The sequence below is a fragment of the Bos grunniens genome, chromosome X, assembly GCF_055505025.1.
Source record: "Bos grunniens cultivar Pamir isolate PY7600 chromosome X, Bosgru_T2T1.0, whole genome shotgun sequence".
Classification (NCBI taxonomy): Eukaryota; Metazoa; Chordata; class Mammalia; order Artiodactyla; family Bovidae; genus Bos; species Bos grunniens.
The window spans coordinates 82980327-84116470 of NC_141194.1; the positions used below are offsets into that span (position 1 = coordinate 82980327).

A 1136144-nucleotide genomic window follows, 5' to 3' on the forward strand; every position below is an offset into this window, starting at 1 on the left:
TCTTATATACAGAAAAAATGCTAAAGAATACACAAAACAGCCATCAGGGTCAATGGATGAATTTGACAAGTTGCATGTTATACAATATCAATATGCAGAATCATTCACATTTCTATAGATTAGAATGAGTAATGCAAAAATAAAATTAAGAAAACAATTTAATTTTCAACAGCATCAAAAAGATTAAAATACATTGAAATAAATTTAATCAAAGTATAAGATTTACACACCAAAAACTACAAAATACTGCTGAAGGGAACCAAAAAAAAAAAAAAAAAAAAAAACTCAATGAAAAGAAAAACACCATGTGTCATAGATTGGAAGATAATATTATTAAGATGGAAATACTCCCCAAAGTGATTTACAGATTCAATATAATCAATTATCAAAATCCTAAAGGCCTTTTTCTAAGAAATGGAAATACTAGCCCATTTTGAAAAAATGGAAATGAAATTTATATGGAATTGGTGGACCCTGAATAGCCAAATTAATCATGAAAAAGAACAATGTTAGAAGCCTCATACTTTGCTATATGAAAACTAAATACAAAGCTACCGTAATCAAAAAATGTGATACTGGCACATAGATAAATTATACCAGTGGAATAGAATTGAGGGTCCAGAAATAAAACCATACCTCTAGGGCAAATTGATTTTTGACAGGGTGCCAAGACCATCCCATGGAGAAAGAACAGTCTCTTCAACAAATGGTGCTGGATCAACTAGATATTCATATGCAAAAAATGAAATTGGACCCGTATCTCACATAATAAACAAAAATTAACTCAAAATAAATCAAAGACCTAAACATAGAGCTAAAACCATAAATTGTCTAGAAGATACTATGGGGGCAATCTTCATGACCTTAAACTATGTGATTGATAGTTTCTTAAATACGACACCTAAAACACAAGCAACAACACAAAAATAGATAAACCAGACTCAGTCAAAATTAAAACATTTTGTATATCAGAGAATACTACCAAGAAAGTAAAAAGACAAACTATGGAATGAGATAAAATATTTGCAAATCATATATTTCATAAGGGTCTAGTATCTAGAATATGTAAAGAAACCTTACAACTCAACAAATAACAGGAAACTGACTCAATTTAAAAATGGCTGAAGGATAAGTAGGCATTTCTCCAAAAAAGACATACATTACATTAATTAAGATATATACATTGGCTGACAAGCACATACAAAGATGTTCATCATCACTAATCATTATGGAAACTCAAATAAAAATCTAAATAAAATACTACTTCACACCCACTAGGATGCCTGTAATAAAAAAAAAAAAAAAAGAACAAGTGTTGACAAGGATGTAGAGAAATTGGAACCTTTGTACACTATTGGTAGGAATGTAAAATGGTGCAACCACTGTGGAAAACAATTTAGTTGTTTCTCAAACAGTTAAACATAGAATTACCATATGACCCAGCAATTCCACTCCTAGATATGTATGTACCAAAAATAATTGAATACAGGTATCCAAACAAATATCTGTACATGAAAGTTCAGAGCAGCATTACTGAAAATAGTCAAAAGGTAGAAACAACTAAATGTCCATCACTTGATGAATAGATAAAACAAAATGTAGTTGATATGGACTGAATTTTGTATCCCTCCTAAATTCATCCCCAATTTAATGGCAGAAAATTTAAGATGGTCAATTTTATGTTATATGTGTCACCCCAATACAAGAAAGTAGAAGGGAAAAGAAAGGAAATTAGCAATTGTTTGAGCTACTGCCACATGTTAGGCTCTGTGCTAAGGCTAAGCTTATGTATTATTCAATTAAAGCCACTAAACAACAACATGGGTCATTATCGCTATTTCATAGATCAGCAAACCAAGGTCCATGTAACAAATTTTCATAACTAATACTACATGGAGCTGTAATTCAAACTCAGGTCTGACTCCAAAGTCTACACTCTGTAGCATAACCCATTCTCCAAGAAGCTTGCATAGCTAGCCCCTCATTATTCTATCCATAAGGACCTGTGTCACTGATCAAAAATAAAGCACAGTTCACAAGACATTCCTTCACACCAACAAACCCTCTAGAGAAAAAATACTCAAATTAAAATTTTATTTTTATACAAAGCCCTCCCTGAAATTGAGGCTTCCCTGATGGCTCAGACAGTAAAGAATCTGCCTGCAATGCAGGAGACCTGGGTTTGATCCCTGAGCTGGGAAGATCCCCTGAAGGAGGGCATGGCAACCCACTCCAGCATTCTTGCCTGGGAAATCCCACAGACAGAGGAGCCTGTTGGGCTACAGTCCATGGGGTCGCAAAGAGTCAGACACAACTTAGCGACTAAGCGCACTCCCCTGAAAAAAAAAAAAAAAAAAAAAAGGCCATTCTTGAATAGGCAGGAAAAACAAACAGCATTCATAGATTCACAAGGCCTGATCTGTAAGTGGGGTGATTTGGTGGGCTTAGTAAGTCTTTATCACAAAGAAATACCTGCCTCCTCATGCTTGAACTCTCTTTACTAAGGAGATAAGAGTCTTTGGTTCACAACTGGAAAAACAGGCTGAAGACAGAACTATTCCTGGGAGAGAAAACACACTGGTATTTGGATTAGGGAAGATCACATCACTTCACAAGGGCAGATTTTAATAAACTGAGGATGGAGCAGACAGAATAAAAACTAAACCTACCCTTCCTAAGACCACACAGTCAGTCACAGACTTGTCTCTGTCGCTATCATGGAATCTCAAGCGAGGCCCTTCTCACTAGCCCAATGTTTTCTAATCTGTGATTCTGAAATTGCCCTTAATAAATTTGCCCAGGGTCAGTCCCCTTTGTATTCTTATTAGTGGTAAGCACAGCAAAGTCCTTAACTAATCCATGATGTGATTAGTTATTTTATTAAGATTAATTGCTATTTAAGACCTTATGCCTTGATTACAGGGATCCTTTTGCTACATAAAAATCTAAACATACTTTTGAAATGTGAAACATGTTTTCAGTTACTGAGAGCCACTCACAGTCCCAATTCATACAAACTTTTATTTAAATGAGTAATTAGTCTTGACAAGAGAATCAAAATTTATGAATACACAAAGTTTGAATATACTGATGGTTGGTCCCTGCACTGGACTTGACAAGTGGCATGTTACTCTATATGTATGCATGGTGCTGGGTTAGGAGTTATTCAAAGTGACGCTGATGTAAGTCTGGCTCACTGGTAACTTATTTTCAAGGCAGGCGCTTACTCAGCTGTTTTTTGAAGGAATATTCCACACTTCCTCCTGCATTTTCTTTTGCAATATCCCTGATTTAGACTCCACAATTCACATCAGCATTGTTTGACTTCCTGAGGCAGAGATACTGCTGAGTGTTAAAACCCACAATCACACCAAGACATTTTTTCAACACTCCACTGTATTTTAAGAAACATCTCTTCTTCCTTTCCATTTCCATTGTTGAGTATTTCTCTAACATGCTAGTGACTAGAAGTCCTTTCCTTCGTTCTGTGAATGAAAACTGTGGCCTGCCAAATCAGCAAACAAAGAATGCTGAGGCCATTAAGCCATCAGCCACTACCACAGCCCCAAAGGTTAGCCCCGAGGTAACTTAGGATGGAGCCAAAGGAGGCCGGGTGGGGAGGGTAGGGGTGGGGGGGTGTGCTCAGGATAGGGAGGGGGCGCTCAGGATGGGAAGGAACAGGATACTGGCCCTAAATAGCTAAGGTGCATATCAAAAGAATGATTTCAATGAACCCAGAGTCATGTATCTTCCCAAATATAGAAAAGCCGCTAAATTCATTAACTAGAGATATTTGGTTTTCTGAAATTAACAGTGGCAATATTTTGATGTTCCAACTACCTGGTCTTTGTTACAAACACCCCCATATATCCTGGCTCCTCCCTTACCTCTTTGGAGCACTTCCTCAGGGCTATCTGAGAGGTTGCCTTCCAGCCTTAAGCCCTCAGAAAGTCTGCCAAATAAAACATAATTCTAAACTTTTAGGTTCTGCATTTTTTTTTTCAGTCAACAGGAAATAATAACCTGCCTTCAAACTGCTCAATTTGCTAAAGCCTTTGTGATGTGGTCATGTCAATGCTGAACACACTGTTATAGTTTGAGTGTCTTAAATAGGTAAGTCACAAAAAAAATTCAACAGAGAATTATGGTAATTAGCAAGACAAAGAGCAATCTCCCTAAGGCAGAGACTTAAAGAATAAGTCTTTGTTTGGGGACAAAAGTGAAATAAGAGGTAGAAGGTCAGGTTGGATTCAATTCTGAAACTACCTTTCCATGAAAATCTGTAACCCTTTCCCTTAGGGGATGAAATAGTCAACAGTTTCTAAGAGTATTGAAAGCTGGGATTAGGCTTTATAGATCTTTACTATAATCAACACCCTACTCTTAGAGAGTAGGGCTTCCCAGGTAACACTAGTGGTCAAGAATCTGCCTGCCAATGCAGATGTGAGAGATCTGGGCTCAATCCCTGGGTCAGGAAGATCCCCTGGATAAGGGAATGGCAACCCACTCCAGTATTCTTGCCTGGAAAATCCCATGGACAGAGGTGCCTAGAGGGCTACAGTCCATAGGGTCACAAAGAGTCAGACACAACTGAAGCAGCTTAGCACGCACACTCACAGTGAGTGCTCAACAAAAGTTAGATGGTGATGGGGAGGTAGAAATGCTTATAAGAATGAATTCAATCATTTGTCAAAATCTGTTAATTCATGAAGACTCCTTTTCCCATTGTTTCCTCACAAAATATTTCATATTTTTTGAGATTCCATTTGTTCCATACAAGATCTGGACAAGCCCATGTGGATAAAATGAAGGCAAAATCCAATCTTTCAAATGGGATACTACATTAAATGGCAGTGGTTCACCATAGGGAGGATGATTTTGCATAGGGGATATTTAGCAAAGTCTGGCATTTTGGGTTATCACAAGATAGTGAAACTGAGCAGGATGCTGTGGAGCCCTCCCAGGTACAAATCCTTCCTTTGAACACCACCTCCCCTGCCATCCCCCCACCCATACCGCTACACCCTCAGTTTCTTGTTTGGAAAAACAGTCTTCATTCAGCCTTGGAGAACTTCCTGATTTCCACAGGGCAGATTCAAACAGTTGCTAACCAGGGAAGGATGCAGAAACAAAGGAGGAACTATCAAGAAACTATAGCATAGCCTTGGAGCAGGCTCCTGGTTTCTCCTGAAGGAATATGTAACTATATCTTTGAGTTCTTCTGCAGTAAACAAGGTCCACACCCAGGTGCAGGAAGGTAACTTCAGGCACCTTTTTTCTGCTCCAAACCAGGATACTGCGTTTGTTTGACCTCACTGTGCAATGGGCACATGACCTTGAGATCTGTATCATGGGGTATTACTGGCATTTGGTGAATAGAGGCCAGGGATACTGTTAAACATCAGACAATGCACAGGGCAGCCTCCCACAATAAGGAATCATCTGGCTCAAAATGTCAATAGTGCCCAGATTGAAAAATTCAGCTTAATCGGAAGAACAAAATGCCTTTACTCTGTAGGTTTCTTGTATCAGTCTCTCTGTGCCTATTACACTCCACTTCAGTCTACATATCCCACTTACTACTCTCGTCAAGGCTATAAGAAGAGCAGAGAAGAGAGAGGGCCCTTGAATATTTCTGTCTCAATGCACTTTAACAGTCTGGATGGTGCTTGGATAGGCCCAGCCATGTGAATAAAGGTTGCCTAGAAGCCAGATAGATCTGGGCTTAAATTATCCACAGTCACTTCCATTTTTTGCTTTGAACCACTCTTGCAGATGTGGCCTCTGGTTGCAATCTACCCTGGGAGAGTTCAAATAAATATATATTTTCAAGCCACAAAGTAGAAAACCTGAATTTCTCCATATCCCCAGAGAAGATGAGTTCCCCCAGCCCCCAAGTCTAACACGCAACCTAGATAAGCTTAGGCTCCTACCCAGGTCAGCTTCTTAATTGCACTAGGAGACCCATTAGCAGGTTTGTCCTGGTATAGTAACGCCTGACTTTTGCATGGTGCTTTTAACTTTGGAAAGGGTTTTCCTTTGTATATCCTCAAGCTCTTAAAGAGGTTAACAGGGTAGGGCAGGAACAGGTAGAAAAAAAATGAGTCTTATCTACCATGTACTGGGAAAGCCCCCAAATTCAACACCACCCAGAATCCCCCTATGTTAAAGATGATTGCACTGTATATATAGGGCCTTTGAAGGAGACAGCTCACAAGAATGGAACTTTCTTTCCTTCTCCCTGGACACTGCTCCTTATTGTACCCTAGGCTTGAAGTAGAAGCCTCAACTGAATAGTAGTTTGGTCTGAGAAAGGAAGATGCCCCAAAGTCTTGTTCAGAGCCTCATTTCCTCCTTGCTTCCTGACAAAGGAAGGATCAGCTTAATCACAAAATAGACCTCTTTTGTTTGGAAGGCTGTATATTCTAGGTGGCTGGCCACAGCAAAAATGCCTTTGAATGGGAGAAAAGCAGCAGAGTTCCAGAATTGAGTGATTTAAAAAAAAAAAAATCTACATCATAGGCCAATCTTCAGAAACACTTGAAGTTGTTGAAAGAGTATGTAAAGGGTGGCTCCACCCCACATCCTTACCTTCCCCCTTCCTATTCACAGGAACACAAACTCTTCATCCCCCAAAGCAATACATTTATCTATTGCCTCACTCCCACACAAAAGCTTAATATTCTCCAGAATACTGGGCCACCTGGAGGCTAAGGGAACCGATGACAATGTAAAAACTTGTCTTGCTCTGTGCCCCAAGGGACTTTCTCTGGGTAACCTAGGAGAGTTGCTAGGGCTCCCTCTCAACGTAAATATGCCAGTTCACCAGCACAGCAATGGGAACATTCAGCCATTTAGGCAAGGCAGACTGTTCTTTCTGGAGCTCTACTCAAGCTTGCAGTGTGTGCTTAGGGGTTTAAGGCGACAGCGAAAAGCACAGGGGAGCTTTCTCTGAGATCTAGGTTGTTCAGGAAATGGACAGGGAAAGGGGTTTCAGGTATCAGCCCAGCGACTGGAAAGGCAGAACCCAGGCACCCACCTTTCTGGAGAGAGGTAGAGAGGGAGATAAAAGACAAAGCCGAGCTGTGGGGTTGTGCGGGCCAAACCAGGAGATGCTGCCAGCTAGCGGACCTAAGCGCCCGCAGGTTACAGGTGTAAGTCTCAGGCTTGTGGTGGGGGCAGGGCCATTTCTGCCCTTTCAGGAAGATCCAAGAGGGCCGCTAGTCTTTCTGGGCACCAGAGTGGTAGGGGTGGAAAGGTGTCTCACATGACCCAAAAGTGCAAAGATCAAAGAGTGGTCCGAGTGTCCAGTAACACCCTCCCCTCCACACACATACACACACAGAGAAACCGCTGCCACCACTAAGCAACTTAACTCTCTCATGCTACAATACCACTAACCATCCCCTCTCCCCTTCAACCTAGGTTGGCGCTGGGAAGACCGACTCTAACCTATGGGTGAGAGGGGCAAGGGTGTGAGAACTGGGCTGTGCTGCCAGGCTGCCTGCACTGGGTTACACTAGACCCGTCAGGGATAGAAGACCCCCAGGTCAGCTCCTGGCCACTCAGGGTCCTCCTCTCCACCGGTGCTCGCCCGCGTTCTCCCTCGCTCACCTCCCCTTCCTCCGGTATGACCCGTGGCTGCCCGCGCAGCCCCGCCACCGCCTGCCGGTTCAGAGCCCAGGTTGAGCGGGGTAGGGGTTGGGGGTCAGTCCAAAGAAGGGGCACTCAGGACAAGGGGGCAAAGAGAGACTCTGCCAGTCAGGCGCTCTGAGGTGCTCCAGTCCAGTTCCCTCTACCCGAAACCACCACGCTCAGCCACCCAGACTCTGCCACCACCCAGGGGAGGGGGAGGCCCGGCGAAGAGCAAACGAAGGAAACAGAAAATTCCGTACCGAGGGGGGAGAGATGAGACGGTGGGACAGGGCAGCGCCGGGGCTGCCTTGGGGTTTCGGCTGCGGCTTCCTTCCACCCCTGGCTACCGAGTTGCAGAGAAGCAGGAGCTGCTGCCCCTGCAGGCTGCCCCATCCTCCCTCTCCCTCCTTCCCTTCCCCCTGCCCGCTTCCCCCGCCCCGCCCCGCCCGCCCCTGCCTTGAGCTCAGACTGTGTGAGGCTCCAGGTCCGGACTGGGGGAGGTGAGAGGTGCTTTCACCGACAGCGGCAGTCTCCCCCACCCCACCCCACACCCCCGCCCCCAATCGCGACTGGTTCTTCCAGCTTGCAGCCACCCAAAGGAGAGGAAAAAGAGAAAAGAAGCAGAGGAAAGCCAGGAGCAGATAGAAGGGAAAAGGAAGAGCTCAGGGTTGGACATTTTTGGAGCTGGGGTGGGGAGGAGAACAGGAGCGCGCCTCCTCGATTTTACCTCCCCACCCCTCTTTGCTTCTCTCTCTCCCCCTTCGTTGTATAGCATTTTTCAGAAGCGGCAGCAGAAGGGGACAGAAACCTCTATCTGGTCTAGAAAGATTCGGAAGGGTGACCGGGGTTCCCGCCAGCCACTACCTAGCAGCTGGCGCAGGAGTATGCGTTTGTGCATGTCAGAGTGCGAATGCTGGTCTCTGTCTCTCCCTATGTCTTCTCTGTCTCCTTCATACTCCCGCGTCAGCTACCTCTGTCAGTTTCCCGTGTCAGTTTCTTCCCGTGCTCTTACTGTGCGGTAATGCGTGAAAGGGGTGCGTGTGTTTGAAGGCACCCAGGTTGGGTCAGCGAGCCGGGAGAAGCGAGCGGGGACAAGGCAGGGGCACGGGTAGAGCAAAGAGTTTCGGGGAGGCTGACGAAGGCTAAAGGTGAGCAGAGATGGCCAGCCACTGGGAAGTTTGGGAATGACTAAAAAGCGAAGGGAGAAACCACGCTAGGAGCGGGCACTTACGCGCCTCGACACACCCCGCCCCTTTCCCTGTGCTCATCCGCCCACCCGCCAGGCAGCCTCGAGGCCGGGCTGGGCTGTCCCAGGCGGCTGCTGTTGGCGCGCCGTGGGAGAACCGGTAAAGGTAGCCGCACCGAGCTCCTTGGCTTCCAGACTCCAGACAACGCGGATCTGAACAAACCACTTGGCCTGGGGTAAGTCAACAGGCAGCCCAGAGCCTTATGGCTTTGCTGCCGGAGCGCTGCCAAAAGGCAGCGAGGTGCGGGATTGAATGAAGGTGCAGGGATGCTGAGGGCTGGGAGGTGCTAGCTGGCTGTGGGCTGGGGTGGTGGGGGGCAGAGCGAAGCCAGCAACAGATTGTTTTCGGACACAGGGAGAAAGATATGGTGGGACTCTAGAGGTGTTAGGACAAGGTGGCTCTTGGCAGTGACCAAAAACGTTGTTTTTATTTGGGATGTTCCTCTAAATCAGCTTGTCTCTACCCCGGACAGTGATCTGAGATCAGTATCGACCCGAGAGACAGGAATGGAATAAAGACACTGGCCCTTTTGCCAAAAACCACTTTAAGATGTGGAAAGCCAGGGGTGAGCTCATGAGGGCTCAGGAATCAGAGCCCCCATTCACCTTCTTTCCGTTTTGTATCCATCAAACTTACTTACGAAATGGCCAGATTCATTTTCCTGGCTCCTTAAAGGAATCAGGAAATGCAAATGGGGAGACATCAGTCAGATCTCTGCTCAAAGTAGACACCCCTCCCCCCAAACACACACTGACTTGGACAAACAGTCATGATGGTCCCCCTCTCCAACACACACAAACGTACTGAGCTGTATTCACAGATCCTGATCTTTCTCCATGGTCTCTAAGAATGAAACTGGGAGAAGGGCTTTCTCCCCTTTGCCAACCTAGGGTCTTCTGGCCATAACCAAGTATGTGGTTGGTGATGGCTACCAAGGTTATTACTCCCTTGTAAAAAACCTGGAGCTAGGAAACCAGTTGGGAAGACAGGATCACTGAACTTTACCTGAGTTTATCATATGAGTACAAGAGACAGGCTGATCAATAATGCTCTCCTTAAAGACTGTGTGTGTCAGCCCTGGCTTCAAATGAGAAGTATTTACTCCACTGACATGGCACCCAGATCCACTTGTCTATTTCTATACATTTATTTTCATGGCATTTAGCAAATATGTAAAGTTTACATATTAGAATTTGTCCTTGTCTATTGTCAGTCTCAGGGTTTGTTTTGTTTTTGTTTTGTTTGGTTTTTTTTTTTTTTTGGTGTTTTACAGATGTTGGTGTTTGGTATTATATCATGTTTCCTTTCCTATAGACTCTTAAAAAGCTGTGATATAAATGATGTTAAATGGTACCTTTCACCCAGTCTTTAACATTTGCTTATTCTAAGTCAAAGACATGGAAATGCATTCACACAGTACCAAGTTGGTCTCAAAGCAAATGTTTAGCCTAGGATAAAGAAAACCCACAAGGTTTCTCTATTTGCAAGGTTGAAGGAAAATCTGAATGCCACATGAAATCTGTTTGGTTCCTGGAAGATGCTGTTTTCACGAAGTTTTGGCATAGATAGATAAATAGATAGATAGAGTGTGTGTGGCGCTGCTTTCATAAAGTTGTAATACATATGGTATGTGTGTATTTTTTCAAGGACTCAGATCAACCCCATACAATCTGGGCTCTGTGCTGCTGTAGCCGAGGGGGGAGTATTTGAATTTGTGCTTCCAAAGCACCCAGGCTCTTCTGTTAAACTTTCTATTTATTATTATGTTACCGGAATACAATGAATTGCCTCTTTCCAACTCAGCAAATGAGAGAAACAGATTTTGCATTAAGTGGAACTGTTTATGTTGCATCAGGCAATTTGTTCTAATGCTCACTGCTGAGAGAGAGAACAGAACAAGGATTACTCAAGTAGGATCTGAAAAGGTGCCCATTCTGTTACTTTTTTAGGCCATCATAAGCAAATATCTTCTTAGGTTAAAATTACACTTTCCCATAAATAGCAAAGACCAGGTTGCAGACAGGTAGAAAAGAATCAGCAGCTTCCTACTAGGAAAAGAGCTGAAAGTGTCAACAGGGATGACACCGAAGGTGTGGGTCTTTCTTGGTTGAAAATCTGGCTGCTGCAGTGGATCCTGATCCATGGTTCCTCAGGGCATAAGGAGGTGGAAAGCGCGGGGATCCAGAATCAGGCAGTCTTCAGCTGTGTTGACAGACATTCACCTGGCTATAGTGTATACGCCAATATAGAGACCTGGACCAGATAACATTTGCCACTTCTACCAGCATTGAGAACTATATTCCTACAATTCTATTCTTTCTAGAATTAACAACCAGAACCAGAATGACACACAGAACCACAATGCTTAGAGAAGGTCAGGCCAGAAAATGACAGATGCAGTGGGGATGAAGAGGAAAAGGATACGACAGAACCCAAAGATGTTTTGAAACACGGAAAGAAAACCATCCAGATGTTTGCTTTCTTTTGCTTTGGTGGGGGATGGGATTAGTCCAAAAAACTGCTTAGGAAGTAAAGCACCCTAACATTGCCTAGCCTGTGGTTTACCTTGTAAACACTGTGTAAAACAGAATTACATAGAACCCGAGAACGGGAGCCCTGGAGTAAATTTACACTTTTACCGTCTCATTCCACTCCTTAGCATTTTAAATTCCAATCTATGAGCCATTCAGGTGCTTAATTATTGAATGGATAATTTCAAACATATCATGCTATTGCCCTCCAGTCTGCTTCCAAATATTTTACGTTGTCTTTGACCATGGCTCCATCACTGAAACAGAGGGACCAAAACATTTCTATCTGCTTTACTTCTGCCAAGGCTTCTTGTTTTCAGCTAAGTACATAAAACCATTCAGAAGCTTTCTGGGAGCTGGTGGGAAATATGAGGGACAGGACCTTTCTCCCCAAAGTGCCCTGTGCCTTGAGATGCCACCAACCTAATCTGCCCTGGTTAGTTTCCAGGTTTTTAGGGAGGGATGTGACAAAGTTTGCAGCCTGCAGACAGAAATGATGCCTAATCCTAGGCCGAAGCTGTAGCTAATCAGCCCCAGACCAAGGCTAAGCTGAGGCTAGCCACTGAGTCCAGAAATTAGTGGCTGAGATTTCCATAGTATCATCCTTTCTAAACTCTCATAGCAGTCCTTCTGCTGACGGGTCTCTCAAACCCTTTGTCCAGTGAGACCAGCCAACCCCTCCCAATAGCAAGGGATGAATCCTAAATGACTCAGCTATGATTTCATAAACACACATGTACACCATACTTACTTGAGCAAAAATAGATGATTTCAAAAACTAATGATAATAAAAGCTGGTGGGGCAAAGCAAAAATTGTAGTTCACTTGGTCAGGGAACTTTGCAAGCTCCCTAGGTTTGGTTGTCCATCATTCACTGTGGAGTTGATGCTAGTAGCCCATGAAATCGCCCCAGCTTTTTGCCTTAGCAAAGGCAAAGAGCGAGCTGATGGTGGGAAATAAACAGTGATCTTGGCAGGGTCCAATCCCCTCATTTCTCCTATAAAGAATTTGAGGCCCAGAGAGTAGAAATGACTTCCCCAAATCAGAGAACTAGCTAGTGACACAACCAAAACCAGAACTCAGGACTGCCTGCTAGTATTGAATATATTTCCTAAAGCCCTTTGGAGATCTTTCCAAAAAAATTAAGAGGTAACAAAGGCCAGGTTTACCAGGATCACAGCCCTCTACTTCCATGCCGTGTCTATACCTAAAAGTTTATTGCCATATCTTTGTGCCTTGCCTTCTCACCCACTATCTGCCCCCAACACACACACACACACAGACACACACACACACACACACACACACACAACTTGCTGGCTAAGAAAACGTGACATATGCCTACAGCCAGTATATTCATGTGGAGGGCAGAATTAAACATGATAAAGATTTAGTTGCTCACACTTATCTGATTGACCTGGCTCACACCACCAATAGCAAGGCATCTAGAATACCCAGTCTCTGCTACTCCCTACTAGTTTTGAGGAATGGAAGCTGGTGGAATCTGGTAACTATGGTTTAGACTTTGTACACTCAGAATCAGTACCCATTAATGTGCATGCATACACAAACACACATACACACACGCTTTCTGAAAAATCAAAACAAAGGAAATAGAAAAGACAAGACTGATTTTTTATAGTAGAGTATGAGAAGAAGGAAGGTTTGCAGGGAGGGTGTTGTTTCCTTCCTCCATTCTTTAGCCCTGATGCCTGATTTTCATGATTCCCAACCTAGTTTCTTTTAGGATTAGAGAAAATACATCGATAAAACATGTCTATTACAGCCCAGAAGGAAGATATGAAGAATTTCCACATTATAATATCACAAGGATAGGAAAAAGAGGTTAGAATAGAGTAGGCTAAGGCCTTGCTACTTCACGTGTGGTTCTCACACCAGTAGTGGCATCACCCCCGGTGGATGTTTATAAATACAGAATCTCAGACCCTTCCTCAGACCTACCAAATTAGAATCTGACATTTAAGAATATCCCCCAGTGATTTTTTGGTATGCTAAAGTTTGAGAGGCTAGAGCTTATCCCCAAAAGCATTAGAACGTCATTTGAAAATAAACAATTACCTATAATTTTTATATATATATATATATATAAAATTTCCCCAGGTCCACTTCTCTTTGTATTCAGTATAAAAGCCTTAAGTGTGGGCAAAAGAGTTGATTGAAAGGAAATCAGGCCATAGGATTGTACTGTTTACCTGGGTTTGGAGACTCACACAAACCTGAGTTCAAATTCTGGCCCTACCCCTCGGCCTCTGGGGTAGGAGCCCTGAGTCCAGGATGCTGGACTGCCAGAAAATTCCCAGGCCCATGAATATTAATCAGCATGCACTCTCCTAGAGGTATCTTTCTGGACACCAAGACCTGGCTCCACCTAACTGCTTCCAGGCTCCAGTGATAGACACCTCATACCAAACAACCAGCAAGACAGGAACACAGCCCCATTTATCGACAGGCTGTCTAAAGTCATACTAAGCTCACAGACACCTCATGACAGACTACCTGTTGTGACCCTGCCCATCAGAGGGAAAAGACTCAGCTCCACCCACCAGAGCACAGGCACCAGTCTCTCCCACCAGGAAGCCTACACAAGCCCCTGGACCAACCTCAGCCACCACAGGGCAGACAACAGAAGCAAGAGGGACTATGATCCTGTAGCCTGCATAAACACAATAGGTTAGAAAAATGAGATGACAGAGAAATATGTTGCAGATGAAGGAGCAAGATAAAAACCTACAAGACCAAATAAATGAAGAGGAAAGAGGCAATCTACCTGAAAAAAGAGCTCAGAATAATGATAATAAAGATTATCCAAGATCTCAGAAATAGAATAGAGGCACAGATTGAGATGATACAAGAAATGTTTAACAAGGACCTAGAATAACTAGAGCAAACAATCAGTGATGAACAACAGAATAACTGAAATGAAAAATACATTAGGAGGATTCAATAGCAGAATAACTGAGGCAGAAGAACAGATAAGTGAGCTGGAAGATAGAATGGTAGAAATAACTGTAGCAGAACAGAATAAAGAAAAAAGAATGAAAAGAAATGAGGAAAGTCTCAGAGACCTCTGGGACAACATTAAATACACCAACATTCAAATTATAGGGGTCCCAGAAGAAGAAGAAAAAGAGTCTGAGAAAATATTTGAAATGATTATAGTCAAAAACTTCCCTGACATGGGAAAGGAAATAGTCAATCAAGTCCAGGAAGTGCAGAGTCCCATACAGGATAAGCCCAAGGAGAAACATGTTGAGACACATTAATAAAACTAACAAAAATTAAATACACAGAAAAAGTATTAAAAGCAGCAAGGGAAAAGTAACAAATAACATAATATACAAGAGAATCCCGATGAAGTTATCAGCTGACTTTTCAGTAGAAATTCTGCAGGCCAGAAGGGAGTGGCTGGACATATTTAAAGTGATGAAAGGGAAAAACCTACAACCAAGAATACTCACCCAGTGAGGTTCTCATTTATATTTGACAGAGAAATCAAAAGCCTTATGAACAAGCAAAAGTTAAACCAAACCAGCTTTACAACAAATGCTGTAGGAATTCCTTAGACGGGCAACACAAAAGAAGGAAAAGACCTACAAAAACATATCCAAAATAAATAAGAAAATGGTAAAAGGAACATACATATTGATAGTTACCTTAAATATAATGGATTATGTGCTCCAACCAAAAGGCACAGATTGGCTGATTGGATACAAAAACAAAACCCATGTATATACTGTCTACAAGAGACCCACTTCAGACTTGGGGACACATACAGACTGAAGATGAGGGAATAGAAAAAAAATATTCCAAGAAAATAGAAATCAAAAGAAAGTTGGAACATCAATACTCATATCAGACAAAATGTTCTCTAAAATAAAGACTATCACAAGAAACAAGGAAGGATACTACATAATGATCAAGGGATCAACCCAAGAAGAATAAACAAATGTAAACATTTACACACCAGACATAGGAGCACCTCGATACATAAGGTAAGTGCTAAAAGCCATCAGTGGGCTTCCCTGATTGCTCAGTTAATAAAGAATCTGCCTGCAGTGCAGGAGACCCCGGTTCAATTCTTGGGTTGGGAAGATCCCCTGGAGAAGGGGTAGGCTACCCACTCCAGTATTCTTGGGTTTCCCTTGTGGCTCAGCTGGTAAAGAATCTTCCTGCAATGCGGGAGACCTGGGTTCGATCCCTGGGTTGGGAACATCTCCTGCAGAAGGGAAAGGCTACCCACTCCAGTATTTTGGCCTGGAGAATTCCATGAACTGTTTAGTCCATGGGGTCACAAAGAGTTGGACACGACTGAGCGACTTTCACTTCACTTCACTTCAAAAGCCATCAATGGGGAAATTGACAATAACACCATAATACTTGGGGACTTTAACATTTCACTTGGACCAATGGATAGTTCATCCAGACGGGAAATTAATAAATAAACACAGCCTTAAATGACACATTAGACCAGATAGACTTAACTGATATTTATAGGACATTTCATCCAAAAGCAGAAGAATACACCTTCTTCTCAAGTGCACAAGGAATATTTCCTAGGTTGATCACATCTTGGGTCACAAATCAAGCCTTGGTAAATTTAAGAAAATTAAAATCACGTCAAGAATCTTTTCTAACCACAATCTGTGAGGTTAGAGATCAATTACAGGAAAAAAAAAACATAAAAAAACACAAACACATGGAAGCTAAACAATATGCTACTAAATAACCAAGAGATCACTGAAGAAATCAGAGGAACTTTTAAAAATAACTAAAAGCAAATGACAACAAAACCACGATGACCCAAAACCTATGGGACACAGTAAAAGCAGTTCTAAGAGGGATGTTTATAGCAATACAGTGTTACCTCAGGAAACAAGAAAAATCTCAAATATTAACAACCTAATCTTACAACTAATGCAACTAGACAAAAAACAAACGTAACCCAAAATTAATAGAAGGAAAGAAATCATAAAGATCAGAGCAGAAGTGAACAAAATTTTTATGAAGAAAATAATAGCAAAGATCAGTGAAACTAAAAGCTGGATCTTTGAGAAGATAAAATTGATAAACCTTTAGCCACTATAAGACACTGGTGTACTGTGAATAATCAATACATTGAAGATATAATATTATTATAATCAATAATATTTGGCCAATAATTTTAGTTTACTAGAAAATTAGCTATTTGATGTTATGCCTTGAGGCATGTTGGAGAAGGCAATGGCAACCCACTCCAGTACTCTTGCCTGGAAAATCCCATGGACGGAGGACCCTGGTAGGCTTCAGTCCATGGGGTCGCGAAGAGTCAGACACGACTGTGCGACTTCACTTTTTCTTTTCACTTTCATGCATTGGAGAAGGAAATGGCAACCCACTCCAGTGTTCCTGCCTGGAAAATCCCAGGGATGGCAGAGCCTGGTGGGCTGCCATCTATGGGGTCGCACAGAGTCGGACACGACTGAAGTGACTTAGCTTGAGGCGTGTAACATCTATTTCTAATTGGTGCAAGTCATGTTGGGCTTTCCATGGATAGAACACCGAGAAATACATGCAAAGTAAAATATATTTGAGGCTTCGAAACAAATATTATTCAGAAAGAATTACAGTTGAATTACTCTGAATCACTTCATAGAGTAAGGCTGAAATCAGAAGTAGCTTTATTTTATATGGTATATCTCAAAATTAGGAAGTTAGAAAGTTAGTAAGACTCTCTATGCATTTTTTGTGCATATATGCAACAGGCAAACATATGTACACACAGAAAGAAAAACACACACACACCCTTCAATGGAGCAACTGTGAAAAAAATCAAGGCTGAAATAGCATTCTAGGGGCAGAACTAAATATTACAAGACTTCTGGCCTGATGATAATCTATAAGATGGGTGAATAATACCTCTTACCTCATAGGAAGGATGTGAGATGATATGAGTAAAAGAAAGGATGCAAGTAAACACATAGCAGAAAACTCAAATTTTTAAAATCTAAGACTACAAAAGAGATGAAAATATTATACTTAAATCTTGAGCTAAATTGCAATTATTTTCCTCCAGCCAGTAATGACTTGATGCTAGATAAGAAATAATTTACCGTATCAACACACATCTTACAATGGTCAGCTCAACGATAACAGTTGAGGCCTAGACAGTGCTTATTTATGTGCCGAGCATTTCATATGTAGTATCTCATTTAAACTTCCACAACTTGATGAAAAGGTACATTATTATGCTTATTTTACAGATAAAATTAAAGCTCAAAGAAATTAATTAAATTGCTTATTTTATGATTTGCCGACATAGGTAAATACTATACCTATCACTATTTCACAGGTGAAAAAAATAAGCAACTTCTGTCTCCTCCCAGCCCATGGTGCTCGCTACCTCCTCAACTTTTGCACCTGTAAAATATATAGGTAGAGTACCTATGGATTTCAGTAATTCTATAAGTTACAATAAGTTTTATAAATTCCAATAAAATCACTGAGCACTTGATTCATCTAAAAACTTATTGGTGGCTACATAGCTTAATGGCAAAGACAAAAAGACAGATACCACAACTTCTGGGCCCCAGTCCTTTGGTTTAAGGTTTGAGACATCCAGTTCCTATTGGATCTGAGGTTGCCCAACATTCATTGATTTTCAAGAGGATCAGATTAATATGGCATCAATAATCTTATAACATAAAATATAAATCATTAATTTCTAAGATTTCTGTGATTACCCTAAATTAACAATAGCCGTTGATATAAATTACTGAAAATCTTTGTATGAGTTCTCTATTGTGGCTATAACAACCATAAATTGAACAGTTTAAAACAACACAAATTTATTATTGTTATTGCTCTATAGGTCAGAAGTCTGACATAGGGATCAGTGGGCTAATATCAAAGTGTCAGTAGGACTGCATTCTCTACTGGACGTTCTAGGAGAGAATCTGTCTCCTTACTTATTCAGGTTGTTGGCATAATTCACTTCCTTGCAGTTGTAGGACTGAAGTCCTTTTTTTTTTTTTTTTTTGCTGTCAATTCAATGCCATTCCTAGTTTCTACAGGCCCCCACATTCTTTGGTCTGTGACCCCATACCTCCAATTTCAAAGCCAATCAGGGTAGGTTGAGCCCCTCTCACAATTTGAATTTCCCCTGCCTCTTCTTCCATTGCATCTTTGTTTGCCTTCCTCTTCTGTTTTTAAGAACCCACATGATCACATTGGGCCTACGTGGATCATCCAGGATAATCTCCCAATTTTAAGATTTCATCTGAATTAGCAACCTTAGCTCCATCTGAAAAATCCCTTTTGCCATGTAACCTAACACACTGACATGTTCTGGGGGTGTGCTGACATATTTACAGGGCCATTGCTTACTCCTTGGAAGGAAAGATGACCAACCTAGATAGCATATTCAAAAGCAGAGACATTACTTTGCCAACAAAGGTCCGTGTAGTCAAGGCTATGGTTTTTTCAGTGGTCATGTATGGATGTGAGAATTGGACTGTGAAGAAAGCTGAGCGCCAAAGAATTGATGCTTTTGAACTGTGGTGTTGGAGAAGACTCTTGAGAGTCCCATGGACTGCAAGGAGATCCAACCAGTCCATTCTAAAGGAGATCAGTCCTGGGTGTTCTTTGAAAGGAATGATGCTAAAGCTGAAACTCCAGTACTTTGGCCACCTGATCCGAAGAGTTGACTCGTTGGAAAAGACTCTGATGCTGGGAGGGATTGGGAGCAGGAGGAAAAGGGGACTACAGAGGATGAGATGGCTGGATGGCATCACCGACTCGATGGACTGAGTTTGAGTGAACTCCGGGAATTGGTGATGGACAGGGAGGCCTGGCATGCTGTGATGGACAGGGAGGCCTGGCGTGCTGTGATTCATGGGGTTGCAAAGAGTCAGACATAACTGAGCGACTGAACTGAACTGAACTATGTTGCCTACCATAATCTCTTATGTGTGGAGTGCTACAAATACATTATCTGAAATAACCTCAATCTCTAAATGATAGGTATTAATATCACTGCCCCCATTTCACAAATGAGGAAATAGGATCAGGCAAGTTAACTTGTATGCCTGATATTGTACAGCTAGTAAATGGTGGAGGCAGGATGGGACACAGGTCTCTTCCTCCAAATCTCATTTTCCCCTTGGCTTGCATTATAATGCCTCCTCATTATTAGAAAACTCTTTTGATTGTTATTTTTGTTTTCCTTGTTTGTTATTTTTGTGTGTGTTTCCTCTTTTTTATTTACATTTTTGAATAGGTGACTTATGCCCATTGTTTGAAAATCAAAATGTATAAAAAGGTATTCAGTCCAAAGCCTTGCTTCCACTGTTTCCCAGCTGCTTGGTTACCACCACCCCTGCCCCATTTTATTTTTTTCCCCTCAAGAACTTCTGAATGAAAATACAAGAAACTATGAATTGATGTGTGGATTTTTACATCATAACAAAATCTCTCAAGCTACAGCTCAAATTCATTTTGTCCTTTTGCTGCATTCTTAGTACAACTCCACTTTGGAAGAACTAACATCTGTATTAAGGGACAAATCTTTGGGCTGATCAATTATGCAAGTAACTGGTGACTACACCCACTTTCTAAAATGTTTTTATAGCACCCATTGACCCCATGGTGCTCACCTGAATACTCTATACATCATACGACTCAAACGTCTCAATATTCTTACATATCACACCCATTTTATCTGAACATTCCAGAATCCTAGAATTCCAGGAAGCACAAACACAAGAGGGGACGGGTAGGGAGAGCGGGAGGGAGAGAAATATCCACAGTGCACATGGCGGGGGGAGGGGGGACAATAAAAATTCATGAAATATAGTTCTAATTATCCCATAGAGTAACAAGGTGATCATATTTTAGTATCACTAACCCCAATATCTTATTTGTAAAAAACCTTTTCAGAATTGACACAACTTTCCATCTAACTTGCAAAAAAACCTGGAACTCTTGCATAATTGTAAACATTGAAACAGACTACCATATAGTTGGGTAGCCTGTAATATGTCAACAGGCAGAGAACAAAAGATGACAAGCTTGTTTTAAACAAAGAATTGAGTAAAACTGATAACAAAATCAATACACCACAGTTAATTATTTCTGTTATCCCTGCCATGGACTTTGTAACTTAAGAACTGCTTATTCTCAGCATATCAGTTGCATGCAGTATATATACTTGCCTTCTCATAGCACAAAACAGAACATCTTCTTTGTTTGTTTGTTTCCATCTTTTAACCCAGTGTTTTCAATATTTGAGCAATGATTCATTAATGTACTGTGAAATCAGTTTAGTAGTTCACCACCATTTTTAAATGAAACATTAAAAAAGAAAAATGTGAATCACATGTAGTAAGAGTAAACATTGTTTCATGAAACTTTTATTCAGTAGTGTATGTGTATGAGTCTGAGTGTGAGAGTGTGGTGAATGTATGTGTGTTTGTGTGCATGTGCACATATTTGTGTGTATGTTGGATTCATTGTAAATTTTTTTTTTTGCTGTGGGTTATTGTCAAAAAGTTTGATAAATATTGCTTTGAATTATTGGAAGCACTGACCAGATGTTATAAATAATCATAAATAAATGAATCTGCCTAAATATAAAAGGGCTTACCAGATGGCTCAGTGGTAAAGAATCCGTCTGCCTTGCCTGGAGAATCCCATGGACAGAGGAGCCTGGCAGGCTACAGTCCATGGGGTTGCAAAGAGAGACGACTTATTGATGAAACAACAACAAAAATACATTAAAACCTTGGTCTTCCTGAACTATTAGGGAATTCTATGATATCCTTTGGCATTGTGGTACCTAATCTGTGGCAATGCCCAGAAGGCAGTAAGTATCCAAAGAAAAACTTAAAAATCCAATAAAAATGGAAATGTGTTCTCTCTGTGACACAAGAACATCTGGGGATTTATGACATCTGGATTTGGAACTGACCTTCCCAGTTGTCACTTCCATTGCCATCTCTTGGGTACAGTGGCTCAGGGGCCTTGGCCAGTGCTGAACATTGCCTGAAAGTCTGTGACTTAAATAAAATAAAGAGTCAGTTTTTGCTGTAGACTGTGCTGTTATTTTCACACAATGGTCATCCCTAGAAACTTTTCCTAGATTGGTAACATTTCGTCTAATAAATACCAAGCTATGAAGAAAGATTTATAGGAAGGTGTGTGTAGTAGGTATGTGTGTGCTCAGTCATTCAGTCATCTCCAACTCTTTGTGACTCTTTAGACTGTAAGTCCATGGGATTTTTCAGGCAAGAATCCTCGAGTGGGTTGCCATTTCCTCCTCCAGGTGATCTTCCCAACCCAGGGACTGAACTAGTGTCTGAGTCTCCTGCTTTGGCAGGTGGATTCTTTACCACTGAGCAACCTGGGAAGCCCCTGTAGGAAGGTATGTTTGCGGATAAATCAAGGAAAGAACTGATGAAGTGGTGTAGGATTGCAGCAAAGGAGATTTTCACATTTTCATAGGATAATTATACCAGAGAAGAGAAAAATGAGAGGGCTCATGGGGAGGAAAGAAAAAGGAGCATGTTAAGTACTAATTAAACAATCTAATTTTCTTAGTGTTACCTGAGCCCCTACTGTCAATCATTTGACAGATATTCACTGAGTGCAGACTAGGTGGAAGGCCCTGTGGGGCACCAAAGTGCAGGCCCATCCCTTCCCTCCAGTAGCTCACAAGATGATCAAGAGTGAATTGGATAAAGTAAAACTGTTGTATGGCTCAGTAGGACACTGTGATTTAATCCATTCATGGAAATGTATGCAGGTCCATCTAAGAGAGAGAGCTGGAAAATTAGGTTGTGGTAAAACTGTAAAGGAGTACGTCAAGGCTGTATATTGTCACCCTGCTTATTCAACTTATGTGCAAAGTACATCATGAGAAACACTGGGCTGGAAGAAGCACAAGCTGGAATCAAGACTGCCGGGAGAAATATCAATAACCTCAGATATGCAGATGACACCACCCTTATGGCAGAAAATAAAGAGGAACTAAAAAGCCTCTTGATAAAAGTGAAAGAGGAGAGTGAAAAAGTTGGCTTAAAGCTCAACATTCAGAAAATGAAGATCATGGCATCTGGTCCCATCACTTCATGGGAAATAGGTGGGGAAACAGTGGAAACAGTGTCAGACTTTATTTTTGGGGGCTCCAAAATCACTGCAGATGGTGACTGCAGCCATGAAATTAAAAGATGCTTACTCTTTGGAAGGAAAGTTATGACCAACCTAGATAGCATATTCAAACGCAGAGACATTACTTTGCCAACAAAGGTCCGTCTAGTCAAGGCTATGGTTTTTCCAGTGGTCACGTATGGATGTGAGAGTTGGACTGTGAAGAAAGCTGACTGCCGAAGAATTGATGCTTTTGAACTGTGGTGTTGGAGAAGACTCTTGGGAGTCCCTTGGACTGCAAGGAGATCCAATCAGTCCATCCTAAAGGAAATCAGTCCTTGGTGTTCATTGGAAGAACTGATGCTAAAGCTGAAACTCCAATACTTTGGCCACCTCATGCGAAGAGTTGACTCATTGGAAAAGACCCTGATGCTGGGAGGGATTGAGGGCAGGAGGAGAAGGGGACAACAGAGGATGAGATGGCTGGATGGCATCACCGACTCGATGGACATGAGTTTGAGTGAACTCCAGGAGTTGGTGATGGACAGAGAGGCCTGGCATGCTGTGATTCATGGGGTCGCAAAGAGTCGGACACGACTGAGCAACTGAACTGTACTGAACTGAAAACTGTGAAGGGCTTTGTATATTAGGATATGGTTTAATCCATTCATGGAAATCTATGCATACCCATCTAAGAGAGAGAGCTGGGAAGTTAGGTTGTGGTAAAATTGTGAAGGGCTTTATATGTTAGGATGTGGCTAGATTTAATTTAATGTATGAAACAGAGATAGCAATGGATTGTTAGATAAATAATGATAGCAATGTCTGGGATGATTATCCTGGAAATGGTATGTAGGATACCAAGGACTGATGGAGCAGCAAGTAATGGCAGGTGTACCAGTTAGGAAGCAGTTACAGAAATCTAGGTATTAGGAGTAAATGGCACCGTGGTTAAGTATGAAATGTGAGTCCAAATCCATTTTGGTGTGATTCTAGCTCTGCCACACTGAATCTTAGTTTTCTTATCTATGAAAAGAGGTTACTAAGAAGACCTACCTTATAGGAATGATATAAGGATAAATGAGTTAATACATATAAAGCACTTAGCCCAGTATCTGGCCATAACAAGCACCAATCCACATTTAACAGCTATAATTTTTATTATTATTGTTACTATAGTAGTGGGGCAGGAAAGGATGGGGTATAAGAGACACCATAAATGAACAGTGGATATATTATGGTAAATCCCTATGTATGTATGATGAAGGTAGTCAAAGATGACTTCAAGTTTTGTGTAACAGAATAATGATGCCATAAGGAAATATGAAGGTGGGGTGAGATGGGAGGATAATGAGTTGAGATTTTGATAGGTTTGAAGTCAGGCAAGACATCCTCATGAAAATGTCCACCAAGAAATTTAGATGTAGGAATGGAGCTCAGCAAAGAGGTTAGGAAACGAAATGAAAATTTGGGAAGTCATAGATATACATATAAAAGTTTTATCTCTAAAAAATAGATTGAAAATCTCTAAGGAAGAAACTCAGAAGGCAGGGGTGGGGAGATAAAGTAGAACCTTGTGTTCCATGTTAATTGTTAATAGGGAGAGGAGCCAGAGAAAGAGTGATGGAAGGCATAAGGAGAACTGTGCAAGGCATAGTGGAGAACTCAGAGGAAGAACATTCTATGCCTTGTGTACTTAAGATGCAATAATCCCATTGAAACAATATGACTTTGAGACTTGTGACAGAGAACATTATAAAGTATGGAATACGTAATACTGATATTCAGTTTAAAAACATACAGTCCTTGGTTCCAAAATATGCCTTATTTTATTGAATAGAGAGGTTAAGAAAGTGTCATGGGTGTTTTAACCCTTGAATGATAGATGCCAATTGAAGATATAGGGGGGATGCATTTCAGATGAGAGGAATCATGTGATCAAAGGTGAGGAGTTAGAAATGGGCACACTGAGTTTAAGGGAGAGAGAGGAGATCCATCTGACAGGAGCGAAGGGAAGGAGATTAGGAAAGGGAAGAGAGGGAAAATTTTTTCACATCAACCATGTAGTGAATCTCCAGTCCCAACTGAGGAGAGATTTATTTCATCTTCACTTTAAAGCTGGATGTTTCATGTCATTTCTTTTTTTCTAACATGAAACTGGACTTTCAGTTTTCTCAGTTCAATGAGTGAACAGTGTCACTGTTAACAAGAAGGAATGGTGGGGGCAAAAGAGCAGGTATGGGTAAGGGGATACAAGAGTGGGAGAGAGATGATGAATTAGGTGTGGGACATGCTGAGGTCAAGGTGCCAGTGGACAGCCAAGTACAGATGTTAAATAGGCCAATATGTGGGTCTGGGACTCAAAATAGAAGTCTGAGCTGGAGAGAAAGATTAGGAAATGAACATCCCATCATAGTAACACAATAATAACAATGGTGATGACAACTATTTTATTAAAAATACATGACATTAAAGACATGATTGGGGGAGTTTTCCAAATAGTAAATCATGTAACCATCACAACAACCCTGTAAGTTCACACAAGTAGTATCTATTGGAGATAGGATTTAAACCTAGGCAAGCAAAACTCCAAAGCCCATGTGCTGAGCTACTACATTAACAAACAAGTGTAAACAAAGAAAGAAGTCAACTCCTGATCCTTGGAAATGCCAAACATTTAAGAGGTAAATGGGAGAAGGGAAGCTTTGAGCAGAGGCTAAGGCAGAAGGAAAACTGGAAGTAAGTGCGGCCTTCAAAATCATGGGGAGAGAACAAAAGAAAGTGTGTATCATCAGCCTGGAGAGCTGTAGCCATTGGATTAGACAGTTTGAGGAGCCTTGAATAATGTGACAGCTAGAGTCAAGGTCAGCAAACCACGACCATGGGACAAATATGGCCCACCACTTGTTTATATATATGGACTGCAAGCTAAAAATGATTTTCATATTTTTAAATGCCTGGGGAGAAAAGTCAAAAGAAGACTATTTTGACAAGCAAAATTATATGAAACTCATTTTCAGTGTCTATAAATCAAGTTTTATTGCAATGCAGTCGCTCTTATTCATTTATATATCCTCTGTCACTGCTTTCAGACCACAATGGCAGAGCTGAGCAGTAACATCAGAGACTGTATGGCATGCAGAGCTGAAAATTTTTATTATCCAGGCCTTTACAGAACAAGTTTGTGCACCCCTGAGTTAAAGAAAGGGCTCTAATGTCAAATCACTTCTGTTCAAATCCTAACTCTACCACTCACTAGGCTGTGTGACTTTGAACAAGTTACTAGAAAGCTCTAACTGGCACTGTCTGTAAAATGGAGATTATGATAATACTCACCTCATAGGGTTGTTGTGAGGATCGAATAAAACAACTTGTACAAAGTACCTAACACAGTGCCTGGTTCATATTAAGAACTTAATGTGAGCTGCTGTTAATGCACTGATGTAGAAATGAGTCATGGAGACAGAAGCCAAACTGTCACAGGTGGCAAAAGGAATAGGAGATGAAGACTAAACAGGTGGAAGCTATCCTTTTGAGAATTTTCACAGCAGAGTTGAAAATGGGGAAGGAAGTAGCTTGAGGGGGGTATTCTTATTTTTGATGGAGAGACGCAAACACATTCGAGGGCTGATAAGGGGAGAATTGGGTGAAGAAGACTGAGCATATGGGAGAAGAGAACTGGAACAACACACTGCAGAGGTAGGAGGTGGAGGATTGAGAGCAGAGGTGGGGAGGCTAGCCTTAGAAAGGAGTGGAAACAGCTCAAAACAGAAAATAAAGTTGGATACAAATAGAAGATTTGCCATGGAGTGGAGGAAGTTCATATCTCAAAGACCCTTCTTTCTGTGAGGCAGGAGAGAAGATCTTCTGTAGTGAGGCAGGGGTCAGAGGGACAGGCTGGATCCCTGACACTGGGACTTTCAAAAGGGAGTAGAGCAGACTTCCGCTGGTGGTCCAGTGGCTAGGACTTCACACTCCCAATGCAGGGGGCCTGAGTTCAATCCCTGGTCAGAGAACTAGATCCCACATGCTGCAAACAAAGATCCTACGTACTGCAACTAAGACCTGGCACTGCCAAATTAATTTATTATTTTAAAAGGAAGTCTACCTAAGAGAAGGAAATGCCTACCCACTCCAGTATTCTTGCCTGGAGAATTCCATGGACAGAGGAGCCTGGCAGGCTATAGTTCACAGAGTTGCAAAGAGTCAGACACAACTGAGCAACTAACAGGGTTCCCTGCTGGCTCGGGGGTAAAAGAATCCGTCTGCAATTCAGGAGACATGGAAGACATGGGTTCAATCCCTGGGTTGGGAAGATCCCCTGGAGAAGTAGATGGCAACCCACTCCAGTAATCTTGCCAGGAAATCCAATGGACAGAGGAGTCTGGCGGGCTACAGTTCATGGGATCGCAAAGAGTTGGACACGACTTGGCAAATGAGCACAACACAGACCCAAGAGATACAAAAGGGAGGTATATGTGGAATGGTCCTGGGGGCTTGGCCGAGCTTGGCAAATAACTTGGCGGCACCAATCTGCATAGTCATGTAACTTTCTCTAGAGGTACTCAAAAGCCTGGGAGAAGATACCTAGGAAAGAGAAAGTTGAGTTGGGTCAAGACCTGCAGATGGGTTGAAAGACTTGGCAAATGCAACACCCCCACTGGCAACCACTTGATCCCATACCAGCCTGTGCTTAGAACCACTGTCTTGTAAGCAGGCCCCGCAGCTCATTCATTTTTATCCTCCCTGGTGTGGCATCAAAACTGCATGATGGCACAGCTTCCCCAGACATTTCTAGATTTCTTCCCCTGAGAGCTCTTTTCAATGTGATAACAGACAGACGATAGGCTGGAAACTCAGAGAAGGAACGAAGACTGTGACTTTTATGGAGAGAGAGTGATCCATGAGCCCAGCTAGCGCCAAAGCTGGCTTGAGTATTATGGGACTCCATGAGCCCAGCAATAAAATCCCTTTCGATTTGCAAGAGGCAAGATGCAAGCTTTATGATGTCCTGATATAGATCAAAATAGAATGCTACAACAGGTAGTATGTTAGGTTTTGTTCCCTCAAGACGCCAGAGGTAAAGTGACAGAGCTAACAGGCCAACTCCCATCTGGACAAACTGAAGACAGAGTGGGAGTTGGGGAATGGGACATGTGTCTTTAGTTGCTGGAGAGGCAGGGAACAATAGTTTGGCCAGGAGTCAAGGTAGCAAGGAAGAAATGGAACAATATGTGCTCCCAAACAGGTGCCCACTAGGCCCCCTGGAGACAGGCACTCAGCTGATGCTACAGCAGGGTAGTTCTGAAGACTCTGTACCACAGTGCCTTCACAGAGCTTGAGCCTGGAGAAAGTAGGTCTCCTGAAGCCATGTCCCCACCCCACCTTGACCTTCTGGCCTGGGGCCCAAACAAGTGTATTCCCCTTAGAGGCTGCCAGGTGCATCAGTGGGTCTGATAAAATGATGGAGAGGACCAGCTTGCCTTCAGACAGCACCGCACATTCCCAAAGTGCTTTCTCATCAATCCTTTTAAGCAGACTAGTACAGTGTCAAGAGCGCCACTCCAGGAGTCAGGAGTCCTGGATTTAAGTGCTAGCTCTGCCACTTACCAGGACTGTGGCCTTAAGGAAGACACTTAACCTCTCTGAATCTCAGCTTCCAGCATTTCTAAAATGAAGATGATAATTACAGTGCTGTTCTTAGAGTTGTTGTGAGGACTAAGCAACAGTACTTAGCACAGAGCCTGACTTGTGACAAGCATTCATTAGCTGCTTTCTTCCTCCTCCTCTCCTTCCTCTTCCTTATCTCCTTCTTCATCATCATCGTCCTCATTACCATTTAATATAAAGATCTTGAAGTGAGTCTTGCAACAGAATTAAGTCTGCATCTTGGCTCTGTACTTATTGGTCTGAGACCTTGGGCAAGTCACTTGGCTCCCTGAGCCTCCTTCTTCATCCTCAGTTTAAAGCAGATTTGCTGATGAAAACAAGATACCATGTGTGTGAAGTGTACAGTACTAGTTAGATGCTCATTTTGTATTTAAAAGTGCATCAACCTGCCTTTACACACAAGAAAAGGGACCTGAGAGGTAAAGGGATCTACCCAATGAAGCAAGGGCCAACCAGGGAGGAGAACCCAAGAACCTCTCTGCTCCCAACCCAGGACTCTTCTCACTCATGCTCTCCAGCAGCAGGTGGTTCTCTACCCAGAATAGAGGGTCCCATCTGGTCCCAGCAGTGGAGACTCTGCTGATGTGCATGCTTTCCTGCTGCTTACCAGCCCGAAAGGGAGCAGCATGGACCATGTCCCTTTCAGGCAGAATTAGGTCAGAAGCAAGAAGCTCACAGACTTCTCTGAGCTCCTGAAGTCACTGAACAGTATTTGCAACTAGAGAGCTACCGGTCTCTTTATACTCAAAATGCTGCCCTTTCCCTACTCCCAGCCGACCTTGGCGTCTGAACCTCCAGCAGGTAAGCACTGTTCCTTTAAGCCTCAGTCCTTAGTCAAAGGATGAACTCCCCAGGACCTGCATACAAGGCCTGCTACCAAGGATTAGTCATCAGCTCAGTAGTAGGATCAGATTCTTCAGCTCTTTTACTCTCTGGGAGGGGAAAGGAGAGAGATTTAAAGTATAGGACACTGCTCAGGCCTCCTGTACAGCCAGAGAATAGTGGAAACAGCAGAGAAGACATTATAAATAGAGGGAGGGATGTAAAACCAGTAGACTGAAAAGGCAGCTCATCTGTACCCTCTCTGGGGATGGAAGGACAGGAAGGACTGAAGAGACATCCGTAGAAGGTTAAAAGGAGTATGGACTTGAATGCAAAGGTCAGGGTTCCCATGCTGTGAGCAAATTTTGTAACCTCTCTAAGCTTCAATTTTTTCACCTATAAAACAAGGTGATAATATCATCTACCTCATCAGATTATTTTGAGTAAGAAGAAATAATTTGTGTGAACCTGCTTATAAATCCCTGCCCAGATATAAGGGATTATTAGGACTCTAACACCAAAGGCACTTTGTGAACTTCCCAAGGGAGGCTCAGGGGTACAGTGACCTTGACAGCTTATGACCAGGTGAGATGCACATGGCATCCCCCCAGCCTCATCTAATGTTAAGCAGAGCATATCATGCACCTGTCATGCTTCATCTCTCAGTCCGCCTCCCTCCCCATCTCTGGGGGAGTTTCCCAGCTCTCCCCAGGACCAACAGTAGGGCTTAAGAGCTCTGATCCCAGAGCAGAGGAGGTGGGCAGTAAGCAGAGGGAAAGATACTTAGGACTATATTTCTTTCCAGCCACAACCTCCAGACAGACAAAACACCCCTGGCACAAGCTGGGGAGGCAGAAACAATTAGGATGACCTCTCAGGGACATGGCTCTGGAGTCATTAAAGCAGTGACATAATTGGCCTGCCAGATCTGAGACGGCAGACACACATTCCAGCAATATGGCAAAACAGTTGTCTCAGGAAATAAATAAAGCAATATATAAATAATTACTGAAGCTATTAGCTATTTTCTTTCTCTGCCTTTCCCATCCCTGACACTACTGGGATCAGAGGCCCCACAAGGGCAGCAATCAGAGGAAGAGATGGCAGTGGAAGGAATGGCTGGGCCCAGGGACCCCATATGGCCAGAGGTTGTTGAAGGCCCTGCAGAAATGTGTGCCTGCAAGTCCCAAGGGGCCCCACAGTCTTCCCTGAGAGTAGAGCAGACAGGGAGGGGCTAAGAGCAACCCCCAGGGAGGGACAGAAGAGAGATGAGACTGGTGAAAGGACAGAGAATACCTAAGGCCCACTTGTCAGGGCTTATGACTCGGCCCCAGAGACGTGACTGGCCCCGAGCAAGGCTGAGCTTCCGGGTATTTGAAGTGGGGAATGAGAGAGAATGTGGCAGGAGGCTGGGCTGTGCATTCCACCCTGCATGGGCATTCCCCTGCACTCCCATACCTTCCTCTTTCCTTTTCCCAAATAAGCCCTGCACCAAAAGTGACAGAAATGAAGAAGGTCATTATACAGAGGTAGAATCACAGTTGGTAAAAAGGGAACAGGGCAGTCACAGTAGCCCTCAAACCAGGCCATTTTAACTTCTTTGTACTCTCCATTAGATTGTGTTCATTTTATTAAACCCTTGCTATATGCCCAATACTGCTATACAAATAGTAACTCCTATAATCTTCATTACAGCCATATAATTTATGGATTATAATAATTCCCATGTTACAGATGATAAAATCAAGACATAGGAACATTAGATAAATTGCCTAAAGCAACACAGCTAGTAAATGGTGAAATCAGGACTTGAACCCAGGACTATGCTCTTGACCCCCATATCATGCTTCCTGATAGTTGAAATTCAAACTGTATACCTGCTATGTTTTATTGAAATTCTACAGTTGTTTGTGGGCATCCTCCACCAGTCTAAGCATTGCTGGTGGGCTCCATGAATGCCAGCACCAGGCCTTGGTGGGTCACTGCCAAATTCCCAGGGCCTAATGTAGGGACTCAATGATTGAATGAAGCTATTCATGAATTAAAGATTCAGTAAGTATTTGCTGAAAATCAACTAAGTACCGAACACTATGCAGATGTTTAGGATGGTGGAGAGATGGATAAGACCCATCTCCTTACCCTCAAGCTTGTTTTATTTGTGGAAAAAACAAATAATTACAATACTTTTGAGACAGGAGCTATTTTCAATGTATGGACAGAATTAGAGACAACTCTGAGACAAGGGAAGCACAGTCCTGCTTCTGTGCTTCTGTGCTCCCCTCTGTGCTACCAAGAGGGGAGGTAACATTCGAGCTGTGACTTGAAGAAGTAGGTATTCACAAGCAGAGAACAGGTGTCAGGTGGAAGCATCTCAGGCAAAGAGAAAAGCACGAGGGAAGTCAGAGGTATGCTGGGGACAGGTAGTCTGGTGAGGGTGGAGTCCAGGTTATAGGAGTGGGAAAAGAAGAAGATGCCTTTGGAGAGGTAGGTAGGGGCCTACTGTTCAATTCAAACTTGGTCCTGTAACCCAAGGAAAATCATCAGCAAACTCTTAAGCAGGGGAAAGATATGATCGGATTTGTGTTCAGAAAATCTCAGCATAATTGAGTGAATGACAGAGGAGAGCATGAAGTTAGGGAGATCACGCAATAGGCAGTTACAATAGTCCAATAGAATGATGGCAGCATCCCAAATTCAGACAACAACTATAGGAAAAGAGAAAAGTCAATGGAGGTGAGAGATGTTTTTGAAGCTGTATTGATAGCGCTTGGTGATGGGATGTGGGAGAATGAAGGCAAAGGGGAATTCAAGGATGCCTCCCCACAGATGTAGAGAACAAACATATGGATACCAAGAGGGGATGGAGGGAGGTGGGATGGATTGGGAAACTGAGATTGGCATTTATACATTACTATAGAGAAGGCATGGAGAAGGCAATGGCACCCCACTCCAGCACTCTTGCCTGGAAAATCCCATGGACGGAGGAGCCTGGTGGGCTCCTAAGAGTCAGACAAGACTCAGTGACTTCACTTTCACTTTTCACTTTCATGCATTGGAGAAGGAAATGGCAACCCACTCCAGTGTTCTTGCCTGGAGAATCCCAGGGACGGGGGAGCCTCGTGGGCTGGCGTCTATGGGGTCGCACAGAGTCGGACACGACTGAAGCGACTTAGCAGCAGCAGCAGCAGCATAGAGAAGGCAATGGCACCCCACTCCAGTACTCTTGCCTGGAAAACCCCATGGACGGAGGAGTCTGGTGGGCTGCAGTCCATGGAGTCGCTACGAGTCAGACACGACTAAGCGACTTCATGCACTGGAGGAGGAAGTGGCAACCCACCCCAGTATTCTTGCCTGGAGAATCCCAGGGATGGTGGAACCTGGTGGGCTGCCGCCTATGGGGTTGCACAGAGTTGGAGACAACTGAAGCGACTTAGCAGCAACAGCATGTATAAAATATAGGTAACTAATAAGAACCTACTGTATGGCACAGGGAATTCTACTCAAGGCTCTGTGGTGACCTAAATGAGAAGGAAATCCAGAGAAGGGATATATGTATGGTTGATTCATTTTGCTGTACAGCAGAAACTGACACAGCAGTATAAAGCAACTATACTCCAATTAAAAAAACATGTGAAATGTCATGTATGAAACGAGGTGCCAGTCCAGGTTCAGTGCACGATGCTGGATGCTTGGGGCTGGTGCGCTGGGACGGCCCAGGGGGATGGTATGGGGAGGGGGGAGGGAGGAGGGTTCAGGATGGGGAGCACGTGTATACCTGAAATAAAAAATTTAAAAAAAAAATTAAAAAAAAAAAAAAAAAAGTGACTCCCACTTTCCTGGCCTGGAAAACTAGATAGATGGCATTGCCAAAGACAAATATAAAGTATGTGTGGTAGATTAAGATGGGAATGATGATGAATTTGCTATTAGATCTGTTGTGTTTGAGGTAAGTGTAGAGGGATTACATACCAGTGGTGATGCCCAGTGGGCAGTTTGACACATAAGCTCAGGAGAGGGAGGTAGAGAGAGATTAGATTTGCTATCACTGTACAAATCAGTCATGGTAACTATGCGGGACTGATCTTTTTTAAAATGACCCAGACCATGACTTGATCCATTCTATGTTGAAAAGACAACTCTCCAGGTCTTCAGATAAAAAGAGATGGCTTGCTTTTCTATGACCCCACTACCTAAACTTTTCCCATAGAACATTTCTAGATGATTAAGGAAAATCAGTCACTGATACAGACAAGGCAGAGGGTTGGCTCTCATTCTGAGTGCATTGAACCTGAGACCCTGGGTGCTTCCTTCCCATTTTCAAAGCTAGCTGTCTGAGGTGTGTGGGCTGCAACAGTGAACAGCAGCTCCATGGTCTCTACATTACAGAAGGGCCTTCATCTCTCTTCTACTTGTTTCCCCTCCCACCCCCACCTGATGACTCATTGACTAGAGGCCCAGAGCAAAGCTTGGCAATAGCCTTTTCTCTTCTGAGAAAAGTAAAGTAGAAGAAAGAGAAAGGGCATGGATGCTAAATTTCTTGGTGCCTTTGAGTGAGCAATTTATCCTCTCTGTTGCTTAGGAAATAATGCTATTTTGCTGATCTACCTCACCAGAAAGCTTTGAGAATCAAATGAACCAAGGAGTCAGAAAATGCCTTTTAAAATATATGGTAGGTGAAATATATCATAATTTCAAGCACCAAGTTCCTTGGACTGTACTTTTCAATCTATCATTGTTACGATCAAGAGTGATACTCTACTCAGCCTCCATTTACTTTCCTATATATGATAGAAGTGACCATAGAACTTTGTTATTTTGGAATGTTTGTATGTTTGGGGTGGGATGGGGAATATGTTGGCTTGTAGACAAACTCAATTTTTATAAATGGCTTTGGCATAAGTAAGCATTTAAAATGCTAAGTGTATTTTTATACACTACCTGACATTATTCTTTTAATCTTTCATACATCTTCCTCCAGTATCTCTGTTGCTACAAGAAATTCATTCAAGCATGCACTACTGAACCCAAACCCCTTTAAGGAAAGGAGAAAAAAACAAAAACAACCTTCTTGTGCCTCTGTGCTTGCTCTGTAGGCAGAAGGCTCCTTTACTTAAATTAATAAAATAAAAATGAAGGCATCATTAGTTTTGTAGGACTGGTGCTTTCAACTTCATTTAAAAAAAAAAGCAGCAAGTTTCAATCCCTGAGATGTTTATAGCTCTCAGAAGCCAAAATTGAGCATGAAGACATGTGCTCATATGAAGGAGAGACAGTGCTACACAGGTGAGAAAGGAGGAAGACATACCAATGAATAAGTCAGTCAGCCCCTAAATGGATTACCCATAAAAGGTAAGCCTGGACAAAACCCACAGACTTGCAATCTGAATGAAATATCTTGAGAAGTGTATCAGGACACAGTGAAATTAATGTCACGGTTTGGGTTGGTCCTGCATACAGTTCAGAGTTCAAATATGCCAGTCTAGAACCTCTAGGTCTCTTCAAGTCCCAAGATACAACAAAATGAAATGGACTTTAACAGCCTGAGGCTTGTCCTTTCACAAACTAGTTTAAGACAGCAGTAAACAGCTTCTTAACAGAGAAAGCATTTCTGGTGATGCCTCCATTCTTCAGCCTCATGGACTAAAAACCTGAGTCATCTTACCTTCCACCTTTCCTCTGCCCCACATAATAAAATCGAGTCACTAAACCCTGTTTATCTTCTATGTGTTGTTACTACATACCTTACTGTACTTTTCCACTGTGTTCGCCTAGGTACAGCCCTTATCACTTCCTGTCCAGACCACTGCAGTCGCCTCCTGGCTGGTCCAACTGCCTCCAGTTTCTCCCTGTCAATCCATCCTGCAAACTGTCACCAGATTCATTCTTTCTCAACATTATCCTTTGCTCAAAACTTCCAGTGGTTCCCCACTACCTACAGGATAAAGCTCAAATTCCTTTCCCATGCCTCCTAGGCCTTCCCTTATCTGGACCTAACCACATTTCCACTGTTATTATCTCCTTCCATAAACCCTTCACTCTAGAAAAACTGCTACTTGCTGTGTCCCCTGGCACAATCTATTATGCTTCCCCCATATTTGCCTAAGCATGCATGCTCAGTCGCTAAGTCGTGTCCAACTCTTTGCAACCCCTTGGACTGTAGCTCGTGAGGTTCCTCTGTCCATAAGATTTTCCAGGCAAGAATACTGGAGTGGATTGCCATTTCTTCCTGTAGGGGATCTTCCCGACCCAGGGATAGAACCCATGTCTTCTGCGTCTCCTACATCAGTAGACAGATTCTTTAGCACTGAGCCACCTGGGAAACCCCCACATTTGTCTGTAACATGTATTGAATCAAGAATATAGTTCCTCCTCTTAATGACTTCTGTAAATGTACCCACCCTTCGAGATTTAGCTCAAATTCTATGTCACCCAGGACTTACCTGGTGATCCAGTGGTTAAGCCTCAGTGCAGGGAGTACAGGTTCAATCCCTGGTCAGGGAACAAGGATCTCACATGCCAAGAGGTATAGCAAAAAAAAAAATAATAATAATAATAATACTTCACCCAAGAAATCTATATTGCATGTCTAGTATGTACCAGACATTTTAAAGCCTTTGCTAGCCTGCCTAGTCTTTGATGATTGCTCCCTCCTCTGAGTTTATAGGGTAATGTTTAAATTTCAAAATTGCCCTTCTAAATAATCCCTTTATGTTACTATAAGCCATAGTTTTCTGTCTATACATTTTCTCTTCCTAAGCAGATTAAGCTCCTTGAGAGCAGGGACTTGGTTCTATATTTCTTTCTATCCACCCCTCATTCCACACCCTGCAGATAACACACTGCCTTGTACATGATAGGAAGGCAATAAATATTTTTTCAATTATTTTTATAACGGCATATTTACAATCAGAAATCTTATTACTCTGGGAGAGAGTTACTGTCAGGCAGCATTGAAGCAGTCTAAATGAAGCAGGGCAAAAGTAAAATCAGTTATCTTGGGCACAATACAATTGAATTCCAAATCTAGAAGGCAAATATATCTTGCTGATTAAATGGAATAGCCTGGAGATACAAAGAAGGCCCATATCACATAGGAGAAAGAGAAAGATGACTGTAATGTAGAAAGGAAAATCAAACCATTATATCATTGGGATAAACAGTTCCTGGTTTTAGTCAGGAGAACTAATGCAAAACTGCCATTAACTTCTAGTTAGGAGTTAGTTTTAGGCTTCCTTACAGATTGTGAATTAGTATAAAGAAAGAGCAAAAAGATGAGCCAGCACAAGAACTTGCTTTTGAACTTTTTCCCTTACTTGCTCTTTCCCTCCTTCTTCTGCTATTTCTTACCTGCTGGGGTCCCAACCACTCCTGGAGGCTGTGCAAGTACACACATGCATACACACACACACACACTCACATATTCAGGTTTTGAACATTAGGAGCATGTCAGTATGTGAGTGTGTGTGAGAGCGAGAGAGAGAGAGAGCATACCATTTATTAGGCTTCCCAAGTGGCACAGTGGTTAAGAATCTGCCTGCCAATGCAGTAGACTCAAGAGATGCAGGTTTGATCCCTGGGTTGGGAAGATCCCCCGGAGGAGGGCATGGCAAACCACTCCAGTATTCTTGCCTGGGGAATTCCATGGACAGAGGAGCCTGACGAACTGCCATCCATGGAATCACAAAGAGTCAGACATGACTGAGCATGTATACTTTGATAAAGGTTCCTGCTTCCTGGCCTCCTTGATAAAGATTAAGTCCTAACCCCACACCAAATGCCAGAGACTTGGGAGCTTGCTTCCTGACCCACTCTGCCTTACTCAGTTTTGCCTCTTCTGCTTCAGCTCTGATTTCAGGCCCCACATTCATCTCAGATCTGAAGACTAACATCGTCCTCAGTTTTCCCCCCTCAGCACTCCTCCTCAAACATGCCTTTCCCTTCTCTCAACTTGTGCCTGGCCTCCCACTGAAACCAGCCTGCTCTAATACCCAGGGACAAGCCCCAGGTATTCCTTTGGGGCTTGCACACCATGAGGAGTCTGACAAATTTAAGCACCAGTTTTCCGTAGGAAATGAAGATACCATCTGTCAAGTATTTTCCTTGTTTTTCCACCTACCCTGTAGCCTTCAGTATAGATTTAATCAAAATTGAACTTGGCCATACTAGAGTCCAAGAAATCCTATGGGTGCGTAATTAATAAAACAGTCATAGAGCAGCTTTGATGGCTTACAAGCTGAATCAGACACAAATCAGGATGGAGTCAACCCAGGAAGTGCTCTCCTCACCAATGAAAGGAGATTTCTAAAAAAAAAAAGTAGAATATTAAAGTCTGGGAAATGGTCAATTGCTAGAGAGTCCAGGGAAAATCAAGATTAAGTCATGAGGCATCTTCATCTGAGCCCACAAAGAAAGAAAACCAAGAAAGACAGGTTTTTATCTTCCCCACTTCACAGGGGAATCATAGAGGCATGAGTATAGAGAGAAAGAAAATTGCAGCTAACAAACTCACTCTTTCTTGGGAAGCCTTTCAAAATAGGCACTGTCACTGATTCCCAACCATTTTTTTATCCCTACACCACTCATACAAACAACATCCTCCAGTCAGCAACATATCTCATTTCACAGCATAATTTACTGTAGGAGCTTCCCTTGGGAAGTTCTAGTATGTTTACGGGCAACCCCGGTGGAGAACCACTGAGCTAACCTAGGTTGATCAATTCAACTAAACCCAGGAATCAGAAAGCATCAATATCTTTGACACAGGGCCTCAGATAAGGTTCTTTATTTCAAATATATTAATGTCCAAGTAATTTATTCTGCTAAATATATTACACTGATAGGAACACTCTCAGTGTATCAGCATTGGAAAATATTAGATCTTAAATCCTTCAGAAGACATATTACTAGTATTATTCACAACCTCGCTTGAATTTCTAAAAGTAATATCTTTTATTCCCTTCTGCTTCCAATGCTGAATGCTTGTATATGGCTCTGGGTGGACACCCCTCCCTATGCAGTATGTAATTTCATCACTCTGAAGTAGTGTGGCAGGGGTTGTAAATTTAAATGTCTTGGGGCCAGAGGGAGATAACATAAATGTGTGGAGTGGTTAGATACAAGACAGTTGGGAGTAGTGAGAACCATGGTGATCAGGAAACGATGTGCTCAACCAAAGGACTTAAATTCAAAACTTCTGAAAACCACACACTGGCCAAACATAGGTCTCTAAGTTTTGGACTTAACTTTTGGGCACTTCATTTTCTGCCCCTAGTTAGGACTAGAAGGGAAATGGGATGGATTTGATGAGTCCATAGTGTCTGTCAGATAGAACATTTGGTCATATTGTAAATCAACCAGAACTACTTAAGGATCAGATTCTAAATGAGGTTCAGTAAAAATCAACTTTTAATACCACTTTCATTATTCTATCCTCTGCAACAAAACTTTTGCACACTTCTCCTTTGACTGAAATATCTCCATAATGTTTCTTTCATTTACCATCTGCATTGCCCCTAGCTATTCTCTGGGAGAGCTACTCTGGTATTTTAGAGAGTATAGAGCTGATGCCCTAGCTTGGCCCTGTTCTGAGATCAACATGGGTGAAAACTCCAAGAAACAGACACTTCAGGCTTAGTTCCTGAGGTAGGGATGGACATGGAGTTTCAGAGTTAGCAGAAAAGCACTGTCTTGGTTTCAGGCTCTCTTTTTCTCACCTTCTTAACCTTCCTTCCTTTCAACTGCAGCATGAGATCATTCAGAAGCTTAGCTACCTTGTCCACTGAGTGAATGCTCTGAACTACAGTCTTGAAATGAGGTTTACATCACTAATTTGCACAGTTTTAGAAATGGAATCGCATCATGTGTCAGAGACTGTAACAACTAAAATAATAGTATACAATGAGAAGCTTTTCTGCCCATGGCAGTTGCAGAGATGTTTTAGATGTAAAGTTTCTTAGAGGGCAGGGCTTCCCTGGTGGCTCAGTGGTAAAGAATCCACCTGCCAATGCAGGAGATATGGGTTTGATCCCTGGTCCAGGAAGATACCACATGCTGCAGGGCAACTAAACCCATGCACCACAACTATTTAGCCAGTGCTCTCGAGCCCGGGAGTCGCAACTACTGAAGCCCACGTGCCCTACAATCTATGCTGCACAACAAGAGAAGCCACCAAAATGAGAAGCTGGTGCACTGCAGCTAGAGAGTAGGCCCTGCTCACAGCAACTGTAGGAAAGCCCACTCCACAACGAAGACCCAGCACAGTCAAAAATAAATTAAAAAAATTTTTTAAGCTTCTTAGAGGGCAGAGATCATTCCAGGTGTTGTGCATGGACTAGTACCAATTACACTTTAGTAATGCTAAAAACAAAAATAACTGCCCGAAAACATAATGGGTTTGTGAGATGGTGGAATCCATGAGTAGTGATGCAAGGTATGGTTGGCAAGTTGGGGTTCTCATTTCACCATAGTTCAGTTCAGTTCAGTCGCTCAGTCGTGTCCGACTCTTTGCGACCCCATGAATCGCAGCACGCCAGGCCTCCCTGTCCATCACCAACTCCTGGAGTTGGAATCCCATAAACAGCAGTGACACTAGTCAAGATTCAGTATTATTGTTGCAAGCAGAATCCAATGTGCGTTTTGAGCAGGGAATTGGCAGGATGGAGAGAGTCTGATGAAGATTATTTTGGTAAACCTACCCCTTGTGTTTGAGAGGCAGGATGTACACTGGTTAAAGCTCAGGGGTTCTATCTAGAGTCAGACTCTCTGCAGTCTAATCCCAACTCCAAAGCTATCTGTGAGGCAGTTTGCTTAATTTCCCTGTGCCTAGTTCCTTCACCTATAAAATTAGGGTGGTAATAATACTATCTACCCTACAGTGTTGCTGTGGGGATTAAACATGAAGCACATAGAATATGTGATGAATACTCAAATTGATTAGCTATTATTAATATGCTGCTGCTACTGCTAAGTCAACTCTGTGCGACCCCATAGAGGGCAGCCTACCAGGCCCCCCCCATCCCTGGGATTCTCCAGGCAAGAACACTGGAGGGGGTTGCCATTTCCTTCTCCAATGGATGAAAGTGAAAAGTGAAAGTGAAGTCGCTCAGTGTCCGACTCTTAGTGACCTCATGGACTGCAGCCCATCAGGCTCCTCTATCCAGGGGATTTTCCAGGCAACTTTCCCTTAAAAGTCAGTAGGAATTGAAATCAGTGCTCACTATTTAAAGGTTTAAAGAGATCTTAAACAGATCATGTCTGCTGTCTAGATCTTAGTTGGCTCATTTGTAAAATGAGGTGGTGGGACTATAGCATAGCTTTTTCAAGCATTTTTTGATAGCACAATTTTTATTCAAGATCAGTTGGTGCTTCTTTTTACCTAAATCTTGGTCTAAAGGAATGATATTCGACATATGCCATAGGTCCTCTTAGTCCTCAAGACTAAGAGTGGTCCTTTCCACGCTGTCTTATCCCCTAACTCCTTGAGACCAGAACAGCAGAATCAAAGGCTCTTGCCCCTAGCTCATCTGCTCATACCAGCTGCTGGAGGACAATAGAGATCATTCTTTAGCAGTGAAAGTTACAGCAAGCATCTGAAGGCAACGTGTTGTTTATCGGTGGTTTCATTTTGTTCCCTATCAAATCTAACACTTGTCAGTGGAATTACCCAGACCAGCTAGTCAGTAAAAGGACAGGTTATTGCTTTGGCTTGCTTTCCATCCTGGCCTGTTCTCATGCTGAATGGCAGAGTAAAACTATACTAAGAAGTCTAGCCTAAGAGATCAACTCTAATCTGGGAGTGGAAACTCCAATATTATTCCTTTTCTACTGAGCTGGGGCTCTGGAGGAGTCACTTCACTTCTTTGAAACTGAAGAAAATAGAATTTGCAATCACTGCCCCTGCTTCTCACAAAAGCATTGCATGGGAACCAGAAACAAGAGAGGCCAGGGGCTAGAGAAATGGCAAGCAGGGATTGCCATTAGGTGATGGCCTCTTTTCATTACCATCTTTAAAGCAAAGTATTTCTCCAATTTTGGACCAGTGTTTATCTGGAGTGCTTGTTAAAGTATTAGATTTCTATGGCTACTCAAACCCACTGGAGTTGAATCTGTGGTGGTGGGGCCCAGGAATTTGAATTTTAATAAGCTCTCCAAGTGATTTAATTAAATGAAACATGCTTAAAAACCACTAGTCTAATCAATCACTAGATCCCTGAATCCAACTTGAAAAGTTGATTAGCTATTTGGGATCTCAGTCATGGACAAGTTAGTTATTGACCACAAATGGCATTAATTGTTGCAGAAGGAAAATTGAGTTTCTGGCAACGTGGTTAGGCATATAGGAATATGGAACCAATAGAAGATGTGGAACTCTTAGATATTTCTGTTTTTCAAATAATGTGTCTAGGTTTGCTAGTTCAGGGAAAAGCTTGAACTAAATGAATCCTGAATTACCTGAAGAGAGGCTCATGTTTCTGTCTCCAGGAATAATAATAAAAGGGTAAGTGAAAAAAAAAAATCCTCTTATTGTGCTCTGTACATTTGAGCTCCTTGAACCCAAATGAACTTATTTTACAACTAAGGAAACTGAGGCTTAGAGACTGGAAGTCATCTGTCCAAGATTTCATAACTAGTTAATTGGTTATAAGTATTAAATGTCACTGACGGTCAGATCAAACTTACTTCGTTTGTTTGCCTATCTGCTCACATTTACCTCCCCTTCCCCAATTTTGAGAAGAAAACACCATTTCTCCCACTATAGTTTTCAACTCCAATTAGGATTTATTGCTTGTGTGCTGAAACAGAAACTCTTCTGAGAATTTGCACAGAGCATCTAAAGGAAATCTAACGATGTTTTGTGACTAAAAGTGAAAAAGTTAAAAAAAAAAACACTGTTCACAGATCTTTAGCTACTCTGACCAAGCTTCCAAACTGTTGAAGCTGGACCTTTGGTTTCACAGCTATCTACTGGAGCAGGCAGGAAAGAAGGATTTTTAAATAAATTACAAGATACATGAGTAAATATGGTGTTCACTTAAGCATATAGTTATATGAAGGATAATCAAACAATTGTGGTTGCCACTCCAGTTGGCTGTAAATGCTGTCTGTACTGCAATCCCATGTTAGAGATGCCTGCTAGACACTGGCAAGAGAATGACCATAGGATGACCATGCAGTTAATGGTAAAAATGGCCCCTCTCTAAAAACAAAGCTACAGTGAACATATGCCTTCAACTCTCTCAGGAAAATGAGCCAAAATCAGCCAGTAAAATGTAGTTGCACAGGCTGCCTGGCAGGGAATTTTCATACATCGATAAGCAGCAAAATGCATTGAACATACGGTGCTATGGCTGGAAAGGACCTTCTAGATCATCTACCTCAAATCCTTTCATTTTATAACTGAAGAAACTGAGGCTCAGAGAAGGAAAGTCATTAAACCAGGGGCACACAGCTAGATCAATGGTTATAGACACTCATTAAATCAAATTCATTTGTGGGAAAGCAAGTTTAGTGAGATGTCAGAATTAAAGACCAGTTCTTAAAATGCATTTCTCTTAAGAATTCTATAAAGTTTATAGAATAAATAAGCAAATATAGTAATATGTAGACCAGTAGTTCATAGCTCTAGCTGGTCAGCAGAATCACTTGGGGGGGCTCTTGGGCATATATCCAGAGAAAACCCTAATTCAAAAAGATACATGCATCCCAATGTTCATAGTAGCACTACTTATAATAGCCAAGACATGGAAGCAACCTAAATGTCCATGGATAAGGAAGATGTGGTGGATATATTCAATGGAATATTACCCAGCCATTAAAAAGAATGAAATAATGCAATTTGCACCAACATCATTCTCAGTGAAGTCAGACAGAGAAATACAAATATCACATGATATCACTTATACATGGAATCTAGAAAAATGATACAAATGAACGTATTTACAAAACAGAAACAGACTCACAGACATAGGAAACAAACTTATGGTTACCAAAGGGGAAAGGCTGGGATGGGATAAATTAGTGGTTTGGAATTAGCAAACACAAATTACTATATATGATATAAATAAACAAAAAGGTCCTACTAATAGCATAGGAAACTATATTCAATATCTTGTAATAAACTATAATGAAAAAGAATATGAAAATATATATGCATGTATACACACATATATTTATATATTTATATATCTCTGAATCACATTGCTGGGTACCAGGAGCTATCACAATACTGTTAAATCAACTGTATACCAATAAAAAATAAAAATAAAAGGTTCACTTGGGGAGGGCTTTTTAAGTGAATCTGCCACTTACAGCATATTCTCATACGGGGCCACTGCATACAGTTGTGCAGGTTATAATTGCACAAGAGTGCCAACCAATGGGAGTGAGTGTGGGGGTCAACTTGAGATAGTGCATAGTCTTACCAAGCTATGAACCCTGGTGTGGGGCTACTTCTGCTGGGAAGAAGGTGTGCCTTTTTCTAAAATTGATACAAAGGCACAAAATGGATTAGCTCAGCCCCATCTCCGTGGCTTCCACGTTTCACAGGTATCACTACTACTCCCTGCTCTACCCCCACTAGACCCCAATATTCTTTGAACCCTCTCCCAATCCTAAAATAGGCTCAATTTGGTGATTCTCTCTTCTCTGTCTCTGGGCAGAAAAACCTTTCAATGGGTAGTATCCTTTCCCCTTCCTCCCCACTGAAACTATGTAGTTGCTTAATGCAGTGGTTTTCAAGTTTTACTTATAATTAAATGTGCTATGCTACTAATACATTGCATGTCTTATAAAACAAACACAAAAGAAATTTGAAAGTGTACAGAATTCACTGTATTTTAAAATAATGAATAAATATGCTCCAAAATCCCTTTGCTTTCACTAAAAAGAGTAAAATCATGTCTTTAGAGAGAACAAATGATTTAATAAACTTTATTAAATTTTAGTTTGATTCTTCATTCTAAAGCAATCTGAAGTTCCAATTCTAAGTTCATTAATTTCAATTCTCGGTATTAATGGCTGTCATAGATATTTCACAAAGACCTTTGGCAAATGTTGGGGGGCCACTTTTTATCAGTTTATTAATTAGATACTGTTTTGATTTGGTGATCTGACTGACAACAAGCTTATTCTAGGAACAGAACCTTCTAGGAGCAGAATGGCATTAGTGCTGCCATTTTCGTATTGGGTGTACAGTATGTTTCTCCTCAATCCCTGGTTTATTTGCAGGAAAAAAACTTAAACTATTTTCTCTTTGTGTGTTATGTTAATTAAAACTAGAAAATACAATCTGTAATTCCGCATAAGTAGACACACACGAACTCCAATACGTTTCAATAATGTGAAGAATAAGTGAAGCAATGAGGATGATATCAACCTCTTCTTGTTCTGTAATTTCCATCCTGCCCTTCAGATTCTTCCCTTATTTATCATGGCCTGTGATTTGCTGAGTTCCTCTAATTTCCTTCTGAAATCTAGTCCTATGGTCTCTTCATATCCTTTCTCATACTGACTACAAGGGAGGTCACAGCAATTGGGAGAGAGATATGGACCATGGAGGGCTTTTCAGGGGAAGCTAAAGCTGCACCTTGAATAATAGGCAGAATTTTAAAGGAGATGGAGAGAAAAGGTATCCCAGGAAGAGGCAACAATATTAGAACTGTCAAAAGAGTGATGGTTATGTTCATAGACTTGGGAGACAAACAGGTTTTGGATTTTTATCCCTAATTCTGGCCATGATCCTCATTCCTCTCACAAGTCACCATTGACTCCCTATGCTGACCTCTCTTGTACTCACCCCTTGAATCATAACCTTTGGGGATGTCACCTGGGCATCTGTATTTTTCAAGCTAGGTTTGAGACTCACCAAAGCAAACTATGATCATGATCATATGATATTTTTACCCACATCCTGTCACTCCCTATTGCAATATTCATAGTAGCTCTCTATTGCCTCCCAAATTAAATCCATGTGCCTTAATCCAGTCTCTAGCACCCTTACCTTCCCCACCTCATCTTGGTGTACTAAGACATCGTCTTAAGCCTTTCAACCCAAACACACCTCCCATTATCATCATTTAATGTGACATCCCTCTCCCTTGATGATTCATTCCCCATCACTCTCTTCAAGGCCGAGGTCAAGAGACATTGCCTCCAGGAGGCATTCCTCATATTCTTCTAACCCACCCTGCTTATTTTATAGTACCACATCACCTCTAGCTATTGTAATTTCTTTGTACCACAGTTAAACTTCATCAATTTTAGATCAGTTGAGCATCCCAATGAATGACAAAAAAGATCACATTTGAAGAATGTGGAATTTGTAATACTTTCCTTCCAAGGGGTAAGCATCTTTTAATTTCATGGCTGCAATCACCATCTGCAGTGATTTTGGAGCCCAAAAAAATAGTCTGACACTGTTTCCACTGTTTCCCCATCTATTTCCCATGAAGTGATGGGACCAGATGCCATGATCTTCGTTTTCTGAATGTTGAGCTTTAAGCCAAGTTTTTCACTCTCCTCTTTCACTTTCATCAAGAAGCTTTTATTTCCTCTTCACTTTCTGCCATAAGGGTGGTGTCATCTGCATTATCTGAGGTTATTGATATTTCTCCCAGCAGTCTTGATTCCAGCTTGTGCTTCTTCCAGCCCAGCGTTTATCATGATGTACTCTGCAGGGAAGTGAAATAAGCAGGGCGACAATATACAGCCTTGACGTACTCCTTTTCCTATTTGGAACCAGTCTGTTGTTCCATGTCCAGTTCTAACTCTTGCTTCCTGATCTGCATATAGGTTTCTCAAGAGGCAGGTCAGGTGGTCTGGTATTCCCATCTCTTTCAGAATTTTCCACAGTTGATTGTGAGCCACACAGTCAAAGGCTTTGGCATAGTCAATAAAGCAGAAATAGATGTTTTTCTGGAACTCTCTTGCTTTTTCGATGATCCAGCAGATGTTGGCAATTTGATCTCTGGTTCCTCTGCCTTTTCTAAAACCAGGTTGAACATCTGGAAGTTCACAGTTCACGTATTGCTGAAGCCTGGCTTGGAGAATTTTGAGCATTACTCTACTAGCGTGTGAGATGAGTGCAATTGTGCGGTAATACTTTCATATATATGCTCAAATGATTTTTGACAAGGTTGTCAAGACCAGTGGGGAAAGGACAGTCTTTCGACAAGTGGCACTGAGAAAACTCAATATCAACATGCAAAAATTGAAACTGAAACCTTACCTTATGCTGTATATAAAAATTAACTCAAAATGGATCAAAGATCTAAGTATATATAAGAGTTAAAACTATAAAACTCTTAGAAAACTTTACGACATTGGATTTAGCCATAATTCCTTAAATATGACACCAAGAGCACAAGCAACAAAAGTAGAAAGAGATAATCAACCAACAGTGAAAAGGCAACCTACAGAATGGGAGAGAATATTTGCAAGTTATATATCTGATAATGGATTAATATGTAAGATGTTATGGAAAAACCCAAACTTTTTGGCCATCTCAATATACTGAATAAATATAAAACTCCTATAATTCAATGATAAAAATAAGCAATCCTATTAAAATTTGGGCAAAAGACTTGAACAGACATTTCTCTAAAAAGAAACAAATGACCAATAAGCACATTCAAAGATGCACAACATAATTAATTATCAGAGAAATATTCATCAAAACCACCATGAGTTACCACCTCACACCCATTAGGGTGGCTATTATCAAATAAATATGTATATACATAACAAGTATTGGAAAGGATGTGGTGAAACTAGAATCCTTGTAAAATGTTGGTGGGAATATAAAATGGTGCAGTCACTGTGGAAAACAATATGTAGGTTCCTCAAAAAATTAAAAATAGAATTAATATATGACCCAGAAAGTACACTTCTGGGTATATTCCCCCAAAAATTAAAAACAGGGTACTGAAGATATTTGTTCATCCATGTTCATAGCAACATTACTCATAATAGCTAAAAGGTGGAAACACCCAAATGTCCATCAACAGATAAATATGTAATGAAAATAAGATATATACACACAATGGAATATTACTCAGCCTTAAAAAAGGAAACTAACAGATACTACAACATTGAAAAACCATGAAGACAATTATGCTAAGTGAAATGAGCCAGATACAAAAAGGACAAATATGGTATGAGTCCACTTGTAAGACATTACTACAGTAGTAAAATTTGTGGAGACAATAAAATGGTGGGATTGCCATGGGCTGGGGGAGAGAAAAATGGGAAGTTGTTTGATGAGTATAGAGTTTTTGTACAAGATGTAAAGAGTTTTGGAGATTGGTTGAACAACAAGATTGATGTACTTAACATTACTGAAGTGAAAGTGAAAGTTGCTCAGGTGTGTCTGACTCTTTGCAATCCCATGAACTATACAGTCCATGCAATTCTCCAGGCCAGAATACTGGAGTGGGTAGCCTTTCCCTTCTCTAGGGGATCTTCCCAACCCAGGGATCGAACCCAGGTCTCCCATATTGCAGGCGGATTCTTTACCAGCTGAGCCACAAGGGAAGCCCAACTATGCACCTAAAAAGTTTGATGTGGAAAATTTTATGTTACATGTATTTTGCCACAGTTTTTTAAAAAATGCTTCCCTGGCCAAGATCAGATGGAGCAATGCAAAGGCATACTTTCTCATGAGTGTTCAGTTTCTGTGACTATTTCTATCGACTCTGGAGCAGATGAACATTGTTTTGGAAAATACCTCTAATCCTTGCTCCCATGTAACTGAGGCAGAAGGTGGAAGGGAAAGCAGTGGATGTTGAGTTGACAAGACACACTGTATCAGACAGAGTCTCAGCAGGAAATAGAATTCACCCCAGACATTCAAAGAAATTCTAATAAAGAGAGTGGCTAAGATGATGGGGAAGCACCCAGAGACTAGCAACACCAGGACGCCACTGTCACCCCTAAAGGTGAAGGAATAAGAGGTGGAAATATTAAGGACTGGAAACTTGAAGGGGGAGCTGCCTGGCAGTCATGGCACTGAGAAAATGGCACCAGAGAGGAAGCAGAGAAGGAATATCCTGAGTTGTATTTCCTCTCATCCTTAAGTATTCTGCAGCAACCTCTCATTGGCTGATCCCAACTGAAAACCAGCCAGCAAAGGACCAAGGTTATATATTCCTTTGGAGTTATTCTCTGTACGCACAGACCAGGGATATAAGGTCTATGGATATAGGGTCTATGTGTTGGAGTGGCAAACTGAACAAGCAGCCTACTTGGATTCTCGTCCTAGGCCTCTGACTAACCGTGGGATCTTAGGCAAGTCAGTTCACCTATTCAGATTTCTGACCCACTTATAAATCTGTACATTGTAACCCCTGTCCTGTTTCCCTAACGGGGGGCTCTATGAAACTCAAATAACAAATGACAAAGTCTTTTTTACCCTACAAAGTGCTGTTAAACATGAAAAAATAATGTTTCTTCCACTCTTTCTTTAACCCTTTTCTTCTCTACCTGGCAACATCAGAAAGCAATATGGTATAGTAGGAAAAAGTAAACTGGTAGGTGGGATACATGTTGGTCTCAAGCAAATGACTTTTCCTCTCTGGTTTCAGTTTTTACATGTACAAATATCTGAACTAGATGTTCTTATCAATGCTCCTTCTAATTCCAGAGATTTTTCTGTAAGATGTACAATACACCTGCACGGTCCTTCTTTTCCCTCTGCCTCAATTCACACACATACATTTGCTCAGAAACAGTAATTCATTTTTGCTTTCATCAAACCAATATTTCCATCCATGAGAGTGGAAGCCAGGGCATTAATTATTATTTTGTTTCTTTTACATCATATCATAATGGGAGACCACTTATCCCTGGGATAATCAGTTAAGGCAATAGTCCCTGGCATGTATTCATCCAGAATGTTAACAAGTGTTACAAGGGTTGGAAAAAAGTCAAAGTTGTCTGGAAAATGCTGGGATAAACAAAGATAAACAGGCACTTTTACTACAGGACTTCTCATAGCCTTTCATGTTTGAACATATGTTATGAGTTTTTGAGTATTCTAGTAGTAAAGTATGTGGCATTTCCCTTTTTCTTTCATTAAAAAAACACCCCACAACCATTGTGCCCACAGCATCTCAAGTTCTTTGGAATGATCTGAAGCTAAGTCATATATCCAGACAGCCTCTCTGCACATTTATGCCTCAGCCTCCAATAATGCCATAGTCACAATCAAAACTATATTTTAGCCCATAACATATGCTCTCTCAATTCCTACTCTGGTGACGCCTGCAGTTGGTGGTGCTTCCAGACAGATTTTTGCAAGGTTTGGGGGCATCGAAAGGCACAATTTCTCTTTGTTTTGTTTTTTCAAGATATATACATTATTTATTCTTTTTTCTTTATTGAAGTATAGTTGATTTATGGTATTTTTTTGCAAGTATACAACATAATGATTGAATATTCTTATAGATTACACACCATGCAAAAAAAAAGGCATAATTTCTAACCCAACACAGAAAAAGCACTCCAGAATGACATTAATACAAGGCAGTCACTTGGTACTTGGCACTATTTAGGCAAGAATAAATACGGCTGCTGTATGTACGCTAATAATAGCAATTCACATTCAAAAAGCAGCTTACATGCACCATGCCATTTCTAAACAACTCAGGTAGGTATGACCATCTCCATTTTACAAATGAAAGACAGCAAGATGATGTCTATCTTCCAAAGTTACTGAGCAGAGCTAGGACTCAAAAGCAAGTTCACCTCCAGAGCTTGTTTTAATGCCTCAAGGCTGGAGGCAAAAAAGACTCCCTCAGCTTAGTAATGACCCAAACTCATCAGGTACTTGGTGCTAAGCATTCCACTGCCTGTACAGGAGGCAGGGGTGTTGGTATCCCGCTCTCTGATTAATCTTCAAAGATGGAATGATAAGAAGAGTGTCCTTAAAAGAGGTTTTACTTTATTGTAAAAGTTAACTATGTTCATTACAGAAAGGTCAGAAGTTTAAAATTAGCAAAAAGAAGGAAAAAGTCAAAATACTACTAATAAATACCGATAACTTGTTTTACAGTCACTAAGTCGTGTCCTACTCTTTGCGATCCCATGGATTGTAGCCCACCAGGCTCCTCCGTCCATGGAATTTCCCAGGCAAGAATACTGGACTGGTTTGCCATTCCTTCTCCAGGAGATCTTCCTGACCCAGGGGTCGAACCCATGTCTCTTGTGTCTCCTGTGTTGGCAAGCAGGTTCTTGACTGTCTTAGCCATAAGGAAAGGCAGGAAAGTGAAGGGATGCCCTAGCTTGCATTCTTTTATTTATTTTATTTTATTTTTTGTTTTTGTTTTTGGCCATACCAAGGAGCTTGCAGGATACTAGTTCCCCGAGGGATTGACCTGGGATAGAATCTGGGTCCCAGCCTTGAAAGTGCTGAGTCCTAACCACTGGAGCTCCAGAGAATTCCCCTAGCTTGCACTTGTTTTTTAAATTCTTGACGATCAGGAAAAATGGACCAATGATAATATAAGTACATTCTGGTTAGGATAGGGGAGCCAAAAAATGGAAAGAGAGACATAGACACAGTTGGTCCATCCAACTTGGTTCTACAGAAGTAAACTCTAAATGGGAGAGATGCCCAGGTTCTACACAGTTCTCATTATTCTACCTTATATCTCTAAATTGCCTGCATCTTTTCCCTTTTCTAGGCAGGACAGCAATGACTTCTTTGGGTACCTGAAATGTGCCCCCAAGGATTTGCAGTTTTTTGCTAATATGATATATAAAATAGAGTCACCTTGACTTTGTATTTATCTGGCTTACGTAAGCCACAACCTTTTACTGCAGTGCAACAGAAATGCCAGATCCATTTTGTCTAGGCACATAAACAAACACTCTGATTCTAAATAATAGATGGGGGACCCTGGTGACTGTGAGGGCATGATCACCTGCAGGGGGTAGGGAATTAAGCTACTGATACAAGCCCTGATATGTAGAGAAATACCAGGTTCTGGCTCAGTCTTCTTCCCAGGAGAACTGCTCATTGCAGTAAGAGCTTTGCAAAGAGCTCCAAAACTTTTGCTTCTCCTGACTGTATACCAACGAAGCCATCCAGAGAAGGGGTCTGATGAGCTCCCTATCCCATCAAATCCCATAGCCTTGAACAAACTATTTTTTTTTAACTTTTTATCTTGTATTGGGATATAGCTGATTAACAGGTTTCCCTGGTAGTTCAGCTGGTAAAGAATCTGCCTACAATGCAGGACGCCGGTTCAATTCCAGGGTCAGGAAGATACTCTGGAGAAGACAATGGTTCAGTGCAGTTCAGTTCAGTAGCTCAGTCGTGTCCAATTCTTTGCGACCCCGTGAATCGCAGCATGCCAGGCCTCCCTGTCCATCACCAACTCCTGGAGCTCACTCAGACTCACGTCCATCGAGTCAGTGATGCCATCCGGCCATCTCATCCTCTATCGTCCCCTTCTCCTCCTGCCCTCAATCCCTCCCAGCATCAGAGTCTTTTCCAATGAGTCAACTCATCGCAAGAGGTGGCCAAAGTACTGGAGTTTCCAAAGAAACCCCAGGGCTGATCTCCTTCAGAATGGACTGGTTGGATCTCCTTGCAGTCCAAGGGACTCTCAAGAGTCTTCTCCAACACCACAGTTCAAAAGCATCAATTCTTCGGCACTCAGCCTTCTTCACAGTCCAACTCTCACATCCATACATGACCACTGGAAAAACCATAGCCTTGACTAGACGGACCTTTGTTGGCAAAGTAATGTCTCTGCTTTTGAATATGCTATCTAGGTTGGTCATAACTTTCCTTTCAAGGAGTAACCGTCTTTTAATTTCATGGCTGCAGTCACCATCTCCAGTAATTTTGGAGCCCCCAAAAATAAAGTCTGACACTGTTTCCACTGTTTCCCCATCTATTTCCCATGAAGTGATGGGACCAGATGCCATGATCTTCGTTTTCTGAATGTTGAGCTTTAAGCCAACTTTTTTACTCTCCACTTTCACTTTCATCAAGAGGCTTTTTAGTTCCTCTTCACTTTCTGCCATAAGGGTGGTGTCATCTGCATATCTGAGGTTATTGATATTTCTCCCGGCAATCTTGATTCCAGCTTGTGCTTCTTCCAGCCCAGCGTTTATCATAATGTACTCTGCAGGGAAGTTAAATAAACAGGGTGACAATATACAGCCTTGACGTACTCCTTTTCCTATTTGGAACCAGTCTGTTGTTCCATGTCCAGTTCTAACTCTTGCATCCTGACCTGCATACAGGTTTCTCAAGAGGCAGGTCAGATGGTCTGGTATTCCCATCTCTTTCAGAATTTTCCACAGTTGATTGTGATCCACACAGTCAAAGGCTTTGGCATAGTCAATAAAGCAGAAGTAGATGTTTTTCTGGAACTCTCTTGCTTTTTCAATGATCCAGTGGAGGTTGGCAATTTGATCTTTGGTTCCTCTGCCTTTTCTAAAACCAGGTTGAACATCTGGAAGTTCACAGTTCACGTATTGCTGAAGCCTGACTTGGAGAATTTTGAGCATTACTCTACTAGCGTGTGAGATGAGTGCAATTGGGCGGTAGTTTGAGCATTCTTTGGCATTGCCTTTCTTTGGGATTGGAATGAAAACTGACCTTTTCCAGTCCTGTGGCCACTGCGAGTTTTCCAAATTTGCTGGCATTTTGAGTGCAGCACTTTCACAGCATCATCTTTCAGGATTTGAAAGAGCTCAACTGGAATTCCATCACCTCCACTAGCTTTGTTCATAGTGATGCTTTCTAAGGTCCACTTGACTTCACATTCCAGGATGTCTGGCTCTAGATGAGTGATCACACCATTGTGATTATCTTGGTCATGAAGATCTTTTTTGTACAGTTCTTCTGTGTATTCCTGCCACCTCTTCTTAATATCTACTGCTTCTGTTAGGTCCGTACCATTTCTATCCTTTCTCGAGCCCATCTTTGCATGAAATGTTCACTTAGTATCTCTAATTTTCTTGAAGAGATCTCTAGTCTTTCCCATTCTGTTGTTTTCTTCTATTTCTTTGCATTGATCGTTGAGGAAGGCTTTCTTATCTCTTCTTGCTTTTCTTTGGCACTCTGCATTCAGATGCTTATATCTTTCCTTTTCTCCTTTGCTTTTCACTTCTCTTCTTTTCACAGCTATTTGTAAGCCCTCCTCAGACAGCCATTTTGCTTTTTTGCATTTCTTTTCCATGGGGATGATCTTGATCCCTCTCTCCTGTATAATGTCATGAACCTCCATCCATAGTTCAGCAGGCACTCTATCAGATCTAGTCCCTTAAATCTATTTCTCACTTCCACTATATAATCATAAGGGATATGATTTAGATCATACCTGAATGGTCTAGTGGTTTTCCCTACTTTCTTCAATTTCAGTCTAAATTTGGAAATAAGGAGTTCATGATCTGAGCGACAGTCAGCTCCTGGTCTTGTTTTTGTTGACTGTATAGAGCTTCTCCATCTTTGGCTGCAAAGAATATAATCAGTCTGATTTTGGTGTTGACCATCTGGTGATGTCCATGTGTAGAGTCTTCTCTTGTGTTCTTGGAAGAGGGTGTTTGCTATGACCAGTGCATTTTCTTGGCAAAACTCTATTAGTCTTTGCCCTGCTTCATTCTGTATTCCAAGGCCAAATTTGCCTGTTACTCCAGGTGTTTCTTGACTTCCTACTTTTACATTCAAGTCCCCTATAATGAAAAGGACATCTTTTTTGGGTATTAGTTCTAAAAGGTCTTGTAGGTCTTCATAGACTATGGGAAAGTAAGTGTTCTCATACTCTGCTAGTATTAGCAAACTTTTCTTAAGGTAATTCATCAATACAAATGAAAATCTTTACATATAATTTAACATTTACAGTTCTAGGTATTTATCCTAAGGAAAAAACTAAATACATACAAAAGGTTTAGGTACAGCATGTTCGTCATAGTATCACTTCATGAAAGTGAAAAACTGAAAATTTCAAATGTCAAAAAAAAGTTGATAAGTTAAATAAATGACAGGATATCTATAGAAATACTAGTGTATTTATTAATCATATACTAGAAATGACATTTAATAAGCTTTTGGAAGTGACATCTTTTTTGGGTGTTAGTTCTAAAAGGTCTTGTAAGTCTTCATAGAACCGTTCAGCTTCTTCAGCGTTACTGGTTGGGGCATACACTTGGATTAGTGTGATATTGAATGGTTTGCCTTGGAAACGAACAGAGATCATTCTGTCGTTTTTGAGATTGCATCCAAGTATTGCATTTCAGACTCTTTTGTTGACCATAATGGCTACTCCATTTCTTCTAAGGGATTCCTGCCCGCAGTAGTAGATACAATGGTCATCTGAGTTAATTCACCCATTCCAGTCCATTTTAGTTTGCTGATTCCTAGAATGTTGATGCTCACTCTTGCCATCTCCTGTTTGACCACTTCCAATTTGCCTTGATTCATGGACCTAACATTCCAGGTTCCTATGCAATGTTGCTCTTTACAGCATCAGACCTTGCTTCTTTCACCAGTCACATCCGCAACTATGTATTGTTTTTGCTTTGGCTCCATCCCTTCATTATTTCTGGAGTTATTTCTCCACTGATCTCCAGTAGCATATTGGGCCCCTACTGACCTGGGGAGTTGCTCTTTCAGTAACCTATCATTCTGCTTTTTCATACTGTTCATGGGGTTCTCAAGGTAAGAATACTGAAGTGGTTCACCCTTCTCCAGTGGACCACATTCTGTCAGACCTCTCCACCATGACCCGCCCATCTTGGGTCCCCCACGGGCAAGGCTTAGTTTCATTGAGTTAGACAAGGCTGTGGTCCTAGTGTGATTAATTGACTAGTTTTCTGTGATTATGGTTTCAGTGTGTCTGCCCGCTGATGCCCTCTTGCAACACCTACCATCTTACTTGGGTTTCTCTTACCTTAGTCGTGGGGTATCTCTTCACGGCCGCTCCAGCAAAGTGCAGCCGCTGCTCCTTACCTTGGACAAGGGGTATCTCCTTACCACCCCCCTCCTGACCTTGACCTCCTCCCCACATCCAAGGAGCGGTGGCTGCACGGGTGCAGGAGGGCCTAGAGGAGCTATTCCATGTTCAAGGGAATGGGTACCCACTCCAGTAATCGTGGGCTTCCCTGATGGCTCAGATGGTAAAGAATCCACCTACAATATGGGATACCTAGGTTCAGTCCCTGGGTTGGGAAGATTCCCCTGGAGGAGGGTATGGCAATCCACTCCAGTATTCTTGCCTGGAGAATCCCCATGGACAGAGGAGCCTGGCATGCTACAGTCCATGGGGTCACAAAGAGTCAGACACGACTGAGCGACTAAGCACAGCACATAGCTGATTAACAACGTTGTGATAGTTTCCAGTGAAAAGCAAAGGGATTCAGCCATACATATACCTGTATCCATTCTCCCCCAAACCCCAGTACCATCCAGGCTGCCACAAAACACTGAGCAGAGTTGCATGTACTATACAGTAGGTCCTTGTTAGTTGTCTATTTTAAATATAGCAGAGTATACATGACCATCCCAAACTCCCTAACTATCCCTTTCCCTCCAGCAACCATAAGCTCGTTCTTGGAGTCTGCAAGTCTGTTTCTGTTTTGTAAGTAAGTTCATTTATATAATTTCTTTCTGGATTCCACATATAAGGGATGTCATATGATATTTCTCCTTCTCTGACTCACTTCAGTTAGTTTTAAAATTCCTCTCTTCTAATCCAGAAGAAATCATTTGAAAAACAGAATGAGTTAGGCTGCTACTAGTTTTCTCTCTCTCTCGAGCAGTTTTCAACCTCAGCACTCTTGATGTCTTAGGTTAGAAAAATATTTGCTGTGGGGCTGTCCTGTACATTGTAAGATGTTTAGCACATCCCTGGCCTCCACCCACTAGATGCCAATAGATTCCCTCACCCAAACTGTGACAACCAAAAATATTTTGAGATATCACCAATAGTCCCTGAGTGGGGGGAGGCTGTGAAAAATCACCTCCTATTGAGAACCACCACCCTAGAAATAAGAGCACTTAGATATCTTGGACATTAACTCTTAGGAGACCACACAGACTTTATTTTTCAAGATTAATGGATTGGATCAGCATAAAAATAGAGGACATCACTCCATAATTTGAACAGTTAACTCTTTTCTACCTGTATTTTCTCAGAGGCCTCCACTGAATTTAAACAACCCAACATCATTGGAGTAATATTTTTATTCACTAAAGTTTACCTGAGGGTTAACATTTAGGGGACCCAAAATCAAATTATGATGACTATGCCTTACAAATGTATGGTATTTTATTATTTTCCACATCTGTCACCTTATTCGACTTCAGTTAATTGTTCATTGGTTGTTTTCTATGAACCAGGAACTCTTAATCTTCTTGCCACCTGTATTAGTTTATTGTAGCAGCTATAACAACTTACCCCTTACTTGGTGATTTAAAACAACATAAAATTTATCCTGAGTTTTGGAAACCAAAAGTCTGAAAGGAACTTCACTTGGCTGAAATCAAACTGTTGACAGGATTACACTTCCCCTAGAGGGGGTGTATTTGGAGAAGGCAATGGCAACCCACTCCAGTACTCTTGCCTGGAAAATCCCATGGATGGAGGAGGCTGGTAGGCTGCAGTCCATGGGGTCGCTGAGGGTCAGACAGGACTGAGCAACTTCACTTTCACTTTTCACTTTTCACTTTCATGCATTGGAGAAGGAAATGGCAACTCACTCCAGTGTTCTTGCCTGGAGAATCCCAGGGACCGGGGAGCCTGGTGGGCTGCCGTCTCTGGGGTCGCAGAGAGTCGGACACGACTGAAGTGACTTAGCAGCAGCAGCAGAGGGCGTGTATTAAAAAGCAGAGACATTATTTTGTCAACAAAGGTCCATCTAGTCAAGGCTATGGTTTTCCAGTGGTCATGTATGGATATGAGGGTTGGACTATAAAGAAAGCTGAGCACCGAAGAATTGATACTTTTGAACTATTGTGTTGGAGAAGACTCTTGAGAGTCCCTTGGACTGCAAGGAGATCCAACCAGTCCATCCTAAAGGAGATCGGTCCCGGGTGTTCATTGGAAGGACTGTTGTTGAAGCTGAAACTCCAATACTTTGGCCACCTGATGCGAAGAGCTGACTCATTTGAAAAGACCCTGATGCTGGGAAAGATTGAGGGCAGGAGGAGAAGGGGATGACAGAGGATGAGATGGTTGGATGGCATCATCGACTCGATGTACATGGGTTTGGATGAATTCCGGGAGTTGGTGATGGACAGGGAGGCCTGGTGTGCTGTAGTTTACGGGGTTGCAGATAGTTGGACACGACTGAGCGACTGAACTGAACTTAGAAGGCATAAGGGAGAATCTTCTATCCCTTGACTGTTGCAGCTTCTCTGCCTCTATGGTCACATTACCTCTTCTTTTTCTCTTTGTCATTAAATCTCTTTCTTCCTCTTATAAGGATATGTATGATTACATTTAGGGCCAACCAAATAATCCAGGATAATTTCCTTATCTTAAAATCCATAATTAGATCATATCTGATTATTTTTGTTGTTTTTTTTTTGTTGTTGTTGTTTGGTTTTTGGCTATAAAGGTAACTTTCACAGGTTCCAGAGATTAGAATATGGGTATATTGGGGGAAGGGCTATTATCAACCTACCACACCACCCCTGTGAAGCAGGTAAAGATGATTATTTCCATTTTATAGATGATGAAAATACTGGCATAAAGAAGTTAAATCCCTTATAACAGGTTCCATGATGAGAGATGGGGCATGGCAGGGCTGGGGCAAGAATCCAGATCTCCAAACTCCTCTTCTTAATTAACTGCGGCCTGGAAGAATATATATCTATTTCCCCTTCCTCCAGAAAACGTAAGATACTGTGGAGCTTGGATAATCATGAGGAGTTAGGTGTAGTTTCTAGGTTCGGGAGGAGTCTGGAAAAATCTCATATCATGCTGAAGTGTTTGGGGGTCAGGAAACATATAGAATCTCCCAAGATATTGGGAACAGCACAAGGGAAACACAAGGAGACTTAACCCAGCATGAGAAAGCAACCTGTATCTTTTTAATATTCATTGAACCCATGACAACATTCTGTTTCACCTGCTATTCAGCATTTCACACAAGCAGCACTGAGTAGGCATATGCTATATACAATTTTGTTTTATTTTATTTAACTTTACAATATTGTATTGGTTTGGCCATATATCAAAATGAATCTGCCACAGGTATACAATTTTATAAAACTTTCTCACACAATAGTCTGCAACTGGATTCTTACAACACCTCTGTACAGAAGGGCATTATCATCATTTCATTTTACAGATGAGGAAACTGAAGTTTGAGAAATGATTTTCTCAAGCTGAATACAATATAAGCCTTCATGCTCTTATCATAATTGCCTCTTCTAAATATTATCTCACTTGAAAATTATATATCCAGACGTCTTATAAGTTATGACCCATAAAGACTGAGATATCGATATAGGTGGCCAGTGTCACTTCACATGTAGTTATGTAGTTTAACCCTCAAGAGACTCAAATATCCTTCAGGCACTTTTCATGTAATTCAGATACATGAACAACAGGTGGCAGTAAGTCCCTGGGGTAAGTGATTTGAATGATCAAATTTAAACTGGTAGGTATGCTTACCTTAGACTACAACAAAAATTGTGGATTTCTAAGACTTTATATTTTAGAAAGAATATTGCACTTTACTGGTCTTATTTTAAGTAATATGTTTTAGGTGTACTTAAAAATCAGAAACACTAAATCATTTGAAGAAAATGAAAAAATATATATATATATATATGTAATTTCTTGTCTTTTGAAACAATATCTGTCATCAACTACATTTTAACTAAAGCTTTGTTTTACTCTCAGACATGATTAGAATTTTCTATTTTACTTCACTCTAAATTTTTATTTTTAGATCAAATTTCCTTCTTGACTAGTACACGGCTTCAGGATTTCTCTTTGCCTTACCAACAAAAGAGCTACGGGCTCTGTTTCTCAGGTGGAAACAGCTTTTATTCTTCCCCAGTTTCTTTTTTTTTTTCTTTTTTACAATATTGTATTGGTTTTGCCATATATCAACATGAATCCTCCACAGGTATACACGTGTTCCCCATCCTGAACCCTCCTCCCGCCTCCAGTATCGTTCATCGAACCTGGACTAGCGACTCATTTCATACATGATATTATACATGTTTCAATGCCATTCTCCCAAATCATCCCACCCTCTCCCTCTCCCATAGAGTCCAAAAGACTGTTATATACATTAGTGTCTCTTTTGCTGTCTCGTATACAGGGTTATTGTTACCATCTTTCTAAATTCCATATATATGTGTTAGTATACTGTATTGGTGTTTTTCTTTCTGGCTTACTTCACTCTGTATAATAGGCTCCAGTTTCATCCATCTCATTAGAATTGATTCAAATGTGTTCTTTTTAACGGCTGAGTAATACTCCATTGTGTATATGTACCACAGCTTTCTTATCCATTTGTCTGCTGTTGGACATCTAGGTTGCTTCCATGTCCTGGCTATTATAAACAGTGCTGTGATGAACATTGGGGTACATGTGTCTCTTGCAATTCTGGTTTCCTCAGTGTGTATGCCCAGCAGTCGGATTGCTGGGTCATATGGCAGCTCTATTTCCAGTTTTTTAAGGAATCTCCACACTGTTCTCCATAGTGGCTGTACTAGTTTGCATTCCCACCAACAGTGTAAGATGGTTCCCTTTTCTCCACACCCTCTCCAGCATTTATTGCTTGTAGACTTTTGGATTGCAGCCATTCTGACTGGTGTGAAATGGTACCTCACAGTGGTTTTAATTTGCATTTGTCTGATGATGAGTGATGTTGAGCATCTTTTCATGTGTTTGTTAGCCATCTGTATGTCTTATTTTGAGAACTGTCTATTTAGTTCTTTGGCCCAGTTTTTGATTCGGTCATTTATTTTTCTGGAATTGAGCTGCAGGGGTTGCTTGTATATTTTTGAGATTAGTTGTTTGTCAGTTGCTTCATTTGCTACTATTTTCTCCCATTCTGAAGGCTGTCTTTTTGCCTTGCTTATAGTTTCCTTTGTTGTGCACAAGCTTTTAAGTTTAATTAGGTCCCATTTGTTTATTTTTGATTTTATTTCCAATATTCTGGGAGGGGGGTCATAAAAGATCCTGCTGTGATGTATGTTAGAGAGTGTTTTGCCTATGTTCTCCTCTAGGAGTTTTATATTTTCTGGTCTTACGTTTAGATCTTTAATCCATTTTGAGTTTATTTTTGTGTATGGTGTTAGAAACCATTCTAGTTTCATTCTTTTACAAGTGGTTGACCAGTTTTCCCAGCACCACTTGTTAAAGAGATTGTCTTTAATCCATTGTATATTCTTGCCTCCTTTGTCAAAGATAAGGTGTCCATATGTGCGTGGATTTATCTCTGGGCTTTCTATTTTGTTCCATTGATCTATATTTCTATCTTTGTGCCAGTACCATACTGTCTTGATGACTGTGGCTTTGCAGTAGATCCTGAAGTCAGGCAGGTTGATTCCTTCAGTTCCATTCTTCTTTCTCAAGATTGCTTTGGCTATTCGAGGTTTTTTGTATTTCCAAACAAATTGTGAAATTATTTGTTCTAGTTCTGTGAAGAATACCGTTGGTAGCTTGATAGGAATTGCATTGAATCTATAAATTGCTTTGTGTAGTATACTCATTTGCACTATACTGATTTTTCCAATTCATGAACATGGTATATTTCTCCATCTATTAGTGTCCTCTTTGATTTCTTTCACCAGTGTTTATAGTTTTCTATATATAGAAAGATATAGGTAGATATATTCCTAAGTATTTTATTATTTTCATTGCAATGGTGAATGGAATTGTTTCCTTAATTTCTCTATTTTCTCATTATTAGTGTATAGGAATGCAAGGGATTTCTGTGTGTTGATTTTATATCCTGCAACTTTACTATATTCATTGATTAGTTCTAGTAATTTTCTGGTGGAATCTTTAGGGTTTTCCACGTAGAGGATCATGTCATCTGCAAACAGTGAGTTTTACTTCTTCTTTTCCAATTTGGATTCTTTTATTTATTTATTTAATTTTGCTCTGATTGCCGTGGCCAAAACTTCCAGAACTATTTGAATAGTAATGGTGAAAGTGGGCACCCTTGTCTTCTTCCTGACTTTAGAGGAAATGCTTTCAATTTTTCACCATTGAGGATAATGTTTGCTGTGGGTTTGTCATATATAGCTTTTATTATGTTGAGGTATGTTCCTTCTATTCCTGCTTTCTGGAGAGTTTTTATCATAAATGGATGTTGAATTTTGTCAAAGGCTTTCTCTGCATCTATTGAGATAATCATATGGTTTTTATTTTTCAATTTGTTAATGTGATGTATTACATTGATTGATTTGCAGATATTGAAGAATCCTTGCATCCCTGGGATAAAGCCCACTTGGTCATGGTGTATGATCTTTTTAATGTGTTGTTGGATTCTGATCGCTAGAATTTTGTTAAGGATTTTTGCATCTATATTCATCAATGATACTGGCCTGTAGTTTTCTTTTTTTGTGGCATCTTTGTCAGGTTTTGGAATTAGGGTGATGGTGGCCTCATAGAATGCGTTTGGAAGTTTACCTTCCTCTGCAATTTTCTGGAAGAGTTTGAGTAGGATAGGTGTTAGCTCTTCTCTCAATTTTTGGTAGAATTCAGCCGTGAAGTCATCTGGACCTGGGCTTTTCTTTGCTGGAAGATTTCTGATTACAGGTGGAATTTCCATGCTTGTGATGGGTCTGTTAAGATTTTCTATTTCTTCCTGGTCCAGTTTTGGAAAGTTGTACTTTTCTAAGAATTTGTCCATTTCTTCCACGTTGTCCATTTTACTGGCATATAATTGCTGATAGTAGTCTCTTATGATCCTTTGTATTTCTGTGTTGCCTTTTGTGATGTCTCCATTTTCATTTCTAATTTTATTGATTTGATTTTTCTCCCTTTGTTTCTTAATGAGTCTGGCTAATGGTTTGTCAATTTTATTTATGCTTTCAAAGAACCAGGTTTTGTCTTTGTTGATTTTTGCTATGGTCTCTTTTGTTTCTTTTGCATTTATTTCTGCCCTAATTTTTAAGATTTCTTTCCTTCTACTAACCCTGGGGTTCTTCATTTCTTCCTTTTCTAGTTGCTTTAGGTGTAGAGTTAGGTTATTTATTTGACTTTTTTCTTGTTTCTTGAGGTATGCCTGTATTGCTATGAACTCTCCCCTTAGGACTGCTTTTACAGTGTCCCACAGGTTTTGGGTTGTTGTGTTTTCATTTTCATATGTTTCTATGCATATTTTGATTTTTTGGTTTCTTCTGTGATTTGTTGGTTATTCAGCAGCGTGTTGTTGAGCCTCCATATGTTGGAATTTTTAATAGTTTTTCTCCTGTAATTGAGATCTAATCTTACTGCTTTGTGGTCAGAAAAGATGCTGGGAATGATTTCAATTTTTTTGAATTTGCCAAGGCTAGATTTATGGCCCAGGATGTGATCTATCCTGGAGAAGGTTCCGTGTGCGCTTGAGAAAAAGGTGAAATTCATTGTTTTGGGGTGAAATGTCCTATAGATATCAATTAGGTATAACTGGTCTATTGTATCATTTAAAGTTTGTGTTTCCTTGTTAATTTTCTGTTTAGTTGATCTTTCCATAGGTGTGAGTGGGGTATGAAAGTCTCCCACTATTATTGTGTTATTGTTAATTTCCCCTTTCATACTTGTTAACATTTGTCTTACATATTGTGGTGATCCTATGTTGGGTGCATATATATTTATAATTGTTATATCGTCTTCTTGGATTGATCCTTTGATCATTATGTAGTGACCTTCTTTGTCTCTTTTCACAGCCTTCGTTTTAAAGTCTATTTTATCTGATATGAGTATTGCTACTCCTGCTTTCTTTTGGTCTCTATTTGCGTGGAAAATCTTTTTCCAGCTCTTCACTATCAGTCTGTATGTGTCCCCTGTTTTGAGGTGGATCTCTTGTAGACAACATATATAGGGGTCTTGTTTTTGTATCCATTCAGCCAGTCTTTGTCTTTTGGTTGGGGCATTCAACCCATTTATGTTTATGGTAATTATTGATAAGTATGATCCAGTTGCCATTTACTTTATTGTTTTGGGTTCGAGTTTATACACCCTTTTTGTGTTTCCTGTCTACAGAATATCCTTTAGTATTTGTTGGAGAGCTGGTTTGGTGGTGCTGAATTCTCTCAGCTTTTGCTTGTCTGTAAAGCTTTTGATTTCTCCTTCATATTTGAATGCTATCCTTGCTGTGTACAGTAATCTGGGCTGTAGGTTATTTTCTTTCATCACTTTAAATATGTCCTGCCATTCCCTCCTGGCCTGAAGAGTTTCTATTGAAAGATCAGCTGTTATCCATATGGGAATTCCCTTGTGTGATATTTGTTGTTTTTCCCTTGCTGCTTTTAATATTTGTTCTTTGTGTTTGATCTTTGTTAATTTGATTAATATGTGTCTTGGGGTGTTTCACTTTGGGTTTATCCTGTTTTGGACTCTCTGGGTTTCTTGGACTTGAGTGATTATTTCCTTTCCCATTTTAAGGTTTCTGTATTCTGGCAGTTTGTGGAGTTCTCTTTATTGTGGAGTTTCCTTGCTGTGGGTGGGGTTGTACGGGTGGCTTGTCAAGGTTTCTTGGTTAGGGAAGCTTGTGTCAGTGTTCTGGTGTGTGGAGCTGGATTTCTTCTCTCTGGAGTGCAATGAAGTGTCCAGTAATGAGTTATGAGATGTCTGGTTTTGTAGTAACTTTGGGCAGCCTGTATATTGGAGTTCAGGGCTGTGTTCCTGTGTTGCTGGGGATTTTGCATGGTATGTCTTATTCTGGAACTTGTTGGCCCTTGTGTGGTGCTTGGTTTCAGTGTCAGTATGGAGGCGTTTGATAAGCTCCTGTCAATTAATGTTCCCTGGAGTCAGGAGTTCCCTGGAGTCAGGGTTTGGACTTAAGCCTCCTGCTTCCGGTTTTCAGTCTTATTTTTACAGTAGCCTCAAAACTTCTCCTTCTATAAAACACCATTGACAAAACATCTAGGTTAAAGATGAAAAGTTTCTCTACAGTGAGGGACACCCAGAGAGGTTCACAGAGTTACATGGAGAAGAGAAGAGGAAGGAGGGAGTTAGAGGTGACCCAAATGAGATGAGGTGGAATCAATAGAGGAGAGAGCAGGCTAGCCAGTAATCACTTCCTTATGTGCACTCCACAACTGGACCACTCAGAGATGTTCACGGAGTTATACAGAGAAGAGAAGAGGGAGGAAGGAGACAGAGGTGGCCAGGAGGATAAAAGAGGGTAATGAAAAAGAGAGAGACAGATCCAGCCAGTAATCAGTTCCCTAAGTGTTCTCCACTGTCTGGAACACACAGAAATTCACAGAGTTGGGTAGAGCAGAGAGGGGTTAGGGAGGAGACACAGGCGACCTGGTGGAGAAAAAGCAGAGTCTAAAGGGGGAGAGAGCAGTCAAGCCAGTAATCTCGCTCCCAAGTAAACATGGGTACTGAATATTGGGTTCTTAAAGGTACAAAATTGATAACAAATACCAAAAAGCAAAAATTAAAAATCTAGAGTAGAGTTTGGAATTTCAAAAATACAGTGTTAAAGAAAAGAAGAAAAAAAAAAGAGGAAAAAAAAGTCACAAAAATTATAATATATATATATATATATATGAAGTTTGCTTTTAAAAAAATAGGGTCTTTTTTTTTGCAAAGTAATAGGTTATAAAAGTGAAAATTAAAGGAGTAATAGAGGACTTAAATTAAAAAAAAAAGAAAGAAAGAATGATCATAAAAATAGTAAAAATATATCCAGGACTTTCTCTGGTGGTGTTGTGGGTATTGTGGGGTCAGTTCATTTTTGGCTAGTTCCTTGGTCTGGCTTATATTTCTCAAGATCTATAGGCCCCTTCCTATGTAGTCGGTACTAATGACAGGGTTTTAATCTATTGCACCTGTCGCTTTCAAGGCGGTTCCCTCTCTTTTAGCTTCTTCTGTTTGCTCATCTCTTCAGTGTCTGATTTCTGCCCTGACACAAAGGGGGCAGTGGTGGGCACTTTATTTTTTTTTAGGCTCACTTGTTCAGTCACGCTGTGGGGAGGGAGGGACACTGCAAACAAATAACACTGGCATGTGTTCGCAGTGCCTCAGCCACACTGGGCCTGCCCCCGCTGATGGCATGTGTACCTTCCCTGCCCACACTGCTCAGGCTCTAGGTTGCTCTGCCGGGAACCATCCGAGGCTGGCCCTGGGCTGCATGCACCTCCCAGGTCTAAACCGCTCAGGTTCAGGCACTCGGGTAGTCCTCAGGGGCGCAGACTTGGTTGGGCCTGCGTTTTTTGCCCTTCCCAGGTCCCAGCAGTTCAGGTGATGAGGTGTTTGGTGAGCGCAGCCGCTGCGAGTTATCGCCTCCCCATTGCTCGGTTTTCTGTGTGTACAACTGGCGCACCTTCTCAGGCGGATGTTGACGATCCAGAACCCCAAGAAGTCTTAGTTAGCAAAGAAGCCTGCTTACAGTTTTGTAGATAATGTCTCTCTGGGGCTGTGATTGCCCCCTTCCGGCTCTGGCTGCCTGTCCCCGGAGGGGGATGGTCTGCAGCCAGCTACCTCTGTTCAGTCCTTTGTTCTGCACGGGCCTGGCGGTGTCTTAGGTTAGGGCTGGCTTTTTGCATGGTAGTTATCCCACAGTCTGGTTTGCTAGCCCAAGTTAGTTCACTCAGATAGCACTCGGGGCATTCAGGCCAGATCCTTACTCTAAGCAATGCAGCCTGAGCCTCCCTGCCCAGCCCCCGCTTGCTAGTGGCGGGTGCAGGCGTCTGCGCTCCTTCTCCACTGGGGGAGCCACCATTGGGCTCATAATCTGTGGATTTTAATTGTTTATTTATTTTTCCTCCCTGTTATGTTGCCCTCTGTGCTTCCAAGGCTCGGCACAAACTTGGCAGTGAGAGTATTTCCTGGTGTTTGGAAACTTCTCTCTTTTTAAGACTCCCTTCCCGGGATGGAGCTCCATCCTTCCCTCTTTTGTCTCTTTTTTTGTCTTTTATATTTTTTCCTACCTCCTTTCGAAGACAATGGGCTGCATTTCTGGGTGCCTGATGTCCTCTGCCGGCTTTCAGAAGTTGTTCTGTGGAATTTACTCGGCATTTAAATGTTCTTTTGATGAATTTGTAGGGAAGAAAGTGGTCTCCCCGTCCTATTCCTCTGCCATCTTAGCTCCTCCCTCCTCTTCCCCAGTTTCTAAGATTTCGGGGAAATAACTTTTTGAATAAGAAAAAAGCAGGCAAGACAGTTTCTCCTATCTCTATCTTTTGTGGTTCTTCTCAGCAGAAAAATGCTGTTTCAAGTGGGGAAGAGAGTGAAAGGAAAAGTATTCTTGCCTCTTGCAGCAACTGAGCACAGCCCAGAAATAATATCAAAGTACTCAGGTCCAATGTGGCACCTTCTAGTTTTCCTTTGAATGTTCAATGCCATTTATCTTTCCTCCCCATGGATCATGTATTTGATGGCTGTCACATCATTTGGGAAACTTGATTGCAGCACTCATTTCATGGGCACCAGTAAGAAGGCTTATACCAAAGTCCTGCAGAAGATAATTTTGAGGTAAGATATGGACTTTCACATCTACAGTGAGTATCTGTTGGCTTCATCATAGGCTGCACATAGAGAATTATTTTCTAATCATTAACATTCTGGTTTCCCCATGCTGCTTCTCCTGAGTGGATTGAGACACGCAAATTAAGTTTAGTTTATTTGATTACATAAACTGTCCATAAAGTGAAAAGTGAAACAAAAAAGTATTTTCCAAATTGGTCAGGTTGCCTAAGAATGTTGAGAACTAAAGAGTCAAGCTATAAAATATATTCTCGCAATGAGAGCCGTGTTCATAAAACATGTTGATTTCTTTCCCTCTACAGAGCTATATGCAATATAACCTGTAAAAAAATAGATCAGAGATTTCTGTCATTTTCAAGGCACTGGTCCAGAAACCAGCAAACAGAACTTCAGCAAGAGATCTTAAATCTGCTTTACCAGCTGAGGCACTTGGTTATAAATGAAAAATTAAAGGAGATAGCATCTTCAAGGTCACCAAAGAGGCTGCTCTGCCTCTTATCCCAGGGGTTGTAGGTAGGATATAGTGGTTTAAAGAGCATGTAGTTCATAGCTTTACTGCCAGGGTTCAAATTCCAGGTCTGCAATTTAATCGCTCTGTGACCTTGAGCAAGTTATGTCAGCTGTCTGAACTTCAGTCTTAAATGGAGCTAAATAACAGTATTTAGCTCATAAAGAAGATAAAATGAATCAACATATTTAAAACACATATCATGGTATCTGACACAGTATTCTATAGATGTTATGATTATAACTATTTCCATTTTTTTCAGCCATATAACTTTTTGTCATCAGTTTCATAAGTATTAACAGGTAGCTAGAATTATAATGCTTACAATTATTAAGAATTTAAAAACTTTTATTTATACAAAATACATTCACTTATGCATGCATGCATGTGTGCTCAGTCGTGTCCAACTCTTTGCAGCCCTATGGACTGTTGCCCACAAGGCTCCTCTGTCCATGAGACTTTCCAGGCAAGAATACTGGAGTGGGTTGCCATTTCCTGTTTCAGGGGATCTTCCTGACACAGGGATCGAACCCAGGTCTCTTACGTCTCCTGCATTGGTAAGCAGACTCTTTACCACTGAGCCACCTGAGAAGCCCACATTCACTTATACTCTTGTACCAAATGTAGCAGATTCTATTATGCCTACGCTTTACTTTTACAACTTCAGAGCGCTCTGCCCCAAGTCCCCACTGTCAGCACACACATTTCTTTCACTGAGGATTTTCTCTGGATACTGAACCCCACTTTGCCAACCTGTGTTGTCAGGTTGGATATGCTGAGGTATTAACCGCCCTCCATCATAGACAGACAAGAGTTGGTGTTGTCTCACCCCCGAGGTGGGGTCACTCTGAAACTGATGTCTTACACTGTCTCCCAGACTTCCCCCTCAAGGCTAAAGCCCCAATCATCCACTGTGGTAGCTATTTTGATAAGGCTACCTTTAATCCCTTCTGTTTCACCATCCCATTCTTCTAATCTCAAACTACTTACACATGACTCTTCCTTAAGCTTGGGAAGCCCAAACTAAGTTCTCATAAATCTTTGAGATAGGTAAAAGTAGACATCATAATTTTGCATAAGTAAACTGAGTTCTGCCTCATGTAGGTATTTAATAGAAGAGAAGGGCCTGCAACCCAAGTCTCTTGTTACCACATATATATATTTTTTCTGCTACCAGAGTATATATCATAGCTTTTTCCAGCAGCACACAGACTACTAATGTCAGTAATTCCCCATTTCCTCCTCCACAGTGCATGTTAGTTGATCTCCCAAAAGTATGTCTGGACAAGGCAAGAAAGGGTCACATTCCAACTGACTGATATCATTGAGCTTTACCATGTTTTACATGAATATTTATCAGTTTGTTCTTTAAGTGTATGATCTTAACTAGCCATTTACCTAATGAAAACAGAATTATCTGTCAGAGTCTGGAAATGAATTGTTCTCGTTCAAAGAGTCTAGCTAATGAAGTTGTGAATTAGCTGAAACTGATTTTTTTTAAAGTAACATTTAGCACAGTTGTTATACCGAATGCAAAGTAAACTTCCTTTGATGATTTTATGGGAAACTGGGGAGCCAAAGTTCCCTCAGGATCATGTGTGTCCATATCAATATGTATCAATTCTCATTACACTGGAAGACATACAAAAGAGATGGGTGCTGATGGTTCCTTAGTCGATGCAAATAAGGATTTATTTAAGCGATGTGCCATCTTTTCTGGGCTGTCTCTCTGTCCTGTATCTTCTACCCAAAAGGGAAGTACTCTGTAACCCTGGACGCCATAACTGAGGTTAGTTAGACTGAGCATCTGCTAGATGTAGAGCACCAGAAGGTTCTGTACATTGGGGTCACTTATTTGGAGAGCCTTCTTAATTAATGGCCATCTAGTCCCCCATGAAGGACTGCAATTATGAGCAGTGTACGAACAGGTACATAAGTGACAATCTTGCCTGTTCTTGCCTTGCCTCCAAGATACTCAGTACTCAGGTGAATGCCAAGGTCACATTGGGCTATTTTTATTTTTCATAAAAAATGATTTGGGTCTAGAGGTTGGGATGAAATAAATCACTGATTGAATTAAGTGGCAGACACAGGACTTACTAACATCTGAGTGCTCTTTACCAATGATTCAGCACAGATCTGTTGTTTTCATTGCCCCTGTTTTTTCCAGTTGCTTTTAGACTCTACCTGACGGTAATAGAGGCTCCCCACAGCTTCTGGATAGATGAAAGAACTGAACAAGCCCCTTGGCTTTGTCAAAATGATCTGCACATGTCTTTTTCACTGCAAATATAAGTGAAAACTCCTATCACCGTTATTCCTTAAGAGAATAATAAAAGGAGTGTTCTTCATCCAAGCTCCCAAAGAGGATTTGCCGAGTTAGAAATCATCTCTGTTGCAATGTTCAAACCCATGGATATGATCAAATCAGAAGTTTCTCTTTTCATGTAAAAGTAAAAATAAATTATAAAAGGGACTCTACCCTGACCCTTACTATCTGCCTTAACTCCTTCATCTGCAGGACCCACGGGTGAAAACCTTCAGAGTCCTGGGCATTAGGTATAAGGTGTTCATGAGATTAGACACTGAGGTTGCAAGTAAGAGGTACAACCCAATGGTATGCTTAAATTATGGACCTCAGCTATGGCTTTAACATATTTCTCTGAAAGGTGCAATAACAGGGATACCTTTTACAACAGTGGAGTGCAACAGGAAGCACACTGTCAACTACCTCCTGGCTTTGAAGTAACTTGAATGTTACTGGAGATAGTGACCCTTCACCTTTCCCAACCTCACCTTACAACCTCAGCAACATCACTTACCTATAACATTAGCTAAGAGCCAGGAGCAAGGCAAAGAGGTTATCTTAGCACCATATCCATGCATTTTAATATGTGTTTCCCTCAAGCTGCACCTAGATAGGATTTGATTTGGCATCTGTACACCTCTATTTTTTGTATTATTCTAACCAAGTTTGGATATTTCCAATCCTACCAAAGATTAGGAATATTGGGTCAAATGTTAGACAGTGGATGTTAAAACAATGACAAGAAAATACTTACAGCAAGGGAAAAGAGAGGAAAAAAAAATAGGAAAAGCTGACAAAATAATTCTGTGCAGTCTGGGAACATTTAGTGTTGGAGCAAATATTCTTATAATCTGTAATAGGCCCTGAGGGCATCACTGGATACAGCACAGTGAGAATATAAAAATCATAGTATGGACCCCGAGTCATCGAGAAAAGATGGAATTATATTCAATATATTCTGCTTCAGGAGGCAAGGAAGCATGCAATACGTGTTAGAAAGTGTTTTATCCTAAATTATTAAATTAAAAATCATTAAAATGTAAAGGGGTAAATTTGAACTCCAGAAAACACTGCTACCCAGAAGATTTCTCCTTTAAGAGCTCCCTGCATTGTTGTAGTTTCACTCTACATCATTCTGACCTCATCTTTTACAGCCTTGGTCATCTCTTGGTGAAAGAAGATGATGATTTTGCATCTTATGCTTCTTTTTGCAGTGGAAAAATACATGTTCCTAGTTTTGCCAAGTTTTTCAACTCTTGGAAGGAAAGGGGGATCTTTTATTCTTAATTGCATATTTTATATGCTTCTAAGGGGTCATAAAGTGTCCTCATTCTTATACTAGCAGTGAATTTCCAGTAAAAAACAAAATGGTTCAAATACAAATGCCCCACGTCCAAAGTAAAAATAAATAATAATAACCCACAATACATCTTTGCAGTGGACTGGTCATCCAATTAGATTGCAAGGTAATTAGTGTGATTTCTCATCTATATACTCAGTACTTAGTTTCCATTTCACCTGCAGCAACTGCAGCTTTGACAACTTATTTGACAGGTCCACCACCTACATTTTCTGAGAATGCCAGAGAAACGTAAACTACCTATGTTTGTAAGGTATAGTTCAGAGATTTTTGAAAAGGTTAAGAATAATGGACCCAGAGCAGAGAGAGAAAATTGAGATGAAGAGAAAATTGTATGGCTGAGTTATAAGAGCTACTGTAAAGACTGGAAAAGTGCCTCTAATTGAGGGCAATGCTTCAGGAAAAAAATTAGGGGGGGGAATGATAAGGTCAAGATGACAAAAGAAAATTGACATGAATTTCTAAATAAGTAAAAAGGTCAGATTCTAGAGGAAGGGCCAGCCAGATACAACAAATCTGATTTTTGTTTGTTTGTTTTTTTTTACTCTGCCTTTGGTGACAGAGGTGGATCTGGGTCTTTAGTATTAATGGGTTCAGATAGGAAACTTAGATGAACTGCAGAAGGTAATACTGCAGACTGAGAGAAGAGGACCAATGAGGTAGACCTAGATACCAGAGTGAATCGTGAACTTCCAGATGTTCAAGCTGGTTTTAGAAAAGGCAGAGAAACCAGAGATCAAATTGCCAACATCCGCTGAATCATGGAAAAGGCAAGAGAATTCCAGAAAAACATCTATTTCTGTTTATTGACTATGCCAAAACCTTTGACTGTGTGGATCACAATCAACTGTGGAATATTCTGAAAGAGATGGGAATACCAGACCACCTGACCTGCCTCTTGAGAAACCTATATGCAGCTCAGGAAGCAAGAATTAGAACTGGACATGGAACAACAGACTGGTTCCAAATAGGAAAAGGAGTACGTCAAGGCTGTATATTGTCACCCTGCTTATTTAACTTATATGCAGAGTACATCATGAGAAACGCTGGGCTGGAAGAAACACAAGCTGGAATCAAGATTGCCAGGAGAAATATCAATAACCTCAGATATGCAGATGACACCACCCTTATGGCAGAAAGTGAAGAGGAACTAAAAAGCCTCTTGATGAGAGTGAAAGAGGAGAATAAAAAAGTTGGCTTAAAGCTCAATATTCAGAAAACGAAGATCATGGCATCTGGTCCCATCACTTCATGGGAAATAGATGGGGAAACAGTGTCAGACTTTTATTTTGCGGGGGCTCCAAAATCACTGGAGATGGTGATTGCAGCCATAAAATTAAAAGACGCTTATTCCTTGGAAAGAAAGTTATGACCAACCTAGATAGCATATTCAGAAGCAGAGACATTACTTTGCCAACAAAGGTCCGTCTATTCAAGGCTATGGTTTTTCCACTGGTCATGTATGGATGTGAGAGTTGGACTGTGAAGAAAGCTGAGCACTGAAGAATTGATGCCTTTGAACTGTGGTGTTGGAAAAGACTCTTGAGAGTCCGTTGGACTGCAAGGAGATCCAACCAGTGCATTCTAAAGGAGATCATGGAGAAGGAAATGGCAACCCACTCCAGTATCCTTGCCTGGAAAATCCCATGGACGGAGGAGTCTGGTGGGCTACAGTCCATGGGGTCATAAGAATCAGACACAACTGAGTATATGAGCATGTTAGGTGAGGACCCCTAAACTTCCCTCTCTCATTACTGGGTGGGTGTTTGCCTGTTTCTGCACATTTCAGCATGAACCTGGCACAAGAGCGATTGCTTCAGACTGAGAGTGCACATCTGCTCATCCACAGGTGTGTGGGAGCCTGGGGCTTCTTGTAGGGGGGTGGGGGAGTGATGCTCTTGGTTATGGGAGTTGGACTCCTTTGGTGCTGCCTTGAGCCAAGGATAGTTAGGGAGGGGAAGTGCAGCATCAAATTAAGGGTGTGGTGGCTGGCTAATAGCTTTCTTATAGATCAGTAATCAATTAGAATTAAAAACCGAGAAACAAAAAGAAGAAAAAATAATAATAACATTAAAAACCTAGAACGATTTACATTAGCACCAAGAAAGAAGAAAGGAAACACAATATTTAGGTATAAATCTAACAAAATATGTACAAGATCTCTGTGAGGGAAAACTACAAAGCTCTAGGTCAATACGTACAATGGAACATTATTTAGCCTTTAAAGAAAAAATTCTGAAACGTGCTACAATGTAAGTGAATCTTGAAGACACTAAGCTACGTGAAATAATCCCGGGGCAAAGGACAAATTCTGTAGGATTCCATGTACATGATATACCAAGAGTAGTCAGATTCACAGAGACAGAAGGTTATTGCCAAGGATGGGAAGGAGGGAATGGAAAGTTATTGTCTAATGGGTTGTGAGTTCCAGTTTGAGAAGTTGAAATTCTGGACATGAATGATGGTGTTGGTACAACAACGGGTATGTCTGTAAGGCTACTGAACTGTATATTTTAAAATATTAAATTTCATATTATGTATATTTTCTCACAATAAAAAAAAGGACCAAAAAAATAAATAAATAAAGGAGATCAGTCCTGGGTGTTCTTTGGAAGGAATGACGCTAAAGCTGAAACTCCAGTACTTTGGCCCCCTCATGCGAAGAGTTGACTCATTGGAAAAGACTCTGATGCTGGGAGGGATTGGGGGCAGGAGGAGAAGGAGACGACAGAGGATGAGATGGCTAGATGGCATCACTGACTTGATGGACGTGAGTCTGAGTGAACTCTGGGAGTTGGTGATGGACAGGGAGGCCTGGCATGCTGCAATTCATGGGGTCACAATGAGTCGGACATGACTGAGCGACTAAACTGAACTGAGATACCAGAGGTATTATCTAGCATGGTGGGAATCTTTTCCCACCGTCCATCAACAATCAAGTGTCCATGAGTATTCTCTAGGCCTAAGTCTATGCATTAAGTCCTATGTGAAGAAAACATATAGAGATCAGGGTTCTTTTTAAGGGTCTTTGGAGAGAAGGGTCACAAACCAAGCCTACAGCCCAGTTAAAACTTTTTTGGTGAGAGTGGTATCAGCAACGTGTCAGAGTAGGCAGCTCCAAACTCCCATCGCTTCTCAGAAACATTGAAAACAAGCAGAAACAGTCAGAATCAACTTTGTCAGAAATCTGAAAAACAGTCAAAGATAGATTTCTTCCAAAATAGTTGGAAGAAATGAAGAAAGGGTTGACTCAAGAAAAAAATCAACTTCCACATGGTAGGAAAGCTATGAGGCACTTTTACCTGCCCTTGCTCCACCTCCCTCCCTAGCTCAGCAGTGGTTTTGAAGACAGCAACTTCCATTCCTTGTGTGATATCCTAATCCTTGGTTCAGAAGGAGCAGAGCAGATCTTATCTGAGACTTACTGTGTTTGTTCTAAACTGTCTGTGGGCTTCCTGAAAGGACTGAAGCAAAACATTCATTTCAGAAATCACCCAGGGCAGTAAAATGGTGGACTTTGCTCAAAAACATTGTAAGTCAAATGAAAAATATGCACCTACCTGGGGCAAAAGATTGTGGTTGTGGCAAAAAGTAGACTGCCTAAATCCTGAAAAGATATTTTGGGAGAGAGAGGTTTTTGGAAAATAGGAATTCAAAAGCACCCATGTATACTAGGGCATTTAGAAAGCCATATACATTCCCAGGGCAGGACATAAATTTAGAAAAGACCTCAGAAGACCCTAAGCTTTCACCTCTGGCTGATCTCTGAGCTCAGTGTAAGCAGGGAAGTGAAGGCTAAACCAGAGTTATTAACAGTGCAGCTAAGTTTTGAAACAGTGTTCCAGCATAGAAACAATTTGCAAAGCCTGGTAAAGATAGATTTTTTACTTTTTAAAATTTTAGGTGAGTGTGTATATTCTGGAGTTCAACAAAATCTGTCAAAACATTAGTTGAACACTAACTGAAGGAACAGAGACTTCACTGAACACATGCAACAAGGAATACAGTTTTTGCAAAAATAGTTGGAAGAGTCATTAAACAAATGGACAACTACAGCCTTCCAGAGTCAAAAAGCAAATCCTGGAGAAGGGGAATAATTTGAATTTGAGATGTAACATTAAAATATTCAATGTCCAATTTTCAACAAAAAGTCACAAGGCACACAAAGAAATAGGAAAGTATGGCCCACTCACAGGAGAAAAGAAGTAGGCACAAACCACCTCTGAAGGAATCTGTTGTTAAGAGAGAAATTCACAGTTCCAAACTCCTACATTTCAAAAAAGAAAAACTCTCTAATCAACAACATAACTTTATACCTTAAAGAACTAGAAAAATAACAGCAAAGCAAATACCTATCTGGCAGGGAAAAGGAAATAATAATGATTAGAGATAAACAAAATAAAGAACAGAAAAAAATAGTCAAAGAACCCAAAAGTTGGTTCTTTGAAAAGAACAATATTAACAAAACTTTAGGTGGATTAACAAAGAAAAAATGAGAAATGCAAAGAACTAAAATCAGAAATAAAAATGGTGACTTACTACAAACCTTACAGAAATAAAAAGGATTATCAAAGAATGCCATGAGCAACTATATCACAGCTAATATTAATAAGGATTCATTTTGATATTTGGCAAAACTAATACAATTATGTAAAGTTTAAAAATAAAATTAAAAAAAGATGAGCTGGATGAAATGAACAAATTTCTAGAATTGTGCAGATTACCAAAACTGATTGAAGAAAAAATAGGAATTCTGAACAGTAAATACATTGAATTTCTAATAAAACAAGACAAAGCAAAGTAACTCAGCAAAGAAAAATTCAGGACCTGATAGCTTTGCTGGTGAACTCTGCCAAGCATTTAGAAAGTAATTAACACTAATTCAAACTTCTCAAAAAAATAGGAGAGAAAACCTAACTCATTGTATGAGGCTAGTATTACTTTGATAAAGACACCACAAGAAAACTACATAACAATATATTGTATGAATATACATTCACAAATCCTCAACAAAATACTAGCCAACTGAATACAGCAACATATTAAAAGGATTATATACCATGACCAGATGGGATTTATCCCAGGAATGCTAAAATAGTTCAACATGAGAAAATCCAACAGTGTAAAACATAACAGTAAAAGAAAGAAGAACCACATCATTTCAATTGATGTAGAAAAAGCTAACTGGAGAAGGCAATGGCAACCCACTCCAGTACTCTTGCCTGGAAAATCCCATGGACAGAGGAGCCTGGTAGGCTGCAGTCCATGGGGTCGCTAAGAGTCAGACACGACTGAGCAACTTCACTTTCACTTTTCACTTTCATGCATTGGAGAAGGAAATGGCAACCCAATCCATTGTTCTTGCCTATAGAATGCCAGGGACAGTGGAGCCTGGTGGGCTGAGGTCTATGGGGTTGCACAGAGTCAGACACGACTGAAGTGACTTAGCAGCAGCAGCAGCAGAAAAAGCTAATATTGAAATTAAGTAAAATCTCAGGGTGCAAAAATCAACATACAAACATCAGTTGTGTTTCTGTATACTGACAATGAAGAATCCAAAAAGGAAACTGTTAAATTTCATTTACCATATTGGTCAAAATAAGAAAATATCCAAGAATAAATTTAATCAAGGAAGTGAAAGACATATATACTAAAAACTTTTTTAAATGCTGAAAGAAATTAAAAGAAACTTCAATAAATTGGAAGATAGTCTATACATGCTGTGTATATGGTTTACTAGATTTAATATTGTTAAGATGTCAGTGCTGCCTTAAAGACACACAGATTCAATGCAATCTTGATCAGAATTCCAACCACCTTTTTTTTTTTTGCAGAAATGGAAAAGCCACTTCTGAAGTTCATGTGGATTTTCTAGGGGTGCTAAATAGCCAAAACAATCTTGAAAAGGAAGAACAAAGAAGACTCACACTTATGATTTCAAAACTTCCTACAAAGCTACAGTAAATGATATAGCATGTTACTGGCCTAAGAACTAACATATAAATCAATGGGCCTGAATTAAGAGTCCAGAATGAATCATGTAGACTTTTGATCAAGATAGAATAACAGGAGGATGCTGGATTCACCTCCCTCATGAACACATGAAAATTACAACTATGTGTAGAGTGACTCTCACTGAAACAGACCTGGCTACTAGCAGTATGCTGCTGCTGCTGCTAAGTCACTTCAGTCGTGTCCAACTCTGTGCGACCCCATAGACGGTAGCCCACCAGGCTCCGCCGTCCCTGGATTCTCCAGGCAAGAACACTGGAGTGGGTTGCCATTTCCTTCTCCAATGCATGAAAGTGAAAAGTGAAAGTGAAGTTACTCAGTTGTGTCTGACTCTTCACAACCCCATGGACTGCAGCCTACCAGGCTCCTCTGTCCATTGGATTTTCCAGGCAAGAGTACTGGAGTGGGTTGCCATTGCCTTCTCCAACTAGCTGTATGGCTTTTCTAAAATCAATGTTGTGAAGAAATATCCACATGGAGCCTGGTAGGAAGCAGTGATCTGGTCGGGGCCCACAACCCTTGTAGGAGACCAAGAAAAGGAAAGGGATTAGACTCTACAGACTCAAGAATCCTCCCTGCAGAATGAGAGATTCAATCCATATATTGGGAATCCCAGTTCTGGAGTCCAACATTGGGAAGACAAATCCCTTAACAGGTTTAAAAATGAATGGGGCTTCTAATGTGCATGGTCACTTCAGTTGTGTATGACTCTTTGTGACCCCATGGACCGCAGGCCACCAGGCTCCTCTATCCTTGGGATTTCCCAGGCAAGAATACCTGATTGAGTTTCCATGCCTTTCTCCATGAGATCTTCCCAACTTAGGTACCATATCTATGTCTCCTGAATTGCAGGCAATTTCTTTACCACTGAGTGGGGCTTCTTGCTGCTGCTGCTGCTGCTAAGTCGCTTTAGTCATGTCCGACTCTGTGTGATCCCACAGACAGCAGCCAACCAGGCTCCCCTGTCCTTGGGATTCTCCAGGCAAGAACACTGGAGGGTGTTGCCATTTCCTTCTCCAATGCGTGAAAGTGAAGTTGCTCAGTAGTGTCCAACTCTTCGCGACCCCATGGACTGCAGCCTACCAGGCTCCTCTGTCCATGGGATTTTCCAGGCAAGAGTACTGGAGTGGGGTGCCATTGCCTTCTCCGGAGTGGGGCTTCTTAAATGACTGCATAAAACTGAAACTCCACTCTTGAGTATACACACAACTTTCACACTCCAAGTCATAGCACAGAGGCTACAATAGATTGAAAACTGTCTGGCATTCTGCTCAGTTTGCCAGGACTACCCCAGCACACCAACAGCCTTCACCAGGCTCCTGTTCCAATTCCTCTTCCTCTGACATTTCTCCCCAAAAAGGAGAGTTGTTGTCAATCAGAGTGTGAACACTTGGAGGGTATAGAGGCAGGTGAGACCCTAGCCTTGCCTCTATCCAAGGTGGAGGCAGCAATTGCCAACACCTGCATCAGTGCACACACTTGGATGAAGCAAAACTAGCTCCAGGGTGAAGACTGCTATCTCCAGAGCACAAGTCACTGCAAACACTCGGGAGATGGAGCAAAATCAGCTCAATAGTATGGTACCAATGCCTCTGGCCCTGACCCAGCCTCTAACCAAAGCATGCATACCATGGAAGAAAAGTGAAACCACCACACAGAAATGCAGCTCCAAGCCCTCAGGCCCCAGCCATGCTCCTAATTTGAAGACTTCCCTCTCACCCTGCATAAACCCAACTCCATAAAGACTTCTGCTCCAGTTGCTCAGGCCCAGACAGCCATTGAGCATAGAATTTATAGCTTGTACTTGGCCTATCTCACACCAAGGCGCTGGCTGCCAGCATACTTGGGGGAAAAACACAGCCTGTGCTCACTTCAGATCCATCTCTCCCACCAAAGCCACTGGGTACATGCAGACTGCATAGGGATGCTTCCACACAGTGACACACCTCTAAGACCAGGATAGGTAACTATTTCACCTGAATTCATGAAAAGAAAGTTAAACAAAATAAGACAGAGGAATATGCCTCAAATAAAATAAGAAAACCATAATAAAACAGAGATAAATATTTGACTAGATAAAGAATTCAAAAGAAATAGTAATAAGGATGTTATAATAGATGGACACAGTGAGAATTTTAACACAGAACTAGAAAATATAAAAAAGAATCAGTCAGAGCTGAAGAACACAATAAATGAAAAGAAAAATACATCAGAGGGAATTAACAGAAGATTAGATGATACAGAATAAAACGTGATCTGAAGCATGCTGCTGCTGCTGCTGCTAAGTCACTTCAGTCGTGTCCGACTCTGTGCGACCCCATAGACGGCAGCCCACCAGGCTCCACTGTCCCTGGGATTCTCCAGGCAAGAACACTGGAGTGGTTTGCCATTTCCTTCTCCAATGCATGAAAGTGAAAAGTGAAAGTGAAGTCGCTCGGTCGTGTCTGACTCTTAGCGACCCCATGGACTGCAGCCTACCAGGCTCCTCCATCCATGGGATTTTCCAGGCAAGAGTACTGGAGTGGGGTGCCATTGCCTTCTCCAGATCTGAAGCATAGAATAGTGTAAATCAGAGGGGCAAAAAGAAAAATTTTGAAACAATGAGAATAGTTTAAAGGAGTACTTAGACAACATTAAGTGTACCAATGTTTGCATTATAGGGATCCCAGAAAGAGAAGAGTGAAACGGGCAGAAAATATATTTGATGAAATGATGGCTAAAATTTTCTTGAACCAGATACCTAGGTATAGGAAACACAGTGAGTCTTAAAGAAGATGAACCCAAAGAGACATTAATTAATATGGCAAAAGTTAAAGAAATAATTCTGAAGGCAGCAGGAGAAAAACAAAGACTCACATATAAAGGAACCCCCTCTGGGGGGGAGGGCAGGCAATTAGGCTATCAGATGACTGTTCGGTAGAAACTTTGCAGGCTACAACATCATGACATATTTAAAGCACTGAAAGGAAAAAAAAAAACTATAAGCTGCTCTACAGAGCAAAGTTATCATTCAGAATTAAAGGAAATATAAAGATACAAAACCTTACCTTAAAGTAATGTTTCAGGCTTTTCTCAAGTGAAAAAGAAGTAAAAATAAGTAGGAAAGGGAAAATTCTACTGTGAAAGGTAAATACACAGTAAGGACTGAGGACCAACCACTTAAATAAGCCAGTAATAAAATTAAAATATAAAAATTATAAAAGCAACTACACCTACAATAAACAATGAAGAGCTAAACGTGAAGATGTAAAATATACATCAAAAATACAAAATATGCAGAGGGGAGTAAAAAAATTGTACATCTTTTAAAATGTGTTTGAACTTCAATGACCATTTTAAAACAAGTAGATATAGTTATAGGACAACATATGAACCCCATGGTAACTACAAATCAAAAACATATGATAGATACACAAAAACTAAAAAATAAGGAACACAAGCATACTACAAAAGAAAATTATCAAGCCACAAGGGAAGAAACAAAAAAAAAAAAAAAAGAAGAAATGAGCAGACAACTACTCAACCAACCAGGAAACATCTTACAGAAAAACTCAAATTAACTTTTTGCCCAACCCAATACATACTTATCAATAATTATTTAAAAGTCAATGGACTAAATGCTCCAATCAAAAGACATAGGATGGCTGATGGGATTAAAAAACAAGAATCATCTATATGCTATCTATAAGAGACATCACTTAAAGACACACACAGACTGAAAGTGAGGATATGGCAAAATATATTTCATATGAATGGAAATGTAAAGAAAGCTGGGTCAGTAATACTCACATCAAAGGGGACTTGAAACAAAATCTTTAATAACAGACATAGAAGGGCATTATATAGTGATAAAGGGATCAATGTCAGAAGATATATTTGTTAAAATATATGCACCTAATATAGAAGCACCTAAGATATAAGGCCGGAGAAGGCAATGGCACCCCACTCAAGTACTCTTGCCTGGAAAATCCCATGGGCAGAGGAGCCTGGTTGGCTGCAGTCCGTGGGGTCGCAAAGAGTCGGACACAACCGAGCGACTTCACTTTCACTTTTCACTTTCATGCATTGGAGAAGGAAATGGCAACCCACTCCAGTGTTCTTGCCTGGAGAATCCCAGGGACGGGGGAGCCTGGTGGGCTACCGTCTATGGGGATGCACAGAGTCGGACACGACTGAAGTGACTTAGCAGCAGCAGCAGCAGCAGCAGCAAGATACAAGGCAAGTGTTAACCTGGGTGTTCCTTGGAAGGAATGATGCTAAAGCTGAAACTCCAGTACTTTGGCCACCTCATGTGAAGAGTTGACTCATTGAAAAAGACTCTGATGCTGGGAGGGATTGGGGGCAGGAGGAAAAGGGGACAACAGAGGATAAGATGGCTGAATGGCATCACCAACTCGATGGATGTGAGTTTGAGTGAACTCTGGGAGATAGTGATGGACAGGGAGGCCTGGCGTGCTGCTATTCATGGGGTCACAAAGAGTCAGACATGACTAAGCGACTGAACTGAACTGAACTGAACAGATATAAAGGGGAACTTGACAATAATACAGTAATAGTAGGATGCTTTAATACCCCCACTTATATCAATGGAGAAATAATCCAGAGAAAAATTAATAAGAAAATAGTGTCTTTAAATGACATATTAGACTAGTTGCACTTAATAGGTATCTACAGGACATTTCATTCAAAAATCATGGGATATATATTCTTTCAAGTGCACAAGGAATGTTCTCCAGGAAAGAACACATGCTAGGCCACAAAACAAGTCTCAAGAAATTTAAGAGGATAGAAATTACAACAAGCATCTTTTCCAACCCTAACAATATAAAACTAGACAATTTTTTGTTGTTGTGTGTGCTCAGTCATGTTTTGTGACAGTTGACTCTTTGTAACTCCATGGACTATAGCCCACCAGGCTCCTCTGTCCATGGAATTTTCCAGAGAATACTGGACTGAGTTGCCATTTCAGGAAGAAAACTGAGGAAAACACAAATATGTGGACACTAAACAACATGCTACCCAAAAAAGTGGATAAAAGAAGAAATCAAAGAGGAAATCAGAAAATACCTGAGACAAATAAAAATGAAAACAGAACTTTCAAAAAAAAAAATCAATGGGATGCCACAAAAACCAGTTCTAACAGGGTCATTTATATTTATGCCAGACCTTCCTTAAGGAGAAAAATATCAAATAAACAACATTACCTACCCACTGAATGAATTAGAAAAAAGAATTTTAAAAGCCCAAAGTCATCGAAAGAAAGGACATAATAAAGATCAGAGAGGAAATAAATAAAAGAGAGACCAAATAAATGTTAAAGATCAGTGAAACCAAGAGCTAAGTTTTTGAAAAGATAAATAAGATTGGTAAGCCTTTAGCCAGGCTGATTAAGAAGAAAAGAGAGAGGCCCCAAATAAGATAAGAGATGAAAGAAGTGAGATAAAGTTGATGCTACAGAAATACCAAAAATTCATGAGAATACTATGAATAGTTATATACCAAGAAATTGAACAACCTATAAGAAATGAATAAATTCCTAGAAACATAGAGTCCACCAAGACTGAGTCACAAAGAAATAGACATTCTGAACAAACCAATTGCTAGTAATGAAATTGAACCAGTAATCAAAAAAAAAAAAAAAAAAAAACAGACAAAAGTCTAGGATTGGTTGTCTTCACAGGGGATTTCTACCAAACCTAAAAAGAAGAGTCAATACCTATTCTTCTCAAACTATTCCAAAAACTGAAGAGGAGGAAACACTCCAAAATTCATTCTATGAGGCCACCATTATCCTGATAAGCCAGACAAAGAGGCTACAAAAAATGAAATTACAGGCCAAAATTTTTGATAAATTGTAAAAATCTTTAACAAAATATTAGTAAATCAAATTCATCAATATATAAAAAAGGATCATACACCATGATCAAATTGGACTTATTCCAGAGATACCAGGATGTTTCAATGTCAACAAATCAGTGTAACAACCCACATAAACAAAAGGAAGGATAAAAAATACATGATATTCTCAATAGATGCAGGAAAAGCATTTGACAAAATTCACTACCCATTCATGAAAAAAACTTTAAACAGTAGGTATAAGTGGAACATATCTCAACAGAATAAAGGCCATTTGTGACAAAGCACAACTAACATCATACCCAAGGGTGAAAAGCTGAAAGCATTTCCTGTAAAATTAAGAACAAGGATGCCTATTCTCACCATTTCTATTTTACAGAGTATTGGAAGTCCTGTGCTGTGCTATGCTAAGTCACTTCAGTTGTGTCCAGCAGGTTATTGGAAATCCTAGTCCTAGCAATCAGACACAGAGAAAGCAATGGCACCGCACTCCAGTACTCTTTCCTGGAAAATCCCATGGACACAGGAGCCTGGAGGGTGGCAGTCCATGGGGTCGCTGAGGGTCAGACACGACTGAGCAACTTCACTTTCACTTTTCACTTTCATGCATTGGAGAAGGAAATGGCAACCCACTCCAGTGTTCTTGCATGGAGAATCCCAGGGACGGGGGAGCCAGGTGGGCTGCCATCTATGGGGTCGCACAGAGTCGGACATGACTGAAGTGACTTAGCAGCAGCAGAAGCAATCAAACAAGAAATAAAAGATAAAAAATATCTTAATTAGAGGGGGAAAGTAAAAGTGTCACTATTTGCAGATGACATGATACTAATAGTATCTAAATAAACCATTAGAATAAATGAATTCAGTAATGTTGCAGGATACAAGGTTATGCAGAAATCTGCTGCTTTCTATACACTAATATTTAACTATCAGAAAGAGAATGAAAGTAAAGAGTCCAATTTGCAGTCCTGTCAAAAAGAATAAAATACTTTGGAATTAACTGATGAGGTGAAAGACCTATACTTCAAAAACTAAAAGATACTGATGAAGCAAATGGAAGATGATCCATAATAAATGGAGAGATATCCCACATTCATTGATTGGAAGAATTAATATTGTTAATACTATTCAAAGACTGAAGCAACTTAGCAGCAGCAGCAGCAATATACAAAGTTAATGTAATCCCTATCAAAGTATCCATAACATTTTTCACAGAAACAGAACAAATAATCCTAAAATTTGTATGAAATCACTGAAGACTGAGAGTAGCCAAAGCAATCTTGAGGGAAAAAAAAAAAAAAAAAGAACAAAGCTGGAGACATCATGCGCCCTGACTTCAAACTATACTACAAAGCTTCAGTAATCAAAACAGTGTAGAACTGGCACAGAAACTGACACATAGGTCAAGGAAACAAAATACAGAGCCTAGAAATAACCCCCTTACATATTATCAATTAATCTGTGACAAAAGTACAAGAATATACAGTTGGGAAAAAGACAGTCTCTTCAAAATGTGTGTTGAGACACATGGACAGCTATATGCAATAAAAGGAAATCAGGACATTTTCTCATACCATATACAAAAATAAACTCAAAATACATCAAAGACCTATATGTTCATGAAAACATAGTCAATACACTGTTTGACTTAAATCTTATCAATATTTTTTGAATGTATTGCCTCAGGTAAGGGAAACTGAAGCAAAAATAAATAAATGGGACCTAATTTAGACTTAAAAGCTTTGCACAGTGAAGAAAATGATCAACAAAATAAAAGACAACCTAGTGAACAAGAGAAGCTATTTCCCAATGATATCTGATAAGGGGTTAATAGCCAAAATTATAGAGAGTACATATAAATCTATCAATAAAGACAAACAACCCAATTAAAAACTGGACAAAAGACCTGAATAGACTTTTTTTTTTCCTAAGAAGATATATGGATAGCCAACAGGCACATGAAATGATGCTCAACATCACTGATCATCAGGGAAAGGCAAATGAAAACCATGATGAGATATTACCTCACAACTTTCAGAATGGCTGTTATCAAAAATGGCACTTCCTTGGTGGCTCAGATGGTAAAGAGTACTCCTGCGGTGCAGGAGACCCGGATTTGATCCCTGGGTTGGGAAGATCACCTGGAGAAGGAAATGGCAACCCACTCCAGTATTCTTGCCTGTAAAATCCCATGGATGGAGGAGCATGGCAGGCTATAGTCCATGGGGTCGCAAAGAGTAGGACAAGACAGAGCAACTTCACTTGATTATCAAAAATAAAATATAATAAATATTAGTGAGCAAGTAGAGAAAGAGGAACATTAGTTCACTGTTGGTGGGAACATAAATTGGTACAGCCACTGTAGAAAAGAGTATAGAGGTTTCTCAAGAAATTAAAAATAAAACTATGATATGACCCAGCAATTCCACTCCTGGGTGTGTATCTGAACAAAATGAAAACTCTAATTTGAAAAGATATGCAACTCAATGTTCATAGCATAATTATTTATAATAGCTAAGATATGGCAGCAACCTAAGTATCTATCAATAGGTGAATGAATAAAGAAAATGTGACTGACATATAATACATTCATTTATACCTACACATATACACACAATGGAACATTATTCAGCCATAAATAATGAAACTCTGCCATTTCCGACATGTATGTACATTTCACACACAGTAAGTTAGAGAATGACAAATACTGTGTTTCACTTACATGTGAAATCTAAAAAATAAAACGAATGAATATAACAAAACAGAAACAGATTCATAGATACAGAGAATAAACTAGTGGTTTCCAGTGGAGAGAGTGGCAAGAAGAGGGTGGTAGGGGAAGGGGATTATGAGGTGCAAACTAATAAATATAAATAAGATACAAAGATGTCATGTACAGCACAAGGACTACATCTAATATTATATAATAGCTTTAAATAGAATATAATCTATGAAAATATTGAACTACTGCGTTGGACACCTGAAACTAATAACATTGTAAATCAACTATACTTCAATAAAAATGCAAGAATGCAAATTAAAAGAATATTGTACTACTTCATGGATATTTACTTGTTTATTTTTTGGCTGTGCTGAGTCTTCCTTCATTGTTGCACAGGCTTTTCTCCAGTTGCAGTGAGTGGGATCTACTCTCTAATTGTGGTGTGCGGGTTTCTCATTGTGGTGGCTTCTCTTGTTGCAGACCATGGGCTCTAGGGCAAGAGGGATATGCTGCTTCTGTAGTTGCAGCATATCCATAGGGCTTCCCAGGTGGCACTAGTGGTAAAGAGCCCATCTGCCAATTCAGATTAGGTGTAAAAGATGTGGGTTCATTCCCTGGGTCAGGAAGCTCTCCTGGAGAAGGCAATGGCAACCCACTCCAGTATTCTTGCCTGGAAAATCCTAAGGACAAAGGAGCCTGGCACCCTACATCTAATATTATATAATAGCCCAAAGGGTCACCAAGAGCCAGACACAACTGAGCAACTAAGCACACACACAGTGAGAACAAACTAGTGGTTACCAGTGGAAAAGATTCCATATGCTGTGAGGCAACTAAGTTCATTTGCCAGAACTACTGAAGCCCACATGCTATAAGTACTGAAGCCCACGTGCCTGGAGCCTGTGCTCTGCAACAAGAGAAGCCACCGTGATGAGAAGCCTTCACACCATAACAAAGAGTAGCCCTTACTCACCACAATAAGAGAAAGCCTGCACACAGCAATGAAGACCCAGCACAGCTAAAAAGAAATTTAAGAAAAATTAAAAAGAGCTTAAATTATAAAAATTCATATATAATATCAGTAGATCTTCATGACCTTGATTTTCAAATGATTTCATGGATATGATACAAACATATAAGCAACAAAAGAAAAATATGGATAAATTAAATTTCATTAAAATTAAAGACTTGTTGTCAAAGGTCATTATTTTAAAAATTGACAAGATAACCCACAAAATTAGAGAAAGTATTTGCAAATCATACATCAAATAAGGATTTGTATCCAGAATATATAAAGAACTATTTCAAGTCAACAACAGAAACATAAAAATCCAATTAAAAATGAGCAAAGGACTTGAATATATACATTTCTCCAAAGAAGATAAACAAATATACAACAAGCATATGAAAAGATACTTAACATTAAGTCATTAGAGAAATGAAATTCAAAATCACAATAAAGGACTTCACAGCCACTAGAATATCTCATAATATAAAAAGGAGAATCACAAGTGTTGGCAAACATGGAGAAACTGGAACTCTTGTATATTGCTGATGAGAATGTAAAATGGTTCAGCTGTTAGTTTGGTGGTTTGTTAAGAGAATCGAATGCAATAGACACCTACATTCCATTCTTACGTATATACCTAAAATAATTGAAAACAGGTCCCAAAGCAAGTATATGTATACCCCTGTTCATGACAGTACTATTTACAACAGTCAGAAGGTGTTAACAGTCCAAATGTCCATCAACAGATTTTATGAATAAAGAAATCATGTGATATACATACATTGGAATATCACTTGTCCATAGAAAAGCAATGAAGTACTATTAATAATAAAATACTATAGTATGGATGAACCTTGAAAACAGTATGCTAGTGAAAGAAGCCAGGCAAATTAAGGTCCCATATTTTATGATTCTATTTGTATGAAATATTCAGAATACATAATCCACTGAAACAGAATGCATATTGCTGTTTTCCAGGGGCTGAGGTGGGGGTGCAAATGAGAAATTGCTTCATGGATTAGGGGTTTTATTCTGTAGTGATGGAAAGTTTCAGAAGTAGGTAGAACTGTTAGTTGTCCAACCTTGAGGATGTGTTAAATGCCACTGAATTACTGACTTTAAAATAATTGATTTTATGTTATGAGAATTTTACCTCAAAAAAAATTTTTAACTTTGCTGGTGCCCAGTACACGTTTTAAATGTTAATCTTCTAAATATTTTACCTCTATTAACATAATTGAGAATAAACAAGCTTCAAACTGAAAAGAAAATTAGCCAATTAGCAGGTGCAGAAATTGGAAACAGGAGGTTAGAGGAAATGCTCGAAGTTAGAATGACAATAAAAACACTGTCCAACTTTCGTAGCCAAGATGACATTCCCAATTGCCTGTCCTTGACTTGACTAGGAATAGGAGAGATATATCTAGACCTTTCATTCAAGACAAGGGGAAGAAATAGGAAATAATCCTTCCAATCCATGTCTCAGGGAGATATGCTTTCTGCACTTTTTTCTTTCCAAAAAGAAGATGGCAGATAGCGTTATTTCTGTGTGTGTATACATGAGCACTCAGTCGTATCTGACTTTTTGCAACCCCATGGACTGTAGCCTACCAGGTTCCGCTGTCCATGGAATTTCCCAGGCAAGAATTCTGGAGTGGGTTGCCATTTCCTTCTCCAGGGGTCTTCCCAACCCAGGGATCGAACACATGTCTCTTGCATCTCTTTCATTAGCATGCAGGTTCTTTACCAGTTGAGCCACCAGGGAAGCATTCATTCTACAGTAGGGAAATCTTCAGATACAGGGAGCCAGGCCTGAAAGATAATTGAGCAAGACCAATTTCTCAGCTTGCCTAGATACTTGTAGAAGGTGATAACTGTGTTTTAAATGACGTTTGAGTATTATAGTAGAATAGACCTTGAATCTTAAACTACACCTGAGTTCAAATTCCAACTCTGTCCCTTAATAGTCCTGTGACTGCATGTTATTTACTCAGCCATTTCAAACCTCAGTTTTCCCTTCTCTTAAATGTGAAAGATTTTTGTGAAGATAAAGTGAGATAGATACAAAATCTACTTGTGCTGGCACACCATGGTAGTTATTCTTCTTCAGTCAAATTACAGATGACTTCTCCCTCCCACTTGACTCCCCTCCAAAAATAAGTAGAGCTGGTTGATGAAGAAGGATAATAACCCCCAAAACTTCAATTACAAAAAATACCAAAACAGTTATACCAAGTGATGAAGGCAAGTATCCAAAGCATTGCTTTTTAACCTGGTAAAACAACCTGAATGAGGAAGGATAAAAGCAGATTCCTCGAGGAAAGGTCAGCAGTGTGACAGAAAGAGGATGCTGAACAATTTCATCCTAGAATCCTTGCCTTTTCTATTGTCTCCATAAGAAACCAAAGGTATCCACATCCCATGAGCAAGAAGGAAGCTCAGCTAATGGATGAATGACAATGAAAGAAGAGTAATCGCTTTCTTATCCATGTCAGGAGGCTCTAGGATTTAGAATGCTATAGTGACTAACAAGAATGTGGGTATAGATCCATACAGATGTTGATTCAATTCCAGCATCTCCTACTCACTAGCTATGGACCTTAGGCAAGTCACTTTCCTTCTCTGAGACTTGGAATTCTCATTTATAATGAATAATATTTACCTTGTAGGGTTGTTAACATGTATTATGCAAGATAAAACATGTAAAGTGCTTGCACTATGCCAAGCACATGGTCAATAACCCATAAATGTTCATCCCGTCCCTCTTCCTATCACATAAAAGTGTACCTTATTTCACAGAGACTCCTCTTAAAGATGAAGCTGTCATAAAAATAAATCATTATCTCTACCTTTCTTTTCATTCAAATTACCACTTAAGGGTCCCTTACATCATGTTACATTCAGTTCAGTTCAGTTGCTCACTTGTGTCTGACTCTTTGTGACCCCATGAATCGCAGCACGCCAGGCCTCCCTGTCCATCATGTTACATAGGTTGCTATCAATTTGGTTCAATTTAAAAGTTGAAAAACAAGAGGCTTTTGTCAGTGGAAAACACAACAAATTAAAAGTTAGAAGCATTGAGTTTAGCCCTAGCTTTTCTGCTAACCAGCACACCATCTTTCTGCGCCTGTTTCCATATGAGTAGTGTGGGCTCAAGTTTCCCTTCCAGTTTTAAATTCACATGAAATTAATCACTAAAGCTGCAGTACAAGTCACAGCCTTTGCTAGTAAGAAGAGTCATGGCCATGTGGCTATTTGAGAGATTTCAAGAGGTCAGCTAGCTTGTTTAATGTTAGAATGACTTAAGCCCAGCACCTAGGATGGAGATCCTATATAATTCCTTGCTGACATTTTCTAAGGTTTTTTCTCTGTGAAAGTAAGCCTCTGTGATTTTATATGCATAGAATAAATAGAGTATGCAAATAACATGGGTATATAATAGTCATATGTTGATGTAATGAATCAACTTAGATTCAGAGATATGATGATGAATTCTTTGGTATGGAGTATTTTTAAGTAATCATAAAATTGGACATAAAAAAGAGAATTTTGTTATTTGGTTTGAAATATCAACACAGTCTACTTTCAGGGCTGAGGGCATTTTCTCCTATTTTCAAAGCTACTTACTTAAGCTTTGATCCCTGTACTTTGAAAGATGAAACATAACAGGACTTACAAAACTTCACAAATATGTATGTGTGTGGCACATGTCTCTGGAGAAGGAAATGGCAACCCACTCCAGTATTCTTGCCTAGAGAATCCTGTGGACAGAGGAGCCTGGTGGGCTGCTGTCCATAGGGTCGCACAGAGTCAGACACGACTGAGGCGACTTAGCATGCATGTATGCATGCATGCATTGGAGGAGGAAATGGCAACCCACTCCAGTATTCTTGCCTGGAGAATCCCAGGGACAGAGGAGCCTGGTGGGCTGCCGTCTATGGGGTCACACAGAATCGAACACAACTGAAGCAACTTAGCAGCAGCAGCAGCGGCACATGTACACATATACACTCCTCTTCTCCCAAAGGAGATAAGACTTATTTCTCAAATTATTAATAAGTCAGTTAGATGTGATTTCAAGGAGACTTGAACTGTCTTTACCTAATAAATCAAGCCATCTACCAATACTACCATGGGTAGAGCTTCTAAGAGGCCAAAACTTAGGGAACGTTATTTAAACGGCAAATTCAAAGTCTCCAGGCTAAGGACAGGATGTGGTAACTTGGTGAGTCCGTCTCCCTAGTCCAATAAAGAAGCAAAAACTTCTTCATACTTTGAACAGAAAACTCAATGCCTCCAGGGGCACTCATGTTCCTCCTGGCCTACGTGTCTTAATGTAGCACCTTCTCTCCACAGACAATATGAAATCTAGAGACCCAGTGTCATATGTGATCACTGCCCTCAAGGTGCTTGAAATCCAGCCAACACTCCACATGTACACACAGAAGCACAGACTACAGAGGCTGAAAAGGTTCTTTTCCAATCCAATGTTTTTCACACTCTTTCATAGATCTTTCAAGGGCTTCATAGAAGGGCCTTAAACTGACATTAAGAAGGGCCCTAGGGAAATGTTTTTTGTTTTTTTTTGCACAGCCTTATTTTTTTTGAAACTCCCTTCTTCATATTTTGTATTTTTTTTTATTTATTTACTTTCGTTGGAGGATAATTACAGTATTATGATGGTTTTTGCCATATCGCAGTATAAATCGGCCATAGGTATACACATGTCCCCTCCCTCCTGAAACCCCTCCTACCTTCTTCTCCACCCCATCCCTCCAGGTTGTCACAGAGCACCAACCTTGGGTGTCCTGATTTACACATCAAACTCCCACTGGCTATCTGTTTTACATATGGTAATGTATATGTTTTAATGTTATTCTCGCAAATCACCCTACCCTCACCTTCTCCCATTGAGTCCAAAAGTGTGTTCTTTCTAGTGGCATCTTCTTTGCTGCCCTGTGCATAGGATCCTTGGTACCATTTTTCTAGATTCCGTGCTATGCTATGCTATGCTAAGTCACTTCAGTCGTGTCCAACTCTGTGTGACCCCATAGACGGAAGCCACCAGGCTCCCCTGTCCCTGGGATTCTCCAGGCAAGAACACTGGAGTGGGTCTAGATTCCATATACATGCATTAATATATGGTATTTGTCTTTCTCTTTCTGACTTATTTCACTCTGTATAATAGGCTCTGCTCCTGCTGCTGCTAAGTCGCTTCAGTCGTGTCCGACTCTGTGCGACCCCAGAGACCACAGCCCACCAGGCTCCCCCACCCCTGGGACTCTGCAGGCAAGAACACTGGAGTGGGTTGCCATTTCCTTCTCCAATGCATGAAAGTGAAAAATGAAAGTGAAGTCACTCAGTCATGTACAACTGTTAGCGACCCCATTGACTGCAGCCTACCAGGCTCCTCCATTCATGGGATTTTCTAGGCAAGAGTACTGGAGTGGGGTGCCATTGCCTTCTCCATAATAGGCTCTATGTTCATCCAAATATTGGAGTTAGGGGTTTCATAACTAAAAAAAAGACTGAAAACCACACCTCAGATCCAAATTTTTCATTTCAAAGATGAAGAAATGGAGGTTTGGATATGTCCAGCAATCCATCCAAAGTTTTGCTCCAAATGTTTCGCCAAGTCACAAAGTGTTGATGAGAGGAGAATACATTTTGCCTTGTGGTATTACTGCTGCTGCCAAATGCCAGACAAGAGCTGAAGACAATTGATATGGGTGGGTGCAATCACCAGGACTGCTTCCTAGGGGAGGTTGGACTTAAACTGGGTTATGGCCTGTGGGGAAGGTTTCATGGGTTGGAAGGAGGAGGGTATCCTGGCAGAGGTACAGTCTGAGTAGAGGTTCAGGGACATGGATGCATCAAGAATGTTTTCTCAGGCACTCCTTGTGGATCTATATCTCCTACCCACAAAACTTTACTCCTATTCTGACAAAATCTTTTCCTATTGACCCTTTCATAGTGGTGTCAGCACTGGAGGATTCAGCTTTGATATGAGCCCTGATGAGCTTTAGTTTCAACAGTTGGCATGATCAGCTAACTCTTGGCTTTTATATCCAACAGCAAGCTTGGAAATAACATATCCAAATCTTATCCTATATACTGATATGCCATAATTTACAGGGCTTTTTGATTATGTGTGGCTAAACTTTTTTTTCATTATATCTTGTATCCATTTCCTGCCGATAATTTTGTTGGGTTTTCATGATCACAGAAACCATTCTTCCCCGGAGATACTGTATCTCTATTTTTACTTAAAGGACACAAAGAAAGCAAGGAGTTCATGTTGCCTTTGGTATAATTAGCATCAGAGAAGATTATAATAAATTGTTCTGTTACAAGTAAAAAAAATGTTGGGAGTTGATATTGTTGCTCATTAACAATGATTAAGTTGCTTGACATTTTATGGCATAACCGTAGCCATAGGTATGAGGTGAGCATTCATTACAACTACCTATGGCTAACACAAAAGTAGCCATCACAGCAGGTATAGGGTGTATGTTCATTACAACAGTTTATCTCACTATAAAATGGGAGTAATACAGGGGAGATGACTCACTGAAAGTCATGCTGCAAATAAATCATTGAATCAGGATTACAACTTCAGTCTCTTAATTCTTAATAAGGCGTCCTTTCTCCCAAGTCACCATAATTTGAAATATTTTCTCAAGTATAATAAGACTGCTTGAAATTTGCCTCCATCTTTTCTCTTGCTCTTCATGGAATAGCCAGTTTGGAAGGGCAGGTGTATTAGTCAGGTTCTCCACAGGGAAAAGACCATAAGATAATAGGGTGGGGTATGTATGTCTAGAGAGAAAGGGAGAGAAAGCAAGAGAGACAAACAGACAGACTGATTATGAGGGACTGGCTCACATAATTATAGAAGCTGACAAATTCCCAGACCTGCAGGGTGAGTCAGCAAGCTGGAAACCTAGGAGAGCCCCCAATCTAAGTCCAAAGGCCTGAGAACCAGAAGAGCCAATGATATAAGTTCTGGTCCAAAAACTGGGCAGTCTTAAGACACAAGAAGAGCCAGTGTTTCTGTTTAAGTCTAAAGACCTATGTCCAGCTCAGGTAGTTGGGCAGGGGGCAGTTCACTCTTACTCAGGGATGGGTCAGCCTTTTTATTCTGTTCAGGCATTCAACTGATTGGATGAGGGCCACTCACATTACGGAGGGTGATCTTCTTTACTCAGCTTACCAAATCAAATGTTTATCTCATTCAAAAATACTCTTACAGACACATTCAGAATAATATTTGATCAAATATCTGGGCATCCATGATCCAGTCAAGTTGATACAAAATTAGCCATCACAGCAGGGATGGGGTAAACTTTTACCTCTTTGTCAGGAACAAGAAAACTTGGGGATTCATCCATTTTCTCTCTTTCTGCTCAGAGATAGATCAGCACCTCCAAGAAAGTAGGGCTTATTTTTAAAAATTTCTAGACTGAATGAAGTTTCCAAAACTAGAGTTCCTATGGAAGAGATTTCTATAGAGAAATCTATAAAGAGACTGAGGAAACCATGTCCCTGGCTCTATAAATAGAGGAAAGATTACTAGTTGAACCTGCCCTCACCCCCTTGGCAAATTGTCTTTTATTTGGACTGGTCCTACCTTGCATTTTCCCCTCTGTTGGAGCTTAGGCAGGGTTTGGAGCATCAAGGGATATCAGGCAAAGGAGCCATGCACTATAGGAAAACATGGAACTATAGCTGTAGGTAAAGGTAGATTACAGAACCAAAATATAGGAACACATCAAGAAAATTGTCCAGTTCCAGGAAGTTTTAAGGAAATTGAAAGTCAGAAGAAAATAACAGATTGGAGTCAGGAGAGTAATCAGTAGAAGACTCCAGAAGCTAGATGGCAAGGCAAGTTCAAGGAAAGAGTCAGAATAGTAGAGGAACCGAAAGAAACCAAACAGCTTCTGTCTAACAGGAAACATTTTAGACTTTTTCACAGGATCCTAGGACCTCCTTGCCAGGATCTGGCTGTTCTAATACCAATACTGCTGCATGTCACAGAATCAGGATCTTTGTCAGAAGGATCTGCCAAGGATTGCGAGAGACCCACCAGAGGCTGGAGGTTAGGAACAGATTTCAGTGGCAGGTAGGAGAACTGCAAAGACAAAGCCAAGAAGAAAGGAGACAGTAAAGAATTTTAAAGTATCTAAGTCCTGTTTGTAACTAATCTTTCTCAACCCCCAAGGATGGGTTTCATGGAGGACTTCACTGTGCCAAAATCAGGCTAGACAACTGGTAGAAAATGCTAGTCATGCTGCTGGTAAATTTCATATTTAATGTTGCTCCAGTGAAATATTTACTTGCAGTAAATCCCATGGCAATACACTTTCTTTCCCTGAAGATTTGAGGCAAGTTAGAAAGCCTTACCAACCTAATTTTCTTTTTTGTGATTATAATTTCAAGACTACTATAAACTCTTTCTCATCCCCATGCCTTTTCTAGATTCCACACCCCTACTCCATGACAGTTACAATACAAAACAATATATGGGTATTGGTTACAATGTCCTATCTTGAATGATAAATGAGAGCGTACTTATTCCATCCATTCAACACATATATTGAGTTCTAAATATGTGCCAGATATTTCTCTAGGCACTAGCGATATGGCAATGAGAAAACCTCACAAAAATCCCCTCTCTCTCATAAAGTTTGTATTCTTGGGAACTTCCTAATGTGCTGGCTAGAGGACATATTAACTAGGACTTTTGATCTTTCCTCATACACCCATGAAAAAAAATCAGCTTTTCACTGTAACCAGCTCTTTCTTCTCTGCCTGTACTTTAAGAGTTTAATGGAGTATCTGAGTCCTAGGAAAGTATTCCTATTCACCATCAAATATGACAGAGGATTGGGATAAATGTAAATGTGAGTGTGGCTTAGAACATCTGATTCTTACAGTATAAACAGTATCTTCCCTATCTCCTTGAACTTCTATCTACTCCAAAATGTACTCGCTGTTGTTGTTTAGTTGCTAAGTCGTGTCTGACTCTTTGCGACCCCATGGACTGGACTGTAGCCCACCAGTCTCCTCTGTCCATGGGATTCTTCAGGCGAGAATAGTGGAGCGGGTTGCCATTTCCTTCTCCAGGGGACCTACCTGATGCAGGGATCAAACCTGCATCTCTGGCATTGGCAGGCAGATTCTTTCCTGACACCTAAGCCCTATTTATCAAGCTCTCCAGCTGCTTAAATCCACACCCCTTAGGGCCATCAGAGAAGGCAATGGCAACCCACTCCAGTACTCTTGCCTGGCAAATCCTACCAACCGAGGAGCCTGGTAGGCTGCAGTCCATGGGGTCTCTGAGGGTCAGACACGACTGAGCGACTTCACTTTTTACTGTGAAAGTACTGTTTACTTTCATGCATTGGAGAAGGAAATGGCAACCCACTCCAGTGTTCTTGCCTGGAGAATCCCAGGGATGGGGTAGCCTGGTGGGCTGCTGTCTTTGGGGTCGCACAGAGTCGGACACAACTAAAGCGACTTAGCAGCAGCAGTAGGACCATCGTTCAGATTCTCTGCGTATTTATTGTGTAGCTATTAAAAGTTCCAGGCATGCTCACATAATTATTTCACTTATTCCCCACAATAACCCTGTGGGAGATGCAGAATAGGCATTCCTAACCTTCCTAGACTTCAGTTTTCTCAGCAAGATGTGTCAGTGAGCTAGTAAGTAGTTCTTTAAAATAAGAAAATTATTCTTTTGACTCCATGGTCCTTGTCTCCCAGTGTCCTTATGGGGGACTCTTTGTTAATCATCCTATATGCATGAAAAATGGTCACAAGCATAGCATATATAGTAGCCTTAGTGCTTGGAGCATGCTGAATGCACTAAGTCACTTCAGTCGTGTCTGACTATTTGTGACACTATGGACCATAGCCCTCTAGGCACCTCTGTCCATGGGATTCTCAAGGCAAGAATACTGGAGTGGGTTGCCATGCCCTCCTACAGGGGATCTTCCTGAACCAGGGATTGAACCTGCATCTCTTATGTCTCCTGCATTGGTAGGTGAGTGCTTTAATATTAGTGCCACCTGGGAAGCCTTGGAGCAGGTATATTCAATGATCTTGACTTTTCAGTAGCTCTTATTCTCTTTATATTCCATATTTGCAAGGAGACACCAAGAGGGGACAGGAGGATTGTGGTGGAATGAAAGATTCATTCACTAGCATATGACTGAGACTCTGCACTTCTATCTCTACTCAGTTTGGGATTGGGAAATCTGAGGTCTGGGCAGTTTCACAATAGAGATTATTATAAAATTATTAATTAAAAAAGATTAATGTAAAATTCATTCATATCTGTGTGAATGGAGAAATTTATGAATATTCTACTTTACCATTGGTTGGTGGAGAAAAGCTTTCCATTTTGATTTGGCTATAAGTTATTAATTAGATAGAACCACCTATACTGATCACCTGGAGGTTTTTCAGTGTTGTTTTTCCTTTTCTTCTTGTCTTTTCCCTGCTTTTCACATTTACTATCTGGGTTGGCACAGTGGACACCATTTAATAGTGCAAATCCAAAGGATTTTTTTGAGCATCAAGTCAGTTCTCAATTACATGCAAGGATGGGGCAGGCAGGCAGAAGAAAAAGGGAGAGGTGACAGATAATTCCCCATAGACCAGTAGAATCAATACTTTCTTTCTACCCTAACTCCTACTAGTCCCTTCCTTAAAGCTTCAAACAAAAAGAAAGTAAACTGATTTTCTGCCAGTTCCTTCTATCCTCTTATGACCCTGTGGTATAGGTGGTAATAAGGAGGATAAAGACCCCAAAGGCTGGAAGCCAATGGAAGTCATCATGCAAGTAACCCAAAACATCAGGCAGCTAGATACATATCCCCAGGAGAGTTGAGAATTGACTGCTATTATGAGTGGGAAAAGTCAGTTTCAGTCAGGTTATTGATTATTTTGCAGTAGAAAAATTATCCTCAGTGCCTGAACCCCTGGAAATATGAACTATGAGAAGAAAACATTTTCAATAAATAACATAAGCTGATTTGACAGGGACCTGAATCTGGTTCCAGCCAAAATCCAAAAGTAAGAAATGAAGGAGGCAGCTGTACCTTTAAATTTGGATCGTGGCCAACGGCAGGCCCCAGAGACTCAATTTTTATTTTTTTCTGCCTCTGCAAAAAATACTTGCTCATCTCATCACATTGATAGTGTACTGTCAGCACTGGAGGAACAAAGTGTATGGGTGTATTTTTAAAATTGGGGCCTAAGAATGTCACTCAGGTGATGTTCCTTTGAATTTCCAGGGCGTTACATTCCCTCTGTGTTCTTCATCAGATCCTTTGGCTGGGGGCCAGGGTATTTGGGGGAGGACTGAACAGAGGACTTTTCAGGCTCAAAGGTCAAGACCTTTTTGTCAAGACCAAAGCTGTCAAGATTTCTGACCATCAATGGCCCAGAGCTTCTGAATCCCTCCCCTTGGAATTCCCGGGCAGGTCCAGTGTTTAGGACTCTGAGCTTCCACTGCAGGGGGCCCTGGCCCGGGAACTAAGATCCCACAAGCCGCATGGTGTGGCCAAAAAAAGAGAGAAAGAAATTCCTCCCCTTAAAGTCTGTTCTCAAATAATTCCATCAGTGTACTTTGTCATGAGTGGGAAATAGAGAGTCACTTCTTTGCCCAAGTTCCTCATCTCTTAAACAATCAGTTTAAAGAAGAATATACATCTGAAAATCAGGAAATGTAACACAATTCATAACTAACAATCAGTACATTCATTGTTAGATATGAATGAGAGCAGAACTTCATTGTTAAATACAAACCAAGCCTATTTATCTAAAACCCAAATAAAACAAATGTTATTAGGCTGTAAGGTGTTTCAGAATACAGGTAGTCTTGGGAAAAGTGAACAAGTTAGTTTGGATGAGAGGTTTCAGTCTTACCAGACTTCAAATGTTCCACCTGCCGGCCCTTCAATGGTCAACAGATTCTGCAGAAGGAACATGAGGTGGCTGCAAGACTACTCCCAGAAGGCTTCCACTCTCTGGGCCTCTGTATCCTCAATGGTAAAACTGGAGGGTTATTGTCAATTATCTTCAACATGCCTTGCAATGCTGACTTTTCCTTACTTCAGGGTCCCTTCCACAGGTCGTGTGTCCACTTCCTAAGTAGGCCTTCTCCAGCTCCAATGGTATTGGCTTCTTCTGTAGACTCAAAAGTTTGTACTCCTAATTTTATTCTCACTGAAACAGTGGAGGAGCTGGTCTGAGGTCTTGTGGTCAGCCCGATTCTAAAATGAGCTTCCAGAATTCCCAGTCACTGGTTCATACCCACCTTTTCTCAGTTATTCAATGAAACACTCACCTAAATACTGCTGTAAAGGTATTTGCGAAGTAATTAATTCCCAAATCAGCTGACCCTAACAGAGGATGATTATCTGGATGGTACTGACTAAATCGCATGAGCCCTTTAAAAGTACAGAGTTGTTTGTTTGTTTTTCTGGCTAATAAGAAAAAATTCAGGGAGATATGCTCCAGCTGGCTTAGAAGAAAGCAAACGTTCATCTTGTGAACTGCCTTTAGGAGCCACATGGCAAGGAATTATGGGTAGCTCTAGAAACTGAGAGCAGTCTCCAGCCAGCAACAGCTAGAAGAACCAAATTCTCTAACAAACCTGAATGAAATTAGAAGAGGCCCTGAGCTCCAGTGAGAAAAGCAGCTCTGACTGAATACCTTTATTTCAGGGCAGTGAAACCCAGAGCAGAGAACCCAGGCATGCTGTGCCCAGGCTTCTGACCCACAAAATTGTGACATAATAAATTTATGGGCTTCTCAGGTGGCACAGTGGTAAAGAATCCACCTGACAACGCAGAAGATGTGGGTTTGATCCCTGGATCAGGAAGATCCCCTGGAAAAGGAAATGGGAAGCCAGTCCAGTATTCTTGCCTGGAAAATCCCATGGACAGAGGAGCCTGGTGGGCTACAGTCCATGGGGTTGCAGAGAGTCAGACACAACTGAGCAACTGAGCATGCACAAACACAGTAAATTTATGTTATTTTAAGCCATTAAGTTTATAATAAGTTTTAATACGGCAGTGCAATGCTAATATAAGTCCTTTTAGCCACATGGTCTTGGCTCCTGTTGACCTCTCCAGTTACTTTTTTTTTTTGCTTTAAATTTCCCTTAGCTTGTGAATTATTTCTTCTTCACATCAGTTTCTCTGAACAGACATGAGAAGGATTTACAGATAATAAATCTGTAAGTAGAGCAACATTACATCACTTAGCCACAGCTACAACTCCCTGTCATTAGTGAAATTAAAGACATGAAGTCCAGTAATGTGAATTAAATACCTAGTCACCAGGGGAATGGAAAAATAAATCTTAAGTTGATTCCATGCATCTAGCCAGGGTTCAGTGCACATGCAGATACAAGATCAATTCCTTCATTTGGTTATTTAGAAATATTTAAGGAGCATGCCTCTGTGACAGGCAGCAGGGGTACCATGATAAGCAAAACAGACAAGGCGTCTGCCCTCATGGACCTGACGGTTCAGGGTAGGGTGGTCCAACAGAAGTATAATGTGAGCCACATTTGTCATCTTAAATTTTCTAGTATCCACCTTTAGAAAAGCAAATAAGCCAATGTAATGAATTTCAATATATTTTATTTGTCCCAGTGTATCCAAAATAAGATTTCAACATGTAATCAATATACAGAATTATTAATGGCTTGTATTTTACACTTACAGTATCTCATTTCAGACTAGCCACATTTCAAGTGCTCAGTAAGCACATGTGGCTCATGGGTACTGTGCTGGGCAGCACATCTATTTGATACTACAATGCCCTGTAATAATTTGTTAGACTATGGAAATGTGAAGGCAAAGTATTGAACTTGGATTGGGAAAGAGGGAAAACAAGGGAGACTTAATAATGTCAATCAGGTGAACAGTGGGTACAAGATATCCAGGATGAGAGAATAGCATAAGGAAAGAGTTGGCAGTGAGAAAAGGATGAGTATGCTCAAAGACCAGAGGGAGAAAAGTGGACCATTCCCAGAGAACTGCAAGTATTTCAGACACTTTTGGAGTGTGGGTGAGGAAGAAGAAACGTCCAATGCCCCCTCCCCACCATGGAATTAGATTCAGTATCTACTGATCCATTCTGTCAGCTCTGCCTCTTCCTACGTAGGGTCACTCTTAAGCAAATCCTGCCCAATCCTTTCTCTGCTTGGAATCACTACTTTCTAAACTTTTCCCAAGAGCATATTACACTTCAGACTCTGTTAACTAGTCAGCTTGATTTGGCCATAGTGTTAATAGCAATCACCCAAAAGAAGCTATCCTGGGTCAAGGGGCAAAATGGTGATTTTACAGCACCCCAGACATTTAGGCCATGTTGTCAACTACTGTGGAATTCTCTGCTTGCCCCAGAAATCTCTCTTTGCTTCTATAAAATTCATGACCATGATAACAACAGCTGATATGTGTTAAGTCCTTATAATGTGCCAAGCTAAGTGTTCTTATATGAATTGTTTCTTAGCTCTCAAAACAACTCTCTATATTAGACTCTTTGGGTTATAACCCTTGCTTACTGGTAAGAACTGAGGCTCAGAGTTATGAAATTATTTGTTCAAGGTAATACAGCTAATAGAATATACAGGTGGGATTTAAATCCAAGGAGTCTGAATTTGGATGGTCAACAAGCTGTAATACAAACTTCACCACCCTCTCCCCACCCCGACCCACACACATACACTGACACACGTGCACACACAGCAAAAGCTTAGCCCTGAGAAGTCTTGGGTTGGCCAAAAAGGTTCATTCGGATGTTTCCATAAGCTGTTATGGAAAAACCCAAACGAACTTTTTGGCCAACCCAGTACATGGTTTGGTTGGACCAAGCCCCTAAGAAGGTGAACAGAATGGTCATTCTGAGGAAAAGGACCTGAGAGGATGGCGAGGATTCTGCTTCTTGTGTTACTGGGATGTGGAGCCAGGAAGAGGAAAGGTATTAGGACTGACCTGCCAACCCTGACTTCTGACCACCCCTAGCCAGGCCAGCAGTTATGCCAGTTCATCCCCACTCTGATCTGTTCAAGAGAAAAATCAGTAAGAAAGACTCAATGTCTAATAAAGTTGTTATCGTTAGGGGACACACACACACTCTCCAACCTCCCAGAGGGGCTTCTCCGCAAAGCATAATGTAATTGGTGTCTTGAGGCTGCTGGACTAATTTATTGCCTCTGTTCTTGCCTTTGATCCAGGAGAGAAGAGGGAGTGGATGGCAATGCAGGAGCCACGTTGCCAGTTATTCTGAGCCAACAGAATGACTAAACCAATTCCCTCCCAACCTCATCCCTAGCTAGCTACCCCTCCCTCCATCTTTGTGGCAAATAATTAAGCTTGCAAGCACTGGGCAGTGTTAGCTAAAGCTGACTGTGACATTCAAAAACAACCCCAAACACTCTTCTTTCTGGTATGCTGCCCTGAATTAGGTATGACTTATGATTTGTTTTGTTCTGCCTTTCTTATTGCCTGTGATCTCTAATTTACCTTTGTGCTTTATCAGTGAACCTGTTTCTCTTTAAATGATAGAAGACAGTTCTAACCACAGCAGGTGGAGGTAGAGGCAGAGATGCCCGAGTCCTACAGAGGCTGAATCTAGATAAACAACCTAATAATTTAACTCTTTCCTCAGCTGCTGGCTGCCTCCCATTACCCAGGAGAACATGCGCTTAGTTCCCTTAATGGCATCCCTTTGTCTTTCACTTATCTTTCCAAACGAACACTTGGTAACTCTCATGTCACTCTGCAACACAGCTGTGTGAGAGTGCAAACCCTTACAGTGCTGGAAAATTATCATGGAAATTGAGGGTAAAAAAAAACCTCACACATCTCAACTGCCTTGTTGTTGTTTAGTCACTAAGTCGTGTCCGACTCTTGAGACCTATGGACTGCAGCCCTCCAGGCTCCTCTGTCCATGGGATTTCCCAGGCATGAATACTGGAGTGGGTTGCCATTTCCTTCTCCAGGGGATCTTCCCAACCCAGGGATCGAACCCACATCTCCTGCGTTGACAAGCAGATTCTTTACCACCAAGCCACCTGGGAAGCCCAACTGTCTTATAAGAGGTATTAGATGAAGAGAACTGTGTCCCTTCCCTCAACTGCAGCATCCACACCACCTAGGAACTTATTAGAAATCCAGATTCCCAGGCTTCACCCCAATGTTACAGAATCAGAAACTCTCAGAGTGAGGCCTGAAGTCTGTGTGACTCAAGTGATTCTAATACCCATTGTTGTTTCAGGACCATGGCTTTTCTGAATCCCTTCTGAAACTCTGCTTTAAAAGGCAAGAAAGTGGAGTAAAGGGAAAAGGGGCTTTGGTTTTAACACCGGTTCAGAGCCTTGGATACACTTTAGAATCATCTGGAGAGCTTCCTTGATGGCTCAGACAGTAGAGAATCTGCCTGCAATGCAGGAGGCCTGGGTTCAATCCCTAGGTTGGGAAGATTCCCCTGGAGAAGGGAATGGCAACCCACTCCAGTATTCTTCCCTGGATAATCCTATAGACAGATGAGCCTGGTGGGAGCTCTAAAAGTATTTATGCCTGGGCCTTGCATGCAGAGGTTGGAATTCAGTCTGATATGGGGCCCAGGCACTGTGTTTTAAAAGTTACCCACTAATGTGCAACCAGGGCCAAGAACCACCATTTATAGAAATATATGGCAGGCTGTCATCTAGAGGACTTTCCCTTTTCAGTTATCTCCTGGTCAACACCCTGGTTTGGAGCAGAGGGATGCCAGGATGGCTCTTGTGTAATAGGGAAGTATTACTAGTTTGTAAGCAAGGAAGCTAGCATAAATTGAGTGTTGCTATGACCAAGCTCTACAATAGATATTAGGCCCACACAGCCTGAACAGGTAAATATCCTGGGAGCAACCACTAGGGAACCTCCAATGGGAGAAGTTAAGATAAAGAGATGATTAGTTCACAGAACCAGACAGAGAAGGTGCTGCTCGTAATCCTTCAAGGAATAAATGAACAAAAGAAGTGGGAGGATTCAAGCTTGTATTTGGATTGGGTTAGGCACATCCTTGTGGTGTTGGAGAAGACTCTTAAGAGTCCCTTGGACAGCAAGAAGATCAAACCAGTCAATCCTAAAGGAAATCAACACTCAATATTCATTGGAAGGACTGATGCTGAAGTTGAGGCTCCAAAACTTTGGCCACCTGATATGAAGAGCCGACTCGTTGGAAAAGACCCTGATGCTGAGAAAAATTAAGGCCATGAGGAGAAGGGGGTGACAGAGAATGAGGTGGTTGGATAGCATCACTGAATCAATGGACATGAATTTGAGCAGACTCTGGGAGATGGTGAAGAATAGGGAAGCCTGATATGCTCCAGTCCATGGGTCTCAAAGAGTAGGACACAACTGTGCGACTGAACAACAACAAGGTACTTCCCAGCTCAGATGCAGCTTAAATGACCCCATGTTTCTTCCACAGTGCTCTGAGAAACCATAAGGGCAGATATGATTTGGAAGTTGTTTCTGCACATTCACAATGATGGAGAAAACTGATGTATTATGTCCAAAACCATTGTCACCTAAAACTTGGAGATGACTCTGGCAACCTTCAGGAGGAATGAAGTCAAGTGTTAGAGACATAGAAACAAAATCTTCTGTAGCCTCTCTATAGTGATCAATTTCAAATACCCAGTAAATAACTACTTCTAATAGTACTAATACACTACTAATACTACTACCACTACCACCACTGGGCTTCCCTGATAGCTCAGTTGGTAAAGAATACCCCTGCAATGCAGGAGACCCCAGTTCAATTCCTGGATCGAGAAGATCTGCTGGAGACAGGATAGGCTACCCATTCCAGTATTCTTGCACTTCCCTGGTGGCTCAGCTGGTACAGAATCCACCTGCAATGCGAGACACCTGGGTTCAATCCCTGGTTTGGGAAGATCGCCTGGAGAAGTAAGGCTTCCCACTTCAGTATTCTGGCCTGGAGAATTCCATGGACTATATAGTCCATGGGGTCACAAAGAGTCGGACATTGCTGAGCAACTTTCACTTTCAGTACCACGACTGCTACTATGCTGCTAAGTCGCTTCAGTCATGTCCGACTCTGTGCGACCCCATAGACAGCAGCCCACCAGGCTCCCCCGTCCCTGGGATTCTCCAGGCAAGAACACTGGAATGGGTTGCCATTTCCTTCTCCAATGCATGAGAGTGAAAAGTGAAAGTGAAGTCGCTCAGTCATGTCCAACTCCTAGCGACCCCATGGACTGCAGCCCACCAGGCTCCTCTGTTCATGGGATTTGCCAGGCAAAAGTACTGGAGTGGGGTGCCATTGCCTTCTCTGAGGAGGTAGTTTACTCATTAATGTATGGCAGGCAACCACCAGATTAAACATTGTCCTGACCCATTTATTGTTTTCCATTTTCTGAGTAGTGCACAGGGATCTCTGGCAGGAAGCTGTTTGGAGTAGCTGGGAGACCTTCTGTGCAAATGCCTGGGAAGCTGCTGTGCTCATTAGGCATGCAGGGCTGGGTAAACTCATCAATGGCCCTTAAACATTAGAAGACCCTTAAACATAACAAAGACTCAAGGAAAACAGATCATCAGGAAGAAAGGAAAATAGTGAAGGGAGCTAGGGCCATGGGAAGAGGCTGGCCTGGATGCGAATCCAGCTCCATAACAGCTGTGTCAGCTTAGGCCATTTACCATCTCTGAGACACTGACTTATCTGGGACAAGAAGATTAACACTGGCTTCTTAAGGTTGTTCTCTGTATTAAATAGGACAATGGACTATGTAAACCACCCGGTTTTGAACCCAGCACAATCTTAAGTCCTCAATCAATGATAGAGGATATTGTTATCCTGAATTACCTTTGCATGTGAAAGTCAAGGGAGTTGTGAGATCCTGGCTGCTGCTGCTGCTGCTGCTAATTCACATCAGTCATGTCTGACTCTGTGCGACCCCATAGATGGCAGCCCACCAGGCTCTCCCGTCCCTGGGATTCTCCAGGCAAGAACACTGGGTGGGTCGCCATTTCCTTCTCCAATGCATGAAAGTAAAAAGTGAAAGTGAAGTCGCTCAGTCTTGTCCGACCCTCAGCGACCCCAAGGACTGCAGCCTTCCAGGCTCCTCCATCCATGGGATTTTCCACGCAAGAGTACTGGAGTGGGGTGCCATTAATTTGCAGGGCAGCCTGAAAATTAAACAAACCAATAAAAAAAAATGGGTCTGACAAGTTCCCACTACATACAGAGCTCTGTATAGCACTGTTGATGTTGTTTAGTTGCTAAGTCATGTCTGGCTCTTTGGCAACCCCAAGGACTTTGGCACCAGGCTCCTCTGTCCATGGGATTTCCCAGGCAAGAATATTGAGTGGGTAACCATTTCCTCCTCCAGGGGATCTTCCAGACCCAGGGATCAAACTGGTGTCTCCTGCATTGGCAGGCAGACTCTTTACCACTTAGCCACCTGGGAAGCCCTCAGGATATAGGATAGGACATAGTGAGGCATAACCAAGAAATGGCAGATGGAATCATACAAAATTGCAACATTTGACCATTTTACCAATAAACTTACCAAAGTTATATGATTCAACCTAATATATAAACCTGTGGTCATTTCATGGAAAGTCTGAAACTGTGGAGAAAAGATTGATTTGCACAGGAAAACAATAGCAATCCCCAAATATTTAAACAAGTCCTCAATTGGATATAATGTAAAATGTGCATCATGGGGAGGCAGAGTTGGTAGCCCTAGAGGTGGCCAATGAGCTCTTTTTTTATTTTTTAATATAAATTTATTTATTTTAATTGGAGGTTAATTACTTTACAATATTGTATTGATTTTGCCATACATCAACATGAATCCACCAGAGGTATACACGTGTTCCCAATCCTGAACCCCCCTCCCTCCTCCCTCCCCATACCATCCCTCTGGGTCGTCCCAGAGCACCAGCCCCAAGCATCCAGTATCATGCATCGAACCTGGACTGGCGATTGGCTGATTGATCTACTGAGATCCCCACACTTTGCTTTTTCAAAATACCACCCACATGGCCACTCACTCTCTTCCCACCCACTCTCTTCCTTCCAGCCCAATCAGGGATAAGAGGCCAGTGGTGCACTCACACTCATCCCCCATTGGAGGAGCCTGGTGTGCTGAAGTCTGGATCCAGGAGCTCCCCTGTTCCAGGTGAAGGAGCTCAGCTCAGCTAAAGTGAGGCTAACATGGGGAGCAGTCTTTACTCCTTGAGAGTCCAAGAGCCTCCAACCAACAGGAACAGGCTGTTTCACAGAGCCAATCTCTGCTTAGAAGAGGCAGCAGAAGCAGATGACTCCTTCCAAGTCATCACAATCATCTTGATGCCTGTGACCCTTTCACTATAAAAACATACGCATATCCCACAGAGCCCTGCCACTTCCACCTTCCTGGAGTGGCTGCTGGGTTTCACACCCACTAGATAGATAGATTCTGACTTGTTCAGACACCAGCAGTTTCAGTCCCTTGATCCTGGAAGCCAAGGGGATTGTTGCTGTTGTTTTTTAGCTGCTAATTAGTTTCCAACTTTTGTGACCCCATGGACTACAGATCACTAGGCTTCTCTGTCCATGGAATTCTCCAGGCAAGAATACTGGAGTGGGTTGCTATTTCCTTCTCGAGGGTATCTTCCTGACCCAGGGATCAAACCTGCATCTCCTGCATTGGCAGGCAAGTTCTTTACTACTGAACGACCAAGGACACCCATCAAGGGGATTAAGGGCTGCTAAATCAAAGGAGAAATGGTAATCACTTTCCCAGGTGGAGGTTTCCCAAAGGCAGCTCAGCTGATAGAATCAGTCATAAATTTCCTCACACTGCATCCTTAGGTGGAGCCTCTCACCCTTGTCAGATTAGGGAGGGGGCACCTTCCTGCTATTGAGGACTAAGGCCACTCCATTTTCAGCCTGGACACTAGTCATGCTCTTCCCTGAAGGAAGTGGGCTGCTGGTTGGCCCTCTCCCAGGCAGGAAGGTTAGCTGCCAGGCATCTCTGGTTCCACATTTATTTCACAAACATTTCTATAACACTCACCATGTGGCAGGCACTGTTCTAGGCACTATATACACAGTGACTCAACTATTATTCTCATAACAACCCTGTGCAATCAGTATAGTTATTAAACCCATCTTACAGATGAGGATCCTGAGGCACAGAAAGATGCTGTAATCCACCCAAGGTCAAAGAGCTGGTAACTGAAAGAGCTAAGATTCAATCAGGCAGTCTGGCTCCAGAGCCTGTTCTCTGAACAACTAGAATACCATGCCTCTTAAAGTGAGGCCTTTCTCAGGGGTAAACTGGGGGCAGAGGGAAGGTCAGAGGTCTTAGCAGTCCAGCTACTTGCATTAAGGCTTGAACTGGGGGCCACTGAAGACATCAGGCTTCCCAGGGGCACTAGTGGTAAGGAACCCACCTGCCAATTCAGGAGATGCAGGAGACCTGGGTTTGATCCCTGGGTCAGGAAGATCCCCTGGAGGAGGGCACAGCAACCCACTCCAGTATTCTTGTCTGGAGAATCCCATGGACAGAGGAGCCTGGCGGGCTACAGTCCATGGGGTTGCAAAGAGTTGGACACAACTGAAGCGACTTAACACACAGGCACACAAAATCATCTGCTCTAAAATGTGTCCCCCTTGCCCTGCTGAGTCAGAGTTCACACTCTGCTCCCTCTTCTCAGGCATCCAAGGCCCTTCTTGAGTTGTGACTAAAACTTGGTAGGAGTCATACAGTCATTATGGGTCATGAACACCCTGGCCCAAAGCATGTCATCATAGTCATAGCGGAGTCCTGAGAGTTGAGCTTCCTAAACATGCAAATTGTGAAGATGAGGAAGGGAATTGAGGAAATATCTGTGGCTGCCAGAGTTGCCCAGAAGAGACAGACCTGAGAATGGCCATAAGGAAGATCCTAAGGAGCCAGGGATTTCATGTGAAAATACTGCCACTTGGGAGGCAAGGCCCCACAAGGACAAACAGACTACATTGAAGACAGCTGTTACCTCCTCCCTGGTTTGGGCCCCAATCTGACTTTTTTTTTTTTCTTTGCATTTAAATTGGAGGTTAATTGCTTTGCAATGTTGTGTTGGTTTCTGCTGTACAACAGCATGAATCAGCTATAAGTAAACATATAACCCCTCTCCCTTGAACCTCCCTCCCACCTCTCTGGGTTGTCACAGAGCACCAAGCTGAGCTGTCTGTGCTATACAGCAGGTTCCCACTAGCTATCTATTTTACACATAGTAGTGTATATATGTCAATGCTACTCTCCCAATTTGTCTCATCCTCTCCTTCCCCAGCTGCTAAACTGACTTCTTAAATGAACCCAAGTCAAAGGTGATGGGCAGCAGCAGGGTCCTCTTCTGAAAGAGCAGGGGCTCGAACATTAATGAATAAGGGCCCTGGTGAGTGGGTGTCCAGACTGAAAGTTGCCCCCATTGTGACTGTGATACCAGTCAGTGAAGTCTGTCCCCAGCTCACCCACCTTGTGGCATCATTTAAGAGGACAAAGTGAGAGCAAAGCATCCACATTGGAAGGCACAAGAAAACCCTTTAATAGTCTGAATGAGCCAAGGTTATTGACTATGGCAGTAACAGGCAGGTGCCCTGGGAAGGCTAACAACTCAGACTCAGCTTGTGGTGACTGCACAACACACACACCCTAACTGCTCAGCTTCTGTCATCATTAACATGAAGATGACTCTCCCCTTCATCAAATATCTCATTTGTGCCAGATACTGTTATAGGTGTTTTACATGTATGAACTCATTTAATCTTTCAGTAACTTTATTAAGTAGTTATTATTTTAAAGAAGAAAACTGAGGCTCCAAGAAGTTAATGACTGGTTAAAGATCACATAGCTACTAAGTGGAAAATGGAGACTCTATCCCCAAAGCTACCCTCTCTGTATCTAAAATACCATCGGATCCATGCAAAAGGAGGTGACTTCTGCATGAGTCTCCATCCATCTTTACTCTCACTTGAAATTATGCAGAAAGGATTCTGAGTTCCAAGGACCTGGAAGACTGGGGATCAGGGAGGAGGTAGGCCACTGCCACTCACATCATCCACCAATGCAGCCATCTCCTCAACCTGTATCCAACCCAGGTTCTCCTCATCAGGGTAACTTATAAAGGAACACATGTTTGATGGGTCCACCTTGGGTGGAGTAGAGGGCCTATGTTCTTTGTAGGGTGCTATTTGCTGGAGATTTCATGAGACAGGCAGGGAATCAGTAGTAAGACATGAAGTGGCTATTTGATAAAAGTCTTCTCCCCTTAGATCTGAATACTAACCAGATGGTTAAGCCAAGTGAAGTGGACTCCTCCATTCTGGTTCTTTAAAGTGCTCCTTCTGATCAAGAAATAGATTTGCTAGGCTTCACTGGGACTAAAACCTCTCCCATTTCTGTGGATCCAAACTGTCCTTTGGTCAGAGTGACTTGATTGGAGAGCAAGGTTACCTTCCATGGAGCCATTCAAAGGCTTCCATCTTGGACAAGGATTACCTAGAGTGCCTCTGGGTCCTAAGGGGCAGAGAAGGGGGAACAGGGTCAAGGAAGTGCTGACAATACAGGAGATGCTATACATAAATGTCATGAATCTGTTGCACTGCCTCATCCCCTCGTACCTGGAGTGAGCTTCAGGATTCACACAGACTCTTAGGCATGGAAGCTGGGAGGTTCTGCTGTGTAACCTCTAATTCTAACCCACATAGGAACTCCCTTTCTAGTCCCAAGAAACAGCAGTCCCCAACCTTTTTGGTGCCAGGAACCAGTTTCATGGAAAACAATTTTTCCATGGACCGGGATGGGGAGGGGGGATGGGGTTTCCTGATAATTCAAGCACATTATGTGTATTGTGTACTTTGGGTGTGTATTAGTCACTCAGCCATGTCTGACTCTTTGCAACCCAATTTGACTGTAGCCCTCCAGGCTCCTCTATCCATGGAATTTTCCAAGCAAGATTACTGGAGTGGGTTACCATTTCCTCCTCCAGGGTATCTTCCCAGCCCAGGGATCAAACCTGGGTCTCCTGCATTAAACTCAATATGCCAGCAAATTTTGAAAACTCGGCAGTGGCCACAGGACTGGAAAAGGTCAGTTTTCATGCCAATCCCAAAACAGCAATGTCAAAGAATATTCAAACTACCACACAATTGTATTCATATCACATGCTAGCAAAGTAATGCTCAAAATTCTCCAAGCCAAGCTTCAACAGTACATGAACTGTGAACTTCCAGAGTTTCAAGCTGGATTTAGAAAGGGCAGAGGAATCAGAGATCAAATTGCCAACATCTGCTGGATCATCGAAAAAGCAAGAGAGTTCCAGAAAAACATCTACTTCTGCTTTATTGACCATGCCAAAGCCTTTGACTGTGTGGATCACAACAAACTGTGGAAAATTCTTAAAGAGATGGTAATACTAGACCACCTTACCCTCCTCCTGAGAAACCTGTATGCAAGTCAGGAAGCTACAATTAGAACTGTACATGGAACAACAGTTTCCAAATTGGGAAAGAAGCACATCAAGGCTGTATATTGTCACCCTGCTTATTTAAATTATATGCAGAGCACATCACGCAAAATGCGACTGGATGAAGTACAAGCTGGAATCAAGATTGCCGGGAAAAATATCAGTAACCTCAGATATACAGATGACACCACCCTTATGGCAGAAAGTGAAGAAGAATAAAGACCCTCCTGATGAAAGTGAAAGAGGAGAGTGAAAAAGCTGGATTAAATTCAACATTCAGAAAACCAAGATCATGGCATCTGGTCCCATCACTTCATGGCAAATAGATGGGGAAACGATGGGAACAGTGATAGACTTTATTTTGGGGGGCTCCAAAATCACTGCAGATGGTGACTGCAGCCATGAAATTAAAAGACACTTGGTCCTTGGAAGAAAAGCTATGACCAACCTAGACAGCATAGTAAAAAGCAGAAACATTACTTTGCCAACAAAGGTCCATCTAGTGAAAGCTATGGTTTTTCCAGTAGTCATATATAGATGTGAGAGTTGGACTATAAAGAAAGCTGAGCACCAAAGAATTGATGCTTTTGAACTGTGGTGTTGGAGAAGACTCTTGAGAGTCCCTTGGACTGCAAGGAGATCCAACCAGTCAATCATAAAGGAAATCAGCTCTGAATGTTCATTGGAAGGACTGATGCTCAAGCTGAAACTCCAATACTTTCTTTGCCACCTGATGCAAAGAACTGACTCACTGGAAAAGAGCCTGATGCTGGGAAAGATTGAAGCCAGGAGGAGAAGGGAATACAGAGGATGAGATGGTTGGATGTCCACTGACTCAATGGACATGAGCTTGAGCAAGCTCTGGCAGTTGGTGATAGACAGGGAAGCCTGGCATGCTGCAGTCTATGGGGTTGCAAAGAGTCAGACATGACTGAGCGACTGAACTGAACTGAACTGATGGGAGGTGAAAGAGAGAGGACCACTCGTGGAATTGTGTTGCTTCTCCTTGCCAATGAGACTTGCACTCATCCTTTTCTTTCTAGGTGCACCACCGCCACCTCAGCCCCCTCTGCTATGCACTACCATCTTGATTATCTTCCTATCTCCAGGGCTGGTTTCCTGAGCATGCTATTTGTGCATTTTCACCTGGACTCATACTAGCTTTAACACTCTGCTGTCACTGACTTAAAAGTTATAATAAATTTTGAACAAAGGATCCTGCACTTTCATTTTGCAGTTGGCCCACAAATTATATGGGGCTTCCCAGGTGGCTCAGTAGTAAATAATCCACCTGCCAGTGAAGAAGATGCAGGAAACTTGGGTTTGATCCCTGAGTCAAGAAGATGCCCTGGAGTAGGAAATGGCACCCCACTCCAGTATGCTTGCCTGGAAAATTCCATGGACAGTGGAACCTGGCAGACTGCAGTCCATGGGGTCGCAGAAAGTTGGACATGACTGAGTGACTGAGCACCCATACATGCACAAATTATGCAGCCATTCCTGCCTGTCTCTCCCCCATCAAAATGCATCTTACACATGACATTCATTGTCAGAACTTTTTTTTGCTAATATCAATAATAATGCCTCGTCTGTCCATGAAATTCTCCAGGCAAGAATACTGGAGTGGGTTGCCATTCCCTTCTCCAGGGAATCTTCCCAACCCAGGAATCAAACCTAAATCTCCTGCATTGCAGGCAGATTCTTTACCATCTGAGCCACCAGGGAAGCCCCAATAATGCTTTAATGTCTCTAATGACTTTCCAGTGCTTCTATATCAGATCCAAACTCCTCTGCCTGACCTTCTGTTATCTGGCCTCCATTTAACCTTCTGTATATCTCACACAGATTCCACCCATTCCAGAATTGGGGATGGTTTTGCTATTAACTCACTATAGCAGAATGGTTAACAGCTCACATTTAGGAGTCACATAGACCTGGCTTAGTAACCTGGTTCCATACTTACTGGCTGTATGACTTTGGGCAAATGTCTTAACCTCTCTGAACCTCAGCATCCTCATCTATAAAGAGGAAATACCAACAGTGCCTGTCTCATAAGGTTAGAGTAAGAATTAAATGAGATAATGGAAACAAATCTCTAAGCACAGTGCCAGGCCCCTAATAAAAACTCTCAGTCAACACTAGCTACTAATATTATTGTTTGTTGTTGTCATTACTACAGAGCTGAGTGGTTCTAAAAGTCACCATGCCGCAAAAACCACTACAATATTGTAAAGTAATTAGCCTCCAGTTAAAATAAATAAGTAAATTAAAAAAAAATAAAAATAAAAGTCATCATGCCTTTGTTCCAGTCTACTCAGCCATATTGCTGGCTGGATTTCAAGTATCTCACAGTAACCTGCTATGTTCTTATTCCCTCTTATGTACACTTCAGCTACCCTCCTCTGGATATGCTGCTGTTGTTTAGTTACTAAGTTGCGCTTGACTCTTTTGTGACCCCATGGACTGTAACCCACCAAGCTACTCTGTCTGTAGGATTTCCCAGGCAAGAATACTGGAATGGGTTGCCATTTCCTTCTCCAGGGGGTCTTCCTGACCCAGGAATTGAACCCGAATCTCCTGCATTAGCAGGTGACTTATTTACCACTGAGCCACCAGGGAAGCCGCCTCTGGATATAGATCATCATCATTTGCATGCTGTTGAGTCACTAAACTCTGATGCTACATTTTCTCATCTGTAATATAAGGATCTCATAATATTTTGCAGGGTTATCACAAAGAATAAAATAAAATGATGTATGTAAATCATAAACTTGGTATATATTAGGTATTTAAGAAACAGTACCTAGTACAGATGCACATTCAAGCTTTACTATTAGTATCTGGTGAGATCTTGCCCAGTTATCCCCTCTGCCACCTACCCCAAGGCAGCCTCTGGATTCTAACAACCTTATAATGGAGGGTTTCTGGGGAAACCCTCTATTTTATGCACTGCAGTCAGAATAATTTTTTTAAAGGGAATGACTTTCTCCTTTTTAATTCCAAGAGTATATATGGAAATATAGTGAAAGAGGTAGTGAAGGACAGGGGAGCATGGCATGCTGCAGTCTATGTATTGGGTTGCAAAGAGCTGGACATGACTTAGCAACTGAACAACAAAGCCAATGCACCTCCACTGAGAAACACCTCTATGGAACCCTCCAGATTCATCTCCCAATTCTCCCTTGCAGTCTAGACTCCAGCCACCCTGGCTTCGTTTTTATTCCTCCACAGCACTTCGGGTCTGATATTCTTTCTATTGGAATACAATTTTTTTTCCTGTCTTATTCATGCCCACTGACCCTTCAAATCTCAGTTTAAGCTCTATTTCTTCATGAGGCCTTCATCAACTCTCTGCTATCGTTTACATTTCCTTAGAACTGTGTTCCTTTCCTTCAGAATATTTATCTTGGTCTATAATTATATACTGATTGATGTAATTATTTAATTAATGTCTGCCTCACCCATGAGATCAGAAGCTCCAAGAAAGCAGGCCTCACATCTGGTTTTGCTCACTATTATATAGCCAGCACCTTGCCCAGTGCTTGCTGCACTAGTAGTGGGCACCCACACACTCTCTGAAATGAATGCCCACATCATTAGTCTGTAGTCTTACTTAAGTCCCAAGGGAGAAGGAATAGCTATCAACATCCTCTGTTTACAGGGCTCTTAGAATGACTGACTCCCACTGAACTCTTCCCCCCACTCCCCACATTGGTGTATAATTTATATTTTAACACAAAAAGCTTTATAAAAGTTGCAAGAAGAGGGGAAAAGAACCTTATTTTCCTGACCCTTTTGCGTATAAATTGCCACGCCAATGCTCACTACTCATGAATTATTTGCATTTCCTGCAAACCAGGACATCGCTCTACATAATCACAATACAACCAACAAATCAGGAAATGAACATCTGAACATCGGTACCAACTAAACGCTTAAAGCTCCCAATCAAGTTTTGCCAACTGCCCTATTAATGTCCTTTCGAGAAAAAGTATTCAGTTCAGAATCATGAGTTGCATTTAGTTGTTATGCCTCTTTAGTTCCTTGCAGTTAGCAATGGTTCCTCAGTCTTGCCTTCATTTCAATGACCTTGATCTATTTGAAGGTTGTAGACCAGTTATTTTGTATCCTACTGAACTCTTTGTGGTGAAGGAGGAAGTGGAAATAGTAGAAACGTTCTTTAATTACTCTGCTTGCATTCAAGCTGATTAGCATGGAGTCACAATGGTTCTGTTTCCAATTTCTTTCTGCTTCCAAAATGCTATACATAGATACTCTGACTGACTGCTGGATCCCAAATCTTATTATATTAAAACAAATGAAGGAGTGTTTAAAGCATGCTGTCTATTCACGTATATAAGACATATCATGTACCTGTCCAACTTGGGGAAAATTTGAAAAACACCATGACAAGAGTCTAAGAGTCTTGAAACATGGTACTGCAAGTGGTGGAGCCACATACACCTCAACTCTCTAATGACATCTGCATTGAACATCAAAACCACAGGAGGCTTCACATAAGAGTGGCTTGGATTGGTTAGTTTGTCCTTTTAGTTCCACAATCTAGGCAATCAGAAAGAGCAGGAGGTATATATGGGTGAAAAATTGGAAAGGAGCTGCTGAGAAGAGCAGAGACACACTCTGTAGGCACTAGGCTCAAGGAACAGTGGTGCCATTCAGAGGAGAAACTGGGGACACAAGCTGCACTCGTGTCCCACCAAGAGGGTCTCACCCGGATAGTCTTGCCGGATGCAGGGGAAGCTGCGTCTGTGTTATGGGATGTCTGCTACTCAAGGACATTTCCTAGACATCCAGTAAGTAGCATCCAGGTGAGGTTAGGTTTAGAAGACAGTGGCCCCGGGCTTCCCTGGTGGCTGAGTTGTAAAGAACATGCCTGCAGGTTCAGGAAACACAGGTTCAATCCCTGATCCAGGAGGATCCTACATGCCTCCAAGTAACTAAGCCCATGTGCCACAACTACCGAGCCCATGCTCTAGAGCCCATGAGCCTGAAGTACTGAAGCCTGCATGCCCTAGAGCCCATGCCCCACGAGAGGCCACTGCAATAAGAAGCCATGCACCACTAGAGAGTAGCATCCACTCGCCACAGCTAGAGAAAAGCCCACACAGCAACAAAGACCCAGCACAGTCAAAATTAAACAAATAAAATTCAAAAAAGAACTTTCTCTAGAAAACAATGGACCTACTTGCTTTCCCCTTCCTCACACCCAGTCCTGAGTTCTGGGCAACTGCCTTGCCTCTCCTCCCTGGTAATTATAAATTGGGTCAAAAGCAAAGAAGGTGAAGACTGCCCTGAATTGTTCAGTCTGGCAGCTTAGCTCTTCTTCCTGACTGTTAGCCACTGTGTGCAAAACCTCAGGAAGCGGCTCAGAGAGTCCTGGTTGACTTGTGCTTGGTAAAAGCAAAGAGCTTCCCCCACCCCACCCAAAGCTCATTGTGACTCATTTGCTTTAACATAGATGGGAAGACCAGAGTCTTCCTAATATTTGAATTGTTTCTTCTCCAGAGTAGAAACTCATAGTCCTAAGCCAAGATTTATGAATCAAACATTTTATTTGGAGTTTCAACAAACTTAAATAATCCCAAGCTTCAATAACCTTGTCAATAGCTTTTAGGTTTGTAAAAAATTTTCCTACCATTTGCCCACTATAAATATGTCATCAATTTTGTAAAATAGAGTTGTCATTAATTATTTTCCAAGGTTTTACCTCCAAAGGAAAAAAGTCAGAATAGAGAAGGCATTCTTATTTTAAAAGTTAATTGTTGCTCTATGTAATTAATGTTATATAAATGTCTACTTGTCTCTTCCCTTGCCCCCATCCTCCTCTGCCAAAAAAAAAAAATACGTTTTTCCAGAAAATACTGTTAAAAGTTTGAGTCTTTTGAAAGATGTTATTTTATAAAAATAATGGAACAGACTCTTCAGAATGATTTTTAAATGCAACCAAAGGGAGCTGACCCTCAGTACTTATGGCCTCAGGATGGCAAGGTTTTAACTAGGCTCACAGTACAGAGGAGTGATTCCATAGTAGGACCCTTGCCCTTCCAAATTTTCATCCTCAAGGACTTTTGTTAATATCTCCCCCCATGAACCCTATATTTTCCTATAATTTGCCTATCAAACTGATTTTATCAAGGAAAAATTATTTATTTTTTCCACTCTCCAGTAATCAAAGCCAAATATAGCTGGCCCTGGAATGAGGTTTATATAGAATATAAGCTGTTCCTTAGAGTAAGAAAACTTTAGTGAAGGACATTACTTTCGAAAGACCATTGATCCATTCATTCAGCAAATATTTATTGAAGAACCAAAATAATCCAGGCACTGGTGGTGCAGCAGTGAACAAACCTGCCCAAGTACCTGCCCTATTAGAGATGCCATTTTGGAGAGGTAAGACAGACAGTCACTAATCAACAAATACTCAGTAGGTCAGGTGATGAAAAGTGCTATGGAGAAAACTAAATCAGAGTAAGGTGGCTAGGGCGTAGTAGGGATTGGGGAGCTGTTTTACATAGGATGATCAGACATGTTGTCTCCAGTAGCAATATTTAAGCAGAGGGCTAAAGGAAGTGAGGAAGTGACCTAAGGGCATATCTGGGGAGAAAAGCATTCCTGGCAGAATAAAAAGCAAGTGTGGAGATGCTGAGGCAGGAGTATGTGCCTGGTGTGTTACAGAAATTCTGTTCTGTTCCAGTGTGGCTGGAATGCAACAAACCAAAGGGAAAATACTAAAAGATGAGATCAGAGCGGTAGGTAAGAACAGATCAGGTAAACATTTTGCCCTCTGCTGTGAATGAGCTGGGAGTCCTGGGAGGGTTTTGAGTAGAGGAGCAGTGTAATCTTATGTATGTTTAAAAAGGATCATTCATAGTGCTGTTCAAAGACAAGACTCTAGGCAGGGAGAAGGAAGCAGGTTTTCAGAGGAAAAAGGAAAAAAATAGTAAGGCCAGTTAGAACACTGTTGTGATCATTCAGCTGAAAGGAGATGGAGGATATTGACCAGATGGTAGTGAAGGCAGTAAAAACTGGTCAAATTGTAGCTCTATTCTGAAAGTAGAACTGATAGATTGAATATGAGGTTCAAAAGAGAGAAAGGAATTAAAGATTCCTTTATTTATAAATAGATTTCATGTATTCAACAAATATTTCCTGAGCACCTTCTATGTACCAGGTGCTAGTTTGTGTGCTTGAGACAGGGCAGTGAGCAAAGCAAACAAAAATCCCCATCTTCATGGAGGCTGCTTTCTAATGGATAACAACAGCTAACAATAATGAGCACTTCCTAGTTTCTAAGCTCTTTGCTTTCTTAATTCATTGAATCCTCACCACAACCCTATAAGTTATGTTTGTATGGTATTATCTCCATTCTGCAGATGAGGAAACTAAGTCAAAGAGAGGATAATTAAGTTCTTTGAAGTCTCACAGCTGATAAGTAGCAAAGCTATATTTCAAACTCAGGAAATTCTGCTTAGGAATCTGAGTTCAAACTGCCCCACTCCACTGCCTTTCTGTTGTTGTTTAGTGGCTAAGTTGTGTCCAACTCTTTTGCAACCCCACTGACTATAGCCTGCCAGGTGCCTCTGTCTATGGGATTTTCTAGGCAAGAATACTGGAGTGGGTTGCCATTTCCTTCTCCAGGGGATCCTCCTTACCCAGGGATAAAACCCACATCTCCTACATTGGCAAGCGAGCTCTTTACCACTGAGCCACCAGGGAAGCGCAGTCCTGTGATTATTTGTTGCCACTGTTGTTGTTTAGCTACTTCAGTTGTGTCTGACTCTTTGTGACCCTATGAACTATAGCCCACCAGGATCCTCTGTCCATGGAATTTCCCAGGCAAGAAAGCCAGAAGTGGAGGGCCCACTTTTTACCGGGCCAGTATTTCAACACCAAGAGTCAAAGCTGGACCACATGTATGCAAAGCCAGAATCCTAACTGCTAGGTAACTCAAAGTTGGGGTCCTAAAAACCTACAAAATTGCTCTTTTCATTTACTTGATAAAGGAGATTGGCCCTGGGTGTTCATTGGAAGGACTGATGCTAAAGCTGAAACTCCAATACTTTGGCCACCTCATGCAAAGAGTTGACTCATTGGAAAAGACCCTGATGCTGGGAGGGATTGGGGGCAGGAGGAGAAGGGGACAACAGAGGATGAGATGGCTGGATGGCATCACTGACTCACTCGATGGACATGAGTCTGAATGAACTCCGGGAGTTGGTGATGGACAGGGAGGCCTGGCGTGCTGCGATTCATGGGGTCTCAAAGAGTCAGACATGACTGACTGAACTGAACTGAACTGAACATAAATTGGCAGCCTGGTGCTATGGACGGAATTGTGTCCCCCCTGCCCAAATTCATATATTGAAATTGTAACTCCCATATGATGATGATTGGAGATTAGGCCTGTAGGGGGCGATTAGGGTTAGATGAGCTTATGAAGGTGGAGCCTTCATGACAGGACTATACTTATGTGTGCATGCTCAGTTGTGTCCAACTTTTTGTCACCCTATGGACTGTAGCCCGACAGGCTCCTCTATCCATGGGATTTTCCAGGCAAGAATACTGGAGTGGGTAACCATTGCCTTGTCCAGGGGATCTTCCCGACCCAGCATGAAAGTTAAAGTAAAAGTGTTAGTTGCTCAGTTGTGTCCGATTCCTTGTGACCCCATGTACTGTAGCCTGCCAGGCTCCTCTGTCCATGGAATTCTCCAGGCAAGAATACAGGAGTGCTATTCCCTTCTCCAGAGGATCTTCCTGATCCACGGATAGAACCTGCGTCTCTTGTGTGTCCTGCATTGACGGGTGGATTCTTTAGCACTGCACCACCTGGGAAACCCCGTGATAGGACTAGTGTCCTTATAAGAGAAGGTACCACAGAGTCTGCTTCCTCTCTCCATCATGTGAGGACCCGGTGAGAAGGTGGCCACCTAGGAAACCAGGGAGAGGGTCCTCACCAGGAACCGAATGAGCCAGCAGCTTGATCTTGGACTTCCAGCCTCCAGAAATGTGAAAGAATAAAGGTCTGTTGTTTAGGCCTCCCAGTCTATGGTATTTTGTTACAGCAACCCAAGCTGACTAATGCACCCAGGCACAGCAAGACTTGGGGGCAGTGGGTAGTCTCTAAAATGTCCTACATTGTTTGACCCAAAATATTGTGTCATAGAACCATGTAAGTGTTAGCTCTAATTACCGGGTAGAATGGTTAAGTGGAATTCAAAAGGGCAGAAATCATGAGGACCGCTGAGAATCTGCGACACTGCAGGCACATCAGGAGTGCTTTGGTTAGTGAAATTGCCTAGGATTCCTCTCTGGAAATCTCCCATCTATATGGTGGCAAAAAATGTGGTGGAATAAAAGTGAAAAAGAACCCTGAGATTTGGAGATATAATGATGAACTTGCTCACATTTTGTTAAATGCTTTGCTTACTATATTGTAGGCTCTGTGCCACGTGCTAAAAATGTATTACCTAATCTAATCTTCACAACAACCTTAAGGAAGAAAACATTAGTATCTCCATGTACGAAACTGAGATTCAGGAAGCTGCAGTTACTCACTTGGGCTCTCCCAGCTAAGCAGTAAGGGTGGGACTCAAACCCCCCATCTGTTTGACTACAAAGCCCACACTGTTCCTCAGTAGGGTGAACTCATCCTGCACTCCCCAGGAAGCCCTGCCCACACCCTCCCCTTACTATTACTTGCATCAACTCTCCTACTTACATCAGGACGTCTTTGTATACAAAGACGTACATACTTTTGTATACAAAGTATACGTTTGTATACAAAGACTGTATATACTTTTGGTACAATCTCATTCAAACACGTGTCCCATTTCTTCCTTTCAATTTATTAGCTCAGTGAGGTTGGGGGTGTGGGGTCTGATTTTCTTACCTTTTTACTTCCCAGTGGATTCCCTGGTGGCTCAGGCGGTAAAGAATCTGCTTGCAATGCGGGAGACATGAGTTTAATCCCTGGGTCAGGAAGATCCCCTGGAGAAGGGAATGGCAACCCAGTTTCAGTTATGCAGTGCATGCAAGTTGCTTCTGTCGTGTCTGCCTCTGTGACCCTATCAACTGTAGCCCACAGGCTCCTCTGTCTATGGGATTTCCCAGGCAAGAGTGAGTTGCCGTTCCTTTTTCCAGGGGATCGTCCCGATTCAGAGATTAAAGCAGTCTCTTGCATCTCTTGCATTGGCAGGCAGGTTCTTTACCACTAGTGCCACCTGGGAAGCCCCATCAATTATGTGGATCTGCCCACAAATGATGATTTAATAAAAGTAGCTGATTGAGTGCTTTTGGAATCTGCCAGTGATTTTGTATGTTCTCACCCAAGATTAATATCACATTTACAGGTAAAATAATTGTTGTCATTTCTTTAAGGCTTAACTACTGCTCAATACTGTACTAAATGTTTCCCATGCATTATCTCATTTAATCATGAAAATATGAATTAAGTGCTCTCATTACAATCTGTATTTTTAGATGGGAAACTGTGACTCAGAAGTCATTCAGCTAATAAATGACAAAACCACAGGTCTCTCCAACTCCAAAGTCAATTTTATTAACCATAGGGGTTAAGGTGAAAATTATACCTTATGAGTATTTGTCTCAATGAGTGAATGCAATGTTTTAAAATTTAAATCGTTATTTTCAACAGTTTCATTGAAGTATAATTAAAATATAGTAAATGCCACATATTTAAAGTGTAAAACTTTATAGTTTTGACATAAATGTACACTTGTAAAACCATCACCACAATCAAGATAATGAACATATCCATCACCCCCTAAAGTTTTCATGCCCTTTTGTAAGCCCTCATTCCAACTTCTATCTGCCCCCACCCCATCCTCAAGCATAACTTATGTTTTGAATGTTCAAGGTAGTAACTTAGGGAAGGCTCTCCTTGCCCAATGATCATACTATCTCTGCCCCTAATATCCTAGGTTCATTTGATTACTGTGAGAATTTGCTGAGCTGTGACTTGGGATTCTTCATGCTCAACTTCAACTTCAAGCTGACATCCAGGGTGACTAAACTAAGAAGACTGATGATAAATTCTCTGAGTTATAAAGCTAATCTAAGATACCAGCTGTACTGATTGATTTCTGCTTTTTTAGACACAAAAGATGCAGATTATTCATCACATAGACTGAAATTATAACTATACTTTTGGGCTTCTGTGTATTAAGAAAAATAAGTTTGGCATTTATAAGCTTTTGAAAAATCTGTAATTTACCCAGTAGAGATATTCCCAGGCTATGACAAAGGTAGCAGAGCCAGTCAGCAGCTAAATTCACTTTTTAATAAAACCTACCCAACCTATTTATTTGATGAATGAATCTAGAAGTGATAGATTGCCACCAAGTTCTTAGAAAATGATACATAGGAACCCTAAAGGGCTTTTCTTTATCAATTTGATTTATCTATCAGCTTTGCTCATTTGCTCATGTGTGTCTTCCACCCACACATTAACCTAACATTCTCACTCTAAACGGGGAGAAGAAACTAAGAGTGATGAAAGATTATGTGAACATCTTATGTGGGCCCTAATAGACCACTGCCTTTGGCCACCATCACCCATCCATCTAATTCCCAGCCTTATTTATGAAATGGGATGATGAAGAAAGAAGATTAATATTGTTTAAATGGCGAGATAATTCAAAACATTGGAACATAAGGATTATCTATATGGTATAGCTATTATGCCATAGTAGTTCAGGGAAGAGAGGTCAAGGTATACTGGTGTGGCCAGGAAAGGCTTTCTGAAGGAATAACTGGGCTTAGGCCCAGAGGAGAAGGAAGAAGTATTCCAAATGCATCATGACTACTACTTTAGAGGCAGGAATGAATGTAGCAAATTCAGGGGGAAAGAGAGCATCCTCAGTGTTCAGGATTGAAGGTATCTAACAGCCCTGCATTGCTGACCTAGAAGAGATAGAGACACAGGAGGAAAGAGACAGACAACTAGTGAGGGTGAGAGAGTAGTTGGCAATTAGTTCTTTTTACCACAGTAAATGGCAATCAGATGTCTGGGTCTTTTAATTTCAGACAAGGCCTTGTCTACTCGTCAAAGATAAAGAAATTCAGCTTAATCAGCTCCTATTAGCAGCAACAGTTCGTGTAAAGGAAAAAGTAAGCAAGGGAAGAAAGTTCTGCGGGGAAGACATGTTCTCTTGATTTTCCTGTCAAAAGAAGGATTCCATGGCAGAAGTATCCAAAACAATTTGACCTCTCTGTAGCAGGACATCTGGTAATCAAGCACTTCTGATCCTCAACTCCTACATTAAACACAGGACAGGGTTTCTGTAGGAGTTCAGAAAGCAATGAATCATTCAAGAGAGCTGAGTCCATCTTCACTTGTTTTCATAGATACTCAGTGTTGGAATAGGAGAAGAAAATGGCAACCCACTCCAGTATTCTTGCCTGGAGAATCCTGTGGACAGAGGAGCCTGGTGGGCTGCCATCTATGGGGTTGCGCAGTCGGACATGACTGAAGTGACTTAGCATGCATGCATGTGTTGGAGAAGGAAATGGCAACCCACTCCAGTGTTCTTGCCTGGAGAATACCAGAAATGGAGGAGCCTGGTGGGCTGCCATCCATGGGGTCTCACAGAGTCGGACACAACTGAAGCGACTTAGCAGCAGGAGCAGCAGCAGTGTTGGAATAGATCTTAAAGGTGGTCTGCTCTGATCTCCCAGGGGAAAAGTTAGCCAAAGTGAGGCCCTGGACGTCATGTTGTTCATCCCCTGTCTCAGAGCCATTTAAACATAAACCACTTATCCCAGAGAAAAGTCTGAAGCCCCCTCCCAAAAGAATATTGAGAGTGTTGTGACCTTCCACTACTGAATTCCTCCTTTTGTCTTAGAATTGTAGATTTTAGAGCTCAAATGGATCTTAGGGACTACTGAATCTAACCCTCTCCATTTAACAAAAAAGAATATATATTTTTTTATTTCAGAAAGCTATTTGCCAAACATAAAAAATAGAAATTAAAATTGTTTTAAATTTAGAACAGAACATTGCATATAAAGCTGATGGCCTCTGCTCAATCTAGGACACCTCCATGTGCCCTTCTTTTCCCCTCGGAGGAAAGAACTATTATCAGTTTGCTGATTTTCCTTTCAGACCATTTTTGATACTTCTACATACATAAAAACATGTAGTATTATTTTTGTGTGTTTTAACTTTTTTAAAAGGTATCACAAAGTTTGCATCTGCTTTCTTCATTCAGCCTTGTTTTGAGATCTATATCATTTCTCTTAACTGCAGTTCAATATTACAGTGTGGGACAGTACCTCATGTTCTTTTTCTAATTCCCTCCTGATGAACATTTAAAAGTCTTTGAGAACTGAGAGTCAGAGAAGTTACAGGATTGTCCCAAGGTATGTTTTGGACAACTGGAACCAGAAACAATGTCTTAGGTGAGGGGCAGATGAATTTCTCAATAGTTGGCTGTCCAGGCTCATTAATGAAAGTCTTAGTTTGGGTAGTTTTATTGCTGTATATTCAAGTTAACCAACATTTTCTTCATCTAATCTCTTCTTTTTCACCATGTATCTCATACAGTGTAGTACTCACCAAAGATACTGTATTTCTCATCTCTAGTAGAAGTTCAATTTGCTTTTCTTTTATATCTTCAATGTCTATGCTTAACCTGCATCTTAAAATAGCTTTATTGAGATATAATTCTATATGATATGCATACAAATCACTCACTTATTCAATTCACTGTTTTTTTAATATGTTCACAAATACATGCAACCATCACTACAGTAAATTTTAGAACATTTTCTTCACCTCAAAAATAATCATCAGCCAAGTCCCCCATCTCTCTCAGCCCTGCTGCTGCTGCTGCCAAGTCGCTTCAGTTGTGTCCGACTCTGTGCGACCCCATAGATGGCAGCCCACCAGGCTCCCCCGTCCCTGGGATTCTCCAAGCAAGAACACTGGAGTGGGTTGCCATTTCTTTCTCCAGTGCATAAAAGTGAGAAGTGAAAGTGAAGTCTCTCAGTCGTGTCTGACTCTTAGCAACCCCATGGACTGCGGCCCACCAGGGTCCTCAGTCCATGGGATTTTCCAGGCAAGAGTACTGGAGTGGGGTGCCATTGCCTTCTTTGCTCTCAGCCCTAAGCAACCATGAATCTCCTTTCTGCCTCTATGGATTTACCTCTTCTGAACATGCCATTAAAATGGAGTTCTATATTATGTTGTATTTTCTGACTGAGTTATTTTACTTGGCATAATGTCTTCAAGGTTAATCCATGTTATTGAAAGTATAAGCATGTCATTCATTTTATGGTTAAATAATATTTTATAGTATGGATATAACCATATTTTGTTTATATACTCATTAGTTGATGGACAAGTGGGTGGTTTCCACATTTCAGCTGTGAATAATGCTGTTATGAACATTCATGTACAAGTTTTTGTGTGAACATATGTTTTCATTTTTCTTGACCTAGGAGTAAAATTGCTAGGTCATATGATAACTCTATTTTTAACCATCTGAGGACCTGTCATTACTTTCCAAAGTGGCTGCTCCATTTTACATGCCCAACAGCAGTGTATGAAGATTCTGATTTTTCTGCAGCCTCATCAACACCTGTTATTATCTTTACTTTTTTTTTAAATTTTATTTTATTTTTAAACTTTACAATATTGTATTAGTTTTGCCAAATATCGAAATGAATCCACCACAGGTATACCTGTGTTCCCCATCCTGAACCCCCCTCCCTCCTCCCTCCCCATATCCTCCCTCTGGGTCATCCCAGTGCACCAGCCCCAAGCATCCAGTATCGTGCATCGAACCTGGACTGGCAACTCGTTTCATATATGATATTATACATGTTTCAATGCCATTCTCCCAAATCTTCCCACCCTCTCCCTCTCCCACAGAGTCCATAAGACTGATCTATACATCAGTGTCTCTTTTGCTGTCTCATACACAGGGTTATTGTTACCATCTTTCTAAATTCCATAAATATGCATTAGTATACTGTATTGGTGTTTTTCTTTCTGGCTTACTTCACTCTGTATAATAGGTTCCAGTTTCATCCATCTCATTAGAACTGATTCAAATGTATTCTTTTTAATGGCTGAGTAACACTCCATTGTGTATATGTACCACAGCTTTCTTACCCATTCATCTGCTGATGGACATCTAGGTTTCTTCCATGTCCTGGCTATTATAAACAGTGCTGTGATGAACATTGGGGTACACGTGTCTCTTTCCCTTCTGGTTTCCTCAGTGTGTATGCCCAGCAGTGGGATTGCTGGATCATAAGGCAGTTCTATTTCCAGTTTTTTAAGGAATCTCCACACTGTTCTCCATAGTGGCTGTACTAGTTTGCATTCCCACCAACAGTGTAAGAGAGTTCCCTTTTCTCCACACCCTCTCCAGCATTTATTGCTTGTAGACTTTTGGATCGCAGCCATTCTGACTGGCGTGAAATGGTACCTCATAGTGGTTTTGATTTGCATTTCTCTGATAATGAGTGATGTTGAGCATCTTTTCATGTGTTTGTTAGCAATCTGTATGTCTTCTTTGGAGAAATGTCTATTTAGTTCTTTGGCCCATTTTTTGATTGGGTCATTTATTTTTCTGGGGTTGAGCTGTAGGAGTTGCTTGTATATTTTTGAGATTAGTTGTTTGTCAGTTGCTTCATTTGCTATTATTTTCTCCCATTCTGAAGGCTGCCTTTTCACCTTGCTAATAGTTTCCTTTGTTGTGCAGAAGCTTTTAAGTTTAATTAGGTCCCATTTGTTTATTTTTGCTTTTATTTCCAATATTCTGTGAGGTGGGTCATCTTTACTTTTTGATTGTAGCTAACATAGTGGGAGGGAAGTGGTATTTCATTGTTGTTTAGACTTGCATTACCTGATGACTAATGATGTTGAAGATCTATTCATGTACTTATTGGCCATTTGTATATTCTTTTTGAAGAAATGTCTGTTTAAGTCTTTTGCCCATTCTTTAAATAGATTATTTGTCTTTTTATTAGTGAGTTTTATGTTCTATATATTTTAGGTACAAATCCCTTATCAGATATATGATTTGCAAATATATTTCCCCATTTTGCGGGCTATCTTTTCACTTTCTTGGTAGAAACTTTTGAAGTATAGACATTTTCAACTTTCGCAAAGTCTAATTTATCTATTTTTCCTGCTGTTGCTTGTTCTGCAATCCTTTGCCAAATTCAAGGCTGTGTAGATTTACCCCTATTTTTTATTCTATGAGTTTTATGGTTTAGCACTTACATTTAGGTCTTTGATTCATTTTGAGTTTTTTTTTTAATTTTTTTTCTGTTGTCCCAGATTCATTTATAAAAAGACTATTCTATCCATATTGAATGGTCTTGACATCCCTGTTAAAAAATAACTTGCCAGAGACACATGGTTTATTTCTGGACTTCCAAATCTATTCTGTTGATTTATATGTCCATCCTTTTGGCAGTGCCACACTGTTCTAATCATTGTTTCCTGGTAATAAGTTTTGAAATAAAGAACAGTGAGTCCTCAGACTTGGTTCTTCTTTTTCAAGATGTTTTTGAGTATTCTAGGTCTCTTGCAATTGCACATAAACTTTAGGATGAGTTCATCAGTTTTTATGAAGAGCCAACTGGGATTGGATAGGCATTGCATTGAAGCTGTTGTTCAATTTGGGAAGCATTAGCGTCTTAATATTAAGTTTTCTTATCTATGAACATGGGATATATTTCCTTTTATGTAGATATTTAATTTCTTTCAGAGACTTTTTTAGTTCACTTTTCCACATGTTTTATGTTCTTTCTGTTCTCCATACTGGATAATTTCAATTGATCTAGGATCAAGTTCACTGATTCTTCTTTGGTCAGGTCAAAATCTGCCAAGCCCCTCTAGTGAACTCATTTTAATTACTATACTTTTCAACTTCAAATTTTCTGTTTTTTTTTTTTTTTTAATTTATATCTCTTTCTATATTGTTTGGTAAGATGGTCTTATCTTACTTTTCTTTAATTCTTTAGACATGGTTTCCTTTCATTTATTTAACATATTTATAATAGCCAACTTAAGTCTTTGTCTAGGAGTCCAGTTATGGGATTTCCTTTGGGCCATTTTCTATTGATTTTTTTTCCTGTATATGTGTTATACTGCCCTGTTCTTGTGTGTGTCTAGAAATTTTTGTTGAAAACAGGACATTTCAAATAATATTTTGTGGCAGCTGTGAAAATTATATTACTCTCCTATCCAGTGTTTGATGTTGTTGCTATTTGTTGTTGTTTTTGTTGCTGCTATTTATTTAGCGAATTTCCCATACTAATTCTGTAAAGTTTGTATTCTATGTTGTATGTGGCCACCGAAGTTGATGCTCAGTTAGCTTAGTGCTACTAATTATCCCGGCTTTTGCCATAGAGCTCTGTGTGTGTTGGGGAAAGCCTTCAATGCCATGGGAGGCAGTTAACAATTATGCCTTAAACTTTACTTCCTGATTGTGCAGAGCCTCAAGGTCAGTCTTATGTGAGAGATTAGATTTTTCTCAGGTCTTTTCTGTGCATACCCACAACATTGAATATGTGCATCACCTTTTAGATTCTGAGGAAATTTTCAGAGATCTTCAAAGACCCCTATGGATATCTCATTTCCTATATTTTACTTTTACTTTTTGAACAGTCATTTGTTTGCCCTAACTAACTCAGGGAACTATCATGTTAAATCATGCTAATTCACTTCAGTTATGTTCAACTCTTTGTGACTCTATGGACCATAGCCCGCCAGGCTCCTCTGTTCATAGGCTTCTCCAGGCAAGAATACTGGAGTGAGTGGGTTGCCATACCCTCCTCCAGGAGATATTCCCAATCCAGGGATTGAACCTGCATCTCTTAGGTCTCCTGCATTGGCAGGCTCGTTCTTTACCACTAACACCACCTAGGAAGTCTAAGGAACTATGCTGCTGCTGCTGCTGCTAAGTCACTTCAGTCATGTCCGACTCTGTGCGACCCCATAGACGGCAGCCCATCAGGCTCCACCGTCCCTGGGATTCTCCAGGCAAGAACACTGGAGCGGGTTGCCATTTCCTTCTCTGATGCATGAAAGTGAAAAGTGAAAGTGAAGTTGCTCAGTCGTGTCCGACTCTTAGCGACCGCATGGACTGCAGCCTACCAGGCTTCTCCGTCCATGGGATTTTCCAGGCAAGAGTATTGGAGTGGGGTGCCATTGCCTTCTCCACTAAGGAACTATAGTGTTAAACAATTGCAGCTGATTTTTGGACAGTCTGGGGATAGGACTTTCTTCACAGAGAAAGCTCTGAAGTAAAGTCAGATAAAGACAAACCCTAAGGATGGAGGTTTCTAGAGATATGCCAGGTAGATCAAATAGTGACAAATCTGTAGGGATGGGCATTTGGTGAATTCAAAATCCATTCTGTCATCTATAAATGACTATTAGACTGCTGACTTTTCCAGTCACTGTGGTTCTGAGGTTGCAGGTTTTCAAGGCTACCATAAATCTGGAATCAAGATTGCTGAGAGAAATATCAATAAGCTCAGACATGCAGATGATACTACCCTTATGGCAGGAAGTGAAGAAGAACTAAAGAGCCTCTTGATGAAAGTGAAATAAGAAAGTGAAAAAGTTGGGTTAAAACTCAACATTCAGAAAACTAAGATCATGGCATCCGGTCCCATCACTTCATGGCAAATAGATGGGAAAACAGTGGAAACAGCAGTTGACTTTATTTTGGGGGGCTCCAAAATCACTGTGGGTGGTAATTGCAGCCATGAAAATAAAAGACACTTACTCCTTGGAAGAAAAACTATGATAAACCTAGACAGCATATTAAAAAAGCAGAGACATTACTTTGCCAACAAAGATCCATACAATCAAGGCTATAATTTCTTCAGTAGTCATGTATGGATGTGAGAGTTGGACTATAAAGGCAGCTGAGTGCCAAAGAATTGATGCTTTTGAACTGTGGTGTTGGAGAAGACTCTTGAGAGTCCCTTGGCCTGCAAGGAGATCCAACCAGTCCATCCTAAAGGCGATCAGTCCTGGGTGTTCATTGGAAGGACTGATGTTGAAGCTGAAACTCCAATACTTTGGCCACCTGATGCGAAGAGCTGACTCATTTGAAAAGACCCTAATGCTGGGAAAGATTGAGGGCAGGAGGAGAAGGGGATGACAGGGGATGAGATGGTTGGATGACATCACTGACTCAATGGACATGGTTGGATGACATCACTGACTCAATGGACATGGGTTTGGGTAGACTCCAGGAGTTGATGATGGACAGGGAGGCCTGGTGTGCTGCAGTTCATGGGGTCACAAAGAGTCAGATACGACTGAGTGACTGAATTGAACTGATAAATCTGGAAAGTGGGCAATGGAACTAGAGCAAGTAAAATGCTCTCTGGTCCTGTCAAGATTTAGCTGTTTTTCTGGAATAAATGCTCCTCAAATTATTGCAAGCCTTGTATCAATTTCCAGAGGTCTTGAAAATGTCAGTTTTAACATGTTTTGCCAGTGTTTTCATTGATTTTATGGAGAATCATATTTTCAGAGGTTCTTATATTATCATGCAGAAGTCCTTCTCCCATGCTAGATATTGCCATGCTGCTGCTGCTGCTGCTAAGTCGCCTCAGTCGTGTCCAACTCTATGTGACCCCATAGATGGCAGACCACCAGGCTCCGCCATCCCTGGGACTCTCCAGGCAAGAACACTGGAGTGGGTTGCCATTTCCTTCTCCAATGCATGAAAGTGAAAAGTGAAAGTGAAGTTGCCCAGTCGCGTCTGACTCTCCGCAACCCCATGGACTGCAGCCCACGAGGCTCCTCCGTCCATGGGATTTTCCAGGCAAGAGTACTGGAGTGGGGTGCCACTGCCTTCTCCAAGATATTGCCATACTCCTATAAATATTCTTCAGCTTTGTTAGGGACACAGGTAGGATACTTGGAGATAGAATAATCCTTTCCAGTCTTACTTTTACAATTTGTTATATGGTTCCAGAGACTTGTTTAGTCTAGGGCTAATTATTTCTCGCTACCAAGGTAAAACCTTTCTCCCCAGTGCCCCATAATATATGAAGGTTTCCAGTCTGGCTAGTATCAGTAGAATATACTCCCCTTTCTGTGTGAACACCAGTTAATGTTCTCTCAACCTTTCAGGTGATTCTTTCTCTGGCATTGAATTGTCTTCTTATATACATGTACTGATCTGTGTTCCCCTTAATACCTGTGGAGAACCCTATGCATATATTTGGAGTTATCTCTCTCTCTGGAACTCTCTCTCTTGCTCAATACTCTATCCTGTTATCACTAGCTGCCTTGCTTTCCCTGTACTCTGAGCTCTATCTCCTCATCACAGGGAGTCTACCAGACTCTGCCTCAGTTTCCTTTCCCTATTATATGGCTTGCAAACTCTCTGAAGGCAGTAATCTCAGACAGTCATAGAATTCTCCTCACTTATTTCCTATCCTCAGAGATAATTGTCCTTCATTGGCTAGCATCCAGAGTCCTGAAAACCATTGTGTCATACGTTTTGTCTTATCTTTTGGTTGTTTCAAGTGCGAGGTCAAATTCAGTCTCTGTTATTCCATTTTGGCCAGAAGCAAATGTCCCTATATAACATACTTTTATGTTTAATCTGCATTATTAACATTTTCTTCATCATTTTGTTTTTTTCCAGTTTTTTGAATATAATTGGCTCTCTGTCATTTAAGTTTAGACAGTCAGCAAAATAATAAATCTATCATTGATGTATAACATTTTGCCAATTTGTGTGATGGTGTAAATATTCTCTCTATGGTCAATTTTAAGCTACTAACATGTGTAACATTTCTACCATAGAGATTAAATAAGTACAAATATCCTCAAGAGTATAGATTACAGTAAAATGTATTAAAATAATTACAAAGTGATGAGTTTTAAGTATTACTTTTTAAAACATAATTTAAGTGTAAGTTGATATAAGTTAACTTTTAATAATAGCTATATTTTAAAATCAGCTTTAAAAATTCCTGGTAATTTAACAACCTGCTCTAGTGTGATAATATGAGCCATCTGAAGCACACTACTGCCTCTCTCTCTGGAGATTAGAATCACTGTGAAAGTATCACTATAAAGCAGTGTTGTGCAAGGAGTAGAAGTCATCTACATACGGACAGGTATACAGGCTCCCTGCTCACAAAGGGTGTTAAGCCACCCTAACAAATACATAAAACAAACCTTTTCCTCTCAAGAGTAAAAACAGCTATCCTCAAAATTATATCATTAAGAATTCATTAGTGTGGATTTTGAAGTCTTTTCAATTTCTAAGAATCCTCTTTTAAAATGGCGAAGTATTTCCTGTGAGTGATAATATATTAAGCCTTTTAATCAGCTAACACCTTTATGAATGTCAGGCAGCTAAGTGAGAAAAAGGTGCAGTGTCATAGGCCCATAGGCTCCGTGCTTGGCACAGATAATAGGGGGTAGATTTGGGAGAGAAGTGGCTCCTCTTCCCTGGTGGCTCAGAGGTTAAAACGTCTGCCTGCAATGTGGGAGACCTGGGTTCGATCCCTGGGTCGGGAAGATCCCCTGGAGAAGGAAATAGCAACCCACTCCAGTATTCTTGCCTGGAGAATCCCATGGACAGAGGAGCCTGGTGGGCTACAGTCCACGGGGTCGCAAAGAGTAGGACATGACTGAGTGACTTCACTTTCACCTGGGAGGGAAATAAAAAAGGGAAAGTATAAATATGCCCCTCAAAAAACTGCCTTTTTCAGTCTTTCAGAAGGTCAGTTCTAGTGTATTTGCATGTGGGACTACATAAAAGACTAATCAATGACTTCTATCTCAGACTGACTACCTACTGACAAGGAACACTATAAGAGCTGCCAACCATTCTGTATTGCCCATTTGCTTGAGACCATTCTTGTACTGTGGAAAAATGAAAACAAAACCATCTATAAACTTCAAAGGTTTAAAATACCTTTACAAAATAAATTAAAATACCCTTATTATAGTAGCCAGGCCATAATATAAAAAACTAGGAATGCTGAGCAATTCATGTAAGAAAAGGATAACTATTAGGAGAAACCAGAGAAAACTGAGGAAGAAAAATTTACTATCAAACACCAGGTTTGTCTTGAAATTTTCATTTTTTTGGAGTTGAAAATAATCTTCTTGCTCAGGATGAAGAAAACAAAATGATTATGATTGATGTACACTAGCCCACTAATATGTAGAATATATGCAATTTTTAAACACTTTTCAGGAAAAAGAGTACTAAGAGCAGACAATCAATCAAGATGGCAGAGTAAGAGGATATGGAGCTTGAATGTGTAAAAAATACATCTACATGTGGAACATTCCCACTGAAAACTAACTGGGACCTGCATAAACACTTCTGAACAACCAAGGCTGTAAGAAACGACCCACATGTAACTTGGTAAGAAGGAAAGAAGAGTGATAGGGTAGGGACCTGTGCCCAGGGTAGAGGACTCAGAGGAAGAGAATTCATGGGAAGAGATCCACCATGGGAAGTGAGCAGTGAAAGCCACAGATTGGGTGTTCCAGTCCTGGGATCCTGCATAAGAACAAGCCCCTTTGACTGGTTGGAGGACCTTGGGGACTAACAGGAGGGCTGCATGAACCCTAGATTCTGCTTCTGAGGGGTGTATGCACTGACTTGACCATGAGGCAAAGCCAAGAGGGTTGAGAGGGGATTGCTCTTAGTGGCTGCTAGGTTTCCCACAACTACCTCAGCACACATCCCAGCCTGAGCCAAGTGAACACTACAGCTCCTCTTACTCCATGTCAATGTGGTACTGGATCTAGGGCAGCCATAACTAGGGAGAAAATTAGGTCGTGGACACAGAGGTAACCCAGTCTCAAAGGAGAGCCTGGGTGGAACTGTGGTAGCCATTGCTGGCCATTATTCAAGCAGCACATCGGAAGGAACCCAGAACTCTGATGGTGGCCCTCCACCCAGCTCACACCCTGATATTCACCAAGAGTCCATGCGGGCCCCACCTGATCCACTGTGTGGCTTCACAGCAGAACCGAAGCAGCAAAGGCTGAGGGCAGTGAACAGCCATAAGGAACAAAGGGACTTGAACCTGAGTCTGCATCTGAGCAGCACAAGGGGGAAAAATGGGGGGTGCCTGCATAGGCAGTGCATCAGAGATGGCTTGGATCTCTGTCTATAGCCAACATGAGATAAGAACCTGCACAGGCACCCCATGTTTCAGCTCGGATCTTTGTCTGTAGCCATTATGAGCCAAGAACCTCACACAGGCACCCCATGCTTCAGCACTCCTCCCTTCTAGGGCAAAGGTCCTAGTGCTAGGAGAGGGGAAACCACACACTTAAATGGAACAGAGAAAGCTCAGGCCCAACCCTCAGGGCTTCTGTTCTAGCAACTTGGTATCAGATCCTGCACCCACCCCCAATGGGCAGGAACAAGCACTGAGCAGAGAAGTCCCACTTCACACCCACCTCCAGCTCTAGGCCCTCCATCTCCAGCCACATCCATTACCAAAATGATAGTGGCCAGGGCATGCTGAGGAAAGATGTGACTTACATCCACATCAAATCCAGCTCTCCCACCAAAGGCATTGGGCACACACAGCCTGTATAGAGAAGGTCCCACATAAGAACACCACTTCAGGACTACAATAGGTTTTACCTAAATTCAAAGAGGCAGACACAATGAAGCAAAATGAAAAGACAGAAGAACTGCTCTTCATTGAAAGAGCAAGAGAAACCCCCTGAAAATATAAATAATGAAACAGAAACAAATAATTTACCTGATTAAAAAATTCAAAGCATTGGTAATATGAATGTTAACTAAATTAGGAAAAAGAATAGATGTACACCCTGAGAATTTTAACAAGAAACTAGAAAATATAAAAAAGATCCAATCAGAAATGAAGGACTCAGTAACTAAAAGAAAAAACACACTAGAAGGAATGAAGAGCAGAATAAGTGATATAGAAGAAGGCTTAAGTGATCTGGAAGACAGAATGTTGGAAATCACCCAATCAGAACAGCAAAAAAGAAAAACAAATCTTTAAAAAGTGAAAACAGTTTAAGAAATCTCTGGGAAAAAATTTGAGAATACCAACATTCACATTATAGGGATCCCAAAGGAGAAGAGAGAGAGAGGCAGGGATTAAGATGTATTTGAGGAAATTATGGCTGAAAACTCCCCAAACTTGAAGAAGGAAACAGATATCCAGGTACAGGAATGACAAGAGAGTTGCAAATAAGATGAACCCAAACAAACAAAGCATAATTAAAATGGCAAAATAAAGAGACTATTCTAAAGACAGCAGGAGAAAAACAGTCATATGGAAGGACATCCCCTTGAGGTTATGCAGCTAATTTCTCTGCAGAAGCTTTGCAGGCCAGAAGGAAATGGCACAATATATTTAAAGTATTGAAAGGGAAAAACCAGCAACTTAGGGATCGACTCAGCATGATTATAATTTAGAATTGAAAGAGAGATAAAGGACTTCTCAGACAAGCAAAACCTAAATTAATCAATAATATTAACCTACCCTAAAAGAAATGCTAGAGTCTTTACTACATGGGGAAAAAGGCTATAAAAAGAAGTAAGAGACTATCAGATCAGATCAGATCAGTCGCTCAGTCGTGTCCGACTGTTTGTGACCCCATGAATCGCAGCACGCCAGGCCTCCCTGTCTATCACCAACTCCCGGAGTTCACTCAGACTCATATCCATCGAGTCAGTGATGCCATCAAGCCATCTCATCCTCTGTCGTCCCCTTCTCCTCTTGCTCCCAGTCCCTCCCAGCATCAGAGTCTTTTCCAATGAGTCAACTCTTCACATGAGGTGGCCAAAGTACCGGAGTTTCAGCTTTAGCATCATTCCTTCCAAAGAAATCCCAGGGCTGACCTCCTTCAGAATGGACTGGTTGGATCTCCTTGCAGTCCAAGGGACTCTCAAGAGTCTTCTCCAACACCACAGTTCATTTCGATATATGGCAAAACCAACACAATATTGTAAAGTTAAAAAAACAAAACAAAACAAAAAACAAAAAACATCAATTCTTCAGCACTCAGCCTTCTTCACAGTCCAACTCTCACATCCATACATGACCACAGGAAAAACCATAGCCTTGACTAGATGGACCCTTGTTGGCAAAATAATGTCTCTGCTTTTGAATATGCTAATCTAGGTTGGTCATAATTTTCCTTCCAAGGAGTAAGCGTCTTTTAATTTCATGGCTGCAGTCACCATCTGTAGTGATTTTGGAGCCCAGAAAAATAAAGTCTGACACTGTTTCCCCATCTATTTCCCATGAAGTGATGGGACCGGATGCCATGATCTTCATTTTCTGAATGTTTAGCTTTAAGCCAACTTTTTCACTCTCCACTTTCACTTCCATCAAGAGGCTTTTTAGTTCCTCTTCACTTTCTGCCATAAGGGTGGTGTCATCTGCATATCTGAGGTTATTGATATTTCTCCTGGCAATCATGATTCCAGCTTGTGTTTTGTAAGAGACTACAGAAAAGGAAAAATCCCACTCATAAAAATAAAGGCTGAGGATCAACTAAAATATGGTAGTACAAAGATTAAAGGAAAAAGTATAAAGCATCTATAACTACAATAAAGAGCAAAGGAATAAACATGGAGATGTAAAATGTGATACCAAAACCTGACTGAATCGCTGAGGCTCTAGAAGACAACATAGACAGAACACATTTGACATAAATTTAGCAATATTTTTTTGTATCTGTCACCTAAGGCAAAAGAAATAAAATAAAAACTAAACAAATAGGATCTAATTAAACTTAAAAAGATTTTGCACAGGAAAAAATACCATCAACAAAATGAAAACACAACCTATGGAATGGAAGAAAATATTCACAAATGAAATGACCAATAAGGGATTAATATCCAAAATATAGAAACAGCTCATACAATTCAACATTAAGAAATAAACAACCCAATTTAAAAATGGGCAGAAAACCTGAATAGACATTTTTCCAGAGAATACATACAATATGGCCAACATGCACATGAAAAGATGTTCAACATCACTATTAATCAGAGAAATGCAAATTAAACTCACAGTGAGATACCACCTCACACCTGTCAGAATGGCAATCAAAAAAATATCACAAATAACAAATGTGAGGATGTGGAGAATACAAAACAAAATACACTGTTTGTAGGAATGTAAAGTGGGGTTGCCAATGTGAAAACGGTATTGAATGCCTAAAGAAACTAAAAATAGAACTACCATATTATCTAGTAATTCCATTCCTGGGTATATCCAAAGAAAACAAAAACATTAACTCAAAAGGATATATGTTCCCTAGTGTTCACAGCAGCACTATTTATAAGATCAAGACATAGAAGCAACCCAACTACCCATCAATAGATGAATGGATAAAGAAGATGTGTTATATATACATGAAAGTGACAGTGAAAATCACTCAGTTGTGTCCAACTCTTTACAACCCCATGAACTATAGAGTCCATGGAATTCTCCAGCCCAGAATACTGGAGTGGGTAGCCTTTACCTTCTCCAGAGGATCTTCCCAACCCAGGAATTGAACCAGGGTCTCCTGCACTGCAGGTGGATTCTTTACCAACTGAGCTATCAGGGAAGCCCACTATAGATAGATAGATAGATATAACAATTGAATATTACTCAGCCATAAAAATAATGAAAATGTGCCATTTGCAGCAACATGGATGGACCTAGAGAATATTATGCTCAGTGAAGTAAGACTGAGAAAGACATATACTGTATGCTATCACTTATATGTGGAATCTAAAAAATAAAAAATAAACAAATGTATATAGGAAACAGACTCACAGGTATAGAAAACAAACTAGAGGTTACTATCAGAGAAAGGGAAAGGAAGAGGAGCAAGCAAGGATATGTGATTAAGAGATACACTGCTATGTATAAGATAGATGAGCAACAAGGTTTTGTACAGCACAAGGTATCATCATTCTGTAATAATAACTTAATGGAGTATAATCTATAAAAATACTGAATCACTATGCTCTATAACTGAAACTAATAAAATATTGTAATGCAACTATACTTTAATTTTTTATAAAGAGTGCTAAAATCAAAGATCCAGCGCTTCTCACTATAAATCAACAATTCCTGTACAGAGATATTAGGCTCATTTACCAAGAAACTCTTGCAAATTCCCAGTCAGCTACATGGAGTTTCAAGGGACAGACAGTACTAACTCTGTCCCATAAAAAAAAAAAAAATGCATCATTCCCCCAAGTCACCCAATACAGCCTCCTCACTTCCTCCTATCCCCACACCTAGGGCAACCTCTCGGTGCCTACCATGAGTGGAGTTTAATATTAGATGTATCATTGCAGAAAGAAATATGAAGAATCGGCCTATCTTCATCTACACAGCTATTGGAATGTGAATATCTTTTTCAGACTTTTTGATTTTCCAAGGTAAGAAGAAAGCTAAAATGGATGCCTTAGGCAGCTCAGGCTGCCATAACAAAATATGACAGAGTGGGTGACTTAAATAACAGATACTTATTTCTCACAACCTGGAGGCTGAGAAGCCCAAGATCAAGGGGTTGGTGAATTGGGTGCCTGGAAAGAGCATTATTTTTGTCTTACAGGTGGTACCTTCTCACTCTGTCCTCACAGTCTCCTCCCTGACAGTGGGGAGAACAAGTCAACTCCCTGATGTTTCTTCTTATAAAGGCATTAATCCTATTAGGGGCCCACCCTCATGACCCCACTTAGCCTGAATTACTTCCTTACTCCAAATGCAATCACCTTAGGGGACACGGCTTCAACATATGAATTTGGGCAAACATAATTCAGTCCATAGCAAAGAGGAAGGTTTCTATCACTTCAGTTCAGTTCAGTTCAGTTCAGTTGCCCAGTTGTGTCCTACTCTTTGCAACCCCATGAACTGCAACACACCAGGCCTCCCTGTCCATCACCAACTCCCAAAGTCTACCCAAACTCATGTCCATTGAGTCGGAAATGCCATCCAACCATCTCATCCTCTGTCATCCCCTTCTCCTCCTGCCCTCAATCTTTCCCAGCATCAGGGTCTTTTCAAATGAGTCAGCTCTTTGCATCAGGTGGCCAAAGTATTGGAGTTTCAGCTTCAACATCAGTCCTTCCAATGAACACCCAGGACTGATCTCCTTTAGGATGGAATGTTTGGATCTCCTTGCAGGCCAAGGGACTCTCAAGAGTCTTCTCCAACACCACAGTTCAAAAGCATCAGTTCTTCGGCACTCAGCTTTCTTTATAGACCAACTCTCACATCCATACATAACTACTGAAAAAATCATAGCCATGACTAGACGGATCTTTGTTGACAAACTAATGTCTCTGCTTTTTAATATGCTGTCTAGCTTTGTCAGAGTTTTTCTTCCAAGGAGTAAGTGTCTTTTAATTTCATGGCTACAATCACCATCTGCAGTGATTTTGGAGCCCCCAAAAATAAAGTCAGCCACTGTTCACTGTTTTCCCATTTATTTGCTGTGAAATGATAGGACCAGATGCCATGGTCTTAGCTTTCTGAATATTGAGCATTAAGCCAACTTTCTCACTCTCCTCTTTCACCTTCATCAAGAGGCTCTTTAGTTCCTCACTTTCTGCCATAAGGGTGGTGTCATCTGCATATCTGAGGTTACTGATATTTCTCCCAGCCATCCTGATTCCAGCTTGTGCTTCTTCCAGCCCAGTGTTTCTCATGATGTACTCTGCATATAAGTTAGATAAGCAGGGTGACAATATACAAACTTGACGTACTCCTTTTCCTATTTAGAACCAGTCTGTTGTTCCATGTCCAGTTCTAACTGCTGCTTCCTGACCTGTATACAGGTTTCTCAAGAGGCAGGTAAGGTGGTCAGGTCAGGTGGTCTGGTATTCCCATCTCTTTCAGAATTTTCCACAGTTGATTGTGATCCACACATTCAAAGGCTTTGGCATAGTCAATAAAGCAGAAATAAATGTTTTCCTGGAACTCTCTTGCTTTTTCCATGATCCAGGAGATGTTGGCAATTTGATCTCTGGTTCCTCTGCCTTTTCTAAAACAAGCTTGAACATCTGGAAGTTCACGGTTCATGTATTGCTGAAGCCTGGCTTGGAGAATTTTGAGCATTACTTTACTAGCATTTGAGATGAGTGCAATTCTGCAGTAGTTTGAGCATTCTTTGGCATTGCTTTTCTTTGGGACTGGAATGAAAACTGACCTTTTCCAGTCCTGTGGCCACTGCTGAGTTTTCCAAGTGTGCTGGCATATTGGGTGCAGCACTTTCACAGCATCATCTTTCAGGATTTGAAAGAGCTCAACTGGAATTCCATCACCTCCACTAGCTTTGTTCATAGTGATGCTTTCTAAGGCCCACTTGACTTCACATTCCAGGATGTCTGGCTCTAGGTGAGTGATCACACCATCGTGATTATCTGGGTCATGAAGATCTTTTTTATACAGTTCTTCTGTGTATTCTTGCCACCTTTTCTTAATATCTTCTGCTTCTGTCAGGTCTATACCATTTCTGTCCTTTATTGAGCCCATCTTTGCATGAAATGTTCCCTTGGTATTTCTAATTTTCTTGAAGAGATCTCTAGTCTTCCCCATTCTGTTGTTTTCCTCTATTTCTTTGCATTGATTGCTGAAGAAGGCTTTCTTATCTCTTAAAAGGATTATAAAATAAAATTAATAAAATTAAAAAAAAGAAAGTCAAAACAAAACAAAAAAAAGTATTATAAACATGGTCCAACTTGATAAAGGCCCAAGGACAGAATCCTTCTTGGAGCTCGGCTGAGACACGGTAGTTCTGTTCTCAACAATAACATTAAGTACGGCCCTGGGATGGGTGCAGAGGTAAAATTCACATGAAGTGTCTTCCTTTGATCAATGTATTTCATACAGTATTCCTTCACTTCTCCATTTATACTGAATGGACCAAGAAGTGGGAAAAGCATGGAACATGGTGTCAGAAGACTTGTATTATAATCCTGACTGCTATTTACTAACCCTTGGGTTTTAGAGCAAATTATTAATTTCTGTGATGTGGGAAAATAACCATCTAGATGAAAAGGTAAATGATAACACTTCTGTGAAATAGGCAAAAGTAAGTGAAAGAACTGAATGAGATAATGTATGTAAAAATACTTTGTAATCATAAAGCCTTAGATATCAGCGACCATTAAACTAACTGATGTAGAGATGTATTTCATCTGAGAGAGATAATGGCCAAGAGGGACCTTTTTAATCAGGATACTAGTATTAGACGAAATTGGAGATAAATAAAAGTCCCACAAGGCACAGTAAGTTGTAAATGTAACTTACAAAACTGCTTACTATAAGAAGTAGGACAGCATGACTAGTTACATAAATAACATTGAAAAATATTCTGATCAACTGATATTCATCACAGTATGGTTCCACAAATCACAGATGTTCTTTAGCTTGCACCAAGGTGTTCTGCTACCAAAATCAATCTGCAGTAGTCATTTATTGATTTCTGGGAACAATTTAATCCATGGGAGAATTTTCTCTGTGGCAGGTTTTTCAGCTACAAATTCCCCTTAAATCCTTTAGTGACTGCCAGCAGAGAGCAACACAAATAAACCTGCAGCAAAGGAACACCAAGGAAAAGCATATCACATGTCATCAATGGCTTACCTTTATCCATTTGTGGTCACAGACAGGTCTGCATTTAAACTGCTAGCAAAAATTCCCTGTAGTCATATGATGGTATAAAACACACTGTCTCAATCCTACCTATAAGAACCACTTTCCCACTAGGGAGAGAGGTGGGGGGAAAGGGCAGGAGATGCAAGACAGGGCAATGGTAACCTGAGGCAGTCTTAGAGGCAGAAAATTCTGAAAAGAAGCCAGAGTTGGCAGCCAAAAAGAACACCGCTCACATTAGCATTTAATCCAGAGAGTGAGCTGTGGATAGGATGGGTAGCTGGGAAAACAGACGGCATGAGAGAACAGGGCTTGAGTTGAGTAAGGAGATGAAAGATTTGCTGAGCAGAGCCTTTGAATGTGTTAGTATGTCTCTCTATTACATGTTGCCCATAGCATCTTGAGGGAATGAATACAAATACTTTAAAAAGATTAAATTTATGGGAATATTTTATAGGGTTCACAGAGAGCATCTTGATTTCCAGGTGATCTGCTATCCAGATCTGAGAAGCACTAAGGTTAAGTTGTAAATGACAGAGCCATGCTGCTGCTGCTGCTGCTGATAAGTCGCGTCAGTCGTGTCCGACTCTGTGCGACCCCATAGATGGCAGCCCACCAGGCTCCCATCCCTGGGATTCTCCAGGCAAGAATACTGGAGTGGGCTGCCATTTCCTTATCCAATGCATGAAAGTGAAAAGCGAAAGTGAAATCGCTCAGTCATGTCCGACCCTCAGCAACCCCATGGACTGTAGCCTACCAGGTTCCTCCGTCCATGGGATTCTCTAGGCAAGAGTACTGGAATGGGGTGCCATTGCCTTCTCCTTGACAGAGCCATAGGGGATCATTAATAGGCAATAGACATACTCTGGTGATACACTCTCATACTCACACTCTTAATTCTTGGAAGGGGCACAATGGAGGTAAACCCTCTTCTAACAACACACTCTTTGGAATCTCTGTTAGAGGAAGAATCTCAGGCTGTTTCCCCTTATGATAGAAGTCACGAGGACTCGTTAAGATAGTGCTGATAAGTATGACTGCTATTTCTGGGACTCGGAAGGCTGTAGGCATGCACCTCAGAAAACCAGAGCAAACACATCTTTGGGTTCTATTCTAGTCTACCTTATTCGTACAGACTATTATATTGGACTTACCCCAGTGTCAAAGGGAAAGATGATTTAATCTGGATTATTCAGTTTATTTCATCTATAAAAATAACCCAAACCAGTAACTTTCTCAAACTTCCTTTCTTTTTTAAAAAAATTAATTTACTTATTTTAATTGGAGGCTAATTACTTTACAATATTGTAGTGGTTTTTGCTATACATCGACATGAATGAGCCTCAGGCGCACATGTGTTCCCCATCCAGAATCCCTCTCCCACCTCCCTCCCCATCCCAACCCCAGGGTCATCCCAGTGCACCAACCCTGAGCACCCTGTCTCATGCATCGAACCTGGACCAGTGATCCATCAAACTTCCTTTCTTTTAGCCTGAATCATCCTCCTGTCCTTTCTTTATTGAGTAAACACATTGCTAACTAATAAATGAGTCCCTCACTTGATGCTGTATCTAACCCAGTGGTCTCTAAGTATCATAGATGTTGCTAATATATATGTACACATTAATTGTTTTAATACATAGAGTTAATTTAAGAGCTGACATTGATCTTAGCAATCACCTTTTTTGTTTTACTCATTTCACAGAAAAGGAAATAGACACAGAGACGAGTAAATGTGACTTGTTCAAGTTCATACTTCAAATTGGTGAAAGAGCTGAGGTTAGAATCCAGGTCTCCTAACTCCTAGGACACTATTCTTTACACTGCACCATTTTACACATAGAGGAATGTACCATTATTTCCAGTAAGTCCCTGATAGCTTTTATTTTTTGTTTTGAAACTGAACTCCTGTAACATTTCAAGTTGTCATCTTGTATGTTGGCATAAGCAGGGAGGTGGAGAACTAATCAAATTTGCGGGAAATAGATCGTTGTACAAGAGTAAAACCCTCTCAGTAACAACAAGGGTAATTTGATTTTCTGGATCCCAATATGCAAAAGGAGAAAGTTACAAAACAGTCACACTGAAGGAGATTGCTTTGTAAGGGGATACTCAGCAGAACTTCTTGAGTACATTTAAGCCTTTAATATTATTACTTGTCAGAACCCTCTGGGGCAGAGAAAATTAAAATGTTAAGAGCCCGTGGCAGATGAAGATGAAGGAAAAAAATAAGCATCTTTGAAGTTAAGACTTTGACTATGCCAAAGACTTTGACTGTGTGAATCACAATAAACTGTGGAAAATTCTGAAAGAAGAATACCAGACCACCTGACCTACCTCTTGAGAAATCTATATGCAGGTCAGGAAGCAACAGTTAGAACTGGAAATGGAACAACAGACTGGTTCCAAATAGGAAAAGGAGTACGTCAAGGCTGTATATTGTTACCCTCGTTATTTCTATGCAGAGTACATCATGAGAAATGCTGGGCTGGAAGAAGCACAAGCTGGAATCAAGATTGCCAGGAGAAATATCAACAACCTGAGATATGCAGATGACATCACCCTTATGGCAGAAAGTGAAGAAGAACTAAAAAACCTCTTGATGAAAGTGAAAGTGGAGAGTGAAAAAGTTGGCTTAAAGCTCAACATTCAGAAAGCTAAGATCATGGCATCTGGTCCCATCACTTCATGGGAAATAGATGTGGAAACAGTGTCAGACTTTATTTTGGGGGGCTCCAAAATCACTGCAGATGGTGACTGCAGCCATGAAATTAAAAGACGCTTATTCCTTGGAAGGAAAGTTATGACCAACCTAGATAGGGTATTCAAAAGCAGAGACATTACTTTGCCAACAAAGGTCCCTCTAGTCAAGGCTATGGTTTTTCCAGTGGTCATGTATGGATGTGATAATTGGACCATAAAGAAAGCTGAGCACTGAAGAATTGATGCTTTTGAACTGTGGTGTTGGAGAAGACTCTTGAGAGTCCCTTGGACTGCAAGGAGATCCAACCAGTCCATTCTGAAGGAGATCAGCCCTGGGATTTCTTTGGAAGGAATGATGCTAAAGCTGAAACTCCAGTACTTTGGCCACCTTATGCGAAGAGTTGACTCATTTGAAAAGACTCTGATGCTGGGAGGGATTGGGGACAGGAGGAGAAGGGGACGACAGAGGATGAGATGGCTGGATGGCATCACTGACTCAATGGATGTGAGTCTGAGTGAACTCTGGGAGTTGGTGATGGGCAGGGAGGGCTGGCGTGCTGCGATTCACGGGGTCACAGAGTCGGACACGACTGAGCAACTGAACTGAACTGAACTGAACTGAGAAATCCACTGATAAAAAATCAATGAAACAATTTTAGAAAGTTCAGCAGTATGTATCTTTAAAAATGCTCCTGGGTTTTGACCCAGTAATTTCACTTATGAGAAGCTGAACAAATAACCTTGAATGTGTGTATATATATATATATATATATGTGTGTGTGTGTGTGTATGTATATATATATATATATATATATATATATATGCTGTGCTGTGCTTAGTCACTTAGTCATGTCCAACTCTTTGTGACCCCATGGCTATAGCCCACCAGGCTCCTCTGTCCATGGGGATTCTCCAGGAAAGAGTACTGGAGTAGGTTGCCATGCCCTCCTCTGGGGGATCTTCCCAACCCGGAGATCGAACCCAGGTCTCCCTCATTGCAAGCAGACTCTTTACTGTCTGAGCCACCAGGGAAGCCAAAGAATACTGGAGTGGATAGCCTATCCCTTCTCCAGGAAATCTTCCTGACCCAGGAATCAAACCAGGGTCTCCTGCATTTCAGGCAGATTCTTTACCAGCTAAACTACCAGGGAAGACTATATATATATATATATATATATATATATATATATATATATCAGTTCAGTTCAGTCGCTCAGTTGTGTCTGATTCTTTGTGACCCCATGAATCACAGCATGCCAGGCCTCCCTGTCCATCACCAACTCCCGGAGTTTACTCAAACTCATGTCCATCAAGTCGGTGATGCCATCCAGCCATCTCATCCTCTGTCATCCACTTCTCCTCCTGCCCCCAATCCCTCCCAGCATCAGGGTCTTTTCCAATGAGTCAACTCTTCGCATGAGGTGGCCAAAGTATTGGAGTTTCAGCTTTAGCATCAGTCCTTCCAAAGAAACCCCAGGGCTGATCTCCTTTAGGATAGACTGATCTCCTTGCAGTCCAAGGGACTCTCAAGAGTCTTCTCTAACACCACAATTCAAAATCATCAATTCTTCGGCACTCAGCTTTCTTCACAGTCCAACTCTCACATCCATACATGACCACTGGAAAAACCATAGCCTTGACTAGACGGATCTTTGTTGGCAAAGTAATGTCTCTGCTTTTGAATATGCTATCTAGGTTGGTCATAACTTTCCTTCCAAGGAGTAAGCGTCTTAATTTCATGGCTGCAATCACCATCTGCAGTGATTTTGGAGCCCCCCAAAATAAAGTCTGACACTGTTTCCACTGTTTCCCGATGTACTTCCCATGAAGTGATGGGACCAGATGCCATGATCTTAGCTTTCTGAATGTTGAGCTTTAAGCCAACTTTTTCACTCTCCTCTTTCACTTTCATCAAGACGCTTTTTAGTTCCTCTTCACTTTCTGCCATAAGGGTGATGTCATCTGCATATCTCAGGTTGTTGATATTTCTCCTGGCAATCTTGATTCCAGCTTGTGCTTCTTCCAGCCCAGCATTTCTCATGATGTACTCTGCATAGAAATAACGAGGGTAACAATATACAGCCTTGACGTACTCCTTTTCCTATTTGGAACCAGTCTGTTGTTCCATTTCCAGTTCTAACTGTTGCTTCCTGACCTGCATATAGATTTCTCAAGAGGTAGGTCAGGTGGTCTGGTATTCTTCTTTCAGAATTTTCCACAGTTTATTGTGATTCACACAGTCAAAGTCTTTGGCATAGTCAATAAAGCAGAAATAGATATTTTTTCTGGAACTCTCTTGCTTTTTCCATGATCCAGCAGATGTTGGCAATTTGATCTCTGGTTCCTCTGCCTTTTCTAAAACCAGGTTGAACATCTGGAAGTTCACAGTTCATGTATTGCTGAAGCCTGGCTTGGAGAATTTTGAACATTACTTTACTAGTGTGTGAGATGAGTGCAATTGTGCGGTAGTTTGAGCATTCTTTGGCATTGCCTTTCTTTGGGATTGGAATGAAAACTGACCTTTTCCAGTCCTGTGGCCACTGCTGAGTTTTCCATATTTGCTGGCATATTGGGTGCAGCACTTTCACAGCATCATCTTTCAGAATTTGAAATAGCTCAACTGGAATTCCATCACCTCCACTAGCTTTATTCGTAGTGATGCTTTATATATATATATATACACACACACACCAAAAAAACATATATAATATATATATCACAACTTTATTTTTAATAGTAGAGATAAATGGAAGAAAGCCTAAATATTCCCAAACTGGAGATTGTGGTGTACCTGATTTGATCTAATAAAATATTATGTAGCTATTTAACTAGATATTTTAACATATGATGGCATGAAACATATTGTGTCAGTGTCACCTAGCAGAAGCACTGCCCCACCAGGGAAATTGGTGGTCGGAAGGGCAGATTTAAAATCATGTGAATGTATGGCAAAAACCACCACAATATTGTAAAGTAATTAGCCTATGATTAAAATTAAAAAAAATATAAATAAAAGGAAGAAAGTTTAAAAATGGTGTTATTACAAATAATGATATGTAGAAAATTCTTGCAAAATATTAACTGAAGAAAACTGCATAGAAAATATATATAAAAGATAAACTCATTTCAAATGCATGAAGGTAAAAGATGAAATTTTTCATTCTTTTTAAGCCACATTGTTTGATTTTTTATGAGAATTCATGATTTGCTCGTTCAAGTAATATTTTTTGCAATTTTTATTTTAAAATAATTTCAGACACATAGAAAAGCTGTACGAACAGTACAATGAGCTCCTGTGTACTCTTCACCCAGATTCCCTAATTGTTAGCATAAAAAACTTCTTTAAAAGTCCCTCTGTCCCATTTAAAGAGGCTTTGTTGAATAAGTTCCTATTTGAACGTTGTCACTTTGGATTCTACAGTGAAAGGGAAACAGCAAGGGGACAAACACTCATTTCTGATAGCCTATGGGATCTAGAATGAAAACCAACCCCAAGACTAATAATCAGATGCAAGACTTTTGACCAGTTACACTGCGTATAATTTGCTATAATCAGTGTCATCCCATTCTGCCTTTCCCTGACTACTTCAAGGAACATCAGGCAGACAATGTGATAATGAGTGTTGAACAGATTTAAACTCTCTCATGCTGCTGAGTGACTTGAGAAAGACAAATGTATTTTTTTCACTCGTGTCTTCACTCTAGAGAAAATGAAAAGCATTGATTTAATCCAGCTGCCAGTGGTTCTACATAACTTGCCTGGACTTCAAAGAAAAGTGAAAAAGAGTTGAAGACCTTACAAAAATAAAAACACCATGTGTCCATAGCCATGAAAATGCATTATGCACATGAAAGTACCCATATTTTAACACAGATACTGTATATTTCTACCCTGAATTTGGAAGAATTCTCCAAATTACAGTTTAGAGGTGGAAGAGATATTTGGGTTATCCAGCACTGTCCAGTAGAACTTTTTGTAATGATTAAAATATTTTGTATCTGTGCTGTCCAGTAAGGTAGTCATGAGTCATCTGTGGTTATTAATTGCTTGAAATGTACCTGATGCAACTGCAGAACTGAATTTTGTTTTATTTCATTTTAATTCATCTAAATTGAAAGAGCCACATGTGGCTAGTGGTTACTATACTGGACAGTGGAGATATAGACCCTTTATCACTCTAAGCAGTTCCCCTGATCTTTTCGCACTCTCCCTGATAATCACATCCACTCCTAACAGCTCCAGTTACCACTTATAATGATGGCACTCAATCTTGGCTGCATATTACATTCACCTGGGGAACTGTTTTTAAATATCAGTGTGCATGTGGGGAGAGGTGGGAGGTACTGTGACCAAGCATGAGTGGTTTTGAAAAGCTCTACAAGTGACTCTAATGTGCAGCCAAGTGTCGAGAACCTTCAGTCAATATGCTAATGACTTCTAATTCTGTATCACTAGATCTCAATGCTGCGCTCCACATGCTGACTGGATCTTTCCTTCCAGACATCTGGAGAAATAAAAATAAAAAAGACACACACCTCAAATACCAACATATCAAAATGGGACATTGTTATCTCCATTGCCCTTACCCTAATCCTTCAAACTATAATTACTTGACTTCTGTCATTTTGCTGTTTTCTATATGTCTTTTATATATACATATATATATATACACACATTTATATATATATATATACACACATATATATACTGTTCACCAGTTCATTCATTACACCCTTCTTTTGTCTGATTTTTTTTTTGTAGTGTATAATTTTTATTTACTTTTCATTTCTCATTCTATATATGCTTTTAGTTATTTTCTTAGTGGTTACCCTGAGGATTACAACTAACATCTTCAGTTTATAGCAAGCTAGTTTGAATTAATAACTTAGCTTCAATAGTCTAAAAAATTCTTTTCCTATGCAGCTCCATCCTTCCTTCTCTATGTTGTTATTATCACAACTTACATGTCTATATATTGTATGCCCACTAACATAGAATTATAATTTTTGTTCTATGCATTTGTATTCTAAATCATATAGACAAAAACTTACAAACCAAAAGTACAATAATTGTGGCTTTTATATTTAGCTATATAGCTACCTTCACCCTTGTTCTTTATTTCTTCTTATGACTTTGAATTACTATCTAGCCTAAAGGACTCCCTTTAGGATTTCTTATAAGCTAGGTTTACTGGTAATGAACTTGCTTAGTTTTTGTTTATCTGGGAATGTTTTAAGTTTACCTTAATTTTTAAAGGGTAGTTTTGCAGAATATCAAATTTTGATTGAGATGGGTTTTATTTCTTTCAGCACTTCAAATGTATCAACCCATTGCCTCCTGGCCTCCATGGTTTCTGAAGAGAAACTGGCTGTTAATTTTTGTTGAGGATTCCTTGTCTGTGACAAGTTGCTTTTCTGCTTTCCTGATTTCCTCTTCATCTTTGTCTTTTGACAGTTTGATTATGTGTCTCAGTATGGAATCTCTTTGAGTTTAGCCTTCTTGGAGTTTGTTCACCTTCTTGGATATGCAGATTCATGTATTTCCTCAAATTTTTTTGGCCATTATTTCCTCAGATATACTTTCCACCATTTTCTCTTTCCTCTCCTTCTAGGACTACCAATATGCATCTTTTGGTACACTTGTTAGTGTCTCAAATACTTCTGATGCCCTATTCATTCCTCTTCATTCTTTTTTATTTTCTATCCCTTAGATTAGATAATTTATTTTTTTATTATTTTTATTTTTTTCATTGACTTTGTCTTTTATTTTTTTTTATTTTTTAACTTTACAATATTGTATTGGTTTTGCCATATATCAATATGAATCTGCCACAGGTATACATGTGTTCCCCGTCCCCATTCTTTTTTTTGATTTAGTTTTTCATTTTTTTTACTGAAGGATAGTTGACTTACAATGTTGTATTAGTTTTCATATTCTTAACCATTATGATTTATTACAGGATATTGAATATGGCTCCCTGTGCTACAGTAGGACCTTGTTGTTCATCTATTTTATTTATAGTGGTGTGTATCTGCTAATCCCAAACTCCTAATTTATCCCTCTCCCATCACCTTTCCCCTTTGGTAACCATAACTTTCTTTTCTATGACTGTGAGACAGACTAGATAAATCCAATGTATATATCTTCCGTCTCACCAGTTCTTTCTTCTACCCTCTCAAATCTGCTGTTTCACGTTTGGCTAACATTGCTAGGGAGGCTAACTCCGAGCCTGAGAAAATTCCAAGGCGGGGGGGTTTAAAAAAGGCAATCAGTCCTCTGTGATGATTTCTCTTTTTCATGAAGAAATTTAGTATCTATGTATTGACCAGTCAAAACATATAATCACAGTTCTTTGAGAACAAAATTCACATTTCCCCCCTCCCAGCACCAGCAAGCTGCACTAACTAACAATATGAGGCACAGTCCCCATGTCTCCAAGCTAGGAAGTGGGGGATTGTAAGCAGTTCAGTAAAAATTCCACAAAACTCTCTTACCAAAATTTAATAGCTTATTTCTTCATTAAGCACTATTTTGATTAGTGTAAGTTTTTATTAGAGTCCAGAGTTCAGAAAAGGTTGATTTGAACTGATGGGTGTTGCTAGGTTAAATCACTGCATTAGTGCAGAGATGGGTTTTTGAAGTTCCCTACTCTGCCAATATTTATAATGTCCTTTTTTTTAAATAAAAAATTTTGTGAAATTTTAATACATTTATTGTTTCATTTAACTTTAATTTCCCAGGTCTATATAAAACTCAAAAGACATACTTTTTGTAATTTACATCTTAATTTGTAAGAAGTTATATTTTTATTAGGTTATTTCTATTCAGCAACATAGTGTGCTTCCCTGTTCTGCCTTATTTTTTTCCCATCAGTAACTTCTCTTACATTGAATCCTGTTCCTTTCTAGGTAAATTTATTCCTGGATGTCTTCAGATGTTATCACTATTCTGCATTGAATTTTTCCTTTATCATTTCTGAGTGATGATGATTACTGATATAAATTTTTAAAGCTATTGATATTTGTATTTTTTTCTTACATTCTGTCACCTTACCAAAGTTTCTTGAAAGCTTTTTAACGGATTTTTGAAAAGTTTCTTGGATGTTCTATTATACCATTATATACCTATAAAGGTCATTTGTTAAATATTTGTAATATTTTCACATCCTTCTCTTATTACATTAGTCAAAACCTTAAAATTGAATAATAGAGCTGATAACAGCATTCTTGATTTTAATGGCAATGGGTCCAGTATTTCACAATTTATTATGATATTTATTATTGATTTGAGGTAAATAGTTTTTTTGTGTATATAGGTAGTTTACTTCTGTTCCAATTTTACTTCATTCTTTAAATAAATAGGTTCTGAGTTAATATCAATTTTTTCATCTATTGATATAATCATGTTTTCTTTCCTTTAAGTGGTTGACAGTTACTATTTCTATTGAAAATTTTCTCATATTGAACCCTGCTTGCTCTTAGGATAAGTTCCACTTGGTCATAATGTTATTCTTCAAATTTACTTCTGGTTTTCATTTGCTAATATTTTATTTAGAGTTTTTTAGAATGATTTTCATGGTTGAAATTGGTCTCTCTCTATATATATATATACATATACATATATATATATAACTATATATATATATAGTTTTCACTTCGGAGTAGCATTATCAGGTTTTGGCATTAAGATTATGCTAGCTTTGTAGAGTGAATTCAGGAGTGTTCTTCCTTGATCTATAATCTGAAAATGATTTTAATATCAAGATAATATCTGCATTTTTTAAGTTTTGTTGATATACACAAATGTGAAACCATTTGAACCAAGTGACTTTTAACTGGTAGACCTTTCAAACTATTTTAATTTCCTCTATGATTATTAAGCTGCTCAAGTTTTCTATTTGTTTGTGGTTTAATTTTTGTAATTTTCCCCAAAATGCTATCACTTAGGATGTCTTCAGCTTCTTGTAAAAGAGAAGCATGCCTAAAAGTGGGTTAACAAAAAGTGAGTTTTCATCTCACACAACTAGAAGTCTAGAGGTTGAGCAGCTTCCAGATTAATTAATTCAATGGCTCAGAGACATCATAAAGGACCCAATTTATGCCATCCTCAGCATGGAAGCTGAGTCTTTTAGGCTGCCTTTCTTCATAATCTCAAAAATGGCTACCAAAGTTTGGTGTCATATGCAAATGACATCATTCAGAGGCAAAAAGGGGAAATATTTCTTATTTTTACATCTCTTTTTAAGAACAAAGAAACTTTTCCTAGAAGCCCTCTAGCACATCTCATTGGGCAGAACTGTACCAATGCTCAAATCTAGGTCAATCAAAGAAATGGAATTACCAATATTTACTTGAAAAGAAAGTGAAGTCGTTCAGTCGTGTCCGACTCTTTGTGACCCTGTGGACTGTAGCCTACCAGGCTACTCCATCCATGGGATTTTCCAAGCAAGAATACTGGAATGGTTTGCCATTTCCTTCTCCAGGAGATCTTCCTGACCCAGGGATCGAACCCAGGTCTACCCACATTGTAGGCAGACGCTTTACCATCTGAGCCACCTTAGACTAATTAAGACCCTTTCCTTGAGGTAAAAAGGAGGGCTTCTTGCTTAAGCACTTGGCCACATGCAGGGAAGGTGGTTAAACACACAAGAAAAAAGCATAGCTCTTCTCACAGAGCATCCCTACATCTCTACCCCTACCACTATTTCATGTAGTAATTTAATACATATCTATTGAGAGCCTACTATGTGCCAGGTTGTGGATATAGAGTAGTAAACATGACAGATAAAGTTTGCTATTATGGAGTTTACAATAAATTTGGGGGAGCTAGGTGTTAAAATACTAAACAAAAATATAAGCATTTCAAGTAGTAATAAATTCTTTAAGAAAAGCAAGTCTGGATAATGAGATAGAGGGTGACACAAAGGAGCATCTCCACTGGAAATGTGTTCTTTGGAGACTTACTGAAGAGATGACATTTGATCTGATGTCCATCATAAGAAGAAAACTGATGAACTAGTAGAATAGGATTATAGGCAGTGAACCACATGTGATAAGGTCCCAAGGTGGTCACATGCTTGAGAAGTTAGAATAGGAAGAGTGCTAATGTTCTCTAAAATACCACTGTGATTTACATACTCACACCTGAGCACCTGCTGTGTCCCTTATCTAGAATGACCATCCCTACATTGCTAACAAACTCTTCAGTTCAGTTCAGTCACTCAGTAATGTCCAACTCTTTGCAGCCCCATGAACTGTAGCACACCAGGACTCCCGGTCCATCACCGACTCCCGAAGCCTACCCAAACTCATGTCCATTGAGTCAGTGATGCCATCCAACCATCTCATCCTCTGTCATCCCCTTCTCCTCCTGCCCTCAATCTTTCCCAGCATCAGGGTCTTTTCAAATGAGTCAGCTCTTCCCATCAGGTGGCCAAAGTATTGGAGTTTCAGCTTCAACATCAGTCTTTTCAATGAACACCCAGGACTGATCTCCTTTAGGATGGACTGGTTGGATCTCCTTGCAGTCCAAGGGACTCTCAAGAGTCTTTTCTAACACCACAGTTCAAAAGCATCAATTCTTCAGCACTCAGCTTTCTTTATAGTCCAATTCTCACATCCATACATGACTACTGGAAAAACCATAGCCTTGACTAGACAGATGTTTGTTGAAAAAGTAATGCCTCTGCTTTTTAATATGCTGTCTAGGTTTGTCATAGCTTTTATTCCAAGGAGTAAGTAAGTAAGTAAGTTCAGTCTCTCAGTTGTGTCCGACTCTTTGAGACCCCATGAATTGCAGCATGCCAGGCATCCCTGTCTACCACCAACTCCCAGAGTTCACGCAAACACATCCATCCAGTCAGTGATGCCATCCAGCCATCTCATCCTCTGTCATCCCCTTTTCCTCCTGCCCCCAATCCCTCCCAGCATCAGGGTCTTTTCCAATGAGTCAACTCTTCACATGAGGTGGCCAAAATATTGGAGTTTCAGCTTTAGCATCATTCCTTCCAAAGAACACCCAGGGCTGATCTCCTTCAGAATGGACTGGTTGGATCTCCTTGCAGTCCAAGGGACTCTCAAGAGTCTTCTCCAACGCCACAGTTCAAAAGCATCAATTCTTCGGTGCTCAGCTTTCTTCACAGTCCAACTCTCACATCCAAACATGACCACTGGAAAAACCATAGCCTTGACTAAACAGACCTTTGTTGGCAAAGTAATGTCTCTGCTTTTCAATATGCTATCTAGGTTGGTCATAACTTTCCTTCCGAGGAGTAAGTGTCTTTTAATTTCATGGCTGCAGTCACCATCTGCAGTGATTTTGGAGCCCCCAAAAATAAAGTCTGACACTGTTTCCACTGTTTCTCCACCTATTTCCCATGAAGTGATGGGACCAGATCCCATGATCTTTATTTTCTGAATGTTGAGCGTCTTTTAATTTCATGGCTGCAATCACCATCTGCAGTGATTTTGGAGCCCCCCAAAATAAAGCCAGCCACTGTTTCCCCATTTATTTGCCATGAAATGACAGGACCGGATGCCATGACCTTCGTTTTCTGAATGTTGAGCTTTAAGCCAACTTTTTCACTCTCCTCTTTCACTTTCATCAAGAGGCTCTTTAGTTCCTCTTCACTTTCTGCCATAAGGGTGGTTTCATCTGCATATCTGAGGTTACTGATATTTCTCCTGGCAATCTTGATTCCAGCTTGTGCTTCTTCCAGCCCAGCATTTCTCATGATGTACTCTGCATATAAGTTAAATAAGCAGGGTGACAATATACAGCCTTGACGTACTCCTTTTCCTATTTGGAACCAGTCTGTTGTTCCATGTCCAGTTCTAACTGCTGCTTCCTGACCTGCGTACAGGTTTCTCAAGAGGCAGGTCAGGTGGTCTGGTATTCCTATCTCTTTCAGAATTTTCCACAGTTGATTGTGGTCCACACAGTCAAAGGCTTTGGCATAGTCAATAAAGCAGAAATAGATGTTTTCCTGGAACTCTCTTGCTTTTTCCATGATTCAGCAGATGCTGGCAATTTGATCTCTGGTTCCTCTACCTTTTCTAAAACCAGCTTGAACATCTGGAAGTTCATGGTTCATGTATTGTTGAAGCCTGGCTTGGAGAATTTTGAGCATTACTTTACTAGCATGTGAGATGTGTGCAATTGTGCGGTAATTTGAGCATTCTTTGGCATTGCCTTTCTTTGAGATTGGAATGAAAACTGACCTTTTCCAGTCCTGTGGCCACTGTTGAGTTTTCCAAATTTGCTGACATATTAAGTACAGTACTTTCACAGCATCATCCTTTAGGATTTGAAATAGCTCAACTGGAATTCCATCACCTCCACTAGCTTTGTTCGTGGTAATGCTTCCTAAGCCCCACTTGACTTCACATTCCAGGATGTCTGGCTCTAGGTAAATGATCACACCATCGTGATAAGACATAGTTCAAATATTGCTTTCTTTTCAATTATCTCCCCAAGTAGAGTTAAACACTTCCTCCTTTGTGTCCCTATTATATATTAGACTCTATCAGACTGTAGTACATTTAACTTACTTTAATTTTTTTCTCTGTCTCTGGACCTGGAAATGTTTGAAGGCAAGAGATATGTCATTTATACATGTATCTTTGTATTCCCTACTGCCAAATGCCCTAGCTATGACAAATACTAGGTGCATAACAAGTACTGAATTGCAGCACTATGCCTAGCACTATTATAGGCATTATGGAGCTTACAAAGGAATCTACTTTCATTGAAGTAGTTTAAAATGTAGACTCTAAAGTCAGAGCTTGACTCTTACCCCATTCCCATCACTGTGTGTGAACTGAAGCAAATTACTTAACCTCTTTGTGCCTCAGGTTCCTTATCTGGGATGAGAGAGATGCTAATCATAACTGTCTGAAAGTAAAGAATAATTTAAATAATGTATGTGAAGCATTTAGCATATACAGTATCTGGCACATAAGTGCTTAATGTTAATTTATTACTATTTATATATCAAGGAAATTTTGGATCGGTATGATTTATACAAATGAAAAGCATAATATACCACTATGCAGGATGGTCTAAAGTACCTTTTGAAATGAGACATTATGGTGTCTTGACCCTAGCAAAGCATTGCTGAATGAGAAATGAAGAAAAAATAGCCACGGTGTAACTTGTGCTGGCCTGACCATTCTAGAGAATGTGTTCACTTCTGAACAACATACTTTAAGAAAAGTAAAGTATAGAATAACTAGAAGCAGACCACTAGGATGCTCATAATTCTAGAGAAGGGGAGACTCCTGGGGCAGAGAGAGACATGAGAAATGAAATCAAATACATGAAGGATTGTCATGCAGAACAAAAGACAGATTTGCCTGATACTGCTCTAGAGAGCAGAACTGGGGCCATGGAATAGAAGCTGGAAGCAGGTGATTTTGGATAGACATAGAGATCCCCTTGCTGAATATCAGCACTCTCCATAAAGGTGAGAAAGGGGTGAGGTTTTCATCAGTGGAGGTGCTCATTAACTGAACAATCACTTAAAAAGTATATTGTCAGGGTGTTTTTTTTTTTTTTTTTCACTGAGCAAGGGGTTATTCTAGATGACTTTTGAGGTCTCTTGTAGGAGGCATAATACCTGGACTTTTCTGGAAAAGATTAGTGTCAGTCGGTTCAGTTGCTGAGTCATGTCCGACTCTTTGCAACCCAGTGAATTGCAGCACACCAGGCCTCCCTGTCCATCACCAGCTCCCGGACTTCATTCAAACACATCCATTGAGTCGGTGATGCCATCCAGCCATCTCATCCTCTGTCATCCCCTTCTCCTCTTGCCCCTAATCCCTCCCAGCATCAGAGTCTTTTCTAATGAGTCAACTCTTCACATGAGGTGGCCAAAGTACTGGAGTTTCAGCTTTAGCATCATTCCTTCCAAAGAACACCCAGGGCTGATCTCCTTCAGAATGGACTGGTTGGATCTCCTTGCAGTCCAAGGGACTCTCAAGAGTCTTCTCCAACGCCACAGTTCAAAAGCATCAATTCTTCGGTGCTCAGCTTTCTTCACAGTCCAACTCTCACATCCATACATGACTACTGGTAAAACCATAGCCTTGACTAGACAGACCTACGGCAAAGTAATGCCTCTGCTTTTGAATATGCTGTCTAGGTTGGTCATAACTTTCCTTCCAAAGAGTAAGCGTCTTTTAATTTCATGGCTGCAATCACCATCTGCAGTGATTTTGGAGCCCCCAAAAATGAAGTCTGACACTGTTTCCACTGTTTCCACATCGATTTCCCATGAAGTGATGGGACCAGATCCCATGATCTTCATTTTCTGAATGTTGAGCTTTAAGCCAACTTTTTCACTCTCCTCTTTCACTTTCATCAAGAGGCTTTTTAGTTCCTCTTCACTTTCTGCCATAAGGGTGGTTTCATCTGCATATCTGAGGTTATTGATATTTCTCCTGGCAATCTTGATTCCAGCTTGTGTTTCTCCAGCCCAGCGTTTCTCATGATGTACTCTGCATATAAGTTAAATAAGCAGGGTGACAATATACAGCCTTGACGTACTCCTTTTCCTATTTGGAACCAGTCTGTTGTTCCATGTCCAGTTCTAACTCTTGCTTCCTGACCTGCATACGAGTTTCTCAAGAGGTAGGTCAGGTGGTCTGGTATTCCCATCTCTTTCAGAATTTTCCACAGTTTATTGTGATCCACACAGTCAAAAGCTTTGGCATAGTCAATAAAGCAGAAATAGATGTTTTTCTGGAACTCTCTTGCTTTTTCAATGATCCAGCGGATGTTAGCAATTTGATCTCTGGTTCCTCTGCCTTTTCTAAAACCAGCTTGAACATCAGGAAGTTCACGGTTCACATATTGCTGAAGCCTGGCTTGGAGAATTTTGAGCATTACTTTACTAGCGTGTGAGATGAGTGCAATTGTGCAGTAGTTTGAGCATTCTTTGGCATTGCTTTTCTTTGGGATTGGAATGAAAACTGACCTTTTCCAGTCCTGTGGCCACTGCTGAGTTTTCCAAATTTGCTGGCATATTGAGTGCAGCTTTTTCACAGCATAATCTTTCAGGATTTGAAAGAGCTCAACTGGAATTCCATCACCTCCACTAGCTTTGTTCATAGTGATGCTTTCTAAGGCCCACTTGACTTCACATTCCAGGATGTCTGGCTCTAGGTGAGTGATCATACCATCGTGATTATCTTGGTCATGAAGATCTTTTTTGTACAGTTCTTCTGTGTATTCTTGCCATCTCTTCTTAATATCTTCTGCTTCTGTTAGGTCCATACCATTTCTGTCCTTTATTGAGCCCATCTTTGCATGAAATGTTCCCTTTGTATCTCTAATTTTCTTGAAGAGATCTCTAGTCTTACCCATTCTGTTGTTTCCCTCTATTTCTTTACATTGATCGCTGAAGAAGGCTTTCTTGTCTCCTCTTGGTATTCTTTGCTGTTCTTCTTGCTATTCTCCACTGATCTCCAGTAGCATATTGGGCACCTACCGACCTGGGGAGTTCCTCTTTCAGTATCCTATCATTTTGACTTTTCATACTGTTCATGGGGTTCTCAAGGCAAGAATACTGAAGTGGTTTGCCATTCCTTTCTCCAGTGGACCACATTCTGTCAGACCTCTCCACCATGACCAAGGCCACCTGTCTTGGGTGGCCCCACGGGCATGGCTTAGTTTCATTGAGTTAGACAAGGCTGTGGTCCTAGTGTGATTAGATTGACTAGTTTTCTGTGATTATGGTTTCAGTGTGTCTGCCCTCTGATGCCCTCTTGCAACACCTACCATCTTACTTGGCTTTCTCTTACCTTTGACATGGGGTGTCTCTTCACAGTGCTCCAGCAAAGCACAGCTACTGCTCCTTACCTTGGACAATGGGTATCTCCTCACCACCGCCCCTCTTGACCTTGAATGTGGAGTGGCTCCTCTAGGCCCTCTTGTGCCCGAGCAGCCACCACTCCTTGGATGTGGGGTTGCTCCTTTAAGATTAGTGTAACTACATTAAAATTAGGAAGTTCTCTAAGTGGTTCTCTTAAAGGAGTCAAAATGCTCTCAAAATCAACATGCACACACACACACACACACACACACACGTATGTACATACACATGTACACACACACACAAGCTTCCTCTCACTAGCCCACCTCCGTGGCTATGTACATGAAGTTGCCATTCTAGTCACTCATTGGATTGGACATTCAAGATTCTTGTTCAAATGCAGTTTTTCTCTAGATGAGGTCTGGCTTTAAGCCACTCAGCTGTTACAATCAGCTTCTATCACAGTGCCTGGTACTTATTCATTGAATGTATTTATTATCTGCCATTTACCCTTGAGATTGTATAAGTTTATCAAATTAAATCTACTTTCCTTAAAGGACTCTGAAGAGATGGACAACTAGACAGATAAGGAGAAGGGTAAGAAGTCACAAGGATTTCACCATTCAAGCTCAATCCTCATGGCACAGAGTACAAGCCACACACAGATACTGTGTCCCTCCAAAGGCACTAAATTTTAGTGAGATGGGAAGCTTTCGTCCTCACAAAGGCCTGAGCTGGGCAATGATCTGGGCTGGGATTTGGTGAGACCACTTTGTGTCCTGCCCTTCTGCCCAGCCCATTGATTTAGCTCTTTAAATTGCATCATTTGAACCCACAGATGTCACAGATTCCATTAGACAAACTCCTCTGGCTAGCAGAACCAGAAAGAGGGAACATGATAAGCACCTGAGAGCCTGATTGACCATTCTTAATCTTCATTGCTTGGGAGACTACAGTGGGAGTTCACTTGTAGAATAGGATGAAGTGCTGGCTGGTTTTATTTCATTCAATTAAGGATACATCTCAAAACCAGTGCCTAATAATGGGAATATGAACCTCACTTCCTGGCTTAGGTTAGTGGCAGATGAGTACAATCTGCCAAGCATAACTATAACAGTAAAGGGTTATGTAAAAGAACCTTCCCTATAACCCATCCTAAAGATATGCCAGAAATTCCATCATTAGTTACTTATTCCCAGAAAAATGGCAGAGTAGGACTAACAGCAAGCATATGGAGAAAGAATTGATTTCAGAGCTTAGAGTGAGGATGAGGCTAAAAGCTGTCAATGAGGGTCAAATGGCACCAGCTTTGGGGACTGGCAGAGGGCAGGGAACTAGGAAAGTCATTAGACATATTATAAGCTTGCAGGTGGACACTTAACATGTTGTTCAGTTGCTAAGTCATGTCCAACTTTGTGACCCCATGGACTGCCACACACCAGGTTCCTCTGTTCTCTGCTATCTCCTGGAGTTTGCTCAAACTCATGTCAATTGAGTCAGTGATGCCATCCAACCATCTCAACCTCTGCCACCCCCTTCTCCTCTTGCCCTCAATCTTTCCCAGCATCAGGGTCTTTTCCAATGAGTCAGCTCTTCCCATCAGGTGGCCAAAGTATTGGCGCTTCAGCTTCAGCATCAGTCCTTCCAATGAATACTCAGGGATGATTTCCTTTAGGATTGACTGGTTTAATCTCCTTGCTGTTCAAGGGACTCTCAAGAAGCTTCTTCAGCACTACAATTCAAAAGCATCAATTTTTCAGACTATATGGGGAACCCATTTTATATCCTGGGTAGTATAGAGGTGGGCATGGATACATAAAAGAGACATCCAGGCCTCTCCTTTCCCCTCCATCATATCTTCCATGTCCTTCTAAATATACATCTCGTTACTTCCAAGGCCACAGCAACTTTCTTAATCAAGGAATTCACCTTAAAGTGTTATTGGCTATTGGCCATGTAATTTATTGTCCCTTCCAGGGGTAGTTTTTAGGAATATAGTTCCTTAAAGTGAAGGAATCACTCTCATAGTATTTCTCAGGCAACCTCTGGAGGAGAGGTTTTTTTCTCTACAGGGGAATACCACAAAGCTTCTCATAGCTCAGCCCACTGGAAATGCAATAGACCAGATTAATTTCAAATGCAAGAGATGAAAAGTAACACTAGACTCTGAACTGACTATAGATCATCCAATTATACTTACTTCAAGTTGCAAATTGACCATGATTGTACTGTCCTCTCTCTTTACTATTATAACTCACACATCTGGCATAGAGTGAGAGTTCAGTGAATGTACTTCTTGTTGCTTTCATTACTATTACTACTAGAAGCAGTAGTAGTATTAATGCTGCCCCAGTACCTGGCACAGTGCCCAGGACATATGAATTATCCCCAAAGTGGAATAATTTATCACTCTGGCTCCTGGCATAGTGCCTGGCACTCAACAGGGCTTTGATTGAGTTAGTTCCCTGTGTTTTCACTTTTCCCTGGGACACATTTGTCTTCAGTTTCCCTTATAGCTTGTCTTGCTAACATGGACACGGACCTTCCTGTAGCAGTAATACTTAGCCCAGAACCACTAGTGACACCATCTGAAAAGACATCTAGCCTTTCCTTTCATAGTAGTCTCTTAAGGGGCTTTCCTGGTGGCTCAGATGGTAGAATACACCTGCAATGCAGGAGACCTGGGTTTGGTCCCTGGGTTGGGAAGATTCCCTGGAGGAGGGCATGGCAACCCACTCTAGTATTCTTACCTAGAGAATCCCCATGGACAGAGGAGCCTGGTGGGCTACAGTCCATGGGATCGCAAAGAGTCAAGCACAACTGAGGGACTAAGCACATCATAGCACAGCCTCTTAAGTGGCAAATGGGCAGCAAGTGGATTTTCTGTTTTTTTTAGTTTGTGTGTGTGTGTGTGTGTAATTTTTTTTTTTAGTATAATTGCTTTACAATGTTGTATTAGCTTCTGCTGTACACTGAAGTGAATTAGCTATATGTACACATATATTCCCTCACTCTTGGACCCCCCCATCCCACCTGCCCCCTCATCCCACCCCTCTAGGTCATCAAAGAGCACCAAGCTGAGCTCCCTGTGCTATACAATAGCTTCCCACTAGCTATCTATTTTACACATGGTAGTGTATATATGTCAAGTGTTTAAGATCATTTTTAATATAGTGAAACAAGATTTGAGCTGCTGCCTTATAATTTGTTTACCTCTAATCCCTGTATTCTATTATAGTCTTAAAAATATGCCCCCAAAACTATCTTAACTAGACTATGATCAAGCCCACCACATTTGTTCTTGTGATACCTGAACTACCCTCACATTTTCACACTATATTAATTCTTCAAGGACTGGATAACAGCTATCTTCTCCATGAAACCTCTGACACTTCCAGCCTCACAGAGCCCTTTCTGAAAACCCCAAGCATCAAATCAGTACCACAAAATCTAGTACTCATTTGTGACTGTGCTGACCCCATCAGCTAGATTGTATTTGTTCATTAAACATCCATTTGTTGAGCACTCATCATGTTCCAGACCCTGTGTAAGTGCTAGGAAGGCAGGAATCAAGGTCAGATCAGATCAGTTGCTCAGTCGTGTCCGACTCTTTACGACCCCATGAATTGCAGCATGCCAGGCCTCCCTGTCCATCACCAACTCCCGGAGTTCACTCAGACTCACGTCCATCGAGTCAGTGATGCCATCCAGCCATCTCATCCTCTGTCGTCCCCTTTTCCTCCTGCCCCCAATCCACCCCAGCATCAGAGTCTTTTCCAATGAGTCAACTCTTCACATGAGGTGGCCAAAGTACTGGAGTTTCAGCTTCAACATCATTCCTTCCAAAGAAATCCCAGGGCTGATCTCCTTCAGAATGGACTGGTTGGATCTCCTTGCAGTCCAAGGGACTCTCAAGAGTCTTCTCCAACACCACAGTTCAGAAGCATCAATTCTTTGGCGCTCAGCCTTCTTCACAGTCCAACTCTCACATCCATACATGACCACAGGAAAAACCTTAGCCTTGACTAGACAGATCTTTGTTGGCAAAGTAATGTCTCTGCTTTTGAATATGCTATCTAGGTTGGTCATAACTTTCCTTCCAAGGAGTAAGCGTCTTTTAATTTCATGGCTGCAGTCACCATCTGTAGTGATTTTGGAGCCCAGAAAAATAAAGTCTGACACTGTTTCCACTTTTTCCCCATCTATTTCCCATGAAGTGGTGGAACCAGATGCCATGATCTTCGTTTTCTGAATGTTGAGCTTTAAGCCAATTTTTTCACTCTCCACTTTCACTTTCATCAAGAGGCTTTTTAGTTCCTCTTCACCTTCTGCCATAAAGGTGGTGTCATCTGCATATCTGAGGTTATTGATATTTCTCCCGGAAATCTTGATTCCAGTTTGTGTTTCTTCCAGTCCAGCGTTTCTCATGATGTACTCTGCATATAAGTTAAATAAACAGGGTGACAATATACAGCCTCGACGAACTCCTTTTCCTATTTGGAACCAGTCTGTTGTTCCATGTCCAGTTCTAACTCTTGCTTCCTGACCTGCATACGAGTTTCTCAAGAGGCAGAACAGGTGGTCTGGTATTCCCATCTCTTTCAGAATTTTCCACAGTTTACTGTGATCCACACAGTCAAAGACTTTGGCATAGTCAATAAAGCAGAAGTAGATGTTTTCCTGGAACTCTCTTGCTTTTTCCATGATCCAGCGGATGTTGGCAATTTGATCTCTGGTTCCTCTGCCTTTTCTAAAACCAGGTTGAACATCAGGAAGTTCACGGTTCACATATTGCTGAAGCCTGGCTTGGAGATTTTTGAGCATTACTTTACTAGCATGTGAGATGAGTGCAATTGTGTGGTAGTTTGAGTATTCTTTGGCATTGCCTTTCTTTGGGATTGGAATGAAAACTGACCTTTTCCAGTCCTGTGGCCACTGCTGAATTTTCCAAATTTGCTGGCATATTGGGTGCAGCTCTTTCACAGCATCATCTTTCAGGATTTGAAATAGCTCAACTGGAATTCCATCACCTCCACTAGCTTTGTTCATAGTGATTCTTTCTAAGGCCCACTTGACTTCACATTCCAGGATGTCTGGCTCTAGGTCAGTGATCACACCATCGTGATTATCTGGTATCCCTACACAAACAGCAGGAAGACAAAGATGCAGTTGAATGATGTAGAACAAATGTGATCTGAGTGCCAGGGGGGAGCCCAAAGGGAGATTCTGAGGGTATCGGGAAGGCTTCACAGAGAAGGGTGGGACTTATTAGCAAGGTGCTGAAGTAGAGAGGGGTTTGTTAAATAGAGAAAGTAGGATGGAGTTATGTGCAAACACATGATCATGAAAGGGTAACTCAGAGAACATGGCTCAGTATGGCTAGAATTTGGGGTGAGAAGGAGAGAGATGAGAGAATATCATGGAAGGTTTACTCATTCATTCATCACACTTATATCCAGCATCCAGGGTATGCCAGGAACTGGGCTTGGATGAATGCTAGAAAATCAGGACAGATGCAACCTCTGCACTTGAGCTTTAAAGCAAATTGGACTGAACAGATGATTACTCAGGAAGACAAAGACATATGTCTGTGTTACTAGAAATTTTGATTAACATCAAGAAAGAAGAGAAAAGGCTATGGCTACAATGGAGAGAAGAATATGAAGGAACTACTTTATAGAGAGCAGTTGATGAGGGCATCTCTGAAGAGGTGACATTTAGTTGAGGCTTGAAAAATGAAAAGTTGGAGGACAGTGTTCCAGGAGATGATCGAAGGTCTTGAGGTAGGAGAATACTTGGCATGTTGGAAGACTCAAAAGAAGCTTTACAGGGCTAAACAACAGTGGATGAAGGTGAGAGTGCTTTCAAATGACATTAGATAGGTAAACAAACACAAGCCAAGACCTAGTAAGTAGATCTCGGAAAGGAGTGTTGATTTCATCACAAAAGCAGCGGGATACAAACCAAGGAGAGTGAAATAGGATCAGCTTTGTGTTTCACAGGATAACTTGGGGGTAGTGTGGAAGACAATCTGAAAGGGGAGAGAAGGGAGTTGGAATGACTCATTGTAAGTGTGTGGAATGGTCCAAGTGGGAGATGATGAAGACAGGGACCTTTTTCTTTCTTCTGTTTCAAAGGTGACTAGTACAGTGCTAGGCATGCTGAAGGCTTCCACTGTGTTCATGTTGATTAATTAAAAAATGTAAACTGAATTGGGCTGTTGAGTCTCTTTTCAGGAGCTCTCACTGTCTCTTCTTTCTCCTCCCTTTTTCTTTATAATGGAGACAGGGAGGCAGGGAGGTGTTCTACAATTAGCATTATTAAAGTAATTTGCTGTTTAGTGACAAATGCTTCCTCTAAATGCCACTTTCCTTTAGTCATTGCTGAGTTACTTGAAAGTAGCACAAGAAAATATCAGTGCTTCTCAAAACAGCCAAGCAGCAGTCTGCTCTCCTGAGATTTGGATGCAGAGAGAAATTTGTCATCTGGGCCTGTTCAGGGCAAGAGGCAACACTAACCTTCAAACGCTAACTTCCCAGAAGATCACAAGTGCATGAATTGCAAATGCCACTTGGTATAATATATGCCGCTCACTCTGCCAAAGCAGAGATGTAATTACCTGGAAGAGTAAGGCAAATGTTTGTGGAAGCCACATGTCTTCATCATCTCTTATATCCAGAAGATGAGACAAGAGGCCCTTTATCACATTTCCATTTCTTTTTGCTGGCAAAACAGTTCAGTAGTGAAAGACACTTAAATAACATCATCCAACCTCAGCCTCCAGAGAGTCCTGGAGGTCCCAGGGATGGTAGGGAAAGGGGAGTCAGTCACCTCATGGGTCTGAGCCTCATCTGCCCTGGGGAGGATAAGCATTCCCATCTCATAGGGCTAGTACAAGGAGTCAATGAGAAATGTGTACGAATTCAATCTGTAAACTACAAGGCAGAGCTCTATATTGTGATTCATTCTATGCAATTAAAGGCAAAGACTATCTTTTATTCTTGGTCTCCCAGAGAAAGTTAAACATATTGTAGGAATGCATTAATAGGTTTTGCTTTGAAATCACTTCTATTACAATCTGGCTTTAGATATAGTGCATGTAAAACAGACCAGTCACTTCTCAGAATTGAATCAGATAGATTCTCATATATGTCAACTGCTTGGTTTAGGTGGTGGAGGAAAAACATCAGGAGGGGCTAGAGGCGATACATGACTGTAGTGTGTTGGAGTCAGTACCCTCTTCCCCAGTGAGCAGCAGTCAGAAGAAGGCTTCAGTTAGCATTCCAACAGGATTTCAATCCAGGATCTGCATCCAGGGCAGCTGCAAATGTAATCCTACAAATTAGCAGAGGCCCACGGTCCAAAGAAAAGTAGCCAAAAATGAGGTCCAACTTTGCATCAGCAATCAGAAGTATTATCATGAGTATTTCCAGACAGCAGAAGGGAAGGAAAAAACTAACTTGTGCCATGTCTCAGGAGGTTTGCTCTTTACCAGTTACTGTGATCAGTCATTATCTCATTTAACTCTCACAATAGCTTTATGAGATAGGAATTAGTCTTTAGCATGGGGCCTGGTGCTGTTAATGTTATTAATATTGATAAGCTTTACAGGGCTCCCCTAGTGGCTCAGATGGTAAAGAGTCTGCCTGCAATGCAGAAGACCCAGTTCAATCCCTGGGTCAGGAAGATCCCCTGGAGGAGGGCATGGCAGCCCACTCCAGTATTCTTGCCTGGGAAATCCCATGGATTTCCCACCAGGCTACAGTCTGTGGGGTCGCAAAGAGTTGGACATAACTGAGTGACTTACACAAACAAGCTTAATAATAAGAAACTGAAGCACAGTGAGCTTGAGTAACTTCTTTAAGGTCACAGACCTGGTAAAGCTAGAGATTGAACCCAGGTCTTTCTGACCCAAAAGCCCAGGATCTTTCTTCTATATACTCCTTTGCAAGAGGAGAAAGATTGTAGCTTTAAAACAGCTAAGGATTTTTCAAGTCCCTAGCAAGGCTGCCTCCATAACTGACCACTTTAGAGCTGCAGGTATCTAACAACATCTTTGATCTCCCTCTATCTCCTCATTTAGGTTTCAAAATTGCTATGAACCATGGCCCAACTGTACTACAAAAAGGTCAACTACTCACCATACAGAGACCGCATTCCCCTGCAGATTGTGAGGGCAGAGACAGAGCTCTCTGCTGAGGAGAAGGCCTTCCTCAATGCTGTGGAGAAGGGGGACTACGCCACTGTGAAGCAGGCCCTCCAGGAGGCCGAGATCTACTACAATGTCAACATCAACTGCATGGACCCACTGGGCCGGAGCGCCCTGCTAATTGCCATTGAGAATGAGAACTTGGAGATCATGGAGCTCCTGCTGAACCACAGTGTGTATGTTGGCGATGCACTGCTCTATGCCATCCGCAAGGAAGTGGTGGGTGCTGTGGAGCTTCTGCTCAGCTACAGGCGGCCCAGTGGAGAGAAGCAGGTAAGAATTCCCTACAGCTGGGGAAATAACCAGGGACAAGACAGCATCACAGGGTCAGAAGCCATGAAACTCAGGAAGGTTAGGTAGGCTGGAGTTGAGAAGCCCTATAATGGCAACCCTCTCCTCTCCAAAATAGTGCCAGTGGTCTCACGTGGGATCGTAGAGCCACCCTGCATGGCCCATACTGAGTTTTACTCATTTGCTTTTTCCTTATTAGTATTTGCTGACATATATTCAATACTCGGGCTTCCCAGATAGCATAGTGGTAAAGAATCTGCCTGCCAGTGCAGGAGATGCAAAATAAATGGGTTCAATCCCTGGGTGGGGAAGATCCCCTGGAGGAGGAAATGGCAACCCACTCCAGTATTCATGCCTGGGAAATCCCATGAACAGAGGAGCCTAGTGGGCTACAGTCCTTGGGGTCACAAAGAGTAGGACAGGACTGAGCAACTGAGCATCCACACAACCTAAAATTGTGCTCTCCATTTCCAGCTCTTTCTATGCTCCCTACCTCCTGCTCTATATCTTCATTTCCTTCCTCTACTCAAAGGTTACATTTGAGAGCAGGAGAGATGAAACACAGACCTGAGTTTTCTCCTCACCTGCTCTTTCCTGAAGGACAGGAGGCCTTTAAACTTGAGTGCTGTGGCACAGATGCAGATGGATCCAGGAATTACACATATCTCTCAGTCTCACTCATGTGACTACATTCCACCCCTAGATGTTTGGAGTTTTGCCTCTGCGATTCTCTTATCTTCTGAGGAACCAAAATTTAATACTTTGGAGTTACCTTTGAGTCCTTCCTCGCCCTTGTCTTCATGTTCAATCCCCAAGCCCTGTTGAGTTCTTCCTTCCCAATATCTTTTATGTGCTTTTTTTCCTCTCTAACCCATCTCCTACCACTCTGCCTCAGGTTCTCATCATCTCTCTCCTAGATGAGTAATTCCCCAAGTGTGCTTCCTGGACCATCAGCATTAGCATCACCAGGGGAACTTGTTAGAAAACACAAATGTGAAAGCCTCCAGATCAGACTGGATCTGGATCAGACTGGATCAGACACTCTGGGGATGGGGCCCAGCAAGCCCTCCAGGTGACTGTGATGCTGCTCATGTTTGAGAATCCCTATACTAGACTAGCATGAAAGCTTCTATCTGGACTCCTATCTGGACTCTCTTTCTTTCTCTCAAACTGTCCTCAGCAATGACATGGTTTATTCTTCCCCAAATAACATAACAATCCTCTCATTCCTTTTCATCCTTTCAGTGACTCCAACGGCTCTTCACTAGAAGAGAAGCCAACCCATAAAGCCTAGCACTCAGTACCCTTCATTAATGATTTTTCTAGTCTTGTTTCCCTCTAGGCCCTTTTAAATGCCACAAGTCAGGAAGGTCTCCACTGTCTCTCTTCTTTCAGAGCATAGTAGGGTACGTAGTGGGCTTCCCAGGTGGCACAGTAGTAAAGAACCCATCTGCCAATGCAGAAGACTGGGGTTCAATCCCTGGGTCGGGAAGATCCCCCGGAGGAGGAAATGGCAACCCACTTCAGTATTCTTGCCTGAATAATCCCATGGATGGAGGAGTCTGGCAGGCTACAATCCATGCAGTTGCAGAGAGCTGGATATGATTTAGCACATATGTTCATAGAGGCATGTAGCAAAGAGAATACAGTCATCAACATGGAATACCACAATACACTAAAAAGTACAAACAGCACAAACCGAAACCCAACTCGAAAAGTGCTTACAAAATACTGATAATGGAAACACTCAACATCAAATCTTATGGGACATGACCAAAGCTGAGTTTAAAGGGAAGTCATAGCTTTAATACTTGCCTAGTTAAACAAAAAGGAATGAAAATAAGCTAACTGATAACTCGAAGACCAGGAATTGGAATTGACAGAGCAGAAAACAAGATGCTAGATTAAAAGTTCCTTGGGTAAAGAGCCTGAATCAACATTTAATACGGTGCCAAGAGAGAAGGGGCCTTATCTCTCTTCTCCACTGCTATATCCCGGCACTGGGAGAGTACCTGCAATATCAAAGGCACTCAATAAATATTTATTTTATGAATGAATCACACGCAACTGCACTGTGCTAAGCATCTCACACCATTTAATCCTCCCAGCTACTCTGGGAGGCAGGCACTATTCTGATTGTCCCCATGATACCGATGAGACAAATTGAGCCATAGGATGGTATAAATGTCAGAGCCAGCATTCAAACCCAGGCTGCCTGGCCCCTAAACCCACCCTCTTAAGCACTAGGCTACACTGCTCCCCTGGCTGTCCGAGGTAAGTCTGAGAACTCCCAGCACAGGAGTTTTGAGACAGGGTACGTCAGTGGAGGGGGAGAAGGAAACGGCAATGCACTCCAGTATTCTTTCCTTGAGAATCCTATGGACAGAGGAGTCCATGGGGTCACAAACAGTCAGACAGACTAAGTGACTAACACACACACACACACACACACATCAGTGGAGGATGGATAACCTCTCTGGAAAGGACAGGTCTATAGGATTTGGATATACAGCAAAGCAGACCACTCCCAGTCCACATCACCATCCCCATCACAACGGATTTGTTCTGGGCCCCTTTTCTCTAGAGCCCTGCTAAGTGTCTGGGTGATTTAATGTGCTAATCTGAACTAAGGCTTACCCAGCTACTCCCCTCCATGATGATCCTGCCCACCTCTGAGATGATGTAGCCATTGACTCTACCCTTCACTTGACACCAAGCACATAGTACATATATAAGGTCAGCCTTACTTCAAGCACATGTACTATGACGCCAAGCACATAGTAAGTATGTAAGGTCAGCCTTACTTGTGGAAAGAAGCTAGCCTTACTAGACTTCATAATTAGATGGTTTCTTAAATGGGAGGCATAATCTAATTATGCCCCTTTGTTTTCATGTATCCGCCATCTGCACCTGACCCAGTGCCTAGTATATAATGGGTGACAGATAAATACTGATGAGCAAGAAGGGCTTATGTGTATCTCTTGGAAAAGCACATAGCTAGCTGCTTGAACAAGACATCCTGGACTTTCAAATTCAATCCCATTTAGCATCATAACTGTTTTGAAAGAGTGCAGAACACAGAAGAGTTTCCAAAGAGGGCACTACCAATAGCAGCCCTATTTCTGAGTTTGGAAAGTAGGCCAAATCCTAACTTGATGGGCTCCCCCTCGTCCTGGTGGCTCAGATAGTAAAGAATCCACCTGCCAGTGCAGGAGCCCTGGGTTCGATCCTTGGATTGAGAAGATCCCCTGCAGAAGGGAATGGCAACCCTCTCCAGTATTCTTGCCTGAAGTTTTCGATAGACAGAGGAGCCTGGTGGGCTACAGTCCATAGGGTCACAGAGAGTCAGACATGACTGAGAGATTAACACTTCCACTTGCCCTTTTCCCATCTGTCCCCATTGCTCTAGAAACCCTGAGGAAGAAAGGCACCTGGCAAACTCATTCTAAAGTACTGGGTTGGCCAAAAAGTTCATTAGTTTTAAGTTAAAATATATATTTTCCTTTTCAAGAAATTTATTGAACAATGTATTCCTTGAGCAAAAAAACTTTTTGGCCAACACAATATAATTTAAGGCATGATCTTCCCCTTCATAAAAGCAGTGCTTAACTCACAGAAATGAAGCACTCCTGGTGGAATGTCAGGGATATGAAACATGGGTGAAGCTATTTGGGACAGGCTGTTTTTCACCAGGGTTCTTCCAGACTCACTGAGAATATAAGACCTTCTTTGTCCACACTCGAATATCATACCATATATATAAATCCAGAAAGCCATCAGCTCCCTCTCCAGGTCTCTTGAGCAGCTTTCTCTTCTCACACAACCCCTGCGAGCAGTTGGTGCTAAATTGCATTTTTCTTCCATTGCTCTGACAATTGCTGTGATAAGTCATATACAGTATCTATAACAACAGGCTGCCACGGTGCTGGAGCCCTGCCTTTCTGAGAGACAGAAACAAGATTTGTTTACCTGGGAGCAGTCAGGGGTGTGAGCAAACACAGGACTCCTAAAGGGCCTCAGGTCCAGCTGGGCAGGTGACTCTCAGGAAGGCACTTCTCCTCTACACAGAATCCAAACACCTGACCCTTTTCACAGAGGCCCTCCCCTAGCTCACTAAAGGACTGGGAACAGCTGAGCTCCCTCAGTCTTGGCTGGATAAACTAGTGCCCTCTATAGATTTACTGACAAAGAAGTTTGCCTTCAGGCTGGCAACCAGACACCCTTTGCTCGACCCTGGCCCCAGACCATCATGCTCTTCTTCCTCTTCTAGCCTATCAAAAACTGCTCTCAAATATAGACCAGAGGCTGGCTGTAAATGGCTGATACTGGCTTCAAGTATTGGCACTCACATGGACACCTGCATCTTTAATAGGGACCAAATCTTAAAGTTAAAATGGTAATGCTCTATCAGATAGAATTTCCTGAAGCAGACAATAAGTAGAAGACTGTGTGTGTGTGTGTGTGTGTGTGTGTGTTATTCTGTGGTCTTCTTGCTACTCTAGAAAACCAACCCTCTTGGCAGCATCCACTCCCTAACCACTACAGCCTATTCCCTTAGGGATAGATGTTGGCCACCTGGGGGACTTGGGATTCCTTGGGGGTGAACACTCTGAAATAATTCTCATTGTTTTCTGCAGTCTCTCAAAAATGTTTATACAGAAGGTTTAATACAACCTATTTCTTGTCCATCAAACCTGCTCCCTTTACCCAGTGAATCTTGGAACTGACAGGGTAGCATGATCAGCAGGGGAAGCAAATCCAGTTTCAGTCCCAAGAGGAGCCTTGAATCAGTCTATGGTTAAAACTGGCTCAAAGATCAAGCTTTGTGCTTATGGAAAACTCGTCAAAATGAAGACGCCTAAACCCTGTTGCATAACTACAGAATCAGAATCTTGGGGGTTTGGGCCTGGAATCAGCATTTTTATACTTTTTAGTTTGTATTGGGGTGTAGTTGATTAGCGGAGAGGCAATGGCACCCCACTCCAGTACTCTTGCCTGGAAAATCCCATGGATGGAGGAGCCTGGTAGGCTCCAGTCCATGGGGTCGCTAAGAGTTGGGCACGACTGAGTGACTTCACCTTCACTTTTCACTTTCATGCATTGGAGAAGGAAATGGCAACCCACTCCAATATTCTTGCCTGGAGAATCCCAGGGACAGAGGAGCCTAGTGGGCTGCCCTCTATGGGGTCGCACAGAGTCGGACACGACTGAGACGACTTAGCAGCAGCAGTAGCAGCAGCAGCATAATTGATTAGCAAACAATATTGTTATAGTTTCAAGTGAACAGCAAAGGGACTTGGCCATACATATACATGTATCCTTTCTCCCCCAAACTCCCCTCCCATCCAGGTTGCCACATAACATTGAGCAAAGTTCCCTGTGCTATACAGTAGGTCCTTGTTGGTTATCCATTTTAAATATAGCAGTGTGTACATGTTCATCCCAAACTCCCTAACTATCCCCTCCCTCAATCCTTCCCCAACCCCCAGCAACCATATGTTCATTGTGTAAGTCTGTGAGTTTCTTTCTGTTTTGTAAGTAAGAAATGATACAAATGGAACCAGCATTTTAATAAGCCCACTCCCACCCCTATCCAGGAAAGAGGTCTATGTGCCTCCCTGGATTTGTTCCCTACAGCTGTCATAACTAATTACTACTAACTGGGTGGCTTAAAGTCAAAGTGTTCTCTCACAGTTCAAGAGGCCAGAAGTCCAAAATGCAGGTGTTGGCAGACTTGGTTTCTTCTGGAGGCTCCAAGAAAGAATCTGTCCCATGCCTTGGTTTGTAGCTGCATCACTCCAATCTCTGCCTCCATCATTACATGCAGTTCTCCTCAGTGTCCTTCTTCTGTGTGTCTGTGTCCAGACCCCCTCCTGTCTTCTTGATAGAGACACCAGTCATTCGATTAAGGGCCCACCATAATTCAGAACTCGGAGAAGGCAATGGCACCCCACTCCAGTACTCTTGCTTGGAAAATCCCATGGATGGAGGAGCCTAGTACGCTGCAGTCCATGGGGTCGCTAAGAGTCAGACACAACTGAGTGACTTCCCTTTCACTTTTCACTTTCATGCATTGGAGAAGGAAATGGCAACCCACTCCAGTGTTCTTGCCTGGAGAATCCCAGGGACGGGGGAGCCTGGTGGGCTGCCGTCTCTGGGGTCGCACAGAGTCAGACACGACTGAAGTGACTTAGCAGCTGTATCAGCAGCATAATCCAGAACTACCTCATTGTAACTTGATTACATCTGCAAAGACCCTTTTTTCCATAGAAGGTCACATTCACAGGTGCCAGGTATTAAGACTTGAACATATCTTTTGAGGGGGATACAATCCAACCCACTACACTTTCAATGAGAAATATTAGTCTAGACAAGTGTTTTTCAAACATTTTCAGTCCCTGAAGAGCAAGCATAACTAGAAAACCACTGCTCTAGAAGACAGAATGACAGATTCTATTCCTGAGTTTGAGATGTTAGCCAGCTTTTGGCTAACAGACTTACTGACCTTGGGCAAGTCCTAAGGTCTTTTCCAAGTGTCCAGTTATGGAATCATCCTATAGCTCGATTTCCTCATCTATAAAATGAAGCTAACAATATCTATGCCTACTTAATATAGGGGCCTGTTGTGAGGAAAAAATAAGATAAAGATATATTAAAGTTTTTATTAAAGAAAACAATCACATTAACTGTTGAGTCAAGAGGGACAAATATACAGGAATAGAACTAACTAAAGAAGCAAAAGACCTAAAAAAAAGATATATTAAAGTTTTTTGAAACAAAATTTCATGCTAGATAGAGTTCAGTGACTATTATTTCCAGCTTCACTCCATCAGTTTGACTTAGCCTGTGATGCTGTGTGGAGAGACCAGCTGGTAAGTGGCATTCACCACTAGGCACTGCCAGTACTACAGTGAAAGGGAGAGGCTGGTGAGTGAGCTGGCCCAGCTCACAGATTACCTCCTTCTCCCTGGCCTTGATGACAGTAGTCTCCCTTCTGCTGCAATGACCTCACAGTCATCACTCCTCATTCACTGGAGTCTATGGGTTTGAGCAACAGAGAGGTAGAGCTGCTGTCCTCTGCCTCAACAGCCCACCCAAGTCATTTTCTTTCTTGGTCACTCGCATCAATGCAGGCAGGTGGAAAGAGGCCAAGCCAACCTTCTCCCCATGGCCCACCCCTCTGGGCTCTGCCATAATTACTCATTTGTCTGTGGCAGATGGCTTCAAATTAAAATTGGTCTCAAAGATGAGTTAGCGAGATTAAGTCTCAACAACACAATAAGTTGTTTGTGTTGAGACTGTAGAAAATCAGCAACAAAGCACTCGCTTCTCCCTTCCCCTATCTGATCCTTGGTCCCACGGAGAGATCGCAGAGCATAGAAGGGACACTGAGGGCCTGGGAAAAGGTGATTGATGCATAGAGAGGGGTCCTACAGTTTCTAACCTATAAATCACAAACACTCGATATGAGGGAAGAAAGGAAAGGAGAGAATGGCAAAAGTCACCCTGCTATTTACAGGCAGCTTGGAATGGTAGAAGGATCAGAAGCTTTGGAGTCTTAGTTGTTTTAGTAGGTGTGCTTCCTTGGATAAGTCACTTAATATCACCAAATCTGTTTCTTCATCTGTAAGTGGGAATGATGATGGAGCCTACTTCATAGAGTTCTGCTGCTGCTGCTGCTGCTAAGTCACTTCAGTCATGTCCTACTCTATTCGACCCCATAGACAGCAGCCCACCAGGCTCCCCCATCCCTGGGATTCTCCAGGCAAGAACACTGGAGTGGGTTGCCATTTCCTTCTCCAATCATAGAGTTCTAATGAAAACTAAATGAAATAATCCATGTATATTACTTAGAACAATGTTTGACATAGTGAATACTCAATATATGGGCAGTTGTACTATTCCTGTTCCTACTAGTTGAAACTATGCTGATGTTTTCTACTGCCATTTACTCATTTTTAATATTTATTTTGCTGCTCCATGTCTTAGTTGCAGCATGCAGCATCTTTAGTTGCGGCATACAAACTCTTAGTTGCAGCATGTGTGATCTAGTTCCTTGACTAGGGATCTTACCCAAGCCCCCTGCATTTGGAGTGTAGAGTCTCAGCCACTGGATCACCAGGGAAGTGCCTCATTTATTCATTTTTAAATATATATAAAACACATACTAGCACACAGTGGCTAAGAGTTCAGACTTCAAGACCTTAGGAAAGTTGTTTGTCCTAATTGAGCATGTTTCCTTATCTGTGTAATGAGGTTAATATTACCTACCTAATCAGTTGTTTGGAGAAGGCAGTGGCACCCCACTCCAGTACTCTTGCCTGGAAAATCCAATGGATGGAGGAGCCTGGTGGGCTGCAGTCCATGGGGTCGCTAAGAGTCGGACACGACTGAGCGACTTCACTTTCACTTTTCACTTTCATGCATTGGAGAAGGAAATGGCAACCTACTCCAGTGTTCTTGCCTGGAGAATCCCAGGGACGGGGGAGCCTGGTGGGCTGCTGTCTATGGGGTTGCACAGAGTCGGACATGACTGAAGTGACTTAGCAGCAGCATCAGTTGTTGTAAGATTTAAATGAGAATTATTTTTTAACATCTGATATACTTTGTGGCACATAGCATTCAATAATGATACTCATCTCATTAGAATTAATACAAAATATTATTAACCCCTTGGTACCTGAATTGCCCAATATAACAGTAGGTATTTATCACTATAATAATCTGAATTAAAGCTTTAATTCTATGAGTCTCATTCCAAGGTCAAAGAGCTAGGCCAGAAACCTGGGTTGTGTCAATCAAGTCAAGAAAATAAATCAGCCACTTCATTGGAAGAAAATGTCAGGATGACCACATGGCAGCATATTAACCAAACTGATGAAGTGAATTCTCTCCTCTCCTGTTATCTGTGCTGACTTTCTGTAGACATAGTCTACTTCACTCACAGAGTAGGATCATAGAGTTTAGAGGTCATTTGGTCTAAAGCGATGTGCCCAGGGTCCCTCAGCTGAGCCAAAACTGGCACAAAAGCTTCCTGTCTCCCAAGCCACTATTTCTACTCCCCTATGCTACCACCAAGGAATCATCAGAAGCAGTAACATTTACAACAAAGCTGAAAATCACCAAAACAGTTACACATAGTGTCTATCTAAAACAACTCATTCATGACAGAATTCCAGCAAGTGATTCATTCTCTTTAGTTCGATTCAAGTTTCTAAGTATGTCTGAGTACTAATCATATGCCTCACGATAAAACTGAAAGATACAGTGAGTGCCCTCAAGAAATGGATAGTCTCATGGGGAGGAAAGATCTGCACAGGCTGTCCAACCCATCCACCCCTCCCAGTGGGCCTGGCCTCCTGTGTTCCAAGGGACACAAAAGACTTAAGCTAGTGATGTTTGCCTTTCAGAAAGAAAAGTGTAATTAAATTTGGTCCCAAGTAAGCCAAGGGAGCTAGCTGCATAATACTTCACAAGGAAGAACTCTGAAAGTATCTCAAGAGCAAGTCACTAAATAAAAACACATGAGGTTTTTTTAGCCATGACTAACACCCCCTGTCCCACCCCTTTCAGGGTTCCCACCAACTCAGGGCTTCGTTCTGTAGCCTCAAGCTCATGGTTGTATGTGGCCCACATACACATGTCTAATTAGGGACTTTCCTGTTCTCCTCTGTCCCTGGGCTGTGTCTCACACATGTATAATATTATCCCCCATCTCCTCCTTCATATCACATGCACAGTTATCTAGAGGACAGTCATCTTCTGTCTCCTTTTCACCCCAGGTTCCTCACTGTTATTCATTTTTTTCAACCTATGGTTCTTGTCGCAAACTCAGTTCAAGTGTGAAATATCAGCACAAAACTAAAACTCAGCACTATCCTCCCAGCTGTCCTATCCCAGAGCACCAAACATTGCCTTGTACTGATTCCTCTCCATACGCCAACAACAAACATGGCACAGAAATAGAACGGGGCAAGGAAATGTGTGTTACATTATCTAAAATGTGTGATATGGATGATATGGAAGGCCAATCTGGTTACAAGTAGACAAAGAGGTTTCAGGGGAGGAGCACTTCAGAAAGAAATAGGTTTTAAGCTGGAAAGGAATAAGGAAGGAGATGGGATACTTGTCAGAAAGAAGTGAATGAGCAATGACATGGGTAGTGGGAATGATGTTGGCCAGTTCACAGTAGGTTCTGGAGTGAATGGCTGGTGATAAAAGCCATGCCTGGGTCCCTCGTTACCCTCATGGGATTAACCTCATGGGGGAAGGCCCCAGATACCTCACTCAGAGTCAGGACACTTGGCCAGGTGGGTCTTCAGTCTTGTTGGACACAGTAGTTCTTGAGTCCCTCTTCTCATCTACCCTCCTTCTTTATCCTCTGATCCTAGCTGTAGTTAAGGAGAATGAGTCTATGGCCACCCAGGGGCCTTTTGGACAGAGTTGCACCTCAACAAATATTTGTGAGAAGCTGGACATATTGATCTTTGGCCCTCTTCTTTTATCTTCTTCCTAAAATGGCACTCTCTCCCTCCTCTCTTCCACCCACTCCCTGTACTTGCAGGTCCAATGTCTGTCCCACTTTAATCTCTTAGCTTAACAACTCTCTTGGTTTCCAGGATAGCATGACTACCTGATTCTCCCTCCCTCTCTGACCACTGTCATTCAGTCTCTTTTACAAATCCTTATCTTTTTATCCCTTTGATATTGATGCTGTCCATAGTTCTGTGACTTTTCCCTTTCTAGCCCATTATCTATTAGGAAACCTGTAATTTATTTTCCAAATTTCAGAATACATTTTAAATGTACCACAAACATTTAAATCCCCTATGTCAAATAATAAAAGTAAAAATACAAATTTAGCACTTAGTATGTGCCAGGCATGAATCTAAGTACATAACCTACATTAACTTATTCAATAAAACCATCCTGTGATACAGGATAATACTATTATCCATTCTTACAAATGGGGATATCAAGGCATAAAGAGCTTAAATGATTTTCCCAAGTTCATACAGCTAGTAAGTGCAAACCCAGGTTTAAACCTAAGCAGTCTGGCAGCAGAGCCTGTGTTCTTAATCCTTGACCACCCTCATTTTGCCCTCCAAATCCTCTTCCTCATTCAGTGAATCCTTTTTCAGGTGATGGAACCTTTTACCCTTCCATTTATCCATTCAATTATCTAGATTTGAAACGTGCAAATGTCTTCATCTTCATTCTCTCCTTCAGCCATCCACACACAGTTGGTTATGAAGTCCCTTTGAACAACTTATTTGAAGTGAGGAGGCAAACATATAAACAATGAGTCAAAGTACTGGGTTGGACAGAAAGTTCTTTCAGGTTTTTCTGAAAGATGTTACGGGAAACCTGAATGAACTTTTTGGCCAATGCAACATCATGCTGTGAGAGAGCAGAAAGTGCTGTATATGTGGGAATAGAGGTATCTAATCACCTCACTCAAATGACCACACTTGCTCTTTATTTACTGTAGAATAAAGTTCAAAATACAGGCACAGGGTTGATAGCTTAAGAAAAGAGGGCTGGTTAATGACCCCCTCACACCATGCCGAATTGTCACTGATAAATTGAGCCCTAGGCTAGGAAGGATAGTGAAGCCACCAGACAAAACGGGATGAGGAAAATGGTTATTTGTATCAGCAGAAAGCCTCTGGAGTCAGAAGAAGAGTTACCTCACTGATTCAGGTGACTCATCCCAGATTCAGGGACCTAGCAATAAATGCATACTTCGTGACCTCTGGCAGGTTTAAGTGACCCCAGTCTAGCAGTTGGTCTCTATTCTAAGAAGTATGTCAGCCCTCTGAAGTCCTTGGTAGATAGAAGGTAATTAGCACATGATTACCAGGACCTTGGATGAGGGAAATTTTCCTGGTTCCCCTCGCTATCAAGTGAATTGTTATTACCTGTCCATGAGTAAAGGAGGGCTGTGAGCCAGATGAGAAAAAAGCATTGAAAGAACCTTCCAAAAAAGTCAGGTCAGAGAGGGAGAAGAAGTTGGTCCCACTTTCACCTGTTCCCCAAGAAAAGAAAGAAAAAAGAAAAGAAAATTATGTTATGACCCATAATAAACACCTCTGAAGCTGGAGAGTGTAATTTCTAAGTCCCCTTCTGATCTTCAAGGACAACCTGGAGTGATTTGATGTTTGTAACTCTGTCAGCTCCATTTTCCATAATGGAATAGTGGATAGAATTTGGGGGCTAAAAATGACCTCTCCTGATCTTCCAATCCATCCTGTTGTCATCAAATAGGCAGATTGTTGTCTCCCTTCCTCCCAGTGGGCCTGCACGGGGAAGGCTTCTAACCCAGCTGAGACAGCTGGTGTTTAAGGCATTTTGGGCTTTGTCTACCCAACCAAAATGAATATTTGTCATCTTTACTTTCTCTGCTCCCTTCTTTCTTAACTCTCTGAGGTAACAAATTATTCTAGTACCAAGATCCAAGGTCATCAGCACCCTTTTCCATATCCATTTGTTTAGTTTGGAGTTTTTTCTATAAAAGTAATAATAATGTAAGAATTCAGTTCAGTTCAGTCGCTCAGTTGTATCCGACTCTTTGCAACCCCATGAACCGCAGCACACCAGGCCTCCCTGTCCATCACCAACTCCCGGAGTTCACCCAAACCCATGTCCATTGAGTGGGTGATGCCATACAACCATCTCATCCTCTGTCGTCCCCTTCTCCTCCTGTGCTCAATCTTTCCCAGCAAGAGGGTCTTTTCAAATGAGTCAGCTCTTTGCATCAGGTGGCCAAAGTATTGGAGTTTCAGCTTCAACATCAGTCTTTCCAATGAATATCCAGGACTGATCTCCTTTAGGATGGACTGGTTGGATCTCCTTGCAGTCCAAGGGACTCTCAAGAGTCTTCTCCAACACCACAGTTCAAAAGCTTCAATTCTTCGGTGCTCAGTTTTCTTTATAGTCCAACTCTCACATCCATACATGACCACTGGAAAAATCATAGCCTTGACTAGATGGACCTTTGTTGACAAAGTAATGTCTCTGCTTTTCAATATGCTGTCTAGGTTGGTCATAACTTTCCTTCAAAGGAGTAAACGTCTGTTAATTTCATGGCTGCAATCACCATCTGCAGTGATTTGATTAGAACAGTATAAAAGCATGTGAAGGAAAACATCCTATTTCCCACTCTCACAAGTCCACTATGAATGATATAGCCGTGTCCTCCTAGGTATCTGCATATTAAGCAGAAACAAATATACACAAATACACACAGACTTCTCTTCACAAATGTTGTGCAATTGGTTTCTTTTTCCTTAACAATACATTGTGACATCTTTTCCTATGAGGATATTTATCTTTATTGTATTCTTTTAATGACAACATTATATCATACGGGCTTCTCTGGTGGCTCAGACTTCCCTGGTGGCTCAGACAGTAAAGCATCTGCCTACAATGCAGGAGACCTGGGTTCAATCCCTGGGTTGGGAAGATCTCCTGGAGAAGGAAATGGCAACCCACTCCAGTATTCTTGCCTGAAAAATCCTATGGACCGAGGAACCTGGTAGGCTACAGTCCATGGGGTGGCAAAGAGTTGGACACGACTGAGCAACTTCACTTCACTTCTCTGGTGCTTCAGCTGGTAAAGAATCCTCCTGCAATGCAGGAGACCTGGGTTCAATGCCTGGGATAGGAAGGTCCCCTAGAGAAGGGAAAGGCTACCCACTCCAGTATTCTGGCCTGGAGAATTCCATGGACTGTATAGTCCATGGGGTCACAAAGAGTCAGACATGACTGAGTGACTTTCACTTTCAATACAAATTTGCCTTATTGGGAACTCCTGGGTGGCTCAGTGGTTAGGGCTTGATTCTTTCACTACTGAGGGTGAAGGTTCAACCCCTGGTTGGGGACCTAAGGTCTTACAAGCCATGTGACTGACCAAAAAAAAAGTACCTTATTTATTTAAACAGTCTTCTCTTAATGAACATTTAAATTGTTTCAAGGGTATTTAGGTTTTGGTTTTTACTTTTCTAAACAATGCTGTGATGAATATCCTTCTGTCTGTTCTGTTTGAACACTTGAGTGATATCTGTAAATTCATAGTAATAAGATTTTAGAATCATGGAGTATGTACATTATTTAATTTTGATACACATTGCCAAACTGTTCTTCTACCAACATCATGTGAAAGTGCTTGGTTTGCACATCCTTACAATCACAGACTGCAAAAAAAATCAAAGATTTTAAAAAATCTTTGCCAATCTGACAGGTAAAAGCTACTATCTCATTACTGTTTTACTTTGGAATTTCTTTTTCATGTAAGTGGTGTTTTACATCCTTTCATATGATAAGAAATTTGTATTCTGTGAATCAACTGTTAATTTTTTTTAGCCCATTCTTCTACTAGAGTCATCTTTTTCTTACTGTCTGTATCTAAACTCATTGTATATTAAGGTCATTAGCAATTTATTCATTCTTCAAAAATGTTCACCTTGATTTATTAAAAAGCAATCTACCCTGAGTTTTACAGCAACTCTGGAGCAAAGAGCAGAGCTCGTTTCTACTCTCAATTTAACTTTTCTGCATAAAAGTATAGGTTTGTTTTAAGTGATGCTTTAAATGTCTTAGTGTCTGTCTCTGATGTAAGAGAGCTTGTATTAAAGGTTATTTATGCTTCATCACTTTTATTCATAAGTTTCCAGGTTAGTGCTTAAGTATCTTTGTTCAAAGGAAGGAAAGTCTGTATGGCTGTTTTAGCTAGAGTTTGACAATTTGGAGGCACAGAAAAGAATGAGACAGGCCTACACTTTATGTACCAGAGAAGTCGAAAGGTGACAGAAACAGGAAGAGAGGTTGGTCTTTAGCAGAGGAGTGAGTTCTATTATCGAGACAATGGCAAAAATCCATAAAATTCATTCTTTGCCCTGACTTTTTTGGCAGCAAAGTTGTTACCTCAGAAATTACGGCAAGTATCAAATTATACGGCAAATCATTTTCCTAGATTTCCTTAGTAGGAAGGAAACATAAAAAAGGGAGGAAATGTGACAAGTCTATCTATATATACTCATTCTGATCCAAACTCTCCAATTGTCTACACTGATCTGATACATAGGATATTTTCCAAACACTTAACTTTGTTTGACGCTGTGCTAACATAAGCCCCTAGATTGAGAATGTGTTTGGGACACTGAGAGAGTCGTCTAAGACCAGTGTCAAGTAGGATGATCAGGCAGCCCTGACTGATATGCTGGAAAGATTCTTGATAATGCAGAGGCTTTTAGTGTCTTCTTGTCTAGCAACCAATAAAATGGCATTTAGCCTTGGAATAGAATAGCCTTAACAAGCTCAAAGAGGATAAGCCTTCTCTTATCAATTGCCTATTTAGGTTATTTTTTCCCACTTTGATTTGAGAAGGGCTAATCATTTGGAGAATTCACAAAAAGGATAAATCAAGCTTTCCTCTGTTTGAAGTAGGTGAACTGCAATTAGAGACTCATAATGTTTAAAGGAAGCTCAAAGAATAGAGGAAATCGTGATATGTCCATGAGAAGAGACTTCAAGCCTTGAATCCTTCCAGACCACCCTAGAATATGACCACCTCCCCCCACCACCACTTCCCCCTAGTCAAAGCCACAGTTACCTCTTACCTAGATGATTGTAGCTGCCTTCTAATTGATCTCTCATATAATGTAGTATTCTAACAGCCAGTCATTCTTTTAAAACCTAAGATCATGGCATCTGGTCCCATCACTGCATGGCAAATAGATGGGGAAACAATGGAAACAGTGAAAGACGTTATTTTGGGGGTCTCCAAAATCACTGCAGATGGTGACTGCTATGACAAAACTAGACATCACGTTAAAAAGCAGAGACATTACTTTACCAACAAAGGTCTGTCTAGTCAAAGCTTTGGTTTTTCCAGTATGTATGAGAGTTAGAGAGTTGAACTGTAAAGAAAGCTGAGCGCCGAAGAATTGATGCTTTTGAACTGTGGTGCTGGAGAAGACTCTTGAGAGTCCCTTGGACTGCAAGGAGATCCAACCAGCCCATCATAAAGGAAATCAGTCCTGAATATTCATTGGAAGGACTGATGCTGAAGCTGAAACTCCAATACTTTGGCCACCTGATGTGAAGAACTGACTCATTTGAAAAGGCCCTGATGCTTGGAAAGATTGAAGGCAGGAGGAGAAGGGGATGACAGAGGATGAGACAGTTAGATGGCATCACCGATACAATGGACATGAGTTTGAGTAGGCTCCAGGAGTTGGTGATGAACAAGGAAGCCTGGTGTGCTGTGGTCTGTGGGGAGCAAAGAGTCAGACACGACTGAGTGACTGAACTGGACTGAACAGCCAGAGTCACTCTTTTAAAACCTAAATCACACCATGTCATTCTGCCCAAAGCCCTCCAAAACCCCTTTCCAAAGCCTTCAAGGCCCTGTATGATCTAGGCTCCTGTGCTTTCCCCTCATCTACCACTCTCACTTCACTCGATTGCTCCAGCCACACTCACCTTTTACAGGAATGATCTAGCCTCACAATGCTACCTTATCAGGCAGGTCTTCCTTGATGACTCTGTATAAAAATAGTTCCTCCCCATTGTTCCCTATCTCTTGCTGAGTGTCAAGATTCTTCATAGCACTGAGCACTTTCTGACATATATGTTTGTTGTCTGGGTCACCTCTTCAGAGGACTTTGCCTATTTTATTCATTTTTGAATCCTCACAACAGCTTTTGGAATGCAGCAGGTACCCTGTAATTTTTTAATTGAGATATGATTGATTTATAATAGTGATTTAGTTTCAGGTATACAAAACAGTGATTTGCTATTTGTATGCATTGTGAAATGATCACCACAGTTAGTCTAGTTAACATCCATCACCACACATAATTATATGCAATTGTTTTTCTATCCTGTGATGAAATATTTAAGATCTACTCTAACAAATTTCAAATATTCAACAGAATATTATCTTTGTGACCCTATGGACTGTAGCCTGAATCCACCAGGCTTCTCTGTCCATGGGATTCTCCCAGCAAGAATTCTGGAGTGGGTTGCTATGCCGGCCTCTGGGGGAATCTTCCTGATCCAAGGATCAAACCTGCATCTTCTGTGTCTTCTGCATTGGCAGGTGGTTCTTTACCACTAGTACTACCTGGAAAACCCCAATTTATCCATCACCACACATAATTACATACAACTGATTTTCTTTCTTGTGATGAAAATTTTAAGACTACTCTCTTAACAGCTTTCAAATATTTAACACAATATTATTAACAATATTATTAACATGATTATATAATAATCATGTTGTACATTCCATCCCCAGGACTTATTTATTTTATACCTGGAAGTTTGTACCCTTTGACCTTCTTCACTTTTTCCCCTTATTCCCCTACTCCTACCTCTGGCATATCCACCAATCCAGTCTCTGTATTAGGAAGTTGAACTTTGTTTTTTTTTTTTTTTCCAAATTCCACATGTAAGTGACATCACACAGTATTTACTTTTTCTGTCTGACTTATTTCATTTAGCATAATGTCCTCAAGGTCCAACCATGCTGTCACATGAATAAGTGAAATTCATAGAATGTCAAACCTGAAAAGACTGTCTACTCCATTTCCTCCCAATTTATAGATGGGGACAGTGAGACTCACAAAGGGGAAGTGATTTGTCCAAGCTCAATGGAGGGACTTTTACAACAGAGCCAACTTCTGGCTTTCAATTGTCACTTCTACTATTAACACATTAAAATTTAGTTCTTCTGTCTTGAAAGCCACACAGAGTGAATTTTGTGACAACCCATGGTCACCCATTCTGAACTGTTTTCCTTACATCTAACCTAAATCTTGCATGTTATAGACTAAATAATTACCTCTACTTCAGCTCTTAGTAGAGAGGAAAGACAGTCTAAAGATTTACAAACCTTCTTTCAGTCAAATATTTTCTACTTTAAGGAGCTGATATTTGCTCTAAACAAAAACCCAGGCCAAGGTTTCTGATTCAAGGTGCCCCAAAAGACTTCCATCACCCCCATGAAAGAAGTCTCTCTTTTTAGATGACAGGGATCTAGAGATTCAAGGTAGGAAGGTCACATGAGTGTCTAAGTGACAATATTTTTGACTCCAGATTAGTGCACCATAGACAGGAAAGCATTAAAATGTCTTCTATAAATGAAACACATGTGTCTAAAAACCAAACCTATTTAGTTTGTAACTAACACCCTCCGACTATTATTATGTGGTCATAATTCACAGCTTTCACTAGCCAAATAGCCTTCCCTTGGACTTCTCAGGAGGTACACAGTGGTGATCACTGATTTGTCCTTGGTGTCATTATTTTTCTGCCTTCCCTATTGGGAACCTGATTTCTTTCCTCCAGTGTTAAAGTTCCCATCATTTTATATAATAAGAGACTGCTGATTTCTAAATTAGCTGGTTCCCACTGGTAAACCAGTAATTCCAACAAGGTGGGCTTGCATATTCTGCTGTCAGTGCTAAGCTTTTCTGGGTAATAGCTTGTCAGATTAGAACAAGAAGTATTCTCTGGATCCTGGAACTTACTTGAGAGATAATACCATAGGTCTTGTTTAGGAGGAGATACTTAAATGAGCTAAGCTGTCTTTAACTGGAGATCATTATTTGGTCATTTCCACTACTTTGTATTTAAACTACCTAGGCGGAAGCCTGAATAAATTCAACTAAACAGTTCAGGTGGTAGCCTTGGTCTTTCAAGGCATTTCTATCCCCCGTGGTCTTCAGGATCAGAGATCTGGTAACCAGACAGAAAACGATGGTGTAATGAGAACACTGAGCTAACCCTCTCAATCCTGAGCTACTTCTTTAAAACCAGGTTGAAATATGTCTTGAAAGACCCTTGAGCCTACCAACATAAGCTGGCCAGATGAGTGAGGAGCCACCTTGTAACTAGAGGGAATGAACTGTAAGATAGTAAATCATTTTTTAAACAGACCAAGCAGCTTTATTGTGCTCCCCAAGTGATACTAGTGGTAAAGAACCTGCTGCCAATGTAGGAGACACAGGAGACGTGGGTTCAATCTCTGGGTCAGGAAGATCCCCCAGAGGAGGAAATGGAAATCCACTGCAATATTCTTGCCTGGAGAATCCCATGGACAGAGGAGCCTGGTGGGCTATAGTCCATAGTGTCACAAAGAGTCAGACATGACTGAAGCGACTTAGCAGGCATCAAGTGACTTTATTAGAAAAAAAAAAAAAAAAACAGTATCACAAAGGATTTAAGAGTTAAAATTGGCACCCTTCTTCTTGCCCAAAGTGGATACAACATTCATGAAGTGACAGTTGTCCTACATCTGCCACTTAACTCAGCCATCAGTGTCTCCTCCTCCTCTCACTATCCCTCCTTTTCATACTTTCTGGCCGCTTTGAGAGTCTGTACTCCCAGCAAATAGGAATATACAGTACAATGGGCTTTACCTCCAAGCATGTGGCCAGCTACTTCCAGAGTGGTCAAGGTCTCCACCCCACACTGGCCAAGAGTCTCCTCCATAGGCATGCCTGCCGGGAGCACTGCTTGATTTTCCAAGGTGTTGCCCTCCAGTGAGCCTCCACAAGCTTTGATCTGAGTAACTGTCTCCTGGCCAGTCCACTCTAGAGCATGTAGCTCCTGGACATGGACAGAGAACTGTATATTGGTTACTGAAACCTCTGCAGCCACCACTACTGCTGCCACAAAGATGGAGTCATAAATAGGAAGGAGTACATCTTTACAGCTTGCTGTGAGCCACGCCACTACCTAGGAAAGCATTCTTAATAAAGAATTCCATACTAGAGAGAGCAGCTCAAAGGTGTTGAGGAACATTCGATGGGAAAGAAGGAAATGTGGCCACCCAGTTTCAAAACCACATCTCAGCAGTGGAGAGAAATAAAATGGCCTATTACCACATGGCATGTCTGAGCAGAGGTAGAGTGGCCATTGGGCAGGAATGTTGCAAAGGAGGCTTAACATCTATTATAAGCTGGACTATCATCTCAAGGGCTCTTCCAATCCTGTGATTTTGCAATGTGTATATCAGGTGTAGGGCATGATATGATGAGAAAAGTCTGAGAGCAGAGTTCTCATGTTGACTTCATCCCTCAACTGTGATGTAGTGTGTTATAGTGTTAATTGCTCAGTCATATCTGACTCTGCGACCCTGTGGACTGTAGCCTGCCAGGCTCCTCTGTCCATGGAATTCTCCAGCCAGAATAGAGGAGTGGTTTGCCACTCCCTTCTCCAGGGGATCTTCCTGACCCAGGGATCAAACCCAGGTCTTTTGCATTGCAGGCAGATTCTTTGCCATCTGAGCCACCAGGGAAGCCCCAACTGTTATGTGGCCTTAGGCAAATTACTCAACTTCTTCATAGTTTAACCTCTTACCATTGAAAAGCAAAAGGATAATGCTAAATAATCTCACAGGGATGCTCTAAAGAAACGAAAAGTATTTTTAAATTATTAAAAAACTACATTACAAAACCACATTAAATAGGTATGGTGTCTGACCCTAAATGCTTTAGCAGACAGGCAAGAATACAAAGCCCCAGTATATATAAAAACCACAGCGGAGTTCACTGATAACTCCACAGGGAGTGATCCCAATGATGCATTTCTAGGAAAAAAAAAAAAAACCCTCTGGAGTTCTGGTGGATATCTGTTTGGCTGTGGTCCACTTAATCATAGAATCCTCAGGATTAAAGGCAACACAGTGGCAATCTAGTCATTCTTTTGTTACTGCAACCAATCCAAGGCATAGTAACCGCTAGGCTCCAAAAGAGTTAAACATCCCTATGTTAATTTGATGGAACAGAACCATGGCAAGGTCTGAAAGAAGTCCCAACACAATTCTGTGCAAGTGTCAGTTGCCCCAAATTCTCAAATATGTGTCTGGGGCCTCCAGGGAGTCTCGAGTTTACGAACAAATGGTGTTATGAGACCACAGATAAAGGAGAGTTTGCTGGAAGCTAAGCCTCCTCCTTGCATACCTGATCACTTTTGCTGCTCTTTTCTGAAAGGAGACAAACAATCCTCTAGGTCTATGGAGCCCTCCAAGAGCTGGGTCCTGTTTCCTCCCAACTGGAAATTGGGGGTAGAATCAGCAAGCATCTGTGAACCTCGAACACTACCACTCTTGCAACTTTTCATCACTCTAAGATTCTCATTCCCTGTTGACTGAATATGAAAGAGAACATTTAGCAGTAGCAAATTTAGTTTGGAACACTGTCCTTTCTAAGGCTTCCTTTCCATTAGCCCTGGCCTGCATTCCTGAAAAAGTGCTACAGAGTAAAAGACTTCATTGAAGCACTAAGGTAATCCGGTTATGTGTGTCTTTCAAAGAGTGGGAAATGTTTGGCAAATGTTTGAAAGGTCATCCTTCCGTGGAAAATATCTTTGACTTTCCAAGTTTCATATTTGGGGCATGTTTGACTTCAGGAAAATAAGGACAAGACAGCTGATGTTTTCCTAATTCAGCAGTGAGCAGCATACAGCTCACTCTTCTCGAGGGAAGATAACAGCCCACACTCAGCCTGTGCGCATACTTGGGAGAAAGAGAGGCAAGAGGCAGTAGCAGTAGGATTAGAAACCCAAAGTAGGGACTTCCCTGGCAATCCAGTGGTTAAGACTCCCCTTTCCAATGCAGGGCTTGCAGGTTCAGTCCCTGGTCAGAGAACTAATATTCTACATGCCAAGTGGCTAAAACACCAAAACCTAAAACAAGCAATATTATAACGAATTCAATAAAGACTTTAAAAATCATCCACATCAAAAAAATCTTTTAAAAAAGGAACTCAAAGTAGCTCTCCCTTTTCCCATTTCCAGCTGGAGGCAACCAGGCTCCTGCTCCTTCTTTTTAACACTTGGTCTGTTCTGATAAGAACAAAAGGCATTCCACTTGAGAATACACAATTGACAATGCAGCTCCCAGTTCAAAGCAAAACAATTCAAAGAAATGTCTGAAAGAGGGAGAAATTATGGTGGGGGGTGGCATTTTTCTTAAGTTTTTTCCTCTCAAAATGTAATAGAGGGAAACTATACAAGTAAACGCACTACGTTGTATGGGCATTAATCTTTGCTCATCAAAGACTGTATTTGGAAAACACTTCCTTGCAATTGATGATGTTCACATGCTAGATATAGGTTCAATCACAAAATGATCTAAGCTACTTTTCCTGTCAATTGAAAGTCATGTATTTTTTTAAAAGATGCCCCATTTATTATAATGACCCGGGAACTTATTCCTGGCCATTGAATACTGAAAAATCAACTGCTCGTTATGAAGTGTGCTATTAAGGTGCCTGTTTTTCTGCTAAAGAAGAAAGACTTCTTAGTGAGATGTCTGTGCTAGTTGATCTTAAGCTTCTTGGCACTGTCTGGTCTCAAGTTTCTTTTTCTCAAAGGCTTCCCAACTCTAGTCAAGCCCTTTTGCAGAGCAAGAGGCTCCTTGTTGCATGGGTGTCTCTTAGAGAAACCACTCAGAAATTCCAAGTAGAGAGTTCAAGAAGAAAGAACCTAAACACAAAGTCCCTGCAAGGTGCCTCTAGCAGTGTCAACCAATAAAATATGTTTCCTGCCATGATTGGTCATGGTAGATGTCTCATATTTGCCCAAAACGTCCATAACTCATAGAGTTTGCATTCTGATGATAACCAAGGGAACTGTCTTACTTCCATGAGGTGCATGTGCCTTGACTCCTTTTTAGTGGGATTGAAAATAACCTAATAATAGCACCATACCATGGAAAGGTCATCTCCATGATGACCTGCCCAGTTTCCTGCCACTGTAGCCATTCAGTACAGCCACCCCCAGATGAAGACCCTTCATTCTCATGGGGTGACTCTTCTAGTACTGGCTCTGGGACTAATCCTGTTCCTAGTCACAGGGACTCTCAGAACTGGAGGCCAGCAGCTCAGCACTTCAGTATCCAGTCAGCCAAGCTGCTGGTCCCCTCTGAGTCTTGCATTTTGGTAGTTATGCCTAAACCCCTGCCTTGCTGCCTTGTATCCAAGCCTCTGCTTTACATTCTAGTGTAATGGTTCTAAATTTTGCACCCCAGGGGAATCATTTGGAAATGTCTAGAGATGTTTTTGGTTGTCACACCTCTGGAAGGGAGTGCTATCTGTATTAAGCAGGTAGAGATCAGAAATAATGTTAAACACCCTACAATGAACAGGATAGTCCCCCACAACAACAACAATAACAACAAAAAATCAGCTGGGCCAAAATATCAAGAGTGCCAAGGTTGAGATAGCCTAGACTAATTCCAGCAACTTGAGTCCCTGTCTTGTATCCTGCCCAGCATCCCTATTCAGTTTGCTAGACCTCTACCAACCACCTGCTTTCTAGACCTCTGTACATCCATCTTCTCCAGATACTGTGTTCTACCCACATATTAAGAAACTTCTCTCTTATCCACTAGCAGCATATCTTAGCTGATTCTGATGCCAGAAAGCCATAATTCCACCTGACCACTTGAGTCCATACCACATGCTTGTTAATAAACCCAAGATCTGGATCCAAAGTGCTTGGATAAAAGTCCTGGCTCCTCCATTTGGTAGTGGCGTAGCCTTAGACAAGTTACTTTACCTTTCTGAGCCTCAGTTTTCTTATCTATAAGATACAAACAGTGGCATTTCCTACCTCATACATGAGATTCTTATTGTTATTCAGTCACTGGACTCTTTGCAACCCCATGGACTGCAGCACACCAGGCCTCCCTGTCCCTCACCATCTCCCAAAGTTTGCCCAAGTTCATGTTCATTGCATTGGTGATGCCATCCAGTCATCTCATCCTCTGGTGCCCACTTCTCTTTCTACCCTCAACCTTTTCCAGCATCAGGGACTTTTCTAATCAGTCATCTATGTGCATCAGATGACCAACTTGATGTTTCTCCTACCTATGTTGACCAACTTGATGACCATATTGGAACTTTAGCTTCAGTGCCAATCATTCCAGTGAATATTCAGGGTTGATCTCCCTTAAGATTGACTGGTTTGATCTTGCTATCCAACGGACTTTGAGGAGTCTTCTCCAGCACCACAGTTCAGAGGCATCAATTCTTTAGCGTTCTGCCTTCTTTACAGTCCAGCTCTCACAACCATACTTGACCACTAGGAAGACCATAGCATTGACTATGTGGGCCTTTGTTGGTAATGTCTCTGCTTTTCAACACACTGTCTAGGTTTATTATCACTTTCCTGCCAAGAAGCAATCATCTTCTGATTTCATAGCTGCAGTCACCATCTGCAGTGAATTTGGAGCCCAAGCAGAGGAAATCTGTCACTACTTCCACTCTTTCCCCTTCTATTTGCCATGCAGTAATGGGGCCAGATGCCATGATCTTAGTTTTTTTTTTTTTTTTAATATTTAGTCTTAAAGCAATTGTTTCACTCTCCTCCTTCACCCTCATCAAGAGGCTCTTTAGTTCCTCTTTACTTTCTGCCATTAGAGTGGTATTATCCATATATCTGATGTTGTTGATGTTTCTCCTGCCTATCTTGATTCACTTCAGTTCAGTTCAGTTCAGTTGCTCAGTCGTGTCCGACTCTTTGCAACCCCATGGACCGCAGAACACCAGGATTCCTTGTTCATCACCAACTCCTGGAGCCTACTCAAACTCATGTCCATTGTGTTGGTGATACAATCCACTATCTCATCCTCTGTCGTCCCCTTCTCCTCCTGCCTTCAATCTTTCCAAGCATCAGGATCTTTTCAAATGAGTCAGTTCTTCACATCAGGTGGCCAAAGTATTGGAGTTTCAGCTTCAGCATCAGTCCTTCCAATGAATATTCAGGACTGATTTCCTTTAGGACTGACTGGTTTAATCTCCTTGCAGTCCAAGGACTCTTTTCCAAAACCACAGTTCAAAAGTGTCAGTTCTTTGGCACTCAGCTTTCTTTACAGTCCAATTCTCACATCCATACATGACTACTGGAAAATCTATAGCTTTGACTACACATACCTTTGTTGGCAAAGTAACGTCTCTGCTTTTTAATACGCTGTCTAGGTTTGTCACAGCTTTTCTTCCAAGGAGCAAGCATCTTTTAATTTCATGGCTACAGTCACCATCTGCAGTGATCTCGGAGCCCCCCCAAAATAAAGTCTCTCACTGTTTCCATTGTTTCTCCATCTATTTGCCATGAAGTGACAGGACTGGATGCCATGATCTTAGTTTTTTGAATGTTGAATTTTAATCCAACTTTTTCATTCTCCTCTTTCACTTTCATCAAGACGCTCTTCAGTTCCCCTTCACTTTCTACCATAAGGGTGGTGTCATCTGCATATCTGAGGTTATTGATATTTCTCCTGGCAATCTTGATTCCAGCTTGTAATTCATCCAGCACAGCATTTCACATGATGTACTCTGCATGTAAGCTAAATAAGCAGGGTGATAATATACAGGCAGATGTACTCTTTTCCCAATTTAGAACCAGTCCATGTCCAGTTCAAAATGTTGCTTTTTGACCTGCGTACAGATTTCTCAGGAGGCAGGTTAGGCAGTCTGGTATTTCCATCTCTTTAAGAATTTTCCAGTTTGTTGTGATCTACACAGTCAAAGTCTTTGGTATAATCAATAAAGCAGAAGTAGATGATTTTCTGGAATTATCTTGATTTTTCTATGATCCAACAGATGTTGGTCTTGGCCTTTTCTAAAACCAGCTTGAACATCTGGAAGTTCTTGGTTCATGTACTGTTGAAGCCTCAGTTGGAGAATTTTGAGCATTACTTTGCTAGCATACGAAATGAGTCCAATTGTGCCATAGATTGAACATTCTTTGGCATTGCTCTTCTTTGGGATTGGAATGAAAACTGACATTTTCCAGTCCTGTGGCCACTGCTTGAGTTTTCCAAATTTGCTGGCATACTGAGTACAGCACTTTCACAGCATCATCTTTTGTGATTTGAAATAGCTCAGCTGGAATCCCATCACCTCCATTAGCTGTGTTCATAGTAATACTTCCTAAGGCCCACTTGACTTCGCACTCCAGGATGTCTGGCTCTAGATGAGTGATCACATCATCGTGATTATCTGGGTCATGAAGATCTTTTTTGTATAGTTCTTCTGAGTATTCTTGCCACTGCTTCTTAATCTCTTCTGCTTCTGTTAGGTCCATAACATTTCTGTCCTTTATTGTGCCCATCTTTGCATGAAATGTTCCCTTGGTATCTCTAATTTTCTTGAAGTGATCTCTAGTCTTTCTCATTCTATTCTTTTCCTCTATTTCTTTGCATTGATCACTGGGGAAGCCTTTCTTATCTCTCCTTGCTATTCTTTGGAACTCTGTATTCAAATGGGTATATCTTTCCTTTTCTCCTTAACCTTTAGCTTCTCTTCTTTTCTCAACTATTTGTAAGGCCTCCTCAGACAACCCTTTTGCCTTTTTGAATTTCTTTTTCTTGGGTGTTGTCTTCATCACTGCCTCCTGTACAATGTCACAAACCTCCATCCATAGTTCTTCAGGCACAGTATCAGATCTAATCCCTTGAATCTGTCACTTCTACTGTATAATTGTAAGGGATTTGATTTAGGCCATACCTGAATGGTCTAGTGGTTTTCCCTACTTTCTTCAATTTAAGTCTGAATTTGGCAATAAGGAGTTCATGATTTGAGCCAGTCTGCTCTGGGTCTTATTTTTCTGACTGTATAGAGATTCTCCATCTTTGGCTGCAAGAAATATAATCAATTTGATGTTGGTGTTGACCATCTGGTGATGTCCAAGTGTAGAGTCTTCTCTTTTGTTGTTAGAAGAGGGTGTTTGCTATGACCAGTGTGTTCTCTTGGCAAAACTCTGTTAGCCTTTGCCCTGCTTCATTTTGTACTCCAAGGCCAAAGTTGCCTGTTATTCCAGGTATCTCTTGACTTCCTCCTTTTGCATTCCAGTCCCCTATGATGAAAAGGACGTCTTTTTTGGTGTTAGTTCTAGAAGGTCTTGTAGGTTTTCATAGAACCATTCAACTTCAGCTTCTTCAGCATTAGTGGTTGGGGCATAGACTTGGATTACTGTGATATTGAATGGTTTTCCTTGGAAACGAACAGAGATCATTCTGTAGTTTTTGAGATTGCATCCAAGTACTGCATTTCAGACTCTTGTTGACCATGATGGCTACTCCATTTCTTCTAAGGGATTCCTGCCCACAGTAGTAGATATAATGGTCATCTGAGTTAAATTCACCCATTTCAGTCCATTTTAGTTTGCTGATTCCTAGAATGTCGACGTTCACTCTTGCCATCTCCTGTTTGACCACTTCCAATTTCCCTTGATTCATGGACCTAACATCCCAGGTTCCTATGCAATAATGTTCTTTACAGTATCAGACCTTGCTTCTATCACCAGTCACATCCACAGCTGGGTATTGTTTTTGCTTTGGCTCCATCCCTTCATTCTTTTTGGAGTTATTTCTCCACTCTTTTCCAGTAGCATATTGGGCACCTACTGACCTGAGGAGTTCATCTTTCAGTGTCCTATCTTTTTGCCTTTTCATACTATTCATGGGGTTCTCAAGGCAAGAATACTGAAGTGGTTTGTCATTCCCTTCTCCATTGGACCACGTTTTGTCAGAACTCTCCACCATGAGCCAACCGTTGTGCGTGGCCCTACATGGCATGGCTCATAGTTTCATTGAATTAGACAAAGCTGTGGTCCATGTGGTCAGTTTTATTAGTTTTCTGATTGTGACTTTCATTCTGTCCACCCTCTGATGGATAAGGATAAGAGGCTTATGGAAGCTTCCTGATGGGAAAGACTGACTGTGGGGGAACCTGGTCTTGTTCTGATGGGAAGGGACATGATCAGTAAATCTTTAATCCAACTTTTTGTTGATGGGTGGGGCTGTGTTCCCTTCCTGTTGTTTTACCTGAGACCAAACTATGGTGGAGGTAATGAAGATAATGGCGACCTCCTTCAAAAGGTCCCAAGCATGCACTGTTGCACTCAGTGCCCCCAACCCTGCAGCAGACCACTGCCTACCCACACCTCATCCAGAGACTCCTAGAAACTCACAGGCAAGTCTGAGTCAGTCTCCTGTGGGATTTCTGTTCCTTTCTCCTAGGTCCTGGTGTGCACAAGATTTTGTTTGTTCCCTCCAAGAGTCTGCTTCCCCAGTCCTGTGTAAGTTCTGTAATGAAATCCCACTGGGCTCCAAAGTCAAATTCTCTGGACGTTCTCAGTCCCTTTTCCAGATCCCCAGGTTGGGAAATCTGTTGTGGGTCCTAGAACTTTCTTAACAGTGCAAGAATTTATTTGGTATAATTGTTCTGCAGTTTATGGGTTGTCTGCTTGGCGGCTCTATGGTGGGATTGATGGTGACCTCTTCCAAGAGCCCTTATGCCACACCCAAGTCTGCAGCACCCAGAGCCCCTGCCCCTTCGGTAGGCCACTGCTGACTCATAGCTCTGAAGGAAACACTCAAACACTCAAAGGCAGGTCTGGCTCAGTCTTTGTCGGGTATCTGGGTCCTGGTGCACACAAGGTTTTGTTTGAGCCCTCCGAGCTTCTCTGGCAAGTATGGGGTTTGATTCTAATCCAGTTTCACCCTTCCTACTGTCTTGCTGGGGCTTCTCCTTTGCCCTTGGACGTGGGGTATCTTTTTTTGGTGAGATCAAACATTCTCTTGTCAGAGGCAAGTTGCAATTTTGGAGTTCTCGCAGGAGAAGTTGAGCACACATCCTTCTACTCTGCCATCTTGAGACATATCTTGATTCCAGCTTGTAACTCATCCAGCCCAGCATTTCTCATGGACTCAGCATATAGGTTAAGCAAACAAGGTGACAGCAGACAGCTCTGTCATATTCCTTTCTCAATCTTGAACCAATGAGTTATTCCGTACAGGGTTCTAACTCTTGCCAAAATCAAATTGATTACATTCTTTGTAGCCAAAGATGGAGAAGCTGTATATGGTCAGCAAAAACAGTATCTGCAGCTGCCTGTGGCTCAGATCATCAGCTTCTCATAGCAAAAATCAGGCTTAAAGTAAAGAAAACCAAGAAAAACACTAGGCCAGACAGATATGACAAATCAAATCCTGTATGAATTTGCATCAGAGGTAACAAATAGATTCAAGGGACTAGATCTAGATAACAGTGTTCTTGAAGAACTATGGACAGAGGTCTGTAATACTTTACAGGAGGCAGTAAATAAAACCATCCCAAAGAAAAAGAAAAGCAAGAAGTCAAAGTGGTTATCTGAGGAGGCTTTACAAATAGAAGAAGAATGAAGAGAATTGAAAAGCAAGGGAGAGAGGGAAAATACATCCAATTAAATGCAGAGGTTCAGAGAATATCTGGAAGAAACAAGAAGGCCTTCTTCAATGAACACTGTTTAATAATAGAAGAAGACAACAAAAGGGGGAAGACTAGAGATCTCTTTGGGAAAATTGGAAACATCAAGGGAACATTCTGCCCAAAGATGGGCACAATGAAGTATAAAAATGGTAGAAACCTAGCAGACGTGTAAGAGATTAAGAAGAGATGGAAAGAAAACAAGAGATAATACATGTCAAATGCTTGGCAAAGTTCCTAGCACGTTTTAAATTATTTGGCAAATGTTAACTATTACCCACTGCTAAAGCATCTCTAGAGACTTCAGTGGGGCTCTCTTGTACAGTGATTATCAACCTCCTAGAGCAGCACTATCCAACAGTACTTTCTGCCATGATGGAAATGTTTTCTATCTATACCATCCAATAAGGTGGCCATCATATGGCTAGGGAGTAGTTGAAATGTAGACACACAGAGTGACTAAGGAATTGAATTTTTAAATATAATTTAACTTTAATCATAAAATAAATTTTAAAAATAAAATAAATGTTTAAAACAAATAACCAAATGGGGAATTTCCTGGTGATCTAGTGGCTGATTCTATGCTCCCAATGCAGGGGCCCTGGGTTTGATCCCTAGGCAGGGAACTAGATCCCACATGCCACAATTAAGAGTTCACATGCAGCAATGAAAAGATCCTGCATGCTGCAACCAAGACTTGGCAAAGCCAAATGAACAAATGAATAGTTTTAATAAATAAATACAAATGAAATAATCAAATATGGTTATTAGTTCTCATAATACAGAATTCTAGACCTGCTCAAAATTAATACTTCACCAAAAATTCAGTATCAATACATTCTCCTGGGGAAAGGAAGGGCATTCCTACTCCTTCCCTTCCCGAGGTTGAGAATCATTGTCCTAGTGGGTCAGTGTACTGATGGGATTGTGTCACAATTCTCAGGTAGAAGACAAGCCTAAGACAGGCACGACTAACTCTAGCTACTTCTGTCTCTCCTTGCTCCAGTCTACCCACTGCCAAACAAGCCTCATACCCCCAGGGGACATTTGGCAATGTCTGGAGATATTTTTGGTTGTGAAAACTGTGGAAAGGGAGAGCCTATAGGTGCTGCTAAACATGATACAGTGCACAGGTTAGCACCCCACAGTAAAGAATTATCTGGCCCCAAAAGTTGAGAAACTCTGCCCTGGAAGGATTCTTAAACAATCTTAGACAAGGAAGCATCTGTCCTGCTCTTTGTTGTTCAGTCACTCAGTCATGTCCGACTCTTTGTGACCCCATGGACTACAGCATGCCAGGCTTCCCTGTCCTTCACTATCTCCTAGAGTTTGCTCAAACTCATGTTCATTGAGTTGGTGATGCCATCCAACCACCTCATCCTCTGCCACCCCCTTACAAGCCTTCAAATGCAGAGGGTCTCTAACCTCCCTGAATAATTCAGTACAATTTTTACACTACCCCCAGTTTACTCCCTTTAAATCATCTGGAAGGAAACAGTTCCTTTCCAAATTTGGGATCGAATTTTTTAAGACAACAACTTTTCAATCTGGAAAAAAAAATGCAAAGAAGAGAAATCTCTAAGATGATGCAGGCTCCATAGAAGGAGAACTAGCTCTAGTTCACCAATGGCTAGGATATCTGCAAGAAGAGTCTTTGAAACTGCCCAAGTTTTAAGATGAATGATAGGTTATGATTTCCACAGACTGTAATAAAGTAGCTGACCTCATTACCCCCAAAAGATGGTACAGTGTAAAAACTAAAGGCATTCTTAAAAGGATTTAAATTTAGGTGTGTATACAGCTTCCAAAATCATAAGGACTATTTAGAAGAGCCAGAAATATTAGGACCATGCTTCTTCGAAGTCGATAGCATAGAAGAAACTCATGTTCTCCCCCAGCCACACTTCCTGAGCCTCAGAGACAGAAATATGGGCTATGAGGCCCACAGGCCAGAGCCAGTCACTGGGCTAGAGCTTATATTTTATATTTCAGGGCCCCTAAAATTTCTCCGTGCTGCAATTTAGGTACATTTTCTCATGTGTTGTCTTCAGGAGAAAAGTTGAAAATCCAATTTGGTCGTTCCAGAAAGCCAAACTGGAAAATCCAGATCATAAAACAATTTTCCTTCTCCTAACTCTGAGCTTGGGAAAACTCTAAAGAGCCTACATAATGATCCCCTACTTTTCACTGCCCTTTGTCTGACTATTCACCAAGTGCCCCTATGTAGCAGCAATCAGCAGGACCAGACATGCAAAATTCAGGCCTGGAGGAGAAGGGATCAACAGAGGATGAGATGGTTGGATGGCATCACCAACTCAATGGATATGAATTTGAGCAAGTTCCAGGAGTTGGTGATGGACAGAGAGGCCTGGCATGCTACAGTCCATGGGGTCACAAAGAGTCAGACACGACTGAGTGACTGAACTGAACTGAACTGATAGATGATTTAGCCCTATCTGGAAATTTGGAAAATGGAAGATAGTTGATGACGTTATACAGTTTCCTTTGCTGAAAAGATCAAGGATACTCATGTAAAGAAAAATTAACTTCCTCCCTCCTCAGGGACTATGCTCACAGTTTAAATAGCTGTTGAGTAGTAGTAGTCTACTTCTGGAGGCTGGTGCCAGCCACTTGGCTTGCCAAGGGTATGGATAACTGAGAGAAGCAGGAAGGTGAGGCTCAATAACTGCTTTATGAATATGACCCAATCTCCACCCTCAAGCCTCATTCTACAGTCATGTAACCCTTCAGTCTGACACTTGCATATGAGCTGAGCAACTTTAAAGCAAAACAACATTTGGCATGTGTATGGAGCATGACATGAAAATGATGATCAGCAAAGGGAATACTTGACATTGTTTAATTCTGGTTCTAGATTTCTGGTCTGGTTTTCTTTATACCTTTTTAAAAGGTCTCTCACTTACTACTAGCTGACGTTACGTCATTTTCTTTATTCAGGCTTATGTCACTCAGCTTTTGAGAATAATGGTGATAATTACCCTTTTCTAACTTTCCTTTAACACTCTGAGAACCAACTGAGCTTAATTTTTGTCACTCAAGCTCTTCTAGACCTAAACTGAGACTCATGGTAATACCTATCAATTTTCAATTTATGGCAATGAACATAGTTTTCAATTGAAAAATATGAACTTTCAATGGACTATGGCTATGAGCTACTTAAAACAGAGTTTCTCAATTCCTCTTTTTACATGAAAGATCCTCTTTTTGTTCCTTCTGATTTTGTGTTGCTGGAAAATGTGCTCCTAGCAAGATTGTTACCCACTAGAAAAAATATACAATAATAAGACTTCATTTTTATTGAATCCCACAATAGATTTGATGTCAGTCTGGTCACCCTAGCCCGCACATGGTCCTGTGCCCTGGTTGGATCACAAGGTTTCTGCATGTGGGTTCTTAGCCCTTTCCATAAATCTTTATTGAACTCCCCCTAGTCATGTGATGAACAATGACATGGAAAACTGCAAACCAGCTTGCAGCATCCTCTTTCCAGTAAAGCCATCTACAAGAGAAATTTAACTTAAAAATTACATGATGACCTATACAAAAAAAAAAAAAGAATCAAGAACAATAGCTTTCTTAAAATGTTTTCTATTTCAAGTTCCACCAGGGGGCTACCTGCAAAGCTAACTACACTCAAACTGGCACATTGGGGCTCCATTCCTCTGTGTAGCCCTATAGACACAAGGGCCAGAACTTTAATTCTGACATTTTTCCACCCCCATAATAACCCATATCCTCATGTATAAGTATAACTGATTCACTTTGCTGTAGAGCAGAAACTAACACAACATTGTAAAGCAACTAAACCCAAATCCCCTGGAGGAGGGCATGGAAACTCACTCCAGTATTCTTGCCTGGAGAATCCCATGGACAGAGGAGCCTGGCAGGCTACAGTCCATAGGGTCACAAAGAGTTGGACACAACTGAAGTGACCTAGCACATACACAAGGTAGAACATTAGTTGACGAGTTTAATCAATATCCAATGAAACCTGCAATTTTATGTGTCTGAATATGCAGTGTTGGGATTGTAGATTTCTTTATTGATGTAATAAATAGTTGGTGTTTTGCTGGTTGGAGGTCAAGTAGTATAATAGTTAACAATACAGGCTTTGGAGCCAAACTGCCTGTGTTCAAGTTCTGGTCACCCTTCTTCCTAGATATGTGACCTTGGACAAGGTACTTAGCTTATCCAAGGCTGAGTTTCCTCAGGTGTAAAATGAGGATAATTCCTGACCCAGGGATGGAACCTGCCTCATGTCTCTTGCATTGGCAGGCGGGTTCTTTACCACTAGTGCCACCTGGGAACCCCACAGCATAGAGCCATGGTGAGGACTAAATGAGATACTACAGCATGGTGCCTAGCATATGGAAGTACTGAGTAACCAATAGCCATTAGAATTTATCTAAATTAAAAAAAAAAAAAAAAGAATTTATCTAAATTTAGCCATTTAGAATAATCAGGCTAATGCTGGCCATTGTTATATACATTATTTATTTTTTACATATAAATATTGACTTTCTAAAAAACATCAGTTGCATTCTGTGATATTGTACCCAAATAAGTTTTGTCCATTTTAGCCTTCCAATCTATATACACTTTGGCCTTGAAATCAGCTGAGATGATCCAGCAAATTCCGATTATAATGGTTCTGTTTTTAGCACAGTCTGGGAAACAAATTGTTTCCCATCTGATGCCAATGGCTGCTCCAAAGTAGCCCATGCATCACCATTACTTAGCTAACTGACCTTGTAGGTACAGCAGAGTGGGCAGCTGGTAATGTGACGTGATTAGATGCTAGTGTTCTTCATTTCTGAGTTCTGCAGGGAAATGAAATTCATTTTCAACAGTCTCTTGGACTGAAAAAGACTGAACATTGATTTTTAACTGGCATATTAGGGTGAGGAGAAGGAGACCTAGCAGGTGGAAGAGAGGTATTGCAGTTTCACTAAATCCTGGCACAGATGGGAGATTCATTTCCAACATGATGCTATCAGGCCAGCAGTATGAGGAAGTGCCAATTTGAGAGGTTCAGCCTATGACCAGACAGCATTGTGGGTATGAATGAGGTGGCTCCTGATAAGGGTCTGCCCATTAATTACAAATGGGGGGTTTAATTTCAGAAGCCTATGATAAACTCCAGCAAGGGCTCGTGCTTAAAGCTGGTAACAATAGGAATCAGAAATTCCAATTAGCAGATTGTGTCCAGTGATGAGGTTAATGGAAATGAACGTATCATTTGGATCCCTTGAGAACAATAACCTTGCAAAAGTCCTAGCCAGTCCTGGGAGTGGGTAAAGTAGAGCATCAGCTGTTCCTCTGTTGTGTCCTCTGGCAATGGAATTTAGCTGGAAATATAAAGAAGCTGGCTTTTTCTCAGTGTGCACTCTACTGCAAGTGTTTTGTGTGATGAGCTCTGAGCCAAGTGACTCTGTCTCATGCTCATTAATCCAGAAGGGTCCTAGACTGTAACACCAGCTTCTCAACCGGACGACCTAGGGCAAATCCAGGAGCAAACTCATTAGGGCCTGAAGGTAAAGCCCCAGGGAGATGCAGGCAATGTAACTGCTTTAGTGGCCATGCCCTAAGCCCACATCATTACAAATTTTAAAAATTCAATCCAGTCAGTTCATGTACCAGGTTTCATTAGAAATACAGTTGTAGATAATATGAACCAAATCTAATTTATTGGTGTGTTAATTTCCTTCTTCTTTCTCCCCCCACCCCTGCCCTTCTTCACTTTGTTAAAAAAAAAAAAAAAACATGATTTTTAATGGGAAGCTTAAGATCATTCAGTATAATTTTGGAGTTCAAAGCGAAGGCAAAACTTGATAAGAATAAAATTCAATTTTCCACCTAACCTCAATCTGAACACAAAATGGCTGTTAAAGGATAATTTAAAAATAAAAAAAGTTAAATCATGATCCTCATACAAATGTAAAGGTAACACAAGTGAACACATGTCTAAGATTTTATTTAACTCATTAATTAGTGAGGAAACCAGGAAGTCAGAAGTCTGCAAACTATGCCCTGCAAGATAAATCCAGCCTGTCAACTGTTTTGTGAGTTAATTTTATGGAGTACAGCCACACCCATTAATTTGCATATTGCCTTTGGTTGCTCTCTTACTACAGTGGCAGAGTTGTAAGGTCCACAGACCCCAATGTATTTACTATCTGGTTTTTTACTGGAAAAGTTTGCTAACCCCGGATATAAGCCATTGGGAATGCTGAAAGAAATTTATGAACAGATGCAAACAAATTTGCATATAGATGTACAGGTCAGTTACATTTTGCCAGGCAGAAATTATTTTCATTAAAATTTGCAGAATTGTAAAATAAGTCAAAAACAACACAGATAATCCAGAAAATATAGTAGACCTGGGCTATTAGGTCAGTTATATAAACAGAAACTCAAGACTAGGGATTTAGGGAGAAATCTTGTTTTATGAACAGGTAGAGAAGAAGTTGGAAATCAGAAACTATCCAAAAAGGGAAAGTACCCTAGTGCAGAGCCTTAAAGATTGGCAATTGGAATGGAGGAGGCCGAGGTTGGTTACTTGGAAACTTTCTTAGGCCTGGTTGCTCTGGAAACTGGGGCAGGGCTGAAACTTGGGGAAGACCAATGGGTCCAGGTGTAAATGAGCCAAGGTGGGCAGAGGTTAACCCCCACACTCTTGGTTTCAACTACTGTTATAGGCTGAAAACTGTCACATCTGCATTTTCAGCCCTGACCTTTTTCCTTCAACATTCATGCTAGAGTTATACAATTCCCTGAAACTCTCCCAATAAGTATTTCATACTCAACATGTCTAAAATTGAACTTTCCTTAAACCTTAAACCTGTCTTTCCTCCTGTATTCACTATCTCCAATGGTGACATCACGATTCAATCAGGCATGCAGTGCTGAACCTGACATCCTTTATTTCTGCTCCCTGCAGTATTACCTGATACATCCAATGAATGTCTTAAAATCTCTTCTATCTCTGGAATCACTGTCTAGTTTAAGATCTTGCCATCTTTTCACCTGGTCTGTGGATATCTTTTAACTAGTCTTATCTTTCTGAAACTTATCCAATGATTTGCTGGAGCTGGCTTATACCAGCTGGTAAGGATTGGTTGTGTGCATCTCTCCCAACTATCTTCCAGGATGTCATATTGGTAGCTTGAAATTGGCCACAGTGGGAGTATTTGCACCACAAAAACTGGCAAACACTATAAATCAAGATTTTTTAAAGTGGAAAGCTACTTGTTAAATATTTATCAGCACACATACCTCTGCCAATTCCCCACAATTTAGCCAAACTGATCTTTGTAAAACACTTGTTCAACCATGCTACTTTCCTGATTAAAACTCTTCAATGGCTCCCTATGGTCAATAGATCATATTAAGTTCCTTCTCATAGCATATGAGGCCTTTTATTATCCGGCCCTGGTCTAAATGTCTAGCATTCTCTCCCATCCCTCCTTAGTCTCACAACTTCTCTGCTAGCTTAAAGGTCACACACTGGCTCACTCTGGCCTAAATTGCCTCATACATGTATTTTGTTTGGCCTGCACACTATCTTTAACTTTTTTGAGCCAACATTGAAGACTGTAGGAAAAGCTACCTCCAGATCCACATTTCTACTTCTCTTGAAAAATTACAACACCAGCCCTTCATTCATGCATATGGGAGCAAGGAATGGAGAGGCAGATGCCCCCTTTGAGAGGGCACGTGCTCCACAGCTCACCCGTTTCTACCATTCACTCACGCAAATTATGCATCTGCACCCTCACTTAGCTCTTAATTCTGTTACCTGTTATCTCTTTGGCCCTTGTTGCAGACCATATTACAAAGTCCTGATTATTATCAGAAACCTCTGATCCTAATTATAGACTCTCTCTTTACATGGTTGTCCTGGTGATAATCCATGGTACCTGCACAGTCTAGAGAGGGATGAGTAGCAGAATGAGAAGATGCAGAGCGGGGAAGAGGAGTAGAAATCTGTAGTCTTTGGATCAGAGGCTCCATCTTAGAGTAATAGCATTGTAAAAATGACAAGCAGGGATTGTCCTAGGTGTTTGTAACCTCAGGGTATTCATATAGAAAGTCATAGACTCATCCATATAGAGCCTATCTACTTATCTTCCTTAGAGTCTTAAAATGTCTTCCTTCTTAGCTGAACATAGAAAGAAAAGACCCAAGGACACTAGCTCACATTGATTCCAATTGTGGGAGCCAGGCTTGTAAACAAAAGTCGGCTTCTTAATTTGAGAATAGGACACTGAGTTTCCTTTTAGCTGAGTGCCTGCTGTATGTCTAATACTGTTCTAGATGCTATGGGGAAAACAAGAGCAGACTAAGACAGCTCTGCCTTTGGAGACCTCACAACCTTATTGAGGAACCAAAAAATACATATAGGAAATATAGACAAATATAAGCCCACTTCAGAAGAGTGCTATCTTGGATGTAACCTAGTGCCCACAACATCTGGGTGGTCAATGAGGGATGGGATCAAGTTAAGGGGAAGATCTATGGAAGAAGTCAGGGCTTACAATGGCCCTTCACTGGCAGAGAAGTGGGGATCCACACAGGGGATCCCTCAAGGATATACATACAGAGAGCAACGAATGAGGTGGGTGTGGCAATCTGGGAATGATAGGGCTGACTGGAGGAGAAAAGGCAATCTTGGTAGGAGGACATGGTTAGCCACTGAAGACCAGTTCCTTTTGAAAAACTTTACTCTCTGTTGTTTTGTACCCAGAAAGACAAATGGATAATCAGAGGCTCCTTGTTGAGCACCCAGTCAACGACAATGGATTCAGATGGCTCTGGAAAGCATGTCATACTCTAGGCATAGCAACCTTTCAGCTCCATGACACAAATGGGGCTAAGCATTATCCACAAGTACCATTCTGTGTCTTGGACACGTGTGTCAGCATTGACATAGAGGAGAAGGGAAAAGAGTTAGAAAAGAAAGAGCAAGGAAGTGGGTAGAGGGAGTGAACAGGAAGAACATCGTGAGAAGGAATAGACTCATACCTCCAGTCTAACCCAGGGAATTCTGTGCTGCCAGTCATCTTCCCTCCACCCCCCATCTCTAGCCTTGAGATCATGACAGAGATTAAGAAATGCCCCTGTGCACCAAGGAGGGACAGATTCTGGGTCTGAGCTCCTTTCTTCCCAGGCAGTCTATGATACATGGCTCACTTGTCATCTGGCCCAATTCTAGGCTTTATGCCAGTTGTTGTGTTTACGTTCATTACTAGGCCCACTCAGACCTACTTCTGCCTTAGCCTGCAGGCTTATGTTAATTTCTGAGATTATTCTTTCCTGTGTCCAATTTACTTTATGAGTCAGTTGCTCACTTCCTGCTATCTTGTTGGTAGCTGCTCCCTCTAAATGTTTAACAATGTTTACTTGCTGCTCCATCCAAGCAATTGATGACCAATGTGCAGCCACTTCTCTACTATTCAAAGGCTGATGCAACCACCCCATGAAGGAAACAGATTCCTGGCAAACTTCTCCACCATTTTTCTCCCACTCCCAGGTTTCTGGCCATTGCCCTGTTTGGGAAAGCCTCATCCAAGGTGGGAAGGAGGCAAAGATGATGAAAATTACAACTCATCCTTTTGTCAGTTTGCCAGCAACCATGGGTTTCCAAAATTATTTTTAAGAGTCAAAAGAAACTAGCAATTAAAATAGTATTTGTCTATTCTATGAGAATCTCCATTATCCACATTCTTTTGTTCTCCGCAGTTAAACTGAATATTTGGAGCTTTGCTTTTTTAAAAAAAATGTATTCAGATCAATATTTTACAGTCTCCTGGAATTTTATCCATGCTTTGCATCCTCAGAACCTCCACCCCTCCATGAAATGTTCTCAGACTATTCCAGTCCTCCTCATGATCTAGATCCAGATTCTACAACACTGAGACTCTTCTGTTGGGTGTAGCATATCCCAAAAGGCACATTTTCAAGTTGAAAGATTCTTTTTTTAATTCATTGATTTGGATCTGTACACTCACCCAGAAGTATATGATCATGAATACCCAAAGAACCCCATGCCTTTCACCTATAGCTGCTATTTACACCAAGCCTCACATAATGGACATACCAATTTTATCAGATCTCTTTTTGCTATTGGTAACTCATCCTTCAGATGGTAAAGAATCTGCCTGCAATGTAGGAGGCCCAGGTTCAATCCCTGGGTTAGGAAAATGCCCTGGAGAAGGGAATGGCAACCCACTCCAGTATTCTTGCCTGAAAAATTCCATGGACAGAGGAGCCTGGAGGGCTACAGTCCATGGGGTAGCAAAGAATCAGACACGACTGAGCGGCTTTCACTTTCATCCCATCCCTCCAGCCTAGAGGTCCTCATTTACAGAGTAATTCTCCCTGATAATAACAGATTCTCTCTATTTTGCTGGGGTCTACAGGAAGCTGGAGGATTACTGTCTGGCCTTGGTCTTTGTCCACTCAAGTTACAAAGTCAGGGTCACAATTTGGGAATGTCTTCTCTTCAGCCCCCAGGGCTTGATTTAGTGACATAATCTTTAAGATCACTGGTTATCTTTAACCTTTCAAACAAATATTTCTGCAGTCTCTACTGCTCATTTGGAATGAACACATACTCCTACTTACCAATATATGTAAGTCTGATCTACCTAACCAAGTTCCAAGAAAAATGTCCTTCACTTCTCTGTGCATGCATGTGCCGGGGTCCAGCCCCGGTGGATCCAGGGAATTCGAAGCAGGGACGGCGTCGGTGAACTGGATACAATAGCTTTAATTAAATATTAATCAGAGATATAAAGAGTAATAGAATAAGGATAGCTCAGCAGGAATATTCAGTGGAGAAAAGAGGCTGAATAACTTGGTTTACGTGGAAAGCTAATAAAATTCCAAGGCAAGAAATTTACGTCACCTACGTAGGCCACAGGTGTCCTCCCATTCTCCTGAAGGAGAGGAGACACTAAGGCCTCCCTGGTCAGATCTTAGAAGCCCAGGCATAATTAGTAAGCTTGATGAGCCTCCACGCTCCAGATGGGAATTCAGCCAGAAGGTGAGAGAAAGAACGACATGGGGAGACCAAGTTTCAGTGAACAAGGCCCGCACTTTATTTTCTAAAGTAGTTTTTATACCTTAAGTTGTGCATAGAGTATAATTGGGGAAGGGGTAGAGTCAGCAGTAAGCCAGGCTTTCTTCCTGCAAACTTATCATATGCAAAATTTAGGTGATTTACATCATCTTCTGGCCAAGAGGCCTGTTAACATTTTATGACCCTTTCTTCAGAAAACGTATTTTTCTCTAAAGGTGATTATTCTAAAGTCAGGCACCACCCTCCGAAAGCATTAGATAAAGTTGTATTCCTATAGGGCAAAGGTGTGGTGGGCTATAACAAGAAAAAGAATTAACTCAAGGGTCCAAGGTTACAAACATTAAAGCTACTACTTACATTTATATACACTAATTATATTAATCAATACACTGCCAGGGACACAGTAGGTAAGGGATATGGAAATTTAGCAGCAAACATTGGCCCAACAAGTGAAAAACCCTTCACCAATACAATTTCTAATCAATCTTTTACCTGTTCAAAGAAATCTGTATTTAGACAGTTTAGAACATCTCAATACCTCTCACGGCTGGGAGGCTGTGAACAATCACATGTGGCCGGAAGAACCTGTTCAGGCAGGCTAGAGGACTTCCAAAGGAGTTTGTAGGTTGAAACACTCTTGTCACACCCAGGAACTTTATCAACTGGAGCTGTAAGTTAACTTTTTCAGAGAGAGGTGGTGGGGGACAGCCTCCTATAAAGTCAGAGGTGTAGGTGAGAGCACAAAGCAGTAAAGTAGGCAGACTCTGGTTTTGGGGGTAGGTGCTCGAGGATTTCCAGGGGGACTCCTGAGGCTCGGTCCCACCTTTGCATATGCTGGGCCTCCTTCCTCATGACCTTTGCCACGGGCAGAGTTCCTCACGATGGCTCCCGGCATGCATGTGTATGCTAAATCACATCAGTCATGTCAGACTCTTTGTGACTCCATGGACTGTAGCCCACCAGGCTCCTCTGTCCATGAGATTCTCCAGGCAAGAATATTGGAGTGTGTTGCCATGCCCTCCTCCATGGGATCTTCCCAACCCAGGAATCGAACCCACGTCTCTTACATCTCCTGCACTGGCAGGTGGCTTCTTTACCACTAGTGCCACCTGGGAAGCCCCACATCTCTCATTGTGCCTAAGACAGAACTGGCATATTTTAAGAGCCATATTGTCTGAGGTTGAATCCTGGCTCTGCATGTAAAGCTGAATAACCTTCTTTAAACTCTGTGTGCCTCAAATTCTTCATTTGGGGAGAATATTTACCTTATAAGGTCGTTGTGGGGGTTAAATGAGTAAATATATCCAAAGTATGCCTGGCATGTGTGTGTGTGTTAGTCACTCAGTTGTGTCCAACTCTTTGTGATGCTATGGACTGTAGCCCGCCAAGCTCATCTGTCTGTAGAATTCTATAGACAAGAATACTGGAGTGGGTTGCCATTCCCTTCTCCTGGGGATCTTCTAGCCCAGGGATCAAACCCAGGTCTCCTGCATTACAGGCAGATTCTTTACCATCTGAGCCACCAGGTAAGGATTTTACAACTAGCTATTATAAGAAGAACTGTCCGAAAAACTGGTGACCCCAGTTCCTGAATCATTAACATTTGATGGGCTCTGTGCTCCAAGCCTTAATCTTATGCTATTATGTTTGTTTGTTTGTTTTCATTTTCATGTACCTAGGTCCCCACTCTTATGATGGACACTCAGTTCTCTGAGTTCACACCGGACATTACTCCCATCATGCTGGCTGCCCACACCAACAACTACGAGATCATCAAACTGCTCGTCCAAAAACGGGTCACTATTCCCCGGCCCCACCAGATCCGCTGCAACTGTGTGGAGTGTGTGTCCAGTTCAGAGGTAGACAGCCTGCGCCACTCCCGCTCCCGACTGAACATCTATAAAGCCCTGGCAAGTCCCTCACTCATCGCCTTATCAAGTGAGGATCCCATCCTAACTGCCTTCCGCCTGGGCTGGGAGCTCAAGGAGCTTAGCAAGGTGGAGAATGAGTTCAAGGCTGAGTACGAGGAGCTCTCCCAGCAGTGCAAGCTCTTTGCCAAAGACCTGCTGGACCAGGCTCGGAGCTCCCGGGAACTGGAGATCATCCTCAACCATCGAGATGACCACAGTGAAGAGCTTGACCCTCAAAAGTACCATGATCTAGCCAAGCTGAAGGTGGCCATCAAATATCACCAGAAAGAGGTAAGCTGAGCTCTTCTCTGCTTTTGGAGAAGCTTAAGTCCTCCAGAGTTCAGAGTGGCAGAGCAAGAATAAGCATTGTCCTATAGCTTTGCTCTCCACCAAACAAACAGTTAGACAGGCTTCAAAAACAATGAGGTCCATATTTATCCAAGACACATACAACCTCTGAGTATTTTCTTTATGGACAGATAATTAGGGGAAAATCTGATTCTATGATGGGAAAGCATTCATTCATTCAACAAAAGCTTATTCAGCACTGTTTTAGGGGTTCAGGATACATAAAACAAGCACAACCCTACCTTCATGGAACTTACAAGCTAGCAGTAGACAGTACATAAATGATCATGTTGGTGAATATATAATTACAAACTAACATAAGGGCTCTGAGGAAGAACTTCTGAGAACACACAGAAAGGACCCTACCCTATATACTGGGACCAGGGCAACAGTCATCACAGAGGGCTCACTGTCTGCCTGCTGGTAGTTGTTAACAGAACTAAGTCCTTGGCAGCCCTTTGGCAAGAAAACTGAGATCCACATTTGAAAGATGGAGTCACACTCAGGGTGTGTGGTTCTACAAAAGGCTGAGTACCATCTTTGATGGTGTGACTTCCAAACTGTTAGGGTTGACCTCTTTGAGGTAGGTCAGGTCAAGCAGATCACATCAAGAGAGGCTTTACTTTCCAGCTTGGCCACATTCACAGTCAAGCCAGTGCAGTTCTTTGCCATCTTATCAAACAATTTGGGGAAGACTTCTAGCAGGCTTCATTTAGCTCTTTAAGGAGGAAGCATGGTAGAAAGAGCAGCGACTGTGTAACCAGAACAGCCGGGGATGGAGTGGCCTTCAGCTCTATGACCTGAAGAAACTCTTTCAAATTTGAGGACATTAGTTTTCTCATAAAATGGATGTGACAATTGTTCCTCCATTTCACAGGGCTGTTATGAAAATAAATCTACTTTAATGTCCAGTTCTCTCTCTCTTCCAGTGGTTCCTGGAGTCAGATTCAATTGGGTTGAACCAAGAAGTGCTTATCTGAAGGGCAGTGAGTAGAGCCATCCCTTCATGGGTCCAGGCTCTGAGGCAAATTACATGTGTGCTCACTTGGTCCTTCTCTCAGACAAGAAAAAAAGACACTCTCCCTCTGAAATGAGGCAGACATGAGTACCAGGGTGATCTTGAAGGGTACAAGATATGACAAAAGAGCAACATGGGAGATTGAAAGGGCTTCACTGGGTGGGACAGTAAATGGATAGACCCACCCCTGAGTCTCCTTATCCTGTTTTTGCAATTACTTGCTTTAAGTTATTTAATTAAGCCTGAAGTGACTCAACCTCACTTTTCTCTTCTGAAAAATAGGATAATAGATTACTTACCTCCTTAGAGAAATATAAAGTTTAAGTAAAATAAGACAGCTAATGTACTCATGCATAGTACAAAATTCAGTATATATTAGGTATTCAATAAATATTATTATTAATTTTCATTGTTACACACTGTGTACCCATGGTATATGATCTGATTCTATGTACTAAAATTGTAGGTAATAGATATAGTAATGGTCATCCTCTCCCTTACCCCTCCCTCTCATTGCCCTACTATTGATATGTAATAGCAGTTGTCTGCTGTAAGATCAAATTGACTTTTCTTCACTTTTATATATGTATTTCCATTAATGATGTACATTATGGTTTCAGTGTAGTTTTCACTTTACATAAATTGTTATAATACTTTAAGAAGAAAAACCACAAGTACTTTTAGAGTATGAATTGCTTCCAGATGGCAAAATGGATGGATAGTGGGAATAGAAGTGTTAAAACAAGATATTACAGAATATACCTAAAGTTTGCACTCCTTACCTCACTAGATAGCAGATAAACTTCATAATTTTAGGCCCTCATACGCCTGAAAATTGACAAAGCATTTTCAGTTTCATTAAAATATTTTATCAATTTTGTATTAGTAGATCATCTTCCAACTATTTTATCACTTGATCCATTCTGCTCATATAACTATCTTCATTTTCCAATTTTAGTTACTGCTCCATTTGGAAACCACTGTGATGACTTCCTCATTCTCCTGGGGATCTTCTTAGCATATGCCCATGGTATCACCCTTGGGTTCTACATTCACTGTCCTCCAGTCCTTATTAACCTTCTTATCATTTTTTCCCTTATATTTTAGCCCTTTCTCTTTTCTAAAACTTTGTCCCCTATATCCCTTATTTCATAATTTCTCTTATTACTATTAAATTATTACAGAATACCTCCATGTTTCTATACATTCATATGATATATTTCTCAACTATCCTTATACCAACCTGAATATGGCAAAAGGTAACATTTCTTTTTGCTCTCTCAGTTAAGCATCAGAGACCCCAAAATTGGTCTCAGGATCTACTTGCTATGTACATTAAAGTAGAAAGTATCATTTGTTTACTTGTGGTAAAATATTCATAACATGAAATTTACCACTTTAACCAATTTTTAAGTTTACAGTTCAGTGACATTAAGTAGATTCAGGTTCTTGTGCAATCATGACCATTACAAGTCATTTTTTGAAGATGGAAAACTTTAGAGGTGTTTACTTTTTCTTTCAATAGTGAGCCCATGCAGAGTTTCATATTTTGCAGACCACATTAGTTTTCATCCATAACACTGGCAAAGTAGCATCTTTTAGCTATTAAAATTATGGATATTCAGCAGTAATACAAAGGTAATCCAAAAAGCACTGTATTTTTGCAAAGATAAACAATTTTAGGTCTGGTGATACTCTCTCATCATTGTGAATCAAATCAGTGAGAACTTTGGAATTTGATAGACTGAACTATATCAGTCAGAGCACATCAAACCCCAATTCCAGGTTTGTGGCAAATAAAGCAAGGATAGTGAGTGACTCTCAACTTCAATGTCAATGATATCATGAAAAATATACCCTCATAGAGTCATATAAACTCAAATATGGCCCAAAATTTAGTCCCATGGCCAGAGACTTCAGAATTTAGAATTTATATATTTAGCTCCACATTTTCAAAGGTAAGTTATCTTAACAATGATCATAGGTAAGTTTTACTTTAGTTTCTTTTCAAAGTTACAAAAGCAGGGTAAGCTTGAGAATTCAGATATATCTTAAGGTTTACACTCTAAAGACACTATCTTAAGGTTTGCACTCTAAAGACACTGCTTCCAGAATGTAAAACATGATTTATACTCATCAAAATCTAGAAACCTCTTCTGAGTTGTGATTTCCACTAAACAACTCTATAATCCTTCCCAATCTGTGAAATAAAGTTTCTTTTTTTTTTCTTAATCTGCAGTTCCATTGAGCCTCAAGTGAGTATAGTCTCTAATTGTTTTCTATTCAAATCCAATGTCTAGTTTAAGACTGTATACTCTCACCTTGAACAAATCAGCAATGACTTTATTTCTGGGGTGTTTTTATAATTTCAAGTTTAGTGTGTTTGGAAGGAACACAGACCTGGTGAGCTAGTAATAATTCAGGTGTCAGTGAGCACTTCATTCTTAAAAGCTCTTGATCTAAGGAAGATGGAGAAGGCAATGGCAACCCACTCCAGTACTTTTGCCTGGAAAATCCGTGGACAGAGGAGTCTGGTAGACTGCAGTCCATGGGGTCACGAGGAGTTGGACACGACTGAGCGACTTCACTTTCACTTTCCACTTTCATGCGTTGGAGAAGGAAATGGCAACTCACTCCAGTGTTCTTGCCTGGAGAATCCCAGGGATGGCAGAGCCTGGTGGGCTGCCGTCTATGGGTCTCACAGAGTCGGACACAACTGAAGAGACTTAGCAGCAGCAGCAGCAGCAGTCATTACAAAAGTGAAACATACAGTGCTTAGGCCACAAGCATAAAAAAGTCATTGTCTTGATAATTTATCACATTATACAATACACTTGATCACCAATTTTCATCATACAAATTCTCCTTATGCAGAATGTGATAGACATAAATAAATGAATATAAACTTTACCCTTCTATTATATCTATAGCAAATGAATTCAGCTTTTCTAGGTTGTATAAAATTCCTCAAATTCCTTAGAGGCATATATTTATATATGCTTACTCATCAAGAAGAAAAATACATTCATATCTAAGTGAGTCACCCTCCAGGGTCTGATGGGACACATTCAATTTGAGAGTTGCATTTTGCAAGCCCCTAAACAAATGGACATTTTTTTAAAGGCCAGTTTTTCCAGATGACCTTGAGGCTCTGAAGAAGGCTAGACAAGAATTATCTCCCAGGACCAGAATTGTTCAAAGGAGAAACAACCTCTAGATGGGAATGGGACAACTGAGCTAAAAGAGAAATTTTGTCTTCTTTTCCATACTTGATTCCATGCTTGATTCCAGTTGGACCATGGGGAGTCTATCTTTAAGAACAGGTAGGTCACTTCTCAGTCTCTATACTCAAGAGTAGGAAAAAGCAGATCTACCACTTCTCCACTTTATAGTGTCATGCCTGCTGACACATTGTTCAGTCTTCTTTCAAAGCATGCTGTGATTCCAAGAGGGCAGAAATTCCCAGTATTAATGGAAATTTTCTCAACACGTGTATGTACTATAAGGTAGTAGTATCAGAGACTCATACACCAGGAAAAAGTACCCAAAGATAAGCCTGCTCACATCAAAACTTTCAAACAGAAAATATGTCTCTATGTCTCTTAAACCTGGAGCCAAAAAGCTTTATTCAAAAAAAAAAATTTTTTTTCCTCTATAAAATGAGCTGCAACACAACTGATTTTCCAAAACTGGAAGTTAGGAGTTGCCAACAGTAAAAATTGAGAAGATAATGGTTTTAAGAAAGGCCAGTTTCCCCAAGTTTAACTAAGAATAAAACTATTTAAAAATGATTAGTATTACCAGAATTTATCATCTAGAGACATGTGTATTCATGTGTTTTAAACAACACCTTTTGTTAATGGCATCTTTGATTAAAGGAATCTGAAACACTGAAGTTGTTTTTCCTGTGACTGCCTGATCTACTTTATATGAATACTTGTGTTAAACTAAAAATACTTCTGGAGAAGCTTTCAGCATTTTACTAGGGTCATTAAGATGGAACTGTGACAAGGGGTAAAGAGTTTAATGGTTTTCCTTACCTTGCTAAAATGCAGTTTCATTCCTCAGGGGTATAAATGGAGATCACCTTCAAAGACTACTACCCTCAAGAGATTTGACCCTTGAGACCAACAGTTGTATCTGTCAATACAAATAACTCTCAAGTAGTGTCAGGAACTAGAGGTTTTTTTTCTTTTTGGACAATTTTGTTGGTTGGTTGGTTGGTTGGTTTGTGAGCTAAGGGTTATACTGTTAGGAGAAAAACAAGTTTTAAATGTGATCTGAAGGGATGTGCTTTCTTAGTCACTCAGTCATGTCCGACTCTTTGTGACCCTATGGACTGTAGCCTGCCAGGCTCCTCTGTCCATGGCGATTCTCCAGGCAAGAATACTGGAGTGGGTTGCCATGCCCTCCTCCAGGGCACCTGGAGGGATAGGAGCCTTGAGAAAATAAGAAGTATACCCTAGAGAAAATGGCTAAATATCTCTAGTGTGTTAAGATATGATTGTCCATACAAGAATACAATAGCCAGCTTTGATGTAAAAAATGAATCTAGTTGGATAGTAGTGGGTTAAAAATGCACAGAGTTACATAACTCCCTTGGGAACAAAATCTTAGCCTTAAATGGCACATAATTCACTATTTCTTGAAAGGCTGCTTTTTCATTGTTGTTTTTTTTTTCTCCCTCATTACTATTCCTAGCAGCACTGAGTAGACTCCCAAGAAGAATTTAATTTGGTGAAGAAAATGCTAAAAATAATGAAACAAAAACTTATTCCAACTATAAGTGTATTTACTGATATCCAGTGAAATGAGATGCAGAAGGCAATGGCACCCCACTCCAGTACTCTTGCCTGGAAAGTCCCGTGGATGGAGGAGCCTGGTAGGCTGCAGTCCATGGGGTCGCTAAGAGTCGGGCATGACTGAGAGACTTCACTTTCACTTTTCACTTTCATGCATTGGAGAAGGAAATAGCAACCCACTCCAGTACTCTTGCCTGGAGAATCCCAGGGATAGGGGAGCCTGGTGGGCTGACGTCTATGGGGTCACACAGTCGGACATGACTGAAGCGACTTAGCTGCAGCAGCAATGAAATGAGAAAGCTCTAATCTCTTTGAAAATGAATGTAAAACTACTGGATAATATTTACGTGTCACATAGACTTGTAGGTATTTTCATATTGACATTTTGTAACTCTTCCTAAAAAGTCCTGATTTCATACACTCTTTCCCATTGTCAGATATATCAACCAAAAGCTTTGAAAAATGTATCATTTTATGTGTTCCTTATCATCATTGAAAGTAGGCAGAAAAGTTATTACAACTATCATTTCACAAACAAGAATGGAGTATATTTCAGAGATTTGTTGAGGACTATCTATCTGACAAAGCCACCATAAACAGCTGCATGCATGCTAAGCTGCTTCAGTTGTGTCCAACTCTGCAACACTATGAACTGTACCCCACCAGGCTCCTCTGTCCATGTGATTCTCCAGGCAAAACTGCTGAAGCAGGTTGCAATTTCCTTCTCCAGGGAATCTTCCTGACCTAGGGACTGAACCTGTATCTCTCGTGTCTCCTGCATTTCCATGCAGGTTCTTTACCACTAGCACCACCTGGAAAGCCCAAAGAGCTGCATAACTGTTGACAACTTGTTACTTTAATTCTCTCTCCTGAAAATATCTTCCCTAGTAGTTCTTATTCTTAAGTATGTTCTTAGTTCTTACTCTTATTTCTTATCACTATTAACTTTAATTCTAATTCTGCCCCATAAGAGCAAACATACTTAATACAACAATCCATTGCTTGGAGCAGGGTTGAAAACAAAGTGAGTCGCTCAGTTATGTCCAACTCTTTGTGACCCCATGGAGCCTGCCAGGTTCCTCTGTTCATGGAATTCTCCAGACTAGAATACTGGAGTGGGTAGCCATTGCCTCCCTCCAAGGGATCTTCCCAACACAGGGATTCAACTCAGGTCTCTCATATTGCGTGCTGATTCTTTACCATCTTGAGCCACCAGGGAAGCCCACACCTTAACACATACAATCACACAATCAAAGCAAACATTGCAATGTATTTTTATCTAATCTTGAGGTGCCATTGTGGTATAATCTTTCCAGGTGACTCATGTAGCCAGGAGGCTAGACAGTTCCACACATTACAAGGTTGTAGCAGCTCCTTGTTTGACACTTAAGGACCATGTTTGACTATTGTTTTATAGGGTGGTTCAAGCTTTATCTTGTTTCAATGTCTGGAGTAGTCTCATAGATTTCGCTTGATATATTTTGATGACTTGCCTGAGTAAGTATGCTTGATTTTGTTCTTTCATTACAACTAACAATTTTAACAGGCTCACACTAATCTGCTGTGGAATCATCATAAAGTTCATATTCCAAAGTTCTACTTGGAAGAATAGCTACCCTTCAGTATTGATCATACTTGAGGAGCACCAGATCTTTCCATTTATAGTTAAATTGCTCACCAAATAAAATTCATAGCAGATTGATGGTCTCTCCTTGGATATGTTTTCTGATCTTGTGCAAGTATTCATGCCTTGAGATTTACTGTGACACAAAATTATAGCCCAATTTCCTAAAGTCCAAATTTCTAGTGGAGAGTGTATATCTTCCCTGACTGTTTCTAAGTCTTTAATTAAAGCATAGATTCTATCTTTTAACTTCTATTCAATTCCTCTGTTATTCTTCTTCTTGGTTCCTACATATATATTTCAACTCTTATCACTAATTTTTCCTTATAAAACTGCTCTTATTGGAATGGTGGGGATAAATGATTACTTCTTGCTTTCCCACTGTTCTATTTAGGTTACTGTGGCAGAGTTCCATTGTATTGCATCTATTATTTACCATGTTGGACACAGTGTATAGAGTCACTTACCCTGGGCAAGTAAGGCTCAGTTTGTCTAGTTATTGCAACAGGAAAGCCCCTCAGTCTGCTGTCTGATATGGTTTGTAATTATCCACAGTAGTTGCTTGTAATATAACTTTTATTTCTCCTCTTTGTGTCTTTTATCACCCCTCTAAGTCTCCTGGATCCTCATTTATTCTATAAATCTTTCCACATAGCAGTCTACTGTGAAACTTTCTCATATTGTTATATTTCATTAGCTCCCTAGTTCTTCTGATTTTCAAAATAGACTCTAAAAAAATACAACAAGCTTGTGGATATTTAAAAAAAACTAAGTGAACTCACAAATATAGAATGGTTACCAGTGGGGAGACAGGGGGAAGGAGGGGCAAGATAGGGGCAGAGGAGTAAGATGTACAAACTATTAGGTATAAGATAAGCTACAAGCGTATATTGTACAACATGAGGAATATAGCCAATATTTTATAATAACTATAAGATGGTGTGTGTGTGTGTGTGTTCAGTCACTCAGTCATATCCAACTCTTTACGACCCCATGAACTGTAGCCCACCAGGCTCCTTTTTCCATGGAATTTCCCAGGCAAGAATACTGGAGCAGGTTGCCATTTCTTACTCTAAAGGATCTTCCTGACCCAGGGATCAAACCCAGGTCTCCTGCACTGGCAGGCAGGTTCTTTACCATGGCACTACCTAGGATACCATAAATGGAGTATAACTTTTAAAAATTGGGAATCACTATACTGTATAAGTACAAGCTGGAATTAAGATTGCTGGGAGAAATATCAATAACCTCAGATATGCAGATGACACCACCCTTATGGCAGAAAGTGAAGAGGAACTAAAAAGCCTCTTGATGAAAATGAAAGAGGAGAGTGAAAAAGTTGGCTTAAAGCTCAACATTCAGAAAATGAAGATCATGGCATCTGGTCCCATCACTTCATGGGAAATAGATGGGAAAACAGTGGAAACAGTGTCAGAGTTTATTTTTTGGGGGCTCCAAAATCACTGCAGATGGTGATTGCAGCCATGAAATTAAAAGACGCTTACTCCTTGGAAGGAAAGTTATGACCAACCTTGATAGCATATTCAAAAGCAGAGACATTACTTTGCCAACAGAAGTCCATCTAGTAAAGGCTATGGTTTTTCCTGTGGTCATGTATGGATGTGAGAGTTGGACTGTGAAGAAGGCTGAGTGCCGAAGAATTGATGCTTTTGAACTGTGGTGTTGGAGAAGACTCTGAGAGTTCCTTGGACTGCAAGGAGATCCAACCAGTCCATTCTGAAGGAGATCAGTCCTGGGTGTTCTTTGGAAGGAATGATGCTAAAGCTGAAACTCCAGTACTTTGGCCACCTCATGCAAAGAGTTGACTCATTGGAAAAGACTCTGATGCTGGGAGGGATTGGGGGCAGGAGGAGAAGGGGACGACAGAGGATGAGATGGCTGGATGGCATCACTGAGAACTCGATGGACGTGCGTTTGAGTGAACTCCGGAAGTTGGTGATGGACAGGGAGGCCTGGCATGCTGCAATTCATGGGTTCGCAAAGATTTGGACATGACTGAGTGACTGAACTGAACTGAAGTGTACATTTTGTTTCAGTTTCTTATTGCTCCCATTTCTCAGTAAAGATTTCCATGTCAAAGTTGTAGCAGTTTCCCTTATAATAAGTCTATCAGCTATTCATTATAAATGCAGTTATATCCAAGAAAGTATACTTTATCTGCTTCTACTTACGGACCATCATCTCTAAGCCTATGCCATAAGCATTTGACTTTTCCATAGGTGAACACTCCTCTTTAGGCCTTTATCCAGCCCTTTTAGTACTAGTACTTCTCTCTCGTTATTTGGTGTAACTTGACATTTCCATTTGAGGAACAATGTTACAGAGTAGTTGTGATATGGGTCAGCATTTGAGGGAACAGTCAGTACTGCATTGGAACTTCTTGGCCTCAGCTTTTTCAAAGGTGTCTTCCTGGCGAGAGTTATCTGTAAACTTTTCTGAAGTTTTATTCTCTGTTAGATAGCTGTTTTCTCAGACTTTTTTCTCCCAGGCTGGTATAGCATCCTTTAGCTAACACTTTCTTTCTGAATGGCCTAGTAAGTAGTTATATTTTTTCAAGTAAAAGTGCCACAATACTGGGCTTCCCTGATAGCTCAGTTGGTAAAGAATCCACCTGCAATGTAGGAGACCCTGGCTCGATCCCTGGGTTGGGAAGATCCGCTGGAGAGGGGATAGACTACCCACTCCAGTATTCTTGGGCTTCCCTTGTGGCTCAGCTGGTAAAGAATCCCCCTGCAATGCAGATGACCTGGGTTCAATCCCTGAGTTGGGAAGAACCCCTAAAGAAGGGAACAGCTACCCACTCCAGTATTCTGACCTGGAGAATTCCATGGACTGGGGTCGCAAAGAGTCGGACACAACTGAGCGACTTTACTCACTCATTGTCTTGTTAGCATGAATATATTCACTATAATGCCACCCTGGGGAATATTCCCCTTTTAGTTTCCATTCATTGTAGAAACTGGGTCCCAAGATGTGAGACAGTTCATCAGGTCTTCACTCTATTGTTAGATAAGGGGTTTCTTTTCTTTGTTGTTTTTTGCTCCTATTATCGGGAACCCAAGCAAGAGAACAAGAACAGGTAAAGACAGAGCCACATGCTAAAGTCAGAGCTTTTTACACAAATACGACCACCCTCTGCCAGAAGTAAATAAAATATTAATTTGTTCTATAAAAGATTAGTAATCAAACTGCAGAACTAGAAAAACTTTTATTGCTAACATTCAGAAAACTCTGAATATATTTAAAACAAAGAAATGAATAGTTCTCACATGTTGGTGGGGGTACATGAGGTCTTAGCCATTTCTCAACTCCTTGTTAACACTATCGAGTTGTTTTTCATATAATTCACCTATTTCTAACAGAGCTTGATCTACATCAAAGAGTAGGTCTTCATCTTCTCTTGGTGTCAGTATTGATTCTAAGTCTAGGAGATCAGCAAGGTCTGGTAGTGGAGCTTCCTCAGAAAGAAAAGCATCTACTTCTGGTTCTTCTGCTCCATCATTTTGCTCAATACAAGGAACTGGTTCTTGTGTAATAAACTGTAAAAGCTCTTCAGCTATTCGTATTAATTGGGCTATACAGTCAATAAGTCCATCAATAAGTACAGTGGCTGGTGTAGACGCCATGCCTCTCTGCATTCTTCAGTAAATAAAATATTACTAGAAGCTATAGTAAATGGGTTCTTGGTGACAATGTATCCTGTGAGGCTGGCAGTGGTTGGTTTGGTTGAGAAATGAGGCTGTTGATATGATTACAATGATGATCAAGTACAGAATGAGGCCAGTGGTCCTACAGTACTTTCTGATAAAGTTGGTGAACCTCCTGCAAAATTTATGTATGGTATTCTTGTCTGTATCGGTAGTGAACTGCTATTATAATGACAATCAGACAGATTGTCACAGCCAAGAGAAAACAGCAAAGCAGATCTAATAATAGAAAAGAGAAATATAAAGTTAGTATCCTTGAGTTTTTATCCATCATACAGGTTCTGGCTATAGGATAAGGTTGAAAGGGTGCCACTAGCTATTGTTCCTCCTTTTTGGATGGCTCTGCTACTCATAGTTCCCTTTCTACCTCTCATGGTTGTTACCGCTTCTTATGGGATATGAGAACAAAGTGAGCATAGGCAGTCTATCTATCTTTCTTGAACATCTCTATTGAGAAAGATACATATACTAAGCTTTTTAATTAATTGTGTTTTTATTAGTACTTTTTCTCTTATTGCCATTTATATCTGGTGCTGCTAAATTCCTTCTGTGTTTTTAATAATCCATTCATTAAAGTTTTTGATTGCCCCTGTAGTCTGGGGAATTTATGGCAAATTGAAGTCCCACATTCTCTTTTTCCAATTTTTGTATAACTTCTGTTATAAGATTTGTTCTTTGGTCATTTCCTATCACTGCCACTATTCCATATCTAGCTGTTATTTCTCCCAAATTTACCTAAAGCCAAGGTCATACTATTCTCATCTGTGTATCTTGTATACTCTACAAACCCTATTCCTAAGTTTATTTATACTTCTTCAAGGTAATATTCTTTGTTTAGAAATCTAGAGAACAGCCCAATATAATCTACAGTATATAATAAGGTAAGGTAAGGTAAGTGATAATCTACATATCACATTTGTCCTACTCTTTGTGACCCCATGGACTGTAGTCTGCCAGGCTCTTCTGTCCATGGAATATCCCAGGCCAGAATACTGGAGTGGGTAGCCATTCCCTTCTCCAGGGGATCTTCCCAATCCATGGCTCGAACCCAGGTCTCCTGCACTGCGGGCGGATTCTCTGCCATCTGAGCCACCAGGGAAGCCCTTACCAACCTCTGCTCCCCTTAAAAATGAGTTTGTTGAGGATGCAAGTTTTTAGTAATTTGACATAGTTCATATTGCTTACTCATTTGTTTGATTCACAGGGTTTTTTTACACTCTTTCTCTTCTACCTACTTAGAATGTTCATGTCCACATGCCCTGAGGTTTCACATGCCCAATCTGCAACTTTAAATTGAACTGACAAGGGGCCTGATTTGAGATTTGGAGTTCCCAAGACTAGAATTAGCTTTTTTTTTTTTCTTTTTTTTTTTTTTTTAGGGGGGAGGTGCAGTCAGATTGTCTCCTCTCTTATTCTAAGTAGATTATTCTGTCTTTCCATTCTGACGAGCTTGCACATGTCCTACATGAATTGATAAATTCTTTTCATTGATTTATTTTCATATCTCCCTTCACCAGATTGTTTTTCCTGCAGTAGAACAGTCTGTAATTTTCTATTAGAATATGTATCTCCAGTCCACAGCTGATCAGTATAGCTATGTACTTTTGGTCAGTTGTTTTCTTGGGCATATATACATATTAAATTTCTAGCCATCAGTCCTGCAAATTGGGCTGGTTTCCTCTCTCCAGCCTCAGTCAAGTTATTTTTCTAGTGGAGAATATTAGAAAGCAGCCATCCATGTCACTCTTTTACGATACTACCAAATCTGTCTTTGCCCTGTTACTAGCAGTTCTGACCACAGTGGAGCCCAGCAAGCCTCAGGCTTTACCCCAGCTACTTGAACTTCTAAGGCCTTCCTTTATTGAAGTAAAGCAAGTCATCAGCCAGATGGTCTGTGAATTTCACATGGAGCTTGCTGGTTTCCACAGTGCATGGTATGACCTACTCAAGTATATAGTATCTTCACCTAGCGTAAGTCCTATCAGAACCACACATTTTTTTAATCTAAAATCCTGATAGTAGCTATAGGGTTTTCCCTGATGATGACAGTCCTCACTGTGATACCCAGAAGACACGATTTTGGTTGGAGGCAACTTTCCATCTGAAGTAGGGGAGAATGGGTATTAGACATATGGCAGTTTAACTCACAAGAAATCTCTGCTTTGTGAAAGGAAATAATGGGAAAAATAATAAAAGGAATTTGGTATTAGTGTAAAGCATGAATCAGGTCATGAGAAGAAAGATACAAAAATAAAGTGTATTAAATACTACTAGACAGCCCCATCACATTTTTCAAAGGAAGCAATAACCTACTATGGTGCCCATAGCCCAAGGGCACAAGAGGGTAACAGGAACGTACTCACACAAAACCTATTTAATGTCTGGCTTCCTTTTCACCCAGTTTCTTTTCTCAGCTTCTTTACCTCCCCCTAGGACTCTTTTTAAATTAATGCTCTTAGCCAACACACCTCATTTAATCACCTATGTGTTTCATTCTATTTCATTCTCTCTGTATCGTCATCTTTCACTATTCCTTCACATCTTTTCTTCCATATCTCTTGAAACTGGTCAAAATTTAGAAACAAATTATAGTCAATTTATCAAATAGGTATTGTATTTATAGAGTTTTTTATGACACAATCTATATAAAAAGCAGAGAGGTAGAACATTTCATATGTTGCTATTTTATAAAGACAAATGAAAAGTGAAAGTGTCAGTCACTCAGTCATGTCTGACTCTGTGACCCCATGGGCTGTAGCCCACCACCCTCCTCTATCTATGGGATTCTCCAGGAGAATACTGGAGTGGGTTGCCCTGCCCTCCTCCAGGGGATCTTCATGACCCAGGGATCGAACCTACCTCTCTTACGTCTCCTGCACTGGCAGGCGGGTTCTTTACCACTAGCAGCACCTGGGAAGCCCCCTCCAGAAGAATACTGGAGTGAGTTGCCATTTCCTTCTCCAGGGGATCTTTTGAACCTAGGGATTGAATATGGCTCTCCCACATTTCAGGCAGACCCTACCAACTGAGCCACCAGGGAAGCCCTTTTATAAACTATCTGGGATTCTCCAGGCCAGAATACTGGAGTGGGTAGCCGTTCCTTTCTCCAGGGTATCTTCCCAACCCAGGGATCAAACCCGGGTCTCCCACATTGCAGGCTGGTTCTTTACCAACTAAGCCACCAGGGAAGCCCAAGAATACTGGAGTAGGTAGCCTATCCCTTCTCCAGTGGATCTTCCTGACCCAGGAATCAAACTGGGATCTGCATTGCAGGCAGATTCTTTACCAGCTGAGCTACCAGGGAAGCCCAAAGACAAATGAAGTTACCTATTATTTATGTAACCCTTGATTTATTTTTTCTATCTCATGGTTACCTTTGATGGGAAAAAATTTTGTGACCTAGCCATAACCCTGTTGACCACTATGTTAGCTAATTCACAATTTCTATATTCAAAGCATCTTGGAACCTAGGAGGTGGGGATGTGGGGAGGACAGGGAGGGTGTCGAGAAATTGCCAAATACTGCAGTGCTAAGAATAGTAACAACATGCTGCTGCTGTGTCGCTTCAGTCGTGTCCAACTCTGTGCGACCCCATAGACGGCAGCCCACCAGGCCTCCCGTCCCTGGGATTCTCCAGGCAAGAACACTGGAGTGGGTTGCCATTTCCTTCTCCAATGCATGAAAGTGAAAAGTGAAAGTGAAGTCGCTCAGTTGTGTCCGACTCTAGCGACCCCATGAACTGCAGCCTACCAGGCTCCTCCGTCCATGGGATTCTCTAGGCAAAAGTACTGGAGTGGGGTGCCATTGCCTTCTCCGAGTAACAGCATAGCATCAGCTTATTCCAGTTATGAAAATTTCTAAAGCAACCCCTGACCCTAAGGTGCTTGCCTAACAGTGTATTTTGGGTAGTTTGCACCTAGTCCCAACTCTTCATAAGGACCATCTTATCAGCTGTTACTTCTGCCTAGAATCCCATTCCCTTAGAAAAAAAATGGCTTCTTGTCATTCTGGTCTCAGCTTAAATATCATCTCTAATTTCTGACCCACCAACCTGAAAAATAGTCTTAACCATCCCTTTCTCATTATGCATACAGCACATTTTTATATTCCAGTGCCTATAATCATTTCATATTTTCTTGCTTATTCATTTCTTTTTCTGTTTTTCACCCCTTCCCACATTTAGACTAAAATGGAGTTCCATGAAATTAGGAAGTTTGACTCTTCTGTTTTCTGCAAATAGAAAGAGTGCCTGCCACATAGGTAACCAGTAAGTGTTGTTAAAGAAAGGAAGGGAAGAAGGGAAGGAGGGACAAAATTTAACTCTTTCATTTAGTAAATATTATCAAGTTTCAAATATGTATGAACAGCAGGGGTACAAAGATAAACCAATTCATCAAAACACACGGTTAATAAAATGAGCAAACAATGCACAGAATGAGAGAAAATATTCACAAAACATATATCTGACAAAGAACTTGTAACCATGACATATAAAGACATATAAAGAGCTTCAATGACACAAAAATAAAGAGAAATCTTAAAAATTAGGGCAGAAATAAATGCAAAAGAAACAAAAGAGACCATAGCAAAACTCAACAAAGCCAAAAGCTGGTTCTTTGAAAGGATAAATAAAACTGACAAACCATTAGCCAGACTCATCCACAAACAAAGGGAGAAAAATCAAATCAATAAAATTAGAAATGAAAATGGAGAGATCACAACAGACAACACACAAATACAAAGGATCATAAGAGACTACTATCAGCAATTATATGCCAATAAAATGGACAACTTGGAAGAAATGGACAAATTCTTTAAAAAGTACAACTTTCCAAAACTGAACCAGGGAGAAATAGAAAATCTTAACAGACCCATCACAAGCATGGAAATTGAAACTGTAATCAGAAATCTTCCAGCAAACAAAAGTTAAGGACTAGATGCCTTCACAGCTGAATTCTACCAAAAGTTTAGAGAAGAGCTAACACCTACCCTACTCAAACTCTTCCAGAAAATTGCAGAGGAAGGTAAACTTCCAAATGCATTCTATGAGCCCACCATCGCCCTAATACCAAAACCTGAAAAAGATGCCACAAAAAAAGAAAACTACATGCCAATATCATTGATGAACATAGATGCAAAAATCCTTAACAAAATTCTAGCAAACAGAATCCAACAACATATTAAAAAGATCATACATCATAACCAAGTGGGCTATATCCCAGGGATGCAAGGATTCTTCAATATCTGGGAATCAATCAATGTAATACACTTCATTAACAAATAGAAAAATAAATACCATATAATTATCTCAGTAGATGCAGAGAAAGCCTTTGACAAAATTCAACATCCATTTATGATAAAAAACTCTCCAGAAAGCAGGAATAGAAGGAATATACCTCAACATAATAAAAGCTATATATGACAAACCCACAGCAAACATTATCCTCAATGGTGAAAATTTGAAAGCATTTCCCTTAAAGTCAGGAACAAGACAAGGGTGCCCACTCTCACATTCAGCATTCAACATAGTTTTGTAAGTTTGGGCCACAGCAATCAGAGCAGAAAAAGAAATAAAAGGAATCGAAATTGGAAAAGAAGAAGTAAAACTCTCACTGTTTGCAGATGACATGATCCTCTACATAGAAAACCCTAAAGACTCCACCAGAAAATTACTAGAGCTAATCAATGAATATAGGAAAGTCACAGGATATAAATAACACACAGAAATCCCTTGCACTCCTATACACTAATAATGAGAAAATAGAAAGAGAAATTAAGGAAACAATCCCATTCACCATTGCAACGAAAAGAATAAAATACTTAGGAATATATCTACCTAAAGAAACAACAGACCTATATTTAGAAAACTATAAAATACTGGTGAAAGAAATCAAAGAGGACACATATAGAGAAATATACCATGTTCATGGATTGGAAGAATCAATATAGTGAAAATGAGTATACTACCCAAAGCTATCTATAGATTCAATGCAATCCCTATCAAGCTACCAATGGTATTTTTCACAGAACTAGATCAAATAATTTCACAATTTGTATGGAAATACAAAAAACCTTGAATAGCCAAAACAATCTTGAGAAAGAAGAATGGAACTGGAGGAATCAACCTGCCTGACTTCAGGCTCTACTACAAAGCCACAGTCATCAAGACAGTATGGTACTGACACAAAGACAGAAATATAGATCAACGGAACAAAATAGAAAGCCCAGAGATAAATCCACGCACCTATGGACACCTTATCTTTGACAAAGGAGGCAGGAATATAAAATGGAGAAAAGACAATCTCTTTAACAAGTGGTGCTGGGAAAACTGGTCATGTACTTGTAAAAAAAAAAAAAATGAAACTAGAACACTTTCTAACACCATACACAAAAATAAACTCAAAATGGATTAAAGAACTAAATGTAAGGCCAGAAACTATAAAACTCCTAGAGGAAGACATTGGCAAAACACTCTGACATAAATCACAGCAGGATCCTCTATGACCCACCTCCCAGAATATTGGCAATAAAAGCAAAAATAAACATTTGGGACCTAATTAAAATTAAAAGCTTTTGCACAACAAAGGAGACTATAAGCAAGGTGAAAAGACAGCCTTCAGAATGGGAGAAAATAATAGCAAATGAAGCAACTGACAAAGAATTAATCTCAAAAATATACAAGCAACTCCTACAGCTCAATTCCAGAAAAATAAAGGACCCAATCAAAAAATGGGCCAAAAAATTAAAGACATTTCTCCAAAGAAGACATACAGATGGCTAACAAACACATGAAAAGATGTTCAACATCATTCATTATCAGAGAAATGCAAATCAAAACCACAATGAGGTACCACTTCACACCAGTCAGAATGGCTGCTATGCAAATGTCTTCAAGAAATAAATGGCGGAGAGGGGGTGGAGAAAAGGGAAACCTCTTACACTGTTGGTGGGAATGCAAACTAGTACAGCCACTATGGGGAACAGTGTGGAGATTACGTAAAAAACTGGAAATAGAACTGCCATACGACCCAGCAATCCCACTGCTGGGCATACACACCGAAGTAACCAGAATTGAAAGAGACACGTGTTCCCCAATATTCATCGCAACACTGTTTATAATAGCAACCTAGATGTCCATCAGGAGACAAATGGATAAGAAAGCAGTGGTGTATATACACAATGGAGTATTACTCAGCCATTAAAAAGAATACATTTGAATCAGTTCTAATGAGGTGGGTGAAACTGGAACCTATTATACAGAGTGAAGTAAGCCAGAAAGAGAAACACCAATACAGTATACTAACACATATATATGGAATTTAGAAAGATGGTGACAATAACCCTGTATGCGAGACAGCAAAAGAGACCCAGATGTATAGAACAGTCTTTTGGACTCTGTGGGAGGGGGCGAGAGTGGGATGGTTTGGGAGAATCGCATTGAAACATGTATATTATCATATGTGAAACGGATCGCCAGTCCAGGTTCGATGCATGATACAGGATGCTTGGGGCTGGTGCACTGGGATGACCCAGAGGAATGGGATGGGGAAGGAGGAAGGAGGGAGGTTCAGGATGGGGAACACAAGTATACCCATGGTAGATGCATGTCAATATATGGTAAAACCAATACAATACTGTAAAGTAATTAGCCTCCAATTAAAATAGATAAATTTATATTTTATAAAAAATAAAAAATGGGCAAAAGAGTTTAACCAACATTTCACAAAGGAAGAAAAATAAACAGCTAATAAGCACAAGAAAATATATTCCATATCTTAGTCATCAGGAAAATGCAAATTAACATCACAATGAAATATCACAACACACTCACTAGACAAGCTAAAATCAAAGACTGATAACACCAAATGTTGACAGAGATATAGAGCAACCAGAATTCTCACCCACTGCTTGTGGGAATGTGAAAGGATACAACCTTTTTGAAAACATCTTGCAGTTTCTTATAAAACTAGGCCAGCACCTATCCAATCCCAGCAATTCCACTCTGAGGTATTTACCCAAGAGAAATGAAAGTTCACAAAAAGACTTTTTATAAGAATGGTTATAGCAGCTTTATGCATGGTAACCAAAAATGTGGAAAGAACCCAGATGTCAATCAAAAGGAGAATGAATCAACTGTGATTTATTCATATAACGTGATACTAATCAGCAATAAAAGGAAAGCCACTGCTGCTAAGGATAAAAACATGGAGGGATATCAAAAACATCATACTTTATGAAAGAAGCCAGACCCAAAAAATATATATTGTATGATTCTATTCATATGCAATTCTAGAAAATGCAAAATGATCTACAGTGGAAAAATAAAAATAGCAATTGCATCTGGGGAATGGAAAATGACTGGAAGAAGCTAAAGAGAACTGAGGTGATGGATTATATAAGGTTATGCATTTTTCAAAACTCACTAAATGGTACTCTGAATATTTGTACATGCCACTATATGTAAATTTTACTTGCCCCTAAAAAGTAATCAAGCATAATTCCCAATCTCAAAAACTATATATCAGATGAGATGGCATGCCCATAAATATTCTAATAAATGTTAACATTTATTAAAGACTTATTACACTTTAAGTACTTTTTTTCCTATTAGTACATTTAATCCTCTCAACAACCCTGTGAAGTTACAGATGGAAAAACTGAGGAACACAGAAATCAAGTAACTTGCCCACAGTCACATGGTAAGTAAAGTTACAGAATTGGAAGTCAGCCCATGTCTGATTCCTAAAGTCTTATGCCAGAGAGTACAAATTCAGGTGCCTACAGGAGGAAAATACACCTTATTCTGACATCTTTTCGATGTCAGATCCAGCACTGACATCTCATTCTAAGCAGGAATAGAACTCAGAGAGAATGTTATCTCATTTCCCATCCCTGGAAGCTGGCTGAATTTCAAGTTGACTGTGAGTACCAAGGCAGAAGGATGGAGAGAGCCACATCAGTCCGCAGCAATCCCCGTTATCTGTGACAGGAACGCTGTGTCCATTTTATTAATACCTGCCCTTCCACTGACCTACTTAATTGGCCCCCTCATGAACTACTCACCTGCGATTCAGCCAAGATGGGTGAGAGGGTCAAGGTTATGCCAACCAAATGTTCACTGGACTTTCAAGTGGGATGTGAACGCTCTTGCCACAACTAAAAACAATGACAACAACAACAAAAGATAAACTGAAAAATTAATAAGTTTTAAAAATATCTGCAATCTATAGAAACAAGAACAAGATGAACTAAAATTTCAGAGGTAAAGAGTCCTTCCCTTTAAGTGAGCGATAATCACGGACTTTTTCTTCACTGAGACATTTGCTAATTCCGTGCACAAGTCAAAGAAGAGGCTTGGCACCAAGGCAGAGAGATTCTACTGAGGAAAATGAGAAATCTGCATAAATCTAGAGGCTATCATACTGAATTGGAAATTTGAGAAGCCCGAAGTACTGGGCTGATCTTTACCTCAGGTTAGCTGAGCATGGCGGCCATCGCACGTGGAAGTACAACCTTCCAAGTCTCGCGGTATTTGAAGGCAAATTATCGCGAGAAGGGAGGAGCCTGCCACAGACAACTCTGCTGGTCACTGTCTCAAATGTGACGTAGATTTTGAAGTTACGAGGGCATGAGGAGGCTCATTTGAGTTAATAAGCTCAAAACCATCCCCAGAAGGCACTTTAGACAAAGTGATTCTAAAATGTATAAGGATATATATAAGGGCTTGAAGTGAAGTGAAGTTGCTCAGTTGTGTCTGATTCTTTGCGACCCTATCAACTGTAGCTTACCAAGCTTCTCCATCCATGGGATTTTCCAGGCAAGAGTACCAGAGTGGGTTGCCATTTCCCGCTCCAGGGGATCTTCCCAACCCAGGGATCGAACCCAGGTCTCCCACACTGCAGGCAGACACTTTACTCTCTGAGCCAGCAGGTAAGCCATAAAGGGTTTAATATAACCAAAACATCTTAAAGCAGAACAAAATTGGTGGACATATACTACATATACCATCAGATACTAAGGTTAGCTAGCTATGCAGCTCCGGGCAAGAATACTGGAGTGGGTTGCCATTTCCTTCTCCAGGGGATCTTTCCGACCCAGAGATCAAACTCAGGTCTCCCGCATTGTAGGCAGACGCTTTACTGTCTGAACTACCAGGAAAGCCCAGTTATTTGACAGCATGATATTAATACAAGAACAAACAAATAAATCAGTGTAACATGACTGTTACCTCACACTGGATATACAACTACTAACAATAATTTGAAACAGTCCTGAGTGTTCATTGGAAGGACTGATGCTGAAGCTGAAACTCCAATACTTTGGCCACCTCATGCGAAGAGTTGACTCATTGGAAAAGACCCTGATCCTGGGAGGGATTGGGGGCAGGAGGAGAAGGGGATGATAGAGGATGAGATGGCTGAATGGCATCACCTACTCAATGGGCATGAGTTTGGGTAAACTCTGGGAGTTGGTGATGGACAGGGAGGCCTGGCATGTTGCAGTTCATGGGGTCACAAAGAGTCGGACACAACTGAGCAACTGAACTGAACTGAATAGACCTAAATATGAAAGGTAAAACAGTAAATCTTCTAGATCAAACCATTGACAAATATCTTCATGATCTTCAGTAAAGATTTCTTACTCTACACAAAAATAGTTAACTAGGAAAGAAGATTAATAAATGGATTTCATTAAAATTAAGACATCCCAGGTGGCACTAGTGGTAAAGAACCCACCTGCCAATGCAGGAGACATAAGAGACATGGGTTAGATCCCTGGGTCGGGAAGATCCCCTGGAGAAGAAAATGGCAACCCACTCCAGTATTCTTGCCTGGAGAATCCTATGGACAGAGAAGCCTGGCAGGTTACAGTCCAGTCCATGGGGTCACAAAGAGTCAGATGCAATTGAAGCGACTTATGTATAGAACAGTCTTTTGGACTCTGTGGGAGAGGGAGAGGGTGGGATGATTTGGAAGAATTGCATTGAGACATGTAAAATATCATATAAGAAATGAATCACCAGTCCAGGTTCGATGCAGGATACAGGATGCTTGGGGCTGGTGCACTGGGATGACCCAGAGGGATGGTATGGGGAGGGAGGTGGGAGGAGGGTTCAGGATTGGGAACACGTGTACACCCAAGGCAGATTCATGTCAATGTATGGCAAAACCAATACAATATTGTAAAGTAATTAGCCTCCAATTAAAATAAATAAATTAAAAAATAATAATAAAAAAAAATTCTGGTCAGACTGACAACAAAAGAGAGAAGACATAGGTTCTCATTATCAGGAAAGAAAGGATATATTAATAGACCTCAGACATTAAATAGATAATAATGTTGTGAACCACTCTAAGCATATAAATTTGATAACATAGTTGAAACAGACTAATTATTTAAAAACCACAAGTTACCAAGCTTGCTGAAGATGAAGAAGATAATCTGAATACTCCTAAGGCTATTTTAAAAACTGACTTTATAGTTAAGAAAAAGAAAACTCCAAAAACGATACATCAAGGTCCAGACAGTCTCATTGGTGAACTCTATCAAATTTTGAGAGAGGAAAAAAATGATCAGTTGTGCACAATCTCTATCAGAAAATAAAGATTAAAAAACTTGTCCCAAAGGACTGTTCTATACATCTGTGACTCTGTGGGAGATGGCGAGAGCAGGATGATATGGGAGAATGGCATTGAAACATGTAAATTATCACATGTGAAATGAATCGCCAGTCCAGGTTCAATGTATGATACAGGGTGCTCAGGGCTGGTGCACTGGGATGACCCAGAGGGATGGGATGGAGAGGGAGGTGGGAGGGGGGTTCAGGATGGGGAACACATGTACACCCATGGCAGATTCATGTCAATGTATGGCAAAACCAATACAATATTGTAAAGTAAAATAAATAAATAAATAAAATTGAAAAAAAAAAAAAAGAAAGTGAAAGTCACTCAGTCGTGTCCGACCCTTTGTGACCCATTTATCAAAAGACAATTTAAGAGGGTGAAAAGGCCAACCACAGACTGGGAGAGACTATTCACAAAACATATATTTAACAAGGGACTTGTATCAAGTATATACATTTATTTTAAACTTCTTCAAATCAATAGAAAAAAAAAGACAACACAATTTTTTAAAATGTTAAAAATGGAACAAAGAATTGAGTGGCACTTCACAGATGAGAACTTTTAAATGAACTTCAAGCATATTAATAGATTTTCATCATTATTGGTTATTCAGAAAATGCAAATTAAACTGACAGCCAAGACATCCCCACCAGAATAGCTAAAATTGAACAACAACAACAAAAAAAAAAAACTGACAATATCAAGCATTGAGAAGAACATGGAGCAACTAGAACTCTCATACATTGTTGGTGAAAATGTTAACTTGTACAACTTCCTTGGAACTGTTGGGCAGTATCTACTAAAACTAAACATACCTCTCTTGAACAACCTTGTCATTCTACTCCTAAATATATAAAATAAAAGATTACTACTGTCCACAAAAATACATGAACAAGAAAGTTGAAAGAAGCCAGATGCCTTAAAGTACATACCATATAATTCTATTTACATGAAATTTAAGAACAGGCAAATGAATCTGTAGAATAAAAGTGAATATAGTGGTTACCTCTGAGTGGGGGTGGGCTTTTGACTGGGAAGAAATGTGAGGAAGCCTTCTACAATGCTGGAAATGTTCTGCTGATATAATTACATGTTTTTTCTTTAAAAGCATTCAGCTGTACAAAATAATTGATGCACTTCACCTTATATATGCTATGTTTTACAAAATTATTATTTTAAATCTAGCATTTCCTTCCTATAAAATCAGTAAAGACAGCAAGACAGTGATGAGAGTCTTGCCAGGATTCAGAGAGCCAGTCATCATAGCCAATAGAAATGGAATGAAGGGGCTCCCCAAGTGGCTCAGTGGCGAAGAATCCGACTGCCAATGCAGGGGACACAGGTTTGACTGGGAAGATCCCACATACCAACTAGGCCTGAGTGCCACAACTACTGAGCCTGGGTTCTAGAGCCTGGGAACCACAACTACCGAGACCATGCGCTGCAACTATATCCATGTACGCTAGAGCTTTCGCTCCATAAGAGAAGTCACCACAATGAAAAACTGGCGCGCTGCAACTAGAGATTAGCCCCTGTTCACCACAATTAGAGAAAAGCCTCCATAGCAATTAAGACCCAGCACAGCCCCAAATAATGAATAAATAAATAAATAAGAAATGGAATTAAGTCTAAAAGTACAGAGAAGGATCCTTGGCCTACCTCATGGCAGGGCTAAGTAAAGCAAGAGACCTAAGTAAAGCAAGAGCTGGATGGAATTGCAGATTGACAGAAGATGAAATAACCTATATCTTACAAAAAGCTCAGAAAGACAGCTGGGACAGGCCATGATGTCCATCTGATAATGAAAATCTTTAACCCCATAGACTTTATTAATCTCATTCTTGTGATATTTTTGTCAGCATAGCTAGTCAAAAGCCACCATTTTTCCTTTAGCTGATACTTCTACCCTGCTATTTTGTGATACTCATAGCTGGCAAACTGGCAGTAAGCGTCTAACACTAGGATGGAAAAGGAGCATAGGCATCCAAGTCCTCTGGGTCTGTGTTTATAGTCATTAAATTTCTCTGCATCAGGCAAGGTCAATTAGTTCACATCCAGCAGGAACAGAGACAGCTATGTGGGAGAGATTAAAACATGCCTTTATAGGGACTTCCCTGGCAGTCCAGTGGTTGAGACTCCATGCTTCCAATTCAGGGGATGCAAGTTCAATCCCTGGTCGGGGAGCTAAAATCCCAGATGCCATGTGGCCCAGTCTCCCCAAAAATGTTCCTTTGGGGAGTATAGGTGCCAGTTTCCTATTTACAAACAGTAAATGTTCTAATAAAGCTCCCTTTTCTACTGCTGCAGTGCCAGCAGTAGAATTTGGATACATGCATTTAACATAGTTTTTTTTTAATAACACCCCCATACACTACCTCTAGAGCTTCCATGATAGTGCAGTTGGTAAAGAATCTGCCTGCAATGCAGGAGACCCTGGTTCAATTCCTGGGTTGGTAAGATCCACTGGAGAAATGATAGGCTACACACTCCAGTATTCTTGGGCTTCCCCGGTGGCTCAGCTGGTAAAAATCTGCCTGCAATGTGGGAGACCTGGTTTTGATCCCTGGGTTGGGAAGAGCCGCTGGAGAAGGGAAAGCCTACCCACTCTAGTATTCTGACCTGAAGAATTCCATGGATTGTATAGTCCTGCTGCTGCTGCTAAGTCACTTCAGTCATGTCCAACTCTGTGCGACCCCATAGACGGCAGCCCACCAGGCTTCCCCATCCCTGGGATTCTCCAGGCAAGAACACTCGAGTCGGTTGCCATTTCCTTCTCCAATTGTATAGTCCATGGGGTCGCAAAGAGTTGGACACGACTGAGCAACTTTCACTTTCACACTACTTGTCATTGCCCTCCCCACCCCTGAGGAAACGTCAAGACGTCCTCATTCCCAAAGGGCAAATTTTAAAATTTTGACATAGCAGGAGCTCTCTGAGGGGTTACAATGAAGAAAGCAATAGGATCTGCCCTTCAAACTTTTTTTTAAAGAAAAAATAAAGCTACAAACCTTTAATTTAAAAAAACCTGTGTGCAATAAGGCATTTGCCTGTTATAGGATCTGACATTTAAAATCCCCATGAACCATCTTTAATTCATCTAGAAAGAAAGGAAAGAATTGTGTGGCTGAAGAGCTTAAACATGGTACCTTCTTCAAAATATATGAAAATTTCAAAACAGAAACTGAAAAAATGGAGGGTAGGAAATGTCCTTAAGGTCAATTTAAATCAAATTCTACTGAATTTCTTTCTTCCTCCTCCAAATTTGTTCACTGCTGCAGAGAGAATCACAGATTCTTGCTTACCTTTCAAAAAACAACTTTGTCAGTGGAGAAAAACAACCACTTTTGAAAATATATATCTCTTGGTTATTTTCCCAGACAAATAGTTTCCTCAGAACACTCTTCAAACATGAGGGAAGAAACCCCATCTTGACTTGGTGGAACCCTTCAGAGGCTTGTCCCTGAATTCTAACTGTTATGAGAAGCCCAAAGGTACCCAGAGAGCCTGAAAAGAGCTGTAATACTTCTGGAGAGATTCTTGGCTTTTAAATATTACCAGTGCAAATGATGAGGTCTAAAATAAGAGAAATAAAAAGAGAACTTGGAGGTAATAGGATAAGAGATTTTATTCCAAATATTCCCTCAGCTTTCTGAGTGGGAAAAAGGAAAAATATTTTTGTTTGTGTATTTTATTTGAGAGAGACAGTAAAATGGTGTGAGTGGTTGTAATAGTAGGATCTGTGTCAAACAAATCTATATTTGAATTACAACTTTTTCACACACTAACTAGAAGTCTGCCAAACTACTCTGCCTGTTTCCTCATCTGTAAAATGAAGATAATAACAGTTGTGAGAATTACATGTTAACGCATACAATGAGTTTAGAATGATGCCTAGTATATAGAAAAGCTCTTAATAAATGCTAGCTAATATAATTGTTCTGGAGAAAATTCAGGGATCCAGGAAGCAGTGTGTGGTGCATCCTGGGTACTGACTAGTGATCCTGGAAGGTAGTAGGGGAGACACCTGAAGACATTACAAAAACTGGAAGGGAGAACCTGAGATACATTTCATCTCATGGTTAGAACCAACATGATTTTGGACTGGAATAAAGATGTCAGGGACCACACTTCTAAAGAATACATGTTCACCAATGTTCACTGCAACATTGTTTATGATAGCCAGGACTTGGAAGAAACCTAGATGTCCATCAACAGATGAATGGATAAAGAAGTTGTGGTACATATATACTATGGAATGTTACTCTGTTACAGCCATAAAAAAGGAATGAATTTGGATCAGTTGTAGTGAGGTGAATGAACCTAGAGCCTATTATACAGAATGAAGTCAGAAAGAGAAAAACAAATATTATATATTAATGCATACATATATGGAATCTAGAAAAATAGTACTGATGAACCTATTTACAGGGAAGAAATGGAGACACGGACTTAGAGAATGGACTTGTGGACACAGTGAGGAAAAGAGAAGGCAGGACTAATTGAGAAAGTAGCACTGACATATACACTATCATGTGTAAAATAGGTAACTAGCAGGAAGCTGCTGTATAACACAGGGAGCCCAGTCTAGTGCTCTCTGATGACCTAGAAGGATGGGCTGGGAGTGGGGAGAGAGGCTCAAGAGGGAGTTGTTGTTCAGTCACTAAGTCACATCCAACTCTTTGTGACCCCATAGACTGTGGCACTCCAGGCTTCCCTGTCCTTCACTGTCTCCTAGGGTTTGCTCAAATTCATTTCATTGAGTCAGTGATGCCATCCAACCATTTCATCCTCTTTCGCCCCCTTATCCTCCTGCCCTCAATCGTTCCCAGTATCAGGGTCTTTTCCAATGAGTTGGCTCTTCGCATCAGGTGGCAAAGTATTTGAGCTTCAGCATCAGTCCTTCCAATGAATATTCGGTGTTGATTTCCTTTAGGATTGACTGATTTGTTCTCCTTGCTGTTCAAGGGACTTTTAAGAGTCTTCTCCAGCACCACAGTTCAAACGCATCAATTCTTCAGGGCTCTTCTGATGGCTCATGGTAGAGAATCTGCCTGCAATGCAGGAAACCTGGGTTCAATCCCTGGAGAATCCCATGGACAAAGGAGCCTGGCAGGCTACAGTCCATGGGGTTACAAAGAGTCAGACATGACTGAGCAACTAATACTTTCTTTTGAGGGGGCTTCCCAGGTGGCACTAGTGGTAAAGAATCCACCTGGCAGTGTAGGAGCTGTGGATTTAATCCATGGTCAGGAAGATCCCCTGGAGTAGGAAATGTCAACCCACTCCAGTATTCTTGCCTGGAAATTTCCATGGACAGAGGAGCCTGGCAGGTTACAGTCCATGGGACTGTAAAGACTGTGCAGGAGAGAGGGGATATATATATATATATATATATATATATATATATATATATAAAATGACTGATTTGAATTGTACTGCAGAAGCCAACACAACATTGTAAAAACATTATCCTCCAATTAAATGAAAGATGGCAGGAGTTGGACTGTCTTGTGACTCTAGTTCACACATAACCCTTTCAGAAGACCTAAGACCAGTCATGTAGGGAATCCTTGAGTATTAGTGCATCTTCCTGGCCTAATTCACTCTTGCATTTGAAGGCCTTGCTCAGTATGGCAGGTGAAAAATGACTGCACTTTGGGCTGCCCATTGGTTATTCCTCCAACACATTATAAGGTGCATGGAGAATGCCCTCCACTTGGTATTATGGCAATGAATCTTTCAAGATTTAAAGCATTAACTAGCTGTTCCTTGGAAATATCTCCCATTGACCCTTGAATAACCCAGAGGTGGGGGGGGACGTGGCTCCAAAATTACTGCAGATGGTGACTGCAGCCATGAAATTAAAAGATGCTCGCTCCTTGGAAGAAAACCTATGACAAACCTAGACAGCATATTAAAAAGCAGAGTTATTACTTTACCGATAAAGGTCCATCTAGTCAAAGCTATGGTTTTTCCAGTAGTCATGTATGGATGTAAGAGTTGGACCATAAAGAAAGCTGAGTGCTGAAGAACTGATGCTTTTGAACTGTGGTGTTGGAGAAAACTTTTTTTTAATATAAATTTACTTATTTTAATTGGAGGCTAATTACTTAACAGTATTGTATTGGTTTTGCCATACATCAACATGAATCTGCCATGGGTATACACATATTCCCCATCCTGAACCCCCCTCCCACCTCCCTCCCCAGACCATCCCTCTGGGTCATCCCAGTGCACCAGCCCCAAGCATCCTGTATCCTTCATCAAACCTGGACTGGCGATTCGTTTCATATATGATATTATACATGTTTCAATGCCATTCTCCCAAATCATCCCACCTTCTCCCTCTCCCACAGAGTCCAACAGACTGTTGCTATACATCTGTGTCTCTTTTGCTGTCTCGCATACAGGGTTATCATTACCATCTTTCTAAATTCCATATATATGTGTTATACTATTTAGTGTTTTTCTTTCTGGCTTACTTCACTCTGTATAATAGGCTCCAGTTTCATCCACCTCATTAGAACTGATGCAAATGTATTCTTTTTAATGGCTGAGTAATACTCCATTGCATATATGTACCACGGCTTTCTTATCCATTCATCTGCTAATGGTCATCTAGGTTGCTTCCATGTCCTGGCTATTATAAACAGTGCTGTGATGAACACTGGGGTACACGTGTCTCTTTCAATTCTGGTTTCCTCGGTGTGTATGCCCAGTAGTGGGATTGCTGGGTCATAAGGCAGCTCTATTTCCAGTTTTTTAAAGAATCTCCACATTGTTCTCCATAGTGGCTGTACTAGTTTGCATTCCCACCAACAGTGTAAGAGGGTTCCCTTTTCTCAACACCCTCTCCACCATTTATTGCTTGTAGACACTCGGATAGCAGCCATCCTGACTGGTGTGAAATGGTACCTCATTGTGGTTTTGATTTGCATTTCTCTGATAATGAGTGATGTTGAGCATCTTTTCACGTGTTTGTTAGCCATCTGTATGTCTTCTTTGGAGAAATGTCTGTTTAGTTCTTTGGCCCATTTTTTGATTGGGTCGTTTATTTTTCTGGAATTGAGCTGTAGGAGTTGCTTGTATATTTTTTAGATTAGTTCTTTGTCAGTTGCTTCATTTGCTATTATTTTCTCTCATTCTGAAGGCTATCTTTTCACCTTGCTTATAGTTTCTTTTGTTGTGCAGACGCTTTTAATTTTAATTAGGTCCCATTTGTTTATTTTTGCTTTTATTGCCAATATTCTGGGAGGTGGGTCACAGAGGATCCTGCTGTGATTTATGTCGGAGAGTGTTTTTCCTATGTTCTCCTCCAGGAGTTTTATAGTTTCTGGTCTTACATTTAGATCTTTAATACATTTTGAGTCTATTTTTGTGTATGGTGTTAGAAAGTGTTCTAGTTTCATTCTTTTACAAGTGGTTGGCCAGTTTTCGCAGCACCACTTGTTAAAGAGATTGTCTTTTCTCCATTGTATATTCTTGCCTCCTTTGTCAAAGATAAGGTGTCCATAGGTGTGTGGATTTATCTCTGGGTTTTCTATTTTGTTCCATTGATCTATATTTCTGTCTTTGTGCCAGTACCATACTGTCTTGATGACTGTGGCTTTGTAGTAGAGCCTGAAGTCAGGTAGGTTGATTCCTTCAGTTCCATTCTTCTTTCTCAAGATTGCTTTGGCTATTCGAGGTTTTTTGTATTTCCATACAAATTGTGAAATGATTTGATCTATCTCTGTGAAAAATACCATTGGTAGCTTGATAGGGATTGCATTGAATCTATAGATAGCTTTGGGTAGTATACTCATTTTCACTATATTGACTCTTCCAATCCATGAACATGGTATATTTCTCCATCTATTGGTGTCCTCTTTGATTTCTTTCACCAGTGTTTTATAGTTTTCTATATATAGGTCTTTAGTTTCTTTAGGTAGATATATTCCTAAGTACTTTTTTCTTTTTGTTGCAATGGTGAATGGAATTGTTTCCTTAATTTCTCTTTCTATTTTCTCATTATTAGTGTATAGGAATGCAAGGGATTTCTGTGTGCTGATTTTATATCCTGCAACTTTACTATATTCATTGATTAGCTCTAGTAATTTTCTGGTGGAGTCTTTAGGGTTTTCTATGTAGAGGATTATGTCATCTGCAAACAGTGAGAGTTTTATTTCTTTTCCAATTTGGATTCTTTTATTTCTTTTTTTGCTCTGATTGCTGTGGCCCAAACTTCCAATACTATGTTGAATAGTAGTGGTGAAAGTAGGCACCCTTGTCCTGTTCCTGACTTTAGGGGAAATGCTTTCAATTTTTCACCATTGAGGATGTTTGCTGTGGGTTTGTCATATATAGCTTTTATTATGTTGAGGTATGTTCCTTCTATTCCTGCTTTCTGGAGAGTTTTTATCATAAATGGATGTTGAATTTTGTCAAAGGCTTTCTCTGCATCTATTGAGATAATCATATGGCTTTTATATTTCAATTTGTTAATGCAGTGTATTACATTGATTTGCGGATATTGAAGAATCCTTGCATCCCTGGGATAAAGCCCACTTGGTCATCGTGTATGATCTTTTTAATGTGTTGTTGGATTCTGATTGCTAGAATTTTGTTAAGGATTTTTACATCTTGTTCATCAATGTTATTGGCATGTAGTTTTCTTTTTTGTGGCATCGTTTGCAGGTTTTGGTATTAGGGTAATGGTGGTCTCATAGAATGAGTTCGGAAGTTTATCTTCCTCTGCAGTTTTCTGGAAGAGTTTGAGTAGGATAGGTGTTAGCTCTTCTATAAATGTTTGGTAGAATTCAGCTGTGAAGCCGTCTGGACCTGGGCTTTTGTTTGCTGGAAGATTTCTGATTACAGTTTCAATTTCCATGCTTGTGATGGGTCTGTTAAGATTTTCTATTTCTCCATGGTTCAGTTTGGAAAGTTGTACTTTTCTAAGAATTTGTACATTTCTTCCAAGTTGTCCATTTAATTGGCATATAATTGCTGATAGTAGTCTCTTATGATCCTTTGTATTTGTGTGTTGTCTGTTGTGATCTCTCCAATTTCATTTCTAATTTTATTGATTTGATTTTTCTCCCTTTGTTTCTTGATGAGTCTGGCTAATGGTTTGTTAATTTTATTTATCCTTTCAAAGAACCAGCTTTTGGCTTTGTTGATTTTTGCTGTGGTCTCTTTTGTTTCTTTTGCATTTATTTCTGCCCTAATTTTTAAAATTTATTTCCTTCTACTAACCCTGGGGTTCTTCATTTCTTCCTTTTCTAGTTGCTTTAGGTGTAGAGTTAGGTTATTTATTTGACTTTTTTCTTGTTTCTTGATGTATTCCTGTATTGCTATGAACCTTCCCCTTAGCACTGCTTTTACAGTGTCCCACAGGTTTTGGATTGTTGTGTTTTCATTTTCATTCATTTCTATGCATATTTTGATTCCTTTTTTGATTTTTTTCTGTGATTTGTTGGTTATTCAGCAGCATATTGTTCAGCCTCCATATGTTGTAATTTTTAATAGTTTTTCTCCTGTAATTGAGATCTAATCTTACTGCTTTGTGGTCAGAAAAGATGCTGGGAATCATTTCAATTTTTTTTAATTTACCAAGGCTAGTTTTATGGCCCAGGATGTGATCTATCCAGGAGAATGGAGAAGACTCTTGAGAGTCCCTTGGACTGCAAAAATATCAAACCAGTCAATCCTAAAGGAAATCAGTCGTGAATATTCACTGGAAGAAATGATGCTGAAGCTGAAGCTCCAATGCTTTGGCCATCTGATGCAAAGAACTCTTTGGAAAAACCCTGATGCTGGGAAATATTGAGTGCAGAAAGACAAAGGGATGACAGAGGATGAGATGGTTTGATGGTATCACTGACTCAATGGACATGAGTTTGAGGAATCTCTGGGAGTTAGTGATGGACAGGGAAGCCTGGCGTGTTGCAGTCCATGGGGTCACAAAGAGTCAAACACAACTGAGCAATGGAACTGAACTGAATCCACTTATAACTTAGAGTAGGCCCTCCACATCCATGACTCCTCCATATATGCCATTTCAACCAACCACAGACCATGTAGTTCTGTAGTATTTACTATTGAAAAAAATCTGCGTGTACGTGGACTGTGTTCAAACCCACCTTGTGTTGAAGGGTCAACAGTACCAGGAAAGTAATTGGCATGATCATGAAGGCCATTACTCTCTGACCAGAATGGCTTCACCTGAAGCAACCCAGATCTTTCTATGTGAATCATTTTGGTAAGAAAGGAAGCATCATACAAATATCATTGTACACTTTGTGCCCAGATGTAGAAGTGAGCTTCAAGAATACCACTCAGAAATTTGACAAGAACCATACAGAGTGCCAGTAGTGGCTTCCTCTCTGTTTTTGTGGCAAATGCCAGCTTGCCAGGAGAGACCCAATTCCTTTATTTTACCACCTGGAAAGATCAGAAGTCATAGAGCTCTTCCTCTGCCTGCAAATGTACTTACTGCTTATCCACCAAAGGAAAATTGCTTCTGTTTTTAATGGTTTCAGAATAAGATTCCATAACCTCCCTTGGTAACTCATTCTAGTGTTTTATAGTTTCCTCCTTCTGCTAATTGTATCCTCAAGTACCTTCACATACATTAACTTACTTAATCCTATAACAATCCTGCTCAGCAAGGATTATCCCTATTTTACAACTGAGGAAGTGAAAACCCAAACAAGATAAGGGATGTGCTTAGATTACCTACTTGGTTAGTAGCAGAGCAAGAGTAAGAACATGATTCTTCAGCCAGAGGTTCCCAGCATCTGGAATCTAATGCCTGATGATCTGAGGTGGAGCTGATATAATAATAATAGAAGTAAAGTACACAGTAAATGTAATGCAACTGAATAATCCCAAAACCATTCGCTCTGCCCCCTGGTCCAAGGAAAAATTGTCTTCCATGAAACCAGTCTCTGGTGCCAAAAAGGTTGAAGACTACTGCTTCAAGCCTCTGTGCATTCCCTTACACTGTGGTCTGCCTAGTGATGCTCTGAAAGTTAAAATATTAGTCACTTAGTCGAGTCCAGCTCTCTGTAATCCCATGGACTATAAGCCCAGCAGGCTCCTCCGTCCATGGAATTCTCCAAGCAAAATGAGGAGATCCAAATAACCAGTAGAATAAGAAGCAGTAGTAAGATGTCAACAAGAACACAATACAGCTGTACTGAGTGGCTCACCAAGTGGATCATAGGCCACAGGCCCCCTTAAGGATAACCATTTCATTGTCCTCCTCCCTATATACTATTGTTCTCAAGGTTAGAAGGTTCTGATAAAAAGAAAAGATACCAAATACTTCAGTGAACATTCAAATCACCTAAGACCATACACTGATCTATGAAAATTAAAAATAAGACAAGAGTACTTGGTCTCCTGTTTTCAGACTTCTCCATTTTTAACCTCTGACATAGACATAATCAGAATAAATTGGAGAAAGTGAGAGAAAAAAATCTGTCCTGACATCCTAAAAAGGAAAATGCTTTGCCCTTGGCCATAAATTTGCTTCCTTTCCCTTTGAAGAGTTCATTCCTTTACCTCTCAAGGTTCATAAAGAAGCCAACAGTTAACATTTTAAGCATAGGTAAAGAATGAATTCCAGAATTCCCTGGTGGTCCAGTGGTTAAGAGTCTGCCTGAAAAAAAAAAAAAAGTCTGTCTTCCAATGCTGGGGACACAGTTTGATCCCTGGTCCAGGAAGATTCCACATGCTGTGGAGCAACTAAGCCCATGCACCACAACTACTGAAGGCCAGGCTCTAGAGCCTGTGCTCCAAAGCAAGAGAAGCCACCACAATGAGAAGCCCATCCACTGCAACTGGAGACTAGCCCTGACTCCCTGCAACGCAACTAGAGAAGGCCTATACACAGCAGTGAAGGCATGGCACAGCCAAAAATAAACAATTTTTTTAAAAGAATGAATCCCATCTCCTATATGCTTGGCACTTAGAAAAGCACACTAAGGCTTTTTTTCTTATTTTTATTTTTTGTTTCTGCCTGGAATGTTCTTTACTCAGATATCTGAATGGCTAAATCCCTCCCCAATTTCAAACCCTTCCTTATATCTTGACTTTTCATTGAGAGCTACACTTAAGTGTTAGTCACTCAGTTGTGTCCAACTCTTTGCAACCCCATGGACTATAGCCCAACAGGCTCTTCTGTCCATGGAATTCTCCAGGCAAGAATACTAGAGTGTGTTGCCATTCCCTTCTCTAGGGAATCTTCCCAACCCAGCGATCAAACCTGGGTCTCTTGCATTGCAGGTTGGTTCTTTTTTTTTTATTAATTTATTTAAATTGGAGGCTAATTACTTTATAGTACTGTGGTGGTTTTTTCCATATATCCACATGAATCAGCCATGGGTGTACATATGTCCCACCATCCTGAACCCCCCCTCCCACAGCCCTCCCCATCCCATCCCTCTGGGCTGTCCCAGAGCACCAGCTTTGGGTGCCCTGCTTCATGCATTGAATTTGCACTGGTCATCTATTTTACATATGGTAATACACATGTTTTAATGTTATTCTCTCATATCATCCCACTCTTGCCTTCTCCCACAGAATCCAAAAGTCTGTTCTTTACATCTGTGTCTCTTTTGCTGTCTTGCATATAAGGTCATCATTACTGTCTTTCTAATTCCATATATATACATGCATATACGGTATTGGTGTTCTCTTTCTGGCTCACTTCACTGTGTATAATAGGCTCTGGTTTCACCCACCTCATCAGAACTGACTCAAATGTGCTCTTTTTTATAGCTGAGTAATATTCCATTGTGTATACGTACCACAACTTCCTTATCCATTCACCTGCTGATGGACATCTAGGTTGCTTCCATGTCCTAGCTATTGTAAACATTGCTGCAATGAACATTGGGGTACATGCATCTCTTTCATTTCCAGTTTTCAGGTTGATTCTTTACCACCTAAGCCACCAGGGAAGCCCAGAGCTACTCTTATCACCCTCTTAAAAACTGAACCTCCCCCTCCCAACCTGGCACTCCTAGTACTTTCTTATTCTGCTCTACTTTTTAAAATTTTCTTAGAACTTATCACCTTCTTTATGTATTAGATGATTTACTTATTTATTATGATGATTATTTATTTTATGGCTCTCCTCTCTAGAAAGTAAGCTCCATGAAGACAGTGATCTCTGTTTAGTTCAAGTGTAAGAACAGTGTCTCAGATGTAGTAAGTAATAAATTCCTATTGAATGAATAACAACACTAATAATTTCTTACATTTTTTGCTCATTACATTTTTACAGTGCTTTATATTAATACTTAAATGTTTTCACATTTTATCTCATCTGATATTCACAATTACCACATAACCTGGGTAGTGCAACCCAGAGTTCATTATCTCCATTCTACATTTAGGAAAATTGACATCTTAAAAGGCAAAAAGATCTACCCAAAGTCACACAGCAGGAATGTGGTAGAACCAGGAGCCTAGTTCTATGTATTCTTGCTAGAGTGTCCAACATTATACTGCAAAGCCCACAGTCCTTGAGGAAAGACCTTCCAGATTTTTTTGTTAGGACAGAGACATGCTTTGCCTATCCCATTAACCCAGTGCCTTGAAGCTGAATGTGTTGCACCCACTCATGGGAATACAAACACGTGAAGTTATCTAAAGACCTGGGTTTATGTGGGGAACAGCCATGTGAATGTCAGAGAAAATGATTCCATTCCCAAATGGTGCTCTCCAAGAAAGCAAGCAACATTTGACTAGACCAGCTGCTCAGTGGAATAAATCATTTGTTTCTTCCTAACCAGCTCTGCCTTCCTCCTGCATTACACATTAAACCAAGCAGTTCTCCAAAGCAGCTTATCAGCACAAAGGGGGAAATCACAGTCTAAAAGGCATCTGCTACAAAAAGTGCCTCCTAGTGGCCTCTTCTGCCATGCCACCACCTAAGCTGCTGACTGCCCATGGCAAAAGCTCTCCCCCATTGCTGTTGCCATGCAAGATGTGTGCAGGCTGTCTCTTTAAATGCACCACTGAAGAGGAAGCTGGTGTTTATTTGGCAGGAGAGGAACAGGATAGTTCATGCTTGGCATACTGCTACTGTTGGCATCCAATCCAGAGGCTGCTACATTCTGCAGGGGCGGCAACTATTTTGTCCTTGGGATAACATAGTGGAAGATACAGCTATATTTACATACAGGCTTTTTAACAGAGATGCCTGTCACCCTTGGTAAGCTCACAGGAGGCAACAGAAATGGCACAGCCAGGAAAAGGCAAGCCAAATCCTCAGTGTCTTCTGGCAGCTGAATACACAGTATCAGAGAGGGAGGCCTGGTCATTATGACAGGGATGTATGTATCCTGTAACCCTCCCAAGAATTACTAAGGAGCTCAATTTTGTCTTCCGTGCCGTTTTCCTTTGATCACAGCAAATTAAGAGTCTGAGGCTTGACCCTACAACCAAGTCAGCTATACTACCTCAACAAACATCCCCTAACAAAACAGCGACCATGAACTTACAAACCTCAGGCTGAAAACAGAAGCATTCATGCAAATACAGTCTACCTAATGCTTGATGGATGTCAGATAATACATGGACACAAGCATTACTGAAACGTGAAAGCAAACAACCTCAACCACACAGATTGGTACTGAAGTATTTGACACTGAGAAAGTAGAAGGATGCAGGAAAGCGGTTATTTTTAAGGGGAAAAATATAAGATTTGGAGACAGAGAAATCTGGCTTCAGGTCTACAAGTTTTCTTACCTTGAGCAGTTCACTTAAGCTCACTGCAACTCACTTTTCTGATCTGCAAATAGATTAATGATAATTTCTTAAGCAAGCATTACTTTTCTGATTTAGACAATGTTTAATTATGGGGAGATGCTTATTTACATACAAAAATAAGAGTATGGCTTCTGGATTCAAACACAGATATAAACTCTACCTCTGATACTTACTAACCCTAGGGCATTGAGGAAGGTGCTTATTCTCTCTAAACCTGAGTTTATTCATCTGTATATTGGGGATGATCCTGACTGACACTTATCTCAAATACATACTATAATAATCAAATCAAATACTGTTGAAATAGTGTTTTATAAACTATAAACTCCAAGGTAAAAACTTTTCCTTTAAAAGGCATTAACTACAGTGACCAACTAATCTGGGTTGCCAGGGGACAAGGGATTTTCTAAGGCCCAGCACTTTCAGTACCAAATATGGAAAATGTGGGGCAAATTTTAAAGAAGTGTTTACCCTAGTCTCAATTGCCCGTAACAAAGTCAGGGCCCTAAATAGGCTTTAACAAGGAACGCTATGCCTTAACTAGATTTAGGCTCTGACTTAGCCTCACCTAACACTCTAACTAGGTATTAAGTAGGACTAAGTACTAGCTAGGCCTTAATTATACTCTGACTAGGACATAACTAAGTTTAGCTCCCTATGGGACTAGTTAAGTAGGGCTAGAGAATCCCATGGAGGAAAGAGCCTGGTAGGCTACTGTCCACGGGGTTGCAAAGAGTCAGACACGACTGAGCTACTTCACACAAATAGACTTTTAAAGCTGTGCTTTAAATGAGACTCTGACTAGGTCTTCTGTAGACTAAGATCCTGGCTAGATCTTAAATAGACTCTAAATAGATGTTAAGTAGGCTTAGTCCCTGACTAAGTTAAATGGGCTGTGACTAACTAAGCTTACACTTAACTGGACTTTAACTTGACTGGATAAACCTTAAGTAGAATGAATAAGCCTTCAGTAGGATTAGGCCCTGGCTATAGCTTAACATGGAGAAGGCAATGGCACCCCACTCCAGTACTCTTGCCTGGAAAATCCCATGGATGGAAGAGCCTGGTTGGCTGTAGTCCATGGGGTTGCAAAGAGTCAGACACAACTGATCGACTTCACTTTCACTTTTCACTTTCATGCATTGGAGAAGGAAATGGCAACCCACTCCAGTGTTCTTGCCTGGAGAATCCCAGGGACTGGAGAGCCTGGTGGGCTGCCATCTATGGGATCACACAGAGTCGGACATGACTGAAGCAACTTAGCAGCAGCAGCAGCAGCATAGCTTAACAAGACTAGGCTAAACCTTAACTCAGCTCTGACTAGGCTCTAATAAGCTTAGGCCCTGGATTCTATCCCCACTAGTTTCTGACTAAACCTTAAGTAGATTTAGGCCCTAACTGGGTTCTGACTACACATATACTAGGTTTGGGCCATGGCTAGTTCTTAACATACTCTGAGGTGATCTTAACCATGTTGGTTAGCTTAACTGGGCTTAAGGCCTAGCTATATCTTAATAAGACTGGCTAAGCCCTAACTCAGCTCTGACGGGGCTTTAAAATGATTAGGCTCCAGATTCTACCTCAGCAGTTTCTGACTAAAATTTTGGTAGATTTAGGTCCTAACTAGCTCTAACTAAACATAAGCTAAGTTTGTGCCATGGATAGGCATTAACATACTCTGAGGAGATTTTTAAACATGTTGGCTAATTTTAAACTTGTCTTAGGCCCTGGCTATACATGGACCACAGCCTTGTCTAACTCAGTGAAACTGTGAGCCATGCTGTGTAGGGCCACCCAAGATGGATAGGTCATGGTGGAGACTTCTGACAAAATGTGGTCTACTAGAGAAGGGAATGGCAAACCACTTCAGTATTCCTGCCTTGAGAACCCCATGAACAGTATGAAAAGGCAAAATGATAAGATACTGAAAGAGAAACTCCCCAGGTCAGTAGGTGCCCAATATGCTACTGGAGATCAGTGGAGAAATAACTCCAGAAAGAATGAAGAGATGGAGCCAAAGCAAAAACAATACCCAGCTGTGGATGTGACTGGTGATAGAAGCAAGGTCCGATGCTGTAAAGAGCAACATTGCATAGGAACCTGGAATGTCAGGTCCGTGAATCAAGGCAAATTGGAAGTGGTCAAACAAGAGATGGCAAGAGTGAACGTGGACATTCCAGGAATCAGCAAACTAAAATACACTGGAATGGGAGAATTTAACTCAGATGACCATTATATCTACTACTGCAGACAGGAATCCCTCAGAAGAAATGGAGTAGCCATCATGGCCGACAAAAGAGTCCTAAATGCAGTACTTGGATGCAATCTCAAAAATGACAGAATGATCTCTGTTCGTTTCCAAGGAAAACCATTCAATATCACAGTAGTCCAAGTCTATGCCCCAACCAGTAACGCTGAAGAAGCTGAAGTTGAATGGTTCTATGAAGACCTACAAGACCTTTTAGAACTAACACCCAAGAAAGATGTCCTTTTCATTATAGGGGACTGGAATGCAAAAGTAGAAGTCAAGAAACACCTGAAGTAACAGGCAACTTTGGCCTTGGAATACGGAATGAAGCAGGGCAAAGACTAATAGAGTTTTGACAAGAAAATGCACTGGTCATAGCAAGCACCCTTTTCCAACAACACAAGAGAAGACTCTACATATGGACATCACCAGATGGTCAACACCGAAATCAGATTGATTATATTCTTTGCAGCCAAAGATGGACAAGCTCTATACAGTCAACAAAAACAAGACCAGGAGCTGACTGTGGCTCAGATCATGAACTCCTTCTTGCCAAATTCAGACTTAAATAGAAGAAAGTAGGGAAAACCACTAGACCATTCCGGTATGACCTAAATCAAATCCCTTATGATTATACAGTGGAAGTGAGAAATAGATTTAAGGGCCTAGATCTGATAGATAGAGTGCCTGATGAACTATGGACGGAGGTTTGTGACATTGTACAGGAGACAGGGATCAAGACCATCCCCATGGAAAAGAAATGCAAAAAAACAAAGTGGCTGCCTGGGGAGGACTTACAAATAGCTGTTAAAAGAAGAGAAGTTAAAAGCAAAGGAGAGAAGGAAAGATATAAGCATCTGAATGCAGAGTTACAAAGAATAGCAAGAAGAGATAAGAAAACCTTCCTCAGCGATCAATGCAAAGAAATAGAGGAAAACAACAGAATGGGAAAGACTACAGATATCTTCAAGAAAATTAGAGATACCAAGGGAATATTTCATGCCAAGATGGGCTCAATAAAGAACAGAAATGGTATGGACCTAACAGAAGCAGAAGATATTAAGAAGAGATGGCAACAATACACAGAAGAACTGTACAAAAAAAGATCTTCACAACCCAGATAATCACGATGGTGTGAGACATCCTGGAATGTGAAGTCAAATGGGCCTTAGAAAGCATCACTATGAACAAAGCTAGTGGAGGTGATGGAATTCCAGTTGAGCTATTTCAAATCCTGAAAGATGATGCTGTGAATGTGCTGCACTCAGTATGCCAGCAAATTTGGAAAACTCAGCAGTGGCCACAGGACTGGAAAAGGTCAGTTTTCATTCCAATGCTGAAGAAAGGCAATGACAAAAAATGCTCTAACTACCACACAATTGCACTCATCTCACATGCTAGTAAAGTAATGCTCAAAATTCTCCAAGCCAAGGTTCAGCAATACGTAAACCGTGAACTTCCAGATGTTCAACCTGGTTTTAGAAAAGGCAGTGGAACCAGAGATCAAATTGCCAACATCCACTGGATCATCGAAAACGCAAGAGAGTTCCAGAAAACATCTATTTCTGCTTTATTGACTATGCCAAAGACTTTGACTGTATGGATCACAATAAACCATGGAAAATTCTGAAAGAGATGGGAATACCAGACCACCTGACCTGCCTCTTGAGAAATCTGTATGCAGGTCAGGAAGCAAGAGTTAGAACTGGACATGGAACAACAGACTGGTTCCAAATAGGAAAAGGAGTACGTCAAGGCTGTATCTTATCACCCTGATTATTTAACTTATATGCAGAGTACATCATGAGAAACGCTGGACTGGAAGAAGCACAAGCTGGAATCAAGATTGCGAGGAGAAATATCAATGACCTTAGATATGCAGATGACACCACACTTATGGCAGAAAGTGAAGAGGAACTCAAAAGCCTCTTGATGAAAGTGAAAGTGGAGAGTGAAAAAGTTGGCTTAAAGCTCAACATTCAGAAAACGAAGATCATGGCATCCGGTCCCACCACTTCATGGGAAATAGATGGGGAAACAGTGGAAACAGTGTCAGACTTTATTTTGGGGGGCTCCAAAATCACTGGAGATGGTGACTGCAGCCATGAAATTAAAAGACACTTACTGCTTGAAAGGAAAGTTATGACCAACCTAGATAGCATATTGAAAAGCAGAGACATTACTTTGCCAACAAAGGTCCGTCTAGTCAAGGCTATGGTTTTTCCAGTGGTCATGTATGGATGCGAGAGTTGGACTGTGAAGAAAGCTGAGTGCTAAAGAATTGATGCTTTTGAACTGTGGTGCTGGAGAAGACTCTTGAGAGTCCCTTGGACTGCAAGGAGATCCAACCAGTCCTTTCTAAAGGAGATCAGCCCTGGGTGTTCTTTGGAAGGAATGATGCTAAAGCTGAAACTCCAGTACTTTGGCCACCTCATGCGAAGAGTTGACTCATTGGAAAAGACTCTGATGCTGGGATGGATTGGAGGCAGGAGCAGAAGGGGACGACAGAGGATGAGATGGCTGGATGGCATCACTGACTCGATGGACATGAGTCTGAGTGAACTCTGGGAGTTGGTGATGGACAGGGAGGCCTGGCGTGCTGCGATTCATGGGGTCACAAAGAGTCGGACAAGACTGAGTGACTGAACTAACTAACTAGGCCTGATCAGAGTTATCTAGCTAGTCCTGATTAGGGTTATCTAGATTTTAACTGGGCATCTAGAACATAAGTAGACTCTGGATGCATCTTAACTGGGCTTAGTAGCCCTTGACTGGAATGACTAAGCCTTAACTAGGCTTTGAATCTGTCTACACACTGCTGCTGCTACTGCTGCTGCTGCTAAGTTACCTCAGTTGTGTCTGCCTCTGTGCAACCCCATAGATGGCAGCCCACAAGGCACCCCCGTCCCTGGGATTCTCCAGGCAAGAACAATGGAGTGGGTTGCCATTTCCTTCTCCAATGCATGAAAGTGAAAAGTGAAAGTGAAGTTGCTCAGTCGTCCCCTACTTTTAGCGACCCCATGGACTGCAGGCCACCAGGCTCCTCCATCCATGGGATTTTCCAGGCAAGAATACTGGAGTGGGTTGCCATTTCCTTCTCCAGTCTACACACTATTTAGGTCTAACAGGGCCAAGGCCACGGCTAGAACTTGACTGAGCTTAATCCCCAGCTAGGCCTTATCTAGCCTGAGATCCTGGGTAGACCCTGTCCTTGCCATAACTGTTATTTAGGGGTTGGCTAAATCTCAGTTACTCTTTACTAAGAGTAACCTCAATCATATGCTCCTTTCAGCCTTCACCTCCCTTAGTTTGCATCTTCTGTTATGTCACTTGTCCTGTAGTTTCAGGCTTCCCTTTGAGTCATCAAAAGAATATATACATAACCCCACTTACCCCTACTACAACAGGAAATAGACTATTCTTCTAGCTTCATTGCAACCAGAGGTATTTACAGTGTAACACAGGAAGCAATCACTGAATTTTCACCCCACAAGAAACCAGGGGATATTCTTTTAGGTAACATGCCACCCAAAAGTACATTTCCTTTTCACTCAGTCAAAATGGTTTATATAACTCCTTCCAGGACACCTATATCTTGTAACAAGTTTTCAGAAGATAGTGTTACCAAATACAGGAGCTGAGTCCACAGCTCTTGCTTATAATGTGTAACTGGCAGTTAAGAAAAGAGAGATCTGACATTACAGTTGCAGTAAAGGAAGTTAAGCTTCACAAGACTGAACTCTGATCATTTCTAGGCACTGCAAACTCTCTGCAGTTAGCTTATCAGGGGTACTGTGAAGAAGTAGCCAGTTTGATATATACTGGCTTGGACTATTAAAGGATACTGAAGTCCTTAGCTGATGATGAGAACAGGATGATGAGTGCAGCTCAGAGCATGAGCCATAAAGTCCTATCTAATGGTTTCATCAATACCCTAGCAACAGGAGACAAGTAAATGGTTCCAAAACCGTGATATATTATTTGGTTTGGGAGTATATATTTGTATAATTCAATTTTTAGTAAAATACTTTTGATTCCTTCTTCATTGGGAGGTCATTCCAGCTCAACTAATCATTTTTGTCATCTTTATCAGGTTCTAAGTTAAACTTAAATAGGCCTGTATAGTTTTAATGGGCTTCCCTCGTGGCTCAGTGGTAAAGAATCTGCCTGCCAGTGCCTGCCAATACAGGAGAAGAGGGTTTGATCCCTGGGCTGGGAAGATCCCCTGGAGGAGGAAATGGCAACCCATTCCAGTATTCTTGCCTGGAAAATTCCATGAACAGAGGAGCCTGGCAGCCTACAGTCCATGGGGTCACAAAGAGTTGAACATGACTGAGCGACTGAGCACACATAGTCTTGTTAATCCCTTCAGTATAGGGTGACTCAGTATCAGCCCTGAATGAACCAACTGAAATGTGTAGGTACAATCCAGAGTAAAGCAGGTAACTAGCCCTGCTCAATGGATAGTGCCTGAACAGGATCTATTCCTGCAGGATATAAACATTCCTTACATCAGGCTGTGTGCAGCAGCATGGCAATGGGGCTGATCTGGGCTCCAGGACTAGGGAGTTTATGTATTCATTCATTCATCCCACAAATTTCATTTATCACATACTATGTGCCAGATGTGGTCCTAGGTACTGGAAATATGACAGCAAGCACAAATAATCATAGCCCTTGCCCCATGGAATTTTCATTCCACACACACACACACACACACACACAAAACAAGAGAGGGTCTGCACAATCATGAACTGAAGCATGGGTTACAACAATCTATACCCTATGGAGATCACAGGGCAAAGTCAAATATGATGGACAAAGCTCAAAAGGACAGAACAGCTTAGGAAGTAGGGGGAAAGACCTAAGAAAATGACCATGATATCAGAAAAAATAGCAACAACAAATGAGTTATTATCCTCACTTTATGGAAATAGAGACTTGATGAAGATCACCTGGCTAGTAAGTGGTAGAGATAGGATTTCAACATAGAACTAAATGACTCCAGAAACCACTATGGTTTCCAGAACTACTACACTATAGAACTGATTCCTGGCCCTAAAAATTCTCAGGAAATGAAGCAAAGAGCTTTAAGCATTCTCAGATTCCTTTACTAAAACCACTTATCACCAGCTCAGTCCTTATTTCTCAGTTCTGCCTACTTCTCAACAATGCTCTAATAATTAAAAACAAATCAGCAAAAAAAAAAAACAAAAACAAAAACAGAGCAGGCATATGGTTTTATTTTTTATATATAAATTTATTTATTTTAATTGGAGGTTAATTACTTTACAATATTGTATTGGTTTTGCCATACGTCAACATGAATCTGCCACGGGTGTACACGTGTTTCCTATCCTGAACCACCCTCCCACCTCCCTCCCCATACCATCCTTCTGGGTCATCACAGTGCACCAGCCCCAAGCATCCTCTATCCTGCATCGAACCTGGACTGGTGATTCATTTCATATTTGATATTATACATGTTTCAATGCCATTCTCCCAAATCATCCCACCCTCTCCCTCTCCCACAGAGTCCAACAGACTGTTTCTATACATCTGTGTCTCTTTTGCTGTCTCGCATACAGGGTTATCGTTACCATCTTTCTAAATTCCATATATATGCATTAGTATACTGTATTGGTGTTTTCTTTCTGGCTTACTTCACTCGGTATAATAGGCTCCAGTTTCATCCACCTCATTAGAATTGATTCAAACGTATTCTTTTTAATGGCTGAGTAATACTCCGTTGTGTATATGTACCACTGCTTTCTTACCCATTCGTCTCCTGATGGACATCTAGGTTCCTTCCATGTCCTGGCTATTATAAATAGTGCTGTGATGAACATTGGGGTACACGTGTCTCTTTCAATTCTGGTTTCCTTGGTGTGTATGCCCAGCAGTGGGATTGCTGGGTCATAAGGCAGCTCTATTTCCAGTTTTTTAAGGAATCTCCACACTGTTCTCCATAGTGGCTTTACTAGTCTGCATTCCCACCAAAAGTGTAAGAGGGTTCCCTTTTCTCAACACCCTCTGCAACATTTATTGCTTGTAGACACTCGGATAGCAGCCATTCTGACTGGTGTGAAATGGCACCTCATTGTGGTTTTGATTTGCATTTCTCTGATAATGAGTGATGTTGAGCATCTTTTCATGTGTTTGTTAACCACCTGTATGTCTTCTTTGAAGAAATGTATGTTTAGGTCTTTGGCCCATTTTTTGATTGGGTCGTTTATTTTTCTGGAATTGAGCTGTAGGAGTTGCTTGTATATTTTTTAGATTAGTTCTTTGTCAGTTGCTTCATTTGCTATTATTTTCTCCCATTCTGAAGGCTGTCTTTTCACCTTGCTTATAGTTTCCTTTGTTGTGCAGACGCTTTTAATTTTAATTAGGTCCCATTTGTTTATTTTTGCTTTTATTGCCAATATTCTGGGAGGTGGGTCACAGAGGATCCTGCTGTGATTTATGTCGGAGAGTGTTTTTCCTATGTTCTCCTCCAGGAGTTTTATAGTTTCTGGTCTTACATTTAGATCTTTAATACATTTTGAGTCTATTTTTGTGTATGGTGTTAGAAAGTGTTCTAGTTTCATTCTTTTACAAGTGGTTGACAAGTTTTCGCAGCACCACTTATTAAAGAGATTGTCTTTTCTCCATTGTATATTCTTGCCTCCTTTGTCAAAGATAGGGTGTCCATAGGTGCGTGGATTTATCTCTGGGCTTTCTATTTTGTTCCATTGATCTATATTTCTGTCTTTGTGTCAGTACCATACTGTCTTGATGACTGTGGCTTTGTAGTAGAGCCTGAAGTCAGGCAGGTTGATTCCTCCAGTTCCATTCTTCTTTGTCAAGATTGCTTTGGCTATTCGAGGGTTTTTGTATTTCCATACAAAGTGTGAAATTATTTGTTCTAGCTTTATGAAAAATACCGTTGGTAGCTTGATAGGGATTGCATTGAATGTATAGATTGCTTTGGGTTGTATACTCATTTTCACTATGTTGATTCTTCCGATCCATGAACATGGTATATTTCTCCATCTATTAGTGTCCTCTTTGATTTCTTTCACCAGTATTTTATAGTTTTCTATATATAGGTCTCTAGTTTCTTTAGGTAGATATATTCCTAAGTATTTTATTCTTTTCGTTGCAGTGGTGAATGGGATTGTTTCCTTAATTTCTCTTTCTATTTTCTCATTTTAGTGTATAGGAATGCAAGGGATTTCTGTGTGTTGGTTTTATATCCTGCAAATTTACTATACTCATTGATTAGCTCTAGTAATTTTCTGGTGGAGTCTTTAGAGTTTTCTATGTAGAGGATTATGTCATCTGCAAACAGTGAGTGTTTTACTTCTTCTTTTCCAATTTTGATTCCTTTTCTTTCTTTTTCTGCTCTGATTGCTGTGGCCCAAACTTCCAATACTATGTTGAATAGTAGTGGTGAAAGTGGGCACCCTTGTCTTGTTCCTGACTTTAGGGGAAATGCTTTCAATTTTTCACCATTGAGGATAATGTTTGCTGTGGGTTTGTCATATATAGCTTTTATTATGTTGAGGTATGTTCCTTCTATTCCTGCTTTCTGGAGAGTTTTTATCATAAATGGATGTTGAATTTTGTCAAAGGCTTTCTCTGCATCTATTGAGATCATCATATGGCTTATTTTTTCAATTTGTTAATGTGGTGTATTACATTGATTGATTTGTGGATATTAAAGAATCCTTGCATCCCTGGGATAAAGCCCATTTGGTCATGCTGTATGATTTTTTAAATGTGTTGTTGGATTCTGATTGCTAGAATTTTGTTAAGGATTTTTGCATCTATGTTCAACAGTGATATTGGCCTGTAGTTTTCTTTTTGTGTGGCATCTTCGTCAGGTTTTGGTATTAGGGTGATGGTGGCCTCATATAATGAGCTTGGAAGTTTACCTTCCTCTGCAGTTTTCTGGAAGAGTTTGAGTAGGATAGGTGTTAGCTCGTCTATAAATGTTTGGTAGAATTCAACTGTGAAGCTGTCTGGACCTGGGCTTTTGTTTGCTGGAAGATTTCTGATTACAGTTTCAATTTCCATGCTTCTGATGGGTCTGTTAAGATTTTCTATTTCTTCCTGGTTCAGTTTTGGAAACTTGTACTTTTCTAAGAATTTGTCCATTTCTTCCATGTTGTCCATTTTATTGGCATATAATTGCCGATAGTAGTCTCTTATGATCCTTTGTATTTCTGTGTTGTCTGTTGTGATCTCTCCAATTTCATTTCTAATTTTATTGATTTGATTTTTCTCCCTTTGTTTCTTGATGAGTCTGGCTAATGGTTTGTCAATTTTATTTATCCTTTCAAAGAACCAGCTTTTAGCTTTGTTGATTTTTGCTATGGTCTCTTTTGTTTCTTTTGCATTTATTTCTGCCCTAGTTTTGAAGATTTCTTTCCTTCTACTAACCCTGGGGTTCTTCATTTTTTCCTTTTCTAGTTGCTTTAGGTATAGAGTTAGGTTATTTGACTTTTTTCTTGTTTCTTGATATATGTCTGTATTGCTATGAACCTTCCCCTTAGCACTGCTTTTACAGTGTCCCACAGGTTTTGGGTTGTTTTGTTTTCACTTTCATTCGTTTCTATGCATATTTTGATTTCTTTTTTTATTTTTTCTGTGATTTGTTGGTTATTCCACAGCATGCTGTTCAGCCTCCATATGTTGTAATTTTTAATAGTTTTTCTCCTGTAATTGAGATCTAATCTTACTGCTTTGTGGTCAGAAAAAATGTTGGGAATGATTTCAGTTTTTTTGAATTTGCCAAGGCTAGATTTATGGCCCAGGATGTGATATATCCTAGAGAAGGTTCCGTGTGCACTTGAGAAAAAGGTGAAATTCATTGTTTTGGGGTGAAATGTCCTATAGATATCAGTTAGGTCTAATTGGTCTATTGTATCATTTAAATTTTGTGTTTCTTGTTAATTTTCTGTTTAGTTGATCTTTCCATAGGTGTGAGTGGGGTATTAAAGTCTCCCACTATTATTGCATTATTGTTAATTTCCCCTTTCATACGTATTAGCATTTTTCTTACATATTGTGGTGCACCTATGTTGGGTGCATATATATTTATAATTGTTATGTCTTATTCTTGGATTGATCCTTTGATCATGATGTAGTGCCCTTCTTTGTCTCTTTTCACAGCCTTTGTTTTAAAGTCTATTTTATCTGATATGAGTATTGCTACTCCTGCTTTCTTTTGGTCTCTATTTACGTGGAATATCTTTTTCCAGCCCTTCACTTTCAGTCTGTATGTTTCCCCTGTTTTGAGGTGGGTCTCTTGTAGACAACATATATAGGGGTCTTGTTTTTGTATCCATTCAGCAAAAGCCAAAGTCTTTGTCTTTTGGTTGGGGCATTCAACCCATTTACATTTAAGGTAATTATTGATAAGTATGATCCTATTGCCATTTACTTTATTGTTTGGGGTTCGAGTTTATACACCCTTTTTGTGTTTCCTGTCTAGAGAAGATCCTTTAGCATTTGTTCTTGAGCTGGTTTGGTGGTGCTGAATTCTCTCAGCTTTTGCTTGTCTATAAAGATTTTGATTTCTCCTTCATATTTGAATGTGATCCTTGCTGTGTACAGTAATCTGGGCTGTAGGTTATTTTCTTTAATCACTTTAAGTATGTCTTGCCATTCCCTCCTGGCCTGAAGAGTTTCTATTGAAAGATCAGCTGTTATCCTTATGGGAATCCCCTTGTGTGTTTTTGGTTGTTTTTCCCTTGCTGCTTTTAATATTTGTTCTTTGTGTTTGATCTTTGTTGATTTGATTAATATGTGTCTTGGGGTGTTTCACCTTGGGTTTATCCTGTTTGGGACTTTCTGGGTTTCTTGGACTTGGGTGATTATTTTCTTCCCCGTTTTAGGGAAGTTTTCAACTATTATCTCCTCAAGTATTTTCTCATGGTCTTTCTTTTTGTCTTCTTCTTCAGGGACTCCTATGATTCAAATTTTGGGGCATTTAACATTGTCCTGGAGGTCTCTGAGATTGTCCTCATTTCTTTTCATTCATTTTTCTTTTTCCCTCTCTTATTCATTTATTTCTACCATTATATCTTCTAATTCACTAATCCTATCTTCTTCCCCTTTATTCTACTATTTGTTCCCTCCAGAGTGTTTTTTTAATCCCATTTATTGCATTATTTATTATATATTGACTCTTTTTTATTTCTTCTAGGTCCTTGTTAAACCTTTCTTGCATCTTCTCAATCCTTGTCTCCAGGCTATTTATCTGTGATTCCATTTTGATTTCAAGATTTTGGATCATTTTCACTATCATTATTCAGAATTCTTTATCAGGTAGATTCCCTATCCCTTCCTCTTTGGTTTGGTTTGGTAGGCATTTATCCTGTTCCTTTACCTGCTGTGTATTCTTGTGTGTCTTTATCTTTTTTATATTGCTGTGTCTGGGGTGGGCTTTCTGTATTCTGGCAGTTTGTGGAGTTCTCTTTATTGTGGAGTTTCCTCGCTGTGGGTGGGGTTGTATGTGTGGCTTGTCAAGGTTTCCTGGTTAGGGAAGCTTGTGTCCCTGTTCTGGTGGGTGGGGCTGAATTTCTTCTCTCTGGAGTGCAATGAAGTGTCCAGTACTGAGTTATGAGATGTCAATGGGTTTGAAGTAACTTTGGGCAGCCTGTATATTGAAGCTCAGGGCTGTGTTCCTGTGTTGCTGTAGAATTTGTGTGGTATGTCTTGCTCTGGAACTTGTTGGCCCTTGGGTGGTGCTTGGTTTCAGTGTAGGTATGGAGGCATTTGATGAGCTCCTGTCAATTAATGTTCCCTGGAGTCAGGACTTCTCTGGTTTTCTTAGGATTTGGACTTAAGCCTCCTGCTTCTGGTTTTCAGTCTTATTTTTACAGTAGCCTCAAGACTTCTCCATCTATATAGCACCGTTGATAAAACATCTAGGTTAAAGATGAAAAGTTTCTCCACAGTGAGGGACACCCAGAGAGGTTCACAGAGTTACATGGAGAAGAGAAGAGGGAGGAGGGAGTTAGAAGTGACCCGAATCAGATGGGGTGGAATCAAAAGAGGAGAGAGCAAGCTAGCCAGTAATCACTTCCTTATGTGCACTCCACAGTCTGGACCGCTCAGAGATGTTCATGGAGTTATACAGATAAGAGAAGAGGGAGGAAGGAGACAGTGGTGGCCAGGAGGATAAAGGGGGAAATCAAAGGGAGAGAGACAGATCCAGCCAGTAATCAGTTCCCTAAGTGTTCTCCACCATCAAGAACACACAAAGAGATTCACAGAGTTGGGTAGAGAAGAGAAGGGGGAGAGAGGAGATAGAGGCAACCTGGTGGAAAAAAGGAGAGTCCAAAGGGGGAGAGAGCAGTCAAGTGAGTAATCTCGCTCCCAAGTAAAAATGGGTCCTGAAGATTGTGTTCTTAAAGGTACAAAATTGATAACAAATACCAAAAAGCAAAGATTAAAAACCTAGAGTAGAGGTTGGATTTTCAAAACTACAATATTAAAGAAAAGAAAAGAAAAAAAAAGTCACAAAACTTATAAAGGTTTGCTTTAAAAAATAGGGTCTCTCTTTTTTTGCAAAATAATAGTAGGTTATAAAAAATGAAAATTAAAGGAGTAATAGAGGACTTAAATTTTTTTTTAATTAAAAAAAAAGAATGATAGTAAAAATATATCTAGGACTTTCTCTGGTGTTGTTGTGGGCAGTGTGGGGTCAGTTCATTTTCAGATAGTTCCTTGGTCTGGCTTATATTTCTCAAGATCTATAGACCCCTTCCTATGTAGTCTGCAGTAACTACTGGGTTTTAATCTATTGCACCTGTCACTTCCAAGGGGGTTCCCTCCGTTTCAGCTTCTTCTGTTTGCTGGTGTCTTCAGTGTCTGGTTTCCGCCCTGACACAAGGGGGCGGTGGTGGACACTTTTTTAGGCTCACTTGTAAAGTTGCACTGTGGGGAGGGAGGGACACTGCAAACAAATAACACTGGCATGTGCTCACAGTGTCTCAGCCACATTGGGCCTGCCCTCGCTCACAGCGCGGGTGCCCTCCCTGTCCACACAGCTCAGGTTCTAGGTTGCTCTGCCGGGAACCATCCAAGGCCAGCCCTGGGCTGCATGCACCTGCCAGGTCTAAGCCGCTCAGGATTCAGGCACTAGGGTAGTCCTCAGAGGTGCAAACTCGGTTGGGCCTGCGTTTTGTGCCCTTCCCAGGTCCGAGTAGCTCAGGCGATGAAGTGTTTGGTAAGTGTGGTTGCTGCAACTTATCGCCTCCCACATCCCTGCTGCTCGGTTTTCTGGGTGTACAACCAGCACACCTTCTCAGGCGGATGTTGACCATCCAGAACCCCAAGAAGTCTTAGCAAAGAAGCCTGCTTGCAGTTTGGTAGATAATGCCTCTCAGGGGTTGCGATTGCCCCCTTCTGGCTATGGCTGCCTGTCACGGGAGGGGGATGGTCTGCAGCTGGCTAGCTATGTTCAGTCCTTTGTTCTGTGAGTGGGCCTGGCAGTGTCTTAGGTTAGGGCTTTTCGCGTGGTAGCTATCCCACAGTCTGGTTTGCTAGCCCAAGTTAGTTCCCTCAGATTGCCCTCAGGGCATTCAGGCCCAGTCCTTACTCTAAGCAATGCAGCCCGCGCCTCCCTGCCCAGTCCCCGCTTGCTAGTGGTGGGTGCAGGCATCTGCACTGCTTCTCCGCTGGGGGAGTTACTGTTGGGCACGTAATCTGTGGGTTTTAATTATTTATTTATTTTTCCTCCCGGTTATGTTGCCCTCTGTGGTTCCAAGGCTTGCCACAGACTCAGCGGTGAGAGTGTTTCCTGGTGTTTGAAAACTTCTCTCTTTTTAAGACTCCCTTCCTGGGATGGAGCTCCGTCCCTACCTCTTTTGTCTCTTTTTGTCTTTTATATTTTTCCCACCTCCTTTCGAAGACAATGGGCTGCTTTTCTGGGTGCCTGATGTCCTCTGCCGGCATTCAGAAGTTGTTTTGTGGAATTTACTCAGCGTTTAAATGTTCTTTTGATGAATTTGTGGGGGAGAAAGTGGTCTCCCTGGCCTATTCCTCCACCATCTTAGAACCGCCTCCAGGCACATGGTTTTAAAAATCTGGTGACAGCCTCCATAAATTTGGCATGGACAATGGCTGAAAAGAAAGAAATGGTTATAATTGTACAAAACCTCTGGGCTATGACCAATTTTGTGGGAAACCAAAAAAAGGCTACTTCATCATCATTATTTTACAGTAAACTATTGAGAGGGGGTGAAAATAACCAAGAGTATTTTATGACTTATCCAATGTAACAAAACTGTGAGGATTTATAGTAATCCCTGTGGTTGTAAGGAATGCTAATGCTTAATAGTCCATATTCTGCCAAAAAAACAGTGAATTCTTGCGTGTAAATACACTGTCTATATCAAGCAAAAGTAAAAATTAGTCTCTTGGAATCAAGAGACTAGCCCCATCCCTCTGATTAGTCACCTTGATCCAATGATGGGAGGGAGTTCATTGTACAGGGCTATCCAGGGGAAGTCTAGTTGAGAATAGGAAGAACACCTGCTTCAAGCCCAAGGAACTCCCAAAGTTGTTCAGGACTACCACCATCACTCGGTTAAATCTTGGAAAATGCCAGTTGATCCTGCATCTCTTTTCATACTCCTCAAGGTGTCTCAGAAGCAACTCAGTAATGCTACAGAAAACTTCTTTTTGTGGTAGTTGGATTCTCTAGCTGAGTTTCCTGGTCAAAGTGTATATATTCTTTGGTCTCAAATCTCCCTGGAACATCCCACAGGGATGCAACATATTCCCCATTTGAAGCCTGCTGGCAGGCTAAGTATAGCTAATGACCTCCAGTGTCCATTAGGAAAGAAAATAGCTCCATTGTTTGTCAGTACCACAGGATTCAGAAATTCAATATCATACAATTCATGAAAGACTGCCTTTTCTAGTTCTTTAATTATTTTGCAGAATGAGAGGTGTCTTATCTTCTGAACTAGAAAGAATGTGGTAGATAGAAAAAAACACTTCCTTCCAGGATAAGGAGAAAAAAATGTGTTTTCCAGCTTCTCCTTCTGCTTCTTACCCCTATCATCACCACCACCACCATATGCCACCATAAGCAAGTCATTTATATTTTCTGATCTTCAATTCTTCCTTCTATAAAATGGAATAGATTACCCACTTGAAAATAAATGGAGAGAAAGTAGATTAGGTAAGTGAATCATATCAGCATAGTGGATAACAGCAAAGGCTTTGGAGTTATACAGATCAGGGTTTGAGTCACAGCTCTGTCTCTTTGTTGCTGTAAGCCCTCAGCATGTCATTTAACTGCACTGAGCCTCACATTTTTTCTGTATAAAGAGAGTGTTGTGCTGTGCTTAGTTGTTCAGTCGTATCCGACTCTTTGTGACCCCATGGACTGTAGCCCACCAGGCTCCTCTGTCCATGGGATTCTCCGGGCAAGAATACTAGAGTGGGTTGCCATGCCCTCCTCCTGGGGATCTTCCCAACCTAGGGATCAAACCCAGGTCTCCTGCATTGCAGGCAGATTCTTAACTGTCTGAGCCACCAGAGAATCCCAAAAAATAGAGTGGATACTAATAATACCTATTTCACAGGCTGTTGTGGAGCCAAATTCCAAAACTACTTGGAAGATGCTTAGTTCAATAAATAAACATGACCATTGTACAACCTCACTCCTTTTATTCTCATCACTTTTGATATGTTAAGACTATCAGGCACTTGAATAAAATGTACTGACTGGTTTTTTGAACTTGCCCATAGGACAGTAGGGAGATTCATAGGGTACTGCCAAGGAACCTCAGAAGCCTGGAACAGGGTGATAGAACAGGGTAAGATATTAGTGTTTTTTGTTTGTTTGTTTGTTTGTTTTTTAATCTTCACCCCCAGTCGAGCTCAACCTATATCTAGTCATTCTTTTGAACTGTAACAAAGAAGTGTCTTCCTGGAACCACTGGCCCCATTGGGATGATACACAAAAGTGTCAGGGAGACACTTTGGGTTTAGCCTAAATAATGAAACCCAAGGACTCCTGCGTTTTCTGCTCTGCTGGGGCACTGAAACCTTCTGTACCTTTATTTTATATATTTCTGCTTTCTCTGATTTCCCCAACCTCTGGCCAATCTCTCAGGAACCTATGAGCAAAGTTATAATATATTTGAAACATACTTTGAAAAAGAAAATATTATAAGTACTAGTTAGACTTTGTGAACAAATTAATAAATGCTTCCCTTAACAGTTGCAGAAACATTACAAACCACTGCTGTAATTAGATCTCTCTCCAACTTGGCTTTGATATTCAGGATCATAACAGAAGTATGTTGGCAGCATTTCAGTACTTTGTGTTTTAGTGCAAATACCGAGCCATTCATTCACTTCAGGAAAAAGACAGATAAAAGAATGAGTTTAAACATCTCAGAACTGAAAGCAAGTAACTAAGGAAGATTATCTGTCCCTATCTGGAGGCTGTGAATTGGACACCAATACATCTCAATGGGAGATGGCTTTGGATTGTCCCTGCTGAAGTACAAGGGAAAAAATGTGCTAGGCCCAACTCACCTAGAGCAATGGGTTTCGACTGAGTCAGTTTCCCCCTCAGGGGACATTTGTCACTATCTGGAAATACTTTTGGTTGTCACAACTTTGGGAAGCAGGAAGGGAGGTGCCACTGGCAATTAGTAGGTATAAACAAGGATACCCCTAAACATCCTACAATGCACAGGACATACCCAAAATGTAAATAGTATTGAGATTGAGAAAATTTGCCCTAGAGAATCTTTCTATCCTTCCTATCCTAACAACTAGCAAATACTCTTGAAAGCCTTTCTTGGCACTGTGGGAGATATAAACCATGGTCTCTGCCCTAAGGAAGCTTAGACTCACATAGGGAGACCAACCAAGTATACTGAAGCTACCAGAAACTAAAGAAGTATATCATATAGCTATTTTTTTTTTCCCAGCATAGTATGGACGAGACCCTGGGTGCTATAGGAACTTTCAGGAGGAGAACAGGAGGCATGGCAATCACTCAGGAAAATGTAAAAGAGTTGGATCTTGAGTTGGTATTCAGTGGAGAAAATTACTCATTGTTAGGTAAAAGATGAATCTATGCTCACTACCCATACTTCCTTTCTTCCCATTCTCTACTTAATCAGCATCTTGTAAACTAATTTCAAGACTTCACAAACTGGAGGACACCACACAAAATGGTCTCTTGTAGGTGACCAATGGCATGTTAATCTGTGAATCACTAGAGCTCAATATTCTTTAGCTCCCACCTTTTTAAAATTTAATTGTCTTCCTCCTTGACTTTTACACAATCATCTTGTTCCCTTTAGATCTCTTTATTTCTCTAGCTAACCTCAACAGGTTGGAGGGCCTCAACCTCCATCCTGCTCTCTTTCTCCTCACTCACTTTTCTGCCTTAATTATTTTATTCATTCATTTATCTCCACAAGGGTATAGATATACTTCCACAAGGATCTGAGGTAGTTGCAATCTCATGCTATGACTCTCTGCTATAATCTCATGCATGACTGTGTGCTAAGTCACTTCAGTTGTGTATGACTTTGTGCAATCCTAGGGACGGTAGCATGCCAGGCTCCTCTATCCATGGGATTCTCCAGGAAACAGTACTGGAATGAGTTTGCCGTGCCCTACTCCAGGGGATCTTCCTGACCCAGGGGTCGAATTCACATCTCTCACATCTTCTGTGTGGCAGGCAGGTTCTTTACCACTAGCACCACCTGGGAAGCCCCTCATACTATGTATTTTTCCTTAATTCTCATACCCACTGCTATGGTTTTACCCATCATCTCAACATCAGCAATTTTCCAAGCTACACTTCTGATTCTGACATCCTTTTGACATACCATTCCTCCATCCTCAACCACCTGCTGGCCACTGTCCACAGACTCCTCAAATCCAGCATGTCCTAAGTTTAGGGTAACTAACTTGTCCTGGTTTTTCTGGAACTTTCCCAGTGTTAGAACTGAAATTCCCATGTCCTGAGAATGGCCTCAGTTAGCTGACCAATCAGGACATATCTGAAATGAATTCATCACTACCCGTCCCAAACCCAGTCCTCCTCCTGACCTCCTAATTTCCCTACACCATTTACTAGCAGAGTATTCTCAACCCCTCTTTACCTCCCACCCTGATGTGCTAAATATTGGTTACTAAATATTGCCAGTTCTATCTTCAAAATATCTCTATCATTATAACTTCTTTTCAGCTCCACTGCTTGAATTCAGGCCCTTATAACATCTCATCTGGGAAGTTACAATAGACTCCTAGCCAGTCCCCAGCCTCCATCCCACTCTCATCCCCTTTGTCAATTCACCTTCCATTCAGCCAAGATGGATCATTCTGAAACATGTATCTGATCATCTCATCAACATGGAAGTCTTGTAGTCCGAACCCCAAGAACAGTATTAAACCTAGGCTCCCAGGTATTCAGGCATGACAACTACACAGTGAAAGACCTTAGACGTGTTGCCATGACTCACTAAAATGCACCAAGTAGTAGTATGAGCTTAAGTGAAAGGGAAAAGCAAAACAAAACAAAACCAACCACCATATTCTTGAGAAGCCAGCAATTTTGAATCTGTCCATTACCGTTTTGCATCTTCTCTTTTTTTTTTTTTTTCAGAGAAGTATATGACAACCACAGTTATAGTAAGTATAGCCAGGGAATTTCAGGTAGTATAGATCAGTCATGGCCTTGATATTAATCTGAAATAGAACCAATTGGAAGTCACACTGTGCAGAAACTAAAATAGTCTGAGAGGTAATACCCTTGCTCCCTTAGGCTAAGTCATAACTTGCCTGTGGCCCAACTTTCAAATGACCCCCAATGTTAGAGGCACAGGCTTTCCAGACTGGTGAGAAAAAGAATTTGCTTGACTGATGTTTATATCAGTGTCAGGAAACATATATCCCATTTGAATAATGGTGGTGGTGGCGGGAACCAAATTTAGACTATGAGAAGTGCAAACTGCCAGATGAAGAAAAAGCCTAATGTGTTCCCCAGAGGGGAAAGAGAGCTCATCCCTCCCTCCCTCAATAAAACTTAATGGTCCTCTGTCTCCTCTCTGACACTTGTAAGTGGTAAAGGAACTCACCAAGGTAAAGGAACTCACCTTGGGAGTGAGAAGTTGATTTTCACAAGGGCATTAGAAAAAGATGACTATCAAAAAAAAAAAAAAAAAGGCAGTGCCATAACCCATCGGTTTGCCTCTCTAATATAGGCATTTCTATCACATTGTAGGTAACCTCCTCATCCATCTAGTTAAGTCAGAGATGTAGCCAGCCCACAGAAGAAGGCTCCCCCAGTTAGGTTCCCGACTTTCTTTTTTTGTTTCTATTTGTTTTGTTTTGGCCACATTCATTTTTCTAGTTTTTCTGTCACTTTAAGGGGATGTTGCAACATTCACCTGTTTCATTTATCTCCCAAAGACCTTGCTTCCGAAATTCATTCTGCCTTCTCTATTAGGGACCTTCCTAATCAGGTGCATGCGTGCATGCACGTGCACGTGCGCACACACACACACACATACACCATGAACAAATATATGTCCCTTCATTGTTTAATAGCAGTAACACCAAACTTTTCAACCAGGCAGATGTAAGCCAAGGTCTCTGCCCTATGGGAGTTTAGAGTCTAATCAGGGAGACCAACAAGCACAATTGAGAAAAGGAAGATCGGATAATCATTTTTTGTCTATAACTGCTACAGGAACTTGGAGAATGAGGAGGTCAGCAAACACTGGAATCTTTAAGAAAACTTAAAAAAAAAGAAGGGGCATGACAGAACAATTTAGGCCATGGAAACAAACTCATCAAACTACACTCATGGATCTGTACAGTTAAAATAGTTGCCTCCTTATTGTAAATTTTACCTCTATAACATTGATTTTTAAAGTAAAAAAAAAAAAAAGAAAACATCAAAATTTCAAAGAATGGAATTATAGTTCATTCAGGTGTAACAGAGGGAGAGGGATTTTGAAGACAGAAGGAAAAAAGTCACAGCATTGAGATTTGCTTTCTCTCTCTCTCTCACACACACCCACATATACCCACCCCTCATATTTGTCATATAATATGGTTCAGGCTTATTTAGGCTTAAAGCATTAAACAACTTGTTCCAGAGTAAATCCTCTGGTATCAGTTCCCCTCTAGGCCAAAACCACTGTGTTCATGGCCCTGCTGATCCCTGCACCTGTTCCTCCAGCTGTAAACTTCAGTCTTTTCTCCAGCACTCTAAAGCCATTGAAAATAAGCAAGAATAAGACACTAAGACTATTCGGTATTTAAGTGAACACTAACTATGTGCCAGGCACAGAGCTAACTTTTATCTGTCAGTGGTCATCAATACTCCAAATAATCCAGCTATCACTTTTTTTTTTTTACAGTAGTTTTTATTTATTTTTCAAGAAATTATAAGTATATTCTGATAAGTAAAATTCCAGGCTCCACCTTTACTGTGCCCATTATTATTCCCAGCTATAAAATGGCAATAATTGAGCATTTATTTTATTTTTTAAATTTTTTCCCAAAAACTTTTAATTTATGATGGAAGATACACTGTAGTTTTCACCTTTCAGTGACATCTCAGGACCGTTATTTGAAATTGTACCTTTTTTTCTTGTTCTGTGATACTAAGTGTTGGATTTTATATACGCTAAAGAGGAGAGTGAAAAAGTTGGCTTAAAGTTCAACATTCAGAAAACGAAGATCATGGCATCTGGTCTCATCACTTCATGGCAAATAGATGGGGAAACAGTGGAAACAGTGGCAGACTTTATTTTTTGGGGCTCCAAAATCACTGCAGATGGTGATTGCAGCCATGAAATTAAAAGATCCTTCCTCCTTGGAAGGAAAGTTATGACCAACCTAGATAGCATATTCAAAAGCAGAGACATTACTTTGCCAACAAAGGTCTGTCTAGTCAAGGCTATGGTTTTTCCAGTGGTCATGTATGGATGTGAGAGTTGGACTGTGAAGAAAGCTGAGCGCCAAAGAATTGATGCTTTTGAACTGTGGTGTTGGAGAAGACTCTTAAGAGTCCCTTGGACTGCAAGGAGATCCAACCAGTCCATCCTAAAGGAGATCAGTCCTGGGTGTTCATTGGAAGGACTGATGCTAAAGCTCAAACTCCAATACTTTGGCCACCTCATGCAAAGAGTTGACTCATTGGAAAAGACTCTGATGCTGGGAGGGATTGGGGGCAGGAGGAGAATGGGATGACAGAGGATGAGATGGCTGGATGGCATCACCGACTCGATGGGACATGAGTTTGAGTGAACTCTGGGAGTTGGTGATGGACAGGGAGGCCTGGCGTGCTGTGATTCATGGGTCCCAAAGAGTCGGACTGAGCAACTGAACTGAACTCCAGCTATCACTTTTTTAAGAGTTGACTATGTGCAAGGCATCTAGACACTGTGCTAAGGACTTTTCACGTGAAGTATCTCATTTAATCCTCCAACAGTCCTAGGAGACAGGCAATATTATTATTTGCATTTACAGACAAGGAAACTGAGAATTAAAAGGACTTGTTCAAGGGCACACTGTGAATAAATGGCCAAGCCAGAGTTTGACCTGAGCTCTGACTCCAAAGTCTACATACCAGAAACTGTGTCATATGATGGTTAGAGCTGCAGGTCAGCAAGCTTTTTCTGTAAAAGACCAGATAGCAAATCTTTTAGGCATCATAGGTCATAGGTCTCTGATGTAAGTACTTAACTCTACAAATGTAAAAAATGAGTGTGGCTATATTGCAATAAATTATAATTTATGCAAACAGGAACTAGGCTACATTTGGCTCCCAGGTTGTAGTTTGATGATCACTGGGGTCAGAGCATCAGTGGTGTATACAGACCTGGGCTCAAGACTGGGGTTCAAGAGACTAAAGTCAAGTTAGTCTCAGAACATTCAGAGGAATTGATCATGGAAGCAGTGCTGATGTGTGCCAACTGTCTAGCCAAAGACTGTGTCAGGTAACATACAGAATTACTTCAAGACTGTCCATCTGAGAAGTCGCAGTTCTCCATCTCATAATAGCAATAACCATAATGTTGAAAATAGCCTCTCTGTGTCTTAGATTCTTCATCCTTCGCATAGTAATAGTACATCCCTCTGGAGAAGGCAATGGCACCCCACTCCAGTACTCTTGCCTGGAAAATCCCATGGATGGAGGAGCCTGGTAGGCTCCAGTCCATGGGGTCGCTAAGAGTCAGGCACAACTGAGCGACTTCAATTTCACTTTTCACTTTCATTCATTGGAGAAGGAAATGGCAACCCACTCCAGTGTTCTTGCCTGGAGAATCCCAGGGACGGCGGAGCCTGGTGGGCTGCTGTCTATGGGGTCGCACAGAGTCAGACATGACTGACGTGACTTAGCAGCAGCAGCATACAGTCATCATGAGGATTAAGGATTAAAGGAATGAACAGGTGAAAGTAACCCCATAGTCGAGTAACTCAACAGTAAGTCATTATTTAAAGCCCACAACAAGGCTGGCCCCTAGAAGGAAATAAATTAGGAAAGGCATCGCTCTCTTTAAAATCAAACCACCAAGGTCCAATAGTCTTGATACTCAACAGCAACAATTACTCCCTCAGGACGCCAGCTAATTCTGTTCTCCTTTCAGTTACACAAACCCTTGTTCTTTTTTGAGTCTACATTCCTGTTTTAGTCATTAGTGAGAGAGTCTCCTGGTTTCAAGAGAGGACAGGAATATGAGTCATTATCTATGGAGTTTTTCCTTCAGGAATGAGGTTCTGGCTCCTGGACTCATGTCTCTCCAAGTACCTGACACAGGGGATGGCACAGAGTAAGTGCTCAGTAAATGTTGCTGGTCTGATTGGCTTTGGAGTGGTCCTGCCTGGAAGCAGGAGGAAAGTGACTTCTTAAAAAAAGAAAACTAAGTTATTTCTCTTTCTCTGGCAGTGATAACATGTCTCATGCCAGTTGTTTTTAATATTTATTTTATTTCTTTATTTGACTGTACTGGGTCTTAGTTGCTACATGTGGGATCTAGTTCCCTGACCAGAGCTCTAACCCAGGCCCCCTGCATGGGGAGCACTGTGTTAGCCACTGGACCACCAGCAAAGTCTGGAAAGTGACTTCTTAAAAGCCATCAGAGCACTGTGGGTTCATGTTTTCTTTGCCCATAAGCAAGAGGGAGTAACACGGAGACAGAGACCATGCTCCTGAATAATCACATAGTGAAAGCCACTCAGATAAAGTTTTTTTTTTTCTTTGAGCCAAAAACACATTCATGGAATCTTCTGTCTTGGCTGTAAAGAACCCCCTGAGATACTGTAGCTTGTCAGCCAGCTTTGCAAAAGCCATCCTTGCAATCCTGACTTGCCAATCTTTCTCAATGAAAAAAATTCTCTCCTTTATCTACCAAGTTGTCGCTCGTCCTCTAAAATGTGTCTTGCATAATAATACAGTTTTCATTCTGGAATTTGTTACAGCTATTTATAGGCTCTGACTATACAATGAGGACTGTACTGACTCCAACTGGATGTATTTCTCCAATGCACTATTTCTCCCCACCTCCCCATCCTTCATCCTGCTACTGCTGCCATCAGTCTCCTTTTCTGAATTCCAAGTCAGTAACTGGTATGTCAGAACACACTCTCAGAATATTCAGAGGAGTTGATCATGGAAACAGTGCTGATGTGTGCCAACTGTCTAGCCAAAGACTGTGCCAGGTCACATACAGAGTCACTTCAAGACTGTCCATCCAAGAAGTCACAGTTCTCCATCTCATAATAATAGCAATAGCCATAATGTTGAAAATAGCTAACATTTATTGAACGCTGCCTCATCTAATTCTCATAATGGTTTAGTGCAGCTCTGCTGATATTTTTATTCCTTGAGGCATTTTCCTCCCAGCCTCTTGATTTAAACCAGTAGGATCACAACTTCCAGTTGACCTAACCACACCCTGTCTGACTTTTTTTTTTTTTTTTTTTTACTGGAGTACAGTTGATTTTTGTGGGCTTCCCAGGTGGCGCTAGTGGTAAAGAACCCACCTGCCAATGCAAGAGACTTAAGAGACACGGATGCAATCCCTGGATTGGAAAGATTCCCTGGAGAAGGGCATGTCAACCCACTCCAGTATTCTTGCCTGGAAAATCCCATGGACTGAGGAGCCTGGTGGGCTACAGTTCATAGGGTTGCACAGAGTCAGACACGACTGAAGCAACTTAGCATGGCAGGGCACATAGTTGATTTACAGGTTTTCCTGATGGCTCAGTGGTTTAAAAAAAATCCGCCTGCCAATGCAGGAGGCACAGGTTCGATTCCTGGGTCAGGAAGATCACTTGGAAAAAGAAATGGCAACCCATTTCCATATTCTTGCCTAGGAAATCCCATGGACAGAGGAGCCTGGGGGGCTACAGACCATGGGGTTGCAAAGAGACACAGCTTAGCAACTAAACAACAACAACAATAAATAGTTGATTTACAGTGTTATGTCACTTTCTGTGGTACAGCAAAGTGGATCAGCTGTATATATACATATATTCACTCTTTTTTAGATTCTTTTCCCATTGAGGTCATTATAGAATATTGAGTAGACTTCCCTGCGCTATACAATACTGTCTGACTTTTTTGTTTTTTTTGGATTTCCAGGCTCCATTCATCAATTGTCCTGACATGCTAGGTCACTTGTTCCCTTTCAGGTGAGCCTTTACCCAATGCAGGCTCCCCTTCTAGAACTTTCAGGTAGGAAGTGAGCACCCATCACCCTCTGCTGCCATCTCATGGCTAGAACAAGCCATTGCATTGGATTTAATTCCACAGCACTAGATGTTTTCCAGGAGAAGGCAATGGCACCCCACTCCAGTACTCTTGCCTGGAAAATCCCATGGGTGGAGGAGCCTGGTAGGCTGCAGTCCATGGGGTCACTAAGAATCGGACACGACTGAGTGACTTCACTTTCACTTTTCACTTTCATGCACTGGAGAAGGAAATGGCAACCCACTCCAGTGTTCTTGCCTAGAGAATCCCAGGGATGGGGGAGCCTGGTGGGCTGCCATCTATGGGGTTGCACAGAGTTGGACACGACTGAAGCGACTTAGCAGTAGCAGAATGTTTCCTGGAGAAGGCAATGGCAACCCACTCCAGTACTCTTGCCTGGGAAATCCCATGGACGGAGGAGCCTGGTGGGCTGCAGTCCATGGGGTCGTGAAGAGTCGGACAAGACTAAGCGACTTCACTTTCACTTTTCACTTTCATTCACTGGAGAAGGAAATGGCAACCCACTCCAGTGTTCTTGCCTGGAAAATCCCAGGGACGGTGGAGCCTAATGGGCTTCCATCTTAGGGTCGCACAGAGTCCTACACGACTGACCTGACTTAGCAGCAGCAGCAGCAGTTTTCAGAGCCCATTAACTCCAACACAGGAGAATTATAACATCTGCCAGGGAATCCCATTTAGCTTTCTGACTACTGGGTATACTTGCAAATGGAAAATGATACATTTTTAAAATACATGTTCTAAAACAGAGTTTTCAGCATCTAGTTCACTTTTCTTGATTTAGTTCAAATCAGTGAAGCTGAGCGATAGTTTGAAATTAGAGGTATGACTGCCAGTTGACTTATTTTGTGTCTGCTCCTGTGCTGCCGTCACTATTGGTTGCCCATCTCAGGAACAGGAACCAGCCAGCTGAGTCCCAAATGTCTCAGTAATCCTTGGGTAAACATACATCTTTTGTCAGAAAAAAAAATTCACCAAGGATTAGTGATCTGAGCAAATAGCAAATAGCAAATTGTGTTAGACAAAGACTACATGTAAAATATAGGTGCTATTTCCCACCATAATCTGGGCCTAAACTTCTTGCCAAAACCTATTTCTTCGTCTCAAATTTCTGCTGCAGTGGTAAAAAGCAGAACTGTTTAATGAAAGCACGACTCAGCAAGCTCCTGCCATGGTGAGAGAAGGAAGGGGTTCTGAGCGTTTCTCCCTCTTTGGGAAAGCTTGCATTGCCACCAGTTTCCTTTCTGAGCATTTTTCTCCTCAACAGAGCCCATCTTGATTGACAACTACAAAACAAACCAACAAAACTTGTTCTGTCTCAGATCATTTCTGCTGGCTTTTTAAATATACTTTTATACACAACTAGACTATTTTCTGAAGAACTGACATCTGAGGCAATGAAAGTTTGGCCTATTCCAATTGCAGCCATTCACTGAGGGAGCAGAAGAAGATTCTCAAAGGTTAGTAGACTTTTTCAAACTACCAAGAAAGGCCTTTTCATCTCAGATCCTGCCACAGCCAGGATTTTTCTTCCCAAGCCTCACCTTCTCCCCTGGGTTGAGGGTGGGGACAGCTACTCATTCTCACCCTTCAGATTTCCTTTCCTCCAAATGAACTAAAGGAAGAAGTGTTTGCAGCTGTCAGTCTCCTAGCTTGAAGTCAGCTGATCTCCTTTAGGAAACACAAAGATAACTCACTGCCAATTACTTAAGAGAACAATAAGCCTGTACCGCCTTCTGAACCTCTGAATGTGAAGCATATGTCAAGGTGACCTTCCTTCTAGTCTCACCTATTGCATTTTTGTACACACCCAACAATTTAAAATCATCTGCAAATAACCAATCAGGGAACTCCACATGGTATTGACTTGTTTGATCCTGATCTAATTTTTTCTTACTGACAGCCTCCATGGCAGGGAACAGGCTAGATGATGGGAGTTAAGAAAGACTTTTGTAGTCCGACCACTGCCTGTTCCTAATGGAGCCACTAAAAGCTCAGTGCTACTAGCTTTTTTTCTCTGCCTCATAGCCTGGCTTACTTCTCAAGAGCCCATCTGTCCCCCTCAACACACACCCCACAGCCTCTGCTCCTACCAGGGGACTTTCCCTCATTTTCCATTACCTCTGCAGAATGGGGCCTCAATCAATAACCAGGGAAGTCTGTCCCTAGCTCTTTACTCTTAAATAAAGACTAGCTACAGTTTTTTGACACACAGCAGGCACTGAGATGTTAATTTCTGTTATTACTATTTAACCTCTCTGAGTCTCAGTTTTCTAACCTGTAAAATGGGTGTAAATATGATACCAACCTCCTGGATTTACTCAAAACATAGAAAATGCTTTTAAAAAGTATCCAAAACATAGGAAGGTCTGTATACATCTAATCTGTGACCGTTATGACTACTACTAGAAAAATGCCTTGAAAGCACACAGAATATGAAATGAAAAGAGAAACATACGTGAGCAGGTGTGTGTGTGGGTATGTTTGGGAGTACTTCGGGGGGAAAGAGTTCTGTTTGGGTTATGCATTTGAGATGCCCACTGGGCAGTCGAACATTTAGGTCTGAAGTTTAGCAGGGTGGCAGGGAGGAAATTTTCTCACCTTAACAAATAAGAGTAAATGCCTGTAAAGCCCCTGAGATGTGAAATGTTACACAACATACCCAATTGTTGTGAAATGTTACACAACATACCCAAATGTTACATACACATACCCAATTGTTCCTCCCCTTTATAGGGTGAGTCAAGGGTTCTACATGTAAGTGGTATAACTGTAACATGAAGTGGGCTTCAAGAGATACCACAAGGAAGAAGCAAGGTGGTCTGAGCTCAGGAAGGAGGTATCGCCTCTGGCTGAGGCAATCAGGGAAGGCTTCCAAAAGGAGGTGAGGTTTAATCATTTTAATCATGATTTAATTATTCTCTGCAGTCTTCCCTTATGAATCTAAGTGCCTGCTGATTTGTCCCATCTCTAAATGCCCTAGGTGCCTCATTACAAAGTAGTGAGCTTTTCCTAACACTAATTGGATCCAATTTGAATGACTAGACTTTATGCTGACCTTTATTTTTATAAAATGATGGTAATGGGAGATCAAAAAGGCATAGGTTTTTCTTGTTGTTGTTGTTTTTGTATTTTCATGTCCTTACTTGGCAAAACGTTCTCTGGATTTGGAGGGGGAGTAACCTTCACTGGTCTGTTGAGAGTCAGCCATCTGGGAACCTGCCACTTTTACCATCTGTAGTGCTTGTGAAGGCATCTAAACATAAACCTTTTTGTCCCATTACTTGTTTCATGTGACTTTGACTGGCCTCTCAATGAGATCCTGCAGGCAGAATCACTGTCACTGTCTCTTGTTGGGACCCTCTCCCCACATGCGCCATGAAGAACTGGCACAGCAGGGTACAGAGCTACTTGTTGAAATGCCTGAACTGAATCATGTGGACCTTGCATCCCCTTGGCTATGAGCAAGTCAGATTCTGCTCTGCCTTGGGTTCAGCTTGGGAATCAGGTGTTAAAGTCACGTGGTTTTGACAGCTGTAGGAATAAAAGTCACTGATAATAGACTAGTGAGGAACTAGGGAGATAATTCTCACTGAATGAAGTCAGTTTTCATCTGCTGAGGTGAAATCAAAGCGGTTTTGCTAGATGTTTGGGGGAGAAGTGAGATCTTTCCAGTAGAATCTGACAATATTGTTCTCAAGGATTATTCTTTGGAGAGGCAAAGAGCCCTTTCCTGGGAGCATTGGAGAAATGAAGCATTTCAGAAGGAAAAAAAAAAAAAAAAACTGTAGTGAAGTCCCTAGAAGATTTAAGAAGAAAAGATTTAGACAGGTTGAAAATATGAGTCCAGTACAATTTGTACTGGGGTTAAACCAGGAAGCTGAGACCTTCACTGTCTCCCCCATGTCCTTATTTATATGTGACTCTTTCTGCCTCTCATAGATGCCACTTAGGAGCCCAGACTCAGAGAGCACCCCATCATTTCTAGTGTTTGCTGGCAGGTAGGCCCCTTATATTAATAGCTAGATAACTGACTAATATGAAGTACTCACTTTAAACTGTTAAGGGTAGTTAGTTGTTTTCTATATTACCACTTCCTACAAACATGAATATAACTTCAAGGCCTCAACCCAAAGTAATAAATGATGTGGGCATTTCAATCACTGTGGCAAGGCCAATAGATAAGATACTGGAAAATTCAGCTTTCTGCAGGTCTCAAATCATACCATCCAGAGATTGACAGAGTACAGTTATTAGTCTACGGTCAGCCAAGCTAGGGCTCCAGTCCTGGCTCTACTATTAGCAGGAATGTGAGCTTGGGCTTAGTCTCATCATCTTAAAGTGAGTATGATACTGATAATCTGCCTTTAGGGTTGCTGTGAAATGATCCATGTGAAATCTGGTAGAGTGTCTGGCATACTATAAGAGCTCATTGTGATGGTGGTGGTGGTAGTGTAGCCACTCAGTCAAGTCCAACTCTTTGTGTCTCTGTGGACTATAACCCACCAGGTTTCTCTGTCCATGGGATTCTCCAGCCAAGAATAGTGGAGTGGGTTGTCATGCCCACTCCAGGGGATCTTCCCAGCCCAGGGATCAAACCCACATCTCCTGCTAGGCAGGCAGATTCTTTACCACTGAGCAACCTGGGAAACCCAGAAAAAACTCATTATATGGTAGCTAATCTGACTATGTTAAGAATAGTTCCTAGTTGCAACTCCTAAGAGATTTGACTTACCTACCAGATTTCACCCCCTACATACACTAAGGAAAGAAGACTTTGGAAAAAGAGTGTTCCACCAAGATTCTAAACCACTCATTCAACAAGTATTTATTCAGTGTTTACCTTGTACCTGGCACTTAACAAAATATTGTTAACATAATGGAGACTAAGACATGCTCCCAGGCCTTGAGCAACACCCAGTCTTCTGACTTTTAAGAAGTTACTATACTGCTAAAACTTGTTTCTTTGAAGCCCCCTAAGGAGGGCATTAGAAAAGGACTCTATCATTTGGACTAACTCACACACAAATACTACATCACTTTCCATGAAAATTTAAAAATTCAAGAGGGAAGGCACTTTTAGAATGGTGGTGTTAGGGACTTCTGAAAATCCACTCTAAAAAAATAAGACATTGGAAAACTTTTCAAATTCAACTTCTTTACCACTCTTGAATTTAACCAAAGGCTTGCAACAGAGGAACATTTATTCAAGAAAAACAGCTGAATCTCAGTAAGAACAGCAAGTTTGTGATAGTTTAGCTTGCCCTCTTCCTATCTACCCAGCTCCACAGTAACCTTGAAAACCAAAAGTTTTGAAATTCTAGTAACTGTGAAAAGGAGCAGTTTGGCAGCCAATGGACAGGAAAAGGACTAAGTTTCGAGCTCTTCAAAAAGATCCATTCCCAGAGAATTGTCATTATATGACCTATCTGGTAAATCTCTAGAAAAGCTCCATTTACGGGGTTTATCTTTGTGTCATCTGACTCAAGACCAATAGACCTTTCCCTAGGGGCACTTTTTGAAAAAAATAAGCAGCAATTATTTAATAGCATGGCTGCCTGAGGTAATGGCTAACAGTTGAGGCAAACAATAGGCTTAACAAAAAGCAATCTGATTCCAGCAATTAAAAAAAAAGGATTATACACCATTATAACTGGAATGCAAGAGTGGGTCAACATAACAATCAATCAATATAATACACTATAGTATTAGAAAGAAGGGGAAAAAAAAAACATGACCACCTGAATTGACACAGAAAAGTACTTAACAAAATCCAACACCCTATTATCATTAAAAAAAAAAAAAACTCAGAAAACTGTAGAACTTCCTCAATCTGATGAAGGCCAGGTATGAAAAACTTACAGCTAATCATCCACTCAATGGACATGAATTTCAGCAAACTCCAGGAGATAGTGGAGGACAGAGGAGCCTGGCATCCTACAGTCCATGGGGTCGCAGAGTTGGACATGACTTAGCCACTGAAAAATATCACACTTAATGAAAACTGACTGAAAACTTTCCCCCTAAAATCAGGAACAAGACAAGGATGTCCACTCTCACCATTTGTATTCATCACTGTACTGGAGTTTCTAGCCATACCAATTAGATAATAAAAGAAATAAAAAGCATTTAGTTTGTGAAGGAAGAAGTAAACCATTTTATTCGCTGACGCCATGTTCTTGAATATAGAAAATCATAAGGAATCAACAAAAAAAGCTCTTAGGGCTAATAAATATGTTCAGCAAGTTTGCAGGATACAAGATAAATACACAAAAGCAGTTGTTTCTACACACCTGCAATGAACAACCCAAAAATGAAATTAAGGGGGAAAATTCCATTTATACTAGCATCAAAAAGAATAAAATACTAAAGAATGAGTTTAGCAAAAGAAGTGTAAGAGTTATACAGCAAAAACTATAAAAGACTTGTTAACTGAAAAAAAAAAAAAAGACTACACAACCTAAAAGTTGAAATTATGTTTTATTTGGCAGATTTTCTGAGGACTTAAGCCAGGGCCACAGCCTCTCAGATAGCTCTGAGAAACTGCTCTGAAGAGATAAGGGAGAAACCAGGATATATAGGAGCTTTTGCAATGAAAACAAAGTAGTCAGAACTTCAAAAGATTACTGTTAAAGAAAACCAGATATCTCAAGTTAAAGAATTGAGCACTTTTCTAAGTTATGGGAAGATGCAAGAATCTGGGCTCACTGAAATTATTCTTTTGATATACACCTCAGCTACCTGAGACCAGTATCCAGCTCTTTTCCATCTTGAATCCCCATCAGGGTACACAGTTGGAGGAAACTGTAATGGCTGATGGACTGGCAGCCAGCAGAGTCCTTTAGTCTCCATCCTGAATTCCCTCAGGGCTGACCATCAGGGGTGGCTGTAGTGGTTTAATGGCTGTAACATCTTTTGTTTACTGATATGGCAGGCAATATTTGTTTTCACTGACACACTGTTGAAAAAGGCTAAAGAAGACCTGAACAAATGGAAAGACATTAAAAGCTCATGAATTGGAAAACTTAATGTTGTTATGATGGCAAAACTTCCCAAATTGTTCTATAGGTTCAAGGCAATCCCTATTAAAAACCCAGGTTCCTTTTTTGTGTGTAAATTGACAAGAAGATCATAAAATTCATGTGAAATGCAATGGAGAGGCAGTGTAATCAAAACAATTTTGAAAAAGAACAATGAATTTAGAAGACTCATGCTTCTCAATTTCAAAACTTACTACCAAGCTACTGTTATCAAGACAGTTGGGTACTGGCATAAGGATAAATATCAATAAATGGAATAGAATTAAGAATCTAAAACAAATCCTTATATTTATGGTTAGTTGATTTTCAACAAGGGTACCAAAATGATTTAATGGCAGTTCTATTTCCAGTTTTTTAAGGAATCTCCACACTGTTCTCCATAGTGGCTGTACTAGTTTGCATTCCCACCAACAGTGTAAGAGGGTTCCCTTTTCTCCACACCCTCTCCAGCATTTCTTATTTGTAGACTTTTGGATCGCAGCCATTCTGACTGGTGTGAAATGGTACCTCATAGTGGTTTTGATTTGCATTTCTCTGATAATGAGTGATGTTGAGCATCTTTTCATGTGTTTGTTAGCCATCTGTATGTCTTCTTTGGAGAAATGCCTTATGATCCAGCAATCCCACTGCTGGGCATACACACCGAGGAAACCAGAAGGGAAAGAGACATGTGTACCCCAGTGTTCATCGCAGCACTGTTTATAATAGCCAGGACATGGAAGCAACCTAGATGTCCATCAGCAGATGAATGGATAAGAAAGCTGTGGTACATATACACAATGGAGTATTACTCAGCCATTAAAAAGAATACATTTGAATCAGTTCTAATGAGGTGGATGAAACTGGAGCCTATTATACAGAGTGAAGTAAGCCAGAAGGAAAAACATAAATACAGTATACTAACGCATATATATGGAATTTAGAAAGATGGTAACAATAACCCTGTGTACGAGACAGCAAAAGAGACACTGATGTATAGAACAGTCTTATGGACTCTGAGGGAGAGGGAGAGGGTAGGAAGATTTTGGAGAATGACATTGAAACATGTACAATATCATGTAAGAAACGAGTTGCTAGTCCAGGTTCAATGCACGATACTGGATGCTTGGGGCTAGTGCACTGGGAAGACCCAGAGGGATGGTATGGGGAGGGAGGAGGGAGGAGGGTTCAGGATGGGGAACACATGTATACCTGTGGCGGATTCATTTTGATATTTGGCAAAACTAATACAATTATGTAAAATTTAAAAATAAAATAAAATTTAAAAAAATGATTTAATGGGAAAACAGTAGTCTTTTCAAAAAATGGGGTTGATCTCGGGTGGCCTTGCCCTGTAGTGGCTTGAAATAAAATTTTGGTTGCCTGGCTAGAGGTGTGTGAGGCAGTGAGAGTGCTAAATTCTAGACCCTAGACCACAGGGACAAGGCTTTGGCCTGTCAGCTGTGTAGAAATGAATTTCCACAAAGAGATGGAAAATAGTGAAACAAGTGTATATTAGGAGAAAGACTTTGTGCAGATAGACACGTGGGTAGGCTCAGAGAGTTGCACTCTAGGGGTAATTGGAATCACTTATATGGGGATTTCTTTTGGCCAATGGTCTTTCATTGCCTGGGTCTGAGTCCACAGTTTATCTCAGGGTCCTCCTCTGTGTGCATGTCATCTCTTAGCCAAGATGGATTTTAGTGAAGAGGCCTATGGGTAGGTTGATTTCACTTGACATTACTGTGAGGTGCAGCTCCCTCCCTTTTTGACCCCCTGAGGAGCCTTTCTTTGCATATGTAGTTGGGAAGGTCTCTCTGACCCCAAGACTAGGAAATATTTGGTCTCTTTATCTCTTATCTGGGCAGGACTCAGCTCCTCTCTGCGCCTGGTCTTTTTCTCTGTCTTGGAGTATCTGTCCAGAGGGGACAGACTCCAGCAGTTCATCCTAGGGCCCATCTATCTGCTGCCTCAAGAAAAGTGAATATCCTTATGCAAATAAATGAAGTTGGACCCTTTCCTCCCACAATATGCAAAACTTAATTTGAAATGGATCAAAGAACTAAGTATAAGAGCTAAAGTGATCAAATTCATAGACAGACCCATGAAAGTAAATCTTTGTGGTCTTGGACTGAGTGATGCTTTCTTAGATATGGTTGCAACAGCACAAGGAACTAGAAGATATAAAATGGACTTCATCAAAACTAAAAACTACTGCTCTAGGCTCTGTACATTTTGGCCTTCAGTGTACTCAAACACAACACATACACACTGTGGTTTTATTGCAATCTCTCTTTCTGAGGCATTCTCAAAATCAACTAGAGATTTATTAAATAACCTGTCAAACTGGAACTTCAATATACAAGCAGGAATTAGAACTTTGCCTTCAAAGCTCATAGACCTGTTTGGATTAGATACTACATGGTGGCTTAAGACAAGTTTGCTTTATAACATTCTAATTGTAATTTGTTCTGCCAGAGTCCACACCACCCTATACTACTCTTGTCAGATACAAAAATAGAAAATAAAAACCTGTCCAACTTTAAAATTATCATCTTCAGCCAAAGTGAAAATCAGAGCAGATGCATTGAAAATAACGATTGGACAGTCATCAGGCAGTTCAGTAGCTCAGTCATGTCCAACTCTTTGTGACCCCATGGACTGCAGCACAACAGGCCTCCCTGTCCATCACCAACTCCCAGAGCTTGCTCAAACTCATGTCCATCAAGTCAGTGGTACTATCCAACCATCTCATCCTCTGTCATCCCCTTCTCCTCCTGCCTTCAATCTTTCCCAGCATCAGGGTCTTTTCCAATGAGTCAGTTCTTTGCATTAGGTGGGCAAAGTATTGGAGTTTCAGTTTCAGCATCAGTCCTTCCAATGAATATTCAGGACTTATTTCCTTTGGGATTGACTGGTTTGATTGGAATTGACTGTAGTCCAAGGGACTCTCACTTGTCTTCTCCAACACCTCTGTTCAAAAGCATCAGTTCTTTGGCACTCAGCTTTCTTTATGGTCCAACTCTCACATGCATTCATGACTACTGGAAAAACCATAGCTTTGATTAGATGGACCATTATTGGCAAAGTAACATCTCTGCTTTTTAATATGCTGTCTAGTTTGGTCATAGCTTTTCTTCCAAGGAGCAAGCATCTTTTAATTTCATGGCTGTAGTCACCATCTGCAGTGATTTTGGAGCCCAAGAAAATAAAGTCTGTCACTGTTTTCATTGTTTCCCCATCTATTTGCCATGAAGTGATGGGACCAGGTGCCATGATCTTAGTTTTTTGTATGTTGAGTTTTAAGCCAACTTTTACACTCTCCTCTTTCACTTTCATCAAGAGGCTCTTTAGGTCTTCTTCACTTTATGCCATAAGGGTGATGTAATCTGCATATCTGAGGTTATTAATATTTCTCCCAGCAATCTTGATTCCAGCTTGTGCTTCCTCCAGTCTAGCATATCACATGATGTATTCTGCATATAAGTTAAATAAGCAGCGTGACATACTCCTTTCCCAATTTGGAACCAGTCTGTTGTTCCGTGTCCGGTTCTAAGTGTTGCTTCTTGACCTGCATACAGATTTCTCAGGAGGCAGATAAGGTGGTCTGGTATTCCCACACCTTTAAGAATTTTCCAAAGTTTGTTGTGATCCACACAGTCAAAGGCTTTGGAGTAGTCAATAAAGCAGAAGTAGGTATTTTCTGGAACTTTCTTGCTTTTTCTATGATCCAACGGATGTTGGCAATTTGATCTCTGGTTCCTCTGCTGTTTCTAAATCCAGCTTGAACATCTGGAAGTTCATGGTTCATGTACTGTTGAAGCCTGTCGTATGTCCATATGAAGTAGACAGTTATGTCCACATGAAGTGGACGGTTATATCCACTTTTTAAAGAAGCTTCACATCTGTATTCTTGCTTTGCTCCTGCTCAGTCACTTCAGTCATGTCCAACTCTTTGTGACTCTATGGACTCTAGCCCTGCCAGGCTCCTCTGTCCATGGGATTTCCCAGGCAAGAATACTAGAGTGGGTTGCCATTCCCTTCTCCAGGGGATCTTCCGGACCCCAAGGATCGAACCTGCATGTCCTGTGTCTCCTGCATTGCAGGCGGATTCCTTACTGCTGAAGCCTTTCCAGAGAGCACAGTGGTAAAGAATCTGCCTGACAACACCTGACAATGCAAGAGATGCGGGTTCAATCCCTGGATCCAGAATATCCCCTGCAGAAGGAAATGGGAACCAACTCCAATATTCTTGTCTATGAAATCCCACGGATAGAGGAACCTGGCGTGCTACAGTTGATGAGGTCCCAAAAGAGTCAGACATGACTTAGCGATTAAACAACACCACCAAATTTTTGCTTTAGGAAAGAGCTATTTATTGGGTCAGAGTTCTTGGGATGCACAAGAGAAAGAAGTCCTAGGAGATCATAAAGACTATGGAGAAGTGGTCCAAATGTCTGGTATGGCAGCATCAGGGGGCAGTACTATAGAATAGCAAACTACAAATTGCTACCTGTTTTGTGAATAAAGTTTTATTGCCACACAGCTAAACCTATTCATTTACATATTATCTATTGCTGGGCTTGTGCTGAACCAGCTAAGTTGAGTCTTTGCAAAAGGGATGATGTGGTCTGCAAAGTTGCAAATACTTACTGTCTGGCCCTTTACAGAAAAAGTTTGCTGACCCTTGTGTAACATCAGTACTTCAGTCTGGATATCTCCATCTAGATGTCCCACAGACAAATCTAACTCAGCAGGTATAAAAATGCATGCATAAACTTGTTCCAGCTTCAGTGTTCCCACTCTTAGCACTACTGCCTACCAATTCACCCACAGAAGAAGCCTCTCTCCCTTTTGCCCTCTCACCCTATATATTATTGGAGAAGGTGATGGCACCCCACTCCAGTACTCTTGCCTGGAAAATCCCATGGACTGAGAAGCCTGGTAGGCTGCAGTCCATGGGGTAGCTAGGAGTCGGACATGACTGGGCAACTTCACTTTCACTTTTCACTTTCATGGATTGGAGAAGGAAATGGCAACCCACTCCAGTGTTCTTGCCTGGAGAATCCCAGGGACGGGGGAACCTGGTGGGCTGCCGTCTTTGGGGTCGAACAGAGTTGGACACAACTGAAGTGACTTAGCAGTAGCCTTAGCAGCCTGTATATTATTTCACATCTCATCCATCACCACATCCTGCCAATTCCACCTCTTCACTATATTTTGAACCTGAGCACATCTCTTCATTTCTACTGCCATTAACTTAGTCTGAGTCATGATCATTTTGTACAAGATTAACAATGGCTTTCTAACTTGTCTTCCTGCCCCTAGTTTGTTTTTTCTTCTGGAGGTATAAATAAGATTTATTGATTAATTGATACTGTGGAAATATCAAATTGTATAGTAATCTCTAAGAACAGTATTTGGGGGCAATATTGACAGTGAGGAAATTGTAAATAGAGGAGGGTGACATAATCTTATTTTGATTCATTACATTTCATTTGTTGGTAAGTCATTTGTAGTAAAAATATCATTCATCTCCAAGCTCTTTGAGAATGGAGAACACATCTAATTCATCTTTGCATCACCACAGGTAGTTACCAAAAGGCATGACATAGACCAGGCATTATAATTATTAAATAAATACAATAAAACAAATTATACAGATGAATATTTTTTACCTTAAGTGAAAATCTCCTTCAATTTTATTTTGCCAGAGCAAAACTATTCCAACAATTTAATAAACAGGCTTTCCCATTGCTTTTTTCCCTAGGGTTATATTTATATCCTTCTTTATTTCTGCATATTGACATATAACAATGTTCACCTTATTTTTACTGACTGATTGGTATTCATTTGAATGTATTTCTCATTGTTGATTATTTAGTTTTATTTTTCCAATTTTCCTACCCCTAACTTTGCCTACCTTCTGCCCCCGAGCCATTTTCTACTCAATAACCAGAAGGATCTTTCTAATGTCTAAACCCGATTCTGGCACATGCATGATGATATATGCAGCCAAGATTTAATGAGCCCTTACTATGTGCTAGACATAGTTCTAAGTGTTTCCTGTGTAGTAACTGATCTTAATCCTTACACGAATCCTCTATTGCTGATGTTGTTATTAACTCCATTCTTTAGGTGAATACTTTTAAGAACAGAGAAAACCAATGTAATCTAGCTCAAGTGTCTATAGTTTAAACTACTCTACTGTTCTACACACACACACACACACCCTATCATTCATGGCTTCCCATTGCTCTTAAAATAAGTCATACTATTTATAATGGTTGAAGACTATCATTTTGATCTGTAACCCTTGCCTACCTCTCCAGCCTCATCTCTTGCCATCCAGAGCCTTGCAGTTAAGCAGCAGCCTCCCCAGACTCCCTGTACCAGTCATGCTCATTTTCACCTCTATGCCTTCAGTCATATTATCCCCTCCACTTTAGTTGTTTACTCCCTTCCCCTCTCCTCCCCTACACACAGCCAGCTTCTACAAATCCTTTAATGCTCCATTCCGGTATTGCCTCCTCCAGGAAGCCTTTGCTGAGCAGATTTGCACTTCCTCTGTGTTCCCATTATGCCCTGTTTTCCATCCATTTATATGCCCTTACTGTACTGTTTCATAACTATCTTTTTATATATCTGTCTCCCTCACCAGACTGTGTGTTCCCAGTGGTTTTTCCATTGCACTCAAATATTTTGTTTTACCCTTCTATTTTTTTTGTACCTTTTTCTAGAACCTTTTCATCCCAGGCTTTGGCACAGGCTATAATGCCAAGAAGAGTAGAAAGGGACTGTATAGGATTTTGTCATTTTGTGTGTGATTGTGTGAAAAGGAGATGTGAGGATATAAGGGGGATCATGAACATCTTTTGAGAAAATGAGACCTCATGATAAAAAGACTTTAGAGGTTGTGTTTTTTTTTTTTTGTCATTTTGCAATAGTAAACTGCTTTAGGGTGGGCTAGACCCAAAAATGGAGAATGGCTCAAAGACAATATAATTATCTCAGTCATGTAACTGTCCAAGATAGATATTCTTGATCAGCAAGATAGTTCTCCTCCACGTGGTCATCGAAGGACAAAGGCTAACAGAAGCCCCTGGACCACCCTGAGTTAGCAGATCCCAGTCAGCAAGAAGGGGAGAGAACATAGGGGACTTCCATAGGTCAGGCCTTGTGATGCCAATCATCATTTCTCCTCACATTCCATTACTGAGAACTTGGTCATGTAACCATGCCTCACCAGGGGAGACTGGGAAATGTAGTCCCCCCTGTGCTTAAGGAAGGGGAGAATGGTTTTGGTGGGAAGCTAGAGACCTTCACAGATATACTAACAATAAAATTGGCCTAGTTTACCTTGAGTGTCAGATAAATGATGGAAGAATTTTATTTCCTTTGTACCAGAAAACTATATGGTACAGCTCCATTTAACCTTTCCCATGGGAAGCTGCAGCAATCAGATAGAGGCAATATTTAAAACGATTGCTGACAGTTGAGCTCCCTGTTGAATTGCTTACTAGGAAGTAGCAGCCAGAGGGTGACTTGCAATGCTGATGATCTCTTAACTATTAATAACTGACATGTTGTAGATTGCCTCTAAGTAAAATCCCAGCTGAGTTAGGTACCATCTTATAATATTGGCCCCCAAATATATTTTCCTCCTTTGCATGTCTGGACTAGAGAAGGTGTTAAATGGCAAAGTAGCAACATGATTCTTTGCTAGCCAAGAGGTGCTCAGAAGCAAAAGGAGGGGAAAAAAAAATCAAAAAGGGAACTCATTTCCATTCCAAACCATAGCCACAGGCATGAGCTTATTCGCTGCCAGTTTGTGTTTGCCCGAAGTACACACTTGTTGATGATCTCATGCAAGCTGGGGGAATAAGCAAAAGTGAATCCACTTGAAATGAAACATCCCCATGATTCTCTGCAAAGAGGCAGGTACATTCCCAGGAGAGCTTTGTAGAACAATTGCCCAGGTTCTACTCCCCAGAGGAGGCTCATTTAGTCAGTCTGGGGTGTGACTTGGGAATGAGGAAATTTTTTTCATGTTCCCTGGATGATTCTGATACTGAGCCAAGTTTGAGGCAGCATCTCTCTAATATGATGAAAGTGGGGAGTAGGGGGCACATATGCCAAAGCACAGACCAGAGCGATTTTGTTTAATGTAGGAAACAAATCATTAACCCTAACTCTCCTAGCTTGACATGTAGAGTTGGCTCTGAGATTAGACCCACCTGTGGGACCCTGGAAATCAGGCCTCCTCTGGGAGTGGGCCATAAGCTGGCTGTAAACTAGGAGAGCGATTATGAAGGTAGACTTCCTCCCAGCCGTCCCAGATGCCTGACTTGTTCTCTTCTTTTCCCAGTTTGTGGCCCAGCCCAATTGCCAACAGTTGCTTGCCACTCTGTGGTACGACGGCTTCCCTGGATGGCGGCGGAAACACTGGGTCGTCAAGCTTCTGACGTGCATGACCATTGGGTTCCTGTTTCCCATGCTGTCTATTGCTTATCTCATCTCACCCAGGAGCAACCTTGGGCTGTTCATCAAGAAACCCTTCATCAAGTTTATCTGCCACACAGCGTCATATCTGACCTTCCTCTTCATGCTTCTCCTGGCTTCTCAGCACATCGTCAGGACAGACCTCCATGTACAAGGACCTCCCCCGACTGTTGTGGAGTGGATGATACTGCCTTGGGTTCTCGGTGAGTCACAGGGACCAGAAGCTATGGCCAGACTGCCTGCTGGTCTTGTCTAAAGAAACTACTGGAATCAGCAGTTGGACTGGCCCTGAAATAAGGCACCTTTCCTCTGTGTGGTGGGATAGTTGTTGGGAATCTCAGAAATGTGGTTCCTTCCCCCCCTGGGCCTGGGTCACTTGCTGTCACAGGGTTTGCCATGAGATTGGCAGTGTACCCAGGGCTTGTTTCAACTAACCTAACTTTGTCAATGACAAGGAAGTTGTCTGTCAGTGGGTTTAGAGGGAAAGCCAAGTGTTAGTCAGGACAGGCTCAGGTAGGCTGGGCAGGGCAAGTGCTGAACAGTCTATTTGATGCCTTCTTTCCCATCACTGAAGTTGAGGGGATGCCACCAAAATCTGCTGCTTTCCTATGACTATGCTAAATGATCCCTGTACTTATTATCCAGGGTCCACATCCTATTTGGATACTGATTTCACAACCAGGAGGGAAACCTAGGAAATTCACACAATTCATGGTAAAAAAGCAGCCTTAACCAGAAGTCTCCAGGCATAATTACATTGCATTGGACCCTCCAGTGCATCACCACCCTCCAGGTCCTTGATACTTAAACTGAGGTCCCCAAACCAGCAATGTTAGCATCAACGTGTTAGACATACAGATTTGCGAGTCTCACTTAGGGTCTGTGAAATCAGAATCTACATAATCCCCATGTAATTCGCATGTATTTTAAAGCAGGGGTCCCCAACCTATAGGATCTAATGCCTGATGATCTGAGATGGAACTGATGTAACAAATAATAGAAATCAAGTACACAATAAATGTAATGCACTTGAATCATCCCAAAACCATCTCTCACCCCACCCCACTGCCATCCTGGTCTGTGGAAAAATTGTCTTCCACAAAACTGGTCCCTGTTGCCAAAAAGTTTGGGGACCGCTGTTTTAAAGTCTGAGATGAAGCCAGAAAGAAAAACACCAATACAGTATACTAACACATATATATGGAATTTAGAAAGATGGTAACGATAACCCTGTATGCGAGACAGCAAAAGAGACACAGATGTATAGAACAGTCTTTTGGACTCTGTGGGAGAGGGAGACGGTGAGATGATTTGGGAGAATGGCATTGAAACATGTATAATATCATATAAGAAACGAATCGACAGTCCAGGTTCGAAGCAGGATACAGGATGCTTGGGGCTGGTGCACTGGGATGACCCAGAGGGATGGTATGGGGAGGGAGGTGGGAGGGGGGTTCAGGATTGGGAACACGTATACATCTGTGGCGGATTCATGTTGATGTATGGCAAAACCAATACAGTATTGTAAAGGAATTCAATTCAGTTCAGTTTAGTTCAGTTCAGTCACTCAGTCCTGTCCAACTCTTTGCAACGCCATGAATCACAGCATACCAGGTTTCCCTGTCCATCACCAACTCCTGGAGTTCACTCAGGCTCACCTCCATCGAGTCAGTGATGCCATCCAGCCATCTCATCCTCTGTCGTCCCCTTCTCCTCCTGCCCCCAATCCCTCCCAGCATCAGAGTCTTCTCCATTAGTCTCCAATTAAATAAATTTAAATTAAAAATAAGTAAATAAAAAAATAAAGTTGAGACGTACTAACTTAGACCACAGTCACTCCTTTTACTGCTTTCAACATACCAAAGCTAAAGAAACATCTATTAATATGTCATCAGGCAGAATTCCATGAAACCCACACACAATGAGAGGAGAGAAGAGAAAGGAGGATTTTAAATGATTCTGATACCCATTGCCTAGCTTCAGCCCCAACATCCAGTGCTTTGGACCATGGCCTCCTTGCATACCTCAAAACTCATTGACAAATTTTCCCTATAAGACATCTGTAGTGGAAAATAAGGACTATGTGGGATAATACTGATACTTAGTTCAGTTCAGTCGCTCAGTCATGTCCGACTCTTTGCAACCCCATGAATTGCAGCACGCCAGGCCTCCCTGTCCATCACCAACTCAGAGTTCACTCAAACTCACATCCATCGAGTCGGTGATGCTATCCAGCCATCTCATCCTCTGTTGTCCCCTTCTCCTCCTGCCCCCAATCCCTCTCAGCATCAGAGTCTTTTCCAATGAGTCACCTCTTCTCATGAGGTGGCCAAAGTATTGGAGTTTCAGCTTCAGCATCAGTCCTTCCAAAGAACACCCAGGGCTGATCTCCTTGAGAAAGGACTGGTTGGATCTCCTTGCAGTCCAAGAGACTCTCAAGAGTCTTCTCCAACACCACAGCTCAAAAGCATGAATTCTTCGGCACTCAGCTTTCTTCACAGTCCAACTCTCACATCCATACGTGACCACTGGAAAAACCATAGCCTTGACTAGATGGACCTTTGTTGGCAAAGTAATGTCTCTGCTTTTGAATATGCTATCAAGGTTGGTCATAACTTTCCTTCCAAGGAGTAAGCATCTTTTAATTTCATGGCTACAATCACCATCTGCAGTGATTTTGGAGCCCCAAAAAATAAAGTCAGCCACTGTTTCCACTGTTTCCCCACCTATTTCCCATGAAGTGATGGGATCAGATGCCATGATTTTAGTTTTCTGAATGTTGAGCTTTAAGCCAACTTATTCACTCTCCTCTTTCACTTTCATCAAGAGGCTTTTTAGTTCCTCTTCACTTTCTGCCATAAGGGTGGTGTCATCTGCATATCTGAGATTATTAATATTTCTCCCAGCAATCTTGATTCCAGCTTGTGTTTCTTCCAGTCCAGCGTTTCTCATGATGTACTCTGCGTATAAGTTAAATAAGCAGGGTGACAATATACAGCCTTGATGTACTTCTTTTCCTATTTGGAACCAGTCTATTGTTCCATGTCCAGTTCTAACTGGACCTGCATATAGGTTTCTCAAGAGGCAGGACAGGTAGTCTGGTATTCCCATATCTTTCAGAATTTTCCACAGTTTATTGTGATCCACACAGTCAAAGGCGTTGGCATAGTCAATAAAGCAGAAATAGATGTTTTTCTGGAACTCTCTTCCTTTTTCCATGATCCAGCAGATGTTGGCAATTTGATCTCTTGTTCCTCTGCCTTTTCTAAAACCAGCTTGAACATCAGAAAGTTCAAGGTTCACATATTGCTGAAGCCTGGCTTGGAGAATTTTGAGCATTACTTTACTAGCATGTGAGATGAGTGCAATTGTGCGGTAGTTTGAGCCTTCTTTGGCATCACCTTTCTTTGGGACTGGAAGGAAAACTGACCTTTTCCAGTCCTGTGGCCACTGCTGAGTTTTCCAAAGTTGCTGGCATACTGAGTGCAGCACTTTCATGGCATCATCTTTCAGGATTTGAAATAGCTCAACTAGAATTCCATCACCTCCACTAGCTTTGTTCATAGTGATGCTTTCTAAGGCCCACTTGACTTCACATTCCAGGATGTCCAGCTCTAGGTAAGTGATCACACCATCGTGATTATCTTGGTCATGAAGATCTTTTTTGTACAGTTCTTCTGTGTATTCTTGCCACCTTTTCTTAATATCTTCTGCTTCTGTTAGGTCCATACCATTTCTGTCCTTTATTGAGCCTATCTTTGCATGAAATGTTCCCTTGGTATCTCTAATTTTCTTGAAGAGATCTCTAGTCTTTCCCATTCTGTTGTTTTCCTCTATTTCTTTGCATTGATTGCTGAGGAAGGCTTTCTTATCTCTCCTTGCGATTCTTTGGAACTCTGCATTCACATGCGTATATCTTTCCTTTTCTCCTTTGCTTTCACTTCTCTTCTTTTCACAGCTATTTGTAAGGCCTCCCCAGACAGCCATTTTGCTTTTTTGCATTTCTTTTCCACGGAGATGGTCTTGATCCCTGTCTCCAATACAATGTCAAGAACCTCCGTCCATAGTTCATCAGGCACTCTATCAGATCTAGTCCCTTAAATCTGTTTCTCACTTCCACTGTATTGGTCCACTGGAGAAGGGAATGGCAAACCACTTCAGTATTCTTGCCTAGAGAACCCCATGAACAGTATGAAAAGGCAAAATGATAGGATACTGAAAGAGCAACTCCCCAGGTCGGTAGGTGCCCAATATGCTACTGGAGATCAGAGGAGAAATAACTCCAAAAAGAATGAAGGGATGGAGCCAAAGCAAAAACAATACCCAGTTGTGGATGTGACTGGTGATAGAAGCAAGGTCCGATGCTGTAAAGAGCATTACTGCATAGGAACCTGGAATGTTAGGTCCATGAATCAAGGCAAATTGGAAGTGGTCAAACAAGAGATGGCAAGAGTGAACATCAACATTCTAGGAATCAGCGAACTAAAATGGACTGAAATGGGTGAATTTAACTCAGATGACCATTATTTCTACTACTGTGGGCAGGAATCCCTTAGAAGAAATGGAGTAGCCATCATGGTCAACAAGAGTCTGAAATGCAGTACTTAGATGCAATCTCAAAAATGATAGAATGATCTCTGTTCATTTCCAAGGCAAACCATTCAATATCACAGTAATCCAAGTCTATGCCCCAACCAGTAACGCTAAAGAAACTGAAGTTGAACGGTTCTATGAAGACCTACAAGACCTTCTAGAACTAACACCCAAGAAAGATGTCCTTTTCATTATAGGGGACTGGAATGCAAAAGTAGAAGTCAATAAACACCTGGAGTAACAGGCAACTTTGGCCATGGAATACAGAATGAAGCAGGGCAAAGGCTAATAGAGTTTTGCCAACAGAACACACTGGTCATAGCAAACACCATCTTCCAACAACATAAGAGAAGAGTCTACACATAGATATCACCAAATGGTCAACACCGAAATCAGATTGATTATATTCTTTGCAGCCAAAGATGAACAAGCTCTATACAGTCAACAAAAACAAGACCAGGAGCTGACTGTGGCTCAGATCATGAACTCCTTCTTGCCAAATTCAGACTTAAATTGAAGAAAGTAGGGAAAACCACTAGACCATTCATGTATGATCTAAGTCCAATCCCTTATGATACTTAATTAATTCATTGAGTAAATAACCCCCACTCTAAAATGGGAAGAGCATAGAGTCAGACACCCTAAATTGCAGTAACTATAGTAACAATGTAAAAGTGAGTAGCATCCAGAAAACTATAACATACAGGCGTCTTTAGGTAAAGTCTATCCAGTTTGGCAAGTTCAAGACAGAGTGGTGAGATAGCAAAGAAAGAAGAAAGTTACTACCACTCCTAGGGGCTCCACTGACTCCCAATTCATTCATTGATTTCCTCTTTCTTCATTTGGGGGATCCTGCTCAGAGGTTAAAGCATCTGCCTGCAATGCGGGAGACCTGGGTTCGATTCCTGGGTTGGGAAGATCCCCTGGAGAAGGAAATGGCAACCCACTCCAGTATTCTTGCCTGGAGAATCCCATGGACGGAGGAGCCTGGTGGGCTACAGTCCATGGGGTCGCAAAAAGTCAGACACGACTGAGCGACTTCAATTTCACTTTCACTTTCACTGTGATGACTAGTCTGATGCTGTGAAGCAATAAACCTTTTGCCTCCATTTTTCAGGTTTCATTTGGGGGGAGATAAAGGAAATGTGGGATGGTGGATTTACTGAATACATCCATGACTGGTGGAACCTGATGGATTTTGCAATGAACTCACTCTACCTGGCAACTATTTCCTTGAAGATTGTAGCCTATGTCAAGGTAACTTGGAATATTTGCTGTTTTTCTTAATCATTTGTTTACAGTAAGCTTTAGCTATGGGAGCACAAAGAGTTTAGGGGGCAAGTGTTAAGACTGTCAATCCATATGGAAAGGTACCATAAAATAGACATTTTTTCAGTGGCTTGTAAGCAGTGTCCACCTAACCAGACAGTGGAGAATGGAGCAATTTGCAAATGAATTCTTAGCTTCTTCAACTCTGACAGTAAAAGGTCTGCAGCTGCCCACCCACTCAGTCAGTGTTTACATTCTCTCTACAGTATCCTGGCCAAGAAGATAGCCCACTGATGTTTGCATGAGGCAGAGACAAGACATTCACTCAATTTCCAAAAGCCTCTCTCAACTCTTGTCACTTCATTAAAAAGTGCTGCTTTATATTTTTCTAATATTATTCTTCCTGTGACACATCCATTAGTAATCCTTCCTCATCATGGGGTCAAACAGAACAAAGATGTTCCTTCTCCATAAAGTGCTTCAGATATGAACTCATCTCTCCCTAGCCTGCTGAGCTGTCTCTTCTCAAAGCCAAATATTCACACTTCCCTCAAGTGTTCTTCGTAGGATTGGTAGTAGAACCCTAGAAACTTCACTGTGTGAGACATAGATTTTTAATAGTCTTTGCCTCCTGCATCACTTCTATCACCAGGATGATCGTTCAAGCTGCTATGAATCCACCTTTTTGAGTATCACCCATTCTATGTCTCTACCAATCCAGATAACACATATACACACACACACACACACACACCCCACTTTGATGTTTATTCCTACATAATGTACAGCCTGCATTATCCTGAGAAATAGCTTCATGTCCAGCACCTCACGCTGGATAGTCACAGGCTCTGAGTTCAGATTTGATGCTCATTAGATACTGGAATGGCTGCACTGTCTCTACCGTGAAGTGAACTTCTCCAGCATGAGGAAAAGCTGACAACTCCATCTCCAAGACTGTCTAGTCAGTCATGCTTTTTGGCGTGAAATCCCACATGAAGGAGTTTTAGAATGGGAATATGGCTGTCCCCCAAATCGCCAACAACTTAGTTTATTTTTACATCTCTAATATGCATATTGCATAAATTTTAAGACCTTGGGAGTTAGTTACATGGAGCGTGAATATTGAATGCAGTCCTAAAACATTTTTGAAAGAAGCTTAAGAGTATGCTTATACTTTGTGGTGATCGTTCAACACATACTTACAACTTCCTTACAAGAAAAAGCTGGTAAGGAAAATGTTTGAATCTCTGGTTAATGTGCCTGGATGAAATCCATGTCATTCTGGCACTCAGCTGACTAAGTAACACTGTTTGCCAAAAAAAATTCTTCCTTTGGAAGTGGTATTTATACACTGGAGGGACAATACATTATCAATCTAGAAACTGGTGAGTTCTGCTTAAACAGGAAAGTGTAGAATAAATGATCAAATGATTAACCCTTGGGGATATGAAATTGTGTCAACAGATGCCCAACATTAGTTAATCACGTACCCTGTCCACCTTCACTGGCAAGCCTTCCAAGGACTAGACACTTCCTCACCATAGAGTGTAAGGATAAATCAGCTCACTAAGCTGAGTAAATGCACCGCACTGGCAAATACTTAACTCAAAAAAAGGTATTTGCCAAGAAGTCGGAGCCCTTCACAACAAAGAAGAATTTACAAATAGGAGATGCCACATGCAGACTGGATTTACAATGAGCAATTGTCAGTGAGCAGTTGGGTTCACTTGTGCAGGCAGGCACATCAGTCTGAAATGAACTCCACCAAGTAGGCTGAGCCAACTTCTATGAAGTAAAGACATAGGGCTGGTCCCAGGCCCTTTTAAAAATTTCAGATCATCATTGCACTGAGGCAGTATGACACACTGTGACAGAAACTGGCCTTGAGAAGATCCTTTATTAGAGTGAAAAAGTAGTCAACGATATGTATATATACACTTATATATACACTCTACCTCACGTGGGCTACAACACCAAGAGGCAAAAGGCACATACCAAAGTACTCAAAAGGAACAAACATATCTAATATTAGCCCTCAGTGCCCCCAAGATAACACTAAAAATGGAGAGTAATTGTCTTTTTGTCTTCTAGGATAGCACCACCTAGATTTATCCCAGCACTCCCTTACTCCATATGTACAGACTAAACTGAACTTTGATACCCATTGAGTTGTGACCCTTTCTCCAGCCAATGCTTGGATGAAGACACACCTCCCTATCTTTATTACTATTGGGTTCCCATGTTTGGCCAACCCTTTTCATATTCTGCTTTTGAGTTCACACCCTTTTAACAGGCATAGAGGCCAATTTTCAAGCAGCATTCTATCTCTGAGAATATAAGAAAAATCATTTGTCTCCCAGTATCACTCTCTGAAGAGTCAGGGAACCCAAAGGTAATCCCTGCTCTGATATTTATGAGCTGGATTACCACAGGCCACCCTTCTACCTCTAGGAGCTTCAGACACTGCCTCTGAAAAATAAGATGGAACTAGATCAATGGGTTTCAACCTTTTAATTTTTTCCCATGGAACCACATCTTAAAGTTAAAACTTATGCAGAATTTCAATGTACTAAGGAGCTCAAAGGAATGAGTTTGGATTGAGAAATGACTCTTCCTAGCCTCCTCTCTGGTTTCCACAGTGACCACCAGATGCTTCTATTGAACCCTCAGGCTTGAAGGAACACAGTTTGATTTGAAAACCACTTGTGCTCAGTCAGGCCTCAGCAAACTGGGCTGCCGGCCAAGCTGGGGCCACTGTTTGTTTACATATTGTCTGTTATTATAGTTCTAGAAGGGACTTCCCTGGTACTTAGTCGCTCAGTTGTGTCTGACTCTTTTGTGACCCCATGGACTATAGCCTGCCAGGTTCCTCTGTCCATGGGATTTCCCAGGCAAGAATCCCAGAGTGGGTTGCCATTTCCTTCTCCAGGGGATCTTCCCAACCCAGGGATCAAACCTGGGTCTCCTGCATTTCAGGTGGATTCTTTACCCTCTGAGCCACCAGTCCACTGGCTAAGATTCCATGCTCCCAACACAGGGGGCCATGGTTTGATTCCTGAGCTGGGAACTAGATCTCATGTGCTATAACTAAGACCTGGCACAGCAAAATAAATAAATATATAGTTCTAGAAGAAAAAAGTTGAGTAGTTGCCACAGTAACCATATAGCCCACAAAGCCAAAAATATATACTATCTGGCCCTTGACACAAAAAGTTTGCTGACCTCTATGCTAAATGAGCTCCAAGTTTACTCTCTGCTATCATATTCTATAGTATTTTTTTCTAAAAACACATACACAAAGCATAGATTTTCCATGAGAATCATCTTTCACACTTGTGACTGTTCTGCAATCCAAACTCATGGACAGTAGACTTCCCTGTGGTTATGGGTGTGACTGTGGAGTGAGAAAACCCTAAATGGTGAGCTATGCATGTTCCAGTTGATAATCCCTAGTTTTAAAATGTAGGTCTGTTTTGTTGTCAACAAAGAATCTGCATCATTCACATAGAACTCCAAATAAGTAAAGGCCTATCTAATAAATGCACTGTGATATCAACTATTATAGAAGTAACATTTCATAGAAAGAGTGCTATACTGAGTGTTTAGAGGCCTGAGTTTTAGTCCTGGCTCCGCTACCAAGTTGCTGTGTGACCTTAAGCAGCTCCCTCTGCCTCTCTGGATTTCAGTTCCTCCACTTGTAAAACAGGCATAACAATGTCCACCTCTCACAACTATGCAGCAAATATTTCCTTTGGAAACAAAAATGGAGAGAGACAAGATTTGGCCAAAAGTGTATAAAACCAATTGGCCATCTCAAGTCTATTTGAAATAGAAGCACACATGTGGCAAGTTTCCTCCAAACTCCTCTGACAGTGGGGAATATTGGATACACACAAATGATTTTAATAACACCAGTTTCCTCAGTTGTTGGAAGTGAGGCACATTTTAGAAATGCTAACAATATAATTTGGCCCCCGAAGCAACATTTTCTCAGGAAACTTGTTTACATTTAGTCCTGAGAAATTGTGATGTTTAGATGAGCGTTCAAAGCAATACGCTTCAGATTGTATTCAAGGCAAATCTACTTCTGTCTTGGGGAAGGTAAAAAGCAATTTCTTGTATTTCCATAACATCTCTCCTTATGGAGTACACAGACTTTCACATATGGGTACATAATCAGACATGTGCAGTGGGTAGGAGTAGATATTATCCTCATTTTCTGGTGAAATGAGAGAAAGAGGGGCAGTTTTAAGTGACAAAGGCTAAACTGGAGCTCAGTCTCACAACGACGCCAACTCTCCATAAGGTGACTTCCAATGTTCTAGGAGCTGAAAGCTCAGGAAAGACTGGAACATGGGCAGCCAACCCCAGAAATCCTGGCTCCTCCTCCTCGTTCAACCCCCTGGTCCATCGTTTGTGCTAAAGGAACATTCCAACTTGTAAGACTATCAAAGCAACAATAAAATACATCCATACACCACTTGGTGAGCAGCACTAAATTCATTGCCTTGGAGGCTGACATGCCATTTGTAATCACATGGGAGAAAAGACTATCAGCAGAAAACTCTGAGTAATGACCTTCTAAGGATGCTCAATCAGCCCCAAACTGCAATCAGCAGGGAAGTCAAGGTGAACACTGCACACTGAGGAGGCTGAACCTACCCCATGTCCTTCAGTAACTGCAAGCTGTGCGTGGTGCTCAGCACAAAACAGGGACTTGGGCAGCAAAGCTGGTTTGCAATTTCATTAGAAAACAGAGTACTTTGGCCCCACAACCTTGGGCACACCTGTGGCTCTGTTCTAGGGCACTCCCCAACAATCTGGTCAACTCACACTTCGAAAATGTCTGTTAATAAACCATAGATTGTTACTCCAGATGATTGCTCTGAAATTCATGTTTCTACATCTATGCGCTGAGTATATATTTGGATAGGAGTGGAAGGAAGAGTGTTATTAGCATTATGTATTGATTGGGTGGGGGGAAAAAAGACCAGTAGTGCCAGTCACAGGGGCCTGTTGTATAAATGAATGCTTGATGCTTACTTTGATGTTTTTATTTGGGTGCAGAAGGGAGGAAAGAGGGGAAAGTTTTCTAAATGCTCGCTGTACCTCTCATGTTTTGCACTTGTTATTTCTTTCAGTATAATGGTTCCCGTCCAAGGGAAGAATGGGAAATGTGGCACCCGACTCTGATTGCAGAAGCTCTCTTTGCGATATCCAACATTTTAAGTTCGTTGCGTCTCATATCCCTGTTCACAGCCAACTCCCACTTAGGGCCTCTGCAGATCTCTTTGGGGCGCATGTTGCTCGATATCCTCAAATTCCTCTTTATCTACTGCCTGGTACTGCTGGCTTTTGCCAATGGATTGAACCAGCTTTACTTTTATTATGAGACCAGAGCAATCGATGAGCCCAACAACTGCAAGGGGATCAGATGCGAGAAACAGAACAATGCCTTCTCCACGTAAGACTCCCCCCTCTCCTCTTCTGCCTTTTGTCTGCTTTCTCTTTCTTTGCCCTATTTTCAGTCCATATCTTTGCCACTGTCCCTTGACAGTGCACGCAGAGCTCACTTATTGATCACTCTAGGAGACTAGGAGAGGAAGTAGAGTTAGGTGAGGGAGGAAAGAGACAAACACACATGGGCTCCCAGGAACTCATCTAAAGAGTAACTTCCGAATTATTTTGGTCATATCTCATATTTTTAAAGGAATTCATGAAAATAAAAGTGTTAGTCACTTAGTTGGGTCTGACTCTTTGTGACCCCCATGAACTGTAGCCCGCCAGGCTCCTCTGTCTGTGGAATTCTCTAGGCAAGAATACTGGAATGGGCTGCCATGTCCTCTGCAGGAGATCTGGCTGGGGCTTCCGCACTGCAGGCAGATTCTTTGGCATCTCAGTCACCAGGGAAGCCCCGAGAAAGGAAGGTTGTAAAGGAAGGTTATGGGAAGGGAGTAAATAATCCCTCACTCAAAAAAGCACCGCTAACCAAGGAAATGAAAGAGCAAGGCTATACCTCTCAACAAGTAATTACTGAAGCTAATGTAACTGTTCTGAATCAAGAACAAAGAAAAAGGAAGGGTGCAAAATTACCTGAATGTATCTTGTGATACTGTGATTTACAATAAGAAATACGTATTTGTTCTTTGTCCCCATTTCTGGAACAGAACTTCTAACACCCTTGGTATTTCCTAAGTGATGAGAACCACAAAGGTGTCTTTGGTTGTGTTAACAAAGTGACTTTTGGACCTCACCTAGGATGGGGGCCGGTTATCCCCATATGATTAGAGGGTTGGAACTTTGAATCTCACCCCTCAACCTTCCTTTCAGGGAGGGTAGAAGGACTGGAAATTGATTTCAATCACCAATGGCTAAGTACAGGAGTTGCAGATTAGATCCCTGGGTTGGAAAGATCCCTTAGAGGAGAGCATGGCAACCTACTCCTGCATTCTTGCCTGGAGGTCACAGAATCCTGGCAAGTTACAGTCCATAGGGTCACAAAGATTCAGACATGACTGAAGTGACTTAGCATGCATGCACACACCGATGGCTAATGATATAATCAATTGTGACTGTGTAATGGGGGCTTCCCAGGTGGCACTAGTGGTAAAGAAGCTACCTGCTAATACAGGAGATGTAAGAGATGTGGGTTCAATCGCTGGGTTGTAAAGATCCCCTGGAGGAGGGCATGACAACAATATTCTTGCCTGAAGAATCCCATGGACAGATGAGCCTGGCGGGCTATGATCCATGGGGTCACAAAGAGTCGGACACAACTGAAGCAACTTCACACAACTGTGTAATGAACCCTCCATAAAAACCAAAAGGACAGGGTTCAGAGAGCCTCCAGGTTGGTGAGTATGTGGAAATTTGGGGAGTGTGGGTGATCAGAGAACTCAGGGAAGCCTGGCCCCCATACCTTGCCCTATGCATATTCTATGTGGCTGTTTCTGAGTTGTATCTTTTTATAATAGACCAGTAATCTAGTCATTTCAATGTTTCTCTGAGTTTTGTCAGGCACTCTAGCAAATTAATCAAACCCAAGGAAAGGATTGTGGGGAGCTCTACCTAGAGCCAGCCGGTCAGAAGAATGAGGGACATCTGGGAAAACTGGAAGGGGAGCAGTCTTGTGGGACTGGGCTCTTAATCCATGGAATCTGATGTTATTCCCCAGGAGTGTCATAACTGAATGAGCTGGCTTGTAGGACACCCAACTGGTGTCGAAGAATTGGTAGTATGAGGGAAAAATATCTCCTCATTCCCACAGATGGGAAGTGAGATGGGAATTGAGTTAAGAACCCCTTAGGTGGTGTCAGAGAAACGGGATTTGCTCAAACAGCCCTGGCTCATGGAAACATGGGGTTTGGGGAGAGAAAATATTAGTAACTAAAAGGGCAGGTGGATGGTGAATTTTTAATTCCTAGATGGAGAGGAGACAGGCAAAGAGTAAGATGAGAGTCAGCTCAACTTCTGGGGTTACTTTAAGGTTTCAGATGTACCAAGGCACCAAGCAGTGATTGGAAATATCTCCTATTCCCACTCGGGACCCAGAAGACTGTCCACCAGTCCACTGCCTCCAATATGGAACCCCTGTGCCTTTTCTTTATAAACTCAACACCTGCTTCTCTAGGACCTTTAAGCCTCCAGAATGGCTTTTATTTTCTGACAAATCACTGTTAGGGGAAGCAGACAAGAGAAAGAAAATAAGCATATGTCAGGAAACGTGTTAGTTTCTAGGAGCAGTCCTGTGCTTACGCCAGACTCAGCGTCCTACACCTTGTCTCTCTCTAGCCCCTGTTCTGGAGAGTGCCAGTCATCTGGTAATCATAGTCATGACCCCAAGGTCAGGAGGGATTCCTAGTTATTAAGTTAAGATACAATTTTCCTCCTTAACTCTATAAACTAGAGCAGATCAATGGACTCAGACATTCTAGAAATGTGTTAAATAACAGAGGCCAAGGGGAGAAAAAGGTTTCTGCTTGGCCCCAAGTTGTACCAATAGAGAAAGGGAAAAAACAATGCTATGTAGCCAACGCTTATTATTGATCTCTAGCAACATTTCCTAAAATGAATGACAAATAACCATTCACATTCATGGGGATTGAATAGACATGAAAGCAAGATTTCTGATTACATGAGGTTTGGAAATGCTAGGAAAAATTTAAGTGAAAAGAGAAAGTGTTGGTTGCTCATTTGTGTTGATTCTTTGTGATCCCATGGACTGTAGCCCACCAGGCTCCTCTGTCCATGGAATTCCCCAGGCAAGAATACTAGAGTGGGTTGCCATTCCCTTCTCCAGGGCATCTTCCCAACCCAGGGATCAAACCCAGGTCTCCCACATTGCAGGCAGATTTTTTTACCTTCTGAGCCACCAGGGAAGCCCCTAGGACAAACTTAAGAAGGGCTTAAGCCACTGCAGGGCTTCTCAGAGACTTTCCATTGTGAATCTACAGTAAAGAGAGGGATTTTCCCAAATCTATTTACCAACATGCTGTTCCAGTGAACGAAGTCTGGAAAATTTTGGCTTGTCCTGTCACCCATTTTCCAGCACCCATCCCCTCCACTAGGCCACACTCCCTGCTTCTCCTCCCAGAACTCAGGGCAAAATCTTGGATGGGGAAACCAGACTTATGTGAAAGGAAAAAAGAAGCCAAAATGGGATGACAAACAGATAGTGCCATTTTGGTGAAGCCAACCAAGAGTGGACAAAGGCAACTGATCACCTCTATAGTGCCTCTTGACTAGGAACTGCTTCCTCTCCTGCATTACTCTAGAGATACAACTCACATCACCCTGTTTTCAATACAAAGAACACTTTTATAGTGGCTTGAGCACCAGAAGATGGTATCTGTTCCCATCAAAGCTTTCAACAGAATTGCACACGTGAATGCAAGGCACATTCCAGGAGGCTAGGTCCCTGCCAATCACCCTCTCATAGGAACTCTGCTGAGGAAGTTTATGAAATGTCTCCTTACAAGTCAGTAGTGATTATTAACACCCCTGTTGCCAACTGAGATTTTGCTCCCATCACTTGCCCAGCAGGGATGATTGACAAGAATGGACACCTGTCATACACAAAATTATATCTTGGGTGTCAGGCATGAAGAAGCATTGTCATGCTGGGACCAAAGCAGCAGTAATGTTACCTCAACTTCTCTTCTAGGTGTTGGTTTTTTTCCTCCACAGAGCTCTGACTTCTGTTTTCCTTTAAATGCCTCAACTCAGGCATTTATAATAACTGCTAAAATATATGCTTCTTAGACTGTCAGAAAGACTCCATTTTTAGAGAAGGGGAAAAGGGAGCCTGTGAACAGACCTGATGTAAACTATGGCATCTGCTTGTTGTTACCCTTTTCCTTCTGATTCTCTAGAGATGTTATTGTTATTCTTTGGCTTAAAAAAGAAAAGGACTTTCCTGGGTGCACAATTTAGGGGGACCTGGTTGTCCTTGGTGACAACTGCCTGACAGTACAGTTGGTGGTTTGAGTTCAGTATTGAATACTGGGGGTACTTGGCCTTCATCCACTGTTGAGAGCAATTGGGAAGGTACCCTCTGAGGGCATGGGACTTGGGAGAGAAACAGGGCAGAAGTGGCAAGAAGCTGACTTGGTGGTCCTCTTGTCCTTGTGAGGTCCTGGCCCTCAACTCTGGATGCCTCATGAACACACCTGGCTGTTCCACACTGTTCCACAGGCCTCTCAAACACAACGTTCACAAATAAATTCCTTAGCTCTATGTCCTCACACCAAACCCATCTCCCTTTTAACTCCTCATCTCATTAAAGGATACTAGATAGACTCCTAGGAGTCATCTAGGACTCTTCCTGTCTCTCTCAAGCAACACATCCTGTCTCACACTCAGCTTTGTCTACTTCCTAAATATCTCTTCAATCCATTCTCTGTATAGACATACACACACACACACACACACACACACACATACACACACACACACAAAATACTGTCTTCTTTCAGGCCTACATCATCTCTCCCCCAAACTGCTACACAGTTAATTGGTCTCCCTGCCTCTAGTCTTATGTCCCCTCAAACAATTTCCCACCTGCTACACAGAAGTCTCTAAGTGCCAGCCTTATCTCGTTACCCTCTGGTCTCTTGCCCGCCTGGTATCAGTATCCTCTCCAGTGTAAAATTCACCTCTTTCCTATAGTGCACAGGGCCCTGGAATCCCACCTCTCCAGCCTTTCATTCCTCTCCTCCATAGTCAACATCTTGCTCTTCCCAACTTCAGGAGAGCATCTTAGTTCTACAGTCCTGTGTACTTCACACACCATCCTCTTTGCCTGGAATGTCCATCCCTGCCTGGCCAGCCTGGACAACTCTCCCTGCCCCTTCAAGTGTCTGTCAAAGCCTGACCTGCTCTTTTAAACCTGTTCTTACCCATTTCGACCCCACTCTCAGTTACATGCTCCTTCTGTGTTTCTCATGGCATTCTAAGGACATCTCCATTTTAAAAGGTAACTTATAATAATAAAGGTAATAGTAATATAATAATTTTTCCAGTGGTCATGTATGGATGTGAGAGTTGGACTATAAAGAAAGCTGAGCATCAAAGAACAAAGATGCTTTTGAACTGTGGTGTTGGAGAAGACTCTTGAGAGTCCCTTGGACTGCAAAGAGATCCAACCAGTCCATCCTAAAGGAGATCAGTCCTGGGTGTTCATTGGAAGAACTGATGTTGAAGCTGAGACTCCAATACTTTGGCCACCTGATGTGAAGAGCTGACTCATTTGAAAAGACCCTGATGCTTGGAAAGATGAGGGCAGAAGGAGAAGGGGACAACAGAGGATGAGATGGTTGGATGGCATCACTGACTCGATGGACATGGGTTTGGGTGGACTCTGGGAGTTGGTGATGGACAGGGAGGCCTGGCGTGCTGCAGTTCATGGGGTCGCAAAGAGTCAGACACAACTGAGCGACTGAACTGAACTGAATAATAATAATGTAATAAATACTATATTTTAGTTGTTTGTTGCCTCTCTCACCCACCAGACTGAGACTCCCACTTTACAGGTCTTTCTCCTACCACAGAGGGGCCTAAGACATGAAGGAGTTCAACATGCCCATTGAACAACTGAGTGAAAGAATGAATTCTACTAGCAACCCTATCTTTAATTCTAGAAGATTCACTTTTCCTTCTGCCCTCCCTCGCATGGCTGAAGTATCTGGCCAGTTCTGTCACTCTGCTGATCCACTTTGAACTTGCTGTCAGTGACAACCCTTGGCCTTTCTCCTCCCTTCTCATCCTGTACGTGGGCACTTGGCCAGAGAACAAACCTCTATATTGATCCCTATTAAACTTCATCTTGTTAGTTCTAGCCCCTTGCTCCAAGCCATTGAAATCTTTCTGAATCTTATTTATGTCATCCAATTAGTTATTCTTCCCAATCTTGTGTCTTCTGAAGATCTAAGAAGCTTGCCACCTATTCTCATCCAAAGCATTGATAAAACTGTCATTCAGGCTTGTATTTTCTGGGTAGAATACTGGGTGGCTCTTAAAATTACATTTATGAAATGTGTGGTTTTTAAAGACATAAAAATTATGTCCACTATGATTGCAACTAACATAGTTGTAACTAGATGTGAAAATGAATGATAATCTATGAAGACAATAAAGAAACATGAAACAACAAGGTTGTATTTAGGTGGAAGGTTGTTACTGAATGCTGTGTCCAGGCACTATTACAAAATGAGCTTGATATGAATTAATTCATTTAATCCTCACAATCCTCATAGTGCTGTGAGGTAGGCACTACTATGATTATCCATTTTACAGATCAAGAAATTAGGGTACAAGGAAGTTAATCAGACTGTGCCCAGTCATACAGGTCGCAGTGGTGGAATCAGAACTTTAATCCAGGCATATAAGTTCCAGGTTGTGCTTTTATCCAAGGGTGTGGGTGTAAGACTGAGTTTGTAAAGTTATGTAAAATTAGTTGTATAAAGTTGCAATAATCATGGATACATGTAAAGCTAAAGAGGCCAGAGCCATTACCTAGCAGGTCACTTAGGACCCCCATGCAGATCATCATCATTCATTTGTAGCTGTTCCTACTTAATCATTGGTGATTTCTTTACCCAAATTCAGCGCATATATTCCCTTCTTATTTATTTGGATGCAAACTCAGTCCCCATCAAAGGCTCTTTTGTGGTTGTTGTTCCGATAAGGTTTTAAAGGTCCTTATTGAGTATCTTCAAATTTTCTCCTAAATTCAATTCATAACCTTTCTACTGTTATCACAAGATGGCGTGCCACTCATTCATCCTTTCCTTACTTATGTGCTTCTATAATCTTTTACAGATTTACCTAACATTTATTCAGCAACTCCTACCTGCCAGGCAATGATAATACTGAGTAAATGGCATCCTTATCATCCAGAAGCATATAGTCTAACAGAGAACACAAATAAACAATTAGAATAGCTACATTTTTAATGCTTTTGCTATGCCAAGCACTGTGCCAAGTGCATTACATGCAGAACCTTACATGATAGAAAAAGGTGGTTAAATGTTTTGACTCCAGAGTCAAAAGAGCTGGGTACAAATACTACCTCTGCCACTTTCTGCCCGTGTGACCACTTTGTGCATCAATTTCTTATCTGAAAAAAAAAAAAAGAATAAATAGTAGCTACTTCATAGAATTATTTTGAGAATCAAATATTACAATGCATGAGAAGCCTTTAGCACAGTGCCTGGCACACAGAGCACAATAAATGTTAGCAGTTAGTACTTATCTTACCACTGGCCATTTTAGAGATGAGGAAACTTGAAATTTAAAGAAGCCATGTGACTTTACCAAATTTTATAGTTAATATGTTTGTCATGTGCCTTTACCAAATTTTATAGTTAACATGTTTGTTTAGTGGCTAAGTTGTGTCCAACTCTTTTGCAACCCCCATGGACTGTAGCCCAGCAGGCTCCTCTGTCCGTGGGAGTTTCCAGGCAAGAATACTGGAGGGGGTTGCTATTTCCTTCTTCAGGGAATCTTCCCAACCTAGGGATTGAAGCCCACATCTTCTGTATGGATAGGTGGGTTTTTACCACTGAGTCACCAGGGAAGCCCAATTAATACATACAGAAGTTTTAAAGTTTGCTCTTAGCCACTCCCCCCTCCTGTCTCTACAGTATGATATGTGTGTCTATGTAGTAAGGCTAGGCTGCTATGGGAGAACAAAAGAGGAGCATCTGACCCTACCTTGTAGGAAAGGAATCAGGGGAGGCCTCTAGAAGAGCTGGGGCTTTAGCTGAGGCTGGCAGGTCAAACAAGAGTTGGGTAGAGAAGAAGACAGGACGGAAGTGGAGGCTACAGGTTGGGAGCATGGTGGGAGCATTCCAACCAGAGTCAGAAACTTGTCAAAGGCAGGTTGAAATAAGAAATTGCCAAGTCCAGTGAACTGCAAAATGGGTAGGGATGACCAAAAGATGACTACGCCTTTGCTCCCTGTGGGTTATCAGCACAACTTGGCACTGCTTTTTCCCAAGGAGCCGTTCTTTTCCAATACATCCTCCACTTCTTCACTGGTCAGAGTGAAATGCAGAGGGGTCAATCTTTACACTCCTTCTACCTTTAGAAAGATGAACTCATCTCAAAGATGAGACTTTCAGCAACTGTCATGAGGACCATAGTTCTTATCTATTCTACCAAGTCTCTCTTTGCTTCATGATCTATTAATATTTATGGATGGCTCCCAACATACACAAATCCCGTCTTAACTAGCTGGTAGGGATTTGTTTTGAAAGCAGTTAATACCAAGTCTTCTTGAATCTCTGTATCTTCACTTTGTGCCCCTTGTTGAGTCAGTAAGTTCTGTATACTAGTTGACTCTCTGCTAAATGAAAATGGACTCACTGTTTTCCCTGTTAAAATAGTATTCCTTTGGCATTTAGGATTCTGGGGTTTGATCAACAAGTCTTTCCATCCCTGTGATGATTGTGTTATGGACCTGACCACCACATAATGATCCCCTAGGTCATGAATTCAATTGAGTCTAGAAGCCATGGAGCTTCCTATAGATAGATCTCTAACTGGAATGTTCTTTTCTACCCCAAATGTCAATCACCCATTTCACCTGGGCATGCCTTTCAATAAGACATATTTTCCTGATGGCCAGATTGTATCATGACATTTTGTGCCCCATGTCAAGGGCATTTTCACTAACAACCACCAAAACCTGAGGAACAATCTTGTCCCCTTTCCTTATCTGTTATACAATCATACCTCTAGGGTCTCCCTGACTAGGATATCACCACAGTTTAGGATAGATTTTAAATGCCTGTACTTTCACTTTTAGGAATCTTTGTATAAGTCATTGGAATGGCTAGTAGTAAACTTTCCACTTAAGCATTAACCATTACAATTTTAATTGTTATGGGGCTTGGGGGTGGAGGAGAGTAACATCATCCATTCTGGAGAAGCAACCAATGAATTAAGACTTTGCCAGCATATTGATGACATATTTGCCCTGCTTGTGGCCTTGTTGTCAGTCATGCAATCAACAAACACTTTGTGAATGCTTTCTATATTCAAGGACACTCGACTTCCAGAGATTCTGGTTCTTCGGTGTCATTCCTATTTGCTGCAGCTGTTCCTGTTTTTCTAAGCCCTATATTCCTTGGCTTTTGTTATCCAGTTGCTAGGCTAGCTTCTTATGCCATTTCTGGCCTCCTGCCTGCCCTGACTTCTAATGGACACTGCTAGGTCCTAGATAGGCTTTCATAGCAGAACCAGATTCCTGCACCCCACATCTTTTCCATTTCTGACACTCTGTCTGGCTATGTGATACATTGTATTGCCTGGCCCTGACTCCTGAAAATTCAGATCCTGTAATAGGTCTGACTTGCCATATTCTTATTCTTGTTCTCTGGCCCCTGAAGTCCAGACTCTCATCTTACTGTTGATTTTTAAATGTTTCACCATCTGGCACTTACTTTCATCAAACAAAAAAAAGATTTCTTCCTTCTTGGCTAGCTCTCAAGTAATATGATGCTGAAAGGATAGTGGGAGCTATCCACTATGATTAGAAAAGAGCCATTTAACAGATGGCAAAGGGCCACATGCATGTCCCAAAGGAGGTCACCTGAGAATCAGGCCAGTGCAGAGCACAAGCTTCATCAAAATGAACTAACCCTCGCTGTGAAACCCTTGCCTACTGAACATGCAATTATCAACAGGTTTGGAGTCTTCTAAACCTTAATCTAGTTATAACAGTAGTTGTATTATTAATATGTCTTCAATCATGTATTCAACAAATATAGTGCTGCAGAGTCGTGTTTGACTCTTTGCAATCCCATGGACTGTAGCTTGCCAGGCTCCTCTGTCCGTGGGATTTTCTCAGCAAGAATACTGGAGTGGATTGCCATGCCCTACTCTAGGGGATCTTCTTGACCCAGGGATTAAACCCACATCTCTTACATCCCCTGCATTGGCAGACAGGTTCCTTATCAATAGCACCACATGGGAAGCCTATTATATGCCAGGTACATAGTAGCTGTATGCCTGTCTCTTTTCTCATAGAGCTTACTTTCTAGTGGAGATGAATAGAAAATCAACATAGAAACAGAATTTACTTAATAATATAATTTTAGAGAGTTTTAAATACTACCAAAAACCTGAAACAAGACAACAGGGTAGAGAGTAACTGGTGGGCCTACTTTAGGTAGAGTGACACCGGGGAATCTGTCTAAGGAAGTGATGATTGAGCTGAGACCTCAGTGATGACAAAGAGACAACCATGCAGAGATGGGGGGTGAGCACTCCCAGACAGAGGAAATCTTTAAGACATTGCCCACGTATAACCCCCAAATGAACCCAAGAACCTGTCTCTAAGCTGCTCAAAATACACTGGGCTATAAAAACAACACATTTTGAGCCTTTCAAGAATTGAAAAGTTACATTCATCCTCAAAGTCGTATTTCTTGACTTCTCTGCCTCTTTCGTGTACTGGAGAAATGATTGGTTAGTGCCCGCCTGGGAGCTGGCTACTTTGTATTGCTATATGCACAAATTTCTGAATATGATGCAAAAGAAAATGTGGACCCCCAAAACATATCCTTGCAAAAGTTACATATTAATATTTGGATGTGGAGACTATGAGAAGAAACCGTAATTTATGAAGCTATCCAATATAGAATAATGCAGTGGTTTGGGGAGGTCAGAAGTACCTGGATTTGAATTATGGCTCAGCACTTATAGCTTGGTCAAATTATTCAATCTCTGAACCTCTCTTTCCTCAGCAGTAACAATATCAGTCTTATAGGAATCATAATGTTAATATATGTAAAATGTCTAGTTGCTTTTATGGTTCTTCCCTGGTGGATCAGATGGTAAAGAATCCGCCTGCAATGCAGGAGACCCCAGTTTGATCCCTGGGTCAGGAAGATCCCCTGGAGAATAGAATGGCTACACATTCCAGTATTCTTGCCTGAAGAATTCCATGGACAGAGGAGCTTGGCAGGCTACAGTCCATGGGTTGCAAAGAGTCAGATACAACTGAGCGACTAACACAACAGAAATGCTTTTATAGTAAATTCTCAGTAATTGTTAGCTAATATATCATTAAAAACAATGCATATAAATTTTTATTCAAGAATCCTTAAGCTACTCTACTGAGCTTAGCACCATTCTGGGCCCTGTGGGAACCACAAAAGAAGTATCAGAAATGGTTTAAGTTGCTCATGTTCACTTAGCTGACAAGTGTCAGAGCTGTTTTTAACCCAGGAAAGTCTAACCCAAGTACCATATTCTTAGCCATTGCACTCCTGCCTCTATGTAATTAGAAAGGTGGTAAGTCACATGGTCTGAAGATAAAGGAGAAAGTTTGGTGGAGGAAGTAGTGCTTGAAATAAGTCTTGGAAAATTAAAGGTTCTGTGTAGATTGAGAAGAAGGAGATGATATTCCAGGTGGAAGGGCAAGGCATAAGACATAGAAGTGGGAGCAAACAGACTTGGGTGGATTGTGGTGGAGAAGAGACCAAAATACGTGAGACCATCAGTCTACCTGCTGGGATGCAACCTCCTTATTAATTAACTAATTAAGCACGTTTTTGCTTTTTTCTTGCTCCTCCTCGAGAACTAACCTTCTCTTTGATCTCTTTTAGGCTCTTTGAAACCCTTCAGTCCCTCTTCTGGTCTGTATTCGGCCTTTTAAATCTCTATGTCACCAATGTGAAAGCCAGACATGAGTTCACAGAGTTTGTGGGAGCGACCATGTTTGGGACATACAATGTCATCTCCCTGGTAGTGCTGCTGAACATGCTGATCGCCATGATGAACAACTCCTACCAACTTATTGCTGTAAGTCACTTTGCTCTACAAGGCGACGGGTAGGTGGGTGGGTACCTTGGTTTCAGGAGTGGTCACAGTGGGCTGGAGCCCATTGGAAACTCAAGGAAAGAGTCCATCTGCCTTAGTTATTTTACACTAGCTTTTCTAGTTATTAGATTGAATTATTTATTTCTAAGGCAACTCAGTTTGGATTGTTAGTCCTTTGAATCTTAGTAATGTAGAAGATTACTAAGTGAAAACTCTTTACACTAGTAAAACTCTAGTGAATAAGAGTTTCTGGTTACCTGTTAAAACTATGTTTAAATCTCTGAATCCATTTTCTTGCCTTGGTAAGAAAAGCTCAGGAGGTATGAGCAGTTTGGCTATAACATGTCCCCTCACTAATCTCTAGGGTTGATTGAACTGATCCATTTCTCAGGCAGGAGGGAGGGCCTTATCTTCATCTTCACTGTAGACATCTTTCTCCCAAAACTGAACAGTCTATTTATTGCCAAGGACAACTTTCTCAGAGGGTGGTATTTTTTTTTTTTTATCAAAAATATATGAGTGACTACAGTCCACTGTAAGATACTCTGAAATAGAGTTCTATGGCTGAATCTTTTTTTGACCATCATATTATCATTTGGATCAGTAGTGTTTATTACTCTAAACTAAAAATGGTGAAGGTATAGGATATGGGATCAGTGCAAGCCCTGTCTTGGTTTTTGATGTCAAAATAAATATCTAACTTTAGCTTATTTTCTTATGATTTCCAAAAATGCGAGTGTTAGCAAAGAAATTGTGGCTACTTGAGGTCCTGTTTAGTTAGATATCAATGAATTTGGATGTTCAGTTGTATACATAAATACCACATTTTCTTTATTCATCCACATATTAATGGATGATAAAGAATATACCTGCCAGTACAGGAGATGTGGGTTTGATCCCCATGGTCAGGAAGCCCCCCTGGAGAAGGAAATGGCAACCCACTCCAGTCTTCTTGCCTGGGAAATCCCATGGACAGAGGAGCTTGGTGGGCTACAGTCCATGGGGTCGCAAAAGAGTCAGATATGACTTAGCAACTAAATAACAACATCAATGGACACTTAGGTTGTTTCCATATCTTAGCTATAGTGAATAATGTTGCAGTGAACATGGAGGTGCAGATATTCCTTCAAGATAGTGATTTCATTTCCTTCAGATAAATACACAGAAGTGAAATTTCCAGATCATATGGTACTTCTACTTCTAACTTTTTGAGGAAACTCCATGCTGTTTTCCATAGTGGCTATAACAATGTACATTCCCATCAACTGAACACCAGGGTTCCATTTTCTCCATTCCCTCACCACTACTTGTTATTTGTATTTTTATAATAGCCATCCTAACTGTTATGAGGTGATATCTCACTGTTGGTCTTGATTTATATTTCCCTGATGAAGAATGATGTTGAGCAACTTTGTATGTACCTGTTGGCCATTTGCATGTCTGACTCAATGGTCTTTAATATCCTTGCCAGCTCTGATATTCTATGAGTCTGAGTGTCTATAGATGAACAGCTCTCAAGGTCCTTTCTAGCTTGAAATTCTCTCCATCTGTTGCTTTTGAAACGAAATAGTTTGTTTTCTCTCTCTCTCCCCTCCAAACCCAACTAGACCAACAACTCTGAAACACTCTATGCTCACTCCTAACCTGTCTCTATAAGGGAGAAAGGCATATAGAATCTCAAGGGTTTATTTTTCCACCACTATGCCTAATATCCAAACCCCCTACCCCTACCAAAGATGGCAATATTTGTGCTGAGGCATTTGTCATTTTCTCCCTGGGCATCTTGCAGCTGATTGCTCCTAATGGCAGAGAAAAAGGGAGATATTTTCTTGTCACCTAATGCAGGGCTGTGATGTTTTCCACTGAGTTTGGTGACATTTTGCTAGGATGGGTAGAAATCTTCAACTTCAGCTCTCTTGTCAGCAGCTGCTGGTAGTAAGTTGTGTTTCAATGCCGCCTACTGCTGCACCTGGAGAAAATGCCTCAGCTTGAGAGAAAGCTGGGGGTGGGGCTTGCAGGGAGATGTCCTTAATAGGGTCTATACCATCTCACACATCTAAAGTCATAGTGAACCATCCTGAATACTACCTGCTGCTTTGAGATCCTCTGTAAATGTGTCTTTACCATTTGGAACTGGCTCCAATGGGATCTGATTCCAAAGATATCTGGTTCTGTTTACATGGTAAAGACTAGCAAGTAGATTTGATTCCACTTGCCACATCTCTACTTCAGCCATGAATGCAGTCTTTAGAAAGGCCTAGACATGGGGGGAAGGTTTACAAGAAAGGAAGCCACTGAAGACAAATCTCTCCTACTTCAAAAGGTGGCACAGGGCTTTCCTGGTTGTCCAGCAGTTAAGAATCCACCTACCAATACAGGGGACATGGGTTCAATCCCTGATTTGGGAAGATCCCACATGCCGCGAGGCAACTAAGCCCATGCACCACAATTACTGAGCTTATGCCCTAGAGCTGGTGAGTCACAACTACTGAAGCCCATGAACCCTAGAGCCCATGCTCCACAAGAGAAGCCACTGCAATAAGTCCGTACACTGCAACGAAGAGTAGCCCCCACTTGCCACAACTAGAGAAAGAAGTCTGCTTGCAGCAATGAAGACTCAGCACAGCCAAAAAAAAAAAAAAACAAGGAAGCATAGGCTGACTTAGTCTAAGTAGACACTCAGTTGTTGACACAGATTCACTGTCAATCCGTGACATATGAGCACCACAGCACACCACAGCTGTGCTCTGTGGTCTCAGCCAACATCAGCAAGTGAAGCTGGCCATGTTGTATATTATTATTACTAGTGTTGTTTGCAGTCAGCAGTGATTTACTTTCCTCTCTTTATTCTTCTCTCTCCTTGAGCCGCTCGTTTTCCTCTGTGACACTTCCTTCAACACACCCACCTTGTCACTGCTGTGCCTGATATGTATACTCACGATTCCATCAAGTGAAGCTGTCCTTGATAACTTTTTCATCAAATTCACCCATATAAAAATATTAGGTGGGAGAAACAGACCAGTCCCACCAAAGTCATTTAACTTAGGCCCTCTTCCTACCACAACTCACCCACAGGGGTCATATCTGTTGCCTGAGATGGGTCCTCACAAAACATGAGGCTCATGATGTGCTGTGACCAAGCTTCGCTTGGCAAGTTAATAAGAAGCCTGGGTTTCTTTGGCTGCTGTGAAGTGTGCAGGCTAATGGTGAGAGCAAGTCCACAGCACTTGCCTCACTGAGCCACATCTCCTGGGGAGAGGCCGTACACATGGGATTGGTTATCTGCCTTGGAGTGGCAGTGCTTGGAGGCTTAGATGATGGATGAACTCTCCCACTGCATAAGACAGCCATGCAAATGGAGACATTCATCAGAAAAAAACAAAAAAAACACAAAAAAACAGAAAAACAAATGTGGTGGCACAGAAACAGCAGGTAAGGGTGGAAGGGGCCACTGCACACCATGGAAGTATGCAAAGGCAGGCAGTGTCCCCACCTTCCCCTGATCATCTGAGACCAACCTCAGACTCTGAGCTCAGAAAAGAAGGCAGGACTTCACACACTATGTAGCAGATAAACAACTGTTAGGCACGGATATGCTATCCCCACTTGTAAAAAGATTAAAGAATTTTCATACCAGTTGGTAAATAGCTACAGCTCCGGCTATTGTCTCTAGGATGCCTCCAGGCCACTCAACAATCCTGCAAGTAAAGGGTAACACCTGGAGCAGCAGGTATTCTCCACATCCCTGCTCCGGGGCTATTGTTGGCATATATTCTGATTGGTTAGTTTCTCAAACAGCTGATTATTGTGGGGGGGCACAAGGCTAAAATGCCGCCTCAAGATTTCCCACCCTAATCATTAGGACCATGACTATGATGAGATAGCACACCTGTGATTACATTGCATTACATGGCAAAAGGGGTTTTGCAGATATAATTAAGGTTACCACACAGGAAGAGTATCCAGGTGGGCCTAATCTAATCTCATGAGTCTTTTAAATGCAAAAAAGAATGTCAGAGGTTTGAAGTACATGGAGGATTTGGTGTGTCATTGCTGGCTTGAAGATGGAGGGAACCATGTAGTAAAAAATATGGGTGGTGTTTAGGAGATGAGTATGGCCCCCACTTGACAGCCTGCATGGACAAGGGGATCACAGTCCTCATACCACAAGGAAATAAATTCTGCCAACAACATAAACGAACTTGAGACAGATTCGTCTCCAGAGTCTCCAGATAACAGCTGAGCTATGCTGACACCTTGATTTCAGCCTTGGGAAGGCCAATGTGACGGGAGTGGAGTACATAAAGGGGAGACAAGTTGGAGATGAAGTCATGGAGGTGAAGGATAGATCAAGTAGGGCCTGATAAACCTTTGTGAAGACTTTGGATTCTTCTCTGAGTGAAATGGGGAGCTGTGGGAGGGTTTTAAACAGAGGAGGTACATGATGGGAGTTGGACCATAAAGAAGGCTGAGCGCCAAAGAACTGCTGCTTTTGAATTGTGGTGCTGGAGAAGATGCTTGAAACTCCCTTGGACTGCAAGGAGACCAAACCAATCAATCCTAAAGGAAATCAGTCCTGAAAATTCATTGGAAGGACTGATTCTGAGGCTCCAGTGCTTTGGCCACCTGACATGAAGAGCTGACTCATTGGAAAAGACCCTGATGCTGGGAAAGATTGAGGACAGGAGGAGAAGTGGGCAACACAGGATGAGATGGTTGGATAGCATCACCAACTCAATGAACATGAATTTGAGCAAGCTCTGAGAGATAGTGAAGGACAAGGAAACCTGGCATCCTGCAGTCTATGGGGTCACAAAGAGTCAGACACAACTTAGTGACTGAACAACAACATTGTGATCTAACTGGCATTTTAATGAGATTGCTGTGGCTGATTGAGAAGAGATGGAATGGTACAGGGACAGAGACAAATTATGAGACCATTGCATTGGCCACATAAGAGCTATTGGTGGCTTAGACAAGGGTGGTCATGATGGACACAAGAAATGACACTCCATCAACATAACTGTGTACTCTTAGTATCCAAGAACTGTTAATAAAACCAAATAAAACAGCAACACTGCCAGCCAAGTCACCTAAGGGATGGTATATCCTCTTCCCAGGTGAAGAAGCTGCTCAATTCAAGTTGTAGAAATTTTGTAACATTGGAGTTAAATTTTTATAACTGTCTGTTCCCTTTGAGATGCCCTCAAGCAATCTAGATACCAATTTTTCTCCTTGCTGCTTAGACTTTTTGCTGTTGCTAAACTATTGTCTGGAATCTTATCAGAAATTGCTACATTTAATTAACAAGAAAACATTCAGAATGGCAGAGGACATTTTCACAGTACCTCACCACCACCCAAACCTATGAAAACCTGCTGATCATCCCATTTCGGTCAACAATCTACATCTGCTGGAAGGTTCTGAAAAATCCACAAAGGCTACATGCTATAAATGATGTAAAGACATAGTAAATGCCTTTGCTGCTACTGCTGCTGCTGCTGCTGCTTTTGGGGAGCTTTAAATCCAGAGGGAAAAGTCTGACGAGTTAAATAACAATAGTGCTATTACCCTGAGCATATAATAGTAGTGATTGCAGAGAGCATAGACTCAGGAGTAGTCTGCCTGCCTGGATTTGAAACCTGGACTCTTGCCACTTAGTGTAGTTGGGGTAACTGAACTTCTTTCTGCCTCATTTGACTCCTCTGTAAAATGGGGGTGCATAATTAGGCTTTTCATCTGCTGCTTACCCTCAGATCCACTCCCTGTTCATTTCCTGCGTTGGTCTGTATCAGGGAACTACATTTCCCATAGTCCTTTGCCATTTGCTTCTGTGTGGGATTGACCAACCGGAAGGAAGGAAGAAGACAGAAGCTAGGATATTTCTTCCCCATGTCCAACCCACTTTTTGTGGCACTTCCAGCAGCAGCTGTGTTTCCTACAGGGCTCACCTCTGGTAGCTCCAGCTACCACCAGGCATCCCCCTCTCCTTGGCTCCAGCTTCTGCAAGGCAGCCCCATCTTGGCTCTAGTTCCCACCAGATAGACCCAGTCTCCAAGCTCTGGAAACACCACTCACCATGTCTTCATGCTGTCCCTCTAACTCCAGGGATAAGAGGGGCTTCCTGTTGTTGCTAATCGTGAGTTGCCTCAGTGCATCCTGTTTGGTTCTCGACTCTTCCATCCCCTGTGACTAATCTGTATTAAATCTCCTATGTTTGAAAGGCTTAAAGTGATTTCTGTTTTTCTGGCTACCTCCCAACCAGTACCTATTTGATTGGGTTGTTGTGAGGCTGATTTAGGAAGAACACACTGAGTTGAGCATTGGAGGTCAAATTTGGAAAGACAGAATAGTGGGGACAGCTTTTTGATCTCAATCCCTGAGGGCTTCCCTTGTGGCTCAGCTGGTAAAGAATTCATCTGCAATGTGGGAGACCTGGGTTCAATCCCTGGGTTAGGAAGGTCCCCTGGAGAAGGGAAAGGCTAGCCACTCCAGTATTCTGGCCTGGAGAATTCCATGGACTCTATAGTCTATGGGGTTGCAAAATGTCAGACACAACTGAGTGGCTTTCACTTCATACTGGCAGAGTAATAGCTGGCATGTTCTGTGTGTGCTAAGTCGCTTCAGTGTCTGGCACTGTGTCTGACCCTTTGCAACCCTATGGATTGTAGCTCACCAGGCTCCTCTGTCCATGGGATTCTCCAGGCAAGAACACTGGAGCAGGTTGCCATGTCCTCCTCCAGGGGATCTTCCTGACCCAGGGATCGAACCCGCATCTCTTACATCCCCTGCTTTGGCAGGCAGATTCTTTGCCACTAGCGCAACCTGGGAAGCTCAATAGCAGGCATACCAGCAAGGATTGGCTTGGTGTTGACTGGAGGGTGGGGGCAGTGCTGTAAAGAGTGTAGAAGCTTGCCTCCTTTCTACCTCTCATCCTTATTCCCCATGAAAATATCTTCAAATGGGAAGGAAGTCCTCCCTGTGCCAACAGGGACTATGTTCCCTCAAGGAGTGGAAGCATGTTGACAAGTCATGTCTCTAGAAGCTGGATGACAAAGTTTAGAGCCTGCCTTTAGAAAAATAGTTTTTAAAGATGAGGTCTGCTTTTGTGGCTTCCCACGTCCCCATGCTGAGTCCTCATGTTGCTGTCTACTTGGCTTAGCACAGCACTTGGGGTTAACTGCCTTACCTCACCTGGACAAGCCCGTGGCCTGGCCTCCACCTCTAGTCTCAAGCTGAAGTCTTTCTCATTTCCCTAAGGCTTAGAGAAATCAGAAATAAGAATACAGTGAGTATCTGGTATAGATACAAGCCTTTATTAAATCCCAGGCACTTTCTATTTAATATCATACAGCACTTCCCTGGTGGCTCAGTGGTAAAGAACCCGCCTGCCAATGCAGGAGATGTGGGTTCAATCCCTAGATCGGGAAGATCCCATAAAGGAAATGGCAACCCTTTCCAGTACTCTTGCCTGGGAAATTCCATGGACAGAGGAGCCTAGGAGGCTATAGTCCATGGGGTGGCAAGTGAAGACTTTAGCAACTAAACAACAACAATCATTATAACTACTATCAGTAAAACTACTGGGGACTTGCCTGGTGGTTCAATGGTTGTGAATCTGCCTTGCAATGCGGGGGATGCTGGTTTGATTCCTGTTGGGAAACTAAGATCACACATGCCACGGGGCAACTAGGCCCACACACCACAACTAGAGAGAAGTGTGCTGCAACTAAGATTCCAGGCAGCCAAATAAATAAATATTTTTTAAATAAATAAATAATAAAACTACCACTTATTGAGCACTTATAATGTGCCAGACACTATACAAAGCACTTTTCATGTATATTTTCTCATTAAATCCCTACAACTACCTGAGGAAGGTACTATTATTGATTCAATTTTATAGGTGAGGAACAGAGGCACAAAGCTAAAGTGACTGGCCCAAGGGCACACCCTTCATAAGAGCACCAGCAGGTCTGTCTGATCCAAAGTGATAATGACACCACACACCTCCTTTCCTGCATGAACCCAAGCCCCCAGGCCCTGGTGCACACCCTCCACTCTATCCCACCCAATGTCAGACTCCCCCCAGCTTTGCCTCTCCACTTGGTTCACTGACTCACTGATACTCCCATGGGTTCTAACCAGAGGGATCTTCTATGGAGTATTCTTTGGTTCCAGAGACTAAGTGACTTATTCTGTTTTCCTGAGGTCAAATCCCGTAACCACCAACTCCCCAACACACACACACACGCACACACTTTCTTTTCCCTATTTTTTTTTTTTGCCCACCAGACTTCAAACTTCTGGTTTCTTGTTAGTTCTGTCCCTAATATCCCCAGCCTCCCCAAACAATCACACAACCCACCTAAAATCATCACACCCACAGAGGGTAAAAAGTTCAGAGCTACTAAGCTTATTTGCATGACAAGAACTCCTCATTCAACTTACACATGCTGCCTTGGGATCTCTCAGCCCTTTTCCTTCTCAAACAGTTTTTGGATACTTTAAATTCTCTTGAAACTATATCCACAGCAGTAAATAGACTGACTATCCACACTCCAGCTGCAGTTGGGGAGAGAGGAGCATTCTCTTGGCACATGCTGCTGCTGCTGCTGCTGCTGCTGCTTAGTCGCTTCAGTCGTGTCCAACTCTTCGCGACCCCATGGACTGCAGCCTACCAGGCTCCTCCGTCCATGGGATTTTCCAGGCATGAGTACTGGAGTGGGGTGCCATTGCCTTCTCCGGGGAAATGCTGCAGGGATCACCAAAGGCTGACTTTTCAGACTGCTAGCCCTGCCTGGGCCTGGCCCTCCCTCTGGTAGTCTAACACAGAAATGGATTCCTCTGTCATTCTGCATCCATGCCCTTGCATGGTTTTGTCTGAGAGCCCATATCTGCTGGTGATGAGAGTGCTTTGCTTCAAAACACTGAGCCTTCAATGCCACCTGCTGCCTGGTAATGATTTTGGTGACTGACAAAGATTCAAGTGGGAATGGGAAGTGGACAAATGAGGGAAGTGAGTTTCCTTATCCTGTGCTAAAGGTCAACCCAACAGGGCAGATGCCTGAGCTCCTTCTCTGCATCCCAGACTCACTTGTACTGGATGTTCATCAGGAACATCAGTAAGTAGCATGGAGACTCCATCTTGGGTAACTCAAACAGACGATCAACTATGTGAGTGATGGAAAGGGCCTAATGCCCAAAAAATACCTCTTCCCTCATGCCAGCTGGTGCTTTTACTCTTTCATCCATTCACTTAACAATAAATATCTCCTGGATGGATAAATTAATGAATTTAACAAATGCTTATTGAGAGACTACTATATATCCTATGCTGGGGATACAGTGGGTAATGGGAGCAAGAAAGATGTGGTCTCTGTTCTCATGGAGTTGATAGTCATAGAACTACAGTTTCAATTTCCACTATTTGCATTTCATTTCTTTACCTTATGACTGCACCTTTTTTGAGTCATGAATTGTTTTGATAATCCTATGAAGCAAATATGCATGTGTGCATGTGCTAGGGTCACTTCAGTCATGACCAACTCTTTGCAATTCCATGGACTTTAGCCCACCAGGCTTCTCTGTCCATGGGATTATCCAGGTAAGAACACTGAAGTGGGTTTCCATGCCCTCCTCCAGGGGATCTTCCCAACTGAAGAATAGAACCTGCGTCTCTTATATCTCCTGCATTGGCAGGCAGGTTCTTTACCACTAGTGATACCTGGGAAGCCCGTGCACGCATACAGTTTAGCATAAAATCTCAGAGGATTCAGAGACATCCTCCCATTGTTCTTAAATGCCTCACTTTGGGACCTTGTCCCCACTTAAAATGCAAATAGGTTTTAAGCTGTTAGCAGGTGACTTATGACTCCTTGTGAGTTCAATCCCTTACTAAGATCAAGTTTTCATGGTGAATCAAGCAAGTGAGAGAAGTGTACCTGAAGAAGGGGGGACAACAATAAGAGAAAGAGATTAGAAGCACTGAAGGAAAATGTCACCATCATCACAATTCGCAAAGGATCAGATCTTTTTAACAATCCCCAACATTCAGAAAACTAAGATCATGGTATCTGGTCCCATCACTTCATGGGAAATAGATGGGGAAACAGTGGAAACAGTGTCAGACTTTATTTTTGGGGGCTCCAAAATCACTGCAGATGGTGATTGCAGCCATGAAATTAAAAGACACTCCTTGGAAGGAAAGTTATGACCAACCTAGATGGCATATTCAAAAGCAGAGACATTGCTTTGTCAACAAAGGTCCATCTAGTCAAGGCTATGCTTTTTCCAGTAGTCATGTGTGGATGTGAGAGTTGGACTATAAAGAAAGCTGAGTGCCGAAGAATTGATGCTTTTGAACTGTGGTGTTGGAGGAGACTCTTGAGAGTCCCTTGGACTGCAAGGAGATCCAACCAGTCCATCCTAAAGGAGATCAGTCCTGGCTGTTCATTGGAAGGACTGATGTTGAAGCTGAAACTCCAGTACTTTGGCCACCTGATGCGAAGAGCTGGCTCATTGGAAAAGACCCTGATGTTGGGAAAGATTGAAGGCAGGAGGAGAAGGGAATGACAGAGGATGAGATGGTTAGATGGCACCACCGACTCAATGGACATGGGTTTGGGTGAACTCCGGGAGTTGGTGATGGACAGGGAGGCCTGGCGTGCTGCGGTTCATGGGGTCGCAAACAGTCGTACACGACTGAGCAACTGAACTGACTGACTGAAGTCAAAGGTGCTTTCAACCTCTACATAAAGTAACAACTACTGATGGACAATCTGGAGAGAAGCAGAGAAGACCTGGACTTCCTATGGATTGGCCTCTGAATGTGCTCTTCATAGGCTACAAATAATTTTGGTGGAAATTTCAAATGCCCATGGCCCACAGGCCATGGTTGACAAATGTGTACTTGGCTTCTGCCTTTAGTCTTGTCCTGAGCATCAAGAATCAGTTGACTAGAAAGCTATCTGATACAAATGTTCTTTAATTTCTGAGCAACTTAAGGTTTAGAAACTAAATGTGAGAGCTGACTAATATTAAGAAGCTTAATATTAATATTAAGAAGTTCTCTCCCTTGCTGTGGTCACTGGAGCCCTACATGTAGGTCGGCTCAGCATGGAGACAGCCTGGGCCAGGAGGTGGCCTGTAGCTACAACACAGAAGCCAAAATACCCCAGAAGGAGCCTCAGAAGTTATGACCTACTGCAATACTCTGCTTCTTACTTGCAATCTGACAGCAAAATTACATTATCTTAGCTGTCAAGGTATACCCGACTTTATTTAAAAGAGGATAATAGAAATGATCTAAGAGTAAAAAATTGGTGTGAGAGGTAACTGTATTTCTCCCCCTCTTATTTTCCATTCTTCCATCATGGGAGTTTGATTTTCCTCTGTTCTCTTTCTCAATTTTCCCTGTATGTTTGAATTTTTAGAAGTACCTGTGTGTATAAAGTTTTAAGATAATCAAAAAGGCTTGATGAGAAACAGAATTATCTCAAAGCTTCTCTTAATAAATGTGGCATGTCAGGAATCACCCAGAGTGAAAGAAAAGAAAGTATGATAGGCCTTCTCATTCATTAAAAAATCAGCACCAATTACTAAAGAAGGCTTGGATAGCTGGAACCAGAATCCTCTCACTGACTTCATCAAAGTTCCCATTGGCCTAGGCCTCCAGATTTTTGCAGGCACAGAGAAGTTTGCATTGCCCAGTGAATCCTCAAGGAAGTTATTCCATAGTGTGTTTCTCTTAATACTAATGCAGAGACACTTAATACTCCAGTCCCTCCATCCTTAACCAGGATACACTGTATGACATATAGTGAATAAGTGAAAGTGTTGTTTGCTCAGTCGTGTCCGACTCTTTGCAGCCCCATGGGTCACAAAGAGTCAGACACGACTGAGTGACTAAACAATAGCAACAACAACAAAGAGCCAGAAGATGTGGATTCTAGAGCTGCTTTGTGTGGTGTGTGTGGTCAGTCATACAGTTGTGCTGTTCCTTCTGACCTTGCATAGACCAGGGCATTCTGTTCCCAACTTTGTTCTTCATGCTATTCCTCAATCATAATGTATGCATCCTATGTTCTACTCCAATGAGGCTTACCTTCCTCATATCCTCATATAACAATGGAGAGTACTAGTGTCTACTGGGAGAGCATTACATTTTTTTAATTTATTGAATTAGCCAAAAAGTTTGTACAGGTTTTCCATAACATCATTTGGAAAAACCTACACAAAATTTTTAGCCAACCCAGTATATCATCCAGGCTTCCCTGGTGGCTTGACAATAAAGAATCTGGCTGTGATGCGGAAGACCTGGGTTCCATCCCTGGGTTGGGAAGATCTCTTGGAGGAAGTTATGGCAACCCACTCTAGTATTCTTGCCTGGAGAATCCCATGGACAGAGGAGTCTGGCGGGCTACAGTCCATGGGGTCACAAAGAGTCGGACACAACTGAGGAACTAAGAACACACAGAATATATCATCTAATCTCCCTGAGACTTTTTTTCTTCTCCTCACACCCCTCAGCCCACCTTGTGGTAAGAGAGTGAGGACAAGAAGAAGAGAAAAACAGAAACTATTCAGATGACTACAGACAAGTTAGTGAGGGATTGAAGAAGCTGTGTGCTCCTGCTAGTTGATTTCCTGAGAAATTGTGAATTAAAAACTGCCCAAACTTCATTCTGACTCAGAAAATAGATGATTTGAAGGCAACAGAGTAAGTCAGAGGTGGATTATGGAGGAGGGAATTCTGGGGATCCAGTGCCCTCATTTTATTTGCCACTTTTCCTTCAGCATACCTTGGACTTAGAGAGGAAAAGATAAATAAGCTCCATTATTTATGACCTGTGTTGTTTTTATGAGCATGCTTGTGTTCCATATACTAAGTGGTCTCTGAAGAAAAGCCAGTCTGCTTGTGAGGACCTTGCAGAACCATTCTAGAAGATGGAAAGCAGATCTTTTTGGGTCTCAGGGACCTAACACACTGGATCAATTTGCAGTTGTCTTTTGTTCTGCCACTTTTATTGTCCTTAGTATGAGACAGTCTGCTACCTTCTCATAAGAAAGACAACAAACAGGGACCTTGAGGGTGTTAAACTGTGTGAAATAAATCAGAGAAAGACAAATATTGTATGATCTCAATGATATGTAGAATCTTAAAAAAAAAAAAAAAACTCATAGAAAAAGAGACTCAATTTGTGGTTACCAGAGGCAGGGGGTGTGGAGGTGGGGAAATTGGATGAAGGTGGTCCAAAGATACAAACTTCCAGTTATAAGATAAACAAGTCCTGGGGATGTTATGTACAACATGACGACTGTAATTAACACCACTGTATGGCATATTTGACAACTGCTAAGAGAGTAGATCCTAAAAAGTTCTCATCACAAGGATAAAACCTTTTTTTCCTTTTTTGTATCTATATGAGATGATAGATGTTCACTGAACTTACTGTGGTAACCACTTCACAATATATGTAAGTCACATCACTATGCTGTACTCCTTAAACTTATGCAGTGCTTTATGCCAATTACATCTCAGTAAAATTGAAAGGAAAAGTAATACATTCTGCAGAGAATGTTAAATAAACATGATCAACACATACACCCCTGCCAAAGAAAGACCAGAGTGCCAAGCCTGAGTAAGCACCAAATATCCATTTTCTCCCTGGCCCCATCCCCACCCATTCATTAGTTGAAAGGGCATCTCTTTGACTGAATAATGCACACATTAAGAAACCCTGGGGATATATGTATACATATAGCTGATTCACTTTGCTATACAGAAGAAACTAATAAAACATTGTAAAGCAACTATACTCCAATAAGAAAAAAGCCTGGGGAGACTGCTGCATGAGTGCTCAGTCACTTCAGTCGTGTCCAACCCTTTGCAACCTCATGGACCATAGCCCACCAGGCTCCTCTGTCTATGGGATTCTCCAGGCAAGAATACTGGAGTGGTTTGCCATGACCTCCTCCAGGAGATCTTCCCAACCCAGGGATTGAGTATGCATCTCCTGTGTCTCCTGCATTGGCATGCAGGCTCTTTACCACTAGCACCACCTGGGAAGCCCATATCAGTTATTAATTCTGACTTTTCCCCTCCTTCCTTCCCATGTCTTCTCTCCATAGTAGCTGGATAAGTCAGTTTTTTTTTCATATTGTTGAACAGCAAGATAGCATTATCTTTGGAGGTGCACAAATTATACCTACTACCCACTGTCCCATCGACAGAGGGACAAAAGGCAGTGGCCATGGGAAGTCAGGGACATGTAGGAAGGTGGGAGAGCTGCTGTTCTGCTGCTTTGGCTTGCTGAATACACCTGGATAAGCAAGCAGAATCCAAAAATTAGTGTTTCTGAAAAGATGTTCAAGAATCACTTGTGTCAAAACCACCCAAAGAAGCTTGTGAAACAATGAAGATTCTAGAAGTGCCCCCCTCCCATCCCCACAGTTCAGTTCAGTCACTCAGTCATGTCTGACTCTGCGACCCCATGGACTGCAGCACGCCAGGCTTTCCTGTCCATCACCAACTCCCAGAGCTTGCCCAAACTCATGTCCATTGAGTTGGTGATGCCATCAAACCATCTCATCCTCTGTCATCCCTTTCTCCTCCTGTCTTCAATCTTTTCCAGCATCAGGGTCTTTTCCAATGAGTCAGTTCTTTGCATCAGACGGCCAAAGTATTGGAGTTTCAGCTTCAGCATTAGTCCTTCCAAAGAAATCCCAGGGCTGATCTCCTTCAGAATGGACTGGTTGGATCTCCTTGCAGTCCAAGGGACTCTCAAGAGTCTTCTCCAGCACCACAGTTCAAAAGCATCAATTCTTCTGCGCTCAGCTTTCTTTATAGTCCAACTCTCACATCCATACATGACTACTGAAAAAAACATAGCTTTTACTAGACAAACCTTTGTTGGCAAACTAATGTCTCTGCTTTTTAATATACTGTCTAGGTTTGTCATAGCTTTTCTTCCAAGGAGTACGAGTCTTTTAATTTCATGGCTGCAGCCACTATCTGCAGTGATTTTGGAGCCCCCCAAAATAAAGTCTCTATCCATTTTTTCAAGTCTGAAGTGAGACCCAGGCATCTGCATTATGACACACCAGGCAAGTCTAATAAGGCCTTGACGTTTGAGAACCTCTGATGTAAACAAATCTTAAGTAGTTCCCTGGACATCATTGGCCATGCTCAACCTCTCTACTCTTCCTGATTTTTCTTAATGTTGCCTCTTTCTGGAAAGTTCTTAACCTCCATCTCTGCATGGAGAAATCCTGCCAATCTCTCAAGGCCCAGCTCAAATACAAGCTCTTTGTTCGCTCCTTCCCTGCTTCCTGGTCCCCAGCTGCACACAGCTGGGGATTGCTCGTGAAGCAACAAGACAGGGGACTGGTTGGTATCAGTAATGGAATGTGAGGGGAGTTGGGAGCATGAGGATGAGAGAGATGGATGGAGTTAGTGCCTGGGTTGTGAGCTTTGCCCTGGTGTTTAGCACTGAAATTTGTGTACTCAAGCTTTGGTTGTTTCAGGGACTGGAAACTTGCATAACCAGTAAAAAAGTAACACTCATGAAGTCCTTGAGAGGTCAGAGCAGCAGTTTCCCCCACCTAGCAACATAATCCAGAGAAGGCACTGGCAACCCACTCCAGTACTCTTGCCTGGAAAATCCCATGGATGGAGAAGCCTGGTAGGCTGCAGTCCATGAGGTCTCTAAGAGTCAGACACAACTAAGCGATTTCACTTTCACTTTTCACTTTCATGCATTGGAGAAGGAAATGGCAACCCACTCCAGTGTTCTTGCCTGGAGAATCCCAGGGACGGGAGAGCCTGGTGGGCTGCCGTCTATGGGGTTGCACAGAGTTGGACATGACTGAAGCAACTTAGCAGCAGCAGCAACATAATTGTTGGAGGAATTAGTGGCTGTTTAATCCCTGGGAATGGAAGTGGGTGAGGGGGCAGACCTAATGGCTGCTCAATGGACAACTGCCAGGTGTTCAGTGGGAAGGAAGACCTGTTTGTAACACCCATTGAGGGGGCTCTTGCAGTCTGGGGATATTGGGGGGCATCAGTACTAGGGTACAGGGAGTGCTGGAGGCAATGGATGGGTAAGGAGCAGAAGTGGAGGGGAGAGCTCTCTGTTTGGCCTCGATGTTTTGCACCTGAGTTTGTGTGCTTGGCTTGAAGTTACCATAAAGGCTCTAAACTACACAAACCAGCATCAAAGTCATTCCTGGCAGGCCTCAAAATGATTAAAATTGGCTCCCCTCTAGACCATTGCACATGCACACAAAGTTGGAGGTAGTGCCTGGTGGAGGATGGTGATACTCACTGAGGGCTACTGTCTCTACTTCAGTGCCTCCGAGAGATTGTGGCAGGTATGGCCCCTTCCATATTTTGAAGATTCCTGTGTATTTTTTAAATGAATGAAGACTAAAATGGAGTTACAAAAATGATGACATATTTCAAATGCTTACATTCTTTAAAAATTGCCCTAAGGCAAACCCACAATACAATGTATGATGTCTGCTGAGGTCCAGAAATCTGCATTTTTAACAAATGCTCCATATGATACTGATGCACACCAACATTTGAGAAGTATGCTCTGAATTTTACCAGAAGAAAGCAGTCTAAAGTGAGGAAGACTTCCCTTGAAATGCCAGGGAAATGAATTGTCCCACCTTGACAATTGTGCATTTCATGGCAATTTGTATTGCCATGGGGCCCAAGACTCCTGGAAGTAGTTGTTCTCCTTAAAGGCTTTGATTAGTTCTGCTCTGCGATGTCTGTGCCTGCCACTCTCCCTTTGCATTATGTTGTAAAGCTTTCCAGTCTTCTAGGGCAAGATGGTTACTGGCAGGAGAGCTGAGAGGGTGCCTAAGAATTTATCAAAAACTGGTAAGAAATCGGTTTTGTAGTTTGATTGCAAGAAAAATAACCTTGTACTTAGATTTGTTGAGAAATGTGAAAATGAACAGACACATTCCTTTGACATAGCTGCGGCCATGTGTTCCAAATCTGAGCAAGTCAACAATGTTTGAGAGTATGATCTATATCACACTGGCAGTGAGAAAGGAGCTAAGCAGAAGTCCTCACCTGGTTGCTCTATAGAAGCTGATGATATCAAAGACAATGAAAGCCAGACACATGATTAGAACACATGTGTAAGGATGTGTATCACTACAATCACATTATGGTAGCACAAAAGTCCTGAAAATTTTGGAAATTTGGAAGAGGAAGGACCACAGCCTATGATTGTGTAGGTTTTTGTCTTATACAAAAGCACCCAGCAAGGGGATGATCTTGGAGAATATTGAAAAGTCATAGTTGGGTAGAGACAGTATGGCAAAGTATGGGAAAGGGTATCATCACCAAACATTGAACAATTTAAAAAGTCTGTCTGATTTGTCTATCACCTAAGGTAAAAGGCCAGCTTATATAAGGTGAATGAAAATCTCTTGGGCATCATACATTTAGAGAGATTTAGACAAATATGACTACAAAGACCATGTCTGTCATCAGGCAATTCAAAGCAGATCAAGGGTTGAAAATAAATTTCCACATGCCAAATTATAATGTTGTCCATATTGTTCACTGCTAAAATCCCAGTTCCTCACAACTAGCAGGCAGTCAATATATACTGGTTGAATGAATGAATATCTGGATGAATAAGTACCTTACTCATTACTTTACAGCTCACACTGTATAACCAATCCTCCCAGGTGGTCTGCTATGTCCCAGTCTTCATGATTCAGGTGCTACCTCTGTATTCTAATTGTGTTCAGTGTGGTATTCACACCACCATTAGAGGACAGTCATCTTGCTATACCCAGCATCCATCAGAATATCTGGAATATAGTAGTTGTTCAAGAAAAGAATATAAAAAAATGAATGATGGGAATGTAAATTGGTACAGCCACTATGGAAACTGGAAACTATGGAAACCAGAAACTAAAAAGAGAGCTACCATATGACCCTGCAATCCCACTCCTGGGCATATATTGGAAACAATGAAAGCTCTAATTTGAAAAGATACATGCACCCCAATGTTCACTGAAGCACTATTTACAATAGCCAAGACATGGGAGCAACCTAAATGTCCATTGACAGAGGAGTGGATAAAGAAGATGTGGTATATACATATAATGGAATATTACTCAGTTGTAAAAAAAAAAAGAATGAAATAATGTCATTGGCAGCAACATGGATGGACTTAGAGATTATCATATTAAGTGAAGTAAGCCACAAAAAGACAAATATTATATATAATTTATATGTGGAATCTAAAAATAGTGCAAATGGACTTATTTACAAAACAGAAACAGACTCATGGACATAGGAAACAAACATGCTTACCAAAGGGGATGGGAGGGGAGCGGTAAATTAGGAGTATGGGATTAACATATACAAACTACTATATAAAAAATAGATTACAAGGACCTACTGTATAGTTCAGGGAACTATACTCAATATCTGGTAAGAAACTATAGTGGAAAATATATATATTCTTATGTATGTATACATATATATTATATATACACATAACCAAATCACTTTGCTGTATACCCAAAAAATAATATTGTAAATCAATAATAGTTTATTTTTTGTGTAAATCAATAATACTTTAATAAAAATAAAACATTAATTTAAAAAATGAATGAATAGGTATACAATGAATTTATATGTGATAAATGAGTGGGAAAAGACCAATGAGAGGACAATTTGCAATAACTTCTCTGCCAAATTATTACATAGTAAATCCCAATGTGAGGTCACCTGAGCACAAGGGGAATGGAATGGTATCAACTGGGGTCCTTGAGATGTTTTTAAAATATTTAGAAAAAAAAAATTTAGAAAAAATTATATCCTCACCTGATTGGAGTAGGTACAATGAGTGGGCACCAGAAAGATTCTTAAGCTAAAATAAAAATGCCTGTGGTTTACAACTCGGCCCATTGCTTGTTTCTATTCTTTGTTGAAATCATTAGATATTTAGAAAACTATTTTTTAAAAGACATAACTGCTTTTGGTTAAAACACATACAAACAAAAAGCTAGCCCACAAAGGGATTTTAAAAAATTAAAAGTAGTAAAGCCATTGCCTAAATACCAGGACATTCATCTCAATTTATTAGAAAATAGCCAAATACCTATAGGAGCTATATCATCATTCTCCCTTTTCAAATGTGTCTAGAGATGACAAGAACCTAGAGACCCTGTGTTTAAAAATGTGACTCACTTCATTTTACAAAGAGCTTATTGAATACCTGCTGTATTTTAAGAGCTACAGAAATATTCCACAGATAAAAGACTGCCTATTCTGGGCTATCAAAGGGTAAAATGAAAATTCAAAGTTTGTTTCTGGTATTATAGGCTCAGAAATGTGGAATAAGGAATGAATACTTATATAGTTCTTACTACATACCAGGCAGTAGCCTAGGCATTTCATACTGACTTCTGTAGCAACTGGGCTTCCCTTGTGGCTCAGCTGGTAAAGAATCTGCCTCCAATACGGGAGACCTGGGTTTGATCCCTGGGTTGGGAAGATCCCCTGGAGAAGGGAAAGGCTACCCACTCCAGTATTCTGGCCTGGAGAATTCCATGGACTCTATAGTCCATGGGGCTGTAAAGAGTTGGACATGACTGGGTGACTTTCACTTCACTTTTTCTACAGTAATTCAATGTGGTAGGGACTTTTACCCTACAGATTATAGTCATTCAGTTTCTCAATTTCTGGGAAGTAATACTGTGGCAGCTTCTGAGATGTCCCCCCAATGATACCCACTTCCTGTTATTTGAGTCCATATTCAACTTTTTTGCTTGAGTATGAGATGGACCTATGGACTCTTAACAAATAGATTATGGCAAAAGTGATGTCATTTCAGAGATTAAGTTATTAAAAAAAACCATGGCCTTTCTCTCACACACCCTCTGGGGGAAGCCTGCTGTCATTTTATAAGCTGGTATGGAGAGGCCCACTCTGGAAAGAACTGAGAGAGATCTCTGGCCAATAGCCAGCAAAAGACTAAGGTTTTCAGTCCAGCATCCCACAAGGAACTGAATCCTGTCAACAACCATACAACCAGCTTGAAAGAAAATCCCCCTCAGTTCTCCAGCCAACAACTGGATTATACCATTGTACGGGATCTTGAGCCAGAGGCAAACAACTTGCCACACCCAGATTCCTGACCCACAGAAACTTTACAATAATAAATATTTGTTGTTTCAAGCCACTAAATTTGGAGACTTTACTAAGACTTATCAAATAATTATTAAATGTACCAGTTACTGTGTTACATAGAGGCACTTTGCTTAACTCAATTATTATAAACAAAGTTCTTGAAATGGAAAATAGAAATGTTATTAACTTTAATACAGCTTAACCATTCTTGGAGAAGGCACTGGCAACCCACTCCAGTACTCTTGCCTGGAAAATCCCATGGACGGAGGAGCCTGGTAATCTGCAGTCCATGGGGTCGCTAAGAGTCGGACACAACTGAGCGACTTCACTTTCACTTTTCACTTTCATGCATTGGAGAAGGAAATGGCAACCCACTCCAGTGTTCTTGCCTGGAGAATCCCAGGGACGGAGGAGCCTGGTAGGCTACTGTCTATGGGATCACACAGAGTTGGACATGACTGAAGCGACTTAGCAGCAGCAGCAGCACCCGTTTCTTTATGAAATGCTTTCTTCTCATATGTTTTACATATAATTTTACCAAAATTTTCGAGCTTCAGATTCAGCAATTCATTGAAAAAAAATCTGTCAGAGAGCCTAACTAGCAAAGCCAGTCTCATTTCCAAATCAATTTGCTAAATCATATTTCTTTTGTCTCAAAAAGGATGACTTCATTTTTCAACTCAATAAATATATCAGTACTTAACCCTGTGATGATCATTTTACTTGTAAATCCTAATACCAGAATAGACAAATTAAAAGATAGATAGCTTGAGCATGCAGGATTGTTATAAGTTTGTTATCTGGATGAAATAAAGTGAGTTCAATAATTTTTTTAGCACTTTTTGTTTTGCTTTTACAGAACTCTGAGTGAATTTTTTTTGTCTTTAATAATAGTTGGGGAATGGAGAGTTGAGGTGGTTAAAATTGTTATCATTTATTCCATCCACTATGCTGCTGTGCTGTGCTTAGTCGCTCAACTGTGTCTGACTCCTTGTGACTCCATGGACTGTAACCCAGCAGGCTCCTCTGTCCATGGGGATTCTCCAGGCAAGAATACTGGTGTGGGTAGCCTATATCCCTTCTCCAGGGGATCTTCCCGACTCAGGAATTGAACCGGGGTCTCCTGCATTGCAGGCAGATTCCTTACCAGCTGAGCTACCAGGGAAGCCCTGCCATCCACTATAAATTATCTCAAAACCCCAGAATCAGACTGTTTCTCATGCCAAATTTTATCCTTAATTCTTAAATAAGCAAAATATATGAATCAACATTTCTCCAAATAAGATATACAGATTGCTGATGAGCACATGATAACATGCTCAACATCACTCAGCATTAAGACAACATAAATCAAAACCAGAATGAGATACCACTTCACACCCACTAGCATGTCTATGATAAAAAAAACACGGACTGTGGCGAGCTTTGGTGAGGATGTAGAAAAATCAGAACTCATACATTGATAGTGGGAATGTAAAATGGTATAACCACTTTAATAAATAGTATGACAATTTCTCATAAAGTTAAACATAGAGTTACTGTATAACTGAACAATTCCATTCCTAGGTATGTCCCCAAGAGAATTAAAAAAAAAAAAAAAACATATCTACACAAAGACTTGGACATAAATATTCACAGTAACATAATTCATTAATATTAACAGCAAAGTGGAAACAACTCAAACAACCATCAGCTGATGAAGAAATAAACAAAGACATAGTATGTCCATACAATGAAATGTAGTATTATTCAGCCATAGGAAGGAATGAAGTATTGATAGTTGCTACAACATGGATGGGGGGTTTCCCAGGTGGCATAGTGGTAAAGAATCCACCTGCCAATGCAGGAGATGCAAGAGACATGGGTTTTATCTCTAGGTCAGGAAGATCCCCTGGAGGACAGAATGCCAACCCACTCCAGTATTCTTGTCTGGAAAATCCCATGAACAGAGGAGTCTGGTGGGCTACAGTCCATGGAGTCACAAAGAGTCAGACATAACTGAGCAACTGAGCACGCACAACATGGGTGAACCTTGAAAACATGCTAAGTGAAAGAATCTACACACAAAGGACTAATATTATATAATCCATTGGTATGAAATGTTCAAAATAGACAAATCCATGGAAACTAATGTAGATTATGGGCTGATAGGGGCTTTGGGGAGGGGACCAAGTGCTGGGAATTGACTGCTAATGGATACAGGGGATTTTCAGGAGTGATGAAAATCTTCTAGAATAGATAGTGGTGATGGTTGCTCAACTCTGTAAATCTATTAAAAACTACTGAATTGTACAGTTTAAAAGATGAGGAGAGCAGCATTGCTATCTGTGAAATCTAAGAAATCACTGCTTAACATAAAGTCATGAAAATTATTCCTGTTTTCTTCTCAGTTTATTTTTTGGTAACAGCTTCATTGGGATAATCCAGATACCATAAAAATCATTTTTGCAAGTGTACAATTCACATTGCCTAAGGGTACAAACTTGCAACTAGTAGCAAGTCCTGGAGATATAATGCACAATATAGTGACTAGGGACAATAATATCATACTGTAATCATCAAAATTGCTAAGACACTAGATCTTAATTATTCCAGCCACCAAAAAACAATAATTATGTAATGCAATAGAGCTACAATGGCAATCATATCACCATGTATAAGTGTATCAAATTAACAATGTTGTACACCTTAATGTTATATGTCAAATATATTTACATTTTTTTTAAAGATTAGAACAGCAAAAGCATGTATATCAAAAGAAAAAACACACAAATTGGGCTACATGAAAACAAAATATATGCAATTACCATAGAAATAAATTATATTATAATAGCTATCAAAATATTTTTCAAACATGGTAATATATGTGCTTCTTTATTAACTCATGAAATAAAATTTAGCAGTGGGTTTAACAAGTACCTTAAGTTTAATCTAGGGTTTTGTTTCCCTTTTGAACTGGTTGCTCACTTAACCCAAAGCCATTTATTCCCTCCTAGAGAACGTAGAAGTATCTCTGATTTATCCATTAAGAGCTGGTTTGCACTGTTCAGATACAGACAATGGGCATCTCATAAATCAACAGAATCCTCTATCCTCTACTTCAGTAGTTCTGAACCATTTAGGGGAGGGCATACTTCTTTGAGAATATGATGAAAGCTCAGAAAAATTTAAAAACCCCAATATTTTATATACAATTTTAATAGATTCACTGAGTCCATTACCTTCATTCATAGAACCAGGTTTACAAATCTCTATTCTGTTTGATGTCATTTTTGATCTGCTAATCCTTTAATATCATAGCTAAGCACTACTACCTTGGAGAGCAAAGTGAAAACCTTCATGGAATATCTAAAAGACCAAGGAGCAATTCTAGTTATCACTGACAGACTGAATGTTCACTCAAAAACCACCCTAAGACAAACAGTGTAAGACATAGGTCTCCTTTTAAAGATTTCATGTGCTAATAAAAAAGACTTTTCTCTCCTTTACACTGTACACTTTTGACAATGGAGACTATATTGTATAACCATCTTATTTGGCATTAAGTTAAAAGTTTGTGGATATAAGTCACAAGTTAATGTGGCCTCTGAAACAAAGCTCTTACCACTGTATATATATATATGATAGGGCCCAAGGACATTTTAAAAGATATTTGGAAGTAAATTGCCAATATCACATTTCACTGCAAATACTGTCATATATATTTAACTATATTATCACAATACCATACCTCACTAGAGAAATATAACACAGATACACTATAATTACTAATTTGGGGGTCCATATTTAAATTTCCCTTATTGTCTCAAACATGTCATTTACAGATGATAAACTACAAGAACATTGAAGATGTGTCACTATGCAAACACAGAGCCACAAGGAAAATGTAATAAACTTATTGATTCAAGGCAGTTAATGAAATCCCTGTGCAATCATTATCTAATTACTAGGCTAAATGAACAGAGACTTCAATGACTGCCCATGACAAAGAATACAGATTTTACAGAATCAGTCAAGGAAAGTCATGTAAAACAATAAAAACGAAAGAAGGGGATCAGATTTCCAGAGTTATCATATTAAATTGCTTAAAATGTCTAGTTTCAGAAAAATTTACAAAACATACACACTCACACACACACATACACACACACACACACACACACAGAAGGTATGGTTTATACACAGGAAAAAAGATGTCATAGAAATTGTCCTTGAGGAAGCCCAAATGTTGGTTTCATTAAAGACTGAACTAGCTATTTTAAATATCTTCAAATAACTAAAGGAAACCATCTAAATAATTAAAGAAAAGTTATGAAAACAGTGTCTCATCAAATAGAGAATATTAATAAAGTGATAGAAATTGTTTTCACAAGGATCAGATTGAATTTCTGGATTTGAAAAGTGTTGTAGCAGAATTAAAAATTCACTAGATGGGCTCAACAGCAGATTTCAGCTGGCAGGAAGAATTAGCAAATTTGAAGATAATTCAATTACCATTGTCTAGGAGAAGGCAATGGCACCCCACTCCAGTACTCTTGCCTGGAAAATCCCATGGACGGAGGAGCCTGGAAGGCTGCAGTCCATGGGGTCACTGAGGGTCGGACACGACTGAGCGACTTCACTTTCACTTTTCACTTTCATGCATTGGAGAAGGAAATGGCAACCCATTCCAGTGTCCTTGCCTGAAGAATCCCAGGGACAGGGGAGCCTGGTGGGCTGCCGTCTATGGGGTCGCAGAGAGTCAGACACGACTAAAGTGACTTAGCAGCAGCAGCAGACTGACGATCAGAAAGTAAAACAGAATGAATAAAAACAGATCTTCAGAGAATTTAATGGTGAGACACATGTGTATGGCCAACATACACATAATGGGAGTCCCAGAAAAAGAAGAGAGAAAATAAAAAAAGAACTGGAAGGATATTTAAAGAAATAATGATTAAATACTTCTCAAAAATAGTTACACATCCACAAACTCAAATATTTCCTAGTAAGATAAACACACATAAAAAGCCTTGTCTTAGTCAAACTCTCAAAGACCAAGAAAAAAATCTTGAAAGGAGGAAAAGATAGCTGATTTCCATCCAAAACAATGGGATCTAGAAGTCAGCACAATGACATATATAAAATGGTTAAAGCAAAAGACTGCCAACCAAGAATTCTATATTCAGCAAATATATCCTTAAATGAAGGAAAAATAAAGACATTTCTCAAGTACACAAGGACTGAGAGAATTAATGGCCAGAAGGCACATCCTATAAGAAATGCTAAAGAGAATTCTTCAGGCTGAAATGAAAGAACACTAGACAATACAAAAAAAAAAAAAAAAACCCACAAAGAAGTAAAGAGCACCAAAAAATGGTAATTAAAGGTAATTGTATAGATAAATACAATACAAATCTTATTGGTGGGGGGGACTTTTTTCCTAGCTACTTTGAAAGATAACTGCATAATTCAAAAGAACAAAAAAGACATGCAACATACAGAAAATGGGAAAATGGCAGATGTAAATACTACTTTATCAGTAATTACTATAAATGTAACTAGATTAAGAAAACCAGTTAGTAGGCAAAGATTGCCAGACTTTTAAGAAACACACATGATCCAACTATATTCTGTCTAGAAGTGATACACTTTAGATTCAAAGATACAAGTAGATTGTAAGTAAAAGATGAAAGATTTTTTGGCCGCACCATGTGGCATGTGGGATCTTAATTCCTTGACCATGCTACCTGCATTGGACTGCAGTCTTAACCACTGCCCACCAGGGAAGCCCAACTGTAAGTAAAAGACTAGGAAAAGATAGATGGTGCAAACAGTAACCAAAAGAGAGCTAGCTAAGTGGCTATACTAATTATCAGACAAAAGAGAATTTAAGATAAAATTTGTTATTAGAGAAAACAAAGGACATTTTTTATGATTAAGGAATGTATTTATCATGAAGATTTAACAATTATAAATGCATTTCCACCTATCTACAGAGCTGAAGAATATATGAAGCAAAAACTGACAGAACTGAAGGGAGAAATAGAAATTCAATAATAACCATTGGAGCATTTATTACCCCACTTTCAGTAACAAACAGAAGTAGACAAATGATCAAAAAGGAAATAGAATACTTGAACAATGCTATAAACCAACTAGACCTAATGGACACCTATCTATACAACATACCATACAACAATAGCAGAATATATGTTCTTCTGAACTGCACATGGAACATTCTCCAGGACAGATTATATGTTAGTCCATAAAATGTCTACTTTTTTAAAGGACTGAAATAATAAAAAAAATTTGTTCTGCAAACATTAGATATCAGTAACATAATAAAATTTGGGATATTCACATATCAATGGATAGTAGAGAAGATACTGCAAAATAACTACTGGTTCAAAGAGGAAATCACAAAGGAAATTAGAAGATACTTTGAGATGAGTTAAAGGGAGAGTACGGTATATCCTAAATATCCCCAGAAAGAAATCTATAATTTTTAAAAGCTTATATTAAAAAGTAAATATTTCAAATCAATAACTTAAATTTCCACCTTTATGAAACTAGAAAAATACAGTAAACTAAACCCAAAGCAAGCGGAAAGAAAAAAACATAGCAAATTGTTTATTAGTAAAATATTTATAGATTTAGCCCTCCCATAACTTTGAGTTACAACTCATTTTGAGTTAATTTTTGTATACGGTGTGAAGTAAGGATCAAGATTCTTTATTTTTTCCTTCTGGAAGTCCAACTATTCCAAGGTAATTTGTTGAAAACATTATTCTTTCCAAGTTGAATTGCTTTGACACCTTTCTTAAAAGTCAACTGCATATATGCCTGTAATTATGCATATGCACACATTTATTTTTGGACTTTCTTATTTTGTTCCGTTGATCTTCAATGCCAATTTGTTCTTTTACAAAATTAACTACATCTTTTAGTTACATCTTTTACATCTTTTGTATTTATATATAAACTTGAAAGCAGTTTGTCAGTTTCTTCAAAAATGCCAACTGAGATTTGACTGAAAGTGTATTGAATCTATAATCAATTTGGAAAGAATTGCCTTCCTAACTATATCCAGTCTTTCAATTCATGAATATGCCATTTCTTTACATTTATTTAAGTCTTCTTTAATTTATGTCAGTAATCTTTCACAGTTTCCAATGTTAAAAAACACACATATTTTTGTCACATTTATTCTTAAGGATTTTATATTTTAAATGATACTTTTTAAAATTAATATTTTATTGTTCATTGCCAGTATATAGTTTATTTAATTCTATTCTATTTAATCAGTTTTATTACTGATTTGTATCTGGTTCTGTTTAATAGATTTTTCTTCATTATGTATCATATTTTCCTGTTTCTTGGCATTTGTGATAAATTTGTATTGGATGTCAGACATTATGAATTTTACCTTGTTGGACGCTGGATATTTTTGTATTGTTTTAAATATTCTTGAGCTTTATTCTGGAAATAGTTTGATCTCTGAGGCTTGCTTTTAAGCCTTGTTAGGCAGGACTAAATACACCATTAGTCTAGGGAAGTTCTGTACAATAAAAATTTTATGCAAGTCACAAATATGTGCCACATAGGTTACATTTTATAGTAGCCACATTAAAATATAGTGAAAAGAAATTGGTAAAATTAATTTTAATTATATATAAATACATTACATTTATAATGTATTCTATTGATACCCAAACCAGGAAAAAAGTACAGAAAATTAAAAAAAAAAACAACCTGTAGACCAATATCCTTTATGAACATAGACAGGGAAATCCTCAACAGAGCATTAACATATTTGAATCCAGCAATATATAAAAAGAACATACCATAACCACATAGAATTTACTCCAGAAATGAAAAGTAATTCATCATATTCATAGTCTAAAAAAGAAAAATCCTATGGTCATATCAATTTATATGACCAGAAAAGGTGTTTGACAGACTTCTACTCTGATGATTTTTTTTTTAATGTCTTAGCAAAACTGGAATAGAATGCAATGTGCACAACCTGAACCACAAAACCTATAGCTAACTAAGTGGTGAAAGAAGACTTTCTAAGATCAGTAACAAGGTATATCTGCTTTAAATACTTCTATTCCACTTTGAACTAGAGATCCTAGGTAGTGCAATAAGGAAAAGCATTGAAGATGTACAGATTGGAAAAGAAGAAATAAAACTGTCTTGTGATTCTGTATAAAGTAAACCCTAAATAATCTATTTTTAAAATTTCATAGAATAAAAACATGAATTTAACAAGGCCACAAAATACAAAGTCAATACATAAAAATCAACCATATACTAGCAATGAACAATGGGAAACTGAAATTTTAAAAGACAGTACTATTGTAAACTGTTGTTAGTAAAATGAAATAGGCATAAGCTTTCATTTTAGGCAAAAGGTTAACAAAACATGTATAGATAGGACTTACACATTGAAAACTACAAAACATGGATGAAAGAAACAACATACGATGTTCATGGATTGGAAGACTCAGCAGAATATACTTTCACTCAGCGTAAGATTTTCAAGGTTCATCCATGTTGCAGTATATGTCAAGACTGGATAATAATGATAGTATACCACATTTTGTTTATCCTTTTATTTGTGGATGGACATTTAGGTTGTTTCTACTCTTTAGCTATTATGCAAAGTGCTGCTGAACATTTGTGTACACGTTTTTGTGTAGAATGTGCTTTCGTTTCTCTTGGGTATGTAGCTAGGAATGAAATTGCTGGATTGTATGTTAACTCTATGTTTAACTATTTGAGGAATTACCATATGGTTTTCCAAAGTAGCTGCACCATTTCACGTTGCCACCAGCAGTGTGTGAGGGGTGCAAATTCTCCAGATTCTAACCTACACTAGCTATTCTTTTATGAAAAATTGTTGTAGCTACCCTAGTGGGTTTAAAGTCATATCTCATTGCGGTTTCAATTTGAATACTCCTAATGACCAACAATGTTGGTCATTTGTGTCTTTCTGCAAATGTCTATTCAAGTGCTTTCCTCTTTTTAAAATTGATTTGTCTTTTTATTATTGAATCGTTATCATTCTTTATATAGTCTGGGTACAATTCCCTTATCAGATATATGATATTTCATTCAGTCAGTTCAGTTCAGTCGCTCAGTCGTGTCCGACTCTTTGCGACCCCATGAATCGCAGCACGCCAGGCCTCCCTGTCCATCACCAACTCCCAGAGTTCACTCAGACTCACATCCATCGAGTCAGTGATGCTATCCAGCCATCTCATCCTCTGTCGTCCCCTTCTCCTCCTGCCCCCAATCCTTCCCAGCATCAGAGTCTTTTCCAATGAGTCACCTCTTCGCATGAGGTGGCCAAAGTACTGGAGTTTCAGCTTTAGCATCATTCCTTCCAAAGAAATCCCGGGGCTGATCTCCTTCAGAATGGACTGGTTGGATCTCCTTGCAGTCCAAGGGACTCTCAAGAGTCTTCTCCAACACCACAGTTCAAAAGCATCAATTCTTCGGCGCTCAGCCTTCTTCACAATCCAACTCTCACACCCATACATGACCACAGGAAAAACCATAGCCTTGACTAGATGAACCTTTGTTGGCAAAGTAATGTCTCTGCTTTTGAATATGCTATCTAGGTTGTTCATAACTTTCCTTCCAAGGAGTAAGCGTCTTTTAATTTCATGGCTGCAGTCACCATCTGCAGTGATTTTGGAGCCCAGAAAAATAAAGTCTGACACTGTTTCCACTGTTTCCCCATCTATTTCCCATGAAGTGATGCAACTGGATGCCATGCTCTTCGTTTTCTGAACATTAAGCTTTAAGCCAACTTTTTCACTCTCCACTTTCACTTTCATCAAGAGGCTTTTTAGTTCCTCTTCACTTTCTCCCATAAGGGTGGTGTCATCTGCATATCTGAGGTTATTGATATTTCTCCTGGCAATCTTGATTCCAGCTTGTGTTTCTTCCAGTAATGATATTTCATTACTTTAGCCTGTGGGTTTTCATTTTCTTTATGGTGTCCTTGACATACAGTTTTTAACTTTGACCCAGTCCAATTTACCTATTTTGTTCTCTTGTTCCTTAGCTTTTGGTGTCTTCTCTAAGAAACCATTGTTTTATCCAGGGTTATAAATATTTACTCAATTTTCTTCTTAAAGATTTATACTTTTTATCTATTAAATTTAGTTCTGTGATTCATTTTAAGTTGAATGTTGTACGTGGTGTGAGGTAGGAATCCAACTTTATTCTTTTGAATGTGAATAGCGAGTAGTCCCAGTATGCACAACTGATTGACAAAGGTGCAAAAGCAATTCAATGGAAGAACAATAGCCTTTTTAGCAAATGGCAAATGAACACTAACAGGCAAAAACAAAACAAGAAAAAAAACCCTCAATGTAAACTTCACCCCTTAAGCAAAAATGAACTCAAAATTGATCATAGAACAAAACGTAAATGTTGCAACTAGAAAACATGTAGAGGAAAACACTAGAGGGTAAGGTCAGTGTAAATTGAATTTTTATAGCTACTGACATATTTCCCTCTGTAGAAGCAAGTAGAACTTTTAGAATGAGTCATGGGTGCATTTTATACTTTCCCATTCCCCATCTTTGAACTTGTCTTTCACAGGATCATGCTGATATTGAGTGGAAGTTTGCAAGGACGAAGCTCTGGATGAGTTACTTTGATGAAGGTGGCACCTTGCCACCTCCTTTCAACATTATCCCCAGCCCCAAGTCATTTCTATACCTTGGCAACTGGTTCAACAACACCTTCTGCCCTAAAAGAGACCCTGATGGTAGACGAAGAAGGCACAACTTGAGAAGCTTCACAGTAAGGCCTTTAAAAATTGTCTCTTTGTAAAAACAACTGTTTTCTCCTTTCTCTCCTTTGTGACATTCCCTATCTCGAACATCATAAAACTACTCCAACCTACAGATGCTTTGGGGGTTTGTCAAGCAGCAGCTCCTGTGTCATGTTCCAGTCCTAATATTTAGAAATATATTTGAGTGGATGGCCTGCTGGGACACTGCTGATATAAGCTCTCTGTCCATTTTCAATGACAGGAACGCCATGCTGACAGCCTGATACAGAACCAACATTACCAGGTAAAGCTTCTTTATATGAACTAAGCACAGTAGTTCTTGGTCAGTTGTCTGACCTTAGATAAGTCACTTACCCTCCCTGAGCCTCAGTTTCTTCATCTGTAAAATAGGGATGATAAAACTTAACTCAAAGTGTAGTTGTGAGAATTGAGTGGTGAGTACGTTTGTATTTGTGTGTGCATGTGTGTCCTGGCAGTGCCTGACATATTGCATTAAGTGGTGGCTATCATCATCATTGTTACTAACACAAAGTTGAGTGACTATGTGTATACCATTCCCAGGAGGCTAAGTTAAAAGAGGCCATCCCTGTAAAGGAAAAGAACATACTGACTTTAATAAAAAATATCTTGACTATGTAATTATTGGACATCGAAATCAGCAGATTTTGTGACACTGAAGAATGACTTTCTCAACTTTATAAGAGGAAAAAAAACTCTCATCTTACTAGGAGGGTTAAAGTTTAATCCAGCCTGAAAGGAAAGGATACTGACTGTGACCATTCAAGGATTACTCTACTCTGATTATTCTATTAATGTGAATCATGTTTACCTTATGCCTGGGTAGAAAAATTTTCTTTTGGGTGAATTTGATCTCACTGGCCAACTCTGCCACCAAATTTATTTGGACACACAGTAATTCTTCATTTAGCCAGTGGAATTAACTGGGGATTTTGTAGAAAATGGTTGGATCCTGTGAGAATTTTCCAATGCAAAGACAGTCTAGGCATATTTTTTTCTTGTATATGTTCCTTATTGTACTAAGAGTCCAAGAAGGAAACTGAATGCCTTTTCATGTTTTTGTTTAAATTCCAGGAAGTTATCAGGAATTTAGTCAAAAGATATGTGGCAGCTATGATAAGAAATTCCAAAACAAATGAGGGACTAACAGAAGAAAATTTTAAGGTAATTTGGTCATAAAGTGGTTTAATTTCTCATTTCACATTTCTTAAGCATCATTTAATCTTCACAGTATTTGAAGTTTCTGGTGATGGAATTTCAACTGCCTATAATACAGTAAAATCAGTTACAGTTCTTCCAATAGATGAAGAGATTTTACCAATGTTTGTCACACCACCACAGTTATGAATAATAAAAATACACAGTCTTTTAATAGTCTGAGTGTTTCTCAGTGTGGGAATTGAATGCTTTAAATGATATGGCAAGGATGTGTGAGATTTAAAGGTCTTCTTTACTTAAAATATATAATAAAGACAAAAAAAATCTATTATTAAAACTTAACATTTATGATATCCTACCATTACACATTTTTGCTTGTCACACTGGAATGCTATTGGCATCTAGTGAGTAGAGACCAGGGTTGTTGCTAAAAATCCTACAATGCACAGGACAGATCCCTTTAACAAAGAATTGCCACACTCAACATGTCAATTGGTTGGGAAACCCTATCCTAGAACACATATACATTTTCTAAGGAATACATGAAGGCTGTTATCCTAATCTAGACATAACTCACCAGTTGAGGGCCTGCTACATGCCAAACACTCTGCCAGGTAGTTGGAGCACAGTGATGAGCAAGATATAAACAGCCCCTACTCTCTCATGGAGTGACACACAATAATAATACAGGGTGATGAATGACGGAGTATTCTAACAAGAGCAACACAAGGTACTGTGGAGACACAGAAATGAGGGGACACCCAGCTGGGACTTGGGGATTTGAGGTAGGCTTTTCAGAGGAAGCCATGTTCAAGCTGAGGTCTAAAGGAGGAGCTAGTTGGATAGAAGAGTGTTCCAGAGAGAACAGCACATGCAGAGACTCAGAGGCAAGAGAGAATATGTTCATACAGGTGGACAGTGGCAAGCCTGGGGAAAGAGTAGAAAGATATGAAACAGGAGAGATGAACACATACCAGGCCTTGAAAAACCTTGTAGTCTGTGGTATGGCATTTTTCCTTTTTCATAAGGTCAGTGACAAGTTACTAAAAAGTGTTAAGCAAAAGAATTAAATCATCAGATGTAAGCTTTTCAAAGATGGTTTTTAAAAGAGCAATCTAGTATCTAGGCAGCCAGTGAGAGATAGAAGACATTTCACAGGGACTTGGATAAACAGGGTCCCCTGTCCCAAAATGGGGCTTCCCAGGTGGCTCAATGGTAAAGAATTGGCCTGCAATGTAGGAGATGTGGGTTTGATCCCTGGGTTGGGAAGATCCTCTGGAGGAGGAAATGGCAACCAACTCCAGTATTCTTGCCTGGGAAATCCCATGGACAGAGGAACCTGGCCGGTTACAGGCCATGAGATCACAGAGTCAGATACAACTGAGCGACTGAGCACTAGTCTCATCACCTGACATTCCACTTCCCTAGTTTTATTCCTGAGTCCTAAAGCTTTTCCTCTTCTGTATCTTTCTCTATGCAGATGTCGATGAGAGCCAATACACTACTCTAATACTGTCATTGTTGGTTAACATTTCAGTCTGTTGGTGTACTCCTGATAGGGAGGTTCTGAAATCAACTTTACCAATTGCACATTTTTTTCCAATGGCCAGCCCTGCCCACAGATTTGTTACTATGTTTTTCTTGTGGTGGAATAATGTGAGATGTTTCTGGTAGTTCGTATACCTTGTGATTTGCTATGAGACAAAAACCTGGAACATTCCGAAGCTTCTTAACATAACGTGTCTTCTCTCTTGCCCTAGGAATTAAAGCAGGATATCTCCAGCTTTCGATATGAAGTGCTTGACCTCTTGGGAAACAGGAAGCACCAAAGGAGAAGCTTTTCCACTAGCAGCACTGAACTCTCTCAGAGGGATGATACCAATGATGGCAGTGGTGGGGCTCGGGCCAAATCCAAGAGTGTCTCTTTCAATGTAGGCTGCAAGAAAAAAGCCTGCCATGGGCCACCTCTCATCAGGACTATGCCAAGAGTCGGTGGTGCCCAAGGCAAGTCAAAAGCTGAGTCATCAAGCAAACGATCCTTCATGGGTCCCTCTCTCAAGAAACTGGGTCTCCTATTCTCCAAGTTTAATGGTCATATGTCCGAACCCAGTTCAGAGCCGATGTACACAATCTCTGATGGAATTGTTCAGCCACACTATATGTGGCAGGACATCAGATATTCTCAGATGGAGAAAGGGAAAGCAGAGGCCTGTTCTCAAAGTGAAATTAACCTCAGTGAGGTAGAATTAGGTGAAGCCCGGGGCACTGCTCAGAGCACTGAATGCCCTCTAGCCTGTTCCAGCTCTCTTCACTGTGTATCCAGCATCTGTTCCTCAAATTCTAAACTTTTAGACTCCTCAGAGGATGTATTTGAAACGTGGGGAGAGGCTTGTGATCTGCTCATGCACAAATGGGGTGATGGACAGGAAGAACAAGTTACAACTCGGCTCTAAGTCAAGCCGTTATCACATGTCCTGGAACTCAGAAAATTTCTCATTTCTTTGCTCTCAGAGGTGACATAGAATATGATTCCCTCACTGCTCCCCCACTAGACAGGAGAGTGAAACTCCTATTGCTTTCACCATCTTTTATAGCTACATTCATTTTTTTGTTCTTGTTATTAGTATTACTATTATTTGCCTTTTTATACCTATAAAACACTAAGTCCATTTCATAACCAACTGAAGGGGTATTTGCCCCTAATCAGCAGAGGTGCAGTCAGGTGCTTAACCCTTTGGCTTTGCTTTTCTTACCCTTGCTTCCTTGAAGCTCCAGGTGCCACTTCGCTACTGTCGCTGCCGCACAGATTCCTGACCTTCCTTGGGATCTCACACCATTTCCCCACAGGGCTGAGGGCTGTGCTCAGCAGTCCCCACCAGCTATCAGATGAGGCAAACTCACCTGCCTATGTTTGTTGCCCTTCAGTGCTCCACGCTGCCCATTCTGGTTCAATGAACAGCATCAAAGGGAGACTGAATAGACTCCAAAGAATTGTCAGCTTGTGGTTTCTAGGTATAACTGGCTTTCGTATTTTTGTTTTTAAACACTACAACTTCTCCTTACTGTGGGGGCTGTTGAGTTTTTTGTTTCTTAAAGACTTGTGAGTTTCCTAATGTATGCCAGTGACTATTTACCCCCATAGTATATGTCATATCTAATAAGTTAGTGAATTCCTTTCCTGTGTTTGTGTATTTCAGTTAGCTTACTACATCTTAAAATTTGACAGTATCAAGATTAGTATTTAGGATGTGGACTCTTTTTAAAAACTTTTCCTGCACTCTAGCCAATAGTCACTACATCTCATACATTGGTATGAAAAAATAATTAGCTGGCATATTTATAGGGTTCTATCTACTGTTGATAGTTTTAATCATTATTGCTATCAAAAGTATTTCTAAGATAAAAATCTGGATTTGAAAATATTTTATCAGAAAAATGACATCTTGCTGAGGTGTCAGAATCTGAAAACAATTTCATTTTAATTAATTGCTCTCTGATAAAACAAGAACAACAAAACAATTTTAGGTCTAGATAACTTGATTCAAGTTGCAGTTTTACTGCTCAGAGGAAACAGTGGAATTGCATGTGTAAACTGATGTTAAATATATAACATAACAACCCTAGTGAATTCATGGAACTACAAACATGATCCAAATTCTACTGTCTTTAAAGAAAACTGCATTATACACCAAAACAAATTATTTTCCACAGCTTAAGAGTACCTCATCAGAAAACATAGGTTAAGGTTATAAAATGAAGCCCATAATGTGTGTGGTCATAATGTTAGACCTGGTAACCGGTGACTGATTACCTGCTAAACAAGGGTGGTTCTTACCAACATTAGCACAAAGGTATCCCCAACTTACACTCTTAACACATGACCTAAAATAGCTCAAGGTCTGAGTCCTGGTGATTAAATTAACACATAGCTCAAAAACATAAGAAACTTAATTAGTTGTCACCCTGTTCTTGCAAAGGCCAACAGTAATAGGAAACCATCTAAATTTATGTGTATACTTTCTGGCAAAATTTAGTGAAATTCTCAGTGCAAATATGCCGCCAAAATGGTTTTTGACAGTGTAGTTTCTGTTATTTGAATTGATTCCCATTCCAGCCCTAGCTTCAGTGATTGACAAAATATTCTACAGGAAAAAGACACAAACTGGGGATAAAGGGGAAACAAGAGGAGGTATTGAAGAACAAAGTTCAGATCCAGGAAAAAGTGACCAAGAGAACAAGCTGCATCAAGGTCCATTTGGCAAGAGATTATCACAAAATAATTCCTTGATCATACCTGAAGTGATCATTTACTCAAACCTGCTTCTCTAAGTGGGACTATTCTAAGTGGCCCTGACATCAGTAACAGGTTACCTTCCAGAAGGAAGTTTTCTAAAGTTACATATTCAACTTTCCCAGTTTCCAAATTCACTTTGAATAATAAATATAACCTAGGCTACATTTCTTTTCATATTGATGGCACCAGAAACCGATGGCCCTATTTCATCTCTCTTACAAATGCATGTACTTATGATAACCTAGGCTTAATTGTTCCAGCAGTTACTTTATCAGTTTGTCAGAAAATAAGGATAGCCAGGGATAGAGCCATGGTCCAAAATACAGTCTTCTCTATGTGCCAAAGAGAGAATATGTATAAGTCATAATAGCAATCTCTACTACTGAAAGAAACCAGTGTCATATTTCATTCCTTTTCAGATCGTCTCAGGGTTATTGTCTTTATGACGTGAGCTTAAGATTTCACCAGCTATGCTCAGGCCTAGCTGTGTTGGGGATTGAAGCCAGTTAGCGGTTAAAGCTAATCAGTTATTGCCCTAACGTCTATGATGGTGACACCAACATTTTTAATAACTCTAATTCCAGTAGAAAGTAGGAAAGGAAAGAGACTTGTGTTAACTCTGTATCAGCTACTATCAAGAAAGACATTCCAAATCAAATGTTTAACTATGTTCTCTGACCCCAGAGAAGGTATAAGTCAACTTGAGAGTAAATTTATAAACATAAAAGTTAGAAGTAAAAGAACCTTAGTGGGGATCCACTCAATTCTTATTTTACAAATAGAAAGAAAAATGAGGCTCAGAAAATGATAATGACTTGCTCAAGGTCAGAAAGCCAGTCAACAAAGCCAGCTCTTCTAGATCATAGAAACAAGACATTTACTATTAAGCATATATATACAAAAGAGATGTGGAAATGGATTGGCCACTGTACCTTTTTGTTCATTCGCCCAAAATGCCATGAACTCCATAATTTAAGACTGACATATTTATATGTAAAGTTAAAAATGTACTCCAAAGTCAGATATAATAATAAATGATTCAAGAATCACTTTTTGTCTAAATATACTACGGTTCACCTCCACAACAGGTGAACTTCTTATCATTTATGGACACCTATATTTGTTTGATTCCATCATAATTATATTAACTTCTCCTTCATAATAACCCACTCCAGTACTCTTGCCTGGAAAATCCCATGGATGGAGGATCCTGTTAGGCTACAGTCCATGGGGTGGCAAAGAGTCGGACATGACTGAGCAACTTCACTTCACTTCATAATTAGTAAGGGTAAAATTGTTTACAAAGAAAATATCTGATGTATATTCAAAAATGGCCATTGTTGAAGTAGGTCCTCCACTTACAGCTTTAAATCCAGTAGAGTATAAAGAAAAAGGAATGATTCCAAATTCAAAGTCATTACTTTTGGAAGATGTCAAATTTTATAGGGATATAAATCTCCAAGTTATGCTCCTGTCCACTTATATAGGCATACTGGAAAATTTTCTGATTCTTTTTGCCTCTCATAGTCATTTTTCATTCCACTCTGACCTAATTTAGGGCATTTCAGCTAAGTTCAAAACATCTAAACATTTGTCTGCATTTGATTAAAGACACAAACACACACACACATACACACACACACCAAACCGCCCCGCCCCATGGCCTCTACCTTCTGAATGACTTAAAATGAGTTGATAGCTTAGCTAGGAAATATAAATAACCATTTGACATTCATATTGCCTTGTGCTGAGACTGAAGGGTTGTTTTAACTAACAGTTTAAGTGGCCCAGATCTTGGTTTGTTCAACCATTAGGAAAAAGTACTTGAAGTGAGTCAGGCATTCTTTCCTATTTAAAAAGTACACAAGAAAAATTGATCATATTATTTTGGTAATCACATTTCAAAACAGTGTTAGTAAACAGATTGTTTGTATACACACAGCTAATATAAGCTGATGTAGTTATCTGAATCACTTAAATAACCTTCCCATATATACTTGTCAGCTCCCTTCAACCCCAAACCCTGTGGCTTTGCCTCAAATCTGTGTAGATTCTTTCTTTGACATGCTTTATCTAGATAACTGTTCCAAATACACAATTTGTTGGTGTAGAACTAGTCATTGGGAATCGAGTACCCCAATTCAGTGTGAGCGTTACTTTAGTACAGAGAAATGCTATTTCTACTCTATTTCCAAAGACCCTTCCCATCGCTTTTTCCAACAGATGTGGGTCGTGGCTTGCACTTTTTGGGGATGTTTGTAAAAGTGAGAACCTTATCTGTGTGCGCATGTACACACACACACATGCAATGAAACTTAATAGCATTTGATTGCTCTGGCTTGGCCCTTCATCCCTTTTGGTAATTACTAAATCATTTTGAAGGGAGGGAGACAGGAATAGGCTCAATGGAAAGAAACTGCCTGAGATGTGATGAGGAATTGCTAAAATGAACCGCCAAGGCAGCATCCACTGTAGTACAGCTGTTCAAACAGCGCTCAGGACTTGGTGTTTCCAGTTTGAAGGAAAACCAAAGCTTGTCAGTCAGAAGAGAGAACTTACCTATAAAAAAACAAATATATATATTTTTTGTGAATTAAAGTCTGCATAATTCAGATTTACTGTATACTTGCGATATTACTATTCATATGTTGATATGTGGCCTAGGATTTTCATCTATATACTGCATGGTGGTCTAGAGAAGGGGCTGATAGGTGGTTTTGAGAGCTTTAAGAAATTGAATGTTTATTAAGAAATAAAGGAGTTAATTGCTGGAATGATACAGGCAGCTGGCCAGGGTGCTCTAGCATTTTTAAACTCTAGAGTGGATTTGTATCTTATACTTGTTAGTTTATTGGATCTGAGTTGTGGTCTTTTTCTAAAGATATACCATGAGTGTTTGTGGTACTTGAGAGACATGTACATATTAAGAATTATTAATGTTTAAATATAAAATCAAGTGGAATGCCCTTATGCCAAAAGCTCATCTGATGTGCAAACTGTGAAAGTTCTGTAGCAACTTCTCCTTATTATCCAAATGAAAGGCAATTTCCATAGTAACAAAAAGAGCCTGCAAATTTTGGTCATTGTAATCAACCTTCATCAGTCCATCACTATAGCACACATTTGCCCTAACCTCATCCCTCACCCTCAAAAAAAAAAAAAAAAAAAAAGCCTCCTGACAACTCCAAATGACTTGACAGAACCAAAACAAACTAAAAGAAGAAGAAAGGCCTGCAGTGTGAATGCCATTTTCAGCAATGTGCAGGGCATTTTTCTCTTTGACTTTGTCTATGAGCAAGTTCCAGAGCCACCTAACACCCCAGGAGCTGCACTTCAACACAGGCATACACACGAGACATCACCCTTGGAGGCAGTGTGACTTTTATTTTAGCCTGTGATAACCAACCATTTGCAAGTACACTTAAGCTAGGTTTGGCCATTTTGTCTTGTCCCACAATGTTCAATATATCCCACAATACTCATTGGGACTCATCACCTTCTAACCTAGTAACCCTCTTGACAAATCTCTGGTCTTATACAACCCTTAAAACTGACCCTTGGGTGACAAGACAAAAAGGAGGCTTTGGGCTTTTATGGGGAGTGCTTGAGGTACTTGGTGTGGTAAAGAGATAATCGGAAAAGCTTTCAAAGTAAGGACTAGATAGATAAGCACTTTAAAATGTAGTGCTGAATCATCACACCGTCAAACTTTTTCAATAACCAAACTGAGGTGGCACTCCTTGATTTTTAAAATATGTAGTTTCTGGATTAAAATATTAACATCATCATTTTCTCCCTTAACACAACCCGAAGCACAATAGTATATGCAAACTATCTCTGAAAAAACTGCAAATCTTTTTTCAAAGGTTGAGTTATATATATATTGAGATTGAATTTCAGATCACAGCACATTCTCACCTTGTGATCACTGTATTCCTAAATTCAACACATCAGACTCATAGTAAGGTTACATTTTAAATTGTACAATATCACTGTCTTTTATAAATATGTACATATGACCAATTACTGAAAGGAATGATTTTCCCACATTTTATCTAAGAAATGAAATTAATTTACCAAAACTCTACAGAAAAGAGAAATAAAAGGTAAAAGTGGGAGAGGGTAGTATGGAAGAAAGCTAGATTCTATATCTGATGTCATAGTTTGAAAGTGAAAGTTGCTCAGTCGTGTCTGACTCTTTGAGACCCCATGGACTATACAGCCTATGGAATTCTCCAGGCCAGAATACTGGAGTGGGTAGCCTTTCCCTTCTCCAGGGGATCTTCCTAATCCAGGGATTGAACCCAGGTCTCCCACATTGCAGGTGGGTTCTTTACCAGCTGAGTCACAAGGGAAGCCCAACAATAATGGAGTGGGTAGCCCATCCCTTCTCCAGCGGATCTTCCCAACCCAGGTATTGAACCGGGTCTCCTGCACTGCAGGTGAATTCTTTACCAACTGAGCTATCAGGGAAGCCCCTATCATAGTTTGGCCTCATAATTTAGGATAAACATATAAAGTGAGATTATAAAATGAGACTGGTATTTTCATAAACATGGCAATTAATATGCCCAAATTAATGTTGTTCTTCAAAATTCTTCAAAGTAGCCACCTTAAGGTGTACCCATATTCGAATACTGACATTACTCAAACCATCATGGACTCCTGCTTTGGGGAGGATGTTCAAAATACACAATACAATCTCTGAATACCCTCAATGGTAGAAAATCATAATCTTATAAAATTAAATTCCAAGAAACAGTCAAAACTAATTTTAGATTCATACTTGATAAAAATTTGGACAATTGGGGTTAGTTCTTTTTCTGGTAAAAAATAATTTTCAACTGCTGTCACACAATATGCACTTTAATAGGCACAATTATAAAACAAGTTTCTTGTGGGGTTTGTGAAGTAACCTGAAACTGTTCTTTGGAATCTCGTTTTTTCCTTATCAGCTCTGAGGAATAATTTGTGTACAACTACCTGCATCCATTTAAAGTGTACAATTCAGTTGAGTTTCACAGTTGTGTATATCCCTAGAATCATCACCACCAAAATGAAGATGCAAAAATTTCCATCAGGCCCAAAAGAAGCCTTGTTCCTCTTTCAAGTCTGCAATCTAGTTTCAAACATGCTTGGAACAGTGCCAGCCTTACTGGAATAAGTTTATAGCTTCCCAAGGAGGAAACATTAAAGAACACCATGTTTAGATATAGAACCATCATTGATTTGAGAACAACCTTAATGACTTAGCTCTTGAAATATTTGTATTTAAACAGTAAAACACATTCCAATTTCCAATGGCTTATGTTGTAAATAAACTCAGAATTGGCTTCCCAAACTTTGTTTGATCCATAAGAAATCATATTTTATAATACACAGGCTCTGACAGCTAGGCTGTTAGCAGGAAGAAAGAGCAGTAAAGAAAAGCCCTAGCTGCCCCAGAAAATTGAGGGGAGGGTTTTGGATTCAGAGGTGCTCTAGTAACAGAAATAGGGGGCAGTGCTAAAGGGAAGATGGCAACAGCTAGCTGAAATTTCAGGTCATTTGAAAATCACATGTTAACACTTGGTATTTCCTATATAAAATATAGTCATATTATTTGAAGTACAGGTTCATCCAATTTTGGTCTCATCTTGCAGGACTTCCTTTTACAATATGTATTAAGCAATCGGTTTAAATAACCAAAGCAATGTAGCCTGTGGTCCAATAAGCAGAGTGGTAACTGTGCTTTGTATATACTTGGGCAGGAGAAGCAGTCAGAATCCTTGAGTGTCTAGTAGGATTCACTGAAACCAATCACACTAAAATGAAGGTTGTGTGAACTCAAGAGGAAACCTTGAAACCCAAGGGGTTAATACATTAGTCTGTAGTTTTCTTAATGTTAAAGAAAATCCAATAAATTATTAACCTAAAAACTTTTAACTGTTCAAATTACTCTTCTAGCATAGCAAAAGTAAACCCGTACGTTCTCTAGTGAAAACATTTTAATTTGTCTGTTTCTTATAACATAAATGCATACCAGTGGTAGGATTCAAGAAAATATCACTATTTAAACTCCTCACAGGATTCAAGATTTCTCAAAAACAGGTTGAAACTGAGGATGAAGAATTTCTTCCTATTCAAAACAACGAATGTAGTTTGGAGCCAACATTTGAGGAAGATAAAGAATACTTTTAGTAAACACAGGCAGTGTTTAATTAACTTTCTTAGCCTAGTTGGAGGCCCCAATTACACATCACACCACACAGAAAATGTATGCATCAAACTTCAGGTTAAAATTGTATCTCCTGAGCTTAATCATGAAAAGGGAAAATTCTAAATGTTTGTGTAAATGGCATTTTGGCTTTACAGACTATTTTAAAAGCTAAAAACTTGAGAAAACTATTACTTTTATTTAAATATTTTCTGTAGGAAGCGCAAAGCTGTCATCCTTAAATGTGTTAAAACGTATCTTGTACAATAAAAAGATTTTGTGTGTTTTTAGCTTCAGTATAAACAAAAATAAAGCATTTACTTTTTCCTCTGAAATGTATGGCTGCTGAGATTTAAGGTGTTCTTTTCCTCCCTTTTGCAACATAATCATTTCTAGCCACCTATTGTTAATAAACATTTGTGAACAACGATGGATTTTACACTATAATTTAACCAGAATACACACTTAAGGGAGACCTCCACCATCCAATATATTTTTAAAAAGTAGATGATTAAGAATAAACATAACTCTAACTTTTATACTTCCCATTAAATAAAGCTGTGTTAAATATTTAGAAAACTGCAAGCATTCATAAACAACTTTGAGATGATGAATGAAGGGACCAGTACAGCTACAACTTACAATACTGACAAAACTGAGTATCCAAAGAATGATACATGTTGTAGAGAGCTATTTCAACCTGTGGATCAGTGAGAAGAATCATAAACTGGGGTTAGGCTGGTCATTAATAAGCTAGTATAATCTGAGTACATTTGGGTAATATTTTCTGAAACTATCAGTTGACATTTCTTTTCAAGTTTTTTTTTTTTTTTCTGTAGTCATGTACTCTTTAGCAATTAGCTTTCCCCTAATTAATTCAGATTCCTAAAAATTTGTCTTTTATTTTACATAATTAACTTTTAGGCCATCAGAGCATTGGTTAGGATATCAGACCAGCTTAACGTTCAAATAATTCATTCCAAGTGCTGGCCTAATTATTCTAAGTGTAACTGGGTATAGAACATTTATACATTGGTTAGATAAGACAATTAAAAAAGCAGTAATATATCTAGAAAAGATGTGCAACCACTATATGCAAACTCCAACAACTCAATAACAAAAACACAATTTGAACAATTTCAAAAAGAAATATATATGCCAAGTGAAGAAGCAGATGGAAAAGTGTTAAATTACAGGGAAACGCAAATTAAAACCACGAGATAACACTTACTACCAAACCCATCAGAATGGCTAAAATCACAAAGACCAATACCACCAAATGTTGATGAGGATGAAAAACAACTAGAATTCTCATATGTTGCTGATGAGACAACAAAACGGTACAACCATTTCAGGAAAATTTCCTGCATTTCTGTACTAGTCATATACATAACTTATGATCCAGTAATTCCAGGAAACATTAAAACAAATGCTCACAAGATGACTTGTACAAAAATGTTCATAGCAACTTCATTCATATCTAAAACCTGGAAATGGCCCAGGTATCCACCAACAGGAGAATGAATAAATAAACAATGGCTTTTGTGTACAATGAAATGCTGCTCAGCAATAAAAAGAATTATATACATACACCATGGATGAATTCCAAATACCTATGCTAAACAAGTCTTACACAAAGGAGTGAATGCTCTGATTCATTTACTTACACTTTGAAAAACAAACTATGATAGGAGAAAAATCAGAAGAAACAGTGGTTGCCTAGGGGACTGGGACGGGGGAAGCAGTGATTGACTGGGAAGGAGCATGAGAGAATTTTCTGGAGTGATGAAAATATTATCTTGATAAAGGCCTGGATTTCACGGATGTGTTATTTGTAAAAAGTTCATTGTATCAAACACTTTAAGATTTGTGCATTTCATCACATGTAAACTTTTTTTTTTTTCTGAAAAGAACCTTAAAAAAAATGAACCTTTAACACATACTAAACTGTAGTTAACAATATGTATGCTTAAATGTTTAGTGGGGAAATGTATTTAAGTCTGCAATTTTCTTTATAATCATCAAAAAATAGGATTTATAGATGGGTATGTAAAAAAGTAAGTGTAGTAAGATGTTAATTATATAATCTAGGTGGTGAATATATAGATGTACACTGCACAATTATTTCAACTTTTCTGTCTAAAATTTTCAATAATAAAATGCTGGAAAAAATAAGCAGCAATTCAAGAAAAGAACTAGGTTAATAAAAGCCAAAACTACACCATGCTTCAAAAAATTCAAAACAATTAGGAGGAAGAAAACTTCTTGAATAATTGAAGCTATTTGAGCAAAGTTAAAAGAGAGAAAGAAAACTAGAATTTCAACTGCTGATGCAACCAAAACAGCTGAATAGAAGTTTGTTTTTTTTGTAGGGTTATACATGTAGTAGAACTTTTATTGTGGTAAGAACACATACCATGATATTTCCCTCATAGTATTTTTAAGTGTACAATACAGTTTTGTCATCCATAGGCAAATGTTGTAGAGCGGATCTCTGGAACTTCTCTTGTGTTACTGAAATTTACCAAGAAAAAAAATTGTTACTTGGATCTGGTTAATACACTAGCAAGGACATAAAACAGTTTAAGTCAAGAAATTTAATACCTTAGTATTATGGTAGAATTTTTTTCTGTGATTCTGCAAATTATTTAATAACCTATATTAAATTTCTTAGAAAGAGCCATAATATCTGCAAGAAAATGTTTACTAGTTGATTAGGAAAAGGGGCTGAACACCCATATAAAATCTATTATTAATAGTTGGCATGAGAAAAAGAAATGCAAAAAGGCAAAATGGTTGTCTGAGGAAGCCTTACAAATAGCAGAGAAAAGAGAAGCTAAAGGCAAAGGAGAAAAGGAAACATATACCCATTTGAATGCAGAGTTCCAAAGAATAGCAAGGAGAAATAAGAAAGCCTTCCTCAGTGATCAATGCAAAAAAAATAGAGGAAAACAACAGAATGGGAAAGACTAGAGACCTCTTCAAGAAAATTAGAGATACCAAGGGAACATTTCATGCAAAGATGGGATCAATAAAGGACAGAAATGGTATGGACCTAACAGAAGCAGAAGATATTAAGAGGAGGAGGCAAGAATACACAGAACTATACAAAAAAGACCTTCACAACTCAAATAACCACGATGGTGTGATCACTCACCTAGAGCCAGACATCCTGGAATGGGAAGTCAAGTGGGCCTTAGGAAGCATCACTACGAGCAAAGTTAGTGGAGGTGATGGAATTCCAGTTGAGCTATTTCAAATCCTAAAAGATGATGCTGTGAAAGTGCTGCACTCAATATGCCAGCAAATTTGGAAAACTCAGCAGTGGCCACAGGACTGGAAAAGGTGTTTACATTCCAAGCCCAAAGAAAGGCAATGCCAAAGAATGCTCAAACTACTGCACAATTGCACTCATCTCACACGCTAGCGAAGTAATGCTCAAAATTCTCCAAACCAGGCTTCAACACTATGTGAACAGTGAACTTCCAGATGTTCAAGCTGGATTTAGAAAAGGCAGAGGAACCAGAAATCAAATTGCCAACATCCGTTGGATCACTGAAAAAGCAAGAGAGTTCCAGAGAAACATCTACTTCTACTTTATTGACTACACCAAAGCCTTTGACTGTGTGGATCACAACAAACTGTGGAAAATTCTTAAAGAGATGGGAATACCAGACTACCTTATCTGCTCCTGAGAAATCTGTATGCAGGTCAAGAAGTAACAGTTAGAACTAGACACAGAACAATAGACTGGTTCCAAATTGGGAAAGGAGTATGTCAGAGCTGTATACTGTCACCCTGCTTAACTTATATGCAGAATACATCACGCAAAATGTTGGGTTGGATGAAGCACAAGCTGGAATCAAGACTGCCAGGAGAAATATCAATAATCTCATATATGCAGATGACACCACCCTTACAGCAGAAAGCAAAGAAGAACTAAAGAGCCTCTTGATGAAAGTGAAAGAGAAGAATGAAAAAGTTCACTTAAAACTCAACATTCAAAAAACTAAGATCATGGCATCTGATCCCATCACTTCATGGCCAATAGACCAGGAAACAATGATAGACTTTATTTTGGGGGGCTCCAAAATCACTGCAGATGGTGACTACAGCCATGAAATTAAAAGATGCTGGCTCCTTGGAAGAGAAACAGTGACAAACCTAGACAGTATATTAAAAAGCAGAGACATTATTTTACCAATAAAGGTCCATCTAGTCAAAGCTATGGTTTTTCCAGTAGTCATATATGGATGTGAGAGTTGGGACTATAAAGAAAGCTGAGCACTGAAGAATTGATGCTTTTGAACTGTGGTGCTAGAGAAGACTCTTGAGAGTCCCTTGGACTTCTAGATCAAACCAGTCAATCCTAAATGAAATTAACTCTGAATATTCATTGGAAGGGCTGATTCTGAAGCTGAAATTCCAATACTTTGGCCATCTGATGCAAAGAACTGACTCATTGGAAAAGATCCTGATGCTGTGAAAGATTGAGGGCAGGAGAAGGGGACAACAGAGGGTGAGATGGTTGGATGGGATCACTGACTTGATGGACATAAGTTGAGCAAGTTCCGGGAGTTGGTGATGGACAGGGAAGCTTGGCATGCTGCAGTTCATGGAGTTGCAGAGAGTCGGACATGACTGAGTGACTCAACTACTATGACAGCATGTCTAAAATCTTATGTTTCTTTTCAGGATTCAAGGCAAAATATTTAAAAATTTGAACTTTGACTAACTGTATAATCATTCTCTCTCTAGATGGTCAGTTTCCAAGGCAGTTTTTCTTCAACTAGTATGAAAGTTTTCAAACACAAAAGTAGAGAGAATAGAACAATGAACTCAAGTTTCAATATTTATAAATGTGCAGCTTACCTTTCATCTTTAAACACCATTCCCCAGATTATTTTGATGTGATACCCAAAATACTCTAAAGCAGTTCTACTGCTTTATGCTTTTACAGGTCTTATAGCTTTTTTAGATACTCTAAAGCAGTTTTAGTCACATGTAGGTAGTTACCTAATCTCAGGTCCATCCTTTCCCAAAGCTTTATCTCCCCATATTCAGACATCCTACACATCCCTGAAAATCCCTTTGATAACTGAGGCAGAAGAGAAGACAAGTGTTCTAAATGAAGTTGCTCAAACTGAAATTTAACATTCTAGGTAAGATGGGTGAAACAAGAGGTTGCCTTTTGCTGTATGAGTTCTCCTGAATTCTCATTATAAATGGAAATATAAATGGCTTCAAAGAGGTTTCCTGTAAAATGGACTAAGTCTGCCCCAGATTTAGAAAAATCTAGGTTAAGTTCACCCTCCTCCAATGGACCATTTCATTATTCATGGAGATTTATGTCTGAATTAAGTTCTGAATATATGCTGTTTGCATAAAAATCATAATGTATGCTTATACCTTTATTTCCAAAGCTAATTAAAAGGTTATGCCTTGTTTTAGGCTCTAAGGAAACAAAAGATGTTTTAAATTCAGAAATCTTGAATTTCAACAGCAAAACAGAATCAATCTTTTCATCTGCTCTTAATCAAGGCAGAAACCCACAATTAGTTTTAAGAATAAATATACACTGCATAAAAATTAATTCTAATGGTTTTTCCTCACTATGGAAATGAAACAGCTTTCTACTTCTGGTGTAAATCAAATTTATCTCAGGAAAAGGGTCAAAGTAAAGGGTCCAGAACAAACCACAGTGCCTTTATATCCTCCTTACCCTAATAATTCTAAATGGATGAAATCTGGGTATAACAGCCGATAAAAGAAAGGATGCCTTTTGTAACATTAATCATAACTAAAGAGCCGATATATAAAAAGTCTACCACAGTAGTAGACTTATGTTGTATATACTTATGAGTATACAACTTATGTTGTATATACTTATGTATACTATATATATTATATATACACTATATATAATACATTATATATATATACTCTATATAATATATACACTTATATACACTATATGCTTATAATATATGTTGATCAAACATACATCTTTTATTGTTGTTCAGTTGCTCAGTCATGTCCAAATCTTTACAACCCCATGGACTGCAGCACTCCAGGCTTCCCTGTCCTTCATTGTCTCTCAGAGCATTCTCAAACTCATGTCCATTGAGTCAATGATGCCATCCAACCATCTCATCCTTTGTTGCCCCCTTCTCCTGCCTTCAATCTTTCCCAGTATCAGGGTCTCTTCCAATGAGTCAGTTCTTCACATCAGGTGGCCAAAGTATTGGAGTTTCAGCTTCAGCATCAGTCCTTCCAATGAATATTCAGGGTTGATTTCCTGTAGGATTGACTGGTTTGATCTAGCAGTCCAAGGGATTCTCAAGAGTCTTCTCCAGCACCACAGTTTGTAAACATCAATTCTTCAGTGCTCAGTCTTCTTTATGGTCCAACTCACACATGGTCCAACTCATACATGACTACTAGAAAAACCATAGCTTTGACTATACACCTTTGTTGGCAAAATGATTTCTCTGCTTTTTAATACGTTGTCTTGGTTTATCACTGCTTTTCTTCCAAGGAGCCAGTATCTTTTAATTTCATGGCTGCAGTCACTGGACCCAGTGATTTTGGAGCCCAAGAAAATAAAGTCTGTCACTGTTTCCATTGTTTCCCCATCTATTTGCCATAAAGTGATGGGACCGGATGACATGATCTGAGTGTTTTGAATGTTGAGTTTTAAGCCAGCTTTTCACTCTCCTCTTTCACCTTCATTTAGAGCCTCTTCACTTTCTGCTACCAGGGTTGTGTCATCCACATATTAGAGGTTATAGGTATTTCTCCTACCAATCTTGATTCCAGCTTGTGCTTTATCCAGCCTGGTATTTCGCACGTAAACTGCATAAAAGTTAAATAAGCAGGGTGACAATATACAGTCTTGATGTACTCCTTTCCCGATTCTGAATCAGTCTATATAGCCTTGATATACTCCTTTCCCAATTTTGAGCCAGTATGTTGTTCCATATTCAGTTCTAACTTTTGCTTCTTGACCTGCATATAGGCTTCTCAGGAAGCAGGTAAGGTGGTCTGGTATTCCTGTCTCTTGGAGAATTTTTTTTACAATTTGTTGTAATCCACACAGTTAAAAGTTTTAGCATACTCAACGAAGCAGATGTTTTTCTAGAATTCTCGTTTTTTTCTATGATCCAACGAATGTTGGCGATTTGATCTCTGGTTCCTCTGCCTTTTCTAAATCCAGTTTGTACATCAGGAAGTTCTCAGTTTACACACTACTGAAGCCTAGCTTGAAGGATTTTTGAGCATAAGTTTACTAGTCTGTGAAATGAACACAATTGTACGGTAGTCTGGACATTCTTTGGCATTGCCCTTCTTTAGGACTGGAATGAAAACTGACCTTTTCCAGTCCTGTAGTCACTGCTGAGTTTTCCAATTTTGCTGGCATACTGAGTGCAGCCCTTTAATGGCATCATCTTTTAGGATTTGAAATAGCTCAGCAGGAATTCCATCACCTCCACTAACTTTGCTTGTAATAATGCTTCCTAAGGCCCACTTGACTTCACATTCCAGGATGTCTGGCTCTAGTGAATGGTCACACCATCGTGGTTTTCCAGGTTAAGATCTTTTCTGTACAGTTCTTCTGTGTATTCTTGCTACCTCTTCTTAATCTCTTCTGCTTCTGTTAGGTCTATATTAGCTTCTGTCCTTTGTTGTGCCCATCTTTGTATGAAACGCTCCCTTAGTATCTCTGATTTTCTTGAGGAGATCTCTAATCTTTCCCATTCTATTGTTTTCCTCTATTTCTTTGCATTGTTTACTTAAGCAGGCTTTCTTTTCTTTCCTTGCTATTCTTTGAAACTCTGCATTCAGATGTGTATACCTTTCCCTTTAGTTTCTTTTCTCAGCTATTTATAAGACCTCTTCAGACAACCATTTTGCCTTTTTGCATTTCTTTCTCTCAGGGATGGTTTGTTCTTTGCCTCCTGTAAAATGTTATGAACCTCTATCCATAGTTCTTCAGGTACTCTATCAGATCTAATCCCTTGAATCTATTTGTCACTTCCACTGTATAATTGTAAGGGATTTGATTGAGGTCATAACCTGAATGGCCTAGTGGTTTCACCTACTTTCTTCAATTTAAGTCTGAATTTTGCAATAAGGAGCTGATGATATGAGCCACAGTCAGCTCTAGATCTTGTTTTTGATGACTGTATGGAGCTTCTCCATCTCCAGCTGCAAAGAATATCAATCCGATTTCAGTATTGACCATTTGGTGATACCCAGGTGTAGAGTTGTCTCTTGTGTTGTTGGAAGGGGTTGTTTACTATGACCAAGTTCTCTTGGCAAAACCGTTAGCCTTTGCCCTGCCTCATTCTGTGCTCCAAGTCCTAGGTTTGGAGTTTTTATTATTATTATTATTACTATTATCAGAAAGACCTCTTCCTTTTTACCTGAAAGCTGCCTTCAAAACCCACTGCTGATTTCTGCAGCAGTACAGGTTACCTTCATTTCCCTGGTGGCTCAGATGGTAAAGAATCTGCCTGCAATGCATTACACTCAGGTTCAATCCCTGGGTCAGGAAGATTCCCTGGAAGGAAATGGCTACCCACTCCAGTATTCTTGCCTGGAGAATCCCATGGACAGGGAAGCCACATGAGCTACAGTCCATGGGGTCGCAAAGAGTGAGTGACTTTCACTTCACAGGTTACCTTCACTGTTCAAACTCCCAAAACAGTATAGGAGGGTCAGGGCACACTCTTTGATTATCTCTTAGGGAAGTCTGAATGTAAAGCATAAACAAGTGGACTATACTTGTATGACTTATAAACAGAGCATACATACCACTGATTTCAATTGTGATAAAAACACGTTGATCTTGGGTTTCTAAGTTAATAACAAGTATTTCATTAAATTGCATTAAATTAGTAGTGGAAATGAAGGCAAGGCAACAATCTACAAGTTTAAAATATAAACAAATTAACTGGAAGCCTAAGCCAACATATTTATCTCAAAGCTACATAATTTCCAGACCCACATTCTCAAGATACACTACAACCTTCTAAAACACTGCTTAGAATCTAATTAGTGAACCATTGACAGTTATAGATATAGGAAAATCACTTGCTATGAGTTATATACATTTCAGAAATGCTGCATATTTGAAAAACACTGGAGAGGGGTTGTTCTAGATTTGAAGCTTGACTATAATAAACATTTACTTAAAATAATCTGTAGGCTGCACAAATTGTGAACCCAGGAGGTTAGTAGAGAAAAGCTGACCAGGCACTACTGTCCATCTTTCTTTATTAAAGTTGTCAGATGCCAACTTGTAGAGCAAGAATTTCTAAAGATGAAGGATGGAAAACCAAAACACTACCAGTTCCATGTCTATTATGAAGCAGAAGCTTTAACTAGTACACTGATTGATTTGACACTATTATCAATTATCTCAAGAACAGTATATTGAAGATAGGATATCCTCTTTGAAATGGATTCCATTCTAGTTTTTTCAACTGTTCAAGCCCTGAGTCTCAAATGGTTATTTTTCCCTGGGGTTTGCCTTAAGGTGGAAAAGAACAGAATGATTCACAAGCATAAATAACTTTTAAAGGAGGAAATATTAATAAGTTTTGTGGCAACAAAATAGACGTTTGTAGGTGAGACAGAGCAGAGCATTGTGATGAATTACGTCTCAGAAAACTAATGAATACAGAAAATTTTGTGGTCTTTGGGTAGGTTAAAGGGAGAAGGCAGAAAAGAAAGGCTGATAAAATAAGTCTCAGAGAAAGCTAAAGATAAGGTAGGCCTGGGCAGATATGAGGTAAATCTAAACAACTTAAAGATTCAACAGGGGTGGTCCTAAGACGGTGGAGGAAAAGGATAGGGAGACCACTTTCTCCCCCACAAATTCATCAAAAGATCATTTGAATGCCGGGCAAATTCCACAAAACAACTTCTGAATGCTAGCAGAGGACACCAGTCACCCAGAAAGGCAGTGCATTCTCTTCCAAAGAAGGTAGGACAAAATATAAAAGACAAAAATAGAGACAAAAGAGTTAGGGATGGAGACCTGTCCCAGGGAGGGAGTCATGAAGGAGGAGAAGTTTCCAAACACCAGGAAACCCTCTCACCGGCAGGTATGTGGGGAGTTTTGGAATCTCAGAGGGTAACATAACCAGAATGGAAAAAAAAAAAAAAATACAGAATATGTGCCTAACTGCAACTCCCAGTGGAGAAGTAGCCCAAATGCTCATGTCCACCAGCAGCAAGCAGGGGCTGAACAGGGAGGCACAGGTTGCATGCTTATGGTAAAGACTGGGCCTCAATGCCCTGAGGACAATCTGAGGGAGCTAACATGAGAGAGCAACCCAAACTCTGGGTTAATCAGAGAGAGGAAAAAAAAAGGAGAGAGAAAACATTCCCGCAAAAAGCTCTAACCTAAGGCACACCCTGGTCTGCTCACAGAACAAAGGATTGAGTGAATACCAGAGGACAGCTAGCCAGCTGCAGACAGGCCCATTCCCCTGTGAGAGGCGGAGAGGCAGGTGGGCAACAGCCAGAGGCAGAAGGCAAAGGGCAATCTTGGCCCCAGAGACAGATCCTCCACCAAACTGTGAGCAGATTCCCAGTTGCTAACCAAGTCTTCCTTGGATCCTGGACGGTTGACATCCACCAGGAGGGTCAAGGCTTGAGATCAGCTCCCCAGAGGAGACACATGGCACACCTGAGACAGTGCTCTCATTGCACACCCAGGAAACCGAGCAGCTGGGACCTGGGAGGTGATAAGACACACCACACACCTGGGACAGCACACTTGCCAAGCACCTGGTGCCTGAGCTGCTTGGACCTGGGAAGTGCACAAAACGCAGGCCCAACCAAGTCTGTGCCTTTGTGCAGTACCTGAGAACCTGAACCTGAGTTTTAAACCTGGGAAGTGGGACAACGTCAAATGCCACAACATTTGAATCACAGCAGAAGAAGAGAAAAAGAAAGGCCATGAGAAAATACTTGAGAGATAATAGTTGAAAACTTCCCTAAAATGGGGAAGGAAATAGTCACCCAAGTCCAAGAACCCCAGAGAGTCCCAAACACGATAAACCCAAGGCAAAACACTCCAAGACACATACTAATCAAATTAACAAAGTTCAAAAACAAAGAGCAAATATTAAAAGCAGCAAGGGAAAGGCAACAAATAACACACAAGGGGATTCCCATAAGGATAACAGCTGATCTTTCAAAAGAAACTCTTCAGGTCAGAAGGGAATGGCAGGACATACTTAAAGTGATGAAAGAGAAAAATCTACAACCCAGACTACTATATCTAGCAAGATCTCATTCAAATATGAAGGAGAAATCAAAAGCTTTATAGACAAGCAAAAGCTGAGAGAATTCACCATCACCAAACCAGCTCTTCAACAAATGCTAAAGGATCTTCTCTAGACAGGAAACACAAAAAAGGTGTATAAACTCAAACCCAATACAACAAAGTAAATGGAAACGGGATCATACTTATCAATAATTACCTTAAATGTAAATGGGTTGAATGCCCCAACCAAAAGACAAAGACTGGCTGAATGGATACAAAGACAAAACCCCTATATATGCTGTCTACAAGAGACCCACCTCAAAACAAGGGACACATACAGACTGAAAGTGAAGGGCTGGAAAAAGATATTTTACACAAATGGAGACCAAAAGAAAGCAGGAGTAGCAATACTCATATCAGATAAAACAGACTTTGAAATAAAGGTCATGAAAAGAGACAAAGGACACTACATAATGATCAAAGGATCAATCCAAGAAGAAGACATAATTATAAATATATATTTACCCAACATAGGAGCACCGCAATATGTAAGACAAATGCTAACAAGTATGAAAAGGGAAATAAACAGTAACACAGTAATAGTGGAAGACTATAATACCCTATTCACACCTATGGATAGATCAACTAAACAGAAAATTTGCAAGGAAACACAAACTTTAAATGATACAATGGAGCAGTTAGACCTAATTGATATCTATAGGACATTTCACCCAAAACAATGAATTTCACCTTTTTCTCAAGCGCACACGGAACCTTCTCCAGGACAGTTCACATTCTGGGCCATAAATCTAGCCTTGGTAAATTCAAAATAATTGAAATCATTCCAAGCATCTTTGCTGATAATGTGGTAAGATTAGATGTCAACTACAGGAAAAAACCTGTTAAAAATACAAACATATGGAGGCTAAACAACACACTTCTGAAAGCCAACAAATCACAGAAAAAAATCAAAAAAGAAATCAAAATATGCATAGAAATGAATGAAATTGAAAACACAACCCAAAACCTATGGGATTCAGTAAAAGCAGTGCTAAGGGGAAGGTTCATATCAATACAAGATTACCTCAAGAAACAAGAGAAAAATCAAATAAAAAACATAACTCTACACCTAGAGGAAAAAAAAAAGTAGAACCCCAGGGTTAGTAGAAGGAAAGAAATAAAAAAAATTAGGGCAGAAATAAATGAAAAAGAAAAAACACAGCAAAAATCAACAAAGCTAAAAGCTGGTTCTTTGAGAAGATAGATAAAATAGACAAATCATTAGACAGACTCATCAAGAAAAAAAGGGAGAAGAATCAAATCAACAAAATTAGAAATGAAAATGGAGAAATCACAACAGACAACACGCAAATACAAAGGATCATAAGAGACTACTATCAGCAACTATATACCAATAAAATGCACAACTTGGAAGAAATGGACAAATTCTTAGAAAAGTATAACTTTCCAAAACTGAACCAGGAAGAAATAGAAAATCTTAACAGACCCATCACAAGCACAGAAATCAAAACTGTAATCAGAAATTGTCCAGCAAACAAAAGCCCTGGACCAGACAGCTTCACAACTGAATTCTACCAAAAATTTTGAGAACAGCTAACACCTATCTTACTCAAACTCTTCCAGAAAATTGCAGAGGAAGGTAAACTTTCAAACTCATTCTAGGAGGCTACCATCACCCTAATACCAAAACCTGACAAAGATGCCACAAAAAAAGAAAACTGCAAGCCAATATCACTGATGAACATAGATGCAAAAATCCTTAACAAAATTCTAGCAATAAGAATCCAACAACACATTAAAATGATCATACATCATGACGAAGTGGGCTTTATCCCAGGGATGCAAGGATTCTTCAATATCTGCAAATCAATCAATGTAATATACCACATTAACAAATTGAAAAATAAGAGCCATATGATTACCTCAATAGATGCAGAGAAAGCCTTTGACAAAATTCAACATCCGTTTATGATAAAAACTCTCCAGAAAGCAGGAATAGAAGGAACATACCTCAACATAATAAAAGCTATATATGACAAACCCACAGCAAACATTATCCTCAATGGTGAAAAATTGAAAGCATTTCTCCTAAAGTCAGGAACAGGACAAGGGTGTCCACTTTCACCACTAATATTCAACATAGTTTTGGAAGTTTTGGCCACAGCAATCAGAGCAGAAAAAGAAATAAAAGGAATCGAAATTGGAAAAGAAGAAGTAAAACTCTCACTGTTTGTAGATGACATGATCCTCTACATAGAAAACCCTAAAGACTCCACCAGAAAATTACTAGAGCTAATCAATGAATATAGTAAAGTTGCAGGATATAAAATCAACACACAGAAATCCCTTGCATTCCTATACACTAATAATGAGAAAATAGAGAAATTAAGGAAACAATTCCATTCACCATTGCAACGAAAAGAATAAAATACTTAGGAATATATCTACCTAAAGAAACAAAAGACCTATATATAGAAAACTATAAAATACCGGTGAAAGAAATCAAAGAGGACACTAATAGATGGGAAAAAATACCGTGTTCATGGATTGGAAGAATCAATATAGTGTAAATGAGTATACTACCCAAAGCAATCTGTAGATTCAATGCAATCCCTAACAAGCTACCAACGGTATTTTTCACAGAGCTAGAACAAATAATTTCACAATTTGTATGGAAATACAAAAACCCTCAAATAGCCAAAGCAATCTTGAGAAAGAAGAATGGAACTGGAGGAATCAACCTGCCTGACTTCAGACTATACTACAAAGCTACAGTCATCAGGACAGTATGGTACTGGCACAAAGACAGAAATATAGATAAATGGAACAAAATAGAAAGCCCAGAGACAAATCCATTCACCTATGGACACCTTATCTTTGACAAAGGAGGCAAGACTATACAAAGGAGAAAAGGCAATCTCTTTAACAAGTGGTTCTGGGAAAACTGGTCAACCACTTGTAAAAGAATGAAACTAGATCACTTTATAACACCATACACAAAAATAAACTCAAAATGGATTAAAGATCTAAACGTAAGACCAGAAACTATAAAACTCCTAGAGGAAAAAATAGGAAAAACACTGTCTGACATAAATCACAGCAGGATCCTCTATGGCCCACCTCCCAAAGTAATGGAAATAAAAGCAAAAATAAACAAGTGGGACCTAATTAAACTTAAAAGCTTTTGCACAACAAAGGAAACTATAAGCAAGGTGAAAAGACAGCCTTCAGAATGAGAGAAAATAATAGCAAATGAAGCAAATGACGAAGAGTTAATCTCAAAAATATACAAGCAGCTCATGCAGCTCAATTCCAGAAAAATAAACGACCCAATCAAAAAATGGGCCAAAGAACTAAACAGACATTTCTCCAAAGAAGACATACAGATGGCTAACAAACACATGAAAAGATGCTCAACATCACTCATTATCAGAGAAATGCAAATCAAAACCACAATGAGGTACCATCTCACACTGGTCAGAATGGCTGCGATCCAAAAGTCTACAAACAATAAATGGTGGAGAGGGTGCAGAGAAAAGGGAACCCTCTTACACTGTTGGTGGGAATGCAAACTAGTACACCCACTATGGAGAACAGTGTGGAGATTCCTTTAAAAACTGGAAATAGAACTGCCATATGACCCAGCAATCCCACTGCTGGGCATACACACTGAGGAAACCAGAACTGAAAAAGACACATGTACCCCAATGTTCATTGCAGCACTGTTCACAATAGCCAGGACATGGAAGCAACCTAGATGTCCATTGGCAGATAAATGGATAATAAATCTGTGGTACATATACACAGTGGAATATTACTCAGCTATTAAAAAGAATGCATTTGAATCAGTTCTAATGAGGTTGATGAAACTGGAGCCTATTTTACAGAGTGAAGTATGCCAGAAAGAAAAACACTGATACAGTATATTAACGCATATATATGGAATTTAGAAAGATGGTAACCATGACCCTATATGCAAGACAGCAAAAGAGACACAGATGTAAAGAACAGACTTTTGGACTCTGTGGGAGAAGGCTAGGGTGGGATGATTTGAGAGAATAGCATTGAAACATGTATATTGCCATGTGTGAAACAGATCGCAAGTCCAGGTTCAATGCATGAGACAGAGTGCTCAGGGCCAGTGTACTGGGATGACTCTGAGGGATGGGATGGGAGGGAGTTGAGAGGGGGGTTCAGGATGGGGAACACATGTACACCCATGGCTGATTCATGTCAATGTATGGCAAAAACCACTACAGTATTGTAAAGTAATTAGCCTCCAATTAAAATAAAGTAATTAATTTAAGAAAAAGATTCAACAACTAGTTGAAGAACATGGCAATGAGAAAGTAAATCTAGATTAAAATTCCATGAGGGAATTAGTATATTTTAAAAAGGAAAAACAGAAACACAACTTAAAGGAACATTCTCAAGAGAAAAGAACTAGATATAGTAGTATGCATTGCAATATCTTGAGATTAAATAACATTTCAATTGACCCTGCCAGTTCATGCTATAAATTCATGTTTTTTGCCAACCAAAATAGCAGGGGAAAACATATGGACACAATGAAATATCTGGTACTCTTTGCTGCCATGAAAATGCAAAAGAAAAAAAACATCTCAGTCATTTTAGCAATTTTAAATGCTGATTTTTATTTACTGCTAATGTGCAAAGGACATCAATACTGTGCAGTAAAACAATTACATAAATCCAATATTAAACAATAGTATATGGGATAAATCTAAAGCAGAGCACCATGTGCCTTCAAAACTGGTTAATATCATAGAATGCAACTCAGGTCAGACGATTCTTAAGAAACCTGAAGAGCTCTCTCTTTTAATATTATTTAGTTACCGAGAAGCAAATGCTCTTGGTTTTGCTTCCTTTTCTAGAAAAAAGTAGAAGGCTTTCCAAATTTGTATTGTTTAATATGATGTGTGACATGTGAACCCAGGAAACAGTTCGTATGATTTATTCCTTTTATCAGTTGGTACAATCAGCTAATATAAAGCTGACAAGCTGGCTGACAAGAAAATAGCTGAATACAAGGAAATGTGCTCAAATATGGGGCTAGTTGTACATTCATCTCAATTTCGTTATTTACAACCCAAAGAAATACTCCTTTATTTTAAAGTACTATTTTAAATCAAAAGATAAAATAATCTTAAAGACAGATATAATAGTAACCACTCTAACCACCCTAAATCACTTAAACACTAACATAAAACACTTTTTAAAGCCAAAATAGCAAGAAAGATGGCAGTGCAATAATACTTCATACTGCTGAATCTTACATATTCTGAGGTACATAATGAGAAGCTGAGGGAGGGGCAGCAATATAGCCAAGTGGCCCAGGATTCATAGCACCATGAATTTGCGGAGAACCACCATACGCTGCACCAACTGGATGCCAGGGAGCAACATAGGGATAATCTGGCACAACAGGAAGGCAGGAATCAAAACCTGGCAAAGGTGGCTGCCCATACGGATCTGACATCACTGGATAATAGACTGCTCCATGAGGGACAGATGCAGGGTCAGCATTTGGAAAAGTACCTGAAACAAAGAAAGTACACTTCATATACAAAGATTCACTAAACATCAACATAAATAGATGTTCTTGAGGTAAAAATGAAATTAACTAATTAAATTAATTAATTAATTAGCATTAACTCTAAGAAAAGATCCTAGAATTGTAGGAGAAACACTTTGGATATGAACATTACTGACTAAAACAGACTACTAAAATATAAAAATTTTCTAATTAAAATTAAACATATATGTATATAAAATATATCAAATGTACTCTACCTAGAGACAGCTACCTTTCTGGGATGAGTTAGGTATCAACAGACAAAATACACAAAGAAACATTCTCTAGAGTCATTTTTGTCAATTAAGTTCTTAAAAGAGTTGGTCAGAATTATCAAATATTTTTCCCGTATGACACATATCACCCAAATAGCCATTTTGTATTATTTTAGCAATTAAAAATTCAAGTGTTTTTACAGTTTTGTCTATACTTGAAGGTAAAATTCTGAAAAGCATTCCAAAAATTTAAGAGTCATCCTTTGAATGTCATTAATATGCTGCTGCTGCTACTGCTAAGTCGCTTCAGTTGTGTCCAACTCTGTGCAACCCCGTAGACGGCAGCCCACCATACTTCCCCATCCCTGGGATTCCCCAGGCAAGAACACTGGAGTGGGTTGCCATTTCCTTCTCCAATGCATGAAAGTGAAAAGTGAAAGTGATGCCACTCAGTCGTGCCGACTCTTAGCGACCCCATGGACTGCAGCCTACCAGGCTCCTCTGTCCATGGATTTTCCAGGCAAGAGTACTGGAGTGGGGTGCCATTGCCTTCTCCGCATTAACATGATAGCATCATTTTAATTTTATAGCACTTCCACTGCATCAGTTTTAGTGGAAATAAACAGATGCTGTTCTGCCATTATAGTGACTATATAAATGTTTTTTTTTAATGGATTCCTTTATTACTTGGGATAACTTAACTTTGTTTTGTGAAATTAAGACAGGCACTGTCTCATGTTTACTACAATAAAAATAGCTCTATAAAAGGTAAGTGGAACAAAAAGGCAATAAAAATTGATATTTTAATTTGTATTAGCATGGAGCACATCATACCACCACATGAGGGATGAGATTTTATAGTCCTAATATTCTAAACTATAATATGCCTTCAGAAAAGGGAGGAGAGAAAGAAAATTCACATTCCTCACACACAACAGGATCAGTATACTTATACATATAAGGTCTCATTTAGTTCTTATAACAAGTCTGGAAAGTCATAAAATATATTATTTCCCATTTTATATAAAATCAGACTTAGGGAGGTTAGGTAACTTAGCAGAAATCACATCCATCAAGTAGCAGTTGCTGGAATGGAAAGCAGATTTGGTTCGGTTAGTATACATTGTTCTACCTCCTGCTGATTCTAAGATGGGCAGTCCAAAGATCCTAGTCTAAACCCTTCAAAATGCCTCCTGATCCATATTATACTATAAACTGACAAAAAAAGCAGCATCCTTATGGTCTGGCACAGAGGTCTCAAACTCTTTGGTCTCAGGATCCCCTTACATTCTTAAAAATTGAGGATCTCAAATAGCTTTTGCTTATGTGGGTTATATTTATCAATATTTATCCCATTAGGAATTAAACTAAGTTAAATATGTTATTTCACATAAAAATAAACCCACTATGTTAAACTCATTTTTCATAAAAATCTGTATTATTCGCCCCCCCTCCAAAAAAAAATTGTGAAACCAGTGGCAGTGTTTTACACTTGTGCAATCTCTAATGTATGGCTTAATAGAAGACAGATGGATTCTCATATCTGCTTCTGTATTTTATCTATTATGATATATCCACTTCAGTATTCTTGCCTGGAGAATCCCATGGACAGAGGAGCCTGGTGGGCTATAGTCCATAGGGCCGCAAAAAGCTGGACATGACTGAAGCGACTTAACACACATACACATTATGATATATTTAGTTGAAATACATGAAGAAAATCTGGCCTCATACAGATATGTAGCTGGAAAAGAGAGAAGTCTTAATTAGCCTTTTCAGATAACTGTAGATATTCTTTGATGCTACACCAAGACTAGGTAAGTGGTGATTTCTGAGACGTCAATCGCAATGTGGACTTTTCATACTTTGTTAACATTAAAATCCATCATTTTTTCTTGCAGACATCTTTTACAAAATCATGCACAGGTAAGATTATACATGGTAATTGTGAAAATACTATTTCACTAAGTTATACAGATCTCCCACATGTTCATACATTTCATTATACAATGTAAAAAACTATCATAAATAGTCCATCACCTATTTTATTAAAAGAAATAATTATGTACTAGAAGCTGTCAAGCTCATGGTTATTAGATAAAAATTAGAATTCTGGATAACTTATATTTGAAAGTTGGAATTTCTATCTTTGACAAAAGAACATACTATCCATTTCCCTTATTGAAGTGACAGGCTTAGCTGTTCATTTGAGAAAATTTCTGCCAGATCCCCAGTCTGAACAACCACAGTTTGTCTATCTTTCTGTCAAGTAAAAATAGCGTTCCATGAAAGTCAGCTAGTTTAGCTCGAAACTCAAGCTCACAAATCCTTTTCTTTTAAAGTCAATTATCATACTTAGATATGCAGAGAGCTTTCTGAATACTTCCTATTTTGTCATATACAATATTAAATACAATTTTTCAAAGATTAAAAATTTATTAAAATAAGAACATCTTTGATCAAACACAAAATAAATAAAGCTGGTATTTTTATATCAAGCATGTGTGAAGATGCTGATTACTAGCACAGTTTGGTGCCCCTGCTTTGATTTGTGCTTAGGTGCCAGCTATTCTACCCACACTGATTTTTGCACTCTTAATACAAACCTAACACAGCAAAAGAGACAAAATCCATGTATTACAATGAATACTTTTAGCCTCATGGATCCCTTGAAAGAGCCCCAAGGGACCCCAAGAGGTTCATGTACCATGCTTTAAAAAATGCTGGTGTAGGATGAATGGATAACAAAGTCGTGGTACATATTACTCAGCCTTAAAAAGGAATAAATTTGAGTCAGTTGTGAGGTGGATGAACCTAGAGCCTCTTATGCACAGTGAAGAAAGTCAGAAAGAGAAAAACAAATATAGTATATTAACGCATATATACGGAGTCTAAAAAATAGTACTGATGAACCTCTTCACACAGAAGAAATGCAGATGTAGACGTAGAGAACAGACAGGTGGACACAGTGGGAGGAAGGAGAGGGTAGGACAAATTGAGAAAGTAGCATTGACATATACACACTATCATGTGTAAAATAGCTAGCTAGTGGGAAGCTGCTGTATAACAGAGGGAGCTCAGCCTGGTGTTCGGTTGATGACCCAGAGGGGTGAAATGGAGTGGGGAAGGCTCAAGAGGGAGAAGACATGTACATAAAATTATGACTGATCCACAGTGATGTATGGCAGAGACCACCACAACACTGTAAAGCAATTATCCTCCAATTAAAAATATATGAGGGTGGTTTAGTCACTAAGTCGTGTCCGACTCTTGCAACCCCATGGACTATAGCCCACCAGGCTCCTCTGTCCATGGGCTTCTCCAGGCAAGACTATTGGAGTGGGTTGCCATTTACTTCTCAAAAAAAAAAAATATATATATATATATGCAAAATTTAAAAAATAAAGCTACTGATTAAATGAACCGAATTTAGGAAAAGGTTTAAACTGATCTTCCTATTTCTACACTTCTATTGCAATACACAGTTACATAGTTACGTAAAATAAATTAAAGAAATGTTGGTCTAGTATAACATCTGAAGGCTGTTATTGTTATAAACAATAAAATTCAATTGTCTTTCTTGTAGAAAATTTCTCACTACATGCTTACCATTTGCTGATACTTCTGCCTGTGTGCCATCTTGTCTCTCCACCTCACTGTATAACTGAGGAATGGTTTGATCTACTAGAGGTGGTGGCTCAGTATAGACTGGATAATTCTCTGCATGAAGCTGCTGCTGTTGCATCTGTGGCACATAGACCATGGAGTGCCAGAAGCTGTGGTGGTAGCACTTGGGCAAGAAAGTAAAAAAAAAAAAAAAAAAAACAACTTTACTATTTCTTTTCTTAAAGTAGCACCATTGTTCACTGAGAAAAAAAAAAAAAAGCTAGGCCATGATTTTCAGGTGAGATAACAATGACTTTTGAAATAAATGACATGATATTTAGAAAATCTATTCTCCATAGCAACTTTAACATCTTTCGCAGCCTCTGTATTTCATATTTGGACCAGGAATTCTTTAAGGAAAGCACTCTAAGGAAATTAGAGATATACACAATGGTTTGTATACAAAGATATTTGTTATAGCATTATTTTTAAAGGCAAAAAAGTTAGCAGCCTAAATATTAAACAATAAGAAACTAGAGGGCATTATGATACAGCCATGATGTCATACAATACAGGCAATAAAACAATCATGGCATCAAATAAAAAAAAAAGTGTTCATATTGTTTAACTTAAAAAGTTTATAAAATACATAGCCTAGTCCATATTTTATGAAATAAGCCATAAGGAAATATATCAAAGTGTACATTGATTACACAAGTGATTTGTTTTCTTTACACATTAGTATTTTCCATATGCTCCATAATGAATGCTATTACTTTTAATATGAGAAAATATTAAAATATCTATTCTACATAAGAATCTGCTTGCCATGCAGGAGATGTGGGTTCAATCTCTGTGTCAGGAAGATCCCCTGGAGAAGGAAATGGCACCCCACTCCAGAATTCTTGCCTGGGAAATCCCATGGGCAGAGGAGCCTGGCAGGCTACAGTCCATGGGGTCCCAAAAGAATAGGACATGGCTTAGTGACTAAAGAACAACAACAAAATGTAGGAGACTATACTGTACAACACAGGGAACTGCATTTAGGAAATACAGTTTCAAGGACAAAAATCCACTCCATTACCCTTAAATTATAAATGTGTGCCAATCGGGGAAGATAGTTCCCTGGAAATGATATGTTCAAGGTTTTAGGAAAATCAATGTCTTAGAAAATACAAACTAATCTGAGTATTATCCAGGAGAGTATCTAATTTAGTATATCATCAGCCAAATTTTAAGATGCATCATTCTTTTTCAGAAAATATGCCATTTTATCTTATCAGAAATGTATTTCAAGGGGAAATGATCCCTGAAAGAATAAAGTAAAAGAGCTCTTACCTGATATCAGAAATACCTTTCAGTGATATTAAGATATTTGTCAATATTCCCTTTCTACAACTCAGGGAAGTGGTAAAAATCAGTGGCAAGTATCTATGAACATGAGTGCTTTAAAAATAATACAGCTCTTTAAATGTCTTTGACTTAGTCTAATTACTTTTCACATAAAATACAGAAATAGCCACAAAAATGTTTTAAGTAAATAGGATAATCCATTTGAGACAGAAAAACATAGTGAACCATTAGCATATGATGTTAAACATGGAAGCCAATATGTGCTAAAGTTGTATTGCATAGAGACCCCATTCACAACAATTTAACAACTATTTTATAAGAGAAGCTGAGGCACTAGGAGGTTAAAGTACAAAATTGGCCTGGGTCACCTTCAGAGATATAAAGACAGAAATAAACCTTTTAGGTCACTCAAAGTATTCTCGGGTTTTAAGGTTCAAGAGTCTGCTTAGCAAAACAGCTTACATTTTTAAGATAGCTTTTTTTAAATCAAAGCAATTTTAATAGGACTCTTACCTGTAATCCCAGATTGAAATAGTACTGCAAAACTTTTGTATCTAAAATTAAATATTTAAATTTTAGTGACTAGATGACATAAAAAATTAAAACTTACCACTTAAAGAGCTCTTCTCTTCGACTATTTAATGTATATACAACAAATGTAGTCTTCCCACATCAACACTACCCTCAATCCTACCTTATAGTAAATGACCATTTACCTACCACTAAGATCATGTTCTAACTGAAAGTTTAATCAAGAAATACATATTTTAATTCTACTCTTAATATTAGGCAGATGTTACAGGAATACTACTATGCAAACACTTAGAAAGAATGTAATAAAGGCATTTTCTCGCTTGTCTCAAGACTAGAATTTTATTTTAATACAAATCTACTACAAAAGCAATCATACTCGTCTTTGGAGCTAAGACACAGTACAAATTAATGATCTATGAATGCCAGGATCAGTAATGTCCACTAAGATAACCAGCACTGTTTAAAACAATCTACCTTGTTTTTATTTAACATGAAAAATATACCACCACTAGAACTCCAAAAAGAGGAGGCAATGAGCAGGGTAACTCAAATTATACCCTAAGGTGATAAAATTTCTCCAGACATAGAACTGTATACCTGTGATGGATTCATTTTGATATTTGGCAAAACTAATACAATTATGTAAAGTTTAAAAATAAAATAAATTTTAAAAAAATTAAAAAAAACTAGATGTATGAGAGAAGAGGGAATAGCCTTAGCATTTCAATTATAGCTCTAAATGCATTTTTACTGATTGACCTGGAATTCACATATATTCTTATCAATATAACAAGTTTTACTAACAAACTCTCAGAAAGCCCCTCCTTCTTAAGTTGGAGACTCCCAATACATACAAATGTATTTACTGCCTCTTTAAAAGAATGAGCTTTTATTCTGACTATTATGTGGGAGTACAGTATAAAAGCCTAATGCTCAAGCTGAAGAATATGAAAAGATAATAGCAGGAAGTAAACCCACAAATGTCATGGGATTCCACCTCTTGGTATTCACATATATTCACACAAAATCTGCATGCAAAATACACACCAGTATTATTCACAATAGCAAAAATGTAGTAACAACCCAAATGTCCATCAACTAATAGATAATAAAGTGTATCTATATATAATGGACTGTTACTCAGCTGAAAAAAGAAAGAAATAATGATATATGTTACAACATGGATGAACCTTGAAAACACTATGCCAAGTGAAAGAAGTCAGCCTACAAAAGACCACATATTATATGACTCCAGAATAGGCAGAACTGTATGTCTAGAATAGGCAAATCTAGAGATGGAAAGCAGAACAGTAGTTGCCAGGACCAGAGAGAATGAAGACTAACTGCTAATTGGTATAGGGTTTCTTTTGGGGTTATGAAAATGTTCTGGAATTAGACAGTGGTGATGGCTGAACAAATCTGTGAATATACTAATCATTGGAAAAGACTCTGATGCTGGGAGGGATTGGGGGCAAGAGGAGAAGGGGATGACAGAGGATGAGATGGCTGGATGGCATCACTGACTCGATGGATGTGAGTCTCAGTGAACTCCGGGAGTTGGTGATGGACAGGGAGGCCTGGCGTGCTGCAATTCATGGGGTTGCAAAGAGACGGACACGACTGAGCGACTGATCTGATCTGATCTGATATATACTTTACATGGATGACTCGTATGGTGTATGAATTATATCTCAAGCTGTCAAAAAATGGCAGGCAAGGGCTATAAGAACTGAAAAACATCACTTTGAAATGTAATTGGGGTGGGATCATGAAAATGATAGGATTTAAATAGGAAGTTAGATGGAAGAGTGGGGGTCGGGAGAACATTCCTAGGTACCTGCCCAAGGGAAATGAAAACACATGTTCACAAAGACTTTTACAAGCATATTCATAGCAGCTTTATCCATAACAGACCCAAATTAGAAATAGTCCAGGTGTCCCTCAACAGGAGAATGGACAAACTATGGAATACCTATACAATGAAATACTTACTCAGCAATACAAACAGACTACTGATATATGAAGCAACATGGAACAATCTCAAAAACACTGCATTGAGTTTAAGAAGCCATTCATAAAGAGTACATATTGTATGATTATATTCATCTGAAATTTTAAAACAGGTAAAATTACGGAAGAAAAATATCAGAATAGTGATTATCTCTAAGGGGAAGTAGAAAGAGGGGTGGGGAACGACTGGGAAGGGGAATGAGTGAACTTTGTGGGATAATGATGTTCTATACCTTGATAGGTATTTGGGTTATACAAGTGCACATACTCATTTGTCAAAACTCAGCAAGTGTACACATAAGTTTTGCTCATTTCATTATAAGTAGACATCACACCAAAAGAAAAATAGATCCAAACTCTAGTAAATGATACGTATGCTGAAGTTTTTATGGGGAAGAATGATGTCTACAACTTACTTTGAAATCCATCTTTGAAAAGATGGATTAATTGATGGACAGAGAGATGGATGGAGGAAAAAACAGAAACACATAGTAATGCAAGTATAGTTAAATGTTTACAAAGGAATATAGGTGGTAGATATATGAATATTTATTTTAAAATTCAAATTTATGTTTAAACATTTTCATAATAAAATGTTGGAAAATGCAATAATCAGCATTATGTACTGAGAAGATCTTGGGCAAGGGTAGGTAGGTGAAAGGAGAGGAGTAAAGGGATCAGAGTTTAGATCCTGGGTGAATTAGGTGGAAATGATACATTACTAACAAAATAGAAAACCAAGGAGAAGAGTCAATGTTTTACACACATAAAGAGAAGAAAGAAGGGAGATAAAGATGAATTTTATTACAGACAGACTGAATCTGAAATAAAGAAAGCCAAATGAAACTGTCTAGCAAGTAAGTAGAGGCCAAGGCCAGACAGATTTAGAAATCATCTACACAAAGTTGATATCAACTTTTAAGGAAGAGAAAAAGAACAGAATGAAGTTGAAGATCTTGAAGACTACCTTAGGGGCTGAAAAAACAAAATAAAACAGAGAAGCAGTTAAAAGAATCAATGGAAAGTTACAACAAAAAAGAAAAGAAAGTATAAATAAGCTACAAACAACTTTCAATTACAATTCTCTTTTGAGATACACTGAGGGGTAACAACAAACTTCCATTGGAAAGCTATCCTTAGTTTAATTAAGGAAATTCAAGGCAGACCAGACCTCCCCAGCAACTCCTCTCCCAAAAACCTTTTCCAATTCCTCAAAATTCAGTTGGAATCCTAAATATCAATAATGCAACAATTTCATGTACTTGTGGTGGGCATTAAATAAATGGAGAAAATTTTGTTATCAACTCCTACTTTTCAAGAAAAATAGTTGAGAACAGATACCCAGCTGCAAATCTTCTTTAGGGCAGACATGTAGCTACCTTAGAAAAGCAGCATGAGTCAGCTCAATCATCCTCTTCTTGATGATGCAAAAGATATTCTCAGCTTTCAGTTGCTCCTTTCCTTAGTCATTTCCCCAGCATTGCTCTCAGTTTCCTTTTGGTCCCCTCACCCTACCCTCATTGGTCAACCAAAGAGAGATATGCTCTAAAATTAAAAAGAGAAAAACAGACCTAAATAACCCCCACCTAAGTGTCAAAACCTACTTACCTTGAGGCAGATCACTGCCACTTGGATCACAGGAATAAGGTGGAGGTGGCAGTGCTAAGTTTGAAGCCTCTCCTACCTCAAGAGGAGAAGGAGGAGTTGGTGGTGGTAACGGAGGAGGTGGAGGTGGTAGAGGACCAGCAGCAGCAGGAATAGGAGCAGAGAGGTATGGATACGATGGTGAAGCAATCACTACAAAAGAAACAAACGAAGTAGTGATACCACAACTGTAATACCTTATAAGCAGTAGCTCATCTATTTCTTTTGTGTTCTCAATTCCAACAAGCAACTCTCTTAAGTCTTATAGTTTGACTTAAAAACAAAAACTCAGAAGGTAAACTGTCCATATTCTTTTAGACATGCCAACTGAAAATGAGTTCAACATAAGTTATTTTGAGTTAAGGAAATTACTTGACATTAAAAGGAAAAATGAAAACTGGAAGCTACAAGGTTTGACTACTAGGATTTTGAACAAGTACATAAATATTATTAAGGCAAAAATTTCACTTAGCTTAATACAAAGTTAAGGATGTTCTCAGCCATCTGCAAAATCACAAGATGTAGACACTAATAGGCAAGACTAAATTGCACAGATTACAAATTTAAGCAATCCTTGAAGATTTCTACTTGGTAGTATTAGAGGAATATAGAGAACTCTAAATCATAACAGTTCCATTTGTGATGACCTACAGAATATAAAACAGGCTATATGAAACCACCTTATTTTCTTTAATTTTCTGTAACTGTTACTATAGTTTAAAAACAAGATTCATTTAGGAGTTTCACAGTTTTTGACATAAGACATTTAAATACAATTTTGTTTAAATATCAATACATTCCCCTATGATAAAGGAAACAATGAAGCTCCAACTAGTAAAAATAAATATCTCCATATATACATACTGTGTTAGATAAATCTGTGAAATTTATTGAAAGATTATTGATACAACCTTTCAAGTTTAATTGAACATCTTAGCTGACTTAGAAATTCAAGTACTAAATTTTATCACTGTGTTGCTGCCACTGCTAAGTCACTTCAGTTATGTCTGACTCTGTGCAACCCCAAAGATGGCAGCCCACCAGGCTCCGCCGTCCCTGGGATTCTCCAGGCAAGAACACTGGAGTGGGTTGCCATTTCCTTCTCCAATGCATGAAAGTGAAGTTGCTCAGTCGTGTCCAGCTCTTCGCGACCCCATGGACTGCAGCCTACCAGGCTCCTCCGTCCATGGGATATTCCAGGCAAGAGTACTGGAGTGGGGTGCCATTGCCTTCTCCGTAACACTATGTTACCTGTATTATAATTTTAACCCTCCGAACTATAGAAAGTTTAGGCTCAGTAGTCAATAAAGGTTTAAATTCAGAGTTTTAGAACACTTAATTTAGTATAAGTGTTGTCCACATAAGCTGAAATTGTTACTCTGGTAATTTAGCAGAAGGAATTTAAGGCCAAGTATCAGAAGTAATCCCTGTAGGACCTTCTAGAACTAACACCAAAAACAGATGTCCTTTTCATCACAGGAGATTGCAATACAAAAGTAGGAAGTCAAGAGATACCTGCTGTTAACAGGCAAGTTTGGCCTTGGAGTACAAAATGAAGCAGGGCAAAGGCTAACACAGTTTTGTCAAGAGAACACACTGGTCATAGGAAACAACCTTTTCTAACAACACAAGAGATGACTCTACACATGGACATCACCAAATGGTCAATACCAAAATCAGACTGATTATATTCTTTGCAGTTGAAAATGGAGAAGCTCTACATAGTCAGCAAAAATAAGACTTGGAACTGACTGTGGCTCAGATCATGAACTGCTTGTTGAAAAATTCAGGATTAAACTGAAGAAAGGAAAACCACTAGGCCATTCAAATAAGACCTAAATCAAGTCCCTTATATGATTATACAGTGGAGGTGATGAATAGATTCAAGGGATTAGATCTGGTAGACAAGAGTGCCCAAAGAATTATGAATGGAGGCTACATTGCACAGGAGGCAGTGACAAAAACCATCCCAAAGAAAAAAGAAATGGAAGAAAGGAAAATGGCTGTCTGAGGAGGCTTTACAAATAGCTGAGGAAAGAAGAGAAGCAAAAAGCAAGGGAGAAAGGGAAAGATATATCCAACTGAATGCAGAGTTCCATAGTATAGCAAGAAGAGATAAGAAGGCCTTCTTAAATGAACAATGCAAAATAGTAGATGAAAACAACAAAATAGGAAAGACTGAGATCTCTTCAAGAAAACTGGAGATATCATAGGAATATTTCATGCAAGGATGGGCACGATAAAAGACATAAACAGCTTCCTGACAGAAACAGGACCTAACAGAAGCATAAGAGATTAAGAAGAGGTGGCAAGAATACACAGAAGAGCTATACAAAAAAAGGTCTTAAGGATTTGGATGACCACGATGGTGTAATCACTCACCTAGAGCCAGATATCCTGCAGTGTGAAGTCAAGTGGGCCTTAGGAAGCATTACTACAAACAAAGTTAGTGGAGGTGATGGAATTCCACCTGAGCTATTTCAAATCCTAAAAGATGATGCTGTGAAAGTGCTACACTCAATATGCCAGCAAATTTGAAAAACTCAGCAGTGGCCATAGGACTGGAAAAGGTCAGTTTTCATTCCAATCCCAAAGAAAGGCAATGCCAAAGAATGTTCAAACCATAGAACAACTGTGTTCATTTCACATGCTAGCAAGGTTATGCTCAAAATCCTTCAAGTTAGGCTTCAGCAGTATGTGAAGCGAGATGTGTAAATTGGGTTTCAGAGAGGCAGGAGAACCAGAGATCAAATTGCCAACATTCACTGGATAATGGAGAAAGTAACAGAATTCCAGAAAAACATCTACTTCTGCTTCACTGACTACACTAAATCCTTGAAGGTGTGAATCACAACTGTGGAAAATACTTAGAGATGGGAATACCAGACCACCTTATCTGTCTCCTGAGAAACCTGTATGTGGGTCAAGAAGCAATAGTCAGAACCTTCCATGAACAGTGGACTGGTTCAAACTTGGGAAAGGAGAAAGACAAGGCTGTATACTGTCACCTTGTTTATATAACTTATATGTGGAGTACACCAAGTGCAACGCCGGCTTGGATGAATTACAATCAGGGATCAAGATTACTGGGAGAAATATCAAGAACCTCAGATATGCAGATGAGTCAGTGAGTGAAGTCAGTCAGTCATGTCTGACTCTGCGACCGCATGGACTGTAGCCCACCAGGCTCCTCCATCCATGGGATTTTCCAGGCAAGAGTAGTGGAGTGGGTTGCCATTTCCTTCTCCAGGGGATCTTCCCAACCCAGGAATCGAACCAGGTCTCCCACATTACAGGCAGACACTTTACCGTCTGAGCCACCGGGGAAGCTTAAAGGGCCTCTAGGGAAGGGTTAAAGAGGAGAGTGAAAAAGCTGGCTTAAAACTCAACGTTCAAAACACTAAGACCAAGGCATTCATTCCCATCATTTCATGGCAAATAGATGGGGAAACAATGGAAACGGTGAGAGATCTTTCTTTGACTCCAAAATCACCATGAACAGTGAGTACAGCCATGAAATTAAAAGACGCTTGTTCTTTGGGAGAAAAGCTATTAACAAATATAGACAGTATATTAAAAAAGCAGAGACGTCACTTTGCCAACAAAGGTTCATTTGGTCAAACCTGTGGTTTTTCCAGTACTCATGTACAGACATTAACAGTTGAACGATAAAGAAGGCTGAGCACCAAAGAATTGATGCTTTTGAATTGTGGTGTTGGAGAAGACTCCCAGAGTCCCTTGGACAGCAAGGAGATCAAACCAGTCAATCCTAAAGGAAATCAACCCTGAATATTCATTGGAAGGACTGAGGCTGAAGCTGAAGCTCCAGTTCTTTTACCACCTGATGCGAAGAGCCAACTCACTGGAAAAGTCCCTGATGCAGGGAAAGACAGAAGGCAAAAGGAAAGGAGGGTGGCAGAGGATAAGATGGTTAGATAGCATCACTGACTCAATGGACATGAATTAGAGCAAACTCTGGGAGATAGTGAAGGACAGGGAAGCCTGGTGTGCTGCAGTCCATAGGGTCACAAAGATTTTGACAGGACCTAGCGACTTAACAACAACAATATAATCTTTATATAGCTACAGGCCAACAGTAAAAGGAAATGTAAGTCTTAGGGTGATTAAAACTTGATAACTAACTCTTCTGAGGGCAATGAAACTGTTCTCTCTTGGTTTTGGTGGTGGTTGTACAATGTATTGTTAAAACTCATAGAACAGGGCACCAAAAATGAATTTTACTGTATCTAAATTAAACAGTACATTAAAAAAATTTGTTCAAATAACTTTTGATTTTGGAGTTTTGTCATGCATGTAGAAATCTCCACTTTTACAGTTTTAGAAGAGGAATTTAATTCTTAGAACATCTCCAAATGCTCCAAGGATTTTATGGATTTGTTTTCTATAAAATAATGGCTTCAACAAAGCCTCACTCATTTCTTCTAGATTAGCACTCAAATAACACCGTATTTTTTTTTCAAGAAAAGCAACTGAAATGAGTTCAATTAGCTAAAAAAAGTAGAAGTGATTATGATTACAAGGTAAAAACCAACTACTAGACATAAAAAGTAGCTAAATAAGTTATCATGGGCCTGAGAGAATCAAGGACAGAAGAAATTCGGTGGTTACTTTGTCTGAACTCACCTTTATTCTAAAATGCATATTATAATATACTCCATAAGAAAGAACTTTTAAAACTTTCAGTTGCTCTAGAGATGCATGAGCATCTCATCCACAGATTTAATGGGGCTCCAAAGAGGCTTAACAGGTATAGTTCAAAGAAGGGACCCAGAAAAATGGAAGCAAACTTCTCTAAAATGTGAATGAAAACCAATGAAATGCATTCAGAAAGTTTATTTACTTGTCCATGCAGATGCAGGCTGCTTCAGGACATTTCAGAAGAGAACATGAAGATTTGGATTCTCTAGAGATCAATGAATGGGCAGGGCCAGGACCAAAGTGCAGTGAGGTGTAAAATTTAAAGGGCCACCAAATTAAAATAAAAAAAAAATCCATGATGAATAAAATATCAAAATTCTAAAAGACAGGATCCAAGCTTGCACTTGCATGACCCCAAGAGTGACTGCCTCACTCACCTCATCCTAAGTCTGGCCGAGAGTTCTTGTCTTTTAAAAAATTTTTGATACTTTGTGTATCATGGATTCTTTTTTTACGCTAATCTTTTTTCATATAGTGCATTCAAGTGTTATTTATCTTGATCCCTATGTGTTTTTTTTTTTAATACTCCCTTAAATTTTGCACCCAAAGCAAGTGAGTCACTAGTTCTGGCCCTGGCAAAAGACTTGGAAACAGTTACCAAAAAAATCAGTTAACAGGATTTAATGCCTATGAAGACACTCATAATAAAAGCAATCATAGCATCTAGTTACCTGGCAGGTAAGAAGTGACTTAAAGGAACATGGGATGGGGCTGCCAGACAGACACATGTGAAGAACAAGGGAAACATGAATTTTATCTGGAGGACTGACAGGAATGATAAAGAACAACTAAAAAGCACTCATTACCTATTAGAGTTATAGCTGAGGTTCACAAGAGACACAACAAAAAGTAAAACGAAGGCAGCATACATTTTTAGAAATGTAAAGTGAAGAGGAACTAAAAAGCCTCTTGATGAAAGTGAAAGAGAAGAGTGAAAAAGTTGGCTTAAAGCTCAACATTCAGAAAACGAAGATCATGGCATCTGGGCCCATCACTATAGGAAATAGATGGGGAAACAGTGGAAAACAGTGTCAGACTTTATTTTTTTGGGCTCCAAAATCACTGCAGATGGGGATTGCAGCCATGAAATTAAAAGACGCTTACTCCTTGGAAGGAAAGTTATGACCTAGATAGCATATTGAAAAGTGGAGACATTACTTTGCCAACAAAGGTCCGTCTAGTCAAGGCTATGGTTTTTCCTGTGGTCATGTATGGATGTGAGAGTTGGACTGTGAAGAAAGCTGAGCGTCCAAGAATTGATGCTTTTGAACTGTGGTGTTGGAAAAGACTCTTGAGAGTCCCTTGGACTGCAAGGAGATCCAACCAGTCCATTCTAAAAGAGATCAGTCCTGGGTGTTCTTTGGAATGAATGATGCTAAAGCTGAAACTCCAGTACTTTGGCTACCTCATACGAAGAGTTGACTCATTGGAAAAGACTGATGCTGGGAGGGATTGGGGGCAAGAGGAGAAGGGGACGACAGAGGATGAGATGGCTGGATGGCATAACTGACTCGATGGACATGAGTTTGAGTGAACTCCCTGAGTTGGTGATGGACAGGGAGGCCTTGTGTGCTGTGATTCATGGGGTTGCAAAGAGTCGGACATGACTGAGCAACTGAACTGACTGACTGACAGACAAAAAACACAAATCTGGAATTTACAGAATAGTTTTCAATCATTCTACACAAATGGGGTATTACAATGTTTGATTCACATATTGCTTGTTTTTTAAGCTCAGACATCTACTAGAAGCAGATAGCCAACACTTTCCCTTACTATTATTAGCATGCATGCCTGCTAAGTTGCTTCATTTGTGTTTGACTCTGTGTGATGCCACGGACTGTAGCTTGCCAGGCTCCTCCGTCTATGGGATTCTCCAAGCAAGAACACTGGAGTGGGTTGCCATGCCCTTCTCCAGGGGATCTTCCTGACCCAGGGATCGAACCTGCAAGCTCTTAAGCCTCTTGCATTGGCAGGCAGGTTCTTTACCACTAGAGCCACCTGAGAAGCCCAACAATTATTAGCACAAAGTAATAAAGCCACTGTCTACATTAACACTTCCAATGGAAAATTTCTGAGATCATTAATGAACATATATACACACACACACACACACACATATATATAGAATGTTTTGTTCCAGGCACTGGCTAAGCACACAATTTTTACATTATAAATAAAACAGATACAGAAAACAAATCCAACAAATTCGTTCCAAGCGGACACTATCCAGATTAAGAAAGAAAAGTTTGCCAGCCATTTCAGAAACATTCCATACACTCCATCACAATCACCAGTCTTGAGTGCTGTATGCTAAGTTGCTTCAGTCATGTCCAATCCTTTGCAACCCTATGGACTGTAGCCTGCCAGGCTCCTCTGACCATGGGATTCTCCAGGCAGGAATACTGGAGGGGGTTGCCATGTTCTCCTTCAGGTTATCTTCCCCACCCAGGGATCAAACTCTTGTTTCTGCCATCTCCTGCATTGGCAGGCAGGTTCTTTACCACTAGCGCCAGCTGGGAAGCCACTACCACTCTCCTACCCAACTATAATCAATCATTATCCTGGCTTTCATAGTAATCACTTTGTATTTTTAAGCATTTTGTCACCCAAATATGCATCCCTAAGGAAGTTTTTAAAAATTGAGATCCTGAATATCTTTCAATCTTTTGGTCCTTTTTCCATCCCTGTCATTTCAACTTTTCTTTCAAGGAACCCTTGACTTGTTGAGTTTCCCAGTCTAGATTGTGCTGATTACATACTCACTGTGCATTTCAACATGTTCTTGTCTTTCCCGTAAATAGGCAACTAGATCCAGAAGACTAGATCAGACTCAAGATTGATTCCTTTAATAGTCTATAGGTAACATCTCACTATCTTTGCAGTCTTAACAAAAATTGCTGTTTAATGTGCATCCATTCAGTCAGTAAGGACTGCAAGATGAGCATATTCTGCCACTTCTTTTTTTTTTTTTACTGATCAGAATACTAATATATAGAAATACTTCCCCTCATCTACTACTTGGTAATCCCAGTAGGAAAGTTCATATAAGAAAGGTAGGATAAATACTTGATTCTTTCACTATACTGTCCAGTTTTCAGGAAAGCAAAATTATTTCATATCTTCTTGAGAACCAATTTTTTCAGTTATATATACATATTTCAGATTATTTTCTATTATATGTTATTACAAGATATTGAATAGAGTTCCCTGTGCTATACAGTAAATCCTTGGTTTTTTCCATCTATTTTATGTATAGTTATTTGTATCTGTTAATCACAAGGGAATCAATTTCTAAAATATCATCAGGAACTTTTAAATATATTTGATATGTCCCAACCTATTACAATGATCATTATTCAAGCTCAAACTGTTGCATCTCTGGCCAGTGAGAACCTCTCTAAGATGGCTCGAGTTCTTTTGACATGATCCCAGTACTCTTTGGTAGCCTCCTTGCCATCTAGCATGACAAGATGATCCAGGCTCATCTTGAACATTTCCTGCCCAAACCTGGAACCAGAAATTTCTCCACATAGCTATTTGCTTTGAAGTGAGAAATGGTATTTCAGTGTCACAAACTGAATGCTAAAGATACTCGTGGTTTCTAGGCCTTTTCAGTAGACAGAGCTAGGAAATAAATTTAAAGCTAAAATACTTCAAGTTCATATTGATATTTCCAATTCAAATGTGATATAATACCATAAAAGTTTTTCCTTAGCCTTTTTAGTATATATCTGTATTAACTTTCTTCCATACTGAGACCTGGTGTGCAAGGACACAGGGGATAAAATTGGAATATCCCATATTCATGTATTGTAGCTGACATTATAGTCTCTGAATAATAAGTATAGATTGCTATACAAAACCTGATGTGTTTATTGAAAGCATTAAAAAAAGCTTGGCATATTGTCTCTCAATTCTGCTGTTTTTAAAAATAGCTATACTATATCTACATTGTTCAAACATAAGGCTTTTACATAGTGTATCATCAACCTCTCAGCCTTTATTTTGTGTAAATACATATTTAATATTCACAATCAAGTCTTATGTTGATGTCTCTGTTTTGGTGGTCTAAAAGTCAAAATTCATTCTTCAATACTTTGTCCATCCAATACAACTTTCCTTGACAGAAATATTCTGTATCTGCACTGTCCAATACAGTGCACTAGCCACATGTGGCTTTGAGCACTTGGTATGTGGTTAGTGTGACTGAGCAACAGAAGATTTATTTTACTTAATAGTAATTATTAAAGTGTCCTATGTGGCTAGTGATTACCTTGCTTGAAAGCGTATCTTTAGTAGATTTTTCAAGAAGTACTCATGAGAACAATATTATCTGAATTCTTATATATTACCCTTTAAGCCTGAAAATGTTTGGTTGGATATAAAATCTTTGGTTCACGTATCCTTTCATTAAATGTCACTCCATTTTCTTCTAGCTGAAGCACTGCTGTCAAAGTTGGATGATTATCATTTTATTTCCTTTATACTCCATAGGCTCTTTTATCTAGATAAACAAAGCACTTTCTTTAAGTCCAGTTGTTTTACTAGAATATGCTGGTGTTGGTTGTTCTGCCTCAGTATTCTCAGTTATGCTGAGTGCTGTTTCAGTATGTGTTTCTGAAGTTTTTTTAAGTCAGGAAAATTTTCTGAATTGTAAATTTTAGTACTCTTTTCCCTTACGTTGGTTTTCTTCTTCAGAACTTCTATCAGTGCTGGATATCCTTTGCCTAACTTCAATATGTCACTTTTGAGTCTTTCTCTTCATTGTTTTTTCATTTTAGATTTACCCCCTTTTACATCTTTCTCTTAAAGCATTATCTATTGTATATACTCGGTCATGTTTTTTGTAGTTTAGTCTTCACTACCAAAATGACTTTCTTCCATTTCTAATACTTTTCTGAGTTCTTTCACCTCCTCTGAATTTTTCTAATCCTGATTTATTATGTTTTAATATTTTGTATTATTTTATTAATGTCTTTATCTCATTTTGAAAAAGTTCTGTTTAGTGTACACATTTATGACATGCTTTTTACTGTCTACAGGGATATCATCATTTTCCCTTAAAACACCTCTGTATATGTTTATGTAGGGCTTTCCTTTCATTAATTTTTATGTGAAATTATTTTTCACAGACTCTGGAAGGAGATGGAATACAAGAAAGCTCTTCTAACTTCATATGGCTCTCAACTGCTTTTTATATAGCGCTTAAAATATGACTACTTTCTAGTATTCCTTGGCTCTGTTCTTCACAACTTCAGTCTGGACCTGCTCTTTTCCCTATCCTCATCAGTTCTGATTCTACTCCCAGGAGTTTCTCCCCAGTGAGGAATACTATCCCAAAAGGTAGTCCTGCCAAGGTCAGTTTTGAGAGTTCTTAGCGGCCAAACTGTTCCAAAGCCCTTCAGTCCCTTTACTGTGTACCCAAAGCACTCACCGAGTATTGGAGAGGTCAAATCCCTTCCCAGTCTTAGCTGCTCCTTCCAAATTGGCTGCCCCACTTTTCAGTGAATTCTTATTAGCTCTTTCAGGGTTCTTCTGTTCTCAGGTTCATCAGACAACATCCCCAGTGCTTCCGTCTTCTTGCTCCCATATAGACCCTGACAGCCTGCAGGTCTCGTGCTTGGTGGTTTGTCCCCTACCTGCTTAAATTTTAAGGCTCATGGGCAGACCTCGTCACCTAGTTTTGTTGTTAAGCATTGTCCAATGGGTTCTGATTTTGCTATTTCCATTTTTATTTGGTGACACAGACTGAAAAGCTATGCTATGGTTGCCAGCACTTTCCCAGAATTTTGAGAATTTTAAACTATATTAACTCAATGAAATTTTGACAACTTCATAAACTGGTACTATGAGTACCTCCAAGTTTACAGGTAAGAAAGATTCAATAACTTCTCTAAAGTTACATAGCTGGTAAGTTGCAAAACCAAGATTCTAACCTAGATCTCTTAAGTTCTAGAGCCAAACTTTTCATTCTGTAAGAGTGTGAAACACCTCTAGCTTAATTTTAGCATAATAAAACTTAACTCAAAATTTGAAAAACTAGTACAAGTCCTCTAAATTTTCAATGGGGTAGCAAAATGATAGCTATGAAATTATATCAAAGTCAAATTTACAAGAAAAAAAATTCAAACCCTCTCAAATCTCATGGATTCAACTATAGAACATACATTATTAGTAGGTTAAACAAACTTAATACTGGAGATTCAAGTAATTTTATCCAATCACTAGAATTGCTGTATGTGCATGTCCATGAATAGAAAAAGAGGTTTCCAAAGTAAGCAACCACTAATAACCTACCTGGCCTGCCTTGTGTAGGTGGAGATACAAATAGAGGCTGTATAGCATTCTGTGAGGAAACTGAAGTGGTACTACTAGCTTGATTAGCGGCTGCACAGTTAGGTAAGACTGGAGCTGGAACATTATTGGCACAGGAAGCTGCAACTGCTGCAGAATTTACCATCACCTGTAAGTGTGGAAGAAATTTTAGAACTCTAAGTTTGGTTTCTCAAATAATATTAGTCTCTTATCTGATCCTAAATTTCAGGAAATAGTATTCTGATAACACCAAGAAGTCAATCTTCATGTAAACCTAATATAGGAAGGTTATTTCTTTTAGAAGATCCCAGATTACTTTGAGAGCTTTACATTTTTAATATTTTTCTGGAAAGGTAATACATTATTATTATTCAAAAACCAAGTATAAACGTGTATATACAATGAAAAATTTCCCTCCAACCCTTGTCTTCTATCTGCTTAGCTCCTCTCTTAACAAACAAGTAACCTCTGGGTTTCTTGAATATTATCCAGAAATTTACACTGCATTTTTAACATGCATATATATTTCCCCATACAAAAACTTAAAAAAAGTGTTCTTTCCTTTTTTAAAAAAAACTTCATAAGACTGCAATTTGCTTTTCTGATTAGGCCACAGCACCCAATACAGGGCTGTGCACAGAGAGATGTTCAATAAATGATAATAGCTTCTTCTTCATGAATACCATCCTTACTTGCAGTCTCCATTTTCTTATTACCCATTGCAATGTGTTTGCTACCCTCTCTGGTTCTCAGAAATTATATTCAAAGTCACAGTGATTTCCATGACAACAAGTGATAGTAGACTCTTTTTAGTCCTTATGTTGCTTGACTGCTTGGCAGCAACTGACACAACTATTCATTGAAATATTTTCTTCCTGGACTTCCATAATACATTCTCCTGCTTTCCTCCGTCCTTGGCTATTCCTTCTCTACCCATTTTTTAAATGGTGATACACAGGCTCTGTTCTAGAAGTTCTTCTCAATCTCTTCCTTTTCCCAGGATGATCATACTAACTCCTATGGTTTCAGCTACCTTTTTGATGCCAGCTCCCCATTCTATAGGAAAGCTTTACATTTTAATTTTCAGGAAATGACACGGACTTGACAGGTAACTGACGTTAACTTATTCATTATATAAGAGGTTCAGAGTAGACAGACTATGAATAGCTTAGTGTCAGCACGTAGAAAAGTGTCTGGAACAGTAGATGATCAATAAATTTGTTAATAAATTTACTAAATACTGTGCCAGGTACCAGGAAGTACAAGAATACTTAAAATATGAATATAAGCAGCTTCTTTGAAGTATGATGAAGGGAAAAGAGAACAAAAAGAAAAAATTCATTTTCCCCTGCTCAGGCCACTTCAACTAACTGCAAAGTAAAAAAAGATTACCTTCTGGGGGTAGTTGTACGAGGTAACTGTGTCCTGAGGAGGCATAGAACATGGTCTTCTAGCCTGAAGAGACTTTAATGAATACACAAATACAAATATGGGGAAATCAAGAAATTAAACAATACACCAATAAAAGATCTGCTTTGTTTTAATATCTCCTAAAATTAAGTGAAACTGATCTGTCCTAAAAGTATTCAGATTTGGAAGTGACTACTATGATAATACTCCAAAAGGCATCACTCTAGTGCCTGACTAAGGTGACTGTTCTATTAGGTTGGTGCAGATGTAACTGCGGTTTCAGGCTGTGAATTTTAAATCATTGTAAGTACGCTCAAACACATCTTTATTAATAAAAATAGGAACCATTACAATCAACACATTTTTGCCAATGAGAAATAAGCCTGCTTATTCTTTTAGTGTAAAAACCTGTGCTTTGGGATTTGACAAACTCTGGAAAACACTTTCTGCATCCTACTGGTTGTGGAAGTGTTTTCCCTGCAAAATGTCAATATGCTTGAAGAAGTGGTAGTCAGTCAGCAAGAGGTCAGGTGAGTATGGGAGATGAGGTAAAGCTTCATAGCCCAATTCATTCAACTTTTTAAGTGCTGGTTGTGCAACATGTGGTTGGGCGCTGTCATGGAGAATGCAGCCTTTTCTGTTGACTGATGCCAGCTGCAGGCACTGCAGTTTGCAGTGTATCTCATTGATTTTCTGAGCATACTTCTCAGATGTAATGGTTTTGCAGGGATTCATAAAATTATAGTGTGTCAGACTGGCAGCAGACCACCAAACAGTGACCATGACCTTTTCTTGGTGCAAGTTTGGCTTTGGGGAGTGCTTTGGAGTTTCTTATTGTTCCAACCACTGAGCTGGTCATCGCCAGTTGTATAAAATCCACTTTTCATTACATATCACAATCCAATCAAGAAATGGTTTGCTGTTGTTGGACAGAGTAAGAGAAGATGATACTTCCAATGATTTTTTTTTAAATTTCAGATCAGCTCACAAAGCACCCACTTATCAAGCTTTTTCACCTTTCCAATTTGCTTCAAATGCCAAATGACCACAGAATGGTTGACATGGAGTTCTTCAGCAGCTTCTTGGATTGTTTTAAGAGGATCAGCTTCAATGATTGCTCTCAATTGGTTCTTGTCAACTTCCGATGGCCAGCCACTATACTCCTCATCTTGAAGGCTCCCAACTACTTTGCAAAACTTGTTGAACCACCACTGCACTGTATGCTCCTTAGCAGTTCCTGGGTCAAATTCATTGTTGTTGCAAGTTGTCTCTGCTGCTTTACAATCCATTTTGAACTCGAATAAGAAAATCACTCAAATTTACTTTTTGTCTAACATCATTTCCACAGTCTAAAATGAAAAATAAACTGTACATAACAAGTCATTAGCAAAAAAAAAAACCTGAGAAATGCACATTAAAATAATGTATAACACAACCACATTTATTTAAGAATGTATTCCAGTACAAAGGCAAATTTCAACAACACAAAAACCGCAATTACTTTTGCACTAACCTAATATTTCCTACTGTAGAAATCTTGATCATATCCAAGTCTAGTCGCAATGCAGATACTAAAATGTAATGGAGGACTGTAATTTAAACACTTTCTTAGTGTCTTCTCTTGCCATAAAAACCTCAAAATCACTAGCACCAGGAACAGTGTTGCTAAAAGAAAGATGTCCATCTAAAGATACAGCTAGGAACAAGGGTGGATAACTGGTCAGATGCATCCTACAAGCAGGATGTAGTATAACCCAAACATCATTCTCCTTTGGTTCAAGACCTTGTCCTTGTGAAAGCAAAAATGATTTTAAAGCACTCAGGATTATGCATGACAGATTGTCATGACAGGAAAATAAACTAGCAGCAGAAACTGGTACTCATAGTAAGAACACAGAAGAAATCAGGGGAAGTAATTAGAGAAACCAAGAGGAACCACAAAGTGACAAAGACAAGCACAACTTAATGTCAACCTAAAGAGTGAACATTTCAAAAGTTTGGTTTCAAGTACAGCACAAAGTGAAAGTGTTAGTAACTCAGTTATGTCCAATTCTTTGCCACCCCATAGACTGTAGCCGGCCAGGCTCCCCTAATCCTCAGAATTCTCCAGGCAAGAATACTGAATGGGCTGCCATTCCTTTCTCCAGGGGATCTTCCCGACCCAGGGATCAAACTCTGGTCTCAGGAAGCCCCAAGTGCAAACCAAATACCTGCCAAAAAGTGAACTCAGCCCTGGCTCAGAAGGCCCAGTGTGAATTCCAAACAATTCTAGAGAAGGATTTAGGTGAGACTTAGGCGTGAAAGTAAGAAAAATAAATGCTGTGGTTAGAAGAAGAGTCTGTGCCTGGAAATCTTTAAGTCCTGCAGAGGTCCTCTCCTCTCAGAATGCTGTGGAAAAATTACTTAGAAACTTGGTGACTGGGGCTTGGGAGCAGAACACATCATGAAGAGATTGAAATCTACTGGGGATGTATGATAAAGTAAGTTCAGAACAAAAAGGAAGATGTAACAAATGAAATTAAAGAGACAAAAAGAAAATGTCTACTGTCATTCCTGAAGGTGAGATTTTTCACTTGCCTTTTCAACTTGGGTGGCTATTTCAAGAAATGGTATAAAAAGCATGTGATACTGAGAATAGTAATGACAGAGGGAAGGGAAAAACTATTTCTCTAGCAGGGACAAAGGAAGGGAAGGAGAAATAATGGGAAGAGAATTATATATTACAGTTTTCTTTACCTTCCTAAGATGTACTGCCTAAACAGTAAAAACAAAAATTAAGTACATGAAGCTATCAAAGTTTAAATTAATCACAGAGAACAGAAGGTAGTCATTCAACTTCTTCACAGATATTCCAATTCTCCTCCTAGGTACATGGGTATGTTGCTCTTCCTGGCCTCATCTAGTTAGGTATGGCCTTGTGGTTTGGACAATGACATATGAGCAGAAATATTGATACCCAGTGTTTAATTTCCTTATCTTCAGCTCTGCAAGATGACTATGAAAGTACATGGTCCATCAGCTTGGGTTCTTGACTGACTCTGATGAACAAAAGCCTGCTACCAACATGCACTGGACCTATAAAATTAGCAAGAACAACTGTGTTAAGCTGCTGAGATTTGGGGGGAGTGCTGCCACAGCATAACTTAGCTTGACCAAAACAGTAACTGGTAACTAAAATTAGGGTGCTGCTGTAACAGAAACTTGACTTAGAGAAGATTATGAACTTGTAGCTCTTAAGGGAGGAGGTTTAGGAAACAGAACATTAATTTTGTGTTTTGATTACTGCTGGCAGATTTTAGCAAGGTATTTTAAAATGTGTAAGGAAAAGTAGTTTGTAGGCAGGAATGAAAGGGAATAGAATCCTTGAATACTGGGACTTTTAGGGTTTGAAGAGGTAACTGCTTCAAATCAAAACTGTACAAGATAAAATTGATAAATATTTTGAACAACAAAGAGAAGTTAAAAGCTGGCCTTGAAGCAAGACTCAAATCTAAAATATGACTGCACTAAGGTATCTCAAACCAGGAGTACAATTAAGGATATAACATCCAGTTAGTCCTTGCACTTGGACAAAATGGCTCATGGGAAAAGTATTCAAAGGTTATGACTCTTCTATCAGTGATTGATAAGCTCAAGGTATTTGCACTCAAGTAGAGAAACAGGGATAAGAATGTGAAGGAATGTGTGTCTTCGTCACTCAGCTGTGTCTGACTCTTTGTGACCCATGTACTGTAGTCCATCAGGTTCCTCTGTCCATGGGATTTTCCAGGCAAGAATACTGGAGTGGGTTGCCATTTCCTCCTCTAGGGGAATCTTCCCAACCCAGCGTAGAACCTGTGTCTCCTGCATTGTAGGTGTATTCTTTACCCACTGAGTCATGAAAGGAATAAGAATTCAAAGAATTATAGCAAATCTAATGTCAGTATGGCTACTGGCACATGAAACTAACAGGAAGGAATCAGAGAAGCTGTACAATAAATCAATCACACAGCCAAAGAAACCATGAGCAGAACTAAAACTATCCAATTGAGATTAAAAGCCAGCCTTGGGCTCTCAATTTCCTATGAGTAAGAAGCAGTGTGAGGAAGCTGCTCAGCTGTCAACAAGGATTATTCTCCAATGCCTACTTCAAACATGGCCAAGGAAGGGCTGTGGCATAATCAAGAGCCCCAGTAAAGAATTAACCAGGGAGCTTTTCCAGGCAACAGTCCCAATGCCCAGGATGGGGGCCCTCAAAATGTCTGTCCAGCATGATGTCAGAAATGCTACAGGCCAGTAACTGTTTCTCCCATTCTCCCTGGATCCGATGGGAATTTCAATTGCAAGTTTTTAGTCCCTGCTATACCATTGTAAATTGGGTATGTAGGGGGTAAATAACTTTGTATCTTTGGTTTTAGGCCTCCAGATCAAGAGGAACCACATCTGGACCCAATACAAAGAGTACTACACATTTTTCAGAAACCTTGGGCTCTGAGTTTAATCACACTGAAGGAGATTTTAAGGTTGCCTCCTTTGAGGTGGAAGGAAGTAATTGGTCTGTGTGAGGGAGTTTCGTTAAATGTTGTAATCCTTAGTGCTATTAAAATATTTCCAAGTTTTTGACTTCCAGGCACAGAGAAGTTAAGAGTCTCAAGGGAAATATGCTCAGTCCAATTTAAAGAAATGGAAAAGTAATACGTGTCACCTCCACATGGAAGCTGTAAGAGCCAGTGCACCATTCACTACCTTTTGTTTCTTGTCTTACCAATCATGAATGGAGCTTCCATCAGCCTAAGCCCCTAAGCAGAGCCCTCCTGAGCCCTCCACTACGCAAGTAGCAGAAATAAACTTTTGCTAAATTAAGTACCTGAGATTAATGACCCATGACAAAATCCTCTAAAAAAATCACTGCCAATGTTCAAATTTCCTCTTGTATCAACACATATTAGGAACATCTAGGATAATTTCTAGAAAAATGTGATCTTAGATGAGCTAATTTCTGGGTCTCAATTTCTTCATCTACAAAATCAGAATGATACCCTAATACCTCATAGGACTATTCTGACTTAAACACATTTAAGTGCATAGCTCCTAGAACAGTGCTCTAGTACACAGGAGCTATATGTGTTTGAGATTATAATTAAATACCTACCAAGTTTGCAGTAGATTCAGCTGTGCTATAAACACCTGAAGTGTCATAGTCTGGTTCTAGAAGATATAACCAAAGTACAATAATGAGCATTATTTTATAGTTTGAAATTTTATAAATAATGAATATCAGATCTCACTGACCTGAAGGATAAATATAATCTTCATGATATCCCCCTAGGAAAAAAAGACAGAAAAAGTGCATTTATGTAGAGCTTTTTGCTCAGCAGTATCCGATGGCCAGCACTTGCTTTTTCTCAAGTTTTATGGGTACATGTTCAAAACTAAAATGTACACATTCTTGAAACAAGTGATTTAAAGCTTTCATACTAGTCAACAGATATTAGTCAGACTGGCTATAAACAGCACAAATTTCTCCTTTGAAAGTTCCCTTGGTTCTTAAGAGTTCAGGCAGACGTGAAAAACCCAACTCTGTCCAATTCTGGCAGTAGATTATGGTGATTAACTTCACTGGCTCTGGAGTTAGGACTGTCTAGATTTGAATCTTGAATAACTGTATCACTTTAGGCAGGTTATTTAATTTCTGTGTCTTCATTTCTTCATTGTAAAACAGGGATAATAGTACCTAGCTCATAGTGGGGTGAAAAGAACATAGTATGATGCTCGACATATAGGAAATGGTGATTATAAAGTAATGTGACTAAAATAACCAATAGGTTGCTTAGGTGAACGTTAAAGGAATATGTCATACCTCATCTGTTTTTCAGCCTGATACAGGTATATAATACCTTGAAAATCAGTTTGTTGTCAGAAGATTGCTTAGAGGACTGAAGTACTTTTCTGTAAGACTGCTATATCATTGAAATTCAGAGAAAATCAACCTTCAGTTGGACTGCTTTCCACCAAATAAAACCACAAAGGTCAAAAGTGGATTTGATTCTTAAACATGTCACTTATCAAATACATATGCAGGCAGCTCCTCCAGAAAACAGGATTTAAGGTGAGAAAAAATACTTGGTTACTCTAAATATGCCACTATAGGTGAACAGTACATCTGAAGGTACCCACCACGCTAAAAGAAATAGACAAAGGGTCATCCTGAGTAAAAGAGCCAGGAATACGCATACATAAGCACAGGCATACATATGCATGTACAAATTCTTCAAAGATCATTCTTGGGCTAGATATGTTGTCATTAAATTCTTTAAAATATCTATTTTCTTCATCATAAATAGCAGCAAGAAGAATATAACAAGAAAAGACGCTGACCAGTAAGTCAAATCATTCAGAACACCTCATACCTCCTTAATCCACCCAATTCCTCCAGAAGTGTTTCAGTAGGCATATATCATTTTACAGAAAAAGTTAATAAAAAAAGCACATTTCACAATGCAAGGCACTCCTAACAACTATTAACAGTGTGAGTCAGATAAAACCAAGTTCAAAACTGATCTCTGCCAGTCACAAAGGACCACATATTGCATGAATCCTTTTATATGAAATATCCAGAACAGGCAAATCCATTAAGACAGAAAGCAGACTGATGGCTACCTATGACTGGTGGCAGGGAAGGGGATGCTGGGGGGATAATGGGGACTGACCACTAATAGGTAAAAGTGTTAGTCGCTCGGTCGTGTCTGACTCTTTATGACTCCCTAGGCTGTGGCCTCTCAGGCTCCTCTGTCCATGGAATTCTCCAGGCAAGAATACTGGAGTGGGTTTCCAGTCCCTTCTCCAGGGGATCTTCCCAACCCAAGAACTGAACCCAGGTCTCCTGCATCACAGGCAGATCCTCTACTGTTTGAGCCACTAGTGAAGTGAAAGTCATTCAGTCATGTCCGACACTTTGGACCCCATGGACTATACAGTCCATGGAATTCTCCAGGTCAAAATACTGGAGTGGGTAGCCTTTCCTTTCTCCAAGGGATCTTTCCAACCCAGGGATCGAACCCAGGTCTCCTGCACTGTAGGTGGATTCTTTAACAGTTGAGCCACTAGGGAAGGCCACTAATGGGTACAGGGTTTCTTTTTCTAAAATTGATTGTGATGATGTATGCAACTTCATGTCAGAGAAGGCAATGGCAACCCACTCCAGTACTCTTGCCTGGAAAATCCCATGGATGGAGGAGCCTGGTGGGCTGCAGTCCATGGGGTCGCTAGGAGTCGGACACGACTGAGCGACTTCACTTTCACTTTTCACTTTCATGCATTGGAGAAGGAAATGGCAACCCACTCCAGTGTTCTTGGGAGCCTGGTAGGCTGCCATCTCTGGGGTTGCACAGAGTCGGACACGACTGAAGCGACTTAGCAGTAGCAGCATGCAACTTCATGACTATACTAAAAGCCACCATTTACACTTTAAACACTGAATTGTACATGTTAGGTAAAGTGTACAAATGTGTAAGTTACATCTAAGTAAAGCTGTTATAAGTAATTAAATCTCTGCCATTTACCAAGTATCTGATTTTGGCTATGTCATTTTCCCTCTGAATCTCAGTTTCCTCATATATAAAACAAAGATACACATTCCTCAGAGGGACAAAGTATTATATTAAATTTTAAATATAATTGCTTAGTACAGTATATGGCCATTAGAACTCAATGAATAGTAATGTTTATAGATCAAATATATTTCTTCAGGAAAAGAAATTATTTCATAGCAGTCTTGTAAAATAACAATCACAGGAAAATCTAAAGTAATTATACAAATGGTATGGACAACATGAACAGTTGCTTACTAACAAAGAATAGATATTTCCAATACTGAAATCTCACCAAATCAAAACTCACTGAAGACCTATCAGAGAACTGAACATTTTAACAATGTAGTGGCTTTACAGAAATAGAAGTCTGTCTTTCTGAAAAATATCAAGACATCTTCAAAATCTAGCAAGCTCTGATAACAAGAACTGATAACTTTCAAAATGAGCTGCCAGAACGGAGGGGGACCCTTTCCAAACCAAAACTTTAGCCCTGTTGTGCTCATACCACAAGAATCATCTTTTTAAAAAAATACTGAACTGTAACTGACTCACCACTGTCACTCTGGCCATCACCCTCCTCTGAATTCAAAGGCTGTTTGCCTGAGCTATGTCCTCGCCTTGCAACACAGTATCTCGAAGAAGCAGGAACCATTGTAGAGGGCCCTCCATGATTCTGTACCAAAGAGATACACACAAACACAATGTCCCTATATAGTCAGAGAAAAAGCTACAAATATTTTAAATGTACTTGAGAATCAAAAATATGTGAGGAAGTAATGATCAAGAAAACAGAAAAATTTAGCCCATACTTATATAGGCAAGTCCACCTCTACGCCTCTTCTGTAAGGACAGCTTTAAAAATTCCCCTAATTTTTAAAAGCTCTAAGATGAAAACTCATGTTTTCCAGGAAGGGCTTTATTTGGTAATTTGCAAAGTAGCTAAAATTTATCCACATTACCTTTACTTAAAAAAAATAAAAGAGAAAAAAATAAATAGCTTTGTGAGTAAAACTTTGAACTACTTACAGGTAAAGCTGGATAAGCAGTTTCATCCCCTTCTTCAACTTCATAAAAAGTAATGGTTTCTTCCAAGCCCCTGGGCATTTCTGGAGCAAAGCTAAACTGGCACTCCTTATTCATACAATGCATCTGGCGGTGACTACGTCTAAAGGAACTTAAGTTTGCAGAATGAGAAGGGGATAAAAAGATAAAATATGATACTAACTTGTTTCTAAATTTCTAAATACTAGTTCAAACGCCTCTATGTTGACACTTTAAAAATATTAGTCCATATATTTATTGCATAGCAATAAAGTCAGACTCACTCATTTTCTCTAACCTTCCACATTTAAAGTTCACTTACCGAGATCTATAGAAGTTGTCATAGCTCTGGCAGCACCTTTTACCCGGACCAGGGTAAAAACCGACTTTAGGGCCTGTCATGTTGTGCCTGTTTATAAAGCGAGAAGAATCCCTAAGAATAACGGGGGAAAAAACAGAACTCTTATTTACTAGTGCTTGAGCAGTCAGTCTTTGTAGTTAAATAGAATTAACATATCTGTCTAAAAACAATCAAATAGAAAGAGCTTTGCTTTCCTCACTACTGGCATTAGGCCTATCCATTGTTTTTAATTGAAGTATAGCTGATTTACAATGTTGTATTAATTCCTGCTGTAAAGTGATTCAGTTATATATATATATATATACACACACATACATTCTTTTTTCCTATTCTTTTCCATTACAGATCGGCCTATTCATTATTGATAGATTCAGTGCCATATACATGGCACTCTCAGCCTGATGGCATTCTATCTTCTAGCAACTGCTTCATATTCTCCTAGACTGTGAGAATACGAGTCTTCCATAAGTTTGCCAAGAATTTAAGTATACATCGTTTCCATTCTCTATGTCCCTTCAGGTAGAGATTATAAGAGAAATCTAAACTATTAAGATATTTCTAAGTTCTACCGTAATTCTGCCCAGGAATTATTTCCAATGTCTAAACAGAGACGTACATTATCTTCAAAGTTAGTTAAGACCTACCTGGGCATCCCATATCCCCGACCTTGTCTCTGAGATGAATGTTGAGGATGAAAATGTTCATTAGACATAACATTGCCAGCTGTCTGTGAGTAGTGCATTGGAGGGCCATGCCCATAATGCATACTGTGCTGAAGCCTGGGTGGGAGAAGGGGTTCTGCCCTGCTGTAAGCCATAGTCATATAAACCTCTTTCCCTCTAACTTTCTTGAACATCTTCTTCCGTTGCTTCATGTCCATCTCTGACATAGCTTTCAAGAAAACAAAGCAGTAAGCAATAAGCTTCATAACCAAAGCAAAAGGTCCAAGGTATCCCACAAATGTCTAGAACACTCAGATGTTTTTCTAGGAAATCCATATGAATACAGGGGAAGAAATTTCTGTATTTTCAAAGGATGTACTAGAAAAAAAAAAAAAAGGATGTACTAGGTGTTCCTTTTGGAAGGGCAAAACGAACAAGTAACTTCTGTATTGATGGACATCTCAGCACTATCTTTAGTACAGGCAACTTTTGTCATCGAAACAGTTAGTCATTCCATTTCCTATGTTACTATTATCTAAGAAATTATGCCTATTAATATCTCTGGTTGCTTCCATGAGATGCTTTCCTAGTTCTTTGAGAAATCTTTTCAGGTTTTAGAGCTTAAAGTCCACCCCAGCTTAAGCTAAACAAAGTCACCTACACAGTAGTTCTCACCTAGGGACGGTTTTGCCCCTTTCCTCCTTGTGGCACATTTGGCAATGTCTGGAGACATTTTTGGTTGTCATAACTTGGAGAAGAATGCTGCTGGCATATAGTGAGTTGAGGTCAGGGATGCTGCCAAGCATCCTACAATGCATAGGACAGCTCCCTGCAACAAAGTATTATCCATCCCAAAACTTCAGTAGTGTCAAAGGAGGAACTTTAAACCAGGATAAGACTTGAGTTACAGCTTTAAAAATAAGTGCAATTTAGATAAGTACAAGAAGAGGAAAATAATAAAACTTTCAGTATACAAACCTATTTCTGGGATATAGCCCCCAGAAATTTTCTGGTAACTTCTTCCTTTCCTACTGGGCATAGCATTCCAGGCAGGAACAGGTGTCACTTGGGTAACTGGTTTTAAGTCAACTAGTGGAACAACATGCCTTAAAGGTAGAGATAACAACATGAAGCCACTGCAAAACAGTCAATTCTCATTTTATACACATCCCTCCTGCTTCATTTTCAAGTGTTTTCTACTTAAACCTGTAACCCCTAGCCTCCTTATTGAAGTTTTCTTTGTACATTAGAAAACTAAGAGCAGTTTGTATAAATTCATAGCTGTTTATAGCACATATCACATTAAGTAGGAAAGACTGTGGTAGACTAGTTTACAAATAATTGTTGCCTCTCCTTGGAGAAGGATTATATTTTCTCACCCCACTGACTTTAGGCTTAATTATGTAACGTATTTTGGCCAGTAAAATGTGAGCATATGCTTTAAAAGTCAGCACATGGTTTGTCATGTTTTCATTTTCCACCTGCCTGTGATCATGGCAGTATATGTCTGGATAGAGCCCTTGTCAACCTGGGCCCCTTTGTTGACCTACTATAAACATGCTAAATGAGAAAGAAATGAACTCTAAGTTTGCTGAGAGTCTGGTTGTTAGGGCAGCACAGCCTAGTTTAATGGTTCTCAAAGTGTACCAACAGCATTAGTATCACCTGGAAACTTTTTACAAGTTCAAAGTCTTGGACCCCATCACAAACTTACTAAATCAAACTTTGGGGACAGAGCTCATCAATCTGAATTTTAACAAACTCTCCATGTAATTCTGGGGTATGTTAAAGTTTGAGAACGAATGGACTAGCCTAATTTGATATTGGCAGAGGCTCAGTTAGCAAACTAGCTTTCAAATTAGTATAAATTTATATCAGAATTTTGTTGTTCTTAATATTTCTAATAAGTTGGCTATTACCTAGGATTTCAAAACTTATGCATAGACTTACTGAAATTTCATACTTCATCACATGCTTTTACAATTCAAAATAAGTCATCTTAGGCCAGTACCAGATATAACTTTGTTCTCTTACTAGCATCCTGGTAATTCTCAATTTAAGACTATAAAAAGGCATCAAGAGCCAAAGATTTTAGTTAATTCAACAAATTATTATATTCTTACTTTTCTGCCAGCTCTTCAATGAAGACTGTTACTGAACTGTTTTCATTTCCAACTTCCTGAATATGAGCATTATAATATCTTCCACCTGATTCCAAGCGAACCTGAAAGAGGGGAAGAGACAGTAAGAACACATCTAGTCTTGAGTCTATCAGCAGATCTGGCTTTTGCTAAGCAAAAATACTACTTCTCCTGAAATGGAGTTCAGTATCTACTTATTAAAGCAGCTGATAATAAACACTGCCAGTCCAGTTCAATGGAGGCAGCACAAGCTGAAAAAGCTTTACACTTCACATATAATCACAAGTTTGTAATTAAAACCTAACATAAACATTAATTAGTTTTGTTAATCACATATTAATGACTAAAACCACAATCTCAGAAAAGCAAATTACTGATTCTTTAAAGAAGAAACTAACCTGACATTTGTCTCCCAAATAGTACTGTCTCCCAGCATACTCCATATAATCAGATTTTTGAAGTTCTATTAAAAGAAAATGAAGATTCAAGCTCAACTGAACTGGTTCCTTTCCTGTTTTACAACAGTTCATTTTCTAATTTGTTTTTACCACAGTGTTTTTGACAATGCTACCAACCCCTATAATCTAAAATCTGTAGGGAAAATGTCCTGAAGCAGGGTTCCCCAACCTCCGGGATCTAATGCCTGATGATCTGAGGTGGAGCTGATGTAATAATAAAAATAAAGTGCACAATACATGTAACATGCTTGAACCATCCCAAAACCATTCCCCTCCCGGTCCATGGAAAAACTGTCTTCCATGAAATCAGTCCCTAGTGACAAAAAGGTGGGGGACCACTGTCCTGAAAGGTCTCTCCATCACTCTTAACAGGTTATTACTGTGGTTAATTTAAGGAGATTTGCCAGAATAGTTCTGTGCTATAAGACACAAATAAGTGGAAACTTAGAGGTTGTAATCTTAGAATTAGTCATACACCAATAAGGTTCAATTTGAAAGTAACACTTCAATTTTTTTTAAGAAAATAAAAAAAAAAAAGAAAAAGAAAGACTATGCAGCTGCTTCAAAGCAATACAGTTTTCCCCTGAACAACATGGGTTTGAACTGCAGGGATCCACTCATATGTAGATTTTTTTCAATAGTACTACAAATACTGAGGTTGGTTGAATCTGAGGATGTGGAACTGTGGATACAGAGGAATTGGGAATACTGAGGGCAGATTACAAATTATATCTGGATTTTCAACCACTTGGAGGATCAGTGACCCTAACCTTCATGTTGTTCAAGGGTCAACTGTATTTTTAGCCATTTATTGTGTTCTACAAGGTATTAATCTCATTCTAGATTATTAACCATACCTAGGCTCACCACCAAGGTCCAAGGAGTTGAATACGAAACATTAAAGGCTACACTGATGGCAGAACTTTAAGACGTAATTTGATCAACTTAGTTATAAGGAGAGAGAAACAATTACCTATGTCAAGGGTTGGCAAATTTTCTCTGTAAAAAGCTAGATGATAAATATTTTAAAGAATGTAGGCCATACAGACTCTGTTGCAACTATTTAAATCTGTCATAAAACCTTATGGTCACTGAGAATTGAATATAATTTTCATGTGTCACAACATATTGTTCTTTTAATTTTTCCCTGCCACTTAAAAATAGAAAACCATTCTTAGTTCATGGACCATAAAAAAACAGGTAGCAGATTGGATTTGACTCACATGTCACAGTTTGCTAACACTTGACCTAGTCATCTATCATCCATCTTAACACATTAAACTTAAGTGGAACTTATATCCACTTACAATTCTGGTACTCTTAAAGTTATCTAAAGACAGAGTCTTTGCAAAGTTGAAGTCCCTGATGAACATCACACTCTAAAAGATCCCTCACCAATTCTATCCCTATTTGCTTCCTCCTTTGGACTTAAATCATGTATTGAGTAGGCTAAAAGTACCATATAAACATATAAACGTGTTTTTCATAACCATGGTTTGAAAACATCTCTTATTTAAAAACAATTTGCAAAATTGTTCTCCTAGATCTGCCAGGATTCAAAAATATCCTGTTATTTCATTACCTTTTCTGCTGTCCAACCAAACATCAAATTCTACATTACGATAGATTTCTGGATCCAGGGCTTTGAGCACCTTATAGGGGAAGAGCATCTTTGATGGATTTTCTGGAGACTAAAACAAAAATAATCATGCTACAACTCACCATCCTTAAGTCTTCCTTCTATGAAGAAGGAAGAAATAAGGTTCTTTTCCTTTTTATAAAACTATGTACATATAGGCCTTTCCTTCTTTATTAAAAGAAATTAAATCCACGATAACTTTTACTGTGTATTTTAAAAAGCAGGAGTCTAAATAAGTAATATGCAGAAATCTAAAAGGTTATAGATGACAGAAGGGAAATGTTTTCTAAAGCATCCAATAACTCAGGACATATATTAACCAATGCAACACAGACAAGAATTAAAGATTCAGTCAGGGCTATTCAACAAGTCTCATCTTGATATACACACAGAGGTGCAAGTGTTTCTGTACCCTAAAGTCAACTGGACAAATCTGAAAACTACTTCGTTTTGATCAAAATCTGTTACAATTTCCAAAGAATTAGCTTTTTCTTCTGCTTTCCTAGAATGTCATGGTATTCCATACTGTTTCCAAATTACCAGTACTTGAGGGCATACACAAAGATTGTTTTAGTAATATTTGCCCTATTTAACTAGTCTCAAACTGAAGGTCTGCTTGATTTTAGACCTATACAGATGGTAAAATTCCCCTTGCTTCTCTAACTAGGATTACTGTCTATTTTTTTTTTTTTGAGTAAAACAGGAATAAACATTATTCTCTTTAATGACAAAAAGAAACCTTAGCAACAGAAGATTGACTGCAAACCAAATATCCACTAGGTTTCTAATATTACTTTAACTTGAAAACAACAGCTTCTGAAATTTCTGAAGTGTTCAGAGTAAGCTTTGGAAAAAAATTACAACTCCATAAGAATAAAAATTAAGAGAACATTAAGCACACATTTTACATTTTCAGATCAAGACTTCCACAAAGGAAAACATCAGCTCCTCCCCCACCCTATATAACTAAAATGGACCATCTGACCTTTACTAGTTTAACTTATAATATTGCAAACCAAGATTATGAAAATTATTTGCCCTAGAAGATCTCAAACCTTTGTTTCGTCTGTTCCTTGATTGTACCCCTCTGGTATATTTTCAACATTGCAGCAGGCACCCCACTCTTCAGTCCTAATTGAAAAGATTTAGAACAAAGAGCTTTATATAAATGCAGTAGCTAAGCAGTCTTAAGTTTAATGACTATACCACCACCTAGTGGTAAAGTAGTTCAATTCTAAAAATGAGGCAAATATTTTTTTCATCCCAACATCCCAACATTATGCTTCTTTTTCTTAAAGTACGTGCTACTTACACCTTCTGTATTTCACCCCTCCTGTGGGGAAAAAATCTTAAGATGGTCCCTATGGTCCCCACCTACTGGTGTTCACATGCTTGTACGATTCCCCTCTAAGCCTGCATCTAACCAATAGACAGGATGTATAACATTATATACATGATGTATAGTATTCTTGCCTTGAGAACCCCATGAAGAGTATGAAAAGGCAAAAAGATAGGTCACTGAAACATGAACTCCTCAGATCAGTTGGTGCCCAATATGCTACTTGAGATGAGCGGAGAAATAACTGCAGAAAGAATGAAGAGACAGAACCAAAGCAAAAACAACACCCAGCTGTGGATGTGACTGGTGATAGAAGCAAAGTCCAATGCTGTAAAGAGCAATATTGCATAGGAACCTGGAATGTTAGGTCCATGAATCAAGGCAAATTGGAAGCAGTCAAACACAGGAGATGGCAAGATGTGAACGTCGACATTTTAGGAATCAGCGAACTACAATGGACTGGAATGGGTGAATTTAACTCAGATGACCATTATATCTACTACTGCGGGCAGGAATCCCTCAGAAGAAATGGAGTAGCCATCATGGTCAACAAAAGAATCCCACGTGTTTTTGGATGTAATCTCAAAAACAACAGAATGATCTCTGTTCATTTAAAAGGCAAACCATTCAATATCATGGTTATCCAAGCCTACGCCCCAACCACTAACACTAAAGAAGCTGAAGTTGAACAGTTCTATGAAGACCTACAAGACCTTTTAGAACTAACACCCAAAAAAGATGTCCTTTTCATTATAGGGGACTGAAATGCAAAAGTAGGAAGTCAAGAAACCTGGAGTAACAGGCAAATTTGGCCTTAGAGTACAGAATGAAGCAGGGCAAAGGCTAATAGAATTTTGCCAAGGGAACACACTGGTCATAGCAAACACCCTCTTCCAACAACACAAGAGAAGACTCTACACATGGACATCACCAGATGGTCAACAGCGAAATCAGATTGGTTATATTCTTTGCAGCCAAAGATGGAGAAGCTCTACACGGTCAGCAAAAACAAGACCAGGAGCTGACTGTGGCTTAGATCATGAACTCCTTATTGTCAAATTCAGACTTAAATTGAAGAAAGTAGGGAAACCCACTAGACCACTCAGGTATAACCTAAATCAAATCCCTTATGATTATACAGTGAAAGTGAGAAATAGATTTAAGGGAATAGATCTGATAGAGTGCCTAATGAATTATGGACAGAGGTGTGTGACACTGTATTGCAGACAGGGATAAAGACCATCCCCATGGAAAAGAAATGCAAAAAAAAAAAAAAAAAAACAAAATGGATGTCTGAGGAGGCCTTACAAATAGCTATGAAGAGAAGAGAAGTGAAAAGCAAAGGAGAAAAGGAAAGATATAAGCATATGAATGCAGAGTTCCAAAGAATAGCAAGGAGAGATAAGAAAGCCTTCCTCAGCGATCAGTGTGAAGAAACAGAGAATAACAATAGAATGGGAAAGACTAGAGATCTCTTCAAGAAAATTAGAGATACCAAGGGAACATTTCATGCAAAGATAGGCTCAATAAAGGACAGAAATGGTATGGACCTAACAGAAGCGGAAGATATTAAGAAGAGGTGGCAAGAATACACAGAAGAACTGTACAAAAAAGATCTTCATGACCAAGACAATCACGATGGTGTGATCACTCAACTAGAGCCAGACATCCTGGAATGTGAAGTCAAGTGAGCCTTAGGAAACAACACTACAAAGCTAGTGGAGGTAACTGAATTCCAGTTGAGCTATTTCAAATCCTAAAAGATGATGCTGTGCAAGTGCTGCATTCAATACACCAGCAAATTTGGAAAACTCAGCAGTGGCCACAGGACACGAAAAGGTCAGTTTTCATTTCAATCCCGAAGAAGGGCAATGCCAAAGAATGTTCAAACTACCACACAATTGCATTCATCTCACATGCTAGCAAAGTAATGATCAAAATTCTCCAAGCCAGGCTTCAATAGTACATAAAATGTGAACTTTCAGAGGCTCAACTTGGACTTAGAAAAGGCAGAGGAACCAGAGTTCAAATTGCCAACATCTGTTGGATCATAGAAAAAGCAAGAGAATTCCAGGAAAACATCTATTTCTGCTTTATTGATTACACCAAAGCCTTTGATTGTGTAGACCACAACAAACTGTGGAAAATTCTTAAAGAGATGAGAATACCAGACCACCTGACCTGCCTCCTGAGAAATCTGTATGCAGGTCAGGAAGCAACAGTTAGAACTGGACATCGAACAACAGACTGGTTCCAAATAGGAAAAGGAGTACGTCAAGGCTGTATATTGTCACCCTGCTTATTTAACTTATATGCAGAGTACATCATGAGAAACACTGGGTTGGATGAAGCACAAGCTGGAATCAAGACTGCCAGGAGAAATATCAATAACATCAGATATGCAGATGACACCACCCTTATGGCAGAAAGTGAAGAAGAACTAAAGAGCCTCTTGATGAAAGTGAAAGAGGAGAGTGAAAAGGCTGGCTTAAAACGCAACATTCAGAAAACTAATATGGCATCTGGTCCCATCACTTCTTGGCAAATAGATGGGGAAAAAGTGGCTGACTTTATTTTGGGGGGCTCCAAAATCACTACAGATGGTGACTGCAGCCTTGAAATCAAAAGATGCTTACTCCTTGGAAGGAAAGTTATGACCAACCTAGAGAGCATATTAAAAAGCAGAGACATTACTTTGCCAACAAAGGTCCATCTAGTCAAAGCTATGGTTTTTGCAATAGTCACGTATGGATGTGAGAGTTGGACTATAAAGAAAGCTGACTGCCGAAGAATTGATGCATTTGAACTGTGATGTTGTGGAAGACTCTTCAGAGTCCCTTGGACTGCAAGGAGATCCAACCACTCCATCATAAAGGAAATCATTCCTGAATGATTGGAAGGACTGATGCTGAAGCTGATACTCCAATACTTTGGCCACCTGATGCAAAGAGCTGACTCCTTTGAAGACCCTGATGCTGGGAAAGATTGAAGGTGGGAGGAGAAGGGGACGACAGAGGATGAGATGGTTGGATGGTATCACCAACTCCATGGACATGAGTTTGGGTAAATTCCGTTAGTTGGTGATGGACAGCGAGGCCTGGCATGCTGCAGTCCATGGGGTTGCAAAGAGTTGGACACGACTGAGTGACTGAATTGAACTGAACTGATATCATTACACTGAATAACAATGTAGTGCCTGTCTTGCTGATCTCTCTCTCTTTTGCTGACTATAAGGAATCAGCCATGTTCACCAACCCCATGCCACAATGAGCTGAGGGTTATCTCTGGTTGTCAACAAAAAGCTGATGTTTTTAGTCCTAGAGCTGCATGGAATTGAATACCACCAAGAACCACCTGGATTTTTCCCCAAAGCTCCAGATGATAACTCAATCTTGATCAAAACCCTCAGTACATTCTTGTGACATCCTAAGCAGAAGACCCAGCTAAGCTGTGCCCAGATTCCTAACCCACATAAGAGCTTAAAACAACATTCTTATCTCATAGTTTAAGTCTGTGGAAATATTGTTATGTAGCAGAAAATAACTAATACACCTTGCCTTCCTACTACTTTAAGTTTCTGTAGGCCTCGGGTGTTTTTTTTAAATTGGAGGATAATCGCTTTACAATGTTGTGGCGGTCTCTGCCATACACCAATGTGAATCAGTCATAATTTTATATATATATATGTGTATGTGTGTGTGTGTGTATATATATATATATATACACACCCTCCCTCTTGAACCTCCTTCCCTCCCCCCATTCCACCCCTCTACATCATCACAGAGCACCAGATTGGGCTCCCTGTGTTATACAGCAGCTTCCTGCTAGTTATCTATTTTACGCATTGGTAGCTTATGTATGTCAATGCTACTTTCTCGATTTGTCTGCCCTCTCCTTCCCCGCTGTGTCCACCAGTCTGTTCCCTAAAACTAAGCCTCAAGTTCTTAGGATGAATAATCAGTAAAGCATGAAGCAACTTCTACCCTGATATAAATGGTTGCCACCCCCCACACCCCTAATACAGTCATCTCTTGGTATCCATGGGAGATTGGGTCCAGGACCGCAGGCAGGTACCAAATTCAAGATTCTCAAGTCCCTCAAGCCTTTTATATCCACAGGCTCCACATCTGGATTGGGAGTGCTGACTGTAAGTTTGTTTGTTTAAAAAAAAACCTCTTTATCCAAAAAAAGAAAAAACCAAGCATTATACATTCAAGAAATAGAACTGCAAGATAACAAAAAGGTTACATCTGACAAGCATGAAACCTATCTGAATTCCAGACAGAAGAATCAGGAAGAAATATAAGATGACAGCTACTTCATGATCTCAAAGTTTTTGACTTAATCTGTTCAACACAGCTGCTTCCTAAGAGGTCACACAATGTACACTTCTAGTGAGTACCAAAGGCAGACACTCAAAAGTGCCTAAAACTCCCCTTTAGCCTGAGAGATTCTTTTCTGGTAGCTGGATGTATGTGTCAAGTAACCACTATGAACCTCAGTTACCATCTACAAATCGATGTACTGATTTAGAACTAGTTGTTCCCCACCCTCAAGTGTGGTCATGGCCTACCTGTATAGAATATTTGGGTATACTTGCTTAAAAAGTAGATTCCTGGCCCTATTCTGACCTTCAATTTTAAAAAGAGGCCCCAAAATGTGCCTTTCTAAACAACCGCCCTAAGTAATTTGTATATAAGTTTGAGAATCATGGGATTAGACAGTTCTAAAGTTTCTTCTAGCAACTAAAAAATTGATTCTGGGGGTCAGACTCAAGATGTGTCAGGAGGGAAAAATTCCCCCCCACCCCACCCCTCTTGAGTTCTTTTGGATGGACTAAAAATTGACACAAGACAGATTAACAGGAGAACAGGAATAAAGAATGATTCTGACTTGGATCAAACACCCAAAGCCTGAGTGTTTCACAATGCAATGTATCTTTTGGTAAAATGTCTCTTCTCCCATTAAAAAAATGTATATCCCTGTACATAAGAGCATACATATATACATACATGTGTGTGTACATGAAGTTGGCCCCTTCATTTCAGCAGGTTCCACATTCTCAGATTCAAACAACTGCAGATGGAACTGGTTGAACCTGTGGATGCAGAGCCAATGGATATGGAGAGGGCCGACTGCACATACTACACTTTATTTAAGGGACTTGAGCATTGAGCGTTTTGGTGTTTGCAGGGGTCCTGGCACCAATCCCCTGCAAATGTTGAGAGATGACTGTATAGAAATAGTCTAAATCACAAGCCTGCCAGGTCCCTTCCAATTTCAAATGATGCACAGAAACAAGATGATCCTATAGCTGACATCCCTTTTCCCTTTGTTACCTATCTTGAATTGAACTCTTGTAGTCAATATGGACATCCTCATTGCCAGTCACAGCATTGTTCCTGTTCTTCTTGGAACCACTTCGAAACAACTCAACTGCAGTCTTCAACTCTTCTTCATCCACAACAAACACATCTTTATAGAGAATTTCATACAATACAGCTAAAGGAAAAACAAATAATCAAGACTCCAGTTGTCAAATAAGAGTTTTTCATAACAAAGTGAAAATAGCTATAATCCAGTATACAAATTCAACAGGCACCAACAAAGTTTTAGAAGAGCTATTTATGGTAGACCCCCCAATTTGAAGATTGGCAACAAACCATCTGAAAGCACACCCAAACATTTATAAAGCCTTCACATACCTTGACAAACAGCTGCACTTGACTGAAATTGCTTTGAGTACACTGAATCATAATGACCATTACTTGAATAGCAGAGTAGAATCTGAAAAAAAACACACAGCAAGTAAAGTTAATGTTAGACATCTTACAACCCTGAAATATTTGAAGCTGCTAATCAGAAATCAAAAATTAAATATATTTGCTTTTTAAAAAAAGTAACTTTCAGATTCCACATGTGATATCATACAGTATTTGTCTTTCTCTATTTGACTCACTTCACTTAGCATATATGTCAATTAAATCTCAATAGAGCTGGGAAAAAAGCAACTTTTAAAATCTAAATACAGATAAATGAAACCTGTATGCCATTAAAACATTTTCTGGACAGTGACCTTTATTTTTTTACTTTTATTTTTTAATAAGTGAAAAGAATCTGAAAAATAAATATACATATATATATATATATTATATATATATATATATATATATATATATAACTGAATCACCCCACTGCACACCTGAAACTAGCACAATACAGTAAACCAACCATGTCCATAAAAAAAATATTTTCCAAAGTGGTTATGCAATTTATACTCATACTAGCAGTATACTAGAGTTTAAGTTACTCCAGATACTTGACACAATTTTCCATCCTTTTATTCTTTTTTAACTGTTTTGAAGTTGTTTTTGTAATTTTTTGTTCCTTCTGTTCTCTTCCCTTATGAGCCAATGACTTCCTCTAATCTTAACATTTGGATTGTTTTCTCTATTATGTGAGTGTATCTATTATAGATTTCTGGTTTACAGTTAGCATTAAATTTATATACGGCAATCTCTCTACATATACGTGATGATTTTAAACTGCTGATCTCTTAATTCCAGATGCATCTTATCAACTGCATTTTTACCCTTCTCCCCTCACTACTGTTTTGACATCATATTTTACATCTATTTTGTGTATCCCTTAACTGATTATGGATATAGATATTTCACTACTTTGTCTTTTAACCTTCTTACCATCTTTGTATGTGGTTGATTTCCAAAAAGATGTGGTTTATACACACACACACATCCCCCAGCACATTACTCAGACAAAAAAAAAGAATGAAACAATAGCATTTGCAGCAGCATGAATGGATCTAGAGATAATCGTGCTAAGGGAGGTAAGACAGTTACTTTTAAATGTCAAGAGCACCTCAATACATAAGGCAAATACTAATAGTCGTAGAAGGGGAAATACAGCAACACAATAGTGGGGAATTGTAACACGCCACTTACACCAATGGACAAACCATGCAGTCAGAAAATAAATAAGGAAACACAAGCTTTAAATGGCACAACAAACCAGTCGGACTTAACTGACATTTACAGGACATTCTACCCAAAAGTGGCAAGACACACTTTCTTCTCAAGTGCATACAGAACACTCTCCAGGAGAGATCACATCTTCATCCACAAATCAAGTGTTGGTAAATTTAAGAAAACTGAAATCATATCAAGCATCTCTTTTAACCACAATGCTGAGATTAGAAATCAGTAAGAAAAATAAACTGCAAAAAAAAAAAAAAAAAACCACTACTAAGGTAACACTCTCAGCCTCAATAACATTCCTGATAATATACCACACAAGTCCTGATTTATAAATTTGCAAAAGATGGGAACTTTTACAAATTGAGTGAATATAACAGAAATCCTAACAGAAGTCAAAAGATATAGCTTAACTTCTAAAAATGGAGAAAACAGGACAAATACACCAAAATCCCAAACTTAAGACTATAGGGGAAGAATTTCAATTTATTCAAAATGTTGTTCACTGTATTTTATAGCAGTGTACCAATATGCTATATAGGAGCAATACTACTAAACCTTCTCTTAAATGCAAATACTGCCTGGGGTGGGTGAAACTTTGCAACTTAAATTTTTTGTGTTTTACTTTAGCTTGATATGCCCTCTCAGAACTTTGAAATGGATTATATTGATAGAGTTGTGATTTCAAAAAAAAAAAAAGACTAGGGAAGAATAATAGACCTGGGGTCAGAGAACTGGTTTACTGGGAGAAATTAGCCAGGGTAGTGTAGGAAAGTAGAAAAGAAGAGTGTTTACGATAATTTTCTACTAAGGAAACTTGGTGACACTATCCTCTTATAGATCACAGAGAATTCTCTTTGTTACCTCAGGTTGGTGATGCCAGAAGTGGCTTCAAAATGAAATAGACTTGATCACTTGGGATTACATCCCTTACACAAGATTAGAGGTTTTTGAACAAAAATTCAAAAAGGTCTTAGACAGATTTATATAAACAGATTCCATCATATGGATCCAGGGAGCATTTTTACTGAAATAATTTGGTTAGTAAGCCTGGCCTTTAAATTGTTTGAAAAAATTAGAGATTGAAGGAATCAGCTAACAAATTAACTCTTGCTTCTATGCCTTTGCATATAGTGTTTCCTCTGAATAGACTGCCCTTCATACTTGTTAGATTCATTTTTTGGATATTTCACTTAAATATCACAACTACCATGAAACTTTCTGTACTCCCTCAAGCACAGTGAAGGGCTTTTTCTTCTATGCTCCTTGCAAATATTTCTATTATAAAATATATCACTGCACTGTATCATTTACATGTCTGTCTTCATAAGAAAAGGGCAAGGATTCTGCTTTATTAATTTTGGTATCCCCAAAGCCCAGTCAATTGCCTGGTACACTATAGGGGCTTAATGTTTACTGAACAAATTGGCAGTACTACTGGTAAAATAGTATTTTAAATACTATTGATGAAAAAAAAAAAAAAAGGGAAGTACTTGACTTTGCAGGTGGTGCTAGTGGTAAAGAATCTGCCTGCCAGTGCAGGAGACATAAAAAACACGAGTTCAATCCCGGGTCAGGAAGATCCCCTGGAGAAGGAAATGGCAACCCACTCCAGTATTCTTGCCTAGAGAATCCCATGGAGAGGACCCTGGCGGGCTACAGTCCATGGGGTCACAAAGAGTCGGACACAACTGAAGCGACTTAGCACACATTGGTAAAATAATTAACATGTTCCACTTTATACTTACAATTGAAGTTATCTCTTGCATCCTATTCAGTCTTTTTTATTCTTAATGCCACTTGCCTAGTTCAGGTCTTCTATCTAGACTAATGTAATATTCTAACAGTTCTACCACTGTCTAGTCTTTTCTTACTATCAAAATGCTGCCTGAATTTTGCTCTATGGTATGAAACAGACAAGACTCAAGTACTGTGTAATCTGTATTCACTAATAAAATCATGTGGATAGAAGGGTGTTCTTAAAAACTCTTTGGAAGAAAAGCTGTATGCTGAAAAACAACTTGTTTACCTGCTGAGAGTTCTCAACCAACACAACAACCTCCTACTATTTTTCCAGGCACTTTACTAGACAGTAGTTTAGCACAATGTCCCTATACTTAAGAAACTTTCAGACTAATAAGAAAAACAGACATGAAAACATATATAAGGTGATAAACACTATAATTACCTGGGTGATGCTAGGGGAACAAAAAGGGAGGAAATAACTCCAGGGGAGTCGGTAAGGTTTCAAAGAAACTGACATTTTAGATACATAGGAAATCATGAAAGCTGGACACTCTGGCCTCACAATATACTAAGGCTGAAGGACAATGAAGCTGGAGAGAAGGTTTGGGACCCTGGCAAAAAGTGAAGAGGAACTAAAGAGCCTCTTGATGAAGGTGAAAGAGGAAAGTGAAAAAGCTGGCTTAAAATTCAACATTCAAAAAACTAAGATCATGGCATCTGTTCCCATCACTTCATGGCAAATAGATGGGAAAACAGTGGAAACAGTGACAGACTTTTTTCTTGGGCTCCAAAATCACTGAAGATGGTGACTGCAGCCTTGAAGTTAAAAGATGCTTGCTCCTTGGAAGAAAAGCTATGACAAACCTAAACAGCATATTAAAAAGCAGAGACTTACTTTACTGACAAATGTCTGCAGTCAAAACTATGGGTTTTCCAGTAGTCATGTACGGATGTGAGAATTGGACCATAAAGAAAGCTGAGCACTGAAGAATTGATGCTTTTGAACTGTGGTGTTGGAGAAGACTCTTGAGAGTCCCTTGGACTGCAAGGAGATCTATCCAGTCCATCCTAAAGGAGATCAGTCCTGAATATTCAGTGGAGGGACTGATGCTAAAGCTGAAGCTCCAATACCTGATGAAAAGAGCTGACTCACTGGAAAAGACTGATGCTGGAAAAGATTGATGGTAGGACAAGGGGAAGACAGAGGAGGAGACAGTTGGGATGGCATCACTGACTCAATGGATATGAGTTTGAGCAAGCTCCAGGAGATGGTGAAAGACAGGGAAGCCTGGCGTGCTGCAGTCCATGGGGTCACAAAGAGTCTGAAACAACTGAGCGACTGAACAACAATAAGGGCACTGAATGTCTTGCTTCAGAGTTTGATCCTATCTTCTAATCAATGAATAGTCAATCAGGGTTTTGGGTGGGTTTTTTCCTACTACAGAGGGGTGACAGGATCAGGTTGTTCAGAAAGATAGCTAACAATACTAAGGCTAACAGGAGATGAAAAGGCTTGCTTGTAAAAAAGCTTGGCTTTTAGACTGTGCTTATTTTTCATTAATTGGTTTAAAAAAGGATGATTTGTTGATAGCAAACTGGTAGTATCATTCAATTTTTTATTTTAGTAAACACTCACTTATCTTCTTACCTTGTCTTCATAGCCATTATCTGTGACAGAAGTTGGAGGCTTGCCAGGATAGCGATAAAGAATGAAATCCCGACTACATGTGTAGAAAACAAAGATGGATGAGAAGAGACAATTTAGTATACACAAGAAATAGTTATAGGAACAAATAGTTGTGCTTTTAAACTGCCTACTTTGTTCATATAAAATAACTCAAATGCTTAAGAGGTTAAATTTTAATTCAGCATAGCTAGCTAACTGTCCCCGGAGAAGGCAATGGCACCCCACTCCAGTACTCTTGCCTGGAAAATCCCATGGGCGGAGGAGCCTGGTAGGCTGCCGTCCATGGGGTCGCTATGAGTCGGACATGACTGAGGGACTTCACTTTCACTTTTCACTTTCATGCATCGGAGAAGGAAATGGCAACCTACTCCAGTGTTCTTGCCTGGAGAATCCCAGGGACGGGGGAGCCTGGTGGCCTGCCGTCTACGGGGTCGCACAGAGTCGGACACGACTGAAGCGACTTAGCAGCAGCTAACTGTCCCTAAAGTCCTATGCATTTTAAAAATGCATTTTAATTTGAGGAAAGGAGGAGTAAAGAAGATAAACTTCCCACTGTATGAATATCTGTAAGTTTTGGAGGCTATTTATTTAAAGTAGGGGTTGGCAAAATTTTCTTGGTAAATGAAAAATTTTCTTGGTAAATGACCAGATAACAAATATATGGCTTTTGCAGGCTATATGATTTACTTAACTTTGACTTTCTAGCCTGAAAGCAGCCATAGACAATGTATAAACAAATGTACATGATTATGTTCCAATAATGCTTTATTTATGGACACTGAAATTTGACTTTTACATAATTTTCATATGCCATGAAATGTTATTCTTCTTTTGATTTTTTTAAACCATTTAAAAAATTTTATAAAGCATTCTTAGCTAGAGCCATACAAAAACAAAAAGAAGGCCAATTTAAAAACTGGTTCCCTATTTAAAAGCATCATCTGATTAGCTACCTGCTCAATACCTCTTCTGTATTACTTCTTGCTGGATTTAGTGAAGGATAAGCAGACTGCAAAACACTACCTTTGAACAAGTTCCCATACAAGACAGTTCTGACTCTATCAAGGTATGTTCCATCTCACATCCTAAGAATGAAGAAGTCATCCACAGATCCAACTCCTTAAATGAACAAGATTCCCTACAACCCACATTTTATAGCTATTTTCAAAAGCCTATGCTTTCAGAAATGCTACTTTGCAGTTTTAAAGACCTAAACAGAACTTTCAAAGCAATAGAGCTGCTGCTGCTGCTAAGTCGCTTCAGTCGTATCCGACTCTGTGCAACCCCATAGATGGCAGTCCACCAGGCTCCCTGTCCCTGGGATTCTCCAGGCAAGAACACTGGAGTGGGTTGTCATTTCCTTCTCCAATGCATGAAAGTGAAAAGTGAAAGTTAAGTCGCTCAGTCGTATCCAACTCCTAGCGACCCCATGGACTGCAGCCTACCAGGCCCCTCCATCCATGGGATTTTCCAGGCAAGAGTACTGGAGTGGAGTGCCACTGTCTTCTCCGCAAAGCAATAGAGCAGTGTCCTTCAAATTTTTACACCATTACTGCTTCTCTAAAGAACAAAGAAATACTTTTCTTAATTTCCTTATAAAAATTTATTACAACAAATATATATCTAGTTTGTGTGTGTGTATATATATACACACACACACACACGCTACAATCATATGTTTATGAACCGTAATCCTTTGAAGGATCATAAACCAATGTAATATCTAGTATCTTTTTGTCCTCAGGAAACAATTTCTACCCTGTTGGAAGTGATATTGCCCCATAGAGCATGCATGCACAAGAGGCACAAAGTTAAATATACAAAAATTCTAGAGTATTCTGATTTTCTAAAGGAATAATACTGGCAATTCTTAAAACCCTTTATTATCCCATTCAAATGGACACAAATTATGTCATTGACTTTGCTTACACTGCTTCATTTTACATATCAATATATCAAACCTCAAATATTCTCAATCATTGAGGGACTCTATTAGAAATCTTAATACACACACACTCTCTGTCTCTCTCTCTCAACAAACAGATTCAACTTACTTATAAATTAGAGAAAGAGCTCTTATTTCCAGCTGGCCAGCACTTTCCTAAACATAAAGAGTACATAAAGTTTTTAAAAACATTCTGTACCTAGGAGGTAGAAGTTTTTGCAAGTTCAACAATTTTTTTTTAGGTGCTTAACACTGTTTTAGATGAAAAAGTTGTACAACACACTATAACTTTCTTTGAGCTTGGGATACTGTGATAGTTATTTATTAACATAAACTTATTCTGAAAAAAAAAAGTCGACTTAAAGATCTTAGTTTGCTATAAGGACAGTAATATGGGAGATTTAAAAGGCACAATAAAAATGCAATTAGTGTAAGAATAGAAGCTAACAAGGTATTTAGTAAATGTGTTAAGTCTAGAACTATGCAATTTAATCACATAAAATTATTTTTTAATTAAATATGTTTATGAATCTTAGTCACACATAAAAGAAAGATAACTACAAATCAGAGAAATTATTTAATAAAAACAATGACCTCCTAGTAATATTCATTACCACCCCCCTCCCACATTAAAGTGAAAAGGTTTAGGTCAGTCCTGTTTCCGAGCAGTGTATAATTTCGCTAGTCTATGGATGATAAAATTGTTAGCACACAATTTTCAATATTCAACACAAAACAACAGGTCAATCGCCAGCCTCTAAAGTTTTGCAAGAAGTATCTGACTCAACACAGCTGGCTACTTAAGAAAATAGATTGGCTCTAGCTCAAGTGACACAGCTGAATGATATTTAGGCTACTATTCCAAATACTCTGAAAAGATTAAACCCCATATTTGATCTTACCTTGGGATCTCCCAACCGTTCCAGGTATTTCTCAAAAGATCCCTCCACATACTTCAAAAATAAAACAAACTTGACTTAACCAAATACATAGCATTACTGAAATCTGAGTATATTCTGCAACATAATCCTCCAGTGAGTTTTTGTTCAGCTGAACAATTAGGATATTAAATGACTACTTTGCATAGCACCTCAAGAAGATTTGCACATACACAAAAGTTGAATGGAGAAAAGCTGGACTATTATTAAAAGTATCTTAGAAAATGTCCTGGCTTATTCACATATCAGTGCATTTCATCAAATGGTATGCCTTTGAGTTTCTTTTGAAATGCCAACTTAAGCAACAATTTGCATAAATCAAGCAAGCATAATAAGTATTTAAAATTTGACAGCAGACATTCATTTACAAAGTTGAACTGAGGAACTTTAAAGGGAATTTTATTAGTTTCAAAAAGAGCAAAAGGGAACTTTTAGATGATGGAAATATTTTTATATCTTGACTGCAGTGGCAGCTGTATGACTGTATATTATTGCCAAAACTTAAAACGCTAAAACATAAAATGGTGAATTTTATCAGACATAAAATATACCTCAATAAAAATTAATCTCAGGGAATATGAGATAATATACATCTAGTTCCATTCATGTGTATCACTAGACTTAAAAAAATCACTTCAATTTTTCTCAACCTTTTTAAACAGTTTTGAGGTATAACTGACATACAATAAACCATACATATTTAAATGACACAATTAAGTTCCAACATACGTATGCACCCATGAAACCATCATGACAATCGTGATAGTATGTCCATCACGCCCATGAGCTGCCTTGTGTGCCTCTATAACTTCACTGATCCCAAAGCAACCAATGATCTATCTGCTGTTTTTCTATAGACTGGTTTGTAGTTTGTATTTTCTACAGTTTTATATAAAGAAAATCATACAACATGTACTTTTTGGAAGGTCTGGCTTCTTTCACTCTGCCTAATTAATCTGAGATTCATCCAAATGGTTTTAAAATTTTACCCACATCTTTGTTACTCAAAACGTGGTCCATGAACAACAGAAGCATCACTCAGGAATTTGTTAACTGCAGAAATCTTGGGCCCCAGATCAGATCTACTGAATCAGAATTTGTTTTTTAACAAGATCCCCAGGTGATTGGTATGCACAAAAATATTTGAGATGCAGTGCTTTACACCATGGTCTTGCATTTGAAGTAATTTCACAAATAACCCTTTCCCCAGGTGTGGTGAAGACTAATTAACTTCAAGGTAAAATGCTTCAAAATCAAGAAGGCTTCACATAGTTTTACAACTCACTGAAACCTATTGAGAAAATTAAGAGTAAACCTCGAACAGCAGGCCAATATCCACAGTATAGTCAGGAGAACAAATAGCACTGGAACAGCTAGAAGTGTATTAAAAAAAAAAAAAAAAAAAAAGAACAGCAAAAGTAACAGCCACAGGAAAAAGCACACTTCAAATCAGACCTTGATAAAACCTCATTTTGTTAACATGTTAACAAGACTTCAACTTATACCCCAACTTACACTTCAACATATACAAAGCTGTGTTCTAGAAGTTGTTTTAAAGTCAATCAATTAGCGGAAGAGCTCCAATTACCAGTTTGTCACATGAAAAGACATGTTTGGGACTAATTTGTTTCCTTATAGTTAAGTTTACATGATTCATCAAGTTGACTGATGATCATTGAGCACAAAATTAAGAAAGAAGTTCTCATTTGTACAAATTTTAAAATGCATGTTTAAAAATATTAACATAGCCAAACCTTTTGTGAACTATGATTACTTGTTTAAGAAAACCGTGAAATGGATAACATGGTCAAAATGTAACTGTTGGGGTATGAGGGGGATAAATGGTAGGAAGGATAAAGATTAGCTTTCATAATTTTTAGAGTACAAACCAATCTAGTTCTGGGAGGAGATCCAGAAGTATGCTACCCAGGGGAAAAGAAGCTAACTGAAAAATTAAATATTTGCTACTGAGAGGAGACTGCAGGACACAATATTCATACATAGGTGCTCAAAATCCATTTCCTATCTGCTGCATATTCTACAAACAACTCTTCCTTGGTTATATATTCTACTTACAGATTCAAAAGTTTGTTGATTTTCTCTCATATATGAGACACAAGCCTTCCTGATTTCCAAGTGATGGACCTGGCTGCAAAACAACTAAGAAGAAGAGAAAGACCAGCTCACTGTCAGCAGTCATTTGAAATAGAAGCTTCTAACTTAAGACTATGAACTAGATACTCAAGCCTCCCCCTCCATTCAGAACATATGTAGGAAATTCAGAAATTAAGTCCTGATCTTACTAAAATCTGTTTTTGTCATCTTTAATGATACTGAGGAGGTGATTCTGTCATGCTCCCCCCTTCTACTACTTATGGGCACCATCTATAAATTTTTCCTTAGGTATAAAGTTTAGAGGAACACAGAGTTGCTTATAAAGGATCAAGATACATTTCAAAGATTTTTTAACCCCATTATGTTATCTCTTACATTCCAAAGTGTCATTTAGAAAAGACAACAAAGGCACAGCAATATATTTGAACTAATCGGCAAAGGCACACACCAAGCTAGTTAAGTACCAGAGAGAACGTAATGTTTTAAATACGAAAAAGAGAAGGGAATTTTGTTTTGGTGGGTTACAGTTCTTTCAGCTACAGTACTGTGCCAAGTCTCAAACTCCAAAAACTTAGCATGGGAAAGGTATATTTGTTTTCCTTTTACCTGCTCTGAAATAGCACGAAAGAGGCAAGAGGCATCCTTGGCAGTCAGCTTTCGAAACAGCCCTAAGCTGCCTAAATATTCATCCATTGATGCCTCATTCAGAGGCTTCTGGCCGCAGTACTTTTTCCATCCTTTATGCATTGTGTACAAGGGATAGAGGTGGGCAGGGGGAGAAGGGAACACACGTGTGGCAAGAAGGAAAAAGCAGAGCGCAGGGAGGAATAGGTAGCAGTGACAAGGGCTTGCTTATGCAGGTATCCGGAAAGCAGCCCAAAGTCTAGGCATGAGAAGGCAGTTGGAGTCAGCGCTGCAGAATCTTGGCACTTCTCAGGAGCAGAAGCAACGGGCTGGCTTGCCCAGGCTAAGTCAGGACCCTGTGAAAAGAAGAGGAAGAGCCGATGCTCCTACAAACAAAGAACTTGATTTGAGAAGGAGACATGAGAGGGAGAAGGAACTTGCAGAGCTACCCAGTTGGGGAACGGTGGGATTAACCCAACCAGCCCAAGGTTGAGAGAAGTATTCACAAGCAGCTGAGCTTTCTGACCAAAAAGAACCTGAGCTTGCAGCTTAATTCAAGGCAACTGCTGCACGAGGTTGCAAAGGAACTGCAATAAGGCTCAGGTGTGTATGATGCACCTCAGCCCAAATGACACTGCTTTAAGACCTCTGCCGAATTTTCAGTCTCTGCCCAAGTTTCCTGCTCCCTTCATAGTTTCATGGAGATGAGAGGGGAAAAAAAATCTGAACACAATTAACTAAATAAGCTTTTGTACTATCTTAAAAAACAAAGAAATTGGGGGTGGGGTGGCGGACTCCCTTAATCTAAAGTGGTAGAGGTCACATCTCAAGTAAAGTGCCAAAGCAGTTATTTCAGGTATGAGATTTAAGTAATCTTATTTAATTCTCCTAGATAATAACCCTCTGCTAGGATCATAGAATGGGCTTCCCTGGAGGCTCAGCTGGTAAAGAATCCACCTGCAATGCAGGAGACCTGGGTTGGGAAGATCCCCTGGAAAAGGGAAAGGCTACCAACTACAGTATTCTGTCCTGGAGAATTCCATGGACTGTATAGTCCATGGAGTCGTAAAGAGCCGGACACGACCGAGCGACTGTCACTTTCAGGATGACAGAAATTAAATCCATTAGTTATGCTAGGAAACACTGACACAGTTCTTGACTAATGTCTCCAAACTTTTGTATTAACATTAACAGAAAGAGAAATTGCAAAAAAGGGTGTTTCTCTGAAAATGCAAACAATTAAAATGTAAAATGAAGTGTAATGAAAAATATCTTACCCACAAACTTTCTAATGGACTACATTTAAAATGCTGTGGCACAGCACTAGAGGCGTGATTCAATGTTTAGGGCACTTTTCTGGAAAAAAACTGCTCTGAATTCTGAGAAAACCAAAGTAAATATGACTGTTCTTTGTAAGCCTCAAAAACGACTGGTCACTCACATTACCTGATTCCACTGTCAAGTATTAATTAAATGCCAAAATCTAATTTCATCCTTACTTTTTCTAAGTGTTTTTAAAAAAATAATAGATCTAAAGCTGGTTTTGGAGAAGCTGTAAAATTAAGCTGCTTTCAAAACTGTTTTTCTGTTATCTGTGGCTCCAGTAGTAATGACCACTGCCCCTTATAGGAAAACATCAACAATCAATTTTACAGTTTAGGAGAGAAATAAAAGCATGGAAGAAAAAAATAAAACCTTTACCTTCTTTAGCATGCTAATTTGAAATTACCTTGACTAACTTCTTTTTTAAAGAAGTCAAAACACTGGTGCAAAGTCCTGAAACATGGTTTTGGAAGAGGGATCACCATCTTTCTTTAAGACCCCAAATTCACTGAGAAAAACTGAGTTACAGTGAAAAAGTTATTTCATTTTTGGAATTTCTTACTTGTAGAGAAAATAGACATTCTTCATATTTACTGTCCTTTAAACTAAAAATATTAACACATACATTTCATTTTGAGAAAGGGGACAGAAAAAGGGAAAATAGGAGAGAGAATCAGAAAAGAGGAGAAAGAGCAAGAACAGAAGAAATATTAGAGGCAGGAAGACAAAGATAGAGGAAAGTAAATGTAAACACACAGAGAAAACACACAGAAAGAGACCCATACAAATATGATTTTTGACGAAGTTGCAAGAGCAGCTCAATACAGAAAAAATTAATGTTTTTATCAAAAAGTGCTGGAAGAAACACTTGACAGCCATATGCAAAAGAAAAAAAAATGATCCTCAACCTATACCTCATATCTTCTATGATATGCTGCTAAGTCGCTTCAGTCATGTCCAACTCTGTGTGACCCCATGATGGCAGCCCATCAGGCTCCGCCGTCCCTGGGATTCTCCAGGCAAGAACACTGGAGTGGGTTACCATTTCCTTCTCCAATGCATGAAAGTGAAAGTGAAAGTGAAGTCGCTCAGTCATGTCCGACTCTTAGCAACCCCATGGACTGTAGCCCACCAGGCTCCTCCGTCCATAGGATTTTCCAGGCAAAAGTACTGGAGTGGGGTGCCATTGCCTTCTCCGATCTTCTATGATATAATTAACTCAAAATGGATCAAAGATAGAAATATAGAATAAAACTTCAAAACTTTTAGAAGCAAGGAGAAAATCGTCAAGACCTTGAGTTAGTAAGAGAACTTAGGTATAATATAATAAAAGAAAAACTGATTAATTGGACTTTACCAAAATTAAGAACTTTTGCTCTGCAAATGACACTGTTAGGAAAGTGAAAACACAAGCCACAGACTGGAAGAATATATCTGTATATCATCTGACAAAAAAGCTTTGTACCAAAAATATATAAAAGAACTCAAAAGTCAACAATAAGAAAACAACTAAACAATTTAAAAATGGGCAAAGATTTGACTACATATATCACCAAAGATACAGGAATGGCTAATTATAGCACATAAGATAATGTTTAACATCATTAGTCATTAGGAAAATGCGAATTAAAACCACAATAAGACATCACTACACACCTACTAGGGTGGCTATGATAAATAATACAGACAATAACAAGTGGCAGCATGGTTGTGGAGAAACTGGATCCTAAGTAAAAGAAGCCAGATGCAAAAGGGGCATGATTCCAAAAGATATGATTCCATCCATATGAAATATACCAAAAATACAAGTCTAAAGAGAAAGAAAGCAGGTTAGTGGTTGCCTACAGTTAGGATGGGAATAAGTATTAAATGCAAACAGGCACAAAGGATCTTTTTGATGGATAAAAATGTTATAAAACTGTTTTGTGTTGATGTCTGCACAACTCTGCGTATTCACTAAAAATTACTGAATTGTGTATTTAAAACTCTGGTGATTTTAAAATAACTTTATAATATAGTTCACATACTGTACCATTCACTCACAAATTACATTTCAATGATTTTTTGGTATATTTACAGTTATACATCCATTACCACAATCAATTTTAGAACATTTTTATTACCCCCAAAATGAAACCCCACATCTCACAACCATCAGCCTCCAATCCTCCTATCCCCACCAACTCCAGGGAACCACTGATTTACTGTCTCTATGTATTTGCCTATACTGGACACCTCAAACAAATGGTATATAATATACTATCCTGTGGAACTGACTTCTTTCACTTAGTACGATGTTTTCAAGGAGCACCTATGTATCAGTATTTCAATCCTTTGTATAGTTAAGGTAGATTTTAGTTATCCATTCATCAGTTGACAGCTATGTGGGTAGTTTCCACTTTTTGACAATCAAATGACTGATGCTGTTATAAACATTCATGTGCAAGTTTTTGTCTGGACACTTCTATTCTCTTGGGTAATACCAAGGAATGGAATTGCTTCAGCTGCACTACCGTCATTCTCATCTGTAGCATATGAGAGTTCCCAAATCACATTATTGTCCATCTCTTGGATTATAGCCATCCCATGTAGGTATGAAATGGTATCTTCGTGTTTTGCTTTTTTTTTGCATTCCCCTGATGGCTAATAATGTTGATCATCTCTTCATGTACTTATTGGCCATGTGTTTACCTTTAATGAGATACTACTACATACATCAAAGAATGACCAAAATATTTTTTTAAATGACAATACCAAGTATTGACAAAGATGAAGAACAACTGGAACTCTCATATGTTGCTGGTAGGAATATAAAATAGTACATCCACTCTGGAAAAATAGTTTAGCAGATTCTTATAAAATAGAGTTGTCCTATGACCTAACAACCCCACTTCTGGGTAAATATCCAAGAGAAATGAAAACTTAAGTTCACACAAAAACCTGCACATGAATATTTATAGCAGCTTTATTAATAATCATGATTCCTCCCAAGCTGGAAACAATCCAAACATCCTTCAAATGGTGAATGGAAAAACTGTGGTATATCCATAAAACAGAATATTCCTCAACAATAAAGAATAATTATGGATACATACAAGAATATGGGTGAATTCCAAATGCACTGTGCTAAGCCAATGAAGAGAGCTTCAAAGGGTTACATACTGTATGACTGCATTTATACGATATACTGGAAAAGACAAAACTATAGAAAGGGAAAATAGATCAGTTGCTGCCAGTTGTTAGGATTGCAGCAAAGGGTTGACTGTAAAGGGATGACAGGAGGGGATTTAAAGATGGAGTGGAAGAGTTCTGTATCTTACATTATACATTTTTAAAAATGTATAGAACTATACATGAAAATGCTAATTCTGCTATATTTAAATGTAAAAATGAATAAAACAAAAGCAGTAGAAGGAACAGAATTTATACTTGAGGAGCTCACAAAACAGACAAGGTTGTAGAGATAAAAAAAAGGAAATTTGAAGATCAATTTAGGAAAGCCAATATCCAACCAACAGGAGTCCCAAAATGAGATGAAGAAAGTGCAGGGGAAGAAATGATGATGATGATGTAAGGAAAATTCGACCACTGCAGGATATGACTGTCTATATTTAGACTGAAAGAGTCCATGAAGTAGTCAGAACAATGAAAGCAAAAAAGATGATCTGCAATGCATGTAACAATATTTCTAAAGTCAGGGAATAAAGATTCTAAAGCTTTCTGAGAGGAAAAACAGATCTTATACAAAAGATCACACATATGAATAACAATAAATTCTCAACAGAAGAATTATAAGCTAGAAAACAATGAAGTTCAATATTTGAGGGGAAATTATTTCCAACCTTGAATTTTATACCAAGCTGTCAATCAGATGGGGAGACTAGAAGAAGGCATTTTCAAACTTGAAAGATTAAAAAAATGTGTCAACCTTTATCAGAAAGCTAGTGTAGGACATCTGAAACCAAAATTAATAACCCCACAAAAAACGGGTGGGGCGCATGGAACCCTGGAAACAGAAGATTCCAAAAGAGAAGCAAAAGAAATTTTAAGGTAAGGTTGCAGGGGAAATTCCAGGAGGACAGACTTTTAAGCAGGACTAGATAGAGAACCACCAGTTGAGGTAAAATAAAACTACAGCACAGACATATTAAAAAATAAATAAGTTACAGATAACCTAGCATGTTTAAACATACTAGGAAAGATGACCTCCTGGGATGGAGAGCTTGAGAATAGTTCTATAGAAAACTGAGCAAATGAAAAAACAATAAAAATGAAGTAGTTTTATAGAAATGTAATCAATCAACACAACATGGCTCATATGTGAATATTTACTAAAGAAATCATAATGTCAATGCTGAAAACAGATCTCACCATATTTGATAAACTAAATTTGTTTTTGTTTTTTAAATTTAAATATCACCTATAGACTTCCTGAGGCTTCCCAGGTGGTTCAGCGGTAAAGAATCCACCTGCCAATGCAGGAAATGCAGGTTCAATCCATGGGTCAGAAGATCCCTTGAAGAAGAAGATGGCAACCCACTCCAGTATTCTTGTCTGGAAAATCCCACGGACAGATGAGCCTAGTGGTCCACGGGGTTGCAAGAGTTGGACAGGACTTAGCAACTAAACAGACTTCCTAATATGGAAGAAAGTGAGGAAGGAGATAAGGCCTCTCTTCCACAGTAGAAAGTCTATAAGTTTAGTTCAGTTGAGTCGCTCAGTCATGTCTGACTCTTTGCGACCCCATGAATCACAGCATGCCATGCCTCCCCGTCCATCACCAACTCCCGGAGTTCACTCAGACTCACGTCCATCGAGTCAATGATGCCATCCAGCCATCTCATCCTCTGTCGTCCCCTTCTCCTCCTGCCCCCAATCCCTCCCAGCATCAGAGTCTTTTCCAATGAGTCAACTCTTCGCATGAGGTGGCCAAAGTACTGGAGTTTCAGCCTCAGCATCATTCCCTCCAAAGAAATCCCAGGGCTGATCTCCTTCAGAATGGACTGGTTGGATCTCCTTGCAGTCCAAGGGACTCGCAAGAGTCTTCTCCAACACCACAGTTCAAAAGCATCAATTCTTTGGCGCTCAGCTTTCTTCACAGTCCAACTCTCACATCCATACATGACCACTGGAAAAACCATAGCCTTGACTAGACGGACCTTTGTTGGCAAAGTAATGTCTCTGCTTTTCAATATGCTATCTAGGTTTGTCATAACTTTTCTTCCAAGGAGCAAGCGTCTTTTAATTTCATGGCTGCAGTCACCATCTACAGTGATTTTGGAGCCCCCCCAAAATAAAGTCTGACACTGTTTCCACTATTTCCCATCTATTTCCCATGAAGTGATGGGAACAGATGCCATGATTTTCGTTTTCTAAATGTTGAGTTTTAAGCCAATTTTTTCACTCTCCACTTTCACTTTCATCAAGAGGCTTTTTAGTTCCTCTTCACTTTCTGCCATAAGGTGGTGTCATCTGCATACCCGAGGTTATTGTTAATTCTCCCGGCAATCTTGATTCCAGCTTGTGCTTCTTCCAGCCCAGCATTTCTCATGATGTACTCTGCATATAAGTTAAATAAGCAGGGTGACAATATACAGCTTGATGTACTCCTTTTCCTATTTGGAACCAGTCTATTGTTCCATGTCCAGTTCTAATTGTTGCTTCCTGACCTGCATACAGGTTTCTCAAGAGGCAGGTCAGGTGGTCTGGTAGTTCCATCTCTTTCAGAATTTTCCACCATTTATTGTGATCCACACAGTCAAAGGCTTTGGTATAGTCAATAAAGCAGAAATAGATGTTTTTCTGGAACTCTCTTCCTTTTTCCATGATCCAGCGGATGTTGGCAATTTGATCTCTGGTTCCTCTGCCTTTTCTAAAACCAGCTTGAACATCTGGAAGTTCATGGTTCACGTATTGCTGAAGCCTGGCTTGGAGAATTTTGAGCATTACTTTACTAGCGTGTGAGATGAGTACAACTGTGCAGTAGTTTGAGCATTCTTTGGCATTGCCTTTTTTTGGGATTGGAATGAAAGCTGACCTTTTCCAGTCCTGTGGCCACTGCTGAGTTTTCCAAATTTGCTGGCATAGTGAGTGCAGCACTTTCACGGCATCATCTTTCAGGATTTGAAATAGCTCAACTGGAATTCCATCACCTCCACTAGCTTTGTTCGTAGTGATGCTTTCTAAGGCCCACTTGACTTCACATTCCAGGATGTCTGGCTCTAGGTGAGTGATCACACCATCATGATTATCTTGGTCATGAAGATCTTTTTTTTACAGTTCTTCTGTGTATTCTTGCCACCTCTTCTTAATATCTTCTGCTTCTGTTAGGTCCATACCATTTCTGTCCTTTATTGAGTCCATCTTTGCATGAAATGTTCCCTTGGTATCTCTAATTTTCTTGAAGAGATCTCTAGTCTTCCCCATTCTGTTGTTTTCCTCTATTTCTTTGCATTGGTCGCTGAGAAAGGCTTTCGTATCTCTTCTTGTTATTCTTTGGAACTCTGCTTTCAGATGCTTACATCTTTCCTTTTCTGCTTTGGTTTTTGCTTCTCTTCTTTTCACAGCTATTTTTAAGGCCTCCTCAGACAGCCATTTTGCTTTTTTGCATTTCTTTTCCAAGGGGATGATGGTCTTGATCCCTGTCTCTTGTACAATGTCACAAACCTCCGTCCATAGTTGATCAGGCACTCTATCACATCTAGTAGCTTAAATCTATAGATGATATTTAAAGATAAGAAACAAGTTAGAGAGTATCATTTACAAAACATATAAAATGTTTACCTACAGGAAGCAGGATCAGAGATGAGGAGGAATGGGACACAGAACTGCTGTCTCTTGTTATAAGCCTTGTAGAACCAGTTAATATTTTACATATTTACATGTATTATCTTAGGAAATAAGTTAATTCAATAAAGTGAGCAAGAAACAGAACATAATAAACTGGAAAAATGATAAGCATAATGTTACAGCTAAAAGGGACCTCTTGTTTTAAAGAAGAGAAGTTCTTCATTCTTTACAGATGAAGAAATAAGTTTCAAATAATTATAAGACTTGTTCATGTTTTCACATCCAATTGGCAATAGTACTAGGACTGGAACTATATATTGTCTCCTGATTTTTGCAATTACTATAGAGGGATTGCATTCTAAAGAAGATATGAACTAAGACTCAGAAATGAGTAACTACAAGTTACGTTCCCCAAATTAGTAAAATAGGACTTTTAAAAAAAGACCTGTAGGACAATACTAAAATTCCTCCCGTTTATAATAGAAAGCAATCTCATAGTAATAAATACTGTCCTTTGAAACATCTATTACACTTGAAATCCCAATTGGCTAACTATTCTTCCACAGCAAACTACTCCAATACTGCAAACCTCTAGAACAGTGGTTCTCGAGGGAAGGGCTTGGAAAAAGATTGCCCCATGCCCAGAAATTCTGATTCAGCCAGGGCTGGGGTGGGTCCCAAGAATCTGCATTTCTAATGGCTTCGCTGGTGGCTCAGTGATAATCTTCCTGCCAATGCAGGAAATGCAGTTCGGTCCCTGGGTCCAGAAGATACCCTGGAGTAGGAAATGGCAACCCACTCGAGTGTTCTTGCCTAGTTTCCCAGAGGAGCCTAGTGAGCTACAGTCCACGGAGTTGCGAAAAATTGGGCATAACTTAGCAACTAAACAAGCAGTTCTGAGGTGGTATTGATGCTACTAGCCCAGGACCAGAGAAGGCAATGGCACCCCACTCCAGTACTCTTGCCTGGAAAATCCCATAGACGGAGGAACCTGGTAGGCTGCAGTCCATGGGGTCGCTAGGAGTTGGACACGACTGAACGATTTCACTTTGACTTTTCACTTTCATGCATTGGAGGAAGAAATGGCAACCCACTCCAGTGTTCTTGCCTGGAGAATCCCATGGACAGAGGAGCTTGGTGGGCTGCCGTCTATGGGGTTGCAGAGTCCGACACGACTGAAGCAACTTAGCAGCAGCAGCAGCAGCAGCCCAGGACCACACTTTGGAAACCAGTGCTCTAGAACAAGGTATTCCACCAGTTATTAATAAGTGTTGCTAAGAAGAGAATTTCAAGGCCCTATACTATAATCCTGTCTTTAAAGTTCATATGCCCATTAGCAAAATTAAAGGCTCCAGTTCAGTTCAGTTCAGTCACTCAGTCATGTCCAACTCTTTGCAACCCCACGAATTGCAGCACGCCAGGCCTCGCTGTCCATCACCATCTCCCGGAGTTCACGCAAACTCACGTCCATCAAGTCGGTGATGCCATCCAGCCATCTCATCCTCTGTCGTCCCCTTCTCCTCCTGTCCCCAATCCCCCCCAGCATCAGACTCTTTTCCAATGAGTCAACTCTTTGCATGAGGTCATCAAAGTACTGGAATTTCAGCTTTAGCATCATTCCTTCCAAATGACACCCAGGGCTGATCTCCTTTAGAATGGACTGGTTGGATCTCCTTGCAGTCCAAGGGACTCTCAAGAGTCTTCTCCAACACCACAGTTCAAAAGCATCAATTCTTTGGTGCTCAGCTTTCTTCACAGTCCAACTCTCACATCCATACATGACCACAGGAAAAACCATAGCCTTGACTAGACGGACCTTTGTTGGCAAAATAATGTCTCTGCTTTTCAATATGCTATCTAGGTTGGTCATAACTTTTCTTCCAAAGTGTAAGCGTCTTTTAATTTCATGGCTGCAATCACCATCTGCAGTGATTTTGGAGCCCCAAAAAATAAAGTCTGACACTCTTTCCGCTGTTTCCCCATCTATTTCCCATGAAGTGATGGGACCAGATGCCATGATCTTCGTTTTCTGAATGTTGAGCTTTAAGCAAACTTTTTCACGCTCCTCTTTCACTTTCATCAAGAGGCTTTTTAGTTCCTCTTCACTTTCTGCCATAAGGGTGGTGTCATCTGCATATCTGAAGTTATTGATATTTCTCCTAGCAATCTTGATTCCAGCTTGTGCTTCTTCCAGCCCAGTGTTTCTCATCATGTACTCTGCATATAAGTTAAATAAGCAGGGTGACAATATACAATCTTGACGTACCCCTTTTCCTATTTGGAACCAGTCTGTTGTTCCATGTCCAGTTCTAAAGGCTCCAAGGAATGCCAAAGTTACCTGCTTAACTTTGACCTGGTCTTTCCCTTAAGTGGAAAAAAGGCCAAGTCAAAGTTAATCCACCTGCAATACAGGAGACCTGGGTTCGATCCCTAGGTCGGGAAGATCCCCTGGAGAAGGTAAAGGTTACCCACTCCAGTACTCTGGCCTGGAGAATCCCATAAACTGTATTGTCCATGGGGTCACAAAGAGTTGGACACAACTGAGCGACTTTCACTTTCAGTTTCAAAGTTAAACAGGCAACTTTAGCATTCAAGTTACTAATGGTTTTTAGTGCACTATAGCTAAATGCTTTCAAATTTTCAAAGTCTGAGCAATGTTACTCCAGGAATTTTTCTGTGATCTAAATCTAAGGATGTTGGAATAATTACATTAGATACTACATGTCAAATGCTTACATAACTGCTTAATAAGTATTTGTTGCTGTTGTTGTTTGGTTGCGAAGTCATCTCCAACTCTTTTGCAACCCCATGGACCACCAGGTTCCTCCGTCCATGGGATTTCCCAGGCAAGAATACTGGAGTGGTTTGCCACGTTCCCCTCCAGGGAATCTTCCTGACCCAGAGATCAAATCTGTGTCTCCTGCATTGGCAGGCAGATTCTTTACCACTGAGCCACCAAGGAAGCCCCCTGTTAACTGCTATCTGCCAAATAAAAAGGTTCACTAAGAAATTATTCTTTGGTCCAAAAAAAAAAAAAAAATAGGTAAGAAACAGAACAATTTCACCTAAATTCTACTGGAAATCAAGCCGTAATTCAAATACAGCTTCTCAGAGGTGCTTTCCCAAACTTTAATGCATCTCCTCCCTTTGACATTGAAAATAGGAAGAAAAACAATTGCCTAAAAGACCTTTTAAGCACTGTACTATGGGTACAGATTAAAATAAATTGAAGAAAATAAAAATAATTAACAAATCATTTGACCTGTCATAAAATTGATGTGCTTTTACAACTACTTTTCATACCATAATTCAACTTGAAAAAGGGATTCGTTGTTTTAACTGGAATAGTCTATTTCTTCTTTCACTGATGAAATAGGGAAATTCTCTGTACTATGAAGAATATAAATACTAATAGTTTTAATTCTAAGATAACACTCCTTCATGTTTCTATAAGTAAATTAAATATGTCTGGATTTTTTTTTAAAAGCATACACTGACATATATGGTATAGTTGTAAATGTATAAAAATGCTTTTGAGTAATTAATTTCTAAGAGACAATAGAGTATCATGAAAAGATTATGAAATTTGTTATGCCATTTCAATCTGTCTGCATTGATTTCCTTAAATGAAAGTGAAGTCGCTCAGTCGTGTCCAACTCTTTGTGACCCCATGGACTGTAGTCCACCAGGCTCCACCATCCATGGGATTCTCCAGGCAAGAATACTGGAGTGGGTTTGCCACTTAACTGTAAAACAAAGTTGACAGGCTATATGATGTCTAAGTTCTTTCAGGTCTAAGGAAGTGTGATTCTCTGTGAGTCAAAAGTGGGTAACAGATATGCCCTCCCTTTAGATGAACAAATTTCTGATCAACATTGACCATAGCTTGTAGGGGGATTAACATATTATCCTGGCAAATTGTGGGGCTGAATGGCCCACATAAAAATAAATAATAAATCTTATCTTGTCAAATGAAATAAACAGACTTGGATTTTTAAACATAACAAAATTTGTAACCATGTGTGGTGATGGATGTTAACTAAACTTATTGTGGTAATCATTTTTGCTATGAAAGTGAAAGTCGCTCAGTCATGTCCGACTCTTTTTGACCCCATGGACTTACACAGTCCATGGAATTCTCCAGGCCAGAATACTGTAGTGGGTAACCATTCCCTTCTCCAGGGGATCTTCCCAACCCAGGGATCGAACTCAGGTCTCCTACACTGCAGGCAGAGTCTTTACCAGCTGAGCCACCAGGGAAGCCCTTATTTTTCACTACATATACATACCAAATCATTAAGTTATACAATTTAATGTTACATGTCAATTATAAGTCAACAAAACTGAAAAAATTAATAATAGATATATGTATATAACAACATCATTGCCTGCTGTAAAGGCAATTAGCATTTTTTTTAATTGATAAATCATTTACTTCAGTCATTTTTCAGTATGAAATAACATGGGGCCAATGGGGGAAACTGCTCTGCAATTCTATAGAAACCTGTTACGGTCTTTCATTACTGAAAAATTTAATGGTAAACTTTTTAAAAAACATTTTTAACAGCACTCTGAAACTAGAACCTGTCACTTCTTTTCATGATGAACATTTAAGACAGAAGTAGCAAGGCAAGATTAGTGAAGAAAAGAAATACAATGGTTCTAAAACAAAATCCGGCCATAAGACCCTATACCAACTCCTCAAAGTTTTAGGAAGGAGTCTATAAAGAAAAATAACTGACTTCCCAGAACAGTTATTCTTGTTCAGACATGCAAAACAGAAGAAACATTATCAGGAGCCACTTGCTTTCATTTCCTCTCTTCCCTAGTTCCACCCAAAGCATTCTAATACAGATTAGAAAAAAAAAGAAAAATAGTATGTTTAAAAATATATTGACACAGAAATACTGAAGGTTGTTTTTTGTTGTTTTTTAAGCTACTTGCAGTGTCCAATCAGTCTACAGACAGGGAATTAAAGGAAGGGAGAATAAAGACCAGAACATTCTTTTGTTTTGATGCACTGAAGAGACTCATTCCCTTACTTCTCTAAGTAAACTTTAATTCTCTAACCACAACCCCAGCTTGAGACTGAATATGAATTTAAATATGAAATTCAAGGAAGATTTTGCTTTATTACTTAGGACTGAATTCTAGCAAAGTATCTCTAAGCCTAATCCTACTTCTTAAAACAAAAACTGTAACCAAGAGGAATGTATTATTTCAACATTTTTTTTTAATTTTCAAACATGCCACACATGTCTTAGAAGTCACCTATGAGGGAAGCTAGTTTTACTAATTTACAAATGGAAAAACTGAAATTCAGAAAACTACTTAGGATGAAACATAGGAATGTTTTTCACTCCTAAATTTGGGGAGTAGGTGTATTATCTACTCTCTTCATACAGTAGTAGAGAAACAATCAGTATATTCTGGAAAAAAGAGGAAATGAACAGAAAACAATGCAATATATGGCCTCTCTCAGACATTCCAACAGTGACTGAACTAAGGTTCAGCAAATACCTTAGAAGCACACTTGACAGTAAATGAGTAAATTATAACACTATGTTGCTTTACCAGATAGCCTAATGTAATATATCCTAAAATAGCTACTATAAATGTATATAATTTTCATTTAGCTCTTTTTGTCAATTAGAAACTACTACAAAAGTTTTTGGGTTATAGATACTGAGTTAAAGTATTCAGGTTAGTTTCAAAATGCTGTGTGGCATGTTTCAAATGAGAAAAATTTATAATTTGTTTTATATTATAAAAACTGGAAGTCACTAAATTTAAATGTATTTAATCAGAGGGTTTAATTATAAAGCAGTCTGTTATCATTAAATATTAATGAACAATGACCAAGGAATCAAATTACTGAAGTTGGCCTCCATCTAGGGATTCTTAACCTAGCACAGCCTCAAGGTACCTGTAAATTCCTTGTAACTCATGGCAAAATGTTAGTACAGAGAGAAACAGAGTTTTAAGTATTTTGAAGCGTTTCATGATCTCCCAAAAGCTTAAGAACGAATGTCTTTGAAAGCAGGACTGTAGCCATCAAAATCCCATGACATGGGAATTCTCTGAAGGTCTAGTGGTTAAGACTCTGTGCTTCCACTGCCAGGGGCATGGGTTTGATCCCTGCTCAGGGAACTAAGATCTAGTAGGCTGCAGAACACAGACACCCCGCCCCCAAAAATCAATCATGACAGAGTATCAATCTGCCAGGATATAGTAAAAATTCATAAAGACAGTAAGGATCTAGAAATGAAATACCAAAACAGATAGGACATGATGGTATTAAAAACTGCTCAAAATATTTTTTAAGAATCAATATCAACATCAAGAAACACGTATTTTACCTTGCCGTCTAAAGCTAGATTTTTTTGCTTATCTTTTATCTAGCCAGCCAAAAAATCATAAGAATTGAAAGAACTATACCAGATTGTACTAGAATATTCATTTAAGGAATGAACCATTTAACAAGGAATTAAGTGTGATTTCGTGGTTATCCTCTGTACTCTCTTACTGGAAAACACTATAGCTACTGCTTTTTATAAATCTCGGATTTTTAACACCATGTTTGTCCAAAAATCCCCAACAGGTATCCTTATTTGACAGATCCTTAAATACCACTAGAACATTACATAGGATCAGCACTGCTATGTTTTAGATGCTATTTCTACAAACGCTTGATCCTACAAACTTCACCATATCATCACATCTTTCTTCTGAATGAGAGGCATACTAGATATTTTGAAGTCAAGTCAAAGACAGTGTGAAGTGAAAGTGTGCAAGATGACAATGTTTCCTAGCCCCAATATCTAATCAAGATAATCAGAAAAGACTACTAAATTACAGAAGTGCATTTATCATTTATGGACAGCCTACTGTTTTTCTGGCAGAAGACTCATAAATATAGTTCCTCCTCAAGCATACTGTAAGAGTTACTCCAGAGCAGGAACCAAGTCTAGAGTCCTGCTGATACAAAAAGTAGATACTTATCATGCATTTATGTTTAAAAATAAAAACAAAAAAAAAGTAAGAGAACAAATAAATACGTGGGCTTGAGACATTTAGGAAGTAAAGCTGAGAGTATCTGGTGACCAATCATATATAAAGGATTGGAGATGTAAAAGTTAAAGCCTGGAGGACTGACTCAATGGTGACACCATTAATAGAAATAAGGATCTCAGAAGCATGAAAAGAAGTAAGATTTGTTTGGGGGCACATCAAGTTTAGGATACTTCAGAAATTTATGAGACTAACATGACCTATAGGCAACTGGAAATACCATACAGGAGCTCAAATCACAGTTGGGGGATATATATGGGAGACAATATGAGAAACCCTGGGAGTGAAAATACCAAGAAAAAGTATATAAAGAAGACCAAAAATAGAGCCCAAAATACAAACATTTTAAGAGAAAACAAGAGCGTGGCAAATAAGTTGCAACCAGGCAACCAACTGGGAGTTTAGCAATCAGTACGCTTTCAAATTAGCAATGTAAAAACTGAAATAGATTACATAGCTACAATCACAATTCCCAGACCATCTTTTGGATATTTAAGTAGCATAAAACTACTTTTTCACATTATGCTCTGAGGTCAGTCTCCTCACTTGCAAAATGGAACAGTAACTATTTCATAAGGTTATATTATAAATGAGTATGTTTGTATAAAATGTTTTAAACAGTACACCATACATACTAAGCAGGCAATGGGTGTTAACTGTTACTATTTTCACTCCCCACTCCCCCAAAAATGTATGGTACTGTTTAGCAGAAGATTGATTACCACACAGCTATCAGGACCACCCAGTCCAAATCGTTTCCAAAACACAATTTCAAATAATCCGCCCATACATCTCATTTCTCAGACCATATGAAGATTTTTGGTCATCTCTGATAACTTCCTATTTTTAACAAATCACAGAGATTAAGTGCTTACATTATTAAGATAAAGGACCAAGAAAAATTACATCACTGTTAGACATTCCTGACATCCTTAGTCTTGGAAAACTTCCTCAAATTGTCAAAGTGGTACACATTTTTATATTGCCCTGTGTCTACATGATTTGCCTTTAAAAACATACAAAGCAGCGCTCTAATTCTAGGTTCTAGGTGTCTAGAATCACTACAGTACTTTGAGATGATTACTTTTCGCAGAACCATACAACAAGTTCATCAGTTCTGTCTTACCTAACACCAAATCCTTTTTTCCTTCCAAATTATAAACAGTCTATTATAAATCCTTTACTTTCCAAGCATCCATAACTTCACATCACCTTTCACCTACTCCAACATCAATCAACTTTCTACCATTACCTGCCCACCTCTGAACCTACCAACAGTGTGAATTTCTCGAAATGCTAAACTTTCTCTTTCACTGCCTTAACTTCTCAATATCTCTCAACATAAAACTGCTAAATAAACTGCACTGCACTTAGGCATTGATTTAAAAAAATCTGAAGCCCTGTCAGGTAATGAAACTAAACAAATTTTATTTTAGTGGATACATATTTCAAATAGAATTTTGGTTACCATTGATTTCTTCATAAGGTTCAATCAGACAAACACTTGGCAATTAATTTATCCTAGCCTCTTTCCTAATCTGTAAAATGAGTGGTTTGCACTAGGTATTTTTAAAATTCTCTACCAATTCCAAAAATCTAAAATTCTTTGTCTTAAAGTCTATTTGTTCAATCTAGTATCAATCCTATCCATGGCATTTTGCTAGATTCCAAAAACTCAGGAGTCACCAGTTTTTAAGTCCAAGGTAAGGATGCAACACACGAAAGGAAAACCCAACTTAGTGAATTGTGAAATTCCCACTAAAATAAACTTCTGGAAATGAAGAAAATCTCCCTTGGATGTGATTAAAGTAACTAAAGTAAATACTGCTACTGCTAAGTCACTTCAGTCATGTCTGACTCTGTACAACCCCATAGACAACAGCCCACCAGGCTCTCCTGTCCCTGGGATTCTCCAGGCAAGAACACTGGAGTGGGTTGCCATTTCCTTCTCCAATGCATGAAAGTGAAAAGTGAAAGTGAAGTCGCTCAGTCATGTCCGACCCTCAGCGACCCCATGGACTGCATCCTTCCAGGCTCCTCAATCCATGGGATTTTCCAGGCAAGAGTACTGGAGTGGGGTGTCATTGCCTTCTTCAAAAGTAAATACTAGGCAAACATAAAAAGAAAACAAAAAGCTTACAACATGTATTATGGTATGGTACAAAGAGCACTTCCTTGGTGGCTCAGATGGTAAAGTGTCTGTCTACCATGTGGGAGACCCGGGGTCGATCCCTGGGTCAGGAAGATCCGCTGGAGAAGGAAATGGCAAGCCACTCCAGTACTATTGCCTGGAAAATCCCATGGACAGAGGAGTCTGGTAGGCTACAGTCCATGGGGTCGCAAAGAGTCGGACAAGACTGAGCAACTTCACTTACAAAGAGCACAGGAATGGGAGTCAAGAAGTTGCTTCTCGTGGCAGCTCTGTCAAAGGCTATTATTTTAGACAAGTTGTAACCTCTGGCCTTCTTCCTCACCTGAGAAACGATGGGAATGAACTAGACGGTCTTGAAGATTCCTGCCAAATCAAAATGATTCTAAGATATTCACTGGTTTTTAAACCCCACAACTGATACAAAATTTCCTACAAAGCTGTAGTCAAGATGTCACTCACTACACACAACTGACACCACTGGTTGAAGCCTCTGCTAAATGAAATAATGGAATCTGGGTTATGTACTCATGTGGGAAAGAAGCAGAGGATTTAGGGCTTTTTAGTTGTCTAATGTTTAAGTAGACCCTTTCATTTATTTCTGATTCCCTATGGCTAATCCTTCATGACATAAAATAATTAAAGACTGAGTGATCAACACAAATTTTAAGCCACAGTTTTTCTCAAACTAGAGAAAAACATTTAAAAGAAAAGCCCAGAAAAGTGAAACTCTATGGATTTGAATAGGGACTTTCCTATAGCATTTGGTTAACACTAATATATAATACAATTATGATTATGGTGCTGTAAATTCCCAGCCATGTAGATATAGATTACTCACTTTTTAGATTAATTTCAGCAAAATTTTAATCCAAGCTGGCATCCTCCTGCTACCCAGAGTACTTCTCAGCCACCACCTTCTACCATTAGTAACAATTTATTTTATTATTAGCCTAAGTAAAACACAATCAGGAAAATAAATCTACAAAAGCATTATTTAATGCATCCCAAGTAAAATGTTTAGAATATTTAACATCTTGGGATAATACTATTGAAAATAAATCTTTATAGTGAATGCTCTTTTACAGATCAGTTATATCTAAACTTTCTACCAAAAAACTGTCAATATTTATGGATAATCTAGTTTATTTTATAGGTCTTGAGACTACTTACCCTGTTCAGAATTTCATAAAGTATCTATTTTGAGCTATGTGACTTTTAAAACCATACATTTAGGCCATTATGCACCTCAGATCATTTATTCATTTGTAAAACTAATTTTATAAGGACATAAATAATTCCTCTATGATGCTACAATAAATGTTTCAATACCACTGTAAGAGGGTGGTCCTTAAAAAAAACAGCAATTCCTATCGGCACAAATGCTTTTTGATTTACTCTTCTCAAACCAGTAAAGCTTTGGCATTGGGTAAGATTATTTTTGTCACTTTTATCATTGTGAACTGTGTTTATTAATAAGGGTGGGATTATACCGTTACAAAATTCCTTGCGATTTTTATATTTCCTCTTTTTATTTCTCTAACCTTTTTTCCCCAGACTTTTAATTCACATGAGGCAGTCCCTAGAAATTATTTCTTGACATTTGATTGTCACTTTCTATTTATACTTTATAGGAACAAAATGAATACATCCACTCCACTCTATTCTTCAGGATAACAGTTTCTTGAAGTATAGTAGATCAACTGACTCGAAAGTTAATCTTTTTAAGGTAATTACTGAGCTTATATAAATAATTTATTTCACAGAACACAACCCATCATTTTTGTTTTGTTTTAATTTGGTTGGAGTATGAAGCTAAAGATTCTGACTCAAATGTTTTTTTACAAGTCTGTTACTGTTTCATTGTTTACTCTAAGGAACATAACGTAACTACATATGAGGTTTTTGTCAAAGCTTTCATATTTAATTATTTTTTTCATGATTCCAAGCCCATTTGGGATTCAAGGATAAACTGTGTGAATGTTCACTATATATTTCTTTTACTAAAATACGAAGATTAGGAAAAAGTCTAATAAACTTGTGAAACTGCAATTAGAATTTGGGCCCAAATGCTAACATTCACAAATAAAATTTTCTATACATTCTATAGATGTAGGAGACTTATTAATTTATATTATTCTATAAACATATACTCTATATTAAACTTGATTTAACCACATTCCACGGGTTGAATTTGAGGGGTGTTTTTAAAGTGTTGAGAGTTTAGTGTTTATTTTTGTAATCCAACAACTTTATCCAAAAATGCAGAAAATTTTTCTGGCTGGCCAGGAGGAAAACAGTTCAGTGTTGATAAGTCCATTGACTGTAACAGCCCAGGAAGCATGCTAAAACAAAAGAAGAAAAATATTAGGTAACATGGGAGAAAATTTCATAATTCAATTCTGCCCACTTGATGACTGAATCTAACTTCTAAGAATAACGTGATGCTTCTCAAACTATGTGAATTTTAATGTATTTTAATATTACAGGTATGTACACTAATAATAAAACAACACAAAGAGCTTATGTCAATAGCAATGCAACAGTCACTTAATCTTTTATGTCAACTGAAATAGTTCAGAAATGTTATTTCATGAAAAATGTGGTCATATGGCTTTGGAACACTTCTCAGGACTATGCAGATATAACTTGAAGTAAATTAATTTATGAAAACAGAATAAATGAAACCAAGAGTGACAGTTACAAGACAAGCACAATAAGCTGGGGAGACTTACTAGACCATGCATGAAGATTGTAAAATAACTTTTTTTGCTAGTAATTTACTATTATAAATCCATATATAATTAAGCAACATACAATCGCCATGCATGTTGGAAATAAGGTTTCAATCACAACATAAAACTATTACTTCAAGAAATTTAATATTATAGCAGCCACTTAAGTTAGAACAGACATACAATCATCCAGCCTAGATTTGTGGCAAACAAATGATACACCTAAAATGAAAATACAACCAATTGTTGATTCTTCTCATGGCACTCATGCATGTGACTTTCTTGAAATTAATACAAGTAAAAAAGAATTCTAGAACTGAAAAAAGATTAATAAACTGGAGACTTGTACAACTGCCCTTTCAGCCTGAGAGTCAGAAAGTGTTTATGAAATCAGTGTTTCCCCCTTTTTAATGTACTAACATAAAAATCAAAGCTAATTTAATATTTAAAATGAAAATACTCACCAAAGGTATCTGGAAAAATTAACTTGCATAAACTAAGGAAGATGATTATTTATTCTACTTCAAAAATGGTATTAACCTGTAACAATCTCGACTACCTAAGGACAGATATGCCAATTATCTGCAGTCCAAGTAATGTTTATTATCTGGCTTCTCCCCACACTCACAATATTGTAAGAATGGCTTATATATTACAAAGCCACCCTGACATTCCCTCTCCTCCATCATTACAGGGATTAGAACACCAACCATTGCTCCTGCAACATTCAATGAATCTGTCTCCTCTCAATGAAAATAAAAATCTTTGTTTTTGTATTCACTGACATATGCCAAGTGTCTAGAATAATGCCTGGCACATAATATGTGCTCAATAAATAATGAATGAACAAGTACTTGTTGAGTGCTTAAGAGACAAAAAACATAAAATTAAAAGAAAAGCTTATGTTCTAGCCAGTTTCTTCTAAAGTTTATTTTAAATTTCAACTTTTAATAACATAAGAAATATTCTGTAATACTTCCATGAGGTTTTTTTCCTTTTAAAACATCAAATTAGGACTGTATTTAAAATCAAATAATTGGGAATTACTGACCTGACCCTTTGGCAAGCTTCTAGTGTTGGAAGAAGAATTAATAGAAAACAAACCAGGAATTTTCTTCATCCTTCTATTGTGATGTTGATCAGTTCTTGCTGAATTCTAATATACTTCTAGAAAATAATACTCCTTACCAAAAAGCAATTCCTCTGCTTAAAATACTCTTTTAAAATATTTCTTATTAGACATAGAATAAAACCAGAATTTTTATGTGAGCTCTCCCCACCCAGCTTCATCTTCATATTACAGCCACCCTTGCTTACTATACTTCTGCCACACTAACCCTCTATTCCTCAAACACACCAAACTCCAAGCTCATTCCCAACTTAGGGCCTTTGCAGTTTCCACTGTTGCTTTTGACTCTAGAGCTTCACATGACTGGCTCTTTCTAGACATTTAGGTTTCAGCTCAAATGCACACCCAGTCATGCCTTCCCTAACCATTCTAATTAGTCTTCACCCCAGCTATCACATCACCCTGCCCTATTTTCTCCAAAACACATTTCACCATGTGAAATTCTCTGGATTGCTTATTTATGAACTGTTTAATGTCTATCTCCCACCACTGGAACACAGGTACCAAGAGAGCAGGGACATTATGTCATGTTCAGCACTATATCCACAGCACCAAGGGCTTCCCTGATAGCTCAGTTGGTAAGGAATCTGACTACAATGCAGGAGACCCCAGTTTGATTCCTGGGTCAGGAAGATCCACTGGACAAGGGATAGGCTAGGCTACCCACTCCAGTATTTTTGGGCTTCCCTTGTGGCTCAGCTGTAAAGAATCTGCCTGCAATTCGGAAGACCTGGGTTCGATCCCTGGGTTGGGAAGATCCCCTGGAGAAGTGAAAGTCTACCCACTCCAGTATTCTGGCCTGGAGAATTCTGTGGACTGTACAGTCCCTGGGGTTGCAAACAATGGGACATGACTCAGTGACTTTCAGTTTCCACAACATCAAAACAATGCCTGCTTTGCATTAGGTATAGTTGAATGACTGAATAAACGAGTAAATTTAATTCAGGGATTCCAGTGGATTTACTGAAGTCAAAACCTTAATTGAAAATATGCAAATGCCTTCCTTGCATAATGAAAAATAATGAACTCAAAAGTTTATATCCTCAGAGACCTGAACACCCAGACGAACACAGACACATGTGCACACACATTCAGATATTCACATGCAATGAAATAAGCATAGACACTGAAAGAAATACAACACAGAGATCACAGTCAAAGTAGAAGACAAAGGAGCAGGTTTTACTGGTGAGAAACTCAAAATGTTTGCTAAGTGGGAGAAAGTAAGAAGTCAAAGACACAGGTTGGTTAGGTAGGCAGGTAAGAATAGCTAGGAAGGAATTAAGACAAGAGGTCAAATAATCAGTTTTTAGTATACCTGCAGGTACAGTAGAAGAGATGCCCGTCTTTGTGTAGCTGCTTTGCCAATTCCAGTTGATGATTGTTCATCAACCTTTCATTTATAACCACTATAAGTGGCTTTCTTTTCTCCAAAGTCTCCAAACAGCTTCCTGCACCTACAAAAATATACCAAATTTGTCAATATAGTTTTAAAAAAAGTTAAGGTGCTTCACCAGGCTTTACAGCTTGAACTCAAGGCAACGCTACAAGCCTTTTAATCATAGATTCAAAATGACAAAAAATAGTTATGTCTTGCTCTCTAGTAAGTGTTACAAACCTGTGGCGGATTCATGTTGATGTATGGCAAAACCAATACAATATTGTAAAGTAATTAACTTCCAATTAAAATAAATAAATTTATATTTTTTAAAAAAGAAAAATACATTATTTATCACTGCCAACAATTTTAAGACCTATGATTCAGTGCTTTGCAACTTGCCCTCCAGTAATATGCCCTGGGCATGGGCCCTGAATACAAATAAGATTCAGGTTCAACATACTGTACACGAAGCTGTTGTTGTTGTTCAGTCGCTTTGACACTCCTTATGAGTCTGCCTGTTAAAATAAAACAAATCTCCACAAACATGCACATATATGATATTTGGGTCAATTCAACTTTTAAATCTAAACTCATTTAGATAGCTCAAATGGGAGCGAGGAGACTGTTAAGTGAACAAATTCTTTTGGAGTAGATGATGCCAGCACCAGCCTGTTATCTGCCTACCACTTACTGACTGGACAAGTTACTTAACCTTTTAATAGAAGTATAAAAAATCTTCCAAAGCCAGCAGCATCTCAATGACCAATTGCTGAACATTCCTGCAGATCTAAGCCCAGATATTAATTTCAACTGACAACTCTTAACACATGTCATTGGATATATATTTTGCCCCTCTGTGTTTAGAGTTCCTAACTGTAAAGCTGGGCTTCAAGTGACTGATTTCCCATTTTCTTATCACCCAGAAATTATAAATCCTCTCCAATAATGTTCTTGGTCTCGACTGTTATATTGAAATCAGTATTATATTCAAAAGGGCTGCTGGTGAGTTAATCTAGTGATTTTATTTTACATCAGAAAGGTTCGAGATTCTGTTCTTATTTATGGTCGATCAAAAACCAAACCGGGCGATTCTAAGGCACTTTACCTGCGTGACTAATAACAAGATCTGCTTTCTGAAGGTCTTCCTTCAGTGAATCCTTATACCTGTAAACATCCAGAGTGAATGACTCAGTACTGAATGGTTCAGGTACCACCTTTCCTCTACCTATTTGTAGGACAAGTCGGTTGTAACCGAGGCTCTGGATTATCTGAAATGGAAAAAAAAGAAAAAGCAGGCCTTTTAAACAGGCCACTGGAAAACAGCAATGACGGCAACAAATCCCCCAATCAAAGCACGGGATGCCAACTAGTCGAACTAGTTTTTCAAAAGGCTCCTTTTTCCCGTCCTGGGCCCCAACGTGGAGCCTCACTAACCCTAAGCGATCTAAACGCCCCATCTCACCACGTCGGGCAAGAAACGGCCCTGCAAGATAGAGGAAGCAAGGCAAAGACTCTTAAAGAGACGCTGCAAACTAGGGAGGAAGAGTGAGGCACACCGTTGTCGGGGCCCAGAACTGGGGCTGCGGGAACACGAGCCCTGAGGAGAGGACGCGCGGGGACGCCGGACAGGAGGGCGCCTGAGGCGGAGCGAAGGCGCAGTGGCCTCGGACCGAGGGCAGCGGGGCAAGGCTGGGGCAGGCGGGGGCGGCGCGCCAGCAGGGCCGTTCGGCTGGGGCCGAGTCGGGCCCACGGTGAGCGGGTCTGAGGAGCGGCCTGCGAGGCGGGCCCGGGACCAGGAGGCGGGCCGGAGCCTGGCTCGGGGAGGCGGAGCCGCTGGAAGGAGGGGCGAAGCCGGGGGATGGAGAGGCGGAGGCGGAGAATCGGAGGGGAAAAGCCGGGGGGAAAGGAGGAGCTGGAGGATGGGGAGGAGCGGCCCAGGAAGGCGGCGGGGAACAGGCAGAGGAGGCGGAGGATTCTGAGGAGCGGGGGAGCGGAAGGAGGGCCCAGTCAGGCGCGGGGAGGAGCCGGCCGAGGGGCGGCGGCACCTGAGGTCGAGCTGCTGGGGGTTCTTCGCGAGCGCCGCGGTTAGGCAAGGTTACCAAGGTTAGCGGTCAGGCTGGCGGCAGCGACTGGCGAGCGCAGAGCGGCGAGCCCAGCCGCCGCCCGCCCGCCTCCCCCACTCACTTGCAGACTGTCGTGCGCCGATACACACGCAATGAGGTCGTCAAAGCTGGTGGTCCCTACAGTAACAAAAACGCACTTCATCGCGCGGGTTCCGCAACCCCGAATCGCAAGGGCCGGATGTGACGTATCGGAGGCCACGCAGGCGGCCGCGTTGTGTGCAGGAGCCGGAAGTAGGCCATGGCCACCAGGGGGCAGTGGGCGCCTGGTCTGTGTCTCCGGGGATGGGAGGAGAGCAAGGACCGCTCCTGGTCTAAGTGCTGGCCACTTTTGTAAGCCTTTTGCGTGTAGGAGTTCACGGGACCTTCATAGTAAGGAGGTGGGCAATTGACAATTCTTTTTTTTTTTTCAAAAGTGGGATTTAAAATAATAATCATGAAGTCTCACACCCTTATGTTTGCAGCCTGGTTCGGTACCACAGATCTTTGAATGATACAGAAGTTTTGGGATTCTTTATTGACTACCTTGTTTTTTCAAGAGACATTTGAGAGATGGTTTTACTTCAAAGTCTGTTCAGGGCATCTGGAATAAAAAAAAAAAAGCCCCTTAGGGATGGTATGGGGAGGGAGGAGGGAGGAGGGTTCGGGATGGGGAACACATGTATACCTGTGGCGGATTCATTTTGATATTTGGCAAAACTAATACAATTATGTAAAGTTTAAAAAAAAAAAAAGCCCCTTTTAAAAATCGCTCTTTAGCGTGGGCACTTCCATCTGTGGTTCTCAAGTAGCCGGAGCCCTACAGAGTCTCTAGGCAGCTACAGAGACAGTAATCTCAATTAGCAAGCACTGTGTGTAAAATAGAGGCGTTAAGGCCTGGAGCCTATGTCTCTGTCTTGGAACCCATCCATTTAACTATTTAAAACGTAAAATTACCATAAATTTAAATTCTAAGCAAATATAAAATTATGTGTTAGCATGAGTGAATACAGCAAATGTGTTACACTTAGGCAGTCAGGTAGAGAGGTGATTTTTCAAGACGCTTCTTTGTCCTATGATCATGACTAGGATCATTGCCTGCTTTATTTCATTGTAATGTTTTCTGTATGTCCTACCTAAAATTTCAGTTTAGCTGATATGTATGCTTTACATTGCCTGGTTATATACAGAAGAGATGCTATGAGAAGAAATTCTTTTAAATACCAGAGGGGATTGGAGGTAAATTAGACCTTAAACATGGGCTAAAATTACCTGTGAAATGGCAACCCACTCCAGTACTCTTGCCTGGAAAATCCCATGGATGGAGGAGCGTGGTAGTCTGGAGTCCATGGGGTCACAAAGAGTAGGACACGACTGAAAGACTTCACTTTCACATTCACTTTTAAGTGTATTTCTAACAAGACTTTATATCTTGAGACTTGAATAAACATCTTTTTGAGGGGTGTTATTGAGCGACTGAACTGAACTGATGCTGCTACCCCTTTCTTGATACCAAATTTCGTGAATTAATAATACTAGTTTCACCTGGAGGAGGAAATGGCAACCCACTCCCGTATTCTTGCCTCGAGAATCCCATGGACAGAGGAGCCTGGTGGACTACAGTCCAGCACGACTGAAGTGACTTAGCATAGGTACATACAGTTTCATCATAACAGTAAATAAAGATAATGGTTAAATAATAAAATATAAGCATAAGCATATTTTCTGCCCAATAAAGGAATAAAGTATGAATATTTATTGGAATATAAAGACAAAATATTCCAAAATATTCTGTAATTCAGAAAGATCTTGCCTTGTGCCTGTGATATTTTTCCTATATCTGGAAGATATAAATTAAAGGGGCACTGTTCTGATGAGCTCATGGAGAGAAATAAGCACATGTAGAAGTTGAATATTCTTAAATTTCTAGAAAATAAGAAAATCCAATATCTAATGAAACAGAGCCTAGCCAAAACTGAGCTTCCATACTGAGTTAATGACTAATTAATCTGAAACTTTTTCCCCTTGCTGTCTCTTCTGGTCCCAATCCCTTTCTTGTCCCCTCTGACCTCAATCCTGTGCTAACTGAGCACTAATCAACCAGAGTCAGTCCACTAAAATTGCTGTTGTTGCAGATATTATCATTCTGGTAAAAATCTCAGGTTATTTCTCCAGGGCAAAATGAGCTCACAGACCCCAGAGCAACGGTCCAGAGAATTCTAAACCAGAGACATTTTGACTCCTGAAATCATGATTAAGAAATATCAGAAATGTAACTTTGTTCTTCGGAGAAGGCAATGGCACCCCACTCCAGTACTTTTGCCTGGAAAATCCCATGGACAGAGGAGCCTGGTAGGCTGTAGTCCATGGGGTCGCTAGAGTCGGACACGACTGAGCGACTTCCCTTTCACTTTTCACTTTCATGCATTGGAGAAGGAAATGGCAATCCACTCCAGTGTTCTTGCTTCGAGAATCCCAGGGACGGGGAAGCCTGCTGGGCTGCCATCTATGGGGTCGCACAGAGTCGGACATGACTGACGCGACTTAGCAGCAGCAGCAGTAGCAACTTTGTTCTTCCCCTTTAAAACATCCCCAAAACTCAAAGACCAAGAAGGAGTGGACCTGAGCTTTGTATCCCACTTCCTTACTGTGCAGTGCTTAGTGGCTCAGTCGAGTCTGACTATTTGCGACCCTATGGATTGTGGCAGGCCAGGCTCCTCTGCCCATGGGGATTCTCCAGGCAAGAACACTGGAATGGGTTGCCACGTCCTCCTCTGGGGGATCTCCCCTACCCAGGGATCAAACCCAGGTCTCCCGAATCGCAAGCAGATTCTTTACTGCTTGAACCCCCAGGGAAGCCCCACCCTCCTGAATGCCCTGCAAATAAATCCTTTCATTGCTGAAAACTCCTGCTGTCAAGAATTTGGCTTACTGTGGCACAAGTATATGAGCCTTTGCTTGGTTACGTTAATACTTTAAATGGGCTAGACTTTAATTAAAAATCTTCTTACAGAAATTGATCCAGAAACGTTTTAAGAACCCAAGATTACATAATGAATGTAAAATTTTGGCAATTATGTCTTTTCGCTGTCTTCTAAGTGTTAACTATGCATTTTATTTGCTTGGGTGTGTTTTTTTTATGCTGGCTTACTGATCAAATAAATTAATATTACTTCTAAAATTAATATTACTTCTAAAATTAATAAATTAATATGACTTCTAAAAGATTTATGATTATGAATAATGTAAATTTCAACTGCATTAAGTTAATATTCTGGCAAACTTTATTTCAATAGTAACTGTACCTCCTGGTATGCCAGTTTGAAGACAATTTCCAAGATCTTTAAGCACTTTTTAAAAAATTGTGTACTGACATTAAATTGAGTTAATAATTAGTGGATGATTGTGGCACAACTAGATATTTTTTTAAGTTAAATAGAATACTGAAATACTGGTAAACTAAACATAATTCTAACTTTATATATTTTTGCTTCTTATTTGAAATGCTATAGAGAAGCTATGTCTTGGAGTTGTGTAATGAATTTGTTATTTTTTGCCACCCCACTCCAGTACTCTTGCTTGGAAAATCCCATGGACGGAGGAGCCTGGTAGTCTGCAGTCCATGGGGTCGCTAAGAGTTGGAGACGACTGAGCGAGTTCCCTTTCACTTTTCACTTTCATGCATTGGAGAAGGAAATGGCAACCCACTCCAGTGTTCTTGCCTGGAGAATCCCAGGGACGAGGGAGCCTGGTGGGCTGCCGTCTATGGGGTCGCACAGAGTTGGACACAACTAAAGCGACTTAGCAGCAGCAGCAGCAGCAATAGGATTTGTGTGGCTTGTAGAAGATGTTGTCATGTGTATTCTTAAATTCTGCTAGCCTATTAGCATGCTTATATGTCAGACAGTTTTCGATTATATCCACCCTGCACTTTTATCTTTAAATTAGAAATTAGTCAATTTAGTTAAAAATTATAGTTAATATGGGTGGTTAAGGCTTTTCAAGGAGTAGCAGTGCAGAGAATTATGACAGTATCTGTGCTTTTGTTTTTCAAGGAAAAAGAATAGTTTTTTTTTCCCTAAAGCAAATTTTTTATTTCCATAATTCTTTGTATGCTTAAAAATTATTGAGAACCTCAAAGAGCTTGGATTTATGTAGATTACAATGTTAGTTATAACTATTGATATTTATCATATTAGAGACTAAAAAATGAGAACATTTTAAAATATTTGATTCATTGAAAAGTAGCAATGATGAGCATCTTGGATGTTGACATAAATGACCTATTTTTATGAACAATAACTATTTTTCAAAACAAACATTTTAATGAGAAGAGCATGTTTCACATTTTTGCAAATCTGTTTACTATCTGGGCTTACAAAAGAAAGGAATCTGGGTCCTTGTATCTGCTTTGACATTTAATCCATTGCATTATCACACATCACACAGCCTCTGTAAAACTCCACTATATATTCATGAAAGGACTGGTATGCTGCTACCCCTTTCTTGATACCAAATTTCACCACTTTGATAGGATGAGAGTCAAACAAAACACACATCTTAATATTATTATGAAAATTGTTTTGACCTCACAGATCCTGTAAAGGAATATGAGACGTAAAAAAGACAGAACTTAGAAAATGAATTTTATTTAGGTTTGTTTATAATACCTGAATCTGAAAAGAATCTACAAAATGTTAAAATGTTTAGAGTACTGCATTAGTTTCAATGGTGTTGCTTCCTTTATTTAGTAAATAATGCTTCCACCTACCATAGGAATGATTGTTCTTTACCTTGCCAGTCCAATCACTTCATGGAAAACAGGGAAAAAGTGGAAACAGTGGCAGATATTTTCTTGGGCTCCAAAATCACTGCAGACAGTGACTGCAGCCATGAAATTAAAAGATGATTGCTCCTTGGAAGAAAACCTATGAGAAACCTAGGCAGTGTATTAAAAAGAAGAGACATTACTTTGCCAACAAACGTTCCTTTAGTTAAAGCTATGGTTTTTTCAGTGGTCATGTACGGATGTGAGAGTTGGACCATAAAGAAAGCTGAGTGCTGAAGAATTGAGGCTTTTAAATCATGGTGCTGGAGAAGACTCTTGAGAGTCCTTTGGACTGCAAGGAAATCAAACTGGTGATTCCTAAAGGAAATCGGTCCTGAATATTCATTAGAAGGACTGATGCTGGAGCCGAAGTCTTCAGCTTCAATACTTTGGCCACCTGATGTGATTTTTAAGAACTGACGCATTGAAAAAGACGCTGATGCTGGGAAAGATTGAGGGCAGAGGAGAAGGGGACGACAGAGGATGAGATGGTTGGATGGCATCACCGACTCAATGGACATGAGTTTGAGCAAACTCCTGGACATAGTGAAGGACAGGGAAGCCCTGTGTGCTGCAGTCCACAGGGTGGCAAAAAGCTGGACATGACTTCACCAATAAACAACAACAACAATCTGCCTAAATAGCAGAAATTCTGTTTTACAAGAATAATTTTCTTTCACTTAAGTTGCCTTTCTTGAATCCTTGATTATTTAAGTGAAAGAAAGTGAAGTCACTCAGTCGTGTCCGACTCTGTGACCCCACGGACGGTAGCCTACCAGGCTCCGCCGTCCATGGGATTTTCCAGGCAAGAATAATGGAGTGGGCTGCCATTTCCTTCTCTCGCGGACCTTCCTAACCCAGGGATTGAACCCGGGTCTCCTGCATTGCAGACAGATGCTTTACCGTCTGACCACCAGGGAAGGCCCCTTGATTATTTAAGGGGGAAATAACTACAGAACATAACTCTCCACTTCTAATAGTGTTCAGTTCAGTTTAGTCTCTCATTTGTGTCCAAATCTTTGCGACCCCATGGACTGCAGCACTCCAGGCCTCCCTGTTCACCAAATCACCAAATCCCAGAGTTTACTCAAACTTATGTCCATTGAGTCGCTGATGCCATCCAGCCATCTAATACTCTGTTGCCCCTTCTCTTCCTGCTTTCAATCTTTCCCAGCATCAGGGTCTTTTCAAAGGAGTCAGTTCTTCGCATCAGGTGGCCAAAGTATTGGAGTTTCAGCTTCAGCATCACTCCTTCCAATGAATGTTCAGGACTGATTTCCTTTAGGATGGACTGGTTGGATCTCCTTGCAGTCCAAGGGACTCTCAAGCGTCTTCTCCAACACCACACTTCAAAAGCCTCAATTCTTCAGCACTCAGCATTTTTTATAGTCCAACTCACATATCCATACGTGACTACTGCAAAAACCATAGCTTTGACTATTTGGATCTTTGTTGGCAAAGTAATGTCTCTGCTTTTTAATATGCTGTCTAGGTTGGTCATAACTTTTCTTCTGAGGAGCAAGCGTCTTTTAATTTCATGGCTGCAATCACCATCTGCAGTGATTTTGGAGCCCAAAAAAATAAAGTCTGTCACTGTTTCCACTGTTTCCCCATCTATTTGCCATGAAGTGATGGGACCAGATGCCATGATCTTAGTTTTCTGAATGTTGAGTTTTAAGCCAACTTTTTAGTCTCCTCTTTCAGTTTCATCAAGAGGATCTTTAGTTCTTCTTTGCCTTCTCCCATAAGGGTTGTATCATCTGCATGTCTGAGGTTATTGATATTTCTCCCAGCAATCTTGATTCCAGCTTGTGCTTCCTCCAGCCCAGGGTTTCTGATGATGTACTCTGCATATAAGTTAAATAAGCAGGGTGACAATATACAGCCTTGAAGTACTCCTTTCCCTATTTGGAACCTGTTGTTCCATGTCCAGGGCTAACTATTGATATCTGACCTGCATACGGATTTCTCAAGAGGCAGGTCAAGTGGTCAGGTATTCCCATCTCTTTAAGAATTTTCCTCAGATGACACTCAGATGACCATTATATCTACTACTGTGGGCAAGAATCCCTTAGAAGAAATGGAGTAGCCATCATAGGTCAACAAAAGAGTCTGAAATGCAGTACTTGGATGCAATCTCAAAAATGACAGAATGATCTCTGTTCGTTTCCAAGGAAAACCACTCAATATCACAGTAATCCAAGTCTATGCCCGACCAATAATGCTGAAGAAGTTGAAGTTGAATGGTTCCATGAAGACGTACAAGACCTTCTAGAACTAATACCCCAAAAAGATGCCCTTTTCTATATAGGGGACTGGAGTGCAAAAGTAGCAAATCAAGAAACACCTGGAGTAACAGGCAAATTTGGCCTTGGAGTACAGAATGAAGCAGGGCAAAGGCTAACAGGGTTTTCTAAGAGAATGCACTGGTCATAGCAAACACCCTCTTCCAACAACACAAGAGAAGACTCTACACGTGGACATCACCAGATTGTCAACAGCAAAATCAGATTGATTATATCCTTTGCAGCCGAAGATGGAGAAACTATACAGTCAGCAAAAACAAAACCGGGAGCTGACTGTGGCTCAGATCATTAACTCCTTACAGCCAAATTCAGACTTAAATTGAAGAAAGTAGGGAAAACCACTAGACCATTCAGGTATGACCTAAGTCAAATGTCTTATGATTACACAATGGAAGTAAGAAATAGATTTAAGGGACTAGATCTGATAGACAGAGTGCCTGAAGAACTATGTGCAGAGCGGTTCGTGACATTGTACAGGAGGGAGGGATCAAGACCATCCCCAAGGAAAGAAATGCAAAAAGGCAAAATGGCTGTCTGAGGAGGCCTTACAAATAGCTGTGAATAGAAGAGAAGCGAAAGGCAAAGGAGAAAAGGAAAGATATACCCATTTGAATGCAGAGTTCCAAGTGGGCCTTAGAAAACAACACTGTGCACAAAGCTAGTGGAGGTAACGGAATTCCAGTTGAGCTATTTCAAAACCTAAAAGATGATGCTGTGAAAGTGCTGCACTCAATATGCCAGCAAATTTGGAAAATTCAGCAGTGGCCACAGAATTGGAAAAAGTCAGTTTTCATTCCATTCCCAAAGAAAGGCAATGATAAAGAATGCTCTACTAGTGTTACACTGAGTTTTTAAATGCATTATTTGTATCAATATTTTGATTAAATAGGTGAGAAACAATTGTTTCTCAATCACTTATAATCCTGTCTAATCAAGTGCACAAATCTTCTCTGTCAACCCTTAATTTTGTCTTCTCAAAATCAATTCCCACATTTAGGACAAATAAAAATTTCAGGACATATTACTCAGCAGGATGGCCGAGAGGAGCTACTCCACATTCAAAGTGAGGAGGGGTGGCTGTGAGGAGATACCCCTCGTCCAAAGTAAGAAGAAGCGGCTGTGCTTTGCTAGAACAGCTGTGAAGAGATACCCCATGTCCAGGGTAAGAGAAACCCAAGTAAGATGGTAGGTGTTGTGAGAGGCATCAGAGGGCAGACACATGAACCATAATCACAGAAAATTAGTCAATCTAATCACGTGGACCACAGCCTTGTCTAACTCAATGAAACTAAGCCATGCTGTGTGGGGCCACCCAAGATGGGTAGGTCATGGTGGAGAGGTCTGACAGAATGTGGTCCACTGGAGAAGGGAATGGCAAACCACTTCAGTATTCTTGCGATGAGAACCCCATGAACAGTATGAAAAGGCAAAATGATAGACTACTTAAAGAGGTACTCCCCAGGTCAGTAGGTTCCCAATATGCTACTGGAGATCAGTGGACAATACAATACCCAGTTGTGGATGCAACTGGTGATAGAAGCAAGGTCCAATGCTGTAAAGAACAATATTGCATAGGAACCTGGAATGTTAGTTCCATGAATCAAGGCAAATTGGAAGTTTTCAAACAGGAGGTGGCAAGAGTGAACGTCAACATTCTAGGAATCAGCGAACTAAAATGGACTGGAATGGGTGGATTTAACTCAGATGACCATTATATCTACTACTGTGGGCAAGAATCCTTTAGAAGAAATAGAGTAGCCATCATGGTCAACAAAACAGTCTGAAATGCAGTACTTGGATGCAATCTCAAAAATGACAAAATGATCTCTGTTCGTTTCCAAGGCAAACCATTCAATATCACAGTAATATAAGTCTATGCCCTGACCAGTAATGCTGAAGAAGCTGAAGTTGAACGGTTCTATGAAGACCTACGAGACCTTTTAGAACACCGAAAAAAGATGTCATTTTCATTTCAGGGGACTGGAATGCAAAAGTAGGAAGTCAAGAAACACCTGGGGTAACAAGAAAATTTGACCTTGGAATAAGGAATGAAGCAGGGCAAATGCTAATAGAGTTTTGCCAAGAGAATGCACTGGTCATAGCAAACACCCTCTTCCAACAACACAAGAGAAGACTCTACACATGGACATCACCAGATGGTCAACACCGAAATCAGATTGATTATATTCTTTAGCCAAAGATGGAGAATCTCTATATAGTTAGCAAAAACAAGACCGGGAGCTGACTGTGGCTCAGATCATGAACTCTTATTGCCAAATTCAGACTTAAATTGAAGAAAGTAGGGAAAACCACTAGACCATTCAGGTATGACCTAAATCAAATCACTTATGATTATACAGTGGAAGTGAGAAATAGATTTAAGGGACTAGATCTGATAGACAGAGTGCCTGATGAACTATGGATGGAGGTTCATGACATTGTACAGGAGACAGGGATCAAGACCATTCCCATGGAAAAGAAATGCAAAAAAGCAAAATGGCCATCTGCGGAGGCCTTACAAAAAGGTGTGAAAAGAAGAGAAGCAAAAAGCAAAGGAGACAAGGAAATAGATAAGCATCGGAATGCAGAGTTCCAAAGAAGAGCAAAAAGAGATAAGAAAGCCTTCCTCAGCAATCAATGCAAAGAAAGAGAGGAAAACAACAGAATGGGAAAGACTAGAGATCTCTTCAAGAAACTTAGAGATACCAAGGGAACATTTCCTGCAAAGATAGGCTCAATAAAGGACAGAAATAGTATGGACCTAACAGAAGCAGAAGATATTAAGAAGAGGTGGCAAGAATACACAGAAGAACTATACAAAAAAGATCTTCATGACCAAGATAACCACGATGGTGTGATCACTCACCTAGAGCCAGACATCCTGGAATGTGAAGTCAAGTGGGCCTTAGAAAGCATCACTACGAACAAAGCTAGTGGAGGTGATGGAATTCCAGTTGAGCTATTTAAAGTCCTGAAAGATGACACTGTGAAAGTGCTGCACTCACTATACCAGCAAATTTGGAAAACTCAGCAGTGGCCACAGGACTGGAAAAGGTCAGTTTTCATTCGAATCCCAAAGAAAGGCAATACCAAAGAATGCTCAAACTACCACACAATTGCACTCATCTCACACACTAGTAAAGTAATGCTCAAAATTCTCCAAGCCAGGCTTCAGCAATACATGAACCGTGAACTTCCTGATGTTCAACCTGGTTTTAGAAAAGGCAGAGGAACCGGAGATCAAATTGCCAACATCTGCTGGATCATGGAAAAAGCAAGAGAATCCCAGAAAAACATCTATTTCTGCTTTATTGACTATGCCAAAGCCTTTGACGGTGTGGATCACAATAAACTGTGGAAAATGCTGAAAGAGATGGGAATACCAGACCACCTGACCTCCTCCTGAGAAACCTGTATGCAGGTCAGGAAGCAACAGTTAGAACTGGACATGGAACAACAGACTGGTTCCAAATAGGAAAAGGAGTACGTCAAGCTGTATATTGTCACCCTGCTTATTTAAATTATATGCAGAGTACATCATGAGAAACGCTGGGCTGGAAGAAGCACAAGCTGGAATCAAGATTGCCAGGAGAAATATCAATAACCTCAGATGTGCAGATGACACCACCCTTATGGCAGAAAGTGAAGAGGAACTAAAAAGCGTCTTGATGAAAGTGAAAGAGGAGAGTGAAAAAGTTGGCTTAAAGCTCAACATTCAGAAAACGAAGATCATGGCATCTGGTCCCATCATTTTATGGGAATTAGATGGGGAAATAGTGGAAATAGTGTCAGACTTTATTTTTTGGGGCTCCAAAATAACTGCAGATGGTGATTGCAGCCATGAAATTAGAAGACTGTTGATCCTTGGAAGGAAAGTTCTGACCAACCTGCTGCTGCTGCTGCTGCTAAGTCGCTTCAGTCGTGTCCGACTCTGTGCGACCCCATAGATATCAGCCCACCAGGCTTCCCCGTCCCTGGGATTCTCCAGGCAAGAACACTGGAGTGGGTTGCCATTTCCTTCTCCAATGCATGAAAGTGAAAAGTGAAAGTGAAGTCGCTCAGTCGTGTCCAACTCTTAGCAACCCCATGGACTGTAGCCCACCAGGCTCCTCCATCCATGGGGTTTTCCAGGCAAGAGTACTAGAGTGGGGTGCCATTGCCTTCTCTGGACCAACCTAGATAGCATATTCAAAAGCAGAGACATAACTTTGCCAGCTAAGCTCTGTCTAGTCCAGGCTATGGTTTTTCCAGTGGTCATGTGTGGATGTGAAAGTTGGACTGTGAAGAAAGCTAAGCACCGAAGAATTGATGCTTTTGAACTGTGGTGTTGGAGAAGACTCTTAAGAGTCCCTTGGACTGCAAGGAGATCCAACCAGTCCACTCTAAAGGAGATCAGTCCTGGGTGTTCTTTGGAATTAATGATGCTAAAGCTGAAACTCCAGTACTTTTGCCACCTCATGCAAAGAGTTGACTCATTGAAAAAGACTCTGATGCTCTGAGGGATTGGAGGCAGGAGGAGAAGGGGACGACAGAGAATGAGATGGCTGGATGGCACCACTGACTCGATGGACATGAGTTTGGGTGAACTCCCGGAGTTGGTGATGGACAGGGAGGTCTGGTGTGCTGCGATTCATGGGGTTGCAAAGAGTCGGACACAACTGAGTGACTGTACTGAACTGAACTGAATACAGTCCATGGAATTCTCTAGGCCAGAATACTGGACTCAGTAGCCTTTTCCTTCTCCAGGGTATGTTCCCCACCTAGGCATTGAATCCAGGCCTCCCACATTGCAGGCGGATTCCTTACCAGCTAAGCCACAAGGGAAACCCTTATTTATTATTATAACTGTACATAATGGCCTGCCTCAGAGAGCCCTGCTTGCTCCTCTGTCTTCCTGACCCTTGGGCTAGGGTGCCTTTGTTTGGCTCATAGGGAGATAGTTTGACCTTGCCTACCTCTGAAGGATTGTGACATTCTTGAATTCTTTGTATGGAAAATGGTGCCTCTCATCTGCTGCTTACTGGCATGGCTCAGAAAATCACATTTTTGAGGACAGAATCACAGATAGTTGTGGCATCTTTGTTTATTGTCATGACAGGAGATATTCCATTTCATACACCTGTGAAATGACTGTAAGTAAGTGAAACTGACATTTTGGAAGATATTTGTAAGAATTAAATGGTCATTTTACTTTGTTTGCTAACCTCCCCCCATCTCTGATCCATAAAGAACCTGGCATCCAAGCCCCAACAAGATAGTTATTTACAGACATTAGTCTGCCATCTTCTAGGCCAGTCGGCTCTCTGCTTAAAGTTATATTCCCTGGGTGACACTAGTTGTAAAGAACCCACTTGTCAATGCAGGAGACCTAAGAGACACGGGTTCGATCCTTGGGTCAGGAAAATTCACTGAAGGAGGAAATGGCAACCCATGCCAGTATTCTTGCCTGGGAAATCTGATTGGCAGAGATGGGCTACAGTCCATAGGGTCACAAAGACACAACTGAAGTGACTTAGCATGTCTTGCCTCAACACCTCGTCTCTCAGACTTGTTGGCCTATCGTGGTGAGCAGAGTGAGCTTAGACTAGATAACAATACTAGAAATAATTAGGTTTGTTTAATATGTTACTGTAGTAAAGGTGCATGGGAAAAGTTGTTAGATCAGAAGGACATTCAGCGTTTACTAAGTTTGTTTTGGTAGAATATTGGTATAAACATTTCAGAAATTGCATGCTCTATGGGAAGTCCCTGGCAATTTGTCAGTGCCCTCTGTGATGAATGTGCCCTCCAAAATACTGTTTTACTTTCAGAAATAACCCTCATCAAAATTCCTATGAAGTAGTTATATACTATGAAGTGGTTATATGCAGAATTTTCAGTCAGTTCAGTTCAGTCGCTCAGTCATGTCTGACTCTTTGTAACCCCATGGACTGCAGCACGCCAGGCCTCCCTGTCATTCATCAACTCCAGGAGTTTACTCAAACTCATGTCCATTGAGTTGGTGATGCCACCCAACCATCTCATACTCTGTCGTCCCCTTCTCCTCTGCCTTCAATCTTTCCCAGCATCAGGGTCTTTTCAAATGAGTCAGTTCTTCGCATCAGGTGGCCAAAGTATAGGAGTTTCAGCTTCAGTCCTTCCAATGAATATTCAGGGCTGATTTCCTTTAAGATTGACTGGTTTGATCTCCTTGCTGTCCAAGGGTCACTCAAAAGTCTTCTGCAACACCACAGTTCAAAAGCATCAATTCTTCAGCACTCAGCTTTCTTTATAATCCAACTCTCACATCCATACATGACTACTGGAAAAACCATAGCTTTTACTAGGTGGACCTCTATTATGGTAGAACAGACAATAGCAATCAATTAACCACAGCCATTAAATCTCTTAATGATCTTGTTGTATTCTAAAGCTTACCTGAAGGTTCTACTATAGGCTAGAGTTTGTATCATCAACAAAGAAGAATAATCTCAGAGCCTCATGGAAAAGGACCATACCAGGTACTTTACATGATTGCTACTTCAAAGAGTAGATTTATGAGCTAACATCACTTAGATAAGTTACAAACCAGAACAGTGGACTGAGGCAAAATTTCCAGAATTCTTTTTAATCCAGTTAAGGCTCAGAGCACTATAGAGTCAGATAACCAGGAAGGATGTGCTAAACAATGCCAAGCCTTCCATAAAATACCCAATAATCATTTTTCTCCCCTTTCAAAATCTGTGGTAGTTTTTCATGAGATATAAAGCCTAGGTTCTGATATGCGTTTTAGAAGGAATATCATATATACTTGCTCAGGTAAAATAAAAATGGAGCTATTTCTGAGAATCTAAAGAAAATATGGAAAATAAAGTAGCATTAGTTATCCTTATGATAAGGGTGGTTTCATATTGGTTTTATATAACTGAAAGTGAAAGTCACTCAGTCGTGTATGACTCTTTGCGACTCCATGGACTATACAGTGCATGGAGTTCTCCAGGCCAGAATACTGGAGTGGGTACCCTTTCCCTTCTCCAGGGGATCTTCCCAACTCAGGGATCGAACCCCATTGCAGGTAGATTCTTTACAAGCTGAGCCACAAGGGAAGCCCCTTATTTAACCTAGGCGCTATTTTATTTTTTAATAGTTCAGAAGAAAACTGTGATGAATGTATGCCATATTTATTCATATTCTTTTTACATTTTTTTGTTTCTCCTCTTGCTATTTTCTCTGCCTCTCCATCAATTTGGTTAGCTATCCTTCAAGATTCAGAAGACGTGCAATTTCCTCCAGGAAGCCCTTCTCTGACCCTTGTAAGGTATGTCCATTATATGCAAATACTGCTCTTTGCCTACCCTTGTCATAATTCTTGATGTTTAAATTACCTGTACACTGTTTTCTTCTTCTGGACTGTAAAGTCTAAAAAGAGTGGAGACCAGGTCTAAGTCATCTCTGAATATCTAGAATTTAGTACTGTCCTTGGAACCTAGAAGATAATCAATATATGTTTATTGAACAAAAAGAATTATATTATTAGATACCATGCTAGGTCCTATGGGGAATACAAAGATAAATAAAACATAGTACCTTTTCTATCTCAACAATAGATGAATTTATTCATAGGCTGATCAAACTCTTATGCACTTTTAGAATTAAGAAACCATGGAATCCATTCTTTTTATTTTATGGACAGGAAACAAAGATTCAAATAGATTGTGATTCTTTCCCCAATAGCAGGGCTAATAATGCTAGAAGTGGGTTGAATCTAAGTCTACAGATGCTTGCCAAGGCATACTATAGTGACTTATCCTTTAGAGATGAGCCTACAGTAATGGTATCTGTTTTATAATATAAAGCAATAACAGCAACATGATCTTAAAGTCTGATAAACCAGCAATGTTTCTTCTTAATCTAAGTACCGCATATTATAGAATCCTTAAACTACCTATTGTGTTTAGATTTATTTCCTTAATTTTTCATCATTCATTAAAATTTCTATATATCCTTTATTATTAAATTAAGTATCTTTTATCAAAGCTGAGACATGCTTTGTGGATCCAATGAGTTCTTGAAAAGTTGCCAAAACTTGACTCTCCCTTTCTTTCTCCTCCTTCCAAATATTATTGGTGGTAATTTTCTTACTGTTAGGGACACAAAAATAATTATTTCTTGTTTACACTGGTCAAATCAAAGTGCTATAATAGAATCGATTTATGGAGAACTGTAGAGAAAATGGTTTAAAGAATAGCAACATATGCCACTGCAAATGTGGTACTTTGACATGAAAATAATTTTGATCTGAAGGTAATTGAGAAGAGGAAAGTACAGGTAAAACTCTGCCCTATCTTATTTGCCTAAAAGTAGTTGTAAAAGATAATTACTCCTTGGAAGGAAAGTTATGACCAACCTAGACAGCATATTAAGAAGCAGAGACATTACTTTGCCAACAAAGGTCCATCTAGTCAGTTCACTTCAGTTGCTCAGTCGTGTCCGACTCTTTGAGAACCAGTCAAGGCTATGGTTTTTGCAGTAGTCATGTATGGATGTGAGAGTTGGACTATAAAGAAAGCTGAGCGCTGATGAATTGATGCTTTTGAACTGTGGTGTTGGGGAAGACTCTTGAGAGTCCCTTGGACTGCAAGGATATCCAACCAGTCCATCCTAAATGAAATCAGTCCTGAATAATCAATCATTGGAAGGACTGATTTTGAAGCTGAAACTCCAATACTTTGACCACCTGATGCAAAGAGCTGACTCATCTGAAAAGACCCTGATGCTGGGAAAGATTGAAGGCAGGAAGAGAAGGGGACAACGGAGGATGAGATGGTTGGATGGCATCACCGACTCAATGGACATGAGTTTGAGTAAACTCCGGGAGTTGGTGATGGACAGGGAGGCCTGGTGTGCTGCAGTCCATGGGGACACAAAGAGTTGGATACAACTGAGCGACTGAACTGAACTGAACTGTGTTGTAAAGGTGTCCACCTTCCCTCTGTAATAGGATGGACAGAAGTTAACCATCAGAGACAAGTATAGACCCTTACAGCCTGAAGTCAACATCAGAGGAACCTATATAACAAGCTTTACTGATTAGCTTTTATGGTCCCTTTAGTTCAGTTCAGTTTAGTCGCTCAGTCGTGTCTGACTCTTTGCGACCCCATGAATCACAGCACGCCAGGCCTCCGTGTCCATCACCAACTCCCGGAGATCACTCAGACTCACGTCCCTTAGTTTCCCGATATATTTACCTTCTCCTAATTCTTTACCCCAAAAACTCAAAGTCCTTTTCCTTCATCTTGTCACTTCTATAAGAATTTGTTGTTATTCAAAACTGCTATATAATGTCAAACTCTAACCATCCCTTTCAGTTACTCATTATTGAGTATATGGAGCATATGCCTGATAAACAGGTTAATAAACTTTTTTTTGTTGTTCTCTTTTTAATCTGTCTTTTGTCAGTCTAATTTACACGGCCCCAGCTGGAAAAAGGTAGAGGGACAAAAAAGATTTTTTTCCTCCTCGACAGTTTATTAATAGATATTTTTATTTCAACCATGTTTTTTAAATTCCAACTAGACTTCCTAGTTTCTTCAAGATCCTACTGAATAAAATGAAGTACTTCATTTACCCAAGAATATGCAAGAGAGCTATAAAATCAGGATTCAAAAAGATACCCAAAAAAGGATATGAAAGAAAATATGAATAAGCAGAAACAATGATTTCAAATAAATCAGATGAAAGTCTTTGGCTTAAATTAAAAAAAAAAAAAACACTATACAAGTATAAAATTGAGGTTTTAATGAACTGTAATGAGTTGGCTGCACCACTACTTGAGTTATCACAGGCAGGGACAAAACTAATTTTTATTGAGCACACTTAATGTGACAAGCAATGTGTTAGACAAATTGCACATCTGATCTCTTTTTTATCAGAATTAAATTGTAAGACTTTTCCAAATCCTATCTGTACATGAAATTGCTGCTTATAAAAAATTACACTACAAATCATATCAAAGCTACAATATTACTTAAATAATTAAAATGAACCTTTGTGATTTTTACTTCACATTCCTTCCTAGGCTACAAAGACAAAGATCAGAAACCATGAAATGCTTTCTTTAGGTAAAATCCAATTGAGTATGAAACAAGTCACCTAAATGAAGCATTTAATTCTATTATCGTGACTATGAGACTAATTTATATATCTTATTACCAACTACTTTTGGAAGAAGGAAAAATCATTTATGTGATCCTGATTATATGAGTATATGCTTCCTGTATGGATCAGTGAGGTTAATTAAGCCCTGTTGTATAAAATTATCATAATCAGCTTAACTATAAATGATAAAATGTTTGATTAAAGGAGACTCTACTGAATAAAACATAATTCCAGACATTGCTTAAGTCCATTATCTGATAGAAGGCTAGTGCTTAGATGAATCAAAAGCTGTTAAGACTTAGATGTTTTTCAAGAATGCAAGTTTTCTAAAAGATCTGAGTTGTTTTTAGTTAATTTGTTTTTACTTAATTCTCTTTATCTAATTTTTGCTAACATAGCAAAAACTATGGAATATAACATACCATTTTTTATAAATATCAGAGTCATGGATACATTGCTTAATAAAAACAAATTAACTCAAAACTATTCATTGAGCACTTAATATATACGATCAATATATATATATCTGCTACACACAGATAGACTAGACAGCTTAGAGTCTAGTGAAAACACACAAAGATGTATGCAAATATGTGGTGATAAAGCGCAATAAAGGACTGAGTAATGCAGGAGAGAATAACAGGGGTTGGGGTGGCATGGGAATTTATTTTAGATTCAATGGTCAGAGAAAACTTCTCTGCAGAACTGACATTTAAGCTGAGGCTCAAAAGATAAGGAGCCAACCAGGAGAAGACTCAGGGAACTCTCACATTCATACATGACTATTGGAAAAACCATAGCTTTGACTATACGGACCTTTGTCGGCAAAGTGATGTCTCTGCTTTTTAATATGTTGTCAAAGGTTCATCTAGTCAAGGCTATGGTTTTTCCTGTGGTCATGTATGGATGTGAGAGTTGGACTGTGAAGAAGGCTGAGCACCGAAGAATTGATGCTTTTGAACTGTGGTGTTAGAGAAGACTCTTGAGAGTCCCTTGGACTGCAAGGAGATCCAACCAGTCCATTCTGAAGGAGATCAGCCCTGGGATTTCTTTGCAAGGAATGATGCTAAAGCTGAAACTCCAATACTTTGGCCACCTCATGCGAAGAGTTGACTCATTGGAAACGACTCTGATGCTGGGAGGGATTGGGGGCAGGAGGAGAAGGGGACGACAGAGGATGAGATGGCTGGATGGCATCACTGACTCAATGAACGTGAGTCTGAGTGAACTCTGGGAGTTGGTGATGGACAGGGAGGCCTGGCGTGCTGCGATTCATGGCGTCGCAAAGAGTCGGACACGACTGAGCGACTGATCTGATCTGATCTAGGTTTGTCATAACTTTCGTTCCAAGGAGCAAGCTTCTTTTAATTTCATGGCTACAGAGATGTCCACAGTGTCTTTAGAGTCCAAGAAAATAAAATCTGTCACTGCTTCCACTTTTTCCCCATCTGTTTGCTGAGGAGTGATGGGATGGGATGCCATGATCTTAGTTTTTTGAATGTTGAGTTTCAAGTCACTTTTTCACTCTCTTCTTTCACCCTCATCAAGAGGTTCTTTAGTTCCCCTTCACTTCTATAAGATTTTGAATTCCTAAGAGCTCTTTCTTGTTCATTTAAAGTTCCCTTTTTATTGCATACTGTAATATGCAATAAATTGAATTTGGTATCATCTCATTTCTCTGAAGATATTATTAATAATGGGTTTTTTTTTTGTTTCTTTTCTCTTTGACTTTTGTTACTGCTGCTGCTGCTGTTCTGATCTCTGTCTTGCATTTTAGAAACTTTATTCAAATATCTAGGAACTTAGCCTTAAATATTTAAGAGTGATCCACAAAGAAGTTCTGTCTTCATTGTTGGAACTTCACTGTGTAGTAACTGGGAAGAAATTCAGTCTTTTTAATGGGAGACCCCAAATATCAGTGTCTGTAGGGCTTTACACTTGTGTTAGCTTCTCCAGAATCCTCCTATCTCCCCAACTGATAGTATCTTGGAAACCAACCAGCAGAAAGGTGACAGAGGGCAGTCTTAAAATTTATTGAATTGACACTCAATCCCCATTTTCATTAAACTTCAAAATCCAGCCGTCAGCTATGCTTATTGTTTTTAATACTAGAACTTCTTTTCTGGAAAGTTGTTTCAAGCACTATAGAAAATAAAACTTGACTCTTTTTTTTTCAACCTAAACCATTGTTTTACTTTCAACTAAATCAACAAACAAGCTTCCTTAACAACAAGAAACACCTGACCCTCCACACAGTGAAAAAGAATATTGCATTAACTCTTGAATCTGTAGTTGAAATTGATAAGGAACTTTGGGGATCTAATTTTTTTCTTATACATACTTTTGATCAATCTTCTTTTTAGCTCTCCCTTCAACCTGTACCTCAAAGATATCCAGTAACTTTAAATTAAAAACTGAATCTGTCACCATCAGCCTTAGGTTTCAGCTTTTCCAATTTAAGTAAGCTTAACACTCATCTCATCTGTTGCTCTCCAGCTTCCAAAATTTTGTTGACTTCACTTGTCTGCTGTTGTCTCCTCTCCTGTTCTCTTCATCCTTCTCTATTTATACCTTAAAAAAATTCCTTTATTGTCACTTCAGTGGAGCTTCATGTAGCAGCAGAGATAAATGATGTTTCTCATCTTCCTAGTTTAACTGGAAGTCTTATAGCACACTCTGTATGGAGAAATAATGCCATCCAAGCTAATAACATTAAAGATGGGAGACTGAGAAGCCCACCTGCAAATAGAAAATGTTTCAGAGAAATAAGCAGTTCTATAATATGTAAGTCACATATGTGACTATTTACTGTACTGGAAAAGTCTGTTGCTACAGAAAACTGAGTTATATTAACTTTCTTTTTTTTTCCACCTCTACTCCTTTATTTTATTTTATTTATTTTATTTTTATTATTATTTTTTTTACTTTACAATATTAACTTTCAAATACTTAAAATTATAGGTTATTTAACTGGATATACAAACATAAGTTATGTGGGCTTTTCTAGTGTTATTTGGATACAGAACGCATTTTTATGAAAAACTACCTTTAGACATAAATTGCCCTCATTGAAGAATCTTAAGAAGCATGCCATTTAGTTCCTTGTTGGAGAAGACTCCTGATTTGAGAGACTGAACAGGCATTTTAGTGTAGATTTCATGAAGTAGGTGAATTCAAGACACTATTTTTTAAAATTCATTCAGACAAACTTTAAGTATTAAAAATAAAAACATGTCTGATCCTCCTGTATTTCAGCCCTGACCACACACCTGCCTATATGTTCATTTGGGAAAAGAGGTCAAGGTAAGAGCAAAGAAATGGGGTTGTACACAATAATGATACTAGTCGCTAATATTTATTAACCTTTAGTTAGTGTTTACTGTATGTCAGTAACTATGCTAAAAACTTTTTGTGAATTATTTCATAATAAATGGTTAGTGATTATTTGACATATGAATGTTTTTATTTAAACAGTAAAAAATGGAAGGATAAGTCTGTAAGGAGGAGGAGAGGGGAAAGAATGCCACCAAATGGTCAACATTCTCATTTCCTTTCCCAATCCCATCCCTCCTTTTCTCAAGTACTGCTGTAGACTTATTTGTATTCCTAGCATAATTTTGTCCTCTATCCTTGCTTTTTGCTATTCTTTCAGTATGTTGATATTAAGTGATTCATCTTAGGTACTTGAATTTGAAGGTTAATGATTTGGAACTTCAAGCAGGAGTTTTGATTGCAATAGTTCACTGTTTTGCAAAATATACCATCAAGTATTTCATAAGAGAGGATATGGAATAAAAATGAGAAAAAAGAAAGAGAAACATGTCAGGGCATTTCTATAATTTTTAAACATTTTTAAAGCAATATGGCTGATATTTCCAAGTGATTAAACCTTTACAAAACTCCTAGATAATAGCAACCTGTGATGATTAATACACATTCAGTCTAACAAGCTACTAAGAATGCATGGGTCTGGAACATGTATAAAATTGGTTTAGGATTAAAGGAAGTAATCTGAAGAAATGAGAATTTAAATAATTCTTCCAAAGATTAGTAAAATATATTCCAGCCTTCCAAATGTTTAAGATTGGAAAATTTGTCTTTTTTTAAAAAAAAAAAGACAAGGTAAATTTGTCTTATTTGATTGGTATCTATTGAATATATACTCTGCAAGGCATTGTGATTAGCATTATGGGAGAAAGGGCATGAAAATGCCTAAAATGTTGTTTATTTTATCAAGCTGCTCATAACCTAGTGTTGAAGGTAAGGCATATACAAAATAGCTGTTATACTCTATATGATATTATATGACAAATACTACATGAATGATGCAAAATATTTTTATTTTTTCTGTTTTGCCAACCTGCAATGTAATGAATTTGTAAGTAACATTCCATATATATGTTTCTTTGTATACTATTTATATATGCTAACCTTTGACAATCACTGCAAAACATCATTAAAACCAGTTCAGGTAGAACAAGTCTAGAAAAAGAACTGCCAGCTAAGGCACACTTGGAGAAAAATAACTGGTTTCAGGGAGATATATGCATGTGTTTCTTATAATGGAATGTGTAACTTATTGTTTACTAGAGTGCAGTCCATGCTAAGGGTCGGACACGACTGAGCGACTTCACTTTCACTTTTCACTTTCATGCATTGGAGAAGGAAATGGCAACCCACTCCAGTGTTCTTGCCTGGAGAATCCCAGGGACGGGGGAGCCTGGTAGGCTGCAGTCTGTGGGGTCACACAGAGTCAGACACGACTGAAGTGACTTAGCAGCAGAGTCCATTCAGCCAAGTGCATTAGGTATATATTTCATTTAATTTTCACAATAATCCTGTAAGATCAGTACTATTTTTATCCCCATTTTACAAATGAAGAAACTGAAAATCAATGTGTCTAAAGTTACACAGCTGGTAAAAGGTAGAATTAGGAGTTGGACCCAGTCTGTTTAACCCCTAGTGTACACTCTTAATAATTTGGTTTTCTGTCTCTTTTGTGGAACATGCTAGTAGAGCTGTCTAGGAGATATTTAGGTATCTGAGTCTGAACTTCAAGAGGAAAGGTTGGGTTAGAGATACAGATTATATAGTCATAAGCATGTGTTGCTGCTAAGTTACTTCAGTTGTGTCCGATTCTGCAACCCCACAGACGGCAGCCCACCAGGCTCCCATGTCCCTGGGATTATCCAGGCAAGAACACTGGAGTGGGTTGCTATTTCCTTCTCCAATGCATGAAAGTGAAAAGTGGAAGTGAAATCGCTCAGTCGAGTCCGACTCTTCACAACCCCATGGACTGCAGCCTACCAGGCTCCTCTGTCCGTGGGATTTTCCAGGCAAAACTACTGGAGTGGGGTGCCATCACCTTCTCTGCAGCATGTGTTATAGATCATCACATATAAGGAGACCTCAATAAGAAGATACCAAAAAGGTTTTCTTGTCAACTGTATTGTAAAAATGTTTACAAATATAAATGAATAAATTGAATATCTATTTAGGTCATTTACATTTTAAATTTAGTAAAATAAGTTCTATTTAAGTTCTAAATTAAATACGTTAATTTAGGTGTATTGCTTTTATCCCCTATTTCATGGAATACCTGATTTTTCACCTGTGTTTTCAACATTAGTATCTGCATCACCAGAGCCTATTCTTGTCATCTGTTTTCCAGAGCTCATCATCCTCACTTCTGCGTACAAAACTACATGCATCATTTTACTGTAAAAGTAATTTTTTTTTGGGCTTTGCATATTATTTTATTTTATTTTATTTTAAACTTTACATAATTGTATTAGTTTTGCCAAATATCAAAATGAATCCGCCGCAGGTATACATGTGTTCCCCATCCTGAGCCCTCCTCCCTCCTCCCTGCCCATACCATCCCTCTGGGTCGTCCCAGTGCTCTAGCCCCAAGCATCCAGTATCGTGCATCGAACCTGGACTGGCATCTCATTTCATACATGATATTTTACATGTTTCAATGCCATTCTCCCAAATCTTCCCACCCTCTCCCTCTCCCACAGATTATCCAAAGTCACAAATACCCTTTCACATAACATCCCATTTGCAGTGGTGATGTCATATCTCCAAGAGTAGTCACTACATTTGTATTAAATTTGTATTGATATATTTATGTATATACATATTATGTATTTGCTTGCTGATTTATTTTTTTAAACTAACTTTGATGTGGGGCATTTCATGCAGACATAGTCATGTTAATAGAAACATTCAGGATGGAAAAGTAAATAAGACTTCAGTAAAACACACACACAACAACTATAGTAACAACTGACAAAAAAATACCCATTTCTCATATTTACTGAGATGTATTAAAAATCTACTTGTTAGGTGCTCTCGTATGTAAAACAACCTAGTACTATCTCTCTAGTGTCATTTCCCCCACTTAATTTTCTTATAGCTGAGAAATGAGTCTCAGCAAACAGAGGATTTTAATCCAGATCCAACTCCAGAGCCCATGCTCTTTTTCACCTGTTCTCCTTTATGATCAATAAATAATAAGTAGTTGTGAAATAGCTGACTAATGGCCATGAGAGAGAATTTAGTTAGCTAACTAGCCTTTGTGTATAAATGGAATAAGTAATTGTGGTTTCATAACACATTGTTTTAAGTAACTGTCACACCTTCTGAGGGATAGATTTTATATTTCAATACATGGAAAATGACTTTTGGGTAGTTTCATTAGGGAAAAGAAGAAGAGAAGATTAAAAGTAGAAACATTAGGTGATGATATCTGAATCAACAGTCATTTTGTATTAGAGTAAATTAGAGAAAGAACCATTCATAGTTCTGCCATGTATCTTCTCCTGAATCCTCATAGTAAGGCTGTTAGGTAAAGATACACTTAATATCAGAAGTCACTTTGACATTTAAATAAGAACCAATGTGATGTCATAGAAATCACTTCTAGACTTTTTTTTATTATTAACATAAAATTTTGTTTAGCAAGAATCTGCTAAATAAAAAAAAAATCACATTTATTACTTTTTGAGTCCTCTCTCTTTTCTTTTTGGTTAGTCTAGTTAAAGGTTGTTAAGTTTTGTTTATCTTTTCAAAAAACCAACTCTTAGTTTTATTGATTTCTTGATATTGTCATTCTAGTCTCTTATTTCTCTCCTAATTTTTATTATTTACTTCCTTCTACTAATTTTGGTCTCAATTTGTTATTTTTCTGATTTCCTGTAGGTGTAAAGTTAGGTTGTTTACTTGAGATTTTTTTTTTTCTTAATGTAGGTATTTATTGTTTTAAACTTCACCCTTAGAAATGCTTTTGCTACATTCCATTTATTTTGGTATGATGTATTTTTGTTTTCATTTATCTCAGGATGCCTTCTGATTTCCCCTTTGATTTCTTCTTTGATTCATTGGTTATTCAAGAGTATGTTATTTAATTTCCACATATTTGTGAATTTTACAGTTTTCCTCTTTTTATTGATTTCTAGTTTTATGCCTTAGTGATTGCAAAAGATGCTTGATAGGATTTCAGTCTTCTTAAACTTGTTAAGGCTTGCTTTGTGGCCCAACATGTGATGTATCCTGGAGAATGTTCCATGTGTGCTTGAGAAGAATGTATATTTTGTGTTATTGGATAGAATGTTTTACATTTGCCTGTTAGATCCATTTAGTCCATAGTATTATTCAGATCTGCTCTTTCATTATTAATTTTCTATTTATATGATCTATACAGTGTTGCAAGTGGAGTATTAAACTCCCCTACTATTATTGGATTGCCATTTCTGAACTGATCCCTTTATCAATATATAGTGACCTTCTTGTATCTTGTGACAGACTTTGATTGAAAGTCTATTTTATCTGATATGACTGTAGCCACTCTTGCTCTCTTTTGGTTACTCTTTGCATGGAGTATCTTTTTCCATCCCACATTTTTTACCTTTAAAATCCGAAGTTTTAATATACTATAATATAATATAAATATGAGGTATTTCTTCCTCATATTTAAGTTATAAAAAACAGGCACCCATTCAGAGCAAATCACATAATGGGCATTTAATAAATGTCAAAATAAATCAGATGTTTTCTAAAAGCAGCAGCTTTTCCCACCTAGAAAAGGATTATTTTGCTTTATCTATAAATGTCGTTAGCTTTTAGTTAGAGAAAATCCACCAGATGGCAACCTCATCTGCATGTGAAGCATGATGTGCAATCCTCTGCAACCCATTACAGGTCCCTTGAGCCAAATGCTCCCTGATTAATGGCTGATTTCTACAGTGATCCCAGTAAATGGATACTAGGCTGTCACTTGGCAGTGACTGTAGGAAGGTGGGGGATGTGCAAAGTTGAGATATATTTAGTATCAAGTGTGAAACATTTTTACTACATTCTTTTTAAATTAATATTGAAAACAGAAATAATAGTATCTATTTCCATGTTGCCCTCTAAACATATTTCTAATTTGAAACTAAAGGAAACTGTTCATTTATCCAGTGTATAAAGCTGCAGAGAACATTATTTCCCCATGAACCACACGTTATTCTAGTTGGATTCCTTGTATTTAATGGCAATCTGGTAGCTTAAAATACAAACTGTGTTCTCTATTTCTAAAGCTGATAGTATGCAGAGAATACTGCTAGGGATATTTAACATGTCCCTTATTGTTTTCTGTTTATAGACAACCTGCCCTGAGGTACTAATTAGGTGGAAGATATTGCATATACTTAGCAAATACTGTTGTGTTTTTCCATACAAATAAATCTGTGGTCAAGGTGAAAGTCATTGCTGAGTTGGTTATATGAGTTGCAAATTTCTGAAAATATGCTCCATAGGAAAAGTTCCAGAAAAAGAAAAAAAATGTGTTGAAAAAATTTTATTCCTAAATAACTAGTTGTAATTGCAACTGACATTTCATTAATAAATTTAATTATAGTGGCATGCTTCACCTACATTAAAATGCAGCTGTGTGAGACATCTGTTTGAATTAAATATCTATAATGCTTAACAGATTGCCTTTTCTAATGACTATAATTGACTTTATTTCATATCTGTATATTTTCTAAGCTCCATATATGAAATATATGATTTTTCTCAGTATCCTGGGTATTTTAATAACATTATTTAGGCATATTTTGCATATAATATAATTCACGCATTTCAAATATATATTCAGTGATTTTTAGCAAATTTAAGTCTCTTACACATTTTTTTTTCTTTTTTTTAAATTTTATTTTATTTAACTTTACAATATTGTATTGGTTTTGCCATATATCAAAATGAATTTGCCACAGGTATACATGTGTTCCCCATTCTGAACCCGCCTCCCTCCTCCCTCCCTGTACCATCCCTCTGGGTCGTCCCAGTGCCCCAGCCCCAAGCATACAGTATCGTGCATCGAACCTGGACTGGCAACTCGTTTCATATATGATATTATACGTATTTCAATGCCATTCTCCCAAATCTTCCCACCCTCTCCCTCTCCCACAGAGTCCAAAAGACTGTTCTATACATCAGTGTCTCTTTTGCTGTCTCGTATACAGGGTTATTGTTACCATCTTTCTAAATTCCATATATAAGCGTTAGTATACTGTATTGGTGTTTTTCTTTCTGGCTTACTTCACTCTGTATAATAGGCTCCAGTTTCATCCACCTCATTAGAACTGATTCAAATGTATTCTTTTTAATGGCTGAGTAATACTCCATTGTGTATATGTACCACAGCTTTCTTATCCATTCATCTGCTGATGGACATCTAGGTTGCTTCCGTGTCCTGGCTATTATAAACAATGCTGCGATGAACACTGGGGTACACGTGTCTCTTTCCCTTCTGGTTTCCTCAGTGTGTATGCCCAGCAGTGGGATTGCTAGATCATAAGGCAGTTCTATTTCCAGTTTTTTAAGGAATCTCCACACTGTTCTCCATAGTGGCTGTACTAGTTTGCATTCCCACCAACAATCTTACACATTTTAAATATGGTGTAGATGTACCTAGATGGTATTCCTCATTATAGACAAATGGTCAGCATTTTGGCAGCTCATCTATCTTTGGATCCTAACATGCCTGCTTTTAGATATTATTTACATATGTAGAGGTCAGAAAATCTGACTCTTGTTTGTCTAAAATTTTGTTAGTGTCAGTATCTCAGTGCCCCACCTTCTAGATTGAGGAGGACACATTCACATTACATTACAGAGTTGAAATTTGTCTTCATTATCATATAATACTAACAAATCTAGCCTTCTGTACAACCCAGACCATTGGAGCTAGTGAATATTATTTTAATTTGACATCTCTAGAACTGACTCATTTAAAAAGAGCCTGATGATGAGAAAGTTTGAAGGCTGGAGGAGAAGGGGACAACAGAGGATGAGATGGCTGGGTGGCATCACCAACGCGATGGACATGAGTTTTAATATGCTCCAAGAGTTGGTGATGGACAGAGGAGCCTGGCGTACTGCAGTCCATGGGATCACAAAGAGTCGGACATGACTGAGCGACTGAACTGAACTGAACTTGATAGGAAGGAAACTATTTCATGTTCACATGAACAGGTCTTTGTGATTTACAGAAACACAGATACATGGAAAGCTTATGGCTTCAATTGTACAACTTCTGTCACAGATCAAGAATAAACAGAAAAACTCATAGGTCTAGATATGAAAGAACTGTTCTCCTTTACAATAGGCAAAAAGTTCTTAATTGATTTGAGTTCATAAATAAGAAAACAAAAAGCCTAAACAAGCTAGATTCTGTTTCTCATTCAAGAGAGAATAGCTCTCCACCATCTATCCAACAGAAATCACCAAATGGTCAGACAATAAAAACAAATTCTCAATCATTACTACCACCAAGGGGAAATAACTTTTTTCAAATACAAACAAGAAAGAAAAAACAGAAAAATCACTAGAGAGGAGAAAATAAAATCTATAGAAACAGAATAAGCAAAGTTTAAGTTCTACTTGAACTTTATTCTACTGCTGCTTGGGATTCCTTCTGACAGCCAAGAAAAATGTATTTGGTCTTAAACAGACTACAGTCTCCCATAATGTAGTCTTTTGTACCTACCAGGTGAGTCAATTTGGGCATCTCCATAGAATCTCCCTGATCGCTCAGTTGGTAAAGATTCTGCCTGCAATGCAGGAGACCCTGGCTTGATTCCTGGATTGGGAAGATCCCCTGGAGAAGGGATAGGCTGCCCACTGCCTTATTCTTGAGCTTCCCTTGTGGCTCAGCTGGTAAAGAATCTGCCTGCAATGCGGGAGACCTGGGTTCAATCCCTGGGTTGGGAAGATCCCCTGGAGAAGGGAAAGGCTACCCACTCCAGTATTCTGGCCTGGAGAATTCCATGGACTGTATAGTCCATGAGGTCTCAAAGAGTCAGACATGAGGGAGCGACTTTCACTTCACATGGAACCTCCAAAACTGTCAAAGCATAACTTTCAAGCAACTAAAATGATACTAATCAAGCATATGTAAAATGAGTACATGTCAAAGATTTTATTTAACTCATTAACTGATGAAGGAACCACTAAGGTGTTATGACTGGGTCAAAGACCATTTTAAAACAGAGTATTGATAGGAATGGGCTTCCCTGATAGCTCAGCTGGTAAAGAATCCGCCTGCAATGCAGGAGACCCCAGTTCAATTCCTGGGTCAGGAAGTTCCCCTGGAGAAGGGATAGGCTACCAACTCCAGTATTCATGGGCTTCCCTGGTGACTCAGACGGTAAAGAATCTGCCTGCAGTACAGTAGACACTGGTTCGATCCCTGGGTCAGGAAGATCCCCTGAGGAGAGCATGACAATCCACTCCAGTATTCTTGGCTGAAGAATCCCTATGGGCAGAGGGGCCTGGCGGGCTATAGTCCATGGGGTCACAGAGAGTCAGACTCAGCTGAGTCAACTGAGTCAAGCAGAACAGAGCACGTTGATAGGAATATAAGCTTACTGAATTAGATACAAACTGAGTAATATGCAATTTTGGAGTTATCTGTCTACAGACAGAAATTATTTGCATTTATACAAGACAAAAATCTACAAGTTAACATATAACGTCACTAAGTCTGGAACCTTAAATCAATAGTGAATAGTGAGCTGAACAAGTTATTATCCTAGGTCCCCCAGATCAGGGGCTGGCAAATTACAGCCTAAGTCTCCCAGATCAGGGATTGTTCTGTGGGCCAAGTCTGGCCACTCATTTGTTTACAAGTGGTGTATGGCTGCTTTCATGTTATGACAGAGTTGAGTATTTGTGTGGCCCAGAAAAGTGAAAATATTTACTGTCTGGACCTTTATAGAAAACATTTTCTGATCATTACCCTAGCAGTTCTTGGATGACCCTCACTTTCTTATGACATTGAAAATATGTGGCCCCAATCTTTTTGCATTATTTTTAAGTTTCGGATACTTTTTCTAATACTGCTCTGATTCTGCCATGATGAAAATGCTCTCTTCCTCTTTTATGTTCACATATTTATTTATATCTTTCTTATAATATTATCTGTGGTATTATGATCCCTTTACTAGATTTAAGCTTACTGAGAACATCTCATTCATCTTTGTATCTGCACTTAGCACAGTACTTTTCAAAGAGTAGGTATTCAATAAATTTTCACTGAAATGTGAATATGAAAGTTCAGGTAAGGCTGGAGGTTGGGATTACTTATGGAGGACTGCAGGGATGGATAGCAGAGAGGTGAATGAAGTCCTATGCAGAATTATACAAGTGCAAAATATTATAAATTCTCCTGCTGAATTTATTATTTCTAAGGACCCAATCAGTTATCTATGATGTTCCACAGTTTCTTCATCTCTATGATACGAATAGTATTTGCCAGTTACTGACCTAATTGGAATATTCCAGACCCAAAATAAGTAACTTGCATTTTATTAGCACTTGTTCTTACTAGGAACTAACACATTTGGTCAATAAAATCTTATTCAGATTGACAGTGGCAAAATCACTGAAAACCATACTGTTATGGAATAAGCATTCTATGGTAAAAGGGTGTTTTTTGTTACTTTCATGTTACATAGTCTAAGAGATAGTTTGAATGATGAAATTTTGGATTTTCCCAGACATTTGGATGATTTATATAGACAAGCAGACTGAATGTTACCTTGATTGCCCTAAAAATTCCAGGTCACCATGCAAATTGAACTCAATAAATATCATCTAAATTAATTTGAAATGTGGTTTTATTCTATCATGGAAGGTTAGGATATGGCTGAGCAGCACATGCTATCATTCTTATCTTATAAATGAGAAGTTCAAGTGTAATTTTTTTGCCCTTAACAGGCCTTAATCCTGGCTCATATGACATGAAGCTAAATCTTTCTGCTAAGAAACCCTCAAAATTTGAAACATATTACTTCATTTGACATATTTAAAATGTAAGATTTTCTAGCAGATAGTAACTTTAAGTATACTCAAAATATTCTACTGCCTTTCCAAGTTTACCTGGAGCCTATATTTTCACCTAAAGAATTTTAAAATGTTTTTGTTCAGGATTGTTCAGTTAATGTCAGATGACTAGCTCTTCTTAAAAAGTAATTAAATGGACCAATTATTTCAGATATATAAGTGAGAATGTGATTTAGTTGATTTCATAGTTGGAAATTTAACCTCAATAAAAAGTGGTTTCTAGTCTTCTCCATGGGCTTGCCTAAAACAAATGAATACCAATTAAAGTATTGTAATCTTTCCACTGGGGTTCAGACCATCATTTTTCTAATTATGGTGTAAGTCCTTCATTGGGAAAAAAAAACCTTCATCTGAAAAGAAGTAATTCCCAACAGAGATCTTATATATTATAGAATACCAGTTATTATGCATTTCTCAATACCTTTGACAAAGGAGGCATGTACCAGTCAATGTATTAAAATGGTGGCAGTTAAGGGAAAGATTAACATTGGGAGCATGTAAAAGCATTGAGTATATAAAATAACTTATATGACTTTATATATTCTTGATTTTGCTTCACTAAACGTGGAGTGTTTTAAAATATGTTTTTTGCTGTTGGGTAAAATTAAATGAATTTGCTCTATTACATGGAGAATAATTGTACTATTATTCTCCTCTAATTTGCTATCTGTATGAAATGGATTTATTGCTCAGGATATAATTTGGGTAGCAGTATAATCTAAGCCCTGGACTATTGGTTGGAGAAGGCAATGGCACTGCAGAACTCTTGCCTGGCAAATCCCATGGACAGAGGAGCCTGGTAGGCTGCAGTCCATGGGGTCGCTGGGAGTTGGACCCAACTGAGCACCTTCACTTGCACTTTTCACTTTCATGCATTGGAGAAGGAAATGGCAACCCACTCCAGTATTCTTGCCTGGAGGATCCCAGGGACGGGGGAGCCTGGTGGGCTGCAGTCTATAGGGTCACACAGAGTCTGGCACAACTGAAGTGACTTAGCAGCAGCACCAGACTATTGGTTAGGCTTAACTGTTATGATTTAACCAGACACTAATAAAGCCATTTAGTTCAGACTGATAGTGATAGCTTATTTATGTGGTGATTTGTAAAAAATTAGTTAGATGGTTAAAATGAATTGATCTTCATGTTATAATCCATTCATATCATTTATTTAGACATGGAGTGTGGCCTAAATCAAATCCCTTATGATTATACAGTGGAAGTGAGAGATAGATTTAAAGGCCTAGATCTGATAGATAGAGTGCCTGGTGAACTATGGATGGAGGTTTCTGACATTGTACAGGAGACAGGGATCAAGACCATCCCCATGGAAAATAAATGCAAAAAAGCAAAATGGCTGTCTGGGGAGGCCTTACAAATAGCTGTGAAAAGAAGGGAAGTGAAAAGCAAAGGAGAAAAGGAAAGATATAAGCATCTGAATGCAGAGTTCCAAAGAATAGCAAGAAGAGATGAGAAAGCATTCCTCAGTAATTAATGCAAAGAAAGAGAGGAAAACAACAGAATGGGAAAGACTAGAGATCTCTTCAAGAAAATCAGAGATACCAAAGGAACATTTCATGCAAAGATAGGCTCGATAAAGGACCGAAATGGTATGGACCTAACAGAAGCAGAAGATATCAAGAAGAAATGGCAAGAATACACAGAAGAACTGTACAAAAAAGATCTTCACGACCCAGATAATCACGATGGTGTGATCACTGACCTAGAGCCAGAGATCCTGGAATGTGCAGTCAAGTGGGCCTTAGAAAGCATCACTACGAACAAAGCTAGTGGAGGTGATGGAATTCCAGTTGAGCTATTTCAAATCCTGAAAGATGATGCCGTGAAAGTGCTGCACTCAATATGCCAGCAAATTTGGAAAACTCAGCAGTGGCCACAGGACTGGAAAAGGTCAGTTTTCATTCCAATCCCAAAGAACGGCAATGCCAAAGAATGCTCAAACTACCACACAATTGCACTCATCTCACACGCTAGTAAAGTAATGCTCAAAATTCTCCAAGCCAGGCTTCAGCAATATGTGAACCGTGAATTTCCTGATGTTCAAGCTGGTTTTAGAAAAGGCAGAGGAACCAGAGATCAAATTGCCAACATCTGCTGGATCATGGAAAAAGCAAGAGAGCTCCAGAAAAACATCTATTTCTGCTTTATTGACTATGCCAAAGCCTTTGATTGTGTGGATCACAATAAACTGTGGAAAATTCTGAAAGAGATGGGAATACCAGACCACCTGATCTGTCTCTTGAGAAATTTGTATGCACATCAGGAAGCAACAGTTAGAACTGGACATGGAACAACAGACTGATTCCAAATAAGAAAAGGAGTACATCAAGGCTGTATATTGTCACCCTGTTTATTTAACTTATGTGCAGAGTACATCATGAGAAACACTGTACTGGAAGAAACACAAGCTGGAATCAAGATTGCAGGGAGAAATATCAATAACCTCAGATATGCGGATGACACCACCCTTATGGCAGAAAGTGAAGAGGAACTAAAAAGCCTGTTGATGAAAGTGAAAGTGGAGAGTGAAAAAGTTGGCTTAAAGCTCAACATTCAGAAAACAAAGATCATGCCATCTGGTTCCATCACTTCATGGGAAATAGATGGGGAAACAGTGGAAACCGTGTCAGACTTTATTTTTTTCTGGGTTCCAAAATCACTGCAGATGGTGACGGTAGCCATGAAATTAAAAGACGCTTACTCCTTGGAAGGAAAGTTAATACCAGCCTAGATAGCATATTCAAAAGCAGAGACATTACTTTGCCAACAAAGGTCCGTCTAGTCAAGGCTATGGTTTTTCCTGTGGTCATGTATGGATGTGAGAGTTGGACTGTGAAAAAGGCTGAGCGCCGAAGAATTGATGCTTTTGAACTGTGGTGTTGGAAAAGACTCTTGAGAGTCCCTTGGACTGCAAGGAGATCCAACCAGTCCTTTCTGAAGGAGATCAGCCCTGGGATTTCTTTGGAAGGAATGATGCTAAAGCTGAAACTCCAGTACTTTGGCCACCTCATGCGAAGAGTTGACTCATTGGAAAAGACTCTGATGCTGGGAGGGATTGGGGGCAAGAGGAGAAGGGGACGACAGAGGATGAGATGGCTGGATGGCATCATTGACTTGATGGACGTGAGTCTGAGTGAACTCTGGGAGTTGGTGACGGACAGGGAGGCCTGGAATGCTGCGATTCACGGGGTCGCAAAGAGTCGGACACGACTGAGCGACTGATCTGATCTGATGACTCCCTCATTAGAATGAAAGCATGTCACATTTATTTTGTGAACTTTAATTTTAATAAGTACAAATTCAATGTGTACTATAAATTCAAAGTCACATTCTAAGTACAATAAGTATAAACAAAATTTATTGACTATTACATAAATGATGACTAAAAACTACAGAAATAATAATTCAGAAATAGTAATTCCATATCTTTTTTTTAAGTGAATGTTTGGCATGTCACCATGCCAGACAGTTATTAATTCCCCTTATACATGCCACTGTTTCCAGTTTCCCCATCTATTTCCCATGAAGTGATGGGACCAGATGCCACGATCTTTGTTTTCTGAATGCTGAGCTTTAAGCCAACTTTTTCACTCTCCTCTTTCACTTTCATCAAGAGGCTTTTTAGTTCCTCTTCACTATCTGCCATAAGGGTAGTGTCATCTGCATATCTGAGGTTATTGATATTTCTCCTGGCAATCTTGATTCCAGCTTGTGCTTCATCCAGCCCAGCATTTCTCATGATGTACTCTGCATATAAGTTAAATAATCAGGGTGACAATATACAGCCTTGACGTACTCCTTTTCCTATTTGGAACCAGTCTGTTGTTCCATGTCCAGTTCTAACTGTTGCTTCCTGACCTGCATACAAATTTCTCAAGAGACAGATCAGGTGGTCTGGTATTCCCATCTCTTTCAGAACTTTCCACAGTTTATTATGATCCACACAATCAAAGGCTTTGGCATAGTCAATAAAGCAGAAATAGATGTTTTTATGGAACATCTTGCTTTTTCCATGATCCAGCGGACGTTGGCAATTTGATCTCTGGTTCCTCTGCCTTTTCTAAAACCAGCTTGAACATCTGGAAGTTCATGGTTCATGTATTGCTGAAGCCTGGCTTGGAGAATTTTGACCATTACTTTACTAGCATGTGCGATGAGTGCAATTGTGTGGTAGTTTGAGCATTCTTTGGCATTGCCTTTCTTTGGGATTGGAATGAAAACTGACCCTTTCCAGTCCTGTGGCCACTGCTGAGTTTTCCGGATATGCTGGCATAGTGAGTGCAGCACTTTCACAGCATTATCTTTCAGGATTTGGAATAGCTCAACTGGAATTCTATCACCTCCACTAGCTTTGTTCGTAGTCATGCTTTCTAAGGCTCACTTGACTTCACATTCCAGGATGTCTGGCTCTAGGTGAGTAATCACACCATCGTGATTATCTTGGTCATGAAGATCTTTTTTGTACAGTTTTTCTGTGTATTCATGCCACCTCTTCTTAATATCTTCTGCTTCTGTTAGGTCCATACCATTTCGTCCTTTCTCAAGCCCATCTTTGCATGAAATGTTCCCTTGGTATCTCTGATTTTCTTGAAGAGATCTCTAGTCTTTCCCGTTCTGTTGTTTTCCTCTCTTTCTTTGCATTAATTACTGAGGAATGCTTTCTCATCTCTTCTTGCTATTCTTTGGAACTCTGCATTCAGATGCTTATATCTTTCCTTTTCTCCTTTGCTTTTCGCTTCTCTTCTTTTTACAGTTATTTGTAAGGCCTCCCCAGACAGCCATTTTGCTTTTTTGCATTTCTTTTCCATGGGGATGATCTTGATCCCTGTTTCCTGTACAATGTCACGAACCTCATTCCATAGTTCATCTGGCACTCTTATCTAACAGATCTAGGCCCTTAAATCTATTTTTCACTTCCACTGTATAATCATAAGGGATTTGATTTAGGTCATACCTGAATGGTCTAGTGGTTTTCCCTTCTTTCTTCAATTTAAATCTGAATTTGGTAATAAGGAGTTCATGATCTGAGCGACAGTCAGCTCCTGGTCTTGTTTTTGTTGACTGTATAGAGCTTGTCCATTTTTGGCTGCAAAGAATATAATCAATCTGATTTCAATGTTGACCATCTGGTGATGCCCATGTGTAGAGTCTTTTCTTGTGTTGTTCAAAGAGGGTGTTTGTTATAAATATTTTGAATGAAACTTAAAACTTCTAATCCAATTCTGAGAATATAAAGAAATACTATCTTGTAAAAACACACGCACACACACACAGGAAATTAATGTATGATACAGTATTATCTGGTGGCTCAGATTTCCCTGGTGGCTCAGACAGTAAAGCGCCTGCCTACAATGCAGGAGACCCGGGTTCAGTCCCTGGGTCAGGAAGATCTCCTGGAGAAGGAAATGGCAACCCACTCCAGTATTCTTGCCTGGAAAATCCCATGGATGGAAGAGCCTGGTAGGCTACAGTTCACGGGGTCGCAAAGAGTCAGACACGACTGAGTGACTGAGCAACTTCACTTTTACAGTATTATTAACTACAGACTTTGTTCAAATTTCACAAAATTTTATGCTAGTGTCCATTATTTGTTTTCATACCTTATTCAATATTCTACATTGCATTTAGTTGCATTGAGCAGCTTCAGCTTCATGCAAGAAATTCTGATAAATTCTCTTCACTTTTATTCTGTTACAAATATTTCCTAATTTTCCTTGTTATGACTTCTTAGATACACCCTCATTTAAAAGTGGACATTTAATTTCCTGATACATGGGATTTTTAAATCATCTTTGATAGTAATTTCTCATTTAAACACTTTCTTCTTGGCAATCACCCTCTGTGTTTTTTAGTCTTCTGACTTTATTGAGGCTCTCAATGAGTAAGTCAAAGATCTCTCTTTGTAAATGTCACATTGTGCTTGAAAATATGTGGGTTATTTTCAAATATCTTTTGATACTGATTTCTAACATAATTCCACAGTGATAAGAGAACAGACTCTATGATTTCAATACCTTTAGACCATGAAATTTTTGCACCTTGTTTCATATCCCTTGAAATATTCCAGTGTCCTCTTTATAGTCTATGGGAAGTTGAATAGAATTTGTATCCTGCTGTTGTGTGAAAATTGTATAAATCTCAATTATGTTGAACTGGTTCATTGTGCTTTTCAGGTCTACTATATCCTTCTACTTTTCTGTCTGTTTATTCTATTAATTTTTGAAAGTTTAATACTGAAACTCCAACTGAAAATCTTAATTTATCTACTTAAAAATAATTGTAATTGTAATATTATAATTGTAATAATTGTGATATGTAACTTTGTTCTGTATTTCCAAAGTCTCCTGTAAAATAAAAAAGAAAGAAAAAATTAGAAATTGTAAACCAAAATACAAAAACTAAATAAATAAATACAGGAACTGGTATCCAGAATATATAAAGAACTCTTACAACTCAACAATAAAAACAAAATTAATTTTTTAATTTTTTATTTTAAAATAAAAATTTAAATTTTCCCAGTTTAAAAATGAACAAAGTGTATGAACATATGTCCTCCCAAAGAAGACAAACATATAGCCAATAAATGCATGGAAAGTTCTTCAACATCACTAGTTAGTAGGAAAATGGAAATCAAAATTATATGTGATACCACTGCACACAACTAGGTGGCTATAATCAAATAAATGGCTAGTGTTAGTGAGAATATGGAGAAAATGGAATCCTCTGTGTTGCTGATAGAGATGTAAAGTGATACTATGGAAAAGTCTGGAAGTTGTTCAAAATGTTAAAGTTACCATATGGTCCACAATTAGTTATATACCCAAGAGAATTGAAAAAGATATGTCCTCACAAGAACTTCTACATGAGTGTTCATAGCAGCACCATTCATACTAGCTAAAAAGTGGAAACAACCCAAATTTTCATCAGCCAATGGATAAATAAAATATGGTACATCTATACAATGAACTATTTTTTGGCTTTAGAAACAGTGAAGTATGATAACATAATATGCTGTAGTTGAACCTTGAAATCTGTGCTAAGTGAAAGAATCTATGGTAAAAGACCACTTATACAATTTCATGTATATGAAGTGTCCAGTATAAGAAAACTTATAGAAATGAATATTAGATAAATGATTGTCTGGAGATGGGGTGAAGAGGGGATGAGGATGACTGCTAATGGGTATGAGATTTCTTTTTGGAGTATTGAAAATGTTCTAAAATAAGATTCTGAGGATGATTGCACAAATCTTAATATACTAAAAATCATGAACTTTTACATTTTAAATGGTGAATTTTATGGTATATAAATTATATGAGATATTGAGATAAAGCTCTGTAAAAAAGAAGTGAGACAAAATAAATTAAAAGTCTAAATAAAAATTCTTGTTTTCCTTCCTGTGCCCTATAGATCATCTTGTACACCCACTTTGGTAACCTCTGGTATCAAGGGCTCTCTCAGTAGTCCTGAATATAACATTCTTCAGTTCAGTTCAGTTCAGTTGCCCAGTCATGTCTGACTCCTTGCAACCCCATGAACCACAGCACACCAGGCCTCCCTGTCCATCACCAACTCCCGGAGTTCACCCAAACTCATGTCCATTGAATCGGTGATGCCATCTAACCATCTCATCCTGTCATCCCCTTCTCCTCCTGCCTTCAATTTTTCCCAACATCAGGGTCTTTTCAAATGAATCAGCTCTTCACATCAGGTGGGCAAAATATTGGAGTTTCAGCTTCAACATCAGTCCTTCCAATGAATATTCAAGACTGATTCCCTTTACGATGGACTGGTTGGATCTCTTTGCAGTCCAAGGGACTCTCAAGAGTCTTCTCCAACACCACAGTTCAAAAGCATCAATTCTTCGGCTCTCAGCTTTCTTTATAGTCCAACTCTCACATCCATACATGACTACTGGAGAAACCATACTTTCTGCCATAACATTGTATTGGCTGCCAAAACTTCAAGTGCATAAAATGTAATCCCTCCCTTTAATGATTGAGAGCCCAAGAGTAAATGGTTGAAGGAGGAAAAACAACAAATTTCCAATCACCAGAAAATACTGATTTGAACCTCATTTGGCCTTTATTTCATTTCTGTTGTGCTTGTTTTCCCAATTTTGGGAATTTTCTTAATCAACGATATCATCTTAACTGATTCTTTTTTGACCAAGTATATTGAATGTGTCATGGGATAATAAACCCATGATCAAACTTCTTATGGTTTTTCTAGTGGTTACTTTAAATATTCAGAGACTTTCAGTTCAGTTCAGTTCAGTTCAGTCGCTCAGTCACTCTTTGCAACTCCATGGACTGCAGCACACCAGGCTTCCCTGTCCATCACCATCTCCCGGAATTCACTCAAACTCATGTCCATCGAGTCAGTTATGCCATCCAGCGATCTCATCCTCTGTCATCCCCTTCTCCTCCTGCCCCCAATCCCTCCCAGCATCAGAGTCTTTTCCAATGAGTCAACTCTTCGCATGAGGTGGCCAAAGTACTGGAGTTTCAGCTTCAGCATCATTCCTTCCCAGGGCTGATCTCCTTCAGAAAGGACTGGTTGGATCTCCTTGCAGTCCAAGGGACTCTCGAGAGTCTTCTCCAACACCACAGTTCAAAAGCATCAATTCTTTGGTGCTCAGCTTTCTTCACAGTCCAACTCTCACATCCATACATGACCACTGGGAAAACCATAGCCTTGACTAGATGGATCTTTGTTGGCAAAGTAATGTCTCTGCTTTTCAATATGCTACTTTAGAGGATTCTTTAAATGATTCTTACACATATTGTTTTTAGTGATTGTCCTCAACAAAATTAAAATTGCATAGCTCAATGTCAACATAGTATTGTATCATTCTTTCCCAAGTATCTCTCTCTATTATTAATTTTCCTCTGGGTTCACCTCAGCCACAGTGCTTTCACACTGAACTTTTCTCATTGCCACAAATAGTACATTGCAAATTGCTGAATGAGTCTATTTATACAACATTGCTACATTTTGTAAACATCTACTTAGAGTTCCTAGAAACCCTGGAAAAATGGAAAAGGGCATAAAAATATGAAAATTCTATATACTAGTAGTATACTGTTTCATTAAAAACATAACTTCATTTGAGGAAAATATCATGAAATTAATGAATTTCTTTGAACAGAGAACTTTTTAAATTTTACTTACACAGAGAAATAATTGTAAGTGTATGATGGTCAGCCATCAAAGTTTTATGTAGAGGGAAAGCAACTGCTGTCCAGGAGGATTATACTCCACCACTTGTATCCTGACCTAGGTTAGATGCCTAGCCCTTTATTAATTTCTTTCCTTTTTGTTTATCAGTCTTCTTGAGGTTGTAAGACCCAACATTATCTCCTTGACTAAGGTCATACTCCAACTTCAATTTGGGTACATAAACTGAGATACTGGCATACGTATGCATATTACTGGCATTTTGACCCTGGAAAAGTTCCTTAGAGTTGACTTTGTAGTTCAGTCTCATAACAACCCCACCTTATTGCAAGGCCTAAATTCAACAACATACAATTTCATTTATTCTCATGACTATTTTGGAGAGCTTCCCAGGTGGCACTAGTGGTAAAGAACATACCTGCCAATGCAGGAGGTGTAATAGACACAGGTTCGATCCCTGGGTTGGGAAGATCCTATGGAGAAGGGCATGGCAACCTACTCCAGTATTCTGGCCTGGAGAATCCCCTGGACAGAAGAGCTTGGCAGGCTACAGTCCATAGGCTACAAAGAATTGGACACAACTGAAGCAATTTAGCACTCATGCACACACATGACTATTTTCACATGCAGGTAATATATTTTAATAATTTATTATTTGCAGTTATGCATTGGGGTTTTAACTGTAAATGCATATAAGCAATCTTTCCAGGAGGTAATATGTTGAGGAAAAGCTAACCAATTGAAATATATCTTTAATCCTTATATACTTTCAATCTCAGAAAGGTCTCAGATTAACTTTTAGGGCCTTCTCAAAGTTACTAATTTTTCTCACTCACACACTTTTTTTAAGGGTGACTAAATAATGTATTAAGGATCTACTAATTGCTAGTCATTCTTACATATTCTATTTAATGCTCACAAAATTATGCAGAAGACTTTGTTATCACTAGTATATAAATAAAGAAAATTGTTCAAAGAGGGTAAATTAATTATTGAAGGTAAGAGGAAAAAAAAAGGATTAAGCATAGTTCTTCAGAATTCAAATGTAGTTGTCTTTCTTTTTGTATACCAGGCAATGAGGTAAAATGGCTGCCCAATAGTCAACTTCCCTATGGGGTGGTGGGTAAAAGAAGTGAAATACATAAGGGAATTTTCTTACCCAGACACAGAAAATAATCAGCTAACCAGTTGAGCATGAGTTAGGTAACAGGGGAGCAGGAAACTAGAAGGAACAAGGCAGGAATTTCAGATTGATAAGTAAATGGGATGAAAGTCACAGTAGTGTTTGTGGTAGAGCAAAGATTCAACTCAAAACCTTCCTTTCACCTCAAGGCTCATATGTACCTTTGTTCATATTTTTTATTTCTGAAATGTTATTTCCCTCCAACTTTTCCTGCAAAATTTTTGCCAGTCTATTAAGTGCCAGCTTCATGGTCCACTTCCTCTTCCCAGCAAATGGGATCTTTCTTTCAGCTGGGTTATGGTATTCAAAGGCATTAGTACTGAGGTACAGGAGACTGTTGCATCACTGTAATGAGATTGGAGTCGCCTTTGGACATCTTCTTTGGCCGGCTCTCTTGATCAGCTATTCTGAGATACCAGCATCTTGGTCCAGGATCTTTGCATTGACCCCACTCTCACCTGGCAGAACCAAGAGAAGGTTGGGCAAATGTCATGTGTGCAGTCAACCATCAGAAACCAATGCAATAGTTCACATCTCTTATTATGTCTATTGCTAAATGTAAATGTTTCTCTGTTTCTTAGAGAAAAAGAATGAAAAGCTGTGTTTATCTGCATAAGTCAGCCTCATGCACATGGAAGAGTTAGTCCTGTATTCTCCACTTTGATAGCTGATAGCTAACTGTGGCTAATGAATTATGAAGTGTGGCTAGTATGAACTGAGATATGCTGTAAATGTAAAAATAAAGACTGCCTTTAAAAGCTTACTATGAAAAAAGAATGTAAAATATTAGCCATCTTCATATTACATTTTTAATGTAGCCAGTAGAAAATTTTAAATTACATATGTAGCTCACATTTGTGGCTTTGGTAATATTTCTATTGTGTACTCCTGGTTTAGACCCTTGTTACTGAAAGTGTGGTCTGAGGACCAGCAATGTTAGCATCATCTGGAAGCTAGTTAGGGCTTAGACCTACTGAAACAGAGTCCTTGTTTTCTTGTCTGATTGCTGTGACTAGAACCTCCAATATTATTTAAATAAAAGTTGTGAGAGGGAGCATCTGTGTCTTATTCTTGACCTTAGAGGAAATGCTTTCAGCTTTTCACCATTGAGAATGTTAGCTGTGGGCTTATCATGTATAACCTTTATTGAGGTATATTCCCTCCATACTCACTTTCTGGAGAATTTATATCATAGATGGATATTGAATTTTTGTCAAAACTGTTTCTGCATCTATTGAAATGATCATAGGGTTTTTATTCTTCAATTTGTTAATGTGGTGTATAACATTGATTGACTTGTGGATATTGAAAAATCCTTGCATCTCAGAGGAATCCCACTTCATCATGGTATATGACCCTTTTAATGTATTGTTGTATTTGGTTTGCCAATATTCTGTTGAGGATTTTTGCATCTATATTCATCAATGATACTGGCCTGTAATTTTCTCTTTTTTTATAATATATTTGTCTGGTTTTGGTATCAGGGTGATGCTGGCCTGGTAGAATGAGTTTGGGAGTATACCTTCTTCTGCAATTTTTTAGAATAGTTTGAGAAAGATAGCTGTTAACTCTTCTCTAAAGATTTGGTAGAATTCACCTGTTAAGCCATCTGGTCCTAGACTTTCATTTGTTAGGAGTTATTTATTACTGATTCAATTTTGTTACTGTTAATTGGTCTGTTTCATATTTTCTGTTATTTCTTCTTTCTATTTTCTCCCTGGTTCAGTCTTGGGAGATTGTCCATTTCTTCTGGGTTGTCTATTTCATTGACATATAGTTGTTCATAGTAGTCTCTTATGATCCTTTGTATTTCTGTGATGGCAGTTTTAACTTCTTTTTCATTTCTGATTTTCTTGACTTGGGCCACCTCTCTTTTTTTCTCTAGTCTGGCTAAAGGTTTAGCCATTTTGTTCACCTTTTCAAAAAATGAGCTCTTAGTTTCATTGATCTTTTCTACTTTTTTCATCTCTAATTTATTTCTGCTCTGATCCTTATGATTTCTTCTAATAAATTTAGATTTTGTTATTTTCTTTCTAGTTTTGTTGTTTGAGATTTTTCCAGTTTCCTGTGATAAGCTTGTATCCCTATAAACTTCACTCTTAGAACTGCTTTTGTTGCAGCCTATAAATTTGGGATCATAGTGTTTTCATTTTAGCTTGTCTTCATGTATTTTTTAAATTCCTTTTTTATTTTTTTCAGTGGTCAATTTGTTGTTTAGCAGTATATTGTTTAGTCTCCACGTGTTTGTCTTTTTTGTGTTTTTTCCCCTAGTAGTTGATGTTTAGTGGTCAGTTTTCTTAAATTTACTGAGTGAGGCTTCTTTTTTGGCCTACCATGTGATTTGTTCTGGAGGATGTTACACGTGCACTGCTGCTTTTGGATGCATTGTTTTATATATATGTATATATGTCCATCTGATCTTATGTGTCATTTAAGGCCAGCGTTTCCTTATTGATTTTCTGTCTGGATCATCTATCCATAAGTATGGTGTTGAAGTCCCCTACTAATATTGTGTTACTGTCAATTTCTCCATTTGTTTCTGTTAATATTTGCTTTATACATGCTTCTATGTATAAAGCGTCTATGTATGTATATGTATGTATATGTGCTTCTATGTTGGGTACAAACATTTATAATTTGTATATTTTCTTATGGAATTGATCCATTGATTATTATGTAATGTCCTTCTTTGTCTTTTGCAACAGTCTTGTTTTAAAGTCTGTTTTGTCTGATATAAGTATTGCTACCCCAGCTTTGTTTTGATTTCTATTTGCATGGAATATCTTTTTCTGTCCACTTATTTTCAATCTGTATCTTTAAATCTGAAGTATATTTTAGGCAGCATATATACATGTCTTGCTTTTGTATCCATTTAGCCATTCTAAGTCTTTTGATTGGAGCATTTTTCTGTTACATTTATAGTAATGTATTGATATGTATGTTCTTATTGCCATTTTATTAATCATCAGTTCTTTTCTACTCCTTTCTTCTTTTGTTCTCTTGTGATTTGATGATTGTCTTTAGTGATATGCTTTGATTCATTTCTCTTATGTGTGTGTGTATCTATTATAAATTTTTGGCTTGTGGTCACCGTAAGATTAAAGTATACCAATCTATATCATTGCTGATTTCTTAATTTCAAACACACTTTAATAATGCTTCATTTGCACTCTCCTCCCTTCACAATTATTATTTTTGATATCATATTTTATATAAAATTGTTTTGTGTATTTCTTAACTGCTTATTGTGGATATGACCAATGCATTCTTTTGGCAAAACTCTGTTAGCCTTTGCCCTGCTTCATTTTGTACTCCAAAGCCAAACTTGCCTGTTACTCTACGTATCTCTTGACTTCCTACTTTTGCATTCCACTATGATGAAAAGGATATCTTTTTTTGATGTTACTTCTAGGTCCTGTAGGTAGTCATAGAACCGTTCAGCTTCTTCGGCATTAGTGGTTGGGGCATAGACTTGGATTACTGTGATATTGAATGGCATAAAGCAAGGAGGAGCTAAAGAACCTCTTGAAAGTGAAAAAGGAGAGTGAAAAAGCTGGCTTAAATCTCAACATTCAAAAAACTAAGGTCATGGCATCCAGTCCCATCACTTCATGGCAAATAGATCGGGAAACAATGGAAACAGTAACAGACTTTATTGGCCTCCAAAATCACTGCAGATGGTGACTGCAGCCATGAAATTAAAAGATGCTTGCTCCTTGGAAGAAAAACTATGACAAACCTAGACAGCATATTAGAAAGCAGAGACATTACTTTACCAACAAAGGTCCGTCTAGACAAAGCTATGGTTTTTCCAGTAGTCATGTATGGATGTGAGAGTTGTGGCGGATTCATGTTGATGTATGGCAAAACCAATACAATATTGTAAAGTAAAAAATAATAATAAAGAAATGACAAATGGTTAAAAAAAAGTAAATAAAATAAAGCTGAGCACCAAAGAATTGATACTTTTGAACTGTGGTGTTGGAGAAGACTCTTGGGAGTCCCACGGACTGCAAGGAGATCAAGCCAGTCAACCCTAAAGGAAATCAGTCCTGAATAATTTATTGGAAGGACTGATGCTGAAACTCCAATACTTTGGCCACCTTGTGCAAAGAACTGACTCATTGGAAAAGACCCTGATGCTGGGAAAGATTGAAGGCAGGAGGAGAAGGGGATGACAGAGAATGAGATGGTTGGATAGCATCACTGACTCAATGTATATGAGTTTGAGCAAACTCTGGGAGTAGGTGAAGGACAGGGAAGCCTGGCATGCTGTAGTCCATGGGGTTGCAAAGAGCCAGACATAACTGAGTGACTGAACTGAACTGACCTGAACTATTGTAGATATAGGTAATTTTTCTACCTTTCTCTCTTAACCTTCCTGCTAGCTTTCTGTATGGATGCTTTATTGTCTTTAGTTTATATTTCCCTTACTGATGAGCTTTTTCCTTTCATAATTCTCATCGTTCTAGTTGTGGCCTTTTCTTTTATGTTTTGAGAAGTCTCTTTAATGTTTCTGTAAAGCTGGTTGATAGTGATGGTCTATTGTGACTTTTGCTTGTCTATAAAACTTTCTGATCTCTCCATCAAATCTGAACAAGAGTCTTTCTGGGTATTCTTTGTTACAGAGTTTCTCTTTCATCATTTAAACTAAATTGTGCTACTCTCTTATGGCCTACAGAGTTTCTACTGAAGTCAGCTGATAGATTTATCAGGTGTTCCCTTGTATATAACCTGTTGCTTTTTTCTTGCTGCTTTTAAAATTATCTCTTTATTTTAATTTTTGCCATTTTAATTAACTTGTATCTTGATGTGTTCCTGTTTGGGTTAATCCTGTTTGGGACTTGCTGTACTTACTATACTTGGATATGTTTCCCTTTCTGGGTTAGGGAAGTTTTTGGCTATTGTGTCCTCAAATTCTTAGCCCCTTTCTCTCCCTTTTCTTTTTGGAACTCCTATTATACAAATATTAATGTGCTTCATGTTGTCCCAGAAGTCTCTTAAACTGTCTTCATTTCTTTTCATTCTTTTTTTTTTTCTATTTAGTGTTAGTGATTTCTACTACTCTGTCTTCCAGCTCACTGATCTCTTTCTCTGCATCATTTAGTCTACTATTGATTCCTTCTAGTGTATTTTTCATTTCAGTTATTGTATTCTTCATCTCTGTTTGATTGTTTTTTGTATTTTCTAATTCTTTGTTAAAAACTTCCAATTTCTCACTCTGTATCTATTATTCTTCTCTCAAGTTCTTTGATCATCTTTGTTATCATTGCCATAATTATCATTATCATTACCACTGTCTCAAGCAGATTGCCTATTTCCATTTTTCTTAGTTCTTCTTCTGGGGTTTATCTTGTTCCTTTATTTAGAACATGTTCCCCTGTTGCTTCATTTGGCCTGACTTGCTGATTTTTTTTCTTTTTTCTATTTATCTGGTAGGTTGCTTATATTTCCCAACCTTGGAGAAGCAGCATTTTAGAGGGTACATCCTGTGCATCCCAGTAATACACTCCCCTCTCATCACCAGATCTCTATACTCTAGGGATGTCCTCTATGTGGGTTGCATGGATCCTTTTGTTGTGGCAGGTTGACTAATGTGGGTGGTCTGGTAGGCTTAGTTAGCCCCCAGTTCTACTGGTTGCCAGGCCCTGTCTTCTGTGAAGGCTGCCAGTTGGTGGAGTTGGATCATGAAGCAGCTGGCTGCAATACCTTGGGGGAGGATTCCCAGGTCCCAGGGCTAGTGCTGGCTCACTGATGGGCAGAGTCAGGGTCTAGGTGACCCTGGGGCTAGTGCCCTCAAACTGGTGGGTGAAACCAGATTCTGTGGCTAGTATCAACTTCCAGTGGACAGAGCCAGGTCCTGGGGTCTGGCCGCAGCAATCAGGGGTCTCAGAGCTGGTGTCAGACTGCTGGTGGGTGGACCAGTTCTTGATATGGCTGGCTGCAGGGTCCAGGGTTTCCCAACACTTGTGTTAGCTTGCTGGGGATAAAACCAGGGCTTGACTCATCCCAGAATAGGATCTAACCTGCCAGTGGGTAGACTGGGTCCATAGTCTATAGGGCTATGTTTATCTTATGGGTGGTATCTACCTGCTGGTTAATGAGGCTGGTCCCAAAGTTAGAGCAAGCTTGCTGGTGGGCAGGGCCTGGAATTCTGGGACTGGTTTCTGCCCACTGGTGGGTGGAGCTGGTTCCTAGAATCTCTGGCTGCTGAGTTCTGTAGTTCCTGTGCACTGCTGTGTGAGGCCAGGCCCTCTGGGGGACAAGCCTGTGTCCAGAGAAGCTGTGGACTCAAAGGATCTTAAGGCAGCCTATCACTGATGGGTGTGGCTGTATCCCTGCTCAGTTAGTTGCTTGGCCTGAGGCTTCCCAGTACTGGTGCCTACAGGCTATTGAATGGGGGTGGGGCTGGGTCCTGATACTCATAAGCTAGAGGGAGGATTCCAAAATGGAACTAGCCAGCAGCATTGTTCACATGGTAGAAAGAGCTCCCCAAATGGCTGCCACCCATGTCTCAGTCCCCAGGGTGAGTTGCAGTTGCCTCCTGCCTTTCCAGGAGACTCTCCAGATCAGCGGGTAGGTCTGACCCAGGAACAGGCGATTTTAAGTTAATTTGCAAGGCAGGAATTTACTATAGTTTTGACAGACTTTATGGTAAAATATCTCGGGGTTACTGAGCACAGCAAGAATCAGGATCTTGAAGTGAATCTTGACAACTATTTTAGCTGGCTTATCTTCTAAGAGGGGCTTCCCTGGTAGCTCAGATGGTAAAGAATCTGCCTACAAAGCAGGAGACCTGGGTTTGATCCCTGGATCAGGAAGATCACCTGGAGAAGGGAATGGCTACCCACTCCAGTATTCCTGCCTAGAGAATTTCATAGACAGATGAATCTGGAGGGCTACAGTCCATGGGGTCGCAAAGAGTTGGACACGATTGAGTGACTAATGCACAATACCTTTTAAGAACAAGTATTTCCTATAGTGAGGAGCTAAATTTTTATGTCTGGTCCCAGTTGAAGGACAAGAAAGCATTCCTGTTGTCAGTATTACTTAACAGAGGGACAGGAAAACAGATCTGCACTCAGACTTAAGAAATTTTTACTAGTATCTGATACCACAATGTGCTTTGCCCAATTATTTGTATATACCCTTGCTCTACTTGCCTATTTTAGAGCAAAAATACCTGCTCTGGCTTTTAATACTTGAGCACATTCTATTCTGAATGGGCTTCTTGTTCTGAGTATGGACACGCTCAGAACCCCATGTGTGTGCTTAGTTGCTCAGTGGTGTCCGATTCTTGTGACCCCATAGACTGTAGCCTGCCAGGCTTCTCTGTCCATGGGATTCTCGAGGCAAGAATACTGGAGTAGGTTGCCATTTCCTTCTCCACGGGATCTTCCCAACCCAGGAATTGAATGCTGGTCTCCTGCATTGCCAGCAGACTCTACCGAGTGAGTTAGGAGGGAAGCCCAAAGGGGATGCTGTGGCTGCATTGGCCGGGAACTGGACTCGGGCCTCCCGTGTGGCAGGCAAGAATTCTACCACTAGTTGTCATAAAGATTATTTTAAACTTAAGGATTCAGCAGATACAGAAAGAAGCCATCTCAGAATTTCCCATATCTGACTAGAGGCAGAAACTCCTGAGAAATGAAGATTGCCATAAATTCCCTCTTAGGGGAGGCTTTGGCTCCCAGGAGAGAGACTAAGAGTAAACCTACCATAAATGTCTCTGGGGGAGTTTCATGACAACTCTTCAGAACACAGTTCTTCAGAACACAGAAAGACCACTCACAGATCAGCTGCATAAGCAGAATTATCACAAACTTTCTTGTCTTTTGTTCGTCTAGAAATTCATTTGTCTTCTCTAAAGGAACCTATTCGCTCTTCCTGTGGAAGCCCTTCCTCCCCCCTTTTTTCCCCCTCTACTAAGTTAGGTATACGGAGAAGGCAATGGCACCCCACTCCAGTAATCTTGCCTGGAAAATCCCATGGACAGAGGAGCCTGGTGGGCTGCAGTCCATGGGGTCGTGAAGAGTCAGACACGACTGAGCGACTTCACTTTCACTTTTCACTTTCATGCATTAGAGAAGGAAATGGCAACCCACTCCAGTGTTCTTGCCTGGAGAATCCCAGGGACAGCAGAGCCTGGTGGGCTGCAGTCTATGGGGTTGCACAGAGTTGGACATGACTGAAGCAACTTAGCAGCAGCAGCAGCAAGTTAGGTATATAAGCCCTAGATTCTAAGTATGCCTTTGATTACATCACTAAGCACTCCCTTGCATATGCACATTTTGCATGTAAATAAACTCTGCTTTTTTCCCCTCTTGCTCATCTGTCATTTGTCAGTTTAATGCGCATGTCCTCAGATACTGAGCCCAAGAAGTTAGAGAAAAGTTTTTCCTTCCCCACACCTGCAAACTGCAACATAGTGTTATATAGTTATAGGAATCCACCTTTCTCTTAAAATTCTAGGAAACATTTTTGAGTAAATATGTGTTTTGTGAATTCTTATTCTTACTAAGAAAGAAATTAAAATTAAACAAGTTTGAGCTTTTTTGTTTATCCTCTCTCATACCTGTAGTTTTATCTATAGGTAAACCTGTCTACAAATTTTCTTAGACAATTAAATTTCCAATTGCGTCTCAGTTCTGTAGTGCTTTAGGAAACAAATCTTAGTTTCACTTTTAGGTTGAATTCTCTAAAAGCAGTAATATCTAAACATTACCTGAGGAATTTGCATGAAGTACAAATTCCTGTTTCTTACTTCGCATCTCAATGTACTCTGATTTCATTAAGAAGGAATCCAAGGGTTTATAATAGCACCCCAGGTATGAAATTTAAGCACGATCCATTTTAGAAGTTCTGCCCTAAAACCAAAACTAACTAGACCACATCTATTTAGATGAGACATTTGGAAAGTAAAGTCATCTTTGTTTAATCTCACTTGATGACCTTTTGAAATACTGGGAAAATTTATAACATAGTTGTTATCTTGGGAATAATTTTTTAAAAACCCAATGCTTACTATATTAACATCATTTTTAAATACTAAAGTGACTGTGACTATGACTAGTTCTGGTTTGGAATATATACCTATTTAATCTTATATTCAATACATAAAAGCATCTTGCTTACATACGTTCTGAAGTGGGAAACCAAATTCATCATTTTATATCAAGGTGTCAAATAAAGTGTAATGCCAGTAAAAGAAAATGTACATGTTTTGTAATGTAAAAGTTGGTGTACATTTTACTAAATTTCTTCTTTCTGATGATAATTCCCTTCTATCTTCTCTGCTTGGTAATTCTTTGATCCTCTCCAAAAGTCACCTCCTGTTTCCCTCTACTGCCACTTTCACTATCCCTTTCTTCGTTTCATCATAATCAATTCTTTCTTTGCACTTTTCCTTAGCACTCTATATTTGTCTGCATTGTATATTTTATATTGTAATTAATTCATTATATTCTATCTTGCTTGCTAGGCTATAAACTTCTCCAGGACAGAAATCATGGTGTAATTATTTTTGTGACCTCAGTCCCTAACTTCTTACTCCTGCAGGAGACATGGCCATGATTTAATATCTATATACATAAGCATCTCTATCTAAAGGACACCAAACAGCTTTGTGAATGTAATCCACGACTTTATCAGGCACCTTCCTTTAACAATGATGAAGATATATGCATCCTAATAATTTCTGTTGGTGACTGGATAAATGAATGTTTTCAGAGCATTGCTAGACTTCTTCGAAAATTGATGAGATCTAAGAGATAATTATGTTCCTGTTTTCAGATTGTAAGGTACTAATGAAGAAAGAAAACAAAACCAAAAGCCCCATATAACAACTACCTAGGATAAAGGAATTATTGAGTGACTTTTTTTGTTTTCTTAGTTATAATAACATGGTGTTCAACAATATGATGTTTCTGTCAGCTTAAATTTTCTCACGGCTGCTTTGTCTGATTCTGCTGGCTAATGCCATTGTTCATAAATTAAGCAATGCTATTGTTTCTAGGGAACAGTTACCTTCTATTACTCCAATCAATTTTTGAAAAATAATCCAACATTAAATTTTATTTGTGAGTGTGTGTTCTACACATTTCAAGTTGAATAGAACTGTAATAGACACTATGTGAAACATTATGATTGTGACTAGTATATGTCAGGATATGTGAGTCTGTATTACTCAGATGCCACTCCAGTTTACTGCTACCTTATACAATGGGAGAGGTCAGCCAGGAAATGGGCCAAGGCTTTTAAAAAATCCAATGTTCAGCCAATTTTATTAGTTCCAAGTGTTTTGCTCTCTTCCTCTGTGAGGATACATCAACTTAGCATAACAGGTCCGATTTTCAAAAAGCTGCATTTGATTTATTTCTTTAGGAAATTCAGCTTTCAGCCTGAAAAAAAAAAAATAATGTGCCTGTATTTAAATACCCAGATTCCCCACATTTTCTTAGAGACTGATTACTGAAGCACATTTAAAATAATGAACTGTGAGGGAGAATTAACATTTCTTGCCATTATCCTGATGTTAAAAGTAAGGGTACAGAATCTTAGTTAGGGGACCAAATAACGCTAATTTCTTGAAAGCCTGCTTTAGAGGTTTTAATGCTGTCATTACTGCACAAACGTGACTTCACTTCAAGCATATATGCCATGATTCAAAAAATTTAAAAAGGAGTAGGCAGTTTTTAAGTGTATCAAGCAAGGAAGTAGCAAAATACTTGTCGCTAAACAGATAATCAACATTGCAAAATTTGGGTGATGACATGCACAAAAATACTATGCTATGGTTAAATAATAGCATTGCACAAACTAGCATTTTAAAAAATTCTTTGGAATTTAAAAGATAGTGTTAAAGGATATTTTTTAAAAGGTAAAAATCATGACTGTCATTTAAATATAAAATGAATATATGTCAAAGATTTTATTAACTAATGAAAGAGCCAGAAAGATGTTATTTGTTCAAGGCAAATTCAAGGACAGAAATAGCTTATGAACTGAATTTACGAATAGATTCAAAGCTGGCTTTTTCCACAGGGAAAGGGAAATCAACTGTCTGTCTTCTGGACAGAATTCATTTCCACATAGAAACATCATTTGCAGTGATGTCAGTTTTCTATAACTTCAATTATAAGATAATTTTAAGAGAGTGAAAAGTAGAGATAACCTTGATGGGTAAAATCAACAGGTGAGCTACTAATATGTTTTTGTCCATTTTGATCTTTCATAATTTTTCCTGATAATACAATCTGTATATGTAAGAAATGGTTAACTTCATTAAGTTGATTTAAGATAGCCTGTCTTCAAACATAGTCTTTTTTTTTTTTAAACATGTATTGTATTGAAGTATAGTTGATTTGCAATGCTGTGTTAATTTTCTGCTATATAGCAAAGTAATTCAGTCTGACTGAATCTGTGTCTGACTCTGTGACCCCATGGGCTGTAGCCTACCAGACTCCTCTGTCCATGGAATTCTCCAGGCAAGAATACTGCAGTAGGTAGCCATTCCCTTCTTCAGGGGAGCTTCCCAACCTAGGGATCAAATCCAGGTCTCCCTCATTACAGGCAGATTCTTTACCATCTGAGCCACCAGAGAAGCTTCTCTCTCTCTCTTTATATATATATATATATATATATATATATATATATATATATTCATATACCATGATCATCCTTACCCACTATTGATCCCTGGTTCCTAGAATAGTGCCTGGTACATAATGGACAGTAAAATAATATTTATTGCATATAGAAAAAGTTAAGATGATCAGATAATCAAGTTTTTGTTATTATTTAAGGATATATTATCAAAAATAATTATTTGTTTGTTTGGCTGCATCAGGTCTTAGTTGGGGCACGCCGGATCTTTCACTGTGGTGCATAGTCTCTCTGGTTGTGGTGTGCAGGCTCAGTAGTTGGCAACAAGTGGGCTACAGAGTACACAGCCTTCAGTAGTTGCAGCATGGGAGATCTCTACTTGTGCCATGCAGGCTTAGTTGCTGCACAGTATGTGGGGTCTTAGTTCCCTGACCAGGGATCAAACCCATGGCTTCCACATTGCAAGGCAGATTCTTAACCACTGGACCACCAGGGAAGTCCCTAAGGATATTAAATAGTCTTAACTCCTGTGACTCTCTCTACATCAGATATGGTTAATATAATTCCTAAAGAATATATTATGTGGAGTAGATTGCTGCTCCTAAGTCACTTCAGTTGTGTCTGACTCTATGCGACCCCACAGATGGCAGCCCACAAGGCTCCACCGTCCCTGGGATTCTCCAGGCAAGAACACTGGAGTGGGTTGCCATTTCCTTCTCCAAAGTACAAAAGTGAAAAGTGAAAGGGAAGTCGCTCAGTCGAGTCTGACTCTTCGCGACCCCATGGACTGCAGCCTACCAGGCTCCTCCTTCCATGGGATTTTCCAGGCAGGAGTAGAATACCAAAGAGCAATTCACAGAAGTTTATGGCTTTGGTTTCCAGCTCATTGCTATTTCTTTCCTTTCCCTCTCTGATGAATACACTTTCATCTGTTATATCTTACCAAAAACAGGTTTATTGAGATATAATCTGTGGGCAAGAATCCTTTAGAAGAAATGGAGTAGCCATCATAGTCAACAGAAGAGTCCAAAATGCAGTACTTGGATGCACTCTCAAAAATGAGAGAATGATCTCTGTTTGTTTCCAAGGCAAACCATTCAATATCATGGTAATCCAAGCCTATGCCCTAACCAGTAATGCTGAAGAAGCTGAAGTTGAATGGTTCTATGAAGACCTACAAGACCTTCTAGAACTAACACCCAAAAAAAGATGTCCTTTTCATTACAGGGGACTGGAATGCAAAAGTAGGAAGTCAAGAAACACCTGGAATAACAGGCAAACTTGGCCTTGGAGTACAGAATGAAGCAGGGCAAAGGCTAATAGAGCTTTGCCAAGAGAACGCACTGGTTATAGCAAACACCCTCTTCCAACAACACAAGAGAAGACTCTACACATGGACATCACCAGATGGTCAATACCGAAATTAGATTGATTATATTCCTTGCAAGTAAAGATGGAGAATCTCTATACAGACAGCAAAAACAAGGCCGTGAGCTGATTGTGGCTCAGACCATGAACTCCTTATTGCCAAATTCAGACTTATATTTAAGAAAGTAAGGAAAACCACTAGACTATTCAGGTATGACCTAAATCAAATCCCTTATGATAATACAGTCGAAGTGAGAAATAGATTTAAGGGATTAGATCTGATAGACAGAGTGCCTGATGAACTATGGACGGAGGTGTGCGACATTGTACAGGAGACAGGGATCAAAAACATCCCCAAGAAAAAGAAATTCAAAATAGCAAAATGGCTGTCTGAGGAGACCTTACAAATAGCTGTGAAAAGAAGGGAAGTGAAAGGCAAAGGAGGAAAGGAAAGATATACCCATTTGAATGCAGAGTTCCAAAGAATAGCAAGGAGAGCTAAAGAAAGACTTCCTCAATGATTTCTTCCTCAATGCAAAGAAATAGAGGAAAACAATAGAATGGAAAAGACTAGAGATATCTTCAAGAAAATCAGAGATACCAAGGGAAAATTTCATGCAAAGATGGGTTCAATAAAAGACATAAATGGTATGGACCTAACAAAAGAAAAATATATTAAGAAGAGGTGGCAAGAATACACAGAACTATACAAAAAAGATCTTCACAACCCAGATAATCACAATGATGTGATCACTCACCTAGAGCCAGACATCCAGGAATGCGAAGTCAAGTGGGCCTTAGGAAGCATCACTACGAGCAAAGCTAGTGGAGGTGATGGATTTCCAATTGAGCTATTTCAAACCCTAAAGATGCTGTGAAAGTGCTGCACTCAATATGCCAGCAAACTTGGAAAACTCAGCAGTGGCCACAGAACTGGAAAAGGTCAGTTTTCATTCCAATCCGAAGGAAAGGCAATGCCAAAAAATGCTCAAGATACTGCACAACTGCACTCATCTCACAGGTTAGCAACTGCTACTGCTGCTAAGTTGCTTCAATCGTGTCCGACTCTGTGCAACCCCATAGACGGCAGCCTACCAGGCTCCTCTGTCCCTGGGATTCTCCAGGCAAGAACACTGGAGTGGGTTGCCATTTCCTTCTCCAATGCATGAAAGTGAAAAGTGAAAAGTGAAAGTGAAGCCACTCAGTCGTGTCTGACTCTTAGCAACCCCATGGACTGCAGCCTACCAGGCTCCTCTGTCCATGGGATTTTCCAGGCAAAAGTACTGGAGTGGGGTGCCATTGCCTTCTCCCACAGGCTAGCAAAGTAATGCTCAAAATTCTCCAAGCCAGGCTTCAACAATATGTGAACCGGGAACTTCCAGATGTTCAAGTTGGGTTTAGAAAAGGCAGAGGAACCAGAGATCAAATTGCCAACATCTGTTGGATCATTGAAAAAGCAAGAGAGTTCCAGAAAAACATCTATTTCTGCTTTATTGACTATGCCAAAGCCTTTGACTGTGTGGATCACAATAAACTGTGGGAAATTCTGAAAAAGATGGGAATACCAGACTACCTGACCCGCCTCTTGAGAAACCTGTATGCAGGTCAGGAAGCAACAGTTAGAACTGGACATGGAACAACAGACTGGTTCCAAATAGAAAAAGGAGTACGTCAAGGCTGTATATTGTCACCCTGCTTATTGAACTTATATGCAGAGTACATCACGATAAACGCTGGACTGGATGAGGCACAAGCTGGAATCAAGATTGCTGGAAGAAATATCAATAACCCCAGATATGCAGATGATACCACCCTTATGGCAGAAAGAGAAGAAGAACTGAAGAGCCTCTTGATGAAAGTGAAAGAAGAGAGTGATAAAGTTGGCTTAAAGCTCAACATTCAGGAAACTGAGGTCATGGCATCTAATCACTAAGGTCCAATCACTTCATAGCAAGTAGATGGGGAAACAGTGGAAACAGTTAAAGACTTTTATTTTGGGGGGCTCCAAAATCACTGCAGATGGTGACTGCCACCATGAAATAAAAGACGCTTGCTCTTTGGAAGAAACGTTATGACCAACCTAGACAGCATATTGAAAGGCAGAGACATTACTTTGCCAACAAAGGCCCATCTAGTCAAGGCTATGGTTTTTCCAGTAGTCATGTATGGCTGTGAGAGTTGGACTATAAAGAAAGCTGAGCACCGAAGAATTGATGTTTTTGAACTGTGGTGTTGGAGAAGACTCTTGAGAGTCTCTTGGACTGCAGGTAGATCCAACCAGTCCATCCTAAAGAAAATCAGTCCTGAATATTCATTGGAAGAACTAATGTTGAAGCTTAAACTCCAATACTTTGGCCACCAGATGCAAAGAGTTGACTCATTTGAAAAGACCCTGATGCTGGGAAAGATTGAGGGCAGGAGGAGAAGGGGACAACAGAGGATAAGATGGTTGGATGGCATCACCGACTCAATGGACATGAGTTTGAGTAAACTCTGGGCATTGGAGATGGACAGGGAGGGCTGGTGTGCTGTGGTTCATGGGGTCTCAAAGAGTCGGACACAACCGAGTGACCGAACTGAACTGAATCCATATATCATACAATTCTCCATTGTAAATTTGCAATTCAGTGGTGTTTGTTATATTCACAGAGATGTACAACCATTACTATAATTTCTGCTCTATTAATCATCAAAAATAGGTTTTATTCACCACTGTTAATTGATTAGACTCCTGGTATACTTATGAACCCATCTGTCTCTACTGTAAGCTGATGATTCTTTCCACTGAAAAATTTAGCTCTTTTTATAGCATTGGTATATCTAGTATAAATTTAAAGTGTTTTCCTTAAAATGCATATTGTCCTTTCAATAGAATATTATCAGGCAGTAAAAAAGAATGTATTGATGCATTTTACAACATGGATGAATGTTGAAAACAGCATAGCATGCTAAGTAAAAGAAGGCTGTCTGGTGGCTCAGTGATAAAGATCTGCCTGCCAATGCAGGAGATGCAGGTTCGATCTCTTGGTTGGGACAATCCCTGAAGGAGGATATGGCAACCCACTCCAATATTCTTGCCTGAAAAATCCTATGGATAGAGGAGCCTGGTGGGCTACAGTCCAAAGAGTCACAAAAGAGTGGACACAGCTGAGGGACTGAGCACAGCACTGGCAAGGATGTGCAGGAACTGGAAATCTCATAACCCTGAGAGTAGAAATGTAAAATGTCAGCAGCCACTTTGGAAATGAGTTTGGCCATGTCTAAAAAGTCATATTCACAGATGTCATATGATCCAGCTCTCCTATGTCTAGGTATATGCCCAAGAAAAAAAAATCCTGTGTCCATACAAAGATTTGTATATGAATATTTATAGCAACTTTACATGTAGTAACCAAAGAAGTAGAAACAACCCATCAACAGGTGAATGGATGAACAAAGTGGTATATGTCCATACCATGGAATATGACTCATTAATAAAAAGAAATGAACTATTGATACAACATAGATGAATATAACAGTAATTTTGCTGAGTAAAAAAAAGGTAGCACCGAAAAGAGCACATACTTATGATTCCATTTATATAAATGTTAATAAAATACAAACTAATATATATTGACAGAAAGCAGATCAGTAGCTGCTTAAAGAAGGGGAGAGTAGAGAGAGGAAGGAGAGAGGGATTACTATGGGGCAGGAGAAAATTTGGGGGTATGATGGATATGTTCACCATCCTGATTGAGGGGATGGTTTCACGTGTGTATACATGTGTGAGTGCCTGTGCATATGTATTCAATAGTTTAGTCATGTCCAACTCTTTGTGACCCCAGGGACTGTAGTCCTCCAAGCTCCTCTGTCAATGGAAATTTCCAGGCAAGAATAATGGAGTGGGTTGCCATTTCCTCCTCCAGATTGAATTCATTAGTCAGACCATAAATAATACATATGTCAACATTTAACACATTTTATGCTTTAAAGATGTGCAGTTTGTTTTATGTCATTTTTCTTCAATAAAGCTGTTTCCGAAACCTCATTGAAAAAAAAAAAAGTTTCATTACCTTCACCATTCTTATTGGCATCTTCAATAATAAAAATCTTATTTTAAAATCATCTATTGATCACAAGATAAACTAATATTTTTCTTCTTCCTTGGAGAAGTTGAACATATAGAAGAATCAGTAAATTAGGAAATTTTAAACAAAGAGCCTTGAGAGTCCCTTGAACAGCAAGGAGATCAAACCCGTCAATCCTAAAGGAAATCAATCCTGAATATTCCTTAGAAGGACTGATGCTGAAGCTGAAGCTCGACAAAGGACAAGATGGTTGGATGGCATCACCGACTTGATAGACATGAGTTTGAGCAAGCTCCAGGAGATGGTGAAGGACAGGGAAGCCTGGCATGCTGCAGTCCATGGGGTCGCAAAGAGTCGAACATGACTGAGCAACTGAACAAAAAAATAGAGAACCACAGGCCTTAAGGAATTTTAAGCTGGAATAGTCCATGTGCTGCTGATGAGTTAATGCAGTTAGATCAAGCAAAACATTCCTAATCCTGAAAGCTTAAAATTAGAGTTCTAATCAGAATACACATACATGATGTCAATGCAAATCCCTCACTCATTTATGAAGTTATTTTGACATATACCAATCTCTTTTTCCATTCAGTCATTTTAAGTAGGTCCTCATGGGGTAGGAGGGTTATAGCCTTTTCTCAGAGGTGAAGGGAAGCTATTCCATGACAATGTTTCCTACTACCAAAGAAATGAGTTGTGACAACAAATGCATAATTCAAGAAAATATGCTGTATTCAATAAATGAACAGCAGATTTATAGAACTTAACATGCATATTTATCTTTGATCTTTTTACTTTTTGATTCTAATATTCTTAACCTGCCTCTTGAGAAACCTATATGCAGGTCAGGAAGCAACAGTTAGAACTGGACATGGAACAACAGACTGGTTCCAAATAGAAAAAGGAGTACGTCAAGGCTGTATATTGTCACCCTGCTTATTGAACTTATATGCAGAGTACATCATGAGAAACGCTGGGCTGGATGAGGCACAAGCTGGAATCAAGATTGCCGGAAGAAATATCAATAACCTCAGATATGCAGATGACACCACCCTTATGGCAGAAAGTGAAGAGGAACTAAAAAGCGTCTTGATGAAAGTGAAAGAGGAGAGTGAAAAAGTTGGCTTAAAGCTCAACATTCAGAAAACAAAGATCATGGCATCTGATCCCATCACTTCATGGGAAATAGATGGGGAAACAGTGGAAACAGTGTCAGACTTTATTTTGGGGGGCTCCAGAATCACTGCAGATGGTGATTGCAGCCATGAAATTAAAAGATGCTTGCTCCTTGGAAGAAAAGTTATGACCAACCTAGATAGCATATTGAAAAGCAGAGACATTACTTTGCCAACAAAGGTCCGTCTAGTCAAGGCTATGGGTTTTCCAGTGGTCATGTATGGATGTGAGAGTTGGACTGTGAAGAAAGCTAAGTGGTGAAGAATTGATGCTTTTGAAATGTGGTGTTGGAGTAGACTCCTGAGAGTCCCTTGGACTGCAAGGAGATCCAACCAGTCCATTCTAAAGGAGATCAGCCCTGGGTGTTCTTTGGAAGGAATGATGCTGAAGCTGAAACTCCAATACTTTGGCCACCTCATGCGAAGAGTTGACTCACTGGAAAACACTCTGATGCTGGGAGGGATTGGGGGCAGGAGGAAAAGGGGACAACAGAAGGTGAGATGGCTGGACGGCATCACCAACTTGCTGGACGTGAGTTTGAGTGAACTCCAGGAGATGGTGATGGACAGGGAGGCCTGGCGTGCTGCAATTCATGGGGTCACAAAGAGTCGGACACGACTGCGTGACTGAACTGAACTGAACTGAATATAAAATTTAGCATTTTAGTCATGGTTCTACTTCTGTCTAATTATTTTAGGCTACAGAGTTCATGACTGATCATCCTATTCAATTATTGTATTATGCTAGTAGTGGTCATATTGCAGAAGCAACCAATCACATAGCCCTTGTATTCAATAACTTACAAATGGAGGGCTTCTTAATTTCTTAGGTAGGGAATATTTATGAGCAGTTTGTCTCTGGGAGCCCTGAAATATGGTACTTTGCAAAGGTGGGGATAAGTTGTCTTACATTTAGATTTGTGTTTTCCCATATATTTAAAAGTTATCTGAATGAATTACACAATGTTTAATAGCCAGAAAATATGAGGTTGGGAGATGGTTGATGTGAAAACATATTTTGGAATTTATCAGTATTTTTCATCTTTTTGATTCTTATTTTTCCTTTCAGTGTTATTGAGATATGATTGCCATAGAGCACTGTAGAAGTTTAAGGTATACAGCACAATGATTTGACTTACATACATCATGAAATGATTACCACAATAATTTTAGTGAACATTCATCATCTCATATAGATATAAAATTAAAGGAACAAAAAAAAATTCCTTGTAATGAGAACTCCTAGAATTTACTCTCAATAAATTTCATATATAACATACAATGGGCTTTACAGGTGGCACTAGTGGTAAAGAACCCAATGCAGGAGACATAAAAGACACTGGTTTAATCCCTGGGTTGGGAAGATTATCTGGAGGAGGACATGGCAACCCACTCCAGTATTCTTACCTGGAGAATCCCATAAACAGAACAGCCTGGTGGGCTGTAGTCCTTAGGGTCACACAGGTCTGACAGGACTGAAGTGACTTAGGATGCATGTATAACATACAACAGTATTATTAATAATTATATTTTATCATGGTGTACATTACATCCCTAGTACTTCTTTATCTTTTATCTGAAAGTTTGTATTTTTTGACCTTTGGGATGAAGATCCAATTCCCCCTACCTTCACCCCCCTGCTTCTAGTAACTACAAATCTCATTTATTTTTCTGTAAATTGTTTTGTCTGACTTTGAAGTGTAATTGACCTACAACAAGATATTAGTTCCTGTCATACAATATAGTGATTCAGTATTTCTATACATTTCAAAATGATCACCACAGTAAGTCTAGTTACCATTATGATGTACTTTTTGTATCCAAATATATTCACTGAAATGTTTGTTCTTAAAGACCAGAAAACTTGGGCCAAAACAGAAGGAAAGAATTTCTTGCATATTTCCCCAGTGACACTTCATATGCTTTAAGCTTAAAATTTGTGGGGGAATCTTACTTTGTTCTTAAACATAAATAAGTTTATATGCTAATAAATCAAGCAAATTCATGTTTTTATCTGCATTCTGGCTAATTCAGGCAAGATCAAACCTTTCTCTTCCTTCAGATTTTGAGAAATATTTGGCTGTGCAGAGCTGTTCAGATTGTTGTGGACTGAGGAGGCTATATAGATTATCTTTTCTATAAATTTGATGTTGTTGTAGTTAAGGAGAAAGAGAAAGCAAGAACCTTGATAGGAAAGTATAGGTGAGGAAAGATTTGGGATAGAAAGAAAGCAGACAGTGGAGAGGAGATTGAACATTTATTGAGCAACAGCTGATGGAGTTAGGTCCTGAAAAATTCAAGAAGATACTAACTTTGAAAAGAAGAAGAAGCATCCCTTTCTCTGAAACAGGAGGGAAAGATCAGCTCTGACAGATACTGTAGATTGACTCATTCAACACCCTCCCAACTAAAATCTTTATTTCTCATCCTTGGAGCTAGGATTCTGCATGTAATAAGAACTGGAAGACGGAAGTGATCAATGAGTGGCAATCGCCACATGCAGGAATATTGGATTTCAGGCAAATACACTGGCAAATGCATTTCATTTTTCTGGGATTAGCCATGGAGGCAGCTGTCTAGAAATTATGGAAGAAGCAGCATAGTTCTAGGGCTTGGATTAATAGCAGCTCCCTTACTAATCCAGTTACCTGGTGGCTCAATGGTAAAGAAGCCGCCTGCCAATGCAGGAGAGATGGATTTGATCCCTGGGTTGGGAAGATCCCCTGGAGAAGGAAATGGCAACCCACTCCAGTATTCGTGCCTGGAGAATCCCATGGACCGAGGAGCGTGGCAGGCCACAGTCTATGGGGTTGCAAGAGTTGGACACAACTGAGCAACTAAACAGCAACAACAATAGTTAGGTGTAGGGAGTTGTTTCTAGAAATCTAGTCTACAGTTTGCTCCTTCAGGTCTCACAGTGATTCTGAGGATCATCTAATAGCCCTTAATAAATTCAGCTGAGTTTAGTTATTAAATTAACTAGAGTGAAGTCATTTATCTATTTATAAGAATCCTTACCTATACAGTAATTGGTATCAGAATGGTGCTGCAGTATCTAAAATGTGTTATTGGCTGAATTGAGTCAGTGGGGAAATAAATGCACTCATTTCAATATGGAAAGCTTGTGACTGTAGTCAAGCTTTTGCTTGCTCTACCTTTCAGTATAAACCAAATATCAACCAAAGCTCTAGGATTAAGAAAAATGGTAGGAAGTCTTGGAAGTTGCCATGTACTGGCTTCTTCTTATGGTTTTTAGAAAAGCTCCATAAGAAAGTGATGAATTCAAGGTGCAAAAATGGAAAGAAAAGTAAATGTACTAAGAGAGGTGCTTTTAGTCTCTGGCCTGCAATTGAAGTTTACTGCTGCTGCTCCTGCTGTTAAGTCATTTTGGTTGTGTCCGACTCTGTGTGACCCCATAGATGGCAATCCACCAGGCTCCCCCATCCCTGGGATTCTCCAGGCAAGAATACTGGAGTGGGTTGCCATTTCCTTCTCCAATGCATGAAAGTGAAAAGTCAAAGTGAAGTCGCTCAATCGTGTCCGACTCCTAGTGACCCCATGGACTGCAGCCTACCAGGCTCCTCTGTCCATGGGATTTTCCAGGCAAGAGTACTGGAGTGGGGTGCCATTACCGAGCTTCCTGTAATTTGGCGCCCTGCAAGGTTGAAAAAACTGAAGGCTTCTGTACGCCAAAGGAAGCCATCGACAGTGGTGAGCACAAAGCTGCGGCGTTAGTGGTAAATAAGACTGATACTCTGCTGGACAAATTCTCTGATCAAATTAATAGTGTTTTATTCTCAACAAAATTTATTATTTCATATGTCTGGAAGGTAGAGGCCATTAAATTAAAGGAGAAGAGGAAAATGGATAGAGTGCAAAGATAAGCAGCTAAAAGCCCCAGATTCTCAGGTTTAAAAAGTTTATCTAGACCAGTGCTCCTCCCAAGTGTGGTCCACTGACTGGCTCTCGGTTAATGAATTTTTGGCACTGGTCTGAGAGGAAATAAGAACCTTGAACAGAATGTAAATCAGCTTTGACACTAAGATCACTGTATAGTTCAGCTGGCTTTTAAAAAATATTTTTTAATTGGAGGATACAATATTGTGTTGGTTTCTGTCATATATCAACATGAATCAGCTATAAGTATACATATGTCCTCTCTCTCTTTGAACCTCCCTCCCACCTTCCACCCCTCTAGGTTATCAGAGAGCACCAGGTTTGAGCTCTGTGTGTCAAGCAGCAAATTCCCACCAGCTATCTATTTTATATAGGGTAATGTATATGTTTCAATGCTACTCTCTCCATTCATCCCACCCTCTCCTGCCCCTGCTGTGTCCACAAGTTTGTTCTCTATGTCTGTGTCTCTATTGCTGCCCTGAAAATAGGTCCATTAGTATCATCTTTCTGGATTCTATATACATGCATTAATATATGGTATTTGTTTTTCTCTTTCTGACTTACTTCACTCTGTATAATAGGCTCAGCTGACTTTTTAATGACAAGATTTCCTCAGTGAATGGGGCAGGGTGTTAATTTACATTCTGGTATAAACATCTTACCTTGTCACAGTCTGGAACTTTGAGTATAACTAGTCTAGGAAAGATCCTTGGCTGAGGTGATTCACATATAAATTGGTTAGAAATAAATATGGTAGAAATCTACTAAGTTTTGAGGAATATATTGCCCCCCAAAATCCCAAACCTGACTGGAATAGTTTGTGGTTGTTAAACCCTACAACAATCCCCAGGGTCTTGAACCTGTACCAATAAGAAACAAGGTCCCAAAGCCATGTGGCTTCCAGAAAGGACATCCTTGACAAAGCCCAGCTCAGATGTAACCAGAAGGATAATGGACAAGGAAGAGCTATGAGAAGCAGGGTCAAGGAAAATGGAGGGCAATGGACAAGAGAACTCCTCCAGGACAATTTCAAAGATTTCAAGGGCTGGCAGGTGACTAACCAAAAAATTTATTCCACTGCTGAATTTATTCTACTTCTCTGTTCCTGTTCAGAATGACAATAATTGTTAGGATTTAGAGTTTTGCACTTCTTTTTCTGATTGGAATTTTTGCTTTGATATCCTCTGCCATATGCAAATATGATGGAGAGGACTTCACATAACCCAATTAGATGAGATTACTACCTGTCTTGGGAGGTGAATGAGTGTGTTGCATAATGGGAAGAAGGATGTATACAGATGTTTGGAAGTTAGAGTTAACTAGAGAACAGAATATAAGTTCCTTACCCAATATCCATTTTTTTAAACTAACAGAGCCCAAACTTTTGAGCAGTATTTCCCAGCCTTCCTGGCATATACGCATGACTATATTTCATACTTTGGGTCAAAGGTATAAGGAGAAACTGTTCATTACAACTTCTGAGGATGATTCTTAAAGTGGTGGGTGAGCTGACATTACAGCCATACCCTAAGGATGGTGGTGAGTCATGCCAGTCCTGGACTGCCCACTTCTAGACTTCTTCATGAGGAAAAAAATAATAAACCTCCAATTTGTTTGAGCCACTATTTTCCACTTTCTGTAGAGGAAAACAATAGAGTGGGAAAGACTAGATATCTCTTCAAGAAAGTTAGAGATACCAAGGGAATATTTCATGCAAAGATGGGGTCAGTACAGGACAGAAGTGGTATGGACCTAACAGAAGTAGAGGGATTATGAAGAGGTGCAAGAATACACAGAACTATACAAAAAAGGTCTTCATGACCCAGATAACTACAATGGTGTAATCACTCACCAAGAGCCAGATATCCTGGAGTGTGAAGTCAAGTGGGCCTTAGGAAGCATTACTATGAACAAAGCTAGTGGAGGTGATGGAATTCCAGCTGAGCTATTTCAAATCGTAAAAGATGATGCCGCAAAAGTGTTGCACTCAATATGCCAACAAATTTGAAAAACTCAGCAGTGGCCACAAGACTGGAAAAGGTCAGTTTTCATTCCAATCCCAAAGAAAGGCAATGCCATAGAATGTTCAAATTACTGCACAATTGTACTCATCTCACAGGCTAGCAAAGTAATGCTCAAAATTCTCCAAGTAAGGCTCCAACAGTACGTGAACCAAGAACTTCCAAGTGTTTAAGCTGGGTTTAGAAAAAGCAGAGGAACCAGAGATCAAATTGGTGAACATACATTGGATCATAGAAAAAGCGAGAGAATTCCAGTAAAACATCTGCTTCTGTTTCATTGACTATGCTAAAGCCTTTGACTGTGGATCACAACAAGCTGTGGAAAATTCTTAAAGAGATGGGAATATCAGACCGCCTTACCTGCCTCCTGAGATATCTGTATGCAGGTCAAGAAGCAGCAGTTAGAAACAGACATGGGACAACAGACTGGTTTCAAATTGGGAAAGGAGTACGTCAAGGCTGTATATTGTCACCCTGCTTATTTAACTTATATGCAGAGTACATCATGTGAAATGCCAGGCTGCATGAAGCACAAGCTGGAATCAAGATTGCTGGGAGAAATATCAATAGCCTCAGATATGCAGATGACACCACCTTTTGGCAGAAAGCAAAGAAAAACTAAACAGCCTCCTGATGAAAGTGAAAGAGGAGAGTGAAAAAGCTGGATTAAAACTCAGCATTCAAAAACTAAGACCATGGCATCCAGTCCCATCACTTCATGGCAAATAGATGGGGAAATAATGAAAACAGTAACAGACTATATTTTCTTGGGCTCCAAAATCACTGCAGGTGATGAGTGCAGCCATGAAATTAAAAGATGCTTGCTCCTTGGAAGAGAAGCTATGACAAACCTAGACAACATATTAACAAGCAGAGACATTACTTTACTGACAAATGTCCATAGTCAAAACTATGGTTTTTCCAGTAGTCATATATGGATGTGAGAGTTGGACCAGAAAGAAAGCTGAGCATTGCAGAATTGATGCTTTTGGCTATGGTGTTGAAGAAGACTCTTGAGGGTCCCCTGGACAGCAAGGAGATCAAACCAGTCAATCCTAAAGGAAATCAGTCCTGAATATCCATTGGAAGGACTGATGCTGAAGCTGAAACTCCAATACTTTGGCCACCTGATGTGAAGAACTGACTCATTGGAAAAGACCCTGATGCTGGGAAAGATTGAAGGCAGGGGAGAAAGGAACAACAGAGGGTGAGATGGTTGGATGGCATCACCAACTCAATGGACATGAGTTTGGGTAAACTCCAAGAGCTGGTGATGGCCAGGGAGGCCTGGTGTGCTGCAATCCATGGTGTTGCAAAGAGTCGGACACAACTAAGCGACTGAACTGAACTGAACCGAATGATCTGTGTTCACTAATTACTTAGCGAAATAGAAATCCAAGTCTATGTGTTGAAAATTGTATTGTTTGCATCAGTTCAATAAGATTTTCATTGAATGCCTAGTGTGTGCTTGGTACTAATGTTCATTGAGAGTAACTTTTGCTGCCCCACTTCCATGCAGCTAACATATACATACACAAATTCCCACATATGCATACACTTTTATGTTTTCCATTGTGTTTGAGTGAATGTCTGTGAAATGATTTCTCTCTTTATTCAAATAAAAGGTTCTTGTTGTTGTTTAGTCACTAAATGCTGTCCAACTCTTTTGTGACCTCATGGGATGACCCAGACAAGAATACTGGAGTGGGTCCATTTCCTTCTCCAGGGGATTTTCCTGACCTAGAGATTGAATGAATCTGTGTCTCCTGCATTGATTGGTGGATTCTTTACCACTGAGCCACCTGGGAAGCTGGGTGATATTATACCACCCCCCAAATGATTATTATCTGGTATGGACTCCTCTGAGACCAGAGCCATACAAAAGGGCAGTTCCCAAGAGTGCTTGGCTGTACTTAACCAGGAATAACTGTGGCAGTCAGTTAATGAGAACATATCCTGAGGTCTAGCCAAAAAGGTTAGATCCTGGGTAATTATTCTGAGCAACGTGAGACAGGAGAGAGGAGGAAAGCAGGGATCCAGGAGACAAAGTGGGCAGTTGCTGAAGGAACAGTAACACCAAGGTACCTAAGAAATTATAGGAACTAGAGTTAGTAAGAGGCTACAAGTATCAAGGTGAGCATCAGACAACATAACTAGTTGGAGTGGAGTTTGGTGTGTGGTTGATAGGGTGGTTCAGGAACACAACTTGAAGAAATAGGAATGTAGATTCAAGCCCCTTTTATGAATGTTTTGCTTCTCCTACCAACAGGGGTGAGTCTTAAAGAAACAGACTACAACCACATACAGTAGTATTTTATTGAAAATGAGTATCATGGCAGAATGCATTGCCTATACTTTGTTTTTAACTCCATGACCTTATAGAGTTAGAGCTAGGGTTAGGTTATGGTAGAACAGCACTTGAAATTCTCTGCACAGTTCATGTTCTGATGCAAGATGCTCTGGGAAGCTCTGAAGAAGCTTTGAACTACCCCTCACAAAATTCACGTGGCTTTCATTTCTATGTTTTGTAAGCTTCTCTCTTCCCTGGTGACTCAGACGGTAAAGAATCTGCCTGCAATGCAGGAGACCTGGGTTTGATTCCTGGATTGGCAAGATCCCCTGGAGAAGGAAATGGCAACCCACTCAAGTAGTCTTGCCTGGAGAATCCCATGGACAGAGAAGACTGGCTGGCTACAGTCCATAGAGTTGCAATGAGTTGGACGCAACTGAGCGACTAACACACAAGGCTTTAAAATGTTAAAATAGCTATTGCAACACCAAGTGATGGTGGCTATTCCATAGACAATACCATTTTAGGTGCCTTATAGGTAAAGTCTTTCAAAATGAAGAATAAGGTAATTTCAATTACAGTTTAAGATAGCTTACAAAGAAGTTAGTAGTGAGTACTTGCACTTCAGCCACATGCCACTTGGCTAGCTGCAGTTGGGAGCAAGAAGGGAAACAAAATGTAATTAGAAAAAGACTCCTATTTTCTCCCTTACTGGATACCCTTAAAACTATAACCTGTCAACCTCTAATACACATTTTTTACCTAGATACCTTTGTCTCTCTCTTAATAGGGAATTGGCTCATGTTAATAATAATACTAAAAATAATAGCAACAAATACTTATACACAGCAAACACCATTTTGCTTAATCCTCAAAACTATTAATATCCCTATTTTACAGATGAAGAAACTGAGTGACAGAGAGGTTAGGACTCTTAACCAGAGTCATATGGCTAATAACTGGTAGAGCTGGGATTATGAATTCAAGCAGACAGACAGGTTCCAACGTATATTCTCTTAACCACACTTCTAAGAGGAAATGCAGTCAGAAGAAATACATGATGGAGAAAAGCAAAACAAACACTTGATAAAATAATGGTCTAAAGTCTGAAATAGATTCAGACTGCATTAAAATAGAGTTCAGATGAAATTTAGCAAAAGAGAGCAAGATTACAGATTCTTTGGAGGAAAAAAGAAAGCCTAGACAAAGAGCAGACCAGGATCAGTGCACTGACTGAAGGAACTCAGTATGCATTGTCTCTTAAAGTGAACAAGACTGAACTTTGTGTCTGTTCTATTGATCTGTAACTGTCTAAATGTTCTACAGCTATAGTTTACTCATTGGCACTTCATTAATGTATATATGTGGATTCTAGAAAAATGGTACACACGAGCTTATTTGCAAAGCAGAAATAGAGACACAGATGTAGAAGACAAACTTATGGATAGCAAGGGGAAAATGAGGGTGGGATGAATTGGGAAATGCTCAACATCTCTAATCATCAAGGAAATGCAAATCAAAACCAAAATGAGCTATCTCCTCACACCTGTCAGAAAGGCTATCATCAAAGAAACAAATAACAAATGCCAAGAAAAAGGAACCCTTATACACTGTTGGTGGGGATGGAAATTGGTGATTGGTGTAGCCATAACTAAGTTGTATATTTTTTACCACAATAAAAGACATGTTGATTGTGACATACTGATTTGATTTTGTGATTATTAATCAGAAGCTACTGCTGAAAATGAGAAAACAGTATTACGGCTTTAAACTTAATTGTTAAGATACAGAGTTACTTACTCATCGTGTGCCCTCATTCTTAATCACTAACCCAGACATCCATCTGTTATATAAGCAAAGAATCAGGAAGCTACAGCCAAGCTCAAGGAAGCTTTTGAATATCTTCTGTACAGATTAAATAGCCTGATATAGCTTAATAATATTTAGATTAAATGCAATAAATAATTTTTAAGTGTGGGCTGAGGGAAGAAGGGTAAGGCACTTATATTGAAAGACCAAAATGGAGGTGTTTTTTGGTTTATTTAGACCTTGGAGTTGATACTGCATAATCAGTTCTGACAATGCCCTCCACCCAAAGGTTACTGCGAACATACTTGAAATTGGTTTTATTGCTTCTTGCAGGGAGAGAGAATGAATGTCACGGGGGACCCATGGGGCACGTCATTAAAAGAGTCTAGAAAGGACTTATTATATAGGAAATAGGTTCATGTTAGGTGATTTGGGCTTTCCTGGTGGCTCAGAGAGTAAAGAATCTGCCTGCAATGCAGGAGTCCTGGGTTCGATCCCTGGGTTGGGAAGATCCCCTGGAGAAGGGAATGTCAACCCACTCCAGTATTCTGTCCTGGAGAATCCCATGGACAGAGGAGCCTGACAGTCCATAGTGTCTCAGAGTCAGACATGACTGAGCGACTAACATTTTAGGTGATTTGGGGAAGGATTCAAGGAAGAGGTCTTTCCACTGCATATTAATGCTGTCAGGAAGCAGAGGTAATTTCATGATTGGATATCTCAATAAATCTTACATAGAAGAAGGGAAGACTAGCCTGAGGGTAAATCTATAAATGGTAGAGAAGCAGTAGTCACTAATATTAGCTCAAAGTGGGAAATAATTATTTTCATATCTCAGACCAAGTTTACATTCAAACATGGTTACATAGTGGTCTTTTTATTTTTTGATATTGATACATTGTATTTGCGGAGTGGCCTTATTTTGATGTTCATGATCTGTAAGAGTATTTACATTCAATAGGAGAAAGCAAGATCTAGTTGTGAAAGTCAGGCTAGCTCCTGAATGTCAGAGCCTGATTTTCTCTTTCTCAGAAATTTTATCTACTCCTACCCCACTTTCTCTGTTTGCTTGTTGAGATCTTGCAGTACAATCAGACAGCTTCTAACATTATTGTTATGAGAGGGAGTGGAAGAGAAACTATCATTTATTGAGTACATATCTTAGGCACTGTTGTATATATAGTGGTATAAAATATCATTTAAAAATAATATATAACCCTGAGGCAGACAGAGTCTACATTTTATAAAGAAAGAAACTAGGGCTCAAAGAGAATATATAACTTGTTCAAGCTGGTAAATAGAGACTGATTTTGAATCCAAATCTGTCTCCAAAACCTTGTGTACTTTCTGCCTATTCTTTGTGTCTGTACATTTATTTAGGAAAATATTATATTCAGAATTGAAACTTGGAGAAGTAATAATTCCCTGAATTCACAGTTTTATTGACTATTTTTAAGTTAGATTATATATGTCAGATGGCAGAACCTATATAGGAAGCACATGATATTATAGTTCTGTTCCACCAGTCACTGCAAATACCCAGAGGGAATACAGCAGGAAAAAAATTGAAGTATTTGAGGCCATCTTATGGATTCTCTTCCCTAAAAGAAATTTAGGAACTGGCCATTTAGAAGAAGTGTTTCCTCGAAGTGAGCATCTAGGAATAAGGATCAGTTCCATTTTAGTTCCTACAGCTTCTGCCACTTGGTGAAGACATGCAAGCTCAGCCTTGCTCATCTCTAGGAGCCATCTGACTATCAGGCAGGGGGAAACATTAAGAAACCTGGACTCACAGCTCAGTCACTCAGCAAGTCAGCCTTCCTACCAGTCCCTTTCTGACCTAATAGTCTAATCTAATAAATGAGCTCTTACCTAGTTTCTTAGGAATACATTTCTATTTTATAATCCAGTTCCAGTAACTAAATCCTCCTCATAAGAAGTCCTCACATTAGTTCTCGTTTCTGTAACACTGGATTGTGAACAAAGAATGTCTCCCGCCATTTCAGTAAGCCAAGGATGTTGCAGCTATACAGCCATCAGCTACTAGAGCCACCAACCAGTGCACCCTGAGGGGATTTCAGGATGAAGAAAGACAGGATACTGGCCCTAGATAGTGAAGGTGCATATCAAAGGAATAATTTCAGTAAGCCCAGACTCTTGCATCTTCCCAGACATAGAAAGGGCTTTCCTGGTAGCCCAGCTGGTAAAGAATCTGCTTGCAGTGCAGGAGACCCTGTTTCAATTCCTGGGTCAGGAAGATCCCCTGGAGAAGGGATAGGATACCCACTCCTGTACTCTTGGGCTTTCCTGGTGGCTCAGATGGTAAAGAATCCACCTGCAACACAGGAGACCCAGGTTTGATCCCTGGGTTGGGAAGATCCCCTGGAGGAGGGATATTGTCAAGGCTGTATATTGTCACTCTGCTTATTTAACTTATATGTAGAGTACATCATGCAAAATGCCAGGCTGCATGAAGCACAAGCTGGAATCAAGATTGCAGGGAGAAATATCAATAACTTCAGATATACAGATGACACCACCCTTATGGCAGAAAGCAAAGAGGAACTAAGGGGCTTCTTGATGGGGGTGAAAGAGGAGAGTGAAAAAACTGGCTTAAAACTCAACATTCAAAAAGCTAAGATCATGGCATCTGGTCCCATCCCTTCATGGCAAATAGATGGGGAAACAATGGAAACAGTGACAGACTTTATTTTCCTGGGATCCAAAATCACTGCAGATGGTGACTGGAGCCATGAAATTAAAAGATTCTTGATCCTTGGAAGTAAAGCTATGACCAACCTAGACAGCATATTAAAAAGCAGAGACATTACTTTACTGACAAAGGTCCATCTAGTCAAAGCTATGGTTTTTGCAGTAGTCATGTATTGATGTGAGAGTTGGACTGTAAAGAAAGCTGAGCACTGAAGAATTGATGCTTTTGAAATGTGGTATTGGAGAAGACTCTTGAGAGTTCCTTAGACAGCAAGGAGATCAAGCCAGTCAGTCCTAAAGGAAATCAGTCCTGGGTGTTCATTGGAAGGATTGATGCTGAAGCTGAAGCTCCAATATTTTGGCCACCTGATGTGAAGAACTGACTAATTTGAAAAGACCCTGATTCTGGGAGAGATTGAAGGCAGGAAGAGAAGGGAACAAAGAGGATGAGATGGTTTGATGGCATCACCAACTCAATGGACATGAGTTTGAGCAAGCTCTGGGAGTTGGTGATGGACAGGGAAGCCTGGTATGCTGCAGTCCACTGGGTCACAAAGAGTCGGACACAACTGAATGACTGAACTGAACTGATACATAGAAAAGCACTATAATCATTAACTGAGATGTCTGTTTCTGTGATTAACAGTAATCTTTTAATGTTCAACTACATGTTATTTTTTGTTGTATGTTTGTTTTTGTTTTTCCCCAGCACAAACTCCTATATATACTGGCTCCTCTCTTACCTCTTTGGAACAGTCCCTCAGAGGCTTATCCCAGGCTTAAGTCCTCAGTAAGTCTACCAAATAAAAACATAATTCTCTACTTTTAGGCTATGTATTTTCTTTCCCAGCCAAGAGGATTACTTTGTTAAAAGACAAATGCAAATGTCTTAACTTTGTTTGATACTTCTAAATCTCCCTTCAACAGGATTGTACTACTTTTGTAGGTGAAGAAAGAATAAAGTTTTGACAGGCATATTCCTCTTTTCATATTTAGTTAAATTACTTCCAAGATTTACATATAACATGACTGATCACCCCGTTTATGGACTTCTCTAAATATTCAAACCTGAGAGTTCAAATCTTAGAATCAGATAGGCTTAGTTTGAACCCCAACTCTTCTGTTAAACTCCCTTAGCCAAAACACTTAACCTCACTGAACCTCAGATTCCTCATCCAAAAACTGGAGATAATAATATTTTATCTCAGAAGGTTGTTGGGAGAGCAAGATGCTGTATTTAAGGCCAAGCAAAGTACCAGAAGCAAGTGTTCATGAAGTGGTAATTTATTTTTAAATTTCAGGAAAAATTCACATAAGATGACCTATTTTGAAGTGTACAACTCAGGCTCCCTTGGTGGCTCAGTGGTAAAGAATCTGCCTGCCAACACAGAAGACATGAGTTCAATTCCTGATCCAGGAAGATCCCACATGCCACAGAGCAACTAGGCCTGTGCCACAACTACTGAGCCTGTGCTCTAGAGTCTATGAGCCACAACTATTGAGCCCACGTGCCACAACTGCTGAAGCCCACACACCCTAGAGCCCATGCTTCACAACGAGAGAAGCCACTGCAATGAGAATCCCACACACCACAACTAGAGCATAGGCCCTGCTCATCAAAACTAGAGAAAAGCCTGTGCATCAACAAAGACCCAGCACAGCCAAAATTAAAAAAAATAATAATAAACTGTACAATTCAATAATATTTAGTATATTCAGTGTTGTGCAGCCATCACCTCTATCTAATCCCAACTCATTTTCATTGTGTCCAAGAGAGATCCAGTGTAGCAGCGCCTTTATATCTCAAAAAATGTTTTGCCCACTATTGTTGGTAAGGCAAAAGGCATCACAGTGAGGACATTAAGATCACAATCTATGCTGATTAAGTACAACACCCCATTCATTTTGATCTCTTGTGTGATGGTATCTGTAAAAATTCAGCAAACCTAGCCTACTTGCTTTAAGGGTTACTTTCAGGATTTTTCATCTTACAAGGTCAGCATGCAGGGGTTTTGTATGGCTCAGTTGCCCTTTCCATCTGCCATCATACCATGAAGCTTTATTTAAGCACATTACTCAGCTAGGTTCTGTGCCAACTTCTTGTAACACAATTTATCATTGACTCAGACTAAGTATTTGCTAATTCACTTAGAATTAATTGTGCACTTTAATCTTTTCATTGAATTGGTTCCCATATCTGTAGCTTTTATAACCACAAGTACTAGCTGCATACTGATTAAAAATTTCCCATCAGTTGTATATGAGATATGACTATAAATTTCCTTTTTAATTTTTCTTATATGACTCATAAACTGGCTTAGAAGCAATTTTGAAAAGGACTAAAAGGTTTGCAAGCAATAGAGGTGTCCATGGAATAAATGTTACTTTTCTGTTAGGCTACTCAGATGTATATACATTCTGATTTGTTAAAATGGTTTTGTTATATTACAGTCCCAATTAATAGTCTCCATTTCAACATTGCTTTAGAATACTCATTTTTTATGAGAAATTTCAGCACCTTTTCTGATTTCAGACTATAAGATATAAGCTTTTTTATGTAAGCTTTTCTTTTAATGGTTTTTGATGATGCAGTCATGTATTGCAGTGAGTAAAACATTCTTTACAGGTAGATGGAAGAGCAGTTAGTACCATTCATAACCTGTGTCAATTGTTTGTTTTGGCATAGTGCAATGGCACCCCACTCCAGTACTCTTGCCTGGAAAATCCCATGGATGGAGGAGCCTGGTAGGCCTCAGTCCATGGGGTCGCTAAGAGTCGGACATGACTGAGCGGCTTCACTTTCACTTTTCACTTTCATGCATTGGAGAAGGAAATGGTAACCCACTCCAGTGTTCTTGCCTGGAGAATCCCAGGGACGGGGGAGCCTAGTGGGCTGCCATCTCTGGGGTCGCATAGAGTCGGACACGACTGACGTGACTTAGCAGCAGCAGCGCTAGAATAAGAGAACACAAGACTAGAAATATGTTAGGAAAGCCAGGTTCTGGTCCTCAGCCTGAAACTAAACAGCTCTGTAATTTGGGGCATGTCACAACTTCATACAGGGACCAGTTTTCTTATCTGTCACATTGTTATATTTCTTCTATGTACCTCATTAAGATGAGGGCTTCCCTTGCTGCTGCTGCTGCTAAGTCACTTCAGTCATGTCCGACTCTGTGTGACCCCATAGATGGAAGCCCACCAGGCTCCCCTGTCCCTGGGATTCTCCAGGCAAGAACACTGGAGTGGGTTGCCATTTCCTTCTCCAATGCATGAAAGTGAAAAGTGAAAGGGAAGTCGCCAGTCGTGTCTGACTCTTAGTGCCCCATGGACTACAGCCTACCAGGCTCCTCCATCCATGGGATTTTCCAGGCAAGAGTACTGGAATAGGGTGCCATTGCCTTCTCCATCCCGGATACGCTACCCATACCCAATCCTTTTTTCAAAGTCTACCTTCTAGGCAACCCCAATTAAGTATATGTGCTGCCAAAGCGAGCACTCAGTAAACCCCAATTAAGATACTTCCTTGTTTTTGTCTACTTGATCTTTCGACCATTAAGAGAAGTAAGCTAAAATCTTCTATCATGATAGTGATTTTTTAACTTTTTCCTTATATTTCTATTACATTTTGCTTATATATTTCAAAGCTCTCTTGTTAGATGCCTAAAGGTTCATGACTATTTCCTCTTATTGAGGATAAAACTACCATGTTTCTCTTTGTCCCATTAATTATTCACCTTGAATTCTATGTAATATTGATACACGTGCTTTATTTTCTTAGCATTTTCCTAGTATCTTCTACTTATTTTTATTTTATTTTGGCAGGTCTCTTGTAAACAAATAAAAGTCTATAGATGGATTAAAATTTCCATCTGATAGTAAAAATGGAAAGTATATCAATACATTCTATTAGCAAGGCTATAAGGACACAGTGACTCTCATATAGTATTGGTGGGAATGCAAAGTAGTACAATCCTTTTGGATGGAGATTTGGAACTATTCATATCTAACAAAATTAAGACATATGCATTGTCTAACAAAGTAATCCTATTCCTAGGAATTTACCCTGAAAATAGACCTAAAATAATATTAAAATATATATGCAAAGGTTATTTGTTACAGTGTAATTTCAAAATACTGGAAACAAACTAAATGCTCATGCAGGAGACTACCTGAATAAAGTACAATACATTGCACAGGGGGACACTAGGCAGATGCAAAAAAAGAACAAGAAGAACTCTATGAACTGACATGGAGTGATTTCCACGATATAATGTTAAGTAAAAAAAAAAAGTGTGCAAGTAAAAATAAAGTATGCAAAATAGTATGTTATCTTTCCTGTGTAAAGAACTTGAAAAGACATATACACTCTTCTTTTAAAATATTCTTTAAAAAGAATTATATATGTATGTATGTATAACTGAATCACTTTGCTGTACAGCAGTAATTGACACAATTGTAAATCAACTATACTTCAGTTTTTTAAAAAGACTATCATTTTATGATGTGTTCAAGCAAAGGAAGGTATTTGGGTCAAACATATTAGAATCTCAGGGCATCGCAAAGCCAGAGAAGTGGGGTATGGGGTAGCAAGAAGTATGCCTGCAGAAGGCCCTGAGGCAAACTCCACAGAGGAGCAAAAGGAAATGGAAGATAAAGTGACCAGTCCAGGGAGAGCTGAAGAGGCAAAATTAAAAGCAAAGTATCCTCATCTGGGGAAAAAGCCTGGAGGTTCAAATTTTTTTAAGGAAACAACTGTGGAAAGGGCAAAAATATTTTTATTCTTGGAATTACAACATGGCTAAAGCAAAAATGAAGAACAGCAACTTCCTACTTCAGCCCCTGGTAAGACAGAGGTCACTGATGACCACATTCCCATTCCACAGGGCCTTCCTCAATGGAAACCATCTCTTGTTGCCTATAAGCTGGCTGGCTGTTTAAAAGAGCTGAACTGCATGAATCTTCTAATTCCCATTATTTCTCCTTAATATGTTATTCCTCCGCTTTTTATTTCCTTTTACTCACTCAGTCATTTGAATGATGGCTTTGCAGGTAGGGGTAAATTGTGCTGCTTTTTAAGGGAATAATATAATACATGTGTAGAGTTTCTGATTAGTTTAGCAATGCACTGATGAAAAGAACATGTTAGAGAAATGTAAAGTAATCTACTTAAAAATAATTGTATGTATTACCCAACTCCTGGTGTAGGGCTGGTTCCAACAAGCAACAGGCAAGTTTTACAATTTTAATGTTTTGGCTTTCTTTCAGTTCAGTTCAGTCACTCAGTTGTGTCCGATTCTTTGCAACCCCATGAACCGCAGCACACCAGGCCTCCCTGTCCATCACCAACTCCCGGAGTCTACCCAAACCCATGTCCATCGAGGCGGTGATGCCATCCAACCATCTCATCCTCTGTCATCCCCTTCTCCTCCTGCCCTCAATCTTTTGCAGCATCAGGGTCTTTTCAAATGAGTCAGCTCTTCGCATCAGGTGGCAAAAGTACTGAAGTTTCAGCTCAACATCAGTCCTTCCAATGAACACCCAGGGCTGATCTCCTTTAGGATGGACTGGTTGGATCTCCTTGCAGTCCAAGGAACTCTCAAGAGTCTTCTCCAACAGCACAGTTCAAAAGCATGAATTCTTCAGCGCTCAGCTTTCTTTATAGTCTGCCGGGGACCAGCCCCGGCTGATCCAGGGTATTCGAAGGAGAGACGGCGTAGGCGAAGATGAGGAAACAATTGCTTAATTAAATGTTAATTAAGGATATAAAGAGTAATAGAATGAGGATAGCTCAGTGAGGAAATTCAGTGGAGAAAAGAGGCTGAATAATTCAGCCAGAAGGTAAGAGAAAGAACGACATGGTGAGACCAAGTTTCAGTGACAAGGCCCGCACTTTATTTTCCAAAGTAGTTTTTATACCTTAAGTTATGCATAGAGGATAATGGGGGAAGGGGTAGAGTCTTGCAGCAAGCCAGGCTTTCTTCCTGCAAACTTATCATATGCAAAAGCTTAGGTGATTTGCATCATCTTCTGGCCCGGAGGCCTGTTAACATTTTAAGACCTTTTCTTCAGAAAACTTATTTTTCTCTAAAGGTGATTGGTCAGGAGCCACCCTCCAAAAGCATTAGATAAAGTTGCATTCCTACAGCGCAAAGGTGTGGTGGGCTATAACAAGAAAAAGAATTAACTCAAGGGTCCCAGGTTACAAACATTAAAGCTACTACTTACACCAATTATATTAATCAATACACTGCCAGGGACACAGCAGGTAAGGGATATGGAGACTTAGCAGCAAACATTGGCCCAACAAGTGAAAATCCCTTCACCAATACAATTTCTAATCAATCTTTTAACTACTCAAAAGAATCTGTGTTTAGACAGTTTAGAACATCTCCTGCCTCTCACAGTTGGGAGGCTCTGAACAATCACATGTGGCCGGAAAAACCTATTCAGGCAGGCTAGAGGACTTCCAAGGGAGTTTGTAGGTTGAAACACTGTCACACCCAGGAATTATTAACTGGAGCTGTAAGCTAACTCTTTTTTCAGAGAGGTAGTGGGGGACAGCCCCCCGCAAAGTCAGAGGTATAGGTGAAAGCACAAAGCAGAAAGTAGGCAGACTCTGGTTTTGGGGGTATATGCTCGAGAATTTCCAGGGGGACTCCTGAAGCTCGATCCCGCCTTTGCGTATGCCGAGCCTCCTTCCTCATGACCTTTGTCATGGGCGGAGTTCCTCACGCTGGCTACCGGCAGTGATAGAATTCCAGTTGAGCTAGTCCAGATCCTGAAAGATGATGCTGTGGAAAGTGCTGCACTCAATATGCAATATGCACTCAATATGCAATATGCCGGCTCCCAGCAATAGTCCAACTCTCACATCCATGCATGACCACTGGAAAAACCATAGCCTTGACTAGATGGACCTTTGTTGGCAAAGTAATGTCTCTGCTTTTTAATATGCTGTCTAGGCTGGTCATAACGTTCCTTCCAAGGAGTAAGTATCTTTTAATTTCATGGCTGCAATCACCATCTGGAGCAATCTTGGAGCCCAGAAAAATAAAGTCAGCCACTGTTCCCACTGTTTCCCCATCTATTTGTCATGAACTGATGGGGCTGGATGCCATGATCTTAGTTTTCTGAATGCTGAGCTTTAAGCCAACTTTTTCACTCTCCTCTTTCACTTTCATCAAGGGGCTCTTTAGTTCTTCTCTTTCTGCGATAAGGGTGGTATCAGCTGCATATCTGAGGTTATTGATATTTCTCCTGGCAATCTTGATTCCAGCTTGTGCTTCCTCCAGCCCAGCATTTCTCATGATGTACTCTGCATATAAGTTAAATAAGCAGGGTGACAATATACAGCCCTGACGTACTCCTTTTCCTATTTGAAACCAGTCTGTTGTTCCATGTCCAGTTCTAACTGTTGCTTCCTGACCTGCATACAGGTTTCTCAAGAGGCAGGTCAGGTGGTCTGGTATTCCCATCTCTTTCAGAATTTCCCACAGTTTATTGTGACCCACACAGTCAAAGGCTTTGGCATAGTCAGTAAAGCAGAAATAGATGATTTTCTGGAACTCTCTTGCTTTTTTGATGATCCAGCGGATGTTGGCAATTTGATCTCTGGTTCCTCTGCCTTTTCTAAAACCAGCTTGAACATCTGGAAGTTCACAGTTCACGTATTGCTGAAGCCTGGCTTCGAGAATTTTAAGAATTACTTTAATAGCATGTGAGATGAGTTGAATTGTGAGGTAGTTTGAGAATTCTTTAGCATTGCTTTTCTTTTGGATCAGAATGAAAACTGACCTTTTCCAGTCCTGTGGCCACTGCTGAGTTTTCCAAATTTGCTGGCATATTGAGTGCAGCACTTTCACAGTGTCATCTTTTAGGATTTGAAATAGCTCAACTGGAATTCCATCACCTCCACTAGCTTTGTTCGTAGTGATGCTTTGTAAGGCCCACTTGACTTCACATTCCAGGATGTCTGGCTCTAGGTGAGTGATCACACCATGGTGATTATCTGGGTCATGAAGATCTTTTTTGTATCGTTCTTCTGTGGCTTTCTTTAATTCATCCTAATTATAGCTTTGAATGTTAAGCTGATTTAAAATAACATGTATTTTATTAGTTTCTTCTGTATTTTCCTTTTAAATTTTGTAAAACAGAAGTTTAAGACCACAAGCTAGAAGAAAGGTCATGTATTTCAAATGCAAATAGATTGGGCTCCAAAAGATTTGTATCCCGTGCTTGAACTTGAATGACCTTAAATCTGTTTCAGCTTTAACAATAGAATTTTACTTGGGCCATGTTTGCCCATTCTGGTGTAACTTATGTGACTCTAGTGCTTAACAGTTGCTGTTGAAGCTAGTATTTTTATTCAGTTTTATAGTGTTAGAATACCTTTTATTTTTGAAGATGTGAATGAAGTGTGCATGTGCACTGACTGTTGAATTCACTTTTGTGCCATTTTTGTATGTTTTGCACAACCTCTCAGAAAATATTAATTCTCCAAATTCTCTTAATCCCTTTGCAAAGAATTTTTATCTATGAATCAGGAGTCTTAAGAAACTTGGATCTTGAGTCCTATGGACCTTCTTCATTTTTGATGAATTTGTTTTTGTGGATGATGCTGATTTCATAACTAACTTGCTTATACCTAGATCTATGGTAATGTCACTGGAATTGATTAAAAATGAATGTTAGAAGTTTGGATATTTCACTTCATTTTGGAATGCATACCTCTGTGGGGGAAGTGGTTTTGATGATAAAACTTATTTTGAGTAAAAGGCTTTTTGGCTAAGCTCCTAGACTGACACCATATTTTTTGTTTGTTTGTGGTCTAGATCAGTACTGAAACCAAAATCATTAGTGTGTGTGTATATATATATATATAAAACAACTGTGTATGTATATGGACACATATACATATATACAGTGTGTGTGTGCTCATTATACATATATGGATATACATGTATATATGTAAAAAAAGATATGAAAAAATAAGCTAGGATATTAATGAGATTGGTTACTTACAAGTATAGTTGGGAGCAAAGTAGAAAGGAAAGGATATGGAAAAGAGTGGAAAGAATATGGAAGAGTATCATACTTTTCTAAATATACATTTTTGTATAGTTCTGAATTTTTTTAATTTAAATTCATTTATTTTAATTAGAGGCTAATTAACCATGTTAATATTCACATGCTTAAAAATAAATAAAATCAACAAGGATGGGGCAAAGCAAAAAAAAAAAAAAATGTAATTCAAACCAAAGCAAATGAACCTAATTTCATTTCAAACAAATAATATAACATAGTGAATAACAAAAGTGTGTGTGGAGAGAGATATGAAGACTTAACATAAGTAACTAAAATACAGTATTTTGACTGTATACCTTATGAAAACTCCAGGAAAGAAATTTGGACTCCCAATGATGTATGACTTAGAGCCAGTAACCTCTGAACTTTATTTCTGGCCTTGTCTGTAAACTCTTGCAGCCTTCTGGTAAAGCTTGCCCCCATCACCGCTAGTCCTCCCATTTCACAAGATCCTCTTGCTACCTGGACAAGAACCTCTTTTAAATCTTGTGCCAGTGGGACTTTTCTCTTTATAAAATGCCTGCACACTGCTATTCAGTCTCTCTCATTTCTGGACTTTCTCCCTGAGAGCCATTCTCCCTGCCCCTTGCCTTGAGATTTCCTCACCTGTTTGAATAATACAGTTTTGTTTTTCTTATATAAAAAGATGATCATCATGAGTTTCAACATTTGAACCAAACACATGAGCTCCCCCATGACATGTTAGGTTGCTATAACGTAAATTAAGAATAAAGATGGAGTTGGAAACAAATATTGTACTCTTGTTGATAGGTTTGATTTTCACAGTGGTATGGATTAGCAATTCTGCAATTACATATGTATTCTGAGATTGAACATATAAGTAAATATATTGTCCTTAATGAGAGTTGGGTCTCTGACTGTTGGAGAGGGGAATTACAAATAAGGAAAGAGGTGGGTGGTCCTAAGATAGCAGAGGAATAAGACGGGGAGACCACTTTCTCCCCCAACAAATTCATCGAAGGAACATTTGACTGCTGCTGCTAAGTCACTTCAGTCGTGGCCAACTCTGTGTGACCCCATAGACGGCAGCCCACCAGGCTCCCGTGTCCCTGGGATTCTCCAGGCAAGAACACTGGAGTGGGTTGCCATTTCCTTCTCCAATGCGTGAAAGTGAAAAGTGAAAGGGAAGTCACTCAGTCATGTCCTAGGTCTTAGCGACTCAATGGACTGCAGCCAACCAGGCTCGTTCATCCATGGGATTTCACAGGCAAGAACACTGGAGTGGGGTGCCATTGCCTTCTCTGAAGAAAATTTGAATGCTGAGCAAATCCCACAAAACAACTTCTGAACACTGGCAGAGGACACCAGGCATCCAGAAAGGCAGCCCATTGTCTTTGAAAGCAGGTAGGACAAAACATAGAAGATAAAAAGAGAGACAAAAGAATTAGGAATGGAGATCAGTTCCAGAGAGGGAGTCATAAAAGAGGAGAAGTTTCCAAATACCAGGAAACCCTCTCACTGGCAAGTCTGTGGGGAGTTTTGGAATCTCAGAGGGCAACATAACTGGGTGGAAAAATAAATAAATAAATAAACAAAACCCTCAGATTACATGCCTAACAGCAGTTCCCAGCGGAGAGGTAGCCCAAATGCTCACATCCGCCACCAGCAAGCGGGGGCTGAACAGGGAGGCACTGGCCGCATTGCTTAGGGTAAGGACCAGGACAGAAGCAAGGTCCAATGCTGTAAAGAGCAATATTGCATAGGAACCTGGAATGTCAGGTCCATGAATCAAGGCAAATTGGAAGTGGTCAAACAGGAGATGGCAAGAGTGAACGTTGACATTCTAGGAATCAGCGAACTCAAATGGACTGGAATGGGTGGATTTAACTCAGATGACCATTATATCTACTACTGCAGGCAGGAATCCCTTAGAAGAAATGGAGTAGCCATCATGGTCAACAAAAGAGTCTGAAATGCAGTACTTGGATGCACTCTCAAAAACAACAGACTGATTGATCTCTGTTCATTTCCATGGCAAACCATTCAATATCACGGTAATCCAAGTCTATGCCCCAACGAGTAACACTGAAGAAGCTGAAGTTGAATGGTTCTAAGAAGACCTACAAGACCTTTTAGAACTAACACTCAAAAAAAGATATCCTTTTCATTATAGGGGACAGGAATGCAAAAGTAGGAAGTCAAGAAATACCTGGAGTAATAGGCAAATTTGACCTTGGAATACAGAATAAAGCAGGGCAAAGACTAATAGAGTTTTGCCAAGAACATGCACTGGTCATAGCAAAGACCCTCCACCAACAACACAAGAGAAGACTCTATACATGGACATCACCAGATGGTCAACACTGAAATCAGATTGATTATATTCTTTGCAGCCAAAGATGGAGAAGCTCTATATAGTCAACAAGAGCAGGAGCTGACTGTGGCTCAGATCATGAACTCCTTATTGCCAAATACACACTTAAATTGAAGAAAGTAGGGAAAACCACTAGACCATTCAGGTATGACCTAAATCAAATCCCTTATGATTATACAGTGGAAGTGAGAAATAGATTTAATGGACTAGATCTGATAGATAGAGTGCCTGGTGAACTATGGATGGAGGTTCGTGACATTGTTCAGGAGACAGGGATCAAGACCATCCCCATGGAAAAGAAATGCAAAAAAGCAAAATGGCTGTCTGAGGAGCCCTTACGAATAGCTGTGAAAAAAAGAGAAGTGAAAAGCAAAGGAGAAAAGGAAAGATATAAGCATCTGAATGCAGAGTTCCAAAGAATAGCAAGAAGAGATCAGAAAGCCTTCCTCAGTGATCAGTGCAAATAAATAGAGGAAAACAACAGAATGGGAAAGACTAGAGATCTCTTCAAGAAAATTAGAGATACCAAGGGAACATTTCATGCAAAGATGGGCTCAATAAAGGACAGAAATAGTATGGACCTAAAAGAAGCAGAAGATATTAAGAAGAGGTGGCAGGAATACACAGAAGAACTATACAAAAAAGATCTTCATGACCAAGATAAACACGATGGTGTCATCACTCACCTAGAGCCAGACATCCTGGAATGTGAAGTTAAGTGGGCCTTAGAAAGTATCACTACGAACAAAGCTAGTGGAGGTGATGGAATTCCAGTTGAGCTATTTAAAGTCCTGAAAGATGATGCTGTGAAAGTGCTGCACTCAATATGCCAGCAAATTTGGAAAACTCAGCAGTGGCCACAGGACTGGAAAAGGTCAGTTTTCATTCGAATCCCAAAGAAAGGCAATGCCAATGAATGCTCAAACTACTGCACAATTGCACTCATCTCACATGCTAGTAAAGTAATGCTCAAAATTCTCCAAGCCAGGCTTCAGCAATACGTGAACTGTGAACTTCCAGATGTTCAAGCTGGTTTTAGAAAAGGCAGAGGAACCAGAGATCAAATTGCCAACATCCGCTGGATCATCAAAAAAGCAAGAGAGTTCCAGAAAACCATCTATTTCTGCTGTATTGACTATGCCAAAGCCTTTGACTGTGTGGATCACAATAAACTGTGGGAAATTCTGAAAGAGATGGGAATACCACACCACCTGATCTGCCTCTTGAGAAACCTGCATGCAGGTCAGGAAGCAACAGTTAGAACTGGACATGGAACAACAGACTGATTTCAAATAGGAAAAGAAGTACATCAAGGCTGTATATTGTCACCCTGCTTATTTAACTTATATGCAGAGTACACCATGAGAAACGTTGGGCTGGAAGAAGCACAAGCTGGAATCAAGATTGCTGGAAGAAATATCAGTAACCTCAGATATGCAGATGACACCACCCTTATGGCAGAAAGTGAAGAGGAACTAAAAAGCCTCTTGAAGAAAGTGAAAGAGGAGAGTGAAAAAGGACAGAGGATGAGATGGCTGGATGGCATCACTGACTCGATGGACGTGAGTCTGAGTTACCTCCGGGAGTTGGTGATAGACAAGGAGGTCTGGCGTGCTGTGATTCATGGGGTCTCAAAGAGTGGTACACGACTTAGCGACTGAACTGAACTGAACTTAAAGACCGGGACTGAATGCCCTGAGGGCAATCTGAGGGAGCTAACATGAGATAGCAACCCAAACTGTGGGATAACCAGAGAGAGAGAAACAAAAAAAGAGAGAGAGAGAGAGAACTTTCCCACCAAAAGCCCTAACCTAAGGCACTGCCGGGCCATTCACAGAACCAAGGACTGAGTGAATACCAGAGGAGAGCTAGCCAGCAGCAGATCAGCCTATCCCCTGCCAGGAGGCAGGGAGGCAGGAGGGCGGCAGCCAGAGCCAGAAAGGGGCAAACTCAGCCCCAGAAACGGCATCCTCCAACAAACTGCGAACAGGCTCCCAGTTGCCAGCCAAGCCTTCCTGGGATCCTGAATGGATGACATCCACTGAGAGGGTTGCAGCCAGAGATCAGCTCCCCAGAAAAGACACACAGCACACCTGAGATGTCACACCTGGGAAACTGAGCGGCTGGGATGAGGGAGGTGATAAGATGCACCACACCTAAGGAGAGTGTGCTGGCCAAGCACCTGGTCGCCTGAGCTCCTCAGACCTGGGAAGGGCACAAACTCAGGCCCAACTGAGTCTGCGCCTTTGTGGAGTACCCAAGAACCTAAACCTGAGCGGCTTAGACCTGGGAAGTGCACGCAACCCAGAGCCCACTTTAGACAGATCCCCTGCAGAGCAACCTCGAGCCTGAGAAGTATAGACTGGGAAAGCACACATGCTGTGAGCGGGGGCAAACCCAGTGTGGCCTAGACACTGCGAGCACTCCTCACACACGCCAGTGATATTTGTTTGCAGTGTTCCTCCCTCCCTACAGCACGACTGAACAAGTGAGCCTAAATAAGTGACCACCTTTGCCCCCTTGTGTCAGGGTGTAAATTAGACACTGAAGAGTCTTGCAAACAGAAGAAGCCAAAATAAACAGAGGGAACCACTTTGGAAGTGACAGGTGCAACAGATTAAAACCTTGTAGTTAGCACCAACTGCATTGGAAGAGGCCTATGGATCCTGAGAAGTATAAGCTGGAACAAGGAACTATCTGAAACTGAACTGACCCCACACTGCCTGCAACAGCTCCAGAGAAATTCCTAGATATATTTTTACTATTATCATTTTTTTTAATTTATTTTATTTTTAATTTTTTAAAATTTTAAATCCTCTATTACTCGTTTAATTTTCACTTTTATAACCTATTACCTTGCAAAAAAAGACACTATTTTTAAAGCAAACTTCATATATATGTTTTATAATCTTTGTGATTTTGTTTTGTTTGCTTTTTTTAATATTGTATTTTTGAGAGTCTAACCTCTAGATTTTTAATCTTTGCTTTTTGATATTTGTTATCAATTTTGTATCTTTAAGAATCAAATCTTCAGTAACCATTTTTACTTAGTAGTGTGATTACTGGCTTGTTGCCCTCTCCCCCTCCAAAAGAAAGGCCATGAGAAAATAATTGAGGAGATAATAGTTGAAAACTTCCCTAAAACAGGGAAGGAAATAACCAAAGTCTAAGAAACCCAGAGAGTCCCAAACATGATAAACCCAAGGCAAAACACCCCAAGATACATATTAATCAAATTAATGAAGGTGGAAAGCCCAGAGACAAATCCACTCATCTATGGACACCTTATCTTTGACAAAGGAGGCAAGAATATACAAAGGAGAAAAGACAATCTCTTAAACAAGTGGTGCTGGGAAAACTGGTCAACCACTTGTAAAAGAATGAAACCAGAACACTTTCTAACACCATACACAAAAATAAACTCAAAATGGATTAAAGATCTAAATGTAAGACCAGAAACTATAAAACTCCTAGAGGAAAACATAGGCAAAACACTGTCTGACATAAATCACAGCAAGATCCTCTATGGCCCACCTCCCAGAGTAATGGAAATAAAAGCAAAAATAAACAAGTGGGACCTAATTAAACGTAAAAGCTTTTGCACAATAAAGGAAACTATAAGCAAGGTGAAAAGACAGCCTTCAGAATGGGAGAAAATAATAGTAAATGAAGCAACTGACAAAGAATTAACCTCAAAAATATAAAGCAACTCTTGCAGCTCAATTCAAGAAAAATAAATGACCCAATCAAGAAACGTGCCAAAGAACTAAACAGACATTTCTCCAAAGAAGACATACAGATGGCTAACAGACACATGAAAAGATGCTGAATATCACTCATTATCAGAGAAATGCAAATCAAAACCACAATGAGGTACCATCTCACACTGGTCAGAATGGCTGCGATCCAAAAGTCTACAAACAATGCTGGAGAGGGTGTGGAGAAAAGGGAACCCTCTTACACTGTTGGTGGAAATGCAAACTAGTATAGTCACTATGGAGAACAGTGAGGAGATTCCTTAAAAAGCTGGAAATAGAACTGCCATATGGACCCAGCAATCCCACTGCTGGGCATACACACCAAGGAAACCAGAATTGAAAGAGACACATGTACCCCAATGTTCATTGCAGCACTGTTTATAATAGCCAGGACATGAAAGCAACCTAGATGTCCATCAGCAGACAAATGGATAAGAAAGCAGTGGTACATATACACAATGGAGTATTACTCAGCCATTAAAAAGAATGCATTTGAATCAGTTCTCATGAGGTGGATGAAACTAGAGCCTGTTATACAGATTGAAGTAAGTCAGAACGAAAAATACCAATACAGTATACTAACACATATATATGGAATTTAGAAAGATGGTAATGATGACCCTATATGTGAGACAGCAAAAGAGACACAGATGTATAGAACAATCTTTTGGACTCTGTGTGAGAAGGCAAGGGTGGGATGATTTGAGAGAATAACATTGAAACGTGTATATTATATGTGAAACAGATCACTAGTCCAGGTTCGATGCATGAGACAAGGTGCTCAGGGCTGGTTGTGCTGGGATGACCCTGAGGGATGGGATGGAGAGGGAGGTGGGAGGGGGTGTTTAGGATAGGCAAAACATGTACACTCATGGCTGATTCATGTCAGTGTATGGCAAAACCCACTACAATATAATAATTAGCCTCCAATTAAAATAAATAAATTATTTTAAAAAAGGAAAGAGGGAAGCCTATGACAAACCTTACGGTATTGGGTTTGAATTAGAGGTATCATCAGTGTTATTTCATGGTTTTTGAAAGATAGATTGATAGATACAGAAATATGGATGTATGTATGTGTATATGAATACATACATATATATCTCAGTTTTGTCCAGTTAGAGTTAATAGAAATACATGTAACTCTAGTACTAATGAGCACACCCAATGCCCAAATCTTCATTGCTAAACATGATTCTACAATAAATAACAAGGACTCCTTAAAGAAGATGCTGATTCCAATTCTAGGGAACGTAAAAATATAAAATGATTCTGGAACACCTTGTGGTATTTGAAAGTAAAGAAGTTCTCCAAAAAATCATGGGGAAAAAGTTGCAGACAGGGTGCTTTTATGTAACCACAGTACAATTATCAATCAATGATATATTATTATCTCAATGCAGACCTTATTCGATATTCACCATTTGTTCCAGTAAGATGGTCCTTTGTAAAATTGTGCAAGAGCATCCTGTCTGCAACTTACTGTGAAACATTTCAGGGAAAAATCAGAGACAGAAAAATCAAAGTGTTTTAAATGTTAACATTTGGTAAATCTATAAGAGAATTATTTAACTAGTTTTGAAACATTTTGTAATATTAAAATTATTTCATAATTAAAAGTTTAAAATTTTTTCATTCAGAGGGTCTTCTACTATTAGAGTAAAATAAACTATTAATATTTATTATAATTACTAGTACATTTTTTCCTTAGTATTGCTATCATGTTTTATGTTTTCTATTTGTCATTTTTCTTTGCTTCCTTTTACCTGTGTTGATGATTTGATCTGTACTTTTATTTTTCTTCTTGTACTTTCAAAGGTGAATATGCTCTTTCTGTGGATTTGGTTGGTTCTCAACACAGACATTTATAATCCTTTTATAAAAATCAAAATCTAAATTTCATTAGAATCTGTATATTCCTTTATTTTAGACAATAACTTTGCAACTTTACAATTACTTTCCTGTTGTATCTCAATTTTATATCTCCAAAAATTTTAGTTCTAAATAATCATAAAAATTATTTTGACCTTATGTATCCACAGGTATTTATCTTTAAGTGTAAACTTTACTGGGTTTATACTTAAAGCTAAATATAGACTGGTTCCAAATATGGAAAGGAGTACATCAAGGCTACATATTGTCACCCTGCTTATTTAACTTATATGCGGAGTACATCATGAGAAACGCTGCGCTGGATGAAGCATAAGCTGGAATCAAGATTGCTGGAAGAAATATCAATAACCTCAGATATGCAGATGACACCACCCTTATGGCAGAAAGCAAAGAGGAACTAAAGAGCCTCTTGATGAAAGTGAAAGAGGAGAGTGAAAAAGTTGGCTTAAAGCTCAACATTCAGAAAACTAAGATCATGGCATCCGGTCCCATCACTTCATGGCAAATAGATGGGGAAACAGTGGAAACAGTGACAGACTTTATTTTTTGGGGCTCCAAAATCACTGCAGGTGGTGATTGCAGCCGTGAAATTAAAAGACTCTTACTCCTTGGAAGAAGAACTATGACCAACCTAGACAGCACATTAAAAAGCAGAGACATTACTTTGCCAACAAAGGTCCATCTAGTCAAAGCTATGGTTTTTGCAGTAGTCATGTATGGATGTGACAGTTGGACTATAAAGAAAGCTGAGCACTGAAGAGTTGATGCTTTTGAAGTGTGGTGTTGAAGACTCTTGAAAGTCCCTTGGACTGCAAGGAGATCCAACCAGACCATCCTAAAGGAAATCAGTCCTGGGTGTTCTTTGGAAGGAATAATGCTAAAGCTGAAAACTCCAATACTGCGGCCACCTGTTGCGAAGAGCTGACTTATTTGAAAAGACCCTGATGCTGGGAAAGATTGAAGGCTGGAGGAGAACGGGACGACAGAGGATGAGAGGGTTGGATGACATCATTGACTCAATGGACATGTGTTTGAGTAAACTCCAGGAGTTGGTGATGGACAGGGAGGCCTGGCATGCTACAGTCCATGGGTTCGCAAAGAGTCAGACACGACTGAGTAACTATGAAGAGGAAAAGTTAAAATTTTACATAACCTCCTTCTTCTTCTGCCTCTAACTCAGCTTGCCCCCTTGTTAAGTCTAAATCACGTAGGTCACGTAGGTCATGTAGTCTCAGAAAGTGGGAGCTTGCAATACTAGGAACTGGAGTTTATCTCACTAACCCTTGTCCTGCTCTTTGCAATCGCCCAGCCCCTGCAAACCTGCTTAATCATGCCTGTCCAGGCCAGACATCCCCCTTCCCATCTTGACTGCTGTTCCCTCGCATGAGAAACCCCTTAGTTTAAACCAGCCTATTAACAGCTAGTGTTGCCCACTATAGACTGTCTTTAAAAACTCTGTAATCCCTTTGTTCAGGGCTCAGAGCTTGGAGGGCTAACTCCTCTGGGCCCTCCGGCATAATAAACCTGAATTCTCCAACTCTCCGAGTGTGGTGCTTGGTTTCTTGAGTACTGGTTTCTGCAACAACTGAACTGAACTGAATGTACTGGGTTTTTTGTTTGTTTGTTTTGCTATTTTCTTCTTTATGTAAACTTTTGGGATATTTTTTTAATCCTTTTTTAAATTCTTCATGTTCAGAAATGTCACTCCAATGCATTGTATACATGTCTTCTTTGTTTACCTGGTTTAGCACTTCTCTCTCCATTTGAAGACTAGTATCTTTTATCACTTGGGAGGAATTATCTTCTATTATTGATTTATTTACTTGCTCTTCTCTATACTTTCTGTTCTTATAGGATTCCTGCTACATGGATGTTGAACTTCTGGATCTAATCTCCATGTCTATTGTTGCTTTATCAAAATTTCTATTTCTTTTTCATTTTGCATTTTTGTGAGAATCTTTTGGTTTAATGTATTAACACACATTTTTTTTTTCTTTTCTGCTGTTGCATAATGCTACTACAGATAACCATTGCATTCCTTATTTTTATTCCTTTTTATTTATGTAGTTTCCAGGACTTATCATTTGTTTTGTTTTATGCCAGCATTTTCCTTGTTTATGGGTTTGATAACTTTCCTTATTCTTTTGAGAATATTAGTTATAGTTATTTTAAAATATTTTTCATTTGCTATTATTTATTCTATTACTTCAATGTTAACTTTTCTGTTTATTAATTTTGTTTTCTTACATGATAACTGTTGTTCAAATATTAATCAGTGTTTTTTGCTTGTGTCCTTATCTTTGTTTTTGAGATCCCTTAGCAGCTCATCTATAGATGTTGTTTTGTAAAGCAAACCTTCCTTTGATAATTATGGGGAAGAATCATAATATGCTCTAGATGGAGTGTGCCAGTAGTTTATCTTTTAGGTGTGGCAGCTGACTACACGTGCTCTGAGCAAAAGACAGCAGTAAAATTTTTACCTACACTAGAGCATTATGTAAGCATTGACCCCCCGAGGCACATTTATCCAAAATGCTCTGAATACAACTCTTCATTAATTATGTTGAAATTCCCAAATCCTCCTTCTTGCTTTTTGTATCACTGATGCTGGTCTTGAAGGTGTCAAAACCACTCTTGTTTACACAGTGGTCTTCACAGATATTTTGGACTGTGATTTATTCTAGTTTTGTTTTTTTAACTATAGTGGGTATGATTCACAATCTAAAAACTCCTACTTGCTGGAACTACCACATTTTTAATTTCATATATATCAACTACCTACTTCTCTCAACCCTATACTCCCTTGGTAATTATAATGTGTGTGTGAGAGAAAGAGACAGAGACAGAGAGAAGAGAAGAGTATTATGATTATGATTCTGAGTCTCAGATATGGTCATAATATCTCAACAGTATCAACACTTAAGAGCTGCCTCCATATCCTAGAAATGTTGCTATATATAATCAGGATCAATATCAGGGTTTCCTAATTTGCCTATTTGTAAAACCTATAGCCAGAAGTTTATTTAACTTATATGCAGAATACATCATGCGAAATGCCGGGCTGGATAAGTCACAAACCGGGATCAAGATTGCTGGGAGAAATATCAACAACCTCAGATATGCAGATAATACAACTTTCATGACAGAAATGAAGAGGAACTAAAGAGCCTCTTGATGAGGGTGAAAAGCTGGCTTAAAACTCACACATATTTTGGACTGTGGTTTATTCTAGTTTTGTTTTTTTAACTCAAAAAACTAAGATCATGGCATCTAGTCCCATCACTTCATGGCAAACAGAAGGGGAAAAAGTTGAGGCAGTAACAGACTTTATTTTCTTAGGCTCCAAAATCACTGCAGTGATTGCAGTCATGAAATTAAATTGCAGCCATAGTGACTGAAGCCATGAAATTAAAAGACACTTGCTCCTTGGATGGAAAGCTATACAAACCTAGACAGTGTATTAAAAGCAGAGACATTACTTTGCCAACAAAGGTCTGTATAGTCAAAGCTATGGTTTTTCAAGTCGTCATGTCCAGATGTGAGAGTTGGACCATAAATAAAGCTGAGCGCTGAAGAATTGATGCTTTTGAACTGTGGTGTTGGAGAAGACTCTTGAGAGTCCCTTGGACTGCAAGGAGATCCAACCAGTCCATCCTAAAGGAGATCAGTCCTGGGTGTTCATTGAAAGGACTGATGTTGAAGCTGAAACTCCAATACTTTGGCCACCTAATGCAAAGAGCTTACTCATTTGAAAAGACCCTGATGATGACCCTGGTTGAAGGCAGGAAGAGAAGGGGATGACAGAGGATGAGATGCTTGGATGACATCACTGTCTTGATGGACTTGAGTTTGAGCAAGCTCTGGAGTTGGTGATGGACAGGGAAGCCTGGCGTGATGCAGTCCATTGGGTTGCAAAGAGTTGGACACAACTGAGCAACTGAACTGAACTGAACTTCATAGCAGTGGTTCAAGGGTGGGGTTACTGATAAGATTAGGGCCTGTGCAGGACCTGCCCTCCTTTAATCTCAGTTCACTTTAATCTCCTTTAATCTGGTCTTGGGTAATTGCTTGATGAGTTCTTCTGGTTCCTTTAATCTGGCCTCAAATATTCTTCTCTGGAATGAGAATACTGGCATCTTCCATTTGTTAGGTTTTAGTTCTGTACAGAACTCAAACATTTTATGTGTTCCCTGTGAGGTGGAACCAAGACCCTGCCCCAAGGCTGCAATATTGTTTCTTGGCTGATCCTCCCTTTTGTCTCCATCTTCTCCCTTCCCTGATTAGCAGCTGTTTGAACCATGAATTTACAGATGTTCAAGCTGGTTTTAGAAAGGGCAGAGGAACCAGAGATCAAATTGCCAACATCCGATGGATCATCAAAAAAGCAAGAGAGTTCCAGAAAAACATCTATTTCTGCTTAATTGACTATGCCAAAGCCTTTGACTGTGTGGATCACAATAAACTGTGGAAAATTCTGAAAGACATGGGAATACCAGACCACCTGACCTACCTCTGAAGAAACCTATATGCCAGTCAGGAAGCAACAGTTAGAACTGGACATGGAACAACAGACTGGTTCCAAATAGGAAAAGGAGTATGCAAGGCTGTATTTTGTCACCCTGCTTATTGAACTTCTATGCAGAGTACATCATGAGAAACACTGGGCTGGAAGAAGCACAAGCTGGAATCAAGATTGCCAGGAGAAATGTGAATAACCTCAGATATGCAGATGACACCACCCTTATGGCAGAAAGTGAAGAGGAACTAAAAAGCCTCTTGAAGAAAGTGAAAGAGGAGAGTGAAAAAGTTTGCTTAAAGCTCAACATTCAGAAAACTAACATCATGGCATCTGGTCCCATCACTTCATGGGAATTAGATGGGGAAACAGTGGAAACAGTGTCAGGCTTTATTTTTGGGGGCTCCAAAATCACTGCAGATGGTGACTGCAGCCATGAAATTAAAAGACACTTACTCCTTGGAAGGAAAGTTATGACCAACCTAGATAGCATATTGAAAAGCAGAGGTATGACTTTGCCAACAAAGGTCCATCTAGTCAAGGCTATGGTTTTTCCAGTGGTCATGTATGGGTGTGAGAGTTGGACTGTGAAGAAAGCTGAGCACCGAAGAATTGATGCTTTTGAACTGTGGTGTTGGAGAAGACTCTTGAGAGTCCCTTGGACTGCAGGGGGATCCAACCAGTCCATCCTAAAGGAGATCAGTCCTGGGTGTTCATTGGAAGGACTGATGCTGAAGCTGAAACTCCAATACTTTGGCCACCTCATGCGAAGAGTTGACTCATTGGAAAAGACTCTGATGTTGGGAGGGATTGGGGGCAGGAGGAGAAGGGGACGACAGAGAATGAGATGGCTGGATGGCATCACCGACTCGATGGACATGAGTTTGAGTGAACTCCAGGAGTCGGTGATGGACAGGGAGGCCTTGTGTGCTGCAATTCATGGGGTCGCAAAGAGTCGGACACGACTGAGCGACTGAACTGAACTGAACTGAACTGAATTTACCCTTTGGGACTCAGTGAAGGTCATGGTAGCTGGAGTCTGTTCCCTACACGGAAGGGGGAACCTAGAAAGCCTTCCGTACCCACAAGCCTCACAGGGGTCTGCTCAGTTTCAGACTTTTTTGTTTGTTTGTTTTTGAGATAACATTATATAAATTTCAGGTATACATTTTACATTATATTTCAATACATTATATTTCACCTTCTATGTACACTATAGCATGCTCAACACCAAAAGTTTAGTTTCCATCCATCACCATACAGTTAACACTCTTTATTCATTTTGCCCTCCCCCTTTCCCTCTGGTAAATACTGCTGCTTTCCTGTGTCTCTCCCATGTATTCTTGTTATTAAACTTTTCCCCTGTCTCATGTAAACTTAATTCCTAGATCAGCCAGAAGAATCTAAAAGGATAGATTTCTTCTTTCCTAATTTTTTTTTCTTCACATCCTCTCCAGTATTTATTTCTTGACTTTTCATAATAGTCTCTCTGCAGACACTTGAACTTCCTTTGATAAGAGCCTTTATAAAGTGCCTGTCCAAGCTGATGACCTAATTAACCACTGGAAAAGGAGAGCACATCCATACCTGCAAAGCAACTAATGGACCATTGCAGGCACCCTGTAAAGGTTAAGATACTGTGCTCTTCTTCCTCTACCACTAAAATATATGCCTGATTGTAGTATATTTTAATTGGAAGATTGATTTAGATTAGAATTTGTATTTGAAAATCTTTTATTATGTTGAGTAATTCCATAATAAATTACAGTAATATGAAAAGCTACCTCTCTTTAGTTTCCCTTTCATTATGTCAAAGCCAGTGGATAAATTTACCAATGTCCACTGTAGGTCTTAGACATGCTACCTCCAGCTGTGACAGTTATGCCTTGTGCACATCAGTATCAGTTCAGTCGCTCAGTCGTGTCTGAGTCTTTGTGACCCTATGAACTGCAGCATGCCAGGCCTCCCTGTCCATCACCAACTCCCGGAGTTCACCCAAATTCATGTCCATTGAGTCAGTGATGCCATCCAACCATCTCATTCTCTGTCGTCCACTTCTCCTCCTGCCCTCAATCTTTCCTAGCATCAGGGTCTTTTCCAATGAGTCAGTTCTTCACATCAGGTGGCCAAAGTATTGGAGTTTCAGCTCCAGCATCAGTCCTTCCAGTAAATATTCACGACTAATTTCCTTTGGGCTTCCCTGCTGGCTCAGAGGTTAAAGTGTCTGCCTGGAATGTTGGAGACCCGGGTTTGATCTCTGGGTTGGGAAGATCCCCTGGAGAAGGAAATGGCAACCCACTTCAGTACTCTTGCCTGGAGAATCCCATGTAGCCATCCTCTAGCCTGCAGTCCATGTAGGCCATGTACAGCCATCTCATCCTGTAGCCTACAGTCCATGCCCTCACAAAGAGTCAGACAGATGGATGGGTTGGATCTCCTTGCAGTCCAAGGGACTCTCAAGAGTCTTTTCCAACACCACAGTTCAAAAGCATCAATTCTTTGGTGCTCAGATTTCTTTATGATCCAGCTCTCACATACATATATGAATACTGGAAAAACATAGCTTTGACTAGAGGGACCTTTGTCAGCAAAATAATGTCTCTGTTTCTTAATATGCTGTCTAGGTTTGTCACTGCTTTTTTTCCAAGGAGCAAGTGTCTTTTGATTTTATGGATGCACTCACCATCTGCAGTGATTTTGGAACCCAGAAAAGTAAAGTCAGCCACTGTTTCCACTGTTTTCCCATCTATTTCCCATGAAGTGATGGGACTGGATGCCATGATCTTAGATTTCTGAATGTTGAACTTTAAACAAACTTTTTCACTTTCCTCTTTCACTTTCATTAAGAGGCTCTTTAGCTCTTCTTCACTTTCTGCCATAAGGGTAGTGTCATCTGCATATCTGACGTTATTGATATTTCTTCCAGCAATCTTGATTCCAGCTTGTGCTTCTTCCAGCCCAGAATTTCTCATGATGTACTCTGCATATAAGTTCAATAAGCAGGGTGACAACATACAGCCTTATTGAACTCCTTTTCCTATTTGGAACAAATCTGTTGTTCCATGTCCAGTTCTAACTGTTGCTTCCTCACCCACATACAGGTTTTTCAAGAGGCAGGTCAGGTGGTGCAGTATTCCCATCTCTTTCAAAATTTTCCACAGTTTATTGTGATCCACACAGTCAAAGGCTTTGGCATAGTCAATAAAGCAGAAATAGATGTTTTTCTGGAACTCTCTTGCTTTTTTGATGATCCATTGGGTGTTGGCAATTTGATCTCTGCTTCCTCTGTGTTTTCTAAATCCAGCTTGAACATCTGCAAGTTCACAGTTCACATATTGCTGAAGCCTGGCTTGGAGAATTTTAAGCATTACTTTCTAGTGTGTGCTGCTGTGAGATGAGTGCAATTGTGCAGTAGTTTGAGCATTCTTTGGCATTGCCTTTCTTTGGGACTGGAATGAAAGCTGACTTCTTCCATTCCTGTGGCCACTACTGAGTTTTCCAAATTTGCTGGCATATTGAGTGCAGCACTTTTACAGCATCATCTTTATGGATTTGAAATAGCTCAACTGGAATTCCATCACCTCCACTAGCTTTGTTCTTAGTGATGCTTTCTAAGGCCCACTTGACTTCACATTCCAGAATGTCTGGCTCTAGATGAGTGATCACACCATTGTGATTATCTAGGTCATGAAGATCATTTTTGTACAGTTCCTCTGTGTATTCTTGCCACCTCTTCTTAATATCTTCTGCTTCTGTTAGGTCCCTACCGTTTCTTTCCTTTATTGAGCCCATTTTTGCATGAAATGTTCCCTTGGTATCTCTAATTTTCTTGAAGAGATCTCTAGTCTCTCCCATTCTATTGTTTTCCTCTATTTCTTTGCATTGATTACTGAGGAATGCTTTCTCCTCTCTCCTTGCCATTCTTTGGAACACTGCATTCAAATGGGTATATCTTTCCTTTTCTCCTTTGCTTTTCACTTCCCTTCTTTTCACAGCTATTTGTAAGGGCTCCTCAGACAGCCATTTTGCTTTTTCGGATTTCTTTTTCTTGTGGATAGTCTTGATCCCTGTCTCCTGTACAGTGTCATGAACCTCCATCCATAGTTCATCAGGCACTCTGTCTATCAGTTCTAGTCCCTTAAATCTATTTCTCACTTCCACTGTACAGTCATAAGGAATTTGATTTAGGTTATACCTGAATGGTCTAGTGGTTTTCTCCACTTTCTTAATTTTCAGTCTGAATTTGACAATAAGGAGTTCGTGATCTGAGCCACAGTCAGCTCCCGGTCTTGTTTTTGCTGACTGTATAGAGCTTCTTCATCTTTGGCTGCAAAGAATATAATCAGTCTGATTTCGGTGTCGACCATCTGGTGATGTCCATGTGTAGAGACTTCTCTTGTGTTGTTGGTGGAGGGTGTTTGCTATGACCTGTGCGTTCTCTTGCCAGAACTCTGTTAGCCTTTACGCTGCTTCATTTTGTACTCCAAAGCCAAATTTGTCTGTTACTCTAGATGTTTCTTGACTTCCTACTTTTGCATTCCAGTCCCCTATAATGAAAAGGACATCTTTTTTGGGTGTTAGTTCTAGAAGGTCTTGTAAGTCTTCATAGAACTGTTCAACTTCAGCTTCTTCAGTGTTACTCGTTGGGGCATAGACTTGGATTACTGTGATATTAAATAGTTTGCCTTGGAAACGAACAGAGATCAATCAGTCTGTCGTTTTTGAGACTGCATCCAAGTAGTGCATTTCAGGCTCTTTTGTAGACTATGATGGCTACTCCATTTCTTCTAAGTGATTCCTGCCCACAGTAGTAGATATAATGGTCATCTGAGTTAAATTCACCCATTCCAGTCCATCTTAGTTCACTGATTCCTAGAATGTCGGCGTTCACTCTTGTCATCTCCTGTTTGACCACTTCCAATTTGCCTTGATTCATGGATCTAACATTCCAGGTTCCTATGTTATTTAACTAATTGATGGGTTTTGTGAATTATTAAGAGCATGGGTTTTAGAGCCAAATAACTTGAGTTCTAATGTTAATTCTACCACTTAGTGACTATTAGACCTTGAGCAAATTATTTAAACTCTTAGTTAAACCTCTCTGTTTCTTAGTTTCTTCATTTTGATAATGGAGAAGATAATCATACTTAGCCCAGGGGTTTGTTTTGGAGATTAAAGAAGTTGTCATATGTAAAACAATTAGAACAGAACATATAACCTCTCCATGGGTATCATTTGATCTTTGTTTCATATCAGCCTTCCTTCTAGGGCTGCCATAGCCAATATAGTGGTCAATAGCTACATGTGGCTATTTTAGATTCAAATTGATTAATATTAAATAAAATTAAAAAATCAGTTCCTAGGTCAACTACTGTAGCCAGATTTCAAGTGCTTAGTATCCATGTCACCAGTGGCTACAGTGTTGGACAGGATAGTACAGCTGTGGCTTGTATTTACAAGAGATTGGTCCAGGACCCCCATGGATACCAAAATCTGTGGATACTCAAGTCCCTTTTATAAAATGGCATAGTACTATCAGTCCTCCCTACCCACAGTTTCTGCATCCATGAATAGGGAGTACTGACTCTATAGAACATCTTGATCGTTGGAGAAAACTCTAGTTGACAGCAGTGCTCTAGAACAATTTTTCTCAGCATCACCTCTATGCTAGAGTCAATTTGGAAGCTTTTAAAAATTCCTGTGGCTCTGACCATTCAACAGACTAGTTATGTAAGAATCTCAGCTTGGGACTCATGCATCTGTGTAATTTTTTTAAAGTTTCACAAGTGACTCCAATATGTAGCCAAATTTGAGAACCACTGCTCAAGACCAAGGGACAGGAAAGTTTTTCTATAAATGACCAGATAGTAAATATTTTAGACCATCTCGGCATATCTGTTTTATTTTTCTTGCTGTTGTATATCCTTCTTTGTTTGTGCTATAACTCTTTAAAACTGTAAAAACCATTCTTAGTTTACAGGTCATTCACAGGCCACATCTGCTCTAGACTGTTAGCTCCTTGAAAGCTACAACCATATCAGAATTATTCACTGCTACATTCTGGAACCTAGCACAATATCTACCATAGAATAGATACCCAATAAATATTTATTGAGTTGGCTAAACTCTTTTTGTGAACTTTCCCTGACTCCCAACACCACGCCAAGTAGAATTACTTCATCAGTGTTCTGATAGCATCATGTATATTGCCTCTTCATAATATTTATACACAATATACTGTAGGTAAGTATTCAGTGTCTTTCTCAGGGATACTGTTTTAATCATCCTTCAGTCCTGGAGATGAGAGTGCCTGATACTAGCACCTGTGATAATTTGTTGGATTAAATGCTATGTTGAGTCTCCAGGTAAAAAGTACTTTGAAAAAGATAAAAGTGTTAAAGAAATAAGATCTAATGATACCAAGGCAGCCTACAACCATAGGTAGTGGTGAAGATACCTTTGTTTTGAGTACTCAGTTATAGTTGACCTATTGTTTAAAAATTGTGCTGTTACCTTGGATTAAAACAGTGATTTCTTAAATATGACACCAAAAAAAAACACAAGTGACAAAACAAAAGGAAAAGATAAATTAGACTATACCAAAATTTAAAACTTTTGTGCTGCGAATGATACCATCAAGAAAGTGAAAAGACAACCCACAGAATGGGAGAAAACATTTCCAAATTTCTTATATAATAAGGTACTTAGAATACATAAGGAACTCTTAAAACTCTATAATAATCCAATTAAAAAACAGCAAAGGATCTAAATAGATATTTCTCTAAAGAAGACATACAAATGACCAATAAACAGCTACTAAATGCTCACTGGAAAAGGTTAGTTTTCATTCCAATCCCAAAGAAAGGCAATGCCAAAGAATGCTCAAACTACCGCACAATTGCACTCATCTCACACGCTAGTAAAGTAATGCTTAAAATTCTCCAAGCCACGCTTGAGCAATACGTGAACTGTGAACTTCCAGATGTTCAAGCTGGTTTTAGAAAAGGCAGAGAAATGAGAGATCAAATTGCCAACATCTGCTGGATCATGGAAAAAGCAAGAGAGTTCAAGAAAAACATCTATTTCTGCTTTATTGACTATGCCAAAGCCTTTGACTGTGTGGATCACAATAAACGGTGGAAAATTCTGAAAGAGATGGGAATACCAGAGCACCTGACATGTCTCTTGAGAAACCTGTATGCAGGTCAGGAAGCAACAGTTAGAACTGGACATGGAACAACAGACTGGTTCCAAATAGGAAAAGGAATACATCAAGGCTGTATATTGTCACCCTGATTATTTAACTTATATGCAGAGTACATCATGAGAAATGCTAGACTGGAAGAAACACAAGCTGGAATCAAGATTACCAGGAGAATTAACAATAACCTCAGATATGCACATGACACAACCCTTATGGCAGACAGTGAAGAGGAACTAAAAAGCCTCTTGATGAAAGTGAAAGAGGAGAGTGAAAAAGTTGGCTTAAAGCTCAACATTCAGAAAACGAAGATCATGGCATCTGGTCCCATCACTTCGTGGGAAATAGATGGAGAAACAGTGGAAACAGTGTCAGACTTTATTTTTTGGGGCTCCAGAATCACTGCAGACGGTTATTGCAGCCATGAAATTAAAAGACACTTACTCCTTGGAAGGAAAGTTATGACCAACCTAGATAGCATATTGAAAAGCAGAGACATTACTTTGCCAACAAAGGTCCGTCTAGTCAAGGCTATGGGTTTTCCAGTGGTCATGTATGGATGTGAGTTTTGGACTGTGAAGAAACTGAGCGCCAAAGAATTGATGCTTTTGAACTGTGGTGTTGGAAAAGACTTTTGAGAGTCCCTTGGCCTGCAAGGAGATCCAACCAGTCCATTCTGAAGGAGATCAGCCCTGGGTGTTCATTGGAAGGACTGATGCTGAGGCTAAAACTCCAATACTTTGGCCACCTCATGCGAAGAGTTGACTTATTGGAAAAGACCCTCATGCTGGGAGGGATTGGGGCCGGAGGAGAAGGGGACGACAGATGAGATGGCTGGATGACATCACTGACTCGATGGACATGAGTTTGAGCGAACTCTGGGAGTTGGTGATGGACAGGGAGGCCTGGTGTGCTGTGATGCATGGGGTTGCAAAGAGTCGGACATGACTTAGTGACTGAACTGAAGATGCTCACCATCATATATATATATGTGTTTGTATATATATATGAATTTTATTTAGCCATGAAAATGAATAAACTACTGATACATTCTTACACATGGATAGATCTTGAAAACATTGTGCCAAATGAAGGAAGCCACACACAAAATATCATATATATAATTTTATTGATATGAAATGTCCTGAGTAGGCAAAGTAGATTAGTAGTTGCTTAGGGCTGGGAGGAGTTTTTAAAGAGAATGGGGAGTGACTGCTAATGAGAATGGAGTTTCTTTCAGGGTAGTTAAAATTATTTTGAAATTACCTAGTGACAGTGGCTATAAATTCATTGAATATACCAAAAAACACTGAAATATACACGTTAAAAGGTGAACTTTATGGTATGTGAATTCTATCTCAAAATTGGTTAAAAATTATGCTGTTTATTAAAGCTTGTACTCCTGTATAATAATTCATTTTTCACATTTTTTTAAATTTTATTTTATTTTTAAACTTTACATAATTGTATTAGTTTTGCCAAATATCAAAATGAATCCATCACAGGTATACATGTGCTCCCCATCCTGAATCCTCCTCCCTCCTCCCTCCCCATACCATCCCTCTGGGTCGTCCCAGTGCACTAGCCCCAAGCATCCAGTATCGTGCATTGAACCTGGACTGGCATCTCGTTTCATACATGATATTTTACATGTTTCAATGCCATTCTCCCAAATCTTCCCACCCTCTCCCTCTCCCACAGAGTCCAAAAGACTGTTCCATACATCAGCGTCACTTTTGCTGTCTCGTACACAGGGTTATTGTTATCATCTTTCTAAATTCCATATATATGTGTTAGTATACTGTATTGGTGTTTTTCCTTCTGGCTTACTTCACTCTGTATAATAGGCTCCAGTTTCATCTACCTCATTAGAACTGATTCAAATGTATTCTTTTTAATGGCTGAGTAATACTCCATTGTGTATATGTACCACAGCTTTCTTATCCATTCATCTGCTGATGGACATCTAGGTTGCTTCCATGTCCTGGCTATTATAAACAGTGCTGCGATGAACATTGGGGTACACGTGTCTCTTTCCCTTCTGGTTTCCTCAGTGTGTATGCTCAGCAGTGGGATTGCTGGATCATAAGGCAGTTCTATTTCCAGTTTTTTAAGGAATCTCCACACTGTTCTCCATAGTGGCTGTACTAGTTTGCATTCCCACCAACAGTGTAAGAGGGTTCCCTTTCCTCCACACCCTCTCCAACGTTTATTATTTGTAGACTTTTGGATCGCAGCCATTCTGACTGGTGTGAAATGGTACCTCATAGTGGTCTTGATTTGCATTTCTCTGATAATGAGTGATGTTGAGCATCTTTTCATGTGTTTGTTAGCCATCTGTATGTCTTCTTTGGAGAAATGTCTATTTAGTTCTTTGGCCCATTTTTTGATTGGGTCATTTATTTTTCTGGAGTTGAGCTGTAGGAGTTGCTTGTATATTTTTGAGATTAGTTGTTTGTCAGTTGCTTCATTTGCTATTATTTTCTCCCATTCTGAAGGCTGTCTTTTCACCTTGCTGATAGTTTCCTTTGATGTGCAGAAGCTTTTAAGGTTAATTAGGTCCCATTTGTTTATTTTTGCTGTTATTTCCGATATTCTGGGAGGTGGGTCATAGAGGATCGTGCTGTGATGTATGTCAGAGAGTGTTTTGCCTATGTTCTCCTCTAGGAGTTTTATAGTTTCTGGTCTTATGTTTAGGTCTTTAATCCATTTTGAGTTTATTTTTGTGTATGGTGTTAGAAAGTGTTCTAGTTTCATTCTTCTACAAGTGGTTGACCACTATTCCCAGCACCACTTGTTAAAGAGATTGTCTTTAATCCATTGTATATTCTTGCCTCCTTTGTCAAAGATAAGGTGTCCATATGTGCGTGGATTTATCTCTGGGCTTTCTATTTTGGTCCATTGATCTATATTTCTGTCTTTGTGCCAGTACCATACTGTCTTGATAACTGTGGCTTTGTAGTAGAGCCTGAAGTCAGGTAGGTTGATTCCTCCAGTTCCATTCTTCTTTCTGAAGATCGCTTTGGCTATTCGAGGTTTTTTGTATTTCCATACAAATTGTGAAATTATTTGTTCTAGCTCTGTGAAGAATACTGTTGGTAGCTTGATAGGGATTGCATTGAATCTATAGATTGCTTTGGGTAGTATACTCATTTTCACTATATTGATTCTTCCAATCCATGAACATGGTATATTTCTCCATCTATTAGTGTCCTCTTTGATTTCTTTCACCAGTGTTTTATAGTTTTATATATATAGGTCTTTAGTTTCTTTAGGTAGATATATTCCTAAGTATTTTATTCTTTCCATTGCAATGGTGAATGGAATTGTTTCCTTAATTTCTCTTTCTGTTTTCTCATTATTAGTGTATAGGAATGCAAGGGATTTCTGTGTGTTGATTTTATATCGTGCAACTTTACTATATTTATTGATTAGTTCTAGTAATTTTCTGGTGGAGTCTTTAGGGTTTTCTATGTAGAGGATCATGTCATCTGCAAATAGTGAGAGTTTTACTTCTTCTTTTCCAATTTGGATTCCTTTTATTTCTTTTTCTGCTCTGATTGCTGTGGCCAAAACTTCCAAAACTATGTTGAATAGTAATGGTGAAAGTGGGCACCCTTGTCTTGTTCCTGACTTTAGAGGAAATGCTTTCAATTTTTCACCATTGAGGATAATGTTTGCTGTGGGTTTGTCATATATAGCTTTTATTATGTTGAGGCATGTTCCTTCTATTCCTGCTTTCTGGAGAGTTTTTATTATAAATGGGTGTTGAATTTTGTCAAAGGCTTTCTCTGCATCTATTGAGATAATCATATGGTTTTTATTTTTCAATTTGTTAATGTGGTGTATTACATTGATTGATTTGCGGATATTGAAGAATCCTTGCAGCCCTGGGATAAAGCCCACTTGGTCATGGTGTATGATCTTTTTAATGTGTTGCTGGATTCTGGTTGCTAGAATTTTGTTAAGGATTTTTGCATCTATGTTCATCAGTGATATTGGCCTGTAGTTTTCTTTTTTTGTGGGATCTTTGTCAGGTTTTGGTATTAGGGTGATGGTGGCCTCATAGAATGAGTTTGGAAGTTTACCTTCCTCTGCAATTTTCTGGAAGAGTTTGAGCAGGATAGGTGTTAGCTCTTCTCTAAATTTTTGGTAGAATTCAGCTGTGAAGCCATCTGGACCTGGGCTTTTGTTTGCTGTAAGATTTTTGATTACAGTTTCAATTTCCGTGCTTGTGATGGGTCTGTTAAGATTTTCTATTTCTTCCTGGTCAAGTTTTGGTAAGTTGTACTTTTCTAAGAATTTGTCCATTTCTTCCACGTTGTCCATTTTATTGGCATATAATTGTTGATAGTAGTCTCTTATGATCCTTTGTATTTGTGTGTTGTCTGTTGTGATCTCTCCATTTTCATTTCTAATTTTATTGATTTGATTTTTCTCCCTTTGTTTCTTGATGAGTGTGGCTAATGGTTTGTCAATTTTATTTATCCTTTCAAAGAACCAGCTTTTGGTTTTGTTGATTTTTGCTATGGTCTCTTTTGTTTCTTTTGCATTTATTTCTGCTCTAATTTTTAAGATTTCTTTCCTTCTACTAACCCTGGGGTTCTTCATTTCTTCCTTTTCTAGTTGCTTTAGGTGTAGAGTTAGGTTATTTATTTGACTTTTTTCTTGTTTCTTGAGGTTTGCCTGTATTACTATGAACTTTCCCCTTCGGACTGCTTTTACAGTGTCCCACAGGTTTTGGGTTGTTGTGTTTTCATTTTCATTCGTTTCTATGCAAATTTTGATTTCTTTTTTGATTTCTTCTGTGATTTGTTGGTTATTCAGCAGCGCGTTGTTCAGCCTCCATATGTTGGAATTTTTAATAGTTTTTCTCCTGTAATTGAGATCTAATCTTACTGCATTGTGGTCAGAAAAGATGCTTGGAATGATTTCTGTTTTTTTGAATTTACCAAGGCTAGCTTTATGGCCCAGGATGTGATCTATCCTGGAGAAGGTTCCATGTGCACTTGAGAAAAAGGTGAAATTCATTGTTTTGGGATGAAATGTCCTATAGATATCAATTAGGTCTAACTGGTCTATTGTATCATTTAAAGTTTGTGTTTCCTTTTTAATTTTCTGTTTAGTTGATCTATCCATAGGTGTGAGTGGGGTATTAAAGTCTCCCACTATTATTGTGTTATTGTTAATTTCTCCTTTCATACTTGTTAGCATTTGTCTTACATATTGTGGCGCTCCCGTGTTGGGTGCATATATATTTATAATTGTTATATCTTCTTCTTGGATTGATCCTTTGATCATTATGTAGTGACCTTCTTTGTCTCTCTTCACAGCCTTTGTTTTAAAGTCTATTTTATCTGATATGAGTATTGCTACTCCTGCTTTCTTTTGGTCCCTATTTGCGTGGAAAATCTTTTTCCAGCCCTTCACTTTCAGTCTGTATGTGTCCCCTGTTTTGAGGTGGGTGTCTTGTAGACAACATATGTAGGGGTCTTGTTTTTGTATCCATTCAGCCAGTCTTTGTCTTTTGGTTGTGGCATTCAACCCATTTACGTTTAAGGTAATTACTGATAAGTATGATCCCGTTGCCATTTACTTTATTGTTTTGGGTTCGAACTTATACACCGTTTTTGTGTTTCCTGTCTAGAGAATATCCTTTAGTATTTGTTGGAGAGCTGGTTTGGTGGTGCAGAATTCTCTCAGCTTTTGCTTGTCTGAAAAGCTTTTGATTTCTCCTTCATACTTGAATGAGATCCTTGCTGGGTACAATAATCTGGGCTGTAGGTTATTTTCTTTCATCATTTTAAGTATGTCTTGCCATTCCCTCCTGGCTTGAAGAGTTTCTATTGAAAGATCAGCTGTTATCCTTATGGGAATTCCCTTGTGTGTTATTTGTTGTTTTTCCCTTGCTGCTTTTAATATTTGTTCTTTGTGTTTGATCTTTGTTAATTTGATTAATATGTGTCTTGGGGTGTTTCTCCTTGGGTTTATCCTGTTTGGGACTCTCTGGGTTTCTTGGACTTGGGTGATTATTTCCTTCCCCATTTTAGGGAAGTTTTCAACTATTATCTCCTCAAGTATTTTCTCATGGTCTTTCTTTTTGTCTTCTTCTTCTGGGACCCCTATGATTCGAATGTTGTAGCGTTTAATATTGTCCTGGAGGTCTCTGAGATTGTCCTCATTTCTTTTAATTCGTTTTTCTTTTATCCTCTCTGATTCATTTATTTCTACCATTCTATCTTCTAATTCACTAATCCTATCTTCTGCCTCTGTTACTCTACTATTTGTTGCCTCCAGAGTGTTTTTAATTTCATTTATTGCATTATTCACTATATTGACTCTGTTTTATTTCTTCTAGGTCCTTGTTAAACCTTTCTTGCATCTTCTCAATCTTAGTCTCCAAGCTATTTATCTGTGGTTCCATTTTTATTTCAAGATTTTGGATCAATTTCACTATCATTATTCGGAATTCTTTATCAGGTAGATTCCCTATCTCTTCCTCTTTTGTTTGGTTTGGTGGGCTTTTATCCTGTTCCTTTATCTGCTGGGTATTCCTCTGTCTCTTCATCTTGTTTAAATTGCTGAGTTTGGGGTGTCCTTTCTATATTCTGGCAGTTTGTGGAGTTCTCTTTATTGTGGCTTTTCCTCGCTGTGTGTGGGTTTGTACAGGTGGCTTGTCAAGGTTTCCTGGTTAGGGAAGCTTGTGTCGGTGTTCTGGTGGGTGTCCAGTAATGAGTTATGAGATGTCTATGGTTTTGGGGTGACTTTGGGCAGCTTGTATCTTGAAGCTCAGGGCTGTGCTCCTTTGTTGCTGGAGAATTTGCTTGGTATGTCTTGCCCTGGAACTTGTTAGCCCTTGTGTGGTGCTTAGTTTCAGTGTTGGTTTGGAGGCGTTTGATGAGCTCCTGTCAATTAATGTTCCTTGGAGTCAGGAGTTCCCTGGAGTCGGGGTTTGGACTTAAGCCTCCTGCTTCCAGTTATCGGTCTTATTTTTACAGTAGTTTCAAAACTTCTCCTTCTATACAGCACCTTTGATAAAACATCTATGTTAAAGATGAAAAGTTTCTCTACTGTGAGGGTCACTCAGAGAGGTTCACAGCATTACATGGAGAAGAGAAGTGGGAGGAGGGAGTTAGAGGTGACCCAATTGAGATGAGGTGGAATCAATAGTGGAGAGAGTGGGGTAGCCAGTAGTCACTTCCTTATGTGCATTCCACAACTGGACCACTCAGAGATGTTCACGGAGTTATACAGAGAAGAGAAGAAGGAGGAAGGAGACAGAGGTGGCCAGAGGGATAAAAGGGGGGAATGAAAAGGAGGGAGACAGATCCAGCCAGTAATCAGTTCCCTAAGTGTTCTCCACCATCTGGAACACACATAAACTCACAGAGTTGGGTAGAGTAGAGAGGGGTTAGGGAGGAGACACAGGCGACCTGGTGGAGAAAAAGGAGAGTCCAAAGGGAGAGAGAGCAGTCAAGCCAGTAATCTCGCTCCGTAGTGAAAAATGGGTCCTGAACATTGGGTTCTTAAAGGTACAAAATTGGTAACAAATACATAAAAGCAAAAATTGAAAATCTAGAGTAGAGTTTGGAATTTGAAAAATACGATGTTAAAGAAAAGAAGAAGGAAAAGAAAGAGAGAAAAAACGAACAAAGAAAAACAAACAGGGTCGTGAAAATTATAAAGAAAATACATGTACAAAATTGATAACTAATACCAAAAAGCAAAAATTAAAAATCTAGAGTAGAGTTTGAAATTTCAAAAATACAATGTTAAAAAAAAGGAAGAAGAAACATAAAGAGAGAAAACAAACAAACAAAAACAATGTCACAAAAATTATAAAGAAAATACAGGTACAAATTTGATATCAAATACCAAAAAGCATAAATTAAAAATCTAGAGTAGAGTTTGGAATTTCAGATATACAATGTTATATAAAAGAAGAGAATGAAACAGAAAAAAAAAAATCACAGAAATTATAAAAAAAACTGTAGGTACAAAATTGATAACATATACCAAAAAGATAAAATTAAAAAAACTAGAGTAGAGTTTGGAATTTCAAAAATACAATGTTAAAGAAAAGAAGAAGAAGAAAAAAAAAAAAAAGGTCAAAAAATTATAAAATATATATATATGAAGTTTGCTGAAGAAGAAAAAAATAGGGTCTTTTTTTTTTCTGCAAAGTAATAGGTTATAAAAGTGAAAATTAAAGGAACAATAGAGGACTTAAAAAATTTTTTTAATTAAAAAGAAAAAGAACAAAAGAAAGAATGATCGTAAAAATAGTAAAAATATATCTAGGACTTTCTCTGGTTTTGTTGTATGGTGGGTTCAGTTCATTTTTGGCTAGTTCCTTGGTCCGACTTATATTTCTCAAGATCTATAGGCCCCTTCCTATGTAGTCCGTAGTAACCACAGGGTTTAATCTATTGCCTGTAGCTTCCAAGGCGTTTCCCTCTGTTATAACTTCTTCTGTTTGCTGGTCTCTTCAGTGTCTGGCTTCCGCCCTGACACAAAGGGGACGGTGGGGGAAACTTTTTTTTTTTTTTTTTTTAGGCTCACTTGTTCAGTCGCGCTGTGGGGAGGGAGGGAGGGATGCTGCAAACAAATAACACTGGTGTGCGCTCTCAGTGCCTCAGCCACACTGTGTCTGTCCCCACTCAGGGCGCGTGTAGCCTCCCTGCCCACACTGCTCGGGCTCTAGGTTGTTCCGCCAAGAACAATCCGAGGCCGGCCCTGGGCTGCATGTACCTCCCAGGTCCAAGCCGCTCACGTTCAGGCACTCGGGTAGTCCTCAGAGGCGCAGACTCTGTTGGGCCTGCATTTTGTGCTCTTCCCAGGTCCGAGCAGCTCAGGTGATGAGGTGTTTGGTGAACGCCAATGCTGCGACTTATCGCCTCACCGCCACTCAGTTATCTGGGTGTAAAACCGGCGCACCTTCTCAGGCAGATGTTGACTGTCCAGACCCCCAAGAAGTTTTAGTTAGCAAAGAAGCCTGCTTACAGTTTTATAGATAATGTCTCTCTGGGGCTGCGATTGTCCCCTTCCGGCTCTGGCTGCCTGTTACCAGAGGGGGAAGGTCTGCAGCCGGCTATCTCTGTTCAGTCCTTTGTTCCGTGCGCGGGCCTGGCAGTGTCTTAGGTTGGGGCTGGCTATTCGCGTGGTAGATATCCCACAGTCTGGTTTGCTAGCCCAAATTATTTCGCTCAGATAGCGCTCAGGGTATTCAGGCCAGATTCTTACTCTGAGTGATGCAGCCTGCGCCGCGCCTCCCTGCCCAGCCCCCGCTTGCTAATGGCGTGTGCAGGCGTCTGCGCTGCTTCTCCGCTGGGGGAGTTACCGTAGGGCTCGCAATCTGCGAGTTTTAATTGTTTATTTTTTCTCCCTGTTATGTTGCCCTCTGTGCTTCCAAAGCTCGGCACAGATTCGGCAGTGAGAAGGTTTCCTGGTGTTTAGAAACTTCTCTCTTTTTAAGACTCCCTTCCCGGGACGGAACTCCGTCCCTCCCTCTTTTGTCTCTTTTTTTTGTCTTTAATATTTTTTCCTACCTCCTTTCGAAGAGTTGGGTTGCTTTTCTAGGTGCCTGATGTCCTCTGCCGGCATTCAGAAGTTGTTTTGTGGAATTTACTCGGCGTTTAAATGCTCTTTTGATGAATTTGTGGGGGAGAAAGTGTTCTCCCCGTCCTACTCCTCCGCCATCTTGTCTCCTCCTCCCATTTTTCACATTTTTAATGTTTTGTTTTTAAAGACCATGTGCACCAACACACTAACAAAATAGTAATATAAAATTAGTTTCTTTTTTTAAGTGAAATACTATAGTTGGTTCATAGTTTTTCAAAACTCTTCTGATATAAAAATGATTCTATTATTGTTTAAAATGATTCTGTTATTAGTTAATGTTGTGTAGTCAATTACACTAGAAAACTAATCAAGTTCCCCATTTCTCTATTGCTTTTTTGTAGTACTTTTCTATTACACTGCACTCTGTTGATTGATACCCTTATCTCTCTCTCTCCAACTAGGCTGTGAGCTCCTGTAGGAGATGGATCCACTCTTACTGTTTTCATATCCTTAAGTCCTAGCTCAGCGCCTGAAGCATTATCACCTCAGTCGTGTCTGACTCTTTGCGACCCCATGGACTGCAGCAGGTCGGGCTTCCCTGTCCATCACCAACTCCCAGAACTTGCTCAAACTCATGTCCATTGAGTCAGTGATGCCATCCAACCATCTCATCCTCTGTCATCCTCTTCTCCTCCTGCCTTCCTTCAATCTTTCCCAGCATCAGGGTCTTTTCCAGTGAGTCACTTTTTTGCATCAGGTGGCCAAAGTATTGGAGTTTCAGCTTCAGAATCAGTCCTTCCAATGAATATTCTGGACCGATTTCCTTTAGGATGGACTAGCTTAATCTCCTTGCAGTCTAAGGGACTCTCTGGAGTCTTCTCCAACACCACAGTTCAAAGGCATCAATTCTTTTGAAGCATTATAGCCACTCATTAAGTACCTGTTGAATGACTGAATGAATAGATGATTAATTACCAGCTCTATCTCAAACAGCCAGTGAAAATTTACAAATTTATCAGTTCTTTTTTTTGTTTTTCAGGAATAGCAATCATTAATACTTCCTGATTCATACGAGTTCTTCCAGTCATCCAAAAGTCACAGCAACATAAAGGTAGGCAAATTCTACAGAAAACAGTTAACTGTAATATACACATGACTGCCTAAATGTCTATTTGGCAAAACTAATACAATATTGTAAAGTTTAAAAATAAAATAAAATTTAAAAAAATTTAAAAATTAAAAAACAAAAACAACAACAACAAAAAATTGCAACTAGGAAATATTAGTCCTCTTAGTATCTGAAAGTAAAAGTTCCCTTTCTTCTTTTTCAAAATACATACTTCATCTCATGCAAAGTGTTAAGCTGTTAAAATTTCTGAATGAACAAGCTGAGAGAGAGAAAGAGTCGTACTATGAGAATGATAAGAAACACTACATCCTACCGGTATTCTAATTTTAAACTATGGTGTTTTAGTTTCAGGCTAGACTTCCTGGTTCTTTTTAATATAATTAATGGCAAGCTCTGGTACATGCTTTAAATGGGCTTACAATCTAGTCAACTGAGGAGAATTCCTTTATTCGGTATTTAATGAGTACCTACTGTGTGCTAGGGCTTTCCAAGTGGCTAGTGGTAAAGAATCTGCCTGCAATGCAGGAGATGCAGGTTCAGTCCCTCAGTCTGGAAGATCCCCTGAAGAAGAAAATGGCAACTCACTCCAGTATTCTTGCCTGGGAAATTTCATGGACAGAGGAGCCTGGCGGGCTACAGTCCAAGGGGTCACAAAGAGTCGGACACCAGTGAGTGACTAAACAACAACAATAACTGCATCCTAGACTCTGTTCTAGTACCTAGGGAAATAATAGTGAGCAGAAATAGCCAAAAAGTCTCTGCCTCACAGAGAAGCTCTCATACCCAGCTATATCTCATGGTTTGCCCTCTTCACCTAACTCACACTAAAATTGTTTTCTACCTTTCTAGCCAGCCTGCTTCCTAGTAGGGCCTTGAATATTAATTCCTTTAGTGATTAAGAATTAGTAATAGAATTTCCCTTTTGAGAAAAGACCCCATTTTCCCTTGATGATACAAACATAAAATTGGATAAGTTGTCAACTAAATACTAAGGAGTATTTGTTTTAGGAAACTTTTATTTCTCCATTATCCCCTCTCTCCTAAGAAATATGGTTTATCCATATTCCACACAGATTATGAACTCTGCTATTGTTCTGGTGGGATGGACTGATAGCTATCACCTTGGAATCATTTCATAAAAATTCGTGACATGGAGCTTCTGATTGTTCTTGTGGCCGCTCTCCTAATTGCAATGGAGTGGGCATAAATGAAGATAATGAAGGAATACCATACCATCTTCACTGTCCCTTCTAGTCCAACATCTAAAATTAGAGATAAAATAATGGAATATGTGGGAAATGTAGTGCAGGTACTGCAAGTTGGTTAGCATGTCAGGTAACACACACACACAACCATCTTTTATGGTCAAAGTGAGACTATGACCCTGTTGTCACTAATTATAAGGAACTGAGGAGTTTTCTTATTTGCAATAGTTTATTCCTAAAATTTTTATACATACAGAAAAGGTGAAAGAATTTTACAGTGAACATCCATATTCTCAGCATCTATATTCTATAATTAACATATTATTTAACTTGCTTTATCACACATTCCTCTATCCACCCATCAATCTAGAGCTTAGGGTTTAAAGTATTTTGCCCAGGTTTACTCAAGGAATTAGATGCACAAATAGGTCTTCTGATTGTTAGATCCTTACCCTGTACTTTGCCTTGAATTTAATCTCTTTAATTTGTCAAATTGAATTTAGTTTTCAAATACTGATAGCTCTGTAAAGACTAATCTTTTCTACTAAGCTTTTGCCTAATTAAAGGGGATTAACTTGAGTAGAGGACTTCAATGATTTATTTACTTAAACATTCTTGTAATTGCTCAGTATGTGTTCAGAAACTCAGATAAAATGTGAATTTCATTCATCTTAATAATAAGATATGCTTATAATAATAATTCTATTAAATGTCATTTCTAATCCCCCAATTCTCTTGATTTAAACCAGGGAGTTTCTATTGCTGCCCACATCTTTTTGTGGACTGTACATGTTAAATTAATTATAAGATTTAAAACATGATTATCTCTATTCATATTTGAATTGATCTTTGTCCTTTTCACCCTTTCAATTTTCTTTTGTAGAGTCAGTTCTTATTCACCTCAGTGACATCACTGAGTGTGAGAGGGGTAACAGAAATGATTAAACATGGAAGAATTTCTAAAAAATTATCAGCTTCACATCCTAAAATATACTTATTTTTAACACATGAAATTTAAAATTTATGTATAAAAATAGTCAAGAAAATTAGATGGACTTAGAGCCTCTCTTCTTCTCTTAAATAATTAGCGTGACTTTAAAGAAAGTAAAACAAATGAGCAAATGGACTGAGTCAAGACTTTTCCCAGGAGAATTTAGACCTTTAATTGTGGGGTACTTTTTTTGTTATTGTTCCCTGTTGTAATGAAACCATAATATCTCTATAGCAGAGCTAAGTGTTCGATTGCATCAGAAAAATAATAAAAAGTCATCTCACTCAAAAGGTCTCAGAACTTTCCAAAGTGCTCCTTGAGAGCAAGAACTGCATTTTGTTCTCTACTGTATACTCAGCACTTAGCACACGCTGGATATAGTGGGCACCTGCGTACTTGTGAGTGCTAAGTCGCTTCAGTTGTGTCCGACTCTGTGCAACCTTATGGACTGTAACCTGCCAGGCTGCCCTGCCCTTGGGATTCTCCAGGCAAGAATACAGGAGTGGGTAGCCATTTCCTCCTCCAGGGGATCTTCCCAACAGAGAGACAGAACCCTTTTCTCTTACCTCTCCTGCATTGGCAGGCAGTTTCTTTACCGCTAGCACCACAGAGTACTGACTATATCCGGAAGCCACAGATATAGTGGGTACTTAGTAAATAGTCTTTGAATATATTTCAATAAAATTCATGTTTTTGCATGCGGAGCAAATTCAGCCACAGTGACTACAGCTCTAGATTAGGAGTCTGGAAACTATGGCGCATGGGTTACATCTAGCCCAGCACTTGTTTCTATAAATAAAGTTTGATTGTAATTACCTATGGCTGCTTTCATACTACAATAGCAGAGTTGAATTGTTGTAAAACAGACTATATAGCCTGTGAAGCCAAAGATACTTATTGTCTGTCCCTTCACAGAAAGTGTTTTCCAAATCTGTTAAAGGGAGTACGTTTAGGCAAAACTAAAGGGAGACATTCAGTTCAGTTCAGATCAGTCACTCAGTTGTGTCCGACTCTTTGTGACCCCATGAACTGCAGCACACCAGGCCTCCCGGTCCATCACCAGCTCCCGGAGTTCACTCAAACTCATGTCCATCGAGTCAGTGATGCCATCCAGCCATCTCATTCTCTGTCATCCCCTTCTCCTCCTGCCCCCAATCCCTCCCAGCATCAGAGTCTTTTCCAATGAGTCAACTCTTTGCATGAGTGGCCAAAGTATTGGAGTTTCAGCTTTAGCATCAGTCCTTCCAAAGAACACCCAGGACTGATCTCCTTTAGAATGGACTGGTTGGATCTCCTTGCAGTCCAAGGGACTCTCAAGAGTCTTCTCCAACACCACAGTTCAAAAGCATCAATTCTTCGGTGCTCAGCTTTCTTCACAGTCCAACTTTCACATCCATACATGACCACTGGAAAAACCATAGCCTTGACTAGACGGACCTTTGTTGGCAAAGTAATGTCTCTGCTTTTTAATATGCTATCTAGGTTGGTCATATCTTTCCTTCCAAGGAGTAAGCATATTTTAATTTCATGGCTGCAATCACCATCTGCAGTGATTTTGGAGCCCCCAAAAATAAAGTCTGACACTGTTTCCCCATCTAATTCCCATGAAGTGATGGGACCAGATGCCATGATCTTCGTTTTCTGAATGTTGAGCTTTAAGCCAACTTTTTCACTCTCCTCTTTCACTTTCATCAAGAGGCTTTTTAGTTCCTCTTCACTGTCTGCCATAAGGGTGGTGTCATCTGCATATCTGTGGTAATTGATATTTCTCCCGGCAATCTTGATTCCAGCTTGTGCTTCTTCCAGCCCAGCGTTTCTCATGATGTACTCTGCATATAAGTTCAATAAGCAGGGTGACAATATACAGCCTTGATGTACCCCTTTTCCTATTTGGAACCAGTCTGTTGTTCATGTCCAGTTCTAACTGTTGCTTTCTGACCTACATACAGGTTTCTCAAGAGGCAGGTCAGGTGGTCTGGTATTCCCATCTCTTTCAGAATTTTCAACAGTTTATTGTGAACCACACAGTCAGAGAGAAATGCAAATCAAAACTGCAGTGAGTTGCAACTACACATCTTCTAGGATGCCTATAATTTTTTTTACTGGAAATAAGTTTTGCCCAGAATGTTGAGAAATTGAAACCTTAGTACTTTACTAGTAGGAATGTGAAATGGCACAAGTGCTATGGAAAATTGTTTGGTGGTGGAGCCTCTAACAGTTTCACATAGAATTACCATGTATTCCAGTAATTTCACTCCTAGATACATACTCAAAGGAATTGAAAGGAGGGACTCAAACAGATAATTATATTCCAGTGTTCACTGCTGCGTTATTTACAATAACCAAAAGTTTTAAACAATCCAAATGTCCATCAACAGATGGATGAGTAAACAAAAGATGGTATATATATACAATAGAGCATTATTTGATCATAAAAAGAAACGAAGTTCTGATACATGCTACAACATGGATGAACCTTAGAAACATGCTAAGTGAAAGTCAAATACAAAAGAACAAATGTGTGCTACCACTTACATGAAATATCTAGGTCAGGGGCATTCATAGCAACAAGGTAGATTAAAGGTTATAGTGACTGGGGAAAGGAGGAATGGGGAGTTATTGCTTAATGGTTATGAATTTTCTTTTAGGGGTTATTAAAAAGTTTTGAAAATAGTGATAGTTGGATAACATGTGAACATATCAATAATTAATGACATTACATTGTACAATTAGAATGGCAAATTTTATTATATATATAATTTTTTAAAAGCTTAGTATAATATACCAATAAACATTGAATTTTACATTTTAAATAGGTTTGAATTATATGATACTGAATTATATTTAAATAAGGCTATTAAAAAATACTAAAGCATAAGAGGAATAATGAGTGAGCTCCTAGAAACTCAGATAAGTCTCAGATTACTCAAATCACATGATTTAGTAAATCAACTCAATATTTACTGTAAGAAACTAGAGAAGAGAGATACATTAATTATATTAATATAAATTATTTGTTAATACACTGCAGTATATTAATACACTCAGGATAGGATGCCAGCAGGCTGAACCACACCAGGGTTATGCAATCTTCACATGTCCTGTTTCTCTCGTTCACATTAGCCTTCCCCACTGATAGTGTGGTTAGGAGAACCAGAGATGAAGTTTGAGCAAAGGGGCTTTGTGGATGAAAGAAGCCTGAAGCCAATTATACATATATACTTTATAGGAGAGTTGTACAGGCAACCTGAAGCATTCTATAACCCAATGAGCAATTGGGATTTTAATTTTTCATTTTCTGGCCAGAGGATACATGGGTCCAGAATACATGACACTTGTGGGTGGCTGATTTAGGTCCTCATGAATACTGCATGCCTCGTATATTTAGTGTACCATGAATATTTAGTGAACCCCTCAGGGGCCTGATGTATAGTTCTTGTATCATGGATATTAGGTGCCCCCTGTACCTCAAGAATATTTAGTGCCTACCTGGTTTTTTTGTCCCTTCTGATTTATGTTCTGCACACATATGTCGAAAATGTCTCATGGGTTACTAATCTGTCTCTGCTTAACAAATGTATGAATTGTATCTCTCCCACTTATTTTCTTGTTTCCTATGGCAAACTTGAATATTCTCAGTCAGTATAGCAAATGTATATTACAATTAATTTGCAACATTGCCATTTTACAAATGAGGAAATTGCAAAGAGTGCTAAGCAATTGTAGGTCTTGCCAAAGTCACAGGTAGGGTCAGGATTCAAATTCTGGCAGCTTGACTCCAGTTGAGTTCAGTCGCTCAGTCGTGTCTGACTCTTTGCAACCCCATGAACCATATCACGCAAGGCCTCCCTGTCCATTACCAACTCCCAGAGACCACCCAAACCCATGTCCATTGAGTCACTGATGCCATCCAACCATCTCATCCTCAGTCGTCCCCTTTTCCTCCTGCCCTCAATCTTTCCCAGCATCTGGGTCTTTTTAGATGAGTCAACTCTTAGCATCAGGTGGCCAAAGTATTGGAGTTTTCAGCTTCAACATCAATCCTTCCAACGAACACCCAACACTGATCTTTAGGATGGACTGGTTGGATCTCCTTGCAGTCCAAGGGATTCTCAAGAGTCTTCTCCAACACCACAGTTCAAAAGCATCAATTCTTTGGTGCTCAGCTTTCTTTATAGTCCAACTCTCACATCCATACATGACTACTGGGAATACCACAGCCTTGACTAGATGGACCTTTGTTGACAAAGTAATGTCTCTGCTTTTTAATATGCTGTCTAGGTTGGTCATAAATTTCCTTCCAAGGAGTAAGCGTCTTTTAATTTCATGGCTGCAATCACTATCTGCAGTGATTTTGGAGCCCCCCAAAATAAAGTCTGACACTGTTTCCACTGTTTACCCATCTATTTCCCATGAAGTGATAGGACTAGATGCCATATCTTAGTTGTCTGAATGTTGAGCTTTAAGCCAACTTTTTCACTCTCCTCTTTCACTTTCATCAAGAGGCTTTTTAGTTCTTCTCTTTCTGCCATAAGGGTGGTATCATCTGCATATCTGGGGTTGTTGATATTTCTCCCAGCAATCTTGATTCCAGCTTGTGCTTCTTCCAGCCCAGCGTTTCTCATGATGTACCCTGCATATAAGTTTAATAAGCTGGGTGACAATATACAGCCTTGACGTACTCCTTTCCCGATTTAGAACCAGTCTGTTGTTCCATGTCCAGTTCTAACTTGCTTCCTGACCTGCATACAGGTTTCTCAAGAGGCAAGTCAAGTGGTCTGGAATTCCCATCTCTTCCAGAATTTTCCACAGTTTATTGTGATCCACACGGTCAAAGGCTTTGGTATAGTCAATAAAGCAGAAATAGATGTTTTTCTGGAACTCTCTTGCTTTTTCGGTGATCCAGCACATGTTGGCAATTTGATCTCTGGTTCCTCTGCCTTTTCTAAAACCAGCTTGAACATCTGAAAGCTTATGTTTTATGTATTGCTGAAGCCTGGCTTGGAGAATTTTGAGCATTTCTTTACTAGTGTGTGAGATGAGTGCAACTGTACAGTAGTGTGAGCATTTATTAGCATTGCCTTTCTTTGGGATTGGAATGAAAACTGACCTTTTCCCGTCCTGTGGCCACTGATGAGTTTTCCAAATTTGCTGACATATTGAGTGCAGCACTTTCACAGCATCATCTTTGAGGATTTGAAATAGCTCAACTGGAATTCCATCACCTCCATAGTGATGCTTGACTCCAGAGCTCATGCTATACTTTATTGCCTCTGAGAATCAGTGTGAGGAAAAATACTGTAAGAGTATAAGGTGGATATCTAAGAGTAGTTCTAAGTTCTATGGAAGCTCATTGGGGCTTTATAGAAAGACTTTATGAAAATATTTTCTGACATGATCTGGGAAGACTAAAAGGATAATTGCATGAGTTCTCAGTCGTGTTCAACTCTTTGTGACCCCATGGACTGTAGCTCACCAGACTTCTCTGTCCATGGAATTTCCAGGCAGGAATACTGGAGTGGGTTTCCATTTCCTCCTCCATGGGATCTTCCTGACCCAGGGATGGAACTCGCATCTATTGAATCTCCTGCATTGGCAGACAGATTCTTTACCACTGAGCCAACTGGGTAATTACAGCCAGAAATAAGAGCAGAAGTGTTAGGTTATTTATCATTTAAAACACTTTAGCATAGAAAATATGATACTGTGCTTCTGCATTACTTGAAGTTACAACCCAGGTTTGAGTAGTATTCTACTTGTCACCCAAGTTTATGTGACCAATACACAATGAGGCCAAACAAACTGAAATGTCAGAGTTTGGAGCAGAAAAAGGTTTATTGCAAGGGCTGTGCAAGGAGAATGGGCACCTGTGCTCAAAAGACCTCCAGCTCCCTGATGGTTTTTGGGGAAGAGTTTTTATAAGCCTGAAGTTACCATCTTCCACTTGGCTGAGGGCCCTTAGTTCCTGTAGAAGGACTCAGAGATATGTACCAGATTGTTATGCATTAATCTATTCCTTGACAAGGAACAAGGACCCTGATCCATTGCTGCACTATTGTTTATTGGCTCTCTTTCCTTTATTCTGCATTTCCTCACTCCTGTTAGTAACTGAATCTGCCCTTTGGAACTCAGTGAAGGTCTAGAATGCTGAAAGCATTTTTCCAACAAACAAAAATGGAGGCTATGGAAAGGCTCTTGTACCCTAGAGGGCTCCACAGGATCCTGCTTGGTTTCATACTTAGGAGTTCACATTCCAGAGAGCCAACCATTATTTTAATTAGGAGGCATCTATCCATAAAGTGGCTACTACAGGGGTTTTCTTTATTTATAGCTACATTATCTATAGCAATATCATGTACTTTAATCACATTGTGAACATTGGAAACTGGTTTTTATTGGTGGAATTTGTGGACTGTTAATTAGCATAATGAACTTTAGAAATGAGTTTTCACTGTTGACATTAAAGGTGTTCAGAATATGTGGTTGGCTAAAATATTTTGGATACACACCTCAGTCTTATATGAGTAGGGCAAAAAAAAAAAAAAAAAAAGTCCAGAGAAGGCTGTTTCCTTTACCATTAGGAGTTGTTGTTGTTAATCACTAAGTCATGTCCAACTCTTTGCGACCCCATGAACTGTAGCCCACCAGGCTCCTCTGTTCCTGGGATTTCCCAGGCAAGAACTGGAATGGGTTGCCATTTCCTTCTCTAGGGGATCTTCTTGACCTAGATGAAACCCATGTCTCCTGCATTGCAGGCAGATTCTTTACCACTGAGCCACCCGGAAGCCCACCATTAGCAATCCCAACACTCAGAACTAAATCAGGTCCAGTGTCCAGCCTTTGGTTTTGAGAATTTCTAGTTACCTAATACAGATTATCAGTTCAGTTCGATTTAGTCGCTCAGTCGTGTTCGACTCTTTGCGACCCCATGAATCGCCGCACGCCAGGCCTCCCTGTCCATCACCAACTCCCGGAGTTCACTCAAACTCATGACCATAGAGTCAGTGATGCCATCCAGCCATATCATCCTCTGTCATCCCCTTCTCCTCCTGCCCCCAATCCCTCCCAGCATCAGAGTCTTTTCTAATGATTCAACTCTTCGCATGAGGTGGCCAAAGTCCTGGAGTTTCAGCTTTAGCATCATTGCTTCCAAAGAAATCCCAGGGCTGATCTCCTTCAGAATGGACTGGTTGGATCTCCTTGCCGTCCAAGGCACTCTCAAGAGTCTTCTCCAACACCACAGTTCAAAAGCATCAATTCTTCAGTGCTCAGCTTTCTTCACAGTCCAACTCATACAACCATACATGACCACGGGAAAAACCATATCCTTGACTAGATGGACCTTTGGTGGCAAAGGAATGTCTCTGCTTTTGAATATGCTATCTAGGTTGGTCATAACTTTTCTTCCAAGGAGTAAGCATCTTTTAATTTCATGGCTGCAATCACCATCTGCAGTGATTTTGGAGCCCCCAACAATAAAGTCTGACACTGTTTCCTCATCTATTTCCCATGAAGTGATGGGACCAGATGCCATGATCTTCGTTTGAATGTTGAGCTGAATGTAAGCCAACTTTTTCACTCTCCACTTTCACTTTCTTCAAGAGGCTTTTTAGTTCCTCTTCACTTTCTGCCATAAGGGTGGTGTCATCTGCATATCTGAGGTTATTGATATTTCTCCCGGCAATCTTGATTCCAGCTGTGCTTTTTCCAGCCCAACGTTTCTCATGATGTGCTCTGCATATAAGTTAAATAAGCAGGGTGACAATATACAGCTATTCAGCCTTAATGTACTCCTTTTCCTATTTGGAACCAGTCTGTTGTTCCATGTTCAGTTCTGACTGTTGCTTCCTGACCTGCATACAGGTTTCTCAAAAGGCAGGTCAGGTGGTCTGGTATTCCCATCTCTTTCAGAATTTTCCACAGTTTGTTGTGATCCATAGTCAAAGGCTTCAGCATAGTCAATGAAGCAGAAGCAGATGTTTTACTGGAATTCTCTTGCTTTTCTATGATCCAGTGGATGCTGCCAATTTGATCTCTGACTCCTTTGCCTTTTCTAAATCCAGCTTGAACATCTGGAGGTTCTTGGTATACATATTTTTAAAGCCTGGCATGGAGAATTTTGAGCATTACTTTGCTAGCCTGTGAGATGAGTTCCATTGTGCAGTAGTTTGAACATTCTTTGGCATTGCCTTTTTTGGGGATTGAAATGAAGACTGACCTTTTCTCGTCCTGTGGACACTGATGAGTTTTCCAAATTTGCTGGGATATTGAGTGCAGCACTTTCACAGCATCGTCTTTTAGGATTTGAAATAGCTCAGCTGGAATTCCATCACCTCCACTAGCTTTGTTCGTAGTAATGCTTCCTAAGGCCCACTTGACTTCGCACTCCTGTATGTCTGGCTCTAGGTGAGTGATCACACCATCATGGTTATCTGGGTCATTAAGATCTTTTTTGTATAGTTCTTCTGTGTTTTCTTGCCACTTCTTCTTAATCTCTTCTGCTTCTGTTAGTTCCATGCCAGTTCTGTTCTTTATTGTGCCCAACTTTGCATGAAATGTTCCCATGGTATCTCTAATTTTCTTGAAGAACTCTCTAGTCTTTCCCATTCTATTGTTTTCCTCTATTTCTTTGCACTGATCACTGAGGAATGCTTTTTTACCTCTCCTTGCTATTCTTTGGAACTCTGCATTCAGATGGATATATCATTCATTTTATCCTTTACTTTTTGCTTCTCTTCTTTTCTCAGCTATTTGTAAACCCTCCTCAGACAACCATTTTGCCTTTTTGCATTTCTTCTCCTTGGGGATGATTTTGATCACTGCCTCCTGTACGATGTTATGAACCTCTGTCCATAGTTCCTTAGGTAGTCTGTCTATCAGATCTAATCCCTTGAATCTATTTGTCACTTCCACTGTATAATCGCAATGGATTTGATTTAGGTCATACCTGAATGGTCTAGTGGCTTTCCCTACTTTCTTCAATTTAAGTGTGAATTTTACAATAAGGAGTTCATGATCTGAGCCACAGTCAGCTCTTAGTCTTTTTTTTTTTGCTGACTGCATAGAGGTTCTCCATCTTTGGCTGCAAAGAATATAATCAATCTGATTTCAGTATTGACCATCTGATGATGTCCATGTGTAGTATCATTTCTTGTGTTGTTGGAAGAGGGTGTTTGCTATGACCAGTGAACCCTCTTGGCTAAACTCTGTTAGCCTTTGCCCTGGTTCATTTTGTACTCCAAGGCCAAACGTGCCTGTTACTCCAGGTATCTCTTGACTTCTTACTTTTGCATTCCAGTCCCCTATAATTAAAAGGACATCTTTTTCTGGTGCTAGTTCTAGAAGGTCTTGTATGTCTTCATAGAACCATTCAACTTCAGCTTCTTCGGAATTACTGGTTGGGGCATAGACTTCAGTTACTGTTATAGTGATTGATTTGCCTTGGAAATGAACAGAGATCATTCTATCATTTTTGAGATTGCACCCAGGTACTGCATTTCGGACTCTTTTGTTGACTATGATGGCTATTCCATTTCTTCTAAGGAATTCTTGCCCACAGTAGTAGATAAAATGGTCATCTGAGCTAAATTCGCCCATTCCAATTCATTTTAGTTCACTGATTGCTAAAATGTCGATGTTCACTTTTGCCATCTCCTGTTTGACCACTTCCAATTTACCTTGTTTAATGGACCTAACATTCCAGGTTCCTATGCAATATTGTTCTTTATAGCATCAGACTTTACTTCAATCACCAGACACATCCACAACTGGGGGTTGTTTTCACTTTAGCTCAGCCTCTTCGTTCTTTCTGCGGTTATTTCTCCACTCTTCTCCAGTAGCATATTGGGCACCTACCAACCTGCGGAGTTCATCTTTCAGTATCCTGTCTTTTTGCCTTTTCATACTGTTCGTGGGGTCCTCAAGGAAAGAATACTGAAGTGGTTTGCCATTCCATTTCCAGTGGACCATGTCTCCAGGGGCTTGGATATGATTGGGTAAAGATTATGATACAATAGTTTAAGATGTGTGGACCCAGCAGTCCACCAATGGATCTTCAGGACTCTCTCCATTGTTCTTTCAGGAAGTTCCTGGAATTTAAAATAAGTTTATTTGCAACTTTTATCTTTCTGGGAAAGAATTTCCTAGAATAGTAAAATTGTGCTGATAAAGGTAGTGGAAAAGTAAACTCATGTTAACATGGGCAGAAAGCTATTTTGTAGATGGCCTCATAGAAAAAGGACAATAAAATGAAAATAAGAAAGGAATTAAAAGATGTTTGTACATTAAATTAATAGTGAATTTTGAACAATTTAATTCCATTTATTATCATATCTTTGGTGTAATCTGACTTAAACCAATTTGGGCCTTCATATGTGTTAGGTTTGAATATCTATAAGTTGAAGACTATAGGTCTTCAAATGCACAACTTTGCTACTGCATGGCATTTTACAATGAATAGAGATCTTAAACTGAATTACCCTGTACATACATTTATTAGTGAGTGAAAGTCGCTCAGTTGTGTCTGACTCTTTGTGACCCCATGGACTGTAGCCTGCCAGGCTCCTCTGTCCATGGGACTCTCCAGACAAGAATACTGGAGTGGGTTGCCATTTCCTTCTCCAGGGGATCTTTCTAACCCAGGGATTGAACCTGGGTCTTCTGCATTGCAGGCAGATTCTTTACCACCTGAGCCACCAGGGAAGCTCCAAGGGCAAAAAAGTCTTATAATCTGTTATGATAAGCTTGGGAAAAATCAGTGTTCCAACTTTTTCAGGACTTTAATAGGCACCTTGCATGGAAGTTTCACTCAAAAGCAAATGTTCTGATGGAAGGCTTAGCTGACCTATTTGGCTTATAGAACAGAATTGTTTCTTATTAGAGTATGCATGTGTGTGGTGGGTGGGTAGGTAGGGTACAGATAAGAAAGGAGTTCCAGAGTTCCAGATGTAAGCAATGAAAGACAAAATACACCAGACAATTAAAGAAATTATTTTATTCAGACTATTCCAATAGGGCAAGTGCTCGTTAATGATGAATATCTCAAAGAAAAGGAAGGGAGTTTGAGATTTTATAGAGGCAGGTAAACAAGGGAGTTATGTGAGGCATATGGGAGTCATAAAGAAGGATGAAGATGGGTCTTATCTGGGAAAATATGAGAACAGAGTGGTCATTTGAGATTAGTCTGAATATAAAGTAGTGGGAGAAATTCTTAACGATTTCTAATGACTGGTTTCAGAACACATTACCACCAGAATATGGTGCCCTGGCATATTGAAAATTTTGAGCTGAAGGAATTTAAGAAATGGTAGGTACAGGAAGGACTCTCTGAGCTTTCCCTGAAGCAGATCATAAGATCCTCACACCCACCTTATGCCTAAAGGAAAGGAGTATCCTTATCAGTTCAACTTCACTGAACAAGCCTTCCTAGTGCTAAGTCACTTCAGTCGTGTCCGACTCTGTGTGACCCCATAGACGGCAGCCCACCAGGCTTCCCCATCCCTTGGATTCTCCAGGCAAGAACACTGGAGTGGGTTGCCATTTCCTTCTCCAATGCATGAAAGTGAAAAGTGAAAAGTGAAAGTGAAGTCGCTCAGTCGTGTCCGACCCTCAGCGACCCCATGGACTGCAGCCTTCCAGGCTCCTCCATCCACGGGATTTTCCAGGCAAGAGTACTGGAGTGGGGTGCCATTGCCTTCTCCGAAGTCTTCCTAAGTCTTCTGTTTACTATCTTTAGCTCATAGGGGCACCCCGGGTGGCTTAGTGGTAAAGACTCCATCTGCCAATGCAGGAAATGCAGGAGACATGGCTTCAATCCATGGGTTAGAACGATCCCCTGGAGGAGGAAATGGCAACCCACTCCAGTATCCTTGCCTGAAAAAAATCCCATGGACAGAGGAGTCTGGTGGGCAACAGTCCACGGAGTTGCAAAGAATTGGACATGACTGAGGAGCTAAACAGACACGTATTTTTAGCTAATACCCTTTTGTTCTACTACATTTTCTGGGACTTTCCATTCTTCCTCAAACCTAGCATAAAAATACTCAGGTTTAACTGTTTCTTTGGGGTCTTCATTTCCTTAGGAAGGTGAGGAGGGACACTTTATCATGAAAAAAAAAGGATAGCTTCAGGTATGCCTTGACTGGAGGCTGTTGGCATGGAGAAACTGTGGGCAGGCTAACTAGAAGCAGGGAATCCTATGTGATTGATGCATATTTGGCTTTGTTTGGTTGCTCCTAAGTTGGAAGCTGGGACAAAAATTAGGGGAGCTGTCAATTATTAATCAAGTCCTGGATGTTTTGGGCTGATGATAACATGGAGAATTGTTTGGTTTTCTGGATTGGTTACTAGAGATAGTAGTCTGACTTCCTACAAGTCAGACTTGTAGAAAGTAAGTTTGTTTCTTGAGTGCTTTCTACCAATTGTGGGTCAGAGTTCTGTTTTTATATTTTGTCTGGCCATGATCTGTTTGCATATTCAGTCTCTTAAGCATGGCGTTTGAAAAACTCCAGAAAGGGTAGTGTGGTTGGTGTGGAGGTAAGGAGCATAAAGTGTTAGGAGATGAAGTTAGACAGACTGGTGGGGAATAGGTCTGGTAGAGCCTTGAAATCCATGGTGATGAATTTGATTTGACTCCATTGTGATAGGAACCCTTTAGAAAATTCTCAACAAGGGAGTGAGGTGAGCTGATTTATAGTTTTAAAAGGTTGCTTTGGCTGTAAAAAGGATTAGACAGACAAGAGTAGAAGCAGAGAGGCCACCAAGGAGGCTATTGCCATAGTTTAAGTGAGAGAAGTGAAGGAGTTCAGAGCATGCCTCAAAAAATATACCACTCTAGCATATCACCTACTTTGAGTTAAAGGCACTTGAAAAACAACAGATGTTAGAAGGACACTCTGACTGACTTTTTTCCTTTCTTTTAAAAAGAGATGAAATTTCCATGTAAGCAATGATGTGTGCTGTGCTTAGTCACTCAGTCATGTCCGACTCATTGTGACCCCATGGACTGTAGCCTGACTGGCTCGTCTGTCCATGAGGATTCTACAGGCAAGAATACTGGAATGGGTTGCCAGGCCCTCCTCCAGGGGATCTTCCCAACCCAAGGATCAACCAGGTCTCCCACATTGCAGATGAATTCTTTACCATCTGAGCCACCAGAGAAGTCCAAGAATACTGGAGTGGCAGCCTATCCCTTCTCCAGGGGATCTTCCCGACCCAGGAATCAAACAGGGGTCTCCTGCATTGCAGGTGGATTCTTTGCCAGGTGAGCTACCAGGGAAGCACTGGTGTAGAGGAACAAATTTTGCCACCCCAAAATATGTCTCTTTGGTATGAGGATTAACTTAGCTGATTATCTTTAAGAAATATAAGACTCAGAAAGTTTTTCTTGTTACCACCTCCCTAACTGCCTAAAAGAATTTAAAGGACCTGGAATAGAGTTGTCACCAGAGATATCTACAAAGAGTATGGGCTAGGTGTGGTGGGTAGAATTTATTAGGGCCTAGTGAACAGCATTCACACTGTGTCCAAAATCTAGGTCTTTCCCATGTATACATGTTATAAATTTTGTTGATTTTATCATGTTAATCTGTTTCATGTTTTTCTTTGTTTTATTGGAGAGAGAGTGTGCCATAGTTCATGTGGTATGGTATCTGTGTTCCGAGACCAGGGCCCCCTGCAGTGGAAGTAGAGAGTCCTAACCACTGGAACCCCAGGGAAGTCCCAATCTGTTCATGTTAATTTAATTCTTAGAGCAGGCAGAAAAACCCTAGAAGGAGAGAGGAAATTTTCTTCCTCCCTGACAGTGTCCTCCCTATGCCAGAAAGGAAGAGACATTCTATCTCCAAGGATTGGAAGTTGAGGCTAAGAGAAATCTGTATAAACAAACCTTGTTAAACTAATATTTATCTTCCTAGTCACTTCTCCACCCAGTTAAATACCATGGCCCAAGCCCCTTTGCCTTGTCACATTTTCACAATTTACTACCCTTTGTCCAATTCAGAATGTGCGTGCTAAGTCGCTTCAGTCATGTCCGACTCTTTGCAGCACTATGGACTGTAACCTGCAAGGCTCCTCTCTCCATGGGATTCTCTAGGCAAGAATACTGGAGTGGGTTGCCATCCCCTCCTCCAAGGGATCTTCCCAATCCAGGGATCAAACCCATGTCACTTACATCTCCTACATTGGCAGGCAGGTTCTTTATAGCTAGCGCCACCTGAAAAGTTCCTCTAGTTCAGTAAATAAGTGTTCGACTCTAATTGCTTCTTTGGGTCTTCATTTTTCTCATGAAGACTCCCAAGTACATGTAAAAAAAAAGTTAAAACTTGTATACTTTTCTTCTGTTAATCTGTTTTATGTCAGTTTAATTCTTAGGCCCAGCTGGACACTCTAAGAGGACAGAGGACAATTTTTTCCTCCCCTACAGATGACAGTGGTCTGAACCAGGATAGTAGCTATGGAGGTGGTAAGAAGTAGTGGATTCTGGACATGTTTGGAAGACAGAGTGAACAGGATTCATTGATGAGTTGGATGTAGAAGTGGACAAGCAATCAAGAATGTAGTATCATCAAAGTCTCTCCTGAGCAAATGGTGATGCCATTAATAAGATGAAGAAAGCCTTTATGGATGCCCTGTGCTCCTTCATTAAATCATGTCTACTTATCCAGATAACATATATATGTTACTTGAGGATAAGGATGGAACATTATCAAGTTTTCCTTCCACTATGCTTATTAGAGGATTGTATACCCAGCACAGACTTAAGTGAATATTTCTTATTTATTCTGCTAACTAAATTGGGGGAAAAAGGGGTTCTGATGGTAGGCCAGCAGGCAGTTTCTAATTTAGAGGTTTCTGTTCTGTTCCTTCCCCTACCCTCTTGATACGTAAGTAAAAGAAATGCAGAACACTTGGAAAATCTACATTTTTCTTCAAGAGATAAATTGACTTGTTTATAGATGTAGTCATTCTAGGCAAATGCTCAGGCATTAGTCATTCTAGGCAAAAGCTAGATGCTTTAAGTCTGAAAGAATTCAGCTATTTACATTGATTTGAATCTAAAGTTGAAAAAAATGCTTTATACATTTTGCTCCTGAAGAAAAGGAGACCAATGCCCACAAGAGAATTTACAGCTGAATTGCAGATTAGGTACAAATCTGTTAGTTGCATTCTCATTCTAAACTATTTGTTAAGTGCCCAGGTAAGGAAGAGCTTCTGCTGTGATTTAAATCTAAATTTTTTTTTTTGCTTCTTATAAACTTGCAAATGCAACATAAAGACCTTTTCTCTCCTTATTCTATCATGATACTCCTATTAGCTACAGTGTTATATAGAAATACAAGGGAACAGTAATGCTCTGTTAATAATGGAATTCACATGTGAAAAGCAAGTGATGCATATTCAGTTGCCTGTTTCAGAATCTCATCATTATTATATTAGTCATTATTGGGTAACTACTTTGTTTTTGATTGATTATATACATAAATCCAATATGAATGAGCATAACTATCATGAGAAACAGTTTACGTCCATTAAGTTTTAAAGAAATAGTCATAAGCATATTTAAAATTTGCTTTTAAAACATTTCATATGTTTTTTTAATTATCATATGTATTTGAATGGAGACAAGACTTTTTCTTTATTATGTACATATTCATGTTTTCTACCTCAAAATTGTGTCACAATACTGAGTTTGTGACATCACTACTATTTCTATGGGCTTCCCAGGTAGCGCTAGTGGTAAAGAACCTGCCTACCAGTACAGGAGACATAAGAGACTCAGGTTTGATCCCTGGATTGGGAAGATCCCCTGGATAAGGAAATGGCCCCATTCCGGTATTCCTGCCAACCCACTCTGATAGTAGTAGCACATATACAGTTTAATAAATGATCAAACAAAATGAAAAATTCTGATTAAAAATAAGTGGAGACATTCAAACCTAAATGGAGTGGGTTGCCATGCCCTTCTCCAGGGGATCTTCCCAACTAAAGGATTGAACCTGTGTCTCTTACATCTCTTGCATTAGCAGGTGGGTTCTTTATCACTGAGCCATGTGAGAAGCCCAAATTCCTACTAGCAAATGAAAAAGATTATAAAATGCTACAAGGAGTTTATACTAGAAGGAAGCATTAGTTTTATCCTAAAATTATCCCTATTTTACTAAAGGATATTCTTCAGGCAGATACCAGATGGAAGTATTGATTTAAACAAAAAGCAAGAAGAACACTGGAATTGGTAACCATACAAGACTTTTTATTTCAGTTTCTTTAAAAAATTGTTTAAACAACAACAACAACAAAAAAACAATGTATTGTGTGATTTAGACCATATACAAAACTAAAAAAATATGACAACAATAGCATGAAGGTTGTGAGGGGATAAATGAAAATATGTAATTGTAAGTTTCTTTTACTGTATGTGAAGTGGAGTAATATCACTTAAAACTATACTGTAACAAGTTAAATGTGCATACAAAAAAAACCTTAAAGCAATCACTAAAATAAAACAAAATGTTATAGCTAACAAGTCAACAAATGAGATAAAATGGGATCATAAAAAATAATTAATTAATCCAAAAGAAGGCAGAAAGAGAGAAGAGTGAACAAAAAAGATGCAACAAGTAGAAACAAATAATTTTATGATATACTCAAACCTAAAGCAAATGGTTAAAACATGCAAATTAAAAGGCAATGATTGTCATATGGGATAAAAATGAAGACACAACTATATTCTGCCTATAGGAAGCACACTTTTTCCCCCAAACTTTAATTTTATTATTATTATTATTTTTTTTTTTTTGTATTTGGGGCTTCCCTGGTGGCTCAGCTGGTAAAGAATCTGCCTGCAATTTGAGAGACTTGGGTTTGATCCCTGGGTTGGGAAGATCCCCTGGAGAAGGGAAAGGCTACCCAGTCCAGTATTCTGGCCTGGAGAATTCCATGGACTGTATAGTCCATGGGGTCTCAAAGAGCTGGACACGACTGAGCGACTTTCACTTTATAGCTGATTAACAATGTTGTGATAGTTTTAGGTGAACATCAGAAGGACTCAGTCATACATATACATGTATCCATTCTCCCCCAAAACCCCCTCCCATCCAGACTGGCACATAACATTGAGCAGAGTTCCATGTGCCATACAATAGAGGAATACCCTTTAAAGGCACAAATAGGTTTAAAATAATAGAATAGAAAAAGATATAGCATGCTAACACTAATCAAAAGAAAGCTGGAGTGGTTAAATGACTATCAGACAAAGTTGATTTCAGAGAAAAATATTACCAGAGATAAAGTAATTTATTTAATAATGATAATGAGATCAATTAAACAAGAAGACATAACAATCCCAAATTGTTTATGCATCAAATAACAGGACTTCAAAGTTTATGAGGCAAAAGTTGATAGAACTGCAAGGAAAAACAGACAAACCCACAGCTATAATCTAGGAACCTCTATATCCCTCTCTAAAAAATGAATAAAATAAATGGGTAGAAAATTAGCATATATTTAGTAGACTCAAATACTACCACCAACTTGACCTCATTGACATTTACAGAACACATCACCAAACAATGGGGCTTCCCAGGTGGCGCTAGTGGTTCAGAACCTGCCTGCCAATGCAGGAGATATAAGAGACATGAGTTTGATCCCTAGGTTCGGAAGATCCTCTGGAGAAGGAAATGGTAACCCACTCCAATATTCTCACCTGGAGAATCCCATGGACAGAGGAACCTGGTGGGTTACAGTCCAAGGAGTTGCAGAGTTGGACATGTCTGAAGTGACTTAGCATACATGCATGCACCCAACAACATCAGAGTGTAGTTTTTTCTCAAGTAATTTCTCAAATACGCTTAGGGCGTATTTACCAAGATAGACCATAGTCTGGGACATAAAACAAGTCTCAATAAATTTAAGATTCAATTCAAGAAAAGTTTGTCTTTTGACCACAATGAAATTTTAGGAATCAATAACAAAATGAACTTTTGAATTTTCCACAATATTTGCAAATGAAACAACACTTTTAGATATGTATGTATCAAGCAAGAGATCAAAAGGAAAATTAGAAGTAATTTTAACTAAATGAAAATTTAAGCACAACACATTAAAAATGGTAGGATGCTACTAAAGCTGTACTTATGGGTAAATTTGTAACACAAGATGGCTATATAGAAAAGAAAAGTGATCTCAGAGTAATAATACATTATTCCACCTTAAGAAACTTAAAAAAGAAAGATGAAGAAATTAAACCTAAAGTAAGCAGAAGAAAGGAAATAATAAAGGTCAAAGCAGAAATCCATGACATTAAAAAACAGAATAATAACAGAAAAATCAATGAAATAAACCTAAAAATATGGTTCTGTGAAAGGATCAAAAAAATTAGTAAATCACTAGCCAGATTAATGAATAAAAAAGAGATAAGATCAAAATTAAAAATATCTAAAACAAGAGAAGTGACATTATGACAGATTATACAGATATAAATGAATAATGAAGGAATAACTTGAGCAACTATTCCCACAAATTTGATGAATTAGGTGAAATGGACAAATCCTTGAAAGACACAAATTACTGAAGTTCACTCAAGGAGAAACAGATAAACTGAAGAGTGAGACATATATGAAATTGAAAGTATAATTTAAAACCTTCCTACAAAGAAACTCCCAGGCAAATATGGCTTCACTGTTGAATTCTACCACACCTTTAAACTCTGGAGGAAGAAATGACAACCCACTCCAGTATTCTTGCCTGGAGAATCCCATGGACAGAGGAGCCTGGCAGGCTACAGTCCATGGGGTAGCAAAGAGTTGGACACGACTGAGCACTCATGCACACATGTACCACACCTTTAAAAAAATAAATGATAACAACTTTATATAAAATCTTTCCAAAAATTTAAGAGAATGCTTCCCAATTCATGCTACCAGGCCATCATTGCCCTAATAGCAAAATCACACAAAAATATTACAAGAGAAGAAAACTATAGGCTAACACTCATGAAAATACATGCAAAAATTCATAACAAAACTTTAGTAAATTGAACCTAGCAATATAGAGAAATAAAACACATCATGACTAAGTGGGTTTTGATCCCAGGAATGTAAGGTTAGATTAACGTTCAAAACCAGTCCCTGTTTCATATTAACAAACTAAAAAGGTGAAAAAATACAGTCATTTCAATAAACACAGAAAAAGGGTTTGATAAAACCCAATAGTTTTTTATGATAAAAGCATTCAACAAACTAGGAATAGAAGGGAACTTTCTTAAACTGATAAAGGTTATCTACAAAATATCTACTGCTAACCTAGTATTTAATGGTAAAAGACTGAATGATTCACTCCTAAGATCAGGAACAAGGCAGAAATGTCTACCCTGCCACTTCTAGGCAACATTCTAATTGGTGCAATCAGACAAGATAAAATAAAAACATAAAAGGCATCCAAATTGGAAAGGAAGAAATAAAACTATATTTTCAGGCAACATGATTGTCTATGTAGAAAATCCAATGTGCATGTGTGTAAGTCATTTCAGTCATGTCCAATTCTTTGCAACCCTATGGAGTGTAGCACACTGGGCTCCTCTGTCCATGGGATTCCCCAGAAATAGTAGTGCAAGTCTGCTAGTGATGACTTCTTTAAATGTTTATATGTTTGAAAATGACTTGATTTTTTGGAAATATATATTGCCATATATAGAATTCTGTTTGGTTTGAAAGGGTTTTTTTTCCCCCCTCTCAGTACTTTAAAGGGGCTTCCTTAGTGGCTCAGATGGTAAAGGATCCACCTACAATTCAGGAGACCTGGGTTCGATCCTGGGTTGGGAAGATCCCCTGGAGAAGGGAATGGTAACCACTGCAGTACTCTTGCCTGGAGAATTCCATGGACAGAGGAGCCTAGCAGGCTACAGGCCTTATGGCTGCAAAGATCCAGACACGACTGAACGACTAACACACATGCACACACACACTTTAAAGGTCTCAGCTCTTTTCCATAGCATTGTTTCTGGCAATGGTGTCGTTATTTTCATTCTGCTATGTATAGCAGATCTGTTTCCTTTTAAGATTTTCTCCTTATCATTGGTTTTGAGCAATTTCATTATGATGTGTCTCACTAAAATTTTCTTCATATTTATATTTGGGGTTCATTGAGCTTTTTGGACCTGTGAATTTATATTTTTCACTAATGTTGGAAAACTTCTTCCAACTTCTTAAAATGTTTTTCCTGTCCCCAACACTCCCCAGTATTCCAATTGCTCATATATGAAGTCATTCGTAGTTGTTATATAGTTCAGTAGTGCTCTTTCATTTTTTATCATTCTTTTTTCTCCATATGCTTCATTTTGTATAGTTTTCCTATTGCTACACATTCAAGTTCACTTATCTTCTGTAGTGACTAGACTGCCTTAATTCCACTCAGTGAATTTTTCTTCTCAGAAACTGTAGTTTTTATCTCTAGAAGTTCAATTTGGGTCTTCTTCATATGTCTACTTAGCTTATTGACATGTGGAATACAGTTAAAATAACTATTTTAATGTCCTTATCTGCTAATTCTAATATCTCTGTCAGTTTTGGGTCAATTTTGATTGATGTTTTTCCTCTTCATTACAAGTTTGTGTACCTCTCTTTCTTTATATACCTTTGATCAGATGCCAGACATTATATATTTTAACTTGTCAGGTGCTGGATATACTTGTATTCCTACAAATCTCTGTTTGCTTTGTTCTTAGGTGCAGTTAAGTTACCTGGAAATAGTTTAATCCTTGCAGGTCTTATTTTTATGGTTTACATAAGTTCAACAAAGAGCTCAGTCTATGGCTAATTTTTCCCATAACTGAGGCCAGACCTTCCTGGGTACCCTCCAACATCCTGTGAATTGTGAGTTTTCCCAGTCTGACTGGTGGGAATAGGCACTATTTCTGGCCCTCTGTGTCGGGTGTCATTTATTCTAATCTAGTCCTTTCTTGTTCTTCCTCTGGCCTCAGGTATATTTTTCACATAGGTGCACAATAGTTATTCTGCTGAATACTTGAGGGAGATCTCTGCAGTTCTCTAGTATTCTGTTTCTTTCTCATAAACTCTAGCTGCATTGATCTCCCCAGACTCTTGTCTCCATAACATTGACAGAATTCACTAGTCTTTACCTCAGTAAATCCTCCTTATGTCATGACCTGGAAAATAGCTAGAGCAATCATAGGGGTCATCTTATTTATTTCTCACATCAACAAATTAGTGTCCTTCGTTGCCTGATGGCCAGTGCCTTTAAAACCATTGTTTCATGTATTTAACTTTTAAAATTATCTATATGGATGATTTCATTCATCATTTTATAATGGACATTTGCAAACATACAAAAAATGAAAGCATTATTTAGTGTACAATTGTATGTATATCCACCCCCTAGATTTTACAATTAACAGTTTACAATAGTTGCTTTATCATACAACTATGTATTTATTCAGCCCTTTATTCACCCATCAAACCATCTTAATTTTTGATACATTTCAAAATAAATAGAAAATATCAATATAGTTCACCCTAAATACTTCAGCATGCATATGAATAATTACAGTTTAATATTTTTAATTTTGACAAATTAGTAACCTGTGTAATGCTAACTTCCATCAAGTTATAAAATATAGTTATCACCACAGGAAATTTCTTCCTGACATTCTAGTCAATCTACACCCTAATCAGTATAAAAATTATGGGTGAGATATATTACATTTTTTCATGTTATATCTTTGAAATCTAGTGTGCAATTTACACTTATAGTACATCACAATTTGGACTAATCTTATATTAAGTGCTCAACAGCCATTTGTAGCTATTAACTACCATGTTGGACAGTGAGTTCTAGAATTTAATATAAATGTCATCACAAAATAATTTTTCTTTGTCTAAGACTTTTTCAGTCAGCATGATGTTTTAAGAATTTTAAGATTAGTTCATGCATCATTTTAATAAAAAATTAAATTAAAAATAAAACAAAAGGAAAATAAAACGCTCAACAAGAGTAATATAGAGGATGAGAGAAAGAAATTGCATGTAAGGGATTCTACCATTCAGTCCTTGTATTATGAGAGAGGAGACTAGACCTGCTGATGAACTTTATTCTTTACATTAAGGATTATAAGATTTGTTAATATTTTAAGGTTAATCACTAAAAGAATAGAAGTAGAATACCTAATTTCCAAATCAGTAGAGGGAATAAAAATAAATTAAAATTTTAAGCAACTGAGTGAAATATAGGAAAGGAAAAAACAGCAAACAAAAACCAAGTGAAATAACAAAATAAAATTATAATAAGTCCAAATATATTGGTAATTCCAATAAATATAAATGGGCTGAACATACCACTTAAAACATACAGATTTTAAATTCAATAAAAATGTGAAACCCAACTAATATTGTACTTATAAGACAAATATCTAAAATATAAGAACATATTACTTTAAGTAAAAAAATGGAAAAAATATATATCTGGTAAATACTAACCAAAAGAAAGTTAGTATAGCTCTGTTAATATCAGACAAAACATTCATCCAGAAAAGTGGATAAAACTATTTCTGTGTATTTATGCAATGGAATGCAACAGTGAAAATTAATGTTAAATATCACAAACCTGTAAGTACATACCATCATCATAACAAGTTTTCAGCAGATATGTACATTTATGATATATTTATATTCATATTAAATTTAAAAGCATGCGCTAAAAAACTATGTTACATAGCAGTATTGATACATATATTATAATGATAACTTGAGTTTATTTGCTTACTTAGTCTGGAGAGGTAGAAAACCACCTCCCCAAAGCTTTGGTATTATTTCACAGGGAGAGGGCAAAGTCAGAATTTATTGTGAATTGGAACTTTGGTTAAAAATGGGTCTTCTAATGTGGGCACTTGTTTACAACTGGATAAGGATCATTATATAACTGTCCAGTACTGGTGAAAACAGTAATGGGAGAGTTTTGAGGAGAAATATTCAGAGTCTTAGGACAAAAACTGTTGATACTTTCCTTTGAAAAGTTGATGAATGTTTCAGGAAATTATTATAATGAAGAATTAAGCCATTTGCATGGGTAAAAATCTCCTGGAATAGTACGCTTGTTAATGTAGAGAGTGATGTTTATGTGGGGGAGGGTAGGTAATTTCTGTCCTTAGTGTCCCAGTAGAGGTTGATGGTTTTGGTTTTCAGTAGTTAACCCTGGCTACTTGGGCTTCCCAGGTGGCTCAGTGGTAAAGAATCTGCCTGCTAAGGCAGAAGCCACAGGAGATGCAGGTTTGATCCCTGGATTAGAAAGATCCCCTGGAGAAGGAAATGGCAACCCACTCCAGTATTCTTGCCTGGAAAATCCCATGGACAGAGGAGCCTGGCAGCCTACAGTCCATAAGGTCACAAAGAGTTGGAAATGACTGAGCATGCACAGGGCGTCCCCAGTAGCATATTGGACACCTTCTAACCTGGGGTGCTCATCTCCTGGCATCATATCTGTCTATCTGGCAGTTAACCCTATGGTGCTGGAGAATACTCTATAGAGTCCCGTGTACAGCAAGGAGATCAAACTAGTCAATCCTAAAGGAAATCAGTCCTGAATATTCATTGGAAGGACTGAAGCTGATTTACTGGATGCTGAAGCTAAAGCTCCAATACTTTGGTCACCTGATGCAAAGAACTGACTCATTGGAAAAGACCCTGATGCTGGGAAAGATTGAAGGCAGGAGGAGAAGGGACAACAGAGGATAAGATGGTTGGATAGCATCACTGACTCAAGGCACATGAGTTTGAGCAAGCTCTGGGAGTTGGTGATGGACAGGGAAGCCTGATGTGTTGCAGTTCATGGGGTTGCAAAGGGTCAGACACGACTGAGTGACTGAACTGAACTGAACCTAATCACATCTGCAAAGTACCTGAGATAACATATTCATAGATTTCAGGGATTCGAACATGCATATCTTTTAAGGACCATATTCTATCTACCGCAGGTTGTTTAGTGGATTACATAACTGGGAGTATACAGAGCAAGCGTCAGAGTTGATTGATTCAGCAGTTTAAAAGTGTCATCAAGTACAAGTCAATAATCTGATTAAGGCAAAGGACTTGAATAGACATTTATCCAAAAAAAGAAAGAAAATATGTAAAAGAGCCGACTCATTAGAAAAGACCCTGATGCTGGGAAAGGTTGAAGGCAGGCGGAGAAGGGGACAACAGACGATGAGAGGGTTGGATGCCATCACCGACTCAATGGACCTGAATTTGAGCAAGCTCCGGGAGTTAGTGATGGACAGGGAAGCCTGGCATGTTGCAATCCATAAGGTCACAGTCAGACATGACTGAACAACTGAACTGAACTGAACTGAAGCACTGCATGCTTCCCACCATTTCATGAAATGGGAAGCACACATTTAGACTATGAATGTATTTAAAACTTTTTGTTTCTTACTAATCCTCCCAACAGCTTCTTTTAAAGCCACACAACCTCATTCGTGGTGAATACTTTCATCCCAGATGCAATTAAAAAAAACTAGAATCTCATCTTCCAGATTTGAGAATATCTCTATGACTCAGTGCCACTCTCAAAACCACATTGTTTTATGAATACATCACAGATTAGACTCTGACCTATCCCTTGAGTTTTCTGTATGTAGCACTCTCATCTTGGATTGAGGAATGTTAAAGAGAAAACCACAGGACTAAAATGGCACAACTTGTGCTAATGCCCATGATACCAAATGTAAATTAAACAACTAACCTAATTGCAGTGCCTGATGAACTATGGAATGAGGTTCGTGACATTGTACAGGAGATAGGGATCAAGACCATCCCCATGGAAAAGAAATGCAAAAAAGCAAAATGGCTGTCTGGGGAGGCCTTACAAATAGCTGTGAAAAGAAGAAAAGCAAAAAGCAAAGGAGAAAAGGAAAGATATAAGCATCTGAATGTAGAGTTCCAAAGAATAGCAAGAAGAGATAAGAAAGCCTTCCTCAGTGATCAATGCAAAGAAATAGAGGAAAACAAAAGAATGGGAAAGACTAGAGATCTCTTCAAGAAAATTAGAGATGCCAAGGGAACATTTCATGCAAAGATGGGCTCAATAAAGGACAGAAATGGTATGGACTCAGACTCACTCAGACTCACGTCCATCGAGTCAGTGATGCCATCCAGCCATCTCATCCTCTGTCGTCCCCTTCTCCTCCTGCCCCCAATCCCTCCCAGCATCAGTCTTTTCCAGTGAGTCAACTCTTCGCATGAGGTGGCCAAAGTACTGGAGTTTCAGCTTTAGCATCTTTCCTTCCAAAGAAAACCCAGGGCTGATGTCCTTCAGAATGGACGGGTTGGATCTCCTTGCAGCCCAAGGGACTCGCAAGAGTCTTCTCCAACACCACAGTTCAAAAGCATCAAAAGTAGGTCCACCCCAAAATGTAGATTTTTAGGGTTAATTTTTTAAATTACTGTCCCATTCTGAAGATATCATCATAGTCTACACAGCATCATTGTACTCTCACAGTGTACAGGCTGTTAGAAAATGTAGGTCCATCAGTTCTAAATGCAAAATATTTTTAATCTACTACCTCAGACTAAACATGGTAATGTTATACAACTTACCATTTTCAGTAAATTTCTTTACTTATACAAAAGTAGACAAGTTATTACCAAAACAAATAATGAAACAAGAAAAAATGGTACCAAGAAAAATAGTAAGATTTCCTTCTGTATGTCATCTAGGATTAAAATCACAGAAAAGGAGGAAGGGTTAGATGTGTACAATTATTTTTAAAATGGAATTATTTTTATAAATAGACTAGTAAATGGAGAAGAATTGATTTAAACTTGGCAACTTCTGCCATATCTCCCAGTACATAGATACCATAGTGATGTTTGACTATGGCATTCCTTTCATTTGTGCACTTTTTTTTTTTTTTTAAATAAAACAACTACTTTACTGGACTGTGACAGCTCTTCATTTTGCTTAAATAACTACCTAAAGCCCCATTCTATTTTCTTTTTAAAATATTTATTTGGCTGTGCCAGGTCTTAGTTGTGGCATCTTTTAGTTTTGGCATTCGAACTCTAAGTTCAGACATCTGGGATCTAGTTCCTGGACCAGGGTTTGAACCCAGGCTTTGGGAGCGTGGAGTCTTGGCCATTGGACCCCTAGGGAAGTCTCCCCCCTGCTCCAGCATTCTTATTTTCTTATATGATTTTGTTTCAAATTTGTTCTCGTCAATTTTTCAAAATAACACAATGGTAAAATATTAAGGAATGATAAGATAAGCACACTTTATGTATCTCTTAACTCTCAAGTCAAATGTTTATATCATACAATGCTGTAGTGAGTGAAAGTTGGTCTTCAATAAACGTTTCAGTGCGAATAATGGAGCTAATCTTTAAAGGTTATGTTTTTAAAGTCTCACATTCTGGAGACTGAAGAAATGAGCTTTTTCTAATCTTTTTTTTTTTTTTTTAAGGATGAAGTTTTAATGGTTCTTCTACATAGCAAAGGCTTCCCTGGCGGTTCAGTCAGTAAAAAGTCTGCCTGCAATGTGGGAGAGCCATGTTCAATCCCTGGGTCAGAAAGATCCCCTGGAGAAGGAAATGGCAACTCACTCCAGTATTCTTGCCTGGAGAATTCCATGGACAGAGGAGCCTGGTGAGCTACAGTCTATGGGGTCACAAAGAGTCAGACACAACTGAATGACTGACACTTTCACTGCATAGCAAGAAATGAGTGATCACTAGACAAACTTAAGAAGTATACAAGGCTTGTCCTTCCAAAACTGGTATCTCCCACATGTTTTTGAAATACTGAGGAACATCTTGAATCCTAGGCCTATACCTATACTCAAAACTATCTCCAACCCCACATTTTCTTGGTGTCTTATTCCCTTAGGATCTTATTTTCTACTAGGAAATTACCAAATTCATACGCTCAGTTCAGTTAAGAATTGCAAGGATATAATCCAGAGAAATGACTAATGATATGAGCTTTATGGCATGCACAATTAAAAGTGGGAAAATAGGCTTCTTTTGTGAAGTTCCAGAGTTAATCCTGAATAAGGTATATTGGCATTTTCAAAGATTACTGTGCTTTTTTTCTATAATTTAAAAGATCCAATAAGAAATACCCCAAAGAACTAAGACCACATGCATCTCAGAAAAGTGTTTCTAATCTCAAACTTATTAAGATTCTACCAAGAGATAGCCATCAGGGCAAAAGAAATTTGTCTTCAATAACATGGCTAAGATTGCATATAAAAAGTTTAAAAAGCAAAAATAAAAAAAAAAGAAACATTGTAAACCAACTACATGCTGTGCTCAGTCATATCAGACTCTTTGCAACCCCATGGACTGTACTTCAACTTTATTTTTTTTTCCTTTTTTTTAAATTTTATTTTATTTTTAAACTTTACATAATTGTATTAGTTTTGCCAAATATCAAAATGAATCCGCCACAGGTATACATGTGTTCCCCAAAAGAAGACTGCACTTAAAATAAATAAAAACATGTATATTTTGAGAGAGAGAGATCAGTTGCTCAGTCATGTCCGACTCTTTGCGACCCCATGAATCTCAGCACGCCAGGTCTCCCTGTCCATCACCAACTCCCGGAGTTCACTCAGACTCACGTCCATCGAGTCAGTGATGCCATCCAGCCATCTCATCCTCTGTTGTCCCCTTCTCCTCCTGCCCCCAATCCCTCCCAGCATCAGAGTCTTTTCCAATGAGTCAACTCTTCGCATGAGGTGGCCAAAGTACTGGAGTTTCAGCTTTAGCATCATTCCTTCCAAAGAAATCCCAGGGCTGATCTCCTTCAGAATGGACTGGTTGGATCTCCTTGCAGTCCAAGGGACTCTCAAGAGTCTTCTCCAACACCACAGTTCAAAAGCATCAATTCTTCGGTGCTCAGCTTTCTTGACAGTCCAACTCTCACATCCATACATGACCACTGGAAAAATCATAGCCTTGACTAGATGGACCTTTGTTGGCAAAGTAATGTCTCTGCTTTTGAATATGCTGTCTAGGTTGGTCATAACTTTCCTTCCAAGGAGTAAGCGTCTTTTAATTTCATGGCTGAAGTCACCATCTGTAGTGATTTTGGAGCCCAGAAAAATAAAGTCTGACACTGTTTCCACTGTTTCCCCATCTATTTCCCATGAAGTGATGGGACTGGATGCCATGATCTTCGTTTTCTGAATGTTGAGCTTTAAGCCAACTTTTTCACTCTCCACTTCCACTTTCATCAAGAGGCTTTTTAGTTCCTCTTCACTTTCCGCCATAAGGGTGGTGTCATCTGCATATTTTGAGTATGTGGCTAAAAAAGTCACCATGTCTACTTTAAACACTGCATTGACTAATAAGATATAATTCAGGGCATGACTTTCTCCATGTCAGTTCCACAGAGTCTCAGATTTCTTATATTAGTGACAAAAATGAAAAACAGAGAACAAGTATGTGTTCTTTCTGATTCCATGTGTCTTTAGTTAATTGAGTTCTTTCTCTCTCTGCCTGTTTTTTCTCCATAGTCCTTAGTGATTATATGATATATTTGACTTCTTTGCTTATTAAATATCTCTACCTAACTTGGGAATAAAATATAAATTCAATGAGGACAAGGATTTTTTTTTTTAACCCTTGTATCTCCAGTGCCTAAAACACTCTGACACAGATGCTTAACAAAATCTGATATATGAAAGTGAATGATACCATTATATTAATAGAGAGATAACAAACACAGATTATATTATAATGGAACGACATAAAAGGAGATGAATGATGGATAGAAATACCATTATATGTTTGTATCTGTATCTGTATTTATATGCCTTCATATGAAAGAGCAGTGCTGAGTTAATTTCCTTCCATTTCAAACAGTGACTACTATTTATATTGATAAAGCTAGTGTACTGTGAAGCATAATAATATTTTGCCTCATTCTCAATGTTGTTTAGCTTATATTGCTATCTTTCTCTTCTGTGCAAGTGTATTTTCTTTTTTAATTTTTTTATTTTGTATTGGAGTATAATTGGTTAACAATGTGTTAGCTTCAGGTGTACAGCAAAGTGATTCAGTTACACGTATGTCTATTCTTTTTCAAATCTTTTCCCATTTAGGTTATGACAGAGTATTCAGCAGAGGTCCCTGTGCTATACAGTAGGTCCTTGTTGGTCTTCATTTTAAATATAGCAGTGTGTACATGTCAATTCAAACATTTAATTTAATATATCTTTTATCATAAGTCATTTAAAATCAGTGTTGGAAGTAAACAGAAAGTACATTTTACCAATGATAACATATTAATTAGAAAAATATTCATTAGGCACAGTACCAGACACTCAAAAACAAGTGTGTTGTTTAAGATTTCTGTTCTCTTGAAAATCAAAACCATAGGAAAAATATTGATTAAAATAGTCTTCCCCCCAAGAGCATTAGCACATGCTCTTTATTGACAGAAAAACAAGAATGTTGATAACTAAACTATAACAAGACTGTAAGTTAAAATAGTTAAAACTGAACATTAGATTTTCAATAAATCTATGTTCAGTTAAGGTGCTTGCTAATTTATCTTCTCTGTAGACTATATGCAAGAACATTTGGACTTTCATAATTATAAAATACACTGAGAGAAAGTTAATTTTTCGAAAAAAAATAGCAAATAGTTTAGTTACTGTTCTTTTTAAAATATCTTTTCCTCAATAACTGTATCAACATATTTTATGTTGTTCTCTGTTTCTAACATTATATAAATAGACTCATTTGAATCTCAATAGAGAAAAGGCACAGACTATTAAAGACTTGAATAATGAGCATACAGGCTTTTAAAACCATATGAAGACACATAATAAAGTCAAGATTCTGATAAAATACATATATGCTTGTAATAAAACTTCAGGGTGAATGTAAAACTGCAACTGTGACTCATACTAATACAGATTTGGTTAACATCTAGTAAGTATATAAGAAAATCAAAGCAAACCAGAAAAAAATGGGAGAAGTTCATGCTTAACTTAAACTTTTGTGTGGAGGCACTAAACATTTATGGACAAAGCAATACTCAGGGAAAGAAAATGTGGTCAGTGTTGTTCAATTAAAAATAATTTTTTTCCAATATACATGATTTCAAGTTATCAGTCTTTCAAGAAAAAATTATTAGAGGACTAATTAACCGATGTAATAACTGATGATATAAACAGCAGCAGAAGTTTTTCTGAGCAGAAGATTTAAACCTCAGATTAAAGATAAAATGCCTGAAGAATTTATGGTAATAAAACACAATGGAAATATGGAAATAAGATAACTTTTTAGAGTAGACCTGTGAAATTAAAACAATGAGATACCACTACACACTCACAGGAATAGTCAAATACAAATATCTGACAAAACCAATTACTGGTAAAGATGAGGAGCAATAGAAATTCTCATTCATTGTTAGTGGGAATGCAAAATGGTACTCACTTTGGAAGCAATCTCTTAGCATAGCTAAACATTGTCATACCATATGAACTAGCAATTATGCTCCTAGATAGTTAACCAAATTATTTGATAGCTAATGGCCACCTCAAAGAATAGCAAGAAGAGATAAGAAAGCCTTCCTCAGCGATCAATGAAAAGAAATAGAGGAAAACAAAAGAATGGGAAAGACTAGAGATCTCTTCAAGAAAATTAGAGATACCAAGGGAACATTTCATGCAAAGATGGGCTCGATAAAGGACAGAAATGGTATGGACCTAACAGAAGCAGAAAATATTAAGAAGAGGTGGCAAGAATACACAGAAGAACTGTACAAAAAAGAGCTTCAGGACCCAGATAATCACGATGGTGTGATCACTCACCTAGAGCCAGATATCCTGGAATGTGAAGTCAAGTGGGCCTTAGAAAGCATCACTACGAACAAAGTTAGTGGAGGTGATGGAATTCCAGTTGAGCTATTTAAAATCCTGAAAGATGATGCTGTGAAAGTGCTGCACTCAATATGCCAGCAAATTTGGAAAACTCTGCTTTATTGACTATGCCAAAGCCTTTGACTGTGTGGGTCACAATAAACTGTGGAAAATTCTGAAAGAGATGGGAATACCAGACCACCTGACCTGCCTCTTGAGAAACCTGTATGCAGGTCAGGAAGCAACAGTTAGAACTGGACATGGAACAACAGACTGGTTCCAAATAGGAAAAGGAGTACATCAAGGCTGTATATTGTCACCCTGCTTATTCAACTTCTATGCAGAGTACCTCATGAGAAACACTGGACTGAAAAAAGCACAAGCTGGAATCAAGATTGCCGGGGGAAGTATCAATAACCTCAGATATGCAGATGACACCACCCTTATGGCGGAAAGTGAAGAGGAACTAAAAAGCCTCTTGATGAAGGTGAAAGAGGAGAGTGAAAAAGTTGGCTTAAAGCTCAACATTCAGAAAATGAAGATCATAGCCTCTGGTCCCATCACTTCATGGGAAATAGATGGGGAAACAGTGGAAACAGTGTCAGACTTTATTTTTGGGGGCTCCAAAATCACTGCAGATTATGACTGCAGCCACAAAATTAAAAGACGCTTACTCCTTGGAAGAAAAGTTATGACCAACCTAGATAGCATATTGAAAAGCAGAGACATTACTTTGCCAACAAGGGTCCCTCTAGTCAAGGCTATGGTTTTTCCAGTGGTCATGTATGGATGTGAGAGTTGGACTGTGAAGAAAGCTGAGCGCCAAAGAATTGATGCTTTTGAATTGTGGTGTTGGAGAAGTCTCTTGAGAGTCCCTTGGACTGCAAGGAGGTCCAACCAGTCCATTCTAAAGGAGATCAGCCCTGGGATTTCTTTGGAAGGAATGATGTTAAAGTTGAAACTCCAGTACTTTGGCCACCTCATGCGAAGAGTTGACTCATTGTAAAGACTCTGATGCTGGGAGGGATTGGGGGCAGGAGGAGAAGGGGACGACAGAGGATGAGATGGCTGGATGGCATCACTGACTCAATGGACGTGAGTCTGAGTGAACTCTGGGAGTTGGTGATGGACAGGGAGGCCTGGCGTGCTGCAATTCATGGGATTGCAAAGAGTAGGACACGACTGAGCAACTGAACTGAACTGAACTGAATTTCCTCTTATTTATGGTACTACTCCTAACCTTTTTACTTTATGTTTGTATTTGGTCTTCTCAGGTTGGAGTCTTCCCTCTCCCGAGAGGACTTTGTCTCTGACTCACTCTTCTCCTGCTACCAAGTATTTCCAGGCAATCTGCCTCAGTTTGAGGACCATTAAACCTAATCTTTCCTAACCTGATTGACAAGTGACTGACCCTCCCCAAACAGGGAGAAATACTTGAGTGTATTCTATAATACATTATAGTCATTCTTTATTCAGTCTATTCTACAACCCCTCCCTGGGCAATCTCATCCATTAACACCTCTTAAATTTATGTCTCCAACCCTGACCTCTCTTGTGAGCCCCAGACCTGTATATTCAATTGCCTATTCAACATCTGCACTTGGATGTCTCAAAGGCAAATTAATCTAAACATATCCGAAACAAAATCCATCTCCCCCTTGATCTGATTTTCCTCCAGTGTTCTTTGTCTCCGTGAATAGAGCCACTAGACCTTTGTTCAAACCAGAATCCAGTAAATCATATTAGATTCTCCCTTCTTACTTATTCCACTGATCCAAGTCATCCAGTAATGCTAACTTTATCTCCTATGTTTACCTGCAAGCTAAGTTGCTTCAGTGGTGTCTGACTCTGCGACTCTATGGACCATAGCCAGCCAGGCTCCTCTGTCCGTGGGATTCTCCAGGCAAAAATACTGGAGTGCGTTGCCGTTTCCTCCTCCCAGGGATCTTCCTGACCCAGGGATGGAACTCGTGTTTCTTATGTCTCCTACATTGGCAAGCAGGTTCTTTACCACTAGCATTACCTGGGAAGCCCTTTATCGCCTATATTAATCTAAAGTTATTTGCTTTCCTTTATTTCCTTTCCCACTACCATGGGATGGTGGTAAGTCTAAAATATTATCATCTTTCTCCTGAACCACTGCCATATCCTTTTAACTGGTCTCCCTGTGTCCACTCTTGCACCTCTTTAATCCATCCTCCACACTGCTATCAGAGTTTTCATCTTCTCTGTGCTTAAAGTTAAAAATCCACAACATTGCTCACAAGGCCTTGCATGTTCTTGTCCTTATCAACCTTTCCAGCCTTCTGGAGACTTCTCCTCACTTACTGTGCTTCTTCAAGCATGCCAAGTTTATTTGACCTCAGAATCTTTGCACACGCTGTTCTCTCTACGGAATGTTTGCTATTACTCACCCATTAGATTTTAGCTTAGATATCATCTCAGTAAAGTTTCCTTGACACTCTAGGCCAGGCTAGGCAGCATGCCCTTCACTTTGTATGTATCCAAGCACACTATACTTCTCCGTTATAACACAGCAGTGTCGTAATTATCTGATCCAAGATGTCCATCCCAGTAGGCTGCAACTTGCACCAGGGCCTACCTAGTTTTCACTGCTAGCCATACAGTAGGTACTGAATAAATGTTGAATGGATGAATGAATTTAAGTATTTATCATCTTTGTCAGATTGTAAACTTTATGATTACAAACTTCAGATCCCCTAGCTTAGAATGTTGTATAATCTGTCTCTCTCATTCTCCACCGGGTGTGCGTATGATTTAATCAATAGATATTTGATGTGAAAAATGAATTGAAATTCCTGGAACTACTCAAATTATTTTTCAAAACCTCCTTGCCTATATTTATTATGTGCATTTTCCTTTCCCACTCTACATATGTTCCACATTTTGGTCTCTTTTTTTTCTATAAGTACAATTTATTCTTTATGGATAGAGGAACTTCCACAGTAATTCTCTCCCTTTTAATGCCACCACATTTATTAAAGAGCACAAATGAAATAGCTGCATACACTTAAAACACTATACAATTTTATAAGAATATTATTTTTCCTAAGAGGAGATGTTCTCATTTCTAGGAAGGGAAAGATCATAGCCATGTATATGAAGAGCCTGCAATTGACTGTGAACACTAAGTCAAATGATCAGAGGAATAAGATTTGCATTGTGGGTAGATAATGCATCTATATTTCTACTTCTTCCCTGTAAAGTAGAACTGCAAGGTTTGACTTTGTATAAACTTCTCTACTGCCTGTTAAATACATGTTGCTGCAGCTATAAAATGATTTATGAGATAGCAAAATTCTGTTTCTTTGTTCTGAATTTGGGCACAGGGAGTAGATAATCACTTATAGAGCTCTGTAATTTTCTGTAGAACTTGGAGTGTAATAGAATGAATAGCTTTGAAATACCTATTCAGTGCCTAGAAAGTAAGACACTTTTTTGAGGTGAGTATTAAACTAAATAGGAGTCCAAAGATTAGCAGTATACTTTTTTTTTTTTCGGCAGTGTACTCTTGACTTGGCCTCTGTGTAACCAAGAAGGTCTCACCAATCTCTCTGTGCGCATGTCCTCTTTTGTAAAACAGACTTAATAATACCTCCACTCATTACTTACAGGATTGCTCTGAGAAACAAAGTAGGAAATGGAAGATATATCAATAAAAATATCCCACAATGTGGGGAATGTTGCATGATATTGCTGCTTGAGATACCTTATTTCACTCTCCCCTCAAGTCACTTTCACTGGCACCTGGTAGTCATTGCCTATTTTTCACATCTCACTACTAAAGAAATAAACACACCAATAAGGTTGCAAGTAGGGAGAAGATAAAAATTGGAAGGTTGGCGAATAAGAAAAAATAATGACACTTCAAAATTGTAAATACCACAAATTTATAATTGTTACAGTTTATATTGGGAGACTAATACTCTTTATATTGTTCAGACAATAGATGTTTGTTACCAGTAAGCCAAACAGAACTTATTTTGCAGGGAATAAAAATGACATGCAAATATTATATTTCACATATACAATATAAGCCTATTTCAAATATTAATGGTTTTAAACTAAAAAAATCCAATTTTTCTTCCATACAACTCATTTTGTTTAAAAAGTGCTTCTTTTATACAAATGGAGGTGAATAAGATGTATTACTAAATATAACTACATCATTGCATTAAATGAACCTGTTTTACCTACTTAGTAAGCATGATGGGGTCTGCAGCGGTCAAACTCATTTATGAGTTCAAAGCTTCAGATTTGGCATAGATGGAAATGTTAGGCTGAATGAACCTGTCTTTACTTGATTTACCTTAATATTTCCTGCCTAGTACATAATACATAATACACAAACCTTTTATGATAAACCTTGTTTTATACAACACATGATTCTGAAATGTATGCAAAGTACACTTTTAGAAATTGAGTTATGTTAAACCTATTAGGAGAGTTTACTATTTCAGTAATTCAAGTAGTGAGTCCTTTTGTTTTGTTGAATTATATGAAATTGCTGATATTTCAGCATTGTTTATTTACATAAATGCCAATTTCATGTGATTCAATGTAATAGAAAGTGAATACTCATTCTTTTACCTTAAAACAAAGTACATCTATATATAAATAACCTATCTGTTTATATACATTTAGGCTAACATGCAATTTTTTGGACAGTGGGGGTGAGGGAGGGAATTGCCTAGTCGGCACTTTGCATAGATGGATAAATTCAAATTATGCCCATTGATTGCTCTAGCTGCCTCTTTGAGCAGTAATATATGTTAATTAATACATTGGGGGATATAATAAAAATGAATATAAATGGAAAAGTTGTTTTCTTTACAGACGGTTTGCTATGATGAAAACATTCAGTTTGTTTTTCCAAAGACTAAATACCAGGTATGTCACCATAATGACACATCTGCATACATACATCTCCATTTATATTATCACTGGAAATTGTGAGGGGTTATGTTGCTATTTTAGTGCAATCCATGCCATGTACTTTGGTTAATGCTCAGTGAAGATCTGGATCCCATGGGGTGGTTGTGATGAAAGAGGGTGATTGTTTTCCAGGTGAGTAACCTAATCATAAATTAGGAATCTTCATCCAAGTCAGTGATTAAGGAGCAGTTTTAAACTCCTGAAATCTGGGTTGGGGAGATCAGATGGGCAGGGACTAGATGTGCAGTTTGTCTCTTCACCAGATTCAGCAACAAGGCATTGGGTATCTTGCTATTCACTGCTGTTGAAAATGTAATCAGTTCCTTCATTTATCCAGTCACTGACTTCTTAACTGTAAAGTACATTCAAATACTGTGAGCACAAAAGGCAGAGCCTGGAATGAAGAGAGATGTGTGTCCTTAAAAAGTTCTGGGGTATACTGGCATCCTTTGATGAAGTCCATGTATGGCTGCCAAAAGCTATCCTTTTAAAGGGTACATAGGGTCTGGGTGTGACTAAAGACAATTTAAACTCCCAAATGAAATAATATGAATCACTTTGCAATTTGGAAATGACAAGGCCAAAAGGGGAAGAGCATGCCCTATCTGATTCTTAGCCTACCTGCTCATCTCTTCCAAATGGTACAGAATGCAGCTGCCATCTCTTATGGTGCGCTATTGTAACAGGTGTGCCAGAGGCAGGCTTGCTGCTAAGTTTAGCTCTGCATGTGGGGATTTCACACTTTGTAGCCCCTTGGAGAGGGGAGTATTGGCAAATGACTGTGTATAAAAGTAGAAAGCACTTGGGAATTTCACCATCATGCTAGATTTAGATCAAAGTAAAGGAGCCAATCTAAATTGGTAACAAACTCAAGAGCATGTCTGGTAGAGGTGCCATTAACCTAACATCCATTCCACTTCTCTCTCACTGTCACAATTCCCAAGGGAGCACCTGGTGGAAATTTGATGACCATATTTTAGGTGTAAGCAAGAACTGATTTTTTTAAAAGCAGGTAGAAATTAACATGCGTATTTTAGTTCTTTGGCAGCAAGAGTATGACCAGCCTTCTAATTTCTAATTTGTAATAAGTAAATTATTAAAAAATCAAATTGTCTCCCACTACTGGCACACTAGGGCTGTTTATGAGAATGCAATTTTTCAAAATATATTTATTTTATAGGTAATAAGTGAAACACTTCATCTTTTGGCAGGGATCAGGAAAGGAGGAACATTTTCTGGGAAAGACAAATGTGACATTTGAGGACACTGATCTCAATAAAGATTTGTTGGAGGGTATTATTTAGTCCTTTTCTCTTTTGTCTGTTTTTCTTACACTCAGATCTAAGAGGAGTCTAGTGATGGCTGAATAGCTCTCAGATCATTTTTCAGAAAGAAAAACCTGGTACCCCAGGCTTGAGTGTTTTGTCCAAAGCCACAATCATTCAACAACAGAATACCAAGACTATTTCATTTCTGCTTTAAAGTACAGTTGAGTCTTCTTTGCCAAGGCCATCTTTAAACAAAGCTTAAATTTGAGTGCAACTCAATCATGGAGTGTGATGGGGAAGGAGAAAAGGGCAAAGAAGGTGCACGTATCATAAAATGTTCATTATCATAAGCATATTTTGACTTAATTTTCCCTTGGTTTGAGGGAAGCTCATTGTTCCAGATTTTTGTAATATATCTACCACTATCTGAGTTTTTAAAAGTCCAGTAATAGTAATAACACAGATATAAAATGCACATTTTCCCTCTCTAGATGAGTTTGTTCACTAGAAACTTACTTTTGCAAAATTGCTTTTAAAATTGAAACAGTGTCTTTAAAGACTCTGCTTTCATTTGGGACAAACCTGATAGCCATAGTTGATAAAATCACTGCTCTTTTGGGAAAGGGTTTGTGGTCCCTTCCATTAACCTCCAACATGAGTCAAGTTCATGTAACCAGAGGTGATTCTTTTGGGCCTAACTGCGAAGTTAAAACTTGTTCCTTTCTTGGGGTAACCTTTTTGAACAATCAATCCTTTCAAAGGCAAATTTTCCTTTTTCTTGGAGTTTCCAGGGTTGTGTTTGTTTGTTTTTTAAACAACAGCTGCATATGAATTTCTGTGATCTGAGGGTTGCTCAAGGCCCAGCCTCTCTTTGGTTACCATGGAAACCTACCTTCCCAAGCAGCTACCATTTCCTATATTCTTGGCAAGGAAGGAGTCAAACCTCTTAGATATCCCATAAGCAGAGTCAAGATAAAGAATAACACAAGGAAAGGAGGAACAACTTGTTAAGTGAACAACTTGTTGATTCCTTACACAGGAAGCTACATGTAATGAAGTCAGCTTTCCTGGACATCAACATACAAGGGTTCACTGAGATCCAGTAAAGCTCACTTTCATCCTGGCTTTAAGGAGTAGGAATCCGACTCTGCATCTCTACGTCTGTGAATTGAGGAACACTTTCTGTGCTCTCAGAGGTGATGGGTGAGATGACATGTTTGAGTCGAAGGAGCATCGTGAAGAGCAGGATGAGGAGAATGGCCAAGAGGCTCAGGAATAAGCCCACATACATATACAGGTTGGAATACTTATCTGAAGTAGTGTCAACCTCTGTTGCCAGGGTGGGAAAATGGGCCCGTCCAGTGAGATTTCCATGGTACTTGAAATGCACCTCCGTCATCACTCAAGACTTGAGTTAGTACCTATTTCTAGTTGATTTCTATTGCTCTTGAGGCATTCCACAGTCACTTAGACTGTCTCTGAATATGCTGGAGGTGTTCTAACAATCTCATACACAATCAAAGCAATCACAACCAGAGCCAAGTCAATATTGCATAAGCAAGAAAATTATATTCTAATTTGGCAGTTGCCACACCATCTCTATTTTCCAGCACAGCATCCCTCTCCCAAATAGTTTTTTTTTTTTTAATCAGAACTTCTTAACCACTTTCTTAAAATATAAATAAAATATTTTATTTTCCACAGTCCTACTCCTATAATGATTAAAATAAATATGGCAAAACTGCTTTATAATACTGGAATGAGAACAAGCATGTCTGAGTATTAAATCAGACTTTTTCTATCTTTTGGTGGAGGGAGAAAGCATTCTATTTTATCTACGGCTTATCTAATGTGTGCATTAATTATGTGAATTTAATTGGATTCTTCTGTGGGGAGATTTTCTAAAAGCTTTTGTATATTTCCAGCTCAGCATATCTGAGTTTTTTCCCTTCTTGTCTTTCTGAATCCCCCATAAGTATGGAGCTTGTAAGGTGTCTTCCCGATTGCCACAGCTTGAGGGTTGGAAGTCTAGAGAATGTAACTTTTCTACAGTTTTGTTGACATCCCTCACTGTAGGCTGGAGGGAAAGTGTTGTCAGACCTGGTAATTCTCAGATGGAGGAGGTCTCAGAGATGCTGACAGCAGTAGGTCTAGGCTCAGAAGATTTGACTCTTCAAATTCCTCAACAGATTTATTTTCCTGAAAATCAAAAACAAAAATAAAAGATTTGGGTATCTAAGAAAGAGAGATGGTGATTTCTTTTGAAATAAAAATTAACTGATATATTGCAAAATGGTTTTAGATGGGAAATTTAGTTTTAAAATGGTATCCTGAGTTTTTATCATTTTGAATGCTTTTTTTTCTAAGTGGTATACCTGTTACAAGGTTAAAGAAAAATTCCAGTCAGAGGACAGCAGCTAATAACTTGGCTAGAGTAGGACAGTGTTTTCTAAACTAACTGGTCATAAAATTCTGAAGTACTTATTAAAATATAGACCCTGAGTCCCAATCTGGACTTTCTGAATCATAATCTCCACAGTTGGGCCTGCTCACCACTCTAGAGAATCAGATTTTATTGGTCTTAGGTGGGGTCCAAGCACTGGTATTGTTAAAAAGTTCCCCAAATGGCTCTAAAGTACAGCCAGGACTGAAAACCACTGCTCTAGTTTAACCGAGAAAGCCTAGCACTGAAATGAAGATCTAAATCTAAGGATTTGTTTTTCAAACCCCAGGTCCCGGTGCCATGGGTCACTTTAACAAATTATGGAATTTTCAGGAATGCAGGCTTCCCCCAATTTTGTTTTTGTGTTCTCTGTCTCTCATTTAGGGCTGTGGGGTAAGAATACACCCCCGCCCCCAGTATTTGTAGATCAGAAGTAATTGAAAGGGTGTGTTTGTTCTGAGCAAGTAACTTCATCTTTCATTAATGGTAAAGATGGACTGTTGTCTTTATTGGCAAAAACATTCCAGTGTGTAAATAGGGTCAACTATTTGCTGTTGAAGGCTTCCAAAATAATTTAGCTTGTTTTTCCCAACATGAATTTTGAATATAGGTGACTAAAAAGAAAAATACAAAACATAAACTACCATCACCTGTTAAGCTTCCATGTGCAATAGTGGCAGAGAGCTGACAAGGTAGCCCAGTTCTGTCGCTTGTTAACATGCCCAAGGAGCATTAATAGAAATAGCTCCAACAATCACATTACTCTTCCTATAATCTTGATTTTTCCCCCAACCTAGGAGCACTTCAGCTTAAAGTTTATATTTACTAGCTCATGGTACTGTACTTTCTGTAATCTGCATGATTCTTAGCCTGCCTACCTATGGCCTCTATCACCTGTGCAGAACCACCTGGTTCACAGAAACAAGAGCAAAGGGACAGGGTATCTTTCTACTGTCTTTGGAGCTATAGGCTAGGAAACATTTTTTGCAATACTTAAAGGTACATCTATTTTGATTTCTGATTCACTAACAAGTGGAAAAGGTAATTACATAGATATCTTTTTGTTCCCTAAAAACACCAGCCCCAAAGGCAGTGGTTCATCTGAGTAGCTTGTTACAAATGCAGATTTCAAGGTCTGTTCTTGGGAGCTCTTTCTCCCCAGACCACTGGATTCTCGACCTTTCTTATTCTCCTAAATTCAGTTTTTCTCAAGAATGTCATGCATGAACCTCCTACGTTACTTAAAATGTAGACTCCTAGGCCCTTCACCAGGCCTATTGAGTTCTAATATTTTGGATCAAGGCCCAGGAATATGTATTCTAAGCACAAGATTTTCAGGTGATCCTTTGCATATCAAGCTTTGAGAGTTAACTATCAGTTTTTCTATCTAGATATCCCAGCTAAAGAACAAAGCTAAACTGTTCTGTTGGTTGTTTGGGAACCCTACTTTTAAAAACTATTTAAAAGAGTGTCACAGAAGGAATTGTGTCGCCAAAAAAGTCATGTTGAAGTCCTAACACCCAGTACCTGCAAATGTGACCTTATTTGTAAAAAAAAAAAAAAAAGGGGGGGGTCTTTGTAGATGTAGTCAAGTTCAAATGAGGTCATTAGGTTGGCCCTAAATCCAATATGACTGGTGTCCTCATAAGAAGAGAAAGCAGAGGTATACAGGGGGAACACAGAGGTAGAGACTGGAGTGATGCACCTACAAACCAGGGAGGGCCAAGGATTGCCAGTAAACACCAGAAGCCAGAAGAGTCAGCGAAGAATTTTACTCTACAGAGTGCAGAGAGAGCATGGCCCTGTTGATGCCTTGATTTCAGACTTCTAGCCTTCAGACCTAAGAGAATAAATTTCTGTTTTAAGCCACCTAGTTTGTAGTACTTTGTTTATAGCAGCCCTAGGAAACGAACAAATACACAGAGTGATCCCCCTGAGGCCCTAGGATTTTGGAACCTTTGGGGCAGTGTTTCTGAAGGAGGTTCCTTCATCAGAATCACCTGGAAGATTTGTCTTACAAATGCAGATTTCTAGGCCTTTCCCCTTGCTCTCTAGATCAGAGTCTCTCTGGATAGGACCCTGAAATCTATATTTGTGACAAGCTACCCATTCAGGGTTTCTAAGTACACTCTGCAAGGAATGGTTTCCAGTCCCTGCTGCCCATAGGGTCACTTACTAAACTTTTTGAAAATATGTCTATCTGGGGCCTTCCCTCAGAGGTTCTGATGCTGAAGGTTTGTGTGGGGGGAGGCCCAAACAGCTGTAGTACTTAAAGGTCCACATGTGGTTTTGATATGCAGCCAGGGCTGAGAAGCACCACTCTTCAAATAGAATGGAATGCCTGAGAGTCAGGACTGTGACAGTCCCCAGCAGCCCACATGGAGGCATACTTTTTTCACCTGGCCTCCAGAACACAAGTATTAGGAAAATCAACACTCACTGTTAGTGCCGTCCAAGTGGGAAAAGTCTCAATAGTAGTATACTGTCTTTTTAGTCTCCCATGGACCTCCAAGTACACATATTTGGATAAGTCAGACTCCCTGGTTAGGCACACTGTCGTCATGGGTGCCTCCAGGTTCTCTTTTATTTGTTTACTTAGTAACACCCATGAACAAATACCTGTGAACAAGAACCTACTGACTGTAAGATTGAGAATAATAATTTACATGATGCCTACCTATTCTCCTCCCTATCAAATTCAATATTCTGAATTTTGTTAATCATTACCTTGCTTTTATTTACACACACACCCCATGCCTAAACACTATGTTTTTTATTTATGTTTTTAACTTTATAAAAAAAAAAAAAGTGTCAAGCTATATGTCTTCTTTGTGTTGTGCTTTTTACTCTACATTGTATCACTATATGATTTATTTATAACTATTCTTATAGGATGAAAAAGGAATAAATATTTGGTAGTCCACATATTACCTTTTAACTTTATTCCATTCTCCTTAGCTTGGCATTCAAGGCTGTCCATGCCCTGGTCCTGGCTGACTTTAATTCCTTCCACTACCCTACTTTCCAATCAAGCTGTAATGCTCACTGACACCTATTTCCCTGCCTTCATGTTTTTGTTTGATCTGTTCCTTCTATCTTTGTATATATCTGCTTGGGGAAATGGTACCATTCTTCATAGTTCAGCTCATGAAACTGACCTTGATTTCTTATCAAATCCTAATTTCCACAGGCTCTCTATCCCTCCTAGAGAAGTTACATTCACCTAATATTGTAAGTATCTATTTTCTGTGTTTTTTTCCCAAGTTGTAATTTATAAACTCCTTGACGATCTTTTTCAACCTTCCATTCACTTCCCATGTGGCTTAGTGGCAAAAGAATCCGCCTGCCAATGCAGGAGACACAGGTTCAATCCCTGGGTCAGAAAGGTCCCCCAGAGGAGAAAATAGCAACCCACTTCAGTATTCTTGCCTGGAAAATTCCATGGACAGAGGAGCCTGGCAGGCTGCAGTCCATGGGGTCATAAAGAGTCAGACTTGACTGAGCATACATGCATGCACGTGGTCCCTTATGTAACCATGCTTACAATAGCTGCTCAATAATTACTGAATAAATGCATGGATATGACTGAAGAAATGCACTTAACACTGAAAATCTGGAGAGAAGCACGGTGTTATCTCTGTTTCAATACATAATAAAGGTTGGGGAAGTGCCTGAAACTCCCTTTTTATTTCCCTCCCCAACTCTTCTCTTACTGTGCAAAGAAGACTTAAATTTCTGAGTATAACCTAGAATTAAGGAATAATCATTTTTGGGGAGTTCCCTGGCAGTCTAGTGGTTAGGACTTGGCACTTTCACTGCTGTGGAGCTGGGTTCAATCCCTGGACAGGGAACTAAGATCCTGCAAGCTGTGTGCCACAACCAAAAAAAAAAAAGGAATAATCACTTTGTTAGAAACTTTGCTCTTGAATTATTTCAGTTCCATGATTTTAAAGGAAAACTACATGGAGTGGGTTTATGGCCTGAAGTTTTAGACAGTTCAGTTGTGTCTATAGATGCTTTTCATTAACAATTAATAATACTGCCTTTAAGACAATCAACCCTGAATTTTCCTTAAATCTAACTATTTATGAAATATTTATTAGAATTCTATGAAGCTTGAAGAATCTGTAGATAACAATACTCTCATATACAGTTTGTCAACTTCGTTAAACATTTCATTTGAGGGTTTTGAAAACTAACCATATATTTCTTAAAACCTCTGTGTCTGCAGAACACCAAACATCCTGTTCAATTCAGAGAGGTCTATCAGTTCAATTCCTTAAATCTGAAGGATTTTGAAATGAGTAGATGAAAAGTTAGATATGGGTGAAGGGGATCCTCTTTCTTAATCTGTTCCTATATCTGTGACAACTTCTCATAAAAGCTTTCCAAACAGGATCACCATAGCTCTCTTAGCTAACTATTGATGAGTTGCACAGACAATGTGATTGCTCTATTAAAAGGTCTGGACCATTTGGAAAGAAAAACAACCATGCAATTTCAAAAGAAGCCAAAATTATATTAATTCTAAAAAATCTGGTTATTTTGGAAAGACCTTTGTAAGATTATAGTATCCTACATTTTTTTCTGGAAAGATAATAAAATGAAAATCAGTCTCTAGTCTTTGTAAAAGTAATGGAAAGCTGATGAGGGATAAGGAGAGTGAGGAATAGGAAAATGGGAAAGGCATTAGTAAAAGAAGGGAGATGGAGGAAAGGGGAGAAGAAGGAAGGAAAAATGTGAGAAGGTGTGGGAAGTGCTGATAAGAGGTGGGAGAAAATGAGTGGTTAAGAGGCACAGATGAAGATAGGGTAGAAGGAAAACATTGGAAAAGAGAGGAAGGAAGGAAAGTGGGAGGGGAGATTGGGGGAAGGGAAAATGGAAAGAGATTAACTTAATAACTGGCCAATGTCCAACATTAGCCTGGACATCTGGTTTACTTCTAATGTAAATCAAAACACCTACAAGCAATGTGAATGTACCTCTGATTTTCTGATTGTATGTTTTGTCATTAACTTGGTACATAAAATTCTTGGCAAAAAAAAAAAATCATGATTTTGGTATGAACGTTGAAATGCCAAGTCTCCGATTATGTTCAACGTCAGCACACAAAAGCAAACCTCACAAAAGCAAAATAACATACATACCCAGACCATGAATTTTGCTCCTTAAAATGAGAAGGGAATGTGAAGCTTTGCCCATCCATCAACATGGGAGAGGAATTCCTAGGGTGAAACTTATTTCTAATAAGAGAAACAAAGTTCTGTATATATTCAGACTGACACATTCAGCAAACCTTTGAGTGCAAACCAAGTACCAGGCCCCCTGTGAAGTGCTGGGGATATAGAGATGTGTAACCTCATCCCTGTTTTGGTCCTCAAGGAGCTCCCCATAGTTCCTTTTGCTTTTCTTTAATGTGATAAAGTTCTGAAATAATTGGCAATTCTATATTTTTCCAAATGACACCTGCTTATAGAATTTCAGAGCTGAAATCTCACCACATTGCTAAGGAAAATGATCAGTGAAACAACTCAGAAGAGAGTTTTGGCTCTTGCAATAGCTTTCAGGAATTAAAGCATTCTGTTCGCATTTACCTGCCCGGTGTGGGGGAGAAAAACTAAGGGGGTGGGAACTGTTAGAAAATCTAGTTCCACAGGAGCCTGTGAAAAAACAATTCCAGCCACAAGCGCTTCTTCAGTCGCTGAAGCCATTAAGTAATAAGCGTTTCAAGTGAGAGCTGCTGTTATCTTCCGAGGCAGACAGAGCCGGTTTGTCACACCTGCAGATAAATAACCGCCTTTTCACCATAAATAACATCATAATATTTCCAAGTCTCTCTTACCTTTCTCGTGGCTCATGGGATGAATGGGGCTGGTCTTTTAAGGATCCCTTTTGAAGCTTACACCGACGGGCAAGTTGTTCAGGAATATCTCTGGAATATCTGGAAAATAGAAAGAAAGCCTTGTTTTGCCAGAGAAACAGGACTATGTTCATGCAAAATACGCTTTCTCTTTCATCCTCCTGAAGAGTCAGCTCTTCCCAGCGCAAAAGAGAAAAGCAACCTCTATCAGTGACTTAAAACGCCGGTTGCCACTTACAGCTTCAGAGCGCAGTTTCAGATGCCTGCTCCTTGTAAACCCCGAACAGCCAAGAGAATTGTCCCTTTGGATGTGTATATACCATCCGGAACACTTGAATGGAAGCAGCCTGAATAGTTAAGTTCCCAGTTCCTCTTTTGCAGGCAACAGTTTGGAGAGTGCGGGAAAGGTAGTGAATCAGCTCTGCTTTGCCTTAGCGGCTGGGAGCCTCAGAGGGAGGAGATAAGAGAGAAGCTCAGAAGCAAAGTTTGTCTAAGCCTTCCACTTTAACCCCTTCGAGGTTTCTTCATGAATCTGTAAGGTTAGCGAAGACTCCCTGTTTTTGTAAAAGCCTCTTCATAGAACATTTAAGGAAATAAGATCTCCTGCTCAAGACTTTTTTCATCTTAGGTTTTATAGTAATTAATATATGTGTAGAATTAAAACCAAACATGCCAGGATGTAGTGATATTTAAATAATTCCATCTTTATAAACAGTATGTGTGCATATATATTTCCCCAGGTTTGGGAAACGTTTTTTTTTTGTTTGTTTGTTTGTTTGTTTGTTTGTTTTAGGAACCAACTGAATTCTTTTATTTTGAAGTTTTTGTGGAGATTTAACATCAGTCTTGGAATCTAGGTCTGAGTTTCTAATGGGGGGGGGGTCCTAAGCTTTAAGTAGAATATCTTTAAATGAGGCATATTTATCCCAGGTATATGTGCCATTATAAGTGATTCATCCAACTGTAGTTTAAGTGCCATTACTGTGTTTTATATGGGACTTCCCAGGTGGCACTAGTGATAAAGAAACAGCCTGCCGATGCAGGAGACATAAGAGATATGGGTTCGATCCCTGGGTTGGGAAGCTCCCTTGGAGGGGGGCATGGCAACCCACTCCAGTAATCTTGCCTCAAGAATCCCATGGACTGAGAAGCCTAGCAGGCTACAGTCGATAGGGTTGCACAGAGTCAGACACGACTGAAGCCACTTAGCACGCATGCACATGTTTTATGTATTGTGGCAAGAGAAAGGAGATTAACATTTCTTGAGTGCTTACTCCATGTCAAGCATTTAATGTAGAGAATTTCATTTAATCCTTGCAACAAGTCTGTAGTTTGGATATTATTATTCTCATTTTACAAATAAGAAAACCAAGGCTTAGAGATGAAGTATATCACATAGTTTAATAAGCTTGGAGCCAGTATTTGAAAACAAGGAGCGCTATCCCAAAGTCTCTGCTCTTTTCTCTGTAGCAGTAGTTCTGAACCTTTGGTGGGTGTTCGACTGCTTTGAGAACTTAATGAAAGCTATGGATTGTCCACTTTCTTAGAAATAGGCATATAATTTCTGTGCTCCATGGCCTCCTGGTTAAGAACAGCTGAATGTCCTCATGTCACTTTTCTAATATTATAGCGATATTAGTGCCTTGTTCATCCAAAAACTCATGGTCATCAACAATTTTTATTATGGAATTAATAATAATAGTATATAATAATAATGTGGACTTCCTTGGTGGCTCAGACAGTAAAGAATCTGCCTGCAATGCATGCAGGAGACCCAGGTTTGATCCCCAGGTCTGGAAGATCCCCTGGTGAAGGGAATAGCTACCCTCTCCAGTATTCTTCCCTGAAAAATTCCATGGACATAAGAGTCTGGCAGGTTACAGTCCATGGGGTTGCAAAGAGATGGACAAGACTGAGCAACTAACACTTTCAATTTCATAATAATAATAGCATAATAATGTATAATACCAATTTTTAAGAAATTACTGCAGTGCTTTTTCCTTTTCCCCAAATTCTCTTTAACAAATCTTGCATCTTTTATCTTTTCATTTCCCTCATTCTAGCACTTACAATGGGTTAAGACTCTCCTTGAAATCACCAGCATAGTCTAATACCTTGTGGAGTAGGAAAACTGGAATATGGAAAACTGGAGTAGTATGCTCAAGATTCATGAAACTACAGGGTAAACATGAAGCATTTTTCGAGAGGATCAATTTTACTTGAAATTTCAGATAGGAAGAACATAGGCAATTTGAGTGATAATTTTCAAGATAGTTTATATAACAATGAAACCATATTGTGGAATAAAATCCAAATGTTGTATACACTTTTTTTTACCAAGCATGAGACTTCAGAGAAATATTGCACTTGCAGTGGTGCTTCATTGGGCTAGCCAGACTTCTCCAGGGATATACGTTCATTCTATTCTGCCATTTGGAATAATTTGGTGAACAAGTTTGAAGATCATGTTGTAATGAAATGATGATGGATTTTGAAATCAGATAGACCTAGGTTTCAGCCTCACCTTTAATCTGTATTTTCTGGGTTACCTTGAGATAGTCAATTAATTTCTTAGTTTTATTATTTTAAAGGAAGGGGAAAACTCTCTTCATGAGTATTAGAAGAGAAAACATCTCTAAAACTACATGGTAGATGCTCAGTAAAGAATGAAGTTACTTGAATATAACTGGAGATCATTAGAGATAGTCTAATGTTTCCTACCTAATTAGGAAAAAAAAAAGGCTTAGGTAAAAATAAAATAAAATTAAAAAAAAAAAAGAAAAAAAAAAGGCTTAGGTAACATGATATTAAAATTTAAATTTCCAGAAAGACATAGATGGCCTACAATAGATGGGAAATTCCAAAGCCAGATCATGATATATAGAATTTACAAAGGAAATGTTCCAGAACAGAGTCCAAGAAATTAAAAGAAGTCTCATTGTGGAGGAGAGTGGGGGGAAAACTTGTGAAAACACGTCTCTGAAGAGATCTGTTGGCAGGCTAAGACTCCACTCCACCTTCTACAGGAATGCTGGCATGGTGGAGGTATTACCTCCTTCACCTCAACAGTAGGGAGAGGGATTTCTCCAGACCACTCAGAGAGCTTGACATACGTTCTCTGCAGTAGAGGCCGAGAATTGGAGCTGCATATTCCGAGAAAGCGAACATGGTCATTGGCAGGAGGATAGGGTTGACTGTGTTGGGACTGGCCAGCATTCCAAGAATTTATCAGGCAAGGGATGTTTGAGGATTTCCTGGGAATCAATCAAAAGGGTGCCATGCTAGAGATAGGGAGAACAAATGTGGGGTCACACTGGACACAGTCTATTAGAACCACCTAGATGTAGAGAACCTAGCAAAAGAAAAAAAAAAAAAAGGCTGGAGATAACTGTTGGATTCCTAGGGGTGGAGGGAAGAGCTGTAAACTACCAACCTGGATATAAATTATAAACCCAGGTCTCCCAAATAGTATTGCTGAGTGATCCTCAGTCATGAGGACATTTGAAGAACCCAAAGAAGATCCAGAGACCTAGAGAGTAGGAAGCCATTTCTTCTACCAAAGAAGAAATGACCAATCCCTTTACCTCTTGTCCTTCTTCCTGCTTCCACCTTGGTGAGGGTCCAAATCAGAGCTGGCAAGTGGGAAGAGAAAGAAGAAAAGCTATCATCCCCCTCTTCAAAGGCAGATGGCCAACACCTATAGGCCTCAGTGTGGGGTGGGAGGGCAGACCTTATTTCTTAGTAAAACTTGAAGAGTTTGATTAATATCTTAGACTGAATATGTCCTGATTACTGAATCAAGACTGTGTTTTGTGATTTCGAGTGATTTTAAGACTGTTTATTCTTGAAGGAATGAACAGAAAAGTCATAGGCCTTGTCCAAGTTTCCATCCAAGGTCAGAGAAATTTTATACCAAAGGAGTATATTTTATTGGACATTGGGAGACAAAATAAAGTTGTGTTTTGATTCTATCATTAATTATACTTTAAAAAATGCTGGTTATAAACGTTAATTCATTCCTTCATTCAGTGAATATCTGAATGCCTATGTGTGAGGCATTGTGCTAAGAACAGGACATACTATGAAATGAAAAATAGTCCTTACCCTCAAATTGTTTATGATCTATGGCAGGGGTCAGCAAATGCTGAACTTTTTCCGTAAAGGGCCAGATAGTAAATATTTTAGGTTTTGAGGGACACTTAAGATCTCTGTTGCATATTCTTCTTTTTTAAAAAATCAATTCTATAAAAATGCAGAACCATTCTTGGGAGCTAAAAAGAGGTCACAGGTCATATTTAGCCCACAGGCCCTTGTTTGCTGGCTCCTAATGTGTGGAAGAAACAAATTTTTTAAAACCACCAATTATCATACATTTCTTATGTTTGAAGTTGTATTTAGGATCCTTGGGGAGGAGATACAGGAGAGCATTACCTAACTCTAGAGAACTGCGACTTCCTGGAAGTGGCAATATGGATTAGAGATCTGAAGGATGAGTAAGAATTGGTCAGGGTTACAGGAGGTGAGTGTTATTCAAGGCAGAGGGTGTTGCCTATCCAGAGGCACCAAAGCTTGACAGAGCTTAGTTCACTTTAGAAACTACAGAAGGGAAAACTGAATTTTACAGAGGTTAAATACTTTGTTCAATATCACACAACTAGTAAGTGATGGAGCTTAAAATCTTAACCCAGGTGTGCCTGAGTCTAAACCTATGCTCCTAACCACTGTATCATACTTCTGCCCTGGTACTAAAGCTGTTTCTATCTAAGATCCACTTCTTACTTTCTGCAAATCAGCAGCTCTTTCTGGCTCACTTCTGATTCCCCTGGGGGAAAAAATGTCAAAGTTCTAGAAGGGCTTGCAAGACCTTAAAAATAAAAAAGTGAATCGATAATGTTGGATTGTCATGATTAGAATTCTAATTCTCCCTTTTAAAAATAACCCTTTAACCCAGTAAAACCTAGCTCAAGCTACTCAAATTCAGAGCTTGCTTATTTCTTTTTTTACAAGAAGGATCCCCCCACCCCCAGCCTCAGCAGCCTCGGTAGCTAAGCTCTAGCACTATGATAATGTAATTTCTTACCTTCTTGTTATAGATTTATAATGAGATAATAGTACTCTCTGACTTGGATTACATATGGTGATTGGTCCAAGTACTGCTCCTATTTTCACCACTCATATTGATGACCTTGGCCAAATGAGTTTACTAAGTACAGATTAAATCTGTCAATGTTTTAAATTGATTATTTGGTGGATTTTTATTTTCCCCATGGTTTGGAAAGCTAGGTTAGCCATGTAGCAGCTACCCCTTGGAAATGCTCACCTTAAAGTCTGCCATGCATGTATATTTCACATCATACTCTTATGGTACACCTTAAACATATATATATATATGTATATGTATATTTATTTATAAACTTATATGGCTGTTGTTTTTCAGTTGCTAAGTCATGTCCAACTCTTTGTGACCCCATGAACTACAGCACGCCAGGCTTCCCTGTACTCACTATCTCCCTGACTTTGCTCAAACTCATGTCCTTGGAGTCAGTGATGCCATCCAACCATCTCATCCTTTGTTGACTTCTCCTCTTGCTCTCAATCTTTCCCAGCATCAGGGTCTTTTCCAATGAATTGGCTCCTTCCATCATGGCCAAAGTGTTGGAGCTTCAGCTTCAGCACCAGTCCTTCCAATGAATATTCAGGGTTGATTTCCTTTAGGATTGACTGGTTTGATCTCCTTGCAGTCCAAGGGACTCTCAAGAGTCCTCTCCAAAACCACAGTTTGAAAGAAACAATTCTTCAGTGCTCAGCCTTCTTTAGGGTCCAGCTCCCACAGCCATACATGACTACTGGAAAAACCAAAGCTTTGACTATACAGACCTTTGTCAGCAAAGTAATATCTCTGCTCTTTAACACACTGTCTAGGTTTGTCATAGCTTTGCTTCCAAGGAACAAGTGTCTTTTAATTTCATGGCAGCAGTCACCATCTGCATTGATTTTGGAGCCCAAGAAAATAAAATCTGAGACTGTTTCCAGGTTTTCCCCCATCTATTTGCCATGAAGTGATAGGAGCAGATGTCATGATCTTTGTTTTTTGAATGATATATTGGTGCTTATACATACACACACACACACACACACACACACACACACACACACACACACACACATTGGGGCTTCCCTGGTGGCTCAGATGGTAAAGAATCTGCCTACAATGCAAGAGACCTGAGTTCTATCCCTAGAAAATCCCCTGGAGAAGAAAATTGCTACCCGCTCCTGTATTCTTGCCTGGAGAATTCCATGGACAGAAGAGCCTGGCAGGCTACAGTCCATGGAGTCACAAAGAATCGGACACAACTTAGAGACTAACACACACACACACACACACACATGTATTTCACATTGTACACCTTACACTTCACATGTTATGTATCAGTCTGTTGTTGTTCAGTCGCTAAATCATGTCTAACTCTTTGCAACCTCATGGACTGTAGCACACCGGGCTTCCCCACTGGGCTTCCCTATTATCTCCTGGAGTTTGTTCAAGTGGTGCTGCTATCTATCTCATCCTCTATTGCTCCCCTTCTCCTGCCCTCAATCTTTCCCAGCATCAGAATTTTTTCCAGTGAGTAGGCTCTTTGCATTGTGGCCAAAGTACTGGAGCATCAGCATCAATCCTTCCAATGAACATTAAGGGCTGATTTACTTTAGGATTGAGTGTTTTGATCTTCTTGTAGTCCAAGAAAAGCCCAAGAAAAGCAAATCTGTCCCTGCTTCCACTTTTTCCCCATCTATTTGCCATGAAGAGATGGGACTGAATGTTACGGTCTTAATTTTTTGAATGTTGAGTTTTACGCCAGCTTTTTTTTTTTTTTTAGATATTTGAAATACAACTTTATTCTGATTCTAAACGAAAAAGAATGGGAATGACAGTAACAAACAAGATTCCACCTCTCAATATTGTCATGTGACTATAGCAGTCTTATATTTGAAATGCAAGGAGGAAACAGCTGTGTTCCAAAACACCTAAATATCCAGGTCCAAAAAAATGAAGGTTTTTTTTTAAACTGCCACATTCAGTCCAAAGCCCATCCATCTCCTTCAGCATCCAAAGATTAAGCATATGTTCTGTTTAGCTATGTAATACAGTAGCAAACATGCTGCACCACTGACATCACAGAACAGTTGCGAATAAAACTGGACTTCTGATGCTGGGCCCCAGCTTCACTTTCTCACAGGTCATCATCTTCATCCGGGAGAGCAGTTGTCTGAGCAACCTGTAAATTGTGCTTGTACTGTGCTGCCAAGGCTGGGTCCATGACCACTTTGGCAGGGCAAGAGCAGGCATGGTGACAAACTCCAGGTAATGGTCTCCGATCAGTTTTCTAGCAAGCCAGAGGAAGGGCTTTTCAAAGCTGTAGTTACTTTTGGCAGAAATGTCATAGTACTGAAGATTCTTCTTTCGGTGGAAGACAATTGACTTTGCCTTAACCTTTCTGTCCATAATACACACTTTGTTGCCACACAGCACAATCAGAATGTTCTCACACACTCGTACCAGATCTCTATACCAATTAGGCACATTCTTGTAAGCAACCCTTGATGTTACAGCAAACATTAGAATGGCACACCGAGCTTGTATGTAATAGCCATCTCTCAGTCCACCAAATTTCTCCTCACCAGTTGTATCCCATACATTGAACTTAATTGGTCCTCTGTTGGTATGGAACACAAGAGGATGGACCTCAACACCCAAGGTAGCTACATGCTTCTCTAATTCACCAGATGACGTTTCACAAATGTAGTTTTTCCAATAACACCTTCACCAACCAAAACATGTTTGAACTGAACTTGGAGTTCTCCTTGGCCAGTCATTGCAATGTTACTTCCAGAAATGTCTCTGCACTTGTCTGACTGCTAAGCCAGCTTTTTCACTCTCCTTTTTCATTTTCATTAAGAGGCTCTTTAGTTCCTCTTCACTTCCTGCCATGAGAGTGGTATCATCTGCATATCTGAGCTTGTCGATATTTCTCCCAGGAATCTTGATTTCTGCTTGTGATTCATCCAGTCCGGCTTTTCCCATGATGTACTCTGCATATAAGTTAAATAAGCAGGGTAGCAATATATAGCCTTGTTGTACTCCTTTCCCAATTTTGAACCAGTGGTTCCATGTCCAGTTCTAACTTATTTCTTGACCCACATACAATTTTCTCAGGAGACAGGTAAGGGATCTCCCATCTCTTTAAGAATTTTCCACAGTTTGTTGTGATTCACATAAAGGCTTTAGCATTGTCAATGAAGCAGAAGTAGATGTTTTCCTGGAATTCCCTTACTTTCTCCAAGATCCAACAAATGTTGGCAATTTGATCTCTGGTTCCTCTGCCTCTTCGAAATCCAAATTGTACATCTAGAAGTTCTTGGTTCACATAACTGTTGAAGACTAGCTTGAAGGATTTTGAGCATTACTTTGCTATCATGTGAAATGAGCACGATTGTACAGTAGTTTGAGCATTCTTTGGTATTGCCTTTCTTTGGGATTGGAATGAAGACTGACTTTTTCCAGTCCTGTGGCCACTGCTGAGTTTTCCAAATTTGCTGACATATTGAGTGCAGCACTTTAACAGCATCATCTTTTAGGATTTGAAATAGCTCAATTGGAATTCCATCATCTCCACTAGCTTTGTCCTTAGTAATGCTTCCTAAGACCCATTTGACCTCACTTTCCAGGATATATGGCTCTATGTGGTGACCACACCATTGTGGTTATCCAAGTCATTAAGACCTTTTTTGTATAGTTCTTCTGTATATTCTTGAAACTTCTTAATCTCTTCTGCTTCTGTTTGGTCCTTACCATTTCTGTCCTTTATTGTACCCATCCTTACATGAAATATTCCCTTGATATCTCCAGTTTTCTTGAAGAGATCTCTAGTCTTTCCCATTTTATTAATTTCCTCTATGTCTTTGCATTGTTCACTTAAGAAGGCCTTCTTACATCTCATTGCTATTCTTTGGAACTCTGCATTCAGTTGGGTATATCTTTGCTTTTCTCCCTTGCCTTTCATTTCTCTTCTTTCATCAATTATTTGTAAAGCCTCCTCAGAAGTCTTCATTATGACCCATTGGACATCGTGGGTGGCCCTGCATGGCATAGGTTCTTTGAGTTACTCAAGCCCCTTCACCATGCTAAGCCTGTGATACATGAAAGGTATATGTTATTTACATCTTAACAAAGCTGAAAAATAAAATAATGCTTAAAAAGGGACTATATTGAAGTTCACTGTTCTAATGTTTCAGTATCCTATAAAATGGGCTTTTATTACTAAATCAACTGAATGTCATCACAGCAATATATATGATACTTCCAGAAGAAATAAAGTAAATAGCAAAGTGAGAGCTCAAACTTAAATCAAAACAGGTTTATAGGGAGTTCCCTGGTGGTCCAGTGGTCAAAACCTGGCACTTTCACTGCCAAGGGTCCAGGTTCAATCCCTGGATGGGGGCCTAAGATCCTGCAAGCTGTGCAGCATGGCCAAAAAGAAACAAAACAAAAAACAGATTTATGCAATTCAATAAATTAAAGACAGCAGATTGATTACATACATATATTACCTCTTCATCTCAAGATAGCAAAAGAATGCAAAAGATATAAATTCATGATGTTGAAGAGAATGGAAAAGGAGCCATTAGTGGATGAAACTTGGATAAAAGCTGGAAAGCAGATGGAGGTGTAGGAACTGACAAAGTAGTATAGAAGAAGCTACAGTTTACAATACTTGCAGAGGGGGTGTTACAGTGAAAGACAAAGTCACCCTTCTCTGCATAAATGCTACATTTGAAAAAAAAGAATGAGTGAGATGTAAGGCATAAGGGTTGGAGAAGGGATAAATTATTATAGATTTTTTTAATAAGTCATTTTTATAGATTCCTCCATTACCCACCCCCCACCCAGTCTGGTAGACAGAATACCTTGTAGTCAGAAATATCCTCCATGAGCTCCAAAAATTGACGTTATTCTTTAAAGAGATTGAGAGGTCCAAGAGAAAAGGCCTCCACATTTTTTTGCATTTAGAAAATCCAACAACAAAATGACTAGCTCCCTATTCATGTATATGAAGTTCCCAAACACTTTTTTTTACTGTCTCATTCTTCCATGTGAACAAAAGAATCAATGATCACCAAATATTTAAGGAAAACTTTCAACATGAAAGAATGATGTACAGATAGAAAAAAAAAAAATCAAGGGCTCTTGAGAGACAAAAGAGAGAAGAGAGGCAAAACACTCTAATTAGTAAACTCAGAGAGATTCAAGGAAACATTTCATTTATATAACAGAAATAGGATATCTGAAAATAAATAATAAGAGGTCAAACAAAAAAATTAAATTAAAAAATATGATTATTGAGATGTAATTCAAGGGAAGTTGGAAGAGTTGAGGAAATATAAAAGAAAGCACAGAAAGACTAAAAGAAGGAAAATGAGATAGAAAATAACATGATATACAGAAGGAAAATTAGGGAGATTCAACATTTGACTAATAGTAATTCAAGAGAGAACAAAGTAGAGAGAATTATCAAAGAAATTTTCAGAGTATATTCTTATGAAATATCAGAGTAAAAAGTATAAAGATATCGTCAAAGCTTCCAGAGAGAAAATAGTAACCTACAAAGAAATGAGAATGATATTGACCTTGGTGTTCTTTATTTGAATTAAAGTCTAGTTGATTTACAATGTCATGTTATTTTCAGGTGTATAGCACAGTGATTCAGTTATGTATATATATTCTTTTTCAGATTCTTTTCCCATATGGTTGTTGTTTAGTCACTAAGTCGTGTCCAAATCTTGCCAGGCCCCTCTCTCCATGGGATTCTCCAGGCAAGAATACTGGTTGCCATTTCCTTCTCCAGGGGATCTTCCTAACACAGAAATCGAACCAGGGTCTCCTGCATTGCAGGCAGATTCTTTACTGACAGGGCTATGAGGGAAGTCTCTTTTCCCATATAGATTATTACAAAATACTGAGTTTAGTTCCCTGTGCTATACAGTAGGTCCTTATCGGTTATCTACTTTATATATAGTAGTGTGTATATGTTAACCTCCTAATATTATCTTGCCCCCACCCCTTTCCCCTTTGTTAACCATAAGTCTGTTTTCATCTATTTCTGTTTTGTATATACATTCATTTGTATCTTTCTTTTTTTTTTTTAGATTTCACATATAAGCAACATTATATGATACTTGTTTTTCTCTGTCTCGCTTACTTCACTTAGTATGATAATCTCTAGGTCCATCCATGTTCCCGAAAATGGCATTAATTCATTCTTTTTATGGCTGAGTAATATTCCATTGTAAATGTATACTACATCTTCTTTATTCACTAAAAAAAAAAATCAATGGACATTTAGATTGCTTCCATGACTTGGCTGTGGACAGTGCTAAAGTGAACATTGGGGTGCATGTATCTTTTAGAATTATAGGAGGTAACTACAAGAAGAAACAGCCAAACAAATAGAGGGGGCTGTCCTGGGTGGGGGTGGGTACATAAATATGAGATGTGGTGTGGTGGAACAGATATCCGTTGCTTTGCACTGTAAGCCCTCCTTTATTCTATTATGTTTTAACCTTGGGTATGTATTACTTTGGTAAATACTTTTGAATTATTTAAGAAATTGAGCTATTGGTTTTTTTTTTTTTTCCAGTTTCTTGTCTAATGAAGATGGTCATCATAGATAATGAGATTTAGAGCAGAAAAAATTTCATTATCAAGCATTTGTTGAACACTTATTATTTGCCTAGCACCCTTCCAAGTGCTAAGGTGTCTTAAACATTCCACAAGGAGCTTGAAACCTAGTTGGGCAGAGCAAACCAGTACTTGAATAATTAGAGGATGAAAATACATAGTAAATTTAGTGTACTAAATTATGCCCATTAAAAGAATCTGGTGGCAGGAAGATGAAATTAGTTTGGATTGAAATTAGGAAGGGCTTTGGGTAGATCTGGGGTTTATTTCTAGCCATAAATGATGGAAAAGATAGGAATAGGTCTAGAAGATAAGTGTGTTAGGGAAGGGAAAGGCACTATGAACAATGACCTAGCTTTTTATTTACTCATTTTTTCTACTTTGCTATGTATTATTAGGTAGAAATTTTTATCCTCTGTAATATCAGTAAAATGCTTTCTCTTTAAATCTCTCTAATATAACAACAGACTGGTTCCAAATTGGGAAAGGAATATGTCAAGGCTGTATATTGTCACCCTGCTTATTTAACTTATATGCAGAGTACATCATGAGAAATGCTGGGCTGGAAGAAGCACAAGTTGGAATCAAGATTGCTGGGAGAAATATCAGTAACCTCAGATATGCAGATGATGCCACCCTTATGGCAGAAAGTGAAGAAGAACTAAAGAGCCTCTTGATGAAAGTGAAAAAGGAGATTGAAAAGTTGACTTAAAACTCAACATTTAGAAAACGAAGATCAAGACATCTGGTCCCATCACTTCATGGCAAATAGATAGGGAAACAATGAGAACAGTGAGAGACTTTATTTTCTCGGGCTCCAAAATCCCTGCAGATGGTGACTGCAGCCATGAAGTTAAAAGACGCTTGCTCCTTGGAAGAAATGTTACGACCAACCTAGACAGCATATTCAAAAGCAGAGACATTACTTTGCCAACAAAGGTCTACCTAGTCAAATCTATGGTTTTTCTAGTAGTCATGTATGGATGTGAGAGTTGGACTATAAAGGAAGCTGAGGGCCAAAGAAATTGATGCTTTTGAACTGTGGTGTTGTAGAAGACTCTTGAGAGTCCCTTGGACTGCAAGGAGATCCAACCAGTCCATCCTAAAGGAAATCAGTCCTGAATATTCATCGGAAGGACTGATGCTGAGGCTGAAACTCCAATACTTTGGCCACTTGATGTTAAGAACTGTCTCATTGGAAAAGACCCTGATGCTGGGAAAGATTGAAGGTGGGAGGAGAAGGGGATGACAGAGGATGAGATGGGTGGATGGCATCACCGACTCAGTGGACATGAATTTGAGTAAACTCCAGGAGTTGGTGATGGACAGGGAAGCCTGGAGTGCTGCAGTCCATGGGGTCGCAAAGAGTCAGACACAACTGAGCGAATGAACTGAATATAACAACTTTCTCTGAGTGGATTATTTTTTTTCCTGCTGACAGTGCAGTAAATTTTCTGTCGCTTTGCAGAATGGGAACTGCCATTTACTAAATGAGCTTTTCTCTATTGGTGCCAAGTCTTAATAAAGACAGATGGGTTTCCCCCGTTGTGCTGCTGCTTCTCATCTCAAGCTGATGAATTTGAGATTGAGAGCCTGACCCTGTCATTGTCAAGTAATATAAAAGGCTTCATCCTTATTTATTGCCATACTTTAATTACTATGGGGAAAGTATCGATTAAGAAACAAAGGATTTAAAATCATTTCAACAAAACCAGGATGTCTGAGCAAATTGCAGCCATCTTTTTTTCTTTTCTCTTTTCTCTTTTTTGGTAGCAGAGAGTGAAGGTGGTGTGCTGATAAGTGTTGTCTAGGTTAAATTTAATTAATAGGAACTCACAGCATAATGTTCCATGAAGAATGTACATATTGAAAACCATGTTGTTATAGGGCTATCTATTGAAATATTTAGGTTCAATTCAATGGAAAATTTAGCCATGTTATTAGACTTTACTGGTCATCCTGGAAGTCCTTTAGAGACCTGGCTGGAATCAGTACATAAGACTTTAGAGTGGTTTCCTGGAACTAGCCCTGAAAATAAATTATATAATATAGCCTATGATTCCCTAAACCCTTTGAGAGAATATGTTTGTTGTCTTTCACGTGTTGTGATATAATGTGGAAACACTAGGAACACTCTCTGCCCTCAGTTCACCCAAAACTGTTCACCTCTTTTTTCTACTGTGCCAAATCTAAAATGCCATTCAGTCATTCATTCATTCCTTGGTGGTAGGATTTTGCATTTCTGGAGACCATCAGCTAAATTGCATCTGATTCCTCAGGTCAAATTTTATGGTTCCAATCAACTTCTAACACTTTAATGTGAAAGAGTTTTCTGATTGTGTGTATGTGTGTGTGTGTGTGTGTGTGTGTGCACGTGCGCATGTGTAATGATTTCTTTTTCAGGATAAAACTCCTTTTTTAACAAGATTTTACATGTTTATGACTAAAAAAGAAAATCTTAAGCAATACATAAATATATAAAGTGAAAGCCTCTCTCCACCCTTCCCCTAACCTTTACAGAAGTAACCACTGTTTTAACAGAACAGTTTCATTTCTATATCTCTAGACTTTTTCTTCTGCTGCTGCTGCTGCTCCTGCTGCTGCTGCTAAGTCACTTCAGTCGTGTCCGACTCTGCAACCCCACTGACGGCAGCCTACCAGACTCCCCCGTCCCTGGGATTCTCCAGGCAAGACTTTTTCTATGCTCATGCAAATATGTTTGTGTACATGTACACATATAAGGAATAAGGTTACAAATACATTATTCTGCAATTCGTTTTCATTCAACCACATACCATGGACAGCCTTCCATGTCATTATTTACCTATTCTTTTAATTGTCTTCCCTTTATTCCTTAGTATATTGTTGTTGGTGTTGTTCAGTCGCTAAGTTGTGTCTGGCTCTTTGTGACCCCATGGACTGAAGCACACCAGGCTTCTCTGTCCTTCACTATCTCCCAGAGTTTGCTCAAACTCAAGTCCATTGAGTTGGTGATCAGTAGTGATGGACTCCAACTATCTCATTCTCTGTCGCCACCTTCTTTTGCCCTCAATCTTCCCAGCATCAGGGTCTTTTCTAATGAGTTGGCTCTCTGCATCAGGTGTCCAAAGTAGAGTTTCAGCTTCAGCATCTGTCCTTCCAATGATACACAGCTTACATTTAACCAATAACCCATTGATGAATATGGTTTGTTCAAAGTTCTGCTATTATAATGCTACAGTAATTGTCCTTATATATACAGATATCCACACAGAAAAGTGAAATTGCTGGATTGAAGATTTTCAAGCTAAAACATTTTATTGATACAGCTAATTGCCTTCTAAAAAGGGGTCACCTATTTACTGTCAAGAAGGAAAAAAAAAAAATTCCTCTACATTTCAAGGTTCTTCTGGCTGGTCTAGGAATGAAATTGACATGAGACAGATCAACAGGAGAAAATTGAACAAAAGTTTAATAACATGTATAGATGGAAGAGACCCAGGAGAACTGAGTAACTTGCCAAAAAGGCTGAAACCCTCACCTTTATACCATTTTCAGCTAAAAACAAAAGAGGATGTTGGGGGTAGTGGTTTAAGACTTCAAGGGGGAGTAAGGCAATTGACATGGAAATTAAAAAGCAAATGTTTGGTAAACAAATGTTTGCTGGGCCTTACAGAAACAATGACCATTGTGTTCTCTTAGCAAAACTCTATTAGCCTTCGCCCTGCTTCATTCTGTACTCCAAGGCCAAATTTGCCTGTTACTCCAGGTATTTCTTGACTTCCTACTTTTGCATTCCAGTCCCCTATAATGAAAAGGACATCTTTTTTGGGTGTTAGTTCTAGAAGGTCTTGCAGGTCTTCATAGAACCATTCAACTTCAACTTCTTCAGCATTTCTGGTCAGGGCATAGATTTGGATTATAGTGATATTGAATGGCTTGCCTTGAAAACGAGCAGAGATCATTCTGTCGTTTTTGAGATTGCATCCAAGTACTGCATTTCAGACTCTTTTGTTGACTATGATGGCTACTCCATCACAGAAACAATGGTCACAAAGAGTTGACTGAACAACAACAACAACAAAAGCAGTGAGACCCAGATAGGAATTTTAACAGACTTTTCTAGGTTCCTCCTTGTCTAACCCATGTAGTTTTACTGTAGTTATCTATGGTATTAATAATATCTCACTTCTTGGAATTGGCTTTCTCTACATTCTTTACACAGTTAGGAGGAATGTCTAAGGTTCTTCCTGAGTCTTTTGGGCCCTGCTCGTTTTCAGCTTGAAATAATCTACAGCCTGAAGAGCATTTTAGGGTGGCAAGTTTTGTTCCTCTGCATTACACTCTCACCAACATTGCATTGACACAATCCTTTTCCACACAGTGGAAATCCTTTTCCAGTGATGGATGGTGATTTAGTCGCTAGGTCGTGTCTGACTCTTGTGACCCCATGGACTATAACCTGCCAGGCTCCTCTGTTAATGGGATTCTCCAGGCAAGAATACTGGAGTGGGTTGCCATTTCCTCTCCAGGGGATCTTCCCTACCCAGGAATGGAACCCCAGTCTCCTGCGTTGCAGACAGATTCTTTACTGACTGAGCTAGGAGGAAAGCCCCCCAGTGATGCACAGAAGCTAATAACTAATTTTGTTGTTGTTGTTTCTGATTATAAAAGGACTACATTTCATTTGTAGGTACAGTTGGAAAACAGAAGAGTATTAAGAAAAAGTTAAAATATTTTTTATTCATATTAATCAATAAAAATCATCATTACCCATTTGGTGTACCATAGTTAATTTTTATTCTTATTGCCTTCTGTATATAGATGACTTTTGGCATATAAAAGAAAGAAGTCCTGAGACACTGACAACTCCCCAAAGTATTGCATACCTCTATAACATATTTCACTCACAAAACACAATTTTTGCAGTGACTATATCTACTTACTAAAAAGTTTTCAAATCAGTTTTATTTATTTTTATATATGTCATATAGTGAATCTGTTCATATCAAAGATCTGCACTATCATGAAACTCAAACAGCTCTAAACTTTATTTATTAAACATTTTTATTTCCTAGCTAAGCATTATCTTACAAGTTTTTACTCCTTCTCTCTGCTTCCATCACTAGCAATTGCATTTGGATTTTTTTTTTAGGCCACTTAACTTAAAAATTGAGAATCATGCCTATTTGCTTTCATTCTATTATTCTTTTGTTTTTCTATTCATTTTTTTGAACATTCATCTTTTCTGGTATGACACTGTAATTCTAAGTTATTATGGTGGTGGTTTAGTCACTCAGTCGTGTCCAAGTCTTGTGACACCCATGGATTGTAGCCCGCCAGGTTCCTCTGTCCATGGAATTTCTCAGGCAAGAATACTGGAGTGGATTGCCATTTCCTTCTCCAGGTGATCTTCCTGACCCAGGAACTGAATGCAGGTTTCCTGCATTGTAGGCAGATTCTTTACCAACTGATCCACAAGGGAATCCCAAGTTATTCTAGATTACTCTATTTTTTTTCATGAATTTAGGATACATTTTTCAAAATTCATAGGCCTGAGGAATAATAACTATTAATAATTGCTCTAATGATCTTTCCAAATGTGTGGATTACCCCTGTGTTATCCAATACAAAACTGGATTTTTAAATGCCAAGTTATTTTCACATTTAGGATTAGATCTAATAGGCAAATCTGATCATGTCACTTTTCTACTTTCATTGCCTTTTTTAAAAAAGAAACTATAGCAAAAATGGTATTATACTGGACATTTTATTGTATACTTGATTTTGGATTTAATGATTCTTTGCAGGAATATTTTCTGTTCAATACATGAGATTTGCCTCATTCTTTTCAATAACTAAGTAATACTCTACAAAATGACATCCCTTAATTTACTCAACTATTACTCTACTGATGAATATTTGTTCTTTTTTTTAATTGTTTGCTTACTGTAAAAAATATGCCTTGGGTAAACCGGCTGCAACAGACCGTGCAGAAGCACGACTGAGAGGAGCTACCCCTCGATCAAGGTCAGGGGCGGCGACTGAGAGTGCCAGGCTGTGTCAGCACAGGAGCGGCTGAGAGGAGCTACCCCACATCCAAGGTCAGGGGTGGCGGCCGAGAGGAGCTACCCACAGCCAAGGTTATGGGAGGCAGCCGAGAGGAGCAACCCCACGTCCAAGGAGCGGCGGCTGCTCAGGCACAGGAGGGCCAAGAGGAGCTACTCCACATTCAAGGTCAGGAGGGGTGGCCATGAGGAGATAACCCTTGTCCAAGGTAAGGAGCAGCGGCTGCTCTTTCCTGGAGCAGCCATGAAGAGATAACCCACGTCCAAGTTAAGAGAAACCCAAGTAAGACGGTAGGTGTTGTGAGAGGGCATCAGAAGACAGACACACTGAAATCACAATCACAGAAAACTAGCCAATCTGATCACATGGACCACAGCCTTGTCTAATTCGATGAAACTAAGCCATGCTGTGTGGGGCCACCCAAGACGGATGGGTCATAGTGGAGAGGTCTGAAAGAATGTGGTCCACTGGAGAAGGGAATGGCAAATCACTTCAGTATTCTTGCCTTGAGAACCCCACGCATAGCATGAAAAGGCAAAATGATAAGATACTGAAAGGGGAACTCTCTGGGTTGGTAGGTGCCCAATATGCTACTGGAGATCAGTGGAGAAATAACTCCAAAAAGAATGAAGGGATGGAGCCAAAGCAAAAACAATACCCAGTTGTGGATGTGACTGTTGATAGAAGCAAGGTCCAATGCTGTAAAGAGCAATATTGCATAGAAACCTGGAATGTCAGGTCCACGAATCAAGGCAAATTGGAAGTAGTCAAACAGAAGATGGCAAGAGTGAACATTGACATTCTAGGAATCAGTGAACTAAAATGGACTGGAAAGGGTGAATTTAACTCAGATGACCATTATATCTACTACTGCGGGCAGGAATCCCTTAGAAGAAATGGAGTAGCCATCATGGTCAACAAGAGTCTGAAAAACAGTACTTGGATGCAATCTCAAAAACAACAGAATGATCTCTGTTCGTTTCCAAGGCAAACCATTCAGTATCACAGTAATCCAAGTCTATGCCCCAACCAGTAACACTGAAGAAACTGAATTTGAACGGCTCTATGAAGACCTACAAGACCTTCTAGAACTAACACCCAAAAAAGATGTCCTTTTCATTATAGGGGACTGGAATGCAAAAGTAGGAAGTCAAGAAACATCTGGAGTAACAGGCAAATTTGGTCTTGGAGTATGGAATGAAGCAGGGCAAAGGCTAATAGAGTTTTGCCAGGAGAATGCACTGGTCATGGCAAACACCCTCTTCCAACAACACAAGAGAAGACTCTACACATGGACATCACCAGATGGTTGACACTGAAATCAGACTGATTATATTCTTTGCAGCCAAAGATGGAGAAGCTCTGTAGAGTCAGCAAAAACAAGACTGGGAGCTGACTGTGGCTCAAATCATGAACTCCTTATTGCCAAATTCAGACTTAAATTGAAGAAAGTGGAGAAAACCACTAGACCGTTCAGGTATGACCTAAATCAAATCCCTTATGATTATACAGTGAAAGTGAGAAATAGATTTAAGGGACTAGATCTAATAGATAGAGTGCCTGATGAACTATGGACAGAGGTTCCTGCCATTGTACAGGAGACAGGAATCAAGACCATCCCCATGGAAAAGAAATGCAAAAAAGCAAAATGGCTGTCTGAGGAGGTCTTACAAATAGCTGTGAAAAGAAGAGAAGTGAAAAGCAAAGGAGAAAAGGAAAGATATAAGCATCTGAATGCAGAGTTCCAAAGAATAGCAAGAAGAGATAAGAAAGCCTTCCCCAGTGATCAATGCAAAGAAAGAGAGGAAAACAACAGAATGGGAAAAACTAGAGATCTCTTCAAGAAAATTAGAGATACCAAGGGAACATTTCATGCAAAGATGGCTCGATAAAGGACAGAAATGGTATGGACCTAACAGAAGCAGAATATATTAAGAAGAGGTGGCAAGAATACACAGAAGAACTGTACAAAAAAGATCTTCACGACCAAGATAATGGCAATGGTGTGATCACTCACCTAGAGCCCAACATCCTGGAATGTGAAGTCAAGTGAGCCTTAGAAAGCATCACTATGAACAAAGCTAGTGGAGGTGATGGAATTCCAGTGGAGCTATTACAAATCCTGAAAGATGATGCTGTGAAAGTGCTGCACTCAATATGCCAGCAAATTTGGAAAACTCAGCAGTGGCCACAGGACTGGCTAAAAGGTCAGTTTTCATTCCAATCCCAAAGAAAGGCAATGCCAAAGAATGCTCAAACTACCACACAATTGCACTCATCTCACATGCTAGTAAAGTAATGCTCAAAATTCTCCAAGCCAGGCTTCAGCGATACATGAACCGTGAACTTCCAGATGTTCAAGCTAGTTTTAGAAAAGGCAGAGGAACCAGAGATCAAATTGCCAACATCTGCTGGATCATCAAAAAAGCAAGAGAGTTCCAGAAAAACATCTATTTCTGCCTTATTGACAATGCCAAAGCCTTTGACTGTGTGTATCACAATAAACTGTGGAAAATTATGAAAGACATGGGAATACCAGACCACGTGACCTGCTTCATTAGAAACCTATATGCCGGTCAGGAAGCAACAGTTAGAACTGGACATGGAACAACAGACTGGTTCCAAATAGGAAAAGGAGTACGTCAAGGCTGTATATTGTCACCCTGTTTATTTAACTTATATGCAGAGTACATCATGAGAAACACTGGGCTGGAAGAAACACAAGCTGGAATCAAGATTGCCGGGAGAAATATCAATAACCTCAGATATGCAGATGACACCACCCTTATGGCAGAAAGTGAAGAGGAACTAAAGAGCCTCTTGATGAAAGTGAAAGAGGAGAGTAAAAAAGTTGGCTTAAAGCTCAACATTCAGAAAACGAAGATCATGGCATCCGGTCCCACCACTTCATGGGAAATAGATGGGGAAACAGTGGAAACAGTGTCAGATGTTTTTGGGGGGGGCTCCAAAATCACTGCAGATGGGTGACTGCAGCCATGAAATTAAGACACTTACTCCTTGGAAGAAAAGTTATGACCAACGTACATAGCATATTGAAAAGCAGAGATATGACTTTGCCAACAAAGGTCTGTCTAGTCAAGGTTATGGTTTTTCCAGTCGTCATGTATGGATGTGAAGGTTGGACTGTGAAGAAGGCTGAGCACCGAAGAATTGATGCTTTTGAACTGTGGTGTTGGAGAAGACTCTTGAGTGTCCCTTGGACTGCAAGGAGATCCAACCAGTCCATCCTAAAGGAGATCAGTCCTGGGTGTTCATCGGAAGGATTGATGCTGAAGCTGAAACTCCAGTACTTTGGCCACCTCATGCGAAGAGTTGACTCATTGGAAAAGACCCTAATGCTGGGAGGGATTGGGGGAAGGAGGAGAAGGGAACGCCAGAGGATGAGATGGCTGGATGGCATCACTGACTCGATGAATGTAAGTTTGAGTGAGCTCCGGGTGTTGTTGATGAACAGGGAGGCCTGGCGTGCTGTCATTCATGGGGTCGCAGAGTCCAACTTGACTGAGCGACTGAACTGAACTCAACTGAAACGACTTGTTTCAGTTCACCTGGAAGTTTTCTGGGTTTAGCACTGAAGTCCCATGTCCCAGGAAATTTGCCTCAGCAATGGGCAAACTAGGACAGTTGTTTACCTCACTCTTTTATCTTCCTACATCTAGTCTTACCTACTAGCACTTTTGTTTGTGCCACATACTTTCCCAGAACTGGGATTTTGAAGTCATATGGTTGCTTTTATAAATTACACTTTGTAGAAAGTCCTATTGGAATGGGACTTGGGTAATTTTTCAAGTGGGAATGTGGAGAGCAAGTCATAGAGTATGGTTCTGGTCCACTTTAGAAACCATAATAAAAATCTTTTAGCATTAGGCCATTTGAGTGAGGAAGAGAGAAGCACAGAAAGGACATGAAGATTGCTGAGTGGATAAAGGAAAATACAGAAAGACCCAAAACCAAATATCATACTTATGTTTTTGCCTAGAATGAGTACTGCTATGTAGAGCCATTAGCTTAAGGATATAGCAGCAAATTAAGAATCTGGAAACCTGTCTTTTTTAATAGCTTTTCTTTTTTTTTTTTTTTCCCTCACTGGAATATGTGGGAGCTACTAAATCTCCTCCTAAGTCACAAGCAGTTGGCTGCCAAAGAAATGGAAGACAGTCCCTCTGTCTGGTCATTCCATTTTTTAAAATTATTATTATTATTTTAATTTAAATTTATTTATTTTAATTGGAGGCTAATTACTTTACAATATTGTATTGGTTAGCTTTTCATCTCAATATTTTTATTCCAAATTGGAAGACCTAAACATTAACCTTTTTCTCATATCCTAGAGGCATTAAATGGTTGAATTTTCATGTTTATAAAAGTACTTTTAGCTACTTAAGCTATTAAAAATTTATAAAAATATGAAATACGTGTCCTGATAATCTACAAATGACTTCTTGCCTTGTTCACAGATTCTGGGTTATATTAGCATCTCTTAATTAATATTGAGCAAACAAGGTTTCAGTAGGCCTGTTTAATAGGTACATGTACAGCTTCTTCTGCCATCAGAAGTAGTGCACTTTGGAGATAAGAGTCTCAATATTATTTGCCTTATGCTTTTTGATCAGGCAGCAATTAAGGAAGCAAGAACATGTGCCTTCCAGGACCTGGCACTCATCTGTCACTTCCAAAATAGTTTCAAAGCAATTTGTTAGGTAGTGCTGGCTGAATGATTGGTTTTCCTGTGATAATTGCCAATGTATTTCCTGTAAGGCCTGAAGATGGAGAGGCAGAGTGTTAGGAAAGAACATTCTAGGGTTATTCTTTATAATCTTCTTAGATCAACCCTTTAGGAATTCTCAGTTTTAGAACACCAAAAAAGAACAGCAACTAATCCACCAAGCTGTTGTGGAATAACCAAAGCCTGAGAAACTGCCTTTGAGCTGCCTATTTAACAGAGGCAAAACTGTGAAAGGCCTTGCAAACTGTAAATCCCAAGCTGTAGAAGATGTCCTGGTTAAAGCAAAGATTCTGAAACCCTGGCTTTAGGATCTGTTTCTGCTTAGGGGCTATGTGACCTCAGACACAGGACACCTGTTTCTCATCTGTTAGATGGGGTTAGTAATACCTGTTTTACCTGGAGAGGCAGTATAAGGTAGCCTGTTAAGCATGCCAGACACAAATCTAAATAATAAAAGAAATGAATGAGTGTAACAAAACAGAAACAGACTGACAGGTATAGAGAACAAACAAGTGGTTACCAGTGGGGACAGCGATGGGAGGAGGGGCAAGATATAGAAGGTTAAGAGGTACAAGCTACTAGGTATAAAATAAGATACAAGGATATAATGTACAGCTCAGGGAATACAGCCAATATTTTATATCTTTAAATGGATTATAATCTATAAAAATATTGAATCACTATGTTGTACATTTGAAGCTAATATTGTAAAGCAGCTATACTTGAATGAAAAAAAAAAAAAAGAATGCAAGCCACAGAACCAAAGTGCTTGGTTGGAATCTTGGCTTATTTGTCATTTTTATGCTACATGACCTTGGGCAAGTAATTTAACTCTCTGAATCACAGACTCTTATTCTGTCAAATGGAGTTAACAATGACACTCCCAAGGGTTGTTGGAGGATTATTATGAGATAATTCACGTTAAGTGCTTAGAACTACATCTCATAGATTTTACCATCGACATTTACCAAATGTCAGCTGTTGTCATATATGATGCTTAAAATCACAGATAATAGATCAACTCAAGATCTAGCCAGACTGCATCCAAATCCTGGCTCTGCAAGTAACCTTGTAAAATTACTCAGCTTCTTGTGCGCTCGGTGCTCATTCACTCAGTCATGTCTGACTCTTTGTGACCCCATGGACTGTATGTAGCCCATCAGGCTCCTCTGTCCATGGGATTTTTCCAAGCAAGAATCCTGGAGTGGGTTGCTATCCCTTCTCCAGGGGATCTTCACAACCCAGGGATCATTCCCACTTCTTCTGCATTGGCAGGTGGATTCTTTACCACAGAACCACCTGGGAAACCCACTTAATTTCTTAGACCCTCAGTATTTTCATCTGAAAAATGGGAAGAATAAGGTAACAGCCTCAGAGGGTTATTGCAAGTATTACATAAAACATTCCATGTAAATGGCTTAGAACAGTGCCTGGTACATAGTATTCAATAGTTAAGTATTAGTATTTTTCTCCAAGAGTCTTGATGTATATACCAAGCTTATTATATTAAGAGTGTACCTTTTTCTGGCTTTACCCATCCCTACCCTTTGGTGTTAGCCATCCGCTAAGGCCTAGTATCTTCATCAATTTTTCTTTTCTTTATCAAAACCGGCTTTTGGGATCTTTTGCAATACTGCATAAACATCGAGCTGTCCTTGAGGCTTTGCAATTTAGATGAACTATAAGTGAAACTAAAGGGAATTTCAGATTTCAGACTGAGGATGAGCAAATACTGTGGGACTTTTTGGGAGGAAGTCAACCTGATATGTCCTATTTAGAATTCCATAGTTACTATGAAAAAAATGTGAGCTGTTAGTACATGCAAAAATCCAAAAATATTGTGCACATACCAAATGCCCGATGAAGGGACTGTCTGTTACCCTGCAGCTTTTTTTTTTTTGACAACTCATAGGTTAAAGCTACTATTAATGTTTCCTGTGTGTTCAGCCCTACATCATCTCAGTTATACATTACCCAATCCTATGTGGGTAGGCATTAACTCCATTTTACATTTTTAAAAAGTGGTATATATTTCACGAAATTTAATTGATTTATCTCGAGTTCAGGAATTAGGCTCAAATTTAGCAAATTTCTTTTTTTTTAATTAATTTTATTTTATTTTTAAACTTTACATAATTGTATTAGTTTTGCCAAATATCAAACTGAATCTGCCACAGGTATACATGTGTGCCCCATCCTGAACCCTCCTCCCAAATTTCAAATCCTCTGTTCTTTCTACTCTGCCTTCATGCTAGCTCACTTCAGTTGTGTCTGACTCTTTGTGATCCCATGGACCTTAGCCCACCAGGCTCCTCTGTCCATGGGGATTCTCCAGGCAAGAATACTCGAGTGAGTTGCCATGCCCTCCTCCAAGGGATCTTCCCGACCCAGGGATTGAACCCACGTCTCTTATGTCTCCAGCATTGGCAGGCGAGTTCTTTACTGCTAGTGCCACCTGCGAAGTCCTTTCTACCCTACCACATTGAAGTTCTCAGAACACAGTGTCATTGAGTATGAATCACTCTGGAGATTCAGAAGTCTGTCTGGGAGCCTGACTGAAGAAGCAGAGAGACTACTGAGCATTTTTCTTATTATTGCACCTCCTTGGCCAATCTCTTGCCCCATCCAGCCAAAAGGACTGCAGGGGCAAATACTCTGATATTCATTTTGAAATGATGTTCCTAGAGTCCCATCTGGGTCCAGAAAGTAGACTAAACTGTGATCCAAAGTGCTGATTTTAGAGGTTTGCTATTTGCACAGGTGTATCTGCAATAATGAAAGAACGAAACCCAGTTGATAACTGAGTAGATCATTCCTCCCTTGTATTCTACGAGACCAGAATAATAGCCAGATCAGCATAGTGCTCCTCCCAACTGTGTACTGGAAATATGTAGCTACTTATCTAAATATGTCTGACTCTCTGAGACCCACCAACTGTAGCCCACCAGGCTCTTTGGTCCATGGGATTTCCCAGGCAAGAATACTGAAGTATATTGCCATTTCCTTCTCCAGGGGATTTTTCCAAACCAGGGATAGAACCCGCATCTCCTGCACTGGCACAAGTTTCTTTACAACTGAGCCACTGATGAGTACAAATTGATTGTAAAACTGACTGTAAAGATGGGGAAAGTCATGCTTCATACATTAAAAAGAATTCCTTTTATGGAGACAGTAAGAACAGATGTCAAGGAGTAGATAATAAATATACACATAGACTTTATTGGTTGTTAGTTCATGTTTTCCAAAGAGTAACTGGAGACTTAACGATAATACTTTCTGCAGGTTGGATTTTAGGGGTGTATCTTTTTTTAATATAAATTTATTTATTTTAATTGGAGGTTAATTACTTTATAATATTGTATTGGTTTTGCCATACATCAACATGAATCCACCACAGGTATACACATGTTCCCCATCCTGAACCCCACTCCCTCCTCCCTCCCCATACCATCCCTCTGGGTCATCTCAGTGCACCAGCCCCAAGCATCTGGTATCATGCATTGAACTTGGACTGGCGATTTGTCTCATATATGATATTAGACATGTTTCAATGCCATTCTCCCAAATCATCCCACCCTCTCCCTCTCCCACAGAGTCCAAAAGACTGTTCTATACATCTGTGTCTCTTTTGCTGTCTCGCTTTATTTTTCTGGGCTCCAAAGTCACTGCAGATGGTGAGTGCAGCCATGAAATTAAAAGACGCTTACTCCTTGGAAGGAAAGTTATGACCAACCTAGATAGCATATTCAAAAGCAGAGACATTACTTTGCCAACAAAGGTTTGTCTAGTCAAGGCTATGGTTTTCCTGTGGTCATGTATGGATGTGAGAGTTGGATTGTGAAGAAGGCTGAGCACCGAAGAATTGATGCTTTTGAACTGTGGTGTTGGAGGAGACTCTTGAGAGTCCCTTGGACTGCAAGGAGATCCAACCAGTCCATTCTGAAGGAGATCAGCCCTGGGATTTCTTTGGAAGGAATGATGCTAAAGCTGAAACTCCAGTACTTTGGCCACCTCATGCGGAGAGTTGACTCATTGGAAAAGACTCTGATGCTGGGAGGGATTGGGGGCAGGAGGAGACGGGGACGACAGAGGATGAGATGGCTGGATGGCATCACTGACTCGATGGAGGTGAGTCTGAGTGAACTCCGGGAGTTGGTGATGGACAGGGAGGCCTGGTGTGCTGCAATTCATGGGGTTGCAAAGAGTCGGACATGACTGAACGACTGATCTGATCTGATACAGGGCTATTGTTACCATCTTTCTAAATTCAATATATATGCATTACTATACTGTATTGGTGTTTTTCTTTCTGTCTTACTTCACTCTGTATAATAGGCTCCAGTTTCATCCACCTCATTAGAACTGATTCAAATGTACTCTTTTTAATGGCTACGTAATACTGCATTGTGTATATGTACCACACCTTTCTTATCCATTCATCTGCTGATGGATATCTAGGTTGCTTCCATGTCCTGGCTATTATAAACAGTGCTGCGATTAACATTGGGGTACACATGTCTCTTTCAATTCTGGTGTCCTCAGTGTGTATGCCCAGCAGTGGGATTGCTGGGTCATAAGGCAGTTCTGTTTCCAGTTTTTAGGGGTGTATCTTAAGGAGGGCTTGCTGTTCTTGAAATATAAACATTTATTGGAATAGAGTTTAAGAAGGTCTTTTGTTAAAGATAATTCTGGACTTTCCTGGTAGCACAGCTGGTAAAGAATCTGCCTACAACGCAGGAGACCTTGGTTCGATTCTTGGGTTAGGAAGATCCCCTAGAGGAGGGCATGGCAAACCACTCCAGTATTCTTGCCTGGAGAATCCCCATGAACAGAGGAGCCTGGAGTGCTACAGTCCATGGGGTCACAAAGAGTGAGACAAGACTGAGCAACTAAACACAGCAAATGTAATACTGGCTTATAGTGAATTATGTCTTGGGAGGACTTCGTGACTTCATTACAATGCATACTTTATCAGTGGTGAATAAAAAAAGAATGACTATTTACCTTTCCCCCCAATAATATCATGGGATAAGGACCACTTTGAACCAAAGTCCATAGGGAGGGAGGGATTCCATGTCATGAACAAAGGTGAACTAACATCTGCTTCTAGACCAATCTAGTCAAAGAGAACAAACGTGTCAGTATGTTAATACAAAGCAGAATAAAGTGCATACTAGGCAGACTTATCAGTGCTAAGTAAAGTGACTTGAAAGTATGGAGGAAAGTTGAGCTAGTTCTGCCTGAGGACACTAGGGAAGCCTTCACAGAAGAGTTAGCCACCGACCAGGCCTTGAAAAAATGAGTTGAGATTTGATAAAGAAAATGCAAGGTAGAATATTCGAGCCTGAAGGAATCCCATGATCAAAGATACAAATGTATGAAAGGAAATGCCATTTTATTTTTTTTCCCTTTGACAATAGTGACTTATATAGCTGTGTAGTCCAAGCACATAGTGTGTGCAGCCACCTATGATGGCTGGTAAGTCTGAGTACAGAAGTGGGGGCTGAGTACTGAACTTCAGTGAAACTTCCCACTGTATTCCTGGACTTTGTTTTGGAGGCTGATGGGAGAGGTGATGGAGTAGTTGACAGCCCTTCTGTTATGGACTGAATGTTTGTGTCCCCCTAAAATTCATATGTTGTAATCATAACACTCCAGTGTGATGGTTTTTTGGAAGTGGGGCCTCTGGGAGATAATTAGATCATGTGCATGGAGCCCTTATGGGATTAGTGAGTGACCTTATTAGAAGAAACACAAGAGAGTATCCTTCTAGTCTCTGATGTCCACTATGTGAGGATACAATGAAAAGTCATATTTTGTTATAGCATGCAGCTGACTAAGACACCTTCTGTTCCCAGGACTGGCCCTTACACATGAAAAATTTAAGGATTAGGGAGCAGGCAAGTATCCTATGGAGCACTGTATGGTTTTGCCATAGAATAAACCATTGATTAGGCTTCCCAGGTGGTGCTAGTGATAAAGAACCTGCCTGCCAATGCAGAAGGCATGAGAGTCACAGGTTTGATACCTATGTCAGGAAGATTCCCTGGAGGAGAGTATGGTAACCCACTCCAGTATTCTTGCCTGGAGAATCCCATGGACAGAGGAGCCTGGCGGGCTAGAGTCCATAAGGTTGCACAGACTTGGACATGACTGAAGCAACTTAGGATGCAGGCAAACTCTTGATTAGGTAGGAAATCACTAGTAAGTTGAATATTTAATTAGCCCTAAAATTAAATTCCAGTCCATTTTAGTTTGCTAATTCCTAGAATGCCGACATTCATTCTTACCATCTCCTGTTTGACAACTTCCAATTTGCCTTGATTCATGGACCTAACATTCCAGGTTCCTATGCAATGTTGCTCTTTACAGCATAGGACCTTGCTTCTATCACCAGTCACATCCACAACTGGGTATTGTTTTTGCTTTGGGTCCGTCCCTTCATTCTTTCTGGAGTTCTTTCTCCACTGATCTCCAGTAGCATATTGGGCACCTACTGACCTGGGGAGTTCCTCTTTCAGTATCCTATAATTTTGCCTTTTCATACTTATCATGGGGTTCTCAAGGCAAGAATACTCAAGTGGTTTGCCATTTCCTTCTCCAGTGGACCACATTCTTTCAGTGGTCAAACAAGAGATGGCAAGAGTGAACGTCGACATTCTAGGAACAGCGAACTAAAATGAACTGGAATGGGAGAATTTAACTCAGATGACCATTATATCTACTACTGTGGGGAGGAATCCCTTAGAAGAAATGGAGGAGCCATCATGGTCAACAAAAGAGTCCGAAATGTACTACTTGGATGCGATCTCAAAAACAACAGAATGATCTCTGTTCGTTTCCAAGGCAAACCATTCAATATCACAGTAATCCAAGTCTATGCCCCAAACAGTAACGCTGAAGTAGCTTAAGTTGAACGATTCTATGAAGACCTCCAAGACATTTTAGAACTAACACCCAAAAAAGATGTCCTTTTCATTACAGGGGACTGGAATGCAAAAGTAGCAAGTCAAGAAACACCTGGAGTAACAGGCAAATTTGGCCTTGGAGTATGAAATGAAGCAGGGCAAAGGCTAATAGAGTTTTGCCAAGAGAACACACTGGTCATAGCAAAGACCCTCTTCCAACAACACAAGAGAGGACTCTCAACATAGGACATCACCAGATGGTCAACACCGAAATCAGGTTGACTATATTCTTTGCAGCCAAAGATGGAGAAACTCTATACAGTCAGCAAAAACAAGACCAGGAGGGGACTGTGGCTTACATCATGAGCTCCTTATTGCCAAATTCAGACTTAAATTGAAGAAAGTAGGGAAAACCACTAGACCATTCAGGTATGACCTAAATCAAATCCCTTATGATTATACAGTGAAAGTGAGAAATAGATTTAAGGGACTAGATCTGATAGATAGAGTGCCTGATGAACTATGGACAGAGGTTCATGACGTTGTACAGGAGACAGGGATTAAGACCATCCCCAGGGAAAAGAAATGCAAAAAAGCAAAATGGCTGTCTGGGGAGGCCTTACAAATAGCTGTGAAAAGAAGAGAAGTGAAAAGCAAAGGAGACAAGGTAAGATATAAGCATCTGAATGCAGAGTTCCAAAGAATAGCAAGAAGAGATAAGAAAGCCTTCCCCAGTGATCAATGCAAAGAAAGAGAGGAAAACAACAGAATGGGAAAAACTAGAGATCTCTTCAAGAAAATTAGAGATACCAAGGGAACATTTCATGCAAAGATGGCTCGATAAAGGACAGAAATGGTATGGACCTAACAGAAGCAGAATATATTAAGAAGAGGTGGCAAGAATACACAGAAGAACTGTACAAAAAAGAGCTTCACAACCAAGATAATCACGATGGTGTGATCACTCACCTAGAGCCCAACATCCTGGAATGTGAAGTCAAGTGGGCCTTAGAAAGCATCACTAGGAACAAAGTTAGTGGAGGTGATGGAATTCCAATTGAGCTATTTGAAATCCTGAAAGATGATGCTGTGAAAGTGCTGCACTCAATATGCCAGCAAATTTGGAAAACTCAGCAGCGGTCACAGGACTGGAAAAAGTCAGTTTTAATTTGAATCCCAAAGAAAGGCAATGCCAAAGAATGCTCAAACTACCACACAATTGCACTCATCTCACACGCTAGTTAAGTAATTCTCAATATTCTCCAAGGCAAGCTTCAGCAATACGTGTACCATGAACTTCCAGATCTTCAAGCTGGTTATAGAAGAGGCAGAGGAACCAGAGATCAAATTGCCAACATCCCCTGGATCATTGAAAAAGCAAGAGAGTTCAAGAAAAACATCTATTTCTGCTTTATTGACTATTCCAAAGCCTTTGACTGTGGATCACAATAAACTGTGGAAAATTCTGAAAGACATGGAAATACCAGAACCCCTGACCTGCCTCTTAAGAAACCTATATGCAGGTCGGGAAGCAACAGTTAGAGCTGGACATGGAACAACAGACTGGTTCCAAATAGGAAAAGGAGTACGTCAAGGCTGTATATTGTCACCCTGCTTATTTAACTTATATGCAGAATACATCATGAGAAATGCCAGACTGGAAGAAGCACAAGCTGGAATCAAGATTGCCGGGAGAAATAACAATAACCTCAGATATGCAGATGACACCGCCCTTATGTTAGAAAGTGAAGAGGAACTAAAAAGCCTCTTGATGAAAGTGAAAGTGGAGAGTGAAAAAATTGTCTTAAAGCCCAATATTCAGAAAACTAAGATCATGGCATCTTGTCCCATCACTTCATGGGAAATAGATGGGGAAACAGTGGAAACAGTGTCAGACTTTATTTTTGGGGGCTCCAAAATCACTGCAGATGGTGACTGCAGCCATGAAATTAAAAGACACTTACTCCTTGCAAGAAAAGTTATGTTCAACTTAGATAGCATATTGAAAAGCAGAGACATTACTTTGCCAACAAAGGTCCGTCTAGTCAAGGCTATGGTTTTTCCAGTAGTCATGTATGGATGTGAGAGTTGGACTGTCCAGAAAGCTGAGCGCTGAAGAATTGATGCTTTTGAACTGTGGTGTTGGAGAAGACTCTTGAGAGTCCCTTGTAAGGAGATCCAACCAGTCCATTCTAAAGGAGATCAGCTCCGGGTGTTCTTTGGAAGGAATGATGCTAAAGCTGAAACTCCAGTACTTTGGCCACCTCATGCGAAGAGTTGACTCATTGCAAAAGACTCTGATGCTGGGTGGAATTGGGGGCAGGAGGAAAAGGGGACAACAGAGAATGAGATGGCTGGATGGCATCACCAACTCGATGGACACGTGTTTGAGTGAACTCCGGGAGTTGGTGATTTACAGGGAGGCCTGGCGTGCTGCAATTCATGGGGTCGCAAAGAGTCGAACACGACTGAGCGACTGAACTGAACTGGACTGAAAATTAAATTTGATCTCATTATTTAAAATTCGTTAACAGTCTTATGGACTCTGTGGGAGAGGGAGAGGGTGGGAAGATTTGGGAGAATGACATTGAAACATGTAAAATATCATGTAAGAAACGAGTTGCCAGTCCGGGTTCGATGCACGGTACTGGATGCTTGCGGGCTAGTGCACTGGGACGACCCAGAGGGATGGTATGGGGAGGGAGGAGGGAGGAGGGTTCAGGATGGGGAACACATGTATACCTGTGGCGGATTCATTTTGATATTTGGCAAAACTAATACAATTATGTAAAATTTAAAAATAAAATTTAAAAAAAGTCAAATAAAATAAAATAAAATAAAATTCGTTACTTGACTTTTTCTGTAACTTCTTTAAAAAAAATGTGTTTGTCTTTTGTTTATACTGCATCCTCCTTTACCTTTCAAGAGAAGGTAAAAGGATCAAATGGTGGTCCAGAGGAGATACAAGGATTCTGGAAAACCACAAAATGTACATGGTAGGTTGCTGCTGCATCAAAGGGAATAAATGTAGCATCCAACACACACCTGTGTCAGGCCAGAAGCATGGCCCAGTAGTGTATCTCTGATCGCCTTCCAAAGAGTTTAGGGAACATTATGATGTTCCCTGCACTTGGGTTATTTGAAAGATCCTTTAAACATGGATTTTTAGTATAAAAATCAATGTTAGATTTGTCAATAAAGCTAAAGTGTTCTTTAGGAAGACTGACTGTATTCATTATTGCCAACCATTAATACATAAGTATCATAGAGTATTACTTGTAAAGTATTTGAATGAAGAGGCTACTTATTTATAGCAGTGTAGTAGTATTTTGGATTAAAATGTATGTTAAATTTATAGACAGATTTATAAATTGTTTTTTGAACAAGGAAATATAATTTGATTCTATATGATCAGAAAAAGTAATGGATGAGATTTTAGACAGTTTCCCATGAAAATAATCACAGTGGTTTATGTTTTATGTTTGTTAGTTGCCCAGTCGTGTCTGCCTCTTTGCAACCCCATGGATTGCACCAAGCTGGTCTGTCCATGCAATTCTCCAGGCAAGAATACTGGAGTGGGTAACTATTCTCTTCTTCAGGGAATCTTCCTCATCCAGGAATCGAACCCACATCTCCTGCATTGCAGGCAGCCTCCTGCATTGCAGGCAGATTCTTTACTGACTGAGCCACCAGAGAAGCCAGTCAGGAGTTGGATTCTTAATTCAGTACATAAGGGAATAAATCACTGACACTATTAATTGCCTATTCAGCATCCACTTTCCCCTTTCTCCTTAGTGACAGATTTTTTTCTGGATAGTAATATGCTTATCAGAAATTACATTTCTCAGCTTCCATTTCAACTAGGAACTGTTAATGAGACCTAAAGTGGACCTTATTAGGAGGGACTTTCAGGAAAGATATTTAAGATCAGGCAGACTGCTGGTGAGTCCCATATTGTCCTCTACCTCTCATATTTCCTGCCTGGAATAGCTGGAACTCTAGTAGTCATTTTGGACCTTGAAGTAACCTTAAAGATGCAAGTCAGCACTAAGCGTGGTAGAGCAAATAGACAGGAGCCTGAGTCCCTGATGACACTTAAGGCCATTATGCCATCCTTGTATGTCCTATCTCTAGACTATATTCATATGAGTGGTAATTTATTGTTTTAAAATGCTAAAGTTAAGTCTCTGTTATTAGTAGCTGAATGCACTTCTTGATACAAATTTCTATAATCAAAATTACCTTCAAAAATACCCTGGGAAGGTACCATATTAGAGACCAACATATCTTTCAACAAGCCAGTCTTGCCTCCAGCACTGGAACATTACTGTTCCTATAGCTGAACACTGGATTTACACATAATGCTGTGAAATTATCACACTATAGAAGTCAAATGATATTTGAAAAGAAATGAGTCACATTTTCCATATCCCATTCCCTCTGGATGCAGGCTCATTGAAAGATGTGGGACAAGTTGCTAGAATTAGCAAATAAAACAAATAGAAGCCACATTAAATTTGAATATTAGATAAACAACCAATAGTGTAAGTATTTTCTATGTAATAATTATATTATAGATTTAGGTTTTTGTCTGAAATTCAAATTTCATTTGGTGCCCTGTATTTTATTGGACAACTCTAGATGGAAAACAGAATAACTAATACTATTTAAATGATCATTCTTCTTTCTCTATTTCTGCTAGTTCTTTGTTTTTCCTTCTTTTCTTTTCCTATCATACAGTTGAATTTATTTAAGTTTAAGATGTATCTTCAAACTACCACATAATTGCACTCATCTCACACACTAGCAAAGTAGTGCTCAAAATTCTCTAAGCTAGGCTTCAACAGTATGTGAACCGTGAACTTATAGATGTTCAAACTGGATTTACAAAAGGCAGAGGAACCAGAGATTAAATTGCAAACATCTGTTGGATTATTGAAAAAGCAAGAGAGTTCCAAAAAAACACAAAACATCTACTTTTGTTTTATTGACTATGCCAAAGCCTTTGACTATGTGGATCACAACAGCCTGTTGAAAATTCTTAAAGAGATGGGAATACCAGACCACCTTACCTGCCTCCTGAGAAATCTGTATGCAGGTCAAGAAGCAACAGTTAGAACTGGACATGGAACAACACACTGGTTCCAAATCGGGAAAGGAGTACATCAAGGATGTATATTGTCACCCTGCTTATTTAACTTATATGCAGAATACATCATGAGAAATGCCAGGCTGGATGAAGCATGAAGCACAAGCTGAAATCAAGATTGCTGGGAGAAATATCAATAACCTCAGATATGCAGATGAAACCATCCTTATGGCAGAAAGCAAAGAGGAACTAAAGAGCTTCTTGATGAAAGTGAAAGAGAAGAGTAAAAAAGTTGGCTTAAAGCTCAACATTCAGAAAACTAAGATCATGGCATCCAGTCCCATCACTTCATGGCAAATAGATGGAGAAACAATGGAAACAATGAGACACTTTATTTTTTTAGGCTACAAAAACACTGCAAGTGGTGACTGCAGCCATGAAGTTAAAAGATGCTTGCTCCTTGGAAGAAAAGCTATGACCAACCTAGACAGCTTATTAAAAAGCAGAGACATTAGTTTGCCAACAAAGTTCCATCTAGTCAAAGCTATGGTTTTTCTAGTAGTCATGTATGGATGTGAGAGTTGGACTATAAAGAAAGCTGAGCACAGAAGAATTGATGCTTTTGAAGTGTGGTGTTGGAGAAGACTTTTGAGAGACCCTTGGACTGCAAGGAGATCCAACCCAGTCCATCCTAAAGGAAATCAGTCCTGAATATTCATTGGAAGGACTGATGCCGAAGCTGAAACTCCAATACTTTGGCCACCTGATGTGAAGAACTGTCTCACTGGAAAAGACCCTGATCCTGGGAAAGATTGGAGGCAGGAGGAGAAGGGGACAACAGAGGATGAGATGGTTGGATGGCATCACCGACTTGATGGACATGAGTTTACGCAAGCTCTGGGAGTTGGTGATGGACAGAGAAGTCTGGCACGCTGCAGTTCATGGGGTCACAAGAGTCAGACACAACTGAGCGACTGAACTGAAGATGTATCTAAGGTTTAGTCAGTTTGGTTCTTGGGCTAGTGAAGAGGAAAATTATAATTATAATGTAAATTTCAAAACAAGGCAAAATTAAGAAATGCATTTGTAAGAGAAGCATACATAGGTGTCAAAATTATAAACAATAGCAAGGAAATAAGTAACATAAGATCCAGGATTATGGTCACCACTGGGGGTGAGGAAGTGCTATAGAAGATATACTAAGGGCTTCTAAGGTATTGGTGATGTACTATATTTTAACCTGCATGGTAGATACATGAGTGGTTGCTTTTTTTAAATTATTAATCCTTAAACTGTAGGTATGTTTCATCTCTTTTGTGTGAATAATACGTCTCACAATAAAAATGAAAAATAACGCATTATAACCTTATGTTATCATATCCTAAAAGTATTCCCTCTTTTTAGCCTATCTGCCCAGTTCAATCTTTGACTTACATTTTTTTTCTAATTCAATGAAAATGAAAGTTTTTAATTGTATTTATTGCCATTTAATGTTGAAATCAAACTTTTGTTTTCTTGTTCAGGTGTGGCTGCCAATTTGCAGATGAGCCAGTTTCTATAAATAGATGTTCTTGTTTTATAAAGCATAGATACAAATCACCTAACTGTGCCTTATATTTTAGCACATAATAGCTGTGTGACAGGTACCAACTGGATAGAGGCCACTTGTTAAGTGACTGTGATCTATATCAATCTCTGCTGCTAAATCAGAGGTGGCCTATGCAAAATTGCGCTTGCACCATTCAACCTTGAAATTGGCTGTAAGGCACAGGCTTCTACGGAAGTAATATGTCAAACTTCAGAGATTACATCACATTTTTGGGAAACATGAATGGGGTCCAACAGACACTCCTAGTAGATTAAGTGTTGGACTTGATTTTTTTTTAGTAGAATCAGATACAATGCTCTCTGCTTTGTGCTGAAGCATTAGAAAGCACAATCTAGGAGCATAATAATCACACTTTCCTTATGGGCAGATCATTTGTCTGTTCTTAATTCAAGTTACCACTTCAATAAATATAAAGGGTTTAACTAAGTGATGCTAGTATGTTTTGATTCTGCAATTTCCTTCCATCAAAGCATCTTTACTTGCATTATTCCACCTGATTTCTCAGCAACTTTCTGAGGGAGTTAAGGCAAAATATTGCTATACTCAGTTTAAAGGTAAGGCAATGAAGGCATGTAACTCCAAGGTATGCAATTCAATTTAAGCAAATTGACCAGTGGGGTAAACTAGAGATCTCAGACTCAAACCAACACTATTATTGAAAGTGTTTTAGAACACCTGGTATATAACAGAAGTAGCATTACAAAACAGTGGGGCAAGCTTGCACTATTTAATAAACAGTGCTGCAACAAATAATAACCTATATGAAAAAAATGAAATCATAACTCTACTTCAGACTATCTATATACAACAGTCAATTTCAGTAGGTTTAGGGGCTGATGCAAAAAAGACAGAAGTTTAGAAAAAATATAGGAGAATATTTTTGTGACCTTGTGGCAGAGAAAGATTTTTTCAACAGGACAAAAGGTGTACACCATGAAAAGGAAAATATTGTTTGATTGCACTAAAATATAATTATAAAATAAAAACCAAGTGGATGGATTAAGAAATCAAAGCTTAAGTGTATTATTTGAATATTAAAGTTCATTTACTAAAAAGCTGAAGTTAAAGACTATAACAACAATTTTAAAGGAAAGAGAAGGGGAGGTAGAATTAATGGACTCGGATCTTGGCTGCATCCAGAGAAAAGACCAAGGAGCCAAATTCATCATCTTTCCTTATGGGTAGCCTCAATAGATACAGATTACAGTTAATAAACCAAGAACTAGAGTATTTAATTAACCTCAAAAGTCCCAAACACATAAAAATCAAAGGTCTGAAGGAATGTGTCTGGGAGCAAGGAGGAGGGGACATTTTACTTTTTATTTTGTACTACTCTGAACTGCTTGAATTTTTATTTCATGTTTATATGTTTATCATATAATAAAAGAAATACTTTAATTCAATGAACAGGACAAACAAATGTGACTAGGTTGGAGGTTTTGACCTCACTTTCTAACCAGAACTTCTATGTTATACAAGATGATCAAGTTGGCAGGTCAGATATTAAGCACTGCATCTGTTAAGTCTCTGGACAGTTGATTGCATTTTTGAAATAAGGCAGAACCAGGTTGGAAAGTGTTTAAATCCTTCTCTCAAGTCTTCTCTGTTTACATGATTCATAGGAAACAGATGGCCCAGCTGTCTGTATTTAAGAGAAGTGGGTGGTTCCTGGTTTGCAATCAATGAAGCAATAATTACAACAATTTTAAGTAAACTGGACCCCATAAAATGTTGTTTTAATTTGTGAATGAGATGGAGGCACAAAGAGAAGGTAGGCTGATTGGAATCTAATCTGCAACATATTCAGGAAAGGGTCTTAAGAACTGAAACAGCTAAAACCCTCACTAACCCTCCCTCTTCAGTATGCTGGGGAAATGAACTTTGTCCTTAAGTGCTCTCGGACGTGGACACACAACCTAACCAGTATAACATTGTGCCTGTCATTTTGTTGAAATCCCCATATTTCTTTCTCATCAGGGCCCAGGGAATATTACTGCTGCTGAGGGTTGGCTGACCTTGAGAGCTGGGGAGAGAAAGATCTTTATTTCTACCTCCCAATACCCTTAGCATGTTGAAATGCTATTATTTGAATACTCTTAACCCACTCCCTCCTGAGAATGCCTCTTCCTGCCTTCCCTCAAATGCATGCTGAATAAATATGGAAAAGGAAGGAGTTACAAGGATTGACAGCAATGATGAAAATAAATCTCACTCAATTTGTGGGGCTTTGAAACATAGAAATACATCCACATTATTCTTAAGGTGCCTTTTATTTATTGGGTTATTTAAAATGTTTTATCAGCATTCTAATAGCAATTTTAAAGGGCAGATTCCCCGCTGGTAATGTGTGCTTAATGGCCCAGTTTGTTCAATGTGGAGCTGCATACTTCAGCTGTCTGTATGGTTGTTGCAGATTTGTTCACTTCAATTAACTATGTCTTGGTGAGATGGTCAGCGTTCAGCTGGATGGGGAATGGCAAGGGATGGAATTATGAAAGCTATCTACTTTTTCTGGGCCTCCTGCCCTAGACTGACCTTGGCATATTGCAGAAAGGCCATCAACTATAGATGTGGGGGCGGCCTGACTGCTGGATAACATGTAAACCTAGCCTGCCATTTCCTACTGCTTCTTCCATGTACCCTGTACACAAGCCACATTCGGATGTTTGGGAATATGTTTGTGATTGTGGTTGTCATAGAGCCTGGAAGACTCTACTAGTGTTTATGGATGGGAACTGGAGAGGTTAAACAACTTGTAACATACAGCGTAGAATTGTCCTACTAAAAGGAGTGTTCCATTAGCACACATTGGACCAATTCCCAAGAAGGTAACATTAAAAAATAACTTTATTTACATGTATATATTCATATGGCATTCGGTCCCATCACTTCATGGGAAATAGATGGGGAAATAGTGGAAACAGTGTCAAACTTTATTTTTTGGGGCTCCAAAATCACTGCAGATGGTGACTGCAGCCATGAAATTAAAAGACACTTACTCCTTGGAAGGAAAGTTATGACCAACCTAGATGGCATATTCAAAAGCAGAGACATTACTTTGCCAACAAAGGTCCGTCTAGTCGAGGCTATGGTTTTTCCAGTGGTCATGTATGGATATGAGAGTTGGACTGTGAAGAAGGCTGAGCGCCAAAGAATTGATGCTTTTGAACTGTGGTGTTGGAGAAGACTCTTGAGAGTCCCTTGGACTGCAAGGAGATCCAACCAGTCCATTCTAAAGGAGATCAGTCCTGGGTGTTCTTTGGAAGGAATGATGCTAAAGCTGAAACTCCAGTACTTTGGCCACCTCATGTGAAGAGTTGACTCATTGGAAAAGACTCTGATGCTAGGAGGGATAGGGGGCAGGAGGAGAAGGGGATGACAGAGGATGAGATGGCTGGATGGCATCACTGACTCGATGGACGTGAGTCTGAGTGAACTCCGAGAGTTGGTGATGGACAGGGAGGTCTGGCGTGCTGCGATTCATGGGGTCGCAAAGAGTCGGACACGATTGAGCAACTGAACTGAACTGAACAGAACTGATTCATACACTATGTATATAATTCATACGTTATATAATTCATTGGGTTTTAGTAAGGGCCTTGCTTTTTTTGTACCTCAGTGTCTCTGCTCAACTTCTGCCTATGGTCTTTCTGCCTATAATCTCCTTTCCTTTCTTGTCCATTTGTAAGACTAAATTCTAAAACTTCCAGCTTAAATGACATCTCTTTGATACTTTTTCAGGTTACCCAAAAATGATTTAGCTTCTCTAAGGCAGGAGTTGATAAACTTTTTCTGTTAAAGGCCAGGTAGGAAATATTTTTGGCTTTGCAGACCATGGTCTCTATTGCAACACATCTGCCGGTATAGCACAAAATTATTTATAAACAATGTGAATGAAAGGGTGTTTCTATATGCCAGTATAACTTCATTCACAAAACTGGTGGTGAGCAGTTTGCAAACCTCTGCACAAAATCACCTTGTTCATACTTTGATTACATCACTCAACACACTGTAATGCATTTAGTAGTATATATATTTGCCTCCTCCATGAGACATGAATATCTTTTTATTATAGTAGCTACAATGATTAATATAGTGCCTGGAACATAGTAGGTGATCAATTCAAACTGGTTGATTGGATTAAAGACTGTTGCAGAAAGCACTGGGAGCAGAATTTTCTAGCTGTCTACCAAAATAACCAAATTTTTTGGCTGTGTCAAATGCCATTCACCTTGTATAAAAACTTATTCACTGTAGCAAATCCTGGCTTCTGGCACCAAAGTTTGAGTTCCTTGATCTGGCCAGTTCTGGAGAAATTTCATACTACTAGCCCATTGAAACAAATCACTATCAAGATACTTACTGCTGACACATAGAAATCATTCAATAAATATGTGGCATTGTATTTCAGTAATTGAGATTATCCTTGTTGAAATAATAAAATGTATAACAAGCTAAGTTTAATTATCTTCCTATCCAGTACTTTGGCCACGTCATGCGAGGAGTTGACTCATTGGAAAAGACTCTGATGCTGGGAGGGATTGGGGGCAAGAGGAGAAGGGGATGACAGAGGATGAGATGGCTGGATGGCATCACTGACTCGATGGACGTGAGTCTCAGTGAACTCCGGGAGTTGGTGATGGACAGGGAGGCCTGGCGTGCTGCGATTCATGGGATTGCAAAGAGTCGGACATGACTGAGTGACTGATCTGATCTGATCTGATCCTCCCCTTCCCACTGCTTCTAAAAAGAAAGAAAAAGAGAGAAGGAGGGAGAGAGGGAGGAAAGAAGGAAGAAAGGAAGGAAGGAAAGATGGAAAAGAACGAAAGACTGATACAGATGAAGAGAACAAATGTATGGCCACCAAGGGGGGAAAGGTAGGGTGGGATGAATTAGGAGATTGGGATTGACACATATATGTTATTGATACAACATACCAAATAGATACCTAGTGAGAACCTACTATAAGGGTCAAGGAACCCTACTCAGTGCTCTGGGGTAACTTAAATGGGAAAGAAATTTGTAAAAAAGGGGAGATATATGTATATGTACAGCTGATTCACTTTGCTATATAGTAAAAATTAACACAATATTGTAAAGGAACAATAAAAATTAATTTAATAAAAAGAATGAAAGGCTTTGGGCTAGGAGATGGCTAATTTTTTAAGCAGGATAAGGCAGGGGTACTTGTTCACAAGAAATAGAGTCCTAGTTATATCAAGGGAAGAAGTGAATTTCTCAGAATCAAAGAAGGGTATATTTAATCACAGACGTTTTGGGGGTTTGGTGAACAAGCCCACAGACTTGAGTAGAAAATCATCAGTGTACCTCATCTCTTTTGTGACTAATGCTCACCTCTGAGACACCCTGCCCTGTCCTCTGCAGGCCAGCAGGAGCTTACAAAAGGAGAAAATATATTGACATTCAGTTGATCCCTGAAGATGCAAAATTTGCAAGTCAGAGAGAAAGCTGATAGGTCTTGAGGCTTGATTATTACTTTAGGGAGAGATGACTGAGAGAAGAGGTAAGTGAGGTGGAAGAAGCTGGGAGAGAGAAAGAGCTGAAGACTGTGGGAAGGGAAGAGGAGAAATGGGAGAATTGAAGAATGAGGTAAATTCATATAGAAAACCCTCCAAAGTCCCAGGGATCATCCAGTTGAGACCACCTAGATTAAAAGATTCATCCCTTGTGTAGTATGAAAATTGGCTTCTCAGGTTGCCCTAGTGGTAAAGAACCTGCCTGCCAATGCAGGAGACCTAAGAGACTTGGGTTCAATCCCTGGGTTGGGAAGATCCCCTGGAGGAGGTCATGGCAACCGACTACAGTATTCTTGTCTGGAGAATCCCATGGACAGAGGAGCCTGGCCAGCTACAGTCCATAGGGTTGCACAGACTTGGACACGACTGAAGCGACTTGGCATGCATGTTGTATGAAACACTGAAGTTTCAAGGCCAGGATCACCATGTCTTATTTCAGATCTCAATATACCAACTTCAGATGATTTTGGACCGAGAATTGGAGAACTTCCCCTGGAGTTCTGTGAATAATTTCTCCAAGGGAAGGCAAGGAATGTAGTACCTCCTTCTTCTTGGTTAGCTGTAGTAGTAGGAGCTGCATCTTTTTGGACAATTGGACAGAGAGGAGTTGCTATGCCCAGACAGTAATTAGCTGGAGAACATTGCTAGCTGAAAAACACTTGCTCTGTGGGACAAGAGTTTTACTGGCATTTTGATAGGTTTCTAAAAATACAACAATCACAACATTGTTACTTTTGAGGAGCTCTCAGCATGATAGGGGAGATTGACCTGTGCACAGAATGTTCCATTGCAATTTGGTAGGTATGGGAATAGAGGTGTACTTCAAAGGGTGATCGAGTAGGTGACAATCAAGCAGGATCTTGAAGGATGGAGAATTAACTAACTCTCTAGAAAGAGAGGTAGGAGAGCATTCTAGATAGAACAAAAATGCACAAGGCCGCAGAGTACAGAGAGTTCATTTGGGCCCTTCCAATGCTCTGTGGCGGGAGCGTGTGGAATAGGAGGGAAAGGGAGGTCAGAGGAAGAAGAGAAGTGGAAAAGGAACCAGGAGATAAGGTCAAGGAATGATATAGAGCCTTGCTAAGTGTAGGGTAAGGGAGTTAGAGAAGGTGAGATTAGGAAAAAGAATGAGACCGGCACTTTACAGGAACAGATCACCTTTAATGAGCCCAGAAGGGGCAGCAGTCAGATTAGTGAGCTGCTGCACTAACCCAAGAAGAGAGTAAGTATATATAGGCGTATATGTGGAAATCTACTGTCTTAAGGGGTCCTGTTCTTCTCCAAAGTTGTTCGGAGTAGTTATCTCTTAAACGGCTGGGGCAAGGAATTCTGGAGATCAGCCAGAGGCTGGACAGGCTAGGAGCTGGACAATCAACTTTAATGTCCATTTTTTTCCTTCAAGTGAGAAAGTTCTTTGTTTTGTATAGAATGGTGGGGAGTTTTAACTCCAGGCTATTTTGAGCCCTGTAACTTTCCTTCACTAAGTGATTTGGCTTTTGTCCTGTAGACCATGCATGAAGAAAAGCAGTCTGATTATTTGTTAAATGAGTATACATTTTTTTTTTATATCTTTAAGCAGGGCTTGCACTCTTCTACCAACTACTGAATGACCACTCAAAATTGTCTTGCATTTCACAGTTTCACACTTTTGCATGATCTGTCTTGCCACTAGTAGACATTAAATTTGTGACTTCCTACTTAGAATGGGGAACCCTTGAGGTCATGATGGCAAACGGGCACTTTTAAAAAATATTTCATAGTGGCTGTATCAGTTTACATTCCCACCAGCAGTGGAAGAGTGTTCCCTTTTCTCTGCACCCTCTTCAGCATTTATCCTTTGTAGACTTCTTGATGATGGCCATTCTGACTGGTGTGAGGTGGTATGTCATTGTAATTTTGATTTGCATTTGTCTAATAATGAGTGATGTTGAGCATCTTTTCATGTGCTTGTTAGCCATCTGTATGTCTTCTTTGGAGAAGTGTCTCTTTGTGTCCCTTTCCTACTTTTTGATTGGGTTGTTTGCTTTTCTAGTATTGAGTTGTATGAGCTGCTTGTATATTTTTGAAATTAATTCTTTATCAGTTGTTTCCTTTGCTATTATTTTCTCCCATTCTGAGGGTTGTCTTTTCACCTTGTTTATAGTTTCCTTTGCTGTGCAAAAGCTTTTAAGTTTAATTAGGTCCCACACATATATATGGAATCTGAAGAGATGGCACTGATGAATTTATTTTCAGGGCATCAATGGATAAACAGGCATAGAGAACAGACCTATGGACACAATGGGAGGAGAGGAGGGAGAAAGGGAGATGTATGTAAAGAGTAACATAGAAATTTACAATACCATTTGTAAAATAGATAGCCAATGGGAATTTGCTGTGTGACTCAGGGAACTCAAACAGGGACTCTGTGACAGGCTGAAGGTGGGATGGGGAGGGAGATGGGAGGGAAGTCTGGGAGGGAGGGGACATGGGTGTACCTATGGCTGATTCTTGTTGATGTATGACAGAAAACCACAAAATTCTGTAAAGCAATTATCCTTCAATTAAAAAATTAAAAATATTTCAAATCGCACTGAGAAGAGTAGAGAGGAAAATGGAGGTCAGAACATCAGTCAGAATGCTATTTCAGTGGTTCAAACAAGAATAGAGTCCATCAGTTGATGAGTGGGTAAACAAAATGTGGTGTATCCACACACTGGAATACTATTCAGCAGTAACAGAGAAGAATGAAGCATTAATTTATGCTACAACATGGATTAGCCTTGAAAAAAATTATGCTAAGTGAAAGAAGTCAGTCATAAAAGACAACATATTATACGATTCCATTTATATGAAATGTCCAGAATAGGCAAATTCATAAAGACAGATAGTAGATTAGTGGTAGCCAGGTCTTCAGCAAGGGGCAAATCAGGGATGACTTTCCCCGATATGGGATTTCTTTTAGGAGTGATGAAAACATTCTAAAATTGAATTGTGAGGCTGGCTGTAGAACTCTATGAATATACGAAAAACCATTGTATTGTGTACTATTTAAATGGGTGAATTTCATCTTAGTAAAACTTTTAGTTGTTTGAAAAGAGAGATAATGAGGGCCAGAATTAAGGTACTAGTAGTAGGAGTAGAGAGGAAAAGATGGTGAATGTGTTCAAAAGAAGCTCATCGACCTGTGAATGAAGCAAGTTTAATTCAGGTGAAAGTACTTGGAAACAGAGTATGCTGCTGCCGCTGCTAAGTCGCTTCAGTCGTGTCCGACTCTGTGCAACCCCATAGATGGCAGCCCACCAGGCTCCTCTGTCCCTGGGATTCTCCAGGCAAGAACACTGGAGTGGGTTGCCATTTCCTTCTCCAATGCATGAAAGTGAAAAGTGAAAGTGAAGTCGCTCAGTCGTGTCCAACTCTAGTGACCCCATGGACTGCAGCCTACCAGGCTCCTCCGTCCATGGGATTTTCCAGGCAAGAGTACTGGAGTGGGGTGCCCGGGAGTATACCCATAAGTAAAAAATAAGAGTTCTTGCTGTATAGTAAGTGCTCAAGATATATTAATGGTTAATATTGTTACTTTTTCCTATAAATGGGATTTTCTCCAGAACTTTCTGGATTTGTTGCTGGTTTCCATCTTTATCTGGAGAAGGCGATGGCACCCCACTCCAGTACTCTTGCCTGGAAAATCCCGTGGACGGAGGAGCCCAGTAGGCTGCAGTCCATGGGGTCGCTCAGAGTCGGACAGGAATGAGCTACTTCACTTTCACTTTTCACCGTCATGCATTGGAGAAGGAAATGGCAACCCACTCCAGTATTCTTGCCTGGAGAATCCCAGGGACAGGGGAGCCTGGTGGGCTGCCGTCTATGGGGTCACACAGCGTCGGACACAACTGATGCGATTTAGCAGCAGCGGCAGCAGTCCATCTTTATCATATCAAGTGTATTAGAAAGAGCATTAATCTTTAAAAATTAAAGATTAATCTTTAGTAAAATTAATTAAGAATTAATCTTTAGTAAACTTGAATTTTAGATCTTGATTTTCTATATGCTGTGTGACCTTGGGCAAGTTGATCTCCTTTTCTGGACCTTAATTTTCTCATCAGTAGAATCAGGGAGTTCACTACAACTGTGTTTTTCAAATTGGCTGCTTCAAAGTCCAAAAAGATGGAGGAAGTAGTTCTTTTTTATTGGTCTACTGGACCACCAGGGAATTCCCTGATATTTGTTTTACTTATTGGAATTCTGAACAAAAGTTTGCTTAGAGAAAGAGCTCTGTGGAAGAACTAGCTACTCTAAATAAGGTAAATATATCTAGTTTACATGAGCTCTCTATCAGGGTACTGAAAAAATTTATACATAGCTGCTCATTATGTGTAATTTCACTTCAATGTCATGAAGTGAAAGAGCATGCCATTTGGAGTAATGGGCTTGGCTTTGAATCTTAGCTCCACACATCTCTAGCTATGTGAGCCTGCCCTGTCATCAAACTTTTATAAGCTTCAGTTTCCTAATCTATAAAATGGGGATAATAATACATACATCAACAAAGTTGTTGTAAAGACAAAATTAGTCCAAAGGAGACTAAGGCAGTGGTCTGCAACCTTGGCTATACCTCAAAAATCATATGGAAATTTTTTTTTTTTATGTGAATACGTGTGCCTCATTTCTAGAGACTCTTATTCAGTAGCTCTGGGGGTGAAGCTGGGCCTTCTAGATTAAAAAAATACATTCCTTTAGTAATTCTGATTCACAACATGATTGAAAACCACTTAGGCAGGTATTTGGGGCAATTAAAGAGCAAGGTAGATGTCAATGAAGAGATAAAAACAGCAATTATTAATAAACATAGACATCACTGCTTCTATTGAAGATATTAAACAGCTAAATCCATCAGCATTAAAGACCTTTTCAATGTTTTCAGGCGGCCTGCTTTAGAAGTTTTGCAATCTTTCAGCTCATTAACTTTCCCTTTCTCTTGGGTCATGTTTGGCTGTTCCGTCATTCAGAGTGATGATGATACTTACCAGTAGGGATAGTTACCACAGCTGCAACCTGTATAGTGTGTCTTTGTTGGGGGAAGATGGAGGAGAGTGGTGCTGCTGCTGATGGGAGGGAAACCCTAAAGGAAAAAGCTTAGAATAAGGAGTGTGTTTCTGAAAGCTCCAGCAGAGCCATGCACCTGCAAATCAGTTACAGGCCAGCCAGGTGGAATTTCACTGCAGAACCTGTCACTTGTCTGCAGTGGGTTTGCTTGTGGATCAATGCATGTCCATCTCACAATTGTGTGTGTTGACCCAAGACTGAATTTCACCCACTGTCAAACTTAAAGAGCAAGAAAGACACAGGTTCCATCTCTGGGTGGGGAAGATCCCCTGGAGAAGGAAATGGCAACCCACTCCAGTATTCTTGCCTGGGAAATCCCACGATAGAGGAGCTTGGCAGGCTACAATCCATGGGGTCACAAAGAGTTGGATATGACAGAGCACGGGCGTGTGTGCACACATACACTCAGTTGACTGAGGCTGACCTATATCAAGGGACTCTTTTTCTCCATTAATTAGCTTGCTGCTGCTAAGTCGCTTCAGTCGTGTCCAACTCTGTGTGACCCCATAGACGGCAGCCCACCAGGCTCCCCTGTCCCTGGGATTCTCCATGCAAGAACACTGGAGTGGGTTGCCATTCCTTCTCCAATGCATGAAAATGAAAAGTGAAAGTGAAGTCGCTCAGTCATGTCCGACTCTTAGCGACCCCATGGACTGCAGCCTACCAGGCTTCTCCATCCATGGGATTTTCCAGGCGAGAGTACTAGAGTGGGTTGCCATTGCCTTCTCTGATTAATTAGCTTAGAGCATCCCTAATTTCAAACTCCATCTTGGTGCTTATTTTATTCATCTTTTATCTACTGTCCTCTCAGCAAAGAATCACCACGACAAGGCAATCATTAGTCTGAGAGAAGGCTTCCTTCCCCAAGGGAGATACCAACTGGGCAATTTTACAGAGATGCAATAGACAACCTCCAAAATCTGATTCTTACTTTCTTTTAGAATCTAATGCTTCAAGGCGTTATGCTTCTGAGTAGGTGGACATTTTGAAGTTGTGACGATATTCTCTGTGATGAAGACTTTACACTTAGAATACAGCCAAAGCACTAAGAGCAAAGGAGTATGTGATCCAAAGGGCACCGAGAAGCCCCTTCTTTCCCAAAATCTTCCCTCCGCAAAAATTCATCATGTCATTTAGTTTTAGATTTCTCCTGGATCAGAAGTTAATTTCTGTGAACCTGTTCTTCTTTTAAAATGCAATCCTTAGATCCTTCAGGAGCTCTCAATCATCCCTGCCTTCGCCTGAATTAGTTGACTCGGGTGGCTTCCCACCCGTGTCGGATCTTCACTATAGAGACCAGGAATAGGCAGGGAGAATGGCAGCCTAATTTGTAAATATGGGTGATGGAAGAGCTCTTTGGTGGAGAGAAATCAAACAGTGGCCAACTAGAGGAGAGAACTGGGGAGAGGAGAACAAGGGGGTTGAGTGCACAATCCTAGATTTTAAAATAAATGAATACACTTCTTTTCAGGTTCAGGCTGAACTCTTCACCAGTACTTACCAGCCTTTGGCTCCATAAATAGTTTTTAATTATTGTCAGCGGGAAACAGAGGAAATTTTTTTTTTTTTTATCAGAATGTCTCAAAGTCGTAAGAGCAGCAGAGCCTTCCTCTAAGTTGGGACTACAAGACTCCTGCTACTTTTCATTGCTTTTGGCTGACTCACACTTCTGCTTTCTCATGGCTGTGCCCACATCCAATGCCCAGGTTACTCTGCTTAGCAACACTTCGCTGGCACAAGGGATCTGTTGCTGTTTGGCTTTTTCTCCCCTGCTGTTTTGTTTCTTAGGTTTTCCTTGCTGGGGAATGAGGGATTTGAGGAGGGAAGATTTCCCATTTAGGACTTTATCCCTTAAACTCCATTTAAATGCTTGAGTGTCCTAAAGTCCACCTCCCCTTTGTTAAGAAATGGACTAAATAGCAGCGTGTGCAGGGGTGGGGACTATACATCAGTGTTTCCTAAATGGTTTCATAAAGGTCTTCCTAGAGGCTAGGGAATGAACTAGGATGGCCTGTCGAGAGTCCCTACAAGTCTCCTTGATGCTTTGGTTCCAAAAGAAATTGCTCTGTTTCTTTTTCAGGTTGTCATTATGAGATTGGATGCCCTGATTCCCAATCTGCCCCTACCTGCAGCAGTTTCAGTAATGATTTCTCCGTGCTCTAGCTCCTAGAAGACTGGCAGCAGGAAGAGTGCTGTACTAGCAATCAACCCAAAGCAAACTCCCTAGAACCAGATGCCATCAGGGATCAGACTATATCTGGAGAGATTGGAGACAGGCACAGCACAGATGTGCATATATAGCTCTGACTCTGTCCCCTAGCTGTTTCTAATAAACTAAACCTAGGAGCAGAGAAAAATAGACTCCTAAGGAGAAAAAAAAAAAAAATGATGCAATGTCATTGCACTGGTTTCCCACAAAACATCATCCCAAACAATCTACATGTTTTCTTTTTAACTAAGAAGGGTTTTAATTTTCCCAATGTAAAATGCATTTTAAAAGCAAATATTTATTCATATATCCACACAGGGAAATTGTAGACTTCAGATTATTATGTGAGAATTTCCATTTCACTCGGGTTTATAGAGGATACTCACTCCAGCTCCAAATAAATGCTTGACTTACTCAAATCATGCAAACCAAGGGTCTGAAGGCAATGTCATATGCATTTGATTATAAATGCCACTGTCTGTGGGGCCCTAATGTACTTCTATGAGATGCTGTAATGATGGCTTACGTTTATTGAATGCTCTGTGTCAGGCATGTTTCCAAGCACTTTGCATGAATTAATCACTCAATCTTTATAAGAACCCTATGAACTAGGTACTTTATTGTCCTCATTTTACAAATGAGAAGAGTGAATGACTGAGGCACGTAACTTTTCTAAGATCAAATGGGGTTGTAGAGCTGGGAATTGAAAACAGGCAGTCTGGCTCTAGAGCCTGCATTTTTGTAATACTACTCCATGGAGACGACTATGACACCAACCACACAATAGGCACTTTAGAAAAAGAAAAGGTGGCTGTAAAAAAATACAGCTGGTTTTAAGATGAACACGAACTGGTATTTTTAGTATTCCTGAGTTATGACCTCAAGAAGCTATACTGATTCCTGTAATGCTATCAAAAATAATCTCTTTAAGAAGATTTTTCTTAGGCAATCTTCACTATAACCCGGTGAGATAGATAGAGTGGCTGTTATTTTTCCCAATTGAGACATAAGGCTGATGATGCTCAAGGAGGTTAAATCACTTGCTTCAGCATCCCACATTCAAAGATTATAAGACTTAATATGGTTAAGATGGCAATGCTCCCCAAATTGATCTACAGATTTAATATAAGCCCTATCAAAATCCTAGCTGCTTTTTTTGTAGAAGTTAAAAAGCAGATCATAGAATCCATAATGGAATTCAAGGAAACCAAAATAGTCTTGAAAAAGAATAAAGTCAGAGGATTCATACTTCTTTATTTCAAAATTAACTACTATAAAGTAATAGTAATCAAGACAGTGTGGTCTAGCAAAGAATATAGATATAGACACATAGATCAATGGAACAGAATTGAGAATCTAGAAATAAAACCTTATGTTTATGGCTAATTGGTTTTTGTCAAGGGTGCCAAAATAATTCAGTGGGGAAAGAATAGTCTTTTCAATGAAGGTTCTAGGACAACTGGATGTCCGTGTGGTCAGTTACTTCAGTCCTATCCAACTCTTTGCAACCCTGTGGACTGCAGCCCGCCAGGCTACTCAGTCCATGGGATTCTCCAGGCAAGAATACTGGAGTGGGTTGCCATTTCCTTTTCCAGGGGATCTTCTGGATCAGGGATTGAAACTGCATCCCCTGCAACTGGGTATTGACATGAAAAAGAATGAATTTGGACCTTTAACTGTCATCATATAAAAATTAAATCAAAATGGTTCACAGACCTAAATGTAAGGGCTAAAACTATAAAACTCTTAGAAGACAACAGAGATGGTAATCTTTGTAAACTTGGATTAGAAACTTTTGAGATACGGTACCAAAAGCACAAAAAAATCAAAAACAGCTAAATTGGACTTCACTAAAATTTAAAAAAAAAATTTGTTCTTCAAAGGGCATCATGAAGAAAGACAACCCACAGGATGGGAGAAAATATTTGCAAATCATATATCTGATATGGAATTTTTATCCAGAATATATACAGAACAATTACAATTCAATAATAAAAAAATAAATAATTTAATTTTTAAATGGGCAAAGAATCTGAACAGACATTTGACCAAAGAAGTTGTACAAATAGCCCATGAAAAGGTGCTCAACAATATTAGTCATTAGGGAAATGCAAATGAAGGCCACAAGATACCATTTCACACTCACTAGAGTAGTTATCCTGGAGAAGGGAATGGCTATGCACTCCAGTATTATTGCCTGTAGAATTCCATGAACAGAGGAGCCTGGTGGGTCACAAAGAGGCAACATGGCTGAGTAACTAACACTACTACTACTACTACTGCTATCACTTCAGTCGTGTCCGACTCTGTGCGACCCCATAGACGGCAGCCCACCAGGCCCCGCCGTCCCTGGGATTCTCCAGGCAAGAACACTGGAGTGGGTTGCCATTTCCTCCTCCAATGCACGAAAGTGAAAAGTGAAAGTGAAGTCGCTCAGTCGTGTCCAACTCTTAGCGACCCCATGGACTGCAGCCTACCAGGCTCCTCTGTCCATGGGATTTTCCAGGCAAGAGTACTGGAGTGGGGTGCCATTGCCTTCTCCCGAAAGTTAACATATGACCCAGCAATTACACTCCTTTCTTTTCAAGAGACTTGAAAACATATGATCACAAAAATAATTGTACATTCATGGTCATAGCAGCATTATTCATACTAGTCAAAAAATGGAAAAAATCCATAAGTCCATCCACCGATGAATGGACAAACAATATAAGTATTTCCACTTCATTCAGTGGAATGAATAAAACAAATGAAATATGGATTGATGCCACAACATGGACAAACCTTGAAAACACTGTGCTAAGTGAAAGAAGCCAGTCACAAAGGAATGAGTATTATATGATCTTTTATATGATATGTCCAAAACAGGCAAATTCACAGAGATGGAAAGTAGATTTGTGGTTGCCAGGGGCTGGCAGGTTTATGGGAAAAGGGGGAGTCAGTGTTAATTAATATGGAGTTTATTTTCAGGATAATGAAAATACACTGCAATTAGATAGTAGGGATGGTTGCATGACACTGAATATATTTTAAAATGTTGAATTTTACACATTAACAGGGTGATTTTTGTGGTTTGTAAATTATACCTTAATAAAGCTGTTATTAAGGAAGTGACTTGCCCAGAGTCACAGAGCTAAGACTTTCATTCAGCACAGTTCTCCTATAACCTGTACTTGGAATCTTCATTAGTTCCTCAAAATACACAACTTTTGTGATGGCCTTTCTCTGATCAAAATCCTCTGGAGGCTTCCTAATTAAATAGAAACTCCTCGTTATAACATTCAACTTTGTTTTACCTTGCAATTTTCATTTCCACTAATAATTTTTCCTTAAACATTAAGTGAATCCTTACTATGGATACCTCCACTTACTAGGACTGAGTAAAGAAAATTTGGGTACCTGTCCTCAAAGATTTAAAGAAGTAGTTGGGATGATAACCCTCCACTCAAATAACTATAATACAGGCTATAATTAGTGTTGTGGTAACTCAGAAAAGGGAGAAAACTTCTGGCTAGTATTTGAGTATATTTACATCTGAAGCGGACAGTAAAAGGGAAAGCTTTGTTGAAGAAGTAGCAGTTGAATTGGGCCTTTACAAGGAAAAGACTCACCATCCAGTATAGACAAAGGTAGTAGAATCCAGGGGAAGTTTGGAAAGCAGCAAGTCGTCTGGTTAGCTGGGAACAAAGTGAATACAAAGAGGAGTGGTATGAGAGAGGATGAGAAATAAAATGGAGCCAGATCATGGAAGACATTGATTGCCAACAAAAGGTATTTGGACTACATTAGGATGTGGTGTGAAAATGAAAAGACTGTGGGCTTTGGATACAAACCTGAGTTCAAACCTTGGCTGCATCACTGATCAGGTCAGTGACTTTCAGTAAATTATTTTTGCTAATTTTAAAAATGGGAATAAAGAGATCTACCTCATCTTGGTTGTACAAAAATAAATATAGTAAGATGTTATATGTTAGCATAACCATTGGTAGATTTAGGGGTAAGGATAGAGGAGGTGATTAAAGCTATGCTTGAGAAAAGCTCATCTATTACAAAAGGGAAAAGGGAAGAGCTAGGTAATCAAAGCAGTCAGGAGGCTGCTTCTGTCATTCAAGCAAGAGATCACGTATGGTGGTTCCAAAACTGCAGCTGTCAAAGGATCCCTTACACAGATGAGGTCTCAAATAAGAATGGTGATAACCATTCTGAAAGACCTTCTGAAAATGGAGTCAACAAGATGCTTAACTAATGAGGGCAAAGGGTGAGAAAGAGGACTCTGGGCTTTTAAACTTAACTGAAGAGGAATTTTATAGCTATTGGCAGAGTCTGGATGGTCAGGAAGCAGCATAGGTTTGGCACAGGAGTGGATGAGCTAAATTTTGGTCTTCTGTAAGGAAATAGTAATTTTATGGAGAGTAAGGGAAACTAGAGATTTGGAAGTCATGGAGGGGACTGCAGATGCTAAGGCAGTTTGGGGAGCTATCAAGTTGAGAATTTAGCAAAACCTAGGACTTTGAGCAAGCTCTGGGAGCTGGTGATGGACAGGGAAGCCTGGAGTGCTGCAGTCCATGGGGTCGCACAGAGTTGGGCATGACTGAGTGACTGAACTGAACTGAATAAGGCACTAGAATCCTGCCTGGGAAAGGTGCCAAAAAGAAGGTGAGTGTTTTTCAGAAACAAGTTGGCACATTTCAAAATTTGCCTCAAGCAGGACAGGACTATTTCCAAGAGAGGAGCGAGGGTTGTAGAATTCTGTTCGTCTTTCTTGCCCTCTTTATGTCTATATTACATGGCCCCCAGCAACTAACATAGAATAAGACTATAGCGTTCCAACTACTACTATATTATAATTCAGGTACACTGGAGGATTAATAAATTTTTTAATGGGATGGATGAGAACCTCAGAATTAATGTGCAACATTAATTCTGTAGGAAAAATGTGTTTTGAGTTCCAAGTCATTAAACCTTTGGAATACATCTCATTTGTATGCTGGGGACTGCCTGTATTAAAGTCATGGTTATATTCTTGTTCCACCACATTCAGCCATTCTAAAAAGCTAGATGGTACTTAAAGCACCCAGGAAAAAACTGTTCTCCACGTGGAGGCTCCAGTATCAGTTTAATCAGCTGGTTGACAGTCTATCTGCTCTTGATTAAGGGCCCTGATCATCCACAGCTCTTGAAGGGATCATGGCAATTCACTTAAAACAGGTGTTAGCTGCTTCAGTCATAGCCCCTAGGTTCCCACCTAGAAGGAGGCCTGTGGGTCAGTAATTGCCTCTTACCTCAGGCCACTAGCTACCACCTTCTCCTCGGAAAAGTCAGTTGGTAGAGGGCTGCTTTGGCTTAGCTGCCACTCTGTAGGCCTGGGAACATACTGGGCATTTAGCACCCATTCAGAACTCCTCTGTACCCTGATGGAGGAAATGTCTTCGTAATGTCCTCTTACTGGCAACCCCCAGTTTGCTCTAGTCCTGTCTTGTCAGTTAGCTACCTGGCAAGTGCCTCTGCCATGGAGTGCCAACTCCATGCCCTTCCCCCTGAACATTAGCATTTTGTGCCACTAATTGACAGGAGCTAATTGACAATTAAGTGGTGATGGGAATCACACTAACGCTGAATAAGGAAGCAACACTGGTACCCATGTGACTGAACCAGGGCTTTACTTTTGTAGCCATTCTTCTTCTGACACGGGTGACTCAGAGGAGAAATATAGGATGTAGAGGATTTCTCAGAAACATTAAAGTGATTCATTCCATCTAGAGATACTTGTGTCTAGTTTGCATTTTCTTCTGCTAGTTCCACATTCCAGAAGACATTTCCAGGGAGGCAAAATAGTGCCATATTGGGTTGATTGTAGGTATGAAAATTTCAAGGGCAACAGTAGAAATCACACTAAAATTAAAAAGTTGTGGTATTTAAGAAAACAGATATCAACTAATCAAGAGTCACTGGGACTTTCTGAGATTCCTATGCTTAACAGGCAGTAAACGAGAAACATATGAACCAGACCACAGCCCAACTCCAAGCAGAATCAGTTGCTCCTTCCTCCATCAACCCAGAGTAATTAGAAGCATTGAATTACAGTTATTATGTAACTACATATTTCTGTAACCAATCCCCTCTACTAGATTATGATTTTGATACTTCATTCAATAATTTTTCCTAAATTACCAGCATCAGTTACAGGTATGAACACAAAAAGGTACTCAGTTTTGTTCAACAGTACACCTACCATAAGTTAGTGCCTCTACTACACATTGAGGGATGAGTTAGATATAATCTCTGTCCTCAGGGTGGTTAAGGTTTAGTGGCAGAAGTAGGAACAAAACCAGATTTTAATGTAATATATTAGAAACACACATTAGGTGCCACAGGTTCACGTTGGAGGTGCACTTAAGCCCAACCTGGGGATTCAAGAAAGATTGCCTGAAGGAGATGACACATGAACTGAACCTTGAAGACGTGCATAGGATTAGGGAGGGAAAAAAGATGAGAGAAGCCTTATAGGCAGAGGGAACAATGTATTACACACCATGAAGTGTGCAAGTAACTAGAAGCAGTCTAAATTACTAAAGTATACAGTACCAGGCATGCTGTCAAAAAGATGGGGCTTAGAAGGTCTGCTAAAGAATTGAAGCTTTATTCTATAGTTTGCAGGAGAGCTATTTAAGAATTGAAAGTCATGGTTTATTCATTTATCTCTCAGAGCCTACATTATGAATTTGATAGAAAATTATCCAGAGAGCTCATCTGAAAGTATGAATGATAGATTATAGGTATCAGGAAATCAAGTATATTTTCACACACACATAATACTGCTCTTTGACAAGATCAGGAACGTGATCAGCAATTTATGTATAAGGACATTGATAAGGCATTGTTTGGGCTTCCCTGGTGGTTCAGATGGTAAAGAACCCACTTGCAATGCAGGAGACCCAGGTTCGATCCCTGGGTCAGGAAAATCCTGGAGGAGGGAATGGCTATCCATAATTCAATGGACAGAGGAGCCTGGTGGGCTATAGTCCATGGGGTTGCAAAGATTTGGACACGACTAACACTTTCACTCGGAGAAGGCGATGGCACCCCACTCCAGTACTCTTGCCTAGAAAATCCCATGGATGGAGGAGCCTGGTAGGCTGCAGTCCATGGGGTCGCGAAGAGTCAGACACGACTGAGCGACTTCATTTTCACTTTTCACTTTCATGCATTGGAGAAGGAAATGGCAACCCACTCCAGTGTTCTTGCCTGGAGAATCCCAGGGACGGGAGAGCCTGGTGGGCTGCCGTCTATGGGGTCGCACAGAGTCGGACGCGACTGAAGCGACTTAGCAGCAGCAGCAGCAACACTTTCACTTTCATATCATTATTTATAAATGGTGACAAATTAAAAACTTTTTAAATACCCAGTGGTAGGGGAATCATTAAGTGAGCCAAGGTGCATCAATAAGGTAGAGAATTATGTTGCCATTAAAAAATTCATATTTTGAAGACTATATGTGACAATGAAAATATCCATGGATTTTTTAACCTTAAGAAAGCAAGACATAAAGCAACAAATATAGTATGATCCAAATTTGAGGAAACACACACACACACACACACACACACACATAAAGGAAATCTTAACTCTTGGAGCTAGGTGGTCAGCTTATAGGAGATCTTTTTTCCTGATTTTTATTCTTCGATGTTGCTTTTAAGTTTTCTACTGTGCACACATATTCTATAAAAATAGCACTAAAGAGTATTTGAAACATCAGTGATATAAATAGCAGAAATTGGGAAAAGCATCCTTTAGACACCCTTTCTCATCCTTTCTGAATTTTCTTTTTTGTTGTTGTTGTTGATCATATTCTCTCAATCCATGAAAAACAAAGATGATTTAGAGAGGCTTTTATGATGATTGACAGAGTCAATTAAAGGGCTGGCACATAGAGTTTGTTAGGGATTTTAAAAAATAATTGCATTTATTTATTTTTGACTCTTCTGGGTCTTCACTGATGCTCGGGCTTTTCTGTAGTTGTGGTTCACAGGCTTCTCATTCAGTGGCTTCTCTTGTTGTGGAGCATGGGCTCTAGGGTGCATGGGCTTCAGTAGATGTGGTTCTTGGGCTCTAGAGCACAGGCACAGTAGTTGGAATGCAAGGGATAAGTTGCTCCGAGGCATGTGGGATCTTCTGAGATCAGGGATCAAACCCATATCTCCTGCATTGGCAGGTGGATTCCTTACCACTGAGCCACCAGGGAAGCCCAGCGATGTTTAAATGAACAAGCACTGTTGGAGAGAAAACCCACAGCAATGGAAATATGACTAGTTAGCAACTGGAAGAGATTCAATGGGAAAACTGAAGACTAACGAACAGAAGATTAAATTGCAGCGGGAGAGATTTAGGATTGAGATATTGCAAACATTAATGATAGTACAAATTGTTAAACTCCAAAGAGAGTCACCAAGAAATGATTAGATACTCAGCTATGTCTAGAGTTCTTTAAAGTCTGCTGCTGCTGCTGCTAAGTCGCTTCAGTCGTGTCCGACTCTGTGCAACCCCATAGATGGCAGCCCACCAGGCTCCCCCATCCCTGAGATTCTCCAGGCAAGAACACTGGATGGGTTGCCATTTCCTTCTCCAATGCATGAAAGTGAAAAGTGAAAGTGAAGTTGCTCAGTCGTGTCCGACTCTTAGCGACCCCATGGACTGCAGCCCACCAGGCTCCTCCATCCATGGGATTTTCCAGGCAAGAGTGCTGGAGTGGGGTGCCATTGCCTTCTCCTCTTTAAAGTCTAGAGTTCTTTAAAGTCAGGGGGATAGACAATATGGCCTCATGCAATCTTTTTCAGCCACAAATTCTGTTGTTTCATGTTTGAACAGGATATAAAGAATGATGGCTGCATCTTTTTAAAGGGAGAATGGACAGTTAGAAGTGAATGGGAGCTGGGAGACTTTTCTATTTTCATCCCTGTGTTCTGCCATGTCCACTGGTAGGAGATTTGGGTATAATCCGGGCACAGTCAAGTAGTATCTATTATCAGCATCAGCATGTAATGATGATAAATGGAGATTGTATTGCCATAGTGTGGTGAATAATCCCCCAAAGTTTCTTTTCAGAATAGTCCTGTATTAGCTTTTAAAATACACCATCCCTAAGGACTTCTAAGTGACAGGATCCTGCAAACAGTGAGTCTTGGAGCTGAAGCCCTGGGAGGTTGGCTCAGGCCCAAGGACCCATTTAACTGATGCTATGTTCTGAAATCACCCTGATTATGAAGCGAGCTTCTGAGTGCCAAGTGTTATGCCAACCCAATGACTTGACTCTGAAAAGTTAACAGGAACCCAGGATGCCTGTTACAGCACTGTGAATTATTGCTGTTGTTCAGCTGGGGAATTGTTACTGGGAGTTACAGGTCTCCATGCCCCGGGCAAAAACACTGAGCCCAAAGGGAGTGCCAAACTTTGAGCAGGGGAAAAGGGGAAGTGCCCCAAAAGCACTTGAGGATAAGGACCCTCCTAGGTGTAACATCAGGATCAGTGAGAAGTCCCTCTTACTTCCGATGGATTTCTGGTAAAGACTATTGGATACATGAGACCCCTTTAATATGAGTAAGGGCATTCTTTATTTCTATAGTCAGAGCTAAGATTGCTATGTAAACACCCTTGGGAGAAGGAATTGGGTGGTGGCCTCACTCAGCCACACTGTGGTGAATGTGCAGGCAGGGGGCTCTAATGTGTAAGTGCCCGATATAGAGGTTATACTCTCTCATCAGTGATGGGGGCTCAATACAGAAGCAGGGAGAGGCACTGGAGGGTCTTGTGGAAGTATCCCCCTTCCAACCTTGGCCCCCGGGCAGCATATCAGAATCTGAGTAGGTGTGTTTATGTGCTTGGAGGCTCCTGTATGAGCACACATGGACACAGGCTCACTGTACTTAGAGACTGTGAAGAACTATTAACAAATCTGTGCTGAACACTCAAGTATGCCAGACCCTGTACACACATTCTCTCACCCAGTCCTTACGAAGTGGCTAGGTTTCCCATAGTCAGAGAACTATGGGAGAGTTCTATCCGAGAGAGGAAACTGTTCATTCAAGGTTTTTAAAAGTATGAAATAAAATCAGGTTGTAGCCCCGGTCTCCAGCTTAGATTTACTCCTCCAAGTGAGATAATAGAATTGCAATCCAGTTTGTGTATGTGTTAAAAGTTTTAATTTGTCAAACATAATCACTTAGAATAGTACACACTTGTGGTGACTTCTGTCAATTTTGTTTCCTTTGTTATATCAATAGCTTCAGTCAGATGAAACTGAACTGAGCCTCCCTGGACTTCTGAGAAGCCCTTTCTCTGCTGCACAAGAGTGATACCACCTGACCAATTAACAATCTCTCTAGAACATGTTTCCAATCTTGTCATCCACTTTTTTAAACTCCTTCAGTGGTTTCCAGTTTTCTTCCATTTAAGGGCCAAATCCTTAACTTTGTCTTTTAATAATCTAACCTCACTGGACCTGCCTGATCACATTTCCTGCTGCTGCTACTGCTGCTTGAAACACCATCTGAGAGCCCTATTGAACTTCTCATTGGTCGTTTACCAAATGTGTCATGTTCTTTAGTAACTCCCTGATCTGACAACTTGGTCCCTCTGCCTGGAATCTCTCTTCCTACTTTTCCATCTGGGTAACTGCCACTCCTCTACTAGAATAGCTGTTTAAGGTGCCAGGATAGGGTAGGCATAGGGCTGTGGGATTCAGTTTAAGGGCAGAAATATAAGGTTTAACTAACACATAGTAAAAACTGCCTTTGAAAATGTACTGCTGCTGCTGCTGCTGCTAAGTTGCTTCAGTTGTGTCTGACTCTGTGTGACCCCATAGCTGGCAGCCCACCAGGCTCCCCCGTCCCTGGGATTCTCCAGGCAAGAACACTGGAGTGGGTTGCCATTTCCTTCTCCAATGCATGAAAGTGCAAAGTGAAAGTGAAGTCACTCAGTCGTGTCCGACTCTTAGCAACCTCAAGGACTGCAGCCTATCAGGCTCCTCCATCCATGAGATTTTCCAGGCAAGAGTACTGGAGTGGGGTACCATTGCTTTCTCCATGAAAATGTACTAAACCATCCCAAAGTATATCATACAAGGTTTTGTTTATACAACCTTGTACATAAATATGTATGTGAAAATATGTGTCATTAAACACTGGAATCACACTCAGAGCAGTATAGTAAAATGTGAAAGCTGTCATAAGTGGAGAACTCAGATCCCATGAGGGAGTCATAAATGCACATCTGTCTTCTCATGATCACCCACATCTGGGACTCACTGAGTCTTCCTGGTAGCCTGAATGATCAAAATTGTTTGTTCCACCTCCCTCTCTCTCCAATCTAGATGGAGCCCCGTAATACTATTTCACTAGAACCACATATTCTGTGAATCTTTTTCTTACTCCCTCAGACACTATCAGTCTAATAGAATTCTGATCATATCTCTACCAATGCACCTATTAGGTCTTGTCGTAATTATTTAAGTATCTATTCTCCCAAATAGACTGTGAACACCTGCAGAGTATGACCCAGAGCATCTTTGTTACTATATCCATAGAACCTAGGACAGTTCTTAGGACCAGTGCTTCTCAAAGCATATTCCATGGGTCAGCATCAGAATTACCTAGAACACCTCCTTTTTTTTAATCTTTTGGCCATGACTCACGGGGCATGTGGGACTTTAGCTCCCTGAGCAGGGATCAAACTTGCACTCCCTGCATTGGCAGGGCAGAGTCTTAACCACTGGCCCATCAGAGAAGTCCCTGGAGCACCTCTTATAATGCAAATTCATGAAAGAGAAATAACAATTTTAATTTAATTTTTATTTAAGGTTCTGATTCAGTACTTCTTGGGTTGGATCCAGTAATCTCTAATTTTGAGGCACTTCCCATGGATTCCCATGTGATAGACAGAGTGCCTGAAGAACTATGGACAGAGATTCATGACATTGTACAGGAGGCAGTGATCAAGACTATCATCTCCCAAAAAAGAAATGCAAAAAGGCAAAATGGATGTCTGAGTTCAGTTCAGTTCAGTCACTCAGTCATATCCGACTCTTTGCAACCCCATTAACCTCAACACGCCAGGCTTCCCTGTCCATCACCAGCTCTCGGAGTTTACCCAAAATCATGTCCACTGAGTCAGTGACGCCATCCAACCATCTCATCCTCTGTCATCCACTTCTCCTCCTGCCCTCAATCTTTCCCAGCATCAAGGTCTTTAAAGCTAAATAAGCAGTTAAATAAGCAGGATGATGAAACTAAGCCATGCTGTGTGGGGCCACCCAAGACAGACAGGTCATGGTGGAGAGGTCTGACAGAATGTGGTCCACTGGAGAAGGGAATGGCAAACCACTTCAGTTATTCTTGCCTTGAGAACCCGATGAACAGTATGGCTGTCTGAGAAGACCTTACAAATAGCTGAGAAAAGAAGAGAAGTTAAAGAAAAAGCAGAAAAGGAAAGATATACCCATTTGAATACAGAGTTCCAAAGAATAGAAAGAAGAGCTAAAAAAAAAAGCCTTCCTCAGCGATCAATGCAAAGAAATAAAGAAAACAATAGAATGGTAAAGACTAGAGGGCTCTTCAAGAAAATTAGAGATACCAAGGGAGAATTTCATGCAAAGATGGGCTCAAAAAAGGACAGAAATGGTATGGACCTAACAGAAGCAGAAGATATTAAGAAGAATACACAGAATATACAGAAGAACTATACATATACTTCATGACACAAATAACCACTATGGTGTGATCATTCACCTAGAGCCAGACATCCTGGAGTGCAAAGTCCAGTGGGCCTTAGGAAGCATCACTATGAACAAACCTAGTGGAGGTGATAGAATTCCAGTTGAACTATTTCAAATCCTAAAAGATGATGCTGTGAAAGTGCTGCACTCAATATGCCAGCAAATTTGGAAAGCTCAGCAGTGGCCACAGGACTGGAAAAGGTCAGTTTTCATTCCAATCCCAAGGAAAGGCAATGCCAAAGAATGTTCAAATTACCACACAATGGCTCTCATCTCACATGCTAGCAAAGTAATGCTCAAAATTCTCCAAGCCAGGCTTCAACAGTATGTGAACTGTGAACTTCCAGATGTTCAGGCTGGATTTAGAAAAGGCAGAGGAACCAGAAATCAATTTGTCAACATCTTCTGTATCACTGAAAATGCAAGAGAGTTCCAGAAAAACATCTACTTTTGTTTTATTACCTACGCCAAAGCCTTTGACTGTGTGGATCACAACAAGCTGTGGAAAATTCTGAAAGAAATGGGAATACCATACCACCTGACCTGTCTCCTGAGAAATCTGTATGCAGGTCAAGAAACAACAGTTAGAACTGGACATGGAAAAACAGACTGGTTCCAAATCACGAAAGGAGTACGTCAAGGCTATATATTGTCACCCTGCTTATTTAACTTATATGCAGAGTACATCATGTGAAATGCTGGGCTGGATGAAGCACAAGCTGGAATCAAGATTGCCAGGAGAAATATCGATGACCTCAGATATGCAGATGACACCACCCTTATGGCAGAAAGTGAAGAAGAACTAAAGAGCCTCTTGATGAAAGTGAAAGAGGATAGTGAAAACATTGGCTTAAAACTCAACATTCAGAAAATGAAGATCATGGCATCCTGTTCCATCACTTCATAGTAAACAGATGGGGAAACAATGGAAACAGCGAGAGAGTTTATTTTGGGGGGCTCCAAAATCACTGCAGATGGTGACTGCAGCCATGAAATTAAAAGATACTTGCCCCTTAGAAGAAAAGCTATGACCAACTTAGACAGCAAAATAAAAAGCAGATATATTACTTTACCAACAAAGGTCCATCTAGTGAAAGCTATGGTTTTTCCAGTAGTCATATATGGATCTGAGAGTTGGACTATAAAGAAAGCTGAGCACTGAAGAATTGACGCTTTTGAACTGTGGTGTTGGAGAAGACTCTTGAGAGTCCCTTGGACTGCAGGGAGATCCAACCAGTCCATCCTAAAGAAGATCAGTCCTGAATATTCATTGGAAGGACTAATGCTGAAGCTGAAACTCCAATACTTTGGCCACCTGTGCAAAGAACTGTCTTACTGGAAAAGACCCTAATGCTGGGCAAGATTGAAGGCGGGAGGAGAAGTGGATGACAGAGGATGAGATGGTTGGATGGCATCACCAGCTCAATGGACATGAGTTTGAGTGAGCTCCGGGAGTTGGGTATGGACAGAGAAGCCTGGCGTGCTACAGTCCATGGGGTTGCAAAGAGTCGGACAGGACTGAGAGACTGAACTGAACTCCCAGGTAATAATGATACAGATGTAAATGTGGCCTCTTTTCTGATGCCTTCCCCACCTGGTCTCCCCTGTCTCCCATAGACATGACCTCACCTATTACCATAGGGTGAGATATTGGAAAGCATTAGAACTGAGATGCAGGGGATTGTTGCTGGCACTGGTAGGGGTTAATTGGGAAGGAGTTGGAAAGATGGCTTGAATTTTACCCAGAGGTTTTGCATCCAAGCCTGTGCACTGGAGTTGAGGTTGCTACAAGAGTTGTAAAGTGGCAACAGTGATCATTTTAGTTGACTCCTCAGGACTCATTCCATCCCTTTTCCATTGAATTGAAGCAAGGCAATTTGGGAAATTGACCTCAGTTCACGGGGTAAGTCTGATTGGTCTGAGGATAAACCTTTTGCCAGTTATGGTTCAGACACCCAGACTGCCTCAAATTCAGGTAAAGGTTTATTGCAGCCTTTTGGAAAACTTTATCCTTGCTTTTAAGAGATGGACTCTTCCCTTGGTTGTGACCAAGAAAGCACGTGGCTCTGATTGCTGTTGACAAACTTCTCATGACTGTGAGAAGAATCTAGCCTTAGATAGAAGCTGATATTTGGGTAATAGAGTACAGTGATGGAAAGAATCTGGGTCCTCAGTGACATTTATTTTAAGTTGTGGTAAAATACTCACAACATGAAATTTACCATCAGTGGCATTAAGCACAATCATCACCACCATCCATCTCAACAACTTCTACATCTTCCTCAACTTAAAATTGGTGTTCATTAAACACTGACCACCCAATTATCCCTCCCTCCTCCCTCTGGCAACCACCATTTTACTTTCTGTCTTGGAGAATTTGACTACTCTAGAAACATCATATAAGAAGAATCATAAAGATTTGTCCTTTGAGACTGTCTTATTCACTTAGCATAATGTCCTCAAAGTTCATTCTTGTTGTAGCATGTGTAAAATTTCCTCCCTTTTTAATGCTGAATAATATTCCATTGTATGTAGGTACCACATTTTGTTTATCCATTCATCTCTCTATGGATGGTTGGGTTGTTTCCGCTTTCTTGCTATTGCAAATAATATAATTATGAACACAAGTATACAAACGTCTGTTCAAGTCCCTGCTATCAATTCTTTTAGGTATATACCCAGAAGTGGAATTCCTGCATCATTCTATGTTTAATTTTTTGAGGCACTGCCATACTGTTTTCCATAGCAGTTGCACCATTTTACATTTCCACCAGCAATGCACAATAGTTCCAGTTTCTCCACGTCCTTGCCAATGCTGGTCATTTTATGTTTTGTTATTGCTGTTTTTTCTTTTTAATAATAGCCATCCTAATGGATATAGAGTAGTATCTCATTATGGTTTTGATTTATATTTCCCTAATGACTAGTGATGTTGAATACTTTTTCACGTGCTTATTGGCCATTTGTATATCTTCTTTGAATAAATGTCTATACAAGTCCTTTGCCTTAATCAATTATTGGCTTGTACTTGATGACACTTTTAAACTGCTGAATCAACCAACTCTGATGCCTGCTCTGACTTTGTACTCCCGGTTATGTAATTTAGTAAACTGCCTGTGGTAGACCGAATAATGGCCCTTAAAAGATATCCATGTTCTAAATCCCTGAAGTCTATGAATATGTTCTCTCAGGTACTTGGCAGATGTGATTAAGTTCAGTTCAGTTCAGTCACTCAGTCGTGTCTGACTCTTTGTGATCCCATGGACTGTAGCATGCCAGGCTTCCCTGTCCATCACCAACTCCCAGAGCCTACTCAAACTCATGTCCATTGAGTCGGTGATGCCATCCAACCATCTCATCCTCTGTTGTCCCCTTCTCCTCCTGCCTTCAATCTTTCCCAGCATCAGGATCTTTTCCAATGAGACAGTTCTTCGTATCTGGTGGCCAAAGTATTGGAGTTTCAGCTTCAGCATCAGTCCTTCCAATGAATATTCAGGACTCATCTCCTTTAGGATGGGCTGGTTGGGTCTCCCTGCAGTCCAAGGGACTCTCAAGAGTCTTCTCCAACACCACAGTTCAAAAGCATCAAATCTTCGGCACTCAGCTTTCTTTATGTTCCAACTCTCATGTCTATACATGACTACTTGAAAAATCATAGCTTTGACTAAACACCTTTGTCAGCAAAATAATGTCTCTGCTTTTTAATATGCTGTCTAAGTTTGCCACTGCTTTTCTTCCAAGGAGCAAGCATCTTTTAATTTTGTGGCTGTGTGGTCACCATCTGCAGTGACTTTGGAACCCAAGAAAATAAAGTCAGTCACTGTTTCCATAGTTTCCCCATCTATTTGCCATGAAGCAAAATAAGGATCTTGAAATGGGAAGATTATCAGGGTTATTAGGTGAGCCCAATGTTATCACAGGGGTCTTATGAGAGAGAGGCAGCAAGGTCAGAGTCAGAGAAGATGTAACAACGGGAGCAAAGGTCAGAGAGATATGAGATCATGAGCCAAGGGATGGGGGCTGCCTCCATAAACTAAAAAAGGGGAATGGATTTTGCCCCAGATTCTCCAGAAGAATTCAGCTCCACCAACATCTTGATGTTAGTTTTGCAAATGCATTTCAGATTCCAGTCTCCAGAGCTGTAATATAATAAATTTGTCTGTGTTAAGCCTCCATAAGTGTATTAGTCACTCAGTCATATCTGACTCTCTGCGACCACATAGACTGGGGTCCACCAGGCTCCTCTGTCCATGGGATTCTCAAGGCAAGAATACTGGAGTGGGTTGCCATTCCCTTTTCCAGGGGATCTTACTGACCCAGGGATTGAACCCAGGCCTGCCTGCATTGTAGGCAGATTCTTTATCATCTGAGCTACCAGTGAAGCCCTTTAACTTCTATTGTTGTTCATTCACTGTTCAGTTGCTCAGTCATGTCTGACTCTTTGTGACCCCATGGATTGCAGCAAGCCAGGCTTCCCTATCACCATCTCCTGCAGTTTGCTCAAACTCATGTCCAGTGAGTCAGTGATGCCATCCAACCATCTCATCCTCTGTCTTCCCCCTCTCCTCCTGCCTTCAATCTTTCCCAGCATCAGGGTCTTTTCCAATAAATTGCTTCTTCACATCAGGTGGCCAAACTATTGGAGCTTCAGCTTCAGCATCAGTCCTTCCAATGAATATTCAGGGTTGATTTCCTCTAGGATTGACTGGTTTGATCTCCTTGCAGTCCAAGGGACTCTCGAGAGTCTTCTCCAGCACCACAGTTCAAAAGCATCAATTCTTTGGCACTCAGCCTTTTTTATTGTCCAGCTCTCACATCCATACATGACTACCGGAAAGAAACATAGCTTTGACTATACGGACCTTTGTAGGCAAAGTAATGTCTCTGCTTTTTAATATACTGTCTAGGTTTGTCACTTCTTTTCTTCCAAGGAGCAAGTGTCTTTTAATTTCATGGCTGCAGTTACTGTCCAGAATGATTTTGGAGCCCCAGTTATTTTAAGCCTCTAAGTTTGTGGTAATTAGTTACAGCAGCAATGGAAAACATACGCTACCTTATCATTTAAGTCAGAGCAGGCTTCAGGGTTGGTTCATTCAACAGTTTAAGAGTGTCACTAAATACATCTCAACAATAAAAAAAAATAATCACCTGATCAGAAAAGAGGCCAAGTCATTTTGTTATTTACAGCCAAGGGCATCTTCACTGATACACCAAGTAAACCAACAGTAAAATAGCCAAGTTTAGACTCTTAGTGAATTCTAAACTACCTAGAAACCGTGTTTAGGGAGTTTGATAATGGGCAGTCATTGCATGACAGGGAACTGACAAGGAAAAGAAATTCTCATGTACATTATGAAGTCACCCTTAAATGTTTTATTAATGAATTAATACGGTTATTTTTGCTTGATTTGATTACTTGTGTTTATAATTTCCTCCCTGGTTTGGCGCTTCTGTGGTACTGACTTGCAGGGCTGTGTATTCCTCACCAGACTGGCTTAGCCTGTGGGCTTGATGGTGAATATGCAAAGGAGTTGATTGTTGCCCTAGAGGCTTGGCTTATAAACTCAGACTCTTCTGCAAACTCTATCTTGCCTCCCTCAGGGACCTTTTCCTTCCCTGTTATTTGTTGTTAAATCACCAGGCTGAGCTAAGTACCCAAACAACAGATCTTTCTCATCAGGTCCCAGAGGAAAGAGACATGGTCCACTCACCTTGGACTCCAAGTCCTCAAATCACTAATGAAGCAGACAGTGTGTAAGTTCCCTAGGCCCAGGTCCTGATTCCAACTTGGGTGGGCAGAAGTTATTGCCTTAAAGCAAATAAACTAAAAACAAAACAAAACAGATAGGTTCATTTCCTTTCCTTTCTTGATGTCTAGAGTTTGTGTTAAAACTGGGTTTCCTGCCTTCATGCTCAGTTGAGAATGTGGAGAATTACAGAGCAGTGCCGAAAAGATTGTTACAGATCCTTCAGATTACTTTTAAGGGACTGCAGGTTACTTTTAGGGGAGAAGACCACTTTATACAAAATATATAAACAGTCCTTGTACCTAGAATTGAAGCTGTTTCCCGTAATAAAATTTTCCATTGATCAAGTATCTGTCTCCCTATCATGAGCTCCAAACAACTGGAGATATAATCATTTTTATTTCTAGGCTAGCTAATGATCTAACTCGTGGGTTCTTCAGATACTTGGCTTCTCCCCAGTCTCCCCATGCTGCTGGGTTTTAGGACTTTCCATAGCAGGTCAGCAGCCCCACTAGAGCTAAAATATCATCTTGGACAACTGTCATTCCAATTTCAAGAATCCTAAGAAATTGGGTATTTCTGTGAAAGCATGTCTCCAGTGAACTGCTTGACTCCAAGCTTCAGGACTCAAGAAGTCAACCAGCTTGTGGAAGTGAATGTGCCCCATCGCATGTCCTTCACAAATTGACTTCAGCTGCAGAACTTAACTTGCAGCTTGTGCTTTAAACGAAGACAAACTTGGGTCCAAGTCTTCACTCTCTCCCAGTACTAGCTGGAGGTGATTTTGAGGTTTTTTAACCATTCCAAACCTCAATTTCATTATCTGTGAGATGGGGATAATAGTATTTATCTCGGAGGTTTGTTGTGAACGTTAAAAGAGATCTGCTGCTGCTGCTGCTGCCAAGTCACTTCAGTCGTGTCCGACTCTGTGCGACCCCATAGACGGCAGCCCACCAGGCTCCCCCGTCCCTGGGATTCTCCAGGCAAGAACACTGGAGTGGGTTGCCATTTCCTTCTCCAATGCAGGAAAGTGAAAAGTGAAAGTGAAGTCGCTCAGTCATATCCAACTTGTAGTGACCCCATGGACTGCAGCCCACCAGGCTCCTCCATCCATGGGATTTTCCAGGCAAGAGTACTGGAGTGGGGTGCCATTGCCTTCTCCGTAAAAGAGATCACATGTGTGCAAATGCTCAGTAAATGTTAAGAGAGTTGGAAAATGTTTGTTGAATCTATATGGAGGCTTAGTTCCTGCCCTATGATTCCCTAGACTTAGCTGATAAAATCATAATTCCTGACTGGAACCTTACAATAAACTCTTGATAAGCATCTCTGGAATTACAGTTTAAATTCTACAGCCAGAGCACACAAAGCTTGCTCTATAGTATTTCACATCTCATGTTTTAAAGTTCTGCTAGTTGTGACTTGTGACTTTGGAGAAGGCAATGGCACCCCACTCCAGCACTCTTGCCTGGAAAATCCCATGGATGGAGGAGCCTGGTAGGCTGCAGTCCATGGGGTCGCTAAGAGTCGGACACGACTGAGCGACTTCACTTTCACTTTTCCACTTTCATGCATTGGAGAAGGAAATGGCAACCCACTCCAATGTTCTTGCCTGGAGAATCCCAGGGGCAGGAGAGCCTGGTGGGCTGCCATCTATGGGGTCACACAGAGTCGGACACGACTGAAGTGACTTAGCAGCAGCAGCAGTTGTGATTTAAAATAGATTATTTCAAGGAGCAAGCAGTTTCTCTGCAACAAAGTAAATATTATGTCTAACAGGTATCAGGTTACAATTTAATGTAGGAAATCACTAATCCCGATTTCCCAATTTGTTCAGATATTCCATTCCATTCCAATTGTGTTACCTCTTACCCAGTGATCCCCAAGGGTTAACTCAACCTGGCTGAACTGAACAGGGCTGGCTGAACAGGTGGCTCTTTCTTCTCCCACCACTCCATGTATTGTGCCATATCAACTTCTTCTCATGGGAGTATTAAGGCTCAAGGGGAAGATGAATTGGTCCCTGTTTACAGACTATAGAAAGTAAAGTCAAGGTCTGTTCCATTCCACTTGCAAAGTTGTTCATTAATATCAGTTTCCTAATGTTAAAGAGGTATGTGGGGGCGTCTAAATGATCAACCTCTAAGGGTGCCTAATGTACACCTGAGAAATGCCATTGAATGGAAAAAGAAATGGCCTTATCTTTGCTCAATAAGAGGGTACAGTGGACCTTCAATCAATATCAGATCTCAGCACCTGTGCCTTTCTAGCATTACTTCTCAATTTGGTAGTTAGAAAGAAATACATATACATATATGCATGTAGTTCAGGTGAATCAAAAGACTAGCAAAGAGAGAAACCCATAAAACCCAACTACTGGGATATTGTTTTGGCTATTGGTAACAGAAACCCAAATTGACAATGGCTTAAACAAAAGTGTATTCCTCTCTCATATTATAATCTGGAGGTAGTTAGTCCAGGCTGCATGTCTGCTTAGCAGTTCTTCTGCATGGAGTTTTCAGATATCCAGACTCCTTCCATTCTGTGGCTCACCAATCTGAGAGTATTTCCCTGTCCACCTGGCTCAAAATGGCTTTCCATGATGTCCAGGAACCAACTAGCAAAGGATGAAGAAAGTAGGAGAAGGAGGAGGTGCCCTGTTCCTTTAAAAGTTTGAACAGGAGTTTCTTCCTGTCTCTTCTAGCTGCATCCCATTGGCAATAGCTTAATCAATGACCACAGTAAGCCTGGTGAAAGTACTCTTGAGCTTGGCGGCCATATGCCCAACTAATAATCCTTTAACTTTGGAAGAAAGGGAGAATGGACAAAATGGAACAATGAACAGTCCAAAAATTGTTCATACCATTGAATTTTTAGGAGAAAAGCATTAACCTGTTTGTATTCTGATCATAAACACACCTAGACAACCTTTTAACCACTGAAGTTGGTCTTCATGACACTCTTCCAGTTGTGAAACCCTTGAATTCTTTCATGTTGTTTGTTAAGTAGCTACAGCTCTAGGACCCCCACTCATGTGCCCAGTTGGCCCATCCCCTTCTGCCCTGCACTATACTCCTCATGGTCTAGCAACTAAAGGGTTAAAGCATAGCTCAGCAAGGGGCTTCAGAGCTAAGCCATGGTTCATCCTAACTGGTGACTGCAGACCAACACATGTAGTAACATATTTTGACTCTCAACCCTGTGCTAAAGATGAAGGGATGCTCCAGCAGGAAGTTAACTCAGGATTTTTCAGTTGCTTGATCAGGCACAACAGAGACCTGGTACCAGCAAACCTCCCACAAACCTGGTTTTGGCTGACACTATGTCTTGGTTTCTCTGTCTCTAAAATGTGAGAGGCTCCCTTTGTCATTAGTCAGGAAGTTGGTAAGGAAAGGAAACAGTGACGTCAGTAATCAGATATAAAGATATAATCATTAGAAATGATATCCTGACTCAGTCAAAGCAATATTTTAGAAAGATCATTCCAAAAAGGGGACTGGAGGAGCCATTCAATGAGGCTTTAAAAGACAAGGTCAAAAAAATAAAAGACAAGGTCTGGGCTAGTGCTGGCAGAAAGAAGAGACAGTCTCTTGCATGAAAATATAATGAAAAGGAGTAAGGCTTGATGGAATTTCTAAGAAGCAATACTAGTATCTTAAAAGACAGAATTATAAATGAGCATATTCCCCTCATCCAGGGAGAGACAGGCCTGCTGATTGGCCCCCTCTTGGTTATTTCCCATAGGAACACCAAACACACAGTATGTGTAGAGACTCAAAATAATGTCATAAAGCTAATCACGCCCCAGTGTGCACTTTGCCCCATCAATATTCCGTCTGCTTTCGCATTCCCAAGGAAACACAACAAGAAAACCAGGCTCAGGCAAGTTCCTTCGCCTCCCTGAGCCTTCATTTTCATGTGTAAATCCAGGATAATTCTACCCACCTTTTATGGTGGTTGTGAGGTTTAAATGAGAAAATGCACATATGTATTCTGTGGCCCTGGTAAATGGTAAATGCTCAGAAATTTTGTCTCCTCTTCCTCAATTTCCAGATATTTGGACATTTCCAGGTCACTGTTTTTTCCTAAGAACAAGAATTGAAGCCCAGCACAGACCTCCTACCTGACTTTTCATTCCCAGTCTTTCTAAAAGGCAGCATTAACATTAGCAAAGTGTCTGCCCTCTGAATCTCAATACTGGGTCATGCCACCCTATCTAGGCCATCTCTGCTCCTTTCCCAGCACTGCAGCGCTCTGTATACCACCACACCAGCATGCCCATTTGTGCTGCATAATCTGCAAGTTCATCTAAATCCTCAACATGGAACCACTCTAGAATCTGTCCCTCCTTCTCAGCCATCTTTCATTCTCCATAAACTTTCAGCCTTTATTGGTGTTTGCCTCACTGCTAGCCTCTCTCCATCACAGACCATCTCTTTTCTGAGTCACTAAGAAAGCAGATACTGCCTACAGGTTCATCCATATCTGCACTCCTCCTTTATCTGTTTCCATTCGGATATGGCAGGAGTCCTGACTCCTGCCCAAACTTAATCATCCCATCTCTACTTGGATCCCATTGTTTTCACACTCTGAACACCATGTCCTATCTGTTATTCCTTCTCTTATAGTTTCAGCCACTCCCTCTATACTAGCTCCTCATCAGCATTTTAAACATGTTGAAATATCTACTATCTTTTAAAAATTGAGATGTGTGTATGTGTATTAGTTGCTCAGTTGTGTCTGATTCTTTGCAACCCAATGAACTGCAGCCCTCCAGGCTCCTCTGTCCTTGGAATTCTCCAGGCAAGAATACAAAGATGGCCAATAATTCCTTCCATTATTATACAAGCACATTATTCTACCAATGAAAAAAAATGAAATTGATTTCTCCTCCTCCTTAAATCTAGGCCCACCTTGTAACTTGACCTGATCCATACAATGGGTGAAATTAGAATGTGGCAATTCTGGGCCTATAAGAGACCAAGTACCTTCTGCCAGCTCCCATGTATGAAACTCACACTATTTGAGAAAATGATAAGGTGCCACACGGGGAGAGAAAGGCCACATAGAGGAGAACTAAGGTGCCCCGGCTGACAGTGAGCACCAAGGCCCGAGACGTGGATGTACCAGGGACAGCAGAGCTCCCAGATAACTGTAGCCATGGAGTCATGAGAAACCCACAGGATCATGAGAAATAATAATTCATCATTGCTTTAAGCTAGTAAATTTTGGGGTGTCTTTAAAACATGGCAATAGATAACAAAACAAATGCCATCAACATGTTGATGACTCGTAAATTTATATCTCCAACTCTGACCTCTCTCCCCTGAACTTTATTTTTTTATTTATTTTTTTTTCCCCCTGAACTTTAGATTTGTGTTTCTAACTGTTCTCTGGGTGGATAAGAGCCCTCTTACAGATCTAACACAGACTTTTTTTTTTTAGTAATAGTTTTAATGACATATAATTCATATACAATCCACCCATTTAAAGTGTACAATTCGATAGTTTTTACAATATTCATGGTAATGTAGCACAGACCTTTGATTCACACCTTACCACCCCAAACACCCTACCTTCTTTCTTATTGATCTCATGGAGTATTTTTAAGCCCCAAGCCTAGGAATCATCATGGGCTCCTCCCTTTACCTCTTACTCCTCATCAGATCCATCAGCATGTTATGACAGTTTTGTCTTTAAAATATATCACTAATCTAACTGCCTCCTTTCACTTCCACCACTTCCATTCTAGTTAAGCCATCTCTTTGTGTCAGCTGTATTGTCATAGCCTCCTAACTGGTCTCCCTAACTTCCCTCCCAACTGGTTATCCACTCATATGACCCTCAGTCAGTTCTCTACAAAGCAGAATGTTGATTATGTTACTCTCCTGCCTGAAAACCTGTAATGATTCCCCTTCTCAGAATAAAATCCAAACTGCTTATCAAAGCCTACAAGGCCCCTGTTAATATCTCCTACCACTTCCCCCTTCTTCACTCTGCTCTAGACACATGGGTTTTCTTTTTGTTCCCTCAAACCATTGAACTCATTCCTGCCTCAGGGCCTTTTTACTATTTTTACTTTTTTTTTTTTTACTTTTTTACTTTTTACTTTTTTACTTTTTATTTTTTTACTTTTTATTTTTTACTTTTTACTATTTACTATTTTTACTTTTTACTTTAACTATTCATTCCCCTTGGAATGCTCTTTTTTTTAATTTATTTTTTTTATCAAAGGATAATGGCTTTACAGAATTTTGTTGTTTTCTGTCAAACCTCAACATGAATCAGCCATAAGTATACATATATCCCCTCGCTTTTGAAACTGCCTCCCATCTCCTACCACATCCCACCCCTCAAGATTGATACAGAGCCCCTGTTTGAGTTTACTGAGCCATACAGGAAATTCCCATTGGCTATCTATTTTACAGATGGTAATGTAAGTTTTGAATGATGCTAAAGCTGAAACTCCAGTACTTTGGCCACCTCATGTGAAGAGTTGACTCATTGGAAAAGACTCTGATGCTGGGAGGGATTGGGGGCAGGAGGAGAAGGGAACGACAGAGGATGAGATGGCTGGATGGCATCACTGACTCGATGGATGTGAGTCTGAGTGAACTCTGGGAGTTGGTGATGGACAGGGAGGCCTGGCGTGCTGCGATTCATGGGGTCGCAAAGAGTTGGACACGACTGAGCGACTGATCTGATCTGATCTGAATGTAAGTTTCCATGTTGCTCTTCATACATCTCACCCTCTCCTCCCCTCTCCCCATGTCCATAAGTCTATGGAATGCTCTTTGCTGAGATTTTCACAGAGTTTTCTTCATTAGGCCTCTGCTCAAATGTCACCACCTCAGTGGTGGTGGTTTAGTTGCCAAGTCATATCTCTTTGTGACCCCATGGACTGCAGCCCACCAGGCTCCTCTATCCATGGAATTCTCAAGGCAAGAATACTGGAGTGGGTTGCCATTTCCTTTTCCAGTGGATCTTCCCGACTCAGGGATCAAACCCAAGTCTCCTGCATTGCAGGTGGATTCTTTACCAACTGAGCCACCAGGAAGCCCCACCACCTCAGAAAGGCCTTCTATGACTGTGTCATTTAACATAGGAGCTCCCCTGTCCCTTTCAAGCAAAATTCACTTTTTATGGCCTTACTCTGATTTTTATTTTCTTTCTGGCACTAATCATTGCTAAGTGATATTGATATTGGTATTATATTCTACATTTAGTTGTCTATGCATTTGTTTTCTTTTTTCCCCTATAGTGGCAGCTGTATAAATGCTCTTCTCAGATTTTCTTCAAGAGAATCTCTTGTAGGAAGTATAACTGACAGTCCCAGCTCACACCCCTCTGGATACACCATTGCATTGACACCAAATGCATGCTTTTCCCAGGCTGCTCCTAACTAATGATTGGGTATGACAGGTACCCTATAGTTGTCCCAGAACTGAACAATGCAGGACTCCTCTACTGAATAACTTTGGCTTTGAGATTATCCATTGACCTGGCTAAAGCTTTCTTAGAATGGTGCTACAGTCTGAGAGTCTTTTTACCCAAGCCTCCTTTCCCTCTTTCTTTCTACAAAGGTCAGACCTGCATTAGGTCTGAAGACTCTCCCTAATTACTCCTGCTCCCTTCTTTTTATCCCTCGGAGGCATTTTCCCCAATAAATATCTTATACCTCTAAACCCACCTTGGTATCTGCTCTTTGAAAGACCCAAACTCACCTACCTACCATGTGCCCACTGAAGAATCAGGGAGATACTAATAGGACCATTGGACAAAGAGAGGCCTGGAAGTTGGACTGGGCTATTGAAGGTAGGGACCTCAATGTCTAGAGGCAATAGTGTAATAAGGCAGCAGCAGTGGATGCTATTTCATGTCAAAAAGTCAAATGGAACTACATGCATGCAATATGTGTATGTGTGTGTGTGTTAGTCGTGCAGTTGTCTCTGACTCTTTGCAACCCCATGGACTGTAGCCTACCAAGGCTTCTCTGTCCATGGAATTCTCCAGGCCACAGTATTGGAATGGGTTGCCATTCCCTTCTCCAGGGGATCTTCTCAACCCAGGGATGGAACCCAAGTCTCCTACATTGCAGGCAGATTCTTTACCATCTGAGCCACCAAGTAAGCCCCATGCAATACCTATCAGGCGAGATACCAGATCAGACCAGCCATCCTACAGCAAACACCAGCAGAGACAAGCAGAAAGCGATGGCACTGAGAACTGGCTAGCCATCCTCCATTTTCTAAGAGGATATGTGCATTTTCTTCTGTACCACCAATATTTCACTGGGGTAGGAGGATTCCTGAAAAAGATTAAACTAGTTACAGTAAATAAATAAGCCATATTTTTTTATACCTGTGTGTAGTATATAAATCATTTACCTCACAGAAGAGAGGACATTAACATCTTTAGTTTTAACGAAGCCATTTTAACCCTCTTTCTCTTCTTTTGGTCAATTATCAAGCCAGTGAATCAAAACATATGGGTTTAAAGATCTGGATTTAGTCTTGTCCTTGCTTTTTACTAGATTTATGGGCCAGGAAAACTTACTAGTTTCTCAAAACTTGTTTCCTCAACCATAAAATAGGGTAATCTATTTCCAATGCAGAGCATATTATTATGGTGAGGACAAATCACATATTTAAAAACTCATAGTTGATTTATTTTATTTTTTAACTTTATAATATTGTATTGGTTTTGTGATATATCAACATGAATCCTAAAAGAAAAAAAAAAGAAAAAAAAACTCATAGTTGAATTTATTTTGTTAATTTTATAAAACAGTATGCAAATATAAGGTTATTTACAAAGATCTATTACAGCCTGAAAATGCTGATCTATTCTTAAAACTGTTTTTTTTATATTCTGTGTACCTTTTATATAATGATGCCCTCTGCTGTTCTCTTACATATCTTTACTTCAGATCATGCAAGAGACATGGTGTAAATCATCATTCTATCCAAGATTGTTATAGTGGGAAATGATACATGAAGATCCATTAGTTTCATTTTAAAGATGAGAGCAAAGCACGAACATAATGGCAAAGTGCCCGGGTGTGCAAAGTTGCTTTAGCCATGTCCAACTCTTTTGTGACCTCATGAACTGTATCCTACCAGGCTCCTCTGGTCCATGGGATTTCCCAGGAAAGAATACTGGAGTTGGTTACCATTTCCTCCTCCAGGGGTCTTCTTGACCCAGGGGTCGAACCCAAGTCTCTTGCGTCTTCTGTACAACAGGTGGATTCTTTACCCATTGAGCCACTTGGGAAGTCCAGCAAAGTGCCTACAATCAGTCAAACCAGAACCAGAATCCAAGCTTCTAGACTCCAAATTCAGTGCTTTTTAATCAGAATGGCAATATAGAAATATAAAAACACTAGAGTTCAAGTTAAATGTCCAAGTAGACTATCGTTTTGCCCCCAACACTTTTTCTTCCTCTTAAATTCATTATCAACATTAAAAAATTATAAGTGGCATCTACCCAGTCACCCAAGAGAGAAACCTCAAAGGCAGTTTTAATTCTGTCCTCTTCTTTACCTACCACATTACATATACTATATAGTCTCATTAATTCTTCCTTCTAAATGTATTTCACCCTCTTCTCTATTTAGACCACCTTGATTGAAGTCTTCATATTTTTACCCTCTGTTATTTCAATAGCCTAAGTGTTTTAACAGACTACAGATTTGCTTACCTCTTATTCATTCATTCATTCAATACAATTCTTGCTTAAATCCTTAATAATATTCTAGGCAGTATGCTAGATATGGAGCATTAAAAGAGAAGCAGACATAGTCTGTGCTCTCAAGGAACTCCAAATCTAATAGAGATAAATATGCACACAAATGTGGAATTCTATTTCCTTCAAAATATTAACAAAACTACCCATTGAGGACACAAGGCTAAGTTTATTTTCTCCATGTAAGGGGGAGTACTAGCTCAGTAGAGACTCAGTAGCATCTATAAAGGGTGAAGGTGAAGTCAGGATATTCATGAGATTGTGCAGTCTTGTTTATAGTGGGTCTTTCAATGGGGAGGGGCCTGGATCACAATGCAATAGTTTAAGACTGGTGGACCTAGTAGGTGAGGATTTAGAGGAGAGGGGTTCAAAGAGTTTGGGGGTGTAAACTATTGGTTGATGATTTCTGTTGAGGAGTTGATGGTTCTCTTGGTAAGGTCCTGGTGGTGGTGGTGGTGGTGGTGGGGGTTTAGTTGCTCAGTCATGTCCGACTATTTGCAACCCCATGGACTGTAGCCCACCAGGCTTCTCTGTCCATGGAATTCTCCAGACAAGAATACTGGAGTGGGTAGTAGCCTTTCCCTTCTCCAGGGGATCTTCCTGACCCAGGGAATCAAACCCAAGCCTCCTGCATTGCAGACAGATTCTTCACCGACTAAGTTACCAGGGAAGCCCAAGGTCCTGGTAATAAAGTTTATTAGCAACTTTCACCTTTCTAGGCAAGAATTTCCTGAAATAGTAAAGTTATGTTGATGAAGACAGTAGAATAGTAAAGGCAAAGGATGTAGACAATAAATTGTTGTGGTGGTAGATTGTTTCACTTCTCATAAAGAAGTACAACAAAGCATTGTAGATACATATGTGGGATACTGCAGGAACATGGAGGAGGGAGTGCCCAATGAACCCTGGGGTTAGAGTGGCAAAGAATTAGAAAAGGTTTTACAGATTTTATCTCTTAAAAGGTGAAGAATATTCTATTTTTGGATATACCTCGTTTTATAAATCCATCTATCAGTTGATAGACATTTGGGTTGTTTCCACTTTTTTGGCTATTATGAATAATGCCACTAGGAACATTCATGTACACATTGTTTTGGTGAACATGTATGTTCATTTATCTTGGGTATATACACAGGTGTAGAATTGTTGGGCTATATGATCACTCTATGTTTAAATTTTTGAGGAACTACCAAATTGTTTTTCAAAGAGGCTGCACCGTTTTTAATTTCTACTAGAAATGCATGTGTTCAGATTCCTCCTCATTCTCACCAACACTAGATATTTTCCATGTTTTTTTTTTTTTTTTAATTCTAGCCATCCTAGTGGTATAAACTGGTATCTCATTATAGTTGTATTTCCCTAGTAACTAATGATGTTAATAGAAAACATCTTTTCATGTGCTTCTTGGCCATTTTTATATCTTCTTTGGAGAAATATCTTTTCAAATCTTTGGCTGTTGTGTTTTTAATTTTTTCATTGTGTTTTCTTTTAATTGTTATGTTGTAAAAGGTGATTACTGTGGATATTTGCCTGATTTGCAAATATTTTTCCCATATTGTGGGTTGTCTTTTCACTTTCTTGATGGTATCTTTTGAAACACAGAAGTTTACACTTTTTTACTGAGGTAAAGTGACATACCATAAAATTAACCACTTTCAAGTGTATATAATTCAGTGACATTTAGTGCATTTAAAATGTTCTACAACCACCACCTTTATCTAGTTCCCAAACATTTTCATCATCACCCCCTAAAAACTCCCTGTACCTATTAAGCAGTTGTTCCCCATTCCTCATTCCCCCTAGCCTCTGGCAACAACCAATCTATGTTGTGTCTCTGTGGATTTACTGTGCTGACTATTTCATATAAATGGAATCATGCAGTATGTGACCTTTTGTGTCTGGCTTCTTTCACTTACTTAATGTGTTCCAGGATCTTGCACATTGTAGCTTGTGTCCTTCATTTCTTAAAATGGCAGAATAAATTGGGGAGAGTGAGTCCTCCAACTTTTTTCTTCTTTTTCAAGATTATTTTGGCTATTTGGGTCCCCTTGCAATTCCATATTAATTTGAAGATTTGCTTTTCCATTTCAACAAAAAAAAGATCATTGAAATTTTGATATAGATTGCATTGAATTTGTAGATTATTTTGGGTAGTATTGCCATGTTAACAATATTGTCTCCTAATCCACACAAATGAGATATCTTTCAATTTTGTCAGATCTTCTTCAATATCTTCCAGTGATGTTTTGTAGTTTTCAGAGTACAAGTCTTTTACCTCCCTGGTTAAATTTGTTCCTAAGTCTTTTATTCTTTGGATATTATTATAAATAGAACTGTTTTTCCTAACTTCTTTTTTAGATTTTTCATTGCTGGTGTGTAGAAACTCAACTAATTTTTTTTTTTTTTTTTGTTTTTGTACCCTGTAACTTCGGTGAATATATTTATTGGGGTGTGTGTGTGTGTGTGTGTGTGTGTATTCTCTTGAATGTTATAGATATACAAAACAATATATATCAATGTTATCTGCAATAGAGATACTTTTACTTTTGTGTTTCCAATTTAGATGATTTTTATTGCCTAACTGATCTGGACTAAAGCTTCTAGTATAATTAACATTTTAAATAGTAATAGTAAAAGCAGTTATCCTTGCTTTATTTCTGATCTTAGGGAAATATTTTCAGTCTTTCATCATTGAGTATAGTACTAACTGTAGGTTTTTCATAAATGGTCATTATCATGTTAAAGAAGTTCCCTTCTATTCTTATTTTGTTGAAAGTTTTTATCAAGAGAAGGTGGTTGGAGTCCATCAATTAATTTTTCTACCCTAACTAAAATCATGTGGTTTATTTCTCTCTTCTGTTAATACACTATATTACATTGATTAATTTTCTTATGTAAACCACCCTTGCATTCCTGGGATAAATTTCACTTATTGTGGTCCTTTTAATATGCTGATAGATTTGTTTGCAAGTATTTTGTTGAAATTGCTTGAATCTGTATTCATATGGCATATTTGCCTTTAGTTCCCTTGTGGTGCCTTTGCCCGGCTTTGATATCAGGGGAAAACTGTCCTAATAGAATGAATTCAGAAGTGTTCCTACTTCTATTTTGGGGGGAGAGTTTGAGAAGGATTGGTGTTCATTCTACTTTAACTATTTGGTAGAATTCACCAGTGAAGCCATCTGGTCCTGGACTTTTCTTTGTTGAGACTTTTTTTTTTAATTACCGATTCATCGTTAATGTTATAGGTCTATACAGATTTTCCATTTATTCTTGAGTTCATTTGGTAATTTGATTCTAAGAATTTGTTGTCATATGAAAGTTTTAAATTTTGATTAAGTCCAATTTTTATTTTCCTTTGTTGCTTATGCTTTTATCATATCTACAAAACCGCAGCTTGACTCAAGGTAATAAAGATTTATTCCTATGTTTTCTTCTAAGACTTTTATAGTTTTAGCTCCTATATTTAGTTCGATGGTCCATTTTGAATTAATTTTGTTTACGGCATGAGACGAGGATTGAAGTTTATTTATTTCTGCATAAATGGACAGAGGAGCCTCGTGAGCTATAGTCCATTGTGTCACAAAGAGTCTGACACGACTGAACGACTTTCACTTCACTTCACTATGGATATCCAGTAGTTCCTGTACTAGATATGAAAGCAAAAGGATTTTGACATCCATTAGCTTTGTGTTCATCAGTCCTCCAAACTTTGTGTAGACTTTAGTATCAGGATGGGGGTATTGCATGGAGTGTTATTTTGGTGTCAGGTTGAAGAAGCAGGGCATGCAGCATTCTGAGAAAGGTCTTGCTTGTTGGGCAATTCAGAACAAGGCAGGACATACTGACATCTCCCTCAGACCTCGGCCCTAAATGAGAGCAAAGAACACTGGCAATTGTCTTCATGGCAGGCATTTAGAATGCTTATAAAGCTCTCCACTTGCCTGACACTTATCTAACATGCAACTTATGGGTTGGATTGAAGCTTTGGTTGCTCATGGCTCCAAGCACAAATCTTTTCTTCTTTCCCTTCTCATTCTCTCAGGACTCTCCTCTTTCTGTTTCCCAAAGTGGCTGCAAGTAACCTGAGAGATCAACTAAGATGGTACTGGTGGTGGTGGTAGCAGTAGTAGTAGCAGCAGCAGATAAGAAGAAGAGATTGGGGAAAAATAAAGAAGATGGACTTGGCAGGGGGTGAAGAATAGAGAAACTAGAAAGTACCTAGGAATGAGCAAGAAGGGCATCCAGAAATCCAGCAGTGAGGTTTTAGCATTTGCAGAGAGAAGGGGCAGATGAACTTTAGTAGTGCAACAGATGACTACAAGACAACATTCAAGTTGGAGAAAAGTTAGAGGGGGTGGCAGTGGGCAAAGAAGAGAAAACACTCAGATGCTTTAATAGAGAGGAAACAAACAATGAAATTCCCATTTCCTTCCAGAGGAAATTTAAGAAGTATGAACATAGTTGAGAAACATGGCTCACACTCTCTTGGTACTTAATCTCCATCTCTTAGGCCGGCTAGAAGACTAGAACTACTCTGATACCTTGGTTCAGTGTAAAGGCTGAAATATGTGTAATTTTCCCCTGCCAGAGAACATTTGCAGGTTATTAAGTACTGTGACAGGCTTGTGGAAAAAAGAACTGGAAAAAGTGGATGCATTTCAATTGCATTATTAAAATTGCACTCTGGGGGGCAGTGTGGCAGAGTTTAAAGATCCCAAGCTTTGTAGGAGACAGACATGAATGAGTCCAAATCTTGCTTCTGCTGCTTTACTCATTGTGTGACTTTGGACAACTGGCCTTACCTCTCCGAGCCTTGATTTTTCTCCCTCCAAAATGCAGCTTCTAGGTACCTCCTAGAGTTCTTGGGAGAACTAAGTGAGAGAACGTCAGCAAAGCACCTAGTACAGTGTCTGAGTCATGTACTACTAGGTGTTCAGTGTGAGCTGGTTCCTTCCTCAGTCTCTTTCCACTGCATTCTAGGCACAAACTGGAATGGTCTCCTGTTGCGAAAGGCTTTGACTCAGTAACCCTACTTCTGATATTTCATTCCAAGGAAACTCCCTCAAAGAACAGAAAACATTTTGTGGTCAAATATGTTCATTGTGTTTGTTAACAGTAAAAAACAAAACAAACAAAAAACAAAGTAAAATGAATATCCCAAATCTCTAAAACTAAGATAATGTATTTATTAAAAATAATATCCATGAATATTTTAACTATACAGTACAGTGTTTACATTATAGTATTAATAAAATTTACACATATGATTCTGTGTGACTATTAAATATGTTGAAAATATGCATAGAAAAATACCAGAATGAAATACACCAAAATATTAATGATGGTTGCCTTTAGATGGAGAGTTATGTCTTTTAAAATATTTTCTATCATACACATAATTACTTTTTTATTTAAAAAATAAAATTTAATTTAATTACAGAATAATTTTTAAAAGGCTCTTGAGGAATACTATACAGCAATGAGAACTATCTACAGCTACATGCAACAGTATGGATGAATTTCATGAGCATAATGTTGAGCAAAAGAAGCCAGGTGCAAAAGAGTACACAGTGTATAATTCAGTTTATATAAAGTACAAAATCAAGCAAAACTAAACTATCCTATTAATCAGGAGAGTGAGCAGGTAGTAACTTATGCATCTGGTTCCTTCTGCTTTGTACATTTCCTTCTGTTCCTTACATTTGTGAAATTCATTGTATCTGTGTGTATGTGTGTGGGGTGGGGGTGAAAGTGATTGAAAAGGGACACAAGAGAGCTTCTGGGATCTCGTAATCTTCTCTTTCATGATCTGGGTGCTAGGTGTGCTCAGTTAGTAAAAATTTATCACCCTTGTGAATATTGTAATTTAATAGAAAATAAAATATAAAATAGATGAATGGATGGATAGATAAGTAGGCAAGTGGATAGATAGACTGAAAATGTACTAAGTGAAGGCAAATCATCATTGGTCCCCTATCTGAAGGCCAAAAAGAAACCCTTCTTTGGCCACAAGATGGCGGCATTAGTTGCTTGGAAATCAAATTCCAAGGTGCTCTTTGAGAACCAAATATTTGGTGTAATATCTTCAAAGAAGAGGACTTAGAGATTTTATAGTCCAACTTACTCTAATTTTCCAGATGAAAGTAACAAGGCCATAGAAAGATGATGTGTCCAAAATCACACTGCTGATTAGAAGACCTAGGCTGAAAGCCCAGGTTTCAAGGCTATCAGCTTGCATTGCCACACTGAAAATGCACAGTTTCAGCTCTGGTTCCTTTCTACCATGTTCTGGAATAAGATGTTTACCAAGAAGTGCCTCTCCTTTTATAACTCCAAAATGCATAAGTCTCAAATGAAATGGAAAATTCATGACTAGAACTGGCAGTATTGACAGGTTGCAGTGTGAAATTTCCTTATATGAATAATTTAAAACATCATATGGCTAAGACTGTGTGAGCTGGCTTAGGTTTCTACTTCCTTAGATGTGAAAGATAGACCAGATACCCTCTCTGTTTTTTTCCTCTCCTTCTCTTTGGTTCTTTGTTCTCCTCCCCTCCTTCCTTCCTTCATTACTGTCTCATATCTCTGTTTGAAACACAGGAGCCCCCAGTGCCTCTCAGAACCAAACATTCAAAATCAAGTGTAATGTCTTTCTTGAACAGACCAGACCTCAGCCCTGTGTCAAGATTTATTTGTCACTGTTGCAAAGGACTTGCAAGGGAGAGCCCATGTAGAAGATGAAAGTGTCAAACTAAGATGGAAGATTTCTGTCCATCTAACCTGGGCCTTTGGAGACGCTCCTTGATGGATAAGGACATCAACAGGCAGAGGAGGAAGACCCTCAGCAGATTCTACAGTGTGCACAAAAATCTTTGATAATCTCTGATTGAAAGGTGGGCTTCATATATATGGGCCAGGTGGATTGAAAGAAGGAGGGTGGATTTGTACCCCAGGGAACCTTAGGCCATGCCTGGAGACATTTTTGGTTGTCACACTGTGAGGAAGGTACTACTGGATTCTAGTGAATGGAGGCCAGGGATGCTGCTAAACATCCTGCAATGCACAGGAGATCCCCCACAGCAAATAATTACCCAGCCCCAAATGTCAACAGTGCCGAGGTTGAGAAACCCTGCACTCTATAAAATTGGATCCCAGAGAAATAATGTCACAGAAGCCAGTTTTAAAAAAACCAGGACCCCCCCCTCCAAAGAAAAAACCCAAAACCACCAGAGAAACACAAATGAATCACTCAGTGTCTAACTCCAGGATGAGGACCCATAGGGAAGTGAGCACCTATAGAGAAACGGTGCAGTTCCATTTGGGTTAGTTCCTATTTTAAAATATAATATGGCTTTTTTTTTATTTCTGCTGAGACCAGAAGCATTCAAGTCAGTTCTTAAAACACTGAGTGCTCTAGGCAGTCACAGAACTCCTTCACCAAGGGCACTCCCCAGGGTCTACGTTTCAAGGTAAGGGAGTCAACCTTAGCCTGACATTTCCTTCTCTGCTCTCTTTCTAAACTCATGACAAAGGAATTTGAATCTGAATCTCCTTTTAAAGAACTGATAAACATTTCCTGGCATCACTCACATTTTATATATGACTAAGATCATTCCTGACACCTCTTAAGAAAACATGATTGTCAGCCCACCGAGTCCAGACTCCAGCTGCTCCCAGTCCCACCCCTAGTCCTGCTTGTTGTCACCTACAAGCATAAAGGACACAAGCAGAAAAGCTCAACAGAGTGAAGCCTCAGGTTACCAGAACTCCTTTTTTTTATGTCTGAGAGAAGTGTTCTGTTTTATTTATATTTCTGGGTAACCAAGGTATAAACAGAAAAGGCATTGTTTCAATTCTTGTGGCTAAAAATCTTTATAATGTGTATGTCTCTCTTTAGGAAGTTAGGAAGTAAGAGAACCTGGAAGACAAGGTTGAAGCAGATATTTTCATGGCCTTAACCATTGTCTTGCTCATCAGCGACCACTATCCAGGCCTGAAGACGGTTATTGGAATATTAGAACTTTAGAAGTAGTCCAATCCCTCATTTTACAAATGAGGGAACTGAATTGCAGAGAGGGAAGTGAACTGTGTTAGATCATGGGGTGACAGAGCTGAAAAGACTTCGAACCAGCTTCAGTGTGAGCATATATTTTCTAAAATTGGGAAGGGAAATAATCTTACTTAAGTTGAAGGTCATTGCTAGCATAAATAGAAGGCATAAGTTTCTGTTCTTCATCCACTTCTTCTGTAAGTACCAGCCAGAACTCTACTGACAGAGTAAAGGATTGAAGCAATTTTCTGAATCATTTGGACTGAAGCCCCATTGCATAGCTATAGCCTTTAAATATATGTGGTGCGGCTGTAAAGCAATGTGACCAGTTTCCACAAACCACACAAGAAAACTGGGCACACTATTATATATTCATACTGCATGCTCTGGATTTTCCATGAATACAGGGAACAGGAAATCCAGAAATAACCCCCAAACTTGTTTTGGAGCCAATTTCTACCTCTACCTTCAACAGACCTTTTGCAAAATCCACTAAGGAGAAGCAAAATGAACTTAAACATACCATTACATTTCTTCTTATCTTTTTTCTTATGCATGTTTGTTTCACCTTCCCCTGGTGCTAATACCAAGGCACTTGGCAAAACCCTCAAAAGGAAGGGGGAATATAAGGAGATGGCAAATGAAAAATAATCATGTAGTAAAAGATTCAAATGATAAAACAGTGATTGTGATGCTGACACTTCAAGAGAAAGATGATTTGTTAACTTCTCCCTCTAATTATGCCCAATACCTTTGCTAACTTAAGGTGTGGTTCAAGGATGAGCAGCATTGACATTAACTGAGAGTTTATTACAAATGCAGTCTCAGACCCTTATGGCATTTCTCAAGATAAACAAGATCCCCACGTGATTTGTATGCACGTGAAAGTTTGTGAGGCACTGATGTCAAGTATCGGAGAAGGCAATGGCACCCCACTCCAGTACTCTTGCCTGGCAGATCCCATGAACGGAGGAGCCTGGTAGGCTGCAGTCCATGGGGTCGCTAAGAGTCGGACACGACTAAGCGACTTTACTTTCACTTTTCACTTTCATGCATTGGAGAAGGAAATGGCAATCCGCTCCCATGTTCTTGCCTGGAGAATCCCAGGGACCGTGGAGCCTGAAGGGCTGCCGTCTATGGGGTCGCACAGAGTCGGACACGACTGAAGCAACTTAGCAGCAGCAGCAGCAGATGTCAAGTATGGTGAGGATAACTCTGGATTAGGACTGGGAAAACCAGGTTTCTCTTTCTGCTTCTGTCACTTAGTGGCTTAAAAAATGTATCCAAATCACTTCTGCTTTCCGTGCTTCAGTTTTCTCCTGGATACAATGAGGGAATTGAACTAGAAAAACTCTGAGGGTCTTTATGACTCCAAATTCTAGAATTCTAATGAACAGTGCACACCTGATCTTGGATGCTTCTTCTAAAACACCTAGACTTTCTTCAGATCAGCAAAGTTTACAATTGAAAATCCAAGTGGTAAGGTACTGACTACCTTGGTCATTTCCAACTCCTCCTTTTGGTCTGTACCAGCTTCACTGGCCCTTCCAAGGATTCTGAAATGGAATGGTCATGATTATCACCATTCCTAGTTTTTCAAAATGAGTGCATGTGAAGCAACAGGAGAGGGCAGCTCTGCTGACAGTGGGAGGAACCAACATTTTTGACTGTCCCCCTGGAGCTGGAGCAAACAGAGGTAAATTCTCCCAGGATGAAGAGAGCCAGGGACAAATTCAGAAGCTGATCACAGTCCACCTGGCATTTCCTTCTCACAGAATTACCTAGGGAGTACTAACTTTACCCCCAGTATTTATTTTTTCTTCTTCTACTTGCCCATCTCTTGAACCAGGTCGAGTTGGCTCTATCACCACTTAGTGTTTGGCTATGGCCTTATTTTTTTTTTAATGAGCTAAAATGAAGTGGCAGGGAAGCATCACCACAAAGCCAGGGTCATGTTCTATAGGAAAAGAGAGATTTGGGTGAGGTATCTTGGGTCCCTCAAACCTCAACTAACCATCTGCTGACTCTAAGTTCTTGTTTCAGTATAAGTTGCTGCATAATAAACCATTTTGAGCTTTGTGGCTCAACAACAGCTTTATTATGCTCATGGATTCTGTGGTTCAGGAATTTGGGCAGAGCTTTTCTGGGATGTTTGCTCCTTGTGATGTCAGATGAGGGCACTCAAGATACTTAGGTGATGGATGGAATGGCTTTACCTCCATGTCCAGTGCCTTGGTGGGAATGGCTAGAAGACTGCATTAACAGAGATTATTGCATAAAGTGCCTACTATATATGTGGCTTCTCCAGCATGGCGATCTCAGGGTTATGTAACTTAAGGGGCAACTGACTTCCCTCAGAGATACTATCTTAAAAGAACCAGGTAAAAGCTGCCTGTTTTTTTAGGACTTAACATCAGAAGTAGTGTAATATCACTTCTGTCATATTGTATTGGTTGAAGCCATTACAAGCCACCTTGACTCCAAGAGGGGAAGATAGACTCCACATTTTGATGGGAGGAGCTCCAGTGGATTTTTGGTCATTTTTCAAAACCTCTACAGTACTCAGGAGATAAATAGCACTGAGGGAACACTGTTTAGTCAATCCTGGATTGAACTGTGTATGCAGCCAAGGACTCCCTTTTCCCACTCCTGCATGGAGCTCATACAGGAGATCAAGCTGAGCAGGATTCTGAGGAGGCTCTTTGGTCCCCCTTTCTATGGCCCTCACCATATCTCCCATCACTGGATCTTAGAACCTGGCCTAACAGGGGGAAGGGAGGGATCCCACAAGGAAAACTGTTCTGCCATTCCCTCTGTCTCTCATCAACCCTCTCTTTTCTATAAGACCTAAATGGGCTAAGCCACCCACTCTCTGTCTCTGTACCCTTGTCCTGCCCAAATTTCCAAGATCCTGGGAATGGTGTCTTATTGCTCCAGCCCTCTGGGATCAGAAAGAATAAAAAGAACAAGCTATGCAGAAAAAGAAGGGCTCCAAGAGAGCCAAAAGAAAGCAAGGGTTTGTTTGCCTTAAGCCAGTTCTATTTATAATTCCTATATTCCACCCCTAGCAGGGTGGTCTAATTGTGTGGCTCTGTGGACTCCAGAACTTCATTTTACTCTTGATCCGCACCAGAGCTCTTACTCTGGCTGGAAGGAGGGAGTTTCAGTCCCTAATTTCTCTCTCTCCCAAGAGTTACAGTGTGTGCCACTTAGTTACTGTCCGTCACTTACTCTGTGCCAGTCACTCTGCCACTTTACACTCATCTAGTTTAGGTCTCACAACAGCCCTGTGAGTTGTATAATATCCTTAAGTCAAAGGTGACAAACACAAGGCTCAGTTGAGCTGAAATAACTTGTTGCAGCTCATACTGTTAGTATAAAGTAGAACTTAGATTGGAACCAAGGCAAGCTGACCCCAAAGCCTGCAAGTAGCAATCTCTCAGTGTTTCTCTCAACTGAGCAAGGACAGTAGCAGTTATCATAAAGCTATAAGAACAATATATTTATAGTCAATAAGACTATTGCTCAAGGTCTATGTGCAATTAATATATAAATAGCCAGTATCAATAAATAACCAAGTGTTTAAGAAGGATTAAGTAGCAACAATAATGGTATATTTTTAACAAAAGTATACAACGTGCCAAGAGCTAATGAACCATTTCACCTACATTAATTTGTGAATTATGCACAACATCTTGGGTGGTAGATACTGTTATTATCATATTTTATAATTCAGTAAAAGGAGGCATAGAAAAGGTAAATAACTTGACAAAAGTCAAACTGTAATTGACATGGCAAAGATTTAAACACAGGCCACCTGACTCAAGAGTCTGCTCTTAACCATTATGCAGTATTGTCTCTCTTAAATGTATCTGCCCAAGAAAGTTGAAATATAAGTGTTATTAATATTTCTAGGAAGATAAACATATGTAGCCTACCCAAGAGGTACACAGTACTAAAAATCTAACAGCAATTTTGGTTAAGGTCTTGCATCACCCCTGAACAAAGATTTGTTTTTGACTAGCTCAATAGCAGTACTTTGTACATAGGAGATGCTCAATAACCATTTCCATGATGGACTTATTTTATTCAGTCATTCTACTCTAGGATCCTTAAGACTGCACAAACCAGCAAGCTAAATAAAAACAAATGTTTCTATTTATGCTCAAATTTGTTGAACATTATCAGTGCATGAGACTGTGTGCTAAGCATTTGGGGGAACTCAAGATATGAAATCTGACATCAAGAGCTTCCCCAAAGTTCCTGGTTTTGGGTAGAAGGTTATATATAAAATAGACGTCATCTTACTATTTCTTGTGTCTTTGCATCACTACCCTTTTCCTCTAGAAAGATTATTTTTCTAAATCTGATTGCTTAATCCTGGAGCTCTTAGGCTGTCATCAGCCTTGTTTCAGACTCCTATCCCCACTACTTCTCTAGGTATAGTCCCTCACATAGAGATATCTCTCTGCTTTACCATATTTCATCCACTATGCCTGGAGAGTTGAAACTGCCAACCAGATTATTAAAGGAGTGAAGCCAAAACCCCAATATGGCTGCATCTTGGCTGTTCTCTCATGTGGTACCTTCAACAAGTGCCAGCCCATCAGCTTACTACATTAAGTACAAATACTTCTCTCTTATTTTTCTAGTCTACTCTGTATCTGCCCCTTACCCGCCACCAACCACCAGTCAACCAACTCTTCCTGCTCCTACGTAAAGATCTTCTGTCAGGCAGAGAGACCCCTGTCCACAGGAATAATGCTGCACATTCTCACCTCCTTGTATTGATTCACCAAATCCTCTTTTCCTGCTGCTACCAGTAGTGCTTGTATCAGCCAATCCAACACTTGACGGAATTCTCATAACAGACACCCATTATATCATGTATCAGTTTTTTATTTCTCAACTATATAGTGCTACTTTGGTTTATACTAAGAATATATATTTGGTCTTATTTATACCTATTTTTGGAACAGAGTGCCTAAGTCAAGAAAATTATAAAGATGTCTTTTATTATATTAATAGGGTGACTTTCATTCCTACCAGGCAGTAATGAGCCCATGATATCAGGGAGACCACCTGGAGGGCCTGGACTTCCATGCCCACAAGCAGTAGCAAAGAGTCCCTAACATTCTCTACTGGAGTGCTGTCAGAGGAAGCCTGCTGCTGCTGCTGCTGCTAAGTCACTTCAGTCGTGTCCGACTCTATGCAACCCCACAGATGGCAGCCCGTTAGGCTGCCCCGTCCCTGGGATTCTCCAGGCAAGAAAGAACACTGGAGTGGGTTGCCATTTCCTTCTCCAATGCATGAAAGTGAAAATTGAAAGTGAAGTCGCTCAGTTGTGTCTGACTCTTTACTACCCCATGGACTGCAGCCTACCAGGCTCCTCCATCCACGGGATTTTCCAGGCAAGAGTACTGGAGTGGGGTGCCATCGCCTTCTCCACAGAGGAAGCCTAGTGGAGAGTAATGAAACTATGCCTAGCATTGTCAATTGAAAATGCAAGGAGAACCAGAAGTCCCACCCCCACACAGCAAAAATGAGGAGCACTTCCCTAACTTGGCTGTCAACAGAGGCCAAGTGGGAAACTTGGATTTCTATATCCACTAATGAGGTGGCACTCTCTCCTTCCCCCAGTGTAATGGTGTCAAATAAAGCCAACTTAAACAGAAGTTTTAAATAAGATCCAGACTCAGAACATAATATGAAAATGTCCAGGTGTCAATTGAAAATCGCTCATCATGACAAGAACCAGGAATATATCAAACTGAGTGAAAAAGACAATCAATAGATGCCAACACAGAGAAGATAGATATGTTAGCATTATTTGAAAAAGATTTTAAAGCAAGGACTTCCCTGGTGGCTCAGACGGTAAAACGTCTGCCTACAATGCGGGAGACCCAGGTTCAATCCCTGGGTCGGGAAGATCTCCTGGAGATGCAGATGGCAAACCACTCCAATAGTCTTGCCTGGAAAGTCCCATGGATGGAGGAGCCTGGTAGGCTACAGTCCATGGGGTCACAAGAATGAGACACGACTGAGCGACTTCATTTTCACTTTTTATTAAGAGCTAATTTTTAATATAAATTTATTTATTTTAATTGGAGGCTAATTACTTTACAATATTGTATTGGTTTTGCCATACATCAACATGAATCCACCGTGGGTGTACATGTGTTCCCCATCCTGAACCCCCATCCCACCTCCCTCCCCATACCATCCCTCTGGGTCATCCCAGTGCACCAGACCCGAGCATCCTGTATCATGCATCGAACCTGGACTGGCGATTCATTTTACATGTGATATTAGACATGTTTCAATGCCATTCTCCCAAATCATCCCACCCTCACCCTCTCCCACAGAGTCCAAAAGACTATTCTATACATCTGTGTCTCTTTTGTTGTCTCGCATACAGGGTTATTGTTACCATCTTTCTAAATTCCATATATAAGCGTTAGTATACTGTATTGGTGTTTTTCTTTCTGGCTTACTTCACTCGGTATAATAGGCTCCAGTTTCATCCACCTCATTAGAATTGATTCAAACGTATTCTTTTTAATGGCTGAGTAATACTCCATTGTGTATATGTACCACTGCTTTCTTATCCATTCGTCTGCTGATGGACATCTAGATTGCTTCCATGTCCTGGCTATTATAAACAGTGCTGCAGTGAACACTGGGGTACATGTGTCTCTTTCTATTCTGGTTTCCTCAGTGTGTATGCCCAGCAGTGGGATGGCTGGGTCGTATGGCAGTTCTATTTCCAGTTTTTTAAGGAATCTCCACACTGTTCTCCATAGTAGTTGTACTAGTTTGCATTCCCACCAACAGTGTAAGAGGGTTACCTTTTCTCCACACCCTCTCCAGCATTTATTGCTTGTAGACTTTTGGATAGCAGCCATTCTGACTGGCATGAAATGGTACCTCATAGTGGTTTTGATTTGCATTTCTCTGATAATGAGTGATGTTGAGCATCTTTTCATGTGTTTGTTAGCCATCTATATGTCTTCTTTGGAGAAATGTCTGTTTAGTTCTTTGGCCCATTTTTTGATTGGGTCGTTTATTTCTCTGGAATTGAGCTGCAGGAGTTGCTTGTATATTTTTGAGATTAATTTTTTGTCAGTTGCTTCATTTGCTATTATTTTCTCCCATTCTGAAGGCTGTCTTTTCACCTTGCTTATAGTTTCCTTTGTTGTGCAAAAGCTTTTTAATTTTAATTAGGTCCCATTTGTTTATTTTTGCTTTTATTTCCAATATTCTGGGAGGTGGGTCATAGAGGATCCTGCTGTGATGTATGTCAGAGAGTGTTTTGCCTATGTTCTCCTCTAGGAGTTTTATACTTTCTAGTCTTATGTTAGATCTTTAATCCATTTTGAGTTTATTTTTGTGTATGGTGTTCGAAAGTGTTCTAGTTTCATTCTTTAACAAGTGGTTGACCAGTTTTCCCAGCACCACTTGTTCAAGAGATTGTCTTTTCTCCATTGTATATTCTTGCCTCCTTTGTCAAAGATAAGGTGTCCATAGGTGCATGGATTTATCTCTGGGCTTTCTATTTGTTCCACTGATCTGTACTTCTGTTTTTGTGCCAGTACCATGCTGTCTTGATGACTGTGGCTTTGCAGTAGAGCCTGAAGTCAGGCAGGTTGATTCCTCCAGTTCCATTCTTCTTTCCCAAGATTGCTTTGGCTATTCGAGGTTTTTTGTATTTCCATACAAATCGTGAAATTATTTGTTCTAGCTCTGTGAAGAATACCATTGGTAGCTTGATAGGGATTGCATTGAATCTATAGATTGCTTTGGGTAGTATACTCATTTTCACTATATTGATTCTTCCGATCCATGATCAAGGTATATTTCTCCATCTATTAGTGTCCTCTTTGATTTCTTTCACCAGTGTTTTATAGTTTTCTACATATAGGTCTTTAGTTTCTTTAGGTAGATATATTCCTAAGTATTTTATTCTTTTCGTTGCAATGGTGAATGGAACTGTTTCCTTAATTTCTCTTTCTATTTTCTCATTATTAGTGTATAGGAATGCAAGGGATTTCTGTATGTTGATTATATATCCTGCAACTTTACTATATTTATTGATTAGCTCTAGTAATTTTCTGGTGGAGTCTTTAGGGTTTTCTATGTAGAGGATCATGTCATCTGCAAACAGTGAGTTTTACTTCTTCTTTTCCAATTTCGATTCCTTTTATTTCTTTTTCTGCTCTGATTGCTGTGACCAAAACTATGTTGAATATTAGTGGTGAGAGTGGGCACCCTTGTCTTGTTCCTGACTTTAGGGGAAATGCTTTCAATTTTTCACCATTGAGGATAATGTTTGCTGTGGGTTTGTCATATATAGCTTTTATTATGTTGAGGTATGTTCCTTCTATTCCTGCTTTCTGGAGAGTTTTTATCATAAATGGATGTTGAATTTTGTCAAAGGCTTTCTCTGCATCTATTGAGATATTCATATGGCTTTTATTTGTCAATTTGTTAATATGGTATATTAGATTGATTGATTTGCAGATATTGAAGAATCCTTGCATCCCTGGGATAAAGCCCACTTGGTCATGATGTATGATCTTTTTAGTGTGTTGTTGGATTCTGATTGCTAGAATTTTGTTAAGGATTTTTGCATCTATGTTCATCAGTGATATTGGCCTGTAGTTATCTTTTTTTGTGGCATCTTTGTCAGGTTTTGGTATTAGGGTGATGGTGGCCTCATAGAATGAGTTTGGAAGTTTACTTTCCTCTGCAATTTTCTGGAAGAGTTTGAGTAGGATAGGTATTAGCTCTTCTCTAAATTTTTGGTAGAATTCAGCTGTAAAGCCATCTGGACCTGGGCTTTTGTTTGCTGGAAGTTTTCTGATTACAGTTTCAATTTCTGTGCTTGTGATGGGTCTGTTAAGATTTTCTATTTCTCCATGGTTCAGTTTTGGAAAGCTGTACTTTTCTAAGAATTTGTCCATTTCTTCCACGTTGTCCATTTTATTGGCATATAATTGCTGATAGTAGTCTCTTATGATCCTTTGTATTTGTGTGTTGTCTGTTGTGATCTCTCCATTTTCATTTCTAATTTTATTGATTTGGCATTTCTCCCTTTGTTTCTTGATGAGTCTGGCTAATGGTTTGTCAATTTTATTTATCCTTTCAAAGAACCAGCTTTTAGCTTTGTTGATTTTTGCTATGGTCTCTTTTGTTTCTTTTGCATGTATTTCTGCCCTAAGTTTTAAGATTTCTTTCCTTCTACTAACCCTGGGGTTCTTCATTTCTTCCTTTCTAGTTGCTTTAGGTGCAGAGTTAGGTCATTTATTTGACTTTTTTCTTGTTTCTTGAGGTATGCCTGTATTGCTATGAACCTTCCCCTCAGCACTGCTTTTACAGTGTCCCACAGGTTTTGGGTTGTTGTGTTTTCATTTTCATTCATTTCTATGCAAATTTTGATTTCTTTTTTGATTTCTTCTGTGATTTGTTGGTTATTCAGCAGCGTGTTGTTGAGCCTCCATATGTTGGAATTTTTAATAGTTTTTCTCCTGTAACTGAGGTCTAATCTTACTGCATTATGGTCAGAAAAGATGCTTGGAATGATTTCCATTTTTTTGAATTTACCAAGGCTAGATTTATGGCCCAGGATGTGATCTATCCTGGAGAAGGTTCCGTGTGTGCTTGAGAGAAAGATGAAATTCATTGTTTTGGGGTGAAATGTCCTATAGATATCAATTAGGTCTAACGGGTCTATTGTATCATTTAAAGTTTGTGTTTCCTTGTTAATTTTCTGTTTAGTTGATCTATCCATAGGTGTGAATGGGGTATTAAAGTCTCCCACTATTATTGTGTTACTGTTAATTTCCCCTTTAATACTTGTTAGCATTTGTCTTACATATTGCAGTGCTCCTATGTTGGGTGCATATATATTTATAATTGTTATGTCTTCTTCTTGGATTGATCCTTTGATCATGATGTGGTGTCCTTCTTTGTCTCTTTTCACAGCCTTTGTTTTAAAGTCTATTTTATCTGATATGAGTATTGCTACTCCTGCTTTCTTTTTGTCTCTATTTTGCTGATTTGCTGATGGAATATCTATTTGCATGGAATATCTTTTTCCAGCCCTTCACTTTCAGTCTGTATGTGTCCCTTGTTTTGAGGTGGGTCTCTTGTAGACAACATATATAGGGGTCTTGTCCCAGCCTAAGGACAAAGACTGGCTGAGTGGATAAAAAAACAAGACCCCTATATATGTTGTCTACAAGAGACCATTTCTTTCACTTTTAAAGCAACCATTATAGAACCACTCCAAAACATAATTTTGAACACTGTTATATCAAATCATTTTTAAAAGGAAAGCTTAAGCCAAGAAACAATAAATCTCAGCAAATAAATAGAAGATACAAAGAATAACCAAATTTTTTTAATTTTGGAATTGAAAAATAGAGTAACTGAAATAAAAAGTTCCATTGGATAGCTCAACAGCAGAGTGCAGTGTATAGAAGAAAGATTCAGTGAACAGGGAAACAGTATAGTAAAAATTACCATCTAAGCAACAAAGAGAAAAAAAGACTGAAAAAAGAGCCACAGGGTCATTTGGTACTACAGCAAAAGATCTTACATTTGTGTCTTCAGACTTCCAGAAGCAAAGGAAAAGGAGATCAAGCCTTGAAAGGTACTTTAAAAAATAATGGCTGAAACCTTCCTAAATTCAGCAAGAAACATAAAACTACTGATTCAAGAAGTGAACCTCAGGCCAAACCCAGAGTAGTCTATGCCGAGATACATCATAATTAAAATAATGAAAACTAGAGAAAGAAATATCCTTGAAAGCAGTCAGAGAAAAAGAGTAGAAATCATACAAAATGTATTCTTTGACTACAAAGGAATCAAGCTAGAAATTAATAACATAACGATAATAGGAAAAGCAACAAATACTTGCAAAGTAAACAACAGTATTCTAAATAATCCATGGGACCAAAAGAAATAAAAATATATATAAAGAAATGAGTGAAAATGAAAAGGCAATATATCAAAATTTGTGGAACCTAGCTAAAGCAGTGTTGAGAAGGAAAGTTATAGCACTAAGGAAGGAAGGAAGGAAAGAACAAAGAAAAGAAAGGAAGGAAGGAAGAAAACTACAGATCAATATCGTTCATGAATATAGATGGAAAAACCCTTGAATGGTTAAGAACGAAGCAATATTTAAAAAAGAATTATACATCATGAACTATGGAATGTATTCAAAGATAAACATATTAACAGCTACATAGGTAAAATGAAAGCCGATAGTATTGCACTTTTTTTGTCTGAAACTACGTTTTTCCTTCTGTATGATTTAAAAAAATCAGTAAATAAAGCAATAATTATAAATCAATATTATTGGGCATACAGTGAGTAAAGGCATAAGGTGTAACACTAACAACATAGAGTATGAAACTGTAAAGGAGTTTTTAATATAAAATAGTTTTTATACTATTGAAACTAAGTTGTTATTAATTCAAACCTGATTGTTATAAAGTTAAGATGGGGACTTCCCTGGTGGGCCAGTGGTTAAGAATCCACTTGCCAATGCAGGGAACATGGGTTCGATCCCTGCTCTGAGAAGATTTCACATGCTGTGGGCAATTAAGCCCATGCGCCGTAACTACTGAGCCTGAATTCTGGATTCCTTGAGCCACAATTGCTGAACCTATGTGCACCAACTACTGAAGCCCTCGTGCCTAGAGACTGTGCACCACGACAAGAAAAGCCACTGCAATGAGAAGCCTGTGCACTGTAAGTAGAGAAAGCCCACTTGCAGCAATGAAGACCCAGCACAGCCAAAAATAAGTAAATAAAAATTTTTTTAAATTAAAAAAAAAAAAAAAGAAAGAAAGAAACTGGAGCGTAGACTTGCCCAAGGTCACGTAGCTATTGAGTCAGGGAGGCAGAATTATAAAAAAATGTTAAGATAGTGATTCTAATTCCCCAAGGTAACCAGTAAAAGAAACAACTTTAAAATATACATAAAATCAAACAAGAAAGGAATCAAAACAGTATGCTAGAAAAATAAATGAATCACAAAAAGGCAGTAAAGGAGGCAATGAGGCACAAAAATTATGGTAATATAGAAAACAAAGCAAAATTGCAGAAGCCTTTCCTTATCAGCAGATACTTCAAACGAAGATTGTAAACTCTAGAATGGATTTAAGAAACATGATCCAACTATATATTTCTACAAGAGACTCTCTCTTGAAACACACAACCTGGATGAATCTCCAGAGGATTATGCTATGGAAAAAAAGCCAAACCCAAAGGTTACATACTATATCCTTCATATAGAAAACATTCTTGAAATAACAAAATTGTAGAAATGGAGAACAGATTAATGATTGCCAGAGGTTGTGTGGGTGGATATATAAAGGAAGTGGATGAAGCTATAAATGAGAGCCATGAGGGATTTTTTTCAGTGATGAAACTGTTCTGTTTCGTGACTGTATCAATGCCAATATCCTGGTGCTGATATAACACTATAGTTTTGCAAGATGTTAACTTTGGGGAAACTAGGTAATTGTTACATGAGACCTCTCAGCATTTTTTCTCACTACTGCAGATGAATCTATAATTATCTCAAAATAAAAAAATTAAATTTAAAAACTCAGAATGCATAGAAAGAAATGGATGGATATATCTCCCTTCTGGATGGAGATGTACTATATGTGAGTGATTATATTATTGCAGAATGTATTTTTCCTTTGGGCTTTAAACAACTTTTGAATTTGTCTAATATAAATTATATTATTTGTGTATTAATTTGGGTTATTCATGCAGATGTGTGGGGATCATCAAAGTGGTTTCTCCCTCCTCCATCTTCTTCTCCCCCTTCCCACAAGACTCCCAGATTGTTTAACCAACCTCCCCACCAGACTCTTATACCACCCTACCCCACCACATCCCTGTATCTGCCTTTAGATTTTGCAATTACCTTATACAGTCTTTCCTGCACCTAGCTGGGATCAAAGTCTTACCTTAAGGCTAGGATCTATAAATGGATTTCAAGTTTCAATCTAGGGAAAAGGTCAAAGATAGAATTTGGAAGATTCAGAGAGGGAGCAGGAGGACCTTTGCTACATCCTTGATAAAATACACAGTCCATAAACTAGGGACTGAGAGAAAGGCTCCTGGGATATGGTTGTGCATGGTTGTTTTTATTTTTTTTTCTGTTTTTATTTTTTGCACTTGCCCACACAGCTTTACAAATGAATCCAGAAAATAGGCACTTAGCTCCTTTTTTCTCTTCTAGAAATGCTGATTCTTTTGAGGAATGAGTGCTTACCTCCCTCCTAAACAATAAATCAAAGCCCTGAAAATCATTTGCAAAGACACCAAGTTTTGCCCTTGATTAATTTCTTATTTCACCTTGTTCTTACTTAAGGCTGAAAGCATGTGATGTGTTTCAGTTTTAAATGAGCCCTGCTGACTTGGATTCTTGAAGTATCTTGTTGTTGCTTTTGGGAAGGGGAGGGGAAGATTCCTGTTAAATTTTTTCCAGCATTTTATTAGGAAACTTTCAGAGACTCAGAAAAGTTGAGAGAATTTTTCAGTGAACACTTGTATACCCACCATATAGATTCTAGAATTTCCATTTTATTATACTTGCTTTATAACATACTTTCCATCTAGCCACCTTATTAACGCACACATCAATCTGTTGTATTTATCATTTTGAGATCTCCTTTGAGATCAAAGGAGGTTGAAGACTTCAGCACACTTCCCCCTAAACATTTCAGAATGCAAGTTATTAGCTAGAGTTCAGTAATTTCCTAAGTTTCTTTTGTTCTTTTAATGTGAAACTTACATACAAAAGTATGAATTTTTAGTGATATGTTGGCTGAGTTTTGACATATATATACAAATGTGTAATCCAAACTTCCGTCCAGATACAGAATAGCATCATCAGAAATCTCACTCATACTCTTTCCCAGATATTCTCTGCCCTCAGTGCCCTTCAGAGGTAACCAGAATTCTTATAGTTTTGTGCCACTGTTTAGATCTGCTTCTCCTATAATTTCATATAATAGAATCACAAAGTATGTACTCTTTATAGAAGGCTTCTTTTACTCTACATAATGCATTTAAGTCATACTTGTTGATATGTATCAGTAGTTCTTTCCTTTTTATTGCTAAGTAGTATTTCATTGTTTGAATACACCACATTTTATCCATTCTTCTGTTAATGGGCACCTGCCTTGTTTCTAGTCTTATACTATTATGCATAAACCTGCTATAATTGTATTTTTGTGTCTGTTAATAAATGTTTCTTATTTGAGGAAATACCCTAGGGTATTTCAGTTGCATGAATGGGGGTGGGGAAAGTGATGGTCTCTCACAGAGTGGTCTGGAAAAGGGATATCCATGTCCCTCTCACACGGTGAGCTGGAAAAGGGACATCCATCCCTCGATGTGCTTCCTCTGAATTCATAAATTACTCTGTTTGAGCAGGTCTGACTGTATTAAAAATTACTTTGTGTGATTTAACCCTCACAAACTCAAATCGATTTTTCTCATTGTACTGCAGGAAAAAGCCAATTCTGACTCGATGTTGGATCTTTTACTGTTAACCTTTGCTTCCATTGCTTTTGCTCACTAAAAGGATACTATTTATACATAACAGCCTGCCTAGGGGAACCCTGCCCCTCTGTCTGAGTATTAAACCAAAGTGCTTTTGTTCAGGGCCCTGTCCACCTGTGAATGGCAGGAAGGAAGAAATTAACACATCCCCTCCCTGAGGCTTGCCATTCTAGGAGATATTTGCAAGATTAATGGCCTTTTTACTTTTATTTTCTCACCTCTGTTCTATAAAAGAACCTGCCATCCAGACCTCCATAAGATGGTTACCTTGAGACTGGTCTGCCATTTTCTCAATCAATAACTTTCCAAATGAATTCATGCTCTTGCCTCAACACTTCATCTCCTGGATTTATTGGCCTATAGTGTGCAGAGCAGAAGGAGCTTGGACTCAGTAGTAATTGTCCACAGGCTCCACCCTAACACTGGCTTCCATTGTGTTTAATGTAGACAACTGTGACAGGTTCCTATTGGGTATTCCATTTCTGTTCTAGTCATCTGTTATCAAAAAGTCACTGTGTAATAATACTCATTTAAAAAACTTTAAATTAGCATAAAGTTGACTTGGGATGTATAAATTTCTATAAACTATAACACATTGTAGAAAAAACTTTGTCCTTTATTGGAAAATTATATATACTCAATAGCACACTCTTCCAGGCTTTCTGACTCAGTCTGGTTCATTATCTTTGAGAAGTTTTGCAAAGAGCAAAATTGCTTTCTAAATTGTAGGTAATTGATGGATATTCAAACTCTGTCTTATCCAAAAGTTTTGATTGACTTCCCTCCTTTTCGTGGAAAAAACAGTTTTGCCTTTATTTGCAAATCAATTCCTTCATTCTTTAAACATGTGTTCATTTTTAGATTTGAGAGCCACGATTTTACCTTTTCCTGAAAATTATGTTTCTCCCATTTTTAATTGACAGTTTACATACCATAAAATTCATCCTTTTAAAGTATACAATGCATTGTTTTTGGTAAATTTTTAGTACATTTACAAAACGCTGCCATCATCACTAGCATATCTTTGAGATTCATCCAATTTGTTGCAAGGATCAAGAGTTCATTCCTTTCTGCTGCTGCTGCTGCTAAGTCGCTTCAGTTGTGTCCAACTCTGTGTGACCCCATAGACGGCAGCCCACCAGGCTCCCCAGTCCCTGGGATTTCCCAGGCAAGAGTACTGGAGTGGGTTGCCATTTCCTTCTCCAATGCATGAAAGTGAAAGTGAAGTTGCTCAGTCTTGTCCGACTCTTAGCGACCCCATGGACTGTAGCCTACCAAGCTTCTCCATCCATGGGTTTTTCCAGACAAGAGTACTGGAGTGGGTTGCCATTGCCTTCTCCATCATTCCTTTCTATCACTAAGCAATACTCTGCTATATAGATATACAGTTCATTTATCTTATCACTTCGTGAAGAACATTTGCATTGTTTCCAGGTTTGGGAGATTATGAATAGAGCTGCTATAAACATTCATGCATGGTGGTTTTTTTTTTTTCATGTATTGCTATTAAATATTGTATTTCCATTTTATTCTTACCATCCCAAATTATTTGTTATTGTTACTGTTGGATTTTATAACCAAGGCTATTTAGACTTATACATAGATTAATTTATTTGTTCACTGTGGCAGATTATACTCTTCAAAGAGAGAGACACCATATCTCTTACCCTACATACTCTCTTGCAGTGTGACCTTACCACTCCCCCATCAATAGGTAGAGTCTGATATTTCTCCCCTTGAGTCTGGGATTAGCCTCAGTGACCTGTAGTAATCAACAAAATGTGGAGGAAGTAACACTGTATGACTTCCAAGGCTAGGTCAGAGAAAGCCACACAATTTCCACCTGGATCTCTTGGAACACTCACTGTCTGGATTCTCCCATGGAGAGGCCATTTGTAGGTGCTATAGCTAATTATAGTTTCCACTAAGCAGTATTTGGGTCATCCCAGTTCACGTGCTAGTCATGTGGGTGAAGAAGCCCCTAGATGCTTCCTCAGGCCTCTGAATCATCCCTAGCCATTCAAGACTTTCCACTTGAGGCCCCAGACATCATAAAGTAGAGACAAACCACTCTCGCTGCATACACAGATTTTTGTGTGAACAGAAGTTCCCATTTCTCTAGGGTAAATACCTAAGAGTGGGATGACTCAGTCATATGGTAAGTGAATGTTTAACTTTATAAGAAACTACCAAACTATTTTCTAGAGTGGCTGTACAGTTTCACATTCCCACTAGAAATATACAAGAGTTCCAGTTGCTTGCAATCTCATTGTGACTTTAATTTGCATTTTTCTAATGGAAAATGATGCAGGACATTTTTTCATGTGCTTATTTGAATTTGTTGTTGTTTAGTCACTAAGTCAAGTCCAACTCTTTCAACTCCATGGACTGCAGCATGCCAGGCTTCCCTTCCTTAAGTGTCTCCTGGAGTTCGCTCAAATTCATGTCCATTGAATCAGTGATGTTATCCAACCATCTCATCCTCTGTCGCCCCCTTCTCCTTTTGCCTTCAATCTTTCCCAGAATCAGGGTCTTTTCCAATGAGTCATTTCTTTGCATCAGGTATCCACAGTACTGGAGCTTCGGCTTCAGCATCAGTCCTTCCAATGAATATTCAGAGTTGATTTCCTTTAGAATTGACTGGTTTGATCTTGCAGTCCAAGGGACTCTCAAGAGTCTTCTCCAGCACATCAATTCTTTGGTGCTCAGCTCTTCTTTATTGTCCAGCTCTCACATCTGTACATGACTACCGGAAAAACCATAGCTTTGACTATACGGACCTTTGTCGACAAAGTGATGTCTCTGCTTTATAATATGCTATCTATTTGTTATAGCTTTCCTTCCAAGGAGCAAGGGTCTTAATTTCATGGCTGCAGTTACCGTCTGCAGTGATTTTGGAGCCCAAGAAAATAAAATCTGCTACCACTTTCCCTTTTTCCCCATCTATTTGCCATGAATTGATGGGACTGGATGCCGTGATCTTAGTTTTTTTTAATGTTCAGTTTCAAGTCAGCTTTTTCACTCTCCTCTTTCTCCTTCATCCAGAGGCTCTTTAGTTCCTCTTCACTTTCTGCCATTAGAATGGAAGCATCTGCTTTTCTGCATATCCTTCAGTAAAATGTTCAAAATTTTTGCCATTTTTAATTGAGTGACTTTTAAAAAAATAAAATATAATAATAGCCCATATCGCCCCTTCCCCTCAACATGACACTTATCTCTCAGTTTATTTTCCATTCAGTTTTTCTTTTTGATGTGTATTCACTGAGTTTTGAAAAATGCATGTGCCTCTGGAAACTAAATCTCTATGAAGTGATACAACATAGTCATCACCTTAGAGAGTTCCCTCATTTCCCTTCCAATTATTCCCTGTTCCTAATTCCCTTCATAATAATCAGTGTTCTAATTTTTTTCCACCATGGATTTTGCCTGATATAAATGAAATCTTACTCTTTCATGTAAGATGTCTTTTTTTAAGCTTTGACTTAAAAAATAATTTTATTTATTTATTTATTTTTGGCTGTGCTGGGTCTTCATTACTACATGGGCTTTTCTCTAGTTGCAGCAAGCAGGGACTACTCTCTAGTTGTGATGTGCAGGCTTCTCACTGCAGTGGCTTCTCTTGTGGAGCATGGGCTCTAGGGTGAGTCACTTCAGTAGTTGCAGCTCTCAGGCTCTACACCACAGGTTCAGTAGATGTGGTGAACAGCCTTAGTTGCTTCATGGCATGTGGGATCTTCCCAGATCAGGGATCAAATCCATGTCTCCTGCATTGGCAGGCAGATTCTTTACCACTGAGCCATCAGTGAAGCCCAAGATTTTAATTTAATGTATTTTTGAAATTCATCTATGTTGCATGTATCAGTAGTTCCTTCCTTTTTATTGCTGAGTAGTATTTCATTTTGCAAATAGATCACAGTTAGCTAATCCACTCTTTCCTTGAGGCACATCTGGTCTGTTTCAGTTTGGGCTAATAAAGCTTTCCTAAACAATCATATATGAGTTTTTTTTGATATATGTTTTTATTTATCTTGAATAAATACCAAATAGTTGAATGGCTGGATCATAAGATATGTATATAGAAGTTTATAAGTAGCTGTCATATCTTTTTCCAAATGTGAAGAAATACTTCTTTTGTTCACGATGCCTTAGGCATCTCTGACTCATGGGTTTCCCAGGAATAGAAGTGCCCTTTGTTGTGGAAATTGTGGAGGTGGAATGATTCCCACCCCCTTCCTGGATCAGAATTGATTCAAGGATATAAGTGCCTCTTCTAGCAGCTCTGCTCTCACAGCTGTCAGCCTTGGTCAGGGGGAGGCAGAGAGGTTTAATTATAATGCTTCTGACAGTTTCTGAGCACAGAGCCCAGTGCCTGCTGCACCAACAGCTGAGCTCAGCCAGAAGCTGCCATGCTGAAAACTCACCTCTCAGTATCGAGCTGTTCATCAGTAGGCCTGCCTAATGGTCCAAGAATTTCACATCTCCACATGCTCATTGCTCATCACGTGCAGGTTACAGGCACATTCCAGCTACAGAGTCTTGCATCAGTTTCCTCATATTATCACTGAGTTAGTTTCAGCTCATGATACAGTCCAGCAGAGCCCAATCCTCCAGAGAATGAAATCTTTAAACACACTCCATGTTCTCAGACTTCATAACATTTGCACATGCATCTACTGACAGGCTCTGCTCATGTCCCTCTGGGATCCATTTTATGACTTCTGACTTCTTTTTTCTGTGGCTGATAAGAAGAGTAAGGTCACCAAGATACTTTGGGAAGGAAGGCACTCTTGTTTTTCCCCTTTCGAAATGCTCTTTACTTCCTCCCATAGCACTTCAGCAGTGCCCCTTTTATGACACTGAACACATTCTTCCCTGTATTGTCACTGTTTGAGGTCATTTGTTTACTTAATACCCACCTAGTTCCAGAAAATATTTTAAATGATTTGTAAGAATAAATTGAATACAAATAGATACTGTAAATTAAAAGTGGAATGAAAGACAAACGAGGGTGGGGACATAAAATGGATTCAGGAATGCTATTTTTGTACACTTTTTAGCTTTGCTTATGAATATGAGTGCCCTAAGGCAAGAACTGTTTTATTCATCTTTGTATTTCTAACAAGGTTTGATCCATTTAAAAAAAATAGTTTTATCGAGATATTTGCATACCATAAAATCCACCCATTTATTTGTAAACGTCAGTGTTTTTAGTATATTCACAGTTGTGCAATCATCATCACAATTCATTTTAGAAAATTTTCATCACCCCAAAAAGAAACCCCAAACCCATTACCAGTAAATCCCATTTTCCCCTATTCCTACCCCTGGCAACCATTAATCTGTCTTGCCTGGAAAATCCCATGGATGGAGGAGCCTGGCAGGTTGCAGTCCATGGAGTCGCTAAGAGTCGGACAGGACTGAGGGACTTCATTTTCACTTTTCACTTTCATGCATTGGAGAAGGAAATGGCAACCCACTCCAGTGTTCTTGCCTGGAGAATCCCAGGGATGGTGGAGCCTGGTGGGCTGCCGTCTATGGGGTCGCAGAGTCGGACACGACTGAAGTGATGCAGCAGCAGCAAAGATGTGCCTATTCTGGGTATTTTATATAAATGGACAAATACAATATATATCCTTTTGTGTCTTTCTTCACTTATCATAATATTTTCATAGTTCATCCATGTTGTTTCATGTATCAGTATTTGTCTTCTTCTTATGGCTGCATAATATTCCATCACATAGATGTAACATATTTTGTTTATCCATTCATCTGTTGATAGGTATTTATGATATTTCTACCATTTTTGGCTATTATGAATAATGCTGCTGTGAACATTTGTGTGCAAGTTTTTCTGTGCACATATGTTTTCATTTCTATTGAGTATATACCTAGGAGTTGAATTGCTAGATCATATGGTAACTCTGTGTTTAGTCATTTGAGGAATTGCTGGATTGTTTTCCATGTTGGCTACACCATTTACATTCCCATCAGCAGGGCATAATGGTTCCAATTTTTCTACATTCTCTTTTTAAAATTTTTATTGAAGTATAGTTGATTTGAAATGTGCTAGTTTCAGGTGTATGGCAAAGTGGTTTAGTTACATACATATATATTCTTCTTAAGATTCTTTTCCATTATAGGTTATTAATCTCTCTACATTCTTGCCAACATTTTTCATTATCTGCCTTTATGATTCTTCTCTCCTAGTGGGTGTGAAGTAGTATCTCATATTTTTTTTAATAATACTTGTTTATTTATTCATTATTTAGTCTTAGTTGCAGCATGCAGGATCTTCAATTTTTGTTGTGGTTCGTGGGATTCTTTGGTTGTGGCATGCGGGATCTAGTTCCCTGACCTGGGATTGAACTGAGGCTCCCTGCCTTGGGAGTATGGAGTCTTAGCCACTCGACCACGAGGGAAGTCCCATATCTCATTTGTTTTTGATTTGCATTTCCCTAAAAACTAATGATGTTAAGCATCTTTTCATGTGATTATTGGCCTTTTGTGTATCTTACTTGGAGATATGTCTCTCATAGCCTTTTCTATTTTTACTGGATTATTTGTTTCTTAATTTTTGAGTTGCTAGAGTTCTTTGTATATCCTATGTACAAATTCCTTGTCAGCTATATGATTTGCCAAATATTTTCTCCTGTTTTGTGGGTTGTCTTTTCACCTTCTTGATGGTATCATTTGAAGCACAAGTATTTTTAATTTTGATGAGATCCAATGTATTTTTTTTTTTTTTTTGTCATTTCTGCTTTTGATGTTGTGTGTAAGAAGGTTTGACTTAACCCAAGATCAGGGAGATTTGCCAGATCTTTCTTATACAGATATGCACATGTTTATTTACAACAAGAGCTACCATTTGTTGAACACTTGCTTTGAGCTTGATATTATGCCAAGCACTGTCAAGAGGATATTTATGTCAATAACAGCAACAATAGCTAACTTTATTGAGTTCGTATATGAATGATCTTATTTAATCCTCACAACAAATCTATGAGGTAAATATGATTATATCTGTTTTACAGATAGAGAAACTGAAGATCAAAAACATCTGCACGTGATGCTTAGAATTGCTATAGCCATCTTCTGAGGCATTGACGTCAAACTGTGAGCAACATAAGGGAAATATGGAAAGAACAAGCTATTGATAGATAATGAGTTAAAACCAAACAGCATCAACCACAACATTAATAGCTGACATTTATTGACCACTTGACAAGAGTTATCTCATTTAACAGTCACAATAGTTCTTTGAGGAAAAAATATATAATGATGACCCCATTATGAGGTTCAGAAATGTTAAATACTTTAGCAAATCTTATTGGTAACTTCCACTTTTTCCTCACTAATAGAACTCCAGTTGTTTTTTTGTTTTTTTTTTTAACCTTCCTTTGTGTAGCCATGATGGTGGTGGAGGGCACTGAACTCTTTCTTATCCAGAGGAAGTGAATTATAATTAATTGAAGCCAATCAGTGGTCTCATTCCCCTTGTCAGTAGTAAGTTTCTGCATGGAAATGGGATTAATTCTGGAGATGGGACCTGAAGGGATATCTGCTGAGGGGCTTCTAAGAAAATTTTTTCACTGAGAATAAAAAGCAAAGGATCTTCCACTTCATCTTTGTCTTTTTGTCATGTCACCCCTCATCATATAGCACAGAGCCTGGTACACTGAAGAAACTCAGTAAAAATTCTGTGGAATTAAACTCTTGAGTATTCTATTGTAGATCCATGTTTTTTTCTTATTTCACTTTGATCCGTACAAGGATATTTTAGTCCATAAATTATCCCAGAAGGTTTCTAGTTGTTTCCTGGGACTTAAATTAGGCCAGTGACCACAGGCACCATCACTCTTCTAAACTTCTGGAAAAACTACATAAGGATTCACATTCCCTTTGTTGATGTATTGAGAACACAGTTTTGCTCGGTTCAAGCAAAATTTATAGGTAACACCTTTCACTGACCTTACATTTGTCAAACATTTTCCCAGATGGAGATAGGTTATACCTTATATTTTAAAATTAATTTTAGTCACTTATATAATTAAATACATATTATTTATGTAATACATAAATGATTAACCTTTATTTCTTTGACATCATTACTTTATATGAATTATTTTTCTGTTTGCTTAAGTATATTCTGTAATAATTCTTTCCAAGAGTTTCTGGGGGTGGTAAGTATTCTGGGTTCTTATATGTCCAAAACACCTTTATTCCTTCATCCCACTTGTATAATAGTTTGTCTGGGTATTAAATCCTAGGTTCAACATTATTTTCACTCAGTAGTTTGAAGACATGGCTCCATTACTGTCCTGCAATCTGATGTGGCTAATAGAAAGTCTGATGTCAAACCTATCTTTGTTCATTGTGGATGGTCTTTATTTTCTCTTTGAAAGATTTCAGTATTTTCATGTTATCCTCTATGCTCTAAAATTTCTCTGTGGTGTGTCCAGGTTTAGAGTACTTTTTTAAAATTACTGTTTTCTTTTTTAAAACAGGTTATCATCCTTGGCACTTACAGGGTCCTTTCAATCTGAGGATTTGTGACTTCAATTCTAGGGAGTTGTTTGTTTATTTGCTTTGCCATTTAGTCTGCAAATATTGATTCCCATGCATTCTCTCCATTTTTACTTAGTGGAACTCCCTTTAGGCAAATGCAGAAATTTCTCGATTTGTTTATATTTCATGCCTCTCACTTTTTCTTTACTACTTTTCATCCTTCTATCCTTTAATATTATGCTCTGGGTAAATGCCTCAGTCCAATTTTCTAGATCTATGATTTAATTTCTATTTGCATCCATGACAAATCTTAGTTCGGTCCATTTATTAGCTTCACCTATGTTATTTATTTTTAAAAAGCTCTTATTTTTCATATTTACCTATTACTATTCATAATTATTTGTTCTTTCATAGATGTTATATCTTTTCTTTATCTTTCTGAGGTTATTATTTTATACTGATGTTCTGAGGACTCTACTTATCTAATGAAAGTTCTTTCATTTGTTGAGCACATTATCTCTATTTAATGGCATTTGCTTTGTTTAAATGTTAGGTGATTCTCTTATTATATGCTTCTCTCACTAAGACATGTCCAATTCTTTGTTACCCCATGGACTGTAGCTAGTCAGGCTCCTCTGTCCATGAGATTCTCTAGGCAAGAATACTGGAGTGTGCTGACATTTCTTTCTCCAGGGAATCTTCCCAACCCAGGGATCGAACTCAGATTTCCTGCATTCTGTAGTTGAGATTTTTCTTAGACTGTCTGTTCCTTCCATTTATATAACCTGTTTTAGAGAATAGAGGGAAAATATCTATCTGCTGTTTTCAATCAAAGTGGGTGTTGTGGAGAACATGCCATAATAAGGGTGCCTTGATGAATCTGTGTACCTCTCTATTTCTCATTAATACTGTCATTTATTTTGCCATTGCCTATCACCCATGATACTAGACTATCCGACTATCCTAACTCCCATACTCATTGCTTTCACTTGAAGACAAATCTCTCTGTTACTGCTTGCTGGTCCATCTGGTTGGAAAAGGGATGGAGAGGAGTTTTCTGGCTTTTCTTCCTGTTATACTGAGTACTTGCCTCTAAGACCACTCTTTTGCCATAGGTTTTACCTTTTGACATGGAGATCTCCTGGGGTACTTTTACTACCTATAAGAATACTCTCCACTGCTATCCTATGTATGTCCTGAACTGTGGTTTCCTTCTTTAACCAAAACATCTTCTAAGGTGTTGCTCAGTTTTGGGCCCACCAAGAGTGATTTCAAGCCTGACTATGTATTGAATCATTTTTCTGTTGTGTCAGGTAGAATAGAGCAAGTGAAGAAACTGTAAATAGCAGTGGTTCAAGGAAGATATGAGGTTATTTCTTTATCCCTATTTTATAAATAGACTCCACTAACTTGCTCAATGTCACATAACTAATAAACTATGGAACTGGGCTCTGAACCCAGATGTGACTCCAAAGTCTACCTTGTTAGGTTCTTTTCCTCTATACCAGTGGTGCTCAACTTTGGCTGTGTATTAGAATCACCAAGGTAGCCTTAAAACGTACTAATGCTTCAAAACTACACCAGATCAATTAAATCATAGTGAAGAGTATTTTGTAAAACTTTCTATCCTACTTCTTTTTTTGCCTAAATATGCTATATATTCCTCTGCCAAATATTTTCCTGATTACCTGATTGCTAGCACTCTGCTTAAGTTTTATTTGTCTGTGTAATTTTGAAAATTATTTTGAAGAAATAGGAAAATTACCTCAGTTCATATTTGTTTCAAATTTTTTAAAAATCATTAAGAAATACAGCAAGGCATGCAAAATTATACAGACTCTGAAAAATCAATCTATGTAATCAATCATGTTAACAGACTACAGAATAAAAATCACACAAATTGATGGATGTAGAAAAACCATCTGACAAATTCAACACCCATTCATGACTTAATAAAAAAAACCACCACAGAAAACTCTAGGGATACACAAACTTACTCAGTTTGATACAGTACATCTACCAAAAAACAAACAAACAAAATCTCTTAGCTAATATCACATTTAACAATAAAGACTAGATGTTTTCCAGCTAAGATCAGGAACAAGTCAAGAATGCCCATTCTCACCACTGCTATTCAATATAGAACTAGAAGCTTTGCCTAAAGCAAAATGTGGAAATAAAAGGCATTCCGATTGGAAAGGAATAAAGCCATCTCTGTTTGTAGATGGGGCTTTCTGGGTGGCTCAGTGATAAATAACCCACCTGCCAATTCAGGAAACATGGGTTCGATCCTTGGGTCGGGAAGATCCCCTGGAGAAGGAAATGGCAATCTGCTCCAGTATTCTCGCCTGGGAAATCCCCTGGAGAGAGGAGCCTGGCGGGCTACAGTCCATGGGGTCGCAAAAGGGTCAAGCATGAGTCAGCGACTAAAACAACAGCAACAATTTGTTGATGACATGATGATCGATGTAGACAATCCCAGGATAAGTATAAAAAACTTTTGAAACTAGTAAGTGAATTCAGCATGGTTGCCAAATACAAGATCAATTGCATTTCTATGTAGTAACAATGAATATGTGGAAAGCAAAACTTTAAATACAATATTATTTACAATCTTTAAAAAAAGAGAAATATTTATGTGTAAATCCATCAAAACACATATAGGACGTGTATGCTGAAAATTACTAAACACTGAGGAAAGAAATCAAAGATCTGAATAAGTAGAGAGACTTACCACATACATGGATTATAAGATTCAATATAGTAAACATGTCAATTCTCTTCAAATTGGTATATAGGTTTACTGCAATCCCTGTCAAAAATTCTCAGCAAGAATTTTCATAGATATAAGCAAGATTATTTTAAAATTTGTATGGAAATGTAAATGACTTAAGTGGCCAAAACAATTTTGAAAAAGAATAAAATAGGAAATCAGTCTACCTGATTTCAAGACTTTTTTTTATAGCTACAATAATCAAGACTGTTTGATATTGGAGGATGGATAGATACATAAATCCATGGGTTAGAATAGAGAACACAGAAATAAACTTACAAAAATATACTCAGTTCACTCTCAACAAAGGTGGAAAAGCAATTCAGTGGAGGATCTTCTCAACGAATGGTGCTGGAACAATTGCATATCGATAGACAAAAAAATATGAACTATAGTCTAAACCTCATACCTGACACAAAAAATTAACTCAGTGTGCATCACAGATTTAAATATAAAATGCACATCTTTAAACTTTTAGAATATGACATAGGAGAAAACTTCAGGACCAAGGCTTCATGAAGAGACATAATACCAAAAGCACAAACCATAAAAACCATGAACACATTTAAAAAATTTTTTTTTCAATTTTGCTTAACAGATAATGAAAAGACAAGCTGACTAAGAGAAAGCATTTGCAAACCCACATGTGTGATGAAGGACTCAGATCTAGATTACATAATAAACTCTCAAAACTCAACGTTAAAAAAAGCAAGCAATTCAATTAGAAAATGGGCAAAAGGCACAAAAGGTTATATCACTGAAGAAGCTATACAGTTATAGCAAGTGAGCATGTGAAAAGATGTTCAACACCATTATATATTAGGGGAATGCAAATTTAAAACACATGATATCATTACACATCTGTTAGAATAGCTAAAATAAAAATACCAAATGCTGGTGAGAATGCAGAAAAACTGCATCTCTCATATATTGCTGGTGGGTACATAAAATATTAAACCACTCTGGAAAACAGACTGGCAATTTCTTATTTTAATAAGAAATTAATTGGGCTTCCCTTGTGGCTCAGCTAGTGAAGAATCTGCCTGCAATGTGGGAGACCTGGGTTCGATCCCTCCATTGGGAAGATCCCCTGGAGAAAGGAAAGGCTACTCATACCACTGTTTTGGCCAGGAGAATTCTATGGATTGTATAGTCCACGGTGTCACTAAGAGTCAGACACGACTGAGCGACTTTCACTTTCACAATTTGCATTAATAAAATGAAGCATATAATTTTCAAATGACACAGCAGTTATACTTCTGGGCATTTAGTTTGCAGATAAATAAAATCTTATGGCTGCAAGAAACCTGTACACACTGCTTACACTTAGCATTCATTTAGTCTATTTCACCATATGTAGCATTCCATGTATGAATAACCACTAATCAAATTAGTAAGCTGATAGGCATCTGGGTGGTTTTCACTTTTCTGCATTTCAATAATGCTTTTTTGAATAACTTTGTACCTCTCTCCTTGAACACATGTGTGAGAATTTCCCTAGGATGGATATCTAGAAATGGAAACTCTGGATTATAACTTGATATGTATTTTCTAACTATACTCAGTTCAGTTCAGGCGCTCAGTCATGTCTGACTCTTTAGGACCCCATGAATTGCAGCACACCAGGCCTCCCTGTCCATCACAAACTCCTGGAGTTCACTCAAACTCATGTCCATCGAGTCAGTGATGCCATCCAGCCATCTCATCCTCTGTCGTCACCTTCTCCTCCTGCCCTTAATCCCTCCCAGCATCAGGGTCTTTTCCAATGAGTCAACTCTTCACATGAGGTGGCCAAATACTGGAGTTTCAGCTTTAGCATCATTCCTTCAGAAGAACAGGCAAGACCCATCTCCTTTAGAATGGACTGGTTGGATCTCCTTGCAGTCCAAGGGACTCCCAAGAGTCTTCTCCAACACCACAGTTCAAAAGCATCAATTCTTCGGTGCTAAGCTTTCTTCACAGTCCAAATTTTACATCCATACATGACCACTGGAAAAACCATAGCCTTGACTAGACGGACCTTTGTTGGCAAAGTAACGTCTCTGCTTTTGAATATGCTATCCAGGTTGGTCATAACTTTCCTTCCAAGGAGTAAGCGTCTTTTAATTTCATGGCTGCAATCACCATCTGCAGTGATTTTGGAGCCCCAAAAAATAAAGTCTGACACTGTTTCCCCTGTTTCCCCATCTATTTCCCATGAAGTGATGGGACCAGATGCCATGATCTTAGTTTTCTGAATGTTGAGCTTTAAGCCAACTTTTTCACTCTCCTCTTTCACTTTCATCAAGAGGCATTTTAGTTCCTCTTCACTGTCTGCCATAAGGGTGGTGTCATCTGCATATCTGAGGTTATTGATATTTCTCCCGGCAATCTTGATTCCAGCTTATGCTTTTTTCATCCCAGTGTTTCTCATGAGGTACTCTGCATATAAGTTAAATAAGCAGGGTGACAATATACAGCTTTGACTTAGTCCTTTTCCTATTTGGAACCAGTCTGTTGTTCATGTCCAGTTCTAACTGTTGCTTCCTGACCTGCATATAGGTTTCTCAAGAGACAGGTCAGGTGGTCTGGTATTCCCATCTCTTTCAGAATGTTCCACAGTTTATTGTGATCCACACAGTCAAAGGCTTTGGCATAGTCAATAAAGCAGAAATAGATGTTTTTCTGGAACTCTCTTGCTTTTTCCATGATCCAGGGGATGTTGGCAATTTGATCTCTGGTATCCTCTGCCTTTTCTAAAACTAGCTTGAACATCTGAAAGTTCACGGATCACGTATTGCTGAAGCCTGGCTTGGAGAATTTTGAGCATTACTTTACTAGGGTGTGAGATGAGTGCAATTGTGCAGTAGTTTGAGCATTCTTTGGCATTGCCTTTCTTTGGGATTCAAATTAAAACTGACCTTTTCCAGTCCTTTGGCCACTGCTGAGTTTTCCAAATTTGCTGGCATAGTGAGTACAGCACTTTCACAGCATCATCTTTCAGGATTTGAAGTAGCTGAACTGGAATTCCATCACCTCCACTAGCTTTGTTTGTAGTGATGCCCATTTGACTTCACATTCCAGGATGTCTGGCTCTAGGTCAGTGATCACACCATGGTGATTATCTGAGTCATGAAGATTTTTTTTGTACAGTTCTTCTGTGTATTCTTGCCACCTCTTAATATCTTCTGCTTCTGTTAGGTCCATACCATGTCTGTCCTTTATCCAGTACATATTTGCATGAAAAGTTCCCTTGATATCTCTAATTTTCTTGAAGAGATCTCTAGTCTTTCCCATTCTGTTGTTTTCTATTTCTTTGCATTGATCGCTAAGGAAGGCTTTCTAATCTCTCCTTGCTACTCTTTGGAACTCTGCATTCAGATGCTTATATCTTTCTTATTCTCCTTTGCTTTTCGCTTCTCTTCTTTTCACAGCTATTTGTAAGGCCTCCCCAGACAGCCATTTTGCTTTTTTGCATTTCTTTTCCATGGGGATGGTCTTGGTCCCTGTCTCCTGTACAATGTCACGAACCTCCTTCCATAGTTCATCAGGCACTCTATCTATCAGATCTAGGCCCTTAAATCTGTTTCTCACTTCTACTGTATAATCATAAGGGATTTGATTTAGGTCATACCTGAATGGTCTAGTGGTCTTCCCTACTTTCTTCAATTTCAGTGTGAATTTGGCAATAAGGATTTCATGATCTGAGCCACAGTCAGCTCCTGGTCTTGTTTTTGCTGACTGTATAGAGGTTCTCCATCTTTGGCTGCAAAGAATATAATCAATCTGATTTTGTTGTTGACCATCTGGTGATGCCCATGTGTAGAGTCTTCTCTTGTGTTGTTGGAAGACGGTGTTTGCTATGACCAGTGCATTCTCTTGGCAAAACTCTATTAGCCTTTGCCCTGCTTCATTCCATATTCCAAGGCCAAATTTGCCTGTTACTCCAGGTGTTTCTTAAGTTCCTACTTTTGCATTCCAGTCCCCTATAATGAAAAGGACATCTTTTTTGGGTGTTAGTTCTAAAAGGTCTTGGAGGTTTTCATAGAACCGTTCAACTTCATCTCCTTTAGCGTTACTGGTTGAGGCATAGACTTGGATTACTGTGATATTGAATGGTTTGCCTTGGAAGCGAACAGAGATCATTCTGTCATTTTTGAGATTGCATCCAGGTACTGCATTTCAGACTCTTTTGTTGACCATGATGGCTCCTCCATTTCTTCTAAGGGATTCCTGCCCACAGTAGTAGATATAATGGTCATCTGAGTTAAATTCACCCATTCCAGTCCATTTTAGTTAGCTGATTCCTAGAATGCCAATGTTCACTCTTGCCATCTCCTGTTTGACCACTTCCAATTTGCCTCGATTCATGGACCTAACATTCCAGGTTCCCATGCAATATTATTCTTTACAGCATCAGACCTTGCTTCTATCACCAGTCACATCCACAACTGGGTATTGTTTTTGCTTTGGCTCCATCCCTTCATTCTTTCTGGAGTTATTTCTCCACTGATCTCCAGTAGCATATTGGGCACCTACCAACCTGGGGAGTTCCTCTTTCAGTATCCTATCATTTTGCCTTTTCATACTGTTCATGGGGTTCTCAAGGCAAGAATACTGAAGTGGTTTGCCATTCCCTTCTCCAGTGGACCACATTCTGTCAGACCTCTCCACCACAACCCACCCGTCTTGGGTGGCCCCACACGGCATGGCTTAGCTTCATTGTGTTAGACAAGGCTGTGGTCCGGGTGATTAGATTGACTAGTTTTCTGTGATTATGGTTTCAGTGTGTCTGCCCTCTGATGCCCTCTCGCAACACCTACAGTCTGACTTGGGTATCTCTTACCTTGGTCGTGGGATATCTCTTCACGGCTGCTCCAGCAAAGCGAAGCCACTGCTCCTTACCTTGGACAAGGGGTATCTCCTCACCGCCGCCCATCCTGACCTTCAACATGGAGTAGCTCCTCTTGGCCCTCCTGCACCCACGCAGCCACTGCTCCTTGGACGTGGGGTAGCTCCTCCTAGCCGCTGCCCCTGACCTCGGACATGGGGTAGCTCCTCCCGGCTGCCACCTCTGACCTTGGACGCAGGGTAGCTCCTCTCGGCCACCACCTCTGACCTCGTACGTGAGGTAGCTCTTCTCGGCCACACTTCTGCGAGGTCCGTCGCAGCTACTACCAAAAACTTTTCTCAAAAATTGTACCAATTTATGTTTATTCCAACATAAATGAGGGTTCCAGGGTGCTTTTTGTCTTTGCCTATACTTGGTTGTTGGAAGGAAAATTATGACCAATGTAGATAGCATATTCAAAAGCAGAGACATTACTTTGCCAACAAAGGTCCGTCTAGTTAAGGCTATGGTTTTTCCAGTGGTCATGTACGGATGTGAGAGTTGGACTGTGAAGAAAGCTGAGTGCCGAAGAATTGATGCCTTTGAACTGTGGTGTTGGAGAAGACTCTTGGTAGTCCCTTGGACTGCAAGGAGATCCAACCAGTCCATTCTAAAGGAGATAAGCCCTGGGTGTTCTTTGGAAGGAACAATGCTGAAGCTGAAACTCCAGTACTTGGGCCACCTCATGCGAAGAGCTGACTCATTGGAAAAGACTCTGATGCTGGGAGGGATAGGGGGCAGGAGGAAAAGGGGACAACAGAGGATGAGACGGCTGGATGGCATCACCAACTCGATGGACGTGAGTTTTAGTGAACTCCGGGAGATGGTGATGGACAGGGAGGCCTGGCGGGCTGCGATTCATGGGGTCGCAAAGAGTCAGACACGACTGAGACTGAACTGAACTGAACTGATACTTGGTTAGTGGCTTCCCTGGTTCTCAGTTGGTAAAGAGTCCGCCTGCAATGTGGGAGACCTGGGTTCAATCGCTGGGTTGGGAAAATCCCCTGCAGAAGGAAATGGCAACCCACTCCAGTATTCTTACGTGGAGAATTCCATGGACAGAGGAGCCTGGTGGGCTACAGTCCATGGGGTCACAAAGAGTCGGACACAACTAAGTGACTAAATTTTACCTTCACTTTTTCACTTTATAAATTTCCATCAATCTAATGGTTGTAAAAGATGTAATTTCTGTTTTAACTTGGATTCCCCTAGTTATGTGTAAGGTTGAGCATAATTTAATTGTTCATTGGCCATTAGGGTTTCCTGTTTTATGAACGACCTGTGCATATCTTTATTTTTTTAACTGAAGTTTTACCTTTTCTAATTGATATGATATAATTTTATATATATATATATATATATATATATAAAATCAGGACATTAATCCTATGTCAGTTACATAAAGATTCAACTATCTTTTCCTCAGTCTGTTACGTATGTTTTAAGGTTTTAATGCCATCTTTTGCTTTCAGAAGCTTTAATTTTCATATAATCAAATTTATCAATATTTTCCTATAAGATTTCTGCTTTTTACATATTGGTTAACAAAATCTTTGTGTCACAAGGAACTAAAAAGATTCTCTAACATTTTATTCTAATAATTTTCAAGCCCTGTTCTTTATATTCACATCTTTAAAACATCTGGAGTTCATTTTTATGTATGGCATGAAGTGAGGATCTAATTTAATTTTTTTCCATACAAAAGTTAATTGTCCCAATATCATCTATTGAATACTCTTTGCTTTCTTTACTCTGTCCAATTAAACAAATACCCAAACTTACTATGTGCTAATCATTGTTCTAGGTACTTTGCATAAGTATTAAAAATAAACAAAATATTACTATTAACATTATAAATTATATTTCATTAAAGCTGGGCAATAAGCTTGCCCTGTGGAGCTTATCTATTGTACTTTGGGTAGATATATAATAAACATAATAAATAGGTATATTATATAGTATGTTGGAAGATGGTAAGTGTTACAGAAAAAAAAGAGCAGGGTAAAGGAAGTTGGAGTGCTGGGTTGGGAGGAAGGTTGTCACTTTAAACAGGATGATCTGGGTTGGTCTTGTTGAGAAGTTGATATTTGGGAGTTGATATTTCACTTGAAAGAAGATATTTCACTTCAAAGTTGATATTTCACTTTAAAGAAGTGAAAGAGGTGTCATGTGAATATTTGGGGCATAATAAAAGATATTTAACTGATATTTGTGAATTTCACAAAAGTTCCTGTTGAACTTTCTACTGGAGCTTTTCACACACATTTATATATATATTATTTTGAGGAGTACTGACACCCTTACATCATTGCATCTTGCCATTCATGAGCATGGTCTGGCTCTATATTTATTCACAGCTTCTGTTATGTTCTTTAATAGTATTATGATTTTCTCAATAAAGATCTTACACATATTTGTTGGCTTTGTGACTATGTACTTCATAATTTTTGGTCCCTATAAAATGTTTGTATATATTTCCAACCTCACTTTCTGTTTGCCCATCCCACTCCACCCTAGATGGGTGTTTCTGATAGGTAATTGTGTTTCTGATAGGTAATGTAAACTAGTGACTCTGTGTGTGTGTGTGTGTGATGGATGATGGTCTTATTTCCTGATCCTGATCGTAAAGTTGAGTTTGAGTAACCTAGACCACAGCCCTTCTCCTTCATGATTTTTGCAAGATACATATTCTTGTCCTGTCTTCTCAGTGAATCTTCAAGTTCTTCAGGGGCAGTGGACTGATGTTTTCTATGCTGCAGCTTTCAGGTGGTACTGGGTAGGCACATTGAACTTACTTAAAAGGTCTTACTGGGATATTTCCCACAGTGGGGTTGCTGCACTTTTTTTTTCATTCTCTTCACTCCAGTGAACCATCAATCATGACTCTCCCTTGATCTTCAAAGTTGTCTTTCATACAGAAAGATGCACTTTCCCCCTGGACTCGTACCTGAGACATTCTTTTCTGCCGTGTTCCTTCTCCGAGGAAGTGAGACAAAAAGTTTTGATTGGTAGCTGAGAATTCTTTGAGAAGAATTATATTGGTGAAATAATCTAGTCCTGTTTTTGTAAAAGGTTTTCCCATAGAACATAAGTCTATTGAATGCTCTGGGAGAAAAAAAAAGATCCTGAGTTTTTAAAAAAAAAAAAAGTAGTGGGGGAGGGGAGCAGGAAGCCCTTAATACTAAACTGACTTCTTGGAGTCTGTGTATGTGCTAAGTCACTCAGTCGTATCCAACTCTTTGAGACCCTATGGACTGTAGCCCACTGGGCTCCTCTTTTCATGGGATTCTCCAGGCTGGAAGTGGGTTGCCATGCCCTCCTCCAGGGAATCTTCCCAACCCAGGGATCGAACTTGCGTTTCCTGCACTGGCAGAGTCTTTGCTGCTGAGCCACTGGGGAAACTCCCTTCTTGGAGACTTGTACCATATTTTAAGTATATTAAAGGCCCTGAGATGTTTATGAAAACAAATTTCATTTAGCCCACCACTTTTGAAACATATAAGACCAAGGAACTTTTTTTCTGTTCTTAAAAAACACCTATTTACATCCACATACCTCACACTGGGAAACATTGATCTCATTCACCCTTTGCTCTCTGGTATATATAAAGCAAACAGTCATCTATCCTAGACTGTCTTCTAAAGACATTTTGCATTCACACTAGTGTTTAAAAGCTTAGACCATGAGGACATTTTCTCTAAGATCTATTCCAAATCCTTTGTGTTTGTTTTAGTGTCCCATCCATTTTTATATCTTCACCAGAAATAAAATGATTTTGAATTCTGATGCAAAATCAATTGTGTATTTACAGAATGCTTACTATGTGAAATAAAACAATTTTTAAGACATTGGCCTTGCTGGACAAGGAAGTTACAGCCATTGGTTAGAATTTCCATATTTTCCTGCTTCTATTACTTGATATTTTTCTGCCCTTGACCTGAATAACCCTGTGTTCCCAAGAGGTGGCCACAATGTAAGGCAGAAACAAATGGAAGAAAACAGGGATGCTGTCCCCTGAAGTACTTATTTAGAAACCAGGAGAACAGCAGCAAAGTGTTAGGAGGACTTGACTGGGCAGGTGGCACACTTGATGCTGACCACCCAACTAAGATAGATTGCTTAGGCTTTGCTGAGCTAGCATCCTCCAGAGAAGAAAAATCATATTTTTTTATCCCACTTTAAGGCAGTTTACAGTAAAACACGTGCATAGCAAGAGCTTAATTATAAGTCATCTAACATTATATCTAGAAAGGAGGGTTAATTACATTAAGAATCAGACAGAAGATCAATCCTGAGCACATGATTATTTCTGAGCCTCCTGGAAGCCTAGCAGAAATGGAACAATGATAATTCAAGGCCGCTGCATATTAATGCATGTAGCCTCAGTTGAAGATGGTAACCTACCCCCACTGGAGTTTCTCACTTTTCTCTTCTTGTCTTATAGTTCAGCCTGATTTCTTGAATTCAATATGGATGTTTCCTGGCTTTGTATAACATATTTTATATAAAGAAGCCAATTAGTAACAAATAAGCAGTTTGAAGAGAGACCTATTAATACTTATCTTGTAGCCATCAAACTGGGCTCACTTCACACAGAAAGGTCTCTGGGTTAGATTGGAACTCTGAAACTCTGTAGATCCCATGAACAAAACTATTCCACCAAGCTAAAAGGTCTTTGAGATCCATCTTCAACTCCATCCTCCATGAAATTCTGGAATGATTTTCCCTTGTCTTGTCCCTTTTATACTGCTTCTTCGTCTACTCCACTAACCTCATTTCAAAACAACTAGCTGTTGGATGCATGAACTAAAACGCCATAAAGAATTCACATATTTGATTGTTTTTCTGTCAAGAAGGTTAAATGAAGAGACTACAATTTCTAAGAAGGTTGGTTCGACTGCCTGAGTCTGGCCCCCAGGCAGATTAGGCCAAGGTTTTGGCCAAGTAAAATTGCCAATTGCCTAAAAGAAAAGACTAGCACGTTGCTCATTAGGGCATTCTGAACTTGCCTGTGCAATCTTTTTGCTACCCTGCAATTTCCTGTTGGTTATAAATGAAACCTTTCTAGCTGTTAATGCAGCCTGTGAATTGAAAAAAAAAAGCATGTAATTAATCAAAGGAGGTTGGGGGGATTCACTAAGCCTGAGTAAAGGGGAGAAGCTGGACAAGGCACTAGGACCTAGAAGGCATCTATCCACCCTGGCAGGAATTTCTTGCTTGGAGCTCAGACAACAAAGGCATAGAGAGATTGGTTTTCTTTCTCTCAGCATCTCCACCCAACCAGCAGAAAACCGGTGAGTGGGGCTTTGGAGTGATTTTCAGGGAGAATGTAAGAGATGTCAAACGGAAAAAGCACAAGGCAAAGTGCGCGCTCTCTCCCTCTCTCTCAGTGTGTCCTCTCTCTCTTTCTTTCTCTTCTCCCCTCTTTTTTGCCTTATTCTATTGGATTTTTTCCCTAAGCCTCTACCTGGGATTTTCCATTGGAAAAGTGAGTTTGATGTTCTTTTGTTTTCACTGTGATATTGATTTTAGAATAATACCACCCCAGATTTAAAGCAAAGCCCAGTGTTGCTAGCATGCCTGGGGAAATGCTTGCTACTTGTTTTGAGGAGGTGGGGTCTCTTACACTGCAGGTTGTCTGACAGAGACAATGCTGAGCTCAGCACAGGTCATGGTGACACTGGAAGAAAAGAAGGACCAAGCCTGGCAAACCTGCTAGGCACCAGTCCTCCTTTATTGCCTGTCTTCCTGGTCCCCTTCAAGTATCTCAATGTGGCAGTGTGTAGCAGCTGAGCCCTGCGTGCTTTGTGAGTCCTTTTATCCCCCTCTGTGCAATGCATGTTAATAGTTTGTTTCCTAGGCTGTCACTACCTTTGCTAGCATTTGGGGCTTCTTTTGTATTTGGTTTCATATTGTGATTTCCTTTCTTTCTTTCATTCTTTCAGCAGAAAGGGGGAAAGTAAATCTGACAGATGACCATCTTTTGCCTCAGCTAACACACCTAGGCAATAGACAAATTTGGGGTGTGCTGCCTGCTGTGAGGGTGAAATGCCCCTTCATTCAGTGTAGAAACCCAGAACAATGGAAGGTGTGCTTGCTTCTAAAGGTCCCATATGCTGTTCAGGGACTCATTTGGGAATCTTTACACAATTAAAATATTCCATTAAGAGGTGGGGCTGCATCGTTGATGGGGGGTAGAGCACCTAGAGAAAGCGAGGGGCTGGGGGGTGGGAGGAAGGATTTTGTGGCCAAATGGTACCAGGGATAAAGCAGAACAAATAACTTGTTAAATAACTGATTTTTGTAATCCTTTTTTTTTTTTCCAGCTTATTTCTTGTGAATGTCGGATAGCTGCACCAGCTTGGTGGGGAAGGGGGTTGATGAATAGCACAAAGACTGGCTGTTCCCTAGAGGCTGTGGCTTTAAAGGAGAATCCTACTTTATTCTAGGGGGGAGGGGAGGCACACATTAAAGTAGGAAAGGGGGCTTGGAATAAAATTAAAACACTACCCTTATAATTATTTCACTGAAATGCAAAGATCACTTCCTGAGCTAGAGATGCTAACCTTGGCTAGGTCCTTCTGTTCCCTTCAAGGGGAATTTTGTCAGGCTATGGATTCATTTACAACCGTTAGTCATGTGGGCATGTGTGAGGAAACAGATGCCAGTTTTAATGTATTTACCCTGAAGTTACAATTTGATAGGAGCCACTGTCAGTAAGTCCCAGGATTTTAAGCAATTTCAAAATCCCTCCCTCTCCTTTCTTTGGAACAGTGCCCAAAGTGCCTCCCTCTGCATCTCTCACCCCCACCCCCACAACCACCAGCACCCCTCCAGCCCCTCCCTTTTCTCTATTAAGATCAATATTCTTGCAGGTCAGGGGCAAGCAGCAGATGGGTCACGGGCTTTTTTCAACCAGTTCTTTTCACAAGCAGCAGATTGCAGATCTGGATCTGGCTAATATTTGAATTCCTTTCTTTTTTCCCCCTCCTCGCCCCTTTTCTTTGCTTCCTTTCATCCCCCTCCGCCTCCCCGCTTTTCTCCAACACTCAGGTCTCTGAGGTTCCACCAAAATATGGAACTTGATTTTGGACATTTTGACGAAAGAGATAAGACATCCAGGAACATGAGAGGCTCGCGGATGAACGGGCTACCTAGCCCCACTCACAGCGCCCATTGTAGCTTCTACCGAACCCGAACCTTGCAGGCACTAAGCAACGAGAAGAAAGCCAAGAAGGTACGTTTCTACCGCAATGGGGACCGCTACTTCAAGGGGATTGTGTACGCTGTGTCCTCTGACCGTTTTCGCAGCTTCGACGCCTTGCTGGCTGACCTGACACGATCTCTGTCTGACAACATCAACCTGCCTCAGGGAGTGCGCTACATTTACACCATTGATGGATCCCGCAAAATTGGAAGCATGGATGAACTGGAGGAAGGTAATTCAAGGAGTGGGTGGTGGCCCTTAGTGGGAGGGGTTATTGTTAGTTATGGTTACATTTCTTGGCTTTGATTAAAAGAAATTGGGAACTATGTTTGTTAAAACATGAGGGTGCTGCTGAGACTTCTGATTCTGTAGGCATAGTCAGAATCATTAGCCGTTACCCTCCGTGGGCTTCAGTCTCGGCTGGGGTTGAAGTGTGGCTGACTATGAGGATGCATTGTGTTGATCTCCCAGGGTATACAAAGAAAAATCTGAATTGTATCATTTACTCTAGAATTTGTTCATCGTCAACTCTAAAGAGCACTATTGAGGCAGACCATAAAATCCTTAGGGGCATAAAATGAGGAAGGAGGCTTGGTTGGGTTAAGAGAAAGAAAACATTGTATACTTATATCCTTTGAACGGCTGAGAGACTCTTTGTGAATGGCAACTCATGGAAACGTGCACCCTAAAAGCTGGACTTCCCGAATGTATTCACAAAGGATTATACTTTTAGGTAAGTGGTCACTGCTCAGCTGTTGCTTCTAAAAAGCCCATTTCAGGGTGTGTCCCTCAGGCTGAGGTCATTAAGAGAAATACCAAAGAAAGCTGTAGGTATGTCTGGTATTTTAATAAACATTATTCCTATTAGAATAGGAACTGACTCACTATACGTAAATCTGTATTTAAACAGATTTCTAGATTTTGGTTCTGCAATTGAATTTTATTACAAGATTGCTGAAAATCCTGACAATCTGTGCCCCCAACTCAAAAATAGGGAAAACTCCAGCTCTTGCCCAAACTTGCTCAGCCATGAAGTCTTTTTCATGATCATATAGATAAATAGATCTGGGGACATGTTCTTAATATTTTACTTTATCAGATCAAGTATATTGAGGATGCCTCCCCACCCCACTTTTTCATAGGTGTAATATGTGCGATTGGTTTAACCTGACAGTACTTTAAAGGACAGCTTCAGGAGTCCTTCAAGAGTCCTTGTGATAATGAAAACGTTTCCCCCCACCCCCAAACTTCTTCCCATTCTCCAACCCTCCCTCCTCATTCTTTCCATTCCCCTGAGCAGATGAGTTTAGAACAGGCAGATCTCTAGGGAAACCAAATTCTGAAACAGCTGGCAAGGAAGGAGAAACAACACATTAAAGGACTTGATGCCCCACCTCTGATTCACTGCTTCTAGGTTTCTTGTATTCCTAAACAAAGGAGCATGAGGGCTTCCCTTGTACAAGAGCACATTCTCGCAAGGAGCTGCTGTTTCTCAAGTCAGGTCAAGTGATTTGGGGCTAGTTACTTATAAGAGCCAGTGTCCATATGGCTGCCAGATCTGGGTCTCAGGCAGGGTTCAAGTCTGAGGTTTTTCTCCAAGTGGACCTTGAGAAACAATGCTGATGGGGCTTGATTATTTGATCAGGTGCTGGAGGGCCAGGAAGAGGTTAATCCCAGGCTTCTGAACTTTGAAGGATTGGCCATCTTAGCAAATACCGTAAAAGAAAGGAGAGTCAGGGCAAACTTGAAGGACTAGAAGCTGGATCCAGGGAGCTGTCCAACAGAGTAATCGATAGGGCTTGTGTCTTTTGTCCCTGTAAAATCCACATCTCAGTCAAACTGGGGGGGGGGGGGTGGTGAGTGTTTTCTCCGTAATAATTTTCATAAACAAAGCACCTGAATCACCAGTATGTCCACATTTCTACTAGCTGCTATCTTTTAAAGACCACCATAGATGCTCACGCAGAATTCTGAATCAAGTGCCATTGTATTTGGAGCAAGGATTACAGTGTTCTTCTGTCTGATGTGAGAGATCTCATGCACAGATTTCTTTCTTCCCCAAATACATTTTTTAACATGTCTTGCTCAAAGAGTGGCCCTTGGTATTGATTTTCCTTCCTGGGTTTGTGTGTGTGTGTGTGTGTGTGTGTGTGTGTGTGTGTATGCACGTGTGCATATGTATATGTGTATTGTGGTGTGTGTTGTGATAATCTTAGCTGAATATATGTAATAAATACAATTTTGAAGACTGCAGCTTTCTTTTCTCTTAATCCTTTTGAATTCTGCTAGATTGGACTCCTCTTATTTACCACTCTTGGGTGCAGTAGTAGTACTTCCTGGTGAATTTCTGGTGAGTGTGCAGAGTGTGAATTTATGCAGAGTGTGACTAAGGCTCATTTGCATTTATTCACATGTCACTTACAGTCACAGTCTGCTGTGGCCCTCAATGGCCTCTCAGTCCTGACTGAGTACTGCGATTCAGTCAAGGAAATTCTAGGGTATTCCTGGGATAGCACTGAGAAGTGTGACCAATTTTCCATCACCGTTGTGCCAAATGGGAAAAGGCACAGATGTGAAGAGGATAAAGAAAAGGGGTCTTTGGGATTTCCCCGGCGGTCCTGTGGTTGGTACTTTGTGCTTCCATTGCAGGGACCAGGGGTTCAATCCCTGGTGGGGGAACTAAGATCCCACATGCTGCATGGTACAACCAAAAAAAAAGGGCAGTTGTTTTGCTCCATTTTTTTTTTTTTTGTCCTTTTGCAACTACTCATGTAGGAATGGAGGATAAAAGTCTTTTACTTTGTTCACTTTTGGAAGAGGTTGAATGAATGATTAAAACAAATAATTTACACATTGCTTTACAAGAGACTTCAAATTGAAAAGTTTAGAAAGATCCCTGGGGGAAGAGTCAGATTCATTGGGTTCTTGTCTTAGTGGCAAAAGGTTATAACAGGAAAATGAATTTTTTGAATCAGATTTGGTTCAAATCCAAGCTCTGCCACCTGCTAGCTTGTGTGAACTTGGGGAAGCCATTTGGGCCCCCCGAGCCTCAGTTGTTCATCTGTAAAGTGGGCATAATTGCTTTGAGGGTTAAATGAGACAATGAATATAAATTGTTTCATATTCTGCCTAGCACATTAGCAGTACTCAATAAAGGGCTGTAGTTTAGTCACTCAGTCATGTCCGACTCTTTGTGACCACATGGACTGTAGCCTGCCAGGCTTCTCTGTCCATGGGATTCTCCAGGCAAGAATACTGGGGTGGTTTGCCATTTCCTTCTCCAGCGGATCTTCCTGACCCAGGGATCGAAACCGGCTCTCCTGCCTTGGCAGAGGTGGGTTCTTTACCACTAGCGCCACCTGAAAATTCCAATAATGGTAGATGTTACTATTGAGTTGGCATAAAAGTTTTAGTTTTTCATAAGATGGTACTGAAAAACTCGAATGATCTTTTTGGCCAACCCAATATTTGAGTCATCCTAGTTTATAGCTGGTTAAGCTACATGACTATAGATTTCTTCTTATCATCACTGTGACTAATGTTCTCTCTTTTTAAAACAACTTAAAAAACCCCCAATTTATTAGGGTTTAGTTTGCACACTGTAAAATTCACCAACTGAATTAAATGATTTTTAGAAAATTTACCAAGTGGTGAAACCATCATCATAATCTAATTTTATCCCATTTTCATCATCTCCAAAAGAGACACTGTACCAATTAGCAGTCACTGCCCACTTGCCGTTTTCTCTTCAGCCCTAGATGACTACTTATCTGCCTATGTCTCTACAGATCTGCTGAGTCTGGATATTTTATAGAAATTGAAATCATATACTATGTGGTTTTTGTGACTGGCTTCTTTCACTTAGAAAATGTTTTTAAGGTTTGTATGGACAGAGAAGCCTGGTGGGCTATAGTCCATGGGGTTGCAAACAGCTGGACAGAACTGAGCGACTAACTCTTAACTAACTTATACCGTGTATCAATACTTCACTCCTTTTTAAAAATTTTTTACTTTTTTGAATGCACTGGGTGACATGTAGGATCTAATTCCTTGACCAGGGATTGAACCCAAGCCCTCTGCCTTGAAAGCACAAAATCTTAACCATTAGACTGTTAGGGAAGTCTCCATTCCTTTTTTTAAAGGAATAATATTGTATCATATGTATAGAGCACACTTTGTATATCTATTGTAATATTCTTATATGTAAAATGAGACTAGTAACACCTGCCTTCTGTATCTATTAGAGTGATTGTGAGGATAAAATTAGATAATAGATATAGAAACACATTGACAAGGTAAAGCTGCAGCTCCAAGGGACTATTATTGTTCATGATATAATAATAGTAATGCTAGTGAGAGGTCGGAATAGCTAGTTGCTCCCAAACCTGCCTACTTTTCCGAATCTTTTAGGGCTTTAGAAAAATATCAGTTCCCTGGGCCACACCCAGGAATTGACTCAGAATCTCCAGCATGTGTTTTTACAGATTTCCCCAAGTGAACCTTACAAGCAGTTAAACTTGGGAAAGTACTAGAGTAAATGATCTTGATGGTCCCCTTTAGCTACCTACAATAGTGGGTATTCCTGGGAATACAGAAATCTTTTTGTTTTTTGACTTGTTTATCTTAAAGAAATAATGGAGCATAAAACATACTATGTTTCCAAATGGCAACATTATGAAATATTTAGCCTAAATAAAATGAAATGGAAACCAATTGGTTAATAATCACTATGGCCTTGTGGCACTCCTTTGTCTAATGCCTCTCTAGTCTAACTGTCTGCTGCTAGATACTGAAAGTAGTAAGGGGACCATTTTGGACCAAAGTCAGGTTACTGATGTCAGTTTTCCCACAGTTCCTTGGTTACATGAAAAAGGTCTTCGGGAAGCCGTACAGAATGTGGCCATATATGTATGAGCTGTATTACCAGTAGATCAATGAATGAAATCCAAGAGTGGCTTTTTTTTGTTTAGTCTTTCATTAGAGAATTGTTCTTCCCTCATGTACTGTCTACTTCCTTCCCCACTTCCTTGTATGTAAGTACCCAGATCAATCTTCATGGTATCATCTTGAGCATTATTATGCAGATCTTGGGACAAAATATTTAAATTGGTACAGTCTTGTTGAAAGATCTGTATGGTGACACTGGCTATGATCCACTTTCTTTGCCATAGCTCATTTGTTCCAATGAGATGAAACCACTTTCTCACTAATTTATCTTCTAATTACTAAAGAAAGCACATTGCCGAAGAGGAGGATTTTAAGATACCTGGGAGAGTGATACATCACTAAGAGATCTGATAATATGATAAAGTGCCATTTAATATTTTCCTTCTGGAGGGAGGAAGCCCGGAAAAAGAGGAGAAAGCCCAGACAGATGTGCTTTTTGCACTGAGAAACTATAAACATATTTAATATTTTTGGAAATGGAGCCCTCCTGAAAGTGAAGAGAGGTAGACATTAGATCATCTTGGGGCCACAGCTTGTTCCCTTCCTGCCCTTTCAGCTTTGCTTCCATGACTTCATTTCCTTACCCCCTCGCCCTGAAGCAGATTGTCGATTCCAGCAAATTGTCACCTTGCTTGGCTCTGAAGCCAGCTTTCCTTTTTGACTTCCAGCGGGTGGGAAATGGCTCCTGGAAGCTGTGACAGGAGTAGAACCCAGCTGTGTAAAGGTGCAACACCCCCCACCCCCTACCCCCACCCCGGCTCCAAGTGCCTGGCAGCTGGACCTGCAAGAATCTTCGAGCTCTGGCAGCACACGTTGCAGATGCTCACAAAATCAGAACAAGGAAACCTTGATCAAGAGAAGCAGTTCATTTGTTATCTTTCTGGAAGAGGAGAGTCCTTAGTGGGGGGCACCTATTTCATTAACAGGCCATTACCATAACAACTCTGTCTCCCAAAGCCTGTTTGGGATGGAGAAGAGAAGAAAATTCCTTCTTATAGACCTTTAGGGCTGGAAGGAACTGAAATGTCACCTAGCACAATACCTTCCATTATAGACAGAAAAGCTGCGACTCAGATATTAAATGATTTGCCCGAGGTCAACCCAACTTGTTGGGTTGGGTGGGATTTGACTCTAGAAAATTTACCACGTGGTGAAACCATCATCATAATCTAATTTTACCCCATTTTCATCATCTCCAAAAGAGACACTGTACCAATTAGCAGTCACTGCCCACTTGCCGTTTTCTCTTCAGCCCTAGATGACTACTTATCTGCCTATGTCTCTACAGATCTGCTGAGTCTGGATATTTTATAGAAATTGAAATCATATACTATGTGGTTTTTGTGACTGGCTTCTTTCACTTAGAAAATATGAAACATCACATTTTCATCCTGCCTATCACAAACATCCTGCCCTCTGTTGGGGGATGCAGATAATGGGTGAGGGTATGCATTATGGGGTCAGCGGTCCTATGGAAAATCTGTACCTTCCCCTGAATTTTACTGTGAACCTAAAACTGCTCTAGAAAAAGATAATCTTTAAAAATATTCTGCCCTCAGTATGCACCAGCAGTGGCAGCAAGTGGCTTTGCTTGGTGTTAGCCATTAAGTTACCACATTTGGCATTGAAGCAATCGGAGGCCTCCTCTCAAGCCTCAGGAAATATTATCTTTGAAGCATGAGTCCCATGCAGTGCTCATATTCTATATGGATTATGGCATAGTTCCAAGATGGCTGCCCTTGCTGCTGCTTCTTTTCTTTCCTTCAGCTTCTACTCCTCCTCTTTTCATCTCCTTTCTCTAAACTCTTTCTTCCTCCTTTCCCTCTTTGCTCTTCTAGTTCTCTCTTTCTTCCTTCAGATTAGGGCCTTAATAATAGTGATGGCTGGCATTTATCAAGTGCTTACTATGTACCAGGCTGTGGGCTCAGCTTGAGCCCCGGAACAACCTTCAGAAGAAGATATTGTTATCATCATCCCCACTTTGCAGACAAATAACTGAAGCGAAGGGGAGTTAGGTAATTTGCCCAAGGGTGCACAACAAGAAAATATTGGGAAACCCCATTCTGACTGACATCACATCAGCTGCTCTTTTTCCATTACTTCATATTGGGGCCAAAAGGAAATAGAGTGGAGAGACTAAAATGTACTGTTGGAAAGTGTTCAACATAGATTTGGCTGAAAGCTGGGCCCTCGGCAAAGTTCTTGGGTGCCATATGATACTATAGCTGTCTGCCATCATGTTCATTTTCATCTGGGGTGGTTAATCATACTCATAGTTCAGAGGCTTAAGAGGTTTAAGAGATGGAAGCAAAAAAAAGTCTAGAGTCCTAATAGGGCTACACAGCTGACTCTCCAGAGGAGACTGTAGATGAGTGAAATCATAAATATATAGCCTCATACATTTGCACACCACCAGTTGTCTGACAGAGTTTTAAAGTACATGACAAATTATGGAAAACATCTGACTCAAAGGCAGTGACCTCTTGGAAGGTGCCTGTGCATCTGGTAGAGTGGTAAGGCAAGAGATCATTTCTAGCATGTGGGGAATATTGGCTGTAAATATATGGAGGAATTGAAAGGGTCCCTTCATCCTTTAAGTCAAAAACTAAAGGCCACACCCTCTAATCACTTCGGTTGGATTGAAATGGCCAGTGGGAGCCGAGAAATTAGGGTTTCTTTTGGCTGAGGTCTTTGACTTCCCCATCCTGGCTGTGCATGCAGGCACAGAGTGTAGGAGGGGGCCTGTGCTCACCTACAAACCCGGGTCTTGGTCTCTTTGTCAAGACAGAACACTAGCAGCTCCTGGGACTCAGAACAGGGTTGGAAGTTTACCTTCCCCTTCCATACTCACATCTAAATGTCCTCAAAGGTGCCCTAGAGAATCTGACTGAATCTTCTCTCAGCACTAACTGAGAAATTTATTAATTAACATGACTTAAAGTCTTTGGTGCTACAGCACAATAATCAATATTTGCACAAGGAGTAAATTATCAGCCTAGCTGAATGTCTGCTCAGTTCTCCTGCTGAGACCAACGGAAGAAGAGCCATCAGATTATAATTGTGTTTAATGCTTTCTTTGCACTGGCTTGGGTTGATTTATTTATTTATTAAACATTTTTACTGATGAGTTAATCCTGATTAAATCACACTGGTTTTCTGCAGCTTGACCTCTGGATGAACTTTCGTATACCTTGAGACTAATGTGTTTTACCTGACAAATTCAACCTTTTCCAATAGTCTCTCCCCCTCCAAGCTGAGCCTACCTCTTTTCTTCTTTTCTCCAGCTTCTAGGTCCAGGTGTCTAATCCCTTCCTCTTGCCTCTGGCCTCTGCCTTTCTTCCGCTGAATTAGTCATTTCCCCTGTGCATGCATGCTCAGTCGCTTCAGTCGTGTCTGAGTCTTTGCAACCCCATGGACTATAGCCTGCCAGGTTCCTCTGTCCATGGGATTCTCCAGGCAAGAATACTGGAGTAGGTTGTCATATCCTTCTCCAGGAGATCTTCCTGACCCATTGATCGAACCCACATCTCCTGCATTGCAGGCAATTTTTTACCACTGAGCCACTGGGGAAACCCAGTCATTTCCTCTAGCCCATGGTAAATGTGAAAACTGCACTAGATCCCTCCGATCCATAAATCAGGCTGTATAATGTATTTTCACATCTCCACCTCATTACTTGTGGCAGCCAAGGGTGAGCACTGGTGAAGATGACCCTGAACACACAGAGCTAGTGTGTAGCTTTCGTTAAGATGGAAAGATGGGGAGTGGGTAGTGAAAACGGGAAAGCATTTCTCAAGCAAGAACTAGACTTGGAAACACAAGAAATAGTGTGAAATGTGTGTGTGTGTGTGTGTGTGTCGAGGTTGTTATTTAGATAGTTTTTCTACCTGCCTGTGGGGATGATCAGTAGAAGACACAGTTATACACATACATGCACCACACATACACACACACACATTTCACATTTTAGTATTCTGCTGCTTAACCATATACTCTGTCCAAAGTACAGTCTGCCTTCTTGGCCAGTTTGCACTGTATGCCCAATATGAAAGGTTACTGTGGTCACTTTAACTTGGAATAAAAATGTATTAATTTTGAAAGTTCTCCCCAGTTCATAGTATAACAAAGGCATGGGGCTGTGAGTCCAGAAATAGGATGGGAACATTAAGAAATAGAGACATGTTAATGGAAACTTACAATACCATATGTAAAATAGATAGCCAGTGGGAATTTGCTATATGACTCAGGGAACTCAAACAGGGGCTCTGTAACAACCTATAGGGGTAGGATGGGGAGAGAGATGGGAGGGAGGTTTTGGAGGGAGGGGACACATGTATACCTATGGCTGATTCATGTTGATGTTTGGCAGAAGCAAACAAAATTCTGTAAAGCAATTATCCTATCATATGTGAAACGAATTGCCAGTCCAGGTTCGATACATGAGACAGGGTGCTCGGGGATGGTGCACTGGGATGACCCTGAGGGATGGGATAGGGAGGGAGGTGGGAGGGGGGTTCAGGATGGGGGACACATGTACACCTGTGGCGGATTCATGTCAATGTATGGCAAATCCAATACAATAAAGTAATTAGCCTTCAATTAAAATATATAAATTTATATTAAAAAATAAATTAATTAAAACAATAAATAGAGACATGTTAAAAAACACTTCAGTAATGCCCCTAGACATTAACACATATGCTAGAAGTTAATAGACATTTCAATTCCAGTAAAACAATGTCAAGATTGAGAACCCCACTTGGTAGATTATACTTAGAAATATTCATTGTCCTTGGGACCCTTAGCTTTATAGGATTTTTTACTAAGTATGCCATTATAATGAAGACTATTTTGCTGATTACTTGCCCTTGAATCTGAATGAACCAAACTGTTAGAGAGCCTAATTAGGAATGGCACATGAAGTTTGTTATTATCATCATTTCTCCAAAAGTCCTACTCCAAGGTCAGTGTGTATTAGTCTTGTTAGAATAGTCCATATACCTGCTATTAATCACCATGCATTTCTTCCCTTAGGGGAAAGCTATGTTTGCTCCTCAGACAACTTCTTTAAGAAGGTGGAGTACACCAAGAATGTCAATCCTAACTGGTCTGTCAATGTGAAGACATCTGCCAATATGAAAGCCCCTCAGTCCCTGGCCAGCAGCAACAGTGCCCAGGCCAGAGAGAACAAGGACTTTGTGCGCCCCAAGCTGGTGACCATCATCCGCAGTGGGGTGAAGCCTCGGAAGGCTGTGCGTGTGCTTCTGAACAAGAAGACAGCCCACTCTTTTGAGCAAGTCCTCACTGATATCACTGAAGCTATCAAACTGGAGACCGGGGTTGTCAAGAAACTCTACACTCTGGATGGAAAGCAGGTAGGTACTTTTTTTTTCCCCCCAAATTACTCTTCATTTGTTCTGAATCCTTAGTTGACCATCTTAAACCTCAAACATCATTTTTGGTTGGGAGATCCTTCCTCCACCTCTCATTATCCCTACCTGATATGTTATGTCTCATTTGGAAGAAATGTCCATTCAGCAGACAATGCAATGGAATAGGAATCTGAAGCTTCAGAATGCAATCTGCTTCTGACTTACCAAGTAGAATGGTCACTTATTAGCTTCCTTGTCTGCTAAGAAAAGATGTGTTGAAACCTAGGTCCTACATACTCTTTTGAATATGAATTTAGCTATTGCATGAGGCAACCTTGATTGTTCAATGTATGTGACTGGAAATGAGATTTGTGCACTCATTTCCTGTCTGATATTCTTAAATTGGTACTCAACATCCATTCTGATGAAAAGAAGTTGAACTGACCACCGTATTCTAGGAAAGGAGTCATATACGGGGGAAGAGCTGAAGTCCTTGGTTTGTTGTCTTTGCCTCACACAAGACTACATTTTTTTCTCTCTTTTCCATGTGACATAGCTGTCTTAATTTGGCTCCACTGATGGTTTCTGTGAGAAAGGGACTATTTCAGGATCCTAAAATTAGCCCAAGAAAGATGCTGACATCTGTTCCTCTCCAAATCAGGTTCTGCATGTCACTGGTTATGTTACTAAAGTACCACCTATATTAATATCTGGGAAAGAATGCAACCAGGCGTCTCCATCTGACAGATGCACCATTCTCTTGAGCATGGGGAGCTGTAAATATATGACAAAAAATGTTCCAAGGAAAGTGGAACAGTGGCTGGTTCCTTTGCCTCTAAAGAGAATCCTGGTCCATCATCAGACAAGACAAGTGTGGATTATTATCAGTCCATACTTTCCACCTCTTAAAATACCTTTGGTGTTTGAACTATATAGATTCTTAAAAAAAAAAATTGATTCACTATATCAGAATTATGAGTGTTCAAATGCAGAGCTATGTCTCCTTCCATCATTTCTATTATATACTGTGCACTACAAGATTTTGAGTTGCTGGGAAAATGCAACTTAGTGTACATGGTGATTTGGATAAATGTGTGCCTTCTATCTGTTCCCCACCATTTTGTGATCTGAGAGAAACCTGGAGGTATTGGTTGTATGTGGTTTGTATTGGTTGAATGTGGTTGTGCCAAAGCAATGGGTTTGTCTGTGATGTGAAAAGTTCTAACTCCTAAGTATCTGTCTAAAGCATATCTGTTTTTTGAGGACCAAGTATATATTGAACAGGAGCTGTCCAGGAATAGGAATACTCATCAGAAACCTAACCTCAGAGAAGTAGGGCCTAGGAATTTTATGATCAGTGGATCTTAGAGTTTAGGGTGACCTTAGAAGCCATGATATTTAATCTCCCTTCCATGGCAAGGATATAATCTACAACCATTTCAATTTCATAAAAGCCTATTTCACTGTTGAACAGCTGGAGTTTTTAGAAAGATTTTTCTAACATTAGGCATAATTCCATTTCTCTGTACCTTCAGCCTCTTGAAGAAGTACAGGACAAATACAAACCAGGAACATCAGACTGGGATTTAGAAGGCATAGTTTCTAATCTGGATATTGCTACTTACTCTGTGACCTTGGGCTAATCACGTAACTATTCTGAGGCTCACGCTTCTCTGCACAAAAGGGCTAATCACATCTGCCCTTTCCATGCCCACAGGATTCTCATGAAGATCAAATGAAATCATGGATATGAAAGCAGTCTGGAAATCAAAACACACGATGTAAATATGTGTACATACAATTCATCGTGAAGTGAGATAAAATATGTAAATTTTCAGACAATTTAAATACATATTAATAAATGTTAGCTCTCTTTCCTCAACTTTACCTTTCTATGATTCTTACCACAAATTTCCAGCATTTTATGGGATGTGCATTCTGTCAGCTATGCATTCCTTGCCATTCTGGGATTGTTCCTAATAATAATAATAATAATAATAATAAAGGACACCTCCACCTCCTAGGTAAGCAAGCTCCAGTCCAGTGATGGTGGATTTTCATCCTATAGCAAGCTTTCCAACTCCTTTCAAGAATGGGTTCCCATTTCTTTGGGGAACACTTTACAAAATATCAAGGTATGATATGGTGTGTGTATAGACACGTCAGGGAGGAGTGTGCAAGGGAGCAGAACAATGCCTTGGCAGACATCAGTGACTCTGCACTTACTGTTTGTTCTCTTTAAATTGTCTCCCTCTCCCTACTCTGACCCCTGGGGTCATCTTTTAAAGTCTGGTCCCAATCTAATGTTATTTCTGTAAATGTCTGTCTCCATCATGCGAAGTTAAAGTAATTTTAATCTTTTTTTTTAAATGCTCACCTCCTGATACACAGTGGATGCTCTATAAATATTTGTTGATTGAATGGGTTGTTTGTGCTCAGTCTTTCAGTTGTGTCTGACTCTGCAAGTCCGTAGACTGTAGCCCACCAAGCCCCTCTGTCCATGGAATTTCCCAGGCAAGAATAGAGTGGTTGCCATTTCCTTTTCCAGGGGATCTTCCCAGGCCAGGGATCAAACCCACATCTCTTGGGTCTCCTGCATTGGCAGGTGGGTTCTTTACCACTAGCGCCAGACTACACTTGGGTCCATCAGAAGACATAGCGGGCTTCCAAAGGGGTTCATATTCCATCTGGGAAGCTCCTATTACTTACTTAGAAGTCACTGAGGGCAGACTATTAAAGAAGTTTTTTTCCCAAAGTATATTCTGAGGACTGAACCCATTTCCCCACTCCCAGAAGCTCTTCATGAAAAGGTTTTGTGGTCAAATAAGATTGTGAAATGCTGCACATTATGTACCTTTCTTAGAGACTCACATTGCCCACTGGCACGTTAAATGTTCTGAGAAATCCTGCAGAAAGGAAATCCATTTAGACTCAGATTTCCCAATCTGAAGCTTCCCTCGTAGCTCAGTCAATAAGGAATCTGCCTGCAATGCAGAAGACGTGGGTTGGGAAGATCCCCTTAAGAAGGAAATGGCAACCCACTCTGGTGTTCTTGCCTGGAGAATTCCATGAATAGAGGAGCCCCGCAGTCTACAGTCCATACAGCTGCAAGAGTTGGACATGACTTAGTGATCAAAACACCACATTTCTCAATGTTATTTAACCACAAACATATTTCATGGAATACACAGATACACACACACATGCACACACACACACACACACACACACACGAGAGAGAGAGAGCACTATGAAATACTGTTTATAGAATATACTGAATGATTAGGAACTAACTGATCTTACCTCACTGGTAAGATTGCCATACATAGGGTGACCCATAAATCAAACATTGTTATATGGTTACAGCAAGGACATTAAATAAGAGATTTAGAGGTATGAGGACAAAACCTACTAATTACAAAATAGGTACTGAGCATACTGAAAGTGGGAGCCAAATTCAAAATTTTGGAGCCCAGCCCATTTCCCAATTCTAGTGATGACAGCCCTCATGTTAACACCTGTCAGTCACTTTGATTACTACTAGGTATTCTTACTACTTGGGAATATGATCTTCCTCTGTGCATGCTGAAGGCACACGTGTTACAATGACTTGGACTTGCTTGGCTGAGATTCCATGCCTGTCTTTGGCTAAAAGTGGCACCAGGCAGAAATGATGAAGACAGTCCAGGCTATTTGTTATGGAACGTTTTTATCATGAAGTCAGGACCATCACTTGGTTTCAGTCTTGCTCTAACTGGATCCCAAATGGACCAAATCAAGTAGTTTTCAGCCCCTTTGTTTAAATAATGACCAGATAAAACAGCCCAGTTGATTATACCTGATTTATTGTTGCTTCCGGAGAAGGCAATGGCACCCCACTCCAGTACTCTTGCCTGGAAAATCCCATGGACGGAGGAGCCTGGTAGGCTGCAGTCCATGGGGTTGCTAAGAGTCGGACACGACTAGGTGACTTCACTTTCACTTTTCACTTTCCTGCATTGGAGAAGGAAATGGCAACCCACTCCAGTGTTCGTTCTTGCCTGGAGAATCCCAGGAATGGGGGAGCCTGGTAGGCTACCGTCTATGGGGTCACACAGAGTTGGACACGACTGAAGTGACTTAGCATAGCATTGTTGCTTCTGTTCTCATGTGTACCATTTGACTGACTGGCTCTGATGATTGACAAGCAATCTGAATATGGCTCTCACCTCTTTTTCTGTTTTTATTTTGTTTGGACTTGCTTTTGGAGCCTTTGATCTTTTTAGGGCTTATGTTTTGCTGATGTAGAAGACCAGTTTCCTTTGAGATATTTGTGGTCTGTGTAGACAGTGAAGCTGAAGTGAAAAAAGTCCAGGTGTTAGTCACTTAGTTGTGTCTGATTCTTTGCGACCCCATGGACTGTAGCCTGCTAGGCTTCTCTGTCCATGGAGTTCTCCAGGCAAAAATACCGGAGTGGATAACCATTTCCTTCTCCAGGGGATCTTCCTGACCCAGGGATCGAACCCAGGCCTTCTGCATTGCAGGCGGATTCTTTACTGTCTGAGCCACCAGGGAAGCTCAGATGGGGAAGCTAACCATCACTAATAGGATGAGGTCCCTATTCCTCACTTCAATAAGAAATTGCTAATGGAATAAGGAGTAGTTGGTAGGGCCCTGGCTACTCCCAGGGGCTATAATGGATTTCTAGGCAGTCAAGGCTTCCCTGGTGGCTCAGACAGTAAAGAATCCACCTGAAATGCAGGAGACCTGGGTTTGGTCCCCCTGTTGGGAAGATCCCATGGAGAAGGGAATGTCTACCCACTCCAGTATTCTGGCCTAGAGAATTCCATGGACAGAGGAGCCTGGGAGGTTAGAGTTCATGGGGTCACAAAGAGTTGGACACGACTGAGCAGCTTTCACTTAACTTCACTTCACCTAAGGTAAAACATGATGAAGGGATGGATGGTGATACATATTAGTTCACTCTCAGGTGAGGTTGTTCTTTTGATTCCTGGAGTGGTTGCAGTGTGTTGACAAAATTCAGTTCAGTTCAGTTTAGTCGCTCAGTCATGTCCAGCTCTTTGCGACCCAATGAACTGCAGCATGCCAGGCCTCCCTGTCCATCACCAACCCCCAGAGTTCACCCAAACCCATGTCCATCGAGTTGGTGATGACATCCAACCATCTCATCCTCTGTTGTCCCCTTCTCCTCCTGCCCTCAATCTTTCCCAGCATCAGGGTCTTTTCAAATGAGTCAGCTCTTCGCATCAGATGGCCAAAGTATTGGAGTCTCAGCTTCAACATCAGTCCTTCCAATGAACACCCAGGACTGATCTCCTTTAGGATGGACTGGTTGGATCTCCTTGCAGTCCAAGGGACTCTCGAGAGTTTTCTCCAACACCACAGTTCAAAAACATCAATTCTTCGGTGCACAGCTTTCTTTATAGTTCAACTCTCACATCCATACATGACCACTGGAAAAACCATAGCCTTGACTAGACAGACCTTTGTTGGCAAAGTAATGTCTCTGCTTTTTGATATGCTGTCTATGTTGGTCATAACTTTCCTTCCAAGGAGTAATCGTCTTTTAATTTCATGGCTGCAATCACCATCTGCAGTGATTTTGGAGCCAAAAAAAATAAAGTCTGACACTGTTTCCCCATCTATTTCCCATGAAGTGATGGGACTAGATGCCATGATCTTCGTTTTCTGAATGTTGAGCTTTAAGCCAGCTTTTTCACTCTCCTCTTTCACTTTCATCAAGAGGCTCTTTAGTTCTTCACTTTCTGCCATAAGGGTGGTGCCTTCTGTATATCTGAGGTTATTGATATTTCTCCCAGCAATCTTGATTCCAGCTTGTGCTTCCTCCAGCCCAGTGTTTTTCATGATGTACTCTGAATATAAGTTAAATAAGCAGGGTGACAATATACAGCCTTGATGTACTCCTTTTCCTACTTGGAACCAGTCTGTTGTTCTATGTCCAGTTCTAACTGTTGCTTCCTGACCTGCGTGTAGGTTTCTCAAGAGGCAGGACAAGTGGTCTGGTATTCCCATCTCTTTCAGAATTTTCCACAGTTTATTGTGATCTATACAGTCAAAGGCTTTGGCATAGTCAGTAAAGCAGAAATAGATGTTTTTTCTGGAATTCCCTTGCTTTTTCAATGATCCAACAGATGTTGGCAATTTGATCTCTGGTTCCCCTGCCTTTTCTAAAACCAGCTTGAACATCTGGAAGTTCACGGTTCATGTATTAAATTATCCAACTATTAATTTCTATAATCAAGCCACATGTTGACCCTTTATGGTTAAATGTCATTGACACACAAAAACTAGAACCTAAATTTCTGGTTCATTTGGTAGTAGTGGCTTAGTAGATATATGGTCTAGCCTTGAAGTCATTTCCATTAAGCACAGGGCATGGTGATTCTGTTAGAGATTCAGAGCTTTAATAATAGACTTTTAGCTGCAGCTGTTTCTCACGCCATCCATTTTCATGTTATAGTTACTGGGATCTCTAGTCGCAGTTTTGTCCACGTCCAGGTTCTATACAGTCACAGATTCCCTATGGCTTCAACATGCCTGCCTAAGGGATAAGTATGGCCTTTAGTATTTGTGTTAGCTTTGTTAGGCCAATTTTTATTTTTATTTTTTTTATTTTTTTTTAACATGTCTAAATGTTATTTTATTTTTAAACTTTACATAATTGTATTAGTTTTGCCAAATATCAAAATGAATCCATCACAGGTATACATGTGCTCCCCATCCTGAACCCTCCTCCCTCCTCCCTCCCCGTACCATCCCTCTGGGTCATCCCAGTGCACTAGCCCCAAGCATCCAGTATCGTGCATTGAACCTGGACTGGCATCTCGTTTCATACATGATATTTTACATGTTTCAATGCCATTCTCCCAAATCTTCCCACCCTCTCCCTCTCCCACAGAGTCCATAAGACTGTTCCATACATCAGCGTCACTTTTGCTGTCTCGTACACAGGGTTATTGTTATTGTTACCATCTTTCTAAATTTTTAAAATTAGATGAATTTATTTTCTGTTTCTGTCTATATCTTTCTAGTACCAACTACTTGAACCAGGAATTTTAGGTTTCAGAATAACAGAAAATAGGTTTAAATGATTCCCAGATTACCCAGAGCGTTGGAAGCTAGAACAGGAATTTTAAGAAATGTTTTGAATAATAAGATGGCAGAATAGGAAAATGAGAGCACAAAGGGTATTTGAACTGCTGTTAAGTATTCCAGGAAAGACTTTCTCCTTCCATCTTGCTATGCTAAATAACTGGGTGCTGGAAGCACAAAGGTAATTGCAGGCAACACAGGAAGACTAGTTGGATTTAACCTTGGAAATGTTGAGCGCATTTCCCAAGGTGGATATATCTTTATTTTGCTTGTGTAGGCATTTCTTCTCCATGCTCCCCCCTCTCCCCCGCATCTCAGCCCCCTCCAGCCACATCTGGTCTTAGTTATACTCCTTGGCCTTCAGGTCTCCCATAGCCAACCTCTCTCTCCTCCTAGTGCTATGTCCTGTCAATCAACATTGGGCTCAATAGAAAAGGCCACATGGACATAAATTATGCCCCCAAAGGGAGGTCATTTATCCTTGACCTTCACTGAACAAAACCAAGGCTGGAAGAGTAATGTTCGTATTACCTAAAGTTCCCTCTCCTCAACCTTCCACAAATTGGATTCCTGGAGACAGGTTTTGAGAGGATTGGCTTGAGCATGAAATAGAAAAGAGCAGAGAAGTAGAGCCAGGCTGGGCCTTTTGAAAAGAGATGGTTTGCAAACTACTTTGCCATATGTAGTATAGACTTCAAGCTGTCTCATACAAAGGTAGATTTTGTACTTTTAAAGCAGGCTTAAGGGGATTCCTTGGCAGTCCAGTGGTTAGGACTTGGCACTTTCAATGCCGGGGCCCAGGTCCAATCCCTGGCCAAGGGACTAAGATCCCACAAACCACTTGGTATAGCCCCCTTTCCTCTCAAAAAAGAGATCTTATGATGGAAGTGGCCCAACATCAAATATATTGATTTTCTGGAAAGAAAGGACCAAGTATAGTCTGGTGATTGGTTATTTCCTCAGCAATTTATCATCTTCAGTTCAGTTCAGTCACTCAGTTGTGTCCAACTCTTTGCGACCCCATGGACTGCAGCATGCCAGGACTCCCTGTCCATCACCAACTCCTGGAGATTACTCAAACTCATGTCCATTGAGTCAGTGATGCCATCCAACCATCTCATCCTTTGTTGTCCCCTTCTCCTCTTGCCTTCAATCTTTCCCAGCATCAGGGTCTTTTCAAATGAGTCAACTCTTCACCTCAGGTGGCCAAAGTATTGGAGTTTCTGCTTCAGCATCAGTCTTACCAATGAACATTCAGGACTGATTTCCTTTAGGATGGACTGGTTGGATCTCCTTGCAATCCAAGGGACTCTCAAGAGTCTTCTCCAACACTGCACTTCAAAAGCATTAATTCTTCAGTGCTCAGCTTTCTTTATAGTCCAACTCTCACATCCATACATGACCACTGGAAAAACCATAGCCTTGACTAGATGGACCTTTGTTGACAGAGTAATGTCTCTGCTTTTTAACATGCTGTCTAGGTTGGTCATAATTTCCTTCCAAGGAGTAAGCATCTTTTAATTTCTTGGCTGCAGTCACCATCTGCAGTGATTTTGGAGCCCAGAAAAATAAAATCCACCACTGTTTCCACTGTTTCTCCATCTATTTGCCATGAAATGATGAGACAGGATGCCATGATCTTTCTTTTCTGAATATTGAGCTTTAAGCCAACTTTTTCACTCTCCTCTTTCACTTTCATCAAGAGGCTTTTTAGTTCTTCTTCACTTTCTGCCATAAGGGTGGGGTCATCTGCATATATGAGGTTATTGATATTTCTCCCGGCAATCTTGATTCTAGCTTGTGCTTCCTCCAGCCCAGCATTTCTCATGATGTACTCTGCACATAAGTTAAATAAGCAGGGTGACAATATACAGCCTTGACGTACTCCTTTTCCTGTTTGGAAACTCCTTTTCTGTTGTTCTATGTCCAGTTCTAACTGTTGCTTCTTGACCTGCATACAGATTTCTCAAGAGGCCAGTCAGGTAGTCTGGTATTCCCATCTCTTTCAGAATTTTCCACAGTTTATTGTGATCCACACAGTCAAAGGCTTTGGCATAGTCAATAAAGCAGAAATAGATGTTTTTCTGGAATTCTCTTGCTTTTTTGATGATCCAGCAGATGTTGGCAATTTGATCTCTAGTTCCTCTGCCTCTTCTAAAACTAGCTTGAACATCAGGAAGTTCATGGTTCACATATTGCTGAAGCCTGGCTTGGAGAATTTTGAGCATTACTTTACTAGCGTGTGAGATGAGTGCAATTGTGTGGTAGTCTGAGCATTCTTTAGCATTGCCTTTCTTTGGGATTGGAATGAAAACTGACCTTCTCTAGTCTTGTGGCCACTGCTGAGTTTCTTCAAATTTGCTGGCATAGTGAGTGCAGAGCTTTCACAGCTCAACTGGAATTCCATCACCTCTACTAGCTTTGTTCATAGTGATGCTTCCTAAGGCCCACTTGATTTCACATTCCAGGATGATTGGCTCTAGGTGAGTGATCACACCATTGTGATTATCTGGGTTGTGAAGATGTTTTTTGTACAGTTCTTCTGTGTATTCTTGCCACCTCTTCTTAATATCTTCTGCTTCTGTTAGGTCCATACCATTTCTGTCCTTTATTGAGCCCATTTTTGCATGAAATGTTCCCTTGGTATCTCTAATTTTCTTGAAGAGATCTCTAGTCTTTCCCATTCTGTTGTTTTCTTCTATTTCTTTGCACTGATCATTGAGGAAAGCTTTCTTATCTCTCCTTGCTATTCTTTGGAACTCTGCATTCAAATGGGTATATTTTTCCTTTTTTCTTTGCTTTTGGATTCTCTTTTTTTCACAGCTATTTGTAAGGCCTCCTCAGACAGCCATTTTGCCTTTTTGCATTTCTTTTTCTTGGGGATGATGTTGCTCCCTGTCTCCTGTACAATGTCATGCATCTCCGTCCATAGTTCATCAGGTACTCTATTAGATCTAATTTATCATCTTAGAGTTTTATTGTTGATGAAATGCTGTAGGCTCTGAGCAGTGATGTAGCTGGGCCTTGGTCATTTTAATCAAAACTTTGACACAGTATTCCAGTCTCTCATACTGAGTAGTCTATCAATATCCAACATTCAGCAGATGGAAAGAGCTGAAACTGAGATTCAAAGACCTGAATTCTAGTCTTCCTTCTATTTTCCACTAGTTATATGTTTTGGGAGCCAACCAAATCTCTTTTCTGGACCTCAGTTTTTGAGATAAGTACATGACCTACCAGAGTATTTCTAGCTCCATGGTAACAGAGTAGTCATCTTACAGTGTTGCTTCTGTTTAGGTATTTTTCACCAAGCTGCTACTCTTCTCAAAGTCCTCCACCTCTCTATGCTCCTAGTCTCTCCAACCTGATGTAGTAATCACCTTGGTGGATATGTTATTTTCTACGATGGTTCCTAAAGGGATTTACACAGTTCTTATATTCAGATCTTTCAATGTCTGTGATGACATTACCAGAGAATATTTTCAAACGTAATTTTGATTTGACTTCCTTTTCTTAACAATGTGGATGACATGAGCAGCAGAGGGTGGAGGAATCACTAAACAAAACGAGATAAAAGCCAGCTTGCTAATTGTTGCAAGCCTTTGACATTGCCATTAATAAGGTGTCTTCAACATAGTAGTGCTATTTTCAGTGCAGAAAAGGAATATTGCCAGTGGGAGAGGTTAGCATCAGAGCTATTTCTTAAGTAATCAGAAGAATCATTAAGTGGGAGTTTATCAGGGAGTTGATTCCATGAACAACCTTTGAAGTAACTGGCCTCTTGTTTTTAGTTCTTTATTTTCATCTTTCCCATTATTGTCATTCCCTCAAAGTGGAAGACAATTCATTATCTCCAAATTCAGTTTTTAAAATAGCTTTATTGAGATATAAACCTTTGTGTGTGCTTAGTTGCTCAGCTTTGTCCGACTGTTTGCAACCCCATGGCCTATAGCCTGCCAGGCTCCTCTGCCTATGGCATTCTCGAGGCAAGAATGCTGGAGTGGGTTGCCATGCCCTCCTCTAGGGGATCTTCTCAACCCAGAGATCGAACCCAGGTCTCCTGCATATAAACCTCATACCATACAATTCACCCAATTCAAGTGCACAATCCAATAGCTTTTAGTATATTCAGACAGTTGTGCATCCGTCACCAGGATCAATTTTAGACAGTTTTTATCATCATGAAAAGAAACTCTACACCCTTTAGACGTCATGTTCCAATCCCCCGACCACCCTTTATTCAGGCAACCACTTATCTACTTTCTGTCTCTACAGATTTGCTCATTCTGGACTTTTAATATGAATGAAATCATGCCACATATGATCTGTTGTGGCTGACTTCTTTACTTAGCATGTTTTCAAGGTTCAACATGTTGTAGCATCGCACTATTTCATTCCTCTTTATGGCTGAATAATATTATATTATTATAAGAGGATATACTACATTTTATTTATTTATTATTGAATGGAAATTTGAGTTGTTTCAACCTTTTGTTATTATGAATAAAGCTGCTATGAACATTCATGCTCAGATTTTTATGTGGGCTTATGTCTTTATTTATCTTGGATAAACACCTAGAAATTGTATTGATGGGTTGCATAGTATGTATGTTTAAAATTTTAAGAAACTGCCAGACTATTTTCTAAAATGGCTGTACCATTTTACATCCCTACTAGCAATGTATGAGGATTCTTCACATCTTGCCAACACTTGTTATTGTCTATCTTTTTATGAGTCATTCTAGTGGATATAAAATGGTATCTCATTGTGTTTTTTTTATTTGCTTATCCCTAATAACTAATGGTATCAAATATGTTTTCTCATGCTTATTGAACATTTGTGTATCTTCTTTGTTAAAATGTCTATTTAGATCTTTGCCATTTAACAATTAAATTATTTCCTTATTATTGAGTTATAAGAATTTTTATATATTCTGGATATGTCTTATATCACATGTATAATTTCCAAATATTTTCTCCCAGTCTGTAGTATGTGTTTCCATCTTTTTAATGGCTGTCTTGATTTTTCAAGAGTGAATTGTTTTATTTTCCTGAAATCCAGTTTATTAATTTTTGTGTATCATGTGAGTTAAGGGTCAAAGTTTTTTTCCTTCCTTCTTTTCTTCATTCCTCCCTCCCTCACCCTCTTTCTTTCTGTCTGGTCTTTCTTTTTTTGTAAATGTATATTCAACATTTCCAGCACCATTTGTTGAAAAGATAAGACAGACTTTTTTTTTTAAATGTGAGTTTAATCCAAGAGTTAGAAATAGCAATGACCCATATATCTGGCAAGTACCTTGACTTCAAAAGTTAGCAGCCAAATTCTGTGAAGTTTTCTCTTCCAAGAACTTTGGATATGAACTAACAGCACAGAAGTTTCTCTTGTATAGATGTTCTGAAACAGTAACTCAATCCAAAGCTATAACAGTGAGGTTGGCTAAGCCTCATTAAGTAGGAAAAACATAAGAGGGCTCAAGAGAACTTAAAAGGACCTATTGTTCCTTGGCAGTGCCCCCCATGCTCTAGACTCTTGGTGTTCTCATCCCACACCCAGCCAAACTTGCTTATCCCATGTCATATCCCTTCAGGGTGGTGTTACACAGGATTGGGCCTGGGGAGTAGGGAGATGCCAAGAATTGCTTGGATTACTTTTTTGGGGAAAAGCTTAATTAAGATATAATTCACATACCATATATTTCACCCATTCAAAATATACAATTCAATGATTTTTTGGTGTATTCATAGACATGTTGCAGGCATTACCATAGTCAATTTTCATCACCTCAAAAAGAAATTGTGTTAACTTTTAACTACCTCTCCCTACCTCCTATTTCTCCTACCCCTAAGCAATCATCAATCTACTTTCTGTGTCTATAGATTTGCCTTCTCTGGACATTTTATGCAGATGAATCATGTAGTCTTTTGTGCCTGGTTCTGTTCACTTAACATAGTGTTTTAGGCTCATCTATTCGGACACGACTGAAGCAACTTAGCAGCAGCAGCAGCATGTTCTAGTATATATTTGGATTTAATTTCTTTGTATGGATGGATCATATTCCATTATATGATTATACCACATTTTATGTACCCATTCATTGGTTGATGGACATTTGAGCTGTTTCCATCTTTTGACTATTATTACTAATGTTGCTATGAGCATATGTGTGTAAGTTTTTGAGTGGCCATATATTTTTATTTCTCTTGAAGATATATTTAGTAATAGAATTCTTGGGTGCTGGGGTTTTTCCTCTTGCCTAACCACCAAATTCATGTTCCTAAAGCATGTACCCAAAAGACTACTCCAAGCAACAAAATTGACAGTCTTTTTTTTTTTCTGTATAGAGATTTGGCCAAGAGTTCTTGCCTAAGGGAACACTAGAAGGAAATACGAGTGTCCTTTTAACAAATTTTCTTAAAGCTAGAGCAAACACAAAGAAGTCATTTCCCTCTTCTTTTTATCTTAGTCCCACCCTGACCTTTCTAACTCTTGAGCATCAAGGAATCTTTCTAAAAAGAGGGAACTTCTACTACAAAGAATTACAGGCTCTTCCCTAACCACCAAAGCTTCTTTTAAAAAAGTATACCAAAAGGGATCTCCAGAACCCCAGTCCATCTATTTCTCCTAGATTTAGAATACTTTTATTTTTGATATCACAGATTCTACCCTCTCCAGGTCTTGTGATATTAGCTCTTAAGGGGGAAAAAAGAAGTTTGGGTGTAGAGAGCCACCACAATCCTGTATACATTATTAGCTCAGTGGTCTTTATCTGAAGCAGTTTTGCCCCTAAGGGGGCATTTGGCATTATCTAGGGCTTCCTTTTGAACTATGGTGTTGGAGAAGACTCTTGAGAGTTCCTTGGATTGCAAGGAGATCCAACTAGTCCATCTTAAAGGAGATCAGCCCTGGGTATTCTTTGGAAGGAATGATGCTAAAGCTGAAACTCCAGTACTTTGGCCACCTCATGTGAAGAGTTGACCCATTGGAAAAGACTCTGATGCTGGGAGGGATTGGGAGCAGGAGGAGAAGGGGACAACAGAGGATGAGATGGCTAGATGGCATCACTGACTCGATGGACGTGAGTCTGAGTGAACTCCGAGAGTTGGTGATGGACAGGGAGGCCTGGAGTGCTGCAATTCATGGGGTCGCAAAGAGTCAGAGACGACTGAGCGACTGAACTGAACTGAACTGAGGGCTTCCTTTGTGGCTCAAATGGTAAAGAATCTGACTGAAATGCAGGAGACACAGGAGATGTGGTTTTGATCCCTGGGTTGGGAAGATCCCCTGGAGGAGGAAATGACAACCTACTCCAGTATTCTTGCTTGGAGAATCCCATGGACAGAGGAGCCTGGTGGGCTACAGTCCATGGGGTCACAAAGAGTCAGATATAACTGAGCAACTAACACTTTCATTTTCACTTTCAGAGACATTGTTGGTTGTCACAAATGAGGGTGAGATGCTACTGAAATCTAGTTGGAAGAGGCCAGGGATGCTGCTTTACATCCTACCATGCACAGAACAATTCCCCACAGCAGAGAATTATCTGACCCAAAATGGCAGGAGGGCTATGACTGATAAACTGTGTTACAGGAAATAGTGCAAGGCAGACATGGCAGAAGATGAATCTGAGAAGAAGTCAAGGGAAAGATTCAGGAATAACCTTATAAAACTACATTACAGAGCTTGGATATTATCCTGTAGAGAAAGAAACCACTAAAGGATTTTAAGCAAAGGAACAGTATGATCAGATTTGCAGTTTGGGTTAGTCACTCTCTTGTTCTGGATTTGAGGAAGACAAAACCAGTAGGGAGACCAAGTAGAAGATTGTGTGGTAGTATAGGAAAGAAAATAGAAGGATCTAAGCCCAGGCAGTGGTATTGGACATTGTTGTTATTTAGTTGCTAAGTTGTGTCTGACTTTTGTGACCCTATGGACTGTAGCCCACAGGCTCCTCTGTCAGTAGGATTTCCCAAGCAGGAATACTGAAGTGGATTGCCATTTCCTCCTCCAGGGGATCTTCCCAACCCAGGAATCAAACCCACATCTCCTACATCTCCTGCACTGGCAGGCACATTCTCTACAGAGACACCTAAATTACTACAAATGTAGCAGTTTAGAGCATCAGCCACTTATTATTTCACAGTTCTATAGATCAGAGCTAAAGCAGCCTTGACTGGGTTCCCTGTTTAGGATCATGCAAAACTAAAGTCACAGTGTCATATGGGCAAGACTCTTACTGGGAGGCTCTGAGTATGAATCTGGGCTTCCTTGATGGTTCAGCAGTAAATAATCTGCCTGCACTGCAGGAACCACAGGAGACACAAGTTCGATCCCTGAGTCAGGAAGATCCCCTGGAGAAGGAAGTGGCAACCCGCTTCAGTATTCTTGCCTGGAGAATCCCATGGACAGAGGAGCCTAGTGGGCTACAGTCCATGGGGTCACAAAGAGTCGGACATGACTGAAGCGATACAGCACGCACGAGGATGAACCTAGGTCCAAGCTCATCCAGATTTTTGGCAGAATTCAGTTCCTTGGAACTGTAGGTCTGAGGTCCTCACTTCCTTGCTGATTGTCAGCTGGGAGCCATTTTCAGCTTCTGGAGGCTACCAACATCCTTCTCACATGTCTCTCTCCATCTTCAAGCCAACACAGTTACATCAAATCCTTTCAGGCTTAGCATCTCTCTAATTTCCCCTTCTGCCAGCAGTCAGAGTAAACTCTTGCTTTTGAAAGGCTCACGTGATTAGGTTGTTGCTACCTGTGTAATCTCCCCCTTGATGAAGCCCAAGTCAACTGATTATTAACCCTAATTATATCTGAAAAGTCCCTTGGTGCCATATAACATAACATAATCATAAAAATAACATAACATGTTCCCATGTTCCTTCCATATTCAAGGGGAGGAGATTATACAAGGGCAAGGATCATTCTTATAATTTTGCCTGTCATAGGTGAGGAAGGATGAGGATTCATGTGACTCTGAGGTTTATGGGTAGATTGTAGAGCCATTCACTAGACTAGGGAAATCCAGAGCAAGAAACAGAGCTTAGGTGTATTGAATTTGGGATGCCTTGCTATATCTGAGTGGAATCTCCAGAATATAGTGGTATAAATGGGTCTGGCATCTGGAGAGAGGTCTGGGCTGGAAATAAGTAGATTTGGGAATAATCTGCAAACAACGGTGGTTAAAATCAGGCAAGTAGAGAAGTTGTTCCAGGAAAAGACCATGGGGAGATATTTGCATTAAGGGGATGAGTAGGAGGAGGAGCCAAGGAATTGATAAAGAGGTCTGTGGATAACTAGATGATGTGTCCAGAGAGGCTAAGAGAATAGTTTTGAGATAGGAGTGTGCAAGTGTGTCAAATGTGACAGAAAATGTCTATTTCAAATGACAATTTAGGTTATTAAACCAGTCAAATTCAGGTCATTCGAACAGTCATTATGGCTGGAAATAGGAGGCAAAATTTTCCAATCGATCAGAGGGCAGAGTCTGGCTCAGGAAGGTCCTCAGAGGCATGTAGGCAGATGGAGTCATGAGTGGGTCAGGCTATGGAATCTGATGCTTTTTGGCAGTGCCCATGCTCCAGATCTATCGTAACTTGCTTGTCCAGTGTTTCATTTTCCCAGCGCTTTCCTCTCTGTCAGCTCCTGTGTTATATGTCGTTACCAAAATGCCCTTCTGGTATAACTTATGTCATGTGTGTATTTTAATATGCAGAGCTAGCCGTTTATCTATTGTGCCCTGCCCTGCCTTACAACTTTTAAGCTGTATCCCCAGATAAGTTAGACCTTTTTCAGAGCCTCCATCTCAGCTCACAGATTCAGTTGGTAAGGAAATCATTCCTTACTATAATGTTATCTCCTATCAGTTTAGAGAATATTTCCCAAATTGTGTTATATGTAATACTAGGACAAGGAGGCCTGGCGTGCTGTGATTCATGAGGTCTCAAAGAGTCGGACACCACTGAGTGACTGAACTGAACTGAGTCTGATCAGAAGTTCTTTGATCAAATAAATTTAGTAACAATGCACAGTATATTCCCCTATCGATAAAAGACTCCAATAACCCCTCTATAGAGAAACCTGCTTGATTTTGTTTAGACCAGTGTTCCCCAAACTTGTTTGAACACCAAACTTATTATTAAAAAATAAAAATAAAAAAAACTATGACCATACGGTAGAATGCACTTTGGGAATCACAGGCCTCTGCCTTGGGTATTTATTTGCATTTTAATTAGAGAAGCTTAAAAAGGAAAAAAAAAAAAAAAAACCAACAGAACTTGAAGGCCCAAAGGAGTAATTAAATGGAGAGAAAACAGGCACCATTACATTCTGACAGGGGTGATAAACTGGAGCATGGGAGCCTTTGTAGACAGAGTATCAACAATCACCACGAAGGCAACACCTTTTTACCCATGTTCAGTGTAGGGCTTGAGCACACTTGTCTCTGATATAGACTTGAGGGGGAAAAGAAGAAATTGACCAAAAGGGAGATTTGTCTAGATGTTTCAAGAGTCGCCCGGAGTTGTAAGAGATTAGGAGAATCTTTTGGTCATAGGAATTCAAGTTCAGCTTCGCTAACAAGAGTGATAAAGAGTCAGCAACGTCAATTCCATTGCCAGGTTTAGAACCTTCACAGTAGATTTAGTCCTGTATAAAGCAGTACCCCTTCCACTAGCCCATGGTGCAGAGTAAGGAATCAGAGACAGGTTCACTAATGAGACTTAACTGCCATAAGTGGTGCTTGCCATTTATGTAGGCTGCATACTTCCTATTGCACCAAGTCTGGGCTTCTCCAACTGGCAACAATTTGGCAGACCCTAGGGGTCTGAACAGCTTGCCCCGCACGATAATATCCCTTCAAAGAGGTTTGGGGCCAGAGACCAGTACCTCCTGAAGTCTCTTATGTCTGCATATGCGTGCCTGTGCCCTGTTTCTTTTAAGTATGGGCTGTCTCATCTGATGAAGTCGTATATAAATATTTATATGTCAGGACATTTCTGGTCTTACTCACCAGAGACATTACAGCCTTGATAAAAAGCTTCCCTCTGGCAGTCTTTGCCTCCACAGTTTATTTAATATGGCAGTTGATAGGTGAACTTCCTCTTGCTGTTTGCAAAGAGGATGGGGCCTTGCCTTGCTTGAAGTTTCAAGTGTTTGGCTTGTCGCCTGCTGCGAATTGATGTTTGTGCTTTCCCAGGGACTCCTCTGATTAAGAGAAGTGTGGGTTCTCCAGTGGGCCATCCTACCCTTTAGGTTTCAGATCTCCAGTACTAGCTGATAAACTTACAGATGCATGATGACTGGTGGGCCCTAGGCAACTTTTGTCTCACTGGACCCCTTTCTCCACTTAAAAAATAATTGCCACTACATTGGTATGAATATATTAATATTATATGTTTAAGTATTTTGTATAATCTAATTTTTTTTCTGATTTTAAAAGACATTAAATAATGCTCGTGCATGTGTGCTAAGTCACTTCAGTTGTGTCTAACTCTTTGTGAGCCTATGGACTATAGCCTGCCAGGCTTCTCTGTCCATGGGATTCTCCAAGCAAGAATACTGGAGTGGGTAGCCATTTTCTCCTCCAGGGGATCTTCCTGACCCCAGGATCAAACCCACAACTCCTGTGGCTCCTGCATTGCAGGCAGATTCCTTTATCACAGAGCCACCAGGAAAACAGGGGTTCATAAACATATGGTGTGTCCTGGGCACTGTGCCTAGTGTACCTAATGAATTGTTGTTGTTATTTATTTGCTAGGGCTTCCCTGGTGGCTCAGAGGTTAAAGCGTCTGCCTGCAATGCAGGAGACCTGGGTTTGATCCCTGGATCGGGAAGATCCCCTGGAGAAGGAAATGGCAATCCACTCCAGTATTCTTGCCTGGAGAATCCCATGGATGGAGGAGCCTGGCGGGCTACAGTCCACGGGGTCACAAAAAGTCAAACACAACTGAGCGACTTCACTTTATTTGCTAAATCATATCCGACTCTTTTGTGAGCCCTGGACTATAGCCCACCAGGCTTCTCTGTCCATAGGATTTCCCAGGTGAGATTACTGAAGCAGTTTGCCATTTCCTTCTAAAGGGGATCTTCCCGACCCAGGGATCAAACCCACATCTCCTGCATTGGCAGGTGATTCTTTATCACTGAGCCACCAGGGAAGCCCACCTAATGGATAATCAGCCCTAGATACAATGGGCTGTTTTCTAGGCTGGCACTGTGAGCTCACATGAGCTAAGCAGTGACTAAAGAGCAGTAGCTTCTTAGACCTCCCAGTGAATAACTAAGTACCAAGCAGAACTCTTCTCCAAGTTCAGTTCTAACATATTTTACCCACTGTTACAAAGCATGATAAAATGTTGTCCTTAGTCAGCATTTTCTTTGGCCTGGTTGATAAGTGTTGGGAATAGGAATCTGCTTCTTCAGCATCTTTACAGAGAGACTTCAGGGATTGATGAATGGCATCGTTCATTTTCAGGCTGGAACTGCTTCTGTCATTTAGCCTGCAGCACTGCAGAAGGCAGCTGAGTGAAAGGGGGTGTGGAAGTTGATTAACAATGAGATAGATTACTGCAGCTCATCTGGAGAAAACAGGCTTGGGGCTGGCTTTAATCCATGTCTGTTTTTAGTGGTAATCGATATAGATACTTCTTTTTCAACCCCAACCGTAATCTTCCATAGCAACAGCCTGGAATGGGGTTCACAATGCTACCACTGCTGTCACATGGGCTGCTGAAGTGTTTATTAATGAGCCCCACCTGAAAGCTGATGGTGGCTGGAACTGGGTAGAACTGATATAGAAGATGAGAACTTGGAGGGGTCCCCCACCCATGGGGTATACTTTACATAGCCACCCTCGCTTTTGGATTTTCCTCCAACTGGGACTAGGCTTGGACTCACACTGTAGAGGAAATAAATAGTTGTTACTGAGCAGGCTAAAAACTCCTAGCCCCACTTGGCTTAACAGTCCTGGCTCTGGTTCAGTTCACTGAGTGGTATGGAGTTTGGCTACTCCACAGGGACCTTGCTGAGACCTTGAGTTCAGATTGAGCAATCTCTCTCCCTCCCTTCTTGTAAAGCAAAAATTCTGTTTAAATCAATATGTTTCCATCCCCCGAGCTGAATGTGGCTTTTGAGGATGACAGCATCAACTCCATACTGCCCTTGCCCTTGTCAAGCCCTGACCTGAAATAGAACAGAATTGTGTGGGGTAGCTGGGTTTGTATATGTTAACACATACAGCATAAATGCAAAGATACAGACCCTGGGAATCTTCACACAAAAGGCAGAACTGGTGGGGATACAAAACAAAAGTAATCAGAGTGAAATAGAATTAGAAAGAAGTGAAGTTGATCAACGCTTGCTGTCTCTAAGAAACTTTCCTTTGGAAAACAAAGGAGAACGTGATTTTCCATTACTTACAATAGGTCAAGGGTCTGCAAACTATAGGTTTAAAAATTAAAAAGAAGAAAAATATATGGTGGAGACTGGTTGGGATCATAAAGCCCAATATATTTATTGTATGGTCTGTGTTAGCCAGGAGTCTTCAGAGAAACAGAACCAATAAGATACAATCTAGTTAGGAAGACATGCTCCATACCGAGAATAAAGCTTTAAATCCTGTAGAATAAAATACAAACACTTGTTGAGAGCACGGCCTTGTCTTGTTCACAGATATATCCTCAGGACCTAGAACAATATCTTGACCATGGTACACGCTTAATATATTTGTTGAATGAATGAGAGAGTAGAGAATGACTTAGTGAGTAGGTAGGTAGGTTTGGTCACTCAGTCATGTCTGACTCTTGCAACCCTGTGGCCTGTAGCACGCCAGGCTCCTCTGTCCATGGGATTTCCCTGGTAAGAATAATGGAGTGGGTTGCCATTTCCTTCTCCAGGGGCTCTTCCTAACCCATGGTTCGAACCTGGGTTTCCTACATTGCAGGCAAACTCTTTATCAACTGAGCCAGTACTAAAGGAATGCATGCGCACTTAGATGAGGGACAGGTGGAAGAAATTTGGGCAGGCCTTCTAATAGAGAAGAGGGTATAGTGAACTCAGCTGACTTCCCTGGTAGTTCAACTGGTAAAGAATCTACCTGCACTGCAGGAGACTCCGGTTAGATTCCTGGGTCGGAAAGCTCCACTGGAGAAAGCATAGGCTATCCACTCCGGTATTCTTGGGCTTCCCTGGTGGCTCAGCTGGTAAAGAATCTGCCTGCAATGCAGGAGACCTGGGTTTGGTCCCTGGGTTGGGAAGATCCCCTGGAGAAGGGAAAGGCTACCCACTCCAGTATTCTGGCCTGGAGAATTCCATGGACTATTCCATGAGGCTGCAAAGAGTCAGACACAACTTTCACTTTCATAGTGAACTCAACAGAGGAAGCCAAATGGCCCAAGGGTGATGTTTCTGAAATGCTGGATTTTTATACATAAAGGTAGAAGGGTTAATTTAAGGACCATATATGTTTGAACATTAGGGAAACTGAAGCCATCCTGAAATAAAGGTCTAAGCTTTGAAGTAGAAATATGTAAGTTCTATCTCCCATCTTAGAACTGACTTAATTTTTAACTATTGGCAGTCATTTAACCTTTCTGTGCCTCAGTATCCTCATCCAAAAAAAATGCAAATAACATTCAGACTCAGAATGTCAGAGATGGGAGAAGGCCTAAACCTCATCTGGTTCAGGGGGTTTCAGTCCTGGCTGCCCCTTAGAAACACTTGGAGAACTTTTGGAAGTCCCAGTGCTCAGGCCTGGCCGCACATCAGTCATCCTTGGAAATGGGCCCAAGTAACAGTATCAGTATTTTTTAAATCTCCCCAGGCAAGGCAATGTTCAGCCAAGATTGCAAACCATTGTTCTAGTCCAACCCTCTCATTTTATAGATAAACTGAGGCCCAGGGCAGGTTAGGGAACCTGTTCAACCTACCTCATATGGTCATTAGAAGGATAATATTAGATCATAAAACTTTAGAGGTAAAAGGGACCTTGGATATCAAAATAACTGTGAAAGTGCTCCTAATAACATAACACATTATTCATGTGTTTATTGTATCAACAGAATCAGAAAATGTTCATTGGCAAGCAGGCCAAACATCCCCTCTGTCATTAAATTACACTAGAAGGACATTCTCTTTTATTTCCCAGGTCTCCCTAAATTAGCAAATGAATAAATGTTCCACTCCAGTTATTAGATTGAATCATTGGTAAATAAAGATGGCACACATGCTTGTGTCTGTGCTCAGTCGTGTTTGACTCTTTGCGACCCCAAGGACTGTTGCCCACCAGGATTCTCTGTCCATGGGATTCTCCAGGCAAGAATACTGGAGTGGGTTGCCATGCCCTTCTCCAGGGGATCTTCCTAACCCCAGGGATTGATGCCGAGCCACCATAAAAGCCCAAAGATGGCATCAGTCAGTTCAGTTGCTCAATCATGTCTGACTCTTTGAGACCCCATGGACCTCCCTGTCCATTACCAACCCCCGGAGCTTGCTCAAACTCATGTCCATTGAGTCGGTGATGCCATCCAACCATCTCATCCTCTGTCGTCCCCTTCTCATCCTGCCTTTAATCTTTCCCAGCATCAGGGTCTTTTCCAAGGAGTCAGTTCTTCACATCAGGTGGCCAAAGTATTAGAGTTTCAGCTTCAGCATCAGTCCTTCCAATGATGGCAAACATTGCCCTAAAAAGTCAGTTTTTCAAGAAGCATAAGCATAGTGTAAATGTAGGAGTTCATAGATCCATAGCAGGGAGAGCTGTTTAGCCTACTTATAGCTTATTTCCAGCTTATATCATCTGTTTGGGGCACGGTCATCCCTAGAGGCAGAGGAAGAGATTTGGAATGAGGTTTTAGCATGATATCAGGCCCTTTTTTCTTAGAAGGGCCTTCACTTGCTCCTGGTTTGGGAGACTTCGGGTTGCACTGAGCTTGAAGATGCTTCACTTTCCAGAGGATGGAAAGTCAGGGTAATTTTCTTTCAAGATACATTTTCCCATTCCTACCCTTTCTTTATTCCATCATATCCACTCTTTGTAATTCATCCTTCTATACCAGAGTGTGAGGTTGGGTGTGAAGTGCATTTTCTACTCCCCCTGTTTAGCTCCTGTTGTTGTGTTATATTGAGTTATATTCTGTTGTTGAGTTATATTATTTGTCTGAGACACAATTGGTTGAATGATTTCCTAGGGAAAAAAACAATTCAAATGTAAGATACATTTTTTTGTAGTCCCACTGCCCACCTCTTTTGTGAAACTTCTTGACTATTTCAATTCACATATCCTATTTCAATATAAATCATACTGAGAATGTCAGGGAGTTAATCATTCATTGTTTTGTAATTTTTTAAAGGTGTGATAAGTCTGTCTCCACCACAGATCCCAGCTTACACTTGCTTTACCCCTCAGCGTACCTCAGTGTTTAGAATATTGTTTTTACAAAAATCAGTGCTTAGGCCATTTATCTGGGCAACTACCAGTTGCTAAAGGCGTTCCAGTACCTCAGTAAAATGTTTCTCTTCTGGGCTCTTTTACCACCCAGGGAAGCTTCTTGAAGGATAAGATGTGGGGGTGGGGATGGGAAAAGTGAGGGAGTTGTGATAAAAATATATTAGGATATCACTAGTCCAGAGCAATGTTTCCCCAAGTGGCTGTGCATCAGAGTCACCCAGACACCTCCTCTCCAGGGAGGGGCTTGAGAATCTGTTTTCTCAAATGATTCTGTTCCTTCAAATGATTCTGATGTGCAGCCAGCACTGACCTCATTGTTCTCTAGTGCTTGTCCAACTTGAATTTATATACAAGATTTTGCACTTCTGACAAGTTCCCAGGTGGTGCTGATGCTGCTGGTCAGAGGAACAAACAAGGGTGTCAGGTAGTGGTTCTCAGCATGTGGTTCCTGGACCAGCAACGTCAGAATCACCTGGGAACTTGTTTGAAAACATATTCTCAGTTCCCACTCTGGATCTACTGAATCCAAAACTCTGGGGTGAGGCCCAGCAATCTGAGTTCCAACAATCTTTGTGGGTGATTCTGATCTTCACCAAAGTCTGAGAACTGCTACTATAAATAATACTAGTAGTAAGGTACGGGGGGGCTTCCCAGGTGGCGCTAGCGGTAAAGAACTCACCTGCCAATGCAGGAGACATAAGAGATGAGGGTTTGATCCCCGGGTCGGGAAGATCCCCTGGAGGAGGGCACAGCAACCCACTTCAGTATTCCTGCCTGGAGAATCCCATGGACAGAGGAGCCTGGCAGGCTACAGTCCATAGGGTCACACAGATTAGGACGCAACTGAAGTGACTTAACCTGCATGCATCCAAGGTACAAGGGAGTGACACAATGGGTTTGGAAAACTTGAGTTCACATGTCAGCTCTGTCCCCAACTCTTCCTGGAACTATAAAATGGGGACAGAAATAATAACATGAATTCAACACTGATTTTTCCAGGCATTCCATTGGATGTTGGGAATATATTAAGATGAGTAAGATAAATCTTCTGCCCTTGAAGAGTTCCGTTGCCTTGCCTAATGAATAAGGTTTTGTGTGTCTTAAATGAGATAGTGTATGTGAAAGTGCTCTGCGAACTATCATGTATGTTGCAAATTTATGGTTCTGAGCAAATCCTGGCCCTTTTTCTTACATCTTGCATTCTGAAGTAGTTCACCTAAGTCTTTAAGCTTTGGTAGATATTCCACTGATAAAAGATGAAAGATGTTCTTCAGTTTATTGATGTGGTGTATCACACTGATTGACTTGATGATAATGAAAAATCCAAAGATGAAAGATGTGAGTTGAATAGCAATAAAAACATTTTATATGTGTCCGGTGCTTCATACTTTAGAGATTCTTTCACTTCTGTTATCTGTTTTAATCATCACAACAACTCTGTGAGATAGTTTACAAGGATTATCATATGGATTATCTCTGATAGACACAGGCTCCAATATTCAGTGAGGTGAAGTGACTCACCCAAGGTCACAGAACTGATTAATGGCAGAGCCATAACTAGAATCCAGATGTCTTGACTCCTAGGTCAGTACTCTTTCCCCATATCATGTTGACTGATCAAGCAAAAGTCATCTCAGATATTCACTGCATGCTAATTAGGGTACTATAAGCACAGATGTGAAACAAGCTGAAGCCTTCTTTAAAAATCTTAAACCTGTCCAGGTTTTATTCATCTGCTTGAATTAAAGCATACAGTGACTGTCAGAGAGACATAGCTAAACTCCTCTGTTTTGAATTTATATATATTAGAAACCTTATCAACTGCTGGCAGGCAGTTGGATTACATGCACATTTCAAGAATCAAAGGCTACATGAGGAAAACAGAATAATATTCTTTCATCATCAAAAACCCTTTGGAATGGATTATAAATAAGAACTTTATATCTTTTTTCATATAAGCTGAAACTGGAGGCCTCTTCTTCTTTGTTGAATTTTGTTTTTGTTGACACAGAGCCTAATTTTCAGAGTAAGTGGATATTGAGGACTTTCAGCTTTGGACAAGCAGTTACTGGGACTTACATCTCAAGACAGACATTTTTTATTGCAAGTAAATGCTAGACAATGGAATATTTTGCTTAAACAGACAAAACTGAAGGATAAGATAAGCTTGTTTTCTAAAGAGGATGGTTTTGAAATGTTCTGGACAGAGTTGTTTTCTTCATGTAACAGAACAGATGGCCTCCTGCTTGAGTCTTGAGAACAATTCTACAGTCTTCCAGGACAGCTTCCCTACCCACCACCACAAAAACCTTTCACCATATCACTATACACAGATAATTCTCCACCACCCAAATTATGTTTAAAGTTCTCCTATGAGGTATGTTCCTTTGGGGTTTCCTGTGCCATGGACTATGCTTATACTTTGCACCAAATTTTGGAATCTCCAAATATCTTTTGATTTAGAAAACAAATGCTACACAAATATTTCAAACCTGATAAATTTGTCTATAATAAATATACAGATAAAACATAAGGACACAAAATTGGCATAGTAAAATCTTATTGTTAATAAAGAGTTTGGAGGAGGGGAAAGAGGGGAAGAGGACTTATGTTCCAAGCAGAAACTTAACAGAATTATTTCAATAACATCTTTTATGCCATTTAAATTTTTTTATAAATTAAGAAACAAAGGAAGAGAGTGTGGTGTGTTGAAAGCATCTTTGACTGGGAGTCAGAAAACCTGGGTTTCAGAAGCAGTTCTATCTTTAGGCTGTGGTTCCAGCTGTAAGTCAGATACTTAACCTATCAGGACATCAGTTCCCACATCTATGAAATGGAAGAAATATACTTACTCTGAACTACAGGTGTTAAAAGATATTTTTCAAAAAGGGGTAAAGTCAGGACTCTTGCACAGATAAAGAAATGAACACATGTTAACTATTTTATTTATTTAATGTATAATCAGTGAATGAGCCAGATATTATAAACCAGTTCAAAAGAGAAAGATGGCATAATTTTAAGATGACATTCTTAAACTGATCTACAGATTCAATAAAATCCCTATCAAAATCCTGTGCTGTGTTTAGTCACTCAGTTGTGTCTAACTCTTTGTGACCCCATGGACTCCTCTGTCCGTGGGATTTCCCAGGCAAGAATACTGGAGTGGATTGCCACTTCCTTCTCCAGGGGATCTTCCCAACCCAGGGATCAAACCCAGGTCTCCTGCATTGCAGATGGATTCTTTACCATCTGAGTCGCCAGGGAAGCCCTAGCTGGCTTCTTTGCAGAAATTAATAATCTAATACTAGAATTTATTTGGAAATTCAATGGATTCAGAGTAGCCAACAATCTTGAAAAAGAACAACAAAATGAAAGGACTTACATTTCCTAATTTCAAAGCTTACCACAAGGTTACATTAATCAAAACGGTGTGGTACTGGCATAAAGACTGACATGTAGATCAATGGAATAGAATGGAGAGTCTAGAAATTAACCCTCACACTTAATAGTCAGTTGCTTTCAAAAAGAGCACCAAGACAATTCAATGAGGAAAGAATACTCTTTCCAACAAATGATGCTTGGAGAACTAGATGGGTATGCATCCATACAAAACATAAACATATAAAAAGTTAGACCCCACCTAATACCATATACAAAAAATTCACCAAAATGAATCAAAGGCCTAAATATAAGAGTAAAAAATATAAAACTTTTTGTAAAAAACATATATAAATCTTGAATTTAGATTAGGCAATGGTTTCTTAGATATGACACCATGAATATAAGCAACCAAAGAAAAGTTTGACTTTATCACAATTAAGAACCTGTGCTATAAATGATACCATCAAGAAAATGGAAAGATAATTCATAAAATGGGAAAAATATTTGGAAATAATATATTTGATTAGGGACTTGCACCTAGAATATATAGAGAGAACTCTTACAAATCAATGGTAAAAACAACAACAACAAAAAAGACAAATACTCTGATTAAAATGTGCTAAGGGTTTGACTAGGTATTTCTCCTGAGAAGATATACAAATGACCAATAAGCCCTATGAAAAGATGCTCAACATCGTTAACCATCAGGGAAATGAAAACTAAAACTATAATTAGATACCACTTCATACCCATTAAGATGGCAATAATCAAAATGACAGATAATAAAAAGTGTTGGCAAGAATATGGAGAAATTAGAATCCTCAAAAGCTGCTTGTGGGAATGTAAATGACACATCCACTTTGGAAATGATCCGGAAACATAGAGTTATCATATGACCCAGCAATTCTACTCTTAGGGGAATACCCCCAGAGAAATGAAAATATATGTTTACAGAAAAACTTGGGCACAAATGTTCATAGCAGCATTATTCATAATAGCCAAAAGGTGGAAACAACTCAGATGCCCATCAATGAATGAAAAGATAAACAAAATATGATATATCTATGAACTGGAATACTATTCAATCATAAAAAGAAATGAAGTACTTATACATACCACAACATGAATGAACTGTGAAAATATTATGGTAAGATCAGGAAGCTAGGCACAAAACTACATGATTCTATTTTTGTAAAATGTCCATAATAGGCAAATCCATAGAAACAGAATGTAGGTAAGTGGTTGCCTAGGGTTGGAAGTTTGGGGAGAAATGAGAAGTGCCTGCTAATAGGTATGGGGTTTCTTTTGGGGGGTAATGAGAATATTCTAAAATTGATGTGATGGTATTTGCACAACTCTGTGAATATATTAAAAACCAGTGAATTGTACCCTTTAAATGGGTGAGTTATATGGTATGTAAATTTTCTCTCTTTAAAGCTGTCAGTTTTAAAAATAAGTTTCTATTTTTACAATATTCAAATTCAGTAATATAGGTCATGTATGGATTACAATGTACTCTTATAAAGTAAAATATTATATATTACAATATGCAATGCTTCACTCTTTTAAATTTGAAACAGCAGCTCCTAGTGGTCACACAGAATGACAGAGTTGAAGTAAAAATATTAGAGGGCCTGGAGGTCACAGATGGGAGAAGTCAGAAAGCTTTTCTTTTGCTTGTGAAGAAGAAGTAAAATACATGTCAACATTATCATGTGACAGTGCCCATTGAGCACATGGCTTTTAGGAGCTGAGAGTGCTCCCTGGCTGACAGTCAGCAAGAAAATCAGGATGTCAGTCTTATAATTGCAAGTAACTGTTCTAATGACAACCTGAGTGAACTTGGAAGAGAACCCAGAACCCAGCTGAGAGCTTCAATACAGAAGATACCTTGATTGCAGCCTTGTGCAACTCTTTAGCAGAGGTCCCAATTAAGCTGTGCAGGGACTCCAGATCCCTGGGAAAATGTGAGATAATGAGTAGGTATTGTTTAAAGCTGCTAAATTTATTATACAGCAATAGAAAGCTACTACATGAACATCTTTGGGAGTGGGATGGAACAGCTGAGATGGAGTTAGCATGTGGGGTCTATGTTTGCATCTGAATTTCTGCATTTGCTGTTGCTAAAGAACTGTGAGCTGAATAACCGAAGAACAATGTAACCAGCGGGAAGTCTTCGAATGGGCAGTGCAGTCAACAGAGACAAAATGGATGCTTAGAGACAAACAACTGGGCATGTATTAGGGGCAAACTAGTGAAGCCTCCTAAAGAGGCCCTCCATGCCTAGAGACAGAAACTAAGCCACTACCTCACTGAACGTATGAAGTTGGAAGATGGTTATCTCTTAGGGGAGATTGTTGGGTGGTGTGAAGAATTATGTTTGAATACATAAAAGTTTTTGAAAAACCTTTATGTCAAAGACACCACTAACCAATATTTTGTTGTTCATAGTCTCGATCCATGTGGGGAACTTGTTAAAAATGCAGATTTCCTGAACCCCACCCAAATCTACTAAATCAGATTTGCTGGAGGATGGGACTCAGAACTCTGCATTTTAAGATGCTGACCAGGTGACTCATATAAATGCTAATATTTGAAATCCATTGAACTAGTAATCCTTCACCTTCTGCAGTTAGAAAAATTAAAGATGGAGGTCCCCTGTATTTGAAATTTAAAAAGAAAGAGAAAGAAGGAGGGAGGGGAAGAGAGGGAGAGAGAGAGACAGAAGGAGGAGAAGGAAGGAGGATGAGGAAGGAGAACGAAATGCCTAATTATTAAAAATGTGCATTGAAGATGTGCTCCCTTGCCAAAGAGTAAGAGCCATGTGTACCACACAGAATATTTGACATCTCTGGGAAGCATCTTCATCCCCATTCCTCCTTCAACCCTACCAGGGTTAACTGCTAGAGCAGGTGGAGGTGACAAGAGGCTGAGCTCAAGCAGCCTGGTTGGCAGCTGAAGCACAGCAGGAAGGGACTTAGTTTCCTGCTTGTCTTCTCTTACTGGAATATAGTATTAGACCCTAAGACAAAGCTCAGATTGAACCAGTCCCCACCCTACCCTTTTTCTCCTTGCTTCTTTTCTGTAAGTCATGCTTTCAGTGTTTGGAGTCTGGCAGCTGCAAGGCATGGTTGCTAGGTAACAATTTCCCAGCACAAAGAACCCTCAGCTGGGAAGGTCAGGTCTGTCAGTGTGAAACAGCTGTACAGAATTTTTATTTGTCTTCCTCTTGTTTTGGTTAATCACAGGGCATGAAACCAGAATCAAACTTTTCATAGAAATGAAAAATACTGGAGGATACCAGTTCAGCTGCTGCTGCTTTTTTCTTTCTCTTTTTTTTTTTTTTGCTGTTCATCAAATCACAGCCTTTCTACTGTGTCTCAATAGAGCCCCAACAAGCTTGGCAGGCAGCAGGTGGAGGCAGGAGGTGGAGGGGTCAGGTGTTTCTTAGCCTCTTAGCGTCTGGGTGGGGGAGGACATAGTTGAACCATGAGCTGAGAAGGTAACTCCCTTTTTCAAACTGCCTGGCAGTTTCATATTTCAGGATTCAGATTGCCAGGTTAAATACAGAACACTCAGTTACAATCTGAGTTAAAGATAAACATTGAAAAACTCAAATGTAACTGTCTTTTTATTTGCTAAATCTGGAATCCTACCTAGTTTGCAATCAATTTGGTGTGAATTTTGCATGGGGTTGATACCAAAAGAGTAATCAAAGTAGAGAGAGCCATTCTGATGCTGTTATGGAGGGTCAAGCCTCACATCTGGCTTGGCACTGTTTTGACAAGTATGCTAGAAACTGAAGCAAAGAAAAGGCTGAATCCATTTCTCTTGTGATCACCTTCCTTTATAGTTTTCCCTTAGATGCTACCATAGTGACTAAATATGATTGTCACACTCTGAAATAAAAACACATGATTGATAATCAGGAGGCCCAGGATGTAGGACTCAGTAGATGGACTGTAACCAGCTGTGTGACTTTGGACAAGTCACGGCTCTTTTAGGGCTTCTGTTGCCTTTCCTATGCTCTGAAAAAGGTTGGACTAGAACAAGGTTTTCATAGTGTGCTCTCCTCCATCAATAGCATCAGCACCACTTGGGAATTTGTAGAAGTGCAGATTACCAGATTACATGATAACCTTCTGAATCAGAAATTCTAGGGGTGGGGCCCTCAATCTGGTTTAACAAGCCCTGTGGGTGATTCTGATGCAAGCTCACATTTGAGAACCAATGAGCTAGAGAATGTATAAGGGTCCTTTCAGCTCTCATTTTCATTAGTTTAGTTTACTGTTTGGCAAGACCCAGTGGTCAGCTGGTTATTTGAAATGGCATGTTCTCCTCATTCCCACCCTTTGTAGGAGTTTATTCCAAATTGGTTTGTCTGGGCTGTATTTCATAGGACAGAAATCTATATAGCCTCTCTTATTTTCTTACATTCCCTTTCCTTTTTAGGCAGGGACTTCTAAGGACCATTTTGCCAAAAGACCAGTGTCAAGGTGAAGGTTTCTGGAAGGGTCAGCAAGGCTACCAACTGCCGTTTGCATGCTCCATCTCATCACTAGATTAAAGGCTATGTCTTTGGGAGTGTTGATAATGCAGGAATAACTAGCTAAGAACACATTTCAATCCACTTGGTTCTTTGAGCCACAGCTGCCTTCAATTCTGATTTTTTCCTTAAAACTCTGTTTTCTAAAGCCCTCCCCTGTTTCATTCCTGGTTCTTCCTATAGAACAGTATCAAACCCACTCCACTATCTTTATAAATACCTGATTGCTAAGGGAGGCAAGCAGAATAAAGAGGAGAAACTCAGGGAGGTAAAATGTGTCCCATACCCTGTTTCTCACAGTGAACATCTAGTGGTGTTGTCCATGGTGCTGAATATTATTGTCAATTCTAACTGTGGAAATCTTTGTGGCAAGTGTAGGCAAAGTAGGGGGAATTGGATTGTTGTAGTAGTCTGTCCTTTGTTTCATTTCTCACTAGAGACAACCTAATGAATTTGATAATCACATCATGCCACTTAGTCAAGATGACCAAGGCAACTATATTGTTTTATAGGCCAGTGTCTTTCCTTGGTGTTTTTCCAGTGAGTAGCAGAGAAAGGTGTTCCTAGCTCGGGTAACTATATTTTATTCTGATAGGACTCTTTGTGAAGTGTGTGTTTACTTAAGAGCAACAGATCATTTTCCAGGTGCTGCACTGTAAATATAAATGAGTGGAGGAACCCTAAGATATGAAGTTAGCAATCAAGAGTAGGACTCACAAATCATTTAAACCATCAATCAACTTGAAAGGTAAGGAAATTCAAGAATGCTGCCTTTGTGCTGCGTAGGCTATTCACAGAAAGCTGCTTAAATCTCCTCTGGTCTATGCTTGAGTGGGTGGATAGTAGGAATCACATAATGACTGTAGAGGGGATTAGCCTAACCCTAACACTCTTTCCAGGCCTGCCCAATGGGCCTTGGTTTCTTTGCCTCCTTTGAGGTTCTCATTATGGCATAGGCTCTACTGTAATAACTTTAAGAGACAACTCCTTTGTGTCCATAGTGGTGATATATCCCACATAGGCATCTACTCTCAAATTTCAGTGTAATTTTATGGACTCTAAAATTAGGGATCAAAGTAGGAAAAGGGCAGATGCAAGGAGCCCATGGCTGTTACTCTAATGAGCCTGGGTTTGTTTAGGAGAGAATAAGGCAGGATGTATCCAATTCCAAATCTCTTTAAAGTGTCACAGTCAATTATAGATTGTCACCCTAAGAAAGTTACTAAGCCTCTTTGAACCTTAGTTTTATCATCTTTAAAATGGGTACAATAATACTCTAGGTAGTATTTATTGAGTAATTACAATATCCCAGACACTATTCCTACTTCGGAAGTCTCTTGTGATAATTAAACATAGCTGTCACAGAGTCCATAGTGCATAGTAGGCACTCAAAACTGGCCTCTATTAATATTATTATTGATTTTTAAAATTTGTTTTACTTCTGAGGGTCCTGGATTCAACTGGGCTATGCATGGTAGTTTGGACTCTCTTTTCAGCCAGGAGTTGATGCTGCCTAATGTAAGCTCTTAGCAAGTCTGAGATATTTGTCCCAGAAACCATAATTTTTCCAAAAAACAAGAGTAAATACAACTAGTTTTTCCTATTTCTTGACTCAGCACACACCACTGTTGTGTACTAATAACCCTGAGAGAGGACTAGAGCACTCCCTAAGATATGTGACTCCTTGGATTGAAGGTCAGAGTATCCACACAGGCAAAATCTCCTAAAGGACTGAGTCAGTTTTGTTCGTCAAAATTCACACAAATATTTTTTTCCTCTTCTGTGGAATCAGGAGGGCTTTCCACATGGTTCAGTGGTAAAGAATCCACCTACCAATGCAGGAGACACAAGAGACATGGGTTCGATCCCTAGGTCAGGGAGATCCCCTCGAGAAGGAAATGGCAACCCACTCCAGTGTTCTTGCCTGGGAAATCTCATGGACAGAGGAGACTAGCAGGCTGCAGTCTTTGGGGTCACGAAGAGTCAGACATGACTGAGTGACTGAGCATGCAGCACATGGAATTAGGAACCAGGGAAGGTATTTCTGGTGTCTTGAACTTGGTCCTTGTGTTCCTACAGCACTATACTTAAATGGAATGCTCAGCCGCTTTGGGACTAGAAGAATAATAGGATACTGGCTAGAAAGGCCAGCCTTGGTGTGTTTTGGCCACAAGTTCAATACCTTGTATCAAATACACAGTAGTGATTCTCTGGGGACATGAACTCCACGGGTGTTGCAATAATGGAACACTGGCCTTCCTAACAGAGAACCTCACTTCATTGCATTGTTACCAGCTTTCCTCTATTGGAAAGAACCTCTTAATTGCTGACTTCATCATAACCCCAGGCACTTGTTTAACTAAATTGCCAGCTATTTCCCTTCCATGGTGGAAGGGTCCCTCATACCCGTCACATGATTAAAAGAAGCCTGGCAATCTGAGATTCCAAAGGAGCACCAAGCCTGAAGTTTTAGCACCCCTTCTTTTCTTGTTCCCCCTCCCTTTGCTGCCTGCCTGCTGAACAGAGCTTCCAAAGCTTTGAAATAGATTTAATAGCCATTCATAGGATTTCTGATGGTGATAAAAGAAGTACTGTTCTGTTTTCAGCTGTCACTGTGCTTCCTCTTAAGGCTCGGCTACAGAGTTTACTACTAGATATCCATCTGCTCCTTGCCCAGAGCATGCCACTCTCTTCCCTTTGCCAACCAACCAGTATCATCCAGCCTGTTAGAAAGGAGTGGCCCAATAAGGAAGACTGAGGAGTAAGATGGCTCTGTGTGATGCTGCCTTACTTTGGAAGAAAATGGGCTCTGGTTGCACATAAAAAGCCACCTTGAATAGGGTGTAGATAATTGTCCAATTTAATGGGATTCTCATTAGGAGGAAGAGTAGCATAGTGTAGCTTGAGTGAGCGCTGCCTATTCTCTGGTACCGTGGAGATGTTAATCATGCAGCTCCTGGCAAGTCTGTCAGAGCTGAAGTGGATGATGTCACTGATATTCCAGCAAGCTCTTTGTCTGAGCGACTGCAGCACTCAGACAGCTGCAGAACAGAGTGCCAGGGAGCTGAATGTGTTAATAGGAAAAAAGCGCTTCCCCTAGTTCTTTCTTCCAGAGGGATGTTTTCACAAGGACCTTTGTGTGTTGTTCAGTACAGTGGCTGGTCTTATTGCTGATGATTCTCAGAGTCACCAAGGAAAGGACATTATTAGGAACACAATAGATATAGATGATCATGCCAAGGTGTGGACCAGCAACGCTGGGCTGCTGAGCGTGCTTGGGTCAAAGGTTTCATTCCTTCATTTGGACTCTGTAACTGAACACAATATAAATAACTGGTAAATCTATATGATACGATGTGCAATACAATATACAGCACTTTTGAGCTCTTACTATGTGTGTCAGGAATAGAGGCAGAAGTGTACTAGTTAACAGTGTGGGAGTCTGATTCTTGAAATCAAAGCACTTTGGGATTATATTCTGGCTCTTCCAAGTAGTAGCTGTGTGATTCTGGGCAGGGTACTTCCCCATTATAAGCCTCTTTTCCTATCTGTCATGGGGATCCTAACAGTAGGGAGGATTAGATGAGAAAATCCATGCAATTAGCTCAGTGCCTAGCCAATTGTAAGCATGTTAACTTAATTAACATTAACTTTATTGCTAATTTATTTATGTTATCTCACTTAGGTCTTCCAATCAACCTGGTGTGATAGCTACTATTATGATCCCTATTTTATAGGTGAGGAAACAGGGGTTCATACAGGTTAACTTGCCTAAAATCTCACAAATAGCAATTGGTTGAGCCGGACTTGCCCTCAAGCTAGCTGACTCCAGGGCTATTAGCTAATAAGCTCTACTGATGCAATTACAAAGGGCTGGGGAGCGGGAATTTGTGTCTTTCCTTAAGGGGGTCTCCACCTCAGCTACAAATTGAAATCATCTGGAAAAAATCAGAACAGAACACTGATGGCCCCTCAGGTGTGGGGGTGAGTGTTCACTGGGAAGATTCATTTTTTTTTTTTAATCTTGATAAGAGTTTGTACTATACAGGTACATGCATTTGTCAAAACTCATCAAATGGTACATTTACAATCTGTACATTTCACTGAATGAAACAAATATTGAACTCTAATTATATGCTTACAGAAGTACTTAAGGGTGAAGTGTCTACAGCCTATTTTGAAACATATGCATGAATAAGATGGGTTGATAGAGGGACAGGTATATGTTAAAACAATATAGCAAATGCTGATTATACGATCTAGGAGACACAGACTTTTATGTGTTTGAATATGTTCATAATAAAATGTTGGGAAAATAAATTAGAATCACTTGGGGAGCTTTTTAAAATGCTGATGAATAGGATCCCCTCAGAATTTCAGAAGTAAGTTAGTCTGGAGTAGGGAGCCCAGGTGTAGGTTTTTAAAAAAAACTCTCAAGGTGAATCTCAAGGGCCTTTAAAACAAACACAATGTGCTCTGGACTCTCAAAGCCAACTCACAATAAGTGTCCCAGCGTTCAAAACTGAAAGTGTCCTGATAACATCAGTCAGTGATAGCCCATCCCTCCTTCTCTCTTGTATATCTCCACTCTGTACCCTCTACCCCTAACTTCAAACATTTCCTCTAAGTGAAAGCAGCACTGGGAAGAACTGTAGTGAAGAGCATCAGGTAAATTATAGGTAGAAGCCACCTTCCTCTCCCATGCACTCCCATCCACTAGATCGTTGCCCCAGGTTCTGCCCTGATCCAAAGAGCTGACTCATTGTAAAAGATCTTGATGCTGGGAAAGACTGAGAGCAGGAGGAGAAGGGGACGACAGAGGATGGTTGGATGGCATCATCGACTCGATGGACATGAGTTTGAGAAGCTCCGAGAGTTGGGGATGGACAAAGGAGCCTGGCAAGCTACAGTCCATGGGGTCACAAAGAGTCAGACATAACTGAGAAAATGAACAGCAACAACAAGGCCTCTACTTTGCAGCTGCTGGAGAGGCAGACACTCAACTTCTGGCTAAGTGGTAGACCAGACACTTAGAGCTGAACACAGGTTGTGGGATCATAGAAAAGTGAGCCCAAAGTTGCTTGGATTTTAGCTCTTGTCTTGCCGCCTCTTGTTTTTAAGGAGCTGGTGGGGGATTGTGTTATCAACAAGCATCATTTAGGTCTCTTCTAGAGGAGCAGAAACCCCAGGATTCCAGAGTTTCAGCCTATGGGCTTTCCTAAGTGCACTGAGCATGTATTTGCTGCCAACCCTACATAGAATTTTTTTCTCTCTCTATCTCTCTCTCTCTCTGTGTCTCACCTCCCCTTTCTTTCCCTTTCTATCACCTCCCCCTCTCTGCCTTCCCCCTGTTCAAGTTTCATGGATCTATAATGGCTTTTATGTGGGAAGGAACTCATGTTGTAAATGACCCATACGTTAAAGTCACATAAAAATATTTCCTTCTGCAATCAATGTGCCAGGGGTCGCAGGCTGTTGATTCAGCTGAGAAGCAGTGAACCAGGTCATTTTATCATTGATGTAACTGAGAGATGGGATTATTATCTCCCCTGAATATGAAAGGCAGTTCTGCCAGGAGAAGCAAAGACTCTTTAATTAGACTGACATATGGCCAAAGAAGCATTGTGTGAAATTTGTGTCAGACTATAGTGGAATCATTTAGGGAACCAGTGTAGTCACCAGTAGTTTGGAGGGAAATGAAATTAGCCGTATGCTAGATCAAGTCAAAACGGCTACTCTTGGAGTCTCCAAAATATAGGTAGGTGTAATGTTCTAATAGCTAAACCTACTACTTTGGCCTGGCCAGAAACAAAGTTGAGTAGAGAAACAAATTTGCTTTTAATGGCTTCTCTCTACTTCTAAGCACTATACATCCTGTTAACATTCCTGGCAACCCAAATTTGTCCAATGCCTTGGACCTGCCCTACTCCACAACTGTACTCAGGGCCAGGGTTTTCTAAAAGTTGGTAGACATTCCACCCATGATGCATGATATATTTATGGGTTTCCTAGATAAGCATTTCAAATTCTAATCGTTATATTTGGCTTTAGTTGTACTAGAAAAAATGGCACATCTGTCCTATTATTTCATCACTATTACTATTTAGGTTAATTTCTATGAGCAAAAAATAGTTTTTTAAAAAGTGTATGTGGAGATGGAAAAAATTCTGAAGGTTATACTTGAATGACTGAAAATTAATAAAGCATGCTATAGACCAGTGGTTTTCAATCTGAGGTGATCTATTCCCCCCTCCCCACCCAACAATGGGATATTTGGCAATGCCTGGAGATAGTTTTGTTTGTCACAACATGGTGGGAGGGGTGCTACTGGCATCCAGTAGGTATAGGGATACTAATAAACACTCTAATGCATAGGACAGTTCCCCCACCCCCTGCAAGAAAGAATTACCTGGTCTCAAATGTTAGTAGTGCTAAGGCTGAAAAACTCTGCTGTAGACCCGTGCTTCTCAGAAGTGCCTATGAGTCAAATAGGAATATTGTGAAAGTGCAGCTTCTGATTCAGGAAGTCTGAGGTGAGGTCTGAGATTCTGCACTTCTGAAAAACCTTTAGGTGATGCTATTATTGCTGTTCCATGGACCACATATTGAGTATCAAGGACCTGTAACTTCCCTCTTTCTCCCTCCACCAAATGCCACTGAGCTAGAGTTCCATACCCTCAAGGCTCTGCTCAGGGAGGGTTTGGTTATTCTGAGAAATGACTAAGGAGTAATGGCTGAAAATAGATTAACGTGATTTCTTGCCATTTAGCAGGGCCATCAAAGTCTTAAACCAAAGACTAATTTGGTTGATACGTTCAGGAACTAAGCATAGCCAAAAAGAGAGATACATTTTGCTCTGGGGTACCTTTTGGAGAATAGACAGAATTTTCCGTAAAAGGCAGGCACACCTAGGCTGGATTTGTAAAAATGGTTTGTTTTGTTCATTTTCATTTGCCTGGCACCCAGCACAGTATCAAGCTCAAAGTAGATGCCCAAAATATGTTTGTTGAACCAATTGACAAGTTATACATAGCTCTATAGATAGCTATTAGAACAACAAAGGAAAGTATCTACTGGGGCAGAACACTGCCATGAACCTCTTCAAGGTCAGAAAGGAATGCCCTTTGGTATCTTTTTATGTGAATGAGTATCATTAAACTGGACGCATCTTCCCAAAATATACTTCTTCTCCCTTGGATGGCAGCAGGATCATTTAAAATGTTTCTTGTTAGAAATCTTTGGAGCAGGGTGAGTGTGTATGTGGTGGGCATTTGGGGGGCACTTTACCTGTTCCATTTTCAGAAAGGAAGCTTCGTGGTAAAGGATTGAAGACTCCAGGACCTACAAGAAGAAACTGGGCCAAAGAGGGGGATCCTCCAGCTGTGCTGGCTTGAGCTATCAGGGCTCCTCTTCCCACTACCTTTGACTCTTGGAAATGTGTGCGATTTGACATGTGCCAGCCATAGGGCCACCACTGTGCCACACGCTTCCTTTCGTGGACCTGCCACACACCAGAAAGTACCCCTTTGGGAGTCATTCCCTTGGATAATACAAGTTTTCTAAAAGTTCTTGTTAAAATATATGGAACTAGTATACAGAAAGAATAGATTGGTTGCCTAGGGCTGGGGAAGTTGGAGGGATTTTGAGAGTGACTGCTAATAGGTACAAGGTTTCTTTTGTTTGGTTTTAAATATTTTTATCTATTTATTTATTTGGCTGCACTGGGTCTTATTTGTGGCATGCAGGATCTTCAGTCTTCTTTGTGGCATGCAAACTCTTAGTTGCAGCATGTAGGATCGAGTTCCCTGACTAGGGATTGAACCTGGGCTCCCTGCATTAGGAGTGTAGAGTCTTACCCACTGAACCACCAGGGAAATCCCGAAGGTTTCTTTTTGGAGTAATGGAAGTGTCCTAAAGTTGATTATGGTCATGGTTGCGCGGCTCTGTGACTATGTTAAGCCCACTGAATTGTGTACTTCAGATGGGTAGTTGTATAGCATGTGAATTATCTCTCAATAAAGCTGTTATAAAAATACATAAATATATGAATTAAATTAGGAGATACAGATTAAGAAATAACCAGGGGAACCTTAGTGGACTTCCCTGGTGGCTCAGATGGTAAAAGGGTCTGCCTACAATGTGGGAGACCCAGGTTTGATCCCTAGGTTGGGAAGATCCCCCTGGAGAAGGAAATGGCAACCCACTCCAGTACTCTTGCCTGGAAAATCCCATGGACGGATAGAGGAGCATGGAGTTGCAAAGAGTTGGACACAACCGAGCAACTTCACTTTCACTTTTCACTTTCAGGGGAACCTTGGAGAACCTCATGTAAGGGAGAAAGATGGTTTCCATCCACACATGGAAACAAGAGATACAGGGTAGTAATCAGGATTCTTCAATTTTAAATTCTCCATAAATTCATATCTACTCTCTTGAATCCAGTTGCCAGTAACCCCAACTGTTATCAACATGTTCCAACATTAGATTGATAGGAGCTAGGAAATATTCAAATGTAGTGAACAAAAAGAGTCAGGTCCCCTAAGATAAAATAATCATGGCATAATTAATAAAGCATAGGGTTTGGCACTACCCTGTGGTTCTGGAAGGCCTTTAAATTCAATCAGGCCACTTGGACCATTGTTGTTTTCCACAGAGAGCTGCAGGACCTGAGGCCTGAGAAAAATGGATTTTTTTTTTTTTTTCATTGAAATGGAGACTATGGTTTTGGAAGAGGCAATGTTAAAACCACACTTATTTCATATAGCCTGGTGGCTAAATGTTCCAAAACCACAGAGGGAGAACCCCTGTCTCTCCACATGTGGCTTTCCATGAACCCACTGTAATTTTAATAGTTTGCCACGTCACAGATGAAACATAAATGGCAGGGTCACTTCAGTAAATGACTTCAATAAATGTGTTTGAGAAAACAGAAATGACAGGGCGTGGGACCTAGATCCCCTATTCCTACGGCTGAGCTCATGCGAGTTGAACATGCAAGTATCAATAGTATGATTTTGAATGTAATAATGAGCTCTCTCATCCTCCAACTTATGTCTTGGAAATGCCTTGGAAGGAAAAATAATGCATTTAGCTATTTAGCAAGATTATGTTTACATCTTGCTATAAATAAAGGGTCTTAGGAGCAGGACAGGATGGCTTGTTCAACTCAGGAAAAGAATGGCTGTCCTAGGAAAAGAATGACAACTAGGAGTTTGGGGGCTAACAAAACAAATTGGTCTTTTTCTCAGTTTTGCTCTAAGCTTCCCCTGATTACTGTGACCAGTAATTCTTGGACTTGGAAATATAAATTGAGAAGGGGCTATTACTGGGACCCAGTATTGTGAACCTGCTGCCAGCAGCCACTGAGTAATCTACTACACAGCACATTGTTATTTGTGACTCCCTTAGGCCCCATTAGTGCAAGAGAAACCTAGGACAAAGGAAAGACTACAAGAAGACAAAGGAAATAGGCATTCAGTAGAGTTATTAAATATGTATTTCACAGCAAGGAATTATCTCTATTGGACTCCAACTGGAGGCAGTCCAGCATTTGGCCTGCGACTGACCCTGGGTACAATAAACCCCCAAATTTCAAGAAAGCATTGTGGAAACTCCCCTAATTGAACTCATCTCGCTCTGTAGAAGACAGTGGGTTATTTACAAGGCATATCCTGCCACGTTCTCTTTCCTGCTACGAGGATATTTTATCATCTTTCCAGATTTCACACCAGGGTCAGTCTCATTTGGCTCTGTTTTCTTTGTGTCTGCAGATCTCAAATTGTCAGGGAACATCTTGTCAGGAAAAGGCCAGATGGGCAGACAGGGAAGTGATCCAGCCCCTGAGGAAATAAAGTGCTCAACCTGTCTGCACTCCCTTGGGGCACCGGAGTGAGGGGCCAGACAGAGAGGGACACAAGAGGAGGTTCCTCCAACTTCACTCAGAGCTGCAGAAACCTGGGCCACACGAGCTCTTTTGGAGTGTAGGGAGCAGGAAATTCCAATTTCCATGTTGTGAGCTAACAGGATGAAATCTGATACCACCCTCCCTATGCTCTGGAAATGAACTCAGTCCTCTCTTTGAATTGGGGTCTTGGAGCCACAGAACCTCATAATGCAATTTTCACTCCCCAGGCCCTTGTAAGAGGCAAAGTGAAATACTGGTGATACGTGATCTAATTAAGGGCTCACACTGAAGGGAGCTCTCACTAGTTTTACATTTTGATTCCTGAGAGATGTTTTTCTCTGGCAATCACGTGGCAAACAGATTTTAGACAAAAGCAATTCAGAGTCATTTTGGCACCCTCAACACCTAGCAATGTTTGATACGTGGTGCTTAGTAAATGTGTCTTTATAGAGTAAGCATGACTTCTGGCATTAACCTCTCCTTATCGATTTGGAATATAAGCACAGATGCCATCCCTTCCATGGTCTCTGAATTGATTATGCCCTGGGGGCCTGGAAAATATCTAAGTAAAACAGACAGGAAGAGTTAAGCATTGTTAGCCAGGGAACCATGCTTCTGATTGTTCTGAGAGCTGATTCTGGGGTAAAATCTAGTTGGCTTCCTCTTCTCAGCCTTGGCCCTTAGCCCAGTGGTTTTGACCCACAGCTGTGTCTCTGGACTGATTACTTTCTACAGTCTTATTGGGTTTCCTGATTGCTATCCCTGTTCCCTGTCCCATGAGCTGAACATTAGTCCACAGATGTCAGGGGAAGAGACTTGGCTTTTACTGTCTAATTGCTTTAGTGGTGATAAGTCAGAGTACAGTTCTGGGTTAAGGAGTCCCAAATCAACTTACCTAGAAAAGGAGCAGTCAGAGAGCAAGGTCAAGTTCTAAAGGCCAGGGTTGGAATCCACAGGCCAGGGAGCTGAGAACAGAATAGAGACAACTCACTGGATTTAAGTTTGGAAACGTAGGATAGGTTATGAAGATTAATTTCATGACATTATGCTAATGATGTATTCAATCAATGGTTCTCAACCTAGGGCCGATTTTGCTAGGGGCCATTTAATAATGTCTAGACATATTTTTGATTGTCACAACTGTGGGAGTGCTGCTATCATTTAGTGGATAGTGGTTGAGGATGCTGCTAGACATCCTACAATGCACAAGACAGCCCCGCACAGCAGAAAATTATCCAACTCAGATGTCTGTATTAGAGGCACAAGATACAGGTTATAGATCACAACTATATGAAATATTAAAAAGATACTGGATCACTTCTCAGTCTTTTGAATAAGATCAAGTGTAGTATCTGCTCTTATGAGTTTAATACCTGATACGTCCTCTATCTGAGGACAGTATATTAAATGGATTTTTGGAGCAGGGACTTGGAATAGGAGCTTGCTCCATCCACTCCAAGCATCAGCCTGGTATTTCAGTACTTCCAAGAATGGTGCATCCTCTCCAGGGACAAAACTGCCAGTCCGAATGAAAGTGCCGTTCTAAACTCACAGGCAACTGGATTTTTGAAGCCCTGGCACTCAGGTCTGAACTGTCAGGATCAGTCTCATCAGGCTCTATTCTCATTTCTCATGCCTCACACCCATCTCTTCTCTGTTGTCCAAGCTCCTGCCATATCTCCTGAAAAAAAAAAAAAAGATACTGGAAGGATACACATCATAGTTATCATAGGGGAATGTTTAGGTGGCAGGATAAGGCATATTTTTTTCTTTTCTCTGGTCTGTAAATTCTCTAACATAACTATATTGCTTTTAAATTTTAAATTGATTTTTAATTACATAAATAATATCTGGACACATTGTGCTTGTAAAATATTACAGTATTACAGATAAAACTGTGAAGATGTCTTTGACCAATCTGGTTTCTTCCACCTCAGACCCATTCCCAGAGATAACCAGTTTTGTGGCTACAACTTTTCAGAGCTTTATCTATACTTTTATACATATATTGTATGTAACTATGGAAATACATCTACTGTGTCATTGGTTTTTACGGATTCATAGTATTCTATAGTTTATCTATTTCCCTACTAAATAACATTTAGTTTGCTTCCAGTCTGGGGTTATTATGACAAATGCTGCATTGTACATGTCTCCTTGAACATGCTTGCCAGGGTTTCCAAAAGGGTATAAAAATTGCTGGGTTATGGAAAAAACACACATTTAAAATTTTATCAGTTACAACCAATTGCCTTCCAGAGAGCTGACAAATTTAATTTCCTGAAAACCTCACTAACACTTGATATTTTTTGGGTTTAAACCTGAATGAAACTTTTGGCCAACCCAACAGTTTGTTTTTCATGTTTGCCAATCAGATAGTTGAGAAATAGTGTAATTCTTTTGTTTTAGTTTTAATTTGCATTTCTCTTGTTACTGCTGAGATGGAGCATCTTCCTCAAGTATTTGCTGAATCTATCATATATTCTCCTCAGTGATGTTCACATCCCTTGCTCACTTTTATAAGACCTTTCCAATAGTTTTTTTTAAAAAACAGAAGAGAGCAGGATCAGGTTGCACAAAAACACAGAAATCAGTCTACCAAGTGTCTTGTCTGTCCTTCCTCCCTAACACAGATCCTAAATCCCACCCAGACCAAAATGACCCCTTTTTGCCATTACTGAGAATTCAAGAGCATAGCTATATTAGGAAACAAATTAGCAAAGCCCATTCTCACCACAGTTCTGTGTTTCCCTGGACTGTGAGCCTTTGCTATGCCAGCATCTTGATACTGAATAGCCAGCAGGTACTGCCAGTCAGATTCGCTCCAGTCAAATACAAATCTGATATGTGACGAAGCATAAAGGAGCATGAAAGGCAGCGTGTGAACTGAATGTTATCTGCTGCCCGTGCAAATGGCAATTAGGACCATTAAATTTCAGTTAATCTTCATTAAGAACATCTGTTGTCTAGCCCACATGAGAAAACCAAAGATGGGGTTGGGTGATTGTGCCCACTCCCAATAAGTAGTTGTATCAACGAGTTTCCTGCCCACTCTCAGGCATAAACTGAAAGAGATGTGGCAAGGAAAAGTAGGAAAAGTATAACATCTGATACATACTAAGGAATAAAACTAGATGTACAGCATCTTCAAGACTCGAGTATTATTTGAAACCAGAGTGCTTGTAAGCTATGGCCCTTGTGGCGAAGAAGATGAATGATTAGTCCTAGTGAATTTCAAGATCACCAAATGGGGGTTCCAGAGTCTCAGGCAAAACTGGCTCTTGAGTGGGCCTCTCTGCTCTTTTGGTTGCTCTATCCCACACACCCTCCTACTCTGTCCACTGGGGTCCTGATCTTTGCCAGGGGACTGTGAATACAAACCAATTCAAATCACCACTACCAACATGTTGCTTGACTAACATCCTCCTGTCTCACATGTACATGGCATCTTCTGCCTTATCAGCCTCCCAGTTGGCTTGTATCTGTGATGGAGCAGATGTTCTCACCAGTTCCAAAGAGGTATTAGGGGAAGGGGAAGGACTTCTGCACCTTTGTCTGAGTTTAGGCCGGTTAAGTTCTTCCTTACCATCAACTACTATGGTGATGGTCTTCTTTTCTAAGTCAGTGGCAGGGGATGGGGGAGTCAGATAAGAAGATAGATAGGTAGACAAGTAGTGTAAATTATGTTCCTTTGTATAAGCGTCATGTAGCTCACCTTGGTAGCCTTACCACAGTTGTAATTTTCCATTTGTTTGGGTAGCCATTTGATCAATATGTTTGCCCTACCAGCATGTAAGTAACGTGAGTGCCCAAACCATGTCTGTTTTTGTTCATCAGTGTACCCCTGGCACTTGGCATGGCATCTACCATATAGGTGCTAAATATAATTTTTTGACCTAAAAAGCCAAAAAGTTGTGATTCTGATGTTTTTAAAATGAAGAAAAGCCAGGTATTCAGGCAGGAGTATATGAAGAGGCAGGGGCTTCCCTGGTGGCCCAGACAGTAAAGAATCCGCCTGCAATGTGGGAGACCCAGGTTTGATCCCTGAGTCAGGAAGACCCCCCCCCCGGAGAAGGAAATAGCTACCCAGTCCAGTATTCTTGCCTGGGAAATCCCATGGACAAAGGAGCCTGGTGGGCTACAATCCATGGGGTCGCAAAAAGTCAGACATGACTGAGGGACTAAGCATGCACACACACGTGGGAAGAGGCATTTTTCAAAGGTACGGCATCTTACCATCTCTCTACTCTCATCCCAGGGAGACATCTCACCCTGTGAGTCTGCCTTTGTATAAGGCTGTCCCTTGCCACAGTCTGGAGAAGGAAATGGCAACCCACTCCAGTACTCTTGCCTGGAAAATCCCATGGATGGAGGAACCTAGTAGGCTACAGTCCATGGGGTTGCAAAGAGTTGGACACGACTGAGCAACTTCACTTCACTCACTTCATACTTTATCACTGGAAAAGGAAACGGCAACCCACTCCAATATTCTTGCCTGGAGAATCCTGTGGACAGAGGAGCCTGGCGGGCCGTGGCCCATGGGGTCTCAGAGAATCAGACACGACTGATGTGACTAAGCACGCACGCACTTGCCACAGTCATCCCCTAACTTGTCAATAGTGCTTTCATCTAGGAATGTTGTGAGTGATCGAGAATGAAGCCTACCTTTGATAGTTTTCTATTTTCCTGTGATCTCAACACCACTGTTTTCTCCACAACAAATGCTCATTAGCAGGCACAAGCCTATCTTGCTCCTTGGGGCCTAAGGGTAAAATTGTGCCTTCAAGTTGTATAGCTGAGATGGCCAGTGGAGGTAGGGACTGAATACCCCAGGGAACTATATTTACATTAAAATTGAAACAAGGACATACCAGTACATTTATTGTATCACAATTGCTCCTAAAGTCTGCCAAAATATCACTCAGTGTCTCTCAAAGAGAATTGACATAGAAAGAGAAAAGGATGAAAGGTAATGCAGATGCTAGAAATGGAACAAAGATGGCATTTTGAACAAACTTTGACTCAAACTTTGATTCTAGAGAATTCTTATAAGGTAATGATGCTTTCTCCACCTCTTCTCAACCATTCCATTTTACCTCTTCAAACCCTGTTCTTTTCCCACAATCCTTTTCTTGACCTCTTATCTATTACTGTGAATTCTTGCAAGGCCTTTCTTATGTTTCTGTCCCATTGACAGAAAAAAGAGGATTCTACCTGAATCCCTAGCCTTTCCCATATGACCCAGGTTCCTGATACAGAAATAAAGAGCAAGCTGAAATCATGAATGTTTTTACCACAGCAGCTCCATGGTTGCTACTAACTGGAATACCTCTTTTTCATAAAACCCAGAGATTTCCAGGGAGACCATTGCTAATCCCTTAAACTCAAGACATAGATAAAGCAGTTGGCTTGGTTATCACTAATTTCATTTTCATGCTTATGTTTGCCGTCATTCACTGAGGGACAAAAACAAGTCAGCTATGATAAGGGTAAACCCTGGATTAGCATTGTGTATTGTAGCTGTAAATTTTGCTGTAAATGAAAGGTACAAATGATTTGAAATCAGTTATAGAGGAAACAAGAAGCTACAAATGAACCTTTGATGGAAAATAACTTGTTTATTTCCTTAGCTGGGTATTTGGGATTGGTTTATGTTTCACATTTTATAAGGAGATAGTTCCCAATGGACCTGAAGATTGGGTTTATAATAACAGTTTAAGAGCTTAGCTGAAATTAACAAAACCAAACTTCAAAAGGTGTAGAAACGAAAGCAAGAGTTTGAAGTCTAGCTATTTTAAAGATACTGACAATTTCCCCTCTTAGAAGCATGAAACGTTTTCGGGTCAAAGACTTTACTCATCACCTAGTTTCATTTACCATGCAAAATAAAACCTCTTCTTATTGTAAGTTATCTTTTAAACTTTGAGCATCTCCCAAGCAAGAAACTCATTGCTTTTTATTGTCTAAAAAAACCACACATAATATGTTAGTCCATTATCATTTTTTCAGCATCAATTCTTCAGCACTCAGCTTTCTTCACAGTCCAACTCTCACATCCATACATGACCACTGGAAAAACCATAGCCTTGACTAGACGGACCTTTGTTGGCAAAGTTATACCTCTGCTTTTGAATATGCTATCCAGGTTGGTCATAACTTTCCTTCCAAGGAGTAAGCGTCTTTTAATTTCATGGCTGCAATCACCATCTGCAGTGATTTTGGAGCCCCAAAAAATAAAGCCTGACACTGTTTCCACTGTTTCCCCATCTATTTCCCATGAAGTGATGGGACCACATGCCATGATCTTTGTTTTCTGAATGTTGAGCTTTAAGCCAACTTTTTCACTCTCCTCTTTCACTTTCATCAAGAGGCTTTTTAGTTCCTCTTCACTTTCTGCCATAAGGGTGGTGTCATCTGCATATCTGAGGTTATTGATATTTCTCCTGGCAATCTTGATTCCAGCTTGTGCTTCTTCCAGTCCAGCATTTCTCATGGTGTACTTAAGATTAACTAAAATCCTAGGGCCACTGTTAATATCCATTTTGTTTCATCTTATACTGTTGAATTTGGAGATTTAAACGTGGAATTTTATTAAATGTCTTAAATATACTCTCTCCTAGAACTCAACGGAGTGTTAGAAATCCTTTGTTTTGGCCCATCAGTCCTGCCTTTAAACTTTTTTCTAAATCTTGATTCTGTCATCCAACATCAATCTCTTTTGGCAAGGCCCTTGAAAAAAGATTATAACTTGTACTGATATTCAACCCCCAGTTCTTCAATTTACCAACAAATACATAACCAAGCCCTAACTTCAAAAACTGCAAACTCACATTTTATTTTTGTGGCATTTCTCCTCCCTTACCTGGAGAATTCCTATTCACCTATTGAGACCCGTTTCAATTGCTACCTCCTCTGTGAAGTGCTGGGGCTTCCCTGGTGGCTCAGCACTAAAGAATCTGCCTACAGTGCAAGAGACACAGGAGATGTGGGTTCGATCCCTGGGTGGGGAAGATTCCCTGGAGGAGGAAATAGCAATCTACTTACAGTATTCTTGCTGGGAAAATCCCATGGACAGAGGAGCCTCACGGGCTACAGTCCATGGGGTCAGAAAGAGTTGACATGACTGAAGGACTGAGCACTGTGAAATGTTACTCTGTCTGAATTCATCCTTTAAGCAATGTTGACAGGCCCCATTTCTATACATACATGTATTGTATTGAATAACATACTGCCTCTGCTATTTTATGAATTCCTTCAGGTCTTATATATTCTTTGCATCCCCAGGACCTGAGCCCGGGTCAGCAGGTGGACTGTGGTGACTGTCTACTGAGGAAGACTGTGAGGTTGGGTAGGAACTCAGTACAAGAGTGTTGTGAGGCATGAGCCATGAGCTCAGGAGGCAATGTTTTGCCAACCCTGGCCCAGGACATAGTCAGTACTCAAGTATGTTTTTAAATGTATTTTTGCATCCACACCCTGAGATATCTACTTTATCAAAAGAAAAGTAAACTCGGCATAGCTTGTGTCAACCCTTGTTTGTGTCTACTATCATAATTTCTCTTGAGTATTCACAAACAATATTCTAATAACCCTTTTAAGATATTTTTTTCTGGGTACCAACATCAAGTTAATTATTGGTTTGTATTTTCTGAGATATACTTCTTGCCCTTTTAAAAAGTAGGACAACATTTTCTCGTCTTTAGTCTTCTGGCGCCTCTTCCATTTTCCAAGAACTTTCCAGGTGGTGGTGACTCATTTGGAGAAAATGGCCCTTTTCATTCGGACCTTTCAACAGCATTGTTTGTAATGGTCAGGGGCCATGACTAGGAGAGCTGTTTCTTGGAAAATGTCTATTTGAATTGGGCAAATCAGAGGCTGAAGTCAGGATGGCCAATAAATGTGTTATTGACAGAGGCCTGGCCTAGAAAGACAGCCAAGTCTAGGGAGGCAGTTTTCTCTGAACCTTGGCCCAGCAAGCATTTCAGATGGCTCTTCCTGTCTCTTTTCCCTTCCCCTTCTCTTGGCTCCATATTCTCCTCTTGCTCTAGTTTGTCTCCTCTGAGCTGAATTTGGATGGCTAAAGTGTAACCTCAGCACAAAAATGACCAGAAAAATGCACATCTGCCCTTGAGTTCCAGATGAGGACCTAGGTCAGTGACTGTTAGTGACAGAGAAAATAAACAAAATGGTTTCAAGAAATTGCAGATATTAGGTTAATAATAGATACACTTCAGCTGTATATATGTGAAAAAGAGAATATCAGCTATGTAGATACACACAAAAAGTACAGTAAAATGATGATTCATTAGAATACTAAAAGCAACAGATTTTTTCTGAACCTACCATGTGTCCAGTCCTGTGCTAGACACTGAGAGGAGACAAAGAAATGATCTTAAAGATGTTGCAGTAATTTTGTAAAATCTTCTACCTTAATAAGTCTTCCCTCATAGCTCAGTTGGTAAAGAATCTGTCTGCAATGCAAGAAACCTGGGTTTGATTCCTGGGTCAGAAAGACCCCATGGAGAAGGAAATGGCAACCCACTCCAGTATTCTTGCCTGGAGAATCTCATGGACAGAGGAGCCTAGTGGGAGCCTGGTCCATGGCATTGCAAGAGTCGGATATGACTTAGCGACTAAACCACCACCTTAATAAGAGAGTGGCAAATAGCCAAAATCTGGTGTTCAGGCTTTTTTTTTTTTTTTTTAAGAAGCCTTTTCTTGAACAAAATAGGAACCAAAATATAAGCGAATTTTTAAAAAGGCTAACCTTCAATGATCGGAAAATGAAATTCATCTAAACTCTCTGTTCCAACTATGGATTAGTTAAATGACCCTTGATCTGTGTACACACAAAGAAAATGACATTGCGGAGACTGCAGCTTGTCTCCCCACCCAGCACTGTGGTTGCTTTGCAGAAGCTGCAGCAAGTCTGATTTTTATTTGGACTGGGAAATCTTATCATGCAGGTTCAGCCTAGCTCAGGTTCTTGTCCCTGTCAGTGTGAATCTTACCACTTATTTGGTCAGAGGTACAGTGAGAAGTGGGCCTTCAGCCCTCTAAGGGGCTGTGCCCTGTTGCCATAAACCATTGAAAGCCTGATTCCTGATCCCAGCAGCTCATGCAAGGGACAAATGTAAACAGGAGCTGCTTTGCTCTCAGTGGAAAGGTTTGAGTTGAGCTCCTTCCAGGCGATCACACGGGCTGCCATTTTATACAGTCTATTTCTGTCTTCCTGTACACATCCCTCAATTTGCATTCCTGCTTAAACTTGCCACTAGTCCTGCCTCTCTGTGTGGGAGGTGGAATGGATTTGAAGAAGGGAAAGAAAAGCCTTTTTGTGAGGAGGGGGAGAATACAGGACTTTCACCGGCTGTTCCTCCTGGGTATCTTGAGAGAAGCATTTTGTCTCCTGGCTTCCTTGAGGGTTGTCATAGAAGCACTCATTTAGCATGGGTATAAGCCTTACTTCTTTATGCATTTGACTTTTGGCTGAGTTTGAACCAATTTGGCTCATTAAAAAAAATGGTGATTTGTGTAATGAGAAGGTGAATGGCAAGAAGAAGGTGGAAACAACTTTAAAGATAGTTTACATGAAGAGAGTGTTTCAAGGGACCATCAAAAGCCCTCAAATATCTTTCAGCAGATTTTAAGGAGTATGAATTGTCTACTATTAGAGCTTTATTCCTTAGGGTTCAGTTATGGTCCTCTCTAGGCATTACCTCTGAGGCTGGGCGGGATGCACTATTAAGCTATGAACACTCTAGCATGATTTAGCTTATCAGAAATTTGCAGGCAACTGATGCTTTCCCAGCAACCAGTTGGCGTTCCTTGCCAGTACATTTGACTTGGATGATATCCCCCATTCTTAAGGGAAACTAATTTAATTGTGTAAATTCGCAATCTTAACAGACTCAAAAAGCAATTGGTATGAGTCAAAACTTGGAATGGCTAAGCAGTTTAGATGCTTGTATAAACAAGGTCCAAAAGTCAATTTTTCAGGCCATTAAATGTAGGTCAGATGCAAGAAGAGAACTAAATTGTGACAGAAGGGACTCAACCCAAAAATGTCTACCAGCCTAGCAGCTCCTTGAGGATGGGAGCTGTGTCTGTTGCTTTCTGTATCCCTGACAGTTACCACGGTGGCTGCCTTCTCACAAGCACTCAGTGAGTGCTATTCAGGAAGTAAACACGGTCAGAACAAAGAACAATTTTTTGACGGAAGGGTTGATTCTGGAATGTATTGCCAAATAATTTTGGGGAGTCCTTTATTGCAGAGATTTTATGAAAGAAGGTAGGTACTACTATGCACAGAATGTGAAAGTAAAGTGCTCTATAAGGGCAGAGAAAGACAGTGGATTTTCCTTCTAGTTCTTGAGTTCTATGAAATAGGGTGAAGATAGTTCGTGTAGGGTGTCTCTTTTTGTCTATCTGTCTCTGTTTTTTGTTTCTTTCTTTGCCAAAACCTAATTTACTTTACCAGCTTTTCTTTTTTTAAACTTTCTTTTTATTAAACTACAGTTGATTTACCATGTTGTGTTAAATTTTGCCAACTTTTCTTGGCCCTACCTTATTTCCCCTTAGGTCACACAGCTTTTGCAAAATAATTATAATAATTTGCATTCATATAGCATTAGTGCTTTTCAAGGCATTTTCTTACACACTTTCTCTTTTTGTTCTGAATTTGAAAAAAACCCACTATGAAGCAGTCAAAGTAGTATTAGTTTCATTTTTCAGATGAGGAATCTGTGGTATAAAGTATATAAGTGACTTGCTCATGATCACACTGCAACGTGTGACTGAACCAGAACTAGAAGTCAATCCCTTGGTGCAATATCACCCCAAGTCTCAAAATTCAGGAATGGAGGTTTGTTAAGAAAACAGCAAATAGTGCTACTGTCTTCATGGTTATAATCCTCATACTTTTTATATTGTTTCAAATTCCTTCTTTATACTCCTTTCTAGTCCTATGAGGATGACATTTGAGAAGTTGTCAAATCAGACATTATAGCAACTGTAGGGTATCAATTTATCCTTAGCTTTTTTTCCTTCAAATGTGAAGTACACACTTAAATACATTTCAAACAACATTGGGTAGGACATCTTTCTGTCTCTGCTTAAGCCAGCTGACACAGAAGTCTTCTGAAATATATTGTCCCAGAGTACATCTTCTCTTTCTCTTACAGCTTTCTTTGACAGTTATGGCAAGAGGACCTCTTGCTGATATTTCATTGAGTCTTTTCCTTCCTGGAGTTGGCAACTTTCTCACACAGATTCAAGAGGCAGCAGGTCTAGTGTAATTACCAGTCCAAACCCTATTTGGTGTCCCAGAATGGAATGAGTAAAGGCAGTGTTGTACTGGAACCATGGATGAAGCTGGACCTCAGAGCCTATGAAGGATGCCAGGACTAGAAGAGCCAAGAACTTTGCAAAAACCAGAGGTCTAGGCAGGCTGTGAGTCATTAACCAAAAAAACAGTTAGGAACTAGGAAATAAGCTTCTTACTGGGGTTAAAGCAAGGCCAAGTGTCAAAAACTCTAAACAGCAATGAACAATGGTAACAACAACAATACCACTCTAGGAAATGAGATAAATTCGGCTTTCGCCCAGAAGGCTGCTAAAATTGAACTGATTTTAGGGAGTGGCCAGCCTGAGATACATAGGTGGGAGTAAGGAAGCCATCTTTACAGGTGGGGAGTGGAGAGTGTGGTGGTCACAGCAAAGGTGCTTCCCTGACTGTCAAGAAATATTCTAGAGTATGGTTTCTCAACTCTGGTACTAGTGACATGTTTGGTGCAGGGATAGTTCTTCTGTTGTGTGGCGTTGTTCTGTGCATTGTACGATATTTAGCAGCATCTCTGACCTCTACCCACTAGATGTCAGTAGCATCCATCCAACCTGTCACAACCAAAAATGTCTCCAGATAATGTCCAATGTTCCTTGGGGAGTTAGGAGGAGATAAAATGGCCCTTGGTTGAGAACCACTGCTCTCGAAGCTATGGATTATGAAAGCTTTTTGGTCTGAAGCCTTCTAGGGTCCACAGACTTCTAAATTATCTTCAGAGCAGGAAATCTAAGGTAGCAGGTATAAGGATATGTTGGGAAGTTAATCCCAACAGATGTTCTTTCACATCCAGTGCCAGGCTCATCTCTCCCATTAGGCACTATTGCAGTTCCTAAGAATATTGAGCCCTCAGAATTTTCTTGAAATCCTACTTAATTACAAACTGAAGGGTAGATTTCCTCATGGTTTTCATTCCTGGTTTACATGCAAATTGGGACAAATGTGAAAATATGTTTTGCAAATGAATTCTGAAAAACATGTTAAGTTCCTGTATTCATTTTACCTTGAACTTAATTTCTTCATTTCCATTTCTTTTTACTTTCATTCAACCATATCATTTACAGTGGAAGTATATAACTGATGAGGTGGAACACCCAGAGGCTAGGAATAAAGGAGAGAGGCTAGAGAACTTTGACTGGGGTCATTTGGTAAGAACTAGGTCTAAGAACCTCTGTTCTGGGAAATACTTGCAAAGAATATTGTACCTGCTTCTCTGTCTTCCAACTCAGCCTCTTTTCTTACCACCTTTTTTAAAAAAAATAAAAGTGTAAGGAAGAAGTCTATGCACTCTTTTTCCTCATTTTTGCTCATGTGGTGGATTTTCATGTCTGTCAGAAGTAAGAGTCCTCTGAAGCCCTGTCAGAACAGTTTTGTGGACAGGGTATAGTGGAAATGGCCTTGGACTGGGAGTCCAAACCTAGGTTCTAGTCTCTTTCCCTCTTTATAGATATTTGATCTTACAAATCACCTTACCTTGGCTGAACGTCAGTTTCCTCACATGTGAAATAGAACTACCCGTTTGCCTACATGGTAACTATATGGTTCCAAAGAGACAACGGGATGGAAAGCAGCATGAAACATGCAAGAGCTTTTACAAATGCAAAATGATATTAGTATTATCGCTTAATTATAGTTCACACGTCTTCAGTTATCCTTCCCCAAGTGTCACAGTGCCCACCGGATAGATGTCATAGTCAAGGCTATAATAACAGTTCTTTTCTCTTACCTGCAGCAGCAGACTTACTCTCTAGGCCTTCCTCTCCAGATCTACTCTCACTTTCTACCCTATTCCACCATGCTCTGTGCCCTTGGAGGCTGCCCCATATCAACAGGCTCCCTTGTCTCCAAAATTCCAGTTGTGTTTGGTCAATGGGAAACATTGGCAAGGAGGAGAGCAGTGAAGTTTATTCCCTGGTACCCTGCCAGCAAGGGTGCTGGCCATCACTTCATTGAAGGTCACAGCTCCTATCAGGAAGCTCTCTTTGTATAATTGTCATGTTCTCTCCTGGGTTCTGGTATCTATTACCTCTCCTCTATCTTTCAGCTCTAAGGGTGGTAATGGATCCCATTATTACTAGTCCTGAGATACTTCAGCATGTCCTATGGTTTCTTTATACCCTGCCCATACTTTTGTAATTCGTTGCCTTTATTAAACTCTACTCTACTCTGAGTATGTCATGTGTTTGTTTGTTTGCTTGCTTTTATTAATATCCTGACTGATATACCCACCAAATCTCTTTATTTACTTCTCCCCTGACTTTTTATTGAGGTAAAATATATACTTATAAAGGATGGAACGTTATAGAAGAAAATGCAATAGGTTTCTGGTTGTTAGTATTCTGTGCAGCCATGTGGAGAGTTAGCTCCTAAGTCACCACCTCTGAGCATCAATAATCAAGCTATCTGTTCCCTACCAATTGCACCATGCATTCTCTTTGTCTTATCCACAACCAACTGCAGAGGAACATTTAGAAGCCACAACTCTCATGCCTACACTCTCCCACAAAGTTTGTATCCTTGCTAAATTCCAGCATCCTGGGAGGCAACTGTCTGATGCTTACTCCAGACTATGGTTTGCTGTAAATCAGCTTGCACCCCTTTGCTTCCCTTGGACTAAGTTTGCAGAGAATGAGCTTATATCCTTTTGCTTCCCTTGGACTGGAGTCTCAGGAAGCCTGGGAAGGGGGGTACAGTTAAGCCTCTGGGATTCCATGACAGCTGCCAGCATTCTGGCCCTGATGTCTCTGCTTATTAACCGTGTCCAACCTGGAATGTTTTGTAGACTGTCAGAGCTAGAAGATACCTCAGAAATCAACTAGTCCAGAGGTTCTAAACTTAAGGTCTATAGATTGGCCACATGGAAATCCTTAAACTCCCTATATTATGTGCAAAATTAGCTATTTCTGTACACGCATGCATTTTTCTGGGAGGAAAATTCATAGTTTTCATCAAATTCTCAAAAAGGCTTATAACAGAAAAGAAACATAGACCACAAATGGCTCTAGAACAGCATCCTCACCTTATAGGAGAAGAAACTGAGGCCCAGAGAGATAACAACTTATTGAAGATTTCAAGTTAAGTCTAAGCTTTAACCTTAGAACCAAGGTGGAGATTATATATGGCTCAGGAAACTCAAACAGGGACTCTGTATCAACTTAGAGGGGTGGAATGGGAAGGAAGATGGGAGGGAGGTTCAAAAGGGAGGAGATATATGTATACCTATGGCTGTTTCATGTTGCAGTTTGACAAAAAACAGCAAAACTCTGTAAAACAATTATCCTTCAATAAAAAATAAATTAATTAAAAAAAACCCAAACCCTTCCTTCCTCTATTTAATTCCAAAGCCATATTCCCACTCTACTTTGTGCCTGGTAGACACCAGATAACTGTTAACATGCAATTGATAATTGCAGTGGGCCCTAAAAGTACGCTTGCTTCTCTTAATTGACCCTACTGAACAGAATCTGGTGCTGTGTGGGGCTCAGGGCCAACCTTAGAGCTTAGTGGTGCCAAGGGATCAGGCAGGGTTTTTCCATCCCAGTTCCCTCTGATGAATGGAGTTCTGTCTCGTCCCTGTTTCTCGGAGCCAACTTGTCCCCAGGGCCCTGTGGAGGGGCAGGTGTCGGTCTTGGGCATGGACTCAGAAGCCCAACTCCAGAGCCTCTGCAGCTGTTCTCATCCCTGTGAGGCCCCAAGCGGGAGCTGACACAGAGACTCTCGGAAAATGGCAAAGAAAAGCTAAGGGAAAAACACCCTTTAGCACTGAGGGGTTGCCAGGCTTCCAGGGGATCTGGCACAGCCTTTCTCAGGTTATTAAATCACACTAGCGCCTGGTAAAACAGAGGATAAAGTCTTATTCCTTCCCATGTCGTCTTCAATGGCTGTCCTTCCCAGGTCACATGTCTTTTTCATACTATCCAGGATCCCCTACTGTATTTCCTTACCTCTCTCTCCCCATGTAGGAAATGAGTACCTTTGCCATCTAGCTTAGATACCCAGTGTAGCAGAATAAAAGCAATCTGGAGTTCTAGTATCAGCTCTGTAACTCACTAGCAATGTGATCTTGTACAAGTTGCTTAATCCTGATGGACTTTCATGCTTCATTAATAAAACATGAGGCTGATGAACCAAATGAAGTAATGGAGGTGATATCACTTGACAAATGCAATACAACCAAAAGATATGTGGGGTCATTATGATCTCTCACCACTCAAAAATTATTTTGAAAGTTGAAAAGAATAACCTTGAGTGCCAGTAGCCCAGCTGAGATCTAGCTGCCTAGATTTCAGTCTAACTGGGTTTTCCGGGGGGAAATTCTAGAATGAAGTGGGATGAAAAGTCACCATTGACTTTGAGTCCAAGACCAGTGGAAGGAGTCAGTTGACAGAAGTGTGATCTATTCCTGGAGTTTCACATGGTACTTTACTTCCTAGACACCTGTGAGAAGAGTTTCTAAGGACTAGTCACTCTTCACCAGGAAAAGAAGAGAGATTAAGTCAGATCTGGTGCTGGAGGATAAGAGGGAGTCAGCCTTAATATGATTTGCCATAGTAGTTAAACTAGCTTGCAGAGAATTCCCAGAGGGTGGCGCAAGATAGTGGGAAGAGACTATCAATCCCTCCCTGCACAATCAGCCAGTCCACACTGTTTCCTAAGGTGTGCCGTGCTTTGCTCAGTCATGTCCCACTCTTTGCGACCCCATGGACTGTAGCCCATGAGGCTCCTCTGCCCATGGGATATCCCAGGCAAGAATACTGGAGTGGGTTGCCATGCCCTCCTCCAAGGGAGCTTCCTGATCCAGGGATCGAACTCGAGCCTCCTATGTCTCCTGCATTGGCAGGTGGATTCTTTACCACTGAGCCACCAAGGAAGCCCTAAGGTACCACAAGGCAAATCATGTTCAGTGCCTTCAAGAACTTTTCAAGTATCTTTCAGGGAACTCGCCTCAATACTCTGTAATGACTTATATGGGAGAAGAATCTAAAAAAAAAAAAAGAGTGGATACATGTATATGTATAACTGACTCACTTTGCTATCCAGCTGAAACTAACACAACATTGTAAATCAACTATACTTTAATAATTTTTTTAAAAATGAAAAAAAATACATGAATAAAACTTCTTGAAAAACAAAAAAGAAATGCATGTTTTGATGGTTGAAAGGGAGAGAAAAGGTAAAACCCATAGGGTAACTAAGGTGCTTAAAGAAATGATCTTTAGTCAGAGAGGGCATTGACATTGTGTTTCTTAATGCATATAATTAGAACACAAATAGATCTAGAATTTAGTAAACAAGTCAATCTTTTATTTCTTATGATTTTCTCTAATAAGTGGTGCTAATGGTCATTAGTAGTCTAGAATCACCTTATTGTACTCTAATATCCTTAATTATGCCACTAAGTTTTAATTACCATGGTTCTTAGACTCTTTCTACTCTTGTTATTACAAGATATTACAATAATATTTTTTAAAATATTTGACATTTTAAACTTAGTGGAGATACAACAGTGAACAAGACAGATGAGGCTCTACTCACTTGGATCTTATATTGTGATGCTGCTGGTGGTGGGTCTCTTAGACTGGTAGATAAGGAAGACTTCACAATTGAATAGGTGAAATTTGACTTCTGCTTCTGCAATATGGCAGACTAAGTATTCCAAAAATCTTCCTGCTGCAACTAAATCCTGGATAAATTATAGAAAAATTTTTCTTTATATTTCTCTCTTTTTTGACAGCTTTATTAATATATAATCTGTATAACATACAACTCATCATTTAAAGTAAATTCAATAGGTTTTGTATACTATATGATTAATGTTTTTAATTCTGGTAAAATGTATATTATAAAAATGTATCATGTAACCACTTCATATGTACAGTTTAGTGGCATTAGTTATATTCACAGTGTTGTTCAATCATCACTACTATCTAGTTCAAGAATTTTTTTCATCACCCAAATAGAAACTCTGTTACCTTTAAGCAATAACTCCCCAATCCCCTTTCTCCTAGCCTGTAGTAACCTCCAATCTATTTTGTGTCTCAATGATGTTGTCTTTTCTAGATACATCACCTAAGTAGAATTAAATATAATATTTGTCCTTTTGCATCTAGTTTACTTCATTTAGCATAATGTTTTCAAAGTCTAATCTACATGCATCGAAACTGCATTTTTTGTGGCTGAATTGTACAAATACATCAATACAGTACAACTCTATTGTATGTATATGCCACATTTTGTTTATACATTCATCTGTTGGATACTTGTTTCTACCTTTTGGAAATTGTGAATAATTCAATAATGGACATTACATACAAGTTTCTATCTGAGTTACTACTTTCATTTTTTTGGTATATATACCTAAAAGTAGAATTGCTGGGCCTTATGGTGAACATTGACATTTTAGGAATCAGTGAACTAAAATGGACTAGAATGGGCGGATTTAATTCAGATGACCATTGTATCTACTACTGTGGGCAAGAATCTCGTAGAAGAACTGGAGTAGCCCTCACAGTCAACAAAAGAGTCTGAAATGCAGTACTTCGGTGCAATCTCGAAAACAATAGGATGACTCTGTTTGTTTCCAGTATCACAGTAATCGAAGTCTATGCCCCAACCACTAATGCTGAAGAAGCTGAAGTTGAATGGGTCTATGATGATCTACAAGACTTTCTAGAACTAACACAAAGAAAGGTGCCCTTTTCATCATAGGGGATTGGAAAGCAAAAGTAGGAAGTCAAGAGATACCTGGAGTAACAGGCACGTTTGGCCTTGGAGTCAAAATGAAGTGGGGCAAAGGCTAACAGAGTTTTGCCAAGAGGGCGCACTGATCATACAAACACCCTTTTCCAAGAGACGACTCTACACATGCACATCACTCGATAGTCAATACCAAAATCAGATTGATTATATTATTTTCAGTCAAAGATGGAGAAGCTTTATACAGTCAACAAAAACAAGACCAGCAGCTGGAGCTGACTGTGGCTCAGATCATGAACTCCTTAATGCAAAATTAAGACTTAAATTGAAGAAAGTAGGGAAAACCACTAGACCATTCAGGTATGACCTAAATTAAATCCATTATGATTATAGAGTGAAACTGACAAATAGATTCAAGGGATTAGATCTGATAGACAGCGTGCCTGAAGAACAATGTGCCAAGGTTTGTAACATTGTACAGGAGGCAGTCAAGACCATCCCCAAGAAAAAAATGCAAAAAGCAAAATGGTTGTCTGAGGAGGCCTTACAAATATCTGAGAAAAGAAGAGAATCTAAAGGCAAAGGAAAAAAGGAAAGCTATACCTATCTGAGGGCAGAGTTCCAAAGAATAGCAAAAAGAAATAAGAAAGACTTCCTAAGTGATCAATGCAAAGAAATAGAGGAAAACAATAGAATGGAAAAGACTAGAGATCTCTTCAAGAAAATTAGAGATACCAAGGGAACATTTCATGCATAAATGGGCACAATAAAGGACAGAAACAGTATGGATCTAACAAAAGCAGAAGATACTAAGAAGAAGTGGCAATAATACACAGAAGAACTGTACAGAAAAGATCTTAATGATCCAGATAACCATGATGGGTGAGTACCTAGAGCCAGACATCCTGGAGTGCAAAGTCAAGTGGGCCTTAGGAAGCATCACTATGAACAAAGAAAGCTAGTGGAAGTGATGGAATTCCACCTGAGCTATTTCAAATCCTAAAAGATGATGCTGTTAAAGTCCTGCACTCAATATGCCAGCAAATTTGGAAAACTCAGCAGTGGCCACAGGACTAGAAAAGGTCAGTTTTCATTCCAATCCCAAAGCAAGGCAATGTCAAAGAATGCTCAAACTGCTGCACAATTGCACTCATCTCACACACTAGTAAAGTAATGCTCAAAATTCTCCAAGCCAGGCTTCAGCAATACGTAAACCGTGAACTTCCAGATGTTCAAGCTGGATTTAGAAAATGCAGAGGAATCAGAGATCAAATTGCCAACATCTGTTGGATCATAGAAAAGGCAAGAGAATTCCAGAAAAACATCTATTTCTGCTTTATTGACTATGCCAAAGCCTTTGACTGTGTGGATCACAACAAACTATGGAAAATTCTTCAAAAGATGGGAATACCAGACCACCTCACCTGCCTCCTGATAAATCTATATGCAGGTCAAGAAGCAGCAATTAGAACTGGATATGGAACAATGGAGCCGTTCCAAATTGGGAAAGGAGTACATCAAGGCTGTATATTGTCACCCTGCTTATTTAACTTATATGCAGAGTACATCATGTGAAATGCCAGGCTGGATGAAGCACAAGCTAGAATCAAGATTTCCAGGAGAAATGTCAATAATCTCAGATATGCAGATGAAACCATCTTTATGGCAGAAAGCAAAGTGCTTCTTGATGAAGGTGAAAGAGGAGAATGAAAAAGCTGGCTTAAAACTCAACATTCAAAAAACTAAGATCATGGCATTTGGTCCCATCACTTCATGGCAAATAGACAGGGAAACAATGGAAACAATGAGAGAACTTTATTTTCTTGGGCCCCAAACTCACTGCAGATGGTGACCACAGCCATGAAATTAAAAGATGCCTGCTCCTTGGAAGAAAAGCTATGGCAAACCTAGACAGCATATTAAAAAGCAGAGACATCACTTTGCTGACAAAGGTCCATATAGTCAAAGCTATGGTTTTTCCAGGAGTCATGTATGGATGTGAGAGTTGGACTACAAAGAAGGCTGAGCACCGAAAAATTGATGCTTTTCAACTGTAGTGTTGGAGGAGACTCTTGAGAGTCCCTTGGACAGCAAGGAGATCAAACCAATTAATCCTAATGGAAATCAATCCTAATGTAAATAAATCCTGAATATTCATTGCAAGGATTGATGCTGGAGCTGAAGCTCCAATACTTTGGCCACCTGCTGTGTAGAGCCGACTCATAGGAAAAGACCCTGATGCTGGGAAAGATTGAAGGCAGGAGGAAAAGGGGATGACAGAGGATGAGATGGTTGAATGGCATCACTGACTCGATGCAAATGAGTTTGAGCCAACTCCAGGCGGTAGTGAAGGACAGGAAAGCCTGGTGTGCTGCAATTCCTGGGGTCACAGACACGACTAAGTGACTGAACTGAACTGTGATTCATAATTCATTTTGTGATTCATAATAAGAAATGAATCTCTGGTTTTTGTCCCTGTTTTTTTTGTCAAGGAGCTCTAAAAATTCTTGGAATTTTCCAAATGATGAGAGCTATAAAGATGTTTCTATTATGTCAATGAGGTGACTTTTAGAAAGCAACTGAGGATGGGGGCAGGTTGCTAGGAGAATCAGTCATGTGATTAAGGGGTTGGGATTTTTGGTCCCACACCCAGACCTCTTGGGAGGGGAGAAGGACTGGGGATTGAAAGGATATACAATTACCAATGATTTAATTAATCATGCCTATGTAATCAAGCCTCCATGAAAACCCAAAAGAGAGGGTTTGGAGAGCTTCTGGGTTGGTGAACACATGGACAGCAAGGGAGACTGACACCTTCAGAGAAAGCATGGACACCCCCTGCCCTTTCCCCATACCTTGCCCTAAGCATCTCTTCCATCTGGCTGTTCCTGAGTTATATTCTTTTATTATAAACCTGTGATCTAGTAAGTAAATATTTTCTTGAGCTCTGTGAGCCACTCTAGCAAATTAAACACAAGGAAGGGGTCAAACAGTCAGACTGTTTATAGTCAAACAGTCAGAAGTACCCATGACCACCTGGACTTGTGATTGGCATAGGAAATGGAGGAGTTGGGGGCAGACTTGTGGGACTGAGCCCTTAACCTGTAGGATCTGTTACTATGTCTGGGTAGTAGGTAGTGTGAGAATTGAGCTGAATTGTAGAACACCCAGCTGGTGTCCAAGAGTTGTTTGGTAGTGTGGGAAACCACCACCGCGCCACCCACCACCCCCCCCCCCCCCCCCGCCGCCAGCGCACGCACACACACACACACTTTGGGATTGATGACTGGTGTCAGTGAAGTGGGATTTGCTAAAAGAGCCCTGGCTCACAGAAACTTGAGATTCGGAAAGAAAAAGGATAAAAGGATAGGAGAACAATGTGGAATCAAAGGTCATCTGGTCACCCACAGTACAGAGCAGCCCGCCATGCTGTAATCATTTCCTAAAGGTAAAAGTTACCAATGGAATTTAGAGATGCATCCAACTCTTGGAATTTAGTCACTGGATGCATAAGGAAATGTAAACTAGTAAGACAGAGGCAAAATATTCACTCTCTTGGTTATTGTGATCTATAGTATGTAAACTAAAAGTAAACAAGAATAGTGTGTCAGATTTTGATGCTAGACGAAAAGCAGATATCAGTGACTCAGAGCTGCAACTGCACCACCACCACCACCAAGGTTAAAAATTGTGCAAGGACAACAGAAAGTACCTTCTAAGACTTCTGGTTACCAAGACCGGTAGTCAGCGTGGAAAGAGGGAAAAACCAAGAAACTACTGATACTAGGAAGTGTAGTGTGAAGGAGTTGTCTCATTTTGTGAATCAGTATCATCAGCCTCCTGAGAAACCTTTACCAAAATGGATTATGAGAGTGACTAATTTAGAAACTGTGTCTTTGTCTTTGATTTTGGTGGAAGAGCATGCTTGCGTTGACACAGGACCTACAGGTCACTATGAAACAATCACCAATGTCTATATGTGATTCAGACAGAAAGCAGGTTCTTCCCAAGGGAACAGCCAGTCTGGTGGACTGGGTAAAGTGCACTGTAAGGTCCATTTACCCTGAAAAGAAGGGCTGTCCATCTCCCCCTGTGAATGTCAAGTAGAGTACTCCAGATTAAGCAGCTGATGCTTGTATGCAAGCCATGGAGGACTGGCTTTGTGATGACTGGAACATCCATTAGCTGATTATGCCCATTATCCAGGGCTCTTTCACATGGATACCCTTTATAATCTTACTGTTGCAAAACTTACAAAAACAGTTCCGGAAGCCTTATGGAATTTTCTGCCTCAGTTTCCCCTCAGGGTCTTAGAGATGCTAATAAAAACATTAGGTTTGGGCTCCTTGGTGGCTCAGTGGTAAAAAGTCCACCTGCCAATGCAGGAGACATGGGTTTGATCCCTGGTCTGGGAAGATCCCATATACTGCAGAGCAGCTGGGCTCATGTGCCACAACTATTGTGCTCTAGAGCCCAGGAGCACAACTCCTGAGTCCATGTGCTGCAACTACTGAAGCCCTTGTGCCCTGCAGCCTGTGCTCTGCAACAAGAGAGACCACCTAAATGAGAAGCTTTCACACTGCAGCTAGAGAGTAGCCCCTGCTCACCCCAACTAGAGAAAAGCCCACGCAGCCACAAAGACCCATCATTAGGTTAATTAACAGGGGATTAGAGAGGGGCAGAGGGGACTCTTCCCAACAAGGTGAAATTTTGAAATGGTTATTGAGAAATGAGATGAATAAAGTAAATATTCATAGGAGTGAAACAAAGAGGAAACAGGACTCATCCCAGCAATGTGGTCATTAAGAAATGAGGCTAGACATTGATGGGGTCAAAGTGTCCTCCTGCTGGTTCCCCAGCACTAGAAGACCCCAAACAAGTCTGCTCTGTTTACTCCAATGGGAAGAAATTTAACCCCTGACCTATAGCCAGTTGGTCAGAAGTATAGGTAAAAACAACCTGGGCTTGTGGCTTATCTCTGAAGGGTTAGGGGCAGTCTTGTAAGACTGAACCCTTAACCTATGGAATCTGATGCTATCTGCAGATAGTGTCATAATTGAGTTGAACTGTAGGACACCATGCTGGTATCCAGGTTTTACTTATTGGAGGTATGGAGAAACAACACGCACACATACACACACACACACCCTCAGAAGTTGAAATTGGTTTCAGGAACCCAGTTGTATGTGATTCTATGTTTAGTGTTTTGAGGAACCTGCAACACACTTTTAAAAATGTTTTTCTAAGCTTTCAGGAAAACAAACCCCAAAAAAAGCCAGGAGAGGGAAGCGGCACCAGATGTTGAAACTAGAACAGCAGGCACTATGTAAAAGTTTAAGCTTCCCTGAGGGCAAAACCCCCATAATTGGAGCCGGTGCTTTAGATATTATCAGAAATGCAGGACATGCAGGTGCAAACTAAAGAATGTATTTATCATCTGGGTCTACAAGGGGAGTCATTAGCCACTTCAGTCACTGACCTTCAACCCACCCTAAACAGAGTTCATGACAGAGATCAAGATGAGGCATTCAGTGCTCCAGGAAAACTGGCAGAACAAGCCTTCAGGTAGATTATTTTCATGAGCAACTTTTTATGAACATGGTTTCTTGCATCTTTCTCTTTTTAGAAAAGCACTAAAACCATTAACTAAGATATCTGTTCCTTGTGACTAGCAGAAACTTTCTACCAAGATGTGTGCGTAGTTGCACATACCTCCTTCCCTGAAATCACCTATCTGCTAACCTCCTCCCTTACCTATTTAAAACAATTTCTCAGAGCTGTTTGAGAGGCTGTCTCCTGGGCTATAGTCCTCAGTAAGATACTGAATAAACTTGACTCACACTCTGATGTTATGCAGGGACTGTTTTTTTTTTTTTTTCCAGTTGACACAAGGTCCTTGAAAAGTGAGGGACCTGATGCTGCAATCTCTGCATTAAGCCAGGACCCTTAAAAGGGAATATCCCCAAAACCTACACATAAACTGTTTGTCTCTGTCATGACTGTATGTAGGAAACAAAATAAACAAGAGCACTACTCTTAGTGCTGCTGTGCCTGGTGCTACTGGAAGTACGCACTTGAGAATTTGCAGCCCAAAGCTTGCTCTGGCTCAGGTCTGAAACAAATTCATACTATTCATGTCACTAGGGAAACCATAGGTGAATAAAAAGTGCCCCCACATTGTTAGTGCCCCTGGCACCCAGCAGAAATAAATTGCCATCTTTTTCAGAGGAAAGCATCCCCAATCTAGACCCCTCAGGGGTCCCAAAGATTTAACTTAGTCAAGTAGGAGCTCCACATTTTAAAACTATCAAACACACAAGGAAACAAATCAACATGAGGGAGAGTTAGCAGAAACAACAGATTTTGGTTCTCTAGGACAGAAGATACTAGAATGATCAGGTAAGGACCTAAAGGAACTTAATATAGATTATTTAGATAAACAAAATATGTAATCAAAATGGGATAAGAAAAAGGGACTCACCTATGACCTGGAAATCTGGGTAAAAAAATAAAATAGAATTTCTAAAAGTCAAAATTATTGTTGTTGAAATTTGAAGCTGTTTGAGTGGGTTAAAACAACAAGTTAAATATATCTGAAGACAGAGCAAACCTCAGATTTGGAGATGTTTTCCAGAATGTTGCCCCAAGAGTTAAGAAGATGGAAAATATGGTGAGAATGAGATATGGAAGATAAGAGTAGGAAGGTCAAACAGGTACATAATTTTAAAATGATCCCAGAAGAAAGTCCTGAGTCTTAACAAGAAATAGTGATCAAATAAACTGGCAAACATGTATGTAGATAAATTTAAACAATATTAATTATTTAAAATAGTGACTAATTTGGGGGGTTAAATAAAAATAAAAGATCTGAAATTTAAGCGAGGATGGCATGTGGGCTGAAAAGTGAAAGTGTTAGTTGCTCAGTTGTGTCCAACTCTGTGACCCCATGGACTGCCACTCCCCAGAGGAGCCTCTAGGCTCCTTTGTCCATGGAATTCTCCAGGCAAGAATACTGGAGTGAGTAGCCATTCCATTCTCCAGGGGGTCTTCCCAATCCAGGAATCAAACCTGGGTCTCCTGCATTGCAGGAAGATTCTTTACCTTCTGAGCCACCAGGGAAGCCCCAAATTGAGGGTTGCTCATGCTTAAATACGGTATATGGTGCTTTATTTTTTCCTATATATTTTTGTTGTTTTTGTTTTGCTCTGGCTGGGCCCCTCAGCTTGTGGGATCTTAGTTTCCTGATGAGAGACAGAACCCAGGCTTCCAGCAGTGGAGGCTCTGAGTTCTAACCACTGGGTCACCAGGGTAGATTTGCTGGTGAAGAGGCAGCTAGGTCTGTGACTATCTGGGATGAGTACTTTCTACGTAGAGGGACCTGCAAGAGGGAGGCTCTGAAGCATGAAAGTTCTTGATGTGTTTGAGGAGGAGAAAGAAGGCCAGTGTGACCAGAGCTAGCTAGCACATGTGATGTAAGAGACTGGATAATACAGAGCCAAGATACAAAGTGAATTTTATTCTACCTCTGGTTGACAGGCTTTGGAGGATTTTTCACAGAAAAGTGATATGCCTTATTAAAATTTTAAAGTATTACTCTGCCCACAGTAAGAAGAGTTGCGAGTGTATGTCTACAGGGTGGTGGGGGTGTGCTGCCAAGAATGGATGTACAGAGGCTGGTTACAAGGCTACTGCATTGTATCTTGGACTAGGAGAGTGACAACGGACAAGGTAAAATGTGACTTCTAGTCAAAAGTGACTCCCAGGTTTCTGGTTTGGGAAGCTAGGGGAATTGTGGTACCAGTGCATGAGATGAGGAAAGCGGAAAGGGAAGTAGGGTTTGGAGAGGGAGCAATGAGAGTTCCATCTTGGGCTTATTAAATCTGAGATGCCTCTCAGATAAACAAGTGGAGCTATCAAGCAGGCAGTTGAATATAGGAGTCTAGAGATAAGGAACAGCATCTTAGATCACCACGCCAACCTTGTGCCAGCCTGTGACTGGAGCCCATCCAAGGCAGGCAGGCAGGAAATGTTCCAGAATGAGAGTTAGCAGTAACTTTTAGAAAAAGCCTCACCCGTAATGTTTACTGAATCTTTCATTAACTCATTTTGGAAAGCTTGCCAACCACACTATGGGCAGGGCACACTGTTGGCAAGACCAGGAAATCAGTGTGGTTTGACTTCCTCGCCACAAGGTTCCCTGTTCTTCACCACTGGGGCCACTCCTCTCCCCATAGACACTCTCTCTTCACCCTGAATTCCACCAGTCAACAACTGGATGTTTTGTCTGTGCAGAAGGCTGGCAGATGGGTCTGGGCAATTGTGCCATAGAGAGTTAGAATCTCTGTGTCTCTAGAGGACAAGATTCAGTTCTTTTTCCAGGGCTAAAAGGAAAGAGAAAAAGGCAGGTTCCTGCTTCCTTGCATTTATTTCTGCAGTTATCTGGAATACCTTTTATTCCTCTCTCATCAATCTCTATGCCAACCATCCTTCAAGAGTCAGACTTCAAGTCGTCTTCTCTGGCAGCCTTCCCCAGTTCTGATTAGAATTCTTCTCTTTGTCTCCCATACTCCACTTGCTCTGAGTGCCTCTATAATAGTGCTAACAACAGTCTGCCTTGTAGTCCAATTATTTGTGAAGTTCTGACTTCCGTATTATGCTGTCAACTCGGAACACAGGGGCCTCTTGTTATACGTTTCTGTATCTCTCACGTAGTCCCTTTGCCACAGTAAGTACTTTATGAATGAATATTAGTGGAATTTAACTTTCAATGAAAATATTTTGCATGTTGAAAGTGAGTCTCGTAGACAAGCAAGACCTTAATTCCTGAGATAACATTTCTTTCTGAACAGTTATATAGTGAAATGTAGAATCTACCAGCAGCAGACATGTACGAGAACTAATAATAATTGCCAGCATCTGTAATATGTGGATGGAAAATCTAATCAAGCTTATATCAAATCACAGAGTGAAATTGCCATTTGTAGCTAATGGACTCAAACTGCCCACACACAGTGATCTGTTGTCTCCATTTCTCCATTTGTACTTTGACATTGAAGCCACTGGATGGTCCATATAGTCTATTGTTCATGCTAATGCACAACCAAGCTAGCCTCCCTTCCCCCAACTCATGCTGGTTTTTTTTTTTTTTAAAGGAAGAACAGGGAATAAATGGTTTAATGTTAATAGGAGTTGATTGATTTTATTGATTTTGTGCTGGCAGTTGATTAATTACACGGACAGGTGTCATGCTTTTGTGTTCCCTTCTCTGACTTAAATACCCAAGTGTGTTTCAAACAAAAGCTGATGTCAGCAAGACCCTTGATCTCTGAGGATGCTGTAAGTGGTATCATAATAATTATTATTTTTACCACTTTCATTGCCCCTTCACGACAGAAATTTTATCACAAAAAACTGGCTTGCAAAATTAGATATTTGCAACATAACCTAAAGTGTATTTGCATTATGTTAACCAAACAGAAATTTATTTTTGGGGGGCAATTCTGGGTCTTCACTGCTGCTCAGGCTTTTCTTTAGCTGCAGCGAGCAGGGACTACTCTCTAGTTTCAGTGCTCAGGCTTCTCATTGCGGTGGCTTCTGTTGTTGCGGAGCACAGGCTCTAGAGCATGCAGACTTCAGTAGTTGCAGCTCACAGACTCTAGAGCACAGGCTTAGTAATTGTGATGCATGGGTTTCGTTGCTCTGAGGCATGTGGGATCTTCCCAGACAAGGGATCAAACCCATGTCCCTTGCATTTCAGGCAATTTACCACTGAGCCACCAGGGAAGCCCCTGAATGAAATTTTAAAAAGCAGATATGAGTGTGAGTTTCATTTGGAAATTATTTCTTACACTCCATTCCCCTCCTTTTTTCCTTCTTTGTTCTTTTCCTCCTCCTGTCCTTCTCTACTGCATACTCAGTTACCAGTTATGGTAATGAAAAGAAGTTTTCTTATCCGTAAATTAAAAATGTGATCCATGAAGATGTTTTCTTTCTTCAATCCACTAAAACATTCTAATGTATCTCGGGCATTGATGAGGACAAAAGGTGGCCCTGCTGCCTGTATACCTTTGAAATCAGGGCTTAGGAGGGCATGTCCTCTCAAGCAATTGAATTGTTTTGTCCTGAATTGAATCAGGATACCTGAGTGCTAGTCTCAGCTCTGCTATGATCCATCTGGGTATCCTTCAGCCACTTTGACATTCTATGTTTTGGGTTCCTCATATTTAACAATGAGGGCTTTCTATTTTCCCAACTCTGTAACAAAGCAGGGAAGGGTTGTTGTGTCTCAGTATCCAAGGCATTTGGGAAAGCTGGGTATCCACATGCACCATGTGAATTTGTCTACATTCAGGAGCCAGTAAAATGTGGGGTGGGATCACATGGGAAACCTGATGCTGAACAGCTGGATTGCAAAATGAACGTGTTTGAAGCCAGCCACACCATTGTGAGTTTGTCGGAAGCATAGGGGCTTTGCCTTTCTTAGAAGCTCCCCAGAGAAGAGGTTATCCAAAGGCTCTTCCCAAAGCCTGGGTGGGGGCAGAGAGGCTTGGAGTTGGAGAAGGGTGGGTCATTTTAACAGCAACCCCCAGAGCAATCTATGAAGGCTTTGTTGTTCTACAATAGGATAGCATGGCACATCACCACAATGGCTGCTTTTGAGCTTTTGGTTTTTCTTCTGGGGAAGTGATTTTCACAAGTACCTCCAAAATGAATGGTCTGGTACCTTTGGGGGAAGTGTTGCCGTTTGAAGTCTTTACTAAATTCTTTTTATGACCAGTAGTTGGTTGAGGTTTTCCATTTTCTTTTTTGCTAATTTCTTTATTTGTGTTTTCCTTTAAAAATGATTCATTTCATCTGTCTTCAAAGTAATTGGCATAGTGATACAAAGAATAACTTCTTAATTCACAGTCATTGCTCCTTTCTTATTCCTAAATTTATGTATTTCTGTTACCTGTCAAAACCTTTGAATGCTAGGTCGCATTGTCTTTCACTATTGATTTCTTCTTTTTACTTTTCTGCCTTTCTGTACCATTTCAAAGCCTCCTTCTTATTTTCTGTACATTCAATTGAGGCAAAAACAGCCTTGACTAAATTCTTACTATGTGATTAAGTGCTCTACCAGGAACCATGGGAAGATACAGAGGGAGGGATTAAATTTGGTCTTTACAGTCAGGGGACCTGTGATTTAATGGGAAGGAATAGGTGAGTACTCATGAAAATACACGGAGAAGGCAATGGCACCCCACTCCAGTACTCTTGCCTGGAAAATCCCACAGATGGAGAAGGTTGGTAGGCTGCAGTCCATGGGGTCGCTAAGAGTCCAACACGACTGAGCGACTTCACTTTCACTTTTTACTTTCACACATTGGAGAAGGAAATGGCAACTCACTCCAGTGTTCTTGCCTGGAGAATCCCAGGGATGGGGGAGCCTGGTGGGCTGCTGTCTATGGGGTTGCACAGAGTCGGACACAACTGAAGCGACTTAGCAGCAGCAGCATGAAAATACAGACAGGTTTTGAAACACAGTGCTAAATGCTAGAGACCACGAATGGAGGGGTACCCAAGGGAGAGGCTTCCCTCACTCATGACCACAACTAAATGAAGCCAGTCAGGGGCAACCCCAGATACAGAGTGTGGCAGAGATCTTCAAGGTCAAGAGGCAGCAGGGGCATAAATAATTCAGAGACACACAATGTGTCAAAGTTAGGGGCTCCAAATTTGTTGGTCCAAGATGTCAGTGGCACTCTGCAAAAGGGTTCGAAGCCATGTGTGTAGCCTCTATCATTGTCTCTACTCCCAGGGCAGTATGTGTGTGTGTTCTCTCAGTCATATCTGACTCTGTGACCCTATGGACTGTAACTTGCCAGGCTCCTCTGTCCATGGGATTTTCCAGGCAAGAATACTCGAGTGGGTTGCCATTTCCTCCTCCAGGGGATCTTCCTGACCCAGGGATCAAACCCACGTCTCTTGCACCTTCTGCCTTCGCAGGCAGATTCTTTACCACTGAGCCACCTCAGAAACCCACCAGGGAAATATGCAGGCTGCTTACTGAACTAACATGCCAGCTAGTGACTGGGTCACTTGAATGTGGTACTAAATAGCTCTTATGGCACCTGCAAATACTCCTCGCACTCCTGACACAGTATTGAAATGCTCTATTTCAGTGTATCTCATCCATCAGATTATGAGCTCCATGAAGTCTGTGGCCTAAGTCTTACTCATTTTTGTCTTCCCAATGCCTGAACCACATGTAAGTGCTTTTATTACTGAGTGGCTAAAAGCACAGGTTAGGATCACATCAATCTGTACTTACGTGACTTCATCACGTTCCACCTGACTCATTTACTTATTGTCTCTGGACCTCAGTTTTCTCATCTGTAACATAGTGATGACAATAACATTGACCTCTTGGATTTGTTGTGAGAGTAAATGGGATGACAGATTTGGAAGTACTTAGCAGAGTGCCTGTTCAGAGTAAGCATTCAATTAGTGGTAGCTCTGTTTGTCATTACATGATTGTGGAATGAATGGGTGAGGATGAGTGGGCTGAAGAAGGATGGTGGCCTATTTGATGAGGTCAGGACCCAGGGTGGGAAGAGGCTTAATAGGAGCAAACTTGGCCGTGCTCCAAGTCTCCCTCCCTTTTCTTGGCATCCTTTGGGTGATTGGGAGGCTGAGACAATGGGGATAATCTTTAAGCATCTCTTGCTTTGTGTAAGGCTTGCAATCATCTTGGTTGGGGGAACAGGGATTGAATAGACCCTGGGTGGGGAATGATGTTATTAATATAAACACTTTTCAAGTGTAACATATTGCTCTCTGCACCCAGCAAGCTGTTGTTAGTTTGTGAGCACTGTGCCTTTGGAAAACCACTGAAGGCAGCTTGAATGGGTAGCTTAAAACAATTAGAAGCTTTGAACACTTTCAAGCTAAGGATTGGGATAAGAATGTTTTGAGTCTATGGTTTCTCCTGGGGTTTCCCTGGTGTGCTGGACTAATTATCAAATGTAATTAGGAAAGCTGAGAAGTGGGGAGACTGCAGGGAGCAGCATACTTTCCCAGGGGCCCTCATTTGTTTGTGCAGAAAGGAGTTTGGGGGACCGTCTCTCTACTGTGGAGAAGCAGCAATGCATAGGACACAAGAGGGTGGGAAGGATCCTGGGAACATGAATTTACCAGCAGAGCCTCATGCCTACAGGGGCCCATTGCTCTTGATTAAATGTTAAGTGGTCAGGACAGGTTTCCCCTCCCTTTTCTTCAGGAAAGGATGGTATTTTGGGCCACTACTAGGTTTTTGATACACTTTTAGGAAAAGGTCCAATTTTGGGTGGGTCCAGAGTGGTTAAAACCTTGTCTCCTTCCATCAAAACTCATGAAGCTGGAGAGAGGGACTTCCACATCTCAGTCAGCCATGGAGTCAGTCCACCTCAAGCTGCGGAAGATCTTTCTCATCTTCCTTGGCCTACACCCTTAACCCCAGAGTTGAGTTAGCAACACTCCACCTATGAAGCTCTGAGGAAAGGTGACATTTACAGGGCTATCTACTTGCTGACTTTTATTCAAAGGGGAACACTCCATTTGACATGGTCTTGAAGTTACTCTTGATAAGATGGAAACAAAATACCACACATGCAACATGAAAAGAAAATGATAAACTGGAAATAGAACTGCCTTATGATCCAGCAATCCCACTGCTGGGCATACACACTGAGGAAACCAGAAGGGAAAGAGACACGTATACCCCAATGTTCATCGCAGCACTGTTTATAATAGCCAGGACATGGAAGCAACCTAGATGTCCATCAGCAGATGAATGGATAAGAAAGCTGTGGTACATATACACAATGGAGTATTACTCAGCCATTAAAAAGAATACATTTGAATCAGTTCTAATGAGGTGGATGAAACTGGAGCCTATTATACAGAGTGAAGTAAGCCAGAAGGAAAAACACCAATACAGTATACTAACGCATATATATGGAATTTAGAAAGATGGTAACGATAACCCTGTATACGAGACAGCAAAAGAGACACTGATGTATAGAACAGGCTTATGGACTCTGTGGGAGAGGGAGAGGGTGGGAAGATTTGGGAGAATGGCATTGAAACATGTGAAATGTCATGTATGAAACGAGATGCCAGTCCAGGTTCAATGCACGATGCTGGATGCTTGGGGCTGGTGCACTGGGACGACCCAGAGGGATGGTATGGGGAGGGAGGAGGGAGGAGGGTTCAGGATGGGGAACACATGAGAAATAAAGGAATAAATTAAAAAAAAAAAAAAAGAAAATGACACTCTGTGTATCTTTTACTCGCCAGGGGCTGTGGTGCAGACTATGAGCCTGGTATTTTGAGAAAAAGGAGATCCCTGGGGACTTAAGATGATGTATGAAGTTCATTGTCACAAGACCATCAAATATCAAATCACTGTCTCTGCTTTCTCTGTAGGTAACCTGTCTCCATGATTTCTTTGGTGATGATGATGTATTTATTGCCTGCGGTCCTGAAAAATTTCGCTATGCTCAGGATGACTTTTCTCTGGATGAAAATGGTAAGGACAACCACTGAATTTTATTGTTTCATTGTTCTCACTCCTTCTATACCTTAGGATTTTCATGGGTTCATATGGCCTGGAGAACATCCATGAGTGGTCCCTCTGTCCCATATATTTGGATATAGGAGCCACTAAGTGAAAGTTGATTGCCTATCTCAGATGCATTGACCCTCCAAACTCAATAAAACTCACTACCTGCCACCATAGTGACCATATTTCTTGAACCATATATTGTGTCACCTGGGCTGACAGGCTCAATCAGACCATGAGAAGGAACATTTGGAGTCAGAAGTTAGTTATTGTATGCGTATATATTTTTTCTAGTCAATATCCTCCAGCTATTTGGCCTATGTTGGTAGTATCATTTTAGAACTCTTTTCCACTGTGTCCCTAGTGTCAAACATTTTCCCTCTTCCTACCTCCTGGCTTACTGCCCCATTCCCCATGCTTTGTGACTCAAGATTCCAGAAGATTGTGAATCTCAGGAAGGAGGTGAACATCTGCCCATCTCCCTTGACTTGAGTCCAAGCTCCGTGAGTAAGTTATTGGTGAATTAGCTCACATGGTCACAGAGTTAGGGGATGATCCTGATGGAAAGACACATTCCAAACATATTTCCCAATAATGAGGAGAAAAGTATGGGGAAAATATCAAGTTGCACTAATACAGACTTTACAAACAACTAAAGTGACAAGGACCCTGAAAGAGGTGGCGTTTCTGCTGTGTTCCTTTTGAGAAGAGGCAGATGACTGTAAAATAGGTAAACAAATCCCAGACTGTCCAGTTTCTTGTATCTTGTATATCTCCAGCTCTGGACAGTGATCACTAAAGTTTGTCAATCAAAACAAGAAGTAAAACAAACAAAAATGAGCTTTCTGCTTAATTCAGTTTCCCCCAAAGCTTAATATACCAGAAAAGATCTCCTAATCTTTCAGAGAACCAATATTTTTGGTGTATCTTTAAGTAGAAGGTGATGAGGTGGTGTCCAATGAAGAGATAACCCAGTGCCTAGCTGTTTGGTTCCACTTTGAGCATGATCACATGAGGTTGGAGAAAGATAGTGGAAAGAGCTCTAGACTGGGACTCAAGAAGCTTGACTGTGCATTCTTATTTGCTGTTTTCTTCCTTTGTGGCCCTAAGCAAGAGGTTTAAGCTCTGCATTCTCATCAGCAAAATGATTTCAATAATCCTCCTAACATATTAGCACCATCAGTGTCCCAAATTACCATGGTAGGGATGCTGAGTGACCTGCATAGAAAGGGTACTCCAAACATATTAAACTGAGCTTGGGGGAGTAGCAGAAACATTTGGCAGACTCTCCTACACACTCAAGGCCTTTCTCTCTGTAAGTCACGAGTGGCATAGTCTCTACTGGTCCATTTATTCATTAAACCAGGAGAGCGGATTATGATGAGATACACTGACAATCAAAAAGAACTCTATAAATGCAAGGTGGTGGTGGTGGTGGTATTGCTTACTTATAAAATGACATGGCGTCCTTAATATGCCTATTTCAATAAATGGCATGTGATGAATAATAAATAGTGGCTCCTACCCCCTCCTTTGAATTATTCATGAATATTTCATCTGTGTGGCTGCAACCTCTGAGCTGTCAATCTCTTCTCCAAGGAAATCAATTTTGTCAACTGGTGCTGTTCTGAGCCATGACTAAGTTGTCCAAAAATGATTGACTATTGACTATTTAATTACCTGCTTGGACTGCTTTTCAACTCCTTCCCTTGTTTCCATGATCCAAGAGTTGAAGCATCTGGCTTAGCCCAGGTGACTTTCGAAAGTTTCTTCCTTGCCTCTCTCTCCAGAGCCATCATTCCTTCAAACATTGAGGACCACCTTGTAGTCCTGAGACATGAGGTGCTTTGGCATGAGGTGCTTATTCCAGTTTCCAGAAGTTGGTAACACGCTGAGTCTTGGTTCTCCCCAGCTCTACTAAGCCATCTGTGTCCTTTTCCACCAGAATGCCGAGTCATGAAGGGAAACCCATCAGCCACAGCTGGCCCCAAGGCGTCCCCAACACCTCAGAAGAGTTCAGCCAAGAGCCCTGGCCCCACGCGCCGGAGCAAGTCTCCAGCTGACTCAGGTAACGACCAAGACGGTGAGTGCTCTTCTCTTAACTGTGCACGCTGACTTCATTTATGGAGGCCAGTACCCTCTGCATGCAGAGGAATGAGTTCCTCATGAACACCACTGTGTCTCCGTGAGACCAATTCTATCCATTCAGAGACTAACAAGTTCAATTTGTTTGGCATCATGGAGATACAGCTACAACCCCAATTCTACTCAAATGGGTACAGACCAGAAGTCTGGCCCACTTGCCATGCTTGCTGTAATGCTGTTTGTTATGGTTCTCTTCATTGCCATTATTCTCAATGTCATCCAGCAAATGCATCATCAGTGATATAATCAAGTCAAACATAAATTTGGGATAGAAAATCAGAATCAAAAACAAGAAGGTTAAAAAAAAAGAGCTACTTACCTCAAAGTGTCAACATGGTAGATGCCCTTGAGCTTTAAATGTAACTTTGAATTTTTTAGAAGTCAAAACAAAAAGGGAACAAAATAAACTGCATCATTCTCACAGGAGTAAAGGACATATAGGTCAGGTTCCCAAAGGAAATAAAGAGATTTGATATATAGGATTTTATTTAGTGGATAGTTCATGATGTAAAAAATGTGATCTAGGGGTCTAGGGATCACTGCTGACGCATGAACTATTTATCAGTCTGTGAAGAGACTGGAGCTGGTGCCAAATGTAAATCATGCCACTGAGCAAACCATTTACTTCAGCCAGCTCTTTTTTTCATAGTATGATTTTACTGATAAAGGCAGCAGTGTGTTGGTTTACATTCTGGTGCAAGGCCTTGCACCCACATTTTAAGTGGCACTGATCTAAAAAGCAAAAGGGCCACAGAAGTCCAAGTTTAGAAGCTCAATAGACTCAGGCACTGAGTTTGAATTCTTCATGGATAAGAAATTCTATGATCCAGAAAACTTACACATTTATCCTCCCAAAGCTCAGGGTTCACCATGAGAATTCTTCTAGCCAGAGAGCCTTGGGGCAGAGAGCAAAAAGCACTCCTTATCACATCTTCAATTTGAGGCAGCTTGAGCAACCTGTTGGCTTTGAAATGTCCATGGCCTAGAAAAACAGCTGGTCCTGCTGGCCTCATCCTACCAGGCCTATCACTGGGCATTTCTTTATTCTCGGGAAGAAGGAACCCAACTGTGAAGAAGCAACTCAGGCTTTTCATACCTTCAAGTCTTTGCATACCCTGTTCTCCTGCACCTGGAATGCCATCCCTGAAACCCACCACTCTTCTTTGCTTGAAAACTATTAATCCTTCAATACCTCAAGTAGAAATAGTTGTTCCATTTTCCACAATATCATAGCATGTTGTTCATATCTCTGGGGTAATAGTCACAGCTGTGTTGTAAAGTATGTATTTGCTTGTATGTATTTACTTCCTCAACCAAATCCTGGGTCCCTCAAGGGCAAGGTGTCATGTTCATTTTTGTATCCTTAGTGCTGAGCATAGTACCTTTGTCCTAGTAGATGTTAATAGTGTTTGTAAATGAATAGAAGCACAAGAGCACCTATTTTACCCTGCCCGGTACTAGAATCCCAGTAGACATGTAGGTAATACTTGCTGAAGGAATTTTTTAAAATGCAGCTGTTTTGTGATATTTTGGTTAAACATAAGAATAGCACATGAAACTATGTAAGCAAATTCATATTGCTCAAACTACAAAGACCTAGATTTTAACACTTGGATTGAGAATGAAATTGTTTGTACAGGTTCTAAGCAGGGCCTTGTAAAAAAATGGACTTGAAACACTTGATCAAGATTCATGAAGTCTGGGGACTTCCCTGGTGGCCAAGTGGTTAAGACTCTGCCCTTCCACTGCAGGGGGCACTGGTTCAATCCCTGGTCAGGAAACTAAGATCCCACATGTCATGCAGTATAGCCAAATAAATACATAAATAAATAGATTCATAAAATCTGGCAATAATCGCTTAGCTAATCAATTTTTCAGAGTATCACTGGCTATTTCTGGGATTTTTAACCTGTATTACTTATCTCTTGCTATAAAACAAATCACCCTAAAGCATACTACTTAAAAACAACAAGCATTTATTATCTCACATTTTCTGTGAGTCAGGAATTCTGGGGTGGTTAAGCTGGTTGGTTCAGGATCTCTCATGTAGTTGTCATGTGGTTGAGGTCAAGGTGTCAGTAGGGGGTGCAGTCATTTCAAGACACAATTGGGATGGTAGAATTAACTTCCAAGATGGCCATTGGCAGGATCTTCTTCCATACAGTGATTCAAGAGAATGAAGAAGAAAGAAAATGTGGTGCCTTTTATGATCTGTTCTCCAAAGCCATATACTGTCACTTCTGTTTTAGCCTTTTTATTGGAAACAGTCACTAAGACCAGCCTACATTCAAGGAAGGGGTTGCAGCCTCCATTTCTTGAAGAGAAAGATATCTGAGAATTTGTGGGCCTGTTCTTAAGCCATCACATAATCCATTAGTTAGAAAGTCTGGGGTGGCAAAAGTTTGAAGTAAGTAGATTCTCTTTGCAGACTGTATCCAATTGGGTTACCCAGCACACATGGATACGACCACCTGTAATTAAACACAGTTTACACATACGTCAAATAATTGATCTCCAGCACGCTACCTACAGAATTTCCCTTCTAAAATATATGCACCTCACTGAGTATAATGTGTTGGAGACAGAGAAGGATTGCATTTAGGACTCAATGAACATGTATTATATTGAGTTTTAATAGATCCCAACCTAGGCTTAAGCAGGCAAGACCTATTCTTAGGTCTTGAACTCTGAGTTCTTTCAGAAGTCCCTTGCTAAAGAGAAGGAATGAGGATGCACTCACACATACAAGATAAACAAAGTAACCAATTTGAGGTAGGAAAATGGGACCTTACTTGGCATCAGAATTATTAACAGCCCCTGTTTCTTACCAGTAAAAAAAAAAAAAAATCTAAAGTGGTATCCTCAGTAGAGACAATTTAAATCTTCATTTCAGATAGTTCATGAACATAAGTGAAGTCAAACTCTAGTCTAGCCAGTCTTCATGTTCTGGCAATTTTCAGAACATTTGCACTCATCTTAGATGATGTGTTTAGGGCCTCCACATGATTTCAGCCCGAAAAGGTAAAAGGGAGTTTAGGGTCAAGACTAAGACATCCACTCAGTGAACATTCCACAGGGATAAAGCCAATCTCAGCCAGACCAGTACTTTAGGTAAAGTTTGGAGTTGACATATCCATTTTCCCTTTTCCACCTCCTCCTCAACTCAGGACCATTCCAAGCTGGGAGGTGTAGGGGGATAGGATATGGAAGAGGAAAGAGAGACATCCTTCTAGGAAAACCCAACTCTACCACTTCCCAGCTTTATGAATTTGTTCAAGTTTCTTACCTTCTCTAAGACTTGGTTCCCATTTTGGATAAAACAGAACTTGCAAGTCTAGACAATAATTGTTCTCCGTGGTTATCAGTTATTTCCAAAATTGTAAAACAGATTCCACAGAATTAGATAATAAGAAGGATGAGCTATAGACAATACACAGTTTTTCATAAAGCATCAAGGTTTTCCGAGCTGTCAGCGAGAAACATATACAGATTAATTTAGGGGCTCAGATGTAAAGAAGCTGCCTGCAATGCAGGAGACCCTGGTTCGATCCCTGGGTCAGGAAGGTCCCCTGGAGAAGAGAATGGCTACCCACTCCAGTATTCTTGCTTAGAGAGTTCCATGGACAGAGGAGCCTGGCAGGCTACAGTTCATGGGGTTGCAAAGAGGTGGTCACAAATGAGCGACTAACACTTACTTACTTCATTAAATTATAATGGCATTGGGTTGGGCTGAAATACTTTGTTCTTTGTTAAGACTTGGTAATACTGCCCTGTTTCTGTTCTCTGTCAGTCTGTCTTGGATCTGAGACTTGTGGATGGATCCACATTTCTTCATTTAGCCTGAGTAACTAAAGGTTGTGGAAGATAGGCCATTTCCAGGGAATTTTAACTACCTTCCTTTGATGGCAAATGAAAGCCAAAAATGTTCCTCTTTAGTCGGGATTCAAACCAAATGAAACATTGGCTCGTTTCAGGTTCAGTTAAAGGAATGTTTTGATGTTCTAGTTCATTAGAAAATATAGAAAGTAGGTTTGATTTTGGTCTGAACGAGTTTTCTAGCTTTACAAACATGTGTGTGTGTGTGTGTGTGTGTGTGTATATAGTCCAATTCATGATTCAGTTAATATCTGGGTTCAGTTTGAATTGAGGTTTAGTAAATTGATGCTATTTGGTCTATAATTTGCATCATAATTTGATTCTTTGTTCCTTAGTGTTTAAGTTGTCTCTTTCCTCTTCTGCCCGTGAATAAATCAAAATCTTTCTACTTTATTCCCCTTGAGTTCAGACCCCACTCCTGCCTGCCAATATTGATGGCAGTATTGCCCCAAATGGGATGTCTGTTGCTAAGCCTAAACTTGAGTTAAGGAAAAATCTGATTGTCTATGTAATATAGCTATAAGGAGCTCTCATTCTCGCTGGGCAGAGCTGATGGACTCTGAGAATATAAGTCCCATTAGCCAAGTTTGTCTTTAAAGTAGGGCAAGGGACTGTGTGGAAAGCAGGTGAAACCTGAGCCCAGAGGACTCCTGTGGAATGTGTGAAGGCAGTTTATGCAGTGCTCCATTTTGATTAACCCAGGACTTGCCATTTGATGGGCAAAGGTAAGGCTGGCTTCAGAACTAAAGGAAGATGTTTCTGCACATCTCTCTCTACTTTTATTTCAGCCTTTAATGTGTTAATTTCTCTCTTTATGCAACTACCTCCTAATTGGATTGGATTGAATTGAATTAAAAGGACAAATTCAGCCAGATGCTGGGAAGGAATCTTTTCTTTTTCTTACTTTTTTTGAGGAGCCTCAAAGGAAGCTAATTACCCACCCTGGTAGGCTGAGAGGATTGTAATGTGGTAATTAGTTTGGTATTCTTCAACAGTAAGTCATTGTTGTAGCAACCCAATGTTCCCCACCCTTCGTCCCCCAACCTATGAGTACCTATTCCTGAAAGTCAAATCTTCCCTGTTCCCAAATTCCTGAGAATGAATGTCTTCTCTACCAAAATACACATCTTTTAAAACGGGAGGTCAAGGACCACAAAACATCCAGGTTGGAGGGAGGATGTCCATGGGACTACTGTATCCAGGAGTCCTTCTCTTCTGAACTAAACAGGCTGCTTTGGGTTGCCTAAGATGGAGGAAACTGAATGCTCTGACTGTCCTGAATGTGACTGGATGTACCAACTCAGTCCAATAAAAATAAAATGCAAGCCACAGATGCAAGCTTTGTATGTAATTTAAAATTTTCTAATAGTCACAGTTAAGATCAAAGAAACAGGTGAAATTAGTTTTGATAATTTATTTTATTTAATACATCCAAAATCTTATCATTTTGTCATGTAACCAATGTAACAAATTATTGAGATATTTTACATTCGTTGAAATGGGATTGTATTTTATACTTACAGTACACCTCAATTGACTAGCCACACTTCAAATGCTCACCTGCCACATGTGACTGTGTGTGTGGGCTCAGTTGCCCAGTCATGTCCGACTCTTTGCAACCCCATGGACTGTAACCTGCCCTGCCAGGCTCCTCTGTCCATGGAATTTTCCAGGCAAGGATACTGGAGTAGGTTGCTATTTTCTTCTCCAGGAGGTCTTCAACACACAATATCCTTTTTCTGCATCTGAGAGAAGTTCAAGATAGTGATCTTTTATGTGACGTAAATGCTCTGCACTTTGCGAAATATTTCCAAATCCATCATCTCAGTTGTCACTCATAATAGCACCATAAATTAAGTTGGGAAAAGAAAATTATCCAGTTGTTTTTTTTTTTAGGTTGGAGAACTAAGATATAAAGAGGTTCAGTAAATCTTGCAGTCTTCCCAATATCTATTTACGACTCAAGAATGAGAGCTCAGCTCTCCTGGCTCCCATGCAAACAATCCTTGCATTGTCCTTGAGACAGGGTGTAGAAGCTCCAGAGTGGTGAATAAACCGTCTCTCTTGGATGGCCCTTGCTCCTCTGCTCCTTCTACCTTCCTCGGCTTTCAGAAAAGGGCTGTAGTGAGGCAGGGGTGGGGGTGGTATGTGTGACATTCTCTTTGTGCAGCATAGAACACAGCCATAAATTAAGCACCTTTGTTTCCAGTTCCCATCATAGACCCTCCATCAGCTCCCCTCCTGTCCATCCAAGGGGAAGTGGTGCTCTTTGTCTGTGCCCTTGGTGAAGCCATAGGAAGAGAAAAAACTTCCCTTACCTCCTCCCCCATTCTGATTCTTTCTAACACCACGGCTTATGCCTAGTTGAAGTGGAAGAACTGTCCTATATCTAAGGCAACTTTTCCATTGCTTAGGAAATGGTTGGAGAAGCAGTATAATGGGGGCCCAGAGCACACCATAGGCCATGGGATGTGGTGGTGTTGACCCATATCCCTGCAGTAGGAGTCCTAGCAACGTGTTGCACACTGGGATTTGTGTTTAAATACAAGTGATTCTCCAAATTTTTGGTGGAGTACAAACATTTTTATTTACAAATACTCACACAGTTATGTGCCAAGCAACCATTCTAATCATTTTACATATATTAACTGATTTAATTCCTACAACAACCTTATGAGGTAGGTGCTATTGTCCCCATTTTGCATATGAAGAAACTATGAAGGGCATATGGAAGTGGACTGACCTACCCAGGACCACACAGCTAGGAAGTAGTAGAGCTGGGGTTTGAACCCAGGCAGTCTGGCCCCACACTCTACAATTTAACCATTGAACTGTGGTGCTGAGAATGAGACTTAATGATAATGATTTGTTTAGATGCCGAGTGCATGAGAGACACAGGCAGTAAGTGTTGTTGGAAGTATTGGAGTTTGTGGGAAAGTGAGTTTACTGTGGGCTAGGGTGTTACAGCTTCCTGAAAGAACTGGGGCTTGACAGGAGATTTCAGCTGATAAAGAAGTGGATATTTCTGGAAGCAGAGAAAACATGAACAAAAGAGCAGAGGTGGTAATGAGTATAGCATATTGAGGTACAGACAGGCTGCCATTAAATCTACATCTCCAGCCCCCACCTTCCTTCTGGATATCAGCGCCATGAATGCTCACCAGACAATTCTGCCTCCATGTGTCAAATGCAATGTGTCTACAAAACAAAAATATTTCCCTTCCCCAACTCCCTGACAATAGAATCAATTCTGTTCCCTAGGCCCTGCACCTTGGCATTATCTTTGACTCTTCACACTCTCCAGTCCTTCATGTCTACCATATCCTGTGCCTGTTGTTGTTGTTGAACCTTTAAAACGTCTTCACCTTTCTCACAAAAAAATCCCTTCCTTTCCCTCATCACCTGATGCCTGAATTGCTTAACATACTCTTACATAGTATCTCTGCTTCAAATCTCTATCCACTTAGGCATTTGCTGTGGTGCCACCACATTTTTCATCCTAAAACACGGCCATTTTATAACTTCCCTGCTCCAATACCTTCATTGGTTCCACATGGAGTTCACTGACCACCCCACCTGCATGGTACTGCTGAGAGAGTCGAGAACCAAGGGCTCTGCTTTGGGGAACACGGCCGTAACATGCACAAATAAAAAGTTATGGGCTTCACTCGGGAAAACTTCAGTCTTCTAATGTCTGACCTGCTAGCCAAAGAATTAGTCCTCGGCCTCCTTAAGTTGATGAATCACACACCGTGGAAGGGGATTTCCTAACTCAGTGCTTCAATTCCTTCCATTTCTAGTAGTGGCAGTAGTAATAGCAATGGAAGATGTCATTAGTGAGCCATCTTTATCTGCTAAGGCACTTGGCTAAGTGTTTTATATGTAGTCTGTCATGTAATGCTCAAAACAGCAAGAATTGGCATCTGCATTAATTTTATTCAAATGTTACAGATGAGGAAACAGGCTCACAGAGGGTAGGTTCCACCTGAGGTCACACATCTAAGAAATGGCTAAGCCAGGGTTTAAAACTCTGACTGATACCAAAGCATATGTTCTTTCCACAGATTAAGGGCAGTGTAGTTTTTTTCTAATTCCTGCCCCATAAAACTGGGAGTGAATGTCAACAACAGGCTTGCTCCACCAGAAACATGTTCTCAGCAAAACCACCTTCAACTGGAAATAAATATTGTCAGCTTTATCAAGTCTGAGGAAACAATCCTGGGACATCTATCAGTCTTCTTACAGTTGTCCTCTTCTTGAAGGAAACTGATCTGTGTTAAAATAGTGCAGAAATGGGTACACTTTTTTTTTTTTTTTGCTATAAGGAAGACTCTTACTTTTCTCCTTTATTTAAAAGGTTCACCACTGCATGCTGTCCAAGACTCTGTAGGGAATTGATTTAAAATTCAAATTCCAACTTCTGATGTTACAGTGTCTTACAACCTATGATTGAATTTGGCCTGAGAACCAGGCTTGTGATCAAATCAGTGAAAAACTGTTCTTGGGCCCTTAGTTTTTGCTTCCCTATTAGACGAGTCTGGGGAGAGGGACAAAAGCTTTCCCACTGAGCAGAAATAATTAGCCAAACCAATCCACACACCCCGCCCAAGGGCTCTTTGGAATGAATGTATGAAAACCACAGGCTCAGTCTCTTGGCCTTGTTCTGAAGTAAGTTGAAACCACCTTGGTTCTACTTGGATGGCCTTCCAGAAAACCTCCCTGTATAAGTAGGAAGAAACCAGGGTGTCTTTGGACTGGAATGAAGGAACATTAGAGCATCTCAATATGAGAAAAGAATGAGGAAGTGACTGAATTGTATATTGAGATCTCCCTCTTCAAGACATTAGGAAATTAGAAAAGACAAGACAGAGAACCAATCACTAAAAAGTCATAGTGGTATATGATATGCTAACTTTGGGGGAATTTTGAAATAAATCTGTAGGCAAATCCTGAAGTCCACCATCCATTGAGAAGAAGCAGTTTACACCCTTTAAGCAAGTCCTAAACTCTCTGAGGCTCTTCTTATGATTAAAAGGAGACCATTAATTCCTGGCTACCATCTCTTGGGGTTATCAGGAGAATCATGTGAATTCATATAGTGCAAAATGCTTTGAAAACAATTGTAGAAATACATCTGCAATTTTAAAGGTGGCTCTGAAATTATTGTCATGGCTTTTTTTGTAGACTGAGTTATTTGTTTTCAGTTAGCAGTATTTCAAAATAGATCTCAAACCCAAACCAGCAGACTTGATTTTGAGTTGAGCTCAAGTGTGGAGATTCAAATGGGAGGGAAAAGCCAGAGCTAAGTGAGAATGAATACTAAACCAATTTGCTGTCCAGTCAAAGGCTGGGTGAAAAGCACATGTCAAACTGACCCTTTTCTTCCTGTACCATGAGAACTTGAACCCAGAAAGTAAATGACTTGTTTAACTCATTGCCCAGACAAATCTTTAATCGCTGTACCTGGGGCTACTTACACCCACCTTTCACATGATTGCATCTTGATTTCCAGGAATCAGTCCAGCCTCCAGACAAGGGAATTCAGAGTCTAAGAGCTCAGCATCAATTTGCCAGGCTGGTGACCATACTCTGCCCTTGGCCACCCATGCCAGTAACTGAAATTTCTCCATGTTATTTGGGAACTGACTCCCTCTACCTTGTTCTTGACTCCTGGGAGCTCCTATTCCCCTACACATTTAAGTCCCTATGAATCTAGTTAATTCAATCTAGCTACCTTACCCACCATCTTTTGTTGGGGCTTGTCTTGTTCCATTCTGAGGGAGCCAAGGATTTAAAGACAAGCACTGGGAAATGGGCAAGCATTAGCCTTCAGAAAAGCTAGTAAGCCAAGATTGTGCCAAGCCAAGCTTGGCAATTATGCTGCATAGCTGAGGGAAGTGGCAGACAGGGCGCAGATACCATCTTCTCAGAGGATTCTGTGGCATGAGGGTAGTTACATGCCTGGCTGGCCACTCTCTCTACTATTGTTTCATGACATTGTCTATGAATGTTGGCGGGGTGAATGAAAGATAGCTCTTGCTAATCACTTTCCAATCTAAACTAGATAGAGTAGGATAAAAAGCCTAGAAGATGGGTGTAAGCTCTGGTGTCTGCTTCTACGCTTTCCTATTTCTTTCTTTTTTTTCTCGGGCACAACTCTTCTCCCTCCTTCCTACCCCATGTCAGAAAGTTGTCATAGGAAGGAGCCCCAGGAGCAAACTGTGAAAAGGGAAGAGCAATGTAGCAAAAACTGAAAACAAACCAAAACATACATAGGCTTTGGAGTCAGAAAGACCTGTGTTCAAATTCTGAACATAGGATTTGCTGTCTGTAACTGGAACAAACCTCTGTTTCCCCATCAGAAATTAGAGTATGACTAGATGAGGTTGTGTGTGTGTAAGAGAGAGAGAGACAGAGAGAAAGAGAGCGAGACTAGAAAGAGAGAAAAGAGTTCCTGGTTTATCACAGACACACAATAAGCATTATTATCCTGGTTTTTATTGATAAGATTGTTAAAGCAGCCTAGGAGATTGAAAAGTTCCTGATGTGCCTTGTTGTAGAGGAGTAAAAATGAACTGTACAATGAGAAGAAAGGGATGAAAGGGTTTGGAATATGAGTAAATAAAAGATGCCAACAGTGAGGCTGTGGTTATGAGAAGGGAAATGAGAGAGACCAGTAAAAGATGGCAAAACTCCCCCAGTGCATTCTCAAATTGCAGCTGAGAAATGGAACTTTAGAGACAGAAGCTAAAGATGTCTGAGCAGAATAAAGGAAAAATGAGGGTTATCAAACTGGTGTTATTTCCAGTCACTCTCAAAATGATGTGCGACAGCCTTCCATGTGGATTTGCCAATCCCAAACTACGCACAGTTCATCAGACCCTATTTTCATCTTTTCCTGCTACTTCTTTTACTTGACATTTATATGAATTGGCTTCATAATTCAAGTCAAATGGCACTCTTCCAGATTTTTTTTCCCACAGAAGCCATAGAAGAGATGCATATAAGAATATGTTTTATGTCCTCTGTAAACGTAGGAGCTCCTTCAGCTTGTAGGGAATTGACCTTTGCCTGAGTTGTGTGCTGTGTGTTCTCAGTCATGTCTGACTCTTTGTGACCCCATGGACTGTAGCCTGCCAGGCTCCTCTGTCCACGGAATTTTCCAGGCAAGAATACTGGAGCAGGTTGCCATTTCCTACTCCAGGGGGACTTTAGCCTGTACGTGTTTACATTTTCTCGTTGCTCTGTGTCCATCTTTGGGTTTGACTCCATCATGAAAGTCTGGGAAAGTGTCTGCCGTTTTTTTCCCCAACAATTAAATTGTTAATTGTAGTTAAATGGTTAAAAACTGAATTTCAAAATGCTTATTGAATGTTGATGACAAAATTAAATCCTTTATTTGCAGGTAGCTTAAGATTGATCTGGGGATTGATTGATTGGGAGAGTGGAAGTGGAACATATGTAAACATACACAGACATACAGAGAATAGAGAGAGAGGTATAGATGGAACTTTAGTGCTCTAAAATTTTGGGGTGAGAGAGTTACAGAGAATGTTGAGAAAATAACTAGAAATCGAAAAAAAAAAAAAAAAAACCTGTGTGTGCAGCTTTATGGCCAATAAGTGGGAACTGATTCCCATGCAGACATGCTATGGTTAATAATTTCCCACATTTTGGCAAGACCAGTGGGCTCATTGCTAGATAAGAGGGTAGGTAAAAAAGACAGTTTTCATACTGGAAGTATAGTAGTCAACCTCTTGTAGCATGGCTGATGAACGCTGGGAAACTTGCTTGCCCAAGGACACAGCAACCATGTAGAACAAAATGGCAGAACTTACCTGGGGATACCTACATCTTTGAGACTTCCTGGCTGAGGTCAGGGCTCTTTTGGAAGACTTGCATTACGTCAGTTCACGTTCATGACCAAGAGTGCTCTGCATCTTGAATTCTAGGGGGCCAGGTCCTGCTTGGAGACCCTGGGGGCACTGCAGGTGGTGTAGTAACTCCTTCCTTTTCCTGCAGAGTAATTGACCCCTTTGCCACATTGTGTCTCCATAGACTCTTGCTTTTTCCAAAGTGTCTCTTTTATTCACCAGAAAGCCTAGTGCCCTGGCAAAGCCTACCTCCCCCAGTCTCTGTGCTGTTTGGTACAGGTCATGTTCCTCTTTGGGTGGCTTGCATTGTATGTGTACTAACACCCTAAGTTTGCCTGACCTCTAGGTCTCTTTTCTTCTCCCAGTCCATGCTTTACCTCTCCAGTGCTTTAATTTAAGCCATCACCACCTCTCACCTGGATGAATGCATTGTCTTTCAACCAATCTCTTTGCTTCTACCTTTACCCCACTCTAATCCAGTCCACCCACCACAACTGGAGTCATAGTTTTTAAATGTAACTTTGATGGTCTCAAACTTGTGATGTATTATCAAATGTACATTTGATAATGTATGATTTCTTTCACACATCAAACCCAAACTTAACTAAAGTCCTTGCAAGAGGCCCCCAGGGTCTGGTTTTTATCATCAGCTCCAGTCTCATCTCTCAGAACTAACTCACTGCTGGCATGTATACTTGAGCCATTTGGAGCTATTTATACTTCTGTAAATGTACTGTATTCTTTCACACTGCCATTCCTTTTGCCCCTTCCAGAGAAATTCTGATCTTGACTACCCTTTCTACCCTCTCTGCCTAACTAGCTCCAATTCCTCTTCTGTTAATGGCTTTATTGAGATATAATTCACATAACAATTCACTCAGTTAAAATGTACAATTCGCTGGATGTTGATAGTTTAGAGTTGTACAACAACCATCAGTATTTAATGTCAGACCATCTTTACCCACCCCTCGCCAAGAAACCCTGTACCTGTTTGCAGACCCTCTCCATTCCAGCCTCCTTGCTTCCTGCTGGCCTGCCTGTGGCAACCATTGATCTATTGGACCTTCTGTCTCTATAGATTTGTCTATTCTAGAGTCATCTCTCCAGACTTTTTTCAGGTGTTGCCTCCTCTTGTTTGCCTCCTAGTTCCCTGATTTCCAAACATCTCTGCTGGGCTCCAATAACACCACTTGTCTGGGTCTGTCATAGCACTTATTCTACAGTATTCTTACCTGCCTCCCCATTTGAATTGACTTACTCATCTCTGAAACTTCAGTGTCTAATTCTTAGCTCAGTTTAGAGAAAGTACTCTGGAACTACTGGCCAACTGAATGAATGACTCCCAGGAAGCCCTGACAGGGAGAAAGGCCTCTCAGTGAGTGGGTTAAAGACAAGTGAATACACAGGTAAAACCAGACGGTGGATGCCTAAGTACCCATTTTTCAGCTCACTTGCACTTGGATAAATTCAGCTACCCGAATGATGTCTCTTTCATCTCTATAGTTGATGTGAAGGTTCCAGAACCTAGGGAAACATTACCAAAGTGGTGCAGAGGAAGTATATCTTCAGGAAATATTCATGATACATCAGTTTAAGCTTTACCTGTGGGATCAACAGCAACACTCTCAGGCCATCTTCCTGCTCAATTTTTTCAATTTCCTATTCTCTCTCTGTGTCTCTCTTCCTCTCTACCCGCTCTCTCCTGTCTTCCCTTCCTCCTCTTTCTCTTCTCCTCCCCTCTCCCCCTAGTGCCCTTGGGATATTTGCCTTTTTTAAAAAGCACATTTCAGAATATCAGAGGAACAATGTAGGTCCTTAGATTTTAAAATAAATTAACTTAAGCATGAGATGTCTGAACATGTATTCCCTTTGAAAGCTGTTTAATTGTTCCACTTCAATGCACCACATTGCTTTTTACATGATTCGATCTTTAAAAAATCTGGTCAGCAAGGGAATATAAGACAATTTGCAACAACAATGGAATATAGAGATGTTAAATATTAAATCATCTCATTTTCAGCATTTTACTGACTAGAGACAAATGGAGATGCACCCTGACTCTGGCTATTAATACCTTTTTCTGTCTGTAAGCCTTTCTCCTGAATTCAAACTTCCTCCTTCTTCTCTTCCCTAGCAACCTCTTGTCTCTCGTCTCCTTCACTCCTGATCTCTCTCTCTCTCATTCTCAATTCTCTCCTCTGCCCATTTTGCTGTATGCACCTCTCTTTATGTTTCACACTGTTTCTCCTCCATTTTCTTTTCCATTCTGCTTCCTAATTAGCACTCTCTCTCTCTCTCTCTCTCTCTCTCTCCTTTTTTCCTTCTGTTCTTTGCACCCAGAATGAAGTAGGGAAGAGATTGGGGGGAAAGATGAGCAGGAAAATAGAGAGAGGAAGAAATAGATAATAGGGCTGTCCTGCACCACATCATCTGCCACCAAAGGGGACATGCCCAAATCACTCACATGCCTTCCCCTTTAAGGTGAGGCATATAACCTCTTCATGCCTCGCTTTTATGTCATTTATAAAATTGAAACAGAGTAACATGTTCCCGGACTACCTCCCAGAGATGCTGCTAGGGTCAGACTTGGGAATGAATATGAAAAAGGTTTGAAAAGAACCAGACCCCTGTAATTGGAAGCACTTGGGAGGAGGTAAGGCGGGGAGAAGGGGGCGGGGGGAGGTTAGATTACCGCCTTGCACCGCAAGGGGATCTAATTAACTGAGGATTGTAGTTCTTGCCTTTCTGAGGAATGTGTTTCTTTTCACCTTTGTTCTACTCATCAAATCACTTGGTCGTCTGTGTAGCGCGTTTGAATGTTCTTAGTGTCTTCAGAGGGGAAGGATAACGTGTTCCTTTGTATGCTGTTGATTTTTCTCCCTTCCTTTTCTCTTGCCTTGGGCTAGCAAACGGAACCTCCAGCAGCCAGCTCTCTACCCCCAAGTCTAAGCAGTCTCCCATCTCTACGCCCACCAGTCCTGGCAGCCTCCGGAAGCACAAGGTATTATGTCTCTTATACCTTACTAAACCCCCTTTCACTTGGACTTTTTGGTCCATTAGCTTGAAGCCCCAGGAATCCCAGCAGGGGTCAAGCTTCCAATCACTTGTATTTATTCTTCTGGCCCCCGGTTTAATTCTAATTATATTTAACCAAAAGGAAGCGGTATGAAGGACCCAAATACCCCCATTCTGAGCTAATTGTGTCACCAAATGATGGCCCAGGGGATAAACTTAGATTTTGTCCCTCTGATTCAGAGGCACAGCAAACAGGGTGTTGAGGGCAACTTAAGATCCTAGGTCCTGTAAAGGTCATAAAGAAAGTTAGTCCTGAGTTACTCCCTTTAGATTTGTGGGACATTCAAATATGAACAGACCCTAATTTCACTGTGTATTCTTCATGACCAGGCCGATTCTGGTACACTGTGGGAAGAGAGGGCATAGATACATTGCACTGACCCTAGGCACCCTTTACACCTCTAAGTTAGCCCCAATAAATATACCATTAAAATAATAGATGTTGTAGAAATTCTCTACCTCCACTTTCCAAACTGATTTCCACCTAGAAATCTCTTCTGTATCGAAAATCTGCAGTGGCCATTGCCTTCCACCTCACCTCAGGCCACATGGATGTGGTTTCTGCTCTGATTGTTGTTGTTTAGTCCCTAAGTCATGTCCAACTCTTTTGCAACCCCATGGACCGTAGCCCACCAGGCTCCTCTGTCCATGGAATTCTCCAGGTAAGAATACTGGAGCAGGTTCCCATTCCCTTCTCCAGGGGATCCTCCCAACCCAGGGATCAAACCCTCATCTTCTGCACTGGCAGGTGATTCTTTACTGCAGAGCCACCAGGGAAGCCCTCTGCTCTGATTACCACACCGTAGAGTGGTTTCCTCTAGGATTCTCTTGTGTTCCCCTGGCTCACAAGAATTGGCATGAGATGGAGAAAGGCAAAAGGCCAACAATGTGGCCAGCTCCATCACGGAACCATAGAGGGTCAGGGGTAGAAGAGATCTGAGACAGAGGTAAATTTGTTTCATTTGATTCTCTCAATGATCTTGTGGGATTGATATTTTACACATGAGGAAGTCGAGACCCAGAATGGTGAAGTTACTTACTGGGGTGACATGGCTAGGCAGCAGAAGACATAAGGTCCTAACCAAGGTTATGATCCTTGGTCTGCTGGAGCTGGTTTACACTAGCTCATGAGAGCTTACTGTGTACACTGCTTTCCAATTCTAGAAACTAGAGCTCAGCCATGATGGGAATATTTACACCATGGAATTCAACAAATGCTATAAATCAGAGTCATTGTTTTCTCACACAGAAAGCTGGTCATTACACATTCAACAGCACACCACTACCTGCCACCCATTTAAATTTCCCTTTCTCTACATCAGGATTTTAATTTCCTGGTTAACTTGACCATTACCTGAGCCATAATTCCTAATGCTCATTCCATTCCTTTAATGACTCTTTTAACTTCTGCTAGTGACCCTGGCTGGAACCTTTGAATTGTTCTCTTGAGCTACTTGGTTTTAACAAAGGAGGATCTGCTGAACTGTCTGTATAGCCAGTGTTACCCCGAGATTGTGAGATGGATGAGAACTGCTTTAGCCATCAACTTTCAGTGATTCTTCTGAGCAACAAGGCTTGTTCGTGTGGACATACCAGGATGAGGAATAGCCTACTTTGGTTGTTCTATTGTCTACACAGAACCTCATAGGGATGCTCCACTGTTTCCTACTGTGTTTTTCTTCCACGCATTTCTGCCCTTACTTTCCTTCTGGGAAGTGTGACCTATCCCAGTACCTTCCACCAGTACCTTCCTCAAAGGGCTGGGAGGGTGCAGTCTAGGCATTCATTTCACCCATACACTTGAGACCTTCCACTTTTCAGTTGATATGTTCAGTTCATTTAGTCTGAGGACCCACCACCCATAAGCCCACTGGATGAGTGCATTGCTAAACCATTTCTTCTGGTTGGGTTTTCAGGCTTTAGGGGGGCATTGTTTGCTGTATTTAATTTTCCATTTCTTTTGGATTCAATTCTAAAAAGAAATTTCACCATTGAAGGACTAAAATAAGCTACAGGTGACAGCCTTGTCAGAGCCTCACTATTTTATTTGTATCATTGACTTTTCAGTGTATCACTTTATTTTTCAAATTGCCCCTTTTAAGATCATACACCATGACCAAGTGGGCTTTATCCCAGGGATGCAAGGATTCTTCAATATCCACAAATCAATCAGTGTAATACACCAAATTAACAAATTGAAAAATAAAAGCCATATAATTATCTCAATAGATGCAGAGAAAGCCTTTGACAAAATTCAACATTCATTTATGATAAAAACTCTCCAGAAAGCAGGAATAGAAGGAACATACCTCAACATAATAAAAACTATATATGACAAACCCACAGCAAACATTATCCTCAATGGTGAAAAACTGAAAGCATTTCCCCTAAAGTCAGGAACAGGACAAGGGTGCCCACTTTCACCACTACTATTCAACATAGTAGTTTTGGAAGTTTTGGCCACAGCAATCAGAGCAGAAAAAGAAATAAAAGGAATCCAAATTGGAAAAGAAGAAGTAAAACTCTCACTGTTTGCAGATGACATGATCCTCTACATAGAAAACCCTAAAGACTCCACCAGAAAATTACTAGAGCTAATCAATGAATATAGTAAAGTTGCAGGACATAAAATCAACATACAGAAATCCCTTGCATTCCTATACACTAAAATGAGAAAATAGAAAGAGAAATTAAGGAAATAATTCCATTCACCATTGCAACAAAAAGAATAAAATACTTAGGAATATATTTAATGAAAGAAACAAAAGACCTATATATAGAAAACTATAAAACACTGGTGAAAGAAATCAAAGAGGACACTAATAGATGGAGAAATATACTGTGTTCATGGATTAGAAGAATCAATATAGTGAAAATGAGTATACTACCCAAAGCAATCTATAGATTCAATGCAATCCCTATCAAGCTACCAATGGTATTTTTCACAGAGCTAGAACAAATAATTTCACAATTTGTATGGAAATACAAAAAACCTCGAATAGCCAAAGCAATCTTGAGAAAGAAGAATGGAACTGGAGGAATCAACCTGCGTGACTTCAGGCTCTACTACAAAGCCACAGTCATCAAGACAGTATGGTACTGAAACAAAGATAGAAATACAGATCAGTGGAACAAGATAGAAAGCCCAGAGATAAATCCACACACCTATGGACACCTTATCTTTGACAAAGCAGGCAAGAATATACAATGGAGAAAAGACAATGTCTTGAACAAGTGGTGCTGGGAAAACTGGTCAACCACTTGTAAAAGAATGAAACTAGATCACTTTCTAACACCATACACAAAAATAAACTCAAAATGTATTAAAGATCTAAACATAAGACCATAAAGTATAAAACTCCTAGAGGAGAACATAGGCAAAACACTCTCTGACATAAATCACAGCAGGTTCCTCTATGACCCACCTCCCAGAATGTTGGAAATAAAAGCAAAAATAAACAAATGGGGCCTAATTAAAATTAAAAGCTTCTTCACAACAAAGGAAACTATAAGCAAGGCCTTCAGGATGGGAGAAAATAATAGCAAATGAAGCAACTGACAAAGAATTAATCTAAAATATATACAAGCAACTCCTGCAGCTCAATTCCAGAAAAATAAAGGACCCAATCAAAAAGTGGGCCAAAGACTAAACAGACATTTCTCCAAAGAAGACATACAGATGGCTAACAAACACATGAAAAGATGCTCAACATCACTCATTATCAGAGAAATGCAAATCAAAACCACAATGAGGTACCATTTCACGCCAGTCAGAATGGCTGCTATCCAAAAGTCTACAAGCAATAAATGCTGGAGAGGGTGTAGAGAAAAGGGAACTCTCTTACACTGTTGGTGGAAATGCAAACCAGTTCAGCCACTATGGAGAACAGTGTGGAGATTCCTTAAAAAACTGGAAATAGAACTGCCATATGACCCAGCCGTCCACTGCTGGGCATACACACTGAGGAAACCAGAATTGAAAGAGACACGTGTACCCCAATGTTCATCACAGCACTGTTTATAATAGCCAGGACATGGAAGCAACCTAGATGTCCATCAGCAGATGAATGGATAAGAAAGCAGTGCTACATATACACAATGGAGTATTACTCAGCCATTAAAAAGAATTATCTTTGAATCAGTTCTAATGAGGTGGATGAAACTGGAGCCTATTATACAGAGTGAAGTAAGCCAGAAAGAAAAACACCAATGCAGTATACTAACACATATATATGGAATTTAGAAAGATGGTAACAATAACCCTGTATGCGAGACAGCAAAAGAGACACAGATGTATAGAACAGTCTTAGGGACTCTGTGGGAGAGGGCGAGGGTGGGATGATTTGGGAGAATGGCATTGAAACATGTATAATATCATATGTGAAACGAATTGCCAGTTCAGGTTTGATGCATGATACGGGATGCTCGGGGCTGGTACACTGGGATGACCCAGAGGGATGGTATGGGGAGGGAGATGGGAGGGGGGTTCAGGATGGGGAACACGTGTACACCTGTGGTGGATTCATGTTGATGTATGGCAAAACCAATACAATATTGTAATTAGCCTCCAATTAAAATAAATAAATTTATATTTAAAAATTGCCCTTTTATGGCGGTTAAGGAAACCAACATTAAGTAATAAATTATATAATTTTCTGAAGCAAACTTTAAAAAACATTTAGATTTTGGTATAGTTTTCACAAATTTTTTAACTTTTTACTTTGATATTTCAAATTAAACAGTTGCAAGAATAATACAGAGAACTTCTATGTACTCTTTATAAAGACTCACCAGTTTTTTATATTTTCCCCATTTACTTTATTTTTGTGGGTCTTCTCCCTCCTCACTATGCATACACTTTACTAAATTTTTAACCATTTTAAATTAAGTTCATACATCATGCTCTTTTACCTCTAAATACGTCAATCTGTATTTCCTAAGAATAAGGACGTTTTCTTTCATAACCATAGTACAATGGTAAAATCAGGAAGTTTGTGTTGATTCAATACTGTTGTATGCTCTCTCATCCATATTCAAATTTTATCAGTTGTCCCAAGAGCATTCTTTTTTTGGTCCAGGATCCAACCTAGGATCGCACATTGCTCTCAGTGGTCATGTCTCTTTAGTTTTCTTTGATTCAGAAAAGTTCTTGAATCTTTTCAAAAATCTTTTAGGGAAGTATATTATAGAAGTGAAGAGCATAGGCTAATTATTTGGTGAAATGTCTTTCAATTTAGGTTTGTCTGATGTTTCCTTGTGGTTAAATTCAGACTGTGCATTTGGGACAGAAATGTCATAGAAGTGATGTTGTGTCTCACTCAGTGCATCCTATCAGAAACAGTAGCCTCATGCTTACACCACCAGTGATGGAGGACAAACTGGTTTTTCTAAATAAGCTAAAAAGTGCGTTGTGACCTTGACTCAGTCCTCTTGGGGCTCAGGCTCAGCTTTTTGCTCCTCCTTTCACAGTTACCTGAGCCTTAGCACCATCGAGGTCCTTGGGCAGTGGGCCTAAGCAGATCTCATCTGAAATTCCATCCAAGTGGACCTGAAAGGTGTGAGTCATGGTGGAGACAGGAAGCAGGTGGATGAGGCCATGACTTTCCTTCTGCACAATTGGAAACAAACTTGAAGTCCCAGCATCCCTTTGGTTACTTTTGATGGCTGTGGCAGGGCCCTAAGCTGTAATCAGCCGCTTGGCTTCTCCTCTTAAGCAACTCATGGAGAATCCTTTTTAATGCAGCTGTGATGAGGTTAGCCAAAGTCCGCATACTCGAATGCTGCAATATGAACATGAAGCAAATCCTTGTATAGTTAATGAGAACAACATTTTGCATTTTCATCCTGCTTTATCTTTTTTGCATAGCCATTTTTTCATTTACCCTTGTGATAACCCTGCAAAAGGGATAAGGCAGATTAGTGTTTCCATTTTACAGATGAGAAAAAGAAGGTGCCCAGTCATAAAGACAACCCCAGTATGATTCAACCCTTCAGAGAAGTTACCATATAAAAGGGGGTTTCCCAGGTGGTGCTAGTGGTAAAGAACCCACCTGCCAGTGCAGGAGACATAAGAGATATGGGTTTGATCCCTGGGTCAGGAAGATCTCCCAGAGGAAGGCCTGGCAACCCTCTCCAGTATTCTTGCCTGGAGAATCCCATGGAAAGAGGAGCCTGTGGGCTACAGTCCATAGGGTCGCAAAGAGTTAGACATGACTGAAGTAACTTAGCACGCACACACCATATTAAAGATGTTCAAAATGCCTAGAAGCGCAAGGAAACTTTTTCATTTATTTAAAAAAAATTTCCAGATTAGTGATCACCCTCATAGCTTTAAATTTGGAGGCATTTTGCTTGCCAAGTTGCCTGGAGATTGAAGGAAAACGTATTTGACATAGTATTTGAAAACATAACAAACATTATTTAAATATACATTATCCTCTGTGTTTCCAAACTCTTTTCTTCTGTCATCCTGGAAGTGCTTAGAGAGATAGTTTGATGAATAAAGCAGGGTCCTGAACCTTAAATCACAGACACCACTCTAAGTGGATTTTGGTAGTGTAATCAAGAGTGAACAAAAAACTGCAAGAGCACAAAGGAGAGGAGGAAAGACATCCAACTGTGGGAGACAGAAAAGCTTTACAAACTAGGCGACATTGGAACCTTAAAGCCTGGGTAGGCTTTTGATGGCTGGTGAAGAGAATGGGCATTCCAGCTTTCAGAAAAAAAAAAATCAGCAAGAACAAAGCCACACCATCAGAAAAGGACAGGGCACATTTGGGAAAAAGCAAACCCAAACTGGAAGCCAGGTTTCTCAAAACTTCTCTCTGACTTCCTTTGGACTATAAGCTTCTTGGACCAGAGACCAAGTTTTTGTTTTCTCTAAAGCAATAGTATCGCCAGCACAGCTGTATTTGTTACAAACATTTTGTTCTGTAGGCCTCCAGGGGACTAAGCAAATGAATTTCAGGTGCAAATTATTTGTATTGTTAAGCAATATGTGTGTTTCTGTATTTCTACATATCAATCAACAAAAACAGAATGTTGAGATAATTTCTTTCCCTGAACAGTGTCCTACTCATACAAGAAAATATATTTTGAATACTAAAGAAATTGATGGAGGATAGAAGTACGGAAGTTCATACCTAGGCCTAGTCCTCTGGATTTTCTCCATAGCCTACGTCTCACCACACCCATTACAAGTCACAGCAGCTGCAAGTGGAGTAGCCTCCCATTTCTACCCCAGGCCTGTCTCCTCTTCCTCTGAGATAACAGTCTGGAATAATCCTCTCAGATAATTATTTCCACTAGCCAACCAACTACACTAAAGTGTCTATTACATGAATGATTCAGAGCTACACTGAAGTCCAATGGTTCAGTGTTCAGTGTGGTGGGACTCAAAGTGACTTCCATAATGAAAAAAGACCCTTGTGTGCTGGCCTGAAGACTGCCCAGGGAGTTCACTAACTTGGCAGTGCCTGCCTCCCTTCCCCTGGCTTTGGTATAACTAGAGAAAAGCAAAATGTAATGGTCCACATTATATTTTATAGAATTTTAGAGCTAGAACAAAACAAAGATCTTATAGTCTTCATCTTCCTCAATTTTCAGATATAAAAGCAAAGATCCTGAAAGAGGAAGCTAGGCTTAGGACTGTTCTCCTGGCTCTTAATCCTGTGCTCTTTCTACTACAGTGGACTTGCATTTATGTGTAAATTTATGGAATTCATCAGTGGTCACAATATAGTCATAGAGCAAAACTACTACAAAACTGTATTTTACATTTGTACATATCATTACACACTGAATATTACTGTATACGCTATATACCGATATATGCATATTGCTATATAGGGTTACCTGCTCAGGAGTCACATAAACAAGATTCAGAACCTATCTATGAAACAGAACCAGAAACATAGAGAACAGGCTGGTGGTTGCAAAGGAGGAGAGGGGTGGGAGAGTTAGATTGGGAGTTTGGGATTAGCAGATGCAAACTGGTGTATACAGAATGGATAAACAACAAAGTCCTACTGTACAGCATAGGGAACTATATTCAATAACCTGTGACAAACCATAATGGAAAACTATGAAAGCGAGCGTATATGTATAACTGAGTCACTTTTCTATACAGCAGTAATTAACACAACATTATAATTCAACTACACTAAAAAGTAAAATTGAAATATATAGTATTCAATTGTCAATGTGAAGGATTTTTCAAAGGTACTACTTTTTAGAACAACATGTTATTGAGATAAAATTCACCTTTTTAAATAAAATGTCCAGTTTAGTGGCTTTTAGAATAATCACAAAGTTATGCAAGAATGTATTCATCACTTTCAAAAGAAACCCTATGCCTGTTAGTAGTCACAGCCTCTTTCTCCTCTACCCACACCCCTGGTACCACTAATCTACTCTCTGTTTCTATGAGTTAGCATATTCTGAACATTTCATGTAAATTTTCCTCTGAACACTGCTTTAGCTGCTTCCCAAAACTTTTGGTATACTGTGATTTCATTTCCCTTTATCTCACTGTATTTTCCAATCTCCTTTGTGATTTCTGACTATTCAGCAGTGTGTTGTTTAATTTCCACATATTTGTGAACTTCCCAAATATCTTTCTGTTATTGCTTCCTGATTTAATTCCATTGTAGTTGTAGAACATACTGCGTATGATTTTAAACCCTTTCAGATTTATTGAGACTCATTTCATGGCCTAACATATAATCTGTTATGTAGAACGTTACATGGGACCTTGAGAATAAAGTGTATTCTGCTGTTGTTGGACAGAATAGGTTAGATGTATAATTTCTTGTAGTGTCTGTCTTTCAAGTCTTCTCTTTCCTTATTGATCTTCTGCCTAGTTATTCTATCCATTACTGAAGATGGGGTATTGAAGTTTTTGACCGTTACAGTTGAATTCTTTATTCCTTGCTTTAATTCAGTAATTTTTGCTTCATGTATGTTGGTATTCTGTTGTTAAAGCACAGATATGTTTTAATTATATTTTATCATTATGAATGTCCTTCTTTGTCTCCAGTAACAGATTTTGCCTTAAAATCTATTTTTTTCTGACATTAGTATAAGCCACTCCAGCTCTTTTGCTTACTAACTGCATGATAAATCTTTCTCATAATTTTACTTTCAGCCTATTTATGTCTTTGAATATAAATTATGTCTCTTTCAAACAGCATAGAGCTGAATGTTTTAAAAACCATTCTGTCAGTCTATGCCTTTTCATTTGAGTGCTTAATTTACTTACGTTTAATGTAATTGTTGGGAAATTAGTGATTACGTCTGCCATTTGCTATTTTGTGTATGTCTTTTTTGTTCCTTCACTCCTGGATGTTTGTCCTTTTTGTGTTAAATAGATATTTTTCCAGTATACCGTTTTAATTTCCTTGCTGTATTTTTACTAATTTTATTTCAAGTTATTTTCCTAGTGGTTGCCCTGCGGATTACAATTAACATCTTGACACAATCTACTTTGGATTACTATCAACTTCATTTCAATTTGATATAAAAATTTTGCTATTGTATATCTCTGTTCATCCCCCACCCCTTTGTGTTCTTATTCACATACAAATTACATCTTCATGCATAATAAGTCCACCAACACATCTTGATAATTACTATTCTATGCAGTTGTCTTTGGAATTGGATAATAGAAGAAAAGAGTTAGAAAAATAAATTTATAATAACTTCTTTTGTCTTGACCTATGTATTTATCTTTACCATTGTTCTTTATTTCTTATGTGGGTTACGTGTGTTACTTATATGGGTTATGTGGGTTACTGTCCTTTCATTTCTCTCAGGAGGATTCTCTTTAGTATTTCTTATATGACATGTCTGCTAGCTCTGTCTTTGTTTATCTGGGAATACCTTGATTTCTTCTTCATTCTTGAAGGATAATTTTGCTAGATTTCCTTAAATACTTTGATTCAGTAAGTCTCCTGGCCTCTGCTGAAGGGCTGTGTGTGTGTGTGTGTGTGTGTTGGAGCCTGATTTCAATGCTGTCAGGCGGCTTGCCTTAGCCTTCACTTGCTGTTTGTTCAAGGCCTCAAGGCCAACCAGAAGTGAGAGATTAAGAATTTCTCAGGTCCTTTTTGAGAATACACCCTGAACATGTGCCTGGCCCTAGAGATTCCTGGAAATATTGTCAGAGATTTTCAAAGTCCCCTATGGACATGAATTCTCCAGCTTTTCCTTTTAAGGTTTTGAGCAGCTTCATTTGCCCCAGCTGTTTCCCCCACATCAGGCAGCTGTGATTTTAAACAATTGCAATTGATTAATGCTGCCTGTAAAGGCTGTTCACAGTGAGTGTGCTCTGAGTCAGGTCAAATAAAGAAGAGCCCCATAAGTGGGAATCAACTGACAGGTCAAATAGTGACAGTTGTCTGGAAATATGGCATTGGGGGGAACTCCAGTTCCATTCTGCATCCTCTAGTGGTGTCTAGGTCGCTATTTTTCAGATACTGTAGTTCTGAGGCTGTTGGTTTGCAAATATATCCTGGAGCTAGGGAGAGAGAGAATGGAAATAGGACCAGTTAAAGCACCACAAACTTTGTTATTCTTACTGAGAGTCAGCCATTTTTCTTGAAGAAATACTTTTGGGGTTGTTGCAAGCCTTTGGTTAATTTCTGGAGTTCTGAAAATGTTGATTTTGACAATTTTTTCCAGTGTTACTGCATTTATGCAGGATCAGATTTTTAGAGAGTCTCTCCACTATTCTTAAAGTCTAAGGCTCAAAGATACTTTGACTATGTCCAATTTTCACTCTACTCAATTTCTGGAGAACTAAACCCCTTCAGAGATGCAACTCCATAGTATGCCACTTTGCCCCAACTCCATTCTACATGTTTTTATTGCTCTCCTATTGTCAGCAAGCCCTCTACAGAAAAAGTTTTCCAACCCCTGATTTACAGTGTAGGGATGGCAGGTTGGTGAGAAGTGAATCCATTTGCTATAGTTGCCTTTGTTGTGTGTGTGTGTGTATGTGTATGTGTTTTAATGATTCAGTCTTTCTTTGAGTGTCCTCAGAGTTGGTAGAGACCTTACAGATTGTACATTCTGCATTTTCTTGATGAAGAAACCAAGACTTAAAGACTTATTCAGTGTCAGAGTACTACTTAACTACACCCTCAGATTCCTGAGTATACTTTACTTCTGTTTCCATTCTAAGTGGCCTAACAGACTTCCTATCCTTTCTCAGCAAAAACCATTCTCAATGTTAGATAAATAAGTCCCTCTCCTCCCTATTCTTGTCCCCCTTCATCATCTTTACTTTTTCTTTTACCTCAAGGAGAAGTTTCATTCTCTAATTCTCTTAGACAGTTCTCTACTGAAGTTCTGTGTGTATACCAAAGACAGCCTCTTAATCACCCAGAGACTTGACCCTCAAATTTCCAGTTTCCTTTAGTATCTTGCTGATAATGTAAATGGAAAGAGTGGTTTTTAAACGGTACTTCATTTGGGGATGGATGAGATTCTGCCTCCCCCATGTCTGATTTGACCAAAACAACTACGCTTCCATTTGTCTCATGTATTTGGCTTCCAAGAAAATTTTCATTTGAATAGAAAATTTAAACAAGAAGTGAGAAAGAGAGAGACTGAGAGAGAGAGAGATTTGAAAAGCACTGACTTAGACCGTATGGGAAGTAAGTCTACAAGTAATCACAAGGATCTCCAAATAGAGCTCTGGGAACAGTGGAAAAAACCTTTGCTATATCATCCCATCTCCTCAAGACATAAACAAGACTTGGGGCAGTATTGGAGTCATGAATCCTAGTTATTGGTGGGAAATGGAAGTATTAAGAAATAAATTGGAATTAGGTGATGGGGTACATTTTTGGGGTTATCCATTTGTTCAGGGTCTGGCAGCTCTCTGGAAGTCTGAAATGAATCCACTTATATATCTACAACTGATTTTTGACAAAGGTGCGAAAGTCAATGAGTAGAAGAAAGATAACTTTTTCAATAAGTAGTGCTGGAGGAATTGGATATCCTTAGGCAAAAAAAAAAAAAAATCCCAACCTAAACCTCACATCTTACATAAAAATTAACTAAAAGATGGATTATAATTGTAAATGTAAAACATTTAGAAATGAAATACAGGAGGAAATCTTCTGATGTTTGGCTAGAGTTCTTAGATATTACAACAAAAAGTGCAACCTGTAAAAGAAAAAATGATAAATTAGACAAATTGGACCTCATAAAAATTAAAAATTTTTGCTCTCAAAGACTATGCAAAAGTTATGAAAAGATAAGCTACAGACTGCAAGCCATGTATTTAACCAAAGCCATATATAGAATATAAAAATAACTGTTAAAACTCAACAATAAGAAAAATCCAGTTAAAAATGAATAAAAGACATGAAGAAACACTTCTGAGGAATGTTTTCTTCAACTGAACTCAGGAGAAATTATCGATGTCAATTATGCACATGAAAAGATGTTTAACATCATTAGTTAGTTTAACATCAGGGAAATGCAAATTAAAACCACAATGGGATATCATTACAATCCCACAAGACTGGCTAAAATAAAAAGTGGTGAAAACACCAAATACTGGTGGCAATGTGAATAAACTAGATCACTAATATTTTTCTGGTGAGACTGTAAATGGTACTGTTACTCTGGAAAACAATATGGCAGTCTTTACCAAACTAAACATATAATTCATATACAACTTATAAATTGTACTCTTGAGCATTTCTCCCAGAGAAGTGAAAACTATGTCGACACAAAAACCTGTACATGATGTTTATAGCTGTATTATTTATAATAGCCTACAACTGGAATCATCCCACATGTCCTTCAACCAATGAATGGTTAAATAAACGGTGGTACATCCATGGAATGTTGCTCAGCAATATAAAGGAGTGAACTACTCTTATAGGCAGCAGCTTGATGAATCTCCAGGGAATTATGCTGATGGGAAAAGCCAATCTCAGAAGGTTATATACTGTATGCTTCCATTTATATAACATCTGAAATGACAAAATTGTAGCGATGGAAAACAGAACACTGTTTCCCAAGGCTTAGGGATGGGGGAGGAGTGGATGTGGCTATAAAGGGGTAACATGCAGGAGCCCTTTGGTGAGGCTACAGTTCTGTATCTTGACTGTCATGATGGTCATACAAATATATACATATGATAAAGTCACATATGACTACACTATACACACATACGCACACACACATCCACATACATGAATGCATGGAAAACTGCAAGATTGTTACCATTGTGGGAAATTGAATGAAGGATACATTGTGCAAAGCTACCTCCTTGTACTTCAAATTCCTGTGAATCTAATTTCAAAATAACAATTAGAGAAAATGTTAGTTTAAAAAAAAGCAGTCACGTAATCTTGCCCATTGCAGAGCCCAAAGTGTTAAGAAAAGGAGAATTAACTTTATCTCTTATCTTACAGGACCTGTACCTGCCTCTGTCCTTGGATGACTCAGACTCACTTGGTGATTCCATGTGAAGGAGGAGAGAGTCCAGAGTACAAATGCAAGCTTACCGTTACAATAGGGTACTTCTGCTCAAGTGTCCAACAGGGCTATTGGTGCTTTCAAATTTTTATTTTGTTGTTGTTGTTACTTTTAAAAACACACTGTAATATTTTGGGTTTATTTTCCTGTGATTTCTCCTCTGGGCCACTGATCCACAGTTACCAGTTACAAGAGATAGATTGATAACCATCCTTTTGGGGGTAACTTTCCAGGGATGCAAAATGTACTAGTCCATGATCTTTCTATTGGATCCTTAGGCACCCGCATTATTTTCCCCCATCTCGCTTTCCTCATCTGTGACAGTCTTCCCTCTGCAGAGAGTTGTTTACACACATAGCACTTAAGATGTGTGTGGGGGTGCGGAGGGGAAAAGCACTGGCAACTCCAAGAGTGACAAACATAAGCGTCCCTTGTCTCCCCATCTCAAGAAAGCTGGAGGATCCTGGGAGGACGGCAAGGCAGCTCCCCAGCCTGGCACTTCACTCCTGATTGAAACTCTAGTTTGTCGTTTAGCACTAATTCTGGCTGCCAAGGGGGAGAAACACCAGCAACTTGTCATTCTGACACCAAAGGCTTAGGACCTTGGTGTAGGATAGGTTAAAGAGACTAGGCAAAATTGGAAAACACTGTAGACATTTCAATAGTGTTTATAAAGCACAGTGAATTCCTTGTCAACATCTCCACTGGGGCAATTTAGAGTCGATAAGCAATTAATAACAGTTGGGGGTGAGGGACTTTCATATACCTGGGCCCTCTAAGAGGCTGTCTAACCTAGCGAGTTAGGACACAAACTCTATGGTATCCATCTATCTCTGTTCTATTGAATGCCTTGTAAACAGCCAACACTGAAAACACTGTGAGAATTTGTTTTCAGGTCTGACACCTTTCAGTCGCTTTTTATAGCAAGAAACCAATATCCTTTTTATAAAAACTTGTGTCTGTATTTCGGGAGCAAACTCTTCAGGCTCCTTTTTTATAAACTGGTGATTTTTCTTTTGTCTAAAAAACACATGCAGAAAATTTACCAAAAAAAAAAATGCAGAAGAATAATGTAGTTTAGAAATCATGCTGTCACTGCCAAACAGAAACTTCCAGGAAAAAAAAAAAAACAAACAAAAAAAAACAAAATGAATAGCAGAGGCCAATTCAATAGAATCAGTCTTTTGATAACTTTTTAACAGTTATGCTTACATTAATAATTTCAATGTGGACCAGACATTCTAATTATATTTTAAATGAAATGTTACGGCATATTTTAAGCAGCTCTTTTTTATCTATATTCCTGATATTTCATACTGAAGACACAGAATCCTTTCTCTTTGCTATAAGGACTGATCATTTGAAATAGTTCTCAGTCTTTGAGGTACAGGTTCATAACACTGCTTTTTGTCTATAATCATAGCCCATAATGGCAAAGACAACTAAATTTAAGTAAAAGCCATGCATGCCAATTCTGTGTTTGCTTTTAGCAGATATGAAGTAATTGTTCAGATAGTTGGAAAGGTGCAACATTCAAAGTCAAGCTGCTGTTTGGCTATTGAATGACTTGCATTTGTTCCTCTGCTTTAACTGGAATGAGCTTGGGGTGTGTGTGTGTGTGTGTGTGTGTGTGTGTGCGCGCGCGCACGCGCACACATGCATGCATGCGCACACACATAACTGATTCATATTTAGGAGATATTACAGGACACCCTGACATTAATCAGTGGCAACTTTATGGCATTGCTGATGTGCACTGTGTAGCAGGAAATGCACTGATGGAAGGGTTAGATCAGATGCCCCAAGACAAGCTTCAGATGTCCTTAGCTACAAGGAAAATCCAGATGATGGTGGTACTGACTCCTGGTAAAACTGGTCATTGAAAAACCCCAAAGTATAAGAATCTCTTTTTGCCCACTCTCCTTTATTTGTAAGCTGTTAGAAATCATTAAGAAGCCCATTTTACTTACCCGCTACTTCTTTCTGGAAGCTAAAGTTTTGCTTAGTGCCTCCCAGAAAAATTTGTAGTTAACTAGGAAAAAATGGTACTTGGGTTGGAGGCTGTAGAGAATGGTAGGAGGTCAGTATCTAAATTGCAGACCAGATTCCCCAAAGATTCCACCCAGTCTTTCTCTAGATATCATTTAGTCCAATTCCTTCAATTTAAGATGAAAGGCAGGCTGAGGCAGCCAAATGACCATCTGGTAAAGAGCAGGACCAGAGGAGAAACTCAGATTTCCTTATGTCCACACCCTAGGCTACCTCTCTGAGCGTTACCTTGCTTGTGCCACATGTACCATTAGAAAATATTCAGTGGCCATATTTTCCTCAGAATGATCTTTCAACCTTCTATAATAATCAATGCATTTCTATTATTATCGTCTATAATAATAATAGAATTTCTATCTTTCAAAAAATAAATAATAAGGAAATGTTTCTGTACTGCCACTTTAGGGGACTTTGGTCTAGTTCAAACTTCAAGCCTTTAACAACTGCATTTTAAATTGGCCCATTTTCAAGGCAAAAGAGAAAAAATCTGGTTGTTACTGAGCTCCTTCAGTCCTGTCATTCATTCTCAATTTTACCCAATCCAGTTTTACCACAAATGTCCTGTTGTATTACCTTCTGCACAGTCAGCAAATAGCAAGTCAGTCAGCGAGGATTTGCCACCACTCCCCGCATTCTCCCTCCCTCTTAGACACACATGCACACACACACACAATCCATCTATTGCTTGTTCCTACCTCCTGATTTTTCTCCCTTACAGAAATAGAAATAGGGACAAAGAAGGGGAAAATGTATATATGGGGCTGGGCTGAACAACTTCATAAGTAGTGTTAACTAGGGGTAAATTGAGAGAAAAGGTCCTTTTCTCTTCACTGTTTTGGAAAGGATAGCCATTAGCATGACTGCTTTGTGTCCTTACAGACTTTAGTATTAGCCTAGACTGAATCATACAGTTTTCAAGCTGGAAGGAATCTTCAGATCATATCATTACTACAAATTCCTCATTTTCAGGCCAGGAACGGAGATGCAGTAGTAAAGTAATTTCCCCAAGGTCACACAGCTGGCTAGGGGCAGGGCTGGGATTAGAACCCACATCTCCTGGCTCTCATTCCAAGGCCTTTCCCACTGAACTGTATTGCCTTCCACTAGGCTCCTGAGAATTCTTTCCCAGGGTCATGTTGCATCTTGGAGCCATATGCTGCTGCCCTGATCTCAGTGGGAAATCCACCCACCAACCTAATACAGCTCTTTCTCCCTATATTCACATGGTTGCCATCCACATGGACTGCAGATGTCCCCAGAGAGAAGCAGGCATTGAGGACCAATAGGAATAGTGGGGTTGCTGCCCTCGTCCATCAAGCACCTGGGATCCCTGCCCACCTTGAGGAGTCCTCAGAACAGTCCCCAGAGCTCCTGCTCTGTTCAAATGGGATGGGGGAAGACTGGTTTCTCCTGTCAGTTCACTTCGTCTCATCTCATATGGGTTGGTCTTTGTAGGCTGAGGTAAATGTTTCTTGTTTCTAGAGCAGGAGAAGGAAAGAAGGAAAGAAGGGAGGGAGAGAGGGAGAAATAATAGCTTTGTTTATCCTGACTTTCTGAGATGACTTTTCAGTATTTTTTAAATGAGTGTGGCTACCATTCCCTGGCCTGGAGGAGGGCATGGCAACCCACTCCAGCATTCTTGCCTGAAGAATCCGCATGGACAGAGGAGCCTGTCAGGCTACAGTCCATGGGGTCACAAAGAGTCGAACACGACTGAAGCAACCAAGCACAGCACAGCACCATTCCCTGACAATGATTTGTTTTTTTATTTAATTGAAGACTAATTACTCTACAGTATTTTGCCTTCCATGGCAGAAACCAGGGCAACGGGGTCTGAACATGTAGCTTTCCCCACAGTGAGGTTCTTCCTGGGAACTAGGTATTCATCAGTTTAGTTCTGAAAGACCTCCTTCCAGGCTTACCCCACTCCTCTGGAAATTCTCTCTCCTTGTTGCTTCTCCTCCTCCCTCAGTGGTAATCAAGGAACCTTAAAGGAAATGTGTTGTTATCGGAAGAAGGCAAGAAGAGCAGGTTTGAATCTCCAGATTCTTCTTTGAGCCACCCAACCCAAGTCTTAGGCCAGCAATCGAATGTTTGCCTTGGTCAAAATTACATCAGCTTCTTAGTCCCTTTAGTACTCTGGATGGACGTGTCCCTAATCCCCCTCAGATTTATTTCTGAATAGCTTATCTTAAACACACACACACACACACACACACACACATCTCCCTTGGACAAGGGTACAAGCATGCCATGTCTCCAAGATGAGCTCCAGCACACTGATGAGAATGTTCCCCCAGCTCAATGCTCCTCAAAAACATCTGTGCCAAGGGACTTTCCCAGACAGATACAGTGGGATAGTGGTGTTTGAATGACCTCCCCCTACTGTCCAGTTTACCATGGAAATAAAAAAACATGCATATTTCTTTCTTTTAAAGCCACTGGAACCTGTCCTTGGCCACATGAAGTCATTTGGATTTCTAAGACCAGGCCTCACTCTTGTATTGTCATTGCATTAAGGGATTTGACCTAGAGGCCTAGGCTGGCTTCCTAAGTAAACCATCAGTGTTTTGAAGCTCATCTGGGACTAGCAAGGGGTTAGAGTCCTAATGTTTTAGTACTGGGAACCTAGAGAGAATAAAGACCTAGCAATTGACATGCCAGAAATGACCTGAGACCTCCTATGTAGCCATGGAGCCTTACAATTGTTGGGCTTCCTGGGTCTCTCTCCTGATGTGAAACTTTGAGGCTGTTACACTCTGCCTCTGCCCAAGAAGGAGACCCCATATGTAGCTTCATCCACAGTTCTATGATCCCATGCAGGGTTGACTCTTCGTTACAGGTGTGACCACCTGGAACAAGGATACTGCCTTGATTCCGCTCACCTACCTTTTGGCTAGAGATACATCTCCAGCAGGTTCTCTGGCTTTGGGTGGCCCAGACCCAGTTTGATGATGTTAACACTCAATGGATTGCCCTTAGTCAGCTCTAAGTGGCATGATAATGGACTGAGACAACACAAATCATTTCTTAAAAACGAATTCCCAATTCTATTCTTCCTCTGTCTAGCAGAACTCACTTACCTAGTAGATATAAGGCTGGAGGTTCTTGCTACAGAGCAGGCAAGACACATCTTCAGGAAAGAAAATGCATTTCTAAACCCACAGAGCACTGGCTCCAGCAGGCAACGTACTATGGGCTGAAACTTAACAGCTTCACCTAGCCCCTTCTTCTTTTTCTTTTCAGAGACAAGAAGGCTTCTCCATCAGTCAACCTTTCAGTATATCTGGCTAAAGAATTCTGCTCCTCCTATCTCTTCAGGAAAGGGTGATTTCTTCCTCTGTCTCTCCTACTCTGGTCTCCAAACTTGTCTCTATCCCCACAGTTCTAGTGTGATCTTTGCATTCAATCTTTTGAGTTGAGTGTAAATAAGCTTCTTGCTTATTTTCAGGCCTCCTAGTGTGACACTGGTTATCATATGACAAGACTCTTGAATCACCTACCCCTTCTAACTGGCTAACATTTTATTCCTTAGTTTATAGGCTTCAACATCTTCTGGAATCAGAAGCTATCTTGTCTTACCTTGGATGCTGGGGGCTGGGGGGTATAGAATTCTCATCGGGAATTAAGGCATCTTCCTGCTCCCAAGAAAAGGACAGTCTAGTTGGGCAAGGAAAGGTGGCACAGAGAAGTCAGAGCAAACATCTTGTAAACTAAGATGAAGACTTTAAAGTATTGGAACTTCTCATTTCTAGGTTAATAATCTGAGGAAATCAATGTTTTTTTGCCACTCTCTACCTTACCTCCCCTGTGTATCTCAGTCTTTTCTTTCTCTCTCTACTTCACCATATTTGCTCTCAGTTTTATACTTTCCACATTATAGACATCTATCCTTTGTCCTCTGCAATTCTCTCTCTCTCTTTTAATTTTTCCTTCCTCCTTATCTAACTATTGAATATATACCTCTTCTTAGCCCTGTGATTTTGCCTTGGTGATGAGTAGTTATTTCCAGACTTAATGAGCCCTGATCCTACGAGAGTCCCGTTAGAAGTCTGTTGGTGGGGAGCAATCCGAGCCTGGCCCTTTCTCCAACATTTTCAGTTGTAATTCACTGAAGCAGATCCTCACACACAGTTTCATTATAGCTCACATATCTTTGAGTCTTTGCCTTCCAAGCATTGTACAGAATACTTTGTGTTTCATTTTAGTCCACAATTTTGTAGTGCAGTGAAGTATGCTCAGAAAAATAATCAGCTGAACAGAAAAATCCACCTATGGATTCATACCAGCTAAATACTATGAATTGATTTTGTTTAATCTGCTCATAATTTTAAAAGCTGCAATATAATATAGTGAGAGACCACAGGTAATTTCTCCTGTCATATGGTTTGGCTGGACAGGGGTGTTGGGTGGGGTGGGGGGCAGTTTGTTTTAACTTTTACTGTTATACAATAAGCTCTCCACAATAATCTTATAAACACTAAGGCTTGCCAAATGTTGAATTTTTTAAAGCTAAACTTATAGGCAATTGGGATTGGTTTAAATGTTAAGGGTGTTTAGCAATTCCACAATATAAACAGAAGCATTCACATAATTAAATTTTATTTTTCCTTCTGTTACTAAATCCACCTAAACATTTACTATTGATGCCAATTCTTCATGATCCCATGCAGGCAATCCATATAAAAGTAATTAATGACACTAAAGAAGCCATCCTGCAGGTGCTAATTTATTCAACAGGGTGCATAGCCCTTGGGAATGTCACTGCTTAGCAAGACCTTATGGAATGCCCTTTCCAATGCCATTTCTTTTTAAGTTCTCTTAAAGGGATTTGAGCAAGTAAGAGGTTACACCAAAATGTCTCCAATGTATGGTCCTGTAATATATTGCAGCTTGAAGCCAATGATCCCTTATGACTTGTACACAACTAATGCATGTTTTGATTGAATTTTGCATTTCTCATGTGTGGTAAGTTCTTTACAATGTTTTCAGTCACCTTTTTGTGCCATTAAACTTGTACAGAAAATGCTTTTATGGCCATTTTCAAAGGGATAAAGTTCAAAATGGAACAGCCCACCCTTTCTACCCTATAGCTGTAGTTAGAACTCAGTTACTGTAGCAAAACAGCTGTAATTGGTGGTTGTAGTGTTAGAGGCGTTAGCTTGCTAGTGACTAGCTTTGGAGAGTAAATGCATGGTATTATTGTACATCACATTTCTTAAATAACTCATTTTAACCTCTGAAAAGAATATATTCTTCCTTGTGGTCCCTCTTCCCTCCCTTGCCTTCTCCCTCCCCCTGCTCCCAGATGTCTTATGGTTGTAAATAACTGATTTAAGGCCCAATAATTTTTGCCAAGTAAAGTCAGCAAAGAACAAACAAACCAGAAGGGGGGAGGAAAGAAAGACATTTCTCAATGGTCTCTCAGCAGTTATTGACCATTTCTCAAGGAATGGCATTGTGATCAAAGACTCAGCTCACCTTTGAATAAAAATCAGTGGCAAATTGGGAGCCTCTTTGGCAATTTGATGACATTGCAAATTGAATAATTCACAGAATCACCCATAAGCGAAACACAGTGGGCAACACTTATCCTTGCAGCAGTGTTGAGATATTCAGAGGCTCTCAGAAGGTTATGCTTGACCAACGACCAATAATTATTTTTTAGAAAAAGAGAAAGACAATAGATATTTAGGGATTTTTAGCTGCCCCTTTAGAATAGTTACAGTGAGAAAAGACAAGGACATGGGTTTATGTGCACTGCTGTCAGTTTCCCAGGCAATTCCCAGCCTGCTCTTAGGCTGAGATGCAAAAGCAGTGTTCCAAGAAGGCATACTCCTCTATGGTTTGCTGTTCCCACTTGGACTGGTAGGTTTGGTGAGGCCCATGTAAACCAGCTGGAGCAGACCCTTTTCATCTCCTGTGCCTGTTAATATCCCTCTTCCTCCCTCCACAATTTGATGAGGGCTTTCTTTGGTCAGAGGACTTCAAAGCTTAGAGAAGTTCTCCATGTGTGAAACGTGTTGTGAACTGTGAATGCTGCAGATTCACAGCGTTCGGTACTGGGCAGCCACAGAGCTGCTCTTGCAATCATTTTGGCTCTCAAGCTCTGTTCTTCATCTCATGCTCATTTCTGTGTACATTTGCAAGATGTGTGTAATGTCATTTTCCAAAAATAAAATTCGATTTCAATATTTCTGGCTGACATTCTCTCTGTTTTTTTTTTTTTTGAAGCATTGAACCGATGATCATATAACCACAAAATGTCCAAGCTGACAAAAAAACTTAGACATTATTTTGTCCAACCCCTTAATTTTACAGATAGGGAAGTTGAGGGTCAATGTGGGATGGAAAGACCATAATTAACAGCACTGCACATTTACAACATGTAAGGTCTCAGATCTCCCTTCCGGAGTTGAGCAGGAATCAAATGACCTCTTTATGTTTAATGATGCATAAGCCAAGTTTAGTCCATGCCATCAGAATAGGTGGTCACTTCTAGTACTGCGATTATTTCAGAGGCCCAAGAAAAGATTCCATATGGGTTCCTTCAAAACACTTTTTCCTGCTGCCTGCAATTCCTTGACAGTGTGGCTTTTCTCTCTCCAAGAGTTGATCTGCAGCTACTCTCAAGGAGAGGGAACACCTACGTATCTTATTCACTTTCAGGCATAAATGACTAATTGAGTATTTTTCTCAGTTAGGATTTTATTAACAGAACACAAGGTGTTGGGCTTGTGAAGAGATTGATGGAGAGGGAGGGAGGGAGGAAAGGGCACAGAAAGAGGAAGCAGAGATCCTGGAAAATAGTTTGACTAACCTCACCATGAGGGTCAACCCTGCAGCTTGCATCTGACCTGTGTTTGGCGAAGCAAACTGCCAGTATCCTAGGTATTCCCAAGGATTGAGATGATTAGGAATGCTTTGTCCAATCAGTATTTTTTCAACTAGCCCTGTGACCATCACTTTGGTGGAGACAATGAAAGTATATGGGGAGGACTTCTTAGTGATTCTAATCCAAAGGAAAGATCTAACAATCAGACTGGCCAGGCCAGTCTTCATCCCCTTCTCATTGCTGATTTCTCACAATGTCACTATCTTCCAAGGTAAGTCTCTTCATCATGTCCAACTCTATGATCCTATGGACCATAGCCCACCAGGCTCCTCTGTCCATGGGATTCTCCAGGCAAGAATACTAGAATGGGTTGCCATGCCCTCTTCCAGGGGATCTTCCTGATCCAGGGATTGAACCCGCATCTCTTACATCTCTTGGATTGACAGGCGGGTTCTTTACCACAAGTGCCACCTGGGAAGCCCTCTTTCAACAGTGGCCCTATGCAAAGACCATGGGGATATAGAGATAAAACTGGGTTTTTATCTTCTGCTGCTGCTGCTGCTAAGTTGCTTCAGTCGTGTCCGACTCTATGCGACCCCATAGACGGCCTCCCACTAGGCTCCCCCGTCCCTGGGATTCTCCAGGCAAGAACACTGGAGCAGGTTGCCATTTCCTTCTCCAATGCATGAAAGTGAAAAGTGAAAGTGAAGTCGCTCAGTCATGTCTGACTCTTAGCAATCCCATGGGCTGCAGCCCACCAGGCCCCTCCATCCATGGGATTTTCCAGGCAAGAGTACTGGAGTGGGGTTCCATTGCCTTCTCCTTTTTATCTTCAAGTGCTCACAAAGCATCAGCATCACCCAGGCACTTGCCAGAAATGCAAATCCTCAGGTCCCACACCACCTCCACTGGACCAAAAACTGGGGAGGTGGGGCCCAGAAATTCCTGTTTTTATAAGCCCTCTGGAGGATTCCCTGATAGCTCACTCCAGGCAAGAATACTGGAGTGGGTTGCCATTTCCTTCTCCAGGGTATCTTCCTGACCCAGGGATCGAAACCTGGTCTCCTGCACTGGCAGGCAGATTCTCTTCTGACTGAGCTATTGGACAGAGGAGCCTGATGAGCTACAGTCCATGGGGTCGCAAAGAGTGGGACACAACTGAGTGACTAAACCACCCACCACAACTGGCAGTTTCTGGGAACCTCTCTAGTTTGAGAACCCCTACCTTTGTGAATTCCACTTCCTTTTCACAAGGACTTGGTGAGCACCTAAGTAGCATCTATGAGCTCATGGATCATTTAAGTTAGAGGGGTTTGCATCTTTGTCTAGTAGAACAAAGACTCAGGAGGCAGTTAACTTTGATAAGATCTCTTATATATTCAGTTTTCTGGAGAAAGCCCTTTCGAGCTTGAGAGAGAAAAAAAAAAAAAAAAAACAACCCTGCATACATAAAGACATACTGAGAGTGGATCTTTGCAGCTGTTGTTAGAATCCAGATGGAGACATGAGGGAACCTAAATCAAGGCCAGAGCAGTGGAGGCAGGGCTTCTCAGGTGGCGCTACTGGTAAAGAACCCACCCGCCAAAGCAGGAGATATAAGACACGTGGGTTGAATCCCTAGTTTGGGAAGATCCCCTGGAAAAGGAAATGGCAACCCACTCCAGTATTCTTGCCTGGAGAATTCCATGGACAGAGGAGCCTGGTGGGCCACAGTCTATATGGTTGCAAAGAGTTAGACACGACTGAAGCAACTTAGCATGCAGCACGCAGTGGAGGCAGAGAGGAAAGAGCAGTTGATACAGAATCGGCAGGATCTGTGGGCCGACAGGATATATGGGAGAATACGACCCAGGGAAAGCCCTGACTTGAGCAATTCAGTCCTGGCTTCCCTTGTCACCAGACTTGGTCCTCAGCTCCGGACAGCTCAGCAGCCTCCTTCTTAGCCGCCTCACCCCTGACTCGAGCCCTGGATATGCTGTGTTCATTCACACTTCACTATTGCTGACAGAGTCTACCCTTCTTTCTCTGCCCAGAAAAATACCCTCTGAATGCCCTTCCACATTCTCTCCACCTGTCTAAATCTCAGATGTAGCCAAAACCTACCAGCAACGGAACTTAAGGCATATTTATAAGAAAAACAAATTCTAACTTGGAGAAAAACTGGCGACTTTCTATCCTGGACTTTCCAGGGCAGTCCTGATCTTATGTAATTTTTTTCTTTTTCCAAATAAAGGTGATTTGTTAAACATATAACTAAATGTGATTTCATTTTTAGACCTTTCTTAAAGTTTTTATATAAATACACTCAACAAATGGGAAAACATCCCTTGTCAGGACACACATCCTCACTGAGGATTCGGAAATTGTGATTCCCTTCCGGGAGAGGCTTTCCCTAGGTTTCCTTGTTAACTTGTCTGCCCTGTCTCCTGGATCCCATTGCCAGTATGGGAGAGACGCTGCCTCTCTGTCTCTGATCCTCCCTTTCAGTGCTCCAAAAGGGTCTTTCAGATAGTCTGATTGTATCAAGCCTGATTGCTTCAAGCAAACAGTGTTGAGTAAGCAGTTAATTTCTCTTTGAACACTGGAGGCTGCTGCTTTTCCCCACTCAAAAAGACTTGCCTTCAGTTGCGTAATCCCTTTTCCTTCACCCCATCCCCCACCTGCATAGCCCTAGATGCTTCTGAAAATTCTTTACCGAATTTAAAGAAGGGTAAGTCCTAGGGGTTTGCATTCTGTACCACTATTGACTCCTCAGCTTCCCAGGTGGCGCTAGTGGTAAAGAATCCACCTGCCAATGCAGGAGACGCAGGAGACACAGGTTTGACCCCTGGGTTGGGACGATCCCCTGGAGAAGAGATGGCAACCTGCTCCAGTATTCTTGCCTGGAAAATTCCATGGACAGAGGAGCCTGGCAGGCTGCAGTCCATGGGGTTGCAAAGAGTCAGACACAACTGAGCATGCACACACACACACACACACACTCTGACTATCCTCAGTAATGAACCAGCTGCATACAGAACTGCAGAATGTCCAAGGTGGAAGAACCCTTATAAACCACTCTCCCAGTGTTCCTCATACTTCCCCAGGGATATGAGTCACACGGGGTACTTGTCACAAATACAAGTTCTGGGAGTCCATCCCAGTCCCACTTGATTAGGACTCCAGAACAGTGGCCAAGGAAACTGAATGTTTAACAAAAGCCTCAGTGATTCTTTCATCTGGGAAGTTCCCAGCACTTCCTCAAACTTTATTGTGGATAGAAACACCTGATGAACTTGTTAAAATGTAGACTCTGATTTTCAAGGTTTGGGGGCAGATTCTGCATTTCTAACAAGCTACCTATGGATGTTCCATGCTCCTGGTGCGTGGTGCGGGTGTGCATGCTCAGTTGCTCAGTTGTGTCTGACTCTGCAACCCCATGGACTGTAGCCTGCCAGGCTCCTCTGTCCATGAGGATTCTCCAGGCAAGAATACTGCAATGGGTTGCCATTTCCTCCTCCAGGGGATCTTCCTGACCCAGGCATTAAACCCACGTCTCCTGCATTGCAGGCAAATTCTTTGCCACTGCGCCACTAGGGAAGCCCCACTGGTGCACAGATCTTACTTTAAGTAGCAAAACATTACATTCAAACCCCACCATCATTCAGAAGAGAAGGAAAGTGAGGCCCAGGGAAGGAAGGGAAGTTGCCCACATTCAGATACTGGGGTAGAGGCAGAGATGGGCTAGCACTGGGGACTCATGGGTCTGTGCTCTTTCCATATGACCAGGCTGCCTATCACCAGCAGGCACTAAAAGCAGCCCAGCTGCAATGGTACTGCTTCTAATCAAAGGCTAATTGGAAAAATGATGCTTCCTGAAAGGGAAGCAGCCCTGGTTTGTCTCAGCAATGAGTGGGTACACTGGCTGCAAGAAGACAAAGGGTGGGGAAGGGGACAGAATTTATGTCTCCTTTTAATTGAAGAAATGAGCCAAGGTCCCCTTACAAGGAGCCAGAAGGGTTAAGGTCACATAATGTCCTCCTACCTCCTCCAGGGAAAAAAACAAAAGTAAAGTAAATGAAACCAACCGACTTAAGCAAACAAACAAAACCCCATCACCCAAAGCCTTAAGAAAGTGCTATAATGGAGGTGCTGCAAGGAGATGGGAGAGCCCAGAGGAGGGGCAGTCTGGCCTCTGGGGTGGGGTGATGAAGGCTGCTAGATATTGGAGCTAGAATAATAAACCATTAATGATGAAGAATGAGCTAAGAATTACCCTGCCAAGAATAAATCTTTAATTTAATGATCCCCTTCAGGCATCGGCTTCACTGAGATGAAACTTGAGCCGAGGTTTCAACAACAAGTTAGAGTTTGTTTGGTGAAGGAGGACTGGGGGAGGGGGAGAGGAGAGCTGGGGCATTTCAGCCAGAAAGACTAGTATGCACAAAATCAAAGGGTCTGGTCCATGCGCAATGTGTCTGGGGGTCTGAAAGTCCTCCAGTGAGGTGGAGGGCAGGGGAGTGAGTAGATGAAGACCACGTTGCAGAGGTAAATAGGGATTCATTCTTCTGACAACATACAACATGCTGCATGCTGAGTACTGTTCTGGGGTAAATAGACATGGCTCCTGACCTCACAGAGCTCCAAGTCTAGCTAGGGGAGACGGTAATATGAGAAAATGCAAAATGGCAGGGTCGTCTGTAGGGCACCTAATTCAGCCTGAGGAGTAGTTTGAAGAGCCTTCGCAGAGCAAGTGACTTCTTAACTGACTTACAGATGAAGAAAAGTTAGCCAGAGGTTCCAGGTTAAGGGGAAAGAATATATGAAAGCCCTGAAAAAAGATAGTTGGAGCAACCGAAAGATCTCCAACATGGCTGCACTGTGGAGTGTGGAGATTAGACAGAGGCCAGAGCACAGAGGCCTGTAGGCAAAGTTAAGGAGTTTGAACTTCCCCTTTGAAGAGCACCCAGGGAGGTATTTACAAGTTTTAAGCAGGAAAGTTAGATGAACAGATACAAGTTGAAGGTAGATCATTCCTGCTGCCTTCCTGTAGAGACTGGACTGGAGGGACCCTGGAGCAGGAGATAAGGAGAGCATTTGCCCTGGGCATTGACATCCTTGATCCAGGAGAGAACTGATAACAGCTTGGACAAGGGTCATGGCAGTGCAGACCAACAGGAAGTAGACCCTACAGGGCTTGTTGAGGATGAAATCTCACCAAGGGAGGGAAGGTGAGGGAGAAAAGGTTTTAGTTCTGGCTGGAGGGAAATGAGTCACAAGATGAAAGAACTCCAGGCCAGGGAGATCTGAGGGCCACAGAAAGGTGTCACCAAGAGAGGGACACATGGGGGCTTCTCCGGGGCAGTGCCAACCACTCACAGAGCCTGGGCTATTTGGGGCACAGGGCTACCAGAGGCCAAGGGCAATGAGGTACTTCTGTTCCTGCCTCTCAGCGCTGTGCAGCCTCTGTGTGGACCCCATCCTGGCTGGGTGAGCTTCTTTCTGGCTGAAGGCCCAAAAGGAGAAACTTCCAATAGCCCAGCTCTCCTGAGATGCACTGGGCACTGAGCTCAGCACCCCACAAGATTTACCCCAAGCAAGGCTCACCAAATCCCAGCAGAGTAGGGGTGGGGAGGTGCTATCCTCATGTTTACAAATAGGAAAGAGGGGCTCAGAGAGTTGAAATGACCTGTCAACAGTCAGGAAGTGATAGAATGATGTTCTTTTTTTTTTTTTTCTTTTTCAGTTATCACCTATGTATTTTTTACTGTGGTAAAATACACAAAACATAACATTTACTACCTTAGCCATTTTAATTTTTTAAAATTTTCTTTATTAACTTTAATTAGAGGATAATTAATTTACAATATTGTAATGGTTTTTTGCCATACCTCAGTATGAATTGGCCACAGGTATACATGTGTCCCTCCCACCCTGAACGCCCTCCCACCTCCCTCCCCACCCCATCCCCCCAGGTTGTCACAGAGCACCGGCTTTGGGTGCCTTCCTGGGTCATATATCAAATTTTGGAGAACTTCTGATACATATAGCAAACCGCCTCTACACTCAGTCCCACCACGAAGGTTGCCATAAAAGCAGAGAGTTTAAACTTGTCTCTGCCTGGCATGACAGAGAGGTTGCAAGTGTATTTGAGGCTGCTGTGTTACAACACCCAAGGCTGAAGCTACTGCAGGATGACAAGGCAGATCTCACAGGCATGGAGGAAGCAACAAGAAAGTTGTGGGGTGTTAAAGGCAGATGGTACTTAGAATGGGGCATGTTCTCTCTAGAAGCAGGCTAGAGCTAATGGGATAAAGACCAAGCAGTGTACAAAAGGCTTGGTAGGAACATCACCAGGAAGACTGGAATCCAAGAACAGAGTTCAAATGACTTGGCAAAATCACCCAATGAGGCCCCGAGGCATCATTCTTGCCAGTTCTTTCTTCATTTTATCATATTTTTCTTGTCTTTAAAAATGTGGGCTGGAGTATCAAAGGGCACAATCAGCAAAGTGAAAAGGCAACCTATGGAATGGAAGAAAATATCTGCAGATTATATATCTGATAGGAGGTTAATGTGCGGGATACATAACTCTTACAGTTCAGCAACAACAAAATAACCCAGTTAAAATATGGGAAAAGGACTCGAATAGACAGGATACACAAGTGGTCAACAGATGCATGAAAAAATACTCAACATCACTACTAGAGAAATGCAGATCAGAACCACAGTGAGATACCCCTTCACACCCATTGTTGTTTAGTTGCTAAGTTGTGTCTGACTCTTTTGTGGCCCCATGAACTGTAGCTCCTGCTCTGTCTGAGGGATTTCTCAAGCAAGAATACTGGAATGTGTTGCCATTTCCTTCTCCTGGGGACCTTCCTGACCCAGGGATTGAACTCACATCTCTTGCTTGGCAGGTGGATTCTTAATCATTAAGCCACCTGGGAAGCCCCTCACAGACATTAGGATGGCTATCATTTTATATATATATAAAACAAAGAGAAAATGACAAGTTTGGTCAATGATTTGGAGAATTTGGAACCCTTATTCATTGCTACTGGGAATGCAAAGTAGTGCAGCCACTCTGGAAAAGAGTATGGCAATTCTTCAAAAAATTAAAAATAGGGCTACCATATGATTCATTAATCCCACTTATGGGTATATATCCAAAAGAATTGAAAGCAGGAGCTCAGTGAGATAGTTGCATGCTTATGTTCTTAGCAACATTATTCACAAGAGTCAAAAAATGTGTAAGCAACCCAAGTGTCCACTGACAGACAAATGGATAAACATAACGTGGCATAAATATAGAATGGAGTATTATTCAGCCCTAAAAAGGAAGGAAATTCTGACACATGCTAAAATATGGATGAACTTGGAGAGCATTACACTAAGAAGCCAGTACGATCCATCTCTATGACATATCTAAAGTAGTCAAATTAATAGAAACAGAAGGTAGAACGGTGATTACCAGGGGTTGAGAGCAGGAGAAAGTGGAAGTTTTTGTTTAATTAGCATAGAATTGTAGTCATGCAAGATAAAAATTTTTGGATATTTGCTTCAGAACGATGTAAATATACTTAATACTACTGAACCATGTACAGCTGACCCTTGAACAACATGGGTTTGTTGTTCTGAACTGTGCAGGTCTACTTAATACACAAATATTTTTCTCAACAGATACATGTTACAGGATTATAATTCTCAATTGGTTGAATCTGTGAAAGCAGAACTGTGGATATGGAGGCTGAATTTTCAACTGCATGGAGTGTAGCACCCCAAACCCCTGTGTTGTTAGAGGGTCAACTGTACTTAAAAATGATTATGATGGTAAATATTATGTGTATTTTATCACAATTACAGTCTTAAAAAAATTTCAAATGTGGGTTAGAATACATATTTTAGAGAGCTCCTTCTCTCTGCAGAAACCTCAGCACTACTTTCGCCTGCGTTTCTGAGCCTCCTCCAGGAAACTTTTTCAGACAATGGGAAGAGTGGGAATGATTCTTTGACAAGGCCACTTCCATATCTCCTCCCACACCATCCCGCCAGCCTGCAGAGTCCCTCCTCTTTCGCCTATACCCGATGGATGTTCTTGTTTCCAGTGTGTTCATGGAATGTGTATTCTCAGAGGTAGTGGATGAAAACTGTTGATGAGGCGAAAGGTGTGGACAGCTTATTCCAGCCCCGTTAAGTTACAAGGAGCTCTGCGCTTGCCCAGCAATAGCATAGCTTTGTAGATTTCAGGCAAGCCTATGCTTCCTCTGAAATGTTCTTTCACTGCAGGTACGAAAACACAGTAAACCGTGATCCAAAAAAACCCCGTCCCCCTGTGAATGGTGCTTTGTGAGCCGGTTAATGTATAACACTTTAGAAAACTGGGCAGGGAGCATGTTTGCTTTTCCAACAGGAACCACATCAGGGGTGTCAGCTGCCAATAATCCCAGGATTCTGTGGTCATAGGCTTTGAATATGCAGCCAAACTTTGGCATCCAGACGTAGAGGCCAGTGATTTCCAACCTTTTCACCACTAAGGATCCCTCTTATTACTCTTTCCCCTGTGGGCCCCACATTTGGAAAATTTTTTTATCTAGCAAAACTACATTTATTATGGAATAATTCATTTTCCCAATTTTTACTTGCTCAGTGCTTCAGATCTGCATGAGATAACCATACCAAGCTAATATAATTCCAGTCAAAAGTGAAGAAACATGATATTGTACTTAGCTTTCTGTGGCTTTGTCTTGGCCAAATGTACAATTTCTATTAGACTTTTTACAAATGTTTTTTAAAAAAATAGCTTAAGAGCACCAGTTACTCCCTTTAGAGACCTCCAGATTGAGAACTGCCAGTACAAGATAGTGGGTGCCCTGACAGGATGACGACCAGCTGAAGAAGCTCCAAAGTCCATGAACCAGAAGTAGACAATAATCTGTTCATCAGGACGCCTCCCTGCTTTATTTCACTCATATTTCTCTAGCTTAAGTGTTTCATTTTTTTCTCATGCAAAAGGAGTGATGAAAGAGATCATTCCTCAAACAAAAATAACAAATGCTTACCAAGCCCCTTCTTAGAAGCCTGGTAATATGACAAGACAAATCTCAGACATGAGTCTGCCTCCCCCAGATCCCTTGCTCCCAACTTCTAAGGATCTTCTGTTGGATGGTGCCTTGGACATTCATCTAAGCCACATGGAATACAAATGGACATGTCTATGTTTCTCTCCGCACTATGTGCTGTGCTGTGCTTAGTCACTCAGTTGTGTCCTACTCTTTGAGATCCCATGGGACTGTAGCCACCAGGCTCCTCTGTTCACAGGGATTCTTCAGGCAAGAATCCTTGGGTGGGTTGCCATGTCCTCCTCCAGAGGATCTTCCCAACCCAGGGGTCGGACCCAGGCCTCCTGCATTGCAGGCAGATTCTTTACCATCTGAGCCATCAGGGAAGCCCAAGAATACTGGAGCGGGTAGCCTATCCCTTCTCCAAGGGATCTTCCCAACCCAGGAATCAAACTGGGGTCTCATGCATTTCAGGTGGATTCTTTACCAGCTGAGCTACCGGGGAAGCCTGTCTCTCTGTGCTACCATACTGGAATCTTCTTAAGGTCAACAACTTGGTTCTCTTTTTTCTTTGTAACTCTGCATTTCCATCAACCAGTGTGGTGCAGTGCTAAGCACCAGCAAGTGCTTAGTGGAATGATTGACAGCGCATTATAGGGTGGGTTAATAGTTGAACTCTCGGAGCTAGATTCCAAGCTCCTTCAAGGCAGACACTATGTCATTCACGTCTGTGTTCCCAGCACCTGGCACAGTGTATGGGCCCAGAGTGGTCACTCAGTAAATGCCTGGATGGATGGATGCGTAAGTGGATTCCATAAGGCAGGAGATGGTACCTTGCAGCTGGATACCAGGTGATGATACATAGACTGGTTATTACAGGCACACAGGTCACGGGCCATAGGTATAACTGCTCCTCACCATTTAGTTTTGTAAGTCATCACCCAGGGCTGCCATGTCTCTAGCTCATCCTTGGGTAAACACTCCCTCTGTGACACTCAGTATAACCCCATCCTCTCCCTCCTACCTCATCACCCTCCCACCTTGCCATGATCGAATATATACACCAACATAACACTGGGACCATAAAAGAGCACAGTTCAGTGCCCTGGCACCCCATTTGGGAAAGGGCACTGACCCCTGCTATAAAAGAAGCTCAGAAAGGATGGAGAATGAATGTGGCCGAGACATGTCTCTCCCTGTGGTGTCACCAAGTGTAATTTAAGCAGAGGCATTCCTGCAGTTGTTACACCCAGGCAAGTGTGGGGAATGAAACAGTTGTCTGTGACTGATTTAAACTGTGGTTTTTGACAACTGTGGCCTGGATTGAAGTGTCCCATCTGTTAAATTTAGTGTCCAAGGAAGCTGTGAACATGAGCTCTCAGAGTCCCAGCTTTAGTTCTGTGCGGTCCTGGACAACTCAGGAAGAGCTTCTATCTTCAAACCAAATTGGGCATTTTCTCTGCATCTGAAGGTTGTTTTAATTAATACAGTTATTCCTGGCAGGATAGTGGAATGCAGGAACAAGGTAGGCAGAATGTGGAGGGGGCAGGGAGGGGAATGGGGGAAGCCTCTTTCCAAGTATTTAAGAGATAACCAGGACTATCCTTATGCAAAGGTCACCCAAAGGCCCCCTTCTCGAATTCCCACCTCTACCCCCATCCTCAACCCATCCCAACCCCCCTTTTCTCTAAGCCCAAGTCCCCTTGATAATCCCTGCTTCTAGCAAAGGCATTGTAAGCTCCCATTCAAATGAAAATATTATTAAGACATTATCAACAAGTAACATCTACGGCACACTTGCCTATCAGGTTTATGCTCCTAAGATGATAGAGCCTGGAGGAAACGAATAATATGGTTTGGATGGAGGAAAAAAAGGACACCAGTAGTAAGAGAAAAAGATGCAGAGTAGAGAAGGTGGTCCTGGGTGAGACTTGGCCAGTGATAGAAGGTGAGAGTTCTGCAAGGAGCATGCAGGATGTTACTGGGGTGTCCAAAGAGAAGGCTAGGCGAAACACACAGGTGTGGAGATCCCTGGCACGCGATCCCACCCTGGGTGGGCCCTTGCTCACTGTCTCCATTCAAGTTTCAATTATACCCATTCTCAGTGGCAGCTTCCCAGCTGCCCCGGTCAACTAATCCATGACTGCCTACAGCTATATTTGGCTAGGCAGCCTCCTGTGTCTACACATACCAGCTTGGGGAACTCACATAAACTCCTCACTCCTCCAGATGTAGGTTATTCCCTGTCTGATCTCCCATTCCATTATTTGCCAACATGAACTCTGAAATCCAGCCCAGTCAATCCACCTCACTGTTTTTTTTTTCTTGAAGCGCATCCCCAACACACACCACGTTTCCCTTTGACTGACTCAGGGCCTGAAACTTTGAAGCCCAGAAACTCCGCAGCTCACTCTACCCCATTCCCCAAATGCCTGTTGTTGTTTAGTCACTCAGTCACGTCCGACTCTTTGCGACCCCATGGACTGTAGCCCACCAGGCTCCTCTGTCCATGAGATTTCCCAGACAAGAATACTGGAGTGGGTTGCCATTCCCTTCTCCACAGGATCTACCCAACCCAGGGATTGAACCCGTGTCTCCTGCATTGGCAGGTGAATTCTTTACCACTGAGCCACCAGGGAAGCCCTCCTCAAATGCCTACTTTCTCTCAAAGCACTATGATCCTTCAGGATTGTCTCATCTACTGCATGAGGAAGCTCTGGACAATTCTAAATTCTGTGAAATGAAAACAATAATTAAATATGCACAATCTACTGGAGGATATAGACAATAAAATAGACAATTGTAGTAAAAGTGTGATGAATGAAGTTTGTAGGTTCAAATCCTATTTCTGCTATTTATTACCTGCTTAATTATGGATAAATCACTCAAGTTCTTTGAACCTCAGTCTCTTCATCTATCAAATGGGGAAATGAACAGTACTTATCTCACTGGGCTAATGGAGACATTCAATGAAACTATGCATGTAAACACCTGGTACAGGGCTACTCCCTTCTGTTCCAGGACCTTAAATATGATCCAAGAGTCAGTAAGTGCTGGTGGAGGGCTTGTCCCTATTTCTTTAGGCTGAAGATTCTCTAGGGAAAAGCTTTGACAAAAAGCAGAAATGCACAACTCAAGCAAAGTCCCCCTGGAGTGGCAGAGAAGAGTGAATGTCTGGACGAGTGTTGGGAAAGGAAGAAGCTGACTTCCTGATGCAGGAGAGACTGCAGGCGCTTTTAGGAAATGAGCAGGGGCAGAAATATGTTGGTTGAAGGGCAAACTGGGCAAAGTACCACTTGGTAGACAGCATTCCCGCTCCTCAGCTTCCAGAAAGGGGAGAGGGAAAAATACACCCCAACCCCTCCACTCACCATGAGGCACTAAATCCAGAAGCCTCGGGGTCTTCCCTACTGAGGGATAGGCACTACCTCTCACCTCAAGGGAAACAAGAAGCTCATTGTTGGGGTCCTGCATGACAAGATTACCAGTAGGTCCCAAACTTGGGCCCAGCCCACCATGGCAGTATGACACAGAGGAAGTGGCCACGTCTTCCATCCAGAAGCTTGGATCTGAATCTCAGCTCTGCCATGGAAAGACCATTATTACTGGTGTGAAAACTAAACTTGATGATGAACAGGAAGCACACTGTACATTACACGTGTTCTGTCAAAGTCAGCTGAAGTGGAGGTGCTAAGGAAGGATTTGCTTCCTGTGCTTGGAACATCAGCTCATGTTGGGGGCGTTGTGCTTGTGTTCATTCTCTAAAACATTATTCCCAGTATTTTCCACTAGTCTAGAGTTTCCATTACTCTTTTTTTAAGATTTATTTACTCGTTTTTGGCTGTGGTGGGTCTTTGTTGCTTTACCTGGGCTTTTCTCTAGTTGCGGTGAGCAGGGGCTACTCTTGATGTGTTGCGCAGGCTTCTCATTGTGGTGGCTTTCTCTTGTTGTGGAGCACGGGCGCTACAGCACATGGGCTCAGCAGTTGTGGCACACGGGCCTTAGTTGCCAACGGCATGTGAGATCTTCCCAAACCAGGGATTGAGCCAGTGTCCCTTGCATTGCAAGGTGGATTCTTAAACACTGGGCTGCCAGGGCAGCCCTCTCATCACACTTATAACCCTGTCCTTTGCTACCTGCTTAAAGGAGCCAAGATTTAGCCAGACTTCAGAGTGGGAGCTGATCTCCTATGAACCATGAGGCAGGTCTCGGCCTGTACTCTCTGGGCTTTAGTTTTCTTGCCGTCTGGTGAGTGTGCTGTGCTCCATTATCTTTTCCCACCCCCATCCTTTAGCTATTCCTCCCTCCCCTTGATCTTATCAAAGCCAGGCTTATACTTCAAGGCCCAATTCAAATTCCTCATCTCATGAATCTTCCTCCCATGCTCTATCATTGTTGAGATCAATACATCCTACGTGTATTCACTTTTAACAAGCTGGGTTGTATGAAATGTGACTGCTTCATTTCTGTTAGCCTTGCCTCCCCCAGGCAGCATGGAGGCAATTTGAAAGCTGTGTGTGTTTGTGTGTGTATGTGTGCTTGTGCTCAGTCACTCAGTCATGTTCGACTCTTTTCTGACTCCGTGGACTGTAGCCCACCAGGCTCCTCTGTCCATGGGATTTCCCAGGCAAGAATACTGGAGCAGTTTGCCATTTCCTTCTACAGGAGATCTTCCTGACCCAGGGATCAAACCCACATCTTCTGCATTGACAGGTGGACTCTTTACCACTGAGCCTCCTGGAAAGCCCAATTTGAGAGTTAGGGCCAGTCAAATCTCTCTTTTTCATATTCTTGCATTCCTTCAATGGGCAAGCATTATGCTAGGCTCTGGGGCTACAGAAATGAACTTGACACAGTCCCTGTCCTCAAAGTGGGGTCAACACCTCAAAGAAAGATTTGAGAGGAGTGCTACACCATTTGAGGTCACTGGCTAGGGGAAAGTATTTGAGGTAGAAAAAAGGGCACATGGGAGGGCCTGGGGAAAGGGAAAGTCAGGTTGTGTTCTGAGGATAATTAGGGCACTGTATGTGTACCTGTGTGCTCACTTCAGTCCTGTCTGACTCTTTGCAACCCTATGGACTATAGCCCTCAGGGATCCTCTGTCCATAGGATTGTCCAGGCAAGAATACTGGAGTGGGTTGCCATGGCCTCCTCCAGGGACTCTGGTTGGTTCACTGTTTTCTCCCCTGCAGTTAGGTGAATGACTGGCAAATACTAGGTGCCCATATATGTCTGTTGAATGAGTGAATTTGATGAGTAGATTTGATGATAGTAAGCTAGGGCTTGAAGTAGTTGAGATTTCTCCTTGCCTGGCAAGAGCCAGAAAGAGGAGACTGACAGCCCTGAAGATCTTCTGTATTGAACTTCCCCAAATCTACTCTCTCCTTCAGACCATGACTTCCAATTTTCAGAAGTTTAATTATGGTGTGTCTTGGATTTTTTAGGCTTGTTCTGTTTGGGGTTCACTCAGCTTCTTTGAGTTGTAGGTTTATATCTTTTGATAAATTTGAAAAATTCTTAGTCACTATTTCTCCAAATATTTTTTTCAGCCCCATACTCTTTACCCTCTCCTTCTGAGATCCAATGATACAAATATTAACTCTTCTGCTATTGTCCTACAGATCCCCGAGGCCCTGTTCACTTTTCTCAGTCTATTTTCTCTCTGCTATTCAGATTGGGTAAGTTCTATTGATCTGTCTTTATGTTCACTGGGTCTAGGCTATTTCTACTCTGCGACTGAGCCCATCCTATGAGTACTTTTGCTGTGGTTGTGTTTTTTAGTTCTATAATTGCTCTTTCGTTCTTCTTTACATTTTTTATTTCTTTGCTAGGATTTCCTATGTTTTTCATTTGTTTCAAAAGAATTTGTAATTGCTTGTGCGGCTCCCCTGTGCCTCAGACAGTATAGCAGATGCAGGAGACATAGGAGACACGGGTTCTATCTCTGGGTTGTGAATTCCCCTGGAGAAGAGAATGGCTACACACTCCAGTATTCTTGTCTGGAGAATTTCATGGACAGAGCAGTCTGGTGGGCGATAGTCCATAGGGTTGCAAAGAGTCAGACATGACTGAGCTACTAATACTTTCATGGAGGCCAAGTAGCCCTGCTTCACATTGCCTGTTCAATCTCCTCCCTGCAGGTGGGCGTGGAGACTCAGCACAGCAGGATTATGGCAGGGGAGTTGAAGTGCTGACTGTTTCTGCCACTCAGGGCTTAGAAGATCAGCTCCCCATTCAGGTCCACTGAACTCCCAGGGGAGTGGTGTGCTGTTGTTCCACTGATGTTTGGTTAGAGTAGGGTGTGGGAAGTGCTTCCCAAAAGGTGTTCTGTTATTAGGTTACCTTTTTCCTAGGCCTTTGGCTAGGAGGAACATGCTTTCCTTAGAACTTTTTTGATTGGCGCCTGTTGGAAGTTTTGGGTTGGGGGCTTCTGAAGAGTCCTATCTGGAATATATGGGAGGAAAAAAGAAAACTCAGAGAACTCAAGGTTATGTTGGTTCTCAAGTCAAGAGGTCCTTAGGTTGCCTGTCTTCTTCACATCTTTCAGTCTTACTATGCTTGTTTGTTGTGGTAGTTTTCCAGTGTTTGTTAGTTTTAGGAGGGAGGACCTGGAGGAAAGGAGAGGGGAACAGTATCCCTCTGTCTTGGCCAAGACCAGAAGTCTGGACCATGAATTGTAACCTGACATCTCATTTTAGGCATTAGATCAAGTCAGTCACCACCTGCTAGGAGAGGCTTTGGGATGTATGTATAATAAGCATTTCTTACATTTCTGTACATCATGAGTTTCAGCAGAGCTTTTATATCCAGGATTTTACTTGCTCTTCATGATAATTCAATGAGATACATACTATTGTTAGTATATCCATTTGATAGTTGAGGAAACACCCAGAGATGAGTTAATTTGCCCAGTAATGGCAGAGCTGACATTTAAGCCCAGGCCTCCAGACCCCAGTTTAGGGCTCCCTTCACCCTACACATCAAAAATGGCCACCAGGCAGATCTACTTCTCACTCACAAGCCTCCCTTTGAAAGTGGACTCCCAGGGGGTTCCAGGTTGCCTCCCCCTGCTACTCCAAGACTTTACCTTCTTCCCTCTCTTGCACTAGATCAGTTGGCAGGAATTTTCCAAGTACCCAGTACTGCGACTTCACAGTAAATATGTTCCAAAAGGTCACAGACTTCAGTCATCCCAGTCAATCCAGACCAGCAGGGAGGGGTTGGGAACGGGGTACTGTTCTGTATCCTCTAGACATCACAGCTGTGGGGATTTAGCAGAAATGTTAACTGGGGCCAGGACTTGCGCAGTCACATGGGGCCCTGTGCTTCGAGAGGCCCCGGGCCTGGCTTAGTGCTCTGCCATCATCATCATGAAATTCGTTATAAATTTTGAACAAACAGTCCTGCATTTTCAGTTTGCACTGGGCCTCACAAATGATGTAGCTGTTTTGGGCTGAGGCCCATCTTACAGTTCTCTGAGAGCAGAGTTCACTCTCCCAGAAAAAAGCAGAGGAACCTGCAAAGTTATGGCCTTGAAGGAAGGCCCCCAAGCATGAAATCTGTTCCTGTGCCTTTCACACCATATTCCCATCCTTTTGTAATCAGTCAGGCTCACCGACCTGTGTGAACTTTATCCCTGAGCCGAGTGCCCTTGCACCTCCAAGTCTTGGCTATGTTGCTCAAATCTACCAGACCACTGGCACTTCATTTTTCAAAAGTGGTTTCTGTCTTATTAGACAGAATACATTTGATATATATATGTAAACCTCCCCACTACATACAATCTCCCTTTAAAAAAAATCGAGGTAACATTGGTTTACAACATTATAGAAGTTTCATGTGTACAACACTGTATTTCTACTTCTGTATACACTACTGTGTGCTCACTAGAACTTTAGTTTCCATCTGTTATCATGCAGTTGACCCCCTTTTTTTCAGCCTTCCCCTCTGGCTACCACTACTCTGTTTTCTGTATCTATATGTTTATTTTTGTTTGGTTTGGTTTGTTAATTTATTTTTTAAAATTCTACATATGAGTGAAATAGTACAGTTTTGTCTTTCTCTGACTTATTTCACTTAGCTTAATATAGACAGATGGCAAACCAGCATAGGAAAAGATGTTCAATGTCATTAATTATTAGGAAAATGCAAACCAAAACCACAATGAGGTATCACCTTACACCTGTCAAAATGACCATTATCAAAAAGGAAAGAAATTTTAAAATATTGGTAAGGAAGTAGCAAAAGGGAACACTCATACAGTCTTGATGGGAATGAATTGGTGCAGTTAGTATGGAAAATAGTATGGACATCCCTGAAGAATAGAACTACCATATATGATCCACCTATTCTGCTTCTGGGTATATGTCCAAAGAATATGAAAACACAAATATGAGAAGATATCTGCACCCCCTTGTTTACTGCAGTATTATTTACACTAGCCAAGATAGGGAAACAACCAAAGTATTCATCAAGAGGTGAGTGAATAAAGAAGATGTTGTATATACACATACATATAAATGAGATACTACTCAACCATAAAAAGATGAATTTTTATCATTTGCAACAAAATGGATGGACTTTAAGGGTCTTATGATAAATGTGAACTAAATCAGATGGAGAAACACAAATACTTTATGCTTTCACTCCTTTTTTAAAAAAATTGCAATATATGAGATAATTGTAGATTCTCCTTCAGTTGTAACAAATAATACAGAGAGATCCTGTTTACCCTTTCCCTGGCTTTTTCTGATGGCAACATTTTGCAAAGCTCTATGGTATGGCAACTAGGATATTGGTATTGATATAATTCACAGATTTTATTCCAACTTCCTGTTTCACTTATACTCATCTATGTATGCATTTAGTTCTCTGGGGTTTTATCACAGGTGGTTTCATGTAATTACCACCAGAGGCAAAATTCTGAACAGTGCCATCACCTCAAGGATCCTTCGTGATATTACCCTTTCATGGCTGCACCCACATCCCTCTGACAACCTTCTTTCCCACCCGTGGAAAATACTAATCTGTTCACCATTTCTAAAATTAGGACATCTGGGCTGGTTGCAGGTTTTGGCTATCATGAATATCACCTCTATTTTTGACCATGTTTTCTTCTTATGAATTCATGACCACTTTAAATGAGTTGGTAAAGCAAGATTTGTTGAGAAAAGTCTTTGAATCGCCTCTCAGTTAATGATTCTTTTCAATTTAGAGGCAACCTGGGCCAGGAGAAAGCTGTAGGACTTTGGAGTTGGAAGAATTGTTTTTTATAAAAACAAGGCTCCATTATTTCCTTTCTGTGTGGCCTGAGGCTGGTTACTTAACACTCTACCACCATCACTCCCACCGCCATCACCCCAGCCTCCACTGCACCTCCCTTATCTCTGTTTACCAGGAAAAACAATACCTCTGTGCAAAGTTGTTTTTGTAAAGACTAAATGAGATAGCACATAAAAGCTCCCAGTACTTTGGGGCGCTCCAGAGTTCCTGCTCCCTTGACCAGCCAAGAAAGGGAAATGAATTAAATATAGTGGGAAGTCAAAATTGTACACTTTGAAAATGCTGTTTCAATACTCCTAAGCATTTACAACAACGGGAAAATGGGACAAGAATGACTGTACAACTGGGACTTATAATTAGCTTAATGAGGCTTCTAAAGAGCTCTAGGAGGGAGCTGGGAAGACTTAACTAAGTCAAACAAGACCTTGTCCCATCTCCCACTCCCTCTCCCAACTTCAGGGAGGCTTAATTAGTTTAGTGACTCTTTTCTTTCAAGATCTGGCTATAAGAAGCTACAGCCTTCTTTAGTCCAATTTTTCAAGACTCCTAAATTAGCAGAGCCCAGATGAACAACATTTTATGGGGACTGAAAAAGAGTCCTTACCCCATTTGGAAAACTTTCATAATTGTGTTTGTTTCTAACCCCCTCCCAGTCTTTCCTTCACTCTTGAACTCAAGACTACCTCCACATTTTATGTTTCAATTCTATAAGCTTTCCCAGCACTCAAAGAGCTATTTACAGATATATTTATAGCTTGGGCAAAGAGATAGTATCATTTCCCTCAGACTTTCCCTGCTTTTGTTGTTGTTGTTGTTATTGTTGTTGTGAAATCCCAGAAGACAGTTCTGCATGATTTTCTGAGGACTTTCTGTGAGTGTGTGATGGGCCTATCTCAGGGAGTCTTGCTAAGTCACTACTGACTTCATTCCCAGTATCCCTGGAGTCCACTGCCAACTATTTGCTGCACATCTACTGGGAGGCCTCACCCTGTGCTTCACACCGTGGGGAGTGCAAAAGCCAGAGCTGCTGTCCTCCAGGGGTTTGCAGTTTGAGGAAATCCAAGTACCCACATGAAACAGTTGGAGAGTGATTAAGAAGAACTCTGAGAGATGGGACACTGACCCAAAGTGAGATCATCCATCTGAGAGGTCGAAGATCAGTGAGGGAGAAAGAAGGCTTCGTGGAGAAAGTAAGGTTGGGGAATCGATGGATAAGCCAGACTTGGATAGATGGAAGAGTGAGAAAGACAGTTTTAGGAGAGGAACATCTTGAGTAAAAACATGCGAGTGGAGGAGGATTGAATCATGCTTCCTGACCTGACTTCTGGATCACCTCAATTCCTGACTCCTCATCTTGCCTTCTATGGCCTTGCCCACTCTCACCCGGTACCCAGTACTCAGTTTGTTGGGGCTGACACTCAGCTACAATGTATATTTGAGTTTTGGATGACAGCTGTATCCAAAGTATCATCCCCATCCAACCTTCCCAGCCCTGAGTTCCCTACCCTGGCACCCAACAGTGGAGGGATGTTCTTGAAAATGTTGTCCAGCCCTGAGATTTGGAATACAAAGGAGAGCTAGAATAGCACCAAAGAGTAGTGGGAAATCCAGTCATGGGAAATGGCTAAAATGACATCCCATGGTGGAGGAAGGGCCTTGGTCACCAAGCAGAGTGGTATAGATTTGATATAGTCAGAGATTAGGAACCACTGTGACCATTTATTTCTATTACTAGGGACAGAGGTTTCCTTTGACTAATATTAAGAAACTGGAGCCCTTTAGTTGACAAGGCAAATGAGTTGCTTCCCCTAATTAAAGGAAGTTCAGCCGACAGCCCAGTGAAGCCTATTTTTGTGTTAACCAGGCCAGCAGGGAAGACATCCAATTTACCCCTTCCCAAAGTCTTGGTTGAACTCCACCCCACACTGGCCCAAAGCTATTTGGTTTGGAAGCTGACAGTCCAACCTCTTCTGTGGCTTCTATTCACACTCTCACTAGCCTTGGGAGATTGTAAAGTCAAAAGAAGCAGAGGCTGCAGTTAGCTGGCCAAAACCAAATGTTGCTGCCCCACAGTGCCCCATGACACTCCACTCTGGGTGTAGCTGGATTTTCCCCATAGGGGAACTCGATTTTACAACCTCAGGGTGGAAAATGCCCGAGATGGGAGAAGAGATCAGGAGAGGAATGCAGCTGGAGGGTGCAAAAGGGTAGAATCCAAGACCTGGGTGTGGATTGACATGGAGTTAACTGGAACCTTTTGGAGAGAGTAGCCACCAACTTATTCTAGCAATCCTGGGCTACTGAATGAAAAGGATTCTTACAATTCCCACAAACTTTTGAAGGAGGTCAAAATTTGTGAAAGAATAGGTCAGATGTACCCCTTTATCTGAATATGAAGGAAAAAAAATAGCACAGACTAAAAGTTTCCACAAAATAAGTGAATGGCTTGTCTTTAACTTATGGAGAGCTGAGATCATGTTTCTTATTACTGTTCATCAAATCCCCAGGAACTAACATAGTAGATGCTCAGTCAGTGCTTGTTGGATGAATAAATGAATCACAGTAATAATAGTAATGACACTAATCAATATTTGTTGAGCCCCAATTGTACCCCAGGCAGTGCCCTAAGGAGTTTACATGTGTTAACTAGCTAATTGGATCCTCACAACAACCCTCTAATATAGGCTCATTATTATTCCCATTTTATAGCACAGGAAAGCAAGGCTCAAGAGGATGGTTCCTTGCCCAAGGATATACCACGACCAGTAAGCCACTGGCACCCCACTCCAGTACTCTTGCCTGGAAAATCCCATGGACAGAGGAGCCTGGTGGGCTGCAGTTCCTGGGGTCACGAAGAGTTGGACACAACTGAGCGACTTCACTTTTACTTTTCACTTTCATGCATTGGAGAAGGAAATGGCAACCCACTCCAGTGTTCTTGCCTGGAGGAATCCCAGCGACGGGGGAACTTGGTGGGCTGTCATCTATGGGGTCTCACAGAGTCGGACACGACTGAAGTGACTTAGCAGTAGCAGTAAGCCACAAAGCTTGAATGGTTACTTCCTAAGGGAAGGCAGGAACACCCTGGCTATCTCTTGACCACTTGTGGTCTCTCTGTGTTCATAATGATCAACCAAATGTACTGTGAGGCAGACCCACAGTGACGATTCTTGATTATTTCCCCTGCCTGGGATGCTATCCTCAGTATCCTCTATCATCCTTCCATAAATGCACACATAACTCCTTTCTTCCTATTAGAATCCCACTCTTGCTTAAAGATTCAGTGCAAATTTCACTTCTTTTACCAAGATTGCGTTGACTGCTCTTGCTAGAAGAGCTCTCTCCCACTTGGGAATTCATATGGCACCCATGGGCCATACCACTCTTTTGATACTTGAAATCTACCTAGCATGCCAGTTAAGAGCTAGACTTTAGAGTCAGACTGGGCTGGGTTTAAATTCCAGCTCTGCCAATTTACTAGGTGTGTGACTGTGGGCAAGTTACTTAACCTCTCCATCAAGGAACATGATCTTTGAACTGGAAAGAGAATTAAAGCCTAAGATAGATGAGGAGATAATAAAGGAGTACTTAGTTGCCTTCAATGAGTTCAAGTTTCCAGGCCCGGACAAATTACATCCGAGGCTACTGAGAGAACATGCAGATGCGATCATGGAGCCAGTCTTAGTAACCTTTGAGAAATTATGGCAAAGGGAAGAGGTAAGAGACAGAAAGAGGCCGGCAGATGTTGTTTCAAGTTTTACTGAAGCGAGAGAGGGAGGTTGGTGTTACAGAGTACAAATATATTCCGGAAACTGCAGACCAGTGAGCATGGCATTGGTCTTTGGCAAAGGCATAGAATGCACTATTAAGCAGATCATTTCTGAGGCCTTAGAAAGGGAGCGGAAATCACTAGGGGTAAGCATGAGCTCAGTAAAAGCAAGTCATGCTTAACTAAGCCCATTTCCTTTTTTGAATGGGTATCTTAAAGGGTAGATGAAGGGGATATACTGGAGTGTAATGTATCTGGATTTCAGCGAGACATTTGAAAAAGTGTTATATCCTCGTGGAAAAGATTGAAAAATTGAAGCTGAATGGTAGCAGAATTTACATGGATTGCTTCAAGTTTGAGCAATCATATTAAAAGTGATTTTTAATAAGGGGTGGGCCCTAAGGTCATGCTGCAGAATTCTGTCCTGGACCCTATCTTATTCAATATTTTTATTAGTCAAGTTGATCAAAGATGCATATAAAAGAAACTTGGTAATACAGAGCAGGCATTTTCAATGGAGGCGATATCGCCCCCAAGAGGGCAAAATCGGTTCTTGAGGAGTGAAAAGAAACATATAAATATAGAGTACAGATCTGTAGAGAGTACATAAATACACAGCTTACCAGTGTTATTAAAATTTCATGGGACAAGATTAGGCGAAAAAATGTCTTAAAAGTCTCCCTAGGGGGTTGATAATTTTAAAAAGGTTGAAAAACATTCGTATAAAGAATACAATATTTTAGGTGAGAGACTCAAAATCTAGAAAAATCATAAGGGGATAAATTGAAATAAAAAATGAACAAGGTGATGGTTATCAAGGATGTATGGAAAGCCCAGAATCTAGGTAAAAATAAAAGTCAACTGTATAAGTATAGTATCTGGCAAATAATAGTAGTTCGTGTAAGAAACAAAAGAGGGTTTTAATTGTGTTACAAGCTCCATATTGAGCAGACAAGAGACCTGCAAACCGTGTCCTATGAGGCATGATTTAAGTGAACTGAAGATATTTGGCCTGGGGGACAAAAGATTCGAGCTGACATGACAGATATCTCTCATATGAAAGAGGAATTAAAAATAATTTATGTAAAGCTAATTTTTGCACGGCCTAAGGAATACCCTTTTTTGGTTTTTTTTTTTTTTTTTTTAGCAATTAGAGGATGTCCAAATGTGGAGCAAGTTGCCTTCGAGAGGGATGAGCTTTCTAGATTATCAGGGTGGTATTTCTGCACTGAGCGGGACGGTAGATATGGCCTTTAAAATTTCTTCTAATTCTCAGATTCAGAGACTCCCTACTCATTTGAAAGTTACAGAGGTGGAAAAGATGGCTGACCAAGATGATCCCGGACAAAACACTCTCCCCTTGGTTTCAAAGCTGTAACCCCACATTATGGAGGATACTTGCTTGAGAAATCTGTCACTCAGGAACCAAATCAGGTATATCCATACTTCTCATTCAATTTCAATCTTGGCATACAGGGTGAGATGGCACAGAGGGAGTGTGGGGAAGTGCCAAGGAGGAGGTCTCAGAGACCAGAGTTAGAGAACTGCTCACATCTGTTTCATGAAAATACTGGTATGGGGCCAGCGCATAGGGTGAGTACACTTCCTTTCCTTCTTAATCTCTCCCCTCTAGGACTCAATGAGCCAGCAGCACATTTGATGCAGGGACGGGGCAGAGGGTGGTAATTTCAGATCAAAGGTTAGAGAGCTGGGGAATGAGATATGGAGCCCTCACCCTTTCTGAAAATTGAAACAAAGAAAACTTGAGAATCTAGTCCCTGGAACTGTGGCCCAGGAAATGCCTCAGGGGATAGGGCCCTAGCTGGGGTGCACCACAGTATCTACAGGGCTCTGAGTATCTCCCCGAAGCCTCTTGGCCAGCAGCATAAACCCAGTTGTTGGTTCTGCTTTTCACAGAACATGGCCAGGCAGACTCTCCACAGCCCCTTTGCTAGAAATTAGGCTTCTTCCAGCTGCCATGGAATCAAACTCCACTCGCTTTCCTCTTGCTGTTACCCTCTCTCTGCCCTTGGCCAGAGGTAACTTATTACTTTACAAAACAACCTTTTCTTCCCTGTGCCACACCAAGTCCTATTTCACTCCCACCCACTCACTGAAGGGCTCATCACCAACATAGATCTGTGTATCAGGGCTGGGACTGCAGCTGAGCCCACCAGAATGTTGCCGGCACTTCGAGATTTTTCTCTCCATGTCCTCCCTTGAGTCATGCTCAGGTCTGCACTCTTAACCTTGGGACAGAAAAGCCAGAAATCTCTCAGACCCCTCCCTGAAAAGTCCTCTTTCTCCTTGGAACAGAAAGCACTTTCAAACATGGCTTTCCTGTTTTTTTGTTTTTCAGTTTTCTGGTGGGTGGATCTGGAGTGGGCATCCCGTTTGCACATCTGGTAGGGGCACTTTCCAGATTTTCCTCATGACTCAGGATCAGTTTCTGACTGTTAGGCGGGGCCAAGTCTCCTGAATTTAATGCAGGGCACCTCCCCCTGTGAGCAGAGCTTGGTACAGCCCAAATAGTTTTCAGGTTAAGAAAGCCAGAATCTTTGTTCAGCCGCACTTACTGGACAGACTTGGTAGAGGTTACCTGGTGAAGAGCAGCAGCGGCAGCAGCAGCGGCAGCAGCAGCAGCAGCAGCAGCGAGTCTCCTGGGATAACTCAGGTGAGGAGAGCGGACATTCACAAACTCATCCTGCAATCTTATTTGCTGGATAACTGAGTTTATAGGTAAACTCCACAGCTATCATTTTACAGTTTGTCTGGATTGAATATGTGTGCATAATAACAGTTTGAAAACTTCAAAACTAATGGAATTTTGGATTGCTTCTTTTGGTATGTCTAAGGGGGTAATTGTGGATGTCTGACCATGATATTTTTCTGGTGATATCTGCTCAGGGTTTGTTTGTTTGTTTTTTTGTTTGTTTTTTCCATTCCTGGGAGGCTAGTGTAGGAGGGAGACCACATTGTCAGGGCTTTATTCTAGCTTCTGCTGATCCCCAACCATGGACACATTGTTGAAACGCAGGCAAAATCTTGGAGCCACACTCTGTGCACAAGGTCTTTAAGCCTTGGCAATGGGGTGCCTGGACGGTGCACTGCAGCGCAGGAGGGAATGGCTGCAAGGTCTTTCCTGTCTGCAGAGCTGGGACCCTCCTGTCCTGGTGACAGGTTGATCTCGGCAATTTTAGGATAGCCTTGGTTTTGTTTTCCTCCGATTTTTGCATTGGTTTAAACTGATTTTCAGTTGGGGCTCTCTCCACAACCCTCAACTGCCCTGTTCTTGGGGCTCAGCTGGCCCACTTGACCAGAGAAGGCTGGGGTGAGAAGGGACTGGAGCATTGCAATTGAAAGTTAGTTCTGAGGATTTGGAGCTTGAAATATAGTGAAAAGCACGGAGGAAAATTCAGCAGGTTCTGCCATTCTGACAGTCACTTCTGGCTTCAAGATAAAGTATCCCTTGTCTGTATTAATGTTTTTATCGAAAATCGCCTAATATCTCATTTGCTAATCATTGTTGTGACATTAAGGACGTTTTATAATCTGAAGGAATGTAGAAAAAGAACCTATGGGGGACGGCTAACTGGCATTCCTCTTGCAGTTTGTGTGTCTGTGCGTGTGTGCGCACACAAGCGCGTGTGCCTGTATGAATACTTTGGATTTGAATAGCATTCTTTCTTTATCCTTGAGTCCTTAGCAGGCGAGGGAGAAGTCTAAACACTTGTGTCGTCAGGAATAGGTTAAAAAGCAGGCTTTCTGTATCCTTGGGAGTTTTCAGTCCCCAAATTAAAAGCAGAAAAAGCCCCTTTGTGACCCCCAAACAGTGTTTCTTTGATTAGCCTTGATTTGAAATCATCTCACCTTCTGACAGCAATTCAAAAACAAAACTCCTAAGTGCATTCTCGTAAGAAGAGGACAATACACATTTTCACAAGCAATGTCCTGAGGTTTTGTGTTTGCATGCTCCCCCAGCCTCTGCTTTTTTTTTTTTTAAAACTGTGGTTAAAAAAAAGAAAAAGACGAGTCAGGAGGTCCAGGTTTTAGTCACTAACTGTGTAACCTTGGACAAGTCCCTTTACTTCCCTGTAAAAGCAAGGAATTGGACTAAGCAATCTACCTCTAAGAGTCCATCTAGTGTAACATTCTAGAAAAATTGAAAGTAGGTTTCTGAAAGGCTGTAAAATTAGAATTATAGGATGGGCTTATTCAAGCCAAGAGGGGGAGAAAAGGGTTAGGGGGGCAAATCAGCCAGAATGGAGAGGTGGAACAGAGGGGAGGTACTAAAAGGCAGAGGGGCCATTTTACATTGGTCTTTTGAATGTTTGTGAGTGTCTTATATGTGATTAAATATCCTCACTTCCCAATAAGGACAAAAAAGAGATTTGATTTGCTCAAAACAACTGTTTCCTAATACTACTGCTCTACATTGGTCTTCTCCGTAATAGTTAAAAAGCACGTTCATATTCCTAATTTTGTTAGCTGTCCCCAATAACACCCTGAGGTGAATGGGGCAGCTATTTTAGTCCCATTGCTCTTATGGGGAAACTAAAGGACAGAAATGTTATTTACACTAAATGATGGTATTTGGGACTTGACACTGGATCTCCTGACTACCTGTGCTCTTTTTAGGATTTTGAATTTTTTTTTTTTTTTGATAGAGGTCTGCAACAATGTAATGAAAGGAAATTGTGTTTTCTGTTTTTCTTGGAATTTCTTTGAACAGAGTCTTCTCTCTGGGCAGAGTAGATGTGTCCTATATAAGGTTGAGTCATACGACTTTTGTGGGGGCTTCCCTTGTAGCCCAGTCGGTAAAAGAATCTGCCTGCGGCACAGGAGACCTGGGTTCAATCCCTGGGTTGGGAAGATCCCCTGGAGAAGGAAATGGCAACCCACTCCAGTATCCTTGCCTGGAAAAATCTCATGGACAGAGGAGCCTGGTGGGCTGCAGTCCATGGGCTCGCAAAGAGTCAGGCACAACTGAGCGACTAACACTTACTAACACTTCAGACCTCAGGATATCTGGCCAACTGTTTGAATCAGAACAGCCATATGTTCCCCACAGCAGACGTGTGCCCACAGGTGTGGCTATGCCTCTGCCTGTGTAGACCCGGAACACACTCTTCTGTATAACATGCGGATGCTGGATTTTTATTAATTCTCCTTCTCCAAGCCCTGTTTCTCTCATCCCACACAGCTGCAGGAGTGAGGATAAGGGGTCACCCACTGTGCTGAAAGTGGCTGTGACTTCATGTCAGGGCAGAGTCAAGTCTTGAGTGTTCAGTTTGCTCTGAAAACACCTAATTGCTTTGACCTCCAAATTTTCCCCAAGTAGAGCACATGGGGAAAACTGGGGGAAAAGGAGAAACCAGCCAGGAACAACACCCTGGGGACCCCCTTCCCTCCCTCTCTCTTTTCCTTAAATGCCTTACCCTCCCTTCTCACTCATCCCAATCAAAACCAGTTTATAACCCGCAGACTGGATTTCTCCTATCAGATCATCACTCTTGAATAAACTGAGACGAATACACTTCTTAGAGCAAAATCTGGTTTCTATTCTAAGGCTGACCCACAGGTAAAGAACAAGTGATTTTCCTCTTAAGAGTTTGTCCAGCTGCCCAAGCTTTCCAGTCCAGGGAGCAGCAAAAGCTCCCTCTCCTAAGTGCGACCTCGTGTTCTACGTGGCAGGCTCCCTCAATTTCCCTTGGCAATTCTGAACTCACCACACCCTGGGGTGTGGAGGAGCCCTGCTCAAACAGAACTGCTGAAGACCATTATCTCAATACAAAACTCCACACTCTTTTCCACCCAGCCTCCCATAATACTAGCCCTCTGAGACGCAAGGTCCCTCTTCTTTAATGCTAACGTTCCCTTCATTCCCTTCGTTAGCTGGAGGCTCTCTTTCGTTGATATTCAAAGCAGCCCCAGCTTTGATTCTGTTTACCGACTTTCCTATATGTGGTCTTTAACCTAGAGGCTCCCTGGCTTCACAGCTCGATGCAGCAAGTTAGCAAAGAAGGAACATTCCCTTCTCCACTCTCTTACGCCCTGACAGGGCAAGTTGTTGATGATGAACCCAATTCAAGTTTCTGAGTCTCTGAAAGTTTTCTGAGATGCAATGGGATGAACCCTGGGATGTGAAGGGTTCAGATTTTCCCATGCTTATCAAACCATGGAAATAAAGGGCCTTTTCAATATTCACCACGGCAATAAATTCTAGGCAGAGTGCCTCAAAGTTAGGTATCATGTTTGCTTTGGAGGGTTTTCCTCATCTTAGCTAAAAACAAACAAACAAACAAACAAAACCCCTTCTTTAAGAAAGCAGTGAGCAAAGGAAGCAGTGTGGTGTGATAAAAGTCAGTACACTAAATCTGGTGTTACAGAGAGCCACCATTTTCTAGCTGCTCCTTGTTTGAGCAGCCATTTCTGAAGATACAAAATGAAGGACCCAGATAACATCTACTAAACTGAGCTACCATGAAGGGAATATGAGCTGAAATGCACCCATCAAGCAATAATTTGCCACACAAACATGAATTTTCTCCATAAGGCATTCATCCATTCTACAAATATTTCCTGATGGTTGTGTGCCTAGCTCTGTGCCAGGCAGTGAGAGGGCTTACAGTGTATATCTTGCATTTATGGAGCCCTCTCTATGTATTCAAAAACCTGTACACTAACCATCTCATTAGGGACAGCCACGGAGTAAGGAGGATAGGATAAATAACCCCACTCCCCTGATGAGAAAATTGAGGCACAAAGAAACCAAGGTCACAACGAATGGAATATAATTCTCCTGCTGCTTAATCAGAAATTGGGGTCAATTCTAGTCTGCAAGTCCAACAGGACGTGGGACTACAATTGTACTCTAACCAGAACCAGTCAAAGTTGAGGCTGGTAGCTTGATTTTCCTTATTTCTTGTGCTCCTCCAGAATACTTGTGCCCTCACTCAAAGGCCTGAATGATCTGCACCAGCTGTACATCCTGCCTCTGATAAAGTCAACTGGGATCATACCAGTTTTGAAAAATTAAACTTGATTTTCTTTTCAGTTGATGCCATTCCTGTCTGTAGACAGGCCCTCTTGATATAATGGGGATTCCATTTGCAGGTTCCTGCCTGCCTCCCCAGTTGACCGACTAAAAAGGGAGACTGGCAGGGGCAGAGGGCCTTCCCAAGAACAGGAAATACTCATTTATCCAAAATGTTCAGGGACCAGGAGGCTCTAGCAAACTAAATATCTTAATTGCCCCAGACGACCCCCCATTTGTGGTCCCCAGCCTCTGGCAATCCACCCAACCTTCCAGGAAAACCAAGACGCATAGTAGTGTTTGTTATAAATTTGAACACACATGAAAATTGGGATCCATTTGTAAAAGGCTCCAGAAGGGAACCTGGGCACACATTCAGATTGGCTCTGATGCTGCTTAACAGAAAAGTATTACTGATACCATCCAGGATTTCACATACAATGAAATATACATTAATATTTCAAGCCTATAAACAGACTTAAACCTGAAGACTGAAAACATTTTGGTATTTGCAGTGTCCTATAGCCTTCCATTTGAAAAATAATTGCCAATAAATAAGTACCGGTGGAAAGACTGATTATTTTCAGCTTCTTAGTCCTTGGCTTCAGAGAAAGGGTAAGTTTGTTTACATATACTGGAGGTTGCAAATAACATCAAATTAAAGATTTTTTATGGTTTTCAAATAGGGAGACTTCTTCACCAGTAAGGCATTTCAAAGTAATGCTGAAGGAACACAAAATGAGATAAAGAGGTCTGATTAATATTACACTTGTATAAAATAGCAACTGCCTCATTATTAACTAAGTTTTGAACTGTGCTACTACACAGATACTCTTGAAAGAGCTAATTAGCTTCCCGCCAAATCTGGCCCATTTTTTAGCAGATACTCTGACCTTAGCCTGATTCTTTTGTTTCAACTCTCATGTAATCACAGAATGTAGACACAGTTACCCTTAAAATAAATTTTTGAAATATTTGGTGCCATATAAATTTTACATCCCTGCACATTTAAACATTGACTGTCATGAGAGGATCATTAAAATCACTACAAATATATCTTTGTGAATCATGAAAAGGCATTGAAAACCCTGCTATTTAAAATCAAATTTGCCTTTCAAATTACCCTCATAATAAAAACCAGTTGTTAGGGACATCTGAGTGTGGGGCACTCTGATAGACATTGCCTAAAGAGCCACTATATTAATTCTCTATTTAGCCATGATTATTTTTTTCAGAAAAGAAAGCAACAGTGTATTGCCAAGGGATAAGAATCTATAGTTTACCGAATTAGTATAATTGAATTTTAGAGTCTGCCTTTTATTGCAGGCAAATGATTGCACACTAGACTTTTAAGAAGAAAGACACATGCAAACCTTCTATCTTTCCTTGTCTTTGGAGGCCATCTGCTGAGCTCTGTTTCCTGTGTTAGTCTCCCCGGCCAGTAATAATGCGGAACTCTTTAATGATAAGAGGAAAGGAATTGTGTAAAAGGGCTTGTTAGAAGTGAAAGGGGCTCTTTCTCCCCCTCAAGCACAAAGTGTGTGGCCCTTCGAGGCACCAAATTATTCTAAACATACTAAAGTTATTTTTTACCCTTTTCTTCAAATTTGGAATTGTTCTGTGATTGAACTTGTCTCTGCCAGTGGAAAATGGAAGATTTCCCTTTAAATTATAGTGACTCATGTTTAACTCTCAATCTTAACATTTATTATCTATTTTTCCAGTAAGATTGTTAAAGTGCATATTAACCCATTTGACAGATGAGGAAACGGAGACCTGGAAATGATTTGGATGCCTTACCCCAAGCCCCAAACTAATTTGTTGCAGAGTCTGAGATCTTCTTTCCTTGAAAATGGTGACTTCTCCTCTAAAGCTAAACTCAAGTTGCCTAGATCCAGGAATAAATCACTGGGATGGCATCTGTTGGTCTAATCTCAGATAATCTTTCAAAAACTTGAGAACTTCTTCCCTCAATAACAACAATTTTCTCATTCTAGACTTAGTTTGACATTATGGGTCCTCCTCTGAAGTTCTTCAAAAACCAGAAGTACCAGGAACTGAAGCAGGAATGCATCAGGGATGGTAGACTTTTCTGTGATCCAACCTTCTTGCCTGAGAACGATTCACTTTTCTACAACCGACTGCTTCCTGGAAAGGTGATATGGAAACGTCCCCAGGTAACTTTGTGGTTTCAATTCCTGTCTCCCTCTTGATCTCTTTCATCATAATTCTACTTGATTCACTATTTCACTCATACAGCCCACTGCGTATAGACCAATTTAGCAGACAACTTTAATTTTTATAACATAGTATCCTTTTTATGTTTTTAGAGCACAGAAAAATTAAGAAGGTGCAGAGATGTCTCATTTAAACACTACCTCTCAGAGTGGTACTTTTGTTACAACTGGTGAATTTACACTGACACAGCATTATCCCACGTAGTTCATTCTTTACCTTAGAGTTCACTCCTAGTATACATTCTAGGGGTTTGGACAAATGTATAGTGACATACATCCATAATTCTATATATTAGAATATTTTCACTGCCCTAGAAATCCCCAGCAGACAACTTTATAATGAGAAGTTTTATGGATATGGGCTTCTGACTCTAACATGAGGAATCTTGAATTTTAATCACATTGTATCAGATTTAGTAATTTAGAAAGAACCAAAAGAGAGAGATACTGTTCTTGTTTTCTTTTGGAAGTTCATTTGAGTAAATATGGTAACTCAAAAAGCTCTACTCTCATCTCTTTACTGAGTTACCACTCATGGCAACTTCAAGATAATCTCAGACCAGTAAGGAGAAAACTCCTTATATAGGCTTGTTAGTCACTCAGTCGTTTTCGACTCTTTGTGGCCCCATGGACTGTAGCCCACCAGGGTCCCCTGTCTATGGGATCCTCAGGCAAGAATACTGGAGTGGATTGCCATTTCTTTCTCCAGAGGATCTTCCTAACCCAGGGATTGAACCCTGGTCTCCTTCATAGCAGGCAGATTCTTTACCTTTTCTTTACTCTTTATATAGTGAGCATAAATGAAATGAACTCAACAGAAACAAGATGGAGTTTGAACTGGGGGAGGGAGGCTTCTTTGCTGCTGTTTAGGTATCGTCATCTGCATCCCCCACTATTAGCAACGTGGGATCCAAGTAAGACTGTACCTCTCTCATCACTTATTAATAGTTACTATGGTTCTCTGTGGAGCATCTGTAGATGGTATCTCTAAAGCAAGTGTCAGAATCCCTTCAAAAGTCCTATGTGAGCAGGAGGTCAATCTATAAAATGATAGGATGATCGCATTTAGAGAATAAATAATAACCTGGTTAAATCTAAAGAGTCTACCAAGATAGAAGGATATTCAATCTGGGCTCCTTCCCAAAGTGGGTGACCAGGTATACAGGTTACTTAGGGTTGTTATGAAATGCAAATTCGTAGACCTTCACAATATCCTGAAGACCTTTTGATCTTATTTCATGATTACACCTTTCTGTGCATTATTGTGGAACCATCTCAGTCAGCAACTCAAGATTTGCGTTCTTCAATGAACAAGCTATCACTTTTTAGTGTCAATTTCCACAACTTGAACTCCTAAAAGGGATTCTTGCATGAGCTACTTCACTTTATGTAGGTTGCCACCAGGGGGTGCCAAGACACATGGATCACTTTAAGTTGCTTGTCTTCTAGATCATTCAAAGGCATGTCTCTGTTTTTGCCCATAAAGTATGATAGCCATTGAGAATATGACTTGGAGAAGTTTTCTCCATCAGAAGAAAGATTACAACCCCTGCTGGGTTTCTATGCCTCCAGTTATTGACACCCTTGTAGATCACTGACCTACCAACAAATCTGGAAAACATGAGCAGAATTCATTACCCACACATTCAGTATAGAGAGAGGTAAGTTTTTTCCCCAAAAACACATGAAGAAAATAGAAATATGCTGTTTGAGAGCCACTCTGGATGGTGATAATCAGGGCCATCACTCTTTTTTGATAACTGTCTATGAAATAAGGGAGGTCAATAGGGTAGAAGTAGCTGAAAAGAAAGCAGGAAATTGAGGGAGGTTTTCTAGGGGAGGACAGACTTGAACATATTTATAAGCTAAGGAGGAAACAGTAAAGTAGAAGAGGTTAAAGACTCAGAAGAAAGAAGGGATAATGAATAGGGGTGAGGTTCCGGAGGAGGTGGCAGGGGATCTGATGGGCCATAAAATCACAAGCCAACATGAAGCCATTCCCCAGTTGTGAACCAAACCAGCAGTGCTTCCTGTACTGGCCCATCTTTAGACACATCCTCCCCACTCTTTCCTGGCTCAGACTTTTGTCCTTTGCCTTCATCTTTCAAATTCTGTGGATTGAGTCCTAAAAACTTAAATAACCAAGGCAATAGTCCATCTTGCCTCTGAGGTAAGCAATACTCCTTCGAAGGTGAGGGAGTGTCAGAAAGAGAAGGGAAATGGGGATCGTAGCACTTGGCTGCTATTTGCCCAAATACTGTGTTTGGAGTTTTCGATACATTTTTTAAAATGTCATACTAATTTGCTATGGCTTAGCAAGGTAAGTGGTGCTTCCCTGGTAGCTCAGTGGTTAAAGACTCCACCTGCAATGCAGGAGACACACTGTCCTAGAGAGGACATGGCAAACCACTTTAGTATTCTTGCCTGGGAAATCCCATGGACAGAGGAGCCTGGTGTGCTACAGTCCCTGGGGTCACAAAAAGTCTGGAAATGACTTAGCAACTAAACAACAACAGCAAGGCAAGGTAGGTATTTAAAAATTCACTTTGATATAATTCTTTTTTCCCAGTGTAAAAAAGAAAGGTAGATACTATGTTCATTTTATTGATGAAGAAACTGTGTCTCAGGAAGAAGGTAAGAATTTTCCCAGGTTCAGACTGCTAACAAGCTGGGACTTGAATCCAGGTTTGACTCCAAAGCCTATATTAGTTTTTACTCAACCACACTGCCATGTAGGGAACATAGATTTGCTTGTGTGTCTTTTGATAAAATACATAGCTTCCCTCCAGTGAGTTCTCACATTCCTCCTCACCATGTTGATACTGCACATCCATTAATTGACCAATACCCTCTCTTTTGAGAGCATACTCTGAGCTTAGTCTTTATTCAGCCCAAAGGGAGAGTCAGTTGAGAAATATTTATGTAGCACTTACTCTATGCCAGCCTCTATGCAAGATACAGACAAGATCTGAGATGAGGGACTCCCATTATAGCTGAAGAGATAGATACTGAGCTAGCAAAGAGTTAAATAATAAATGAATGCTGGATAGAGGAAATGCTATTTTAGGCATACAGACAGTAAATCAACATAAGGTTTTGAAGAAGGGGAGATCATGGTGGATTGAAGTGGTTGGGGAGGGGGCCTCTTGCGGGGAGGGGGGGGAGTAGGGGAAGAAACAAAGCTCTGGACCACCATCTGAATCTTCAAAAAGCTGGAGAGTAGTTTCCAGTCAGAGTGGAGGCCAAGCCTGTGGTCAAGAACCACGTCAAAGTTCTCTGGCCTCCCATTAGGAAAGCTGAGAGACAGCCCTAGGCCTCTCTAAATTGGCTCAGAAAGACCCAACGGGTCGTTGGACTCACTGCCTCGTTGGCAAGCAGGGTTGTTTTTTGAAGACTCTAAAAGGGAAGAAGCACGATTAACCTGATATTTTCTGTCTCTTTCCCCTCCCGGCTTGAACAGCCTCCGTGTCTGTAAACATCACTGCTAATTGAACCAACCAACTGCAGTCAAGCCCCACCATCCTAGGGCAGGATTGAGCTCCTCTTTATCCCGCTTGCCACTTCTCTGCTGTGTCCTGAGGAGCCATTTTAGATGGACAGGGATTGTGAGAAGGTTTTTGCAATTGTTCGATGCCAGTCTATTGGCCCATATCTTCCAGAGGAAAATCCTCCTCCTTAAGGCCTCCATTGGTCTAATGACCCCAGCTACTGGCCTTGTTTCCTGGGTACACAGGTATATTCCCTGAGACCTGTATTCCTGGGCTTTCCTGTCCTCCTGGACCTTAGAAAATTCAAAGAGCTGAGTTCTACTGAGTTACCATGTGATCCTAAAATGGCAGGTAGGATTTTTAGGCTCAAATCTAACCACCAAATTCCCACAGAAAGTCTCTTCTCCAGCTCCCTCCAGCCACTCTCCCCTCCAACCCGCCTCTGGCTTTTTTTCCTGACTGACTCATACCCTACTACAATCGTGTCCTCGAGTCAGACTCAACTAATCTCCGACTAAAATGGAGCAAGACCTTGTAGGAATTTGCACAGCCAGTGGTGGGAGAAGGCACAGCACCTGCACAAGATCTGTTAGCTCTCCTAGTCAAGTTTTGAGTTCACCCTCCACTACCATTGACCTTGCCCAGGTCTTCCACCAGGGAGTACCCTCCCTGGGGGCCATTTTACTACCTTGTATGGGAAGAGGCTGATGAAGTTCTGTATTAAAGCAAAGGTGGGAGGAACGGAAGGAAAAGGAGGAGAGGAGATTTTAGAAGTTGAATACACAAGCCTCGGTGGTAGATTACATATGGTGGTGATGGTGGTTTAGTCACTAAGTCATGTGCGACCCTTTTGCAACCCCATGGACCATATCCCACCAGGCTCCTGTGCCCATGGGATTTCCCAGGCAAGAATATTAGAGTAGGTTGCCATTTCCTTCTCCAGGGGGATCTTCTCAACCTAAGGATTGAACCCATGTTTCCGGCTTTGCAGACAGATTCTTTACCGACTGAGCCACCAGGGAAGCCCAGATTACATATGAGGGACCAGTAAAGGAGGAAACATATCTCTCTGTGCTAATAGAAATTTCCAACACCCAGTTGAATGTAACACTTTTGTAGTGTAGTTTGGGCCTAGACTGCTCATGAATTCCTTTTTCTTCCCGGAGATCACATCCCTTTACTTGAATAGTCCTAAGTGTTTTTAGCTGTTGGCACAATCAAAGGGAGTTGAATAGGCCCGTACTCTTACCATCTTTCCTATTTATATTAGATTCTGAATTAAAAAACAAAACACTAACAGCTTTAGTAAAGTATAATTTATATATCATAAAATTTAGAAACTTTATCAAAGCTATGATTTTTTAAAAATTTACAGCTATGTAAACATCACCACGATCCAGTCTTAGACCAATTGCATCATCCCAATACAATCCACTGTGTACATTTGCAGTGAGTAAAACCCTCCTATTCCCAGTCATAGGCAATCACTAATACACTTTTGGTTTCTGTTGGTAAAACATTCTCTTCCCATTCCTAGATTTGCCAATTCCAGACATTTCCCTTAAAATGGAATCATAAAAGTAAGTCGCTTCTTTGATTAGCATAATATTTTGAAGGAACATCTATGTTGTAGCATGTACCTGTTTTGTTTTATTCCCATTGCAGATACACAAATTTTTCCCAATAAAGCAATTTAGTATTTACCCCTGGAGTCTCCCTGAAGTAGTCTGAAGGTTTAAAGAAGATAATTCTGTACTGACTTGCTTGTCCAGTTTGAAAGTGGAAGTTCAACTTAAGGTATTATTCTACAGCTCCATATTGAATTTTCCTTGGAGGCAATAGGAAAGAAGAGAATATTTTACTGATGATAAGATCTTCATGCAGAAACAAAACTCCCCAGGAAAGTGAATTCCTTGAGCAGAGGAGCCAACATTGGCCCCTGAGAGGAGGTCCACCTACATGTTGTGTCTGGAGATGGTACAATTTTCTAAGCATAAGATAACTGCTTGAACTAGCTGGTAAAGCCCTTGCATCCTGAATGGCAACCCTAGGCCTTTCAGGATGACTTAGAATCCTAGACTTACTCGTAATGTACCTACTACAGGGCTAGCCTCATTTCTAAGTGTCCACACTGACCCCAGCCCCACAGGACTGCTAGACAGCCTGTAGCGCTTTTGAAAGTGCCCCTGTTCTTCTGGCCACTGGTTTTCTAGGCAGCCTTTCACTTTACTGTGGTTCTTGAGGTTTACCCTGGACCTCAGTGTTTATTGTCAGCAAATTTCACCTGTGTAAAAAAAAAAAATCACTAAACATGTGGATGTGGTAAGTGCCATATAGAGTGTGAGGGGCTCCAAAGCTTATAATGGTAAGCCCCCTTCTCCCCCGACCCGGAGGAGTCTGGGAGGGGAGACGAGGTGAGGACAATGAGAGCGTCTTTCAGTGCTCAGATAAGACAACATATTTCCTAGAGATGCTGCTTTGCTTGTAGAAGGCTTTGGCTCTGGGATGGGGGTCTGCAGAGAACATTCCTAGACTTACTCTTGGTGCTTGACTTCCTAGTTGTGTGTTTTCCTGCTAAGAAGTGATTTGCCTTGACAAACAGCCCAGTTCCAGGATCATGTTGAGTACGCCAACACAGCTGGGAACCATTAGGGGTTCAGCAATCTTCCCTACTTCTCAAGCCACCCAAATATGTGACTGTGTGAGCTGTGACCTCTCCTCCAACTCCACTCCCTACCATTTCAGCAGAGCTTGGGCTAACATGTCCCATCTGCACTCTGCATCTCAGCTTTGACTTACAGGAAAATTTCTCCAGCCTTTCTTCCTTACCCCGACAGGAATTATACCCAGTTGTCCAAATCGAGGGGAAAATGCAATAAGAAGCCATTTCATTGTTTTCAAATTTGTCACCATAAAGTCCACTTGGCTGTAGATTTACATTGGCTCATTACCCTTTACCCTTTCTACCTCCTTAGCTGTTTCTAGTCTTTCACTTCCTTAAAGAGGTAAAAAAAAAAAAAAAAGTGGCTTGATAAAAATGTTCTCCCATGTTTCACATCATGGTGCTGACATAAATAAGAGTTTGAATCATATTTAGTGGATGAGGTTGAGGAGATTAAAGCTCATTGGTAATATTATATTTAGCCTGGAACCAAAAGCTAAAACGTCTTAAGCCAGTCTTCCAGAATGAGGGAGAGCTTTTCGGTGAGCATTAAGCAGAGACATAAAACCCTGGGATGGATGACAGAGAACTGGTTGTATTTCCACCCCTGAAGAACTGCACAGTATTATCTTTTACATGGTGGCCATTAATAAACTTAAAGGAAAAAGGATGGACTAGTTGATGTTTAGAGGTTCTTTATCTGTATGTGAGGAACCTAAAGCTTTAATCCTAGGTCTACTAACTAGCTGAATGCCAGGAGGGGTGAGTTACTGCTCTTCTCTGAGCCTGTTTCCTCATTTGTAAAATAAACAGGTTGACTAAATAGTCTCTAAATTCCTTTCAGGCTTGACAGTCTATGGACTGTTAACTTATTTTTTTAAACCCATTGTTAAATAACCACCCATCATGTATGAAGAGTGGTGAAGTAAAACTGGGGCATGGGCCAGTTTATGAGAGGAAATGGAAAATAAGGTGAGAGGGTTTTTTTGCCCAAATATATATTCTCCCATGATTACACATAGCTTTACAAATGCATGCATGTGCTCTCTCTCTCACACACACACATGCATACACACACACTGTATATAAAATAATCACCTTCAGATTAGTCAACAAGAGAATAATTATACAGTGCCTCTATTTGAGTTCTGCTTCCATATCTCTTTGCTTATTTATATGATCCTTTAGGTCTTAAATAGAAGTTGACATGCCAAAAGTGTTTGCTGAGCCTAGATCCCTGCTATGAATGAAAGCCTTGTGGAAATTCAAGACTAATGTGACCACAACCACTAATAACTCTACACAAAACCAGCAAGTAATTTGCCTTAATAACCTAAAAGCACACTTTTCCACATATCAGTGTTCACATTACTGATTTTTCATGCTAGTAAATTATTATATGCATTATCTAAGTCCAGGAAATCATGGTATAACTTTTCATCTTGCTCTGCATAAAATGGTAATGCATAGCTCAGAAAGGAAAAATTGGGTTTCGTTTCATCTTAGAAAGGGCAAAGGAACAAACAGAAGGGAAAGAATATCAAAACTGAATTCACCCAACACACCTGCTCTATGCTCCATAAGTGGAAAAAAACAGGCAGTTCCTAACTCATGAAAAAATTTTGTCTTCTTCTAAGACAAAAAAGTAATGATGAGACACCTAAAAAAAAAAGGCCAGAAAATACAAAGTTGACAACCCACCTAACTCTCTCCTTTTGGCAAAAGAATGACCAATTAATCTTCAGTTTGGTCTTGTCCTTGCCCAGAATGTCTGTTCCTTTCCAGAGTTATTTTGGCTTTTAAAGAATATATGGAATGTTTCATTCTGTAGACCAGACCCTTCATCAAAGAGAATTATGTCCATTAAAAAAGAGTTTTGAGAACCAGAAAAATATAGATGTTTATTTAATAATTGTTTAAAGGATATATGTCTAGATTTTCTTTCCGTTTGAGACTAGGATTTATTTCTGCTGGGTAAGCAGAATGTCAAGGTACTGGCCAAAGGCCTCCTCCACGAAGCTGTCTCCATCTACCCAAGACTTCATTGGTATTTCCTGCCTTTGAAGTCTCCAAGGGCTGATACTCTGAGTCACACAAATGTGTCTTCAATTATATGGTGTCATGTATGTGGCTATGCTTCTGTCCATGCCTGTCTCTCTACTCATTATACATCCGTACCACTCCTGTGTCCAATTGCTAACTCTAGTCATTCTTAAGGCTTCAACCTGAGCATTGCCACTGATATTCAAATTATTCCACCTCCCACCAGGGAAACGTGGGGATCTTTCCTTCAGGCATTGGTTATACTCTGAAAATGACTTTATTACTTTGTGTTGTAATTGTATTATTTGGGCCTCATTTTCCTCCTTGCAGTGGGAATGGCACAGCTAATGATATATTAGGGAAAGACACATACACCCCTAACAAATACTGCAGCCAGTCTGTTCAGCGTCCCTTGGAACATCCACTGGAGAAAAAGAGTGTCTGTTGAAGTGCTCCTCAGAACAGTCTATTACCACCTGCTATTAGTGCTGCTGCCATCTGTATTCATCCAAGGATGTAGGGAAATCTAGTTGCCATGGAGACCACTGTTGCCTTTGCTTTTTATTAGGAATGGATTTCATATATAAGGTCTCCTAACTAATTTTCCTAGAGAGGGAGAAGCATTAATGTCCACCTCCATCAGACCTTGTCTTTTAAATGCAATCACCCTTCCAAGTACAGGCACTTCAGGAAATCTCATCCTGACAAATAGGATCAAAATGTAATGTGCTAATCCCTTGCTCTCCTCTTTACAAGCTGGCCGCTGCTGCAAAAACCATGTCTGAGGGCACCAGCACATTTCATCCTGTCTCATTCTCACTCTCTCCTTCCACCCCCTCACATAACCCTTTTCCTGTGGCTTGATGATCTACTGCTTTGTGTTTGTTTTCATAACCCCACAACCTTCCCTTTCTCCCACCCATGGAAGTCCTGGTCATCTTTTGATCTTACCTCATCTGTGAGGTCTGTCCTGGGCAGCTGAGCTCACACTGTCTGATGGGAAACACATCTCGGATTCTTAGAACCAATTGTTGTATCCACAGGACATCTGCGATGACCCTCGTCTGATTGTGGGCAACATCAGCAACCACCAGCTGACCCAAGGGAGACTGGGGCACAAGCCAATGGTCTCTGCATTTTCCTGTTTGGCTGTTCAGGAGTGTCACTGGACAAAGGTATTCTTCCTTCTGCAGGACCTCACTTGGCTTCTACCTTCTTGTCTTCTTTAGTAACTTTAGGAAAAGTCAGCTCGTAACTTTCTTTGTTTAATTCCTGAAGTCAGAAGTATTCACGATTGGAGGTGATTTTCCTTCATTTTATTATGACGAGTTTCACAAATACAGAAAGTTGAATGATTTTTACAGTCAGCATCCATTGACTCACCTGCGTTCCACCATTAACATTTTGCTCTATTTGCTTTGTCACACATACTAGTTGATCTTTTGTCCACTTGCAGTACTTTGACTCAGTAGCTCTGCATACTTACACTCTCTGTACCTAACTGGGGTAAAAAAAGCCCACTGGGAGCCAGGAATTCACCGACAGATATGAATAAAAGAAAAGGTGAGAAAGATGGAAATATATCCTTGAAAAGTTTCTAATAAATTATTAAGAGTACAAAAATTCCTATGACATTTAGGCAGAGTTCAAGGCAATGAAGTGTTGATTTGGGACAAAGGTAGAGCATTTGCTTCAGAAAAACAATTTTAGAAGCTGAAAGTGTAATTGAATTTTAAAAGGAGACTCTCCAAAATGTAATTTTATTCCAGGTGTGAATAAAATCTATCATCTATAGAATCTGCAAAGGGGCCTTGTGTTTTGAATAATTTTTGCCTTTTAAAATGCCTTGTTTATAGGGCTGAATATACAGCCATGAATATGTTTGTGTAGACAGTTTCTCATAATCTACTTTGTAGATTATCTGTGGGAAATAATTTAAGCCACAACTTGCTGCCCCCTGTGATCCTGAGTGTATTCAGGGCAAGCATGGTAATACTATTCTCAGCAAAACTGAACTGGGGAAGCAAAAATTGTGGGGAAAAAAAGCCCTACCAGGGACTTCCTAACTTAAACCCAAGCCAAATGTATTTGGTGTGCTTTCTGTTGCCCCATGAATTTTCCAGAAGTCAACTGTAATCTCAATATCTGGATATGGTCTGGTGAATAAAAGTTGACTGATTGAATGTTCTTATGTTTCCAGACAATCCCCAACTATAAGGAACAGGAATGGGACCCTCGAAAAATAGATAAATATGCTGGGATATTTCACTTCCGGTTCTGGCATTTTGGAGAATGGACTGAGGTGGTGATTGATGACTTGCTGCCCACCATCAATGGAGATCTTGTGTTCTCCTTCTCCACCTCCATGAATGAGTTTTGGAATGCCCTGTTGGAAAAAGCTTATGCCAAGTAAGGAGGCGGGGGGTTGACTAGTCAGTGGTCAGGCTACACAAGGGAAGGAAGGTCATATTCATCCTTGGGAACTCAGACTCATGCTCTCCCAGCTTAGCCTTGGGTGGGATGTCAGGCAGATCCAAGGCATTGCTTTGGACCTGGGACTGGCCCTCCATAATTCTAGATGAGAAAGAAATAAGCTGTTCCAATTTCCATTAAACCCCTACTGCTCCCTCAGAAAGATGCCCCCTTTCTGAGGCTAATCTAAGGATCACATGACATTATGGCTTCAGATTTCCTTCTTGTCTAATATTTACTGGTAGAAAGAAGTTTCACGCATGGACTTAGATCAACATAGCCTAAGCCTAGAAATATGACTATGGTCTCAAAATCTCTCTCCTTCTGTGCATAGAGAAAAGCTAGCTGGTAAGGACTGACTGTGCAAGGAGTGTTCTAATTTTGAGGGAACAAGATGTCCTAGACCTGGAAAAATAATTTTTCAAAGATAAGTTTGCATATTTTCCCCTAGGCTCCTTGGCTGTTATGAAGCCCTTGATGGTCTGACCACCAGTGATATCATTGTGGACTTCACTGGCACATTGGCTGAAACTGTTGACATGCAGAAGGGAAGATACACTGATCTTGTTGAGGAGAAGTACAAGCTGTTTAAAGAACTGTACAAGACATTTACCAAAGGAGGTCTGATCTGTTGCTCCATTGAGGTTTGTACTCATCAGAACTACTCTTTACTCACTTTTGGTGGAGGAGACCATGACAGTGTGGAACATGACCCTAACCCTGGAGATCCAAGACAAGCCACTGTGAAACTCAGAAAGCTAACAATAGACACTGAGCCCTGGTGCAGAGGCTAAGGATATTTAACATATCATCCTTTTGTACCAGTCATTCCAACCTGGCAATGCAGCATTCAAGCAGATATAAATAGCCTCTGCTAAATTATTCCTCCTACCTGTGCTCCTGAATGTGGAGGTTATAGCTGTTTGCTCAAAGAATTAACCAGTCCCACGAAATTTTGATGCTCTTCATATCAATGTACTACCATAGGTCATTTGTATTGTTTGAGTTGTTATATTAAATTACTTGCTTCTTTTCCTTGGCTTGCTTTGTGTCAAGTTAGGCAGCAGGAACACATTTCCATGTACATAAGAGAACTAGTTTCAACCATACTGATGTAAACCAATCAAGGAAGAGGAGGAGCCAAGCCTTGGCTCTCCCAATTCTTGTGTCCTTATGTATGTTTTTTTGTTCTCAGTTTCCTGACCAGGAGGAACAAGAAGTTGAAACTGATTGGGGTCTGCTGAAGGGCCATACCTACACCATGACTGATATTCGCAAGATCCGCCTTGGAGAAAGACTTGTGGAAGTCTTCAGTACTGAGAAGCTGTATATGATTCGTCTGAGGAACCCCTTGGGAAGACAGGAATGGAGTGGCCCCTGGAGTGAGATGTGAGTGGCTTTCTACTTTGATGGCTGCATCCCCCAAACCCTATACTTTCTCCCAATCCCATCCCTCAGGCTACTAGTGGGCTGTCAATGCTTAGTGACATCTGTGGGTCCTTCTCGGGCATGGAGTCTGACTTAGCTGGCAGTGAAACAAAGCTGTCCCAATCCTTATGCATTCTGTTCCTTTGGCATCCTGCTTCCTGTAGGAAGTCAATAGCAAACATACTGGCTTATCCCTTTGTTCATTTGTCTTTAGTTCTGAAGAGTGGCAACAACTGACTGCAGCAGATCGCAAGAACCTGGGGATTGTCATGTCTGATGATGGAGAGTTTTGGTGAGAAGTTTTCTTTACTAAGAGAATTGAGGCTTTCACATGGAACTGCAGGGGTAGGTATTAAGTACCATCTTCATTTCTTTCTCCTGCACTCCTTCCATTCAGGATGAGCCTAGAGGACTTTTGCCGCAACTTCCATGAACTCAATGTCTGCCGCAATGTGAACAACCCACTTTTTGGCCACAAGGAGCTGGAGTCGGTGGTGGGATGCTGGACTGTGAATGATGATCCCCTAATGAATCGTTCAGGAGGCTGCTATAACAACCGTGATACCTTCCTGCAGAACCCCCAGGTTTGAACCAAAATCTTTTTGTCTTAAAGTTATCAAGGCAATATGGCTTTCCTGGTGGCTCAGACAGTAAAGAATCTGCCTGCAATGCAGGAGACCTGGGTTCAATCTCTGGGTCAGGAAGACCCGCTGGAGAAGGGAATGGCAGCCCACTCCAGTATTCTTGCCTAGAGAATTCCGTGGACAGGGGTTGCAAACAATCAGACACAACTGAGCAACTAACACTTTCATTTTTCACTATCAAGGCAATAGGAAGCCAGGTCTCACCTTGGAATGTTTCTGAGACATCAATTCTCCTACTGGCCACTATTGTATAATATTCATCAGCCAAGATGAAGAGGGATGGGCTCAGATGCTTGTAAAGCACAGTAGACTGTGTCTTTTTGCAGAGATGTGATTTGGCAACATTATCAAATCCAAGCCACCTCCTCTGGCTGCCTCTCTCTTGGCTCTATTGCTGGGTATGCTTTGACACTCCCTGCTTCCTTGTGATGGTCCTACATTGGAGAGAGAGGATCTGCTCTTTGATGCTTTCTCAGTTCTTTTTTATATCTTTACTGCCTAATTGCTCCCTGGGGTGGACACTTACTATATGTGTCCTCTTTCTCAGGCAGGTGATTCTCCTGAACCCCATCATTATGACTCCGTTTTCTCATCTAGAATCCCAGGTCATTATTCCCAGGATTTGAATCACTACCATATTGATGAACCCATTCCATTCATCTCCCATTACAATGCTATGCCAGGTGACACATTAGAGGTCAACCCCGGGCACACCTCAAAGCAAAATTTACAAACATCCAAAGCCTGAACCTATAATAACCTTGATGCTTTGATCCACAAATGTGCTGATGAGCTAGCCCACAGGAGACAAGAATTCTGACTGTACTGCAGCCTTAGCCATGAGTGTTTTCTTTCCATGAACCTCATTGGCAGCCATTTTGAAAGATACTAAATTTAGTGGGCTGCTTTACTTAACTTATACTTTTCTCCTTTCCTTCTACCTTAATTGTCCCTAAAGAGAAGAAAGCTCCTATTACCACCTGCCTTCATTTACAACCCTGGAAATGCTTTAATTGTCAGGCACATATACCAAACTGATGAAATGGGCTTTTTTGGCTTCAGTGTTTAAGTGTCTTCACAGGATAGATCTATGGGGGCCTTGTGAACCTATGATTTTGCATCTGTTTCCTGTTTCCTTCTAGGAGGGAAAGAAAGACACACACACACACAGAAACAGAGACAGAAACAGAAAAAGAGAGAGATAAAGAGAGACAGAGGCAGAGAGAAAAATAGGAGGCCTTTTAGACCCAGTTCCCAATGGCATGATTCCCCAAATTATGTTTGGAAAGTCTCCAACACAGCCCTGTAGCTTCCCTATAATAGTGATAGCAGAGCATCAATTCACCAAGGAACTGCATCCAACCCCTCCCACAAGTCACACATCTGGGATGGCAAAAAGAGGCTACCTAGGGGAATGCTGCTGTGTCTGGTTAAGTCAAGCAAGAATGCTTTCTGTCTTTATAGATTCTTGATTTTTCCTATGTACAACTTAAAAAATAAGGGGATAATTGGGGAAAAAAAAGACCAAGAGCCCAACCAATAATTTATTAAAAGAAAGCATACCTTGTTTGGAATCAGACGCCTGGGCATGAAGTTGTGTCTCTCAACACCTGCTGAATGCCATAGGGAGAAACAAACATTAGAATCCACAGTTAGCAAGTCAATGAATTATCCAAGGTTTCATTGTCTGGTCAGTGGCAAAGCCCAGAACATAACCCAAGTCTCTGCTTCGAGAGGTAGAGTTTTCTGCCCTGACATTTGAGCTGACCCAGCTGAAACAAGTGAGTTAACTAAGCTCCTTGGTGGCCTCTTTTCTCTAGTACATCTTCACTGTGCCAGAGGATGAGCACAAGGTCATCATGTCTCTACAGCAAAAGGACCTGCGCACTTACCGCCGCATGGGAAGACCTGACAATTACATCATCGGCTTTGAGCTCTTCAAGGTAAGAATGGGCCTTTGGAGCAGAGACAGTAATGGCAAACAGCGTCAAAATTAGAATGCCTTGGGGTTAAGGGAATTAAGAAAGGTGGAGGGATGAAGCTAGCAAGAGGACCTAGAATCTTCCAAAACCAAAACAAACAAACAAACAAAAAAAAACAACTATGATATGAGTGCAATGGAGCATTTCCTTCTCTTGCATTTCCAGGTGGAACTGAACCGCAAATTCCGCCTCCACCACCTCTACATTCAGGAGCGTGCTGGGACCTCCACTTACATCGACACACGCACCGTGTTTCTGAGCAAGTACCTGAAGAAGGGCAACTACGTGCTGGTCCCAACCATGTTCCAGCACGGCCGTACCAGCGAGTTCCTCCTGAGAATCTTCTGTGAAGTGCCTGTCCAGCTCAGGTGCCGTTTCCTTGGCCAGCCCTGCCAACTCCTATTCTGGGCTTTGCCTCCAAGTCCTAACCCCATTGGCCCTCTCCCCATAGATGGATACTCAGAGGGCCAAGTTGTTCAAGTCAGATTTAACTGAAATGATGGCAGGAGAACTATGTCTCAAAAAGGGGTGGTTTGTGAGGAATTCCCCGTTGATGTCTGGGCTTCAGTGCTCTCAGCTGCCATTTAAGGAGAACGAGCCTATAGCCTAAGTTTTTCCGCTTATATTTTATCTTCTGTTCTCTGGCTGACTCTCTGTTCTCTTAAACAGCTGGCCCTCCTCATTACATCTCTCTTATGTTCTGAGTGCTGGGTCACCAAAGCTACCTTTTCACCCCAGCCCTGCCTACTCTGATCTTTATCTTCTGGACCTTAAAGCAAGGGGAAAGGAAAACATACCCATAAAACATAAGCCATGTCTGGGGAGAAATGGGCTAGGCCCCTTGGCATTTCATGTTTTTCAATAACAAGGTCTGCTTTGGCTAGCCTTTCTCCTCATCAAAGGGCATTCGTCATGGATGACGTGTCTTCCTTTTGATGTTCCAGGGAGCTGACTATGGACATGCCCAAGATGTCCTGCTGGAATCTGGCTCGTGGCTACCCCAAGGTTGTCACCCAGATCACAGTGCATAGCGCTGAGGGCCTGGAGAAGAAGTATGACAATGAAAGTAAGAAATACAGGGGTGTTTGGGAAAGCAAAATGCAGCTTCACTTACTGCATATATGAATAGAAAAGATGGTCACAGATGAGTCTCTCCAGTGGTATTTTCAGTGTAGAAAAGTCAGAATGGCTGTCAACCAAGTTAGGAAAATGGGCTATAGATAAACAAGGTCCTACTGTAGAGCACAGGCAACTATATTCAATATCCTGTGATAAACTATAATTAAAAGAATAGTTAAAAATAATGTATATATATTGTATACATAAAATATATAAATATACATAATATTTAAAGGATTATATATTGTATATATTATACATGTGTATATATATATATTTAGAATATATATATATGCATATGTGTGTGTATATATATATATGCATATGTATATATATATAAAGGATTGACAGAAAAGTTTGTTTGGGCTTTTCCATGACATCTTACAGAAAACCTGAACAAACATTTTGGCTATATATATATATATATATAAAACTGAATCATTTTGCTATATAGTAGAAATTAACACTATGTTGTAAATCAACTATACTTCAATTAAACAGGAGAAAATGGGATATAAGAGTCTTTGGGGGAGGCCTATCTAGTATTCATTTTTATATCCTTCTATAAAATATAGAAAAGAAAAGGAAAGTAGACACCAAAGTCCTAGGTCATTCTACTAACCAGGTGTTATGTTAAAAGTCCCTGAGTAGACTTAGTGAGATCATTTTGACTATCCATGAAGAGGACTTTTCATCACTGCATTCAAAATAACGGTTACTTTGTTCCAGCTGTAAACCCATATTTGATCATCAAGTGTGGAAAGGAAGAAGTCCGTTCTCCTGTCCAAAAGAACACCGTTCATGCCATTTTTGACACCCAGGCCATTTTCTACAGAAGGACCACTGACATTCCTATTATAGTTCAGGTAAGGATGTGAACAGGGACCAGCAGAGTGGCTCCTATTCACTACTAGATACTAGATGATTCCAAGTGCATCACAGATGACTAGGATACAGAGCAAGGGTTATTTTGGGTTATTTGTTTTGTACTCAGATACCTCCCACTAGGCACAATCACTGACTTCTTTATTAATGTCCATCCTAAACATCTTCTCCTCCACATATTTCATTGTGTCTAGAAACCCACATGCTGTCAGATTCACATGCTAACATAGGCACAGCAAATTCGCATGTAGGGAAGCATATGCCGGTTGACATGGCCCTCAACCTGCTAGGTCAGGATGGATCACTATGGTTTGGCTGTGTTCCCCTGACTTACTGCTTCTGACCATCTGCCAAGTTTGATCCTGAACTCTGCTTTTTCATCTCTGCTCTTTGAGGTACTTTTCCCCTACTCAGAGCAGTATTTGGGAAAAGTCCTTGGTTTTTAAATAGCCCTTTCTAAGTCCAGCATTAGGTTCCACATGCCACAGGGGCAGAGTCCAGTGTCACAGAGGGTTACTCACCTTCACTCTGTTGACTTGTCTCTCCAGGTATGGAACAAGAGAAAGTTCTGTGATCAGTTCTTGGGCCAGGTTATCCTGGATGCTGACCCCAGTGACTGCCGTGAACTAAAGTCCCTGTACCTGCGTAAGAAGGGTGGCCCAACCGCCAAAGTGAAACAAGGCCACATCAGCTTCAAGATTATTTCGAGCGATGACCTCACTGAGCTCTAAATGTTCAGCTCCAGGGAAGCCTGACAGAGCTCTTCCATCCTTTCATTTTCTGTCAGATGCTAGATTTTATCTAGGATTCCCAATCTTTTGAGAGAGAAATTCACAGTAATTAACTTTCCTTTTCTTCTGATAAATTCCCTATACCTCTCGATCTGAGTAGCATAAGTAGCTACATAACCTATTTACCTCCAGCAGCTGGACAGGGGGAGGTGACAGTCCCATCTGGAGATTAGACAGATGTTGGCCAAGAAAAAAGATCTCTGGGGCTTCTGGGGGTGAGAGTCGAGCAGGACAACATCAGCCTGGATACTCTACCGATGTCATTGCCGTTTTCAGGTCCCCAATATGTCTCCCCTGTAGGGCATGTTGAGGAAGGGGGAGGGGTGATTGAGGCCAAGCAGGTCTAGCCTGACATCCCAGCTCCTGACTGAACACTAGAGCAGTCCCAGCAGCATTTTACACAGCACCCAGAGTCTGTTCATACGTCCCCAGCCCTTACCACCATCACTACCACCACCATCAGTCAACACCACCATCAATCTCCACCTCTGGAAAGAGTAGTCCTGCCCTAATCCAAGTCACCCCCCACAGTAGGTTTTACCTTCATGTTGAGGAAGCTTCCTAGGTGCTTAATCAAGAGCTAGAGTTCCCTGAGGCTCAGACAGTGGAAAGGGCCCGAGCTCAAGCTCCATGGAAACCAGCTGTGTGCCACAAGAGGGAAAAGTGGAAGAAGCTGCAGTGGGAGACAAAGCCTCGGTCCCCCACCCATCCACACACACCTACACTCACACACGCGCACATGGGCGCGCACGAACTACCGTTCAGGCAGTCAGTGGGCAAGAGGAAAGATGAATAAGGACCACACAGGATCAAAGGATGAAAGAGTCCATCCAGGCATAGTTCAGCTAGTTTGGGGCCCCTGACTGCAATGTGAAACCTCCTGCTGCTGCTAGGTTTACAAACAAGCCCATTGCCCTGTGCCTTCTAATATCATTGGTACTGAAGACCCCATCTGGGGGCTTGAGCCCCCTCAGGCTTCCCAGTTGGGAAGTGTCACTTCCTGGGGGTGTTTATTTGCCCTCTTGTATTTTTTCAGTCCTTCTACAGAATTTTCTCTGAAATGTTCTTCCCTCCACCTCATCTATCAACATTTTACCCCTCCTTCAAGGCCCAGCATAAAAGCCACATCCTCCATGAAGCCTCTCCCCATCCTCCAACCTCCACCTCCTAGAATATCTCAACGCTTCTGCAAATAATGAATACAATGACATAGTTGTAGCCCTTAGTCTAGTTCAGCACGCAATCATTTAAAAAATTATTTTGTAGATTATTTTTAGCTCACTCTTTCCTACCACGTTTTTCAGTCTATCTTCTCTACTGCCTCCACCACACTGCCTTACATAATCCAAAGCACAATAAAATTGACATTTAATTAATTGACCAGTCTTGAATTGATTTGGCGGCACCGGAGAGATGGCAAAAGTGGCCATCCGCAGAGAATCATTTGGGAGCTGTTCAATGGGTGGGGGTGGAGTGAGGGAAGGGGTACTTGGTGTAACCTGAGTCCAGGCATGAGTCTGATGAATGTAGAAGCCTTGGCTCTATTTATCCAGGTGGGGATCGGGCTGGTAGATTGGAGAAGGGGGTTCCTTTTCTAGTTGGGATATTTGTGTGGTGTCTGGGGTTACATGGTTTTGAAACCCCTCTGAGATTGGACTCAAAAGGCCAGAGTTACAGTGGCCAGGTCATTCAAGACTTCATTTACTTCCTACCACACTCAACTTGTCCTTTGCCCATTTTAGGGTAGGCTGGGAAGAAAATTCCTTATTCCTTGAGCTCTGCCTCCCGACAGGAGAGGATGCCCACTCAAAGGAGGCATCTCCAAGCTCCACAGGACTGTCCTCAAGCACAGTCCTCATTCCCTGTCCTTGCAACACTAACCCAGACACATTAGAGATGAATTCCTAAGTCCAGGATATTTCCAGGCAGTTGAACTTAGTTAGAAATGAAGTATCCAATACAGATAATGTAATAGCTTTCCATGGTCACCAGATGGCACTATGATATCACGATTAAACTCAAATGCAGTACCCTTTTTTAAGAATGAGAAATTTTTTCCCAAATAAAAAGGTAGAAAAAGAAAAGAATTAACAGTTTTTTGATTGCCTGCTATGTGTCAGACTCCATGCACTATGCTTTAAAAATGAGAACTCATCTGAATTCACTTAAACATATGAAGTGTTGTCATTGTCTGTTTTTCAAAAATGACATGAAGGAACACAGAGGCTAAATAACATGTAAATAAATAACTCAAGGTTGCTGGTCAGTAATTATATAATGATTATTAATCGGATAATAATGTCCATTTGATGCCTAACACTTGAGCTTTTCCGTGAAAATATGCTGTCTCAAGAAAGTGGTAACATCTTCCCTACATCTGTATTACCACCTGTGTATCCATAATACCATACTAAGAAGTGTGCAAATAGCACACCAAATGTTTCTCTCAGAATCCTTACCTCTCTAACTTACACACTCATGTATATACTTAAGTATGCACATATATAATGTCAGTCGACTTGGTCTTCCCAGAATAAATCCAGTGCATGAACATGTATCAATATGTATTGGATAACGACATAAATTACTTTCAAAATAATAACGTTGGGTGAAAGAAGGGAAAAAAAGGGTGCATCCTGCCTGGTTCCATTCACATAAAATCTCAAAAATTCAGACTACTCTATCAGTTCATTTCAGTTCAGTCACTCAGTCATGTCCGACTCTTTGTGACCCCATGAATCACAACACGCCAGGCCTCCCTGTCCATCACCAACTCCAGGAGTTTACTCAGACTCATGTCCATTGAGTCGGTGATGCCATCCAGCCATCTCATCCTCTGTCGTCCCCTTCTCCTCCTGCCCCGAATCCCTCCCAGCATCAGGGTCTTTTCCAATGAGTCAGCTCTTCGCATGAGGTGGCCACAGTATTGGAGTTTCAGCTTCAGCATCAGTCCTTCCAATGAACACCCAGGACTGATCTCCTTTAGAATGAACTGGTTGGATCTCCTTGCAGTCCAAGGGACTCTCAAGAGTCTTCTCAAACACCACAGTTCAAAGGCATCAATTCTTCGGTGCTCAGCTTTCTTCACAGTCCAACTCTCATATCCATACATGACCACTGGAAAAACCATAACCTTGACTAGACAGACCTTTGTTGGCAAAGTAATGTCTCTGCTTTTTAATATGCTATCTAGGTTGGTCCTAACTTTCCTTCTACTCTATAGTAATGTAAAATTTCTCATTGGTTGCCTGGGGAGGTGGGAACAGGAGAGAGGAAAGGAATACATAGTAACCTGAGGATCATTTGGGGAGTAATGATTAGGTTCATTATTCTGAAACTTTGTGTATCAATTGTCAAGTTGGTTACATAACTCTATGTGCATGCTAAGTCACTTCAGTCTTGTCTGACTCTTCACGACACTATGGGCCGTAATCCACCAGGCACTTCTGCCCATAGGATTCTCCAGGCAAGAATACTGGAGTGTCTTGCCATGGCTTCCTCCAGGGGATCTTCCCCACTTAAGGATGGAACCCGTCTGTTAGGTCTCCTGCATTGTCAGCCAGGTTCTTTACTACTAGCACCACCTGGGAAGCCTACTCAATTATCTGCATTTCTCAAAATGCAACTAAATTTTAGTATAAATAAATTTTTAAGAAATAAAGAATTATAACACTTTAACCATCTCCCTCTAATCTTTCAAAGTTTCATACATATTATATCTGAGTACATTAAAAATTCCTCCAGATAATGTTACAATTTTTTGCTTTCAACAGGCCTACATATTTTAAAGAACTTAAAGGGGAGAAAATAGTTTTTATATTTACCATTTTGTTTCACTTCTTTACTCCCAAAGTTCCAAGATTCTCTTTAGTATCATTTATATTCACCCTGAAGAACTCTCTGTAGCGTTTCTTTTAGAGCTGTTGATGAATTCTCTGTTTTTCCTTCATCTGAGGATATCTCTATTTTGCCTTTATTTCTGAAGAATATTTTTGTTGGATATAGAGTTCAGAGTTGGCAGTTGTTCCCTTTAAGTGATTTAAAGACATTATTCTTTTCTGCCTTCCATGGATTCTGATGAGAAATCCACAGTATTTCAAATTTTTGTTAATATTATGTGTATTATGTGTCATTTTGCTCTATATGCTTTCAAAATTTTTCTTTTTCTTTAGTGTTCAGCAGTATTGTTATCTATCCAGGCAGGATTTTCTTTATGTTTACACATTTGGATTTCACTGAGTTTTTGAATGTGTAAATATGTCTTTGATCAAATTTTGGGACATTTCCAGCAATTATTTATTCAAAAATTGCTGCACCAATTCCTTTTTCCATTCCCTCTGGATCTTGTGACATGAATATGAAATCTTTTTATATTGTCCCGGAGATCTTGGAGGTTTTGCTCATAATTAAATTTTAATTTAAAAATCTACATAGTGTGAATGATTTGATAGAAATATGCATAGAGAACTGTTAGATACCAAAGAGGTATGCACAATCCCAGGGATCAGGAAAGGCTTTCTGGAAGGTGCTGTCTAAGCTGAAATCTGATGGATGAATACAATTGGCCAAATGAAAAGGGAGGGACCAACAGTTGCAGGTAGTAAGAATGATGTGTGCAAGTGCAGAGATTTGCAAGGGAGCATGCAATGTTTGGAGAAAAACAATTCATTATGGTTGAAACATATGGTGCCAGTGCAGAAATGATGAAAGGTGATGTTCAAGGAGTAAACAGAATGAATCATGAGAGGTTGTATATTTCAGGAGAGGAAGTTTTGGCTTAACCAATCCTGGGAACAATTGGGAAACAGAAAAAAAAAATACAATGTCAGTGGAATTTTTTATTCTAATTCTGTGAAATATGCCATTGGTAATTTGGTAGGGATTGCATTGAATCTGTAGATTGTTTTGGGTAGTACAGTCATTTTTGCAATATTGATTCTTCCAATCCAGGAACATGCTATATCTCTCCATCTCGTTGTGTCATCTTTGATTTCTTTCATCAGTGTCCTATAGTTTTGTGCTTACACGTCTTTCACCTCCTTAGGTAGTTTAATTCCTAGGTATTTATTCTTTTTGTTGCAGTGGTAAGTGGGATTGTTTCCTTAATTTCTCTTTAGCTTCTTTTTTCTTCTTTTTGCTTTTCTGAATTTTCTCAAGTTTCTGTAATGAACATATATCATTTTTTATTATAACAATTTTAATAAAAAACATGACAAATATCATACAACTCACCAATTTAAAGTGTACAGTTGAATGGTTTTTGGTTTATTTACAGAGTTGAGCAACTATCATCACAATCAATTTTAGAACAATTTCATCGTTTCCAAAAAGAAACCCTATACTCCCCACTGCTTCCTAATCCCCTTCTCCTCCACTTTAGGAAACCACTAATCTACTTTCCCTTGTGGCTCAGCCGGTAAAGAATCCTCTTGCAATGCAGGAGACCTGGGTTCGATCACTGGGTTGGGAAGATCCTCTGGAGAAGGGAAAGGCTACCCACTCCAGTATTCTGGCCTGGAGAATTCCATGGACTGTATAGTCCATGGGGTCTCAAAGAGTCAGACATGAGGGAGCAACTTTCACTTTCACAATCTACTTTTTGTGTCTATGGATTTGCCTGTTCTGTACATTTCTTGTCAATAGAATTATACAAAGTGTGACTTTTTGTGTATGGCTTCTTTTATTTAGTACAATATTTTCAAGGCTCATCTACACTGTAGCATGGATTAATACTTCATTTCTTTTTATCTCCAGATGATCTTCCCAACCCAGGAATTGAACCTGGGTCTCCTGGATTGCAGGCAGATTCTTTCCCAACGGAGCTATAGGGCAAGCCCCAGTATTCCACTGTATGGACATACCACATTTCATTTATTGACTCACCACTTGATGGAAACTTGGGTTTCTTCCCCTTCTTGGCTATTGTGAATAATGTTGCTGTGAACATTTGTGTACACATTTTTGTGGGGCCATGTATTTTCAATTCTTTTGGGTATGTAGCTAGGAGTGGAATTGCTGGATCATATGATAACTGTATGCTTAACTGTTTGAGTAAATGACAGATTATTTACCGAAGTATCTGCACCATTTTGCATACCCCATAGCAGTGCATAAAGATTCCAGTTTTTCCACATCCTTGCCAATAATTGTTATCTGTCTTCTAAATTACTTCCATCCTAGTGGGTGTGAAGTTGCCATTTCATGGTTCTGATTTGCATTTCTCTGGCTTTGGGTGGACTCAGGGAGTTGGTGACGGATAGGGAGGCCTGGTGTGCTGCAGTTCATGGGGTCGCAAAGAGTCGGACACGACTGAGTGACTGAACAGAAAGGAACAGAACAGATGGCTAATAATGTTGAGCATCTTTTTCATGTGCTTATTGGCCATTTGTACATCTTTTTTTGAAAAGTATCTACTCAAATCCTTTGTCCATTTTTAATTTGTTTGTCTTTTTATTACTGAGTTGTGTGTGTGTGTGTACTAAGTCGCTTCAGTCGTGTCCAGTTCTTTGTGATCCTATGGACCATGGCCTGTCAGGCTCCTCTGTCCATGGGATTCCCCAGGCAAGAATACTGGAGTGGGTTGCCATGCCCTCTTCCAGGGGATCTTCCTGACCCAGGGATCTAACCCATGTCTCTTATGTCTCCTGCAGTGGCAGGTGAGCTCTTTGCCACTTGTGCCACCACAGGTGGCCTTTATATATTCTGGATCTAATTCATTTTACAGATATGTAATTTTGCAAATATACCCTCCCATTCTGTGAGTTGTCTTTTCCATTTGATCATGTTCTTTGTTTTTCCGTTTTTTTTTAATATAAATTTATTTATTTTAATTGGAGGCTAATTACTTTACAGTATTGTATTGGTTTTGCCATACATCAACATGAATCCGCCATGGGTGTACACGTGTTCCCCATCCTGAACCCCCCTCCACCTCCCTCCCCATACCATCCCTCTGGGTCATCCCAGTGCACCAGCCCCAAGCATCCTGTATCATGCATCGAACCTGAACTAGCGATTCATTTCACATGTGATATTAGATGTGTTTCAATGCCATTCTTCCAAATCATCCCACCCTCACCTTCTCCTACAGAGTCCAAAAGACTGTTCTATACATCTGTGTCTCTTTTGCTGTCTTGCATACAGTTATCATTACCATCTTTCTAAATTCCATATATATGCATTAGTATACTGCATTGGTGTTTTTCTTTCTGGCTTACTTTACTCTGTATAATAGGCTCTAGTTTCATCCACCTCATTAGAACTGATTCAAAAGTATTCTTTTTAATGGCTGAGCAATACTCCATTGTGTATATGTACCACAGCTTTCTTATCCATTCGTCTGCTGATGGACATCTAGGTTGCTTCCCTGTCCTGGCTATTATAAACAGTGCTGCGATGAACATTGGAATGCATGTGTCTCTTTCACTTCTGGTTTCCTTGGTGTCTATGCCCAGCAGTGGGATGGCTGGGTCATATGGCAGTTATATTTCCAGTTTTTTAAGGAATGTCCACACTGTTCTCCATAGTGGCTGTACTACTTTGCATTCCCACCAACAGTGTAAGAGGGTTCCCTTTTAACCACACCCTCTCCAGCATTTATTGCTTGTAGACTTTTGGATAGCAGCCATTCTGACTGGCGTGAAATGGTACCTCATTGTGGTTTTGATTTGCATTTCACTGATAATAAGTGATGTTGAGCCTCTTTTCATGTATTTGTTAGCCATCTGTATGTCTTCTCTGGAGAAATGTCTGTTTAGTTCTTTGGCCCATTTTTTGATTGGGTCATTTATTTTTCTGGACTTGAGCTGCAGGAGTTGCTTGTATATTTTTGAGATTAATTCTTTGTCAGTTGCTTCATTTGCAATTATTTTCTCCCATTCTGAAGGTCATCTTTTCAATTTGCTTATAGTTTCCTTTGTTGTGCAAAAGCTTTTGATTTTAATTAGGTCCCATTTGTTTATTTTTGCTTTTATTTCCAATATTCTGGGAGGTGGATCACAGAGGATCCTGCTGTGATTTGTGTCAGAGAGTGTTTTGCCTATGTTCTCCTCTAGGAGTTGTATAGTTTCTGGTCTTACATTTAGATCTTTAATCCATTTTGAGTTTACTTTTGAGTATGGTGTTAGAAAGTGTTCTAGTTTCATTCTTTTACAAGTGGTTGACCAGTTTTCACAGCACCACTTGTTAAAGAGATTGTCTTTTCTCCATTGTATATTCTTGCCTCCTTTGTCAAAGATAAGGTGTCCATAGGTGTGTGGATTTATCTCTGGGCTTTCTATTTTGTTCCATTGATCTGTATTTCTGTCTTTGTGCCAGTATCATACTGTCTTGATGACTGTGGCTTTGTAGTAGAGCTTGAAGTCAGGCAGGTTGATTCCTCCAGTTCCATTCTTCTTTCTCAAGATTGCTTTGGCTATTCGAGGTTTTTTGTATTTCCATACAAATTGTGAAATTATTTGTTCTAGCTCTGTGAAAAATACCATTGGTATCTTGATAGGGATTGCATTGAATCTATAGATTGCTTTGGGTAGTATACTCATTTTCACTATATTGATTCTTCTGATAAATGAACACTGTATATTTCTCCATCTATTAGTGTCCTCTTTGATTTCTTTCACCAGTGTTTTTATAGTTTTCTATATATAGGTCTTTAGTTTCTTTCGGTAGATATATTCCTAAGTATTTTATTCTTTTCGTTGCAATGGTGAATGGAATTGCTTCCTTAATTTCTCTTTCTATTTTCTTATTATTAGTGTATAGGAATGCAAGGGATTTCTGTGTGTTGATTTTATATCCTGCAACTTTACTATAGTCATTGATTAGCTCTAGTAATTTTCTGGTGGAGTCTTTAGGGTTTTCTAAGTAGAGGTTCATGTCATCTGCAAACAGTGAGAGTTTTACTTCTGTTTTCTAATTTGGATTCCTTTTATTTCTTTTTCTGCTCTGATTGCTGTGGCCAAAACTCCCAAAACTATGTTGAATAGTAGTAGTGAAAGTGGGCACCCTTGTCTTGTCCCTGACTTTAGGGGAAATGCTTTCAATTTTTCACCATTGAGGATAATGTTTGCTGTGGGTTTGTCATATGTAGCTTTTATTATGTTGAGGTATGTTCTTTCTATTCCTGCTTTCTGGAGAGTTTTTATCATAAATGGATGTTGAATTTTGTGAAAGGCTTTCTCTGAATCTATTGAGATAATCATATGGCTTTTATTTTTCAATTTGTTAATGTGGTATATTACATTGATTGATTTGTGGATATTGAAGAATCCTTGCATCCCTGGGATAAAGCCCACTTGGTCATGATGTATGATCTTTTTAATGTGTTGTTGGATTCTGATTGCTAGAATTTTGTTAAGGTTTTTTTCATCTATGTTCATCAGTGACATTGGCCTGTAGTTTTCTTTTTTTGTGGCATCTTTGTCAGGTTTTGGTATTAGGGTGATGGTGGCCTCATTGATGATGTTCTTTGAAGCATGATGTTTTTTAGTTTTGGTAATGTCCAATTTATTTTTTTTTCCTTTGTTTATGGTTTTGATGTGATATCTAAGAAACCATTGTCTAATTGAATGTCACAAGATTTATGCTTATGTCCGCTTCTAAAAGTTTTGTACTTTCAGCTCTCACAGGTAGATTTTTGACCATTTGAGTTAATTTTTATTGTTGATGTACATCAAGGGTCCAAATTCTTCCTTTCAAGTGTGGATGTCTAGTTGTCCCAGCATCATTTGTTGAAAAGACTATTTTTTCCACTACTGTATAGTTTTGTCACTCTTACTGAAAACCAACTGACCATAAATGTATGGGTTTATTTCTTAGCTTTCAATTCTATTTCATTGATCTATATGTCTGTCTTTATGTCAATACTACACTGTCTTGACTACTGTAATTTTGTGGTAAGTTTTTTTTTTTTTTTTTTAACTTTTTGACTGTGATGGGTCCGTCGCTGTGCAAGCTACTCTCTAGCTGAGGTGTGTGGGTTTCTCATTGCAGTGGCTTCTCTTGTTGCTGAGAATGGGCTCTAGGACACATGGGCTTCAGAAGTTGTGGCTCCTGGGCTCTGGAGCACAGGCTCAATAGTTGTGGTGCATGGGCTTAGTTACTCTGAAGCTTGTGGGTCCTTCCCCAACCAGGGTTGAACCCCACGTCTCCTGTGCTGGCAGGCAGATTCTTCACCACTGAGCCACCAGGGAAGCCCTGTAGTAAGTTTTAAAATCAAGAATTGGAGATTTTAAATTTTGTTATTACTTTTCAAAATTATTTTAGCTATTCTGGGTCTCTTGAATGTCCATATACATTTTAGGGTAAGTCTGTAATTTCTGCAAAAAACCAGCTGGAATTTTGACAGGGGTTGCTTTGAATGTGTAGATCAAATTGGATAATATAGACATCAAACAATGTTAAATAGCATTTAATTTAAAACATCAAAATGAACATGGGACATGCATTACTTTTTAGATAAAAGTAAAACTAATATCATTTACTGATAAAATTGTACACTGACTCCATTTATGGCCCCCTTCTCAGCAAGTGCCCTGTGTTCCTCTTGTATTATTTCTATCCGGTCCTCTAGAAATAGAAACAAAGACCTTGCTATTACAACTGTGCTGTGCATGCTAAGTTGCTCATTCATGTCCAACTTTTTGCAACCCTGTAAACTGTAGCCCTCCAGGCTCCTCTGTCCACAGGGTTCTCCAGACACAAAAACTGGAGTGGGTTGTCATGCTCTCCTCCAGGGGGTCTTCCCAACCCAGGGATTGAACCCACGTCTCTTACATTTCCTGCATTGGCAGGCAGGTTCTTAACAACTAGTGCCACGTGCGAACTGGAGCATATCAAAAGCAGGCAGTTCTGATCCTGAGAATTTTTGGTTTTGCAGACTCACTGTTCATAGTGTCCCAGGCTGGACCAGGGTAAATGAAAACTACCATACATCAAGAGAAATACTCTTGGCCAAGTCTGGTGCCCTGCATTTTCCCACAACATGAACTCATTCCATCTTTACAATGAACTTACATTGGTATAACAATTCCAGTTTTACAGATGATGAAGTGAAAGCCTGGGGAGTTTAAGAAATTGGATTCAACTTACAGGGCTATTCAGTGGCAGAGGTGGGAATAAAGTTGTTCTAACTTCAGAACCTCTGATGGGCCAACTGCTCCCATGCCCTGAAGCCAGTGAGTGTATGAAAGCATCTGTCCAAGCCCCTTTAACCCTGCTTCCCAGACCTAGCAGAGGGAGTGTCACTTCCTTTCTCTGCACTTTCTTAGGCTGTTGAGTTGCTGCCATATTCTCCCTACAGATGTTGAGGGTCGCTAGGGAAGTCTGTGGTCTGTGTTAGGTTTCTTATCCCAGCTAACCTGGACTCTTGCACAGTACATCTCTCCAGAGAAGCTCTGCCCAGAGATGGGCGTTGCCTTTTATCCCAGGGCTGGACTTAGAGTCAAACCAATAACTCTTATATTTTTGGATTTTAGAGTAGACCTTCTCACCTGGCAAAACCTTTGAGATACAGGTCTCAGCAACAATTATGTAAAGAATCCATTTTACTCTGTAATGGAAAATGTATGTGTGTCTAGCTCTAGACCACTATAAGGCCATTTCCAAGGATTCTGAATATATTGAACCTATCCAGGTTATTGGTCAAGGACCGTAACTTCTTTTTTTAATTAATTAGTTTATTTTAATTGGAGGATAATTACAATATTGTGGTGGTTTTTGCCATTCATCGACACGAATCAGCCACGGGTCCACATGTGTCCCCCCATCCTGAACACCAAATCCCTCACCACCCAATCCTTCTGGGTTGTCCCAGAGCACCAGTTTTGAGTGCCCTGCTTCATGCATCGAACTTGCACTGGTCATCTATTTTATATATGGTAGTAAACATGTTTCCATGCTATTCTCTCATCATCCCACCCTCGTTTCCCCCAACAAAGTCCAAAAGTGTGTTCTTTACATCTGTGTCTCTTTTGCTGCCTTGCATATAGGATCATTGTTACTGTCTTTCTAAATTCCATATATATATGCATTAACATACTGTACCTTAAAATTTTTTTTTAAATTTTTAATTGAGGTGTTGTTGATTTACAATGTTGTATTAATTTCTGCTGTACAGTAAAGTGATTCAATTATACTTACGTATACATTCTATTTTTAAAGTTTTTTTTCCACTATGGTTTATTACAGGATATTGAATATAGTTCCCAGTGCTATACAGTAGGATGTTGTTGTTTATCCATTTTATATTTAACAGCTTTTATCTGATAACCTTAACCTCCCACTCTATCCCTCCGCAACCCCCTACACCTTGGCAACCACAAGTCTGTTCTCTGTGAAGGACCATACCTTCTTGAGCATCAAAGTGAGAAGAGAATTAGCTTACCTTCCAGGATGGAGGCTAGGCTGCAGCAATTGGAAGGGCAAATCCAAACGCCATGAAATAGAGAACACCGTGTGATTCTGAATGTTGGTTATTACAAAGATGCCCCCTCCTCTTTTTAGTCTGTGAGTTCTCAGCTTCAGAACTAATTATAGCATTGGCTTTATATGTTTTTCCTATGGGATTATCATACAGGAACAGTTTGCAATCACAACCTATAGTCAGGGTTCTTCAGCATCTTTTTTTCTACTCCCTACAGGTCTAGGGTTCATTAATTTTGATTTATTGATGTGAATTTCTTATGTGGTTTCTGTACCTCTCCATGGATTTATAAGCAAGTGTCATGGTTTCTTTTTAGGAAGTGTTTGACAAGCTATTGAGCTTGATATGAGAATCCACATGAAGGGCATGCACTGGAGAGCAAGGGGCCTGTCCTGGTGATGCTAGAGAGTCTATGGAAAGGATTTAAGAAAGGTCATGACTTTGTCAGATTTTCTTTTAAGAACAGACACTAGCAGCAAACCAGTCTTTTAGTTTCCATTCTTGGTACTCTTCAGGCCTTCATTATTTATTTTGCTGCAATATTCCCCAAATAAATAGTGGAGGTAAAGAGTAAGGGACAGTTGAAAAGATATTTAATAGGAAGACTCATAAGAACTTGGTAACTGAGGAGACAGTATGGGTAAATAAAATGAAGAGAATCTCAAGGATTATACCCAGGTTTCTGACTGGGGTGGTGATGGGAGACAGAACAGAACACAGGGAGAGGCTCTGATATAGTGAATATTAGTTGATGCATTCAGTTCAGGACAATTTGAGCGTTGCGTGACTTTGGGACACATTAGTGGAGATTTCAAGTGGGTAGATGGGTTTACAATCAGGATCTGAAGTATAGAGGAGACATATGGGTTGGAGATATTACTTAGAGAGCTATGCTATGTGGGGGGTATGGGAGACTTGGGTGTGAATAAAATTGACCATGAGAGAATCCTGGAAGAACATCCACATGTGAAGGATGATTAGAAGCAGGACTCTGAAAAGGGAACTGGATAAATGGAAAACAGAGAAGAGAATGATCAGGAAAAACTGGTCACAGAATCAAGAAGAGACAGAGTTTCAAGAAGAAAGGAACAAGGATTTTCCTGGGTTAAGACTCTGCTCTTCCATTGCAAGAGGCTCAGGTTTGATTCCTGGTTGGGGAATTAAGATCCCACATGCTGCATGGCCAAAAAAGACAGGAAGAAAATTTCTTGAACTGAATAACAATGAAAATACAACATATCAACTTACACATTTTTTAAAAAAAGAAAGAAGAAAGGAATAGCCAACATTCACTGAGTTAACTAAGGTTTGTAGATAGCTGCTGTGTGCCTGGGGATGCCTCAAGGAATTAAAAAAAAAAAAGATCTTTGCCCTGGTGGAACTTACATTCAACTGGGAAGAGTCAGAAAACAGATAGATGAGATAAATGAAATAGTAGAGTATGAAAGTAACTGATAGATATTGTTAGGAAAAGGACAAGGGAAAACATATCAGGAATTCTGGTGGTGGAATTGCAGTTGAAATGGGGTAACCAGGTTGGCCTCACTGAAAAAGAAATATTTGAGCAAAGACCCAAAGGAAGTGAGACATGAGATGTGTGGCTATCTAAGGGAAGTATTTTCCAATCAGAAGGAACAGTCATCACAAAGTCTCTGAGGCAAATACACGACTGAAATGTTTGGGAACTAGCAAGGAACCAGTGTTCCTGGAACAGAACGAGTGAAGGGGAGAATAGAAAGGGATGAGAAGGTAGGGGGTGGTACTTACCCACAGTGGAGGGCCATGTAAGTCATTATAAGGACCCTGTCTTTAGTCGGAGAGGAATATGGACCCAAAGAAGAGTTTTGATTTATGTTGAATGCTGCATTGAGACTAGAGTTACACAGGCTAGGATAGAAGCAAGGACACCAGGTATGAGGCTATTGCAACCAAGCAAGAGATGAAGATGCCTTGGATCAGATTGGTTGCAGTAAATGTGGTCAGATGATATATACATATATTCACAAACACACATACACCAGCACACTCACACTTAAAATCATAAACAGATGGTACCCAACTTACTTTGACTTAAAATTTTTCAACTTCACAATGGTGCAAGAGCAGTTCGCATTCAGTAGAATTCATACTTTGAATTTTGACTTCTTCCTAGGCTAGTGACAAGCAGTATGATAGTCTCTTGTGCTGCTGGGCAGTGGCAGTGAGCTGCAGCCCCCAGTCAGTCATACTATCACAAACGTAATTGATACACTGACAACCATTCTGTACCCAGACAACCATTCTGTTTTTCACTTTTAGTGCAGCATTCAATCAATTACATGAGATCTGCAGCATTTTATTATCAAATAGACTTTGTGTTAAATGGTTTTGTTCAACTGTCAGTTTAGTTCAGTTCAGTGACTCAGTCGTGTCCGACTCTTTGTGACACCATGGACTGCAGCAGGCTCGTGTAAATGTTCTGAGCACATTTAAGGTAGGTTAGCCTAAGTTATGATGTTCAGTAGGTGAGTTGTGTTAAGTGCATTTTCAATTTAAAATATTTCCAATTATAGTAAATAAATAACTTTTTAAAGAAAAGACAGAAAATCCTGAGTTCTATCACAAAAAAATTGTTTCTTTAATTTTGTATCTATATGGGATGACATATTGTTCACTGAAACTTACTGTGATATTCATTTCATGATGTATGTAAATTCAATCATTATGCTGTATACCTTAAACTTATACAGTGCTGTATATCAATTATATCTCAATAAAACTGGAAGAAAAATAAAAAAAAATATTTTCAACTTACAGTGGGTTTATTGGGACACAACCCCATCAGAAGTTGAGGAAGATCTGTTGTTTCTTTTTAGTCAGTTTCATTAAAGTATAACTTAAATACAATAAGATTGCCTGACTTTAGTTGGATGATTCAGTTGTGGGTTGACTATGTCTTATATGGGTCCTGTAATGCCTCCTGCTAAAAATAAATTGAAATAGCTGGATTTTCCCCAAGAGTATTGTCTTATGGCTTTAAGAGTGTTACAGAATGGATTTGGCAATATAAGAAGGGAAAAGATTTGGTAACTCTTAAAGAACCAGTTATTTCAGCCAAAGATGGATAAGGACTTGAAACACAAATGTGAGGCAAAAGTTTGCTTTGCACAGTACAAGATTTCACCAATACAGATAGTGTAACGGGATGCTACACCCAGATACAAGCCACCCGTGTTAGCAAAGATTTTCTTGTTTTTGGATGTAGATTGGAAAAAACAGGGTGCATACTTACACTGCACAGTTCAACAACCTTCCAGTCTGGCTCTACATGGGACCAGAAGATCTCTAACGATGGCTGCTGTGTCATGCAAGAAACACTTCTCTGCATTTGGATCACCAGCCAAAATTCACTCAGGACTGGCTACTCTTGAAGGTGTTCCAATCGGCCAGGATATTTTACAAGGCTAATGTGCTGTTCTGTCCTTAGTTGCTTAGTTGTGTCTGACTCTTTGCAACCCCATGGACTGTGGCCTGCCAGACTCCTCTGTCTACCAGGATTCTCCAGGCAAGAATACTGGAGTGGGTAGCCATTCCCTTCTGGATCTTCCTGACCCAGGGATCAAACCCAGGTCTCCTGCATTGCAGGCAGATTCTTTACCATCTGAGCCACCAGGGATGCCCAAGAGCTACCATTTATTGATATGTTTTGATATGTATTGAGCATTTTGTATTGAGTATTGAGTTATGCTATGTATTGAGCATTTCGATGTGTTAACTTTCTTATTCTTCACAATCCCATCATGTATATTTATCCTCTTTTGATAAATAATCAAAATAATTGAAACTAACACTTAGTTAAGAAAAGCGAAATGAAGTTCTAGCTCTGAAATCTAAACTCTTAATCCCATGTCAGCCTATGGGGAATCCATCATTTACGAGACTCAAATGAATCGACAGTATGTGGTTGAGTGCAGTTGAGGCAAGAGCAAAAAGAGGTGGTGGGAGCCAGGATTTGGGTTCTGGGTTGCTGCCGTATTATGAATGATGATTTTACATTTTTTGGAGGGAAATCCAGAGACTTCTATGTGGGAGGAAGTGGAAGGTATGGAAATTTAGGAGGATGCTGATATAATATTACTATATAACTAAAGTAGAAACTGCCAGAAACATATAGATTGCCACCTCCCAAGGCATTTTGCAGTAACATTGAATGCAATGTTGCAGAAGCACCAGAACAATGTTGGAGTAGGAGGACAGCAGCTGAAAGATGGAGTGCTTATTGATGTTGAGGAATCGGGGCCTCCCTGGTGAGCCCCAAATCATTGCTCTATCCATGGACAGGGAGAAAAATGGGGTGAACCTATTACAGTGGGTCACAGCATGTACCCCAGCCAATAGGCAATTAATGGAAAGCCAAGAGGGCCACCATCCATATGTTTGCCAGCAAAGTAAATGCCCCTTCAGGCAGTGTTCATTCCTTTACTTCTTACATACTTAGAGTCCAAGGAGCCAAACTTGTACTTGAACTGGCTTCTGGAGCTGCTACACCTCAGTATAGCCAGGTTCCACGGCAATGACAAAGAAAATGTGGTTGGAGATGATGTGTTACCGTGTGTGGGGTGGGGGGAGGGGGAGGGAGCCTCCTTCAATTGTGATGCCATGATGGTAAAAGAAAAGTTGGTGGAAAACCCAAAGAATTGAGAAAGTGAGGCAAACTAAAGCTGGTACATGGCATCTTCTGGATCCTTAAGCCTGTGGCCAAGTGCCGAGCCTCACCTTTCCCATCAGAGGAACAGTGCTTCCTGGAAGGTCACAGAGCACCATGCACAGGCCCAGCACAAGCAACACTGCATCCGTTATAGTACAGATGTTAGTGCAGATGACATCAGGGCTTTGACTAATAGCCTATAAAATCCTATGATCCAGACCCAACTTGAAGGATGGCTTAAGGTAGGTGTTAACAATCCTCAAAATGATACAAATAATGAGTTAGAAAAGATCATGGGATACAGAGCCCCTGTTTGAGTTTCCTGAGCCATACAGCAAATTCCTGTTGGCTATGTATTTTACAAGTGGTAGTGTAAGTTTCCATGTTACTCTTTCTATACATCTCACCCTCTCCTTCCCTCTTCCCATGTCCATAAGTCTGTTCTCTATGTCTGTTTCTCCATTGCTGCCCTTTAAATAAATTCTTCAGTACCATTTTTATAGATTCCATACATATGCTTAAGAGTATGATATTTATCTTTCTCTTATTGAGCACACGCTCCATGATAATACAGCCTTGCTGATAGCAGCCTGGGGAGGAACCACCTATCAGGACACCTCCTTCCTCTGATGACAGAGCAACCCGTTTCACCCTTCACTGGTTGTGTACTAGTCTCTTTATCTTGTGTGCCATGCATGCTAAGTCACTTCAGTAGTGTCTGGCTCTTAGTGACCCTGTGGCCTGTGGCCTACCAGGCTCCTCTGCCCATGGGGTTCTCCAGGCAAGAATACTCAATGAGCACAAGATATATAATCTGCTCAAAGGGAACAGAGTACCATTGGGTATCCACTTACACAAAGACATCAAATTATATACACAGGCTCCAGAAGGAATACTACCCCACTGTAAAAGTATTACCAGGGTAACAAACCTCCACTATGCTAAATCTCTCGTGTTTTTATCTCATCCTAAGGACTCAGAGAGTTTCTGATAAACCTGACTCCAACATGTTCACTTAGCAGCTTTCAATGAACTTTACTGTCATTTAGTCATACTTGGAGTTGGTTTTTAATATGAACGTTATCTTTCTCAGAAAAGTCCACAGTGCCTGACATATATCAAGAGCTCAATAAACCGTTTATGAATGAAAGAGTGAATAAAAGAAAGAATATTCTCAGTGACATGGCTTTGGAATCTCCTGTGACTTGTGGCCCTTGATTCTAGATAGAAGATAAAAACCAAACATTATGCAGATGTACTTGTTCCGAATTTTCCAAGCAGAAAGATGAGCAAAAAAACAAATTACTACATATGCTTTCTTTTGGCAGTTTTCCTTCATTTGCCTTTTGCTCTGCATCGAGTATACAGATTTGTCTCTTCGAGCTCTTCTATGTAAAAACCTGATGGAGATTCTGGGCCTGAGTTATCCAGTGGCAGGGTCTGCAGGACATTTCCTATACTGCTTACAAGGCTGGACGTTTTCCCTGCCTTGATTCGTTTGAGAGAATGCTACCCTCTAACTTGTGAATGGGGTAAAATGGCCAATGCCAAGGGGGTGGGTTGAAGGGTGACAGAAGAGAGAAGCACCAGCTCAGTGATGTTTGTCATTTTTATTTGCAATACTTTAGGTCCAAGTTTCAAACTGCATTATTTTTACACTCAAGACACAGTCATGCACAATCCATATTTCAATTTTCTATTGCTTCAACCACAATTTAAAGTAACAATATCATAAACAAAAGTCCTTAAAAAGAGCAGATGCTGAGGTCAGAAGGATGGAACCATACCATCAGCAGGTTTACAAAAGAAATAATTTACTTAAAAAATCAAACAGAAAGACCATAAATACCTTTAATTCAGTTACAGAAGAATTTCACTACACATGGGTTTACAGATAACACATTTTAACAAAAGTAAAGCACAGCCAAATGAGATACAACTCTGATAATGAAAACACAGATCCTCCTTAACTTGTTTTGTCTGGATATTACGAGTATAATCCCAGTACATATCACTAACTACCCTGTGATCTGTCTCTTCCTTGCTGATGTACTGAGATTTAAAATTCAACCCACTAGTGGTTACAGAATTCTGTGAAAGGTCTTATTATCACTAATGAATATAGTATATGCGGGTCCATAAAGCACACCACACACAAGCACACACACTGAACTTGAATTTCACACTTAGGGCTGGTTGGCACTGCTGTAGGCAGGACATTGGGACTGTCCACTAACTACAAGTTGATCCTCTTTATAGTATCATACTCATCCAATTGGCCAATCCCTGTGGGAGCTGTCATCAGAAATGCTGTCTTTGGTTCCCAAGTGGATTTGTCAACACTCCTTAATGTTAATAGCATGTAATCACTTTTTCCTTTTTCTCTCTGCAACCTGCAAATGTTTAGGCCCACTCAGTAGTCCCAGCCATGGCATGGGTTCTGCCATCTTGTGCCATTTTGGAAATAAACTCTATAAAGCCCAACACTGCTTCATAGGAAAGGAGAGGCCGAAGTATAGTTCTATTCTAGCAAGTGTGACAGTGTATTTCTGTTCTAGTAGCGAATACTGGCCACAGCTTAATGAAAACCAGACTTTACATACAGAGTGTATGGAAAAGAAAAGCTGGAACACTCAACAGAAAAGGAACACTAAATCAAAAACAAAACAACAGTGAAGGAATTGGAAGGCTGCCATGAGTTTTATCAACATTCCCTAGTATTTATTCACTTCATTTACTTGAGGTTTGATTTTTTTTTTTGGCATCATCTTACATAGTTCTATTGTTTAACTGCAACATAAGAGACCCAGGCTTAAGCATATGATATTTGCCATCACTTTAGCAGGATGAATTATCAAGGCAATCTATAGTACCACAGAATGTTAGAGCTTTGGAAAGCCTTGGAGAGCTAGTCCAACACCTTTATTTTATAAATGTGGAAACAGACACAACATGGTTAAGTGACTTGCCCAAGGGCACACAGTAAGTTAGGAGCAGAGCCTACATTAGTATTCTTATTTCTGGGCTTCCCTGGTGGCTCAGTTGGTAAAGAATCTGCCCGCAATGTGGGAGATCTGGGTTCAATCCCTGCATTGGGAAGATCTGCTGGAGAAGGAAATGGCAACCCACTCCAGTATTCTTGCCTGGGAAATCCCACGGACAGATGAGCCTGGTGGGCTACACCCATGGGGTCGCAAGAGTCGGACATGACTTGGTGACTACACCACCACCACCATTCTTACTTCTAGGTTAGCACTACTTCCATTACATCTGATTGATTCTAATTGCTGTTGATTTCCTCATAGGTCCTAAATCAGATGCACATGGTACCTGCCTCACTACTGGTATTATGGGATAGCATTCATCTGACGGCAGCTTCCAAAGGAGACTCTGATGGCACTAAACAGCTTCTATAAGTTTATCTTACAAGTGTGACTGTATCATGTGGCAGTAAATGCTCCTCATTATTATTGTCTACTTGAACACAAAAGTGTGCGCGTGGAAGTTATAGTCTCAGTTCCCGCATTTGCAGATTCAGTTAGATACTGCTTGATATTACACAGACATCCTCAATGCATGAGGAATCGGGTTTATATTCACTTGGTCACTAAAGGAGCACGGGATCAGAAAAGGAATGGAAAAAAAGCCTACCAACAGAAAGATCATATCAGAAACCAATTTCTGATGAAAAAGTCTTTCTTAGGAAAAACAGTTCCATTATTTCTAGGGTCCCCTTTAATCCTTTCCCAATTCACATGCAAATATATGTTCAGAATTGTGTGTTAAGTTCACTCAAAATCTCAGGTCTGGTAGACTGTCAGTTTACAAATGCTGAATTTCAGTCCTCTTGCTCAGAGACTAGGAGTAGGCCATCACTGGCCATGCCTTTGTTTAAACAAATATTAACTGCAAGTAGCTCAGAAAAGGACCATGAGTAACAACTGGGGATGTCAGGGTTAAGACTCTGATAAGTAGATTATATGTTGAGAATGGCCCCAAGTGGGTTCTCTAGATAAAAGGTCTGCTCTTGGTGAAACTAACACCTGAGGCCACTACCGTATCATAAAAGTCCTCACCTGCAAAGTCTTTGGTGAGTTACAAGGAAATTCCTCTCTCTGGGTAGATAGTCTCCCTGATTTCTGTTTAAAATGACAGTAGTTACTGCATACAACCTATAATTAGGCAGATCAGAAAGCACCTAGAGGTCACCATCTCAGGCCAAAGCTCAAAGGAGTTGAGATTGAATGCCAAGAGGCCAGGGCTGTTCTAAATGTTTGTCTCAATATTTTCACAGTCAGCTTTTAAGTGCAAGTCATAACTTCTACTGAAATCAACAGGACTTGCCTACTGTTTATTAAAAGAAAATCCTACCTGAATGATAGTATATCCTGTTGGAAAAGGAAATGGTGGGAGCTGGGGATTTTAACCTTCTGTTCTTCCAAAATTCAACCTAAAATCTGCTAAAATGATCCAGAAAGGCAGTACCTGAAACAGATGTTGTCAGAGGGGCTATCCAAAGTGACCCCTCCAATCTAAAGTAAGTAAAACAGAAAACTTAAGGCCATACCAAAGCAGAGGGGGCAGCCAGCCAGTTTGAAAGCAGAAGGATGTGTTTGAAGTTCTAATAGCGACATCTCCCTGGCTTTAACTTATAGATACTAGTCCCCGAAGAAAGCATGTGCCATACCGAGTGTGTGCCAACCGCAGCATCCAGGCAAATATAAAGCCTATGGAATAATTGTAATTAGCAAATATCTGTGCCCTGCATGCTCTGGGCTCTGGCCAGAAGGCATCTGCTTCTGGCATCTTTTCTATGTTTCTATAGTCCCCTTTCTGATGTTTATTTATTATAAAGCAATAGTATAACTATATCAAAGGAAATCTTAACAAGAAAAAAATGTGCATAATCCCACCACCCCAACACAACTGATTTCAATTGTCTGTGTTCCCAGTCTTTGTTCATATGCACACTTATTTTTACATAGTTGTCATCCCTATTTATGTTATTTAAAGGTGATTTTATAGATTCTCTCTGAGAACTGGCAGCCTCATTAGAAATAAACAACCCATTGAGCAAAGGAATAGAATTATTTACACAATCTTTGAGCTGAGAAATATCGTTTATAGACAAACATCTCAAACTATCAAAACAGTTTTACAGACGACAGGAAGCAATTTCGTATTTCTTTTTCTTTTAGCAATGGAATGTGCTTCACAAGGGAGGGAAAGATGTGGGGATCAGGTGGTTAAAATCAAACACTGGGGTGCAATTCACAAGCCTGAAAGAAATCTGAATAACGCAATTAAAGAATAAATACTTGAGTTAAATCTTCTTACATGACTTGGCCATCCAGTAGCCAAAATGGAACATGGACACACAAATATTTACAATGACACATAGACGAGATCAGCAAGAACGAAGTCATTACCCAACACGGTGACTGATTTGAGGGGATGTGTCATCCAAAAATCTTCATAGGATGATGACAACGTGCTGGATCCTTGCTACAACATTAACGTTCTTTTCTTTCTTAAATAAATAATCTCTACTGTGCTTCTCACCCTTCCCTGACTTTCCCGCTGCCCTATCCCTATCTCAGGACATTTTGGAATCAACATTCGATGATGCGCCCTCCTTATCTCAGGGCACTCATAGACTCACCAATGTCAAGATGAGCTACAAAAAAATAATCCAGGAAAAGGGAATAAACTATTAACCATCTGGAGTACAACTTGGTCAGGTATACCAAGTGTAAATCCCTCAGCATCATTTTGGCAGGAGAAACAGCTTCTCTCTAATACTTATTAGAAATATACATAACTCTCCAACACAGGGAATGGTCTTTAGAAGCTGTTCTCATTTTAAAATTTACATAGATATAAATCTGTAAGAGTAAAGCCTACTGGGATATATTATCATAAAATCTTGGTACAACAGGATGTGGTGAAGTAGTACAAGACTCCTCGTTGTTAACATGCTGAATTGAAAGCATAAAAGAGCAGCCATTTCTCTGCCTCCAGTAATCTGAAGGATCACTGCTCCAGGTGTCCTTCCACCAAAAAAATGCCTTCATGATATATAAGGGATGCTCACGGACAATTAGGGCTTCCCAACCAGGTTTGGGGCTCTCTCCAGTGGCAGGGCATAGGTACCAATGTACTGAATTCTATTTGCATCCCACCTATTGTTTCATTGAATTCCCTGGTACGATGAATGAAAAATTTAAAAAATACTTAATTTTAAATGAAATCAAAATTAAGGCCTCACTCTCTCTCACACATAAAACAGTGTGGCATTAACATTTTCAGGCCCAGCCACGTCTTTGTGAAGAATAACATAATATGGTTCAAATTAATATTACTCTTTGATCTTTTCACATTTGCTGTTTTATGCCCTTGTGCACATTTTCTAGGGGCAGGGCTCAAGCCCCTCCCAAATTTCATAGTCAAAGGAAACAACAGGAAATCCACCAGTGGTGTTATCTCCTAAATATAAACGTGTGCACTATATGGTTGGTTAGCAAAAACTCTAAAGAAAGTGCTTTCATTTTAAGGAATGAACAGATGATTACATGGACGGATGTGCCTCAGCAGAGAAAGAGAGAGGCCCATGGCAGTGATCTCTTTCCCTCTCTTGCTAAATGCAGATAGGTTCTATTCAGATTCTTGACATACTACAAATCAAGGAGCCCTCTACTGCACAAACTGCTAGCTTTTCAAAGGCTTAGAGAAAAAATTCTGCAGAATTTATAAAACTGATAACACTCGAAAGAGAAGCATATCCTTTCTATGCAGACACCCTCCAGATATTTTTCTACTCTCAGAAGATTCAGGAAGTGGTGACTGTTGAGTGTCTAATAAGTTGATACATGGTGAAATAATAGTCAAATTTTCATATCTTGCCCAAGCCACAAAAGGAACTCAGTTGAACTGGTAGGTCTTGGGATACATGATTGCAAAGCCAAAGGCTTTTCACTGGAGGACTTCAAGATCTTTAGATACATGTTTTTGAAATTCAAAAGCCCAAAGGGCTAAGTATGAACACACCATATGCAGAAACAGAAATTTGTGGTACATAGGGGAAATGACAGTAAGTACTTAGAGCCAAACGTTGACTGGGATGTAGTTTTCACTAACCTCCCATTTCTTGCAGAGTTGAATGCTTACATATTTCTGTTCTCCATATCTTAAAACTTTTTTTAATGTTTGTTATAAATTGTGAAGATAAATAATATTTTATCATCAGCAAATCTTGGGTAATGGGTCTGTTTCCTCCTGATGTGCCTGTTTTAGAGTTGCATACGTTCCACAAGCACAAAACAGGATTAAACTAGGTATCTATATCTTTGTTTACTTACTGTCCAATGAAGATTTCAGTATTTCATGCTTATATTATCTTCCTTTTGGCTCTTAGAGAAAGCCCCATCTTTGTTTAAGTGTGGCCTCTCCAATCAGGATTTCCTAGGTTTAAGACCTAGACTCACCTAACTGGAGTGCCATAGTTTTGGTGTGTCTTTTTGCAGGTACCATGAAGATAAGCAAGCAGGTTTATACAAATGACAAATCAACTACCACTTAAGCATCATCATGAAAATGTGATAAGATTTCACCATCTGAACTTTATTTAGATAGTTTTTAAAAGCCCTTCCTGAACACACATATTCCTCTCTGCTTTTGGAAAATGTCATAAAAGAAACCTTTTCCAATACAAATGCAGAAAAACAGGTACACAAACCAAGCCACCACTATAGAAGAAGAATAAAAAATTGCAACTCTATGAGGGCATGGACTTCCACATGTTCACACAGTACTTGCTCTGAGGTTTTTTTTTTTTGTTTGTTTTGTTTCATTTTGTTTTTTTTTTGTTTGTTTGTTTGCTTGTTTGTTTTGTTTTTTACTTTCTTTTTTTTAAAAAAAAGTTTTGACATCTTTTTTCTGGACATCTAATGACAATGCAAGTGAAAAACATTACATTGGGTAAGGAGTTTTGAAGGAGGTTTGAATGCAAGAGGGACTACTCTCTAACTTAAAAACAAACACAACACTATGAAGAGGGATTGTGCATCTTTGAGAAATCTTTTTTCTTCAAAGTGAATGCACAAAATGAGGGGATTCACTACTGGCTCTTTCGCTTCACGGTGGAAGTGACCTTTTTATGGTCACTTCAACATTGCTGCCCTGTATGGGCCGCGATTCAGGCTTACAAATAAATTACATAATCTGAGGGAGTAGGAAAAAGGCTTATAAGAAGTTTCTATTCATCTCAAAGTTAAAGAAACCCCACCCCATTTGACTGTCTTTTCTTCCATCTTTCCTGCAGCGGAGTTTTATTTCAGTCTTACTCATGAGGGAGATGGTGTGGGGTAAGGCTGGCAGTCCTAGCGGCTGCTGTTCTTAATCGCTTCTTTTGCAGCAATAATCAGAGGAGTCAGGCTGGAGAGAGGCTTGGCTAATTTTAAAAATGGATGCTGCAAAAGGAAAAACAGAGGAATTACTGGAATTCTTTCCTCCAACAAGTATATTACTTTACACTTGCAAGGAGCCTTTTTTTTTTCATTAAAATTTGTATTTTGTGGATCCAATTAAACATCATTTAAAAATATATAGTGCCAGCTTTTGTCCTTCAGATGTTTTTGTTCTTCAGTGTCATGAAATCTTTGGGAAGCTGACTGGCAGAGCTAGAAATTCAGAGTAGGTGTCTTGTAAAATCTCACTGTGTTAGGGAGTCTAACTTTCTGATTTTCTTAAATTGATGACTCTATCTGGAGCAGCCTTCAATGCTTGAAAAACTGTGTTCTGTTGACCACTAGAGCCCTTAACCCTGAAACCAATAGCCTCCTAACTGCTAAACCCAATAGTGTGCCTCCGCCATTTCTTTTTTGGTTGCTCCACAGTACTTCATACAAGTGAATGTCCCTTCCTTCTTTGAAATGTTGTTCTCTTTGGGGGCCTGTAACATTCTACTGTCTCAGTTCTCTTCTATATGCATGCTCACTGACTGCTCCCTCCCTATCTTCTTCCTCGTTTCACATCCTCTTTCCACCTCCCATAACTTGACTCTCATCATCTTCTTTTTCTAATTTAATTCCTTGGAGAGTTCATTCCTTTTCATGGTTCCAACCAAGCTCTTAACAGCCTTATGGAGATGACTCCCAAATATCCATTTTGTGACCTGATCTCTTTCCTGAATTTTGGTCCTATTTCTCTAATTGCCTGTTGTTTATTTCCTTTTGAATGTCCTCCTGCCACCTTGAACTCCACATTGAAAAATGTACATTTAGTCAGGTTGACGTATGGCAGAAGTATTGTAAAGCATATCTTTCAATCAAAAATAAATGATTTTTAAAAATGATGTGTGGCAGAACCAATACAATATTGTAAAGTAAAAAAATAAAAATTTTTTTAAAATAAATAAAAATAAAATAAAATTAATTCAAGAAAAAAAATATATTTTTTTATACTTTGAAATTTCTCAAAGAGGGTACTCTTATGTGATGTAAGCTATAGGGGCTTTGGAGTCAGAATACCTAGGTTCAATCCAATCCTCTGCTTATCACAGTGGTTAAATGAGGTAAGCGACAGTTTCTTGTAAACTATATCAAGGCCAATCAATGTTAGCCAGTGTATTATTATCCTCTATCACTTCTGCTTTTGCTTAATGTTACCACTGGTTTGATATTCTGAAGTCACTTTTGTGTTCTTATGTTTTACATGCAACCAGTTACCAAATGCTGCCTCTTCAATGCCTTTTACAATGATCTCTTGCTTTGCCTAGGCCTAATCAACTTAATCCTGATTTATAACAATAACCTCCCTCCCATATTCCTTCCTCCATTTGTTTCTGTTGCTAATTCTTATTGCAGACCATCAGTTTCATCTTCCTGAACAAAGCTTTCATCATGTGTGTCCCTCAGATGGCTTCACTATTTCCCCATTTCCTACAGCCCCTATGCTTTAGCCTGGTGTTTAAGGCTCTCTACAGTCCTGCCACCTGCAGCTGTCCTGACTTGAACTCTACTTCAGCCACACTGTCTATTTTCTGTTCCTTTGAACCTTGCCTACATGCCTTTGATCAGGTGATAATCCTCCTATCTGAAATTCCTTCCCCTTTTCCCCTTAAACTATCTAAGACTGATCTGTCTTTCAAGGCCCAGCCAAACTCCTTCCCTTTCACAGACATCTTACGAATGCCATAGGCCAGAGATGCATATCTCTAATCAGTTATGACATTCACTGTTTGAATGGCCACTTGGTTCCACTGAGTCTCTGAACAATCTTGTTTTTTCATATTCCCAAGGAGACTGAACTTCTAAAGAGTAGGAATCATGCCTTTAAGAGATTTGTATCACCCAGTGCACTTAAGCCTTGCAAACAGAAGTTGCTCCATAAAAATTCATTTATTTGTGCCTTTTCTCAAGTCTTCCAGTGGTGTGAATGTCATGTAAGTCTGTTTTCCAACCTCTAAAATGGACTAGAGGCAGAGAATGGAGTTATATGGACTTAAGGTAATATGCAGATCATAGCTTACATGTATAAAATCAAAAGATTCAACAAACACACTCTTCAATCTTCTCAAAACATCATTTTGCATCAGTAATCTGACTGGTTCAGATAAAAGTATTGTTGAGTAAGGAATTAACTAGATAATTGATTTAATTATATATATATATAACTGTATAGCTACCTTAAGTGAAACTGTATTTTCACTCATCCTTGAAGAAGACATGATAGGAATGTGTACAGGATGTGTATGTGGGGTGGTGAGAGGCGTACACGCATGGAAATGATGTACTCAAAAGTTCCAGTTTTTCATCTATAATTTGAGGCTGGAATAATGGGAGGACTAATAAAGGGCTATTTCAGATAGGACATTTTCAGGCCTCATGACAGCCTGTGAAATGCTCACAGATAGCAGAAAAGAGAAGGTATAGCTTTCCCAGTTCCTCCAAATTGGTTTATCCCAGGTATAACTTAGGTTGGGGTAGGGTATTTTCGCCTGAGTGTGGCTCTCTGTCTCTGGAAGAAGTTCAGAAGCAATATGAACTTTTTGTTGTTTGGCCGAGAACAGACTGAGTCTATCGTTAATCACACTCTGCATGACCAAATATTATGCCTTTTATTTAACTGGATTATGTGTTCAAAGTCAGGAGGGACAAGTAGTCACTTTTCTTGGCTTGGCTATTACAGATCTTTATTTTCTTCCCTGAAGGACCATCCCCAGCAGTGATCCTGGGCATGCATTGCTTTATCAATATAAATGCTTTTTTCCCTTCTAAATTGGTTTGTGTGGAAGAAAGACAATCCAGGGCTCAAATTCAAGTTCTGCCATTCAATACTTGTGTGAGCTTTAATTTCTACATCCATAACAAGGATTAATAACACCTATCTTAGAGTGTTGTAAGAATTAATGAGATAATATGTGTAAAAATTTTGCTATCAAGTAGGTACTAATTATCATCATATATACGAATCCCTGAGAGCCATGAAAAGGACAAATGGTTACAGAGGCACTCACCACTGGATGGTACTCACCCAGGCAAGCAGGTGCCTGCCATTTGGCATCACAAGCAAAGGGGCTTTGACCAGTAAAGCATTAGAGTAGCAAATGCCATGGAAATAATTGCATAGTTATGTAGAGAATTACCTCCGGCCAAGAGCACCTGTGTACAACATCCAGGGGCACAAGCAAAGTTTAGAACAAAACAGCAACACCAGAGGTTCACATTGTTTTTTCCCCTTGCAAAATAAGACTCCAGGAAGAACAAAAGAGAGTTCTAGTTTAAACTGCCAACTTCTCAGAAGAAAGGCCACACGCCAATCCATTACATATTAGATGCCTGCCTATATTTCTGTGCCTGTGATCTCAAATCAAATGGTTAGCGCCTAACTCGAACTAGGCATCTCTCAACAGAGTTCTCTGATTGTCACACATCGAGGTGGAAAAGCTCAATATAATGACTCTCTGTTTGTAACTGTCCTATTTAATTTTCACCTGCAAAAGCTCCTTGGCGGATCCTCGCCTATCCACATCCATCTCAAGACAGCGATTTAAAAAGTCACGGAATACAGCAGACAGTCTCTCAGGATTCTGCAGCTCTGGGGTTCCATTAGTGGCTATCAGATATAATGCCTGCAGAAAAATATCAGAAAAATCTATTCAGCACATACATATTAGGATCGTGAGTTGACACAGAAGACACATATCCAGTTTCTGATTTTTACCTTGGGTCTTAAAATCTCCATTTTAGAGAATGACATTGGCATACACTGCAAAGTTTCTGTAACATTGAGAAATGATTACTCTTGGCAGTAACTGAAGGACAGTGAGGTGCCCCACCCTCAAAAGTTTGGAAATAAGGTTATAAGGCTGTCCTCTGAAAGCTAAGCCAGTAAAGTGAAAGTGTTAGTCTCTCAGTCGTGTCTGATTCTTTTGCTACCCCATGGACTGTAGCCCATCAGGCTCTTCTGTCCATGGGATTCTCCAGGCAAGAATACTAGAGTGGGTTGCTATTTCCTTCTCCAGGGGATCATCCTGACCCAGGGATCAAACCTGGGTCTCCTGCATTGCAGGCAGATTCTTTACCATCTGAGCCACCGTAAAAATCCATATAAAATGAATGTGTCATTAACCACCTAGGTAATGAAACCAAGGGACTGCCTGGGAATCTGTGACCACAGAGTTAGGGAAACACACACACATCTGAACACACTGATATAAGTATAACCTCTGGAAGGCACAGTTGCAAAGGTGATTGTAATTTACTAACTGTTTATCTTGATTGGAGAATATGTGTGAGTAGACCAGGGATGAACAGGGGCTTCCCAGATGGCTTGGTGGGTAAAGAATCTGCTTGGAATGCAGGAGACACAGGAGACTCGAGTTCTATCTCTGGATCAGGAAGATCCCCTGGAGGCAGAAATGGCAACCCACTCCAGTATTCTTGCCTGGGAAATCCCATGGACAGAGGAGCCTGGTGGGCTACTGTCCATGAGGTCACAAACAGTCGGACATGATTGAAGCGAATAGTACAGCACAGGTATGAACAGGCTACATTATGGAATCAGAGAAGTAAAAGCAATCAGAAGATGGCAGTGCCTGGATGAGATGAGAAGTAACCCATGGGTCCCAAAGATGGAAGTATTGTGTTGGCCAAAAAGCTTGTTCGGATTTTTTCCATAACATCTTAACAAACTTTTTGACCAATCCAATACTTTTGTCCTGTGGCAGATGTACCCCTATAGATTTTAATTAGGTTTCCCATGAAAGTCTAGCTATAATAGAAAACATAAGAAAAGCTGACATTAGTAATCCTGTATCCTACTGTAAGTTGTATGTGTGTGTGTTTTGGAGAGAGAGTCATTCAGTCATGTCTGACTCTTTGCGACACCATGGACTGTAGCCAGCCATTCTCCTCTGTCCATGTTGCCATTTCCTTCTCCAGGGGAATCTTTCTGACCTAGGGATCCAACCCACATCTCCAGCATTGGAGGCAGATTCTTTACTGCCTGAGCTACTAGGGAAGCCTACTGTAACATATTAAGTTGCTAATATATCTCTGAGATCTTAGTTGAGGTCACTGAGAGAGATCAACTCATGGTGTGCTGACAGAATCAAGGGCCATAACTTTCAAGGCACAGAGCTGGATTCAAGACCATGGTTAATTCACAAAAGTAAACTCATCTTTCAAAGGCTTCTGAGCTCCTGACAGCCATAAAAAGCTGGCCATTCCTCATGCCTCCTCTAAGCAAATTATTCTAGAGTATTAAGTATGTATCAAGAATCATATTAGACACTGGAGATTCAAAGATGAATAATGTCCTACTTTCAAAGGTCATACAGTTTAGTGAAGAAGAGAGACTTATATATACCCACCATACAGTGAGATAAGAGCCAATCAGATGAACGTTGCAAGTGCCAAGTCAATACAAGGATGAAGCCATTGACACCATAGCTCAGAGAACACTTCACAGAGGAGCTTGACATTTGATCAGGGTCTTGAAGGATACACAGGAGTTTTCCTGCAGGTATTACCACCAAGGTTATGCCTGCCTATGCAACCAGACTCCTAACTATTATGAAGACACGCTCCCTCTTGAACTGGCTTGGACTTTGTAGCAAATTATCATCCCCTTTTCCCACCATGGCTCTGAATATTATTGCCAAAAACATTTCTATTAAAGTCTTTTCCCAGTCCTGTTTTCATCAGCTGGTGAGAACATCTCTCCTCCATTCCAGAGACCTCCACAGATGTACTTTAGAAAGGGTTAGGAAGGACCATTTCATCCAGTGGCTATCAACCTATAGCATGTATTGGAATCACCTAGAGGGGCTTGTTAAAAACAGATCAATCTGGAGAGGGGTCTGAGAATTAGCATTCTAACAAGTATCCTGTTGATGCTGAAACTGCTGGTTTTAGGACCACACTTTGAGAACTGGTTTATTCCACCCCATTAAGCAATGGGTTTAATGATTAATGCTCGGAGCACCTGTCCTCACAAGCCATCTTTGTTCTGTTACTAAAAGAAAATTGTTCCTGCAAATGACATTTGCTGCCTCCTCCTAAAACTCTCTTATTTCAGCTGGTCACAATTTCTGCCAACCTCTGCATCCTTTGCTTGCTTTTTTTCTGTTCTGTAGCCAAACCCAATACTAAACAAACACATCTCTTTTCTCCCTTTCCACTCTCCCTAAGTCTGTGTACATGCCATACTGGTTCATTTTCTCACTTTTCGTCTCACCTTTCTTAGCTCAATACATTCTACTCCAAATAAAACTGCTTTTCACAAGTATATATATACATCTCTACTAAAGTCTTTCTCACCTCTCTTCAATTCATGTACGAAGAAAAAGATCGATAGGAAACACTCCAACATGTGAACAATGGTTCCTCCTGGGTGGCAGGATTATTAATGATGTAATCTTTGAAAACATTTTTTCAATTTTCCAAATTTTCTACAATGAATGTGACTGCTTTATTTTAAAAAAATCCTCCAAAACATTATTTAAAAAATAAAATCTAAAAAGCTGTGCCATTCTGTTTACACAAAAATCCTCAGCTATTTTTCTTTGTCCTCCTAGGATTAAACCTGCTTTTCATGCAGTACCACCCCTTGAGGGAAACAAAAACCCAGACAATTTCTTTTTCAGCTATTGTTTTCATTTTAATTGCAACAGTACATATTTCCAACTAATTTCCATTGCAGAAATCCACACTTTCAGTTATATTACGGCGGAACTAGCCTTTGTGGACTGGCCTGAGAACTTACTCACTAGGCATAATGCTGCTTCTATGGGAAAATGCACTCAGTTCCAAATAATTAACTTTAAAAAGAACTTGCGTGTAAGCTGGGCCCTATCTTTGTAAAAAATAAAACTGCTACTCACTGCCCTGCTAATGAGAGACAAAAGCAGTTGTGGGCAATACAACAATTACAGCAAAAAGCATTTTCCTCGCAAAGTCAAATCTTAGCTGAAGAAAGATTGAAGAAAATCAAACTAGGCACAAGTGACCACATTCTGGTTTTTATCTAAGTTAGTTGAAAGCTCAAAAGAAAATGGGCTGGCTCAGAAATTGCTGTTGTTTAGTCACTAAGTCCTGTCTGTCTCTTTGCAACCCCATGGACTGTAGCCCACCAGGCTCCTCTATCCATGGGATTTCCCAGGCAAGAGGCAAGAATACTGGAGTGGGTTGCCATTTCCTTCTCCAGAGGATCTTCCCGACTCAGGGATCGAACCCACGTCTCCTGATTGGCAGTGGATTCTTTACCCCTGAGCCACCTGGGAAGCCTGGCTCAATAATTAGACTAGACTTATTTCACTCACAAGGGCTTCCCTTGTGGCTCAGCTGGTAAAGAATCTGCCTGCAATGCAGGAGACCTGGGTTTGATCCCTGGGTTGGGAAGATCCCCTGGAGAAGGGAAAGGCTACCCACTCCAGTATTCTGGCCTGGAGAGTTCCATGGACTGTATAGTCATGGAGTTGCAAAGAGTCGGATGCGACTGAGCGACTTTCACTTTCACTATGCTTCCAAGCAAGGTTTAATTTGAACCAAGGGATCACTATAGCTGTTTGAAAACACTGGACATAATAAAGATTTCTTTGCATGGCATAGATGGTCCTCCATGATTTGGCCTCTGCCTCCCTTTCTAGTCCTCCTCTGTTCTCATCTGAGAGCCCTGCTTCCCCCACTTTCACATACATACACATATTAGCCAAAGCTCACATACTATTCATGCCAATTAGTTCTTCATTCCTATAATAAGAAATGCTCTTTCATATCTGCCTCAAATGCTATTCCCTTCAGTGCCTGGTGAACTTCTACTTGCCTTTTAATTTCTATTTCAAATGGCACTTCCTTTGTAAAGTCTTCTCAATCTCTCCCAGATGGATATGGTGAACAACCACCTTGGTTTTCCAGGGACTGTCCTGAGTTTTACTACTGAAGGTTCTATGTCTCTCAGTGCCAAGCAAACTGGGGTGGCAGTCACCATGGAGACAGGGTTAGCCCTCTCCTCCTTTGAGCTACTATACCCCTTTGTTTTCATGTTGTAGGGTGAATACCTGTTACTTGTTCACAGGTCTGTCTCCCTAGACTGTGAAGGTAGGAATTGTGTTACAAGCATCTCTGGATTTTGTGGATAGTGGCTCAAAACAGGTGATCAATAAATGTTTTTGTTGCTAAATGAAATGAAAACCAAAAGGTATAAATAAATCTCACTGAGATGGGAATATGACAGACTTTGCTATACGAAGTATTAAAGCTCAGAAGCTAAAGTGAATGAGTAAACATACAAGAAGATACATAGAGAATGACACCCTTTCTGAGTTGAATAGGCCTGAAATGCGGGAACTTCTGACTACCCAACTCTTCGGTGTGGGAGAAGGAAGAGAGTGCCATGAGCAATGTAGGTAAGGAGATACCATGAAAGGGAGGGAAAACTGGAGATTACCACAACATGGTAATTTGTTGTGGGCAAACCCAGAGAGCAAGTGAAGACAATTAATTCTCTCTGGAACTGGAAACACAGAAACTTAGTCTTCTCTGACTGATCTTGAAGAGAGAAAGAGCTCTTAATTTTTCTTCTGCTACATTATTTAACAAGGTCTGTTTTATTCCTAAGGTGAGACGATATAGCCCCCATGACCTACTGACCTTATTTATAATATTAGGCAGACAACCTTTGGCCAAAAAATACTGCCTTTCTTCATTGTGATATACATATTACCTAGAAGTTTCTGGTGTTCTGGAATTCTTAATAACTTTACATCCCTTGTCAATAACAAACAAATGTTGCAGTTTTCTACAGATCCTGATGTGCAACTAAATTTACCTAAGTACTTAGATAGCATGACTTTACCCAGTTAGAGGAATAATTCAATTTACCTTACTGGCAATTTCTTCAGTTAAAAAAAGATCAAAGCAGTCATCTTAGAAGTTACCACATTTCTCCAAAGAGGTCCCCAAACAATGCATAGGTACCCAATACATTTTCATTAAGGCAGTTTTGCAACTGGACTAACCATTTAATTAAAAGGCTTCAGTTTGTGACTTCAGTTCATTTTAACAGTTTGTAAAGTTTAGTTTAGAAACAAACCAGGAGACTCATATGGAAATGTGTTAGCAACCCTGAGAGGCCCCAGCACTGATATAAAGACTCACTTTACAAAGAGGAGAGTGGTGGAACATTTCTTTCTAAGTTGAATATTTAGAACTCAAAATACATTTTCCCATGGAAATGGTGTTATACATGGTGAACAGGCTCCCAGACTAGCCCATAAAAATCTGTTTAACAAACAATGTAACAATAAGACCAAGAGGGCTATTCATCTATATCTTAATATCTGTATAAAGATTGTTTCATGGGAAATATTATTAGTTAGCATTTACTGAATGATTACTATTAGCTCACATGATTCATACAACAATCCCCTGAGTTATACTCAATTATGACCAATTGACAGATGAAGAAACTGAGGGCGGTAGGGTTAACATAATAACTTGCCCAACATTACACAATTAGCAATGAGGGTCAGTATCTGAATCCAGGAAGTGGGAGCCCAGAGTCCATACGCCTGACCACTTCACGGCACCACCTCACAGTGTTCCCACCCTCTGTGATAGTGGTTTTCGTAAGCAGAGGCAGACGAGGACTCTTCAAGAGATGAGACACACTGACGTAAGACCAGGTACAGAAATTTCATGGTCTAAAGGCATTGAGATCATACAGAGTCTGTTCTCTTATTACTGTGGAATTATGTTAGCGACCAATATCAAAAGATTTGAAAATAACCCACATATTTTCAAATGCAGTGTGACATTTACCAAGAGAGCTCTGTGACTTAGCTATTGAAAACCTCAATAAAGTTAGAAGACTGAAAAATCATGGAGGGTGACTCCAGAGAAGAAAGCATTTAAATGAGAAAATAATATCAAAATGAGAAATTAATATCAAAGATACTTTAAAAACTCCCATGTATTTGTAAATTAAATTTCCATTTTTAAATGAGGGCTATATCTAAGAAGCCATGGTCTTATGTCCCTGGATATGTTTCACAATCTCCTAGTTTATAGTCTATGGGAACTCAAATAGAATTTGTATCCTACTGTTGGGTGAAAATTGTATAAATCTTAATTATGTCAAATTGGTTCATAGTGCTTTTCGGGTCTACTATATTCTTCTACTTCTCTGTACATTCATTCTATTAATTTCTGAGAGTCTGATATTGAAACTTCAACTAAAAAAAAAAAAAAAGAGATGAGACACACTGAGCATGTGTAACTCCACCTTTACCTTTAACAAAGGAAACGGACCCTTTTGAGGTCAATCGTTTTACAATTAAACTTGGAAATGGGGAACAAAAGGTCCAGTTAGGTTTCCTATTTTATTCGCCAGTATCTGTATATAATGTTGACTGTTTATAAGCAGTGTGTCTTCTGGTTGTTGCCTATAACCTACTTATGTCCCAATTCCTTTCAACTATCTTTGAGTGTTTTATGGGAGAGATTTGGCAACAAGTGACTTGACACCTTATGACTTAGAGATTACTTTTGACCTGGGATTTCAGAAGTTAAAGGCCAGAGTGTATTACTGCCTCTGATGTGTATATGGATTTCATTAAAGGCTCTGACATTTCTAAGACAAGAGTAAATGGGGCCAAATCTACAAAAAAGTTGTTATATTATAACTAATGTTGTATTCCCTATTTTGACTTATTCAACCCAACAGTTCAGTGTGATAACTGAATAAGCACTGTGCTCTAAATTTAGTTCCTGACTTGTCTTGTATAGTAGGTCTCATCTGTCACTAAATTATACATGGTGGGGGGCTCTGCTGTTATTGTTTAATCCTTAAAAAGTCATTAAAAATTGACCTATTACAGATCTATTCCCTTATTGGTTGATTGTAAAAGGTAATTAGGTACCACCGACAGATTAGGTGTTGAACTACCTTTAGAGTGCTCCTTTCAAGCATAAAAAACTGGCCATTGCCATAAAATAAAGACCATGCTCATTTTAATCTCTCAGGATTAATAGTGTTCGTCAAGAAATGTGGAGCAGGCTATGTGTGCTCAAGGAGCCACCCTGGACAGCCCAGGAAGCACCCAAGCTTGAGAACCACAAGGGGTTTGGAAGTAGAGGAGGGATAGGCACAGAGATAGAAAAGCAGGAAAGCAAAATAGGGCAGGAGGTGGAGGAGAAAAGCTGTAAGAAACAGAGGTAGCAGAACACAGGGCAGGGACTAGGGCCAAGGGACCTGGGGAGAGAAGGTGGCTGGTGGAGTGACGAGGAAGAGAGATGAAGATAAAGGCTCCACAACTCAGGGAGGTCAAGGGAACCTGATCCTAGGATCCATTCTGCTATCTCCCCATTTCTTTGGTCCTTCTCCCATAAAACTTCTCAAAACATCATCTAACATGTGGTCTGTTGACTTCCTCATCTCCCATTTTCTCTTCAACCCACACCTAGTTTCTAGTTTCAAAGTACTGTTTACCATTATATGTTTATTCCTGTCTCATTTCAGAACACTGCAGCAGGAAGGTACTAAGTCCCTGATTCTTTATGGCTTTTCCAAATTTCCATGTTAGCATCAAAAACCAGCTGGACTGTGATATGATCTGTGAAACATGCATTACTGCTTACGTAAACTGGCTTCAACTTCTGTTTTATATGCAGTTCATCAGGTGAATAGCTCTGTACACAATAACATGCACATTTTTTCAGTAAAACCCAGGGTAGAAAATGGGTCCCTGAAACAGCTTTATCACTGTTGTGTTCTTCCCTGGCTTCTTACCCAGCCCCACATGCAGCATGTTTCATTTGCATCACGATCGAGTGTCTTTCTTGGTAGGGAAATGGGGTTCTTTTCACTCTATGGAATACAGACTTAGTCAGGAGATAATCAGAGAGATGTCTCCAAACAGCTTTCTTTGTTTTTTTCTTTCTTTTTTGGCTGTGCCACTCATCAAGTGGGATCTTAGTTCCCCAACACAGGATCAAACCCACACTCGTTGCATTGGAAGCGTGAAGTCTTAAACGCTGGACCACCAGGGAAGTCCCTCCACTCAAGCTGTCTGAAGATCATAACTCTGGAAGCCCTTCTACAGACAGTGCATACTCAAACCCAGGCTGTCCTGGCACTCATGGGAGGCTGTAGCATGTATCTACAGCCTAGGAAAACAGAATCAGAGACAGAGACCCATGAGTTTCCCACTTTATTTAACTAAATCTCATGTGGAAGCCTGATATAGAAAACAAGTTAATGAGGGAACTATTTTGGTGGACTTGAGAACCACATGACCTCCCCATTGGGCCCCAAGGACCTCCATGGAATTCTAGGAGCCCATGGAATTCACAGAGTTCACGGGTAACTAATAATCTTGTGAAATTCCACTTGTTTGAAGCAAAACAAAATGAGGCCCAGCAAGAAGTAATCTATGCAAGATCATGGGGCTCCTGATGGGTAGACCTGGGAACAGAATTTACTCTTCAATTCACATGATAAAGGAATATCAGTCTTGGCCAACAGTAGGTCCCTGGTTACCACGTTTATAATCTCTCTTTGCCTCATCTTCACCTAGTCAGATTCTCAGACTTTTGTTTGCTGTGGAATCAGTTTCTCCTTTGGCTGTCTTCTGGATCATAAATCACTGGTTTGAACTGTCTGCTTCTGAATTACAATCTAAATGAGACTTGCAGCTTTCCTATGGCTAGGTCCCATTTTCCTATGCTAAATTCCTGACAACCAATGAGTCTTAAGAGCTATCTATCTTTTGACAGGCAATATTTTTCTGATTAAAAAGAGACTCTGTTACTTTTTCATCATAATTATTTTAGTTGCTGTTATCCCAACTCGCCCCTCCTTTTAGGCATAGGTTTGCCCTCAAAGTAGGCGGAGTGTCAACAAACCATCAATAAACCTTGCTCCAGCTCTTCCTGAAATACATTCAAAACAATATTGACAGAGTGCTAGCAAAGTACGCTTGCTTCTCTGGCACTCAGAAAGTTTATATTTGACTTTAATTCCATCAAACCCAGACATTCCAGTCCACAACACAGGTTCCAGTGGTTGGAGGGAGCTCAAAGCACTTTGGCCCTAAATTGCTGCTTTTTAGTGCTAGAGATTCTATTCTGCTTAATTCTCTTCTCTAGGCATACAAGCTAACCACAATTTCCCTAGTTCTATAGTAAAAAAGAAGAAACTAACACTTGTGCAGTGTTTCAAGTGTGGGGATGGGGGAGTAGGGAGCCTCTTCCTGTAGACAACAGGTCTCAGTTGGTACTTCTTCCCACCCTTCTCTCTGACCATACAGGTTATACGCTGCTAATTATGAGCAATTAGACTGATGGCTTTATTATCATCAATATGTGCGATGTACACAACAGCTAGCAGGTGGTAATGATGGACTGCATTTGCAGCAGAAGCAAAATTGAAAAAGAAAATGGCATAGCAAGGAGGTATGTGCTGAACTAATGTCATTTCTTTTTTGATAGCGTGGCTGGAAACAGTAAATCAAAGAATGCCAGAATGTGCCAGGATTTTGACAAAGTGATTCATGATGTCCTTTTTAGATGAAAAGGAGAAATGTGGCCAGAATGAGAGCATGCTCAAAGAGGGCTGATAAAGAATGGTTTTTTCAGTTTAGACAGGGTTCTACAAAGGGCTAGCCACAGAGCTTTGTATTGATATTTGTTCTAGTCCTTGGTGTAGAAACCTGACCTTATCAATTCTTGAAGCTTCACAGGGATTCCAATGTACAACCAAGGAGGAGAACCACTGGTATAAGATAGGTGGGTCCCATACTCTCTTAAACACTGTTTTTAGCCTTCAGATATCTCTTCTTGATACTGATAATTGTCTTCCAAAGATCCAGTGTTTGATATGGCTTCACAGATGCTTAAAGGAAGGGTAGAAAGAGAACACTTAAAGTTCATCTCAACTAGGATAAAGGTCTGGAAAGTTACACAGAAAAGGGGCTCCACCCACAGGGTCCAGTAGGATCCTCCACTGGATATCACTGAGATGTTTCACAAACACCAAAATCCCTCAAAACCCATTGACAAGAACAGCCCCATTATGTGGAATGCCAAGTTAATAAAGAGGCACTCTCTTAGTGCTGAGGAAAACAACAACAACAACAACAAACCAAAGATTTGTTTTATGGAAATGATTGTGCCTCCTTATTTAGAATCAGGTCATTATAATCATAGGTTTATAAAAAGATATCTTCAAACGAACACACAAGTTGGGGAGAGGAGCAGTATACCAACGTTTGATTTGCACATCCACAGAGAAAGTTTGAATTTGACTTCAGTCACTTTGGTGAACAGAAAGAACAAGGCACTTTATTATTGGAGGCTGCACCAAAAATGGTTGTGGGTCACAGAACAACACATTCAAGGCCAATTACGTTGAGTGCACAAACTTCAGGCAGTGAGGAACTTGTCTCCTCTCTGTCTCTGAAAGAGTACCAACCTTATAACATTGGCACAGTTAACAACTCTTTAACCTTTAAAAGGCATTTTATGAGCAAATTAGGTCAATTAGTACAGAGCAATTTACTTAAAAAAAAATCCCAACTACTTTAAAACTAGGGGGGGAACGTAGCTAATTCCTTGCATCGGTGATATGTTAACAGGCAATATTCCAAGAAGGCTTGCTCAGTTCCAACTGACACAACAGACACACACACAAAAGCCACAGCAAAATGCCAACAGCCTTCGAATGTATAGTCCCAGATTCCAACTTTAACCTCTGCTGCTCAGTGTAACCTGTTCATGGTAATTTATACTGAACCGTGTAGGACCTTCCACTCTTCAAGGGGATGCTACTGTGGAAGGGAAGTGGGGAATCCAATCTCCCTTCATGAATGGGTAAAAAGTATTCTAAGCATCTGTTCCGTTTCCTTTCTCACTTTTCTATTGATATATAAATCTCTTTCTCCCTCTCCTTACAATGAGCTAGACACTGTGCTAGGTGTTTACATGCATGATTTCATTTAGATTTCATACTAACTCTGCAAGACAGATATTGTCCCCAATTACACACAGGAAACAGGGCTTATAGAGGTTCTGGGTCATCTGCTGAAGGTCACAGAGCTGGCAGGTGGTGGAACCAGGACTTACCCAAATCTGCCTGACTCCATAGGCCAAATGTTTTTCATATTAACATGTTAGACTTCACTCTACCACTCTGTCTCACTTCCACTTCCTTCCTTTTGTTCATCTTCAAAGCTAAAGTGGTAGACTGGTGGTAGTCTCAGAAGGATGTTAAAGAAAGAAGGGCTAAGCCAGTTCTGCCATTTTCTATTTCTCCACACGCCCTGGTCACCAGAATTCAAGAAAACACAGGCTTCCAACAAGGTCATGGTATGCGTTTTTCTGTCCAACCTCTCCAGTGTTTCAGTGACTATATTTTTCAAATCCCAAATAAGGGCATATAGCCAGGGATACTGGATTTTATTTAAGAGAACAGGAGGACAACATATTCAAAATCAAAACTTAAAAAGTCCTTGTGGCGCCTGGCAAACAGATAGAGGGCTGCCTCCATACGGACTTGATTGAGTCACTGGAGGTTGATCACACATGGAGAATAATGAGCATAGTTACAGTAAATCCTTATCAGTGGAATTCAACAGGGTGGTCTTCCTGACGAATCTTTTTGTTATAGCCATAATGTAGGCTTCCTGAACCTGTGGCTTGTTAATCTACAAGCACTTGTTTAGATACAAGGCTTCGGATCCTAAGAGACAAGCTGTTAATTATTAGCTCTAATCCCAGGCTAGAAGATGCCCATAAAGATTACAACTTGTTTCCTTCTTTCTAACAATTAACAGCCTTGCTGAAGAGCGATCAATTGTACTTGGGGAACTGAAGAAGGTAATAAATGCATTACTGAGGCCAACTGCTTTACAGAGCATTTATTTAATCCTTAAATTTTGCAAGCTGTAAATTACTCATTAGAAGACAGAAAGCAAAATAGCCATAATCTGTTTAGTGCCTCCAAACTCTGAAGATTTAGAGGAGGAAATCCATGGAAACAAGAGGCCTGGTGTGTTCTTTCACTGCTACTTCTTAAAGGGCAAAGGTGGTTAGACAATAAGGACAAGCCCATGTAATTATCCATAGGTCAGGGGTGGGTTTGATTAAGTTCATGGAGGACTGATCCACAAACAGTGGGAAAATGCTCCTCTTTTTCCACTCAGCCCTGCAGGCAGCTAATCACGGTGCAGGTCTCACTTCCAGATTGTTTCATGAGCCCAGAGCAATAGCCCATAGCATTCATTAGGGCATTCACTCCTATCTGTTATTTTATATTCAGTGCTAGGTCTAAGACAAGAGGCCAACTAGCAGAGAAGAATTAGGGAGGGGCAAAGGGGAGGCTGTCCCCCTCTCCATTCACAGGGAATGCAGCTCCCAATTAGAAACTGCTCCATTTCAAAATAACTAGATAATTAGTCTGTAAGTTTCTTTACATGTACAGAAAGCCACATGTATTTGGCTTTCATATGGATTTTATAAGTTGAACGTGTAAACACTTAACCATGTACAGGAAATGATTTTTACATACTAATGGTAAAATTCAATTTTAGACTCTTAGTGGTAAGGAAGCCAACAATATGCAAGATGCCTTTGGCACTGGCACTCTGCATAGAATTTGAGACTAGAATTCGAATGGGTACATGTTTCCTTTTCTTAATAGTGTGATGCCCTTTATATATATAAAACACAGCTTCTGACTTACCTTTAGATTTTATTCAACAAAACAGCTCCTGGCTCACTTCTGCACTGAGCAACCATTTCTTTCATGTTCCTTTGCCTTTCTCTGAATGGGCGTTAGGCTCCAAAATGGAGCTTTTCTCCTTACAGAAGTAACCAGACCACATAAGGATCTAACCTCTGATTCTGCAGTAGCAAACTGAGTTACCCAACACAATTTCCATTCATTTTTAACTTGACAGTCTAATTAAGTTTGTGATTTTGCCAGGCTGGTACTGTGTCTATCTTGTGTTCCATTCAATACCCACCAAGCTGCTGTGGGTCAATAAATCTTTACTGATAATGAAAATCTAATTTAAAAAATTTCAGCTGTTCTGGAAATGCATTTATTTACTTTGCTAAAAGTAAGTGGCATGTGATAAAAATACTGTTTTCTTCCCACATCTTGCTTTTAAAAAAGTTATATATATTTTTGACAGCAGAAAATTATGCTACAGAATTTTAAAGACCCCTGACATTAGAAATAGTGTTATCAAAGCATTTGAAAAAGCTGTTGAGACATCTTAAGAGAAACATAAAATAAATAACTCACAGTAATTTTGAAAATTACAATTTGGAGCTTCTATGTCACTTGTCCCATTAAAGAGCCCATTCTGGCCACTTTTAGTGGAGACAAGAAATGACATTTGGCTTTTTTCCATTCCCTGGGGATAAAGGACTTGAGTTTTCTTTTTACTTACCCTGAGTGGATTTTCGTTAAGGTAAGGGGGTTCGCCTTCTACCATTTCAATCGCCATAATTCCCAGAGACCAGATATCAACTTTCGGACCATAGGCTTTTCGAGTCACTACCTCAGGTGCCATCCAATAGGGAGTTCCCACCATCGTGCTTCGTTTACTTTGCTCAGGGGTGATCTGGGCACAGAACCCAAAATCAGCTGCAGAGAACAAAAGTCAGTTAAAATCAGCTCAACTTATTTTTCTTTTACGAGAGGTCACTTTCAGATACGACCGTACCTTCCTTTAGACACTGAGCTTCTGCAACTGCCTCACTCATATCCTTTTGTTATCCGATCTCTCAGCTGCTCCAGATTTTAAACTAGTCTGAAGTAACTGCGTGATACCATTTTTACTAGACCTCAATCCTGGTTCCCTCCTCATACTGTTCCCTCTAACTTATAGAATCTTTTTCTTTTCTTTCTTTTTCTTTTTTTTTTTTATTTTTAATCTTAAGATTTTATTATGTTTTAGTATTATTTTTGACTATTATAATATAATTATGTATTACAGCTTAGGTATTTGTCATCCAGCAGATAGAAACCACTTAGATATTCTTAACTATTAACCCTCCCCAAATCTGGTCACAATCTACAGGAATACAATGTGAAAAAAATGCTTCACCTCAATCTGGCCTCTAAATGCCTTCAAACCCTCACTCTCAAGAGCCTTTTTCTTCTCAAGATAGACAGTTGCTGCTGCTGCTAAGTCGCTTCAGTCGTGTCCGACCTTGTGTGACCCCTGAGATGGCAGCCCACCAGGCTCCCCCATCCCTGGGATTGTCCAGGCAAGAACACTGGAGTGGGTTGCCATTTCCTTCTCCAATGCATGAAAGTGAAAAGTTAAAGTGAAGTTGCTCAGTCGTGTCCGACTCTGAGCGACCCGATAGACTGCAGCCTACCAGGCTCTTCCGTCCATGGGATTTTCCAGGCAAGAGTACTGGAGTGGGGTGCCATTGCCTTCTCCAAGATAGACAGTAAAAGAGCATAAATCCCCTGACACTCTCTCACATGCCATCTGAACCATAATACCTACTCAGTTTGACAGAGCCATCCATCCCAAGGAGAATATTGTCACTCTTTATGTCTCTGTGGATCACTTGGTTTGAGTGCAAGAAATCCAAAGCTTGGAGGCACTATTGTATCAGGAAGAAAAAAGTTCTAGTTATATCACAAAATTTTTTAAAAATGTGTTTCATTTCTAGATAAATTTTGGGCAAAGGTACACGCTTAAGTTGTCAGGTGAAATAAATTAAATGTTTCAAAGCCATTTTGAAATCATGTTACCATTTACATCAGTGATGCAACTTAGCATTATACATATGAAAGCTCCTGAATCAGACTTGGCCACAAAGAGTGATGGTGTGGTAAGTAGCACTACATTGTTAATACAATTGATTGAACCAATTACTATAATCATATTTGGATCTGCTTGTCTGGAGGATATGGATTTGGCTTGATCTGTTACAGATATAGTAAGCATCTGCATCTGGGATATGATTAGATTCAGAAGGTCTGGCATGGGACCTAGAAATCTGCATTTAAAACAAGTGCCCCAGCTAGTTCTGATAGACAGATAGCTAGCTTCGGGAACCGCTTCTAGGCTCTGAAGTAACTATAGGTACTAGTTCGGAAATGGCTTTGTGTTGTAATACTAAAAGATGGAACACAGGCTAAAGGCTGAAGAATCCCCTGAATATTTTAAGTTTGATTTATTGTATGAATAGAAAATATATGAATTTGGTGGATATGTGTACATATTTGGGGAGGAAGAAATGGGAATGAGAGGACAGCAGAAGGAGGAAATTTAAGTGAATAATTTAAAATATAAAACAATGAAAGGCTAGCTAACATTATTTGGCTTTGTTTTACTATCATTGATTTTCAAGTTTCAGTGGGTCAGAGTTCCTACTTGTGTCTATAGAAAACTTCAATGAATAGAGGGTAGAGGGTAATGTTCAAGATAAGACTCCAATGAGGAGTGGTTTTTTTTTTTTAATATTGAGAAAATTAATATAACAAAATATCCTTAGCTTAGTTTGAAACTGGGGATATCTCACTATTATTAGAAAACAGGCAGACACTCAGACCCACTGGAGGGGTCTGAGAGAGTTTCAAGATTGTACTGTGAAAGCAACTAGTTTCTGGACTGAGGGAGGACCTCGTGTAAACTGCCTTCCAGAAAATAATGGGGTTATAATGTGATCTGTATATGTACACGGCTTATATTGCATAGACAAAGCAAAATAACTATCATATAAAAATTCCCCCCAACCAGGAAGAAGTTCCATGTCAACATTACTGCCTTCCATATTCACCAAGACTCCACTAGGCAGGCTTAGATATTGTACCCTGTGAATGGTATAATAGAATTCAGAAAGATCCATTACAAAGCAACTAAAATAAACAAGGAGCTGGGGAGAGAGGGCTAGGATTTAAATTGTTAGGATCTTCAATTGTTTTTTTAGTATAAAAGATGTGCTATTGATATTCTGATGTTATAAACATTCTAAATAATCAAAGATAAAAAAAAAAACTGCCAATGTGAGTGTTCTCATCAGCCAAAAATGTTCTATTTTCTTACCTCTCTGCAGACAGCTGCTATCTGTCCTTCATCCATACAGGTCTCTGTGACCACATCAGTCAAAGAGCCACCAGCCAAGTATTCCATGACTACCCACAGTTCATCACCCACTAAGTAGCTACAACAAGAGAGGAAAAAGACATTGACTCAGGCCTAAGGAAGTGGAGACCCTTCTATATTTCCATTAAGAAGGCAATGTGCAATCAGTCTTTGTCTGCATTTGGTCATGTATCTAACAAGAGGAAAATATCAGTTATGCTTATGAGACACTTCCTTTATCTTAGAAGAGAATATGCGTGGAAATTAAAGGATCATGAGATGAAAGTGCACCATGGAAGGAAGGAAAAGAGCAAGGAAGCCTTTGGTGACTGACTACTGTCAGTCATTCCACTATAAAAAGCTAATTTCAATTAACAGGATTGGTGAATAGCCCTTTTGGATCATTCAAGCCGTAGTGTTGACATCTTGGACTGAACTGCCCATGACACAATTTTATAGGATAATGTAAAAAGATTCAAATTGGCAATGGATTTACTGCACCTAAGTCTCAGTTCTGATAGAAGTCGGTCATCACATGCCCATTATCTTTAAGTAGGTATTGAGGAGCACAGCCTACATGATCAAATACAGGAAGGCAGGTCACAAGAGCAAATTCAAACCCCTGGGATCATCTGAAGGCATTTTAACAGTATGATCAGGTCTGTCTTTCCCCCTGTGTAGCAAGAGAGAGGCATTACAATGAATGGAATAATCCCAACAATCCTATCCTGCTCCCAGCTTGACATAAGTATGAAGCAAGACTTTCTATCCAGTGGTGTTCAAACTGCAGTACCCATAAGATTCACTTCAGAAAGTTTGTTCAAAAGGAAAATTCTCATTAAAATTCTCATTTCATAAAAATGAAATACCTCATTAGTTACAGAGAACCACCAAGAAATCTGCATTTTTTTACAAATGCAGTTTTTACAAAATTACAAAAGCAGAATAAAGTCACTCTGCTGCAGTTGCCTCCTAAATGACACTTTTTTTTTGGTCCCTCTTTTGCCTCCTTTCTGTACCACTGGTCTACCTGGTACAAAACACATAAAGTGAGATCTTAAGCTCGTTGAGGTTGTAGACTTGGTCTTATTTCCTTTGTATCAACCCAGAGTACACAGCACAGTGGTGCCAAATAAAAACATCGAAATTGAATAAGATAGATGTTAAATCACAAGTAAAGAGTTAGTGCTGTTTTTAAACACCTATTAATAACCCAATGCTACCACGACTGACGAAAGAGACATTAATTATCTGGTCTAGGAAAAAGGTTTGAGATTAAAGTCTCAATTCCCTAGACCTCACTGTCAGTTCATCACAAAGCACCCATTAAAGCAGGGCCATTGTAGTCTGTCTTCTTTACTTAGATAGCCAGACACCGCACTGGCTCCAAACAAACACTTGATTAAATGTTTAAAACACCACAGCTCTCTACTATATGGGATAGTCTGTTTCGTGGCAATACAGAACCACAGTCTTCAAAAGAAAATTACACAAACTGCTCATGTTTAGAAGCAACACCATAAAATGTGTCTTCAAATGTTTAATGGGTAGACAAAGATAAGTGGGTACAAGTTTAGCAATATATTTGATACTGTTTTGTAGCATTTGAAAGATATTTGCAGAATGGATGCTAAATGAATAGATCCTAAATAATTGGCCATGAAAATTATATCCCATAAAGAAAACAAGTATATGATGAAACAAAACTTACCTATCTAAATAATTAACAATATTGGGGTTCTTATTTTCCCTCATGACCAGAATTTCATTAATAATTAATTCCTTTTTGGGCTGCTGTTGAAGGTTCATCTGCTTTATGGCCACCTGAATCATGATTAAAAGATAAGAATGAATTACCATCATTAGACTAAACACAAGCATCCATGTTTTTCAGCAACAGAGTCAGACATACAAATTCTTTACCTTACTAGGATTTTTCTTAATGCCACAAACCCATGCTCCTTTTCTTTTGCCAATCATGAATTCATCATTCACAGCAGATATTTCGGATATCAATGAAGGAAACTTATGTCAACCCAGTGGTACCCATTTTGTCAGGCACAAATGCCATCAAAGAAGAATTCTGATCAATACGAATAAAGGAAAGTAAAAGCTAGAAATGAATGTTAATGCTTACCTCTTGTCCTGTGGCAATGTCCAGCGCTGTATAAACAGTACCTGAGGCCCTGTGAAGGCAAAAATTATCAAATGAACAAGCAATTGAAGTGTTATTAGTATATTTTATTTGGAATAATATGTAACTATTTTCAGGAGAGGGAAATCAGAAAACTCAAGATTAAAGGATGAAGTACAAAAGGAACAATCATTTTGTATAGTAACTGCTTCCCAAACTATCATCAAGTATCTCTATTGGTGGGTCAGAAACTCTAATCAGATGTTATGTGTGCCATGGAACTAGGCAGTTATGAACTGAGCAAAATGGCCTTGTTCCTTCTAGGAAACTCCTGGAATATTTTGAACACTCCTTGGATGCTGCAAGGAGATCCCACCAGTCCATTCTGAAGGAGATCAGCCCTGGGATTTCTTTGGAAGGAATGATGCTAAAGCTGAAACTCCAGGACTTTGGCTACCTCATGCAAAGAGTTGACTCATTGGAAAAGACTCTGATGCTGGGAGGGATTGGGGGCAGGAGGAGAAGGGGATGACAGAGGATGAGATGGCTGGATGGCATCACTGACTTGATGGACGTGAGTCTGAGTGAACTCCGGGAGTTGGTGATGGACAGGGAGGCCTGGCGTGCTGCGATTCATGGGGTCACAAAGAGTCGGACATGACTGAGTGACTGAACTGAACTGAACTGGACATTGCATAACCAATACTGCAGTCTTCGATTGAATACTTTAGGAAAGATTATATCATCTTTTGCTTCAGTTCAGTTTAGTCGCTCAGTCGTGTCTGACTCTTTGCGACCCCATGAATCGCAGCACGCCAGGCCTCCCTGTCAATCACCAACTCCCGGAGTTTACTCAAACTCATGTCCATCGAGTCGGTGATGCCATACAGCCATCTCATCCTCTGTTGTCCCCTTCTCCTCCTGCCCCCAATCCCTCCCAGCATCAGGGTTTTGTCTTTTGCTTAGACAACTGTAAATTAATCTTTGCTTTTAACATATGGACAGACTGGTTTTTTTATATATTTCTAATTCTTAAGAATATCTTCATCTAACAAATCAATTATTCCCAGCACTGTAATTACCTATATTGTCAATATACAGAGGAATAACAATGTGGCTTTACTCTTAAGCCTTTTTTTCTTTTTGTTAAACTTCTCAATAGCTTCTACTCTTAGGTTTCACTCCAGCCCACTATCTTTTAAAGTCTATCATTCCTTAAGTCTTGGTAGTACTTATGCTTCTATTCTAACTTCCACTATAGGATGACCTTGCTTTGAAAATAGAAATTGTCTAGTAAAGCTGTATGCAAGGGAACTTTCTGTGAAACACACATGCATTCTGAACCACCTCCCTACTGCCATCCCCAGGAAAAAAGAAAAGCTTAGTTAATTTCATTGACATGTCTGTGGTGAATAAAGGAATGAGGATAGAGGTCCGTTTCTGTGATTCAGCAGGCACTATAATGCTGCAATTTTATGATTTAAACTCTCTGGTAACTGCTGTTTCTCCTCTGCTTTCTGGTTATCTCCCTGGCTGTTTTGGTTTCTGACTCTAGGAATTCTTTCCTTATGTTATCTATTTCCTTGTTTTCCTCTCCCTTCTTCTCCCTGGATGAGCCAAATTATTTCTAACAGGCATAGGAAGTTTACATTACCTATTCCTAGGGAATAAAATAGGTAGTGTAGTAGAAGGAATATTTGCTAACAGAGATCTGAGTTTTACTATCTGCCCTAACAACAAACTATACGATCTTAGGCTAGTCATTTCCCCTTTCTGAATTTGTCTCCTCACTCAGCAAATGGTGATCACAATAACAGTGAATGTATAATATATCGAGCATGTTGTGTTCTACACTAAGAATTTGATATAAATTATCTTGTGCAATCCTTATCATGTTTCTGTAAGGCAAGTGCTTTTACCCCCATGTTACAGATGAAAAGCCTGAGGCTGGGAGAGGTTAAGTAACCTGCCCAAGGTTATACAGTTTACAGTCCAAGGCCATCTGACTCCCTGACCTATAAAATACAGGAAAGGGGCTATCTCATTAAAGGTTCTTTTATTCCATGATCTGCAGCAGCAGCAGAATCCAAGGACTCTACTGCCCTCCTTACTCAGTGAGGGTATTTAAATAGCCATTGGAATGAGACTGAAAAAGCACACTTGACTAATAGATTCTACCTAAATTTGGTTATTTCAGACATTCCTTAGGATCGAGGGTTTTATTAAATCTGTATCAATTTCATGTTTGAGTCACTGGGTGCAGAGCAGATAGTTGGTGCTCAAGAAGTATCTGTTTAATGAACAAATTAATAAAAGTCTTTTCAAGCAAACATTTAATTGCAATAAAACCATTCCTTTCTGTGAAGGAAATATTTCTTCTATTTAAATCTTTGGAAAACACTTGTTTGTTGGAATCAGCTATCAGACATTCCCAATTTCAGGGGCCAGTTTGTGATTTGTCCTTCTGAACTCAGAAATTCTTGGGTTCAAAGGAATAGATCATTTCAACCTGGTGTGTATTTCAGCTGCATAAGGCCCGAGCAATTACTTAAATCTATTTGCAGACTGATTGAAACATTCCTTTACTTGGTTTATTCCTATATCCTTCTTTACTTGGTTTATTCCTATATCCTTAGGCAACTTGCACAGCTCCTTCAGAGGCAAAAAAAAGTGATGATGTCTGCAAAATGAGCATCTATCTCATAGCGCTACCGAGAATAGAATGGCACAATCTATAAAAGCATTTAGCTCTGTGCCCAGATCAGAGGTGACACTGAATTGGTAACTGCTATGCTTTTATTTCTACTTTATATTGGAGTATAGTTGATTTACAATGTTGTGTTAGTTTCAGGTGTACAGCAAAGTGCATCAGTTATACATATACAAATATCTACTCTTTTTCAGATTCTTTCCCCATATAGGTTATTACAGAATACTGAGTAGAGTTCCCTGAGTTGGGTCCTTGTTGATTATCTGTTTTTATATACAGTACTATGTATATGTTAATTCCAAACTCCTAAAGGTGGGGGATGGTAGCTGTTATTATTATCATTTATTGCTGCTATTGCTGTTATTGGTTTTATTCATTGAGTCATTACTTAGACCTTCCCGATCTCCCAGCCAAAGCACCCTTGCTAGTGTCTGCCCCTAAATTCAGAAAGGACAAAGGTGACCTATTTGAACACTTTTTGGAGCTTTCTCACCTGTGTTTTTCTCCCTTAGGAAAGTGGTTTTGCCTTTTTCCTTAAGTTTGGAACATCTATAAAACGAAGCCTCATGGATAAACCCTCAATATAAAATGGGAAGGTTAATCTATAAATGGGAGGGTTAAACTGCTCAAGTTAAACTAAAGGAGGCTATGTGACACAGGGGGCTGAACCCAGTGCTCTGTGACAACCTAGAGGGGTGGGATCGGGAGGGGGGTGGGAGGGGGGCTCAGGAGGGAAGGGCCGTATGTATGGCTGATTCATGTTGATGTATGGCAGGAACCAACACAATATTGTAAAGCAATTATTCTCCAATAAAAAGCTAGGGAGAGAGGCCACAAATTCTTGTCCAAGTAGCCTTCCCCTATTCACCACTCTGCCCTCACCCCCAAGTCCATTTCCACTATCCTAGGAGCTAAAATTGCGATTGATTTAGAATACAAGGGAGATTAGTCATTAGCATCTCCCAGAGCTTTATCATTCAAATCCTTGACCTTTGTATTCCCTACCTCCCACAGGATTTCATTGTCTTAAAATTGTTAAGACCTACAAGACTTTTTAGAACTAACACCCAAAGAAGATGTCCTTTTCATTATAGGTGACTCGAGTGCAAAAGTAGGAAGTCGAGAAACACCTGGAGTAACAGGCAAATTTGGCCTTGGAATATGGAATGAAGCAGGGCAAAGACTAATAGAGTTTTGCCAAGAAAATGCACTGGTCATAGCAAACACCCTCTTCCAACAACACAAGAGAAGACTCTACACATGTACATCACAAGATGGTCAACACCGAAATCAGATTGATTATATTCTTTGCAGCCAAAGATGGAGAAGCTCTATACAGTCAACAAAAACAAGATCAGGAGCTGACTGTGGCTCAGATCATGAACTCCTTATTACAAATTCAGACTGAAATTGAAGAAAGTAGGGAAAACCACTAGATCATTCAGGTATGACCTAAATCAAATCCCTTATGATTATACAGTGGAAGTGAGAAATAGATTTAAGGGCCTAGATCTGATAGATAGAGTGCCTGACGAACTATGGAATGAGGTTCATGACATTGTACAGGAGACAGGGATCAAGACCATCTCCATGGAAAAGAACTGCAAAAAAGCAAAATGGCTGTCTGGGGAGGACTTACAAATAGCTGTGAAAAGAAGAGAAGCGACAAGCAAAGGAGAAAAGGAAAGATATAAGCATCTGAATGCAGAGTTCCAAAGAATAGCAAGAAGAGATAAGAAAGCCTTCCTCAGCGATCAATGCAAAGAAATAGAGGAAAACAACAGAATGGGAAAGACTAGAGATCTCTTCAAGAAAATTAGAGATATCAAGGGAACATTTCATGCAAAGATGGGCTCCTTAAAGGACAGAAATGATATGGACCTAACAGAAGCAGAAGATATTAAGAAGAGATGGCAAGAATACACAGAAGAACTGTACAAAAAAGATCTTCACGACCAAGATAATCACGATGGTGTGATCACTCATCTAGAGCCAGACATCCTGGAATGTGAAGTCAAGTGGGCCTTAGAAAGCATCACTATGAACAAAGCTAGTAGAGGTGATGGAATTCCAGTTGAGCTATTTCAAATCCTGAAAGATGATGCTGTGAAAGTGCTGCACTCAATATGCCAGCAAATTTGGAAAACTCAGCAGTGGCCACAGGACTGGAAAAGGTCAGTTTTCATTCCAATCCAAAGAAAGGCAATGCCAAAGAATGCTCAAACTACCACACAATTGCACTCATCTCACATACTAGTAAAGTAATGCTCAAAATTCTCCAAGCCAGGCTTCAGGAATACATGAACCGTGAACTTCCTGATGTTCAAGCTGGTTTTAGAAAAGGCAGAGGAACCAGAGATCAAATTGCCAACATCTGCTGGATCATGGAAAAAGCAAGAGAGTTCCAGAAAAACATTTATTTCTGCTTTATTGAGTATGCCAAAGCCTTTGACTGTGTGGATCACAATAAACTGTGGAACATTCTTCAAGAGATGGGAATACCAGACCACCTGAACTGCCTCTTGAGAAATTTGTATGCAGGTCAGGAAGCAACAGTTAGAACTAGACATGGAACAACAGACTGGTTTCAAATAGGAAAAGGAGTACGTCAAGGCTGTATATTATCACCCTGCTTATTTAACTAATATACAGAGTACATCATGAGAAATGCTGGACTGGAAGAAACACAAGCTGGAATCAAGATTGCCGGGAGAAATATCAATAACCTCAGATATGCAGATAACACGATCCTTATGTCAGAAAGTGAAGAGTAGGAACTAAAAAGCCTCTTGATGAAAGTGAAAGTGGAGAGTGAAAAAGTTGGCTTAAAGCTCAACATTCAGAAAACGAAGATCATGGCATCCCGTCCCATCACTTCATGGGAAATAGATGGGGAAACAGTGTCAGACTTTATTTTTTTGGGCTCCAAAATCACTGCAGATGATGACTGCAGCCATGAAATTAAGACACTTACTCCTTGGAAGGAAAGTTATGACCAACCTAGATAGCATATTCGAAAGCAGAGACATTACTTTGCCAACAAAGGTCCGTCTGGTTAAGGCTATGGTTTTTCCTGTGGTCATGTATGGATGTGAGAGTTGGACTGTGAAGAAGGCTGCGCGCCAAAGAATTGATGCTTTTGAACTGTGATGCCTGAGAAGACTCTTGAGAGTCCCTTGGACTGCAAGGAGATCCAACCAGTCCATTTTGAAGGAGATCAGCCCTGGGATTTCTTTGGAGGGAATGATGCTAAAGCTGAAACTCCAGTACTTTGGCCACCTCATGCAAAGAGTTGACTCATTGGAAAAGACTCTGATGCTGGGAGGAATTGGGGGCAGGAGGAGAAGGTGATAACAGAGGATGAGATGGCTGGATGGCATCACTGACTCGATGGACGTGAGTCTGAGTGAACTCCGGGAGTTGGTGATGGACACGGAGGCCTGGCGTGCTGTGAATAATGGGGTCGCAAAGAGTCAGACACGACTGAGCAACTGAACTGAACTGAACTGAAAATTGTTAAGAGTACTAACCCTGCAAGCCCAATAGCCAGGGTTTTATGGTATTCTGTCATATAGCATTGCCACAAATCCCTACTCCACAGAAGTTTAAAGACCCTGAAACTCTAGAACATAATTTATTAACTCAAAGATGAGCTTTTCCCTCTTTTCCCCTCCTCCCACCTTATTGCATATATGCCACTGTCTGGGGGCAGCCATTTTCTCCTTCCCTCCAACTGTGTTCCCAGTCTTAAAATGGGGTTAGCCTCATCTACCCAACTTCTCACCTCTCTAGGCCCACACCAAACATGTTGCTAGGTATTCAGAATTCATTGTTCTCACCAATAAGTTATTGATTGGCCCAACATTCAACCTTTGTAGAATTCTCAACACAAATGCACAAACTCAGGTAATAATCTAAAGAATAAAGATTGGAGCCCTGTCTCCAGCTACATTTCAGCACTCCTAGTACTTCTCCACCCTTCAGTTCTGATGCCTTTCCATATTTCAGCAACTTAAGATTCAACTGTTAAATGTGAATCTCTCTCTTTCTCTTATTCACCTACTAGAGCACTGTCTCTGTTCACTGATGGGTTAAGGACAGTAGGCCTCATCTCCATCAACTCAAACCTTCTGGGGTTCAAATCCTCCACACAATTCCTAGTTGTGTGATACTGGCTAAATCATGTAATCTCTTTGTGACTCAGGATTAAAGGAAGATTAAAATGCACAGTGTTTAAAACCAGTTCTGGCATATAGTATTAATAATTGCCCAATAAATAACAACATCAGTAATAATGATAATCATTATTTGGTTGATCACTGTGTTGGAGAAGACTCTTGAGAGTCCCTTGGACTGCAAGGAGATCCAACCAGTCCATTCTGAAGGAGATCAGCCCTGGGATTTCTTTGGAAGGAATGATGCTAAAGCTGAAACTCCAGTACTTTGGCCACCTCATGCGAAGAGTTGACTCATTGGAAAAGACTCTGATGCTGGGAGGGATTGGGGGCAGGAGGAGAAGGGGATGACAGAGGATGAGATGGCTGGATGGCATCACTGACTCGATGGACGTGAGTCTGAGTGAACTCCGGGAGTTGGTGATGGACAAGGAGGCCTGGCGTGCTGCGATTCATGGGGTCGCAAAGAGTTGGACACGACTGAGCGACTGATCTGATCTGATCTGATCTAATGTATTTGTTAAGTTTCCAAATTATAATCCATGGATCACTAGAAATCTTTTTAAGCATCTGGGAGTTTCCAAGATATCTTGGTGTTTCAAATTCACAAGAGAAATTTGATACTTACCTAAGATGAAGCTAATTAAAATATCATATACATTTCCTTTTAGTGAGAATTACATCAACTTGTGATTGCATGTCTTATGCTGATCAAATGCTCTAAGTAGCAGTTATATGTTTTTGGTTTTTGTTTTTGGTTCACCAAGTATGGGAAATAAGCTATAATAAATATAGTTTAATAGTTATTATTATTCACAATCTGGAGTTCATAAGGACAAATAATTGAAGGAATCTTTGCTGGTAAGGTTGGGAAGTACTCTCCTTGTAATAGTTGATGCACAGTTGTGTGTAGTCACAAAGAAACAGTCTTTGTGTCAACAAGATGCCACAGTAATTCCCAAAAGACAAACTTTGCAACAGCTGGGGTATGTTGAAGTATCTCATTAGGTATCTTTATAAAATCTGTCAATCACTTTCACAGAAAAAAAAAAGTCAGTATCATGTAGCACTTTAGGAGATAATAATGGCAGAAATCAAAGTGACAAAGGTAGCAGTTAAAACTCCTAATCCTCTGGTATATTGGGGCTGAGGTGTTAAAATGGTCAACATTGTCTGATTTTTATGGCATTTAATTACATTGATCCCTTTTATTCTCCTATTGCAGTTATACTGAAGCCAGATTGCTGTAGGGAGAACATTTGTTTATGATAGGGATTTTGTGTACTCCAAACCTTAGTCCTTCAAATGGTATAAAGAAATCATGCCTTATCAGGACCCAAGGGACTATAGAGATCATCCAGGTTAACTTCCTCACTACAGATGAGAAATCTGAAGCACAGAGAGTTTGGTGAACTATGATCCAAGAATATTAAACCAATAGATTGCTCAACCATTGGGCCTCATCAGCAATTACAGTGTAGTGTGTACTGCTGGGTTCTTGGCATCACATTAGATGCTTTATCAACAGTTTCTTCCTGACCTGGTCAAGCACTTAATACTCAAATGGAAACACTGGCATCTAGCCTAAAGGGTCCAAAAGGAAACAAACAATTCACTATTTCTCCCTTTCCTCTAAAGACAAGTCAGTTTATGTACCAGTAATCTTCATCACGTTTCGATGTTTCTTGCTCAGAGCCAATGTCAACCAATGGTAGGACTTATAATTTAAATAAATTACTCTGATTTCAGCATTGAAATAGATTAGAGGCAGTAAAGAAGGGCAGGGCTAAGAAGAAGCTCTTGCTCTGGGAGAAAATGGAAAGAGAAAGAGGACTAGAGGGTTCAAGGAGAGCCTCATGGGAATAAGAGTGAGACAGAAAGAAGAATAGGGCATTATTCACATTTAAGGTTTCATAAGTATAAATCTGATGCTAATGAGATCACAGTCAAGAGTTAAATCCACATTTAGGTTGGCTATTTTTTACATTTACTTTGACTTCTACTGCTGCTGCTAGAAAAGACTATCATTTATTGAGCCTTACTTTCTGCCTGCTCTCTGTAAATGGATGAGCTCCCTTAATGTTCACCCTATACAACCCTATGAGATAAGTTCTATTATCTTCCTTTCACAAATGAGGAAATGGGAAATGTTAAGTAGCTTGCCTAAAGTTACAGACGGTCAGCAGCTGAGCTAAAAAATCCATTTGTTTGATCCACAGCCCATTGTCTTAACCACCATTTCATGCTCTGCTATAGATCTTTAGGATTTTTACAATGCAAGTGTGGTACTTCCCAAAGCCCACATTTGTATCTACTATGCTAAGCTGCCTCCCTAAAATATTTCTCTTGTCTCTAATTTTCTATTCACTTAGTCCATGTGCCCCATTGTGAACCATTTAACTTGTCCCTGGACACAACCAGAGATCAAATTGCCAACATCCGCTGGATCATCGAAAAAGCAGGAGAGTTCCAGAAAAACATCTATTTCTGCTTTATTGACTATGCCAAAGCCTTTGACTGTGTGGATCACAATAAACTGTGGAACATTCTGAAAGAGATGGGAATACCAGACCACCTGACCTGCCTCTTGAGAAATCTGTATGCAGGTCAGGAAGCAACAGTTAGAACTGGATATGGAACAACAGACTGGTTTCAAATAGGAAAAGGAGTACGTCAGGGCTGTATATTGTCACCCTGCTTATTTAACTTATATGCAGAGTACATCATGAGACACACGGGGCAGGATGAAGCACAAGCTGGAATCAAGATTGCCAGGAGAAATATCAATAACCTCAGATATGCAGATGACACCACCCTTATGGCAGAAAGTGAAGAAGAACTAAAGAGCCACTTGATGAACATGAAAGAGGAGAGTGAAAAAGTTGGCTTAAAGCTCAACATTCAGAAAACTAAGATCACAGCATCCAGTCCCATCACTTCATGGCAAATAGATGGGGAAACAGTGGAAACAGTGGCTGACTTCATTTTTTGGGGCTCCAAGATCACTGTAGATGGTGATTGGAGCCATGAAATTAAAAGACACTCACTCCTTGGAAGGAAAGTTATTACCAACCTAGACAACATATTAAAAACCAGAGACATTTACTTTGTCAACTAAGGTCTGTCTAGTCAAGGCTATGGTTTTTCTAGTAGTCATGTATGTATGTGAGAGTTGGACTATAAAGAAAGCTGAGTGCTGAAGAATTGATGCTTTTGAACTGTGGTGTTGGAGAAGACTCTTGAGAGTCCCTTGGTCTGCAAGGAGATCCAACTAGTCCATTCTAAAGGAGATCAGTCCTGGGTGTTCATTGGAAGGAAGGACTGATGTTGAAGCTGAAACTCCAGTGCTTCGGGCACCTGATGCGAAGAGCTGACTCATTTGAAAAGACCCTGATGCTGGAAAAGATTGAAGGCAGGAGGGAAAGGGGAAGACAGAGGGTGAGATGGTTGGATGGCATCACCAACTCAATGGACATGAGTTTGGGTAAACTCTGGGAGTGGGTGATGGACAGGTAGGCCTGGCATGCTGTGGTTCATGGGGTCGCAGAGAGTTGGACACAACTGAGCGACTGAACTGGACACAATAAGTTTGATTCCTTTGGAAGAACCATAGAAGATGGTTCTTCCTGTTTCTGAATCAGTTAAGATTGGTCATGCAGCCAAGAGTTAATTGGACCTAGAATTAGTTCTTAGGACTGGACTTTATCTTACGCTGAGTATATAAGATACACGTACTCCTTGTAGGCCTTTATGTAGAAACTGTCTCACTATATTAATATAGTGAGATATAATATAGTGAGTTTGATATAAAAATATATATTTTATATATATTTATATATAATATATATTTTATATAGATATCATTTTATATGTTAAAATATGATATCTATATATAAAAATACATAGATATCATATTTTCAATACTCCCACATATTTACTTGTTTTGGTAAGACATATTCTTTAAGGGGCTTCCCTGGTGGCTCAGTGGTAAATAATCCACCTGCCTATGCAGAAAAGGTGGGTTCAATCCCTGGGTCGGGAAAACTCCCTGGAGAAGGGAATGGCTACCCACTCCTGTATTCTTGCCTGGAGAATCCCATGGACAGAGGAGCCTGGTGGGTTACAGTCCGTAGGTTCGCAAGAGTCAGCGATGATTTAGCAACTAAACAATGGCTAAACAAGAGTCCCTTAGGGCTCAGGAACAGTAACAATGTTACCATTACTGGCAATAATGCTGCCAGAAAAGAAGAGATTCAGAGTTTCTTATAATTTGCCACTCAAAAATTCACCACTAAGTTAAAAAAAAATTGTGCAAAAATCATGTTATCTCAGTACCCTTTTAAGTATACAGAATGTGGTGAAGGGCCAGATGATATAGTCTGTAATTACTAGGATTATAAACAGGAACAGGCAATTTTTTGTTCTTTAGCTAGGGCATGACTTTCCCCAGTGTATTCATGGTCATCTAATTTTAAATAGAGTTGTAACGCATTATTGGTGTGGGACCAGGGAGCTCAGTGGATTATAGTCCAGTGATAATGAGGCCACATTTACAAGGCTTAATCCATGGAAAGGCCTGCTAACTCTCAACTATTCACTCCAACATTAAGTCTAAACAACTGTTTGCCAGTGTGCACTATTGGTTTCAAGAGGGCCTAGACAGGAAAAAGGTAGGGGAGGCAGGTGGCTTAATCCAAGCTCATTACTGTGGCTGGAAAAAAACAACTTGAAGTGCAACCTCTGCTAATGGTGGCTGATTGAGTGGCATCCTCATTCTTTACAAGTGACAGCACACAACACAGTGCATTTAAGAGTATTAAGTAGAACTGTGTTTGAGTGTCTCCTGTGGATGTACAGGTCAGCAGTGGCCTGCCGCAGGGGCAGGGGCTCTGGGTGCAGCAGACTTGGGTATGGCATAAGCCCGCTTGGAGGAGGTCGCCATTAACCCCAACATACAGCTGCCAGAACTTACACAGGACTGGGGAAATAGACATTTGGAGGGCACAAACAGAACCTTATGGGCACCAGGACCCAGAAGAAAGGAGCAGTGACTGCACAAGAGACTGACCTAGACTTGCCTGTGAGTGTCCAAGAGTCTCCGGTGGAGGCGTGGGTCGGTAGTGGCCTGCTGCAGGGTTGGGGGCACTGAGTGAGCAGTGTGTGCATGGGACCTTTTGAAGGAGGTCGCCATTATCTTTATTACTTCCACAAAAGTTTGGCCTCAGGTCAAATAATAGGGAGGGAATACAGCCCCAACCATCAACAGAAAATTGGATTAAAGATTTACTGATCATGGTCCCGCCCATCAGAACAAGACCCAGTTTCCCCCTCAGTCAGTCTCTCCCATCAGGAAGCTTCCATAAGCCTCTTATCCTTCTCTATCAGAGGGCAGACAGAGTGAAAACCACAATCACAGGAAACTAACCAATCTGATCAAATGGACCACAGCCTTGTCTAACTCAGTGAAACTATGAGCCATGCTGTGTAGGGCCACCCAAGACGGAGAGGTCATGGTGGAGAGTTCTGACAAAATGTGGTCCACTGAAGAAGGGAATGGCAAACCACGTCAGTACTCTTACCTTGAGAACCCCATGAACAGTATGAAAAGGCAAAAAGATAGGACACTGAAAAAGGAACTCCCCAGGTGGGTAGGTGCCCAATATGCTACTGGAGATCAGTGGAGAAATAACTCCAGAAAGAATGAAGAGATGGAGCCAAAGCAAAAACAACACCCAGTTGTGGATGTGACTGGTGATGGAAGTAAAGTCCAATGCTGTAAAGAGCAATATTGGATAGGAACCTGGAATGTTCAGTTCATGAATCAAGGCAAATTAGAAGTGCTCCAACAGGAGATGGCAAGAGTGAAGGTCAACATTTTAGGAATCAGCGAACTAAAATGGACTGGAATGGGTGAATTTAACTCCAATGACCATTATATCTACTACCGTGGGCAAGAATCCCTTAGAACAAATGGAGTAGCCATCATAGTCAACAAAAGAGTCCAAAATGCAGTACTTGGATGCAATCTAAAAAACGAGAGAATTATCTGTTTGTTTCCAAGACAAACCATTCAATATCACAGTAATCCAAGTCTATGCCACGAACAGTAATGCTGAAGAAGCTGAAGTTGAATGGTTCTATAAAGACCTACAAGACATTCTAGAACTAACACCCAAAAAAGATGTCCTTTTCATTATAGGGGACTGGGATCCAAAAGTAGGAAGTCAAGAAACACCTGGAGTAACAGGCAAATTTGGCCTTGGAATACGGAATGAAGCAGGGCAAAGACTAATAGAGTTTTACCAAGAAAATGCACTGGTCATAGCAAACACCCTCTTCCAACAACACAAGAGAAGACTCTACACATGGACATCACCAGATGGTCAATACCGAAATCAGATTGATTATATTATTTTCAGCCAAAGATGGAGAAGCTCTATACTATACAGTCAGCAAAAACAAGACCAGGAGCTGGAGCTGACTGTGACTCAGATCATGAACTCCTTATTGCCAAATTCAGACTGAAATTGAAGAAGGTAGGGAAAACCACTAGACCATTCAAGTATGATCTAAATCAAATCCCTTATGATTATACAGTGGAAGTGAAAAAGATTCAAGGAATTAGATCTGATAGAGAGAGTGCCTGATTATGGACAGAAGTTCCTGACATTGTACATGAAGCAGGGATCAAGACCATCCCCAAGAAAAACAAATGCAAAAAGGCAAAATGGTTGTCTGAGGAGGCCTTACAAATAGCTGTGAAAAGAAAAGAAGTAAAAGGCAAAGGAGAAAAAGAAAGATATACCCATTTGAATGCAGAGTGCCAAAGAATAGCAAAGAGAGAAAATAAAGCCTTCCTCAGTGACCCATGCAAAGAAATGGAGAAAAACAATACAATGGGAAAAACTAGAGATCTCGTCAAGAAAATTAGAGATATCATGGGAATATTTCATGCAAGGATGGGCACAAAAAAGGACACAAATGGTATGGACCTAATACAAGCAGAAGATATTAAGAAGAGGTGGCAAGGATACACAGAAGAACTATACAAAAAAGATCTTCATGACCCAGATAATCCTGATGGTGTGATCACTCAACTAGAGCCAGATATCCTGGAATGCGAAGTTAAGTGGGCCTTAGGAAGTATCACTATGAACAAAGCTAGTGGAGGTGATGGAATTTCAATTGAGCTATTTCGAATCCTAAAAGATGATGCTGTGAAAGTGCAGCACTCAATATGCTAGCAAATTTGGAAAACTCAACAGTGGCCACAGGACTGGAAAAGGACAGTTTTCATTCCAATCCCAAAGAAAGGCGATGCCAAAAAATGCTGAAACTACTGCACAATTACACTCATCTCACAGGCTAGCAAAGTAACGTTCAAAATTCTCCAAGCCAGGCTTCAACAATATGTAAACTGTGAACTTCCAGATGTTCAAGCTGGTTTTAGAAAAGGCAGAGGAACCAGAGATCAAATTGCCAAAATCTGTTGGGTCATCGAAAAAGTGAGAGAGTTCCAGAAAAACATCTATTTCTGCTTTATTGACTATGCGAAAGCCTTTGACTGTGTGGATCACAACAAACTGTGGAACATTCTTCAAGAGATGGGAATATCAGACCACCTGACCTGCCTCCTGAGAAATCTGTATGCAGGTCAAGAAGTAACGGTTAGAACCAGACATGGAACAACAGACTGGTTCCAAATAGGAAAAAGAATATGTCAAGGCTGTATATTGTCACCCTGCTTATTTAACTTATATGCAGAGTATATCATGAGAATTGCTGGACTGCATGAAGCACAAGCTGGAATCAAGACTGGTGGGAGAAATACCAATAACCTCAGATATGCAGATGACACCACCCTTATGGCAGAAAGCAAAGAAGAACTAAAGAGCCTCTTGATGAAAGTGAAAGAGGAGAGTGAAAACATTGGCTTAAAGCTCAACATTCAGAAAACTAAGATCATGGCATCTAAGATCCCACCAATTCATGGGAAATAGATGGGGAAACAATGGAAATAGTGACAGACTTTATTTTTGGGGGCTCCAAAATCACTGCAGATGGTGACTGCAGCCATGAAATTAAGACACTTGCTCCTTGGAAGAAAAGCTATGACCAACCAAGACAGCATATTAAAAAGCAGAAACATTACTTTGCCAACAAAGGTCTGTCTAGTCAAAGCTTTGGTTTTTCCAGTAGTCATGTATGGATGTGAGAGTTGGACTATAAAGACAGCTGAGCACCAAAGAATTGATGCTTTTGAACTGTGATGTTGGAGAAGACTCTTGAGAGTCCCTTGGACTGCAAGGAGGTCCAACTAGTTCATCCTAAAGGAAATCAGTCCTGAATATTCATTGGAAGGACTGATGTTGAAGCTGAAACTCCAATCCTTTGCCACTTGATGCAAAGAACTGACTCCTTTGAAAACACCCTGATGCTGGGAATGATTGAAGGTGGGAAAAGAAGGGGATGACAGAGGATGAGATGGTTGGATGGCATCACCGACTCAATGGACATGAGTTTGAGTAAGCTCTGGCAGTTGGTGATGGACAGTGAAGCCTGGCATGCTGTAGTCCATGGGGTTGCAAAGAGTCGGACATGACTGAGGGACTGAACTGATTTGAACTGAAGTAGAGCAAAAAGCATCTTCCATTTCTCCATAAACACTGTTCTTCACATATGCTAATGTGTTTCCAGTCCCCTTCATCACAAAATCTACTATGAAGCTCAGACTGCATCTATTTAGTTCCTCATACCAGTGTTCTATCTTGTACAGCCCTGAATAGATCCCATGAGGAGGCAAACACTTTGGGGGTGGGTGGTCTTACCCAAAGAATCACTTCTGTAAGCCCTCGAGTTACCACTTCTGCTCTTGCAAATATTTTCTTGAACAAAGAAAAACAAGTCAGAGGTTTTATTCTCAGCACTTATCTCTGAGTTCTATGCTGAATACTGCTTTGTCAGATTTGCAAAGCAAGCTGTTATTCATCCAGTCCTTGAAGAAACAAGTTTCAAAAATAATGGTTTTCCATATGGGAACATTATGTTACAATAATAAGAAGAGATAAGTCTGCAAAATACTTAATGTGATATATTTTCTTGCTTAAGCACTAAAACTAAAGTTAATTTAGAGGGATGGGGACTGGGGGCTTCCAAATAATGTTTGTTTGCAATTACTGATGAAGTGGTCATATGCTATGATTGGCAAAGATCCAGAGGTAGACAAAAATTTCTTTGCATCAGATATGAATCTTTATGCATAGGAGGAAAATGATTTCAAGAAATCCTCCCATTGTCACTTGCTGACAAATTGAGCTGCATGGCTGATCTAATATATGAAGAGACACGACATGCAACAAAGATACTCTGGTATAATATAAACATGGATTATATTGGCCAATGGATTCTTCAGGATAGCCTTCTCTTTTGACAGATAATTTCTTGTTAGAATATCTTTCTTAAACATTTTTTCCTTTGAAAATAAGTGTGGGGACAGTTTTTATTATTGTACTAAAACCCCACATATTTGAACATGGTGTGTTGGCGAGAGTGTGGACAAACAGGCACCCTCATACATTGTTGGTGGGAGTGTTAAATGGAACAACCTCTATGGAGGGCAACTTGGAAATGAAAAATACACTTATCTTTTAATGTAACAATTCCACTTTTAGGATTTTATCCTAATGATAAACTTGCATATGTATGAAATGGCTTATTTGTTTATAGTAGCAAAATATTGGAAACAAGCTAAATGTCTATCCATTTGGGCCTGGTACATCTAAACAGCAAAACACTGTGGATCTGTTAAAAAGAATGGAGCACCAAGATGGAGCCATCTCTAAGACATAGGCACATGGTAACAAAGGAGATATACAGTGTTAACATTGTTAAAAATATATGCACAGCCTGCACGTGCACACACACAAAGAGAAACGCACCATATTTCCCAAATACAAGGGAAGGGGTTCTCTCCCAATTCTTTCTTCAGAAAAAAAGGGAATGGCCTTATATTCATATCCTTATAAAATCGTTTATGTAATGTAGTAATTCTCCATTCCCATTTATTTTTATCCACAAACTACAGTTTAGGAGAGACACAGTAAGTGGGAATATTCTCAATCAATGCTAGTTTTGGATGCTCATAAAGAGTATCTGTCAGAATTGGAAAAAAAGGATGTAAGTACATTATTTCTTAAGGAATGACCTCATAAATGCAGGTGTTAGATATAAAAACAAACTTTTTTAAAGCTCATTTCCAAACTTAATGCACCTTAAATGGGAAGGAAATCTATGAAAGAGGGGATATATGAATATGTATAACTAAATCACTTTGCTGTATAGTAGAAACCAAAACATTATAAAATGATTTTACTCCAATAAATTATTTTAATTTAAAAAATAAACCAAAAAACAAAATGAATGCAATGAAAAGGGCTCCCAGTAGGTAAAGATGGGACAGTTTGACCATCAAAAACAGTAATAGGTGAATTGAAACAGACTGAAAACATAAAAAAACCCACGAATTTATAAAAATTTTTTTTAAATAAAAGATCTTTATAAATACAGTATACTAACGCATATATATGGAATTTAGAAAGATGGTAACAATAACCTGGTGTACGAGACAGCAAAAGAGACACTGATGTATAGAACAGTCTTATGGACTCTGTGGGAGAGGGAGAGGGTGGGAAGATTTGGGAGAATGACATTGAAACATGTAAAATATCATGTAAGAAACGAGTTGCCAGTCCAGGTTCGATACACGATACTGGATGCTTGGGGCTGGTGCACTGGGACGACCCAGAGGGATGGTATGGGGAGGGAGGAGGGAGGAGGGTTCAGGATGGGGAACACATGTATACCTGTGGCGGATTCATTTTGATATTTGGCAAAACTAATACAATTATGTAAAGTTTAAAAAAAAAAAAAAGAATACTTCCCTCTCCCACTTAAATCAAAATACCTCTCATTGGACACCTTTGGAAGTAGCTTGAGTACCAACATGTTATACTGAAAAATGGCAATTTAAAAATTAAGTATTTATCTTGACTTCCCTGCATGAGCTATATTTCAGGGCAACCAAAGACTCCCCAGCTAAAGAGACAAAGTTCTTATATAAGTATTTTAACCAATAAGTGTAGACAGAATGATAAAATTTAAAAAATGGCCATTCTGTAACCTCTAATGAAATCATTGATTGGGGCAATAATCATCAATAGATGAAACCATTAGATGAAAGGCTGATGACAAAATTTGCATTGGAGGGGACAACTACCCAGTGAGTCTTTTGATGTACTCATCACTGAAACATGGGACAATCAGACACTGTACCTCTTGATATAATATACTATAAAACACAGAGCACCACAGACAAAGAAATCTTACCCCAAACTGAACCTGAGCTTAATTAAGCATCTAGATCTAACTTCCATTTATAGGAAATACAAGAAACATGGAAGCAAGGTAAATGGAATCAAATAAAACCAATAGACAAGTCCATGAAGTGCATACTCTACAAGATGCTGATGCGTTTGTTCAGTAAGTAAATGGCAGCAGTAAAAGAAAGATGCTTTAGAGCAGGGTACCTAGGCCAAGGACTGGTACCAGTTGTGGGCCCATTACATTTAGTGGCAGGTGAGCAAGTGAAGCTTCATCTGTATTTACAGCTGCTCCCCATCGCTTGCATTACCACCCGAGCTCTGCCTCTTGTCAGATCAGTGGGTACCATTAGATTCTCACAGGGGTGCAAACTTCCTGTGAGCTGTGCATGCAAGGGATCTAGGTTGTGCACTCCTTATGAGAATCATCCTGAAACCATCCCCTCACCATCGGTCTGTAGAAAAATTATCTTCCATGAAACCAGTCCCTGGTGCCAAAAAGGTTGGGTACCACTGCTTAGAGTACAGAGATTTAAGAGACACAACCAAATGCGATATGTGAATCTTTTTGGATACTGATGTGAACAAATAAACCAACTTAAATTTCTGTTACATTTATCAGATTTACACAAGAGTAGAAAAAATTGTATGGGACCTCCCATATTCTTATCACCCAAATTCAACATTTATTATTATTTTTAATATAATCACCATGCCATTATAACATGTATAAAAATTTAATATCAAACACCCAGTTGATAATCAAGAGTTGACCATTTGTCTCAAAAATGCAGTTTTTATGGAATGTGAAAGTGGAATTTCCATAAATGAAAGTGGACTTCTATAAGTGAAGATGGACTTTCCACAAAAACTGCATTTTTGGGACAAATGGCCAACTCTTGATTATCAGCTGGGTGTTGGATGTTAAATTTTTATACATGTTATAATGTCATGGTGATTATATTAAAAATAATAATAAATATTGAATTTGGATGATAAAAATATGGGAGGTCCTATTCCTATACAATTTTCTCTACTCTTGTGTAAGTCTGAAAAATGTAACAGAGATTTTTAAAAGTGATATAGTATAGAGTTACATTGTTAAGATCTAAATCTACACCTACAGGATAGATTCAGAAGACAATCATCTTAATGTCATATAAATGGGTAATTGTAACTAGGAATAAAATATCCAGGATCAGAATCATATGTAGATTCAAAAATATTTCCTCTCAAAGATCTTAGATGGAAGTCAGATGATGTACTTGGCTAACTGCTGGGGACTCAAAAAGGGGGCTCTGGGATTAGAAAAAACAATAAAGATGCATGGGCAGATTTTGAATTATACTGTTTGTGAAATGTTGAGAGTAGAAAAATGTCTTCTAATTTATAAATGATTTTATATAATGTGTGGTTTTAAATATGTAAATAAGGGTGAATTTACAAGTTAAACGTCATAAATAGATACTCACCATTTATTCATATATCTAATAGTCTGTGTATTCAAGTGAGTCAAAAAACAGTGTCACCTAATATTTGAGCATATATGATATGTATAAGCACACATGTACACATGTGTATGTGTTTGTGTAAGTGTGCAGAGATTTTGTGAAAATAAAGAAATCATAAAAAACCTCTTTCTGGAAGTTTTCTTCATGCAAGGTGACTGAGAGGCTGAGAGGAAAGGGTTGGAGGGACACTTACTTTTCACTGTCTACTCCTCTGTATCTTCTATCATGTCCAAGTATTACCTACTTAAAAGAATTAAACTCAAACAAAGAAAAAACATGGTATTGCTTATATCTCTCAATTTGTTTCATAACATAGCCCCAACTAACCTTTCTAGCATTATTTCCTGTTAACTTCCCTGCCAAAATATACTTCTGACTGTCTATAGAATTGGAATTCTTGATTTAATTCTCCTAGTCTTTTCAGTATGCATTCATCCAATACTTGCTGAATACTTACTCTATGCCAGACATTATTGCAGATCCTAGGGATATCAAAATGAATGAAACCTACAGTCTGAAGCAGGTGTTCACTTGGTTTTCTTCAGCTGAAACTTGCTATAATCTCTACTTGTTAAATCCCAATATTCAAGCACATCCTCCTTGAAGAGTTTTTCATCATACCTGTCCCCTGGCTATAAATGATTTGTCCCCTTCTCCCTGTCCCCATAGCTCTTAGTAATTATTTACAATATTTACTGTATTTTGCTAACCGTGGGTGTGACTTTTACCCCTAAAAATAACTATCATTTCCGGAGCCCTTCACTATGTGCTCCGTACTGTGCAAAGCACTTTAAATATCTTCTCTCATTCATTTCTCACAACCTTATAAGGTATGTGAATTCTGCCTACTATGACTGAGAGAACTGGTGCTTAAACTAAATACCCTCCCCACAGCCTTCTGACTTCAGAATCTGGGCTTTCTTTCTCTTCAAACTTTCCAAATAGTCTCCCTTTATTTCACCATGGATTTCAGAATTTCAACCAATTTTATATGTCTAGACAAGCTAAGATATATGTGGTGTAGACGTGCCTGTGCAGATCTAAGCTGTAGGATTCAGGAGGACATAGAAAAGATGTTAGGGCCGCAACAGCCAGAGAGCGATTTGTGAGGGAGATGACAGTGAAGAAGATAAGAGTATGTGGATAAAGATGGGGGAAAGGTAGATGCATCTGGGAGTGAGGTGGTCCAGCTTATTTCTTAATACAACTCTCCATTTCTCTGTGTTAAATGTTCTGAGAGCTAGTAAGGTCTCTGTTGACTTCTAGAACCTAGTTCTTAACTACTACTCTGCATTCCACATAGTAGACCCTTGACAAAAGTTTGCTGAATGAAACACATTATTTGTTAAACTGGATCCAAACTATTTCCTCTGAGCTGCTTCCTGAAAAATATTTTTCTATTAAAATGTTGAAGAGAAAACAAACAGAAACTTGAAAGAGAAAAAAAGTTTATTTTCAGTGCACTCTTATTTAAGGAAAGACCTTAAAATGAATTCAAATATATTAATGAGAAATCTGTTCAGACAGCTGCCATGTTCACAAATTCAGCCCTCTGTTACACAGCTACTGCTTATTCAGGAGTTGCACAGGTGAGCCAATGACAGCTGTTGACTGAAAATCAATATTTAATTTCGGTGTCTCACCCTACCTCATTTATTAAACAAGTTCTTTTCTATAACTATCCTAGAGAGTGAAGATGCTTAAATCTCCACCAGATATATTTCTGAGAAACTCATATTGTCAAGTTAATGATAATTTGTGGGGTACCAGTCCTGTTTTCTTTCTTTCTGTTTCCTTTTAAACTATACATACATCTGCTCTAAATACTTAGATTTGGTGGCCACTTACAGCATACTTTTCACAGCAAATCTGATAAAATAATGTCATTTTTAGCCTTCAAGTCACAGCTATGGCCTCAGATGATTAAACATGCAATTCTGAATTTGATTTATGAGAGATGAAGTCCAATACTCTGGCCCCAGGCCTGAATGCTGGGACAGCAGGAACCCATACTGGAAAAATTTTCATTTTCCAAGTAGATGAGGGTGATTAATGGAGAGGTTCCTCTCAAATCTGGCTCCCAATAGTAAGTTGTTGTGCTCCAGGGAGCTAAAAATGGAATACTGGGGCTGATTATTCCTAGCACTGAATGGTTACTAACACAGGTTTGAATGTCACCATCATAGTAGGTAAAGCAAAACAATTTTTTAAAAAACCAAAACTCCATAAGTTTGAAAAGAAAATAAAAACTCTATACATTTATAGCTGTTGTTGTTTAGTCTCTCAGTCATGTTTGACTCTTTGCGACACCATGGACTGTAGCCTGCCAGGTTCCTCTGCCCATGGGATTTCCCAGGCATGAATACTGCAGTGCGTTGCCATTCCCTTCTCCAGGGGATCTTCCCAACCAGGGATCAAACCTGCATCTCCTTAGTTGTAGGCAGATTCTTTACCACTAAGCCACCAAGGAAGCCCACATATTGAGAGTAGACTCTAGTTTATCTAACTTGGGTCAATATTTCATGGGAAAATTCATTGAGAGCAATTTAAGTAAAAGGAAAATTAAGTGTTTTTTTCCTGGTCTAGAGAGAAATAAATCAATATTTTGCTCATTCCCTTTAAAATTAAGAGAGCAAAAATCTACTCAAAAATGAATAAGAAATGGGTTTATTATATAAATGATAGAGTTAGAGTAAATAAATAGATTTAAGTTACTAGCTTACATCTTTAATACTATGCAAATACATCTTGATTTTATATGATGACCATTTTAGTTGGATGTGTATGTGAATATGGGCAGAAGGTGAAGCTAACATGGGTAAAAAAGACAGACATGTGACACACACAAATAGCCAAACAGCCCAAGGAGAATGTGAGGCTGATCTAGTCATTATGAGAAACAGTTGAAGACACATTGGGAAAAAAGAGAGACAGAAGGAGCTAGAAAGACATGCATATACTCAGGAAAAGACAGAGCACAGAAGAAAGGGAGAGCTAGAAAGTCAAACATTTTTATTAGTTCAACAAATATTTATTGGGGCAAAAACAGATCAAGAGAAATGGGGAAAGCAGACAGAGGAAGCTATATAAATCTCTGAGCTTGGCCAAATGAACTCTGGCTGTTGATTAAAACTGTTTTAGGGGGATTTGCTAAGTACAAAAGGACTGTGCTAGACAATAAAAGGCTATAAAAAGGATAAATCAAAAAGAGTCCTGGGGGGAGGCTGGGAGGGAGGCTCATGAGAAAAGGGAGATACATACATATATATGTGTGTACTTATGCCTGATTTACATTGTTGTATGGCAGAAACCAACACATCTTTCTTAAGCAATTATCCTCCAATTAAAAATTAAAATTAAAAAAAAAAGAATGCAGAGAAAGTGATAGGTTTGGGGGAACCATCAATATTTAGATAATAGAAAATGTAAAACCAAATAGCTTGGGGCCAATTCAACTCCTTCCTGTAAAATAATGCTGGTTAGAGCAAATTAATATTTTGAGTATGAACCCTCATCAAATATAACTGTAATAAAATTAGGTAAATTGAGAACTCCCCCCCCAAAAAAAATGACTCCTTACCCCCTAAGGGCTTATTTAAAAGCTGATGTGGTCTGTGAGTGAACTATCTGCCAGTTTCATCATTCTTGAAAATGATGAACTTGTTGGGATGTTAAAACAAATCTTTCTGCAGTGGCAAGCAAGATTTCTGCTTTGATTTTTCATTTTAGATTGCAAAAGCTTTACAAAGGTATGCAGAAATAGAGAACTCTCCTTTTGCACCTTCAGAGGTTAGAGGCACAAATATCATCCAGGAGGGGAAATCTCTTTGGTATGCAAAATAGCTTGGCAGTCTAATCTTTGTTCTTGGAGAAATCAGTCTTGCTTCATTACCTGGTATCTGGGAGATATTTGAAACCATCTCTTACTTTTTTCTTTTCTAAATTCAGTGATTTTTTGGCTCGGTTGGGTCTTAGTGAGAATAAACCATCAAAACAAAATTATAACATCTTTCATGCCCTAAAAGACAACTCTGAAAAAAACACTTTATGAACAAATAAAAAGCTCCTATTTAAACCTACAACTAGGGCAGTGTTGTCCATTAAACATATTAACGTGTGCCATATTTTAAATTTGGGGGGAAGCTATATTTAAAAAAGCTTAAAGGTGACATTAATATTAATAACATATTTTACTTAACATGTATTAAAATATCAATTCAACATATAATCAATATAAACCTTATTACTATGGTATTTTGCATCATTTATTTCATAGTAACTTTTTGAAATCAGGTGTCTATTTTATAATTACAGTATATCTCAATTTGGACTAGTACATTTCCAGGGCTCAATAGCCACATGGCTACCATACTGGACAGCAAAGATCTGCAATGCTATTTCTCTATGGATTGTGTATCATTTTGCAATGTTAGCTCCATCAAAGACCCAATTCAATTAAAATAAAAATCTAAAAGGTAACTTTTCCTTTCCAAGTTCCCTTAGTACATAATATTGTGTTTTTTAACCTGCCTTATGGTGTTAACCCTTTGGACAAAAAGAAAGTGAGTTAAGGTTTGTATTGATACATGGACTTGAGAAGGCAGAGCTTCCTAACTTAAATAAAACAACCAGTTCACTGGAAGCTAAGAAGGAAAACTCCAGGTGGGAAATAATGGCTACAGAAGCCAATCCTGCCCTACACTTTGGTGAATTGAGTAGGCATGTCACCCAAGGTATCCTATTTAGCCTGTTCAAGCATTCATCACTTGAGAGCCCACACTATCATTAGCAAGCTCTGTTTCTCCTGCACTTAGCATAGTGCCTGGCACATAGTTGGTATTCAATAAATGTGTGAACAAATAAATTTATGCAAATAAATAGCTCTCATTTAGTCTAGACACATTTGAAGTGCTCCATAGCTTCCCTAATAACTCAGTTGGTAAAGAATCCACCTGCAACGCAGGAGACCCCAGTTCGATTCCTGGGTTGGGAAGATCTGCTGGAGAAGGGATAGGCTACCCATTCCAATATTCTTGGGCTTCCCTTGTGGCTCAGCTGATAAAGAATCCACCTGCAATGTGGGAGACCTGGGTTCAATCTCTGGGTTGGGAAGATCTCCTGAAGAAGGGAAAGACTACCCACTCCAGCATTCTGGCCTGGAGAATTCCATGGACTGTATAGTCCATGGGGTTGCAAAGAGTTGGGCATGACTGAGTGACTTTCACTTTTATACAGCCTAATGTTAGTGGTTATGACATAGGACAGTGCAGATGTAGACCATCTCTACCATCCTGGAAAGTTCTACGGGACAGCACTGTCCTAGAGCAATGGGCAGAAATACTATTTGACTTGTTAAGTTTCAGGGGACCTCTAGACACCACAAAACTTTTTTTTTTTTTAAATGAGCGAGTGAGAATACCAGTGACATGAAATGATGAGGAATGAAGCAAGAACACAAACAGGTATACATTTTACTCTCCTAGAAAGTTCAAATGCATCACCATTATGGTTTTCATTGGAAGAAGACACTGCCATATATTTCTCCCTCAGTTTCTGCCTTCCTCTTAGGGTCTTCTCACCTTGATTCCCACCAGGCACAATCCCTGAGTATCCCTCTTACCCTCTAGTCAAAATGTCTAATGAATCCTTTCCCTCATTTCCCAACATAAGTTTGCAATTTCAAAAGACACGTTAGTACAAAAGTTGGGCGGGGCAGAGGGAGAAAGAAATAAAATATAAAAATCACAAAAAATAGTCCAACTTATATACAATATATAATTTTCTGAACCTAAGAATCCCAGGAAAAGCAGTGAGGTGGCTGAAGAAATCCTACATTCTCTTACCTGAAAACAGACTCCATTAGCTGAGGGGATAGCACAATTTTGCAGGTACATCAGCTGTATCCCTTTCTTCCCAGCCCTGGTCTCAGTCAGGAGACCTCTGGGGTGCCATCTTGGTTCCTGGCATACAGGAGTTGGTACACCTAAATATTGTATTGGCCAAAAAATTTGTTCGGGATTTTGTGTAACATCTTACCAAAAACCCAAATGAATCTGTTGGCCAACCCAATATCTTGTCTCATTTCCCCTTTAAGGATACCCCTTTAGAATGCTTCATTTCTCTTTATTTTTTTTTATTTATTTTTTTTAAATTTTATTTTATTTTTAAACTTTACATAATTGTATTAGTTTTGCCAAATATCAAAATGAATCCACCACAGGTATACATGATACTCTGGTTTCATTTCTCTTTAAACAAAACATTTTCCTATTTCAAACCCTGTTGCCTACTCAGGCACTCCTGCTTAGTTTCACATCGATGCTTGAGAAACATGTCTATTTATAGCTGACTTGTAGAACTGGTGACTCCCACCTTTAGCTCCCCCGAATGATCTAACCCCCTGATCTAACCCCCTGGCTTCCAGGTCTAGCTGATGGGTCAGGATTATTTGAGGAAACGGCTCCAAAGTTCAGGTTACTAGGCCCCACTCCAGACTTCTGAACCAAACCTCTGGCAGCAGGACCTGGGAATCTCCATTCTTATAAGCATACTAGGTGAAAATGATGAACTCCATCCCATTCAGGAATTACTAATCTATTTCTTCATTACTCAATCTGTCAACTCTGCCCACCTCTGGATCATTCAATAAGGACCCTCCCCACTACCTGTCACTTTACACTTTGACAATGAAACATGATCTTAAGCATTAACATCCATACAGATGTAGAGGGGGCAGGAGTTTTCATATAAGCTAACGTGCATGCATGCATGCACACATGGTCTTCATATATATAATCACTTACCCTTGACCTATTTTTTCAAATCTTGTGTATTTTTTCTTTGGGTCACCAACACTCACAATGCTTCCTGAGGGGAGGGAGGGAAGAAAGAGAGAAAGAGAGACATTTAAATTGATTGATTTGCCTCTATTTAATACTAAAATTTATGATGCTAGAGCCAATGACAAATAAATGTTAGAGAAACATTCTCCCGTGGTTTCTAAAATTTATATGGATAATGATACATTTTATTAAAGTAATAAACAGTAATATATTAATTAAACTAGTAGTAATAACCCAGATGCTTATACTCAAAATTGATGATGTTTAGACAACAAAAAGAACTAATTATAACCCAACATTTATAAAAAAGTTCTCATAAAAGGATACTGTAGATTAGGAGATAAAAACATCTAAGGACTTGAACACAGTATTTAATAAAATCACTATCTTCTCTGAATTAGAGTGAAGTTGAGTACATTAAATTCTGCAGCACATTCAGTTCTGCTGGATAAATATCTCTTGAGCAATTAATATGTACCCAGTACTACAATAAGGGCAGTGGGGGATGGGGATGGGTCTAATAAAGAACACAGTTTAGTAATGAGACTTGTTGTTTTTTAAAAAAAAAAAAAAACATACATCCCCAGACACCTGAAAGTAATATAATATTGTAAGACAATTATACTTCAGTTAAAAAATTGTATAATTATAAAATAAAATCCTAAAAATCTCCACACATCCTTGAACCTAGGACCCTGCTAGCATTCAAAACATTGTTAACAGTTTAACTGAGATATGATTTCCATACCATCAAGTTCACTCATTTAAAGTGCTGGAGAGGGTGTGGAGAAAAGGGAACCCTCTTACACTGTTGGTGGGAATGCAAACTAGTACAGCCACTATGGAGAACAGTGTGGAGATTCCTTAAAAAACTGGAAATAGAACTGCCTTATGATCCAGCAACCCCACTGCTGGGCATACACACTGAGGAAACCAGAAGGGAAAGAGACACGTGTACCCCAATGTTCATCGCAGCACTGTTTATAATAGCCCGGTCAGCAGATGAATGGATAAGAAAGCTGTGGTACATATACACAATGGAGTATTACTCAGCCATTAAAAAGAATACATTTGAATCAGTTCTAATGAGGTGGATGAAACTGGAACCTATTATACAGAGTGAAGTAAGCCAGAAAGAAAAACACCAATACAGTATACTAATGCATATATATGGAATTTAGAAAGATGGTAACAATAACCCTGTGTACAAGACAGCAAAAGAGACACTGATGTATAGAACAGTCTTATGGACTCTGTGGGAGAGGGAGAGGGTGGGAAGATTTGGGAGAATGGCATTGAAGCATGTATAATATCATGTATGAAACGAGTTGCCAGTCCAGGTTCGATGCACGATACTGGATGCTTGGGGCTGGTGCACTGGGACGACCCAGAGGGATGGTATGGGAAGGGAGGAGGGGAGAGGGTTCAGGATGGGGAACACATGTATACCTGTGGCAGATTCATTTCGATATTTGGCAAAATTAACACAATATTGTAAAGTTTAAAATGAAAATAAAATAAAATAAAAAATAAAGTGCACAATTAAATGGCTTTGAGTAAATATTTAGGCTTATGCAAATTTACTAAATTTTACCATAATCTGATTTTAGATTATCATTCTAAAAATAAATCTTGTATGGGTTAGCAGTCACTCTGGATTCCCTCTTTGCTTACCAATTCATCCCCAGGCAAGCACTTATCTATTTACTGTTCTTGTTTCAAACACTGTGGAATAAGTTAACAAACCATACAAGAAAATCATTCATTTATCCTATTGGGCTCTGGGAAAAAATACTGGTTTTACAAGTTCAAAATATTGAATCCACTACTCAGAGGATCAATACTTGCCATTACTCAGAATCAATCTAAAGGAAGTGACATTGACTCTTGAATGCAATGCTCAAATAGGTATAGGAAAATTCTGTGCCATAGCAGCATCATGAAAATAAGTTCACAAGAGGACAACTTTGAAGGGAATCATTCATTTATCTGGATACTTTCAGCTCTCCTTTTTCTATCTGAACCTCAGTATCAGTATCAGTACTTTTAAATTATCTCAAACATCAGTATCATTACCTTTAAGTTATATCTTACTAACATGGCCCCTATTTAAAGAAGTGTGAAATCAGTAAAAAAAGATTTATATACATGATCTAATTATGGAGTCTATCTGCTAATTGTCACTCTTATCCATTTTCTCCTCTTCATGCCCATGGCCACTGCCATTGTTTAGGCTCTCAATATCTATTGTTCAAACATTTGTGCTAATCATTACCTAACTCTAAACTCTGCCTTCTCTAATTCCTTTTCCACAATGCCTCTGGAATAGGGTAACCATATAATTCATAAACCAAGACTGTCTTGGGTAAACTGAGATGTAAGGTTAGCCTACTTCAGAGTGATTTCACTCCATTATCCATAAATCCTCAAAAGTTCCTCCTTACTACAGGATCAAGTTCACATTTTTCGTCTGGCATAGAAGGCCCTTTACCATCGAGCAGCATCTAGCTCCTATCCAATCAAGTCTAACCTTATATTATTACTCTCCTCTCCAACCTTCCTACTTTATATCCTAGCAACACCATCACTATCCAAGGCTCTGGTCTTTGGACATGCTCCCTCTTTCCCTTTCTTATCAATCGCATGAATTCCTATTTATTATGTAAGTATAATATCAAGTCATCCCTTGTGAATTCTTCTCTGATCCTTCTAATGAGACTTGTGTGTGTGCTAAGTTATTTCAGTCGTGTACGACTCTGTGTGACCCCATGGACTGTAGCCTGCCAGGCCCTTCCTCTGTCCCCGGGATTCTCCAGGCAAGAATACTGGAGTGGGTTGCCATGCCCTCCTCCAGGGGATCTTCCCTATCGAGGGATTGAATCCGCTTCTCTTACATCTCCTGCATTGGCAGGCGGGTTCTTTACCACTAGCACCACCTGGGAAGCCCCAAACATGCTGCTTTCTGAGGGCCGGAATGTTGTCTTTTCATTCTGGTAACTTCAGTGCCCAGAACAATGGTTTTCACTGAATCCATTAACCAAATGAATGTGAACAAGAAAATACATATTCCAGAGCTAAACTGTGTGCTACAGATAATACTTTGTACTAATTTAGACATGATCTACTTTCTGGGCTAGTGAACAATTTAATTCAGAATTACCAGTACATAGTATGCTTGAAAAAATAATAAATTAAATGTTTCACTCATGGGTTGTTCATCCATGGTGGTTAGGTTTTTGTTGTTGTTCGTTTTTTTGTAAGACAAGCAAGTCCATGTTCCAGTTAGGTTAAAGAAGACTTACCATATGTTAGTTACTGTAAGTTTTTTCCTCTTGTATTCCCAATCTCAGTCAATGGTACTACCATCCCATGAATTAGGAGCCCAAGTCAGAAATCTGGTAATCACCTTGACTCATCCCTTACCTTCACCCCCACATAGTATTTTCTACTGAGTCCTGGGCCTATCTCTGTTTACCTCCTAGATACCTTTCGAATCTATCATTTCCTCATTACTACTGTTCTAGTTGGGTCCTCATCATTTTTTGTTTGAACTATCCAACAGCCTCCTAACTGGACTCAAAATTTTCAGCCTCCACCCACTTCAGTCTAGGCTCCACACCTCTATCTGGATGCTCTAAGTACAGACCTGATCAAGTGATTCTCCAGTTCAGGGTTCCTGGAGGCTTCCCTAACACCTACAGGGTAAAGCTCAAACTCCTTGGCATGGAATCCAAGGTCCTTCATATCTGGCTCCTGCATCATTCTCCATTTCATCTCCCCCACTAGAACCTTATGCTCTCACCAAAATGAACAACTTGCAGCTCATGATCGGATCCTGCTACATGATTTGGCTTCTTCTCTTAAAACTCTAGTATCAACATCTACCATCAATTCTATATTCAAGTGGTATTGAATGAGTTAACATTCCCAAGCATATGCCTTTGTACCTCCTTTGTGTGCTAGTCTCTGCCTAGAATGTCCTTCTAAGTTTTCTTCCTGGCAAGTTCTTATGCATCCTTCGACTCAGCTTCAGTTAAGCCTCTTCTAGGAAGTCTTCCTTGATTTTTTGGAATAAAGTCAATAACTTCTCTGTACTACTATTGCACCTTCTCTCTCTCTCTCTCTCTGACACTTCTGCTTTCTTCTTGCTTTTGTTCTTGCTCTCCTTCTTTGTACTTAATCCATCATCCTTCTATCTATATCTATGTATTTTACATCCCCTTATAGATCATGTCGTAAGGACAGGAGCCATGTCTTATGCATCTTGTATCCCCAGTGCTTCTTCATATAAAGCTGTGTGTGGAATACATTGGTTACTCAATAAATATCTGTTGAATTAAAAGCAAATGAAATTAGGAATTCCATTTTGTAAATGCCCCATATTTTAAAACAGAGATGTATTTTACTTGAGTTATATCTAATGTGTTATATATATATATTTTTTTTACTTGAGTTATATCTAATTTAATGATTCCTGAGTTGCTATTTCATTTTTTTCAAATTGCCTCCCAGATTTCTATAACATTGTGAACTACTCTTATTCAAGCTAGCTATTAATGGTTAGTACGGACCTGGAACTTAATTTTTTTAATGAAATGATGATTTTAAAGTCACTTCAAACCAAAGTTTTATTAATAGTTTAAAGTCTTCTAAGAAAGTTATACTATAAGTTGCTGAGCAAACTGTTTTCCGTAGACGGAACAAATGTAAGCAAGCTTCAGCCCAAGCCACTTTCTGAATTATGACCAAATCCAACTGGCAGGCATTAGTTAACAAGGTTTTATGGTAGTAAATGATTCAACTTTTATTTCTGTGGTATGCAGTATAAAAACAACAATAAAAAAAACTGGGAATTAATCCTTTCATAAGGACTGTGTGTACATGTGTGCACATGCTCAATCGTGTCTGACTCTTTTGCAACCCCATGGACTGCAGCCCACCAGGCTCCCCTGTCCATGGAATTTCCCAGCCAAAAATACTGGAGTGGATTGGCATTTCCTTCTCCAGGGGATCCCAGGGATTGAACCCACATCTCTTAGGTCTCCTGCATTGTCAGGCAGGTTCTTTACCAGCTGAGCCATCAGGGAAGTCCCATAAGAATTACCAAAAGACGACCATTTTGATGTGCTCCTGCTTCTGAATTTAACTGCTATTCAAATAAAATGGCACCCCAGGTCCATTATCAGTCACAGGAGAGTGTGTGCTGCCATCTACTGATGCAAAACAAGTGGACAGGAAACCTTGCTTACAATTCTGAATTACAAAACAAGCTTTTACAGTGACCTCTTTCATCAGAGCCATTATAATTTATATTCATAAATTATACTAAAGATAGGATTAAAAAACATTGTGACACAATAGGCACAAAGTGACGAAAATCAGCCACTCAAAATCAAAAGGAAAAAATGATAACAATACCAGAAAAACTTCCAACCGGAGCAATTTCCTAAATGAGAAACAAACCATTCACTTTTAAGGACAAGGATTTAAGAAATCACTAAATACTAGTATTTAAAAATGGGGCTCATGATGTGGTTTCAGTGACAGAAAAGTCAATCAATGTATTGTCCTACATATAAAGTAAACTAAGTTGTCCAACCATGAAAAGATTTTCTCTTTAGCATAATGAACATTCTGATTTCTGCAAACAACCAAACAAAAAAACAAAAGAACTCTCTAAACCCATATTGGCTCTATTTGTGGGTAAATTAAGAGAAAGAATTTTCAGTGGGGAATTTCAGCTGGGGGGCGGCACGAGAAGGAAGTGTTTGTGGGGCCCAAAGGAGGGAAGTCCGAAAACAATTTCTAGGATTGCACAATTTTGCTGACAGTCAGCACCTTTTGAAAAAATTCAGTAAAATGTAGGGGTTTCTTTATTTTCCATCAGATTCAGACCAGACCACAATGAACATGCCAGACCCAGGCTATCCATCTGTGTAAAACTGAAAGATGATCTGTTCATTTCAGCCATTAATGAATGATCCCAAGGGCTGGCCCTCACAATTGCTATCTGCATGGAAGAACAGCCTGACAGCTCTGTGGTCTGGGCTACTCACCTCACAGTAATCAGATTCCCGAGACTGAAGGTGAGGCCACCCTTCCCACTTCCCCTGCTTATAGTGGAGTCCACTTTGGCATGGGCTGTGCCTACATTATAATAAATCTAGTGAGATTTGTAATAGGTATCAAATAATCATGTTTTACTAAAGCAAGGCTGTTACATTTTTAAAATCTGATATAATAGGTTGTGTAAAATAAAGAAAACTAAGGCATTAAGTATTCCAAGAATACTTTAACTGAAATTATCCAGGCAATTCTTTCCTTTATTCATCCCTTTTACACAAACAGACAGCCGGCATATGCAGAAGTAAACTGAATAAGGGAAATAATACAAGCTTCAAAGGCAAAGAGATTTGCATTTCAACTCTGGGTACGTCATGCATTAGTTTGGTGATCTGGTAACTTTAGCTTTTTGAGGCTTATTTTCACTGATCTGTAAAATGAGGCTAGGAAAATCTACCACAAGGAATTACAGTGAATATTAAACTCGATAATGCATGTAAAGTGGCCAGCAGAGAAGGCACTTAGTAAATGGGAATTATTTCTGCTTTTATTCAGGAAATAGTTGGTATCAGCACCAAAGAGGCATATTTAATCATGTACAGTAAAGTCAGTTGGCTAAACCCTCAATTCCAGTTCTGAGCACTTACTGACTACTGTAACCCGAAACTTAGCCTTCCCAAATACCTCTGTCTCAGATTGTTTCAACATCAGCACTGTTGACATTTGGGGCTGAATAATTCTTTGATGCAGAAGAGAAAAGAAGGAAGCCTATCCTTTGCATTACAGTGTTTAGAAGCATCCTTGCCTCTATCCACTAGATGCAAGTGGCATTTCCTGTGCTGTGAGAATAAACATGTCTCCAGATACTGCCAAATGTCCCCTGGAGGGCAAAATGGCCCTATGACCGCCTCTGCAGAGTCTTCCTGTGACCTATAGCCTGCACCGCTCTCTTCCTTTTCTGAGTTCTTTTAGATGGACTGTTGCATGAACAAGATGGCATCCTATTCTTTAATTGTGTCACACTAATAAACTTTATCTTACAAATAAAATTGTAAGCTTCTTAATATCAGAAAATTATATTTTGATTGTTTCCTCCAAAAGACTCTGGCATAGAACAGACAAGTAGGAACCTGGTGAAGAGGCACTTGTTTGCTCATTTTTCACCCATTCAATCAAAGAGCATCCATTAAGTCCTTTTATGTACCAGGCACTTTATTAGAGCTGGACATGTGGGAAAAGAAGACACAATCTCATCTTTAAAGAGCTCCTGGTCTAGTGAAGAAGACAAAGTACAGTGGGATTATTTGCTACAGTAGTTCAAAGTTCAGTCACTAAATTGTGTCTGACTCTTTGAGACCCCATGGACTGCAGCATGCCAGGCTTCTCTGTCATTCACCAACTCCTGGAGTTCGTGCAAACTCATGTCCATTGAGTCGGTGAGGCTATCAAACCATCGCATGATAAAGGCAGCAAAAAGATCCCTCAACTCATACTGAGAAAGACAAGGACAGCTTTCCTGAGGAGGCATCTTTTGAGCTGAGGTTTGAAGGATGAGTTAGACGGAGGGCACAAAGTGCAGAAAACTTGCAATCTGTTAGATGCTTTTGGAGTATGAGTTTAATGAGTATGCTTCACAGAACTTTGGCTCTTTTCAACAGAGAATTTGTTTTTTTTTTTTTTAATCTCTCTGACCTAGAAAGGTAACCGGAAAAGGAGTGTTTTGTAAAATGGAGCAACTGTGTATGCACAAGCATGGATACACTAATAACACTGCAAGAAGGAGGTTGAAAGCATCAGTTTGCCCTGACTTCCTGTCCATATAGCAATGTTCCTAAATTAAGAGAAAGGGCTATTTTATTGTGGCTGCCCATTTTGATTGACTGTGTTGGATTCTGAGGTTGAATTACCTATCATGATTGATCAGGTGGGTGCCCCTAGGGTATGATCATAGGATATATTTCATCAGACTGTTTCATCTCTTTGGGGGAGGTATAATCTTAAAATAAAACTTACTACTTAATTCATTTAGTGAAGTTTTTCCCTAAATTGATTTTTTTTCAAGTGAAAATATTTGGTTTCTGTGTAATTAGGAGTAAGGGGGGGGGGTGGAGATTTAAAATACACAGTGCATCTCAAACTGTTTATCTCATGACGTCAGGGAGCCTGCAAGCAGGTTCAAATTTTTAAAGGTTTAATTCCCACTCAAAGTGGTTTATGAGAAACACTCTCATGAAGAAACGGATGATGGCGGAAAAAAACTCACTTAGCTTCTCTAGGATCTCCTCATCTGTCATTTTGGATTTTTTCCTTTGCCGATCTGTGTTTCTATACAAAGTACTGGAATTGGCGTTCTCAGCAGAAGGTGGTGTGACCTCTTTATTTGGTGCTGCTGGTGAAGCAATTGATTCAACCACGGAACGAGTGTAGATCTTAAAGACAAAAAGTTTTGTTCCAAGTTAAAGACAATTGATGAACCAATATTGACACATCAGAATCACTGAACATCTGCAGTTTACATGTGGTTCACTCTTTTTTAAAAAATACACACAGTGATTTTTCATCATGTACTTTTATAATTATTAAATGTATCCTTTACAATTACAACTCTAGAAGTATCAATTTTTTAGGTCATTAATATATTCAATTACTGACTCAATGGACATGAATTTGAGCAAACTCTGGGAGAAAGTGAAGTACAGGGAAGCCTGGCGTGCTGCAGTCCATGCAGTTGCAAAGAGTCAGACATGACTTAGCCACTGAACAACAATAAATTCAATGTCCCTTGAATCCAAAATCACTAACTGAGTGTGGGTGATACAAATACTAGTGAAAATTCTGTAACTAAATAGTTGTATAACCCTAGATAATTACATCATCTTCCTAAAGTTTTAGGGTCTGAGTATACTTGCTATCCAGGGAAGGCAATGGCACACCACTCCAGTACTCTTGCCTGGAAAATCCCATGGACAGAGGAGCCTGGTAGGCTGCAGTCCATGAGGTTGCTAAGAGTCGGACACGACTGAGCGACTTCACTTTCACTTTTCACTTTCATGCATCGGAGAAGGAAATGGAACCCACTCCAGTGTTCTTTCCTGGAGAATCCCAGGGACAGAGGAGCCTGGTAGGAGGCCGTCTATGGGGTCGCACAGAATCGGACACGACTGAAGCGACTTAACAGTAGCAGCAGCATACTTGCTATCCCTCTTCTAATTCTCAAAATTTATGTTTGACCTTCCCCCTTGATTCTTTCCAGAAACACCTTATCTGTATCCCATCATCTTGTATATGAGATGGCAGCCTCCAGGACTATCAATTTCTGTAGAGGTATTTACCGAACTGGAACTGTTTTTACCTACAAAAGTCAAGCAGGAGGAACTAGAAGAGGAAACTATAATAAAGGTAGCATTGGGCTATTACATTTTTGGCCACACACAGACTGGATCAACAGAATTATGATATTCAAGTACCCTATTTTTCATCACTTTCAATCCAACAACCATATGGTTCACTCTTAGTGTTGTACATTCTATGGGTTTAGATGAGTGTATAATGACACGGGGGCTTCCCTGGTGGCTCAGTGGAAAGAATTCACCTGCCAGTGCAAGAGACACAGGTTCAGTCCCTGGGTCAGAAGGATCCCCTGGAGAAGGAAATGGCAACCCACTCTAGTATTCTTGCCTGGAAAATCCCACAGAGGGGCCTGGCAGCCTACAGTCCATGGGATTGCAAAAGAGTCGGACATGACTGAGTGACTAAACAACAATGTAATGACATGTATCCATCATTATGGTAGCATACAGAATATTTTCTCTGCCCTAAAAATCTCCTGTGCACCACCTATTCATCCCTCCCTTCACCCTGCCCCTCAGCCTTTAATAAGATTTTAAAGACAACTGATTTCTATCAAAAAAAAGAACTTTACATTGCTTCAAGTATACTGCCCTTGAAAGCTCTCAGGAGCTAGTCTTTTGAGGTCCCCAAACACACTGTGCTAATTGTGGTCTTGGTTCCTCTGCTGATGCAATACTTCCTTTGTGATTCCCATGGATTTCATTCTCTAGCTTAACTTCTGCAATGGTTTTAAAATTTAGCACGTATTTATATATTGTTTGGCATTATTCTCTCACTGTCATGTGCTAATCTGTATCTCCAAACAGTAGCCCCAACCAAATTTGTATCTTATATTCTAGTTCTTTACCAGCTGAGCCACAAGAGAAGCCCAAGAATAACAGAATTGGTAGCCTATCCCTTCTCCAGGGGATCTTCTGGACCCTGGAATTGAACCAGGGTCTCCTGCATCACAGCAGATTCTTTACCAACTGAGCTATCATTTCAGGAAACCTGGATTTGATTCCTGGGTTGAGAAGATCCCCTGGAGAAGGTAAAGGCTACCCACTCCAGTATTCTGGCCTGGAGAATTCCATGGACTGTATAGTCCATGGGGTCTCAAACAGCTGGACACAACTGAGCGCCTTTCACTCACTTATTCTAGTTCTGGGAACACAGATGCTCAATAGATACTGGGCCATCAACTAATTTCGAACTCTAGGATTGTTTCAAAGGACATCTGTTGAATCATTTGGAAACAGTCACTTGGGACTTACTGATTTTGTATGCTCTGGTCTTGGTGCAATGACTGGTGGGGGCTCATTGTCATCTTCTTCTTCTTCCTCTTCTTCATCTTCTTCTTCAGACACAGGAGGAGCCAAAGGAGGCTCTGATGCTGTTTTTGTACTCTTAGGATAAAAACAAAGACCAGATATTAACTCTTCATTGTTTTTCTTCAGAAATGAGAAAAGGGAAATAAGATATTTAAGCATGTAGGGATAGGAGGGAATTTCATCTTTTACACATCAGCAGAACTGTCTGCAGTTTGGTGGCCAGGACCTGCCCACACTCAGAGATAAATTCAGGTCAGGATTTAAGCACCATAGATTTTTTAAATTCCTTTCATTTTCCACTGAGCTCAAAAACAGTGAACTATTCATGTAACATTTTCGAGTTTTAATGTTTTTTAAATCAATGAATATATTGTAAAAATCAAATTAATTGCCAATAAAGCCTTGAATTTGTACCAGGCAGGTTATCACTGTGTTGACTGCTGACAGTTTATCAACAAGAAAAGGGCTATTTTGTGCCTAAAGATAAGAGCATGCATCTGGATATGGCATAAACGTGTGTGTGTGTGTGCTGTCACTTCAGTCGTGTCTGACTCTCTGGGACTCTATGGACTGTAGCCCTCCAGGCTCCTCTGTCCATGGGATTCTCCAGGCAAGAGTACTGGAGTGGGTTGCCATGCCCTCCTCCAGGTAATCTTCCTGACCCAGGGATCAAGCCCACATCTCTTGTGTCTCCTGCATTGGCAGGCAGGTTCTTTACCACTAGCGCCACCTGGGAAGCCCTGATAGTACAATAAATATACACAAAAATCAAAATAGCCTCAGATTGAAGAGTAGGTCCCTGAAAGGTATTTAGTGTTTAATAACACTAATACCAAAGAAGCTGTGATGGGTGAGAAGCAAATCAGATTCCTACAACTATGGGAGGCCTCATTAACTCCATATTAATTATATAGCCATTAGTTTAACAGATTTAGTGACTACAACATTGTTTCTATTTTGATTCCCATCCAGGCTACTAGAAGATGCTGAAACTTATAAACAATTGAGACTATGTCTAGAAGGCGTAGTCAATCCCATGAAGTCACATCCTATAGGATAGCTAGGTCTACTGGAAGTGTTTCTAATGCAACAAAAGCACAAGCAGTGTGAAGTACAATCTCCCCCTAAAATCATAAAAAGTACGTAAAGTACAATTCCCCAGTCCTAAGTTACTGAGTCTGAAAGAAGTGATCCAACGTGACCTTAAAGTTCCAAATTTAGTTCATCTGATCAATAGAAACCCACCCTTAGTCAAGTAGTTTAATCAATTATCTCCATCTGGAAATCTGGCCAGCCCTTTGAACTCAAGTTGCCTGATGGGAAACTCAGCATCTTCTTACAGAAATATGTACCTCCTGAAAGATAATGTCCTCATCTTTTTGGACACCCACATATCATTCAAAACCTGCAATTATCAACCTTTCCTCCAACATCTAATTAGTAACCTAGATATCTCTGGAATTTAAATCTAATCTCTATTCCCACTGCCACTGTCTCACGTAGGCCCACATCACCTCTGGGCTTGGATGCTTGCAATATCTCTCCAGTCGGTCTCCCTTCATCCAGTCTTACCTTCTGTCCTTAATTCCTTCTGAACATGTGTGATCAAATCACTCTTTATAAGCTTTAATAACTTAACTCTCTTGCTCCACAAAACTTCAAGGGCTTCCCCCTATACACTTACTTAGACCAGATTCCTTAGAATACTATTTAAGGGCTTCTATGATTTGGCTCCAACCTAACTTTCAAAGATGAACTCCTATGATTCCTTTTCTTGCATCTTAGTCTTCATTCAAACTCATACCCCTTTGTCCCCTTGCTCTCTTCACTACCCTGCCCTTTATCATGCTTTCCGTTTGCCAAGAATACCCTTCTGTATCTTCACAGATCCAATCGCATCTGAACTTTAGGATCGAGTTCAAATTCCACCTTTTCTATGAAGCATTTTTCTAATTCAACGTTCAAAATATGTACCAAGTGCATACTTTGTACTAGGCACTGAGTTTAAGCCCTTGAAAAGGGCCTGCTTCCTTTATCCCTCCCCAGATAAAAGGAAGCTCCTTTCTTTGAATTCTCATAGAAAATGGACATATTTTATGGTGTGTAACATGATCCATATGGTACTACGCTTCTTTATGTTCATACTTCTCTTCCCTTACTCGACTGGGCTCTAAATTTCCTAGTTTTGACAAGGAGGCACTTGATAGATACATGTTTTTAAAAGTAAATATCCAGTTGTTCTTAACTCCAAACAGTGAGTTCATCAGTTTCTTTCCTGATCTGATGGAATATTTTGAACATTATGTAGAGTTAGTTTTAGTTCTACAAGTAAAACCAATAGAAGCAAGCTAAAAATAAGGCCAATGGACCATCCTAGGAAGTTGGTGTTCAAAATAACTGACCTCCCTAAAGAGATAACAACTATTTGTCAACATATCTATCTTGTATTGCACAATAATGACAGTAATTAAGTCAAGGGAGGTAAAGTATGTGTTGATGATGGAAGGTTGGCATTTCTGTCTTTCCCACTTTGTTATCATCTTCCTTCATGTGCTGTTTTCAATGGAGTCCAGGAAGCTGTCATAGCAAAGAAGCAGCAGGAGGGCAATGAGCAGTAAGAACAGGAGGGCTACCTTCTGCTCTGTTCTGAGAATTCTGAGCAAGGCACCAGTACCAGGGCCTCATGCAAGTCTCATGTGTGGAGAGAATGAGTTTTCGTCCTTGTTGCCATATAAAAGCAGCAGCAGTAGTAGCTTACATTTAATGAAGACGTAGTAGGTGCTAGGAAATGTACTAAGTATATTATATGCATTATCATATTCAATAGTCACACATGTTTTAGGAAGCAAGTATTAGTATTCCCAGTTAAGGCTGAGGAAAGAGAGGGTCACAGAAATCAAGCCACTTTCCCAAAGTGGCCTCTGCTTGTAAGTGGAGGAAAAGACTAAACACTTATGTCCAGAGCCTTTATTCTTTTAAGTTTTCTCTTTAGTTGTGGTAAAATAGACATAACATAAAAGTTACCATTTTTAAGTGTACAGTGCAGGAGAGTTAGGTATATTCACATTGCTGTGCATCCATCACTGCTATCCATCCCCCGAATTCTTTTCATCACTGAAACTCTGTACCCATTAAACCACACCCCATTTCTACCTCACCCAGCAACCACTTTCTGTATCTATGATACTGACTACTTTAGGTACCTTATATATAGGCAGAATCATGGTATTTTTCTTTCTGTGACTGGATAGTTTCACTTAGCATAATGTCCTAGAGGTTCATCCATCTTGTAGCATATGTAAGGATTTCCTTCCTTTTTAAGGTTGACTAATAATCCATTGTAAGGATATACCACAATGTTTATTCATTCATCTGTTGATGGACACTTGGATTGCTTCCACATTCTGGTTACTGTGAACATTGCTGCTACAAATATGGGTGTATAAATACCTACTCAAGACTCTGCTTTCAGTTCTTCTGGGTATATATCCCAAAGTGGAACTGCTGGATCCTGTGTTAATTTTCTTCTAAATTTTTGAGGAACTGCCATATTATTTGAAAGTCTTTAATTTTCACCAATAATGATTTACTGTACTGCTGTCACACTGACTGCCCAGGGTGATATCAAGCAGGCCAGCATTTGTCCTTTATAAAAGGAAGAATTAGCTTGATTATCCATGACTCTGAATAAGCAGTTAGGAAACTTTCACTAATGCTAATTAGAATATTTCACTCTTAAGGAAGCAGGCAGGGCAGGAAATTATTTCTATCAGGTCATCAAAATGAAACTCATACAAAGAGAATCCTTGTCTAAGACGATTTTCTCTGTATGAGTATTCTTTCAGATACTATAGCACTTTCAAGGCCCTTGAGCTAAGTTCCTTATTTTCCAGTCACTTCTCTGGAAACTATCTATGGGACCTTTAGTTATCCCCTCCCCACTTCATCTCAGTTTGTTGGAACAGGTGACACCAAAAGATGTTAGTGGTATGGCCTTAGACAAGTTATTTCACCTCTCTGAATCTCATCTGTAAAATGGAGACAGTGAGACTTACTTAATTGGGTCATATGCTGAGTGAGAAAAGTCAATCCCCAAAGGTCATATACTATATTATTTCATTTATGTGAAATGTCCAAAATGACAAATCCACAAAATCAGATTAGTGATGCCCTAGGGCTAGGGTGGGGTAGATGGGGTTAACTCTAGGCAGACTTGGGAGACTTTATTGGGGTGATGAAAATGTTCTAAAATTGGATTATGGTGATGGTGGCACAGGTATATACATTTACTAAAACGCATCAAACTGTACACTTTAAAAGGGTGAATTTTATCATTCTAAATTATACCTCTTAAACTATTTTTAAAAGACTCTATGTGTATTTAAAAACTAGTCCTGCACAATTATATTCTGTTGGACCACCAGAAATACCAATCATACAAGACCATTTTCAATTTTTCACTTACCGAAGGATGGGCTGCTATGTATCCGTGTGCGCTTTTATCTGAAAAGTGAAGATAAAGATATTACCTTTGTTTTGTAAAGACTGTCTCATTGAGAGACTATGCTCTAAAAAACCGCATGTGTTTGACCAGAAGGAAAATTGTCAATTCAGTATTAAATAGATATCATGACAAATGACATTTTTGTTAAAATAGTTCACACCCTTGCATTATCACATTCTCGCCACCCCATTTTATAGGTTTTAATGAAGGCCTCCAGTGAACTGCACCTATACTGAGCAATGCTGAGATTACCTACTCCTGACTGGTATGACTCTACTCATCTATATTCAGAATTTTTCCTCAGCTTCCTCCTTCCCTCTTCCCCTCCTTCCTTCTTTTCCCTTCCTTCCTTCCTTCCACCCTGCCTTCTTTTTCCCTTCTGCTCCTTCCCTCCCCTTCCTATGCTATTAGTCACAACATGAGAGCATCAAGAAAACACATGGTGAGTTTCAGAATACAGCAGTAACTCAGATACTGTTGAGTTCTAACCTAGTTTTCAGGATCTCATCTTTGTAAGCTGAGAAAATGTGACACATAAAAATGGTTAAAAAGAAGTGGCAACATGGAATAAAGAATAAATTCTGAAATCTGCCCTATGTATTAAAACCAATGCCAAGAGGGAGGGGCTCTTTTTAGCTGGAGCTGTAATGATAGTATTCTCTTCTTCCTTTAGATGTAAAATAATAAATTGTTTTAGAGATGCAATCCAGATTATCCTTTTCAAAATGTAAAATTATTCTTTGGTATATTTCTCCAGTTGTTTATAGTGCAAATTTGGACATCAACGTGTCAGAGGCCAGGTCACATGCTAGCAAATGAAGCTGAAATAAGGTAGGGGGAACACAGCCATTTTGATCTCTTATAAATACCAAGACATATGTCTTTTTTGTAAGTCTGATTTTGAGGTCTGATCAAAATAATCCAGCAACCATAAAATTTGTGCTGTGTCATCATGGTGCAATTCAATGATCAAAAGGATAAAAAAATTAATTTCAAGAGACCAGTGTTTGATCCAGACTCCTCTTATTTCATGAACACTTCGCAAGGCCTGATCTTAAGTGACTTGAGTGTCTTCACGCCAGTGAAGAGACAAAACAACAATTGTGATTGCTGATTCAAACTGACAACTACTACTTCACTGGAAAATTTCCTTGTTTGAGCTCTAAAATCACTCAAGTACCATAAATCTCCTAACATCAACTTCAACTTCCAACTTATCCTCTGGCTGACTTATGTTGAAGTCATTTGGAAAAGGAGCTTGAACTGTCTTCAAATGCCCTCCAGGCATTCTGTTCTAATCCTAAAGTTCTGAGACTGAAATGACTTCAGGTTTTTGTTTGTTTTGGATATGTTGCACAGTTTGCAGGATCTTAGTTCTCCAACCAGGGACCGAACCCAGGCCCGTGTCAATAAAAGCATGGAGTCCTAACCTCTGGACCACCAGGGAATTCCTTCTCCTTTACTTTTTGATATCTTAGATTTATTCTTACCTCCTGATGTAAAGCTCATGTATTTCTGGTTGTTGACTGTTTCTTTGGAATCATAGAATTTGAGAACATCTAGAACAGCTTGGGGGTTCTTCTTCTGTTCCAGCTTTGTTATGTTGGAGGTTTGGAGTAATCGTGCCCATTGCTCAGGAATTCCCTGTGGACAACCAAAGGGAAAGAATGGCAGCTCAGAACATTCGGCAGCTGCATTTTCATGTTCCAGTAAAGTTCTTCACCAAGAAGCCCATGCTACCTGTAGGATTACACTTGGGAAACTGAAGTTACACTCTAGATTTAAAGTTAGTAACTTAATAATGCAATCATTCTCTTCTCTAATTAAAACACATAGGTAAAACTAGGATCCAACTTAAAAGGGTGGGTGGGAGTATGACTGTGATAGAAAAAAAAAAGCGCATGAAAATCACCTCCATATTAACTCTGCTCATCCATGAAATGATGTTTACGGCTTAGCTTATTTTTTTCTGGCGACTCAGGGCAGACATAGCAAGACTTCTCTAAATTTGTGCACAGCATAGTATAGTTCAGATCAATAGGTTTTATATGTCTAGAATAACATAAGCTGTTTCTGAGCATGTTGTAATCAGAATATCTCTTAGAATAAAAGGAAAGCCTCACCCTTGGTCAGTTCATATTTTGTGATTATGAAATGCAATTTTGGGGGGTCTAGAACTTTAATATAAAGAGGGATTGAGAGGAGACAAAAACAGAATCATGGCAGAGCAATAACCACAGGAGTGCTAAATAGTAAAGGCTGCTTTGGGCATCTTCCCTGCAGCTTTCTCCTCTCCTCCCTCTATCCCCTCCTCCCCGCTTCATTCATCGGCCACATAGAACCTGGGGACTGTGGCAACCAAGCCTTGTGAAAATTTGCAATCATCCAAAGCATTTAGAGCAGAGAGGAGGGAGTACTTGGCACTCTAACCAAGGAGAATTGCAAAGATTACACTGGGAGGTGAGCTTTGCATCCTTTCCTACATGTTCGGCCTATGGATGCCCCCATTTCATAATTATCCAACCTCCAAGAGCAACTTGGAGCGAGAAACAGACACACTATTCCTGAAGTGCATCTAGACACAATTTACGTGGCTTTGTCCTATGAAGTCTCGGCAAAACAATGTGTGACGTGGGCCTCCAGAGTTTGGGAATGACAACAAAAAAGTGAGATAAGCCAAGCAACAACTCTACTGCACACACATGAACCTGCTGCTGCAGTGCTATGACATCTCAAAGAAGCACTTTGATGCAAGCTTCTTTTGGGCCTGTGACGCACCTCTGGGAGCTTCCCTGGGCACATCTGTGAGCCATAGAGATCTGGCTGTAATGGACGTAAATAAAGAAAGAAAAGAAAGTTAAAACAGAATGTGGGACAACTTAGAAGGTGGGAGGAGATGAAACCAATGGGTCTGAATGGGGAGGGGAAATCCCTTCTAAAGCGGGGCGGTTGTGAGAATAGGGAGGCATTAACTACATCAGGGCCAGGGCAGCCTACAGGACAACAGATTCCAGAAAACAGAGAAAACGACAATGTTCCAAAGTTTGGATGCAATAATTCCAGTTTTGGCCAGATGCTTCCTCCATAAATAAGCAATTGTAAGAGTTACCATTACATGGCTAGAGAAATTACTAAAAGGCAGAAATATGAATTTGGAGGAAAGAAGGATGGCATCATGAAAAGCTTCAACAATAATTTGTAAGTCGTCTTTTACAACTGGGTGATCACAGGTAGCCAGTGGCCATGTGATGAACTTACAAATTTCAGTTCCCAATTCTGGTGAACCATTTTCAGTTTCACATGGGAAGTGTCTGTATGGCTAAAATTCAAAGAAGAGTTATATTGTGATGCTGAATTTAACCTTGACCTCATTAAAGTGATTTTTCTGTATTTTGGAGCTAAAGTCATGGCTGGCTTAGAAAAAACTAGATTAAGGATTTCCCACACAGCCAGACTCTATGTTTGAATTTCTGAGTCATTTAAACCAGGGAAGGGAAACCATTTCATTTCAAACCATATTATGAACAATCTCCATTTTAATGTTGCTGTTCCAAAGTCCCATTTCCCACATAATAAGATCAGATATAAGGTAACACCTTTGTCTAAATAAAGATATTATTTACAACACTACAGAAACATGCTTTGACCCAACTGGTTTGATTTGGGATACAGGTCTTTGATTTCTGGCATTTGGGGTTACTCCAAGCACAGTGAAAAGGACACTTTTACATGCATTCATCACGCAATTTGATGCTAAAGCTTTAAGCCAAAAGTTTGAACTCAGGAGCCCATGCATGATCCCAGTTCTGATTCTAAGTGCAATTAATAGCATTTGGTTAATACTGTAATGGCCAAAGGAGTTATGAAGTGTTACAAAACCAGGTATGCATTGCACATAACCACTAGAGCAGACATCACTGGCATGATCATTACCATAATCATTAGAATATTTGCAGTTACTATACATTCTCATGGCACTTCTAAACTTTTGTGATAATAGTCATATGATCACTAGACAGCAGGAATAACTGCTGTCAACTGCAAAAGATCCTCCAGACAACTATACTTACCATGTGACTATGCTGGTGACATAAGGTCTTTTTTCCCTTTTTAAGTTGAGATAAACCAGTTCATCAATGAGACCTAACACTTAAATCTGAATGTATGCCACAAAGGGATGTAAACGGAAAGCCATCTCATTACTCCAAATTGAGGTACAAACCCCAGAAGTTAGATAGCTCATGAAGACCTAGACGTGTGAGCATCAGAAGCAGGAGCACATGTCAAGGCCTGACCATGTAGGTAATAACAACTAGATATACATCAAGCTGGGGATTATCCAGTGTAGTCCAGGAGAATGGCAGCATGATACAACAGGCCAAGCATTTATCTTATCAGAAGAAATGATTATTTATATCACTCATACCATTTTTCCCTCTGATTGACTTGAAGCGACCGTCACAGGTCTAGAGGTCTGGAAGGGGGAGTTCTGAAGTATTTGGGACAAAAATGGCAAGATAAAGGGTAAGGACTTGTAATAGTTTCATACCCCAAATCTCACCTCCCAACCTAATTTTAACCTCAGGGTCCAAGCATATGATCAAGTGTACAAGGTTTTATGGGCCGATTAGTCAAAGGATAAGCACCAAGCAATACACCAAATCAGTGTCCAAATATTCTAAGTAACAGGCCCTTGGGACACAACTGGACTAGATAGTTCAACCAATTGCTCAAAATTCAACCTCAACAACTGCAGTGGGAAAATTTAGTACTATGTCCCTCCCCCTCCACATGCACACGCACATATACATAATCAATTAGTGGTATGGGGACAATTAAGACTGAATTCTAAATCCTACCAATAAAATGACTTTTAAAAGCTTATTATCGTTTGGTATTGTTAAAGTCAGTAAATATAAATCACAGGTTAAGATAGTAAAAAAAAAGAATTTGGTATTTAAAAAAAAACGTGGGGTCAGATAGTTATAAAAGATTATCATGATGACAATAAAGTACATCAGATTTCCAAATTTAGCCTGTGTCTTATCCATATTCAGTGGATTTCTAACAACTGCATCAAACACTTTATTTCAATATTAGATTTTTGAGAAGAGGGGAAAAGTTATTGTTTGGTTTGGTTCAGTTGCATTGAGCTGTTTTTCATGATTGGAAAGACTGTGCATCACATATTGCTACCCCACACCGCTCTGATTGTTTTTTTTGGGTTCTAATTGATAGCAAAGTGAAAACGACTTATCTACAGTCAGCAAAATGCTGGTGATTCACTTTCTTTCATTTCCATTCAAAACCCATAAAGAACAAAGATAGAAAAATTGTGTCATGTTGATGCATGGCAAAACCAAAACAATATTGTAAAGTAAAAAATAATAATAATAATAAATTTAAAAAATTGTATCATAAGATGTCAGACAAGTAGGAAAAAGTGGAAAAATATTTAAAAATTGGAAAGGAACCAGACTATATCACATGAGAACAGTGGAGGGGAAATTTTTCACATCCAAAAACAAAAAGGAAGAATAAAAGATAAGAGAAATATGAAATAAGACAATAAAACAGAAGAAAAGCACATAGAAAACAAAAAGTCAAAACTGGGGAAGAGAGCTCTTAAATAAGTGAAGTGTTTTAAGAGAAAACTTTTAATGATTAAGTGCTTTTACTGTTTCAAACGTCAGAAAAAAAGCATCATCTCTATGATTTTTTTAAAATCTAAACTTGTTCAGATTATTCAAAATAACAATATATAAAGATTTGTTGGTTTTGGTGGTGGTGATAATGGTGGTAGCAGTGACAGTGAGGTTATATTTTCTAAGTGTAGCTAACAGAATATTCTCAAATATGGCAAACAACAGAGACTGGGCTCAAATTCAAAGCCATTTAAATAATGTCTCTGATTTCAATGATGAAATTGGTTAAACCATTATCTCAACTTTATTAATGTCAGTACTTCTTAACATTCTCTTCTACTTGCTACTGAGAACATATAATAAGTTTATATCATTTTACAAGACTAAGATGTTTAATCAATTTCCATTTCATTCTCACACAGCTTACTTTTGGAATTAAGAAAAAAGATAACTTGTCTGTTAATTTAGAAACATGGTTTGATTCTCTAAATCAAATTAATTTGTTCCTTCTTTTCAAAAATTTAATCTTATAACAAAGTCTACTCACTAACCATCATGTTATGAAATAGGAAATTTACTTATTTAATATCTAAATTTCTAAGAAGCCAAGAATCAATGGAGATGGTTCTACTAAAGGTTTTTTTTCCAGAATGCATTCAAATTTACTCATTATCTCAAAATGCACATTTTGACTGAGGTCCTTACTAGTATGAAAAAGTACTTGATCTTCCTGAGGACATATTTCTACCCATATCTTTTCCTTTATCCATCTAAAAGAAAAATGCTACATCTTTAAAAAAAAAAAAAAACAGGCATAAAATATCATAGATCTGAGATTATGTGCCATTTGGGCACTACCAATATCCAAAGAAAGACTGGATCTATAGCTATAGCCTTCTGGGAAATTCTTATTGGTATTTAGTATATATACAAATATTATATATATACAAATATAAAGTAAGTATATAACCACTAAAGCACACAATACACCCATTAATATTTCTTCCTGAAACATGAGGTTTGTTGTTTTGAATGTCTATAAAATATACCTGTATATAGGCCTAAAAGTAAGCTATGTTCTTGAAATCAAAGGGAAAAAAAGGTCAATTTTACAGAGACTTTTGGTTAGTGTGGTTAATTTATCTAGGTAATCCAGGATCCAATGTAAAGCCTGAATTATTCAGATAGACTGTCTTCATTGGCCAAGTTGAGTCAATGGTTCTCTGATTCACTTCAAGTGATAAAGAACAATGTCAAGTTGAGTCTATCTAGACTACGCTTCCTGTGCCATAGCAAATTAGCATTTTCAATCAAGTTGAAGGCTAACCACAATTAGACATTTTTGTCATGATGAACAAAATAATTTTTCCAGTTCTAAAGCCACTCTCTAGTTCCACCTGTGATAGACTAGGCAAAGTCCATCTTCCTTGAAATCACCAAAAACATCAAGTCTGATATTTTGGGACGTGGCAATTCTTCTTTGAAACCGATTTTCACAAAGGAATTTTTTCATGCCTTACAAAACAAAATAAGAAGCTTACTTACAGTGAATTCCCCGGTGACTGCATCAAACCCCACATGAATCGTATGTTCAAAGTCTGAAGGAAGAGAGATCTCTGGGCGCTCTTTCTCTTTCTTCTTATTGGCTAAAGGCAAAATGTTAACATGTATTTACTTGGGATAAAGTTTTGGCATCCATAAGTTGTACAGTTAGGTTCATCAAAATAATTACAAAGCTGAATGACAACTGAGACCAATGCAATTATAACAATACTTAACTCCAGAATTTATAATTTTATATAAGTAAGTGGCCGAGAGTTGGACAAAATGTCAGGTCCAAATAATTTACAAATTTCCAAATCCAATTCAAACAAAACTTGTAGTCAAACTGATTTATATCTTTTACCAGTCTAATGATATAATCAACAGGTATCTAGGTAGATTGTATTTAACTGGCTTTGCTGAATCAAACATCACCTACTAAAGAAGAAATTCATTAGACTCAAGTAAAGCTAACCTTTACTATTAGAAAGAATGAATAGAAAAGTGCTTAAACTATCTATATGTGTTTATCTATAAGTGTTTCTATGTTAAACCATAGCTAAATATCAAGTAACTAGAACTTTTAAAATTTACATGTTTACATTACAAAACATATCTTAACAGATGCTTAGTCTTCTGTCAGTGAGAATATTATTGCAAATCAATAATGTTGCAAGTCTCTCTTTATCATTAAAAATGTTTTAAATCATATCTTACCCAGAACATTGCTAGTAAAAAAAAAAAAAAAAAAAAAAGAACAAATTGCTGCTTTTTACTGAATTAATTCCAGGTCATTCCTAGACACAAAATTTCATGCAAAGATGGACACAATAAAGGATAGAAATGGTATGGACCTAACAGAAGCATAAGATATTAAGAAGAGGTGGCAAGAATACACAGAAGAACTATACAAAAAAGATCTTCATGACCCAGATAAACACAATGGTGTGATCAGTAACCTAGAGCCAGACATCCTGGAATGCGAAGTCAAGTGGGCCTTAGGAAGCATCACTATGAACAAAGCTAGTGGAAGTGATGGAATTCCAGCTGAGCTGTTTCAAATCCCAAAAGATGATGCTGTGAAAGTGCTGCACTCAATATACTAGCAAATTTGGAAAACTCAACAGTGGCCACAGGACTGGAAAGGATCAGTTTTCATTTCAATCCCAAAGAAAGGCAATGCCAAAGAATGTTCAAACTACCACACAATTGTACTCATCTCACACACTAGCAAAGTAATGCTCAAATTCTCCAAGCCAGGCTTCAGTAATACGTGAACTTCCAGATGTTCAAGCTGGTTTTAGAAAAGGCAGAGGAACCAGAGATCAAATTGCCAACATCCGTTGAATCACTGAAAAAGTGAGAGAGTTCCAGAAAAACATCTACTTCTGTTTTATTGACTATGCAGATCATAACAAACTGTGGAACATTCTTCAAGAGATGAGAATTTCAGACCACCTCACCTGCCTCCTGAGAAATCTGTATTCAGGTCAAGAAGCAATGGTTAGAACCAGATATGGAACAACAGACTGGTTCCAAATCAGGAAAGGAGTACGTCAAGGCTGTATATTGTCACCCTGCTTATTTAACTTATATGCAGAGTACATCATGAGAAATGCTGGGCTGGATGAAGCACAAGCTGGAATCAAGATTGGAGGGAGAAATGTCAAAAACCTCAGATATGCAAATGACACCGCCCTTATGGCAGAAAGTGAAGAACTAAAGAGCCTCTTGATGAAAGTGAAAGAGGAGAGTGAAAAAGTTGGCCTAAAACTCAACATTCAGAAAACTAAGATCATGGCATCTGGTCCCATCACTTCATGGCAAATAGATGGGGAAACAGTGACAGACTTTATTTTGGGGGGCTCCAAAATCACTGCAGATGGTGACTTCTGCCATAAAATTAAAAGACACTTGCTCCTTGGAAGAAATGTTATAACCAACCTAGACAGCATATTAAAAAGCAGAGACATTACTTTGTCAACAAAAGTCTGTCTAGTCAAGGCTATGGTTTTTCCAGCAGTCACGTATGGATGTGAGAGTTGGACTATAAAGAAAGCTGAGCACCAAAGAATGGTGCTTTTGAACTGTGGTGCTTGACAAGACTCTTACGAGTCCTCTGGACAGCAAAGAGATCCAACCTGTCTATCTTAAAGGAAATCAGTCCTGAATATTCATTGGAAGGACTGATGCTGAAGCTGAAACTCCAATACTTTGGCCATCTGATGCAAAGAACTGACTCATTTATAAAGATCCTGATGCTGGGAAAGATTGAAGGTGGGAAGAGAAGGGGACAACAGAGGGTGAGATGGTTGGATGGCATCACCGACTCAATGGACATCAGTTTGAGTAAACTCTGGGAGTTGGTGATGGACAGAGAGGCCTGATATGCTGCAGTCCATGGGGTAGCAAAGAGTCAGACACGACTGAGCAACTGAACTGAACTAGAAACCTCAAACCAATTCCAATATTTTGTAGCTATTTTTCCATGTCCTTATAAATTTTGTCATCAGATCAGATCAGATTAGTCCCTCAGTCGTGTCTGACTCTTTGAGACCCCATGAATCGCAGCACGCCAGGCCTCCCTGTCCATCACCAACTCTCGGAGTTCACCCAGACTCACGTCCATCGAGTCAGTGATGCCATCCAGCCATCTCATCCTCTGTTGTCCCCTTCTCCTCCTGCCCCTAATCCCTCCCAGCATCAGAGTCTTTTCCAATGAGTCAGTTCTTCACATGAGGGGGCCAAAGTACTGGAGTTTCAGCTTTAGCATCATTCCTTCCAAAGAAATCCCAGGGCTGATCTCCTTCAGAATGGACTGGTTGGATCTCCTTGCAGTCCAAGGGACTCTCAAGAGTCTTCTCCAATACCACAGTTCAAAAGCATCAATTCTTCAGCGCTCAGCCTTCTTCACAGTCCAACTCTCACATCCATACATGACCACTGGAAAAACCATAGCCTTGACTAGCCAGACCCTTGGTGGCAAAGTAATGTCTCTGCTTTTGAATATGCTATCTAGGTACGTCATAACTTTCCTTCCAAGGAGTAAGCGTCTTTTAATTTCATGGCTGCAGTCACCATCTGCAGTGATTTTGGAGCCCAGAAAAATAAAGTCGGACACTGTTTCCACTGTTTCCCCATCTATTTCCCATGAAGTGATGGGACGGGATGCCATGATCTTCGTTTTCTGAATGTTGAGCTTTAAGCCCACTTTTTCACTCTCCACTTTCACCTTCATCCAGAGGCTTTTTAGTTCCTCTTCACTTTCTGCCATCAGGGTGGTGTCATCTGCATATCTGAGGTTATTGATATTTCTCCCGGCAATCTTGATTCCAGCTTGTGTTTCTTCCAGTCCAGCATTTCTCATGATGTACTCTGCATATAAATTAAATAAACAGGGTGACAATATACAGCCTTGACGAACTCCTTTTCCTATTTGGATCCAGTCTGTTGTTCCATGTCCAGTTCTAACTGTTCAAAATTATTGTCCTCAAGTAACAGATTTTTAATAGTGACACAATTATGAATAAATAGTTTAATAGTTAATAAGTAAAAAAACTTTAAAGGAATAATCACTGAAGAAATAAATTTGGGAACTGTAATGAAATTAGTCTATATCAAAACGATCCCAGGAGGAAGTTATGGTGGAAACACTGTAAGATGGCATTTATATATCAGCAAATTTGAGTATGTATCTCTGCTATGGCTGCATTTCACAGTCAAAAAAGTAATAACCTCCTAATACTGGGTAAGTCAGCATGAACCAGTTTTGCCCAATTGAAACCAATCAACTTTAGAGCTGCCAGGGTGGCAAATTTAGAACATTCTGGTTCAAATAGATGTTTCCTTGCCCTGAGTTTTAGACAACATTCAATTAACCATAATGGATTACTGGTTCTGTGGGTTGCCAGGATAAATTTTAAATTCAAAACATTTCATATCCAATGGTCACTCTTATGGCTTCTGTTCTCTTTTGACTCTCTCACTGCTCCCTTTCGCCAGCCAGAGGACAGAGATATGGGACACAAATATGGAAATTCAAGAAGTAAGAGGATTAAGATACAAGATTAGGAAAGAAAGGTTGAGGCGGTCGGGGGGAGTGGGTGAGGGGGATAAGGGTCACTCAAAGTTTTTGCCTGGCCATAGAACACATTTAGGACTCATTTTGAAAAGTATATATGTGCCATCTAAATTCAACTCGGTATAGATTCCACATTTACAGTGAATCTATTTTATTGACTATCATTTTAACTGAACAATGAAGATTAGCATTTTCTGTAGGTACTTCTACTTCCCTTGCATGTTTATAGACCATAACTACCACTTAATAATTGTTCAACTACCACTTTTACTTGTCCAGAAAGGCAAACAAAACACTCAGCTTTCTTTTCTAGCCAGTCCGCTGATCACCACTGATCACCCCGCTACTCCTGTAATCATTTTCTTATTTTCCTCTTTCCTGATCTCCCATTCATGTTGAACATAGCTAACCACCTCTCTTTCTGTTTCCTCGACAATGTGGTCTAATCCTCCTCCTCCCTAAGTAATCATTCTTTGTTTGATGGGCATTTCTTATTCTGCCTTTCCTTTCCTAGCACAGTCTTTGGCATTCATTTCTCTTGGATGGCATTCACTCCCAGATACTAACTCATGTTGGGTAGTTTCCTAATCTGTGGTTGGCAGGGGTAGATATAGATTTTGTGGGTACAAAGACTTTATGTGATTTGAGAGGAATATTCCCTTTAAGTAAAAACAATACAAAAATGGTAGGACTCCTTCAAGAGCCTTGGAAGAATCCCAAGTGAGAAACTCTGAAGAAGCAGCTGTATTTACTTCACAGTAAATCTACTGGTAGTTGGTGACCATTCTGGTATCAAAGACCACTATGAAATATCTAAAGAAAGCTGTGGTACTTCTGTCTACAAAATTGGATTATACACACATATACACACTTCTGAATATAACTTCAGAGGCTCAATATTTCCCTAGGATCCAGGTTAAGAACCCCTAGCTTAGGCTATATCTTTAATCATGATATCAACTTGCATTCATGATCTCTCTTGCCAGCAAATAGGCTCTCCCTATTTCTCCATTAGCAATGACAGCACAACTGAAGCATGTTGACTGAGATGTAAATAAATGTTAGTTGCTCAGTCGTGCCCGACTCTTTGCGACCCCATGGACTGCAGCCCACATGGCTCCTCTGTCCATGAGATTTTCCAGGCAAGGATACTTGAGTGGGTTGCCATTTCCTTCTCCAGGGGATCTTCCCAACCCCGATATCGAACTCATGTCTCCTGCACTGCTGGCAGATTCTTTACCAATTGAGCTACAAGGAAAGTTCCACTACTTAAGTTGAATGACGAGAATCAGCTTAATGGTGTCTCCCTAAGGCCACCTGACTGCCAGTCCCTTACCAGCCTAATTATGCCATTCTCATCATGTAGCACTAATTATAACAGAGGCAGGACATCCAAACTGCTCCTCCTTCAGTGTCCATATTCTCAGTGAAATGATAACCACTCACTGCCCAGATCAGAGAAGGATTAAGGCTTTGGACTCCTCCTCTTTGGGAGACTCTAAGCAATGAAAAGATTATGACTCTCTCTCTCAAATAAAAACAATCCTACTTCATTAAAAAGGTAAGGAAGCCACAAAAGTTCTGATGTTCCTATGATGATTAACTTGTCTAACTACTGTATATCCCAAACCAAACTGTTTTCACATTTTGGGTGCCCTAATTTGCTGGGTCTTAGACACATGCTTACTCTGGCTATTGGGTATTCCAATACTGGCCCAACTGCCCAATTCTAAATTTGGGAGCTTCTTTGACTCCTTTGTTAATTCAATCTTAATCAGTCATCACGTTCTAACTCATTTTGGATCCATCTTTGTTCTTTCATCTCCACAAATCATCATCATCTTAGTCCAAGGCACCAGCATTTTTCACCAGGTCTTATTATCTCCAATTTTGCCCTCTGTGATTCATTACTCTGTGGCCAGAATAACCTTTTGGAATATACGTATCTGACCACATTCCTGCCTTTAAGACCCTGCATTATCCAGATATTCAAAGATCATGCACCCTAGCATGTGAGCCAAGGGCCTGCATGATCTGCCCCCAGCTTACCTCTCCACTGTCTATTCTTGCTGTGGCCCCCACTGTTCCTTATCCATTTCATACTCCCTCAACTGCCAGCTTCTCTCTTACTGCCAAGCTTTTATACGAGCTAGGCTGAGGCCTGGAAAGCCTGACTTCTTACCACACGCCTCTGCTTTGTGTGGTCAACTCCCATTAATCCTTACTCTTGAAGACTCACTCTAGCATTCTCTCTCCTTTGGCAAGACTTTTCCTGTCTTCCTTCTGCAGACAAAGTTAAATTCCCTTCTCTTCCTGCTCCCATAGAGTGACCCAGTGTATACTCTGAGCTTGGCCCTGATTAACACTGCATTTTCATTTTTTCTTTACATACCTATCTCTGTAGCTAAAATTTGAGACACTTGACAGCAGAGACTGTATCTTACTCATTCTCACATTTCCTAACACACAGCTTACGTCTGCACACGTAGTCACTAGCATTTAGAGAATATTTACCATGTGCAGAGTGTTTCTAGGGTTATCTCATTTAATTTCAACCACAATTTTATAAGGCAGAGCTGCTCAGCTGGTAAAGAATCCACCTGCCAATGCAGGAGACACAAGAGAGGCAGGTTCAATCCCTGGGTTGGGAAGATCCCCTGGAGAAGTAAATGGCAACCCACTCCAGTATTCTTGCCTGGAAAATTCCATAGACAGAGGAGCCTGGCAGGCTACAGTCCATGGGGTCACAAAGAGTTGGATATGACTTAGTGAGCATGCACTCACACACACACACACACACACACATTGTTGTACAGATGAAGAAAGTGAGACTCAATGAAGTTAAACCACATATGCAGGATTCAAAAGCTGACAGAGCCAGGATTTGAATCCAGGTCCCAGCTGTGTCCACAGAACCTAAGTTCTTAATAGTTGCACTGTTTATTATCCAGGCTTTCCTAGTGCCTCAGAAGGTAAAATAATCTTCCTGCAATGCAGGAGACCAGGTTCAATTCCTGGGTTGGGAACATCCTCTGGAGAGGGAAATGGCAACCCACTTCAGTATTCTTGCCTGGAGAATCCCCATGGACAGAGAAGCCTGGTGGGCTACAGTCCATGGGGTCGCAAAAAGTCGGACATGACTGAGCAACTTCCACATTTATTATCCAGTAGCATTAAAAAAATCAATAGATTTGAGCCTAATCTTCAGCAAATGTTCAATGACTGGATCCTAAGTAAGAAATTTTTTCTTTCTTTTTATTTTAAGGAATACTAAAAATATCTGTATCTCCTCTAGAGAATTCTCAGAGAATTGGTTGTTTACATTAAGACTCAGCCTAACCTGAATCCTGGGCTCATGAGATGCAGTCTGTTCAGCTCTGGATTGATATTTGCAGAGAGCAGAAGCACAAAGAAGAAGCACCACTTTGTAAGACTATCAACCATATTCTATCAGAACCTAGAACAAAGGTCACAAATTGGTGACTAGACCACAAATTACAAATGGTGTTTAGTACTGGGACCTTCTGCATGTGTATGGGTTCTGGCTGTAACTCCAGGGGTCAGCTAGTCTCTCCAGAGTCTTTCATCTTGACATCTTTCTCCATCCCCCTACATTTTAAAGGAGAAGTCATCTGTCATCTCCTATATTCTTCACTCCAATGTTTTGCATTTCCTCTAGTGACTAGGGCTTACTCCATTAAAATCCCTCTACACCTTCACTCCAACCTCTTCGTTAAAGGCACTGTTTACTTCCTGCCTTAGGTTCTCAAACCTCACTATGCATCACTTTTGTGTGGGAAACTTCAAAAAAGTCAGAGAGAGAGTGAGTGAGTGAGTGAGAGAGAGAGAGAGAGTTGGAGGGGTGGTAGAGAGAGATTTCAGAGCCCTACTGCTAGAGATTCAGATTTACTCTGGGGTTGTCCCCAGAATCGTTGATTTTTAAAGGCCCTCCAGTATTTCCTTAAGCAGCTGGGGTTGAGAAAAATCATTTTAAACCCTGCTATCCAACGAAGGTATCACTTTCTCAGATTATCCTTGATGGACGCTGATCATTCTTCCCCATTCCATGTCTTTAGGCCTAGGGCAATGGAGAAGGGCAGAGTTGCCTCATTTTTATTCCAAATTGTTTGAGATAAGTAATTCTGCACTTGTCTACAAAGACCCCTCCTTTGAGGTCACTGCCATTTAGTTCTCCTGGCCAAGTCCCCTTTATCATTGACTTGGGCTCCCAATATTCTTTCCAACACTCAGTGCTGCCATCTTGCTGTTAAACATAATATACAAATGGGCACCTCTGTCACACACACCCTCACCTTTTAAGTCCTTGATGCCCCTCAGCTTTAATGAACTTCATCTCCTTTCCACTCCTTCAATCCATTCCCATGGCCACCATTACACGAGTGGTTCTTAACCAGGGCTGCTCATCAGAATAACCTGTAGAGTTTCACAAAAATCCAAATATCTTGGGCCCACTCAGAACCTACCCTATCAGAATTTCTGAAAGGGAGGCCTGGGCAAATGATGTTTTGAAGCGCCACAGATGATGTGCAGAGTGGAGAATCACAGCTATGTCAGGCCTTTTCATTATCCAGAATGACCCTTTCTCTGTAATATTCTCTCAGATAACTCTGTTATCTTATTCTCTGGGCCCAGCTTTCTCACTCTTTCATGTCATTACTCCTATTTTACTTATTCTTTGATTTCAACAAAACCTCCAATCCCTGGACCCTTCCATTTTTAGCCAACTTCTCAGCTTCTTCCTGGCCTGGACTCTACAGTACATCATTTAAACTGCCCTTAACCCACTGCCCTGGAAACTATGCTACTTTGACCTCCTCTTTCAACTCTCCAACAAAACCTTACCCTGATCGAATCTAGCCATGAAACCTCCATTTCCATACCGAGGCTGGTAAAGTTGTTGGGGGAAAAAATCACAACCATGTAGACTGTGCTGGACCAGAGCTGGGTCATCAGTGGTGCTTGCAACACCCTTCTTGGCCCTGGCCAACTTCCTTTCCCACTCCTCTTAGGGAATACTCTAGAATTTCACCACTTCACTCAAACTTCTGCTTCATTCTCTCCTCTACTTTCAGCATAAGAAATTCCTTCTACTTCACTGGAAAAAACAGAGGCCATGAGTTTAGAACTCCTTTGACTTCACTTCCTGTCCCACTCCTAGGAATGCATCTCCATTAGTAACATCTCCCTTCACATCTTACTGGAACACTGTCCTATCCTTCTACCTGAGGTTTATACCCTCACTGGTGCTCCACTGTTCCTGTCCCTCTCATTTCTCCATGGCGAGGGGCGGGGGGGGGGGGGTGTCTCACTCCGTTTATTCAGTCTCTCCCTCTCTACTGACACTTCCTATCTGGCTTTAAAAGTACATGCTGAGATTTCTTTTGTCCTTAAAAATTAAAGCTCCCTGCTACCACATAGCTTTCTTCAGTTGCTATAATCTCTCAACCATTCCTTCTCTAGCTTCAACTTCTTGAAAAGGCAATCTAGACTTCCTTAACCCTCACTCTTCAAACCACTGAAATGAATCTGAGGTCCCAAACTGATCTCCTCCCTGAGATAGCCATTTTTCAGTCCTCACAGCCACTGACTTCACAGTCAAAACTGACATGCGGACTATGATCTTCATGAAACTAACGTCTCCTCACCATCTTTCACACAATTCTTTCCTAGAGTCTATTCGTACATTTCTGGGTCTTCTGTAGACTTTAACTAGTAGTCCCCAGGAGCTGTCCTAGGTCCTCATCTCTTATCATCAACACACTTTTCCCTTAGGTCACTTCATCTACTTGTGTGGTTTCAATTACTATCTACTTTTGAGACTCCCCACGTGGATCTCCTCTGACCCCATGGAGTTAACCGCCTATTGAACACCTTTATTTGGCTGCCTCACAACCCCCTCACTTGAAATATTTTCAAAAGAAAACAAATTCTCAACTGCCTTTCCCCATCTACAAGAAGAAACTACAGTTCCTCTTGTGTTCCCTACCTCACTCTCTTTAGCTTCTCCTGTCACCATCTGATTAGTTGCCTGCATGCTATGCATGCTCAGCCAGTCATGTCTGACTCTCTGTGACCTCATGGATTGTAGCCCACCAGGCTCCTCTCTGTCCATGGCATTCTCCAGGCAAGAATACTGGAAAGGGTTGCCATGCCCTCCTCCAGGGGATCTTCTTGACCCAAGGATCAAATCTGCATCTCTTGCACCTCCTGCATTGGCAGGCAGATTCTTTACCACTGAACCACCTGGAAAGCCTGATTAGTTACCTAGGTCTTATTAACTCTTCCTCCTAAATGTTCTCTCTGCATTGCTCTCTTTTCTTCTTACAATACTGGCCCTTAGGTTAGACCTCTGTGATTTCACACCTGTGTGATTCCCACAGCCTGACTTGTCTTCTTTCATGATGCCCCCATCCTTTGCACCATCCACATTCATTCTTCTCCTGTGGCTACAGTGATATTTTGAAACACAAATCTGATATTATTTCCCTGCTTCAGTGTTGGCCCACTGCCTTCAGAATCATATCCAAAGCCCTTTTGTATGCCTTAGTATGACATATATAAACCCTCTAGAACCCAATCCCCAATTACCTTCACAGCTCCATCTCCCACCCTTCCCCTTAGCACTCTATGCACTAGTTATGCTGAACTACCTGTAGTTATAGTCATAGAACCTCAACTAATATTATGTCATGCTTACTGCCTTCATAATTCTGTTCCTTGTATCTTAAATCCCACCCAACTCATACATAGCTGGCTCTATTCCTTCTTTAAGACTCACCTCAGTTGAGTGGTCCCCTCCTCCAGGAAGCCTCCCCTAACTGCTCCTTCCCTCAGTCTTCAATAGACACCCCTCCTCAGTGCTTACTTCTCTATTGCACTTACCATGCTAAACTCTACTCACTCACTGACTTGTCTGTGTCCCTCACTAGGCCATCAGTTCCTTCAAGGCAGGAACTGGCACCTACTCACCTCTGTACCCCAACATACCCCAACGCCTGGTGCCTGATTCACTAAATATTTAATGAATAAGCAAATGAAAAAATGAATGGATGAATGAATGACTTTCATTATATGAAATGAGACCCAATATATGGAGACAGGTCACGCCTATTTGCCATTATGTGTTCATGGATGAGGAGACACTTATCCAGTTTCCCCAAGAAGGCTGGAGGGGTGGGAGGGTATGTTTTAGAGCTGCACTGGGTAGTGATGGCAGTGTTGCTGTTTTCCCCAACACTGGGGATGACCCTGTACTCATTCAGGCACACCTCTTGCCAGGTGCCACTTTAGGGTCAAAAGCATATATTGGTAACTCAGTTGTGCTGGGTTCAAGGTACAGCAAAGCAACAAATACTCCCCTGGACAAAATCCCAGGGCAGTGCTATGCTTGCCTTCAGAAAGCATTTTATAAAACTGTCACCTGAGTCGTCTTTGTTGTAGGAGTTCCATTTGTCATCTTCCCCTAAAATTCCTGGAAGTTGTTTTGGACCTTCTCATTGGATGTCATGGTCACATGCAGAATTATTTTTTAGAACACTATCTAGCTCCTTCAAAGCAGAGCATGAAGGAAAAGAAAAGGAATAACAGAGGACAGACATAGAGAAACACTTTCCTATATAAATTTGGCCTAAAAGCATAGGACAATCATGATTTTTAGAAAAGCAATGGAAAGCATGCAAAATTACAATGTATGGCATAAGAAAAAAGTGACATTGAAAGCCATAATAATACAGAAAGATAAAAAAAAAACAAAATATTATATAAAACATTTTTTAAATGCAGAAACAATTTTTCCAAAGGAGGGGAAAAGACCACAGAGGCTGACTAGTTCTAAACAGCAACATTTCACAACCTTGCTTCTGAGGAACAATGCTTGCTATGGTCCCAGCCCCCTTTCCTCGGAACCAGTCAGTGGGTCAATTAACCAGTAGACTTGGAATTGTGGATCAGTGCAGTGACAGATTGTACTGGGTGACTCACTGGGAACCTAAGGAATGTTCTAAATGTGTGATCTCATTGGGGAAATAAGCTTAACAAACATGAAACAGTTTGACAGAAGACAACAAAATTCTGTAAAGCAATCATCCTTCAATTAAAAAAATAAATTAATTAAAAAAAAAAAAGAAACAGAGACCGATAGTACCAGACTAAAGAAAATTTGGTGCTAAGTTGGGAAGAACAGAGTATAAAGCTTGTTGTATGTCCAAAGAAAAGAAGATCAGAGAACTCTGTGGTGGAGAGTGAGGGCTTGCTGGAGAGGAAGGAGAGTTTGAGAGATGGGTCTTAAAGAAGGGGTAGGCAGGAAAGGTAAGGCATCTCAAGTAGGAAAAATAGGAGAAGCAGAGCTTAGACATTGGAATATCCATAGCACACTGACGAGGAACTGAGAAGAAAGAAGAGTAAATGGATCAGATATAGTCTTAGAAATCAGGAAGAAAGAAGAAATTGGACAGTCATAAAGAGTGTGCTTGGAATGGCTTTTGAGCAGATGGATGTGATGATGAAAAAGGTGTCTACTGTAAGACAAACCAGGTAGCTTTGTGCTACTCGGTACACATGGGATGATGGGGGCAGGCTTCAAAATGGCTGTTCTTTCACACAGGCTGAGGAAGAAAATAAATGGTGGGGATGGAATCGGAAGATCCATCTGCCACTGCATCTATTGCCTTGGAGATCACCTGCTGGGCATTTTCTACATAAACTGCGTGTGTGTGTGTGTGTGTGTGTGTGTGTGTCTGATTTGTGCACCTAAATCGAAAATGACCTGAGGACAGAGAACCTTGTCTTACAGGTAGGATCCCCCCACGACCCTCAGCACAGAGAGACACATAAAAAACAGACACCAATCTTTCCTGAGTAAAATATGTAAGTAAACTGCAAAAGATGCTCCAGGTAAGCCTATATTGACATCCAATTCTGTTCTATCTCATTTTTAAACTGAGGTAGCTAATAAACTAGCTCCGGGCTCAAATTCAGCATGCAGCTCAGATTTAATTGGCTGGTTGCACACAGATCTCTATCACGTGATTTTCCATTAAGCTCATTTGAGACAAAGGAGGTCTAATAACATATTTCACTAGGAGGCTTGCACTGGATTTGCAGCCCTCCTAGAAGGGTCGCTCGTCCTACAACCCCTAGCTTGACACTAGAAGTCCTCTTCTGCTCCCCCCACCTAGGAGCAATCTGTACTCAGTGTTGTGTGTTCCTGAAGCCAAATAACTTGTGTGGACAGAGAGGTCATTTCTGGCAGGGGTAGTACAGGTGGCTGGGTTAGAGATGCATCATATTAAAATGCTTGTTTTTCACTTCAACATTTCTGAGCTTTGCTCTAGGAATGCCATGTTAGAAGGATAGAGAAATATTTTCAAAGGGCCACCCATCTCCTATGGGTGACAACCTTTACTTTTCCTAAGAGACAATCTTTAGTGACTTGGTCACTCCTTAGCTGGATGAGAGACACTTTTAGTGGTTCGATCATTTTCTCTATTTCACTAAGAGGCTGCTAGTCAATGGCTCACAAAAATCATGTATAAAATGTTACCCTTGTGGTCTTTCAAGAATTAGAATGCCTTAGTGTCTGCTTAACTACCAGGAAAGTAAGTTAAGTACTGCAGTTGGTGCTTTAATTTAAAAAAATGCCATTTTGCTCCATCCCCTGTTTTGTGGGTCACTGAGCACCCTGAGCCATAAACCTCCCTCTCTCCCAAGGGAAACCTTTTGCAGCCTTATTCTTGGATAAGACTAAGTATCCCAGAACAATTCTTTCTAAAGCAACAGAGCAGCCTTGCAGGTGGTTTCGAAGAGGCGAGTGCTCAAATAACAATATTGTGATAGTTTCAACATTGTTAATCAGCTACACTCCAATATAAAATAAAAAGTTAAAAAAAAGGAAGTGAGTGCTCATTGTGAGGACAATAGTTCCAGAGGGACTGATTTATGCAAAGACGGTGCTAGTTTTTGGCCATTCTGCTCTATAAACAAACATCCTGTTGGAGAACATATTATGAGAGGGGACCCACAGGAATGTCTCACCTCCTGGATTCATGAAATGCACATTTTCCCTTACACAGGAGAGAGACCAGTTATCTAGTTTTCCTTTATTTATTTATTTATTTATTTTTGGTAGAAAGAATGACATTTTGTGGGCCTTCAAATTTATTTTTCCCATTGGAAATACCTGAAAGTACTATGTGGTAACTACAATGGAAAATTAGGCCTAAAAATAGATTGAATTCTTTGCTCTATTTAAAGCAAGGTGGGTAAACGATTTAAAAAGAGGTTCTACATAACAGATATATTTCTGGCTTAAACCTAGCATCCTGGGCAAAATACACACTGATTGAGCAGAAAAGGAAACTAATGTTTAGTAAGTGAGGGAAAGGGCCCAAACCCTTAAACATTGGATTATGAATGAATCTAAAGGGAGGAAGGACAGGCGACTCTATATAGTTCTTTAATATTTTAATTATAAAGTATAAGATATTTTTGTAATAGAGAGTTAAAGGATGGAAAAATATAACACAGGAATCAAGGAAAAATAATTAACAATGTTCTTTTTTTAAACAAAGGCTGTTTCCTTCTGCTAGCAAGTTATGCCCTCAGGAGGAGTAACTTGTAAAAAGGCATGACTACTGTTGTAACTGTTGAATGAAAAAATAGATTAGATGCTCTTAGGTTTTACTTGCTTCCATAAAAATTCCATTTTTGATATTTCACTGGCCCCAAACCTATTTTTAAAACACATTAGGTGACTCTCTTTTTATGACAAGCAGTATCATAATCAATCACTGAACCAGGAGTCGGGATCTTAAATTCTAGGCCAGCCTCACTTTGTAAGCAGTAGTGGGGAAGCTTTGTGAAAGTCAGTTAACCTCTCTAAACTTCTGCCTTCCTTCGTAAAATGGATAAACCTTGCCTTCATCACAGGAGGTTTGAAGGAGGTGATTGATATGAAAGTTCACCAAATACTATAACTCTACAACTGCCATCCAAAAGACATCATCTCACTAGGAATATACATACATATTAACAGGGTGACTGTTTTTGCTGGAAAATTAAGGAATCATGTCACCATCTAAACCCAGCACTTCCCATCTACTGAATGATGACCTTTCAAACGTAACTACCAAGAAAGGAGATTAAATTGGGCTATCATAAACAGTCACTGCTTTTATGTCTTTTGTTATATTAGCAAACCCCAGATGTATATAGCTGGGAAGGCCCATAGGGGAAGGTTCATTCTCCTGTCTTCAAGTAGAATGTGCTAAAGCCATTAGACTCCATCCTCCAATAAAGAACCTAGAAAATTTCAACCTTAGTAATTGATAATACTTAATCGGCATATCTGGAATTTCTTTATGGCTAGTTGCATTCCCTCTGGTGGAATAGTAAGTCCACTTCCCCCTGTCAGCTCTTCAGTGTCTATGAAAAACAATATATGTTCTCTATAAAATCGGCAGCCTTTAATGCATAGATAAAAACTCAAAGTGGTACCTGATTCTGCAAGAGTAGCTATAAGCCCAATTCAAAAGTGGCATGTTCCATGAGGATGATAGGGAAAAGGAAATGATGGTCCCATGTGAGCCCTTCTAGTGACCCCCCACTCACATACAGACAGCCGTCAACTTCAGTGGTATCATCTTCAAAAGCTTGCAGCAAAAGTGATCATTCTGGCAAATTATCAGGAACCTGACTCTTACCCATCTTCTTCCAAGGCAACACACACTAGTTTCATTCGCATTTATACCCAATTCACACATGCAACAATTTCAATGGACAATATTGGAAAACTAAAAGGAAATATGAGGCAATGCCCTTAACCATACACTTCCATTCACATGGATAATTATATAGGGCACAAGTAAGTTTGAAGGAGTCGGGGAGGCCTCATTTGTTTTAAGGAGGAAAACAACTTCATATCCCTTAGCTGGTGTCAATTTTAGTCTCCTTGCAACCCTTCATGTTAATGTTTGATGTATCTCTCTTCTGCCTTCCTCTCTTCTCCTCCATTTCCTATATCTTCTGCATCTCTTAATCTCCCCCTCGTACACTCTCTTAATTCCTCATAATTCTCATAACTCTCATAATTCTCCCCCTCATTCCTCTCTTAATTTCTCCCCATTGCTTCTTTCCTTTTTTCTACTTATCTTCTAATCCTGCATTCCATACTTTTTTTTTTTTTGCATTTGTCTGCTGTCTCTAGTGGGATACCATATTTGTGCTCAACTTCCCTGTTTACTGGCCTTGAAATAGAATCAAAGGCCCTAGTACAGAGTGCATCCTTACCCCACCATTTTCCCATTTCAAACACAGTGGACTTCTATGAGTAAAGGGGGTAATATAGGAGGCTCTTGCCCTGGGGCAGAGCACTGGCCCTGGAGGACAAGCAAGATCCTATGTCCTTCAGACTCCCCAAAGGGCAGAGCAATGACCTCCAAAGAGTACTCTTTGCTGAGCTGTATGGTCTACATTTGAAGAACCAAGAGGTATTGTAAACACTATCCAGGATGTAGTCGTCTCTGACATCTGGCTTTCTGCTACGAAAATCTTCAATTAAGTTAATTGAGACTCCCACTCATTGTTAATGCAAAGAAAATAACCTTGAGCTACTGCAAAATTCCAAAGGGTCTTCAGCATCACTGAAGAAAGATGGCATACTGTTCAGCCTAGTTAGCAAACTAAGAATTTTTTATTGTGAGCAATTAAAGTTAATAATGTCTATTGACCAAAACATGTGAATAACAAGACCATAAAGGATAACTGAATCTTCTTTAATGTTAAACAGTAACAAAAAACATGAAAAAAAGTTTTCTTTCCTTCTGAGTGGCAATAAAAAGGACCGTGTGATAGAGTAGCACAAGCAGAAGGTTTGGAGTTGGAAAGACTCAGGAGATTTCTGGCTTCTGGCATCTGCTGTGTGAGCCTAGGCTGTCTACTTAAATGCTTTGAGCTTAAATGGCCTCACCTGTAAAAGGGGGGTAATACAGAGTAGTTATTAGAATTGAAAGAGTCAATACATGTAATGTGCCTGGCACAGGCTTGACACTAGGAACTAACAAGTCAATCGTAGATCACTTTCTATTCGTCCTGATTTGCTTTATCCAACTATCTCCTTGTCTGCTTCCAGGAAGTAGGGGCCTTTACTTCCATCTGCAGGGCTCACCAGCTCCCAAATCTCTGGATTTCTCACAAACAAAATACACATGAACTGTGCTCCCTAAAGACACAGCTCTTCACACAGCATTGCATACCCCCTGAAAGACACCTAAAGCTCTAGTGCAGCACAAGACATGAGACGCATAAGCACGCTTCAGATGACACAGACATCACACAGGACGTGTCCCTTCCGAAGGTAGCCTCACCTGCCTCTTTCCCACATGTTCTTCCTTTAAGAGGAACTATGCCATTTTCAGAATCCTGGGTGATTCACTTGTCTCATTGCCTTTGCCTTACTGTTTTATTTATTCATGTATTTTTTATGGATTTATTCATCCATGTATTTATTCCCCACCATGTTCCATAATGGATATAAGGTGGTTTACAAGAAAGGGATGGGATGGGGAGGGACATGGGAGGGTGGGGTCAGGATGGAGAACACATGTACACCCATGGCTGATTCATGTGACTGTATGGCAAAAACCACCGCAATATTGTAAAGTAATTAGCCTCCAATTAAAATTTTTTTTAATTTTTTTAAAAAAGAAAGGTAACAAGGAAAAGTGCCCCTGGCTACTTTCACTTAGAAACTGGAGTGGCCCTTGTTGTTACCTGGATGCTAAGCCCCTGGAAAGAAAAGGCACAATTGTTACAGATTTTAAGGCTCCTCCCAACAAAATTCTTAGTTTTCTCTTTCCTTTTTCAGTCAAATCTGAATAGTTTTTTTTTATCCACTTGAGAAACCAGCCAAAGATATTTTAGGTAGAGGGAAATGAAAGCAAAGAGGTCTTCCTTTGTTTCCTGATTTCAAGGAATTCACGCCTGAAGTAGTGGGTCTCCAAGTGTGGCCCCTGGACTGGCAATATCTACATCACCTGGAAGCTTGTTAGAAATCCAAATTCTTGGGCCTCAAGCCAGATCAAATAAACATGAAACTCTGAGAGGTGGCAGCAGGCTGTGTCTGAACAAGCTCTCCAGGGTGACTCTGATGTACAATAAATTTTGAAACCCCAAAAAAAGAATACACAAAATACAGTATGATAGCAGCAGAAATTCAAAGTCAATCAAGTGAAAGGAAAACAAAACAAAGATAAGCTCATAAAATGGAGCCTGGATGAAAGCTATACCAAGTGCAAACACACCATAGAGGCCCATTACAGGTGCCAGGCATGGGTCACACATTTGGCACTAAGTTTTCAAGCAGCCAACAAAAGAGAAACCTAATCAGTCTCATACTTCACAGGGTCCATAAAAGAAAAACGAACCTCGTGTTCAGGATATCCTTTTCCTGGTCTAAATTCTGAAAACTTTTCTATGGTGAAGCATCATAATACGGTGGCCAACTGTCCCTCTTACTTTGCTCTAAAACCAAGATTCAGCTCTTGGAAGGCCTCCAACAAAGACAGGTCCTCAACCTGGAAATTATATTTACTGCTTGTTTTTCTTCTACCTGTCTTTTGAAGTTCCATTCGGTCAATGAAATGTAGCAACAAAAGAGATTCCTTAAAACAAACAAACAAACAGAAACCTCTGCTGTCACCAAAGCAAGTATTTTCATTTAACTCAAGAAATAGACAATATGACATTATTTGTGACAAAAATTTGGATAGGATCCCAAATAACCAACAAAATAAATGGTTAAATAAACCATGATGCTACTATATGATGAGATATTCTACACCATCATAAACTGTATTTACGAAAATTTTTTTAAACATAGGGGAAAATGTTCATGATAAAATGTTGAGTGAAAAAGCTGGTGTAAAACTATATATTATGATTTTAACTATATAAAAAACTATATATATATATAGCTATTAAAAAGTATGGAAAGCAAGCCACTAAATGTTAATATTGTTTCTGAGATTTGTGGATATGAGTGGTTTTTATCTTTTCTATATGTTTGTCTTTATTTTCCAAGTTTTTATTAATAATGACCATTTCCATATGATGAGAAGAACTGGGAGGAAAAATACCAACCCAGTTAATTATCTTTGGCTTGTGAAATTTTGGGTTGATTTTAACTTAAAAAAAAATTCCTATTAACTGACATATAAATTCTAGTTATGGACAAAGTTACTTAAAAAAAGAAACAAGAATTCTAAAACCTAGTTTTTTAGTTGTTTGTAAAGTTCCAGAATGATACAGATATAATAACACCTTACAATTACTTAGCACTTTAAAATTTGACTTTTAATAGCACTCTGATATTGAGAATTACATTTGATTATCAAAAATATTTTGCTAGGTAGGCCATGTCTTGTTATCTTCATTTAACAGGTGATGAAACTGAGGATCAAAAAAACTAAGTGATTAGCCCAAAGTCACAATAATCAGTGGCAGAGCTGGCCTTGACCCTAAGTCTCCAGAACCCAAGTACAGTGCTCTTTCCATTCATTGGAGACTGACTGTGGTATAACCCAAGTCATCACTCACAGGCAGAAACATATAAACAGCAACCCCTCCTTACCTATGAGGGTCAAGTTCCTCAATGACCCTCACCTATACAGGAGAGTTCCACTGAGGAAATTATAATTTTCTGTGATTAAAAAAAAAAAAATGGCAGGGGAACTGAGGTCACATGTGAACTTTTGAAAGTCCTCATAAATATTTTTTATGCAGTAAAACAAAATAATAACAGTACATTACATAAACAGAATAATGAGAATTGACATAGCTTGAATTAGTTAAAAGTGATAGGCTTGCATAGTTTCCATTTAGAGCCTGAAATGGTTTCCAGAGGTGATAAGGATGTACCCACTCATGGCAGTGGAAATTTGGGGTGATGGTGAAGCAACAAACAGAGGTGGACTGTTAGTTCAAATCATGGATCTTCATGCTCCAGAGTCTTCATCTAAGTCTGATCCTGAGATTAAAACAACTTGACTGGGGCTTTAGCCCTAACAAGCAAGTGAATTTCAGTGAAATGACTTAACAACTTTGGCTCTTCAAGATGCTTTCTGTCTTCTCAAGTCTTTTTCTGAAGACACCATAGCACATTTGCATAGAGTGCAAATCTTTAGCTCAAAAGAATGAAAATTCATTCTTTTTTATGGCCAAGTAATATTCCACTGTGTAAACGTACCACATATTCTTTATCCATTCATCGATGGACATCTAGGTTGCTTCCACATTCTGGCTGTTGTAAATAATGCTGCAATGAAGTTTGTCTGAAGGCAGCTTATTTGCTGTCTGGCACAGATATTTAAATGACACCAGTTAATGATTTAGGCTCTTCTGAGGTTGCTTTCTTCTGAACATGGTGTTGTAAAAAAAAGACTCCACCTCTTCATAAATTCAATTAAATCACTCAAGACTTGTACAAAGGCAGTTTATCAGCTGTCCAGCAATCATATTAAATGGTACCACCTGATGATTTAAGCTCTGCTGAAGATGGTTTCTGTCCAAAGTGATTTTCTTTTGAAGGCATCATAGCAGCTCTTAAAGAATTCAGCTAAATCACTCAAGCTCTGAACAGGTAAGCTTTGATATGTAAAGGTACACATTTTTTTTCATTACTTTCTTGGAGGAGGTTTTAATCTTGTTCTAAAAATTTTTCTCCTGTCGCTTAAAATTGTATTTGTCTCCAGTACTATAGCCTCCTCATTATCTTCATTGTCACTTATGATAATCACCTCTGGGGTCCTGTGAGCTTCCTGAGTCATCCTCTAGTCATCACTTAAATCAGCATCAATAGATTCAGACTCAACTTCAGCCAACGACTGCTCCTGTGCCAAATGTTCATCCTGACCCACAGCTTCTTCTTGTTCCAATATTCTTAAGGTCTTTAGGAGAAATCACTGAAAGACACTTCTCTATCTCTAGTCCAATTTTCTCCCATGTAATATTTTTTAATTAGAAAATTGCTTTACAATGTTGTGCTAGTTTCTACTGTACAACAATGCAAATCAGCCATATATCACCTCCCTCCTGAGCATCTCTCCCCTTTCCCCAACATTAATGGGGGAAATTAGTTTAACATTAATGTTAAACTTATCTAATGCCTCTTTTATGAAGAATACATACTTATTCTTACTCCACCCCTCCAGGTGATCACAGAGCAGGGCTGGGCTGCTGCTTGGAGCCTAGGCTGGGCTCCCTGTGTTATACAGCAACTTCTCACCAGCTATCTATTTTACACATGATGATGTATATATGTTGATGCTACTTTCTCCATTTGCCCCACTCTTTCCTTTCCCTACTGTGTCCACAAGTCCATTCTCTATGTCTGCATCTCCATTCATTGTCAATAGGTTCATCAATACCATTTTTCTAGATTTCATATGTATGCATTAACATATGATATTTGTTTTTCTGACTTACTTCACTCTGTATAACAGGTTCTAGGTTCATCCATCTCACTAGAACTAAAATCTGTTCTTTTTTATGGCCGAGCAATCTTCCATTGTGTATATGTACCACATCTTCTTGATCCATTCATTTGTTGATGGACACCTAGGTTGCTTCCATGTTCTAGCTGTTGTAAATAGTGCTGCTATGAACACTGGGGTACATGTGTCTTTTTCAATTATTGTTTTCTCTGGGTACATGCCCCATAGTCTCCCATAGCACATTAATGTTAAACTATCTAATGCCTCTTTTATGAAGAATACAGCATGAGTGATGGTGTAGGAATTCCATGCACTAGGATCTTTAGACAGAGGTGCCTTTGTAAGATCCTGAACAACAAAGTTATACATTAGCTTGGCATAAGTCTTCTTAAAGGTCAGACAAAACACTGTCTAAGGGCTCCAGGACCTGAATCATGCCACTGGTTATAAAGACAACGTTAAAATGAGGATGCACATTTGCCAATGCATCTGAGGAACCAAAAGGACAAGCAGGAATCAATACGACATTGAATTCAAGATTTCTTTTTAGTAGTCTTGAGCTTCTGCAAGAAAGCACTGTTAAACCCATCTCTCAAGGAGAGAGGGAGTCATCAGGCTTTTCTATTTGCATGCTGGTATATTGGAAACTTAGCTTAGTTGTTTCCTCTGAGAGGATATGGGCCTAGTTTTCTGCAGACCAGTAATGGTTTCACTGTGAGGTCACCTGAAGTATTGGCACAAAACAGAAACACCAGCCTCTCTGTTTCGGCTGGCCTCATGTCAGCATCAGTTGGCTCATGCTCTTCAGAAGGGCAAACAGGATTGTTTAAGGGCTTCCGAAGCATGGCGGTCTCAACAGCACCAAAGATTTGTGCACGCACATGACTCTCCTCTTCAGTTGCTTTCTACAGTTGTGGAAGACATAACGCGGGAGCTGCAGGATCTAGTGGTTCTTTCTTTGGCACCACTGTCACCTAAGATTCAGTTTTCATGTCGTGCATGCATTTCCAGGTGCACCATGCATTTCTCAAACCATCCATTGCTCTAGGCAGTTCTTTCTTTTCGGGATCCACTTTGGTGTCTGAAAATATGTCTTCAAAAATTCCTCTCACGTGATGGGAGATCCCTTGCATGGAAAAGTGAAAGTGTTAGTCACTCAGTCATGTCTGACTGTAGTCTTCCAGGCTCCTCTGTCCATGGAATTCTCCAGGCAAGAATACTGGAGTGGTTAGCCATTCCCTTCTCCAGAGGATCTTCCTGACTCAGGGATCAAACCTGGGTCTCCTGCATTGGCAGGGAGAGTCTTTACCACCAGGGAAGTGTTTTCTTATTCCTTTGTTTTCAATCCAGAGGTTTAACAACATTTCTGTCTTTTCCATCCTTGGGTCACCAGGGATAAAGCATTTATTACATGCCATAGGTATACAGGAGGCGATATTGGCCTGAATAAGAGTTTCAGCTTTCCTTATGGAAATTCATTAATACAATATAAGCTACCTATAAAGCTATGTTTTACCTTTAAGAAGCTTAAGAGTGTCCCTTTTCTCTTCAAGAGATATTACTCTTCTTGCCCTTTAGCGACTTTCTCTGATGCTGGAGCCCTTGTACCTGGTTTCACTCTCTTCTGCCACAATAGTCACATTTATAGAAGCTATGTTTAGGCTTTATGCTAATTAACACAACCTGACAACTACTTATGAGGGATTTTATATTCCCCAATGTCACAAAGTGTCAGCATATGATATTTGAGGACCAAGGATAAATGATAATATACTGTTGTGATACTTAGTGTAAAATAGGCTGATTGTGTAGGGGATGACTGGCAGAAGAATGGTAGAGGAAACAAATGACTCAGAAATTTCTGCACACTTTGTGATATAGTCAGACAGACAATAACATGGCACTTGGACTGACTTCCATATGCTCAATTCAACATTTTCCTGGTTGTCAAAATGGTATACAGAAGTAAATCCACCAATACTCAAATTCCTAATAAGGACAACTTGTGGTTAGGAAAGGATTACTATAAATTCTCCTTTAAGTTTTATCAGAAAGAAAGGCACTATTCATATTTGTAAAACAGTCTTCTAGCTATGATTTCCCGTGGCTTACTGCTGAATTCAATGTTATGTGAAAGACAAACAAAGCATTTAAGTGTATTTTCTGTAAACCTACAGTAACAATCAAACATCATCCTCTGACAAAATGTAGCCTCTGAAGATGGATATGCAAAAGTCAGGCAGGCCCTGAACAGCCCATGCTCAAGAAATGACTTGAGAAAGAAAGCGACAATGAAAGAATAAACTAGCCCCTTTTCAACGCCCGGCCACTGATACTTTACTTTTATCCCCTCCTCCTGGGAAGATAGAGCGAAGCCTGGCTTTCTTATTCTTCTCTTCAGGGGCCATAGGAAGTGGTTTGGAGCTGTGGTTGAGTGCCGAAGAATCCCGGTTGTTACTGTTCATCCTCAGCGGGGGAGCTGGGGGTTTCTCTTCATTATCCAGACCGTCAGACATTTTCAGTTATAACTGATTGCACAGCTCCTAAAGAAGAGGAGGTGAAAACAGGAGTTCAGAGAGGTCTGAAAGACAATCTGGTATATACAGGAGGTCTAACGTCTTAGAAACAGAAGCACTGGTCTCATGCAATCTCAGGTTTGACAACCATTCTGAGGGGTTCCTTTTCTAGAGGGAAGGGAGCTGTCTCCCTAAGGCCTAATGATACAATTTCCTAAAGAGGAAAGCAAAGGTGAGTTTTTTCAACATGTAGATACAAATACCTAAGATGCTTTCTCCCAAAGACACTCTATTTTCTGCTGTCCACACACAGTCTTTTAATGCACAATTTACAATCTTTCCTCTTTGTGAGCAAGATTGGGCACAGGAGCAGAAAGGGTGACAGAGGATGAGATGGTTGGATGGTATCACTGACTCAATGAACATGAGTTTGAGCAAACTCTGGGAGCTGGTGATGAACAGGGAAGCCTGGAGTGCCGCAGTCAATGGGGTTGCAAAGTGTCAGGCAGGAATGAGGACTGAGTGATTGAACAACAACAATGATCATTTTGGTCACGTAGCACCACCTCCTCGGAGTCTAGAATTGACATAGGCCTGGTTGTTGATTTTTGATGCCCACAACAATCATGTTAGTAACTTTGATACCGGGATGCCTTTGGCATCTGATTCTTACCTGTGTGTACCTGATGAACAAAACACATTCTATTGCTTTATGAGAAAGAACTGAGAAACAATCTAGTAAACCTGGTAGTTTCAGCAGAGTTGGGGTAGACTGCTAGGAGAAGCACTGCTCCATCTTCAAGTAACAGAGTAGATGACAGAACAGAGATAAGTGTCACCAGGAGCAAAGAGGAACTCCAAGGAGAGGACTGTTTCCTGAGGAGACACCATAACCCTATTCCTTGTCATATTTTATCTCCTAGAAGAGGCAACAAGGGAGTTGACAGGGGTGACAGACTTGTAAGAACCAGTTTGGGTCTTAGCAACTAATCTGCTCTTAATTTCATTATTCTCTAGTATTTTGTGCCGAGAGCTGAACACATTTGGGTTTCATCCCACTGAAGGGTTACATGAACTGGAAAAGCACAAACTCAAGGAAATGTTTCAGTTCCTAGCTGTCTTCCCACTCTAGTTCAAGTCTTTCCACTAGGGCCCTGACACTTGCCATTTCTAGGCAGGTGTTACAAGGACCTTCCAGGGGAAACAGTGGGGGAGAGATGGAGTGGGAGTTTGAGGTTAGCAGATGAAAGCTAATGTATGCAGAATGGATAAATAACAAGTGAACTATATTCAATATCCTGTGGTAAACCATAATGAAAAGGAATGCATAATATATATATTAATCATATATATATATATATATATATAGCTAAATCACTTTGTTGTACAGCAGCAATACATGCAACATTGTAAATCAACAATACCTCAGTTTTTAAAGAGTACCTACCAAGTGAATCTCCATTTCCAATACAAGGAAAATCAAATCCTACTGCAACAAAATCTTTGTAATTTCATCAAGTACTAACTGGCACTAATTAGCAGTATAAGAGCTCTCCAAACACAACTCAGCATATCACTTTATTCCAATAACATACCTAATGGGAGGGGGGTTCAGGATGGGGAACACATGTACACCCGTGGCGGATTCATGTCAGTGTATGGCAAAACCAATACAATGTTGTAAAGTAAAAAAAAAAAAAAAAAAGAAAATCAACAACAACAAAAACATTACCTGTTCTAATGAGAAATAATCTGCTATCATTCTTTTCAGCCCTTCAGAGGTTACATGTTTATTATTTTCAGTAATGAATTCTAAATTATATTACATTGTGGAAATTAAAAAAAAATTTACTGTTTAAAATTTTCTCAAATATATTGAGCCTGTAAGTATTCAAAAATAACTGAGTACCAATTCATAGCTTCTCCATCTGCACAGGTGACCACCAACAAACAATGATTGGTGAGACTGATTTGCACAAGAGATCTATTTTCCTTTGCCTAAATGTCATGCCTTGCATTATCTTAATGAATTAAGACCAATTCTAGTTTTTGGGGGGAATCATGACAGTGAAAATATTCAGTAGTAAATGTTTTGTCACTACCACCACCAGCTTTGTAAGTCTCACATTTTCCTATATGGGTGAAACTGTGTTCTCTTTATTGTTTACTCACTCGGTCATATCTGACTCTGCAACCCTATGAACTGTAGTCCGTCAGGCTCCTCTGTCCATGGGATTTCCCAGGCAAGAATAATGGAGTGGGTTGCCATTTCCTTCTCCAGGGGATCTTCCCAACCCAGGGATCAAACTCGCATCTCCTGCTTGGCGGGCAGATTCTTTACCACTGAGCCACCAGGAAAGCTGGTGAGACTATAGCACAAGGTAAAATGAAAAAGAAACTGTGATGCCAAGGATCAAGTATATCCATAGACTACTGGTAATTTTTTTAAATTTTTTTTTAGTTTTTATTTTATTTATTATTATTATTACTTATTTATTTACTTTACAATATTGTATTGGTTTTGCCATACATCAGCATGAATCCACCACGGGTGTACACTGTATGTGAGACAGCAAAAGAGACATAGATGTATAGAACAGTCTTTTGGACTCTGTGGTAAAAATTTTAACTAGAATATGAAATCAGTGCTAATGGGTCTACGTTCCCTTTCACATTTTGATCCTTCTCAATTCATTCTTTCTCCAGAAGATAAGTGAGTTTAAGACTGATTTCACCAATGGTATTCTGTATCAGACAGGTTCATGGTTTTTACTTAGTGTTGAAGAAGAATTTGCCAGACAAAGATTAAAAGCACTAGTTTTTTCACCTTGTGTGTGTTTTGTTTGTTTTCCTTTCTGGGTTTAAAAATAATGCCTGAATATGAGATGATTATTAAATAAAGCTCAAATGTACAGAATCTTGGTAAAAATAATGAAATTTGAAAGTTATTGCAAAAGAACTGAGGATTGTAAGTAAGACTTAGAAAACAGATTTCTGAAAAATGTGTCTCATGGGGAGAGAGAGCCACCATATTCTGGATGATATCTGTTTTCTGAGGACATATTTAACTTGAGATGACAGAAGCCAGAGAAACATACATGACCTCTTTAAAATTATATACAAAACTGATCTTACACAATAAGGCAAGTAGGAGTCTGAGCTATTCAGGGTTCTAGTGCACCTACGTAATCCAAAATACTAGGCGCCTTTGTTGTGAATAACTAGGTGTGGCTAACAGTGGCTTTTTTCATCCTTAAATACTCTCTCTGGCTAGAGACTCAAAAAGTAGATGCCCTGTTTCTTTTCAGGTCGAGATTAAAAAGGGCTACTTGGAATATAGAGCTCACACTATACTCTCCTATACTAGACTAGAAATTGCTGCCGAAAATATGAATACCACATACTTGCCATGGTCCACATCACAGGCATTCTGTAAGGGACCCAGCTTAAATGGCACACCTTTCTACTGCCCAGCAAACTGGAATCAGTTTAATCCTGTTCAACTCATCAAGGGATTATAAGAAGGGCTGAAATAAATCTCTTACAGACATGGAAATGAAACTGAAGAATCTTGGTCCATTTTCACAATAGGAACACGAAGCAAATAAACACTCAGTTTACCTAGACATTTCAGATTCAGTTTTGCTCAAATTATCCTAATATTACGTCAGTTCTTTGTGACCCTTTACAAGGCACAACCAATCTTCATCTTTTTCTAATGGTCCCAGATAATTCTGAGTTTGTGACAAAGGAATAATGTGGGCGACTCCTTATCTCTAACTCACCTTAAAAGCAAGGGCTTCAGAGTATACTTTTAGGTGACCAATGGAGAAAGGGTAGGGCCCTGTAAGGCACTCTTTTTTTTTTAAATATAAAATTATTTATTTTAATTGGAGGTTAATTTACAATGTAAGGCACTCTTGCTGTTAATCTATTTGCTTCCCAAGTGGGAGGTATCTCCAGCTATTCCACAAACATAGAAAAAAAGGGGGAGTCTATTCTGTTATGTTTATAAACAATGCTGATTTACTAAGCCAGGTCCCTCCCCTGAGACACCTCTCTACAAAGGAAACTATTAATGGATTGCTGGTTCAATCTGCCTATGAGGTCATTATTTCCAAGATCTTGAAAGAGACTATTTTGTTTGGGGTAGCTGTAGGCTCTACTTCAAGAGTTGTACAAAAGCACCATTATTCTCCAGGAACCCAATCGAAAAACTGTTGATCTTTAAAGTTTAACTGTTGTTGTTCACTTCTGCAACACAGAAGAAACTTGCAAGTGTGGGTCATGCTGGACCCAGCCACCAGCCATGTCATTTCACTTTTAGAACATGGCCCTTTGCATTGTTGGAGGAACCGCTAATTTGAATGGACACCCAGCAACAGCTTGTATCTGTTCACAAATTGCTTTCAGACTTGGCTACTAGGTTTTTTCCAAGAGAATTGAAATGACTTTTGCAGATGGTATATTTTTGGTCCAGCCCTTGGGAGTTAATGTGGCTTACCAAGGTTCTGTAATTACAATTGAAATTCATCAGCAGTAAGAAATGAGCCTCTTGTCTCATGATAACCAAGAAGCTGGAACAACCCTCTTTCAGAGTACAAAAAAGATTAATTTCTTATTTTCCTCCCTCCTTATCTCCCTTTTCCCCTCACTCTGCTATATACTTCCATAGTCCCACCCCCAAATGCAAGGGCAGGCATGTGCACATAGGTGCACACACATGTGCGTACATGCGCGCACACACACACACACCCCTTCACTGAGTCGCCTTTTGACACAGAGATTTACTACAAAGTATTTCAGAGGAAAACTTTTATCAAGATGCATGGCAACTTTAGATGAAATGATTAGGCACTGTATAAACTGCTCATTCTCTCATTCTTCCAAATGTATTCTGTTAATGTGGTACCAAATGAAACCCTCAGAGAACATTCAGTAGGTTTAAAAAAAAAAGCCACCAACCTGCATGTTCCAGGAGTCAAGGGGAAAGATAGGTGCTCAAACATATTCTAGATAATGTGGCCAAAATTCATACCATGACATAAGTGTGGAATTGGATACAATCAAAAATACCAATTGTGCCCATTTGTCACAGGTGCTCTACTCGCATGTGTGAAAGGTGAGAATCCAGAAATACTGGTCCTATGACTTGCAAGACCATCTATGAAGCCACTGGCAACTGAAATCAATATTTTCATCAGATCTGATACCATCAGAGACAATGGTATCTGATACCATACAGAGACAATGCATGTCTGTATTATTCTGTCTGCTTTCAAAAATCTAAATCACTGTTTATTTGCATACTTTCCCGATGAGAAACAAACTAATACTGGCCTCCTTTCAAAAACAAAAGCCTAGGCCAGCAGACACACAGCCATTATCTAATAAACCCAGAGGTAAAGTTCTCAAACCACCAACCACACAAGGCCATTACTATAAATCGGTGAGCCCATCAATACTGCTTATGTCCCTCTCATATCAAACTAGAGGATGTAACGCAGGAATGAGATGCAGCCCAGGGGAAATTTCCAAGGTTTCTGACATTTCTGAGATACCTACAAAAATAATAGGGTTGGCTGCAAGACACCTGAAGCTGATGAGATGACAATCAAACTGACAAGTACACATAAGAAAGAAGATTGATTTTGGTATCACAAAAATGTAGTCAACAAGTCAAAGAACTCTCACTATGTTAAGACATTAATAGAACATTAGGGCATTTCAAATTTCTAGAATTGGGTAAATCTTTATAGCAAGAATTAGCTCTACAGATCAGTAAGAAGTGAACTTTTAATAAGTTTCCAGATTTGGAGGTATTAGGCTGACACAGATTTAAAGTCAGCCAACATCTCCTTAGACAAAGATACCAACACTGGACTGTTCTTTGTATTTGGGGATGAGGTTACTGCTTTTACTGTGAGAATGGTGTTTACACTGAATTATATTTGGTTGTGGGAAAAAGGATCCAAGAGTTACTTGCTGGCTCTTTCTTGGGCTCCCTTGTAAACAGAAGTACACATTTTTCAAGATGGCTAGCTGAGCTTCCAGGTATAAACTGTGATGGGGACACAAATGATGCTTCGCTAACTAGCCTATGCTGATACTAAACCCACTTTACCTTAGACACATTCTTAGCAACTGAAGTAGCCAGACACTTACGATTGACAGTGTAAATAGACGTAGTGAACTGTTTTCAATTGCCAAAAAAGGAACAAAACACCTGACCTTCCACAAAGGGTACAATGTATTATCCTTTCAAAGAATATACAGTGCTTTGCATTTTACAGCAACTTGCATCTGAAGATTTCTAGCAAATTTTCAGCCATTGTTTCCCATAATAGGCTAAGATGCCAAAGAAGTGAGAAAGGGCATTCCTCCCATTCTATAGGGAGGAGAAGCTGCCACATCTGTGTCCCTCAGTAGCCCTAAACCCCCACTCCCAGGCTAGGTAGACAAGAACCTGATGGGCCCAGCTTAGCATTTTTACCATCTGGTCTCCAACTGCATGTAGTCATTAAAAATGTCATCCCCCTCACTAGATCATAAACTCCTAGAGGGTAAGAACTCCTCAGTCATAACTGTCATGCTTTCATACTGCCTAGTACAGTGCCTTGTTCCCAGTAGGCATTAAATTCACATGTGAGGGAATGAATGGAACTCTATATGTTCTATGCATTTGTTGAAGCTCTGAGTACATTTTTCTTAACGTTGAATAAGCCTATATGCTTACTCCAAGCAAGTCTGAGCCAAGAAGGAGTTTGGACATTTTGGCACTAGTCTATTGGCCAAGAAATTGGGCATCATGGAAAAGCCAGCCACCTTTGGATTATCAACACCTCATTGTTCACTATATGACCTTGTAAGGACCACGAGTTTATTCAAGCTCTGCTCTTATTTGAGCCAGACAACAACATGTGAAGAAGGGAGCACCATCCACATTTTCCACATGGGGAATTAACAAGGCATAGAGGTTAAATGACTTACCCAAGGGTCGTAAAATAACTGCCAAGAACCGAGACTAGAATCTCGAACTCTCCTCAATTCCCTTCCCTTGATACCATTACAATGTGGATCCAGGTAAACCCACCCACACATGCACACACTCTTTCTCTTTATACATACACTTGCATCCTCCCCAAATATTCATATGACAGTTCTACCTTTTTTCATTTCAACCCACTTGAGGCTGGTACTTACTGATTTCAACTGCATTTCTCATCCAAAGACCCAAGGCTAGAAGATTTACTGACACAACTCCAGGAGGATTTGTTGGCCGGTAGGACCAATTCTTAGATGGCCTTGTTTTGGGGCTTGTCTGTTCTGGGGCACTCACCAAGGGAACTCTGCTATCAGAGACAGGGGTGTGCTATTTCAGAGAGCCTCGCCTGGGAGATACCATTACAGCATGTAATGGAGGGAAGCCATTTCGAAGATCATTTGATCAAGAGGAGCTGAGCTACTTATTAGGCAGATTTGCAAAAGCAGCCAGACAAGTAAGGGAGGCACTAGCTCTTTTTACAGCTGCCTTGTTTCAGTCTTAGATCCTGCAAAAGATAGCTCACGACTGACACACATACAAAACATGGTCACACAGAACACATTCATGCTCTGTCTCACACACAAGAGCAAATGAGGTCAGTTCTGCTGTAGTCCTATTCTCTGCTAGCATCTTTCTGAGTGACTTCCATTGTTTGCATCAGGAACTTCACATTAATGAAATCCAATAAGCCAGCATATTATAGTTGCAAATTTCAATGATAGGTTGCAAATAAAGAAATTAATAGGTATACCACGGCATACTGCACATATTATGTGGGACAAGTAGCTCCCTATTTGAGCGACTTCCTAAGCTTCTAAATGGATGCAGCACCGTACTTTATTATTCATTGTGTATGCTGCATGAGCTAATGCCAAGAAAATGCTAATGACCATCTGACGTGTGTTTATATTTGCAAACTGATGCCTTATTACAGGTTTGGGCTTTTCATTTCCAACACTGATGTTCTAAAAAGAGAAAGTAAGATGCAGGAAGAACAGAGGTAGAAATTGTTAAAGCATAAAAAAGTAAAAGATGCTTCAAATAAATGTGGAGGGGGGGAAGAGAAGTAAAATTCAAGTAATAAAACACTTCCTAATTCTCAAAACAGAACACAGTATCCTTGGAGGCTGTTGGACAGAAAAAAATTAGATGCAGATGAGCAGCCCAAGTGAACAGGATATGGTAAACCAACATCTTGAGTCTCTGGGGTTCTAACTGCTCTCTGTGACTATGCATGGGTGATAATTATACCCTTCCCTGATCGACTCTAGTGAAAGTCACAAATTCCCTTAAACTCAAGCCTAAAAATTCAATTGCCAATATTGCTAGGGCTCTTTGTATATATAGAGATGTCTGGACATTGTTTTCAAACCTGTGCCTTACGGCTCATTGACCTAGGAACTTGGTCTAGTCTCAATTTTTCCATACCCAAATTGGCTTTCTATAGGGAAGGTACCCACTGAACATTTGAAGAGAAGAGCTACATGGGGTCAATTGAGACATTCACATAACATTTTTGTAAACTAGGAATTTAGATCATTTTAGCAAAGCTCATATTCTACCCACCTGCTGCTACGTTGCTTCCGTCATGTCTGACTCTGTGCGACCCCATAGACGGCAGCCCACGAGGCTCCCCCGTCCCTGGGATTCTCCAGGCAAGAACACTGGAGTGGGTTGCCATTTCCTTCTCCAATGAATGAAAGTGAAAAGTGAAAGTGAAGTCACTCAGTCGTGTCTGACTCTTAGTGACCCCATGGACTACAGCCCACCAGGCCCTCCGTCCATGGGATTTTCCAGGCAAGAGTACTGGAGTGGGGTGCCATTGACTTCTCCAAATTCTACCCACCACCCCTCCAAAAAAGACATTTTGCTAGAACTGGAGGTCAAAGAATTTGAACTGGTATAAAATGCAGCAACTCTTCTTCCAGCTTTTGCCCCTCAACCAAAGTTTACAAAAGAACTGAGCATGTGTCTATATAGCATGTGGGGGGCTATAGTTAATGAAGAGGAAATATTATCTTTAAAAAAAGGAAGAATGGGAAATGATCAGACCCAATTTCCATCTATCACACTTCACAAATGGTAGGGGATAAACTGCTGGCCACAGCCTTAGTTGTAGGAATTCCCCATCTCCTACCCCCACCAAAAGGGATTATTATTGTCTTAAAGAAAACTGGCCCTGGGTCTAAGAAAAGATTACAGTCCACCCAAAGAAATTCCTCTAGAAACCAAAAGCCTAAAGGATGACCTCACAATCAAGCCTGCTGGCTTTCCTGTACCAGCTAAGTTCACTTATGAGCTTCCGATCCACCAAGTGATTCATTCTCCTTGCGGCTGGGTACTCAGCCACATGGTTGTGGCTGCCACTGCCCAGTTCTCTAAGATATGGCTCATGACTGGTTCATGCTGGAGCAGACCCCTCCTGCAGCACACGATCAGTTTTGATGCCCCAGTACTCATCCGCACACACAAAGAGAAGGCTGTCAGATACCTAAGTGTTTCTGTGGCCTGGGGAAGTCCCCAGACTGAGATCATAGGGCCCAGCCCTTACCTCTCAAATGAAGGAAATGATATCCTGGTAGGAAAAGTGCAGATAAAACAGAAGCAGGATTTAGTGCAAGGAGTGGGAATCAGCAGAGGGACTCAGTCAGTAGTTCCCAATGACTTCTGTGGAGCCAGAACTATGGCCTAGAACACATCCTGACCAAAACTGGCGGAAGGAAGGGACTTCCCTGGCAGTCCAGTGGTTAGAATTCCACACTTCCACGGCAGAGATAGGTTCAATCCCTGGTTGGGGAACTATGAGCTCACGTGCCATACAGCATGACAAAAAAAAAAAAAAAAAGTGGCAGGAAAATGGGAGGAAAGCTGAGTGTTCATAATAAATAAATATATATAACTCTGTATTACAATTCTGTATAAAGCAATGGTCATCTCAGAGTGTTCTTTCTCCTTTAAGATTGAGCCTAATACATTCCCTGCACTTACAATTATGTCAGCCAATCACCAGCGAGTTATACAGCTGTATAAAGAGAGGAAAAGGGAAGATCTTATGTCAGCCTGACATTGCTTTTTATAGGAAAAGAAACCAAGTACATGACTTCTTATTATGGATTGCTGATTGACTTTCATTTCAAAGAATCTGAAGACCAAAACAGAGACCTGCTACCCTGTAAGAAGGTCAGATAGTAACTCATGCCTCTTAAGCAACCCATCTGTGCTTGTATTCATTTATTTCAATAACAAATATTTATTGAGGCTTATGTACTAGGTACCATGCGAGGTGCAGGGAGTAAAGAGATAAACATCAGTCAATGTCCAGCCCCGAAAGAGATTATATAGGCTTGAATAGTGGGTTTCATCTCTGGCTGCATATTGTATATAAAATGTATATTAAATATACAGATAACAATACAACTACAGAATAGGTAAGGGCATGTGTTTTGCAAATTGAAGAGTGTTAAAAAAAAAAAAAGAGGGACTGGAGGAGTTCAGAAGGAAGAAAAGACACTTTTTGACTACTCTCCTACTAGGTGAGAAATTAGTACCGATTTTAGTACCAATACCTGCACATTCAAGGCAAGTGTTTGATATGGATGTTCATGCCTTTCGTCTTCACGCCACCAGCATTCATACCTACCAGGTATTGTGTCAGGTACATGGAGATACATACAAACAGAGATGAATGAAGACCAGTCCCAGTCTTCAAAGAGCTCACAGTTAAATAAGGATGGTGGACATACATACATGCAATAGGAAATACAAAGGGATGCAACCCAGGTAGGCAAAGGATGCATTAGAGGGACAGAGCAGAAAGGGTAACTAATGTTCTCAGAGAATATCAGACATATATCACTTCAGCAGAATATTGAAGGATGAGTAGGAGTTTGCTGGGGTTTGAGAAATGGGAAGTACTGGGGTGGTGTAATACATTATTCAGGAGTATATCCCAGCAAACAAATACTCCAACTATGCCAGATCATGTTTCTAAGGACCTGTTTCTCCTGAACTAAGAGATTCTGGTCCTATGTAAAAACAGATCTTAAAACTCTGGAAGAAAGTAACACATATAAGACTTTCAAAAGCCAGAACACAGGATCCTGGTAACATATAGAAGGGACCAGTACGGGTGGCACAAAGCATTTTCCAGACCTAAAGTCATATATGAGCAGAACAGACTTCTTTGAGGGAAAATATATTAAGACTATAATAAAAAAAAAAAAAAGACTATAATATGTGGGAAAAGAAACCACTTCCTTTCATGTTCCATTTAAGAACTAAGTTGCATCTTGTTCCCTAATTTTAATTTCTGGAGTTGATTTTTAGTTAGGTCTTTTTATAAACCCCCCAAAATTGTCTCCAACCAAAGAAGAAGGGCTAGTTCTGGCTCCATTCCTTGATTGTTCTGCAATCTTGTGGCAATCAATAAATCTTCATAAATAAATTCAATCCTTCATTCAGCATTTATATAGTGTTTAATATGTGCCCAGAAGGAGGGGGATGCTTTGAAAAGTTAGTGCAGGAAGGGTAGCTAGTATTCCCCACAGGTGTCTGAGGATACTACACTTGAGCAAGGTATTGAAGGATAAGTAGGAGCTCACCATGGTCTAGGGCAAGAGATGAACTAGTTAGTCTCTGCCCTTGAGGAAAACAGTTTTATGGGTGTTGGCCATGGCAGCTCAGGGTGAAGATGACAACAAGTAGCTACTGATGGACAAGAGAGGGGTTCCCAACAGCCTGAAGAATGAAGCTTCACAGAGGAAGTATACTTGAGTTGATTTTAAAAGGACAAATAACCAAAGGTAACATTTCAGGCACAAGGAACATGTACTAAGACCAAGAGAAGATTACAGACAATGCAGTATGAGAGAAGCTACACGTAACTTGATGCAAAAAAAAAAAAAAAAGACCAGTAAAGACCAAATTAAGAAGGATCTCATATGCCTTTCTTAGGGGTTTGGACTCTGCCTGTCTAGATAAAAAGCCATGTGTGAGGAAGCATGGGCAGTATAGAAACAGGAAAAGAGAGGTTTCAAAAAGTAGCTCTATTCTGGACATTGGCCAAAGATGGCAGAGATGCTAGTAGTGGGATTAACTGGTCTCAGGACCCTAAATAGAAATCTGGGTACAAATAGAGTTCTATCCCAAGAAGCCCGGAGGAGTGTGGGAGGACTAATATGGGTTTTTTTAGCCTTTAGGGGGTCTTCCAGCTTTATTTAAGGATAACTGACAAATTTACAATGTATATATTTGGGATGTACAATGTGATTAATGCTTTAGTATATGTATACAATGGGAAATGGTTATCACAATCACATTAATTCATACATCCATCATCTCACATTGTTTTATTTTTTGCTTTGTTTTGCTTTTTGGTATGTTGAAAACACTAAGATCCGCTCTCTTAGCAAATTTCAAACATACAGCACAGTATCATTAACTATAGTCATCATGCTGTTCATTACATCCCCAGTGTAGCCTTTACCTTTTGTTCAGGATTCCAGACAGAACTGTGCTTCAGTTTGTTTTTAGGAAATGAGAGTAAACAACTAGCTTAGAATGGTGGTTATTTAAAAAGCTAATGAAGTTGGTATGCTGATAACAAATATGATGATGTGGAAGGCCCCTTAAATGAGCAGCCACTGGACTGCCACCAGTAATCATATTCCCAAGAGAATTCTAAGAACACATTATTCTGGTTTTGGCCAATAGGACAGCCCTTATCAGTTTCATAAAAAAATTGTCTAAATTTTTATAAAGACTCTACCAACAAACATAAACATTCTACAAAGACTAAATATCTACAAATGGTCCTCAAATATATAACTTTTCTACAAGTCTATGTACAAAGAAGAGAGAACAAACACCGTGACACATCGGATAGCTCAATAAAAATTATACTAGAAATATCTAGTGGGAAGCAAAACAAAGATCTAAGAACCTTGTCTTTATTACATAGCAAAAATAAAAAGCTGAAAGGAACATCAATTCACATGTGATTGGGAAAAAATTCTCTCTAGCTATATCTATTCCTCTCAATGTGTGTGCTCAGTTGCCCGGTCGTGTCTGACTCTTTGCAACCCCATGGACTTTAGCTCGCCAGACTCCTCTGTCCATGAAATTTCCCAGGCAAGAATACTGGAGTGGGTTACCACTTCCTTCTCCAGGGGATCTTCCCAACCCAGAGATTGAACCTGCACCTCTTGCATCTCCTGCATTGGCAGGTGAATTCTTTACCACTAGTGCCACCTGAGAAACATTCCTCTCAACAGAGACAGCAAAATTAAGACAATAAATATAGACAGAGTAGCAGTCATAACATGTTTATATGGCATTATGGAATGGTTCAATGGAGAGCAGGATATGTGGGCTGAAAATATTAATTTGGAGACCATCAGCATGGAAGCAGGTGCAATCTCCTAATAAGACACAGGATGACAGAAGGCAAGATCTCAGCGGAACACCAATATTTAGGGGCTGGAGGAGGAACCAGGGATCCTTGAGAAACACGGTTAAAGAAGTGGAGGAACTGAATCTATGACATCATGGAAACCAAGAGAAAAGTATTCCAAGATGAGTATGGCTATGAGGCAAATGTCACAGAGAGGTCAAAAGTGCGCTTATCTTTTTGTCCTTCCATCCTTTTCCTAGGGTTCCCTAAAGTTGATGCCTCATCATTTTCAGGTCAGAAGAGAAACAGCCAAGGAGCCCCAGAGGTCTAGTGATGTGTTTCAGTATATTTCAAGAATTTCTATTTCCAGGCTCTGGACATTTGGTACTCCTCGAGCAGCATGAACAACACCACATGACATGCCTTGAGAAAGATTTTCATTTTGGTGGGAACTGGTCCTGCCATAGCCATATATCACCACGACCCTCAGCTTTGCTGCAAAGGACACTCTTATGATGTCACATTTGTTGCACTTCTGTAACATGCTGGACAACACACAAGACACAGAGAGAAACACCACAACACAGAGACACAGAGAGAAACACCACATGGTTCAGAGAACAGAAAAACTGTAGCTACCATTTAGACATTTTTTTTTTTGCACAAGGTTTATGCTCAATTCAAAGAGGTTGTACTTGCTAACCACCACCTCAAAGACGCTGTGAAGCAAAGATGCAAATATTCAGCCTGGACTGGAACCTTCTCAGCCCAGCACTGCTGCTAATGAGCTTTATCCCTTGATTGCTCTGAATCTTTTTCTTCACAGAAGAAAGGTGACTACCTCACCAAGAGGTTGTGAGGATCAAATGATCCACATGTGAGAAATGAGTAAAGCAATTTAAGGTATGTTGCCCACAGAAGATGTTTACAATTACTGCCACAGATTTCATGGGCCATAAAATTACCACCATTCATTAAGATTTATGTCCTAGGCACTCTGCTAAAAGTTACTCATGAACCAGTTCACATAACTTGCATAACCCCTTGAGGTATCATTATTTTCATTTTACAGATGAAACTGACATTCAGAGACAGCAGCTTACTTGCCAAGGTCACAGAGTGAAACTATACAAAGACAAATACCATACGATTATCACTTATATGTGGAATCTAAAATATGACAAAAATGAACTTATCTACGAAGCAGAAACAGACTCAGAGACACAGAGAACAGACTTTGGAGACTTGTGGTTGCCAAGGCGGGTGGGGTGGGGTGGGGGAGGGTTGGATTGGGAGTTTGGGATTAGCAGATGCAAACTATTATATATAGAATGGAAAAATAACCAGGTCCTATTGTATGGCACAGGGAACTATATTCAATATTCTGTAATAAACCATAATAGAAAAAAGTCTATACAATCTCATGTCTGTGTGACTCCAAAGTCTATGCTCTTATTTATGCTTCCTCAATCACACTACAGTTTTATGTGAAATGATGAGTTCTCAGTTACCACAGCTTTTGCATAGACAACAAAGCTCTTAGGGCTTTGAGATGGGTGAACTGTGCTTCCATTGTGATGTTTTGGAACAAAGCTTGGAAATGAGCAGACCCAGCGCCCACAATGCAGGCATTTCAGCATTAGAATCAAGGTCAGAGGTGTGCCTGTGGTTAGAGACCAGATCTTGGGCTCCACCAGCATAAGGAGTCTTTTTCATTCCTCCTCCCCTAAGTTTCGGTATACCAGCAAATGAAGGTGACATTACTGAAGGCTTCATGATTTCAAGGGAAATGTTGTAGGATGAGGGGGGACATCGAAATGAACAAGAAACATCACTACAGTGGCCAGATAAGGATGTCCTAAAATGACACAGGAATTGAGGAAGTGCTCATGGGTTTTCTTTTTCACTCTTCTTAAGTGGGAATGAGCATTGACCCAGCTTGTGGTTAAGAGAAATAAAAACTTAAAGAAAAGCAGGCAACAAGTTCTGTGAAAATTGGGTCTTTGGCAGCAAAGAACCATACTGTTTCTCTGTTACTTCAGGGTTCTGCCCCTTTGAAAGCACCACAGTCCAAGGGTTGTGGTAAGGATAGTAAGAGCTACCATTTGTTGAGCACTGACTTTGTGCTCAACATTTGTTGAGCAAGACATTGCATTTCATCCTAACAACTCAATGAGGTAGATGGTATTAGTGTCATGCCCATTTTACAGATGAGGAAACTGAGACTTGAGGAGCATAGGTAGTTGACTCAAACAAGGTTACATGGTAGGAAGTAGCCAAATTGGGATTCAGAAGCTGGGGTAGCTAATTCCAGAGTCGGTGCTCCTAATGCTTCTTGCAAAAACTGGACTCACTAGAAAAGACCCTGATGCTGGGAAAGACTGAGGGCAAGAGGAAACGGGGATGACAGAGGATGAGATGGTTGGATGGCATCACTGACTCAAAGGACATGAGTTTGAGCAAACTCCAGGAAACAGTGAAGTACAGGGAAGCCTGGTGTGCTACAGTTCATGGGGTCACAGAGTCAGACACGCCTTAGTGACTGAACAACAATGAACAACACCACCTCTATCATAATGAATGAACAGGTTATTAGATATTTTGAGAAGTATAAAATACCATATAAATACAAGGGGTGGGTCTCTTTACTTAGCACTCCTCACTGTATTGAAGTGAATTCAGGTAGGTGCATTTTTCCCCTCCTAAATTTCAGTCAGTACTGTCAGTTTTATAATTTGCTTTCAGTTAAGTCTCAGCACATTGGCAGAATAGATCAAATATATATTTGCCAGGAAATTTCCCTAAAGCTGTCTCCTGGAGGAGGTGGTGGCTAAATCTTAATTAAGTACAAGATTTCCATTAAGGTCTAAAGGCTCACTTTTCTTCCTCTGCCTTATGCCCAGTGATAAAGTGCTTTGTTACACAATTTTCTATAAAGATGAACCATCTTCCCTGTGCTTAAGAAAGACATCTATGAGGCAGTCTGCTTTGGGAAGTGGCTTCCCTAATCCTGACTGCTGTTTCCAACCACTTATGGGCCTTCAAGGCCTTTGGATGTTGAAAAACCACTGGATGACATGATAAAAATTCCTCTAACCCCAAACTTCAAGACTGCTGCCCTGGACTACAGTTTCAAGTTGGTGACTTCATCTTTCTCATTCAAAGGAAATTACATCAAAGGCAGAGTCTGGGGCTTTCACCCTTTGCATTTCCCCCACTATGTAAGGTCCACAGAGGACTCTCAGTCTGAGCTGGTAATGCCATTGGAATTCTGGGGTGGAGGGACAGAGGCATTGGATCTGTCCTGACAATATGCTGCTGCCCACCCATCCCTTTTAGTTTCTTAGCTGAGTTTCACAAGCAGCTGCTCTGAGTCTGGCATTATGCCAGGCATTGAGAATCCAAAATAGGTAAAGTGATGTGGTCTCTACTATTGAAGACGTTCTCAATCTAATGATGGGTGTTCATGGCAGGGTTGGGGGGAGCTGTTATTCCAGAGTACAGGCTCTTCCCTATGGTGTGCCAGAAAATACATCACATGGTAGCACAGTCGTATTTTGCACTATTTTTCCTCCAGGGAGACTCCAGCAGGGGCAGCCACAGACTAGGGAGACTCCTACAGGGTGCTGGTGTGGACTAGGGTGGCTCACAGCTCTGGCACCAGGCTCCTGATCTACTGGTTCACTCCTGGGTTTTTTTCTCACCCTCTGCAAGGAAATCTACAGTCTGTCTGGAGTGCAAGGAAGTTTCTTCAGCTTGTCTTTACCCCCGCCTACTGAGAAATTTCCTCTGTTGACTTGACTTTTAACAGCTGTTGAAATTCCAGTGGAGTCTATATATGCACATGCACACTCACAATAGAAATGCATTTTATTATCCAGCTAGCTCATTAACCTTCTCTTTCTCCTCCTTGAATACCATGATTCAGAGTAAACAGGGGAAAAGCAGACCTGGCTGGATGAGAGGTACCTGCTTGGAAGCATGACTGCCCTTTCCACGTGTCTAATCAGCAGGCAATTCCACATCATAAACATAAAAGCAGACACCTGCATTTGCATAGGAAACCACTAACAGTGCTTAAAGAAATGCACGCCTCACCTTCATCTCCCCTTGGGAGGGAAATGAAGTGGCAAGTTAAGCCATAAACTTGGAAAAGACAAACAAACCATCTAAATTCTAACCTCTCTGGAAAGGACTGGCTAAGGTTCTGCCCATTAGAGATGATTTCTGCAAAAGGAATCTATGGCAAAAGGATGTAAAACTTGATCTAGGATTTGAGTTGCTTCTTTTTAATCCTAGACATAAATCTCCTTACTTTCTGCTAGAAAGATCCAGTTCCATTGGCACCTGCCTAAGAGCAACTCTCTTCCTTTTAGCTGAGGCTGAGAAGAGAACAATGGCAAATGGGGGGGGGGTGACAGTTGTGATCATGAACACAACTGAGTGTGCCACAATGTGTATGTATGTGTGCATGTGAAGTAAGAAAGTGTGTCAATGTGGTAAAAATCAGTCTATGTGTATACATAGGGAAAGTTTTACATGGGTGTGTACATTAGAGTGTGGGTCACTATTTAGCACTATTGTGAATCTGTCAAAATGAGTGTTGCCATGTGTAAGTGTGATTACATGCAAATGTGACTGAGTTACAGTGATTGTGTCAGCACTGAGTACATGAGTGGAAGAGAAAGCAATCCAGAGTGTACAAAAACAAGAGTTTAAATAGGTGAGATTGTGTTTATGGTGTGAGCATGTATAAATGTGAACATATGAGCATGTATACACATGTTTGTGTCCTGGTGAGTTATGAGATGTGTAAACGTGTAACTGTAAGGAGGAAAAGTGATGACAGTGCAAATGTGTCACAGTATATGAAATTGAGTGTGTGTATGGACTGCATGAGAAACAGGCAGAGGAATGTCAACCTGTATCCGTACACAAAGTGTGTGTGATTGTGTAGGAATTTGGGAGTTAAGGGTGACTATATCATCTGTGTGGATGTGAGTCTGTAGGTATGACTGGGAGTGTAAGAACGTGAGAAGGAACATCAATGGGTGAGTGTATGAGAACGTGAGCATGGGTGTGTGTCAGTATGGAAAGGTGAATATGACTATGGGGACTTCCCTGGCGGCCCAGTGGTTAGGACTCTATGCTTCCACTGCAGGGGGCACTGGTTTGGTCCCTGCTCGGAGACTTAAGATGTCATGTGGTGGGCCAAAAATTAAAAAAACAAAGTTAAAATACAGTGCATCAAATATATTAAATTAAAAATAAAATAAATAAATGTATGTATCAGTGCATGGCAGTAGGAATGTACCAGTACATAGTGTGTCTGGAAATATGACCATGTACGAGGGTGAGGGGTTAAGGGTGATCATTGCTATAAATGTGTCCGGTGTGAACAGTGAGTGTGAGCCAGGGAGGTAAATATGATCACGTCAATGTACAAGAGTGTGTGAGTGTGCATGTTTTGTGTGTGCATGCACATGTGTCTATGTGAACAGTGGAGGGCTCCAAAATAAGATGCTGAGAGACACTTCAGGAAGTGTCTCCCCTGCCCCAAATCACAATATATGTTGAGTTACATGCACGTGCCTTAGCTGCTCTCAACCTCTATCTTCTCATGGGTAAGAGAGATGATAAAAATACCTACCTCGTGCTCGTATCACTTTTATAATCAGAAACAAAAACAGCAACTATCAGAAAAAAAAAATACCTACCTTGCAGAGTTACTGTAGGATCAAACGGTCTCATGCAAATAAAAACGCCTAGCATAATGCTGGCAACAGTAGGTACTCAATAAATGTAAGTTATTATTGTGGCTGTCATTGAACACCCAGGAGAGACCCAGGGGCTTGCCTCTTGTTTTAGCCAGTTCTAGTTACCTTCTGTTGCTCCAGCTCTATAGAGGATCCCCTGCCAGGGCATCTCTGGAAAGCTGAATGCATCGGTATCGACAAGGCTGTAATTTCACACCTTCACTTTCATGGCCAAAAGTCTGGAGCTTCCCTCTCCATGAGAAGGCATCACAGAAACACCTGCCACTGAGTTGCAGTTCTCCTTTGTCCTGGAGGCCCAGGACAGGCTCAGTGTGAAAGAGAACTGCACTGCATATTCCTTGTTTCTTATTTGAGTTTGTTTGTTTTTCCCATGGGGTATTTTTTTTCTCTTTTGCTTGTCTGGTTTTGCCTTGGGCAATATGAGAGACATCTCTGCAACTGACAAAGAGACAGAAGACCAGACAGAGAGAGGGACAGTAAGATACAAACAGATAGCTAGACTGTAGCATATAGCAACAGAAGGCCAGATGGAGGAGACGAAAGAGGAAGAAGCTGTCATGGCCACCTGAGAGGAAAAGACACAGGTAGATGATCAGAGAGGCAAGCCAAGAAATCTGAAAGAAGTGGACAGGAAGAGAGAGAGGCTCAAATGGAAAAGCTGGTAGGGAACTGTCAGACACTTGAGCGAGACTAGGGAACTGTGAAATTTGGTCACTACTCCTGAAGAGCTTCAGTCTAGTTTACCTGCCAAGAGGAATATGCTAGAAACCATGCAAGACCTAGTTAAGGCAGCAGAGCAACAAGGGCTACACTACATGCTATGGACTCAGCGTTGTTGGAGAGTTGGGGAAGGACACACCCCCTGGCTGGGTGGGAAGACAGAGGGAAGGTTCTGGAAAGTTTAAGTTAAGCCTTCCAGACCCCGAAACTGGGATGGCCAGGATAGGGGTACGCTTTGAATAGGAAGGTAACATGAAGGTTATGGGGCGGTAGAAATAACAGGAAAGAATTGGTGAATTTGTCGCACGTGGCCGAAATGCCACTTCACTATCAGGAAAGCAAGAGGAAAGGAAATGACAGCTTGATGGGATGCGTGCCTGTTCTATACTAAAGCTCCTAGATGGCGCTTGACATTTGCAAAGGACTTGACAATGACTGTTAGCTTATTTTTCTACTCCAGGATGTAGGTCAAAGCTGTCATTTTCATATCAGAGATGGGAAACCAAGGGCAGTGGTATAAGTCCCCAGAAAGTAGGGTCTTTGATGGCAGGAGCTCTGGTGGAAAGGTGGCATTTACCTGAATTCCGAGATCCCTAACTTCCTGCCCTGGAATCCATGACTCACCTCACACCACCACTGCTGCAGGACCTCCGATGGGCTCAGGGCTGGGAACAGCAGCTGTCACAGGGTGCAAGGACTCAGCTGCTCTCTCTTGGGGGAAACCTGCCAAGAAAAGCATTGTGGGGGAATGGGAACCTCTTTCCCCACCTGCTCCTGCTCCATCTCCCCCAAACATCACACACACAAACACACACACACACTACAGAAAATCCTTTAAGAAGGCAGAGAGTCAGAGTCAAGAAGTATAAAAAAGCCCATGTACATCAGAGTCCAGACAGGGCACTGAACTGGGAGTTTCAAGTTGAGAATGGCTATCACTTCACCACTCTGAATCTACTTGCTAGTGAGTGGACCACCCTCAGCAGCTTGCGTAAGTGCTGAGAGCGCTCAGTCAAATATGACAGATGTGAAATATTTGCATATTGACAGGAGATGGTATCATCCAGTGGACAGGAGGAAGCCATGAGATGATGGCAAATGCAGGTTTGGCTCTGGTGATACCTGAGCTGCCTCAAGACCCAGCTGTTCAGCTTATTTCATCCTTAACCTCCAAGTCTCCACCATCATTTCCATTTCCTTCTCAAAAATGTCCCTCACTGAGTTGGTGAGCAGAGCACTTTGAGGTTCCCTAACTTTCTATCATCTCAGAGCTGCTGAGGGCCTCAGCCTCTAATCCTATTTGGAACTTTCCTCTAATCTCTGCCACAGGGATGTCTTCCCTAGTCTTCTCTAGATTTCTTTGGGTGAATACATCCAGAGCTTTTTAGGAGGTCACAATTTATCCTAGCTTCCCCCAAGAAGTTTCCATGCCCAACCACAAAGAAGACAGGGTCGGTTTAACCCCTCCCTTTCCTCACAGTCACTTGAGCCTCTCAAGGAGGAGACTGATATTTCCTTGACAGGACCCCAAGCTCTGCAATCCTTCTCCTTCCTTCCCTGCCCGCCTCTTCTCCACAGTCTTTGTCCTCAAAGAAGAGCAGCACCTATGGGCTAACTTCCAACGGGGTCAGATCCAAGCTAGCACACGCAGAGGGTCCTAATCTGAACACATGGATGGATGGATGGATGGATGGGTATTTTAAAGGTAGAGACAGTAAAATTGAAGCCCCGGGGAGCCAGGAAAAGCCCCATCATTCCCAATTCCCCCCTTCTAGAATAAAAAGACCAAGCCATCCCCCAGGAATGCCAGTTGCTGCTGGCAAGCCTCCCAAGCACGTCTGTCCCCTGGGGGCCCTAGCATTCCCTGGGCCCGTCCCACATGCACACTCCAGGCAGTCTTTCCAAATCCAACCCACTGCGCTGCTGAGCCGTATGCTGCCCCTCCCCCCCTGCATGAGACCATCCTACAAGGGCATGGGGTGGGGGCGAAGGAGAGAGGGCTGCCAAAGCTCCTGAGAGGGCTCAAAAAGAAGGGCCGCAGTAAGTCCCCTGCCCATCCCCTAGTGGGGAGGCACACTAGAGGACCTGGAGGAGGGCAGGGGGCAAGTGCACCAGCCAGTACTAACCAAGCAGCTCCAGGTTTGTGTGCCGGATCAAGAGCTTTCCTTAGGCAGACCTCCACTTCCCTTCAGCCGCTTGTTAACTCCAGGGCAGCCTGCTTTGAGCTGACTGCACAGCTGGAGCCAATGCAGGAGCAACAGCAACAGTAGGACACAGAGCTCCACCTAGTGGTCACACTCCTCCCACCCGTCTGGAGGTTAGTGTTGGAAGTCGGGAGTGGAGGTGTCCTGTGTGTGAGCACAAATGGGGTCAGGTATGTCTGAACTGCATCCAGTATCACTTCATATTTGTGTGCCTCTACCATGTCCTCTGTGTGTGTGTGTGTGTGTGTGTGTGTGTAGTTGTGTTTATATCGTATTGCATATGCATATCAGGTCAGTACCATATTATATATGTGCCCTGGGCCTGTACTGTGTTGCATGTGTATTCCATCTATTCTGTGCTGTGGGGTGCCTGGGTCTAATCTATATTGTGTATCATATGTCTATGCCACATTGTGTGTATCTTCTTGTGTGTTTATACTGCTTGTGTGTGCACCTGTGGCTCAGCCTCCTACTGGAGGCAGAGGTAGAGATCAGTGGAGCCCCCGTGTGCCTACCAACACCCCAGCCTTGCTGCCATCTTCCTGCCACCATCTGTCGGGGGATTAGGGTTGACACCTCTTTGGTGGGGGAGGGAATCTGTGAACAACCACTCTCTCTACTACAGAGCGCCCCCTCCCCATGGTAGGTGCCTGGTCCAGCACTGAAAATATCTGGGAATGTTCCAGAACCTTTTTCAGGCCCAAAGAAGGAAATTGGGCACTGGGGGTGGGATGGCTTCCTCTCTTAACTCCCAACCCCAGATGGGCCTGCAGGAAGCTGCAGCCGCCTAAGTTTCTTCTCTGGGCTGTTGGAAGTATTGGACCCCTTCTCCACAGGGAGTAGTTGCAGAGCAGGTTAAACACTGACACCCCGGGTATAAGGGGAGCTCTGTCAAAGGCATTCCCATTGAGGTCACTAGAGGGCGCAATTGTGCTGATTGTTAGGGGCAATGTCTTAAAAGTATAGAAATTCAAAAAGTCCACCTGGCTCAAAGAGAGAGCAGGATGGAGGAAGACAGAAGGAAAAAGATACAGACCCTAAGCCAGGCCCTTCCTTCACCTTCACCCCAAGAGTCAGAGCGACTATTGGGTATCTGTCTCCACCCCAGGGTATAAGATCTGGGTGAAATTCCCCATAGCGCGTTTTAGGGGCTTGGTTGAAGTGAAAAGTAAAAAGTGTTAGTCGCTCAGTTGTGTCCAGCTCTTTGCAACCCCATGGACTGTAGCCCACCAGGCTCCTCTGTCCATGGAATTCTTCAGGCAAAAATATTGGAGTAAGTAGCCATTTCCTTCTCCCGGGGATCTTACTGACCCAGGATCAGACACAGTCTCCTGCATTGCAGGCATGTTCTTTACCATCTGAGCCATCAGGGTCTTGGTTATAGGGGGAGATTCTACACGTGGGCATCTCCCCCCATCCGACCCCCTTCCCATTCATTTTAAATAAAAGTAAGGCCACACTGCTGAGAGAGATGAAATGTGTGTAGTGGTTGTGGACTTGTTTTGTACTGTCTTCCTCTAAATTAGAGGAATGCCCAAAAGTATTATTTAAAAGGGGTAAATTGAGGGGAAGGGCCTCTCCTTGAGTGAAATTTTTTTCATTACCAAGAACAAATGGACCCACTTCCTAAAATGTTACTACCATCTTAGGAACCACCTAGTTCACCCCGGTCATTTGAAAGACAAGGAAACTTGAGGCCCAGAGAAGGGGAAGAAACTCTCAGACCAGAACACTGACTTTTGGACTCCCATGGTTGGTTCCACTCCAGCTGTTTTTCCCTTTAAAACTTCCTTCTTCGGACTTTCCTGGTGGTCTAGTGGTTATGACTTCACCTTCCAGTGCAGGGGCACAAGTTCAATCCCTGGTCGGGAAATTAAGATCCCCCATGCCACATGCCACGGACAGAAGACAAAACAACTACCAAAAAAACCCTTCCTTCTCCAAATCCAGGACCCTCCCCACCTCAGGGCAAAACCCTGGCCTCCATCTCCACTGTGTGGTCTCCAAGATTGTCCTATATCACTTCAGTGATCAGGCACCCAGGCCTTATCTTGGTTTCTATTCCCCACCAGAAACCTGTTTCTCTCTTTCCAGCCTTCGAGCTCTACTTCCTTCATTAAGCTTCCTGCCAGCACAGCCAGCTGTGGCTCTGCCATCTTGCCCTTCCTCACATCCCCCTGGGTGCCGTGCAGATCGCCCCAACCTGCAGATAACTGACCAAATGTGCAAACCAGACACGGATCCATTGCATTGATTAACATTTCCAATTAAACTCCGGGTTAGGCTATATTAGTGACTCCAGTAATCACCGTGGAAAGTGAAAAGTCCCTCAGTCGTGTGTGACTCTGCAATCCCATGGACTATACAGTCCATGGAATTCTCCAGCCCAGAATACAGGGGTGGTTAGCCATTACCTTCTTCAGGGGATCTTCCCAACCCAGGGATCAAACCCAAGTCTCCCGCATTGCAGGCGGATTCTTTACCAGCTGAGCCACAAGGGAAGTCCATGGAGGTAAATGCAAATACCTTCACAAGGAAGCGGGGCATGAGAGGAAGCAACACATTCTGAGAGGAAGTGGAAACAGGCTGCTAGACCCGAAGGTTCATCTGGTACCCCTAAAGCAGATTTGAAATATATGCCAGCCTGTCACTTGTTCGGAGGCTCAGGCTTCACACCTGAAATGGAGGACTCGGGTCCCTGGTGCCTGAAGTCTTGCCCTTGCCCGCCCCCTGCTGGAGAAGCCGAGTAGTGCCTAGTGCCGCGCTGGCAGCCGAGTTCCGCGCCCCTCTCCCCTCCAACCCCGGTCCCCGTAGAGGCAACCGCCTGGCCTCCAGCAGGTGGTGAGGTTGGGGGGAACAACAGGGGAGCTTAAGCTGAACTCTAGATGCCTCAGCAGCTTCACTTACCTTCTAGGGCAGTGGTTTTCGCCATCCCTGGCCTGCACATGGGCCCTTGGGAAGGAGGACTTTCTTTTTGAGCATGGACAGATACATACCCCCATCCCCCAAGCAGGGGCCCCAGGCCCAGCCCTGGCCCACCCCATGTACAATCAGTCAACCTACCGTCTAGGCCAGGTTAGAAGCTCCCTCAGTCCCTTCTGAGGCCCTGGCCCTCCACTCCCTTCTCCTTACCCAGGAGGAAGAGCCAGTTGTAGAGAGTACCCTGCTCATCATCAAACTTCTTCCCTCGACCGACCAAAGCTACCGGCTCCTGAAGGCAGCTTACCTGAGTAGGAATGCTACTGATTCCCCAGCTATGCAGAAATTGTCCCCCTAAGTCTGGGCTAAGCCACAGGTGCCTCAGCAGCAAAATTTCCTCTAGTTCACCAAGGAAATCAGGGCCTTTGGGCTCCTGGGAAAACGCTGCCTTTTTCTTCTTTCTCTCTGTGGTTTTATTCCTACCTACTCCACTGACCTTACCCACCTACTCTATCTGATTTCTAGACCTGATTTGGGTTTTTTTTTTGCCTTGGCTACCCACTTTGACTTCACAGTAGCTCAGCCTCTGACCTTGTAATAACAGTCTCTGATGGGAGTAGCACCTCCCAAGCCCTGCAGTTATTCCTCAATTCCCTCTCTCCTCACATCTGTCTGCTCCCCTCCCCTCAAAGACCTCAGCAAGCTGGCTTGCTCTATACTCCATTTCCGCCTCCAACTCTCAAAATCTGCTACCTGTGGGAATGGTCAGCTAGTCAGCTACTTGGAACGTCCTTAGGATGTTGTGGCCCCATGCCTGTACCCCTATCACAGGCGATCCCCCTTTTTCTGTTAGGTCTCTCCTACAAGGCCCACTTGCCTGCCTGGAGGCTTGGAGGGCCTGCTCCTTGACATCCCAAGGTCCTCCTGCCCTCGAGATCTCGCAGCTGTCAGCTTTTACCCGCGTTGTCCCAGTCTCTGGCTATTTTGCCTCTTTCATGGGGGAGGAGGGTATGATATCTGTATCAAGAAACAGAGGCTGACATGACTCTATACAAACCTGGGCCTGTTAATCGTCTATTACCATATTAAGCCCCTTTGCCCAAAGGTGTCTTGAGAGGCCTCAAGAACCAAATCGCAGACCTGCCCAATTATAACTTTGCAGATGGCCCAGTGAAAACCGCACTGACCTTTATACCTCGGTCATCCCAGAACAGGGCCACAGTGTTGTCACCAACAGGAATGGACCTCCTTCTGTTCCAACACCTCAGACAGCCATACAGTTGGCCTGGATTTGAGTCTGCAAAACCATGGGGGGAGCAAGACTAACATGGCTAAAGGCTTCCCTGCTGAAAACCAGTTCTTAAAAATAGCACTGCAGCCGCCCCCTTCATACTTCCCAAAGCCAAGCCACTCACCCTTCTCTCCTTGGCTTCTACAGACCACAGCCCAGAACCCTCAAGTCCAGAGTCTGGCACTAGATTCTGGAAGGTGGGACCAAAAAACAAAACAAAACAAAACAAGTGGGGCCTCTGGCTCCCTCCCTTCAGGCACCGCCCTCCCTCAGCTCCCCCACCCCACCCCTCCACCACCACCTGGGGACGGAGAGCCTGCCAGAACAAGAATCAGAAAGGTCCAAGTTCCCCCCTCCCAAAGTATGGCAGGTATCTTGGCAAAGCCAGTTCGCAAACTGAGGGCAAGGGCCCGGCAAGCTGAGGGGGACTGGGAACGGGGGCAGTGGACCTGGTGACCCTGCTCCCCAGACAAAGACAGAAGCCAACTGAGGGACCCTGGGCTTTCTAGGGACATTATTGCATCATTCTAGTCACCACAGGAGAAGAAAGGAGGTCTGCTCTGATTGTCCTCCTCCACCCCACCAAAAAAGGGGAGGGGGATGAAGAAAAAGAAAGGGGGAGAGGCATCCATTTAAGAAAATCGTCACTTTTTCTCTGTGCTTCTGTCTGGCTGTTCCTCCTCCCCCGGACTTGCCGGGCCGCGGCCACACCCCCTCCCCTTGTGGGGGCGGGGGCGGGGGGGAGCGCTGCTGTCGCTGCTCCAGTGTCTGGGGAGGGAGGCGGGAAGATGGTATAAGACCTACACCCTGACGTAGCTCTGGGGGCTGATTTTGCCTCAAGCGGCCCAGGCCCCAGCAAGCGAGTCTAGGACTTGACCCAGCGAAGGGGCCCTGGTCATCCGGGAATGGCCCCGACACACCCACTTGTCCGCGATCTCGAGCCGGGATCGTGCACGGTGCGCGCCGGGTGTCAGGGCTCCGGGGGAGGCAACGTAGGGGACTCGAGGCCAGGGCTCCGCGACAGTGGGAGGAGGGTCCGAGCGGGTAGAAAATCGGCCCGGCCGCCTAAAAGCAGAGCCCAGCTGCCACCCCCTTCCCCAGAGCGAGCCGGGTACCATCCATCGTGGGATTTACCTGCCACTGGTCCAGCCACCCCGTCCAGACCTTGCCTCTCCCTCTGAGCGCTGGGGTTGGCTGGCGGGGCTGGGGCGCTGCAGCCCCGCGGCCGCAGCCGCAGCTCGGGCTCGGCCCGCTCCCCACCCCCCTCCCCCGGCTCTCCTCCCGCTCCTGCACACTCGTTCCGGGCAGGGGAAAGCTGGAGCCCCCCGCGCGAGACCCCAGACTGTCCGCTGCCCACAGCTGCCTGTCCGCGGTCGAGCCCTGCTCGGCAACCGCTCCCTCGCCCTGCTCCGCTATGACGTCACCCGGGCTCTGCACCGCGCGGAGGCCAATCAGAGAGGGAGCAGAAAACTAAAATCACCCTGAGTGGGCTACTGGGGACCAATCTTTTGTTTCCAGGCAGGAAGCGCCTGGGAGGGAAAAAAAAAAAAAATGAAGGGGAGGGAACAGGGAGAGGGAAAGGAAAAGGAGATGGAAACTTCTACACTGTCAGGGTTGTCTAGACAGAGGTGGGGCCGTAGAGAAAGAGGTGCACCTGACGGTGGGAGAGGAGGGGCGTTATTGAGTATAGCTTCTTCAACTGCCCCCCGCAGGAAGACTGGGATTTCAGGTACATTTTCAGGGAGAAAGTCTGTGCAGCTACACAATCACTCTTTACTGGGGGGAAATGCTTTGGATTTGGGACACCACCTGTCAGGCAAGCAGGTCACACTGATGGGAGTCTCCTGAATCCACAGTAACCTGAGAGGCAGATATGGTAGTGGGTGCAAAGAGATGACAATCTAGATAGGAAAAACACCCTTCTACACATGAAACACACATTAAAAAAAAATCATTATACAAAAAGAGAACTATTAATCCACTTCAAATATATAGGTGTACATGTGCTGTGCTGTGCTAAGTCGCTTCAGTTGTGTTGCACTCTTTGAGACCCCAAGAACTGGAATCCCGTGTGTGTGTGTGTGTGTGTGTGTGTGTGATTATACTAACAATCGTTAAGATGTGGCTGTCTCTGTCCATCCTTTCACTGAAACACTTCATGGCATTGCTTGTCTTTAAGAAAAAGTTCAAAATTTTACCAATGTCAGAAGCCTTCTAAAATCTAACTTCAAATACCATGTTTTGTTACTCCAAAATCTATCTTCTCTAGATTATGTACATTAGATTATGTCAATTAGAGTAATTTAGCTAGGTTTTGTAAATTAGAGTAAATCCCAGCAATAAGCTAGTAAGCTGTTATCAAAAATGACCAAAAGTGCAAAATAATAAGTACATTCAAATTATAATGATGCAAAATATGCCAGCAAAAAACAAAATCAGAGATGAACATAAAATGATTATAGTTGGGTTAAAGAAGTAGAATTATGGGTGATTTTTCCTCTTCACTTTCAAACTTCTTTTTATAAAGATGTGTGTCTTCACATACTTAAATGGTCAAGATGGGTCTGACCCTCCCCAGCGCACTTTTATCCAATTTTCTCAACATTTACGTAACATCCAGCAATTATTTCAGCATGAAGTCAACAAAAGAAGCTTCAAAGTCAAGAATGAACTAATATATCTGCAAGGGTCCTTTTAGGAAGAGTCACACACCAGGCCCCTAGACTCACCAGAGACAACGTCTGAGGAACTTGGAGACTGGGATGACTCTTTGGACTAATTCATTTTATTTTATTTTATTGGTGGGTATCAACTTCCTTTTACTTTTAATTGGAGGATAATTGCTTTACAATGTTAGGTTGGTTTCTGCCAAACATCAACATGAATCAGCCATAGGTATACACATGTCCCCCCCCTCTTAAACCTCCCTCCCACCTCCCACCCCATGGACTAATTCCTTTTAAATTGTGATGATACTGGGAATTGAAAAGAGAATAACATTGACCCTTCAAGTCTATGACAGAGCAGGAAAGAAGGAGGCAAAGACTAATTAAACCACATACTCCTCAACTTTAAGGATCACTTTGCATTTTACTTTTTATTTTTCTTAATTAAAAAATATATTTATGCATACATGAGTATTACATGAATTTTGCAGAGCTGGCATTTATATATAGATCTGAGTACAAAGCCCATGCTTTTTCTAATATGATGTGTGGTATTACTGATTTTGTTAAAATATATATTGGCTTCAAAAAAAAAATCTGAGTATATCAGCTTGATTTTCTTTAATCGGGCATTTTTAAATACCTTTTGTTTTCAGCGTGGTTATTGTCTTCTAATGCAAAAACTCCCATTACCCTCCTCCTGAAATCCTTGATTAATAGGTTTAAATCAGGATGGTTCTGCTTCCAATGATCTCACAGATATCTTTTTAATTAACTTTGGGGTTAAAAAAGAGGAGCCCATCACATTGATTTTGGTTTTTACATCATGGTAAAAGTAATCTAAATATCACTGATATAAATGAATGTCATTTACTAAATGCTACATCTCTGATTTGTAAAATGCACTTCTTTGGGTTATTTTAAATAATAAGAACACATTTAAATAATAAAAAGATATAACTGGATTTTCCTGGCTAATGATTTAACTTGGGTCTTCTAGGCTATTGATTTAAACTGTAATTAAAAGGTACTTGATTTCACCCTAATCCTCCCATATTCCTCAGCTATAACTCAGAGCTATTTATGCCATCACCACACATGGTTATTTAAATGTTTCATGCATGTGTTTCTTCTCTCTCTGGTGATGACAGAAACTAGCACAGGGCCAAAATCCTATTAGGTGCTTGACGAATTAAAACATAGTGGTGTCATAGAAAAAGGACTGGACTTAGGAGCCAGAATCAACATGAAAGATTTCAGTCTTGTGGTGAAAGGGTGATAACCAATATCATTCTTTTTTTTTTTTTTTTTTCTGTATCATTCTTGATACCACAAAGCAGTCTTCACTGCTGTTGGGGTTTGTTCTCCAGGAATATAGGATAACTGCATGGAACCTTGCAGGGAAACTGAAATGTCTTAGAAGATTTCATGTGTTCATCAACTGTCACTCCCCCCTGCTCCCTTCCCCCAAGCTCATTGATTTAAGGATACAACAACATTACCATAATAACCTCTTGGCATGTGCATCCTGCCTCCTAGGTTACATACCATTTTCATATCTCCTCATGTGCATCCTTACAACAATGACAACAGTGTACTGTGGCAATTATTATGACGTGCATTTCACAGATGAGTGAATGGTGATCCAAGGGTTGAAAGTAAGATCAGTCTCTCTGTTCAATGCCTCAGAGAGATGGTCCTAGAAACCAGGTTTCCCACTGTCAGTTCTGTTCTTTCTACCACCCTACATGGCAACTTCAATTGTATTTTTCCTTTGGTTCCCACCAACCCGACCAGCCCTTTGACTCGCATGAGAAGTGAGAGGCTCTGGGATAGGGCTTGTAGCAACAGACATAAACTGAGTATCTTCAAACTGTCTCAGCCAAATCCCAACTAAAGGGAACATTATTGTTGTTGTTGTTTAGTCACTAAGTCATGTCTGACTCTTTCACAACCCCATAAACTGTATGTAGTCCACCAGGCTCCTCTGTCCATGGGATTTCCCAGGCAAGAATCCTGGAGTGAGTTGCCATTTCCTTCTCCAGGGGATCTTCCCAACTCAGGGATTGAACCTGGGTCTCCTGCATTGTCAGGGGGCTTCTTTACCACTGAACCACCAGGGAAGCCCAAAGGGAACATTGCTCACTCTCATATACCACTGATGCAGTGTCATATGGCACAGCCTTTTGGAGGGGAAGTTGGCAATACTTAGGAAAATTTTACTGCATAAGCTACTTGATCAAGCAATTTCAACTCAAGGAATTTGCCCATAGATATACTCATAAAAACATGCCAAAATGTGTTGAAGTATGTTCAGTGCTGAGTCTTATGAGAGAATGAAAAAATTTTACATAAAGGGAGGGATTGGGGGCAGGAGGAGAAGGAGACGACAGAGGATGAGATGGCTGGGTGGCATCACCGACTCGATTTACAAGAGTTTGGGTGAACTCCAGGAGTTGGTGATGGACAAGGAGGCCTGGCGTGCTGCAATTCATGGGGTTGCAGAGTCGGACACGACTGAGCGACTGAACTGAACTGAATTGAACTGATTCTTTAAGGGAACTGTTAAAGAAATCACAGTATATACATGTTGTGGAATATTATATATCAGCAAAAAATAATCAAGTTGATACCTCTGTATGGAAGTAAAAATACACCTTGACACATTATTGAGTAAAAAAACAAGTTGTAGAACTTGTACTATTATTTTATTTTTGTTTAAAAAAGAGTGTTCATGTGTTTAAGTTGGAATTATACACACCAAACCAAGCTTCTCCAGTGGCTCAGCAGTAAAGAATCCACTCCCGGGTCAGGAGATGCCTGCCTGCCAATGCAGAAGATGCAAGAGATGCGGGTTCGATCCCTGGGTTGGGAAGATCCCCTAGAGGAGGGCATGGTAAACCCACTCCAGTATTCTTGCCTGGAGAATTCCATGACAGAAGAGCCTGGTGGGCTGCAGTCCATAGAGTCACAAAGAGTTGGACTCAACTGAAGCAACTGAGCACATACATAACAAACTGCTAATAGAGTTAACTCTGGGAAATAAAAGGGTGGGAAGGAAGACACATGGGTGTGTGTGTGTGTGTTGTGGGGGAATGGTGTTTTCTTTATATGCTTCTGCATTTTTTACAATACACAGTATTTTGTATGTAAGAAACATTAAAAGGGGGAAATATAGCTTACTTCAGATTAAGAAAAATCAAAAGAAACAAAAGCACCCCTACTATCCTAAAAGGTTTCTGAATGCCAGGTCAACGGTTCAGGCCTGGCAATAAAGGCTCTGATGTTCCAGGCTGAGCTGAGCCATACCTGGGCAGGCACTGGAGGCTGGGCAGAAATGTACAACCCACTGAACAAAAGCAGCCTGGATTTTCTGGCTTCCTCTCCACCCCTGCCTCAAGTCCCAAAGCCAGAAATTATTCCTGGTGGTCAACTCTGGGTCTCTGTGGCTCTTGGTCTTCACAGTTTTTGCTATAGCAACTATACTTGGCGGGGGCGGGGGGGTGCGGAACACAAAAAACCTACTGCTCTGAATACAAAAGAACCTAGCTTGGCAGCTAGTGCACAAGGCATTGTCTGGGAGCTTTCTGCCCACTCCTCTTTCATCTGGGCCTGTTCATTCTAGCCTATTGCCATCACTGTAGTCAGGCCCTACTGGGCTCCTTCCCAACTTTCCCGCCTTCCACTCCAATCATTAGGGGCTCCAGCTGTCCTGTAGGAGGAAACATGCTGGGTAGCCTGTTGAGCAGAGGTCTCATCCGACACTGCTTAAAACCAGAGGCTGGGGAAAACGGGAAGCTCATGGCTAGGAAAACACCATTTGTGTGGGTCTTAAGAGTTCTCAACAGGGCATCAAGAGGTCCAGATTCTAGTCTAACCTGTGGCCAGGATACCTTGGTAAAGACAAATTTCTCTCAGCTTGAGATTTCTCCATTGTGAAACTTGTCCTGCCTATTTCCCTGGACTCTTGTATGGAGTTGTCATTGCTTTTTAATAAGTTGTGTCTGACTCTTTTGCGAACCCATGTACTGTAGCCTGATAGGCTGTTCTGTCCATGGAATTCTCCAAACAAGAATACTGGAGTGGGTTGCCATACCTTCCTCCAGGGGATCTTCCCAACCCAGGGATCGAACCCGTGTCTCCTGCATTGGCAGGCGAGTTCTTTATCACTGAGCCACCAGGGAAATCCAATGGCTAATAGAACAGGAGTGGTTTTAACAGGTTGTAGAGCTACATGGCTCCTTAATAGACTTGATGAGTCCCCATTTACATATACTCCCTGTATGGCAGGACCTTGGGACTTGGGGGTATTTCTCCTCACCTTACCTCACTATAATTAGCATCAGTTAAAGACCTGCCCTGTACAATCTACAAGCTTTCAGAAGCCCACAGCCTCTGCCCTCCTCCCCTCCACCAGGGAGTTAGTGAAGGAAAAGCAGAAGACAATTAAATGCAGGTGGATGTGGATGAATTAATATGAGAATTAGGAAGTTCCTCTCCTCTGACTTGGTTTTAATTAGCCCCACTTCCATGGTCCTACATATCAAACCACATGATTTAATTGAGCTGTTGCTCTGTTTGATTTTGTTCCTAAGTGGATCACATTATACGTTCCTTCCCCACACTGCCATCCAAACCTAAGTCAAACCGCAGAGTAAACTGAATCTGAAAAGTTGGTTTCATTGCTCTTTCCATTTTACTCGGGGAAAAGAGAGAATGAGAAAGTGGAGGACAAAATCTAGGGGACAAAGAACCAAGGGGAGAAACAGAAAACCAAATCTTGTTGTGTGTGTGTGTGTGGACTGGCTCGACTATGTGGACTATGATGTCATGCTTTCTCAGCTCACCTGTGATTGGCTGCTCAGTTCAGCCTCTGCTGAGAGCTAAAGGATGATTATTTGCCAGAGATACAGACCTTTCAGGGAAGCTTTGAATCATTGCTGGTTGTCGTGACAACCTGGGCAGTGTCTGCTCTTGATAACCATATAATGAGGTTGTCAGGAACAGAAGTGGCCCTGTCCCCACATTCAACCTTCCCTTGTGAGCAGTAGCAAAGTGGTGAGCAGTAGAATATTTCTCTTGGGAGGTTAAGGGAAAAAAAAATCATCAATAGGCATAGTGGAGATCCCCTCAGACAATGTACATCTGCCCAATCCTGGGCAAAAATCTCCTTGAGGAGCTCCTCACCTACCATTGGTAAGTTCCCACCTAAACCATTCTATCTACTATAAATTCAGTGACCTGACGAACAGGTGGTGGAAGGGTGAAGCCTATCTCTGCAAGCATGCAGAGCAGCTGAACAGAGGGCAGTGTGAGTGGAATATTAAACTGATATGTGCAAGGTGTATTACCTCTCTTCAAAAGATACCATCAGGGCTTCGTCAAAGGTCAATGGAGGGCATGTGTCAAAGATGGCAGGGCGTGGCCATATCTGCTCACCAAAGCCAGACACAAAGGGAGCTTGAGGACGATGAGTTATGTGCTTCTCTTCCTGATGCTTTCATTTACCTGGAGGTCAACACCTCTCTCTACATTATCTTAGGGCTCCAGATGTTCATGAGGGGGACTATCAACTGCATCTCTGTGACACATTCTACATGCAAATCTAATTTTATTAGCACCTACTAAGGACAGGGCACACGGTTAGGTACTACAGATACTACACAGTTGAACTAAACTTGGACTGTCTCCTCAAGGAACTTGGGATCTAGTTGGGGAGAAAAAATACAAATCCAAGTAACTAGGATACAAGAGAGGTGTAGTAAGTATACCAAGGAAAATCCAAAGTCTTAGATTTCAGAAAGAGGAGAATTACACCCAGACAGTTACACTCCAGTTGCAACCCATCTTTTCCAGGTTCTTCTCCCACCTGTCCTCCCTTATATTCCAAGCGTCAGCTTCACCAAACCAATATCTGTTTCCCTGATATGCCTTGACTTTCATACTTCTGTGCCTTTCCTCCTGCTCTTCCCTTTGCCTATCATAGCTTTCTCTCTCTTTTCCCTGCGTGCGTGTGTGTGTGTTAGTCGCTCAGTCGTGTCTGACTCTTTGCAGCCCCGTGGACTATAGCTCGCCAGGCTCCTCTGTCCACGGAATTTTCCAGACAAGAATTGCCCACTCCAGTGGGTTCCCCACTCAGGGATCAAACCCGAGTCTCCCGCATTGCAGGTGGATTCTTTACCAGCTGAGCCACCAGGGAGTCCCTTCTTTCCCTACATGGTGATATTTAATGTGTATTTCCAAATCCTTCTCAAATAACATCTCTGTTGAAGCACAAACTGTTCTGATGTTTATAACCCACTGTTATCTGTACCTGGTAGACATGAATGTTGACTGACATCACTGCTGGGTACCCTATTCCAATTCAGTGACATACAACAGGACGTTGATACAACCAATTTTGGATTATTTGGGGGGAAGAGAATAAAGTCTTAACATGTCTTACTAAGATGATCAGCAGAAACCTGTTCTTCTGCTACACACTTTCTATAACTGTTTTAAACTTTGAGAAATTGTGGAAATAGTACAGAGGGTTCCCAGGTATCCTTCAATGAGTTTCCCCCAATGTTTTGATACATTGTATTATGTTACTTTACACAGCCACAGTACCTTGTCAAAACCTGTGAAATTGGCATTGATACAGTACTACTAACTGAAATACAAACCTTTTTCAGAATTTGCCAGTTTTACATGCGCTCTCTCATTAGATAATATACCAACTCAGGTGAAAAGCAGCAAAACTATTTGTGGTAGATATGAATGTCAACTTTTTTTCCCCCTCAGGCCCATCCCCTCTGAAAAAAAGGCCAAAATCTCAAGAGTCAAAACTTGCTTGGGACTGAAAGAGAGAAAAATCAGCTTGGACTAAGGAAAAACAGCCCTGCCATTCACTAGGCTGGGAGAACAGACAAAGGAACACAAGCTGCAAAGTTAACAGAAAACAGTTTCTCCCAAGGTTACATAGCGCCTGTAAAATGCCATAATGACCTCCATCTTCTTTGAGTGACTACTACTATTGATACTGTCTTGCCAGTGATGGCTCAGACCCACTTTGTTATTCTCTTGTATTACTAAGAATACCAATTACTAAGCCACCCTTGCCTCATGACAGTACCCAATTCTTACTCAACCCCTCTTCTCCTGATCCCATCTCAGAAACTGCAATCAATCCAGAAATCATCCCTGCTTCCTTAGATCCTCCTCAGCATCCTTCAAAAGATGTTCCCTCCTCCTCCTCTTTTCAAGAGTGGTACCCTACGGTTCCTCTGGAAGGCATTTCCTCAATGCATATCGACTTTGTCCAATTGTATTTGACAGTCCAATACATTTGACTTTGTACAACTATAGTCTTGTCTCTGGTAGCCTTTTGCTTATTAAGCTTTAACATAAATAATGCAACAACCAACCTATGGCTATCCAGAAGGCCCCGCAAATTATCAAGAGTTAACCATATTTCCTTGAATCTACCTAGAGTCACACACTATACCTAAAACTGAGATTTACGTAGTAGGTACCTAGTAGATTTTCAGTGAGTGGATGTGGGGTTGTCATATCAGATTTGTTGGAATGTCACCGGATCCAGGGAAAATAGCCCAGAGAAACAGTATTGTATAGAAGTTCAATGTGCAGACTCTGAAATTAATCTGCTGATATTCAAACTCTAGATTCACTAGTTAACAGCTCTGAGACTCTGGCAACTTATTGAGCCTTTCTGAACCTCAATTTCCTCATTTGTGAAATGGGGATCCTTCATAGGGTAACTGAGAAGATTAAATATAAATTAAATGCCTATAAAGTGGGAAAGCTTTAGGGTAGTAAGTAGGTCCCAATTTGCTGCACTTGGAATCACTTGGTGATCAGTATAAAACGCCAGTGCCTGACCCATGCCCAGAGATTCTGATTTAATTGTATGGTATGAAACTGGGTATTGGAGTTTTAAAAAAAAACTCGTACGCTACTCTCCTCTGATTCAAATGTGTCCTAAAATTTGGGAAGCACTATAGTTGGGGTTTCATTACTTAAGGATTAACTTTCCTCCTTAATTAGTGGGTAACATCTCGCCATCTCTCTCTCAGGGCCAGGAAGTAGAATTGGAGAACTTTCCCAAAGGGCAGGCATTTAAGTTTGATTCTCCCTCAGGCTTTGCACTGCTTTTTCCAGCAATCCCCATGTCAACTGCCAGATGGTTTGTTCGACTTGGAAAAAAAACACAGCCCTTTCCTTCCATGTGCAGAACAAAATGATGAAGACTCTGAATATCTGAGTAAAATTTCAGCTGTATTCATCTTTCCTTTTTTCCCCTTCCCAAATACAGCTCAGTGACACTTCAAATTAAGTGGTCTCAAGAGTGGATTTAAAAACCAAGTTAATATGTGCACGCAGGATTGGCTGGCCATCTTGGAGGTGGTTAATAGATCCAAATATCACTGTGCTGCTGTTCCAGATAGTTATCCACCTGTTGAGCCTCATAATCAATCCTTATTTTGTTATAATCCAGGAACTGATTACATTCAATGTTCTCTGTGTTCACTTGATTGGTCACTTGTGGGGGGAAGGGATATCTGCAAGGCCTTGCCCCTCTCCCCTTTTAATCAACCAAGACAACACATTCCTTACCCAGTAAATAATAAATATGAATTAACTGATGAGTTTCAAAGGTCAGTTAAAAATCGAAGTTGAAAATAAGTTCGTGCTGATTTTTTACGAGTGGTTCACTTCCTCCCCTCTTTATTCATTCCCGCAGCTAATATGGAAAATTGAATGAATTCTGACCTGCCAGGCTCAAGTTTACTGCCAAAAAGGAAAGGGGGTAGGTTGCTAGGCAAATTAATACTATAAACCCAGGAAAGTGACATCCTGCTAGTGGAGTGTGCTAACAAGCAGGTTTTAAGCGCCACTCCGATTGCACTTTGCATTCAAATGACCAGTATGCTAATTACAGTCCTTATCTGTTTGTTCAAGGCCTTTAAGAGGCTCCACAGTTCAGAGCACAGACCCCAGCCAGCAGTTTGACCGCAGGCAGGTTTGTGGAAATAATCACATGGCATTTCTTTCAACATATTTTCAAATTCAAGTTTCTTACAAATCGAGATTGGCCTTTTCCCCATTCAGGGAATTAGTGAGGCTTAACTGTGTTCACTGTGGTGCCGGCCCCCACAAACCCCTGCTAACAAAGGTTCTGACTCCTACTTGAGCACCATCGGTTGGGGCAGATTTCTATGGTAATTTGCTGGTTCTCTTTTGAAAGACATGCAGTGTCTTTGTAAACGGGAGGTGGGTGTTCTTTCTCACTAATCTTGGGATCGTCTTTGACCCTTTTTAATTTTCAGCATCCATGTAAGGCCAGAAAGAACTCTTAACCAGGCTTTTTGTAATTTCAAAAGCCCACGCTCCCTCATTTCTTTCTTAAGGGAGGGAGGCAGACAGAGCATCATTCTCCCCCCAACTCTAGTTGAAATCATGAGACATTTATCAGAGCTACATTGGGGGTGGGGGGCTGAGGATTTATCACCTTCCCCCACCCAGGCTCTATTTGGATTTTCCTTGGTGGAGGGGGGTGATGGGGAAAGTATCCTGTTCTAGTTATACCACACAGTCTTCAAATTCCTGAGATTTTTAGTAAATGCTAAAAGATCTAGAATTTCCATAACAAAAGCCTCAAATACTAAATCTATTTTTTAAAACTGTATTTCACTTTTTTTTTTATAAAAAATCCATCCCACACACGCGACACACACATGTTGACATCCGAGTCATCTCTCTACAGTTTAAGACAATAATCCATGGACATGACAGGCCTGTCCTAAACAAAACTATAAATTATTCTTAATATGCTGTAATCAAGATTGCCAGGAAAAATATCAGCAGTCTCAGATATGCAGATGATACCACTCTAATGGTAAAAAGTGAAGAGGAACTAAAGAGACTCTTGATGAGAGTGAAAGAGGGGAGTGAAAAAGCTGGCTTAACACTCAACATTCAAAAAACTAAGATCATGCCATCCAGTCTCATCACTTCATGGCAAATAGATGGGGAAACAAAGGAAACAGTGACAGACTTTATTTTGGGGGTCTCCAAAATCACTGCAGATAGTGATCACAGTCATGAAATTAAAAGACGCTTGCTCCTTGGAAGAAAAGCTATGACAAACCTGTGTTGCGTTGTGTCTATGCTTAATCATGTCTGACTCTTTGAAACCTACACAGCTTATTAAAAAGCAGAGACATAACTTTGCTGACAAATGTCCATCTAGTCAAAGCTATGGTTTTTCCAGTAGTCATGTACAGATGTGAAAGTTGGACCATAAAGAAGGCGGGACACCGAAAAATTGATGCTTTCAAATTGTGGTGCTGGAGAAGACTTTCCAGAGTCCCTTGGACTGCAAGAAGATCAAACCAGTCAATGCTAAAGGAAATCAACCCTGAATATTCATCGGAAAGACTGACGCTGAGGCTGAAGCTCCAATACTTTGGCCACCTGATGTGAAGAGCTGACTCATTGGAAAGATTGAAGGCAAAAGGAGAAGAGAGTGGCAGAGGATGAGATGATTGGATGGCATCACTGACTCAATGTACATGAGTTTGAGTAAACTCCAGGAGATAGCGAAGGACAGGAAAGCTTGGTGTACTGCAGTCCATGGGGTTGCAAAGAGTTGCATGTGACAGTCACTGAATTCAGGAGACCCCAGTTTGATTCTTGGGTCGGGAAGATTAGCTGGAGAAGGGATAAGCTACCCACTCCAGTATTCTTGGGCTTCCCTTGTGGCTCAGCTGGTAAAGAATCTGCCTGCAATGCAAGAGACCTGAGTTCAATCCCTGGGTTGGAAAGATCCCCTGCAGAACGGAAAGGCAACCCACTCCAGTATTCTGGCCTGGAGAATTCCGTGGACTATATAGTCCATGGGGTCGCAAAGAGTCAGAGACGACTGAGCAACTTTCACTTCACTTCACATCACTAGTGACAGAACAACAACAAATAAGTTCTTTCCCTTTCTGTGTTCCATTCTTCCTTTCAATGTCCTCTCCTAGGCACCTAGAGACCCAAAGAGCTAAGGTAGCTGCTTGTTTCCTTCCTTGGTTTGGGTAAAAGAAATCTGATTGAGTTCTTCTCAGTACAGTCCTAATCATTTCATGGATTGTGTCCTTTAGATATCTGCACTTAGAAATGAATTGCACAGGTGAAAATATAGAAACTGCTGCAGGTTTAGGGGGAGAGGATGAAAAAGGGAATTTTTTTGATAGAGAAAAAGAACCTGCTAAAGTGACCATCCCACAGCCAAGTTTGGTTCTGATGGGGTTCAGGGTTGTCAGTCATCAGAACTCCATGATCTCAAAAAGAGATTTCTGCATTTATACAGGCAAGGAAGACTTGTCATCAACTCTAAGAAATTTCCAAACAAAAACAGGGCTTTTGGTCAGAAAGAAATTCAAAATGCATTTCAGTGCTGATGACCCTCAGCTTTCTGGTTAATTGCAATTTGACCATACTAGGAGTCAAGGCTAGTTCCCATCTCAAGAACATCCATCTTTACTGCTGTTCATCTTTCTGCATTCTGATTTAGAAGGGCGGGAGGTGATGGTGGGGTTGGGACACATTCTCACTGGTATTTTAACAGACCCTTGAGATAACCTGGATTAAAACAGACTGGTGAAATTGAAAAGCCATTTTCTGGTCTGAGGGTTTTGATTGGCTACAATACACTGCTTTAAAATAACATCTTCATTTGTTATTTTTAAATAACACCTTCATTTTTAAACACAAATTATCTTGTTTAAAAAATGACATTTACAAATAATTCAGCACTTTGAAGATAAGCTGGATGTTTTATGCAACTTTTGGAAAACCTGCTTGTACTGAAAAATAAAAATAATAAGCAAATACATTTTCCTCTAAGTAGATACTCTCCCATTTTCAATGATTTTTGAGCCCAAAGCTCTTTCTACACTAGCCAAGACAAATGGACTAGGCCATTTACCCAATAGGTCATTTGCAAAGCACCTAGGGAAAAGGGTAGTTGTTTTCAAATAATTTACTGTGCCAAAACATACCAAAAAAGGAAGGCACAAAAACAAAGCAAAATAAAACCTCACACATTTCATTGGGTTAGTGACAGCATAGTTTCAAAGTTTCTGAATCAAAAAGGTAAATATTGTCACTCTGCTTATTTAACTTATATGCAGAGTACATCATGCGAAATTAGGAACTGTATGAATCACGACCTGGGATCAAGATTGCCAGGAGAAATATCGACAACCTTAGATATGCAGATGATACCACTCTAAGACAGAAAGCAAAGAGGAACTATAGAGCCTCTTGATGAGAGTGAAAGAGGAGAGTGAAAAAGCTGGCTCAAAACTCAACATTCAAGAAATGAAGATCATGGCATCTGGTCCCATCACTTCATGGCAAACAGATGGGGAAAAAGTGGAAGCAGTGACAGATTCTATTTTCTTGGGCTCCAAAATCACTGCAGTGACTGTAGCCATGAAATTAAGACACTTGCTCCTTGGAAGAAAAACTCTAGACAAACCTAGACAGCATATTAAAAAGCAGAGATATCACTCTGCTGACAAATGTCTGTATAGTCAAAGCTATAGTTTTTCTAGCAGTCATGTATGGATGTGAGAGTGGGTCCATAAAGAAAGGCTGATGGACAAAAAATTGATGCTTTAGAACTGTGGTGCTGGAGAAGATTCTTGAGAGTCCGTTGGACTGCAAGGAGATCAAACTAGTCCATCTTAAGGGAAATCAATCCTGAATATTCATTGAAAGGACTGATGTTGAAGCTAAAGCTCCAATACTTTGGCTACCAGATGCGAAGAGCCGACTCATTGGAAAAGACCCTGATGCTAGGAAAGATTGAGGGCAGGAGGAGAAGGGGGTGACAAAGGGTGAGATGGTTGGATGGCATCACCGACTCAATGGACATAAGTCTGAGCAAGCTCTGGGACATGGTGAAGGACAGGGAAGCCTGGTGTGCTATAGTCCATGGGCTCACAAAAAGTTGGATACAACTGAGTGATTGAACAATAAATAAATTACAGAAAGGCTTACAGGCTCAAGGACTCAGCTACTGGGCTAGGTGTTTTGAAACCACCCTGGATGCGAACCATCCACAAGCTAGACACCAGAGCTTATCATTTACTCTGCTCAATTAGAAAATAACTGGGTGCCATCCATCCACATCACAGAAAGGGAGGCTGATCCCAAGGAAGCTTCCTAGAGGAGATGCTGATATCTTCTGCAGAGACTGAGCTCAGGATGGAGTATGAAAATCCCTAAGGAAGACACAGAGGGTAAGCAGTCCATGTTTAAAAGCTGCTTCACAATTGGAGCTAAACTATTTACAATCTGTGATTAGTTTTATGTCAATTCATTTCATTTCATTTAACAGTCACTACTTCTCTTCAATAGCACAGAGAAGGGAAAATTAATTGAATGCAGTGAATCAGTAACCTCTTGTACACATTATTTTATATGCAGTGGAGTGAGGCGGCTCTCAGCTAGCTTTCCCCACAATCAAGGCCAACAGGCCAGTCCCTGCCCTCTGGATGCTCACAAAGACAGATAATCCAGGAAGAAATAGAAATGTGTGTGCACTTGTGAATATTTCATGAACACATCTGAATGGACCAGCCAGTCAGCTCTCCAGCATACTTTGAGGTTTGTGAATGTTATATTTCAAGACACCCAAATTAATTGTTGACACAAGATTAATCAGGATGGGTATATCTGCAATGAAAAAGATAAAAATTATTTTGAAGTTGCCTTTATTCATGTCATGGGTAAAAGAGGTGACTGTTTAGATATTAAATAAATAAGATCGATGCTTAATGGCAAGGCCATTTTCACTGCTATCTATACAGTGCTTAGCACTCTGCCAAGTATCTAAAAGTGTGCAGTATTGGAGAACCAAGTGAAAGGCATGCTGTATAAGGAAAACAGTTGGTGCAGGCAGTGGGTAAAGCATGGGGCAATGATAGATACCGCCTGGGTGGAGAAGTCCTCCTTTGCTCACTGTCAAGAGCATGGCAATGCACCTTCCAGAATGAAAAATCAGAGGTGAAGTTTTATGTGCAACAGTTTATCAAAGAGGCCAAGAATTGGCTGTGATAAAAACAGAGGCAAGAAGGAAGGATGTAAACAAGGATAAAATTCATCACTTAAGATGTTAGAGAGTATGGAGTGTGGCAAAGGAAGGAGGGAAGGTGCCACTTAAAACAGAGGTTAAAGAGAACAGAAAGGGTTCATGCTAATAAATCAGATGAAAGAGAAAGAGACCAAAAACTAGTCCTGGAACAAGCGAGAGAGGCTATGGAATAATAATGACTCAAGCTTACAAGAGTGGAGCCTTCTTAAAAGTCAGCTTGCAGACAAATGAATAAACTAATTTAGGCAAGCATCAAGTCATGGAGACCTCATAAAAATAGCCATCAACCAGAATGAGGTAAGGCTCACTCAAGCAATGTGAGCCAACCCACTCTGAGCCAGCATCTATGATACACAAAATCGTATGAAGGAAAAGACTGGATACACTTTCTATTCCGTATTTGGATTTATGGGAAAGGAATGTCAAAAGCCACAAGAAAAGCAAATAGGAAGACTTCTGTCATTTGAGCCCACCAAATTTAGTTTTGTGATAATCCCAGACCTAGGGTGGAATAAAGTTACCTTTTGCATTTCCTACCAAAAGACTGTTTGCTAAGTAAATTACTAGTGTTCATGTCAGATTGTTTGGGCGAAGATCACTTCTTTTCATTATTTCTGTGGCATTAATTTGTATATCTATGTCTTAATTATCAATGTGTCTCATTCATGCAATGAGCAGTCTTTTTTTTTTATTAACACCTTTTATATATCAGGAAGCATGACAGGCATTAAGGAAACAAAGATATAACTACATGCATATTCCTGCCCTCAACAACCTCATACTCAGAGATCAGAAATGGAGGAAGGAAATCAGAGGCTGAAAGTCTCCATTTAAATATCATTATACAAAAAAAATTATTATGCAAATTCTTTTCCGATTTAGGTTGTTACATAATATTGAGCAATGTTTTCCATGCTATACAGTAGGTCTCTGTTTGCTTTCCATTTTAAATACAGCTGTGTGTATAAGAATTTGAAAAAGAATAGATACATGTATATGTATAACTAAATCACTTTACTGTATACCTGAAACTACCAGAACATTGTTAATGTAGATACTTAATGTATATTAAAAAGGCTGAGCACCAAAGAAGTGATGCTTTCAAACTATGGTATTGGAGAAGACTCTTGAGACTGCAAAGAGATCAAACCAATCAATCCTAAAGGAAATCAACCCTGAATATTCATTGGAAAGACTGATGCTGAAGCTGAAGTTTCAATATTTTGGCCACCTGATGCAGAGCCGACTCATTGGAAAAGACCCTGATGCTAGGAAAGATTGAAGGCAGGGGGAGAAGGGGATGACAGAGGATGAGATGGCTGGATGGCATCACCAACTCAAGGGACATGAGTTTGAGCAAGCTCTGGAGAGATGGTGAAGGACAGGGAAGCCTGGCATGCTGCAGTCCATGGGGTCTGCAAGATTTGGACACGACTGAGTGACTGAATAACAAAATGTATGTTAATGTGCAGATACTTCAATATAAAATAAAATTTAAAAATAAAAGAAAAATAAAAATCATTAAAGGATATCTACTGTATGTCACAAAAAGTGCTGTATACTTGATATATGTAACCTGCATTTCCACATGTACACGGGTGACAAATGAATTTGCTGTAATAGTAATAACTCAAGTAAAACTTGCTTCTTCTTGGCACAGTGGAGAACAACAAAGAATCTTTGCTTTTTGTCCTTTTTTTCCCCAAACTATTACTGTTGGCTTTCCCTTCCTTCAAACTCACCTCCCGCGGGCAAATGGAGCACCTAAACCTTAGGAAGAACCTGCCAGAATCAGCCCTTCCATCCTCATCTCACCTGAAGGTCTTCTTAAGAGTCAAAAACTTCCCAAGATCCACTTGGTGTCTACATAAAGCTTAGCTATCTAATACCCAGGACACCCCAGAAGACATTTTGAACCTTTATAAACCATTGGGTCTCAAGTTTCTCCAAACCATACCTGACCTTAATTACACGAGATCACATACATTTTAGTAAGTCACATGGCACTGACGCATGTCCTCCACCTGCTCAGTTCTCCTTACTGTTTCCCCAGTTATTTCTGAGAATCTTCAAGACAAGTTCTTTCCTGTTATTCTTCTACTCCTTCTCTCCTCACAAAAGGTCAACTGCAAATAAATGAATTGAACAAATGTTCTTTAGGTACCTACTACGTGCCAGGCACTGGCCCAATTGCTTGGACCATGACAGACAGACATTCCTTTTCTAATGAGAGACTGTCAGGCCCCAGTGCTAGAGGGCACCTCAGGCTGTGGGAACACGGAGGCCCCGGTTGGGGGTGGGTATGGATTCCTGGGCGCTCACAGCTGCAAGTCCGCAAAGGCCCATGAACAATGCCACCCTCCCTTCAGGAAGCTTTGGCTGAAGCCACTGATGGGTCTCCCCAGAATGGTAGAAATGCCCCCTCACTTTTCTGTGACACACTTTGTCACCTGGACCCTGAAGCTACATTGCATCTACCCTGTGAGGCCCGGTGGAGAAGAGGACCTTCAGCTTCTTCCTGAAACAACACCCCCTCTTCAGAGCCCTCATCACCCTACCTCACACTTTCCAACTCTGTTCCCCTGCCTACAGAACCAGAACCATCATATCCTACTGGATGGCTCCTCCACCCCACAGCCCGAGGTGTCCCACGGTCCTCCTCACAGAGCTCCTTCCTTTTCTGCAGATTATCTCAAGCAAATAGACATCTTTACACACAGATGTGTCTGAATCTCAATTTAGGGTCAGCAGCAGGACTTCTGCTACTCACAATGTACTTCACATATAACCCTTTGAATAATCCTATGAGGTCAGGTACAATTCTTCAGTCCATGATCAATAACTCCCAATTCCAGAAAGCTCTGAAAATCAGCTTTTTTTTTTTTTAATAAGTTTTCCGACTAAGCTTATATGGTGACAAAACCATTGAGGCTCTCTCTATAAATATGCATGTTCCCTTGCAGAAATATTGACGTGATTGATTGCTGGGTTCTGCAGTAGTAGTTTTAAAATAAAAAGAAAATAGTGAATTATGAAACTTATCTGGCTCCTAGGCTTTTAGTTAAGGGGTTGCAAAACTATTTCTATACCACTTTTATAGATAAGGAAACTGACATTCAGGGACTTGGCCAAGGTTGCAGAGCTAGCAAATGGTGGAACCTGGTGGAGAATCAATGTCTTTCTGACTCTAACCCTTTGCAATGTCCACTACGTAAGTTTGGCTGGGAATTTATTTAAGAGGTACGGTGTATGGGTGGATGTTGCAAATAAAGTAAGGTTGAGACCAAGTAATCAGAGCGCATCTCAAAAATCTGCCTTGCAAAATTGTGTCTCTGTTAGTTAGCCACCTTGGTAGTATCATTTGTCACAATTCTATCCTCAAAAGAAATTATTTTCTGACAGTATATTTTAGTACTGCTTTTAGAAAACTGACAGACGGTTAATGGGGAAACTCAGAAAGGTGATCCATTTCTAAAGGATTCCAGGTGTTTATCACTCTACTCTCTAGCGGGACATGTGGATTTGCAGTAGAAAATTTGAACAGTACTATTTGCTCAAGATAAACCATCTATGTGACCAAATAAGCCATGTTCCAGCAATGTGACAGATTCATGGTATAGTCACAGCACTCTAATAACCATATTCATAAGCGGTGCCATTTTTGAGAAACTACTAGAGATAAGAAACACTGCCATATAGTTTATATCATTATTAATCTTACAACAATCTTGAAATGTAGTTGGAGACTGTGGTGATGATGATGATGATGATGATAACAATGTACTAAATCTTTACAATGTGGTAGGCACCATGTGGGCTAAATTATTTTATTTTTTATTGGAGGATAATTGCTTTATGTGTTTCCCAGGTGGTGCTAGTGGTAAAGAACCCACCTCCCAATGCAGGAGACACAAGAGACATGGGTTTGATGCATGGATCGGGAAGATCTCCTGGAGGAAGGCATGGGAACCCACTCCTATATTCTTGCTTGGAGAATCCTATGGACAGAGAAGCCTGGCAGGCAATGGTCCATAGGGGTCACAAAGAGTTTGACATGACTGAAGCAACTTGGCACACACACAATTGCTTTACAATGTTGTAGTGATCTCTGCCATTTATCAGCACAAATCAGTCATAATTATACATATAGGAGAAGGAAATGGCAATCCACTCCAGCACTCTTGCCTGGAAAATCCCATGGACGGAGGAGCCTGATAGGCTACAGTGCATGGGGTCGCAAAGAGTCGGACATGACTGAGTGACTTTACTTTCACTTTCCCCTGCCTCTAGAGCCTCCCCCGCACTATTCCATCCCTCTAGGTCATCACAGAGTGCCAGGCTGGGCTCCCTGTGTTAAACAGAATCTTCTGGCAAGCTATCTATTTTACACATGATAGTGAATATACTTTCTCATTCCATCCTATCCTTTGGGGAGACCCTTTGCCTGCTGTGTCCACAAATCCATTCTCTACATCTGTGTCTCTATTTCTGCCCTGCAAATAGGTTCCTCAGTCAGTTCAGTTCAGTCGCTCAGTCGTGTCTGACTCTTTGAGACCCCATGTACTGCAGCACACCAGGCTTCCCTGTCTATTACCAACTCCCGGAACTTGCTCAAACTCATGTCCATTGAGTTGGTGATGCTGACTCAAAATAGGTTCCTCAAGTACCATTTTTCTAGATTCCATATATATGTGTTCATATATAATATTTGTTTTTCTCTTTCTGATTTACTTCACTCTGTATAACAGGGTCTAGATTCTTTATGTGAATTAATCCTTACAACAAACCCATGAGACATGTACTATTATTATCTTATCAGATAAGGAAATTAAAGAACAGAAAGCTTAATGTGTCCAATGGCACACATCTGGTTAAGTAGTCACTATTCCATAGTGGAGCAAAGCTTAGAATCCAGTTTTATCAGTTAACGCTGGGCTGGAGGAAGCACAAGCTGGAATCAAGATTGCCAGGAGAAATATCAATAACTTTAGATATGCAGATGACACCACCCTCATGGCAGAAAGTGAAGAATTAAAGAGACTCTTGATGAAAGTGAAAGAGGAGAGTGAAAAAGTTGGCTTAAAGCTCAACATTCAGAAAACTAAGATCATGGCATCTGGTCCCATCACTTCATGGGAAATAGATGGGGAAACAGTGGAAACAGTGGTTGACTTTATTTTTTGGGGCTCCAAAATCACTGCAGATGGTGATTGCAGCCATGAAATTAAAAGATGCTTACTCCTTGGAAGGGAAGTTATGACCAACTTAGACAGCATATTAAAAAGCACTTTGCCAACAAAGGTCTGTCTAGTCAAGGCTATGGTTTTTTCCAGTGGTCAGGTATGGATGTGAGAGTTGGACTATAAAGAAAGCTGAGCGCTGAAGAATTGATGCCTTGTGAACTGTGGTGTTGGAGAAGACTCTTGAGAGTCCCTTGGACTTCAAGGAGATCCAATCAGTCCATCCTAAAGGAGATCAGTCCTGGGTGTTCATTGGAGGGCAGATGTTGAAACTGAAACTCCAATACTTTGGCCACCTGATGCAAAGAGCTGACTCATTTGAAAAGACCCTGATGCTGGGAAAGATTGAGGGCAGGAGGAGAAGGGGATGACAGAGGATGAGATGGTTGGATGGCATCACCGACTCAATGGACATGGGTTTGGATGGACTCCGGGAGTTGGTGATGGACTGGGAAGCCTGGTGTGCTGTGGTTCCTGGGCTCGCAAACAGTCAGATACGACTGAGCGACTGAACTGAACTGAAAGACCAATATAGCCTCAGTAAACTGGTTTCCTCAGTGGCATATGTAAGAATTCCCCCAAACACTTTTAAACATCCAGCTACATATTATTAGTATAAGCTTACTGTCCCATTAAGCATCTTCCCAGGTGGTGCAGTCGTTAAGAATCTGCCTACCAACACAGGAAATGCAAAGAGACACAGGTTCGATTCCTGGGTCAGGAAGATCCCCTGGAGGAGGAAATGGCAACCCACTCCAGTATTCTTACTAGGAAAATTCCATGGACAGAGGGCCTGGTAAGCTACAGTCTATGGGGCCACAGAGTTGGACACGACTGAGTGACTGAGGGACACACACATTGTCCCATTAGGTTGGGTTACTTACATGGATTCTAGAGTCTGATGTGCAATCATTCATTAACCATGAGAGCCACCTGATGACTACATGCACCCTATGAAGTATCCTCAGAAAGAATATTTTAATAGAAACATCAAAGGGTTGGGAAAATGGCAGGTTGCACGTGAAAGAACTGCATGTGGCTCTGGAGGCTCAGGGAAAGTATCGTTGCATTAAAGGATACAACAATTCTCTACAGGCAAACAGGAGTCAGTCAGATCACCCTCAATCATGGGAACTATGAATGAAGATTCTCCTCCTTAGATGCCCAGCATGCAGCAACATGGTCAGACTCTCTGGAGAGCAACAGCAGATCAAAGTAGTGATGAAGACAGAATATCACAAAGTAGAGGAAATACGAACAGGTGCAGTATCACAATGTAGAGGCAGTACGAACAGTGGCAGCATCAAGTATGATGTCTTCTGATGATCCTGGGACTACAGAATGCTGTTTTCTGTGGCCTTCAGCTGCCTCATCTGTAAAAATGGTGGTCACAGTACCATCCCTAGCAGAAGGATGGGAACTGCCTCAGATAGTCTCAAGGTCCTTACCAGCGCTAAGATCTATGATTCATTTGAAAGAGTCATCCAAGAGGTATAGTAATGATTTGTTGTTGAGTCACTAAGTCGTGTCTGACTCTTTGTGACCCCTTGGACTGTAGCCCACCAGGCTCCTCTGTCCATGGGATTTCCCAGGCAAGACTACTAGAGTGGGTAACCATTTCCTCTTCCAGGGGATCTTCCTGACCCAGGGATTGAACCCATGTCTCCTGCACTGGCAGGTAGGTTCTTTTATCACTGAGCCACCGGGGAAGCCCATAGTAATGCCTTACACAAAGGCTTTACCATGAGATTAAAACATTCTTGTGCTCAAAAACCAAAACAAAACAAAAAAACCTTCCCTCCTCACCCCTGCCCCCAATTCAATCTAAACTGCAAAGATTTCCCTGCAGTGAAAGAATTGCAAAGATTTTTCTGCAGCAAAAGCAGCCCAGTCTCAGAAAGGCCAGATGTCTCCATTTGAGGCACATCCCAACCTGGAACATGACCACCACCATTTTGAAGTCCTAGAGTACTTAATGGGAGTCTCATTGGAAGAACATGCAGTCCATACAGATGATCAATTTCAAGACAGCTCTGGGTTGGTGCAACTCCCCTGGAATCCCAGCCAGCCTGTTCTTTTGTTTCAGGATTACCTTGTGCCCATATAATGCAAAATCACTTTGTAATGGCTTGAATGGGTAGAAAATTGACCGTAGAAAAAGAAAGCGCTAATAGATAATCTAGTCCACCGCATATCTGGCAAAGAGATTAGCAGAATGCCATGTCAGAGCCTGCTTTGTCCTGCACTGTCATTAATGACACAGAAGAGAGAAAGAAAAAGGCAGTCCGATTTCATCTACAAAAGAGCCCAATTAAGGGTCATCTGGAAGCAAGGACATTAAAAACAATGGATGAGGGTGTGAAAATGAAACACTGCTGGAGGGTGCAGTTGGAAAGAAATGGCCCTATTCATGTGGAAAGCAAATTAAAACTCACCATTCTCAGGATGTATACATCAGGCAGCAGTGGGGGATTGGCAGTAGGAGTGCATAGAGGAAGAGACCACAAAAGCATTCTGAAGGAGGCCTCTGTCCAGACAGATGATATACAGACTGTGTCACAAGGCAATGAGACTGTGGTCTTACACATAAGGTACAAAGGGAGATGAAACACCAATACAGATTGTTAAGCAGGAAGACGATGGATTTTGTTTTGGTTTTGTTTTATTTTGCTAAGAATATTGTTACCCATTCATCTAATTTATTCTTTCAGCATGAATTTACTGAGGCATTTGTTTTGCTTAGGTCTTTACAAACCACTTGAGGAACTACCGTGGAGCTAGGTAAGAGGCAGCCTCTGCCCTTAAGAAGCTGAAAATATTAATGGGGAGACAAGACAGCTATGCAAAGTTACAAATATAAGCAAAGAAATATCATAGGTTACAAGGTAATATACAAATTACTCCCTTTGCTATGGATAGAGTGGGTATGAAAAGCAAGAAGATAGTGGTGTTGAGCAGAAAAAAATTAACCAGAAGCCCTAGCCTCCATGGACAGATAGCTTTTTTTCTCCAGGAGTGGACTTAGAAGCTTCTACCCCTCATATGATCTATGAGATGTGCCCATAACCAACTAAGCAGGACTCTTCAGGGTAGCTACAAACCTCTAGAATTAGATAAGCCAACATGCTAATTGTGTACTGCCTGGCAAAGAGGGCTCGGAAGGTTAAATACCTCTCTCCACCCTGTGGAGGAAGCTCTTTAGGAAAAAAGCTGCCCCTCTCTTAGTGGATCAACTAACTTTTTGAAATTGACAGTCTCATTTCTCATATTCTCAAAGGCTCACTCCTAGGTTGTACTGAATAAATAAGTCAACACCACACTGCTTCCAGATTGGGAGATAAGCAGAGACACACACTGGGATGGACAATTACTCTTTGTATTGACTGAGAATACAGGTTCAAAGTCAGGCCATGCAGGACTCAAAAACAATTAGAAACTGGCAATAAAAAGATAACCAAATACCCTACTCCCATCATACAGACCCAACCAACATACATTTATAAATTAAAGCCACAAACACACTTCTAAACAACTCTTAAATAAAAGAGGAATTTAAAATATTACAAATGCTTTAGAACTGAATGATGATGAGTACAGTACACATCAAAGTCTGTTGGACGCAGTCAAGGCAATATTCAGAGGAAAACATATGGCCTTAAATTCACTTATTAGAAAACAAAAATGGAAAATAAATTAATTAAGCTATCAAATCTAAGAGTTACAAAAAACACACTTAAGTAAATTTGTGGCAAATAGAAGGGATTGATAAAGATAAAAATCAGAAAATGGTGAAATATAAAACAAATAAAATAGAATTGATTCATAAAACCAAAACATTTTAAAGTTAAACCTTCAGTAAGTACTAATTAAGAAAAAAAATGAGAAGGCACAGATGAATACCACCAGGAAGCCAAATAGGGTCACAAGTAACCAAGGTAATATTAAAAATAAAAGAATATTGCATAAAATCTTATTAAAAATTATTTTTAATTGAGGTAGTATTGGTTTATAATATTATATGTTTCATGTATACAACACTATATTTTGACTTTGTATACCCTACTTAGTTTCTGTTTGTCACCATACAGTTGATCTTCTATACCCATTTCACCCTCGACCTAAACTTCCCCCTCTAGTAACAGCTACTCAGCTCTTTGTATCTATGTGTTTGTTCTAAACCAATATATTTCAATAGGAAAATTTCTAGGAAAAGACAAATTACTAAAATTTATTTAAGAAATAGAAAAAAATAGACAAAAATCATATAACAAGTTGAAAACATAAGCAGCTTTACCTTTTCAAACCTTTAAATTACAGACAATTTCCATTTTATATAAATGGTTCCAAAGTGTAGAAAAAGATGAGCCACTCTCACAAATTGGACAGATAGGAAAAGAAAGAAAAAGAAAATTATAAATTTATCTCACTTATGAATAAAAATATAAAAATCCTAAAGGAAATGAAATCTAGCACCTTATTAAAATGATACATCATGTCCAAGTAGGGTTTATCCCAGGAAAGTAAGGAGAGTTCAATACTAGCAAATTTATGAACATATTTCACTATAATGGCAGATTAAGAAGACAAATCATACAGTCATCTCAACAAAGGCAGAAAAAAATTCTTGACAAAATGTAATACCCAATGCATGATAAAAACCCACAGCAAGCAAGGAATAGAAGAGAACTTCCTCAGCAAATTTTTAGGAAACTGCCAGGAGGTAATATTGGCTATGAGCACAAGCTTTGGAGTCAGATTGGTTAGGTTTGGGTCTTAGTTCCATCATATACAAGCTATGTGATCTTGTGCAAATTATTTAATCTCTGTGAACTTCATTTTACTCATATTACAAAAGTGAGAAAATAATAGTATCTTCTCCTAATAGTATTGGTATGAGGTTTACATGATATAAAATATATAAAGGCACTTACAAGAGTGTCAGATGGTATTAATTACTCAATAAACCATTGTTAATTAGAACTACTTATTGACAGAACATTAAGATGAGAAAAAGACAAGGATGGTCACTATCACCACTTACTATTCAACATTCTGATGCCTAACCAACGCAGTAAGATAAGAAAAATAAATAAGAGAAAAAGGATTAGAAAACAAAAAAAAAAAGAATTGCTATTGTTTACAAGTAATATGGCTATACAGAAATCTGAGACAGTCAACTGACAAAATATTAGAACCAATATGAAACTCTAGTAGGGTGTATAAAATATCATCCTATGAAAATCAACAGCTTTCCTATTACAATAACTTATTAGGATATATGATAGAAAAAGCAGTCATTTATCATAGCAACAGAAACTACAAAATACTAGTTATATACTACTGAGCAAGTTATTTAACCTCCCTGGGCCTCAGTTTTCTCATATGTCAAATAGAGGAGTTAACAGTAACTATCTCATAGGGTTCTTATGAAGAGAATGAGACAAAGCATGCACAGTACTTCACAGTGTTCTCCTTCACAAATCCTATATACTCATTAAATGGTACTGCTATTTTTGCTGGACATTACTACTACTATTGTTATTATTGCCATTCTTGTTTTTAAATTGGGTAACTTTCTATCTCACCAAGCCCTGGTGAAAGAGGGATGAGTCACAGCATCATTCTCTTTCAGCAAATAAGAAACTGTTTAACAGAGTAGGGAAATGGTTTCGCCAAAGTAGGAGTATGTCAGAGCCCAAATTAGGCACACCATCTGGTTTCCCCTTTAAACAACCAAAGCACTCTGATGTACAGAGCAGTAAACAGATTAACATAGTTCAGGGTATGTGGGAGGGGTCTGTAGTCTACAGCAATCCTGGAACTGTGGTCTTCCCTTTGCCAATAAAGTCCCTGAAGCACAAGGAAAACCCTGGAGATTTTCAGGGGTTAGATCAAATCAGTCTCCGAGTCCAGCTAATCTTGAACAATGTTGAGGAGTCTAGAGCTTCTTTTCATGTGTACGGAGTCACTGCTTTTGCAATGAATGCCCAATTACATGTGCCCACTCTTTCCTAGAAGAAGATATGGCTGCTTTAGCAGCAGGGTGCTACTGAAGGTCTCTCTGGGGAATCCTGTTTCTCTTTCAGTTCAGTCCAGTTCAGTCGCTCAGTCGTGTCCGACTCTTTGCAACCCCATGAATCGCAGCACGCCAGGCATCCCTGTCTATCACCAACTCCCGGAGTTCACTCAAACTCATGTCCGTCGAGTCGGTGATGCCACCCAGCCATCTCATCCTCTGTTGTCCCCTTCTCCTCCTGCCCCCAATCCCTCCCAGCATCAGAGACTTTTCCAATGAATCAGATCTTCGCATGAGGTAGCCAAAGTATTGGAGTTTCAGCTTCAGCATCATTCCTTCCAAAGAAATCCCAGGACTGATCTCCTTCAGAATGGACTGGTTGGATCTCCTTGCAGTCCAAGGGACTCTCAAGAGTCTTCTCCAACACCACAGTTCAAAAGCATCAATTCTTCGGCGCTCAGTCTTCTTCACAGTCCAACTTTCGCAACCATACATGACCACTGGAAAAACCATAGCCTTGACTATACGGACCTTTGTTGGCAAAGTAATATCTCTGCTTTTCAATATGCTATCTGGGTTGGTCATAACTTTTCTTCCAAGGAGTAAGCGTCTTTTAATTTCATGGCTGCAGTCACTATCTGCAGTGATTTTGGAGCCCCCAAAAATAAAGTCTGACACTGTTTCCACTGTTTCCCCATCTATTTCCCATGAAGTGATGGGACCAGATGCCATGATCTTAGTTTTCTGAATGTTGAGCTTTAAGCCAACTTTTCAACTCTCCTTTTTCACTTTCATCAGGTTCAAATCATTTAGTGTCTGCTTGCAAGTCACTGGAGAGAAATGGATACAGAGTAAGACAGTGTATTACTGTAAGACAGCCTTTCACTCTGAGGCTTTTCACAATACTTCCATTCAGTAATTCATTCTAACAGATAATTTTTGTGAACCTCGAATAGTGTTAGATTCTTTGCTAAGCATTTTATACATACCATCTTTTAATCATCATAATGAAATAATTTTCGAGGTAGATATTATTTTCATCCTCACTTGGCAGATACGAAACTGAGGCACAGAGAAATCAAGTGATTTGTCTTAGTTCACATAAAAAATGAGGAAAAGACCTAATGTTAAAATCCAGGTCTGTGGTCACCTAGCTCCTTTCACAGGACCATGGCCTGACTGAAGAATACTCATTCCATTGTGCTTTCCAGGTATTTCCCCAAAGTATGAGGCAGAGAGGTTCTTTTGATGAAAGCACATGTTAAACATTTGGTGTCAGCCACCAGGTTTTCCAAGCTAGTGTAAGAAGCAAGATTTTTTTTTTTTTTCTCTTCATGTAACAGGAGCAGAAGCTGTCATATGACACTACAAACAGTATGTCATGGAAAGGGCAAAGCCAGTCAGCCCTAAGCAATGATTGCCACAATGACCAGATGACAGTCTTCAAGGGACTGGCCTTTGTCTCCTGTTCAGTTCAGTCGATCAGTCCTGTCTGACACTTTGCAATCCCATGGACTGCAGCATGTCAGGCTTCCCTGGAAGTCTATCACCAACTCCCAGAGCTTGCTCAAACTCATGTCCATTGAGTTGGTGATGCCATCCAACCATCTCATCCTCTGTTGTTCCTTTCTCTTTCCACCTTCAATCTTTCCCAGCATCAGGTTGTTCTCCAGTGAGTCAATTCCTCACATCAGGTGGCCAAATTATTGGAGTTTCACCTTCAGCATCAGTCCTTCCAATGAATATTCAAGACTGATTTCCTTTAGGATTGACTGGTTGGATCTCCTTGCAGTCCAAGGGACTCTCGAACATCTTCTTCGAGACCACAGTTCAAAAGCATCAATTCTTCAGTGCTCAGCATTCTTCACAGTCCAGCACTCACATCCATACATGACTACTGGAAAAACCATAGCTTTCACTAGATGGACCTTTGTTGGCAAAGTAATGTCTCTGCTTTTTAATATGCTGTCTAGGTTGGTCATAGCTTTTCTTCCAAGGAGTAAGTGTCTTTTAATTTCATGGCTGCAGTCACCATCTGCAGTGATTTTGGAGCCCCCCAAAATAAAGTCTGTCACTGTTTCCATTGTTTCCCCATCTATTTACCATGAAGTGATGGGACCAGATGCCATGATCTTCGTTTCTTGAACGTTGAGTTTTAAGCCAGCTTTTTCACTCTCCTCTTTCACTTTCATCAAGAGGCTCTTTAGTTCATCTTCACTTTCTGCCATAAGGGAGGTGTCATCTGCTATCTGAGGTTATTGATATTTCTCCTGGCAATCTTAATTCTAGCTTGTGCTTATTCCAGCCCGGCATTTTGCATGATGTACCCTGCATAATGAGGTAAATAAGCAGTGTGACAATATACAGCCTTGACATATTCCTTTTCCAATTTGGAACCAGTTCATTGTTCCGTGTCCAGTTCTATCTGTTGCTTCTTGACCTGCATACAGATTTCTCAGGAGGCAGGTAAGGCAGTCTGGTATTCCCATCTCTTGAAGAATGTTCCACAGTTTGTCGTGATCTGCACAGTAAATGGCTTTGGCGTAGTCAATAAAGCAGAAGTAGATGTTTTTCTGGAATTCTTTTGTTTTCTCTGTGATCCAAAGATGTTGGCAATTTGATCTCTGGTTCCTCTGGCTTTTCTAAATCCTGCTTGAACATCTGGAAGTTTTTGGTTCATGCACTGTTGAAGCCTCGTTTGGAGAATTTTGAGCATTACTTTGCTAGAGTGTGAGATGAGTGCAATTGTGTAGTAGTTTGAACATTCTTTGGCTTGTTTTAAGATGAAATTAAAACATACACAAATTGTAGAAGCCAATGCAATAAGACATATGAAGAAGGTTTAAAAATGAAATGACAAACTATTTAGAGCCCATAGCACTTAAAAAATACTTTTATTCATTTATTTATTCATGGCTGTGCTGGGTCTTCATTGCTGTGAGGGCTTTTTCTCTAATTGCAGAGAGCAGGGGCTACTCTCTAGTTGCAGTGCGTGGGCTTCGCGTTGTGGTGGCTTCTCTTGTTGCAGACCATGGGCCCTAGGGCACATGGGCTTCAGAAATTGTGGCTTGTGGACTCAGCAGTTTTGGTTCGCAGGTTCTTGAGCATAGGCTCAATGGTTGCAGCGCATGAACTTAGTTGCTCTGTGGCATGTGGGATCTCTAGATTAGCGATCAAACCTGTGTCTCCTGCACTGGTAGGCAGATTCTTTACCACTAAGCCACCAGGGAAGCCCCTCATAGCACTTTTAAAAGTGATTGGGTATATGGTTTATAGGCCAAAAATAATAGCTTTCTATATACCAGCAATAAACAACTGAGAAGTGTAATAGAAAAAAACCAACCTTCTGAAATACATAGGAATAAATCTGACCTCAAAATGGTCAAAATTTTTATGAAGAAAACTCTAAAAATGTATTGAACAACATAGAAAAACCTTCTTATAAATGAAAGACAGGATGTTAAAAACATAAATTCTCACAAAAATAATCTTGTAAGATCAAGGTAATCACAATCTAAATTGTAAAATATACTTCATAAAATTTGACAAACTGATTCTAAAATTTAAAAATAAAGTGAATATTCAAGAATAGCCAAGATAGTTTTAAATAGACAAGGTACTTGTAGATATCAAAGCATGTAATACCTCTGGGTAATTAAAATGTATTTACGTAGGACTAGACAAAAATAAATCAACAGAGCATAATGAAAAGTCCTGAAACTGATTCATGTACCTATGGGAATTCAGTATACAATAAAAGTGGCATCTCAAATCAATGAAAACCTGACTATTCAAAACTTCACATCTAGACAGTAGTTTATCAGCTTAAGTAAATAATATTCTTACCTAATATACATCATTTGGAAAACTAATTTTCATGTGAGTGAAAGATCTAAATGAAAAATATGGATGCAGTCTTCATTTATGCAGAATATATAATAAATGCCTACAAACCAACAAGACAAAGATGTTCAACACAGTAGCAAAATGCGCGAAGAATAAAAACCAAAAGTTCACAGAACAGTAAACTCAAATGGCCAATAAATCTAAGAATATATCCAATCTTCCTAGCAATTAACAGTGAGATACCATTTTCATCCATTAGATTGCCCAAATGAAAATTTTCTAAAACATCAAATGTTGACAAGAAAAATGTTTCTCCTAACACTACTAAAGCCACCAGATGTAACTTCCAGGTTATAGGAAATACAAGGGAACCAGTAACAGGTAAAATAATACCATTTGCTACTATACCATTTGAAATAATCAGACAGATACAGAACAGGAGACAATCTACAAGACAATCAACTTGATATACTTCAAAATCAATGTTTGGGGAAAAAAGGTGGGAGTACTGTTCTAGAATAAAAGAGTCTAAAGAGACATAACAAAGCCAGAGTTTCACAAAGGACCAAACTGACTCAAAAAGAACTGCAAAATCTGAATAGAGCTATATAAAAACATTGAATTAATAATCAATTAATTTCTACCAGGAAAAGCCCAGGACAAAAAGCTTCACCAGTGAATTCTATAAGATGTTTAAATAAAAATTAATACTTGATACTTCACAAACTCTTGCAAAATTAGAAAAGGAGGGAACACTTCCTAACTCTTTCTATGAGGCCAGTATCACCCTGATACCAAAACCAGACAAAGACACTGCAAAAAAGAAAACTATAGACCACTATCCTTTACAAATAACATATAAAATCCTCAACAAAATAGAAGCAAATGAAAGCCATCAGCATATAAAAAGGATGGTATATCATGACCAAGTGAGATTTATCCCCCAAATTCAAGATTGGTCCAATATATGTAAATCAACTGACTTAACACACCACGTTAGTGGAATAAAGGGGAAAATTCCACACAATCTCAATAAATACAAAAAAAAAAAAATTTGACAAAACCAAACATTCTTTCATGATGAAAACACTCAACAAACCAGAGATAAAAGGAAATCTCAACCTGACAAAGGGTGTCTATGAAAAATCTTAATAAAGATTTCCCTATAAGATCATAAAACATGAATGTCAACTCTCACCATTCCTATTCAACATTGCTTGGAGGTTTTAGCCAGGGCAATTAGGACAGGGGAAAAATGGTATGAGAGACTGGAAAGAAGAAGTAAAACTATCTCTATTCATAGATATGATCATATGTGTAGAAAATTCTAAGGAAATCAGTAAAAACTTTTAGAACAAATCAATAAGTTCAAAATAACATAAAAAAAACCTGATTTTTAAAATGGGCAGAAAATATAAATGAACATTTTTCCAAAGATGATATACGGATGGCCAACAGGCACATAAACAAATGCTCAAAATCACTAATTATCAGAGAAATGCAAATCAAAACCACAATGAGACATCACCTCACACCTGTCAAAATGGCTATCATCAAAAAGTTTATGAATAACAATTGTTGGTGAGGATGCAGAGAAAAGGGAACCTTAGTAAACTGTAAATTGGTGCAGCCACTATGGAAAACAGTAGGGAGGTTCCTCAAAAAAGTAAAAATAAGAACTATCATAAAATCCAGTAATTCCACTGCTGAGTATATATCTGAAGAAAACAAAAACACTGATTCAAAAAGATGCATGCACCCCCAATGTTCATAGCAGCATTAGTTACAGTAGTCGAAGATACAAAAGCAACCTAAGTGTCCATCAACAGATGAATGAATAAAGAAGATGTGGTGTACACACACACACAACAGACACTGTGGAATATTACTCAGTTATTTAAAAAGAATGAGATCCTATAATCTGCAACAACATAGATGGACTTAGAAGATATACTTAGTGAAATAAGTCAGAGAAAGACAAATATTTTGTTATCATTTATATGTGGAATATAAAAAATATTCACAGATAAAAAGAACAAAGGCTTTAGTAAAGAATCCACCTGCCAATGCAGGAGATGGTAAGAGACACAGGTTCAATCCCTGGGTTGGGAAGATTCCCCTGGAGGAGGGCATGGCAATCCATTCCAGCATTCTTGCCTAGAGAATCCCATGGACAGAGGAGACTGGCAGGCTATGGTCCAACGGGTCGCAAAGAGTCGAACATGACTGAGCGATTAACACTTTCACTTTTTACTACTTTCAATAAAATATGCAATTAGTTAGCCTTGACTGGATCCTGGTTGCCAAAATAAAGCATTATAAAAGACATTTTGAGACTCTTAGGGAAATTTGAATGTGAACTGGATATTAAATGATATAAAGCTTAGGAAATTATTGTTAATTTTCATAAGAGTAATAAGATATCATTTGAATGTAATTGGCATTTATGTAGGAGAGTGTCCTTATTTTAAGAGGTCCTTGCTGAAGGATTTTGAGGGTTGAGACATGATACTTACAACTTACAATGAAGTGGTTCAGCAAAAAATGATAGCTCAATAATGGATAGATAGATAAAACAAGGATGGTAAATGTTAACAATTATTTAATTTAGGTGCAGTTATATAGACAGTCATTATACTATAACATTTTTTCTGTTTGAAATTTTTCAGAAGAAAAGTTTGAAAAAATATTTGCAAAGGATTGGGGAAGCACATATGTTTATACACTCTAAATTTTGAAAAGCTACTTAAGAGCACGATTATAAAAAGTCCACCCACAAAATAATCCTCTGTATTTGTATTGGTCTCTATATACATACATAAACTTAGAGGAAAAGGTCCTAAAATACACACACCAAATGGAGGACACTGACAACTTAAGGAGGGAGTGGGGAGTGAGATTGAATGTGATAATATCACATGTGAGACCAAAACTGAATAGAATGTAGTGAAAGGAGAATAATGGGCAGAAAGAAGGACAATGAATTATGGTTTGTTTCAATCTCTAAAGATTGACAACAAACTTTCATACGAAGGGTTTCTTTTAACAATTATATCCCCTCATGTGGTATAGCAAGGAGTGGGGTATGAAGAGGCTCAGAAGAAGGGCTCCTCTTGGTCAGTTCAGTTGCTCAATCGTGTCTGACTCTTTGCAACCCCATGGACTGCAACACACTAGGCTTCCCTGTAAGTCTATCACCAACTCCTGGAGCTTGCTCAAATTCATGTTCATCAAGTTGGTGATGCCATCCAACCATCTCATCCTCTGTCGTCCCCTTCTTCTCCTGCCTTCAATCTTTCCCAGCATCAGGCTCTTTTCCAACGAGTCAGTTCTTCGCATGAGGTGGCCAAATTATTGGAGTTTCATCTTCAGCATCAGTCCTTCCAATGAACATTCCATCCTTTAGAATAGAATGGTTTGATCTCCTTGCAGTCCAAGGGACTCTCGAGAGTCTTCTCCAAGACCACAGTTTAAAAGCATCAATTCTTTGGTGTTCAGCTTTCTTTATGGTCCAATTCTCACATCCATAGATGAAAACTGGAAAAACTATAGCTTTGAGGTCTTCTCTGCTGCTGCTGCTGCTAAGTCGCTTAAGTTGTGTCCGACTTAGCAACCCCATGGACTGTATCCCACCAGGCTCCTCCATCCATGGGATTTTCCAGGCAAGAGTATTGGAGTGGGGTGCCATTGCCCTCTCCACCATAGCTTTGAGGTCTCCTCTAGTCCCTCTCAACTTGGCCGACATCACCCTCCATCTGGGTTCTGGTCTTATCTCATCAGCAGCTGTCTTGGGGACCCTGCTTACTAGAGGAAGGGGATTTTGTTCCCCAGTCATGCTGTTCCAGGAGCACAGATTCTCATTCAGGAGGCCCAGTCTCCTGCAACAGTCCTGCCTGGCGGGGGTGGTGGGGAGGGGTTGCTGGTATCGCCTTTGAGCCTTCCTGAGTTTTCCTCTGGCATAAATAGAACTGGGGACACATCCATACTTTTTTTGACAAATAATACAGCAGTGGCTTGACTGAGAGAGAAAGAGAACAAGGGGAACAGAGAATGGAAGTAAAGGAGTGAGAGGAAGGGGAGAAGAGGGGAGGAAGAGGGAAGGGGAGGGAAGGAAGAGATGAATGTGAAGAATGGGGCTATATGCCAGATTTGTTCATAGATCAAATCATCTCATTATGTGGAGAATGCTTCTGTGGGCTCTGGTCAACTTAGCAGATTCTGTTGGAGTCCTTAGTCTCTCTCAGAACATTTCAGTTTTATGGACTGAGTTTCGTTTTCTAGCCTGGTGAGGACTTGCTTCAGAATGTGAGGCATGGATGTGTGTGTGATTGCCTGGTCAGTGTTAATGTGGATCTCACACTGGTCAGGACCTAGGGCCACGTGGAGAGCAGTTGCTGCCCTGTTATAGTCAGTGTCCTGAAAGGTTTCACAGGACTGCTTGGGGTAGTGATTCATTGTTGAGGCGAGAGGGACTTGAGACTTGACTCTGTTTAGTATGTCCCTTGAATTCTTGGGGGTTTCCCTGTGGCTCAGATGGTAAAGAACCCACCTGCCGATGCAGGAGACATAAGAGATGTAAGTTTGAACCCTGGGTCAGGAAGATCCCCTAGAGAAGGAAATGGCAACCCACTCCAGTATTCTTGCCTGGAGAATTCCATGGACTGAAGCGCCTGGTGAGCTACAGTCCATGGGGTTACAGGCAGTCAGACACAACTGAGCTACTAGCATTTTCACTTTCACTTGAACTGATGGAGACAGTGTTTTGGATCTTGGTTTCATAAGTTCAGCCTAATGCTCTATGGATAGGTGGTGTGGGAGCCACGTTACTGGCTGACACCATATTCTTGATGGACTCTGGTCTGGTCCTTGGGCTTTGAGGACTGGTACCAGCTATGTGGGCCTGCTCTTGCCAGTCATTTCCTCAAGCTACAGTTGTGTGCACTGGTCAGATCATGGGTTGTCCAGATAACAGGAGCAGTTGTGAGTGGCTGGTCAAGTCAATAAGTGAAGTGGAGGCATGGTTATAACCTGTCAATTGGTGTGGGGAGATGAACAACTGTCTGGAGGGTTGCTCCATGAAGAGCTTGATTGGGATGTGGTCTGCTCAAGAATAGCCCCCAAACAAAGGGTCCATATAAGGATGGGAGTGATGGTGCGGGCCAGTGGTTAGCACGCACTGCATACCTATACTGGAGTCTTGCTGGTTTGGTAGAGATTTGCCTCATGGCATGTGCACCAAGGTAGTGAGCCTTAGAGAGCTATATAATATTTGGTGGCAGTGGTTGCAGGAGAGGATAATGTTTAAAATATTTAACAACAGATTCTGCATGGGCACTGGCCACTTGGAATATGATGCTAAAGCAGGCCTTATATCTTGGTTGTGAGATTCTGAGGAGGTCCAAGAAGTCTTAGGGAGGGTCTAGGGAAGCTGGGATGACGATAAGATGCACAAGGGGAAGGGATGATGATATAGAGAAGTAGGTATTTATCAGTAAGTAAGGAAGAATTTCAGTATTTGAACAACTGTTATGGCCATACTCATGTATTCTGGATGAATATTTGTCCTAGTTTTAAGGTTACTATTCTAAGCAAAGGCTGTCTGATGGCATGAGGCATTTTGAGTAGTGACAGGTGACTGCCTCATAGTTTGTGGGGAAACAGAAAAGGCAGGCCAAATCAAGGCCTTTGGAAGCCCTAATTAACTGAAAAGATTTTGGAAGTCTGCCCTCATCTTTGTTATTCAAATGGAAATCATTCTAAACTATATAACAGGTGTAAAAAAAATTCAACAAAGTTCTGATTTTTCTTATCATGACTACTTCATTTTTTCAAGTCACATTTCTAACTCCTTAAAAAGTTATTTGAGGGCTTCCCTGGCGGTCTGTTGATTGAGACTGTGGGCTCCCAATGCAGTGAGAATGGGTTTGATCCCCCGTCAGGGAACTAAGATACTACATGCCTCACAGTGTGGCAAAAAAAAAAAAAGTTATTTGGTGGTGCTCCTGCAGTGCTGTGCCCTAAGTATATACGAGCTGGCCTTCTGGATAATACAGCACTAATCAGGAGCACTAGACAGTTGTTTCACCAGGTATATGTGAACCCTGGTCTAGGAGATGGGTTGCGTTACTAAGAGCAAAATGGCAGCATAAAGCCTGGTGAAGGTGAGAGCTGGTAAGGTCAGCTACACTCTAGATCCAACAAGGGAAGTCTCTGACCTGGCCATCCTGCATGAAGTGGTGGCTTGGTGGTCAAGATTGACCTCATGATATTCAGAGTGGTGGCATGGTGACAGATTGTGTAAGACTGGTTTCACTACATTGTAAAGTTCAACAAGAGCTCCAATGAGCAGCAGTTGCCTCACAAGAGTTAAGACTGGTGAAGTAGGTCATGAATGTCACTGTCAAGACTCCATAATGGTAGGGTGCACTCTGGTGGAGAGCAGGCTTGTCTCAGTGTATATCACAGCTAAGATGCAACCTCAAAAAGAAAGCTCTTATTCTGTACAGTTAGGGTATGGCTTCTCATGTAAGCAAGAGTTGCCTGACAGTATTAGGAGAGTGGGTGAGTGCCAGGATGGCTGCTGCGTGGGGTTCACCACTGTGGTGTGGACCTTGGTCTGAGAAGGTACTGTGTGGGGTTATCCTGATCAGTGGATGAGATCCCTGAAGGAATGTGCCAATGTAAAAATAAAGGGCTCTAAGGTGGATAGGGCCTGCCTTGTGTTGTAGTATGGCACAGATGTGAGGGTCTTAGGTGGGGCACGAGTGCCCCACTGTGTGTACCTTCATCTGAGAGTTTCTTTATTAAGATCCTGCCTAATAGTATGTAGTATGTCAAAAGTGCCTGGTCCTGGAATGGACCTTTAAGGATACTATATCCAGAAACTTAAAACACACAAGGAACCAGTACTGTCAAAGGTTTGCTGACTGGTGACTACTCAATGGCTTATATTCCATCATTTAATATCTATGCATGCTAAGTCGCTTCAGTTATGTCTGACTCTTTGCAACCCTATGGACTGTAGCTCGTCCATGGGATTCTCCAGGCAGAATACTGGAGTGGGTTTCATGCCCTTCTCCAGGGGATCTTCCTGACCCAGGGATTAAACCTGGGTCTCTTATGTCTCCTGCATTGGCAGGTGGGTTCTTTGCCACTAGCACAACCTGGAAAGCCCATTTAATATCTATATAGATAAATAAATAGGGACAACCTGGGCATTCTTCTGGACCTGTTCCTAAAATCTTGTAATCTAGAAGACATCGGGCCTCCAATTCCCCATTTGCACTCAGAGACACTGGTAGCTACTGGCCAAAGAGCACTGAGAACCTCAAGATTCAGAATCTGTTGTGGTTCCAACTGTCTCATCCATTCCTGAGCCAGTGGTAGAGATTCATTCCTCAACCAGGCACACCTCTTTCCAACACGTCTTCTAGAAGCCTATACTTCTCTATATTTTAATCTCAAATTCCTCCTGGAAATAAACATATAAGAAGGCCCTGCTTCAGATATCCTGCACCTCACACATGGGGCATATTCCTGAATATGTCCTATATCTCAGAAGAATAGTGAAAGTTAAAGTTGTTCAGTTGTGTCCAACTCTTTGCAACCCCTTGGACTATACAGTCCCATGGAATTCTCCAGGCCAGAACACTGAAGTGGGTAGCCATTCCCTTCTCCAAGGGATCTTCCCAACCCAGGGTTGAACCCAGGTCTCTCGCATTGCAAGCAGATTCTTTGTCAGCTGAGCCACGAGGGAAGTCCCAGAAGAACAGATAAGAACCTAATTTTACTGTGCTTATGAGATATCTGTGCTGTACATCTATGAAAAGTTTGCAAAGTAGAAGCCACCACTGTCAATTCACAGCTTTACAACATACGTAACATGGCCTATTATTTAATAAAAGTATAAAATATATCACCATATCCTTTTTAGCTTTTCTGACATAAAGGGGTGTGGCCAAGATATTAAGTCCCTTATTCTGAGAAAGAAGCTAAACTATTTATAAAATCACCCACTTCCATTTCTACTGTGTCGGCTTAAAACTTTATAAAACTGGTACTTATGTCAGAGAGTCAAAGGAAGCAAACACACTTATTGTAGGTGCACCAATTTTGCTCTCAGAAGTTAGAGAGCCTGGCTTCAAACCTTGTCTCAATCACTCAGTAGCTGTGTGACCCAAGAACATTTATTCACCACTCTAGATCTCAGCTTCATAATCTAAAAGATAGTGATAATATTAATTGCACTTACCCCTTGGGAATCATTGTGAGGATTAAATGAAGTTGTGGGATAATTTGCTTAAGAGGATTAGGACAGTATCTGGCATATAGTTTACAATACATGTTGAAGTGAAGTGAAGTCACTCAGTCGTGTCCAACTCTTTGTGACCCCATGGACTGTAGCCAACTATGCTCCTCTGTCTGTGGGATTTTCCAGGCAAGAGTACTGGAGTGGGGTGCCATTTCCTTCTCCAGAGGACTTCCTGACCCAGGTCTCCCACACTGTAGGCAGATGCTTTACCGTCTGAGCCACCAGGGAAGTCCACAATACATGTTAGCTGCCATTATTAATAACGCCACAAGACAGAGTTAAAAAAAAAAGAAATTATTGACTATTACTCTGTATTCTCTATAACACATGACGAACAAAATATTTAAGCTATAAAGCTATATAAAACACTTTCTGGAGGCCCTCTGGCTCACATTCCAGTGTTCTGTTTTCTTAACTTCTGTGTTGATGACTTATAGATTGTTCATGACCTCTGACTCTTGCCTGCTCCTATAGTTCTTCCTGGTTCACCAATAAAGTATCTAACTTAAGGCTAATTTCTCTTCCTCAGCAATTTCCAGAGATGGTGGGAGAATCTGGGAGGAGGGAAGGCAGGAGGACTGAGGGATGTGACTCAGGTTTCTGAACTAGGCAGCTCAAAGAGCTAGGCTCAACCTGGGCCAGAGGGGTGGGCTAGATGGTGCCCCCATTACTCTCCTCTCTGCCCCCAGTACTTCCTCCTGTTTACAGCCACATGCTTGTTTGTCTTCCAAGCTTCCCAGTATCTTATTTTACAATGACCCTGGAGCTGCTGAGGATGGATTCACAATCTGTGTGTTTGGGGAAGGTCCACCTTTGCCTTGAACTGAGAGCTCCACCTTAGGGCCAATTTGAGACTTGGTCTTGAAATCTTGAAATGTTCAATATGGAAGACTAGGTCTAGAGAAAAACAAAAAGGGAGGAAATGGGCCCAAGACCATCTTTTAAAAGCAATCTCTGTGAGTTTTTGGCTCATTGCCTGGAATGTTACAGAAATTAACCTCTTCCAGTGACAGCTAGGAAAAGGTTTCCAGTAGACAAGCTGAGTTTATCAATACAATTCTAAGATTTGGGGTGGATATTCAAACCTATTTTCATTCATCCATATATTCAACATATATTTTTTCATTTTTGTCAACACATATTTATTGTGCACCTGCTATGTGCCAGGCACCCTTTGATGCCCTGGGGAGAGACATGTGAACAAGCCACACAGAGTCACTGCTCAATTGGAACATGCCTCATAAAAAAAAAAAAAATCAGAATCCAAATCCAGACAGTTTCGTCTTATTCAGAAGGCAACAACCCACTCTGACCACCCAAACCCATCCCTCTCTTTCTGCTCAAACCCAAGGCCCAAAGCCGAACACATAGTTGTAAGTTTCATTTCACAAAACGGCTGAGAGACTTGGGTCACATGCCATTTTGTCCTGAGTCCCTACTTTATAGCATTCTCCACCCACCCCTGGCCTCCAGGTTTGCCTTGTGGGGTCTAGACACTGACATAGGACAAATAAGCCCTTCAATTGAAACAAAATCATCATTGTCATGTCCTCATTAGGGACCCTATTATATACTCTCTGCACAAGTCCTGACACTGGCCAGTGCCAATCTGCCAAGGGAAGTAAAACAATCAGTCTCTGATAGGCTCTTGGCTCCCAGCAGGGATTCAGAATGAAGCCCAGGGTGAAGGATGAGACCTTGCTTACTGGCAGAGGGAGAGGGTTGGATAACACTCTGAGATTGTTGCCAGCAGCTCCTTCTAAGCAGAGGGGCTGGCCCTAGGGGTCTGAGAACCTCATCCCAGCCCTGCTACTAAATTCCATGAAGGAGCTCCTTCACTGTGACAAGCCACATGTTGGCCATAAATACAAATTATAACAGTGTTTTGACTGACAACATTAGTCAGCCTTACAAGAGGCTCTGCGTGTCTAGAAGAGCTTGTTGATGCTTCATTGTCTCCGGTGGATAAGGGATCAGAAAGTGCACCTGTAGTGGGAAAGCAAAATAGTGGTGATGACTTTATAGTTCAATTCAGTCACTCGGTCGTGTCCACTCTTTGTGACCCTGTGGACTGGAGCATGCCAGCTTCCCTGTCCATCACCAACTCCCAGAACTGGAGCACGCCAACTTCCCTGTCCATCACCAACTCCCAGAGCTTGCTTAAACTCATGTCCACCGAGTCGAAGATGCCATCCAACCATCTCATCCTCTGTCACCCCCTTCTCCTCTTGCCCTCAATCTTTCCCAGCATCAGGGTCTTTTTCAATGAGTTGGCTCTTCACATCAGGTGGCCAAAGTACTGGAACTTCAGCTTCAGCATCAGTCTTTCCAATTAATATTCAGAGTTGATTTCCTTTAGGATTGACTGGTTTGATCTCCTTGCAGTCCAAGGGACTCTCAAGAGTCTTCTCCAGCATTACAGTTCAAAAGCATAAATTCTTTGGTACTTTATAGGCAGATTTTTCCCCCTCAAGTTTTTCTTCAATCATTCTGAGGCACTCTCCACTGCTTATCTTGATATCCGCCCCTGTGAGCAGTGAGGAACGTATGTTATGAAGCTGATACCAGGGAGAATGACAATGACTCCTCATAGCCCACGCTTAGGGCCCCCTGCCTGGGAAAGAATCCACAAGATTGTTCAAGGGAGGGAGTGAACTGTGGGGAAGAGGCTGGGGGAGTCGGAGATTATTATAATCCACACATTCTAGTTGTACATCCTGGGAGGTATGAGATATAATAAACAGATCCCTTGAAATAAGAATTTTCTATACCCTTCAGTTGCTTTGTACTCCTCAAGGATCCTGCTGCCATTACTTTCAACTCTCATCTCTATGCTGATGAAATCCTCCACCTCTATCTCCTCCTCCCTGTAGGATTCTAGGCCCACATTGAAAGGCTCTGCCAGAAACCTCAGGGGATGAGTGAAACTCAGCATGTTCTAAACCAAGCCTGTCATCCTTCCTTCCCACCCACCAGCAATTCTTCTCCCAAGCTTTCTGCTTTGATTTCAAGGCAAGAAACTATGAAATTATCATTTATCCCTTCCTTCCACTCCTATAACTTCCAGATAGCAAGTTCTACTGATCTATTCCTCCACAGCTTTTTTTTTTGATTAATGAATGGATAATTACTTATTTCTTAATTGATCTGTGGTCCCAGTTTTGATACTCTGTAATAGAAATAGTGACCTAAGAAGCCTTCCAGTGTTTCCAGCATTGCATGTGTGCATGTTCAATTATATCTCCTTTGTGACCCTATGGATCACAGGCCGCCAGGTTCCTCTGTCCATGGAATTTCCCAGGCAAGAATACTGGAGTGGGTTGTTATTTCCTCCTCCAGGAGATCTTCCTAACCCAGGGATTGAACCCACATCTCTGCGTCTCCTGCACTGTAGGCAGTGCTTTACTGCTGAGTCACTGGGGGAGACCATTTCCAGTATTAAATGCCCTGAAATGAAATCTGGGTGGGTTTGATCTGATATTGATTTTTTTTTCCAATTTAGCTTCCTATTATCACCAATTTAATTAAAGGGACTTTATTGCCTGTTGCATCACTGTAGTAACTGCTCTGCTGCCAATTAATTTATTCAACATTCATCCAATCTACTACATGTCAGGTACTGTTCCAGGCAGGGAGAATACAAGGGCAGATGAAACAGAAAAGGCTCCTACTCTCACGGAGCTTACATTCTAGTTGTGTGTCTGGGTGGTGGGGAATAAATACTTAAAGAACAAGATAATTTGATAGAGATAAATACTATGAATAAAATAAAACAGGGACTTTCCTGGTGATTCAGTGGTTAAGAATCCACCTTCCAATGCAGGGATGGGTTCAGTCCCTGGGTAGGAAACTAAGATCCCACATACTGTGGGGCAACTAAGCCCATGCACTGCAACTAGAGAACCCACATGCCAAAACTACTAAGCCTGTGTGCTCTAGAGCCTATGGTCTACAACAAGAGAAACCCATGCATCACAACTAGGGAAAGCCCTCTAGCCTCAACAAAGAGCCCATGCACTGTGACAAAGACTCACCACAGTCCTCCTCCCCAAAAGAAAAGAAAACAGGCTGATGTACTAGAAAGTGATAACAAGGAAGGAAGTGGCCATTACAGGCCTTTCTGAAAAGGTGACATTTATGCTGAGTCCTTAATGACAAGAAGACATCTATCACATGTAGAGAATTAGGAGATCAGCATTCCAAATAGAGAGATGAATTGGCACAGAAGCCCTAATGGACTTGTTTATCAAACAAACAAGACAGTGAGACTGAAATATAGGGAGCAAGAGGGAACGTGGCACAAGCTGAGGCTGAAGAATCATGCAGGGGCCAAATCCTGTAGGGCTCTTGTATGTCACAGGCAAGAGTTTGGATTTTATTCTAAGTGCAATGAGAAGTGATGATTTCAAGCAAATGAGTGATGATCTGACATATTTTATTAGATTTTTTAAAATATTTATTTATTTATCCATTGAGCCTTTGCCCTCAGTTATGCATATTGAAAATCCCAGGTTTCAGTACCTTCCCTGATGCCCCAACAAGAAATGATCCCTCCTTTTCCTGGTGTAGTTCTTAAGGCCTACAGAAAAAAACTACAACCACGAGCATTTATATAGTTTCAGCTTATAAGGTTATATGCATGTTCTTATTTAGACTCATAGTTAACACTGCCCTGTCCTATAACCCGTTGAGTTTATGTGTCTCTCCCCCTTAACGTTCAACTAACTCTGAGATCAGGGACCAGGCCTTATGCCACAAATACTCATTAGTATCTATTACTATGTGTAGAGTGTGAAATGACATCATATCTTCATCTATACACAGATATATCTCAATGCAGTCAACTTGTTTTGAAAGTTAAAAAGCATCTGGAATTTCTATAACGGAATCCCTTATGGCATTTACCTCACAGGCTATCAGTTTAAAGAGGCCTGAATTTTATTATGGTGATCAGCTTGAAATGTATAGACATATCGAATCACTACGTTGTGTAAAAGGTACTGACAATGGTGTTGTAGGGCCATTATAATTAAAAAGCAAACAAACACAAAAACTCATAAAAAGACAAGATATTTATGGTTACCACAGGTGGGGTGGGGGAGGGGGAATTAGATGAAGGCAGTCAAAAGGTAAAAACTTCCTGTTATAAGATAAATACGTACTAGGGATGTAATGTCGGAGAAGGCAGTGGCACCCCACTCCAGTACTCTTGCCTGGAAAATCCCATGGACGGAGGAGCCTGGTGGGCTACAGTCCATGGGGCCACTAAGAATTGGACACAACTGAAGCAACACAGCAGCAGCAGCAGGGATGTAATATACAGCATGATAAAGATAATTAACACTGCTCTATGTTATCTATTAAAGTGGTTAAAAGAGCAAATCCTAAGAGTTCCCATCACAGAGTTCCCATCACAAGGAGAAACACTGCTTTCTTTTTGTTTGTGTCCATATGAGATGAGATGGGCTTCCCAGGTGACTCAGTGGTAAAGAACCCTTCTGCCAATGCAGGAGATGCAGGAGACATCGGTTCTATCCCTGGGTCGGGAAGATACCCTGGAGAAGGGCATGACAATCCACTCCAGGATTCTTGCCTGGAGAATTCCATGGACAGAGGAGCCTGGTGGGCTACCGGGGGTCACAAAGAGTCAGACACGACTTAGTGACTGAGTACACATGAGCATGAGATGATGGATGCTCATGAGACTTATTGTGGTCATCATTTCATGATGTGTAGAGTCAGGTCATGATGTTGTACCCCTTAAACTTATACAGTGCTGTAAGGCAATCATATCTCAATAAAACTGGTAGATAATAAATACAAATAGGCCTGTCTCTCATTCACTGGGGACTGAGTACTGAGCTTCCATCCCTTCGTGTGGCCGGGTGCTGTGTCATATGTGCGTTCTAGGGCACGATTATGGTTATGACCCAGCATGCTGAGAGCTGTACATAATAATATGGAATTGCAGAATTAGTCAAGTTCTGCTGCATTAAGGGTTACAAACACTGACAATTCATATAGGAAAGATAGGGGAACAAGATACTCATTAATATCTATTATTTGTAATAATAGCATTTTTTTTTTAACATTTCAATACTATTCTGAATGTTTTTCATGTAAACAGGTGTTAGCCATATCTTTAGTTACAGATGTAGAAACTAAGGCATATCCAGGTTTAGTGACTTGGATGAGTCACACAAGTTACAAGTTGCTGAGTTGAGATTTGGGACACCCCACCCCATTTTTAGGGCTTCCCGGGTGGCACAGTAGTAAAGAATCCACCTGCCAATGCAGGAGATGCATAAGGCACGGGTTTGATTCCTAGATCTGGCAGATCCCCTGGAGAAGGGAATGGCAACCCACTCCAGTATTCTTGCCTGGAAAACTCCATGGACAGAGGAGCCTGGCAGGTTACGGTCCACGGGGTCACACAGAGTCAGACATGACTGAGCACACACGTGCCAAACTGAAGCCCAGTGAAAGGAAGTGGCTTGTTTAAAGTCATACGCTTGTTGGACCACAGGCTCCTCACGCCTCATGGAGTAATTCCTCCCAACACAGGACCACCTCGCTGATGGCAGGGAAAACAAGTGGATGGCCCATCCTTTAGGGCTTGAGCCATTCTGACCTTTTCTTTTGGTGACAGCAAATGAGAATAGTCAATGCATGTAAAGCACATGTAACAGTGCCCAACAAATAGTAAACATGCAGTAAATAATAATGGCCTTCTTGCCCTCTCAGTCTCAGCTCCCATAGAGCTCACTCTGCCCACCACCAGTCAAGGATCTCTTCTGGCCTGCAGTTGAGCAGGTTAGCCAGGATGACCCTTGTTAACAATAAGAGATGAGATTACAGACTGAAACTTAGATCAGTAAATGAGAAGGCCAGACTACCTCAGCTTAGTGGCATGGCAGTGGCAGAAACAAAAGCTCAGAAGCAGGGTCAAACAGAGGTGACTAGTGTTGAAAAGTTCCTGTCCACTGGAGCACCAGACAGGCATTTGGTAGCCAATGCAACTCATGAGCTGCCACAACCCCCACAGCCTAGCCCAGCTCTGGACCGTCGAAACTGCAAGTGGGATGCAGCGAAATCAGCCATGGAGGCAGTTGCCTAGAATCTTGAGACCATAATCTTGAGACTTCCTAGAGGAAAATTAATTTTGCTCATTACACCAGTACCTCTATAGCTGGAGGTGTGTAACTAGGCGTGACTGCTGGTGAGACAGGTGGCCCTTATTTAATAGAATAGACCCAACTTTTGTTTGCCAAATCCAACCAATTATCTTCCTTTCTCAACTTCCCAATTATCTTCCTTCTCATTATCCTGGGAAATATCAGATTGAGTGCAATCACATCACACTTAGAGGGATAGCAAATTTAGTGAAATCTCTTATTTATATGAAAAAGAAACCCATAACCATATGCTAAATTTGCCACAATTTTTCTCAAATATCAATAGAAATATTGTGCTCAAAACATCAAAAAATAGAACTGTTGAAAATAAAAGTATAACATAATCCCGGCAACTGGGCAATATCTGCCAATAACATACTGGGAAGTGTTAGCAGTGTAGTTCTGCTTTTAACTAGTGTCAAACCACCTTACTGCTTTCAAATTGACGTTCAAGGTAATTTCCTATACATTTTGGGCACTTTGCCCATTGCTTCCCCTTGTTGGCCTCTTTCCAGACCTCTGTGCCTGATTAAACCTGTAGCATCTGATGAGGATCCTCGGGAAGAAAAGCTAACAGTGCCTAAGATCTAAAGTGGCAGTCAATTTCATTGTGGAAGGCAAAAGAGGAGACAAGAGCTAAAGGAGTCTGTGGCTGGGGTGTCTGTCCCCTAGGCTTCCCTCGCAGAGGTTGTGTAGACAGACTGCAAGCTTTCATGTCATATGTCATAGCTGGAATCATTCGTCTTCTAGACATTTCTGAGTCTCCAATGCCAGCCCCCACTCTCCTCCCACAAGGCTTATTTTCACAATCTCCATGATCTAGCTTAGGTGGGCAATGCCAAAACGGCAGGTTTCTTGGAGTTTCTGTTCCACTAACCTGCAAAATGCATTCTAAGATCACATTCTCATAGTCACAGATGACAGCACAGATGGAAAAATTAACACTTATGAGTTAAAGCACTCCAGAATTCTGGTATGCACATTCTTCAAAGCTGCACCTGAGGGACTGCTACTACAGTGTGGGAGATGATGATAGATGGGAGTAACCAACAAAGCATCCATTATTTGCCAGCGACCACTTATCTCCCTATTTCTATGGTAACATCCAGGGAGTGACCAGAGTACTTGGACAGAAAAGAAAAGAAAGGACCAGAAACCTTGATACCACTGCTTTTGAAAAGTTGCCAACTCTCTTTCTAGTGGTTCCTACACAAAACAGAGTGGTTAAAGACAAAATTAATAAAGCAGGTCTTGGGAATTCCCTGGCAGTCTAATGGTTAGGACTTGGCACTGTCAATGCCAGGGCCAAGGTTCAGTTCCTGGTCGGGGAACTAAGATTCCATAAGCCATGCAGCATGACCCTCCCCTCCCAAAAAAAAAAAGAAAGGAAAAAAAAAAAAAAAGCAGGTCTTGTTCTTTGTTGATGTGCTATTAGCAGCCATTGAGTGAACATAGAAGGAAAATGAGGAGCAACTGAAAGCCACATTCTCAGTATTTGTCAAGAGAAGGGGGTAGCAAAAAAAAAAAAAAGAAATAGAAATTATCTATTATGTTAGATTATGTGTCCATTCTCAAATGTTCTAATAGGAGAAAATATTATAATATAATAAATTAATCTTTAAATGCTAAAAAGAAGAGTAGGGGGTAGCACATTGGGGAACAACACCCCTCCATTGATTGGTAATGTGGTGATGACATGGTGGTAGAGTACAAGAGATACATGGTGGAAGCCTGAATTCTCCTTCAAACTCAGTCATTATTTCACTGTGTGGCTCCAGGCAAGTAAGTTCCTCATCCACAAAAAATGATATAATTTAGCCTCCCAGACTACCTGTCTACTTCAAAGCATGATGACAAAATTGCATTCAGTATACTTTGGTTTCTTATACTGGTTGAAGCCACCAAAAATCTCTGGATAAATATATGCTTTTTAAAAATGTCTTAAAATCAATAAAGAACCACACTAATTATGAACTATCAGAAAGAGAAATTAAGAAAACAATCCCACTTAAAATTTCATCCAAAAAACAACAAAATGCCTAAAGAATAAATTTAACCAAGGAGATAAAAGACATGTACACTGAAAATGACAAATCACTGAGTAAGGAAATGGAAGAAGAAACAAATAAATGGAAATAAATTCAGTGCTCATGTGATGGAGCATGGGTTGCTTCTTAAAATGTCTATACTGCCCAAAGTGATCTACAGATTCAATGCAATTGCTATCAAAATTCCAATGGCATTTTCCACAGAAATCAAACAAATATTCCTAACGTTTGGATAGAACCACAAAAGACTCAAATGGCCCAAGCAATCTTGAGAAAGAAGAACAAAGTTGGAGATGTGCTCCTTGATTTCAAACTATATTACAAAGCTATAGGAATGAAAACTGTATGGTATTATCATAAAAAGGACACATAGCATCAAACCTGGACTGGCGATTCATTTCACATATGATATTATACATGTTTCAATGCCATTCTCCCAAATCATCCCACCTTCACCCTCTCCACAGAGTCCAAAAGACTGTTCTATACACCTGTGTCTCTTTTGCTGTCTCACAAAACCAATACAATATTGTAAAGTAATTAGCCTCCAATTAAAATAAATAAATCTATATTAAAAAAAGACACATAGATCAATGGAACACAAGAAACAGCCCCCAAATAAATTCATGAATATATATTCAATTATTTTATGACAAAAGAGCCAATTATGTACAATGTAGAAAGGACAGTCAATAAGTGGTGAGAAAATTGGATAGTCACATGAAAAAGAATGAAATGGGACCACTATCTTATATAATACACAAAATTTAGATCTAAATGGATTCAAGACTTGAACGTAACATTTGAAATCATAAAGCTCCTAGAAGACTACAGAGGCCATAAGCTCATTAACACACATCTCAGCAATGATTTTCTTGGCTCTGACACCAAAAGCAAAGGCAATAAAAGCAAAAACAAATAAAGGGAACTACACTAGACAAAAAATTTCTGCACATCAAAGAGAACTATCAACAAAATGAAAAGGCAACCCACCAAATGGAACAAAATATTTGTAAATCATATATCTGATAAAGGATTAATGTAGCCATGAAATTAAAAGATGCTTGCTCCTGGGAAGGAAAGCTATGACAAACCTAGACAGCATATTCAAAAGCAAAGACATCACTTTGCCAAAAAAGGTCAATCTAGTTAAAGCTATGGTTTTTCCAGTAGTCATGTATGGATGTAAGGGTTGGACCATAAAGAAAGCTGAGTACCAAAGAATTGATGCTTTTGAATTGTGGTGCTGGAGAAGACTCTTGTGAGTCCCTTTGACTGCAAGAAGATCAAACCAGTCAATCCTAAAGGAAAGCAACTCTGAATATTCACTGGAAGGGCTGATGCTGAGGTTAAAACTCCAATCTTTTGGCCACCTGATGTGAAGTGCCAACTCACTGGAAAACACTCTGATGTGCGAAAGATTGAAGGCAAAATGAGAAGCGAGTGGCAGAGAATGAGATGGTTAGTATCACCAAGTCAATGGATGAGTTTGAGCAAACTCTGGGAGATAGTGGAGGACAGAAGAGCCTGGTGTGCTATAGTCCATGGGGTCACAAATAGCTGGACATGACTTAGTAACAGGACAACAACAAACCAAAATATATAAAGAACTCATACAACTCAATAGCAAAAAACAAAGCAAAAACAATCCAATTAAAAGTGGGCAGAGGATCTGAACAGACATTTTTCCAAAGAAGGCATACAGATGCCCAATAGTTATATCAAAAGATGCTCAACATCACTCATTATCAGGGAAATAAAAATCAAAATCACAATGAGATATCACCTTTCACCTGTTAGAATGACTATTATGAAAAAGACAAGAAATAACAAGTGTTGGCCGGGATGTGATGTAAAAGGAATTACATTGTTGGTGGGAATATAAACTGACACAACCACTATGGAAAACAGTATGCTGCTGCTGCTAAGTCACTTCAGTCGTGTCTGACTCTGTGTGACCCCATAGACAGCAGCCCACCAGGCTCCTCTGTTCCTGGGATTCTCCAGGCAAGAACACTGGAGTGGGTTGCCATTTCCTTCTCAAATAGAAAACAGTATGGGGATTCCTAAAAAGCTAAAAACAGAATTACCATATGATTCAGCAATTCCACCTCTGGGTATTTATCTGAAGAAAATGAAAACACTAAATCAAAAAGGTATATGTACTCCCATGTTCACTGCAGCATTATTTACAACAGCCAAGATATGGAAAAAGATGTGCAAGATTCACACATTTGCACACACACACACACACACACACACATAATGGAATATTATTCAGCCATTAAAAAGAGCAAAATTTCTCCATTTGAACTAACATGGATAGAACTTGAGCACATTATGTTGAATGGAATAAGTCAGACAAAGAAAGATAAATACTGGATGATTTCATTTCTATATGGAATCTAAAACAGAAAACAATCCAAGTTCATAGAGACAGAGAACAGATTGCTGCTTGCCAGAGACAGAGGGTTGGAGTGGGGGTAAAATGGTGAAGGTAGTCCAAAGGTACAAACTTCCATTATAAAATAAATGTCATGCATGGAAATGGAATCTATAGCATGGTGACTATAGCTAATACTGTATTGCATATTTGCTCTCTTAGCAAAGTTGCAAAGAGAATAGTTCTCACAGAATAAAAAAATCTGTGATTATGTATGAAGACAAGTGTTAACTAGACTTATTGCGGTGATTGTTTTTCAGTACATACAAGTACTGAATCATTATTCTGTATACCTGAAACTAATATAATGTCATATGTCAATTACACTTCAAAAAAAATAATAAAGAAAGCTAATGATACTGGTTAAAAAAGAAATTAGGCTAATGGGATGAAAGGAAAGAAATGTACAGTAATGGTCAATAAAATATTGCACACGTAAAAAACAACAAAAAAAGAACAAGGTAGCAAGTACTATAGGACAAAACTAAAGTGATAATAGGAACCTAAAAAGTTAAGTGAGCATGGAGGTAGTTTCTTTTGCCCTAAGGGAATTTTCTAATGCTAGAAAATTTGAGATTTCATGTTGAAGCCTTGTGGGTCAAAGGGGACAGAAATCAAAGCCCAGAACAGCAGAATCTGAGAAATACCAGAGGAAACTGTCCCCACAGAAATTCAGGGCTCCAAATAATTATACTTACAGGATATGGGTGAATCATACACGAACCTTGTAGACAGGGAGGGAGGGAAGGATGAGGATAGGGTGAGGAAAAGCAGCCAGAGCTTCAGGAAAGAGGAGGATGTGGAAGGACTCAAAAGCCATAATTTAGACTTGCTCTAGAACTACTAGGGACCAGCACCAAAGGTTTGGGGCAGCAGAGGAGTGGCATATGAAGGGGTGTTTGGGGAAGCTGAACCTAGTGGCAAAGGTGGGGTACTGGGTGAGATGAGTAGTTTCAGAGCTTCCGGGAGAAGAGTTAAAGACTCTCTAAGGGCATCTGGGCAGACTGCATCCTAAACATTCCCCTTGCATTGTCCCTGAGGGCAACCACCCAAGAGGGCAAAGTGAGAGCAATTCAGCCATCTCTTCTCCTCATCCCTGCCCAGCAAAGGTCTGTCTGGACTCCAGCTTTTGCCTTAGTGCCTACGCAAACACTAATAAGTGCCAAGGCATTGCCATGGAAACCACTGCTTCAGCTTTCTCATGGAATGCTCTGCAGCAGTGAGGCTTCCTGCTCTGGGAAGCTTTTTGCAAATATTTGAAGAAAATGGCAAATGCATCAGCCAGGAGTGTACACGTTCAACTGGCTGGTGGTGTGTGGGTGTGGAAGGAAGGGGCTACATCATAGTGCAGGGTCCATTGGGAAACTGACTCAGCTGTAGGGCCACTGGAAAACAATGACCTTTGAAAGCCACAGTGCTTTTAGTTAATAGGCTGGGCTCCTAACAACGTTTTACCTCTTTCAACTAGCACAAGGTTATACCCTAGGACCTGAGAGTCTCAATTGCATGCCCTGACTCCAGGAACCCATCAGTGACACTCTGGAATTCCCTATGGCACAGCTCAACATGATGGGGTAAAGTCTGGTGGAATAACATGAAACACAGCAGGGCTGAGAACTGCAGAGGGGAAAACATCCATAATGATAATAACCAAGAATAAATCTTAGTTAATTCTGTGCAGAGCACTGCTCTAAGCACTTTCTAGGGGTTTTCACATTTAATTCTCACAATATCCTGTGAGGTTGGTCCTATGAGCCTGAAGTAGCTTCATGATTTACCCAGGCACTCACAGGTCACAGAGCTGAAGGTGTGAACCATGATTCGTCATACATTTGTAACCATTCTGCCTTCCTTTTTTCTTTCTGATGATGGCTTTATTGTGAAATATAGTATGCCTTAAAAGTATGTGAAGGGCTTCCCAGGTGGTGTTAGTGGTAAAGAATCCACCTATCAAGCAGGCGATGCATTTTCAATCCCTGGGTTGGGAAGATTCCCTGGAGGAATGCATGGCAACCCAATTCAGTACTCTTGCCTGGAGAATCCCATGGACAGAGGAGCCTGGCAGGCTATACAGTCCATGGTGTTGCAAAGAGTTGGACACGACTGAGCAACCGAGCACACACACACACACACACACAAAAGTATGTAAAAATATATATGTATTTTCTTAGTTATATTTGTCTGCTTTCAGTAATTGATCCATAATGTTGATGATGATGATTATAATAGTTAACATTTACTAGGCAGTTAGTTATAATCCCTTATGATTATACAGTGGAAGTGAGAAATAGATTTAAGGGACTAGATCTGATAGAGTGCCTGACGAACTATGGACAGAGGTTCGTGACATTGTACAGGAGACAGGGATCAAGACCATCCCCGTGGAAAAGAAATGCAAAAAAGCAAAATGGCTGTCTGAGGAGGCCTTACAAATAGCTGTGAAATACCTGTAATGGATTCATTTTGATATTTGGCAAAACTAATACAATTATGTAAAGTTTAAAAATAAAATAAAATTAAAAAAAAGAAAAAAAAAAGAAGAGAAGCCAAAAGCAAAGGAGAAGAGGAAAGATAAAAGCATCTGAATGCAGAGTTCCAAAGAATAGCAAGAAGAGACAAGAAAGCCTTCCTCAGCGATCAATGCAAAGAAATAGAGGAAAACAACAGAATGGGAAAGACTAGAGATCTCTTCAAGAAAATTAGAGATACCAAGGGAACATTTCATGCAAAGATGGAGTCGATAAAAGAAATGGTATGGACCTAACAGAAGCAGAAAATATTAAGAAGAGGTGGCAGGAATACACAGAAGAACTGTACAAAAAAGATCTTCACGACCCAGATAATCACGATGGTGTGATCACTCACCTAGAGCCAGGCATCCTGGAAGGTGAAGTCAAGTGGGCCTTAGAAAGCATCACTATGAACAAAGCTAGTGGAGGTGATGGAATTCCAGTTGAGCTATTTCAAATCCTGAAAGATAAGGCTGTGAAAGTGGTGCACTGAATATGCCAGCAAATTTGGAAAACTTAGCAGTGGCCACAGGACTGGAAAAGGTCAGTTTTCATTCCAGTCCCAAGGAAAGGCAATGCCAAAGAATGCTGAAACTACCGCACAATTGCGCTCATCTCACATGCTAGTAAAGTAATGTTCAAAATTCTCCAAGCCAGGCTTCAGCAATACATGAACCATGAACATTCAGATGTTCAAGCTGGTTTTAGAAAAGGCAGAGGAACCAGAGATCAAATTGCCATCTGCTGGATCATCGAAAAAGCAAGAGAGTTCCAGGAAAACATCTATTTCTGCTTTATTGACTATGCCAAAGCCTTTGACTGTGTGGATCACAATAAACTGTGGAAAATTCTGTAAGAGATGGGAATACCAGACCATCTGACCTGCCTCTTGAGAATCCTATATGCAGGTCAGGAAGCAACAGTTAGAACTGGACACGGAACAACAGACTGGTTCCAAATAGGAAAAGGAGTATGTCAAGCCTGTATATTGTCACCCTGCTTATTTAACTTATATGCAGAGTACATCATGAGAAATGCTGGGCTGGAGGAAGCATAAGCTGGAATCAAGATTGCCCGCAGAAAATCTCAATAGTGTCAGATATGCAGATGACACCACCCTTATGGCAGAAAGTGAAGAGGAACTAAAAAGCCTCTTGATGAAAGTGAAAGTGGAGAGTGAAAAAGTTGGCTTAAAGCTCAACATTCAGAAAACTAAGATCATGGCATCTGGTCCCATCACTTCATGGGAAATAGATGGGGAAACAGTGGAAACAGTGGCAGACTTTATTTTGGGGGGCTTCAAAATCACTGCAGATGGTGACTGCAGCCATGAAATTAAAAGACGCTTACTCCTTGGAAGAAGAATTATGACCAACCTAGATAGCATATTGAAAAACAGAGACATTAGTTTGCCAACAAAGGTCTGTGTAGTCAAGGCTATGGTTTTTTCCAGTGGTCATGTATGGATGTGAGAGTTGGACTGTGAAGAAAGCTTTTCACCGTAGAATTGATGCTTTTGAACTGTGGTGTTGGAGAAGACTCTTGAGAGTCCCTTGGACTGCAAGGAGATCCAACCAGTCCATTGTGAAGGAGATCAGCCCTGGGATTTCTTAGGAAGGAATGATGCTAAAGCTGAAACTCCAGGACTTTGGCCACCTCATGCGAAGAGTTGACTCATTGGAAAAGACTCTGATGCTGAGAGGGATTGTGGGCAGGAAGAGAAGGGGACGACAGAGGATGAGATGGCTGGATGGCATCATTGACTCGATGGACGTGAGTCTGAGTGAACTCCGGGAGTTGGTGATGGACAGGGAGGCCTGGCGTGCTGCGATTCATGGGGTCGCAAGAGTTGGACACGACTGAGTGACTGAACTGAACTGAACTGAACTGAGGCAGTTAGTTGTTGCCAAGGAGGGTCCTAAATGCTTCACCTATCTTCTATCTTACATAATTCTCACAACAACCCAATGAATCAAGGATTTCTATTATCACCTCTGTTTTAGAGAAAAGTAAAATTGAGGCTTGGAGAAGTTAAGTAACTCAACCAGTGGAATTTGGCAAAGCAGGGACATGAACCCAGGTCTCTCTGATTCCAAGGCCCTAATGTCATTTGCAGTCATCAAGTGACACTCTCTCTGGACTTAGCTTGAGTCTTCTACCGCAGGCAAACCTCCCGCCTCCACTACTCTGATAGCATCTTGGAGACAGTTTTTTTGCTATATCTGCATTTCCTGGAACAGTTAAGTACTCCGAGGGGCCCAGCCCCTCTCTAATATGCAGGATGTCCCCCTTGGATTCTCAGGGTGGGCAAGTGTTTCTCAGCCAGGACCCTAGAATTGGGGGCCTCATAGGACCCTTTCTTTCATTAATTAATTTATTTATTCATTTATTTTTGACTCTGCTGGCTCTTCGTTGTTGCATGGGCTTTTTCTCTAGTTGGGGTGAGTGGGGGCTACTTTCTAGTTGCGGTGCACTGGCTTCTTATTTTGTTAGCTTCTCTTGTTGTTAAGCATGGGCTCTATTGTGGCATGTGTGCTCAGTATTTGCGGTTTCCGGGCTCTAGATCATAGGTTCAATAACCATGGCTCAAGGGCTTAGTTGCCCCATGGCATGTGGGATCTTCCTGGATGAGGGATCAAACCTGTGTCTCCTGCACTGCAAGGTAGATTATTTACAACTGAGCCACCAGGGAAGCCCCACAGGACCCTTTTTTTAGCCACAGGGTGCCCCACAGGCCCAGCCACTTTAGGGAAATTCATTTACCTATTTGCTTATACCTAGCTTACCTTCCTTGGAGAAGGCAATGGCACCCCACTCCAGTGTTCTTGCCTGGAGAATCCCAGGGATGGGGGAACCTGGTGGGCTGCCATCTATGGGGTCGCATGGAGTTGGACATGACTGAAGCAACTTAGCAGCAGCAGCAGCAGCAGCTTGCCTTCCTGGTTTGGGTTTCAGACAAGTTTAGGGCAGGCTATATTGACCCTCCATCTCTGATCATTCATGAGGCTCCATCTGTGTGGGCTACAGTCTAGCCTGATTCTCCAAGAAATCGTCTCTGCCCCAGTTCTCTCACTGCCCTTTGTCTTCATGGTCTATTAAAGCATCAGCCTGGTCTGCTGAGCTTAGAGTAACTCCAGCACTCTCTCTCTCACTGAGCAAACTCACCTGGAGGCATACTCCTTCTGGTCTTTAGTGAGTGGCGGGTGGTGGAGGGTAGATGAATTGATGCTATTTTCTGCTTACAGTCTAAAGTCAAATGGCAGATGCAGGTACAGCTAGGTCAGATATAAAACTGAAAGTCTGATGGCATTAGCTTTATGACGTGATAATTCCTCTCATTTAAGAGCAACAGGAATCTTACAAATGGGAAGTCTGTAAATCAGCAAGTGACATTCAGCACATTAATGAAACAATTTCACCCAAAGCCTCTTGTCAATCAAAGCTGTCCAGGACCTGACAAGGAGGCAGCAAGTAAAACTGGATTTCTGAGTAATATAGCTGCTTTGTGAGCATGAGAAGGGTGACTGGTTGAACTCGCCCTTTATGCCACTGAATTTCATGGATCGATCTTCAAATGTCATCCAGGGAAACACAAGCTTAAATGACAGTGAGTGGCATAGAGAAAGAAAACTACTAAGTTCTAAGTAAACCTGGTTTATCTGAGGTATTACTTGCTACTGACTAGCTGGGTGACCTTGTGAAGCAAGTCACAGAACTTCTGATCAGGAAGTGATGATAAAGTTTATCTTGTCTAATTCTCTCCTGATGCTTGAATATATTTCATAATACCAGTGACTACCGGCATCCTGGGAGTGACAGGGAACTTGCTACCCATCAAAGCACTTCCTCCAATTCTTAATGAGCTCTCAATTTCATCTATTTTGCTATTTAACTAGCACTTACATGTGCTTCATATATGTCAGATACTGATTTAAGCAAATCACAAATTTTGAACTATTTAATCTTTAAAATAACTTTATGATATAGGTGGGCTTCCCAGGTGGCACTAGTGGTAAATAACTAACCTGCCAACGCAGAAGATGCAGAGACATGGGTCCAATCCCTGGGTCAGGAAAATCCCCTGGAGGAGGGCATGGCAACCCACTCCAGTATTCTTGTCTGAATCCTATGGACAGAGGAGCCTGGCAGGCTGTAAAGAGTCAGACATGACTGAAGCAACTCAGCATTGCATTGCATTCCATGATGTAGGTAATATTATTATCCCAGTGTTACAGGTGAGGAAGCTGAGTGTCAGAGAGGCTAAAATGTTCAAAGTCACACAGCTGGTAAGTGTCAGAGTCAGGATTCTGACCGAAGCAATGTAGCTTATCACTGTATGCTCACCGACTGCACTGTGATAAACTCTTTTATTGAGCTGAAACATGTTTATCTCTGTAACTTTGTTACCTAATTTGTACTAGTACTTACTCTTCCTGCAGTCCCAAAGGCTACATTAGATTTAACCTCAGAAAGGCCTTTTCTACTCTTGAGTGCAAGGCAGATTAGGATGCTGCAGCCATTGCTGTAAGAATGATGGGTGGGGTGGGGTGGGGGAAGGAGGAATGTGGGAAGAATTGGGAGACTGGGATTGACACACACACACACACATTGTTGATACTATGTATAGAATAGATAACTAATGAGAATCTACTGTATAGCACAGAGAACCCTACTTAAGGCACTGTGGTGACCTGAATGGGAAGGGTGTCCAAAAGGGAGGGGATATATGCATATGTATGGCTGATTCATTTTGCTGTACAGTAGAAACTAACACAACATGGTAAAGCAACTATACTCCAATAAAAATTGATTTAAAAAAAAGAATGATGTGGTTAGTGCCCCAGTTCAGTTGGGCAGAAGATGGCAGAGCACTTTACGGTCAATGTACCAGACCCAGAGATGGAAAGAAACTACTCTAAAGTCACAGAATGAGTTGATGATAGAGTTTGAACTTGAATCTATTTGTTTGGACTTCATGTTAATGTCCTTTATGCTCCAGTCCCTGAGGCTATGTCCATCCTTGCCCACTGCTCCCAACACACACATTATTATCATTGGTAATAACTGTAGCTACCATTCAATGAATGCTTACCTAATCTGTACCTGATTCTCTGCATACATTGTCTCACTTAACCCTGGGAAATACCTCTACACTATGAGATAGGTACTACTATCATCTTCATTTTACAGAGATAGATATCAAAACACAAGCAGGTCAAGTAATCGGCCAACAGTCAAAGAGCTAGTAAGGTGCAGAACTTGTATTTTTTTTTAATATGGACCATTTGAAAGTCTTTATTGAATTTGTTACAATATTGCTTGTTTTATGTTTAAGTTTTTTGGCCACAAGGCAGGTGAGATCTTAGCTCCCTGACCAGGGATCAAACTCAGACCCCCCTGCATTGGAAGGCCAAGTCTTAACCACTGGACCACCAGGAACGTCCTCAGACCTTGGATTTGAAATGAGATCTTTCTGTCACTAGAGTTTGGGCTTTTCATCATTATGTCGCAGTCCTCTCCATGATATTCACAGAACTGGGGCACCTTGTTGAATCCCTTGTTGAAAGGGAGATTATGAGTGTTAAAAGCCCATGAATAACTATAGGTATCCTGTTCCTGATATAATCAAATTTTTATTATATTGAAAGAATTTGAGAGAAAAAGAGAAAGAATGGATTTTGCCTTTAACTGAGATAAGACATGAGAATATAACTAGTAAAACGTGGCGGGGGAGACTCATGCTTGCTTTAATTTTACAACAAAGTTTTCCTCAGCACCTACTATGCACCCGATACTTGTACTAGAAAGACAGCAGACCTGTGCTGTGTGCTACTTAACAGGCTCAAGTTTTTTTTCTTACCAGGGTAATGCCAAGTCTCTATGACTAAGGGGAAGACAATATTCACTCTACTTCCTCTAAGAACTGAAATATTTGGTTACCCTTGAGTGATTAAAAACAATATCAAGGAAAGATCAGTTTGTGAACAAACAAGGGATGTGGGACAATTAAAAAAGCCATCTACACCCGTACAAACCTCAAATGGAAATCCTCTCAATTTTAAAACACTGGCAGGGAATCAGGAAGCCTAAAAAAATTGGCACAAAAGGTTGATAGCCTTCATATATAAAGAGTTTCCAATTTGTCAAGAAAAATAGACACTAATGGTTAAGTGGGCAAAAGATACAACTATTTTCTAAAGGAGGAACTATAAATGGCTAATAAATATGTGAAAAGCTTCCAACCTCACCTAGAAATAAAATACATAAAATGAGGTAACAGTCAGAAGCAATTTTTGCCTATTAAATAAACCCCCCAAAAGATTTTTTAATGAAAGGACTCAACGTTGGCAAAAGAAAGTCCTGTGGGCTCTCTTATGCATGGCTAGTTTCAATTGGACAAATTTTCTGTAAAGTTTTCCCTGATGCTGGGAAAGATTGAAGGCAGAAGGAGAAGAGTGTGTCAGAGGATGAGATGTTTGGATGGCAACACTGACTCAATGGACATGAATCTGGGCAAACTCCCAGAGATGGTGGGGGTCAGGCAGACCAGGTTTGCTGCAGTCCATGGAGTCTCCAAGAGTCAGACACAACTTGGCGACTTAACAACAACAAAAACAAGTATAAAAAGCTTGTGCTTCCCTGGTGGCTCAGATGGTAAAGAATCTGCCTATAGTGAGGGAGACCAGGGTTGGATCCCTGGGTCAGGAAGATACCCTGGAGAAGGGGATGGCTATACACTCCAATATTCTTGCCTGGAGAATTCCATGGATAGAGGAGCCTGATGGGTTACAGTCCATGGGGTCACAAAGAGTCAGACACAACTGAGCAACTAAGATGTTCACTTTCTTTTCCCCAAAACCTACATTTAGGCCCATGGCATCTAATGACTTGCCTGAGGTCTGTGTGAGGGCCAGCCATGGTCCACAGGTCTATCTACTTACTCAACAGACACTCGGCACACACAACTTTGATTAGTCAAGCTTAGCCTCATGTAATTCTTGGTGTCTCAACTAGACTTTGGTCTGAGTCCAGGGCCACCTTCTTTAGCAAGTCCCTTGCACTGAGTACTAGTTCAAGGAATCGCTGCCTAGAGATGTATGAACTGATGGACATGGTGTTACACAGGGAGCCCAAGCCCCCACATTTCACAACATACAGATAACAAGCCTGAGTTTTGGCATTAGCTTTTCCACTGACTGGCCATTTGGCTTTGGGGAGTTTACTTACCTCTCTGTTTCAGTCTCCTGACCTGTCCACTGGGGCTGGTTTTATTCACCTGTCAAGATGACTGTGGAGTGAGGCTCTGCCACTTGATCTTGAGAGAGCTACTTCACCTCTCTCAGAACTTCAATTTTCTCATCTATTTAGTACTTTTCTCACAAGGGGCTGAAGTGGAGAAGGAATGAGATACTGCATAGAAAGAACTTAGCACTCTGCCCAGAGTAAGAATTAAAAATACATATATATGAGGGGACTGAAGCGTAATCTCTTCTAGTCACACAGCATTTAAAATTCTATTTTTAAAGCATTTTCTTTCTGTTTTTTATCTCTCTATAGGAAAGCCTGAAAACATCTAATAATGTTTCATAGTCATGACCACAACCTCCGCCTGCTGGCATGCCACATCACTTCCCCATCCCACCCCCTGCCCGCTCTCATGCCAGGCACCATTCAGTCCCCAGCATGGCATCGGCTACCCACAGCAAAGAACAACAGGTGCTTTGCGAAAATTCAGCCAACTGCTTACAACTCCCTCTGGGCGTGGCATCACAGTGGCTATTTAATGGGGACCAAACAGAGGCTTAGAGATTTGGGTGAGTCCCTGCAGATGGCAGCAGTTGAAACAAGAGGCAGAATCCTTGACCCTCAATAACCACAACTATGTCCATTAGCATAGCACTGCATGTGTTCAGGACGCTTTCTTGACATCTCCATTGAACTGCCCAACAAGGCTATGAGGCCAATGGGGCAGATATTACCATTGCCATTGAAAAGATGAGGAAGTGAGGCTCAGAGAAGGACAGCCTTGCCTAAGGTTATACAGTTAGCTAGCAGAAGAGGTGACATTAGATCCCAGGTCTAGTCTAGAGCTCTTTCCACTACGTCTACCACAGGCTTGGCACAGCTGTCAAGGTCAATTTCAAGGGAGTGCAGCCCAAGTAGGATACAGAGGTTGTCTTGGGAAAAAAGAGCAGATGACTATTGACAGCAAACCCACCCTTTGGCCCCATAGTAATCTACTTGCCCTGACCTGGGAAATAACCAAAAGACTGAAACAGCAGCATCCATGAAGTACTACAAAGGTTGTCTAAAATATCAGACAAAGAAGCTTATATAAAAATTGTATTTTACACATTGTTGGAAAGGGAGGAGTGGAGAAGCAATGACAACGTGATCACTGGAGCATTCAGGCAGTCTCTTGCTTATGGAAGATGAACTCCATTTGTTCTCTGGATCATTTTTTAAAAATTTCTGGGCATTAATCTGTCTCTCTTTCTCTGTCTCTCTCTGGAGATATAGATATAAATACATAGACAGATAGACATATAGATATCTTTGCCATCTTTGGCAAAGGAAACGGCACCCCACTCCAGTACTCTTGCCTGGAAAATCCCATGGATGGAGGAGCCTGGTGGGCTGCAGTCCATGGGGTTGCTAAGAGTTGGACACGACTGAGTGACTTCGCTTTCACTTTTCACTTTCATGCATTGGAGAAGGAAATGGCAACCCACTGCAGTGTTCTTGCCTGGAGAATGCCAGGGACAGGGTCGCATAGAGTCGGACACTACTGAAGTGACTTAGCAGCAGCAGCAGCAGCAGCTCCATCTTTGGCCATATTTTAGCATTCTGAGTGTTTACTGTGACCATCTCCCAGAAATAATCTATCCTTCAGTTTTACTCTGTGGCTGCCATCCTTATGGAGAGAATAAAGTACAGAGAGAATTAAGAATAGCAGGGGAAATTTAAAGTAGGATTGTGTGTATGCATTTGTATGTCTGTGTGTGTGCACACACGCAGGGGCAGGAGAAATGAGAACTTGAAATTAAGAGAAAATGTTCCCAGCCCCACTAGGGTGCTGAGACCGAAACAATGTAAGGCATAAGATTGTGGAATTCTTTTTTAAGAATATATGAGGTTATGCCTCCTTACGTGATTGCTGTATAATAACAATAATAATCACAAAATTAAGGTCAAATGTATTGAGATATTGTTGCTATTGTTCAGTCGCTCAGGCATGTCCGAATCCTTGTGATCCCATGGACTGCAGCATGCCAGGCTTCCCTGTCCTTCACCATCTCCTGGAGTTTGCTCAAACTCATGTTTGTTGAGCCAGTGATGCTATCTAACCATCTCATCCTCTGCCACCCTCTTCTCCTTTTGCCTTCAATCTTCCCCAGCCTTTCTTTGGGATTAGAATGAAAACTGACTGTTTCTAGTTTTTGAGATCTTATTGTGTGCCAATTACCCTGCAAAATGTTTTATAAACATCATTTTATTTATTCCTCACAACTCTGTGAGGTAGGTATCATCATCACATTTTGCAGACAAACAATGTTTAGGGGAATTAAGTAACTAGACCAAGGTCACACTGTTAATGTCACAGCTCAGGCTGAACCCAAGCATCCATCTCCAGAACATATGACTTAAACATTACACTCTATTCTTCTGCAGGGGGATGGACTCCCCCCTATTCCCACCCTGCTCCAAAATAAGACATAATACTTATGAAAAGTTCCTCAGAGTACCGTTATGCTTTTCACTTTGTTTCATCCTTATAATCCAGTACTATTAGTCCCCACCTTATAGTAAAGAAAGTTAGGAAAGTGAAAGCAAGGGAAATTGCTCAAGGTTCCATGGCTAGCTAACGGCAGAGTCAGAATTAGAAGACAGGAGTCCTGACTCCCAGTCCAACGTTCTTTCCATAATGTTACATCTGCTTCAGAGCTTCTGACATGGACCTCAATGCTCCCTCTGGGATCGACAGACATGTAGTGAGAGCTGGACCTAGTGACTTGCTCCTAAGGGACACAATATAGCAAATGTGATGGGAAGTAACTTCACTGATTAACAGCCAAATGTTAATCCATCTTGCTGACACTCTTTCTCCACTGCCTTTGTGGGCTAGCCACACTAACGCTGTAAACAGCCACACAGGAGAGGCCACGTGCCAAGGAACTCAGGGTGGTCTCCAGACAGCAGCAAGACCTCAGTCTGACAACCCACAAGGAGCTGCATCCTCCCAACAACAATATGAGTGAACTTCAGAGTGGATTGTTTCTCAGCTGAGCCTTGAGATGACTACAGTCCTGACAAGCATCATGAGGAAGCCTTGTGAGAAAACCTGCTTAGCTGTGCCTGGACTCCGGACCCACAGAGCCTGGGAGATTATAAACATGTTTTGTGGGAAGTCATTAAGCTTTGGGATGATTTGTTACATAGCAATAGATAATTAACACAGTATGATTCCAGCCAACAGCTTCATTGATCTTCTGCTTATTCACAGCAAAACAAAACCATGGCATAGCCCTGGAGAGGGTTGAGGAAAAAGATCTAGATGAGCTTTTTAACTCTAGGGGAAAGTTGTGAATTTAAGGATCGCCTCCTGGCCTCCTTTGCTATTTCCTTTGCCCTGAGGTTCTTATAGCCATGTCCCAAGGTGGTGCAAGTAGACCTAGGGCCTCTCATGCCCTACTAGTCATAGTCCAGTTTCTCGGTACTTGACTTGTGTTAAAACCAAGTGGCTGATATGACCCAGCAATCCCACTACTGGGCATACACACCGAGAAAAGCAGAATTGAAAGAGACACGTGTACCCCAATGTTCATCAGAGCACTGTTTACAACAGCTAAGACATGGAAGCAACTTAGATGTCCATCAGCAGACGAATGGACAAGAAAGCTGTGGTACATATACACAATTGAATATTACTCAGCTATTAAAAAGAACACATTTGAATCAGTTCTAATGAAGTGGATGAAACTGGAGCCTATTATGCAGAGTGAAGTAAGTCAGAAAGAAAAATACCAATACAGTATATTAACACATATATATGGAATTTAGAAACATGGTAATGATGACCCTATATGAGAGACAACAAAAGCAACACAGATATAAAGAACAGACTTTTGGACTCTGTGGGAGAAGGCGAGGGTAGGATAATTTGAGAGAATAGCATTGAAACACGTATATTACCATATGTGTAATAGATGACCAGTCCAAGTTCAATGCATGAAACAGGGCACTCAAAGCCAGAGCACTGGGACAACCCAGAGGGATAGGATGGGGAGGGAGGTTGGAGGGGGGTTCAGGATGGGGGACACATGTACACCCATGGCTGATTCATGTCAATGTATGGCAAAACCCACTACAATATTGTAAAGTAATTAGCCTCCAATTAAAATTAATTAATTAATTAATTTAAAAAAAGTGACTGAAATATCAGGTCAGCTTGGGAAGCCCCTTAAGAGCCTCCCCTTAGCAGTCCCCATAGGGCCCAAGGTCCCATACTAGGCTCTCTTCATTCCAGCAACTGTAGCTGCTCCCCAGCCACTGGCCCAACCACAGAGCTATTTCAGAATTTCTGAGTGTGGGCTGCAGTAAGTGAGGGGTTTTGACAGACTCCCTAAAAGCAATTAGCCAAATGAGAATCACTTACGCTCAATTTTCAAATGGCTAATTTGGTGTTGCGGAATCTTCTTTAAAAGGCGTGGGTGGCAGACATCCCAGTGTATCCTGTAACTATTTTCACTAGCTAGCTTAGCCAAGGGAGTTGCATTCCCACACACTAAGAAAAGTCTCATCAAAGGGGTCCACCCGAGTGCTTTCTTTGCTTGCTCAGGCATCTCTACTAAATGAGAGTCAAGCCAGAGAGAGTTACTTTTCACCCTGTCAGCAGAAACTGGAAGGTGAGTGCAGGCCAGTGTGGGGCTTTAGCAGAGCACTGCCCTGCCTGTGAGGCAAGGTTCCTCCTCTGGTTCCACACCCTTAGTCCCAGCGTGTCTTATGAATGCCTGTGTGTGTGCCTGGACTGGTAGTTATGGGGGAAGGAGGAGGGAGGGGAGGGGCATGGCAGATTAGAAAATGTGCACTCCCCTACAGACAGGAAAGCCTGCACTAGCATCATCTCTCACAGTTGTAGGTGATGAGTGTGAAGATTTGACTCTTGACAGCTACATGTGACACACATCTAGAGGGGACTGTTGCCACAAAGACCCTGTGTTGTGCATAGAGACAGGCTGTGAATGAACTCTCACTAATATAGAGTGTTTCTGGGTCAGTGTACCTAAATCTAGTGATGAAAAATCAAGTCACAATGGGACTATGTATGTATGTGTTTCAGTTCAGTTCAGTTCAGTTCAGTTCAGTGCCTCAGTCGTGTCTGACTCTGTGCGACCCCATGAATCGCAGCACACCAGGCCTCCCTGTCCATCACCATCTCCCGGAGTTCACTCAGACTCACGTCCATCGAGTCAGTGATGCCATCCAGCCATCTCATCCTCTGTAGTTCCCTTTTCCTCCTGCCTCCAATCCCTCCCAGCATCAGGGTCTTTTTCAATGAGTCAACTCTTCGCATGAGGTGGCCAAAGTACTGGAGTTTCAGCTTTAGCATCATTCCTTCCAAAGAACACCCAGGGCTGATCTCCTTTAGAATGGACTGGTTGGATCTCCTTACAGTCCAAGGGACTCTCAAGAGTCTTCTCCAACACCACAGTTCAAAAGCATCAATTCTTCGGCAAAAAGCTTTCTTCACAGTCCAACTCTCGCATCCATACATGACCACTGGAAAAACCATAGCCTTGACTAGACGGACCTTTGTTGGCAAAGTAATGTCTCTGCTTTTCAATATGCTATCTATGTGTGCTGCTGCTGCTGCTAAGTCACTTCAGTCGTGTCCGACTCTGTGCGACCCCATAGACGGCAGCCCACCAGGCTCCCCAGTCCTTGGGATTCTCCAGGCAAGAACACTGGAGTGGGTTGCCATTTCCTTCTCCAATGCATGAAAGTGAAAAGTGAAAGTGAAGTCACTCAGACATGTCCAACTCTTAGGGACCCCATGGACTGCAGTCTATCAGACTCTTCCATCCATGGGATTTTCCAGGCAAGAGTACTGGAGTGGGTTGCCATTGCCTTCTCTGGCTATCAATGTGTAGCACATCTCAAATTTTCAGTGTGAGTCATTCACTGATGTGCATGTGTGAGTATACCTTCCTGTGTGTTAGTAACAAGGGGAAAAAAGCAGGTGAACATGAAACTGACAAGGAGCCCCGTGAAGAGTCCTTTAAGAAAAGGGCAAGGAAGAAGATCTGGCTCTTTAAGTCCCTACCCGGAGGGAGCAGAACCAAACTACTGCATTTCCTCAACAACTGAGCCAATCCCTGCCCCCTTCTCCCTCCACTGCAGTCATCAAGAGAAAGGGAAATGGTGCAAAATTACCCCTCCCTCAGCTGAAATGTACATGACCTCCCTGCCTCCTTCTTTCCTAACATGTGTCTGTCAGTACCTGCCCAGCTTGGCTCAGCAGTGAGCTTTCTTCCCTTTGTTTTTCATTATCTTCATTTGATCTACAGAGTCTACTGTTCACAGGTGCACCCAGGGAAGAAGAACGGTTAAATGCAGTGCTGTGAGCCTCCCCATCTCAATTTCTGACTGTTCCCGAAAATTACAAAGAGAACTGGCTACCAGTAGAGCAATAATGGATTATCTTGCACCCAGAGGTCTTGCACCCTGAAGAATAAGCTTGGCTGGAAACCAGAGTTGCTCACGTAATGTTCTTTTTCCGCCTGTAGTTACACAAAACACAACCTGGGTTTAATGGTCCTCGAGAATATTGATCTACATGTTTACAAGCTTGGGCAAGTTTCTGGATGAAAGACGCTAACATGGTGGTGAAAAAGAAATATTACTCCTTACTCTAGACCAAGCAATTGTGGCAAAAGCAGTAGTGAGCCTCTCGACCATTTTTGTGCTATGGACCCCATGGCAGTCCAATGAAACCTATGGATCTCTTTCTGAACAACGTTTTTAAATGTATAAAATGTATAGGATTACCAAGGAAATATTGAAAGAAGCCCATTATTTAAAAATTTGTGGGGACTTCCCTGGTGGTCCAGGGGCTAAGACTCCATGCTTCCAATGCAGGGGGTCCGGGTTCAATCCCTGGTCAGGGTACTAGATCCCGCATGCCACAACTAAGACCTGGTACAGCCAAATAAATTAAATAAATAAAAGAATTAAAAAAATAAAAATTTGTGATATAGTCACATATATTCCTTTTATTAACATGTTAAATAGGTTTTAGCAGAAGGTCTCATAACTAATGTAATTTGTAAATAGTGATCAGCACAAATGATATTTCAAGAAATTGGCAATGGCTGTAATGTTATAGGATAAAAACATCTGTGATTTCTCCTGGTGATAAAACTACAACTACTGCTAATACTACTGTGGCTTATTGCCAAATTTGTAACAGAAGCAAAAGCTAAATTCCAGTTAGAGATTTGTAAAAATATAAACATACTTTTTTTCTTATTCAAATTCAATAGACCCTCCCTGCATTCTATCCATGAATCCCTAAGTCATTAAATTTTCTTGAGACATAGAGAGAGACAGAGAGCACCAAAGCTGAAAAATAACGTTGCAGTAGCAACTCCTAAATAAGAGAATGTTCTGACCACCTGATCACCTCTGAAAAGTCAAAAGAGGCTGAGAACAATAAAGTCAGTGATTGTATTAAATGCATAAAGAAACAAAGACAAGTGCATGAACAAACAACAACAGTGGAAATGTTTGGAAATCAGAACTGATTCAGTCATAGAGATTTACAGTCACTACAGTAACTGAGTATGGTGGTAAACCAGCCCCCAACCAGAAAAGGTTAAAATATATTTTGCTACTTTGTTCTCAGCTCAAAGAAGCACTTCATTGGTTTCCTTCTCTTTATAGGAATAAGTCTAATTTTCTTGGGTTGGCCTTCAGGGATTCTCAGTACCTCCTTCCTATAGGAAGCCTTCCTTAACCCTCTCAAATAGTGGCTCACTTCTTGCTCTAGACTACCCCAGTCGTATAGTACTCACTTGCTGTACCCTGGTTCCCTGTTTCAAATATCTCTTTCTTTCATTAGACTGTGAGCTCCCCAAGATAGGAGCTGTGCTTTTTTCTCTCACTGTAGGTATTCAATTTGTATGCACTGCATGTACATGCTAATGAGTCTTATTTGCAATGGATGAGCCATTGCAAACAATTGGCTTTGACCACATCACTCGTCCAATTTGTAATTTGCTTGGGATAAAGATGAGGGTGGGTTTCATTACTTATTTACCAGTTGTCAAAAGTATAGGACACTGGAGAGTTGAGCTAATGATGAAATCACTTGCAATGTGTAGCTTAAACTTTCACAGTGAGAATTAATGTGGGACTTCCCTCATGGTCCAGAGGCTGAGACTCCCCACTCCCAATGCCAGGGGCTTCCTGGGTTCAATCCCTGGACAGGGGAAAAGATCTTGCATTCCACAACTAAAAGAAACTGCATGCCACAATGAAGATCAAAGATCTCACGAGCTACTACTAAGACCTTGCACAGCCAAATAAATATTTTAAAAGGAAAGAATTAATGTCATTCAAATGTATGCAGATGGAGCTAAGATGCAGCATTTATAACACTGTTAACTCAAAACCTAATGAAAAAAAGTGGAAAATGACCAGGAAGTATTTCATGATGTCTTGAGGCAGGCCTACCTGAACTTCAAAAACAGTCAAGAAACAAGCAGATCAACTTGAGGTTTTCTTCTTTTGTCTCAGTCCAGTTCTCCATCCGTCCATCTGTTCATCCATCTGTCTACCCATCCATCCATCCTTCCATCAAAAATCATCCAACATCTAGCCATCCAGTCATCCTTGATCTATCCATACATCCAACATCTCTTCATCCACCCACATACATAGGTAACTAACATAACTAGGGAAGTTTAATGTTCTTGGAATCTTAAAGGGAAATGAACTCTACAGTTAATCTAGCTCTCAAACTGAATGTCACATGAAAATTCTGGTGGGGAATATGGAAATCTGATATTTAACAATTGTTAGGTTGAACTAAGCATTATCTCTCTTAAAAACCTTCCTAGATCTTTTCAGTTCTGCCTTCCCTCTCACTGCAGATTCTAAATAGTTCTCAAACATCAGTCCTGCCACCCTCCTACACAAGTTTCTTCTCAGTGAACACTGGTAAGGATTCCCACCTCCTCAACATGAAGGTGGGAATCCTGCTGCAGTCTTTTGATAGATGTGGAGAAGTGACAAGGAGATTTTAGGCAGGATGTGAAAAAGGGAACCACACCTTAAAACTTACCTCCTCCCCTGAAAACTTCCTGAGGCTTCACTGGCTCCCAATTCCTTGAGGAAGGTACCAAGGGACAACCAACAGATCAAGAATAACAAATATCTGAAACATGTATGGGAGATTGTTGCCCCATTAAGCCAAGCTTCCCATGAAATTTTGCTGAAATTCCAAGCAAGGAAAACAGGCAGCATGAAATGACACTGTAACTTAGTCCCTCACTGGCATGGGTCTGTGATTCCTGGGAGAAGTGAATCAATACAGTAGAGTGTCCAAGTGGGATACATTGCCCAGAGAGGGCTAGCAACCTTCCTCACATCCCCAGGGAAGACCCTTCACTGTCCACTCCGTACACTCTTTGATTCACTTCTTAGTTCCTTTTGTGTACATTCTATAGTTTATTTGTAGTTACCATGGGGATTACATGCAACATCCTTATGCCAATCTTTCTTTAATTGATACCAACTTAAATTCAATCACATAAAAATTCTACTCTTTTACAGCTCTACCCACTCACTTTATGTTATTGATGTCACAAATGTTATGTTATTGATGTTGTGTACCCATTAACATAGGTTATATTTTCACGCACTTGTCTTTTAAATCCTTTAGAAAATACCAAGTGGAGTTACAAACAAAATTAAAATTAGAGTGTTTTTTATATTTGTCCATGTATTATTTACCTTTACTGGAGAATTTATATTTTCATATGCTTCAAATTGCCGTCTAGTATTCCTTCATTTCAACTTAGACTTCCTTTAGCATTCCTTTCAGGGTACATCTAGTGGGAATGAACTCCTGAACTCCGTCACCTTTTGTTTGTCTTGAGCTTGTCTTAGCTCCCTCACTTTTTCAAGGACAATTTTGCTGGATACAGAATTCTCAATTGACAGTTTGCTTTTCATTCAGTGTGGCCTGCAAGGTTTCTGCTGAGAAATTTGGTAACAGTCTTATGGGGGACTCCTTTATACATTCAAGTCATTTTTCTCTTGCGTCATTCAACATTCTTGTCTGTCGTTCTCTTTTGATTATTTGACTATTGGATTATAATGTCTTTGTTGTTGTTTAGTTGCTCAGTTGTGTCCTACTCTTTGTGACCCCATGGACTGTAGCCCACCAAGTTCCTCTGTCCATGGGATTTCCCAGGCAAGAATACTAGACCAGGTTGCCATTTCCTGCTCCAGAAGATCTTCCCACTCCAGAGGATCTTCCCAGTCCAGAGATCGAACCCACATCTCCTGCATTGCAGGTGGATTCTTTACTGCTGAACCAATATTTGTGTCTTTGGGGGTTTATCCTACTTGGAATTTATTGAGCTTCTTGGATTTGTATATCTATGTCTTCCCTCAAATTTGAGAAGATTTTAGCCATTATTTCTTCAACTAATCTCTCTGCCTCTTTCTCCCTTCTTCTAGGACTTCTGTAATGTGTATAATGGTCTGTTTAATAATATCACATAAGTCCCATAGGCACTAGTCACTTTTACTGATTCTTTTTTGCTTCTCAAACTGGATAACTTCAAATAAACTGTCTTCAACTTTGCTGATTCTTTCTTATGCCTGTTTGAATCTGCCTTTGAAATCCTCTAGTGAATTTTGAAATTCATTTATTCTCATTTTCATCATCAAAATTTTTCATCTTTTTCATAATTTCTATATTTTATTGATATTCTCATTTTGTTTATATATTATTTTCCTGATATTTTAGCTCAGGCCACTATAATAAAATACCATAGATGCACTGGCTTTGTTGTTGTTGTTCAGTTGCTCAGTCATGTGTGACTCTTTGTGACCTGATGAACTGCAGCACACCAGGCTTCCCTGTCCTTCACCATCCTGGCGCTTGCCCAAACTCATGTCCATTGAGTCCGTGATACCATCCAACCCTCTCATCCTCTGTCATCCCTTTCTCCTCCTGCCTTCAGTCTTTCCCAGCATCAGGGTCTTTTCCAATGAGTCAGTTCTTTGCATCAGGTGACCAAAGGATTGGAGCTTCAGCATCAGTCTTTCCAGTGAATATTCAGGGTTGATTTCCTTTAAGATTGACTGGTTTGATTTCCTTGCTGTCAAAGGGACTCTCAGGCGTCTTCTCCAGCACCAAAGTTTGAAGGCATCAATTCTACAGCACTCAGCCTTTTTAATTGTCCATCTCTCACATCCACACATGGCTACTCGAAAATCCATAGTTTTGAGTATATGGATCTTTGTAGGCAAAGTAATGTCTCTGCTTTTTAGTATACTATCTAGGTTTGTCATGCTTTTCTTCCAAGGAGCAATCATCTTTCGGCTGCAGTCACCTTCCATTGTTTCCCCATTTATTTGCCATGAAGTGATTAGATTGGATGCCATGATCCTCGTTTTTTGAATGTTGAGTTATTTATCTATTTTATAGATAGTAATATGTATCTGTTAATCCCACACTCTTAATTTACTCCTCACTCCCCTTTGGTAACCATAAGTTTGGTTTCTATGTCTGTGAGGCTATTTCTACTTTGTAAATAAATTAATTTCTATTATTTTTTTTAGATTACACATATAAGTGATATATAATATTTGTCTTTCTCTGCCTGACTTACCTCACTTAGTATGATATTCTCTAGGTCAATCCATGTTGTGACAAATGACATTATTTCATTCTTTCCTATGGCTAAGTAATACTCCATTGTATATATGTACCACATCTTCTTTATCCATTCATCTGATGATGCACACTTAGGTTGCTTCCATGTCTTGGCTATTGTAAACAGTTTGCCCAGCTGCTTTTAAATGTTTTAATTTCCCAAAGATTCTCACTTCTGCTGCTTCTTAGGTACTAGATATGTTATTATATTCATTTGCCCATAATTTCTTGGTCCCAAGCATCCACAGGTCTGCAGTTCTCCTGCAATTTGCCTCCATAGCTTCCAGCCCAAAATCCAAACTATGTCACTATTCCTCATCTGTGCTCTGAGTCAGGTGATACAGAAATAAGTTCCTCAGGTAGCCCACAGACAGGCCAGAATATTGCATACACGTTCCATCCTGCTCCTTCTGTCCCAAGTGGGGGAACCAGGAATTCAGTTGATTACCCCTGACCATACCACAAGGGTGAGTAAAGTATAATGAAATGTCTGGCCATTTTTAAGGTAGCTTTTATTTGATTGTGCATCTGTTTGGTTGCTACTGATTTTTAACTGGTTTCTGAAACTCTTATAAAATTATTGTGCTGCTGCTGCTGCATCACTTTAGTTGTGTCCGACTCTGTGCGACCCTATACACTGCAGCCCACCAGGCTCCTCCATCCCTGGGATTCTCCAGGCAAGAACACTGGAGTGGGTTGCCATTGCCTTCTCCAATACATGAAAGTGGAAAGTGAAAGTGAAGTCGCTCAGTCGCGACCCCATGGACTGCAGCCCCCCAGGCTCCTCCATCCACTGTATTTTCCAGGCAAGAGTACTGGAGTGGGTTGCCATATTGTAGTCAGTCCTTAATTGTTAATTTGATGTTTCTGTGAGGACTTGGAGCTTCCTAGTCCACCATCTTGCTGATATAACCCATTTGCACTTATTATTAACCATTGAATAAACAACGCATGATACATAGGAAATGCTTAAATGTTTTCTGAATTGAATTTTAACCTGACTCGCATTATTCATTATTGCTTCAAGTTTAGACCTGAGTGCTCACCTAGACTGTAAGCTCCCTAGGGTAGGGAGTCATTCATAATTTCTGCTGTGTTTACGTAGAATAGGTATAGCTGCTTAACATCTGCTTATTTTGCTCAAAGTAGGTGTTTAACAAATATTTATTGATTTTATATGACTGAATTGGCTTTTACCTCTCATCCTCGCCTTGCCTTTGCCCAGAGTGAACACAGACTTGGATTTCATTAGATGGTACATAAAAACAAATGTATCGGAGCGATGTAGTGACCTCATCTCACTCCCAGAAAGTAAAAATAAATCTAGGTCTAGCCTCTATGCTGCCCCTTGCACAACTCACATTCATTTCCAGCCAAAAGCAGGGATTACTATCCTTGTTGTTACTATTGTTACAGTAGTTACAATAGTACTATTGTTACTATTTAGCATTCTAAGTCCCAAAGGAAGCACCAAGTTTAGAATAAAAGTTATAGGTCACAAACTCCTATTTATCTCCAAGAGTCCCTGAAGCAAATGGTTTAATCATCATCTCATAATTATTCCCTCCTTTCTTCCTTCCTTCTTTTCCCCCTTCCTCCCTTCTATAAATATATATTTAACAAGCACTACTGAACAAGAACTGATGATCTACACATGAGACAAGTAAGGCATGGACCTTACACCCAAGAGTTCACTGAACAGTAATCATATATGTGATCCTTCACTCTATCTGGAATAATGGTTACTTTTGAAAGAACTGAAACAGCCAATTATCTCCCTGGTAACAAAACCAATTCAGGGGTGGGGGGAAGATAACTGTGTCCACAAGGAGGAGCAGGAAGACCCTGAGCTGGCCTTTTCCCATGGGCACATCAAAATTACAACTATTTACCTATGAGAACAATCTGAAGATTAGCAAAAATTATCTTCCACAACTAAAGATATAAAGGAACCATAATGAGACGGGTAAGAAGAACTGGGACACAGTATAGTCAAGACCCACATCCCTGGGTAGCTGACTCACAAACAGGAGAATAATCACAATTGCAGAGGTTCTCTCCAAGGAGTGAGGGGTCCAAGCCCCACAGTGGGCACCCCAGCCTGGGGGTTCTGCCCCAGCAGGACAAGTGCCCAGAATATCCAGCTTTGAAGGTCAGCAGAACTTGCATACAGGAGAGACTGAGGGCTGTAGAAAACAGAGACTCTGCTCTTTAACAGTTTGCACAATATCTCACATGTTTCAAGTCCCAGTGCAGAGGCAGTAATTTGAAAGGAGCCTGGGTCAGATTCGCTTGCTGATCTCAGAGAATGACCTGGAGAGGCAGAAAGCAACTGGGACTCTCCCCAGGGACACAGATACTGATAGCAGCCACATATTGGAGCTTGTTTACCATAAGGACACTGGCAAGTGCCATTTTCGAGTCGTCCTTCTAGACTATTAGTGCCAGGGTCTTAACTGCCCACCAGTGGGCTGGCATCAGTCCTAGACCACCATCCTGCCACATAGCCAGGGATCCTAGGACCTAGCCCTGCCCAACATCAGGCTGGGACAAGACCCAGGCCCCCTGGCTCCCCAAATCAGCCAACTTGGGGCCCGACCCCACCTACTAGTAGGTCAGCACCAGCTTCTGGATCCCCCAGACACAATGGCCAGCCAACCCAGGACCCAACCTGCCCACCAGCCAGCTGGCACCAGCCCTGGGACATTTTGAACCATGCAACCAGTCAAGCTGTGACCCAGGCCACCAGCAGGCAGCAGCCAACCAGACTGGGGGCCAATCCTACCTATAAGTGTGCCCACAGTAGTCAGCTCTGCCACAAAGAGAAGGGCCCATGTAGCCCACAGAGGGGACAATCCTAGAGAATATAGCTCTGGTGATCAGAGAGGAGTTTGCCACTGGGCCCGATTGAATGTCTGCTGCATAAGCCCACTTCTCCAAGAACAGGAAGGGTAACCAACCTACCTCATCCTTAGAAATAAATACAGAAAATTAGGCAAAATGAGGAGACAGATAAATGTGTTCCAAAGGGAGGAACAAGACAAAACCTCAGGAGAAAAATGAAATGAAGTGGAGCTAGGCAATCTGCCTGACAAAGACTCATGGTAATGATCATAAAAATGCTCAACAAACTCAGGAGAAGAATTGAATAACACAGTGAAGTTTAACAGCTAGAAAATGTAAAGAAGAACCAAACGGGGCCTGAAAAATACAATAACTGAAATTGAAAGTACATTGGAAGGAATCAACAGTAGACTAGATGATACAGTGGAATGAATCAGCAAACTGTAAGACAAAGTAGAGGAAATCACTCAAGTAGAACAGAAAAAAAATGAATTAGGCAAATGAGGATAGTTTAAGAGCTCTCTAGAATTACGTCAGGCATACCAGCATTGGCATTATAGGGGTACCAGAAGGAAAAGACAAAGGGGCAGAGAATATATTTGCAGAAATAGTGGCTGAACACTTCCCTAACCTAGGGAAGGAAACAGATACAGAGGTATAGGAAGCACAGAGTCCCAAACAAGATGAACCCAAAGAGGTCCCCACCTAGACCCATTATAATTAAATTGGCGAAAATGAATGATAATGAGAATCTTAAAAGCAACAAGAGAAAAGCAAGTGCAAGGGAATTCCCATAAGGCTATCAGCTGACTTTTAAGGAAAATTTTGCAGGCCACAAAGAGTGGCATGATATATTCCAAGTAATGAAAGGAAAAAACCTAAAACCAAGAATACTCTACATGGCAAGGCTATCATTCAGATCTGTGAAAGAAAGTCGTGTCCGACTCTTTGAGACCCCATGGACTGTAGCCTGCCAGGCTTCTCTGTCCATGGGATTTCTCAGGCAAGAATACTGGAGAGGACTGCTATTTCCTTCTCCAGGGGCTCTTCCTGATCCAGGGATACATGGGTCTCCCACATTGCAGACAGGCTCTTTATGGTCTGAGCCACCCGGGAATCCATTCAGATCTGAAAGGAGAGATAAAAAGTTTTACAGACAAACAAAAGCTAAAAGACTTCAGTACCACTAAACCAGCTTTACCAGAAATGTTAAAGAGACTTCTCTAAGCAGAAAAGACCACAACTATAAATATAAAAATTATAAAAGGAAAAATTTAATTGGTAAAGGCACATGTACAGTAAAGATAGTGGACTAACCATTTATAAAGCTAGTAGAAAGGCTGAAAAAGAAAAGTAGTAAAATCACCTATATCCACAACAGTTAAAGGGACACACAAAACAATTATATGTAAAATGTGATGTCACAAACATTAAAGATGGGAGGGAGTGAAAATGCAGGGTTGTTAGAATTCATCCAAACTTAAGAGATCATCAACTTAAAACAATAATACATATATACATATATATATATGAAACCACAAACCAAAAATCTGTAGTAGCTACACACACAAAAAGAGAAAAACATCCAAGCATAACACTAAAGATAGTCATCAAAGCGCAACTTAAGAGATCAAAGGAAGAAAACAATGAACAAAATGGCAATAAGTACATACCTATCAACAATTACTTTAAATGTAAGTGGACTATATGCTCTAATCAAAAGACACAGAGTGGCTGAGTGGATATAAGACACAAGACCCATATGTATGCTGTATATATGAATATATGGCACTTAATGCAGATCTAAAGATGCACACGGATCTGAATAAACATTTTTCCAAAGAAGACACACAGAAGGCCAGCAGGCACATGAAGAAAAGATCAATATCGCTAATTATTATGAAGATGAAAATGAAAACCACAATGGGATATCACCTCACATCTGTCACATGGCTATTAGCAAAAAGACAAGAAATAATAAAAGTTAGAGAGAACGTGGAGAAAAAGGAATCCTTGTGTGCTGTTGGTGGGAATATAAACTGGTGTGGCCACTATGGAAAACACTGTGGAGATTCCTCAAATAATTAAAACTAGAACTAACATACAATCTGGCAATTCCACCTCTGGGTGTTTTTCCAAAGAAAACAAAAACACTAATTTGAAAAGATAAATGCACCCTTATGTTCATTGCATCATCACTCACAACAGCCAAGATATGGCAGAAATTTGTGGCCAATGATAAATAAATGGATAAATATGTACACATATACAATGGAATTTTACTCAGCCATAAAAAGAATGAAATCTTGCCATTTGCAACAATATAGATGGACCTATAGGGTATTATGCTAAGTGAAATAAGTCAGACAGAGAACGAAAAATACTGTTTGGTTTCAGTTACCTGTGGGATCTAATAAAACAAATGAATGAAAATAACAAAAACAGAAAATCCCCTGGTGGTCCACTGGTTAGGACTCTGCACTTTCACCGCAGAGGGCTGGGGTTCAGTCCCTGGTTGGGAAACTAAGATCCCACAAGCTGAGAGGCGTGGCCAAAATAAATAAATAAGCAAATTAAAACTACTTGTTTTTTAAAAATTTAAAAAATAGCAGAAACAGAAATGGTGTCAGAGATACAAAGAACACAGTGGTGGTTGCCAGAGGAGAAGGGATTGTGGGTGGGGAGTGGGATGAGTCAAACTGGTGAGCATGATTAAGAGGCACAAATTTCCACTTCTAAAATAAGTCATAGGGATGTACAGCATAAGGAATATAGTCAATAATGCTGTAATAACTTTGTAGGGTGACAGATGGTAACTAGACTTACTGTGGTGATCATTTTGCAATGTATGAAAGTATCCAATCACTATGATGTACACTTGAAACTAACATAATATTGTTAACCCAATTATACTTGAACAAAACAATTTGGACCTTGTGATCTCTCCCTGTACACTCTAGGACACACGCACGTTTTGAAGTAGCTAAGTCGCTTCAGTCGTGTCCGACTCTGTGTGACCCCATAGACAGCAGCCCACTAGGCTCCTTTGTCCCTGGGATTCTCCAGGCAAGAATACTGGAGTGGGTTGCCATTTCCTTCTCCATTTGAAGTAGGCAAGCTATCAAAATTTCTCTTTGGGATTTTCCATGTCTCCATTCAGTTATTCTGGGACTGTCTCTTCCTGCCCCCAGGCAGCTAGTGCACTTTTAATCCTACCAGCTAACATTTTAGACAGTTTATGCTATCTGGCACAATGTTCCCACCTGCTCCCATGTAGGCGCCTCTTCCTGACAGTGTCCTGTGCTCTCTTTTCACCTCTCCAACACCTTCTGTCTTAGGGCCCAATTCCAAATGCCTATTCTCTTAGCTTCCAGTTAACTGAAGAATAGAATTTTGCTAAGGTACTTATGGTTGATCAATTTCATTATTTTTTAAATTAATTTATTTTTTAATTGAAGAATAATTGCTTTACAGAATTTTGTTGTTTTCTGTCAAACCTCAACATGAATCAGCCATAGGTATACATATATCCCCTCCCTTTTGAACCTCCCTGCCAACTCTCTCCCCATCCCACCCCTCTAGGTCGGTCCAGAGCCCCTGTTTGAGTTTCCTGAGCCATACAGCAAATTCCTGTTGGCTATCTATTTTACAGATGGTGATGTAAGTTTCCATGTTACTCTTTCCATACCTCTCACCCTCTCCTCCCCTCTCCCCGTGTCCATAAGTCTATTTTCTATGTCTGTTTCTCCATTGCTGCCCTGTAAATGAATTCTTCAGTACCATTTTTCTAGATTCCATATATATGCATTGGAATACGATAGTTATCTTTCTCTTATTGAGCACATGCTCCATGAGAATACAGCCTTGCTGATAGCAGCCTGGGCAGGAACCACCTATCAGGGCACTTCCTCTGATGACAGAGCAACCCGTTTCACCCTTCACTGATTGTGTACTAGTCTTTTTATCTTGAATGCCATGCATGAGAAGTCGCCTCAGTAGCGTCTGACTCTTAGTGACCCCGAGGACTGTGGCCTACCAGGCTCCTCTGTCCATGGAATTTTTCAGGCCAGAATACTGGAATGGGTTGCCGTACCTTCCTCCAGGGGATCTTCCCAACCCAGGGATCAAACCTGCATCTCCTTCAACTCCTGCACTGCAGGTGAATTCTTTACCACTGAGCCACTGGGGAAGCCCTCTCTTTATCTTACTCTCTCCACAATTCCCTACCTTTAGACCTCCCAACAATTCTGCCCTTGATAGACACCCCACGGCCTCTGCCTTAGCTCAGACTTTCATGACCTCATGTCTGAGCTATCCTAATAATAGTTAACTTTTATCAACTGCATGTGGTGGTGGTTTAGTGGCTAAGCCGTATCCGACTCTGCGACCCCATGGACTGTAGCCTACCAGGCTCCTCTGTCCGTGGGGTTTCCCAAGCAAGAACATTGGAGTGGGTTCCATTTCCTTCTCCAATCAGCTGCTTACTAAGTGCCAAACAGTGTTCTAAGAGCTTGACACAATTTAATCTTCACATAAATCTTTGAGGTGAGTACTATTATTGTCCTCATTTTACAGATAAGAGACCTGAAGCACAGTAATTAGAGTCACATGGCTAACAAGTAGCAGGGCTGGGACACAAACTCATGGAACCTTGGCCTCACAGTTCACACCATGAGACTTCTTTAGCTAGAAGGAGAACATAAAAACAGTCTCTGTGGCAATCTCTTCGCTGAACAGCTTCTGTCTCCATTTTTTTTGTTGTTATTTGGAAGATAAAGTCATCATAGCCCTGAGAATCCAGTAGTCTGTGAAGCAAGGTAGTCAGAGAAGCTTTCTTGAAGTAGCTTGTCCTTGAAGGGTGAGTGCAATGAAGGAAGAGAGAACAGCAATGCATATGTCAGGAAAAGGTAAAAAGTGGGGAATGCTGGGCTTCCCTGGTGGTCTAGTAGTAAAGAATCCACTTTTCAATGCAAGGGACCCCAGTTTGATCCCTGGTCTGGAGAGATTCTACATGCCTCCTGGCAACTAAGCCCACAAGCTGCAACTCCTGAGCCCATGGGCCACAACTACTGAAGCCTGGGTGCCCAGAGTCCCTGTTCTGCAACACAAGAAGCTACCACAATGCGAAGTCCGAGCATCGCCACTGGAGAGTTGCCCCTACTCACTGCAACTAGAGAAAGCCCACACACAGCAACGAAGATCCAGCACAGCCAAAACTAAATAAATATTTTTTAAAGGGTGGCTTTAAAAAAAAGAGAAAGTTTTGGTTAAAAATAAATGTGGAGAAAGCTCCAGCTGTGTGTAGACCAAACTGCTGAAGCAAATTCTTTTGGGAGAAAGTTGGAAGCCCAATAGGAGATGCATGTTAGGGCCAGAGTAGTGAATTCTTGAATACCAAGCTAAGCCCTTTGAATCTCAGAAGTAAATCAGTGGTCTCCACACTGTGTTCCCTGAGGCCAAGGGAAAAAAGGAGTCTCTGTGTCCTCCCTCCTCGCTTCAACTAAAGCACAGCTCCTTTTTATGGAGCATGTCAATTTTTTTATCTGCTTTTCACTTGGGGATTTCAACTACCTAGTATTTTGCATGAAAAAAGCATCCCCTGGTAACTGGAAACCAAAGAATGAACGAATGAACAAATAGACTTTGAAAACTACAACTCCAGGCAATGGAAAGCCAGCTACGGTTTTTGACCAAGGGTATGACATAACCAGAATGGTGTTTTAGAAATAGAATCCTGCTGGTAGAATGCTGGGTGAACCATAGGATATCGATAATAAGTAGGGGGACCTATTGGGACCTTGTGGTAACTGTTGAAGTTGATCAGGCCAGGGGCAGTGGGAATGATTAGAAAAGGGATAGATGTCCACAACATTGCAAAAGATATTCACAGAGCATGGTTAATATAGTATGCTAACTAACAGGATGTGAGAGTCAGAAAGGAGGGGGAGGAGTAGTGTTAGTCATTCAGTCGTGTCCCACTCTTTGTGACCCCATGGGCTGTAGCCCACCAGGCTCCTCTCTCTATAGGATTTTCCAGGCAAGAATACTGGAGTGGATTGCCGTTTCCTTCTCCAGAGGGTCTTCCTGACCCAGGGATCAAACCTGGGTCTCCTGCATTGCAGGCAGATTCTTTACTGTCTGAGATATAGGGAAGTCCCTAAAGGAAAGAAATAGTATCTATGAAAGTGTAAGTCACACAGTCGTGTCCTACTCTTTGCGACCCCATGAACTATAACCTGCCTGGTTCCTCTGTCCATGGAATTCTCCAGGCAAGAATACTGGAGTGGGTTGCCATTTCCTTCTCCAGGGGATCTTCCCTACCTGGGGATCGAACCCAGGCCTCTTGCATTGCAGGCAGATTCTTTACCAACTGAGCCACGAGGGAAGCCCAGTCAGAAAGGAGTAATATCTCTAAAAGGGATATTTTTGCTGATAAAGAAAATATTTGGGATCAAAGAGACCATTCCAATGTGCTTCAGACTATAACATATTGGGTGAGATGTACTTCTGACCCCTCAGAAGAGAAAACTAGCCTCTATTTGTTTTTCTGGAAAACAAACGGACATATTCATCTATCTTTAAGACTGAATTGGGCAAAATGAGGGTGATTTTTCAGGACTACTCAAACACCAGTTACCAGATATTCCTGTCTGACAAGAGATTCCCTTAAGAGTCCATACTGGTGAGAAACAAGCTTAGAGAGGAGACATGTTCCTATAAACCTGTACTGTCTATTCAGAGCAAGAACTATTTTAGATTGGCTTCAACAAACTGAGATTGGGAGCTATAGGGCAGCAGCCAGATCTAATTCTACAGTCTCTGGAACACCTAGTACATTACTGCTGCTCCATCAGTGTTCAGTCAGTCATGGAAAGAAGCATAGATCTGTATGCCTAGACTAAGAGAAATTGGGTTAAGCCAAATGAGACTCAAACAGAGGCCTAATGAAAAATGGAATGAAGATATCATTTTATACCCCTTTCCTACAAGTGAAATGAACACTGGATTCAGGATCCCATAGTCAAAGCTTCACACTGTTGCCAATCATGTATACGGTGTTGTTGTTTAGTCAGTAAGTTGTGTCCAGTTCTTTGGTGACCCAGTGTGCTACAATCTGCCCGGTTCCTCTCTCCATGGGATTTCCCAGGCAAGAATCCTGGAGTGGTTTGCCATTTCCTTTTCTAGGGGATCTTCCTGACCCAGGGATCGAACCTGCATCTTGTGCATCACAGGAAAATTCTTTACCACTGAGCCACCAGGGAAGCCAATTATATATGAGACTTTGGACAAATCATTTACTTCTCCAGGCCTCATTCTCTCTGTTGTCCAGTGAGAGTGATTTCTGACACACAAAGCTGCTGTAAGAGTGGAATTTGAGTTTTAAAGTGCTTTACAAAGCATCGAGTATATACACAGTGAAGTATTTTGATATGGATCTTATATGCCCAGATAACGGTATGTGACCAAAATTTTTATAACTCAAACCACATATCAATATTTTGACACTTTGTTATACAAGTTTGGAAGAACTTTACAGTGGACACCCATGTCCCCACCATGTCCTTGATTTTTAAAGGCGCTGTTCAATGATAGTTTTGCAAAAGAAACCAGCTAAGCAGATTGATATTCATCATTTTCTGTAATTTGTGCTCATCTTCCTAGTGTGGCCACTCTGGCCCTTTTGCATTGTCTTGCAAAGGAATCTTTACCTGGGGGAGAAGCCAGAATGTGTTTGCTCCCAACAAAATGTAGTTTCTCTTTGCTTATCAAGGTTGCGCCTAGAATGCTCATGGCTAGAAAAGGCAGGAGAATAACTGGACTAGATCAGTGAAGGAAGGCATCAGGAAGATGTGGTCCAGTTGGATAAATTGTAATTCACCTCTTCCTGGGATCACACAGGAAAGAAGATG

At 40.2% G+C, this 1136144-nt stretch overlaps 8 protein-coding genes, 2 long non-coding RNA genes, 1 other non-coding gene and 2 pseudogenes across 72 annotated transcripts; 5 read left to right on the forward strand and 8 right to left on the reverse strand.

Moving 5' to 3' along the window:
• Positions 1–8922: 8922 nt before the first annotated feature.
• TRPC5 (transient receptor potential cation channel subfamily C member 5) lies at positions 8923–347308 on the forward strand. The gene is made up of 11 exons (XM_086388018.1): positions 8923–9057; positions 167243–167641; positions 209707–210228; positions 289247–289583; positions 295091–295230; positions 300384–300706; positions 312357–312552; positions 343349–343552; positions 343786–343827; positions 344637–344726; positions 346481–347308. Exons 2-11 carry the CDS (start codon positions 167264–167266, stop codon positions 347171–347173), a joined length of 2925 nt encoding a protein of 974 aa, XP_086244144.1. The 5' UTR covers positions 8923–9057; positions 167243–167263; the 3' UTR covers positions 347174–347308.
• LOC147340771 (uncharacterized) lies at positions 66395–99053 on the reverse strand. Of its 3 annotated transcripts, none has more exons than XR_015159433.1 (3): positions 98382–99021; positions 86412–86456; positions 66395–66640 (listed from the first exon to the last, which is right to left on the reverse strand). It is a non-coding gene; the product is annotated as an uncharacterized LOC147340771 (long non-coding RNA). The 3 variants fall into 3 exon arrangements; XR_015159435.1 differs by lacking the exon at positions 66395–66640 and adding an exon at positions 66647–66992 and having other exon boundaries at positions 98382–99023; XR_015159434.1 differs by lacking the exon at positions 86412–86456 and having other exon boundaries at positions 98382–99053.
• On the reverse strand, positions 220940–221520 carry TRPC5OS (TRPC5 opposite strand). Its single transcript, XM_086388019.1, has one exon. The coding sequence runs from the start codon at positions 221386–221388 to the stop codon at positions 221044–221046; it is 345 nt and encodes a 114-aa protein (XP_086244145.1). The 5' UTR covers positions 221389–221520; the 3' UTR covers positions 220940–221043.
• A 23833-nt stretch (positions 347309–371141) lies between the features above and the next one.
• On the reverse strand, positions 371142–450043 carry LOC147340773 (UDP-N-acetylglucosamine transferase subunit ALG13-like). Of its 26 annotated transcripts, XM_086388049.1 has the most exons (27): positions 449938–450043; positions 448859–449021; positions 447691–447829; positions 425159–425532; positions 424514–424597; positions 422402–422452; positions 421609–421655; positions 419516–419588; positions 414835–414916; positions 414469–414631; positions 408846–408921; positions 407734–407842; positions 406092–406156; positions 405676–405776; positions 404531–404658; positions 403535–403781; positions 402852–402962; positions 402515–402662; positions 402041–402161; positions 399189–399221; positions 399049–399104; positions 393900–393971; positions 392490–392655; positions 381435–381623; positions 377796–377836; positions 375933–376113; positions 371142–372071 (listed from the first exon to the last, which is right to left on the reverse strand). In XM_086388049.1, exons 4-27 carry the CDS (start codon positions 425297–425299, stop codon positions 371806–371808), a joined length of 2751 nt encoding a protein of 916 aa, XP_086244175.1. In that variant the 5' UTR covers positions 425300–425532; positions 447691–447829; positions 448859–449021; positions 449938–450043; the 3' UTR covers positions 371142–371805. The 26 variants fall into 26 exon arrangements, with proteins under 26 accessions (XP_086244175.1, XP_086244166.1, XP_086244164.1 ...); XM_086388040.1 differs by lacking the exons at positions 425159–425532; positions 447691–447829; positions 448859–449021; positions 449938–450043 and adding an exon at positions 443350–443488 and having other exon boundaries at positions 393900–393962; XM_086388038.1 differs by lacking the exons at positions 425159–425532; positions 447691–447829; positions 448859–449021; positions 449938–450043 and adding an exon at positions 443350–443488.
• On the reverse strand, positions 444286–450043 carry LOC147340774 (UDP-N-acetylglucosamine transferase subunit ALG13). 4 transcript variants are annotated; one of them, XM_086388064.1, is made up of 4 exons: positions 449938–450043; positions 448859–449021; positions 447691–447829; positions 444286–444853 (listed from the first exon to the last, which is right to left on the reverse strand). In XM_086388064.1, the coding sequence occupies exons 1-4, from the start codon at positions 450016–450018 to the stop codon at positions 444739–444741; spliced, it is 498 nt and encodes a 165-aa protein (XP_086244190.1). In that variant the 5' UTR covers positions 450019–450043; the 3' UTR covers positions 444286–444738. The 4 variants fall into 4 exon arrangements, with proteins under 4 accessions (XP_086244190.1, XP_086244192.1, XP_086244193.1 ...); XM_086388066.1 differs by having other exon boundaries at positions 449853–450043; XM_086388067.1 differs by having other exon boundaries at positions 449799–450043.
• DCX (doublecortin) lies at positions 450005–848589 on the forward strand. 15 transcript variants are annotated; one of them, XM_086388051.1, is made up of 11 exons: positions 450005–450253; positions 464220–464283; positions 470379–470426; positions 560652–560777; positions 561230–561301; positions 731986–732371; positions 742121–742461; positions 816333–816435; positions 818414–818551; positions 833270–833364; positions 846869–848589. In XM_086388051.1, exons 6-11 carry the CDS (start codon positions 732008–732010, stop codon positions 846923–846925), a joined length of 1098 nt encoding a protein of 365 aa, XP_086244177.1. In that variant the 5' UTR covers positions 450005–450253; positions 464220–464283; positions 470379–470426; positions 560652–560777; positions 561230–561301; positions 731986–732007; the 3' UTR covers positions 846926–848589. The 15 variants fall into 15 exon arrangements, 12 of the variants coding, with proteins under 12 accessions (XP_086244177.1, XP_086244183.1, XP_086244176.1 ...); XM_086388057.1 differs by having other exon boundaries at positions 818414–818536; positions 846869–848081; XM_086388050.1 differs by lacking the exon at positions 560652–560777.
• On the forward strand, positions 526438–526920 carry LOC147340776 (cAMP-regulated phosphoprotein 19 pseudogene; annotated as a pseudogene).
• On the reverse strand, positions 601612–602155 carry SERTM2 (serine rich and transmembrane domain containing 2). Its single transcript, XM_086388068.1, has one exon. The coding sequence runs from the start codon at positions 602010–602012 to the stop codon at positions 601740–601742; it is 273 nt and encodes a 90-aa protein (XP_086244194.1). The 5' UTR covers positions 602013–602155; the 3' UTR covers positions 601612–601739.
• LOC147340778 (uncharacterized) lies at positions 602677–609316 on the reverse strand. Its single transcript, XR_015159050.1, has 3 exons — positions 609155–609316; positions 608899–608997; positions 602677–602812 (listed from the first exon to the last, which is right to left on the reverse strand). It is a non-coding gene; the product is annotated as an uncharacterized LOC147340778 (long non-coding RNA).
• LOC147340779 (GTP-binding nuclear protein Ran-like) lies at positions 616135–616879 on the reverse strand (annotated as a pseudogene).
• On the forward strand, positions 785161–785351 carry LOC147340780 (U2 spliceosomal RNA). The gene has a single exon (XR_015159978.1). It is a non-coding gene; the product is annotated as a U2 spliceosomal RNA (small nuclear RNA).
• Positions 848590–880476: 31887 nt separating the features above from the next.
• On the forward strand, positions 880477–906071 carry CAPN6 (calpain 6). Its single transcript, XM_086388069.1, has 13 exons — positions 880477–880582; positions 886942–887121; positions 896418–896549; positions 897575–897783; positions 898298–898490; positions 899042–899235; positions 899489–899566; positions 899672–899858; positions 901739–901861; positions 902066–902268; positions 902845–902966; positions 903749–903885; positions 904453–906071. Exons 2-13 carry the CDS (start codon positions 886957–886959, stop codon positions 904633–904635), a joined length of 1926 nt encoding a protein of 641 aa, XP_086244195.1. The 5' UTR covers positions 880477–880582; positions 886942–886956; the 3' UTR covers positions 904636–906071.
• A 20914-nt stretch (positions 906072–926985) lies between these two features.
• On the reverse strand, positions 926986–1053459 carry PAK3 (p21 (RAC1) activated kinase 3). 18 transcript variants are annotated; one of them, XM_086388071.1, is made up of 20 exons: positions 1053169–1053453; positions 1052159–1052224; positions 1051931–1052040; positions 1046245–1046343; positions 1025513–1025714; positions 1001587–1001687; positions 997175–997219; positions 995887–996040; positions 994358–994395; positions 989836–989967; positions 987495–987660; positions 979130–979193; positions 952556–952604; positions 952130–952242; positions 950380–950497; positions 948832–948931; positions 947761–947957; positions 933796–933933; positions 933336–933463; positions 930092–930271 (listed from the first exon to the last, which is right to left on the reverse strand). In XM_086388071.1, exons 5-19 carry the CDS (start codon positions 1025685–1025687, stop codon positions 933365–933367), a joined length of 1689 nt encoding a protein of 562 aa, XP_086244197.1. In that variant the 5' UTR covers positions 1025688–1025714; positions 1046245–1046343; positions 1051931–1052040; positions 1052159–1052224; positions 1053169–1053453; the 3' UTR covers positions 930092–930271; positions 933336–933364. The 18 variants fall into 18 exon arrangements, with proteins under 18 accessions (XP_086244203.1, XP_086244210.1, XP_086244212.1 ...); XM_086388077.1 differs by lacking the exon at positions 933336–933463 and having other exon boundaries at positions 926986–930271; XM_086388073.1 differs by lacking the exon at positions 1052159–1052224.
• Between the last annotated feature and the right edge of the window lie 82685 nt (positions 1053460–1136144).

Bases quoted from the DNA above. Each gene is read 5' to 3' on its own strand.
- TRPC5 (XM_086388018.1), top strand. From the start codon at position 167,264: ATGGCCCAACTGTACTACAAAAAGGTCAACTACTCACCATACAGAGAC. The intron at 343,553-343,785 runs GTAAGGCCTTTA...TTTCAATGACAG, and splicing joins ACAACTTGAGAAGCTTCACA to GAACGCCATGCTGACAGCCT. The intron at 343,828-344,636 runs GTAAAGCTTCTT...TTTAAATTCCAG, and splicing joins TACAGAACCAACATTACCAG to GAAGTTATCAGGAATTTAGT.
- TRPC5OS (XM_086388019.1), bottom strand. From the start codon at position 221,388: ATGCAGAGAGGCATGGCGTCTACACCAGCCACTGTACTTATTGATGGA.
- LOC147340773 (XM_086388020.1), bottom strand. From the start codon at position 431,712: ATGACAAACCTAGATAGCATATTGAAAAGCAGAGACATTACTTTGCCA. The intron at 404,659-405,675 runs GTAAGAATATAA...TCTACCTTTAAG, and splicing joins ATTGAAGAGCTGGCAGAAAA to GCATGTTGTTCCACTAGTTG. The intron at 399,105-399,188 runs GTCAGTGAGATC...TATATCTTCTAG, and splicing joins AGATTATATTTATCCTTCAG to AACCAGACTATGACACTTCA.
- LOC147340774 (XM_086388064.1), bottom strand. From the start codon at position 450,018: ATGAAGTGCGTTTTTGTTACTGTAGGGACCACCAGCTTTGACGACCTC. The intron at 449,022-449,937 runs GTGAGTGGGGGA...TTTCCATTTCAG, and splicing joins CGGCGCACGACAGTCTGCAA to ATAATCCAGAGCCTCGGTTA. The intron at 444,854-447,690 runs GTATACTAAAAA...CTTTTGTTTTAG, and splicing joins CTCTTCTACTGTACCTGCAG to CATGCTTCCTGGGCTGTTAC.
- SERTM2 (XM_086388068.1), bottom strand. From the start codon at position 602,012: ATGACGGAGGTGCATTTCAAGTACCATGGAAATCTCACTGGACGGGCC.
- DCX (XM_086388051.1), top strand. From the start codon at position 732,008: ATGGAACTTGATTTTGGACATTTTGACGAAAGAGATAAGACATCCAGG. The intron at 742,462-816,332 runs GTAGGTACTTTT...CTTTCTCTGTAG, and splicing joins ACACTCTGGATGGAAAGCAG to GTAACCTGTCTCCATGATTT. The intron at 816,436-818,413 runs GTAAGGACAACC...CTTTTCCACCAG, and splicing joins CTTTTCTCTGGATGAAAATG to AATGCCGAGTCATGAAGGGA.
- CAPN6 (XM_086388069.1), top strand. From the start codon at position 886,957: ATGGGTCCTCCTCTGAAGTTCTTCAAAAACCAGAAGTACCAGGAACTG. The intron at 899,567-899,671 runs GTGAGAAGTTTT...CCTTCCATTCAG, and splicing joins TCTGATGATGGAGAGTTTTG to GATGAGCCTAGAGGACTTTT. The intron at 899,859-901,738 runs GTTTGAACCAAA...TCTTTTCTCTAG, and splicing joins CCTTCCTGCAGAACCCCCAG to TACATCTTCACTGTGCCAGA.
- PAK3 (XM_086388073.1), bottom strand. From the start codon at position 1,025,687: ATGTCTGACGGTCTGGATAATGAAGAGAAACCCCCAGCTCCCCCGCTG. The intron at 952,605-979,129 runs GTAAGTGATTAT...TTGCCTTCACAG, and splicing joins TTTGAAAAAATAGGTCAAGG to GGCCTCAGGTACTGTTTATA. The intron at 952,243-952,555 runs GTAAGCATTAAC...ATCATGATTCAG, and splicing joins ACATTGCCACAGGACAAGAG to GTGGCCATAAAGCAGATGAA.